The sequence below is a fragment of the Schistocerca serialis genome, chromosome 3 (assembly GCF_023864345.2).
Source record: "Schistocerca serialis cubense isolate TAMUIC-IGC-003099 chromosome 3, iqSchSeri2.2, whole genome shotgun sequence".
Lineage (NCBI taxonomy): Eukaryota > Metazoa > Arthropoda > Insecta > Orthoptera > Acrididae > Schistocerca > Schistocerca serialis.
The window spans coordinates 233835960-234989392 of NC_064640.1; the positions used below are offsets into that span (position 1 = coordinate 233835960).

General features: G+C 41.5%; 3 protein-coding genes and 2 pseudogenes across 4 annotated transcripts; 1 reads left to right on the plus strand and 4 right to left on the minus strand.

Annotated features, from left to right (window-relative positions):
- Positions 1 to 132094: 132094 nt before the first annotated feature.
- Positions 132095 to 618401, minus strand: LOC126470769 (zinc transporter 2-like). Its single transcript, XM_050098774.1, has 8 exons — positions 618397 to 618401; positions 618180 to 618333; positions 202273 to 202410; positions 199088 to 199250; positions 187603 to 187756; positions 165619 to 165796; positions 144179 to 144419; positions 132095 to 132415 (listed from the first exon to the last, which is right to left on the minus strand). The coding sequence occupies exons 1-8, from the start codon at positions 618399 to 618401 to the stop codon at positions 132267 to 132269; spliced, it is 1182 nt and encodes a 393-aa protein (XP_049954731.1). The 3' UTR covers positions 132095 to 132266.
- Positions 618402 to 638174: 19773 nt separating this feature from the next.
- On the plus strand, positions 638175 to 808074 carry LOC126470770 (mucin-22-like). Its single transcript, XM_050098776.1, has 6 exons — positions 638175 to 638247; positions 754077 to 757514; positions 769568 to 774885; positions 778872 to 779124; positions 793610 to 793786; positions 807920 to 808074. The coding sequence occupies exons 1-6, from the start codon at positions 638175 to 638177 to the stop codon at positions 808072 to 808074; spliced, it is 9414 nt and encodes a 3137-aa protein (XP_049954733.1).
- Positions 808075 to 891365: 83291 nt separating this feature from the next.
- Positions 891366 to 979042, minus strand: LOC126469984 (lipoma-preferred partner homolog). 2 transcript variants are annotated; one of them, XM_050097427.1, is made up of 10 exons: positions 978891 to 979042; positions 977759 to 977884; positions 976551 to 976686; positions 953752 to 953892; positions 936208 to 936386; positions 920390 to 920615; positions 917722 to 917891; positions 909273 to 909451; positions 905249 to 905369; positions 891366 to 894996 (listed from the first exon to the last, which is right to left on the minus strand). In XM_050097427.1, exons 2-10 carry the CDS (start codon positions 977873 to 977875, stop codon positions 894865 to 894867), a joined length of 1401 nt encoding a protein of 466 aa, XP_049953384.1. In that variant the 5' UTR covers positions 977876 to 977884; positions 978891 to 979042; the 3' UTR covers positions 891366 to 894864. The 2 variants fall into 2 exon arrangements, with proteins under 2 accessions (XP_049953384.1, XP_049953385.1); XM_050097428.1 differs by having other exon boundaries at positions 978882 to 978982.
- Positions 979043 to 1031305: 52263 nt separating this feature from the next.
- LOC126471944 (5S ribosomal RNA) lies at positions 1031306 to 1031423 on the minus strand (annotated as a pseudogene).
- A 2649-nt stretch (positions 1031424 to 1034072) lies between these two features.
- LOC126471677 (5S ribosomal RNA) lies at positions 1034073 to 1034190 on the minus strand (annotated as a pseudogene).
- Between the last annotated feature and the right edge of the window lie 119243 nt (positions 1034191 to 1153433).

Below are 1153433 nucleotides of genomic sequence, written 5' to 3' on the forward strand. Positions count from 1 at the left end.
TTGTAAGAAACCTATTGGCATGAAAAACGGTTTCTAGTCATCTCGGAAGGGACAAATACAAGTTCTGTATTATTTTCAAGGAAATCTTGTACCATTCTTGCTGCATAACAGAGGCAAGTTCCGGTAACAATGATGGAGGTGGATAGCGATCACACACCCTTCTCTCCAAATTAGATCACAAAAGCTCAGTTATATCGAGATCTGGTGGTGGTGGCCAGAGAAGGCTCGAAAATTCGTCATCGTGCTCACAAAACCAGTCCCGGACGGTTCGAGTTGTGTGAACTGGAGCCGTGCCGTCTGGAACACATGCTCAGCATTGTGGAACAAACGTTGTGTCTTGTATGGACCTGATCAATCAAAGTGGCCGTATAATCCCCGGCAGTAATGCGACCTTGCAGAGTAGGCATGGAGCCCATGGAATGCCACAATATGGCTGCCCAAATCATTACGGAACCCTCGCCATGTTTCATTCTTGGGACGTAAACTCAGTCAGAAGTTGAAAACAGTATGAACCAAGATTCATCCGAACAAATGACTTTCTTCCATTGCTCCGTAGTCCAGGTTTTACGGCCACGGTAGCACATTTTCCTGTCACGGGCATCTGCATCACTGATGAGTGGTTTCGGAATTCCAGCTTCCCCTGCAATTCTCTGCTTAAGTAGCTCCCTTAGCGTTGTTTTGGCGCTGATAGCGTCCGCGACTGCGACATTCAGTTCTGCAGTGTTTTTTGCAGCTGTCGTCCTTTTACTGTTTGTCACACTCTTCTTCAAAGACGGTCTGTCACGATCACATAAGACACCCTTTCGTCCCCGTTGTGACTTAGTGGACGGGTGCCTCTTGATTACGGAAGCACTAACAAATAGAGCGCCTACAATATTCTCACGTCTGAATTCACTTAGCTCCGATATAGTGCGCTCACAGCTACACAGAAGACTGTTTCGACCACATATGACACTTGTAGAGTATTGAGGACATTGCACAGGTGCTGTTCGTGGTCAAATACAACAGTGTAGCCTGCAGGCTTGGCTAGCATCTGCATTGATGTTCAAGCATGCAGTTCTCACGGTGTTTGCATATTTTTTTCCAGTCCCTGTAGTTGTAACGTTACAAAGCGATATGAAATGGAACGAGCACCTAAGATCGGTAGTAAGGAAGTCGAATGGTCGATTTCGGTTTATTGAGATAATACAAAATTGTTAAGGCTTGGGGAAGACCGACACATGCATAAAGGACTCAGGACATTTCATTGAGAAGCTGAAGAAACTGAAACTTCCACCAAACGACATCCTGGTCAGCTTTGATGTTGTTTCGTTGTTTACGAAAGTGCCACTCAGTGACGCTCTGGAGCACATCGGTTCCATTTTCTCGCAAGACATCGAAAAGCTCTTCCATGCATGTCTAACCACTAGCTATTTCACGTGGAATGGCGATTTCTACGAACAGTTGGAAGGCGTCGCCATGGGTAGTCCTCTTAGTCCAGTGGTGACCAACGTCTTCATGGAGCAATTCGAAGCACAGGCACTGGACTTGGCGACTTGCAAACCAAAGGTGCGGTACAGGTACGTCGATGATACTTTCGTGCTGTGGGGCCACGGTGAAGAACAGCTCGGTGACATCCTAAGACACTTGAACAGCCTCCATGCCAACATAACATTTACCATGGAAGTAGAAAAGGACAAGAAACTGCCATTTCTAGATGTGATGGTCACAAAGGACGGCGAAAACCTGGGACACAGCGTGTATCGAAAACCGACACACACGGACCGATACCTGCACAGTCTGTCAAACCACCACCCGAGCCAGAAAAGAGGCATGATTAGTACGCTCGTAACGAGAGCAGGACGAATATGTGAGCCGCAGCACTTCAAACGAGAAATGCAGCACCTGGAAACTGTTCTGAGGAGCAATGGGTACTCCAAAAATTATATTAGAAGTGTAACAGAGCCAAACACTCGGCGAAGTAAGGAACCAGAAATAGAAATGTCGGGTACGGCCTTTCTGCCATACATTCCCAGAGTGACGGACAGAATCGGCCGTATATTGCGCAAACATGGCGTAAAGACGATTTTCAAACCGACAAGGAAGATCAAAGAGTGTCTTAGATCGGCGAAGGAGAAAAGAGACCCACTTGCAATGTCGGGAATATACAGTATACTATGCACATGCGGAAAAGTTTATGTTGGAATGATTGGACGATCAGTTAACACCAGGATCAAAGAGCATAAGCGACATTGCAGGTTGGGGCAGGTGGAGAAATCGGCCGTGGCAGAGCACGCTCTGAATGAGACCGACCACGTAATGAAATTCGCCGACACGGAAGTTCTGGCTGTAGAGAAGCACTATCACACGCGCTTGTTCAGAGAAGCTGTAGAAATACAAAAACACGCGAACGGTTTCAACAAGAAAGAGGAAAGCCTTAAGGTAAAAGGATCCTGGCTTTCCGTACTGCAGCAAACGACCGTCGCAGGTAGCAAGAGGAGAACCGCACCGGAAATGACCGCGGAGAAGCCCTCGGACGTTGGCGCGCCAGGTACATATAGTCTGCGGCCGCGAGCTCGGTTCCAGTTCACGACCGGCAATGGAGGGTGAAGCTTTGACAATGCCAGCCACTCGTGCTGGGAAAAGTCAGAAAAATCATTAGATGAACGTCGGCCGAAGAACCCGAGAAAGAAGCCAATAGGCAGTATTGAGATAATTATAGGAAAGTGCAGCTCATCTATGAAGAAGACCCGTGTAGAACACTAGTGCGATCCATTCTTGAGCACTGCTCGAGTGTTTGAGATCCGCACCAGACTGGATTAAAGGAAGATTTGTTAACGGTAGGTTCGATCATCTAGTGAGTATTACAGAGATATTAACTAGTGTGGGAAGACGACGGTCTTTTCTAGGAACACTCTTGATAAGATTTAGAGAATCGACATTTTCAGCTGACTGCAGATCGCTTTCGCAGCCGCCAACGGACATTTCGTGTAAGATCCGCAAAGACAAGATAAGAGGAATTAGGGCCCCATTCGTGAGTGGAACAAGAAGAGAATGACTAGTAGCTGTGCAAGGAACCAGTCACCATGGACCACATGGTGACCTGCGGAGTATGTGCGTAGAAGCAGAAACGCTCAATTGGTGTTTAAAATAAAAATAAAGGTAACTGAAGAAAGCCGGCCGTTGTGGCCGAGCGGTTCTAGGCGCTTCAGTCCGGAACCGCACTGCTGCTACGGTAGCAGGTTCGAATCCTGCCTCGGGCATGGATGTGTGTGATGTCCTTAGGTTTGTTAGGTTTAAGTAGTTCTAAGTCTAGGAGACTGATGACCTCAGATGGTAAGTCCCATAGCGCTTAGAGCCATTTAAACCATTTTTTTGAACTGAAGAAATATACCAATTAATGTCTGTATACAAAGGGAGTGTAGTTACGTTATGTATGATACGCTAATCTACAGATTTACTATGCCCCCCCTCCAATGAACCAAGAACCTTGCCGATGATAGGGAGGCTTGCGTGCCTCAGCGATACAGAAAGCTGTACCGCAGGTGCAACCACAACAGAGGCCACGCAAACGTGTGGTTCCTGAAGAGGGGCAGCAGCCTTTTCAGTAGTTTCAGGGGCACCAGTCTGGATAATTGACCGATCTGGCCTTGTAACATCAACCAAAACGGCCCTGCTGTGCTGGTACAGCGACGGGCTGAAAGCAGGGAGAAACTGCAGCCGTAATTTTTCCTGGAGGCTTACAGCTTTACTGTATGGTTAAATGATGATGACGTCCACTTGGGTAAAATATTCCGGAGGTAAAATAGTCCCCCATTCAGATCTGGACGGGGACTACTCAGGAGGACGTCGTTATCAGGAGAAACAAAACTGGCATTCTACGGGTCGGATCGTGGAATATCAGATCCCTTAATCGGGCAGGCAGATTAGAAAATTTTAGAAGGGAAATGGATAGGTTAAAGTTAGATATAGTGGGAATTAGTGAAGTTCGGTGGCCTGAGGCACAAGACTTCTGGTCATGTGAATACAGAGTTATAAATACAAAATCAAATAACGGTAATGCAGGCGTTGGTTTCATAATTATAAAAAAAAATAGGAACGCGGGTAAGCTACTACGAACAGTATAGTGAACGCATTATTTTAGCCAAGATAGACACGAAGCCTATGTCTACCACAGTAGTACAAGTTTACATACCAACTAGGTACGCAGATGATGAAGATAATGAAGAAACGTATAATGCGATAAAATAAATTATTCAGATAGTTAAGGGAGACGAAAATTTAATAGTCATGGGGGACTGGAATTCGATTGTAGGAAAAGGAAGAGAAAGAAAAGTAGTAGCCGAATATGGACTGGAGATAAGGAATGAAAGAGGAAGCCGTTTGGTAGAATTTTGCACAGAGCATAACGTAATCATAGCTAGCACTTGGTTTAAGAATCATAAGGGAGGTCGTATAAGTGGAAGAGGCCTGGAGACACTGGAAGGTTTCAGATAGATTATATAATGGTAAGACAGAGATTTAGGAATCATGTTGTAAAGTGTAAGACATTTCCAGTGGCAGATGTGGACTCTAACCACAAATTATTGGTTATGAACTATAGATTCAAACTGAAGAAACTGAAAACAGGTAAGAATTTAAGAAGATGGGACCTGGATAAACTGAAAAAACCAAAGGTTGTAGAGAGTTTCGGAGAGAGCGTTAGGGAACGGTTGACAAGAACAGGGGAAAGCAATACAGTAGAAGAAAAGTGGATAGCTTTGAGACATGAAATAATGAAGGCAGCAGAGGATCAAGTAGATAAAAATACGAGGGCTAGTAGAAATCCTTGAGTAACAAGAGAGATACTAAATGTAACTGATGAAAGGAGAAAATATAAAAATGCAGTTAATGTAGCAGGTGAAAAGAAATAGAACCATCTCAAAAATGAGATCGACAGGTAGTGCAAAATGTCGAAGCAGGGATGGCAAGAGGTCAAATGCAAGGATGTAGAAACATGTATCACTAGGGGTAAGATATATAATGCCTACAGGAAAATTAAAGAGGCCTTTGTGAAAAGAGAACCATCTGTATGAATATCAAGAACTCAGATGGAAAACCAGTGCTAAGCAAAGAAGAGAAAGCAGAAAGGTGGAAGGAGTATATAGAGGGTCTACACAAGGGCGATGTACTTGAGGGCAATATTATGGGAATGGAAGAGTACGTAAATGAAGATGAAATGGGAGATATGATACTGCGTGAAGAATTTGACAAAGCGTTGAAAGACCTAAGTCGAAACAAGGCCCCGGGAGTAGACAACATTCCATTAGAGCTACAGACAGCCTTGGGAGAGCCGGTCGTGACAACACTCTTCCGCCGGCTGCTGTGGCCGAGTGGTTCTAGGCGCTTCAGTCCGGAACAGCACTGCTGCTACCGTTGCAGTTTCGAATTCTGCCTCGGGCATGGATGTGTGTGACGTCCTTAGGTTAGTTAGGTTCAAGTAGTTCTAGGGGCCTGATGACCTCATATGTTAAGTCCCATTGTGTTTAGAGCCATTTGAACCAACACTCTTCCATCTGGTGAACAAGATGTATGTGGCAGGCGAAATACTTTCAGAATATGATAATTCCAACCCCAAAGAAAGCAGATGTTGACAGGTGTGAAAATTACCGAACTATCAGTTTAAAAAGTCATGGTTACAAAATACTAACAAACGAATGGAAAAACTGGTATACCGGTAGAAGCCAACCTCGAGGAAGATCAGTTTCTATTCGGTAGAAAAGTTGGAATAGGCGAGGCAATACTGACCCTACGACTTACCGTAGACGATAGGTTAAGGAGAGGCAAACCTACGTTTCTAGCACTTGTAGGCGTAGAAAAAGCTTTTGAAAATGCTGACTGGAATACTCTCTCTCAAATTCTGAAGATGGCAGGTGTAAAACACAGAGAGCGAAATGCTATTAACAATTTGCACTGAAACCATATGGCAGTTATGCGAGTCGAGGGGCATGAAAGGGAAGCAGTGGTTGAGGAGTGATACAAGGTTGTAGCCTATCCCCGATGTTATTCAAACTGTATATTGAGCAAGCAGTAAAGGAAACAAAAGAAAAATTTGGGGTAGTAATTAAAATCCATGGAGAAGAAATAAAAACTCTGAGGTTTGCCGTCGACACTGTAATTCTGTCCGAGACAACAAAGGACCTAGAAGAGCAGCTGAAGAGAATGGACAGTGTCTTGGAAGGAGGGTATAAGATGAACATCAAAAAAAGCAAAACGAGGACAATTGAGTGTGGTAGAATTAAATGAAGTGACGCTGAGGAAATTAAATCAGGAAATGAGACACTTAAAGTAGTAAATGAGTTTTGTTATTTGGAAAGCAAATCAACTGATGATGGTCGAAGCAGAGAGGATATAAAATGGAGACTGGCTATGGCAAGGAAAACATTTCTGATGAAGAGAAACTGGTTAACGTCGACCATAGATTTAAGTGTCAGTAAGTCTTTTCGGAAAGTATTTATATGGAGTGTAGCCATGTATGGAAATGAAACATCGACGATAAACAATTAGTTAGTTACTTTCTTTCATGTTCCATGGCTTATTTTGCTCGATAAATCGTCAGGATGTGGAACGAGTTATTTTACATTCGTACTTCAAATTAATTTCCACATCTATTTGTACTCTAAACATCACCATGTAATTTTTTCCGAAATGAAAACAAGATATACAGATTGAGTTACCAATTCCTACCCACCACCTTTTACACATTACAAACATAGAAATTCTTCTACGGAAAGGAATAATTGGTTAATGAGAAACTTTTTCACTTTATTTTCAAGTTTTACCTTGCTGTCTGTTAGACACTTTATATCACTGGGTAAGTGGTCAAAAATTTTTGTTGCACTGTTGTGCACCCCTTTCTGTGCTATAGACAACCTTAATGTTGAGTAATGAATGTCATTTTTTCTTCTAGTATTGTACTTACGCACCTCATTGTTCCTTTTGAACTGTAGTGCATTATTTACAAAAAACTTTATGAGGTAATAAATATACTGTGAAGCAGTAGTCAGAATGCCCAACTCCTTAAACAGATGTCTCCAAGATGATCGCGGATGAGCACCACATGTTATTCTTACAGCACGCTTTTGGGCAATGAAGACCTTCTTTCTTAAAGATGAGTTACCTCGGAGCATTATTCCATATGACGGTACAGTTCGAAGGGTATCTCTGCACGCCAGATTTGATCGAACGTCCGTTCGATGTCTGGGAATAAAGCAGCAGTTGCATCGGCCTTGTTGCATTCCTCCGTTTCCTTGTTCCATAGTCATAGGACTGGGTCAGTTGTGATGTGGTTACTCTTAGATCCTAATTGACCTAGCGGAATGATTTTTTCATCGGACAATTTTTTCTAATTTATGGGTTTTTGTTATAACAGTTATCATGATAATCCATCTATATGTTATGTGTTAGGGTTGTTTATCTGCTTGGCAGTATTTTGTATCATCCTGACCTTGGCTTGCTTCCATTACAGGGGAGACTGTAACTAATCAAGCAGGCAAGCGGGTCAAAGAACAACGGTTTTAGGGATCTTGTGATTGATTCTCAAGCACATCAAAGAACAAGGGTTTTAGGGTTCTTGTGACTGATTCAGGTATGAAGAAGAGCCTTAGTTAATGTCTGCCGAACCGCATTTCCCAAGAGCAGAGTTTTGCGGCACAATACGCCTCTGTATACTTCTGTTAGCCTGTCTTCTCGCAGAGGTGGCTACTCCGCTGATGCTTCCGATCTTTCTAGTAGTAGTTAATCCATGTTCTATTATTTCTCCTTGTGCCTTGACCAAAGTTTCGTTTCCTAGATGTTCGAGAATCATTTCCAGTACATTGAGAAATAATTCAGATTTTTTCGCCGTCATAGGTAGTTACGTTAACTTCGACGACCGCTGCTGTTTCTTTGTTAACTGTGTAGACTGTCACGCGTATATATTTTTGCCAAAATAAGTTGGGACTATGAGCATCTACCACATGTAGGTTACGGGCTATCACTCGGCTAAGTTGCCGGGTTTGATTCCGTATGAAGTCGCTGAGTCTGTTGCATTCGGCTTTGATTCGCTCACTTGGTTACAGTTTATGTTATCTGTAGAGTTTTCGTTTTCCCTTAATTTTGCTGAAAATGTGAGGCAGGAATCTTTCGCCGTGTTAGGTAATTGTTTTGTTTGGTGCCCTTTCTTTCTTTGGCTGTTTATACGGCCTGCACAATCTGTGGATTGTAGCTTTCGAGTTCTTCTGTTGTTTCGATACTTCACTTTTCGTTCAAGTATTCTGATCTACACTGGCCATCATTGAGAGTTTTTCCTGCCTAGTCCGCAGCTCGTGGTCGTGCGGTAGCTTTATCGCTTCCCACGCCCGGGTTCCTGGGTTCGATTCCCGGCGGGGTCAGGGATTTTCTCTGCCTCGTGACGACTGGGTGTTGTGTGATGTCCTTAGGTTAGTTAGGTTTAAGTAGTTCTAAGTTCTAGGGGACTGATGACCTCAGATGTTAAGTCCCATAGTACTCAGAGCCATTTGAACCATTTTTTTTCATGCCTATGAGAGTTCTGGCGTTCTTGCTTCTGGTTTTTACGATTTTTATGGCTATAATTTGTGTTATTAGTGGCATTTAATCGCTTAATATGATGTTGCCAATTTCGATGTCACTGCAGTGCTTAGCTGTCTGTGGTGTGCGTGTTGGTCTGGAATGGATGTGCCACGCTGGTTCATGATCGTTAGTCAATCATTTTTTGATCTGACGAAATTTCCTTCCAGAACTGTTTCTAGATCTTGAATGTTTTTGCTGTTCGCTCTGTTGGCGAAGTTGATAGATCTGGCGTTAAAATGACCTGCGTTTATTACTGAGTTTAGGGTGTTAATGATGTCTATTGAAATGTCCTATATGGAAGAAAATATGTGTCGACGTATAGAGGTCTCTTATCTTTTTATAATATTTTTTGGACGATTGCTTGGTGGTCGTAAAGATTTCACGGAAAGTGTATCGCACCGCAGGCATGGTTTTCTGGTGGAAAACGGCTATTCCTGATTGTGATGTTCTTGAGCAGCTGATAAAACCTGTGGCAGTCATAAGATAGATCTTTTTTTTTCCTGTGCATTTTGTTTCCGCTGTACCAGTTACGGTAATTTACATTTGCCCTACGAGGTTTTCTGTGAATTCCGGCTTCGCGTAAAACCTTTAGCGTTCACGAAACAAATAATGGATGTGACTTTTCCCTGCATAAAAGCCTGTCTCGTAATTTTAGAGGAGTGTGCCCATTTTAAGATTTGTTTTCTTTCGGTTTACTGACATAAATATGAAAATTGTTAGAGGCTTGCGTAATCTCTAGTTCACATCGCAGGAGGTGTCTTGACAGTTACCATCGCCGCTTTTATTAGCGTCCTTTCAGACAGTAGTTGAGGAGGACTGTGGTGATGGCGCGCTAAAGGTTCTCGGTTTGGCTGCATTTCTATCCATCTGAGTATGTGGTTGTTGCAAATCCAGCTATGCATTTTATTTTTCTCTTTTTTTTGCATTTTAAATAGTGGTATGGAAATCTCCAATGCAGATAATGCGTTTTGGAGTATCTGACAATGAAAGAGTAGGTGAAGCGTCGCACCACAACAAGAATACCAACACTTATGTTTCTCTTAGTGAGTTGTTATATGTGCTCTACTTATAGGATAAACTATTTATTTACGACAAAATAAATAATTTTCATTTAGAACGAATTATTGTACATTGAATTCCACATATAAATGAAAAATCACAAAAATTATTACCCAAAAAGTTGTATGACGAACCTGGTTACATTTATCAATATTGTAGTAGCAGTGGGATCCACAGCCAAACCAAATTATCTAAATGATGTCAATCTACAGTGCTGGCTGTGGTTCGTTCGATTAAAATATACTTCATGTGGTGAATATAAAACAGAAGGACATTTTAATCAAACCAACGATAGCCATTGCAGCAGATTATTATCGTTCAGATAGGTCTGTGGTAAACATTGAGTCGTCGGAGAAATGTCGGCTGACTACACAATGTGTTCCAGCTGCTTTAACAAACCTTTCAGTGTCTCAATTTTAAGTGGGGAAGGATAAGACACGATACCGCTCAGGAGACATCTATTTTAAAGGGTCGAAACCAGAGGAAGTTGGTGAGACCAGGGTACAGGGGTAAAGTCTAGACTAGAGAGTGCAGTCTGTTTAGGCTGCGGGATTCCAGGCAGAGATACTCCCAGAATGTGAACGGAGGACAATTTACGTAGGTGCTACAAGGAGCGTAGCATCAACATTTATTCAGACAGCCAGGCAGCTCTGACACCTCTATCAGCCCCTGCAACGAGATCAAAGATCGTCACAGAATGCCATGAATCCCTGATGAGGCCAGGGGACAGCAACAAGGTAAACTTGCTGTGGGTCCCTGGTCACTCATGAATTTGTGATAAAGAACAAACCGACAGGCTGCCCAGGACAGGGATGACAACTACATTTGCTGGATCGAAACCAGCGTTAACAATCACTAAGGCGATGATAAAATCTAAACAACGCAGCAAGTAGAACATTGGACTAAAATCCAAAAACAAAAACATGGCAAGTTAATGATGCCGAAACCATATTTTAGGGGAAGTTCTGCAATCTTGAGGTTGAAGAGGAGACAGATCAAACTTGTGGGAGGTCTAATGACTGGCCATAGGAACTTCAGAAAACACCTTCACGCGTTGAGTATAGAGAAAGAAGCCCTTAAATGCAGACTAGGCTATATGATGTGGGGGACGAAACCGCAACACTGCGAGGCACTGGAGATCAAAATACCCGAAGTATTTGGGTCACTAATTCCTGACTAGATTGCATTTCACAAAGACCTAGTAAAGGGTCTCCTGCCACTCTTCAAGGGTACTGGCTGGCATTAATAGAATGACAGTAGAAAAACCGCACAATAAGCTTAGTTTCGGTTTGGACAACAGGAGGCAAATACCACTCTTTCGTTTTGTCTCCCAGATTAAATCGAATTAAACCAATCATACAAATTACTTTACTTCTGGCAACTGAGTTTCGTGACCTTGTCGAGGGAGGAAATATTTCCACACCTAGATTTTATATTTCATCGATACATAAACCTCCCTATATAAGAACATATACTGTATTCGAACATTATGAAGTACCTCGAAGATAACGATTTATTGACATATAGTCAGCACGGATTCAGAAAATATCGTTCTTGTGAAACACAATTAGCTCTTTATATTCATGAAGTAATAAGTGCTATCGACAGGGGACGTCAAACTGATTCCATATTTTTAGATTTCCAGAAGGCTTTCGACACCGTTCCTCACAAGCGCCTTCTAATCAAACCGCGTGCCTACGGGGTATCGCCTCAGTTGTGCGACCTTCTAGGCGCGCAGTCCGGAACCGCGCGGCTGCTACGTCGCAGGTTCGAATCCTGCCTCGGGCATGGATGTGTGTGATGTCCTTAGGGTAGTTAGGTTTAAGTAGTTCTAAGTTCTAGGGGACTGATGACCACAGATGTTAAGTCCCGTAGTACTCAGAGCCATTTGAAGTTGTGCGACTGGATTCGTGATTTCCTGTCAGAAAGGTCACAGTTCGTAGTAATAGACGGAAAGTCATCGAGTAAAACAGAAGTAATATCCGACGTTCCCCAAGGAAGTGTTATAGACCCTCTGTTGTTCCTGATATACAGGGTGTTTCAAAAATGACCGGTATATTTGAAACGGCAATAAAAACTAAACGAGCAGCGATAGAAATACACCGTTTGTTGCAATATGCTTGGGACAACAGTACATTTTCAGGCAGACAAACTTTCGAAATTACAGTAGTTACAATTTTCACCAACAGATGGCGCTGCAAGTGATGTGAAAGATATAGAAGACAACGCAGTCTGTGGATGCGCCATTCTGTACGTCGTCTTTCTGCTGTAAGCGTGTGCTGTTCACAACGTGCAAGTGTGCTGTAGACAACATGGTTTATTCCTTAGAACAGAGGATTTTTCTGGTGTTGGAATTCCACCGCCTAGAACACAGTGTTGTTGCAACAAGACGAAGTTTTCAACGGAGGTTTAATGTAACCAATGGACCGAAAAGCGATGCTTATATCTGTTTGAAAAATTTCAACGGACTGGGAACGTGACGGATGAACGTGCTGGAAAGGTAGGGCGACCGCGTACGGCAACCACAGAGGGCAACGCGCAGCTAGTGCAGCAGGTGATCCAACAGCGGCCTCGGGTTTCCGTTTGCCGTGTTGCAGCTGCGGTCGAAATGACGCCAACGTCCACGTATCGTCTCATGCGCCAGAGTTTACACCTCTATCCATACAAAATTCAAACGCGGCAACCCCTCAGCGCCGCTACCATTGCTGCACGAGAGACATTCGCTAACGATATAGTGCACAGGATTGATGACGGCGATATGCATGTGGACAGCATTTGGTTTACTGACGAAGCTTATTTTTACCTGGACGGCTTCGTCAATAAACAGAACTGGCGCATATGGGGAACCGAAAAGCCCCATGTTGTAGTCCCATCGTCCCTGCATCCTCAAAAAGTACTGGTCTGGGCCGCCATTTCTTCCAAAGGAATCATTGGCCCATTTTTCAGATCCGAAGCGATTACTGCATCACGCTATCTGGACATTCTTCGTGAATTTGTGGCGGTACAAACTGCCTTAGACGACACTGCGAACACCTCGTGGTTTATGCAAGATGGTGCCCGGCCACATCGCACGGCCGACGTCTTTAATTTCCTGTATGAATATTTCGATGATCGTGTGATTGCTTTGGGCTATCCGAAACATACAGGAGGCGGCGTGGATTGGCCTCCCTATTCGCCAGACATGAACCCCTGTGACTTCTTTCTGTGGGGACACTTGAAAGACCAGGTGTACCGCCAGAATCCAGAAACAATTGAACAGCCGAAGCAGTACATCTCATCTGCATGTGAAGCCATTCCGCCAGACACGTTGTCAAAGGTTTCGGGTAATTTCATTCAGAGACTACGCCATATTATTGCTACGCATGGTGGACATGTGGAAAATATCGTACTATAGAGTTTCCCAGACCGCAGCGCCATCTGTTGTTGAAAATTGTAACTACTGTAATTTCGAAAGTTTGTCTGCCTGAAAATGTACTGTTGTCCCAAGCATATTGCAACAAACGGTGTATTTCTATCGCTGCTCGTTTAGTTTTTATTGCCGTTTCAAATATACCGGTCATTTTTGAAACACCCTGTATATTAACGACGTAGGAGACAATCTGAGTAGTCGTCTTAGATTGTTTGCAGATGATGCTGTCATTTACCGTCTTGTAAAGTCATCAGTTGATCAAAACGACTTGCAAAATGATTTAGATAAGATATCTGTATGGTGCGAAAAGTGGCAATGGACCCTGAATAAAGAAAGGTACGAAGTTATTCACATGAGTACTAAAAGAAATCTGCTAAATTTCGATTACGCCATAAGTCACCAAAATCTGAGGGCTGCAAATTCAACTAAATACTTAGGGATTAAAATTACAAATAACCTAAATTGGAACGATCACATAGATAATATTGTGGGTAGAGAAAACCAAAGACTGAGATTCATTGGCAGAATACTTAGAAGGTGCAACAGGTCTACCAAAGAGACTGCTTACACTACGCTTGTCCGCCCTATTCTGGAGTACTGCTGTGCGGTGTGAGATCCGCATCAGGTGGGACTGACGGATGACACCGAAAAAGTACAAAGAAGGGCAGCTCGTTTTGTATTATCGCGAAATAGGGGAGATAGTGTCACAGACATGATACGTGAATTGGAGTGGCAGTCATTAAAACAAAGGTGTTTCTCGTTGCGACGGGATCTTCTCATGAAATTTCAATCACCAGTTTTCTCCTCCGATTGCGAAAACATTCTGTTGGCACCCACCTACATAGGGAGAAATGATCATCACGATAAAATAAGAGAAATCAGGGCTCGCACGGAAAAATTTAAGTCCTCGTTTTTCCCGCGTGCCGTTCGAGAGTGGAATGGAAGAGAGACAGCATGAAGGTGATTCATTGAACCCTCTGCCAGGCACTTTATTGTGAATAGCAGAGTAATCACGTAGATGTAGATGTAGATCTTTCTGGAATAATCTCTTCGTACAGTTGCGCAGTCATTAAGTACTACTTAGAGATTTCAGTTCATACCATGGTACATCAGGATGTGAAATAAACGGGGGCAAGGAGCGCAACTGTTAGCAGCTATCGATGATAACAATCTAATAGTACAAAATGACAGATCGGTAACAGTAACTGACTCGCCATTGAGGATAAGATCAGCCATTTATTTTACGCTAAGCCGTCTATTTCTCGTATGTCGTCAACGGTAGCGTGGAAACAGATATGCTCCGTTCATTTCATGTTTGTGGAATGTGTTGGATTCCACAGAGCATTAAAACTTTACCAACTAAACTTTCCTCATCTGTTAGGTGTAGCCAGGGATGCCCTAGAGCTGTATCTCGACTACATCTATCACTAACGGAATATATGAAATATGTGGCGCTACAAAATTACATGAAATGCAAGTGCATTAATGATGAGGTTAAGAGGATATAGTAAAGGAAAAGAATACATGCTGGACAGATTAATATTCATCACTTAGTAACAAACCCAGTGTGATGGATGTATGTATGGCTGAAAATTATAGCATTTTGTTGTGCAAAACTAAGATTAGCTATAAAAATACATTATCTTCAACGGCTCGAAACTTTCACAGATGAAATAGTGTCCACAGCAGTGCCAGTAATGCATACTTACTACCGGGGAAAGCAGGAAAGGTTTTCTCTATTTCACCAGTTGGTCACGTTTCTAGCTTGTCCTCTAGCGTAAATGCTGTGTATATTCACACTGAACAATACAGGTTGTTGTCACTACACTCAGTCGTAATAAAGATCCTTTATCACCTGAATCATATATCCTTTCTAACGACCTTGTAGTGGATTGGTTGTTAAAACTTATTCTTTCTTCCTTTTCCAGACTCTTGAAGACCAATAACACTGACAACTCTTGCTCGTAAAACTCCAGAAAAATCAACATAGTAATCTACACAAGACTACACAGCAGTAAACATGATTTTAAATTTTCATTCAGTTGCAGTGAAGCCACAAACTAAATTCATTGTACCGATATTCAACTTCCGTGTAATGATTTTCACATAAACAACGTAATGCAGTCCTGTGAAAAAGCTGTTATCATCGTTAAAGAGTGCTTGTAGGAACTAAACTCCAGTCGGATATTTTATGTACTAAAATAGGTTGAAATTTAATACAAACAGGTTGGACAAATTGTCGCGTACAAGCATCATGATACGCTTAGGATAAATGTCGTGAGCACTAAACAATGCTTTCGTTATAGAAATATTCGACTGCCGACTAAGTCGTAGACGACAACTATTGGCATTATTTAGATATGTTATTTGCTAACCATTCGGTAATCGCAGGCATATCCTCAATGTCTGCTATAATCACCGATGACCATCCTAGATCCCAGACTTGCAGCGTAATCACAGGTAATGAAATAACTTAAAATTAAAATTCTTATAAACAGATGCCTCCAATTTTTTAGCATCATTGTTCCAGCATAATGTACCACTTACCTGCAGGTCTAACTATGCAGCGTAGAGATGTGCGGAGTGATACACGATAAACGGCGAAATTATTATTTCATTAAGCTGAGAGCCCTAAGCGATCCTTAAACGACTATACAGGGTGTGCATTTTACTGCCACCTCTCAGAAGACTACAAGAAATAGCCGTTACAAGACATAAAATAAAATAGTTGCCTATGGCAGCCAAGTTTTTTCTTTTTTTTGCTTCCGTGACGCATTTCGAGTGGTTACACCCCCATCAGCAGTTGATCTCACTTGGCGAGGTGGCGCAGTTATTGGCACACTGGACTCGCATTCGGGAGTACGAGTGTTCAAATCCCCGTCCGGCCATCCATATTTAGGTTTATTGTGATTTGTCTAAACCGCTCCAGGCAAATTTCGGACGGTTCCTTTGCAAAGGGATCAGCCGACTTCCTTCCCCCTCGTTTCGTAATTCGAGCTTGTACTCCGTCTCTGATGACAGCGCTATCGACAGGGCGTTAAACTCTAGTCTTCCATTTTCTCAGGTGTACCAGTGGATACCTGAGAATTTCTTTTCCTAGACGTTATCTGCCTTATGCTTAATTTCGAATATTTAATCAAATGATCCACCTGGAGGTAAAGGTGTACCCTCGAAACACACAATGAGAGAAAATGAACGTGACTAATACAAATAATTGTATTAATTTGTATTTTATGTCATAAACAGTCACAGTTTCCAAATCACAGTCCAACGTGGACGACGTAAGGTTAAATAGCAGTTACCAAACGAAATTCAATTTTGGTTTAGAACTTAATAGCAATTCTTGAAGTACTGCAATATGTTATGGGTATAGGCCCAAACAAAATTTTGACGGTCTCTGCCTCTAGTTTGTGACAGTGTCAGTGACAACGAAATAAACTAGAGAATATCTGAGAGCAACATAACAGATCAGTGGAAATCACAGAATGAAGTAGTTAACTATGCAATATTCCCGCAAACTACGTCGACAGTCGACGCGGTGGCTGATGGTAGCGACCGTAAAGGCATTACTCAGTTTCAGTCGCTCCCATCACCCACCTCGCCGAATGTCAACTTAGTTTGCGCGAGTAATACCTGTAAATGTACTAATCGGCCACAATAACTGCCGGGAGTGAAGGTGATTCGGTCGGCGTATAGAGAATTAGCACGTAATCGGGGTTGATAGTATATGCACAGCTTGCCTTAAAGCATTGACATTGCGATGAGTTTTCCACTGTACTTGCTTACTGCAACGCCACTGCATGTTTCCGATAACGGTCAAGTGCAATAATATGGTGGCTGAGCAGTAGAATGCTATTCTTGTTGTTACTGCTGTTGCAGCCTTCAGTCCGAAGACTTTTCTGATGCACCTCTCTACGCTAGCCTACCCCGTGCAAACCTCTTTATCTCTGCGTAACTACTGCACACTACATCCATTCGAATCTGCTCACTCTACTCAAATCTTGCTCTTCCTCTTCAGTTTTTACCCTCCACACTTCTGAACATTATAAAGTGACAGTTGCTTGATGCCTCAGAACGTGTCCTAACAATCGATCCCTACTTCTAGTCAAGTTGTGCCACAAATTTCTTTTTTCCACAGTTCGATTCAGTGTCTCGTCTGTAGTTATTCGATCTACACATCTAATTCTCAACATTCTTCTCTAGTACCACACCAAAAAAACTTCTATTCCCTTCTTGTCTGAACTGCTTGTCGTCTACGATTCACTTGCATACAAGGCTGCACTTCACACAACCAGCTTCAGAAAAGATTTCCTAGCACATAATCTTTCGATGTTAACAAATTTTCTCTTTTTCAGAAACGCTTTTCTTGCTGTTCGCAGTCTACAGTTTATGTCCTCTCTACTTTGGCCAGTTATTCTGCTGTCCAAATAGTAAAACTCATTTACTACTTTTAATGTCTCATTTCCTAATCTGATTCTATTAAAATCACCTAATTCATCTAAACTCCATTATCTTTGATTTACTTTTATTGATATTCTTCTTATTAACTGTTTTCAAGACTCTATACATTTCACAACTGCTCATGCAAGTTCTTTGTAATCTCTGACAAAATTTCAACGTCATCGCCAAAACTCAGATATCTTTATTTCTCCTTCCTCATGTCAATTTCCTTTCGTAATTTCTCCTCTGTTCCTTTACTACTATTCCAGTGTACAAATAACATTGGGGATATGCCACAAATCTGTATCGCACCCTTCTCGACTACTGCCGCTTCTCTTGCCTTTCGATTCTTGTCACTGCATTATGTAAGGTGTAGATAACTTTTAGCTTCCTGTGTTTACCCTTGCTGCCTCTAGAATTTCAGAGAGTGTATTCCAGTCAATACTGTCGAAAGCTGTTTCTAAATCTACAAATGATGTATATGTAGGTTTGCATTTCTTCACCTATTTTCTAAGATAAAACGCACGGCCGGCCGAAGTGGCCGTGCGGTTCTAGGCGCTGTAGTCTGGAACCGCGAGACCGCTACGGTCGCAGGTTCGAATCCTGCCTCGGGCATGGATGTGTGTGATGTCCTTAGGTTAGTTAGGTTTAACTAGTTCTAAGTTCTAGGGGACTAATGACCTCACAAGTTGAGTCCCATAGTACTCAGAGCCATTTGGGCCATAAAACGCATGGTCCGTATGATCCCACGGATCCCTACATTTCTCCGAAACCCACACTGATCTACCCCAAAGTCGTTTTCTAAACGTTTTTCCATTATTCGGTAAGTAAATCGTCTCAGTATCTTATATCCATGACTTATTAAGCGGATCGTTCGATACATTCCTACCTCTCACCACTTTTCTTCTTGAAGTCTGAGCTTTTTTCGCCCGCTTGATGTATCTCGCATGCAAGGTAGAATAGTTACATAGTGACTGGTTCTCCCTAGCTTCACAGTAATTCTGAGGGCAAGTCGTCTGTTCCAGGAGTAGAGTATATACACTCCTGGAAATGGAAAAAAGAACACATTGACACCGGTGTGTCAGACCCACCATACTTGCTCCGGACACTGTGAGAGGGCTGTACAAGCAATGATCACACGCACGGCACAGCGGACACACCAGGAACCGCGGTGTTGGCCGTCGAATGGCGCTAGCTGCGCAGCATTTGTGCACCGCCGCCGTCAGTGTCAGCCAGTTTGCCGTGGCATACGGAGCTCCATCGCAGTCTTTAACACTGGTAGCATGCCACGACAGCGTGGACGTGAACCGTATGTGCAGTTGACGGACTTTGAGCGAGGACGTATAGTGGGCATGCGGGAGGCCGGGTGGACGTACCGCCGAATTGCTCAACACGTGGGGCGTGAGGTCTCCACAGTACATCGATGTTGTCGCCAGTGGTCGGCGGAAGGTGCACGTGCCCGTCGACCTGGGACCGGACCGCAGCGACGCACGGATGCACGCCAAGACCGTAGGATCCTACGCAGTGGCGTAGGGGACCGCACCGCCACTTCCCAGCAAATTAGGGACACTGTTGCTCCTGGGGTATCGGCGAGGACCATTCGCAACCGTCTCCATGAAGCTGGTCTACGGTCCCGCACACCGTTAGGCCGTCTTCCGCTCACGCCCCAACATCGTGCAGCCCGCCTCCAGTGGTGTCGCGACAGGCGTGAATGGAGGGACGAATGGAGACGTGTCGTCTTCAGCGATGAGAGTCGCTTCTGCCTTGGTGCCAATGATGGTCGTATGCGTGTTTGGCGCCGTGCAGGTGAGCGCCACAATCAGGACTGCATACGACCGAGACACACAGGGCCAACACCCGGCATCATGGTGTGGGGAGCGATCTCCTACACTGGCCGTACACCACTGGTGATCGTCGAGGGGACACTGAATAGTGCACGGTACATCCAAACCGTCATCGAACCCATCGTTCTACCATTCCTAGACCGGCAAGGGAACTTGCTGTTCCAACAGGACAATGCACGTCCGCATGTATCCCGTGCCACCCAACGTGCTCTAGAAGGTGTAAGTCAACTACCCTGGCCAGCAAGATCTCCGGATCTGTCCCCCATTGAGCATGTTTGGGACTGGATGAAGCGTCGTCTCACGCGGTCTGCACGTCCAGCACGAACGCTGGTCCAACTGAGGCGCCAGGTGGAAATGGCATGGCAAGCCGTTCCACAGGACTACATCCAGCATCTCTACGATCGTCTCCATGGGAGAATAGCAGCCTGCATTGCTGCGAAAGGTGGATATACACTGTACTAGTGCCGACATTGTGCATGCTCTGTTGCCTGTGTCTATGTGCCTGTGGTTCTGTCAGTGTGATCATGTGATGTATCTGACCCCAGGAATGTGTCAATGAAGTTTCCCCTTCCTGGGACAATGAATTCACGGTGTTCTTATTTCAATTTCCAGGAGTGTATTTTAATAAAGGTACACAGTGTTTTTACGTGATCATAATGCAGACTTTCAGGAGTAATACAGAAGAAAAAATGTATTAATTTCGGATAGATAACCTTAGTTTGGGAACTGCTGAGTCGGAAACTATGAAATCATAAATTTCCACATTTATCTACCGATGATCGTAAAAACCCGAGTAGACACAAATTAGTAGCAACTTAATTCATGAATATAACTTGTAAAAGCTACTTTATTCACAACAGCTGTACACAGAATAAGTCCTACAGCTTCTACGCTGGTATAAAACCTTTGCACAAAGCCTTGTCGAATCCGGTCAACCAATTCCGTTGTTGTTCGAACAATACCAGAGACAACAAATACTTGCCCAGAGATCCTTTTCAGTCTCGATAGGTATCTCATACATAGGATTCCTTGCGTGACCCTTATTCTCCTTACTCTCCTTCTAGAGTATATCTTAAGTAGGTGTTCACGAGTAGGATATGCAAAGTGAACCCGGCTTAATCATACAGGAACCACATACGTAAAAGCAAATAAAGTGGCTATGAACCAAACAACGAATATGCCCACCCTTAAACTCACCGCATATCTGTGTTGGTGCACTTCACAACTGTTGCGTGCAGTGACTACAGTGACTGTTGTGTGTACCAGACTTCGCCCAACGAAAGTATATAACATGTGTAAGTGAGAATCTACCATACCATGCTGCAGCAACCATTAGATCAATGCGACGCTGGACCAACGTTGACAAGATTTAAAGCTTGCACTTCCCGTGAGTGATAAGTATGTAGTTTTTGTTTCCCTATTACACACTACTGTGCGGTACACACATTTCATGTGCTACTATTTGAGTACTAGTTAAAGCAGCGTTAGGTCACCAAAACAGGAATTCAATAACTAGCAGTGCAGAGGCTTTTTGATCATCGTGAATAATGGGTTACACATAATCGATGGTAATGCAAAAGTTCTATAGCGTCATTCTCGACAGAAAATTAATGTAATCAACATGAACTTTTGGAAGGCTAATACAATAGACAATAATATTGTTTATCAATAGCTTAGTTCTAAACCTTAAAGTAATATCGAGGCACTGACGCCCAAAACGGAACATGGGCTTGAAGAAATTAGCAATGTTTTATCCTGAGAATAACGTTCCCGAGATGTCAGCTGGTCAAAGTATATATGATGACAGTTCAGGATAATCAAATTAAAACCTTACAACAACAAAACATAGCACGCAGGAAATATGTGGATCCAAACTATGACTATGAAAAACGCGCTTGTATAAGACGTAAGATAATAACTTTGTACCACAAATGAAATCCGTGTTCAATATGAGAAAGAGAAAACCAAAAGTGATTCCAACATAAAATGTAATACATAAGTCAATTTAATCAATAATATATTTAAATTAGGAATTAAACAGGTATTTCACGACGATGTGTGGCACCGAAAACAACTGAGAAACATGATATGTAAAGGGCACCGTAGTTGCTACAAGCCATGCCTGAGTAGCTGGGAATAGACCAGGAAGCTCCAGTCAGATATATGACACTGAGGCTCGGTTCCAGAAATAAGAAACCTAATTCCAGAAGCACTGGAATTATACTTACCCTGTCGTCACATTCTGAAGAGTCCTAAATTAGCGCCGTGGTCCGTAAGCATTGTCATCAAAAAGAGTGACAAGCAAATGTTTCTACACATTCAGATTTTACTTAACGAAGTTGAAGGGGAACGCAAGAAGCCAAAAATACTTTGGAAAAAATTTATCACCCTGTCATGAACGGTTTCTGGCCATCATTCCTGTCTTCAGACGGCTACAGTATCAGATTCGTCAGTACCCTGTCGTCTGCTCTTGTGCTGCATTAGAATATTTGAGTAGTTAACGGCGCTTTATACGCTGCGTAAGCGACTTGTGTAACATAGAAATATGTCCTAATGTGAATGCAGTTGATAACATATAAATTGAGTGAGTTATATGCACTTACATTTGTTCTGGTGAACAGCGTTTCGTCTCATTTCATTGCTTATGCATTTCCAGGAGAACAAAACAAACGTTTAAGTCCACACAACACATAGATACATGATCAACTGAGGAATACACATTTTTCACAATATTCTTGATGGCAGTTCCAGATCCAAACATGGGTTTCACATGTAAAGAACGTTATATATATGGTAGAGACTCGGACGCACAGGAAGATTTCATATAATTGTATGGTGGTAAGACATACACTATGTGATCAAATGTATCCAGACACCTGGCTGAGAATGACTAACAAGTTCGTGGCGCCCTCCACCGGTAATGCTGAAACTCAATATGGTATTGGCACACATTTAGCCTTGATAACAGCTTCCACTCTCGCAGGCATACGTTCAATCAGGTGATGAAATGTTTCTTGGGGAATGGCAGTCCATTCTCCACGGAGTGCTGCACTGAGGAGAGGTGTTGATGTCGGTCGGTGAGGCCTGGCACGAAGTCGGCGTTCCGAAACATCCTAAAGGTGTTCTATAAGATTCAGGTCAGGACTATGTGCAGGCCAGTCCATAACAGGGATGTTACTGTCGTGTAACCATTCCGCCACAGGCCGTGCATTATGAACAGGTGCACGATCGTTTTGAAAGATGCAATCGCCATCCTTGAATTGCTCTACAACAGTGGGAAGCAAGAAGGTGCTTAAAACACCAATGTTGGCCTGTGGTGTGATAGTGCCACGCAAAACAACAAGTGCTGCAAGCCCCGAAAAACACGACCACACCATAACACCACCGCCTCCAAATTTTACGGTTGGCACTACACACGCTGACAGATGACGTTCACCGAGCATTCGCCATACCCACACCCTGCCACCGGATCGCCACATTGTGTACTGCGATTTGTTACTCCACACAACGTTTTTCCACTGTTCAGTAGTCCAATGTTTACGCTTCTTACGCCAAGCGAGGCGTCGTTTGGCATTTACCGGCGCGATGTATGGCTTATGAGCAGCCGCTAGACCATGAAATCCAAGTTTTCTCACCTCCTACCTAACTGTCATAGTACTTGCAGTGGATCCTGATGCAGTTTGGAATTCTTGTGCGATGGTCTGGATAGATGTACACATTACGACCCTCCTCAACTGTCGGCGGTCTCTGTCAGTCAACGGACGAGGTCGGCCTGTACGCTATTGTGCAGTACGTGTCCCTCCATGTTTCCACTTCGCTATCACATCGGAAACCGTGGACCTAAGGATGTTTAGGAGTGTGGAAATCTCGCATGCAGACGTATCACACAAGTGACACCCAATCACCTGACCACGTGTGAAGTCCATGAGTTCCACGGAGCGCCCAAACTGCCCTCTCACGATGTCTAACGACTACTGAGGTCGCTGATATGGAGTACATGGCAGTAGGTGGCAGAACAATGCACCTAATATGAAAAACGTATGTTTTTAGGCTGCCCGGATACTTTTGGTCACATAGTGTACATCAAGAAATCAGATTTGAAACTGCGAAACATTTCCAGGAGTAGACTTGGACTCGGCCATAATTTACTAGTTGTGAACTGCAGCTTAAAACTGAATACATAGCAAAAAGGTGTAAATTAACGAGATCAAATAGCCAAAAAGACAAGACCCAGTAGAAATTCAGATTGGCAGCGTCTGTATTATTCAGGATCTGAATAGCCTTCAGACATGTCCGGGTTCGAGTCCCGATCCGGCACAAATTTTCATTTGTCACTAAATAAGCTGATAGCGCGCTGAAATTCTGTTTCTCGAATGAATATGCACGTCCCATAGCGCTTGAAATAGAACGATTTCTTCGAGGCAATGTGAAGATTCCTTGTTCCGTTCTTGTTGCAATCAACGTCTGAATTGTGATCAGGGTAGTTTACGTTAAATTAGTAACTATTGCTGCATGCTACGCGATTTTAGAGAAGACGAGAGACAGGCTCAAGTCCCTAGCTTCAGATGAAAACATTGGTTCAGTAACTGTGGATCATGCGTGTCTTTGACTCAGGACGATCCGCATATTCGAACTCCCGTTCGAAATGCCGGCGGACAATGTGGTAGCTGTACTCAGGCTCTATGGAATGATTCACAGCCACGTCGAGGATAAGTGGGCACAATTTACCACCTACCCCTCACCAATACAATATATCACCGTTCTACTGTTTATTGACGTGACACCGATACAAATAATCTGTTATCAAACGCCAAGTTTCAGAGGAACACTTTATGGCAAATTATGTAAATTGATGGTGGTTATACCAATGTACAGGAGGCGCGAGTGAAATGCACGATTCCGGCGGAAATCACAAGTCAGTTGACATACTAAGCCTAGTGGACGTTGAAGTCCAAGTTTCAGAATAGCATCCGGATTCTAAGTCCAGAGCGCAACCGAATCAACATTGAACAGCAGGTCCACCACAGCGTAGTACTTCCGAGTTGTGGAGCAGAAACATAACACGAAGAGAACTGACTTGTAGAAGTCTCGAGAGGCGTTAGATAAGGCTCCATGGTTAATGGAGCCGGCGGCTGGGGTCGCTGTATATACGAGGCGGCCAACCGCTGAACTTTATGGGTGGCCAATGACTGTTTTTTGAAGTGCGCACGCACGAAGACGGCCTACGATGTTAGCATTGGGCAGCACACGGAGAAGTGCGGCCAACGATGCATTTCTCAGCCGCACGTAATGGAGTGGACCGCTGCTCGGTGCATAGATTTAAAAGTGTATTGAATGGAGAATGACAAGTACGCATTGAACTCAGTAAGCATCTTCTGTCTCATCTCTACATTGAGGGATACGAGACGATCATCACATATGACGGCCAGTCAAAGACCTGCATGGGTTGCGGAAAAGACAACCACGTTCGCACAAAGTGTCTGCAGCGACGGACTGCCAAGCTCCGGCCGACAGATCAGATGCCTTCCACAATTCCGACGTCTTTACCACTCACGTATGTAATGGCGCTCCGGATGGATCCCAGTCAAATTCATGGGCCCTGTCCCTTACAGGATCTTTTGCAACAGGCGATGTCAAGATGGAACGACGAGGGGCAGCCGGCGCCTAACACAGCCGCCTCCCCCTGACGCCCCACCGGCTCTAGAAGGATATGAAGAGAAGCCCCATGCAGTTTGGAAGTTGATGCGAGGCTTGTGCCCACGGCCGCCTCTGCGACTGGACCTCAGGACTCGCTCCTCTCATCTGACACAGAGACGCACTCCCGGAAACAGCTGTCCCCAAAGAGGCATAAGAAGCTAAAGATGGCCTCATCCAGTGAGCCTACGATACAGCCGCGAGCGCATGCGATCTCTCACCACCACGATGAACTTCCGACGGACTCCACTACGCCGGCTTTTGACGCGTGTCCTTCCACTGGACCGGCCATCCATTTGCTCTTGTCGAACGTGCATCTGTTGATTGCCGACCAACGCGACGAACGACGCCCCGTGTCATGTGAAGTATCCTGGCAGCCACCACGTCATATTGGGGAGGCCTCTGAAGACCTTACCACTCACTCGATGGCATGGGCGTATGATATTGTCCCCAAATCTGTGGCCGAAGATACACAGGCAACTGTTGCTTCGGCGGCACAGGAGTGATAGAATGTACCGTACGGTGTAGGGGCGTCTCGACGAGGTTGATCTGCTGCTGCTATTACACCTCTTCCCCTGTTGTTATGAACGTCCCACTGCCTACAGACCATTTGCAAGCCTAGGACATTTTCTCCATCAATTTCAACATGATCGACACACGTATCAAACTTCAATTGCTGCTCGATATGCTCAAGGTGGTGGACTTGGACGTTGCTCTACTGCGGGAATTTCGACTGGAGACCTTTCCAGACTTCTACAGGTTTACTACTTACGTCGCTCTTGCAGCTATGGGGAGCGGTGGAACAGCAGCCCTTGAACGTAATGGAATGGAGGTAGCCAATGTAATATACTTGCCATCGGCATGGGGACTGTCGTTTGGTATGCTGGGGACTCGAGTTGTTAATGTATACATCCCTTCTGGGACATATAAAAGGCAAGACCAGTCACAGTTTTATGCAGAAGAACGTACGTCTCCTTTCTTGGGCCGCTATAACCAAACAGTTATTGACAGAGACTTAATAGTGTGCTGCCTCAGAAAGGCCAACAACTAAACTACACTTTGTGCTCTGAACTGCATCTCTTAGTACAACACCTACGCCGTGTCGATACTTGATAGGTATTACATGGTGATCGCCCTGGCTTTTCTTATGTGACCAGTCACTCCGCCAGCAGACTCAATCGTAACTATGACTGCTCTGAACTTGTGATGGCGATACTGGCAACCAAACGAGGTGGTGCAGTGGTTGGCACACTGTACTTGCAGGAGGACGACGGTTCAAACAAATGTCAAGCCATCCAGTCTTAGACTTTCCGTTATTTACCTAAATGCCTGTAGGCAAATGCTGGTATGGTTCTTTGAAAGGGCACGGCCAATTTTCTTCCCCATCCTTGACGCAATCCGAGCTTCACTAATGACCTCGATATCACCGGGACGTTAAACTCAATCTTCCTTCCTTCCTTCCTTCCAATTCTAGCAGCGGAGCACTCGTTCACAACATTCTCAGACAATAGTGCATACGTCTGCATTATCATCCTCTAATGGCAGATGGTGCTGAGTAGTCGGGGAGTATGGAAACTGAATGTGACACTCCTACAGGATGAGGAATGTAGGCAACTCATAGCGAGTACGTGGGCCTCATGTGAACGTCGGTTGCTGCGATGTCCCTCACGGTTTCAGTGGTGTCTCGAACGTGCCAAATTGGATTTACAACGTGCGCTGGTTTGTTACGGTATCTTGGCCACAATAAACGATGGACTTTTCTTATGTGGTTCTCCCAGAACTTACAGCGCTGCCACCATTCCTAGGTTACCAGATGGAGATCAATCACACCAAAGCGAAGATTCTCATGCCCGCCATAGATCAGAAGGTGTTTTGGTACAAACGTGATGCCAGGACAGGACTGACAAAGGACCTGCGTCCAGGCACCACATTATCTCCGAACGACGACAAAGACGGCAAAAATTGATACACGTTCTTGGATGGTAGCAGGTTGATAACCCAGGCTGACATCGCCCATTCAACCACTATCACCCGTACGACGATGTAGAAGGCGTCGGCTGCTACGGCGTGGGAATCCAGCTCCATCGGTAGGACGAGAGGAGGCGAAGGAGGTGAAGGAGACGAAGGCTCCGTCTCCATGGGAGTTGTCCTGCGGTGACACTCTCTGGCGGCTGCTGTGGCACGCTGTCCTCGGGATCCGTGAATCTGGGGGAAGAGATACAGAAGGATCACCGTGGACATGACAGCGGCGAATTTGATTGTGATATCGGCGCTGCAATCCGTCTGGGCCTGAAATGAGATACATGGATGCGCCAAGTCGACGAAGGATCTTGCCTCGCGCCCACCGTCTGCTGCCGCTAAAAACCCTGTAAAACACAATACCATGCGGCGCGAAGCGATACTTGACGGCTATCCTTCGGCGCCGGATGCTGCGGAGGGTGGAACAGGTGGAGCAGTGTCCGATGGCGGCGGCCGGGAAGCAGTTCCGTCGGCGATGGTCCATCTCGTGGATGCGAACGATAGCAGGCGAGAAACAGTTGCAATGCTTGATCCCGTGTGTGTGCGGTGCGAAGTATGGTCATATGGTGCTTGAAGGTTCTGACAAAATGTTCCGCTTCGCCGTTCGAGTGTGGATGGAACTGTGCACTAGTTAGATGCTGTACGCCATTGCGCTCACAGAGTGTTTCAGATTCATTTGACGTGAACTGAGAGCCGTTGTCCTACACTATGACTTCAGGCAAACCTTCGAGGCAAAAAATAGAGGACAACGTCTGAATTGTGCTACGTGACGTTGTCGAGTTCATTGGTACAGCAAAGGGAAACTTGCTATAAGAGTCTACCACAATCCACCAACGAATGTTCCGAAAAGGACCCGCAAAGTCTATGTACACACGTTACCATGGTGATTGCAACTTACGCCAAGCAGAGACTTTTTGTGGCGGAGCGAACTGATTTTCCGCACATGCGGACACTGTGACGTCGTCTGTTCTAATTGGATGTCTATACAATGCCAAGTACAGGGTCGACGCCCTAACTGTATCGTACAAACAATCCCCCAATGTCCTTGGTGAAGTAACTGGAACACTTGTTTTTGCAAGGCTTTGGGGATCAACTCACGTGACTGCCCACTGTCATTTTGAACAAGAATCATACCTTACTGTATAGCGAGGCTATGCCGACGTGCAAAGTATCGGCGTACTGCCGAGTTCTTTATGCTATGCAATGAGCGAGGCCAAGATGTGATAATGTATTTTAGTAAAATGTTCAAATCGAAATCAGCTTCCGTAGCCTGTGCAATTTTCCTGTAGTTCAGAGGAAAGGATTGAAGCAATTCAGAAACCTGAGCATCGATGTAACAACAAGATGCAGCAGAAGCGTCAAATTCTATATCAAAGCCAATCTGAAGATGTGAAAGTGCGTCCGCATTACCATGTTGAGCTGTCGAACGACACACAATCTCCTGTACTGGTACTGAGACAACAAAGCCCACCATCGCAATTTTTGGGCAGTTCGTACAGGAACCGGCTTCATCGGATGAAACAAGGACTGCAATGGCTTGTGATCCGTTACTAAGTATAATTTTCTGCCATACAAATAGTTGTGGAATTTGGTGATACCTTACACAATAGCCAATGCCTCTTTCTCTATTTGTGAATAGTTACACTGAGCGTTGGACAACACTTCTGATGCGAAAGCAATAGGTCTGTCTTTCTCACCTATTCTGTGCGAAAGCACTGCACCGATTCTGTAAGAGGAAGCGCCAATTTGCAACACAACCAGTTTGTCGGGATCAAAGTGAACCAAGCATCGATCACTGAGCAATACATCTTTAAGTTCAGCAGCGACTTTTTCCTGCAATGCAATGTGAAAAGTTCTGGCCCGGCAAAATTTCAGGTGGGTATTGTCCTTCACAGTAATATGGGCAACAAAATTGCCTAAACGTTCAGAAAAGAGTTTAGCGAATTCTTTCAGCGCATGTCCTCTTCGCATAGGGGTCACAGCTGTCGCATTGTCGTCCTGGAGAGGGGTCGGTCAGCGTGCGATTGGCTGACGGCTTCTCACAGCCATCTCTCTCGTTCCTGGCTGGCGTGCCAGTGCCTGACTTTACGCCGTAACGTGGCCATCTGGACATTGGCCTCTATATACGGTGATTTACGAAGATATGCAAATATTTTAATATGTTATTCTACAAGTAAAACTAAAGAAAAAAGTTCATATAAACATAAGTCGGCAAATGTTTAGTTATGGACTTACGGCAAATAAAAGTTTTTGCCTGAAATTTAACAACTTTGCTAATATGAAGCCATCACAAAGCTGTACGAGGTTAAATTAAAGCACGATTTCCATTTAATTTGCTGTTATTTATCTAGTGAATCTAATAAAATATGTTCCAGATGTGTACCTGCAATAGTTTTTCAGAATATCCGGAGAAGCAAAGAATTGATTTCGAAAAATTGTCAATTTATGAACTACTTGGCCCAATTTGTTTTTTAAATTCCAGAAAATTGCATAAAGTTTTCAACAGAACTTGAAGATAATTTAATTTTGGAAAAATGATGGTAATAATGTTAACTGAAAGTGTATGGATGTGTCAGATAATCTGTTTTTTATTAATACCATAGCACACGTGAATTCATTTTAAACCAGAAAAAACAAAGCTCAGTGTTAAGAAAGTTGTACAATGTATAAGTAGGCTGTTTAGGTTTTTATGTTGGTAACGCCACGTAGCGACGTAGCGCTCTATATGAAAATCACTGACTGTGCTGTGTGAAGTCTGTGGCTGGTCTTCATTGTTGCAATATTGCTATTGTAGTGTTGGGCAGTTAGATGTGAACAGCACGTAGCGTTGAGCAGTTAGAGGTGAGCCACCAGCAGTGGTGGATGTGGGGAGAGACATGGCGGAGTTTTGAGAGCGGGTGATCTGGTTCAAAAAATGGTTCAAATGGCTCTGAGCACTATGGGACTGAACATCTTAGGCCATAAGTCCCCTAGAACTTAGAACTACTTAAACCTAACTAACCTAAGGACAGCACACACACCCATGCCCGAGGCATGATTCGAACCTGCGACCGTAGCAGTCCCGCGGTTCCGGACTGCAGCGCCAGAACCGCTAGACCACCGCGGCCGGCCGGGTGATCTGAACGTGTGTCCATCAGAGACAGTAAATTTGTAAGACTGGATGTCATGAACTGATATACATATATTTCGACTTTTGAACACTATTAAGGTAAATATATTGTTTGTTCTCTATCAAAATCTTTCATTTGCTATGCCTATCAATAGTTAGTGACTTCAGTAGTTAGAATCTTTTATTTAGCTGGCAGTATTGGCGCTCGCTGTATTGCAGTAGTTCGAGTAACGAAGGTTTTTGTGAGGTAAGTAATTCATGAAAGGTATACGTTATTGTTAGTCAGGGCCATTCTTTTGTAGAGATTATTGAAAGTTAGATTGCGTTGCGCTAAAAATATTGTGTGTCAGTGTAGTGCTGATCAGAATAAGTAAAGAGCGAAATGTCTGAGTACGTTCAGTTCTGCTCAGCTGTTTGAAAATCAAATAACGTAAGAGGTTTATCAGCACAGTAATTCACTAATTTTTTCTAAGGGGACGTTTCATAAATGTACAAACAATTTCACAATATATTCACAATAAATATTCAAAAATGTCTCCACCGAGTTCAATGCATTTAGCTGCATAGATTTTGTTGCTCGTTACAGGAGTGTTTTTAATAACTACAACAGTTACTGTGTAGTTTCACTTAAATACACTGTTGCTATTATGTTCTTTCACTGTACTATACTGAAAACTAATTTGTTTCAGCCGGCCGAGGTGGCCGATCGGTTCTAGGTTACCCTCCAGCAATTTGGTTTCTTGATATGATTACGGCGATACACGCGGGTTCGAATCCTGCCTCGGGCATGGATGTGTGTGATGTCCTTAGGTTAGTTAGGTTTAAGTAGTTCTAAGTTCTAGGGGACTGATGACCTCAGATGTTGAGTCCCATAGTGCTCAGAGCCATTTGAACCATTTTGCTAAATTTCAGGCAAAATTTTTTACTAGCCGTAACAGGTGTAGACGAACTCGCCGAATTCGAAACTCTAATAGAGCACGCTGTTTCTCAAGAACAGGCATAGTTTCGTTACACAGATCCGTGTTACATGGTACAATTCGGAACTCTCTAGTGGCAGTGGGCTGCAAATATGCAGACACAAAGAATAAAGATGTAGAATGTTAATAACGTCTGTTTTATTTCAAACTCCTTAGGAGCTTCCACATTAAAAATCGGAGGCATCACTTTTCAACACTCCCTCGTATTCACCAGAAAAAAATTCCGCAAAGTGATTATATCTAAAATGGGATTACCCCGAAAAATACGTTAATACTTTATCTAAAACAACAGCTTTTTTCCATTGTCACGCTGAGAATTTTTCATCTTGTTCTGGCAGCAAGAATATCGAGAGTAGGGCCAATACTAGGCCTGTCTGAGACATTCTATGACAATACCATGAATACATCTAGACAGTGAGGTCCTGGCAGCTGAACTGTGTTGATGAAAATTCACCTTTCCATGCATGTTTGGGGCGTCCTGGTCAGTATACATGACTAAGTTAAGATGTATGATTGTGATGGTAGGAAGAACTCTACGTGGGGGCGGTAATGAACCGCTGTTGAGAGCTTTAAGTCTACATGCGCGCGCGCACACACACACACACACACACACACACACACACACACACACACACAAAATGCATGTAGTCCATACAGTCATGATGATGATTCCAATTACCCTCCAGCAATTTGGTTTCTTGATATGATTACGGCGATACACGTTCATGCAAAGGTATTGATTTTTCTTGTGTAGATTTCTGAAAATAGCTCTTTACATTTAAAGTATCTGTATGACTTCGTATTTATATGTCTGATTGGATACTCTGATATTTTGCCTTGTTTGGCAGGTATTTCTTTATCCATTGTACATTGTGATTTCACTCAAATATTAAGTACTTACTTGAATACTTCTAGTGAGTTTCATATGATGATTGAACAACAAGACATAGATCATATACGTGGTGATCCGGAACTCCACCGACAGAATTTTGGAGCCTGTTAATTGATGTTTTCTGTGCATTTTGGGTATAAGACACTCATGGTATAGGATGGATAGTAATATAATAATAATTTAATTATGATTTATTCATTTTTTACTGTAATTATGAAGATTACCAAAACGTACAACACAGAAGACGGAGTACTGCAGCAACCCTCAGACAAAAACGTGCATATTTATCATGGTGTGTTTAGTTTTTTCTGTCAGTGTACAGTATGGTATTCACAAATTATTGATATTGTTCAAAATGACGACCACGATAATCATTGCAGAGTGTATAGCGATGCACCATCGACCACCACAGACATTCAAAACTCTCAAGAGTTTGACGCACTACTTCTGCGGCAACGACGATAATTGCAACCATATACATGCGAGTATCGACCAGAGCCTCGTAAACCACGCTGTTGACATGCTCCCAGCAGAAGAAATCCATAGGTGTCATGTCTGAATACCGAGCTGGCCGTGGAACAGGACCACGGCGAAAATGTTCAACTGTTCAAATGTGTGTGAATTCCTAAGGGACCAAACTGCTGAGGTCATCGGTCCCTAAACTTATACACTACTCAAACTAACTTAACGCTAAGGACAACACACATTCCCATGCCCGAGGGAAGACTCGATCCTCCGGCGGGAGGGGCCGCACGAATCGTGACATGGTGCCTCCAACCGCGCGGCCACTCCGCGCGGCGGACAACGGCAAACAGTCCATTGGTTGTGCCACAGTTCAGCCTGATACATAAGAAGGGTAAAAGAACGGACCCAAAAAATTACAGATGAACAACCTGTACACTGGTTTGCAGTCGAATTCTGGAACATACTTTCAAAAAAATGGTTCAAATGGCTCTGAGCACTATGGGACTCAACTGCTGAGGTCATTAGTCCCCTAGAACTTAGAACTAGTTAAACCTAACTAACCTAAGGACATCACAAACATCCATGCCCGAGGCAGGATTCGAACCTGCGACCGTAGCTGTCTTGCGGTTCCAGACTGCAGCGCCTTTAACCGCACGGCCACTTCGGCCGGCGAACATACTTTCAATTAGAATATAAAACACACAGTCAACATGGTTTTAGAAAACATCGTTCCTGTGAAACACAACTAGCTCTTTATTCCTATGAAGTGTTGAGTGCTATTGACAAGGGATTTCAGATCGATTCCATATTTCTGGATTTCCGGAAGGCTTTTGACACTGTACCACACAACCGGCTCGTAGCGAAATTGCTTGCTTATGGAATATCGTCTCAGTTATGTGGCTGGATATGTGAATTCCTGTCAGAGAGGTCACAGTTCATAGTAATTGACGGAAAGTCATCGAGTAAAACAGAAGTGATTTCTGGCGTTCCCCAAGGTAATGTTATAGGCCCTTTGCTGTTCCTTATCTATATAAACGATTTGGGAGACAATCTGAGCAGCCGTCTTCGGTTGTTTGCAGATGACCCTGTCGTTTATCGACTAATAAAGTCATCAGAAGATCAAAACAAACTGCAAAACAATTTAGAAAAAATATCTGAATGGTGCGAAAAGTGGCAGTTGACCCTAAATAACGAAAAGTGTGAGGTCATCCACATGGGTGCTAAAAGGAACCCGTTAAAATTCGGTTACACGATAAATCAGTCTAATCTAAAAGCCGTAAATTCAGCTAAATACCTAGGTATTACAATTACGAACAACTTAAATTGGAAGAAGCACATAGAAAATGTTGTGGGGAAGGCTAACCAAAGGCTGCGTTTTATTGGCAGAACACTTAGAAAATGTAACAAACCTTCTAAGGAGACTGCCTACACTACACTTGTCCGTTGGGTTGGGTTGTTTGGGGAAGGAGACCAGACAGCGAGGTCATCGGTCTCATCGGATTAGGGATGGATGGGGAAGGAAGTCGGCCGTGCCCTTTCAAAGGAACCACCCCGGCATTTGCCTGGAGCGATTTAGGGAAATCACGGAAAACCTAAATCAGGATGGACGGACGCGGGATTGAACCGTCGTCCTCCCGAATGCGAGTCCAGTATCTAACCACTGCGCCACCTCGCTCGGTCGCTTGTTCGTCCTCTTTTAGAATACTGCTGCGCGGTGTGGGATCCTTACCAGATAGGACTGACGGAGTACATCGAAAAAGTTCAAAGAAAAGCAGCACGTTTTGTATTACTGCGAAATATAGGAGAAAGTGTCACAGAAATAAAACAGGATTTGGGCTGGAAATCATTAAAAGTTGCGACGGAATCTTCTCGCGAAATTCCAATCACCAACTTTCTCCTCCGAATGAGAAAATATTTTGTTGACACCGACTTACATAGGGAGGAACGATCACCAGGATAAAATAAGGGAAATCAGAGCTCGTAGTGAAAGATATAGGTGTTCATTCTTTCCGAATGCTATACGAGATTGGAATAATAGAGAATTGTGGAGGAGGTTCGATGAACCCTCTGCCAGGCACTTAAATGTGATTTGCAGAGTATCCATGTAGATGTAGATAAGAAAATTTCTTGAGACGGAAAAGCTTCTATCCACAACTCAGCATGGATTTAGAAAGCGAAGCGCTGATTTCCATTCTCTTTCATGATAGCCTGCGAACCATGAATGAGGGGCAACAGGCAAATACCGTATTCGTAGATTTCCAGAAAGCGTTTAACGAAGGTACGGGCATACTGAATAGATACCCAAATATGTGAATGGCTTGAAGCCTTTTTAAAGTAAAAGAGCCAGTACGTTGTCCTCGACGGCGAGTGTTCATCAGACACAAGGGTATCGTCAGGAGCGCCCCAGAGAAGTGTGGTAGGACCGATCTTATTCTCTGCATACATAAATAATCTGACGGAAGAGGTGACCATCAATCTGCGGCTGGATGCTGATGATGCTGTGTTGCACAGGAATGTGTCGTCGTTGAGTGACTTTGGAGGATACAAAATGACTTAGACAAAATTTCTAATTGGTGTGATGAACGGCAGCTTGCTCTAAACGTAGAAGAACGTGTGTTAAAGCAGATGAGTAGGTAGAAGCAATCGCATTAGTAATGTGCCTGTTGACACAGCCACGTAGATTAAATATCTAGGAAAAACGATGCAAAGCGATGTGAAATGGAACGAGAACATAAGAACGGTAGTAGGGAAGGCGAATGGTCGACATTGGTTTATTGAGAGAATTTTAGGAAGCTGTCGTTCATGTGTACAGGAGACTGCGTATAGAGCATTAGTTCTCTTCTCTAGTGTTTGCGATTCCCAGCAGGTCGAATTAAAGGAACACATTGAAGAAATTCAGAGGCGGGTTGCTGATTTGTTAGCGATAGGTTTGGTCAACTCGTCATTATTGCGGAGATGCTTTGTTAACTTAAATGGGAATCTCTGGAGGGAAGATTACGTTCTTTTCGCGGAACATTATTGAGAAAATTAAGAGAACCGTCATTTGAAGCTGACTGTAGAACGATTCTGCTGTCGCCAATGTACATTACGTCTCAGGACCACGAAGATAAGTGAAGAGAAAACAGGGCTTATACAGAGGTATCTAGACGTCGTTTTCCATTCCTCTGTTTCATCTACATCTACATTTATACTCCGCAAGCCACCCAAAGGTGTGTGGTGGAGGGCACTTTAAGTGCCACTGTCATTACCTCCCTTTCCTCTTCCACTCGCGTATGGTTCGCGGGAAGAACGACTGCCGGAAAGCCTCCGTGAGCGCTCGAATCTCTCTAATTTTACATTCGTGATCTCTTCGGGAGGTATAAGTAGGGGGAAGCAATATATTCGATACCTCATCCAGACACGCATCCTCTCGAAACCTGGACAGCAAACTACACCGCTATGCAGAGCGCCTCCCTTGCAGAGTCTGCCACTTGAGTTTGCTAAACATCTCCGTAACGCTGTCACGCTTAGCAAATAAACCTGTGACGAAACGCGCCGCTCTTCTTTGGATCTTCTCTATCTCCTCTGTCAACCCGGCCTGGTACGGATCGCCGCGGTGGTCTAGCGGTTCTAGGCGCGCAGTCCGGAACCGCGCGACTGCTACGGTCGCAGGTTCGAATCCTGCCTCGGGCATCGATGTGTGTGATGTCCTTAGGTTTAAGTAGTTCTAAGTTCTAGGGGACTGATGACCACAGATGTTAAGTCCCATAGTGCTCAGAGCCATTTCGAACCTGGTACGGATCCCACATTGAACTCAAATATAGGTCGAACGAGTGTTTTTTAAGCCACCTCCTTTGTTGATGGACTACATTTTCTAAGGACTGTCCCAATGAATCTCAACCTGGCACCCGCCTTACCAATTATTAATTTTATATGATCATTCCACTTCAAATCGTTCCGCACGCATACTCCCAGATATTTTACAAAAGTAACTGCTACCAGTGTTTGTTCCGCTATCATATAATCATACAATAAAGGATCCTTCTTTCTATGTATTCACAATACATTACATTTGTCTACGTTAAGGGTCAGTTGCCACTCCCTGCACCAAGTGCCTATCCGCTGCAGATCTTCCTGCACTTCGCTGCAATTTTCTAATGCTGCAACTTCTCTGTATACTGCAGCATCATCCGCGAAAAGCCGCATGGAACTTTCGACACTATCTACTAGGTCATTTATATATATTGTGAAAAGCAATGGTCCCATAACACTCCCCTGTGGCACGCCAGAGGTTACTTTAACGTCTGTAGACGTCTCTCCATTGAGAAAAACATGCTGTGTTCTGTTTGCTAAAAACTCTTCAATCCAGCCACACAGCTGGTCTGATATTCCGTAGGCTCTTACGTTGTTTATCAGGCGACCGTGCGGATCTGTATCGAACGCCTTCCGGAAGTCAAGGAAAATGGCATCTACCTGGGAACCTGTATCTAATAACAGATCGATGTCAGAGATATAGGTCTATAGTTTTGCGCACCTGCTCGACGACCCTTCTTCAAGACTGGAACTACCTGTGCTCTTTTCCAATCATTTGGAACCTTCCGTTCCTCTAGTGACTTGCGGTACACGGCTGTTAGAAGGCGGGCAAGTTCTTTCTCGTACTCAGTGTAGAATCGAATTGGTATTCCGTCAAGTTCAGTGGACTTTCTTCTGTTGAGTGATTTCAGTTGCTTTTCTATTTCTTGGACACTTATTTTGATGTCAGCCATTTTTTCGTTCGTGCAAAGATTTAGAGAAGGAACTGCAGTGCGGTCTTCCTCTGTGGAACAGCTTTGGAAAAAGGTGTTTAGTATTTCAGCTTTACGCGTGTCATCCTCTGTTTCAATGCCATCATCATCCCAGAGTGTCTGGATATGCTGTTTCGATCCACTTACTGATTTAACGTAAGACCAGAACTTCCTAGGATTTTCTGTCAAGTCGGTACATAGAATTTTACTTTCGAATTCACTGAACGCTTCACACATAGCCCTCCTTACGCTAACTTTGACATAGTTTAGCTTCTGTTTGTCTGAGAGGTTTTGGCTGCGTTTAAACTTGCAGTGAAGCTCTCTTTGCTTTCGCAGTAATTTCCTAACTTTGTTGTTGAAGCCGGCCGGTGTGACCGAGCGGTTCTAGGCGCTTCAGTCTGGAACCGCGCGACTGCTACGGTCGCAGGTTCGAATCCTGCCTCGGGCATGGATGTGTGTGATGTCCTTAGGTTAATTAGGTTTAAGTAGTTCTAAGTTCTAGGGGACTGATGACCTCAGATGTTAAGTCCCATAGTGCTCAGAGCCATTTTTTGTTGTTGAACCACGGTGGGTTTTTCCCGTCCCTCACAGTTTTACTCGGCACGTACCTGTCTAAAACGCATTTTACGATTGCCTTGAACTTTTTCCATAAACACTCAACAATGTCAGTGTCGGAACAGAAATTTTCATTTTGATCTGTTAGGTAGTCTGAAATCTGCCTCCTATTTCTCTTGCTAAACAGATAAACCTTCCTCCCCTTTTTTATATTCCTATTAACTTCCATATTCAGGGATGCTGCAACGGCCTTATGATCACTGATTCCCTGTTCTGCGCTTACAGAGTCGAAAAGTTCGGGTCTGTTTGTTATCAGTAGGTCCAAGATGTTATATCCACGAGTCGGTTCTCTGTTTAATTGCTCGAGGTAATTTTCGGATAGTACACTCAGTATAACGCCACTCGATGCTCTGTCCCTACCACCCGTTCTAAACGTCTGAGTGTCCCAGTCTATATCTGGTAAATTGAAATCTCCACCTAAGACTATAACATGCTGAGAAAATTTATGTGAAATGTATTCCAGATTTTCTCTCAGTTGTTCTGCCACTAGCGCTGCTTAGTCGGGAGGTCGGTAAAAGGAGCCAATTATTAACCTAGCTCGGTTGTTGAGTGTAACCTCCCCCCATAATAATTCACAGGAACTATCCACTTCTACTTCACTACAGGATAAACTACTACTAACAGCGACAAACACGCCACCACCGGTTGCATGCAATCTATCCTTTCTAAACACCGTCTGTGCCTTTGTAAAAATTTCGGCAGAATTTATCTTTGGCTTCAGCCAGCTTTCCGTACCTATAACGATTTCAGCTTCGGTGCTTTCTATCAGCGCTTGAAGTTCCGGTGCTTTACCAACAGGGAAGGAAATAACTAGTAGTGATACAAGGTACACCCTGCCATGCACAAGATAACGACTTGCGGAGTATGTATGTAGATGGAGATGTTACGATTCAGTAGATGTGTCGATTCAGTAGAACTGCATCATAAGGGGAGAAGCGCCCTGTCAACTCAATAACTAGGTGCCGCGACAACTCGATAACTAGGTGACGTGGCACAAAGCGCGTATTCAGTTCGCGAGGGCACCTATTCAGCACGCTAACTATGTTGAAGATGGCAGCCAGCGTCTTTGAAAGCCGAAGTTGTGGCTCCTTAAGGCACCAACAAAGCTTCTGAAGGTGTTGACCAGACGAGAGAACAGGTCGAATGAAGTCATATTTCACAATGGTGACGCCCGGACGCCCCCCATGTTGCGCCGTACAGGCCAGGACTGTCATTGGGGAAGTACAAGTACAAAAATATATCACCTAATTTAGATCATCAGCCTCAGTTGGATGCAGTTGTCGATAGTATGCCCAGTTACTCGAGTAGCCAGCCGCTAGTTACGAGATATTGCTTGCAGTCGAAGATGAAGCAGCCAGTTGCCGACATTCTACTTTCTACATCTACACATGTACTCCGCTATCCACCAAGCGGTGTGTGGTGGAGGGCACAATTGGCGCCAAACTCATATCCGCCCCCCCCCCCCCCCCCCCCCCCCCTGTTCCACTCACCGATCGCGCGGGGGAAAAACGACTGCACGCCGCAGTACGAGCTCTAATTTCCCTTATCTTTGAATGGTGATCGCTGCGCGATTTGAAAGTTGGTGGTAATAATATATGCTCTGCGTCCTCGGCTAAGACCGTATTTCGGAATTTAGTCAGCAGCCCCTTCCGTTTAGCTCGTCGTCTATCTGCAAGTGTGTCCCACTTCAAACTTTTTATGAGATTTGTAACGCTCTCGCGATGGCTAAATGTACCAGTCACGTATCTTGCCGCTGGTCTTTGGACTTTCTCAATCTCTTGAATCACACCCAACTGGTAAGGATCTCATACAGGCGAACAATACTCTAAGACTGGACGGACTAACATACTGTAAGCCATTTCCTTTGTTGAAGAACTGCATCGCTTCAGGATTCTACCAATAAACCGCAATCTAGGGTACTTGACGGATGTTACCGCTTCAAAAGACTGGGCATTTATTTTGTACTCGTACATTAATGCGGATTTTCGCCTTGTTATACGCAGTAGGTTACACTTACTAATTTTGAGAGATTAGACCACGCATTTATTTTATGCAAATCCTCATTGATTTGTTCACAACTTTCGTGTGATACTACTTTCCTGTATACTACAGCATCATCGGCAAACAATCTAATGCCGCTGTCAATACCATCAGCCAGATCGGTTATGTAAATCGTAAAAAGCAAAAAAATGGTTCAAATGGCTTTGAGCACTATGGGACTCAACTGCTGTGGTCATCAGTCCCCTAGAACTTAGAACTACTTAAACCTAACTAACTAAGGACATCACACGCATCCATGCCCGAGGCAGGATTCGAACCTGCGACCTCAGAGGTGGCGCGGTTCCAGACTGTAGCGCCTAGAACCGCTCGGCCACCTCGGCCGGCTAAGCGCGCACTTTTTGGAGCAAGCGATAGTGCGGAACTGACTCGAACGCCTATCGAAAGTCGAGAAATATGGCATCAACTGGGAGCCAGTATCTAGAGTCTGTTGTATATCATGCACAAAGAGGGCCAGCTGTGTCTCGCATGACTGCTGTTTCCTAAAACCGTGCTGGTTTCTGCAGATGAGCTTCGCAGAGTCCAGAAAGGTCATTATGTCTGAACACAAAATATGTTCCATGATTCTACAACATATCGATGTCAGTGAAATTGGCCGGTAATTATGTGCATCCGATTTGCTACCCTTTTTATAGATTGCTATGACCTGGGCCTTCTTCCAGTCCAGTGGAACTTTCCGCTGTTCCAATGATCTCTGATAGATGATGGATAAGAATGGTGCTATATTTGTAGCATTGTCGACATATAATCTTATAGGGATACCGTCTGAGCCAGATGACTTCCTAGCGTCTAAGGGGCTTAACTGTTTTACAATCCCAGATACACTAAACACTATGTCAGCCATCCTTGCGTCTGTTCGATAATTGAAAGGGGCAATGGTGCTGCAGTCCTCTACCGTAAACGAGTTTTTGAAAGCTAGGGTTAGAATTTCGGCCTTCTGTTTATCATCATCTGTTACATTACCCGTACTGTCAGCAAGAGAAGGTATTGAATTATTTGCAGCGTTCATAGATTTTACATACGACCAAAATTTTTTGGGGTTATTAGAATCTGCAGATAAAATATTGCTTTCAAATTCGTTAAAAGACCTTTTGACACCTGCTTTCATTTCGCATAATTTATTTTTGTCAGCGGGGCAGTGACTACGTTTAAAGCGACTGTGCAAAATTCTCTGCTTTCTCAGCACCTTCCTAATATGTTTGTTGTACCAGTAGCTGCCAATAGCTACAGACCTCTGCTTGAGCTAAGCGTGTGTGCAGTCAATTTGGCACCTCCGCACTGTCTATTCACCTGCCGGGTGACTGACAACTGCCTCTAACGTAAGCTGTGGGTCGGAGCCTGGGCCATCCTCAGCCCCCACTGCACGAGCGGGCACAATGTTGCTGTCCATCGTCCCGTGCGAGCCGACATTCTTGCTGCTCAACGCTCAGAGCGGGCACACGCCATTGTCGCCAGAGGCTGCGGTTTGCCCCGGTGTGGTTTCCGACGTCGCTGCAGAAGCAGACCGGTGGCCAATTGCTACTGCTGCTGTCACTGCCCCTGGTTGGTGTCAGCGCTCTGCCGCTTAGCTGACTACAGCACGAAGCCGACAGCCGCCACCGACACACGTCACAGAGGCCAACGACCGCCCCTCTGGCTTCGATCCGCCACTGTAACTGCTACGAATAAACGATTTTCTTAACCATTTTTCTGACATCCCACCGTCGACTCCAACCCCCTCCTGCCCCCCCTCCCCCCTCCCCCCCCCCCCCCCATCACCATTACTGTCCACACCCCGGCGGGGGAACTGCAGTTCGCCCTGACATACCAACAGCCCAACCCACTCGCCACCGTAGGGGTCACGAACCCGATTCTTACACATTATTGTCCCAATTGTACATCAATATGGTTGCTAACATCGAGCCGGCCGGGGTTCCTGAGCGGTTCTAGGCGCTACAGTCCGGAACCGCGCGACCGCTACGGTCGAATCCTGCCCTGGGCATGGACGTGTGGAATGTCCTCAGGTTAGTTAGGTTTAAGTAGTTCTAAATTCTAGGGGACTGATGACCTTAGAAGTTGTCCCATAGTGCTCAGAGCCATTTGAACCTAACATCTAGTGCAAAGTGTGTCGGCGCAGCCACCTCAGCTGGTGAATTCTGAGCAGCACATCTTGTAGGAAACGTGTGAGGACATCATGCAAGAACTTTTTCCACACGACTGCGTTCAGTTTATCGGGAAATAGGTAAGGTTCAATCACATAATCGCTGACAGTACAATCACAGTGAACATGTGTTGATAGGATCAGCACACTAGTGCGTGAAGGTTTTCGTCATCGCTGTTTGTACTGGTGAACATGCCCTCTTTTTTAAACATTGACTGTTATGAAAAAAATAAGAAAGCAGGAAATTGTGATTTTCTGCACATTGCTGTAGGAACCGAGTCGCAGACTCTACTCGGCGTTAAGTCCTCCGACTGAAAGGACTGCACCTTCTGTGGATAATGAAAGTACAATCGAGGGGCCTAGTATCAAAGACGACCTTCGATTTTGTGATACCGATGTTTTCTTATAGTGTTTTCCGCGCTGAATCGGATGGTAGCCTAAATGAGTGACAAAAACGGATGAATATGGTTTAAAAAGCTGTTTAAAAGTTTGTTTTGCTTCAAAAACGGCGAAGTCCAGGCAGGTGTTGTTTGAAAGGTGGCCAGCTCCAACAGTATACAATCATATGACACTCATCTTGTTCTGTTTACTTGTTTGTTTGTTTCTTTGTTTGTGTGTGTGTGTGTGTGTGTGTGTGTGTGTGTGTGTGTGTGTGTGTGTGTGTGTGCGTGCACGCGTGTGCTCGTGAGTGTGTGTGTTAGCGCTGTATGTTATTGTGTTTTTGTTCAGTTTCGAATCGTCTTTTTCTTGTGAAGCCGGCCGGTGTGGCCGATCGGTTCTAGGCGCTTCAGTCTGGAACCGCGCGACCGCTACGGTCGCAGTTTCGAATCCTGCCTCGGACATGGATGTGTGTGATGTCCTTAGGTTGGTTAGGTTTAAGTAGTTCTAAGTTCTAGGGGACTGATGACCTCAGATGTTAAGTCCCATAGTGCTCAGAGCCATTTTTTTTTCTTGTGAAAATGGAGATGAATGTGTCAGAAGTTCCTCCAAACGAGGCAACAAAAGAAAAATAAACAAAGCTGAATGGAAACGCTGTAAAGGAAAGTTAGCAAGATAAGAAAGACGACCTAACGTTGTTTATTTTTTCGTATGATGTCTATTCGAATTTCCTGAGTGTTTAGTTTTAGAAGTCATATTTAAGTTATTTTATGGTAATTTTTTACTAATAGTTAAGTTATTTTATGGTAATTTATTACTAGTAAATAAATATTAAAGATCTAGGCTTCTGTTTATTCCAGATACTCACTCAAATTGCCGCCTACCTTCCCAACTTGCAACCACAGAGGAAAACAAAATTGCGCCGACTTTTAACAGTGAACGACGTTCAGAGTTTTCATACAACAGGGTCATTCTTTAAACAAAAGTGCATAATGCTTGGATTGTTAACTATCCTTTTAAAAATTATAATAAAAACTAATCTAAGAAGTACCTGGATAAACTTTTTTTTTTTTTTTTCCTTCAAAAGTTGACAGATCCAGCAGATAGCATCAAACCCGATCAAGTCCAGCTTTTGACCCATTTTTACGACTTAACTATTGATTTTTGCCACGTTTTAGTTACTGAAAGTCATTTGTTTCACACAAAAGAGAGCAGACAAGAAACTTCACAAGCATGGATACTTTGCAAATATGCCTTTCATCTTTCTGCTTCCCCGGTAAAAAAAAATCTAAAGTGGACTTGGCCGTCTTTGAAAGTAGCTCCTCGATTATTTTTCATGGTAGATTCTCAAAACAATTGTTAGGCTTGTGTTCAGAACTCGCGCAACGCTCCGATTACTAGTGGCACTATTATCACAGATTGCGTGTAACGTATTCTCTTCCAGATCGCGTGTTCTGGCGTACCTCGCACAGCCATTATCTTTCATTCCACCACGGAAGGATCCGCTTTCTCGTAGGCGCCTACGTACAGATGCAAAAGTACTGTGACGTGGTTGCCGTCGCTGCGGTAACAGCTAGGCATATCGTCGCTGTGCTGCTGTTCCATTGAGTTCAGAGAACCCATACACGAGGTACTTATCGGCCACCTCTTCATCAGTAAACCTTTCCATCCTGCTGTGTATCTCTGTTAAAATGCAACTAACGCTCTTAGAAAAACAAATCCGAGACGGGGCCGAGCTGTACTGAATACAAGTTTGAGGGCGGAGAGTAAAGTGGGCATTCTTGTCAAAAGCAAGTACTGTGAGTGAATGGAACCCGTTTGTTTCCAGACAGGACATAATGCGCATAAAAATGTGTGTGAGCTGCTAAGGGACCAAACTGCTAAGGTAATAATAATAATGGTGTGTGACGAGGGCCTCCCGTCGGGTAGACCGCTCGCCTGGTGCAAGTCTTTCGATTTGACGCCACTTCGGCGACTTGCGCGTCGATGGGAATGAAATGATGATGATTAGAACAATACAACACCCAGTCCCTGAGCGGAGAAAATCTCCGACCCAGCCGGTAATCGAACCCGGGCCCTTAGGATTGACAGTCCGTCATTTTGTTCGTTATTGATCGTTGTGTTTGGCCGTTGTGGACGGCGCAAGAGATTTTGTTCAAGTTGGGTGGTTGATCCTTCCACTCAATTTTTTTTATTACAGACGCCAACCGGCTGTCTGACCGAACACGCTGAGCTACCGTGCCGGCTGATCCACTCAGCTACCGGGGGCGGACACTGCTAAGGTCATCGGTCCCTAGTCTTTCACACTACTTAAACTAACTTACACTAACTTACGCTAAGGACAACACAACACCCATGCCCGAGGGAGGACTCGAACCTCCGACGGGGGCAGGCGCCACTGCGCATACTGCCGACAATTACCCCGCTGTGTAGATATTGTCTTTGCATTATAAAAACGAAGATAAGTGGTGGAATGAAATTTTTAAAAATGCCATTACTCTGTAAAAAAACACCAGAGACCAAGGGGTCCCTTATACCAAAATACTCATAAAAAAATCCTAAACGCCATCTAAAAATTTTGTCGGTGATGTTCGAGTTCACCCTCTACAAACAAGGACTACCTGAGGTGCTGAGAGTGTAAGGGGTACAAGAGACTTTTCACAAGAAAATCATCTAAGCGTACATTTGTTAAGCTAGAGCGTGGATCTCTTCAGAGTAAAAGAAGTACAAGCGTTTTCCTGCGTAGTGCCGGCCGGAGTGGCCGAGCGGTTCTAGGCGCTACAGTCTGGAACCGCGCGACCGCTCCAGTCGCAGGTTCGAATCCTGCCTCGGGCATGGATGTGTGTGATGTCCTTAGGTTAGTTAGGTTTAAGTAGTTCTAAGTTCTAGGGGATTGATGACCTCAGATGCTGAGTCCCATAGTGCTCAGAGCCATTTGAACCATTTTTCCTACGCAGTGCCGAACTCCGTCACGATGAAGTTTAGAATGTAAGCCAATGCATGGAATGCATTTAGAATACAACTCGCACAAGTGAAATGCAGGACGAAAGAAAAATCGCTGCTATCTTCAATGAAGCTTCAGGTAAGGAGCCTAATGTCGATGCTTTTAAAATTACTTGTAGTAATATTTAATGCATGTTTAAGTAGGCCCCGTTTTAAGGCAAAATCTGCATATCCACACTACAGATCACAAGTCCCTTGAACGTGAATGGAACGTGATAATGCAAAGAAGATCTTGAAATTTGTATTTGTTCAAATGGTTCAAATGGCTCTGAGCACTATGGGACTTAACAGCTGTGGTCATCAGTCCCCTAGAACTTAGAACTACTTAAACCTAACTAACCTAAGGACATCACACACATCCATGCCCGAGGCAGGATTCGAACCTGCGACTGTAGCAGTCGCGCGGTTCCGGACTGCGTGCCTAGAACCGCGAGACCACCGCGGCCGGCTGTATTTGTTCCCCAAGACAGAATGGAAACAGTGAAGAAACTCCGTCCGAACAGGCCTCGGAAAGCTCAGTCGTACCGACCGGCCGCCGTGTCATTCTCAGCCGACAGGCGTAACTGGGTGCGGATATGCAGGGGCATGTTGTCAGCATACTCCTCTCCTGGCCACTGTCAGTTTTCGTTACCGGAGCTGCTATTTCTCAGTCAAGCAGATCCTCAATTGGCTTCACAAGGGCTGAGTGCAATCCGCACTCGGCAGACACGGACGATCACCCATCCAAGTATTGGCCAAGCTCGACAGCGCTTAACTTCGGCGATCTGATGGAAATCGGTTTTACCACTGCGGCAAGGCAACTGGAAAGCAGCGAAGAGGGTCAGCCTAAAGTTTTCCATAATGGAAATAAAAACAGGAAACTTCCGTTCAATTAAATCCATGAATGCCACAGCAAACAAAAATGTTGCAAAGGACGCTCAAGGAAACAAAATACAATGAAAGAATATTAGTAGAATCGGAATCAGCAAAAAAAAAAAAAAATCCTCAAAAAATGCAGTTCAGGTATGCACTAAAACATGATCTCGAGTTTACTAAAGCGGATCTTAGGGGTAACAATATTGATCGCCCATCAGTACCCCTTTTGCAACATTCGCGTCAAGACGAGTATGAAATAAAATTAGAAAGTGGAAAAATCTTCAGGAAATAAAGAATTACATTCCTCCAATGCTTCATAAGTTCTACAACAAAACATTCGATTCCCAGAGAGCTGTTACCATGGGTGTAAGAAAAGGCAAAGGAGAAAGAAAAGGAGGTGGCCAAAGAAATGGGCAAGGAAGGGTGAAAAACGCACAACACAATGGTACAGCACGACGAGTGTTGCCCCGGGAAGGATAGTCTTCAAGAGATACCATAGAAGTAAATGACACAGATTTTATATTAGGCACTAACTGTGAGAAGATTATAGAAAGTGACATTGAATAAAAATGGTGGTTGAAATTTCATTAAGAGATCCTGCCGCAACGAGAAACGCCTCTGTTTTAATGATTGCCTCCCCAATTCACATATCATATCCGTGGCACTCCCTCCCCTATTTCGCGATGATACAAAACTAGCTGCCCTTCTTTGAACTTTTTCGATGTCTACCGTCAGTCCTACCTGATGCAGATCCCTCACCGGGCAGCTGTGCTCCAGAAGAGAGTGGACAAACGTAGTGTAGGCAGTCTCTTTAGTAGAACTGTTGCATTTTCCATGTGTTCTGCCAATTAATCGGAGCCTTGCGTTCGTTTTCCCCACAACATTATCTATCTGATCGTTCTAATTTAAGTTATTTGTAGTTGCAATCACTAAGTATTTAGGTGAATTCACAACTTTTAGATTTGTGTGATTTATCGTGCAACCGAAATTTAGCAGATTCCTTTTAGTACTTAGGTGGATGACTTCACGCTTTTTATTGCTTAGAGTCAACTGCCAGTTTTCGCACCATACAGATATCTTGTTTGAATCATTTTACAATTGGTTTTGATCATGTGATGATCTTACAAAACGGTAAATGGCAGCATCATCTACAAAAAATCCAAGAGGGCTGCTCTGTCTCATAAATCGCTTATGTAAATCAGCAATAGCAGAGGGCCTACAACACCTCCTTGGGGAAGGCCAAATATTACTTCTGTTTTGTTCGATGACTTTTCGTCAGCTACTATGAACGGTGACGTTTCTGATAGGAAGTCACGAATCCAGTCGCAAAGCTGAGACGACACTCCGTAGACACGCAATTTGATTAGAAGTCGCTTCTGAGGAACGGTGCCTAAAGCCCTCTGGAAATCTAAAAGTATGGAATCAAAATTTGTCATCCCCTGTTGCTATCACTCATTACTTATGTGGTGTCACCGCCAGACACCACACTTGCTAGGTGGTAGCTTAAATCGGCCGCGGTCCATTTAGTACATGTCGGACCCGCGTGTCGCCACTGTGTGATCGCAGACCTAGCGCCACCACAAGGCAGGTCTCGAGATACGGACTAGCACTCGCCCCAGTTGTACGGACGACATTGCTAGCGACAATACGGACGAAGCCTTCCTCTCATTTGCCGAGAGACAGTTAGAATAGCCTTCTGCTGAGTCCATGGCTACGACCTAGCAAGGCGCCAATTGTAACAGTGCATGTATCTTACGAGTCTCATTTGTATAGTCAAGAGAGATGTATCACAAGGAGTGATTAAAAGTTAAGTATATTCCAAAGCTACGTATTTTCTTTATAGCAGTCATAACGTGTCCTGTTCCAGACTTGACGCCGGTCGGCGTGTGTGTACGCGTGCCTTTCGGCTCCCTTCTCAGTGTGGCGTAGCAAGCTTGTTACGCCACAACTACTTCGTGAGAATAAAGAGCTAGTTGTGTTTCACAAGAACGATATTTTCTGAGTCCGTGTTAGCTGATTCCAAAATTAAATTTTCATTCCGCAGCGAAGTGTGCGCTGATATGAAACTTTCTGGCAGATTAAAACTGTGTGCCGGACCGAGACTCGAACTCGGGAGCTTTGCCTTAGCATCGCAGGAGAGCTTCTGTGAAGTTTGGAAGGTAGGAGACGAGGTAAAGCTGTGAGGACGGGGCGTGAGTCGTGCTTGGATAGCTCAGATGTTAGAGCACTTTCCCGCAAAAGGCAAAGGTCCCAAGTTCGAGTCTCAGTGCGGCACATAGTTTTAATCTGCCAGAAAGTGCTGTGTTAGCTCTTTATCACATAGCTTCACCACGTGATGAAATGAACTGAGCGTATGGCATTTGGGAAGTTCGGCCGCCAAGTGCAAGTCTTATTTAATTTGAAGCCACATTGGGCGACTTGCGCTCCGGACCACGTGATGCCACAGAAGAACATTCACCACAGCACTGGATAGACAGCGGTGGCACCGCACTAGAGAGCGCTGAAGTTGATTTCATCTGCCAGAAAGTGCATGGGCACCATTTTCCGGAATGAAAAATGGATTCTTCTGACTACCTTTTACAGGATAAAACAATAACTAGCAAATACTACGAAAGTTTTCTGCACCAATAAAATGAAAAACATCCTGGTTTGCAAAAAAAGCCCCTCATCAAATCACCTGCCCACAAAGATCCTTTGCCAAAGGCAAAACTGAGGGACTAGAAATTCGAATTGTTGAAACATCCACCTTGTTTCGCATCCAACTATTCCCATAACTAAACATATTTATACCGGTAAATAATTTTTAGTGCCGTGAACACATTATGGCTGCCACAGAGGTTTTTTTTAAAGACCCACACGAATTGTTTATCAAAAAATGGGAAGACTGGTGGAAGCCGACCTCGGGTAAGATCAGTTTGGGTTCCGGAGAAACATATGCACATTCAAGGCAACACTGACCCCACAACTTATCTTACAAGATAGAGTTACAAAAAACGAACCTGAATTTCTACATTTGTAGATTTAGAGAAAGCTTTGACAATATTCATTGGAATACAGTCTACGAACCTCTGAAGATAGCAGATCTAAAATACAGGCAAAGAAAGGTTACCTACATCTTGTCCAGAAACAAAACTGCAATTACAAGAGTCGAAGGACATGAAAGGAAACCAGTATTTGAGAAGGAAGTGAGACATGGTTGTAGCTATCGCCCGTGTTACTCAGTCTGTACATTGAGCAAGCATGGAGAAATTTGTAAAGGTAATTAAGGTTCAAGAGGAAGAAACAAAAACTTTGAGGTTTGACGATGACATTGTAATTCTGTCAGAAACGCCAAGAACTCGGGACAACAGTTGAGCAGAATGGATACAGTCTTCAAAAGAAGTTATAAGACGGGTATTTTGTAAATAAGAAAAAATAAATTTCTTTATTTATTACGCCGTTTCGACTACTGGCATTATATCATCATTCAAGATTGAAGAAAGGTAAAGAGCGACAGGCGTTTGTTATACAACATTAAGCTGCAGAAGATGAAAAATTATGAAGTTAAAAAGTATTTTTTAACAGTTCAGTCGCCAAAAAACTTAGAATGATCAAAACAAGGTTCAGTGTTAGTATTAAAAGCCTGTGCGTCATTGGGGCGTCAACTAACAACTTGGCTCAAAAAATTATACAAGGAAATAAGATGTAGCCGGCAGGTGACGCTAGTGTGGGGGACGTTGCCTTCAAATTTTATTTTATCCCTGAATATTTATAAAAAGACAGTTTTTAGAATACAAACATTCAACGTCAAATTATAAAACGATTTAAATGGGTATAGTTGCATATTCATAAAATTAACTTTTCACGTGGAGCCATTTACTTCACGTAGGGCCCGTCTAAACTCGAAAACAAGTATTAATTGAATCTGCTCCACAATAGCATCTAGACAATAGCCGCATGAATTTAAATATAAACACATTTTGCATTAACATGATGTTGCGGGTATAAAATTAGTAGTTGCTGCTGTAATTAGCCGAAACGGCGTAGTAAGCACAGAAATTTATTAAGCGATCTAGACGGTTTTATTCACAAAATATTCACACATAGGAAATTTATAAGATAAAAAAGTGAAACAAGGGCAATGAAATATAGTGGAATGAAATCGAGCAATGCTGATGGAATTAGACTGGGAAGCGAGACACTAAAAGTAGTAGATAAGTTTACGTATATGTGCAGAAAAAAAGACAGTAGAGGAAGTATAGAGGCTGTAACATAGCCACCATGGCGACGCACACATTTCTCCCAATAAGAGACCAGTTTGTTAAGACCATCACTGTAGAATGTCTGATTTCGTTGACGAAGCAAAAACCTCTTCTTTGCTTGGATCGCTTCATCGCTATCGAAGTGTTCTGTGTTCTTCGAAAAGTGTTCTTTAAGTTTCGTAAAGAGATGGAAATCGGATGGGGCTAGGGTGGGACTGTATGAAGGATGACTGATGACAGTGAACCCAAGACATCGGATAACTGCGGATGTCGCAGCGCTCGTGTGTGGTCCGGCGTTGTCATGCTGAAACTCCATTACAGCACTGTTTCTTACGCACCGACATAGTTGCGTTACGTACCGCCATGTTACACGCAACAATACGAAGTCCTTCAGCGGCAAACTGCTGCAGATACATAGACATGAAGAATAAAGATGTACAATGTTAATAACGTTTGCTTTATTTAAACAGCTTTCAGAGTTTTAATATAAAAATTCGGAGGCCTACTTTTCAGCACGGCCTCGTGTGAAGTATTGTGCTAGTTAGTACGAATGTATTTGGAATGTAAACTTTTCAATTAAGTCCCCATCGTAATTGGAGACAAATTTCACCCATGGTCTACCGTAACTTGAAGTACGATACCGCTTCAGCACATTGCACGTTACAAATTACTGTACACTCGAACCCATTATACCATGTTTTCCACGTGTCGACCTCCCATTTCCTGTAATAATCCAGTTGTCTCTGCAGTGAGTTACAAATTCTTTCAAACACCCCGGATCCTTTCACAAATCTAAACAAGACTGTACAGTTCACTGCTCAAGTTCTTCACCCTTATCGGAGATAGTGCTGAGCACGTAACTTTTGCGGGGTTCTTAGACAAAAAAAAAATCCAGATAAATTGAGATCAGGTGATCTTGCCCGACCTGTTGTAGGGAAGCAGCCTACTCACGCTGTATAAAATTCACATCAGTCTTTCCATTGTGTGCCAGCCTAGTCCGCTGTAACTAGCTCTGACGTCATAAATGTTGCGCAATACTTTAAAAATCAAGTAAATAACCTGAAACGTTTCTAGCATGTCAGGAGTAATACTAAATCAACATGTGTTGAATGTCAGTTCAATAACTTTAACCATTTTCGAAATTTGGACGTTTTTCTGTAAAAATCATTGGCGCAACAGAAAAGAGATAGAAACTTAAAAATTTATATTTAGATTCCTTTTTCATAATAATTTAGTAGAAACAGTCTTCTGGATCTCACAAATTAAGATTTTAGTTGAAATTCATGATTTTCTGGTTTTTGTCTTAAAAATTAAGGAAGCAAGATAGATTAAGTAGGCTAATAAATAAGGCTAGGATGTTTATATTTAAGTAGAATGGAGATCCGCTATAACCATAAAGATGTGAGAAGTTTCATTTGAATAACAACAAAATTGTAGCGATAGCGTATCTCCAAATGTCAAATTCAGAGCTCGTCTACTGCGTGCAGTGTAATTAAATTAATTCTCTCGCCCAAAATATTTTACTTAGCCACGTCAGACTTTTATTATGATTACTTACCTGTGTGTTGAATGCACATTTAAATTGAGAGCTTCATCGGCCATCAGCAAAGGAAGCGATGATTCATTCAATAACTTAATGTGGTGCATTACTAGCCCAGCGGCTAGTCGGAAGAGCCGATTTGATCAGGCGTTCCCTTACCCGTCTGCACCGCGGCTTTATATATAAGAACGCTGCGCGAGGAAGAGAGGCCCCAGTTCTCTCCAAACGCTGAATAGCACACCACCTGCGTCGGGAGTCGCGTCGCGTCGGTATCATTGCTATAAACAGCCTCGGATGCCGTATTAAGTTAATCGGGATACGCGTAACCATGAAATCATTTTCGAGTGAAGTGTTAATTCTGGGATGGCTTTAATGATCTATCTTCAGTTTGCGTATGTCGTATTTTCACGTGCCGTCGCGGGACAAACATTCTACCATTATTTAGCGTGGCGTTTGATGAACATTATCATCAAATTATGGCGAGCATTCACTTAAACCTTTAATTTGAACAGTTATAGTTGCATCAGCGCATTAGACTGAACTGCTCAGGTAGTTGGATTGTGTGGATTCTTTTTTTTTCATCTGTGACTCAGAATATAGGGAACGTTTTTTCACGATCGTTTTTGATTATGAATCCCAGACAATCTCCTAATTCCTCAGAGCTATAAGCTGTAGCTATAAGTGTATTTCTCAGATGAAGTGGGCACTAGGAATTCTAATTACAGGCTTCACGTTTTGCTAATCACTTTCTGGTTGCCAATATTGTAGTTAGAGAGCCAGTGTTGAGAACCGCAAAAGACAGCATAAATAATAGGAACATTTATATAACAATTAATTCCACCCGCCGCCCCACATATGGTTAATAGGCATGGAAATGCATCTTTTCTACATTACATTCTACATTTAAATAACAGCAACCTAATTCCACCCTAATTCTTACCTTACAAACCAAACATTAAATAAATATAAAACAGCAAAATTTCCACCCGCCGCCCTACACTGTGCATCTTGGACCTTATTGGTGCGTTGAATGTAGTCTTACATCAGCAGCGAAATGTGACGGTGCCCCATCACACATCTATCCCATTCTCCAATTATGAGCCATGGGTGAAATATGTAGTTAGATCGGGAGTTAATCTAAAAGTTTCAAATTGCATTTGAACTTACTATTGGCAATATTTCACACCGAAGTCAGTGGTGGTTCGTAACTACACAATAAAAATTATATCGCACCAGCTTTTTTGCGGGTTCTTGTACGCTGGAATACTTCCGATTCTGCCATCATATACCAGTGTCAGTTCTACATCTGCATCGACACTCCGCAGTCCATCTAACGGCGGGTGACGGAGAGTATCCCATACTACCACTACTAATTTCCTTTTCTGTTCCACTCGTAAATAGAATGAGGGAGAAACGACTATCTATATTTCTCCGTATGAGCCCGAATTTCCCGTATCTTATCTTCGTGATCTTTAAGCACAATGTATTTTGGAGGCAACAGAATCGTTCTGCAGTCAGCTTCAAATGCCACTTCTCTAAATTTTCTTAATAGTGTTCCTCGAAGTGAACGTCGCCTTCTCCGAGGGATTCCCATTTGAGTTCCCGTAGAATCTCTGTAACACTTGCGTGTTGTTCGAATCCACCAGTAAAAAATCATACACTCCGCCTCCGAAAAACTTCAAGGTCTTCCTTTAATCCGACCTGCTATGGATCCCAAACACCCGAGCAGTACTCAAGAATAGGTTGCACTAGCATCCTATGTGCAGCCTCCTTTATAGATGGATCACACTCTCCTAGAATTCTTCCAGTAAACCGTAGTTGACCATTCGCCTTTCCTACCACAGTCCTGACATGCTTGTTCCATTTCATATCACTTTGCAACTGTATGCCCAGATATTTAAACAACGTGGCTGTGTCAAGCAGTTTTCGTTATAAATTATGACACACACTGTATTTTTTTCTTTTTAATTCTTTTTTACTGTCTTTCTGCACAGGAGAATGAAACATTTTGGTGCCCTGTTGTTCATTAGCACTTAGTACACGAATCCATATTTTCCTCTAATGCTCTTCGAGAAGTACTGAAAGGCAGTTTGTTTAACTATATCTTTCATTGGGAAGCCAGAAAAACTAGATTAGAAATGTCTATCGAAGCTTCATCTTATCGGAGCACTTGGACGGCTGTTAAATTTTGCAACACATGTATATCTACATCTGCGTCTATACTCTGCAAGCCATTGTGAAGCGCGTTGCAGAGAGTACATTCCATTGTACCAGTTATTAGGATTTTTTCCCGTTTCATTCATGTATGGAGCGCGGGAAGAATAATTGTTTAAATGACTTTGTGCGCGCTGTACATAGGCTTATATTTTTCTCGCAATCCCTATGTGAGCTATACAAAGGGGGCTGTAGTACGTTCCTAGAGTCATTATTTAAAGTCGATTTTTGAAATTCTGTAAGCAGGCTTTTTCGGATAGATGTAAACAACTATCTTCAAAAGTCTGCCAGTCAACTTCATTTAGCATCTCGATGACGCTCTCCTTTGTATCAAACACACTTGTGATCATTCGCGCTGCCATTCTCTTTATACGTTCAGTTTCCCCTGTTAATCCTATTTAGTATGGGTCCCATACACTTGAGCAGTATTCTAGAATTTGTCACATGATTGTTTTGTAAGAATTCCCCTTTGTAGACTGATTACATTTCCCAGTATTTTACGAACAAACCAGTCTACCACCTACTTCACTCATGACTGAATCTACGTGATCACTCCATTTCTTATCCGTACAAAGTGTTACAACCAGATATTTGTATGAGGCGGCCAATTCAAACTGTGACTCTTTAATATTATAATCATAAGATACAACATTTTTTCGTTTTGTGAAGTGCACATTTTTACATTTCTGAACATTTGAAATAAGTTGGCAATCTAAGCATCACTTTTAAATCTCATCAAGATATGACTGAGTATTTATGCAGCTTCTATCAGACAGTACTTCATTATAGGTAACTGCCATCTGCAAAAAGTCTGAGTTTCTCATTAATATTGTTCGGTTGGTCATTAATATACAACGTGAACAGCAAGGGTGTCAACACACTTCCCTGGGACACACCCGAGGCTGTTTCTACATTTGACGACAACTCTCCATCCGAGTTTACATGCTGCGTCCTCCCTACCAAATAATCCTCAATCCAGTCACAAATTTCGCTTGATGCTGCATATGATCGTACTTTTGACAATAAATGTTGATGTAATGTGCCAAATGTTTTCCGCAAATCAGAAAATACTGTAGCTACCTGACTGCCTTGATCTAAAGCTTTCAGTATGTCATGTTGGAAAATTGAGAATTAGGTTTAGCATGACCGATGATCTTGGAATCCGTGCTGGTTGACCTGAAGGAGGTCATTATTTCCGAGAAACTTCGTCATGCTTCAGCTTAGAATATGTTCTAAAATTCTACAACAAATTGATGTCGAGGATATTTGGCAGTAGTTTTGTAGATCACTTCTACTACCATTACTGTAAACAGGTGTGACCTCTGCTTTCTTCCAACAACCGGCCGCTTTGGAGTGCTGTAGGTGGTACAGAACTGGTACCAGGTGATCTGTGAGCCATTATCGCTGACGTTAAGACAGGCTTAAGTCATGCCAGTGAAGTGATATATATATACGCCAATCTGTTGTATGGAATGTGTGCAATAATATGGGTTGGTAGGGGGCATGACAGAATGGTAGAAAGGTGCTATTATGTTTGGACGTGGCCATGACTACACCGTGAATGAAATTGCTGGATGTGTTGGTGTATCATCAAGACTGTCTGTGTCTACAAGGAATGGTGTACTACTCTAGCTATGTAACATGGCGTAAGAACAGTTGCTGTAAAAAGGTCCTACAGCCGTCGTCACACGGGGCGAAGCAGCTAACGTTGACGTAGACGCTGACGGAAATCCAACTTCACGAGAGACAGTGCTGTCGGCATAGGGGACGAGCTGGTTAACGTGATTTTGCGCTCTCAGCGCTCTCCAGCGGCAGTTATCGGCTTTATTCGGCCCATAAACCACATAGGTTGTTTACGAAAAGGAACGTGCGTAGAGTTTTACGTAAGCTCTGTTAAAACGTACATTTCCTCCTTAAACCTTATGCTAGGTATGTTGATCTGTCTGTAGTATACATAAATAAAATCTTTAATATCCATGAACATGAAGTAACAGGAAAAGGAAAGACACACTGACGATGCCAATTGTATGGAAAACATATTGAAAGGCAAATAAAGATTCTATTCTATTCTATTCTATTCACGTGTCCAGGGATTAAGGACATCACAAAATCGAACAACTCACTACTGACAGAGACTGCACTCATATTTACATGTCATCCAATATTACAGAAATTATTTCTATTAATTTAATAAGAAAGTCCCACAAACTTTTAAAAAACGCGAAGATGGAAAAAAAATTGAATACAGCGGTATGCGAACCGAAGACCGACAATTTCGTAACGTAGCGCGCCTTCCAGTGTGCAGTGTTAAATTTCCGCTGTGACTGACCTTGTAGTGTCTGTTACGATCTTCTGAAGGCCTTAACATCCGATGAAAGGAGGGTATAAGATGAACATCAACAAAAGCAAAACGAGGATAATGGAATGTAGTCGAATTAAATCGGATGATACTGAGGGACTTAGATTAGGAAATGAGACACTTAAAGTAGTAAAGGAGTTTTGCTATTTGGGGAGCAAAATAACTGATGATGGTCGAGGTAGAGAGGATATAAAATGTAGACTGGCAATGACAAGGAAAGCGTTTCTGAAGAAGAGAAATTTTTTAACATCGAGTATAGATTTAAGTGTCAGGAAGTCGTTTCTGAAAGTATTTGTATGGAGTGTAGCCATGTATGGAAGTGAAACATGGACGATAAATAGTTTGGACAAGAAGAGAATAGAAGCTTTTGAAATGTGGTGCTTCAGAAGAATGCTAATGAGGAGGTATTGAATAGAATTGGGGAGAAGAGGAGTTTGTGGCACAACTTGACTAGAAGAAGGGATCGGTTGGTAGGACATGTTCTGAGGCATCAAGGGATCACCAATTTGGTACTGGCGGGAAGCGTGGAGGGTAAAAATCGTAGAGGGAGACCAAGAGATGAATACACTAAGCAGATTCAGAAGGATGTAGGCTGCAGTAGGTACTGGGAGATGAAGAAGCTTGCACGGGATAGAGTAGCATGGAGAGCTGCATGAAACCAGTCTCAGGACTGAAGACCACAACAACAACAACATGTTATTAACTGAGATTTAATTGTAACAAATCCTACCACTTTCTTGTTGAATCTTCAATGTGCTGTTGCCTTAAAACGGCGTACTTTCACAACACGCGAGCTACAACGCGAAAATAACAAAATACGAAAATTATTTAACCATGTTAGCTTTAGCTAAATCGCACCATGTGGCGGCGGCTTAAGCGTCAAGAATTGGAAATAAGTGTCACGCTTTTTCGATGACAGTTGGTTTCAAACAAGTCAGGATTTGTTGTTGTCAGTCAATGCAGTTCCATTTCAGTCAGTTTTCGAACGAACATTACGAAGAGAATTGCATACAATAGAGATTTGGAGTAGAGTACTTCGCACGATGCCAATGCTCACAGCAGCATGCAAAGCTGGTAGTCTTCAAGGGCCCCTAACAACGCGAATACTGGACAGGAGCTGAATAAAGAAGTATAGTGTAGTGTAGTCCGACATGTCGCGATTTTGCCTCTTTTCAAACGATGCAAGGCGTAGAATGCGCTGAATGACCGGTGAGGCATTTAACCCGCACTTCGTGAAGTTCAGGTCAGAGGTTGTTGTGGTGATGTCTTTTGTACCATTACTTGGGCCCACTCATTCAGTTTTCCGTGAACGTGACTCAGGATGTTTGTTTGAACATTCATAGTGGCCAAGTGCTGCCTTTTCTTCTACATCTTCTTGATGAGCACCTGTGGGCACTAGCGTCTTCCAGAATGACGGCAGCCGCTATCACAGCGATGCGCGCATACGTTCCTGGTTTTATAAACACTCAGCCACACTACCACAAATCAACTGTCCTACTTAATCGCTCCATTTTATTCCCATATGAAATTTCTGGGGCAATTTGGAACAGCTGGTGAAACGTAGAAATAAATATCCCCACAATTTGGTTGCTGTTATATGGGATCTAATAATCAATGAGTATCTTCACCTGGATGTGGTGGTATACCTGAATAAATTTGTGGACTATCTTTTTCGTTGAATTGGGGACATCGTCAGTCTAGAGGCGATGTCACACGGCATTAGCGTGATGTTTCCTGGGGGTGACTCATATTGTGTCTGGTGTGCTCACATGACAAATTTACAGGTTGAGTCAGGAACAAACGTACATGCTTTGAAAGATAGTAGTGTTAGTGATTGTGAACAAAGAACGTCATGTGAACATAAGTCCTATTTCCTAACAGTTTCCGAGGAAACTGATGAAACAATGGGGAGCAGGACAAATGCAGGTGACAGAAAATTAAACATATGTTCTAAGATTCTCCTACAGATAGACATCAGTGATACTGGGCGGGAGTTTTGTGGATCACTTCTGCTAACCTTCTTGCAGATGGGTGTGACCTATACTGCTTTCCAGCTTCTATTTGAATGATCCGTGGTTAACCACTCAGCCATAAATTCTATATAGACAGGTATCATCAGGCTCTGGAGCTTTGTTCAGTTTTAGCAATTTCGCTGTGACACTGACATTTGTGCTGTAAGAATTAAACTCAGGCAGTATTTCTGTATTTTCCTTTGTGAATGACAATTGAAATTGGAGATTAGTCCATCTATTTTTGTTGTGCTACTCTCAATTGCAGTTCTTGTGTCATCCACGAGCTTCTGAACACCAACTTTAATGTTAATGACAGCACTTACATATGACCAGAATTACTTTCGGTTTTGTGGGAGATCTTTTAATAATATTCTGCTACAGTGGTCATTGAGGGCTCCATGCATTGTCGTTTTGATAGACAAAGACATTTTGTGAGGGCTATTTTTGTTTCAATCTCCAATCAGTTTCAAAATGCAAACCATAGTGAAGCACCCACCTTTCTATATAGTTACCACTCCAACTTAGACATTTGTCATAACATTGACCTAATTTCACAATACTCCTGTCATAGAAGGCAGCCATCTGTGCTTGCCACCAGTTTTCTAAGCTACCCTGCAGCTCATTGTCTGTGCCAAAATGTTGTCCTCATACCCAGTGGTTCATTTGAACAAAGAGACGAAAATCAGAGGGAGCCATGTCTGGGCCTTCTGGTGGGTGATCAAACATAATCCATCAAAAACAGTGCATGAGCATCTTCTTTGGAGCTGCAGTGAGTTCCTGCAACATCGCCACACTTTGCTGTCGTGGATGACAATTATGTTATGTTGGCTACATGAAATCAGGTGGAAACCCTCAGTGAATGGCAGCATGCACTTCATACTCAGTGGGAGACTGTTGTTCTACTTGCTCAGAGCTGAAAAGTGCAACATGATGCAATCAGTGGGCATACAAGAGACAATGAATAACACATCTATGCAAAGCCTCAACAGATTTTCACTGTGGTTTTAATTTTTTGACCAATTGAAACTAGTGCAGTAGTCACTGTGTCTTTAGGAATTTCTTTACAGTGATTGTGATGGGAGGTACCCTCTGTGTTATACAAACTGTTCTTCTAGGCACATATCTATCCCGTACTTGGTCTACTATTCCTCTGAACTTCAGTCACAGTTCTTTTGCCTACTCCTGCCACCATTAAATATTTTAAATTCCTCCTTGAAGATATGACACTACTGCCTTTTTATCTAGTTTACTTGTGTACTTTGATGGTCCACTTTGTGTACATTAATGACCTCTTATCTGTTATATTGCCAGATGCTAAGTTTGTTATGTTTCCAGATGATACAAACATTGCAACAAGTAGCAAATCAAGTACAGATTTAGAAATAGCTGCTAATCAAATTTTCACTGACATTAATAAGTGGTTTAAAGCTAATTCACCATCATTAAACTTTGAGAAGACCCACTATATGCAGTTCAGCACCTGTAACAGATTTCCTTCCAGCATGAGTATAAGATATGAAGACATGTAGATCGAAGAGGTTGACAGTGTTAAATTTCTGGGATTACAACTCAATAATAAATTCAGTTGGGAAGGGCATACCACAGAATTGCTTAAGCACCTATACAAGTCTGTATTTGCCATGAGAATGATGTCAGTGTAGAAGATATAAATATGAAAAAACTTGCATAATTTGTTTACTTTCATTCTATTATGTCATATGGGATCATATTCTGGGGCAACTCATCAAACCGAGCAAAAGTTTTTAGGGTGCAAAAGCATGTGATTAGAATCATTTGTGGTGTAAATTCAAGAACATCTTGTAGAAACCTGTTCAAGGAACTTTGTATTCTAACCAATGCTTCTCAGCATATTTATTCCTTAATGAAATTTGTTTCAAGTAATACATCTATATTTCCAACTAATAGCTCAATACATGGTATCAATACTAGGGATAAGAACAATCTACATAAAGACCTAAAACCACTTACCTTGGTCCAAAAAGGGGTCCAATATTCAGGAACACACATTTTCAATAAATTGCCAGCAACCATTAAAAGCTTGGTTTCAGTTAAAGCATGGTTTAAACAGAGTTTGAAAGACTTTTTGATAGGCAACTCCTTCTACTCCATAGATGAATATCTTAACAGAGACTGTTAAGACGGCTTGAGTAAAAATATCTGTTAGATTTCAGTTTTGACAACACTTGGTCACAACAGTCAAGATTATGTGCATGATAAATTTATTAATAGTGCATAACAGTGTCTCATTCTGACTGTGTGTTAATTCTGTAAATATTAGCTGTTCTAGTTTACTGCATTGTATTAACCTATTTTGACTATCTCCTGAAAAATTATCACGGTAGTAATTACTATATTCAAATGTTTTATGTTTCTATGTTATACTTTCTGACATGTTCAACACCCACGAGAATCATCTCATTTTTTGGGTCTATGGAAGGAAAACTGAATCTAATCTAATCTAATCTAAAAATCTTAGCTGAGTGGTAATGTGCGTCTCTGCCATGCAGCGGGCCCGGGCCTGCGCCCGGGTTTGATTCCTGGCTGGGTTGGAGATTTTCACCGCCTATGGAGTGGGTGTTGTGTTGCCCCCATCATCATCTCATCATCACCAACACGCAAGTCACCCATCGTGGCGTCACCTGAAATAAGACTTACACCTGGTGACTGAACTTCCCAACCACCTATCCCACATGATCATTTCATTTCATTTTGTACTTTGGTAATCATTGTTGCCATAACTGCCTCATGGTTACTTATACCAGTTTCAACATGGTAATCTTCAAAGATGTCAGATTTACTTATTACCACTAGATCTAATATATTTCCATCCTGAGAGGATTTTGAAACGATCTGTTCTATCTGATTTTCAGAGAAGACATTATGTACAGTTTTGTAAAATGTCTTGACACGCATACCATTTACAGAACTGTAATTATCCCAACTGACTGCTGGATGACTAAAGCCCCTTCCAGTGATGGGATTTCCTCAGAAGTTATCAGTTACATCTATATGTTTCATACCTTATTGCAAGGAACATTTGCTTCTTGAAGCACTCCAAAATGTCTCCATAAATGTACCCCTTTCAACTAAGGAATCAATAGGCTTGGCACTTGTGTAACTAACACCTTGTTAAATTGGAATACATATTACATAGTGTGGTATGTTTCAGTTTTGGTCAGTATAATGGCAGTTTTGCATCTTTAATTACTACTATGTTAGAAAGAGTAAAAACTCAATGATGAAATCTTGATTTTAGAATCAACAGTAGTTATAAACTTATTACTCCTTTTATTGTGACTGGTATACACTGACATGTTGAATTATGAATTTGTCTAGGAATTTCTTCCCATGCTCTGGTCTATACCCAAACACTAGAGTACTGTTTTGTTTGGCACCTGTCAGATGAAACAGCCATATTCACTTTTGACAATAGTTCATCTGTAGTTTATGGTATAGAGAACACTTTGCATGATAATAACATTGACAACTTACAGCATAACATTCTCAATTCTTTCTAAAAGTCAAATGTTAACATTTGTCATACCCCATCGTTCACATTACTTTTCTCTTTTTGCATCTCATTACCTATGTTCCTTTCCTGTTGGTATTATCAACTCCCGTAGCTTTGCTTAGACTATGCCCACTATATTGTGCAGACTCCTATCTGATTTAAATTTCTGAGACCACCACTTTTTGGTTCTCATTTCTGCTGTTTTTACAATTGTAACCATTATTGTCAGTTGTTAATATGTTCAGGCTACCAGTTAAGACTGCATTACCATGTACTCCTTTTCTCTTATTCTATGTATTGTCCACTTATGAGACAAAAGTCATTTAACAATTGTGGTACTGTAACACAATAAAATGCATAAAATTTTTAAAATAGCAAACTGTACCATACAGACCACAGTGACTGTTAGGAATTAATGTACAGATAAACGATTAAAGGTTGCATATATGGCCCGTGGTAGTCTCTCTCTCTGTTAAATATTTATGTATTTATGAATGCATCAATGTATATTTCACATTCATTAAGCAAGGACCAACCAGATATTTGTAACATAATGTGCTTATCTGTATTTTGCATCTATTAAGAGAGAACAAGCTGTTTGTAACATGATGTCATAAGTTTTATGCAAACAGGGAGTGGTAGTGGGTGGGAACTACTGAGGTTATCTACCTCCTTCAGCAATACATAGAGAATACTTAGAATTTTGTTTGCAAATGATTTTGACTTGTACTGCTACTAGCACTGAACTTAATTTTATTTTTATTTTCTCGAATAGCTTATAATGAATTATTTGATGTTTCTGGTTGTTGTGATTATAGTGGCTCTTAATGTCTATATAAACCTCACAACAGCACAATATTGAAGAATATGCAGTATTTTGATATGAATTTCATTATTCTTTCTGTTTTATTATTCAGTGTAAAAAATATGCCCACACCAGACTGTATTATATTTTGATTTAATAAATTTTGTTGTAAATTCGGAATGTGTAGTTGCAAAAAAGTAAGACACAGGAAATAAATACCTAAATATCTAAGTTTAAGACTCATTTATTGTTTCTATCAGTTCCAGATAAAAGGAGGGATAGAAGTGTTAAGAATTTACAGAAGGCACAAGCAGACAATGTAGACCCTGAGCTTAGAGTGATGGTAAGATGTATGAGGAAAGAAATACAGTGCAAAAGAAGTGAGTAGAGAAACACAAGAGAGGGGTGAAAGAGACGGTCAGATCTATTTCAATTTTAATGCTGGTACAAAATTATATTGTCATTCAGGATCATTTAAGACCAGTCTTTAAAAAAAGAATTTTTTCTGTATTTAATGCTATGGGTAAATTTCAGTTATGTCTCAAGGGAGTCAGGTGTTAATAATAAATATAAACGAATGATGTTAATTCAGTACTGCAGATTTACTCTGAAATATCAAGATATTTGTATCAACATGGCATTGTCCAACTTAAACTACTGTCACAAGAAGCTCTCTTCACAGCCAACACAATGGAAGGATAATCACAAGGCTAATAGCTTCTAGGAAGCAGGAAAGACAACATAAATTGTAACTAGAAATCACAGAGGTATTAAAACTATTACTTTTGGTACAAAAAATGCAAGTAGAGGGATCAGCAGCCATTTGTAACAACAGTGGTAAGTGGTACAAAGATACCCTGAGTGGTAAAAAATAATCCTGATTGACTGTAAGAATCATTTTAACAATTATTTTATAGATGCTGTTGAAACATATGTCTCAATGAAAAAAATTAACAACAGAAATATGAGGTCAGTGATGGAGAATACTATTGCAAGCTACTGGTAGTACACATTAAAACCACCCAAGCTACTGGTAGCACACATTAAAACCACCCTGCACAAATTAATATCCTCAGGAAAGTAGAAAAACACTTACGCACATCTGTTCACTTGAACAAACTATCTTAATTTCTATTGTAGAAATGTAACTACGAATTAGGTAAACCAAGAGTGCATATAATGTGTTGTGTTCTTAAAGAAACATGTACGAGAGGAAAAAAGAGAATATTCAGAACTAGGATCTTCTGTGAGCTTGCGAAAGCTTTCCACAGTGTAAATCATTACACATTATTCAGAGAGCTACCATAATATAGCATCAGAGACAACCTGCTTGCTTCACAAGAATATTAATTACACAACAGGAAACAGAGGTGTCCTAACAGGTGTGTAGCACTAAATTCAGAATGCGGATGTGTATAGAGGCCTCAGGGCTCAACCATTGGGTCACAGATTTTCTTGGTCTACATTAATCATCTACAAATCCCAATTAATAGTGGGGAAATATTAGTGATGTTTGCTGGAGCTGAAAGTATTCTGGGGCACAGCTCTTCAATGTAGGTTACAGCAAAAACAATAACTAACCACATACACAAATTGTTCACAGAAAGTGTCCTAACCCTAAATATGTCAAAAACTAATATTATGCAGTGTCAGGCAATAAATAAAAAACTTTAACTTCTTGAAATGGATATTAATGATCAGAAATTTAATGGAATTATATATATAAAATTCCTAAGCCTCCAGATGGACAGTCTGTTAAGATGGAATGAGAAAACTGATCACCATCTTTTGCACTAAAGGCTATTTCTCATTTTCTTGATAGGGGATATCATCATATTTAGCATATTTCCGTTGTGTACTATTCTATAACATAATATCCTGAGGAAATACTGTAAAAATTGAAAAAGTTTTTAATCTTCAGGAAACAGCACTGGGAGTAATATGTGAGGTTACTAAGAGAACATGCTGAAGGGTCAGGTCTCAAGATATAGGCCTATATACTTACAAGTCAATACACATAATTACTGATGATGTTTGTATGAAAAAATTGGTAATTTTTTCCGGAAAAATTGGGACATTCACAACTGTGATACAAGACAAAAGAAAGAAAATTCATCAGTGCTCTGTGACTACCACAAAAGTACACAAGAGATTTACTGAAACAGGAAGAAAGTATACAACAAACTCCCTGTCAATATAAAGGAGGAAATTAGTAATGCACATGTGTTGAAAAGGAAACTAATAGCATTTCTAATAGATCCAAATTTCGTAAAATTAATGATCTCTTAGAGTTATAAGGTAAGAATGGAAGAAATCAATTTAACATGTACATAAAAGAGGGGAAAAACATCACAAGTAGAAACATGAAGCTCAAATAATGAAACATGATAGAAGTGTAAAAATGCCATTAAAAAAACATGGTAATTTTATTCAATATATGGAGATAGAAATGGTATACTTTTACTTTCAAAGACAAAAATGTGCTTTTTTTTAGATCATGTGTATTCTTACTTATTCTTCATTGCTAAGTATTTGCACACAATTGGTTTTTGTAAATTACAGGTTGCAATGTTAAACATGGCCAACTGCGCTTAGTGGACAAGTAATGTTGGATCATTATGAAGCATAAATGTTTCTTGTAGAAAAAAATGGTATTGTAAAATTGTATTCCCTAATATTGAATATAAACAGTCTCAACCACAATAAATTTTTTTTTTTTTTTTTTAATATAAGTTTACTGGTTTTGGTCTGTTTTAGACTATCTTCAGACCGACACCATGATGTAGATGGTGCCTACGAACTAAGCAGGCACTGCACCTCCACGCACATGCTAGTGTGGACATACAGGGCCTGCTTAGTTCAGAACCACCATCTAAATCAGGGCTTAACAACTGGCTGGTTTTGAGCGCGAGTACTCGCGTCCGCTCAGGCATGTGCTCGCGAGCAGGTGCAAGGTCACGGAGTGGGGAAGGAGGGGAGGGAGGGGAAATGTGCGCGCACGTTTGAATAGGGCCGCAGCATGCCTATTGAATTCGCACCGACTGTGTAACGTTTAAAGTACTACGATCAGCTCTAACAGTCACTTCGCTGGTTAAGAATCATGTCAAGTTGCCGTTGTGTAGCCCCAACCATGCTTTCGCAGTTCAACCCCCATTGGGAGGAATTGCATCTGTTTACAGAAAAATATGGTGTTGCAAAATGTTTAGTATGTCACAAAACGCTGAATTCTTTTAGGAAATTTAATTTGCAGCGACATTATATATCATACCCCATGAAAGACTACGGAAGTGGAAAATGTGATGGACCAGATCATGCATAGGAAGTTATTAAACTTAAAAGGAAGCTATCCGAAGAAGATCTGGACGACGAAGAAAAATCAACTGAGGCAGCTCTCAGAGTGAGTTACAAAATTGCTTTGCTTTTAGCAAAATCCCTGCGCCCCTTCACCGATGGCGATTTAATAAAAGAATGTTTGGTAGCTGCAGTGGAACATTTGTGTCCATCTCAAGTTGAACAGTTTCTAATTGTGCCATTATCTAACATGACCATTATGCGTCGCATACAGGACATGGCAGACGACGTCCAGAGCCAGCTTGCAAATATCTGTAAAGATTTTATGGTGTATTCGCTAGCTCTGGACGAAAATGTTGATATCACTGGAACAGACAGCTTGCCATATTTATTAGGGGTGTTAATAGAGATCTTCAGGTGAGGGAGGAGCTCCTCGATGTAGTAGCCATGAAGAACACTGCAACTGGAGGTGATATTTTAAGTAGTGTTGAAAATATAGGATTGTCGTGGAATTCTTTAGTTTCAGTGTCTACAGACGGTGCACCAGTGATGACAGGGAAAAAATCAGGTTTCGTTGCGCTGTTGAAGGAGAAAATTCAAAAACTGACCGTGCCGAATGAAATAAGGGGCGTTCACTGTGTGATCCACCAGGAAAACTTATGTGCAAAGAGTATCACTCTAAAAAATGTGATGCATGTTGTTGTTCGTACAACCAATTATATAAGGAAGCATGGGCTACAACACAGACAATTTAAAAGCTTTCTTGAGGATGTAGAAAACCAGTATGGTAGCCTGCCTTATTACAGCGAGGTCCGCTGGCTTAGTCGTGCCGAATTATTAAATCGATTTTTTTGCCTATTAGATGAGATAAATATGTTCATGGAAATAAATAACATGTGTGTTCCTGAATTGAAAGATCCTTCATGGAAATGTGATCTCGTGTTCTTAGCAGATTTAACTAGCCATCTGAATGCTTTGAACATTTCACTACAAGGTAAAGATCTGCTAATTACTCATTTCATAGATCGAATACGAGCTTTTAAAATGAAATTGACACTTTGGGTGAGTCAGCTGGAAACATGAAATCTAGCTCATTTTCCTAAATTACTATCCATGCGAGATGTTCACAAAAACTGTGAACGTTATTCACATAGTTTAGTTGCCCTTAAGGAAGAATTTGATCAACGCTTTCAAGATCTGACAGCACTAGACAGTGATTTTGATCTGTTCTCCTCTCCATATTCAGCGAATATTGAAGAGATTCGTCCTGAGCTGCAACTAGAAATGATTGACCTGCAGTGTGACAGAGGATACAGAGAGAAATTTCAGAACAAGAAAAACATTTTGGAATTCTACAGACACTTCCCTCAGCATAGATTTCCTCGTTTGCACAAACTGGCGGCTACAATAATATCAACGTTTGGTTCCACGTATGTTTGTGAACAACTGTTCCCTGCAATGAAATGTAACAAGACGCGCCTGAGAAACGCATTTTCTGATCGAAATTTAAACTGCACGCTGCGCCTACAATGCACAAGAACAATTACTCCGAACATAAATGCAATTGTAAAGGGCAAAAAGTACAAGATAACCGAGAATCCCACACTTCAGTGACACCTTTTATTGTGTAACAGTTTACAAATTAATACGAATGTAGAGGCATACACTAAGCTAATAAAATTATCTGGCACGTGTACATTCTCCTTTATTTGTTTCATTTGTCGCAGTATAATTCATGAGTGATATCCCTGCAGGTGGCCGTGGATTTACATTGACTGGCAGCAGCTGTTGTGTGCCTCACATGACTCTCCGCTCTGGTCCGGTAGTGGGGGTAGCGTGCTCGCGCTGCTCCGTGCTCGCGCCTTGCTGCTCACAGTTTGCTCCGCGAGCACGTATGTTGTGAAGCCCTGATCTAAATCATGGTGTGGGTCTGAAGATTGTTTAAAACAGACCAAAACTGGTGACCTTATATATATAAAAAAATAAAAGTCTATTGCAGTTGTGACCGTTTATAATAAATAAACCACTACTCCAGAGAGACATGTTCTCAAAAATTACTGTATTCCCTGACAGCTCCATAGTGGTGTGGGCTGTTTTGCATGGAATGGACTGGGTTCTCTGGCCCAACTAAACTAATCAGTGACTGGTAATGATAATGTTCAGCTACTTGGAGATCATTTGCAGCCATTCATGGACTTCATGTTCCCAAAGAGTGTTGGAATTTTTATGGATGACAATGTGCAATGTCAGTCACCACAGTTGTTCACAGTTGGTTTGAAGAATATGCTGTAAAATTCAAGCAAATGATTTGGCCACCAAAGTTGCCCAACATGAGTCCCTTCAAATGCATACTTCCCCATAACTGATACATCAGTTCACGCACAAAATCCTGCACCAGCAACACTTTCACAGTTATGGATGCCTATAGAGGCAGCATGGCTCAATGTTTCAGCAGAGGACTTTCAACAACTTGCTGAGACCATGCCATGTCGAGAACATCAAGCTGCTGCACTACAACAGCCAAAAGAAGGTCCAACAAGATGACTTTGCACATGCTATAGGCAATAAACACCTCCTTTCTATGAAATGTATGATATTTGCTGGTCAGACAGAGCATTTGGTTTATGCAGAGAGATGTAAAATTGTATCAAACATGCAAGAAACTCATTTTCAGAGTGGCAATGTAATAGTTAATCTAATCCATGTCAATGCCATGTACTTAAACCCAAGGGTACCAAATAAACGAATTGCTGTTGATGAAGGTAGTCTAGTAGCAACATGTTCTACCTGTATATGGAAGTTTTATAGATTACTTGTAGATGACAAATTCTCAGGAAAACAGCTGCGGATGTGATAAAATATATCCAGTCTACATCTATTAAGAAAATGAGCTATTATACCTTAATATTGAAACACCAAGGGTTTGTTGTTTGGCTTATTATGTATTTTGTTCCACCATATGAAGTAGTTTGGAGGGTTAGTACATGCCAAACTAATATAAAAATGGCTTTTGTCTTTTATATTAAGTCCATTATTATTATTTAAAAACTGAGATCAAAACATCCCATGTAAAAATATATTCATTAGTTTTAATTTTGTGACTGTGCTGTATACATCTTCCAAACAATTGTTATTTAAAGGAGGCACTAAAGTAACCAATCACACATAAAAAAATTCATAACCATGACACAAAGCACATTGTAGATTTGTCTGTGACCATTATGTTGAGAGAACAAACTTACACAAAGTGCTATATTTTGAACTGAAAATATTGGCCGAAGGAAGATTCAAATAGCAGTTTAACCTGTGGCCTATTATGATATTCCTGCATACTTCGAAATTCATGTGAACAGAAATTTAACCAGAAATTTTGTCTTGGCTACAAATGTAGAAATAAATAGTGTTTAAATAATTTACTGTCATCCTTGTGTGTGATATGACTGAAGCATGATAGGACTGAAATATTGGAGTATTGTATACACCTACATAATTTTGGTTTGAAAATAACATGATGATTGTAAATAAGTTTCTGACATTGACCTCGCATGTAAAATTTTGTTATGATCACACAATATTAAATAAAAATAAATAATATAAACAAGGTTAAGTCATTTCAAATTAAATATTACTAGAAGTATGTTTTAAAAGACATTTCCACTGAACAAGACAACTGTCATTTGGTTCAGTACTCTAAAACTGATCGCATAATATAACAACAGATATGACTCAGTTGCAAAAATACTACACCTGAAACATTCACAGAAATACTCCTTGATTTTGGTGATTAATGCATATCATATACAGCCTACATATGTTAAATTATGGTCACTGGATGATTATACAAAACGCATTTGATACTATACAATTGTATAAGTACATCAATGAGCTGCCCTAACATATTGCTCATGGCGTAGACAAGCAATTATGCATCACTAAATAACTCATATTTAGAGTTCCTAGAGAAAATTTAAAAAAAAAACTGATCTAACAGAATCCATACAGACACAGTATTATGTTACATTCATGTGGTACAACATCCATTACAATCCCAACTACAGTGGTCAATAAAAGCATGTTCCACGAAGACCTCAGAAAGTTTCCAATATCTTTTAAACTCTGGAGACTTATAGAGAATGCTTGATACTTGTATTGTATTGTATTGTATTTTTATTGATCCAGGCAATCATAGTATTGTACAGCTGTACATATGATATTGGATAGGTCAAGAGAGCTATTTACAGTAATTTTTACAAATTGATGTTTACATTATTTTGTAGCAAGGAAATTATCTGTCTTCAACAAAACAGTTAATACAAATCAAAGAGATGTAAGGTTTTACATACGATATTGGATAGGGCAAGGGAACATATTTGCAGGTAATATTTAATAAATTGTTTTTACATTATTTTGCAATGAGGAAGTTAGCTATCTTTAACAAAACAGTAAATGCAAATGTTGTATGGTAAAATACAAACAGCCAATACAAATGTAATAGTAAAGTAGTCCAGTGTATTTCATAGACATGCACAGTATATAATTTTCAGACCTAATTGAACATTTATCATATTTTTTACATTTTTAACCCCTTTCAAAAAAATGATCAACTGCATAAAAGCAATGGTCCAAGAGATATTTTTTTAACTTATGTGTGAAGGCTCTTGGGTTCTTTGTTGCTTTGATTTCATTGGGTAAATTATTATACATTTTTATCCCAACATTTAAAACACTTTTTTGGTAGCAGGTAGTTCTGGACTGAATCATATGTAGGTCAGATTGCTGCCTTGTTGCATAGTTATGAATATCTCCATTGAATTTTAGTGTGCAGTCATTGTTTAACAGGTATGACTTGACAAATGAGACGATATTATAAATGTAAGCAGAGGGCAGTGTCATAATGCCATTTGTTTTGAAATGTTGTCTGCATGATTCGTTATGTCTTAGATTACATATTATGCGTATTGCCATTTTTTGCATTTTGAAAATATATCTACCTCCAGGTGAGTTCCCCCAAAATATGATTCCATACTGTAATGTAGAATGGAAGTAAGCATAATATACATGTATGAGAACAGATTTTGTGACTGATTTTTTGAGTATCCTTAAAATGTAACACACAGTTGAGAGCTTTTTTGAGATGTAATTTGTGTGTGTCTCCCACTTAAGATTTTCTGCAAGCCATATGCCAAGAAACTTGACAGAGTCCACACACATAAGCTCTTGGTTATTTAGAATCACATCAGGCATTTCTTGTTTTTGGGATGAGAGTCTGAAGTTGATGTAGGTTGTTTTCTGTATGTTTATAATCAGTTTGTTCTCGTTGAACCATTTGCTGAGTGACGACATAAGCGGTTTAATTTTTTGGTTGTGGTCCTCTGTATCAGTACCCGTTATTAGAATACTTGTGTCATCGGCAAATAGTGTGGTATGTCCTGTAGCAAGCTTTGTGCTTATATCATCAATGTATACCAGAAACAGTATGGGTCCCAGGATTGAGCCTTGTGGCACACCATATCTAATAGGCATTGTGTCAGAGGAGTGGACAGTAGATTGATGGGTGGTTGTATTCTTTTTTTCAAAATTAATTTCAACTTTTTGAAATCTGTTTGACAGGTAAGATTCTAACCATTTGTTTGCAATTCCTCTTATACCTTTATTTGCTAACTTCTTAAGGAGTATGGTATGGTCAATTACATCAAACGCTTTGGATAAATCTAAAAAGATACCAGTAGTGATTTCCTTATTATCCAGTGCTTTTAAGGTTTCGTTGAGATATTCATAAATAGCTGTGGTAGTTGTCTTTTGCTTTCTAAAACCATGCTGGTGTTTTGTCAATAAGGATAGTTTATTAGTAAAGTCTTCCAATCTGGTGTAAAATAATTTTTCAAATATTTTTGAGAATGAGCTGAGTTGTGCTATGGGCCGGTAATTGGCTACATCATTTTTAGAGCCCTTTTTGTGAAGTGGGGTAATTTTAGAAGTCTTTAGTAGGTCAGGGAAAACTCCGTTTGTAAAGGATGCATTTATTATGTGGGTTAGGGGTTCTACAATGGATTCTCCACATTTCTTAACAATTAAATCAGGAATATTGTCACTACCACTGGAGTACTTATTCTTTAGTCCTTTTATAACTGTAAGTACTTCAGGATTGGAGACTTTGTGAAGAAACATTGATGCCTGTACCGGTGCGGTTTCTATTAGTGTTTGGTGTTGAGCATTTGGTCTGTGGCAGTTGTTCTTTATCAGGTTTTCTGCTATTTTGCTAAAATAGTCATTAAAACCATTTACTATTTTTTGGGGATCTGATGTGACTTCATCATTTAGGTTTAGTTTTAATGTTTTGTTTATAACATGCTGCTTACTGTTTGTTTCATTTTTTACAACCGTCCACAAGCCTTTCATTTTATTGTTAGATTCCTTTATAAATTTATCATTGTATAATTTTTTTGCTTGTTGGATAACTTTCCTATAGATTGCAAATTAGGTCTTACAATATGACCTAAACTGATCATCGACGTCATGGTGTTTCATGTGATTTTTTAAGTCACGCTTTTTTTGGCTGGAAATCCTTATCCCTTTTGTTACCCATGAGTTTGTGTGTTTGTTTCCGATTTTCCTGGATTTCAGTGGAAATGCAGTAGTGAAGTGTTGGAGAAATGTTTCATGGAAGGAATTAAATATGTAGTTTACATCATTTTCTTTATAGACCTCTGCCCAGTTTTCAGCCCTTAACAGATAGTTAAAAAGCCTTATATTATCATCATTAAATTGCCTTTGCATTTTAGTTATTGTGGGATATTGTCCTATGTAATTTAAATTCGCTGTTAGTATTTGGGCTTCATGGTCACTGTAACCTGTGCTGATGACTTCGATTGAGTGGTGCAGTTTGTCTGTGTTTATGAAAATCTGATCTAGAGCTGTTCTTGAATTTTTTGTGATCCTGGTTGGTGTGTTTACAGTTGGGGATAGGTTGAATGAATTTGTAATATTCAACAATTCGTCTTTGTTTTTTCCAGGTGTGACGAAGTCAATATTAAAGTCTCCACTTATTAATAGATTTTTGTTTAGTGAGTGAATTTTTGTGAGTAGTGCTTCGAGGGAGTGTTTGAAGGTTTTTTTACTTAGAACAATGGGATATTTAATGGGGAGTGAAGTCTGAAATTATTAAAAATGTTTCATATTTTCAGTACCTTTTTTACTGTTTTCGAAAGTAAGAGATACTGTTGTAAGCAAACTGATGATAACAATTAACAATAATAGTTGTAGTTGCAGTAGTGATGAGAGGGGAAACTTTCATGCTAAATCAATCACCATCCACAGGATCAGCCACACAGTGAATTAGATACAGCAGCACTATCTGCTACAACAACAAACAAGAATGATAGCTGCAAAAATTTTCTTTCAGCTAACATTTAAATATTGAGGGATTAATTCTGATGCTGCATCAAGTAAACAAGGTTTCTTTCACACACCATATTATTCTGATATGATACAGTGCCACATAAATATTTCTATTCTAAAATGTTTACTAGAATTTCTTAGTGCAAAAGTATGATATTTAGCTGCTTCTCTAGAGTGACCAGATACATCAGCATATATGCTGTATCATTTAAAGAAAACACAGATTTCCACTTTATGTCTTACAATATTGAAACTGGTTGGCCTACAATTCTTGTAACATATTTACTATAGGGTCAACAGAAGACCAACAATATAACCACTCCCCCCCCCCCCCCCCAAGAAAAAGCAAGCTTAGACCATTTCACTTCAAGGAGTTTGAATTAATGCATACAGCATTTCCAATCATATTCCACTTGTATATTATCAGCAGTACCCTTATGTTGGTGTAAAGAACCTAAGACAGATGAGTCTTTTTAGCATTATCTTGTGTGTGTGTGTGTGTGTGTGTGTGTGTGTGTGTGTGTGTGTGTGTGAACTTATTGAATTGAAATTATAAAATAAAGGGGAATGAGACAATTACCTTGACAGCACAATAAAATCTCCATTGGTATAATTTAGGAAAAAAGTCAGAAAATCTTAAAATTATTACATCAACTAAAATTAAAAGTAGATTAAGCTGTAAACCAGCCTCTGCAGTCTTGTCTGAATATAAAATACAATCACGCTAAATGTGGCGAAATGAAAGTTATACTCCACAAACGCTGCACACTGGAGGCTCATGCCAAAAGTTACCGAGGGCATCTATCAAAGGACAGTGCCCAGTTCACAGGTATTTTAAGAGAACTTTATCTTCCTTGCTTGAGTGTCAGAAAGAAGGAATACTAATGTCAAATCATTGATCATTGATATCAGCTGCAGTCTGTTGTCCCTCCTTTCTAATCATTCTTCTTCTCAGTAAGGCATGACACAGTGCCTCAATAGCTGGGTCACAACCTGCACAGCACATAGCACCACATACTGTATTTTTCAAAGAGATAGTTTTGGCTGCCATAATTGCTTATTTACTTGCCCGAACTTTTGTAACTCCCTTTCCTTAACATATCATCCCCCCCCCCCCCAATCTATCTCTCTCTCTCTCTCTCTCTCTCTCTCTCTCTCTCTCTCTCTCTCTCTCTGTGTGTGTGTGTGTGTGTGTGTATGTGTGTGTGTGTGTGTGTGTGTGTGTGTGTGTCCTTCCCTCCTCACTCTCTTCCTCTTTTCTTTTGCTTCCTCTTAGCAGAATGATACTTCTGTTGATAGCCTTTGTAGACTGAGATAGGAATCCAAGATGTACTGTTCTCATGTTTAGGAGTTGTAGGTTTCAAATTGCCATCCAATGATTTGAAATCAAGTTGTCTGAGGCTTTGCTACATCACTCCATGTAATTGCTGCCCCACTTCAAAGAAAGTGTTTATCATAACTATTAATACAGGCTTTGGGACGCAGACATAGCATTCCTTACTCACAAATAACTTGCCCACATACACTGATGAGCAAAACTATTGTGGCCACCTGATTAATAGTGTGTTGATCCACCTCTGGAATGCTACACAGAAGAGATTATGTGTGGTATACTTTTTTTTCCCTTGATAGTTTTCTGGAGGTATGTGGCACCAGATATCTATGAACATGCCACACAATTTTCATAAATTATGATCCAGTGTTTGGGCCCTCAAACCACTGTAGTATGATTCTGGTCTTGTGACACCGACTGTTATCCTACTGGAAGATGCTATTGATGTCGGGTAAGACATGAAGCAAGAAGGAATGCAGGTGGTCTGCAATAATGTTCACATATTTATTTATTTATTTATTCATCCGTGGAACAATAAATATTGTATGGATGTCGCCAGTTTATAATACATGAGCACACATTTACATTTACAATGAAACAGATTTCTCATATTTTGTGTAGTTTTTATAACTAGTCATACACATATTTATAATTACATAATATTTTGGTGATAATGTCATATGTTGCTAATAATCTACATCTATGTTAAATATTCTTTTACAGTATAACAACTTTTACTTACTAAGAAGGTTTTAAGCTATTGTCTGAAAGTGAGGGGCTCATGTATTTCTTTGATTTCCTGTGGTAATTTGTTATACAGTTTTATCCCATTATAAAATATACTTTTTTGCATCTTTGCCTTGTTCTTTCTATCTAGATGGGGGTGGTGACAGGCTCTTGTTTCATGGCCATGTATTAGGCTGTTTGTGTTGTACATGTTGAGATTTTTCTTAATGAACATTATGTTCTGAAAGATATACTCACAAGAAACAGTTATAATGCCTAGCTTTCTAAATAATTCTAGACAGTGGGCCCTGTTGGTGCTGTTTGTTATTATCCTTATGGCTCTTTTTTGTACTTTGAACACAGTTTGTATGTTACTGGCACTTGTTCCCCAAAACATGATCCCATAGCTGAGGACTGAGTGTAGATATCCGTAATATGTTATTTTAAGACAGGTATTATTGCATACCGGTGCAAGGATTCTAAGAGCATAGCATGCTGTGGATAATTTCTTTGCCAAAATGTTGACATGGTTTGTCCATTTCAATTGGCTGTCTACATTCATCCCTAAGAATTTGGTACTTGTTACACATTCTAATTCATTATTATTAACTTTTATTCTAGTGGCATTGTGTTTTTTGTTAATTGGAAGTTAATATAGTTAGTTTTCTTTACATTTATGGTTACTTTATTTTTTAATGACCAGTTTTGGACATCACTGAGAGCCTCGTTTGCTCTTTCTGACAGCTGTGTTGGATTTTCACCTCTTATTACTATGTTGCTGTCATCAGCAAAAAGTATTTTTTTCTCCATGTCTGATACTTTGTGGGAAGTCGTTAATGTATATAAGAAACAATATTGGGCCTAATACACTTCCCTGTGGGACGCCTATATTCACATGTTCTGGGTCAGACAGGTGTTTTACAAGGGAATTGTTTGAAACTTGTGATATCTCAGCTCGTTGAACTCTGTTTTCCAAGTATGATTTGAACCGCTTCTTTGTCACACCTTTCATTCCTATTTGCCCTAATTTATGAAGTACGATTTTGTGGTCAAATGTATCAAAGGCCTTGGACAAGTCTAAAAAGATACCACTTACATTTTCACCTTTGTCCAGTGCTTCTAAAATTACTTTAGTGAACTGTGCTATAGCAGATTGTGCGCCTTTTCCGGGCCTAAAATCAAATTGGTCATTGGAAAGAAGGGTATATTTATTCAGGTAATTTAGCAGAACACAGTTGTCATGGAACTTTCAATTACTGCCACAGGCCCCCATGGAAGCCCAGATGAATGTTCTCTCTGTAGTGTCATACTGCCACCACTGGCCCATTTACATGGTGCAGTGCATATTTTGAGCATATCTGGACCTTTATTTTATTTTATTTATTTATTTGGTATGCGTATTCCATAGATCCGTACATGCGAGTGATTCACCTGGATGTGGAACGTGTCAATACAATTGTACAAATACAATTAATGCTACAGAATAGTAATATAATACAATGATATAGATATTATAAGTATCACTTTTTCTCATTTACAAGCTGTCATTAAACTAGTATAGCAATTCTCAATATAACATTATAACTATAACATTAACACTATAACATTAACATAATATTGTATCATCCATTTAATAACTAAGAGACTAAATACATCTATTATTAAGGGAGGGCATTACTTCTGGAAAAGAATTCATCTAACGAGTACAGTGGATGGTCGAGCAGGTATTTTTTTAACATACCTTCGAACGGCGTTTCATTTTCTATTGTACATTTAATATAATTAGGCAATGCATTAAAAGCCTTTATAGCAGCATACTTTACTCCCTTCTGTACAAGTGTTAAACTTTTTAGTTCAACATGTAGATCATCTTTACCTCTAGTATTGTAGTTGTGGTATGAACAATTTGTTTCATACTGAGCATAGTCTTTATTAACTACATTCATCAGAGAGTATATGTACTGACATGTTGTGGTCAAAATACCTAACTGTGTAAAAAGTTTTCTACATGAGGTTCGTGGAGAAACCCCACACATGATTCTTACTGCTCTCTTCTGAGCAGTTAAGATTTTTTTTGAGGCTGGTGAATTACCCCAGAATATTATTCCGTAACTCATTAATGAGTAAAAGTACCCAAAGTAAGATGATTTAAAAATGTTGATGTCCCCAAAATGAGTAATTATTCTTAGAGCAAAAGTTGCTGCTGAAAGCCTTTTTAGAGTAAGGGACACATGCTGTTCCCAGTTGAGCCTACTGTCAATGTGAACCCCCAGGAATTTAGTGGATTGCACCTGTTCTAGTTCCTGGTTGTCATGAGCAATTACTATATTTTCTAGAGTTTTATTTTTTGTGTGGAACTGTATAAAATTAGTTTTTTTAATATTAACTGAAAGAGAATTAATTGAAAACCAAGCTGTAACTTCTCTGAGTATACCATTAACATCAGTCTCCAGATCAGCAGTAGACTTACCATCTATGACAATGCTTGTATCATCAGCAAACATTATGAATTCACAATTTTTACTAATGGACAGGGGTAAATCATTAACATATATTAAAAACAGCAAAGGTCCAAGGACAGATCCCTGGGGAACTCCATGCTGAATTTTGCCCCATTCAGAATCCACTAGATTAGGAGATCCTTTGTTGCAGCCATTTAGAACCACCTTTTGTTTCCTGTCTTCAGGATATGATTTTAGCCAGTTACCTATAGGCCCTTTGATTCCATAATGATAGGCCTTCTCCAAGAGTATCTTGTGGTTTACACAATCAAAGGCCTTGGAAATATCACAGAAGACACCAACTGGTGACTTCTTACTATTAATAGACTCCAAGACATCATTTGTGAGTGAATATATGGCACACTCTGTGGAAACCCCTTTTTGAAAACCAAACTGTCTATGGTTAATAATATTAAGTTTATCAAGATGTGCCACAATCCTGTTATACACTGCCTTTTCAAGAACCTTTGAAAATGTTGTTAAGAGAGAGACAGGACGATAATTTTTTACATCTGTAGCATCGCCAGACTTGAAAAGAGGTCTCACAATGGCATATTTCATTCTCCCTGGAACAACTCCCTCATAAAGAGATGTGTTGCAAATGTGAGCAAGTACTACACTTACATCATTACTGCAGGCTTTCAACAATTTATTAGAGATGTTATCTATACCTGAAGATCCTTTACTTTTCAATGAGTGAATTTTTTTTTTATTTCATTAACAGTTATGGGTGTTACATTTATATCATTAAAACATTGTGGACCTGACCTGATCTATCAGGAAACATGATTCATCTGACATGGCAACACATTTCCATTTATCCATGGATCAAACTCTATGATCATGTGCCCACAGCAATTTTAATTGACAGTGTTGTTGGATGAACATGTAATGGTTGTTTGTTGTGGACCTCCATGTTAAACAACATGCACTGAACAGAGTAGTCCAAAGCACTTGTGCCTGAACCAACAATGTACTCTGTCATCAAATCTACCACAGACCATGGTCTATATGGTTTTACAGAATGGACAAGTCTTACACCTCCATATCTTGTGATGAGGTGTGGACATCCATCCAACATCTTGTTCTCTAGACATAGTTTGACCATCTTTCAACCCCTTTCCATAGGTGCTCACAACTGTAGCATGCAAACAGCACACCAGCTTCATCATTTTCGAGATGCTCATTTCCAGGTGATGGGCCATAACACTCTTCCCTTTGTCGAAGTCACTTATGTCCATGGATTTCCTTATGTGTGGCCTTGTGACTATAATAAGTCTCCATTTTTCTCTGTTTCACTTATAAAATTCCATATTGTGTCACCTGCCTGAAATTCCACCAGGTGGCATTCAGTCAGGCAGTGTGCAGTGGTCTTTATGTTTTTACTTATCACTGAATGACACACATTGCCAAACCCTCACAGCACAGCATAACCAAATCACTGGTGTTTAAACTGCTACAATGGATTTAATGAGTAGGTCACAGCATGCAGCATATAAAGCCTGCTGTAAATGCAGTGAGTGCAAAAGTACTGGAAGATATTAGAAATGTTGCTATCTTAAGAAGGTAGTTCTTTATTTTTTTTCATAATATCCTTTCATTAGTGACAATATATGTTGTGGACTGGCAAGACAGCCAATCCACAGTGACGGGTAGCTGAAAGGAACGCGTTTAAGCTCACGCAGGCTGGCGTGAGGTCTGGAACAGTTAAAGGAGTTGAGTCTAGTAAAAAAGGTACATAGCTGCTGAATACTTAACTTTAATCCATAATTGGTGAACATCGGTCAGACGGTAAATGCATCACAAGATAAATAGCAAATGATAATGGCACCTTGCTAGGTCATAGCAAATGACGTAGCTGAAGGCTATGCTAACTATCGTCTTGGCAAATGAGAGCGTAATTTGTCAGTGAACCATCGCTAGCAAAGTCAGCTGTACAACTGGGGCGAGTGCTAGGAAGTCTCTCTAGACCTGCGGTGTGGCGGCGCTCGGTCTGCAATCACTGACAGTGGCGAGACGCAGGTCCGACGTATACTAACGGACCGCGGCCGATTTAAAGGCTACCACCTAGCAAGTGTGGTGTCTGGCGGTGACACCACAATATATGCTTCCCATTCTCATACCAGTTCAGTTGTCTCTATATATTTGAGGTTGAGTAAGAGTTTGTCAAACCTGGTTTGCCTGAGCAGGATGCTGGTGATAAGTGCTAGTTTTCTATAGGTGTAAGCAGTTTTGAAGTACCACTATTAAGCATGCAGTGAAATGATGTGTGTCCTAAAGAGTGGTATTCCTGGCATAACTATCTGTATTATGTAGATAAGAGCAATCTCTTAAATAAATAGGAAACATCAGTCTTAACATGAGCTATGTGTTGTGCATTCTGCTTAGTATTATGCAGTTACAGCTTCGACTCTGATGACAAGGCAAGGACACGAGCACTTTCAGAATCAATGCCTTTCAACAAGATCCATGCAAGGCACTTTGCTGTTCCATGTTCTAGTGCTACAATTGTGTCTGACAAGAAAGGTTCCCAAGCTAAGAGAAATTATGCAGACATTTATTTATTTATTTATTATGATCCAACATCAACTGATTACAAAAAAAGGTTTCTTTGTTCCAGTCTTCTGGATAAGTCAGAGCTTTACCTACTAGGGTTACATATTATTGGTTGGCACTTTTATCTACACAACTCTTTCTAAATTTAGTTGAGAGAACAGAGTTATATATATGGACTATACATAAAAGAAATTGTTATTGCCATACTTAGATTAAGGAATCTACAGTCTGTAACACAGTATTCGTATCTGACATTCAAATATTTACAGTTTGTGACACAGTCTAAGATCTGAGATTACATATATTTTTAGATGGATGGTCTTCCATCATACGAGTGTACTAAATCTAGAAACTCATCTATTGAATATACAGGATTGTTTAGGAGCCATAATTTTTATTTCATTTAGAGTTTTGTAATGGGCAATTTGGAGATATTAGGATGGAAGCAATTCAGTAGTTTTATGCCTGCATAGTGAGGGCTTTTCTCATAAAGTGTTGTTCTATGAGAGATGATGTGGGGTCTCTCTCTACCTCTAGTGTTGTGATCGTGTATTTCTTTATTAAGTGTTTTGTTACTGTTTACTGCCATAATGATTATCTTCAGAACATACAGGCTATGAACAGTTAGTATTTAAATTCTTTAAACAAATTTCTGCAGGACTCCGTGACACATTTCTTTCCCATAACTCTAAGTGCCTTCTTTTGTAAGGTAAGTACACTTTTCATATTACCTTTACTGCTGGATCCCCATACCTCTATCCCATAACTTAGATAGGATTCAAATAGTGCAAAATATATTTGCCTCAGAGTGGTGATGTTACAAAAAGGTGTCAGTTTTCTTAGGACATATATGGTAGTACATAGCTTTTTGCAAATACCATTCACATGATCAGACCAGTTTAACTCTGCATCTAGTGTCAGGCCAAGAAATTTGGTCGAGTATTGTTTTTTAATGTATTTGTCACCCATTAAGATTTGGTTTTCATGAGTTTTTTGCATCCCAAGATCAAATTCAATATAGACAGATTTATTTGTGTTCAATTTTAGTTTGTTTTCATTAAAATACTGCAGAATTAAGCCTGCTGCAGATTAACGTGGTATCATCTGCATATAAGATAGCTGTTGCATGGTTTGTTATGGACTGAATATCATGTACATAGATAATAAAGAGAAGTGGTCCTAATATTGACCCCTGTGGAATACCAAGCTAGCAGTAGATGCCAATCTGCAAATACCAGCTCTAACATACATACGATGTGAACACCTACCAGCAAGTATGACAGTGAAAACACAAGAAAAATCAAAAGCAAAAATGAACTTATCCAGCTCGATAGACCACTACACCTTCATCACTCAAAGAAGACACAGCAAATCAAAACTACCATAGACTAAACCAGGCTGTGATACCAGCAAAAGTATCTAACCCAAAAATAGCAAATCAACCAAGTTCCACACCCAAAGATATTCAAGATACAACAAGAAGAACTGTGCACTGGAAACCAGAAGCAGTACCTACAAGAGACCCACTAAGGACAACAGCAGATCCAGTCTCAAAAGTATCACCAAGGACATCTAATTTTACATGTATCAGTGAACACCACCAATCAACTACTACCACTCCAGCAACAGGAGGACGATCATCAATTCCAGTGAGAAGAAATGTAGGGTGACCATGTCATCTGCAAGATTTTTTATTCCCAAAAGGCCTCAAGATCAAATTAGGATAAATAGTACACCTATCAACAACACCTCCAGCAGCAGTCCTTGCAGCAAAAACAGAAACCACATCAACAGCAATCACACAAGAAGAATAATCAAAGAGATGGAGAATTGCCTGTTTTCACCATCAGGGCATTTTCTTATGTCCAACGGAGAAAACCAACTCATGCTTCAAGATGAGAAGGAAGATTTCCCACATAATTTAAATTCAGGAATAAAAGTAAGTGGTCAACCACGTACAATCAGAACAAACCTAAAATCTCACCAGGTCACTCTTCTTCATCAGAATATACAGTCACTTAGGAATAAGGTAATGGAGCTGGAAATCTTGCTATCAAGTGAAATCAGATCTGTTAATATACTTTTCTTAACTGAACAATGGCTGAAAGAAAATGAATTAAAGACAGTGAAAATAATGGATTGTGTGTTAGCAGCACAAACTTGTAGAAACCAGTTTACACATGGAGGGAACTGCATATACACAAAGAATGATATCAAATTCAATAACTTAGACAATGTTGAATCCTTAAATACTGAGAAAGATTTTGAAATATCAGGCATAGAAATTCCAGCATTCAAGTTAATTGTAATTCGTTTATATAGATCTCCAGATAGCCACTTTAAAAAATTCAACACTCAGCTTGATACTTTACTAAATAAAGTAGTAACAAATCAAAAAACAATTCTTATATGTGGAGACCTAAATGTAGACTTTAATAAGCAAGGCAATTCAAAATCTGAGTTGATGAACATGTTAGCAGCCAATAATTTGGAGATTACAAACCACTCCCCAATACGTGAAATGTATGTACTATGTACTATGATAGACCAAATAATAATTAGCTCCAAAACAAAATATAAACCAGTTGTAATTAAAGGTGGACTGCCAGACCATCATGCACAGGCTATAAGCTTTCGTGTAAACACTAATCCATCCTATAATTATATGAGGAAGACTACACACATGGGCAGAACTTTCTGTGATGTTGCAGTACAAACATTCCAAAATTATCTCCAACAAGAATCCTGGGAGCTACTGTATAGCACAGAAAATATTTCTGATAAGTTTCAGACATTCATGAATATATTTAAATATCATTTTGATCTTGCTTTCGAATTGAAAGCTCAAACAACCCAAACCACTAAATGCAACAAGTGGATTACTAGTTGTATAAGGAAATCTTGTGCTAGAAAGTGGTACCTACACTATATTGCAAGAAGTTACAACACAACTCTGGAGTTTGATAGTTACTTCAAAAAATATAAATCTATCTTAAATAAAATAATAAAGGAGGCAAAGAAATGAGACAATGACAAATACATAGGAAATGCTTCAAACAGACCCAAAGCAATCTGGCAAGTTGCAAAGAAAGAAACCCAATCTGATAAAAATAGAGTCAATAATATTGTATTAAAGGCTGGCTTGGAAAACATTAATAACTCAGAGGAAGTAGCTAATATGTTTAACAACTATTTTATAAATGTAACAGAGAAACTATTACAACAGACCTCCAATAGGCAAGAGCATACAGAAACAGAGAAAAAAGTCTGAAGCAAATCAGTGTTTCTGCACCCAACAAATGTAGAAGAAATACAGGTTACAATAAAAAGTTTCAAAATGAAACAGTCTGCAGGTGTAGATGATGTACCTGATTTCATTATAAAGAAATGTGGGGACTTGATTACTGAGCCCTTAACTCACCTATATAACCTATCTTTTGCTACAGGAACTTTTCCTTCATGTTTAAAAATAGCAAAAGTAAAGCCATTGTACAAGAATGGAAAAAAGATGATATTTCCAACTACAGACCATTGGCACTTCTGCCTGTTTTCTCAAAAATATTAGAAAAGCCCATCAATAAGAGACTAACAGACTTCTTAGAGGATAATGACATTCTGTCAGAATCTCAACATGGATTTAAAGCAAACCGTTCAACCAAATCAGCAGTTCACTCCTTTCTGTTAGAGGCATTGACAGCATTAGACAACAAAAAACTTACCATGGACATATTATTAGATTTGTCAAAGGTGTTTGACACCATTAATCATGTAAAATTGCTACACAAGCTAGAAAATCTTGGTATTAGGGGAACAGCTAACAACTGGCTCACCTCTTATCTTAAGAACAGGGACAATATGTGGAAATATATCAGGAAAGGGATAACGTCATTAGGAAATATAATCCCAAGCTACTGACGGTTAAATATGTTATGCCACAAGGATCAGTAACGAGTCCTGTTCTTACTTTATGTAAATGATCTAAACATAAGAAATAACAACAGTAAAATATTTCAATTTGCTGATGATACAAGCATTCAAATTATGGGAAACTCAGAAGAAACTCTTGTAAAAAACATAACAGAAACCACTGACAGGCTGTGTTACTTTGATAACAATGACTTAATAATAAACACTGGAAAAACTGTAGCTATGGATATACACACAGCACAAACAAAAAACCTGATATCACCCAATCTAGAGTTATATGGACAGACAATTACCAAAATAGACTGTACCAAATTCCTTGGACTTCATCTACAAGACAACTTGAAATGGAAAGCACATGTTGAGCAAATGAACAAAAAATTAAGTACTTCTTGTTTTGTGTTGCATACATTCAAAAAAATTACCACCTACAACACTCTTCAGTGTGTATATTATGCATTTGTACAAGAGATTATGTTCTGGGGAAATTCTGGAGATGCCATCAAAACATTCAAAATTAAAAAAAAAAAAAAAAATTATTATAAGAATAATGGAAGGGGTAGATAATCACAAATCATGTAGACCATTGTTTCGAAAAAGGATGATCCTGCCTCTTCCTTGTACACTCATTACACAGCTATGATACAAGACAAAAATTTGACGTACATGTTCAAAATGCCAACACAAAGGTATTTCAAAACAGCCTTATCCATCCTAGTATCAAACTGTACCTTGCCTTACCAGATACCATTAAACACATTCAAAACATTGGCCACTTCAAATTCAAATTGATGTCATACTTGGTTGATCACTACTTTTACCCAATAAATGAACACCTACAAAAATAAATTTTTCTATGTTAACCCAATGTAGTCTCAGACGAGCATTTGTATGTTCTCTCTCTGTACATAGTGTAACAACATTTAGTTAAGTATTCATCATTAATTGGTATATTAATGTGTGTTATTATGTACAAAGGTATATTATATGTAAAATTGTTAATATTAACATAAAAATCCAAATATCTCTTGCACATTGTGCAGCTGTAGATGAAAATGGATCAATAAATCAGTAGCAGTTTTTAAGTTTGAGGAAGGGACAGTTGGATCAATAACAGCAGTCATTTCTACAACAAGTTATTCAGCAACATTAGCAGGAGGAGTAATCTGCATTTACTGCAGCAACAACAATAACAGCCAGCAAAAGCAGCACCATCACAACCATTTCCTTTTGCTAATTTCGATGAAGCACAGAAAACTAAGGCATTCTATCTGTGTCATTTTCTTCTTTATGACAAGGCAAGCAACATTTCAGACTCTGCTCATCAATGTGCAATTTTACTGTCTTCAAATCGTAAATTATATGAATTAGCCGAAAAGTTACAGTTACCAGGTGATCCAGTAATTTAAAGTTTTCTGTAGTCTGTGACTCACTGTCTGGACATTATAGGCAGCCACGAAGAAAAAATGTAATAAGTGTGGAAAAGGCCATATCAGCCTTATGCAATATGGGCCATGGAATTTCAAAATATCTCTAGACAATATAATTTTTTGTATGCATCATGCAACATGTAGGCACGGTCCCTCAGTTTTGATGCCATCATCATGTTATTGCCTGACAAACAAGTCAAGAGTAGAATAATAGGTTCCAGAAAGCCCTTTCTTGATGAGGTCTTGCAAAATGTGCAAGCATTTGAAGTGGCTGTTTCTGGTCAATAAATATTCAAAGACCACATTGATAACTATAAACTGTAACAGTTGATGTTGTGACTCAACTGATAACATGCAAGAGTCATTGTCCTGGCCATCAGTTACTGTTTTTTTAAATATGCTACTGCAGAATGTCCAAGCAGTATGGTGCAATGTAGCAAGAAAGTTGGCTATAAGCTGCCCATCAAAACATTGACAGACACTTGCAAATGTAATTTTGTAGTGTACCATTGGCCAACAGTTGTCAGTTTGGTACACAAATCATGCCTAACCACCAGATGAAGCACAGCAACTATCAGTGCCCATATAACGATACAAACCATGATGGATGTAATAAACTGTGCATAATAGCCACTGTGTCTAGGCAATTAACCATCAGCATCATGGTGCAACATTTCACAGAATATTTAATTAACTATGATACTTAATAACACATTGATGCCACACATCTCCTGAAACCATAGCAGCAAGTAGTTTGCTACAGTGGACAGTGGATTGTAGTAAGAGATCAGATCAAATTTAAAGCAACTGATATACATGCAGCTCAAACTTTAAGGCAGACCAGTAATTAGTTCAACAATAGAAACTAGCATATGCAGTTTAGAAACAATTATGTTGTTATGGTTTCAAGATAATGACCAAATGTTGTTCCTCTAAGCTGTCATATCATTTATTGATTTAGATAAACTTGAGACATGGCAATGCTATGTTATTTCACTGACCACTCTCAATTAAGAAAGAGTAAGTACATAGTGTAGTAAGAAGTATAATAGAATGATATATGGTGGATCATATACTAAACATGGTCTATCTATAATTTACAATTCATTAGTGCAGACCACATCAAAATCATTCAAGTGGATAATGAGTAATATGAATTTTGAGTAGTACATCAGGATTCATGGAGATGCACTGCAGCTGGGTTTGACTACTGTTACACAAGTTGGGTCAATGCTGCCTCTAAAGACATGAGGCCTAAACACCACTAGTGGTTCCACATTTCAAACAAATATTAGGCTCATGCAGATACCATAATATTATGGTATATAAAAGAGATCCAGTAGGATATCCTCTTCTGCAGAAGAAAAGCAGGTAAGGAGGACTGGAAACAGTGCTTTCCAAATCAACATGTGGGAACACTCAACATGTGCTACATGCATTAAGGAGTATGAAAATGTATTGTGAAGTTGGAAGAAATGGACATTTTCAAAAATATGTGGAAGTGGTTACAAAAGAGAATGATATGTGATCAGAGCCAGAGAGTGAGTGCAGCTTTCGTACCAGTTCAAGGTCACAGGCAGAGTATTCAAGTGGGGGCACTGAGACAATTAGTTCCCATCAATCTTTTTGGTCCATTGTTGGTGTCTAGAGGAAGTTGCATATACATTTTCATTATATTAGATGTTTTCTCCAAACACATGTGGTTCCATTCAGTCTGCAGAGTGAAAGCCAAAGTGTTGTTATTTTGTGCAATCAAAAAACAGTTCTTACATGTGGTGACCTAAATGTAGACTTTAATACTATTATTAGATAATGGCCCACTGTTTATAGCAAATAATTTTAAGAAATGCTGAAAATAAATAACACTCAATATATCAAGATTTCACTAACCAGAGTGAGTGGGTAATGAAAGAATTGAGCTGGTTATGCTGAACATTTAACCATTTTAGAAACATTGCCTGGTTAAACTTTATTATGGGCTGTGAAGATGTATTTAATAACCTGTGGCAAGAGGCCATGGGATTTGCACCATGGGAATTAATATTTAGTAGAAAACCCATGAATGTCATTTTATTTTTTATTTTATTTATTTCGTATTCCATTAATCCGTATTGTGATAAATCACAAGGATGTGGAATGAGTCATGATTACATACAACAGATATAATACACATATACAAAATGACAAAAATGTACCATAAGATTATGAATAAGTTTGTAGGTTAAAATCAAATCAAAGGTATAGCTCAAGTAATATAAAACAATACCTAAAAAGGAAATATAGTACATTTTCCAAATTAAACAAATAATACACATATATAAAATGACAAAAATGTACCATAAGATTATGAATAAGTTTGTAGGTTAAAATCAAATCAAAGGTATAGCTCAAGTAATATAAAACAATACCTAAAAAGGAAATATAGTACATTTTCCAAATTAAACAGTTAATGTGATCTATAGCAAACAAATTTTTATCAGTATAAAAAATCATTGCTTTATCTGTAGATACTCATCAAGAGAATAGAAGGAATTTACCATTAGGTATTCTCTCAATTTACATTTAAAAGTAGGTAAGACATTAATGTGATCTTTAATACCTGATGGAAGGGAGTTGAAAATTTTTGTGGCTGAATAATGAACACCTTTCTGAACAAGACTTAAATGTTTCAGATCCCTGTGTAGATCATTTTTAGACCTAGTATTATGATCATGACATTCACTATTAGTTTTAAAAAGAGATAGGTTGTTAGAAACAAAAATCATCAAAGAAAATATGAATTGAGAGGTAAGTGTTAATATTTGTAACTTATGAAACAGACTTCTGCAAGAATATCTTGGATGAACACCACTCATGATTCTAGCAGCTCTCTTCTGTGCAGTAAATATTTTTTTGGCTAAAGGCTTGTTGCCCCAAAATATTATGCCATACGACATGATAGAATGAAAATAACCAAAGTAGGCAGCTTTAGTAGCGTCCTCATCACCAATGGGGGTGATTACACGCAGAGCATAAGTTGCCACACTGAGCCTTCTATGTAGGTCTAAGATATGCTCAGACCAGTTCAGCTTGCCATCAATTAGAATGCCCAAGAACTTAGATGATTCACAGTGTAGTATATTTTGGTTACCACAGTTTAAGTGGCATACTTCATTTTCTTGTTGAGATGTGTGAAATTGCATATACTGAGTTTTCTGAATGTTTAGAGTTAGTCCGTTGCACTTAAACCAGTGTAGGATGTCAACGAGTACAGCATTACATTTATTTTCTAGGTCACTGTTAGTTTGACTTTCAAGCAGAATAGTGGTGTCTTCGGCAAAAAGAGTAAATTTACACTCGGTGTCTGTGCAAAGTGGGAGATCATTGATGAAGATAAGGAAAAGCAAAGGTCCTAGGATGGACCCCTGAGGCACACCACACTTTAATGTGCCCCAATCAGAAGAAATGGGACTATCATTGGCACCATTAATTATCACCTTCTGTTTTCTGTTTTGCAGATATGATTCTATCCATCTACCAATGCTACCTCGCAAGCCATAAAAATTAGCCTTATGTAAGAGAATGTTGTGGTCCACACAGTCAAAGGCCTTAGACAAGTCACAAAAAATTCCAATAGGTGACATTTTATTATTTATTGACTCTAAAATTTCATTTGTGAGAGAAAAAATAGCCTGCTCAGTTGATCTACCTTTTTGGAAACCAAACTGGTTTCTGTTGAGTATGTTGTGGCTGTTAAGATGTTCTACAATTCTTGTATACATTAGTTTCTCTAATACTTTTGAGAAACTACTTAGTAGTGATATTGGACGGTAGTTAGATAAATTAGTTTTGTCACCCTTCTTGAAAAGTGGTTTCACAACGGCAAGCTTTAATCTCTCTGGGACAACATCTTGCTGGATAGACTCATTAAAAATGTGACACAGGACTTGACATATGTGGTCACTACAATGCTTCAGTATTTTTGGTGAAATGTTGTCAATACCAGTGGAATTTTTATTTTTTAAGGCCTTGATGGTATTTTTAACTTCAGTAATAGTAACTGGGGCAATACAAATTGGGTCATACGTGTTAGGGTTAGCTCTGTGTAATAAATGCGTAGCAGCATTTAAGGAACCGTTACAACCTACTTGTTCTGCTGCAGTTATGAAGTGATTGTTGAATATGTTGGAAACTGTTACAGGATTATGAATAACCTCATCCTTATAGCTTATCTCTGTGGTATTAACATTCTTGTTACTCTTGCCACACTCTCTCTTTATAACATTCCAAACTGCTTTTATTTTGTTCTCAGATTTATCAATTTCAGACTTAATATACAGGCTCTTGGATTTGTTTATCACCCTTTTTAAAATTTTACAATATAACTTAAAATGAGACCTTTCAAGGGGATCATTTGATACTCTTAGTGAGGCATGTAACTCCCTCTTAGTCCTGCAAGAAATTTTTATACCTCCAGTAATCCATGGTTTACTGGAAGAAACCTCATTGTTCTTTCTGACAGTTTTTTTTGGGAAAGCCATTTCAAATACAGATATAAATTCATTTAAAAAAAGGTTAAATTTATCATTAACATCTGATGTGCTGTACACTGGCTCCCAATCTATCTGTGACAAATAGTCGTTAAAGGCAGACACAGTTTCAGTGTTTATACATCTATAGGACCTATAGGTGTGGGAGATTTTATTGCACAAACTGATGTTATTTACTTTCAGAAGTTGTCCATCATGGTCAGACAGGCCATAAATTACTTTGCTCACACTAGCACTGTTGACTCTATTCTTGTCAATGAAAATATTATCTAGAAGGCTCTTGCAATTTTCTGTAACTCTAGTGGGCCAGGTAACCATCGCAGCCAAGTTGTAAGAATTCATTAAGTGGTCCAGGTCAGTTTTGAGGTTGTTATCAGTTAAGAAGTTGACATTAAAGTCACCTACAATTATTAAATTTCTAGTTTTAGAGAACAATTTGGTCAAAAGAGATTCTAACTTATTCATAAAGATGCAAAACTTCCCTGCTGGAGCTCTGTAAATTGCAAGCACAGTAAGTAACATGTCCTTTGCAGAAATTTCAGTCCCGCAAACTTCAAAATGTTGATCTACACAATACTTACTTAGATCTAAAGATTTATAAATGATTTTACTGTCTATATAAATTACAGCACCACCTTTCTCCTTACTTGTTCTGCAGTAATGAGTAGCTAGATCATACCCATCAAGCTGCAGCCCATCAATTCCAACTGTTACATGATGCTCAGTAAGGCATAAAACATGAGGACGGTCAACAGTGTCCATGTCCCCTAAATTTACAGATAAAAACTCTAATTTACTTTTGAGACTTCTGATATTTTGATGAAGAATAATAAGATTCTTATAGCTACCTCTACTGTCCTTCTGCTGGTCTGCTTGTCCATTAACACCGTTAGTCCCCGTTGCACTCAAAACTGTGTTGGATACATTAAGACCTATGTCGCAGCTGGAGATTTGTTCACTAGATGTCGTTGGCGAGGTCTGGTGGGTGCTGGCCATAAAAAATCACTGTTTCTTTTTGGAATTCTTCTTTCTCTCGTAGAAAATCGGGGATTACCTTTTATCCTTGGAGATACTGCATCGGAATTATTTTCCAGTCCTTGAGGTTCTTTGGGTGGAACTTCATCATATGGTATTAATATGTCATTGGCAGTGACAGGGTGAGACACAGCTATACATCTGTTCCTTGTATTCACATTGGTTCCCTGTCTATCTTGGCATGAATTGGTTTCTACAGTACCGGTACAAAATCTGACCTTTCTTGCAGAGCTGGTTGTAAGTGTTTTTACTACATCACACCGTTTCCATGGGTTTGATACTGATGAAGCAATGTTCCTGCACAGTCTGAGCTTTCCTGTTTTGTTCAGGTGTAGTCCATGATTAGTGTAATCAGGCCTTTGCAAGAATAAATTGACATCAATTACTTTCACATTAACAAAATTAGATGACAAATTCATTATATATTCATTAAATCTGTGCACTGTTTCGTTGACTTCTGGCTTGTCATAACAGTAGGGAACGGTACATAACAATAGCTTTGTATGATCAAGTGCTGCAGTCAACTTTTCTAAGTCTGGAATAAAGTTGTTTTTCTTATGAATGTCATTTATTCCTGCAAGGATAATAACTGCATCGTCCAAATTGAAATCACTAGTAAGATCTGATGCCCCTTCAACTACACCACTGAGGCATGCATTTGGTTTAACAACAGATGATGTGTAGTACTTGGGTTTCAAAAATTCATTTAGCAATGATGCACAGTTTCGCCCATGACTGTCCGATAGTAATAAAATCTTATTCGTTGGCTGACTCTCAATTGGTCTTTTTGTCGAATTTTTAGGAACATTGTCTCGTCCTTGCAGAGGAAGTCAGTTTCCCTTTTGGGCAATTGTCAACCTGAGACTAAATGCAGGAATTATCAAAGGAGATAATGTTAAAGAAAGGAAAGGAGAGAAAGAAATGGAATGATGACAAACCAAGCCTCCCGTAATTCAGCCTTGCAGTTTGGTGCTAGTGAAGACCAAGAAGCAATCAAGCAAGGACTTGTAAGAACTTCAAAAGGTTTTGTTAGTTTATCATCATTCTTTCCTGTTATAAAGTTCTTCACATCCCAATGCCTGATGCTTAGTGTATCCCAAACCAAAAAGGCTTTTTGGTTTGAGAACTTTGCTACACTTAAAAAGAAATATTCAGTAAATGTAGAACCAAAGTGTAGAGTGTTTACTTAGCTTTGGCAAATCACACAGTTGGGTAACTGTGCAAACTCCAGCTGTGTAGAACAATTATTCTTCTCTTTGTTCTACTCTCTTCCATAGCTATTTTCTTTTCTTTTATGTATGTGATAGCAAGTTGTGTTCAGTTTTGTTGTTGAAGGTATGATAACTTTAAAGAATACGATTTGTGTTACTACAATTTTTTGTGGAATATGCATCAGTATAAAATTCCTATAGTAAGAAAGTGATGGTAAGTAAGGTGCTGGATATTGGCGGTAGGTCAGACAACCTAAGTTGTAAGTTGATTGAGTACTGACTGACCTAAAGATGGTAGTGACCATTGGTGTGAAGATGGTTCGAGCATACCAGTTAAAGAATATTGCAAAACAGTTCATTTTAAAAGGAAATGAGGCAAGAAACTAAGGTGCAGGTAGAATGTTACATGTAGTTACAGAAAGAGTATAATTATGGAATACATGAAAACAAGTTAAGGATATCCTTAACTTGTTTTCATGTATTCCATAATTATATTTGTCATTTAACAAGTTGCTCAACAAGGATATCTTTATGAGCTTTATGGTATCAAAAAACTCTTTCTAAGTTTATGTATGTAAGAGAATGGACTACGCACATATGTACATGAGTGTTAAGTATAAAATAGTTAGAAAATGGCTGAAAGCACTAGTGTAGGTTAAAATCAGTTTGGTGCTGTTGAAATTAAATGGACTGAGCAGTAATGAGTGCCTGTGTAGAATAACAAATTTTGATGTACCTATAGTTAAGGACTGAAGTAAGATAAAAGTGAGCAACAAGAAAGTGTGATATTTATTAAATCCAAAGATTTAATCTAAAAAATGTGAAGTACTCAGGTGAGCTGAGTTGCATTTATGGTCATTGGTTATAAAGGTTGAAAATAAACTAGGAAGACTTCTGAATTTTTCTAGATTAGGATGAGTAAAGTTGAGGTGATGTCAGGGAAGATAAGCAATGGAAAGTAAACTGGATATAGTTTGCAACTAACTATTGTCACATTGATTGGCAATTGGTGGCATTAGGGCACCACTGCAGCACCCAATGCTAAGGTTCGTAAACCTAGCCCACAGCTGCATCATAGGCAAGAAAGATAAAAGATCACAGGCAGAAGTTGCAATGATGTGAACAACAGTACTACTATTGAGTGGCTTAGGGAAGAATAATTCCCCCTGCCATCTGTATTTAAATGCATATTGCCTCCAAAGGAAAAAAAACATCTGGAGAGACTATGTATGAGTAAGAGTAAAGTAGTGCCAATTTATAAAGGTGGCAACAAAGGGAATCCCGGAAACTACCGACATATAACATTCTTACCTCCTGTTATCAAAAATTGTAGAAATAGCTATTAAAAACAAAATTAAGGAACTCATAGAATAATGAAATATCATGAGTGAAATGCAACATGGATTTAGGAAAGGAAGATCTACAAAAACAGCAGCAGCAAGTTTCATTACACACATAATCAGAACTTCGTAAGAAGTAAAGTTCCCAGCATATTTCTTGATCTCTAAAAAGCCTTAGGCTGCACATGCTGTACTACTCTGGCAGAAAAATTGCATAGATATGGCATGAAGGGAAATGCATCCAGTCTAATAAAAATCATTTAAAGAAAACAGAGAACTAAGTGTAGAATTAAGATACATTGTAAACAATAAGATTGAAAACTTTTACTCTGATTTTCAATTGGTAGAGTATGGGGTAGCACAAGGCTCAATACTTGGTCCAGTAATGTTTAAATTGTATATGAATGACATGGCAGTACAAGTAAACAAAAATATAATAATGTATGCAGATGATATGTCCGTATTGTAAGAAGTGGCTCAATGAATGATTTAGAAAAAAAAGAACTGTCGTGGACGTAGAAAGGGCAAATTAATATTAAAATGAAAACAATCTATTTGTAAATCAAAAGAAACCTACCTACATGGAAACACTTGCAATGAGAACAACAAATGAAGAAAAACTAAATATAAGACTTAGGGGTACATTGCTAATAAAAGGTGATAGCAGCAAGTCCCTGGATTGACAACAGACAGACTTCTGACCTGGGAAAATTGTACAGAAAAGATCAGATCAAAAATAAGCAACATTGTATTTTTAATGAAGAAAATATGCCATACAATTGATGTAGATGCACTGTTAAAGATATACTGTGGACCAATTCATCCACATTTACCATACTGTATAACAATATGGGGTATGGCAGTAAATGTGCATATGAACTGACTGTTACAGCTGCTAAAAAAAAAGGCAGATGTATTGGAAGGCTATCAGCAAGAGAGTCCAGTAAAATCTAATTCAAAGTATATACAAAGTAAAATTATGACCGTACCTTCTATGAATATATATTTGGAAGTATCATGTACCTCAGATTAAACTATACACCAATGCTAAATGCAGAACTGCAGAATTCCATCACAAGTGCCAAAGATGACTATCATATCAACAGTAATCAACTGGAACTGGATGATAAAGACCTTAAAAAAGCCGGGTGCTTACCAATCTGTTCAAACAATATAAAAGCGCTACCAGTTTTCAAAACAAAGCTGAAAGACTATGGTACTTAAAAACAGCATGTTTGTACAGTGGTAAGGAATATTTTGAGACCTGTTCAAAAGTATTAGAATGATTTTTCAGTACTAAAGCAATATTTTGAGAACTGTACTATATACACTGTGTAAATGAAAAATACACTTCAAAATTGTCTTATGTTTCATCCATTGCAGCAGAAACTGATATTGGTTGCCTACATGTAGCAAATTCAATTAACACTCAAATTTTTGTTAAGCCTGTTTTCATTAATTATTTTGTATATATGCAACTAACAACATCAACTGACGTAGCTAGTTTGAATAAAGACGATTTCGCCATGTTAATAGGAGGATCAAACGACGTCTATAGAAACGAGACACACAAGATGATTACAGAAATGAGAAAATGTTTAAATAATTTAACCCACACAAATGTACTCATTGTGAATATCCCGCATTGTCATGATTTACCATCCTGGTCGTGTGTGAACCGCGAAATTAATGTTGCAAACGAATGTATCAATGAAATATGCACTAACTTTAAGAATGTCGATATTGTAGGCATAAACAGATTGGAGCGAAGGTTCCATACAGTCCATGGACTTCATTTAAATACGCCAGGAAAGAAATTACTAGTCGAAAAAATATGTACTCGCATTTCGAAGAAGAGTGAAGAAAAAAGTATAAGTGACAAACAAACGGAGATTAAGAAGTGTTTTAGATGAGTTCCAAGCTGTGCCATCGGCCAAACGCGAATTACCAAGTGGTTCAAACCGATTAGGCAAAAAACAATCAATCAAGTCATCAGCCAAACGAAAATTACAAAATGGTTTAAACCGAAGAGGACAGATGTGGATGAAGCAAAACTTATACAAGCTCCAGAAGTTAACTCACCTGCTGATTGCCACCAGCGAACAGACGCCACACACAAGAAACATACAGAAAATTTTTTAGGGTAAGTGCTGTATTAGAAATGTGAACAGACGCCCCACACAAGAAACATACAGAAATTTTTTTAGGGTAAGTGCTGTATTAGAAATGCCATTAGATAAAGAATCAGAAACCGTTTCAACTAAAGTTACTAAGTACCCAGATTTTGCTATACTACACCATAACGTTCAGTCACTCACAAATAAAATTTCCATGTTGGAAGCACTACTCCAGTATGCACTAAACATAGATATAATTTGCATTACTGAACATTGGCTACGAAATGACGAAGTAAAATTAACCTCAATCTCAGGATATAGACTAGCAAGTCATTTTAGCCGAGAGTTTTCCAAACATGGTGGCTCTGCTATCTTTGTGAAAGAACAAATAAAGTTCTGTGATGTCAATAAAAGTTATATTGACTCAATTGAAAAAGACTTTGAGCTTTCCATTACCAAACTGTCAGAGCTTAATTTCATAGTTATTAACGTATACAGAGCACCAAGTGGAAACCTGTCAGTCTTCATGAATAAACTAGAGGTTCTGTTGAACAAGATCAATACACTAAATATGAAGATAGTGCTTTGTGGGGATTTCAATATAGATTTTTCAAAAGACAGCAGCAGCAGAGATGCTTTGATAAATATGACCAACACATTCAATATGATCCCCACAATACACTGTCCAACAAGAAAAACAGAATGCACAAATTCCATTATTGACCAAATATTCATCTCAGAAACAACTTACAGATTCACAAGCAGAGTACTGAGCATGGGTTATAGTGATCATGAGGCACAGCTGCTGTGTATAGAAATGCCAATAAGTAGTATCAGTTCTGGAAAATTAGTTGAAAAAAGAACCTTTTCTGAAGATAACATTAGAATTTTTAATCTCTTACTGGCGAAGGAAAACTGGGAAAGCATCACCACTCAGAACAATGTTGATAGCATGTACATCAGTTTTCAGAGGATCTTTGTTCACTATTTTAATGTAGCATTTCCAAAAGTAGTAAAAACAGTAAAACCTAACAATAATAAGCAATGGGTAACTAAAGGCATAAAAATTTCCAGTGAGAGAAACAGATTTCTGCAGTACTCTTGTAAGAAATATAGAGCAACCGAAGAATTCGCAGATTATTCAAAAGCCTACAAAAGAATCTATGGTAGAGTAGTCAAAGAGGCAAAAATTATGTGGAATGACAATTTGATAAGAAACTCATCTAACAAAATGAGATCCACGTGGAGAGTTATAAAGAAAGAAACTTGTAATTCAGTGCCAAAGAAAAAGAATGTATCATTAACACTAGAAGGCTCAAAAGTCACAGACCCAAATTCAGTTGTGGAAAAATTCAGTGAATACTTCACCTCACTAGCTGAAGACCTCATTCAAGTACACTGTCAAGGACCAGTCCCAAGTTTCTCCAGCAAGTCAGTGACCTTCAATGCTTCTATGTATGTGTATGAAACAAACCCCAATGAAATTATAAGTAAAATTAAATCATTAAGCAATAAAATGTCAAGTGGTCTTGATGAAGTACCTGATTTCATATTAAAAGCATGTGCTCGCCACATAGCAAACCCCTTAGCAAAAATTTTCAACCTCTGTTTAAAAACTGGTGTATTCCCAGATATTTTTAAAATAGCAAAAGTTTCACCACTGCTAAAAAAAGGTTCTTCTGAAAAAATATCAAACTACCGACCCATGTCACAGTTAAGTTCCTTCTCAAAAATTCTAGGAAAACTCTTCTATGACAGGCTTTTAAGTTTCATAAATAAATATGCACCTCTTACAGTACAACAACATGGTTTTAGAAAGTCTAAATCTACACAGAGAGCAATTTTTGAATTCTTAGACTGCATTTTTAAATCCCTTGATCAACATAAATTAGCTGCAGGTATTTTTCTAGATCTATCAAAAGTCTTTGATGTCCTGGACCATAACATTCTGCTCGAAAAATTAGAAAGACGAGGAGTAAGAGGTGTAGCACAGAGCTGGTTGTGTTCATACCTAAAAAACCGCTGGCAGAAATTATCACTTCAGTATGAATTCAACAAAATGAATAAAACAAGAAACAACTCCTTTCTTTCTAGGGAATTACCAATAAAATTTGGTGTACCACAGGGCTCAATCCTAGGTCCACTACTCTTCTTGATTTATGTGGACGACTTAGTTGAATATATGAGTCCCACAAAAACTATTCTGTTTGCCGATGACACCAGCATATTGCTCACTGGATCCAGTCCAGAAACTTTGTGGTCCACAGCAGAAAGTTCTATGAAAAGACTCTCTGAGTGGTTCACAAAAAACAAACTCATTATAAATACTGAAAAAACTGTGTGTGTCGATTTTCATTTAATTCCTCCAACTAATCAAATGTCTATTCAAGCCCAATTAAAAAATGATCCCCTAGAAAATGTAAGTGTCACAAAATTCTTGGGTCTTTGGGTTCAGCAAAACTTAAAGTGGGACACACATATAAATAACTTGTGTAGAAAACTATCTTCAGTGTGCTATGGCCTAAGAATTTTAAAGGCTACAACAAGCAAAACAACAGTACTGCAGGCATACTATGCACAGTTCCACTCACTAATCCGATATGGGATCATTTTCTGGGGATACCTAACTCACAGTGTAAAGGTTTTTAGAATGAAAAAAAAGAGCTTTAAGAATAATTTGTGGCCTTAAAAAGATGGAGTCCTGTAAATCCCATTTTACTGAGCTTGGTGTTCTAAATGTTCCAAGTTTATTCATTTATGAAACTACCTTGTTCACTAGGGACTACCTCCTGAAAACAGGCAAACTGCTACAGAACAAAAGTGTACACAACTTTAGTACCAGAAGGGAATCAAATATACATCAAAAATATCACAGAACAACCACCTATCAGAGGAGCATAATTAACATTGGTGTAATACTACACAATAAGATACCAGAGGAAATAAAAAATACTACTCATCCAATATTTAAAGCTAAACCAAAGGCATTTCTAATAAAGCACTGTTTCTATTCTGTCAGAGAATTTCTGAATAAGTAACAAAATTAATTGTAGTAGGTACCTAATTTTAATTGCTAATACTATGTATTATTGTAACTTATCTTTGACCTGTCCAATATCAATTGTACAATTTGTGCTATATAATAAAACTGGACCAATAAAAAATCAATCAATCAATCAATCATGAGTGAACTGTAAATAATAATATACGTGCTCAGACTGTAATTTCCCCTGTAGCTGTAATTTTATGTGTATCCTGATATATTTAATATTACTCTAAACAGCAATCAAAGGATTAATGAATGAATAAATAAATAGATAAATATTTCCTCCATAAACTTCTCTACATACATACAATAACCAAAAATATAGAAGACAGAGAATGTTTCATTAATGTGTTATTAGCAAATGAGAGTGCAAAAATAAGTGACACTGCAAGTGTAGTGAAGCAAAAAGAGAAGTAGTGGGAAAGTAGTGTATAGCATTTGAAACTTTGTATTTGAGTTGTTATGTGGTTGTTGGTAGTCAGGCCCAGCCTTAGGCATGTGCAAAGAGTGCAACCATACAGGCCTCCATGCTTCTAGGGGCCCTGCAAAAAGTATTAGAGATTAATTTTAAAACTATCACCCAAAATGTTGGTATTAAAGATAAACTGAAAAGTTTAATAAGAATGTAATGTAACTGAAGTATATATCCATTGTGACATGACCATATAGCTACTGTTTTACATCACAGAACACTATAGCTGCATCAGAATTAAGGGAACCATGAACTATGACAGGGATGTGTGATAGTAATATCTATTGTTAACATTTGGTTACTGCTCATCTGTAAATTAAGAGATATGCAAGTCTTCGCAGCTTCCCTCTGTGCCTTTGCAACTCATTGTTGTGGATAACAGTCAAGCATTGCATTCATCAGTCAGTAGGTGACTGTCACAGTATAATTTGTCCATTTTCACAAGTTTAAAAGTATGTTCCCAGTTCACCCTGCTTCATGTGTTGTGTGTGCATTCTGTGTAAGATATAGAATTTTTCCTGTACTATGGAGTTTAAAGTGCTGACAGGGAAATATCTCATGAGAGGCACAGATTTGGGAAATGCAGTTCAGGTTCTCAGAAGAACAAGAAAAAGACACGTCATGAACAATTTTTGAATTCACAAAAATGTGTTTTCGAAAAGTTTCTTCAACCAAAATCTTCACAAATTAAAAATAAAACTAAAATATGCTTAAATGGTGATGGCATTAACAACAGCCTCTCATTATGTACTGCTTTACACAAATATGAAAATGAAGTGTGGGAACGTGAACCTCCTCTATCCCGTATTCAGGTATGTGTACTAGCAGCAATTGCAAAATAATCACAATTCTCGACCCATGCACATTGTATAATACAGTAATATCCTCCATGTCAGATGAAATTGTACGGAAGGGCCCTACCAAATTTTTAAATTTTTATTATCCTTTAAATGAGAACAGAAGATAATTATCTTCTCATTTTCATGTAAGAACTTTACCCAGTGGTGAAAGAAAAGGATTGAAAATGGTTTGTGTATTCGAAATCTACTGACTTTTTTTGTTATTTTTGTAAACTTTTTGGATCTCCTTCATACAAACTGTCAAGTGATGAGTTTGTGATTGGGTTCATTTAAGAAATTGGCTTCAGGAGCATAAACAATCATTTAATCATACAGAATGTAAAAAAGGATAGAATGTGAGATACAGTTGAAACAAGAAAGTGTTATTAATCAAACTGACCTTGAACTACTAGGAGGAGAGAAGGAACATTGCTATCAGGTTCTAAAGAGAATTACATTCACCATCAGGTACCTGGCTCAGCATAATAAGTCCTTACGAGGAACCAGTGAAAATATCTATCAAGATAATAGTGGTAATTTTCTTGGTTTGGCTGAAATGAAAGCAGAATTTAACCCTGTTTTGTGGGAACATTTAAGGCAGGTAAAAACTCAGGAAATTCATGACAATTATCTTGTAAAAAATGTTCAAAATAAAATCACAAATTTGTTTGCCAGCAAAGTAAAAAAATTGCATTGTTAATTTTATAAAAGAATGTAAATATTTTTCAGGCATACTTGAATGTACTCCTGATGCAAACCACAATCAACAAATGACATTGACAGTTAAGTTTGTAACTGTAGAAGAACACTTTCTTGACTTTCTGAACATCACTTCAACTATAGGAGAAAGTTTGACTAAAACACTTTTGTCGATACTAAATCAACCAGGTCTTAATATTCATGACTGCAGAAGCCAAAGCTACAGTAATGGTTCCAATATGAAAGGTCATCAAAGTGATGTTCAGACACAAATCATAAAGTGTAATCCAACAGCATTTTATACATAATGTACCAGCCATAGTTTTAATGTTGTATTATCAGATGTGTCAAAATTTACAGCAAAAGCATTCACAATTTTTGGTGTAATTCAAACAGTATACATTGTTTTCATTGCAATCACTCAGAGATGGGAAATCTTACTGCATAGGGTACCAACTTTATCAGTGAAGAAGCTTTCAGATACTCAATGGGAAAGAAGAGTGGAGAGTGTCAAAGCTATAAGGTGAGCAATAGTACTAATGAATTGAAAACAAAGAGTAAATCACACTCACTTGCTGTGAAGGAATAAGTAAACTTTGAGTTTGTTGAAGGCATTGTCGTATGGTATGATCTCTTTGCCATTAACACAGAAATTAAGGTACTTCAAACAGAAAACATGGATGTGAAAGTAGGAACTATATCCCTCAAAAGTTTAGTGAAGCGTATTGAGAATTTCCATGAGGAAGGCTTTGATATTGTTCAGATAACAGCAAAAGAGACCGCTGAAAGTTTACAGATTCAGCCAAAATTGCAGGAAAAGTGAATTGGCAAGAAGGAAAAGCAGTTGTGTTATGAAAGAGACAACATGTTTTGCAGGACACACCTTCCAGAGGAAAGATAAAAATTGATTTTTTATACCCTGCAGCTGACACAGTGTGAAAAACGTTTGAAAGAAAGCGGTCAGGCTACAGCAGTAGGTCTGCTGTAGTAATAATCTTTTGATATACTGGAATAGAACAGAATAGAATTTAAACTTTATTGCCACATAATATGTCATTCCCAATCAAATGATTGGGATATATGTGACTCATCAGTTTAAATCTACTTTCTAATCAAAAGCATACAGAATAATTAACAGCTGTTTTGTAATTTTAAGTACAACAGAATGATGTAATATAATCATGTTGAAAGTAAAGTAAAATTAAGAATAAAGGTAGTAAGGTAATAAGTCAAAGACAAGACATACAATTCTTTTAATATTTTTTGAGATGTGCTTTTAGGATATGTCAGCAGGCATAAAACACTACTAAAAAAATAAAAGGAGCATCTCTCTTGATCCCTTCTTGAAGAGTGGTTTGACTTCAGCATATTTCAGTATCTCTGCGAAACAGCACTCTTCAAAACATTGATTTATTATTTGAGCTAGTGGGTTTGCAATTCCATTGTGTACCACTTCAATAACTTTGGTGGGCATACCACCCCCAACCAACATATATTTTGTTTCTTAATGTTAGAAAAGCATTTTCTACATCTTCCACAGAAACTTTTGAGAATTTTGTAATGTTTTCAGAGTTTTCACCTAGCCCAAAGGGATTTACTTTGTTGAGGTAATCTGTTACATCTACATCAGACTTTGCTACATTTATAAAGAATTCATTAAAGTACTCTGGTATTTGAGTTGGATTACAATGTATTTCCTTCAATGGCAATTTTTAAAAATTGTTCATTACAGGCTTTAACACCTAATTCAGATTTAATGACTGACCGCACAACCTTCGTCTTATTTTTATGATTTAAAATTAGCCTGTTATTTGACAGTTGTTTTGCTGCCCTGGCATCTCTCTTAAATATATTTTATAAAGTCAAACATTATTAAATAATACAATTCAGTTCAATAACAATTCAATAATACAACGATTATACAAAAGGCTACTACAGTTTATTATTATATAAATGGTTTTTCGCTCTTCTGTCTGCTCAATATGTCTTCATTCTTTCAGATTTTTTTCCTCTTCTTGTAAAATCACTTTTCCTCTATTGTTTTTATTGACCATTGTTTATAATCTGGAATGTTTGTCTTGAAGTGTTTTGGTTTTGTTTGTTTTGAATTTTAGGAGTAGTTTGGAGTTCTGTTACACTTTCCTTAATTACTGTCAACCATCATATGTTGCTCAACCTATTCCACAAGTTTTCTGTTATACTCTTATTAATTTGGTTTTTCTAGAGTTCCGATCAGATTTTGAAAGACTGAGATGCTTTTCTTCCTGATCAGGCTCTTTATTGCTTCTATTTCCTTGAATACTGTTTCATTTGAAGCTATTCTCCTATGCCTGATTACTTATATTGTTTATTTTTACATGTCCTAATTATTCCCCTTTATACACTACTGGCCATTAAAATTGCTACACCAAAATGAAATGCAGATGGTAAATGGGTATTCATTGGACAAATATATTATACTAGAACTGACATGTGAATACATTTTCATCCAATTTGGGTGCATAGATCCTGAGAAATCAGTACCCAGAGCAACCACCTCTGGCCGTAATAATGGCCTTGATATGCCTGGGCATTGCGTCAAACAGAGCTTGGATGGCGTGTACAGGTACAGCTGCTCATGCAGCTTCAACACGATACCACAGTTCATCAAAAGTAGTGACTGGCGTATTGTAACGATCAAGTAGCTCTGCCACCATTAACCAGATGTTTTCAGTAGGTGAGAGATCTGGAGAATGTGCTGGCCAGGACAGCAGTCAAACATTTTCTGTATCCAGAAAGTCCCGTACAGGACCTGCAACATGCAGTCGTGCATTATCCTGCTGAAATGTAGGGTTTCACAGGGATCGAATGAAGGACAAAGCCACAGGTTGTAACACATCTGAAAGGTAAAGTCCACTGTTCAAAGTGCAGCCAATGAGAACAAGAGGTGACCGAGAAATGTAACCAATGGCACCCCATTCCATCATGCCGGGTGATACGCGAGTATGGCGATGAATACATACCTCCAATGCATGTTCACCATGATGTCGCCAAACACGGATGCAACCATCATGATGCTGTAAACAGAACCTGGATTCATCCAAAAAAATGATGTGTTGCCATTCGTGCACCCAAATTTGTTGTTGAGCACACCATCACAGGCACTCCTGTCTGTGATGCAGCGTCAAGGGTAACCGCAGCCATGGTCTCCGAGCCGATAGTCCATTCTGCTGCAAACGTCGTCAAACTGTTCATGCAGATGGTTGTTGTATTGCAAACGTCCCCATTTGCTGACTCAGGGATTGAGCCATGGCTGCACGATCCGTTACAGCCATGCGCATAAGATGCCTGTCATCTCGACTGCTAGTGATACAAGACCACTGGGATCCAGTACAGCATTCCATATTACCCTCCTGAACCCACCGATTCCATATTCTGCTAACAGTCATTGGATCTCACCCAACACGAGCAGCAATGTCACGATACGATAAACCACTATCGCGATAGGCTACAATCCAACCTTTATCAAAATCGGAAACATGATGGTACGTATTTCTCCTCCTTACATGAGGCATCACAACAACGTTTCACCAGGCAACACCGGTCAACTGCTGTCTATGTATGAGAAATCGGTTGGAAACTTTCCTCATGTCAGCACATTGTAGGTTTCACCACCAGTGCCAACCTTGTGTGAATGCTCTGAAAAGCTAATCATTTGCACATCACAGCATATTCTTCCTGTCAGTTAAATTTCACATCTGTAGCACATCATCTTTGTGGTGTAGCAATTTTAATGGCCAGTAGTGTATATTGAGTATTCTGTCAGTTGCTGCTGTATTGGTAGTTTTGAAGGTGATTTCATCTGTATGTGTTTCTTTTGGATGTCTAAGTGTTTTATAGTGTTTAATTTTGCAGCTATCAATATACTTTCCCTGTCAGTTGTATTCTGGGTAACATGATTTGTTTTGTTCAGTTTTTTAAATTCTGTTTTACCGTGTTGGTTTCTCATTTAGGTTGTATGTTATTGCCTAACTTAAACATTTAAATTTATCAACAAATTTGATTTATTGTTTTTCTGTTGCAATTTTGCTTGTAAGTGGTGGATAAGTTAGCATGATTTCTGTTCTCTGAAATGATATCCAAAGCATGATTTTCTGTGCTATTAAATTTAGTGATTTAACTTCTTCTTTCCAGAACATTATTTGCTAGGAGAGCAAATTCATCAAAAAACCCCGTGTAGTTTAAAATTTTAGCACTTTTCAGAGCTTCTAATTCTTATGTTCTCCGTGTTACCCTTTTACCAGTTTCTCATTATATATTCCAGTGATAATTGAATAGTAATTTCCTTAGTCTGTCTTTTCTACTTCAATAACATTCATGTTAATTACAGAAATTTTATCATCAGTAGCACATTTAAATAATTCCACCTTTCTTCTGAGCTTTCTTTTACATCAACAATACTTGATCCTAGTTTTCTTCCTCAAATTTTATTACTTCTTTGACAATTTCAAATTAATTTTTTTTTCTATTTCTTTCAAGTTTAGTTCAGAAATTTCAATCCTACTTTTAACTACTTCCATTTGAGAATTTAATAGTTTTCACCCTGAGTTGGCAGTGAGTTTTGATTTATTAGTTTATGTTCTGATTTCTGCAACTTGGACACCATTATTCTAAAGTTTATATTTTAGTTGAGTGGTAACTTGTGAAACTTTGTCATTTGTTTCTACTATCTGACAAGTCAGTTTATTTTCCTACTTGTCATTTTTTTTATTAGTTTCTTCTACCTGATTACCCAGTTCACTTTTTGTTTTTCCAGTTTGAATACCCAACTTTTTGTTAATTTTGTCCACTGACTCATTACTCGATTTCTTCTTTAATTCATCTTTTGATTATTAAATATTATCATTCATTCATCTCAGTTCTCTCATGATTAGTTCTCGTATTGCACTCCCTTCTCAAAACAAGCTTCTAAAACTTGACTTTCCCTCCCTCCCCCGTCTCCCGCCCTTCAACCACAGTTGTTGCCACCACATATAGAAACTTTTAATTTCTGCATTCATCATTTTCACATGTCTCTAGTTTCTACAACAACAACAAAACTGAAATGTCATATGCAATATCTTTCCCCACAAGTTTTCACTTCACAAAAATAAAGATATAATGGCTAAGAGAACTTACCTTTTTTATTTCACATGAGCTGACAGGTATTCATACGATCAATTTATTGTCCATCTTTCCCTACCATGTAATTCATTTTACATATTTTAGTTGGATTATGATTTTTATTTTGTGAAATAAATTGTCATTCATTTCTCCTTTTCTGAAAACATGTTGCACGTGGTTAGTATTTCAACTCCATTTTGATGAGAATGCAGATAGAGTGCACATATTCAAATGTAACTCCTCCTGTCTACTGTCAATATATAATTACAATCATGCAGCAGATTATGTTAAGTAGTACTATTATTCACTTTTCATTAAGACAAGAGGAAAACATTAAATTTTTGAATAACATTCATTGGATGAATTTGGCTCAATGCCTATTTTTAAGTGAAAGGTTCAGATTATATTTTCAAATTACAGAATGGAACATTGATCTTTTTAGCTTGCATAGTCTTGTATTGCCATACAAATTTTTGTCTCAATAAATAATTTGCACTTTTTCATTTCAAACTTTTAAAACATCTTAACAACCACTTCATCAACACTCTCTACAATTAACTCTTTGCTGTCTCACTGTCCATGTGGTTACAGTTACTGTCACTTATACACCACCTTTAAAGTGCCTTGAGTTTTCAGTATTATTATAATCTATGTTGGATATTAAGTACAATGAAAAAAGACTAATACATGTAGTTTCACATGGGACATCTACGTCACATTTTAAATAAACTATTTTCTAAAATACAGAGTTTTCTAATGCTAAATTTTGTAAGATATATATTTTTAACAATTAATATTGCAGGAAGTATGTTGTAATTACAAATAAATTAATAGTCCATTTGCCTACAACAGTGATAACTCCATTTCTCAATCATCATCATTTTATACAAAATACAGTATTGAAAGATTTCATTATTTAATAAGTCTGTATTAAGTTGCTATCTTTTGAAGTCTGATTATTATTTTCCGTGAAATTACACAATGATTGGTGTGAACTGAAAATTAGAACATGGGGATATGTATGTTTTTACATTGCAAAATTGTCAAGTTTTGTGAGGTACACTGTGAGGGTGATTCAACTATATATATAGTAATTGCACCAATGTGCTGCACAAGCAGCTCCAAGTGGGATGTTGGAGATGACGGTTGAAGGTTGGTGTGCTAGGGAGGGGGAGCCAGCTAGGGTTGCTGCTGCACTGTTTTCTGGCCTCAGTACAGCCATGAGTGATTAAGAGGTTCCTTAATCTGTCTCACAGCACATAATCATAAAGTTTTTATTCCATGAAGGGGTCAAGCCATTGGAGATTTTAACTCATTTGAAAACACAGTTTGGGGCCACTACACCATCCCAGAACTGAGAGTTTAAGTGCACCAGAGAATTTAAAGGCAGCCAAGGAATTGTAGATAATGTAGGTCAGGCTCGACACCCATAGTCAAGTTGCACAAATGACAAAATTTGTGCTGTATGAGAGCTTATTGAAGGTGATTGCCAGTGCACTGTTGAAGAAATTACAGCAGAACTGGGTGTCAGCATTGGGAGTGCAAATACCATTATCAGTAAACAGCTTGGCTTCAGAAAAATTGGTGCTTTTGGGTTCCAAAGTTGTTAATGGAACAGCAAAAATGGGTCAGGTTGGGGATTTATGAGAGACTTCTGAATCAATCCTGACAAGAAGAGGAGGATTGTTTGAAGCACATCATCACATGTTGTGAGATATGGGTCCATCATTACACTTTGTTATCCAAAAACAGTGAGTAAGGAGTGGCCAACCCAGTGAAGGCCAAAATCCACCTCTCAACTGGAAAAGCTTTTGCAGTGGTGTTTTTTGACTGCAGAGGAATGATACTCAGTGAGTTCCTTCATAATCAGTTTATGGTGAATGTAGCTTATGACTGCATTGTTAATGTCAGCAAAAGCTGCCTGCTAAAATAAAAGCTGAGGATGTTTTTCAGAGATGTTATCCTTCTCTTTCACAATGCTAAGCCTCACACTATATGAAACTTCCTGGCAGATTAAAACTGTGTGCCGGACTGAGACTCAAACTCGGGACCTTTGCCTTTCATGGGCAAGTGCTCTACCGACTGAGCTACCCAAGCACGACTCACAGCCCATCCTCACAGCTCTACTTCCGCCAGTACCTCGTCTCCTACTTTCCAAACTTCACAGAAGCTCTCCTGTGAGAGAACTAGCACTCCTGGAAGAAAGGATATTGTGGAGACATGGCTTAGCTACAGCCTGGGGGAGGTTTCCCGAATGAGATTTTCACTCTGCAGCGGAGTGTGTGCTGATATGAAACTTCCTGGCAGATTAAAACTGTGTGCCGGACCGAGACTTGAACTCGGGACCTTGGCTTTCGCAGGCAAGTGCTCTACCAACTGAGCTACCCAAGCACGACTCACGGCCTGTCCTCACAGCTTTACTTCCACCAGTACCTTGTCTCCTACTTTCCACACTTCACAGAAGTTCTCCTGCGAACCTTGCAGAACTAGCACTACTGGAAGAAAGGATATTGCGGAGACATGGCTTAGCCACAGCCTGGGGGATATTTCCAGAATGAGATTTTCAGTCTGCAGTGGAGTGTGCGCTGACATGAATCATGCTTGGGTAGCTCAGTTGGTAGAGCACTTGCCTGCGAAAGGTAAAGGTCCCTAGTTCGAGTCTTGGTCCAGCACACAGTTTTAATCTGCCAGGAAGTTTCATATCAGCACACACTCCACTGCAGAGTGAAAATCTCATTCTGGAAACATCCCCCAGGCTGTGGATAAGCCATGTCTCTGCAATATCCTTTCTTCCAGGAGTGCTAGTTTTGCAAGGTTCGCAGGAGAGCTTCTGTGAAGTTTGGAAAGTAGGAGACGAGGTACTGGCGGAAGTAAAGCTGTGAGGACGGGCCGTGAGTCGTACTTGAGTAGCTCAGTTGGTAGAGCACTTGCCCGTGAAAGGCAAAGGTCCCAAGTTCGAGTCTCAGTCCCGCACACAGTTTTAATCTACCAGGAAGTTTCATATCAGCACACACTCTGCTGCAGAGTGAAAATCTCATTCTCACTCTATAGTCCAGATTTGACCCTTCCCCCACCCCAACTATTTTTTATTTGCACCCATGATGTAATCACTTGGAAGGGAATGATTCAAAAACAATGAATAGGTCAAAGGCACATGTGTGCAATTGGTTGATGACAAACTCCCAAACTTTTTATGAACAAGGTATGTTCAAGCTTCCAAATCACTGGTAAATGTTGTACAGCATGCAGGAAGCTCTGTAGAGAAAAACTGAAGGTTCCAATTGTGTAAATTATTAATCAATAAATGTATAAAAAAGAATTACTGCTCATATTTGAATCACTCTCATAGGAGGACATATCGTAAATCTCAGTATGTTATATTACAATGTACATGGCAAGCCAAACTTGAATGGAGAGCACTGAGTCAAGAAGGAATCAGGTCAAACTATGAGCTGAATCAGTGAATAAGCGAAGAGCCTCACTAATTCCCGTTTTTTAAAAATTTGTTGCCTGCCTTTTTCACTCTTGATAAACATTAGTTAAACATATTTTTCAACTGTGTGGTTATTGTAGATAACGAACAAGCTTTTCTCAGTCGTTCTCATTTCTTCTGTCAGATGCTCAGTTTCTAGTATCAACATATCATCAATGAATACAAACATACTTGTGATTATTTTACTGCTGTATTTACATTATTATTATTATTATTATTATTGATCCATTTTGTCAAATGCATATAAAATTAAATCATATATGATATAATTTCAGGTCACCAGCATTGAACAGTGTCATATCCATAATCACTTTAATAATAAAAGGAAGTGAACTCTGAATACAACTCATGCTTGCAATATGGAAGAAGCTCACACAAAGCAATTTTTGTTGCTCAGAAAACTGCTAACAGCTGTAGCTTGAGGTCATTGATTGTGACGAAGCAAGCTGGGATATTTTTAATTTCCCTCTTGTTTTGTCATCTGCCTCCTTAAAATTAATTTTGTCAGTTGTAACTAATTACCATTAACATATGTGAATATAATTTGCATTTCCATAAAAAAGAAAGGTTGGCCCTCAGATTTAAAGAATATAACACCAGATCTAATTTCACACTTAGTTTTATGTATGTAATTCATTTTCCTATTCATTTTGACTACTATTGGTTAGTATCTTTTGTTATAGGGCAAAATCAGTGATTGTTTCATAACTTAAATTCTATTGTTGACATATAAACAAATATAAATTCTGTAATAACAGTAAACATTTGGAAGACGAAATGCTAGCAGCCTTTAAGTATCTATTTGGCTCTATTCGAAAACATGTTAGCAAAACCAGCCCTTCATTAATTCCAAAGTAATTAACAGTTTCCTCAAAAGTATTGTTTGCATAACTACATATGTTAATTTCATGATTTAAACAAATAATTCGGCTTAACCCTTGTAGTAGAAGAAACTGTTAAAAAGACCCAATTTTTCAATGTATTCAGTTAATTGAGTGAGTTAAGTTTTAATTGTAATTTCTGTTAATTGAACTTTGAACAATGTGTAGTTTAAGCACCTATTGTTGTGATGATATATAAGGGCCTGATTTTTTGAACTTTGCGGTTAGGTTTTATTGCTTGTAGATGTTGAACAGTAAACTATTGTAGCAGTATGTGGAGTGCCATCTGCTACCTATTAATGAGGCTTATCAAAAGTTAAACAATAGTGCACCGGCCATATAACTGTGTATTATTAGGGGGTTGTGAACAGTGAAATTAAAGTACTGAAAAACGTAACTGTGCATCTGTTGGCTACAGGATTTACAGTAGTCTGTGTCGGAATGCACAACCCATTTATCAGCCAGTGTAGCAATTCAGTACGATGACGCTGAGGACAATCAACGACAAACAAAGAAATAAAAGCAGATGGAACTGCCACATAGTGCATGGCGACCCAATCATGAAGGAACCAAAGTACTGTATAGAGTCAGGTAATAAAACTTAATTTGACAGAAAATAACAAGATATTAGTACAGTGCAGATAATAATAAGAAGAAGAAGGTGATGGCAAAGCAGTGGGTCATATCGATGACTGACAAAGCAGTGAATTGGCATTTCAAGTGGTGCTTACCTCTCTGTAATACAGATGGAGCTCACATCACACACTCAGGTAACAGTATATAGCACAGTGACAGAAAAGGGGGGCGGGGGGCAATACTCACCATATCCATGGTAATCAATACTCTAGATATACCCAAGCACTTCAGGGAGCCTGAATGGTTTCAGCTAAATATGGATATAATAAACCCAGTCCCTGATACTTGTAAGCAACCACCATTAATCATGACAGTATAACCTCTTGGGCACCTACAGCACCACAGTTGTACTAGACTTGCTCGAGTATGTAGAGACTATGCTTCAGCTGATATGTATTTCTCCTGTACAGTCCTTAAAATACAAGAAACAAAACTCTCAGTGGTTTGTGAGGTGTGACTAAGAGCACAAACATTCACATACTGAAGAACTGACAAAATAGTCGACAAGAGAATTTCAAGTTAACACATCAGTAACACTAACAGCACATAATAATAAAAGCAGAACAGTTACATTATAATCTAAAGAGAAGAGGGAGCATTTGAAAAAATGTCCTCTTCCATATTTATAGGGGCTTGTAAAGTATTGTGAGTAACATTAAACCTACCGAATGATAGCAAAATGACACCTTGGTGCTACAGTATGCCAAAGGAGCATGGTCCTGCGGATAAAGAATCTAGGACAGTGTCCCTATAGTAGTGAAGAAGCACAACACAATTTACTCCAGCATCAGTGTTGTAAGTAGTAGCAAAATCATGCTGATACACACAACTGAATTACATAAGGGGTTAAAAGTTGAAGGCATCACAGCAGTAAAGAACATAATTAACAAAGTCAGCAGTGATTTACAGAAAGCTGCTGCTTCAATTTTAATTTTTAATTCACTGATACTTCTGGACACATAAAGTCTCCATTTCTACAACTGGAGATAAGGCCGTATGAGCCAAATACAATGTGTTGCTATACATGTCAGAGTGAAACATTCCTTTCATCCATCCTTGAAGCTCCTGTAGCATCACACAAAATCATAACAATAGACAGACCAGAATCCTTACCCTCTTGGCAGTGTGTGGCACATTAGACAAATCATGTGACATCCTACTCCACAGATTTAATCAAAAATGTTTATCAAAAGAAGTGAATTAATTTCCTACACATGTAAAATCATTCTAAATGACCCACAAGACAGGGTTAAACTTCAAAACTCAAAAGGCAATAGTTAAAAGCCCTGTAGGTATGTAGCTACTGTAAGGAATGATTCTGAGACCTGTGTTCAACTGACTGATAGGATTTGCAATTGAGAATCACCACAACAGCAAAACAGATACAGAAGTGCCCAACTAACAAAGAATTTCATTACTTGAAATTGGTTGTAAAGTATTTACAATGCTACTGCTAAATTCCATGAAACCATTGGTTGAATGAATTTTAAGCCCCTATCAATGCGGCTTCATCCTTGGACAGCTGGTTCTTGACCACATATTAACCCTGAGGCGGCTGACAGAAAAGTTTTGAGAGTTCCATCAGGAATTACATTTTATCTGCATTGATCTTTTATAAGCTTATGACAGCATTAACTACACCATGTTACAGAAAATATTCCATTGAAATATATCTGACTAATTGCAGCTTGCTACTCTCAATCACCTTGTCAAGATATGGTTCGGTAACCAACTATCGCCACCTTTCAGTAATCAAAATGGACTGAGACAATGATATCCATTGGTACCAATGCTGTTCAACTTGGACTTGGAAAAAGTAAGCCATCACACTGACTGAATCAGAGAAATGGAGATGATAGGAGCAGAAACAAGCATGTGCACATACTACAAATTTTTGAAGAGATTTCGGGTTTGCAACCAGTTGTCATAAACTTCACTCCATGATATTTTGACTGGATACCTACTAGTCATCTTCAGGTGAACCATGAAAAACTGACAAAGATGTTCTCTGCTCCACCCTATATAGCACGCTGGGAGTATTGCTGTGTACATGTCAGAGTAATGGTGACTGATTGACCACACAGCCTGGCAGCAGTGTCCTCATTAGTGGAACCGTGAAATCAACTGTCTTTGGCATTGCCACTCACTGCAGCCATAAGAGTAGTCTGGTGCCTTTGTCTGGAGCAAATCTCAGATATGATAGGATTCCATGCATTACTCAGCTGGTAGCAGCTGTCATGGTTCATTAGATTTTACATGATGCATATTTCAATGGATTCTTTTATAATGGAGTCCTAAAAAGATGTTGCTATGACCAAAATTAATGTTTTGTCATACTCCATTGGGTGTGCATTGAATAAACACTGTTCCACAACCACAGACTTGCTGGGTTGCAAAAGGCGAGTGCAACATTTATGTTCTGTGCATCGTTTTTCCACTGTGCCTGTCTTTGTCCTATATAGGCCATACCAGAATTGGCAAGGTATTTCATAAATTCCCACCTTCCACAATAACAAATTATGAATTATCCTTCACTGATCCCAGCAGGTCCGATTCTTAGATAGTGGGTAGAAAATCACTCTCACCTGAAACTTACTAAGGGTTCTTGCTGTTTTAAAGGAAATATTTCCAATGAAGGGAAGAAAAGCTAGGAACATTGTTGGCATGTTCTCCTCTTCATCCCCTTCCGAGTTCTTGGTTTTAGCTGAGAATGCCCTGTTAATGTGCTGGGTAGAGTATCCATTGTCTCTGAACATGGTCTTTAAATGTGCAAGCTCCTTAGTGAAGCTATCTGCATCCAACACTGTATGAGCTCTGTGTACAAGGGTTTTAAGCTCACTCATCATTTGGGATGAGTGCTGGCAACTTGAAGAGCGTAATTACAAATCAGTGTGACTAGGCTTACAATAAACAGAATGTCCCAGAGAGCCATTGCTCTTCCATCTAACCAAAACATCCAGAAATGGGAGACAACCATGTTTCTCTAATTCTATAGTAAATCAAATGTTCTCATGAATGGAGTTAAGATGATGTAAAAACTCCATTAACCTATCTACTCCACAGGGCCACAATTTGAAAGTATCATCAGAATGCCGCCAAAATATTGTTGGTTTAAAAACCACTGATTCACGTGCTCTTTCCTCAAAATCCTTCATAAAATAAGTTAGCCACCATGGGAGACAAGAGGCTGCCCATGGTGATGCTGTCAGTCTGTTCAAAATATTCTTGGTTGAACATAAAACGAATTGAGGAAAGAGCATGTCAAAACAAAGCAGAGATACCTACCTGAAACTGTTTAACAATTAGTGCCAAGGAATAGGCAAGAGGCACCTTTGTAAAAAGAGATACTACACAAAAATTCCCTAAAAGATCTGAGCTACTTAGTTGGAGAGCCCCCTGTCTGTTGACAAAATTGGCAGAGTTCCCTACATGATGTTGACATTTACCAACCAATGGTCTCAGCAAGAAAGCAAGATGTTTGGCTAAATCATATGTAAGGGTATCAGTATTACTCACTATAGGCTGTATACCAAGACCATCTTTGTGCACCTTAGAAAGACCATACAGACTTGATTGTATGCTGCCAAGACTAAGTACTTAGTGATACTATGTACAGGAAGATTGATCATGACCCTACAGCAAGTGTGCAATGTAAGATGTGTACACTTCTGAGTTCTGTCTCATTACCCCAGAGATCATCAAGTTTTTAAGACCATGTGGCAGCATACGACCAAGACTATGGTCTTCCTAAGGTGCACAGAGATGGTTTTGCTATACAGCTTATGCTGAGAAATAATGATGCCCCCCACATATGATTTAGCCAAACATCTTTCTTTCTTGCTGAGACCATTGGTTGGCAAATGTCCACATCAGATACAGAACTCAGCTGATTTTATCAACAGATTAAGAGCTAAGTAATTTGGATCCCTTAATGAATTTTTATGTAGTATCTGTTTTTACAAAGGTACCTCTTGCCGATTCCTTGGCACTAACTGAGAAACAGTTTCAGGTGGGCATCACTGCTTTGTTTCACCATGCTCTTTTCTCAACCTATTTTACGTTCAACAAAGAATATTTTGAACATACTGACAGCATCACCATGGACATCCCCTCGTGTCCCCTGGTGGCCAACTGTTTATGGAGGACTTTAAGGAAAGTGCACTTGAATGAGCAGTTTTTAAACCAACTGGTTTTTGGAGGTATGTTCATGATACTTTCGTAGTGTGGCCACATGGAGAAGATAAATTAATGGAGTTTTCACATCATCTTAATTCCATTCATGAGACCATTTGATTTACTATAGAATTAGAGAAACATGGTTGTCTCACATTCCTGGACATTTTGGTTAGATGGAAGAGTGACAATCTCTGGTACATTCCGTTTATTGTAAGCCCACTCACACAGATATGTACTTACTCTCTTCAAGTTGCCAGCACTCATACCAAATGACGAGTGAGCTTAAAACCCTTGTACGCACAGCCCATACAGTGTTGGATGTAGATAGTTTACCTAAAAAACTTGTACATTTAAAGACCATGTTTGAAGACAATGGGTACTCTACCCGGCACATTAACAGGGTATTCTGAGCTAAAACCAAGAACTGGGAAGGGAATGAAGAGGAGAACATGCCAACAATGTTCCTAGCTTTTCTTCCCTTCATTGGAAATATTTCCTTTAAAATAGCAAGAACCCTTAGTAAATTTCAGGTGAAAGTGATTTTCTGCCCACCATCTCAGACCTGCTGGGATCAGTGAAGGATAATTTGTTATTGTGGAAGGTGGGAATTTATAAAATACCTTGCCAGTGTGGTATGGCCTATATAGCACAAGTAACAGGCACCGTGGAAGAACAATGCACAGAACATAAACATTGCACTCACCTTTTGCAATTCAGCATGTTTTCAATTGTGGAATAGTGTACCTCCAATGCACACTCAATGGAGCATGACAAAACACTAATTTTGGCCACAGCAACATCTTTTTGGGACTCCATAATAAAAGAATCCATTGAAATATGCATCATGTAAAGTCTAATGAACCATGGCAGCTGCTACCAGCTGGATAATGCATGGAATCCTGTCATCTCTGAAATTTGCCCCAGACAAAGATACCAAAATTATGGCTGTGGCAAGTGGCAACACCGAAGACAGCTGATTTTCACAGTTCCACCAGTGAGGGCAGTGTGTTTGATCTGTCACTCTGACTCTGACACATGCACAGCAATACTCTCAGTATGCTATATAGGTTGGAGTGGAGATGTCTTTGCCATTCTTTGATGGCTCACCTCACACTGACTAGCAGGTGTCCAGTCAAAATATTGTGGATTGAAGTTTATGACAACCAGCTGCAATTCTAAAATCTCTTCGAACATTTAATTTGTTTGGAAAATTTTAAATTTGACACTACCCATCTTCTCCTAATGCAGTGAATTTGGGCTGATGGTGAATGATGATAAAACCAAATATCTCACTGTATCATGCCATCAAGGTCTCCTGCCTCCCATTGTCATTGATGGGCACATCGTTGAACAAGTTCAAGAATTAAGGTATCTGGGATCCAAATTGACTAATAAGAGTGATGCGAGAAAGAAGTGTGTCAATGAATAACAAGTGCCAATTGCACATTGTTTAGTCTGAACAATTTATTTGAGTCATGACTGATATCACTAAAGAATAAGATCCAGCTGTACGTGACACTAGTATGGACAGTGCTTTTATATGGTTGTGAAACTTGGGCGACATCAGCGACAACAGAAGAAACGGTCTGTGCCTTTGAGAGGAAGATACTTCAAAAGCTCTATGGACCCACCTACAATATCGTGGAAAGTAAATGGGAAAGAATAACTGTACCAGTTGTTTGTAAAGCCATAAATATTAGGACACAAGAGGCTACAGTGGTTTGGCCACATTCTTTGAGTTGGTAGATCCCTCCCATACTCAGTCCTCTATTCTCAGCCTACTAGAAAATGGCCAAGGGGATGTTCAATGTTGTGGTGGAAGGATCAAGTGCTGGCAATCCTTAAACAAGTTTAGCTGACAGCAGTGGAAGATGAAGCTAGAGACCAGCAGCAACGGACTACCATCAGCATTACATATCTCCTCTGTTGTGACTGGCTGATCTCCTTTCTTATAATGCTTTTTTGTTATGTGGTCTTTTATAATTCCTTATAATCTGCTGTTTTTCCCTTTGTAGTGTGGTTATTTCTTTTGCCTTTATGCTGTAGGCCTCAAGCCCCGTTAATGCAATAAATGTTGATGATTATCGATTAACTCTAGCCATGTCCATCACCCTTATCGACCTCCATTCTATAGCCTGTGCCCTTCTTTTACTGCAACACTCACAGAGATGAACAACAACGTAGCTAACCAGAATTCAATGCCTGTACATTGGAATGCACTTTTAAATACTTTGTACGCTTTCTGTACTGGAAAAGTAACTTGTTTGATCTTGAAGTATCATTAACTCCAGTCTTCCAAAATGATAAGCACTTAAAAAACTCAAACTCCACCAAAAATGATTCACAACTTGTCATTCCAAATTCCTTCAGGGTTCTCAGGCAACTCTTTGGCTTCATGAGCTCTCCACCTGCTTCCTGAAACTGTTTAGCTTATAGTAATTTCCAGCAGTCAGAATCAGGAGCAGAATGTAGGCATTGTCATTAGTTATTTTCTGCTCCTGCTTAGTGTGGTTCTGTAGGGTGCTGCCTCCTGGAAGGACATTAGGAATGTTTCCTGCAATAGATGTAGGAAATATCTGGCATCATGGGCAACTGTGTGCTTAACTGAGACTCAAACCAAAAATCTGGTTTTTTACAGGCAATGCTCTTACAACTGACCTATCCAGCCATGGAAGCCATCTGTAAAACATGATAGTCCTTCTCCCAATCTTTCTTTTCCGATAAAACATTTTAAATGGGTGTTGGAAAGGAAAGGTAAGGGAACCTAATAGTTCACGTTCAGAGATATCAAGTTCCATACCACTCTTTTCATCATCATCAACATTTCAGTGACTGACTAATCAGGGGGATTTGGAAAATTCTGGCCCATCAGCTGTAACCTAAAGGAAAAATCCCTGTACTGTACATTAGCCTGAGTGACAACAATACAGTTGAGCAGCTAGGAAAAGATATTTTACAAGAGGTATTACCACAACATAACAGTATTTCAAAGAAAGACAGCTTAGAGATGACTCCTGTGAAGAAAGGTCTTCTTGTTTAGCTGTAACTGCCCAGTGTACAGGGAGGAAAGGAAAATTCAAGAAATAAAAGGAAAATGTATGAGACAGTCTAATGAAGCAAAACAGCATACAAGCTCCAGTAAAATCTGCTTTCATGATATCGTTTACATCAACTTTAAGTGACTGAGCACTTTGCAGAAATACAGACAGCAAATGATACTACCAACACAGGTAACAGCATTCAGGGTAATAAAGCTTTGCTAAATCAAATTCACAGTTCAGAGAAGCCACTAACAGAGCACAGAAGGCTGCAGAACTTAAGCACAAAGTCATAAGACCCAACCTTTACATCTCAAATTACCACAAATAAAGCAGAAAAGAATAAGGAGCCACCAAAGGAAGCATCTGTAAAACCACAAAGAAAATATAACCTATATTAACTGATGATAAAGATGAGTTATTGTTATTGATGATGATGAAAAGAGTGGTGGTTGTTGTGGTCTTCAGTCCAGAGACTGGTTTGATGCAGCTCTCCATGCTACTCTATCCTGTGCAAGCTTCTTCATCTCCCAGTACCTACTGCAACCTACATCCTTCTGAATCTGTTTAGTGTATTCATCTCTTGGTCTCCCTCTACGAAAAGAGTGGTATGGAACTTGATATCTCTGAAAGTGAACTATTAAGTTCCCTTACCTTTCCAACACCCATTTAAAATGTTTTATCAGAAAAGAAAGATTGGGAGAAGGACTATCATGTTTTACAGATGGCTCCCATGGCTTGATAGGTCAGTTGTAAGAGCATTGCCTGTTAAAAACCAGATTTTTGGTTTGAGTCTCAGTTAAGCACCCAGTTTTAATCTGCCAAGTACATTCAATAGAGTACACACTCTGCTGAACAGTGAAAGATTCATTCTGATGACACAAATTCATTCAAGTTTGGGGACAAATATCCTTGCAGAAAATATTTGATTTCTATAGGAAAGTGAAATTATGATGAGGTACACAAAAAATTTATTAGTGTCCATGGAAGATAGTTTTAACAATCTAGTAACATTACTTAATACATAAGATGTGCTGGCATTTATGTATAAACCTAAGTGGCAAGGATTGGACTGGACAATTAGGAGAATTTTTGTGCCTAACAACAATAACAATGGGTGGGTTAGAGCTGAAGGTGACTGCTGTCAAATTAATTTGCACAGCAGAAGAGGACAAGGAGAGTGGAATTCCATCTCACTTGGGTTTGAAGGAAGGATATTCCAGGAAAAGGGGCAAGATGAGAAAGAGAGAGAACAAAGAAATATAGTGGACAAATTACCCCTGAAATAGATCCCCCAAATTTTGAAAGATCTGAGAGACTCACGTGATGGTTGAATTAAGTACATTTACAGATCCATAGTGAATTGTCAGTAAATGTACAAATAATATCAAATATAAACAGAGTCAAAATGAGCATCTTGCAACCTTTACTAAGGTGTATTAAGAAAAAAGAAATACTACTGGAACTGACAGTGCCAAAACTGCAGGTAACAGATGGTAATAAATCAAAGTTATGTAGGAGGTTATGCAAGGAGTAAGATTTTATATACTGAAAATAGTAGTGCTCGAACAGTATCATCACTGATGTAGATTGGCTAAAGAGTAACTCAGCAGAAATTGATTTATAAGAATGAATACTAGTGTTGTAAGTGTTAGGAGAGAGAAAATCATTCAAATCCTCTAACTGGAGAGTAAATAAACAGTTCATGTCGTTCATACTTAAAAATAATCAAAGGCAGAAAAGTGGCAAAAGGAATAAAAGTGATGAAGATCACACAAGAGGACACAAAATAAGCAAAATCATCTTTATGTAGAAATTCCTGGCTGGAGCAATACATAAAATAAGGGACAGGCAACCACTCACCTATAATAGAGTAATGCATGGAGCATGGTAACACATAACAGAAAACAGCCTTTGAGCACTAGCTCTTATTCTAGCAATAGTACACACACAAACACACAGACACCCAAATGCGCACTCCCATGGCCATGGCAAGAGTCATTACATTAAGGATACAGGGAACTTTTCCAGCTCAATATTATGTAAAAATCAACACCTATTTTTTTCAGGCACTGTTTATGATGTGTATATTTTACAGATTTTTTGTTGATATCAGGTAATGCAGCACACTTTCCAAACAAATTAGAAGTATTTGGAATATATTTGAACCTGCTTAGGCTTATTAAAAAAATTACAAAGAAATTGATGCAACTTTTTTTCCAAAATGCTTCCTCAAATTGAGTTACCATTTAATCCAATGTCACACATTTGAAGGAGACCAAATTTTTACCAGATATGCATGACATGTTGGCTGAGGTACTAGACCTATTTAATTTCACCTAATATGTATATTACAAGGATAAAAAATATCAAATCTTACATTTTAATTTTTATAATTTTTTTCACAATAAAAATATTTTTTCTATAATTTAGTTGATTCTGCTATAAAGCATAGGTCTACTACATAAGTATGGAGCATTGAAAGTTACAGAAAAAATTAGATCAATGCTTAATAAACTTTAGGAAATATGTGTACCTGAATCCTGAAAAATACAACTTGCGGGAAACTGTGAATGAAGACATGAGTCCAATCAAACTGTTCCTCAGAACATTCCTGAAGCATAGTCTTCATCCTGCAGCATTTCTTAATCTTCAAGCTTCCTCTTGGCATTCATTTTAGCACTTCTTGCTTCTTTGGTAACATGAAGAACGAATCTTTCAGCTTCATGCACCTGTCATCTGTCACACGCAAGCAATTGATCTTCCATGTTAGAGCCACATTTTATGCCTAAATTTCCTAGGTCTTCCAACCTTCCTATCACTCCATCATTGAAACATATCACTTCATCTAGTACACCAACTTTTAATGTATGTAGTCATACAAAAACATTCTTGGGTAATCTTTCCCATAGACGATGGTTGAAACTTTCATTTGTATTTTGAGTGCCCCCTTGAAGACATTTACTAAGAAAAACAGGGTCACTCAGGTCTCTAAAAATTTGTTCTATTTCATTCCTAACAGGCACAGAAAGAGAATGCTTATGATGGTATATCTGACCACTTTCTTTTGCTTTTTGGGAACCACACCAAGAATCTGCTCCTTTAGGGCAAAGTCTGCAAACAGAGTGGTCATCTATGGACAAGTAGGTGGCCCATACAGCTTTTCTCACTGCTGTAACATCATTCAGAGGTGCAGTTCATCTAATGGCCAGTCCATAATAACTCTGAAGATGGTCTATTTCAGTTTCTGTCAATCTGTTCCAGCCAGACAGAGATTTTCCATCAGATAGTATCTTTCCTTTCATTTCTCTTCGTAGCTTCCTCAATCTAGCACCCATCCTCTTTTGCACATGTTCACAACACTCCAGTTTTGTTACCAGGGTATCACTATAAACATTGAACTCATTAATTTTATTGAAAGCTTTAAGAGTCCCCATCGCCTAGGTACTTTGTATATCTAACGTTATAAATGGGCATCAACCTCTAAAATATTTGTAGAGCTCCATCACACTCCATACCTCCACTGTAACCACCATAATTCTTAGAACACTGGTGTTCAACATGTTCTTCAGTGTTACTGTGGCAGTACTTAGATAAGCACTCAACATCAACAACTTTTGCATTCTCCAGAGATGTAGCACTTACAACACCATACAAGGAACCATGTCCTCGACATTGCAATGTCCCATCAAGTGTGAAAGCAATACCTCTGTTTCCACTAATATTTACAGTTTCCCCTACTGCACATTTCATAGATGCTTTAGCCACAACTGTCAAGGCACCTAAAAGTATTTTTATCTACTTGCTGAACCTATTGGGAGGAGGAGGAAGGTCCATCAAACCACAAAACGTTTGAGCAGCCTTTTTACCTTTTCCTATTGCACACATTGCATACACTAACTTCAAACTGACATCATACGAATTATGCACAATATTTTAAGTCATTTTCAAGGTAGATTTATTGCAGGATCTACACAGAACAACTAATTTTGACGCTAAGCCCTTCCTGCTACTTTGTTTTTCAGTTACTTCCAGACAGCCTATGCCATCACATTGTTTACATTTTGCAACTTCCTTTATCAAAGAAGATAAGATGCTCACATCCACAACAACAAATCCACCACAAACAGCGTCATTGTTAACACAGAAATTTTAATCACCAGGAGGCATGCCATATGGGAGGTTCTTCCCTGAAGAACTGATACATAGGTTACTTTCAACAGTGTGGCTTGCTTTGTTTGTGAACTGGTTACCACAGAATTTCCTTTTATTGAATTTCTTGATGTGTGGTATAGTTTTCATAGTTCATATTTAATGCACACTAAAGGATATATACTTCCACAAATAGCTGTAGCACTTGGGCAACAAACATTCAGTGTCGCGTGAACAAACTGCTTCAACAAAACAAAAGTAGTTACTAGCAAAGATAATCATTTACAGACACTAGAAACCTGCACTGTTACCAACATATACAATGTATCACATGTGTAATTGCTGGAAACAGAAAGTTCACGGTTCTTTTCGAAATAATACTGGTTTCCGTAACAGAAATAAAGGTGGCGTGGTGGCATACATGACCATAACTTTAAAATTTGGTATATATAGGTCATTTTTTCATTTGAAACCCTATAATGTATATATCAATGTAATCAGGAAAGAGTATAGAATTTAATAAAGCCATTAAAAAATTGATTTTTCCACAATTTTAAGTACCCTGTATCCTTAAGGAACATACTTCAGTCATTGGCCTTACTCATGATAATCCTCTTTGACAAAGCAGGAGACTGCACTAGACCTAAGTTCTGCTGCTAGCTTCACTATACATCATGCAGCTTTGGTTTCATACATAACAGTAACAAATGTAGCAGCCCACCTCTCAACTTCTTCGAAGTCTTCATTTAATTTGACCTAGTGCAGATCCCAAATACTCAAATATTATTCGACAATGGGTAGCATTAGTGTCATATATGCAGTCTCCTTTACAGATGAACAATGTTTTCCTAAAATTCTCCCAATAAACTGAAGTCAACCATTCACCTTCCCTACTACAGTCCTTACATGTCATTCCATTTCATATTGCTTTGCAATGAGATACTTAATTGACGTGACACTGTCAAACAGCACACTACTAATAATGTATTTGAACATTATGGGTTTGCTTTTCCTACTCATCTGCATTAACTTAAATTTTTCTACACATAGAGTTAGCTGCCATTCATCATACCACCTAGAAATTTTGGCTAAGTCATCTTGTATCCTCCAACAGTCACTCAACGACAACACCTTCCCATGCACAACAGCATCAACAGTAAACAGCTGCATACTGCTGCTTATCCTGTCCGCCAGATCATTTACGTATGTAGAAACTAACAGCACTCCTGACAATACCCTTGTCTCTGATGAACACTCACCATTGAAGACAACATACATTTGAAGTGTCCCAATTCCATGCACACACAGCTACAGAGTCATTTTTTTTTTTTTTATATAATTTGAGCAAGAAACTACCAGTTTTGGCCAACATCAGTCACCTTCAGATTTACAAGATAGACTACAATGAAAATAAGTTTAAAATATGAAACTATATGGAATACATAAAAAATGATGTTGTTGTTGTGGTCTTCAGTCCTGAGACTGATTTGATGCAGCTCTCCATGCTACTCTATCCTGTGCAAGCTTCTTCATCTCCCAGTACTTACTGCAACCTACATCCTTCTGAATCTGCTTAGTGTATTCATCTCTTGGTCTCCCTCTACGATTTTTACCCTCCACGCTGCCCTCCAATGCTAAATTTGTGATCCCTTGATGCCTCAGAACATGTCCTACCAACCGATCCCTTTTTCTTGTCAAGTTGTGCCACAAACTCCTCTTCTCCCCAATTCTATTCAATACCTCCTCATTAGTTATGTGATCTACCCATCTAATATTCAGCATTCTTCTGTAGCACCACATTTCGAAAGCTTCTCTCTTCTTGTCCAAATTATTTATCGTCCATGTTTCACTTCCATACATGGCTACACTCCATACAAATACTTTCAGAAACGACTTCCTGACACTTAAATCTATACTCGATGTTAACAAATTTCAGAGCTATTTTAAAGTGATTCCCCACTCTACTGCTTCCGGTGCAAATAGAAAAGAAGTCCAGCCAACAATGAATTCTCGTCTCATTGGTATGATCAAGTAGCCTGTTATAAATTGCTCTGATATACTGAAAGTGTGGCCTAACAGTTCCTTGGATAAACTGTGCATACTAAAGGTTAGCATTAATTTAAATTATATGCCTGCATTTAATTCCATTAAGCTGTGAAGGAATTATAAATATGATTCTTTATTCTCAAATATCCTGCTAGAACATTTAATGAAATATAATTAATTACTCCTACAGAAAACAATTTCCCATCACTGAAATACTTACCATGTCAGTGAAGAAAATAAATAATGGGACAATATGTATTACGGGGCTTATTTCTATGTTATATTGTTATCTTTTATCAGTGGTGAAAAGTGTTTTATCTATCAGCATATATGACAGTGGTCTCTACAACAGCGCAGTGGTTAGACACTGGACTCGCATTCGGGAGGACGATGGTTCATTCCCGCGTCCGGCCATCCTGATTTAGGTTTTCCGTGATTTCCCTAAATCAGTCCAGGCAAATGCTGGGATGGTTCCTCTGAAAGGGCATGGCCGACTTCCTTCCCCATCCTTCCCTAATCCGATGAGACCGATGACCACGCAGTCTGGTCTCCTTCCCCAAACCAACCAACCAACCAATCTCTACAACAAGATTTACGAGATCACATCTTGTCTGCACCGAGAGCACCACTCCATGCAGGTGAAACTCGCACCAGAGTGAAATTGGTGTGAAACTGTGGTCTCTGGGACTGCATAGGACTAGTGCAGTGAGCTCCAGCATTTGTTGGTTGGTTGGTTTGGGGGAAGAGATCTAACAGCGAGGTTATCGGTCTCATAGGATTACGGAAGGATGGGGAAGGAAGTCGGTCGTGCCCTTTCAAGGGAACCATCCCGGCATTTGCCTGGAGCGATTTAGGGAAATCACGGAAAACCTAAATCAGGATGGCCGGACGCGGGATTGAACCGCCGTCCTTCCAAATGCGAGTCCAGTGTGCTAACCACTGCGCCACCCCGCTCAGTCCAGCATTTGTTTTTGTACACTTAATGTTCATAAGCAACAATCTGGTCGCTTCCCTGATAACAACTACTGCTATACCCAAAGAGTTTCTACAGTTTGTTGTATTGGCTGAATTCTCATTAGTGCTTCACTGGTAACTACACCTGGACTTGGTTCTGTCCATTGGAATTTTGCTTTCTACAAACTGTTCTTGAGCTTTGTGTTCAATACATAAGATAAGTACATCTTTACAATGGCAATGAGTAGCTCTGACTCAATGTATGTACACTATGAACTAGGCAATTGTGCAGCTGTTAGCACAGCAACAGCAGCAATTAGGTTTCCCGCAGAAAATAATGATGACTTTAAAACAACAGCTCCAACAACCACAACAAAAACAACAGTAGGCCACAACTCGAGAGGAACAACAGCTTTAGCAGATGGCTGCACAACAACAACAGTTAGCAGCATTGTTAGCTGCATCCTCATCAACACATGTTGTTCCAAGACAGAATTGATGACTGGAAAATGCACCTGCATCGACTACATCATCATCATTTTTCCACTTTCAGTGTAAACGAATTTTATTTTCAGAACTCTTTCTTCCTGCCTTGGTTATCTGAGGGAGTAGTGTGTCTTCTTAGAAAATGAACCCCAAATGACAACTCTGATAAGTTGTCATTCTCTAGGATTTGTGAAATTCTTTCAGAATATTACAGTTGCAAAATGCATATAGTAATTTGTAGATTGGGAATCTAGCACTGCTGGAAATTGTAATCTGAATCATACTGTGACTAGGTGTCAGCTCTTACACAATTTTGTGTGTGCAAATCAACAATGCAAACAATCTTATCCTGATTCCCTAATCAGGGAGTGTGTTCTTCACAACACACCTAACAAGGAACTACATTCTCAGATGTTAATGTCTTTGGAAAAAGATTACCAAATTGCACAAGTTTTGCATTCACACAAGAGACTAAAGAGCATTGGCAAACACAGACTACATTGTGCGTGGCTATGAGACACAAACAACAGTGAGGAAGCTGGCTGCAATTAGGAATAGAAATCCTAGACAACTGAGTTAACCAAAATGTTTGCTCCTGGAGCAAAATAGGCAAACAACTTCACAGTATTGCTCAGATTCCGAATCTTCCTCTGGTGATTCTAGTCACAGTTCAGTTATATTCTTGTTCCAAGTGTTTTGTACAGTGCCAACACTATACTCAGAAATCACAATTCATGAAAACTGTTAATAGGTTTACCCATTTTAGATAAAACAATATTATTTCACTTGGACATAGGAGCAGCTGCACCACTTATTAATTTGAATACATATGTAGCTCTTGGATCACCTTCACTGTAACCATTTGCCAAAAAAGTTATGACGTAGTGGTCTCAATTTGCAGATAAAAGCAACATACTAAGGTGAAGTATCATACAAGTATGTAGCTACAAAAATTTCCTTTTTAGTCATTAGTTCTTTCCATACTGATATTTTTTGTCTAGTCCTTTCCAACAATTTGGTGAATTATGAAGTCTCCTCAAAAAAATAAAAAAAATAAAAAATCTGGAATTTTGCCACAAAATTTTACTACACTTACCTTTTACTCATCTGCGAATTTTCTCTTATCTTGTGTATTGTCACAAATCTTCATCCTTTCAATGAAGTTTGGTCTCAACATCATAACTGCAGACCCATATCTTATCACCAGTTATTATTCTCTTAAGGAACATCTCATTCTCATTTGCACAATCCAAAAGCTCATCACAGATTGTGAGGTGAAAGTCTTTCTGGTCTCAACTCATGAGCCACAGGACAAACTTGGCGACAAGATGCATTCCAAGATGCTGTGTCAAGATTTCATGACGAGATCCAACTGCAATGTTACATTCTTCTGCAACCTCTCAGACAATCAGTCTTCGATTGGCATGCACAATTTGATTGATGTTCCCGACATGAGCGTTGTCGGCAGATGGAAGGGCGTCCTGAACAAGCATAATGTTTAACTTACATCCAGCCACTTTTCAAACTGTGTGAAGTATTCCTAACACTGAGTACAGTTAAGAACTTATCACCGTAGGCTTTCTACATTATTTGGTGTGCCTCTGTAAAGGTTTTCTTGAGTTTCAGACAAAATGTATTGCAGACATGTTGCTCCTCTAACTCTGCCATCTTGAAATTCGCAAACAGTGTGACACAATGTTCTACTCAACACAGCACTGAACAATAACAGACATACAGCACCGAAACTCCTAGCAATTACACATTATACACCACGATATGCAGGAGTGCCAACCACATTTAGCTCCAACACACCATTGGCGAGAAATTATGAATGTTCTGGAATTTCTTGAACAGACCTCTTATACACAAACTTCTGATCTTTTCTCTTGTGGTTAGGCTGTGAAAAAAAGACATACAAGCTGAAATTCATGTCAAGCCAACTGCAATTCCCCAGTTTGAAGAAGCCTGACCTATAACCCACAATCTGCATGACAGAGTTACAATGAAATATGGCTGCCTACAGAAACATAACATCATTATGCTCATGTCATCTAGTTCCTGGGTGTGTCTGTTAATAATGATTCAGAAGCCAAATGGCTGCCCTAGACTTTATGTGGACTTCAAAGCAGTAAATTCTCCAGTTGTTGTAGATACATTTCCAATTCCTTGTCCCAAAGATTATTTTCCACACTAAAAGGAGGTGAATATTACATGTAGGTTGATCCATCCAACATATATTTACAACTTCCAGTGCGTCCAGATTTCCAACAGGCTTTAGTTTGAAACACACCATTTGGGTTAGATAGGTATCAGTATCAAAGACATTCATACAGAATTTCCAGTTTCCCTGCAATTTTTCATGTGCTATCCAGAACAGCTAACCCACAATATTCCTGTTGTTATTTTGCAGACATAATTGTCATGAATGCCAATATACATGAACAGATACAGAACCTGCAGATACTATTTGCTACATTTTAGGATGTGTGCCTGACACGCAGTCTGAAGAAATGTGAATTTTTCCAACTACCTGTGGAATATCTAATTTTCATAATCAACAAAATAGTTATTCTTTCCACATGACAACATGCATAGGCCATTAACAGCATGCCCCCCTCATGTGAAAAGTAAACCATTACAGTGGGTTCATTGTCAACATAGCACAGATGTGTCACCCCTCAATGCACTTCAGCAGGAGGGAGCACATTTCATATGGCCATTAGCATATGACAGAGCAATTCGTACCCTCAAACACATGTTACAGTCTGCACTTTGTCTATCCTGTACTCTCCAAGGAAACAACTGATACTAGCAACTGATGAATTCTAGTTTGATATCAGGGCACTTTCACTCTCCAATGAGACTATATTTGGAGACACTGAACTAGGCCCAGCAGAATTACGCGCAAATAAATAAAAAGTCCTGCAGTTATCTATGCTGTATGCAAATTCCATACATGGTGCCAAGTTTCACCTAATGACCAACCACAAACCACTGTTGGCAACGTTCGTTCATTGATCTCCTTTAGAAGGTAGGGCAGCCCAACGCTTACAATGGTGGGCTCAGTGATTACCAGCATATGTGTATCACATCAAGCCAATGTTGATGCACTACCTAGGCTTCTGGCTGGTCAAGATAATGATGTCAATTCTCAGGACATCATTTGTTTTAAGATTTACACAGAGGTATAACACATTACAAAAATTTTCTATTACCACACTGACAATTGTGGAAGAGGAAAAGGATACCATACTACCAGAAGTCTTGAAAAGGCTGAAGGATGGCTGACAGGACAACTTATGGACACAGAACGATCCCATGTTGAAATGCCTTTTGCTTTAATGCATCACTTAACAGCTCAAGACAGTGAGTTACTATTTGGCACAACAAAATGAGTCCCACAGGATGGCCATTCCATACTCTCTCCACCACTGCCAGATGCAGGACATTGGGGCACAACCCACCTGAAGATACAATTTGCTGCTATGTCTTTTGGCCAGCAGTAAATAAGGAGATTGAGCTCCTTGCCCGCTCATACTCAGATTGTGCTCCTCAACTAGCTTTTACCCGCAATGTCTTCTCTCCATGGCCTCAACCATTTGGTCCTTGGCATCAGGTTCACATTGATTTCATGAGCCATTTTTTTAAGATGATGACTCTTTCTCAAAATTTCCACACATGCAGCAGATACCTTATACAATGGCAGAGACTGCAATCAAGAAACTGACTTGAACATTCACCACTGAAGGCCCGCCATGGACAGTAATCACAGACAAGGGTCCCCAATTCATGTCTGTCCCCTTCACAGTTTTGCATTCAGTACCTCCTTACTGTCTTCTAAAACCCAAAATCCAATGAGGACATAGAGCAGACTGTCAGCAACTTGTGAGAAGAAAATTAAGGCAGTGATCCAGTCAATATCCACGGAGGATGGCCTAACACTATTTTTAAATATTTACAGGGCCACACTGATTGATGATAAGAGCCTAGTGGAGCTCCTGCATGCCAGACAGCCATGGATCCTCCTCCATTTGTTTCAGCTGCAGCAGCATGAGTGGAGATGATCATGCCATTTTTCACACATGACCAGCAATCTGTATGGATGCCTGCAACAGACACTGGAGCCCTGTATGCAGCCCGTTACTATGTGGATGGCTGTAGGGCACAAGTCACACCCGCCAGGACCTTGCAGTCCATGTGAATTTCAACCTAGATCACTGATGCCTTGTCTACCACCATCACCACTTCATCACCACCTCCAGGAGCAGTGAACCTTGTAGCTGCTGACACTCCATGAGTACGATGGATTGGCTCTCTGCCTCATCCTCACAGCTGGCAGCTGCAGCCTCTGCCCCATTGACTGGTTCTGAAGACCACAGCACCAACACCTCATCAGTGAGCTGGGATGGTTATCCAACTGTAGCTCCACTGTTCAGAAGAGCCTGAGGAGTACTTTCATCCATTTCACTAATGAATACTACACCTGGCCAATATGAAATGTTAATGATGCTCCTGTTGATATGCAAGTGGCAAGCTTTAAGAGGTAATGATTAGCAAGTGGTCTTATATGGAATGGAAAATATTATTACTTGGTAGGATTTCACATTCAGTAAAAAACAGCAAGGTCATTTAAGTGTCAGCACTAGTTCAATCAGACAGAGATAGCACAGCCAACATGGCCCAGCAAATGTGATAAGAATTTTCTTGGTGTTCATTTGAAGCAACTAAATAAATCCAGGGAAAGCATGAATTACATTAAACAGAACATGATTTGTACATCCTCTGCTGCCAAATAAACATTTAAGCTACAGTATGACCACTGGTGGGGGTGATAGTGCTGGTGGTGACAGGAATTGTACATGGCAGGATGAAGAGAATAGCAACATGATCAATAGTGAATACTGCTGTGGTTTGGAAAAGTGCTACTTTCTGTGAGTAATGACAGAAACGATTCTGTTGTTGAATGAAGACTGAATACATTATGAAAGGCATTACAGATTTCTCATAAAACATATCTTAGCATCATAACTCAATAACTTCATGCATGTTTTGCACAAGCAGAGCAAAGTTCTACATGATGTCATTGACTGCATAGATGTTGCTACATTCTTTTAAAGCCACACCTGGCTTTATCAAGTTTACAACCTAATGTAACTTTACAATTTTATTTCTTTTATTAAGTAGAAGCATAAGAAAGATTAGACAGTGAGTAGATAATTGTACAGTTACTTTATTATATTACTGAACTTGGCATCTTCCACATAATGTTCCCCTTAAGTTGAATTTCACGCTGTTCATTTCTGAAACAATTTGACTTCTTAATTACTTTGATTTTCAGTTTTTGCTTCTAAGAGTTAAATTCCTGTCTTGTGTAATTGTGCTGTAAATTAAATAAATGACCCGAATCAGAGATTGTTGGATGCTGCAGTACCATTTGAGTATTGCTCATTTTTGCTGCACCTATAATTAAGTTCTAGGTACAAATTTAAATTGCACGGATGATGTGTTTTGATATAAATTTTATTCCAGAATGTTTCTTATTGCTATTGATGGTTAAAGTACTACCAAATATTACGCATATGTACTTTCAGGTAAAAGCTCAAACTTATAGGATAAAATGGAAACAAAATATTACACTGAGAGCTATTTCATTCCATCAATGCCCATTTATTAAATAAGCAAACAATAAAAATATTTTGTACATATATTAACTTCCAGTTTAGTGCTGTGTGGTCCTTTTAATTTCAACAAATAAAATTTACAGAATTAAAAAAATGTAGAACAATTATTTTCAGCCTTTGTGTTATCTGGATAAAGGCTGACACTTTAAACAACTGGCCATTGTCTCTGATGAAAATTCTTCAATCTGTATGGTAAGGTTATGTATTCCATATTTGTGCCTCATCTTATATGTTGCCCTTTCCAGCACTTTCACCGACTCCACTGATGAATCTATAACAAAATTAAACAAAGTACATAAAATACAAGTCAAATACAACATTAAAAAAGACTTAATTGATAAACATTGAGAAATGTAAAGGAACATTTGTTTTTAACTGATTATCTCTGGAAAAAGGGAGGAGGATTAAAGTTAAATGCTGAATTAGTGAAAAGTTCATTTGAGATGGACTACAAGCTCAAAGAAGACAAAAATGGGGAAAAAGATTGAGAGTAATTATCATGACATTTGCCTTTATCAGTTTACGAAAATCAAAATCTGGATTGTCTTATGAGGACTTGAACACTGCTAAAATACTAGTCCAATTCTCATACACTTGTAATAACAATTTTACAATGTTGAAGTTACGTTTCATGTGCATAACATCGAATTTAAATCATTTCCACGAGAGTACGTCACAACAGACAGGCTTTCAATAAGTGCTGCCAAAGCAACACCAGCAACACACATCCACAAACTACGCCATGTGAATGTACCATTCAAGCAGTTAATTACTTTCACGGGGTTACATGACACATTCCCATAGCACATGTCAGAGTACACAAACTTTTTAATTATGAAATGATCAAAATCCACTGTGATCACATTGGGCATTTCTTTACCAAGATTTCAGGATGAACACTCCCTGCTTCTGGAAGGTGTCAACAGATATTGTGGCATGTATGTCTCCCGTTATAAAACACTCATAGATACAAGCAAATTTTATATTTCCTCCTGTCGTACTGCAACTCAAAATTATGTAAATGAACTGAGAAAATTTGTAGTTGTTCCTGAATAAAAAAATCCCCATGTGCAAACAATAACAGCAGCTGGTAAAGAACACTGAATGCTTAGAACCAGAGCAACTACTAAATGTTAACTATGGTGCCTGGCGTATCACTACTTATGCACCTCACTCATGCACATGGGGGTGAAGCTGATTCCTGCACATGCTGTCCTGCGTAGGTACCTGGTTTAGACTTTCAGGTACTGAACTGAACATCAGCACTCCAGAAGCAATTCAATGGTCAATATGGGTAACAAAAAATGCCCCTACTCAGATCTACAACTATCCATCATCTCAATGAATACTGAAAGTCTTTCACCTAATAAGCAAGAATTATTAAGTCAAGTGTGTCATGACCAGCATAGTGATTTAATATGCATTCTGGAAACACACAGAGACTTGAGCCCCTGCTGTCCCAAAATCAAAGGGATGAGCCTAGTAGTTGAACATCTTCACTGACAACATAGCACTGCCACCTTTGTCAAGCCTCATATTCAGGTCCTCTCCATGGGAATATCAGTGGAAGAACATACAAAAATTCTCATACTAGAGCTGAGTAACTGTTCCACAACATCTGTGTATAAACCTACAGGCTCTGAATTTAGATTTGTGGAATTTAATAGCTTCCAGTACAATATATTAAGTTTGTGATTGGTGACTTAAGTAACCTTAATGCTGTATAAAGATACTCAAATACTGACAGAAGTGGAGAAGCTGTAGCAGAGTGGGCAGGTTCTCATGTGACCCCAACCTACTACATGATTACAAACTTCCAGTATCATTCAACGGTGCAATATGGAAGCATGGTTCTAATCCAGATCTCATCCTTGTGAGCAAACAAGTATCCCAATTACTAACGAAATCAGTGCAACTGATAATTCCTTACACATAACACCATCCTGTTATATGCCATATATATACACTGTAATCTGACCACAGACACTTCCTTTTCAAAGAAGGTATAATTTCAAGAAAGCTGAAGGGGAGAAATTCATCTCAGTGCTGGACTAGAGCATCCTTACTACTGATTCAATTCCAGACTTGTAAGATGACTTTGCAAATTTTGTGAAGCATTGTTCTGTATCCGAATCCCATGAGGCTGCAGATAACAACACATAAAGGGACTGACTTCAGAAACTTAGAAAAATTTGGGGAACTAACCTGATCTCTTTAATAATGACACTCTGAGTAAAGAGACTCTGCAGGCTGGAAAAGATGTATTAACAGCAATTTCTAAGAACAAGGAAGGTGCTTGGTGTAAATTCATGGAGGAGAGAGATTTGAGCAAGAGTAGCCACAAAGCCTGGAAGCTTCTCAGTTGAGCCTGAAAACTACAGGGCAACATCCTTGTTGTGCAATCTGTTCAGAATTTTCTAGAAAATGTAGTTGATTGTTTGATTCATGTTGTAGAGCCAGTTCTAATACAAGAACAAGCAGGTTTCCGATCAGGAGAAAGCTGTACATTTCAGGACCTCAGTCTCACATAATTTATTGAGAATGGTTCTGAAACCCAGAAAATTATAGACGTAGCTTTGATTCAACTGACAGCTGCTTCTGACACTTTCAGTCACTGTGAATTGTCACAGAACATCTATGGGATAATGGAAGAGTATGGTTCCACCAATATTGATGATGATGATGATGATGATGATGATGATGATGAAGTCCCATACTCTGTGATGGAGCATAGGGGAATGATGCAGGAGACCCGCACTGCCGTACTAGGCAAGGTCCTAGTGGAGGTGGTTTGCCATTGCCTTCCTTCGACCGTAATGGGGATGAATGATGATGATGACGACGACACAACAACTCCCCGTCATCTTGAGGCAGGAAAAATCCCTGACCCCGCCGGGAATCGAACCCAGGACCCCGTGCTCGGGAAGCGAGAACACTACTGCGAGACCACAAGCAGCGGACCCACCAATATTATTCAAAGTTTATTCCAAAACAGTAGATTTTATGTGGTCTTCCACGGTCAGTGTAGTTGATACAGATGTCAAAAGAAATTGCTTACTACAGAGAAGTGCTCTTAACATCTACACAAATCACCAAACACTTCCAGCAAACACAAGGAGTTTCCTTTATGTCGATGACCTGGCATTAGCAAGTCAAGGGAAATCCATAAAATGTTGAATTTCACCTGATATATGAATTGTGGGAGTTGTGTGTCTATTAGTATAACAATCAGTTTGGTCCAAACTTATCTAAAACTCAGTAGTCAGTTTTCATCTTAAGCACAATCAGACATGTCACAAACATAACGTCACATGGCATGGAATATAAGCTGTAAATATGCCCCTTTCAAAATATCTGGGAGTCACTCTGGATGTCACTCTGAAGTAAATGCAGCACTGCAACAATACAAGAATAAAGATGGAAGCCAGAAATAATATCTTTTGCAAGGCTGCTGGTAGCACTTGGTGCTCTAGACCACCAACTTTGAGAACGATAGCAACAGCAACATGCTACTGTGCTGCAGAGTATGCATGCCCAGTGTGGTACAAATCTACCCAAGCAAGCTTGGTGGTCAACATGCTAAATGAGATGTGTAAACTTATTATAGGCTGTTTGAAACCTATACCATTAGTAAAGCTCTATGAGCACGTAGGCACAGTACCTCCAGACATTCATCGTGAATCAGCTGCTAACAGAAAGAACTCATTGGGCTCAATGTGAAACCCATTCATTACAAGTGCATGTCCAAGTAGCCCCAAGATTGAGGTCCTGAAGAATTTTCATCAAGAACACTTTGGTCTTGCAAACAATAGCAGTTATAGCAAGGAAACAACTGTGGATTTCTTGACTTGACAAAAACTCCACCTGGCCTCTACCTTCAGAACTCCTCCCACCTCAGTCTGAACAGAATTGAATCCTGTGGAAGTCACACAGCTGTCTTCATTCTGGAGTTTGAAGATTCAGGAGTACCCTCCAGAAATGACACTTCCCTGTGGATAACACCAACTGTGACTGCAGAGAACCGCAGACCGTGGAGCACCTTTAGGATTGTCAACTGTATCTTACATCTTGTACAAAACAAGATCTTCTGCTTGTGACTGAGTGCAATTGAAGCAGCACAATTTTGATCAAGAGTAGTGCACCTTTATTATTCTTTCTTTAACTTACTTTTCATGGTAACAACCATCTATTTTATTTCTTTCTGACTCAAATAACCAATAACTCAACAGATAAAAAAGGATATGTTCCCTGACCAAAACTGATCTGCTGTGTATGACATATCATACGTTAAAAGTTTTTCTCAGTGAGGTCCTGAGACTCATTACATTTAGGATGACAGTGAGACAGAAAAATGTCCAATTTGTAGTTGCTGAGGATGGAACAGTTGCTGCTGGACTGAAATACTCACAGTGAATCTTTAATTTTGGTGTCTACAAACAGATCCTTTGTTACAATGAAGGCAAGTAGGAAATAAGAGAAAGTGGAGAACACATGTGCAGATAAAGGAGATAAGCAGAGAAAACTGCAAATTATAGATCAGAGACACTAAAGGAACATCTTATACAGTTAAAGAGACCACAAGAAACATTATCAGCAGAATGTGAAAAAGGGAGGGGAAATTTGTAAAATGGAGCAAAATAAGGAACCTTCACAGCACACTCTACTTAGTGACTGAAATCACTGAAAGATGTGAAATGAGAAAGGAAACATCACATTCTATTATAGTCACAAGGGAAACTGCCCATTGCACCCCCTCAGATTTAATGGTAAAATGGCCCAGCAGAGAGCCTGTCAAAAATTGAACACATATCAAGCATGAAAACAGGAAGAAGGTGTACTGAACTGTAAAAAAGAAGCAAACTAGAAACAGTGAATGATCCAAGCTCAAGATATGCAATATTGAGCGAGTTGCAAGAAGCACTGTGTCATGGTTGTGTGCTCACTGTGTTGGACTGCAAAGCGAGATATCCGTGTTCAAACCCTCTTGCCCCCCACCCCACTCCCGCCCCCTTCACCCCCTTCTTCTTCTTCTTCTTCTTCTTCTTCTTTTTTTCACAAAATTATAGATTTTCCGTCCAGTCACTGATGCATCTGTTCTCCTTCAGTAGTCTTGGCAGTTGTCATATTATACACTGGTTATGGAACACGAGTCGTGGTAAGAATATATTACTGCCACAAGTAAATGTGATGAATAGCAAAAGCAGGCAAGATGCCGCATAGACCTCTCACAGACATGAAAAAAAATGTGACCTATGTTACAACACATGAATTCAAGAGTCAAAATTTTCCAAACAGAACGCAAGAGTCATAACATGTGGTACTTGTGTAGAATAGGAGGTCCCATCCTTCACCCCATTGTTGCAAACAGATGACGTTGCACCATGACACAAATTTAAATACGGTGAACAGATATGTCAATGAACAGATGGACAGTTCATAATTCTGTGAAAAAAAATTATGGGGGTAGGAGGAAGATTTGAACACAGACATTTCTTTTCGCAGTCCAACACCATGACCACATGACCACTACACTTCGACTACTCATATACGCTCAATGTTGCACATTTTGCACTTGGACGGTTCACTCTTTTGATTTTCCTTTCTTTTTTCACAGTTCACTACACCTTCTTCCTGTTTTCATGCTTGATGTGTGTTCAGATTTTGACTGTCTGCTGGGCCATCTTACCACTAAATCTGAGGGAGGTGCGATGGATAGTTTCCCTTCTCAGCTTGATGAACAGTGCCAAACTTGGGTTGGAGAATGTGATCGCTGCCATACTTTAAGCAGTATTATCAATGATGATGATGGTGATAATGATGATGATGATGATGATGATGGTGATGATGGTATGATTTTGTGGGCACACGACAGCATGGTCTTTAACACTCACAATAAAACATGAGGACACAGGTGTGGAGGAATATCATAAAATGACTATAATGAGAACTGCAAATAAAAAACTAAAGAAAGTCTTGGAAAACTTGAATGCGCGCGCGCGTGCACACACAAAATGCAATGAAAATCACATTGCCAAAACTAACACACTAAAAAAAGGAAAAATCAATGGAATGTATTAAAAGGAAAGTGCTGACAACTGTGCTTGGCTGATTGCTGAACCAGCCACTTTGCAATTCACTACAATCTCCAGCCTAAAAGCTTTGGCCACAGTCCAGACACATCACAAAATTTTAAAAGTTTTAGCACACTCATCTCATAATCAATTAAAGTAGAGCACAAATCCCCACTCAAATTTGCTTCTGCCTGCTTGTCACAAAATAAAATGCACCCAATTAAAATGTGGCATTTGCCAACTTGCATGCCACAGGCATCACAGATAAGGAGGTCCTCTCGCTGGAGTGCAAAGCCATGTGTGAAGGGACAGTGTCCAATGATCATCAAGAGTAAATGATGCATTTAAAATTCTAAGCTTAGTTTAATGATATATTGCTTCCCACATCTTGCTGAGATTATAAGTTTATCAGTACTCGCCCAAATTTTCCTGATAGCATGCCAGTGTACATACAATAAAAAAAGCATTGGTTGCCTCTTTCTCCATAACTTTGTCCATTTTCACAAATTGCAGTGTAGTGGAGGGGAACAGAGCATGCCTAATCTGTCAGTCCTAGTAACCGTTTTGTCTGGAACACAGTTCTGAGGTTTCCACATCCTGAGAAAAATTCTCTGCATCTAAGGTGGTGCGCCCCCTATGTACTAATGTTTTTAGTACCCCATTCCGCTGTGCAGAATGGTGGCAGCTGTCAGCATGCAAGTACAGATCAGTGTGCATTTTATTCCAATACACAACTTGACCCAGAGTGCCATCGGCTCTTCTCTTGACCTTGATGTCAAGGAATGGTAGTCCTCCTGCCTCAGTCTCCATAATGAATTTGATGTTGGGATGAATGCAGTTCAGATGTGCAAGGAAGTTATTGAGTTTGTCACTTCCCTGGGACCAGATGGCAAATGTCGTGTCTATATAATGGAAAAAGCAAGTAGGTTTCCATCTGGACGACTTCAAGGCTTCCTCCTGAAAGTGCTCCATATATAAATTCTCAACCACAGGTGAGAGTGGGCTGTCCATTGTGACTCTCTCTCTGTTTGTTCATAGTTATTGTTGCCATTAGCTAGTTCAGCAACTTCGTGATGTGACCTCTCTGAGTTGACGTGGAACATAAAATCCCAGTATGTTTTTCCATTTCTGCCAATCTCGGGCTTCCTGTTGCCAACTGAATCCCGCTGTCTTTCATAAGTCCCTGTCCCATCTGTCTGGTGGTCTTCCCCTTGGCCCTTTTTATAAAGTGGGCTCCAATCTACTATTTCATTTGACCAAGTGTCATCCTTTCTTTGGGCCACATGACCAGTCCATTGTCATTTCAAGGTAATTCTTTTTTTCACTAAGTCACTGAGCTTCATTGTATGTATGATATTTACTACATCTTTCTGTAGCCCAACACTGATCTTCCCATTCCTCTTTGAGCTGCCAGGAGTTTTCTGATAATAAATTCACCCATATCTCACAGCCGTAAGTTGTTATTGGTACTACGCATTGGTCAAAAACGCTTTTCTTCAGCTCAGTCAACATCTTAAAACTTGAAAATTAAATAGTACCTTCCATAAGCCAATTTAACACATCAAAATATTTCTGGTTTTAAGTAATTTTTCGTGTTTTAAAAGTTTACTCAGATAGATATGTTCCATGACCACTTGTAGTTCTGTACTTCTAGCACATGCATTTCCTTCTGGTGTCAACTCACTTGGTTTTATCATAATTAGTTTTTAGACCAACATCAGAGCAGACTAATGCAAGTTTGCTAATTAATATTTGAAGTTGTTCTATGTTATTTGCAAGTAGAGCAGTATCATTAGCAAATCTCAGATTATTTAATTTCGTTCACAGAACTTGGATTCCTTTTCTTTTCCAATTCAGTTTACACAAAGATTTTTCAGGGATACTGAAAATAGCCTTTAGAAAAATGTAGTCAGCCGGTTTTACACCATTTTCAATGGGAAATTCACTGGTTTCTCCAACAACATTCACAAATGCTGTGGTGATTTTGTACATGTTGTATACGATTTTAACAAAGCCTTGTTCTACTCCTTGTTCTGTTAGAGCCTCAAACATAGCTGGGGGACTGAGTCAATCAAATGCCTTTCCAAAATTTATAAAGGCAGGGTAATCATTTTTTCGCGGAGAGTGACGATGTGGTCAATTGTATTAAATCATGTGCAGAACCCAGCTTGCTCGATGGGTTGAGCCAGATCAAGTGTAGCGCTCAATCTGCTAGTTGAAATTCTAGTGAAAACTTTGTACAGTGAGGACACAAGACTGATAGGGCAAGAGTTGTTTATGCCCTTAGTACTACCTATCTCGTATATAAAGATTATTTTGGCTTTATTCCAATCCCTTGATAATGTTTCACAGTGTAAACAACTTGAAAATATTTCAGCTAAATGTTTTACAGATTCCTCATCCAACAGCTTTAAAATACGGGCTGAGAAGTCATCGCTACCTGGAACAGTTCCTATCTTCTTCTTGTGTTCTTTAATGCTCTGTCTCAGAGTTTTCTACAGTTCTGTGTATTCTGTCTTATTTTCGTCTCTTTCTGTTTGCCTTTTTCTTTTCTTCTCCATCATACATATCATTTGATTTCTCAGTTTCTTTGGTTGGTTTTGTGATTTACATAAGCCATCCACTTTTTCAGCTGTCACAATTAGTACCTTTGTTACTTCTTCCATTTTATATTATTTTAATTTTCCTCTTCATTCTTTCTTGAAAGTCATTTTTCCATTCTTTGAGATTTAAAATTTCTCTCTTCCTACGAGTTTCAATCTTTCATTTTTCTTATTCACTTCATATTCTGCACTTATTAGTTGATGATCACTGTTTGTATTGAGCCTGTTCAGCACAGACATCTTTAACAGTATGAGGCCTATTTGTGAGAATGAACCCTATCTCATTTTTCACTTCAAACTTGGATCCCCTCCAATTGTGACAGATGTTTCTTGACAAATGTATATTCGTAATATGTGTTTTCATGCATTCTGCACATTGAACCAATCTCTCACATCTTGCATATATTCCATATTTGTCAATAACTGAATAACCTTACTTCTGTATTACAACATTGGCATTAAAGTCACCAATTAGGAATTTATTAAAGCAATCTCTCCGTTTTTTACAGGTTTCTTTCAGGCACTCATTGAAGGCGTCTATCTCTCCATCAGAATGACTAGAAGTAGGTGCATATGCTTGAACTATTTGGATTTTATACCTTTCTGATATATTTAGGATCAAATGTGCAATTCTGCTTGAAGTTCCTTCTAATATTGCTATCTTTTCTTTGATGGTTTTGCTCACTAAAAATTCAATTCCCTTTAGTTTTCCATTGTTCATAGGATTCTCCATTAAACTGAAAATACATAGAGGTCAAGACATGTCAGAAAAGGTTGGTCATCTTCCCGCAAAATTTATGATCAATGAACTCAAGTGACTCTCATAAAGGCACCCTGGTGTAAAGCAAAACAAGTCAAAGCTCACCAGAATATCTGGGTCCTTCAGCCCGAAATCATCTCTCAAAATCCACAGAATTGCAGATGTGACGTGGGCCTTTACCCACATAAGGGATTAGTATTTCTTTCAGGTATTTTGCCAGCAAATACGTAGGAGCCTGAAGTTGCTGACAATGGGGCATAATGGGACTCCATCTTCATGGAATTTAGGGAGTCCGTAATGCCTTTGTGGTGCTGATGCTGAGTAAGTCTTTAAGAAGATCAAACAGCTAAAGTCATTAGTCTCCTATTCACCCCCATGACAGAAATAGTGTACCTAATCCTTCTGTGTGTAGAGTAAATTCTGTATGCAAGTGTGAGAAAGTATTCTAGATGTTTGCATAGTGTGTATCTGAAGTGGAACATGGGAACCAGCACACTACTCACCTAGTGGGATGTGGGGAACTGCCTAACAACCACATCCAGCCTGGCCAGAACACTGACCCCTCATCGTTAACCCACCAGGCGGATTTGATCTGGGATCGGCATACCTATGTGTCATGGAAGGGGTCCCATTAACATGCTTGGCTACCCTGGCAGGTGGTCCTTGTGGTAACAAGATGCCGTCTGATAAGGGCTCTAACATTTCTGAAGAGATGTTGTGTCAAGCATGTTGTGCTGAACTTTGCTAAGGTGATACCTCATATAAATTCAGTGGCAGCCAGGGGAATGAGGGAGCAGGCTAGCCTTGCCTTGGTATGTATGAGGAGCATAGAGAACAACTCCCAGGAACTATATCTACACTGGCCACTAATTTTAAACCTCTCCCTCTCCCTGTCCTCCCCAGGAGGCCAGTTTGTTAGTGAATATGATAATGATGACATGTCTGATACCCAAAATAGTGTGTCCATAGGACACTATGAACTGACAGTACACTCGTGGATTGTTTGACCGACAAATATCAGCCAGAGAAACTGAAGAATCACGTTGCCTCTAACAGTTTGTCACTTTTTCTAGTTTGACAATTTCATGGTCACTCACTAATGTTTAAATTAGTCATCATTCACAGTGCTTCACTATAGTCCAATTTAAACTAGTTAGCATTTGACAGTGATCAGGCTTGATTGACTTGACCAGCAGTAAATCAATGGGAGCCTGCCATTGTCGGTTCCCACTGAACTGCCACTTCCACTGCACAAACCATTAATGTCTGCCATTTATTAGTTGGCTGTTGCAGTAAGGGATTTTCGTAGCATTTAGTTTCGCGTGCCTGACAATTTCTGATGGAAGTAGGCAAAAGAGGAGCATAAGAGAAACCCTTTAAACTTTATATTTGTTACAAGCTAAACATTAACAAAACTGCAAGAATAATTCCATCTTCTGAGGCTTATACGTATAAAACACAATGCAATACACAACTTTTGAAAGGTCTGTTGTTGAGAGATATTGAGAGATCAACAGTTTTTGTGACTTGACATGATAAGTTTGAAGCTGTTTCCTGGGCTGGAAATTTTCACTTGTATAAGTAAATAAATAAACAAATAAAAACTTAAAATATCTCTGAGCTTAATTAACATTAAGTATAGACTTTTTTACATGCTTAGAGGCAGTACAGTGATTCATACCATTCGTTAATTTCACATTATTTCAGATTATTAAGTGATTTTCTAAAACCATGGAGAATGGAGCACTATGCCAACTGCCAGCAGACAATACCTGTCATGGTAATGCCACAGCTTTGAACCTCGAAAGTCAGATGCCAATGAATTTGTATCAGTTCATAATTACCAGAAAAAGTATTAGCTACAAACTGACATTACCATTCTCAAAAACTATTGGTTGTGTGTGTTGATGAAAGTTTGTATAAACAATGTTGCAGGAACTAAGTGGAAAATGCATCAACCTCACTGTATCTTCCACAACTGTACTTGTTCTGCCTCACACTAAAGGGCAAAAACTTCACATCTGTTAACCAAAATCAAATACACATAACAATACAGTGGGATAAGAAGGAATCTGATTTTGATCTTTTTTAAGATCCTATCTGTGTTGAAAAGTTAGTTGCGCCCATTGAGTGGTTGTTAGTTTGCATACACTAGCAGCTTTAATGTAATTACTTAACTACAGCACAAATGCATTGCATTGCAATATTATGAGATAATAAGTGAAATGACATAAGAAACACAGAGACCATTTAGAGATCATGTTTGTGCTTTAAGGCAACTAATGTCATCCCCTCTGCCTAAATTTCAATGTTTCCAAGATACCATTAACCAATTTCTGAACATTAAAAAATTGAATATTATACATGAGAAGGCTATAGTGTAAAGTGTGGTGGTGGCAGGAGTTAGGATGTGGTACACACACCTTCATAAGTATACTATTATCAGTATTAAAACTAATGCAAGTACATTTCTTTAGTACAACTCAATGATAAACAAATTAGATCACCAACTAAAGGAATATTGAATTGTCATCTGTCCCAGACACAGTTCTCAATAGTTCCATTAATACACATTGTATGTTTCACAAAAAATTTCTTACCTATAGCGAGATGAACAGTTAAAACCGCTTTGTTGACAGACAAGAGCCACACGTGTAAGTCATGTACATTCCGTACACCATCAATGTTGTTAAGTGTCTGCATAATTGTTTCATAATTTAGATGCTTTGGAAAACCCTCCAAGAGAATACGCACTGTTTCCATGAATACTGACACAGTTGTTGTCAACACCAGAATGGAAAACACAAATGTACATAAGGGATCAGCTATCTTCGCCCCAGGCTGAAACAGAAAATGGTTATCATCTGCTAAATGATTATCAGCTGACAAGAGATATAAACAATTGTAAATAATAATAGTGGACATTTATGAAGCCAATTAAATCAGCAGGCTTCTGAAAAAAATTAACTCATACATCTATCCACATATTTTTAACTTATAGTTCAGCAGTTACAAACCAGAAATAAGATACAGTAGCTTTCACAAAGAGTATTTCCTTCACCCACCAGAAGAAACAAAGGTTTAAGAACATAAGCTTAATAAGGGATTCATTAGGAATGTCCCATAGGATTCTAATTCAACAAAAGAACAAGACAAGATGAGAAGAGAAGAAACTGATCATTGTATCATCATTTGCCTTCACATGTTCACTTTGGAAACACCAAACATGTCACAATGTTTTGTGTCAATAAGAAAGACTGAATATAATCTTATTCAGCATAGTCTTAGATTTCCTCCCGTTTTGCATACATGAAATTCATACGGACATACCTTTTCCCTCTTTCTTCTATTCCTCTCTTACCTTTCATTCTTTATGGTTTTCCCTTTCTCTGTTCATTTTTTTTTTAATTTAATGTGCTTTGAAAGTCCCAGCTTGAGTATTTTATGTTTCAACTCTATAAAAGTTGCTTAATTTTAATGGCATGCTGGCAATAACATAAAGGCGTGCAACCATTTTACATTATTTATCTGAATTTGTTTTTTGATAAGTTCTATCTTGAGCAAACACAATTTTTTCTCCTTTCTAGATAAACATGTTTTGCTGAAGTTACAGCATCATCAACTGGTTTTTAACTTTCTTTCTTGTTAGCACAAACTGTGATGTTCTGTATTCTGAATTGTAGACTTTTTTCTTTCACGTTTCCCCATTAATTTTCACAGTGAAAATGCACTTTTAAACTTGAGCTGTGTCACTGTTTACAAGCTACAGAAAAAAAAGAAAAATTGTGTTTCTCAACACGGAATAATCCACAAACAAATTTATTAGTAAGCCAACATGGGTACAGAGAGTGAGCTTCAACATCAAGATGAATAATAGTTATCTTTGTTTCTTTTTTGGATACTGTGTCAGATATGTATGTACATTCCCTGAAATGTTATGTTACCCTATTGTGTGCTATCACATAACCCTGACAGAGTTCTAAGATGGGATCTTGGCCCCTGCTTTCTGTCTCCTCATCTCAGCTTTGTCTCTCAAAATATAACTTATTTTTCACAGACACAATCTATTTTTTGGTGCATTTTGTATCAACTAATAATTTTTCCTTACAAAGGTACCTTCAATTAACATGTCTGCAAGAATTAACCTATGCTTCTTACTGAAGTAGTTGAACTGTAAACTTAACAACAGAAACATTAGAGTGCCATTGTAGTTAACTTTTTTTCTTTTTTGCTGAAAATGATTTATTCTGCTTCACTTTTTGATTCATCAATAATTGATAAATTAGTGTCATAAAAGTGAGATTTCATTGTTTTTCAGATGCCATTAGTAATCAAGGGTGTAGATCTCAACCACTTTTGATTTGGAATAATGAAACAGATATACAAGTTTATAAATGGCACATGTTGACCTGTCTTATGCTAGAGAGACCGTTACCTTCTAAATAATACAGATTTCCTTTATTGTATCTGTATTTCAATTCTGCAGTTTAAAAAATTCCATTTCAGCCAATGAAGTGCCCAATAAAAAGTGTAAAATCTACTTCTTTGTCTTCTTCCTGGTCTTTATCCCATATCTTCATGGGGTGGGTTTGTTAATTTCTGGATTTTTCAATGTTACTGGTTGAATGTGGCCCCTACGCCATTGCTGTCGCCATACTGATCATACTTCCAAACTCTATCATTAATGGTAAGTACATGCAATTTGGCAAGACACAACTCTTGTCATCTGAAGAGTTTTGATGATAACACACAGAGTAATTATTTGAGCCATTATACACCTACTCACAAAACGAGGTTACTTCATATTTCCTTGTAGAGCATTCAAGGTCTTCTAATGCAAGATGAAATATTTTATGAAGTATGCAAACTGCACAATTGTAATTGTTCCAGACTGAAGCTAGAACATGTACAGTACCTAAACCATACGGGAGGTGGCAGAAGATGAAAAATAGTAATACTAAAAAGGAGGAGAAGGACAAGCAAGATTCGAAAAGCTGTTTTGTACTACAATTCAAACAGGTTACATCAGATTTCTGCTGGTATTACTAAAATGTATATACTGGAGAGAAAACAGTGAAGATGACACAACACAGCAAAATGCAAAGACATATGAAAATAAAATACATATTACATCAGAATGAAATATTCAGTTTTCATAAAATTATAAGAGGACAAAATGCCAGCCAGGAATTACCTTCAGAATGGGAAATTCAAAGCACTGCCCACAGACCAAAAAAGAAAGAAAGAAATTCTATTCTTGAATGAGTTTTTCACTCTGCAGCGGAGTGTGCGCTGATATGAAACTTCCTGGCAGATTAAAACTGTGTGCCCGACCGAGACTCGAACTCGGGACCTTTGCCTTTCGCGGGCAAGTGCTCTATCATCTGAGCTACCGAAGCACGACTCACGCCCGGTACTCACAGCTTTACTTCTGCCAGTATCTGTAAAGTTTGGAAGGTAGGAGACAAATAAATCTCCTCGGTCACTGCTCCCACGAATGAACTCAGAACACTTTCCTTATCACTGAGTGCCACTCAAGCCTTGAATGCCTTAATAAATTACATTGCCACAGTTATGAATTTCTCAAGTCAAGCCTTGAAATGAGATCATGTCTATCAGATACCCTCCCCACAATACCCACTGTCACCTTCCACTGTTCTCCTAACCTCTGCAACATCCTTACAAACAGTATGAAAACCCCAGACTGCTATCCCTACCCCAAGGTTCCTCATCTTGCAATAACTCTCACTGTAAAATCTGCTCCATCCACCCAGCCACAACCGTTTACTCCAGCCACATCACTCATACACATTGCAACATCAGAGCAGAGCATCATGTGAAGCCAAACACTTCCACTTTCCTCCTAGTTCTTAATTGCACTAATCATTTCAATTCTCATTTTTATTCCTCTCAATCCATCGTTACTTTTCATTCTGTCTTCCTATCACCTCTGGACTGAAGCTAATACAGTGCTTACCAATGCACAATATTTGACCTCCTACTTTCTCTGACATCTCCCCTTCATCTTAGTCCCCTCTTGTACTTACAAGAGGTGGCAACATGTGACCTGTCCCTCCTTTTTAACCTTACTCATCATACCTCTGTTACCTCCACGAGAAAGGAACTTAGACTAGGATACTTTTTTGTATGTTGGTGTATGTCTAACAGCAGTACTTAATATTTTGCCTGTCTCCTTGTAATTTTATAAATTTCTCAGGTGTATTTTCCTTTCCGCAACATCAGTTTTCAGATTACTTATTGCAAAGACTGTACCACAATACGCTTGTGGGTCACAATAAAAGTAAAACTGTCCTCAACCTGAAGATTGGTTTTGAACACCACAGTGCTTCTCAAATGGATGTTACACGTTTTTTCTGTCTTATGGAGGGAATTACTCAGTCACTTATGGGGGCTTAAAAAAAAAAAACTGAACTCCTCCCGAACAGGCCATGAAGGTCCAATGGTGCTGACCAGCCGCCGTGTCATCCTCAGCCCACAGGCGTCACTGGATGAGGATATGGAGGGGCATGTGGTCAGCACACCGCTCTCCTGGCCGTATGTCAGTTTCCGAGACTGGAGCTGCTACTTCTCAATTAAGTAGCTCATCAGTTTGCCTCACAAGGGCTGAGCGCACCCCGCTTGCCAACAGCGCTAGGCAGACTGGATGGTCACCCATCCAAGTGCTAGCCCAACCCGACAGCACTTAACTTCAGTGATCTGACGGGAACCGGTGTTACCACTGCAGCAAGGCCATTGGCCACTTATGGGGAAGCTACAGTTTAATGTGGACTTCAAAAAAATGCTACATCTTGATATTTTTCACATATACCAATTGCTGATAGTAATGAAAGAAATGATAACTAAAAAAAAAAAAAAAAAAAAATAAAAAAATAAAAAAAATTAAAAAAAATCTGTGGACTGACCAGGATTAAATCCTAACCATTGGATTTTTAGTATGACATCCACTCAGTCAAAGTGCCATATATGGACTACAAATACACACAATTTTATTATTTGCAATAGAGGCATGTACTACCTTCATTAACGGTGTAAGCCTAAAGAGGGGAAATATTTTTAAAATTGTGTATAACAGCTGAAAAAGATATGACTGGAGGTAATTAATAATTTTTCGAAACACTTTTTTAAGTTGTTGTACGTATAATGCACATGGTATCATTTTTTTGAATATCAATGAAAAAACATGAAATGAATGAAATCATAGAAGTTTGTCAGTGTTTCACAGAATAAAACCAGACTTGTCACTAACAGAATTTACCAGTTCAGTTTCCCTGTATAATCAAAAGAACACTATGAAAAAGCTTGATTAAGAAAGGTTACCATGTGGAAATCCTGCACTGACAAAGTAACTTGTGCAGACTAATACTACATATAGTGAACATAACATTTTAAAGAGGACAATGGGTGCACTTGTGCCAATGCTATTCTATACTAAAAAAAAACTGAAATAAAGAGCAACTTGTTGCCATATGCATATTTAGTTACAAAGTTACACCCACAAGGCTCCAGTTTGTTCTGAAAGCTGGAAGAAAGTTTCACCAATTAAAACTTTCTTCATAGTACAAGGTAGTTTAAAGGATAGTCTCTTGGCTGTTTCCATATAGATTACCTTGAATTAATGTGGCTCATAGATGATCTGGTCTTGCACTTTATCTTCACCCCTTCGACCATTTGCTTCTCCATAGCCCACAGCAAGTATGTTAGGAGGTTGTAACAATAAGCAAGTGTTGCATATGGCTCAATTAAGATTAAGAGAGGACACAGTGGCATATCTTGGGTTTCATGAGAAATTTCAGGAGGCTCTTTCCTTCCAAGATTTATGGGCAGGGCTATCAGAGCATTATCAGAGGAAAAATATATTTAGATACCACTGGAAACAGCTGAACAGCATATTTCAAAGACAGCGAGAGCCATAGAAAATTTTGTAGGTAGGATTAGGAAACTGAATATCAACACTTAACTGACAATGATAGCACTCATAAAGCACTACTACATGAAGCAAAACAAAGATAGCTACACACAGTCCTGTGGGGGCTTGCTGCTGGAGTTTCATGAAAGGTGCAAACAAAATTTTCTAAATCAGTGAATAAAGTTGTGGTGACTGCAATGGCTGTGTCAAAAACAGAGGCAGTGGGTGGAACTAAAGAGAAAATGTTAATATTTAACACTGAAGTTAAGAGTAAATGACATCTCAGCTAAAGGGATAGTAGGAAGATGCAACCAATACAAACTAAAACTGGTGGGGAGAGAGAGGCAGTTATGTTGAATGTGTTTTTCACATCTATTTTAAGTATGGTTATGAGATTTTTGATTACATACAGTAATGTGACATAAGAGTGTTTGCAAAGCAATAGTTCTCCAGAAATAGGGGATCAGTCACTGATGGTTGATTTAACTGTAACAGTATGATGTAAAACCAAAAGCCCCAAATGTGATTTTTTCCTGTGTTTAGTACTGTGTGTAATTTTTTTCTATGTTTTTTCCATACAAGTCTTCTAATATTTAATGCTCTAATACAGCTGAATGTAAATACCCACTGGCACACACTGACACTGTTGCATAGAACCACAGTAAGACAGCAGTACTAGGAATTTAAGTGTTGTATGAAACAGTGTCAACCACTGATTTTGTTGATCAATCTACATATTTTAAATAAGTGTGAAAACAGTATAAAATTGCAGCCCAGAACATCAGGTGTTCAAGTGTATATACATAACAGCTAATGTCTCTTTTACAAGCATCCATTTAATAGTTTCTCAGGAACCAGTCCCAAGGTAGAATTCGTCGATTAAATTCCCTGAAGAGGGAAGGAACATGTGATATAATATTATACCACACTTTCCAAATGAGAATTTGTGCAGTTGCTGGCATCTCACTGACTGGACCAAGACCACCACAACCATCGTTCAAATGAAATACGCCTGGATAGTGCGATGCCATCCTGATCAAGAAAAGATGGCTTTGCACCCCTCCAGTAGCAGTCTTACAAACCTCACTGCTACACATAAAACACACAATTATGACACATTTCTTTACTTGTCACGGAAATGAAAATATCAAGTTTAAATTAAGTGGTTACAATACAGAAGAACGGAATACTATACACACCTGACAAGAGCAATACATAAACATTTTGCTACTACTGCAATGTGGATACTTCTAAAATGTTATAGCATGTCCACATATTATTGTTATTAAGTGGGTATACTGTTCCATTCCACTGTGTTTTAATACCTTCACGGAAACTCTACATTTGAACTTTGATGACAAATAAGGGAGGAACATACGACAACATAGCAACTTCTATTTTGAGCACTACAGCTCTGCAAGCTTTTTGCCAAATAATACCTTATTTATGGCTTGTAAATCTGATGACCATAATTATTCCCTACTGCACTCATGTTCAGGAAAAAATAGAACACCTCAAATGACTAGAGATAGGAGATCCATATTCACAGGACATGTACATTAGTATGTTCTGCAGAAATGATTAACATTTCACTCACCTCCATTCTGCACGAGTCCTGTTGCCTAGTAGGCACAGGGTCCACCACGGACCCTCATAACTTGTAATATGCATGATGGCATTGATGGCACCTGGGGTACTGCGTAGAAACAGTATGGCTACTGGTCACAGGATGTCATTCACGTAGGGCACACCGGTCACAGTGCCCTGGACACATACCAACAGTGACTTGTGGTTGTACCCAATAGCACCCCACATCATAAGGCCATGAGTTGGCACTGTATGTCTTGCATCAATGCAATCCCTCCGATTCCGCTCCCCTTGTCTGTGGCAAAACAAAATGCAGTCATCATTTTCAAATAAACAGAATCTGGATTCGTCCAACAATACTGTATGATGCCATTCTTGTCCCCAGTGACGTGGTTCCATCCGCCGTTGCTGTCTAGCACATTTCTGAACATTTGCCAATGGTACGTGGAGAAGTGGAGGACACGCATGTAACCCATGCCATAATAAACGGCTGTGGGTGGTCACCCCTGATAGTGTATGATGTGTTACACTGTTTCAATGTTGCATCAGAGCTGAGGAGGATGCAGATCTGTCTTGCAATGCTATTCAGATGAGGTGTCGATCTTCTTGCAGGGGGGTCTGGGTGCTGTGACCTTACCCATTTCGTCATATTCTACGGCCTTCAGTGAACCATTCTGCATACACAAGTTGCACTGCTGAAACACTTCATTCCACATGAGCAGCAAGCTATTCAGCCACTTGCTGCTCATGTGGGAGATGGATGCACCATATTCTCTCATGTCAACAATTTGTTCTCTTTCAAACTCACTGATTTGATGGTACGGTTCGTGTATATGTCTGCTCAAGTCACACTGATTCATTACCTTTGGTTTATAGCGACAAAGAGAGCCACAGTCACATTTTACTGGTAGGTGGTGTTGCACTGTGATATCGATGTTGACCGTGAACCCGCAGGTTGACATGGTTCAAATGTTAATCATTTCTGCAGAACATACTAATGTGCATGTCCTGTGAATATGAATGTCCTATCTCCAACCATTCAAGGTGTTCCGTTTTTCTTCCTGAACATGAGTATACATGGTACAACTTCTTCAGCAACCTGTGCCTCTGTTAGTCTTTAGATTTGTTAACTTTCAAACACTTTTGTACACAGATGCAGAATCTTACAGATACATTACCTTGACATATGCTAGAACAGGCACATCTCTGTATTTCTAAATAATTTTTATTTTGTTTCATCTATTCAAGCTGGGGTACTTCCCTTGTTACTTTTTTGTAACGAAATTATTGTTTTGCAAATCATATGCACAAAACATGGACACACAATTTTCAATCTTCAGACAAGATTTATACCTTAATAACTAAAAATAATAATTGGATCCATTGTAATGATCTGTTTATAAAGTTAAGGAGTCTAACTGTGCCATGTGAAAACATCCAGCAATCTATTATGAACATTACTATAAAACATGCACCAATTCTAACCATGATCTTGGAGCACAAGACAGCTTTATTTTCATTCAACAAGGAAAAAAATAAATGATAAACTCAAAACAACATTTTCTACCAGGGAATATAACTGTGCAACAAGATTACTTGGGTAACTAAAACAAACATATTTAAGATGATAGTAAAAGAGTATCTTTACAAAATACATTCTACGTAAACAGAGTGATTATAATTCAAGTTACACTTTCAAAAAACTGTAAAGAAAGAACCACTGCCCCAGAACATCATCAAATTTGAACAGGATATTATCAAAGAAGGGTGGAACATTATGGAAAAAAAAAATTATCACTAGATGGCAGTGCAAGTGGCAGGAAGATGTGAGGTACATGGCTGTTCCTCTGTTTGCATCCGAGACGTTTACCATGACTGTCTAAATGCAGGATCATGCACTGCCAGTAAAACTCTTTCACAAGAATGATGATTGTGTGCCAACAGCTCTGCAGAAGTTCTGGAAGCTTGAGGGAATGAAAAAAGGCATAGGTTCAATGTCTGCCAAGGGATTGGAAAAAATTATTACAAAATTTGAAAAGACAGGTTCTTCTGAAGTGAAATGTAGCAGAGGGAAGAAAACAATTGATCCAATGCCAGTACATGACATATCCACAGAATAGCAGGAGGGGGCGAGCAGTGATGCACAAATATCGACTGCATGGGGCACTGCCCCAGCTTTGAACACATGTGTGAGCTCTGTGCATAAAATTCTACAGAACATCCTGAATTGTTATCAGCACAAAATTATCCGTGTTCAGGAGTTACTTCATACTGACCTGCCAGTAAGATTAGTGTTTGCTCCAGAATATCTTGCTCTCATGAAAGTGGACAATGAATGGCTATGTAACATTCTGTGAACAGGCAAAACCCATTTCAATCTACAAGGGCATGTCAATACACAGAACTGCAGGATATGGGCAACATGAAATCCTCTTGCACATCAATTGTTACTGCTTCATTTTGCAAAGGTAACTGTGTGCTGCAGGTTGATGGAATCATTTATCATAGGGCAGAGAGACTTCCATGCACCACCATCATTCCAATCCTTCAACAGTATGGATGTATGGATAGGATCACTTTTTTGCAAGATGGCGCTCCTCCACACATTGCACAGGCAGTGAAGTAGCTGCTACAGAGGCATTTTGGGAATGATAGAATTATCGGCCAGCCAGCCTGGCCATCCAGATCATCTGATCTTAATCCGTGTGACTTCTGGCTGTTGGGTTATCTGAAAGATGCTGTGTTTAGTGCTCTGATTCCAAAAGCAGCTGAACTGAAGGTACACATTGTGCAACATATTCTGAGCGAGACCCCCTGTGACACTCTAATCTGTTATGGGACATGTTGTTTCCTGATTTCAATTTGTGACAGAAAACTGTGGACACCATACTGAACAGGTCTTGCACCAGTCTGATGACAATTAGAAACTGATTTCATTGTCGATTTCCATGCAGTTTATAGCCTCGGAACAATTAAAAACTTATGTCATTGTTGCTTCTGTGTGTTTTTGACCTCGGGGCAATTAAAAACTGGTTTTTCCCATCTGATGTGGTATGACCTTGGCATGGTGGGCAGGCTTACCTAACAGTGCCACAACTGTTGAATGCCAAACTTGTGCAACTTACATCTTGGCCATCTTATTGTGATCCATCTGTCATTTGTAGCTAAATCCATTCATGTTATGATGCTTACAGTGACATCTAGTGTGAAAATTTTTGTCAATATCTTTTTTTCCCCTTCTTACAGCAATTTTGAAAGTGGAACTTTAATTATAATCACTCTGTATTCAAGTTATCTAGATAACATACAATAGAGGTTGGTAAAAAAATAACATAAATAAAATCTTAATCACCTTTGTCATTCTAAACTATATCTTCACAGCAAAACACATCATATAAAAAACTATATTACTTGTGATGTATAATAATGATCTTCTTTCATCTTTCTGAACTGAACATTTCATTCATTGTGGAGGGATGATGGCCCAATCAACCAGATAGAAAAATACGAAAGCTCGAAGGTCATAACCAAAAAAGCACGAGTATTGGGTACTGTCAGGACCATGAGATTAGCAGAGAGAGAGAGAGAGAGAGAGAGAGAGAGAGAGAGAGAGAGAATGTGGGGGCACTGAGTAATTAGTGATCACGTGTGACTGAATAATGAAAAATTAATTTTGACATTCTCAGATAATTTGTTTGTAGCTACGTAAATGCAGAAAAGCCGACCTGTAAGTAATTAAATGCCTGTAAGTATGAATTAACTAGTTTTTCATTATGTTTTCTCTTTATGTTAAGCTGATATATTATTACTGCAAAAATAATTCACGGGTAAGTACACAATTACTATTTACACTTTTTACACTCTTGCAGACTGCATTGTTTTCTTTTTCTCTCACCTTCTGAGAAAGTGCATCTGCTATTTTGTTTTTCCTGTTACTCATCAAAATTCTTCTGCAACACCACTATCCAATTAAATATGTAGGAAGTTTCATAATACGCACATTTCTCTTGGCAGTATACTTGAATGGGGTTTCTTTTATGGTGACTGAACCACATATCTGCAACTACTTGCTGGTTCCTGGAGGAGATTTATGTTAGCTGGTATTATTTCATTTCTCTTTGAGAAATGATATTTTTTGATTCCTGCATATTAATCAATATGGCAAGTTCTAATTACTGTAGATTATAGCATATAACTTATTTCACATACACTACACAAGTCATTTCAGACTGGAAGACCCCCCAGTTATTGAACAATCTGTTAAAACCAGCCATGGTAAAACCGTTAAGCAGATGTGGTAAAATTTGTAATTGAATCCTACCACTCACCACACAGATCGTGGATGCATAGTTCTTGCTGGTTCATAAACAAGCTTTTATTTTTTCATGTCAGCTAGTCATGTCACCCTGCCTGGACTCTGTGGTAAGTGGCAGCTTCCAGTTTATATCACAAAGTGGTCTGGAAGAACAGACATTGTAGTAAGATTATTTGAAAACACCTTGAAACAGCAGGAAACGTTTTATCCATACCTATGAGAACTGGACATTTGTATGTGAAAGAAGTCAGTAAGTTGAAAGAGTGAGAAAACATTCTAGTTCTTGATACGGGTAAATATCACCGAATTTCAGTAAATCAAGTTCATAATAGTTGGATTATCGCCATAAGAATACATGCATTAATGGTTGTGAAGAAATGTATCCACACATTGGCTTCAGAAATACAGACAATCTAATGTTCTCATGTGTTAGTTACCATTACAGTTGTAGCTATAGACATAAGAAAATGTATCTGCAATATTGCTTTCAATCAAGGGAAACAAAATTAAATCACTGATTTCAAGAAATTTCAAAATTCTGTGTAGCTCTCCCCACCTCCCCTTCATCATTCTATTGCATATGTTGCACTTCATCTTAAATGTTAATGAAATCTTTCTTCTCAGTCATTGTATGTATTACATCAAGAGTTTCTCATTATTGTCGTAAAGCATATACCAGTGGCACAGCTAGCAGTCTCAACAGTATAAGCATTGAGTACAGAAGAGCCTAAAACAGCTTTTATCTCATCTTGCACATTTAATATTTGTATTATGCAGGACAAGATACATCATGTGGCATGTAAGTCACAAGGTATTAGCACCATTTGTCCCCTACCTAGTCCACAAATCAATTAGATGGTGAGTATGAACGAATTATAATGACTGCCAGTACATGAGCCTGTACTATTTCAATCATTACACGACAGGTTCGTGGACCATATGCCAGGGTAGTAATATGTTCATGGATGGCACGGTCTCTGGAAACTACATATTGCACACTATTAGCTATTAAAATTGCAACATCAGAAAGGATAGAAAATAATGAAATTTTTTTACTGTGCATACACAGTATAGTACGAAAAATACATGATTATACACTGACTGACGAAAAAAGTGAAGCACCCAAAAGACATGGTCGGGCGTCAATGTAACTCTGTACAACTACATACCCTTGGTGGCTATGTAAATGATTAGAGGCTATTGTCTGTGACGGGTAGAACTGCCACCAGTTCATTAGTTTATTCAGTTTAATTGTTGTTACCAGGCCTGGTAGGGTATATAAGGGGAATGAACAGCATCAGATGTTGACTGATCACTGTGAAGGACACAGAGGTGTCTTGTACTTGTTTGTGACAGTGTTATCAGCACCTAACAGAGTTTGAAAGGGGCCTCATTGTGAGTCTCCTTTTGGCTGGCTGGTCAAATCAAGCAAGATCAAGATTTGATGGGTATTCAGATGTGACAGTGACTCGATGCTGGACTGCATGGGAACATGAGGGAGCCATACTCGTCAAAAAGTTCTGGTCAATCACATCTGACCACCTCAAGGTAGATGTGCAACAAGCACATTACAGCCCTTCACGCCTGCACCTGCCATCCGAGAGCAACTAATGGACTTCCAGCAACATTCTGTCATTCCACATCATTGGTTAGAGAGTAGCAGTGACCAGATTAGGGAATTATTGTCCTATGCACAGGCTGCCGTTAACACCACAACAAAATGGCTGTGTTTGGGATGGTGCCATGACTGGGAAGCATGGCCTACCGATGAACTGCATCAAATTGTGTTCAGCAAAGAATCATGGTTCTGCATTACCTCGTATGACCACTGTCGGTGAGTATGCTGGTGACCTGAGGAGAGGTCCCATTCTTCCAATGTTTTGGAGAAGCACAATGGTGGTGTGGTGTAGGGAGCTATAGGGTATGACTTCAGGTCATGGCTGACAGCGACTGAGGGAACTCTGATAGCACACAGTACAGCATGGGCATCCTGAGCCCTCATGTGTTGCTCACATGTAACACTATTGCAGTACCATTTTTCAAAAGGATAATGCTTGTAAACATATGACATGTCTCTTTGTCAAATGTTTGAGTGATGTTGAGGTACTCCTGTGGCCAGTACGAACCTGAGATCATCTCTGGTAGAACATGTGTGGCATCAGCTTGGATGCACACTCTGCCCCATACCAGTGCCCCAGATATCAAGGACCAGTTACAACAGCTGCAGGCCAGCTTGCCTCAGGGAAGGATACAATGGCTTTATCAGGGTGTATATGCAGATGAGGAAAATAAATTCCTGGATTTTTCCAGATTTCCCAGTTAAAAATACACTTTCTTTCGGGTGAAAATACACTTCTCCCATGTTAGGCGACGGTATACTTTTCCTCTGAACTGTAAAACTTATCAATCCATTGAATCGTTATGGTCTTATAAATGGGGGAAAAAACACGTTTTGGAAAGATCTGTTATGTGCAGCAACATGTACGCTGCACATTTTCATATTATGAAAGTATAAAGTCTAATTCCACCACACACCACATGTTACTTTCTGAAGCATTGAAATCGAGATTGCCGTTCACTTTTGTAAGCCTGTCATGGCTCATGTCACTCGATCTCGCCAGCTGATTATGGCGGATATTCAGAGCATAGGACACGTGATGTAATCAGCCAATAGCAACATCACTATTAAGTAGCGAGACCACACAAATAGGAAATGTTAATGGTTTAAATTAATATAAATAGTGTTGCTACAAGAAAAGCAAAGCTTTCACACGTAATATTGGTCTCTAAGATTATTCGGCTGCAAATTTAAGCTTTCATGTATAATGTTGATCTGTTTTGAACATTACACTTTAAGATACATCACACAAATGTGCCAGTAAAATGTTTAGTAACAACATTAATGTCTGATCAACTAGGCTAGAAATTCTTCAAATGATTATCCTCACAGAGTTGATTTTTAAATGAGAGTCAAATGCTCTGTGATTTAAGAAATTCATTATACATTCTCACACACACTTCATCTTGTGTAAAAGGAAATTTACTTTGAAAGTAACGCTTTTCGAACCACCATTCCCAATATTTCCCAGTGACCTGTTAGAAATAAGTTTGTTTCATCAGTTGCCAGAGAGTGCCAGGTAACAGGCGTCATTGCACTTGCACAGCTACGATGAAGCAGGTAGCCCATATGATCGTACATGTAAAACATTAAAGGATCTTATGTTACGCCATAAAAGAAACAAGACATCAGAGGATACTCCAAGAGCATCGGAATTTTGTGAACCATACTAAAATGCATAATTTGGCTTAAATTGCACATTCGGATGTAAATTTTCTTGGAGTACCAGTACTATATTATCTCGTGTTTGGTTCTTTATTATGGCATAATGCCATACGTGCTAGAAGATGAAAACGTGCACTTGAAATGCAACGAACAGTTGAAAGCAGCCAGTAGTATGGAATTAAACACTTCATTTCAAATAAACGGATTGTCTCAGCGGAAAAAGAGTAATAAAAGCCAAATTTCTTTAGCAAATCGGCAAAAATAACTTCATTGTTCTGCAAGGCAACTAATGGTTGACAGTTAGAAAGGTGGAAATAAAATCAAATCTGAATCTAATAACTTATTTTAGCCTTCCGTAATTATGTGAATGTATTTTAATTCACCTGATACCTCCCGGCCACAGAAATTTGTTTTGTTTTCATTTGATGTGACAGCAATAAATGAAGAGGAAACAGCAAAGTCACTAAACGTAAACACGGGTCACATGGAGACTACCCTCCTCCCCACTACAACTCAAGAGAGTCCTCTGTCATGGATCTACGATGTTTCTGAAGCGGGGCAATACTAGATAGTGGCGCCATCCCTCACCCCCATTCCTCCAGCATTTGAGGTAGGACGCTGAAAATTATATCACCTTTTCAAAAAATGTTCGTTTTATCGTGCATATCTTTCAGCAGAGTCTGATACATAAAACATGTGTCTTTGAGGAAATGTAAGACATGTTATTTGGTCTTTAGTGTGCCAAAGTGCAGTGTCACACCACTTCACACAGCATTCTTTCATCGCACTTCACTGTATTTTGCTCTGTTGAATTCACACGTGTATATTTTGTAATAGATGCCATCAAACTATATTCAGGACAGTGGAAATTAAAATGTCCTGTGGTGCCTAACCTGCTCCATCAGCCAGTTTCACATCCTGCACTTTTTTTTTTTTTTTTTTAAATCCCTTGCAATTAATACTGGATGGGATTATTTGTAACCAGGACAGAACAAGAACTCTTCAGAAAATTTGCACTCTTTATTGCCTATTAGCTAACAACCTGTAGTTTTGTGTGACATAAAAGTAAATATAGGATACATAAAACCAGTAAAGACAAGAGACAAGTAAGACACAGTACACATTTCTCCAATCCTTAAGTCTACATCTACATCTACATTTATACTCCGCAAGCCACCCAACGGTGTGTGGCGGAGGGCACTTTACGTGCCACTGTCATTACCTCCCTTTCCTGTTCCAGTCGCGTATGGTTCGCGGGAAGAACGACTGTCTGAAAGCCTCCGTGCGCGCTCTAATCTCTCTAATTTTACATTCGTGATCTCCTTGGGAGGTATAAGAAGGGGGAAGCAATATATTCGATACCTCATCCAGAAACGCACCCTCTCGATACCTGGCGAGCAAGCTACACCGCGATGCAGAGCGCCTCTCTTGCAGAGTCTGCCACTTGAGTTTATTAAACATCTCCGTAACGCTATCACGGTTACCAAATAACCCTGTGACGAAACACGCTGCTCTTCTTTGGATCTTCTCTATCTCCTCCGTCAAACCGATCTGGTACGGATCCCACACTGATGAGCAATACTCAAGTATAGGTCGAACGAGTGTTTTGTAAGCCACCTCCTTTGTTGATGGACTACATTTTCTAAGCACTCTCCCAATGAATCTCAACCTGGTACCCGCCTTACCAACAATTAATTTTATATGATCATTCCACTTCAAATCGTTCCGCACGCATACTCCCAGATATTTTACAGAAGTAACTGCTACCAGTGTTTGTTCCGCTATCATATAATCATACAATAAAGGATCCTTCTTTCTATGTATTCGCAATACATTACATTTGTCTATGTTAAGGGTCAGTTGCCACTCCCTGCACCAAGTGCCTATCCGCTGCAGATCTTCCTGCATTTCACTACAATTTTCTAATGCTGCAACTTCTCTGTATACTACAGCATCAGTCCTAGGGTTTTTTTTCTCTCTAATCGTGCTACAGCTTTACATGGCATGCTTTCCTTTCTGCGAAAGAATTTATTACCTCATCGAAGTTTATCAAACCTTTTGCCATATGAAAAAACGAAATGTCATCGTCTAATACTGAAAAAGCTGTTAATACAAATAGTACCCAAGACTGGTGTTGTTTCTGGAGCTGATTACATATATTTTGTCAATTTCTGCTAGATAAAACAAAATAGGCCTGTCTAGTATTGCAGCAATTGTAATACACCCCACATAAATGAGACTGTTTTGGAGCAAATGGTCATTTTTACGACACGACAGAATGTAATTCACGAAGAACCACTATCAAACGCCCAATAGGCCTACTACAAGCAAAAAGCTTTATGTTAGGAAATAGTTTCACATTTCATTCATGCGCTCCAGCTTCTCATCTTCTCCTTCCTCATTCTAACAATCAATCTTTTCATCAGTAATTCTGTAGCTATTCCTACCTGTGTCAAAACTTATTCTCCGGTTAATTTCACTAACCCTGCTACAATCACCGGTTTAGTTATCCCGCATTTATTCTCTGGTTAGGCGTTATTATGTGTTCGCACAACACTTTTTCCGTGCTACTCCCACAATAGAACTTAAGGCCTGCTGGCCGGGGACTGTACAACTGGCCCTTACTAGTGTAGCGATCTGGCCAAAAACTTTCTATCAAAATTTCATTTTCTTGGATACACCGAGAAGATAACAAGTAATCTTTCTTACCTGTTATTCCTGTTAATCATTTATTTCCACTCTGGTAGTCTGAATCTTTGGCTTTCACTAGTAATTATAACAACGCCGATCATTTGCAAACCCAGTCAACCACACAAACAATGGCATTCACCCGTTCAGCTTCATTCCGCTCAGCTCGTATGGCTCCGTCCCCTTTTGTCTGCAAGGAAGTTTATTTCTAGATTCATCGGGGATTCCCCTGGCAGCAACATCACGTACACTATGCACGCATTCAAAAATCAGCTTATGATTCATTCAGAAATCAACTCTGAATGCATTCAAAAATTTCAAAAACCAACAGGGATGTGTTTCAAAATCATGTGGATAATTGATAGAGACCAACGTGCGCTGGATGCTAGTCACTTCGTGAAACAAGGTTTTTTCCTCCCCCCCCCCCCCCCCTCCACATCCTGAAATTGCAGCCCAGGGCAGACACCCCGGTTTGTCCCTCCCCTCTTCCGTCCCCTAGATCTGGGCCTGTTGTGCAAGAGTGAATTTGGCAGCTTGGGCGCGCCAGTAAAATTTTTCCATGTAGCATCTGGCTGCTTGATGCTACTGCTTATATAGCTAACAACCACACTTCCATTGCCCGAAGCGGGAGAAGGTACTACTCATACGTGACTCAACTGTGCATGCTCATGAGCCTGCTCACAACTGCTGAAAGGAATCAAATGTAAACAGTTGTGACGTCACGCTCATCAGTGGTAATTTGTTGTTCTGAAGCATTTTGCTGTTGTCAGATGCTTGTATGAGCACTGTGTTTTGTTGTTGTATATGGGGCATTTCATTTGTAACTTAAGTTTTATTTTCTTTTTTTTCCCTCTCATTCATGTCTTATTGCTGCAGTATTATTCTGCAGTACCGGCATACAGTAATATCCTTTGTTAGAATATTGGTTCTTACCAGCCAAATCTACGAAAATCTAACTGAAAACTAGAACAATGAAAAATTTCTTGAATTCTGCAGAATTCCCAGGCTTTTCCCCTTTTCTCCCGGATGAAAAAATTCCCGTATTTTTGTCGGATCTCCTGGTTGTCCCGGGTCGTATACACCCTGTTTATGGCACTTCACAAATGAATCAGTGCACGCATCCAGGATAGATGGGGTGTATCATCATACTGATAAATGTGCTCTTACTGTCAAGTTCTTTGTAAATGTGACTCAAGTTTATAAGCACTGAAATAACATCACATGCCCTCTCAACCTATGGAGTTTCATTTTGTTCCCTACTCTCCTTGTGGGGTGCCTCACCTTTTTTGTCAGGTAGTGTATTTGTAGCCGATTTTGTGGTCTACAAGGTGTGGAATTTGTGACACAGAACTATCACTTCTGGCAGTTAACAACGGCATTAACCCATCTGGGCAGTGAGTCAAACTGTGTGTGAATGACAAATATGGGTATGTCAATCCATGCTGTTTGAACTCTTATGCCAGAATTCATTAATCATAGTGGCTTTTGAGCTAGTCTCTAAGGAATACATGATCAGTTATTTTCAGTGGGTTAGAGATATGGAAAACATGCTGATCAAGATGACAGTTGAACACCCTCTGCATTGAGGTAGGTCATGGCAGCATGGGAAACATGTAGTCTTAAATTACCTTGTTGAAACATAATGTTACAGAGACCTCAAATACGGGGCACACACCCACTGGCTTTAAAATGTCGGAAGTGTTAATATCTTCTGTCCAGATTAAAACCTATGCAAACCAGAGGTGATTATGTTGTGTACCCAATGGCATCTCATATCATACACCAGGTGCTGGACCTGTACTACAATGATGAATGCAGTTTGAAAACGTTCATTCTCCTTGGAGCCTCTACACCAGCATACACTCATCATGGTGTTGTATACAGAATGAGAGCATATCTGAAAAGGTAACACGGTGCCACTCCTGAGAACAGTGTTGTCACATGATGCGCCACTGTCAGCATGACTCACTCTGCTGTTATTCCAAGTGAAGCTGCAACAGTGGTTCATGGTGCTCTAGACATTGTCATCTTATCCATGAGGATACTTGTATTGCTGCAAATAAGTCCATTTTACAACACAGGGTATTCCAAATTCATAAGACAGCCATGAGATCCTAAACAACATACAACAACAACAACAAACCAGTCTTGATAGACCACAAACCTGCCACTATGGAATTCCGACACACACACACACACACACACACACACACACACACACACACACACACACACACACACACATCAGTAGCTGTTTCTCCTTCCACACGAGGCAGCATAACATTCTCACGAACAACCAACATTCAAATGTGTTTAAATTTCTGAATGAGTAATCTTTACTTACATATAGAATGTACATAGCTTTACTCCTACCTACTTTGCCCAGCTGTGTTGGAACGTTTATCATTTGTGTATCCCAAGTATGCACGACACTACGTGCCAATTTGACATTTGTTGCACATTGTCTTCATAGTGTTGCAATTTTAATGGTTAGCAGTGTATGTAGCTTCTCTCTCAGCACACAGTCGATCACTTTTATGACTCTCTGCTGATAACAAAATAAACCCATGCAAAATTATGTAACTGTTCTTTGTACCATTTCCCTGTGAGAAAACAGGGAGATGCTACATGGAAGAGGAACATTATGAATGTAATGTGGTAAGACATGGAGACAGGGAAACAATACTCAACAACAAGTCTTACATGTGTTCTGAAAATAATTTCTTCACAGATTTGTAGAGCTTCCTAGAAGCTCGCTCAACAATTCTCTGTCTCATGATTACTTTCTTCATTAAGAGATTTTTGTGACTGTTCCATATTGTCACATGCTCATCGCACCTAATTCATAAACACAAGCAGCTATCTAATTTTATACTCATTAAAGATTGTGGACTGTTGACAGACTGCAATAAATACCTTTAATTGCATAATGATAGAAATATGCCATATACACATTTTATACTTGGGGAAGCAACTACAAGATCTTACCTCACACATTATTGGGTAATTGGTACACTGATGCGTGCCACATAAAGTCTACTTATGCAATACATTTGTCACCAAACAACCATTTCTTTCAAATTTCTTGGCAGATTAAAACTGTGTGCCAGACCGTGACTCAAACTTGGGATCTTTACCTCTCATGGGGCAAGTACTCTACAACTCGGTAACCAAGTACGACACACAACCAGTCCTCACAGCCTTACTTCCATCAGTACCTCATCGCTTACCTTCCAAACTTAACAGATGCTCTCCTGTGAAACTTGCAACACTAGTACTTCTGGAAGAAAGACTACTGCACAGACATGGCTTACCTACAGCATGGGGGATGCTTCCAGAATGAAATATTCACTCTGCAGCAGAGTGTACAGTGATATGAAACTTCCTGGCAGATTAAAACTGTGTTCGGCAACTCTCTCGCATACACACGACCATTGCACTCCACTATATGATGAGTAGCAATCTATCTCTTTCATAATATTGTCATTATTCTATCCCAGATTTTCCACTGTTTCTTGGTGTTACAATAACTGTGATTTTAACATTTTTTTATTGAACTGGAAAAGCTCAAACAACAGTGTTATTTCTCTGAGTGAAAGACTGAGATCCTCACCAAAACTACATAAATACAGTTAGTGAAAATGAATATAAAAACAAAAGGCCATATATGTCATCTATTGCTAAGTTCATTTTTCTAACTAAAAGCTGAGATATGGGATATAAAAAACAGCAAAAGAAAAATAACCACTGTACATAGCTGAAATGTATCTGCTAGAATGCAATACAAATTAATGACATCACATGCGGTGATCACAAATGACAGTCAGGCACTCATGCACAAACATGAGGGGGACAGTTTTTTAAATGCTTTTTCCTTTTCCACATATGACAATTCACCTCAATGAAGAACCGTTTTTCTTGTTTTGTTTCAAACATCATGAAATTCTACAAAGTGATGGAGCAATTACAATGACAAGGTACATGAAATCAGTAGGGAACAATGGCAGCAATTAATTTAGACCTAAAATCAAATGTCTGAGAATAACTACTTCTAAAATAGAGGCTTCCAAAGCAAAGCAAAGCAAAGAGTTTAAGAAAACATATTTCATAGCAGAGCCAGAACTGGAGATACAAATGTTCAGCGAGAAAAAATACATTCAAATAACCTTTGAATCCTTAAAATATGTTTAAAAAAGTGCAGTATGTTGAATAAAACCAGAATATATAAACTGTAACTCACATAAAAATGTATTACAACTGCTGATACAAAAACACCTATGCTCTGGAGCAAGTCTCCAATGACATGTATCACTGCTGCCCTGACGTTTATGCCAGATCTGCTATGGCTGAATTCACTGTGGGTGTGCCCGTGTGCACCTCTGAGACTGTTACAGGATCCATGCAGCACCAATCCCATGCTAAAACAAAATTAAATCATAAATATCCTCTCCACAACTTTCCATATTTACTGCAATACACCACCGTATTTCATACCATATTTTAATTATTCAAGTAACTCTTTAAATAAATCATTCATAAATAAATTAATCTTTTGAGAGTTTTAAAAATGGCACAGACCTAGTGGGAGTAATGTTTCCAATAGAAACACAGAAAGACAAAATTTCAAGCTTATAAAAACTACACCACCAAGAGCCACAAGGGGAAACAATGTGGAAGATAAGGGCTGAGTAGCTGCAATGATGAATGTGACCAAAAGTCGGTAATTACAAAGTAAAAACCTTCCTTGTCTTTACCCCTTCCCTCCCCCCCCCCCCCCCCCCCACACACAAATAAAATAAAACCACACACAAAGAGATGAATGCAGCAGTCATCTACTTCAGAAATTTTTAGCAAGATTTGTCTAATCTAATAAACCTGCCACATGCATTAACAGTAGCAGAATTTAATAGAAGGGTTGGATGAGTATCCAATGGGGCTGTGACACAATAATTAACTTCCATGAAATACAAGATCGTAAGTATCTTAAAAGGGTTGCATGAGCTCAGAAAGTCACTTTTCGATCCACAAAGGATTTCCTACAAATTAATTCATGACTGACTCTCTGAAGGGATGTTTGGAGAACATCTGACCCCCCCCCCCCCCCCCCCCCCCCCCGCAATTTAATCCAGTTGGCACATCCGCAAAATGCTGTGATAAATAATAAAAAAGAAGAAAAAAGAAGGATACACTTATTTACAAGCAACGAATTTCCAATGCTCAAAACTAGCTTGGAGCACTACCACGGCATGAAAACCACATTTTTTCTAATTTGAACCCACATAACCTTTTACAAATTGTGTTACAGAGATCGGTTTATGTTAGATGACTTTGTGTTACAGTGTCAGGCTACTGCTGGAAACTATTGATATGCTATAGCTCAGTATTTTTTATATTTCTTCCATCCACTTGTTGAGGTAATGATACACACCAAATCTGGCTCTCTATCAAGCTGACTGAAGACATATGTGCTATTAGGTACTTATTCCATAACATTTCCATCCTGTCAATGTCCTATCATTTATATTTTCATTTTAGCTGCTCTATTTGTTCATATGTATACACTTTAGTGATATTATAATGACCACCTACTAAAACTGTAAGTAAGTGTTTCCCATCTGCACTATGCACAACAGCCAGAAAAGGTGTACGAGAGAACTGTCTGGTGCTGACATGTCTTCATGGGTGTATGGAGCTAAGTTGTCTGTAGAGCTACCCACAACTGATGAAGGCTGTGACGTAAATGATTCACAAAGTGAACATGACACAAGTACAAAGTACCTTCCAAAATGCGCTGTATGGTGGCTTCCCACGTATATGAGTAGGCGATGTGGTCCCACAGATGTTCAATTGGTCAAGATCTGACATTCCCTGATATACATACATCCTTGACCAGTAACACGTCTACATATGTAATCTGCAAATCACTGAACAGTGCACGATGGAGGGTACTGTGTACCAATATTTATTGCTTCCTTTCTTATTCAGTTTGCAGATGAAGCATGGGAAAAAGAAGAGTCAGTATGTTTCCAAATTCACTGAAATTTGTGTTATTTATTCCAATGGTGCCAAAGCAAGATATATGATGCAGTAGAAGTGTTACACAGAGTACACTGAATAATGGTTTTCTAAAGTTACCAACAGGGTTTCAAAGGAAATAATGTCAATGCCTTTCATCAGGACTACTTGATAAGTAATTACATATTTAAATTATATGCTTAGCTGTCACATCTAGGCAGTTGTAATAATAATGAGAGCCGAGAGTGTCCTTTGTTTTGGCAGTTTATTTTAATATTTCCCATGCTCTTCCTGATTTCATGACTGTTCTGATATTTTGAGGAGATTATAATTATGTAAGGCAAGCAGTTAACCTATGATGTGACACACACTTCTTGCTGTTACAGCTTTTTCTTACCTAAATTCTACAGGTGACATTTGACAAGCAGCAGCTACAAAAAAGTTTTGAAGTTTCCAGAAATATGAGGCTGAGTATTTAGTTATACCTCAATGTATTTACTCTGCTAGCAGCCTTAGCACATCTGAGAGATGGTACTTCACGTATACTGTCACTTAGCCCGATTCCTGCTCCAGCCACAGATACTGTTGGGGGAAGAATAGCTTTTAGTATGCCTCAGTGTGAGTTCAAAGGATTCTAATTTTACTTTCATTGCCTTTTCATGAGATTATGTAAGTTGACTATTATGAAAGTACACTCTTGGAATTTTAACAGTAAACCACATCACGGCGCAGTGCTCGTCTCTTTGTAATATCTGCTACTGAAGTTAGATAAATATTTTCATTATACTTTTGCACTTACTAAGTCAACCCATGATGAAATGTCATGCTCTTCCTTGTATCTTGTCTATTTCCCCTCTCAATACTACAGTGAAACCCCGCTTTTACACTTTTCAAGGGACTTTTAAAAAAATTGTGTAAAATGCGGGGAAAATAATGTTTTAAGCTGTGAAAGTTACGTATAGGATACCACTTGTATTTTAGCACTTTGTGTATGTGCACATAACAGGTATCAAAATACTTGTCAGGGACTTGTTTATTATCTAATAAAAACTGCTGATATAATGGGAACTGATAACTGGGATGCAGAAATGTTTGTCTCAATTTCATATGTCATTATCAATGTTTTTGGAATGCCTGCAGCTGTTATTCATTATTTAAATAATGGAACTCTGCGTCAGTTACATATTTTTTCATGCTTAGCACAGTGTGTTTCGAGAATTTTTTCTCAATATCAAGTGCAAATATTTACATAAGTATTTTGTGTGGTGTTTGCATATGTGGTGTTCTGCGTATTTTGAACTGTAGTCATCTTTTTCATGTTATCTGGTACTGGGCTTCTTCAGTTATGTTGGAAACCACAAACACACAAACTATCATTCACATTGTTTTTTGTGTAACACCACAAAAAATACATACATAAATATTGCACTTAACAAAGAGAATAAATCTTTGAAACATGTTTTGCTCAGCATGAGAATATACATAATTCGCGCTGTGTTTAAACCAAAAAGATTTGGGCAATGCAAACTGAATGAAGGTGTCAACGAGCGCTACAAGCAGCCAAACGAAAAAACACGCTAAATATGGTTCAACAGAGGTGTGATGATGATTACAACAATCACAAAACTGTGCATGCGCTGTAGAGACAGTTTGGAAATGGTTGTGATTGGTCATTATGCCTTTATTCATACGAACCTAGTTACTTCTATCAGTCACCATGCAGAGTAGAGTTTGGCAGTGGGAGGAGATACAGCATGAATTGTTCCAACTTATACATGTTTAGCAGTTTAAATCTGCTAAGTAGAGCACCCTGGTGTCAAGAAACTTAACCACACAATGTCTGTAAACACTACTTGAAGGCCAACATCATGCCAGCGTCATTTTATGTCAGTTTTTTCCCCCATGAACAATTTTTCATAATGCATAAATTGTGGGAAAATTATAAATATGTTGATGCAAAATCAGGTGTGAATTAACATTGTGAACATAGGAAATTTGACGGGAGCAATAAAAAATGTCATAAACGGAGGGAAATTGTTAATTCTGGGAAAATAAAACCAAACTTATACTGCACCTAGTAAGGGCCCTGGACTCAGGAGCAATACTCAAACTTCTGTCGGATGACGGTTTTGTATTGTCTCTCTCCTTTATGGGTAGACTACATTTACTGAGGATTCTTCCAATGAATCTCAGTCTGCCTTCCCTACAATTCGTTTTATGTGGTCAAACCACTTAAAATCACTCTGTACACATACTCCCAGATATTAAAAGGATGTGACCGTTCAGCAACCATGTAATCAAATAACAACAGATCTTCCTGCATACTTAGCATAGTACATTTCATTTGTTTATGATGAGGGTCAACTGAAGATCCCAGCACCAAGCATCAAGTCCCTGCAGATCTTCCGGCATGGTGTTACAATTTTCTATCACTGCTATTTCTGTATATACAACAGCATCATCTGTAAAAAGCCTCTTAGAGCTTCTAATGTTATCCACCAGGTCATTTATGTGAACTGCAAACTCTAATGTTTTTTTTTATTCAAAAAACTTTACCAACAGCCTTATGTTTTGTTTATTTTATTTTATACCTCAAATGCTACCAGTTTTGGCAACTCAATATTGCCACCTTCAGGACCTATACACTATTATTGTATTAACAATCTTATTGAATGGTGCCAGTGTCACCCATTGGAGTTAGTGTCACCTGTTCACAGGAATCTGTTGCATGACGATTGGATTTATGATTCGAGTTTTATGGCACCATTCCATAAGATTGCTAATATGATAATAGTGTATGGGGCCTGAAGATGGCAATAATGAGTTGTCGAAAATGTTAGTATTTGAGATATAAAATAAAATAAACCAAAACATATGGCTGTTGGTAAAGTTTTTGGAATGAAGAAAAATATACCAGCCAATGCCCCCAGGCCATAATGGACTGATAGAAATAGCAAACTCTAATGGTCGTTCACATTTAACTGGGGGTAGGTTGAAAGATACTTTTACATCAGACCCGAGTGAGATGACATAGTGGTTAGCAGACTGGACTCGCATTCGGGAGAACAGTGATTCAAATCCGTATCCAGCCATTGTGATTCCCCTACATTGCTCCAGGCAAATGCTGGGATGGTCCCTTTGAAAGGCCGTGGTCAATTTTCTTCCCCATCCTTGAAACAATCCAAGCTTGTGCTCCGTTTCTAATGACCTCAATGTCAATTGGATATTAAACCCGAATCTTTCTTCTTTTTTACAACAGAAGATTTCTCTGCATTAAGAGTGATGGATTTTCTACACACTCTTTAGGTCAATCACAATTCTGATATGATTTTTCTTATGCTTATATTCTGTTCATTACTATTACTAAGCACCAACTGCACATAAATGTATCATTATGAACATGTCGTTTTGTATATTCCAAGTATGGAGTTCCATTACGTACTATGATGGATTACTAATCTAAATAAACAAGTATTTTCTTTATAGCCAGAATCAGGATGAAACAACAATAAAAAAACAACCAGAACATTATCTATATGTCTTGTCTAGAATTTCTGGAGGGAAAATTGACACACAATTTTTGGTGTGACATCATGTGCGCTGGACTGCTGTTGAAATTGCTCGTCAATATTCTTAAAGTTTTAGTCTTCAGTTACTTATTTTAAAATTTATTTGTGTTAATATTTGCTGTAAAAGTAACTTATCAGTGGATTTTCATTAATCTCAGTCTTTCTTCCTGTTTTAGTGACTCGAGTAGTCTGTTATTTGTGAGTGTGCTTACGTTGTTCGTCCAAGCCTCACGCCTCAGTAGTGTGTTTACATTTTGTGGCGTGCAGTTGCACCTGTAGTAGTCATAAAGCTAAGTACTGACAAAGTTATTTGTGCACTGTTATGCAATTATTAAATTTAACTTTGTTGAGTGTTCCAGTGGCCGCTTGAATTTTTGGTTTTAGCTAATAATTTTGTGAAGTTTTGTTGGTATTGGTATTAGTTGTGGTTTAGTAGTATTAATACAAGTAGTTGCTTTCTTAGTACAGACAGAATTTTGAGACCACTATTGTTAGTTCTATAAATAGTTCTACTGGTGTAACTGAACTTACGTAACGTACACGTATAGTTTATTTTCCAGTAACTGTAGAATTTTACCATGAGTGAGAAGTGTGGCCTCTTTTGTAGGTTTGTGAGTAGTGGGTTAAGGTGTGGGATTTGTTCAAAGTATTTGCATTGGGGGGAATGCAGTGGGGAAGCCTGTGGGCATTCTACCGCTCTCCTCTCCTGAGAATGCAGAATCTGTAGTAGAAATAAGTTGATAGAGGAGCAAGAGCGTAAGATCTGTGGCCTTCAGGTGCAGTTACAACACGCAGAGAAGGAACTAGATACGTTGAAGAGGGTGAAGCGTGCTGGGGAACGGGAACTGGCAGTTGGCAAGAAAGCAGCTAGGAGGAGGAGGTATTCAGACAGTTATACCTTGTGTATATGCAATACATTTGACCAACTGTCAGAGTTGAGTGGAGAGGAGCCTCTTGTAACTGTAGGTGTAGGGAACATTTTGTATATGATGGTGCAAGAAAAATGATATTGGTAGATCTCCTAAACTAATATGATCTGATGCAGACGGTTTTTTTCCAACTAGGGTACAGGGGAACAGTAGCACAGCCACAGACAATATTTTTATCCATTCTTCATTACTAGATGGGCATTCTGTTAGTAAAAGGGTGAATGGCCTTTCAGACCATGATGCACAAATTTTAACACTAAAAGGCCATTGTACTCAAACCAATGTCATATTTAATTACAAACTATGTAGAAAAGTTAATCCAACAGCAATAGAGAGTTTTTTAAACCTTGTCAAGGAACAAGAGTGGCAGGATGTTTATAGTGTCGATAACTTAGATGATAAATACACTATTGGCCATTAAAATTGCTACACCACGAAGATGACGTGCTACAGACGCGAAATTTAACCAACAGGAAGAAGATGCTGTGATATGCAAATGATTAGCTTTTCAGACCATTCACACAAGGTTGGCGCTGGCGACACCTACAATGTGCTGACATGAGGAAAGTTTCCAACCGATTTCTCATACACAAACAGCAGTTGACCGGCATTGCCTGGTGAAACGTTGTTGTGATGCCTTGTGTAAGGAGGAGAAATGCGTACCATCACATTTCTGACTTTGATAAAGGTCAGATTGTAGCCTATCACGATTGCGGTTTATCAGATCGCAACATTGCTGCTCACGTTGGTCGAGATCCAATCACTGTTCGCAGAATATGGAATCAGCAGATTCAGGAGGGTAATACAGAACACCGTGCTGGATCCCAACGGCCTCGTATCACTAGCAGTCGAGATGACAGGCATCTTATCCGCATCGCTGTAACGGATCGTGCAGCCACATCTCGATCTCTGAGTCCACAGATGGGGACGTTTGCAAGACAACAACCACCTGCATAAACAGTTCGACGACATTTACAGCAGCATGGACTATCAGCTCGGAGACCATGGCTGCGGTTACCCTTGATGCTGCATCACAGACAGGAGCGCCTGCAATGCTGTACGCAACAACGAACCTGGGTGCACGAATGGCAAAATGTCATTTTTCGGATGAATGCAGGTTCTGTTTACAGCATCACGATGGTCGCATCCATGTTTGGCGACATCGCGGTGAACGCACATTGGAAGCGTGTATTCGTCATCGCCATACTGGCATATCACCCGGCATAATGGTATGGGGTGCCATTGGAAACACGCCTCAGTCACCTCTTGTTCGCATTGATGGCAATTTGAACAGTGGACGTTATGTTTCAGATGTGTTACGACCCGTGGCTCTACCCTTCATTCGATCCCTGCGAAACCATACATTTCAGCAGGTCGGGTACGGGCCTTTCTGAATACAGAAAATGTTCTACTGCTGCCCTGGCCAGCACATTCTCCAGATCTCTCACCAATTGAAAACGTCTGGTCAATGGTGGCAGAGCAACTGGCTCGTCACAATACGCCAGTCACTACTCTTGATGAACTGTGGTATTGTGTTGAAGCTGCATGGGCAGCTTTACCTGTACACGCCATTCAAGCTCTGTTTGACCCAATGGCCAGGCGTATCAAGGCCGTTATTACGGCCAGAGTTGGTTGTTCTGGGTACTGATTTCTCAGGATCTATGCACCCAAATTGAATGAAAATGTAATCACATGTCAGTTCTAGTATAATATATTTGTCCAATGAATACCCATTTATCATCTGCATTTCTTCTTGGCGTAGCAATTTTAATGGCCAGTAGTGTACAATACTTTCCTTAACACATTTCTCATGCTCTTTGAGAGTTGCTTTACATTAGAACACTTTTAACGAGGTACTAGCAGTAATGGGCAGCCCAGGTGGGTGACTAGTGGGATTAGGATATCATGTAGAACAAAGCGGGAATTATATCAAAATGTTAGACGTAGTCACAATCAAGCTACAGTAGCCCATTACAAACAGTATAGTAAGGCACTTAAAAATGTTCTTAGGAAGGCAAAGCGTATGTGGTATGCAAATAGAATAGCTAATTCACACGCTAAAATCAAAACCATATGGCCAGTTGTGAAGGAAGTGTGTGGTCAGCAGCACAAGGTTGACAATATAAAGTCAGTTCGCAGTAAAAATGTGTCTGTTACTGATAAATCAGATATATGTAGAGTATTTAACAACCATTTTCTGAGCATTGATGGTGAATTAAATAAAATTTAGTTTCTACAGGAAATCATAACTTTCTTCGCAAATGCCTTTCTGAGATTGATGTCTGAAATACTCCTCTGTAATACAGACAAGAGGGAGATTGAGTCAATAACTAAATCAATGAAGACTAAGGACTTTCATGGTTATGATGGAGTGTCTAACAGAACATTCAAGTACTGTGCTGCACATGTTAGCCCTGTATTTAGCCATATTTGTTATTTTTCCTTTAGGAATGGTCAGTTTCCTGAGCGATTAAAGTACTCAGTAGTAAACCCGCTTTATAAAAAGGGAGAAAGGGATAATGTAGATAATTTTAGACCTATTTCTATGCCATCAGTGTTTGCAAACGTTATTGAAAAGGCTGTGTATGTAAGGATAAATGATCATTTTATATCACACGATTTGCTATCAAATGTACATATTGGCTTTAGATGTCGTTTAACAACTGAAAATGCTATATTCTCTTTTCTCTGTAAGCTACTGGATGGGCTAAACAAAAAGGTTTCGAATGCTTGGCATATTTTTTGATTTAACTAAGGCATTTGTGTTGATCACAAAATATTGCTCCAGCTGTTGGACCATTACGGAATACGGGGAGTAGCTCACAATTGGTTCACCTCTTACTTTAGCAACAGGCAGCAGAAGGTAATTTTTCACAATGTTGATAATGACTGTGATGTGGGGTACGAGTGGGGTACAGTCAAGTGGGGGGTGCCCCAGGGATCAGTGTTGGGGCCGCTCCTGTTCCTTATTTATATAGATGATACGCCACTAGTATTATGAGTAACTCTAAAATATTTCTGTTTGCTGATGACACTAGCTTGATAGTAAAGGATGTTGTGTGCAACATTTGCTTGGTTCCAAATAGTGCAGTTTACAGTTACTAACACACAATTCAACAAATCCTGACATTTTAATTTCACAGAATAGACATACAATTAGTGAAACTGAACAGTTCAAATTTCTAGGTGTTCAGATACATAGTAAACTGTCGTGGAAAGTCCATGTTCACGATCTTGTTCAAAGACTTAATGCTGCCATTTTTACTGCTGGAACAGTATCTGAAGTGAGTGATCGTTCAACACAAAGGTTAGTCTACTTTGCTTATTTTCATTCACTTATGTAATATGGTATTATATTTTGGGTAACTCTTCCCATTCTAAAAGGATATTTTTGGCTCAGAAGTGGGTGGTTTGGGCAATAAGTGGTATAAGTTCACGAACCACTTGTAGACCCCTGTTCATGAGCCTGAATATTTTGACATCGTCCTCTCAATGTATATATTCCTTACTGGCATTTCTTGTTAACAATATTAACTTATTCCCAAGAATAATCAACTTTCACTCGGTTAATACTTGCCAGAAATCAAACCTGCATTTGGATCAGACTTCCTTAACTCTTGTGCAGGAAGGTGTGCAGTATACTGCAGCATCCATTTTCAATAAGCTACCACCAGAATTAAAAAATCTTAGCAGTAATCCATGTGCTTTCAAATCGAAACTGAAGAGTTTCCTCATGGGTCACTCCTCCTATTCTGTCGAGGAGTTCCTTGAAAAATTAAGCTGATTCTTGTCATATTGTTGATTGTGTTTACTTACCAAACTTATGGCTTGACTTTTTTTAGGTGCATAAACATAATATTTTTATCTGTTATTACTTTTAAGTTGTAATTTCACGTATTGGCACATTCCATGACCTTGGAGATTTGCTCCTCAATTTGGTCTTATGGAACTTTTTTGAAGTGTAAATAATAAATGAATAAAGTGGTTAACCATTTTGACATACTTCACAAAGCCAACGTAATACAACAAATATTTTTGTATAAATTTGCACCATGCAAAAGTAATGACAATTATTAGTGCTAAATAATGCAGATTTACACTATGATTATGATGATCATGGTGTTGAAACTGTTATTTGTTTTCAGTGTCTCATTTGTCAGTAGCATATGAAATATTACGCAAGCAATTGCCTTACTCACTATGTCATTTCTCTTGGCAAAAGTTCTTTAATGAAGATTAATTGCTTCCTTTTACATGCAGTACTTAAAAAGATCCTCTTTCATCCCATTTTGTTGTATGTGCTGCTTTTCCATCAATTGAAGCAAATTTATGATGGTTTTTGATAATTTTCAATTTTTATGCACATCACAACATCCTGATATTTACACCCACCTCTGCTACTAGATCCAAAGAACCACTTGCAAAATTCCTGCAATTTCTGATGAAAACCTAAGTAAGACATGAAAAGACATACAAGTATTTCTCAGTAACCTGAAGCCTTTTCTCCCTGAAAAGTGACCTGAAGGGAGTTAACACAAAAAGTTTAAGGGAAGAATTATGTGTCATTAACAGAATAGCTACTGAGTCAATGGACCATGGCTCGTCACAAGAAAACGCTATACACATAATGTTCTGTTGCGTTAGCAACTTACTAGTTCTCTCCGATTTTAATAAATGTATGGGCAACATCAGTATATATTAATACTTGCTACTTCTACAGAGACAGCAGTTTTACATCCCATAGTACGGCAAGTGTTTGTATGATATTTATCTGAGCTTGGTTGTCGGTAGGGTTCTTTCCCTTAATCCAGTTTGTTTATTATGGTCTATGGTACTTTATGAATCTGACAGCATTTCAAATTCCCCACCCAGCCCACACACTGATATCAACATTCAGTCAGAAATAATTAGGTTGTCCAGCCTGTCTGTTCTAGTGGTCTCTGTGGAACTGTTCAGTGCAAATTCTCATGGACATGAAATTTGTTTCCACCTATTCCCGAGTAGGATAGACAAGTGGGAATGAGAACATCCCTCACTGTGTAACTAGTCAGCATTCAGCTTAAGTCCTGAGTTTCTGAAGTTGTGTCAGCAGCAGTGGAATTGCATCAGCAAATGTTCCAACAGCAGTTTACCAACCAACAAGAACAGCATGGAGAATAGAAAGTGACATTAGCAGCAAGTGGGAATTGCAACAGCAACAGCAGCAGATATTGTAGCAGCAGCTAGCAAACCAATAGCAAAACAGTGGCAGATGTTAAAACTGCTATAACAGCAGCAGCACAACAACAACAACAACAACAACAACCACAAACTACTGTGATGAAACGAAGAAGAGTTGGATGGTCTACTTGCATAATTTTTTTATTCATTGCAAGGTACGTCGAATAACTGAGCCTGATCATTAGAGTACCCTTTTACTGTTTTCTTATAACAAAATGTATGAAGCAATAAAGAAATTACGGTTGCTCTTGGGCCCCAGGAGTTTTTCTAAAGTTTGTGGTTAGCTGACTGACTACTAAGGCCACCAAACCCCGGTGGTGGTGACTAGTCTCAAATTTAATCAGTGTGTTAAGCAATGTATACAAACATACACAGAATGGGATGCAGATCCACGAGACTTAGTATGTAAGCAGAGGTAGAGTTGCAGAAGCTCACATTAGTACTGGAAGTCACCAGTGAAGGTCAGACTTTCAGTTGGACACAGGCACAGATGTATGTTCGATTAATGTGAAAATGTACTCGCTCACTGATTCATCACGGCTGCAGTACATTCAGCACAAAGTGTTGACATATGATAGGCAGTCAATGCCATTACAGGACCAAATGTCAATCCAAATGAAGAAAACAAAAGCTAGACATCTAAACTTGTGGGTATTAAATTCTTGGACAGTAACTAATATTTTTGGGGCAGACACTTTTGCACTTTTTGGCTTTCAAATTCAAGACCACGTAAATATAGTTTCAACCATGATTCTATTCCAGGCATATGATTTTGTATGTGCACAGTTCACGCAACTGTTCAAAAATAAATTATGGTGTGCATGGTATTTTCAAGCACACACAGCATTAAAGCTATCTGCAGCACCTAAGTTTTGCAGAGCATGCCTAGAGCCATTCACCATGCTTGATTAAGTTAAGGCAGAAGTAGATACATTAAAAATCACTGGATTAATATCCCTGATTTCTTCTTCAGTATCCAACAGTGATTTGTACTCCCTACCCACCCCAAGTATCAATATGGAGGAAAGATCAAGGATACTTGAGCTTCATACCATGGCTGCACAGTACAATTGCAGGTATGTAATATGGGCCCATCCACTGACGTGACAGTGTCCATAAATATCATGGCACCACACTTGTCTGGCAGCTCTCACTACTCTCTGAAGCTTTCAATACTCGCCACTGATGGCAGACTGCTTTACCTGCTTACGTTTCTCAAATCAGGTCACTCTCTAGAAAGTTTGTTTATGCTTTTGATGACTTTCACTGTACTCTGAACTTTTCTTCTAGCTAGCCATTCACTTTGTGAACTCAGCTGTCATTGAAAAATGGAACTGACTGTTTGTTCCACAGGTTTCTGCGTTACTATGAGTGCAAGTGCTTGTAATCTGTGTTCTACCAATGCTGAGATGCACACGATATTCTTCAAGCCAGTGGCCAAATCAAATGGTAGTGATAAAAATGCCTAATGGCTCAATCAGAACATGTGGTCATTATAATTCTAATGTTAATCTCCAATTACACACAGACTTGCATCAAATTCCTAGGTTAGAGGTATTGTTAACCAGCTTGGGTCTAAAACAGATCTTTCTTATGCTTATTTACAGTTGTCTGTCAATAGCAGGACTAAACAAATTGAAGTCATCAATATGCTATTCACTAACGTACCAGTGCAGCTGATTACCATTTGAGGTTCAAAGTACCCACACAATATTTAAGACAGGCAGCCAAAACATCAGCTCGCAAGCCCTGCCCTGGTCCATGTGACATAGCACTCAGCCAGGATGAACACTTCTACCATTGTCACACCACACTGTGTGGGAGGAGGGGGACGAGGGGAAAACTGCAAATATGCTGTATTTAGATGGCAATGCAGTCGCATTGCATATAACTCCGTTTTCTATTTCATACTCCTCAACAACATAGATCACGAAGAAAACAAATTTTCACTATCTTATTATTATTTTTGGTACACTGATGGCATAACATAATTTTTATCTGTTACACACTGTGGGAAATACAGACAGTCACAGACAATTTCACAGATTTTTGCACTCAGGTTGCCACGTAATTGTAACCGACTTAGTTGCGTGACAGAGAAAGGTTCTTCCACACACTTATGTTAACTGAAATATTGTAGCACTTTTGCAACCTCATTATGGAGTTGTGAAAATGCTGCCTGAGGAAAACAATTTTGATGTCCTGGGCAGTTTTAACATAAAACTACTTGTGTTTGAAACAAGAGTTACAGTGCAGATCAATCAATTACATCTGCAAGTGCACAGGAGTGCTTCCAACTGAAATGGCAAATCGTTTTGAAAACAGCTTCGAAACAGATACAAGATGAGCAGTGTCCTCAAAATATTAGTAAACTATTGCTGTAATTCTTTCAAGGCTACAATGAATTTTCATATCTTTTTTTTCTTTAATACCATTAAGCTTAGGGAACTGGACTGTTTTTGTCAGAATGTGCCTCTTCTACAACACGATTTTCTTTTTAAATGCATCCTCATGAAATCAGAAAGAAGTTGTTTCCCATCTTGCAATGTGTGATGGTGGGCAGTGTGCAGTCAAGTCCACTTAAAATGTGTGGTCTGTAGTCCATTCTGCATGTTCTAATTTTCATTCCTGCCCTCCCTCCTTCCTTCATAAATTCAACAATAACAAATGGTCAGCAGTGCTGACAGCACAATTCTACTGAACAGAAATGAGTTGTGTCAACCAAAAAATGGCACCCTGCAATACTAAATGAAATGGCACATCATGGCCAGCCCTGATTTAAGAGGTACCCCAACTACCAATTCATGGCATTCCAAACTTTGCAAATTGCTTAGATGACATAATGGTAATGGGGTCATGTGGGAGCAGCATTTGCAAAGTCTACTAGCATTATTCGACCGACTTAAAGTATATGGTCTGCATTTTCAGCTATTTTCTTTTTACAATGAGTGTAAAATACTGGTGGAGCATGTTGAGTAAGAAAGAGCTAATGCTCATGCAGGCCCACGCAGCTGCAATAAACTTACCAGTTCATAAGAATTTAAAAGAGTTACAGCCATTTGTAGGAGAAGTTAATTATTACAGGCTGCCCAAATCTCCCATTTCCTCATCAATGAAGTAAAAAGGGGTTCACATTTTTTTTGGACAGAAACATGTAAGAAAGCATTTTATAACCTTAAAATAGAACTAAGAACTTCCACCTACCAATGACTTGGATACTGGCACAGTGTTATCTAACAAATATAGCAATGACACATAAAAGCAAATGCATTCACTTTGAAAATGTTAGCTGCAGCTCAACAAAACTTCAAAAACTGAAGTGGTGTTAAGATTCATACACAGGGTCATCAAATTTCACGTTTATCTATATGCAACAAAACTATATCTGAATGCAGATCACAAGTGCCCACCAAGGCACTACTGACATCCATTTCCCTGCAGGTATGTCCAAGTAGTTCCCCATAGGCAATCAGCCACTACTACTACCCATGGTCCTCACACTGATATCAGATCTCGTCAATCACAACAGAAATGCCATGAGTCCCTCTGCTGGGGAATCCAGCATCTTTCTCTCACCTTCTTTGGTGGGTCAGTTGCAAATATGTCCATCTCAAGTCCTACATGCCACTTTAAGGGGGAGATGTTTAATATCTGACAGCGACTTAGATTCCCTGTCCAGCCAGAGTATTGATATTGATGCACAGTAAGAGATACTCAGACTGCCCAGTCAGTAAGCTGTCCCGTACAGCTGTGGAGGGCACAACTGATGTGTCACAACACAAGTAATAAATACTGCAAACACAGACAGCTCAGGCACTCTGTTGTCTTCTATGAAACTACAGATATCACACCTCACAGAGAGTTCTCTGCTGATAATTTATTATTGATCTCCCTATGGATCACACAATGTACACATTTATCATGCTTTACTACAATATTCTCTGTGTTCCGGATTTTGCTTCTGACCAACCATTCACTCTGCCACTGTTAACTGACTGGACCTGCCTGTCAGTTCCACCAGTCTCTGTATCACTGTCTATGTGGCTAATCACAGGCCTGGTTTCTATCAACTCACAAGACAGAAAACTCCTCAAAATGAATTTTTTAAGCTCATGATGGGCGAGCTGTTATAACACACACATTGTAGTCCAATCACGTCAAAAACCCATTGAGTCACATGTAGTACCAACACTGTTTGAGTGTTCCAACACTTTTTTAGCTTGATTTTCTCAATAAATTTATAAAATGTTGATCTTAAAGCTACTGGTGAACTATTTATTCAATAGAAAAGGAGAAACATCATCAAAACCTGCAACCTGAGGGTACTAATTAGTTGAAATGACAACTGCAGGCTGCCTGCAAAAGTTCATCTCATTTTCACTATCATGTCTATATTCACATATTGGCTTCAGGTGGTTCTCATGATGCTAGTATTCTATGGAACTTCCTGATATATCTTGTTTATCTCTTAGCGGGATCCTCTTTGTTTATGTGCAATGGTTTCAGTTTAATTTTTACCTTCATTTTGGCGTTTTAATTGTATTCTGTCTACAAGTTTGGTTTAGAGTAGATTGTGTCCTTATAGTTTTTTTTCCCATCCTGTTTTGCTTTCTTCATAATTTCTACACATCATTTTAGTGGTTGTGTGTTTCTTTCCATTTTATGGATGAAACAACAAGGGTACATTAAACTAGAATACGCACAAAATAAATAAGAAATTTTAAAAATTCCAGGAGATTTATTTTAAAGTCTGAGTTGCAGTTGCTATGTGGCAACATGTTAATATATATGCTCAGTCATCCTAAAGCTTGTAATGATGCAAGATTGATGCCCTATAATCTTTACTACATCCATTGACACCCATAAATAAAATTACTGATGCTGTTTTGTATAAATTTGCAAATATTTCAGTTTTTGCAGGGATCTTGTTGTATCCATATTATTTTCAGTATTAGATTTCCTTTGTTCTGATTGAAGTTTATTTGAGAATTTTGTATATAGTGTGCCCCAGAGGTATTGTCAATATTGAAGGATGTGACAGGAATGATCATTCAAAATAAAAAGTTAAGTAAACATGGGTTCTCAAAATGCATACCTTTCTGAAACATATCTCTTCTACTGACTACTTGCTGATTGCTTTTAAGGGGTGCATTTTGAAGCTCATGTTTACTAGACCTTTTTGCTTGAAATGATCATTCCTGTCATATCCCTGAATACTGACCATTCCTCCTGGTACACCATGTATACTCAGAAGACATAATTATAACATCTCTCAAAAGGTTAGTCATCCAGGGAGTCTTGTGGTCTATTAAAATACAACTTACACCTTTGAAAGTTATCTTTGCTACATTATAGTCCTCAGTCGTACATTGGAACCAAGTGTGGCAAGCGAGTTGTTCTGAGGTATGGTTAAGTTACGGACTGTGGTGGCAATGTACTGAATTTGTTATGAGCAGCATTTGCTGTTAATGTAATTACTTCAAGAGTTTGACAAGTTTATATGAAATGATTTGTGAACTTTATGGATGTGGCATCAAAGCATGTAATAAAAATGTCAAGATCTAAGAAAAGTACTTCAGTCATTTTGTAGCAAGCTCATTTTTGGAATACCTCCATGGAATTTAGCTGCCCCTGGACACTTACACCTCAGCAAGATAAGTTGAAACGATATTTTTCTTATTTTAATTTATGAAGTCAGTACCACACATGAAATCATCTTCAATTGGATAGATTAGTAGTTTCGGCCAACATCTAGCCGTCTTCAGATATAAGCTATAAAACAGATTTTATAGTATGTTACCCACATACAACAGTTTACAGAACTGTGCATAATATTGTAGTAGGGTTCAATAATATATTCCAATAAAACATTCTTGATTAGTGGTGGTGACACTGCAGCTTCACACTTCATTAAAATCTTTCTTAAAATGACAACACCCATGTATGACAGGTAAAAACAGCTTTTCAATCATTCATGACCAGGGTAATTGAGCAATGGTCATAAAACTGGAAATTTACATTAATATAAAGAAGATGCAGTGCAAATAAAAGAACAATATTTGCATATGGAACTATTCACTAAAAGCACTTCATGTAAAAAGTTTTGTCTCCTGTAATTAATTCATGAATATACTGTAGAACCCTATTAAAATTTTACATGCAATTCTATAAACTGTTGTATGCTGCTTACATGTGAAAAAATCTGTTTATATCTTAGATCTGAAGATGGCTAAATGTTAGCCGAAACTAGTAATCCATTCAAATAAAGAAGATATCACGTGCAATCTTGACTTCATGGGTTTCCAATCCCTCACATAAATAAAAATACGGTTGACGATCAAACAGTCTTGATCTTTTTTCTCCTTTCTTCCACCATTACTGTTATAATATTCATGCCATTGCAATAAATATGGTACAAACATAATATGCAATGCTGATAATTCATCTACACAATTCATTATTAATTACTGCTTGACAGTTGTCAGGGTTTAGGAGCCTAATTTTCCTCCTTTCTACATCTAAACCTTTCTTTACTATCTGTGAGTAATTCACTTTTTCAGATACCATCAGCTCCAATCATTTAGGAACAGTTCCCTTTTATTCAAAACTGTATTCCCCTTCTTTTTCTAACACAATAATGAAATAATAGGTGCAGAGGCTAAATGCTGTAGCTGTAATTCGGTAGGCCCACGTTAAAATTCTGTTCTAGCCTTTTAGCACCATCTCACACGGTTCCTTTCAAATGACTGAAGCCTCCATCAACGTTTAAATTAAAACTGTGCCACGAACCCCCCCCCCCTCCCTCCCAATAATCGTGTTGTGGCTGATGTGAACACTCAACAGAGATGAACTGGAAAGAAAAAGATGTGTCAAAGGAATGGGTTTGACGCTTGAAGAAATGGTTCACGGGTGAATGGGTGGATATCAGTGTCCAATGGGCACAATGTTTCGGCAAGCAACCACATCCCCATCATCAGGTGCACTGATGAACTGAGCACTGGGGGGCCCCGCAAATTTCTATTATATCTATTCCTCCCTTTCTTCTGATCTGCCGTTCTATGCGCCGCCCATGCCCAGCATCTCCTCACCCACTCTTCCCACCAACACATTGCTCTGTCCTAGGTTCACACTCGGGTACATTTGCTGTTGGCACTTCTGCTGTTCCTCCACCTGCCCCTAAAGTCAGTTTGTAGTGGAATATCTCCTTCCTAAGGCAAATTGTGGGTACCCTGACTTTAAGAAGGATGTAGCCACTCTCAGGACTGATCAGTGGTTCCCTTACTTGAATTTTGATAGATTAAATAATGACACACTTAAATGTCTGTGTCAGAACCAAGGTGTGGTCATAATCTATTTTGTATAATTTGGGAAGGCTAGGTTCTGCAACTGCCAACTTGTTAGGGTGGTGGAATCCAGTGTGCCGTTGATGCTCTCTGGAACAATCTTTGATAGTTCACACCATCTGTTCTATATATGCTTGACACATTGGCAGAGTATCTGACATACGCAAGAGATGTTCACATTCTTAGTTGAGACTTTGTCAGAGGGAATACGAGCCCTATAATCGAATGTTTTGAGCATGCCATTCCTCTGTGCCCGATGGCGGCAACTGCCTGAATATGGGATCTGTTCAAAAATTATGGAATGTTCATAATTTCAGGCCACTGGTGTGTTTGAGCGAAAGCAGTTGGCATCCCCTGCATGTGCCTGTGTTTAAAGTGTAGCTGCCAAAACTTTCATTGTTGTGTGTTACTGTTCAGTACTGTATTGAGTAAAATGTTGTGTCGCACAGTTTGAGAACTTTGAGATGGCAGAGTTAGAGGAGCAATGCATCTACATTAAATTTTGCGTGAAACTCAAGAAAACCTTTACAGATACACACCAAATGATGCAGGAAGCCTACGATGTTGAGTGCTTAATCCATACTCGGTGTTACAAATGGTTCACACAATTTACAAATGGTCAGTTGGAGTCAATGATGACCTTCATTCAGGACGTCTACCGACGATGCTCATGTTAGTAATGTCAACGAAACTGTGCATGCAAATTGAAGACTGACAGTCAGCAAGACTGCAGAAGAATGTAACATTTCAGCTGGATTATGTCATGAAATCCTGACACAGCATCTTGAGATGCATCGTGTTGCAGTCAAGTTCGTTGCACAGCTGATGAGTCAAGACCAAAAATACCTTTCCTCGCAATCTATGAAGAGGTTTTGGATCATGCTAATGAGAATGAGATGTTCCTTAAGATAATTGTATGGCCCCTCCAGACTTTTTTTTTTTTTTTTTTTTTTTTTTTTTAAATTTCCAAAGTTGAAAATCTTGTTGAAAGGATGAAGATTTGCAATGACAGACGAGATAAAAGAAAATTCGCATATGGCACTTCGCACAATCCAGCAAGAGGCATACCAAGACTGCTTCTGGAAGTGGAAACCGCATTGGGAGCAGTGTATCAATTGTGGAGGAGAATGTTTCGCAGGAGACTATGGACAGTAAGTTAAAGTAAGTGTAGAAAAATTTTGTGGACAAAGTTACAGAATTTTTTGAAAAGGCCTCGTATAAGTATAGGTTGGTGTGTGTCTTCTTCCGGTACACAATACAGCCCAATGTGCCTGCCACTCTTCATTTTAACAAGACTTCCAGAAAGGGGAGCACTCCATCCACTTTCACTTCCATGGTAAAACTGATGTTTGGGTGTATGGAACTGAGATGTATGATGAAGTAATTCAGCTTCTCTCTTCCATATAGCCATATTACAATGGTGTCATCTACATACCAGAAGAAAAAGGCAGCCAATTGGGCGGAGTCCAGGGTTTCCTCCTCAAAACGTTCCACATACATGTTGGCAAAACTGGTGGAAGTGGACACTCCATGGCTACTAGTTCCGCCTGCTCGTAGTAGCCACAGTCGAAAAAAGAAAGTACATCAACATCAAAACACGCCTAAAAAGGTTGGTCTTCTCTATGTCAAATTTATGGCCAATAAGTTCAAAGGATTCTTGTAAAGGCACTTGCACTCTAATCAAAACAGACACAAAATCAAAATTTTCGAGGACGATGGTGTCCTTAAAATTAATGCTGTTAAGGTGTCCCACAACATCCACATAGTAGTGAATGCGATGTGAACACTTCCTGACATAAGTGTTAAGCAAATTCTTCAGGTATTTAGTGAGTAGGTACGTTGGGGCACCATTGTTACTAATGAGGCATAAAGGTACCCCATATTTGTGAACTTTCGGCAGTCGCTAAAGTCCCAGTGGAAATGATGCTCTGTTGCAGCTTCTTAACAACCTTGCCTGAAAAGCCAGATACTTGGAGAAGTGCCATGGTCTTCCACTCCGCCTTCTTCATAGAATTTTGTCGATTTTCCAGTATGCATCGTCTTCTAGCAGGCCAAACATTTTCTCAATCTAATCTTTGTGAGATAGGACAACAGTTGCTTTGCCTTTGATGACTGATAAAAGTGCATATCTGAATCTCCTCTTAATTCCCATAAGGCTGCCCACTCCCTGCAACAGACAATCAGTTTCCCATGTCTTGTTCATGTGACAGCACAATAGGTTTCATGATGCACTTCTTCAGCTGCTTCAGGTGAAATGTATGTGGTTGCCCGTTACACTGCACTGATGATGTCCATGATAGGTGAGAATTTAGGAGTGGGTGCAAAACGGAGACCTTTCTTAAGAACTGAAACCACAACCTCATACAGTTGCTTGGCCGTGACATTGCTGATAATCTTACAGGGAGCTTCAGAAGGTTGTCTCTCTGATGTGTTCCAATTTTGATGTTTGATGTCTGGTGGCCTTCCTTTGCGCGGAGTTCTTTGTGGCCCACGTGACAGCACCAATCCATTTCCAGGTCCAGGAACTGAACTACTGCTCCAGCTGTAGATGTAATTTAAAAAGTTCTTTGTTAGTCGAGTCCAGGCTGCAGCAAGTGGCTAGGCTGGTGTGTTTATCAATTCTTATGGCTGCCTCTGAGTCGATGTGATGTGTTACCTTGGTGAAGTTCAGCACCAGATGTTCTTCACAGCATCTCATAAGAAATACAAATGCACTCAGCAAGTGGCTCATCTGGTGGTGCAGCTTGTCAAGTATTTTCATGCTGCAATACATTTCCTCCCAACAGAATTATGTGATGACTCTTGTTCTGATACTTTCTTACATCAACATGAAGAAATTTTAACACAATTTGCCATTTATTAATTAAGTTACAATTTTAATTGTGAATGTACACTACTACTTCAAATGAAGTACGTATAATTATACTAAACATGAAATTGTTCACATGGAAACATTAATGCTTTCACCAGAAAATGAATTCACACATTATCCACCTAAGTGCTCCATGTAGTATGTCGGTCAGGCATAAGACTACTCTGACTTTCCCTCGTTTCATTATTTTGAAACTGTCTAAATAATGTGTACATTAATTGTTTCAGGAAGAGGGACACATTCAGAATAAGGTAATATTTCATAATATATACTTACATTGCATTTACCACAATTCCTAATCCTGCTACCAGCATCATTGTTTGCGTTTTTATTGCATATTTCCCACTTAACATTCGATGTACTGCCAAGTACACAAAAACTGCAGTTATTAACCATATGAGCAGTATGCTTGCAAGGGCACATAAAATTTCTGAAAAAGGAAAAAATGTCAGTACCTTCAGTTGAAACAACTACACTACTCCATATCAATAGCCAAAAATAAACCCCAACACAAATTAAACAAGTTAGAAATCGTGTAATCTTCCTTAATGAATATAATGCACACAAAAGCTTTGAATAAATTACTGACATTAATTCTTTTGTAACACATTTCAACTGTTTAAGACTTCAACTTCAATGCAGAATCCTCCTGTAGAATACAGGGTACTTCAACAAAGCAAACCCATGCTCTTCACAATACAAGATATAGTTTACGGCATAAAATCAAATCAGTGTATACCAAGGAAATTGTTTTTAGGGGGAGCCGGAATGATCCATCTCCTCCGTGTTAATTTTAGCAAATAGAAAGAACATTTTTTCTAAAACCATTAAATATATTGCTCTGAAATTTGGACTAACATGTTCAGTGAATATTTATCTACAAAGTTATACTGCCATGTTAAGAAATATTTATTGGTTTTTGTTTTACAATTTTTTTTAACAGATGTTTATTTTTTTCTCTAAAATTTTGCACTGTCTCTTCTATAACTCTTGAATTATACAATACAAATTCATTGATATACTGTTAGCAGTTTTTGAGAAAATGTTCCTCGAAGATGAAAATTTTAAAGTTACAGGAAATGGCTTCCAAAGTTTTTTAATACATTCCTGCCCCATACGATGGGCATCCTCTTCTTTTTCCAGTGTTAGTTTCCTTTTCACTGGTCTTTTCTTTCATTTTCCTGCATGTTGTAGGCTTTTGTCTCTTCTTCCTGCACATCTTAGTCTTTCTTCATCAAACAGGCGCATTGTGGAAATGGTGGTGTGTCCTGGTTGGAAACCGAAACCTTTCAGCATATCACATTTGATAATGTTTCCTTCATTGTATGTTGCCACTGCATCATACACTCCAAAATGAAATGTTTTTATCTGTACAAACACACTTTTAGGAATCCTGATCCAAATTAAATTATTTACACTTTCGTTTGGGTTTTGTGTTTTCCCATGTAAACACTTTTCCAATAAACTTGGCTGTGATAAATCTCTGAATATGGGATTAATTACATCAATTACAGAATTTGGCAAACTGCTTTTACAGGCATCTTCCTTTCCTGATTGGTACTTACACCATGAGTCATCACCTGTGGGGCACAGTGCATGTTGCGGGTGCTCATTTGTTGATGCAGTATGAAAAAATAATGCCCATACTGCTCTCCTCATATGCTCAATGCTTTTTGTATTTTGCCTAATTGCTCACCCATAATACTTCTGCAATCTATCTATTGCTTGATCTGTCAATCTTCCTCTTCCTCCAAGGGTCTTACCATTACTAAGCTTCTGGGATCCTAATGTCTGCTTTAGTTTGCGCAAGTGAGCCCCCATGTGTTTCTGCACATGTCCAATGCACTCCTGTTTTTTAATGTGGATTTCATTGCAATAAGGTTTGGGTTCCTCTACAGCTTTATATCCCTTAGAATCACCATCTCCTACATAGTTAGTGTATCGTACATTATACCACTCCTGTGATCTGGAAAAAATTGCTTTCACTCCCTCTACTTCATCGCTCCACTCGTGCCATAAAAATTTGCTTTACAGCTTTCATTATGTTCGACCTTGGAATTGCCCTTACATCTACAATGTTTTGAGAGAATAGCAACATCAATTACATTGCAACTGTCTCCACTGGTAGCTGTCACAACTCCATTTAGAGATTTATGACCTCTACGTTGCCATGATCCATCTAAAGCAACAGTTAAATCTCTACAATTCCCATTATCTGTCACAGCTTCTTCAACTGCTTTCTTCATTGTTGTTAGAGCAATATCTTCAGCAGAAGATCCACCAATTCATTATAAAATCTAAACTTTGTTGGTGGTTTTGGGAAGTTCATAATTCCACATAACATTGTCCCTGCAGCACTGCCCTTGCCAATGCAACGCAAGCCATACACTAGCCTAAAATTTATATCATACACCTTCTTTCCACTATTACCACTATGAGGAATACTGTTTGAATTAGAAAATGAAACTTCTGCAGCACATTTGTTACACTTCAATAACGTTTTACATGCCAAACCATTGTGTGAAGTTATTTTCAATTCCAGTCCTCTTTCTTTCCAAACTTGGCATAATACATTATGTTTCAAAATATTAGAAAGCAAGGAAATGTTAATTATTTCATTCATGTAATTACTGTCACTTTCATAGTTTTCACATTTTTCTTTGCTGTCACAAAGTTTCTTGCTGGAAGAAGTTCTATCACATTCATTTGGCGTAGTCGGTGAAGCAGTCTGAGCAGCATCTCCCTTCGATACAACAAAATATTTCTTCTTCCATTCATTGTGCCTTTTCTTAAGCACTCGATTGCTGAAACGGAGCATATTGATATCCACAAACCAAATACGTAAAACAGGTACGAGCAAAATTCGTCAAATACGCAGAATTGAACAGCTAAACAACACAAAACAAACTCTACAAGTAAACACACATGGTATAGCGTTTATGTTTAGTGATATGAACAGTCACTTGTCACAGAGATAAAGCCATACAACACTGTCTAATTCCGCAAAGATACCCTGCTTGCACCCAGCGAGCGTCGTCGTCAGAGGTGACACACAAAGTCGCTACAACCGTTTACACGTCGCGTCAACTTTGCAGCGATAAAAAACACTTAGAATTCACTTAGAAGAGTGAAACTTGATTTGTTTTACTCAGAAAACTCCAAATAATTTTACAATGAAAAAACCAAAAAACGTTAATTTTGTCATTTTCATTGTTCCGGCTCCCCGTAACTTTTACTGATCATTGTGATAAAAAAATTAAAAAAGGAAAAGCATTGCTATAGTGCAGGTTCCAAATTCACAAGACTCACAAGGCAAAAATTATACAAGACAATTAAATAGAGTAATACAGAAAGAAACACATTAATGAGGATACTCACTAAGGAAATAATTAAACAGGCCAAACAAACATGACATCCAATGTCAAGTTCAGAGGAATGCTTTCAGTGTCCATCAAGATAAAAGCCAAAGTCAGGCAGGAAGATGGGGGATCTTCCCCTTACTCTTTAATTACATCCTTGATAAAATGTCAGGGAATGGATATGAAAAATGAAAGGAATGGATGTAATTTGATTTGGGTGCAAGAAAAAAAAGGAAACAAAGACAGACTGTCTGACACGACTGTGGTAGTCAAAAGTACTCAGCTCCAGAGACGAGGCTAAGCAAGTTTACAGATCTCTCCTCAGAAGATGTGTGTATAACCAACATCAAGACAGCTCCTAGATGGATGACATTATGAATAGAGAAATCCCTAAGCAAAGGGATAGAAACTAGTCTGACAGAAAAAGCAGCTGTGTGGACACAATGAATTTAGCATACAAGCTCATTGTGAACATCTACTAGATTAGATTAGATACACTTTGTTACATCGATCCATAAAGAGAAGATCATCAAGGTTGTAGAACACATCATAAAACAAGCATATATAACTCATATTTATAAAAAAAATATATAAGGTGTTATAACCTTTATTCACCACTAATTGCGTGGATATTCAAACACACTCACCTAGAAACAATAGCTGGTTACATGATAACAACTCAGTATCTCTTATTCGACTGCCGTGCCGTGACATGCAGCCGGCGCTGTTCGTAGCCAGGTGGTGCTCCCGCACTCAGCCAAGTTGCGGAGCGCCTCTATCGCCGTTTGCGCGTACTGTCGTGGCGGCACTGTTAAATGTCGAAAAAAAAAACACACACACTCACTTCCTTGGAGACGGACAGTGTGGAGACATCCAGGGCCTCTTGTGAGGCCCCGAGAAGATCCAGTGGAGAGACACGAGAGTATGGTCGAAAATGTCCAGGACGGAAGCTTGTGCGTGGAACGTTCCTCCTGGACGAGATGATAGGTGAAAACTCCGGAGCAGCATCCATAGGTGTCGTGGACCTGGGGGTGTGCTCCAGCGAGATGGGTCCCAGAGAAGGCGGCGTCGCGACTGGGGCCGGTTCCGGCGTACTCTGAAGCAGTAGCGACGTCGGCTGCATCAACACGTACGGTAGATCGGCAGCAGTGACAGGACTGGCTTCTTGGGCTGGTGGAGGCAAAGGAAGGGGCAGTGGCACCGGCGTGGCCACCACTCGTGGGCGCATCTGGTCATAATGGCGAACAACCATGCCGTTGTCCGTACGTATTTCACAAAGCCGGCGGCCGCGAAGAGCCTTGACCACCCCTGGAATCCATTTAGGGCGAGATCCATACCCTCGTGCCCACACGTCGGCGCCCACCGAGTATTTTCCCGCACTAGGGGACACAGCACAAGGCCTGACAGGGTGAAGCAGGTGCAGTAGAGTGCGCGGTTGGCGGCCATGCAAGACTTCAGCAGGGCTGCGATCACCCAGAGGCGTGAAGCGATAAGACCTCAGAAATTGCAGCAGAGCATCATCTGTGGAAAAATCACTAAAGAATTTTTTCATCTGGCTTTTGAAAGTGCGGACAAGGCGCTCGACCTCCCCATTCGATTGCGAATGGAAGGGCGGTGCTGTAACATGATGAATCCCTTGTCCAGTAAAAAAGTCATGGAAGACCTGCGAAGAGAACTGAAGGTCATTGTCCATGACGATCGTGGATGGAAGACCTTCTAGCGCAAAGATTTTGGACAAAGCCAGCGTCGTCGCCGCAGTGGTGGGCGACGGACATCGAACAACAAACGGAAACTTCGAGAAGGCGTCAACCAGCAGTAGCCAATAAGTACCGAGGAAGGGGCCAGCAAAGTCAGCGTGCACCCGTTCCCATGGCTGCACCGGATCAGGCCATGGAGAGGGCATTGTACGAGGTGCAGCCAGTTGTTGAGCACACTGACCACACGCAGCAACCATATGGGCGATGTCCGAATCAATACCGGCCAATAAATGTGCCTGCGAGCCAGGGACTTAGTCCGAGAAATACCCCAATGGCCTTCATGCAACAGTTTGAGAGCATCTTTGCGAAGAGAGGCTGGCACCACGACCTGTGGAGATGCGCCATCTGTGGCCAGAAGAACAGCACCATCACGAACAGACAGACGAAGGCGCAAGGCATGGTAGTTGCGAAGGGGTCCTGTCCGGCCAACCCCGTTGAAGAAAACCGATCACCTGACGCAGGACCGGGTCCCGCGCAGTAGGCGACGTGACCTGCGAACCTGTAAGTGGAAAACCCTCGACCGCATGACGTTCTTCCTCATCAATGTGGAAACAGAGTAGTTCATCACGATCGAAAACCGGGTCGGGGCCCATCGGCAATCGCGACAATGCGTCAGCGTTGGCGTGCTGGGCCGTGGGGCGATAGTGAATCTCATAGTGAAAACGAGACAAGTATAAGGCCCAACGTTGCAGGCGGTGAGCTGCCTTATCCGGAAGCAACGCCGATGGGCTGAACAGAGAGACCAGCGGCTTGTGGTCGGTGATGAGGTGAAACTTAGAACCATACAAAAAAACGCTGAACTTTTTTAGAGCATAAACGATAGCGAGCGCCTCCTTTTCGATTTGAGAGTAACGCCGTTGCGCATCGTTGAGGGTCTTGGAAGCATAGGCGATGGCTCGTTCCGACCCATCCTCATACCAATGGGCGAGAACAGCCCCTAGGCCATACTGTGATGCATCAGTCGCCAGAACCAAGTGCAGACCCGGACGGAATGTGGCAAGACAAGGCTCCGATTGCAAATGAGCCTTCAGGCGGACAAAAGCCTGCTCACACTCGTCGGACCAACAGAAAGAGACGTTTTTGCGTAACAGTTGATGCAGAGGATGAGCTACCGCCGCCGCGGATGGAATGAATTTGTGATAATAAGCAATCTTGCCTAGAAATGCCTGAAGTTCTTTGACCGTAGACGGTCGGGGTAGAGCGTTAATGGCCGCAACGTGCTGATGTAGAGGACGTATACCCTCACGGGACAAGTGGAAACCAAGATACATAATGAAGGGTTGGAAGAACTGTGACTTGTCTGGATTGCACCTCAACCAAGCTGAATGCAAAACCCGAAACAGTGAACGCAAATTGCGAAGGTGCTCCTCAGTGGAGGCCCCCATGACAACAATGTCATCCAGATGGTTTATGCAGCCGGGAACGGAAGCCGTGAGCTGTTCCAAAAACCACTGAAAAATGGCCAGCGCGCAAGCGACGCCAAATAGTAACCGCTGGTACTGATACAACCCACAAGGTGTGTTGATTATGAGAAATTCCATGGAAGAAGCATCCAACGGCAACTGATGGTACACCTCCGATAAGTCAAGTTTGGAAAAGAACTGGCCCCCAGCGAGCTTGGTAAATAACTCCTCAGGACAGGGAAGAGGATAAGTGTCAATGAGGCTCTGAGCATTGACAGTGGCTTTAAAATCACAACAAAATCGCAGACTCCCGTTTGGTTTAGAAACCACCACGATTGGCGATGCCCATTCGCTGGAGGTAACAGGAAGGAGAATCCCTGAAGCTGTTAACCTGTCTATCTCAGCCTTGACAGGTGCACGCAACGCCACCGGAATAGGGCATGCCCGGAAAAACTTGGGGCGAGCTGTAGGTCTAAGAGTAATGTGGGCTTCAAAATCCTTGGCACGACCCAGACCAGCAGAGAACACGGACAAAAATTCAGAACACAATCCATCCAGCTGTCGATACGGAATATCCTCAGATATGAGGTGCACATAATCATCAATGGAGAACAACTGGAAAGCATCATAACCGAACAGGTTTTCAGTGCCCGCATGATCCACCACAAAAAACGTGAGGGGCCTAACAACAGACTTGTAGGCAGTGGAAGCATCAAAATGGCCAATGATAGGAATTTTCTGTTTATTATAAGTTCTCAGATTTCGCGTAACTGGAGACAAGGGAGGGGAGCCCAACTCCAAATACGTGTGAGAATTAATGAGAGTTACCGCAGAGCCAGTGTCCACTTGCATGCGAATGTCTTTATCCAGAACACGAACAGTAACAAACTTATTTGTTTGAGAAAGCACACAGTTAACATCCATGTCAGATGCCTCGTCCTCGTCGACAGGAACTTTAGGGGACTGACACACAGAAGCAATGTGGCCTTTTTTCCTACAATGTGGCCCAACGTTTTAGACACGCGGCCCTGTCACGCTGTACGAAACAACGTGGACAAGAAGGAAGTGCGGAATGAACCTGCTTCTGTGCTTGCTGTTTTCGCTGTGAGCGTTGCGGCCCAACGCGATGTTGTTTACGTGAGTGAACCACCGCCACATCTTTGTTCTCCTGTGAACCAGGCAAATTGGCCATGTCGGAAGTTGACTGTACACCGTCTACATCACACCAAGTGTTTCAAAGGATTGAGGGATGCTTAGAACTTCCGACAACGACGGGTTTGGCAGTTGTAGGGCACGTTGCCGAACTTCTTTATCAGGAGCAAGCCATAGAATAGCATCCCTAACCATTGAATCAGCATAAGACTCATGATGAGTGTCCGTGACAAACTGACATTTCCTACTCAGACTGTGTAGCTCCGCCGCCCAAGCCCAGTAAGATTGATGGGGCTGTTTATGACACCGGTAGAACGCCACGCGGGCGGCAACGACGTGGGTGTTTTTTCGGTAATAGTTAGACAATAAGTCACACATTTCTTGGAAGGACAGAGAGGCAGGTTCCCGCAGAGGGGCTAACTGAGATAGCAGCTGATAGATCCGTGGGGAAATCCAAGATAGAAATAACGACTTACACATAGGAGCATCGACAATGCCGAAAGCCAAGAAGTGTTGCCACGAACGCTTCTCATAATCCTCCCCAGTCTTCAGCAGCCTCATCGTAAGGAGGGAATGGAGGCAGAGAAGAGGAAGACAGACGATGAGTAAGCGACGTCGACAACACCTGAATAGCAGCCAACAGCTGTGTTTGTTGTTCAATGAGCGCTTGCATAAGCTGTACCATGTCTGCCCCGTCACGAACACACAAATCCATAACGCAGTGAAAATATCCGACCTTGTTGCCAAAAAGTGTTATAACCTTTAATCACCAATAATTGCGTGAATATTCAAACACACTCACTTAGAAACAATAGCTGGTTACATGATAACAACTCAGTATCTCTTATTCGACTGCCATGCCGTGACATGCGGCCGGCGCCGTTCGTAGCTAGGTGGCACTCCCGTGCTCAGCCGAGTTGCGGAGCGCCTCTATCGCCGTTTGCGTGTACTGTCGTGGCAGCACTGTTAAATGTCGTGGCACTGTCACAACATAACGTAATGTCCGTTTAACAAATCCTAAGTGAAATGGTCATTATGAATGTAGAATAAATCAAAAAATATTTTTGCTCAATAGGTAATACCAAACTTGTTTAGAAGAATTCGTTTGATCGATGCAACATTATGACATTACCAGACAGTGGGCTGCTATGAAGCCTTATACACAGCAGGAAGTCTGAATCTATTAAGAACAAGATTGCTTAGGAGGATAGCAACTGTCGAACACAAACTCACAGCAGGATATTGAAATCTTAAAGAACAGCAGACAGTGAAATCAAGAATTATATACCCAATTAGAGAGGAAGTTGAACACCATCAAGAAAAGAAGGAATATGTTTTTACTGTCGTACTCAGTGCAGGTACCAAAAGTTTAGTTTCACTCAGCAGGAAGTGAAGCAGTGGCTTGTGGAACTAATGACATTTCCAAGTGATTGGTAATCACAAAGTTCACTTAGTTAATGGCTGTTAGAAACAGAGTCCAAAACAGTGCAATGTTGTCATAAGTGTACAAGATCAGTCAAGAGCGAACACCAAAAGATAAAAAACTACAAAACAATGACCCTACAGTGTATCAAATGGTGTGAACTGAAGGCTACAAGTGATATAAGGTAAATAGCAGTATGCGACTATGTCCATGTATTTAAGAGCATAATGCTGCTAGAGGGCATGCTCATGCTCATTGTACTCTCACGCTCATTGTACTCTTGGCTTGTGCCATCTGCAGAGACACAAGGAACTGTATCTATTTGCTGGCTGCTGTATTTCAGACCCCATGGTGAACGTGCAGTTTGATGGGAATCTGCATTAGCCTGATACAAAAACGTTAAATGGACATGTCCTTAGAAAGGACCACAGCAGGGAAACAACAGATATTAAAATTTCTGGCGAGTAAGAGAAACACACTACACTGGATTCAACAGGTTAAAAGGGATTTGAAAGAAATGTGATTTCAGGAAACAGATTTACAAGGTAAGTTTCAAATACAAATTAAGGCTGTCATAGGCTTTCAGGGCAGGATTAGATCAGGACAAAAACAACATGCACAAAAGAGCAAAGTAAGTTCCAAAGTATGAGAATGAAAGAATACTAGACATGGACAAAGACTATAAGAAAATAAGCTGACACGATGAAACAGCCAAAATAAAACTTACAATGTGATATTTTAGAAAAATGCTCAGAAGAGTGAAGAAGCAGTCAGTACATGCTCAGTTCCCAAGAAAGTATGAACATTCTGGGTAACATATGATTTGATTTTTTCATGCTGGAATATAGTGCTGATGTGAGCAACCATTATCCATTTAACCAAAATAAATGTTGATATTCTGTGATGTCCTACCTAACCACTACTTTTAATTCTATACAATGCAGCCAAACACAGTGTGAATCAGTTATGGCAAGGGCGTTGCTGCAGACCATATTTTAATATGTTGCATTAGACAAATATGACTACACGACACGCAATTTGAAATTATCGACAATCCTGCCTGTGTGAATTAGATATCAGCTATTGCTTTGGAGAAGTTTTAACAAAACTGTTGTGGATTGGCAAGAGCCAACCCGTTATGAGAGGAAGCCGAAAGGCACGCATTTTAGCTCACGCAGGCTGGCTTGAGGTCTGGAACAGGTCAAGGAAATTAGACTAGCAAAAACGGACGTAGCTGTGGAATACTTAACTTTAATCCATAAATGGTGAACATCGCTCTTGAAGGTACATGTTTTACAGCATCAATAGTAACTGGTAATGGCGCCTTGCTAGGTCGTAGCAAATGACGTAGCTGAAGGCTATGCTAACTCTCGTCTCGGCAAATAAGAGCGTATTTTGTCAGTGAACCATCGCTAGCAAAGTCGGCTGTACAACTGGGGCGAGTGCTAGGAAGTCTCTCTAGACCTGCCGTGTGGCGGCGCTCGGTCTGCAATCACTGATAGTGGCGACACGCGGGTCCGATGTATACTAACGGACCGCGGCCGATTTAAAGGCTACCACCTAGCAAGTGTGGTGTCTGGCGGTGACACCACAAAAACATCACAGGAATCTGCTTCAGTAAACACCACAAACTATACTTCTCAAGTCTCCTTAAGAACTCAAAAGACACTATTTCTTGTCTAGCCTGCTCATATGGCGTGATGAGTATGAAAAACTGTGAGGTACAATGTAAAAGTCAATATAGACTATCGATATACTATCAGCAGATGTGGTTTCTTGTTTTGTTTCACAAGATTCTGTAGGCTCACTTTAAGATTAATTGGTCACAGTCACAATTAGCAGTTTTAAAAACAAAGTGATGTGTTAACTCAAGACATCCTATGAATATGGGCATTCTAAATACAAAATGGCTCTCATGAGCCCTGAACTGTTACCCTGTGTCTCATTTTGTTATGACATTAAAAATGATGTTGATATTGCCTTTTAGACAATAAAAACATATGTAAATATGCAGATGTATTTGTGTCAATAACCAAAAGAAATCAATGAAAAGTAGAAGACCCTGTTAACCAAATGTTTCAAAATGAATGGGAATTAAATCTTTGGCACAATTCATTTTCATATTACTACTTCAGATACAATTGTAACACAGAAACTGCTACATTTCTATATCACAATAGGTTTAAGGCTGTGATCTGCTTTATGAACACCATAGTTTTCCCAGACAACAAGCCACATTTCAGTAGTACTGAAGTACCTTCAGAGAGAACGTTTTTGTTGTCTAACCCGCAAATATTTCCAATGGGAGAAAACTATTACATTATCTGTTAGATGACAATTTTATCTACACTATATGATAAAAAATGTTAGCTTGCCTTATGTTAACCTACCTGGTTCTGAGTTCTTAGTATAGGGGATGGGGTGGACAAAACTGGCAGTTAGGAAGGAAAATATGCAACTAAACAACAGTAACTAGTAGGCTTTAATCCTGGTTCTGGCAATGTCAAAGTACATTCTGTTATATAAATCTTTGAAGTGCGTCCAGAAGAGATAAAAATAGTTTCTGCCAATTTACTGTTTGCTATATGATTTGGGAACATGAAGATCATTGCTATGTTTTCTGAATTTTTGCATAGATTGAACAAATAATGTATATGAGAAGTTTACCTGCCCTGAAGAATCCAAAAGTAAATTTCCTTGTAGGAGAATGTCTGCTCAACCAGATAGCAAATAAACTCACAAGGAATGCAACAACATCAGACATAAGATGCACTGCATCTGTCATGACAGCTAAGCTCCCAGCTGCATAGCCACCTATTATTTCTGCAACCTGCAAAATCAAATGCCATTACAACAAACATGTTGATATAAAATGTGATGCTTAATTTGTAGTAATTATTGTACAAAATGAGTATAATGTATCCATCCACAAGTCATACCATCAAAAACAACAGATTCTCTTTTAGGTGGTGTAACGATAAAATACTGAGCCTTTATTTGAGAGCAGTACAAATCTCAATATGATTGTTCTGACTAACATTTATAGTCATTAAAATACACAAGATATGAAATGAAAATTCTTGAAGGAGGTCATATCTGTTCTCCAACAGTTCCCAAACTGGCGTGTGTTCTGTTCCTGTAGTCCAAGCCATCAATGGTACATCCTACTATAAGAAATAAAGAGAGTGAAACATTCCAAATTTAACATTATTTCTTTATTAATGAGTTTGCTTTGTCCACTTTTATCTCGATCCCACATAGTATGAATTCTCGTATAGCTTCTCCTCTCCTTTTTGGCAGCATGAAACAAACTGAAACTACATGGCAAATTAAAACTGTGTGCCAGACTAAGACTCATACTCTGGACCCCTGCCTTTTGCGGGCAAGTGCTCTACCAACTGAGCTACCCAGGCCTGACTCACAACCCATCATTGCAGCTTTATTTCCACCAGTACCTAATCTCCTACCTTCTAAACTTCACAGAAGCTCCCCAAGAAACCTGCAAAACCAGTGCTCCTGGAAGCAAGGATATTGTGGAGACATGGCTTAGCCACAGCCTGCAGGATGTTTCCAGAATGAAATTCTCACTATGCAGCAGAGTTACACTGATATGAACCTTGATGCCGAATTAAATCTGTGTGCTAGATTGAGATTCGAACTCGGGACCCATCAAGTACAACTGGTTTATGAACAATCTACACATTGAGTACAGATAAAATTTGTCTTACAATCAGAATACAATCTGGATTTTATAGCCATATAGAAAGGTCACTGTACTTTCTTTTTTCTTCCTGTCCATGCTCCTGCATTTGGCTACACTATTAGATGCAACCAACTGTATCAGAATAGGCTGCATGCGCCAGAACAAAAGCCAGCAGAAAGAGCATTTGGAGTTTCGGTGATAGCTGCAATTGGGTGATATCTTGGTATTACTTCTCAAGTCTTAATTGAAACACAATAGAAGCACTAAGCTAGGAAGAAAGATTAAGGTTTCAAGCCCCTTGGACAATAAAATCATACAAGATGGAGCACAAGCTCGGATTTAGCAGAGATGGGGAAGGAAAGTGGATATGTTCCTTGGGGGTTGGTTGGGTTGTTTGGGAAAGGAGACCAGACAGCGAGGTCATCAGTCTCATCGGATTAGGGAAGGATGGGGAGGGAAGTCGGCCGTGCCCTTTCAGAGGAACCATCCCGGCATTTGCCTGGAGTCATTTAGGGAAATCACGGAAAACCTAAATCAGGATGGCCAGACGCGGGATTGAACTGTCGTCCTCCCGAATGCGAGTCCAGTGTCTAACCACTGCGCCACCTCGCTCGGTATGTTCCTTGAGCATACAAGAAACTGAACTAGAGGGTTACAGGCACTTGGGCAAGTCTCACATGTCTGTGATGTGTGATAGAGAGAGAGAGAGAGAGAGAGAGAGAGAGAGAGAGAGAGAGAGAGAGAGAGAGAGAATGAACATCACACAGCTTGGTGGAAATGGTTGAAGATGGCAAATACTACCTTATCTAATGACAGTGCTGAGTGCTCAGTGCACATGGCCATGCGCACTCACTTGGATGTGCCCACTTGCGCATATGTTGCGAAATCTCATGGGCAAAATGTGCTTCAGTTACTCACCGCAACACTTTACACTGCACGGTTAACACCAGCATTTTATATACCGGTACTGAAATCAATACAGTCCATTCCACATTTAGACATAGATTTTACAATAACCACCATTCTTTTAAATATTGATGGTGTTATCAAGATTGAGGCCATTAAATACAGAATATTTGTCAATATCTATATCTTATTGCCAGGAAGTTTAATATCTATATGGGTCGCAAAATAAAATGTTCATGGCCTTGCAAAAGGATCTAATTCTGTGGTTACCTCAACTGGTTAGCAAACAATGAGAAAATTCTATATGCTGAGGTGGCAAAAATCATGGGATAATTCCTAATATTGTGTTGGATCTCCTTTTACCTGGCATAGTGCAGCAACTCAGTGTGGCATGGATTCAACAAGGTGCATGTAAACACAGTCCACATCATTATGGAGCCACCACCAGCTTGCACAGTGCCTTACTGACAACCTGGGTCTATGCCTTCATGGGATCTGCACCACACTTTAACCCTACCATCAGCTCTTACCGACTGAAATTGGGACTCGTCTGACCAGGTCACATTTTTGCAGTCATTCAGGGTCCAACCATTTGAGCCCAGGACAGGTACTGCTGCCAATGTCATGATGTCAGCAATGGCACTCACATCAGTCATCTGCTGCCATAGCCCATGAACACCAAATTTCATGGCACTGTCCTAACGGATACATTCGTAATGCTTCCCACATTGATTTCCGCGGTTAATTCACACAGTGTTGCTTTCTGTTAGCACTGACAACTCTACGCAAATTCCGTTGCCCTCAGTAGTTAAGTGAAGGCTGTTTGCTACTGTTTTGTCCATGGTGAGAGGTAATGCTTTAAATCTGGTATTCTCTGTACACTCTCGAAATAATGAATTCCCTAACGATGTCAAAGCTGGAATATCCCTCAAGTCTAGCTTCAACTGCAATTCCATGTTCAAAGTCTGTTAATTCCCATCATGCTGCCATAATCATGCCAGAAACCTTTCCACATGAATTACCTGAGTACTAACGACAGCTCTTCCAATGCACTGCCCTGTTATACCTTGTGTACACGATACGACCACCATCTGTATGTATCACCTCATTGTATTCCACTACTATGTTATTATCTGACTGGCAGCAGCAGACGTCAAGAAGAACTTGTTACTCTGAATAAAAAATACAGATACAGGATATTGTAGAAATGAAGATGCAGTGCCTTAACAAATTCACTACTTACCATGAAGACAACACACATGCCAGTAGCCAACAACAGTTTCCTGCATTCTGATGAAGTATAAGGTTGCGATGAAACATGATGACAGTGTGTTGTCTCACAAGGTGTGAATGTTGTGATGTTGCTGTCGCCATTAGAAAACTGAAAATAAGAGAACAGAGCTATAGCCAGTTTAGTGAAAGCAGCCACTAAAAAACAAACCTCACATACAACAAAAACAAAAAGAACGACACATGATGAAGAAATTATCTCAATGGGATGGAAATCAGTAGATGTGAAGTACATGTACACACAAACAAATGATTACAATTTCAGAAAACTTGGATGATTTACTCAAGAGAAAGAGCTTGACAAATTGAGCAAGTCAGTAGCTTGTTAATCCATCTCTGGCCCTTGTGCAAGCACTTATTCGGTTTGGCATTGACCGACAGAGCTGTTGGATGCCTTACTGAGGGAAATCTTGTCAAATTCTGTCCAATTGGCATTTTAGATCAACAAATCCAAAGCTGGTTGGAGGGCCTTGCCCATATTGTTCCAAACATTGTCAACTGGGGAGAGATTGGCAACCTTGTTGGACATGGTAGAGTTTGTCAAGCATGAAGACTGGCTGAAGAAACTAACCGTGTGCAGGCATGCACCATCTTGCTGAAATGTAAGCCCAGGATGGCTTGCCATGAAGGGCAATGAAACAAGGTGTCGAATATTGTCAACATACCACTGTGCCGTATGAGTGCTGTGGATGACAAGGAAAGGGGTTATGCTATGAAATGTGCTGTCCTGTAAGAGTGCTGTGGATGACAACCAAAGGGATCCTGCTATGAAACATAATGGCACCCCACACCATGACTCCCAGTTGTCAGGCCATATGGCGGGCGACAGGTTGGTATCCCACTGCTGCCCATGGTGTGTCCAGACATCGCTGGTCTGGAATCTCCCTGACTGAAGTAAAATTGTCTTCAATGGTGAGTCGCAAGCTGATACCCGAAGACCAGAGGAGATATGCCAGGATATGCCCGAGACGGCAGTGGGTACCAACCTGACAGTCACCCGCCACAAGCCCAACAACCAGGAGTGATGCTCTAGGGTGCCACTTCATTTCATAGCAGGATCTCTTTGATTGTCATTTGCAGTACTCTTACAGCACAACAGTATGTCAATAATATTTTATGCCCTGTTTTGTTGCCCTTCACAGCAAGCCATCATGGACTTACATATCACCAAGATGCCCTTCCACAAATGGCGAGGATTTCTACTGCATGTCTACACGTTTGCCAAACCCTACCTTGGCCAAGAAGGTCACTGGATCTCTCGTCAACTGGAACTTTACAAGCATGGCCCTCCAACCATCTCAGTATTTTGATGATCTAACATGCCAATTGGGTAGAATTTGACATAATAGCTCTCAGGAGGGCATCCAACAACTCTAACAATCAATGCTAAACCGAATAACTGTGTGAAAAAGGGCCAGAGATGGACCAACACATCACTGACTTGCTCAATTTGTGACACACTTCCTCTTGGATGAATCATTCACTTTTCTGAAATTGTATCATTTGTTTGTCTGTACACTAATATGACATCTACTGATTTCCATCCCATTTGGATAATTCCTTCATGGAGCATCATCTTTCCTTTTGTCTTACACTGTATATCAATTCTGTAACAGGCACCATCCATAAATTTTCACCTTCCTGTTGCATTTACATTTATCTGAAACTTTGGAGTTTCATACACTTAAATATTGTACAGCATAACTGCAAGAATTATTCAGGGCAAGAAATATCTTAACAGGACTCACATGGAGTATTCAAAATAAAGTCTGAATTGAATGAATATCTCTCCGCAATTGCTTTTGATTTGTACTGCTAACGGGTAACAACTGCGATTCTTAAAATTTTCTTGGACGATTAAATGGTGTGCTATTTTTTGGGCATGCATCAAGAACATAATTATGTTCTGAAATTCTGGGCCTATACCTTTCTGCCACAGCCACGGTGAGGCTGTGACGGACCTCTGGCATGAATTTACACTTCAAAGTCAGTTATGGATTTGATAAGATTATGTTTGCAAGATTTTCTGCTTAAATAATGGAAGAAGAAACAAAATGTTCCAGTTCCATGCCTGACTTCTGGTGAAACAAGTACTGGTACATCTTGGCATCCAGAATGTAAGACCACATACAGTCATTACCAAGTTGTTGTTAACATACGCTCCATAGGGGGCAAAATATACAGGTATTGGCACATTGCACGGGCATTCACAGGAACTACAATGAGTTAAATGCAAACATCTTTAGTAATGGGTGTAATATTGGTTGGAAATAATAAATTACATGTCATGAGAGGTGTAGTTGTTTATCAGCTTGTATTTACTGGCCACTAGAGGGTGACCCAAACGAATGATCAATATTTTAGGACATCAATGAAAGCAAAAATCACGCAGAAATATGCTCTATTCCAAATGTGTCTAAGTCAGAACACATTTAAATTATATCTTTTTCCACTATTGATGTGGGACTTTTATTTTGTCAGGCTATTGGCCTAGTCTTTGCTTTGTACGTGTGTGATCTGAATATCTTTTCTGCCGTGAAACTCGGCAATCAAATTCACACCACCTGTTGTTTGTTTTGAATAAATGAGTTTGACTGATTACAAACTCAGAGGGAAATAACAGGTTACTCTGTATCTCCAGCATGGTGGAATTTAACAGGTCAGCAACTTTCATGTTATTATAAAACTGTTAAACGGTCTTCAGTTATGCTGGAATTTTATTTATTCCCTGATGACTAGTTTCGGGCAGTATTATCAAATCATCCAGAGGAAAAAACACAATAGATGTTACAATAAATCACAATAGAGACATTATAAAATTCCAACACTGTCCAAAGGTACGTAACATACCATTGAATGCAAGTCTTGTGTTACAACTAGATGTGCATTACAGGCTACAAAACATTTAAACATTGCACTATACTGCTCTAACAGTCCACAGGTGTACTGCTGGTCCATAGTGTCCAATGAGCTGTATACATGTGGACTGTTCGAGCAAAAAATACGCCAGGAGAAACTGAAGAATCACATTGCACTATACTGATTGTACACTTTTACTTGGCCCCTGAGCAGAGGATCCTGGTAGTGGAAGCTTGCGACTAGCTCACAGCACATACACTGCTGAGAAAAGCTCCGCCTCCTTCTGCCACAGTGGCCAGCTTATAGCTTATAAAAGATATGAATATGGAATGGATTAAAGTGATACAAAAGATCACGGCCAGTTGGTAGCATGTCCAGGTATAGCCTATCCGCTCATTTCTGTAAATGATATGAACAATAAGTATGCATAACACTGCACATGGATAAACTCTGCATTCATAACTGTTACTTATTGTTACAGCACACATTTCTGTTTCACAGTCAAGGCTGCCACTGAGCATAAACATTCCATAGTGCCACAAAGCCAGTCGACTTCCACTGATCACAAAGGAGAAAAGTAAAAGTGTGTGATCAGTACCACATAGTGTCAGCATGTGAACATTGCCGTATGTCAGAATGTAAACTGATACTGAGGAGTACCTCCAGTGAACATACAAGCTAGGCCAGAGGCCGCTGGTGGCGGCACGTATCAATGGATTGGGGCACTTTATTCTAAAATAACTGAAGTTTACAAAAAAATTGCGAAGAGTCTACACGATAAAATGTCATAAAATATAAAAATGAATGAACATTTGGTAATCTCATGCCACACGTGGTGTACTCTAAAACTGTCACACAAGGGAAGGCTTTATGGCAGATCAGCTACACTAGAAACAGATCAACAAAACATAGACTGATGTAAGGTGTTTGTATTGTGTGGGTGTGATGTCCCATATTATACAAACTTGCACAGTTGTAGTTATGTTCTTCATTAATATCAAACATAAACACAACAAAATATCATTCTAACTACAAAAGTAAATACATGAAATGAGAAAATAATAAAAATAAAAAGAAGGGTTATGGTAGCACTTGTACAAAAGGGTTTGTATGTTTGACAAAGATAAGAGTCATCTAGGTGGAAGCGTTACACTAACAGTACTGTTAAGACATAAAATTACGAAGCTACTGTTGAAGCGGAACAACCCACCACGTTAGCTGAGAGCGCTATGCGCTGCTTCCTGGACTCGGATAGGCGCGCCAGCCCCAGATCAAATCCACCTGGTGGACTGAAGACGAGGGCCGGTGTGCTGGCCAGCCTGGATATGGTTTTTAGGCAGTTTTCCACATCCCACTAGGTGAATACCGGGCTGGTCCCCACATACTGCCTCAGTTACATGCCTTGCAGACATTTGAAAAATGTTCGCACTCTTTCATGGTTTCACTAGACGCAGACAGCTGGGGTACACTATTGCCATCCCAAGGGGGTATGGGGTGGCGGCAGGAAGGGCATCTGGCCACCCCTTAAAATTAGCCATGTCAAATCTGTACTTAACCCTGCCAACCATGCACACAATTTGGGACACAGGTAGTAGCAAAAGACTGTTGAAGCAGAACTGCAAAAATTACTGGGATTACAAAGGAGTATAATACCAGACTACGAAATCTGCATAAAAAGTATTGTATGCCACCCAGCAGTAATTTTTATAAAACATTATATAATAAACTGAAACGGAGGAATACACTGAAACCCAGATAATGCAAAGGTGCACATCTGTAACTCCATTGTACGGCTGTGTGCCACTTTGCTTAACAATATGTATTGTATATGATATTGTCATCCCCTCCCCTTCTGTTATGTTAAATCTCTCCACATATGTTTGGACACATAGAAGGTTTACAGTATTAACATATACCGCTTTATTATATAGTGTACTAAAAAAATGCTGCCATGCAGCATACAATGCTTTTTATGTAAATGTCTTAGTCTGCAGTTATACTCCTTTGTAACTCTCAGTAATTTTTGCATTCTGCTTCAACAGTAGCAATGCAATTTTATGTCTCCATGTTTTGTACTGTAAGAACAATGCTTCAGCAGAGATGACTTGTTATCTTTGTCAAACATACAAACAAACAAACAAACCCTATTGTGCAAGGGCTACCATAACCCTTAATTTTACCATTTTGTATATTTAACTTCTGTAGTCAAGATGGAATATTGTTCCATTTATATTTGATGTACGTGAAGAATGTAACTGCATCCATGCCGTTTTGTATAATGTGAAACACCATGCCTACATTATACAAATGCCTTACATCAGGCTACGATTCGTTAATCTGTTCGTATTGCAGTTGATCCGCCATAAAGTGTTTCCTTGTTTCCCAGTGTGATAGTTTTAGAGTACACTGTGCGCTGTCAGTGTACCTGATGTACATTTATTCTTTAATTCTATAACGTTTTATCACATAGACTCTATGCAACTTGTTGAGATTGTACTTTATCAATGATTTTGTAAACTGTAAATGTGTTACAATAAAGTACCCCAATTCTTTGATGTTTACTGCCACTAGTGGCCTCCGACTAGTTTACATGATCACTGGAGGTACTCCTCTGTATAGGTTTACAGTCTGACATACAAAAATGTTCATATGTTGATGCAACATCTACATATTTTGTGGCCCCCATGAACCATAGACCTTGCCATTGGTGCAGAGGCTTGCGATACAGATAGCTGTACCGTAGGTGCAACCACAACGGAGGTTGTCCTTCCATGTAGACACATTCTTGTTTGCATTAAATGTGCACCTTCTAGTTCACAGTATGATGTGTGTTGGAAACATGTTTCAACTGCACTAAGAGCATATTGTCATAATAACGTTTTTCATTTATTAGTATAAAGGAGCAGTATCTGTTGAGAGGCCAGATAAACATGTGGTTCCTGAAGAGGGGCAGCAGCCTTATCAATAGTTGCAGGGGCATCAGTCTGGATGATTTATTGATTTGGCCTTGTAACATTAACCAAAACGGCCTTGCTATGCTGGTACTGCGAATGGCTGAAAGCAAGGGGAAACTAAAGTCATAATTTTTCCCGAGGGCATGCAGCTTTACTGTATGGTTAAATGATGATGGCTTCCTCTTGGGTAAAATATTCTGGAGGTAAAATAGTACCCCATTCGGATCTCCAGGCGGGGACTACTCAGGAGGACGTCGTCATCAGGAGAAAGAAACTTGGCATTCTACGGCATGGAATGTCAGATGCCTTAATCGGGCAGGTAGGTTGCAAAATTTAAAAAGGGAAATGGATAGGTTAAAGTTAGATGTAGTGGGAATTAGTGAAGTTTGGTGGAAGGAGGAACAGGACTTCTGGTCAAGCGAATGCAGGGCTATAAATGCGAAATCAAATGGGGGTAATGCAGGAGTAGGTTTAATAATGAATAAGAAATAGGAGTGCCGGTAAGCTACTATGAACAGCACAGTGAACGCATTATTGTAGCCGAGATAGACACGAAGCCCACGCCTACTACAGTAGTACAAGTTTATATGCCAACTAGCTCTGCAGATGACAAAGAAATTGAAGAAACGTATGATGAGAAAAAAGAAATTATTCAGATAGTGAAGTGAGACGAAAATTTAATAGTCATGGGTGACTGGAATTCGATGGTAGGAAAAGGAATAGAAGGAAAAGTGGTAGGTGAATATGGGTTGGGGGTAAGAAATGAAAGAGGAAGCAGTCTAGTAGAATTTTCAACAGAGCATAACTTAATCATAGCTAACACTTGGTTCAAGAGTCATGAAAGAAGGTTGTATACATAGAAGAAGCCTGGAGATCCTAGAAGGTATCAGACAGATTATATAATGGTAAGACAGAGATTTAGGAACCATGTTTTAAATTGTAAGACATTTCCAGGGGCAGATGTGGACTGACCACAATCTGTCAAGTAGGTAAAAAGACGAGGGCTCGTAAAAATCCTTGGGTAACAGAAGAAATATTGAATTTATTTGATGAAAGGAGAAAATATAAAAATGCAGTAAATGAAGCAGGCAAAAAGGATTACAAACGTCTCAAAAATGAGATCGACAGGAAGTACAAAATTGCTAAGCAGGGATGGCTAGAGGACAAATGTAAGGATGTAGAGGCTTATCTCACTAGGGGTAAGATAGATACTGCCTACAGGAAAATTAAAGAGACCTTTGTAGAAAAGAGAACCACTTGTATGAATATCAAGAGCTCAGATGGAAACCCAGTTCTAAGCAACGAAGGGAAAGCAGAAAGGTGGAAGGAGTACATAGAGGGTCTAAACAAGTGCGATGTACTTGAGGACAATATTATGGAAATGGAAGAGGATGTAGATGAAGATGAAATGGGAGATATGATACAGTGTGAAGAGTTTGACAGAGCACTGAAAAACCTAAGTCGAAACAAGGCCCCAGGAGTAGACAACATTCCATTCGAACTACTGACAGCCTCGGGAGAGCCTGACCTGACAAAACTCTTCCATCTGGTGAGCAAGATGTATGAGACTGGCAAAATACCTTCGGACTTCAAGAAGAATAGAATTATTCCAATCCCAAAGAAAGCAGGTGTTAACAGATGTGAAAATTACCGAACTATCAGTTTAATAAGTCACGGCTGCAAAATACTAATGCTAATTCTTTACAGACAAATGGAAAAACTGGTAGAAGCTGACCTCGGGGAAGATCAGTTTGGATTCCGTAGAAATACGGGAACACGTGAGGCAATACTGACCCTATGACTTATCTTAGAAGCTAGATTAAGGAAAAGCAAACCTACGTATCTAGCAACTGTAGACTTAGAGAAAGCTTTTGACAATGTTGATTGGAATACTCTTTCAAATTCTGAAGGTGGCAGCGGTAAAATACAGGGAGCGAAAGCCTATTTACAATTTGTACAGAAACCAGATGGCAGTTATAAGAGTCGAGTGGCATGAAAGGGAAGCAGGGGTTGGGAAGAGGGTGAGACAGAGTTGTAGCCTCTCCCCGATGTTATTCAATCTGTATATTGAGCAAGCAGTTAAGGAAACAAAAGAAAAATTTGTAGTAGGTATTAAAATCCATGGAGAAGAAATAAAAACTTTGAGGTTTGCCGATGACATTGTAATTCTGTCAGACACATCAAAGGACCTGGAAGAGCAGCTGAATGGAATGGACAGTGTCTTGAAAGGAGGATATAAGACGAACATCAACAAAAGCAAAACGAGGATAATGGAATGTAGTCTAATTAAATCGGGAATCGGGTTGTGCTGAGGGAATTGGATTAGGAAATGAGACACTTAAAGTAGTAAAGGAGTTTTGCTATTTGGGGAGCAAAATAACTGATGATGGTCGAAGTAGAGAGGATATAAAATGTAGACTGGCAATGGCATGGAAAGCGTTTCTGAAGAAGAGAAATTTGTTAACAGAGTACAGATTTAAGTGTCAGAAAGTCGTTTCTGGAAGTATGTGTATGGAGCGTAGCCATGTATGGAAGTGAAACGTGGATGATAAATAGTTTGGACAAGAAGAGAATAGGAGCTTTCGAAATGTGGTGCTACAGAAGAATGCTGAAGATTAGATGGGTACATCACATAACTAATGAGGAGGTATTGAATAGAATTGGAGACAAGAGGAGTTTGTGGCACAACTTGACTAGAAGAAGGGATCGGTTGGTAGGACGTATTCTGAGGCATCAAGGGATCACCAATTTAGTATTGGAGGGCAGCGTGGAGGGTAAAAATCATAGAGGGAGACCAAGAGATGAATACACTAACCAGATTCAGAAGGATGTAGGCTGCAGTATGTACTGGGAGATGAAGCAGCTTGCACAGCATCGAGTATCGTGGAGAGCTGCATGAAACCAGCCTCAGGACTGAAGACCACAACAACAATAACGCAAGTCTGGTTGTAATACAAGACTTATCTACATGGTATGTTATCTACCTTTGGACAGTACTGGAATTTTATTTTGCCTTCGCTACTACGTATTGTAACATTTACTGTATTTTTTCAACAGGATGATTTTATAACAGACAAGCTGCCCAAAAGTAGTCATCAGTGAATAAACTTCCCACGAAACTTAAGATGGTTTCTTTAAGAGTTAATGTAACAACAGGTAATTGTTGGTAGAAGTTGACAATAAAATTACACCCCTCCACTATGTGGAATAGATGGATATGGTTTATGTTTACGATGTCCACTTTGAAAATGCTTTTGCTGCTGTAGATGAAAACCATCAACATAGAGTAACTTCTTGTGTTTCAGATCACAAAGTGTTTTCCACAGTTTTCAGTACACTGAAGGAGGTAGGTTGCAACATGAAGTATGTTGTTGGTTAAATGTCACTGATGTTCTACTGTTAGCACTATTTACTTATGAGCTCATATTTATACAGGAAGGGATCAATATAACATGTCATAACAATAGGCAGTTACAGGCCAACCCACGACACAGGAATACCAAACTTCCAAGTTTATTTCTCAGTTAATGTGTGATGACAAAATCAGTGATATTTTCATAGATCCCACTAATCTGGAAGAACAAATAGCAGGACATTATTACTTGAATTTTTTTTGAGAAGCCCTTAATGTGCCTGCACAGTATGATCAAGAATAGTGTGGCTAACTGAGATGAGCTATTAGGCCACAGTGTGTTGTCATAAAGAAACGTAGAGCTGCACTACAAGAAGCATCACAATATACTCTCCTGAGAGCACAAAAACCCCACTTAAGCTAAACCTGGATTCTTTGAAAACTTTATGTAAATTGTTTAAAATTTACTTTGAAGTACTGAATATTCAGAATTGTGAAAAATGTGTTATGAACAACTGTAAATCTGTTATCTGACAAATAATAAACAATGGAGTAACATTATTTTGTAATGATGATGAACATTTATAAGCATTTTTGTCAGGAGACACTTGAGTATCATACATCTATATTAACTTTTGTGCTTCTGTAAATCTCGCAAAATATGACCCCTCTTGCTGAAAACAAAACCACAATCACTGTACTTTAGTAAACACACACAGATCTTTTGCCCAGGATGCCTAGTTTCAAGAAATGGGCCAGAAAATTGGTTTCCAGTCCTTTGTAAATAAAAATGTGTGTAGATAAAAGTTCTTCACAGTATGCAGATACAATAGAAGCTTTTCTTGTTGCCAACAACAATTCAATCTGCAGGACTGTGTATGATTTTCAGGAGGCACATTCTTCATTCTCAGCTTGTAGTGAACTGCCTCTGGCTAATAATTCAGTACCTCATACAGGTATTAGGTGTGTGTTTTTTTTTTTAGGACAGTTTAATTTTTTACCTTCGAAAAATCTTGGTGATCACTTTGGAACCATTCATACATATAAGCAAGATTATGCTCCACTGCAGTGGGCAGTGAAGAGCCATCCATCAAACAGGGCCAAGCAACTGTTACATTTCTTGCAGTGACTGTTACCATTATTCAAATGTCAGCATATAAGAAAATGAATTAACACACTAGCACTACACCAGAAGAAGAGAGGAGAAAATGTGCTTCTAAAATATCTGTGGGCACACACTGTTACAGTACTGTGAAGCTTTTATACCAATGTTGTGGTGCCACGCAGGTTTTTGTGGCCAGTGTTTATTTCCATTGTGACACCTTAATTGTGAGACCTAGCTGTGGTCTATGGCATGTGTTTCTGTCTAAGATGTTGTCATCTGCTGCAAGAGACTTTGTCAGATTACCTAGATGTACCTACATACTCTGTAAGCCGCCATATGGTGAATAACAGAGGATACTTTGTACCACTACTTGTCATTCCCTTTCCCATTCCACTTGCAAATGGAGCATGGGAAAAACGACTGTCTATATGCCTCGGTATAAGTGTGAAATTCTCTTATCTCGTCTTTGCAGTCCTAACACAAAGTGTACATTGGTGGCAGTAGAATAGTTCTGCAGCCAGCTGCAAATGTCGGTTATCTAAATTTGACCATCTGTCTTTTCACAAAAAGAACATTGTCTTCCCTCCATAGATTCCCATTTGAGTTCACACAGCATCTTTGAAATACTCATGTGTTGGCTGTACCTCCTGGTATCAAATATAACAGCATGCCTCTGAATTACCATGACATCCTTTAAAGTGACCTGGCGGGGATCCCAAACTCTTAAGCAGTACTCAAGATTTAGTTGCAGTGGTGTTCTATGTGCTTTTCTCCTTTATAGGTGAGCTACACTTTCCTAGAATTCTCCCAGTAAACTGAAATCGACCCTTCACCTTTTTAGTACCAACCTTACAAGTTCATTCCATTTCATATCACTTTGCAATATAATGCCTATATAATTTTATCAACATAATTGTGTCAAGCTGCACATCACTAATACCGTATTTTAACAATACAGATTTATTTTTCCTACTCATTAACTTACATTTTGCTACATTTAGAAGCTGTCATCCACCACACCAACTAGAAACTTTGTCTACATCATCTCATATCTTCCTACAATCACTCAAGAATACCTTCCCACACACCACAGCAATACCAGCAAACTGTCACAGATTGCTGCTCACGCTATCCATCAGATCATTTATGTATACGGAGAATAAGAGCGGTCCTGTCACACTTTCCTGGGCACTCCTGACAATACACTTGTCCCTGATGAACACTCGCTGCCCAGGACAACATACTTGGTTCTATTATGTAAGAAGTATCTGAGCCCCTCACATGTCTGAGAACCTATTCTATATGCCTGGATATTCTTAACAGTCTGTGAGTTATATTAAATTTAATTGCATGACTGTACTCATTGCTGGTGTGCTTAATATCTATAACTGATACATACAGAATTCATGACCCAATTCTTCTCAGTTATGCAGCTACCATAAAACATCATATACACAGTATATCATTCGTGCCTTTATTAATACTGTCTCAGTTCTACGCTTAAAAACAGTCACAAATGAGCAGATCTATGGTGGTGGTGGTTAGTGTTTAACGTCCCGTCGACAACGAGGTCATTAGAGACGGAGCGCAAGCTCGGGTTAGGGAAGGATTGGGAAGGAAATCGGCCGTGCCCTTTCAAAGGAACCATCCCGGCATTTGCCTGAAATGATTTAGGGAAATCACGGAAAACCTAAATCAGGATGGCCGGAGACGGGATTGAACCGTCGTCCTCCCGAATGCGAGTCCAGTGTGCTAACCACTGCGCCACCTCGCTCGGTGCAGATCTATGAAGAATTTTAATTTCTCATTTTAAGATGGCTACCATGATTTGTATCATACAAATCAGATCTGCTGAAATATCTACATACATCTACACCTACATCCATACTCCGCAAGCCACCTGACGGTGTGTGGCAGAGGGTACTTTGAGTACCTTTATTGGTTCTGCTTTCTATTCCAGACTTTTATTGTTTGTGGAAAGAAAGACTGCCGGTATACCTCTGTGTGGGCTCTAATCTCTCTGATTTTATCCCCATGGTCTCTTCATGAGATATGTATAGGAGGGAGCAATATACTGCTTGACTCCTCGGTGAAGGTATGTTCTCGAAACTTTGACAAAAGCCCATACCGAGCTACTGAGCGTCTCTCTTGCAGAGTCTTCCACTGGAGTTTATCTATTATCTTAACACTTTCGCAATTACTAAATGATCCTATAACGAAGTGTGCTGCTCTCCGTTGGATCTTCTCCATCTCTTCTATCAACCCTATTTGGTACGGATCCCACACTGGTGAGCAGTATTCAAGCAGTGGGTGAACAAGTGTACTGTAACCTACTTCCTTTGTTTTCAGATGGCATTTCCTTAGGACTCTTCCAATGAATCTCAGTCTGGCATCTGCTTTACCGACGATTAATTGTATATGGTCATTCCATTTTAAATCACTCCTAATGCCTACTACCAGATAATTTATGGAATTAACTGCTTCCAGTTGCTGACCTGCTATATTATAGCTAAATGATAAAGGATCTTTCTTTCTATGTATTCACAGCACATTACACTTGTCTACACTTAGATTCAATTGCCAGTCCCTGCACGATGCGTCAATTCGTTGCAGATCCTCCTGCATTTCAGTACAATTTTCCATTGTTACAACCTCTCGATGTACTACAGCATCATCCGCAAATAGCCTCAGTGAACTTCCGATGTTATCCACAAGGTTATATATATATATATATATATATATATATATATATATATATATATATATATATATATATATATATATATATATATATATATATATATATATATATATATATATATATATATATATATATATATATATATATATATATATATATATATATATATATATATATATATATATATATATATATATATATATATATATATATATATATATATATATATATATATATATATATATATATATATATATATATATATATATATATATATATATATATATATATATATATATATATATATATATTTATATTTTTTGTGAATAGCAACGGTCCTATGACACTCCTCTGTGGCACACCCGAAATCACTCTTACTTCAGAAGACTTCTCTCCATTGAGAATGACATGCTGCGTTCTGTTATCTAGGACCTCTACAATCCAATCACACAATTCCGACCTTTCCACTATTTCCCTAAGGGGCTCCATCACCCGCCTAACATTGGAGCTCCCAACCACTAAAAACCCTTCCCCCCATGTGCCTGCTTGGATCACACTGAAGGAGCGGCCACATGTCTACCCACAGACAGAGCCGGTGATGCCACATGGCCAGCCTCCACATTGACCCTCCGCGTCATGCGATACGAACGCCGTTGAACCCACCACTCCCCTTGGGGAGAGGATGGCCCAACCATGACCAGTACCCGCGAAGATGTCTCAACAGCAGGGACCGTGGGTGAAGCATGCAACACCTGGGGTGTACCATGCGACACACCAGACTCCCCACTGCTGCTACACTCTGAGGCAGCAGCCTGAAGACGGCTGACCATGGCCATCAGCACGTTCAGCTGCTCGCGAACAGAGGCCAGCTCCTCCTGCGTCCGTACACAGCAGCCACACATCCTATCCATCCTAAGAAATCAACAATTTACTGTAGGGAGTTAAGTAATCAACTTTTAACTAGACTGGTAATTCAGTAAAGGCAGCTGATAGCTGACAAAACTGCGCTTACTAGGCACTTCTTGTTGGAAACAATGAAAATAAGCACTAACTGTCTCTGGACTGTATTCAAAACAAACACTATTACTATTACTTGAAAATTAAAGCTTCCTTAAAGCAAAAACATACAGAAAAAGAAGTGACAAGTAAGAAAAACACAGTTAATACTTAAATTTATGTAGCTTGCTGCACAGGAGATGTGAAGCAGACGGCAGTTATGATGACACTTGGAAGTTCTACATGTAATAAGCTTTCACATACCAACATAAGTTAACCACGCAATATATGGAAAACTTTTACCATAGATGTAAATATTTTAAAACAGAAAATACCTCACATTATGTGGGGAGGTGTAAGATTTGTACCAACTTTCCCAGAATCTAAAAGTTCAAAATAAATTCCTTAAAACACATACATCTATTGCATATCTCTGAATATGTATGGGCTATGATTCAACTGGAGTAGAGAATGAAACAGAGAGCCTTATGAGTCAAAAATAAGTATCTTTACTGTAAAAACAAATAAATATCAGTACGTTTGAATGTGCACACCTTTGCACATCTATGAAATAAAAATCTGCTGCCGAGTAATGTTCAATACTGAGTTGCTACATCTCGTGCATTGTAACAAGATTGGCCCTTGTCCTTGTAGGCATACTGTCTACAAGGTTGTTGATATATTGCCACTCTTTGATTATGATCCTCCTAAGGCCACTTAATGTGAAGACAGTTCCTGTGATAATGCACTGCACATTACAACTGGTTCCAAACACGCTCAATTGGGTTCATGTCAGCAGATTCTATAGGCTTTTTCATTTATTCTCCCTGGAGAAATGTGGTGATGAGATGGATGTGTTGTGATCATGTCTTATCTTGAAAGATGAATCCATTGCCAAAAAATCAACAGTATGGCTGGAAAATGGATTGGAGGACCCTGAACAAACACTGGACAACCCCTAGAATACTCTAAATAGCAGTGACAATATCCAACATCTGTACATGATACACACTCATGACTGATCCCTCCTTGCTGTACCTGTGGGTTTGTGTGTCAGAGAACTACACTGAAAATTGAATGCCTCCATAAACTTCTATGATGATCAACAGGTGCCAGACTAACGCAATTGCCAGTGGAACAAACGTGGTGTCATTGATCCAGGGCCCATTCTAGGTGTTCTTTGTTCACCTTCTTTACGAATGACAGCACTAGGGGCATCTAATGATACTTACAATGGATGCCTAGAAGCCATATTAATTGTATGAAGACAGTTGCATACTGTCCAGGTTAGCACAGCTTTCCCATATGCCTCCAGTAAGGCAGCACATAGTTCTGTTGCATCTTGCTCAGTATACCCACCAGTCATAATTTGTAGATAAGTCACAGAATGATCTTTTTTACAATGTGCAACCACTACAAGGTAAACCTACAATGTTTTGGGTGCCACAAAGCAATGGAATATTCAAATGCTGTCACTGTGATATGTACCAGTTTGATGGACAACTTGCCACACAGACAACCCTTCTTACTGTAAAGTGACTATGCAGACATGTTCTAAGCTTGAAATGACCCTGTGAGCCACACTCACAGACTAAACAAGGTACACAAGTCACTTTCTCCCATTCGCAACTGGAGACAGTGTTCTACTGAACTGCTCTGAGAATGAAGTTAGCTTCACAGGTGGCAACACATAGCCATCTTCAGTGGTTGACACAATACTGAGAAAGAGGTAAAATATAACCATGCAATGATTGTCATAATCACTGGTGCAGCTTCCAGGTTGGAAGGCCGTGCTCCATGGAACTTTTTCAATCCTGACATTTTGTCCAACTTAGCATCGGACATCTTTAGAGGTGTTCCCTATTCTGCAGAGTTGACAAGACTCCATGGATCCAGGAGAACCTCTAAGGATGTCCCATGAAACAACCTGGAAGATCCTTAGCAGCTATTTCAATATTGGTTGATTTGTATGTGTCACGAAAGCCACCTACAGTAGAATTTATGTAATAAGTTACTCAAAAATAAAGTTTTTACTGATCAATATACTTATAACTTCATATTGCCTCAAGAAACACAATATGAGCATGTGCCTAATGTACACTCATTACACAACTCCAGCCTTTCTGAAAGTTCAGCTGCCATGGCCCGCCAGGCATTACAACAATGTGTCTGCATCCAAATGAATGCTATGTCAATCAATACATTTCCTAAGGCAATTGAGACATTTCTGTCACTGAATTAAACTCTCTGATGAATTAGTTCTCTTAAGTTAAGCCACGTTTGCAACATTAACAACATTACATCCAAAAACGAAGTGTGTGCTAAGTAAAACTAACATGCAAATGCCATATTATCATCATTTAATTAATGTGTACTAATGTTCTATAGAGCCACATTCCACTGCAAGATGCATTAGGAGTCAGCGAATGCAAATATTGATATTGTGTATGTAGCTGTTAAATTTACGCCCAGTGTCATTACATATTACTATCATGCAAATCACTCACTATATACACAATGACTTCTGAGTACAGAGTAATGTTAAATGCGGACGTAAGCGTACGTTGACAAGTAGGTCACGAACGGACTACGAAATTGCGTGGCTTGATGAAACATGCTATCCAACTCAGTGGATTTAGTATGTAAATAATTTTGAACGACGTTACTCATATGACCCTCTGTTACAAACAAACGACAACTAGGGAATAATAACAATTATGTTACAAATGGGGCGTCTGCTACTAACAAGATTTTTGTCATTCGTGTCTTCCGCGCTCGAAGCACATACGTTATTGACGCTCACACACAAGTGTCTACTACTCCTGCCTTCTGAACATCTCATGCAAAAACTCGCTTCTTCCGTTTTAAGCAGAGGATTAGAAAGCGACGCGTCCTCCTCGAAAGTTTCTTCGTCTGATGAATTGTCAGCATGCTGTTGTTCATACATTCCAGTTAGTCATGTAACAATGATGTTAACGCACATTTACTGTTACGGGGTCATACTAATTCCACTAAATGCAAGCACATACGATCAAAATACTTTTTACACGCACTCACTATAAAGTATTTGTTTTTAAACCACGACACCAAAATACACCAGAGAAATATATGCAATAATATTCATTCAAAGATATTACTGCCAAAGGTGGCCTTTTAAATATATCTACACGAAGCTTTGTTAACTACAGTTTCATTTCTGCCTATATAAGACATTTCGTCAGTAAGAGCAGGATGAAAACATTATGTTCTCTCTATTAAGTAGGCATAGTTTTACCAGAAGTCAACATTGCGTAACAGCTAACTACCCACACAAGGGACCGATTGGTCCAACCAACCATACAAATCTGAATCAGAGTACAATTTGTAACATGTTAATCTACACGTTTCCTCAGTAGTGTACTCCAGCAGTCTCAAATATTGAGCTATATGAACCTTGCAAATGGAAAAGAATACGTTATGGAAAGATAAGTTTGTTTGGAGAGTGTAAATACTATGTTCGTTAGTGGTTCAAGAGTAGTAGACCAAGCGCTGGATATATACGTACCTAGTAGAACAGTTCATAATGGGAAGGATAATTCATGATATACGCTGTTAAGAAACTTCTAAATAGACATTGATTACTGTATAGTGTCATAGGGCTACAACGCTGAATGAAACGCATTTGGCTCTCAAAATGGTAATACGCAAAGTCTTCTTGCTCATCGTTGCTGAATCTCATCAAAAGATCTCTGACAAAGCCCAAAGAAATTTTGTTTGTTTGTAAAGGACATTAACGGTAGCAAAATTAGTGTAAAGACTAGTCAAATGAAGCTATATGGCTCCAGAGACCTTTTCAAGACTCAAACATATATTATGTATATAGGCTGACTGAAGTGACGAATGAAAATTTATTCCAAGCCCATGTTAGAATGCTGGCCTTGGTACAAATTTTCATTTGTCGCTTCAATCTGCGTATATACGTCATAGTGTAAAGACATTCATGAATGACAGAGAAACCGAAACTGAGTGAATCAAAGTGAAAGGAGAAACGCTCAACTCCATTTTAAAATGTTCCCTTAGAAAGAAGGTACGCTTGCAGTACCTCAGTTTAATTCTCGCACCACTGCAAAGATAGGGATACAGATATTAGAGGCAAGGCGTTCAAAAATAGTTGCAAGTAAACTAGGTTCCAGGGTCCGATATAATACCTCTCAGATACTACACTGAATAAACCGTTGAAGTAGCTCTCATTTCTGCCATAGTATACCATAGATCACTTGAACAAAAAATCTCGCCCACTTGTTGAGAGAATGCACAGGTCATCTCTGTCTTCAAGAAGGGTAGCAGAAGTGATCCATGAAACTACTGTCAAAATCTCTTTGACATTCCTCTGATGAAGAACACATTCTTAGCTGAAAAGTTGTGAGGTATATAGAGCGTCCTGAAGACCACACATGAAAGCATGCAGTGTTTCTTGACATCCCAAAACTTTTAACCAGATACTAAACCAACGTTTACTAACAAAAGTACAATCACATGGAGCATCAAATTAAATTTATTGCTGGATTGAGAACGATTTCATAGGAAGGCCGCAGTAACAGAAGCAGAAGTAACTCCAGGTTTGCCTTAGGAAAGTGTGCTTGGAGTCTTATTGTTCAAATTTATATTAATGACTTCAAACTTTTTGCAAATGCTGCATTCTTTGTAATTAAGTATTACTGGTGAAGGAAAAAAGCTGCACAGTGAGCTACTGACAGGGTTTGAAAATGGTGGAAAGATTGGCAATTTGCTTTAAATGTACAGAAATGTAAAGCTGCACTCTGCACAAAATGAAGAAAGTAGTATCCTATGGCTAAAACAGCAATGAATCACAGCTAGAATCAGTCACATCATACAAATACATCGCTGCAACCATTTTTAAGGATATGAAATTCAATGATCATATATGCTCAGTCATAATTGCAGTAGGTGACTTTCTTTAGTATATTGGCAGAATGCTGGGGAAAGGCAGCCAGTCTATAGAGGCGATTGAAAATGAAATACTCATTCGACCCACCCTACAGTACTGTTCAAATGTATGAGAAATGTACCAAATAGGACTAACTGGATATACTGAAAGTGTTCAAAGATGGGCATCAAGGATGCTCACATGCGTGTTTGACTCACTGGAGAGTATCACAGAAATACCGAAGAATAAGAACTGCCTAAAATTTGAAGACAGACGTAAATTATTCACTGAAAACCTAATTACAAATTTTCGAAAACTAGCATTAACTGAAGGCTCTAGAAATATACATCAGCCCCCTAGAATCGCTCCTGTAGGGACCGAGAAGACAAGGTTAAACAAAGTACAGCGCACACAGAATCATTTGGGTAATCATTCTCCCCATGCTCCACACGCCATCGGAACAGGATGGACCTTACCAATGGTACAGCACTAAGTACGATCTACTACGTATTTCATAGTCGTTTGTAGATTACATGTGTAAACAAGGACTGTTAATTGTTTGATCACTTATATTCACAATAATTATGTAGTGAAGCTATATTTCTGGAACAGCTCACACAGTTCATCAAAATTGATTTTATATACAAGCCATTGACGGAATGCTGACTGAAAAACTAGATGTAAGGCTCTGTCTGTCTGTCTGTCTGTCTGTCTCTCTCTCTCTCTCTCTCTCTCTCTCTCACACACACATACCCACTTATTCATAACATTTCTATAATGGAAATCATTTTTAGAGAAATCATTCATGATGTTGACAGATTCTGTAAATGAAGAACACCTTCATTATTTCCAGAATGAGATTTTCACTCTGCAGCGGAGTGTGCGCTGAAATGAAACTTCCTGGCAGATTAAAACTGTGTGCCCGACCGAGACTCGAACTCGGGACCTTTGCCTTTCGCGGGCAAGTGCTCTACCATCTGAGCTACCGAAGCACGACTCACGCCCGGTACTCACAGCTTTACTTCTGCCAGTACCTCGTACTCTTGCACAGCTATCCACTCTGGTCAACATACCATTTGAATTACAACCCAACAAATTCGTGGCTGCACATCTCACCACAAGATCTTACTGGTGCATAGGCAGAAGGAAACTGAGGTTGCTAAATAACTGACAGTGGCCAAAGTCACAAAGTCAAGAGGACAAAAAAATGCAGAATGGGAGCAGCAAGAAAAACATTTCAGAAAAAGAGAAATATGGTAACAATGAATATAAATTTAATTGTTAGAAAGTTTTTTTGAAAGTATTTTTATAGAGAGTAGCTTTACATGGAAGGGAAATGTGGACAATAAAACTTGTAAATCAGAAGAGAAGTGAACCTTATGAAATGTGGTGCTACAGAAGATTAGATAGGTAGTTCAAGTAAATAAATGAAGAGTACTGCATCGAATAGTTGGTTTGATAATTGTAGGAAGTGTAGGTGATAGAAATTGTTGAGGGACACCAGGGCTTGAAAGCAGTCAGCAGGTGGAAATGGATGTAAGGTGCAGTATATTTCCAGATATGAAAATATTTACGTAAGATAGGCTAGCACAGAGGGTTGCAGCTAGCCAGCCTTCTGACTGATGACTTTTACAAAATAAGAGAAGCAGTCAGGCAGTCATAATATATTTGTTTATTTATTCATTAATCCATCTGTAGAGAACTTCTATTGTATAGATATAGACAGGACATGCACAATTTCAGTTTCATTTATACATGCAAGACAACACAGACACATCTAATTTAGCCGAAATTTAATTTATTATCCTTTAGATAAACACCCAACGCCAAACAAAGATTTCATTAACAATAGCTGAATGAGAGAAGAGCTCAAATAACAACAATATAATGTCCACAAGGAATTCATTCACTCATGATTCAATCTTTACATTTTCACAATTTTGCATTAATCTTTACTATCTTAACCTCCACGAACCTGACTTAGTAGCGTCACGTCTATCCAAGACACTCAGAATAATAAAAAAAGAGCAAACAGGAACAGTATCATTCTTATATTACGAGAAGAAACGTATATTGTGTATTTATGCTTCCTGGTTGATGTATACACAGACATTTTATACTGTCCTTCTTGTTTTGAATGACATCCTCTATACCTTTTAGCTTCTATGTATTTCTTTAGGCTATGCAGAGATAAAGAGAGAAAATAGCCTCTTAATCTATTTTCGAAAACATAAGTTTTTTCAATGGATTTTTTTCTGTGCGGTAATTTTTGTACAAAATGCGCTCAACGGTTATGGGCTCTTTCTCTGTTAACTTGAGCCAATTCCGATCTAGATAATCTTCTTGTTCCTTATACTGTACTCTGACATGTCTCTATTTAACTGTATAGTACTATTTGCTTTCAAGCACATAATTGTTGCAAATATACAGAGTGTCTCCCCTTAGAGTTGTCAGGCTCTCTTTCTCTGGTGTTTTGGCAGATATTTGCAACTTCGTTTTTGCATCATGTGGCTGAAGCTTTTTTATTTGTTTCTTAACGACATGGTATATTATGCAATATTCGTAATACTATATGTACGCATTTTCTGTGCATGTATGTAGTGTAACGTTTGTGTCATATGACGGTGATGATGAGGGAAGGGAGAGGGCAAAACCTGGTGCCGGTGCATAGCCTACTCCTGACAAATAACATCTGCAAATGGCTCACCATCAACAGTGTCACATGCCATCACTTCATAAGACACTGCGGAGAAGTCTGGTATTTGAACCATGAGGTTGGCGTAAGATCTGGCGATCAGGAACTTTATGCGACCACCTCTCCTCTGCTTGCCAGCCAAATATTGGCAGTGAACATTTTTTCCATCTCCAGTATTCGAACCGGCTTACCCCTGGGTGTGTCGAACTGGAGTCAGCCCAAACAAATACAGCTTGTCACCTCTTTCATGTGACTCCCATTGTCAACAGAAAGAGTCAGTTTGTTTCCCATTACAAATGAAATTATTTTTAAATCAGTATTTTACGTGCCCATTCGGTAAAGCACTCTGAAATTATTCTAGTCCGATATTAGTTTTATCGATATGTATTGATAGGGACACGAAGAATAAACAGCAATCCAGCGGCGACTCAATAGAGCTGCATGCTTGGCAGTAGCAATCAGCGCAGACCAGGACAGCGCTGTTGCTGCTGGAGTGGTTGGTGGTTAGTGTTTAACGTCCCGTCGACAACGAGGTCATTAGAGACGGAGCGCAAGCTCGGGTGAGGGGAGGATTGGGAAGGAAATCGGCCGTGCCCTTTCAAAGGAACCATCCCAGCATTTGCCTGAAACGATTTAGGGAAATCACGGAAAACCTAAATCAGGATGGCCGGAGACGGGATTGAACCGTCGTCCTTCCGAATGCGAGTCCAGTGAGCTAACCACTGCGCCACCTCGCTCGGTGCTGCTGGAGTAATGGTTCTTCTTCGTGTTTTACTGTCCCTGTTAATACATATCGATGAAACAAATATCGAACTAGACCAATTTGAGACAGCTCCATCGAATGGCACCTAAAATTCCGCTATAAAAATTAGTTAAGGGGAAACGAATAGACCATTGCATGAAAGATGTGATGAGCAATATTTGTTTGGGCTGACTCCAGCTGCACAATACAAAAACAAAATTGCAAATATCTGCTGAAACCCCAGAGGAAATGAGTCATATTAGAGACACCCTGTATATAGTGAGTAATGTCACGATATTTAGCCCTCTAAACTTATTTCTGCAGAATTTTTGTGGGGTTATATTTGCAATGCATCTAATAGCATTCTTTTGATGCAGCACTAATCTATGTGCTGCATTTCTCCAGACTGTAGTGCAGTATGATGGGTGAGAGTAGACTAGGCCATAGTACAGTCTTAACTGTACACCTATGTTTATAGTCCTAGACATCTTTCCCCAAGAATTTGTGATTCCCTACCTCTTTGAGAACTAAATTACCAATTTCAAGGGAGATATTATCAGTCCCTATAGTTTTAGTTGCTTGTAACTATACATGCAAATACAAACAAGTTGCTTTCACTGTAATATTTAAAAGCCTCCCTCAGATTTGCAGTGACACTTGGCTCCAATATGTTTTACTACAGGTGAAGTGTCATCTGCAAATATTACTACATTGTCACCTACTGCTGATGTCACATCGTTTGCAGAATGAAAGGAAGGGTTCCCAGAAATGATCCCTGTGTACTTTAAATTTTACTAGCTGCGTAATTTGGTTTTGTTTGTAGGATTTCCTTTTGTGATTTACTTGAATGACTGAATATATCTCCCAGCACACTTTTCCTTAAATTATTAGTGCATCAGTCAAAATATAGATAGCAAATATCATTAAAGTGGTACATCTTTTACAGAACATTATAATTTACATAATAATGTACTATGATAAATTCCAAGATTCCACATTTAGAAATTTGTTTCCTAGGAACTTGAGTGTCTTGTTTGTGAATATGCACTTCTTAAGTATGACTGTGTTGAAGTATAACATTATGGCAAATGATACTATGTTGAAGTGTAGCGTTATGGCAAGTGATAAACCTACATCCATTTGAACTTCCTTACTGTAGTTTAGTCTTGGTCTCCCTTTAAAATTTGTAGCCCCTCCCTCCAAATGTCACTCCATAACCATATCAATTATTCTGTGATGCCTCAAGATGTAGTCAAACAACTGAGCCCTTATTTCACCCAAGTAGTCCCATATTTTTCTTTTCTCCCTAATTTGATTCAGTATCTCTTAATTGGTTAGCTGAGCTACACATCTAACGTTGGGCATTCTTCTATAGCAAAACATTTCAAAAACTTCTATAATCTTTTTGTGTGAAATGTTTATTGTCCACATTTCACTTCCATGCAACACTATATACCAGACATATAACCTCAAAAAAGACTTCCTAAACATTAAATTTATATTTGATATCAACCAATTTCTGTTTTTCAGATTTTTTTGTTATTGCTAGTTTACATTTCATATCTTCACTAATTTGGCAATAATCAGTTATTTGGTTCCCCAAATAGCTAAACCCATCTACCTCTTTTAGTGTTTCATTTTCTAATGTAATTCCCTCATCATCAACCGAGTTCAGCTACATTCCATTACTCTTGCTTATTTTTTATTCATCTTATAACCACTTTCTAAGATCCATTCTGGGTAACTGATTTTCCAGTTTCTTTGCTATCTCTGACGGAATTATAATGTCACTGGAAAACCATAAAATTTTAATTTCTTCTCCCTGAACTTCAATTTCCTTTTCAGATTTGTCCTTGACTTACATTATTGTGTGTTTAATATACACGATGGATAACAGTGGGGATAGACTAAGCCTCTTCTCACTCCCTTATGAATTACTCATTCCCATTCATGTCCTTCAACTTTTATAACTGCAATTTGGTTTTTGCAAAAGTTCTAGGTAAAGGGACAAAGAGGTAGGTATTGACATATATAATAACAGTCGTTTTGTAGAGAATTTTCGTAATGCCGAATTTCGGTGTGTGTAACTAAAAACATTCCACTGGTCCATATACTGAATTTTTTTAACGAATCTAGTATTGTAGTGGGTGGATTCGTCTCATTTTTGGGTGCTAAATTTAATGGGGCAAGCAGATTTCCTATATCAAATTACATTTCTTAGATACAATATAATAATAAAATTGTATCGATTTTATTTCCACAGTGTGTGGAACATCAATAAAATCAATGTATGATATGCATAACCTGAAAACTATCCTAATATTTACATAAAACAACAAAACAATCATCATATTATAAAAGTCACATATACCATCAGGGCATTAATCATAATTAGAAATGTTAATGTATTTCAGAGTTTTAATATAATTTTACCTGGCCAATTTGGGTGAAGACTTTATCATTTGTGAGATGTCTCATCACTCGCCCTAAAAACAAACTAACGATAAGCAATCATTATCGAAGGGTTTCAGTGTCATTCATATCGATGTTCTATGGTAAGACTGACTTGGTGGGAAGTGTTCACCCCTGTTCATCGCTAGAAGTATCCAAGTTTTATGGGAAAATTGAAGGTGTGAATTTAAAAAGTCAATTTTTAGTGACATTCTGTAACCCATTTTTTAGTTGTTCAATTGTTGTGTCACCACAGAAACATATTTATGTTCTCTCCTATAGCCCAAAATTCCATGACCAATGACTTCAAAAGACATCCAAGTATGTAATTTGACATTCATGAGATTAGCATCACAGATCTCACCATGAACATAAAGTCACCTTCTTTCAACTTAACCTCACTGATCTTGCGAAAAACCTGTTTAAAATGTGCTGGAAGCAACACCTTGTTTAATAACAACTGTCACAAAATACTACACAATGCATAAAATAATATGAAGTGGAGGCAGTATGACTTTATTTGAAACAGCTAATGGTCTGTACCTAGTATTTTCCTTTCCTGCAGTATTCATTTGTCTCATAAACCATTCTTTCATACAAAACATGTTCCAAAAGCAAGTGTACTAGATTTTTATATCTTTTTAGAAAAAATATAGTTGAAAAATTACTGAATATTATTGATAAACTGACCAATCCTCCACATAATCACCATTACATTCAATGCATTTGATGAGACATGGCACAAGCTTCTTCACGCCTTCCTCAAATAACTCTACCGCCAGATCCTTCCTCCACTTCAGAACCTAATTCTGCACCTGCTAGTTGGTTGAAAATTTAATTTCACTCTTGTGTACCGTCAGTAAGGTGGAAAGATGATCATCTAAAGGCATTAAGTCAGGAAAATCAGGGGGGGCATTGAAAACATCCCAACTAAGTGAGTCCAAGAGTTCCATGGTGGCAAAGGCTGTGTGAGTGCAGGCACTGTTATGCAACAAGCATACTCCTCTGGTCATCATCCCCCTCCTTTTGTTTTCAATGGTCTTTTTTGATTTTTTTAGGATATCACAGCATAGCTCTACATTGATGGTCTCCCCCTGAGGCAGACGTTGATCAAAATGTTGCCTGTTCGGCCCCAAAACACTGGGGCCATGGTTTTTTGCCCAAAATCGTGGTTTTGAAATTTTTGGTAGATAGGCAATTGGTATGACGCCACTGTGACGACTGTCTTTCTCTCTCAGGTGTATAATGAGTCACCCACATTCCATCTCTATCCACAACTGAGCTCATAACATCCTCACCTTCCAATTTAAGTCGCTCACTACTGACCTTACCTTTCTTGTGTTGCTCTGTCTTCTGTTTTGAGACCCATCTTGACCAACGGTTCCAGTATTCCAGCGTTTCTGTGAGTGTCTCATGTAAGAGAGTTCTGAAGAGTTGTGGGAAATATTGCAAAAATTTCATTCACTTTCAGTCATCAGTCTTCATGAACAGTTTCCTCGATGTTTTGCGCCATCTCATCGGTCAAAATGGAAGGTCTTCCACTTCTCTACTCGTCATGAACATTTGGTCTCCCACCACTAAACTCCCTACACCACTTAAATACACTCCTTCTGTTCATAACATCTTCGCCGTAAACAGTTTTCATTCACGAAAAAATTTCTATAGGTGTTATTCCTTCTGCAAGTAGGAAGCGGAACCCACAGCACTTGGCGGCGTTTCTTACTGACATTTTGCATGCATCTGGGCAGTACACCATAAGTTTAGGTATTACCGTGTTCCTGCTATGCTCACTATCATCAGCTGATTCCCTCTATCAGTCAGTGTTGCCAAGCCTCAAAAAACAAAAATCCATAGCCAGTTATGATCACAGTATATATTTTTTTAATGTTTACTTTCTGAACATGCCTTGTACACATCCCACCATCCACAAAACCATAAAAAATTGAAAAAAAAGTAGCACTCGAAAATATTGCACCAGCAGCTGCAAAAAGGAATCATAGAGCACACAAAGGTGTGTCTACATGGGTATTCACTGTGGGACAGTTCGTTCATGTTAGAACTCACTTATTATTTAATAAAGGAAAACAGATTTACCATAAATTTTATCCAATTTATAAGGGACCCATGTTAATTAGTAATGTGGTTCATGGAAATGGGGTAGAATTGGGAAACCCAAGAACGGGTAAAATAGAGGTCTACATCACGTCAGCCACCTTAAGGCTTATAATGAATGATAGCTCTTGCAGTGGTCATATGACATGAAAACTAAAATATAAATAGATCACAAATGACACAGCAAGAGAATGTAGATGTTCCAGGTAGCAGCAGATCTCAATAGCCAGACAGGATGAACTACAAACATATAAACATTCAAATATAGGTACAATAATACTAATTACTTAAATGACCAAAGTGGGTTAGAAAAAAATAAAAAAACTAATTGCATGATGTACTAATTAACTAACCTACACATCATCAATCCATGCTCACTCGAGAAGTAAAGGAACAGCTATAAAATGAAGTAACTTAATGTGTCAGAGTTATATTTTCTTTTCTTTTGTAAAGTACTGAAAAAAAACTATTTAAATGTTCATTTTGTATTATTGATGTAAATGTTCAAATGTAAAGCTTAAAGTAAATTTAGATAAAGAAACTTGTAAGTAGTAGCATTAAGCAAAAGTCATTGTAAAACAAATGAAACAAAGGAGGCACGCAGCACAACTTCACTACAATCGTCTGAGGAAGGAAGCCAAGCTGACGACAGAAGTAGAAAGCCGACGGGTAACTACTGTCTGAGTGTGAGAGTTTATACGATTGCACAATATGACACTGACGACAAACTGGAGACAGAAGTAAGGGATTTACTTTCTCATACTTCATATTAGTATGGAGACCGAGCCAGGTGTATTTTGAAGAATATTGTCCCATGCCTCACCCCAATAGCGAGAGGATGGGAAAACCCAGTAGCAGCAAGGGACACAAAGGCCGTACACCTGTGAGGAAGGCCAAGCAAACCCATTAGCAGCGATGCACAATGGCAAACCGTCTGCAACAGCTCATTTGTACAACCACCTGGAAAAATAAACTCCAAATATTTCCCTCAATATGCCAGATGAAGAAGCTGATAACTGAAAACAGATGTATCATTTCAGAAATTGTCTATTCAGACTTGACCATATCTCATAACAACATAACTGGTAGTCCTTCCAAATAACTTTCGCTGAATAACATATCCTCTCCCTATGCCTGAGAAGTTCCAAATTCCAAGAAAGAAGACATGAAGACACAGCAAGTAACGAAGAGAAGAAAGGGTCCCAAGATGAGGGCAGAAGAAAGCAATATTCCTTATAAATCCCATACATTAAACCAGTATGAGATTTAGCAAAATCAACAGAAAGCAATATTCAACAAAACCACGGCAGTTGTTTCATTCTAACTATCAAAGGACTGATGACCTTAGAAGTTAAGTCTCATAGTGCTCAGAGCCATTTGAGCCAACTATCAAAGCAACCAAAGGCGGTCAAACCATCAGACAGAGTACCCGTAATGGGGAAATCAAAATGCAGCATCCATTGAGGGGCTACATGTATCACCCTCGATGGCAACTACACCAAAAAAGGACTATGCCATGCCACCTATGTTGTCACATCATGGCATTGCCTTGGACGAGGAGTTTGTCATCAAAACAATGCAATGTGGAGTCGACCATGTAATGGCATTCGTGCTTGAACACTTAGAGCTGTAAATGTCGATAATCTTCACCAACATCTCGCAGAGTCTACAACTGACTAGCAGCGTCAACCACCACTGATCGACAGCAGCATTGGGAACCAGAGCCAGCCCTAATTTTAAAGTGTAAAGTGCATTAAGAAAGAAAGTGATGCATGTGACAAATTCATTGTAATATTTTAAAAAGTGTAGAAGATAATCACTTCAGCAAGGAGTTAAGATGATTGTAAATATTCAGTTGCACACTGAGAATTTGTAAATTATATGTTTCATTCGTATTTTGTAATTCGATTTGTAAATTGTTAAAGTATATTCATAAATGTACCATGTTTTATATTTTGTATTTCATGTGTAAATTGTAAATGTCCATTCAATCTAAATATATGTTAACAAGAATTTGTGTGTTGTAGATATTTTGGAAACATATGTTTTAATGATAAATAGCGTCATTTAATATAAAGTTTGTGTTAATGTGCATTAAGTATACAAAAATATTAACCATTTTAAAAATATAATGCCCACTTAAGTACATAAAGGTCTGTTGATGAAGACAGTTTTCAATAGTGATGTAGCATTTAAGTGTTGAGGTTAGAGACACGAACACTTCCTTAATTTCACTCATCTTTAACAGTCATGAATATCATGAATGTTTGAGGATTGTGGAATGCCTGAAGTTATTGTAAAGAGAAAATCTAAAGGGTGGATGAACCATTTCAATACAATTTAACCACAGGTACTAGAGAAAAATGTTGCAAGATTAGTCAAATAACTATCGCTAAAGGACTGTAAAGCCACATAATAATCATCTAAATAGAAAATACCTTGTAAAGCAATTCATTTCAAAACAAAATATAATGTTAAAACGACACCATCTGGCATAAGACAAGTAGCTGGACAATGATTAAAGTTTAATTTTGCACTGCAATGAGCAATGCCTCAACCACTGATCACAGCTACACAAAATTAATTCAGAAGGGACAGCATGTGAAAGGCATCCAGATTTTATGGACCTTACATGAGCTTGATCCATAACGACAGGACAATACAGTATGAGATCCTCAGAAAGTAACAATTACATTATATCAACAAAAGGCAATTGCAGTTAGTCTCATGTACCGAAAACTGACCAAACAATCACTACCAATATGGACCATGGCATGGAACAAACTAGTTAAAGTGAAACGAGCGGGTGGTTAATGAAATCGTAAAACTCCCATTTAACAAGAGAACAGTGTGCTTCAGTGCAGAAAGGGATAAGACCAGAACAATACATTATTCCTTTTAACATAAATAAGGCCGGGACTGAGGGTAAGTGGCTGCACATCACTAACAGGGCTAGGCTGCGACCCAGCAAGAAAAATAAATATGTGTTCAGCTCTAGCAAGACGGTGATTTGCTGAACCCATACTTGGCAACACGGATGCGACACGGTGGGGAGATCCCCATTATACAAAAGCATTTTGAGACCTAAAATTTCTATCTCTCTCTCTTGTCTCGTGGTTGACTGCACAAGTGCGTGGAAATAAGTGAAAGCGATGAGAGCTTTGCTTTCTGTGAAGTGAGGATGATACACTTCAAGTATCATGGCGACAGATGGCAAAGCAATAGTTCATTATTCCTACGGGAATTTTTGAGGGCAAAGAAATGTACACATCACTCCAACCCATAGTGAATGTTCAACAGCCATTATTAACGTTCTACAGAATGCAGGAAAGTTGCGACTCAGTGAATTCAGTCAAGGCCAAAGGAGGGAATTAGTGTTTCAGATCCAGCATGGTGACAATGCCATTGCAGATGCCGCTTGGTAAAGTACAATCGCGCATTAACCCACAGTAAATGTTGAGTCTAGATTTTGCTCACTCCAGCTTTTGTACATTTTGACCATTGAATATCAAAAGCTAGGATACTAACCCACCCTCAGATTAAGTACATGAAATTTTTTTTCAGTGGTTCAAAAAGTAAATTTATTCCCCACCAACTCAGTGCAATGACCAGATATGACAAAATATAGATTTAAATGACCTGATGAGGACTTTTAATAATCATTCTTTCCTGTGATAAAAATTTTTTCATGTGTAAAGATTACGATTTTATTAATCATCATTTCAATATGCCCAAGAATTAAATATTTTGTTATTGAGTGTCAAAAGTAATTGCACATGATTGTCGTTTATCACTTGACCCCAGAAAGCAACAGTTGATAAATTATATGTAGAATGAAAAAGGGAATAGCTGCTTTGTCTTTCTAGAATTGAACCCAAACTTGCACTTTTATTAATTCATGCATTCTAGGTGCGTGACAGCAGCATTTCTAATGATTTTGTTACTATCCGCACCTGATATTAGCTGCTTTCCAGGGCCAGGGTCATATTTATTTAGAATAGCTGTTTGACACCCTGGGGTTGAGGAGACAGTTCAGATGGTTTGTCCATTTGGGAGCTAAGTGGTAAGCTAAGTTTGCACACATTAGTACACTCACTGTGCAGATACAATGTTGGGACGTACGACAAGTGTGCTCGATGTTTTGCGCCATCTCATCAGTCAAAATGGAAAACCTTCCACTCCTCTGCTTGTCATGAAAATTTATTCTCCCATCATTAAACTCCCTACACCAGTTAGTATACAGTATACAGTATACAGAGAAGTTGCTGCATTAGAAAATTGTAGCGAAATACAGGAAGATCTGCAGCGGATAGGCACTTGGTGCAGGGAGTGGCAACTGACCCTTAACATAGACAAATGTAATGTATTGCGAATACATAGAAAGAAGGATCCTTTATTGTATGATTATATGATAGCGGAACAAACACTGGTAGCAGTTACTTCTGTAAAATATCTGGGAGTATGCATACGGAACGATTTGAAGTGGAATGATCATATAAAATTAATTGTTGGTAAGGCGGGTACCAGGTTGAGATTCATTGGGAGAGTGCTTAGAAAATGTAGTCCATCAACAAAGGAGGTGGCTTACAAAACACTCGTTCGACTTATACTTGAGTATTGCTCATCAGTGTGGGATCCGTACCAGGTCGGGTTGACGGAGGAGATAGAAAAGATCCAAAGAAGAGCGGCGCGTTTCGTCACCGGGTTATTTGGTAACCGTGATAGCGTTACGGAGATGTTTAATAAACTCAAGTGGCAGACTCTGCAGGAGAGGCGCTCTGCATCGCGGTGTAGCTTGCTGTCCAGGTTTCGAGAGGGTGCGTTTCTGGATGAGGTATCGAATATATTGCTTCCCCCTACTTATACCTCCCGAGGAGATCACGAATGTAAAATTAGAGAGATTAGAGCGCGCACGGAGGCTTTCAGACAGTCGTTCATCCCGCGAACCATACGCGACTGGAACAGGAAAGGGAGGTAATGACAGTGGCACGTAAAGTGCCCTCCGCCACACACCGTTGGGTGGCTTGCGGAGTATCAATGTAGATGTAGTAGATGTAAATACACTCTTTCTGTTCATAACATCTTTGCCGTAAACAGTTTTGATTCGTGAAAAAATTTCTGTATGTGTTATTCCTTCCGCAAGTAGGAAGTGGAATCTACAGCACATGGTTCGCACTTGGTGGGATTTTTTTACCGACATTTTTCAAGCATCTGGACAGTACAACATGAGTTTACGTATTATCATGTGCCTGCGATGCTCACTCTGGTCAGCTGATTCCCTCTACCAGGCAGTGTTGCCAAGCCTCAAAAAACAAAAATCCATAGCCAGTTATGATCACAGTACATTTTTTTAATACTTACTTTCTGAACATGCCTCATACTGCAGTGGCTTTTGATGTTTCAGCTGTCTCAGAAACACAGAAAACCACAGTGTTTTGTGAAACTAGCACGTAAACATGCAAGCAGTGCAGCGACTTTTAAATAACAGGAGATCATTCACATATGTTCCTTATATTTGATGGCCTCCAGTACCAGGACTAATGTTTCGTATGTTCCTTCTTCTCTGTTAAATGAGACAAATATATGAACACTTAAGGTACTTAAATACTCACCTTTCAATACATACTGAAATAATCACCTCAAACCGTTCTGTCAAGGACTCTGGTAAATGAAATTAACCTACCACCTAACAACTGTTTTCAAAACTGACAGTATGTAACGAAAAACTAAGAAAATAATTTCATGGTGAAACTTTTTGTATTTTGAATATATAAGTAAATAAATAAAATCAGCTGAAAAGTAAACAACAATAACATCTCGAAACTCTTCTGTGATACCACATTTTTAAGGGTACATTTTGATTCTACAACCACAAATGAATAGGAACTGATATATGACAAAACAGATACAAGATTAATGTAGACTAATGTTAGCTTTCAAATATTATTTATAAAGCTGAAAATTCTTTCCTGTAGAAGGAATTTTGGCACAAATTATGCTTTTCAAAAGTATGTTGTATGTGGACAGTTAGGTAAGACCTGGGCAAATACATGGCACATCATTTACTTCTAAGTATATTTCAAATTTCTCTTGTGATAGCCGTAAGGACTGGCAAAATTTGTTCATATTGTATTGCAGATTTTGCGCATTTTAACTCTGATGTGCACTGTAGTGTTTAAGGTACAGTAAATCCTTGCATGACTTTGCTGACTTGTAATATTTTCTGTGTGACCAGAAGTTTAAATTATTTTCGCAAAGTATTGCACTTATACCTCTAACAAAGAACTATAAATGAAAAAGATAAGCATATCAATATGTTTTTGCACTCATAGCATATAAGGACATATGAAATAAATAATTTATTTGGTAAACCGTAGCCATAATGTATTGAGGAAGCTTGTTTTATGTCAGCCACATCCTGCCTGCAGCTAAACAAATTTTCAGAAATTAACAGAATAGTAATAGGGTGATGTGACACCTTTGTGACACCCGCCTGTACACCAATACAACCAACGAACATTAATGCTGGTCACACACATTGTTAAGTGCTGTCACACGACAAATATTATTATCTGTTATACAGTTGCGACATCAACACCTTCTAATTGCAAAAGTGGTGGAAATGATTTCGGTGCAGTTCTTGAACAATGGTGCTTTCGGCGTTCCTAGTGCAGTGTTGAGAGATCTACTGCTTTTAGTTTAGTTCTTCTAAAAAATTTATAACAAGGTCTCGTCATCGTTCACAGCGGATGCTAATGATTGTCCCAGGACATTAAATCCTTGAGATACAACAGACACATCATACTTCCACGGGAATTTTCCACTGAACCAAAATTTTTTGCTGATTGGAGGTGGTTGTTTGGAAATATTTACTGTAGGAGTTGTCTTGCAACTTGTGCTCTCCCAACTCTATCTCTACTAGTAATGTACGTACGTACATGGATATTTGATAATTGTGAATGTGGTCATGAAAGTAGCAGTGTGCATCATTTGTTGAAAGCTGTTGATGTGACGCATATCACCCAGAGTAAAACAGCAGAATGGTGGTGTAAGAAGAACATGCACAACACATACTTCCTTGAACCATTGACTGCTCTTTCCATTTGCAGCTTATATTTCATATAACAGAAAAATGTACAGTCTATCATTGTTGGCGAACTGTGCATCCGAAGTTCTCATATGGTTCCTCACTCTGAATGAAAAGACGAGCTATTGGACATATCATCGAAGCACTGGCTGATGCAAATCCGAACACGTATGTATCAAGTGTGGTTTCTGTGGGAACATAATGTGTGTAAAGCTTGAGTCCTCCAATGTTCTCTCAAACTGTTGAAGTTTTCTACTACTTTTTTCTATAAATAACATATCCAAAAAAGAATAGTTGAACAAACAAATGTGAAGAATATTTTTCCTCATTTGTGATTCACCATATGTTGGCAATAAAGCATTTGGTGTTTATGGAAATCTGTCAGGAAAGGCGTGGAATAAATTCATATTAACAAACAAACGTAATTTAACAGTCACAACATTGGTTGGTTGGTTGGTTTGGGGAAGGAGACCAGACAGCGTGGTCATCGGTCTCATCGGATTAGGGAAGGATGGGGAAGGAAGTCGGCCGTGCCCTTTCAGAGGAACCATCCCGGCATTTGCCTGGAGTGATTTAGGGAAATCACGGAAAACCTAAATCAGGATGGCCGGACGCGGGATTGAACCGTCGTCCTTCCGAATGCGAGTCCAGTGTGTAACCACTGCGCCACCTCGCTCGGTCACAACATTGGTGCTATAAAAAGTTCTTATTCAGCCTACAGAACCTAAGCTTTATAATATCTATGGGATTTTATCCATATTAAAAATAAAATTATGGATTATGACATATGCCTAATAAGCTGTACGATTTCTGTTTGTGCATCTAATATCCAGTGTCAAGTCATTAGGCTGGCCTACATATTTAATTATCAGAAAACAGATGTTTAACAACTAGCAATATTTATTAATTAACTTGCTGCAACGCTAGAAAATTACTGTCGTTCAGATATGGAGTGACACAGTAGGTCTATTGTACACACACTTACGGTAACAGAACTTAGTACACCATGAAAGGCTCATACAATTGACTTAAAGCTCCCAAAACGTCCAGTGCAAATTACGACTGCCAACTGATTACAATAAACGAATAAATAATATGCTATCAAATTAAATAATCGATTGCTTACACAGTGTGGGGCAGTGTCATTTGAATCGCTATATATAGCACACATTAGTACACAAAAGGCACTGTAAATTGAGGGCTATTTTCTATACGTGGTAAAGATTTCATGGAGGATCACTGTTCATTGTCAACACAGAAGCGAAACGTACAACAGGTTTGTAGAGTAGGCCTACCATATGATTGGAGGAGATTGGTCAGCAACCTCACATTTTCAGCAAAACTTACTGCTTGTTATCTATGTTTTTCTATTTGGTGTGATGACATTTTGTTTCTTGTACTTAACAGTATAACACGCATTCTAAAGAAATTATCTTCAGATGGGGGATGACGCTTGCTTGAATGTCGTCATAATATTCGTCTTTCATGCGATACTTCAGTAATAAAAATACAAAAATGTCACACAAAACTAAATCCTATGCATGTGGGGTTTTCTTTCATATCAGTTATTGATCAGTTTCACAACCACTTCAGGACAAAACAAAAACAAGGAGTTCTACTAGCACAATATGCAACTGAACCCTTGTGCATCAGATATTTCTCTCTGGAATATAACGATTAATACCATCTATCTTTTAGATTTAGGCATTTTTATTAATTTTATTAACCCTACTCGTGTTAACAGCAGCCTATCTCTAAATAACAATTTGGCCCATGACGTGTGTATGAAAGCAATATGACTTGCCATCCATGATAATTTTTGAAGCAAAGAATGGGTATCATTTGAGGTTTCATAGAAGTTTTGTAGGCATTCAGATTTTATTTTAAAGTCAAACTGTGTGCTATGAATTAATCAGATACGATTTTTTACTGTAATAAATGTTTCGGATAACCTATTGAAACAAAGTCCTTTTTAATTTTTACTTACTTTTACAATCATTCTGCGGGTAAGGTACCGGTAACTGAAACTGACTAAGAGATTACCAATTGTCGCTTTTGTCGAAAATATTTCTGGGATTAAGTCCTGATGCTGTACGGGACTTTATACCTATTGTGAATATTTTGTACATTTCGAGGACTTTAGAGGTCACAGAACTGATATTTCGTTTGGTGCATGCATGGGTAAAAGTGAGACTAAACACTGAAACAGCTGTGGATTGCTCCGCTGTAGTATGCAGGATGCAGGATTTAGTTGAGGCACTCAAAGTGACTTTCATTTTTAAGATTCCTTTTTACATGTAAAAAAAAAAAAAATAGGGATTCGAGTTGAACAGTAGGTCTACCTATTATCGATTGGCTCTCAGGATGTCGTAAAGCAAGAACGTAATCACCACTTCCAACTAGTCTTCGTAGACGAGGTAACTGAAACGAATTAATTGCTTGGCGACAGTTATGTTTCAAACTTCCATTACTGTAAGCACTTTTCAGAGACTGGTACGATTTTGTGACTGCTTGATTGATTCTGATTGGTTTGTCGCGGTCTGGCACGAATTCCTCTCGGGTGCCAACCTTTACACCGCACAAAGGAACAGGGGAAGCGATGTGATCTCTCGACGAGAAATTGAGACTTAAGAGAGGTGAACAGGCATGCAACGGAAACAATATGTCGGAAATGTGGCACTTCGCAGTCGGTCACTACCCCCGGACGAGGACGTGCAAAGTATGTTAATGGCACGACAAAGGATATGAAACACGGACATCGACAACGGCAATACCAATAACATGATGTGCATGTACATTTCATATTTGTGTATTCTCCTACATTAAATGTACAGCAACAGACGGAATGATACCATAGATCCAAATTATATAGTCTTTGTACTTCTTACATGTGTCTTCGACATACATTGCACAGACGAAAACGTTATTGGTATGTACTCATTTCTGCTTGCACTACAAGCATTGTCCTGATCGTTCCTTGCACAGTATGTCCAAATCTTAATATGACGATTCCCGTCAGAATCATGCACAGAATGCCAAATCAGACGATACACAAATAAACTATCAGACACACCCCCATACATCAACGTAACAAAAGTACGCTATAAAAACCCCATACAACCTACGTTACCCCACGACATGGTAATGTGGCGGGAGAAGAAAACGATGTAAGCAAAGTGGCTGTGTACACCACGAACAGATCATGGCGACACTCGATTCGCACTCGGGAGGGTTGCACATTTCAACTGCAGCAAAGGTGATGTCCAACACATTGCTTTCCATGCATAGCGAAGCTTTAGTTGATATTGTGGTGCACAGAATTGATTATATAAATGAATACAACCTGACAATGAAGAATCTGTCATACAGATTGTTGGCATGATTCTCGTCACAACGTATATACTCCTCCATGCTGCCTTTGAATAGTTTTTATGGGCAAAAGAAGTATACATCTACAGGCTGGTAGTACTTTGTAGATTTCTGTGGTATGATCATTGTCTGCAACTGTACGTCTCTGTTGCCGAAGGCTTTGGTTTGCACATTCGAGTCAATTTGACCTGACCACGAATCCAGCAACAAAACGGCAGGACCTGTTATTTCCGGTTCCAGTACCTTCTGCATCCAAGACGAAACAAGTGTTGTGGACATATTTTTATTAGCACTGCAGTTATATTCTATGTTCTGTGGTTTGTTGCGTTGTGGCGTTTGGGTCAAACGTTTGTCAGACTTCCCACCCGATTCCTGAAAGCAGCTATTACAATGTCTTTGCAAGGTGTACTTACATGGACAAAAGCTTGAATTGCTTAAGAGTGTGAAGTACATGCGACAGACTGCACAACGGCTTCATTTGCCTTATTTCGAGTGACTCATAGTTCGTACTCAAATCGACGTTGTTCGGTATTGAACACCGTGTCGGCATCAATGTATTTGGAAGTAATATAATCCGTCAGTCATCTTATGCACGAACTTCAATGCTCTCATTCTCACGGTAGTGTCCACGGTAATAACCCATCTTGCAACGAACCGTGGGATATTGCGTGAAGTTATTTTATGGCGGCGTTTGAAATGATGAAGGAAATAGGTGCTAGACTTAAAAATCAAGGATGCCTGGAGCAATAGATGCTTGCTTCACCCACGTCTTTAAATGCAAATAGCGAATTGAGAGTCCCACGTGAGGCACCTTCTGGAATTTGGTATACGTATGCTGGTGATTGCTTGCCACCTTGTGTTCTACTTCTACATCTACGTGATTACTCTGCTATTCACAATAAAGTGCCTGGCAGAGGGTTCAATGAACCACCTTCAAGCGGTCTCGATACCGTCCCACTCTCGAACGGCGCGCGGGGAAAACGAGCACTTAAAATTTTTCTGGGCGAGCCCTGATTTCTCTTATTTTATCGAGATGATCATTTCTCCCTACGTAGGTGGATGCCAACAGAATGTTTTCGCAATCGGAGGAGAAAACGGGCGATTGAAATTTCATGAGAAGATCCCGTCGCAACGAAAAACGCTTTTGTTTTAATGATTGCCACTCCAATTCACTTTTCATGTCTGTGACACTATCTCCTCTATTTCGCGATAATACAAAACGAGCTGTCCTTCTTTGTACTTTTTCGATGTCATCCGTCAATCCCACCTGATGCGGTTCCCACACCGCACAGCAATACTTCAGAATAGGGCGGAAAAGCATGGTGTGAGCAGTCTCTTTGGTAGACCTGTTGCACCTTCTAAGTGTTCTGTCAATGAATCGCAGTCTTTGGTTTGCTCCTTCGACCATAAATGTGGTCGAAGGGTTGCTCTACCCACAACATTATCTATGTGATCGTCCCAATTTAGGTTATTTGTAATTGTAATCCCTAAGTATTTAGTTGAACTTATAGCCTTCAGAATTGCGTGACTTACGGTTAATCGAAATTTAGCGGATTTCTGTTAGTATTCATGTGACTAACTTCACACTTTTCTTTATTCAGGGTCAACTGCCACTTTTCGTACCATACAGATATCTTATCTAAATCATTTTGCAATTCGTTTTGGTCTCTGATGACTTTACAAGACGGTAAATGACAGCATCATACTGTAAACAATCCGAGACGGCTACTCAGATTGTCTCCTATGACGCTAATATAGATCAGGAACAATAGACGGCCTATAACACTTCCCTGGGGAACTCCGGATAGTACTTCTGTTTTACTTGATTACTTCCCGTCTGTTACTACGAACTGTGACCTTTCTGACAGCAAATCACGAATCCAGTCGCACAACTGAGGCTATATTCCATAGGCACGCAGTTCGGTTAGAAGACGCTTGTGAGGAACGGTGTCGAAAGTCTTCTGGAATAAAAAAATATGGAATCAGTTTGACATCCCCTGTCGATAGCACTCATTACTTCATGAGTATAAAGAGCTAGTTGTGTTTCGCAAGAACGATATTTTCTGAATCCGTGCTGACTATGTATCAATAATTCGTTTTCTTCGAGGTACTTCATAATATTCCAAAACCCTACCGGAAATCGACGTTAGCGATGGGGGCCTGTAATTCAATGGATTACTCCTACTTCCCTTTTTGGGTATTGGTGTGACTTGAGCAATTTTCCGGTCTTTAGGTACGGATCTTTCTGTGAGCGAGCGGTTGTATATAATTGCTAAGTATGGAGCTATTGTATCAGCAATCTCTGAGAGGAACCTGACTCGTATACAGTCTGCACCGGAGGCCTTGGCTTTATTAAATGATTTAAGCTGCCTTGCTACACCAAGGATATCTACTTCTGTGTTTCTCATCTTGGCAGTTGTTCTTGATTGGAATTCAGGGATATTTGCTTCGTCTTCTTTGATGAAGGAGTTTCGGAAAACCGAGTTTAATAACTCTGCTTTAATGACACTGTCATCAGTGACGTCACCACTGGTGTGGTTTATATATGACCAGAATCTCTTTGGGTTTTCTGCCAGATTTCGAGACAGAATTTCGTTGTAGAAATTATTAGAAGCATCTCGCATTGAAGTATGCGCTATGTTTTGAACTTCTGCAAAATTTTGCTTGTCTTGGGGATTTTGCGTTCTTTTAAATTTGGCATGCTTTTTTCGTTGCTTCTTCATCAGCGACCTGACCCGTTTTATGTACCATGGGCGATCAGCACCATCACATATTAATTTATGTGGCATATATCTCTCAACTGTTGTCGATATTATCTCTTTGAAATCATTCCACAACTCTTCTACGCTTACATGATCACATCGGAAGGAGTGAAGACTGTCTCTTAAAAAGGCGTTAAGAGCATTTTTATCAGATTTTTTAACTAGATATACTAAGCGTTTCTTTTTGATGGTTGTAGGTGTTACGGTATTCAGCCTAGCAGCAACTACCTTGTGATCGTTAATCCCTGTATTCGTCACGATACTCACTATTTGTCCAGGATTATTTGTTGCTAAGAGATCAAATATGCTTTTTCAACAATTAACGCTTCGGGTGGGGGCTCATGAACTAATTGCGCAAAATAATTTTCTGAGGAAGCATTCAGTATAATTTCGGATGACGTTTTATGCCTTTAAACGTATAATTTTTCCAGCATATCGAGGGTAGGTTGTAGTTATTACCAACTATAATTGTATGAGTGGGTCACCTATTTGCAATGAGACTCAAGTTTTCTTTGAACTGATCAGCAACTGTATCTTCTGAGTCAGGGGGTCGGTAAAACAATCCAATTAATAGTTTTCTTGATGCAACTTCTTGATGCAATAAAATCAATAGTTTAGTCCGATTGTCAAGTATAACCTCTACCAATACTATTTCGAAGGAATTGTCTACCTCAGTTTCACTAAAAGGCAAACCACTTCTGACAGCAGTAAATACTCCACCACCAACTATATTTAATCTATCCTTTTTGAACACTGTTAAATCGTTTGAAAAGATTTTGTCTGAACTTGTTTCCGGCTTTTGCCAGCTTTCTGTGCCTATAACTATTTGAGCTTCAGCGTTTTCTATTAGGGCTTCAAGCTCTGGTTCTTTCCCAACACAGCTACGACAATTTACAGCTACAGTACCGATCGTTTCTACAACTAACTTACTGTGTTTTACTTGCCTCTTTTAGACGGGCGCCCTTTTTATGGTTCCCTGAGACTCTCTAACCTAAAAAACCCCCCTGTCCCCTCCACACAGCCACCGCTACACGTGTAGCCGCCTCCTGTGTGTAGTGGACTCCTGACCTATTAAGCGTAACCCGGAAACCCACCGCCCGGTGGCACAAATCAAGGAATCTGCAGCCTACACGGTCACAGAACCGCTTCAGCCTCTGATTCAGATCCTCCACTCGGCCCTGCACCATAGGACCACAGTCGGTTCTGTCGACGATGCTGCAAATGGTGAGCTCCGTCTTAATCTAGCAAGCAAGACTGGCAGTCTTTACGATTTCCACTAGCCGCCCGAAACCAGACAGAATCTGCTCCGACCCAAAGCGACACACGTCATTGGTACCGACATGAGCCACCACCTGCAGCTGGCTGCACTTGTACTCTTCATGGCATCCGGAAGCACCTTTTCCACATCCGGAATGAATCCTCCCGGTATGCACACGGAGTGCTCACTGGCTTCCTTCCCCTTCTTGGCAGCCATGTTCCTAAGGGGCCCTATTACTCGCCTAACGTTGGAGCTCCCAACTGCCAGCGTTCCACCCCATGTGAATGCCCAGACCTTGCGGGCCGAGAATCTTCCACTGGAACAGGGTGGACGACTGCATCCAGCTCAAAGACATGGTCAGCCACAGATAACGAACGAAACCTGTTCGTCAAACGAACTGGGGAGGCCCTACGATTGGCTGCTAGGAAAGTTTTTCGCTGCCTGCCAGACTTTGACATGCTCTCCCACTCGACCACAGGTGAGGGGTCAACCTCAGTGCACGCAGTACCTAGGGTGGCCACAGCAGTGGACCGATCGGGGGACACATGGGACGTGCTCGATGTCCGTCGCATCGCCGCATCTGACCCCCCGCAGTGATGCCCCTTGGTAGCAGCCTCAAGCTGTGTGACAGAAGCCAACGCAGCCTGGTGCTGTGAGCGAAGGGTCGCCAACTCGGTTCGCATCTGTACACAGCGATCAAAGTTCGTATCCATTACTGCAGTCGCTCCTGTTTTAAGCCAGTAAAAGTATGTAACAAACGAACAGTGTACTCGGGTTATAAGCAGCAGGAATTCGACGTGTTCTCTCACCGACGGTCTAACCGACACTGAGCTACACTAACCAAAACAAACAAAAGCCTATACGATACGTGGGTCGATAACAACTGCGTTACTGAATGCTACACTGTTATTAACATAAAAGATTGTGCCTAGTAAGCACTCGAACACGCAAGAAATTACAAAAATAATCTCGTAACTACACGGGTATCTGTAAATAAGTAGCTCCTGTTGAAAGCTCGTAAAGCTATATAACAAACGAACGGTGTACTCGCCTTATTAGCAGCAGGAACACGAGATGCTCTGTCTCTGACGGTCTATCCGTAGTACCGCCAGTACCACGTTTAGACCTGCCGACTATGGGGTGCCACTGTCGGACAATGTCTCTGTCCTCCCATCACTTGCACGATCATTACTATCATACCATAACGTGTGTCCTTCCAGCATGATAGCACAGCCTTCAACATGCTCCAACGGGTTCGACAACTCCCGTACAATACGCTGTCAGTGTACGTTGGAGCTGTGACGCCTGGTGGATACCTCTGTGTCACCTTCGTTATTATTAATTGTACCACAGCATGGGGATTACACGCCATTTAGGTTATTCGCTACTAAGGCCCTCCACGATTAAACAGCACTACCGTACGACACGCGCACCATCTTCCACGATGCCTTCTCACATGACCACGTAATGCACGTCAGATATATTGTGTGTTTGTCCATCTAGGGCTGCAAGTATTTCTGGTGGGTGGTAACTCTCATTGTCTTGTACTCGCATTTACCGGTGGGATACACGTGGTTCGGCAAACACGTTTAACTGTAGTCCTCGTCGTTCGAAGCTCCGTCTGTCGTATAGGACGTTTATCACAAACTCTGTCACTGTACATGTTGCGAGCGGGTGTCTCCTTTGCATGTCCTAGTCTGCGGGTTGGACGCAATTGCACCATACGACCGATCGCACATGTTAAAAGTTACGGGCAGGTAAAAAATAAGTGATTATCCTTATTGTTCGTGAAAGGCTAGCCCAAAATCATGTGCCACATGGCCCCTACCGATCTCAACTCTGTGAACTGAATCCAACATGGCGTATTTAACAATGACCGCCACGATGACTATTAGGACCATGGTTTGCGAATCTATCTCTGTTACCATGATCACATCTCTAATGTACCTTAGACAAGCTGTTTTCAGAGTACAAGGTTAGATATGGAATTTAGCCTAGTACTGTATTGCGACCAGACCTCTACATTACATGTCCTCATTCATGAGTGGGTCACCTATTTGAAATGAGACTCAAGTTTTCTTTGAACTGATCAGCAACTGTATCTTCTGAGTCAGGGGGTCGGTAAAACAATCCAATTAATAGTTTTCTTGATGCAACTTCTTGATGCAATAAAATCAATAGTTTAGTCCGATTGTCAAGTATAACCTCTACCAATACTATTTCGAAGGAATTGTCTACCTCAGTTTCACTAAAAGGCAAACCACTTCTGACAGCAGTAAATACTCCACCACCAACTATATTTAATCTATCCTTTTTGAACACTGTTAAATCGTTTGAAAAGATTTTGTCTGAACTTGTTTCCGGCTTTTGCCAGCTTTCTGTGCCTATAACTATTTGAGCTTCAGCGTTTTCTATTAGGGCTTCAAGCTCTGGTTCTTTCCCAACACAGCTACGACAATTTACAGCTACAGTACCGATCGTTTCTACAACTAACTTACTGTGTTTTACTTGCCTCTTTTAGACGGGCGCCCTTTTTATGGTTCCCTGAGACTCTCTAACCTAAAAAACCCCCCTGTCCCCTCCACACAGCCACCGCTACACGTGTAGCCGCCTCCTGTGTGTAGTGGACTCCTGACCTATTAAGCGTAACCCGGAAACCCACCGCCCGGTGGCACAAATCAAGGAATCTGCAGCCTACACGGTCACAGAACCGCTTCAGCCTCTGATTCAGATCCTCCACTCGGCCCTGCACCATAGGACCACAGTCGGTTCTGTCGACGATGCTGCAAATGGTGAGCTCCGTCTTAATCTAGCAAGCAAGACTGGCAGTCTTTACGATTTCCACTAGCCGCCCGAAACCAGACAGAATCTGCTCCGACCCAAAGCGACACACGTCATTGGTACCGACATGAGCCACCACCTGCAGCTGGCTGCACTTGTACTCTTCATGGCATCCGGAAGCACCTTTTCCACATCCGGAATGAATCCTCCCGGTATGCACACGGAGTGCTCACTGGCTTCCTTCCCCTTCTTGGCAGCCATGTTCCTAAGGGGCCCTATTACTCGCCTAACGTTGGAGCTCCCAACTGCCAGCGTTCCACCCCATGTGAATGCCCAGACCTTGCGGGCCGAGAATCTTCCACTGGAACAGGGTGGACGACTGCATCCAGCTCAAAGACATGGTCAGCCACAGATAACGAACGAAACCTGTTCGTCAAACGAACTGGGGAGGCCCTACGATTGGCTGCTAGGAAAGTTTTTCGCTGCCTGCCAGACTTTGACATGCTCTCCCACTCGACCACAGGTGAGGGGTCAACCTCAGTGCACGCAGTACCTAGGGTGGCCACAGCAGTGGACCGATCGGGGGACACATGGGACGTGCTCGATGTCCGTCGCATCGCCGCATCTGACCCCCCGCAGTGATGCCCCTTGGTAGCAGCCTCAAGCTGTGTGACAGAAGCCAACGCAGCCTGGTGCTGTGAGCGAAGGGTCGCCAACTCGGTTCGCATCTGTACACAGCGATCAAAGTTCGTATCCATTACTGCAGTCGCTCCTGTTTTAAGCCAGTAAAAGTATGTAACAAACGAACAGTGTACTCGGGTTATAAGCAGCAGGAATTCGACGTGTTCTCTCACCGACGGTCTAACCGACACTGAGCTACACTAACCAAAACAAACAAAAGCCTATACGATACGTGGGTCGATAACAACTGCGTTACTGAATGCTACACTGTTATTAACATAAAAGATTGTGCCTAGTAAGCACTCGAACACGCAAGAAATTACAAAAATAATCTCGTAACTACACGGGTATCTGTAAATAAGTAGCTCCTGTTGAAAGCTCGTAAAGCTATATAACAAACGAACGGTGTACTCGCCTTATTAGCAGCAGGAACACGAGATGCTCTGTCTCTGACGGTCTATCCGTAGTACCGCCAGTACCACGTTTAGACCTGCCGACTATGGGGTGCCACTGTCGGACAATGTCTCTGTCCTCCCATCACTTGCACGATCATTACTATCATACCATAACGTGTGTCCTTCCAGCATGATAGCACAGCCTTCAACATGCTCCAACGGGTTCGACAACTCCCGTACAATACGCTGTCAGTGTACGTTGGAGCTGTGACGCCTGGTGGATACCTCTGTGTCACCTTCGTTATTATTAATTGTACCACAGCATGGGGATTACACGCCATTTAGGTTATTCGCTACTAAGGCCCTCCACGATTAAACAGCACTACCGTACGACACGCGCACCATCTTCCACGATGCCTTCTCACATGACCACGTAATGCACGTCAGATATATTGTGTGTTTGTCCATCTAGGGCTGCAAGTATTTCTGGTGGGTGGTAACTCTCATTGTCTTGTACTCGCATTTACCGGTGGGATACACGTGGTTCGGCAAACACGTTTAACTGTAGTCCTCGTCGTTCGAAGCTCCGTCTGTCGTATAGGACGTTTATCACAAACTCTGTCACTGTACATGTTGCGAGCGGGTGTCTCCTTTGCATGTCCTAGTCTGCGGGTTGGACGCAATTGCACCATACGACCGATCGCACATGTTAAAAGTTACGGGCAGGTAAAAAATAAGTGATTATCCTTATTGTTCGTGAAAGGCTAGCCCAAAATCATGTGCCACATGGCCCCTACCGATCTCAACTCTGTGAACTGAATCCAACATGGCGTATTTAACAATGACCGCCACGATGACTATTAGGACCATGGTTTGCGAATCTATCTCTGTTACCATGATCACATCTCTAATGTACCTTAGACAAGCTGTTTTCAGAGTACAAGGTTAGATATGGAATTTAGCCTAGTACTGTATTGCGACCAGACCCCTACATTACATGTCCTCATTCGGGGGTTGCGAGCTATTATGAAACGCCATATTTCGCACAAATTGTTTCCTTTGCATGTCTGTTCACTTCTCAAAGTCTCGTGCAAATTCTCGTCGGGAGATCCCGTAGCTTCCCTTGTCAGAGTAGCACTTGCATCCTATGTTCTCAATGTTTTATTTTTCCTTTCAAGGTAACGGAATTCCTTAACTTCATTTACTTCGCGGTCGCCACTTTTGATGTTAGGTTTATTTTAATCTCATTTCTGCTTCTCCTCGTCACTTGTGTCATTCTCTGGTTTACTCTCAATCCATGTTCTGTATTCATTAGGTAGGTCATTTCACTCGACAGGTCCTACATTTACTTAAAAAAAAAAAAAAAAAAAAAAAAAAAAAAAAAAAAAAAAAAAAAAAAAAAAAAGGAGCTTCAAAGGCTCGATGTGAGACCAATTTATAAAATTTATAACAAAGTATGTGATCAGCTGACAAATTATTGCGCTCTTTGAGCTAAATGTTTTAAGTGTTCCTGAAGAAAAAAACTTTTGAAAATGCATACTGATCGCCTTGGGGTGCTTGAGATGGTGCAGTGCTGGTACCAGGCAATCATACGAGCCTCCACTGCTGACGTGACAACAGTGTAGTGGTGTGTATGCGCCACAGTCCCTTGGTGCGCCGCTAAAAGAGCCAAAACAAAATGGCGCAACCTGTTGGCCGTGGAGTATCATGTGGCGATTAGTTTTCGGCAACAGCGAAATCGTTGTAGCTGTTTTAGGTCAATGCTGGAGACTCTAGAAGTCATTGTATGTATTGTATGTGAACCGGGGGCCTAGAAACAACGGAGAGGCTCCATCCCCGCGGCAGCCGCAGTGGTCCACAACCCCACGACGACTACCGCAGTCCACTTCACACCTCCGCCGGCCCACACCGAACCCAGGATTATTGTGCGGTTCGGCCCCCGGTGGACAGCCCCTCCCCCCCATCCCCGCCCCCCCCACCCCCACCCCAGGGAACGTCTCACACCAGACGAGTGTAACCCCTATGTTTGCGCGGTAAAGTAATGGTGGTGTACGCGTACGTGGAAAACTTGTTTGCTCAGCAATCGCCGACGTAGTGTAGCTGAGGGGGAATAGGGGGAACCAGCCCGCATTCGCCGTGGCAGATAGAAAACCGCCTAAAGACCATCCACAGACTGGCCGACTCATCGGACCTCGACACAAGTCTGCTGGGCGGATCTGTGCCGGGGACCGCACGGCTAACCGGGCGGGCCTAGAAATGATATGGGCTGGCCTGATACAGCTGCAATACTTCCTCTAGTGGTGAAAACGAATTACCCCACAATACTCCATATTATCAACGGACTGGCCATTCTGTTTTGTCTACTCGAGCGACACGCTACAGCTGTAGTGCTAAGATTTCAGTGTAGCCCAGGATTTCAGACTTGCGCTGGGTGGTTATAATTAAAGTGCTGCTATTTGGTTGGTTGTTTTGGGGAAGGAGACCAGACAGCGTGGTCATCGGTCTCATCGGATTAGGGAAGGATGGGGAAGGAAGTCGGCCGTGCCCTTTCAGAGGAACCATCCCGGCATTTGCCTGGAGTGATTTAGGGAAATCACGGAAAACCTAAATCAGGATGGCCGGACGCGGGATTGAACCGTCGTCCACCCGAATGCGAGTCCAGAGTCTAACCACTGCGCCACCTCGCTCGGTAAAGTGCTGCTATTCACAGAGATCCAACGTGGGCTGTAATTATCATATGGCAGCAAAACTTGGTAGATATTCTAATACGCTAATGCAGAACCGATTCATGCAGGAAAAAAATTAATTCCAATTTTGGCCACCAGGTGCGAATTTGGAGCTGTGAACACAAGAAAGCCATATAGAAATGTAATTCATTGTGATTTCATTCATATAGAAATGTCCTCCTATGTAATGGATTAGAAACGGGACGTGGACGGAAATGGGCAAACAAATGTGAATGTATGCTTTCCCGGCGTATACAGCTGGCGAAGAGTTCTCGGGCTTCCAGCCGGGTGGCGGTGTCTTCAAACTGCGACGTTTCGACGAGTGACATACTCATCATCTTCTGGCGAAGTGCCGAAACTTTTTTTTTAATAAAGGATGGGGCCCCTCCACGCCCACACCAACGTGGTGACCAACACAAAAGTTCTACTGTCACCTCCGCAAACATGTTAGTTTTTGAATCAGGCGTCACAGGATGCAGGCTGTGATGTTATCCATGCGTCTGGGTAGGATTACTCATTAACATGGTCCATCAGGAGATAGAAGTGGTCGAAAACGATTGAAGGGTAGCGGTTGTAAGGGCAGAGGAAAAAAAGTGCCAAGGCCAGCGCCAAGGGAAAAAAACCTCTGCGACAGTAGGACGGGTAGTAAGGGCAGTAGCGGCTTGCTAGTTGCGACAGAGCATGCAAGGTGAGGGGTGGTTAGCGTGAGGTATCGTGCGACGTTACCTATGTACTGCGTGGTCGTTAGCTGGGTCAGTCCGGTGCTGCGCCGTGCGGTTAAAGGCGCTGCAGTCTGGAACCGCAAGACCGCTACGGTCGCAGGTTCGAATCCTGCCTCGGGCATGGATGTTTGTGATGTCCTTAGGTTAGTTAGGTTTAGCTAGTTCTAAGTTCTAGGGGACTAATGACCTCAGCAGTTGAGTCCCATAATGCTCAGAGCCATTTTGAACCGGTGCTGCGGCTGGGCTCGCTTGTAGTCTCCTGGGCCGGGCGCAGTGGCTTCCTCCCGAACATAAAAGTTCGGCGCGGCAACGCATGCGCTGCTGTTAGGCCCTCTGCTGCGTCTTGTCGTCAGTGACTTGGTGCAGCTTCGTCAGGCTGGCGCAGAACGACGGCGATCGGCTACCGTACAGCGTCCTCCTCTACTGCACGGCGCAGCCCTTCTGCATTGCAGCTGTGAGCTGCTCCGCTTGTCCAGTGACCTGCGCCGCTTCAGCGTCGGAGAGATGCACGCCGTTCGCCCGCGCTTGCGCGATGACGGCTGCCTTTCTGTCTTCTCGGTCCCTTGGGGGGGCCGCTCCCGCAGCGGGCGGCGTCGCCACCGGCTCCTCTGGGGCGGCGGTTGTCTTCTTTGCGCGTCTCACCTGCGGTGCTGCTGGAACAAAAGCTGGGATAGGCGCGCGAACGTCCTTCTGCGAGGTCGCAGGAGTGTTCGCAGATACGACTGCGCTGAGGCCTTGGGCGAAGACTGCTCGCAGTTGCCTCAGGGCCTCTTCCTTCTCTGCAGCCACGGCGGCTGCGAAGGCAGCCCTCTCCGCCGCCATGACGGCTTTGAGGGCTGCTGTGGCCTCCTTCACGGCGGTGCCGAGTTCGAGGTCACATCTCTTCATAGGAGGGCGAGCTGCGTCCTGGCTGCCCGTTTCCGAGCGGCCGTCCCCGCCCCTGGCAGGTGGATCTGCTGCTGCGCCGTCCCTCAGCTGCACCGGGCTGTTCTGCGCCCTACGCCGTTTCCGACGTTGTCTTCTCTTCTGCTGCTGTGTCGGTGCGGACGCGGCCGCTTCGCCGCCCCCGGCACGGTTGCCGCTTGAGAAAGCTGCACAACCGCGCCAACTGGCGACGTGCGGGAGGGATGTTGCTGACATCATGGTCCTCCCAGCAGACAAGGGAAATGCGACGGTGCTGATTCGCACAGCCGACTACCAACAGAAAATCTGCTCTCTGCTGCAAGACCCAGCCTACAGGAAGCTCAACAAGGACCCTACATCGACGATGACCAGGAAAACCGTGGCGCTACTGAAGGACTCAGATCTACCAGAGGCAGTGCAGAAACGGCTGTATCCCAGAGCGCCAACGACACCGCGCCTGTATGGATTGCCCAAGATTCACAAAGATGGGGTGCCTCTACGGCCGATTCTGGACACTATCAACTCGCACAGTTATGGACTGGCCAAATACCTGGCGACACTATTGAAACCAGTGGTGGGACACTGCAGTCATCACGTGAAAAACTCCGCGGATTTCGTTAGAATACTGAAGGACATCCGAATACAGAGTGATGACCTACTCGTGAGCTTCGACGTCACCTCCTTGTTCACGAAAGTACCGCTACAAGACGCCTTGGCGCTCCTTAATCAGCACTTCGAGCCTGAAACAGTGAAGCTCTTTGAATATGCACTTACGACCACCTACTTCAAGTGCAATGGAGAGCATTATGAACAAGTGGATGGAGTGGCCATGGGATCTCCCCTTGCTCCAGGGATCGCGAATCTTTATATGGAACACTTTGAGGAGGTGGCACTACAAACTGCTCACCGTAAACCCAGGCACTTCTTCCGCTATGTGGACGACACTTTCGTGATTTGGCAGCATGGCAGGCAGGCATTGGAGGAGTTTATGGACCACCTAAACGGCATACATAAGAATATCACCTTCACGATGGAAGTAGAAGAGAATGGCTGTATTCCATTCCTGGACATACTGATCAGGAAGAAAGCGGATGGCACGCTGGGCCATTCAGTATATAGAAAAAAGACGCACACAGACCTGTACCTCCATGCAACCAGCTGCCACCATCCGGCGCAACGCCAGTCAGTACTGACCACCTTGGTACATAGGGCGCACGTCATTTGTGACAAAGAAAGCCTCTCAGACGAATTACACCGCCTAAGAGAGGTATTTCGGAAAAGCGGGTACAGTGAAACACAGATTGGCAGGGCCTTCAAGAGGAGACAGGCTGACAAATTTCAGGAAGAGGAAGTTAACAAGAGACTCGCCTTTCTTCCATATTTGGGGCCCACATCAGCCAAAATCGGGAGGCTATTAAGAAAATCAAACATAAATACCGTCTTCCGACCACCGCCGAAGACGAAAGAGCTGCTGGGCTCAGCTAAAGACCCACTCAAACTAAACACACCTGGTATATACAACATTGCCTGCGAATGTGGGGTGCAGTACATCGGTCAAACGCAGCGCTGCATCTCTAAAAGGTGCGAGGAACACATCAGGCATGTTCGACTTGGACAGATAGAGAAATCTGCTATAGCTGAACATAGCACCAAAGAAAACCACACCTTTGATTTCGAAAACACCAGGGTGCTGTGCCGAGCCGGGAGCTATTGGGATAGCGTCATTAAAGAATCAATAGAAATACGGGTCCACGAGAATCTTGTGAACAGGGACGAAGGCTATCAACTGAGCGCGGCCTGGAATCCAGCATTAGCCGCAATACGCCAGGAACGCAACAAGAATCGTCCAGCTCACGAGACGCGATCAGAACGCTCTGACGGAGACACCCCGCCCGCCGGCTCCTCTGGACCCAGCCTCCCGCGGCCAGGTGGTGGGGGGCACGCCGCAGGTATAAAGGGACCGGCATCCGCAAAGTCTCGGCATCGTGGGACCATACGACCCCACTTGTTTTCCGAATAGAGGCCAGAGCGACGTGTTGGATATAGTCATCATTAAGGGATTTCCCAATGGTGCTACTGCCACTACCAGAAGGGCACTTACATCTGACCACGAACCTGTCATTTTTGATGTCGACCTCGTCGGCATCAATAAACCGCCTAGACACTATCTTGATATTCGAGGAATCAGCTGGGAAATGTATCGTCAACTGCTTGAAAGAGACCTCCTGGATGCACCAGACCCAGGGACAGCAGGAGCGGAAGCCACTCTATTATACCTAACATCTAAAGCACTAGACGCTGCAACAGAAGCCATACCTCCGAGACGGCCTCTACCACCAAAAACTCACCAACTGCCCCCACCTATCATAGCAGCCATCAGGGGAAAAAACCGAGCATTCAGAGAATGGCAGGCAACGCGCAATCCAGCCACAAAGCGCCTAGTAAATCGTCTACAACGAAAAATTAAGGCAGAAGTAGAAAAACACAGGAATCAAGTCTGGGCAGATAAGGTTGCAATGCTACATTTACAAGACCAATCGGCCTGGAAGATGACGAAGTCTCTACTAAGAAGCGGACACAAGTTACCCCCACTACATGTGGGCAACCATATAATCAGCGAATCAGATGCCAAAGCAAATGCTTTGGCAGATGTATTCGCAAAGAACTTCATACCGATGAATGACCCTGCCGACGCTGACCACATTGGCTTAGTCAACGAGAGACTTCCAAGATTCCTCGCCAGTCGAGCCGAAGATGACCACATTCAACCGATCACGACAGCAGAAGTTACAAAACTGCTCGAAGAATTAAACGGAAAGAAGGCTGGAGGACCAGACCTTCTAACTAATGAGCTGTTGAAGCAATTACCACCTACTGCAGTACCAATAATAGCGGCCGCGTTCAATGAGATCCTGGCAACTGGCGACTTCCCCCTCACATGGAAACATGCAGAGATCGTCGCCATACCGAAGGCAGGAAAGGACCCTCGATCACCTGCTAGCTACAGACCAATCAGTCTTTTACCTGCCATATCGAAACTTTTTGAACGTTTATACATAAAGAGACTTCAACAGCATGTGGAAGCAGAACATCTGATACCAGACGTCCAGTTCGGCTTTCGCCAAGGCCTTTTCACCACCCAGCAGCTACTACGCCTAGTTGAGGAAGCATTCAGCGCCATGGAAAGGAAAGAATTCTTCGGGGCTGTATTTCTGGATGTTTCTCGTGCCTTTGATTGCGTGTGGCACGAGGGACTCCTCTATAAACTCCTAGATATAGGGGTCCCTGTGTCACACGCAACACTCCTGAAGAGTTATCTAGAAAACCGGACTTTCCATGTCCGCACTCAAGACGGTATATCGTCCACCAGACCAATCAAAGCAGGAGTACCTCAGGGCAGCGATCTGGGACCACTGTTATACATCTTGTATACATCCGGCCTACCATCGACGGCCAGAACACACCTATCCTTATACGCCGATGATACAGCCATTTACTCCCGAAGTATGAATACTGCACACCTCCAGGCAAGACTGCAACAAGCATATAATAAGCTGAGTGAATGGGCTACGAAATGGCGACTGTCTTTTAACGCCACAAAGACGCAGGCAATAGCAATCTGTAGAAGACCACTTCCACCTAACATCCAGCCCATTGAGATAAGGGGCACCCCAGTTACGTGGTCAAAAACAGCAAAATACTTGGGTGTGACCCTTGATAGGCGATTGACATGGCAACCTCATATAGAAGATATTCGAGAGAAAGCCAGGAGAAGAATGGTACAGCTCTATCCACTATTAAATCCAGCGTCAACACTACCATCAAGACTGGGGGTGATATTGTACCTCATTCTGGTGCGACCAATCTTAGACTACGCTGCTGTCGTGTGGGGCAATGCTGCTCCAACTCACATACAACGACTACAAAGAATTCAGAATCGTGCTCTGAAAAGAGCACTCCATCTTCCATACCGGTTCCCAACGAATGAGCTTCACCAACTCGCAGGGGTACCCTACTTGAAAGACCGATTTAGAACCAGTGCAAAAACCTTCTATGAAAACACGCAACAATCAGATAACGAACTTGTACGACAACTTGGACACAGGGTGCACTACCTGGCTTCCACTAGATGGCCCGATGACCTACGTGAATAACGAGATTAGACATCTTGTGTATATATTTTTATACACTTTAATAATTTTAAATTTTAATAATGTAAAGTTATTTTCTTATTTTATTTATTTTGACTCAAATTATTTTATCTTAATTTTATTTTAATTATCATTATTATTTTTTTAACCTAATTTATTGCATTTATCATCTATGTATTTATTATTATTATTTTAACAAAGGTGAATGAATGAGTGTGAGAATGTGTTAACTGTATATGTATGTGTGAGTACATGTATACAATGGGTGAATGTGTGAGCGAAAAAAAAAATAAAATAAAATAAATAAAAAAAATAAAAAAAATATCATACAGCTAACGTATTTTAAATCATTTAAAAGCAGAAAAATATATGACAACCAAAAGCTATTATTTTAATGTTAATTTTATATTATTGAAGGCGTAGCCGCATAGCTTGAACTTCCATTTTCAGACTGGGCAATCCTTGATGCCCCAATATATTCGCATCGTATTAAAGTCTCGGCACTTCGCCAGAAGATGATGAGTATGTCACTCGTCGAAACGTCGCAGTTCAAAAATGTGTGTGAAATCTTATGGGACTTAACTGCTAAGGTCATCAGTCCCTAAGCTTACACACTATTTAACCTAAATTATCCTAAGGACAAACACACACACCCATGCCCGAGGGAGGACTCGAACCTCCGCCGGGACCAGCCGCACAGTCCATGACTGCAGCGCCTTAGACCGCTCGGCTAATCCCGCGCGGCGAAACGTCGCAGTTTGAAGACACCGCCACCCGGCTGGAAGCCCGAGAACTCTTCGCCATGGGCAAACAAGTTAAAAGGCATAGTGTTGATGCTATTATTATTTGTGCAAATTTGTTCACCATAAGCACCAGAGTTGTCGATGTGATGCTGTACAGCGCCAGATTTGCACCTGCTGCCAAAAATCGGAATTAATATTTTTCCAGTGTAAATCTATTCCCATTTATGCATTAGAATATCTACCAAGTTTAGCTGTAATACGATAGATACAGTCCACACTGGACCTCTGTGAGTAGCTGCACGTTAATTGTAACCACCTGGTACCTGCAAACTAAGAAAAAATTGATAAAATTTTCTCGAGCTTCCAGCCACGTCAAGTTGTTTAAACTCCACGAGGTTTCGTATCGAGTTGTGACTGCCTTTTGGTTGCTGCTACCGTCCTTAGATAGATACGCTGCCTTTTAAGACGTCACTAGTGCACGCTCCAGCGCCATATAAAGTAATGTTTTCGTTCCAGGACCACCGTACCCGCTTCAACCTTCCGACGGCCGGGTCCCAAGCCGTCTTTATGGAGTGTGTTGTCACAAATTTTTGTCTCGATTGCTTCTTTTGTTACTCTATCCCAGAAACTATTAGTCCATGTAATAAATGATGCCTCGCCGAATGTAATACGATGTCCATTTTATAGAGCATGCTTTGCTACAGCTGATTTTTCAGGGTACTGTAGGCGAAAACATCCTTCGTATTCTACACAGCACTGTTCAGTGGTACGCACAGCCTGTCCGATAAAAAACTGTCCACACTCACGTGGTACTCTGTGGGCTCTGGCGTTCTGAGGCCTATATCGTCTTTCACAGGCCTCGCGAATTATCAAGTTTTTGCTCTTTAGTTGCCGGCTAATCTTTCCTTTTACTGAGCCACAGAACGGCAAAAACGCATGTTTCTTCGAGTCCTCCGCAAGGTCATTCTGCTTACGTGTTTTCGGAAAGATGGCTTACGAAATCTGATGGTTGTTGCCGCCGTTTTTCTTGAATATTTTCCGTAAGTAGCTCAGTTCCTTCGGCGATGTTTCAGAGTCTGTGACGGCTTCCGCTCGAGGCCCTAATGTCCTCGGAGCAGAAAGTTTCTGCGACGGATGGTGATAGCTGTTAGCCTGCAGATATCGGTGCGTGTGGGAGTTCGGTTCCGGTAAATACTGTGGCTGACTCGCTCATTTGCGCTACATAGGACGAGGACTTCATGGAATAGCAAGGAGCCATCTGTCGCCTCCTTCATCGTGAACTTGATGTTGTCATGGATATTTTAGATGCGTTCCAAGAAGTCTCCCAGCTTTTCACGTCCATACGAACAGACAACGAAAGTGTCGTCGACGTAACGATGAAAGCAACTAGGCTTTGCAGGAGCCGTGTCTGGTGCGATATCCTTAAGGTACTCTATAAACAGGTTGGCAGGAACTGGAGCTAATGGGCTCCCCATAGCGACGCCGTCCGTCGGTCTGGTTAAAATATTCTCGATCGTACAAGAAATAAGATGAAGTCAGAGGGTGCTTAAGTAAATACAGAACAGCGACGTCAAATAACTGGAGAGCAGATCTATAGAATCTTTGGTGGAAACGCTCGTGAATAATGACACCGCATCAAAGCTGACCATAATATGCCCTTCTCCAAGACGGAGCATTTAATTCGACTGATGTAATTGGTCGTATTCTTGATGTGGTACACCCATTGACCAATGTGCAGAGTGAGCAAGCCGGCCAGATGTATTGCGAGTCTGTAAGTCTGCGATTCAATGAGGCTCACATTGGGACATAGAGGTGTGTTCTTCTTGTGAACCTTTGGAAGGCCATGCAATGTAGGTGGTCGAGGTACCCGAGGGAGGAGATTTTTAATGGTATTCTCTTCCAGTGAAGACTTCTTGAGAAGGTTCGACGTCTTCCTCAGTATTCTGGATGTTGGGTTCCTTGACAATTTATGATACGTATCTTCCTCCAGCCTCAACAGAATCTTCGCCTTATAATCGGCGCGTTTCATAATGTCGCATGCATTGCCCTTGTTAGCTGGCAGGACTATGAGGAGAGGATCGTTGCAGAGTTCGTTAAGACCATTACGCTCAGCTCTCGTCATCTTCGAGATTGACAGCTTGGATTTTGAAAGAATGCGGCTCTTACCTCTATTTTAAACTACTTGACGCAGCTGGAAGCTCGAGGGAATTTTATCGGTACACATCGCCGCGAAAGCATGCATTCGTATAAAATAAAAAAATAAAAATAAAAAAAATTACAAAACTATATTTTGAGGTGATAATCAGTAATTCAAAGCTACCCCTTGTAGTTTATTGTTTGACTTTTGTCTGTGATTTACCTGTTATCATCTTCCCTGTGGCAATTGGCTGCTGAGCTGCACACGCTTAGCTGGTACAGTCAGTTACATTTTCTGAAATTCGGGGCTCACCGACGCCAACTTCTTAGCGTCTTTGTGTATGAATTTGCCACATGTCACTAGTTTCCCCTACAGGAAAGTGTTTTTGGCCTGTTATGTATTCATCAACGATTGTGGTAATAATTCCCCAGATTCAGGATGAAGGTGTTATTTGAATGTCTCGAGTTCTTGTATAGTCTTGTGGCGAATTTCAGGAATACTTCCAAGAGGGTCTCGAGGTGGCATTTATCGTGCATGTCCATGATGAGTGTATAGTGCAGTGTTGCTTATGATTCGTATATCCTTGTGCTGTATGAGCTGCAGGTGGCGCAGTTATTTTGGAACTGCATATCACCAGGCTGGAGCTGCGTAAGTTATTAGCGGTCGAATGAGCTTCATGCACATAAACCTCCAGGTCCTCTTATTTAGAGTACTTTGACTATTAAGGAATATTCAAACTGTTGAGAGGTGAAGGCTATGTTAAAGGCAGATTAGAATGTTCCGTGGTCCGACTGGGAACCGATCAGGCAACATTTCTGTTTCCAGGTACGCTCTTTAGCTTTAGACAACGAGGCCTAACTTACTTTATGGGGAATAGCAGTGCGTGCCTCATATTTAATCCTCGCTGAAGAAGTGAAGTATACTCGATCCTGCAAAGTAAGGACTGAGAATAAGACAAGTTGGGACATAATTATAATTTTACGTCGTTTCATCCAACTCATATGAATATTTTTAATTTCGAACTCACCACTGTCAGGAGTCATTACCACGCCAAAGAGCCAACGTGCAATACTTCTGAAGTGCAAAACTGACAAATTTATCAAAAACGGCCAAAAATATAGTTTCTGGAACTCGATCTAGTGATCCCAGAGCGTGAACCCACACTCAAGGACATCGTTTTCAGTCCAGACAGGAGGGGAGGGGAGAAAACTTGAGGTCTTGCGGTTTTCCGATTTTACTCTTAACCTCCTACAGTAGGAAGGGGCGGAGTTGGGATGGAAGTAATGTCTGGTGAGGAGGTACCACAACTGACGTTTTCCTGGACCTTGGTTTGTATCGGAATCACCATAACATCATTGAGTGTTCAGTCGTACATTTATATAGATCTGTATGAGAAATCTGTAACATCGTATAAGATCTACCGTTGCCGCAGCATAGGACACGCGGGTAGTAAGCTTCAGGGCCCCTAAATTGAAGGGCCAGGACCATTACGTATTAGTTTTGGTTTTTGTATAAATTTTGTTTCTCGCTAGAGGTGTCGACATAATTTTGTGACAAAAGAAAACCCATTCTTAACAGTCCCACCACATGTATGTATCTTTAAATGAAGATCAGGTGCCGTACTTTGTTTTCTTCTTTCTTTCTCGTGTTCGGGACTTCATTGTCCACGAAGAGTCTCGAGTCTGCTACCGTTTATGCCGATTTTCGTGTAGTGTCGACCTATGTTCGAATGTTTCTGTGATGGTTCAAATGGCTCTGAGCACTATGGGACTTAACATCTATGGTCATCAGTCCCCTAGAACTTAGAACTACTTAAACCTAACTAACCTAAGGACATTACACAACACCCAGTCATCACGAGGCAGATAAAATCCCTGACCTCGCCGGGAATCGAACTCGGGAACCCGGGCGTGTGAAGCGAGAACGCTACCGCTTGACCACGAGCTGCGAACTGTTTCTGTGATCCCGCATAACTACACTACTGAGCAGTTGAATGCAACATAGCAGGTATGCTGGAGAGACAGCACTCTTGTTGCCCGTGGGAATGGATTAGTTCAGCTCAATTCGTGCTCGTAAGATCCGGTACTGGCTACAATGGCGAGGACGTCACAGAGAGTAAGAAATACATTTGGTCTCCAAGTGAGTTTCACGACCTTCAGTAAGTTGTTCAGAGTCTCCTTGATTTTGGTCGCCGTGGCATGAGACTACTGTATGTAGTTCGAATCTGGAAAAACTGGCTCTCTCAGCATCATCTGCCATGGCCAACAACATGTTTGTTGTAAGGCCATCTATCGGCCACCAAGGACTGGAACAAGGTTGAGCTGACACAACGCACAAGATAATTCACCAAGACATTGTTAGCTTAGCAATAACAATATGTGAATATACATACACCGTCTGTCCAAAAAGTTTCGAGACTGATTTTATTCATGGCATACAAGCGAGGTCAGTGCAGTAACTACTGTGTCAGCTTGAACAGACAACTATAAACTACAGATGTGCACTCGACCTGTCACTTGAGAGATGGTAGCGTTAAGTAGAAGACATGTGATCGTTGTGTGCCAACATTGTTGTGTCACAAACCACAATGAAGTGGCATCTCTAAATTAAAGTATTCAAGACATCCTGCAGAATATCTTGAAGAAGATGAAAGTGTGTGCAAAGTCTGTCCTGCACACCTCAACTCCCGAACACAAGCAACGACATGGGGACGCCTGCTGCGACTTGACTGAAGGGCAAAGAGCAGGGAATTCTTTTCTGGGAAAAATCATCGCAGATGACGTTACCTTGTCTTATTAGTATGAAAACACAAAACGATAAAGTGCGAAATTCACACGAACGGTCAACCTTTGACGACATAACAGAAAATCAAGTCATTGTGACGCTCGAGTTGAAGCACATCTCAGAGACGTTCTGTGCGTTGTACGCAAGTGGGGGGAGACCGTGCAGAACACCTGAAGCATTAAAAGCAACTCTTACATTCCAGAATGAGATTTTCACTCTGCAGCAGAGTGTGCGCTGATACGAAACTTCCTGGCAGATTAAAACTGTGTGCCGGACCGATACTCGAACTCGGGACCTTTGCCTTTCGCGGGCAAGTGCTCTACCATCTGAGCTACCCAAGCACGACTCACGCCCCGTCCTCACAGCTTTACTTCTGCCAGTACCTCGTCTCCTATCTTCCAAACTTTTGTAGAGCACTTGCCTGCGAAAGGCAAAGGTCCCGAGTTCGAGTCTCGGTCCGGCACACAGTTTTAATCTGCCAGGAAGTTTCAACTCTTACATTGTTTATCCATTTTTTATTAATCCGGTCTCGAAACTTTTAGAACTGTAGGGGTACGCTTCACAAACATGACACACTTCTCAGTGGAGCACATAAGCTAAAATCCCACGTGAATTACGTTGCATGTGACCGTAATTAAGATTAAATGCTAGACTAGACATGACGCAGAAATACCATCATCGGATATTCCAAGTATGAGGAAAGGTCACCTGGGTTGTATTACTTGTAGGTATAGGTTTCTAAATTTTTTTAGCATGTTTTCAGGTAACCACGTCTGACAGCAGATGTTACTTATCTGTTACGCCAGGAAGTAGTTCCAGGCACTTGGTTTAGAGATAAAGTGGGATTGTCAACAAATGGCCGTATGTACGAGGTGACCTGCTGTAAAGAAGATACGGGGAACAACTGAATAGGTGTACTGTGCTCGTTTTAATAACAAGCTGAATCCAGCTTCAAAACGCAATTAAAATTCACACTCAAGTGATGAGGAACTGTTACCCAGCTAACTCATACAGGGAAAAACAATAAACTGCCAAACCGTGTAGTTGGCCGTTCAAGTTTCCACAGTGCGAGTCGAGTCTCAATCATTGAACAGGACACTTCAAAAGGCACTTAAAAATATTAATATCAGCGTGAAGCAATAATCTTCTTCCAAAACACGAAGAGAGACAGATAACACATTGATGTGTCTGCTCGACATCCAGAAAACGTATTGTTCTATTACGAGTCAACCTTTATGATACCCTTTGACTTGTTTGCATAATTAATAAGAAACGTTCAGACAACAGCAATCTGGAGTCACCAAACAGCAAAACTCGCATTGCCATTAGCTTAACAATCTCAAGATGTACGAGAGCAAAGTTTTTTTTTTTTCAAGTCCAGGCCATAAAATAATTACAAAAATTAATAAGTATTGATTCACATAATAAATTTGCAAAGTTAAATATGTACAGTAGTATTTATGACACAGATTCAATAATATATACAAACAAGCAGCAGATAAACAAGCAGCAAGATGGATATATTTTTTGATGCTCCCAGTATTCGGCGGTTATCACAGCAGTTTCGCTGGCTACAGCAAGATCACAGATATTGCATGCAGCCGGTAGGTTCTTGCAGACTAGCAGATGTTCGTCCTGTACGTCACCACAGTGACAAGTTTCCTCCTCATTACTGAAGCCCCAATTCCTGAGGTTGGCTTTGCACCTTGACACCCCAACTCGCAGTCTGTTCAAAGTCTTCCAGGTCACGTATGAAAGGTGTGAACCTTCGGCTATTTCCTCCTTGACCGTTATGTGATTGTCTTCAGCTAAGGAGTCTCACCAAAGCTCCTCTCTGCGAGTTCTGGGAGATGAACGAATTGCCATAGTTTTCTGTAGGAAGCTTTTTCTTGACCTCAGTTTTGGCTGTTGAGGGTCATGTCCGAACAAAGGATGTCTACTGTCGATTTCTTGTTTTTTCTTCTCCACATCCGTTGCAGCTTGCCTTCGAATGCGTGGCGGTGCTATACCCATAATTTGGTACAGCTTATTGACAGGAGTAGGTCGTAAGCAGCCTGTAACAATGCGTCCTGTGTCGTTCAGGGCTGTATCTACATGTTTAGCATGTGCAGAGTTTTGCCAGACTGGTGCTGCGTATTCTACGGCGGAGAAACATAGTGCCAAGGCAGATGTTCTAAGCACTTTTGGCTGGGCACCCCAGGTGGTTCCTGCAAGTTTGCGGGTGATGTTGTCCCGCGCTTTTACTTTGAGGCTCGTTTCTTCACAGTGGGCTTTGAATGTGAGGGAACGGTACATCTTCACCCCACGGTGTTTAGGAGTTTCGCAGTGGAGTAGTTGTTCTCCTCTCTAAGTGATGTTGAGTTTCCTTTTGGCTTCCCTATTTCTAAGATGGAATGCACAGACTTGGGTCTTCCCAGGGGTCGGTTTCAGTTGGTTTTCATCGTAGTAGTTGGCCAAATTTTCAAGAGCTGTTCTCAGTTTCACCTCTACTTCCTCAAAGGTCTCACCTTGGGCAGCAAGTGCTGTATCATCAGCGTATATGGATGCCTTAGTTGAAGAGTTAATTGCCTGGTTATTTGTGTAGATATTATGTAACAGCGGAGGCAGCACACTTCCCTGATGGAGACCATTTTTCTGCATTCTCCATCGACTCTTCTTGTCTTGGAGAGAGACGAAGTGTCTCCTGTTTTGCAGCATACACTGAAGTATCTGAGTTCGTCGGTAATCCTTTGTAGCTAAGTATACTTTTCTAATCAGCTTTTTGTGGTTAACAGTATCATAAGCCGCCTTGAGGTCGATGAAAGCCACACCTGTTATTTCGCCTCTCTCATACCCATCCGCAATATGCTGAGTCAAATTAAGGATCTGTCCACAGCAAGACCTTCCCGGTCGGAAGCCGGACTGCTCTTTTATGAGTATTTTATCAGTATACTCTGATATTCAATTTAGGATCAGCCTTTCCAATACCTTGAACAGATGACAAAGGAGTGAAATCGGACGGAAACTTTGTGAGATTTTATAGACATGTGTTTTTAGTTCAATGCGTTTTGTCTATCGTTTCTCGAACGGGTATATTCCACCTTGGAAGTGCCATTCTGGCCACCGCCTCGTTCCTGTCGTGAAATGGTGACACCTGTCTCGGAGTATAAATGGGAGCTCAAAATCAGTTGGATTCTTTTTAAAACTGTAAAATTATTACTGGTAGTTTGTTCTTGGTCAGTGTTCAACAAATGCGTTACCAATTTCGCACAACGCTTTTTTATAGCAAATTGTTCATGCAAAATTTATCCTACCATGTAATTATGGGGCGATCTTGACGTGGATCATCTTCAACAGAAGTACGGACGCGTTTGAAATCAGATGTCTATTTTTTATTGTTAGAAAAAAAACCACACTATCGACAAACCTTTGGCGGGTTGAGATGAATTTCCGTTGCTGATAAAGCGACTGAAATTGTCGTAAGGTCTTATGGGGACCAAACTGCTGAGGTCACCGGTCCCTGAGCTTACGCACTACTTAATCTAACTTAAATTAACTTACACTAAGGACAACACACACACCCATGCCCGACGGAGGACTCGAACCTCGGACGGGGTGACCTGCGCGGACCGTGACAAGGAGACTGAGATCGTGCGGCTAGCCCGCGCGCCAAAGTGACTGAAACAAGCAGTTCTATGACGACAAAATTTTTTATGTTTATCCATTTGAACCCATCCACCACCCACTCCCCCCCTCCCCCCCCCCTCCACACACACACAACACGACTAAATTCAAATAAACAAATGTGTTTAACTGATTATCTTTCATCTTGCCCTCGTATTTGTTTTTGCAATCGATTTTTCCTTTTTATACTAACTGGTCTTCATAAAGTTTTCGTTTTATCTTGTTGTGTCATCATAATAGCTGCCATTTCGAATTTAAATAATGTTTTTGAACTGCTATTTGCAGTTGCACTGAACATGACTTAACAATGGTTAAGTAACGTAGAAGAGCTCGGTCCTGATGTTAATTAAGGAGTTATACAGTTTTTCCAGGAATAAACATACGAGAAACTTAATTAAAATCAGTGATACTGGAATCCGCACACCATCCTACGTCTACATCAGCAGGTTCGATGGGAGAGAAAAATGTTGCAGTTAGGGTGCCCAACTGACGCACAATTTCTATTCCCTCTTGTGCAATGGGAGAATATATTGTAGGACGAAGACCACTGAGACCGGCTCATAATTTTTCTGCTTTCTTAATAAAGTAATCAAAAAATGGTTCAAATGGCCCTGAGCACTATGGGACTTAACTTCTGAGGTCATCAGTCCCCTAGAACTTAGAACTAGTTAAACCTAACTAACCTAAGGACATCACACACACCCATGCCCGAGGCAGGATACGAACCTTCGACCGTAGCGGTCTCGCGGTTCCAGACTGTAGCGCCTAGAACCGCTCAGCCACTCCGGCCGGCAATAAAGTAATCACCTGCTACATCTACTGATGGTTTGAGGTTATTTTTATTTCGTTTACATCAGTAGGAACACTAATTTAGAGCGTACAAAGTAACGGGAGTTGTCAGTGCCTTATTTACTTCAGATGATGAGTTGTGGTGACTCTGTCTCCGTCATAACACTTTTCTGTGAGATAATGCTGCTGCCATATTCCAGATTCGAAAAGTGCTTGCATTTAAAGACAAATACTGATATTTATTTTGTGTTTTAGACTGAATGACACACTACACGTAAGTTTGTGGGTGTAATTTTTAGAATATTGAGAATCAAATGAAAACAATACAAGAGCATTTTATTTCCATAGAAAATATAATGGAGGATTGTAACTGAGAGCAACGCTCTAATCACTGTTCTACAAAAGGAGAAATCAGCTATCTTTGAATATAATAATCAATAAATCGTCTTAAGGAACACGCGAAATGTTTGGTGACGCTACACCCCAGTTTCTGTGGGTTGATGAACGAAATGATTGTAGCTGTACTAGTAATCTCTGCACTGAAAAAATACAATAGGATAATGTCAGATCGGTGAAACTTACTATCATATTCTGACAACCATTCCACTAAAGAAATTTCAGTGACTAAGAGAGAAATAGAAGTTTTTCAACTTTGTTGTTTAATATATATATCTAACCAACAGCTTACGTGTAGCGAGAAATGGGAAGAACTGATGCTGCAATAAGTGCTATTTTTTTTTAAGTTGCAGTAGGTAGTAATTAGTAGAATTAAAAGACTGCGATACTGTTGTAAGTAAATAAGGCTCTGTCGCAGTTGTCTCTATGATGCAACCAACATTCCATTATGAATACCACATCTCCCCCGATGGAACGCCGTTTGTGGCAATGAGTTATCGAAAAATAGAAAAAAATGCTAGTTTTATAAGCCCTTTTATCCCATGAGTACTCGTCAGGGACAATAAATCGCTAACTTTGTTTTTCTTTGTTCTGTTTTCGCTCTTAATGTAGAAACTAAATCGATGTCTTTGTTCCAGCAGCTTTAGGAACTGTTACCGTAATTTAACGTACACGTGAGCCTGGTTGATTGCTGTTGATATAATTGCGGTTTAAATTAAAAGTATTCAGGAATCTTCCTGCTCAGCAATTTTTGAAATAATAAATTTCTCCCTTTGCCATTAACAATTGTCTTTTCTTATGTGCGCATAGTCTTGACCCAAGCGCAGAGTCGTTCCAGCATATCTACGTGTGGGCGGCTTGTGCAATATACAGTATCTTAATCTGCCTGGCCTTGCCTGCACGAAATTGACGCTGAATTTAAAAGCTTCGCCAGACGCTATCAGTAATGAACAATGTCTTGGAGTTCGACATTTTATAACCCCAATAAATTTTTACATATATCAGCTAAATGCTCACGGTTCTAGAAAGACAGGACCTGCGACTGCATGATACACCAATCAACAATAACGACAATTCATTGTTTTCTGTGGAAATAAGTCTACAAATGTAAACTTCTTGTTTTCTGGTATTCACATTTCGCTTTACCTAATTTAAAATTTTAACAGTTGTTGAAGAAGTAAAATATTTTCTGATATTCAAATACTCAGAAACAACTCTGTATTTGTATTAATGTATATAGCGGCTAGTTTTATGGGATTCACGTTTCGCTTTACGAATTTAAAATTTTAACAGTTGGTGAAGAAGTAAAATATATTTCTGATGTTCAAATACCTAGAAACAACCCTGTCTTTGTATTAATGTATATAGTGGCGAGCTATGCTGCGTGCGGTGAAGTGGAGTGGTTTGGGCCTCTGCCTGACGTGTTGCTAGATGCTTTCTTAAACCAGTTTACCAACAGTTTTTTGTTATTTAGTATTTTTCATATTTGGAAAGTTCTAGAAATATCTTATATCTGTAATGTTTGTATACTTTGGAATTTCGGTGTTTGTAGAAATACCAGCATTCTGGAATATTCGATTTTTGTATAGGTGGACTCTCCGTCCAAGAGGTTACTTCAGTTTCGCTGTACATTGGTAGCAGTAATAAACGTGCTTCCAGTGCTAAGTGTTGTATTTCGTTGATGGCCCCGTCTTCGGATTTAGTCTTCATTGTGGTTTCGACGTTTCAGTGCTGCATACTGGCTTAGAGTGTCAACGACTTATCTTGGATGATTTCCTTTACATGTTTATTTCAGGTTGCACAATAATGAAAAGTAAACAACCTCTCAGATTAAGAAAACATTTTGACGATAATTTTATTCATTTCCACATCCGATGTAGCCTCGACGCATTTTTGATAAGCTTAACAGCATAGAAGAAACAACTATGTAGTCTCCTAAATGAAACTAGAGCCGATTTCTGCCACCAAAGACGGCACATTTGTGCTATGTAAAATTTTTGTTGGGGAAAAAACATCAAATTACAATGGCGAAGACCTCGAATAAGCCACTTGTACTAATACGAAACAACGGCCAATGTGTTCGAGCTCCTTTCACGTACACAAACATCCATTAAGTTTTTTTGAAAAATTTGTAGTAATATATACAGTCTCCGTACTCTTGGTTCAGTTCCATCAAAAACAGTTGCAACTGACGATGAAATAATGCGCGTGACTTCAGAAAATTTACTATTCGCATCACAAATTCCATCACATATTCCACACCTGCATATTTAACACAAAATGCTTCTTGATGTACCGAACAATGAAGCCCCTACAAATCGTCTGTCGATAGTTACAATTTTTGCTCTTTCATCGTCAACTAAATCTTCAAATTCTGTCTGTATGGTGTTGTAACGCTGTTTCATAGCAAATTTGCGGTACCCGTCGATTATGCAGACTGAGATTTCTCATCCTTCTCCTTTATGATTTATATCCTTTTAAAGGATCGTTAGACGGTCTTACGTTGAAATACCTAGACTACCTCTTTTTAGGCAAATAGCCATTGCACCTGTGAACTTCCTCTATACCACGAACAACACCACGATCCTGTAGAGCTCGAGAAAGTCCTGACCCCCAAAATAAGCCGCACTAAATTCTGGAACAAAGTGTCGCATCGCACTTCTAAATGAAATGTCGCGCTATGCCAACGACCGAACAATACCGAGACATACCGAATAATGCCGGGAGAGGCCGAAACTCGAACCACACACGGGCAGCACAGTGTGCACATGTGAAGTTTTGCACGCCATGGCCGACCCTGCTACGCATGCTGAACTCATCCGTATTGTTTTGTAAGATCTAGGTTTGTGTCTGAACTAAGAGAGGGTCTGCTTCAGCGTTACATATAATGTATAACAGTTATCAGTATTTTCGGTTATATAAAGCAGTTGTGTCATGATGTGGAGTCGAACTGTCCGAAAGACGAACTGTTATAGGCTTTTAATACTCACATTGGTGAAAAACATTGTTTTAGACTACGACCATTGGTTAAACTTTAAAAGTAATAATCCAAAGAAATACTCGTAGTTCACATCTATTTAATTTTGTTTCACCACTGCTGTGACATAGACTGTGTTTTGTTTTTTACTATTTACTCGAGCCTAGAGTACACGGCGACATTAGGTTGCAGGCCGGCCATTGCTCATGCGCGCCGCACGTTTGCGCAACTCGTTGGTGAAACTAAACATCTTCGGCGTGTTCCAACTTTCGCGACATTAGTTGCATGAATTTTGAGGTTATGTGTGTTCGTAGAGTGTAGACAAACTGAAGTATGAAGTCGGAAACGGAGAATAATGTTCGCTTTTTGGATATCTCTGCCTTTCGTAGGCGTTTGTGGGATTTCAGTGATGCTCAAAAAATGGTCAAATGTGTGTGAAATCTTATGGGACTTAACTGCTAAGGTCATCAGTCCCTAAGCTTACACACTACTTAAACTAAATTATCCTAAGGACAAACATGCACATCCATGCTCGAGGGAGGACTCGAACTTCCGCTGGGATCAGCCGCACAGTCCATGACTGCAGCGCCTTAGACCGCTCGGCTAATCCTGAGCGGCTCAGTGATGCTGATTACAAAAATTAGCAACATATTGCTGCTCCTGAGACCTTCATGTGCAATCATAACATAGATGGTTTGACAATATTTGAGCTGCAGGGCAAAATTTATTGAGTTAGGAGCACATATACAACTGAATTAAGAAAAATACAAGCAAGTGTAATTCTCCCATCGTTCGAGTTGGGCAACTCTTTGTTAAGCAATATTGTTGACAGGAGGGAAGGCTCTACAAATTCAAGAAGTTGCATTCTTTATTTAATATTCACCTATTTAAATTGTCGCTGCAGTATTCCCCATTCACATATGATAGAATATTGAAATAATGCCACTGTACAGATCTACCTTCAAGAGAGTAGTTTGCGAACCATTCCCTTCTTAATATTGCCTGACTCGAATAATCATTGTTGCTAATGTTAATAGTTGTTACTGTAAATGTTAATAATTATTGATGTTAATGAAATAGCGTCATCACCAAATAAAACCGTATCTTATAGCATTCCGAGTGTTCTCGATTGTAATGCACACAATATGATATGTAATTTTAGGTCTGGCGACAGTGCTTCATGCATTACAGTACCTTTATTCCTTATCGCATAATTAACTCTATTTAGAAGAAACGTGAACAGTTCTGGTGACATTCTAAGATAACTAAAAAAACTTCTTGGATCTTCCATTATAATTTATTTCAGCAAGGATGCTGAGCAACCGAGCAGACGTCTTATCTTCATCCAGTCACGAATCGAAACACATATCTTATTTTTTTCTTATGCAGTGATTCCACGCAACAAGCTTTAACTCCATCACAACGTGTGCGACGTACAGCTGCCAAAATTTTCATTTCAGACACGACTTAGGGACCTACAAAACGATAAACTGAAGTGTATACAGGTGTCGCCGTGTCTACAGTCATATATGAAACCACTTGCGTGCACTCATTCCACACAACGAGTGGCGCAACCCAATGTCATCGTGTAAACTAGGCTTCATAAATATTAGTATTTGTTAACACTGTTGCACGTTTTTTTTACAATTACACGTCATTTTAATTTATAACCAGTCACATGATTGCATATTTTGATGACAACGTCACCTTTCATGGTTCCAACAATTTCATCTGCAGTACGACTCTAATCAAGGATGTTCGAAATTTCGCATTTAATACACTCTAAGACAAAAAAAGACGCACAACGAAGGTATTACCCGACGGAAATCGGTAGATGTGATGTACATATACGGACAAACAAATTATTTCATTTCAGAAAAATTGGATAATTTATTGAAAAGAAAGAGTTTCACAAATTGAACAATCTCAATGACTGGAGTAGAATTGTCTTCAGTGATGAGTCCCATTACGAAATGAGCCCCGATGAGAAACGAAGACGTGTCTGAAGACGTCACGGACTACGGCGGGATACCAAGCTGACTGTCGCCAGTCATACGACCCGACAACCAGGAATTAAAGGACTATTCCCCATACAACCAGGAGTAATGGTCTGGGGTGCCAATTCTTTTCATAGAAGGACCAGTTTGTCATCCGCGGCACCCTTACATTTGACGATATTCTACTCCTCGTTTTGTTGCCCTTCATGCAAGCCATCCTGGGCTTACATTTCAGCAAGATAATGCCTGCACGCACACAGTGAGAGTTTCTACTGTTTGTTATCGTGCTTGCCAAACCCTACCTTGATAAGCAAGGTGGTGGGATCCCTCCCCAGTTGAGAACGTCTGAAGCAGGGCTCTCCAACGAGCTCCAGATTTTGATGATCTAACCATCCAAATGGACAGAATTTAGATCGATATCCTTTGAGAGGATATCCAAAAACTCTGCAATCAATGTCAAGCTGAATAACAGCCTGCATAAGAGACAGAGGTGGACCAATGCTTTACTGACTAGCTCAGTTTTTTGAAGCTCTTTCCCTTGAAAACATCATTCAATTTTTCTGAAACTGTAATCATTTGTTTGTATGTACATGTACATCACATCTACGATTTCTGTCCCAATCGGATAATTTCTTCGTGGTGCGCCGTGAGGATTTTTCCTCTTAGAGTGTATGTCGTCTTGGAAACCTTAATATCTGTATTTTTGATTAGACGACCTGAACACGAAACGTTAGGTGCCTGAGGTGTAGGGCTACATCCACGTATTCAAGTAAATACAACGTTCAGCTTAATAAGATATATGAACGGGGATCTTTAATACCATTTTGTAGCACTGCAATCCATTGTAAGCACAAAAAGAGGTACAACATTCGAAGCTATTCAAAGTGATGACCGTGTACAGTGATACATTGGTCCACGCGTGGGAGGAAAGAGTCCATCACTGATTCCAGCGTTGCCTGCTGTAGTGAATTACAAGCAAATACAACACGTTCCTGCATTGTCTCTGGAGTTGGAATATCACGATAGACACAGTCTTTTATGCATCCCCAAAGAAAAAAGTCAGAGGACTCGGGTCAGGAGATCGAGCAGACCAATCTACCGTTCCTCCACGACTAATCCATTTGGCAGGATAACGTCGGTTCAGACCACGATGTGCATGCAAGGCATTATGGCTGCACATTCATTGCACTGGTACCGTATAAGCATTCTATTTGTCAACTGCGCTTCATCCAGAAGACGAAGAAGATTTCGAGTGAGAAAACTGGCATATGCTCCGCTGTTTAGGTTACCACCAATGAAATAATGTCTAATAATTGTAATACCAAGGACCTCACACCAGACTTAGCTCTCCAGTGTCATGGATCTTCCACCTGCGTAGGCCATCACGCGTTTTAACTGGACCAATAAGGCACATTCTTTGTATTTACGTGTCTTTTGTTTCAGAAGGATGATTCGTCACTCAGAAGAACACTGGAGGAACAGTTCTGGTTCGCTGAAATGCCCACTGAGATAACTGTACAGGATCCTGGCAATCATTCCCATGCAATCCTCGGTGTAAATGTAAATAATAATAATAACTTTATTCGACATCGAATAATCAGACAAAACCCCAGAAATAAAATAGTTTTAGAACATCATACAGATTATTCTTCTGAATACGTCAGTTCACAAATTACAAACTAAAAATTTGTGTGTAACAATAAGTTTTACATCTGTTTATATACAAATGAAATGTTACGAGTATTTATATTATCATTAGATCACTTGTGAATTTTTTAAAACTATGAACTTGATATACTTACTAAGCACTTTCATATAGATAAAGTACTCATATCAGGAATGCAATGGATTTTTAGTTAAAATTCTTTTTAGCTGGTCTTTTAATTTGCTATTAGGAAGGACTGTGAGACGGTAGGGTATTGGCTAGCTTCAGCCCAGCATGAAGGGCATTTTTTTCATATAAAACTGTTCTGTGGCTACTTAGATGAAATCTGAATTTTTATCTTGCATCCCACTGGTGTAGGTCACTGTTGAAGTTTGGATTTATTGTTTTCGCAAGCAGTATTGCTTTAAATATATACACACGTATAACAGTAAGCACACCTTATTTCGGAAACAGGTTCTGACGTTATTCTCTAGGTTTGCCACCACAAATAATTCTGATAATTTTTCCTGTAGTGCTAATAACGTGCTTAGGTTGGATTATGTTGTTACACACCATATTTGTACCGCATAGTTTAAATTTGATGAGAATGACGAATGATACGCAGTTTTTAGTACACACATATCCTTACAATATTTGTCAATTATGTTTATGGCAAATAAATTTTTGGACAACTTACAGGCTAAGGAATCTATATGCATGTCGCATTTGAGGTTGTCCTGGAATGTGATTGCCAAGGATTTTGTCTGTTTCTCCTTTTCTACAATGCCACTTCCTATTTGTTTCCGAGTGTTAAATTGCACTATAGCTGTCTTTGAAGCACTTACATTTAGATGATTTTCACTGAAATACTTGACTATTTCATTGGTTGCACTGTTACACAGAACATCCAGACTGTCATAGGCTTTGTGTTTGCACACAAGTGTTATATCATCTACATACAATATTTTTTTAGAGATAGGAGAAAAGAACTGTATATCATTAATGCAAATCAGGAAAAGAAGGGGTCCCAAGCCTTTATGCACTCCATATTTGATATCAGTAATTTTGGATTTGAGAGACATGTTGTTTGTTTTAAGCAATAAAATTGTTTTCTGTTGCTCATATATGATTTTATTAATTCATAGCCAGTCCCTCTAACATCCAATTTCCACAGCTTGTCAGGTAATATGATGATGTTGACACAATCAAAAGCTTTTCAAATGGTTCAAATGGCTCTGAGCACTATGGGACTTAACATCGTAGGTCATCAGTCCCCTAGAACTTAGAACTACTTAAACCTAACTAACCTAAGGACATCACACACATCCATGCCCGAGGCAGGATTCGAACCTGCGACCGTAGCAGTCCCGCGGTTCCGGACTGAAGCTCAAAAGCCGTTACTAGGTCAAGGAACACTCCAGTAACATACTCCTTGTTCTCTATTGCAGTTATTACTTCGTCTATTAATTTTACTGTGGTTACTGAAGTTGACTTGTTTTCCATAAACCCAGTTTGATTTTTCAGTATTAAATTGTATTTATGCCTTATAAATTGCAGGCAAGACTGCGATGAAGCGATAGTTTTCAATATTGGTTTTATCACCTTTCTTGTAAGTCAGTGTTACTTGTGCTAGCTTTCGACTGTCTAGGAAACTATCCGATGCAATTACATCATTTACTGCTGTGGCCATGGCATCAGATATCTTGTCTATGCACCTTTTTAATGTGTTGGTAGACAATCCATCGTAGACTGGTGAGTTTGTATTTTTAGTGACCCTATTATGTGTTTTATTTCCTTGCGACTACCTGGAGCCAAGTATATGCTTCGTTTGACTAAAATGTCTTATATATATATATATATATATATATATATATATATATATATATATATATATATATATATATATATATATGTTGTTGTTGTTGTGGTCTTCAGTCCTGAGACTGGTTTGATGCAGCTCTCCATGCTACTCTATCCTGTGCAAGCTTTTTCATCTCCCAGTACCTACTGCAACCTACATCCTTCTGAATCTGCTTAGTGTATTCATCTCTTGGTCTCCCCCTACGATTTTTACCCTCCACGCTGCCCTCCAATACTAAATTGGTGATCCCTTGATGCCTCAGAACATGTCCTACCAACCGATCCCTTCTTCTGGTCAAGTTGTGCCACAAACTTCTCTTCTCCCCAATCCTATTCAATACTTCCTCATTAGTTATGTGATCTACCCATCTAATCTTCAGCATTCTTCTGTAGCACCACATTTCGAAAGCTTCTATTCTCTTCTTGTCCAAACTATTTATCGTCCATGTTTCACTTCCATACATGGCTACACTCCATACGAATACTTTCAGAAATGACTTCCTGACACTTAAATCAATACTGGATGTTAACAAATTTCTCTTCTTCAGAAACGCTTTCCTTGCCATTGCCAGCCTACATTTTATATCCTCTCTACTTCGACCATCATCAGTTATTTTGCTCCCCAAATAGCAAAACTCCTTTACTACTTTAAGTGCCTCATTTCCTAATCTAATTCCCTCAGCATCACCCGACTTAATTAGACTACATTCCATTATCCTTGTTTTGCTTTTGTTGATGTTCATCTTACATCCTCCTTTCAAGACACTGTCCATTCCATTCAACTGCTCTTCCAAGTCCTTTGCTGTCTCTGACAGAATTACAATGTCATCCGCGAACCTCAAAGTTTTTATTTCTTCTCCATGAATTTTAATACCTACTCCGAATTTTTCTTTTGTTTCCTTTACTGCTTGCTCAATATACAGATTGAACAACATCGGGGACAGGCTACAACCCTGTCTTACTCCCTTCCCAACCACTGCTTCCCTTTCATGTCCCTCGACTCTTATAACTGCCATCTGGTTTCTGTACAAATTGGAAATAGCCTTTCGCTCCCTGTATTTTACCCCTGCCACATTTAGAATTTGAAAGAGAGTATTCCAGTCAACATTGTCAAAAGCTTTCTCTAAGTCTACAAATGCTAGAAACGTAGGTTTGCCTTTCCTTAATCTTTCTTCTAAGATAAGTCGTAAGGTCAGTATTGCCTCACGTGTTCCAGTGTTTCTACGGAATCCAAACTGATCTTCCCCGAGGTTGGCTTCTACTAGTTTTTCCATTCGTCTGTAAAGAATTCGTGTTAGTATTTTGCAGCTGTGACTTATTAAGCTGATAGTTCGGTAATTTTCACATCTGTCAACACCTGCTTTCTTTGGGATTGGAATTATTATATTCTTCTTGAAGTCTGAGGGTATTTCGCCTGTTTCATACATCTTGCTCACCAGATGGTAGAGTTTTGTCAGGACTGGCTCTCCCACGGCCGTCAGTAGTTCCAATGGAATATTGTCTACTCCGGGGGCCTTGTTTCGACTCAGGTCTTTCAGTGCTCTGTCAAACTCTTCACGCAGTATCGTATCTCCCATTTCATCTTCATCTACATCCTCTTCCATTTCCATAATATTGTCCTCAAGTACATCGCCCTTGTATAGACCCTCTACATACTCCTTCCACCTTTCTGCTTTCCCTTCTTTGCTTAGAACTGGGTTTCCATCTGAGCTCTTGATATTCATACAAGTCGTTCTCTTATCTCCAAAGGTCTCTTTAATTTTCCTGTAGGCGGTATCTATCTTACCCCTAGTGAGATAAGCCTCTACATCCTTACATTTGTCCTCTAGCCATCCCTGCTTAGCCATTTTGCACTTCCTGTCGATATCATTTTTGAGACGTTTGTATTCCTTTTTGCCTGTTTCACTTACTGCGTTTTTATATTTTCTCCTTTCATCAATTAAATTCAATATTTCTTCTGTTACCCAAGGATTTCTACTAGCCCTCGTCTTTTTACCTACTTGATCTGCTGCTGCCTTCACTACTTCATCCCTCAAAGCTACCCATTCTTCTTCTACTGTATTTATTTCCCCCATTCCTGTCAATTGCTCCCTTATGCTCTCCCTGAATCTCTGTACAACCTCTGGTTCTTTTAGTTTATCCAGGTCCCATCTCCTTAAATTCCCACCTTTTTGCAGTTTCTTCAGTTTTAATCTACAGGTCATAACCAATAGATTGTGGTCAGAGTCCACATCTGCCCCTGGAAATGTCTTACAATTTAAAACCTGGTTCCTAAATCTCTGTCTTACCATTATATAATCTATCTGATACCTTTTAGTATCTCCAGGGTTCTTCCATGTATACAACCTTCTTTCATGATTCTTAAACCAAGTGTTAGTTATGATTATGTTGTGCTCTGTGCAAAATTCTACCAGGCGGCTTCCTCTTTCATTTCTGTCCCCCAATCCATATTCACCTACTATGTTTCCTTCTCTCCCTTTTCCTACTATCGAATTCCAGTCACCCATGACTATTAAATTTTCGTCTCCCTTCACAATCTGAATAATTTCTTTTATTTCATCATACATTTCTTCAATTTCTTCGTCATCTGCAGAGCTAGTTGGCATATAAACTTGTACTACTGTAGTAGGTGTGGGCTTCGTATCTATCTTGGCCACAATAATGCGTTCACTATGTTGTTTGTAGTAGCTTACCCGCATTCCTATTTTCCTATTCATTATTAAACCTACTCCTGCATTACCCCTATTTGATTTTGTGTTTATAACCCTGTAGTCACCTGACCAGAAGTCTTGTTCCTCCTGCCACCGAACTTCAATAATTCCCACTATATCTAACTTCAACCTATCCATTTCCCTTTTTAAATTTTCTAACCTACCTGCCCGATTAAGGGATCTGACATTCCACGCTCCGATCCGCAGAACGCCTGTTTTCTTTCTCCTGATAACGACATCCTCTTGAGTAGTCCCCGCCCGGAGATCCGAATGGGGGACTATTTTACCTCCGGAATATTTTACCCAAGAGGACGCCATCATCATGTAATCATACAGTAAAGCTGCATGCCCTCGGGAAAAATTACGGCTGTAGTTTCCCCTTGCTTTCAGCCGTTCGCAGTACCAGCACAGCAAGGCCGTTTTGGTTATTGTTACAAGGCCAGATCAGTCAATCATCCAGACTGTTGCCCCTGCAAATACTGAAAAGGCTGCTGCCCCTCTTCAGGAACCACACGTTTGTCTGGCCTCTCAACAGATACCCCTCTGTTGTGGTTGCACCTACGGTACGGCTATCTGTATCGCTGAGGCACGCAAGCCTCCCCACCAACGGCAAGGTCCATGGTTCATGGGGGGATATATATATATATATATATATATATATATATATATATATATATATATATATATATATATATACTCCTGGAAATTGAAATAAGAACACCGTGAATTCATTGTCCCAGGAAGGGGAAACTTTATTGACACATTCCTGGGGTCAGATACATCACATGATCACACTGACAGAACCACAGGCACATAGACACAGGCAACAGAGCATGCACAATGTCGGCACTAGTACAGTGTATATCCACCTTTCGCAGCAATGTAGGCTGCTATTCTCCCATGGAGACGATCGTAGAGATGCTGGATGTAGTCCTGTGGAACGGCTTGCCATGCCATTTCCACCTGGCGCCTCAGTTGGACCAGCGTTCGTGCTGGACGTGCAGACCGTGTGAGACGACGCTTCATCCAGTCCCAAACATGCTCAATGGGGGACAGATCCGGAGATCTTGGTGGCCAGGGTAGTTGACTTACACCTTCTAGAGCACGTTGGGTGGCACGGGATACATGCGGACGTGCATTGTCCTGTTGGAACAGCAAGTTCCCTTGCCGGTCTAGGAATGGTAGAACGATGGGTTCGATAACGGTTTGGATGTACCGTGCACTATTCAGTGTCCCCTCGACGATCACCAGTGGTGTACGGCCAGTGTAGGAGATCGCTCCCCACACCGTGATGCCGGGTGTTGGCGCTGTGTGCCTCGGTCGTATGCAGTCCTGATTGTGGCGCTCACCTGCACGGCGCCAAACACGCATACGACCATCATTGGCACCAAGGCAGAAGCGACTCTCATCGCTGAAGACGACACGTCTCCATTCGTCCCTCCATTCACGCCTGTCGCGACACCACTGGAGGCGGGCTGCACGATGTTGGGGCGTGAGCGGAAGACGGCCTAACGGTGTGCGGGACCGTAGCCCAGCTTCATGGAGACGGTTGCGAATGGTCCTCGCCGATACCCCAGGAGCAACAGTGTCCCTAATTTGCTGGGAAGTGGCGGTGCGGTCCCCTACGGCACTGCGTAGGATCCTACGGTCTTGGCGTGCATCCGTGCGTCGCTGCGGTCCGGTCCCAGGTGGACGGGCACGTGCACCTTCCGCCGACCACTGGCGACAACATCGATGTACTGTGGAGACCTCACGCCCCACGTGTTGAGCAATTCGGCGGTACGTCCACCCGGCCTCCCGCATGCCCACTATACGCCCTCGCTCAAAGTCCGTCAACTGCACATACGGTTCACGTCCACGCTGTCGCGGCATGCTACCAGTGTTAAAGACTGCGATGGAGCTCCGTATGCCACGGCAAACTGGCTGACACTGACGGCGGCGGTGCACAAATGCTGCGCAGCTAGCGCCATTCGACGGCCAACACCGCGGTTCCTGGTGTGTCCGCTGTGCCGTGCGTGTGATCATTGCTTGTACAGCCCTCTCGCAGTGTCCGGAGCAAGTATGGTGGGTCTGACACACCGGTGTCAATGTGTTCTTTTTTCCATTTCCGTTTTAGGAGGCATCGCTCGTGCGAAACTCAGCTTGCCATTTTCTCACATGATATACTGCGAACCATGGATGAAGGGCTACAGGCACATGCCATATTTCTATATTTCCGGAAAGCATTTGACACGATGCCCCATTGCAGGTTGTTAACGAAGGTACGAGCATATGGAATAAATTAACAGTTATGTGAATGGTTCGAAGACTTCTTAAATAGCAGAACCCAGTATGTTGTCCACGACGGTGAGTGTTCATCAGAGACCAGGATATCATCAGGAGTGCACCAGGGAAGTGTGAAAGGACCGCTGTTGTTCTCTGTACACATAAATGACTGTCGGACAGGTTGGCCAGCCGCGCGGTTTAGGGTGCCTTGTCACGATTCGCGGGGCTCCCCCCGTCGGAGGTTCGAGTCCTCCCTCGGGCCTGGGTGTGTATGTTGTCCTTAGCGTAAGGTAGTTTAAGTTAGATTAAGTAGTGTGTAAGCTTAGGGACCGATGACCTCAGCAGTTTGGTCCCTTAGAACTTACTACAAATTTCCAAAAAAATTTACGGGGTGGCCAGAAATCTGCGGTTGTTTGCTGATGATGCCGTGGTGTATGTTAAGGTATCGAAGTTGAGTGACTGTAGTAAGATACAAGACGACTCAGACAAAATTTCCATTTGTTGTGATGAATGGCAGCTTGCCCCAAACATAAAAAATGGAAGTTGACGCAGATCAGTGGGAAGATCAAACCCGTAATGTTCAAATGCAGTATTACTAGTATCCTGCTTGACACAGTCACGTCGTTTAAATACCTGGGCATGACGTTGCAAAGCGGTATCAGATGGAACGAGCATATAGGGAAGGTGAATGGTCGACTTCGGTTTACTGGGAGAATTTTAGGAAAGAGTGGTTCACCTGTAAAGGTGACGGGCTGGCCGCAGTGGCCGAGCGATTCTAGGCAGTTCATTCCGGGACCATGCTACCGCTACGGTCGCAGGTCCGAATCCTGCCTCGGGCATGGATGTGTGTGATGTCCTTAGGTTAGTTAGGTTTAAGTAGTTCTAAGTTCTAGGGGACTTATGACCTCAGATGTTAAGTCTCATAGCGCTCAGAGCCATTTGAACATTTGTAAAGGAGGCTACATACAGGACACTGGTGCTATCGGTTCTTGAGTACTGCTCGAGTGTTTGGGATCCGTACCAGGTCGAGTTATAGGAAGACATCGAAGCAATTCAGAGGCGGGATGCTAGATTTGTTACCGGTAGGTTCCAACAACACGTAAGTGTCACAGAGATGCTTCGGGAACTCAAAGGGGAGTTCCTGGAGGGAAGGCGACGTTCTTTTGGTGAAACGCTATTGAGGAAATTTAGAGAACCTGCTATATGAAGCTGATTGCCGAACGATTCTATCGTCGCCAACATACATTGCGCATAAGGACCACGAAGGTAAGATACGAGAAATTAAGGCTCATACGGAGGCATATAGATAGTCGTTATTCCCTCGTTCTATTTGCGAGTGGAACAGAAAAGGTGACTAGTAGTAGTACAGGGTACCCTCCACGACGCACCGCACTGTGGCTTTCGGAGTATCTGTGTAGATGTAGATGTAAATGTGAACGCTGTGATGGTGCCCGATAGCGACCCAGATGGGTTCCACTGGATTTACATCAGGCGAATTTGATCACCGAGACATCAACGTGAGTTCACTATAATACTCCTCAAACAGCTGCAGCACGGTTCTGCCTCCGAGACAGGGACAATTGCGCTGCTGAAAGAAGACATTGCCGTCGGGGAAGACATCAATCATGAATGGATGCTGGTGGTTCGCAGCTGTCAGCGTGTCTTCGATTACTACCACAGGTAACAAGCAAGAGTAGGAGAATGTCTCTCGTAGCATAATAGCATAATATTGCTCCTACCGGCCTGCTTCTGTGCCGCGCTGAAAGCCACCGTTTACCTCGATGACGGCGTTTGTGGAGACGACCATCGACCTACGGTAGCAAAAACGTTACTCACCCAAAGAGCCGACACGTTTACATTGATCGATGATCTAATCCCGATGGCCCCGTGCCCACTGCAGTCGTAATTGACGATGTTGTTGGGTCAACATGTGAACCTGTAAGAGCGGTCTGCTGCTGAACTCCATGTTCAACAATGTACACTGAACCGTGTGCTCCGAAACACTTGTGGGTGCACCAGTATTGTGCTCTTTCGGCAAAGATGCCACAGATCACCATCTATCCTACGTTACAGAGCTGACAAGCCTCCGAACCTCATGTTCTGTAAAGAGTCGTGGAAGTCCAACCATTTAGCGCCTAGCGGTAGTTTCACTGCCCGTCTACCTCTTTCTGTAGATTCAACGAGAGCAGCACGTGAACATTTGACCAGCTTCGTCGTTTTCGACATACGAGTTCACAGGCTTTGCTTGATAATAATCTGTCCTTTGATAAAGTCACTCTGTGGATTTCACCATTTGTAGAACACATCTTCGCCAGGGTGATCCCCATCCGTCTGTGCTGCGCTTACATGCTTTTCATAGCGCGTCACGTACCCACAACGTCATCAGGCGGTATCTAGCCTCGCACTGGGCAGTGGTCATAATGTTTTGGCTTATCAGTGTATAACAATAAAATTCTCTTTTCCCCACTCGTAATTAATTGCTGCTAGTTCTATTACACATATACATCACACGGATGGAACTGATAATGTGTTAGAATACAATGTCACTGACTTTAAGAACGCCTATCTCCTGTTCAAGCTGCATTTATTGTAAGAAACATATAGTTTAAAATTGCTATAATACTGTACTGCGTCTACGGATATTGTAACTAATGACACATTATTGCAATTACTGTTCAGCTAACTTACTTTCTCCAGAGATGAGTAGGATTTCTACCTTCTCATCTTTGGTGTACATTCTACTCACACAAGCCTTCAACCGAAGACGGATGGCTGAATGACCAGTGCGCATTTTCCTAGTAAAAACTATATTCCGTCCAAACAGGCCTCGTAACGCACAACGATTCCGACCGACCGCCGTTTCATCCTCATCCAATAGGCGTCAGTGGATGCGATATGGAGGGGCACGCAATCAGCACACCTTTGTCAGTTTTAGTGACCGGAGCCGCTAATTCTCAATCAAGTAGCTTCTCAATTGGTCTCACAAAGGTTGAATGCACCCCACTTGCCAACAGCATTTGGCAGACCCGAACGGGCACCCATCCAATTGCTAGCCAAGTCCGACGGCAACTGACTTCGATGATTTAATGTGAACTGGTGTTATCACTTGCGGCATGTCTGTTGGCGCATTTTTTCTGGAGTTTCCACTCATTTACTGTAATCTCTAGAAGGTGGATCAGTTACGTTACCCGAGGCAAATGCTTTGTGTGATAGTACAGGAGAGTCAAATTCAGTTTCTCGTTACTTTTTTGGAAACGTCATATTACGTGAATGATACATTGTGATACGTTTTTAAACAGGTCCAGAGGAGAGGAAATGGATTACAGAAAAAAATATAGGTTACTATTTAAAAAAACATAGAGCTGTTTATAATTCGTAACAAACAATTTTTTTTAATTTGTGGTAAGCTCCTATGTTACCAAATTACTGAGTTCATCTGTCTCTTGGCTTACACGCTGCTTAAACTAACTTATGCTAAGGACAACATACACACCCATGCCCGAAGGAGGACTCGAATCGACGGGAGGGGGGCAGTCGGGCGAACCGTGGCGAGACGCCCAGACCTCGCGGCGTAACAAACAAAGTTACAAGAAAGCCAATAATGTTGATTGATGTGTCCCTGGTAGCTAATACGATTTTGTTGATACAATTTTTATTTTGCTTCTGGACCAAAAGTTGTACGGGAGGTCAAGATAAATGGGACGTCCTGTACAGTACTGAAGAACCCATGGAGGCCAGGTCAAAGTTCGTGGACATACCGTACAGCGTTCACCGTCAGAGCTCTCCATAGACTGCCCAGTCCATGCATGGTGGCAACTGAAGTACGACAAAAGTAGAGATGTGCGACAGAGGTAACGTGTAAGTGTCGGTGGTGACACGTCACCAGTTGTAAATGCTGGAGCAATTATTTAAGGTGACGGAATTTGCTAGCGTATGATGTTAGTTTGTTGCCACGACTTAGCCACTCGACAGAATGCAGGCTGTTTACTACAAAAATTGGCTAAGGATTATGGAATCTCCAGTGCTATGGTGAAAACTTTCCACTACTGTTTAATTTAACCTGTGATTTAATAAGATATTAGGCGCCGGTTTTTATGTCCAAAAACGTTACGCTTTATACAAATCCGACTCATATGAAAATTAACGCTGAAGTATCTGCCGCAGGCGCTTAAAAGGTAAAAGGTCCAGGTATACAATAAACACTAAGTTTAAACGAGTTACGAGAACACAATCTCCTTTTCTGGAAATAAAGTTTAAAACAGTCCTGAACAAAATAAACCCTTCTGGTTTGAATGCAAAACAGTACTCCAGGCTGAAGTCCTAGTAATGGAGAAAGCTAAGAGTTCTTAATTAAAGTTCTTGGCACACTTAGTGCAGAAGCATGGTCTTAAAGCCACTTGTTAGAATAAACGTTCACAATAATAAATTTTGTGAGTCTGTCAAAGCCGTATTCCCTGTCTCATTCCCTTCCCAACTACTGATTCCCTTTCATGCTCCTCGACTCTTATAACTGCCATCTCGTTTCTGTACAAACTGTAAATAGCCTTTCGCACCCTGTATTTTACCCCTGCCACCTTCAGAATTTGAAAGAGAGTATTCCAATCAACATACAAATGCTAGAAACGTAGGTTTGCCTTTCCTTAATCTGTCTTCTAAGATAAGTTATAGAGTCAGTTCTGCCTCACGTGTTCCAACATTTCTACGGAATCCAAACTGATCTTCCCCGACGTCAGCTTCTACCAGTTTTTCCATTCGTCTTTAAAGAATTCGTGTTAGTTTTTAGCCGAAGTGACTTATTAAACTGATAGTTCGGCAATTTTCACATCTGTCAACGCCTACTTTCTTTGGGATTGAAATTATTATATTCTTCTTGAAGTCTGAGGGTATTTCGCCTGTCTCATACATCTTTCTCGCCAGATGGTAGAGTTTTGTCAGGGCTGGCTCTCCCAAGGCTATCAGTAGTTCTAATGGAATGTTGTCTACTCCCGGGGCCTTGTTTCGACTTAGGTCTTTCAGTGCTCTGTCAAACTCTTCACGCAGTTTCATATCTCCCATTTCATCTTCATCTACATCATCTTCCATTTCCATAATATTGTCCTCAAGTACATCGCTCCCTGCCGCCGTTGGATAAGCAGCTGCCAGCAGCAAGTCGTATACTCTTAGCTCACTTATTTGTTACATAGTTTAATTCTTAATTTCTTTGCGTGTTTTGGGGTACTTGCATTGTTTAATTCATAAATTTCGGGCGTATTATAGTATTTGAGAGTTGTAGCATCGCGCTTTAGTACCTGAATAGTGTAAATTCGCGTAGTCGTCTGTCTTGTTTTTGCTTTGAACGGCCAGTGTCGGTTGGTCACAGCCAGTGTACTCCCCAGGGGGGTGAAACTCATATAGGGATTTCCGGTAACACGACGTTGGTTTGGTCCCAGGCCACTTGGAGCGCTGCAAGTTTAGCAATTTATAGTCTCGTGTTCCTATTGGATGACGTAGTCTTCCATAATTGTTTTGGTATCGTAGCAACGTGATCGTGATTTTTCGTTTAAATTGCGGTGTAAATATGTTGCTATTATTCTGCTTAATTTTTGGATGCATTCGTAATATTTGATGGTGTGATGATTCAGTATTTACTTTTTTACTTTTGTTTCATATAGAACACGAGGTTGTATCATCACATTACGTTCTGTGGACTCTTGTACAGGGCTATTACAATTGATTGAAGCGATTTCATAAATTCACTGTAGCTCCATTCATTGACATATGGTCACGACACACTACAAATACGTAGAAAAACTTATAAAGTTTTGTTCGGCTGAAGCCGCACTTCAGGTTTCTGCCGCCAGAGCGCTCGAGAGCGCAGTGAGACAAAATGGCGACAGGAACCGACAAAGCGTATGTCGTGCTTGAAATGCACCCACATCAGTCAGTCATAACAGTGCAACGACACTTCAGGACGAAGTTCGACAAAGATCCACCAACTGCTAACTCCATTCGGCGATGGTATGCGCAGTTTAAAGCTTCTGGATGCCTGTGTAAGGGGAAAACCGATGGATCGGTCGTGGTGGAGATCATGATCAGCAATTCATGTCATGGCCTCCACGCTCTCCCGACTTAACCCCGTGCGATTTCTTTCTGTGGGGTTATCTGAAAGATTCAGTGTTTAAACCTCCTCTACCAAGAAACGTCCCAGAACTGCGAGCTCACTTCAACGATGCTTTCGAATTCATTGATGGGGACATGCTGCGCCGAGTGTGGGAGGAACTTGATTATCGCTTGATGTCTGCCGAATCACTAAAGAGGCACATATCGAACATTTGTGAATGCCTAAAAAAACTTTTTGAGTTTTTGTATGTGTGTGCAAAGCATTGTGAAAATATCTCAAATAATAAAGTTATTGTAGAGCTGTGAAATCGCTTCAATCATTTGTAATAACCCTGTATATTTGTTCCTGCAAAGGAATACAATTTCCGTTGCTCAGTTTACTTAAAGGGTAAGTATATTTCTTATTTCTGTTCATATTTCCTTGTATTTCATAGAGAATCCCATGCTAGCAGCTTTTGACATAGCTGGTATTCAACTTTACGAATCCTGTAATGTAATATAATTCTGGCTTTGATTCATCTTCCTTTTTGCCACAAAGTACTCTTAGTGACATAATAAGTACCATTTATTGTGCCGTTTACTACATACCAAATATTGGACGTGTTACAATTGATTTGTAATGCCTGGAGTGTGTTCTATTTCCCATTTTCGACAGCAAATATTCTGTACAGTACATAACACTCTATCCAGGTAAAAAGTGTTTGTTGCTGTTGTATCGACAAAGGTTGTGTTCTCACATAATAAGACATTTGTTTGGAAGTCACACAAAGCAGGTCCTTCAAGCAGTTGGACATTTACATGTATTATTGTGGCAACATCCAATGCAGTAGAAATCTTCTCGCACTTTAATACTCAACACAATGTAATACAGAATTACAGCTGTAACTGTTACTGATAACGTACAGTTGAATTTGGTATCTACCATGGTATCTAGATGCTTAAATATACTGAAATGGTACAATAAGCAGTGTTTCTACTGCCTGATAGCACTGTTTAACGAAGTAGCGTTGAATATAGAATATAGTGCAACTATGCTCACACAGTTATATATAGAGTGATGTGCATATCCGTAGTAGAAACGAGAATTTGTTTCGTTTTTTCACTATTTTGTAGCAATACCACATCAGATTACAAGCCATGATAACAGTTATCAATACTTCAGTACAGGATAGCTGCATTTAGACATAAGCTAATATGATTTTTGATAGTGAAATTAATTTCACATTGAGTTTTCTTTAACATTAATCAGTGTAAACCATACCTGATCTTTTTTCTCGTTCCTAATTTTTGGTTTCCCGGATGCAGGAGTAGTTATTGTGTAAAAACAAATACCAAACACAAGAATAAATATTTCTATAAATTTCCAGCTGCATCAAAAAGTGAGACTTTAAAGAAGTGGAAATTGATCTGTAATATAGATGAAGGTGTCAACTGTAGTTATTATTATGTGTGTGAGGATCATTTTTATGAAGTAGATTTTGTGAACTTTACTAGATACAGGCTAAATCCTGGTGTTATACCAAAGCACATGGAATTGGTGTTGTATCACCCTCCCCCCACCCATCTGTGTTGCACTGGTGGTGATGGTGGTGGTGGTGGTGGTGGTGGTGGTGGCGGTTTCACCACATCGGATGCAAACATAAGTGTGCACGAGACAGGTCACAATGCAAAATCTACAGTAATACAACGAAGTCCCCCTTTACAGAGCACAGATGATGGTGAGTACAGCTTTTTATCCTCACCTGTTTATGATGTTGAAAGTAGTCCAGGTGTAATGGGATCTGGCCTTTCTAAACGTGATTTAACTCCAAGAAAACACAAAATGTATAAACTGCATAGAATTACAGTTTCTAGAGTGTGTAAATTGAAAAAACAGCTACAGAACGAGAGGAATAAATTGAAAATTCTAAAACAGTTGTATGATGACAGGAAATTTCAGTTAATTGAAGAAGAGTTGAATGATGTGACTAAAACTTTTATTAATAGTCAGTTAAGAAATGCTAATAAGCAGCCCACAGCAGTACGGTGGTCTATACAAGATAAGGCATTTGCTTTATCTATTTATAAGTGTAGTCCCCGGTTGTACAGATATTTGGCCACATACTTCTCCCTTCCATCTGTCAGGCTGCTCAAGGGAGTGCTTTCCCACATACCATTTGATACAGGCCTTAATCCAGCTTTATTAAACTTTTTAGCAAGGGAAGTAAGTAATATGCATGAAAATGACAAGTATTGTGCTCTACTTTTTGATGAAATGTCTCTGGATGATGGTATGTACTATGATGCACACAAACAGCTAATCTATGGGTATCAGGACTTGGGTCATTTAGGACGTTCACCTGTAGCTGCTAGTCAAGCATTGGTTTTTATGCTGAAAGGCATTCACAGAACTTGGCAACAAGTTCTAGCATATTACTTTACCGCAACCACTTTCCACTATACCCATTTGAAATCACACATTGTTCACATCATAAGTGAACTACAGAATATTGGGTTCAAAGTGGTTTGTACTGTATGTGACCAGAATGCAACAAACCAAAAGGCCCTTAAGCAACTGCGTGAAGCAAATTTGTTGAAGCCCAGTGTATTTCATTTTGTCGTCAATAATCAACCAATTGTTACCATTTATGATGTACCACATCTGCTCAAAAACACTATAAATGCTTTGATAGATAATAAAATTCAATTCGAACCTCACAAAGCAGCAAAGTTTGAGTACATCAGTACAGTGTTCTTTTTGGATAAAAAAAAACGGTTCAAAACTCTATCCAGATTAAAAGCACAACACTTTAACTTTTCTGATTCCCATGTCAAAATGAAGGTAAAAGTTGCTGCTGCACAAATGAGCCATACTGTTGCAGCTGCAATTGAAACATATGTTTCTACTCACACATTACCATCTGAAGCTATACACACAGCTGAGTTTGTGGAAAAAGTAGATAATCTCTTTGATTCACTCAACAGTAATGAGCAATATCCCAGAGATGGGAAACAATTTAGGTGTGCTTTATCAGAAAATTCGCCACATTTAGAAATGTGGTATAGCATGTTGAGGGAAATAGGCAGCTGGCAAATAATAGATTTAAAAACGGGAAGAAACAAGACTAATATGTTTAGCTTCATAAAAGGTTGGCAGATTACATTACAGTCTATTACTTTCTTGTGGGAGACCTTGAAAGTGGTTGGCTTTAAGTACTTAAATTTAATGGCGTTCAATCAAGATGCTTTAGAAAATTTCTTTTGTTGTGTAAGACAACATGGTATTGCTAATACAAACCCAACTTCTTTTCAGTTTGTACAAGCTCTGAAGACTTGTGTTGTCAATCATATGACTTTGCCTTTCAAAGCCATGAGTGTAAGTAACTGTGAAAATGATGATTACACTTCCTTGAGCAGTTTGTGTCACTTTTTGGCAGCTAGTGGTAGGAGTGAACATTTAAGTGAATGTGAGATGAACGACACTGATACACCTGAGCAAATTTATTCTTACTCAGATGGTATCATCGAGTCTGTAGAAGATCAACAATCCTTAGCCTATGTAGCAGGCTATGTACTAAAAGCCATAGATGTACCAGATGATTGTGAAACATGTAATACCAGTCTCTACTCCTCTGTTGTGACTGAAAATCATTTGTTTACCTCATTTAAAGAGAATAGTGAGGAGCATTCTCATTTGAAATATGCAAGTGAAAGAGTCATGATTTTCCTAAGGGCACTCCATGATCAGCTGTATGAGTATCTAAATAGTCATGGTCACACAACAAGACTACATGATAATTTTAAAAAAAATATTTGTTCTGTCTCATACAACAATTTGTAATAAACATGACATTGAAGAGAGACTTCTGAAGACAAGTATTCCATTTATAATATACAAGTATGTGAAAGAAAAGAAATTTACAAACAAGAGGAAATTGTGTATGCAACAACTTAAAAAGAAGTTCAAATCATGTTAAAAGACTTTGTATTTTGTTTGTTATGTGTACAATGAGAGTAAGCTCCCTATACATATACAAATGTTGTGTTAAAAGCAGAGAATTGCATGTTCTTGTATCAAAATCATGCCTTTGATTTGTTATGACAAAATCTGGTAATTCAGCAGGAACATAACTTAACACTTTCTAGATGTGATGATTGGATTCTAAAAATATAATGAATAAAGTGCTGTCAAGGGGAATTTGTGTTAATTTTCAGTAGTGTACCAAACAAAGTTTTCAAAGAGGAAGTAAATAAATAAAAATGTTAAAATAAATGTTGTACCAGCGTCTTCTTTCATTATTTAAACATGATGGGTGTTGCCAAATTAACAGCCAAGTTGGCGAAAAAAGAAAAAAAAATGTTATGTGTTGCAGTTCATTTTCTTTGTATGTCTCATTGGCAAAAACATTTTGGCTACATTCATGGAGTGTCTACCTGCTCTGCTCCCAATTTGTTTTTCAGTTGATGTAAAGTAGTATTTTGTGTGTTTCATAAATTTATTTGAATTGTGCAGAAGTTCAATTTCAGATGACTGAATATCCATAAATAACAATCAACAGAAAAAAAAATAAATCGGATTTTGTAGACTTTACAGTACATCCTTGGTTTGGAGCACAGATTTTTTTTTTGTAAATGAACTCTTGGTTATCCATTAGCTGTGTAGTTATGTATTTGTGTAACCTACTATTCCACTTTCGATCATGCGAGTGGACATAATGTGCTATAGGATATGTGAAAACGTAAAAATCATTTATATATGCATGCAATGTCATATGATTTTTTAGTCTGACATGTGCTAAAGCTCGTTTATTTCCACATGATAATGGCCACACGTCCAAAATCGCAAAATCGAGTCACAGTCAAAAGGTGACGTCGTAGTTTACGAAAATTTTCACAATGTAAACTGCAGCTACGAGTAGTTAATGTTTGTTTTTGATTGAGATATCTTTTATATATTACTTTGCAAGATCTCAAAAACCTTTGTTACTGCACTATGTGGCCTACATTCAGAGATTAAATGAAAAATATTGTCATCTAATTAGCGTATTTAGAAATAAACATAAGAGATTTTCGCGCCATATTTTTTCGTATTGAAGTTCACAGCCAGGCCACAAGTAGCGCTGGTATCGTTCTGTGTTTCCGTATAATAATGTGGTCTTTGCACTTCTACTATATTGGTGTTCTGTGTTGCTCCCTGCCGCCGTTGGATAAGCAGCTGCCAGCAGCAAGTCGTGTAGTCTTAGCTCACTTATTTGTTACATAGTTTAATTCTTAATTTCTTTGCGTGTTTTGGGTACTTGCATCGTTTAATTCATAAATTTCGGGCGTATTATAATATTTGAGAGTTGTAGCATCGCATTTTAGTACCTGAATAGTGTAAAATCGCGTAGTCTCCTTCTGCCGCTGAGCAGTGTGTCAGCAGTGTGCAGTAGCAGCATTACTGCATTTAATAGGCAATCTTGTATTTTAATAACCGTTTAAATTTTGTGTCGAATTGTTTGTGCTTTCTGTAGATTAGTTCAGACGTTCTTTGCCCAACAGTATTTAGCATGGATAGGGACTGCGACTGCTCTGTTCCGATGCGGGCTGAGTTGGTATCTCTTCGCTCCCAGCCTCAGGCAGTGTTGGCTTCAGTCACACAGCTTGAGGCTGTTGCCAATGGGCATCACTGTGGGCGTCCGGATGGGGGTTTGTCCTGGACGGCCAGCTCGTCCCACGCATCCCCCGATCGGAATATGGCTGTGGCTGCCCGGGATACTGCCCACATTGAGGCTGGCCCCTCACCCGTGGTAGAGTGGGAGGTCGTCTCGAGGTGTGGCAGGGGCGAAAGACATTCCGGAGGGCTGAACGGAAGGCCTCTCCAGTTTATCTGACGAACCAGTTTCAGGCTTTGTCTCCGGCAGATACTGATCTTTGGCCGGACATGGCTGCTTGTCCTGTTCCAGAGGTTGCCCCTCAGTATGCAAGATCCGGGCAGTCGCAGAGGGTGGGCTTACTGGTAGTTGGGAGCTCCAACGTCAGGCGCGTAATGGGGTCCCTTAGGGATATGGCAGCAAGAGAGGGGGAAAAAACCAATGTGCACTCTGTGTGCATACCGGGGGGAGTCATTCCAGATGTGGAAAGGGTCCTTCCGGATGCCATGAAGGGTACAGGGTGCACCCATCTGCAGGTGGTCGCTCATGTCAGCACCAATGATGTGTTTCGCTATGGACCGGAGGAAATCCTCTCTGGCTTCCGGCGGCTATCTGATTTGGTGTAGACTGCCAGTATCGCTAGTGGGATGAAAGCAGAGCTCACCATCTGCAGCTGCGCCAACAGGACTGACTGCGGACCTTTGGTACAGAGCCGAGTGGAGGGCCTGCATCAGAGGCTGGGACGGTTCTGCGACCGTGTGGGCTGCAGATTCCTCGACTTGCGCCATAGGGTGGTGGGGTTTCGGATTCCACTGGATAGGTCAGGAGTCCACTACACACAGCAGGCGGCTGCACGGGTAGCAGGGGTTGTGTGGCGTGGTCTGGGCGGTTCTTTTAGGTTAGATGGCCTCGGGCAAGTACAGAAAGGGCAACAGCCTCAAAGGGTGCGGGGCAAAGTCAAGACATGTGGGGACCAAGCAGCAATCGGTATTGTAATTGCAACTGTCGAAGCTGCGTTGGTAAACTACCGGAACTTCAAGCGCAGATAGAAAGCACCGAAGCTGAAATCGTTATAGGTACGGTAAGCTGGCTGAAGCCAGAGATAAATTCTGCCGAAACTTTTAAAAAAAATGGTTCAAATGGCTCTGAGCACTATGGGACTTAACTTCTGAGTTCATCAGTCCCCTAGAACTTAGAACTACTTAAACCTAACTAACCAAAGGACATCACACACATCCATGCCCGAGGCAGGATTCGAACCTGCGACCGTAGCGGTCGCGCGGTTCCACACTGTAGCGCCTAAACTGCTCGGCCACCTCGGCCGGCTCCGAAATTTTTACAAAGGTACAGACGGTGTTTAGAAAGGATAGATCGCATGCAACCGGTGGTGGCGTGTTTGTCGCTGTTAGTGAAGTAGAAGTGGATAGTTCCTGTGAATTATTATGGGTGGAGGTTACACTCAACAACCGAGCTGGGTTAATAATTGGCTCCTTTTACCGACCTCCCGACTCAGCAGCATTAGTGGCAGAACAACTGAGAGAAAATCTGGAATACATTTCACATAAATTTTCTCAGCATGTTATAGTCTTAGGTGGAGATTTCAATTTACCAGATAAAGACTGAGACACTCAGATGTTTAGGACGGGTGGTAGGTACAGAGCATCGAGTGACGTTATACTGAGTGCACTATCCGAAAATTACCTCGAGCAGTTAAACAGAGAACCGACTCGTTGAGATAACATCTTGGACCTACTGATAACAAACAGACCCGAACTTTTCGACTCTGTAAGCGCAGAACAGGGAATCAGTGGTCATAAGGCCGTTGCAGCATCCCTGAATATAGAAATAAATAGGAATATAAAAAAAGGGAGGAAGGTTTATCTGTTTAGCAATAGTAATAGAAGGCAAATTTCAGTCTACCTAACAGATCAAAACGAAAATATCTGTTCCGACACTGACAATGTTGAGTGTTTATGGAAAAAGTTCAAGGCAATCGTAAAATGCGTTTTAGACAGGTACGTGCCGAGTAAAACTGTGAGGGACGGGAAAAACCCACCGTGGTTCAACAACAAAGTTAGGAAACTACTGGGAAAGCAAAGAGAGCTTCACTGCAAGTTTAAACACACCCAAAACCTCTCAGACAAACAGAAGCTAAACGATGTCAAAGTTTGCGTAAGGAGGGCTATGCGTGAAGCGTTCAGTGAATTCGAAAGTAAAATTCTATGTACCGATTTGACAGAAAATTCTAGGAAGTTCTTATCTTACGTTAAATCAGTAAGTGGCTCGAAACAGCATATCCAGACACTCTGGGATGATAATGGCATTGAAACAGAGGACGACACGCGTAAAGCTGAAATACTAAACACTTTTTTCCAAAGCTGTTTCACAGAGGAAGACCGCACTGCAGTTCCTTTTCTAAATCCTCGCACAAACGAAAAAATGGCTGACATCGAAATAAGTGTCCAAGGAATAGAAAAGCAACTGAAATCACTCAACAGAGGAAAGTCCACTGGACCTGACGGGATACCAATTCGATTGTACACAGAGTACGAGAAAGAACTTGCCCCCCTTCTAACAGCCGTGTACCACAAGTCTCTAGAGGAACGGAAGGTTCCAAATGATTGGAAAAGAGCACAGGTAGTTCCAGTTCTCAAGAAGGGTCGTCGAGCAAATGCGCAAAACTATAGACCCATATCTCTGACATCGATCTGTTGTAGAATTTTAGAACACGTTTTTTGCTCGCGTATCATGTTATTTCTGGAAACCCAGAATCTACTCTGTGGGAATCAACATGGATTCCGGAAACAGCGATCGTGTGAGACCCAACTTGCTTTATTTGTTCATGAGACACAGAAAATATTAGATACATGTTCCCAGGTAGATGCCATTTTCCTTGACTTCCGGAAGGCGTTCGATACAGTTCCGCACTGTCGCCTGATAAACAAAGTAAGAGAGTACGGAATATCAGACCAGCTGTGTGGCTGGATTGAAGAGTTTTTAGCAAGCAGAACACAGCATGTTGTTCTCAATGGAGAGACGTCTACAGACGTTAAAGTAACCTCTGGCGTGCCACAGGGGAGTTTTATGGGAGCATTGCTTTTCACAATATATGTAAATGACCTAGTAGATAGTATCGGAAGTTCGATGCGGCTTTTCGCGGATGATGCTGTAGTATACAGAGAAGTTGCAGCATTAGAAAATTGTAGCGAAATGCAGGAAGATCTGCAGCGGATAGGCACTTGGTGCAGGGAGTGGCAACTGACCCTTAACGTAGACAAATGTAATGTATTGCGAATACATAGAAAGAAGGATCCTTTATTGTATGATTATATGATAGCGGAAGAAACACTGGTTGCAGTTACTTCTGTAAAATATCTGGGAGTATGCGTGCGGAACGATTTGAAGTGGATTGATCATATAAAATTAATTGTTGGTAAGGCGGGTGCCGGGTTGAGATTCATTGGGAGAGTCCTTAGTAAATGTAGTCCATCAACAAAGGAGGTGGCTTACAAAACACTCGTTCGACCTATACTTGAGTATTGCTCGTCAGTGTGGGATCCGTACCGGGTCGTGTTGACAGAGGAGATAGAGAAGATCCAAAGAAGAGCGGCGCGTTTCGTCACAGGGTTATTTGGTAAGCGTGATAGCGTTACGGAGATGTTTAGCAAACTCTAGGGGCAGACTCTGCAAGAGAGGCGCTCTGCATCGCGTTGTAGCTTGCTGTTCAGGTTTCGAGAGGGTGCGTTTCTGGATGAGGTATCGAATATATTGCTTGCCCCTACTTATACCTCTCGAGGAGATCACGAATGTAAAATTAGAGAGATTCGAGAGGGCACGGAGGCTTTCCGGCAGTCGTTCTTCTCGCGAACCATACGCGACTGGAACAGGAAAGGGAGGTAATGACAGTGGCATGTAAAGTGCCCTCCGCCACACACCGTTGGGTGGCTTTCGGAGTATAAATGTAGATGTAGATGTAGATCGCCCTTGTATAGACCCTCTATATACTCCTTCCAACTTTCCATCTTCCCCGTCTTTGCTTAGAACTGGGTTTCCATCTGAGCTCTTGATATTCATGCAAGTGGTTCTCTTTTCTCCAAAGGTCTCTTTAATTTTCCTGTAGGCAGTATCTATCTTAACCCTAGTGATATATGCCTCTACAACCTTACATTTGTCCTGTAGCGATCCCTGCTTAGCCATTTTGCACTTCCTGTCGATCACATTTTTGAGACGTTTGTATTCCTCTCTGCCTGCTTCATTTACTGCATTTTTATATTTTCTCTTTTCATCAATTAGATTCAATGTCTTCTGTTACCCAAGGATTTCTACCGGCCCTCGTCTTTTTACCTACTTGATCCTCTGCTACCTTCACTATTTCATTTCTCAAAGCCACCCATTCTTCTCTACTGTATTTCTTTCCCCCATTCTTGTTCCCCTATGCTCTCCCTGAAACTCTGTACAACATCTGGTTTGGTCAGTTTATCCCGCTCCCATTTCCTTAAATTACCACCTTTATGCAGTTTCTTCAGTTTCTATCTACAGTTCATAACCAATAGATTGTGGTCACCGGGTTCCCGGGTTCGATTCCCGGCCGGGTCAGGGATTTTCTCTGCCAGGTGATGGCTGGGTGTTGTGTGCTGTCCTTAGGTTAGTTAGGTTTAAGTAGTTCTAAGTTCTAGGGGACTGATGACCATAGATGTTAAGTCCCATAGTGCTCAGAGCCATTTTTTTGATTGTGGTCAGAGTCCATATCTGCCCCTGGAAATGTCTTACAATTTAAAACCTGGTTCCTAAATCTCTGTCTTACCATTATATAATCTATCTGACACCTTCTAGTACCTCCAGGCTACTTCCGTGTATACGACCTTCTTTCATGATTCTTAAACCAAGTGTTCGCTATGATTAAGTTATGCTCTGTGCAAAATTCTACCAGGCGGCTTCCTTTTTCATTTCGTACCCCAACCCATATTCACCTACTATGTTTCCTTCTCTTCCTTTTCCTACTATCGAATTCCAGTCAACCATAACTATCAAATTTTCGTCTCCCTTCACTATCTGAATAATTTCTTTTATCTCGTAATACATTTCATCAATCTCTTCGTCATAAGAGGAGCTAGTTGGCATATAAAGTTGTACTGCTGTGGTAGGCGTGGGCTTCGTATCCATCTTGGCCACAATAATGCGTTCACTAATCTGTTTGTAGTAGGTTACCCGAACTCCCATTTTTTTATTCATTATTAAACCTACTCCTGCATTACCCCTATCTGATTTTGTATTTATAACCCTGTATTCACCTAACCAGAAGTTTTGTCACTCCTGCCACCGAACTTCACTAATTCCCATTACATCTAACTCTAACCTATTCATTTCCTTTTTCAAATTTTCTGCCTGCCCGATTAAGGGAACTGACATTCCACGTTCCGATCCGTAGAACGCCACTTTTCTTTCTCCTGATAACAACGTCCTCTTGAGTAGTCCCCGCCCGGAGATCCGAATGAGGAACTATTTTACCTGCGGAATATTTTACCCAAGAGGACGCCATCATCATTTAACCATACAGTAAAGCTGCATGCTCTCGGGAAAAATTACGGCCGTAGTTTCCCCTTGCTTTCAGCCGTTCGCAGTACCAGCACTGCAAGGCCGTGTTGGTTAGTGTTACAAGGCCAGATAAGTCAATAATCCAGACTGTTGCCCCTCTTCAGGAACCACGTGTTTGTCTGGACTCTCAACAGATACCCCTCCATTGTGGTTGCACCTACGGCACGGCTATCTGTATCACTGAGGCACGCAAGCCTCCCCACCAACGGCAAGGTCCATGGTTCATTGTGGGGAGGGGGGGGCTTCCAATATTAGAAATCCTATTAATTTTCTGTAGATTTTTTCTCATTGAAGCTCATTTGTTTCTTCGTCACTTTTTGGAAATATACCACTTTAGTTATGATCTACTAAATTTTTCTCTTCTACTTCATATTACAAGCTACTAATCCTATGTTCTACCTACTGTAGTTTTGTCATTAAATTTTACGTATTTCTCCTTCGCTCCATCGTAAAACCTCATTTCGTGTCACCGTGATCTATCGCCTCAATTCATGGTACAAATTAAGCATTACTCCGGTGTTCTGCTTCTGTTTCAGCCTGAAACATTACCTGGTAGTTGCCGGTTTTGCAATTCGTTTTGGCCATCTGATGACTTTACAAGACGGTAAATGACAGCAGCCGGCCGAAGTGGCCGAGCGGTTGTAGGCGCTTCAGTCCGGAACGGCGCGACTGCTACGTTCGCCGGTTCGAATCCTGCCTCGGGCATGGATATGTGTGATGTCCTTAGGTTAGTTAGGTTTAAGTAGTTCCAAGTTCTAGGGGACTGACGACCTCCGATGTTAAGTCCCATAGTGCTCAGAGCCATTTGAACCATTTTGAACCTGGTAGTTAACTGTTATCTCATATTACCTAAAGATCATTTTATTTTGAATCCACTGACTAGTAAACTAAGTATTTCATCACCTGATTTCAGTAGTTCGATATACACGTTGTCTGATATTGCATGGCTTTCTGAGTCGACTAATGATTTAGTCAGATACACACATATTTTAACTTCGGTTATAGCGGTGATTACTGCCTTATCTTTCAATATAACTTCTTCTTCCAACGGGTCTTCCTGCTCGGCACTTAATTTTTCTCCTTTTTTATGTAAATATTTTTCTGTGTTTGGGACCCAACCATATATGTTTTGCTCTCTCTCATTCTCGGCTGGTTCTGCACCTCCTCTCAACCTCCATCCTTCGAACCTGTCTTCGCTCTAGACGCGCTCTTCTTCCTCTTGTCCGCCTGTCCCTCTCTCTTCGTAGCATCTGAAGGTATAACTGCCATGGCCGTGGGTTCTCCTGTTTCTCTGTTCATTTCTCGATTCTTGTTCATGGCGCAGTCCGTCTTGCGGTGGAACATCACAGAAGTTATCTGTTTGCATTTCTGGCTGCATATCCTCGCGTTCTAATTGCACAAATATGATTCTGGCCTGCTCCACCACGTCAATTATTGTTCCTGTTAAATGGCTACGTACTTTTCGTGGTAATCTTTGTACCACCCATCGCACAATATTTTTCTTTCGTAGTAAGATGTTTCAAGACATTAATTTCTCTCCAATTCCTTTTCCAAGAACTCACGGTAAGCTCCATCCATTCTCCTATTATATTGCAAAAAAACCAAAGAAACAGCATAGAGTTTTCTTGTTTGGGAAAGCAAATAAAAAGTGTCGTTAATGAATATCTTCATAGTCAGCTCCAAGCATTCACCGCGGGACAGAAAGATATTGAGCATCTCTGGTCGGAATTTAAAGGTATTGTCCACAATGTGCTAGAGAAGTATGTGCCTAGCAAAAGTATAGGGGAGGGAAAGGCTCCATCTTGGTACAACAAACATATTAGGAAGTTGCTGAGAAAGCAGAGAATTTAACATAGTCGTTTTAAACGTAGTCATTGCCCCGCTGACAAACAGAAATTATGCGAAATGAAAGCAGCTGTCAGAAGGACATTAGGAAGTTGCTGAGGAAGCAGAGAATTTTGCACAGTCGTTTTAAACGTAGTCACTGGCCCGCTGAGAAACCGAAATTATGCGAAATGAAAGCAGCTGTCAGAAGGACAATGAGGGATTATTTTAACGAATTTGAAAGCAATATTTTATCTGCAGATTCTAAATAACCCCAAAAAATTTTGGTCGTACGTAAAATCTATGAACGCTTCAAATGATTTAATACCTTCTCTTGCTGACTTGTAACTGATGATGATAAACAAAAGGCCGAAATTTTAAACCTAGCCTGCAAAAACTCGTTTTCGGTAGAGGACTGCAGCACGATTCCCCCTTTCAATTGTCGAACAAACGAAAGGATGGCAGACATAGTGTTTAGCGTATCTGGGATTGTAAAACAGTTAAGATCCTTAGACGCCAGGAAGGCATCTGGCCCAGACGGTATCCCCGTAAGATTTTATGCACCATTCTTATCCATCATCTATCAGAGATCACTGGAACAGCGGAAAGTTCCACGAGACTGGAAGAAGGCCCAGGCCATAGCAATCTACAAAAAGGGTAGAAAATCGGATGCATATAATTACCGGCCAATTTCACTGACATCGGTATGTTGTAGAATCATGGAACATATTTTGTGTTCAGACATAACGACATTTCTAGACTCTGAGAAGCTCATCTGTAGAAACCAGCACGGTTTTAGGAAACAGCGGTCATGCGAAACACAGCTGGCCCTCTTTGTGAATGATATACAACGGACTCTAGATTCCGGCTCCCAGGTTGATGCCATATTTCTCGACTTTCGAAAGGCGTTCGACTCAGTTCCGCACTGTCGCTTGCTACAAGAAGTGCGCGCTTACGGTCTATCAGATGACACGTGCGGTTGGACAGAAAGTTATCTAACAGACATGAAGCAGTATGTCTTCCTGAACGGGGTGACTTCAACAGAAACAAGAGTAACTTCAGGTGTGCCCCAGGGCAGTGTAATATGTCCTCTGCTTTTTACGATTTACTGAAACGATCTGGTTGATGGTATTGACAGCGGCCTTAGACTGTTTGCCGATGATGCTGTAGTCTGCAGGAAAGTTCTGAACAAATCACTGAGGATTTTCAGGAAATAAGTGCGCGGTGTAATGACTGGCAGTTATCTCTCGGTATTAGTAAGTGTAACCTACTTCGTATAACAAGGCGAAAATCCCCATTAATGTACTAGTACAAAATAAATGCCCAGTCTTTGGAAGCGGTAACGTACGTCAAGTATCTGTGTGTGACTATTCGAAATGATCTCAAATGGAATGATCTGATTACACAAGTAACGGGTAAGGCGAACTCTAGATTGCGGTTTATTGGTAGAATCCTGAAGGGATGCAGTCCTTCAACAAAGGAAATAGCTTACAATATGTTAGTTCGTCCAGTCTGGGAGTATTGTTCGTCTGTATGGCACCCTTACCAGTTGGGTCTGATTCAAGAGATTGAGAAGATCCAAAGAGGAGCGGCAAGATTCATGAATGGTAAATTTAGCCATCGCGAGAGAGTTAAAAATCTCACAGAAAGTTTGAAGTGGGACACACTTGCAGATAGACGGCGCGCTAAGCAGAAGGGGGTCGTGTGACGAGGGCCTCCCGTCGGGTAGACCGTTCGCCTGGTGCAAGTCTTTCGATTTGACGCCACTTCGGCGACTTGCGCGTCGATGAGGATGAAATGATATGATTAGGACAACACAACACCCAGTCCCTGAGCGGAGAAAATCTCCGACCCAGCCGGGAATCGAACTCGGGCCCTTTGGATTGACAGTCTGTCGCGCTGACCACTCAGCTACCGGGGGCGGACAACAGAAGGGGGTGCTCACTAAATTCCGAAATCCGATCTTCGTCGAGGATGTAGAGCATATATTATTACCACCAACTTGCAAATCGCGCAATGATCACCATTCAAAGATAAGGGAAATAAGAGCTCGTACTGAGGTGTTCAGACAATCGTTTTCCCTCGCGCGATCCGCGAGTGGAACAGAAAGAGGGGGGGGGGAATATGACTTTGGCGCGAATTGTGCCCTCCTCCACACACCGCTTGGTGGCTAGCGGAGTATGTATTTAGATGTAGAATGATTACATAATAGAATTTAGAATATCGTCTTGTTCTTGGACCAATATTTATTTGATTAGGAGTATTTTTTTCAAATTTTGCATACGTTCATGGTCTAACCACGTACTTCAGGTTTTTTCATCCCATATTTCTGGCAATAACCCATGAAAATTTGTTATGAATGCAACGAGCTGCAACTTACCTTTGGTATCGAATTTACTGAATTTACAACTATGTATAAATTCCACTTGGGGGTTACTCTTGGCCACTATTGCAGTTTGGCTACTTGCTGACTTTGCTTCATTGCGTAGTTTGCTATTGAGTACCTGTTCAACTTGTTGTTGAATGGTTCTTTCTGTACTTTCCCTACCATCTGGTTCGTGACTTCTACTTTTTGCTTGAGCTTCTTTATGTCTTTACTAGTTTTCTCTTGCTTTTGCACAGCTATATGTGCCAGAACTGCTACTGCATCTACTTCTTTCGTTACCTTCTCCTACTACTGTCTTTGATGTTCCTTTATTTTCTTATTTGCGGTTTCCTGTTTCTCTAGTTGTGATTTTACTTCTTCATTTATTTTCTTTTATTCTTCCCTTACTTCCTTCATTTTCTCATCCACCCTTCCCTCCCATGTTCAAACATTTCTTTGATAATCTCCTCTTGTTTCTCCAATTTTTTTATCAGTTTTCTCTATTATTGATGACTCGATTAATTTGTTTGACAAATTAACTTCGTTAATATCTTCCTTTTGTTTCCTCCGCATTTTTTCCCTTCCATTACTTGTTTGAGATCAATACTGGTTTCTACTCTTGTTTCTGGTGCTTCTACGAATGCGTCATACCCACTATCTTTCCTCGCTGCTGCTGTATTGCTCCTTTCTGTTCTGGGTGTGCTCACTTTGTTATAAATGTTATTATCAGCATAACTTGAAGGTCCAAACGACCTATGCAAATTGCTTTTAATGTCATGATAAATATTTGAGGTAGTTACGTGATACAGTAAGCTATCCATGTCTGTGTAACACATTTTTAACATTTTTTTTGCCTCACATTTCTTCAACATTTACCTGTAATAGAAATCTACGAGATGCGTTTTAGAAATATCTGCAACAGACGTTCCTACAACTATGGGTTTCTAAAAAATGTTAAGTTTACTTAATTAAATAGCTACCAAATTCTCCTTAAAGACAACACGGTGCTTGAAATTCGGACTTGCAATCAGAGCAACAGCTCCACAGCTACCTTAGCAACTATTTTACTAGCTCTAAGTCACTTATTTTTCGCACATTCTGCATAGTTCATATGTCATATCCCAGAGTATTGATCATTCCTCCTGGGACAACTTCTATACAGCTGAATTATTTGTAGCAGCTACTCTTCTATACCAACAGCTTGCAAATAGTGATGTCACAGTAATCTGGAATTTTGTGGTCATGTTTTGTAGCTGCAATAAGAAGAAAATTCCGTGAACACTGCAGTCAAAAAATAGGAACTGAGAATACTGGTGGTAACAACCTTCACACTTATATTTTGAAATTGGAGAGAGCTGTGCATGTACGACACTCGCACACAGAATAAGCAATGGTATCAGTGACTTACTAGTACTAGTATTTGCTTTTAACATTTATCTTCTTGCTTTCTCAGCAAGGTCTTAGACAAGTCAAGACTTTTTGACGTCTGCACGTTTGCATTCAAGCATTACCTGACACAGTCTCCAAACCTGTCACATTTCGTCAAAGTCAACTTAAATGCACGTTCGGGAAGCGTTTGTCTCGTCAGCTATGAGCTGCGTAACTTAATGCAACAATTATGTTTCCGACATTTGTAACGAAATTCCGATTCTTTCAATGTTTCCATAACTTTTCGATAATTTTCAACACTTTTCGATATTTTTCGACACTTTACAAAATGGTTTGTAGCGATAACCAGTGCCCTCATAGAAACAATTGCATTTATAGGAATAGCTACTCGCTCTGTAGAATTATCGATGGGAGTTACATCTGATAATTATCTTGGTGTGCAAGTATGAATGTCTGAAAGTACTTCATGCAGACACAGCAAGCAACACTACGATTATGTGAGGAGATGTAGGGAGTGGGCACTCTTTGACGTGGCATCCAGTCTCTTACACCCCATCAGCCACACTTAAGTCTTAGAGTATAGGAGATTTGTGCATAATATTTTACTCAGAACTTGCACGAGTTACACCTCATATGCTTCCAAAGATTAAATTTCAAGCTATGCCTCTGATAAATTCTGTTTTCATTGTTTTGATTACATCACCTGAAGCATCTTCAGAACATAATTTCTCAGTCAACTAAGCAAGTCAGGATGGGTTAAATGTTTTTATCGTCAGTTCTTATTCTCTCTGCTGCACGCATGTGCACTGCAGTTTGTGAAAGGTAGAGTCGTTGTTTTGGGCGGTTGGGGGGAAAGCTGTAAGATAAGTAGCATCATATAAGCGAACTCCTCATATGCTACCTTCTGAATGTTTTGTGTCAGACTGAGTAAGAAGGGGAGAACGAAGAAAGCATGCACATCCACAACTCGCAAATCGAGCGTTGACAGTATGTACAGTAATTTAAGAGTTCACAATTTTACTGTCGTTAGCATTCGAATTAAGATCGTGTTTTTAAATAAATTACTTCATGGATTTTTTTCTTTTTCTTAACGGTAACAGATCTCATTACAGATGGAGGCAATGACGAGACGTTTCATCCTGTTGGGTGGATTTTGCAACAGAACACTGAGCACTGGCGTGAATATTTGTAAATAATGTGTGTAGTGTTACAGATAACAAACGATATAAAATAGTATCTGTTGTTACTATCGATGAACTATGTTCAGTGCATCATGTCGGACTAAAATAAAATGCTGGATATATTACTGACAGACTTCTCAGTTTTCATGGAAACAATGTAGACAATATGTTTATGCACTTCTTATGAAGCAATCAGATTTTGTCGCGTGCGTGGTATACACGGTGTGTTTGTGAAAGTGGATTAGAAACCTGTATTAACCTGAAATTAATGCGGTGAAGTGAACCATTACTGAAAAATTTCTAAAAAAATTCGCCACCCCCTTCTCCAACCCCCACTCTAGCATCACAGACAACATTATCTTCAGAATTCAGCGCATTTTACTTGGTATAGCGCAGAACTATAGTATACTATAAGTGAAAGCAAACGAACCGTTTTACATTTTTCCGGGCGTTATAATTAAAATGCAAATACTCTCAGAGGTCCACTGTGGGCTGTAATTATCGTATGGCAGCAAAACTTGGTAGGCATTCTAATGCGTTAATGCAGAACCGATTTACGCTGAAAAAAATTAGTCCCAATTCGGGCCACCAGGTGTAAATCTGGCGCTGTGCATGCAAGAAAAACGTATAGAAATATTTCAGTATGTAACGGATTAGGAATGAGACGTGGACAGAAAAGGTCAAATAAGTGAGAATGGCATAATGTTGATTTTATTGTGTTCAATATGAGCACCGGAGACGTCGACAAGATGCTGTACGGCTTCAGATTTGCATCTGATGGCCTAAATTAATTATTATTATTATTATTTTTTTTTACGGCGTAAATCGGTTCCTCATTAACATATTAAAATATCTATCAACTTTCGCTACCATATGATAATGACTGCCCACGTTGGACTTATGTGAGCAGCTGCAATTTAATTATAACCACCTGGTACTTTCAAATACAGCAAAACAAAAATTGGTGATTGATTTATCTGTGGAAATGACTGTAGTTTCAAAACTGTTTTCTCGTTAAGCTTTACAATACAAATTAAAACCGACTAGATTAGATGTGGTGAGGGGGTAGGGGGAACGGGAAAGAAGTTTATAATCATATGTTATCCAAAGTAGTTAATAACATTCTAAACATGAAGAAATACGCCGCACGGGGTAGCCACTTGGTTTTGGGCGCCTTGCCATGGTTCGCGGCGCGGCTCCCCCCGTCGGAGGTTCGAGTCCTCCCTCGGGCCTGGGTGTTTGTGTTGTCCTTGGCGTAAGTTAGTTTAAGTTAGATTAAGCAGTGTGTAAGCCTAGGGAACGATGACCTCAGAAGTTTGGTCCTATAGTAACTTACCACAAATTTCCAAATTTCCAAGACATACGCTATTTAGGTAGCTTGGAAGAGCGCTTGCAAGCGATGTATATTGAGGGTGCGATTTTCACGTAGCCATATATCGATTTTGTTTACAGCGACGGCAACCTCAACGACAAAAGATTAGCAGCATGGATTATTGGTATAGCCTGCCAAGCAATCTCCATACTGATTTCTTAGAATTAAATTATGGGTGTCAGTGGGTGGATGGGTGAAAGTAAATGGATCAATTTTTACTGTAAAAAGTAATAACACATTCAGAGGAGAAGCAAGACTGCAAATATGGTTACTGCTCAGTTCAGTGGCAGCTATATGTCACGATTTTGGAGAATGCGGCTAGGCTGGAACCTAATAGCATAGCTTTCATTGTTCTACATCTACATGGATACTCTGCAAATCACATTTAAGTGCCTGGCAGAGGTTTCATCGAACCATCTTCACAATTCTCTATTATTCCAATCTCTTTTGCACAAGCACTGGGTCAGAACCCATCATACCTTTACAGTTGATACAACAGAAACGAAAACTGTTAAGCAAACGGTTTTGGATACTCATATGAAGAAGATAATTTTATTAGATGTCTTACAGCAGCAGTGGGACCCCTTATAACATAAATCTGATTTTAAAAATACCATATAACCAAAGTAGGCCATAATAATTAATCTAAAATGCAAGTTGTAGATAAGTGGTAATATACATCGTACATCCAGAAAAAACGTCATAAGGTAGTAAAGGTAACAGTACAAATTATTCCCAAAATATACATCGCACTGTAGGCAAATTAGAGCCAGATTACGCACATTTTCCCGCAATTACTTACTAAAGCAATTAAAATTATCTTCTTCATATGAGTACCCAAAACCGTTTGCTTGACAGTTTTCATTTCTGTTGTATCAACTGTAAAGGTATGATGGGTTCTGACCCAGTGCTTGTGCAAAAGGGTATAACTAGAGTGAGATGTATTTTTTTGGGACAAAGCTTTTATACTTTTGCCGGCCGGTTGGCCGAGCGGTTCTAGGCGCTACAGTCTGGAACCGGGCGACCGCTACGGTCGCAGGTTCGAATCCTGCCTCGGGCATGGATGTTTGTGATGTCCTTAGGTTAGTTAGGTTTAAGTAGTTTTAAGTTCTAGGGGACTGATGACCTCAGAAGTTAAGTCCCATACTGCTCAGAGCCATTTGAACCATTTTTTTTTGTACTTGAAAGAGAACACTGTTTCCTTCTACCGAAGTTCTGTTTGTATCATATGAGAAATTTTTCTTTAAATAATAGGTGTGATAGTGGAGGTATCTACTAAGCTGGCGTATTTCGTACACTTGTCTCTAGCCAACATATAATTAATTCTTTGCAATTTGTAACGGTAGTTTTCACTCACGAGAGCGTTAAACGATCTCTGCATCCACAAAGTGCTTTTAAAACATTCTGCTTTCATAATTACGATGATTTTTTTAATTTATGCAAATTACTCACATGTCCCAACGGGGACGAATGAGATGTGTGTATCATCACGTCGTTAAATACGATAAAAATTTGTTAGTCTGCACCTTAAAAAAATTATAACACAGTAATGGGCATTTTGACCTGCTATATTGTGACATTCATTGTATAATTACCACTATTTATGTATTTTCTTCTTGGTTTCAATGTAATATTTAACGTAAATTAAGAACTTTATATCTCTGGCTCCCTACGCCAGATGGCGGTTACTGTGTTATAGCAAATTATATTATATTTGATGTCAATGTCATGCTAATTGTATATTTTTCTTCCTTACTAGTCCTGTAATCTGACACCATGTAATTTTACCTGTTGATTTTTATTCTTACATGTTTTTTAAGTTGTTAGAAAATAACACGCCAGCATATGTTGGCAAGATGTGCATTTCCCCCTTTTTTGCTATGCGTTTTCAATGTACAGTTTTAAAATTGAATTAGTCAATGATTTGCAAGTGCACTTTTGTATTTTGTGGCAATCTCTTGCCAAATAAAGTATTTTTAAGTCTTCACGTGACAAACGTCACATAGTGGGCGTTCCAAGACCCTGTTACACCGAAGTCCGCTGTATAGGTGAATGCAAACAGTGACTTCAGTTATTGTGATCGTTTCTCAGTTTTTGTTACTGATAATAACTTGATACCAGTGCCTATGAGTTTAATTTGTACACAACAGGTACGTTCTTTCCAACAGTTGGTTTATACTCAGGTGTATTTGTGGTATTTGGTTCTTATTCACTGATCGCTATGTGAAATTTTTAAACATCTACCCTTCCTACCAACTCTAACCCCATCTTCCTGCCTCCTCCTCAGGGCTCCCGCTCCTCCCCCTCCATTCTCCTGAGTGGCTTTCCCCTCCTATCCCCCTCCCTCTCTTGTGCTCCCCTTCAGTGTCTCTGCACACCCTTCTGCCTCGTCTTCCCTCTTCATCTCCTGCCCCAGCAGTCTCCTGCCTCTTAGTACCCGCTGACGCCCCTACACTCTACATCCCGCCGCATCCCCTGCTGCCCCTTGCTCACCCCTCCGTTTCCGGCCTCTCCCTCGGCAGGTCCCACCTGGCAGTTTTATTCTTCATCGTGTGTGCTCCAAGTGGGTTTTATGTGTGTTGTTCTGGAGTGTTTTTACTACTGTGGCCGACTTTTAACCTGTGCATGTGCCTTCAGTGTCTTCTTTGTGTTTTAAGAATCGCCAACTGTGTTTTTTAACTTTATGACGACTTTTTTAATTGTCCCCCCCTGAATGTCTCCATGTCAGTGTATTTTTTACCTCCATTATCTGCCCTTACTCTGTTTTATGTTCCCCTTTTTTATCGCCTTATATATGTAACATTTTATTCTTGTCTTAGTTGTCATGTCACTCGGCTGAAGAGCGGCGGATTGTGCTGCTGACAGCACTCCTCTGCCCATATGGGACAGGGGAATGAAATCACAATAAAGAAAAAAATGAAATTTGTAACTTCCAGCACTGGAGGTGATCACTATGTGATTGAAAATCGATTTTGCTGTCAATAAACCATGAATTTTACGGCCAACGCTGACCTACCTTTTAACTTTTAATAATTTCCACAACGAAACTCTGTCTCGGAATCTGGCAGAAATCTCAAAGAGATTCTGGTCATATACAGGGTGAGTCACCTAACGTTACCGCTGGATATATTTCGTAAACCACATCAAATACTGACGAACCGATTCCACAGACCGAACGTGAGGAGAGGGGCTAGTGTAATTGTTTAATACAAACCATACAAAAATGCACAGAAGCATGTTTTTTAACACAAACCTACGTTTTTTTAAATGAAACCACGTTAGTTTTGTTAGCACATCTGAAGATATAAACAAATACGTAATCAGTGCCGTTTGTTGCATTGTAAAATGTTAATTACATCCGGAGTTTACGTTCAGTTGCGTGTTGTAACAAACACGGGCCACGGTCGGCGAGCAGCATCTGCAGGGACATGTTTACGATGACGACCGTGTTTGCGAGTGTGGCTGTAGTGCACAGTTGTGGTTTGGTCTAGCTGTCGCAGTGTCCGCATGTAGCGCTTGCTGCTATTGTTATTTTGCATTCGTCTCCGCACGCAGACCAACTGTAGTACACCGTGTTACCAGACGTCTATGATAGTGTAGTGTTGTAGGAACTGTGACCATGGCGTATTTGAACTCTGAAAAGGCGGAGATGATACTCATCTATGGCGAGTGTCGACGAAATGCAGCTGAAGCCTGCAGGGTGTATGAGAACGGTACCCGGACAGAGAACATCCAACGTGCCGCACATCGCAAAACGTCTACCGCCAACTGTATGCAACAGGTATGGTCGTAGCACGCAAACGGGTCCGTAACAGGCCCGTCACAGGAGAAGCGGGTGCAGTTGGTGTGTTAGCTGCTGTTGCCATGAACCCACACATGAGTACACGGGACATTGCGAGAGCCGGTGGACTGAGCCAAAGTAGTGTCATGCGTATACTGCATCGTCACCGCTTTCACCCGTTTCATGTGTCGCTACATCAGCAATTACATGGTGATGACTTTAATCATCGAGTGCAATTCTGTAATTAACAGAGAATGCGTTGCAGTTCTACCTGTTTACCGATGAAGCGGGTTTCACAAACCACGGAGCAGTGAATCTACGGAACATGCATTACTGGTCCGTGGACAATCCTCGCTGGCTCAGCCAGGTAGAGCGACAGCGACCGTGGACTGTAAATGTATGGTGCGGAATCATTGGCGACCACCTCATTGGTCCTCACTTCATTGCAGGGGCCCAAACAGCTGCAACATATATCGCGTTTCTACAGAATGATCTGCCAACGTTGCTCGAAAATGTCCCACTAGAAACGCGTCGACGTATGTGGTATCAGCATGATGGTGCACCTGCACATTCCGCAATTAACACTAGGCTGACCCTTGACAGGATGTTCGACGGGCGTTTCATAGGACGTGGGGGACGCATAAATTGGCCAGCCCGTTCTCCTGATCTTACACCTCTGGACTTCTTTCTGTGGGGCACGTTAAAGGAGAATGTGTACCGTGATGTGCCTACAACCCCAGAGGATATGAAACAACGTATTGTGGCAGCCTGCGGTGACATTACACCAGATGTACTGCGGCGTGTACGACATTCATTACGCCAGAGATTGCAATTGTGTGCAGGAAATGATGGCCACCACACTGAACATCTATTGGCCTGACATGTCGGGACACACACTATTCCACTCCGTAATTGAAAACGGAAACCACGTGTGTACGTGTACGTCACCCCTCATGGTAATGTACATGTGCGTCAGTGAAAAAGACCAATAATAATAATGTGTTAGCATGTGGACGTAATGTGCTGTTCCAGTCTCTTCTGTACCTAAGGTCCATCACCGTTCCCTTTGGATCCCTACGTAATTCGGTGCTCTCCGATACACACGATCGAACAGCGGAGGAGTGGTACTCAAGCGTCAACTTTAGGTTACAATATCTCCGGATGTAATTAACATTTTACAATGCAACAAACGGCACTGATTACGTATTTGTTTATACGTTCAGATGTGCCAACAAAACTAATGGGGTTCCATTTAAAAAAACGTAGGTTTGTGTTAAAAATCATACTTCCGTGCATTTTTTTATGGTTTGCATTAACCAATTACACTAGCCCCTTTCCTCACGTTCGGTCTGTGGAATCGATTCACAAGTATTTGATATGGTTTACGAAATATATCCAGCGGTAATGTTAGGTGACTCACCCTGTATAAAGCACGCCAGTGGCAAGACATAATCAATACTTTCATTGCGCGTTAACAACGGTGAAGTCACTGATGACAGTGGCACCGAAGCAGAGATATTAAACTCGGTTTTCCGAAACTCGTTCACCAAAGAAGACGAAGTAAATACTCATGAATTCTAATCAAGAACAACTGCGAAGATGGGAAACATAGAAGTAGATATCCTCGGTGTAGCAAAGCAGCTTAAATCACTTAATAAAGGCAAGGCTTCCGGTACAGAGGGTATACCAGTCTGGTTGCTTTCAGAGTATGCTGATACAATAGCTCCATATTTAGCAATTATATACAACCGCTCGCTAACAGAAAGTTCTGTATCTAAAGACTGGAAAGTTGCTGAAGTCACACTAATACCCATAAAGGGAAATAGGAGTAATCCGCAGGATTACAGGCTCATTACACTAACGTCGATTTACAGTAGGGTTTTGGAACATATACTGTACTCGAACATTATGAAGTACCTCGATGAAAACGATTTACTGACACATAGCACGGATTCAGAAAATGTCGTTCTTGCGAAACACAACTAGCTCTTTATACTCATGAAGTAATGAGTGTTATCGACAGGGGATGTCAAATTGACTCCATATTTTTAGGTTATCAGAAGGGTTTTGGCCCCGTTCCTCACAAGCGTCTGATAACCAAACTGTGTGCGTATGGAATATCGCCTCAGTTGTGCGACTGGATTCGTGATTTGCTGTCAGAAAGGTCACAGTTCGTAGTAACAGACGGGATGTAATCAAGTAAAACATAAGTACTATCCGGAGTTCCCCAGGGAAGTGTTATAGGCCCTTTATTGTTCCTGATCTATATTAGCGTCATAGGAGACAATCTGAGTAGCCGTCTTAGATTGTTTACAGTATGATGCTGTCATTTACCGTCTTGTAAAGTCATCAGATGGCCAAAACGAATTGCAAAATGATTTAGATAAGATATCTGTATGGTGCGAAAAGTGGCAATTGACCCTGAATAAAGAAAAGTGTGAAGTTCGTCGCATGAATGCTAAAAGAAATTCGCTAAATTTCGATTACGCAATAAGTCACACATACCTGGTGGCTGTAAATTCAGCTAAATACTTAGGGATTACAATTACAAATAAACCTAAATTGGAGCGATCGCATAGATAGAGCAAACCAAAGACTGCGATTCATTGGCAGTACACTTAGAAGGTGCAACAGATCTACTTAAGAGACTGCTTACACTACACTTGTCCGCCCTATTCTGGAGTGTTGCTGTGCGGTGTGGGATCCGTATCAGGTTCGACTGACGGATGATACTGAAAAAGTTGAAAGAACGGCGGCTGGTTTTGTATTATCGCGAAATACGGGAGATAGTGCCACAGACATGATACGTGAATTGGAGTGGCAATCATTAAAACAAAGGCGTTTTTCGTTGCGACGGGATCTTCTCATGAAATTTCAATCACCAGTTTTCTCCTACGATTGCGAAAATATTCTATTGGCACCCACCTACACAGGAAGAAATGATCATCGCGATAAAATAAGAGAAATCAGGACTCGCACAGAAAAAATTCAGTGCTCGTTTCTCCCGCGCGCCGTTCGAGAGTGGAACGGTAGAGAGATAGCTTGAAGGTGGCTCATTGAAGCCTCTGCCAGGCACTTTATTGTAAATAGCAGAGTAATCACGTAGATGTAGATGTAGATGAAGGCTCATGTCACACTGCTTCGTGGTCTGAGGTATGAGCGTCGTATCATATAGCAAATTACGAGCGTTCACCCAGCGGCTTTGCTTTGATGAAAACCTGAGCCATTTCTCTAATGCCTTGCTCCCTCGATGTCTTATGACCCTCTTTACAAGGAACACGTCTGATTCCCAGCTTTTCGTCTGTGTAAAAACTCCCTGCACTTTCTTCACCATCACCATCCTGAAAGGTCTCTACAAGAGCCGTTTCACGGCACCACCTCAACCCTGAGAGCCGTTTTGTGGCGTCCTTTCGATTTAACGAATCAATTTCTGTGCCGTTAAGTTGGTGCTGTTCTCTTTTTCCTGTGAGAAGTCTAAACCGTGGAATTATTTCACATTTGACAGATTAATATAATGCAAACAACGTGTCCTCTGTTTTTTCATTGGGAATTATTTCACATTTCACAGGTTAACGCACACTTGTGCTCTGCATCTATGTTAGGAATTATTTCACATTTGGCAGATTAATGCAAGCAACATTTGCTTGCATCTTTATTAGGATTTATTTTGTAATCACTTTGTGTACATACGTAAACCATGTGCATGCAATTTTATCCTGTGTACTCTACATTATCATGTTTCATTCCTCATCCCTTATGGTGTGACCGTACTTGTGTTTTCCGTCTGCTATCGGTGTGGGTCTTGTACCTTGGTGCAGGGTAACCAACTTTGGGAGCCTATCAGTAAGCAAAGAGGTTTATCTCCACTGTCCGAGGGTAGGCTTTGTGTTAAGTTGGTGGCGGAAGGGACACACTGGTCTCTTCCGTTTTCCTGGGAGTAGAGAGGGGCAAACTGAAAGACGTAACTGTTTCGAAACCAGTGAAACAGTACAGTGTAATGTTTCGATACGCTGTTTCAAAACAGTGAAACAATTTGTGTTTTGACCTACACATTTTATCATCTTGATTGTGTACTGTATAATTATGTCCGGGAGGTGCGACAGTGCTAATCATATCGCACAAACTATGAAACTTTCACTTAGGTGTCTTGGCAGTTTCGTATTTCCTGCAGCAAATGCACTGTTTTCGTGTCGTGTGACTTTCAAACTCTTCAATGGACTGAGGACAGAGTATGTATGTTTGACATAATAGACTTTGCCAAACACGTTTCCCTGTATTCTAGCTCCTAATGTTGATAGGTTTTATGAGTGAAAATCCGTATGTGCTCTTGAAAAGGTATATCATGAGATGTAATTTATTGAGATAGCATTCTGGGAAGCGAGGCACTGAATTAACATTTATGAGTGTGCCACTCACACTTTTCTTACAGTTAAATTTTCCGTTGTTTGTCACACAAAGCAGGCCTGCAAGGTGACTGATGTACAGAGATCAAAAAATTACCGTAACAGACTGGAGCATATAACGCAGTGGTCAAGTATGGCAGTTTTTCATCAAACATTCACAAGTCAGCTGAATACAGCTCTTTATATGTACACTTGATAGAACCAGAAAACATGTTAAAATATTTTAAGGTAACTGAAATGCAGAGATCGGTATGTTTCCTTGAAGTATAAAATCAAAACTAAAATTTAAAACAGTTCATACAGTGCAATGCCCTTGTGATACCTACATCATGGCAGATCTGGCTCTACACCTCTTACAATTCTCTCAAAGAAGTTTGTTTGATGTACAGTCATTTGGAGATCACTCAAATACTCACAGCAAGCAGATATATTTTCATTTTATTGTAAACTACCCCAGAAAATCAGAGATGAAGTTAAGTAGCTATTGGAACGCAATTTTTATCATACTATCGGAACGACAAAAACAAAAGTATCAAAGCACCATCGTTGAACTGCCAGAGAATTATTTATGATACACAAGTATTCAGACGCCTATATTGTGTAATAACCAAACATAGGACATTTTTAAAAAAGCACACAAACATATACATACATATATCAGATAATTATTCTCAAACCCATAAATAAACGTACCTAAAAATTAAACTCACTGAATGGTGAACAAAAACATGTCTTCTACGTGCAACAAATTTGAGAAATATGTTCATGTAAGGTAACTATATGTAAGATTTAGTGGACTAAACAAAATACAGTCGGATACAATTTCAGTGCACATTGTCCAGAGAAGAACAAAATCAATTGAAATTTTACTGTTTCATTTCTGAGTAGATCCACTGTACCTATTCTAAGTTGTAGCTCAGAAATATCATTTTTGATACTTTTTCGCTTGAAGGACGGGATCGTCTGTCTCTTATTGTTTGCTCCTGCTTTGAAAATATGCGCTCACATAGAACAGAGGTGGCCATAATACAAAGACATCGTTTCATTAGTTCCAACAACGAAGGAAACAACACAGGATTTTCTTTGCACCACACAATGGATCTTGTGATCTGGCATCTTCACATATTTATCAAGCTCGACTATACTTGCAACACGTGGATTGTCTACACTTCGGATCAACCCTTCTACAGCTTGGTCAAAATCTTCCCAAATGTTGCCACTGTTAGAGTTGAATGTCCTCACCTCAACTGGATTGGCTGGTGGTGGTTTGTCTGTAGAACACCTTGTGGGTTTCTATCATATCTTTTGTTTCTTTTAGTAGATGCCCAGGCTTTGGAAATCCATGCTCCGTGAAGCAAGGAACCAGTAATGTTTCTCTGCAAACTTTTGAACGAGGCGGTTACAGATTCCATCATCAAGTTTAGTAATTACTGTTTTAATGGCTTCATTGCTGTAATCTGAGATTTTCAGTTTCAGACATTGACTTTGTAAACTTTTGCTTAATAAGACAACTTTTGACAAGGTTATATATCTTTTTCTGCTAATTCCTGTTGTGACTCGCTCAAAAGGAGATTGCATTTCTCAAGATTTTTCAATAACTGATCAGTCTTCATTGCACAGTTTTGTCTGTGAATCCAAGCTGAGGATGGCCAGGGTGCAAGGGCTGTTTGATTTTAAAAGCCTGTCATCCATTTCATACACGGAATTCCATCTCGTAGGGCAATCTTGTTTCGGCGTTAAAATACAGAAGCCCATTTGCTTCTCAATATGTGTAATTTCTCAAATGCTCGAGGACTTCTTTTGAAAAATTCCACTACAGACTTCACTTTTGTCCTTGCTGTGTAATTGGTTCAAGACTTGCTTGCACAATTAAATTCAGTGTATGTGCAAAATAAGCACATGCCACCATTTGCACATCATCACTGCCTTCACCATATTAGGTGTATTATCTGTAGTGCAAGCTATAATTTTACTGGTAATACCCCAAGCTGAAACCACGTTTTGTACTTCATTGGAAATGTTTTCAGATGTATGCTTGTTATGGAACTTAAAACTAGATAACAAATATGACTTCAAATTGCAGTTTGCATCTATGAAGTGAGCAGTCACTGCAATATAATTCTCATTTTTCACAGATGTCCATCAAGCAGTCGTAATGCAGATGGAGGATACAGCTTGCACTACAGATCTTACCAACATTAGTGTGTTGTCGAACACTTGAGAGAGCAAGCTTTTGGAAACGGTATTCCTACTGGGAGATACACAGTTTTCATTTAGTAAATGAGTCATTTTTCGAAGCTCTACACTTTCAACTACATTAAATGGAAGATATTTGCCGGCCGCGGTGGTCTTGCGGTTCTAGGCGCTGCAGTCCGGAACCGCGGGACTGCTACGGTCTCAGGTTCGAATCCTGCCTCGGGCATGGATGTGTGTGATGTCCTTAGGTTAGTTAGGTTTAAATAGTTCTAAGTTCTAGGGGACTGATGACCTAAGATGTTAAGTCCCATAGTGCTCAGAGCCATTTGAACCATTTTTTGAAGATATTCTTTAACAACAAGTATTAAAATCTGTTCGTCTACTATGGCTCGTTTGGGTGGAAGCACTGGTGTTAATGCAAATCCAGTAATCTTTGTTTGTCTACCACACCTACACAGAACTGAACCGGCAGATTCCTGACAGTTGCTGTCGAAGTTGAACTGACTTCGTCCTACCCAGATTCATTAAAACTGTTTCGAACGAGTTTCAATTAAATTAATTGTTGGATGCTTATGTCGCAAATGTCTGTTTAAACAAGAGGTTGAACTACACTACTGGCCATTAAAATTGCTACACCACGAAGATGACGTGCTGCAGACGCGAAATTTAACCGACAGGAAGAAGATGCTGTGAAATGCAAATGATTAGCTTTTCAGAGCATTCACACGAGGTTGGCGCCGGTGGCGACACCTACAACCTGCTGACATGAGGAAAGTTTCCAACCGATTCCTCATACACAAACATCAGTTGACCGGCGTTGCCTGGTGAAACGTTGTTGTGATGCCTCGTGTAAGGAGGAGAAATACCTACCATCACGTTTCCGGCTTTGATAAAAGTCGGATTGTAGCCTATCGCGATTGCGGTTTATCTTATCGCAACATTGCTGCTCGCGTTGGTCGAGATCCAATGACTGTCAGCAGAATATGGAATCGGTGGGTTCAGGAGGGTAATACGGAACGCCGTGCTGGATCCCAACGGCCTCATATCACTAGCAGTCGAGATAACAGGCATCTTATCCGCATGGCTGTAACGGATCATGCAGCCACATCTCGATCCCAGAGTCAACAGATGGGGACGTTTGCAAGACTACAACCATCTGCACGAACAGTTCGACGGCGTTTGCAGCAGCATGGACTATCAGCTCGGAGACCATGGCTGCAGTTACCCTTGACGCTGCGCCTGCGATGGTGTACTCAACGACGAACCTGGGTGCATGAATAGCAAATCGCCATTTTTTCGAATGAATCCAGGTTCTGTGCACAGCATCATGATGGTCGCATCCGTGTTTGGCGTCATCACGGTGAACGCACATTGGAAGCGTGTATTCATCATCACCCGGCGTGATGGCATGGGGTGCCATTGGTTACACGTCTCGGTCACCTCTTGTTCGCATTGACGGCACTTTCAACAGTGGACGTTACATTTCAGATGTGTTACGACCCGTGGCTCTACCCTTCATTCGATCCCTGCGAAACCCTACCATTCAGCAGGATAATGCACGACCGCATGTTGCAGGTCCTGTACGGGCCTTTCTGGATACAGAAAATGTTCGACTGCTGCCCTGGCCAGCACATTCTCCAGATCTCTCTGGTCAATGGTGGCCAAGCAACTGGCTCGTCACAATACGCCAGTCACTACTCTTGATGAACTGTGTTATCGTGTTGAAGCTGCATGGGCAGCTGTACCTGTACACGCCATCCAAGCTCTGTTTGACTCAATGGCCAGGCGTATCAAGGCCGTTATTACGGCCAGAGGTGGTTGTTCTGGGTACTGATTTCTCGGGATCTATGTACCCAAATTGCCTGAAAATGTAATCACATGTCAGTTCAAGTATGATACACTCCTGGAAATGGAAAAAAGAACACATTGACACCGGTGTGTCAGACCCACCATACTTGCTCCGGACACTGCGAGAGGGCTGTACAAGCAATGATCACACGCACGGCACAGCGGACACACCAGGAACCGCGGTGTTGGCCGTCGAATGGCGCTAGCTGCGCAGCATTTGTGCACCGCCGCCGTCAGTGTCAGCCAGTTTGCCGTGGCATACGGAGCTCCATCGCAGTCTTTAACACTGGTAGCATGCCGCGACAGCGTGGACGTGAACCGTATGTGCAGTTGACGGACTTTGAGCGAGGGCGTATAGTGGGCATGCGGGAGGCCGGGTGGACGTACCGCCGAATTGCTCAACACGTGGGGCGTGAGGTCTCCACAGTACATCGATGTTGTCGCCAGTGGTCGGCGGAAGGTGCACGTGCCCGTCGACCTGGGACCGGACCGCAGCGACGCACGGATGCACGCCAAGACCGTAGGATCCTACGCAGTGCCGTAGGGGACCGCACCGCCACTTCCCAGCAAATTAGGGACACTGTTGCTCCTGGGGTATCGGCGAGAACCATTCGCAACCGTCTCCATGTAGCTGGGCTACGGTCCCGCACACCGTTAGGCCGTCTTCCGCTCACGCCCCAACATCGTGCAGCCCGCCTCCAGTGGTGTCGCGACAGGCGTGAATGGAGGGACGAATGGAGACGTGTCGTCTTCAGCGATGAGAGTCGCTTCTGCCTTGGTGCCAATGATGGTCGTATGCGTGTTTGGCGCCGTGCAGGTGAGCGCCACAATCAGGACTGCATACGACCGAGGCACACAGGGCCAACACCCGGCATCATGGTGTGGGGAGCGATCTCCTACACTGGCCGTACACCACTGGTGATCGTCGAGGGGACACTGAATAGTGCACGGTACATCCAAACCGTCATCGAACCTATCGTTCTACCATTCCTAGACCGGCAAGGGAACTTGCTGTTCCAACAGGACAATGCACGTCCGCATGTATCCCGTGCCACCCAACGTGCTCTAGAAGGTGTAAGTCAACTACCCTGGCCAGCAAGATCTCCGGATCTGTCCCCCATTGAGCATGTTTGGGACTGGATGAAGCGTCGTCTCACGCGGTCTGCACGTCCAGCACGAACGCTGGTCCAACTGAGGCGCCAGGTGGAAATGGCATGGCAAGCCGTTCCACAGGACTACATCCAGCATCTCTACGATCGTCTCCATGGGAGAATAGCAGCCTGCATTGCTGCGAAAGGTGGATATACACTGTGCTAGTGCCGACATTGTGCATGCTCTGTTGCCTGTGTCTATGTGCCTGTGGTTCTGTCAGTGTGATCATGTGATGTATCTGACCCCAGGAATGTGTCAATAAAGTTTCCCCTTCCTGGGACAATGAATTCACGGTGTTCTTATTTCAATTTCCAGGAGTGTATATTTGTCCAATGAATACCCGTTTATCATCTGCATTTCTTCTTGGTGTAGCAATTTTAATGGCCAGTAGTGTACTTTTAAACGACAACACAAGTTACGCTTAATTTCCTCAGAATTCATCTTCATAAAATAATCTCACACTGTGCTTCGTAACGCCATAGCTGAAGACAGAACAACCACCCCGAACGGAGCTGGCCTTGGTAGCTAACGGCAGAAACAACGGATACGCTACTGGGATTCGCACATTCCGTTAGTATGGGTAATATACCCATCCTGCTAATTTCCATCATTTCCATCATCTGGAATCATTGTGGATAATAGGCACAGTGACTATAGACTCACAAATAACGTCAAGTATTTCGAATAAATAACAAAATATAACTGAAAGAATTTTTGTCTTTCGAGGTATTTCGGAACATAATTGTAAATTCACCATACTTCCCAGCCCTTCCCGTTCACCATTACACTATCAGTGATACGTCAAACAGATTGCTTGCAATTATACCTACATAAAATTTATGTATATGTCTAATAACTGTCACTCTACGCCTTTTTTTATTCAAAATGCTGTAGACTTACTTGCGTTTCTTAGTATGATTACGGTACTGGACATGAACAGAGAAGCGTGTTATAAAAAAATATGTAATTTGAGTGAATCATTTTCACATATGTATTATTTTGAATGTGAGTAGTGTGCGTTATTTTATTGTTTGGTTAGTGTTTATAAAGCAGAAATTACGCCATTTCGGAATAGGGCAGTCAGCTGGAAACGAAGATTTATTTTCGGAGATTTTAAGCTTCATGCTGTTGCTTGTCAAAAAGATTTCGACACTCTAGAAAGTGTTTCATGAAGTGGTATGTTAAGTGTGTTTCAGTACCTGTGCCGAGCCCGAATCTCGTCCGACACAGAGAGGAATGAAACATCACTGTTTCGATACAATTAGTCCGTTCCAAGCACAGGTGGAACGAAACAACCTTATTTTGAAACGACGATACAGTTTCTGTGTCTAGCTCGAGATCGAATCTGGTCCGGTTATCCGAGACAGGGACGGAATGAAACACCACTGTTTCGAAACAGTGAAACATAGCCATTCCCAAACACTGAAACAGTTCCAAGAATCGATACACTATATCAAAACATAGAAACAGTGGCCAAGTCTAGCTGGGAACTCGCTCGCCAGCGGCTGTGCTGAAGGCACTCTGTCCTGGTGATTTCACTTCATATTTGTTAAGTGCGGTCTTGGTCTTGTTAATTTCGGTTGTGAAATGTGTAAATTTGCTTCAGAATAACTGGACTGGTCTAATTTTCTCTTCCAGTTATTAGTGGCGAAGTGCTGTGCTTACACATTTGAGGGAAATGTTGGAAGTGCCAGATTTAATAATTACTTCGAAGTCGCATTTTTCCTTCAGAACATTGCGTGGTGGAGAACGGCCGAGTAGATTGGTCTAAAGCCCTTTCAATTTGGTTGAATGTGAGAATGATTGTGTCTTCGTATGCGTGTGCTATCTCTGTTCTTTTCCTGACTTTTTTTACGTATTTGAGATGTGGATTTGCCAGTTGATCTGTTTCCACATTTGTCTTGTAACGAGCCCTCAGCTTAGGACTCATTTACTGATTAAGTAAACTGTTTCTTGTATTTCATGTCTCCGTGAGTGATGGCTACTTTGCAACCTTTCTGCATGATAATCTGCATGATTTTTTGGTATTAGTGAGCTCCTTTGTTAGGGAGAACCACGTGGCAATCACTCAGCGAATCCTCAGGTAAAGGTTGTTTAAGTGTCAAAATTTGCATGTAATTGACTATTAGTTTGGTTTGCAGATGGAGTTGGCGTTCATGTACAAATTTTACCGTCTTTTCATTTCGGTGGCATTTTCTTGGATCCATTGTACTTACCTTGGGAACTAGTATGCTTTTTCCCTAAGTACCAAATTGTGTTCAAATTATCTTGTTTTCGATTTAGCGTTAACCCAGCAGTCGGTACAGACCTCCTTGCCGTAGTTTCATTTATATAACTTTGGTGGAGGTCTGATCCAAGCATGTCTTATTCTGTATGTCTGTGAATGAATGTTCGATCCGTTCTCCTTTTCCTCATGACTTTTCCGTATAGCCTATGAAATTGTGAATTAATAGGTCATGATTAAATTATTATGTGATTTTCTGTTCAGGCACCAGGGAAATTTTGTGTATGTTGTCTCTCCTTGAACCCAACATATTCGCTTCATGAACAAATAACTTTGTTAAAGTTTAATCCCCATGTGTTCTATGTATCCAATCAAAGCTCCTTTACTGAACCATTTTATTTCAAATTATTTTCTTTCATTAATTCAGTGTGAAGCATGATTTGAGTTTTGTTGGTCATTCGCCTATAGAACCCTGAAATCAATTAATGCAGCGGTGTAAATTTTTTCAGTCCAGTTTTCTTTATATGTACATATAGAGTAGGGTCTGGGCCCTGGCGACCCTGCAACTTAAATTTCAATCAATTTTAGAAGTAACTTTCTTTCTGAGCAGTAGTAACCCAGTAGTAGCACCTTCACATGATGTTATATGTGACGTTACTAGCCATAGCCGTCATCAAGAACCATTTAGAATGTAACAGCAAACATTTAGAACCTTACAGTCCTTTAAGATGTAAGTTCTCACATTTGCGTGTTGCACCTTGAAAGCTGCAAGTATTTCCATTGAACAGTTTGGTAGGTAGAGCTTCTCAAACGCACTTTTTATTTCAAAGTATGTACCAAATCACCTACAGTGAACTTCAGCCTGTGTGGATTCGCCATCTTTATACAGTTATATACTATATCTAGAAGCCCATTATCCCTATATTAATAGGCCTCTTCTTAAGTGCAGGATGAGTAGTGCAGCTATATTCGTCAATGATTTGTTGTTGAATGTTTAATCATTATGACCCTAGAAGATTAAACTGCTTCCACATCTGGTTCTTGATCTTCCTCTTCAACCGTTCAACAATATATCTTCCAAATGGAAGAATTTCGATTAGTAGTTTATCCTATATCGTCCCATTTCTGCATTGAAATGCATCATTTAAAATTCACATTAATGGTTGGTTTGAATGTTGGGACTGCATTTTGTTCCAATCTGCAGGAATTGTTCAGAAACATCCACAACCTTCTTCCCCATCTCTATCTTCACAGGTAGAGCCCAAGCGAATTTCGAATGTGTATGACCATTAGAATGTACTTGAAATCTTTATTCGATAGTGAATATTCTCACAAAGTTTTGAGATCAGCCTGCCAGAAATCATCCAGTCTGTGTCGGTCTATGCATCGAATGTTGGACATTATTTCTTGTGGAATATGAACCACACAATATTGAGCACATGTCATGTGCAGAGGGGAGACATGGTAAGCAACGTACCGTTCCGAAGCAAGCTTGAGGACTTGGAGAATGAAAAAGGATAGTATCTATCAGTCTACCTATCAGTTACAGTAATATTAACAAGTTGAGGAGCTTCAGTGCGGTACTGTTTGTCAATGAAGCTACCTATAGCACTGTCAACTTTATCAAATAGTCAAACCACTAAATTAACTCGGGAAAGGGCATTGTAAGCATCAACATGGGAAGATGATTAGTGCTTAACGTCCTCTCGACGTTAAGGTCATTAGAGTCGGAGCACAACTCAGATTGGGGAAGGATGGGGAAGGAAATCGGCTGTGCCCTTTGAAAGAAATCATCCCAACATTCACCATAAGTGATTTATGGAAATCTTGAGAAAGCTAAATCCACTGCGTCATTTGGTGTATCAAGTTTTAAGAACTCTCATATGTACTGTATAGTCTGTAGAGAAACGATTTCATGATACGAACTGACTACTGAAAATCGTGATCTGAATTTAACTGTGTGTTTACGGAATGATTCTAAAGGTAACATCAACATCAAATCTCAAAGAACCTTTGTAGAAGTCCACAAACAATGATCTTCCATCACCATGTAATCACTAGTATGTCTACGAGAGTGCAGACTGTAATAAAAGCAAACGGTGAATCGAAATGCTGTTACAGAACAGTAAATGATTTGGAGCCATGACTGCATTTTAACAGTAATTACCTCTGAACAAATAGGCCACAGTTATAATGATTTTCTGCAAATCGTCCGCAAACAGCTACCGAAATTTCTCTCAGTTGGAAATATGAAATTCGACTCACAATGAACATACAAGAATGCAAGTCATTTTCTGAAACGCTGAGTAAAAAAATTGCTAAACACAGCCATCTGCAATTCCCTGTAATCTCCTCAACAAAGTTTACTATATGATATATCTTTACCAATGTGACTTTGAAAGCATTTATGGACACTGTGAAAAATAGTATTTCCATGACACTTCCCTTTGGCATATGTTTCTAGCGACATCTATTCGTCTAGAAAGTCAGACAGTACTCTCCTAAGCAAGAATTACTTAGTCCTGTAACATATCTAGGTAAATTTACATTTCGATCTATGCTTGTTATTGAAGGATGTGGCAACGGCTGCTTACAAGGTTATTGGCAATCAACGATCACGGTAGCTAGCATCATCGCTGTGGTCTACAGCATTCTCAATTTTATAATCAAAGAAAGCGAAATAGACGTAACACCACTGCTTCTGTAATGACACAACAAGTTAAGCAGAAGTAAATGAGATTTAAGAGAAGAGATGACTTTTAAACACAAAAAAGTCTGTAGTTCTGCATATGTGTACCATAATATTTCTAAGAAAAAGGAATGCCATGCTCTTTTTCAGTCAAATATGTAAGCAATGTTTCTACTTTAGAGAAAATAGCATGATATGGATTAGTTGTGAAGGAACTGTTTTTTTTTCTGTTGCCCTAAACTGCTTTTCGTCACCGTAGATATTTCTTCCTTTATCATACGTCCTAATAAAGCTACAGAGAAAACGCAACGAAGTACTTTTAGGAAAACAAAATGCACAATTGCAGGAATAATTTTAATTCACTACAGTACTACTGTGCGACCAGAGCACAGCAACATACTATTCCTTTCCTTCGTCTGGTCTTACGCTCGATATGAGGGCTGTTAGACAATTGTATGAAGGCTGCACGCAGAAGCTCTTCTTAAAAAATAATGATTAAAATGCTCGGTTTTATTGCGGAAACTCTGTTGTGTTTTTTCTTTTGGATAAAAGTGTTGTCATTGTTTCATCTGAAAAAATAGTGAGAAAAAAGTTTAAAATCGATTTTGTGCACATTAAATTTATCGCTACTGTTATAGGACCTTTGTTTATTGTATCTCCCTTTAGTGAAAACTTCCTCTTTCCTGTCACTGCCTATCTATTTCAGACACAGTATTACGAAAACTTGCAGCACGTAATTTGCAACACCAGACTGTTCAGATATCTCTGCCGGATATCAAATCTGCATTTTCAAGTCAAACAATACATATAAAGGTAAGAAACGTTTGTGTATGACAAATTTAACACTTATTGTTGGTATGATGTGATGTGTTGGTAAATGTGCCAACACCTTGTAGATAGAGGAAGCCTAAAATGCACGCTATCTAACGCAGACGGGCGTGAATTCTGGAACAGGATAATTAGTGAATGCTAATAAGAAAAGTATGCAGCTCCTCGAATACTTATCTTTATTCCATCCTTGTGGTACATCGCTCTTGATAATACAAATAAGACTATCTTCAGATACGGTTAATGGCGCCTTGCTAGGTCGTAGCCATGGACTTAGCTGAAGGCTATTCTAACGGTCTCTCGGCAAATGAGAGAAAGGCTTCGTCAATGTAGTCGCTAGCAAAGTCGTCGTACAACTGGGCGAGTGCTATCCCGTATCTCGAGACCTGCCTTGTGGTGGCGCTCGGTCTGCGATCACACAGTGGCGACACGCGGGTCCGACATGTACTAAATGGACCGCGGCCGTTTTAAGCTACCACCTAGCAAGTGTGGTGTCTGGCGGTGACACCACATTCCTCCCCCGCAAATCGGCGAACGGTCGTGTTATAAGGCTTCCGCCCGCCGTGGGGAGGACCCCATGTTGACGTATGCGAGGAGGTGGGGAGCCTAACAACAGGCGAGGCTGTGCCACCCGCACCCGGCCATTCGGTCCGAGGGGAGCTAGGAAACGCCTGAAAACCTAGTCCAGGGTGCACGTCAACATGCGGTGTATGCGCCCGTAAAGAGACAGGAGGGGCCGAAGGGTCGACCTCCACTGCGTCGGGGTACCCGACACGCGATGACGTCATGTGGTCCGGAGCGGGCAAGAGTTCCATGGCGGAGGACGGCTGGGCACGGGAAGCGATCGGCGGCGCGTGACCCAGGGAGGCGCTTGGCGGCTGCAGCGAAGCGTCGAATGCGGGCGGCGCCGGCGGGAGAACAGGCGGCGGCGGCGGCGGCTGCGGTGGCGCGTCGCCATGGGGCAAAATGGAAGGCATCGTCGGTAACACCTGGGGATGAGGCGAGCCAGTAGATGGGTCCCCAGGGCGCTGACCGGACGGCACCGTCGCTGAAAGCAGACGGGGAGCGGCAGAACCCGTGCGACGACAGAGGCGCAGCTGATTGAGATGCCGACGCACCTCACCAGAGGTCCCCAAAACCAAATACATCGCGCGGCCGAGGCAGCGAAGAATGCGCCCTGCGAGCCAACGCCGTGAACCTCGATAGTTGCGATACAATACAACGTCGCCTGGAGCAAAAGCAGGTGTCTGCCGCTGCACAGGAACCTGATGCGGCGGATGCAGCAAAGACATCAAGGTTCGATGAGGACGACCGTGGAGCAACTCAGCCGGCGAGCGACCATCTACATCTACATCTACATTGATACTCCGCAAGCCACCCACCGGTGTGTGGCGGAGGGCACTTTACGTGCCACTGTCATTACCTCCCTTTCCTGTTCCAGTCGCGTATGGTTCGCGGGAAGAACGACTGTCTGAAAGCCTCCGTGCGCGCTCGAATCTCTCTAATTTTACATTCGTGATCTCCTCGGGAAGTATAAGTAGGGGGAAGCAATATATTCGATACCTCATCCAGAAACGCACCCTCTCGAAACCTGGCGAGCAAGCTACACCGCGATGCAGAGCGCCTCTCTTGCAGAGTCTGCCACTTGAGTTTATTAAACATCTCCGTAACGCTATCACGGTTACCAAATAACCCTGTGACGAAACGCGCCGCTCTTCTTTGGATCTTCTCTATCTCCTCCGTCAACCCGACCTGGTACGGATCCCACACTGATGAGCAATACTCAAGTATAGGTCGAACGAGTGTTTTGTAAGCCACCTCCTTTGTTGATGGACTACATTTTCTAAGCACTCTCCCAATGAATCTCAACCTGGTACCCGCCTTACCAACAATTAGTTTTATATGATCATTCCACTTCAAATCGTTCCGTACACATACTCCCAGATATTCTCGGGGCTGAGAGCGATACTATGACAAAAAGAGCAACAACGCGTCCTCCCGAGAATGCGACTCTTTCAACTTCAACATCTGTGACTTGAAAGTCCGGACCAATCGTTCAGCGGCACCGTTTGACTGAGGCGAAAACGGCGCGGATGTCAGATGTTGAATACCATTGGCCTTGCAGAATGACTGAAATTCTGCGGACATGAATTGTGGGCCATTGTCGGAAACAATAGTCTGCGGAAGACCTTCAATGCAAAAAATAGCGGATAACGCTTGGATGGTGGCAGAGGACGTCGTGGAAGACATCCGGACAACAAAAGGAAAATTACTGAAGGCATCTACCAGAACCAACCATCGAGCATTCCAGAATGGACCAGCAAAATCGATGTGCAATCGTTGCCAAGGGGAAGTGGCTTTTGGCCATGCAAAGACTTTCCGCGGCGGTGCGGATTGTTGTTCGGCACACGCCATGCAAGAAGAACACATATTCGTAATCGCAGCATCGATTCCAAACCAAGTACAGTGCTGACGAGCAAGTTGTTTCGTTCGCACTATACCCCAATGTCCTTGGTGAAGAAGCCGTAAATCCTCGATCCGAGACTTTGACAAAGGCCATTGCGTAGCAACAAAACGCAAAACGGTAGCAAGGACAGGGTCAGCAGCTGTGGATGTAGCTACTCGACGAAAATCAATCGGAAACGATTCGACCACTTCATCGGTTTCCACATCAATGAACATGCAAGCAAGTTCGGAAGAATCGAATGCTTTATCCTCAGCAACAGGCAAACGGGACAACGCATCGGCGTTTCCGTGCTTAGCAGTGGACCGATACAAGATATCGTAGCAGTACTGCGAGAGGAAAATAGACCAGCAAATGAATTTCTGCGCTGTACGTGGAGGTACAGGCTTGTTCGGATGAAAAAGCGACGTCAAAGGTTTGTGGTCTGTGATGATGGTAAAGTGACGACCATACAAGAATTCATGGAACTTAGTAACACCAAAGACGAGAGCCAAAGCTTCTTTCTCTATCTGTGAATAATTGCTTTGCGCAGACGAGAGCAATTTTGACGCAAAGGCAATAGGGCGATCATGCGAGCCATCTTTGTGCGCAAGCACAGCACCGATCCCGAAATCCGATGCATCGACCATCAACAAAAGGGGTTTCTGGGGATCGAATGGCGTAAGGCAAGTATTAGAAAGCAACGCCGATTTCAACTGGCGAAAGGCGCGTTCGCATTCCGTCGTCCAGAGAAACGGAACACCTGTACGGCGCAAGCGATGAAGCGGAGCTGAAATTGAAAAGGCATTGCGCACATTCACTCACACCTTGTGATGCTAAATCGTGTAATGTTCTTGCGACCTCAACACGCAATGCGTGAGGAACATTGCGCGCTCTGAAAAATTTCGGTTGCGCGTTTACTTTCAGTTCCAAATGTGCTGCATAGTTTTTAGCGCAACCCAGCCCCGGTGCAAAAATGTCTGCAAATTCTTCACACTGACGAGAAACACTGTCTGAAGGCACAGTCTGAGTCACTGATAGGACCTGATTTAGTATAGACATGTTAAACAACTGAAATAAATCTAAACCAAACAAGTTCACTGCAGTAGAAGAACGAAGAACGTAAAATGACACAAGTTTTGTTTGTCCCTTGTATGTTGCAAGAAGAGTGCACTGTCCTAACACAGGGATAAGCTGTCCTGAATAACTTTTTAACTGAACTTTTGCAGCACGCAACGGAGGTTTGCCCAGTTGTTTGTACGTGTCATGATTGATCAATGAAAACGCAGCTCCGGTATTGAGCTGGAATGGTATGACCTTGCCATTAAAGTCCAAATCTACAAAAAGTTTATTGTCCTGCTGACGACAAGAGCGACTGTTTTGTGCAATTTGAACAGACACTGGTACAGAATCACTTGCTAATTGACGGGATTTCCGGCGGCGGCGACGCACACTTTTTGTGGGCCGAACACAGTCACTGTTTGTGAAAGAGGCACTGGACGAAGTGGAAGTAACTACATGAATGTCCATGGGCGAAGGTCCACGAGCCGGAGTATTCTTGGTTCGATTCCGGCGCGAAGCAAAGGGCCTGGAATGGTTGTGATTGTCTGATCTGAGCTTTTTCTGGCAAACACTTTGAACATGTCCTTTCTTATTACAGAAAAAGCAAATAGCTTGGCGTGACGGGCAATGTTCACGCGAATGTCTAGTAGCACACCGCGGGCATGATTTCAGCACTGCATTTGTATGCTTGCGCGGCACACCTGGTTTAGAGCGTGGCGGCAGCTGTGCTGACGTGCGTGAGGGCAGTTGACCGGGCCGCGCAGCGCGCCCGGCTGGCCGGTTAATGTTACACACGGCTGGCGAAGTCGCAAATGATTCCTGAGCAAAGTCAAGCGTGTCTTGTCTATACAATATATCTATCACTTGTTGAAGGGAGGGATTAACGAGTTTCAAAATTTGCTCCCGTATGCGAACATCAGAAACGTTCTGTGCTATTGCATCACGCACCATAGTATCTGAATAAGGGAGTCCACAGTCACATTGAAACGCACAATCCCTAGTAAGGCCTTGCAAAGTTGCAACCCACTCCCGATTAGTTTGGCCGGCCGTACGTTTTGTACGGAAGAACGTATACCTTTTTGCAACTACATTAACTGTTTCTTTGAAATAGGCGTCCAATGCCGACAAAATTTCTTCGTAGGACAGAGTTGCTACGTCGCGTCGGGGAAACAATTTCACTATCACATGGTACGTTTGCACCCCTACACACGCCAATATATGAGGCTGCCGCTCGTTACCTTGAATTCTGTAGGCGGCGAGATGAAATCCAAATTGGCGCGACCATTCCGTCCAGGTCTCTTGCTGTGCATCAAAATTGCGAAACTGCGGTGCAACTGCACGTTGTGGCTGCGGGAGCGGTGAAGCGGCGGCTGCCGCATCGTGTTGCAGTGCACGTTGACCCTGGACGAGCTGTCCAAGGGCATCCAATAACGCCTGCGTCTGCTGATTCTGCAAGCGATAAAATTCGGACAGTACATCTGGCGAAGCCATGACACAAATAAATCAGAGCAAGTTACTATCAAAATGACTGCAACGTGGGCGCGTCACCAATACTCGGCGCCAATGATGTGTTGGTAAATGTGCCAACACCTTGTAGATAGAGGAAGCCTAAAATGCACGCTATCTAACGCAGACGGGCGTGAATTCTGGAACAGGATAATTAGTGAATGCTAATAAGAAAAGTATGCAGCTCCTCGAATACTTATCTTTATTCCATCCTTGTGGTACATCGCTCTTGATAATACAAATAAGACTATCTTCAGATACGGTTAATGGCGCCTTGCTAGGTCGTAGCCATGGACTTAGCTGAAGGCTATTCTAACGGTCTCTCGGCAAATGAGAGAAAGGCTTCGTCAATGTAGTCGCTAGCAAAGTCGTCGTACAACTGGGCGAGTGCTATCCCGTATCTCGAGACCTGCCTTGTGATGGCGCTCGGTCTGCGATCACACAGTGTCGACACGCGGGTCCGACATGTACTAAATGGACCGCGGCCGATTTAAGCTACCACCTAGCAAGTGTGGTGTCTGGCGGTGACACCACATGATGTACCTGCTCTGAGCCATTCTTGGCGATCCGTTGACGTCAGTAAATTAAGCATATTTAGATTCTTGTGAAAGATAACTCAGAATGATTTACTGACTGTGTATCTTGATGTGGATCTGTGGTGAGGTCCATTTATGTTAACCACATGATCTATCAGAATCCTAGATTGGATTGAATCAGAATAGATATACTTTTGGTTCCATAGACTTATACTGAGGACAGCCTCAAGGATATAGAACTTGTCATAAAATAATAGTACATAAAAAGACATTCACAAAAATGAAGATATACATAAATGTTCCTGCCACAGATTCTTCGTGAAAATGTCCTCATGGATGGCGAAAAATAAAATATCTGAAACATGTTTCATTTAAGAGGTAATACTGAACTTGTCATAAATACGTAAATGTATAACTCTGAACAGCATAAGATAATGCTTAGACTATTACAGTCATGCATAATCAAATAGGGAGCAGTTTACAACATTCGATTACATCGATTATATTACTGCACTGAAGATGGGAATAAATCAGATTTTATGTAACATAATCCCATAGGTCGATTGTGCGCTGCTGCTTCTCCACCGCATCATCAGGGGCTCGTTGCATTGTGGAAGAAATAATAATGGTATAATAACGAGCAGTGAGAAAGGAAGGATTAATAGTGCTTACATTCGTATGTGACAGTCTTCTTTTTTTTCATTTTATTCTCTCTGGGATGGTGGCTGCGTCTGACGATAGTTCATTATGATGGATTGACGTACAGAGCATTAATGACGAGTCCATTTCGTAATGTTAAAAAAATGGTTCAAATGGCTCTGAGCACTATGGGACTTAACTGCTGAGGTCATCAGTCCCCTAGAACTTAGAACTACTTAAACCTAACTAACCTAAGGACATCACACACATCCATGCCCGAGGCAGGATTTGAACCTGCGACCGTAGCGGTCGCGCGGTTCCAGACTGAAGGTCCTAGAACCACGCGGTCACTTCGGCCGGCTCGTAATGTTAGCTACCATACCCAAGACAGTGGTGGGGGGACTGGTGGTGGGGGTCAAATCTCATCAAATGGATAACGCCTCAAGATTAGAGGAGTGGGAGACGGTAGGTGGCCTTTTTTTTTGTCATAAAGTATGGTAATTAAGATTAGGCTAAAACCTTCTTAGATTTGAATAAACATAAGAACACAAGTGGTCTACTCGAATAGGAGTGGTGGGAGCCAGTTATTTTAGTTCATAAATAATGGAATTAAGATTAAGCTAAAAGCATGGTCATATGTTAGATGCACACAAATACAACTACGAGCGTACGTACCCACTCTGTTTATATTTGAGTAATAAATTAGCATAAATATGGGGGGTACCCAAAAAAAAAGACATGGGAATAACATTGCCGTGTGCGGAGCTTGCGTAGTACGCATTTCTGCCGCTAGGCGTGTAGAGTGAAAAGAATTGGCAGTTCGGTGCCGGATGTGTTGTCTATCTGGCTTGTTCTGTCCATCTGCTGTGATTGTTTTAGCACTGTTTTGTTCTTGTTTCGTTTTTTATGATGGCAAATTTAAGTGAACAACTTGCAGCTGTGAAATTTTGTTTTCTACGCGGTAAAAATGCTGCTGAAATTGTTTTAATGTTGAAAAAAGCTTACCAAGTTGACGCTACGGAAAAAACTGAAGTGTACAATTACCGGGTGATTAAAAAGGCAGTATAAATTTGAAAACTGAATAAATCAGGAATAATGTAGATAGAGAGGTACAAATTGACACACATGCTTGGAATGACATGGGGTTTTATTAGAACCAAAAAAATACAAACGTTCATAAATGTCCGACAGATGGCGCTTCATCTGATCAGAATAGCAATAATTAGCATAACAAAGTAAGACAAAGCAAACATAATGATGTTCTTTACAGGAAATGCTCCACCATCATTCCTCAACAACAGCTGTAGTCGAGGAATAATGTTGTGAACAGCACCGTAAAGCATGTCCGGAGTTATGGTGAGGCATTGGCGTCGGATGTTGTCTTTCAGCATGCCTAGAGATGTCGGTCGATCACGATACACTTGCGACTTCAGGTAACCCCAAAGCCAATAATCGGACGGACTGAGGTCTGGGGACCTGGGAGGCCAAGCATGACGAAAGTGGCGGCTGAGCACACGATCGTCACCAAACGACGCGCGCAAGAGATCTTTCACGCGTCTAGCAATATGGGGTGGAGCGCCATCCTGCATAAACATCTTACGTTCCAGCAGGTGTTTATCAGCCAGACTGGAGATGATGCGATTCTGTATCATATAGGCATACCTCTCACCCGTTACGGTAGTAGTTTTGCTGTCCAGCGCCATCTGTCGGACATTTTGTGAACTTTGTTTTTTTTTGGTTCTAATACAACCCCATGTCATGTGTGTCAATTTTTACCTCTCGATCTACATTATTCCGTGGTTTATTAAGTTTTCAAATTTATACTGACTTTTTGATCACCCTGTAGTTTGCTCAATTTAAAAATGGTGATATGTCGATTGATGACAAGCTTCGTTCTGGAGTCCATCAAATGCCAGAATCGACGAAAATATTGAGAAAATTTGAGAGCTCGTGCTCACAGACCGTCGACAGACAATTGATCATCTGTCAGACAATAGTGGGTTAGCCGGCCGGAGTGGCCGTGCGGTTCTAGGCGCTACAGTCTGGAACTGAGCGACCGCTACGGTCGCAGGTTTGAATCCTGCCTCGGGCATGGATGTGTGTGATGTCCTTAGGTTAGTTAGGTTTAATTAGTTCTAAGTTCTAGGCGACTGATGACTTCAGAAGTTAAGTCGCATAGTGCTCAGAGCCATTTGAACCAATAGTGGGTTATCTAGGATATCGGTTCAGCGAATTTTTACAGAAGATTTGGGAATGAAAAGCTTTGCTGCCAAGTTTATTCTTTGGTGCCTGACTGACAATCAAAAGGAATTTTGAGTTGAAACAGGTCGTGCGTTGGATCAACAGCTTGAAACTGATTAAGATTTTCTGTCAAAGGTCATTACTGGCGATGAGTCATGATGCTATGGTTATGACCCAGAAACAAAGCAACAGTCAAGCCAATGGAAGATGTCATCGTCACCCCGTCCAAAAAAATTTGGTCAAGTCAAATGAAACATCAAAGAACGCTGATTCAGAGTTCGTTCCCCCAGGTCAGGCCGTTAATCAGATCTTTTTTTGGAAGTTTTAAGAAGATTGCGCGACAGTGTTTGTCGCAAAAGACCCGATTTGTGGCAGACAGGAGACCGCTTCTTCCACTACCACAAAGTATCTGCACACAGAGCCATTTCTGTTTCACAGTTTTTGAATAAAAATAGCATATTTCCGCTGCCTCACGAACCTTACTCGTCTGACCTGGCTAAGTACGACTTCTTTTTATTTCCACGCATGAAAAGGGGCATGAAAGGACACCGATTTGACAATATTGAAGAAGTCAAGAAGAAACAAGGGAGGAGCTGTCAACCATTTATAAAGATGACTACAAAAAATGTTTCGTACAGTGTAAGTAACGGTGGGACAGATGTATTATTTGTAGTGGAAAGTATTTTGAAGAAGATAAGGTTATTTTGTAAACAATTTGAGAATATGTAGCGTTTAAAAAAATCGGTTTTTTGGGTACCCCTCGTAACTAATGGAGTGGTTTTCTGGAGAGCTGTTTGTTTACATCAGGGGTCTAGGCCAAATGGCCGGTTTGTTTACATAAGGACAACAGTGGGTCTATTGCGCCAGAAACTCCTCTTCTTCACTGCTAGTACCAAACTTGTTTTGCGATGATTTTCTTAAAAAATTATGGGCTACGCGCTAAGGAAGTATTCAAATTTAAATTATCACCAACTTATAGAAAAAATATGCTTGCAAGTACTGTTTGAAGCCATCAATGACTCTAAACCCTCCACTTATGCTCTATTTGAAATGTTTACAGTCACCTATATAGGACACTAGTAACTGAACTCCCCTAGTGATGTTTCCTTTAACCAGTTTCCTAGAAGCAGATTATTATAATCAAACCGTCAATGACATTTTTAAAGATCGCTGTCACTGAGATATATGAATCGCTAACTTCAGTCATGCCATTGACATGAAATTAAAGGTTTTACCACAGTGGGCAGCCGTCAATCCAACTGTTCCAGATAATTTTCAGATAACAATTTCGTAGAATCCTTATCTCTCTTGTCATCAGTACATGCATATTTCTCCCTGGTATTTGTTCGAAAATTTAAATCTCTTGCTGTTGCCAGGCCAACTACAAACATTTAGTCTTTCTATCTCACGTAAAAAAAAAAAAAAGATTCAAATGGCTCTGAGTACTATGGGACTTAACATCTGAGGTCATCAGTCCCCTAGAACTTAAAACTACTTAAACCTAACTAACCTAAGGACACCACATAAAAAAAACCTCAAGCGATTAATCCACGAAATCAAATAGACTAGAGCATACATGAGCTGCTTACAGATGATATAACCCATCCCTGACAGCATAAGTTGAGTTGCTTTTGCGACAGAAGTGCACTAATTATTACAAATCATAATAATCGGCAGTAGATAAAAATCCCACCTCCCGTTACTGACTGGCGACGTAATGAGTGGCACAGCTTTTTTTTGCGGACACGCTTTGTAGCTTTGACTTTTGTGCACATGGCCGTCAGTGAAAGCTTTGTGGACCATTTTAGGAGTGGTGGATGCAAACAGTATATTTTCACAACTGAGGGGCTTTCTAATTTGTAGTTCGGAATTCGAGGACTGGACTTGTCTTGTTCGAGACTAATATTTCGGCTCTATGCAAATCCCTCAAGGACTGACTCACCGCTATTGAATTATTTTTGTTGTAGTCGAAATGTGTGCCCGTTTTCACATATGTTCGTTCGAATATCTTATTTTTTACGTTTTAGGAATGCTTTTGTATTGTACGTACTTGAATGTTTCGTCTTAAATTACAGTTCATCACAAATTAATTTTCATTTAGCGTTTTTCTTGCCTTCTGATTCAGCACTAGGATCTAAATTTCTATCCCAGTTGCAGTATTCCGAGACACATGAGTCGGAATTAGCTAATGGGGCTTCCCGCATCTCGATGACGAGTTTGAACGATGTCGCTAGTAAGCAATAAGTGGAAGCTGTGTATGTATAGCCCTGTTTGCACTGTAACATCAAGCTGCTGTTTTAACTTCATAACCGCTGTCATGTTGTTTAGGAGAGGCGGTATTTTTTAAGTGAATATGACCAACGGATCTACATCCCATTACCAATTAAACAGTCTGATTGTCAAAACCAGTTAAACTGTGATAGCGATTTAGTGGCAGATAGTTTATACTGGCCCCCTTTTCTCCACTCTCTCGACTGGAGAATGTGTAGTTTATGTCATAAACAGGGGGGTGGGGGGTGGGGGTGGGGGGGGGGGGAGGAGAGCTTATGGCCAGTTAGGTGACCTTAAGCATTTTATGCGTGCTATTTCCCATCCCACCAGGTTGGCGGTTTCTGTGTGGATGGGGTTACTGTGTTGGAAATTGCGTTCTCCATTTTATTCTAGTATGAAACGACTAACATGACCATCCAAGCTGTAGTTCATACTTCTCTCAAAAAGACGCAGTCCCACATTGGGACACAGAGTTGAACTTCTTTACTGCAGGCAAAAAGTTGGTAGTGACGGACTCTCTCTCCAGAAATTTGTAGTAGACACTGCTTTGAATCAGTTAACCAACCGTCATCACTGGGAAATTGCTACTTGGGTACATTTTTTTAACGCTGTTTTCCAATCTCGGCTTGGCGATTTTGCTGCTATACCACCATGTGTTGAAACCACATTTTTAGAAAAAAATATTTACAGGTAGTAGAGTGTGTTGTTATTGGTATAGCCCAGATACGAAACAACCATGGACCCACTGTAAGACTGCTCCATCACCACGAAAGCAAAAAAGACGAGAAAAAATGCTCAAACAACGTGAGTTTGTTTCTTAGGCGTGAAGAGAATAGTCCACGATGAATTCTTTGCAGGAGGTACTACAGTTTCTCAGCTATCGGGTCTCACCATTGTAGAGAACAATAGATTGGCTACAGTCACTGTGGGCTGAGATGTAGGCAGTTTCTTCACGAGGAACAAAATATCAGCAGTTTTGCACCCACAGGCAGAATATGTCTCTGAGTTTTTTTCTGATTCCCCGGAACATAGTGGTTGTTAAAAGGGAAGCGTTATGAGGACCTGAAACAAAACTCATTGAACACGTGACACGAGTTTGTACTAATAAACATTCTGACCTAAATGATGCTTCTCCTTGGAAGACGTTTGACCAGCTGATCCAATACAATGTGTAGTAGCGGTCTCTTTCAGACACAACAACCTCTTCACACGCGGTACACATCCTCCAAAAGAGTTCTCACTTAATAGGTAAGCCTCCACCAAATTGTCAGTGCCTTCTTTTAATAACAGATGGTCTGAAAAGTGCCCACGGTTGTTTCGGAATCAAAGCGCAGTGGATGAACTCACAAATAAAAGATGCATATAACTCTTAATTAGATTTTTTAAACTTTTCCTTATGATTTAAGAATTTTTATGTAGTTTAATGTTGTTTGTAAATATTACGACTCTCAAGAGGTTTTTATAAACAGCTGAAGATGTTCGCGATATACTTCTGTAGGTACTGTAAGGGAACATACGAGGGTAATCCCAAAAGTCAGGTCACCTGTTTTTTATAAGTACATAGTGTTGTGGGTTGGCAGGAGAGCCAACACCGGTTTTGAGAGGAAACCGAAAGGCACGCGTTTTAGCTCACGCAGGCTGGCGTGAGGTCTGGAACAGGTCAAGGAAATTAGACTAGCAAAAAAGGTGCGTAGCTGCTGGAATACTTAACTTTAATCCGTAAATGGTGAACATCGCTCTTGACGGTACATGTTTTACAGCATCAATAGTAACTGGTAATGGCGCCTTGCTAGGTCGTAGCAAATGACGTAGCTGAAGGCTATGCTAACTATCGTCTCGGCAAATGAGAGCGTATTTTGTCAGTGAACCATCGCTATCAAAGTCGGTTGTACCACTGGACGAGTGCTAGGAAGTCTCTCTAGACCTACCGTGTGGCGGCGCTCGGTCTGCAGTCACTGATAGTGGCTACACGCGGGTCCGAATTATACTAACGGACCGCGGCCGATTTAAAGGCTACCACCTAGCAAGTGTGGTGTCTGGCGGTGACACCACATTCCTCCCCCGCAAATGGGGAGGACCCCATGTTGACGTATGCGACGAGGTGGGGAGCCTAACAACAGGCAAGGCTGTGCCACCCGCACCCTCCCATTCGGACCGAGGGGAGCTAGGAAACGCCTGAAAACCTGCTCAAGGGTGCACGCCAACATGCGGTGTATGCGCCCGTAGAGAGACAGGAGGGGCCGAAGGGTCGACCTCCATCGGGCCGGGGCACCCGACGGGCGAAGACGACATATGGTCCGGAGCGGGCAAGAGTTCCATGTCGGAGGACAACTGGTCACGGGAAGCGATCGGCTGCGCGTGACCCAGGGAGGCGCCCGGCGGTTGCAGCGACGCGTCCACTGCGGGCGTCGCCGGCGGGAGAACAGGGGCTTCCGGGGATCGAATGGCGTAAGGCAAGTATTAGAAAGCAACGCCGATTTCAACTGGCGAAAGGCGCGTTCGCATTCCGTCGTCCAGACGAACGGAACACCTTTACGGCGTAAGCGATGAAGCGGAGCTGAAATGGAAGAGGCGTGTGGGATATATTTGTTATAGTAATTTATTTTTCCCAGTACACTCTGTAGCTGCTTCAAATTCTGCGGCGAAAACAAGTCTTGTATGGCACGGAGGTGCTCTGGACTGGGATGTATGCCTTGGGCATTGAGTACATGTCCCAGATAGGGTAAGTCACGAGCAAAAAACACACATTTGTCCTTCCGCAAGCGAAGACCATTTTGTCGCAAGACCTGAAATAATGTTCTGAGATTGGCTAAATGTTCTTCTTCCGTCTTTCCGGAGATCACAATATCGTCCAGATAGTTTGCTGCAGTAGGGACCGACGCACAAACAGTTCGTAGATATTGCTGAAACAATGCAGGGGCGGATGCACACCCGAATGGCAGTCGTTTGAATCGATACAAACAAAGATGCGTGTTAACCACCAAAACGCGCTGGGATTCTTCGTCCACCGGTATTTGCAAGTACACATATGCTAGGTCCAACTTCGAAAAATATTTACCCGGGCACAGTTTGTCAAAAAGATCTTCCGGGCGGGGTAAAGGGAAAGTTGCAGTCACTAGTTGTGGATTCACTGTTGCCTTGAAGTCCACAGAAAGTCTCAATTTTCCGGAAGGTTTTTGCAAAATTACTAAGGGTGATGCCCAGAGAGAAGCCTGCACACGTTCAATTACCTTGTGATTCCAAATCATGTAATGTTTGTGCAATCTCATCGCGCAATGCGTGGGGAACATTGCGCGCTCTGAAAAATTTCGGTTGCGCATTTACTTTCAGTTCCAATTGTGCTTTATAGTTCTTAGCACAACCGAGGCCCGGTGCAAAAATGTCTGCAAATTCTTCACATAGACGAGAAACACTGTCTGAAGGCACAGTCTGGTTCACTGATAGGACCTGATTTACTATAGACAAGTTAAACAACTGAAATAAATCGAAACCAAACAAGTTCACTGCAGCAGAAGAACGAAAGACGTAAAATTACACAAGTTTTGTTTGTCCCTTGTATGTTGCAAGAAGGCTGCACTGTCCTAACACAGGGATATGCTGGCCAGAATAGCTAGTTAGCTTAACATTTGTGGCATGCAACGGAGGTGTGCCCAGCTGTTTGTACGTGTCTTGATTGAGCAGTGAAACTGCAGCCCTGGTATTGAGCTGGAATGGTACCACTTTGCCGTTAATGCCCAAGTCCACAAAAAGTTTATTGTCCTGCTGACGACAAGAGCGACTGTCTCATGCAACGTGAACTGACACTGGTACAAAATCACTTGCGACTTGACGGAAGTTCCTGCGATGTCGACGCACACTATTTGTCGGACGAACACAGTCACTGTTAGAGAGAGTGGCACTGGGCGGAGTGGCATGAACTATATGAATTTCCATGGGCGAAGTGTCGTGGGCCTGAGTATCCTTGGTTCGATTCCGATTCCGGCGTGAAGCAAAGGGCCTGGAATGGTTTTGAGCTTCCGATCTGAGCTTTTTCTGGCAAACACTTTGAACATGTCCTTTTTTATTACAGAAAAAGCAAATAGCTTGGCGTGACGGGCGATTCTCACGCGAATGTCTAGTAGCACACCGCGGGCATGATTTTAGCACTGCATTTGCTTGCCGACGCGGTACGCATGGCTGAGAGCCAGGCCGCTTTGGCGCGGCCGGGCGCGAGGACTGTTTACTGTTCCGTGCAGCTCGCCCGGCAGGCCGGTTAACCTGACACACGGGTGGCGAAGTTTGAAATGAGTCCTGAGCAAAGTCATGTGTGTCCTGCCGATCCAATATGTCCATCACTTGTTGAAGGGAGGGATTGACTAGTTTCAAAATCTGTTCCCGTAAATGAACATCAGAAACGTTCTGTGCAATTGCATCACGCACCATAGTATCTGAATAAGGGAGTCCACATTGACACTCAAAAGCACAATCCCTAGTAAGGCCTTGCAAGGTTGCAACCCACTCTCGATTAGTCTGACCTGCCGTACTTTTGTACGAAAGTAGATATACCGTTTGACTGATTCTTTGAAATATGCATCTAATGCAGACAAAATTTTGTTGTAGGATGGAGTCGCTATGTCACATCGGGGAAATAGTTTGACTATCACACGGTACGTGGTCACCCCGACGGAAGACAGTAAAAAAGGCTGCCGCTCGTTTCCTTGAATTCTGTAGGCGGCGAGATGGAATCCAAATTGGCGTGACCACTCCGTCCAGCTTTCCAGTGCAGCATCAAAAGGACGTAAAGTTGGTGCAACTGCGTGTTGTGGCTGCGTTAGCGGTGGAGCGGCGGCCGCCGCATCGTTTTGCATTGCACATTGACCCTGGACGAGCTGTCCAAGGGCATCCAGTAAGGCCTGCGTCTGCTGATTCTGTAAGCGATAAAATTCGGACAGGACATCTGGAGATGGTGGCAAAGCCATTACACAAGTAAATCAGGGCAGTATAGTTACGATCGCGGTGTGGCCTCGTCGCCAAATGTTGTGGGTTGGCAGGAGAGCCAACACCGGTTTTGAGAGGAAGCCGAAAGGCACGCGTTTTAGCTCACGCAGGCTGGCGTGAGGTCTGGAACAGGTCAAGGAAATAAGACTAGCAAAAATGGTGCGTAGCTGCTGGAATACTTAACTTTAATCCGTAAATGGTGAACATTGCTCTTGACAGTACATGTTTTACAGCATCAATAGTAACTGGTAATGGCGCCTTGCTAGGTCGTAGCAAATGATGTAGCTGAAGGCTATGCTAACTATCGTCTCGGCAAATGAGAGCGTATTTTGTCAGTGAACCATCGCTAGCAAAGTCGGTTGTACCACTGGGCGAGTGCTAGGAAGTCTCTCTAGACCTGCCGTGTGGCGGCGCTCGGTCTGCAATCACTGATAGTGGCGACACGCGGGTCCGACGTATACTAACGGACCGCGGACGATTTAAAGGTTACCACCTAGCAAGTGTGGTGTCTGGCGGTGACACCACACATAGACCTGTCTATTTCTACAATGGTTTACATCAGTTTACAGCTTGAACATTTAGCTATTTTTCGACATAATCACCATTTCTGTCGATGCATTTTTGTAGGCGCTGTGGCAGTTTTTGTATGCCCATGTCATACCAGCTCGCCGCCATGCTGTTCAGAAAGTTATGAACCTCTTCTTTCATCTCGTCGTCGGAACTGAATCGCTTTCCGGCCAAATGTTCTTTTAACCTAGGGAACAGGTGATAGTCACTGGGTGCCTAGTCAGGACTATAGGGTGGGTGGATGATTATGTTCCACTGAAACTATTGCAGGAGAGCAACGGTTTGCCGAGCGATGTGTGGGCGAGCGTTATCATGGAGAATGTGTACGCCTTTGCTTAACATTCCTCTTCTCCGGTTCTGAATTGCCCGTTTGAGCTTTTTTAGAGTCTCACAGTACCTGTCAGCGTTAAATGTACACATTTTCTCTGCGTTGTTTGCTGATATTCACTGTGCGCTGATAACTCTTAGCGAATGCGTAACTTAAATTGTTAGTATTACTGGTATAGGAATGCCCAAATACACCAGGAAAACCGCGAGAAAGTTCATTTTCACTGAAGAAATATAAAATAACATACATGCTAGAACTGAAAATGACGAAAGGAAGAGGCAAGTTGCAAAATCTTTAGCATTCCGGGAGTATACTCTTTGAAAGAGTATTAAAATGGTAAGAATTTAAATTGTAGATGTAACCCATAAAATAGTAATTTTTCGCCCCTGGTGTTAGTATTGAAGTGCTATTCAATAAGTGTAGTACCATCTTTTTTCAGGAGATTGTTCTTACTTCTCTTGGGAGGTTGAAGAAGCTTTTTTCTGGTGAAGTCGAAGAAAAGCTGACAAATTATGCAGAGATTTGGCTCATGGTTTTACGGTTTGATAAGGAAGAAAACATGCAAATTGCTTATCAGTTTGAATTTGATGGTTTAAGTGATCGAGGTAATACTGAAAAGGAAATGGCTGGAAAAGGTGGGGTCAAAATGTTTATGAACAGACCCAGGATGTAATTCAGAAAGCCAAAAAATTATGGCGTGGAAAGGGTAATGAGCTTTAATAAAATACAAGTTAAAAGATTTTTTGATAGCTTAAAATCTTTTTGTGAACGAATGGAATTCCCTCCTCATAGAATCTTTAATTTTGATGAATCGGGACTATCAACGACGCCTAACGGTATATCCGAAGTAATTTCACCAATTGGTAATAAAGGAACGTCTACGGTTTCTTCGGGAGAAAGAGGTCAAAATGTTACTATTGGTGCCTGTTTTAATGCTTCAGGCATTTGTATACGACCAGCTATGATATTTTCCAGAGAGAGGGTGAAACAGAAATTTGACTCTGAAGCACCAGCTGAAACGTTGCCCCTGACCTCTAACAGTGGCTGTATGACTGCTGAAATCTTCGTTGACTGGCTGAAGCAATTTGCTCATCATACAAAATCGAGTGAGACAGACCCATTTTTGTTACTTCTGGGTAGTCACACTACTCATCTAAGTCTATTGGCTGTGCAATTTTACAGGCAAAATTTTATAACAGCTGCCGCTTCATGCCATCCATAAAATACAACCTTTGACAAGAGTTTTTTGGCCCTCTGTAAACTGCATGCTCGACAGAGGTGGAGAAATGGATGGTGACTCACCCAGGACTTGCTGTTGCCCAATCACACTTCAGTGCAATATTTAGAGAATCATACAACAGGATCTCAACTGTTGAGATAGCTGTTAAAGGGCTTAAAACAACTGGAACATACCTGCTCAGCCTACATGTGTTTACTACCGAAGGTTTGGCCCGTTGTCCAGTGACTGAGAAACAGCCCCCTGTTTCTGAAAGCATGCCAAATTACTCTGAAGAAGAAGAAGCAGAAGACGATCCAGCTGTCCTTATTCAGGGCGACTTGTTTGGTGTCCCTGTAGGCCTTGATGAAAACTTGCCTGAGGTTTCTCATTGCAACATGGATATTATTATTATTCTAGAGTCAGAAACATACCAATTTACAGTATCCATACACATCAATAAATATGTGCATATACATATATATACAAATTGTATTTATATTACATGTTCCCAGTACTTTGCAACCTCCAAAGCGCTTGGAGTGGCTTGCAAAATATCGATCTTCGTGCAGGATGTGGGGCACAAAAGGCACTGGAGCATGTGGTTTGTGGTTTGTTCTTGTCCACAATCACAGGACGTATCTTCTGTTATGAAGCCGCATCTCTTCAGGTTGTCTCTGGATCGTCCAACTCCTGATCGTAATCTGTTTAAAGATTATTGTGTCCAGGTGGTAGTTCTTCAGCTTCTGGCGTCTGCAGGTGAGGCGTCGACTTCTTCCATAACTCCAGCCTTGCCTTCTCTGGTGAAATGGTGAGCTTCTCGGACGTTCTCATGAAGCTCTTTCGCGATCTCAGCCGTTGCTGTGGTGGATTATGTCCGTGCAGTGGATGTGAACTGTCCTGTTCCACTTTCAGTCTCTCCTTGTTGGCAGCCACTGTTCTGCGTATCCACGGTGGCGCTATTCCAGCCAGGCAGCAGAGCTTATCTGTTGGGGTAGGTCTTAAGCAACCTGTGATCAACCTGCAGGTTTGATTGAGAGCAATATCTACTTGTCTGGCATGAGATGACCTGTACCAGACTGGAGAAGCATATTCAGCAGTAGAAAAGCACAGCGCCATTGCAGAACAGCGAATAGTTTGTGGATGTGATCCCCATTGTGTCCCCGATAGTTTCCAAAGTAGGTTGCTTCCAGCGGAGATTTTCATTCTGGTGTTCTTGTAGTGAGTTTTGAATGTCAGAGTTCTATCGAGAGTGACTCCCAAGTATTTAGGTGCGTCATGATGCTGGAGTTGGATGCCTGGCCATGCAATATGTAGCTCACGATTAGCTTCCCTGTTCCTTAAATGAAAGGTACACACTTGTGTCTTCGAAGGGTTTGGTCTGAGTTGATTCCGACTGTAGTAGCTTGACAGTGTTCTAAGTGCTGTTGTCAGGTTTCATTCCACTATTTCAAGGCATGAGCTCTGCGTAGCAAGGGCTAGGTCATCTGTATATAAGAATAAGATATTCAAAGCTTACCAGTTTTAAGGAAGCGTGACAAAAATGGAAATGCTTTCGAATGAAAGGGTTAATGATTCCATCTCTCCGCCAGATCCATCGTTAAGATAAATTAGAGCTGAAACTGCTGTTAAGATGAAAATTAAACTTAAACAGTAACGAGGGAAATTTGAAAATAACGGTAGTGAAATGTTCAAAGCGACCCAGAAACCAAAAAACGAAATCTGTTCGTTCATATATCCCTACTAACACCAAAAACAATGCGAAAAAAAACTCTCAGCTTCTTGATGATGTACAAAGTTGAGAAAAAGCAAGTCATGCACAAAAGTCTGGAGCAGTATGAATTTCGTCGTTTCAAATTATGCAGGAAGAAAAAAAGCAGAAAAAGAACAAGAACTTCGAAAAAAGGAAGAAAAGAGATAAGAAACAGGTAAGAAGTTGGAAGGAAAAATCTGTGAAAAGGAAGTATGACAGAGAAAAAAATAAGAGCTCAAATTCTCTCAAATCGAAATTATGTGCCAACTGCCACGTGAAGAAACAAAGAAAAGAAGGAGAAGAAACCTTTCGTACCAATTGCCGTGAGAGCTTTGAAGATTAGTGTGTACAGTGTGAAGAGTATCAACAATGCTGTCACGAGGTGAGGTCTGACTATGAAGGCTCAGGACTTTATACTTGTGATCACTGTTGAACATTAAAGACTCCGCCGTCCTAACAACCACCCTGGGCAGTCTTATCCGACAAGGCGGCTAAGATTCTACAAAGGTAAACTTATAAAAAGTTGGTAAAATAAGTAGCTTGTAACTAGATTTAGTTTTAATAAAATTGATGAAGTTAGACTCTTAGATAAAGTACACATTGAAAGGATTTTCATGTGAAGGGATAATATTCCCGGAAAACGACAATTTGGGCTTGTCAGTTGCTGATGTTTCAAAATTTTAAGAAAACGATAGCCATGTTTGTCACTCGAACGACTGTTTAGTCGATGTACATACACAAAGCTGCAACCAGTCACTTTTTTTAAAAATAGTTATTCATTCCATGAAACGATTTTGGAACCTTTTCGGGCTATCTTCAGACGGTGTAGCGGAGGCCACATAACTATTTTGAAGCGTAATTTGTGAGTGCTTGTGTGCGACAGTATGGGCGGCTTTTGTAGTTAATATCCATCTGTCTGCAGCCACTCTGATGGACAGTTGGTACCACATCACTCACTTTTGCAGAATATGTATGCATATACACTGAAATAACGAAACTTTGCTAGCATCCAGGAAGTACTATAAAACTGAATAGTATACAACAATAATATAGTACATGTTGGACGCTAGCAAAGTTTTGTTATTTCAGTGAATATGCATACATATTCTGTAAAAGTGAGTGATGTGGTACGAACTGTCCACCACAGCGGTAGCAGACAGATGGATATTAACTACAAAAGCTGCCCATACAGTCACAGACCAGCACCCAGCATTACACTCTGAAATAGCATTGTAACCTCCCATACAGCATCTGAAGATGAGCCTAAAATGGTTCCAAAACCGGCTCATGGAATGAATAACTATTTTTTTTAAAGTGACTGGTTGCAATTAATGTATTAACTTGTCAATACTCTATTTAGTTGTCTGTCAAATTATTACTCTACTATTAACCAATAATCAGTAAGTGAAATCAAATTAATCAGAAATATCATCAAAAGCCAGGTACAAGTTGAATACGTTTTGAAATTTGTACGGTTGGAAACGAACATAACTTTCCATTTTCATGACAGGTAAAAGTGTTAAGACTTTAGAGAAACTCATTTTATTTGTAAATATCACATATTCGATGGTAGAAGACCGTCCGTTTCCAGGTATAACAATTTATTCCAAATACTTTTAACATACAGTCTCAAATGTGTAGAACTCGAAACATTTACAAATGGTGCACAACAACAAATTCATGTCTGATGATAATGAGGTCCTATACTCCGAGGAGCGTTGGGGACGATGTTCGGGACGATGTTCGGGACGGTGCGGGAGACCCGCACCACCGTACTAGGCAAGGTCCTAGTGGAGGTGGTTTGCCATTTCCTTCCTCCGACCGTAATGGGGATGAATGATGAAGATGACGACGACACAACAACACCCCGTCATCTCGAGGCAGGAAAAATCCCAGACCCCGCCGGGAATCGAACCCGGGACCCCGTACGCGGGAAGCGAGAACGCTACCGCAAGACCACGAGCTGCGGACAACCTCATGTCTAGCAATATCAAATACTGTAGAAAATGGCGAAAAACGCTCGTGCCAGTCTCAATTGTAAGTTCTTTTTTGTGGTTCTAAAATCAGTCACTAGATTGAGGTTCCGACCAAATAACATGATGTGTTCTTAGATACACTATCCTCAAGGTGCAACCCTTACTCTTGCTATATAAATTTACAGAAATAATTTCAAGTTGTTGGCTGAACTTAAACAAAGAATAAGATTAAAACTAACGATTTACGGGTCAGTAAGTGGTATTAACAATAAATATTTATGATGTACACCCTTCAGAAATCTACTTCCCTTGCCCACATGGACGCAACCTTTTCAGTTTAAAGAACCGTTAGGGATTAAGCTTTATCTATGTCAGATCGAAAGTTACAACTGTTAATGACAACTCAAAGATCGCATCAAGAGCTTTCAGTGGTAGCTATTGGGTGGTGGACTGAGCTTATAGAGTTGTTGTTGTGATCGTCAGTCGGAAGACTGGTTTGATGCAGCTGTATATGCTACTCTATCCTGTCAACCCTCTTCATCTCCGAGTAACTACAGCAACCTCCTTTTGAGTCTGCTTACTTTACAAGTCTGTTGGTCTCCCTCTACGATTTTAACCCGCCGCACTACCCTCCAGTACTAAATCGGTGATCCCCTGACGTCCCAGAATATGTCTTACCAACCGATCCCTTCTTCTAGGCAGGTTGTGCAACAAATTTCTTTGCTTCCCAGTTCAGTTCAGCACGTCCTTATTAGTTTCGTCATTTACCCACCTAATCTTGGCATTCTTCTGTAGCACCACATTTCAATAGATTCTATTCTCTTCTTGCCTAAACTGTTTGTCGTCCATGTTTTACTTTCATACATGGCTACACTCCGGACAAATAACTTCAGAAAAGACTTCCCTGCACTTAAATCTATACTTGATGTTAACAAATGTCTCTTCTTCAGAAATGCTTTTCTTGCCGTTGCCAGTCTACGTTTTATATCGTCTCTACTTCGGCCATCATCAGTCATTTTGCTGCGCAAATAGCAAAACTCATCTACTACTTTAATTGTTTCGTTTTCTAATCTAATTCCCGCAACATCACCTTATTAAATTCGACTACGCTGAATTTTCCTTGTTTTGCTTTTGTTTATGTTCATCTTCTATCCTCCTGTCCATTCCGATCAACTGCTTTTCCGAGTCCTTCGCTGTCTCTGAGAGAATTACAGTGTCATCGGCAGACCTCAAACTTTTTATTTCTTCTCCATGTACTTTAATTCCCAATCCATATTTTTCTTTTGTTTCCTTTACTTTTTACTCAATGTGCAGATTGAACAACACTGGGGACTGCTTCCCTTTCATGCCCCTCGACTCTTTATAACTGCTGTCTGGTTTCTGTACAAGTTGTAAATAGCCTTGAGCTTCTTGTATTCAGAATTTCTTGAACTCACAATTTCAAGGAGAGTGTTCCAGTCAACATTGTCAAAAGCTTTCTCTAAGTCTAGAGATACATAATAATACTTGGCATTGCACTGAACAGGTATCTGAATGTTGTGCAGGGGCAGTTGATTTTAGTGAAACTTAACTTCTAATTGTTGTTGTTTATAAGTCCTCTAACTCTGACTTCAGGCAATTTTTTCTCAGGCTGCAGAGGTTTGTTGGTTCACTTTATAGGACGTACCAGAAATTAGTTTTATGTGGTGACTTCAATATTAATTTTGTATGTGATTGTGCAAGAAAAAGGATGTCGGAAGATCTCCTAAATTCATATGATCTGATCCAGACTGTGTTTTTTTGCAACTAGGGTGCAGGGGAACAGTAGCACAGCCATAGACAATATATTTATTCATTCTTCATTACCAGATGGGCATTCTGTTAGTAAATGGGTGAATGGGCTTTCAGACCACGATGCACAAATTTTAACACTAAAAGGTTTTTGTATTCAAACAAATGTTACATATAATTACAAACAACGTAGAAAAGCTATTCCAACAGCAATATATAGTTTTTTATACCTCGAGGAACAAAAGTGGCAGGATATTTATAGTGCCAAAAACATAGATTCAAATATAATAATTTCCATAAAATATTTCTCATGCTCTGTGAATGTTGCTTCCGATTAGAACAACCTAAACAGGGTACTAGCAGGTAAAAGCCAGCAGGGTGGCTGACAATTGGGAAAAGGATATCATGCAAAAGAAAGCATTGTAAAGTGCTTAAAATGTTATTAGGGAAGCAAGAGCATTTGGTACACAAATAGAATACCTAATTCACAGAATAAATTTAAAATCATATGGTCAGTTGTGAAGGAAGTGTCTGGTCGGCAACACAAGGTCGACTATATAAACTCAGTTCACAGTAAAAATATTTCTGTTACTGATAAGTCAGATATATGTCCGGATTTAACGATGACTTTCTCATAATTGCTTTGACAGGGAGTCATATAATCTATTGGAAAACGCCTTTCCGAGGCTGATATCTGAAATACTCCTCTCTGATACTGACAAGGGGGAGACTGAGTCAATAATCAAATCACGGAAGACTAGGCACTCTCATGGATTGATGGCGTACCTAGGAGAATATTAAAGTACTGTGTTGCATATGTTAGCCCTGTATTTAGCCATATTTGTAATTTTTCCTTTATGAGTGGTCAGTTTACTGAACGATTAAAGTACTCAGTAGTAAAGCCGCTTTATAAAAAGGGAGAAAGGGGTAAAATAGACAATTTTTGAGCTATTTCTATGCCATCAGTGTTTGCTGAAGTTATTGAAAAGGCTGTGTATGTAAGGATAATTGATCATTTTATTTCACATAATTTTCCATCAAATGTGCAGTTCGGTTTTAGAAGTGGTTTAAAAAGTGAAAATGCTACGAGTATGTTCTCTTTTCTCTGTGAGGTACTGGATGGATTAAGCAAAAGGTTTCGAACGCTAGTCATCTTTTTTGATTTAGCTAAGGCGTTTGATTGTGTTGATCACAAAATATTGCTCCAGAAGTTGGACCATTATGGAATATGGGGAGAAGCTCACATTTGGTTCACCTGTTACTTTAACAACAGACAGCAAAAGGTCATTATGCACAGTGTTGAGTATGGCTATAATGTGGGGTCTGAGTGGAGCATGATGAAGTGGGGGGGGGGGGGGGGGGGGGGGAGGGGGGTGCCCCAGGGATTGGTGCTGGGGACATTCCTGTAGTTTATTTATATAAATGATGTGCCCTCTAGTATTACGGCACTCGTGATTCTAAAATATATCTGTTTACTGATGACACTAGCTTGGCAGTAAAGGATGTTGTGTGCAATATTGGCACTGTTTCATATAGTGCAGTTCATGACATAAGTTCGTGGCTTGTAGAAAATAAATTAACACTAAATCAAAGTAAGGCTCAGTTTATCCGTTTTCTGACACAGAATTCAACAAAAGCAGACGTTTTAATTTCACAGAATGGGTATATGATTAGTGGAACTGCACGGTTCAAATTTCTCGGTGTGCGGATAGATGGTAAACTGTCGTGAAAAGACCACGTCAGGATCTTGTTCAAGGACTAAATCATGGCGTTTTTACTATTCGAACGGCATCTGAAGTAAGTGATAGCTCGACACGAAAAGTAGTATACTTTGCTTATTTTCATTTGCTTATGACGTATGGTATTATATTTTGGGGTTTCCTCTTCCCGTTCTCAAAGGATGTTTTTGTCTCAGAAACGGGTGGTTCGGGCAATGAGGGGTGTAATTTCGCGAACCTCTTGTCGCCCTCAACTCACTAGCCTGGGTATTCTGATACTGGCCTCTCAATATATATATTCTTTACTGTCGTTTCTTGTTAACGATATCAGCTTATTCCCAAGTTTTTACTCAGTTAATACTAGGCAGAAATTCAATCTGCATTTGGATCGCACTTACTTAACTCTTGTGCAGAAAAGCGTGCAGTGTATTGCTGCAGCCATTTTCAGTAAGCTACCACAAGAATTCAAAAATCTTAGCAGTAATCCACGCGCTTTCAAAGAGTTTCCTCATGGGTCACTCCTCCTATTCTGTCGAGAAGTTCCCTGAAAAATTAAGCTGATTCCTGTGTTATATTGTTCATTGCGTTTCATAACCGCATGGCTTGTCTTTTTTGGGTTCATAAACATTTTATTTTCTCTGTTATTAAATTTTTATGTTGTAATTTCATGTACTGAAACTTTCCATGACCTTGGAGATTTGCTTCTCAATTTGGCTCTACGGAACTAAAAAAAATAAAAATAAATAAAATACAGATGAAAGACATATACTGCCCCACTGGCTTTTTGTCTGAAGTCCGCTTCATGTTTCGATGGTCATGTCAGCACCACCTGGTGGTTTCAGATCTTTTTGAACCGTGGAACGTATGTATTAATGTAACTAAAGCCACCTAGTGTCGATGGGACGGCGATCTAAATAAGGACCGGCTATGGCGTCCAAACCGCACGCGAACCGAAGGTGTGCGCCGAGTCTCGGCCTGTCTCATTCACCTTTGCTCAGTACTTCTCGTAAGTATCCCGTACAGTGTGAGATTTTGTTTAGTATATAGAGATGGGGAAACTGAAACACATAACTGTTTCGAAACAAATGAAACAGTACAATGTACAGTTTCGAAGCGGTGAAACAGTTTGTGTTTTGTAATAGTGTAGGCCTTCACATTATATCATCTTGAGTGTCTACTGTATAAATATTGTCATAAAAACACAAATGAGGTGCGAGAGCGCCAATCATGTCGCACGAAGTATGAAACTTTCACTTAGCCGTCTTTGCAGTTCCGCATTTCCTGTAGCAAATGCGCTGCTTTCGTGTCATGTGACTTTCATACTTTCCAATTGGCCGAGGTCAGACTAAATATGTTTGACATAACAGATTTTGCCAAACTCGTTTCCTTGTATTCTAGAGCATAATTTTGATAGGTTTTATGAGTGATAATCTGTATGTGTTCTTGAAAAGGCTTATCATGAGATATAATTTATTGAGATAACATTCTGGGAAGCGAGGGACTGTATTAACATTTATCAGTGTGCCATTCACACTTTTACTGTTCACAGTTAAATTTTCTATTTTTTGTCACACAGAGCAGGATGCAAAGTGACTGATGCATACAGATCAAAAAATTACCATAACAGACTGGAGCATATAGCACAATGGTCAAGTATGGCAGTTTCTCATCAAACATTCACAAGTTAGCTGGATACATCTCATAATAAGTACACTTGATAGAACTGAAAAACATTTCAAGGTAACTGAAATGCAGAGATAGGTATATTTCTTTGAAGTATAAAATCCAGACTAAAATTTAAAACAATTCATGCAGTGTAATGCCTTTGTGATACCTATATCATGGCAGATCTGCCTCTACACCACTTAGAGTTCTTCCTAAAGAAGTTTGTTTGAGGAACAGGTACATGGATTTCCCTCAAGTACTCACAACAAGCAGATGTATTACCATTTTATTATAAACTTCCCCATGAAATCAGAGATGAATTTACGTTGCTGTTGAAATCCAATTTTTATCACAGTATCTGAACGCCAAAAACAAAAGTATCGAAGTTCCATTGTTGATTTGCCTCAGAATTATTTATGATACACAAGTATCAAGATGTAGTGTAATAACCAAACATAGCACATTTACAAAAATAAACACAAAAACATATACATACACAAATCAGATAATTATTCTCAAACATATAAATCAATAAATAACATACTCAAAAAATTTAAACCACTGAATGGTGAGGAAAAACATGTCTTCTACGTGCAACAAATTTGAGAAAAACGGTCTTGTAAGGTAGCTACATGCACGATTTAGTGGACTAAGCATAACACAGTCAAATATAAATTCAGTGCACACTGTCCAGAGAAGAACAGAATCAATTTAAATTTTACTGTTTCATTTCTGAGTAGATCTGCTGTACCTATTATAAGTTGTAGTTTAGAAAGATCATTTTCGATACTTTTTCGCTTGAAAGACAGGATCGTCTGTTTGTTATTGTTTGCACCTGCTTTGAAAATATGCGCTCACATGGAACAGAGGTGGTCACAATACAAAGACGTCGTTTCATTACTTCAAACAGCGTAGGAAACAACACATATTTTCTTTCCACCACAGCAATGGATACTGTAATCTGTGTATCAGTGACATCTTCATATATTTATCAAGCTCGACTATACTTGCAGCACGTGTATTATCTACACTTTGGATCAAGCCACCTACAGCTTGGTCAAAATCTTGCCAAATGTTGCCACTGCTGGAGGTGAATGTGCTCACCACAACTGGTTTGGCTGGTGGTGGATTTTCTGTAGAACACCGAGTGGGTTTCTGTCGTATTGCACAACACTGGTTAATTATGGAATAATTTTTTTCTTTTAATCGATACCCAGTTTTTGGAAATCTATGCTCCCTGAAGCGAGGATCCAATAAAGTTGTTTCACAAGTAATTGCTTTATCTGCAAACTTTTGAACGAGGCGGGTACAGATTCCGTCCTCAAGTTCAGCAATTACTGTGTTAGTGGCTTCATTACTGTGATCTGAGTTTTTCAGTCTCAGACAGTGACTTTGTAAACCTCTCTTAATAAGACAACTTTTGAGAAGTTTACATTTCTTTCACTGCTAATTTCTCTTGTGACTTGCTCAAAATGATATAGTATGTCACAAGATTTTTCAATAACTGGCCAGTCTTCATTGGATAGTTTTGTTTGTGAATCCACTCTGAGGATGGCGAGGGTGCTTTACAAAGGCTCTTTGATTTTCGACAGCCTGTCAGATATTACGTACCTGGAATTCCATCACAAAGGGCGATCTATTTTCAGTGTTAAAATGGGGAAGCCCATTTGCTTCTGAATATTGTGTAATTTCTCAAGTGCTTGAGGACTTCTTTTAAAAAATTCCGCTATTGACTTCACTTTTTCCCTTGTGTCTGTAGTTGGTTCAAGGCTTGCTTGCACAATTAAATTCAGTGTATGTGCAAAACAAGGTACCATTTGCACATCATCACTGCCTTCACCATATTAGGTGCATTATCTGTAGTGCAAGCTATAATTTTATTGGTAATACCCCAAGTTGAAGTCACATATTGTAATTCACTGGAAATGTTTTACGCTGTATGCTTGTCATGGAATTTAAAACTAGATAACAAATATGACTTCAGATTGCAGTTTACATCAATGAAGTGAGCAGTCACTGCAATATAATTCTCATTATTCACAGATGTCCATCAAGCAGTCGTAATGCAGACGTAGGATGCAGCTTGCACTGCAGATCTTACTCGCACTAGTGTGCTGTCGAACACTTGAGAGAGTTGTGGTGTCACCGCCAGACACCACACTTGCTAGGTGGTAGCCTTTAAATCGGCCGCGGTCCGTTAGTATACATCGGACCCGCGTGTCGCCACTGTCAGTGATTGCAGACCGAGCGCCGCCACACGGCAGGTCTAGAGAGACTTCCTAGCACTCGCCCCAGTTGTACAGCCGACTTTGCTAGCGATGATTCACTGACAAATTACGCTCTCGTTTGCCGAGACGATAGTTAGCATAGCCTTCAGCTACGTCATTTGCTACGACCTAGCAAGGCGCCATTATCAATTGCTATTTATCTTGTGATGCATGTACCGTCAGACCGATGTTCACCAATTATGGATTAAAGTTAAGTATTCCAACAAGTACGTACTTTATTTGCTAGACTCAAATCCTTTAACTGTTCCAGACCTCACGCCAGCCTGCGTGAGCGTAAACGCGTGCCTTTCGGCTTCACCTCCTAGTGGCTTGGCTGCCCTGCCAAGTCACAACAAGAGTAATCTGTGGGAGTGTTTTTCTACTGGGAGGTACATAGTGTTCATTTAATAAATAAGTCATTTTTCTAAAGTCTACACTCTCAACTACATTAAATGGAAAGTATTCTTTAACAACAAGTCTTAACATCTGTTCGTCTATTTTGGCTCGTTTTGATGAAGGCACTGGTCTTGATGCAAATCTAGTAATCTTTGTTTGTCTACCATACCTACCCAGAACTGAACCGGCGGAAGTGCTAGGTATGTCTTACACAGATTGTTCATCCTGACCCACAGGCACTGAAATGGCAGATTCCTGAACAGTTGCTGTGGAAACTGAACTGGCTTTGTCACTGCCCAGATTCATAAAAACTGGTTTCGAACGAATTTCACTTAAATTAAGTGTTGGATGCTTATGTTGCAAGTGCCTGTTAAAGCAAGAAGTTGAACTACTTTTAAACAACACTGTCGAGCACAAGTTACACTTAATTTTCTCAGGATTTATGTTCATAAAGTAGTCCCACACTGGGCTTCGCAGCGCCATAGCTGAAGACAGAAGAACCAACACGAACGGAACAAGAGGCGGGAGCAAACTGCAGAAACAACGGATACGCTACTGCGATTCCTACATTTCGTTAATATGGATAATATATACCCGTCCTGCTAATTTCCATGCCCAGAAAATAAATCAATGTGGAAAATAGGCACATGGACTATAGACTCACAAATAAAGCCACATAATTCGATTAAATAACAAAATACAAGAGAAAAAAATTTTTGTTCCCCAAGGTGTTTCGAACCATTACTATAATCCACAATGTTTCCCAGCCCTTCCCGTTCACCATTACATCATCAATGATCCCTCAATCGCATTGCTTGAAAGTACATCCAATTTACGTGTATGTCTAAAAACTGCCACTATACGCCTTTTTTAATTCAAAATGTTGTAGCTTTACTTGCGTTTTTTAGTATGATTATTGTACATGAATAGAGAGGCGTATGTTATAGGAGATGTGTAATTTAACTGAATGTTTTTCACACTTTTATTAATTTGAATGCGAATAGTGTGCTTTATTTTATTGTGTGTTAGTGTTTATACAGCATATGTTACGTCATTTCGGAATAGAGCAGTCAATTAGAAACGAAGCTTTATTTTCGGAAATCTTAAGCTTCATGCTGTTGTGTGTCAAAAAGATTTTGACACTCTTCAGAGTGTTTTATGAAGTAGTACATTAAACGTATTTCAGTATCTGTGCTGTGCCCAAATCTCGTCCGAGACAAAGCGAAATGAAACATCACTGTTTCGCTACAATTAGTCCGTTCCAAGCACAAGTGGACTGAAACAGCGTTATTTTGAAATAACGATGCAGTTTCTGTGCCTGGCTCGAGATCGAATCTGGTCCCGTTATCCGACACAGAGCGGAATGAAACACCACTGAACAGTGAAACACAGCCGTTTCGAAACACTGAAATAGTTCCACGTATCGATACACTGTATCGAAACATAGAAACAGTGGACAAATCTATTAGTATAGAGGTGTGGCAATTTTCGGTCGGCGCAGCTCTCTTCAGTTCGACAGAATCATGGTGTAAACGCTGTTTACCCTTCGCTATTTGTTCGATGCTCACAGATCCTGTGGCTGTTTGCACAAAAAGAGGTGGTCTAACTATCTATTGTCAGAAGCCCTTAAAATGGATGGGATGGCAGAAGAGAGGTATGAGGATTCTTAATTATGGGGTTACATTCTTCAGTGGTTCTCAAATGTTTTTCTTCTGGGTCCCCCTTCATGACGAAAATAATATTAGACCTCCCCCCCCCCCCCCCCGGCTTATCTTATTAACAAAATTAGTCCTTTTTAATTTTTTTGCCTTATTTCCTGCTTGATTAATTTCAGTTTTCACGGACTTTACGCAACAGAAACCAAAAATACATGAATTATTATGACAAAAATACGGAATAAATTGTTTATCTTTATCACATTTTCATTTATTCGAAATATATGAAATATTACGAAGATCAGCGTGATGGATGAGCTTGTTTTTCAGCAGAAAAATTTTCAAGGCGTGGTATAACAGCAGACGCAGCCCCTCGAAATTCTTTGCTTACACTTAGTTTTGAATGAGAGTTCAACTTCATAGCTGCCGAAGCTGAAAAGCTAGTCTCGCGCAAGTATGTTGTTGCAAAAGGAACCAGGATCTTCATTGCATTTTGGCTCAGCGTTGGGAATTCCTTGCTTATTTGAACCCTAAACTCCAATAAAGACACTACATTAAATTTGCTCTTCAGTGAGGTATCACAAGTGAGATCAGTAAGTTTTTCTTGCTCTTTTATATTTAGACGTGATGATCCAGAAGCACTGTAATGGCTTTTTAATCCAATAAAATTTATCAAAATCATCGCTGAAATACATTGAGAAGCGAATTTTTAGTGTTGCAACATGATGATGAAGGTAGGCTTTTATCTCCACTGGAAGTATCGGATTATCTGTACCCTCTAACAGTGACACTAGAGTACAGAACATATCTAGCGTACCAATTTCCATTTGATTTTGCCACAGTTCTAATTTCTTTATGAAAATCTTCACTTTTTCATCCCAAGATAGTACAGTTGCCTAATTGCCTTGAAGTGATGTGTTAAGAATATTTAATTTCAGTGAGGTAGGCCATTTTGAATAGAGAATCTTTGCTGCTGAAGCAGTCTGATATAGGGTGACTTTTCTTCCTTTCTTTCTCAGTTCAAACGTTCTCTTTAGTCTTTACCCCTTGAAAGTCATCGAGTATTACTAAAAAAGAACAACTGAGTTTGTTCCGTACCCATCTCCTAACATAGCACATTAAAAAATCCTTGAATTTATAGATTTTGTCTTAATTATAACAACTGTTTCTTTAACAGTTTGGAGTACTACATGAAAGAGTGGGTGCAGTTTTTTAGCGGCCAGAGTCTCCAGATGCATCACGCTGTGATACATCAGGATGCATCACAAACTACAGCTTTAACTTTCCCTTGCAATCTACCATGAATTTCAGACATTGAGTGAGCTCGAAATGCGCACACTCCAATGCACTTATTCCATGATATAGAGTTTTCATTTAAAAGTCGACTGATTTTGTCAAAAGTGCTTTGAACTACAGCTGTTTTCAGTATCAGATCACAGAAAAACAGTCCCTCTAGAATGTTAAACTAATCAGCGAAATGAACATAAGCAATCAAATGAGTATTTTTGTGAATAACAGTCACTTCGTCCACCCGAAGTGCAAAACAGCCGTTACGCAATTTATCGATTAACTGCTCGAGTAAATCGTCAGAGATATCTAATATTCTTCTACGCTCTGCGTTATTAACGATAGGACTGAAACTTCCTGGCAGATTAAAACTGTGTGCCCGACCGAGACTCGAACTCGGGACCTTTGCCTTTCGCGGGCAAGTGCTCTACCAACTGAGCTACCGAAGCACGACTCACGTCCGGTACTCACAGCTTTACTTCCGCCAGTACCTCGTCTCCTACCTTCCAAACTTTACAGAAGCTCTCCTGCGAACCTTGCAGAACTAGCACTCCTGAAAGAAAGGATATTGCGGAGACATGGCTTAGCCACAGCCTGGGGGATGTTTCCAGAATGAGATTTTCACTCTGCAGCGGAGTGTGCGCTGATATGAAACTTCCTGGCAGATTAAAACTGTGTGCCCGACCGAGACTCGAACTCGGGACCTTGCCTTTCGCGGGCAAGTGCTCTACCAACTGAGCTACCGAAGCACGACTCACGTCCGGTACTCACAGCTTTACTTCCGCCAGTACCTCGTCTCCTACCTTCCAAACTTTACAGAAGCTCTCCTGCGAACCTTGCAGAACTAGCACTCCTGAAGGTTCCGAGTTCGAGTCTCGGTCGGGCACACAGTTTTAATCTGCCAGGAAGTTTCATATCAGCGCACACTCCGCTGCAGAGTGAAAATCTCATTCTGGAAACATCCCCCAGGGTGTGGCTAAGCCATGTCTCCGCAATATCCTTTCTTTCAGGAGTGCTAGTTCTGCAAGTTTCGCAGGAGAGCTTCTGTAAAGTTTGGAAGGTAGGAGACGAGGTACTGGCAGAAGTAAAGCTGTGAGTACCGGGCGTGTGTCGTGCTTCGGTAGCTCAGATGGTAGAGCACTTGCCCGCGAAAGGCAAAGGTCCCGAGTTCGAGTCTCGGTCGGGCACACAGTTTTAATCTGCCAGGAAGTTTCATATCAGCGCACACTCCGCTGCAGAGTGAAAATCTCATTCTGGGAACGATAGGACTGTTTCTCAACTGTTGAGCTATTGAGTCACCAAACATTGTTGATACTATGTCAGTCGTTATCGGCAAAACCAGAGTTTTTGCAAGCGGTTTCTTGCGTTTAGCAATCCTATTGCGAAATCTGGAAAGAGGCTGAGAGAACTTTAGAAGTCAGATTCGTCGATTTAGCAAAGTTCATCTGGACATAAAATAAAAGATTTAGTTTCCTGTTAAAAAGTTCCTATGGTTATCCCGTTAATTCAGGATGTTTGGTTCCAAGATGTTTCTTTAAGATGTTAGGCTTCTTGCTATCAGAACCTAAAATAGTTAAACAAATTACACACTACAAAAGTTCTTCACTGCTGATTGCAGTTTTCACGAAGCTTAGCAATAAATAGTTTTCATCAGACCTTCTCGTTTTCGCCTTTGGGTTATCTCCCTGCCCTCCGCCAGCTGATGGACCACTGGTATCACTACCCAGCAACCGATTCACACTGCAGTCAAGTCATCCTCACGATTTCTGCAAGAAGGAGTCGAGACACACAAGCCAAAGCTTGCACTGCTAGCGATGGTTAAGAATACAGTCAATGAGGCCGACAAAGGGCAGTTCCGCACCCTCCTTGTGTGCCATTTCCCCATCCTCCTCCTCCTCCCCCCCCCCCCCCCCCACCCTCCAGCCGGGGATCGCACCTCACCGTTTGAAAACCGACGGCATAATCGATCGCGTGGTGCAAATTTACTATGAGACGACATTACAATACCATGCAGAAAGAATTTGAAGATTTAGTTGATAACGAAAAAGCAAAAAATTACAATGACTGACAGACGGGATTCATTGCTCTGTACATCAAAAAGCACTTTGTGCTAAATAGGCAGGCATGGAGCATGCAAAGAAATTGGTGGTACGAAAAGTAAAATTTCTGAAGTCGCACATGTTATTCCACTGTCATTTGCAACACTTTTCTACAGTACTGAAAGAAGACTAAGGAGACTTTATATGAGCATACTGCAAAGTAAGTTGGTTCAGTCATGGGGCACACCTGGAAAGATTTTTCGATTTAAAACTCGGTATTGTGGAATTTATGAAGGAAAAAGAAGTGCAGGAACGAAACTTAGAAAACCCAGAATGGATTCTGTGCCTCGCATTTTAAGTGGACTTCACTACACACCTCCCACAGTTAAGCTGTGCAAGGTGTGATGCAACTTATTTCTGACAAGTTTCTTGTGGTGGTCTTTCGTGCAGCAGCTGTCTATAAATTGCAGTAATTAAAAAAAAGTATACGTCCTTTAAAGTTTTGACGTAAAGGGATTTTTCTTTAAATGGGAATATAATAATAGTGCCAGTAGTGTCAGTGTCGTAACTGCCGTCTGTGTCATGTCTGCTGTGCAGCGAGCTACGTTAGTTTAAGTATTAACTGTATTTTTCTTACTTGCCACTTCTTCTTCCGTGTATTTTTGCTTTTAGGAAGCTTTAATTGTTGAGTGCTAGTAATAGTGTTCCATAGATTTCGTGTTTGTTTTGAGTCCCTTTAGTCAGCCACAGTGCCAGTAGTGCTAGTGTTTGTTTTGAATACAGTCCAGAGACAGGTAGTGCTATGTTCATTGTTTTCTACACGAAGTGTCTAGTAACCACAGTTTAATCAACTATCAGCCGCCTTTAGTGAATTAGCAGTCTAGTTAAAAGTTGATTAACTCTCTACAGTAAATTGATTTCTTAGGATGGATAGGATGTGTGACTGCTGTGTACGGACGCAGGAGGAGCTGGCCACAGTTCGCGAACAGCTGAACGTGTTGATGACCGCGGTCAGCCGTCTTCAGGCTGCTGCCTCGGAGTGTAGCGGCAGTGGGGAGTCTGGTGCGTCGCATGGTACACCCCAGGTGTTACATGCCTCACCCACTGTCCCTGCTGTCGAGACATCTTCGCGGCTACCGGGCGCGGTTGGGCCTCCCTCTCCCCAAGGGGAGTGGCGGAGTTGGTGAAGGCGGAAAGCCTCGCTCGCGGGGTGGAATCTGAGCTAACTATTTGTAGTATCGTTCCCAGAACCGATCGCGGTCCTCTGGTTTGGAGCCGAGTGGAAGGAGGCTCAGACGATTCTGCGGAGATCTGGGGTGCAAATTTCTCGACCTCCGCTATCGGGTGGAGAAATGTAGGGTCCCCCTGAATAGGTCAGGCGTGCACTACACGCAGGAAGCGGCTACAAGGGTAGCGGAGTACGTGTGGAGTGCACATGTGGGTTTTTTAGGTTAGAGAATTCCCTCCCTAGGCCCGACAAGACGCCTCCTGAGACGCGGCAAGGTAGGAGTAGGCAAAATGCAACAGGGGATAACAATATTAATCTGCTAATAGTAAACTGCAGGAGCGTCTATAGAAAGGTCCCAGAACTTCTCTCATTAATAAACGGTCACAATGCCCAAATAGTACTAGGGACAGAAAGTTGGCTGAAACCAGATGTAAATAGTAATGAAATTCTAAACTCAGATTGGAATGTATACCGCAGAGACAGGCTGGACAGTGAAGGGGGAGGCGTGTTTATAGCGATAAGAAGTGCAATAGTATCGAAGGAAATTGACGGAGATCCGAAATGTGAAATAATTTGTGAAATAATTTGGGTGAAGGTCACGGTTAAAGCAGGCTCATACATGGTAATTGGATGTCTCTATAGGCCCCCTGGCTCAGCAGCTGTTGTGGCTGAGCACCTGAAGGATAAATTGGAAAATATTTCGAGTAGATTTCCCCACCATGTTATAGTTCTGGGAGGAGATTTTAATTTGCCGGATATAGACTGGGAGACTCAAACGTTCATAACGGGTGACAGGGACAAAGAATCCAGTGAAATTTTTAAGTGCTTTATCTGAAAACTACCTTGAGCAGTTAAACAGAGAACCGACTCGTGGCGATAACATATTAGACCTTCTGGTGACAAACAGACCCGAACTATTTGAAACAGTTAACGCAGAACAGGGAATCAGCGATCATAAAGCGGTCACTGCATCGATGATTTCAGCCGTAAATAGAAATATTAAAAAAGGTAGGAAGATTTTTCTGTTTAGCAAAAGTGACAAAAAGCAGATTTCAGAGTACCTGATGGCTCAACACGAAAGTTTTGTCTCAAGTACAGATAGTGTTGAGAATCAGTGGAAAAAGTTCAAAACCATCGTACAATATGTGTTAGATGAGTGTGTGCCATGCAAGATCGTAAGAGATGGAAAAGAGCCACCGTGGTACAACAACCGAGTTAGAAAGCTGCTGCGGAAGCAAGGGGAACTTCACAGCAAACATAAACATAAACATAGCCAAAGCCTTGGAGACAAACAAAAATTACGCGAAGCGAAATGTAGTGTGAGGAGGGCTATACGAGAGGCGTTCAATGAATTCGAAAGTAAAGTTCTATGTACTGACTTGGCAGAAAATCCTAAGAAATTTTGGTCTTATGTCAAAGCGGTAGGTGGATAAAAAAAAATGTCCAGACACTCTGTGACCAAAATGGTACTGAAACAGAGGATGACGGACTAAAGGCCGAAATACTAAATGTCTTTTTCCAAAGCTGTTTCACAGAGGAAGACTGCACTGTAGTTCCTTCTCTAGACTGCCGCACATATGACAAAATGGTAGATATCGAAATAGACGGCAGAGGGACAGAGAAACAATTAAAATCGCTCAAAAGAGGAAAGGCCGCTGGATCTGATGGGATACCAGTTCGATTTTACACAGAGTACGCGAAGGAACTTGCCCCCCTTCTTGCAGCGGTGTACCGTAGGTCTAGAAGAGCGTTGCGTTCCAAAGGATTGGAAAAGGGCACAGGTCATCCCCGTTTTCAAGAAGGGACGTGGAACAGATGTGCAGAACTATAGACCCATATCTCTAACGTCTATCAGTTGTAGAAATTTGGAACACGTATTATGTTCGAGTATAATGACTCTTCTGGAGAGTAGAAATCTACCCTGTAGGGATCAGCATGGGTTTCGAAAAAGACGATCGTATGAAACCCAGCTCGCGCTATTCGTCCACGAGACTCAGAGGGCCATAGACACGGGTACACAGGTAGATGCCATGTTTCTTGAATTCCGCAAGGCGTTCGATACAGTTCCCCACAGTCGTTTAATGAACAAAGTAAGAGCATATGGACTATCAGACCACTTGTGTGATTGGATTGAGGAGTTCCTAGATAACAGGACGCAGCATGTCATTCTCAATGGAGAGAAGTCTTCCGAAGTAAGAGTGATTCCAGGTGTGCCGCAGGGGAGTGTCGTAGGACCGTTACTATTCACAATATAGATAAATGACCTTGCGGATGACATCGGAAGTTCACTGAGGCTTTTTGCGGATGATGCTGTGGTATATCGAGAAGTTGTAACAATGGAAAATTGTACTGAAATGCAGGAGGATCTGCAGCGAATTGACGCATGGTGCAGGGAGTGGCAACTGAATCTCAATGTAGACAAGTGTAATGTGTTGCAAATACATAGAAAGAAGGATCCCTTATCATTTAGCTACAAAATAGCAGGTCAGCAAATGGAAGCAGTTAATTCCATAAATTATCTGGGAGTAGGCATTAGGAGTGATTTAAAATGGAACGATCATATAAAGTTGATCGTCGGTAAAGCAGATGCCAGACCGAAATTCATTGGAAGAATCATAAGGAAATGCAATCCGAAAACAAAAGAAGTAGGTTACAGTACGCTTGTTCGCTCATTGCTTGAATACTGCTCAGCAATGTGGGATTCGTACCAGATAGGGTTGATAGAAGAGATAGAGAAGATCCAACGGAGAGCAGCGCGCTTCGTTACAGGATCATTTAGTAATCGCGAAAGCGTTACGGAGATGATAGATAAACTCCAGTGGAAGACTCTGCAGGAGAGACGCTCAGTAGCTCGGTACGGGCTTTTGTTGAAGTTTCGAGAACATACCTTCACCGACGAGTCAAGTAGTATATTGCTCCCTCCTACGTATATCTCGCGAAGAGACCATGAGAATAAAATCAGAGAGATTAGAGCCCACACAGAGGCATACCGACAATCTTTCTTTCCACGAAGAATACGAGACTGGAATAGAAGGGAGAACCGATAGAGGTACTCAAGGTACCCTCCGCCTCACACCGTCAGGTTGCTTGCGGAGTATGGATGTAGATGTAGATGTAGATAGACACCTCAGCAAAAGCTTGGTATATCATAGAGTTTATTACAATGCTTATAGTGCAGCCACTGATATTTGTACAATAAATTATTGATAAAATGAAGATAATTCCTTCTGAAAACGAGAACGATTTTGCTTAGTTACAAAAAATCATTATAAAACATATTACACTGTCACCTAAGGGCACATCTTGTGAACAAAATCAGTGAAAATCGTTATCTCATGATGATGTTTATCAGTCTTTAGCAGTGAGTACGTCCTCCCCGCATACGGATGAGTTCTTCTACTCGCCGAGGCATGCTTTGGATGAGACCATTAAGTTCATCTTGGGGTTTGAGGTCCCACTCCTCAATGGCAACTTGAGTGAGGATCTGCAGATTGTCAGGTGGATTCGGTCGCTGTGCAATGGCTACCTTCAACAGGTTCCATGCGTGCTCAGTTGCTGCGCATGGTAGCCGCGCGGTCTGGGTTGTCTTCCCACGGTTCGCGCGGCTTCCCTCGTCGGAGGTTCGGGTCCTCCCTCGGGCATGGGTGTGTGTGTGTTCTCCTTAGGGTAACTTAGTTTAAGTTAGATTAAGTAGTGTGTAAGCCTAGGGACCGATGACCTCAGCAGTTTGGTCCCACAGGAACTTACAACAGATTTCCAATTTCCATGCTCAATTGCATTCGCGTCTGCGAACTGTGTTGACTAATACATTTGGTTGATGTTGCATCTTTGAAGATATCGAGTCACTGCTAGAGTATGGTGCTATCTTGCATTGTCATTGACTAGGAGGAAACAAAATTTCTGGCAGATTAAAACAGCGTGCCGGAACCAGACACAATCTGATCTCCCAGGAAGTTTCATACTAGCGCACACTCCGCTGCAGAGTGAAAATTTCAGTTTGGAAACACCCACCAGGCTGTGGCTAAGCCATGTCTCCTCAGTACCCTTTCTTCCAGGAGTGCTAGTTCGGCAAGTTCCGCAGAAGAACTTCTGTGAAGTTTGGAAGATAGGAGAAGAGCTACTTGCGGAAGTAAAGTAATGAGGGCGGATCGTGAGTCGTGTTTGGATAGCTCAGTCGGTAGAGCACTTGCCCGCAAAAGGCAAATGTCCCGAGTTCGAGTGTCAGTCCGGCACACAGTGATGATCTGCAAGAAAGTTTCATATCACCACACTCTCCGCTGCAGAGTGAAGATTTCATTCTAGGATGAAGTTGTTACCAACTTCACGTCTGTAGGGCATTACAATAGTTTGTAGGACTTCTTGTAGTTACTGGGGACCAGTCAAATTGCCATAGATGGGAATTAGATGAGCCCGCCGTCCCATCATTGTTGTCGCCGAGAACATTACCCTTCCACTTGCAAACAGATGGATGTCCTGAAACTATCGGCGTTCCTGGTGTCGTTTAGCGCTTCTCCAAACGATGACACGTCTAGTGTACGGTAGCAAACCAATCCTGCTGTCGTCAGCAAACATGACATTATTCCATCCTGCAATCGTCCACTGTTGACGTGCAAGAGTCCAGGTTCTTCGACTGCGTCGGTTCCGTTGGTTCAGCGTGAAACTTCTCATTGTTCTTCTGGAATTAAGAGCATCCTGACGCAATCTTCAACGCACTGTTTGGCCTTAGACACGCATTTCTATTGCCAGGCAGGAATCATTTCCATTATTTCTGGCAGTTGTTGTTGGGCGCTTGCCAGTCGATAGTTGGAGAAAACGATCTTGCATTAGGGTTGTCATGCGAGGACTACCACTGCGAGGTCTATCGCTCACATTTCTTGTCTCTCTACATTTTCTCCTCAACCTTCGATACATCACTTTGAGTGACATGTAACCGATCGGCAACATTTTTCTGCGTATGACCTGCTGAAAGTAAAGCCACTATCCTGACACTGTCAAAGTGCTGTATTCCACTACGAGATATGTTATTGTAGTGCTGAACAAAAGATGAATAAAGCTGTTGCTAGATTAGATTAGATTTACTTTCATTTCAATTGATCCGTAGTGAGGCTGTCCTCCAAGATGTAGAAAATGTCAGAAAAACAATAATACAGGTCCCAAGCTGAATGATCGTCTTTTTTTGTTGTTGTTATGAACGCTATATGGAAGAATCAGTTCAGTTCCCAATACTCATTTACTAAGATCGCATTAATGCATTGATTTAAAAAAAGAAGTTTTTTATTTTTAAGGTAATAAACATATAATAGAACCACTACAATACTTATTTACAACGAACACATTACTGCACTGAAATGGTGCAGAAGTTAGATTGTACTTTATATATATATATATATATATATATATATATATATATATATATATATATATATATATATATACAAAAAAAACAGTTGATCCTACAGAGAAATTCATCAATGGAATAGGAGTTGGCCACCAAAAAAATCCTTTAGGCTTCTTTTAAACTGAATTTCGTTGGTTGTTAAGCTTGTTATGGCTGCTGGCAAGTTATTGAAAATGTGTGTTCCTGAATAATGCACACCTTTTTGTACAAGAGTAAGTGACTTTAAATCCTTGTGAAGATTATTCTTATTTCTAATATTGATTTCATGAACTGAGGATTTGAAAAAGTGATATATTTTTAATGACAAATTTCATTAAGGAATAAATATATTGCGAAGCAGTAGTTAGTATCCCTAGTTCCCTAAACAGCCTCTGTTGGATTTTTTTGAGTTCACACTGCCCGGAAAATTTTAGCTTTGCTTGGTGAATTACCCCAAAAAATAATCCCATATGACATTATGGAATGAAAGTAAGCATAGTATGCCAGCTTTTTCATTTTTATAACCCCTATGTCTGTCAGAATTCGCAAGGCAAATAGAGACTTGTTTAGACACTTCAGCAGTTCTGTGGTATGTTCTTCACAGTTGAATTTGTTATCAAGCTGTAATCCCAAGAATTTAACACTGCCCACGTCTTCTATCTGCATGTCATCATATGTAAGGCATATACTCGTGGGACACCCCTTACATGTTCTGAACTGCAAGTAGTGTGTTTTTTCAAAGTTTAGTGACAAATAATTGGCGAGGAACCAGTGATTAATGTCCACATTTATTTTATTAGCCGATCTTTCTAAGATTACACATGATTTGCTATTTATTGCAATGTTTGTATGATTGGCAAACAAAACAAACTTGGCACCTGGTAATCTTACTGATGAAAAGTCATTGATATACATAAGAAAAAGTAAGGGCCTTATGATGGAACCTTGTGGGACCCCATTGTAACTAGTTCCCAGTTGGATGATGCCTGATAGCTTAATACATGTCTCTTTCCTAATAACACCCCTTTTCCCTGCCAGAGATATAAGATTTGAACCATTTTGCAGCATTTCCTGTTACACCATAATATTCTAGTTTACTTAAAAGGATAGTGTGATTTACACAGTCAAATGCCTTTGACAGATCACAAAATATACCAGCTGCCTGCAGTTTTTTTCTAATGAATTAAGTACATTTTCACTGTAAGTGTAGGTAGCCTTCTCAATGTCAGAATCGTTTAGAAATCTGAAGTGCGACTTTGACAGTACGTTATTTTCGATAAGATGGTTGTAAAGCCGATTGTGCATTACCTTTTTCTAAATTTTTTGAGAATGCTGGCAAAAGTGAAATTGGACGGAAATTTGATGCTATTTCGTTATCTCCCTTCTTAAACAGTGACTTAACTTCAGCATATTTAAACCATCCAGGAAATACTCCACTGATAAACGACTGGTTACACAGATAGCTTAATATGTTACTTAACTCATAATCACATTCTTTAATTAACTTTTTGATATTTCATCGTACCCACTAGATATTTTTGATTTTAAAGATTTTATGATGGACATTACTTCGGATGGGGTAGTGAGGGTCAGATTCATATCATGGAAGTTACATAAATGTTTTGTCTGAGGTATTCCATGGCAGCATCTACAGAACCAGACAACCCCATCTTTTCAGTAACACTTATAAAGTGTTTGTTAAAAATTTCTGCAATACAATACACATCTGTCACCAATGTATCATTTACTCTTAATATTATTTGCCGCTCTTTATGTCTGGTTCTACCGGTTTCCTTCTTCAAATGGTTCAAATGGCTCTGAGCACTATGGGACTTAACATCTGAGGTCATCAGTCCCCTAGAACTTAGAACTACTTAAACCTAACTAACCTAAGGACAGCACACACATCCATGCCCGAGGCGGGATTCGAACCTGCGACCGTAACGGTCACGCGGTCCCAGATTGAAGCGCCTAAAGCGCTCGGCCACTCCGGCCGGCTTTCCTTCTTTATTATATCCCATATTGTCTTTATTTTGTGATCTTATATGACTATCTTTTCTTTGTAATATATTTGCTTTGATGTCCCTATTACAGTCTTTAATATTTTGCAGTATTTCTTGCAACGTGCTATAGCATCAACATCAGAACTGTTTCGGATTGTTTTTGTTTTACAAGCTACCTCTATTCCTTGAATAATCCATGGCTTCTTTGTAGACTTTGCTCTAACCTTGGTTAGTTTTGGGGGAAAACAGTATTCAAATTAGGTAAGCACTTGATACTGGACTGCTCGTGGTGTACCGCTGTGGCAGCAATACGTTTATATGACTGGTTGAACGACCACAAAGTATGCCAGTGGTAAACACCGTCCTGTATGTGGACTCTAGCTGGATAACGCTTGAAGTGCCTAGGTCAGTGAGAACTCTAGTATCGGGACTACATTTTACGATAGTATTCCAAACGTTTCTTGAGCAGTGTACATTGTAAATCAGTCAGTTACATCTGTGAATACATAGGAAAGCTTTCAATTTTAACGGCAAGTGGTCTGGAAAACAGATCGAAAACACCTGTAAGACTGACAGCGCTCTCAAAACGTTTAGAAAACTATCCTTGTAATTCTTTCAAGGCCACAATGAATTCTTCAGACCTCACATTTCCCTTAACGCCAGTAAGCTTACGGAACTGGTCTGCTTTTGTCAGAATTAGTTCCTTCTACAATGCGATTTTCTTTTCAAATGCATCCCCGTCAAATCTGAAATAAGTTTCAGCAGTTCAAAAAAAAAAAAAAAAAAACGCTTTGCATGTTGCACATTAAGTTTCTTTGTTACAAGGCATCTTCAGTGGGTGCCCTGAAATATTACACGATTTTACGTTTGTAAATCTTTTGCACATATAGGTTAAAGACTTAAAAGTGTTCATTTAAGTTTTTGAGATAAAATGGAAAGTATGTACAGATCAGTATTTAATTCATTATTTATAAGCCAAACAGATTTCTCTCGTGTGGCAAACTGATTGAAAGTTTACAATTATCATTGTGGTTACTGTTTTAGAAATATAGTCCTGTAACTGCATTTTTTGTGTCTAGAGTGTCATTTGTCTCTGAAAGCATTACCAGCTGTCTCATATTTTACTTTCAAGTATTTTTTCGTTGATTATATGTGAGCTGATGTAAGTTATGTCTATGTGAGTGTGTGTTTGGGGATGGAGGGGTTTACAGGTTGTGTGCATCTTGTTTCACATACATTTTTTTTATTTTTACTGTTTATTATTATTACTTTTCTTTTCCATTTATATGCTTGAGAGAGAAATGGGATTTGTGATAATTTTTTGGGATTTACCCAAGACTGATGAATCTCACAGCCACACAGCTAAACAATGAAGGAAAAGAGCTATTAGAAAAAGGATTGAAATATAATGTGAACGCAAAAGTACATGAAGAATCCATAGAAAACCTCATCAAACAGTCAGAAGCTATTTTAAAATGGGAGGAGAAAAACATGACAACCAAATAAACTTCTCAGGTATAACCATTAAAAAAGAAAACAATCAACATAGCTTTGAAATTTACCATAAACCTACGACAACTGATATAGTCATATATCAGACACCAAATCACTCACTCGCAGAAGCAATCAGCACTCAGATACATGTTTCGCAGACTCAGCACAGTACCATTCAGCATAGAAAACTACCAGAAGGAACCAGATATCGTCACACAAACAGCAACAAACAATGGGTATAATGGTAACCCAGTCACAAAATTATACAAAAAATTAATCAACAAATACAGACAATAATCACAGCACATACACAGCCTAAAACAACACCCAACAAAGAACCACATAAGAAAGCAGACACAGCAACAGAACAACAACAATACAAAGACTACATGAAAACAAGAAAGAAGATTCAAGATGGTACATAATGACCTACAAGCACAAACACACACCTAAAATAACGAACATTTTCAAAAGGCAAGGCATAATCGTAGCATTCAAAACAGGCAGTTCAACAGAAAAGTACATTCCAAAAATAACAAAAGACATAGACATCTACCAGAAAGCAGGACTATACCAACTACAGCGGAACCTATGTGATGGAGGACAAGTAGGACAAACCAGCGGAATATTCGACACCCGGTACACATTAACATATCAGAGCATGGAAATACGGAAAAAGCCACACTACTTTAGCAGGATATTTTAAAAAAAATCGAGAACCTACCACAAACGAGAAAGACATGAAAACAGTTAGAATAAATAATAAAAGGCGCTTCCTAACTGTACATGAAAATTATCACATCTTCCAAACAAAGGCTGAAAAGAAACTACTACTAAATGACCAAATAAATATGACTAACCATTCACTGTTTACACTGATTGATCATATAATAGGACAGTAATCCCCATGGAGGATCACAAATCCCATTTCTCTCACAAGTACGTACAAGGTGCCCGCCTCAATCACACACAGAACTTATGTCGGCACACATATAGTCAACGAAAAAAAAAAAAATAATAACTTGAAAGCAAAACATGAGAAAGCCGGTGACACTTACAGAAATGGATGACACTCTAGACACAAAAATGGCAGTTACAGGGCCATATTTCTAAAACAGTAATCACAGCGGAAACTAAACTTTCAATTACTTTGCCACATCAGAGAAAGCTGTTTGGCTTACAAATAATGAGTTAGATCCTGATCTATAAGTACCTTTCCATTTTAGTATAAAAACTTCAGTGAACTCTCTTAAGTCTCTATCCTATATGTGCAAACGATAACCTGTATATCTAAACGAAAAATCGTGCAATATTTCAGGACACCCACTGAAGATGCCTTGTAACTAAGGTGAAATGCATCTGGGTGCACAAGTTAAACAAAAAAACTTAATGCGCAACATGCAAAAAGCGCTTTTCTTTGGTACTACTCAAACGTATTTCCGATTTTATGAGGATACATTTAAAAAATCGTGTTATAGAAGGGGCAAATTCTGATAAATACAGACCAGTTCCTTATGCTCACTGGCGCTACAGAAAACTCGAGGTTTCAGAATTCATTGTGGCCTTGAAAGACGTACAAGGGTAGTTTTCTAAATGTTTTGAGAACACTGTAAGAAGTAACTGATTGAGCTGCAAATATAATCCCAAATTTAAAGAAAAATCCTTTTACGTTAAATCTTTCCAGGACGTCTACATTAATTCCGTCAGAGAGTGTTTTCATGTCTTTATAATGGAGTTGCAAAAGTATATGTGTGTGAAAGACCTTTTCTCGATTATGAAACTAAATTAGTCATATTACGAGGCAAACTGAATGTGAAAGTGTGTTGCTATGGCGACAGTTTGTACCACATAAAAATTATATTATGTCATCAACTCACCAAAAATAATTAAATGGTACTAAAAAGTTGTTTTGTTTGTGATACATGTTGTTGTGAAATGTGAAATATAAAACCAAGTCGTACGCAGTGCAACTGCATTACCATTTAAATGCGTTGCGTTCGTATTTGCTTTCCCCTCCTCATGCTGAGACAGTGTGCCATTTCAGTGGGGAAGTATGGAATCAGGCTGAGCGCTATGGCACTTGTACCGGAGCACGGCTCGTTCGCTGAATTCTTGGCTGTGCCTGGTCTAAACGCTTTGTGCATTTTAAATAAAAAATAATTAATGTTGTAAACCTGTGTATTTGTGTGGTATCTAATCACTCACAGATCTCGACAGACAGTCCATTATGGACGGAAACGCGCTTTTGGTATAGGCTCAGTCCAGACTTGTGCTAGATTCCACAAGCGCATCAGGTATGACAATTTTAGATACTTTGCAAACTTCGTTTGATATTCTTCACATTAATTTGTATTTTAGACAAAACTGCAGAGACTGAAATGGTAATAAAATCAGATCTAGACAGGGAAGATAAAAATTCCTGGAACATAAACATACCACCGCATCTCCAACTGAAAATTGATACTTGGAAAGAGGTAGGGAATTTCTTCAACACCCGAATGCGAGGTTATTTTCAAGTTTAAATATTCGAGAGGGGATTATCATAATGTACTAAGAACCAAGCGTTGGTGTCTCCCGGTAGTTAATGCAGAATGAATAAACCGTATTTAATTAAAACAATCATTGTGTGCAATATTTATCTCATTAGGGGAGTGGCAGCCGCATGATACTCTGTCCACTAACCAAGCTCATAATCCTCATCATCATAGCTACACTTTTTAATAGACCGTGAAAAGATAGTGGGAAGCTGATTAATGTGAGAATAGCGCTGGAGGGAATGCTTGTATGCTGTGGAAGAAGAAAAGTGGCATTTTCCTAAAAACTCAGCATGACAACAGTAACTGAAATTTGAGAGTATTGTACGGAAGTAGCTTTTGTAAACCACTTCTTAGTCTTCGGATATGAAGCATAATGCGTAAAGGGGAGGGGGTGGGGGGATATTATACATATGATAAGAAGCTGTTGTGGACTTCATTCTGAAGACTGGTTTAAAGCAGTGCTCCACTCCAGTCTATGACGCGCAAGCCTCTTAATCTCTGTATAACTACTGCAAGCCACATCCATTTCAACCTGCTTATTATAGTTAATCCTTGGTCTCCCTCTACAATTGTTACGCCACACACACACACTTTCCACCATAATCAAACTGACGATTCCTTGATGCATCAGGATGTGTCCTAGTCAAGCTGTGCCATAACCTATTCATCGGTTATTCCATCTACCCTGTAGTCTTCAGCGTTCTTCTGTAGCACAACGTTTCAAAAGCTTTTGTTCTCTTCTTGTCTGAACTGTGTTTCGTCCATCTTTCCCTTCAGTACAAGGATACACTCCAAACAAATACCTTCAGAAAGTGTTCCTCACACTTAAATTTTTATTCAGTGTCAAGAAATTTCTCTCCTCCAGAGACGCTTTCCTCTTATTGCCAGTTCGCATTTTATATCCTCTCTACTTAGGCCATCGTCAGTTATTTTGCCAGTATGTCAGGTTTTAATTTCAAGCTATACTGTATAACTAATGGTGACTCGAGCACGCTTGCTCTCTTCACCATCTGCTGCTGCAGAATTCTACCATATCATACACTCCTCGTTTCTGGGACAAATTGTTCCTCGGAACGTATAAAGAACGACGTTAACCTGCCTGAAGTCAATTCCTTATGGTGCAGCCATTTCCATCACGTAAGTAGCCAATAGCACGAAAACACTCCAGTTCGGTGTCTCAACACTCACCGGGAAATTGGAGTCATCATAGTGGTACTGGGCAGTGGTGGATACAGAAAAACCGCAAGGAGGGGGCGCTAAAGATATCTTGAGCTACCTTTACTTTTGCCGTAGTAAAAAATAATCAAGTCACATGCAAAGTCTAAGAAAGTTTTGTTTAAACTAATTATACACAAATACAAGACAATTCCAACTTATGATATAAAAAAGTTACAGTTGTTGCTCTCTCCCATAAATGATGAATTGCATGCGCCTGTTCTTCATGGAAAATTGGTTAATTACATTGTCAGTAAGACAATCAATGTCGGGTGAGTGTTCATCAGAGGTAAGCCATTAGGTCGATCCTTCATTGTCGACCTCAGCCATGTCTTTGTACGCTGCTACGTATCGAAGTTTTCTCTTCACAAGAAAACAGCACAATATTCGCGACTTTTCTCGCGTATCGAGATCACTAGAATGGCGGCGACTTTTCTCGTAGGTATGTGTTAGCTATCTATGTGCAAGACAGAAACGTATAGAATACGATGATGTGGAAGCGCGTGCTACATAAGAAAGTACAACTACTCGATAACTCGATTCAGTCGAGTCGACTGACGAAAGAAACGAACGAATAGAGTACAGGGTGACAGGCTGGAGCGGTGCAGGTGGCAATGCGGGCTGCCGCGCAGGGGGGGGGGGGGGGGGGAGGGAGACCCCCGCGCCCTCCCACTGGTACTGTAGTACTGGGAATAGTTTGCGATGCACTGTTCTTGGGGAGACTATCGTCACTGTTGCTGGGCAGCCGCGCAGGGGGGGGGGGGGGGGGGGGGACATCGCGCCCTCCCGCTGGTACAGTGGTACTGGGAATCGTTTGCGATGCACTGTTCTTGGGGAGACTATCGTCACTGTTACTAACTTCCACCGAGCTCTTTTCTTGTCTTTATTCCAAATATTATGTATTAGTTATGTGTTTTCACTTTAAATGTAAGCACGTAGCTGAGACCTGTTTGGCTCAGTTCTTCTGTTGGTTTCATCTGACTTCTTTCTACGCAACACTTAGGTTGTCTTAGTACTTAGCGAAAACTTAATAAAATTGATCCCCTTAGTGAAAAAATATCAGTTTAGGTGAGATTACAGCAATTGCTAATAATCTTTAGCCACAATTTTCAGTATGCATATTATTCTGTTGTTGCTTCTGACAAGGATAAAGAAACTCGGCAATCCGCAGAGTCGAAAAGTTAGTAAATTTTGTGTTAACTAAATTTTGCTTCTGAAAACGATGGGCTCTGCACACAGTTACTAGTCTAGTAGTTAAATATTTTACATGTGGCTCGTAGGGGGTACAGCAAGATTTCTTTTGACAAACACGGAACCAAAGAATCGCCAATCTGGCTGGAAATCGGTAACTAAATGTTGAATGTAGAAACCAGTTATCTGATATTTTGTTAAATCCAGCGAGTTAAAAATAGACAAGGAACGTATATTCACACAAAGTTCCACAATAACGTTTAATGCTAGTTTGCATTTTTTTTCTTCAGTCGTCAGTCTTTGGACTGGTTTGATATGGCACAACACAACTTCCACTCCTATCCCAACCTCTTCACTTCCGAACGGCACTTTGCTTAATGTCCTCAATTATTTGTTTGATATATTCAAGTCTCAGTCTTCTCCTAGTCTTTGCTCTCTCCCTAGCATCATGCAACTTATTACAGGATGTATTAACATATGTTCTATCACACTGTCCCGTATTCTACTCACTGCTGTTCATATCTCCCTTATCTTGTCGATTCAGTGCAGCACCTACTCTGTGGAATGAACTAGCAAGAAAGTAAATACGCTACCATTTCCCATGTTGGGAGATGATGAGGCAATCACAGAGAAAAAACAGATGTGCGGAGTCTTCTCGCTGTGACTTGAAGAAATACACTACTGGCCATTAAAATTGCTACACCACGAAGATGACGTGCTACAGACGTGAAATTTAACCGACAGGAAGAAGATGCTGTGATATGCAAATGATTAGCTTTTCAGAACATTCACACAAGGTTGGGGCCGGTGGCAATACCTACAACGTGCTGACATGAGGAACGTTTCCAACCGATTTCTCATACACAAACAGCAGTTGACCGGCGTTGCCTGGTGAAACGTTGCTGTGACGCCTCGTGCAAGGAGGGGAAATGCGTACCATCACGTTTCCGACTTTGATAAAGGTCGCATTGTAGCCTATCACGATTGCTGTTTATCGTATCGCGACATTGCTGCTCGCGTTGGTCGATATCCAATGACTGTTAGCAGAATATGGAATCGGTGGGTTCAGGAGGGTAATATGGGACGCCGTGCTGGATCCCAACGGCCTCGTATCACTAGCAGTCGAGATGACAGGCATTTTATCCGCATGGCTGTAACGGATCGTGCAGCCACGTCTCGATGCCTGAGTCAACAGATGGGGACATTTGCAAGACAACAACCATCTGCACGAAAAGTTCGACGACGTTTGCAGCAGCGTGGACTATCAGCTCGGAGACCGTGGCTGTGGTTACCCTTGACGCTGCATCACAGACAGGAGCGCCTGCGATGGTGTATCCAACGACGAACCTGGGTGCACGAATGGCAAAACGTCATTTTTTCGGATGAATCCCGGTTCTGTTTACAGCATCATGATAGTCGCATCCGTGTTTGGCGACATCGCGGTGAACGCACATTGGAAGCGTGTATTTGTCATCGCCATATTGGCGTATCACCCGGCGTGATGGTATGGGGTGCCATTGGTTACACGTCTCGGTCACCTCTTGTTCGCACTGACGGCCCTTTGAACAGTGGACGTTACATTTCAGATGTGTTACGACCCGTGGCTGTACCCTTAATTCGATCCCTGCGAAACCCTACATTTCAGCAGGATAATGCACGACCACATGTTGCAGGTTCGGTACGGGCCTTTCTGGATACAGAAAATGTTCGGCTGCTGCCCTGGCCAGCACATTCTCCAGATCTCTCACCAACTGAAAACGTCTAGTCAATGATGGCCGAGCAACTGGCTCGTCACAATATACCAGTCACTACTCTTGATGAACTGTGGTATCGTGTTGAATCTGCATAGGCAGCTGTACCTGTACACGCCATCCAAGCTCTGTTTGACTCAATGCCCAGGAGTATCAAGGCCGTTATTACGGTCAGAGGTGGTTGTTCTGGGTATTGATTTCTCAGGATCTATGCACCCAAATCGCGTTAAAACGTAATCACATATCAGTTATAGTATAATTTATTCGTCCAATGAATACCCGTTTATCATCTGCATTTCATCTTGGTGTAGCAATTTTAATGGCCAGTAGTGTAAGTCTTTTCATTGCTTCTGTATCATAGAACAGATACGCAGAGGTGACAAAAGTCGTGGGATAGCGATACACACGTATACGGATGGCAGTAGTATTGTGCACACGAGGCGTTAGGGTAGTGTGTTGGCAGAGCTGTCATTTGCACCCAGGCCACTCATGTGAAAAGGTTTCCGACGTGATTACGGCCGCACGGCGGGAGTTAACAGGCTCTGAATGCGGAATTGTAGTTGGAGCTAGACGCATAGGACATTCCGTTTCGGAAATCGATGGGGAATTCAATATTCCAAGAGCCACAGTGTCAAGGAGTATGCCGAGAATACCAAATTTCAGGCAAACGGCTCACCATGGACAACGCAGTGGCCAACCGTTTCCACTTGACGACTGAGAGAAGTGGTGCTTGTGCAGAGTTGTCAGTGCTGACAGACAAGCAAGTATGACGAACGTATCAGTTAGGACGGTGGGGCAAAATTTGGCATTAATGGGCTATGGCAGCAGACTGCCGACGTCAGTGCCTTTGCTACGCTTCTCCTGGGCTCGCGACCATATTGCTTGGATCCTAGACAACTGGAAAATCGTGGCCTGGAGTCCTATTCTGTATCTTTCAGCCACTCCGGCGATCAGATCTGTAGGCAAGCGTACCGAGGAGAGCCCAGACGTTATTCCGTAAGCATTTCGGAAACGATGCTATACAGTTCTAGTGAACCGAGACGCAGTTGTCAGTTCTCCTCCTGCCAACCAATTAAAAGCAATCTGCAGTAGATCTGCGCATGCGCACTGCAGGGCGCACAGTGGCACAAACCCGAAGCAGCCAGCAGCGGACACAGGCACACTATTCTTTTCAGTACCGGAAACTGTGTTTAGAGTACATAATACTGTTCAAATTTCGCTGACCACGTGTTTCCATGCATGCATAATAACGACAGCATAATTGACTGCGTTCTGGAAACTGTAATAAACGTCATATTATGTCATTTTATTCTCATTCACATTGACACCTTGTTTTAGGTTTTACGTTTCGGAATATGAGTTAAGGAATGGTGTGTAGTACCACATTGTACACATACACCTATAAAAACAACCGAAAAATTCACCATTTTTTCCGTTTTCCGTATGGAGGTATGTTTCGTTTATAAGGCAGCTTATTTGTGAAGTAACTTCACAAATAAAAGAAGCGAAACGCCTGTGGCAATAAACCAACTGCCTTCAATTAGTTGCATAGACGGAGCATAACTCCATGAACTTCAAAAATTGTTGAAGAGAATATCAAAGAATAGGGACATGCATAGAATGTGGTAGTAAGTCGCTCCTAGAGATCCAAATGATCAAATAATCTACTTCCCTGTATGATACATAAACGATTTAGGTCTTTAAAAAATTGAAAAACGCCTTTTCGAGAGCGTATGGCGAGTGCAGCTATTGAAGTTCGTCGTAGTTTATAACATGCATCTGATGAATGAAAATATTTCTTATATGATGGTATAGTCTAAAAATATTATGGCCGGTATCTTTCATCTCTGTCTTCTGTTGTTAAAGAGCCGACAACAGGTAAATACTTGTGACAAGCGTGAGTATAGAGATGATTCCTGCTAGTTTCATTCGCAGTAATTTAAGTTGTGCTCTTAGATTCCCGTCTGACCACACACTCGGAAATCGCTAGTTATTCCAAACGAAATGGTGAATTATTTGTGACAAGAGAAAATATATATGTCACTGTCAGCTGTTTCGCGCACAGAAATTTCATCTTTCATATCTTCAACATCTCGAAGTTACGAAATTGAAGGTACTGATTACTGAGAAAGCGCGCTCTTGCATGTAGATAACGACAAATATTTCAGAAAAACACTTAACTTTCACGAATAACGAAGTCTCTGTGTCTCAGAATGTGTTACAAACACGAAGAGAATTTTTTTTTTTCACGCCAAGCGGTACGTGAACCTGCGACCTTTTACACTGAATATACAGGGTGGTCCATTGATAGTGACTGGGCCAAATAGCTCAGAAAATAAGCAACAAACGAAAAAACTACAAAGAACGAAACTCGTCTAGCTTGAAGGGGAAAACCAGATGGCGGTATGGTTGGCCCGCTAGATGGCGCTGCCATAGGTCAAACGGATATCAACTGCGATTTTTTAAATAGGAACCCCCATTTTTAATTACATATTCGTGTAGTACGTAAAGAAATATGAATGTTTTAGTCGGATCACTTTTTTCGCTTTGTGATAGATGGCGTTGTAATAGTCGCAAACGTATAAGTACGTTGTATCACGTAACATTCCGCCAGTGCGGACGGTATTTGCTTCGTGATATATTACCCGTGTTAAAATGGAACGTTTATACCAATTGCGGAAAAGGTCGATATCGTGTTGACATATGGCTAGTGTGATCAAAATGCCCAACGGGCGTGTGCTATGTATGCTGCTCGGTATCCTGGACATCATCCAAGTGTCCGGACCGTTTCTCCGGGTAGTTAACGTTATTTAAGGAAACAGGATGTGTTCAGCCACATGTGAAACGTCAACCACGACCTGCAACAAATGATGATGCCCAAGTAGGTGTTTTAGCTGCTGTCGCGGGTAATCCGCACATCAGTAGCAGACAAACTGCGCGAGAAAAGGGAATCTTAAAAACGTCGGTGTTGAGAATGCTACATCAACATCGCTTGCACCCGTACCATAATTCTGTGCACCAGAAATTGCATGGCGACGACTTTGAACGTCGTGTACAGTTCTGCCACTGGGCACAAGAGAAATTATGGGACGATGACAGATTTTTTGCACTCGTTCTATTTAGCGACGAACCTTTATTCACCAACAGCGGTAACGTGAACCGGCATAATATGTGCTACTGGGAAACGGAAAATCGACGATGGCTGCGACAAGTGGTACATCAGCGACCTTGGCGAGTTAATGTATGGTGCGGCATTATGGGAGGAAGGATAATTGGCCCCCATTTTATCGATGGCAATGTAAATGGTGCAATGTATGCTGATTTCCTACGTAATGTTCTACCGATGTTACTACAAGATGTTTCACTGCATGACAGAATGGTGATGTACTTCCAACATGATGGATGTCCGGCACCTAGCTCGCGTGCGGTTGAAGCGGTATTGAATAGCATATTTCATGACAGGTGGATTGGTCGTCGAAGCACCATACCATGGCCCGCACGTTCACCGGATCTGACGTCCCCGGATTTCTTTCTGTGGGTAAAGTTGAAGGATATTTGCCATCGTGATCCACCGAAAACGCCTGACAACATGCGTCAGCGCATTGTCAGTGCATGTGTGAACATTACGGAAGGCGAACTACTCGCTGTTGAGATGAATGTCGTTACACGTATTGCCAAATGCATTGTGGTTGGCGGACATAATTTTGAGCATTTATTGCATTAATGTGGTATTTACAGGCAATCACGCTGTAACAGCATGAGTTCTCAGAAATGATAAGTTCACAAAGGTATATGTATCACATTGGAACAATCGAAATAAAATGTTTAAACGTACCTACTTCTGTATTTTAATTTAAAAAACCTACCTGTTACCAGCTGTTGGTCCGAAATTGTGGTCACTATTTTACTTATTTTATGTTATGTTTACCGTTAGATATCAGTTTTTTTTTGTCAGAAGAAACCTAAAATCATGTTCTGAAATAGTGTCTTGTTTCTCCACTAGACAGTGCCACAAGTTCCTCCAAAAAATCGTAACACAACACACACACAAATGTCATACTAACTAATGTAAATCCACCCGATGATGGAGGTCTAAACCTTTGAAACGCGTCGTGGAGATAAATAAAACGGTGACCGGTAATAGTAAACTTGTTCTTTCATTTAATGTTAATAACAGTCACGGTAAAGGCTAACCTAAAATGTTCGCATTTAAAGTTTATCCGGACACCTACTACAGTAGTTGGCATTAATCTGTGATGTGTCCGCCATTCACCTTTATGACGGCTTGACCTCTGTTGGTGACACGTTCAACGAGGTGGCTGAATGTCTGCGGAGGAATGGCAGCCCATTCTTCCCCAAGAGTCGAATCCAGAGAATATAGGGATGTTGGACGCTGAGGTCTGGAGTTTAGTGGACGTTCTGACTCGTTCCAAAGATGTTCCTTTGGGAACGCTGGGCAGATCAGTCCATTTGAGAAACGTTATTGTCTACAAACCACTGCCCCACAGATTCTGCCTTACGACAGGTTCATTGTCGTGCTGATATAAACAATCATTTTCCTCGTAAAGTTCCCGTAGCGTTTTATTAAAGCGCAGTAAGGGAACCACACCCTAACCACAAAAAAAAAAAAAAAAAAAAAAAAACGCCACATTACCGTAACACCACCTCATCAGCACCTCACTGTTGGCACTTGACATGGTGGCAGGTAACATTCTCCAACAGTTCGCCAGACTCAAATCCTTCCACCTGATTGCCGCAGAGTCTAGCGTGCCTCATCGCTCCACATCACTCGTTTCCAGTCATCCATTTGTCCAGTGACTTCGCTCTTTATACACCACCTCAAGCGTCGCTTAGCATTGGCTACAGAAGTGTGTGACCATTGTTATACATTCTTTTTAACTCTCTATGTAGTCATTGTGCTAGCTGCACTGCTGGTAGAACTTTGCAACTCACGAGTGATTCCTTGCTGTGATTTCATGCCATTTTTACAAACACCTACCCAAATGGTCGAGGGTCCCCGTCTGTCCAAGTCCGACGGAGTGCACAATGGACATGAATAGATGCAGGTGATCAGACAAGATGTGTCACCTGTCAGAGTCGTATCTAGACATATCAGGGGTCCCATATCAATCCAACTGCACACGCCTCACACACGAGGTAGGCCTGATATTAGTTTAGCTGTGGCTGTTCCTTCGAATTTGCGCTTCGCAATCACATCACTAACAGTCAATTTGGGCGTGTTTGGAAGGGTTGAAATGTCGCTGATGGATTTATTACTTAGGTGAGCTTCAGTACCTAGTCAATGTTTGAAATCACTGAGCTTTCCAGAGCTACCGACTTTGCTGTTCCTGCTCCTCTACTGACATAATAGGGCACGTCGTCTCCATCGTGACATCTAGTAATGAATTCCGCATTACATTAGGGTGTCAGGATGTTTTTGATCGGATAGTGTATTTGGGCGGATACGGGCTCGTTCCTCATCTCTGCCTCAAATACAGAGCATGCAAACAGTTAATCTTTCGGACATGTGGCAGATCAAATCTGAGCAGCTGTTGATCAACTGCACACCTTGTAAAACGGGGCGACACAGCATCACGAAAAGAGAAAACGAATAATTTAAGTAACAGCTGCACAAAAGTAACGTATAATATTCTATTTTACGTAGAGAAGGTAACATTCGAACAACATAGTTAAGATTTATCATACTTTTAACTGCAGTATTTCCAAACCAAGGAAAATGTGATTCACGTTATAATTTTTTCCTCAGTCGATATAGCATTTTATTTTTATCATTCATTTTATTTATTTATTATTTACCGTTTTACGTATGACTTGGTCTCTAGAAGCAATTACAGATGGTGTTTCACAGTTATTTTTAATATATTTACAATCCAAACAATACTAATAAATTGGTTCCTTCTTTTACAAACAGTTATCTGTACACCTCTAAAAACCAACACTCCATTGTTCAATTTAACTACTTAAAACACCTCCAAAAACCAACACTCCTTTGTTCTATTTTACTACTTAAAAAGAAGAAAAAGAGTTAACGAAAAGGAACTGATGTAGATTAGAAACAAAGACAGGAGGAAGGAGAGAAAGAGCTTAGGGAAAGCAAATTACTATCTGGCTCAAACGCTAAAAATAATCTAGAGAGATTACCGGTAAGGACGGAACTTTGTCGAATAATGCACGGCGCAGCTAGGAATTCTTTATATTCTGTTGCTGTTTTATCTGCACTTGACGAACGACAATCCACTAGTCGCAGTCCATGAGTGCTGGAGTGCTGCGGCATTCTGCGTCGCATTACGATAGTGGGATAGTCACACAATCAGAACTGGAGCCAGGGACAGAGACTCTTGTGACATTATCCTGACTGCCTTGTCCGAGAATTACTTCGAGCAGATAGTTAGAGAACCAACTCATGAAGCTAACGTTTTAGACCTCATAGCAACAAATAGACCGGAACTTTTCGACTCCGTGAATGTAGAAGAGGGTATCAGTGATCATAAGTCAGTGGTTGCATCAATGACTACAAGTGTAATAAGAAATGCCAAGAAAGGAAGGAAAATATATTTGCTTAACAAGAGTGATAGGGCACAAATCGCAGAATATCTGAGTGACCACCATCAAACGTTCATTTCTGAGGAAGAGGATGTGGAACAAAAATGGAAAAAATTCAGAAACATCGTCCAGTACGCCTTAGATAAGTTCGTACCGACTAAGGTCCAAAGCGAGGGGAAAGATCCACCGTGGTATAACAATCATGTACGAAAGGTACTACGGAAACAAAGAAAGCTTCATCATAGGTTTAAGAGTAGTCGAATCATAGCTGATAAGGAAAAGCTGAACGAAGCGAAAAAGAGCGTAAAGAGAGCAATGAGAGAAGCATTCAACGAATTCGAACATAAAACATTGGCAAACAATCTAAACAAGAACCCTAAAAAGTTTTGGTCATATGTAAAATCGGTAAGCGGATCTAAATCCCCTATTCAGTCACTCGTTGACCACGATGGCACCGAAACAGAGGACGACCGAAGAAAGGCAGAAATACTGAATTCAGTGTTCCGAAACTGTTTCACTGCGGAAAATCGTAACACGGTCCCTGACTTCAGCCGTCGCACGGACGCCAAAATGGAAAATATTGAAATAAACGATATCAGAATTGAAAAACAACTGCTATCACTTAGTAGCGGAAAAGCATCCGGACCAGACGAGATACCCTTAAGATTCTACAGTGATTATGCTAAAGAACTTGCCCCCTTTCTATCAGCAATTTATCGTAGATCGCTGGAAGAACGTAAAGTACCTAGCGACTGGAAGAAAGCGCAGGTCGTTCCCATTTTCAAGAAGGGTCATAAATCAGATGCGAATAATTATAGGCCTATTTCGCTTACGTCAATCTGTTGTAGAATAATGGAACATGTTTTGTGTTCTCGTATTATGACGTTCTTAGATAATACAAATCTCCTTCATCATAACCAACATGGATTCCGCAAACAGAGATCATGTGAAACTCAGCTCGCCCTATTTGCCCAAGAAATTCACAGTGCCGTAGACACTGGCGAGCAGATTGATGCCGTATTCCTGGACTTCAGGAAGGCATTTGATACGGTTCCGCACTTACGTTTAGTGAAAAAAATACGAGCTTACGGAATATCGGACCAGGTTTGTGATTGGATTCAGGATTTCCTAGAAGAAAGAACACAACATCTCATTCTTAACAGTTCAAAATCTGCAGATGTAGAGGTAATTTCGGGAGTACCGCAGGGAAGCGTGATAGGACCTTTGTTGTTTACAATATACATAAATGACTTAGTTGACAACATCGGTAGCTCCGTGAGGCTATTTGCAGATGACACGGTTGTCTACAAGAAAGTAGCAACATCAGAAGACTCGTACGTACTCCAGGAGGACCTGCAGAGGATTAATGCATGGTGCGACAGCTGGCAGCTTTCCCTAAACGTAGATAAATGTAATATAATGCGCATACATAGGGGCAGAAATCCATTCCAGTACGATTATGCCATAGGTGGTAAATCATTGGAAGCGGTAACGACCGTAAAATACTTAGGAGTTACTATCCGGAGCGATCTGAAGTGGAATGATCACATAAAACAAATAGTGGGAAAAGCAGGCGCCAGGTTGAGATTCATAGGAAGAATTCTAAGAAAATGTGACTCATCGACGAAAGAAGTAGCTTACAAAACGCTTGTTCGTCCGATTCTTGAGTATTGCTCATCAGTATGGGATCCTTACCAGGTTGGATTAATAGAAGAGATAGACATGATCCAGCGAAAAGCAGCGCGATTCGTCATGGGGACATTTAGTCAGCGCGAGAGCGTTACGGAGATGCTGAACAAGCTCCAGTGGCGGACACTTCAAGAAAGGCGTTACGCAATACGGAGAGGTTTATTATCGAAATTACGAGAGAGCACATTCCGGGAAGAGATGGGCAACATATTACTACCGCCCACATATATCTCGCGTAATGATCACAACGAAAAGATCCGAGAAATTAGAGCAAATACGAAGACTTACAAGCAGTCGTTCTTCCCACGCACAATTCGTGAGTGGAACAGGGAAGGGGGGATCAGATAGTGGTACAATAAGTACCCTCCGCCACACACCGTAAGGTGGCTCGCGGAGTATAGATGTAGATGTAGATGTACGAGAAAGTGGTCTTCTTCATACTGACAGATGCTCACACTGATCATCTTATTGGCGCATACGGTATCATCCATCGGATGTGACTGGAGTCTTCCCTTATCTCCGGCACTGCAGATACTGTTGACGTAATATACTGTCTCCACTCTTCTGCTGATTTTATACACTGAACAGCCAAAGAAACTGGTACACCTGCCTAATATTGTGTAGGGCCGCTGCGAGCACGCGGAAGTGCCGCAACACGATGTGGCATGGACTCGACTAATGTCTGAAGTGATGCTGGAGGGAACTGACACCATGAATCCTACAGGTTTGTCGATAAATACGTAAGAGTAAGAGGGGGCGGAGATCTCTTCTGAACAGTACGCTGCAAGGCATCCCAGATACGCTCAATAATGATCATGTCTGGGGAGTTTGGTGGCCAGCGGAAGTGTTTAAACTCAGAGGACTGTTCCTGGAGCAACTTTGTAGCAATTATGGACGTTGTGGGGTGTCGCATTGTCCTGCTGGAATTGACCAAGTCCGTCGGAATGCACATGAATGGGTGCAGGTGATCAGATAAAACGCTTACGTACGTGTCACCTGCCAGAGTCGTATCTAGACGCATCAGGGGTCCCATATCACTCCAACCGCACACGCCCCACGCCATTACAGAGCCTCCAGCATCTTGAACAGCCCCCTGCTGAGATGCAGGGTCCATGGATTCATGAGGTTGTCTCCGTACCCGTACACGTTCATCCGCTCGATACAATTTGAAAAGAGACTCGTCCGACCAGGCAACATGTTTCCAGTAATCAGCAGTCCAATGTTGGTGTTGACGGGCCTAGGCGAGGCGTAAAGCTTTGTGTCGTGCACTCATCAAGCGTATACGAGTGAGCCTTCGACTCCGAAAGCCCATATCGATGATGTTTCGTTGAATGGTTCGCCCGCTGACACTTGTTGATGGCCCAGCACTGAAATCTACAGCAATTTGTGGAAGGGTTGCACTTCTGTCATGTTGAAGGGTTCTCTTGAGTCTTCGTTGGTCCGGTTCTTGCAGAATCTTTTTCCGGCCGGAGAAATGTCGGAGATTTGATGTTTAACCGAATTCCTGATACTCACGGTACACTCTTGAAATGGTCATGCGGGAAAATCCCCATTTCAAAGCTACTTCGGAGATGTTGTGTGCCATCGCTCGTGCGAACAGCGCGTTTGAACTCACTTCATTCTTGATAACCTGCCATCGTAGCAACAGTAACCGATCTAACAACGGCGCTAGACACTTGTTTTCTTATGTAGGCGTTGCCAGCCGCAGCGTCGTATTCTACCTATTTACATATCTCTGTATTTGAAAACGCATGCCTATACCAGTTTCTTTGCCGCTTCAGTGTACATGTTTTCATCTCTGGTCGGAAACCTGTGATATTTCAATGTAATGTTGTTCAAATGTTCTGTCGAAAGTCATCCTACATATTGACTGACATTGTTTAGAGCTTTCTTCAACCTCGTCTTGCAAACGGACTCGGTTACGTTAAATTTTCATGTGAAGGATGTACGAGAAGCTTCCAAAAATAACAATCCCTAAAAGATAACAGAAGTGTGATAGTTTTCGGTCATTTTATGATTATGCTGTAGCTGTATTTCTCTGAATAAGATCTTTATTTACAACTACCCCTTCCTTAAGTTTCGATTTTGGTTCGTAGTTCTAGGTTACGTATTTAACTTATTAATTTACAGTTCTTCGATTCATAATTCGTAGCACAATATCGCAAAAGCGCATCTTGTTTCAGATTAAATTTACTTATTTAATTTTAGTCCTCTGCATTTTCGTATTACCAGGAGTTTCCGACACACTGTAAGTTATCTAAAACTTCTTGCGACATTATCGCTTTTCTTAAATTTGTCCGTATTGTAAGGAATTGGTTGAGTTCGGCGACCGTATTACGAAACTGATAAAGCAACACTTTACCGACTTCAGTCACGCTTTTACTTCAGGATTTTTTTCTCAAGACGCGTTTCGGCACGATTCTGCCACCATCAGTTACTTAACTTACATATCACAATATAGAATGACGGGAAAAAAATCGCAACATCAAGAAGGAATTGTGCGACATAAATGAGAGTTGGTAGGCATGTTCCTAGATCGGGTAGATGATGTCTATTCAAATTTCGCGCTAGTCGCACAAGAGTGGCGCTAGTAGCGACACTATGAGGATGAAAATTAGGTTTTTTTAAAAAAAAATCTCGTTGTAACGGTCGTGAGTGTGAGTTACCTTTGAGACTGGTTGTGGTGAGCTGAAGTTAGTTAAGAATGCCGTTAAGGCGACAAAGCCCCTGTTATCAACACCTCACTGAATCTGAACGAGGTCGTGTAGTAGGGCTACTAGAAGGTGGCTGTTCCTCCTGCGATATTACAGAAAGATTTCGCTGTAATGTAACCACTGTACATGATAGCTGGCAGTGGTGGTCACGAGAACGTATGGTCACAAGAAGACCGGGCTTCGGAATGCCGCGTGGCACTACCAAAAGGGTAGACCGCAGTATTCGGTGTATGGCTCTGGCGCATCCTTAATGCATCTGTGGCAGCAATTTGAGGAGCAGTTGTCACCATAGTTACACAACGAACTGCTACAAATCGGTTACTTCAAGGACAGCTACGAGACAGAAGCCTTGTAGCTTGTATTCTACTGAAGGTCTGCTGAGTTTTTTGACGAAAGCTGGTTCTGCCTCGATGCTAGTGATGACCGTATGTTGGTTAGAAGGAGGATAATTGAGGGCCTGCAACCAACCTGTCTGTGTGCTATCCACTCTAGACCTACACCTGGAGTTATGGTCTGGGGTGTATTTCGTATGGTATCAGGGGCACTCTCGGGGTTACACTGCACACTCTGCCTGCAAATTTGTACGTCAATCTGATGATTCGACCTGTTGTGCTGCCATTCATGAACAGCATTCCAGGCGATGCTTTCCAACAGGATAACGCTCACCCAAATACCGCTGTTGCGATCCAACATGTTCTACAGAGTGTCGATAGGTTGCCTTGGTCTGCTTGATCACCAGATCTGCCTCCAATTGAGCACGTACGGAACATCATTGGACGACAACTCCAGTGTTATTCACAACCGGCATTAACTGTCCATGTATTGACCGACGAAGTGCTACAGGTATGGGACTCAATACCACAAACACATCCGTTACCTGTACAACAGAATGTGTGCACGTTTGCATGCTTGCATTCAACTTTCTGGCGCTTGCACCGGTTATAATGTACCAGCACTTCACATTTGCAATGGCTTATCTCGTACATTCACTAATCTGTGATCTTGCAACATTAATCACTTAAATATGTTACCTAGAAAAATGTATTTCCGAAATTTCATTACTCTGCATTAATTATTTTTTCGAGTTTCGATTTTTTCCTTAAGTGTATGAGCGCTCGAACGTCCATCAGGCTTTTCCCATGCGATGCTGTTGTATACAGAGAAGTCGCAACATCAGCAAACTGTAGCGAAATGCAGGAAGTGACAACTGATCCTCAACATTAAAAAAATTGCGAGTACATAGACACAAAGACACTTCAATGTATGATTACACGATTGCAGAACAGTCACTGGAAGCAGTTACTTCCATGAAACAACTAGTAGTATGAGTACGGAGCGATCTGAAGTTGAACGACGACGTAAAATTAATCGCGGGTAAGTCAGATTCACTGGAAGAATCCTCAGGACATGTAGTCCATTAACAAAATAAATAGCTTACAAAACACTGGTTCGCCCGCATCTCGTGGTCGTGCGGTAGCGTTCTCGCTTCCCACGCCCGGGTTCCCGGGTTCGATTCCCGGCGGGGTCAGGGATTTTCTCTGCCTCGTGATGGCTGGGTGTTGTGTGCTGTCCTTAGGTTAGTTAGGTTTAAGTAGTTCTAAGTTCTAGGGGACTTATGACCACAGCAGTTGAGTCCCATAGTGCTCAGAGCCATTTGAACCAAAACACTGGTTCGACCACTACTTGAAGCCTGATCGTCAGTCTGGGATCCGTACTAGATAGGATTCAGAGAGGAAATGGAGAAAATCCAAAGAAGAGCAGCACATTTCGTTAGTTTCATTCAGTAAGCGCGAAAGCGTGACAGAGATGTTCGGTCATCTCCAGTGGCAGAGGCTGAAAGATAGACGTTCTGTATCACGATGAGGTTTCCTGTTAAAATTCCAAGAGTGAGTGTTACTCTAAGAGTCAGCGAATTTATTGCTTCTTTCTGTGTATATCTCACCAAAAGATCATGAAGATAAAATTAAAGAGATTAGAGCTCAAATAGAGGCTTTTCAGCAATCGCTCTTTCCGCGAAACATTCGCGACTGGAACAGGAAAAGTAAGAAGTTACATAAAGTACCATCCGCCATAAATCATAAAGTCGCTTGTAGATTATACATGTAGATGTAGATATAATTGTAACTTATTTATACATCAGTTGTTATCTTACACATTTCTCAGAAATGTGAAAGAATGTTTGCTGGGTGTCCCAATGACGTTATGTTGCCTCTGTCAAAGAAGTTTAATTATTGTTACTGAGCACCCTTTTGTGTGGAATGTTTTAAATAATCTCAAAGACAATTCTACTTACATGTAGCACGAATGTACACCGTCAATCTAAAAAGTTTCGAGAATGGACTAATAAAAAAATAGAGCTTTTAATGCGAGAGGGGTATTTTACCTAGTTTTCCCCCAACTTGAGTACAAAGAACAGAACGTTCATAAAACCAAGTGAAACTGTCAGAAAAGTCCTTATTTTGGATGTTGTTCAACTCGCGCGTCACATTGATTTTAATGTGCATTATTTAGTCAAAGTGTCGACTCTTCATGTGAACTTCTGTTCTTTGTCTTTTGTGGTAGGTTCGTATTGATAGCACCAAGTCTCGCCACCCGTGATGCCTTTTCCAGAAAGGAATTTTCCGCATTTTGCATTTCACTTACGTCGTGGCAGGCGTCCATGCGTGATTATTTTCATTCGAGAGTAAAGTTGTGCGGGACAACTTTGAAGGCACTTTCCTGTTCTGCAAAATATTCTTAGGAATGACTTGAACACTTGTTTTAGAGATGTTGCTCCATTGCGATTTGTGACAATTTTGATACACTACGGCTGCGCGTCCTCTACTTACTGCTGCCTGCACACAACTGGTCGAACGTACATCCGTTGTTTACCGTTGTTAGTTCAAAGCGCACATCATAGTTACTCGTCTATACGACAGGAATAAAAGCAGATTGACTTTTGGACCGAGGGTGTAACATTTCTGGCACACAGAACACAAGGACAGGCATGACACCACCATTCCGGATTTCAAAAATGTTCAAATGTGTGTAAAATCTTATGGGACTTAACTGCTACTGTCATCAGTCCCTAAGTTTACACACTACTTAACCTAAATTATCCTAAGGACAAACACACACACCCATGCCCGTGTGAGGACTCGAACCTCCGCCGGGAACAGCCGCACAGTCCATGACTGCAGCGCCCCTGACCGCTCCGCTAATCCCGCGCGGCATTTCAGATTTCCTCATACAGTTGTTTACAGTGAAGTGACTACATAATAACAAATATTCTTCAGCTACTAAGACAGTTGATATACTATGGATACAAATGATTATAAAAAAAATTTATTCGGGTGACGGCTGTCAGATTTGAGCAGATGGCAGTTACAGCACTGATATTTGTGAGGTGTACCTTCCACGATGTAACTGTAGCTGTCAGAAAGGCGACAGGTATACTGAAGGGTAATTGCATTTGGTATACTATGACGAGTGGTTATTTGAAGGCGATGAATGGTGTGAGGGGCCTAAATGGTGGGAACCCGAGCTAGTTATGGTTTGTTTCACAGATCCCAAAAGAATAAAATCAAAACTAATAAATTTAATAGACAGCCAATAGTGTCATATGAAAGAGAATAAACAAGACGAGGAAAAAAGTTTAAAATTCTATTCTGTAGGTGAAATAGTATAAGGGGCGATAAAAAGTTTCGGTTCAGGGCGTTGCTGCAACACATACGCAACTTAGCGCGACTCCGATGCGGGTATGTAAGTACCGACAAGTAGGCAAGAGATTAGTGTGGCATTCGTGTCTTTCCGACATGTTTGAGGTAAATGCGATAATGTGAACTACGGCGATTTTCTTACCAGATGCGTCCAAACAGGACCAACGTGCTGTTACTCTTTTCTTGGCTGCCGAAGGAGAAACACTGGTAGTCATCCGTAGGCGAATGAAGCATGTGTATGGGGCAGAATACACTACTGGCCATTAAAATTGCTACACCACGAATATGACGTGCTACAGACGCGAAATTTAACCGACAGGAACAAGATGCTGTGATATGCAATTGATTAGCTTTTCAGAACATTCACACAAGGTTGGCACCGGTGGCGACACCTACAACGTGCTGACACGAGGAAAGTTTCCAACCGATTTCTCATGCACAAACAGCAGTTGACCGGCGTTGCCTGGTGAAACGTTGTTGTGATACCTCGTATAAGGAGGAGAAATGCGTACCATCACGTTTCCGACTTTGATAAAGGTCGGATTGTTGCCTATCGCGATTGCGGTTTATCGTATCGCGACATTGGTGCTCACGTTGGTCGAGATCCAATGAATGTTAGCAGAATATGGAATCGGTGGGTTCAGGAGGGTAATACGGAACGCCGTGCTGGATCCCAACGGCCTCGTATCACTGGCAGTCGAGATGGCAGGCATCTTATCCGTATGGCTGTAACGGATCGTGCAGCCACGTCTCGATCCCTGAGTCAACAGATGGGGACGTTTGCAAGACAACGACCATCTGCACGAACAGTTTCGACGACGTTTGCAGCAGCATGGACTATCAGCTCGGAGACCATGGCTGCGGTTACCCTTGGCGCTGCATCACAGACAGCAGCGCCTGCGATGGTGAACCCAACGACGAACATGGGTGCACGAATGGCAAAATGTCATTTTTTCGGATGAATCCAGGTTCTGTTTACAGCATCATTATGGTCGCTTCCGTGTTTGGCGACATCGTGGTGAACGCACATTGGAAGCGTGTATTCGTCATCGCCATACTGGTGTATCACGCGGCGTGATGGTATGGGGTGCCATTGATTACACGTCTCGGTCACCTCTTGTTCGCGTTGACGGCACTTTGAACAGTGGACGTTACATTTCAGATGTGTTACGACCCGTGGCTCTACCCTTCATTCGACTCGAAATCCTACATTTTAGCCGCATAATGCACGAGCGCACGTTGCAGGTCCTGTACGGGCCTTTCTAGATACAGAAAATGTTCGACTGCTGTCCTGGCCAGCACATTCTCCAGATCTCTCACCAACTGAAAACGTCTGGTCAATGGTGGTAGAGCAACTGGCTCGTCACAATACACCAGTCACTACTCTTGATGAACTGTGGTATCGTGTTGAAGCTGCATGGGCAGCTGTACCTGTACACGCCATCCAAGCTCTGTTTGACTCAATGGCCAGGCGTATCAAGGCCGTTATTAGGGCCAGAGGTGGTTGTTCTGGGTACTGATTTCTCAGGATCTATGCACCCAAATTGCGTGAAAATGTAATCACATGTCAGTTCTAGTATAATATATTTGTCCAATGAATGCCCGTTTATCATCTGCATTTCTTCTTGGTGTTGCAATTTTAATGGCCAGTAGTGTATAAGGGGCGATAAAAAGTTTCCGTTTGAGGGCGTTGCTGCAACGCATATGCAACGTAGCGCGACTCCGATGCGGGTATGCAAGTACCGACAAGTAGGCAAGAGATTAGTGTGGCATTCGTGTCTTTCCGACGTGCTTGAGGTAAATGCGATAGCGTCAACTACGGCGACTTTATTACCAAATGCATCCAAACAGGACCAACGCGCTGTTATTCTTTTCTCGGCTGCCGAAGGAGAAACATTGGTAGCCATCCGTCGGCGAATGAAGCATGTGTGTGGGATAGAATATCTGTCGAAAACCGCCGACGTGTAATGGTGTGCCAAGTTCCGAGCATGTAATGTCGTAAAGCAGAAGTTACGCCAAGTCAAGTGAGAGGTATTCGAGCACCCGTCCTGTAGCCTGTATTTCTCCACACGCGATTATCAAGTCTTCGGTCCCTTAAAACAGGCCTTGAAGGGCTAACGATTCCTAGCGGACAAGAATGTGCCGCAGGCAACTACGGACTTCTTCACGCAGCATGATACAGTATTTTGTCAAACGGGTATCTTAAACGTGGTGCGTCGACGGGATGATTGCCTCAACGCTCACGGCGATTGTGCGTGATTGGCATACAGATTCTGGACTGTGCGAGCACCGCGCGGAAACGTTTTGATCGATTCTTGTATATTAAGATGTAGGCTTACCTTTTTCCTTAACAAATTAACCTCCAAATAAATGAATGTTCACTCTGCAGAGGAGTGTACGCTTATCTGAAACTTAATTGCAGAATAGAACTATGTGCCGTAGCAGGACTCGCACCCAGAACTTTTTCGTTCCACCAGAATGTCTCACTCCAATTTTCATAGAAGATCTCCCGTATACCTTGAGGGACTAGCACTCCTAGAGTGATGCATTTCCATCATTTTATATAGAGCAATACAAACAAATGCATAATACACAACATTGTACACATGCTGCGCACTATACTTGCGCAGATTCATACTGTCGGAAGAGATCATAAAATTATATTTATTTTGTTGTTTCCTGAAAAATGAAGAGGTATTAAGATCTTCACTAGATTTTGCAGCCATATTTATTGTGGTGTCTTACTATATTCAGGAATAAAGATGCATTTCATCATTTACTTACATTTCTCACTATTCATTAATGTGAGTTATTAACATTTGGTTGGTCTTAACCCATTTATTGTAGTAGGTGTCATTTAAGAAGTATATTTACACATATTTTCTGAAGGACCGTGTTTCGGAATATTTTCGTAAGTGGTATAATGTATAAACTTATTCTGCGATATCATAGGTTAATTTGTGGTTAGCACAGTGGACTCACATTCGGCGGGACGAAGGTTCAGATCACCGTCCCGTCATCCTGATTTAGGTTTCTCATTATTTGCGTAAGTGTCCTAAGGAAAATGCCGGGATGGTTTGTTCGAAAGTGCACAGCCCAATTCGTTCCCCATCTCTCCTTAGTCGAGTTGTGCTCTGTTACAAATGGTTAAAATGGCTCTGAACACTATGGGACTTAACATCTGAGGTCATCAGTACCCTAGAACTTAAAACTACTTCAACCTAACTAACCTAAGGACATCACACACAGCCATGCCCGAGGCAGGATTCGAACCTGCGACCGTAGCTGCTCTGTTTCGAATGACCTCGTTGTCGATGAGGCGTTAAACAATAATCGGCCTGTTTACGTGTTCTCTCTGTAAGATCTGCTTGAGTGTTATTCCATGAGTGAAGTAGAAACTGTCAGTGGGTTAATTAGAAAAAATTATCTTAATTTAAAATACAATTTATGGCACATCTGTCGCAGAACATTCAATATCCTTAAGATGTTAAGTAGATCCTTAGTTTGTGTTTCTCTTTTATATTCCAGAAACATTCTTCACCACCATCGGAAACGCTCTTGCTGAGGATAGTGGATCATACCTTTGTGCTCTTCTTTTAAATGCGGAATGTGGTCACTTTTCACGGTGTCCGTGTTGTCGCACTGACAAGCGGAACCACCCAGAAACACTTACCATATCATTATGGTAAGTATGAGCTGAGATCTAATGAACTAGCACACTGGACTCGCATTCGGGAGGACTACGGTTCAATCCCGCATCCGGCCATCCTGATTTAGGTTTTCCGTGATTTCCTTAAATCGCTCCAGGCTAATGCCCGGATGGTTCCTTTGAAAGGGCACGGCCGACTTACTTCCCCGTCCTTCCCCACTCCGACGAGACCGATGACCTCGCAGTTTGCTCTCTTCCGCCAAACAACCCAACCCTCTAATGAACTAGATCTTAGTTTTGTAGCAGTATTTAACAACTGCTACTTACATCTTGAAAATTACACGAAGTTGTTTAACGTGAAAACAAATGCTACTTTATTTCAGACCCTTTGAAGTTCCAAATGATGATAAAAAAACAGAGAGCGTTCATAGTGCAGAACTGAGATTTCCTTAGGGAATGTGTAATTAAAATTCGTTGGCTCTGCATGAACTGTTCGCAACGACACTTTCTGCCATCTTCATGTGACCTCTGAGGATTGATGTATTGTTCTTATTGGTACGTGAAACAAAGACGGCGACTACACTTCGTCAAGCTACTAAAATAATGTCAGAACCAATTGGTGCGGAAATGAGACAAAACAGTCCAGATCGATCCTTCGAGAACTACTTAAGGTTGCAAATAAATCTGAAGGCGTCACTTTTAATATTTATGTCTTGGAGGCGTACCTTGCAGGTTAAGTAATCTTTCTTGCAAATGCCCACATTTTATGAAAATAAGGATTTACGGGGAATTACACATTTGGCAACTTCAGATGGTTGGCCAAAAGTGTAACGTAAGATTTTTACTTTATTTACTAAGCTTTCTTCCCATTCCTACCTGGTTTTAGTGCACATTCAGTGGAGAAGAACAGCCTGCTGAGAAAATAAACGGCCAATACCGGCAACAACACCAAAGAAGGAGAAGACGAAAGTACAAGAAATCACAGTAACGAATTAAATTGGATCCACTTTCTTCCAAAACCACAGCATTTGTTTTGTTTAGTCCCCAAACATGTTTGACCACAGTAGTGGTATCCTGAGTGGGTGCCTTCTTTTATTGATTCTGAAAAATGTACGTACAAATTTTAAGTAGGTTACGAATATGTTGATATCACATTTTGTTGTTGTATAGATAACATGTGTCCCATCACCGTTTTTTTGAGCTTTGTGTGTCGTGTGCCGACAGAAATCACCCTCAAGTCTAAATACACAGCGCCATCTACAAGAAAGGCATGTTACGGCAACGTCTGCATTGATCTTATGTTTAGAACATAAGCTTTAGACTACATATTCCGGTAAAATAGTGGCGTATGCTCCATTACGGCTCCTGCTATTATTGTAGCTGACCTGTCCTGAGGTATACTTTGTTTTTATGTACCTCATAAATGTGTTTTTGTTGTTGTTTTTATGTTTAAAACGACCCGCGGACATCGATAAAATTTCGCGAGATTTTCGTTTGGAAAATTATTACGCATGGTTTGTTATTTATAGATTGTGTTTTCTTAACAGTGTTCACTTACCTTTTCTCGTGCTCTTTATTTAATTGCAACATAGCAACATTCAGATTTACCAATGAGCAAGAGGAAACGTAAGTTAATGCTGTCAAAAATACACAACACAGCCGATAAATAACAAACCACACCAAACAGTTTTCCCAATACTGCAACATAGTAAGACCCAGATTTTAACGGTAAATAGACGAAAACGTAAGAAAATGCTCAATAACAAATCACACGTAACAGTTCTCCAAACGAAAACCTCACAGGTCGTTTTAAAGATAAAAACAACAAAAAATATATATTTAGTATCCATATAAAAATCAGACACGGCTCAGAACAGGTCAACTGTTGCAGTAGCAAGCATTAAAACGGGGCATATGTCACTATTTTACCGGAATACATATCCAAAGTTATATTCTAAACAAAAATTCAATCCAGACGTTGCCGTAACATGCATTTGTTTTAGATGACATGCTGTATTAATTTAAACGTCTGGCTGATTTCTGTTGGCAGCCACAGTGCAGACACAGAGTACAAAACGTAAAGTACATATTTACTCTAAACAACAAAATCTGACGCCAACATATTCATATAATTGCCAACATATTCATATATATTTCGGTAACAACGAAAAAAGCCCACTGAGGCTGCCACAACTATGGTGAATCATGTTTTGGAATTAAACAAAAAAACAAGTGTTCTTGCAAGAAGGCGATCCTTCTTTCACTCATCATTTTTTTTCTGCAAGCGTGGGAATAAAGCTTGAAATTCCATTATGATAACACGAAACAACAATTTGTGACAATAGTCATACATATCTGCACGGCTATATGTTTTGTTACAGTTCAGAAATGAGAAATATTCTGTCTTTAAAGACATTAAATCGCTTCCGGCGGCGTATTTTTTAGTAGCGGTAGGATATTAACTCTTAATACGTACAGTGAGAGCACGAAGGCTTTCACTTACAAATCTGCAAAATCGCCTCTGCGTGGAATACACAGTAAAAATGAACAACTATCAAGAGACACTAGGCCATAGAGCAATGTCGTTCTTTGAACTCACAGCCTACACAACACATGTTTGCGATTCTTAAGCTGAAACTTTCCTGGAATTACAATGAAAAATTTACGAGTTGACGTGTAATTAAATTAACTGTCACTTAAGATAACGTCCACAGTGATGTCTGTTAGTCACGCGCTGTTGCAATGCAGCCGCAAAAAACGGAACTGATAATCATCTTTGAAAAGCTGACTGCAATCGGCGCGTTCCATATGACGTCATTCATTACGTGACGGATGGGGTCTGGGGAATGGGAGGGGCGGGAAACCTTGGGAAGTATCAAGTCTGCAATCTTCTTCGAGATAAAAAAATTCTCGGGAAATCAGGTTCCAGCCAGAGACATAGTGGTTGTTTGCTTGCACAACATGCAACTGGGTGAAATGTAATATCGAATAATCCTATGAAAGATTGTGTTGTTTGGATGGAGTTGGAAGGTGAAGTTGATTATTGTGGCGTACGTGTGAAAAATTAATGTGTTCTGACGACTACACTTACAGCGTCAATTTCTAAATGAGTCGTAACTAAGTGAAGCTGTCCTCGGCTCGGAGGTTGGTTTGAACAACCTCAGTGCTTTCCTATGCATGTTCCTATTGGAGATTCTACGCCCTTGCCTTCCTGTAAAGTTAAACTGACGTATCCAGCTAATTACAGACAGAGCTACAGTTTAACACGTACTCTGAACCACAGTGCCACTTGGCATATTTCACATTTACAAGAAGCAAAATAGTCAGGAAAAACGATCCAGCGAATGACGTATGAACGAATTCAGGGGCTAAGTTCTGTGAAAAATTTATTGGAATTTTTTAATATTATAAATTGCGCAGTCGTTGACGGCACATACTACAGGAACAACTGATGGACTTTGAACTGGTTTTGGAAAGTTGGAGTGTTATGATGACGAAAGCATCGTCGCCAATGTGAATGACTGGTGACCAATGCTAGACAGAAACATACAAATATCTTCTTTGCATAAACATCAGGTTTGTCAGTGAAGTCGATAAGGAGCTAGCTGCATGGTCTGGCTCTACAACGACTAAAATAATTAGAAGTCGTTGGTAAAAAATAATATATTGTACTTAACTGGTGGTACATGAGTCTTCGTAGTCAGGAGGAATATAATTACAAATAGAGAGCTATAGAGGCATCACATAGGCCATACTTCAACTAAGCGCCTTGTTAGAAGTTGCATCTTATCAGCTGAAAGTAATACTACTTTCCTACTTCACGTCCCGAGCAAGAGTGGCCGAGCGCACGCTAGAGACATGTTGCAAGCCGCGGAGCGGCGCTAGTCTCGACTCGCGGGTCCAGAGATACTAGTACGGACAGCGGTCGATAAACTGCAACCCCTAACAAGTATGGTATTGAACGTTGATACCACATGGAGACTTAACGTCGTGGCTCACTGCTTATGACGATGCTAATCCAATCATCCTAATGCACAATTTCTGTAATTTCCCCCTATGACTTCATGTGACAGTCAGGATATTCTTTTTAACAAGGAAATTTACGACTGACACCGTATTACAGTTTTGTCAGTTTGCGCTACTTCAGCACTTCCCTAGGTACAACAGCGCTGTGATGCTCTCTGATTAGTCTTTCTGAAACTATCAGCATCACTTTACATCCCACTGAATCGACTGCATATCAAAGCTAGTCTCAATTTGTTCAATAACTTATAGTTTTTCACTAATTATGCGCTCTCAAAGTACAGTGTGTTCCAAATTTACCTTTACAACTTTGATCACGTATATTTCAGAGATGGGGGTAGGCAGAAAAGTGTAGTTCGTGGCGTAATATATAAGGCAGCAAGATTTTGTCATTATAATTTAATATTCTTTTCGATTTATGTTAGATCACTGTTTGTGACGTACAGTTGGATTATTAATCATTTCATTGACTGATACTGTCTAGCACCACAGGTTCGAATTCTGCCTCGGGCATGGATGTGTGTGATGTCCTTAGGTTAGTTAGATTTAATTAGTTCTAAGTTCTAGGCGACTGATGACCTCAGAAGTTAAGTCGCATAGTGCTCAGAGCCATTTGAACCATTTTTTTGTCTAGCACCACATACTAACAATTCCTACAGTGCTGCATGTCTGGGAGTTAATTAGGGTTGGGCACTGACAAAAAAAGCGAAATCGGCCACGTGTTCCTCAGAAGAATTGGTTCAAATGCACTATGGGACTCAACATCTGAGGTCATCAGTCCCCTAGACTTAGAAACTACGTAAACCTAACTAACCTAAGGACATCACACACATCCATGCCCGAGGCAGGATTCGAACCTGCGACCGTAGCAGCAACGCGGTTCCGGACTGAAGCGCCTAGAACCGCTCGGCCACCGCGGCCGGCTCCTCAGAAGACACTATCAGCTAAAGAAATTCTGGGAAGAGACTTATCGTACTCTGCAGAGGCGAACATTTATTGCCCTGAGAGAGAGCAGAGTATGGCAGTAGCGTTTTACAATGCTAGAGACATCATTACCCCATAGTGCGGGTGGGAGGTTGCTCTCTGGTGCAACGGAAAAAAATTCGGATTCCCGTATCTGGAGAAAGAGCATCAAGGGCGGGAGAAGGTGAAAAAGCAAGCACTCCGTCTTCAGGCCACAAGTGGCCCATCGGAACCATCCGACCGCCGTGTCATCCTTAGCTGAGGATGCGGATAGGAGGGGCGTTACGATGGTTTTCTGTGATCGGAGCCGCTACTATTCGGTCGAGTAGTTCCTCAATTGGCATCACGAGGCTGAGTGCACCCCGGAAAACGGCAACAGCGCATGGCGGCCCGGATAGTCACCCATCCAAGTGCCGGCCACATCCGACAGCGCTTAACTTCGGTGATCTGACGGGAACCGGTGTATCTACTGCGGCAAGGCCGTTGCGAGAAGGTGAAAGGACATCCTTTTATTGTGAAGGAATGCACGGGGTCATAAACGATAGTCGCGAGCTGACCTCCAAGGAATCTTCTCACAGGAGGCACTGGGCCATGTACCCTGCCAAAGAGCGGAGATGTGTTTCTGGTTGGCGGAGTGCTAAGGATGTAGGAGGGGAGATGGAACCTTCTAGAAAGTCTTATGAAAAGAGTATGAGCTTCGGGTGATTAGCTAACATATTCATGACCCATGTAGTGGGAGGTAATGCTTGTTTAACACCCGCTCGGATTCGTTGCCTGAGCGCAAACGTAAATGCCGCGTGTTCAGGAGGGAGCAGAGTAATGGCAGGAGCGATCGAAAACAATTCCCTGCAGGGATCGAGCTAGGGACTTGACTGGCGACAGCCACAGTGCAGAATCAGAAGGCTGGATTTTGATAAGTGTTCCTTTCAACACAGGGAGCGTGTTAAGTCTTTTCTCCATGACAGAGTTTTTATTCTGTTGACTCGAGTGATGATTCTTAAGCTGTCTGTGGAGTGTGACACACACTGTGTAAGTAGGCTATTTAGGTTTTCTTATTGGTAACGCCACGTAGCGCTCTGTATGAAAATCCCTGGCTGTGCTGTGTGCAGTCTGTGGCTGGGTGGCATTGTTGAAATGTGGCATTGTAGTGTTGGGCAGTTGGCTGTTAACAGCGCGTAGCGTTGCGCAGTTGGAGGTGAGCCGCCAGCAGTGGGGGATGTGGGGAAGTGAGATGGCAGATTTTTGAGAGCGAATGATCTGGACGTGTGTCCATCAGAGACAGTACATTTGTAAGACTGGTTGTCACGAACTGATATATATAATATGACTTTTGAACAATATTAAGGTAAATACATTGTTTGTTCTCTATCAAAATCTTTCTTTTGCTAACTGTGCCTATCAGTAGTTAGTGCCTTCAGTAGTTTGAATCTTTTATCTAGCTGGCAGTAGTGGCGCTCGCTGTATTGCAGTAGTTCGAGTAACTACTCGAATTGTGAGGTAAGTGATTTGTGAAACGTATAGGTTAATGTAGTCATGGCCATCCTCTTGTAGGGATTACTGAAAATCAGATTGCGTTGCGCTAAAAAAAATATTGTGTGTCAGTTTCAGCACAGTCATGTATAATTGTTCTAAGGGGACGTTTCATAACTGAAGTGTTTCTTTACTGGAGAGTATTTGAGTCGAATTTCTGTTCCTGGCTAGTGAACAAACAGAAATATTGACTCATGTTATCTCTTTAACCGGGGTAATTTCAGCCCTAGAAGTTTGTAGCCGGCTTACTGCGGCCACTGTGTAGGCAGAGAATTGCAGGTGCACCACGTACACCGCCAGTACAGTGGCCGTCGTTCCAGTGAGCAGACCATCGCTGCAGTACAACTACTGCCCGTACTTCAACAGGTGATATGCTCAATCTGATTTGGCAGATAGGAAAACACTCACAGTAAATGTGTTGAGTTCCATTTGTCTGTCCACTGGACGTTCTTTGAAGATGACAGTCATGGCGAAGGTCTTCTGTTTCTCACCGCTACAGAGTATCAGCCAACTCTGTGTATATCTGATAACGGAGAATGCAGTCTGAAGATAGTCATGCATATGTTCTGCCATCTCTAAATTACATGTAGGGTAGAATACGATACTGTGTACTTCGTACTTATACAATTTTTGCAATCTGCATGCTTTTTTGAGACTAAATAATTTACAGTATCTACATTTTGATTCATGCTAGTAGCATTCCGAAAGGAATCATTGGTTTGATGTTCTAAATTGAAGTAAATAAAAACTGCAACACGATACTACGTTTTAACAAAATCCCTAAGTGTAAGCTGTCAGTGGTAGGGCCGTCTTAATCATTCATAGGCGCGATAATTCCATTCTGGAGACAACATTAGGCAACATGATATACACATGCCACATGTGAAAAACACCATGGTCTTTCTAAATGATCACATACACCTAAAGGTTTTTCTCTCTGTTTTTTCCAGTTAGTTACTGGTGAAAATGGCAACCCTTAGCAGATGGCACAGTGTGTGGAATCGCCGATAGAGCTCAATCTGCCACCTAGGTTCTGCAGAACTTCCAGACAACTTTCAGAAGCACACCACCATAACGTCCGACCATTCGATAGTGGTACACGAGGTTCAAGTGATTCGCAGGTGTCATGAACAGGACGAGCGTTGCAGGTGTGAGGTCGGTGCAACAGACATTTATCTGGAGCTCAACCAAATTAAAACATCAAGCGTCTCCACAGTTACAGCTCCCACCAATCATGGTGCACAGGAGACTTAAGCTTCATGCCTACAAAGTGCAGTTGGCGCATATTCTTCAACCTGATGACGGGCCAAAGTGCAAAGCACTGCAATTGAGATTCTGAATCACATCGACGATGACCCGAGTATCTGAAAAAGGTGATATTTATGGGCAAAGCTTGCATTCATGTGTCCAGGAAGATAAACCATCGCAATGTGATGATCTGGGACTCTGAGAACCTCCACTTTATCATGGAAACTGTGCGCAGCCGCCCAAATGTAAATGGGTGGTGTGGTCTGCTCCATGATCGTGTAATATGTGGCGACTTGTCACCTTTTCCATCTTCTCCAGCATCATTATTGCTAGTTTATCCGTCTTTGTCAGCTTACTCGAACTTTGACTGTGGCATACTAGCGCTCTCAAAGTCTTGCTGTGTTGTTTTCAACGCCCACTCGAGATGTTGTAGAGTATCGCCGACGTACCGCTGTGCTGTAAGGGTGCCGTGGATAACAACCAAAGGGGTTCGGCTATGAAAAGAAATGGCACCCCAGACCACCACTTCTGGTTGTTGGGCTGTATGGTATCCCAGCGCTATATGGGTCGTCACCGGACACGTCTTTGGCCTGGAATCTCATTGACTGGAGTAGAATTGTCTCCAGTAATGAGTCCTGTTTCGCGAACTGAGTCCCAATGACCTGTAAAGATGTGTTTGCAGCCGCCTTGGACAGTAGTAGGATGTTGCTATTGTGGTCTTCAGCCCTGAGACTGGTTTGATTCAGCTCTCCATGCTACTCTATCCTGTGCAAGCTTCTTCATCTCCCAGTACGTACTGCAGCCTACATCCTTCTGAATCTACTTAGTGAATTCATCTCTTGGTCTCCCTCTACGATTTTTACCCTCCACGCTGCCCTCCAATGCTAAATTTGTGATCCCTTGATGCCTCAGAACATGTCCTACCAACCGATCCCTTCTTCTAGTCAAGTTGTGCCACAAACTCCTCTTCTCCCCAATCCTATTCAGTACACCCTCATTAGTTATGTGATCTACACATCTAATCTTCAGCATTCTTCTGTAGTACCACATTTCGAAAGCTTCTATTCTCTTCTTGTCCAAACTATTTATTGTCCATGTTTCACTTCCATACATGGCTACACTCCATGCAAATACTTTCAGAAACGACTTCTTGACACTTAAATCTATACTCGACGTTAACAAATTTCTCTTCTTCAGAAACGCTTTCCTTGCCATTGCCAGTCTACATTTTATATCCTCTCTACTTCGACCATCATCAGTTATTTTGCTCCCCAAGTAGCAAAACTCCTTTACTACTTTAAGTATCCCATTTCCTAATCTAATTCCCGCAGCATCACCCGACTTAATTCGACTACATTCCATTATCCTCGTTTTGCTTTTGTTGGTGTTCATCTTATATTCTCCTTTTAAGACACTGTCCATTCCGTTCAACTGCTCTTCCAAGTCCTTTGCTGTCTCTGACAGAATTACAATGTCATCGGTGAACCTTAAAGTTTTTATTTCTTCTCCATGGGTTTTAATACCTACTCCGAATTTTTCTTTTGTTTCCTTTACTGCTTGCTCAATATACAGATTGAACAACATCGGGGAGAGGGTACAACCCTGTCTCACTCCCTTCCCAACCACTGCTTCCCTTTCGTGTCCCTCGACTCTTATAACTGCCATCTGGTTTTTGTACAAATTGTAAATAGCCTTTCGCTCCCTGTATTTTACCCCTGCCACCTTCAGAATTTGAAAGAGAGTATTCCAGTCAACATTGTCAAAAGCTTTTTCTCAGTTTACAAATGCTAGAAACGTAGGTTTGACTTTTCTTAATCTAGATTCTGAAATAAGTCGTAGGGCCAGTATTGCCTCGCTTGTTCCCATGTTTCTACGGAATCCAAACTGATCTTCCCCGAGGTCGGCTTCTACCAGTTTTTCCATTCGTCTGTAAAGAATTCACGTTAGTATTTTGCAGCCGTGACTTATTAAACTGATAGTTCGGTACTTTTCACATCTGTCAACGCCTGCTTTCTTTGGGATTGGAAATATCCTATTCTTCTTGAAGTCTGAGGGTATTTCGCCTGTCTCATACATTTTGCTCACCAGATGGTAGAGTTCTGTCAGGACTGGCTCTCCCATGGCTGTCAGTAGTTCTAATGGAATGTTGTCTACTCTCGGGGCGTTGTTTCGACTTAGGTCTTTCAGTGCTTTATCAAACTCTTCACGCAGTATCATACCTCCCATTTCATCTTCATCTACATCCTCTTCCATTTCTATAACATTGCCCTCAAGTACATCGCCCTTGTATAGACCATCTATATGCTCCTTCCACCTTTCTGCTTTTCCTTCTTTGCTTAGAACTGGGTTTCCATCTGAGCTCTTGATATTCATACAAGTGGTTCTCTTTACTCCAAAGGTCTGTTGAACTTTCCTGCAGGCAGTATCTATCTTACCCCTACTGAGATAAGCCTCTACATCCTTACATCCTCTACATTAGCCATTTAGCACTTCCTGTCGATCTCATTTTTGATACGTTTGTATTCCTTCATTTACTGCATTTTTATATTTTCTCCTTTCGTCAATTAAATTCAATATTTCTTCTGTCACCCAAGGATTTCTACTAGCCCTCGTCTTTTTATCTACTTGATCCTCTGCTGCCTTCACTACTTCATCCCTCAAAGCTACCCATTCTTCTTCTACTGTATTTCTTTCCCCCATTGTTGTCAATTGTTCCCTTATGCGCTTCCTGAAACTCTGCACAACCTCTGGTTTAGTCAGTTTATCCAGGTCCCATCTCCTTAAATTCCCACCTTTTTGCAGTTTCTTCAGTTTTAATCTACAGTTCATAACCAATAGATTGTGGTCAGAGTCCACATCTGCCCCTGGAAATGTCCTACAATTTAAAACCTAGTTCCTAAATCTCTGTCTTACCATTATATAATCTATCTGATACCTTTTAGTATCTCCAGGATTCTTCCATGTATACAACCTTCTTTTATGATTCTTGAACCAAGTGTTAGCTATGATTAAGTTGTGCTCTGTTGAAAATTCTACTAGACTGCTTCCTCTTTCATTTCTTACCCCCCAATCCATATTCACCTACCACGTTTCCTTCTCTTCCTTTTACTACTATCGAATTCCAGTCACCCATGGCTACTAAATTTTCGTCTCCCTTCACTATCTGAATAATTTCTTTTATCTCATCATACATTTATTCAATTTCTTCGTCATCTGCAGAGCTAGTTGGCATATAGACTTGTACTACTGTCTCAGGCGTGGACTTCGTGTCTATCTTGGCCACAACAATGCGTTCGCTGTGCTGTTTGTAGTAGCTTACTTGCATTCCTATTGTTTTATTCATTATTAAACCTACTCCTGCAATACCCCTATTTGATTTTGTATTTATAACCCTGTATTCACCTGACCAAAAGTCTTGTTCCTCCTGCCACCGAACTTCACTAATTACCACTATATCCAACTTTAACCTATCCATTTCCCTTTTTAAATTTTATAACCTACCTGCCCGATTAAGGGATCTGACATTCCACATTCCGACTCGTAGAACGCCGGTTTTCTTTCTCCTAATAACGACGTCGTCCTGCGTAGTAGGATACCAAGCTGATTGTTGCCCGCCATATGGCCCAACAACCAGGAGTGATGATCTGGATTGCAATTTCTTTTCACAGCAGGACCCCTTTGGCCTCCACCTGCAGCATCCTTACAGCACAACGGTACGTCGAAAATATTCTGCACCGCGTTTTGTTGATCATCATGGCAAGCCATCCTGGACTTACATTTCAGCTAGACAATGCCTGCTGGCACACGACGAGAGTTTCTGTTGCTTGTTTCCGTGCTTGCCAAACAACACCTTGGCCAGCGTGGTCACCAGATTTCCCCAATTGAGAAAGTTTGCAGCATTATGGGAAGGGTTCTCCAGCTAGCTGGGATTCTGACGATCTTACTGGCCAACTGGACAGAATCACATGATATTCCTCAGGATATTCAACATCTCCATCAATCAATACAAAGCCGAATAACTGCTTGCTGAAGGGCCAGAAGTGGACCAATGTATTACTGATCTGCTCAGTTTGTGAAACTCTTTCCCTTGACTAAATAGCACAGTTGTTCTGAAATCGCACTCACTTATTTCTCTGTGCATGTACATCACACCTACAGATTTCCGTCCCATTTGGATAATTCCTTCACGGAACATCGTTTTTTGTTTTTTTTTTTTGTCTTAGAGTGTATTCTCGACTACTGATAGTGGTCTACCAACTGACTCACAAGAGGAATTTTTGTTCAGTTTGTTTTTGGGAAATATCGACAAATCAAACACTTAAATCTGTGCAAGAAATATGTCGTAACTTCTTATGTTCACATAAACAAATAATAATTAATAATTTTTAAGGTTACAATAAGTGAAAATCTTATATTAAAACTTAGCCTTCTGATTCGCCACTTCCACTTACAAAACCTGTGCATTCAGACTGTTCAGTACAGATACAGATCATATCGGAGAAAACACGTTGTTCAAATTGTTATGAACTATGTCGACGCTGGGTCCACGTTTTCGACTGTCAGGCTCCTCAAGCACCTCCACAAGTGAGGGTGGAGTACCTATACTTCTTGTTCAGACATGAGGAACTGATGCTGTTCATCATCCTTATAGTTTATCATAAATCAATCATAGTCGATCCCCCTCAGTTTAGCACCATCACATCATGTTATCTGTGTGTATTATCCACTTATTTTGGTCTTGGTTCGTGCTGTTCTTATGATGCATTATACAATGTGGTTGTTTTTTAAATTTCTCTTAGTCTTTGATTACTAATTGTGAACATGGAAAAAAATTCCTTTACTACATAAAACGCTGCCATATGTACAGAAAAAAACAGTTTATTGGACAATTCTCACCATATTTTTTTCTTTTTACAAGCACCAGACTTCGGAAGATTAATTAACACATTATTTTTTATTAACAGTTACTATTACTGACATTTTCATTGCAACTCAGTTGAGACACCTTCCAGAAATTAGATATAAGTAGTGGTTTTCAGCCCTACACAAACTATTTCTGTTTATAGTCTGTCATGTTTCTATTTGTAGTGTTTTAGGTCAACAACATTTCTCACTCCTAATGGTATTAATGACTGTGGGTACACTAACACATACACATTAGAATTAGGTCTGTCTTTTATTTTGTAAGATTGCTTATATATAAAAAGTTTTGCATCACCTTGGTTCCCAGAACTCCTGAAGATAGACGTTGACTGTGGATATTGTATCACAGACACAGTCCCTTTGACTGTTCAGATATGTCACTAAACCCGCCCAAAGATATATACAACTATGCATGAGCAGCGCCTGTTAGACGGAGGGGGTCCGGCAGCCGATCAGTTCCAGTCATTCCACCAGGAAGGGGATACACGGCTCGTGTTGTCTGTAGTTCAACCATACCTAGACGATCAACACCGCGGTTCTATTGTGTTCGCAATGTTACTTTGTGCCAGGAAGAGCTCTCAACAAGGGAAGTGTCCAGGCGTCTCCGAGTGAACCAAAGCGATGTTGTTCGGACATGGAGGAGATACAGAGAGACAGGAACTATCGATGACATGCATCACCCAGGCCGCCCAAGGGCTACTACTGCAGTGGATGACCGCTACCTACGGATTACGGCTCGGAGGAACCATGACAGCAACGCCACCATGTTGAATAACGCTTTTCGTGCAGCCACAGGACGTCTTGTTACGACTCAAACTGTGCGCGATAGGCTGCATGACGTGCAACTTCACTCCCGATATCCATGACGAGGACCATCTTTGCAACCACGACACCACGTAGCGTGGTACAGATGGACCCAACTACATGCCGAATGGACCGCTCAGGATTGGCATCGCGTTCTCTTCACCGATGAGTGTCGCATATGCCTTCAACCAGACAATCGTCGCAGGCGTGTTTGGAGGCAACTCAGTCAGGCTGAACGCCTTAGACACACCGTTCAGCGAGTGCAGCAAGGTGGAGGTTCCGTGCTGTTTTGGGGTGGCATTACGTGGGGCCGACGTACGTCGCTGGTGGTCATGGAAGCCGCTGTAACGGCCTTACGATACGTGAATGCCATCCTCCGACCGATAGTGCAACCATGTCGGCAGCATATTAGTGCAACCACATGGGCAGCACATTAGCGAGGCATTCGTCTTCATGGACGACAATTTTCGCCCCATCGTGCACATATTGTGAATGGTTTCCTTCAGGATAACGACATCGCTCGACTAGAGTGGCCATCATGTTCTCCAGACATGAACCATATCGAAAATGCCTGGGATAGATTGACAAGGGCTGTTTATGGACGACGTGACCCACCAACCACTCTGATCGATCTACGCCGAATCGCCGTTTAGGAGTGGGACAATCTGGACCAACAGTGCCTTGATGAACTTGTGGATAGTATGCCACGACGAATAAAGGTACGCATCAATGCAAGAGGACGTGCTACTGGGTATTATAGGTACCGGTGTGTACAGCAACCTGGACACCACCTCTGAAGGTCTCGCTGTATGGTGGTACAACATGCAATGTGTGGTTTACATGAGTAATAAAAAGGGGCGGAAATGATGTTTATGTTGATCTCTATTCCAATTTTCTGTACAGGTTCCGGAAATCTCGGAACCTAAGTGATATATATATATATATATATATTAGAGACCGATGCATTGATTGCATGGGATCTTCCATAAACTTTGACCATTGTAAGGTCACCATCTTCGAAATTTATTCGTTTCAGGTATATGAAATGGCACCTTTTGCGCTTATTTGCCTTCTGTTCTAAATTTTGTTAAACATTTTCTACCAGGCTACCCTTAAACAATGCACCCACATCTGGAAATTTTATGAACTTTTTTAACTGGCAAAGTACCTTTGTTCCTTCAATATCTCAAAAGGCGTGAATCCCATACTATCATGCACTACAGTATATAATTTATCTTGAAACTCATAAATACACTCTCCCCATACAGAATGCTTCCAACGACAACAGGACGCAAATACGAGGGTTGGGACAACCCGTAACCAGCGATGTGGATGGCGTAGTATACTGTTAGCACAGCCTGTTCTGTTGATGGTGCGAATGGAGCAGTCTACTGCCTATCGAATCTCTGGAACAGTAGGAGTTATGTCCGGGAAGTATGGTGGATGGTACAGTACTTCCCAGTCCCATCGATCGAACAGAGCAGCCACAGCTTGCGCTGTATGCGCCCGCGCACTGTCGTGCGCAGAAAGTGTCCCCGCTTCTTTCGCAAAGCTGGTCGCAGGTGATGCTCCAAAAACGAACAGTAATTCTGTACATTGACGGTCTGCCGTGGAGGAACGTAATGCGTTAGGATAACACCATCATAGGATCATTTAGTAATCGCGAAAGCGTTTCAGAGATGATACGATTACGTAGATAAACTCCAATGGAAGACTCTGCAGGAGAGACGCTTAGTAGCTCGGTACGGTCTTTTGTTGAAGTTTCAAGAACATACCTTCACCGAGGAGTCAAGCAGTATATTGCTCCCTCCTTCGTATATCTCGCGAAGAGACCATGAGGATAAAATCAGAGAGATTAGAGCCCACACAGAGGCATACCGACAATCTTTCTTTCCACGAACAATACGAGACTGGAATAGAAGGGAGAACCGATAGAGGTACTCAAAGTACCCTCCGCCACACACCGTCAGGTGGCTTGCGGAGTATGGATGTATATGTAGATGTAGATGTAGATGTACACGAGAAACACCATAACTTTAGACCTCTCCATTCGCACCATCAACAGAACAGGCTCTGCTAACGGTATACTACGTCTACCACATCGTTGGCAAGGGTTCTACACAACGCTGGTGACTACTTTGAAGGACAGTAACAGGTGCAAACATGTAACGCTTTTGTATCGGTTGCGAATAAATAGTTGCCACTATTTAAGTTCCGACCCTTGTAGTTGCTCCAGTTCCAACACACCTCTCTCCGCTGGGTTAGAACTTATATTGTTTTAAGAATTTTAGGACTTTGGCCTGTGTATGCTACAACCTTATGTTCCCACAGATAAAATTTAAATATTCTGAAAGCCAAAACAATAGCAAGTGCATCCTTTTCAGATATCCTATAGTGTGTTTCAAGCTTTGACAAGACACTGCCTTCAAAAGCTACACTTTGACGATTATTTTCCTTATCTTCATCGAAATCATAAAATAATTCTACCCCGAGCCCACAATCACAGCTATCAGCTACCATGCAGAATGGAAACTCCAGTCGTCAGTGGCTCAGTAGTAGGCCATTTTTCAATACTATTTATTGTCTTCCAATGGCTTTTTAGATTTATCAGTCCCCAAAAAGAATACATTCTTGTGTAAAAGTTCTGACAGGCTTTTGCTAGTGATCACTGGCTTGGGTATGAACTTTCTAAAAATTACACACTACTTAGAAAAGATTTAAACTGTAAATTATCTTTAGGTGGAGAGACTTTCTCTATTACTATAATCGTGTCAGTGTCTGGTGGAATCCCATGTTTAGACGCAAGATATCGCAAGAAATTACACTTATTCTTTACACAATCAGATTTCTTAAAAAAAATGGTTCAAATGGCTCTAAGCACCATGGGACTTAACATCTGAGGTCATCAGTCCCCTAGATTTAGAACTAATTAAACCTAACTAACCTAAGGACATCACACACATCCATGCCCGAGGCAGAATTCGAACCTGCGACCGTAGCAGCAGCGCGGTTCCGGACTGAAGCGCCTAGAACCGCTCGGCCACAGCGGCCGGCAGATGTCTTTTATTTAACAATCATGCCTCCAAATTAATTATTCATGACACAACAACCGACGATCCAGAGCTCTCATGAATTCCGATACAGAAATGCTCGCCCCAAAAGGTACAACTTTTTACTGGAAGTATTTACCTCCATACAGAAAGGCTGTGTACCTCCAAGATTCTCTGGCAAGGATCAGCTGCCAGTAACTGATAGTAAAATACAAACAGTATGTAAACAGGACCCATTAAACCTTTGAAGCAACTTGTTCATCCACCCAAAACTATCCTCACATTCTCATCCTACTTTTCTGCTACTATCATAGGATTATTGCACTCACTGCTACTTCTCTCTAACACCCCACTTCGTCGTTCTTTGCAATTAATTTTCAGCTGCCTCCGTCCTGAACAACAGTATCGGCTATATCTTTTACTGAATTTTACTTTATTAAGCAGTGCTTCAGGAATAACTATTCAGATTACTAGATGTAAACCCTTTAATAATTGCTGTCTTACAAAAAGATGAAACTTTAATAAATACTGTTATTTCTTTCAGCATAACAAAAAGTTACTTACTGCTTGATAATTTCATTTGATTTCATTCTTTTACAGAAAAACATTGCAATTGCTGCTAATTCGTTAGGATTTTCTCACGTTAGCAATAACTGGAACCTGCTTTACTAAACTGCCTGAGGCACAATTGATAATTAACACATTGAAATATCATGCTGTTATTCAATCTCATAATTAACTACAACGCTGGCTAGTCTATACAAGTCTAATCAAATAATAGGTCTGATCTTAGTTCATGTTAATTCGTCGTCTGTGCATGTAAGGCATTGTTCGTTGAGAACGTGTGGTAGAGGCTCTTCTTCTTGCAGTTCCACAATAAATAAAATTGGACCCACAATGCTCTTCATGTTAACTGGTGTACTCATGCAGTGATTTTACAGTGTCCGCTTAATGGCTTATGCTGTGCCTGACCACAGCAAACTTGTGTCGAGCCATTACATATTTTAGTACCGTTGCCTTACGACCATGTCTCGACACAAAACGTCTCATCGCTACTTTCTCCAGAGTTGTTTGTACACGACGCGGTTCGATTTCAATGTTCCCATCTCAGCATCGTTCTACACTGTACTGCCGGCGCACTTGCACACCAAGCGATAATGTGATCGCAACTTCACTATACTCTTTGACAACAATGTATAACCCTGGTTAATCCAACATGTCCTCATACAACTAGCTCACATTTAATATTCATTCCATTTTAAACAGAAAAACAGTATAACATTTCATTAGAAAAATATTAGTACCATTATTTATAATCTTTGTTTCCCAGAAAGAATCCTGCCGGAAGAGCAAAACTGAAAGGAAGAAATTGATATTCCACAGGGTTGTTTTGTTACACTATCACCTCTCCAAATAGGCCGGCCGAAGTGGCCGTGCGGTTAAAGGCGCTGCAGTCTGGAACCGCAAGACCGCTACGGTCGCAGGTTCGAATCCTGCCTCGGGCATGGATGTTTGTGATGTCCTTAGGTTAGTTAGGTTTAACTAGTTCTAAGTTCTAGGGGACTAATGACCTCAGCAGTTGAGTCCCATAGTGCTCAGAGCCATTTTTGAACCTCTCCAAATAACACAGAAAATTTAGCACCCTTGTTCTTACAAATAATTTTGAATTCAATAATCACTGTATTTATTAATCCACTCCATTCCCAAAATTACATTTACACCCTCGCACCACTAAGAACACCTGTCATAACTCCTTACCACTCATGATAAAATTCAAATGTACCTGCCTCGTAACTGATTTACTAAGCCTTTCTGCAGATCCAAAAATTTTAAGCTCACTCACATTTCCACTGCTCCTTACATCCCGCCAATAAACCCAAATAAGATTTCTTATATCACGCTTATCTCACTTTCGTCATCCACAATGGCTTTATCCCTCACCACAGAAATCTCAATGACTATTAAAAGCTGGCTTCTCTTTGAAACTTCCTCCTCTCCCTCCTCCTCCTCCTTCAATAACAAACGTTCCTCTGCATATCCATCCAATGCCCTACCTACACACATATCCTGCTGACTAATTTCCTTTGCTGATATAATCCTACTGTTTTCACTTTCCTTGTGTTTAAGCTGCTGCATCTCCCCTTTTGACTTGCACTCAATGTTATTTATCCCGTTTTCTATAAAGAATCTTCTCACCTCAGTTCTTATTTCTTAAGTCCTCGCCTTCCGTGTGCAATTTCATTTTTTCTTCAATAACGTCTCCCTTTATGGGAGCTGAGAACTCCCCAATACACTTAGATTGATACCCACACTTTAGTTTCCTATAAGACCCATTATACCCAGTATTAGTTTCCTCCTTTAATCCATTATCTTTGTCAAAAAATCTTCCATTTTCATCTCCTGGCCTGGTTTTTTCCCATTCATTACCACAGATTTCACAGAATCTTCCACTTCATTCAAACCCTTGGAAGACATGTATCTGTTTTAACTTCTGGATGATGCAAACCTTGAGCTCCTGTTCTCGTTCACCTCATCTTGATACAATAGCTCTAAGTCCGTAACCCCACTTTGTCTCCATGTCATGCTTCTACCTACACAAGAGGTTCATTTCTTCTCCACTCATATCCAGTATTTTTTAACAGCACTTGACCTATCCCATTCCTTTTCTGACCTTGCCAACCATAATTAGTTTGGTAGATAAATTCTTTCTTTGGCTCTGGTTGATCTACTGCAAGACCACTGTTGATGTGGTCTCTAGTTTCCTTTTGAGTCATACACGCCACTTCTTCCATTGTTTCTTGATTCCCTTCTACTACGATCGTAATTACCTTCAAAGTTTGTTTCCTTTGGCCATTACATATATTGTATATTATCATTATAATAACTGTTCTCAACCAACTGTTTTCCTCTAAACTGTCCGTTATCCCTATAATTAATATTGCCCCTTCCTCTAAATCTTTGACCTTGGCCTGATACAGTTACAGTATTCCAATCATAGTTTCCACGGTCTCCCATGTGTCCCCCTTCATAAAACACCTTACTCTCCCTATATGTCCTATTTAAGAAATCAGTTTCTTCAGTACTTTCATAGAATTTTATTAAGTCTCTGTATACGTTACCAGCAATCCTCAGTCTCATGCTGCGTTGGTACATTCAGCTTTAGCACTTCTATTATTTTCACTTCCTCAATAAAGTCATCAGTATACTATGACTTCTTGATCTTTCCTTACAGAATCCTCTCACACACTCCCTGTCCCGATTATACGAGGGACATTCAACAAGTAATGTAACACTTTTTTTCTGAAAACAGGTTGGTTTTATTTAGGATTCTACTACACCATATTATTCCCCACTCTTTTCTCTACACAACTCTATTTTTCAACATATCTCCGTTCAATCGATGGCCTTACACTATTTACAGTTGGGAATGATGAGTCAGTTCCTAGCAGCTCGCTCAATCCCAAGTGAACTGCCGCGTGCTTTCGCTCCACAGAGCACCATCTCTCGCGTGAAAGTGTCGAATGGACTCACGTGACAGATCCTTGCCCACTGTCTATTCAAAACCAAAAACAGAGATTAAAGATAACAAAACGTTTTCTGTATTCAGGGAATGTTCTAAAGAACTGACCTTTCTTTGCTTTCTATTCTTTTCATTGCTAACAAAAGTTGCTAACAACAGCAACTTCTGCAGCATGGTTTATGCCTTAATGACTAGTCCAGCATGTTGCATGATAAACTATTGGAGCAGCCTGCCCTAGAATCTTTTGTCCTGCTCACTAACGTCACTGGAGGGACATTTTGTATCTTGAACACTACCACTCCTTTTTTATGAGTCACTGATCACTCGCTTTGCAGAATGATATGGCTCTTTGAATAAGTTCAGTAGGAGATCGCCTATGTCTAGTGAGTATTAAGCAAATAAGGGAAGGCTGGGAGATGGAAGGAATATATAGAGGCTCTACAGAAATAAAACAAACTTTATGACAATATTAAGAATCCGGAAGTAGACATAGGTTAAAATGATATGGGAGATATGATATATGTATGAATTTGACAGAACACTGAAAGACCTAAGTCGAACGAAGGCCCCTTGAGCAAACGATATCTCCTTATTATTATTGTGTGTGTGTGTGTGAAATCTTATGGGACTTAACTGCTAAGGTTATCAGTCCTATTATTGTGCTTGTTGGCCGCACATTGTATGACAAAACTGTTCTACTTCATATGTGAGATATACCAGGCAGGAGAAATATTCTCAGACTTTAAGAAGACTATGATAATTCCAATTCGAAAGAAGACAGGTGTGAACATTACCAAACGTTTAGTTTCATAAGTCTTGATCGCAAGATACTGAAACGAATTATTCTCAAAAGAATTGAAAAATTTGGTAGTAGCCGACTTCAGAGAAGGTCAGTTTGGGTTTTAGATAAATACAGATGCACACAACAGAATACTTTTCCTACAACTTCGCTTACAAGATAGAATGACGAAAGTCAAACCTACGAATATATCGTTTATATATTTAGAAAAAGCTTTTACAAATGTTGAATGAAATACACTTTTTGAAATTCTGAGGGTAGTAAGGGCAATATACAGAGAGAGAAAGGTTATCTACAACTTGTGCAGAAACCAGAGTGCAGTTATAAGAATCTACACGTATGAATGGGGCCAGTAGCTGAGACAGGATTGAGATAGCACTGTAACCTGTCCCTGATGTCATTCAGCCTGTACATGAAGCATAAGCTGTGATAGAAACCAAGGAATCTTTGAGAAATTAGGAAATAGGTTTGAAGTGCGGGGAGAAGAAATAAAACTAGGGTTTACTGATGGCACTGTGATGCAGTTAGAGACGTCAAAGTACTTGCAAGAACATTTGAATGAAATGCTTAGTGCTTTCTAGGCTGTAATAAAATGAACATCAACAGAAGTAAAACGAGGTTGTTGTGTGTATTAGAATTAAATCAGTCTGTGCTGAAGGAATTAGAACAGGTAATTAGAAACTAAAAGCTGTCGTTTATTTTGGTATTTAACCAGCAAAATAACGAGAGATGAGCGAAGTAAAGAGCATATAAAATGCAGACTGGCAATAGTAAGAAAACCATTTCTGAAAGGAGAAATTTGTTAACATCTAATACAAATTTAAGTGTTAAGAAGTCTTTTCTAAACTATGTTTCTAGAATGTAGCCTTGTGCAGATGTGAAACGTAGACGATGAACAGTTCAGGCAAGCAGGGAATAGAAACGTCTGAAACATAGTTCTACAGGAGAATACTGAGTGTCAAACGGGCAAATCAGGTATCTAATCACGAGATACTGAATCGAAATAGGGAAAAAGAAATGTATGACACAACTTGACTAAAAGAAGAGATCGGCACATAGGAAAGAACCTGAAGCGTCAAGTAGCAGTTAATGGAGGCAAGTATGCGGGATAAAAATTGTGGAGGGAGGCGGAATATTGATTGCAGTAAGCAGGTTCAAACGGATGTGTGTTATACTAGTTATGCTGAGATGAAGAGGCCTGCATAGGATAGACTAGCGAGAAGGGCTGCATCAAACCGGATCCAGACTTCGGACTGATGAACACAACTACAGCCAGCTGCGACACTATATGTATATTGTCACAGGCTTTGCCAATCAAACTGTTGATCTCTGCCAAAGATAAAATAATCCCACTTTAGTGACTACACGTACCTATGAACCTAGTATCCAGTCGTAGGGTTGTAAAATCCTTCCCCAAAGTAGTCAAACTTGCACTACAGAAAATTTCCTCGCAAGACTGAAACGAAAAGACATACAACTGTATGGTATATGTAATTGTTGTAAATTACTTCTCCTGTAGTGACATGCGTCGAGGCAAAACACTAAATCGCACACGCCTGAGATATAAACACGTCCCTATATAAAAGAATCTTGGTGAACAAACGAGTGAATAATGTGAAACTAAAACAATGTACAAACACGTTCTCTTTTCATTATGAACTAATGTAATAATGATGAGTGTTATGGCTGTGATAATAGTCTCTAAGACACAAAAACGATGATACATCACGAAGGAATTATCCGAATGGAAAAATGGCAATTTCAGGCAAACTGAATTAGTTATTCAAGACAAAGAACAACAGAAATAGAGCAAGTTAATAATGCGTTGGTCTACCTCTGACCCTTGTGCAAGTAGTTATTCAGTTTGGCATTGGTTGATAGAATTGTTAGATGTCCTCCTGAGCCTAATTCAGTCCAATTGGTGCGTTAGATCGTCAAATACCAGAGCTGGTTGGAGGATCCTGCCCACAATGCTCGAAACGTTCTCAACTGGAGAGAGATCGGGCGACCTTGCTCGCCATGTAGGATTAGGCAAGCATAAAGACAAGCAGTAGAAACTCTCGCCGTGTGCGAAAGGGACTTATCTTGCTGAAATGTAAGCCAAGGATAACTTGCCATGAAGGGCAACAAAACGGCACGTAGAATATCGTCGAAGTACCGTTGTGCTCTAAGGGTGCCGCGGATCACAGCCGAAGGGGTCCTGCTGTGGAATGAAATGGCACCCCAGACCATCATCGGTCTTGGTTCTTGGGCCGTGCCGGCCGGCGTGGCCGAAAGGTTCTAGGCGCTTCAGTCTGGAACCGAGCGGCCGCTACGGTCGCAGGTTTGAATCCTGCCTCGGGCATGGATGTGTGTGATGTCCTTAGGTTAGTTAGGTTTAAGTAGTTCTAAGTTCTAGGGGACTGATGACCTCAGATGTTAAGTCCCATAGTGCCCTTAGTTAGGTTTAAGTAGTTCTAAGTTCTAGGGGACTGATGTCTTCAGATGTTAAGTCCTATAGTGTCCAGAGCCATTTGACCATTTTGTTGGGCCGTACAACGGGCGACATCCAGGTCGGTATCCCACCGCTGTCCGGGCGTCTCCAGACATCTTCGCTGGTCGTTAGGGCTCAGTTTGAAGCGGCAATAATCACTGAAGACAATTCTACTACAGTCAGTGAAATGCCAGGACGAATCTGTCCGACACCACAGCAGGCGCTGTTTTTATTGTAGAGAGGTCTACGGTAGTTGGCGCAAAGTGTGCTGTGAGCTCAGAGCCCTTTCTATGAGCCGCCTATTAATGGTCCTTAAGGTCACTGAAGCACCAGTTGCACGTCGGATCGATGATATTGATGAATCTGGGGCTCTGAGTGCCTCTTTGACGATTGCTCGATCCTCACGTTCTGTCGGCTCTAGGTCGACCACTTCCTTCTAGACGGTGTATTCGGCCATGGTTCACCCATTCTGGTGGCATCACACATGCATCATCGGTAATCAAAGTTTACAGTTTTGCATTTTCCGTCGATCCCCGATGAATATCAGTTTTGTCCAATTTGCGTAGGTCAATCGTCGTGAGCCGTTACTTTCTTTTTTTCTTTTTTTTCCTGTTAGAGAATATTTTGTTTCAGATGTCGTAGGAATAACTATCCAGAGCGATCTTATGTGGAATGACCACATAAAACAAATAGTGGCAAAAGCAAATATCAGGCTGAGATTCATAGGAAAAATCTTAATGAAATGTAAGCCCTTCATGAGAAAAATGGCTTACAAGGTACTTCTTCGACCGATTCTAGAGTATTGTTCGACAATCTGGGACCATTACCAGCCAGGAATAATAGAAGGGGTAGAGGAAACCCAACAAAGACCGGTGAGTTTCGTCATGGGATCGTTTGGTCGGCGAGAGAGCGTTACAGAGATGATCAGCAAACTTCAGTGGCAGACACTACGATAGAAGCGTTGCCCATCATGGAGAGGTTTACTACTTAAATTTCAGACATTATTTTCTGGAGAGAGTTTGACCAGACATTACTTCCTTCCACATACATCTCGCGACGCGACCACGACTAGAAAATTTGTGAAATTAGAGCTAATACAGAGGCTTACCGATAATCATTCTTCCCATACGCCATTCGTGAGTGGAACAGGGAAGGGGGGATCAGTAAGTGGTACCAGAAATACGCCCCACCACATACCGACAGGTGGCTTGCGGAGTACTGATGTGGATGTAGACGTTATGACTATTATGCCATATTTGTGAAAAAATCGCAAGTCATATTCAGAATCAGAAACAGGCTAGGTTTCAGAGCTTGTTTCCCAGATACAGTTTATAGCAGACCCTAATATGCTTTTACCGAGCGAGGTGGCGCAGTGGTTAGCACACTGGACTCGCATTCGGGAGGACGACGGTTCAATCCCGTCTCCGGCCATCCTGATTTAGGTTTTCCGTGATTTCCCTAAATCGTTTCAGGCGAATGCCGAGATGGTTCCTTTGAAAGGGCGCGGCCGATTTCCTTCCCACTCCTTCCCTAACCCGAGCTTGCGCTCCGTCTCTAATGACCTCGTTGTCGACGGGACGTTAAACACTAACCACCACCACCTAATATGCTTTTACTCAGCTGACTGCCAGAAAGCATAATTTAATCATCGCTAGCACTTGGTTTAGGGAACATGAACGAAGGTTATACACACGGAAGAGACCTGGACAGACGGAAAGTTTCAGAGTTGATTATATGATGGTAAGACAGATACTTAGGAACAAGATTTTAAACTGCAATACGTTTCCGGGGGCTGATGTGTACTGTGACCACAATTTACTGGTTATCAACTGTAGATGAAACTAAGGAAATTTCGAATAAGTAAGAAATTAAGAAGATGGGATCTGGATAAGTTGAAAGCAGAGGTTGTTTAGAGTTTGAGAGGTAGCATTGGGAAATATTTGACAAGAATAAGGGAAAGGAATATGAATATAGTGGAAGATGAATGGGTAGCTTTGAAAGATGAAATAGTGAATGCAGCTGATGATAGCAAAGAACTTGGAAGAGGAGCTGAACGGAATGGATAGTGTCTTGAAAGGTGGAAAGAAGATGAACAACAACAAAAGCAAAACAAGGATTAGTTTTGTTGTTTGGGCAGAAAAATAATAATAGTCGAAGTAGAGAGGACATAAAATGTATACTACCATTGGCAAGAAAAGCGTTTCTGAAGACGAGATATTTGTTAGCCTCGAATATAAATTTAGGTGTCAGAAAGTCTTTTCTGAAGCCATTTGTCGGGAGTGTACCTTTGTACGGAAGTGAAATGTGGACGATAAACGTGTCAGACAAGAACCTTGCGAAATATTGTGCTACAGAAGAATGCTAAAGATTAGATGGGTAGACCATGTAACTAATTAGGAGGTATTAAATAGAACTGAAGAGAAAAGGAATTTGTAGCACAACTTGACTAGAAGCAGAGATCGGTTGATACGACACATTCTGATCCATCAACTTAGTATTGGGGGTGAAGTGTGGGATGAAAAATCGTAAAGGGAGACCAAGAGGTGAATACGGTAAGCAGATTCAGAAGGATGTAAGTTGCAGTAGTTATTCGGAGATGAAGTGGCTTGCACATGATAGAACAGTATGGAGAGCTGCATTAAACCAGTCTTCAGACTGAAGACCACAACAACAGCTGATTATTCAGTTTCCCCATAATACATCATATTTATCCCACACAAAATGTGCCACACACTATGAAATGTAATCCACATAAAACATATTTAAACGTGAATTAAAAAGTACAAAAGTACAATTTGTCTCACAAACTGATCTAAACAATGCTTAGCTCCATTTTTGACTTCTGTATCATGTACTGATGTGGGATTTAGACAGGGCCAATTGCCTACATCCAGGCACTCGCTGACACTGCAAGTCCAGCACTTCCAATGAGCATTGTCTCAGGAACATCGGGCAGGACGCTGGGACAATAAAGACCAGTTACCACTAGAGACTGCCACATGGAAAAATTAGTGGCAGCAGCAGCTTTTGGGAACGCCCTTAACAGCACATCGTGGCAGCATCCCCGTGAAAACGCTGCCGCTGCAATACACTGTGCTGCAGGTCTGCACCACCTAGCACAGAATGCACTGAGCGTGATGGTAAGTGTGGTCCTCCAAGCAATTCTCAGCGAAGTACTAGTGCTGACTTGCTAGCTACTACACTCCTGGAAATGGAAAAAAGAACACATTGACACCGGTGTGTCAGACCCACCATACTTGCTCCGGACACTGCGAGAGGGCTGTACAAGCAATGATCACACGCACGGCACAGCGGACACACCAGGAACCGCGGTGTTGGCCGTCGAATGGCGCTAGCTGCGCAGCATTTGTGCACCGCCGCCGTTAGTGTCAGCCAGTTTGCCGTGGCATACGGAGCTCCATCGCAGTCTTTAACACTGGTAGCATGCCGCGACAGCGTGGACGTGAACCGTATGTGCAGTTGACGGACTTTGAGCGAGGGCGTATAGTGGGCATGCGGGAGGCCGGGTGGACGTACCGCCGAATTGCTCAACACGTGGGGCGTGAGGTCTCCACAGTACATCGATGTTGTTGCCAGTGGTCGGCGGAAGGTGCACGTGCCCGTCGACCTGGGACCGGACCGTAGCGACGCACGGATGCACGCCAAGACCGTAGGATCCTACGCAGTGCCGTAGGGGACCGCACCGCCACTTCCCAGCAAATTAGGGACACTGTTGCTCCTGGGGTATCGGCGAGGACCATTCGCAACCGTCTCCATGAAGCTGGGCTACGGTCCCGCACACCGTTAGGCCGTCTTCCGCTCACGCCCCAACATCGTGCAGCCCGCCTCCAGTGGTGTCGCGACAGGCGTGAATGGAGGGACGAATGGAGACGTGTCGTCTTCAGCGATGAGAGTCGCTTCTGCCTTGGTGCCAATGATGGTCGTATGCGTGTTTGGCGCCGTGCAGGTGAGCGCCACAATCAGGACTGCATACGACCGAGGCACACAGGGCCAACACCCGGCATCATGGTGTGGGGAGCGATCTCCTACACTGGCCGTACACCACTAGTGATCGTCGAGGGGACACTGAATAGTGCACGGTACATCCAAACCGTCATCGAACCCATCGTTCTACCATTCCTAGACCGACAAGGGAACTTGCTGTTCCAACAGGACAATGCACGTCCGCATGTATCCCGTGCCTCCCAACGTGCTCTAGAAGGTGTAAGTCAACTACCCTGGCCAGCAAGATCTCCGGATCTGTCCCCCATTGAGCATGTTTGGGACTGGATGAAGCGTCGTCTCACGCGGTCTGCACGTCCAGCACGAACGCTGGTCCAACTGAGGCGCCAGGTGGAAATGGCATGGCAAGCCGTTCCACAGAACTACATCCAGCATCTCTACGATCGTCTCCATGGGAGAATAGCAGCCTGCATTGCTGCGAAAGGTGGATATACACTGTACTAGTGCCGACATTGTGCATGCTTTGTTGCCTGTGTCTATGTGCCTGTGGTTCTGTCAGTGTGATCATGTGATGTATCTGACCCCAGGAATGTGTCAATAAAGTTTCCCCTTCCTGGGACAATGAATTCACGGTGTTCTTATTTCAATTTCCAGGAGTGTATGAACTACTTACAGTTCTATTGTAAGGGTGGTATCTGGAGAAAAAATCTGATTCTTTCGCATCTGACAGCCTGATATCTTCGTTCAATAAAGGAGGAGGAGATTAATGTTTAATGTCCGATCGACAATGAAGTCATTAGAGACAGAACGGAAGCTCGGATTAGGGAAAGATGGCGAAAGAAATCTGTTGTACCCTCAAAGGAACTATCTTGGCATTTGCCTAAAGTGATCTACTGAAATCACGGAATACCTAAATCAGGATGGTTGGACGCGAGTTTGAACCGTTATGCTCCCATATGCGAGTCCAGTGCTCGTTCTGTGCTCGATAAAGAACAGAATGAATTTTCGTTATTTGTCATAGTTATTTGGTGTGTCAATATAAAGTAAACCATTACTAAAAATTTTAAAAGTTTGTTGAGATAAAAATGCATTGCGTATGGTTCATGCGAATGAAATGCAGCTAACAAATCAAAATTGTACTTAAAGTTGAGAGCTGAACAATATCTATCGCCGTTCTCAAAATACTGAATCGTATGTCAGCAGACTGGCAACATGCAGGTTGCGTGCAAGGTGATCAGTTCTATCCCTAAGTGTCTGGAATGTGGTTGTAACCATGATCATATTTCATAAACAATTCATGATATCAAAATGTGTACCTTTTTTTTGCGAATTATATCACACAAAGAGTCCTGTATTTCGTCACATGATCAATATACAGTTTTTTATCTATCAAGACATGGAAGTAACTAGTTTTTTTTTTCAACGGATCGATGTACTTTTTTCATGTCACGTAATAGCTCACAAAATGAGAAGTATAGTGGCATGGGACACTAATATTTACGATAGTCTGTGAGTAGTGGAGCAACGAGAGCATCAGGATATTTTTTAGTGAGGGTTGCCCACATCAGGGGCAAGTGTACATTCAGGTGCAAACCTATTCTTCTCTTTTGATCAACAGGTCCTTATCCTATTGTTGTATTATGTGGATTATGAACCACTAAGGACGATCTGTCCTTTTGATTGGCAGGTCTTCAACCAATCGTTCAGCTAAGTGGATTATGAACTCCTGGGGATAATCCCACATTCAGATCCCCCACCCCTCTACCACCACTCCTCCTCCCCCCTCCTCCTCCCCCACCCCTTAGGGAACTCCCATCGCCGATTCAAGCACACTTTTGATACCAATTTGATTGACTAATTAATTAACTCGATGAATTAATTAACCCCTCCCACTCTGAAAGACCCCCAACCCTTCCCCTCCCACCTGGAAATCGGGGTGAAAAAGACTCAAATGATTCCCCATTTGGTGCGAAATGGATTCCAGTGTATGAAATATTATTTAAATAATTTAGACAATGTATGGAATTTGTTTATTTAAACAATTTAAGGGATACAAGATGCTGTAAGGAATACAGTTTATTTATTTAAAGAATCTGGCAGGAAATCGATTGCAGAGTATGGAATAATGTTTAAACAATTTAGAAAATGTGTGGAATATTGTTCATTTGAACAATTTAATGGATACAAAGCAGTGTTTGAAATATAGTTTATTCATTTATTTAAAGAATTTGTTGAGAAATTGGCTACAATGTATGGAATACTGTATAGTTAAACAATTTACTAGCTACAAGGTGGTGTTGAAATATAGTTTATTTAAAGAACTTGTCAGAAAATAGATTGCAATGTGTGGAATATTTAAACCATTGCGACGCATTTTCATTCACATCGCGTAAGGAAACATTTAATTACACTGTCACAGATCACTTAAAAATATCTGAGAAACTTTCTCGCATCATGCCACCCGTGCTGGCTGCCCGGAGCCGGTGTGCGCCGGAGGGATTTGGAAGCAGCAGCAGGCTTGCTACATCGCTCTCGCCTGTATGGATCCCACACCTCCGTGGAGTACCGAGCTAATCCACGGGAATAAAAGCACACTTCCTGTCGGCGTCCTCTGCCATCTAAAGTAGTCTGTATGCATAGATCAACCTGTCAGATTTCAATGCACGTGGGAGACGATTTCATTCCAAAGCAAATGCCTGATGGGGAATCGATTCAGAAATACTGCTGAAGTTAATAGATAATTAATTTCTGAGAACATGATCTTGATGTAGGGCATATAAGGCAGAAGCAGTAACTATTTCTCTCTCACACACTCACATTGACGATGTCACATAACTACACTCCTGGAAATGGAAAAAAGAACACATTGACATCGGTGTGTCAGACCCACCATACTTGCTCCGGACACTGTGAGAGGGCTGTACAAGCGATGATCACACGCACGGCACAGCGGACACACCAGGAACCGCGGTGTTGGCCGTCGAATGGCGCTAGCTGCGCAGCATTTGTGCACCGCCGCCGTCAGTGTCAGCCAGTTTTCCGTGGCATACGGAGCTCCATCGCAGTCTTTAACACTGGTAGCATGCCGCGACAGCGTGGACATGAACCGTATGTGCAGTTGACGGACTTTGAGCGAGGGCGTATAGTGGGCATGCGGGAGGCCGGGTGGACGTACCGCCGAATTGCTCAACACGTGGGGCGTGAGGTCTCCACAGTACATCGATGTTGTCGCCAGTGGTCGGCGGAAGGTGCACGTGCCCGTCGACCTGGGACCGGACCGCAGCGACGCACGGATGCACGCCAAGACCGTAGGATCCTACGCAGTGCCGTAGGGGACCGCACCACCACTTCCCAGCAAATTTGGGACACTGTTGCTCCTGGGGTATCGGCGAGGACCATTCGCAACCGTCTCCATGAAGCTGGGCTACGGTCCCGCACACCGTTAGGCCGTCTTCCGCTCACGCCCCAACATCGTGCAGCCCGCCTCCAGTGGTGTCGCGACAGGCGTGAATGGAGGGACGAATGGAGACGTGTCGTCTTCAGCGATGAGAGTCGCTTCTACCTTGGTGCCAATGATGGTCGTATGCGTGTTTGGCGCCGTGCAGGTGAGCGCCACAATCAGGACTGCATACGACCGAGGCACACAGGGCCAACACCCGGCATCATGGTGTGGGGAGCGATCTCCTACACTGGCCGTACACCACTGGTGATCGTCGAGGGGACACTGAATAGTGCATGGTACATCCAAACCGTCATCGAACCCATCGTTCTACCATTCCTAGACCGGCAAGGGAACTTGCTGTTCCAACAGGACAATGCACGTCCGCATGTATCCCGTGCCTCCCAACGTGCTCTAGAAGGTGTAAGTTAACTACCCTGGCCAGCAAGATCTCCGGATCTGTCCCCCATTGAGCATGTTTGGGACTGGATGAAGCGTCGTCTCACGCGGTCTGCACGTCCAGCACGAACGCTGGTCCAACTGAGGCGCCAGGTGGAAATGGCATGGCAAGCCGTTCCACAGGACTACATCCAACATCTCTACGATCGTCTCCATGGGAGAATAGCAGCCTGCATTGCTGCGAAAGGTGGATATACACTGTACTAGTGCCGACATTGTGCATGCTCTGTTGCCTGTGTCTATGTGCCTGTGGGTCTGTCAGTGTGATCATGTGATGTATCTGACCCCAGGAATGTGTCAATAAAGTTTCCCCTTCCTGGGACAATGAATTCACGGTGTTCTTATTTCAATTTCCAGGAGTGTAGTAGCAGGCTGACTCAAAATACACTTAAAAAGAGATCGGAACTAAATGTTGTGTACAAAGAGAGAGAGAGAGAGAGAAAGTATGCTGTGCAAATGGCTCTGAGCACTATGGGACGTAACATCTATGGTCATCAGTCCCCTAGAACTTAGAACTACTTAAACCTAACTAACCTAAGGACAGCACACAACACCCAGTCATCACGAGGCAGAGAAAATCCCTGACCCCGCCGGGAATCGAACCCGGGAACCCGGCCGTGGGAAGCGAGAACACTACCGCACGACCACGAGCTGCGGACTATGCTTTGCAGATGACATAGGTACTAGCATGGGATATTTAAAAAATTATATTTCTTCATTCCACCATGGACTCTAAACCGCCCCAGCCTTCCTAGCGCACTTTCTTGTAGTACATTTCACGAACTGCTTCAGGAGGTTATTAAATCTACTGCAGCATATCATATCTTGAAGATGTCACAAATGTTGCTTACAAACTGTGCCACAGGAAATATTAGTTAAATCGTTAATATAGGTGCTTAAGCAATTTGCTTCAAACACACACACACACACACAGTTTAAAACTACTCGAAATAAAAAGGTCGATACCGCACAGTCGTTTGCATGCATTAACAGTAGTGTTATGTTTTTGACGAGAAATTTTATTAAATAATCCAAACCTGTTATTATCAGATGTCACGATTTGAAGTGCTGTTTATAAAATGATAGTTGGAATGTCAAATTTGGACGTGAATTTAGATCATCACGGTTATAGAGCTGCTGACCACTTCAGATCTTTCTTTTTTAAAAGTTCTATAGAATTCCTAAGTTGACTGGTTTTCTCAGTTACACCAGGACGAAGGAAGAAGGAGGAAAGGATGTGTCGTGCGATAAGATAGTAACAACAACAACAAATACCGCTGCAATACATTGAGAAGCACTAAACACGACACACTAAACCACGAACCAGTCCATAGCAGTAGTTGTCATCGGTAGATGTCAGAGATCGCTGAAAGACTTGCACATCCCGCATGCTCATGTTCCGATGTTCAAATGCAACGCTCTAATCCCCTCATACACCACCAGCGCCAACGCTTAGAGGTCAGTGACAACTACCGACACGGCCGCAGCCGAAGTCGTGACGCACGTGTATGACAGAGTGCACCATCCCAGGCCATGGAGGGCATCCGGGGATGATTGGAGTGGTAGGAATTCGGATGTTATCAACACGTCCAGCACAAATACCCATCACTTTGAATCTTCTCTCACACAACACACACGTCCGCTTCTATTCCTGCTGACCCAACACACTGGTTACCTCGCTAGCCTCTGCTGCCACAGGCTAGATCAGACAGATGGGCGCATTTTTTGTACATAACTGCCCGTCACAGGTTGAGCTAATCCGTTACTTGCGGATGGCTGGTTCAAATAGTTCAAATGGCTCTGAGCACTATGGGTCTTAACTGCTGTGGTCATCAGTCCCCTAGAACTTAGAACTACTTAAACCTAACTAACCTAAGGACATCACACACATCCAAGCCCGAGGCAGGATTCGAACCTGCGACCGTAGCAGTCGCGCGGTTCCGGACTGAGCGCCTAGTACTTGCGGATGCCGACTCCTCGTAACCAGCTCTGCCACCAGCCACAGCCAGCAGCCGCACTGCACTGCGAAAGAAACAGCTGCAGCCTGGATGTATACAGTAATTCTAACAAGCTCCACCCCGACGTTAACTCCCCCACACCCAGTTTAAAAAATTCACTTTACCCTATCCGAGACAACGATGTTATTGATCATACACCTCGCATTTCTCACACAAAAATATCCTCATTATTCTACCCATCGTTTCCACCTGCCAGGCAGTACGTCATTGATTTCGAATTGACAGGCTAATTAATTAAATTGATCATGAGTCACTTTGCGTGGCGAGTAATTTTTCTTTTTCAGCAGTTGGTTTACGCTCATCAGGAAGCTGAAATGGATAACTACGACTGTGTTACAATCACCCTGCATAAAAAGCCATTTTGGGTCCACACATAGAAATTTATTACTCTGTATTTGGTGGTCTCCACATTAAACACTCTTTTCCAGCCGTCTTATGGCTGTCGACGAAAAATGACTGTTTTCCTGGTTCCCGGTGCATCCAAGTCAACTTTTTCTTGAATTTCTCTTGCTGTGAAAGAGTCTTTGTCTGTGTCTGTGCATGTGTCATGGATGGCTCCCATAACCCAGAGTGGACCTGAGTTAATATTCCGAGTGTGGATCCACCACATGTTATATCCAGAGCAATGTTGAGATGCGGATCTACAATATGCCACGTCTGGGATAGGGTTTGAAGGTTGGTCCGCTGTGTCTTTTATCTCTGGAGCGATGTTCAGAGGCAGATCCACAGTACACTACCTCCAGGATAGGGTTTGAAGGTGGATCCGCTGTGCGTTATATCCAGAGCGATGTTCAGAGGTGAATCCTCAATATGCCACGTTCGGAATAGGATTTGAAGCTGGATCCGTCATGTGTTACGTCCAGAGATGTGTTCTGTGTCCGAAGTTGGATCCACCAGAGGGAGAACTGGACCATGGGAGCCATCCGCGACACATGCATAGACACAGACGTACTGAAAAAAGGGCATATGCACTGCAACTGTAGAATATATGGTTGGAGGTGACTGGATGCATTCGAGTACAGTGCTGTACTATACCGTCCGACCAGAAAAATAGTGCATGCGCACTGGCTGTTGACAACTGTACTACATTTACAAGAAATTTTAGAGTATGTGGCGAACAGTGGTGACATGATCACGTGGCAGGAGTGACATAAAATCAATAAAATTACAAAAAAAAATGACGTAAAATACGAATAAACTGAAAGAAAATACGCGAAAATGCAGGGGAAATGAGGGAGCACTTGCATGTCTCCGACTTGGTGCAGGAAAATTCTTGTACGTGGAAACGAGTATGCGACGGCAATATAAATTCGAGTAAAAGTTGACATGGACGCACCGGGAACCAGGAAAACAGTCATTTTTCGTCGACAGTGATAAGACGGCTGGAAAAGACTGTTTAATGTGGATGTCACCAAATACAGAGTAATAAATTTCTATATGTTGGATCACAAAGGCCGGCCGCGGTGGTCTAGCGGTTCTAGGCGCTCAGTCCGGAGCCGCGCGACTGCTACGGTCGCAGGTTCGAATCCTGCCTCGGGCATGGATATGTGTGATGTCCTTAGGTTAGTTAGGTTTAAGTAGTTCTAAGTTCTAGGGGACTGATGACCACAGATGTTAAGTCCCATAGTGCTCAGAGCCATTTGAACCATTTTTTTTTTTATCACAAAGTTATGGGCACCACCTTAAATATTTTTATAGCGTCCTCAGCTAAAGAGCGTTGTATTACCAGCTGCAATATGCAACTACAGAATGGGTCGCGTGTTTGACCGTGTGCAAAACTGTTTAGGCGTTCTAAACCCTAACATTCATCAATTACAACGTGCTTCCCTGTACACTCTACCAATCACAACCATGCAGTGTAAGCTAATAAACACCTTACAGAACAGTTACTGTATAGTTTTTTAACAACATTCTACTGTATTTCTATTGAGGTAATAGTGATACGTGCAAGTTGACTGCTGTCGGAAATTTTTGGAAATTTGTCGTAAGGTCTTATGGGACCTAACTGCTGAGGTCATCGGTCCCTAAGCTTACGCACTACTTAACCCAACTTAAACTAACTTACGCTAAGAACAACACACACACCCATGCCGAGAGAAGAGTCGAACCTCCGACGGGGGTAGCCGCCCGGACCGTGACAAGGCGCCCAGACCGCGCGGCTACCCCGCGAGGCTACCCCGCGCGGCTTGACTGCTGTCTTTGATGCTTTACGGGAGAAGAGAATCGTCTGCCTCTAAACTGACATGGATCTACGTTAAATGATGATAGAAAGTAGATGAAGTGATCGGTTGAGAGGAGTTGTAACGAGGCATGATTCAATGGTAGATTGATGATGCGTTCTAGAGACAGGGAGATGTTTCTGTACGCCACTTATCACGCATTTAATCATTTTCTTCCGTTGTTCTCTCGGGATGTATCAGTTGTGTGGTGTAACTTGCGATCGACTTGTATATAATTGCATGTTCTGTGTGTGATTTAGGTCACTATTTTCCCTGTAGTCGTTAACAGCAAACGTCTCCATACCACTGTAAGCAGAGGGCATGCAACGCATGTGTGATGAATCATGTCCATCGATGGAAAACCTGTTTCAACAACCTCCTTTAGACGAAGATGTATGCAAAGTACTCCATTCCTCCGTCACATTCTGGACATAAATCTAATCTTTAGTTTCATATAGGTACTAAGCGGTTGTTATTATACTTTTCATGTTCGTCTTACCCAAAATACATGCATATGAATCATCGGGAAGAGCGTAAGGCTTATGATTTTGTAGTAAGTTGGTGTATAAGATGCGCAAATATTCTCGTAGAAAATCAAGCAGCACCTGGGTATGTCAGCAATATGACCATATACACATGGAAAACTGCGGAAAAAATATGAAAAATGACATAAAATCGGTAAAATCCGCAGAAAACCTGCTATAATCACGAAAAAATGATGTGATATACGTAACAGCTGAGGGAAATAAGATGAAGTATGTGAGACTGCGAAAACCTATAAAATCACGGAAACTGAATGAGAATAGATTAAATTAGAGAAAAATACCATTAAATGAGTACTGAGCAAACTCAATAAAATTGCGTCCTCTGGAGCGGGAGGGTACACAGATTTTACATATACACCCCTTAATAGTTGAAAGAAGAGGCGTTCTAGGGACGTGGCGTCAAGGTGAACTGACAATTTTATACTGCACATGAGCAATACAACCTAACATCGGACCATGACTTCTATGTGCAAGAGGAAGGTTAGCAGTGGCTGTGGTAAGACTGTGATACGACTGTTGCATCTCCTCTGGCTACTGACTGTGGTGTTCATATCCTTGTAAGATGTCTCTGTTCCTTCTTATGAACTTTCGGCTGCCGACGATCATTTTATGGGACTGTTGTGAACATAACATAATTCCGGAACCGTAATCAGCCTTGAAATTCCTAAACATCAGGCGACATACACCTCTGGAAATCCATGTAATGTTTGTGTTACAAAGAATCGATGTTTTCTTTGGTGTACAAGGTAGTAGTTTTATGGTTTCTTACTGTAGTTGATCGCAGAGAAACTTGCAGGGGAATGTACAGGGTGTTTCAAAAATGACCGGTATATTTGAAACGGCAATAAAAACTAAACGAGCAGCGATAGAAATACACCGTTTGTTGCAATATGCTTGGGACAACAGTACATTTTCAGGCAGACAAACTTTCGAAATTACAGTAGTTACAATTTTCAACAACAGATGGCGCTGCAAGTGATGTGAAAGATATAGAAGACAACGCAGTCTGTGGGTGCGCCATTCTGTACGTCGTCTTTCTGCTGTAAGTGTGTGCTGTTCACAACGTGCAAGTGTGCTGTAGACAACATGGTTTATTCCTTAGAACAGAGGATTTTTCTGGTGTTGGTATTCCACCGCCTAGAACACAGACGAAGTTTTCAACGGAGGTTTAATGTAACCAAAGGACCGAAAAGCGATACAATAAAGGATCTGTTTGAAAAATTTCAACGGACTGGGAACGTGACGGATGAACGTGCTGGAAAGGTAGGGCGACCGCGTACGGCAACCACAGAGGGCAATGCGCAGCTAGTGCAGCAGGTGATCCAACAGCGGCCTCGGGTTTCCGTTCGCCGTGTTGCAGCTGCGGTCCAAATGACGCCAATGTCCACGTATCGTCTCATGCGCCAGAGTTTACACCTCTATCCATACAAAATTCAAACGCGGCAACCCCTCAGCGCCGCTACCATTGCTGCACGAGAGACATTCGCTAACGATATAGTGCACAGAATTGATGACGGCGATATGCATGTGGGCAGCATTTGGTTTACTGACGAAGCTTATTTTTATCTGGACGGCTTCGTCAATAAACAGAACTGGCGCATATGGGGAACCGAAAAGCCCCATGTTGCAGTCCCATCGTCCCTGCATCCTCAAAAAGTACTGGTCTGGGCCGCCACTTCTTCCAAAGGAATCATTGGCCCATTTTTCAGATCCGAAACGATTACTGCATCACGCTATCTGGACATTCTTCGTGAATTTGTGGCGGTACAAACTGCCTTAGACGACACTGCGAACACCTCGTGGTTTATGCAAGATGGTGCCCGGCCACATCGCACGGCCGACGTCTTTAATTTCCTGAATGAATATTTCGATGATCGTGTGATTGCTTTGGGCTATCCGAAACATACAGGAGGCGGCGTGGATTGGCCTCCCTATTCGCCAGACATGAACCCCTGTGACTTCTTTCTGTGGGGACACTTGAAAGACCAGGCGTTCCGCCAGAATCCAGAAAGAATTGAACAGCTGAAGCAGTACATCTCATCTGCATGTGAAGCCATTCCGCCAGACACGTTGTCAAAGGTTTCGGGTAATTTCATTCAGAGACTACGCCATATTATTGCTACGCATGGTGGATATGTGGAAAATATCGTACTATAGAGTTTCCCAGACCGCAGCGCCATCTGTTGTTGAAAATTGTAACTACTGTAATTTCGAAAGTTTGTCTGCCTGAAAATGTACTGTTGTCCCAAGTATATTGCAACAAACGGTGTATTTCTATCGCTGCTCGTTTAGTTTTTATTGCCGTTTCAAATATACCGGTCATTTTTGAAACACCCTATATGTCATGTGCTGGAACTATATTTCTTACATTGCAATATTGACAGCGTTGCATTTCACATAACTAATGCTGGGTTTACACTAGCGACATATTGCAGCAATTTACTTGCGCGGAGGAACTTGCCGAGCGAGTTGCGAGTGTAAACTTATCGCCAAGTCGACTTGCGACCGTAGCAATTTATTGCGGAAGTGACTTGCTGCACGTTTTCCGCTTCCAGTGTGAACACCACGCAAGTAGCTTGCAGCTTTTAGGATTTATTTCTATTTCCTGCAAGTAGGAAGTATGTCGTCTTCATAACACTCATATTTAACAGTTTACTTAATGTGGTGACTTAATTTTATGCAGCCATCTCACGTATTATATGGCAACAAATTTCAAAAAGGAGGAGAAACGAGAATGGACGAAGCAGGACACAGAAAATTTTATTGAAGCCGTGGAGAGCTACCCCGAAATTTGGGACGTACATAACCGGGACTTTAAGAATAGAGTGAAAAAGATGTGCTCATTGAATGAAATCTCGTCAATATTCGACACATCAGTGAAAGAGGTACAAAAAAAGTGGCAGAACTTGAAGACCCAATTTTCTCAAGAAGTTAGGAATCTGCAGAAAATAAAAAGCGGCTCTCCTGGCATAGTTTCGGATTCTCGGTGGCCGTATTTTTCTGCAATGAAATTTCTAGAAAGTAGTGTTGCCACAACCTCTAACAGAATATCTTCGCTATCAACAAAGGTAAGTAGCTGTGAAGTTAAGCTGGGATTCCTTGTTTGTTTACTGTAGCTCCTTGTTGGGAAGTAATAGTGGGGTAGGCTACTCTTCATTGTGAGATTTCAATTTTATGACTTTTATCACCTATCTGTATTATGTTAAAGAATTAACTGCTAAATACTGTGACAGTGTACTCTCATAATTTATTTATCCCCCTTGAGATGTTTGAGAACCTTGTTTTTACACCACAGTCTGTTGCCTCAATATTTGTGGAAATGATGATTTGGGTGGGTTCTTATTTTTTAAAGGCTTCCTGTAACAATAATGATTGTCTATCATAATATCACTGTTCAGAGCCCAATAATTAAGTATCTGTGTAGTATTTCTCTACTGAATCCTTCAGCACAACACTTATCTCCTTCCAGCATTATTGTTCGTCATATAGGTGAATGACCTTCCAGCTAATATCCAAGAAGCAGAATTAGTTCTTTTTGTTGATGACACTAGTACTGTGATCAATCCAAGCATTCTTCAACAAAAGAATTGCTAAACAGTGTTCTTAAAAGTATCATTGCCTGATTTTCTGCAAATGGTCCCACCCTCAATTTAAAAAGAAAAAAAAAATCAGTCCTGCACATCCATATGTGTACTACACTAGTGATAAGTTCATAGATGGTGAGGAAATAATGAAGTGGTTGGAAACTTCAAAATTCTTAGGTGTCCATATTGATGAAAATTTAAACTGATAAAAGCACATTTTGGATTCCTAGAACAACTCAGTTCATCGACATTTGAACTTAGAATCATTGGGGAAAGATAAATCAGTAAGTTTACATATTTTCATAGAGTGTTATATGGAACAGTGTTCTGGGGGCAACTCATAGTAAGAAAGTCTTCATTGTCCAAAAGTGTGCTATAAGAATAATATGTGATGCTCACCCACAATCATCCTGTAGACACCTGTTTAAGGTATTGGGCATTCTGAATACTGCTTCACAGTATATTTATGCCTTAATGAAATTACATTCATTACTCTAAAGTTGTCTTCAGCGCAAAAAGGAGTGCACCATGCTGCAACTAAAAGTTTTGACTACTTAGACACTGATATGAAGTGTCTGGCAGATAGCAAAGTAAAAAATTGAAAGCAAACTGAAAAAGTTTCTCTTTGACAACTCCTTTTCTGTAGAAGGATTTCTTTTACTGTGATGTGCAGTAGGTGGTGGGTACTAACTAATTTGTACGTTATAGACTTTTATGGATATAAAAAATATATACACCTTATAAATGTTCAGCATGTAGACATGTTCATAAATTAATTTGCTACGTAAAATGACTCCTTCCACATCATTACAATTTATCATGCTAAATGATCCACGTAACATGAAACTAACTAACTATATCAGTCTCTGCAAATATGATTGCCATGTGGAATTATACATTTGCAGTAAGATCATTAGGCATAGTATTGAGTAGATCCAATTTTCTGGAATATAAACAAATTATTTTCATAATACCACCACCAACAGAACCAGGGCTTGTAAAGCCCTGTGATGTTCAAAACAATCTTTTGATTGCTGACTGTTTTACTCAATACACGATAGTTGTTCTCGCATAACATTAACACAGATAGTACAAAATAGTATAATTAATATGTATTAGTCACATTTTACATTGTGAACTTAAATTCTAATAACCTTAACTGTCTTTTGGTTGTAGTATGAGCAATATGCTTCCAATGATGTCTAGCAACACTGTATGGAAACTTAATTATGTTCCATTTGTTTGCCTCTTGTATTCCTTGATGTACTGTTAAATTCAATCTTGTTACTTTTTGCAGGAAGAAGAAATAGTTACAGGAGATGATGTGCCTGTTGCTAATGAGGGGAAGAAACGAAAAAGAAAGGAGAGTAAAGGAAGTGGTAATGGGCTCATTGAAAAGGCAGAAAAAATTCTGGGCCAGGAAATTGATGCTTTCCAAACCTTTGGAGATTACATAGCTAGTGAGCTGCGGTCACTAAAGAATGAAAAAAATGTAAACAAACTGAAAATAATGATTCTGAAAAACATCATTGAAATAAGTGAGATTGACAGTGCAGAAATACATTCCGCTCCAGTTTCGCCAGTGAGAGAGACAAGTGCTGCCAGTCAATGCATACTTAATGTTACAGATTTTATAAACATAGATTAATGATAATAGAATATCTGTATGATACCGAAATAAAACATTATTTTATTTTCAGAATGTAGTGTTTATTCAATAATCTTTCCAACCTTAAAAAAATGGCTCAGTAAACCTGTAATGATTGGTGAATTTAGGCTCACTGGAATGTGTACATTGTGGGCTTTTGTTAAGGTCTTACAAGTAACATCTTCAGAAATTGATTTTTTAAATGTTTGACATATAGGAACAGTAAATGCTTATTAAATCTGTATGATTATTAGCTAGAAACTTAAATATGGTACACTAACACTGATTGTATGAGAAGTTGTTGTATTCCAATTCTGTGCCAAAATAATTAGCCACAAATGTAAGATTATATTGATAACAAATGAAAGACAATTCATAAAGAAATTGAATGATAGGTTGTGCTTAGTTTCTTGGCCTACACAACTCTTTGTGGAAACTGTACTGTGCAAAATATTTCAAAATTGCAACGAAGGAAGGATTTTTGTAAGAAAACAAAGTGGGTTTCAATTCCTCACCTTACCTGGATCTCCTAGTGAAAGTTATATGCAGAATAGTTATTTTCAAAACTTCAATTAAGGGAAGAATTTTTGTAAAGAAACTCAAAGGTAGGTTGTGATCCTTTCTTCGCCTCCACAGCTCCTTGTGTAAATTGTATTGTGCAGACTATAGTTTATTTCAAAATTGAAATGTTTGGTTGCATGTCAAATACAGTCTATCGGACATATTTGCTGCCATTTCCCATGTTATCCTCCAATAAAAAAGATTGCCTACATATTGCTACCATCCAGAACAAAATAGTGAACATAAATTGCCAAGTAGTATAAATACCAATCCTGCTGACATTACCCAGCTGAATTTCTTTACTAAAAGGCCGGGAAGATCCAATTTGTAGTAATGTTGGAGGAACCTGTTTACATATTGATTCCTCAAATAACTTAAATGCAGTTGGGCCAGCGCCATTACGTTACTTTGTACTGTCACTGACTACATCTACAATTTCTATGAATAAAATAGTATACAGTTCTCCAAATGTGATATTTTATACAAGACAAGAGTGCCATAATGTAAATGGAATATGAATGAATATTTTCCTGTTTCTAAAAATGTGTTAAAGGTTGGAATGGAATAAGCATATAAGACACACAGTTCACAGTTTAAAGGTATTACACAAAGGTAAGATAAGTTCTGTAAAGAAACCAAAATATAGACTGATTCCTTGTTTGTTCATCATAATTGTTTGTTAAATTGTAAATATATTATTCATTAATAGTTGATTACATAGAATATCCTACTGCACCACAGCATACCACACACATGGTGTTCTATCTTCTGTGAAGCTGTAAGTACATTGAGTTCCCCTACATTATGGCCATGTGGAACAAAATTATGCACAACTTTTGTCAAGTTGTGCAAGCTCCAATTATTTGGATCTTAAACTGAATTTCACTACTTACTAAGAGGCTTCTTGGCAGATATTGATAGGCGTGTGCCTCTAAAATCAAGACTGCTCTTTATCCGGGGTGACTGTAACGTAGTCATTGTGATCGGTTTTGAATAGCACGGTCCTTAGTGAAACGCATGTTGCTGATGGTAGAATCCTTCTGCGGTCAGCTTCAAATGTCGGCTCTCGATAGTGTTCCTCGAAAAGAACATCGCCTTTCCTCCGGGGATTTCCGTTTGTACTACCTGGTGGATGTAACCTGAGTGCTGAAAAAGAAAAATTTCTCGCCATGCAAAACGACTCTCATTATTAATTTAATTAATTAGCCCCTCAATTTGATATCAATGATGTGATGCCTGGTAGATGGAAGCGATGGCTAGAGTACTGAGGATATTATTCCTTAAATGGAGAGCTAATCATGCTTTTTTTTGTTGGAGCGATATCTTTTAATGAAATTTCAATCTCCCACCTACACAGGGAGAAACGCCCATCGTAATAAAATCAGATGTATTACCGAATTTATGAAGTCATACATAGTATAAATCTGATATTTACAACTTCTCTGTGCTGTCACCCTTACTTGTGCTGCTACCCTTCGTATGCGATGAGGCATTTGGTTACTTCCAGAGGAGTTCGAAAGTGAGATGGCGTCCAGTGACACAGGTTAATCTTAGCACTCTCTTATGAGCCAAACGCGAAATCAATATTCCAAGCCTGTGTTGCATAACACAACAGATAGGAAAAGACATTTTTCTACCTGATGAGAAAATACTTTAAGAAAATGTAGCCTAAGCCATACTGTTACAGGATGTTCACAACAAGTAACGATGCTTTAACAATGTGAAAACGTGTGTATGTTCTGATTTCTTCTGTCTTCGAAAATAATATTATAAAAGGGAGGAATCTACATTGTGTGTGACAAATGCGAGGCGTATGGTCAAAAACATCGTTGTCTCGGATAGGGTAAAGTGGATTTTTTAAACTGGGAGGAAGGGGGGGGGGGTGGTATCTGACGTTCCCCACTGACGTATTATAGGCCCTCTAATATTTTTCATCTAGATAAACGATTAGCAGACAATCAGAGAAGCCGTATTACAAGGAATTGTTCCAGTCCGACATGTCGAAACCTACCCTGAAATTTTTCACGCAGGAAGAGCGCACCAAAAGAAATGCACAGCAAAATTTAAGGGTTTACGGTACACTGAAAGTTAAAAAAACGCAATGAATTATTTTCTGCAACTGGTAAGAAGACGTTTCGGATGTGATATAGATCCTTATTCTCTCCCACTTTTCCACATTTTTCCTATGTCGATTACAAAATCTTTGCCACTAAACAGTCCTTTTTTAATTTTTAGAACCAATTTGCCTTGAGATTCCAGAAGACAGATGTAGAGCTGAACCAACACTAATCCACTCATACTTATCACTGGCACTGGTATGGACGACATAATAATAAGCACCCCGTGCGTAGAGAAACAACTGAAAAATTTGATAGAAAAAAAATCGTCAGGTCCAGATGGAATCCCATTTCGATTTTACAAAGAGTATTCTACGGCACTGGTCCCTTACCTAGCTCGCATTTATCGTGAATCTCTTACCCAGCATAAAGTCCCATGTGACTGAAAGAAGTCGCGGGTAACGCTAGTGTGCACGAAGGATAACAGAATGGACCGGCAAAATTACCAAAGTCTCTATCTTCTGTCTGCTGCAGAATCGTTGAACATATACTCAGAATATAATAAATTTTCTTGAGACTAAGAAGCTTATGTCCACGAATAGCGAATCAGCTTGGTTTTAGAAAGCATCGCTCGTGTGAAACTCAGCTTGCGCTTTTCTCACATGACATACCGCGAACTATGAATGAAGGGCAACAGGCAGATTCCATATTTCTAGATTTCCTGGCAACATTTGATACGGTGCCCCATTGCGGGCTCTCAACAAAGGTACGAGCATATCGAATAAGGTCGCAGTTACGTGAGTGGCTTGATGACTTCTTAAACAATAGAACCCAGCATGTTCTCCTCGACGGCGAGTGTTCATCAGAGACAAGGAAGTCGTCAGGAGTGCCCCAGGAAAGTCCGATAGGCCCGCTGTTGTTCTGTATGTACATACATGATTTGGCGGACTGGGTGGGCAGCAATTCGCGGTTGTTTGTTGATGATGCCGTGGTGTACGGTAAGGTGTCGAAATTGTGCGACTGTAGGAAGATACAAGACGACTTAGACAAAATTTTCAGTTGGTACGATGAATGGCAGCTAGCCCTAAATGTGGAAAAATGTAAGTTAATGCGGATGAGTAAGAAGAACAAACCTGTAATGTTCGGATACAGTGTTACTACTGCATCCGAACATTACATTCTGATATATATAAATATCTGCTTGACACAGTCAACTCGTTTAAATATCTGGGTGCAACGTTGCAAAGCGATATGAAATAGCACGAGCATGTGGGAACTGTCACAGGAAAGTCGAATGGTCGATTTCGGTTTATTGGGAGAATTTTAGGAAAGAATGGTTGACCTGTAAAAGAGACCGCATACAGGACGCTGGTGCGACCTATTCTTGAGTGCTGCTTGAGTGTTTGGGATCCGTATTAGGTCGGATTAAAGGAAGAAATCGAAGTAGTTCAAAGGTGCGCTGCTAGATTTGTTACCGGTAGGTTCGAACAACGCGTAATTGGTACGGAAATGCTTCGGGAACTCAAATGGGAATCCTTGGAGGCGAGGCGACGTTCTTTTCGATAAATTCTATTGAGAAAATTTAGAGAACCAACGTTTGAAGCTGAGTGCGGAACGATTCTACTGCCGCTCACATACATGACGCGTATAGACCACGATCATAAGATAGGAGTAATTAGGGCTCATACGGAGGCATACAGGCAGTCGTTTTTTCCTCGCTCTATTTGTTAGTGGAACAGGAAAGGAAATAACTAGTAGTGGTACAGGGTAAACTCCGCCACGCACCTTATGGTGGCTTGCTGAGTGTCTACGTAGATGCAGATGTAGATGTAGATACGAATGTGTCACGGCATTCATTGGCAGAAAAACGACTATGTCTTTTTTTCACTCAAAATAATAAAGTGCAGTTTGCACGCAGTTCTTGCACGAAACCTGACTTACTGGCTTTATACACAGTACTTTAGGGAATAGCAAGAAACCTCGTCTTCCCGTTAGTTACGAATTTCGATGTAGTATTGCCTATTAATTACATCTTCTCTACACGTTTACTTGAAATAGGCTTCGAAAGTTAAGACTTCCTTTTTCGTATAATTTCCTGAATCTGTTTAACTACTCACTTTCAATTCAGGTGACAGAGTCTCTTAGATCTCCACGAGTAACAGTGCACTGACTATCACGATCAGTTCTAAATCTTTAGAATAGCTTTTGTTTAAGACTTTTGTGTTTTTCATTTTGGCGCATATTATATACACTCCTGGAAACTGAAATAAGAACACCGTGAATTCATTGTCCCAGGAAGGGGAAACTTTATTGACACATTCCTGGCGTCAGATACATCACATGATCACACTGACAGAACCACAGGCACATAGACACAGGCAACAGAGCATGCACAATGTCGGCACTAGTTCAGTGTATATCCACCTTTCGCAGCAATGCAGGCTGCTATTCTCCCATGGAGACGATCGTAGAGATGCTGGATGTAGTCCTGTGGAACGGCTTGCCATGCCATTTCCACCTGGCGCCTCAGTTGGACCAGCGTTCGTGCTGGACGTGCAGACCGCGGGAGACGACGCTTCATCCAGTCCCAAACATGCTCAATGGGGGACAGATCCGGAGATCTTGCTGGCCAGGGTAGTTGACTTACACCTTCTAGAGCACGTTGGGTGGCACGGGATACATGCGGACGTGCATTGTCCTGTTGGAACAGCAAGTTCCCTTGCCGGTCTAGGAATGGTAGAACGATGGGTTCGATGACGGTTTGGATGTACCGTGCACTATTCAGTGTCCCCTCGACGATCACCAGTGGTGTACGGCCAGTGTAGGAGATAGCTCCCCACACCATGATGCCGGGTGTTGGCCCTGTGTGCCTCGGTCGTATGCAGTCCTGATTGTGGCGCTCACCTGCACGGCGCCAAACACGCATACGACCATCATTGGCACCAAGGCAGAAGCGACTCTCATCGCTGAAGACGACACGTCTCCATTCGTCCCTCCACTCACGCCTGTCGCGACACCACTGGAGGCGGGCTGCACGATGTTGGGGCGTGAGCGGAAGACGGCCTAACGGTGTGCGGGACCGTAGCCCAGCTTCATGGAGACGGTTGCGAATGGTCCTCGCCGATACCCCAGAAGCAACAGTGTCCCTAATTTGCTGGGAAGTGGCGGTGCGGTCCCCTACGGCACTGCGTAGGATCCTACGGTCTTGGCGTGCATCCGTGCGTCGCTGCGGTCCGGTCCCAGGTCGACGGGCACGTGCACCTTCCGCCGACCACTGGCGACAACATCGATGTACTGTGGAGACCTCACGCCCCACGTGTTGAGCAAATCGGCGGTACGTCCACCCGGCCTCCCGCATGCCCACTATACGCCCTCGCTCAAAGTCCGTCAACTGCACATACGGTTCACGTCCACGCTGTCGCGGCATGCTACCAGTGTTAAAGACTGCGATGGAGCTCCGTATGCCACGGCAAACTGGCTGACACTGACGGCGGCGGTGCACAAATGCTGCGCAGCTAGCGCCATTCGACGGCCAACACCGCGGTTCCTGGTGTGTCCGCTGTGCCGTGCGTGTGATCATTGCTTGTACAGCCCTCTCGCAGTGTCCGGAGCAAGTATGGTGGGTCTGACACACCGGTGTCAATGTGTTCTTTTTTCCATTTCCAGGAGTGTAGATCGTGTAAATCTTTCTTCCATTTATACAATTCACTTTCAGATTTCACGAAAGGAAACTAACTTTGTACACTACTTATTTTTAAGCGTTTCTCCTGCCATCGGGAGCCGTACTGCTTTCGTTTGTCAATGAAAGATATTACTGGTATGTTTTCTTTGGGCTAGGAATGTATTGTATTTTTGTTCTGTACTTTGATTAGTACTATAATCATCCTTCGAACTATAAGTCTCAGAATCATCAGAGTTATTTCCTGTTACTTCTAATGTTTCCAAATTTCTAATGAAATGCCGACATCACTCGAATGAATGTCAAAGAAATTAACTAGCAAGTAACATGTAAGTACATATTCAGGAGAAATAGGCGAGTTCGATTGCATGACAGTTCTTCATATTTTATCTTTGAGATGTTGAAAACATTCAGCGGATTCGACATACCTCTTTACCAATGCGTCATCATCTAAGGGTATGCACCTGCTATGTTGTGCATGTGCTCTCTGCTACAGCTCTGGTAAGGTTGTAACTTTCTCCCACACCTGGCAAACTAAGAATCAGGAAATTTTCAAATTAAAAAAAAATACTTGCAGTGTGTCTTAGCAACTATAATTTTGACGTAGTGTTTCTTTCGGTGTATTCTTCCTGTATAAAAAGTTTCAGGGCAGGTTTCGACATGTTGGATTGGATTGTTCCCTTGTTAAAATGGCTCTGAGCACTATGGGACTTACCGAGCGAGGTGGCACAGTGGTTAGCACACTGGACTCGCATTCGGGAGGACGACGGTTCAATCCCGTCTCCGGCCATCCTGATTTAGGTTTTCCGTGATTTCCCTAAATCGTTTCAGGCGAATGCCGAGATGGTTCCTTTGAAAGGGCACGGCCGATTTCCTTCCCAATCCTTCCCTAACCCGAGCTTGCGCTCCGTCTCTAATGACCTCGTTGTCGACGGGACGTTAAACACTGACCACCACCACCACTATGGGACTTAACTGCTGTGGTCATCAGTCCCCTAGAACTTAGAACTATTTAAACCTAACTAACCTAAGGACATCACACACATCCATGCCCGAGGCAGGATTCGAACCACGGGGTTCCAAACTGTAGCGCCTAGAACCGCACGGCCACTCCGGCCGGCGTGTTCCCTTGTTAGTTTGTTTGCAGATGATGCTGTTATTTACCGTCCAGTAAAGTCATCACAAGATCAGAACAATTGCAAAATGGTTTAGACAAATATACGCATGGTGCGAAAAGTGGCAATTGACCCCAAATAATGAAAAGTGTGAGATCATCAACATTAGTACTAAAAGGAATTTGATAAATTTCGGATACACGATAAATCACACAAATCTAAAGGCTGTCAAATAAATTATATACCTAAGAATTACGATTACGAACAACTTAGCCGGCCGGAGTGGCCGCGCGGTTCTAGGCGCTTCAGTTTGGAACCGCGCGACCGCTACAGTCGCAGGTTCGAATCCTGCCTTGGGCATGGATGTGTGTGATGTCCTTAGGTTAGTTAGGTTTAAGTAGTTCTAAGTTCTAGGGGACTGATGACCTCAGAAGTTAAGTCCCATAGTGCTCAGAGCCATACGAACAACTTAAACTGGAATGGTCAACATAGATAACCTGTCAGAAAGGGAAACCAACGACAGCGTTTTATTTGCAGAATACTTAGAAGATCCAAGAGGTCTACTAAAGAGACTGTCTACTGTACGCTTGTCCGTTCTCTGCTAGAGTACTGCCATCAGTATCGGAACCTTAGTAGATAGGACTGACGGAGGACATCGAAAATGTTCGAAGAAGGTCAACTTACGTTGTATAACCCCGAAATAGGGGAGAGAGTGCCACAGATATTATTCGCGGGTTGCGATGTAAATCATTGATGTCAATCATTAAAAGGAAGGTGTTTTTTGTTGCAGCTAGGTCTTTTCACGTTATTTCAATCTCCAACGTCCTCCCCTTACGCGAAAAAATTTTGCTAACGCCTACTTACATGGGGAGAAATGATTATTGCAATAAAATAAGAGAAATGAGAGCTCACACGGGAAGATTTAAGTGTTCATTTTTCTCGCGGTCTGTTCTTCAGTGGGAACGTAGAGAAAGCCTCTGCAAGGCACAAGCGTCAATTGCAGAGTAGTCATGTACAGCAGATGTAGAACTGCACTGGGGAAGAGGGCGCATGAGAGTGACTGTTCAGGTTTAATGGATTAATAAAGAGCTGTTTATGTTCACCCATTGTTTGCCTGTAGCTTTCCACGCCACCCCTGTCTCCAAGTCATCAAAGGCACGCACATCTTCCTAGGGTGGGAGAGCCCCCGAATCGTGAAAACAGCTCTTCCATTCCCTTGTAGCGGTCATTTCATCACAGACCCTCTGCATTTTGACGCCCAACGTGGAGCACCACTGCACCGCAACATTTTTGGGCCCAATGGCACGTCACCATCCGTGTTGCTGCACACTCCCTAGTCACACTTCCGCGCACCAAACCCCTGTTATGATAGCATCTTTCTTCCAAAAACAAACAATTTTAATATGCATACGAACAATAATAACAGTGAAAGCCCTGCCAGTTCTCTCCAGCCTCCTGCACCTGAAATATTAGGGAGGCCGGAAAGTAATGTCGTTTCTGCTTATGCGGCATTCGTTTGTCATGAGTCCATTATGTACTTTAAAATCATACCAAAGACATTTTAAGGTTAGAGTAACTTGTTTGCTTGTAATTAATAAAACCTCAATTTTTTGCGAGATATGGTAGTGAAATGGCCAGTCATATATAAGAAGAGGTACACATCTGTCATCATAAGCGTTTTGAGTTTCGCAAGCGTAGCACTGCAACAGTAGCTCCCAAAAACGTGTTTATCCAAGTGGATTAGATGTTCATAAATGCCAAAGCTCAAATCCAATAATTTTGATCTTTCCGGCTCGTATCGATCAGTAAGACCAACAGATTTAGACAATGATATGTTAAGGGCGTAAGTGGAAGCAAATCTGCGTCAGAAAATCTAGGAACTGAAACATCCTGGCAGATTAATACTGTGTGCCTGACACAGACTCAAACTCGGGACCTCTGCATTTCTGCCGTCTGAACTACCCTAGGACGGCTCACGACCCCTCCTCACACTTGTTCTTCCACCAGTACCTCACCTACTACCTTCCAAACTTCACAGAAGTGCCCGCGAAAGGCAAAAGTCCCGAGATCGAGTCTCGGTCCGGCACACAGTTTTAATCTGTCAGGAACTTTCATATCAGCGCAAACTGAGCTGCAGAGTGAAAATTCATTCTGGAAATCGAGGAAGTGTCAAAGAATGCTAACCAACCTTAATCGAGCATCCAAGAACTTTTGCAGCAGATTGGTAAAGACAAACAAAACTAGCCGATCCACCACATGAAACTTATTACTTCTGCGGCACACTATAGAAGCGTTTTTTGATCGCTTGATCACTATAAATGAAAAATTCGTCCTCTATGATAATCCAAAACGCAAAAGGCAGTGCCTGCCTCCGAATGAACCCCCACGAAGTAAAGCTAAGCCAAGTTTAAATCCCAAAAGGCGTTATTATATATTTGGTGGAGTATTCGCGGGGTCGTTTATTCTTAAGTGCTGAGACCTGAACAAACTCTGAAGGTAGAACTTTACTTTGGACAATTAGATCGAGCAAATCAATCTTTAATTGAAAATTGCCCAGCGATTGTCAACAGAAAAGGCGTTATTCTGCAACACGATAATGTAATACCACACCGCGCAAAACGAACGCTGAAAAATATTATGAATTGGGGTGGGAGGTATTGCCTCATCCACCATACTCGCTCGATATTGCACCATCAGATTTCCATTTATTCTGATCACTAAAAGACTTTCTAGGTGGCAAAAATGCGATAGTGTGGTTGATGTCCAAAATGTCATCTCCAGATATTTCGCTCAAAAACCAATTGATATTTACCGATCCGGCATTACAAATTTTCATACTAGATGGCAAACGTTGTTGGTGATGAGGGTGATTACATCATTAATTAAAAATCAAAAGTTGTTAACAATTCATCTTTTTGAATTTAATATAAGGAATTATGTTACTTCCCAGACGCATAGCACATTTGCTGCTGTAAAAATGGAAATGCCGTGTGGGTAGGGCCTCCCGTCGGGTAGACTGTTCGCCTGGTGCAAGTCTTTCGAGTTGCGTGTCGGTGGGGATGATGATGACAAGGACAACACAACACCCAGTCCCTGAGCGGAGAAAATGTCCGACCCAGCCGGGAATCGAACCTGGGCCGTTAGGTATGACATTCCGTCGCGCTGACTACTCAGCGACCAGGGACGGACATTTGCTGCAGTGGTTGCACGCATCAATAATACATCATTAAAATAAGAATTTTGCAGTGCTAGCCGACACATCATTACACTTTTAATTGCCAGCCGGAGTGGTCGTGCGGTTCTGGGCGCTACAGTCTGGAGCCGAGCGACCGCTACGGTCGCAGGTTCGAATCCTGCCTCGGGCATCGATGCGTGTGATGTCCTTAGGTTAGTTAGGTTTAATTAGTTCTAAGTTCTAGGTGACTGATGACCTCAGCAGTTGAGTCGCATAGTGTTCAGAGCCACACTTTTAATTCTGTATGTAAAGACACAGTGCCGTTATATTTCGCAGTCTCAGAGGTTTCTTCATCACTGGATGTTAAACAACTCACTATCCCCGGCAAAATATGATAAAAAAAGATATTATTCTGCCCCAAATTTAAACTGAATACAAGCAGATAATCAACATACAACTACATTGATATTTACGCTTATTAAGTCACCTCACAATGCGCGACGAAGGATACTTGTGGTACGGCTATATTTTCCCCCTCTCCTGTTCAATTCGCAAATGGCGCGTGGGAAAGATGATTGTCGATAAGACTCTGTATTAATTTATATGCTCTTCTCGTCGTAGTCAAATCGCGGGATGTGTGTGGGAGGAAAAGCAAAACTGGAATTCCACAGATTGGTAAGCAGAAGTGTTAGATCCCTTAATCGGGTATGTTGTTCGTAAAATTTTAAATGGGAAATGGATCGGTTGAAGTTAGATATAGCAGAGATTTGTTAAAATCAATGGCAGGAAGTAAAAGACGGCTGGTCAGGTGAGTTCAGGGTTAAAAATACAAAATCAAATTAAAGTAATGCAGGGGTAGGTCTGATAATGAGTAAGAGAACAGACACGCCAGTAAGACAGTATGAGCAGCATAGTGAACTTATTATCGTAGCCAGGATACATACAACTCAACACCAACCATAGTAGCACAAGATTGTATGCCAACTAGATCCGCAGATTATGAAGAAAAAAAAATGGTTCAAATGGCTCTGAGCACTATGGGACTCAACAGCTTAGGTCATAAGTCCCCTAGAACTTAGAACTACTTAAACCTAACTAACCTAAGGACATCACACACACCCATGCCCGAGGCAGGATTCGAACCTGCGACCGTAGCAGTCCCGCGGTTCCAGACTGCAGCGCCAGAACCGCTAGACCACCGCGGCCGGCGATTATGAAGAGATTGAAATAATGTGTGATGAGATTAAAGAAATGATTCAGATACTTAAGGAAGCGGAAAACTTCATTATGATACGTGATTGAAGTTCGATAGTAGGAAGAGAAAGAGATGGGAAAATAGTAGGAAAATATGGACTGGCTGTGTAACGCTACGCTACTGCGCACGATACTTATTAAAGCCTGTACTATGGTAAGTTGACGGGCTTCACCTTATAAGAAAGGATTTTAGTAAATATGTTGACCGCGTGTACCTGAATGGAGGCAAAATCAGACTTACACCCAGTCAGTAACAACAATGATACGTCAAGCAAGTCTAAAGTGCAACTACACGTTAGGACGGGCAAGAAACATACACAGCAGATGCTACCAATTGTTAATAATACGGTCGCCAGCCGAATTAGGCATTAAGTGAGTTTTTTCCCTTGTACAAGTGGATGTACGTACAAGCATAACAACACATAGTAATACTGCATTATATGGTAAATTTTAGAACCAGAAAAATCTACTGAACTAATATTTTCCCTTTCTGTACTAATTTGGACAAGCTATAAATACACAACATTACACTATAATGATTACTACAAACTGCGTTTTGTCTATTGATCCGACTGAAATCGGGCATAGGTTACCCTAGAAATAGCACTTTTGAAACAGACATACAATGTCAATTTTAAGAAGGGTAAAACACTGATAAATTTAGGTTTTATATTGACTTTAACTTTGCTGGTCAAATCAGTTCAGTACACTTCAGAATTTAAATGAATAGAAAAGAAAAGGGGGGATGGGGGGGGGGGGACCCTGAAACTGTAATTGTCACTGTATTGAAATTCTTTGACTATTGAACTCATTAAGCACTCAAGGTTTCCAATATATGAATTACTACGCTTTTTGTCTTATTTCTTGCTTATTCAACTACCATTATTTTTGTCTCAAATTAATTATACTTCATTACTAAACCAATTTCAACATTATCTTCCAACTTTGACAGACCTCTGTTCTTTACTTGTATATTCATTAACAATAAAGTTCCTTAAACATCATTGTAGCATAGATAGGTCTGCAGGTAATTCTTATTAACATAAACTTTAAATCTTCATTTCGGGACACTCGGATTGCACAACATGTGGAAAGGACCCTGTCTAGGTTAGTGATGAGGATAATTAAATGATAGGACAATTCTGGTAAAAGTTAAGTTGTTATTGAACAGTCAGGAACAAAAGTAACACTGGTCCACACGAATACAGTACTAAATGTTTCAACCTGTTCGTGTCGATGCGGCGGTTGGCGGGCGGCGAGATGGCGAGGCGCACAGCACACGTACAATCACAGCTATGGCTCTTGATGCATCGGCACTTTGCTTCTTCTTAGCGTCGCAATCCTTTTCCATTTAGTGCCTATGGAATATTGCCATGCTGTATAGGCGTCGGAAACGGCACATCCGAGGCTCTCACGTTTTCCAGGAGAGCCTCCTCGATCCAGAGCGTGTTTCTCAGACCGATGCCCAACTCCGACTAACTCTGCTGAGCCCGTTATGCCGTGCAGCGCCCGTGTGCATTTTCCCGCTCTCGCCTGCCTCCACCTTTTACCGCTCCCCTACAGACAGGGTATTCACCAAAGGTTTTGCATTCCACATATCCTAATACATTGCCTACGTATGGACCAGGCGCACAATTACGATTTTAAACATGTTACAATAGATTCAACATGGGTTACACTTCAATTCTGTTATAGCATTGCTTGAAATTTGACATAAATATTAATATTCACATCGAAAGTTGCTTACAGTTTCTTTAACATAATGACACGAAAAGAAAAAGAAATGAAATCAAAACATTGCTTACACTAATTTATCTAAAATCAGAAGAAAAAATTATTATATGTACAGTTGTTGTTACAGCTGAAAATAATGAAGGAGGAAGCTGCCTGGTAGAATTTTGAAAAGGACATAATTTAATCATCAGTAACAATTGCTTTAAGAATTGTGAAAGAAGGCTGTATACTTGGAAGAGACCTGAAGACTCCGGGAAGGTTTCAGGCTGCTTATATAGTGGTAAGAGGTATGGGAACAAGATTTCAAACTGTAAGACATTTCGAGAGGAAGATAAGGTTTATGAGCATAATTTACTGGTTGTGAACTGTAAATTGAAGAATTTGGAAAAAAGATGGTAAATTAAGGAGATGGGGCCTTGATAAGTTGAAAGAAGCAGAGGTTATTTAGAGTTTCAAAGTGGCTGTTAGGCAACGATTGACTGAATCTGGGGAAAGGAATGCAGTAGAAGATGAATGGGGAGCTCTGAGTGTTGAAATAGTGATGGCAGCAAAGGATCAAATAGGTGAAAATATAAGGCCTAACGGAAATCCTTGGATATCAAACACGATATTAAATTTAATTGACGAATGTACAAAATACAAAAATGCAGCAAATGAATCGGGTGGAAGGGAATACAAACGGCAAAAAGTGAAATTTTCAGGAATTGCAAAATCGCTGAGCAGGAGTGGCTAGGGAACAAATCAGCAATTTGGCTACTGCACCCTCCCTTTCCTCCACTTCCCGGTTACCAATAAGGAATCAGAAGGTGCCCCTGAACCGTTTGCTGTTAAACTTCTGCAACCTATTGCATACTGGTCAGATCATATTTATGACGACTGCCCTCTTTATTGCTTGGCTTCTTATTGGAGGGACTGCGGCTATAGAATAGATTGAGAGTGAATTATATTTAGGAAAGTTCTTGTGCTTCGCTGCTGACAGTCGGACTGCTTTGACTACTGTTTATACTCTATTATTCTGGTTTTCGGAACTAAGTTGAATAAACCATAGCATAGGCGCATCAGAATATTTGCAATGGGCTAGTGGCGATTGTGTGAGTGAAGTCTTTTGCATCAAGATGGATTAAGCAATTATCAAACGCCTGGAACTACAGCATCGACGACTGCAATTAATGCTGAAGTCCTTGCAGTTTCTACGACAGCCCCACTGTTGGCACCATCGCCCCATAATTCAGTGAGATAAAGATGGATGGAGCGAGTGAGGTAGCGCAGTGGTTAGCACACTGGACTTGAATTCGGGAGAATGACGGTTCAAACTCCCATCCGGCCATCCTGATAGAGGTTTTCCGTGATTTCCCTAATCCTCTACAGGCAAATTCCGGGACGGTCCCCTTGAAAGAGCGTGGCCGATTTCCTCCGCCATCCTTCTCTAACCCGATGGGATCGATGACCTTGCTGTTGGGTCCCCTCTACCATATTAACAACCAAAGATGGTTGGGACTCGTACGCCTACGGCAACACAACATGTCTCTCAGTGTTACTGATCTGGGAAGCCAGGAGACCATTTCACTTTTTGTGGTCAGCGCCTGAGATTTCACAATTCTTACGAAAACTTTCCTTATCACCAGGCGAGCAACCGTCCTTCCCGTTAAACATTCAGGGCTGGAACGGGAAAAGGGGAAAATGGCAGTGGTACGCAAAGTGCCCCCGTCACAAACCTGACAAGAAAGCGAGTTCATATTGCATTGACATCCAGTTCTGAGCTATGTTGAAAGCTTCTAGTCTATAGCTTATGTGGAACTTAACCTAAAATCAAGCGCAAGATTTTTACCGAACAGACAAACTAAGAGACAAGCGAGCCAGTTAATTTGGTGGAAATTGCTGCAGGGGTCTTTAAGCTATGCTTTCATATCATCCCTGTTTATCTCCTGGCCCCAGCCCTTGTGGGGCCAACTGACGAGCTACTTTATCGAGAAGTAACGGCTCCGGTCACGAAACCTGACAACGGCCGGCAGAGCGATGTGTTGACCACATGCCCCTCCATATCCGCATCCAGTGACACTGAGAGCGGTCGATACCTTTGGGCATTCCGAGGCCCGTTGAGGCGGAGAGAAGAGCTCTGATCTTTACCCTCGGCTGTAGGGATGCTATTGGGGTCTCACTGTCACAATATTTTTTTTCGCAGGTTACAAGCGATACGTGTACCCACTTTGGTGGAAATTTCTTGGGGGATTACAGAGATATGCCTATAAATCGAATGAATTGCCACAGACTCTTTCTGCAGTAGGTAATTTACGTACATTGCACCTGTAGTGGCTGTGATGCAATCTGCTAACCGTAATCACCGTGCAGGAACTCGGACTGGACAGTCGGTGCTCTGTGTTATGCCATTTTGTTACACCGTTTTCACCCCCTCGCCCTCCCCTAATGCAGGTAGGTGCTTCTTACACCAACGCTGATGCACTCTCATTGAGTTCATCGCTACGTTTAAAATTTCGAGTCTCCATCTCATCGGAAAGTTATTTTAAAATCAACTGCAAAATTTATACCGAACAGAGAGTCAGATAAGAAGGAACCTAATAAAAACGTGTTAAAGTGGTAATTACATTCCTGTTACTTATAATCAAGAAAGCACTTAGGTCAAGACGCAACTGTTTGGAGGTGCCGAAGTGTGCACGATGTTGACTTACTGCGTTATGCCCATTCTGACAATGGTGTTGTGAAAGGACGCTGCGGCGGTATATTATTGCGCTGTCTGCATGACGCACAAGGAAAACTTAAAAATGTTAGACGGCCGTTGCGACGTAGGAGGAAAGTGAGCCCCGCCTTTATGCTTTCGAGGGTACTGACAGCTGTCAAGTCCGAGGTTCATGTCAAGTGCCCGTTGTTTTGAGCGAACTGAGTGGTCCGTCAACATTAATTCTTCGTGAGAAACTTTACTGTATGTGGCATATTAGACAAATATTCCACAGAACAGCAAATCTACAAGTGATTCGTGGCAGTTCTGCCACACGAAATTGCTTCTGTGGATTAGGCCGCGATGTCCATCTACCTACTGTTTCATACAAGCATAACCTAGTAGCTATTAATTCGTTTGTTTCCTATAGTGAGTTGCGAGCAAGTCACATATATGTTATCTGTATAGGGTTAGGAATATGTATGGGGCTAGGAGAAGTTATTCTATACTTTTTAGCCGGCCGTGGTGACCGAGCGGTTCTAGGCGCTTCAGTCCGGAACCGCTCGACCGCTACGGTCGCAGGTTCGAATCCTGCCTCGGGCATGGATGTGTGTGATGTTAGTTAGGTTTAAGTAGCTCTAAGTTCTAGGGGACTGATGACCTCAGATGTTGAGTCCCATAGTGCTCAGAGCCATTTGGACCATTTTGAGCCATATACTTTTTAGTCCGATTTAAAAACGTGTTATATTAAAATTTTATTTTTTATTTAAGTAATTTTATGTCGTGTAGTCGTTGACACAAGCACACCCGTATCGATAGTGAATTTTGTATTGAGGCGCCTAACTGATGCGCACGGAAACCACTTGATTCCCAACACATACGAACTCCCTAGACACCAAGTGTTATCCTGACTAGAGTTAACATTGCAAAATGTTCGTAGTACTCACCACAAATTACTATTCAGTTTCTTTTGGGGTGGACGTCGTGCTACTCAACATATAAATCTTATCAGTATGGAGAGCGGAAGTCGTCACTTGCGTAGCAGTGACTGGTTTTATGCAAGAGACATTCTGTTTTGATTAAAATAATTTTTACCACGGATACCCTGTACAAATAGGTCTCTCTCAGAATCAACATGCATGTAATTACATCAGAGTCAGTTGCAAATATTTCTAAGCCAAACGTCATCACGTTTGGTTTCGCTGTTCAATATTATGTCAGTTTAATCGCTTTAGACGTTTCTTTTCACATTTTGTACTTTGAATGTCAAGAATTTTTCACAGTGTTGGTACTTTGAAGCATATTTATTTCTTAAACTGTCAGCAGTCAAACTGAAGTTTCGCAGGACGACTCTTGCTCACTGTTGTGGAATCTGCTGTGGAAGAAGGAATGGATCTTTTCGAGGCCTTGAGGGTCCTCGAGCCTTTAAGTTCCAACTCGACTGCACAGAAATCTAATAGCTCACACGGAGTGTTTGGTGATTTTAAACCTAAAGTAAATGTAGAATAAAGTATGACTCCTACACCCTCAATTATTGGGAGAACTACTATCCATATTGGCAGGTGGCAAATAGTTTTCGAAAATTAATTTATCGGATGCATATGTGCTGTTACCTTCAGGCTTAAGCTCTAAAGATGGGATGGTGGATAACAAACACCTGTGCTCTATCATTACCTTTGCCTCTCATTCGAAGTTGCTAGTGCGCCGCCTTTTCCTGAACGTTATTTGTAATAGCTCACGGCCTCCATCACCATTCGCATAAATTACCTGAATGATATTACTATATAACCGATGAAGAAAGTAACTGATGCAATCTGTTCATGCGGTTATTAGAGACTACTAAACGTAGGGGCTACTAAAAAGAGGAATAGCTGAGACATCTTTCTCAGTGCGACGGTAATTGTTCCGACCGTCTCAAATATTCCTTAATTTATAGATATTATTATGATTGTCGCCTTCTCCTAGACGTAGCTGGAATGGAGCATTCGTCAGAGATCACGTAATTTCGAACAGTGATTTCACTGAGATGGATCTTTAAAACAATAAAGCAGAGAATTTAATGTCTCATCTGCATCAATATAATGAGAATACCAGTTGGTAGGGCAGGAATCGGAAAGAAAATCCGAAAAAAAACACCTTGGAGGAACCATGTCAGCATGTACCTCAATGACTTGAATAAATCACAAAGATTCTAAATTTGGATTGCTGCTTCGAGAGTTGAAGTCCGCTCTTTCCGTATTCCAGTTAAATGGCCCAATGGTAGCATTAGTTCACAACGTCTTCAGCAAATATCCAATATGTAAGTGACAACTATGATGGGAGCGCTATCTTGAAATTCCAGCAGCAACTTCAAGAAGTCAGAACTGTGACTGACAGCACAAAGACGCTCACATTGAAATCTGTAAGCCTGTCACAGTGATCAGTGGGAAAGAATATCGATTTAGACACACGAGATGTTAATCAGAGCGAGGACTAATAAGATAAGTACTTCTGGTTCTCAAGCTGAAACTTTCAGGATTTAAAATAATTACTTAATGAGGTAACACGAAATTAAGGGACACTTCACTATTGAACTTGCTGATGTTCTGTTCTAAAATAATACGAAGTACAAAATATTCGTTTCGTGTATCGTGTTATTTTGGAGAGATTCGATTTGTCTACATACATTAGATTAATACTTGTTCCATAGATCATGAATACGACATTTCGTAATGATGTGGAATGTGTCAGTGTAACATAAATTTACGATACACAATGTTATATATATATATATATATATATATATATATATATATATATATATATATATATATATATATATATATATATATACACAGTTACTACTTCATATCTAAAAATTCGTCTATTGACTAGAAGGTATTGTCATTCAGGAATTCTTTTAATTTGCTTTTAAAAGTTGTTTGGCTGTCTGCCAGACTTTTAACGCTACTTGGCAAAGAACCAAAGATTTTTATGGCAGCATAATTTAACCCTCTCTTTGCCGAAGTCAAATTTAACCCTGAATAGTGAAGATCACACTTTCTTCTAGTGCTGTAGCTATACACTTCGCTATTATTTTTTAACTGGGATGGATTATTAATAAGAAATTTCGTAAGTGAATGTATGTATTGCGAAGGTACTGCGAATATCCAGAGTTACTAAATAAATGTCTGGAAGATGATCTAGTGTGGACTCCAACTGTTATTCTGATCACATGCTTTTGTGCAATGAATACTTTTTCTCTTAATGATGAAAAATCAGAAAATTTGATGCCACATTAAAGCAGTGAATAAAAATAGGCATATTAAGCTAATTTACTGATTTGTTTATCACAAAAATTTGCAATAACCGTAATAGCATAAGTAGCTGAACCTAACCGTTTCAGCAGATCATCAATGTGTTTCTTCCAGTTCTATCTCCGATAAATGCACACACGCAGAAATTTTGAATATTCTGCCTTAGCAACAGACTTCTGTTAAAAGTCTATATTTTTCATGGTGTTATGCTATTTATTGTATAGAATTGTATATAGTGTGTTTTCTCAGGATTTAATGAGACTCCACTTGCAGAGACCCACTTAATAATTTTCTAAGAGACATTGTTTACAATTTCCTCAGCTAATTCGTGTTTGTTGGGTGTGATTACTATGCTTATATCATCATCAAAAATAACTAGCTTTGCATCTTCATGAATACAGAGTGGCAAGTCATTAATATATATTAAGAAGAATAAGAGACCCAAGACTTGACACTATTGGACGTCATTCTTCATACCTCCCCAGTTAGAGACTCTGGTGATTTTTGCAGACTCTCTGTGCTGTTAATTTCAACCTTCTGCATTATTCCAGTTTAATATGAATTAAACCATTTGCGCACTGTCCCACTCATATCACAATAGGTAAGCTTATCTATAAGAATTCCACGATTCACACAGTCAAAAGGCTTTGAAAGATCACAAAATATCCCAGTGGGTGATGTTGGCTTATTCAGAGCATTTAGTATTTTATCCATGAAAGCGAATATAGCATTTTCCGTTGAAAAGCATTTCTGAAACCCAAACTGACATTTTGTTAGTACTTCATTTTTATAAATATGTGAAGCTACTCTTGAATATATTACATTTTCAAGAATTTTGGATAAAATTGTCAGAAGTGGGATATGGCCATATTCGTTAGCATCAGACCTATCCCCTTTTTTATGTAATGGTTTGACAATAGTATATTTTAGTTTATGTGGAAAAATGCCTTGTTTCAGTGAGCTACTACATATGTGGCTGAGAATCCTACTTATTTGTTGGATACAAGCTTTTAGCACTCTCTTGGAAATGCCATCAATTCCATGCGAGCTTTTACTTTTGAGTGAATTTATCATTTTCCTTATTTGAGTAGGACAGGTGGGTTGAATTTCAGTTTTATCAAATTGCAGGGTACTGCCTCTTCCATATAGAGCCTTACATTTTCTAATGAACAGCTGGATCCTATCTCTCTAAAACACTTAAAAATGATTATTAAAAATATTTTCTATTTCTGCCTTTTTGTTAATAAACTTTTCATTGTGTCTGACATAAATACAGTCTTCCTGTGTTCTTGGTTGTCCTGTTTCGCTTTTAACAATACTGTATTCCAAATTAATTTAATTTTATTATCAGGAGCGCTAATCTCTGACATAATGCATGTACTTCTGCACTTTTTAATAAATTTCCTTAATATGGTGCAGTAGTTTTTACAATGTATAACTGTTTCTGGATCTTTACTCCTTCTAGCTATAAGATACATTTCCCATTTCTGTTTGCAAGATACTTTTATCTCTCCTATAAGCTATGGCGTTTTAGATGGTTTATTACAATTATGTTTCACTGTCTTCTTAGGGAAACCGTTTTCAAATATATTCACAACGTTATAATGAAATAGGTTAAATTTTAAATTAGCATCAGGTTCCCTGTACACACCATCCCAATCTAACAGTGGAAAGCTTTCCTTAAAATTTGCAATTGTTACATCGTTAATTAGATGCAATGCTTTGGAGGATTGTTTTGCATTACTGTGTGGAGCTATGTCAAGTACTGTAACTAGCTGCGCATCATTATCAGAGAGGCCATTCTTAAAAGGAAAAATTTTTATTTGATTCACTTTATCTTGGTCTATGAAAAATTATCTGTCAGTGAGCTCCTTTCCCGTACTACCTGAGTAGGAAAATCAATTACTGACATCAGATTGACAGAACCAAGTAACACCCCTTGAAGGTCAAGCTTTCTATCGGACTCCTTCAGAAAATTTACATTGAAATCCCTCCACGCAATAATCTGCCTCCCTCTGTTTGACAGATAGCACAACAAGGAATCAAAGTTTTTCAAAAGCAGCTGAAAGTTTGCCAATGGGGACCTATGCACGCTATAACTATAAAAGCACCACCGAGTCTAATCCCGTGTCCAGCCATCCTGATTTAGGTTTTCCGTGATTTCCTTAAATAGCTTCAGGCAAATGCCGGGATGGTACATTTGAAAGGGCACTGCCGACTTCCTTCCCCAGCCTTTCCTAATCCAATGAGACCGATGACCTCGCTGTTGGGTCTCTTCCCCAAACAACCCAACCCCAACCCCAACCATTATTTAAAAAATGGCTCTGAGCATTATGGGACTTAACATCTGAGGTCATCAGTCCCCTAGAACTTAGAACTACTTAAACCTAACCAACCTAAGGACATCACACACATCCATTCCCGAGGCAGGATTCGAACCTGCGACCGTAGCGGTCGCGCGGTTCCAGACTGAAGCGCCTAGAACCGCTCGGCCACACTGGCCGGCCCAACCATTATTTAGTTTAACTTCACATGTACTTGCTTCTATTTGTTGCTCTACATAAAATTTTTTAGTTTCTAAATTTTTCACACTATGATAAATTTTAACACATATGGCAAATCCTCCTCTCTATATAGTATCTCTATATAGTGTGCTGAAAGCTTATGTCCACCTGTATTTACTTTTTCCATATCTGTACCTATATGATGTTCAGGCAGGCATAGTACATCAATTTCACCCCCAGTTTCTAAAGCTTCTAAACAAACAAGAAGGTCATTTATTTTGTTTTTTAATCCCCTGCTTTCTGATGCAATATACTAACATTATTTTTCACTCTACTTTATTGAGAATCTTGTGACACAGAATCTTGTGTATTTTTCACTGTTATTTTAAGAGAATCTTGTGGTATTTTAACATCTCTAGTACTTGCCTGTCCGAGCTTCTTATTAAGCTTAATTTCATTCAGTGTTAAATCATTGGACAGTGATATTAGCCTAAAAAAGGGGTACTCCCATGAGTTTCAGTGCCCCCCTTAAAAATTTTGCTATTCATCCAAGCCAATTTACCATTTCCTTTTCTACTGAGATGCAGGCAATGCCTTGTGAGGTCCCACCTAGCAATAGCATCAACGAGAACCAAACCTGTGCATGATAAAGTTACTGCCCAAAGCAGCTGATCCAGCTCTATATTGACCCTCCTGACAGAGCTGTTCATTTGGGCCCAATCATACTGCATGAATGCAGGAACCAATCCAACATTTGTATGGATTGTTGCAGATGCTATTTTTACCAGGTCACACTCAATATGGTAGCCCTGATCCCTATCAACACTATTTCCCGCTCCACCCACTATCAAACATGATCCAGCTTTGTAAAACCCTTGTACAGTGATCCTGCATCCTCTATCACTTGGCTAAGACGTAAAGTGTACCTGTCAATTTTCCCTTCAAGATCTGGTCCATACCTCTTCCATGGCTACTACCCAACAGTGAAACTATTCTCCTACTTTCTACATAAAAAATACAGAATTCGAAACGAGTAGTTCTTTACTGAAATAACGTCCCAAACCCACAATGGCTCTCACTGGCAGGTAGTGGTCACGATTCATTGTTCAGCTGTTGCTCAGCTGCTCAAGCAATTCTGGAATACATGGTCCAGCCACATTAATGTGACCACCGACTGTGTTCGATGTCAACGTGCGATAACCACTCATGGCAGCACTAGCAGTGGAGGGTATATAAAGTGTTTAGGGGGAACGCCGAAAAGAGGACAGTCGTTCACGTAATGCAGACACGGAGCAGTTTATCTGGCGTCCAAAAGGGCATGATCATAGTCTTTCGAGCCAAGAGTGTAAGGATTTCTGAAACGGCTAAGTTTGTAAACTATTGTCGTCCGCCATGGTTAAAGCATACTGTGCAGGGCGAAATGGCACTACCCAAAACAAGAGCCAAGGCAACTGTGCTGCACCACGGGCCATAGATGACAAGGATGAACAACGGTTGTGGAGGTGTGTACCCGGCGAATAGACGTGCAACTGCTGAGGAACTGCCCGCCCAGTTGAACCTAGGGTAGGGAGTCCATTCGTCCCGCTTTTCCCGGGACAGTCCCGTTTTTTACCAAAATGTCCCGTTTTTTTATGATTCCGCTTGGCTAGAGTATTTTACGCTATTCGTTGTTTGACTTGCTATTAACTGCACAATTATTTACGCTAGGATGACTTTCAGCATACCCCAAACATGTACCGAACTGTTTCATCTTGCCAAAACGAAAGTGTAATTTTAACAGCAATATAAAAGCGAGTTTCCTTTTATCACTGGTAGTGAAGAAACTGTAGAATGTACGTTGTGCAGATCAAAATTTGCTATTGGTCGTGGTGGACGTTCTGACATTGTGAATCACATTAAGACGAAGAAACATCGCATGAGTGATCAAACGAAAAGAGCAAATAAATGCGTGAGTGACTACTATGTAAACGTAAAATCAGTAACAGAAATGGATAGGCAGTTGGCAGCACAAGAAGCTACGTTTGCATACCACAGTGCAATGCGTAACCATAGCTTTAAGTCAATGGACTGTAGTACAGCAGTTGTTAAAAAACTTTTCAATGCTACATGTGGACACACAAAATGTAATGCTATCATTTCAAATGTTATTGCACCGTATGCAGCTCAGCAGGTTTTAAATGAACTGAAAAGTGCTCGATTCATTTCTGTAATGGTTGATACATCAAATCATCTGGATTTGAAGTTGGTTCCTCTCTTTATCAGGTATTTTCACCCTGAAAATGGCATCATGGTGAAAGTGCTCGAATTGGTTAATTTAGCTGGATAAACTTCAGATTTACTTCAGAATTATGTGCTGGAGGTTTTAAAGAAATATGATCTTGAGGGAAAGGTGATTGCAGTTTCTGCAGACAACACTAACACCAATTTTGGTGGTAAGCAGAGGAAAGGAAAAAACAATTTGTTCTATAAACTGCAACAGAACACAGTGAATAATATAGTAGGTGTTGGCTGTCCAGCACATGTGTTGCACAATTCCTTACTAACTGGCTAAGATCGCCTACCCATCGACTGCCAATTAATTGTAAACAAAATCTACCAGTATTTCCACATATATACAGTAAGGGTTGAATCTCTGAAGTCAGTCTGTAAGTTTATTGAAACTGAATACAAAATTGTACTTGGGCACAACAAGACAAGGTGGCTATCTCTGCTACCAGCGTTGGAAAGAGTTGAAGAGATATTGCCTGCTTTGAAATCATATTTCATTTCCCTTGATAAGTGTCCTGTTATCCTTAAACAATTTTTTGATAACCTTGTGTCTATTGTTCTTCTACATTTTCTTGTTAGCCAATTAAAACCTTTCTCCACAACAATTAATGTATTGAGAAACAAGAAATCACAATAGTGGAAGTTTATCAAGAAATAAACAAATTATTGGGCAAATTACAATGTAGAAAATCTGAAAGATTTCTCACATCCTTTGTACATGAGACTCTAAGAAAGCTGGAAGAAGAGGGTGAAATTACTGTAGAACAATTCCATATTTATGCTGACATCTTCTATGACTCTTGCATTGAGTGTATTAAAGAATGGTGTTTACCATTTCTCACACCTTTTAAAGAATTTGACTGGGTCAATACTGAAAAGGAGCAGCTACAGTGGAAGAATATCCATGACTGTTGTGTTTTTGTTAAAAGTATTGTATCAAATTTTCCTGTTGATGAAGACGAACTGTTAGATGAATTTTCATGTGTACAGAACTTCGTAAAAAGTCAAGAAGGAGACAAGGAAAGTGTTAGTGAAACGTGGTGTAAAATATTTGCTTATTTCAAAAGTAAAAACATTAACATGAAAAACATGATTCATTTGGTGGAGTTTTGTCTTGCAATTCCTGGGTCAAATGCTGCTGTGCAACGTGTGTTTTCGTTAGTGAACTCTTTGTGGTCAGATGAAAAAAACAGAATGGGAGTTGAAATAGTGAGGGCCTTGCTCATTGTCAAAACACATTTTAATGGTGTATCGTGTACTGACTTTTATGATAGAATTTCAAACGAAAATGCACTTCTTGATAAAGTACATACAAGTGAAAAGTACGGTGATAGTGTGGCAGAAAAACTGTAAAAAGTGATTTGGGATCATCTGAGTGCACGTTGTAAAGGTAAACTTTTATGTGTATTAAATTTAGTCAATACAGTATTTATGTCCCGTTTTTTTTCTTCATTGTCCCGGGTTTTTCTCTAACTTATTTTAAATGTCCCCTTTTTCAATGGAAATGAAATGGACACCCTAACCTAGGGCCTACGAACAATGTCTCGTGAACGACCGTTCTGGGAACGTTGCTGCGTGTGGGTGTCTGTAGCAGGCGTCTGGTTCATGCAACTATGTTGGCTGCTGTTCATTGGTGAGAAAGGCTGCAATTTGTACACCAGTACCGCAACTAGGCGTCCACCGAGAGGCCATAGATGGCTTTTCAGATTAATCGAGTTTTACGCTCTATTGGACATATGACCGTTGGCGTGTACGGCCATGCAACAACAATCGGAACGGTCCAGACCGGAAGAAGGAGCGTTGTGTTCTGGGAAATGTTTTCGTAGGATTCCCTTAGTGATCTCTCTTTCTGGATGTCACACTTGATCAACACTGGAATGAACTATCTCTGGGACCATGTCCACCACTACACGAAGTTTGTTTTACATTGGCACGATGGCACCTACAACAGGAGAATGCCACATGTCACACAGCTCGCAGTTTACATGCGTGGTTCGAAGAGCACCAGATTGGCCACAAAACCGCCGGATTAAAGCCCTGTCGAGAATCTATGGGAAGACCTCGATTGGGTTGTTCGCGCCATGCATCCCCAGTCGAGAAACATAGCGCAGCTGGCGACGGCAATGGGATCAGCAAGGCTCCACATCCTTGACAGTACCTTCCAGAACCTCACCGACACTCTTTCTGCACGTCTGCGATGTAAAAGACGGGTACGCAAGCGTTTGTCAGGTGTTCACATTAATGTGGCTGGACCATGTAATTCTGGAGCGATGTCTCATTTTCTTGCTTGATTAATATGAGTGACCACGTGCCCAAAGGTATTATGACATTCTACTCTACTGGCCATTAAAATTGCTACACCACGAAGATGACGTGCTACAGACGCGAAATTTAACCGACAGGAAGAAGATGCTGTGATAAGCAAATGATTAGCTTTTCAGAGGATTCACACGATGTTGGAGCCGGTGGCGACACCTACAACGTGCTGACATGAGGGAAGTTTCCAACCGATTTCTCATACACAAACAGCAGTTGACCGGCGTTGCCTGGTGAAACGTTCTTGTGATGCCTCGTGTAGGGAGGAGAAATGCGTACCATGACGTTTCCGATTTTGATAAAGGTCGGATTGTACCCTATCGCGATTGCGGTTTATCGTATCGCGACATTGCTGCTCGCGTTGGTCAAGATCCAGTGACTGTTAGCAGAATATGGAATCGGTGGGTTCAGGAGGGTAATACGGAACGCCGTGCTGGATCCCAATGGCCTCGTATCACTAGCACTCGAGATGACAGGTATCTTATCCGCATGGCTGTAACGGATCGTGCAGCCCTCAGTCAACAGATGGGGATGTTTGCAAGACAACAACCATCTGCACGAACAATTCGACGACGTTTGCAGCAGCATGGACTATCAGCTCGGAGACCATGGCTGCGGTTACCCTTGACGCTGCGTCACAGACAGGAGCGCCTGCGATGGTGTACTCAACGACAAATGGCAAAACGACGAATGGCAAAACGTCATTTTTTCGGATGAATCCAGGTTCTGTTTACAGCATCATGATGGTCGCATCCATGTTTGGCGATATCGCGGTGAACGCATACTTGAAGCGTGTATTCCTCATCGCCATACTGGCATACCACCCTGCGTGATGGTATGGGGTGCCATTGGTTACACGTCTCGATCACCTTTTGTTCGCATTGACGGCACTTTGAACAGTGGACGTTACATTTCAGATATGTTACGACCTGTGGCTCTACCCTCCAATCGATCCCTGTGAAACCCTACATTTCAGTAGGATAAAGCAAGACCGCATGTTGACGGTGCTGTACGGGCCTATCTGGATACAGAAAATGTTGGACTGCTGCCCTGGCCAGCATATTCTCCAGATCTCTCACCAGTTGAAAACGTTTGGTCAATGGTGGCCGAGCAACTGGCTCGTCACAATACGCCAGTCACTACTCTTGATGAACTATGGCATCGTGTTGAAGCTGCATCGACAGCTGTACCTGTACACACCATCCAAGCTCTGTTTGACTTAACGCCCAGGAGTATCAAGGCCGTTATTACGGCCAGAGGTGGTTGTTCTGGGTACTGATTTCTCAGGATGTATGCACCCAAACTGCGTGAAAATGTAATCACATGTCAGTTCTAGTATAATATATTTGTCCAATGAATAGCCGTTTATCATCTGCATTTCTTCTTTGTGTAGCAATTTCAATGGCCAGTAGTGTAGTATCTATAACGTGGAGTGTATTATCTGTGAGATGACTACATTTACAACAGTTTAAAGATTTGCCACTATGAGCTTCTTTGGATGCCTGAATACATGAGTGAAACTTATTCTTTGTTTACCAGAGATGTATTATTAGTAGAGCACGAAATAGTGAGTAGGTTGTAGAGACTAGAGACAGTGAGTGTTGAGTCGCCGCTAAGTGAGGAGCTTTGATGGTCGACGTGCCTTTCAGGGAATGAATTGTATTTGAGATGCTCGCTGGTGTGATTGAATATAGAGGTTAAATTTCTAATATGATTTTATAGAGAGACAATACTTTTGGAAAAAGGTATTACGCATTGAATTTTTATTTGCTGGAAGCGCTAGCAGAGTAGTTATTGTACAGTTAAGATTGCATTGTACTTAACAATATCTACGTTTTGGTATCCAGGGGGCATTGTCGGCCACGTGTTCAGAATCTTAATTATTTTTCTTCACCCTCCACCTTCAATAAAAGGTATTTTATTAGAAAACAAAAGAGTAAAAGTTAAGTAATATTATTTGTATGGGTTAATTTTTTTGGTGTATGACAATGAAAACAATCACAGTTCATGTTAGTACAAGTCAATTCCGTGTTATTAAAATGATTTTAATAAAATTCCAAAATTCCCTTTTATTCATTTGCAAACATTCCACTGAACCTTGTCCTCACTGTTTTAATGAAAAGTATAACGTTACTGAATTGTTAGGCCTTGTACTATTTCGTGTATAGCTAGTTGTATGTTGGAAATATAACAATATTCTCATTTGGCAAAGCAGCCTAAAGTAAGATAAGGCAAAGAGACGTGCAGTGATTTACTTTAGTATCATGCAGTTCATCATTCTATTTTCTTACAATTGAATAAGACAGAACAGAGCTGAGTTATCCGTTGCAAGGTAAGAAACAATTTTAGGACCTAAACGAACTTCCCGAGATGAAATTAGGAACTGCTTTCGTTTTCAGAATTTTCGTATAAATGTAGTAGATGTGTTTTTCTAACAGGGTACAGTTTTAATACTCAACAGTTATCCACTGTGTGTGATTGTTTGATTAGATGATGAGAGAGCCATTCTGCGCATATTGATAAACATTCTTTGTATTTAATTTCATATACAAATAGTCGGATATAGTTTACTGTAATTGGCATCATGCATATTAAAAGTAATTTACATAATTAATGTTCCTATTCAAAAGTAGGCTAGCTAAGCTTATTCTAGGGCAGAATACATGAACGACACTATGATCGCAATTTAAAAGTACGTGCTTTCACATTTCTTGTGAGAGGCTATGGCACCAACGCTTTCCAGTTACCAAGTTAAAGAATAAAAGTTTCACTGTTACAGAAAGAAACAAAAAGACGTAATTTCTTTTGATTGACTAGGGGAAAAAGAAAAAATACAGAGTCATGTAGAACTAAGGATCACTTTTGCAATAAATTCATTATATATTAATTGAAAATAAGGGACCATACAAAATCAAAGTAACGAAAGAGATGAATGGAATGTGGATATTTAAGGCACATAACCTATGGTAAAAAAACTTACGAATTGTGAAATAAAAGCAACTTTCACAGGCACTAAAAGCAACTTTAATCTGCTGGAAAGGTTATGGTCAGTGAATTTTTTATTATATGTTTCAACCTCAGGTTACACAAATGACATAATTACCAGTTCTGACTTCTTGAAAAGTCCTCATCATATGGTTTGAACATGTTACATAGTAAATCTTCATAGTAGAACTGTAATGGCCAGGAGAGAGGCTCACAATGTGTGAGAATAGTTTAACTGTTTCATACCATATGGGGACTATTAACGTTTATTATCATGAGAAAAGAATACCAAGCTTTCAGGAAACATAGTAAAAGTTGTTAGACAAACACAATGGAAAATTAAGATGTGAAGTGGCTGGCGCATATGAATGTAATCCAGATTGATAATTAGTTTAGACGTTAGGTGATCTGTGAACTTTTCGTTCGTAACACAAATCTGTGATCGGCACTCCAACATGTCCGACAGACGGCTATATCAGCTGTCAGAACAGAAATATTGACATACATGAAAACAATCCGAAGTCCGCTTACCTCTCCAATAGATGAAGGCGTCATTTGTTACGTCCTTTCTTGAGAAGAAACCATAGAACTGCTCTAGAAGTGAATAGTTGTTTAATAATTGATGAACGGATCATACGTGGAACTAATTTCATTATTTACGTGGGGTTTTCCTCGGTATGTTTGCTTTCAGTAAGAGAATCGAATGTAACTGGCAACTAAACGACATAGCTTATTTGGCTGGTTTTGCCTTGTCAACCAGCAAAGCAAATGCAACCAGTTACGCTTCTTTTTTTTTCATTTCGCAAACATTCACGCCACTTTATTTTCCCGTTCTTTCTCTCAGCCACCCCTTCTGCATGGCCATTGCTGCTAGCTCTCTTATTCATTGGCGTGCAAAACTTCAGGACGAAGCTAGCTTTAGCATGAGGTGTCACTGCCAAACAACATAAGTCGATGAAATTCGGACCGTACATAGAAAGGACAGCTACAGTATCGTACAGAACTGAAACAAATACGTCATGAAAGGAACAAAAACACAATAATTACACCAAATTCACCGCAGTTTGTGAAGATCCCCTGGACATTACAGAAGGTGGGACATGGTTCTTAATAGAGCGTATAATCACCACGGACGGCAATGCAGACTCTGCAGTGTGCTCCCATGCTAGTCTGAAGGTTGGTAAGGAGTGCTTGTGGTAGAGCGATCCTCAACCAGCGGGGTTGACAACTGTTGGATAGGCTTGGTGCATGTAGATGTGCAGCAAACGTCTCCAGAATACATCCCACTCGTGCTCGATGGGAAACGGACAGGCCAATGCATTTGTCGGATATCCACTCATTCCAAGAGCTCCTCCACCTGCGCTGTTAGATGTGGTCGTGTATTGACATCCACAAAAATGACGCCAGGGCCGAATGCACCCATGAAAAGTCTAACATGGGCAAGGCATACAGTGTCACAATAACACTGATGGGTCAGTGTGCCGTGTTCAAAGATCTGAAGGTCAGTACCCTCGTGCAGCATTGTGCTTCCCACACTACAACAGATGGGCCCCAAAAGATCATATGCGACAATTTTCCTGGCTGCATTACGTGTTTCTTCCTATCGCTATGTGAGGGAACGTCTAGAATTGTCGAACATGATCATATTGGTGCTCGAGGTGTGGGGACTTACTGACCTCCAAATCTTTGAACACGATACACTCATCGGCCACCTTTATTGTGACACCGTGTCAGGCGCCAAAAAATACGGATATTTATGTCACATATTTTGGTACTCGAAAACTCACACATCAATACCTATAGAGTGCTTCCCGCTGGCCAAGAATAATCAAATTTGGTAAAAAGCAAGGGTTCATAATACAAGTAAAGGAAAAATCCAAAAATGGTTAATTTGTAATTAAGTGTTGCAGGTCCTTTGCTGTTCCTTATGTATATAACCGATTTGGGAGACAGTCTGAGCAGCCGTCTTCGGTTGTTTGCAGATGACGCTGTCGTTTATCGACTAATATAGTCATCAGAAGATCAAAACAAACTGCAACACGATTTAGAAAAAATATCTGAATGGTGCGAAAAGCGACAGTTGACCCTAAATAACGAAAAGTGTGAGGTTATCCACATGAGTGCTAAAAGGAACTCGTTGCACTTCGGTTACACGATAAATCAATCTAATCTAAATGCCGTAAATTCAACTAGGTATTACAATTAAAAAACAACTTAAATTGGAAGGAACACATAGAAAATGTTGTGGGGAAGGCTAACCAAAGACTGCGTTTAACTGGTAGGACACTTGGGAAATGTAACAGACCTACTAAGGAGACTGCCTACACTACGCTTGTCCGTCCTCTTTTAGAGTACTGCTAAGCGGTGTGGCATCCTTACCAGATAGGACTGAGGGAGTACATCGAAAAAGTTCGCAGAAAGGCAGCACGTTTTGTATTAACGCGAAATATGGGTGAGAGTGTCACAGAAATGATACAGGATTTGGGCTGGACATCATTAAAAGAAAGGCGTTCTTCGTTGCGACGGAATCTTCTCACAAAATTCCAGTCACTAACTTTCTCCTCTGAATGCGAAAATATTTTGTTGACACGAGCCTACACAGGGAGGAACGTTTACCACGATAAAATAAGGGAAATCAGGGCTCGTACGGGAGGACATAGGTGTTCATTCTTTCCGCGCGATATACAAGTTTGGAATGATACAGAATTGAAAAGGTGGTTCGATGAACCCTCTACCAGGCACTTAAATGTGATTTGCAGAGTATCCATGTAGATGTACTCGTAGATGTCACACGAAAATACATCTTTTTGGTCATTTTTATATGACCATCTGTCTGCACATCTATTAAGAACAACTTTCCTCTGGAACAGGTTGTCGTATCAAGTTAAAATTTATGTCACATACTAAAATCTATGGTTGTTTACCGGCGCAAAAAATTTAGGCAAAGTCGTTGCAGTCGAAAGATTCGGTCGTTTATGTCACATATTTTGAATCTCGCATACTCACTCATCAAAACCTATCAGGTACTTCCGGTTGACCTAGAATCGTGAAATTCGGTAAGAAGTAAGGTTTCACAGTACAAGTTCAGTAAAAAATCTGAAACTTGTTGAACTGTAATTATATCACATAAATATCTTTTGCCATTTGAACATCATCCGTGAAAAACGCAATTGACGAATATTACTGCATGGAAACATAAAATTAATTTGTAGTCATGATTTAGTGAGTAAATAAAAACTGTTTTAAAAATCTTCTCTCTCTACAAATGTAAAACGAAGTTTCCTGCTAGCTTATTTTTGTATGTCCGGGCTAGTCTGAAGAACTACTGTAGAGACCGAGCGAGGTGGCGCAGTGGTTAGACACTGGACTCGCATTCGGGAGGACGACGGTTCAATCCCGCGTCCGGCCATCCTGATTTAGGTTTTCCGTGATTTCCCTAAATCATTCCAGGCAAATGCCGGGATGGTTCCTCTGAAAGGGCACGGCCGACTTCCTTCCCTAATCCGATGAGACCGATGACCACGCTGTCTGGTCTCCTTCCCCAAACAACCAACCAACCAACCAACTACCGTAGAGATTTTGATACAGTGTTGGAATTCCTGGCACCAGTATCTTGCCAGTACCGAAATCGATAACAGGCAAAAATCGTTGATATTTTCGATTTGCAGGATAGTTGAAGTATACAGGGTGGTCCACTGATAGTGACCGGGCCAAATATCTCACGAAATAAGCATCAAACGAAAAAACTACAAAGAACGAAACTCGTCTAGCTTGAAGGGGGAAACCAGATGGCGCTATGGTTGGCCCGCTAGATGGCGCTGCCATAGGTCAAACAGGTATCAACTGCGTTTTTTTAAAATAGGAACCCCCATATTTATTACATATTCGTATACCACGTAAAGAAATATGAATGTTTTAGTTGGACCACTTTTTTCGCTTTGTAATGTATGGCGCTGTAATAGTCATAAACGTATAAGTACGTGGTATCACGTAACATTCCGCCAGTGCGTACGATATTTACTTCGTGACACATTACCCGTGCTAAAATGGACCGTTTACCAATTGCGGAAAAGGTCGATATCGTGTTGATGTATGGCTATTGTGATCAAAATGCCCAACGGGCGTGTGCTATGTATGCTGCTCGGCATCCTGGATGACATCATCCAAGTGTCCGGACCGTTCGCCGGATAGTTACGTTATTTAAGAGAACAGGAAATGTTCAGCCTCATGTGAAACGTCAACCACGACCTGCAACAAATGATGATGCCTAAGTAGGTGTTTTAGCTGCTGTCGCGGCTAATCCGTACACCAGTAGCAGACAAATTGCGCGAGAATCTGGAATCTCAAAAACGTCGGTGTTGAGAATGCTACATCAACATCGATTGCACCCGTACCATATTTCTGTGCACCAGGAATTGCATGGCGACGACTTTGAACTTCGTGTACAGTTCTGCCACTCGGCCCAAGAGAAATTACGGGACGATGACAGATTTTTTGCGCGCGTTCTATTTAGCGACGAAGCGTCATTCGCCAACAGCGGTAACGTAAACCGGCATAATATGCACTATTGGGTAACGGAAAATCCACGATGGCTGCGACAAGTGGAACATCAGCGACCTTGGCGGGCTAATGTGTGGTGTGGCATTGTGGGAGGAAGGATAATTGGCCCCCATTTTATCGATGGCAATCTAAATGGTGCAAGGTATGGTGATTTCCTACGTTATGTTCTACCGATGTTACTACAAGATGTTTCACTGCATGACAGAATGGCGATGTACTTCCAACATGATGGATGTCCTGGACATAGCTCGCATGCGGTTGAAGCGGTATTGAATAGCATATTTCATGACAGGTGGATTGGTCGTCGAAGCACCATACCATGGCCCGCACGTTCACCGGATCTGACGTCCCCGGATTTCTTTCTGTGGGTAAAGTTGAAGGATATTTGCCATCGTGATCCACCGAAAACGCCTGACAACATGCGTCAGCGCATTGTCAGTGCATGTGTGAACATTACGGAAGGCGAACTACTCGCTGTTGAGAGGAATGTCGTTACACGTATTGCCAAATGCATTGAGGTTGACGGCCATCATTTTGAGCATTTATTGCATTAATGTGGTATTTACAGGTAATCACGCTATAACAGCATGCATTATGAGAAATCATAAGTTCACAACGGTACATGTGTCACATTCGAACATACGAAATAAAATGTTCAAATGTACCTACGTTCTGTATTTTAATTTTAAAAACCTACCTTTTACCAACTGTTGGTCCAACATTGTGAGCCATACGTTTGTGACTATTACAGTTCCACCTATCACAAAGCGAAAAAAGTGGTCCAACTAAAACATCCATATTTCTTTACGTATTGCACGAATATGTAAAGCAAAAATGGGGGTTCCCATTTAAAAAAAAAAAAAAAGCAGTTTATATCCGTTTGACCTATGGCAGCGCCATATAGCGGGCCAACCATAGCGCCATCTGGTTTCCCCCTTCAAGCTAGACAAGTTGCGTTCTTTGTAGTTTTTTTCGTTTGACGCTTATTTCGTGAGATATTTGGCCCGGTCAGGATCAATGGACCACATATACACAATCTAGTTTGTACGGAACTCTCGCCGCGAGAGTGCTACTCGCATTTGGTCAATTTTTATGGATGACAGTGCATGACCGCATTGTACAGCCCACGTGGAGGAGGTCTTGAAACGAGATATTAGGCGAAATGACTGGCCTGCGCGTTCCCCTGACTTAACTCCCATCGAGCACGTGTGGAATGTATTGGGGAGGCGTACTGCAGCACTACCACATGTATCAACGACCATCGAACAGTTATCAGACACACTGGTGAAGGAATGAAACGCTCTATCACAAGAACTTCTTACTGAAATGACACCAGCATGGGAGCACTTTGCAGAGCATGCACTGCCGTCCATGGTGATCACACACCCTATTAAGAACTATGCCAATAGGAGCATCATAAATCGCAATGACTTCAGTGTCATTGTTGTATTTGAATAAAAATGTCATTTCTGTTCATATAACTACGTATTTATTTCAATTATCTTCTGCACTATACTGTAGTAGCTCTTTTACGTACGGTCCAAGTTCCATTGAGTTACACTACTGGCCATTAAAATTGCTACACCAAGAAGAAATGCAGATGATAAACGGGTATTCATTGGACAAATATATTATACTAGAACTAACATGTGATTACATTTTGACGCAATTCGGGTGCATACATCCTGAGAAATCAGTACCCAGAACAATCACCTCTGGACGTAATAACGGCCTTGATACACCTGGGCATTGAGTCAAACAGAGCTTGGATGGCGTGTACAGGTACAGCTGCCCACGCAGCTTCAACACGATACCACAGTTCATCAAGAGAAGTGACTGGCGTATTGTGACGAGCCAGTTCCTCGGCCACCATTGACCGTACATTTTCAATTGGTGAGAGATCTGAAGAATGTTCTGGCCAGGGCAGCAGTCCAACATTTTCTGTATCCAGAAAGGCCCGTACAGGATCTGCACATGCGGTCGTGCATTATCCTGCGGAAATGTAGGGTTTCGCAGGGATCGAATGAAGGGTAGATCCACGGGTCGTAACACATCTGAAATGCAACGGCCACTGTTCAAAGTGCCGTCAATGCGAACAAGAGGTGATCGAGACGTGTAACCAATGGCACCCCATACCATCACGCCGGGCGATACGCCAGTATGACGATGACGAATACACGCTTCCAATGTGCGTTCACCGCGATGTCACCAAGCACGGATGCGACCATCATGATGCTGTAAACAGAACCTGGATTCATCCGAAACAATGACGTTTTGCCATTCGTGCGCCCAGGTTCGTCGTTGAGTACACCATCGCAGGCGCTCCTGTCTGTGACGCAGCGTCAAGTGTAGCCGCAGCCATGGTCTCCGAGCTGATAGTCCATGCTGCTGCAATCGTCGTCGAACTGTTCGTGCAGATGGTTGTTGTCTTGCAAACGTCCCCATCTATTGACTCAGGGATCGAGACGTGGCTGCACGATCCGTTACATCCACGCGGATAAGATGCCTTTCATCTCGAGTGCTAGTGATACGAGGCCGTTGGGATCCAGCACGGCGTTCCGTATTACCCTCCTGAACCCACCGATTCCATATTCTCCTAACAGTCATTGGATCTCGACCAACGCGAGCAGCAATGTCGCGATACGATAAACCGCAATCGCGATAGGCTACAATCCGACCTTTATCAAAGTCGGAAACGGGACGGTACGTCAACTGCTGTTTGTGTATGAGAAATCGGTTGGAAACGTTGCTCATGTCAGCGTTGTAGGTGTCGCCACCGGCGCCAACCTTGTGTGAATGATGTGAAAAGCTAATCATGTGCATATCACAGCATCTTCTTGCTGTCAGTTAAATTTCGCGACTGTAGCACGGCATCTTCGCGGTGTAGCAATTTTAATGGCCAGTAGTGTATATTACTTGGCGGTGATACATCATGCGAAAGCTTTTTTCGTCCTTAAGTGTTGCTCACCAGTGTTCTAAATCTTCCTGCCTGTAGTTTGTCATAGCTGCTAATTTGCAATGAGTCCCACTGCCGAAAAAAATTTGTACACCAAAGACGACGTCGATTTTGATCCGATGACAGCATATGCCACCTGGGGAATAGCAGACACACAGATATTGCCGTCGTCCATCAACCGATAGCGCAGTGGCATAGCTACCAGAGGGCCATATGTCTCTACCCTCGAATAAGGAATGCTTACAGCCAGAAGGCTCGGTGTGGTGCAAACATGTGAAGCAAACAGGCAACTATGAAACGTGCGAATCAAGCAGGTAACCATGCCACAGAGATACACTCGTGCTTCCTACAGCCAAATGAATGAGTTTGAAATGGGTCATATTGTGATCTTCTGACAAGGGAAACTCCCGTTGCACCCCCTCAGATTTTGTGGCAAGAAGGACTAGTGCATAGCCCGTCACAAACTGAGCAGAGATCAGGTACGAAAACAGGAAGAAGGTGTACTAAACTGAAGCAAAACAGAAACAGTGGACGGTCCAAGCTCAAGATGTGTCAGCGGAAACTGTTACGAACCGCTTATTAGTAGTGGGACCACAGGCACGCACGCCTCTAGCCCATCCTCCACTCACGCCACACCATCGAGTTGCACAGCTCGACTAGCGCCGTCATAGGATCACTTACAGCACAGGCGGGCACGGATAAGCTCAATGACCATCGCTCCAGCTCAGGTAAGAAAAAGAGCAGAGTTTGCGCTCTGGCGGGAGTTAACCTTGTAGGTGCTTGCACAGCTTGCTGTATCAACTGGAGAAGGGACGTGTGTAAAACCAGATGTAAATTTGTGACATTGATGTGATGTCTAATGCCTCGTTCTATTCAGTGCAATAGATTACGGTGCTAAATAAATACGTTTAATTATACTCCTTTCATTAGATTACGCGTAGGAAACAAAAGTAATTACTTTGACATCTGATAATTAATTACTCCTTCGACTATCTATACTCATGAAAATACAGTAGGCCAAAAAAAAGCTTATATGAAGTACGGCATAACCAATGAACTACAAACTAACTCATGTTAAGCACAGAAATAAATAAAAGAATATATATAATCCACCATAAACAAAACATAGGCTTACGTGTTCTTATATTTCTGAAATGTCATTCAGCAGATGATGTGGAGGTGTGCGTCTCTTTTCGCTAAAGAAGGCGAGTTATATTTGGTGCGATCTCGCACTTGCAATTCGCAGAGATGTGCGTCAGAGTGGCTCCTCATGGAGATTTATTTATCTTCATTACAGAGAACAGTTTTCCGCACAGATATGTTAAGCCGAACATTGACAGTAATTTGACAGCCATTTGGTGTATATTTGGGAAATATGTTTGTGAAAAATGTTCACAAAAATGTGATAGTCTTGTTCAAGATTCATATCTAGCCTTCAATTCAATATTTGGGAAATATGTTTGTGAAAAATGTTCACAAAAATGTTCACAAAAATGTGATAGTCTTGTTCAAGATTCATATTTAGCCTTCAATTCAATATCACCTCGAAACATGAGCAACTCGCACTGTAGAGCAGACGAAACGTCATCAATTATTATAGTATTTGAAAAGGGCGCAGCAAACATTTTCAGATCCATCGATAAATCGTCCAGATCTCTAAATTGGATGGAAAATTCCTTCACAAGACTCGCAAGAGTATCTGAAAATGTCTGCAGTTGATCTTGAATTAAGCCAGATTTCCGCATTGATAATTTGGGAAAACGAGTCAACTCACCTTTTAACAGCTATCGCTGCCAAAGTTCCGACATTTGCTTCAAATAGCAATAATACTGTCTACAAAATGAGTAATAAGTATGTTCCCTCCCTGCAACTTTATTCATTTGGGATGTGATGTCGGTGAGAAATACTAACTCATTAATCCATTTAGGATCATTGAATTCATGGACGGAACGCCCCTTCGTTTCCGTGAATAAAATTATTTCGTCCAACAAATCAAACTCTACAGATTACCTCTACTGTGCCAACGAACTTTACAAAAGTTTTACGAGCTGCCATCGTGGAGGAGTATCTTGAAACAGAAGATATCACGCGAATGGAGTGGCCTACCTGTTCTCCAGACCTAAACCCCATCGAGCACGTCTGGGATGTTATCAGTCGACGTATCACTGCACGCCTTCAAACCCCTACGACACTTCAGGAGCTCGGACAGGCACTGGTGGAAGAATGGAACGCTATACCCCAGCAGCTTCTCGACCACCTGCTCCAGAGTGTGCCAACCCGTTTTCCGGCTTGTGTACGTGTGCATGGTGATCATATGCCATATTGATGTCGGGGTACATGCTCAAGAAACAGTGACGGTTTGTAGCATATGTGTTTCGTTACGGTTTTCTCAACTTATCACCAATACCGTGAACTTACAGATCTGTGTCGTGTGTGTTCCCTGTGTGCCTATGCTATTAGCGCCAGTTTAGTGTAGTGCCACGTTGTGTGGCACCACATTCTGAAATTATTCTTAATTTATGAGCATGAGTGTAGTAAATTTAGATCAAAAGTGAATTCTGTTCCTGAAATTTACGTTACAGTAACTTTAGATGTACCTACTTTCATTGGCAATGATCTCCTCAACATGATCACTATAAAAATACTCACTCTAGTCTGTTACAATCACGTAGCATAATCTCCTCGCCGTCTGTTGTTTTGAACGCTCTAAGTGACAGCTGCAACGAACAGCATTCGTAGAAGTACCTCTCATTACCACTAGATGTCTCTGTCTTGCAATAGTTGCAACAGTTGTGGTTTCAAGGGAACGGCTACCTAAAAAAATAATATAATGGTAGTTTCAGGCAGGAACCACTGGTACACGAAGGGTTAAATGTTCGCATTGTCAATTATCCAGTGTTTCAGGCCTGGTGGATAGCGAGGCCGTGCTACCGGAAGTTCTCGACCAATCCATCACCCATGAGATGTTAAGGTGAGGTACTGTGGCTCAATGCACAGAAAATAGGGTGGTGCCTCGTAGTTCATAAACCACAATAGCAAATCGTTGCACTGTTCTGACTGGCGTCAGCGCCACCATTATTGTCCTGCAAATTACACCCATTGAGACACGCACAACGAACTGAAACCATAGGACAACCTATACCACCGAATACTAAACCCGCCTTAGCGTAAGTAAAATGGCGCGTATCTCAACAGGTATTGCTTTCCGGACATAAAATTGTAGAAACTAGTTTTGACCAATATTACCTCCTATAGGAAAATGTGACACTTTCTTTTAAAACACCCTCAATGTGAACAGACAGATGCACGTGATCGGGCAGAATGTTCCTGTATGAGTTGCCGGTGAAAGAAGGTAACACCAGGTCAGAGCCCTCATATGGAAATGAAATGAGCGTTTGGCGTCATTGGCCGGGAGGCCCCTTGCGTGGCAGGTCTTATTACAACCAAGTCATCATGGCGCTTCATGGTGGAGCGTGGCTCATCTGTCAGGGTAAACTTTCACATGCTTCCTGTGTCCAGTGCCATGGTAATTCCTGTATCTTGTGTCGTGTGCTGATCCGAGGTGCACGTGTACAGGCGATGGCTTTTGTGCTGCGTAAAGAGGTCATTCCAGACAGCAATAATGATCTCCGATTGCTGTTTTCCAGCATGGAACAGGCACTGCTGCCGTAGCAGAGGTCGCTAACGCACCCCTGAGCAGCACGATCCGAGGGCAACTAGTTCGAATCCTATTCGTAGAAGAAATTTTCACTCTAGTATTTAGCTTGAAAGGACAGGAGAGATAGTGGCATAAATTTGCTGCTCGCCAATGTCGTGGATTAAAAGCGAAACTTCTCCGAAGTGTCTCATGAATGAGAGCATGTGTCATTACTGATGGCGATCCGTCGGTCAGATGAGACATTAAGCCCAGTAGCACCACTTGGTGCGATTCGGAGGGGAGTAGCCTTTGGCACAAGAACCCTTTCCTTTATCTCACCATCAAACAGCACAAACATGACAACAGACTAAACAAAGATACCTCTTACAGTCCCATACACTCCACACCTCCACACACCTACTTTATACAGAACTATCAATCTTTGTAAAGGAAAGATCATTGTGCACCCAAAAAGCAAATTCTTTCCAGTTAGGTGGCTGAACATACCCCTCGACGCCTCCCATCAGCCACGCTATATCACTTCACATTTACATTATCTGATCAAAAGTATCCAAACACCTACATAGTCCACTTACATTATTGTGGCCACTGCATACCTTCGACGTCAGCGTGCAATAACCCCTCGCAGACGGTATGTGGCAACACTAGCAGTGGAGCGTATATGAGGTGTAAGACAGGGGCATGGAAAATAGTGGAACCGTGGTTAAAATATACCGTGGATGGAAAAATGGAGCTACCCAAAACTGGCGCCGAGGCAGCTGAGTTGCATCACGGGCCACAGGTGACAGGGGTTAACAATTGCTGTAAAATGTGTAGAGGTGAACAGATGTGCAACTGTTCAGCAACTGACTGCCCAGATAAACCAAGAGGCTACCAACAGTGTCTCGTAAACGACTATTCAGCGAACATTACTGTGTATGGACCTCCACAGCAGCCACCTGGTTCAGGCACCCATGCTGACTGCTGTTCATCAGTGAGAAACACTGGAATTTGCACACCACAGCCGGACGTCTACCGAGTGGCGAGAGGTGGCCGCTTCAGATGAATCACGTTTTATGCTCCATCGTACAGATGGTAAATGCCCTGCAACAATCTTCGGAAGAGTCCAGGCCAGAGACAGAGGAGGGAGCATTGTCGTCTGGGGAATGTTTTCGTGGTCTTTCCCGGGTGATCTCGTCATTCTGGAAGGCACAGTGGATCAATAGAAGTATGAATCTCTCCTTGGGGACCATCTCCATCCCTACAAGCAGTTTGTTTTTCCTTGGCACAATGGTTTCTATGAGCAGGACAATGCTCACAGTGTTTGGCGTGATTCGAAGAACACCTGGCCACCAAATTCCCCCGATTTAAACCCAAACGTGGGGACCACCTCGATCGGGCTGTTTCCACCATAGATCGTCAGCCCTGTAATCTGGCCACGGCATTAGAGTCAGCATGGCTCCACATCCCTGTCGGTACCTTCCAGAACCTCACTGACACTCTTCCTGCACATTTCGCAGCGATCCGCGCTGCAAAAGGTTGTTTCTCGGGCTATTGAGAGGTGGTCGCGTTAATGTGATTGGACTGTGCAGTAGTGGACATTATGGGATGTCTTCATCCTTCGCCTTTATCAAGGCTTGAACTCTTTTGGGAACACACAATGAGGTGCCCAAATGTCTCTGGAGGAATCGTAGGCCATTCTTCCACAGAAGCTGAAACCAGAGAAGATAGGTATGTTGGACGCTGGGATTTGGAGCAAAGTCATCGTACTCACCCATCCAAAATGTTTTCTTTTAGGTTCTGGTGAGGACTCTGGCACGCCTGTCCGTTTCAGGAGATTATTATCCACAAACAATTCCCTCAAATTTGCTGCTTTATGACAAAGTGCATTGTCATACTAATACATACATCATCGTCTCCAAACTGTTCTGCACAGTAGGCAGTATATAATGCTGTAAAATGTGCCCGTATCTTATGGCATTTAGCGTTTTCTTAAGCGCAATGTAAGGACCACAACCTAACGACGTAAAGTACCTCCATGTCACAAATCAGCTCCCCTGTACTTCACTGTTGGCAGTAATCATGATGTCAGGTAACGTCCTCCAGGCACTAACCAAGCCCAAACCCTTCCATTAGACTGTCCGAGTGTGCAGGGTGATTCATCACTTCAAATCACTCGTTTTGCAATCATCCACTGGAATGTGGCATCTCTCTTTACACTACATCAAGCATCACTTAACACTGACGGCAAAATATGTAAGTTATAAGGAGCTGTTAGACCACTGTGCGTCATTCTATTTAACTTCCTGTGCAGCCTAATTGTGCTGGCTGGACTGCTGGTTATACTTCTTACACTTTGAAACATACAAGTTATTATTTCCAGCGGTTTCATCTGCTTTTTTTTAAACCACCTTTCTTAGTTCCTGATAGTCGCTTTCCGTCAGTACGTGAAGTCTGACTGGCCTTGGTTTAGCTGTGGTTGTTTCTTTACGTTTCCACTTCACAATCACATCACCAACGGTTGACTTGAGCAGCCTAGAAGGGTTGAAATATCCCTGACGAATATGTTACTCAGGTGACATCCAAGTCATTCGAAGTCACAGAGCCCTGCCGACTGAGCCATTGCGCTGTTACTGCTTCTCTACTGCACTGCGCCGAGAAAAAGGTTGCCCGACACAATATTAGGCGGTATCCCATGACTTTTGATACTTCAGTGTTTATCACTGGTGTTGAACTCTCGCACTATCGACGTGTGACGAACGATAGATCGTCACACCCCTATGGCATACACCGATGTATTAAAAAATACTTAAATAGCAAGGTTTATCAGCGAAAGTAGGGCTACGTCCACAACATCTTCGTCAAGTAAATAACTTGTGCGCATTGAAACAGACTAATAAAAACAAGGTATATTCACACCATTATCATTAATATTAACTTTTAATAGATAATCCACGCCAAGTTAAGAAAGAGACCGTTGGGCGAGTCAGAAGTATGGAGGAATCATTGTAATATTTGTCTTGACTTATTAAGCGCAGAAAACTTAAAGCAGAATTGTCTGTACAGAGCCTTGATGTAGTTTCTTCTAACAAAAGTGGTTCATTACGCAGAAGTTTTTAAACTGTTGCGATGCAGTGGTCATCACAATATGATTATATTCCTGCTGACGTGACTGTCAGATTGGACACAGTTTCATACAAACTTTTTTCGTAAACGACTCGGATTACTGTCGCGAAAAATTATTCAGCTTATATTAATATCTGTATAGTGTTTAAGGTCGTCCTGTATGCTGCTGGGCTATCCTTTACTCAGCAGCGACAGCTTGGTACCTTTGTCGTAGGGTCGTAACACACACACACACACACACACACACACACACACACACACAAATGTTTCCCTCTTCCTACCAGTAGATCCATGCAGTCTGCAAATTAATGCAATGATTCATCTGATCTCTTCTACAAATAGCAGCCCTCAAGTTTTAAGGGCATTTCGTACAGTGTGAATAGACTGATGTAATTTGTCATTAACTGCAAAGTCGCGAAAAGTGTTGAACAAACCAATTTTTAAAAAAATCACCTGGTTACTGTCCTCAACGGGCACTCTACGTAAACGTATTCTAAAGTATCTAGCCACTGTAAGTTTCGTATCGCTGCATACATTTCCTGATGTAGTCACAGACCACAGCTTAATGCATCGTGTCTTATGAATTCACCTTCGCCACAGTCAGATAGTGGAATATACTAGCACCTAAGCCTAGTTAGCATCAACCACAGTCAACCTGAGTTGTGGGATGTTTTTTAAGTATTGCAAGAAACGTAAGTACTGTTTTTGTTCCCTGGCTGCGAATATCACAGAGTCGAAATCCCCACATCACTTTGTAGTTGGTTCTACATCTGCTGGTTCACTTTCGTGCATAAAAAGGTAAACGTAGCAACGTATAAAAAATACAGAAAAATCATGCTTATAGCTACAGTATGCAGTTTTGAAGTCACTTTTATTGCCTTTTCATCAATGTCATGAAACTTTACATGTTTCACGCCATTTTTGAATTACACTCAATTTTGAATTTAGTATTACCTTTTTCATTCGTGTTGTAGCGTTTGAACCCCTTGACTAATCGCCGACATATTTTGATTACATGTAGCTGTTGACAGTAGCCACTATTTTACGTATTGTATATCTCTGTAGTTATATGGATGTAACAGTAATTAAAGTTTTATTGGTTAGTGTAACGCTGAATATAGGCCTGCTCTAGAGTTTTCCTTGCAATACGACCTCCAAACACATGGTGGCCAGAAACAGTCTGAAAAGCTTGTAACGCTTGTAAAGCTTGTCGCTCTCGTGTTCGGTTTTAAGAAACAAAACGAAGAACACCTTTGGTGACACCATCTCTTTTGGGCGGCATCAATTTTCACGTGCAATGGTATGATTGGCTAACATCAATGCTAATTCACTCGGATATGGCGCAACATATCGAACATTTTTCTTAACAATTGTTTCTCAGTGGAACCTACACTGCAGCATCCTGACAAACGTTTCAGACTGCTTTTCACTATCTTGTACACTCACCCATGCCGTTCCAGCACGTTTCCTGTCATCCACTCACCTTCAGTTATGTCGTCATCTCGGCTACTCATTAAGAGTATGCATGCAGGTACTCCAGAAAATAAGTTACACATGTCATCCGACACTGAGACCATTACGCAAGAAGAGTGATGCATTGTCACAAGAAAGTACACATTCAGGATTTCCTGAAGAGACAGTTCTGCAGCAACAGGTGCATCACACTGAGCGAGTGAAAAGGCATGGCAAATGGAAACATACTCATTCTTTAAGTATGTGATATAGTATGGTTCTTGTGGGTAAAATATCCAATTTACATACATATTCACTATGAAATTCTGATGACATATGGACCACATGCTATGTCACGTCTAGCTGTAGCGAAATGGTGTCAACAATTTGACCAAGAACACACAGGTGTGGACGAGGTTGACTGGGAAGTCCAGATCTTGCACCATGCGATTTTCACCTTTTCGACAAGCTGATAGAACATCTAGTGGAAAAGAAATTTTCTGACAAGGAGCATGTTCGCAAAGCAGTTCTCGAATGGCCCCATGACAAACAGGCAGATTTCTGTCTATGAGGAATTGGACGATTGGTATAACTTTCCGATGGTTGTTTGCAGGAACTTGGTGACTATGTTGAAAAATAGTGTCATGTATCTGTGTCACTTTGAAGTTTAGTGCAGCATTAAGTAAAACTTACTTGGCCTGCTGTAATAATACGTAACTTACTTTTTGAAGTCCTGTATTTGCTCTCCAAGTTTTGCCATTCTTATTAATGACAAATTAATCCATTCGAAAATTATACCAAGTAAACCCCAAAGAAGTAGTTTTCAAGTAGTGATTTGTGACACCAATACCTTAACAACTTCTGCATTTTGAGCAATGTTAATGATGTTGGATGCACCATGTAGTACAAAGGGCTGACCTCTATGTTGCTAGGAACATTAGAGTTCAAATGAAGGCAGGTTGTGTGATTTTTTGACTAGAGATAAAATAGGGCTATCAGCACACTTTACGTGTGTGGGCCCCATTTTATCATTATTCATTCAATTTTAGCCAATAAAATTAATTTAAATTAAACTGTGCTAATATTAATCCATTTAAATATTTCAATTTAACTCAATCACATCAAATGAAATTTATAATTTTAACTGAATATGAAACCATCAAAAACTGACATATAAAAAAATTAAATTTTTTATGGGTAAATATTAAACAAATAAACACATTTTTCTAAAATACAATTTTTTATTTTTCTTTAAAAAAGTAATATTTTTTATTTCACTTTAAAAATTTTACAATTTTTGTTTCTCAAAATTTAATACAATATGTTATTATTCATTTTTAAAACCTCTAAGAATTTGATTTACATTTTTACAAAATGTAATAAATGTTCTATTTTTCATTCTCAAGAATTCATACAATTATTTATACATTCTTTGATTCCTAAGCTATGCTCCCAATCATCATAATCTTCTTTCAAACTCATAACTGCAATAAAATTTAAATTTTTTTAATCATAATTCTGAATATATAATGTGTATGTGATCATTAACATTTTTGTAGATTTATCAAAAATCACTTTTGATCTTTCTTTTGAAATATATTTCATCTTAAATTTGTCTATCTAGTCAAAAACTTTAAAAAACACCCATGTACATAGAATTGATTTTTTTTATTTCTGATATATCTCAGAAGCATTTTTTAAAAATATTTCAAGAGTTATCATAAGTTGTTGAATTTTTATAAACACGATTTAAATCTTTAATTTCTTGACAATTCATACATGTGTAATTTATATGTTCTTTGTCATTTTTGTTTTCATCATTTTTAAATGATATTAACATATTCATATGTTTATCAATTGGAATTTGCTTTAAATGTTCTTTGTAACAATATTAGAAACCTATTTTCCACACATACAATGAATTTGATATTTATTATATATTTCTTTAACATATTCATTTAAAGAAGGTCTACATATTGCTCTATAAATATATTTCCAAATTTCTGTAAAGTAAATTTGTCAATTCATTTTCCAACCTTACAATTTTTACAAATGTTAGACTTGACAGGTTCCATTTATTAAGAAAATTATTTATTAGAAAAAAATTGTAATAAATTTATTTATATGCAGTGGAATAGTTGAATATAATGATAAACAATTTTTTAAAAAATCGTCTTTTTATTTTATATTATTATGTACCAACAGAAAAATTTAACAAAATTTTTAACTCTTTCTTTTTTATAACTTTTCAACAAGTTACACATCTTGAAATTTAGGTTTTTGCAATTCTTCACTGTAAAAATTCCCTCTCACTTCATCTCTTTTGATTCATTTGTGAGTGGATTCCAATGAATAACTTTTCCATTTCGAAAATTTCTGGTGCCCAATGAATTTTCATAAATTCCTTTTAATTTACTTATTCTTACTTTATCGCCTGTTTCGTATTTAAGTTTACTATCTTAAAAATTTGTTAGATAAATAGTTTACAATAAAAAAATTTCAATTTTTCTATTATTTATCTTTTGGCTTCTTTATATTGTTAAATGTTTTGTATCATTATGCTTATCAGTTAATTTAGAAACTACATCAGTTCATTTATAATTGCCTTCTAACCCAATTTTTCCACTATTTTATTTTAATGTTCTTTTATATCTTTCAACAACAGATGTTTTTAACTCTGTAGCAGCTGAGTAATGAATATTTTTTATTTTTTATATAAGTTCTTGAAAATCTTTATTTAAAAATTCTTTACCATTATCTGTGTGTAAATTTCTTGTGCATCTTTTCTTTAAAATTTTTTCCAAAGTTTCAACTTAACTGAAAGAATCCAAACATATTTTGAGAAAATATCAATTATAGTTAATAAATATTTGTATCCTTTATTTATTTTCGAAATTCCCTTTCAGTTACCTGAATCCATTTCTACTAGATCAGCTTGCAGTAAATCATCAGTACCAAAAGAAATAAACTTTCCTTTTGTAATAGTTTTTCTAATATAGTTACGTGATTCTTTAATTATTTCTTCTCGAATATTATTATTATTCCATGTTCCAGCACCTACCAATTTTTAAAGAACTAACTTTCTTTAACTTTATAAACTGAACAAACTCATTCAATTCCTTGTCTTCCACTGTTTGGTGATATTCTATTTGGAGGATGTGTATTGGCAAATTTGTTACAGTATAGACGCCAAATATGACTGAAATACGATTAATGTTATTCATCTATATGCTCAAAAATTATTTACAAATTTTTGAAATCATGTTATACAATTTTACATATCACAATTTCATTAATTTTCAATTAAATAATGACTATAGAGTAACGCATGTATTTTGTTTTCTAAAATATATATTTTATTATCATTATCAAAGACTTTCTATTGACTTCAACTGAAAACAACTTCGTGTTCCTCACTTTGCATTAAATTTATACTTCTATATTGTTCTTTATACTTAGATAAACAATTTTTATAGTGTTTTAAACATATTTTATTTTTAACAACACAATTCGTTAGTTTTTTTAGTTTCCTCTTTTTATCATCAAATTATCGCCCTCAAAATGAAAAATTCTACCATTATTTTTCCTTTATACCACCTTTCATTTTTCTGAATACTTTTTTATTTATTTGGGGAATATTATATGTATTATTTTGAGGATAGTTACTAGTATCAAAACTATGAGTCATAGACTTTGTCTCTACATAAATATCTCAGTTTTTATATTATAGATACAGCTATCAGCATCTTGAAAGCAATGTTCAAAATTTTCTCCAAATTTCCGTTTCATAACATTATACTGAAAAATGAAACATTTCTTTCAATAAGTCAAGTAGAGCTGTTCTAGTAGAAATAGGTTTGTGAAACAAAATTTCAGTTTTATTCATATAAACAGCAACTAAGTTTTCATTAAATATTCATTCTTTTAAAATTTTGTTACCTAATAATGTATCACAATTATTCACATTTGAAACTAATTTTGTATCTACACTGATTCTTATGTTCTCTGTCTTTTTTTAAATACAGAATTAATCATCAATTTATAAAAATCTTTTTCAAAAGCATTTTTTGCATTCATTCTTATTTCTGTGTTTAAATCTTTATACATTTTTAACCAATCAGACTGTTCCAATTTTAAAATTTCATGTATTTTTGTTATTCATTCCTTGAGACAGATACTGTTTAAGACTTCTGTAATGAACGACATAATTATAACTATTATCTAAGCTATGAGGGTTGCCTAGAAAGTAATGCACCATATTTTCTTATCAACAATTTTTTATTGAACATAATGACAATTGCACACACCAAAAAATGGTGTTTTATCTACACACCCTATTTTTCTACATAATTTCCATCCCATTCTATGGCCTTCCTCCAGTGCAAAACAAGAGCATGTGTGCCCTGTCAGTAGCAATCCTCGTCCTGGTGTCAGAGTCAGTTCTTCACTGTTTGAGTCTCCTCCTCATTGGCCACAAAATCTCTTCCACAAATGGTATATTTTAATGGCTCAAACAAGTGGAAGTCTGAGGGGGCTGTGTAAGGTGTGACAGCCATAGATGGTGTCCCCAACTGCAAATTGTGGATCTATTGACCACACCTTCTATGTCCAGATTCTGTTCACAGCAGATGTTCAATAGACTTTGCACAAGCATTTGGGAATATTCCCCACAGTTCCTTTCTCTGCAATGAGAAATTCAATGACAGCACATTGCTTCTAATGTATGTTGCCTACAGACACGATTTTGAAACTGTCCTGCAGCTAAACCATCTGTCACAAGTGATGGAAATTTGGTGCACTCTCTCAGGAGACTTCACATGACACATACATAATGTTTCATATTCGTAGCATTGTTTACAGGCGAGAAAAAATGGGGTGCATTACGTTCTGTGCAATCCTTGTAGTTAATAATTTCGTTCATTAGTTTTTGTTATAATTTTTTTTTGGAGGCTAATGAAAATCTTTATTTCAATCATGTAATTCTTTCTGGTATTCTAAATCGATTTAGAAATTATAGCCTATTTCAGATGTGTCTGAAATTTCACTTATTTTTTCAGAATCGATTGTTTTGGTTTATCCCATTGAAATCCACCATATGGTAAATACTAACTCAAACCATAACCACATAAATTAATTTCATCTGTACATACTAAAAGATTTCATATAAATTTTTATCAAAATTATTCATGTATTTATTATTTACTTTAACATATCCTTCACAGCACTATAATATTCCACTTTTTATTACTTTTCAAATATTATAACCACATTATAATCATCTTATAACTGTAATTTAACTTTTGTCATTTGTAACACAGTGTCCTAAGATAACCCAGGTATGAATAAGACAGATAGGTTTAAAATATATATCCTTTCCTACAATTATGAAGAACATCAGCCAATAAAAAACATCCATTATTAAATATATAACATGATATTAACCATGTCTTTTTATATTACATAATTCTATAATTAATTTAGCATGATTTTTATCACATCACTTATTTTGTAGTCCTCAGTTTACTGTACAATTCCTTTTCTGCTGGAAGAAAATTTTAGTCAGTCAGCTTACTGTAAAATTCACTTTCAACTTGAAGTTTCTTCAAATTTTTCCAAACTATATATATATATATATATATATATATATATATAAAATCATTAGGACAATCTCGCTTTTTAGTTGGTAAATTTGTAGTTCTTTTCTGCAAAAAACATTTCTAGTGTTTTTCATTAGATTCTTTGTTAAATTTTCATAAAATGTTTATCAAGACCTAAAAGCTTACATTTAATTGCATCAGTATATGTCATTTTTAAATTATCTGTTTGTTTACCAAAACAAATATATCTACCTTCAGTATTTGGTATTAAAGCAATGCTTTTTGTCATAACCAAGTTCTTTTACAAATAATTGATAATCATATCCTGATAAATTGGTGCAAAACTAGGATGTGTTAATAGAAAATTAAACTTGTTATGTAATGGATTTGTATATTTTCCCATTAAATGATTGTGGTGATAAGCTGTTTTACTTTTCTAATGTATTTTTTACATAAAGAACATTTTAGTGATTTAACATTTTTGCATTTTCCTCTGTTTTTTTTTTTGTCTCATTGCCTCAGTTTCAGAATAACTGTCCCCACCCTTTTCAAATTCTGTTTTCATACATTCTACAAATTTTTTATGACAGGTAAGTCTTTTATTTAACACTGGATTTATATGGTGAACACTGACATATTTAATATAATAACACAGACCACTTGGTTCGTGTCTTGATGTTTCACAGTTCATGTTTTTTTTGGACTTGCTTGAGACTTATCAATTTTTAACAGTAAATATTCCAAATCAGTATAGATAATGAAAGGAACATTTGGCTAAATTTATAAGTTTTGGGTTTTATTTATTCATCTTTTTGGTAATTCTTTATTTGCTGAGTTATTAATTAAACAATTTTATGGCTGATTATCATATTTTTCATTATTATTAAAATTTAATAAACTCATATGACAAATAAATTTCCATTATTTAAATTTTGTCATTTGATTTTGAACTAGTCAATTACAATCTGTTACCCAACAGCTGTGAGAATTATTTCCCTTTTTAAAATCTGATAAATCGATATGTTTTTCTTTCATAGGAAATGATTCAAAACCTTTAATTTTTTGGTATCAGAGAATAAAAAATTTTCTTATTTAATAACTCTTCACGGATTTTTGACATTTTTGTTTCAAAATGAAATAATGGCAATTTTACAAAACACAAAAACATTTTTTGATGATTATTTTGTACATTAATAGAAGAAAGTGAACCTCTTGAAGGAATATAACTTGGAACTGGTAAGTGAGTTCCATTAATACTATTTAATGAACATCCAGAATTCTGAGTTTGAAATTTGGAGATTTTTGTTAAATATATCGAATCTATTTTTAAAATTTTTAAATATATGTGCTTCAACAAGAATTACATAATTTTGAGTATGATGACCAAATTCTCATACTTCATTGGTTTTTGGTATTTTATATTAACAAGAAGTCAGAATTTAGTTTTCAACACTAAATGTTTTTAAATTTTCTTTAATTTTTTCTTGATTTTAGTTTTATGAAATTGAATTAATATATTATTTTCCAAATTTATAGACTGTAAATTTTTAAAATTCTTTTTTGACTAAATGTTGTTTAATTGTTTTTCATTTTTTCCAGAAAGTAAAATGTTAGAAAATGGAAACATTTCTTGAAATGGCTAATGTTTGTCATTTTTAAAACCTTTATCTTTGTTTTCGGTTTTTAAATAAGTTAATTATGTCCAGTTGTTTCTTTCATTTATTTTGCTTCATGTTATATGATCTGTTTAAATACAGACAAATTTTGTTTATTTAATTTGTAATACCACTTTAAATTTTTTATTTTACAGTAATCCCTAATTTCATTTATGGTGAAATTACTTTCTACAAAATCATGAACCTTAATTTCCCTGAACATATTAGTGATTTCTAGACTGGAACACTTAGTTTTTATTACATTTCAGTTTGACAACCAATTCCTCAAAAAACTGAAAATTATTTTTACTAATTAACTTATTAAAACATTTTTGCAAAAAATTTTAATACATTATTGATTTCTAAAATTTTCTTTCATCATATTTTATTATGATGTATTAGTCGTTAATAGTATAATATAAAAACTTTAATTCTTACTCACTAAAGGTTTTAATCAAATCAGAATTCCTTTTTTATCAATTATAGGAAAAAATGTAAGAAGGTTTTCTAAAAAATACATACTTTCCTGATTTCTTTTGATCATAGCTTCCTAAAATATTCACAACTACATATATAAGTAAAAAAATTAATTTTACTTCAATAAATTTCTTTAAATAAATTGAAATTTGTTTGCCAACAATTGTTTATTACAACAATTCTTCAAATTAAGTAATTTCGCATCAACTGAAAGAGTTTTAATTTTAACTTTTAGTCTTATAAATAGATAACTTGACTTACGTACAATTTTTGCTGATTCGTAAGCAGTCCTTATTTTGTAAAGTATCAGAAACAAATAACGAAATACCAAAATTATCTAAAGTTACATCATTAAAAGTATCTCTTTTTATACTTTTACATCAACAAAAGAAAAACAAGGATAATGGAATGTAGTCGAATTAAGTCAGGTGATGCTGAGGGAATTAGATTAGGAAATGCGACACGTAAAGTAGTAAAGGAGTTTTGCTATTTGGGGAGCAAAATAACTGATGATGGTCGAAGTAGAGAGGATATAAAATGTAGATTGGCAATGGCAAGGAAAGCATTTCTGAAGAAGAGAAATTTGTTGCCATTGAGTATAGATTTAAGTGTCAGGAAGTCATTTCTGAAAGTATTTGTATGGACTGTAGCCATTATGGAAGTGAAACATGGACGATAAGTAGTTTGGACAATAAGAGAATAGAAGCTTTTGAAATACGGTGCTATAGAAGAATGCTGAAAATAAGGTGGGTAGATCACATAACTAATGAGGAAGTATTGAAAAGGATTGGGAGGAAGAGAAGTTTGTGGCACAACTTGACTAGAAGATGGGATCGGTTGGTAGGACATGTGTTGAGGCATCACCAATTTAGTATTGGAGGGGAGCGTGGAGGGTAAAAATCGTAGAGGGAGACCAAGAGATGAATACATTAAGCAGATTCAGAAGGATGTAGGTTGCAGTAGGTACTGGGAGATGAAGAAGTTTGCACAGGATAGAGTAGCATGGAGAGCTGCATCAAACCAGTCTCAGGACTGAAGACCACAACAACAACAACAACATACTTTTACCAACAATAACTTTTTTAGAATGAAATTATACTCATGACCGTATGAAGTTTTTATTCATTGCCACTCATAGGCGTAAATTCAGTGATTCATTTATGACATATTTTAAGATTACGTAAATGGCTTATATTATGAAATTCAACCTGTGTTAAATTCATAGTATAATATAATTATAAATTTAGATTATTTAAAATTTCAAAAACATCTTTAGACAAGATGATACAAATGTAAATCATATAATTCATAATTTTGTTCGTGACGATTGAAGATACAATGAATATGAAGAAATGCATAATAAGAGAAATTTACTAAGTGTAATATAGAAACTAAATTAAAGATTTTAAAAACATAGCTGTTTTAATGCATTTTCTAAATATTGTTTGGTAACAGAATCATAAGCACTTATTGCATTTCCCACTACTACTGAACTTCCGTGTTTAAAAGTAAGATAAAATTTTACTTAATTCATTCCAAAAAATTTTAATTACCCTTCCTATTTAGTTTGTTATTTTTTCTAAATCATTTCAATCAATTATATATTAGAGTTTGGTTCTAGATCCTGATTACACTTTGATTCTTATGATACGAAGTTTTATAATCTTTTAATAACTTTATTCTTTTTATATTTCATTTTTAAGTAAATTTTGTATTTCATTTCGTATTTTCCAATTCATTTTTATCCATATAGGTATTACTTCTGAATTTATTTATGATACACTTTTACTTAACTTTATATTTCATTTTTTTTTCTTCTAATTGTTTTTATTAATTTTTGTAGTAATTTTTATTCTAATTTAATTCATGATTAATTGCATTTTCTGTTTCATTTTTTATTATTTCTCTTTCATTTATATCAATTTTTGATTATAATTTATTTTTCAGTGTAGTTTTAATTTCATTTTTCATTGCTTGTTATTCAGTTTTTTGAATATTAATATTAATTTTTTATTCTAATTTTTTATCAAATCTTGTTCTCATTACATTTGCCTCAAATTCTAATTCAGTAATTTTGATTTATTGCCAAAATACACATTTATTATTTTTCAAACATCCTGAAATTTGTAATTACCTGATAATAGTGTTAACATTTATATAGATAAGTTACCCACACAAATTCTTCGTAATTTTGTACTCTTTCAGCTTTAGAAAATAAATCATTTTTTCCCCTAAGAATTAATTGATTCTTTTGGTATATTGCAGCCAAATGGATCAAATACAAATTTAGGATTACTTGTTTGATAATAACGTATCGAATAATTGCCAACATTATCAGGTGTACCTGAGTTAACTATATCAGACTCAATTTTTTTTGTTTCTTAGGTAATTAACAATCGTAAAAACATTTCTTAGATATCCTTTATCAAAACTTGATAATGTTAATTACTTGAATTTTTGAATTTTTTGATTCCAGTTCCTTTCTTACCCATTGGTAAATTATCCATATTTGGTTTTTTATTTCTACATTTGTTTACTGGAATCAAATGATGGAATATCTGCTGCACTACCAGCTAACGAATGAAGTTCATCTAATGTTGCTAATAAAATTGGTATAAAATGGCCTTCATGATTTGCTAGTCCACAACATGTTTTTTCCTTTTCATAAGATGTTGAAAATTTTTTCAAAACTGGAATGTTATAAGAAAATTTCCATGAACTTTTTACCTTTATTTCTGTTTAAGGAAGTGTTAATAATTATCAGTACTATTTAATTAATTATTATTTAGTTTATATTTAATTTCTTTAAGCTCAGTTTTACCATTTGGCAACAAAGTATAATCAATTTAAAATTGTTCTTTCACACTTGTTTATATAGTTATAAGAAAATTAATACTTTAAAAATAATGAAATTCTTATATTTAAAAAATATTTTAATTCATTTGTAAAATAACTATTGCATTAGGCTTACTGTAATCAATTAAACTATTATTGTAATCACTCGTAGTTTTTTCTATATCTGAAATTTTATATGAATAGGAACAAATGAATAAATTATTCAAGCGCCAAATATTAATTCTGGTTAAAAAGAAGCAATAATATCTGTCCCTTGATGAGAATAATCATTAAATTTGATCCTCATTTCACCAGCTAAATTGAAATTACTATTAAGTAATTCAAAGGGAATAATTGTTGGCAAATTATTAGTAAGAGTTTTTTGATTCAATGTAATAGTCTGCTTACTAAAAAGAAAAATCTTCCAGTTGAATCTGTTATATCAATATATAACTTAACATTGGTTTCAATAGAAATTTTATTTAAAATTTTATCTTCTTAAATATGTATTTTACTTTTCTCTGTATGAACAAATCTTTTTAAATTTTTTGCTGAAATGAAATTATTATTTTTTTCTCCGCCACAGCATCATTAATTACTTTTTGATGTATTATTTAGTATTAAAAAGTTGTATAAAAGGATTGTATAAAGGAGCAAATAGAAGAAGAATTTAAAAAACGAAAAACAGCCTAGAACTAAACATGAAAAATTAAAAAAGGGAAGCAACCCATTGTTCATAAAATTGGAGATATTGGAGATAACGGTTTAACGGCAATATAAAAAAATAAATTTGAGAAACAAATCGTTCCTTGGCATCATCAACAACAAAAGTGAAATGACATACCAAAAATCAAACAATAAAAGAGATTATACTTTCAGCGAATGAGAAATGCATGACTTATTGAATAAATATAAAGATTTATCAAATTATGTGGCTATATTATATAATTCATGAGCATTATATAGTGAAAATAATCCAGATAAAATAAAAACTGGTATAGATAATAAATATAAAAATTTGATAACAGATTTAGTCGATGTTTAATTACCAGTAAATTTAGACTGAAAATTATTGAAAATATCTCTCTTTCAAGTACATAAATCACCAGATGCCATAAGAAATATGGTTTTGTATTAGATATAAGGAATCATTATAATCCAGCAGAATTTGATATGACTTATTTTATTTTTGTTGTTTTTCAAACAACAAGAAAAAAAATCGTTTGATTGATTGTTCATTATTTGATTAAGTTAAATTTTAAAATATTTGTTTAAAATTGGTTGAAGTGAAATGTATCCTCAATAAATGTGGAATTTAGATCAGCCAAATAATGTTTAGAAGCTTATGGTTCTTTTCCTTATTTTAAAGGAGTAACACGATTGAAAGGAGACACTGAAATAAATCCATGTAATTTCATTATAAATTATCCTATTTAAGGTACAAATAGGACTCAAAGAAAAAATATTCTTGGAAATCAAAAAACAACTATGAAAGTATATGCGACTTCTGATGACAAAATTGCTAATCATACTGTAACTTATACTATTTTTCATGGATAAAAGATGTTATCTTATGATGTTTAACGTAGAATACTGGTTGAGAAGTTTCAATTTTTGGTTGTTGACTGTGAAATGTTTAAAAATAGTATATGAACATAAATGTAATCTTTTAATATTTTTGGTAAATTACAGTAGTCTTTCAATATTTATCATAAATAAAACCAATATTTATATGGTAATTCACAATTTTTAAGTTACAGAAAGAAAATTTCGTTTTTTATTTTTCCAATATTTCTATGATATTTTTGTTATAGCTGTAGAATTAAAATTTGTGTGTGTCTTCACCATAAATTCCTTTAATATAACCAATGCCAACATTATATTTTACGCTTTTGAAATGGTCTATAATTAAAGATGGTTTAAAATAGTTTTTGCAAACATAACATTTAAGTAGTTTCTCCCTTGTTTTACTATGGTGTTCATCAAAAATTTTGTTTTAAATTTGAATTCGTTCCATATTTTAGTTCTATTTTTATTTATTATAAAATTTTAGATTCTTAAAAATGGAGAAAAATTGAATACTATTTTATCAGATGCTTTGTTATAAGTTATAAGAGAAAGACTTTCATTAATTTTTACAGTTAAAAATACAAATTAGATTTTTGCAAATAAAAACTAAAAAATTTATTAGTCTTTAAGAAATGAAAAAAATAAATTACAAAAATTTAAAAATTTAAAAATGAAAGAATATGTTTTTATATTTAATATTTTATATTCAATTTATTTATTTCTATCATGTGGAGGTTTTTAATGGTTTTAGATCCATTTATAATTAATCATTTTAATTGGTATATTTAACAATGTAATTCAGTTAAATTTGATAGAGCAGATTGGACTAATATTAGCAGAAAGAAAGGATATTGCGGAGACATGGCTTAGCCACAGGCTGGAGGATGTTTCCAGAATGAGATTTTCACTCTGCAGTGGAGTGTGCGCTGTTATGATACTTCCTGGCACATTAAAACTGTGTGCTGGACTGAGACTCGATCTCGGGACCTGGCTAATCATGTCTTCGCAATACCCTTTCTTTCAGGAGTGCTAGTTCTGCAAGTTTCGCAGGAGAGCTTCTGCAAAGTTTGGAAGGTAGGAGACGAGTTACTGGCGGAAGTAAAGCTGTGAGGGCGGGACGTGAGTCATGCTTGGGTCGCTCAGATGGCAGAGCACTTGCCCGCGAAAGGCAGAGATCCCGAGTTCGAGTCTCAGTCCGGCACACAGTTTTAATCTGCCAGGAAGTTTCATATCAGCGCACACACCGCTGCAAAGTGAATCTCATTCTGGAACTTAACATGTTTCTACATGCTGTTATTTTATGTATTCCTATGTGACAGTATATATATCGCACATGATTTAATAAGCTTAGGTATACTGGACGAATAAAGTATTGGATGAATAAAGTATGGGTATTCTCGCATTGTGGACTACACTGCTTTTTCATCCCTATCCCTTTGATAGGTGGGTGGTTCTTACCGCCACAGTGATTATTCTCCGACACGTCTCCTGCAGAATTTGCTTAACAAACCTTTTTTCTGTGCACATTGTCCTGTAAATCATCATAACACCATGTGCACAACATGTAAACCACTCGCATCCATGCCATTCCGTCATGCAACTCGACCTAGTGCCCACAATACCCAGGCCATTCAGTTATTAACTGAATGTTTGGTATGTTATGACTGTTCGCAAAATAATGACTGCATGGTAACCTAAATGTTGCAATGACATGACCAAATTTGTTGTGCTGGAATTCACTTGCCAAATCTCCTGAACTGTATAAGGCACATCCAGGTCAAATGGATTATCCACTATGTGATCAAAAGTATCCGGACACCTCAAAAAATATACGTTTTTCATATTAGGTACATTGTGCTGCCACCTACTGCCAGGTACTCCATAGCAGAGACCTCAGATATACATCGTGAGAGAGCAGAATGGGGCGCATCGCAGAACTCATGGACTTCGAACATTGTCAGATGATTGGGTGTCACTTCTGTCATACATCTGTACGCGAGATTTCCACACTTCTAAACATCCCTAGGTCCACTGTTTCCAATGTGATAGTGAAGTGGAAACGTCAAGAGACACGTACAGCAAAAAAGCATACAGACCGACCTCGTCTGTTGACTGACAGAGACCGCCGACAGATGAAGAGGGTCTTAAGATGCAATAGGCAGCCATCTATCTTGACCATCACAAAGGAATTCCAAACTGTATCAGAATCCACTGCAAGTACTATGACAATTAGCCCGCTAGGCTAGCCACACGGTCTAACGCGCTGCTTCCTGGGTGGGATGGCGTGCCGGTCCCCCGCAATAATCCGCCCAGCGGATTAGTGTCGAGGTCCGGTGTGCCGGCCAGCCTGTGGATGGTTTTTAAGGCGGGTTTCCATATGCCTCGGTGAATGCAGGCTGGTTCCCCTTATTCTGCCTCAGTTATACTTGTCGGCAATAGCTGCGCAAACACTGTCTCCACGTATGTGTACGCCATAATTACTCAACCACGCAAACATTTGGGATTGCACATGTCTGGTATGAGACGTTCTCGGGGGTGTCCACTGGGGGCCGAACCGCACGATAACCCTGGGTTCGGTGTTGGGCAGTGGTGGGTTGGGTGGACTGCTGTGGCCTGTTGTGCGGTTGTGGACCACTGTGGGCTACGGCGGGACGAAGCCTCTCCATCGTTTCTAGGTCCCCGGTTCAATACACAATACACACATCCAATACAATACACTATGACAGTTAGGCGGGAGGTGAGAAAACTTGGATTTCATGGTCGAGTGGCTGCTCATAAGTCACACACACGCCGGTAAATGCCAAACGACGCCTCGCTTAGTGTAAGGAGCGTAAACATCAGTGGAAAAACCTTTGTGGAGTGATGAATCACGGTACACAATGTGGCGATCCGATGGAAGGGTGTGGATGTGGTAAATGCCTGGTGAACGTTATCTGCCAGTGTGTGTATGCCAACAGTAACATTCGGAGGCGGTGGTGTTATGGTGTGGTCGTGTTTTGCAAGGAGGGGGCTTATACCCCTTGTTGTTCTGCGTGGCACTATGACAGCACAGGCCTACATTGATGTTTTAATCACTTTATTGCTTCCCACTGTTGAAGAGCAGTTGGGGGATGGCGATTTCACCTTTCAACATGCTCCAGCACCTGTTCATAATGCACGGCCTGTGGAGGAGTGGTTACACGACAGTAACATCCCTGTAATGGACTAGCCTGCACAGAGTCCTGACCTGAATCCTGTAGAACACCTTTGGGATGTTTTGGAACGCCGACTTCGTGCCAGGCCTCACCAGCCGACATCGATATCTCTTCTCAGTGCAACAGTCCGTGAAGAATGGGCTGCCATTCCCCACCTGATTGAACGTATGCCTGCGAGAGTGGAAGCTGTCATCAAGGTTAAGGGTGGGTCAACACCATATTGAATTCCAACATTACCGATGGAGAGCGCCACGACCTTGTAAGTCATTTTCAACCAGTTGTCCGGATACTTTTGATCATATAGTGTACGTAGTGTCCAGCGTCATGTTCACTGCTCGTTGACTACGACGTACGATGACTGCTTGTTGCAACCTTATATTAGGGACAAGATCTGCACGTTTCTTTATACAGCAAAATTATCCAACAGTTATTGAAGAATGTTCTTCCCTGCAAATTTTAACAAAATATTGTCTCACGACTAATTGTGGTTTACACATAGTTTAGAAACGATAATGATACAGCGAAAATGATTGACGTACTTATTTCTGATTTGTATAGAAAATTTAGCGACTACTTATGTCTACCGACGATGAGACAGCTAATTATGATTCCAACATACTTAGAAGCGGCAACTATGGATCGTTACAGCCCTAGACGTTCGATGCAGCCCACAGCAGATACTTCAGCCACCCTACGTAAACAGCCGACGTACGTCGCGGTGGAAAATTAACATAGGTTTGCAATATTTAGAAACATTAATGATAGAGGCGGCTAATGACTGCTACCGCAGAAATCTAACAACTCCTGGCTAAATACGCGCAGGGGACAGCTCGTTGCGGTTCATCACAATGAATTTAATGAGGTAAGTGTTGTAACCAAATATTAACGATTTATATCTTTCTCACATCTTCCGGCTAACTGGGCTTTCGACAAATTTAGGAAACTTACTGTAAAAATGTAAAAGCCACGTCCGCCCTCGGGTTAACAGCTTTCAGTTACTTATGCGTTCGTGTCCTTAAGCACCTGGCGTAGCGACTATTAATTGTGGTTACATGGTTCCAACACGTCGTGGAGCGTCACTTCCCTGTCAGTCTTACGTTGAGACGTCAGGGTAAGTTAGGAAAAGCTCTGTTTTATTAAAAAAACGATTATCTGTCATCCATTTTATAGAGTTAATACAGTTTCAAATGCTGTCATAATTAAAGCTTATAAAGACGTGAGATCAATATAGTTCAGTCAGTAAAGTGACTGATTTTTAATCAAAGGTATTGGTAAAGGTTTATACAAAATTGCATACACTGTTACTATCCTGATATGATTATCTAACATTTTGTTTGGTGTAATAAGAAAGTAAGGTTTGAAAAAAGTTCACCAAACAATAGCATATCATTTGTGTTTAATTTTATGGCAATGTCATTTTAGCAACGTATGACACTTGTGCTTATTCTAGCATAACGAGTGATAAAAATTTTGAGGACCACCTGAAAAATATCCCAAAAGGGCTACATAAGAAGGGAATTTAGTACAGTACATTTATTTTGTATGTTAGTGGGATCACGTTCATTACTTGTTTTTCACAATAATGTCACCAATACCATAAAACCATGTGCATTTTGTAAAAGCAGTGTCTCGTTCACTACCAGCAACATTAAATAATCGTGTGATTCATCTGCCATTTCCCGACATAATTACGCATATGAGCTACATTGTTCGAAATAAAAAAATTCTTGAAAGAGATCGCAGTATCGTTATGTAGGATGAGAACGCTCAACAAAAACATGTAGTAGCTCAAGTCAATGCCAGACTCTTCAGAATTTGTTGTTCTGTTGTTTTTGTGGTCATAAATAATCATAGCTAAATGTGACTACGATGTCCTGGAAGAATAACGTTTCTATTCATGCATCAAGGTTGTTTCCTGTAGCGATGCATGGGTTCTAAAGGCAGAAAGCAAAGAGTGGGAAACAACAATTAGGCAAAAATCGTTTACTCAATTCAAACCGTTGCTGAACACGAATGCAGTAAGATCGAAACAGAGTATCCAGAAAGTTCCAGTTCCGCAACCAAATCTGTAGTGCACTAACCATGGGTAGCAGCTGAGTACTCACAGGCGTAGCAGGCACTAGCCTGAAGAAGGCTGACAACGGCTTGCGGCGGCCTCTTATACACTTCGACAGTGGCGCTGCCTGCCAACTGAAGAGGGCGTTTCCGTGGTATGGACGTCGGTTGGTGGTCCCTCAGACCTCTCCACCATCGTTATGTACTGGCTTCACCAATAACGAGGAGTGAGAATGGGGAGGGGGGTTGGGGGGGGGGGAGGTCTGGACGTAGGAGTCATTGAGGAGGCATGAGCTGGAACTGTGGCTGACGGTAAGCTCCCGCCAGCACAATATTCAAAAAATGTTCAAATGTGTGTGAAATCTTATGGGACTTAACTGCTAAGGTCATCAGTCCCTAAGCTTGCACACTACTTAACCTAAATTATCCTAAGGACAAACACACACACCCATGCCTGAGGGAGGAATTGAACCTCCGCCGGAACCAGCCGCACAGTCCATGACTGCAGTGCCTTAGACCGCACAATATCCGCCTTCCAAATGACTGGGAACACCGACCGAGAAACAAGTCGTAGGGTGCACATCTGCACCCAGGGACGGGTGCGACTTGTTGAACTGGCGATAACGCAGCCCGGACAAACCCTATACAAGATACAGAGAGCTGTCCAAGACTTGAGTAATGACACCCCATTCCCAGCGTCTCTTTCTGCCAAACGCCCTGAAAAAGACATGATAATTAACATCAAAGTTAGTGTACTGCGGAGTAAGGCCGACCGCTATGGGAGATGCAGTAGTGCAGCAGAGTTCTGTGTCTGCATCCACGCAGTAGTTCCGCAGACGACTCGCCGTTCAGTGGCTGGGGACGGTATAAGGACAGGAAAATTACTAGAGCTTGCTTCCGTGTGTAGTAGACACATAACTTATCCATTTGCTGTTTAAATGTTCTCACAAAGCTTTCTCCTTCGGAACTGGATTACCGATGAAATGCTGTGCTTGACACATGTTGAATGCCGCTGGGGTTACAAAATTGCTTGAAGTCTGCTAATGTAAACTGTTGTCCTTCATCTGAGACTATAATTTCTGAGAGACCTTCAAGACAGATAACTGACGTGAGAGTTTTGATGTTATTTGCAGTTGTAGTCGATTGCATCGACACGACAAAAGGGGAATTTGCTACAAGCGTCCACAACAACTAGCCAATGGGTGTTCCAAAATGAACCCTGAAAATCATGGTGTAGTCACTGAAAAGGGGTGCTGGGCTTGGGCCAATAGAAGAACCTTTCTACATCTACATGTACAACTACATTTACAACTACATGATTACTACGCAATTTACAATTAAGTGCCTGGCAGATGGTTCATGGAATCCCCTTTAAGCTACTTTTCTACCGTTACGCTCTGGAACAGCGCGCGGGGAAAACAAATACTTGAATCTTTCCCAGCGAGCTCTGATTACTTGCATTTTATTATGATGATCATTTCTCCTTATTTGGGCGACAAAAAATTTTTTCACACTGTGAGGGAAACGTTAGAGATTGAACTTTCATGAGAAGGTCCTTCCACACCGACAAACGTCTTTGTTTCAATTACTGTCACCCCAGTTCACATATCATATCCGTGGCACTCTCTCCCCCATTTCGCGATAACAGGAAACGAGGTGCTGTTCGTTGAAGTTTTTCGATGTTCTCCGTCAATCCTACCTCATGCGGATCTCACACCGCACAGAAATACTCCAGAATACGGCGGACAAGCGTAGTGTAAGCAGTCTCTTTAGTAGACCTGTCATATTTTCTAAGTGTCCTGCCAATAAATTGTAGTCTATGGTTTACTTTCCCCACAACATTATCTATGTGATCGTTCCAGTTTACGTTATTCGTAATTGTAATGCCTAGGTACTTAGTGGAGTTTACAGCCTTTAGATTTGTGTGATTTATCGTGTAACTGAAATTTAACGGATTCTCTTTCATGCTGATGTGGATGATTCACACTGTTCATGATGTAGAGTCAATTGCCACTTTTTGCACCATGCAGATACAGGATGACAATTATTGAACTACATGAAAAAACGCAAATTAGTTAAAAACTACGGCGTGCACACACATTATTCAACATGTAAACGCTGCTACAGATATCCGGATTTAGGTTACGACATGTTCGATATGCCTACCATCATTAGCGATGATGTGGCGCAGACGAATAGCGAAATTCTGCATGACCCTCTGAAGTGTCGGAACATCGATGCTGTCGATGACCTCCTGAATGACTGTTTCCATCTCAGTAATAGGTTTGGGGTTATTGCTGGACACTTTGCCTTTAATATCGCCCCACAAAAAGGAGTTGCTTGTGTTCAGATCTGGAGAATATGGCGGCCAATCGAGGCTCATGCCAGTGGCCTCTGGGTAAGCCAGAGCCAGAATGCGGCCTCCAAAGTGCCCCTCCAGGACATCAAACACTCTCCTGCTTCGATGGAGTCGAGTTCCATCTTGCATGAACCACGTTTTGTCGAAATCGGGGTCACTTTGGATGATGGGGATGAAGTCATCTTCCAAAACCTTGGTCACCGTGCCATCAAGGAATATCATACCGGTTATTCCTTGACTGGGCACTGCACACCATACAGTCACCCGTTGAGGATGAAGAGACTTCTCGATCGCGATTTGCGGTTTCTCAGTCCCTGAAATGCGCCAGTTTTGTTCGTTGAGGAACCTATCCTAATGAAAGTGGGCTTAGTCGCTAAACCGAACAATAATGCGCATATTAATTCCCATCATGCCCCGCGGCCAACAATGCACCTTGAACGTCCTAACGCAAAACGTTCGAAAGTTATGACGATTTTATTCCATATAGTTCAATAACTGTCAACCTTTATCTCGTCTAAATCATTTTTCAATTCGTTTTCATTATCTAATGACTTTACATGACGATAAATGACAGCCTCATCTTTAAACAATGTAAGATAACTGGTCATATTGTCTCCTAAATCGTTAATGTAGCTCAGGAACAACAAAGGGCATATCACACTCCCCTAGGGACGCCAGATGTTACTTCAGTTTTACGCAATGACTTCCCATCAGTTATTATAAACTGTACAATTCCGACAGAAAATCACGAATCAAGTCACACAACTGCGGCGATACTCCAAACGAAAGCAATTTAATTAGAAGTAACTTGTGAGGAATCTAAAAACATGGAATCAATTTGACGTCCCCTGTCGATACCACTCATTATTTTGAGAGAATAAAGAGCAAGCTGGGTTTCACCAGAACGATATTTTCTGAATCCACATTGGCTATTTGTCAATAAACTGTTTTGTTCGAGGTGATTTATAATGTTCGAGCACAGCATATGTTCCAATTTCCTACTGTAAACCGTCGGTGATATAGGTCTGTAATCCAGCGTATTACTCCTATTTCCTTTCTTAGGTATTGGTGTGACTTGAGCCATTTTCCAGTCTTTGAGTGTGGATCTTTCTACAAGCGAGCGGTTGCATATGATTGCTAAGTATGGAGCTTTTGTATCAGAAAACTCTGAAAGGAATCTGACTGGTATACAATCTGGACCGGAAGTATGTTTTCGCAACCATTTACACTTCGAGTGGGCTTCTGAACTAGCTGTTCGAAATAATTTTATGAGAAGGAATTCAGTACGATCTCTGACGACGTTTTATGCCTACCCCCGACATTAAACATGTATTTTCAGCAACATGTCGAGATTAGATCGAAGTCACCACCAACTATCACTGTATGAGTGGGGTACCTATTTGGCTTGGCTCTGAGCACTATGGGACTCAACATCTGAGGTCATCAGTCCCCTAGAACTTAGAACTACTTAAACCTAACTAACCTAAGGACATCACACACAGCTGGCCGCGGTGGTCTCGCGGTTCTAGGCGCGCAGTCCGGAACCGTGCGACCGCTACGGCCGCAGGTTCGAATCCTGGCTCGGGCATGGATGTCTGTGATGTCCTTAGGTTAGTTAGGTTTAAGTAGTTCTAAGTTCTAGGGGACTGATGACCACAGCAGTTGAGTCCCATAGTGCTCAGAGCCATTTGAACCATTTGAACCATCACACACATCCATGCCCGAAGCAGGATTCGAACCTGCGACCGTAGCGGTCACGCGGTTCCAAACTGAAGCGCCTAGAACCGCACGGCCACACCGGCCGACGGGTACCTATTTGAAATGACACTCAAGTTTTCTTTGAACTGTTCAGCAACTGTATCATGTGTGTTGGAGGGTCAGTATAAGGAATCAATTATTAATTTATTCCGGTTGTCAAGTATAACTTCTATCCAAACTAACTCACAGGAACTATCTGCTTCAATTTCATCGCAAGGTAAAGTTCTTCTGACAACAATAAACACTCCATCACCAACTGCATTTAATTTAACCCTTCTAAACACGGTTAGGTCCTTCGTAAAAATTTCTGCTGAACTTATTTCCGGCTTTAGCCAGCTTTCTGTACCTACCTGTATAACGATTTGAGATTCAGTGCTTACTACTAGCACTTGGAGCTCTGGTTCTTTTCCAGCACAGCTACTACGGTTTACAACCACAATATTGATTGTTCCTATGTCTACCCTCCTCTGGTGTCTGTCCTGCAGCCACGAAATTAAAGCTCTTTATGTACCTTCCGGAGACCTTCTAAGCTAAAACAAAAAAACGCCAAGTCCCCTCTACACCGTCCCCACTACGTGTGTAGCTGCCTCCTGCGTGTAGCGGACTCCTGACCTATTAGCGGAATGTGGAAACCAACCACCATATGGCGCGAGTAGAGGGATCTACAACCTGCACAGTCGCAGAACAGTCTGAGCTCCTGATTCAGACCCTCCACTCGGCTCTTTAAACAAGGATCACTGTCGATTCTTTCAACGATGTTGCAGATGGCGAACTCCGCCTTCACCTCACAAGCAAGACTAGCAGTCGTTACTACTTCAGCTAGCCACCTGAAACCAGAGAGAATCGCTTCCGATCCAAAGCGACAGACATCGTTAGAACCGACTTGAGCCACCATCTTCAGTTGGCTACATCCTGCGCTCTTCATGGCATGCGGAAGCACCTATTCCACATCTGGAATGATTCCTCCTGGTATGCACACAGAGTGCACATTAGATTCCTTCTCTCCTTTCAAGGAATATCCCTAAGGGACCCCTTTATGCATCTAATGTTGGAGCTCCCACTCTCTTGAATGCCCAGACTTTGCAGGCTGAGAGGATTCCTCTGGAACCGTTCTAGTGACTTCATCTGGCTTAGGGACTTCGTCAGCCACAGATAGTGCCCGAAACCTGTTCGTCAGACGAATCAGGGAAGCCCTCTGTTCGGCCTCTCGGAAAGTCTTTCTCTGCTGACGACAACTTGGAACGACCTCCCACTCCACCACGGGTGAGGGATCAACTTCAGTACAGACAGTACGCAGGGCAGCCACAGTAGTGGTCCTATTGGGGGACATGTGGGTCGTAATAGACATCCCTCAGACCACCCAGTCTGGCCCCACACAGTGATGGCCACTGGCAACAGCCTCAAGCAGCGTGACCGAAGCCAACCTGGAGCTGTGAGAAGTGCCACCAACTCAGATCGTATGTGAACACAGCAATCACAGTTCCTATCCATACTAAATGCCTGATAAATGACAGACATACATGAAATATAGTAGTTCAAGGTAAAGAACACTGTCGAAATGTAAAGTAAGTCGCTTATTATGAGAAGCTGTGTTAACTCACAGTACTCTGATGCGCTGCTACTACCTCAAAGGTCTTGATGCAAGAGGCGAAGAACTTTCTGTAGAGACGTATTATCACGCAAAGATGATCACTATCTGAGTGAAACAGAATGACCCTGTTGTACTGAAAAACCATGCTGAAGCACAAAGTATCTGCGAATCGCTGCATTGGTAACAGTTTTGACAGTGTGTGTCCAACCGGTGTGGATGTACTGCAGCAAAAGTTAGGATCTGTAGCCACCATCTGAGCAATCCAGCGATTATCAATACGAAGTTTCACGATCCCACACATCAACATGGAAACAGGAGTCTTCAGATGCGTCGAAATCTATATGCTTGTCCATTGGTAAACGAGAGAAAGTATTGGTCTGTACGTGAATTTATACTGGTAATTTGACACTATCAAAGACCGACATTCCAGCGTCTGTTGGTGGGACTTTGTCACGCCGTAGATAATGGCAAGAGCTTCCTTGTCTAGCTGAGCCTTGGTCAAGAGCAGGGATCCAAAAGCAATCTGTCTGTCCATAGGTCCATCTCTGTGCGAAAGCACTGCACAAATCCTGTGTGATGATGTGTCGGCCGCTAGCATAACTGGCTTAGCGGGATCAAAATGCATTAAACAGCTATCACTCAAAGTGTCTTTCAATGGCTGAAAAAGAGTTTGACACTCTGGAGAAAATTTAAATGGAATATTTTTTCTGCGCAGTTTGCACTACATTCGGAACGAAACGAATGTAAGTGAGTTTTCCTAATACAGCTTGAAGTTCATTCACATTGCGAAAAGCTAGGAAGTCACGAGTTGCAGTTAAATAAGATTACGTAGGGTGGGGGCCCTGAGCATTGATTACATGGCCTTAGCGCGCGATTTCAGTTTGTGAAAAGAACACCTGTCTTTGTTGCACTTGAGTCCAATAGCAGAGAGAACTTTAAATAAACTTCTCAGATGAGCGAGATGTTCCACGAGTGTATGACCCGAAACCAAAAAATCATCCAAATAATCCGTACACGAAGACACTGTAACAGTAATCTGTTCAAGACAGGCCTGAAAAACTGCAGGTGCTGAAGCACTGCAATGGGCAAACATAAAAACATAAATAATGACGTGTGAGTGTTGATCACAAAAAGTTTGAGACTGCTCGTCCAATGGAATCTGGAAATAGGCATTCCGTAAGTCTATTTTAGAGAAGAAGCGACCTGATCCTAGCTTATCCATCATTTCACCAGGCGGTGGTGACGAATACGAGTCACTCGCCGTTTGGAGATTCACCGTTGACTTTAAATCAGCACACAGTCTTTATTTCCCCGACTATTTCGTTATGACTACTAGAGAAGATGCCCACTAACTGGCTGCTGCTGGAGTTATTACGCCTTTGCCCTGCCAGGATAACGATTGTTTTGCCACTGGATCACTAGTTGCCTGGGGGAAGGGCTGCGACCTATAAGACCGAGGTTGTGCATTTTCTTTTATACACTACTGGCCATTAAAATTGCTACACCACGAGGATGACGTGCTACAGACGCGAAATTTAACCGACAGGAAGAAGATGCTGTGATATGCAAATGATTACCTTTTCAGAGCATTCACACAAGGTTGGCGCCGGTGGCGACACCTACAACGTGCTGACATGAGGCAAGTTTCCAACCGATTTCTCAGACACAAACAGCGGTTGACCGGCGTTGCCTGGTGAAACGTTGTTGTGATGCCTCGTCTGAGGAAGAGAAATGCGTACTATCACGTTTCCGACTTTGACAAAGGTCGGATTGTAGCCTATCGCGATTGCGGTTTATCGTATCGCGACATTGCTCCTCGCGTTGATCGAGATCCAATGACTGTTGGCGGAATATGGAATCGGTGGGTTCAAGAGTGTAATACGGAACGCCGTGCTGGATCCCAATGGCCTCGTATCACTAGCAGTCGAGATGACAGGCATCTTATCCACATGGCTGTAACGGATCGAGCAGCCACGTCTAGATCTCTGAGTCAACAGATGGGGACGTTTGAAAGACAACAACCATCTGCACGAACAGTTCGACAACCTTTGCAGCAGCATGGACTATCAGCTCGAAGACCACGGCTGCGGTTACCCTTGACGCTGCATCACAGACAGGAGCGCCTGCGATGGTGTACTCAAGGACGAACCTGGGTGCACGAATGGCAAAACGTCATTTTTTCGGATGAATCCAGGTTCTGTTTACATCATCATGATGGTCGCTTCAGTTTTTGGCGACATCAGAGTGAACTCACATTGGAAGCGTGTATTCGTCATCGCCATACTGGCGTATCACCCGGCGTGATGGTATGGGGTGCCATTGGTTACACGTTTCGGTCAGCTCTTGTTCGCATTGACGGCACTTTGAACAGTGGACGTTACATTTCACATGTGTTACGATCCGTGGCTCTACCCTTCACTCGATCCCTGCGATACCCTACATTTCAGCAGGATAATGCACGACCGCATGTTTCAGGTCCTGTACGGGTCTTTCTGGATCCAGAAAATATTCAACTGCTGGCCTGGCCAGCACATTCTCCATATCTCTCACCAACTGAAAACGTCTGGTCAATGGTGGCCGAGCAACTGGCTCGTCAAAATACGCCAGTCACTACCCTTAATGAACTGTGGTATCGTGTTGAAGCTGCATGGGCAGCTGTACCTGTACACACCATCCAAGTTCTGTTTGACTCAATGCCCAGGAGTATCAAGGCCGTTTTTACGGCCAGAGGTGGTTGTTGTGGGTACTGATTTCTTAGGATCTATGCACCCAAATTGTGTGACAATGTAATCACATGTCAGTTCTAGTATAATATATTTGTCCAATGAATACCCGTTTATCATCTGTATTCCTTCTTGGTGTAGCAATTTTAATGGCCAGTAGTGTAGTAATATGGGCCTCAAAACGGGTTGCTTTGCCCAGGCCGTTTTGAAACTGTCCTAAGGCACAGGAAAATTCAGAGAAAGTACATTGTTCTCAATTTGCAACCCGAAATAGTGCATACAGTTGAATGTACACGTTACTACAAAAATGTACACCTTAAGAGTTATGAGGTCTTGTTCATCATCACTGCTGTGAAACCCATTTCTTCTATTGCAAGTTCTGTGCTTTGAATATTTTGGGAAGAGGTAATATGAACCAAAACAAGGAAAGATTGCCTACTAAAAGTGGGCACTAAAATGCATATCTTAAGGGCTTTGAGTACTTGTTCATCTTCGTTTCTGTGACATTTATCTCCTCTACTGAGCAAGTGTTTATAGCTGCTAAGGTATGCATTTTAGAGCCCATGTTTAGTAGGCTTTTTAGCTTACGGTACAGTGTGCCATCAACCGCCTCCGTTTATGCTATTAATTATAATACACTCAGTATGTCAAAACAGTTCGTTATACTGTTTTGTTGCTGTCGCCTTCAGTCCAGGGACTGGTTTGATGCAGCTCTCCATGCTACTCTATCCTGTGCTGCTTCATCTCCCAGTTGCTACTGCAATCTACATTCATCTGAATCTGCTTAGTGTATTCATTTCTTGGTCTCCCTCTATGATTTTTACCCTCCACACTGCCCTGCAATATTAAATTGGTGATCCCTTGATGCCTCAGAACATGTCCTACCAACCGATCCCTTCTTCTAGTCAAGTTGTACCATAAATTTCTCTTCTCCCCAGACCTGTTCAGTACCTCCTCATTAGTTGTGTCATTTACCCATCTAATCTTCAGCATTCTTCTGTAGCACCACATTTAGAAAGCTTCTATTCTATTCTTGTCTAAACTATTCATCGTCCATGCTTCACCTCCATACATGACTACACTCCATACAAATACTTTCAGAAACGACTTCCTGACCCTTAAATCTATACTCGATGTTAACAAACTTTTCTTCTTCAGAAACGCTTTCCTTTCCATTGCCATATCTTCTCTACTTCGACCATCATAAAATATTTTGCTCCCCAAATAGCAGAACTCATCCGCTACTCGAAGTGTCTCATTTCCTAATCAAATTCCCTCAGTATCACCCGATTTAATTCGACTACATTCCATTATCTTCGTTTTGCTTTTGTTGATGTTCGTCTTATATCCTCCTTTCAAGACACTGTCCATTCCGTTCAACTGCTCTTCTAGGTCCTTTGCTGTCTATGATAGAATTACAATGTAATCGGCAAACAAAGTTTTTGTTTCTTCTCCATTGATTTTAATTTCTATTCCGAATTTTTCTTTTGTTTCCTTTACTGCTTGCTCAATATACAGATTGAATAACATCGGGGATAGGTTACAACCCTGTCTCACTCCCTTCCCAACCACTGCTTCCCTTTCATTCCTCTCGACTCTTATAACTGCCATATGGTTTCTGTACAAATTGTAAATAGCCTTTCGCTCCCTGTGTTAGTCCCCTATCTCCTCCAGAATTTGAAAGAGAGTAATCTAGTGACCATTGCCAAAAGCTTTCTCTAAGTCTACAAATGCTCGAAACGTAGGTTTACCTTTCCTTAATCTATGTTCTAAGATAGGACGTAGGGTCAGTATTGCCTCAGGTGTTCCAACATTTCTATGGAATCCAAACTGATCTTCTCCGGGGTCGGCCTCTACCAGATTTTCCATTCGTCTGTAAAGAATTCATGTTAGTATTTTGCAGCTGTGACTTATTAAACTAATAGGTAATTTTCACATCTTTCAACACCTGCTTTATTTGGGATTGGAATTATTATATTCTTTCGTCTGTCTCATACATCTTGCTCACCAGATGGTAGAGTTTTGTCAGGGATGGCTCTCCCAAGGCTATCAATAATTCTAATGGAATGTTGTCTACTCTCGGGGCGTTGTTTGGACTTAGGTCTTTGAGTGCTCTGTCAAACTCTTCACGCAGTATCATATCTCCCATTTCATCTTCATCTACGCCATCTTCCATTTCCATAATATTGTCCTCAAGTACATCGCACTTGTTTAGACCCTCTATGTACTCCTTCCACCTTTCTGCTTTCCCTTCTTTGCTTAGAACTGGGTTTCCATCTGAGCTCTTGATATTCATACAAGTGGTTCTCTTTTCGTCAAAGGTCTCTTTAATTTTCCTGTAGGAAGTATCTATCTTACCCCTAGTAATATATGCTTCTACATCCTTACATTTGTCCTCTAGCCATCCCTGCTTAGCCATTTTGCACTTCCTGTCGATCTCATTGTTGAGACATTTGTATTCCTTTTTGCCTGCATTTTTATATTTTCTCCTTTCAACAATCAAATTCAGTATTTCTTCTGTTACCAATGGTTGTTTCAGTTTATCCAGGTCCCTTCTCCTTAAATTCCCACCTTTTGGCAGTTTCTTCAGTTTTAATCTACAGTTCATACCCAGTAGATAGTGGTCAGAGTCCACATCTGCCCCCGGAAATGTCTCAGAATTTAAAACCTGGTTCCTAAATCTCTACCTTACCATTATATAATCTATCTGAAACCTTTCACTGTCTCCAGGCCTCTTCCTTGCATACAACCTTCTTTCATGATTCTTGAACCAAGTGTTAGCTACGATTAAGTTATGCTCTGTGCAAAATTCTACCAGGCGGATTCCTCTTTCATTCCTTACCCCCATTCCATATTCACCTACTACATTTCCTTCCCTTCCTTTTCCTACTCTCGAATTCCAGTCACTCATGACTATTAAATTTTCGTTTTCCCTCACTATCTGAACGATTTCTTTTATCTCATCATACATTTCATCAATCCTTCCGCATCTGCGGAGCTAGTTGACATATAAACTTGTACAACTGTGCTAGGCGTGGGCTTCGTGTCTATCTTGGCGACAATAATGCGTTCACTGTGCTGTTCGTTCAAAAATGGTTCAAATGGCTCTGAGCACTATGGGACTTAACTTCTGAGGTCATCAGTCCCCTAGAACTTAGAACTACTGAAACCTAACTAACCTAAGAACAGCACACACAGCCATGCCCGAGGCAGGATTCGAACCTACGACCGTAGCGGTCGCTCTGTTCCAGACTGTAGCGCCTAGAACCGCACGGCCACTCCGGCCGGCGTGCTGTTCGTAGTAGCATACCCGCACTCCTATTTTTTATTCATAATTAAACCTACTCCTGCATTACCCCTATTTGCTTTTGTCTTTATAAACCTGTTTTCACCTGACCGGAAGTCTTGTCCCTCCTGCCACCAAACTTCACTATTTCCCACTATATCTAAATTTAACCTACCTATTTCCATTTTTAAATTTTCTAACCTACCTACCTGATTAAAGGTCTGACATTCCACCCTCCGATACGTAGAACGCCAGTTTTCTTTCTCCAGATAATGACGTCCTCCTGAGTAGTCCCCTCCCGGAGATCCGAATGGGGGACTATTTTACCTCCGGAATATTTTACCCAAGAGGACGCCATCATCGTTTAACCATACAGTAAAGCTGCATGCCCTCGGGAAAAATTACGGCTTTAGTTTCCCTTTGCTTTCAGCCGTTCGCAGTACCAGCACAGCAAGGCCGTTTTGGTTAATGTTACAAAGCCAGATCAGTCAATCATCCAGACTGTTGCCCCTGCATCGACTGAAAAGGCTGCTGATCCTCTTCAGGAACCACACGTTTGTCTGGCCTCTCAACAGATATCGCCCCGGCCCTTGTGACCGAACGGTTCTAGGCACTTCAGTTTGGAACCGCCCGACCGCTACTGTCGCAGGTTCGAATCCTGCCTCGGGCATGGATGTGTGTGATGTCCTTAGGCTAGTTAGGCTTAAGTAGTTCTAAGTTCTAGGTGACTGACGATCTCAGATATAGAGTCCCATAATGCTCAGAGCCACTTTTTTGAAGAGATACCGCTGCTTTGTGGTTGCACCTACGGTACGGCTATCTGTATCGCTGAGGCACACAAGCCTCCCACCAACGATAAGGTCAATGGAGCGGGGAGGGGGGGGGGGGGTTCTTTATACTAACTACTGGAAAACGTTATTATGACAAAATATTCTTACTGCAGCTGAAACACGTTTCCAACACACATTATTCTGTGAACTAGAAGGTGCACATTTAATGCAGACAAGAATGCAGACTGTATGGAAGGACTATCACTCCAGGTAAGTGACACAAGCAACATGACACTGTTTTCAGGTTGCCAAATTTGACAGTTTTCTGAAGATTTGTTGTAAGTTTTATATTATTTGTCTCTTTTTCAGTAATTCTTGTATCATTGTTCTGACATAATATCCACAAGACCCTTCACCGAGATTCACCATCAAACACTTGGAAAACAACGGATCATGTTGAGTCTATGTATCATGAGGTTCTTCTCAAACTTATAAGCCTCCTCCACAATGGAAACACATGATTTGATCTCCATAGCCAGTGTAAATTAATCTATCTTCGTTGAGTTTTTGTGGGCGCTGCCTTGTAGCTAGCACCCAGTCGTCAAAGGATGCTAGCCTAACCTTTATGTGGCATAATTGGGCTAAGCTACCGTTATGCCCTGCGTATCATGAGTTGAACTGCGCAGCGATGTTGGTTTAGAAGATGGACGAGGATTTATTTCCATTCAGTACGTCTACATCTACGTGGATACTCTGCAAATGACATTTAACTGCCTGACAGAGGGTTCGTCGAACCACCTTCTCAATAATTCTCTGTTATTCCAATCTCGAACAGTGCGCGGAAAAAAACCAACACCTATATCTTTCCGTGCGAGCTCTGATTTCCCTTATTTTATTATGATGATCGTTTCTCCCTATGTAGTTCGGCGTTAACAAAATATTTTCGTATTCCGAGGAGAAAGCTGGTAATTGAAATTTCGTGAGAAGTTCCCCCCCAAATCCTGTATCATGTCAGTGACACTCTCTTCCCTATTTCTCGATAATACAAAACGTGCTGCTCTTCTTTGAACTTTCTCAGTGTACTCCGTTAATCCTACCTGGTGAGGTTCCCACACAGCGCAGCAGTATTCCAAAAGAGTATGGATAAGGGTAGTAGAGATTAGATTAGTACTTGTTCCATAGATCATGAATACGACACTTCGTAATGATGTGGAACGTGTCAGGTTAATAAAAGGTGTCTATACAAGATATTTCATTACACAAAATATTACATGACACTTAATATTTTTAATTTTTTTTTTTGGTGGGGGTTGGGAAATTACCCACTTACTATATCCAAAAATTCATCTAATGAGTAGAAGGAGTTGCCATTAAGAAATTCTTTTAATTTCCTTTTAAATGCTATATGGCTATCTGTCAGACTTTTGATGCTATTAGGTAAGTGACCAAAGACTTTTGTGGCAGCATAATTTACCCCCTTCTGAGCTCAAGTTAGATTTAACCTTGAGTAGTGAAGATCATCCTTTCTCCTAGTGTTGTAGCCATGTTCACTGCTATTACTTTTGAATTCGTTCGGATTGTTAACAACAAATTTCATAAGTGAATATATATATTGTGAGGCTACAGTGAAGATTTCTAGCTCTTTAAATAAGTGTCTGCAGGATGATCTTGGATGAGCTCCAGCAATTATTCTGATTACACGCTTTTGTGCAATGAACACTCTTTTACTCAATGATGAGCTACCCCAGAATATGATGCCATACGAAAGCAGAGAATGAAAATAGGAGTAGTAAGCTAATTTACTCAGATGTATATCGCCAAAATTTGCAATGACCCTAATAGCATAGGTAGCTGAACTCAAACGTTTTAGCAGATCGTCAGTGTGTTTTTCCAGTTTAACCCCTCATCAATGCATACACCTAGAAATTTTGAATATTCTACCTTAGCTACCGATTTCTGACCGAAGTCTATATTTATTAATGGTGTCATTCCATTTACTGTGTGGAACTGTATATACTGTGTTTTGTCAAAGTTTAATGAGAGCCCATGTGCAGAGAACCACTTAATGATTTTCTGAAAAACATCATTTACAATTTCACCAGTTAATTCTTGACTGTTGGGTGTGATAGTTATACTTGTATCATCGGCAAAAAGTACCAGCTTTGCATCTTCGTGAATATAGAATGGCAAGTCTCTTTAGCAGGTCTGTTATATTTTAAAAGTATTCTGCCAATAAAACGCAGTCTTTGGTTCGCTTTCCCCGGAAAATTTCCTATGTGTTCTTTCCGATTTAAGTTGTTCGCAGTTTTAATTCCTAGGTATTTAGTTGAATTACGGCCTTATTTGACTGATTTATCGAGTAACCGAAGTTCAACGGATTCCTTTTAGCACTCATGTACATTACCTCACTTTTCATTATTTAGGATCAATTGCCAGTTTTTGCACCATACAGACATCTTTTCTAAATCGTTTTGCAATTTTTTTTACGTTCTGATGAGTTTACTAGACGATAAACGACAGCATCATATGCCAACGATCTAAGACGGCTGCTCAGATTGACTCCTTAATCGTTTATACAGATAAGGAACAGCAGAGGTCCTATAACACTTCCTGGTTAGGAATTAATTAAATGTCACAAAATCTGTTACTTCCCTGTTGCTGCTTGTGTCTCGGGCGGCTGCTTACAAGTATCATACGAGAATGGTTTAAGGTGCAACATGCTCGCTGTGTATGTATGTGAGAGCGAGAGCTATCTCTTAACAAATTCTAGACCAATAAACTTATTCCCATTCGTCGCACTACGGTTCTGTTCAGCAGACTTGGCTATGACGTGTTTGTGAACTACGCTTGGATTTGCGGTTTCTTCGTAAATGTTTCTCAGTACGATGAGAGATATCAAACGAAGATCTGAATTTCTTCAAACCTAAATTAAACCAAGCCGTTCATCCGCATAAATTAATGGTAATATATTCTTTCGTGAACTCACACCTGATGAGGAGAAAGAGAGAGAGAGAGAGAGAGAGAAACAGAGAGAGAGAGAGAGACAAAGAGAGAGAGAGATTAGTGTTTAACGTCCAGACGACAACAAGACCATTAGAGACGGAGCAGGAGCTCGGACTATTGAAGCACAGGGAAGGAATATGGCTGTGCTCTTTCAAAGGAACCACCCTGCCATTTGCCTGAAGTGATTTAGGGAAATCACGAAAACCTAAATCAGGATGGCCGGACGGGTTTGAGCCGTCGTCCTCCCTAATGCGAGTCCAGTGTGCTAGCCACTGTGCCACCTCACTCGGTCACAGCTGATGGACATTAGTGTTGTACACATACTAAAAATACAGATACGCGATTCAAACTTCTATTTATATTGCAGCTTGACACACAGTGTTTCCAGTAAAGCCTTATGGCTTCTAATGTAAATTCCGATTACTTCCTCTGACAACATTTTTTTTTTTTTCGTCCTAGGCCGGCCGGTGTGGCTGAGCGGTTCTAGGCGCTACAGTCTGGAACCGCGCGACCACTACGGTCGCAGGTTCGAATCCTACATCGGGCGCGGATGTGTGTGATGTCCTTAGGTTAGTTAGGTTTAAGTAGTTCTAAGTTCTAGGGGACTGATGACCTCAGAAGTTAAGTCCATAGCGCTCAGAGCCATTTGAACCATTTTTTTTCTGTGTTTAGCCATGTTATGTATAAATCAGTGCAATATTACTAAAGCGATAATTGTAAAGGATTGTGATATATAGGTGTAGGCAGCATGAATTTTCGCACTGGCGTTCTCAGAAGGTTTGTGTGTATACATTATGGGGACAGTATACAATATTTCCAGTTCCTTTCTTACTTACGCTAGGTTACATGTATCACATACATTGAAGCAGTGGTATTATGATGTGGCACGTCTGCTGACACTTGCCGTCATCTATTTGCAAATTTTGCAATTCTCATAAGTTTTTGCATTAAAATCTTGGTTCTTTAACGTTAATCCGATATTGGTCAGTTTTTTCGAGGGAACTGTTTGAAACTGTAAACACTCCGGAATGACCCGACGTATTATAACTGGTATTCAGCATCTGGGGATGGGTTTCACATGCAAATACAAACCCACCAGTTTGCAATCGATCTAGTAAGTTCGTTCATTCGTTTTCGAAACAATGTTGCTGTTTTACCAGCATATACACTATACATTTACTAGGCTTTTTAGCTTCCGGTACAGTGTGCCTTCAGCCGTCTGCGTTTATGCCATTAATTATGATACACCTAGTGTGTCAAATTGTGGACCTGCAACAAAACTATGGGAACTAATATCCTAACAATGCATGCAGAGAGCACTACATTGGTTACGCTACAAATGAAGATCGTCGTATTGCTGACTAAATATTAGCTGATAAGGCTGGACAGATATGCCGAAGAATAGATGTTGGTATAGGGCAAAGTATTGCTGCATTTGTAGTAGATAAGGTGATATGTGCCAAACTTAAACTGGGTGCGGAAATAACCTTCAAACAATTAATGACTACAGCTCGTCGCACACTACAGAGGGAGGAAAAATCTACGAAATGTTTAAAAGAATTGCATCCTGTCAGCGGTGATAGTAGTGACAGGTGTCTTGAGGATGAAAGGAGGAAGGGCAAGACGTGTTAAAACACGCAGGGCTCTGACAATACAAAATACCTCTGGCGGAATAATTTCACTTCTTATCTTGCATTTTCTTGGCTTTCAACCATTGGTTCGTTAATTGGGGAAGCTGCTTCCATAACACAAGTAGATAGGGGACATGGAACATACTGGGTTGCATGTGTTAAAGAAAACAGAATTGCATCTATTCTTTTGACTCGTTTGGCGATTTAACACCGCCTGAAGAATTGTGTTGTTACTTCACTGACAGGAACCGGGTGTTCTATAATTTTCGACGCTACCGACACTTCAATTCATACCTCTGTGGACATTTCTGCCCAACATTTCTTCTGAAAAATGTATAAAAACTAGCAGTAACCACGTCACTGCATCATCTGAGGTCGAGATACTAACTCTAACTCTAAAAGAACGTTCGTCTACATTAAAAGTGTAATGATTTCCTCCAGTAGATACAAGGAAAGGGAAGTGGAGTATAACAATGAAACGTCTGGAAACATACAATAGCATAGCCAATGTCAGCGAGGAAAATAATAAACTGCATAAAGGGAGTGTGCAAGTTGTAGTTAATATCTTCTGACTCCTACTACACTGATGATTTAAATGGGAATATAAGCGATTTGTAACAGGGTTTGAGTTATGTACAAAAGTTAATACGTTTAAAACAGAGATAAAACCAACTGAAGGGACAATGGACTTCAAGCCACGAAGGTTCAATAGGATTGCTACTAGGTTTCTGAAGGTGTCAAGTGCTGACACATACACTATGTGATAAAAGTATCCGGACGACCAGAAAAACAAACGTTTTTCATATTGGATGCATTGTGCTGCCACCTACTGCCAGGTACTCCATATCAGCGACCTCAATAGTGTTAGACATCGAGAGAGAGCAGAATGGGGAGCTCTGTGGAAATCATGGACTTCGAACGTGGTTAGGTGATTGACTGTCACTTGTGTCATACGTCTGTACGCTAGATGTCCACACTCCCAAACATCTCTAGGTCTACTGTTTCCGATGTGATAGTCAAGTCGAAACGTGAAGGGACACGTGCAGCGCAAAAGCGTACAGGCCGACCTCGTCTGCTGACTGACAAAGACCGCCGACAGTTGAAGAGGGTCGTAATGTGTAATAAAACAGGCAGACATCTATCCAGACCATCACACAGGAATTCCGAACTGCATCAGGATCCACGGCAAGTACTATGACAGTTAGGCGGGAGGAGAGAAAACTTGGATTTCATGGTCGAGTGGCTGCTCACAAACCACACATCACGCCGGTAAATGCCAAACGACGCCTCGCTTGGTGTAATGAGCGTAACCATTGGAAGACTGAACAGTGGAAAAACGTTGTGTGGAGTGACGAATCACGGTACACGATGTGGCGATCCGATGGCAGGATGTGGGTATGGCGAATGCCCAGTGAACGTCATTTGCCAGCGTCTGTAGTGCCAACAGTAAAATTCTGAGGCGGTGGTGTTATGAAGTGGTTGTGCTTTTCATGAAGGAGACTTGCACCCCTTGTTGTTTTGCGTGGCACTATCACAGCACAGGCCTACATTGTTTTAAGCACCATCTTACTTCCCACTGTTGAAGAGCAATTTGGGGATGGCGAGTGCATCTTTCAACACGATCAAGCACCTGTTCATAATGCAAGGCATGTGGCAGAGTGGTTACACGACGATGACATCCCTGTAATGGACTGGCCTGCACAGAGTCCTGACCTGAATCCTACAGAACACCTTTGGGATGTTTTGGAACCCCGACTTCGTGCCAGGTCTCACCGACCGACATCGATACCTCTCCTCAGTGCAGCACTCCGTGAAGAATGGGCTGTCATTCCCCAAGAAACCTTCCAGCACCTGACTGAACGTATGCCTGCGAGAGTGGAAGCTGTCATCAAGGCTAAGGGTGGGCCAACACCGTACTGAATTCCAGCATTACCGATGTAGCGCGCCACGAACTTGTAAGTCATTTTCAGCCAGGTGTCCGAATACTTTTGATCACATACTCTAATACTGATAAAATTTACGAGTTGAATCAGCGAGTGAACATACTGCTAGTCAGTGCGTTTGATGCAGAGTGTAACATCATGACGAATTCGTATCGTAATGACAGATTAGCGCATACCGTATACTCACATTTTTCTACCGTCGACAATGGCAATTGGAAATTTGTGATAAGGTCTTATGGGACCAAACTGTTGAGGCCATCGGTCCCTAAGCTTACACACTATTTAATCTAACTTAAACTATCTTACGCTAAGGACGACACACACACCCATGCCCGAGGGAGGACTCGAACCCCCGACGGGGGGAGCCCGTCGACAATGGACGTAAGTCACAAAGGTTCAGTAGGATTGCTACTATGTTCCTGAAGGTGTCAAATGCTGACACATAATACTGATAAAATTTACGAGTTGAATCAGCTAGTGGACATATTGTAGTCAGCACGATTCGTGTAGAGTGTAACATCATGACGAATTCGTAACTTAATGACAGATTGACTCATACTGCATGCACATTTTTCCTACAGTGGGTTCTGGTTATAAAATGCGGAGGTTCCCAGTAATCCAATGTACCTCCCTCTGACTGTTCAGACATTAGACCATCTCGAACAGAGTATTGCAGATCAGAACGTGAATGTAGTCGATTTTCACGGTAAGGAAATTATAGTAGTCTTCATCTGATCCAAAATTATGGATAATAAGTATAAATACAGCATATTTAACGATCAGAAAACTTTTCAGTCGAGGCAGAAAGCGATAACACGTGAGAATTAAGAGTTTCTTATATCCACTGGATAGAAACTTCACAATGACTTCACTAAATGTAACAAGTCCAGTTCAATATGATGAGCTTATCATTAGCCAGGAATACTATATTATCCCACAAACCGTTTGCCTCAGCAGCGTTTAATAACAATAACGAGGTACGGATTATTATTCAGAGTCAAGATAGGTCGACAATTTGTAGCAACAGCTTCATGTATTTGGAGGGGTATTTTAAGCTAAGAAGGCTTCAGTGACATCAGTTACATCGCGCCTTATACATAATGCGTTCGACTTTCTGTTTCAAGAAATAATTTACGAACTTAATGGGCCTGAAAACGACTTCACCAGAAACATTGGAATCACTTCGACTATCAAAAGATACATCTCTGCATAAGAAGAGCGTAAAATGGTGCTGAATGAATTGGTAGGGAAGGTACCACACCTACCTCTATCCGATGAAGAGAAACTGCAACTTTTTCGTATTCTGAATTCAGGAGTGTAACTGCACTTATCTTCCCATTGATGTTGTAAGTAGGCTGTTTAGGTTTTCTTATTGGTAACGCCACGTAGCGCTCTGTATGAAAAATCACTGGCTGTGCTGTGTGCAGTCTGTGGCTAGTTTGCATTGTTGTCTGCCATTGTAGTGTTGGGCAGCTGGATGTTAACAGCGCGTAGCGTTGCGCAGTTGGAGGTGAGCCGCCAGCAGTGGTGGATGTGGGGAGAGAAATGGCGGAGTTTTGAAATTTGTAAGGTTCAAATGGTTCAAATGGCTCTGAGCACTATGGAACTCAACTTCTGAGGTCATTAGTCCCCTAGAAATTAGAACTAGTTAAACCTAACTAACCTAAGGACATCACACACATCCGTGCCCGAGGCAGGATTCGAACCTGCGACCGTAGCGGTCTCGCGGTTCCAGACTGCAGCGCCAGAACCGCACGGCCACTTCGGCCGGCGAAATTTGTAAGACTGGATGTCATGAACTGCTACGTATATTATGATTTTTCAACACTATTAAGGTACATACATTGTTTGTTCTCTATTAAAATCTTTCATTTGCTAACTATGCCTATCTTTTATTTAGCTGGCAGTAGTGGCGCTCGCTGTATTGCAGTAATTCGAGTAACGAAGTTTTTTGTGAGGTAAGTGATTTGTGAAAGGTATAGGTTAATGTTAGTCAGGGTCATTCTTTTGTAGGGATTATTGAAAGTCAGATTGCGTTGCGCTAAAAATATTGTGTGTCAGTTTAAGCACAGTCATATATAATTTTTCTAAGGGGACGTTTCATATGTCGACCCTTAGCCGAGGATACCTCACTGGAATCTTCTGATTTTTTCTTGTAGTTTGTGTAATTAGTGCAGCCTTTGTTTACTGCTAGCGCTAAATTGTAGAGAGAATTTCCTTTGTAGTTGTAGTTTTTCATTCTTGTACAGTAAAACAGTTGTGGCATGCATATATATTTGCACCAAGTATTTCGCAGCTGCTCTTGCAATTAACGAGATATTATTTTCAATGCTATGTTAATGTGTTTTCTTATTTTGCTCTTCAAATTGTGTTTTTCTGTGTTGTCATGTGAAATATTGTGACAATAATGGCGTGTGAAAAACGTAATATTAGGCTCCAAAGTAAACTGAGAAATGACAGTGAAGACGAAAGCAGTGTGTTAGCGCCACCGTGTAATGAATTAACCAATGTTCAAAGTAGTAATTTGGCAATTGTGCATAGGGAAATGGAGCGGGCTGCAAATAATGGTGTAGACAGTGAAACAATTAGTGAACAGGGAAGCATTATCGATCGTTCGGTCGGCAACAGCTTGCCTCAGGAATCGGGAATGACAGGACACACTCTTGCAAATACTGCTGATTCAGGTTTTGGGTCCTCACCGTTTTCTCAAATGAGTCAAGACACATTTTTTGCTTGTCAAAATGTGAATGTTGCCGGTGAAAATGCACTGCCGAAAAGCATAGAGGAACAGATTCCAGACACTAATACATTATTATTGCAATTAATGCAACAAATGGAACAAAATCAGAGACAAACACAGCAAAAGCTTCAAAAGTTAGACACAATGGAACAAAATCCTCAAAAGTTAGACACAATGGAACAACACCAGAGACAAACACAGCAACAGTTAGACACAATGGAACAAAATCAGAGAGAAACACAGCAAGAGCTTCAAAAGTTAGACACCACACTTGAACAAACACGCGAAGATTTAACTACTCAGTTGCATAACACTGAATCGAAATGTCAAAAAGTCTGTAATGAGGTAAAAACACAAATTTGTCAGCATTTTCAACCTATTTTTTCGCGGCATGAAAATGCATTACAGAATCACGAAGCAGCCATAAAAGAACTGCAAACTATTGTTCATGAAAATCATGAGACCTTGCAAGCTAAAATTGACTCAGTTGCATCTACTGATTCGGTTATGCAACTTGCAAAAACTCAGGAAAACTTAAAGGACACAGTAGATACGATTTCAACACAAACGGACACTCTGAAACTTGGTTCAGAAAAACACGCAGAGGAAATAATTTCACTATCGCATAAAGTAGCCGAACTTTCAGATCAGTTCACTAACTTATCTACAAAGGTAGATGATGATCGGAATAACACAAGACTTGTAGCCTTCACTGACACTGAAGAGTATGAACAAATTAGAATATTCAAACAAAATCAAAATCAAATTAATACACTGTACAAAAGAGAAATCCGGGGAGTACAAGATCAGTTGGCACAAGTAATACAAGAATTACATATTTCAGAGGACACTCGCGCTCCAGTACGGGAAGAGGGATGTAGAAATACGGAACAACCACAAAATAATAACACAGCGCATTTCGGAAATTATGAAAGAAATTGGCAAGGTGCACCGAATTTTGAAATGGAACCGCCGAAACGACGTAACAATGACCGATATGCGACTCGCCGACATGATGATTTTGACTATAAGCTGTTCATTACTACACGTAAATTTAAAACATTTAAGAATTCTGGCAACGACATTCATCCACAAGCGTGGCTCCATCAATTCTCTCATTGTTTTCCTCCCAACTGGTCATTAGAGCACAGATTAGAATTTATGTGTGGCTATTTAGAGAATGAACCAGCTGTAAGAATGCGATCGGTCATTCACGATTGTCACAGTGAAGGAGAATTTTACCATACCTTCCTCTCAGCATATTGGTCTAAAGCTACACAAGACCGAGTAAAACAAAGCATCATAATGATGAAACATTTTGAACAATCTGAATTCTCCAGTCTTGTGAAATATTTTGAAGAAATGTTGCATAAGAATCAGTACCTGTCAAACCCATACAACCTCTCAGAACTCATCCGCATTTGCTTAATCAAATTACCTGAACATTTACGACATATTATTTTGGCAGGACGTTGCAAAGACGACATCGAAACTTTTCAGGGACTCTTACAAGAATTAGAAATTGACACTGACAATCGCGAAACGCGAAAACAGGAACACAACAATTACAGGTCACATCCGTCACAATTCCGCAATGAAAGAAATAATAACTGGACACAAGGCTATTCTTACAACGCAAATCGTGACCAAAACAGACACCACCCATATGGCAACCACTGGCAGAGTAATAATAGTTACAGAGAAAGATCGCATTTCTGTAGTAATGAATATGACAGAGATAAACATAGAAACAGACAATATGGGAACGAAAATAATTATTATCAAGGGAGACAGAATAACTTCAGACGCAACGGTCCACCACGCACTTACGATTCCGGGAGAAATTCTCCACCACATGACCGACAAACAAGAAAATATGTAAACTACCGACAAAACGACAGACCTGAATGCCATCAGAACTGGCGAGCTTCAAACAGGGCAGGACCTTCTCGACAAGGTGAATTTGCAAAAGTTAGGTCTCCTAATCCTAATAACGACGTGCGCCAACAAAGAGACAGACAATGACTCGCACCGCAGGCAGTCGCGTGCGCCGGCTGGCTCAGAGAAAAATAACATAGACGCTAACCTTGAGAAAAATTCCAGTATTCTTTATCGACATATACCACACGATGATTCCGTTGGGTTGGAGCTCTGCCTAGTAGTAAGAGTAAAGGCTTGCAACACATTTCACATGTAAAACCGTTTATTGGAAGATAATCTGCTTTTTAACTTAGTCTTTGCTATAAAATTTTTCACTTTACATTGCTAGTATGCTTTGTCAGACTTAGAAACTGTTAACATGCAACAATGTTTTGAAGTTCACTATCCAGTCTAGAACCTAGGGAACATATTTAGACAGTATTTACGAGTGCATTGTTATAGTGAACAGACGACACAGTGTTATTGTGTGTGTACATTCTTGCTTGTTAGTTGCACGATTACATAACGACTATAAGGCTCACATACTTAGAACATGTACCGGTACTGCTAATGAGATTTTAATGCAACATTTTGGTTTACTTGAAAATACATTCTAGATTTAAAGTACTTTCTGAGAGATACCAGATGACACAGTGGTTAGTTTATTTGACAGTTACACGATTATATCGCGACGCTACTAACATGTGACACAATTTACATTGTTGTTTTTGCGGTGTATCTGTTTTATATCTGCACAGTTTTTATGTATTATTCTGGAAAGTAAAAGATGTTTTAGTAGTAACTTTTGTGGTATAGCTACAATGAGATAGCCTTTTCCGTAGCACAACAATACGTTATGTTATAGTACTTTCTTGATCATGGTAAGGTATGTAATAACTACGATATCTATACACAAAGCATTTCACTTTCGTTTATGATGAGGTAAGTACATTGACTTCAGCAGAACTTTGCTTACAGAGGACGATAACTACGACTCTTCCACAGAATTATCTTACAGCAAGACGCACAATTAGCGCTACAGGACACGCATTTGAGAGATTAATTTTGTACTTGAGCCATTTATTTTTCAAGATTTTTGAATTACAAAGAAAGTTTTCCATGATGCATTTCATTTCATTGCTGTAATCTGTAACACCTGAGGGTATAATTACATTAATCCTCAGGGGGGTACACGCTTACTATGTATACCATGTGTTTGGCAAGCACAAGGAACCCTAGCTAATATGGTATTTGCTTATACAACTTTACACATCGGTACCATATTTCTCTAACACACAAATTACACAGCTATCTGATCATTTAACTGAGAGATAAACATTTTTTTTAATACACCAGTGACACATGTTTATGCAATTACACAGTTGGATAACTTCACACTTATGAAATTGTATTTTGTCTGTACTTTGTGAACTGTTCATATTTTTTCGGAACCATTGTGATACTATGAGAGCTTTGAATGATGTATTTGGCAAGGGAGCATGAATTTAAAGTACGTTTGAGGTAGATGACACTATTGAAATCAGCAGAGAATTTTTTTTAGGTTTAGAAATTATTGGAGGAAGCTATGACGATTTTGAGAATTGACTGAGATGTTATGATTTATTATTACGACGTTGATGTGTATTATGCTGTTGAGGAATGTTTATGATCAATGAGATGCTATATGAGGAATTTAATTATGCTCTGTATTTATTATGATGAAATATTGAAGAAGTGTCGACGAATACGTATATGAATAATGAGTAGTGGTTAGGGACTCTGACTTGTGAAAAACGATGATGGAAACCAAGAATTGTACTTTAAAGAGTTATGACATGTGTATAAATCTGTGAATGTATCACAATACCACTGAAAATGTTTTGGACACTGTTGTATTTATAGGATTTTGTTTCTATACATTTGCAATGCAAATTCTCGACCTGTGAAATGTTTTATATGAGACTGTCACTCTAATGCAAACTGGTGTCGTAAATATTTCAGTAAGAAAGTTAAGTGACCACCTTCACGTAATGAGTCGTGGGCACCCGGCTGCGTGACAGTCGCCTGGAAAAAAGCCATTAGTGTGTACCTTTCAGAGGCACAGGTGGAGAAAAAAAAAGGGGGGCCATTATCCTCGCTGTTGACATTCGTTTGTAGAAAGCATCGCAAATACGACACACTCAAACTTGAAAACATATGATAACACTGTGGAGCTCTTAATTTACGATATTTACTGAAATGCCTAATGAAATGACGAGAAACATTTTTATGTCTATACACCTGATTATGACTACTGTCTTTCTAGTTGAGAGATTTTTTTTACTACCTTATGAAATGCCATATGGCTAATGAATGATGTTTCATGCCTTCCTTTGTACATATTTGCTCATTTTCTTTAATAGCTAGTTTCTAGCTGCACTGCAGCATTGGTTATTATAAAATTTAATAGATGTACTAATATCACTATTTTCTGTCTACAGACCCAGTAAAGAATACGTTTATGATATACTTTCTTAGAAAAGAGAGCACAAATAGACATTTCCCTTCACAGGAATTGCATAAATAATTTTTTTAATGACTTGGTAACTTTCTTGCAGAGTAAGTTTTTGTGATGCATCACCCTAGTGTTAGGATGTGATATAGGTATTAAACATGGCCATTTTACTGTAATATTTTTTCTGCTTGAGCTTTGTCATGTTTATATATAAGTTATTGCATTTGCTGCTGCTGTTTGCCAGGCATAATGTTACTGAATATGGCTTTGTATTACTCTGTTAAGCCAGTTTTACTACGGATTTATTTTTCTTGTTTGCTGCTCATTGCCTTATATTAGTTGTAATATTGCATTTGCTTTCCTAATTTATGCTGCTTGCTTTGACAATTTCCATTTTTTCATTGCTGTTTGTATTAATTGTTTTGTGCTGCTGCATTGCCTCGTCCCTTAGTTTAGCATCTCAGCTCAGTAGATTTAAGTTAGCTTAAGAGGGGTAGACTATATAAGAGAATGAGTTGCAATGAATTGAAAGAAATGCGTTGAGAAGTTTTACGAAAAAAGTACAGAAACCAGGTATAGATAGGACTTTTTGGAAATAATGAAGAACGAAGGGAGATCTCCGAGAAGTAAAGAAAGTTTTGTTTGTAAAATACTGCAGTAAAACAAACCCTGTCCTTTCCTTGTGTTATCCCACTATGTGATTGTGTACCCTTGGGTATTTGTGTTCTTCCTGTCTTTATGTGGTTATCTGATGAGAGTTACATTGTAGAATTTTTCTGATAATACGTTATTTACTTTGTAAAGATGTTTAGACATTATTTATTCTCTTTTGTTTTAATGCTCATGTGTGAAGGTGATGTTTCAAAAGTTATTCTGATCTTTTGTGTGTTTACTTATGTCATAATTCCTGTAACACTGATGTATATGTTTATTTCTATTCTTTTGTAAAGCCTGTATTACTACAAATGTTATCTGTACTGTTATGTTCTTTAATGATGGATTTTGTACCTTTGTAATTGTATTCTTATGTTGTAAATTTATAATAATATAGACACTAGTTCTTCAAATTAAATTACATTTCACTGCACACGTTTCTGTTGGTCATAGTAATGCACAATATGTGAGAAGCTGGGACTGTTAGTGTTTGCACGTGTGTTAATAATTCAGCAAGGGACTGTATAACAGCATTGCTGGTTTTAAGGACATTTAAAAAAAAATTGTGAGTGCACAAATGGTGGTTAATGGACTTGCTATATTGTCCACAAGACTCTTCGATGGTGATTGTGCACCTGCACAGTCGCAACGGATGGCTGCTAGCCATCCCTACAAGGACTACAGTGGGTCTACACCTTTGATGACTCACCAGTACCATTATTTCTACAAGGACTGCAGTGGGTCTGCACCTCTGGTGGCCCACCAATACCGTAATCTCTAACAAGACTACAGTGGTCTGTTCTGTGATGACCTACCTACCAATATTCTTCAAAACTTCGACTGACTCTGCTGTGGGTTTGCTCTGGTGTGGCCCATTACCTGTCTGCATGTCAAGAGTCAGCACTGTCTTTCCGTTGGAAGGACAACACTACTTCTTCAAGACTGCATGGAAATCCACTACTTCAGTGTGCATTTTCTTTTACTGCGCAGACTTTGAGAAAAAAAAACACTGCAATTTTACTGTGATGAATGATCAGGACTGTCTTTATGGACTGTGAGAAAATTTTAGCTTTTGACCAACATTGTATTAATAAGTGTGTGCATTTGATATCTTTCTTACTGTAATTATGAAAAAAATTTTCAAATCTGTATTGGCCAGTGCCCAAAACAATTTGTAAAATTTTTTGTGGGGAGCATGGGGGCTATGTAAGTAGGCTGTTTAGGTTTTCTTATTGGTAACGCCACGTAGCGCTCTGTATGAAAAATCACTGGCTGTGCTGTGTGCAGTCTGTGGCTAGTTTGCATTGTTGTCTGCCATTGTAGTGTTGGGCAGCTGGATGTTAACAGCGCGTAGCGTTGCGCAGTTGGAGGTGAGCCGCCAGCAGTGGTGGATGTGTGGAGAGAAATGGCGGAGTTTTGAAATTTGTAAGACTGGTTGTCATGAACTGCTATGTATATTATGATTTTTCAACACTATTAAGGTAAATACATTGTTCGTTCTCTATTAAAATCTTTCATTTGCTAACTATGCCTATCAGTAGTTAGTGCCTTCCATAGTTTGAATCTTTTATTTAGCTGGCAGTAGTGGCGCTCGCTGTATTGCAGTAATTCGAGTAACGAAGATTTTTGTGAGCTAAGTGATTTGTGAAAGGTATAGGTTAATGTTAGTCAGGACCATTCTTTTGTAGGGATTATTGAAAGTCAGATTGCGTTGCGCTAAAAGTATTGTGTGTCACTTTAGTGAATGTTTGAGTACGTTCAGTTTTGCGCAGCTGTTTGAAAAGCCAATAATGTAAGAGGTTTATCAGCGCAGTAATTCATAAATTGTTCTAAGGGGACGTTTCAATGTGAGTTGTTTGAAAATCCCATCCTTCTACAGTCACCTCATCAAGCATTGACTCTTAAGGCTTCTATCCAGCTAGAAACGGCATGCTTTGCTATTCTGCCGCAACAGACAGGAAGAGGAATCTTGAAATGTATTCGAGCTTATTTGGCAACTGTGAACTAACCAGTTCTAGAGTTTTGCTATACTACCAATTTTTTTCCTACGATAATTTACAGCTGAGTTGGAACAGAAACATATATGGACATTACATGACAAGATTTTGCACGTCTTATTATGAGAGTGATGTCAGTTTTGGATGCACACTTAGCCCACAGTAGTTTAAGGAATTCTCATCCATAGTGATGATCGGTTGTTCAAAGCAACACTATAGACTGTAAATGTGATTGTACATATTGAATTCGAATCATCCAAAAACTTCTTGCGGTCGCTGCAGTGTATGCATTAATACAACTCTCGCTGACAGGAATTGTACAATGTGCAATACAAATGTAGGGGCGTTACACAATAGGCAACCCATAATAGAATGATGCCTCGAAGAGCAAAGTATGTTGCAGACACACAGGGGTTTTACAATGAGTGTCAACAACGTGTGTTTGAAGACGTTGTATTCCTTGCATTCGCAGACGCTATAAAAATATTAAGGAGGTATTCTACAATCGTTGCTTCAGCCAAACCGATTAGCTAAGTGCCAAACGGTAAAACTCGAAAAACGCTGGCGTGATTGACACGATCGCTGGGATGATGAGTGGTTGGCATATAAAGATATGGTGTCATCGCTCCACATGTACGATCATAGAGACTGCTAGTTTACATCAAAGGTTATGAGAAGATTACTTGGTTTCAATAAATTTATAAAAGTGCATCTATCCAGAATTTGTAAACAAAAGGATGTCCCGCCCTCAGGTAGTTGAAGAAGAGATACGGACAAAATTGCCGTGTAGTATCAGTCAGCAAAGTTAGATTTTACTAATGTACGGGTGTGAACTATAGCTACCTCTCACTCTCACAAACAGCGTGAATGTTATGGTACATGTAGATGAGAGCTACGTGTGAGGGAAAATCACGAGCGTCCGAGCTGTGCTAGATTCACATGAACGCAGATATCTGCCTCTCTCGATACATGTGTACTCACATCTAGATGCGTGTGACACCTGTATCTATATTATCGGCGCTGAACGGCTCGTACATATTTCAGTCTGATAAGTAATGAGGCGTTTGCACAAGCTGATGTCAAAGGCGCTGGTAAGCGTGCTCATTTGTCAGGCGCTGACAACTTGGTTCCAAGTATAACGTCATCACTTTTTGATGACGAGACAATGGCATTTCTCACGAATTATTTACGTGATAGCGAACGTAAGAGTTTTCTTCTACATGCATGTAATTTGCTTTTTCCTCGTTTGCGTGTAATACTTACACTAAGGTGACAAAAATCATCGGATACCTTCTAAATTCTTGTTGGCCCTCCTTTTTCACGTTGTAGTACAGCATCTCGAAGTGGCATAGACACAACAAGTATTTGGAAGTCCCATGCAGAAATACTGAGCCATGCTGTCTCTATATCCGCTCATAAAATGCGAAAGTGTGGCCAGTGCAGGATTTTGTGCACAAGCTGACCACTCAGTTATGTCCCATAAATGTTCCATGGGATTCACGTTGGGCGATGTTGGAGGCAAACTATTCACTCGAACTGTCCAGAATGTTCATCAAACCAATCGCAAACAAATGTTACCTGGTGACAAGACGCATTGGCATCCATAAAAATTCTATCATTGTTTGGGAACATGAGGTCCATGAATGGTTGCAAATGACCTCCAAGTAGCCGAACATAACCATTGCCAGTCACTGATTGGTTTAGTTGGACCAGAGGAGCTACTGCATTCCATGTAAACACAGCGCACACCACTATGGAGCCACCACCAGCTTGCACAGTGGCTTGTTGACAACTTGGGTCTGTGGCTTCGTGGGGTCTGCGCCACATTCGAAACTTACCATCAACTCGTAGTAACTGAAACTGGGACTCATCTGACCATGTCGCAGTTTTCTGGTCGTCTAGGGTCCAACTGATATGGTCATGAACACAGGAGAGGCGCTCCAGACGACGTCGTGCTGTATCTAAGGTACTCGAGTGGGTCGTCTGCTACCATACCCCATAACACCAAATTTCGCCGCACTGTCCAAGTGGATGGATTCCTCGTACGTCCCACATTTATTTCTGAAGTAATTTCACATAGCGTTGCTTGTCTGTTAACACTGACAACACTACGCAAACGCCACTGCTCTCGGTCGCTAAGTGAAGACAGTCTGCCACTGTGTTCTGGTATTCTCGGCTCACTCTTGACACTGTGGATCTCGGAATATTGAGTCCGATAACGATCTCCGAAACAGAATGTCACATGCGTCTAGCTCCGACTACCATTCCGCGTTCAAAGTCTGTTAATTCCTTTCGTGCGGCTGTAATCATGTGTGAAGCCTTTTCACATGAATCACCTAAGTACAAATGACAGATCCGCAAATGCACTGCCCTGTTATACCTTGTGTACGCGATACTATCTCCATCTGTATATGTGCATATCACTATCCATGAGTTTTTGTCACCTCAGTGTGTATGTTCGATGTTTTTGTTTTCTGGTTTTGCTTCTTTTTGTTTTTTGCTATAGGTGAACAGCTGTATACTGATCTGTGATACCCTTTTCCACCCATAGCTCGTAGGATTTCGGTTCGTTTTTGGATGATCAGCTACATGCCATCGACACTGAGCTAAAGCTGTTTTCCAATCAGAGCTCATGAGGATCTGATCAAGTTGTTGATGAGCTACCACAAATAACGACGCCGTTTTCTCCTAGTCAGAGCTCATGAATGACTAACGTCATCGTCTGGCAGATAGGTGTATACGGTATTACAGCTTCTTCTATCAATGACAATAATAACTTTTGTTATACTTATTTACCTGTCTCGTGGGCCCCTACCACCACTGCACAGCGCGTCCCCAGGTTGTGGATAGGGGATACGGTCTTCAGATATGAGGGGTAACTGCGAATGCAAAAAAATAAGCAGTCGCGGACAGCCGGTGGGGAGCAGGCGATGGCGTGATAAACCATCCCTGTTTCTTCTTCTCTTACTATCAAATCTATTCATCAAGAATCAGCAACATTAATGGGCATGGGTCCCTTTGAAGTAAAATATTCCGGAGGTAAACTAGGTTCCCATTCGGATCTCTGGGCGGAACCTACTTCGAAGAGATTCAGGCCGAAAGGAACTTTCAGGTTGGGAACATGGAACGTTAAAAGTTTGAACAGGCCAGGAACATTCCAGACATTATTAGACAAATTAGATAGATACGATGTAGACATCACAGCTATTCAAGAAACTCGGTGGCAGGGGGAGGATAGCATAAAGAGGGGTAACTATACATTTTTCTATGGAGGTGCGGAAGCTCACAGTTTCGGAACAGGTTTCGCAGTACAGAGAAATATGCTTCACGCAATCAGAGATATAAGGTTCATTAGTGACCGACTATCAGTTATAGTGTTGTCCGGCAGGTGGGATAGACTAGTAGTAATTAATGTACACGCACCAACTGAGGACACTGAAGAAGTTGTTAAAGACGGCTTTTATGAAGAACTAGATCAACTGTGGGATGAGTTCTCCTCGTATGATACAAAATTAATCATAGGTGATTTTAATGCAAAGATAGGGAAGGAGGAAGCATTTCGGCCTACAATTGGGAGAGAAAGTTTGCATAACATTTCGAATGATAATGGCACAAGGGTGGTTAATTTTGCTGTTTCAAAAGACATGATTGTTGAGAGCACATACTTCAAAAGAAAGGACATTCATAAAGCAACTTGGGTCTCTCCGGATGGACACACCCGAAACCAAGTTGATCATGTTCTTGTACATCGGAGATGGCACACTAGCATAGAAAATGTTAGGACTTTCAGGGGTTCAGACTGCGATTCTGATCATTTTCTTGTAGTTGCCAAAGTTCACCAGCGGCTGTCTACAGCAACATCAAGGTGTCACTATGCAGAACTTGTTAGGTTCGACATTGACAAGCTAAATGATGAAAACTTTAGAAGAAGGTACATGATAGAAATTTCAAATAGGTTTGATGCTTTCAGGACACACGAAGATCAAGACGAGGATGTAAATAAACAGTGGATCACTGTGAGGAATAATATCAAAGAGGCAGCGAAGGTCACAATAGGTACAATTAAGAAGAACAGGAGGAAACCGTGGTTTGATGAGGAATGCAAGAAATTGGTAGAGGAAAGGAGAAAAGCACGATTAGATTGGGATAGAATGGGAGACAGAAAACGAGAGGAGTTCTTGAACTTGAGAAGCGAAGTTGGTCGTAGGCTGTGGGCAAAGATGAAGGATTATTTGAACAATCAAATTACAAAAATGGAAACAAACAGTAAAACAAAAAACATTAGGGAACTTTACCTAGACATAAATGGGTATAGGAAGGGCTTCAAGGCTAGGACAAATGCACTTCGAGGGGATGCTGGGGGAATACTGACAGACCCCAGTGCTATATTAAGTAAATGGAGGGCGTATTTTGAGCATCTATGAAATGTACACCAGGAAGCAGGAAATGAGCAGGCGTACGAAATACATACAGCAGAACCCCAGATACCTGAGCCAACATTAAGGGAACTAAGAGATGCAATCAACAAATTGAAAAACAATAAAGCACCAGGATCAGATTGCATAACTGCAGAATTAGTTAAAAATGGGGGAAAGAAATTGGTGGAAGTAGTCCACAAAGTGATAACTAAAGTATGGAACTCAGAGATGATACCCGACGAGTGGCAGGAGTCGATTCTGATCCCAATTTTTAAGAAAGGTGACAAAATGGGTTGTAGTAATTATAGAGGGATATCGCTATTACCAGCATGTTCCAAAATTTTCTCGAATATTCTGCTAAGCAGGCTTACACCATATGCAGATGAAATTGTGGGGGATTACCAAGCCAACTTTCGGAGGAACAGATCAACTATAGACCAAATATTCATCCTGCGTCAAATTTTGGAAAAGAAATGGGAATACAACAAACCAGTTCATAATCTTTTCATAGATTTTACAAAAGCATACGATTCAGTATTGCAATCAAAATTGTACAGAATTCTTTTGGAACTTGAAATACCAAAGAAATATGTTAGACTTATAGAAGCGAGTTTGAAAAACACAAAAGGTAAAGTACGCGTGGGGAAATTGGAGTCAGGAGAATTTGTAATAAAGAACGGACTTAAGCAGGGAGATGCTCTGTCTCCGCTACTTTTTAATTTAGTCCTAGAATATATTGTACGAATGGCAGCAGATAATTCAGAGGGTGTGGAGTTAAACGGAAATATTAAGATATTAAGGTATGCAGATGATCTAAACATCATTAGCGATAGGAAAGAATCTGTAACAGCAAATGCGAATGCGTTAATCAAGGCCAGTGAAGATGTAGGTCTAAGGATAAGTGAAGACAAAACTAAATACCTGGTTACTACTAGAATGCCAACAGCAGTAGATCAGGAAACGTTAAGAGTTGGAGACATGGAGTTTGAAAAAGTGAACACATTTAGGTATCTAGGCGTGGACATCACTTAGAGAAATGATATTGAATCCGGACTGAAGAAGAGATTACGGGCGGGAAATGTGTGCTACTTCTCACTGAATAGATTACTTTCATCACGGATGTTGTCTAGGAATTTAAAGATTAGAATATACAAAACTATTATTCTACCAGGTATGCTGTATGGATGTGAGACTTGGTCTCTCACTGTGCAAAATGAAAAGCCGTTTCGAGTATTTGAAAACAAAATTTTGAGGAAAATTTTCGGAGCGAAAAGAGATGACATTATCGGAGATTGGCGAAAACTGCATAACGAAGAGGTTCACGAACTCTATTCAAGCCCTGACATAATCAGTATTATTAAATCACGTATGCTGCGATGGGCGGGTCACGTAGCTCGAATGGATGAGGGCAGGGCAGCGCGCAGAGTACTGGTAGGGCACCTAGAGGGAAAACGTCCTGTGGGGAGACCGAGGCGTAGATGGGAGTACAATGTGAAGGCTGATTTGAGGAGCCTAGGTACTGAAGGTGAATGGAAGGAAATAGCCCAAGACAGGGACAGATGGCGAAAATATGTTGCTGCGGTAATGGACTCTCGAGTCCGGAATGACCAGTAAGTAAGTAAGTATACTTATATACAGTGAATTCCTATACTTCTAAAGCACTTGCTCCTGATATTGCAAGGGAAGTGGAAACCGGGCTAGTCCGAAAATTATTACAATGTACCTTACCTAATATATCAAATTATAATGGGGATGATAAGTAACTTAAAGTACTTACCGAAGAACCTCGATGTAACTGTGAAAACTTAATTACTATTGGTGGATGTACTGTAGTGCTCAAAAGTATCCGAATGACCTGAATTGCATTTCGCCTGATTCGCATGCAACCCACATAACGCACCTGTCTAGCAGGTCCTCTAATCGCTCCTTGGTACAGTCGTTTGACTATTGAAAATGGTTCCAACAAGTCACCACTAGAAAACACTGCTCTGTATCGCAATAACTCAAGATGTAAAGTAATACTACGATACCACAAATATCAGGGAACACCTTATCACAGGTAAGACTGTCCTTAAGGCTTGTAAGCTCACATTTATTACAATAAATGACATACCTGAAATGTTACCACTCTCATTATTACGTCAGGTAGGTAATGCACGTAGTAAATTCGTCGTATTCACGATTTCCTCTTCAAAGTAACATACCGTACTTATTATTTAACACAAAATGACATTATAAATTTAAGTTATTCACGAGCATCTAGTTGATAATATGTATGAACTTCAAATGACACGACGAACCGTCTCGTTCTGCATATGGATTCAAACCCAGGTCATGCAGACTAAGCAAAGATTTCTTGACTGACGGAAACTAACAGTCATTCCTGATTAGGCATACAGAGAGTGATATACCTCGATTTTAGACAGTATCAATTAGCAAATACTAACTTTAAATTACATAACGCAAACATTTTTAACGGACGCGAATTCCTACCCAGCACCTATTGTCCCTGTTAACGAACTACGAGAGATGTTAAACATTGCTTCTTGAAAAGTAACTTATTTGAAATGCCGTGAGGTAAAGCTTTGCGTTGCACAGGAATTCGAACCCAGAACCTAATAAGATATATATCGAAGCACAATCAACAGTGACATATCGGATTTTCTCGGCAGCAGCTAGATGTTTTAACTGAAATGACGAGACGAAACATTAATTTTTTCCTTCCCAGGACTCCAACCCGGCAACTATCGCTCTTATATTGTAGAGAAAACGAACGTTAAATATGGGTTTATTGCACCAGCTTTTCCTTGCGGTCAGCCAGCCACTTCCATCTGCTACATTGTTTTCGCTCCCTCTACCATTTTCTTCCTGTGTTGTCCCTGTTTTACTGCTGACGCCCTGCTTCATCCCACGCTTCGGTGTGGGTGAGCACATTTTTTCAATGATTGTTCCCCGTGTTTTATGTTCCGTTTCATGTCAATGTTCTGAGGTTTTTTTCTTGACACCCGGCTCACTATGATACTGAACGGGCGCTGAAGACCTTGCTGTCGTGCGCCCACAAACCCCTCTACTACTACTACTACTGTTGCACCAGCAACGACATGTGAGCATGTTTGAACTAGAAATAATATGACGAAGAGTTCAGTGCTGACTGGGAATAGAGCTCCACACATATCGTTGTTGACTACACACAAAGAGACGTCAGCTACCGAATTTTTCTCCACCAGCAGCTCGGAATAACATCTTGAACTTACAGTGATCTCGCAAATAGTTCTGTGTCTCACTGGGAGTCAAAAACGTTAAATATCGTTAGTGTTGACAACGAATGAAAATACATTAAAAATCGAAATTATTATCCACCAGCAGATACATGTTCTCATGCTAGAGCTTGATAATACATAATGAAATCATTAGTGCGGGGCCAGGATTCGAACCCATTCACGCGAAATATGTGGAGATGTTTAGAAATCTGCAGTTTTGAACAAACAACAAATTGTCGCCGAGCTGTATTGTCACGAAGGGATCAAATTCCGCGTTAAGGGCGGTCTGAGTTGCATTCCCAGTTCAGAACCAATTTTATCGACATACAGAAGCTCAGATAAAAGATGGATTAAGTGTCCTGTGAGCCTACATAGCGCTTGTTTCGTCACTATAAATAAATAACTAGTATAAGAAAGGTTACTGGTGATAGAGTTTCTACATGTCGCCACTCCAGACTTTATTGTGGCTCAACCTAACGTCTACTTGGTAGAGAAGGAATATCATTTTTAACGTGAATTTCAGACCACACTGCCATTATATCTTCTTCACTTGGTGTAGCCAGACGAGAATGGAATCTGTCTCTCCCTATCTAAAATCATTGAGCATGGTTGGAATCAAACCCAGACCATGGATTTATGAACCTATCAACAGCCCAACAGACCACCAAATCCTCTTCACATTGGCTCATTTTTCTATCATAACGCCGTTGTACCACACTGGCTGAGAATTCTGACACACAGGCTCCCTGTATCAATTTGCAGCATGTTCAGTAAATTCATTTACTAGGTTGACCGAATCACCATGAACTAGTTGTCTCGGCTACTCAGTGCATGCATTCAACTTTATTTTGTAATCACCAAAATAAAATCACGTAACTGCCACCAACACAGATCTGCCAACAGTGTAGGATGCAGAAATTTAAATAGGAAGTGTTCCTTTCCACTTGAGCTACTCTATTGCGCTATCTGTTTGTTGAAAACGTCATGCAGTGCAAAAGAAAAGGTATAACTGTTTGTCTCTCATAAGTATTGACCTGGCGATATGCATTGTCCCACAGTGCTGTGGAATGCAGAAGTTCTGGAGGAATTATTGTGACTTCTGGGGCTGTTATAGCTTCGTGTCAGCTAGTGTCGTAATGGTAGGTATCGCGCACGGTAAATAAGATGTCGCGGGTTCGAGTACATTCACTGCAAAATTTTTTAAAACGCAATTATGCTGTCTGCTAAAATTATCAATCTGCTGGAACTTGTAATATACACTCCTGGAAATGGAAAAAAGAACACATTGACACCGGTGTGTCAGACCCACCATACTTGCTCCGGACACTGCGAGAGGGCTGTACAAGCAATGATCACACGCACGGCACAGCGGACACACCAGGAACCGCGGTGTTGGCCGTCGAATGGCGCTAGCTGCGCAGCATTTGTGCACCGCCGCCGTCAGTGTCAGCCAGTTTTCCGTGGCATACGGAGCTCCATCGCAGTCTTTAACACTGGTAGCATGCCGCGACAGCGTGGACGTGAACCGTATGTGCAGTTGTCGGACTTTGAGCGAGGGCGTATAGTGGGCATGCGGGAGGCCGGGTGGACGTACCGCCGAATTGCTCAACACGTGGGGCGTGAGGTCTCCACAGTACATCGATGTTGTCGCCAGTGGTCGGCGGAAGGTGCACGTGCCCGTCGACCTGGGACCGGACCGCAGCGACGCACGGATGCACGCCAAGACCGTAGGATCCTACGCAGTGCCGTAGGGGACCGCACCGCCACTTCCCAGCCAATTAGGGACACTGTTGCTCCTGGGGTATCGGCGAGGACCATTCGCAACCGTCTCCATGAAGCTGGGCTACGGTCCCGCACACCGTTAGGCCGTCTTCCGCTCACGCCCCAACATCGTGCAACCCGCTTCCAGTGGTGTCGCGACAGGCGTGAATGGAGGGACGAATGGAGACGTGTCGTCTTCAGCGATGAGAGTCGCTTCTGCCTTGGTGCCAATGATGGTCGTATGCGTGTTTGGCGCCGTGCAGGTGAGCGCCACAATCAGGACTGCATACGACCGAGGCACACAGGGCCAACACCCGGCATCGTGGTGTGGGGAGCGATCTCCTACACTGGCCGTACACCACTGGTGATCGTCGAGGGGACACTGAATAGTGCACGGTACATCCAAACCGTCATCGAACCCATCGTTCTACCATTCCTAGACCGGCAAGGGAACTTGCTGTTCCAACAGGACAATGCACGTCCGCATGTATCCCGTGCCACCCAACGTGCTCTAGAAGGTGTAAGTCAACTACCCTGGCCAGCAAGATCTCCGGATCTGTCCCCCATTGAGCATGTTTGGGACTGGATGAAGCGTCGTCTCACGCGGTCTGCACGTCCAGCACGAACGCTGGTCCAACTGAGGTGCCAGGTGGAAATGGCATGGCAAGCCGTTCCACAGGACTACATCCAGCATCTCTACGATCGTCTCCATGGGAGAATAGCAGCCTGCATTGCTGCGAAAGGTGGATATACACTGTACTAGTGCCGACATTGAGCATGCTCTGTTGCCTGTGTCTATGTGCCTGTGGTTCTGTCAGTGTGATCATGTGATGTATCTGACCCCAGGAATGTGTCAATAAAGTTTCCCCTTCCTGGGACAATGAATTCACGGTGTTCTTATTTCAATTTCCAGGAGTGTAATTTCCTTCACTTCTCAACCCAAAATAGTCGTATGTGGACAAAGGGCTAACTTCTGCGACATTTTGTTCATTTCAGGTTTAATAGACAGCGAGACAGTAGATGCATCTCGAAACTTTTGTATTGTGTATGGGTAGAGCGCATCGTGCCAAAACACGTCGGAAAAGTATTTTCTACATTAGCTGTCGTCTGGTAGTGGCATTTTATTCTTCTTCAAACCTTGTTTGACAGATTTAACTCAGAACAAGTTTTCTACATGCGTGTAATCAATAAACTGCATGTGCATTTTCAGACTGTTATAGATCACATTAGAGAATTCGCATATATCGTTGGTGATAAATTTCTCTCTCATGCTTACTATTGTTTTAACGACATTAAAGGAAACCTTACGAAAATTGTGAACTGTATTATAGAAAATGAAATAAAACTACCCACGATAACATTAACACGAAAGTCTGTTTTAATAAAACTGAGAATATGTACACAAGCGTGCCTCTATAGTCACGAATTGGTAAAATACTACTCACTTAGATTTTGATTAGGTCTGTGTTTAATTGGTTTGCTGTGTCATACTCAAGAGGTATGCAAATGTGACATTTCATAAATAAAGTTATGTATTCCCAGAAACCCAAAATTTGCTTGTCAGCAGCGGAAAGAGGTGTTACCTGTTGTGCTGCATTGTAAGTTTTTCGCCATTGCACTATGAGCCGAAAGTATTTTCTTGTGATTTCCTTATCGATGTTTGATCTGACTGCTTGTAGCTCTTTCACAGAAGGGATAAAAACGCTACACTCAGGGACACTGGAACTGCGAACCATATCAGACGCTTTTTCACAAGTCAGCACGTTACCACAGAGCTGGCAAAGAAATGTGTTCCTGAGCTTCCTCTTACAAGACCAGCAGTGGCTAGAACTAGTAAACCGCTATTTGAAGGACGAGATTAGTTGTGATTTCCACGTGCAACACTTTCCTGGGCTGAAAACCGTAAAATTACAATCTTTTGTTACACCTCAAGCGATAATAACTCAGATTATTCAATGGAAATGACAGGTAAAATCAAGTGAACTTTGAGGCTTAATTCCTTGCACACCAGGAAGTAACTCGTCGATCACAGAGTTGCCAAACATACACTGCCTTTTGGTCAAATCTCAGTTACAATACCAGCAGGAAGAAGACGAACTGATGTGATCTTACAGCGGGCTGGGAAGTGACCATAGCTGGTGTCTCCAAGTCGCGGCTGCTACGGCCTGGAATACGTAATGCGTCTGATTCGCATTTCTGTAACTAGTTTTAGGGACTGGAGCGTAATTACTAATAATACTCAGAACTGACTGCAAACTAAGCATCATAAATCAGTAACTCTCATAGTTGTTTTTATATTTCTTTCGTAAGTGTACTCAAAACTAAGAAACTCATTAGCTAGTAAAATAACGTCGTAAAAGCAGTTAAGTTTACCATTGGAAATTTTATTCTACTCACAAAACATTCTTTGTAAATTGCACTATTGATAAAAGGAAATGTTTTAATACAGGATGATAGAAACCAACTGCGTTCAACAAAAATGTGAACGAATATTCCCTGAATGGGTTTCCAAGTTCTACAATGGATCGAAGGATTACCTATGGCATATCACATCTATAATCTAGGTTTAAATTAAGTTTCACAAAAGAGAGAACTATCAAAATAGTCTACAGTGACCCTCAATTATCTTTAATTACTTATCTGACTTTTCGTAAATTACAGTGGCTGATGTGGCTTCTCAATAATTATATAACAGAAAAATCATCGCGTTTCAGATTTTAACTTACGTAGCAAATGTGAATACCATGAGCTTCAATTGACGATCGACACTAGTATTACGTAAAAAGGGGATGTAAGAGATGAGACTACTGCAGTTCTGAGTGAAGCCTTATGCGCTCAAAAATGCGGCATCGCGTGCGTTCATTACCTTGTCAGTGTTCGTCAGGGGGCGGCGGACGGCACAACTACATGCACCTCGCCGTCTCGGAAGCAACTCTCTCCTAACTTCTCCTTACTACAATTTACCGAAGTTGGTTTAAAAAAAAAACTATCTGGCTGTGTTTTCATCTGACCAATCAGGGTCTCAATGTTAACCTTAAGCTCCGCCTACAAAAATTCTGTCTATCCAATGAGAAACGTTATACTTTTCGTGGTGGGGCAATGTTTTTAATGATTGAAACGTTACGGAGACGCGAAAAAGTCTCACGCTAAAACTTGCAGCTGGTGTGGCCCTTTTAGTGTTATCGTAAGATCTATACTGTTCTTCTGGAGGGCTCTATCTTTTGACATGGGCTGGGGGGTGGTCCTGGCGGTTACTTTTCGTAGTGGGGCAATGTTTTTAACGTTTGCAACGTAATAAAAAAAATGTTCAAATGAGTGTGAAATCTTATGGGACTTAACTGCTAAGGTCATCAGTCCCTAAACTTACACACTACTTAACCTAAATTACCGTAAGAACGAACACACACACACCCATGCCCGAGGGAGGACTCGAACCTCTGCTGGGACCAGCCGCACAGTCCATGACTGCAGCGCCTTAGACTGCTCGGCTAATCCTGCGCGGCGCAACGTAACAGAGACGCGAAAAAGTCTCACGCTAAAACTTGCAGCTGGTGTGGCCCTTTTAGTGTTATCGTAAGATCTATACTGTTCTTCTAGAGGGCTCTATCTTTTAATATGGACTGGGGGTTGTCCTGGCGATTACTTTTCGTGGTGGGGCAATTTTTTTAACGTTTGCAACGTAACAGAGACGCGAAAAAGTCTCACGCTAAAATTTGCAGCTGGTGTGGTCCTTTTAGTGTTATCATAAGATCTATACTGTTCTTCTGGAGGGCTCTAGCTTTTAACATGGGCTGGGGGTGGTCCTAGCGGTTAGCTGGCGACGTGGGTGTCCGTCCCTTATCGTAGGGCCTTCTAGCTTAACACGGTTCTGCTCTCAGCTTCTGTTCTCGTTTCTCCCCTCAGAACTGCGTCTGTCTCACAGTGGGAAGGTATGACATGCATTTAGGCATTCTTGTGTTAGTCTGTGGTATTCCATTTGCTCACTCGTTACTCGTATTACTTTGGTTAATTTAATGTCACGATTTATTCGGAGCTATGTGACATACTACTGGATTTGCTTATCATGTCAGGGTTTTCATGGAAGGTGTTGGATTTGCCTGACACCTTGCATATCACCACCCTTCGAACTTAATTTTTGTACTGAAGTTAGGCAATGATTGAATCGTTGTCTAAGCCAGTCAAAAATTATTCCGTTATCTAAATTTTGTTGCCTACTGTTCAGCCACGTTATTCTGTTCTATGCTAGTTTGTATTACTAATTTATATTTTTATATTCTTCCACATTATTATCAAAAATATGTTTATATTGACAAGGGAAGAATATTTTTATTCTATTATAATTATTATTTTTTAATTATTTTCTTTCTTTATTTAATTGTGAAGTTTGTTTTTTAAGAAGTTTGTTATCGAAAGTGAGGAGTCTTTCTCATCGATTTTCTTAGAAATATTGTTTTTATAAATGTAGTAATTAAGTAAAATCTATTCCTAACACATTTTCTAAATATCATGTACAGGTAAAATGTTTTTGTTTCTAGACACTCATTTCAACATTGTTACACTAACAAATAAGAATTATTTCCAAGAATTGCTTTGACAAAGAAATATACATACACAAGTATTGAGATACTATCCTAACAAATGGTACAAATGTTAAAAAAAAGGGAAAACATCCAACAAGATTATTTTTTATTCTTTGTTTTTATAAGGAGAAAATAAGTAAAATATAGTTATTCTTTTATTTTTATGAGGAGGAAATAAGTGGCATATAGTTTTAGTGTTTATTATGCCTTACTTTTGTTCTTTATATACTGTCCATTTCAGAACTAATGACTTATTTGTAACGATAGTATATTTTTTACTTAAGTCCATAGTCAATGACTTATTTTGTAGTTTATTAGCTGTCTGATGTGCTTAACTTATTTAGTTTTTCACACGTTTCTTTTGCACAATGCCTACATCACATAATTTGATTTTACACATTCACACAATCCTATGAATGTTTAAGCATGAGGTTGGCGATTTTTTTTTTTTTTTTTTTTTTTTTTTTTTTTTTTTTTGCGCGAAGGTGATGGACTTGAGCGAGATGGATGTGGGCAAGTATTTGATGTACAGCTACGTTCGTCGTTCCTTGTTGGCTTTGCAAGTGTCTGTTGCTGTTGTGGATGTCCCATAATGGAATGGAGCTGTGAGTGCAGAATCTCGTGGTTTACTGGCTTTGTATGCATGAAAGTCATCGTTATGTGTCGCTGAAAGCGGTCGTTTTTCGTTGTAATACCTCACAGACGACTAGTTTACAATAGGAAATGGATTTGGGAAGGTATGTCGTCTATTCTTCACCCATCTTCTTTCTTGGTCTCAATCTTGCAAATCTTCAACTTCTGTTCTTCCTGCTTTTTCTCTGCTTCTTACTTGCTTCTTGGTTCTTCTCTGGGCAGGATATGGAAATATTTATTGATAACTAGTCGCTTTGAAGTTCTCCTCTTAGTAACAGTTTAATAAATTGTTTGGACGTGTCATTTTTACTTTGTGGAAGTTTTCTTCAGTTTCGTGCATCAGCGTGTTGTTTAATAGCAGTGGTGTGACTTTTACACATATTTTTTTGCCAGTGGTGGCTTGCCCAAGCAGTCTTCTCGTCAGGCGGTTTTTTGCTCGCTCCACTAAGTCGTGGTGTTTGGAGACCCTTCTGGCGTTCGGTGTCCTGTCGTGTCTCTGCAGGGTTCCGCCACTCTGTGGTTTTGTGTTCTGTCCAAGCAGGGTTCTGCCACCCTGTGGTTCAGCTTGGCAGCAGATTTATTTACTGCCCACTTCGGCTACAAGGGCCTTCTGTTGGTCTCGCTGTCCTTTCCCTTCTCTCGACGCTTCTGCCTTGTAGGAATCGTGTCTTGCTAATTACGTCCTTTCCTTTCTTGATACTTCTCGCGTTGCAACTTGTGGGTCGTTGCATCTCGTCCTTGCTGCAGTTTTTAGAATGGTTCTTACAAAAAGTTTTACTTATAATCATCTAACATATGTCTAGTATCTACATTGTTTTATGCCTTCTTAAAAGCTTTACAAATTTCGGCGCCCTTTCCGTGTTACAATTCTAAGATATTTTGAGTCTTAACGTCTACAAGAATCCTCAAATTCGTTTTTTATTTTTGTGTAGTGTCGTGGTGTATAGCATTTTAGTATTTCATGCTGTTAGACTATCTACGCTTTATCCCTTCACCTTAATCTATGGTACTGTTGGTGTTATTTTTGTTTTTGTTTTTATTGAAACTACTTTCTTTTTCCCACCTTCCTCTCTCTTCATTCTTCTTTCTCCTGACAATCTTATCTGCAACATAATCTTGAAATATTGTGCTGATTATTTACCAGTGATCTTCAAACTTTTATATATGGCTCACATTGTGAAGTCCTAAGGTTTTACCTGTTTTTGGGTTCATTAGTTCCACAGCATTATCATGAGCAATTCGGCTAATTATGACAGGTCCTTTGTATGCAGCGTAAAACTTCTGTATTTTGTGTTTCTGTTTGCTGGAGAGATGGTGTGTTTTTACAAATACTTTCTGGCCTACTGAGAATGTTCTTTTAATTGATGTTCTATCTCCTCTTTCTTTTCTTTTAATGGCTGCCTTTCTGATGTTGGAGAGTGCTGTTGCTATGACTTATTTGTGCTGTCTACATGGTACAATAGGAAATCTAACATTTTCTCTGGTTGTGTTTGAGGGTTCAATATTTGTAAGTACAGTAGCTGGAGGTAGTAGTGTAGTGCTATGTGGCATTTCATTTATTACTTCTTGAAAATCTTTAAGGTATATATCCGAAGTGTTGTGTCTTTTGCCTGCATATAATCGGCATAAAGTGCCTATGTCCTTCATAGATCCTTCTGCTGGATTTACGCTAGGTTTGTACTTAGATATGTAGATGGGTTTTATTTTGTGTTGTTTTAATGTGTTCTGCCATTGCACTGATTTGTATTGTGGGCCATTATCCGAAATTATTCGTTCCACTCGACCTACTTGTCTGAGAAAATCTTGTCTAAATGCTTTACTTATAGTAAGACCTGTTGCCCGTTTTAATGGTGTCAAGGTAACATATTTAGAAGTAAGTTCCAAAACGACAAATATGAGAATATATCCATTTCTTGTGCGTGGGAGGGGCCCCATCAAATCTGTTGCAGCTATTTGTTTTAATCTTTTAGGGATTATTAGAAACATAGGTGGCTTAGTTTGGAAAGTGACGTGTTTAGTCCTCATACATTTTTTGCATTTGACTAATACTGTTCTACTTCGTCTTTCCATATTAGGAAAATGGCTAGTTTGTTTTATTTTTAAAAAGCATTTCTTTGGTCCAAAGTGGCCATTACTTAAATGTGTATACCATATGTACTTATTAATTAGTTCATCTGGGATATAAATTAACCATTCATTCGTTGCAACATTTCGTCTAAAAAATAAAACATTGTTTTTTACGAGATAGTGCTGTCGAATGTCTGGAAAATCCTTACTTCTCCACTTGTGTTTGATTCCTAGTATTTCGGGATCCTTGTCCTGTTCTTTGCCTATGTTTTTCAATGCTGTCGTAATGTAGTTTTCGAAAGGTACTTGTTTCATATAGTACATTGTAAACTGGTCTTCTGCTGTTTCCAAACCTATGTTATTGGATGCACCCTGTGGACATCGTGATAAAGCAGCTGCTAATACATTCGCTGGTCCTGGTATGTGTGTAATAGTGAAGTCAAATTCTTGTAGTATTAACATCCATCTGGCTAACCTCCCATGAGTCAGTTTGGCGGATAACAGAAATTCTAATGCTTTGTGGTCAGTGTATACTTTTGTTTTTCTTCAGAATAGGAAGTATCGAAAACGTTGGAAGCCCCATACAATGGCCAATGCTTCCAGCACCGTGACTGAATAGTTTTTCTCGCTTTTTGTGAGTACCCGACTGGCAAATGCAATTGTTCCATATGATCTTAGCCCTGCCTGTTCGTATTCTTGGAATAAAACAACTCCTAAACCTGAGAATATCAGTGGTCATACAAAAATTTTGTGTTAGATCAGGATGTGCTAAAATCGGTGCAGTTGTTAGTGCGTTTTTCACTTTTAAAAATTCTTCATTGGATTGTTGATCCCATACCCATGGCGTGTTTTTTCCAGTCAATGCACATAGGCGTGGTGTTGCGAGGGAGTCGATCCAAATAAATTTTTTATAGAATCCGGTGAGACTTAGAAATCCTCTGAGAGTTTTCTTATTATATGGAGTACAGAATTCTTTGATTGCCGTTAGTTTTTCTGGGTCGGGCATTACCCCTTTCTCTGAAATTATGTATCCTAGAAATTTGAACTCTCGCCTTCCAAATTTGGATTTTGTTATATTTACTGTGACCCCATGCTCTTTCACGATCTGTAAAAACTGATTTAATGTATCGTTGTGATGTTCCCAAGAGGGTTCTGCTATAATCACATCATCAACATAACAAGTAATTTCTTGTAAAATTTCAGGACTGAGTATAGTATTAAGTTCCCTTAATAAACGCTGCTGATGATATGTTTAAACCAAATGGCAATCGTTTAAACTGGTAACATCTACCGAATACGATAAATGCTGTAAATTTTCTACAGTCTGGGGCCAATTCTATTTGCCAGAAACTACTCCGTAAACCAATTGATGAAAATATCTTAGCATCGTGGAAGTTTTGTATCAATTCCTCTAATTTTTCTGTCTCAGTGATTATGATTGTGTTGATCTGTCTGGAATCAAGCACTTACCTGATGCTCCCATCTCGTTTTCGTACAATATGGAGCGGGCTGTTATATGTGGAGGTACCTGGTTCAATACTATCGTCATCTAACATTTTAGATATCTCCTGGAATACTTTATCCCTGTAGTTTAATGGGATTGTATAGGGTGGCACTCTAAATGGTTTGTGCTGTTTTACTTCAAACTTGTGCTGAAAGTGTTTAATACTGCCAGTCTTAGGTAAAAATATCTCTGCTTTATCTCGTAAAATACCCTCTAATTCTCTTTTACTGTGTTCCGAAATACCTTGAACTTCTTGCAATTTTTCGTCGATTTATTTACGGAATTCTAACATGAGTCGAGGCGATTCCCCCTTTTGTGCATACCATTCTAATTCTTCATCCTCTTTATCTCGCGTCATTCTTAACTGGTATTTCATCTAATTTTAGCTTTTGCTCAAAGAGAAATGTGACATTCCCGAATGTTACGCTACCTTTCCCCATATCTATTATCGCTCGTCTCTCATTTAAAAAATCTGCAGCTATAATCAAATCTACAGTTAGTTTGGGTATAATCACGAAGTTGGCTTCGATCTTATGACCTTGACACGAAAGAGTTAACCTTGTTTGTCTCGTAACTTCCGCAGCATTGTTTGTAATAGGACTTCTTACTTTAATCTTACGTGTTTTCAGAACTGGCAATTCCTCATTGGCATCACACTGCATGAATAAATTTTCTGAGATCGCAGTCAGTTCACTTCCGCTATCAATTACAATATTGACTGGCATATGCTTTACCATGGCCTTCACAATTGGTTGAATTTGAAAGGGTTGGTTCTGTTCTTCTTCGTCTTGCATCAACGAATCCTCCACTGAATCATACATAAGTCTTTTTAGGAATTTCCCTTGTGAATTCGAACTCTCTGTAGGATAAGCCTCGACTGCTACTTCTCTCTCTTTTATTTCCTCTTCTCTATTTCTTCCTTCATTTACGCTTTCTTCAACATCCTCTACTTTTTCCTCATCCTCGACTATCTTCTCCTTCTTCGTCGCTACTTCCACATAATCGCATCTAAATGCTCTAATTATCGCTTCATAACTTCCTTCATTATATACTTTGGGTTGTGTGCCCACTCGTAACTTATTTTCAACTTCTGTCGACTGCGCATTATCCTCATTGAATTCGCTTTCCCTGGTTTCCATCTCAAATAGCTCTGCAATACTCATTACTTCGTCCTTTCCTCCTACATTCGTTGTGCATGCCTCTGGTAATCCATCTTCCTCGTCAGTATTCTCCCAATTAATTTCGTCCCAACACGATATTGTTATTTTCTTGTCTTCGTTTTCATCTGGTCCCTGCGGATTTCTTCTCTTCTCGTGATAAGATTTTTGCTTCTCTGTTCAAGGTGCTGCACTTGTCCTGGATCGGTGCGTCATTCTCTTTGGCGTGGGCGCTTAGCTGTCAATTCGAACGTTTATCGGGGTTTGGTGGTCTTACCTCCACCTCTTCTATCTGTATTCTCTTTTCTTGTTCAGCTTGTTGATAGTGGTTTCTTTGTTGATAATTTGTCGGTCTATTGGTTCTCCAGTACCCGTTCCGGTTGTCGTTATTCCCTATGTAATAGCTGTTGCCGTTCCAGGGTGAGTTATAGTTATTGCCATAATCTCTTCTAAATCCATAACCGGTTCTTTGTTGAAATCTATTGTCGTTTCTTGGTGCGAAGTTATTACATGGTTCGTAATTATTGTTTCTTCGTACTGTGTCTTGTGGATTCCACTTCTTTTGCTTTCGTTTTCACGTGCGCTTTGTCTTTTTCTTGCGTCATCTTCCGAAAATATGAACTCTAGCTCCCTTAGAATACCTTTAAATGCTTCAACGTCATTGCCTCCGCGACCTACAAATGATTGCTGGTATTTCAATAGTAGCTTCATCGCGCGTAATTTAATCAACTCTCTGTCACTGTTACTCGTATTACTTTGGTTAATTTAATGTCACGATTTATTCGGAGCTATGTGACATACTACTGGATTTGCTTATCATGTCAGGGTTTTCATGGAAGGTGTTGGATTTGCCTGACACCTTACAGGTGTACCATCGACGTCTGCATCTGCCGGCCCATGATCTAGCAGTAGCTGCCGCAGCCTGTCTTTTTACCAATTGCAGCTAAATCATTCTGCCACATCAGATGACTCTGTGGTTGCTGGTGCATCCAGGGACAAGTCCTGACTGTCCCACATTGACAATGTCAATTCTGCTTTTCGAGATCAGTGTAACTTCCTTCGCGGATGCCAAGCTGCGCTGGAAAGGGAGCTCCCTGAAATCACCAACGACCAGCGATATCCCGTCATCAGTTGTAAAGCAGTTCTCCACTGGCACATGCATGGGTCGTCGGCTGCGGGGGCCAATTGTTAGGAATATTCGTTTCACTGAGTGTGCAGACACAGTTTGCCGGCCGGTGTACCGAGCGAGGTGGCGCAGTGGTTAGACACTGGACTCGCATTCGGGAGGACGACGGTTCAATCCCGCGTCCGGCCATCCTGATTTAGGTTTTCCGTGATTTCCCTAAATCGCTCCAGGCAAATGCCGGGATGGTTCCTTTCAAAGGGCACGGCCGACTTCCTTCCCCATCCTTCCCTAATTCGATGAGACTGATGACCTCGGTGTCTGGTCTCCTTCCCCAAAAACAACCAACCAACCGGCCGGTGTGGCCGTGCGGTTAAAGGCGCTTCAGTCTGGAACCGCGTGACCGCTACGGTCGCAGGTTCGAATCCTGCCTCGGGCATGGATATGTGTGATGTCCTTAGGTTAGTTAGGTTTAATTAGTTCTAAGTTCTAGGCGACTAATGACCTCGGAAGTTAAGTCGCATAGTGCTCAGAGCCATTTGAACCATTTTTTTGCAGACACAGTTTTTCTCCGTCCAGCATTAAAATCTGATGTTAATTCCACCATAATTCGCCGCCTGTTCTGTTTTGCCAGTCTGCTCAGTCTACAACGTCCGACATCTGTAATAACGGGTGGCCGCCAACCCCACGATGTATGGACGTGGTTTCACCTTGGTTTTGCCACTCTTTGAACGCATTAATCACAGCATTTCTCGTTCACCGGCAATTCGTGCAGTTTCCAAAATGCTCGTACCGAGCCTCCGAACCATCGCAATCTGCCCTCGGTCAAACTTAGATCGCGCGCCTTCCCTATTCTATAAACGGACAGTACGCTCACTGATTCTATATGTACCGTTCGTGTGTATGACTAGGAGTCATTCCTGGCCAGGTGACGCTATTATGGCCTGGACGGGTTTATATCGATAGTAGGTCGGTGGTCATAATGCTCTGGTTGTTGAGTGTCCCACGAATGACTAGAAGTTAGATAAGAAAACTAAATTTTAAGGAGGAAAATTTAAAAAAGTTAAAAATTAGGAGATAAAATGTGGTACACACTTATAGCCATCGAATTATTAGCAGGAGTCAAAAATAAGATACACGCAGAATATTACTATGGACCTAAAATTACAAGAGCAATATTAAGACAATAATGAATCCATTAACTCAAAGAAAGCTCCTGAATGCTTACATCTGATCTATAGCGCCTGTACTAAAATGATATAAGGAAGCCAAGTAACAAGTGCAGACATCATGCCAGAACTGGAGCTAACCAACTAATTACATGCGTATCTTGAGGATGATCTCAGGGTGGGGGTAAAAGTACGATAAAAAAATAAAGCAAAACCTTACAAAACTACAGTTGTCATAAGGCATAAACAAAAATGTAAGTGCACATTAGCAGCATAATAAGAAATACATAAGAAACCTAATGATAAATAAAATAAATTAATACTAGCGACAAGTGGTGCTATGGATGGGAAATTTGGGGACAAATCTCCAAACAGCTGTAGTGAGATCAGTAGCAGGGAACCTGTCAGCAAAAACAAAGTTCGAAGCGCATCATGGGCCTGGAAAATGTAACTGGAGTAAGTAGAGAGTCAATTCTCAATCATTAGCTAATATTAAGTGTCGGAAGGGAACTACAGAGGAAACGAGGCGTGGGCATAATTTCATAGTTCTATTACAGTGAAACTTCTAGTATTGGAATACATGCAGGTCGCAAGTAGAATTCGTGAAAGAACTGTAACTGGTTGCTTTCGTACCAGTTGTATGGTACCGTAAGTTTTAGAATACATCACTGAACTGGTGTAGAGATGTCAGTTGCGTGCTGACAAGAAATACGGCCGCGCAAACAGCGCGTGAGATGCATCAAGGGGCGCGAAGCAATAACTGGAGTAAATGGAGAAACATTTCTTAGTCAGTAGCCAAAATAAAGAGCCAAAAATAACTATTGGAGAAAGGAACCTCGGGCTTCATCGTATATTTTTGTTACAGTGGAATAATTAGTACAGAAATGTATACAAAGTCATAAATATACTTCGTGAAGGAAATATAACTATTTTTTTTCTAGCGACATTCCCATTAGTTGTGTGAAATAGGTGCAATATGTTTGACTGCCTAACTATGAATGACTAACAGTGTTTCTTAACCGTATACACTACTTGTAACTATAAAACAGAGCATCTGTAACTTTAAGAACAGAATGTCTTATAAATCTTTGTTTACATATAGCTAACCACCTGTAGCAGAAATGAATCACCACCTGTAGGTTGTAAATGACGTAGTATTTGCAATAATAAATAGTTAACTACCTGGTAATGTAAGTGGGAACTACTTACGACTGAAAATACATCACTACTTATAACTATAGATGTCTAAATTCTGTAACTATAGATAATCAACTTACTAAAAAAGCTGGGTAAAAAGGTAAAAAACTGACTATATGTAGGAAATGTTCGGAACAGTAAAAGGTTGACTGATTGTAGCTGTGAGCGTTTGTTTGAATGTGATTCTTCCTTCACCCCCCCCCCCCCCCTAATTCCCTCAACTACACCCCACCACGTCTTTCCTATTATTGGTTTATTACGACAGCGGTGCTGTGCAATTAGTCTGTAATGTATAATTGGATTCTATAGGTGTAGATTATATTAACCTGTTAATTTTCATAGGTAGGAAATTGTCGCTTGGTAGGCTATAGTCGCTACTACAGCTACTTGTTTGCAGTTACATTCAGTAAGTTGCAGTCAGCAGTTTGCAATTAATGCGCTAGTTTCAATAATTTGCAATAAGTGGCTATACGCGGATGGTCACTAATTTGCTATTTACAATCATTAAATCGTCTTTCTTGATATTGGTAATATTCATTTAGTTTACTGTTGGGGGTGGTCGTTGTGGTGTAAGAGATTACGTCACCAGGTCAAATTTCAAGCCAGCCGTAATATTCAACGAAAAAATAGTCTCTGTGGAGATGGCTAAGGTTTCGGTGGAGGTTATGAAGCGTGTCTATATCGCTATGTCTGTTCTGGACCTCTCCAAACTCCACATGTACCGATTCCACTATAAGTTTGCTATACCAAACTTCGCTGATGTCAAGTTACTCTATATGGATACAGGCAGTTTTATGTGCTACGTGAAAGACTGGAATCCATATGCAGTAATTAGTTGCAATCCCGAGGAACTCGGTACTCTAGATGTGTGGTCGATAATCATTACGCCATAACATCTCGGTTATTAGCCTGATGATAGACGAGGCGAATGGCTCGCAGATTGTGGAGTTCGTAGGGCTAAGATCGAAGCTGTATGCATACCGTGTAGATGCAGGTGCCACTCAGAAACTGACAGGTGCTCCCGATCGAAGGTGGTAAGGAGTAGCTGTCTGCTGATGATGTGTCTCCTCATATAGTGTAGCAAGAAGTCTTTCTGTCGCGTGGCTAAGAGGTAGATACTGCACTCCAACTGAAAGTACGTCAGTCGCGTCATGACGACAAACGCTTCCTTTGCGCAGATAGGATCAGGAGCCTCCCGTTCTCACATTATTCGCTTGAGTGATTTTGTGTGTGTGTGTGTGTGTGTGTGTGTAATAGAGAGACGAAGCGTTTGTCATACTTGTATATAATGTGTATGTGCATCTGAATTGTATATTATTATTAGTACCATGTACTCGATTGCATACTATATGTACTTTTATAAAAGTACTGGGTCAGGGATTTTCTCTGCCTCGTGATGACTGGGTGTTGTGTGATGTCCTTAGGTTAGTTAGGTTTAAGTAGTTCTAAGTTCTAGGGGACTGATGACCATAGTGCTCAGAGCCATTTGAACCATTTTTTTTATAAAAGTACTCGATGATCTCGTTCTTGTGTGTTTGTGTATGTGTGCGGTTCGTCCCCTGCTCCTGCTAGTTTCTGTGCACTGTAAATATTGCAAATAAATAAAATCATCTTAGTACAATGTATCTCTGATGCTGCAGATATTGTAAAGTTGATCAGTTGCTATTATATAAATAAAATCTCTTTTTGAAATAAAGACCTAAAACTCCTTCAGGTGGTACAAAATAGGAAGCTAAAGTGGGTACTCCAGCTCCCACGGGACTTCACCAGTGAAGAACTGCACAATATGACAGACATGGCGGGGCTGCGAGAAAAGTTTGAAGACTGCTGCAGTCTTTCACACGACTGCTGAGAGATCGCGAAGCACAAAATAAGCAAGTAGTTGGAATGCAATGGTCATTCTGGGTCAGGACTGCACAATGGCTGTTCCTCGTACTCTGACAGGTGGCAAGACGCACTATTTAATCCTGAGTTAGCATGGCTTTTAGAGATACGAGCGCTATCTAACACTGAGCTAGCGAGATGTTCACAGACGTAATCCAGTGCTATTACAGTGCTTCATGCCAGCCGTTAATTTCACGACGCAAGCATCTCAGAAAACTCCCACACGTCTACAATCACACGCCACGAAATTTTTCAGATATAATTGATATTTCTACTAAACCAGTAGTTATTGCTATAAAGTCAGTTGATGTTCTTATAAAAAAAATGTGTGACTAGGGCCTCCCGTCGGGTAAACCGTTTGCCGGATGCAAGTCTTTCGATTTGACGCGACTTCAGCGACTTGTGATCAATATAAACCATTTGGGAAAGTATTGAAAAATATCGGTAAGGTTTGGAAATGCCGAAATAATCATATTTTCGTTATGCGTGTCCCAAAGAAATTTGTTGTATGAAGTTACACAGCTCAAAGGTGACGAGGCAAACGCTTCTTGTTCGCGAACTATGTCAGTCTTAGAGATTTTTTCAGCTGTTTCTTGATTGCACATGTGCAGTATAACAACTGCCGACTTCCACGAGACTCTGTAGCGATAGCAGGAGGAGAGACATTAAAAGTGAGGCAGCCACTATTAGCAAGTGATTGATGCAGTTGCTGTCATCTACTCGTGCGTCGTTGAGAGATTCTGAGTACGCTCACACACATAGTGTGTGTAAACTTTTAGATGGCAGACCTCTCCCTAGTACTGAATCGGTAGAAGTCGGTAAACGTCGGGAGGCTTCGGTAGGCACACAGTTTAGACTGGTGCCAACATTACGTAGCTGACTGTGTTGTACAAGGTAGCCATTGTCGTCTGCTCCGTTATTGTCTTGCGCGTTTTTGTTGTGCAGTTGTGCTAAACATTATCAAAATGAGTGAAGAGGCAGTTGCTGGCCCATCTCGGGAGTCGCCAACAACCCCTACCGGTAGGCCTACGGTTAGAAGGAAACCAGTATTACGTAGCGATGCTCGCAAAATTATATTGCGTGTGATTGAATGCTGCGAAAGGGAAAGGGAGCAGAAAAAATTGCTTCACCCCATTTACAAATCTACAGTGAGAGCTGCTACATACACAGGACAAAGATTCAAACAGTTTTCAATTCGTCCTGAACTGAAGTAAGTGGAAATATTTGAGAAAAACAACGCAGATATATTCGTTAATTTGCATGGTATTCAGTACTCTGAGCACGAGAGGATGGGGGGAAGAAAGAAAATGATGGAAAAGAATTTTAGCGAGGTTCCGTTGTATGTTACGAAAAATTATGAACGTGAGAAACATGTGAATCCATAAATGCTGCCAGGCAATAATAAGGAAATTTGCATTTTGTAACATAAAAAACGTACATCAAAATTACTTGTTGCAAAACAAGCAGATGACTATTATCTCCAAAGACGAAGAAACGTTCTGAATAGCAGAAATATGCCACAGCTGCAAGGAATGTTTCAAGCAGTTTATTGTGAGACACAGAGATCATTGTCAATTTACAGGCAAATGTCGAGGAGTTGCACATGCTAGCTGTAATTAGAATTATAGACCTAATTTTACAGTGCCTGTTATATTTCACAAGCCGCGCGGGATTAGCCGAGCAGTCTAAGGCGATGCAGTCATGGACTGTGCAGCTGGTCCCAAGTCCTCCCTCGGGCATGGGTGTGTGTGTTTGTCCTTAGGATAATTTAGGTTAAATAGTGTGCAAGCTTAGGGACTGATGACCTTAGCAGTTAAGTCCCATAAGATTTCACACACATTTGAACGTTTTTGCATTTCACAATCTGATGAGTTACGAGGCTCATTTTATAATAATTAATGTAAGCAAACAAGTAGAAGAAACTGACCATAAAAACAACAAAAATAAATCGAAACGGTATTTCTGCGATCATAGAAATGTACCAAACACTTACTAAATATATCGCAGTGGGACATCTTGCGACATAAAATTTAGGTTTATGAATTCCTTTGACTTTCTGACGTGTTTTTCTAGAAATATGAGTATCAATTTAAAACCTAATAGAGCTGAAGAGAAGGAGGGGTACAACACACTGAGGCACGGATTCCCAACATAGTATAAACACGGTAGCAATAAATATGCCCCTCATCCGATCTCATTTCCCACAAGGATGGCCCCTTTCCTTGTTGCACAAGGCAATCTAAAAGCCAGTTTAACGTATGTCTGTGATTGCTTGCTGATTCTGCATATAGTTTTGCAGAACAAAGCATTCAGAGTAGACTGCCAAGATCACGTCTTTGTTATACAGCAAGTGTGGCTATCTATACTTCATCTATGGATTAAAACGCATCTGTTGTAAAAATACCATTTTCTGCGTTCGAAAAGAGAAAAAAAGATGGAATTTTAAAGTCGAAAAGATCTCTAGGGATTTGTAGTGCTGTTGGCGTGGCTGCACAAGGATATGACGGAATGGACAGAGGACTACCCCGGGTCAGTTCCATGGCGTTAAAACTCAGATTTAATGGCTAATTTGAGGATGGTTTCACGAGGTTTACCACATCAGTCTGTTCATATTCTGAGTCTGTGTTACATTTTATGTAGATTTCAAAGATACTTTGTTCATCTTTTGTTATGACGATTAACATTACAAAACAGAAAGCATGAAAGTAACGCTGTAAATCTCTTCATATGATCCTCTGTGAAGTTGTGTAAGAAAACAAGGCGTTAGACGTGGTATCATTGTTGAATAAGGTTTTTTAACGTTTATTCCCCGTTTCTACACTTCGAAGCGTATTTATATGGAATTTTTGTTGATACAAGGCAGGAATTTTCAATCACACTTTTTTAGCTTTTCATATTATTTATTTTCAATTTGACCTACAATCACTGGACTACCAATAAATTTCCTTTGTGAATATTTTCTAGCATTATTCTATAACACATCTGGTAACTTTTATACAGTCATATTGATACTGTGGTCTTCATTCCGAAAACTGGTTTGATGCGGCGCTCCACTTTAGTCTATCCTGTGCAAGTCTCTCCATCTCTACATACCTGCTGTCACCTACATCCATTTGACCCAACTTACTGTATTCAAGCCTTGTTCCCGCTCTATAGTTTTTAGGCTCCAAGCATCCACTTACTAAGAAATAGACGATTTCTTAATGCCTCAGGAATCAGGATGTTCTTTCAGTCACTCCTTTTCATAAATGCGTTTCTTGTAATTACCAGTCTGTATATTATATTCTTTTTACTTCTGCTATGATCAGCTATTTTGCTACCCAAATACTAAAACACATCTGCTACTCTGGGTGTCTCAATTTCCTAATCTAATTATCCCAGCATCGTCTGATTTTAATCGAATACATTCCATTACTCTAGTTTTACTTTTACTAATGTTCATCTTATAACCTATTTTCAAGATTCTATCCATTTAGTTCAGCGGCTCCTCCATGTCTTTTGCTGACTCTGATAGAATTGCAAACTCGTCGACAAAACTCAAAGTTTTTCTTCTTCTGCCAGCCCTTCAATCCCTTTCCAAATTTCTCTTTGGTTTTTCTTTACTGCTTGTTCTCTATACAGACAGGAAACATTGGGTATAGGCTACATTCCACTCTCACTCCTTCCTCAACCAATGCTTTCTTTCAAGTCATTCCAATCTTATAACTACAGCCTGGTTTCTGTAAGACCGGCAGATAGCCTTTCGCTCCCTTTATTTATCCTTACTGCCTTCATAAGTTCAAAGAGTGCAATCAAGTTAACACTGTCAGAAGCATTTTCTAGCTATGCAGATGCTATAAATGAAGTCTTAACTTTCTTCGGTCTAGCTTCTAACATAAGTCGTAGGGTCAGTATTGCCTCGTGTGCTCTTACATTTCTCCAGGTCCTAAAGTGAAGTTCCCCGAGGTCGGCTTCTCCATTCGTCTGTAAAGACACTGACGTAAACATCAGATATAATCAGCCTAAAGAAATTTCGGGAATACATTTGTGTAAGTAACATATGTAAGTGATAAATTGCAAGATCACAGGTTAATGTGAGAGCGAGATAAGTCATTGCAAATGTGAGATTCTCATGTATTAAAACCAGTGTAACTGCCAGAATGTTGAATGCAAGCTTGCAAACGCCCATGCATTGTGTTGTACAGGTGCTGGATGTCAGTTTTTGTGATGGAGTTCCACGCCTGTTGCACTTGGTCGGTCAACACAAGGACGGTTAATGCTGTTCATGGATGACGCTGGAGGTTTTGTCCAATGACGTCCCATTTGTACATAATTGGAAACAGATCTGGTGATCAAGCAGGCCAAGGCCACATGTCGACACTCTGTAGAGCATGTTGGATTACAACAGCGGTATGTGGATGAGAGTTATCTTGTTGGAAAACACCCCTTAGGCTATTGTTCATGAATGGCAACACAACAGGTCGAATCATCAAACTGTTATACAGATTTGCAGTCAGGGTGCGTAGGATAAGCCCTAGAATGCTCCTGCTGTCATATGAAATCGCACCCCACACCATAACTCCAGGTGTAGGTCCAGTGTGTCTACCATGCAAACAGGTTGGTTGCTGGCCCTCCTCCTAAACAACACACGGCCACCACTGGCATCGAGGCAGAACCAGCTTTCATAAGAAAACACAACAGACCTCTACCCTGCCCCGCGATGAGGTTTCACTTGACACCACTGACGTTGCTATTGACGGTGGTTTGAGATTAGTGTGATGCACGCTTCAGCGCGCCTGGCTCGGAGCTATTCTTGAAGTAACCGATCTGTACAGGTCGTTGTGTCACTGTGGTGCCAACTGCTGCTCAGATTGCTGTTGCAGATGCAGTACAATGCGCCAGAGCCATACGCTGAACACGATGGTCTTCCCTCTCGGTAGTGCCATGTGGCCGTCAGGAGCCCGGTCTTCTAGCGACCGTACATCCTTGTAATCACCGCTGCCAACTATCATGTACAGTGGCCGCATTTCTGCCACCCCTTAATGCAGTGTCGTGGAAGGAACATCCATCATCTCGTAGCCCTTTTACACGACATCGTTCGAACTCAGCGTTGTGTTAATAATTGCATCTTTAACGTTCAAAAATGGTTCAAATGGCTCTGAGTACAATGGGACTTAACTGCTGACGTCATCAGTCCCCTAGAACTTATAACTACTTAAACCTAACTAAACTAAGGACATCACACACATCCATGCCCGAGGCAGGATTCGAACCTGCGACCGTAGCGGTCGCGCGGTTCCAGACTGCAGCGCCTAGAGCTGCTCGGCCACTCTGACCGGCCATCTTTATCGTCTTCTTGACTAACATCACGTCACCTCGTGCAGTCTCAAAGGTTACTGACGCTCAAGACCGTTACAGCGTGTATTTAAAGGAAACTTGATTTGCATCCTCATAGTTGCGCTAACAGCCCCACTATTATGTGACTGGCTCTAAATTTGAATAGACAACATCTTTCAGATGTAGAAAAACGCCTACCAACTTAGGTTTATGTCGCACAACTCCTTCATGGTGGTGGGATTTTTTTTCCATCAGTGTAATTCGTGTCATTGCTTTGTAAACCTGTCTAATTAATCTGTTAGTTCGATGATATTCAGATCTGTAAACACATGCCGTCTTTGAAATCGAGATTGTTACATTTTTCTTGAAGTCTGTGCGTACTTCGCGAGTCTCATATAACTTAAAAAAAAAAGGTGCAACTTAGGTCATGACTAACTCTCCGAAGGATCTCAAGAATGGACTGTGCGGCTGGTCCCGGCGGAGGTTCGAGTCCTCCCTCGGGCATGGGTGTATGTGTTTGTCCTTAGGATAATTTAGGTTAAGTGGTGTGTAAGCTTAGGGACTGATGACCTTAGCAGTTAAGTCCCATAAGATTTCACACACATTTGAACATTTTTGATCTCAAGAATGCTGAGGGGATGTTGTCTAATCCAGGGGCCAATTTGGACATACGTCTTTCAGTGGTCTGTCAGATTATTACCGCAGTATCATATCTCCTGCCTCAAGTCGTCTACATCCTTTTGACTTGCTATAACACACTTGTGTCCAAAATTAAAGCAACAAAAGGAAATTTTGCAAGGTTGCGTTTATTTTGGCACAAAACAGTATAAAAAGGTGATAGTAAAGTAGAAATAATGTAAAGAATACAGAAGGCAAACAACTGCAACATGCCTAACGGTAGGCAAAAATGTTCTTCGTTTACTTCCATCTTAACAAATTTGCATACATGTTCCGGCAACTGGTTAATGTGCTCAGTATGAGGTGTGACTACCACGGGCAGCAATATAGGCCTGACAACGACGGGGCATGCTGTGAATATTGTCATCAGTATCATGGTGAGGCAGTAACGCCCATTCTTCCTGCAGAGCTGCTCGCAGACTTGGAGAGTGGTTGGTGGATGCTGACGCGATGTAGCCGTCTCCTCAGTGCATCCGAGACATGCTGCAAGGGATTCAAATCCAGTGTGCGAGCATGCCGCGCCATGCGTGCAATATCTTCCGTTTCCAAGAAAACATCAACCTCCCGTGCTCTAAGAGGTCTAGCTAGCATTATCGTCCATCAATACGACGTCTGGGCCCACAGAATCTCGCAACAACCGCAGATGAGGTCCCAAGATCTCGTCACGACACCTGACTGCAGATAAACCTTGCCAATTCACCCGTACAATTTCATGAAGAGAGGTCCGAGAGGTAAACATAATCCCTGCCCACATCGTTAGGCATCCTCCTCGATCTCGGTCTCTTTCCACAATGTTTGGGTCGCGAAATCGTGTTCCACGTTCCTTCCAGCTGCGAATCCATCGAGAATCATTCTCCAGATTAAATAGGGACTCATATGTGAAAACAGCATTGGCCCACTGTTCGACTATCCAGGTGGCATGTTGATGACGCCACTTCAGACGTTTCCTTCGGTGAAGACGCGTCAGAGGTGGAAATGCTGCAGGTCTCCGACAATAAAGGCCACTCTGCGAAAGTCTTCTGCACACCGTTTGCCTCGGTGGATGTTGCGAGCTCAGATGCCAATTGACGTGCAGTACTAAGGTGGTAATGTCGTGCGCTCGTGCCCCAACATCGAAATAACGGTCCTCTCTTCTGAAGTCACGCGTGGTCGGCCATGTCCTGGTCTTCGGGATACAGTTTCTGTGTCTATAAACTGTCGCCACATCCGAGAAACGACAGAACGATTCACACTGAGCCATAGGACCAAATCAATTTGCGACTGTCTTGCTTCCTTTCTTTCTACGGCTCTCCACCGCAGAGAGTCTGGTAGGCATCTCCTCTGTGCCACACTGCGCCGTCATTGACTGTGTACAAGCGATTGTGGATGTAGTGCTTCCCGGCAAACACTATCTCCTTTCATAGGTGCCCTGACGTCATCTTTGGCATAGTTGTACGTTGACTGGAATGTCATCTTCCGTGCAGAACACGATCGTACAGACATCTGGTTGACAGTGAAATAGATACTGGACGGGGAAATAGCGGTTTGTTGCTTTAATTTTGGGCACCAGTTTATTATACTCAAGTTCACTTTCTTTGTATAACTCTTCTATATATTCCTTCCACCTTTCAGTTTTCCGTTCCTTGTATAGTAGTGTGTTGCCATATGAACTCTGGATAACTACCAGGTCGTTATAACACGGAAACTAATTGCCGTACGAGGACCAAACTTGGTAGGATTAATGTCAAGGACATTGGGAAGAGAAATAATGTAGTATCAGTTCAACTGAAACACTTTTAATGTGCTGCAACATCATACCATTATATACCGGTACCATTACTGCTACAAAAGGGACTAAATGTGGCTCCCATCAATGTCCAGAAAAGTCTGAAAGCGAAGGATTGCATTCTACACAGCAGAACGAATCATGTCCGTAAATGTGTTGGCTACCGCTCTTGATATGCTGCACTTCAGATCAACAGATGTGTGTGTGTGAATGTTCCGCTGGTAAACCCTGTCCTTCAGGTAGTCCCACAACTACACTACTGGCCATTAAAATTGCTACACCACGAAGATGACGTGCTACAGACGCGAAATTTAACCGACAGGAAGAAGAGGCTGTGATATGCAAATGATTAGCTTTTCAGAGCATTCACAAGAATTTGCCGCCGGTGGCGACACCTACAACGTGCTGACATGACGAAAGTTCCCAACCGATTTCTCATACACAAACAGCAGTTGACCGGCGTTGCCTGGTGAAACGTTGTTGTGATGCCTCGTGTAAGGAGGAGAAATGCGTACCATCACGTTTCCGACTTTGATAAAGGTCGGATTGTAGCCTATTGCGGTTGCGGTTTATCGTATCACGACATTGCTGCTCGCGTTGGTCGAGATCCAATGACTATTAGCAGAATATGGAATCGGTGGGTTCAGGAGGGTAATACGGAACGCCGTGCTGGATCCCAATGGCCTCGTATCACTAGCAGTCGAGATGACAGGTATCTTATCCTCACGGCTGTAACGGATCGTGCAGCCACGTCTCGATCCCGGAGTCAACAGTTGGGAACGTTTGCAAGACAACAACCATCTGCACGAACAGTTCGACGATGTCTGCAGCAGCATGGACTATCAGCTCCGAGACCATGGCTGCGGTTACACTTGACGCTGCATCACAGACAGGAGCGCTTGCAATGGTGTACTCAACGACGAACCTGGGTGCACGAATGGCAAAACGTCATTTTTTTGGATGAATACAGGTTCTGTTTACAGCATCATGATGGTCGCATCCGTGTTTGGCGACATCGCGGTGAACGCACATTGGAAGCGTGTATTCGTCATCGCCATACTGGCGTATCACCCGTCGTGATGGTATGGGGTGCCATTGGTTACACGTCTCGGTCACCTCTTGTTCGCATTGACGGCACTTTGAACAGTGGACGTTACATTTCAGATGTGTTATGGCCCGTGGCTCTACCCTTCATTCGATCCCTTCGAAACCCAATATTTCAGCAGGATAATGCACGACCGCATGTTTCAGGTCCTGTACGGGCCTTTGTGAATACAGAAAATGTTGGACTGCTGCCCTGGCCAGCACATTCTCCATATCTCTCACCAATTGAAAACGTCTGGTCAATGGTGGCCAAGCAACTGGCTCGTCACAATACGCCAGTCACCACTCTTGATGAACTGTGGTATCGTGTTGAAGCTGCATGGGCAGCTGTACCTGTACACGCCATCCAAGCTCTGTTTGACTCAATGCCCAGGTGTATCAAGGCCGTTATTACGTCCAGAGATGGTTATTCTGGGTAATAATTTCTCAGGATCTATGCACCCAAATTGCGTGAAAATGTAATCACATGTCAGTTCTAGTATAATATATTTGTCCAATGAATACCCGGTTATCATCTGCATTTCTTCTTGGTGTAGCAATTTTAATGGCCAGTAGTGTTGAAATGACAGTGAGTGAGATCAGGTGATCGTGCCTGCCAAGCATTTGGAAACGATCGGCTGATAATTCGATCGTTTCCAAATGTGTTTCGGAGAAGCGGGAGAGCTTCACGAACGATGGGCAGTCGGGCCCCATCTTCCATGTAAACTGTTGAGTTCAATGCGTCCCTCTCTCCTGTAGGACGGGTATGACATCCTGGCGAAGCATATCGCAGTGACGCTGGCCAGTCACATTGCACGTCTTTGGTCCTAGAGCAACAACCTGTTCAAAAAAGAATGGGCCAATGATGAACGTAGCCGTGAAGCCACACCATACGCTGACAAATTCACCATAGAGAAGAACTTCATGCACAGTGACTGGAGGTGAAGATGCCCACAGTCGGAAATTCTCTGTATTCACCTCACCCATCAGAGAAAAACGAGCTTCGTCTGTCCGTAGGATGGTCCAGGGCCAGCCCTCGTCAACTTCAGTCCTTGCGAGAAAGTAGAGAGCTAAGTCATCACGTCGTTGTGCGTCGTTTGGTGCAAGTTGCTGTATGATATGGATCTTGTACGGATACCATTTGACAGTGATTTGAAGCAGCTTCCGCACAGTAGACCATGGAATGTTCAACTGCCGTGACACAACACGAGCACTGCCTGATGATCGGGAACTGTGTGCAGCGCTGTCTGACACAGCAACACCGATTTCACCAACCACCTGTGGTGCAACCGGTCGTAGGTCTCTTCCCGGAGCGACTCGTAGTTCTCCAGTTGATTCATACTCCTTCATCATGCTCCGCACAGCAGGTGGAGAGGTGGAGAAACAGGATCCTTCCGTAATCCCTTCAGCTAGCGGTCTTCTCAAAGTGCAGCTGTAGCATTACTGTTGTTTTGATAACAGAACTTCTCCAGTAATGCCCTGCTCCTTTTGTCCAAGCTCTTGTTGACACGTAACAAGTGCACTGCGACTGGTCAGGTGTGTGAGACTATGAATCACGATGACTGATCACGGCACCTGGTGGCTATAGTTGGAACTAAACGGTGGAACTGTGACGCACGGAAATCATCCACACCATACTCTGGACACTTATCGTACATATACATCTACATCCATACTCCGCAAGCCACCTGACGGTGTGTGGCGGAGGGTACCCTGAGTACTTCTATCGGTTCTCCCTTCTATTCCAGTCTCGTATTGTTCGTGGAAAGAAGGATTGTCGGTATGCTTCTGTGTGGGCTCTAATCTCTCTGATTTTATCCTCATGGTCTCTTCGCGAGATATACGTAGGAGGGAGCAATATACTGCTTGACTCTTCGGTGAAGGTATGTTCTCGAAACTTCAACAAAAGCCCGTACCGAGCTACTGAGCGTCTCTCCTGCAGAGTCTTCCACTGGAGTTTATCTATCATCTCCGTAACGCTTTCGCGGTTACTAAATGATCCTGTAACGAAGCGCGCTGCTCTCCGTTGGATCTTCTCTAACTCTTCTATCAACCCTATCTGGTACGGATCCCACACTGCTGAGCAGTATTCAAGCAGTGGGCGAACAAGCGTACTGTAACCTGCTTCCTTTGTTTTCGGATTGCATTTCCTAAGGATTCTTCCAATGAATCTCAGTCTGGCATCTGCTTTACCGACGATCAACTTTATATGATGATTCCATTTCAAACAACTCCTAATGCGTACTCCCAGATAATTTATGAAATTAACTGTTTCCAGTTGCTGACCTGCTATTTTGTAGCTAAATGATAAGGGAACTATTTTTCTATATATTCGCAGCACATTACACTTGTCTACATTGAGATTCAATTGCCATTCCCTGCACCATGCGTCAATTCGCTGCAGATCCTCCTGCATTTCAGTACAATTTTCCATTTTTACAACCTCTGGATACACCACAGCATCATCTGCAAAAAGCCTCAGTGAACTTCCGATATGCCCGCATCTCGTGGTCGTGCGGTAGCGTTCTCGCTTCGCACGCCCGGGTTCCCGGGTTCAATTCCCGGCGGGGTCAGGGATTTTCTCTGCCTCGTGATGGCTGGGTGTTGTGTGCTGTCCATAGGTTAGTTAGGTTTAAGTAGTTCTAAGTTCTAGGGGACTTATGACCACAGCAGTTGAGTCCCATAGTGCTCAGAGCCATTTTTTTGAACTTCCGATGTCATCCACAAGGTCATTTATGTATATTGTGAATAGCAACGGTCCTATGACACTCCCCTGCGGCACACCTGAAATCACTCTTTCTTCGGAAGACTTCCCTCCATTGAGAATGACATGCTGCGTTATGTTATCTAGGAACTCTTCAATCCAATCACACAATTGGTCTGATAGTCCATATGCTCTTACTTTGTTCATCAACCACTGTGGGGAACTCTATCAAACGCCTTTCGGAAGTCAAGAAACACGGCATCTACCTGTGTACCCGTGTCTATGGCCCTCTGAGTCTCGTGGACGAAGAGCGCGAGCTGGGTTTCACACGACCGTCTTTTCCGAAACCCATGCTGATTCCTACAGAGTACGGCAGTTAGTTCAAATGGCTCTGAGCACTATGCGACTCAACTTCTGAGGTCATCAGTCGCCTAGAACTCAGAACTACTTAAACCTAACTAACCTAAGCACATCACACACATCCATGCCCGAGGCAGGATTCGAACCTGCGACCGTAGCGGCCACGCGGTTCCAGACTGAAGCACGGCAGTTAGTTTCCGTGTTATAATGTGTTAAATAAGGAAATGTTAATTATAACCACTCGATGTACGAGGTTGTAATTTCAGATCGTTGAATCAAATTGTGGCATTCAAATTGATGCAAATAATTGAATGGCCTGTACTTTGCATACTCTTATCGTTTAGGTATCAAAATGATCTACTTCAACACGCTGAGTGGATAACCACCAGTTCTTTGAAATACAACCAGTTTTGTGTTTCTCTTGTCGCATTTAGTTCCTGGGGCACGAGACTTTTTCGAACTCACCGAATCAGATATAAGAAAATAGAAGTCAGAATTTTGCGCCCTTTTGAGTAAATTTAGACGGATGTTCATGATCCAAAACTAACTAGTATAACTTTTCATTACATGTAACTTCGATTTCATTCTCTTGCCATATTAATTTTTCGTGGTTTTCTGATTATTTCCTTCAGCAGCTTTTTGGGAAGGAAAAGAAGCGAGATATGCAAGACATCGAATGTGAACATGCTTAACAGTAACGTCGAAATCGCATGACAGCTAAAATAATGCCCGTAAATCACTTAATACACAAGATATCCGGCACATCTGCTATCTGAAACGTGGGCTTTATACACTGACCCTGGCAACGGAAGCACCGCCTCAACGAATACCATTCTGCTAGATTCATCTCCAATTCGGATGACTTCTGAAACGTATCACTCTGGTAACAAATTTGTCACTTTGACTTCAAATCTGTACTTTACATCGCGGAAGTTTCAAAAATTTATCGCGTATTACGCACTTTACATTGGAGCTTATCAAAGGTAAGAATTTGCCTGAGATAACATACACCATAAATTTTCCTCAGTCACGTATTCGCTTGGACATTACAGTGGAATGAAGGTTATGGCGCGTCTATCATTACGTTATCGATTCCGAAGTGGTATTCCGGGAAGCCAAAAGAAAAAAAAAATGACAATAAAAGAAAGTTCACGACAACAGATAAAAATCACTCGTGTCTTAATCTCGCTATGATGACGCCAGAGGACCACATGTCGTCATTATTTTAATAATGACACGTTCTTAGTCATACTTGATTCCTCTATGACGCATTTTCCTTCTCGTTAGTGCTTCCATAGAGCGAAAAAGCGCGCTGACAACTTAGAACAGGCGGGGAAACAGCTGAAGGCCAGGATCTGTACGCGGGCACAGAAAAAGAAAGGCGAAGTTATTTGGCTACCCACAGGAGTAACCTGGTGTCGTATACTATTACAAAAGCGAATCGAAACGTTGGGTAACACGTTTTTCATCCAAACCAGATGAACTACGAAATAAAGTTACAGCACTATAATTTTGCTTAAAGATAAAGCTGCCTAAATGGAACCCTTTTACTACTACTACTACTACTACTACTAGAACTATTCGGTTACATTGTCGTCTTATGCAGTTCATGGTAGTTATGGATAGAGAAGATAAAATAAGGCCTCGGAATAACGCATCCGGAGTAGTTTGCAATTTAACTAAGACGTTGGCTCGTAATCCAGTAAATATCTCACTATCTCCTTTCAGGATTGACCATATGGTGGTGCTCAAAATTTTGCTGGCTCTAGACATCGATGCTGATCCAGGCAGAGATCCACAGCACCTTAATCATCTCAGGCCACGAATACAGGTCTTTTGGGTGGAAGACAAATTAATTTTTATCCGTGCGCTAATTGGCTGCAGCGAAGGATTGTTGAAGTTAGTTAGATTACACTGAACTTGAAAAACATCTGGTCTGTGGGTAGTTCATAAACTGGGTGATGATGTAAACTTTGAAGCGCGAGAACTGACAGTGGCCATACATAGATCAATGGAGGCATCAGTACCTACTATGAGAGATCCTTTTAGAGGAATCTCTTGTATCTTGACGAGGCACTGCACAAACTAAGATATGAAAGAAAGAGAGCCAGAAAGCTCTACCAAGCAGCATGACACAGGAAGAAAGACATCGAAGGCTGCATATACACAGGAATATTACACTTCATTTTAAGGAAGAGTTACGGAGAACCAAAATCGAAAGATGGAGATAAGTCGTGGAAACTAACTTAAAAACCGATCTCTGTAGAGTACCACGCAAGATACTCAGCGAGAAAAGACGATCACCAACATTCTTGTCCACACCCAAAAGAAATGAAGGGACAGTGCAGAAAGCTGGACACAGTCAACTGACTAGTTAATAGAAACATTTCTCCTGGACTATGCGGAAGAAGGCGAGACAGGATCAGTGCAGATTACGAACAATGCTATGGAAAAATTATAGAAATGATAAGTTTGTATACCTCTTCACACAAGATGAAATTAGTCACTCAATTTCAAGGTCGAAAAATGAAAAATCCCATGACCAGATGCGATCCCTGCCGAGGTAATACAAACTGTGAATGACCATTTACATATCTAACTCTGCGAACTGTACAACGAATGTCTCTTGCAGCAGAAAGCGTGAAAGAATGATGAAGTGGCGATTATTAGCAAATGACAAAATAAAGAGCCCATAGTACCAAATTTGTAAAATTTGGTAAATTTGTCCTCTTAACGTTTTCGGTAAAATACTTTAAAACTGTTATGCGAAACATTACATAAGATCATAAACCGCTACACAGAATGCACCGTCATCAGTATGGATTTAGAAGAAGCAAGTCAATTGAAGACGCCATAAAGAAGACAATCTCGGAGCGACGACCTATACAGGATGATTCACGAAGATATTTTAATATGTTATTCTACAAGTAAAACTAAAGAAAAAAGTGCATATAAACGTAGGTCCGCAAATGTTTAGTTACGGGGTTACGGCTAATGAAAGATGTTACCTGAAATTTAGCAACTTTGCTAGTATGAAGCCATTGTAAAAGTGTACGAGGCTATAGTTAAGCACGATTTCCATTTATTTTGTTGTTGTTGATCTGGTGAATCTAATAAAACATGTCCCACACGTATATCTGCAGTAGTTTACCAGAACATCAAGAGAAGCAAAGAAGTAATTTCGTAAAATTTTTAATTTAGTAACTACTTGGCCCATTTCGTTTTTTAAATTCCAGACAATTGCACAAAGTTTTCTACAGAAGTTGTAGAGAATTTAATTTTGGAAAAATGATGGTAATAACGATAACTGAAACTGTACGAATGTGTCAGATAACCTGATTTTATTAATACCATAGCACAAACGAATTCACGTTAAACCGGAAAACACAAAGCTCAGTGTTAAGGAAGTTGTGCAGTGTACATACAGTTTCACAATACATTCACAATAAATGTTCAAAAATGTCTCCAACGAGTTCAATGCATTTAGCTGCACGTGTATGTAAATTTACTTGTATAATAATCTTTGCTTCTCTGGATGTTGTGGAAAACTACTGTATATACACGTGTGGGACATGTTTTATTAGATTCTCCAGATCAATAACAACAAGATAATGGAAATTGTGCTTTACTTTAACCTGGTACAGTTTTGCAATTGCTTCATATTAGCGAAGCTGCTAAATTTCAGACAAAATCTTTTATTAACCGTAACTCTGTAACTAAACATTTGCGGACCTATGTTGATATGAACTTTTTTATTTAGTTTTACTTGTAGAATAACATATTACAATATTTGCATATCTTCGTGACTCACACTGTATATCACCGGCGGTTAAGTTGGTTGGTTTCTTGGGGAAGGAGACCAGACAGCGAGGTCATCGGTCTCATCGGATTAGGGAAGGATGGGGAAGGAAGTCGGCCGTGCCCTTTCAGAGAAACCATCCCGGCATTTGCCTGGAGTGACTTAGGGAAATCACGGAAAACCTAAATCAGGATGGCCGGACGCGGGATTGAACCGTCGTCCTCCCGAGTGCGAGCGGTTAAGGTAACCTATGATGGCACTCTTCCGTTGGTCGCTTTAGGGAGTTCGAGTGACCAGAGGTGCTGTACAGCTGCCTGAGAGAATATTTCTTGTGCTCATGACAGGAAATGACGAAGAGAATCTCGAAAGGCTGTCCACAGGTATCAGTGTGAGGACCAGAGTTTTGAGACCTCGAATTTGAGCGCATACTGTATGATACATGACACCTGTAGCACAAGCAGATTGCTAGCATTTGCAGATGAAGTGCCATACGTCGTAAGCGGTGACTCGAGAACAACTATAGAAAACAAATACGGCGTCCAGTCATTACCGTGATCACCTGTCAAAAGCCTGAATAGCAACCCCTTACAGTACCGACCGTTGCGAGACGTGCAGAAAGAGAGTCAGTGAGGTTCTAGAGCCGGCCGCGGTGGTCTAGCGGTTCTAGGCGCTCAGTCCGGAGCCGCGTGACTGCTACGGTCGCAGGTTCGAATCCTGCCTCGGGCATGGATGTGTGTGATGTCCTTAGGTTAGTTAGGTTTAAGTAGTTCTAAGTTCTAGGGGACTGATGACCATAGATGTTAAGTCCCATAGTGCTCAGAGCCATTTGAACCATTTTTTGAGGTTCTAGAAAGTACCGACAGGAATGTGGAGCCCTGCCGACTCCATCGCTTTGACCAACTGCGCTAGGCTTCTCGGTTAATGGTCCATGGCATGAATAGCGCGATCGAGATAGTCCCACAATTTCTCGATTTTGTTAAAACCCGGGGAGTTTGGTGACCGGGAGAGTACGACTAACTCATATTGGTGCTCTTCGAAGCACGCACGAACACTGCAAGCTGTGTGACAAGTTGCGTTGTCCTGATGGTAGATGCTATCGTGCCGAGGAAAAACAAACTGCATATAGGGGTGGACATGGCCACCAAGGACAGTTTCATGTTTGCAATGATCATTTGCAGCTTCCCCTGCAGCAACGTTCACTGAACGGTCATTGAGGAGACATTGCTGGTAGCCCCTTGCTACATGTGATCGATCTATTTGGTCAACAGTTGCACGTCTGTTCTCCCATCCACATCTCCGCAGCCATAGTTCACCCTTGGCATCTACGGCCCACGCTGCACCACAGTTGCTTCGACGCCGGTTGTGGATAGCACCATTTTGTCATGCACAGTTGGCATCGTGGGGTCCGTGTCACACTTGAACCCTACCATCAGCTCTTACCAAATGAAAACACGACTTATCCTACCAGAAAACGGTTTTCCAGTCGTCTGGGGTACAATCGCCATGGTCACGGGCCGAGGAGAGACGCTGTAAGTGATGTCGTGCTGTTAGCAAAGGCACCCGCGTCGGCCGTCTGCTGCCATAGCCCATTAACGCCAAATTTCGCCGCACTGTCCTAACGTAAACGTTCGTCGCACCTCCCATATTGATTTCTGGGGTTACTTCACGCAGTGTTGCTTGTCTCTTATGACTGACAACTCTACGCAAACACTGCGGCTTTCGGTCGTCAAGTGAAAGCAATCGGCCACTGCGTTGTCCGTGATGAGAGGTAATGCCTGAATTTGGTATTCTCGGCACACTCTTGACACTGTGTATCTCGGAATATTGAATTCCCTAACGATTTATGAAATGGAATTTCCCATGCGTATAGCTCCAAGTAACATTCCGCGTTGAACGTCTGTTAATTTCCGTTGTGTGGCCACAATCAAATCGGAAATCTTTTCACGGGAATCGCCTGAGTACAAATGACCACTCTGCCAATGCATTGCCCTTTTATACCTTGTGTACGCGATTCTGTGTGTGCATATAGCTATCTCATGGCTTTTGTCGCCTCCTTGTACTTTAACCACAGCGGCAAACAAACAGTTTACAAACTTAACCGTTTCGGACGTCCTCCAACCTTGGCTCGAAAGCCAATGATCTTGCCCTTTTGGACGTCAGTTAAATCGCATCGTTTTTGCATTACTACAAAGACTGCACTGTTTTTCGCCCCACCCCGGGCACTTTTTATATACCCTCTATTGCTGGTGGCGCTACCTACCGTCTGTGAGTAATTATTGCACGTTGAAGTCGAACATAGGCGATGGTCACGTTAATGTGACTGGACTGTGTATGATGCTGCGCTCCATGAATTTGAAGAAGGGTGTCGAAGTGTAAAAAAAAAAAAATGGTTCAAATGGGTCTTAGCACTATAGGACTTAACATCTGAGGTCATCAGTCCCCTAGAGCATAGAACTACTTAAACCTAACTAACGTAAGGACATCACACACATCCATGCCCGAGGCATTCTATAGCAACTCAAAAAACTACGTAGGTCCTGCTGATATGGAAACTAGCAAGAGGGCCTAAATAATATTTAGAAATATAGTAATTAGGAGAAGCGCAATAAGGAGATATCTAGGGGTATTAATATCACCAACAGACAATGACGACTTCCCCTGAAAACAGAGTATATCACCGTCAGTTGTAGGTTTCAGTGCGAGCATTTGGGTCCACAGATTACAGTTTCAATAGTCAGAAGAGCGTTGCGAGGTATGATAGTGAGATTAACGGCACCTAAACTACGACCCCGAACAATGCATTATTGGTAGTATTACGAATATGCAGATTAGAATTGGAAGGGAGGATATCGCCAGTCGATTTACAGCTGAGGAAGTCAAATGTTCAAATATACGTGAAATCTTATGGGACTTAACTGCTAAGGTCATCAGTCCATAAGCTTACACACTACTTAACCTAAATTATCCTAAGGACAAACACACGCACCCATGCCCGAGGGAGGACTCGAACCTCCGCCGGGACCAGTCGCACAGTCCATGACTGCAGCGCCTGAGACCGCTCGGCTAAAATAAATCAAACGGCGTTCAGAATAAAGACACTTCGACACTCACAATTTCATCAGTAAACTGTCAAAGAATTCGTAGTAAAGTTTCCGAATTTACTGACCTCCAGGTAAGTTCTCGCACTCATATTATTCTTGACACCGAGAGCTGGCTGAAACCAGAAGTGGAAAACTCTGAGATACGTAGCGAGTCGTGGAACGAATATCGGAAAGAGAGATCAGAGGCCATAGTAGGAGGAGTGTTCATTGCAATTGACAAAAATATCGTCTCTATTGAGGTCGAAGTTGGGTGTGACAGAGAAGTCATCTGCTCGAGTATAACAGGTGTAGGTGAAACTAAATTAATTGCTGGATGTTTTCACCGGCCACCCGATTCCGCTGTATCAGTTCTAGAGTCATTCAAAGAAATTCTGCCGTCAATGGCGCGTAAATACAGTACTTAGATCATGCAATACTACACTTAAGCGCCAAAGGAGCTGGTATAGGCATGCGTATTCAAATACAGAGATACGTAAACAAGCAGAATACGGCGCTGTGATCGGCAACGCCTATATAAGACAACAAGAATTTGACGCAGTTGTTAGATCGATTACTGCAGCTACAATGGCAGATTATCACAATTTAAGTGAGTGTGAACGTGATGTTATAGTCGTGACACGAGCGATGGGACCAGTATTTCCGAGGTAGCGATGAAGTGGGGATTTTCCCGTACGACCATAACGCGACTGTACCATGAGCATCAGGAATCAGGTGAAACATTAAATCTCCCACATACCTGAGGCCGGAAAAAGATCCTGCAAGGACGGTACCAACGACGACAGAAGTGCAACCCTTCGCAAATTGCTGCAGATTGCATTGCTGGGCCATCAGGAAGTGTCTGCGTGTGAATCATTCAGCGAAACATCATCGATATGGGCTTTCGGAACCGAAGGCCCACTCGTGTACCCTTGATGACTGCACGACACAAGGCTTTACGCCTCGCCTAGGCTCGTCAACACCGACATTGCACTCTTGATGACTGGAAACATGTTGCCTTGTCTCGTTCAAATTTTATCGAGCGGATGGACGTATACGGATATGGAGAAAAGTTCATGAATCCATGGACCCTGCATGTCAGCAGGGGACTGTTCAACGTGGTGGAGGCTCTGTAATAGTGTGGGGCGTGTGCAGCTGGAGTGATATGGGACCCCTCATATGTCAAGATACGACAGGTGACTCGTTCTTAAGCATCCTGTCTGATCACCTGCATCCATTCATGTCCAATGTTCATTCCGACGGACTTGGACAATTCCAGCAGGACAGTGCGACACCCTACGCAGAGTGGCTCCAGTAACACTCTTCTGAGTTAAAACACTTCCACCGGCCACCAAACTTCCCAGACATGAACATTATTGAGCATACCTGGGATGCCTTGCAACGTGCTGTTCAGAATAGATATCCGCCCCCTCGTAATTTTACGGATTAATGGACAACCCTACAGGATTCATGCTGTCAATTCCCTCCAGCACTAGTTCACACATTAATCGAGTCCATGCCACGTCGTGTCGTGGCACTTCTGCGTGCTCGCGCGGACCCCAATCGATATTATGCAGGTGTACCAGTTTCTTAGACTCTTCAGTGTAGTTGGAGGCGACTTAAATTGCCGAGTATAGACTGGGATGTCTATGGATTCATTGCGGGTGTAGCGACAGACAGTCATGCGAAATACTTCTGAACACGTTTTCTGAAAATCGCTTGAGCAGCTAGCTCGGCAGCCCATACGCAATGGAAATATCTTAGATCCTGTAGCTACAAATAGACCGGGCCTTATAGACAATGTCGGTATAGAAACGGGAATTTGTGATCACGATGTCATTATAGTAACTATGATTACGACAATTAATAAATCAGTCAAGAAGGATAGGAGAGTGTTTCTGCTACATAGAGCAGATAAGCAGTTTTTAACATTTCACTTAGACAGTGAATAGGCATCACTTAGTTCCAGTAAGATGAATGTAGAGGAATTATGGGTAAAGTTTAAGCAGATTGTACATCGTGGTCTGGGCAATTACATGCCTAGTAAGTGGATAAAGGATGGAAAAGACCCACTATGATTTAATAACGAAATTCGGAGGATGCTGAGGAAGCAGAGGCAGTTGCGCTCTAGGTTCAAAAGGGAACGCACAAATGACGATAGTTAGGTTAGTAGTGATTCGTGCATCTGTGAAAAGATCTACGCGCAAAGCATATAAAAACCACCACCGCCACACCTTAGCAAAGGATATAGTAGGGAACTCGAGACAATTCTGGTCGTATGTAAAATCGCTAAGCGGATCTAAGGCTTTCATTGAGTCCCTTGTTGACCAGTCTGATGTGGCAGTTGCAGATAGCGAAATGAAAGCCGAAGTTTTAAATTTCACGTTCAATAAATCGTTCACACAGGAGTACCGTACAAACATAGCGTGATTTGTCTATTGGGCAGGTTCCCGTGAGGATTACATAGAAATAAGCATACCTGGCGTAGAGAAACATCTGAAAGATTTGAAAACAAATAAATCACAAGGTCCGGATGGAATCCCAGCTGATTTTACTAAGAGTACTCTACGGCATTGGTCCATTACCTAGCTTGCATTTATCGTGAATCTTTAGCCCACCATAGAGTCCCAAGCGACTTGAAAAAACCGCAGATGACTGATGACTCCAGTATATAAAAAAGGTAAATGAACGGACCCGCAAAATTACAGACGAATATCCCTGACTTGTGTTTGCTGCAGAATCCTTGAACATATTCTCAGTTCGAACATAATAAACTTTCTTGAGACTGAGAAGCTTATGTCCACGATTCAGCATGATTTTAGAAAGAATCGCTCGTCCGAAACTCAGGTAGCCCTTTTCTCACATGATGTAGTGAGAACCATGGATGAAGGGCAACAGGCAGATTCCACATTCCTATATTTTCGCAAAGTATTTGACACGGTGCCCCATTACAGGCTCTTAACGAAGGTGCGAGCAGTACAAGCATATGGAATAAGTTCACAGATATGTGTGTGGCTCGAAGACTTCTTAAATGATAGAACCCAGTATGTTGTTCTCGACGGCGAGTGTTCATCAGAGACAAGGATATCGTCAGGAGTGACCCAGGGAAGTGTGAAAGGACCGCTATTATTCTCTGTATACATAAATGATTTGGAGGACAGGGTGGGCAGCAATCTGCGCTTGTTTGCTGATGATGCAGTGGTGTATGGTGAGGTGTCGAAGTTGAGTGACTGTAGGAAGATACAAGACGAGTTAGCCAAATTTCCAGTTTGTGTGATGAATGGCTAGCCCTAAATGTGTAAAAATGTAAGTTAATGCTGACGAGTAGGATGAACAAACCTCTAATGTTCGGATACAGTATTAATAGTGTCCTGCTTGACATAGTCAAGTCGGTTAAATATCTGGGCGTCGCGTTGCAAGGCGATACGAGGTAGAACCAGCATGTGAAAACTGTGGTAGGGAAGGCAAATGGTCGACATAAGTTTATTGTGAGAATTTTATGAAAGAGTGGTTCACCTGTAAAGGTTCCGCATATAGGACGCTGGTGCGAACTATTCTTGAGAACTGCTTGAGTATTTGGGATGCGTAACAGGAATTGATTGAAGGAAAACATCGAAGCAGTTCAGAGGCGGGCTGCCAGATTTGTTACTGGTAGGTTCGAAAAAACGTAAGTGTTACGAAGATGCTTCGGGAACTCAAATGGGAATCTCTGGAGGGAAGGCGACGTTCCTTTCGAGAAACAATATTTAGAAAATTTAGAGAACAGCCATTTGAAGCTGACTTCCGAACGATTCTACTACCGCCCACATATATCGCGCTAAGGACCATAAAGATAAGATACGACAAATTAGGGCTCATACGGAGGCGTACAGTCAGCTGCTTTTCCCTCGCTCTATTTGCGAGTGTAACAGGAGGGGAAATGACAAGTAGTGTTCCAAGATACCCTCCTCCACGTACCGCAGTGTATCTATGTGGATACAGATGTAGATGTAGATATCATATGAATTTCTCTGACATCAGAGAGGTACTAAGATTGAGATTTCTTCATTTGTCGAGTGGTGTGATATATTACCTGACTCGCCATGTCTCGTACGCCACGTATCTGTATAAAATGAAAACAAAGATGAATGACAGTTGCCCTTGCAGCAGTGTGGACACTACGGAGTACACACTGTGGGACTATGCGCTCTACGAAGATACTGCGCGTAACAGTCGTCAGGATGCTGGATCACAAATTAGTACTGAGCAACGAGATGATGTAGCACACCTTGGACGATGCTGCAGCTGCAGTAACCAGGAAGGAGAAACAAGACTTCAAGAGATATTCAGAAACACATCAGCATCCTGGGAGGATAACATTCTGCAGAAATGGAGAGAGGGCAACGACCACTCTATGAAACGGTTTTTAAGACTGTCCATCACATTTCTGCATATTATTATGAAAGTGTGATTTTTAATAAGGTACAGGACTTTCAAACTGAAAACGCTGTCCAAGGAGTGCTGCAGATAATGTCTGTTGACCAGGATAGTTTAAGGATTGTCACAGCAGCATTAACAACCTTCTGTTGTGGGGTCAGTGTGTCGAACCCGGGGCTCCAGATGGCAGAACTGAAGCCAGGACCCACCACGCCGTATTTTGTCAGGAGGCTGAGCAAGTTCAAAACCGTCAAGGGACAGTGCAGAGTGATACAGCGGTATTCGATAACTTTTGTTTATTCCGATAATTTACAGTACTCGATGGGTGAAGCATAGTGTGAGTGTGCCGTCCGCGCACTGTCCCGAGAGTCCAGGCGGCTCAGCAGACTCCTGGTGTGCCGACGCCGCTGCTGCCATCATCAAGGCCGCCCAGCTGGAAGTCGGCGATGCTCTCCTGGTCGCCACCCGCTGGTGCGTTGCGACTTGCGCCGCGCTGCTGGCCGCGATTCCAGAGACTGCTACAGTCCCTGGTCCTCGCCGCCTTCCACACCGTTTGGCTTGCTCTGTCCAACCGTGGGACGAAGGTGGGTATACTGGTCACCCGTGGCCCTCGGGCAGCCGCTGCTCCCAGGAGAGGAGAGGACTCGAACCAGCACCCTCCTGGATGCTGTGCCTCAACTTGCCGCTAGTGGTGCTTGCTGGATGGCAACAACCGCCGCCGTTTCTGGCGCTGTTGTACGAGGTGCATTCAAGTTCTAAGGCCTCCGATTTTTTTTCTAATTAACTACTCACCCGAAATCGATGAAAGTGGCGTTACTTCTCGACGTAATCGCCCTGCAGACGTACACATTTTTCACAACGCTGACGCCATGATTCCATGGCAGCGGCGAAGGCTTCTTTAGGAGTCTGTTTTGACCATTGGAAAATCGCTGAGGCAATAGCAGCACGGCTGGTGAATGTGCGGCCACGGAGAGTGTCTTTCATTGTTGGAAAAAGCCAAAAGTCACTAGGAGCCAGGTCAGGTGAGTAGGGAGCATGAGGAATCACTTCAAAGTTGTTATTACGAAGAAACTGTTGCGTCGGATGCACCTGTTACCGTAGTGCCCTTTGGAACGCAATGGGTAAGAATTACGCCCTCGCTGTCCCAGAACATGGACACCATCATTTTTTCAGTACTGGCGGTTACCCGAAATTTTTTTGGTGGCGGTGAATCTGTGTGCTTCCATTGAGCTGACTGGCGCTTTGTTTCTGGATTGAAAAATGGCATCCACGTCTCATCCATTGTCACAACCGATGAAAAGAAAGTCCCATTCCTGCTGTCGTTGCGCGTCAACATTGCTCGGCAACATGCCACACGGGCAGCCTTGTGGTCGTCCGTCAGCATTCGTGGCACCCACCTGGATGACACTTTTCGCATTTTCAGGTCGTCATGCAGGATTGTGTGCACAGAACCCACAGAAATGCCAACTCTGGAGGCGATCTGTTCAACAGTCATTTGGCGATCCCCCAAAACAATTCTCTCCACTTTCTCGATCATGTCGTCAGACCGGCTTGTGCGAGCCCGAGGTTGTTTCGGTTTGTTGTCACACGATGTTCTGCCTTCATTAAACTGTCGCACCCACGAACGCACTTTCGACACATCCATAACTCCATCACCACATGTCTCCTTCAACTGTCGATGAATTTCAATTGGTTTCACACCACGCAAATCCAGAAAACGAATGATTGCACGCTGTTCAAGTAAGGAAAACGTCTTCATTTTAACTATTTAAAACAGTTCTCATTCTCGCCGCTGGCGGTAAAATTCCATCTGCCGTAGGGTGGTGCCATCTCTGGGACGTATTGACAATGAACGCGGCCTCATTTTAAAACAATGCGCATGTTTCTATCGCTTTCCAGTCCGGAGAAAAAAAATCGGAGGCCATAGAACTTGAATGCACTTCATAGTGCTGCTGCGCCTTCCACAGCATACGCCTCGCACAGATCCTGGTATGCCAGGTGGGATGCGAACGTGGCCCGTAGACTCGAGTGGAATCGAGCCCCTCCTGGACCTGCTGCAGACCGCTGTCAGTGCCGTCTTCCAGGCAGACCGTGCGGCCTCCAAGTTCCAGGCTGCGGTTCCATCCCACCCTGGCGTTGTGTCCCCGGGGGCGGAATATAGCCCGAACAAGTACATAGAAAACAGAATACAAGTTTATGGAGAATACGTATAACATAGCTGCCAGACTTGCCCCTATAAGCGATGACCAACACAGGTCTGTCCCGATGCTCAGCTGACCTGGCACACACTGTCACAAGCTAAAATTGCCCGTCTATTTATACTGGTTTCTCCCTCGCTTCGGACGTAGTGTCAGAGAGATATAGAAGCTATGGCAGGGATAAATTTCCACACGTCAGCCACTTACAGATCGCCACCCTTGGCCCAGGCCTAGTGCCTCGCCTCATACATCGCAATAAGTTCCCTGCCTTGTTGTTACTCCACTCAAAACAAATCGTGTGAGCAATACTGCCGTCGCAGCTCTGCGCCTACGTCTGCAATGTTTACCTTGCCTGGCCTGCTGGCTATCGACTGTTATCAAACTTTGCCAGCTGTCCCAGATTTCATCGCCCAACCGCGCCTTCATTGAATTTTGATAAAATTTCCCTTTCTCTCGACTATGACTGACACTAGCGCAGCACTTCTGTATTTCAGATATAGTAGTTGGTGGTGGTGGTTAGTGTTTAACGTCCCGTCGACAACGAGGTCATTAGAGACGGAGCGCAAGCTCGGGTTAGGGAAGGATTGGGAAGGAAATCGGCCGTGCCCTTTCAAAGGAACCATCCCGGCATTTGCCTGAAACGATTTAGGGAAATCACGGAAAACCTAAATCAGGATGGCCGGAGACGGGATTGAACCGTCGTCCTCCCGAATGCGAGTCCAGTGTGCTAACCACTGCGCCACCTCGCTCGGTCTATAGTAGTTCAACGAGGAAAGGATGAGCAAAATGAACAAACAAAGATAGAAAGTTTCAGTGATAGAAGTAGCAGTACCAACAGTAGTACTAGTAACTGGAAAATTGATTAAGGCATTATTAATGGATTTGGAATGTAGTCGAATTAAATCAGGAGACGCTGAGGTAACTAGATTACGAAACGAGACATTTGATATAGTAGATGAGTTCTCCAATTCTGGGCAGGAAAATAACTGACTATGGTCGAAGTAGAGAGGATATAAAATGTAGACCGGCAGTGGCAAGAAAAGTTTTGAAGAAGAGAAATTTGTTAATGTCAATATAGATTTAAGTGTTGGAAGTCTTTTCTAAAAGTATATGCATGGAGTGGAGCCATGTATGGAAGTGAAACGTGGATGATAAGCAGTTTAGACAAGAACAGAATACAAACTTTCGAAATGTGGTGCTACAGAAGAATGCTGAAGGTTAGATGATTAGATTACATAACTAATGAGGAGGTACTGAACAGACCTGGGAAGAAAATAAACTTACGGCACAACCTGACTAGAAGAAGAGATTGGTTCATAGGACACATTCTGAGACATCAACAAATCACCAGTTTAGTACAGGATGGAAGTTTTCGGTGTAAAAATCGTAGAGGAAGACCAAGACATGAATACAGAAAGCAGATGTAGGTTGCAGTAGTTATTCGGAGATGAAGAGGCTTGCACAGGACAGAGTAGCCTGGAGAGCAGCATCGAAAGAGTCTTGAGACTGAAGACCATAACAACAACAAGTAGCAGATACTTTGTGTAATTAGAATTATGTTAATACCTTCAGCTGCTAACGGGCGTTGATATATATCAACGGGGACAGGTGAAAATGTGTGCCCGAACTGGGACTCGAACCCAGGACCTCCTGCTTACATGGCGCATGCTCTATCCATCTGAGCCACTGGGGGCACAGAGAAGAGCGCGACTGCAGGGACTATATCGCGCACGCCTCCAGCAAGACCCACATTGTCACCTTGTATGTCCACAGATTACATTCGTAGTGTCCCACCCCATCACACTCTTTCCTCGTGGAAGACATTTTACCAAGTCCGATAAGAGTTCTGGGAATATGTGTGCATCCGCACAGAAGAAGAAGGTCATGGCCGGTGTTGCCAGAACTATATACTTGTATGGATATGGTGTCTGTTCTTTCGGACATGTCCAAAAGAACAGACACCATTGATAACCTACAGCCAGCTAGAACGAAATTAGAATTATATTAATACCTTCAGCTGCTAACGGGCGTTGATATATATCAACGGGGAGAGTCGTGCTATCCTCTGTGCCCTCGGTGGCTGAGATGGATAGAGCGTCTGCCACGTAAGCAGGGGATCCCGGGTTCGAGTCCCAGTCGGGGCACACACTTTCACCTGTCCCCGTTGATATATATCAACGCCCGTTAGCAGCTGAAGGTATTAATAGAATTCTCATTTCGTTCTAGACAGCTGCAGGTCATCAATAGTGTCTGTTCTTTCGGACATGTCTGAAAGAACAGACACCATATCCATATAAGTATATACACTCCTGGAAATTGAAATAAGAACACCGTGAATTCATTGTCCCAGGAAGGGGAAACTTTATTGACACATTCCTGGGGTCAGATACATCACATGATCACACTGACAGAACCACAGGCACATAGACACAGGCAACAGAGCATGCACAATGTCGGCACTAGTACAGTGTATATCCACCTTTCGCAGCAATGCAGGCTGCTATTCTCCCATGGAGACGATCGTACAGATGCTGGATGTAGTCCTGTGGAACGGCTTGCCATGCCATTTCCACCTGGCGCCTCAGTTGGACCAGCGTTCGTGCTGGACGTGCAGACCGCGTGAGACGACGCTTCATCCAGTCCCAAACATGCTCAATGGGGGACAGATCCGGAGATCTTGCTGGCCAGAGTAGTTGACTTACACCTTCTAGAGCACGTTGGGTGGCACGGGATACATGCGGACGTGCATTGTCCTGTTGGAACAGCAAGTTCCCTTGCCGGTCTAGGAATGGTAGAACGATGGGTTCGATGACGGTTTGGATGTACCGTGCACTATTCAGTGTCCCCTCGACGATCACCAGTGGTGTACGGCCAGTGTAGGAGACCGCTCCCCACACCATGATGCCGGGTGTTGGCCCTGTGTGCCTCGGTCGTATGCAGCCCTGATTGTGGCGCTCACCTGCACGGCGCCAAACACGCATACGACCATCATTGGCACCAAGGCAGAAGCGACTCTCATCGCTGAAGACGACACGTCTCCATTCGTCCCTCCATTCACGCCTGTCGCGACACCACTGGAGGCGGGCTGCACGATGTTGGGGCGTGAGCGGAAGACGGCCTAACGGTGTGCGGGACCGTAGCCCAGCTTCATGGAGACGGTTGCGAATGGTCCTCGCCGATACCCCACGAGCAACAGTGTCCCTAATTTGCTGGGAAGTGGCGGTGCGGTCCCCTACGGCACTGCGTAGGATCCTACGGTCTTGGCGTGCATCCGTGCGTCGCTGCGGTCCGGTCCCAGGTCGACGGGCACGTGCACCTTCCGCCGACCACTGGCGACAACATCGATGTACTGTGGAGACCTCACGCCCCACGTGTTGAGCAATTCGGCGGTACGTCCTCCCGGCCTCCCGCATGCCCACTATACGCCCTCGCTCAAAGTCCGTCAACTGCACATACGGTTCACGTCCTCGCTGTCGCGGCATGCTACCAGTGTTAAAGACTGCGATGGAGCTCCGTATGCCACGGCAAACTGGCTGACACTGACGGCGGCGGTGCACAAATGCTGCGCAGCTAGCGCCATTCGACGGCCAACACCGCGGTTCCTGGTGTGTCCGCTGTGCCGTGCGTGTGATCATTGCTTGTACAGCCCTCTCGCAGTGTCCGGAGCAAGTATGGTGGGTCTGACACACCGGTGTCAATGTGTTCTTTTTTCCATTTCCAGGAGTGTAGTTCTGGCAACACCGGCCATGACCTCCTTCTTTTGTGCGGATGCACATATATTCCCCGAACTCTTGCGGGACACGGTAATAATATCTTTCACAAGTAATGAGTGTGTTGGGGTGAGACACAACGAATGTAATGTGTGGACATACAAGATGAGAATGTGGGTCTCGCTGGAGGCGTGCGCGAGAGAGTCCCTGCAGTCGCGCTATCCTCTGTGCCCCCGGTGGCTCAGATGGATCGGTCAAAGGGTTTAGCTACCCTCTGTAACAAAAAAAAAAAAACTGAGTGAACGAATCAACGATCAACCTGAACAGGCGTCATCGGACGTCCGCCACGAACAAATTCAACGAACAATCTAGAACAAAATGAGATTTAAAAAAAAAAAAAAAAAAAAAGATGGATAGGACATCTGTCATGTAAGCAGGAAATACCGGGTTAGAGTCCCAGTCGGGGCACACATTTTCACCTGTCCCCGTTGAGATATATGAACGCCCGTTAGCAGCTCTAATTTCGTTCTAAACGGCTGCAGGTCACAATGGTGTGTGTTCTGTCGGACATGTCCGAAAGAACACACACCATAACCATATAAGGATATTTTGTGTTGTGATTTCTTTACTTCTTCTGTGTTTGTTTCTTCGTCTTAGTGTTAGGTTTTTTTATTTTTGTATTGTGGCTGTGATGGTCATGACGTAAAAGCAGTAGACTCTGCCTCTGCAGATCCTGGGTTTACTCCTGGGTAGAGATGTAGATTTTTCCTCATTACAGTCCCACCAGGATGACCCCAAGTCTATTCAGCCCGCTATCAAATGAGTACTGGGGTTCTTTTCTGGGGGTAAAAGGCAGCTGAGTGAATGAGCCCACCATCCTTCCCCTCCTATTGCTCCAGCAAATGAAGACTGTACACCACCTTCAGTCAGGCCAATAGTGGGTCACGAGCATATGCCACAGATTTTACCATTACCTTTTTATCTGTAGCGTTATTGTAGTACTAGTTTTTTCTTTGTTGTGTTGTAATATCAGTTTATGTTGTTTGGAGAAGTTTTAAGTACTATGTAGTAATAATTATTATCATTTACATTTTAACATACACAGAAATGCGCATTGTAAGACCTATTTTACTTTGACAGATAAAAGTTTTATGCACTAAGATAGAAAGGAAATTGGAGAGTAAAAATTTTCTATGTCGCCACAGTCCAACGTTGCTTTAGCACAGGGAGGCATCAATATGAGCCAGCCACAAGACGTAAACATTTTGACACGGCCGTTCGGTCAACGAGAGAGCGACCTTCTATGTGAGAGAGAGAACATGCCTAGTGAAAAAGGGTAAGCGAAGAGCGCACTGAACTCCCTTCATTCCTCTCACAACATTAAGAAAGATGTACTTTGTACCACACAACAACGCATATAGGGTACCTGACAGAGCAGTTATAGCACTGAAACGAACCCATTATGCAAATGTAGCAGAACTAGGGACTATTGAGCACTCGTAATAAACAGGACTGAAGTGGCCGTTACAAATGAGGTTGCATAGCAAAGCATCTCCTCACTTCAGTAAATACCAGCGGTGGAAAAAGTTTGCTCTGGTGCGGTTTGCACTGTTGCAAAATTTATTTAAGAAGGTAGCTCTCCCTGGGTGGTCCCCCCACCTCCTCTCCTTGGGATTAGATGTGGCAACATCGCATTATTGATGTCAACAGCCCCACTCCTCCACACTTCCCCTCCCCCACTTTCCCTCCTCTCCAACACTCTGCCTCTCCTCTCCCCTACTTCGCCTTCCCCTCGCCTCATTTACTTGAGAATTGGTGGTGCTAAGCTGCTAGAGGGGAAGGACATAAGGCACTGTCTTGGGAATTATGTTCGTTTATTTATATGTATATAACTCTGCTGGAAGAATTACCTAAATTTTGGCAGGGAAAACGAACTGACAATTATGCTACAGCCTTGCTGCTTGAAATTCAAATAAACTCTACTGCTGAAAGTTGGTGGGATGACAGTAAAGCGATCTCATGAAAAACGGATCTCATGACACAAAATAGGCAGTAAATTCGAGCAGTATATTGTTTATTAATTTAAAAATTAATTAAATTAAGTAATTTAATTGCTGGGAATTGTGTTCAATCGACGAGACATTGGTGTTGGACAGACAGGAGTTTTATAAATGTATTACGTGTAAACATATAGCAGAGGACTGCATCCATAGCTTTCTACATGAAGAATGGAAGGAAGTGATAATGGGTTAGAGTAGGGGGAATATTTTTCAGCAAGTAATCGTGGCACAGCAGGATGGACTGAGGATGCACTTCGTGACTCATGGAGACTGCTGTCTGTGGTGGAGCTGTTCATGTTTTTAAAAATGGCTGGTCAATACACTGTGCAGGAGACAACTTCCTCCTATTCCACTACCATAGACTGAATGAAGCAGAGGTGCGCGCCCTGGTGTATGGGGCTCCACTGAGGACGCTAGAAACGGGTTTTCTTCCCATTTCCGACCGCGTGTGTGCATATGTATATCTTGCTGTGTGCACTGGTTTACAATACCACTCGCAATTGACAGGGATCTGTCCTACAGCTGCTGCTGGAAGAACTGCCCCTACTGATCTACAAGCGTATAGCTACATGATACATGGTAAGAAGGGATAGGACAGCAATCAATTACAGAAGTGTAGGAAGAGTATTCTCCTACTAATCTTCAAGTGAAATATCTGGTGAGGAAGTTGTACACACACACATTTAATAACTCATCGAAATTGTCGTGAAAAACCACCACTGGTAAACAATGGATCATAATGCAGTGCATATATACAAGGAATTAAGAAAAATCTCCACAATAACGCAACTACAGGAAAACCCGATCCCAGAAGAGATCGCCAGGGGAGAGTGGCAGCAGCTGCACATATGTTCACCTCGAAGTGTGGATACAGACTAAGTAGCTTAGAACCAGTCTTACGTCCCCTCCTACCTCCGCTCCTTCAGCCCTCTCCTCCCCCCACCTCCCCACCCATCCATACGTAGGGATACTAGCTTTTCAGGCCTGTTCCAACCTGTCGCTGCTTGTAGACAAACAGATCAATCTGCTAGCAGCGATACACTGTTTCCAGTCAGCAGACGGACAAAAGACTCAAGAACAGGTCGCTTGCTGTGAGCCGTTAAACGCATTTCTCGGAAAGAATGGCTCCCTAGGAATAATAGCGAAATATCTGACTATTCGTCATGGATGACGAATTGAACAATCAATAGTGGTGTGTTTTCAAACGTTCTGGATGTCCCGGCATTGTGTGAAAGTGGTCTTCGGCTAAGTAAAATCAAGCTCATGTAGGAAAAACGTTGAAATAATAAGTACTGAATAAATGAGGTACAGTAGAGATCCATATCCTAGTCTCTCACTGTGCGCTGATCTGCCCGTTCTGCCCTAAAACAGTTGGAGAGTAATGCCCGCACTCGCTGTACTCCTCTGCATGCCGTTACTACCCGTCATCACTCGCGTTTATTCTACTTTTTCAGGGAAACTTTCCGAAGGCTGTTTGGTAGACGCTTCAAATGCTTCACAGTACCAAATAAATGCTTTTTGTGTGTGTGTGTGTGTGTGTTCTCGTATACTGGGGAAGGATGAGGTTCCTGCTGTAGAGACGGTGGAGAAATTTTACACAGGTCACTTGCTTCCCATGAAGTAACACACTGAGTGTCTGCCTAAAGTGTTGTCATTCTTAGCTGCTCAACGGCTGTAATGTCAGCTTATTTATTTAAAGAAAGTGGGTGAATAAACACGAAAACTCATTTGTTGCATGGATTATTACTATCATGTATTCTCCAGCTATGATTCTTATGTTTGCTACAACTAATATTACACCAACAGATCTCCACTCAGATCGTGTAAAGGGTGTAGTATTACACTTTTAAAACGAATGCTGTGTTGGCAACAGTGCAAATAACGGATATGGCACTAAAATCAAAGAAATCTCCAGCTAATTAAGTGTAAACTCACTTTTGTGGTATGAGCTTATGCTTGATACAGTGAATATTGATACAAGAACATTGAATCTTTCTTTGAATACACTACAAAATTAACACTTAATACAGTGCAGCAGCCCTGAAACATACATTCAGCTACCAAATTCCACACACTATGGTGAACAGAAGGCTTCACCAATAATGTACTGCTGATAGGACCAAACAACAACACAATAAACAATATTGGGCAATCATTTCGGGATGGATAGACATGTTTTTCTTGTGCGTGGTCTCAGTGTGTCTTGGTAGGAGAGACTTAATCGTCTTATAAGCGAGCAACTATTAAAAAAGACAACACAATATCAACAATTGAGTTGCTAAATACATCCTCAGTCCATCCTGCTGCATCACCATTATTTGCTGAAAAGTACTTCCCGACACCCATTCAGTATCACCTCCTTCCATTCATCATGTAGGAGGCTATGGACGCAGTCCTCAGCCATATGCTTACGTGTAATATACTTACTAAAGACGTATCTGTCCAACGTCAGCATCTCGTCAATTAAACACATTCTCCAGCAATTTAATTAATATTTAAATAAATAAACAATATATTTCTCAAATTTACCATCCATTTTACTTCTAATATACAACATCACAGTTGTCAGTGAGTTAAGCTTGTGCCATTACTTTTTAGAAAAATTTTTCTGATTTTTAATACGGTGATGTAAGATATGCCACTTATATTATTCTTGTTACCTCACTGATACGTATAACAAGACAGTTTTAGCATAGAAATGTTTAAACAACGTCTTTTGGCCTACAAATATAATTCTTAGTTGTTTCTTTCGGTTCTGTGAACCATTAAATGCCCATATGGTGTTCAATCGAGAAAAGTGGCCATACTGCTCATTGGGAAAAGTAGACCAAGTGTTTATCCGAATAAGAGTTAGTTACTACCGTATACAATACTATGGATGCCCTTTTATATAAAAAGCTGTCACCGATCATTCTATCAGTCTGTGACAGTTTTTACTTACTTAATTTATAATATTATTTAAAACCATCTCTGTTCTGCTATATTTGGCCTAATAGAAAAACCGCTAGAAAACGGTCCGCTCCAGCCGCTTGGTATTGTTTCAGATACTAGGACATCAAGATACTTATAGAGTATGCGCGAAAATCAGAACACGAACGAAAATGGGATATAGTTGCGATGACACTGGCCGTATTAAGATTCTAGGTACAAAAAAGTGACCAATATGTAAGCCTTAGAGAAATGCATATAGTTTATATATTTTTTTTCTTTTCGGCTTAACAATGCTTGGTGTCATACCTTTTAGTATGTAGATCAAATGTTCAAGCGGCAAACATCTGTTAATAATCATCGTATGGTTGTTGTTGTTGTTGTGGTCTTCAGTCCTGAGATTGGTTTGATGCAGCTCTCCATGCTAAGCTATCCTGTGCAAGCTCCTTCATCTCCCAGTACCTACTGCAACCTACATCCTTCTGAATCTGCTTAGTGTATTCATCTCTTGGTCTCCCTCTACGATTTTTACCCTCCACGCTGCCCTCCAATACTAAATTGGTGATCCCTTGATGCCTCAGAACATGTCCTACCAACCGATCCCTTCTTCTGGTCAAGTTGTGCCACAAACTTCTCTTCTCCCCAATCCTATTCAATACTTCCTCATTAGTTATGTGATCTACCCATCTAATCTTCAGCATTCTTCTGTAGCACCACATTTCGAAAGCTTCTATTCTCTTCATGTCCAAACTATTTATCGTCCATGTTTCACTTCCATACATGGCTACGCTCCATACAAATACTTTCAGAAACGACTTCCTGACACTTAAATCTATACTCGATGTTAACAAATTTCTCTTCTTCAGAAACGCTTTCCTTGCCATTGCCAGTCTACATTTTATATCCTCTCTACTTCGACCATCATCAGTTATTTTGCTCCCCAAATAGCAAAACTCCTTTACTACTTTAAGTGTCTCATTTCCTAATCTAATTCCCTCAGCATCACCCGACTTAATTTGACTACATTCCATTATCCTCGTATTGCTTTTGTTGATGTTCATCTTATATCCTCCTTTCAAGACACTGCCCATTCCGTTCAGCTGCTCTCCCAAGTCCTGGATTTTAATACCTACTGCAAATTTTTCTTTTCTTTCCTTTACCGCTTGCTCAATATACAGATTGAATAATATCGGGGAGAGGCTACAACCCTGTCTCACTCCCTTCCCAACTCCTGCTCCCCTTTCATGCCCCTCGACTCTTATAAGTGCCATCTGGTTTCTGTACAAATTGTATATAGCCTTTCACTCCCTGTATTTTACCCCTGCCACCTTTAGAATTTGAAAGAGAGTATTCCAGTCAACATTGTCAAAAGCTTTCTCTAAGTCTACAAATGCTAGAAACGTAGGTTTGCCTTTCCTTAATCTTTCTTCTAATATACGTCGTAAGGTCAGTATTGCCTCACGTGTTCCAACATTTCTACGGAATCTAAACTGATCTTCCCCGAGGTCGGCTTCTACCAGGTTTTACATTCGTCTGTAAAGAATTCGCGTTAGTATTTTGCAGCTCTGACTTATTAAACTGATAGTTCGGTAATTTTCACATCTGTCAACACCTGCTTTCTTTGGGATTGGAATTATTATATTCTTCTTGAAGTCTGAGGGTATTTCGCCTATCTCGTACACCTTGCTCACCAGATGGTAGAGTTTTGTCAGAACTGGCTCTCCCGAGGCCGTCAGTAGTTCTAATGGAATGTTGTCTACTCCCGGGGCCTTGTTTCGACTCAGGTCTTTCAGTGCTCTGTCAAACTCTTCACGCAGTATCGAATCTCCCATTTCATCTTCATCTACATCCTCTTCCATTTCCATAATATTGTCCTCAAGTACATCGCCCTTGTATAGACCCTCTATATACGCCTTCCACCTTTCTGCTTTTCTCTCTTTGCTTAGAACTAGGTTTCCATCTGAGCTCTTGATATTCATACAAGTGGCTCTCTTTTCTCCAAAGGTCTCTCTAATTTTTCTGTAGGCTGTATCTATCTTACCCTAGTGAGATAAGCCTCTACATCCTTACATTTGTCCTCTAGCCATGCCTGCTTAGCCATTTTGCACTTCCTGTCGATCTCATTTTTGAGACGTTTGTATTCCTTTTTGCCTGCTTCATTTACTGCGTTTTTATATTTTCTCCTTTCATCAATTAAATTCAATATTTCTTCTGTTACCCAAGGATTTCTACTAGCCCTCGTCTTTTTACCTACTTGATCCTCTGCTGCCTTCACTACTTCATCCCTCAGAGCTACCCATTCGTCTTCTACTGTATTTCTTTCCCCCATTCCTGTCAATTGTTCCCTTATGCTGTCCCTGAAACTCTGTACAACCTATGGTTTAGTCAGTTTATCCAGGTCCCATGGCCTTAAAATCCCACATTTTTGCAATTTCTTGTTTTAATCTACAGTTCATAACCAATAGATTGTGGTCAGAGTCCACATCTGCCCCTGGAAATGTCCTACAATTTAAAACCTAGTTCCTGGATCTCTGTCTTACCATTATATAATCTATCTGATACCTTTTAGTATCTCCAGGATTCTTCCATGTATACAACCTTCTTTTATGATTCTTGAAGCAAGTGTTAGCTATGATTAAGTTATGGTCTGTGCAAAATTCTACCAGACGGCTTTCTCTTTCATTTCTTAGCCCCAATCCATATTCACCTACTACGTTTCCTTCTCTCCCTTTTCCTACTGTCGAATTCCAGTCACCCTTGACTATTAAATTTTCGTCTCCCTTCACTACCTGAATAATTTATTTTATCTCATCATGCATTTCTTCAATTTCTTCGTCATCTGCAGAGCTAGTTGGAATATAAACTTGTGCTACTGTAGTAGGCATGAGCTTCGTGTCTATCTTGGCCACTATAATACGTTCACTATGCTGTTTGTAGTAGCTTACCCGCACTCCTATTTTTTTTGTTCATTATTAAGCCTACTCCTGCATTACCCCTATTTGACTTTGTATTTATAACCCTGTATTCACGTGACCAAAAGTCTTGTTCCTCCTGCTACCGAACTTCACTAATTCCCGCTATATCTAACTTCAACCTATCCATTTCCCTTTTTAAATTTTCGAACCTACCTTCCCGATTAAGGGATCTGACATTTCGCGCTCCGATCCGTAGAACGCCAGTTTTCTTTCTCCTGATAACGACGTCCTCTTGAGTAGTCCCCGCCCGGAGATCCGAATGCGGGACTATTTTACCTCCGGAATATTTTACCCAAGAGGACGCCATCATCATTTAACCATACAGTAAAGCTGCATGCCCTCGGGGAAAATTACGGCTGTAGTTTCCCCTTGCTTTCAGTAGTTCGCAGTACCACAACCGCAAGGCCGTTTTGGTTAGTGTTACAAGGCCAGATCAGTCAATCATCCAGACTGTTGCCCCTGCTACTACTGAAAAGGCTGCTGCCCCTCTTGAGGAACCACACGTTTGTCTGGCCTCTCGACAGATACCCCTCCGTTGTGGTTGCACCTATGGTACAGCTATCTGTATCGCTGAGGCACGCAAGCCTCCCCACCAACGGCAAGGTCCATGGTTCATGAGGGGAGGATCGTATGGTGAAAGTTCAATTATGCCAACTTCCCCTAAATAAATACACACACCAAAAAAAGTTTTGCATCACCCCGGTTCCCAGACCTCCTGAAGACAGACGTTGATTGTGGATATTGTATCACAGACATAGTCCCTTTGACTGCTTAGAAATGACACTAAACCCGCCCAAAGATGTTAACAACCATGCTTGAGCAGGGCCTATTAGATGGAGGGGGCCGGACAGCCGATCAGTTCCAGTCATTCCACCAGGAAGGAGGTACACGACTCGTGTTGTCTGTAGTTCAGCCATGCCTAGATGGGCAATACCACTGTTCGATCACGTCTGCATTGTTACTTTGTGCCAGGAAGAGCTCTTAGCAAGGGAAGTATCCAGGAGTCTCGGAGTGAACCAAAGCAGTGTTGTTCCGACATGGAGGAGATGCAGAGAGACTACTGCAGTGGATGACTGCTAGCTACGGATTATGGCTCGGAGGAACCCTGAAAGCAACGCCACCATGTTGAATAAAGGTTTTCGTGCAGCCACAGGACGTCGTGTGACGACTCAAACTGTGCGCAATAGGCTGCATGACGTGCAACTTCACTCCCGATATCCATGGCGAGGTCCATCTTTGCAACCACGACACCATGTAGCGCGGTACAGATGGGCCCAACAACATGCCGAATGGACCGTTCGGGATTGGCATCACGTTCTCTTCACTGATGAGTGTCGCATATGCCTTCAACCAGACAATCGTCGGAGACGTGTTTGGAGGCAACCCGGTCAGGCTAAACGCCTTAGACATACTGTCCAGCGAGTGGAGCACGGTGGAGGTTCCCTGCTGTTTTGGGGTGGCATTATGTGGGGTCGACGTACGCCGCTGGTGGTCATGGAAGGCGCCATAACAGCTGTACGATACGTGAATGCCCTCCTCCGACCGATAGTGCAACCATATCGGCAGCATATTGGCGATGCATTCGCCTACATGGACGACAATTCGAGCCCCCATCGTGCACATCTTGTGAATGATTTCCTTCAGAATAACAACGTCGCTCGACTAGAGTGGCCAGCATGTTCCCCAGACATGAACCCTATCGAACATGCCTGGGATGGATTGAAAGGGGCTATGTATGGACGACGTGACCCACCAACCACTGTGAGGGATCTACGCCGAATCGCCGTTGAGGCATGGGACAGTTTGGACTAACAGTGCCTTGATGAACTTGTGGATGGTATGCCACGACGAATACAGGCATGCCTCAATGCAAGAGGACGTGCTGTTGGGTATTAGAAGTACCGGTGTGTACAGCAATTTGGACCATCACCTGTGAAGGTCTCGCTGTATGGCGGTACAAGATGCAATTTGTGGTTTACATGAGCAATAAAAAGGGCGGAAATGATGTTTATGTTGATCTCTGTTCCAGTTTCCTGTACAGGTTCCGGAACTCTCGGAACCGAGGCGATGAAAAACTTTTTTTGATGTGTGTAATATTGGTAGATCTGTAAATGATTAAAGTTGCAATTCTCTGTGACAGATAGAACGGCCACCAGAATGCAATAGTGATGTTCGTGTTTAATGTTGCCAGCAAGTCTGGTAGGAAATGTAAGGAGTGTGAACAGTGTTAGATGTCGAGTACAGAACACAGAGATACCGCATACTCATCTGAGACACAGTTACAGCACCTGATAGAGTTTGATAGGGGACGCATTGTGGGTCTGCATTTGGCTGGCTGATTGAATCGTCCAAAATCCAGATTTGTGTGGTATTCGAATTTGACAGTCGCTAGATGTTGGACTGCATGGAAACGTGAGGGCAGGCATACTCGTCGTCAAGGTGCCAGTGTCGACCACGTCTGAACACCACAATGGAGAATTGCTGTATGATGCATCAGGCACATTGTAACACTACACATTTATGCCTGGCATCTGAGAACAAGTAATAGACTCCCTGAAACATTCTCTCTCTTCCCACTACATTGGTTGGAGAGTAGCACCGGCTGGACTATGAAATTACCGTCCCATGCGCACGCTGCCGTTAACAGTACAACACAAACGGCTACGTATGGCGTGGTGCCGTGACCAGGAAGAAAGGCACTATTCCACACTTATACGTATTGTGTTCAGTAATGACTCGTGATTGAGTACCAATCTCGATGGCCATCATCGGTGAGTATGGCGGTTATCTGGGGAGAGGTCTCATTCTTCCAGTGTTTTGGGAGGCACATCAGTGTTGCTCAGTGTTGCTCCTGGCGTCATGGTGTGAGGAAGAATCAGGTATGACTTCAGGTCATGACTGTTACTGACTGAGGGGACACTGAGGCACAACGGTACTTCGCAGTACATGCTACGTCATGTAATACATCTATGAACAAGGTAGCATATTAGGACCAATACTGTTCCTGATATACATCAATGACTTTCCCAGTAGTGTTACTCATGGTGAAAAAATCCTCTTCGCTGATGACAGCAATATTATAGTCACTGAGAAAACTAGAGAACTCCTTGCCGAGAAAGCAAATCAAACTCTCAAGGAAGTTTATGATTGGAGAATAACTTATAAAGTGACACTGAACATAAAGAAAACTAATGCCATGAATTGCAGTTTCAAGAGGAAAAATGACAATTTAAATTAAATGAAGATGGCACCTCTATAGACTGTGTAACAAATGCAAAATTTCTAGGAATAAATATTGATTCTCAGTTAAAATGGTGTGAACACACAAAGGTACTTGCATACAGAATGTCATCAGCATGTTACCTTAGAATCCTATCATTAGTGTGTAACATGCAGTGTCTTTTGGCATTCTTTTTTGGGGAACAAATGCACAAAATATGAACATGATTTTCAAACTCCAGAAAAGAGCCATAAGAATAATAACCAAAAACACTAGTCGACCTCATTGTAAAGATCTGTTCAGAACATTGGGGATTTTAACTGCTCCATGTGAATACATTTACCAGTCAGTTGTACACATCAAAAATAACATTGGTAATTACTGCTCAAACGGCTCTGTCTATGACCATGCAACAAGAGATAGACTCAGCTTACATTTACCAAGAAAAAATAAAACTCAAAACAACATTTTCTACCAAGGAATAAAACTGTACAATAAATTACCAATAGAGATCAAAGAAATTGAAAACATACCCTTATTTAAAAAGGCAGCTAAAAAGTACCTGTTAAGCAAAACATTTTATACATTGAAGGATTACTTAGCTAAAACAGAGTAGGCGTTCGATAAAAATGTTATACAAATAAACAATAATAATAATGATTATAAAATATCCAACATTTCACATAACACCGTCACTTTATGGTTTTTCCCTTCTTTTTTTCCTTTCTAGAAATACTTACCCCCAAGCTATGCATAACACAATACAAACACCTTTTCCTCTTTCTGAGCTCGAACATCTCACTCATTATGGAGGGATGCCGACTCAGCTTTTCAAGATAGCAAATGGAAAGCTGCGGTACAGAAAATGGCCCAGAGATCACCTGTGTGTGTTTGTGTGTGTGTGTGTGTGTGTGTGTGTGTGTGAGTGAAGTATTATGAAACAACGTGTGTATAGTGTGTGCAGTGACTGATAGTGAGATATGAGTGAACAATGTGGCATTACATTATTTAATAAGTTATTTGTAAGAAAAGTATTCTATACCAGGTGCAAATCTAATGATTGTCTCTAAACAGAAGTCTGTAAATATATATGTACACGAATTAGCTTATTTTAAAGTGATCTAAATTTGAAAATACTTTGACATGTCCTATATCCTTGTAAGAAGAGATCTACAGGTGAATAAAGCTACTACTACTACTACTACTACTACTAATATCGTCATGCCATTTTTCAACACGACAGTGGTCTTCCACAAATGGCACTTGTCTCTGTGAACTTCCTGTGTGATGTTGAGGTACTACTGTGGCCAGAAAGATCCCAACATCTGCTCCCCTTAAAATGTGTGCACGACCAGCTCAGACTTCAACTTCCTCCCAGTGCCAGTATCCAGGATGTCGAGGACCAGGTACAAGAGAATACTACGACTTTAGGACGCCCTTCCCAGTCGAATCAATGCTTACTCCCAGGCCTACCCTCTTGATGCTTTATTTCGATTCATCTTCCTTTTTTGGGTGCTTCACTATATATCTCCCAAGCATTCGTGTCACATTCATCTACACGCATAATCAAGTTGGCATTACTTTAGAATCAGGTTCCTTGTGACCAAAAGTACCCTCTTAGATAGGAGTAGGTGTTAAAACGTCGCTTCCGTGACGGTGTGGTGCGCCGACCTCAGATCGAATCAGCCTGGCAGACTAACAATAAGGCCGATATTACACTATCAAATTTCTTTGTCAAATATCTTTGTCCAATATCTTGTCAAAGATTTTTGATGGTGTAATGGGTAACTCTGTCAAATGTCGTCCAATATTTGATCAAATCTAGGGCCTCGCTGTAGATTTGATCAAAGAAGCCGCTTGTTTTCCGTTCACCGCAATGTGACATGTTACCACATGGAGCGCTAGCATTGCTGCATTCTGTCGTCTGTAGTGTTTCTATAAACATTGCCGGTAAATACAACCGGTGTTTGCCGACAACTACAAAATTAATAGAGATGTATGAAGCTGATGAGGCGCTTTACAACGTGAGGCACGCTGAATACAAAAATAGATTACGAAGATTGGAGACCTGACCTAACCTAACCTAACCTAATCTAACCTAACCCAACCCTCTCCTGTAGCAAGGAATAGGAGTCTTACAGTAAGCCCGTCTTCTGCAGATGTAGCGGTTCTTAAGTGACTATTGTGCTTTGTGATATGAGGATACACTTCATTGAGCACATACAGAAATGTATGCTCATCCATTCTTAAGTAATTGATGTATGACTTGATGTCCTCCACTATAAGCTCATGTAACAAGTTTTGTTGAATGCTTTTATCGTGTCGTCGTAGAACCCACAGCTTCACCCAGGTATGTTTCCTTTTTTTCCCCCGCTTCTCTTCTGCATGTGCACACAGTGCAATTGTGGTACATGCAACTGCTGCAGTTAATAGCAAGTTTTTGTTGTCAGCCATCTTGAACTTTGACGAAAAATATGATGACAGTGTAATACCCTTTCTAGCGCTACATCAAAGATCTTTGTCAAATATATTTTACGGAATATTTCATCACATCTTTGATCAAATCTTTGACAAAGAAATTTGATCGTGTAATACCGGCCTAAGGGTCAGCGTGCCAGCCAATTCAGATGTGGTTTTTAGACGATTTCCAACACCTCAATACGTGAATACCGGGCTCGTGCACAAGTCTGGCCTCAGTTACAGGAATTTCAGTTTCGGTACACATGTTCTGTATCGGGGGGCGGGGAGGGGGGGGGGTAGGGGGGTTAATGGAGTGGGGACAAAAAGGAATCCGGTCACACTTAAAACTAACCATACCAAATCCGTTACTTACCATGTCGACCCTGCGCCAATGTGGGACAAAAGTGCAAGAAAAAGAAGAAGAATATAGTGTCCAAAAATGTTAATTTTGAACGAACAGTAGGACTGCCATTCCCGTCCAATCATCCAAATTCAGGTTTCTCATTGTTTCCCTAGAGCACTCAAGGCGAATCCCTGACGGTTTCGTTGAAAAGCCCTTTTTCCATTGTCTGCCACGTAATTGCTCAGTCTGAGTTGATGTTCCATGTTCGAAGCAATGGCCATCGAAATGTTGAAGCCTAAATTTTCCTTTTTACAGTGACAATTCCAAAATACACCAGTATCGAGAACAAACATAACACCTAGCTGCTAGCTGCAGAACAGAAAAAAAAAATCAAGTGCAATCGCGTAGCAGGGGAGATTTGTAAGAAAACTAAAAACACCGCGACGATTTTGGTAACTGTCTCGAGAAAAGACGATTGTTTGCCTCCCGTCCCCTGATAAAACTACCCTTCATCCCCAGTAGCTGACTGCTACGACCGTAATGAACTGTTAGCTACAGTCAGTGCTGAGTGGGTGATCATCAGATAACGTTCTCATAACAGTGAATTTCATTTTGTCAGTTACGAAGACCAAAAATTCGTAATTTATTTCATCGTAACAGCGCAGTGTATGAATTGTGCTGGTACTGGGTGTGTTTGTGATTTCGGTCAATACAGATTGAGGAACCTTCACACTACAGTGATACGTCGAAACTCACATGAATTGAGAAAAAGTAGTATTCTTCTGTCTATAACCTAATGTCTTTTACAACATGGTACTATCACGAGCCTTTACATTCGAGTCATTCCACAAGTCTGCCGTCAAATGCGGGCATTGACCTTAAGCCCATTGTTTTCCGCAATCGCTTATAACATCTGCACCGTAAGTTTTGAGAAGGATGTGCCAGTGTTCACCAGTTGACTCAGTCGGCTGTAGTTAATGAGCTGTTGGCTAATAGTGAGACACCAGCTCAGTTTATGACAGAAAGTTGCAGGAAGGAACACTGAAAATAGAATAGTCGACTCAAATTGGCCCAAAAGGGTTTTGAAGACGCATCCTGCCTGTTGCAGGCCCAGCGCTTCTGACACATCACCAGACCTACTCCACACAAGAGTGTAATCTACTTGCAAAGCAGTAATCGCTTTTCAGTTAGACTGAACACTGCTTGGAATTCGATGTAATAGATTATCTGCATGCTTCTCATAAGTGCATCCAGGAAAAACAAGGCAGCACCCTACCTTGTCAAGAAACATGTTGATATTACGTTTACATTCTCATTAGGCTTATGAGCTTTTAAAACGTTGAGCAGATAGTAACTGGCTGTAGTGGACGTATAGATTATCCGAAAACTTTCTCTGATAGCGGCAGTCTCTTTATACCATTAACAGCAGCTAAGTAAAAAACTGACTAAGTGTACTTTTACTCGAGAAAGTAAGTCGCAATCGCTGTCGTAGCGGGAGCTAATTTGATCGTGCGAATAGGTCCCAGTTGAAAGTAGAGCGTGTTATTGCCCTCAATGGAAACACAGAAAGTTGTAGTGGAGGTTTGTTGTTAACGTCAGTGAATTTATTGATGAATAAGGTGAAAAATTGTGACAACATTGCTGGAGAAGGCGACAGAACACGTTTGCCAAATGTTTAAACTGAATAAGTCGATAATCTGCAAATTACTGGGGAAAGGAAGCGATTCCCAAAGAAGCCATGTGACAATGGCTGTTAACCAGGCTATTTTGTGTGTGGATTCACAAACGGAAACACTCTCCTACAGTGTAGCAGGACCCTAATGAATGAACAAAAAGGCGTTTTCTCACAGAAGCGTAGTACCAACAACAGTGCTAGTAGTGAGGTAATTGATTTAGGGTTAATAGTAGTTCACGGTGGTAGAAGGTAGTTTTAAGGGTTCCGTACTTCAGTCGCTAAAAACGGAACCCGTAAAGGATTGCTTTGTAGTCCATCTCCCTGTCTATTTGTGCGTCCGCTAAGAAACCTTTTTCTCAGGAATGGACAGAGGTATCAAGTTCAAATTTGTGTCAATACTGAGGTCTACCATCCCTTGGCGGCGTAAAAACTTCAAGCGTCTAAGTCATTGCAATCAAAAGATATGTCCAGTTATGTCGTATGTTATCATAATCGCAAACTCGCTCATAAAGAAACCTACAAAGTATTTCCCTTTGACACAGAATTACAAAATTTGGCAAGAAGCAAGTTCTCACAGTACCGGTGAAGGAAAAGATCCGAAAATTGTTAGTTTGCAATTATATCTTATACAATTTTTTGCCATTTGTTGTCCTTGTATCTGCCCGTCCGTCTGTTAAACCATTTCCCTCGGGAGCGGGAAGATGTATAAAGTTGAAATTTAGGTAAATTTCTAAGATCTACGGTCGCTTGATCGTGTCAAAAATGTAAGCTTCTAAGTCAATGTAATCAAAAGATACGACCATTTATGTACATATTTTGACTCACGCAAATTCACTCGTCAAAGCCTGTAGATGACCTATCTATACACATAAGTAACCCTTAATGCCTGAATAAATTTCTAGATCAGAGATAAAAATAAAAAATCATGGTGCTTTAGAGGTACCCGACACATTGAGGAGACTGCAGCACTTATCGGAAGCGTTCGTAGCTTCATGAAGAATCAGCATCTACCAACACTGGTATTCAAAAACAGTTAACCTTCTAGTTATTAGCACACTATTGGTATGATGCTAATTCGTGACACTCGGCATTAAGGGGTAAGTTAGTACAGAACTCTCAGAGCGCGAGTGTTGCTCCAACTCATCCAGTTTTTTCTCTTTTGTGTTTTGTTGTTGTAGTATTAGTTCTTTTAGTACGTTGTGGTATTATGATCATTTCTTTGTAGTGTGTGTAAGTGCCTGAAAATAATAATTATTATTATCAGTTTTCTGTTTTATGTTATAATATTGTGATTTTTTAGTATTGTGGTGACGTCAGGATTTTATATTTGTGGTATTTTCAAGCAACAGGAGGAATTAATTTATGTTTACATTCCTTGTTTTACACAAAAACGTGTTTTGGATGGCCAGTTTTGGTTTTTTCAAATAATAGGCTGTAATTGTGAAACGATCACTGTCGGTCTTTAATATTTACTCCCTGCAAAAAGCAAAATTTTTGCCCATAGGGAACGATATTCATTGAACTGTTTTAAAAAGGAAGATGTATCTAATAAAATGGGCTCTGGAAACTGTTTGTTTATTTATGCAAATTAAAGAAAACTGTGGTAGTATTCTGATTACTGAACAAGATATTCTACTACATTTACTGTGTAGCAATTGCGGATTATTTTAAAAGAGATATGAGCTTCATGTTATCCAAATAATATGTAACATGAATAACTGGTAGTTGATGAAAAATCGTGAAGAAATTGACACTACAAGTAATCTTAATGTTCAGAGATGAAACTGAATTGTTCCACAGCATTTTAGCGTTTCCGCCCAAAAGTACACATTAAGATTTTCCACAATCAAACTATACGAAAGTATAGAGCATATGTGCACTGCCTCTCTGCAGTTATTTTTAACATACGTTAGTTTTGACAGGATGAAGTGCAGCTTAGCTTAGGATGGTGGTTTTAGAGAAACTACACTATTTCTCTGCCAGAAAAAATCCTGAATGAGCAGTTAATTGGAACCTGGTACCACAAATCAACACACTGCGGAAGGGGCAGGGGAGGAGGGGTTTGCCGAATATGGAGAAATCATCACAAGGATGTCAATGTGCATGTTTGATAGTTGGTGATGCCACCATCTGCAAAGCACAGGCCCATATAATTATGTTGTAGAAACGGCTGAAAGTCATTTTGTGCGTGCAAAAATAATTTTGTATGTGTATTACTTAGATACTGCTGTAAATCAGCAACCATAAAACTGAAACAGGTGAAATATTTTGAAAGAGGCTTTCAGTACAGTGTGTCTGAACTAACAGAAAAGAGAAATATTATTGTATCTATGTTAGAGAACCACCAACCAATAATTAATTTTTTTTTTATAACTTATAGAGTGCAGCAGTCAACTGTCCTTTTTAGATTTTATTACGCAAATCCAGATTTCGGCTAGTAGCTAGCCATTCTCAATGCACTATTTTCTGTTTTCAATGCATGTAACTCCCTGTTGTTCGGGCGTCAGTCACAGTTCTTTGAATACTTTGAATAATATATTGATAGTATTCAAAGAACTTTGACTGACGCCCGAACAGGGGCATGGAATGGCAATAGAAAATAGCGCATTGAGAACGGCTAGCTACTAGCCGAAATCTGGATTTGCGTAATAAAACCTAAAAAGGACGACTTATTTCAGCACTCTATAATTTATAAGTCACATAACAGTCACTGAGTGCACCCACTTTCCGAATGGAAGGTAACCCAATCATTCTTTGTTTATTATTTAAAAAATGTAAGTCATTTTAAATGAACTTAAAATTCAATCAAAATGCAAAATTGTGCTTGGTAACTTCAGTGTACATTTCTGAGCTGGAAGTACGCGAGAGTGTTGTTCCTTGAGGACAGAGTACCTAGGCACAAGTCATGTTTCCTTCTCAGTACTTCAATTTAGTGATCGATTTTAGTATCTCATGAAAGAATGCATATTAGTGGCCGCAATACGCAGTTTCTGGTGTTTTCTATTGTTTTTGCTGTTGTGTGACATTAGGTTGTGTTTTGCGCAGTACTTATAAATATTTTGAGTTCTACGCATTTAGGTGCTGTGTAATATATTAAAACTATTTGGCACATATTGTTATATCTTTAGTTGCTGAATTTCGTCGTGAGTAACTTTCTGTATACTTTTAAAACTAGTTACGTGACGTTAAACCATACTTCATCTGTCGTACATCATTCTAAACCTTGAAACCGAAGGTTTTCTGCCGTGGAAAATATGGTATTTGCAAATGAACTAAGTTTGTTTAATAGCTAAACAACTTCAGCCGTCTTGGAAACAGATATTTGTGTTAGTATCAACTAGCTCCTATTTCAAAACGTATTTAACTCGTAACTGGTTTTTGATAATATTGCTCCTTAGTTTGATTTAACTTACTGATTATTGCTGTGTGTCAGAGTAATAAAGTAACAAATAGACTATTAAATACAATACTGGTAAAATGTTTACGTTCGCAACATTTTTGAAATTTAAAAGAATATATGTTAGTGGGTACATGACCATGTTGTACCTTGGAGAATAATTTTCACATTTGGAAAAACATTAATTTTCTCGGGGAATTTATGTAATTGTAAAAAAATACTGCAGCACACAAAAAGTGAATGGTATTTTAAAAATGAAATAAGAACATTTATGAATTTTCTGTTACAGGGCTGGCTGGCTATAGGTGGAAGTCATAAAAGTGTTCCAAGGTACGACACTTTCCCCTACCAAATGGGATCAGCTGATTAAATTAATAATCTCTTACGGTCTGTCACAAACAGTACAGGAAACCACCAAATATGGACAGAGGAGTGAAACAACAACTGACCAGACATTTTTTGGTAAAAAAATGTATGATTGTGACTTTCAGGTAGCAGACAATAGTTGTTGGAGACACCAAACGATTTTCAGTTGGTCAATTTGCATGTTGCAGGAAGTAATTTGGCGGAAGGTGTCCCTACGTATTATGCATTTATTAATAATAATATGGGCATAAATAAAGTAAGAAAAAATATATTTACTGTAGAAAGCGGAAAAGAAACGACTGAAGAACCCGTACAGATTGCGAACATATTTAATGAACGTTACACAAATACCGCTAAAAAAAATGGTTCAAATGACTGAGCACTATGGGACTTAACTTCTGAGGTCATCAGTCCCCTAGAACTTAGAACTACTTGAACCTAACTAACCTAAGGACATCACACACATCCATGCCCGTGGCAGGATTCGAACCTGCGACCGTAGCGGTCGCGCGGTTCCAGACTGTAGCGCCTAGAACCGCTTGGCCACTCCGGCCGGCTACTGCTAAAAATTAAATTATTATCAGTATAGTTCAAATAAATATGTAAACGTCTCCAAAAACGAAAATACCTTATTTTTTGTATCCAGTGACTGTAACAGAAGTACGAAACGCTATCAGTAAACTAAAACATAAACCGTCCTGTTGTCTTGGTGGTATTCTAGATAAGATCATTAAACGAAGTTCCGGCCTGGTGCGCAATGAGAACTGAGGAGGGCTGGTGAAGGAGCCATTCTTCGGATTTGTCAGGATGGCCGTTCGGCTCTCTCACCTGGAGTTATGGGTTCGATGGGTTCCCAAAGGGTATACGAGTCCATCAGAAGGATTAAGATGGTTGCAGCAAGACAAACAGCGCTCATGAAAATTCTTTATTGTGCCAGCAAGCTAAAATAGCTACAGGGCACACCATTGTCTAATTGCACAGTGTGGTGTCGTCCAACGTCCATAGACTGCGGGAGTGATCAGGAGTCAGTCTCACGGACCTCGGCAGCGAAGTGTTTTTATGAAGAGGTACACGGCAGTAGCTGCTATGCTCAGCGCGGCCCAGCTGTGGAGCCAATCTGCGTGGCTAACGTTCCCCAGAGGAACTGTGTCAGGTGGTGATGTGGCAGACTAGTACGGATATGTCTAGCTGGGAGTGTGGGCAGTTTGCTGGAGGACATTCAAAAGAACGTGACCGACATGTCAAAGCCGCAACCAGATGAAGCCCTTCAGCGCTGCTACCAAGACTTCGCCAAAGGGAACTACTTTCAAGGGGACAATATTGTTGTTTGAAAATAATAAAAACTTTGACAGATAAAAAATTAGTCTCATTACTTTTCTCACACACCTCGTATTGCAGCAAGTGTTCTTATGGCACTGAGCCCTCTTGCGTGGCCCATTACGATAGTAAAGCGACTTCACGACTTCAAAAAGGGAATGGTATATAAGACATACAAAACTGTAGACTAGTCTCACTAAATAATGAAACGGTCATACATGCAAGATTAATTTTTAAATAAACATAGCACATTAGTTAATACTGAAAATGGTTTCAGGAAAATCTGATCCACTGAAAGAGCTGTTTTTGGTTTCTTGAACCCAGTCTCTAATACCATACAGATAGATCAAGATGAATTAAACTATGGTCTGTTGCTAAATCTATCTAAAGCCGTTTATGCGATCAATCACGGTTTGCCTCTTAAGAAATTATATATATATGATGCACTACTTGTTCCCTAGAACTATTTTAAGTCCTACTTTTCTGGCGGATGGCAGAAATACGTCATGAAAATAAAAATTACTCTTTAGCATTAAAAAAAGTTAGCAATTTAGTACTTCAAATCTCTGATAGTGTATCTGTTATTCTTTATTTTTATAAATGGTTTACCAAGCTGCTTATCAGCAGCAGATTCAGTATTATTCAGAGACAATAATATATTTTTTTAGTAAGGGAGACAATGAAGCTGATTTGCAGCAAAAGGTTCTCTGTGACAATAGAAAAAGAGAAAGATGGTTTGGAAACAATTTCATGGTGGCAAATGAAAAGGAAATGGTAGGGATGATGTCAACACAAAGACCACAAGCAATGTAATACTATAATAAAGTGGTTATTGAACTGAATGGTTTCCATTGCACTGAGGAATACATAAATAATTCAAATTGGCACAAGTCTGACAGTTCAGTAATGAATATGTGAGATGGCCCTACTTTGTCTTTCATATGAAGAAAATTTCTGCTGCTGCTGTTTTGTTTCAGTGTAGCCAGACACACAGAACTCTGTCAAAGAGAGGCAAGCGAAGAGCAATAGTGACTGTGACAATTTAGATGTGTAGAATTAGAAAATAAGATTTTAATGTTTTTTTACATAATTGTGACACAAATTTGTAGTCTCCTGACTTTATGTACAGTCTGTGTATTGTACACCTATATATAAGTGACTTGTCTGGATGATTGTACAAAAGAGCTAAACATGAAGAAATTTTATTATTAATATTATTACTATAGCTATTACTGTATCCAATTATTTTTAGTGCTGCAGTTTTCCATTATATCTCTTAGAAGGATTGCAAGATTCTCGACTTTTTGTACGTCAAGCAATAGTCCTATTTTCACAGAACTGCATGGTGCCATTAGCTAATCATGCTGTCCAAAACATTAGCTATAAATCTGGATCGATTTATCTAAAAGATTAAAGACAAGGAATCAGCTTCTAACAACTGTGCTATTAAAATTCGCTTCTACGTGATTGATACAGTTTTAAAAGAGAAAAATTAAATATAAAAATGAAAATGAGGGTAAGAAGAACAATGACATCAGCGTACAGTGACTTTGAAAGCAAAATTTTGTCAACCAATATCACTAAAAGCCCTAAGAGGTTTTGATCTAACGTAAAATAAGTAAGCGGTTCAAAAGCATTTATTCATTCACTCAGTGACCTACTGGCACCGAAACTGAAGATAACAGAGAGAGGACCAAAACACTGAATTCAGTCTTCTGAAACTGTTTCACAGCGCAAGATTGTAACTCGGTCCCTCCTTTCAATCATCATACGAACGTCGAAATGTCAAATATTGAGATAATCGATAGCGGAAGATGGTTCAAATGGTTCAAATGGTTCTGAGCACTATGGGACTTAACATCTGTGGTCATCAGTCCCCTAGAACTTAGAACTACTTAAACCTAACTAGCCTAAGGACATCACACACATCCATGCCCGAGGCAGGATTCGAACCTGCGACCGTAGCAGTCGCGCGGTATAGCGGAAGAGAAAAGCAACTACAGTCACTTAGCACTGGAAAGGCTTCAGGACCAGATGAAGTACCTGTAAGATCGTAGTTCGCTATGGTACCTAGTGACGAGAAAAAAGCGCAGGTCATTCCCGTTTTCATGAAGGATCGTAGGATAGGACATAATTACAGGCTTAAACCGTTGAGATCAATCTGTTGTAGGATTATGGAACATGTCTTCTGCTCAAGAATTTTGGAGAACGAAAATCTCCTCTATAAAAATCAACTTGGATTCCGCAAACAGAGATCCTGTGAAACTCAGCTCGCTCTGTTAATCCATAAGATTCTTAGCGCAATAGACAGCGGCACTCAGGTAATGCTGTGTTCCTGGACTTCGGCAAGGCATTTGACGCCGTACCGCATCCCAGTTAGTGAAAAAATGCGAGCTTGCCGAGTATTGGACCAGATTTGCCATTGGATTCACGACTTTTTTTTAGACAGAACGCAGCACGTCGCTCCAAACGGAATAAACTCGACAGATTAAAGGTAATCTCCGGAGTACCCCAGGGAAGTGTGATAAGACCGTTACTGTTTACAGTGTATGTAAATGATCTATTAGAAAGCGTTGGAAGCTGTTTAATTCTGTTCGCGGATGATGTTGTCTATAAGTAAGTAGCAACTCTGGAAGACAGTTGACCCTGAACGTTAATAGATGTTATATACTGCGCGTACGTAGTAAAAGAAATCAATTACTGTACAACTACACTATTAATGACAAATTGGTGGAAACAGTACTTACCGTAAAAAAATCTACGAGTAACTATCCAGAGCGACCTTAAGTGGAATGATCATATAAAAAAAATAGTAGGCAAAGCAGATGCCAGACTCTGAGTCATAGGAAGAATCTCAAGGAAATGTAACTCATCCACGGAAGAAGGAACTTACAAGGCACTAGTTCGACCGTTTCTGGACTATTTTTCATCAATGTGGGACCGTTAACAGGTATCACTGATAGAAGAGGTAGAGAAGATCCAATGAAGAGCGACGCGTTTTGTCAGAGGATCATATGGTTGGTGCGAGAGCGTTACAGAAATACTCAAGAAACTTCAGTGGCAGCGCTACAAGAGAGGTGTTGTGCATCAGCGAGAGGTTTGCTACTGAAATATCGAGAGTGTACTTTCCGGGGATAGTCGCGCAAAATATTACTTCTGTTGTGGACTGGCAAGACAGCCAATCCACAGTGACGGGTAACCGAAAGGCACGCGCTTAAACTCACGCAGGCTGGCGTGAGGTCTGAAACAGGATACGTAATGAATGCTATAAAGAAAAGTACGTAGCTGCTGGAATACTTTACTTTAATCCACAATTGGTGAACATTGATCTTGTTACTGTACATGCTTCATTAGATACATAACAAAGGATAATTGGCGCCTTGCTAGGTCGTAGCAATTGACTTAGCTGAAGGCTATGCTAACTATCGTCTCGGCAAATGAGAGCGTAATTCTCAGTGAACCTTTCCTAGCAACGTCAGCTGTACAACTGGGGCGAGTGCTAGTAAGTCTCTCTAGACCTGCCGTGTGGCGGCGCTCGGTCTGCAATCACTGATAGTGGCGACACGCGGGTCCGACGTATACTAGCGGACCGCGGCCGATTTAAAAGGCTACCACCTAGCACCCCCCCATGAACCATGGACCTTGCCGTTGGTGGGGAGGCTTGCGTGCCTCAGCGATACAGATAGCCGTACCGTAGGTGCAACCACAACGGAGGGGTATCTGTTGAGAGGCCAGACAAACGTGTGGTTCCCGAAGAGGGGCAGCAGCCTTTTCAGTAGTTGCAAGGGCAACAGTCTGGATGATTGACTGATCTGGCCTTGTAACAATAACCAAAACGGCCTTGCTGTGCTGGTACTGCGAACGGCTGAAAGCAAGGGGAAACTACAGCCGTAATTTTTCCCGAGGGCATGCAGCTTTACTGTATGATTACATGATGATGGCGTCCTCTTGGGTAAAATATTCCGGAGGTAAAATAGTCCCGCATTCGGATCTCCGGGCGGGGACTACTCAAGAGGATGTCGTTATCAGGAGAAAGAAAACTGGCGTTCTACGGATCGGAGCGTGGAATGTCAGATCCCTTAATCGGGCAGGTAGGTTAGAAAATTTAAAAAGGGAAATGGATAGGTTGAAGTTAGATATAGTGGGAATTAGTGAAGTTCGGTGGCAGGAGGAACAAGACTTCTGGTCAGGTGACTACAGGGTTATAAACACAAAATCAAATAGGGGTAATGCAGGAGTAGGTTTAATAATGAATAGGAAAATAAGAATGCGGGTAAGGTACTACAAACAGCATAGTGAACGCATTATTGTGGCCAAGATAGATACGAAGCCCACGCCTACTACAGTAGTACAAGTTTATATGCCAACTAGCTCTGCAGATGACGAAGAAATTGAAGAAATGTATGATGAAATAAAAGAAATTATTCAGATTGTGAAGAGAGACGAAAATTTAATAGTCATGGGTGACTGGAATTCGAGTGTAGGAAAAGGGAGAGAAGGAAACATAGTAGGTGAATATGGATTGGGGGACAGAAATGAAAGAGGAAGCCGCCTGGTCGAATTTTGCACAGAGCACAACATAATCATAACTAACACTTGGTTTAAGAATCATGAAAGAAGGTTGTATACATGGAAGAACCCTGGCGATACTAAAAGGTATCAGATAGATTATATAATGGTAAGACAGAGATTTAGGAACCAGGTTTTAAATTGTAAGACATTTCCAGGGGCAGATGTGGACTCTGACCACAATCTATTGGTTATGACCTGTAGATTAAAACTGAAGAAACTGCAAAAAGGTGGGAATTTAAGGAGATGGGACCTGGATAAACTAAAAGAACCAGAGGTTGTACAGAGATTCAGGGAGAGCATAAGGGAGCAATTGACAGGAATGGGGGAAATAAATACAGTAGAAGAAGAATGGGTAGCTTTGAGGGATGAAGTAGTGAAGGCAGCAGAGGATCAAGTAGGTAAAAAGACGAGGGCTAGTAGAAATCCTTGGGTAACAGAAGAAATATTGAATTTAATTGATGAAAGGAGAAAATATAAAAATGCAGTAAGTGAAACAGGCAAAAAGGAATACAAACGTCTCAAAAATGAGATCGACAGGAAGTGCAAAATGGCTAAGCAGGCATGGCTAGAGGACAAATGTAAGGACGTAGAGGCCTATCTCACTAGGGGTAAGATAGATACCGCCTACAGGAAAATTAGAGACCTTTGGAGATAAGAGAACGACTTGTATGAATATCAAGACCTCAGATGGAAACCCAGTTCTAAGCAAAGAAGGGAAAGCAGAAAGGTGGAAGGAGTATATAGAGGGTCTATACAAGGGCGATGTACTTGAGGACAATATTATGGAAATGGAAGAGGATGTAGATGAAGATGAAATGGGAGATATGATACTGCGTGAAGAGTTTGACAGAGCACTGAAAGACCTGAGTCGAAACAAGGCCCCCGGAGTAGACAATATTTCATTGGAACTACTGACGGCCGTGGGAGAGCCAGTCCTTACAAAACTCTACCATCTGGTGAGCAAGATGTATGAAACAGGCGAAATACCCTCAGACTTCAAGAAGAATATAATAATTCCAATCCCAAAGAAAGCAGGTGTTGACAGATGTGAAAATTACCGAACTATCAGCTTAATAAGTCACAGCTGCAAAATACTAACACGAATTCTTTACAGACGAATGGAAAAACTAGTAGAAGCCAACCTCAGGGAAGATCAGTTTGGATTCCGTAGAAACACTGGAACACGTGAGGCAATACTGACCTTACGACTTATCTTAGAAGAAAGATTAAGGAAAGGCAAACCTACGTTTCTAGCATTTGTAGACTTAGAGAAAGCTTTTGACAATGTTGACTGGAATACTCTCTTTCAAATTCTAAAGGTGGCAGGGGTAAAATACAGGGAGCGAAAGGCTATTTACAATTTGTACAGAAACCAGATGGCAGTTATAAGAGTCGAGGGACATGAAAGGGAAGCAGTGGTTGGGAAGGGAGTAAGACAGGGTTGTAGCCTCTCCCCGATGTTGTTCAATCTGTATATTGAGCAAGCAGTAAAGGAAACAAAAGAAAAATTCGGAGTAGGTATTAAAATTCATGGAGAAGAAATAAAAACTTTGAGGTTCGCCGATGACATTGTAATTCTGTCAGAGACAGCAAAGGACTTGGAAGAGCAGTTGAATGGAATGGACAGTGTCTTGAAAGGAGGATATAAGATGAACATCAACAAAAGCAAAACAAGGATAATGGAATGTAGTCAAATTAAGTCGGGTGATGCTGAGGGAATTAGATTAGGAAATGAGGCACTTAAAGTAGTAAAGGAGTTTTGCTATTTGGGGAGCAAAATAACTGATGATGGTCGAAGTAGAGAGGATATAAAATGTAGGCTGGCAATGGCAAGGAAAGCGTTTCTGAAGAAGAGAAATTTGTTAATATCCAGTATAGATTTAAGTGTCAGGAAGTCATTTCTGAAAGTATTCGTATGGAGTGTAGCCATGTATGGAAGTGAAACATGGACGATAAATAGTTTGGACAAGAAGAGAATAGAAGCTTTCGAAATGTTGTGCTACAGAAGAATGCTGAAGATTAGATGGGTAGATCACATAACTAATGAGGAAGTATTGAATAGGATTGGGGAGAAGAGAAGTTTGTGGCACAACTTGACCAGAAGAAGGGATCGGTTGGTAGGACATGTTCTGAGGCATCAAGGGATAACCAATTTAGTATTGGAGGGCAGCGTGGAGGGTAAAAATCGTAGAGGGAGACCAAGAGATGAATACACTAAGCAGATTCAGAAGGATGTAGGTTGCAGTAGGTACTGGGAGATGAAAAATCTTGCACAGGATAGAGTAGCATGGAGAGCTGCATCAAACCAGTCTCAGGACTGAAGACCACAACAACAACAACAACAACCACCTAGCAAGTGTGGTGTCTGGCGGTGACACCACAACTTCCTCCCACATACGTCTCAAGTACTGATCACGACGCGAAAATTCGAGAAATTAGAGCTGATACAGAGGCTTAAAGACAACCATTCTTCCCATGGGCCATTCGCGTGTGGAGCAGGGAAGGGGGATCAGTTATCCGTACCAGAAGTGCCTCTACCTGACACTGTCAGGTAGAAATACTATTTTTGACTTGCTTTGGTGTGTTGAGTCCTATTTATAGGGTCCATCAGACGAATAAACCACATTTAGTTACACTACTGGTCATTAAAATTGCTACGCCAAGAAGAAATGCAGACGATAAACGGGTATTCATTGGACAAATATATTATACTAGAACTGACATGTGATTACATTTACACGCAATTTGGGTGCATAGATCCTGAGAAATCAGTGCCCACAACAACCACCTCTGGCCGTAATAATGGCCTTGATACGCCTGGGCATTGAGTAAAACAGAGCTTGAATGGCGTGTACAGGTTCAGCTGCCCATGCAGCTTCAACACGATACCACAGTTCTTCAAGAGTAGTGACTGGCGTATTGTGATGAGCCAGTTGCTCGGCCACCATTGACCAGACGTTTTCAATTGATGAGAGATCTGGTGAATGTGCTGGCCAGGGCAGCGGTCGAACATTTTCTGTGCCCAGAAACGACCGTACAGAACCTGCAACATGCGGTCGTGCATTATCCTGCTGAAGTGTAGGGTTTCGCAGGGATCGAATGAATGGTAGAGCCACGGGTCGTAACACATCTGAAATGTAACGTCCACTGTTCAAAGTGCCGTCAATGCGAACAAGAGGTGACCGAGACGTGTAACCAGTGGCACACCATACCATCACGCCAGTGATACGCCAGACGAAGGTGACGAATACACGCTTCCAATGTGCGTTCATCGCGATGTCGCCAAACACGGATGCGACCATCATGATGCTGTACACAGAACCTGGATTCATCCGAAAAAATGACGTTTTGCCATTCGTGCACCCAGGTTCGTCGTGGAGTACAGCAATGCAGGCGCCCCTATCTGCGATGCAGCGTCCGGGGTTACCGCAGCCATGGTCTCCGAGCTGATAGTTCATGCTGCTGCAAACGTCGTCGAACTGTTCGTGCAGATGGTTGGACGAGACGTGGAGGGATCGAGACGTGGCTGCACGATCCGTTACAGCCATGCGGATAAGATGCCTGTCATCTTGACTGCTAGTGATACGAGGCCGTTGGGATCCAGCACGGCGTTCCGTATTACCCTCCTGAACCTACCGATTCCACATTCTGCTAACAGACATTGGATCTCGACCAGCGCGAGCAGCAATGTCGCGATACCGTAAACCGAAATCGCGATAGGCTACAATCCGACCTTCATCAAAGTCGGAAACGTGATGGTACGCATTTCTCCTCCTTGCACGAGGCATCACAACAACGTTTCACCAGGCAACGCCGGTCAACTGCTGTTTGTGTATGAGAAATGGGACGGAAATGTTCCTCATGTCAGCACGTTGTAGGTGTCGCCACCGGCGCCAACCTCGTGTGAATACTCTGAAAAGCTCATCATTTGCATATCACAGCATCTTCTTCCTGTCGGTTAAATTTCGCGTCTGTAGCACGTCATCTTCGTGGTGTAGCAATTTTAATGGCCAGTAGTGTAATAATACCTGTGCTAAAATACGTGCCATTATCAATGAAACAGCTTTTAATGGTTATGCAAATCAAAATAAAAACTTAATTTAAATTATATTTTAAAGCTTAGAGTGTATTCTGAAACTGTGAGTTTCTTCTCTTCTACGAATTAGTCGGTGTCTAATTGAACATATCGCTTCTTGGTTACATTGTTAATACTTAACGTCACAGACTCACACGTCCGATACTCAGGACTTCCTGCAACTTATACATTGAATGCATGAAACTTGTCGTGATTACCTTATATTGAGTCAAGCTATGCAAATATGTCACTTAATTACCAATTTTCTCATGGTCTCAAGCCGCCTTCTGCAACTTAAATCATTGATCGGTAAGCCAATAGCTAAACTTCATCTGTCTCGATTTCTTTACAGAGGTTGCAAGTATCCATAGCAGATACTTATTAACTAATCTTTTATACGTTCTGACACACACACCCCAACACTCCTGCGTGAATCGGGATATTGGAATAATACTTTTTTACATTATTATTTATCCATCATAGTAATACTATTTTCGGACGATTCTGGAGTATGTTACAAGTTCGTTTAATGAACAGTAATAGGCAGCAGACGTTTTACGCCCGAAAATCTTCATATATTTCCGTATTTAGGATTGGTGACCCAATATGGCCCTTGGTAAATCTGGAAGAACATAATTTCTCCCGCCCTCTTCTTTGAACGTTCGTGTGCTTTTTTCAAGACGATATTAACGATGTGGTACTCTCCAGACTAGGTATTATTTTCATGCTTGGAATTCCTTATTTCAGCTGCTTTCTCTAAGTTTTCTCGATCCAGCTTATTGTTTGTAGCAAGGCCTAGTCTTATCCTGGATGGAAAATTAATTGATTCTCTTATTAGATCAGGTCGTTTCTGCAACCGTGCTTTCGGAAACAGCTTGTTCGGAATATTCGTGAAACTGCTTCACAGCTTCCCATGCTAGCCGAACGCAACCACGTTTCTTGGTGAGAGTACAACAGCGCTATTTCAGCGGTTTATGACCAGCTCGATTACTCCTTGCTCTAACGTGCCACTTGCATGTCCACGCCTGCTTTTTTAGCCAGAGGAACTTGGTTGTGTTGGGAATAAAAAGGATTATAAGATTTTACCTGAACATCGTCAGTTATTCACTTAATCTCCGCAGGGCCCCGAAAACACACTTTTGTGCAGCTCTAATAGAAATTTTAGATCAGAACTTTCGTTCGCAGTCATCTGTGTTGTTCCATCGATTTTATTTCTGATATCGGTTTGGATATCCAGCACCGATTGACTAACATTAGGATGCACCTCTTCTGTTGTACTAGTACCGCTTCGACTGTAGGTTTTACGAGTTCTATTTTGCAAATGATGATACATAACGCCTCAGAGTGACCACTTAAAGTTACAGCTCCGACGGGGGATTGGACTGTAGGTATCCCACCCTGCATATTCTTATTAAGGGGACCACACCGTGGTTCAGGTCGAAAAAAATCGATTTACGGTTTTCATCGTATTTCGATAGATTAAGGTTTTATTTAAGTACTCTGAAAAGGATTTCGCTGAAAAAAATTTTTTCGAACATTTAAAGAGCATTTTCCTACCACGTGTGTTTATGTACCACGCCCACTTCGTTGCACGTTAGGGATTTTTTTTTTTTTTTTTTTTTTTTTACTCCCGAGTGTGTTGGCTATCCTTGGAATGCGATGGTCGGTATTATTTATTCTTTTGTTTCTGCTGCTTGTAAACAACATGATTTCAATTAGAAGATGGAAAACTGTTGACCGGACAGGGTCGGTTAACTAAAACAGAAAACTTGCAGGTATACTATGGAGAGGCAATTAGGAGAAGTAAGGAAAATCTGGAGGCAGTGAAGTGAGATGTTTGGGCCATATTCTTCCATAAGTCCTCTACTGATGATAAGCCATGTCATGGATTGTGTCCATCAAGAGAAAATTCGTGGTGCAAAGACAGTAGGGCTCAGGCAACTGGCGAAACTTATTCTCACCAGCATTCTCTTCGTGCTGCTATTATTACAGCAATTATACCTATTTTCAGAGACATGGCTCATCCGGACCTTCTAAAGAAATGTCTGCATGGGCAGACACAGAACCCAAATGTATGTTTCAACACCATAATTTGGAACCCCCTTCCTAAAACTGTATTTGTAGGCATGCATACAATGAAACTAGGAGTTCATGATGCTGTTATTTCATCCAGTTGTGGTAATATTGGAAATTGTTGGGTACTGAAAAAGCTGGGAATTAATCTTGGTGAAATTATGATCACTGGGCTGCAACATTTCGATAAAATGAGGATAGCCGATGCAGACCGGTCTGCATCTAATATGGCCAAGAAAGCAAGACAAACATCCAGGACGGTGAAAAAGAAGCTGGAAGATCTGCTAGAGGCCACAGAAGGGCCATTATATGCAGCAGGACAGTTTTAATCAACTATAACTGTCGGAAGTTCCATGCGGCTTTTCGCGGATGATGCTGTAGTATACAGAGAAGTTGCAGCATTAGAAAATTGTAGCGAAATGCAGGAAGATCCGCAGCGGATAGGCACTTGGCGTAGGGAGTGGGGGAGTGGCAACTGACCCTTAACATAGACAAATGTAATGTATTGCGAATACATAGAAAGAAGGATCCTTTATTGTATGAAGGATCCTTTATTGTATGGTTATATGATAGCGGAACAAACACTGGTAGCAGTTACTTCTGTAAAATACCTGGGAGTATGAGTGCGGAACGATTTGAAGTGGAATGATCATATAAAGTTAATTGTTGGTAAGGGGGGACCAGGTTGAGATTCATTGGGAGAGTCCTTAAAAAATGTAGTCCATCAAAAAAGGAGGTGGCTTACAAAACACTCTTTCGACCTATACTTGAGTATTGCTCATCAGTGTGGGATCCGTACCAGATCGGGTTGACGGAGGAGATAGAGAAGATCCAAAGAAGAGCGGCGCGTTTCGTCACAGGGTTATTTGGTAAGCCTGATAGCGTTACGGAGATGTTTAGCAAACTCAAGTGGCAGACTCTGCAAGAGAGGCGCTCTGCATCGCGGTGTAGCTCGCTGTCCAGGTTTCGAGAGGGTGCTTTTCTGAATGAGGTATCGAATATATTGCTTCCCCCTACTTATACCTTCCGAGGAGATCACGAATGTAAAATTAGAGAGATTCGAGCGCGCACGGAGGCTTTCCGGCAGTCGTTCTTCCCGCGAACCATACGCGAATGGAACAGGAAAGGGAGGTAATGACAGTGGCACGTAAAGTGCCCTCCGCCACACACCGTTGGGTGGCTTGCGAGGTATAAATGTAGATGTAGATGCAGACGTAAGTAACAAATTTCAAAAGTTTTTTCTTTGAAGCCAATTTCCCGCAAACTAAAATTTTCAGTACATATGCCCCATTATATCAGAAACTATCATAGATAAATGAATGGAATTTTCAGAGACTCTGCAAAACATAAAAAGCCACCTCTGGTACTACATTCATTAATGTTCCCCCATTAGGAAGTTTACAAAAAAATAATTTCTGCAGAAAGAACTTAATATTAATTTTAAAAAGTATTTCTTAAAAACTATAAAATGGATAAAGTAGATTATAGTACAGTTGACTCTATTAGCATCATGTAACATACAGTAAAAATATTAAGGTCCTGCATTAAATAGTTTTTTTCAGAAATGGGTCAAATACTTGCCTAAATTAACATGGGTTAGATAAGCAGGGTGTGGTCCCCTTAACGTTTACAAACATCCGAAGCGACTTGACGACGCAGAGCCAAATAATTTAATATAAGACACATGGGGCATCAAATATCGGAAGTATCCGAAAAATGGATGACAAATGTGGAACGTGTGGCGTCACCAGGTGACGCACCTCGCAGCAAGCGCAGCGGTAGAGCCTATTTGTATGTCTCACCTAATCATCCCAACAAAGTATTCACTTCAGTGCGGCTCCAGGCTTACGTGCATGACTATAGCGCGTGAGTTTCAGAGTTCGAGCCTTGTGTGTGGCAGGAAGTATTATTTTGTGTTGGATTAGACAATTACCTGTTGAAATTGAAGTAATTTTTATTATTTTATTCACTGGTTTGCCGCTCTCCCCTGGTTTATTGCAAACTACAGTACAACAATAAACTAGCGTATTGCGTCAAAAGTAAATGAGTACAAGCTTCGGAATTGCATCGCTACCAGAAAATGGCCTATGTTTTCTTTACTAAATAATGTCTGTAAACAAGAAGAGAAGGGACAAACGGAAAGCAGCAAAACATAAAAACAGTTTTTGCTTGGTTACAGAGAGGACTAAAATTTTGTAACTTTCAGAACAGATCACATTTGCAAAAGGTGTTCCAAAAAAAAGAGTACCATAGGGGGCGGGTGTGTAGCACTGCCGCCTACCGGCGAGGGTGGGTTCGACAAGCCCAAGCGCTACACGTGCGGCGAGATACGTCATCTTGTGACGTCAAATTTTCAATATTTGTCATCAGCTTTTGGAGTATTTCCCAACATTTGAGGCACAGAGTGTCTTATATTAAATTACTTATCTCGGCGTCATCTATATCGCTTCCAGGTTCTTAAACGTTATTAAGAATCACACTGTATACGATGCTTCACCTTGGAGTTGAGAAACCACACCCATCCAAGAATGACGGGAGCGCATAATCGAGGCATCACAAACATGTCCTGTTTGATCAGTTCGTCCTCTATCACTAACGCAACCCTGGCCTGCTTTGTAGTCGGCTCTCTTCTTCTTCCAACAGCATTCAGGACAGTGACGCCTTGTAGTGACAACAGTGGTATTGTTCACAGTTTACTATCTCTAATGTGGGTTCTGATAAGACTGAAAGTTCAAAACCCGTATCCAGTACAGCAGTAAACTCCTTGTTCTGCGCATATTAATCATCCGTAATTCTAAAATAGAGTGACGTCAACTGTTTACAGGGTAACTCCGTGATGGTGTTACAAGGTTTCAAGGATGGTGGAGAGGGGAAAATGTGTAAATCTGTGGTAAATGGCCCTGGTCCGGAAACGATCGAGTCGAACGTTATAAGTGAAAACCGTTTGGTACCTCTGACATAAGTATACATATAACGATACTGTCGTTGCTAAGACTGTAGGGTAGGCGACTTTCAGAGGAGCAAAGCAAGAACACAATGTGTAGTAAATATGGGCTCTAAAATGCATACCTTAATACCTATAACCACTTGTCGATCTTTGATACTATAAAACACATGTCTTCCTCTGCAAAGTCTTTGGTTTCCGTGTTTTTGGAGGAGGTAGTATGGACCAAAAGAAAAGAAAAAAGTGTTCAATAGATATAATCTCTAAAATACGTACGTTAAAGGCTGTAGGCACTAGTTCAGTAGAAGAGATGTGTTTCACAGTACCGAAGATAAGCAAGTGCTCATACCTCTTAAGGTATGTGTTTTAGGTGTCGTGTTTACTAGACATGTTTCTTCTTGTTTTGGTCTATATTACCACCTCCACATTCTTAGCAACAAGAGTGCCGGTAGCTGTATTCCACTGTCGGAGGTATAAGAACGATTATTGTTTGTAGCTTTCCGGGCCAGGGTCTCTTACCTCAGAATGATGCATTTACCATTCTCCATCATTCCTGAAAGCCTGTAACATCATCACGGTATCATCCTGTATACGCGCATTTGTCCGACGACCGTTCTTTAAAACGGGAGTGGCTTGCTCGTTCTTACAAACGCTAAATACTCTTCGTTGACCCAGCAGCCTCTGATAAACTGCTGCTTGTTCTTAAAGGTACACAGAACAACGTAGGATGATCTCCAGTAAAATTTTATAGTTTCAGAGGAGATGAGCAAGTGTCTCCATCGTCATCAATTTTATCGAAATTGCCGCAATCTGCCTGTCTTATACATCCCGGAGTAGTGTGGCCGTATCACAGTATATTGGGTTTGAGATGTGCTGCTTCACCCTTAGGCGAATATATTGTTTTGGTGTTCTCTAGAAGCAGTTTTACTGTTTGAAGTCTAGTAGTTTGTACGAATGTAGACTTTACTATCGGAAAAATCCTAGTCATCAAGCATTTGACTGGGCTGATAGTGCTAGTAATTCTTCCAAATCCTTTTTGGATAGAAATTTTTAATTGCGGTTCAGTTAGAGGAAGCGAAATCCACCGAGGACGCAATAAATCACGCAATGCATCCTGTGAAAATCTCAAAGGATGAGTAATAGCTATTCTGTCATAAATGCCCGACAGAACAGATACCGCTGAGATGTACACAATTCTGAAAAAGAGGGGGATGGCTCCTCGACATTTGTTTCAGAGCCAATGCACAAATGTAGCCTGACCTCCTACGGGAATCAGGATTTGAGTGCAATGCGTTCAGTGGGCGAGGGACGCTACATTTCAACCTGCGATACGCTGGAAATTTGACTCTGTCAGGGACCGTGTCCTGATGACCGAAGCGGTTAAGGCAACCACTCAGGAACAGCGGTAAACCCGGTTTTAGAATCCCAGTCCGGCACACATTTTCAGCTTTCACCATTGCATTACCATAATGCCCTGTGTGGCTAGCCATCACGATTTCCCATCTACCCTTTCCTTTTTCTTCCCCTTCCTGTATTTAATGAGCCGGCCGGGGTGGCCGAGCGGTTCCAGGCGCTACAGTCTGGAACCGCGCGACCGCTACGGTCGCAGGTTCGCATCCTGCCTCGGGCATGAATGTATATGATGTCGGTAGGTTGATTAGGGTTAAGTAGTTCTAAGTTCTAGGGGACTGATGACCTCAGAAGTTAAGTCCCATAGTGCTCAGAGCCATTTGAACCTGTATTTAATGTTTACAAGTATGTTACAGGCGGCGGAGGAGGAGGAGATTAGTGTTTAACGTCCCGTCGACAACGAGGTCGTTAGAGATGAAGCACAAGCTCGAATTAGGGAAAGACGGGGAAGGAAATCAGCCGTGTCCTTTCAAAAGACCCGTCCTGGCATTTGCCTGAAGTGATTTAGGGAAATCACGGAAAACCTAAATCAGGATGGCCAGACTCGGGTTTGAACTGCCGTCCTCCTGAATGCAAGTCCAGTGTGCTACCTACTGCGCCACCTCGCTCTGTATACGAGTATGTTATAGGCATTGTTGAGCAACGCCCTAGTCTGGGACACTGAACTGCCTGATGTCACTGCAACAAAATGATGTCGTAGAGAGAGAGAAAGAGATGCGTCATTGTGGCGACCACGCACTATGAAGTAAGAAGACGTATTCAGAGAGCAAGAGCGGTAATTCAGACAGCTGACGAGGCCGAAAATGCTAGCAAGCGCCTCTGGAGGGTGAAGTTGAGCTATACTACATCTCTGGTAGGCTCCTTCAAAAGCTGACTACACAAGAAGAGCAGAACGAATGAATTAATCGCCTGTCAGTGGGGATACTCAGCTGGTTTAGCCTGTTGTCTTCTGGGGTGGGGGTGCTGCTTTTGGAGAATTACTCGCCAGCAGAATCTCATAAACATACCCCTAAATCAGACTTTCACTCTCAAAAAGAAATCCGAGCGAGGTGGCGCAGTGGTTAGCACACTGGACTCGCATTCGGGAGGACGACGGTTCAGTCCCGCGTCCAGCCATCCTGATTTAGGTTTTCCGTGATTTCCCTAAATCGCTCCAGGCAAGTGCTGGGATGGTTCCTTTGAAAGGGCACGGCCAACTTCCTTCCCCGTCCATCCCTAACCCCTAATCTCGCTGCCTAGTCTCCTCCCCCAAACAACCCAACCAACCCATCAAAAAGAATTTTTTTTTCAAGATTCTACGTTTTGTTGGTGCGACTGATAAAACAAGGAATCCAGCAGACAGTAGCTGTTGACAGGGGCAGTATGAGAGCAGATCCAGCAGCGGAAACAAATATGAACAGTTTAGATGCACCCTAATAAATGAGCATAAAAAGAATAGAATCTGTAGTACTAAAGTACTATTAATGATTGGGTAAATAGTTACGGTTATTTTTTTTTAATTTTAGCTTTTTAGTGGCAGAGAATAATTGTAGTAACAGTATTTTTGTAGGATTAGCATATTTTTTAAATATTTGTAAATACCATTAGCAAACAATTAATAAATACATTTATTACCATTCACAAAAATATGACTGTTTGGCCTATGTTAGCTTTCTAGATAATGAGATGTAATGTGAAGAACAAGTAAATATTTATATCTCACTCTGAGATGCTCGCCGACATTCTCTGTATACGGCCATATCTGGGTGTGTATGTGATGCCAACCACTGCCACCTCCATCAGCAGATAACTTAGAGCTGGAGACTGTTCCTGGAGGCCTCCATCGACGCCGATCACCGCCCAGAGTGGGCGCACGACTTCGATATCGCTCATACTGGGAGCTACAGTTTGAGTGCCCTGTGGAGTTCTCGGCGGCTCACTACATTATCCCCCGGTCGATGGCCTCTCCTGCTGAGGCAGCCATACCTTTGTACGTAACTCTAATTCAATTAGCGATGCCTTACTAGTGGCAGCCGCTCACGTCCACTCGCCACAACTACTCTCAACCCACGTCATGGCGAAGGAGACAGCATTACTTTCTGACTTCGCATTGCCGTTTCCTCCACACAGTAAACGTCACACTCCCAGTCACTACAGCATAATGGTGGCTGTAGCTGGGAGGTTCAATAATTTATAGTGGCCTGACCTATTCCAAAGATTTAAGTAGACCGAATGTCTCTACAACAGCCTAGAAGATTATTGCACAGACAGGCAGTGAATTGGAACACTCTGGAAAGAAAATTGTGAAACATGTCACCAAAGGCTGCCCACAGGGCACTGTTTGTTGTTCAGAGTTCTGGGATGTTGACACAGAACCACTAGTGAACCAGCTTCACTGTATGACAGCCACTAGAGGCTGCATAGCCGACGCAGATGAACTGCTAATTGTAGTGTCTGCCAACACAAGGGCTAAATTAGAACATAATTGTATGCAAGTTCTTGAATCACCTAGCGGCTGGAGCATAGAAAATAAATTAATTACGGCAAACATTAAACAGTTTATGTGGTACTAGAATCAATATTATCAATACCGAGAAATCCCACAATCAGAATAAATGACAAACCTGTGACGAGGAAAGAAGTATCCACCTTGGTATACTCATCGATGAAAATCAAAACTTTCATGCACACGTGGTAATCGTTTGCCAGAGAGGCATGAAATTCATGAAAAATTAGCATAAATCGATCAAAGAAGCTTTCAGCTGCCTCTAAGCTCAATAAAAACGTACCACAACGCAATATAAATTGCTATTGTGGGCTACGGGTCGGAGGTAGATTTAGAACAGTAAAGAGAGGACAGATTCTTCGGAGGGTACCGAGAATATTACTCCTGCACCTGATAGGAGCGTGTAGAATAACACCAGTTGTTCCTGGTGATACTAAACTTGCTACCACTGGACTTAACAGTAAGAGAGAGGTGCACAATATTGCCTCAAAAATGACGAATATGATAAGGTTAACGGAGATAGTGGGCGCAAGGATCATATCGAAGAAGGAAGGCATACGCTGATAGAATGTGACAAGAAATCTGAGACAGGGCAGAAACCAGTTACTTGTTAACATAAAAGAAAGATGAAGAACGTCATACTTCTCTCCGCCTAAGGGAGCAATATATTACCTCTCGGGACATGGTCCATATCTCAGCCGTTTACTGAAAATACAACAACAACAACGCACCACAAAACACGTGAATGTTGAGCAATCGGCACCCTGGAGCTCATCATCTGGGACGATGCCATTTGACAGGACAGGAACGTCTTTGGTAAATGTCGAGCGACTAGGGCAGGGCTTATCAACTGGCCGGTTTTGAGTACTCGCGTCTGCTCAGGCACGTGCTCGCGAGCAGGTGCAAGGTCGCCGAGTAAGGAGGGAGGGGAGGGAGGGGAAATGCGCGCGCATGTATGAATAGGACCGCAGCGTGCCTATTGAATTCGCGCCGACTGTGTAACGTTAAAAGTGCTACGATCAGCTCTAACAGTCACTTCGCTGGTTAAGAATCATGTCAAGTCGCCGTTGTGTAACCCCAACCATGCTTTCGCAGTTCAACCCCCATTGGGAGGAATTGTATCTGTTTACAGAAAAAGATGGTGTTGCAAAATGTTTAGTATGTCACAAAACGCTGAATTCTTTTAGGAAATTTAATTTGCAGCGACATTACATGTCGTACCACGCGGAAGACTACGGAAGTGGAAAATGTGATGGACCAGATCGTGCACAGGAAGTTATGAAACTAAAAAGGAAGCTATCCGAAGAAGATCTGGATGACAAAGAAAAATCAACTGAGGCAGCTCTCAGAGTGAGCTATAAAATTGCTTTGTTTTTAGCAAAATACCTGCGCCCCTTCACTGATGGTGATTTAATAAAAGAATGTTTGGTAGTTGCAGCGGAAATTTGTGTCCATCTCAAGTTGAACAGTTTCAGATTGTGCCATTATCTGACATGACCATTATGCGTCGCGTACAGGGCATGGCAGATGACGTCCAGAGCCAGCTTGCAAATATCTATAAAGATTTTATGGCGTATTCTCTAGCTCTGGACGAAAGTGTTGATATCACTGGAACAGCGCAGCTTTCCATATTTATTAGAGGTGTTAATAGAGATCTTCAGGTGAGGAAGGAGCTCCTCGATGTAGTAGCCATGAAGAACACTACAACCGGAGGTGATATTTTAAGTAGTGTTAAAGAAAGTGTTGAAAATATAGGATTGTCGTGGATTTCTTTAGTTTCAGTGTCTACAGACGGTGCACCAGCGATGACAGGGAAAAAATTAGGTTTCGTTGCGCTGTTGAAGGAGAAAATGCAAAAACTATGGAAATTTCTATCCAAAAAGGATTTGGAAGAATTACTAGCACTTTCAGCCCAGTCAAATGCTTAATGACTAGGATCTTTCCGATAGTAAAGTCTACATTCGTACAAACTACTAGACCGTGCCGAATGAAATAAGGGGCGTTCACTGTGTGATCCACCAGGAAAACTTATGTGCAAAGAGTATCACTCTAAAAAATGTGATGAGTGTTGTTATTCGTACAACCAATTATATAAGGAAGCATGGGCTACAACACAGACAATTTAAAAGCTTTCTTGAGGATGTAGAAAGCCAGTATGGTAGCCTGCCTTATTACAGCGAGGTCCACTTGCTTAGTCGTGGCGAATTATTAAATCGAATTTTTGCCTATTAGATGAGATAAATACGTTCATGGAAATAAATAACATGTGTGTTCCTGAATTGAAAGAGCCTTCATGGAAATGTGATCTCGCGTTCTTAGCAGATTTAACTAGCCATCTGAATGCTTTGAACATTTCACTACAAGGTAAAGATCTGCTAATTACTCATTTCATAGATCGAATACGAGCTTTTAAAATGAAATTGACACTTTGGGTGAGTCAGCTGGAAACAGGAAACCTAGCTCATTTTCCTAAATTATCATCCATGCAAGATGTTCACAAAGACTGTGAAGATTATTCACATAGTTTAGTTGCCCTTAAGGAACAATTTGATCAACGCTTTCAAGATTTGACAGCACTAGACAGTGATTCTGATCTGTTCTCCTCTCCATATTCAGCGAATATTGAAGAGATTAGTCCTGAGCTGCAACTAGAAATTATTGACCTGCAGTGTGACAGAGAATACAGAGACAAATTTCAGAACAAGAAAAACATTTTGGAATTTTACAGACACTTTCCTCAGGATAGATTTACTAATTTGCACAAACTGGCGGCTACAATAATATCAATGTTCGGTTCCATGTATGTTTGTGAATAACTGTTATCTGCAATGAAATGTAACAAGACGCGCCTGAGAAACGCATTGTCAAATGGTTCAAATGGCTCTGAGCACTATGGGACTTAACAGCTATGGTCATCAGTCCCCTAGAACTTAGAACTACTTAAACCTAACTAACCTAAGGACATCACACACATCCATGCCCGAGGCAGGATTCGAACCTGCGACCGAAGCAGTCGCGCGGTTCCGGATTGCGCGCCTAGAACCGCGAGACCACCGCGGCCGACCAAACGCATTGTCTGATCGAAATTTAAACTGCACGCTGCGCCTACGATGCACAAGAATAATTACTCCGAACATAGACGCAATTGTAAAGGGCAAAAAGTACAAGATAACAGAGAATCCCACACTTCAGTGACACCTTTTATTGTGTAACAGTTCACAAATTAATACGAATGTAGAGGCATACACTAAGCTAATAAAATTATGTAGCACGTGTACATTCTCCTTTATTTGTTTCATTTGTCGCAGTAATAATTCGTGAGTGATATCCCTGCAGGTGGCCGCGGATTTACATTGACTGGCGGCAGCTGTTGTGTGCCCCACGTGACTCTCCCCACTTTCCGCTCTGCGAGCACGTATGTTGTGAAGCCCTGGACTAGGGCCTCCCTTCGGGTAGACCGTTCGCCGGGTGCAAGTCTTTCGATTTGACGCCGTTTCGGCGACTTGCGTGTCGATGTGGATGAAATGATGATGATTAGGACAACACAACACCCAGTCCGGGGCGGAGAAAATCCGCGAGCCAGCCGGGAATCGAACCCGGGCTCTGAGGATTGACATTTCTGTCGCGCTGACCGCTCAGCTACCGGAGACGGACAACGTCTTTGGTAATATACTGGTGTATAGCATAATAAGGAATAAGAAAAATTTTATGTTAAAATATTGTGTTATATTTATGTACCGGGTGTCTCTTCTATGGGTCGTCAGGCGCAATTTCTCTGGTGTTTCAGCAGATATTTGCAGTTTCGTTCTTGTAATGTGTAGCTAGAGTCAGCCCAAACAAATATTGCTCATTACCTCTCTCACTTGACGCCCAGTTTCGACAGAAAGCGTTGGTTTATTTCCCGTTACAAGCAAAATGATTTTTAAATCGAAATTTCACGTACTCATCCGACAGAGAGGTCCCAGATTAGTCTAGTGCTATATTCGTTTTGTCGATGTGTATTAACAGGGGAAATAAAACATGAAGAGTAATCTAGTGCTCCAGCAGCGACTAAACAGCGCTTCTGCCGGCCGGTGTGGCCGAGCGGTTCTAGGCACTTCAGTGTGGAACCGCGCGACCGCTACGGTTGCAGGTTCGAATTCTGCATCAGGGATGGCTGTGTGTGATGTCCTTAGGTTAGTTAGGTTTAAGTAGTTCTAAGTTCTAGGGGACTGATGACCTCAGATGCTAAGTCCCATAGTGCTCAGAGCTATTTGGAACCAAACAGCGCTTCTGCATGGCGGTACTGTCGCTGCCGGAGTTCTCGTCAATCTTCGTGTTTTACGGATCCCATAAATATACGTCGGCAAAATGAATATCGCATTAAACTAATTTAGGAGCGCTTTGTGGAATGAGTACGTCAAATTACGATTTAAAAATTATTTTCTTTGCAACGGAAAACAAACCGATGCTTCCCGTCGACGTTGGGCGTTGTATGAAAGACGTGAAGAGAAGTATTTGTTTGGACTGACTCCAGCTGCACTTTGCAATAACGTAACTGCAAATATCTGGTGAAACATTAGAGGAAACGCGCCTGACGACTGTTAGCAGCGACACCCTTTATACCAATTGACATGCAACATTTGGTCTGTTCTTGTCTCTAGATGACAGAATAAAAGAAAGTAGAAAATAAATAAGTAATCAAGCATTTCAAACCGTTCACAGTAGTTACGACAAATACGCTGCAGCCATCCCGATGGACGTTACCAAAGCATTCGATGAGCTTTGTTAGCCGTCATAACTTGCGAGGTCTACACAAATGAAGTTACCTGTTTGTACACTACTGGCCATTACAATTGCTACGCCAAGAAGAAATTCAGATGATAAACGGGTATTCATTGGACAAATATATTATGCTAGAACTGACATTTGATTACATTTACACGCAATTTGGGTGCATAGATCCTGAGAAATCAGTACCCAGAACAACCACCTCTGGCCGTAATAATGGCCTTGATACGCCTGGGCATTGAGTCAAACAGAGCTTGGATGGCGTGTACAGGTACAGCTGCCCATGCAGCTTCAACACGATACCACAGTTCTTCAAGAGTAGTGACTGGCGTATTGTGACTTGCCAGTTGCTCGGCCACCATTGACCAGACGTTTGTAATTGGTGAGAGATCTGGAGAATGTGCTGGCCAGGGCAGCAGTCGAACATTTTCTGTATCCAGAAAGGCCCGTACAGGACCTGTAGCATGCGGTCGTGCATTATCCTGCTGAAATGTAGGGTTTCGCAGGGATCGAATGAAGGGTAGAGCCACGGGTCGTAACACATCTGAAATGTAACATCCACTGTTCAAAGTGCCGTCAATGCGAACAAGAGGTGACCGAGACGTGTAACCAACGGCACCGCATACCATCACGCTGGGTGATACGCCAGTGTGGTGATGACGAATACACGCTTCCAATGTGCGTTCACCGCGGTGTCGCCGAACACGGATGCGACCATCATGATGCTGTAAACAGAACCTGGATTCGTCCGAAACAATGGCGTTTTGCCATTCGTGCACCCAGGTTCGTCGTTGAGTACACCATCGCAGGCGCTCCTGTCTGTGACGCAGCGTCAAGGGTAACCGCAGCCATGGTCTTCGAGCTGATAGTCCATGCTGCTGCAAACGTCGTCGAACTGTTCGTGCAGATGGTTGTTGTCTTGCAAACGTCCCCATCTATTAACTCAGGAATCGAGACGTGGCTGCACGATCCGTTACAGCCATCCGGATAAGATGCCTGTGATCTGGACTGCTAGTGATACGAGGCCGTTGGGGTCCAGCACGGCATTCCGTATTACCCTCCTGAACCCACCGATTCCATATTCTGCTAACAGTCATTGGATATCGACCAACGCGAGCAGCAATGTCGCGATAGGATAAACCGCAATCGCGATAGGCTACAATCCGACCTTTATCAAAGTTGGAAACGTGATGGTACGCATTTCTCCACCTTACACGAGGCATCACAACAACATTTCACTAGGCAACGCCGGTCAACTGCTGTTAGTGTATGAGAAATCGGTTGGAAACTTTCCTCATGTCAGCACGTTTTAGGTGTCGCCACTGGCGCCAACATTGTGTGAATGCTCTGAAAAGCTAATCATTTGCATATCACAGCATCTTCTTCCTGTCGGTTAAATTTCGCGTCTGTAGCACGTCATCTTCGTGGTGTAGCAATTTTAATGGCTAGTAGTGTATAATATTTTCAGGGATTACTGTCACGGTAGAATGGTAACAAGGACATCCGCTGATATAACAATCACATGGCGAAAGGATGGCCTCAAGTGTCTTTATGCTGCCGTGTCCTCTGGGATGCTGTGGTGGAAGCACTATTAGAATTTAAAGAGAAGTGTATGATTATGGTTGGCGTCACTGAATATGAGAATGATATGTTTCAGCACTTAATAGAAATGCCAGTGGTCAGATACAACAAAAGTGTAACACAGCTTTATCCTAGATGCAGCATTGGTACGAACAGAGCAAATTTAAGATTGCCACAAATAAGACTGTGTACATGCTGCTGAAAGAAAGTTGTTACGAACTTGGAAATCTAGTGTTAGAGTAGATGATGTCCCGTTTAGTAGTAGTTTGGTAAACTAATATTTGGGAATATGTTTAAGTGTGGATGAGACATACAATGTTCACATTGCTTTAAGTCTGTGAAAAAGCTTCCAAGCTTAAGGACAGAATAACCACTATTGCAACAAAAAATATTATGTTACTATTCAATTTCATTATAGTTTAGCTCTGTAGTCAGTTCTGTACAATTATGCGGTCGTTAAAACTTCAGCAAATGTGATCTGTTCAAGTCTTCCGAAGGAAGCATCGCAATGTCCTTACAAAGATCTCTGGTGCTTACCCAACGAGATTGGTAGCACGGCTATTAGTTTTACTTAGAATTTACTCGATAGAGATGCAGTTCAGAAGAATGAGTGCCAAATATTAGGGTGAGAAAAGAAACTTTAAGAAAGCAAATGCAATAACTGGGAAACTAATTACCGAGAAAAAAAAGACCTAGAGAAGTGAATGACAGATGAATGGCAACCCTTCTGCGACAGAACCAGTACATGAAGAGAGTATAGTATTTCATCTGACGTTAGGGAATTTGCAAAAATGAGTGACATAATTCCTTCAGACAGGATGATTCATACTCTGCCGGGACACGAGCCTTTTCCTGTTTATCTCTACCGACTGAATAAAGGCCGGCCGAAGTGACCGTGCGGTTCTAGGCGCTGCAGTCTGGAACCGCGAGGCCGCTACGGTCGCAGGTTCGAATCCTGCCTCGGTCATGGATGTGTGTGACGTCCTTAGGTTAGTTAGGTTTAACTAGTTCTACGTTCTAGGGGACTAATGACCTCAGAAGTTGAGTCCCATAGTGCTCATAGCCATTTGACTGAATAAAGGAAGTAACGACAGATGCATTTATGGAGAAACTGGAGCACTGAAGCCGGCCGGTGTGGCCGTGCGGTTCTAGGCGCTTCAGTCTAGAACCGCGTGACCGCTACGGTCGCAGGTTCGAATCCTGCCTCGGGCATGGATGTGTGTGATGTCCTTAGGTTAGTTAGGTTTAAGTAGTTCTAAGTTCTAGGGGACTGATGACCACAGAAGTTAAGTCCCATAGTGCTCAGAGCCATTTGAACCATTCTGGAGCACTGAACATGTAGTGATATAGTTTCTCCATCAAAGGCTCACAATTGATGCAGAGACACACAGGTATCGTAGTTTGTATGATTTTATATGTGACAAAAAAAATGGTTCAAATGGCTCTGAGCACTATGGGACTTAACTTCTAAGGTCATCAGTCCCCTCGAACTTAAGAACTACTTAAACCTAACTAACCTAAGGATTACTATTAAAACAGTCTTGATCACGATTTATTTTACAAGGTGACCGGTTTCGACCACTACTGTGGTCATCTTCAGACCATTGAGTGGGAACCCCTTTCTGTTGGAGAATCACAACAGAAAGGGGTTCCCACTCAATGGTCTGAAGATGACCACAGTAGTGGTCGAAACCGGTCACCTTGTAAAATAAATCGTGGTCAAGACTGTTTTTAATAGTAATTATTTACAAGACATTGATCACTGCTGTTCCCATAATGCATTCAAAAGTAACCTAAGGACATCACACACTCCCATGCCCGAGGCAGGATTCGAACCTGCGACCGTACCGGTCGCGCGGTTCCAGACTGTAGCGCCTAGAACCGCTCGGCCACCCTGGCCGGCTATGTGACAAAGCAAGACCTTCTGTTCTGAGCAGACTATTGTAGGGCCTACACATATTACAGGAGGGAGATACAAAAGTTTCTTGATCTTCAGGGTCAAGGTATCTGCCACAAAGTTTATGAAGTTTTTGGATAGCTGGTATGTTCTTATATTCTTCACATCCACTCGGAAAATTCCAATTAATTTGCACATTCGTACTTCTCGTCAATGGAATGCTTACTGTGAACACTTTCCATCTTCATCTTGAAAGTGGACGCTCGAATACCACTCTTTCAGCATAGTATCCTAACCTCTGTAATTTGCAACTTATTGAATTACTCAATTCAAACATTTGACAAGCGTGTTCTTTCTCCGCCTACGGTAAGGTTGTAGCAATTTCATCCTCTTCATCATCAATAAATTGAAAGACGTTAACAACCAACCTGCATTACAACTTTCCGTCTTTCCATCGTGTGCCAATAACACACTCTACTTTCAGTTGGGATAATGCCGTACCTATTCACATGACGAAATTAGTTCTCTCTACAACACGGATTATGACGTACATCCTCGAATAAAAATAAACTTAGTCGTTTTTTATTTAGCTGCTATTAATGGTATAAAGAAACTGCCGCTATCAAAGAAAATTTCCAGTTTATCTATACTTGATTTGCAGCTAATTGTAATCTGTTGAACTTCTGATATGTGCTAATTTCTAACGAGGATGTAAACAACGTAATATTGACATGTTACAAGACACTCATCTCGTTTTTCCTCGATGCACTTAACTCATGAGGAAGCAGACATTCTCTTACCTTGAGTGCCGAGCTGGATGCCCTTTGAGCGATAAGCAGTTACTACCTGGCGAATAGATTACATTGTTGTGTGCACTAGTCCAGGTGCTGTGTCGGAGTGATGGTAGGCGTTAGGCTTGCAACGGGCAGGATGCGGCTTCAAAACTCTGCCGGGCCGTTCTGGGCGGACTTCTCTATGTTCTGAGTCCTGCAACATTCTGACCAAAACTGAGCTAGTGTCACACTTTTAGTCAAAAGCTCATTAACTGAAACTAGCAGAGTGAGCTGATTGCCACAGGCAAACATTTCCCAAAATGCAGAATGCAGCGATCGCGGAAAACAGTCTACATCTACGTACATACTCCTGAAGCCATGGTACGATGCGTGGCGGAGGGTGCGTTGTAAAGAAGGAAGGAAGATTGGGTTTAACGTCCCGTCGAAATTGAGGTCATTAGTGACGGGAGGGTACGTTGGACCAGAACTAGTCATTCCTTTTCTGGTCAGCTTGCTAATAGATCGAGGGACAAACGACTATCTATGCTGTGTCGTCTACTGTGGGAGTCAGTACCGACACAAACAAGGAAGGAGAGAAGTTGCGATGGCCAGTTGTAGGAATCCAGAATGATCTATACGTAACACTTGCAGAGTAACGGAATACTTTATTTCTAAAGAGGAAAAAACATAATTTAATTTCTCGTGATGAGATGGCTTGATATGCGCCTGTGCCTCCAACATGCAATTACTTTTACACACTACTACTACTCGCAGAGCGCAGGCTAAGTATCGTATTTCTGTTACTCATCACTAATGCTCTCGAGGTCTGCGACCGAACTGGCCCCGACCAGCTATGGGCGGCTGGTCAAATCATCGTTGGCAGGGGGCGCTGAACTGTGTCTACCTGGAGAAGTGGAGCTTACCCGCTCTTTCCATTGGTGCGCGGGTTTCACGACGCTGCGCTAGTCGGTGAACAGTCGATGCTTTAGGACTGCACAGTCTATATCCCTAATATCTTTTATCTCATATCTGTGGTCCTTACGCGAAATGTACGTTGGCGGCAGTACGATCAGTGTGCAGTTAGCTTCAAATGCCGGTTCTCTAAATTTTCTCAATAACATTCCTCAAAAACAACGCCGTCTTCCTTCCATGGATTCCTATTTGAGTTCTAAAAGCGTCGCTGTAATACTTATGTTGACCCAACCTACCGGTAAGAAATCTATCAATCCGCCTCTGAACTGCTTCGATGCCTTCCATTAATTCGACCTGTGGGAATACCAAGTACTCGGGCACTACCCAAGAATGGTTCACACTAGCGTTCTATATGCGGTCTCCCTTACAGATGAACCAAACTTTCCTAAAACTCTCCCAATAAAACGATGTCGACCATTCGCCCTCCCCACTCTAATCCTTACACGCTCGTTCCCTTTCTGATCGGTTTGCAGCGTTAATCGACCTGACTGCAGCAAGTAGCATACTACTAATGCTGTGTTCGAACGTTACTGGATTGTTTTTACTATTCATCTGCGTCAACTTACATTTTTCTTCATTTAGAGCTAGCTGCCATTCATCACACCAATTATACATTTTGTCTAAGTCATCTTGTGTCATCCTACATTCACTGAACGAAAACACCCTTCCATATGCTACAGAATCATCAGCAAATAACCGCAGATTGCTGCCCACCCTTTTTTTTCCTTTATTGCATTTCGATTCCCCCCTCCCCCAGAGGGGGGGGCTGGCAGCAGCGTAATATGCTACTCTACAGCCTACAGAAAAGTTAAAAAACATAATGAGAATATAACAAACAAGAAAAACAGGCGATAAAACGGTGACATTGTAAGAAACTGTAAAATGGAGGAAAGTTGTGGGATTTAAAATATAAAAAACACTGCGGTGATGATGCGGATAAAGACACAAAGTAGACAGGCACAATTAAAAAAAAAACACGGCGACAGTCTGGATTCTGTTCCCATGAGATAGAAAACACAGCTAGCGACAGTATGCTGGCTGTTCGCAACACTGATAGGGGTCGCACGAGACCCCACAAGACCCGGACCTATGAGGGGGATAAGGGGGGGGGGGGGGGACATAGAAAAGGGGGGGTGAGGCGGACGCGAGAAGGAGTGGGAAAGGCAGTGGATGGGAGAGCAAAAAGGACTTGGGGGGGGGGGGGGGGCTTTCGACACCGTTCCTCACAAGCGTCTTCTAACCAAACTGTGTGCCTATGGACTGGATTCGTGATTTCCTGTCAGAAAAGTCACAGTTCGTAGTAATAGACGGAAAGTCATCAAGTAAAACAGAAATGTTATAGGCCCTCTGTTGTTCCTGATCTATATTAATGACATAGGAGACAACCTGAGTAGCCATCTTAGATTGTTTGTAGATGATGCTGTCATTTACATTCTTGTAATTAGTGTCACAGAGTTTATGGTGGTTACTTATGCTTTCGATATTAACAGGTGTTTGTGTCAAGAGCTCCTTAAAAAAGGTTCCTGTCTAGCTTATTTTCAAGGTATTTTGGATGTATGCTGTGGCGAAATGATTTAGATAAGATATGGTGCGAAAAGTGGCAATGACACTGAATAAAGAAAAGTGTGAAGTTATTCACATCAGTACTAAAAGAAATCCGCTAAATTTCGATTACGCGGTAAGTCACACAAATCTGAAGGCTGTAAATTCAAGTAAATACTTAAGGATTACAATTACAAATAACCTAAATTGGAACGATCACATAGTTAATATTGTGGGTAGAGCAAACCAAAGACTACGATTCATTGGCAGAACACTTAGAAGGTGTAACAGGTCTACTAAAGAGACTGCATATACCGTGCTTGTCCGCCCTATTCTGGAGTACTGCTGTGCGGTGTGGGTTCTGCATCATGTGGGACTGACGGATGACATCGAAAAAGTACAAAGAAGGGCAGCTAGTTTTGAATTATCGCGAAATAGGGGAGATAGTGCCACAGACATGATACGTGAATTGGAGTGGCAATCATTAAAGCGAAGGCGTTTTTCTTTGCGATGGGATCTTCTCATGAAATTTCAATCACCAGTTTTCTCCTCCGATTGCGAAAACATATTGATCATCGCTATAAAATAAGAGAAATGAGGGCTCGCACAGAAATATTCGAAAGGACGCTTGTAGACATGTTTGGTTCATGCTGATAGAGCATGAGCAATTTTTTGTCGTTCCGCACCAAATTCACAATATGGTGATGTAGATTTTCCCAGGTTGTGGAGAGTACCTGAGCGTATTCCATAGCTCGTTCGGATGCGGTTTATGGCAAACCAAATTGCCTGAGACTGATGAAATCCAAGGGGTTTCTCCTGGTTACGGGGTAGTTTCAGACATTGTGGATGATAGTTTTGATGCCAACAACGTTTCCATCCATCGATGGCACTGAGTTCATTTTCAGTACGAGTCCCGTTTTAATAAAAGTGTGATGTCTTGATCTTAATCTTTTTCGCTCCACAGGGAATACGTCATTCAGTAGTGGAAGGTCAGAGTTATAAACAGTCTTCTGGTATTCTCATAGTAGCGCACTCTTCCGCCTGATATCAGGAAGTGGAATGTGACTTGAGGTGGATATCCTGTATTTGGGATTAGATCGTATTGATCTATTAACAATGCCCGTGGCTTCGTTAAATTATACATAAATCGTTTTCATTATGGACTGTTAAGCCAGACAGACGCACAATACCCTGCTGTTGAGTATACCAATCAGTGTGCTGATACTCGAAGTATATCTACTAACGGTCTCCAATTAGTGTCACAGAGTTTATGGAGGTTACTTATGATTTCGAGATTAACGGGTGTTTGTGTCAAGAGCTCGTTAAAAAAGGTTGCTGTATAGCTTATTTTCAAGGTATTTTGGATGTATGCTGTGGCGAAGTTTGTCTCCCTCATCAATGACTCTGTGTGCCACTCTATTGGACAGATGAAAACGTGCAACTTCTGCTTCATTTAAGTTATGTTGTAACTTACAAATACGGAAATATTGGCTTGAGGGGTCTAGACCAGAGGTAAGGATTTCTGCAGTTGTTTCGAAGGTGTTTTGTTTGGTAGCTATTGTTCAGTCATCCACAAAGCCACACTTTCCAGACTTTGTTGGTGAAATATCACATATATATCTCAGAGATCTGCTGGCTAAAATGAATTTATCATAAGGCATGGGCTCCCACGGTTTCATTTTAGGATCCTCCAGCTACAAATTTTTGACCTGTTATCATGATACATTTGGGATGATGGATGTATATTACAGTGGTGGAAATTAGTATACAGGCACGTGGTTATTTATGGGAAACGTATTTACGTATCTGGTATTGCACGCATTTTCCCCGTACAGTTTACGACAAAGTAAAATAAAATACATATTCATTTAGGCATTAGAATTAGACAGAGTGCTTCAAAATAAAAAAAAGGCCATCTTTCGGGTAGGAAGGGGCGGAAGTTGGTATAAAGGCAGATCCGCCAGATGAATTACACAGTGGTGAATGTGAATAGTTCGCTACAGTTACAATTTGGAGGTGTGTTTGCTAATTTCTTATGGCAGTTATTGTGATAATGCCACGTAGAAAACCTCCGTCCGGTGTCGATCAAGCAAGTATTAAGGCGTACAAGGAAATCGGCCTGTCTAATAGTCAGATTGCTAAGAAGTAAGGGCGTTCCAGTTGTGTTATTAATAATTTTGTCAGACTTGGTGCGCAGTATGGCAAATATGGTAAATATAGCCGGACACGAAATTTGTCAGCATCAGATGCGTGTTTGATTCTGCGTAAAACAAACGTTAGTGGTTTGTGTTCCTCTCAAATCATGTCTGATTTGCAGTTATCAGTCACTTCCAGACATATTAGACAAATCCTGGCTCGGAATGCGAATTTGACATTCAAGAAACGGCTCCATAAAACCCCTTTAAACAATACGCATAAGGACGCTCGACTGAAGTTTGTGGAAGACTATGTGTCGTGGACCATATAACGGAACAAAGTAATTTTCAGTGGTGAGAAGAAGTCTGATTTGGACGGGCCAGATTGTTTGCAGTATTATTGACATGATTTCTGTACAGAAAAACACGTTCGGATGAATAGAAAGTTTGGCGATGGCAGCGTTATGACCTGGGCAGCATTTTGTGCTGAAGGCACGTCCAACGTTGCATGAGTGCACCCCAAAAGAAGTCCAACGATTATATAAGAATGCTGGAAACTGAATTGGTTGGTATGTATGAGGAATTTGATGGTGATAATTTACGATTCCAACACGATAACTCTGTGATCCACAGGTTTGCCAAGGCAGAGTCATGATTCCAAGATAAAGAAATTTCATTTCTGAGCTGGCTATCGAGAAGTCTGGATTTAAATCCCATTGATAATATACGGGGGATCCTAGGACGACGTGTTTATCGCAACGGATGACAGTTTTAGACGGTGTCCGAGCTGAAAACTGCGATTCGAATGGAGTGGACCTCAGCCTCGGAAGAAGAGATCACTGCCGTATGCAATCTATACCTAAGAGGATTTTCGCAGTTATTAAAAACAATGGAGCTTTGACTAAATACTAAGTCGCCGTTGTGATGTATTTACAGTCTACGTTAGGTTATTCTGACAACAATTCGTAAGTGTCTTTATATCAAGTTTCACCCCTAATGTTGTCTTCTTTCTTAAAATTTCTTAAGTACCAATGCTAGTGGCAATATGAGAATGTATTTGTTTTGTTTTGCTGTAAATTATGGGAAAATGCGTTCAATACCAAAGAAAACATACGTAAATAATCTTGTTTTTTCTTTTTTTTTCACAAATAACCGTGTGTCTTTACACTAATTTCCACCGCTGTATTAGATAACCTGGCCCTGGTCATCTCTAATCCGATGTATTGTCACAAACAGCTTGGGTAATGTATCCTAGGAATGTAATTCGTTTCTTCCGGTAGAAACCAGTTTCAATAGGTTTTCCAGCTTATTCACACTTGTAGGCAAACTAATTACTTTCCGATAGATCATATCAACGAAATCAGGCGTAGGAAAAACAATACACTCCCCTTGCTGGTGCATATTCTTTGGTTCAAATGGCTCTGAGCACTATGGGACTCAACTGCTGAGGTCATTAGTCCCCTAGAACTTAGAACTAGTTAAACCTAACTAACCTAAGGACATCACAAACATCCATGCCCGAGGCAGGATTCGAACCTGCGACCGTAGCGGTCTTGCGGTTCTAGACTGCAGCGCCTTTAACCGCACGGCCACTTCGGCCGGCTGCATATTCCTTACTTCTTCAGAATACAGTTAATGATATATCTACTTAAGCAACAATAATAACTATCACTGTCCCTGTATGCACTCCTTAGCATTTTACATCCTTCTTTCCAACCGGATCTCTTTCATTTTCCAGTATTCTTAGCTGGTGCAGTCTCCGTAAATTTCCTTTCCCCGTAACTCGCTATATCAGAAAACATATATTTTGTGTTCCTATAAATTCTTTTTATATCTGCCACAATCATTATTGTTGTTATTGTCATTATTATTATTATTATTATTACTACTATTAGTGGCAGCGGCAGCGGTAGTACAAGTACGGCCAGTATTAAGTTTATTAATTCATAGTCAGAATTATTTACTCACATTTTCACTATAGACACCCAGACTATTAGTTATATTAAAATTTTGATTTCGTAATAACTATGATGCAAAAAATGTAGTGTATGTGTAAAACCCTTGTCCGATGTAAGAGAGGGGCTGACGGTCCTAATCAAATCAGGTTAAATAAATAAATAAAATATATAAATAGACGCCTCAACGCTGCACTAAGGCCAATGAGTTTCATCATGTTCGCTGTACCGTCACAAATCCGTTCTGTTCTGAGTTCTATAGGCTACTTGTCTGTAGAGCCGCTCGCCACGCTCCGCTTGCTGCTGCCTGCGCCCGATATAGCAGCTGGCGATGTCTGACTCTTGCTGCTCAGCTGACATAGAGCGACCACCGCCTCGTACTCACGAGGAGAGTATGGCCAGTACCACAGTCCGATTTCCCAAAAATCAGTGGAAGAGGAGTCAAAATAAGCGAACACATGTCTCGACCGCTTCTGAGAAAACAATGGTCAAAGTTTTCAGCTTAATTTAAACGTCTTTTAGCGCGCGATAGTGTCAGACGAGATGGTGGGACAGTGGCTATCATCTAGGCCTCTCACTTTTTCATCCTGTGTTCGAAACCAGATTATTGATTTTACTTATTTTCTTTTATTTTTTAATTTCTCTGCCCATGTCCATAGAAGGTTATTACACTAATGTTCCTTATCAAGTTAGGGGATACAAGGGTGTTGTAAAATTACAACTGGGTTCCATAATAAGTGTGACACATTTGTTATATAACATGTATGTTTATGATATTTTCACGGACTACAATCCTTTTAAATTCTCATATTCTTACGTTTCATTCTTATATCTGTCTTATATTAATTCTCACTTATTATTCTTATGTTCATGCTACAGGACGATACTGTCGTAGAAACATTCGAAACATAGAAATTTCGCACATCATGAGCATCGTGTAAAAGCACGTTTGGCACTGTGACATTTCTTTGCATGAATCTTACTCGGTAAAGAAACGTGATTAACATTGTTGAAGATTTCACGCGTCGGCAATAATTTCACGGCAAACCACGCATAACGGATCAGTTTACCGAAAACAGGCGCTTGCAATTGGTTATGAATGAAGACGATCTACAGGAATTTCACCGAAAACAATTTCAAATAATTTTCTCATTCATTTATTGTTTTTTTCTGTAGTAATCTTCTACAAACATGGATAGATAAATGAAAAACTAACATAAAAATAATAATCGGATTTCAAACACGGGACATCAAAGTACGAAGCCACCACTTCGGCTGAAGTAGATGCTCGCTAAAAATCACATATAGTATCTCGAAAACTTTGACCGTCATTTTCTCAGAAACGGTCGAATATCTGCTGATAAGCCAAGACAAGCATTTACTTATTTTGACCTGTCTTCTACTGGGCGAAATTTGTGAGAAATGGAGTTCTGGCACTTGCCGTGTTTTGTTCGTTAGCGTCAATGAGAGAACGACGACCCTCCACGCTCGCGACGGCCGTTTGCCTATAAAAAGTGAAAAACTCGTCCTGAATTTTTTACCCACAGTTTCAATCAGAATATGCGCACTCAGATAAATAACACTTCCAGTACTTGTGTGTGCATTCGTCCCTTGCCAACAACAACACTTGCCTCATCGTCATTTTAATATGAAGCCAACGTCAAATCACAACCGACTCGGCAACCGTCTCGACATTTCGGTATGCAACATTGTCGTACTTAGTACAAATAAGTTTTTAAATGTAAACTTTTCAATTAAGTTTCCACACAACTGGACTCAAATTTCACCCATAGTCTACAAGAAACACACTAATGCTTCAGCCCATTACGTGCGCCGGCCGAAGTGGCCGTGCGGTTAAAGGCGCTGCAGTCTGGAACCGCAAGACCGCTACGGTCGCAGGTTCGAATCCTGCCTCGGGCATGGATGTTTGTGATGTCCTTAGGTTAGTTCGGTTTAACTAGTTCTAAGTTCTAGGGGACTAATGACCTCAGCAGTTGAGTCCCATAGTGCTCAGAGCCATTTGAACCATTTGAACCCATTACGTGCTACGATATACTGCACACTCATGTCTATTGAAGGAGAAGTTCTACGAGTCATTCTCGCATTTGAATGCAGTACAGCACTTGACTCTGTAAAGAGCTGTGAATTATTTCAAACATCCCCGAATCATCTCATAGAGCTCGACAAGGGCATAAAATTCGTTACTACAATTTTTCAGCTGTATCAATAGCACAGCTGTATACTTCACATTTGAGATGTCACCAGACAGAAAAATCTAGAGAACCGAGATCGAGGAGATCAAAATACATTCATTGACATAAAACTTGGCTGGCGGCCGGCCGCTGCAGAGTCTAACTCTGCGCCGATCGTGACATGGTACAAATAACATGACCATGCCGATAATTCTCTAAGTACAGCTGTCTGCACAATATGGCAACACTGTAGCTTGCGTCAGTTTCTGAAAGAAGTCTTTTCTTCTGTTTGAGGAGTTATGTTACATCTACACCTGTGGTCTATAGATGAAGCGTTCAGATGTATTTGGAGACTTTCATATCTCAAAGAGGACTTCATTTTCTGTCTTTCTTTCTTTTTTTAGTACTCCACCTTCATTACAGTCCTGCACAGACTTCAGTTTGAAGGTAGTTCCTGTCGTTAAACGAATAATTCTAATTTTCAAGGGATACAGCTATAAGAAGAATTTACTTTCCTTCGTACTGAAGAATATGTTTTTAGTTTCTTACAAGAGTTTATTTTGTCTCCAGAAACTTCAGCATACAGAAGATTTTAGCTTTCGAGATGAGACTACTTCCAAAGGGGGCCATTTGATTTGGTGTTTTCTGTTACGTGCCATAAGAGTCACACGTCCTTCATTCAGAGTATGAAGCCGCGATGAGGGAAAATGCCACAAAGAAACAGGAGAACTGGAGAACTTATTTTGTTCAAATGTTCAAATGAGTGTGAGTTCCTAAGGGACCAAACTGCTAAGGCCATCGGTCCCTAGACTTACACACTACTTAAAGTATCTTATTCTAAGAATAACACACACACCCATGCCCAAGGGAGGACTCGAACCTCCGGCGGGAGGGGCCGAGCAATCCGTGACATGGCGCGTCAAACCGCATGGCCACTCAGCGCGGCTACTTATTTTGTCTGCAGGATTTTCCACAACGGAAAGGGAATCAGCTGCCGAAGGAGAGGGGAAAAAAGACAAATATCCACTTAACGTACTCGGTCACCGACTTGATTCAGCTGCTAAACACCCAGGCGTCATTGTTGCACTGGTATTTTCAGAGCTAATGACTGAAAATCATGAGTACTCGGAACCAGATAATTCGGAAGTGATGTTCTGTGGCGACTGACAGGTCGGAGTGTCCTAGTAAAGATAGAAGCTGTTGTCGGTCTTCTGGAGACATGTGTCCCAGAAGAATGAGAAGAGCAACGAATAGGCGCTTTCGTAGACCTCGGAGGGTGGGCGAGCGGGCGGGATTATCTGTTTGCGCGATATGCCGTCACAGACTAACTGTCCGGCGATCTGTATCACTAGATAAGCGTACCACACATCTGCACAAGCGCCAGGCCAGGCCGCGATGGGTGCTCGTCCGCTGCTGTTCCTCCTGCTGCTGCTGCAGTTGCTGGCGCTATGCGCCAGTGAGGCCGGTGGTAAGTACAATTGACGTTCCAAGCAAAATATCCACACGTTTTCACTCGCTTATTTTTCCTGGCAAACGAATTGGAACAGGTCAACCTGAGATAAAAATGCTTGCGAAATACATTAGGAACCAAGTATACCGATTTGTTGATAGGAGTCTAATAAAGCTTCATAATGGAAGTTTCACTTCCCATTATACTACCTGACAGTCCCCTGAATGCTACGGGCATTTTTCAGAATGACTCTAGATGAATACCACGGGTCACATTACCATTATTAAATAACTACCCAGATCATAACCAGTTAATAACTGTAGTTACGCTGCATCATATTTTCACAAAGTTTACTTTTTAAATATTATGGGTGTTTTAATTTTGTCGATAGATTTCTGAATCCATCATAGCACCTTGTGCATTCTTTAGTCCGAAATATAGCTTTTTTTTGGTTCACACAGTATTTGGAAACATCATAATACGTCACACAGGAAACTGGACGTAAAATAATTTTACATAAATTTTCAGAATCTTCTCGAAACATTAGGATACGGAAAGAAATGTTCATTAGTACCACGCACAGATGCTCAGTTCGTATTTTCATTTATTTTTGTTCAAATAATAGACTACGCATTGGTCTTACACGTCGGCTACTAGGAATAGTATCATACCCTGTGTTCATTTCTTTCTTCCTGAAGCAGAGGCTGGAATGCTCTAAAAATAATTTATTACATATCTGCACTTATGGATGACGCTACCATATGATCGAGTTCGATTTAACCTGTTACGGAGAGCGCTTACCATCAGACCCATAAATACATCTTTTAAATAAAATGAAAATCCTAATTCCTTTGTGGAACTTTGTATAATGTGTTTACGCACATATAAGAATTATCTCTTCTCTAATGAATTATATTAGGTTTCATAATTAACCAACAGAAATAGGTAAGTGCGTTACACATTACAATCTGATCATAAAAGCTTTCAGGACGTTTGGATATGTCAGAAAAGACCAAATGTCTTAGAAAGAAATGACACTCTTACACAAAAAGTTGATGGCGACATAGAAAGAGCGTTCTTCGATTTAGCTCCATTCTTTTTAGAGTTCGCACACAAAAATAAACAACATCGAAATGAATGGAAATCTAAGAGCGGGAATCTAATCGCTAGCAAAAGTAGCTGTGTTGTTGGAGAACTAGCGCCACAGATCGTTCTTCCACTTAAATCCGTGTCTCACTCTGGAGATGTGTACGTTCTATCCAGGTTCCCGTTATAAGGACATTATATTTCCATTTTGTTACAAATGGCACGAATTCCTTTCGTGTATACTTTATACGTCTAAGACGTACTTTAAGGCCATGAAAAACTACAGTATTAGTTACTTTTGGTATTTCCCGTTTAGATAACATTGTACATCAGTTTTTGATGATATACAAGTGTTCCTTTCCGAAAGACTTGTTGAGACGGTAAAAAGAGACTTCATCAGTGGAATGCCGAACCGTTCTGGACTTATCGGAAAGATTTCAGTATTTGTTCTGCGTGTTCCTTGTCGATAATTTTTTTGTGCTCTCGTTTTGCTTCTCACAATGCCACCACGTAAAATCTCTATAAACAATCGCGTGAGTCTGATGCCATCTATAGATTAGATCGTGCGCTACTCGTATTGTATGAAACCTTGCGTTAGTTTGAATTCGAGTGTTGTATTTTAAAACTATGCTCTCTTGAATTGATTTACTCATTCATCGAAGATGGGTGAAAGGTTAAGAGTTTAGCATCACGTATACACCGAAGTCAATACACTCAGGGCTACTAGCTAGATTAGACAATGATGTGGAAGGTAAAGGTATAAATTAAGAAACAATTTCTGCTTTCGCATAAAGTGATTTAGATACCACAGTAAATCTAAAACCGTTTGACAGGATGTAACTTTGAACCTTGCTCATCTCGAACATTTGAGCTACACAGTGTGATTCAGCATACGTGCGAACAACTGACGGGGCAATAATTTACAAATATAATATTTTAAAGCAGTATCTTAGTTCCGAATGAGTTTTGCACTCTGCAGCGCAGCGAGCACTGTTTTTCATATTTCTAGAAGTTTAATACTGTGTACTCGATCAGTCCTCAAAACTTGAATTATGCCAGTAACTTCCTCCTACGTTCCAAACTTCACATAAGCACTTTACATACCTTGTGGGAACAGCACCCTTGGAAGAAAGGATATCACGGAGAAATGGAATAATTATACCGTAGGGGTTGTTTCTACAACGAATTTTTCGCTTTGTAGCGGAGTCTGCGCTGTATTTTTACTTTCAAACACTCACGTATGGCTTCGAAAGTAGGAGCACCTGCTTCATTTGTATCATGTATTTTAGGTTGGGTCTCTGACAAGTACACCTGTTATAAATCGATCGTAGTAGTGCAGTTATTTTTGGGCACAATAATGGTTTTCAGCAGGGGTAAGGTTCAAATCTTCGTCCGGGCAGCGTCATAGAGGATTTCCGTGTTTCCAGTAATTAAATGCTGAGCTGATCCCTCTATTTAAATGCTAAGATGATTTCATCATTAAGGCCAAGGTGGATTTACTCTCATGTTCAGAACACATTGAGATAGGACGTTCATATTCACAGGACATGTACGTTAATATATTCTGTAGAAATGATTAGTATTTCAGTCACCTAGGTTCAGCATGCGTCGTGTTGCCTAGTAGAACAGGGTCCGCCATGAGCCCTTATAGCTTGTTCAATGCATGGTGGTATCGAGGCATATAAGGCGCGAATGGCGTCCGGTGGTATAGCCGTCCATGCTGCATTTCCCTGGTTTCATAGTTCATCTGTGGTGTATGGCATTGGGTCACAGTGCTACACCCGTCATTTCATCATATCATACACATTTTCTATTGACGACAAGTCTGTTGATCTCGCGGGACAGGGCAAAAGGATGATAACCTGTGACACTAAGAGGGCCCGTGTTTCTGCAGCAACATGTGGTCGTGCATTATCTTGCTGAAAAATTGCGTCTGGGGCGTTGTGCAGAAAGAGTATGGCTACGGGCTGCAGGATGTCATTCACGTAGGTCACAGTGGTCGCAGTGCCCTAGACACGCGCCAACTGTGATTTTCGGCGGTACCCAGTGGCACTCCAAACCATAAGGCCTTGAGATGATGCTGTATGTCTTGTGCGAATGCAATCACTGTGATACCGCTTCCCGTCTGGGGCGAACCAAAATGCGCCCATCATTTTCAAACAAACAAAACATAGATTCGTCCGAAATCACATCTGATCCCATTTCTGTCCCTAGTGACTCCGTTCCATACACCATTGCCGTCTAGCATGTTTATGCACATTCGTCAAAGGTTGGCGGAGAAGTGGAAGACGAGCACGTAACACATGCCGTAATAAACGGCGACCGACTGGCGCCCCTGACAATGTACGATGTGTTACACTGTTCCACTCTTGCGCCAGAGTCGAGGAGGACGCAGACGTGTCCTGCAATGGCATTCGGATGAGGTGTTTCGGAGGGTGGTCGGGACTGTGCGGCCTGACTCATCGTGTCGTGTTCTACGACATTTCGTGAATCGTTCCGCACACACACGTAGCACTGCCGAAACACTTAGTCAACACGAATAGCGATTTCCCGGATGGATGCATCACATTCTCTAAAATCCTTTTACAAATTCACTGATTTGACGGTGCGGTTATCGCATACGTCTGCTAGGCATCCTGCAGGTCTGCTCAAGTCACACTGATCCATTACCTTCGGTTTATAGCGAAACGACAGCCGCAGGCACATTTTACCGGCAGGTGATGTTGCGCCGCGATATAGATGTTGACCTCGAACCCGAGGGCCGACATGGTTATCATTTCCACTGAACGTATTACTGTACATGTCCTGCGAGTATGATCATCCTATCCCTAGTCGTTCAAGGTGTTCTGTTTTCTCTTAACATAAGTGTAGTTCTCCTATCTCCTTGTGCAACTCAGTTAGTGCTCCGTCTCTGATACAATCGTTTGATAAGGACAACAGGCTAAACGATAGCCTTGTACCTTTGCCTCCGAGTGAGACTGTGCGGTTATTAAAACACTATACTTGTAGTTGGGAGAGGAAGGGCTCAAACTGCTCTTCATTAACCTGAATGCAACTTTTTATGACAATAGTATATATTTTTCTCCTACAGCCGTCCTGTAAGCCCCTCGTCAAGGAGTTAGTCATTCTAAACACAACTTCATAATGGATAAATCTCCGAATGAATATATTACACAGCTACAACAATAAATTGAAAACATGGCTTAACGTTACCCATCACTGACACTGTAACTGACTCAGGAAGACAGTCATTGCGTATGAACCATAATATTACATTATTTAGCAAATAATATAAAATAAATGAGAGATGGGAAAGCTAATTTTAAGCATAAACTGAAATAATTCTTTTTGGTCAATTCATTTTGTTCTGTTGACAAATTATTAATGATGAACCAGCAGAATATCTCGTATGGTAGAGAAAATTGTTTATTTTTGTTGTTAAATTTAAGTATATTTACCTGCAACATGAGTAGTCTCGGAATGAAATGATCGTGTGGCATTGACGGCCGGGAGGCCCCGTCCGGGGAAGATAGGCCGCCGATTTGCAAGTCTTATTTCAGGTGACGCCACATTGGGCAACTTGAGTTTCGGTGATGATGAGATGACGATAACATAACACTCAGTCCACGACCGGAGAAAGTCTCCAATCCGCCCGAGAATCGAATCCGGACCCACTGCATGTTAGGCAAACACGTTAACAATCAGCGACGCAAGTGGACTAGTAGGCCCAACTACCAGTACGTTAATTGTTATTAAATTTAAGGCACTGTGATATTTATAAATCTGAAAACGGCGAGTATTTTACTAAAAACGCAAATAAATCATGTATACGCAACCTGTGAACTTAAACGTTCTTCATTACTACGATAGAAATCGAGCAGATGGTTTAAGGAGCGTGGGGTTAACTATTTAGTGGCCGAAGTATTATTATGAGTTTCAGCTTTACGTGGAACACAGCGTTAAAAAATGGGTTCAAATGGCTCTGAGCACTGTGGGACTTAACTGCTGAGGTCATTAGTCCCCTAGAACTTAGAACTGCTAAACTTAACTAACCTAAGAGCATCACACACATCCATGTCCGAGGCAGGATTCGAGCCTGCGACCGTAGCGGTCGCGCAGTTCCAGGCTGTAGCGCCTAGAACCGCTCGGCCACCCCGGCCGGCCATAGCGTTAAACTTTCTTCTGTAAAAATGAAGCTTATCTTTATAAGAACAATAATAAACGCAGACTCGAACATCCAGTAGCCTGATGTTAGACAGTCGACGACGGATTTCTTAAAACCCACGATGCAGCTGACGTTCACGGAAGGAAATTTTTAGTGGAAAACTTCGGTTGTAACAAGCAATCAGTTAAAGACGAGATTTCCAGCTGTCGTCCAGCTACTCTAATTTTTCATAATCACATCAGCAAAACTTTTCAGACGTTATTTGTGACTGAGCAGATTCGAATTGCTTCGTTATCATGTTGGCTGACACTCTGCACTGGGCAAATGAGGACATAATATCGCGATGGACAACTAGATACTGCGTTGGTACTTCGCTTATCACATACAATATTTGTACTTTATCAGTCTAAATATTGTTTCACAAACTGATTTATTTGCGAGTGAAGTAATCCGGCAAGTAAATCTTTGGCTCCAGAATGAGATTTTCACTTTGCAGCGAAGTGTGCGCTGATATGAAACTTCCTGGCAGATTAAAACTAAGTGCTCTACCATCTGAGCTACCCAAGCACGACTCACGTCCCGCCCTCACAGCTTTACTTCCGCCAGCAGCTCGTCTCCTACTTTCCAAACTTCACAGAAGCTCTCCTGCGAACCTTACAGAACTCCGCAATATCCTTTCTTCCAGGAGTGCTAGTTGTGCAAGGTTCGCAGGAGAGCTTCTATGAAGTTTGGAAAGTAGGAATCGAGGTACTGCTGGAAGTAAAGCTGTGAGGGCGGGGCGTGAGTCGTGCTTGGGTAGCTGCACGGTAACTCAGCGTATTCGGTCAGATGGCTGGGCCCTCTCTGTAATAAAAAACTGAGTCAAGGAATAAACGATGAATTTGAACGGATGTCTTGTGACGTCCGCCCAGACCAATCGCAGCGAACTATATCGAAAACAAAAGAAAAAAAAAGATGGTAGAGCACTTACCCGGGAAAGGCAAAGGTCTCGAGTTCGAATCTCGGTCCGCCACACAGTTTTAATCTCCCAGGAAGTTTCGAATCTTTGTCTGCTTTCAAAGTAACCAAAACTACAGGAATTAGTTTTAACGTAAGTAAAACTCGCTGGGAGAGTGTTGGAGGTATCACTACTGTCGGCTGGATTTTCAGCAATTATTATAAAAATACTTCAGTGTTTTCATTTATGCATTGATTGTAACAGCAATATTACAGTGACATTTATGTTACTTAACATGATAGCTAGAACTCAGAAGACTCTCAAACGGATCACTATTGATACCAGTTTACTTAATAATCCAATGGAAGTACTGCCTCACGTGATCTGCGACTACACCTAATAATACATGAGTAATGCGCAAGCCACTGTAAAGTGCATTGTGGATGGTACTTCACTGCCTGACAAAAAAAAATTAAAGCACCCAGAAGACTTCGTACACGCACACACCATCGGCGGGTGTGTAAAAGATTAGAGTTGCAGTTCACTGTGACAGGTAGAACGGCCACCAGAATGCGTGGGTGTAGTTCGTGTGTAATTTTATCACGCTTGGTAGGCTCTATAAGGAGCGTGAATAACATCAGATGAGTGATTACTGCGAAGGACACGGGGATACCGTGTAATCGTGTGAGACAATGTTATCAGTATCTGACAGAGTTTGAAAAAGGACAAATTATGGGCCACCATTTGGCCAGCTAGTCGAATCGTGCAATATCTAGATTTGTGTGGCGTTGGAATGTGACAGTGGCCCGATGTTGGACTGCATGAAAACGCAAGGGCAGGCATACACGTCGTCAAGATTCCGGTAGCACGTCTGACAACTACAAGAGAGGCTCGTCGTATGGTGCACCAAGCACATCGCAGCCTCCTCATATCTGCGCCTGCCATCTGAGAACGAGTATCAGCCACGTACAACATTCTGCATCATCCCGAACCATTGGTGGCAGCAGCCGTATCAGGGAATTACTGTCCCATGTGTAGGCTGCCGGTAACACAAGAACACAAATGGCTGCGTGTGTAGAAGTACCGTGACCGGGAAGCGTGGGCTGCTGATGCGTCGCATTGTTCAAAGTGGTTTAAATGGCTCTGAGCACTATGGGACTTAACATCTGAGGTCATCAGTCCCCTAGAACTTAGAAGTACTTAAACCTAACTAAGGACATCGCACACATCCATGCCCGAGGCAGGACTCGAACCTACGACCGTAGCGGTCCCGCGGTTCTAGACTGAAGCGCCTAGAACCGCTCGGCCACAGCGGCCGGCCGTCGCATTGTGTTCGGCGATGAATGGCTCCTCTGCACTACTCAGGATGACCGTCGTTGGCGAGTATGACGCCAACCTGTGGCCAGGTCAAATCCCTCCAATGTTTCGGAGGGGCACAGCATTGTGTGGCGATCGATTGAGTATGACTTCAAGGTCATGGCTGTTAGTAATTAAGGGAACTCTGCACGTACAATGGTGCGTCACGGATATCCAGGTGTTTTCATGTGTTACCTCTCATTGTGATGTGCTTGATGCTAGTACTGTAGAGCAATGAGTCGCATGTCAACACAAGCACCGAAGTCAACATTACCTTCCTTCAATTGGGCCAACTGGGGGTGAATCGAGGAAGTACAGTACATACTGACGAAACTAAAATGAGCTCTAACATGGAAATTAAGTGTTTCCGGACACATGTCCGCATAACATCTTTTCTTCATTTGTGTGTGAGGAATGTTTCCTGAAAGTTTGGCCGTACCTTTTTGTAACACCCTGTATATTAAGGTAATAGGTGTTTAATAAAAAGGTGTGTGTTCTTAGCTTACATTTTATGTCGGTGTTGTATTTGTGACCAGGAAATTAAGTCGACGAGAGTGATACCTTATCCTCATTTTCTTCATCCATGAACCACCCTCCCCCCTCCCCACTCTCCTGTGGTTGTCCAGTGTACAGAATGACAGAATTTGGAAATTTGCAACATATCGTACTGCTTGTACCTGATGCCCACCTATGGAATGTATTGCTTTGCGGCGCTGTTGTGCTCTTTACGGCATGATGAAAAGAAAAGGTCGTTCTTTATTTGTTTCTTTGCCGCTATGTTGTACGTCAATCGAACAGCAGACAGCCCATAGCCTTCCTGTCGACTGCTGGTGTCGTCTGAACGTTTAGTTTTTTTCGAACGAAGCGAGAACAGTATATTCGAGCTCAGTGGAACGTGGAACATAAAGTACGAGCTGGTCGCATAAGGAAAAAAAATCAAATATAGCAAAACAGCACGACTGTTTTACACCGTAATAACTGACATGCAAAGTATTACGTGATGAACTGGCCCACAAAAGCGTGTACACTAGGGCAAATTCATCTGTATTGTTACTTATAAACTAAACGTTATCACTTTTTCATTCGATGGCACATTTGTGTAACACCATGGAGGCTACACTTCCCCAAATACTACTTACATATTATATTTGAATTGTCCTACTATAATAATTACAATACTGAAAAGAATACTTCTGACAACCTAATGTGACTGCAAATTCGAGCGTCGGCTGTCGATCGTGTATTGTCTGCAGTCTTCAGTTCTGTCAGTCCTGTTCGCGAGTAAGAGAATGGAAGCTGTGCGCACATCGCGCCACTACGGCGATACAAATACCCACAGTGCGCGCGGACAGCCGCAAGCGCCCAGCCCTGTTCTAGTCCTTCCATCCAGTAAAAGTCTTTGGCAGTCAGGAATCGAGTCGAACTGATATCTACTTTACTTCTGAGAAATTCACCCATAGTGCTGGTCCAATATTGCGGATGTTTTGTGTATCACATATTCCGATATAATCATAGTCTTCATAATACTGGTTTTGTTTCAGTGTAAAGGTCGTCCACAGTCTTCGCGTTTTCCAGTGTTCGATGGTTCATAACTAATTTCTTGGCTTCCACTCACGTGCAGGTTCCGATTTAGGAAAGAACTCTGGTACAACTATCATCGTATAGATTTTGTAAATTAAAAAAAAAAAGAATCGTTGATTCAAAAACTATGTGACCAGACCAAAACAGACACGGCTCGAGAAAAGTGCTATAGGTTCTGTGATCAACTACAAAATGAGAAATTCTTCCACCTGATTGACATAATATTGGTTTCTGTGGCTGAGAAACTGCCGACAAGGTGCACATTACAACAGCACTGCCTCATATGATGTACGGAGTGAGACCACTGAAGCGTGGAGTAGCGGAGTAATATCTTCTGCAGTAACTATCGCGGCTTACCATGTAGTGTTCCGACAGAAACGTGCGGTCTTGGGAATTGTCTGGTGAACGCATCTACTGGCCTGTGTAGTAAGGCACTGTAATCCTATTTCTGTAATAAAGGGTTGAGGGTTTGATATATTTGCTAAATGTGTAAATTTACAGCTGAGAGCTACAAAAATACTCTCACCACCTTATTCGTGCCAGTCATTTAGCAGCAGTTATAAGAAAACTTAAGTCTCTCGAGACGGGAAAAAAAGGTTGGTTCGGCGAAGGTTAGGAAAGAAAATTTTTCCCGTTATGTTCAGACAAAGCACATTTGCCGTAAGAGATTTAGGGAAACCACCGCAAACATAAATGTAGATGGCCGGACGTTGGTTAGAACCGACCGAGTCGATTGTAGTTATCAATTAGAAGCAATTGTACCTGATACATCTTTTACGGCGGTGAGACTTCACTACAAATAACTTACCGGTTATGAACTGTCTTGCTTGTAACTCTTAACCTTAAACTGAAGATATACTGCATGTTTAGAGCGTAGATCCTCACGTGTACTTTATCCTAATGTACTTCTGTGTTAAGAAATGTGTCTCAAACACTTACACGTCTTTCCGGGAGTAATGGTGTGAGGGAAGGATAACATACCGTAGACAGTGAGAACATTGGGAGGCAGAACGGTAGTTCAATGTATCAAGTATGGGAGAGGTACACGAATAGAGCCGTTTGGAACCATCCCATTCCATGATTCGTTTGAAGTGATTTAGATAACCCGTAGAAAACTTAAATCAGAGCTCTGAATCCTCTCCTCTCGAATACGAGTGCCGTGTGTTGCCACTACACACTCTCATTCGAAACTGCATTCCTCTGAGCTGGAATTTGTCACAGACCAAGTGTGTGTCAGCCAAGTGCCACACGCAGTTACCCGAGATGGGCACGTGCAGAAACATTCATTGGATTTCCAGAGACTTTGGCCATACCGTGAGAACGTATTATTAATGCTGTTGCAGGACACTCAGACAGGCAGTTACAGAATATGATACTCCTAATAAAAACTCAATCAGTCACATACACGTGAATCAACACTGGAACAACTTGGGAGAATAGGACTGTTGTCCTACTAGTGAAGATTTGTAGTATCCTTCCTTCAATATATTACAAAGTGTAATATGTAGAGGACTGTAATGGTTGGTCGTGCAGTAAACTTTCTGAATCAGTTTCAATAGGTGGCTGGGGAATGAAATAACGGAAGATGGTGTCAGATCATATCCTACTCCTATGGACTTACACCAAGGAGAGGCCGAGCTTAACCTCCATATCCGACTGACTCACACCCACCAACACTATCACACACCCTCACTCCACACATACACATTCACACACACCCATCCACCCACCCACCCATCCACGAACCCACCCACGCCGGCCGTGGTGGCCGTGCGGTTCTAGGCGCTGCATTCCGGAACCACGGGACTGCTACGGTCGCAGGTTCGAATCCTGCCTCGGGCATGGATCTGTGTGATGTCCTTTGGTTAGTTAGGTTTAAGTAGTTCTAAGTTCTAGGGGACTGATGACCTAAGATGTTAAGTCCCATAGTGCTCAGAGCCATTTGAACCAACCCCCCCCCCCCCCCATACACACACACACACACACACACACAAAATGCGGAGTTGTTTGCGACATAACCATGGAAGTTTGCTCGCAGTATAGTCACAACAAACTTGAATCCACCAGCCAACCTTTGCTTCGCCGCAAAATACAGTTAATATACTTTTTTCCACCAGGATCGAACCAGTTACCTTCAGATCGATCGATAGTGTAGGTTGTTAACTGCAGTAGCGGAGGTGAACATACTCATATCTCGACCCTGATAATGGCGTCTTCCTCTGGTCTGTGACGTGAAGATGTAAGCTGTTTACACGGAATTTCTGTGGAAAGCCAACACAGATTAACAAATATTTTGGTGATTTGTCATAGAAATGTGGCGCCTGATAAAGTACCCAAGTAATCCAGTACTTGGAAACTACCAGACAGCGAAGCTTCCGTGCAGATACCGAAGCGGTTGGGAAGCGACAAGGCTCAGTTGACGTGAAGCGGAGACTTCTATCGACACATGGCGAAACCCAATGCGGAATCCAGCCCCAGCTAGTCGTGATATCGCGGCCAGACGCATAATATGATATCTATAGCTGTGACTCGCTTGCAATAACGGCGCCAGGTGGGTTCAGGATGATTTCCTCATTAGTCTCGTGAGTCAAGTCTTTCCACCAAATTGGTCTCTCCTCTTCCGTTCAGGAACGCAGACAACATTCGAATAAAGTTTGAACGTGAACACGCCACATTCTCTCTGTATTAGTTAAAGACTGGCATTCGAACGACATAGTATCATCAACGTGAATGACAGATTTTAATCACAAATGGTTCAAATGGCTCTGAACACTATGGGACTCAACTGCTGAGGTCATTAGTCCCCTAGAACTTAGTACTAGTTAAACGTAACTAACCTAAGGACATCACAAACATCCATTCCCGAGGCAGGTTTCGAACCTGCGACCGTAGCGGTCTTGCGGTTCCAGACTGCAGCGCCTTTAACCGCACGGCCACTTCGGCCGGCTTTTAATCACAGAGAACGATGTTGGAGGGCTGGTCATTCTCCGTAACAGATGAGGATTTTTTAAAGCGATTGTTCATATTTTAAAAGAGAACCGAGGCGAAATTAAAGGTACTTAATTACTGAAGATAGCGAAAGGCGAGACATGAGTGTGGCTATTACCGTACATGTCTTCGATCTTGTATTATAGTCGCGAAATTATTCTTTATAATTTTATATTCTGATACTTTTCGGTACTGACACGCTATTCTGATACTTTTCGAGAGTTGAAATTTTTTCGATGTCGTTTCAAATGTTTAGATTTTCATGAATAGCCATATTCTTCGAAAACCTGAGTAACAGTTATTTAGAGGCAATGAAATTTCATGTTTGTTGCAAGGCAACAGTGTTAACGCCTGCATCAAAATGAGCTATTTCGGAAGAACTTGTCGGCGTCTATTGTGTTTACTTTTTTTGTCATAAATTTGAGAGACATTGTATGCTGATTTGCTACCTATCTTACTTGTTCTACAGTTGTCAACATTAACCAACACATGGTGCTACATACGATTTTCTTGTGGGAGTGGGAAGATCAAGAGCCAATTTGGAAATACCTCATTGCATAAACAAATGAACGATGAAATTAAAACTGATTTAGTATGTTATTAAGAAAAGTGTAACTACAATCTTTTATAAGTACGTTGAAAACATGAACACCAAAAAAATTATAAGATAAGAAAAGGACCGATATATCAACCGATCTGAGCCCAGAACTACATAATGGGAAACATATCTACATATGTGAAAACTTAAGTGTTGAGTTTCGCTTCTTCCCTCTCATGTTTCTTATAAACAAAGGTTGCCTGCTAAAATTCTTCTAAAGTGTTGCATAAAAAGGGCGGGGTCATACTATATTTCAGTGCGAACAAAATCAATTTGTGAGACTTTCCTCTTCGCACAGTAGTCGTACTCTTTGCGAAACCCTCCTAGACCGATACGTAGTAGCTGCTTGCCAGGTAGAGATACATTCGGACAAATTCTCACCACAAAATTGAGCGGCTTACCAATGACATGGCTTTAGCAGTGTGATGGATTTGGACCAATATAACTGTCGCGAGTGAGATGTAGCAAATATTTCTACTGTTGGTCATCTGTTATCCCCATTAATTAATAACATTTTCTATCGTAACTCGTCTTTTGAGTTTCTGTACCGAAAAAGTTATTCAATCATTCGATGATTAGATACACCATAGCTTTAAGTTGTTATACGAAAACTTATGCATTAATAACTAAAAAATGATTTATCGTTATGTTAACAGAATAGAAAGAAGAACAGATCAGGAACAGGCAGTGCAGTTGTCTGTGTGACTACACAAATACAGAAGGAAACTATAGGCAGTCTGCCAGCAAATCCAAAATGATGCCCTCTAGTACCAAACCCTTAACATCCACATCTTCATAAATACTCCGCAAGCCACTGTACGCTGTGTGGCGAAGGGTACCACGCTCCACTACTGGTCATCTTTCCTGTTCCACTCGCAAATAGATCGAGGGAAAAATGACTGTCTATATGCCTCCATATGTGCCCCAATTTCTCTCGTCATATCTTCGTGGTCCTTACGCGAAATATACGTTGGCAGTCAGCTTAAAATGCCGGTTCTCTAAATTTCTCAACAGTGTCTCACAAAAAGGACATCGTCGTCCCTCCAAGTATTCCCTTTTGAGCTCACGAAGCATTTCCTCAATACCTCAATACTTGCGTGCTGATCAAACCTACCAGTAACAAATCTAGGAGCACATCTCTGAATAGCTTTGACGTCTTCCCTTAATTCGACCTAGTAGGAATTCCAAACACTCGAGCAGTATTTAAGAGTGCGTCGAACTAGTGTTCTACACGCTGTCGCCTTTGTACACTGAAGAACCAAAGACGCTGGTCCACTTGCCTAATATCGTGTAGGGCCCCGCGAGCACAAGAAGTGCCACAACACGACGTGGCATTGACTCGACTAATGCCTGAAGAAGTGCTGGAGGGAATTGACACCATGAATACTGCACAGCTGCCCAAAAATCTGTAAGAGTACGAGGGGGTGGAGATCTCTTCTGAACAGCACATTCCAAGACATCCAAGATATTCTCAATGATTGGGGAGTTTTGTGGCCAGCGGAAGTGTTTAAACTGAGAAGAGTGTTCCTGGAGTCACTCTGTAGTAATTCTGGACGTATGGGATGTCTCACTGTCCTGCTGCAATTGCCCAAGTCCGTCGGAATGCACAACGGACATGAATGGATGCAGGTGATCAGGCAGGATGGCTACGTAAATGTCACCTGTCAAAGTCGTATCTAGACGTATCAGGGGTCCCATATCACTCCACCTGCACCACACCATTACAGAGCCTCCACCAGCTTGAACAGTCCACTGCTGACGTGCAGGGTCCATGGATTCATGAGGTTGTCTCCATACTCGTACACGTGCATCCGCTCGATACAATTCGAAATAAGACTCGTCCGATCAGACAACATGTTTCCAATCACCAACAGTCCAATGTCGGTGTTGACGGGCCCAGGCAAGGCGTAAAGCTTTGTGTCGTGCAGTCAAAAATGGTTCAAATGGCTCTGAGCACTATGGGACTCAACTGCTGTGGTCATAAGTCCCCAAGAACTTAGAACTACTTAAACCTAACTAACCTAAGGACATCACACACATCCATGCCCGAGGCAGGATTCGAAACTGCGACCGTAGCGGTCGTGCGGTTCCAGACTGTAGCGCCTAGAACCGCTCGGCCACTCCGGCCGGCTTCTGTGTCGTGCAGTCATCAAGGGTACACGTGTGGGCCTTCGGTTCCGAAAGCCCATATCGATGATGTTTCGTTGAATAGTTCGAACGCTGACACTTGTTGATGGATCAGCATTCAGATCTACAGGAACTTGAGGAAGGGTTGCACTTCTGTAACGTTGCACGATTCTCTTCGGCCGTCGTTGGTCCCGTTCTTGCAGGATCTGTTTCCGGCCGCAGGGATGTAGGAGATTTGATGTTTACCGGATTCCTGATATTCACGGTACACTCGTAAAATAGTCGTACGAGAAAATCCCCACTTCATCGCTACTTCGGAGATGCTGTTTCCCATCGTTAGTGCACCGACTATAACATCACGTTAAAAAATACGCATGCCTGTACCAGTTTCTTTGGCGCTTCAGTGTAGATGATCTACACTTTCCCTAAATCCGCCCAATAAAACGAAGTCGACCATCCGCCTTACTTAGTATCAACTGCACGTGCTCTTTTGATATCGCTTTGCACTGTTACACGTAGATATTTTATGAATGTGACTCTGTCAGGCAGCACACTAGTAATTGATGTTTTCGAACGTTACTATTTGTCCTTCTTATCTGCATTAACTTACATCCATGATGATGATGATGATGATGATGATGAGGTCCCGTACTCGGAGGAACGTAGGGGGACAATGCGGAAGACCCACACCGCCGACTAGACAAGGTCCTAGCAGAGGTGGTTTGCCATTGCGTTCCTCCGAAATTCATCATACCAACTGGCAATTAACACGTTTCAACTTGAGGACAAACGGAAGTATTGAGAAATTAGGCATAACATTGAAACTACTTTCCAATTAACTATTGAGTCAGATTTCTTCCCGCATCATTTAAAATTCATGCATTCAAAAATTTGAACAGGAGTGAAGTGTGAGTTAATGCTCAATCTTCCGCTAATCTCGACACAGGTACTGTAACTCTGGATTTAATGGCTATATATTTGAGCGCAGGAAACCAGAGTAGGTACCGGACGAAAGAGAACAGGAACGAAACGTAAATTTCTTATACTATTGTTGATGCAATCACACACTCGTAATACGCGCGCTACTACGTTGACACCCTAACCGTAGATACAAGAAAGTCCAAGAACTTTGCGCCAGTGTCATGGTTTAAATCCCAAAGGAAACAGAGAGAGACACAGAATGAGGGCTTGTGATTCTGTTGATACTGATCTGTCCACTGTAAGGGGAAGTAGAAAGCAACAAGGATTTAGAGGTCGCTGAGCGCTCCTGTTGTCACATTGATCAGGATGTCACTGACTAGGGTGTCGTCAGACATTCTATTAACCATCGACATCAAAATGGGGGAAGGATGGGAAAGATGCGCGATATCATCGCAGCCAGATCCAGATGAGCAATACATCTTCAAGGTCTAGGTAGCACAGCTGTTAATAAACATTCTCAGTGTATCGTTAAATCTTTGCAGCCATGCATTGAAGGTGTACATTGAATCTGTTTCTGCTTGAGAGTTCATAATGAGGTTCGCATTCGGCGATCCATGTTGTATACTTGACGCACCTCGACATCGGCAACTACGACTGAAATGGACCATCGGCAGTCGACGTAGGCACAGTAACAGAGCGTTGCATGGTCTGATGAATCCCGATACGTTCTTCATCATGCCTATGGGAGGGTGCGAATCCGTCTTATTCCAGGTGAACAGCTCCTTGACACCTGTACTGAGGGACGAAGACAAGCTAGAGGAGGCCCCATTATGCTCTGGGGAACTTTCACGTGGGCATTCATGGGTCCAGTGGAGCTCGTGCAAGGCACCATGACGGTCAACAAGTATCGTACACTGGTTGCAGACCACGTACACCCCTTCGTAGAGATTGTATTTCACGACGGCAGTGGCAGTTTTCAGCAAGATAATGCGCCGTATCACAAGGCCAGGAGAGTGATGGAGTGGTTCGAGGAACACAGTGGCGAGCTCTAATTGAAGTTCTGGCCTCCCAACTCGCCAGATGTGAGCCAGATCGAACACATCTGGGATGTGATTGAACGTGTCCTCAGAGCTCATCGCTCCCCTCCCCGGAATTTACAGGAATTAGCCACTTGTCTGTGCAGCTGTAGTGCCAACTCCCTCTACAAACCCAGCAAGGCCCCCTCATGACAGGCGTGTCGTTTAATTATGATGATGATGATGTTTAGTTTGTGGGGCGCTCAACAGCGCGGTCATCAGCGCCCGTACAAAGTCCCAATTTTTATACCGTCCAGTTTTTTTTTTCACAGTTAAAACGAGCCACTGTCACAAATGATGATGATGATGATGATGATGAAATCATGAGGACAACACAAACACCCTGACCTCGGGCTCAGAAAATCCCCAACCCGTCTGGGAATCGAACCCGGGACCCCGTCATCCAGAGGCAGGAACGTTTCGTTTAATGTAAATGTGCACAGAATATAAGTGATTTTATTTTTCTAGTCCAGTATGCAACGTGTCCTTGTTTTGTCGACATAGATATGCATATACAATATAAGAAAAAAAATGAGACGGAGATCAGTAGATGTGATATACACGTAGAGATAAACAAATGATGACAATTTCAGAAAATTTCGAAAATTTATTGAAGAGAAAGAGTTTCACAAACCGAGCAGGTCGATAACATGTTTGCCCACCTCTGGCACTTATGCAAGCATTTATTCGCTTTGGATTGAGAGAGTTGTTAAGCCTTCTTCTGAGGGATATCACGCCAGATTCTGTCCAACTGGTGCATTAGATCGTCAGAATCCTGAGATGGTTGCAGGGCCCTTCCCACAATGCTCCAAACGTTCTCAGTTGGGGTGATCCGGCGACTTTGCTGGCCAAGATAGTGTTTGGAAAGTAAGAAGGTAAGCGGTAGAAACTCGTGCCGTGTGCGGCCGGGCATTATCTTGGTGAAATGTAAACCCAGGATGGCTTGCCATGAAGTTCAACAATACGGGCGTAGAATATCGTTGACGCACCGCTATGCTGTAAGGTTGCCGTGGATGACAACCAAAGGAGTCCTGTTATGAAAAGAAATGACATCCCAGACCATTACTCCTGGTTTCGGGTTGTATGACGGGCGACAGTCAGGTTGGTATCCCACCGATGTCTGGGGCGTCTCCAGACACGTCTTCGGCCTGGAATCTCATTGACTGGAGCATAATCGTCTTCAGCTATGAGCCCCGCTTCGAATTCATCCCGGTGACCATCGACAACGTATCTGGACACCTCGGACAGCAGAAGGATACCAACCTGACTGACGTTCGCCATATGGCCCGACGACTAGGAGTGATGCTCCAAGGTGTCTTATCATTTCATAGCAGGACGCCTTTTGTTGTAATCCACGGCGCTCTTACAGCACAGTGGTGCGTCGACGATATTCTACGATCCGTTTTTTTTTTTTTTTGTGCTTCACGACGAGCCATCCTTGGCTTACAATTCAGCTAGATAATGCCCGCCTGCACATGGCGAGAGTGTATACCGCATGCCTTCGCGCTTGTCAAACCCTACCTTGGCCAGCAAGGTCGCAGAATCCCTAAAAAATTGAGAACGTTTGGAGCATTATGGGCAGGCCCTCCAACCAGCTCAATAGTTTGAAGGTCTAATTGGACAGAATTTGCTCTTTATCCCTCAGGAGGATAGCCAACAAGTCTACCAATCGGTGCTCAGGCTAATAACTGTTTTTGTAAGAGTCAAAGGTAGACCAACGTCATATGGATTTACTTAATTTGTGAAGCTCTTTCTCTTGAATAAATCATCTAGTTTTCCTGAAATTGTAATCATTTGTTTGTCTGTACATGTACATCTTATCTACAGATTTCCGTTCCATTCGGATAAATCCTTCGTCCTGCATCAGTTTCTTTCTTTTTTTGTCACAGAGTGCATTTCTTTAATCCACTGTATCAGGTGGCATTGACTATGGCCTAATTCCATAATACCGGTCTGGCAAATATTTGCTTTTGAAGTGCAGCTCATAGTATACAACAGGATGTCCTGTATCGAATACATACAAGCTGCGGCGCACCCAGCGTACAAGATTACATTCATTATCGTTACAGCCAGAATTACATTTCACAGGTACTTTTAATTCCTTTCATCACTGAAGATGCTTTACTTCCTTATAAAAGAACGAACCTCTATAGCCTCCTCATATAGTATAATTTGGCACGAATGTGGAGTTTTGGAAGTTTTTCACCCTTCTACGCGAATACCGAGTTAGTTGTTGCCTCCAGATCAAGAACACTAAACGGAAAACGTAGAACACTATACTGCAAAGAACAAAACTAACTCAATTAGCAGGCTAGTTGCTAACACGACTTTCCGGACGACGTGGGAACAGAAAGGCGTCCTGCCACAGAAATAGTGTCAAATCCAGTACGAGTGACGACCACTTGTGTGTTGTTTCCGAAAACTACAATAATATCTAGAAAGGGTGTATTTACGCTATCTCGAATTCTTGCACTGCTAAATCCCACTAAATAATCCCGTACAGAATAAGAATTTCTGCGCACGACAGGTGTTGTCATCAGTAGAGAAAAGAGAATGCGTCATGTTTGCCGATAACGTTGTGCGGAAGGCTGTGAATTAATCAGACGGTGACATATCTGATACTGTCGGTAACTTGTTTCCCAGGAACGCAAATATGCTAACAGCGCTTTTCTAGAATTAACTACGACCGACAGCTAACTTCAAAGTACACATTTTTTTCCGATTTCGTATTACAATGGGCAACGAGCTGCTGAACTTTTTAAATACTGTGGATCTTGTTGCTGCTTATATTACGTCAACATAACTGCCATAAAAATAAATCCACCAAGAGCTGAGTATCGACGCCAGTTGTTATTAGCTTCTCTATTTTCCTATCTCTCTGCGAAGGTAAGATGCTAAAACTTTTTTTTCTCCTTATTTGTGTTGTAAATTGTACTCCCTTATTTTCCGATGTTTGCATCGAAGGAGCGGTGGTGGAAATAAAAGGGCACAAGAGCAGGATTAAAATTCAGGGCGAAAGGGTATCTGTGGTAAAATTCACTGATTACATTGTTAATCACAGTCAAGGTGAAGAAGAAATAAAGGATCTGTTGAATGCAATGAACAGTCTAATGAGCGCAGAATGTGGTTTGTGAAAAAACCGGAGAAAGACTAAAGTATGAGTAGTAGCAGAAACGAGAATGGCGAGAAAGTTAATATCAAAATACAAAACTGGTGATCACGAAATAGACAAAATTGAAAAATTTTGCTACCCTAGAAACAAACTAACACATGACGAACGAAACTAGACCATAAAAACCTGACCAACACAAGAGAGAATGGCATTCCTGGCCAAGAGAAGTAAAATGCATACTTAAAAAAAAGTTTTTCATCACCTCGGTTCCGAGAGTTCCGGAACCTGTACAGAAAATTGGAATAGACATCAACATAAACATCATTTCCGCTTTTTTCAAGAATGGTTCAAATGGCTCTGAGCACTATGGGACTTAACATCTGAGGTCATCAGTCCCCTAGAACTTAGAACTACTTAAACCTAACTAACCTAAGGACATCACACACATCCATGCCCGAGGCAGGATTCGAACCTGCGACCGCAGCGGTCGCGCAGTTCCAGACTGAAGCGCCTAGAACCGCTCGGCCACACTGGCCGGCTCCGCTTTTTTCATTGCTCATGAAAACCACACATTGCATGCTGCACCACCACACAGTGAGACCTTCAGAGGTGGTGGTCCAGACCGTTGTACACACCGGATCCTCTAATATCCAGTAGCACGACCTCTTCCACTGATGCATGCCTGTACTCGTCGTGGCATACTATCCACAAGTTCATCAAGACATTGTTGGTCCATATTGTCCCACTCTTCAATGGCGATTCGGCGTAGATCCCCCAGAGTGGTTGGTGGGTCACATCGTCGATAAACAACCCTTTCCAATCTATCCCAGGCATGTTCGATAGGGTTCGTGTCTGGAGAACATGGTAGCCACTCTAGTCGAACGATGTAATTATCCTGAAGGGAGTCATTCACAAGATGTGCACCATGGAGGCGCGAATTGTCGTCCGTGAAGAGGAATGCCTCGCCAATATGCTGCCGATAAGGTTGCACTCGGACGGAGGAGGGCATTCACGTATCGTACAGGCGTTACGGCGCCTTCCATGACCACCAGCGGCGTACCTCGGCCCCATATAATACCACCCAAAACAGCAGGGAACCTCCACCTTGCTACACTCACTGGGCAGTGTGTCTAAGGCGTTCAGCCTGTCCAGGTGAGTCCAGGGATATGCGACACTCATCGGTGAAGAGAACATGATGCCAATCCAGGGCAGTCCCTTCTGCATGTTGCTGGGCCCATCTGTAACGCTCTGCATGGTGTCGTGGTTGCAAAGATGGACCTCGCCATGGACGTCGGGAGTGGAGTTGTGTAACATGCAGCCTACTGCACACTGATTCGTAACACGACGCCCTGTGGCTGCCTGAAAAGCATTATTCAACATGGTGACGTTGCTGTCGGGGTTCCTCCGAGCCACAATCCATAGATAGCGGTCATCCTCTGCAATAGAAGCCCTTGGGCGCTCTGAGCGAGGCATGTCATCGGCAGTTCCTGATCTCCTCCATGACCAAACAACATCTCTTTGGTTCATTCCGAGACTTACCTTGTCGAGAGCACAAAGTAACAATGCGGACGCGATCGAACCGCTATATTGACCGTCTAGGCATGGTTGAACTACAGACAACACGTGCCATATACATCTGTCCTGGTGGAATGACTGGAACTGATTCACTGTTGGAACAACCCTCCCCCCTCCCCCCACTCGTCTAATTGGTGCTGCTCATGTATGGTTGTTTACATCTTTCGGCGGGTTTAGTGACATCTCTGAACAGTCAAAGGGACTGTGTTGTGATACAATATCCACAATTAACGTCTATCTTCACAAGTTCTGGAAGCCGAGTTGATGCAAAACTTTTTTTGATGTGTGTAGTATCAAACACAGGCTTTCATTTTGAGGGGAAAATTTCAGAGAATGTGCATTTGGAGCACATAACTGAATGGTAGTGAATCATAAACAATGGAAAAACCGGAACAAAAGAGAATCGAAGCCTTTGAGTTTCGGTGCTACAGAAGAATGTTGAAAATTGAATGGACTGATAAAGTAAGGTATTGTCTGCAGAAGGCATTGTCTGCAGAATCAATGAAGAAAGGAACATACGAAAACACCGAGAAGGAGAAGAAACAGGATGATAGAAAATGAGTTAAGATATCGGAAAATAACTTCCATGGTATTATAGGAAGCTGTAAAACCCGTAGAGAAAGACAGAGATTGGAATACATACAGCAAATAATTGAGGACGTAAGTTGCAAGTGATACTGTGAGATGAAGAAGGGCACGGGAGAGGAATTCGTGCTGAGCTGTATCAAATCCGTCAGAAGACTGATGACAAAGAAAGAAAGGTATCTCATGAAAAGATGTGCACCGTATCATTTTAATCTTAAGAGAGAAGTGTTTTGTACACTATCTTTTACCAGTGTTATTAATTGTATTCTCTGCGCTCCCGTGTTTCAAATTATTGTCTGTTACGGTTCTGAGGGATATATGGAGAAGCAACAGGCAGACATTTGACTGACATGGTGTGGGAAGTCGTGTATAACACTACATTCAGGCTAAATGACGTATTAGACTATCGGCTGTTAACAAGACCTGCGAAATTGACTCGGGTTTGACTCACCTCCCCGTTTTGCTAAACTAATACTCTTCTTGTTAAACTATTGCAGCAGTTGTAGGTTACCTCATAAAAAGCTTCCATATGTTGGCTGACGTTGATATGCAGAAAAAAACGAATCTAGAATACTTTGCGAATTCACTCTTTTGAAGTCGATTTGAAGTTGCTGGAAACGGAATGATAGCTTACATGGTGAAGACGGGATGTAGGGATCGACTGTTACGCACTGAAGTTATTTATAAAGACAACGGGGAACCTAATCTGTGGTATAAGTTTGTGATCTGAACTTCATTCTTTCCGGATGAGTGCATTATCTGAATCGCCGCACCACCTCTCTTTGTCCTAATAGTAGCATTACAATTTATTTTTCTCCAAGAAAACACGGAAATTAGCTGTCTACACTTCAAAAACCACATCTGAATTTGAAGCAGAATGAGAACTGTCAAATAAGTTGTTTATATGGTGCATTGAATTTATTTCTTTACATGTAATAATTATTACGTCCTCTTACACCACTTTTTTCACTTGACACAAAAACAGACTAAAGAATACATTGGTCGAATCAGCTTCACGTCGGTTCTGGTGAAGACACCTCTACACCAATGAAAGCGTCGTATTTCTGACATGGACAATGAATATGTTCCCAAAATAACTTGTAGAAGGTAGCTTTTTAAATAGGCCCTATACTAGGCCTTATAAGATTCCATCTCACAATGACTCGACAGCTTTATTGATTTTCAACGAGACACTACATGTCCGCTGAAGGTAAGCGTATCCAATTGCGCGGGAGTGTTTACCAGCACCCGCGTTGTTCACAATTTCAGCACAATATACAGATTATTTAGTCACGGTTGCCATTTATTATTGTTTACGGAACACAGCAAAAAGCTCATTTCAGACACTAAGAATCAGGCAAACATTGAGAGCAGTTGCTAAATAACTAGGTGTAAATAAATATATTATTACTGTACGTATCATTCTCTTACCTCTTTAGCGAGTGCCCTACCGCCGCATGTACCGCCTGTAGCTTGGAAATTATTTCACTATAACGCTATTTTCGGGTGCTGTTTCTGTCACTACAAACGTCAGTTACCTGAAGGTGCGCCATATACACTACTGGCCATTAAAATTGCTATACCACGAAGATGAGGTGCTACAGACGCGAAATTTAACAGACAGGAAGAAGATAATGTGATATGCAGATGATTAGCTTTTCAGAGCATTCACATAACGTTGGCGCCGGTGGCGACGCCTACAACGTACTGACATGAGGAAAGTTTCCAACCGATTTCTCATACACTAACAGCAGTTGACCGGCGTTGCCTGGAGAAACGTTGTTGTGATGCCTCGTGTAAGGAGGAGAAATGTGTACCATCACGTTTCCGACTTTGATAAAGGTCGGATTGTAGCCTATCGCGATTGCGGTTTATCGTATCGCGACATGGCTGCTCGCGTTGGTCGAGATCCAATGACTGTTAGCAGAATATGGAATCTGTGGGTTCAGGAGGGTAATACGGAACGCCGTGCTGGATCCCAACGGCCTCGTATCACAAGCAGTCCAGATCACAGGCATCTTATCCGCATGGCTGTAACGGATCGTGCAGCCACGTCTCGATCACTGAGTCAACAGATAGGGACGTTTGCAAGACAACTACCATCTGCACGAACAGTTCGACGACGTTTGCAGCAGCATGGACTAACATCTCGGAGAACATGGCTGCGGTTACCCTTGACGCTGCGTCACAGATAGGAGCGCCTGCGATGGTGTACTCAACGACGAACCTGGGTGCACGAATGGCAAAACGTCATTTTTTCGGATGAATACAGGTTCTGTTTACAACATCATGATGGTCGCATCCCTGTTTGGCGACATCGCGGTGAACGCACATTGGAAGCGTGTATTTGTCATCGCCATACTGGCGTATCACCCAGCGTGATGGTATGGGGTGCCATTGGTTACACGTCTCGGTCACCTCTTGTTCGCACTGACGGCACTTTGAACAGTGGACGTTACATTTCAGATGTGTTACGACCCGTGGCTCTACCCTTCATTCGTTCCCTGCGAAACCCTACATTTCAGCAGGATAATGCACGACCGCATGTTGCAGGTCCTGTACGGGCCTTTGTGGATACAGAAAATGTTCGACTGCTGCCCTGGCCAGCACATTCTCCAGATCTCTCGCCAATTGAAAACGTCTGAACAATGGTGGCCGAGCAACTGGCTCGTCACAATACGCCAGTCTCTACTCTTGATGAACTGTGGTATCGTGTTGAAGCTGCATGGGCAGCTGTACCTGTACACGCCATCCAAAGCTGTGTTTGACTCAATGCCCAGGCGTATCAAGGCCATTATTACGGTCAGAGGTGGTTGTTCTGGGTACTGATTTCTCAGGATCTATGCGCCGAAATTGCGTGAAAATGTAATCACATGTCAGTTCTAGTATAATATATTTTTTCCAATGAATACCCGTTTATCATCTGCATTTCTTCTTGGTGTAGCAATTTTAATGGCCAGTAGTGTATATGTGAAGAGTATAACTTTTCTTATGTTCGAATTTATATTTTATCTGTTCGTAGCCAGGTGGAAAGCGGTCTAAAACCAACACTCTGGCCAGTCGACGTACCAGCTCAACGTTCGTTTTTCTGGCGTGTGGATTCCACCCTAATTTGGCTCACCTCATTATCTCTCAACCAGTGTGAACACACCCATTACATTTAGCGGTATCCTCTGGAAATTCCAGGAGAATAGTATTTTTCCGTAGAACTTGTGCGTGTCTGCTATCCCAAAAACGCTTCATTCACCTTGTAGACCTAAGTAGCCATTGAAAGCTGCTACTATTTCACAAATATAATTTAGCTGACATGTCTTTTTTCTGATAATCAGCAAGATCTTTAGAACCACAGAAGTTGTTCTAATCTGCGATGATGATGGAATGTGTGATATGTAGTTTAGGACACCCCAATGTCGGTAATCAGATTCCTCTGTTCTGGTTGAGAGAGTGTATAGTTTCGCCATCTGGTCATGGCCTCCATATCTCACGGATAACGTAGTTAACCGGAAGAATATAGCGACTCTTCTTCTGAGTAAAAAATCTAATTAGTCAAAAAACTTAACTTCCATCTTTCTTGGTTATTGTTGTAGAATAATAAAAGAACAATTTGTACGTATCTGAATACTGTGGTTGCCAAAACGACGCAACTGCCACTCTACATTAAAATCAGTAAACAAATCATGATGAAAGCGCATCATTCCACAGCAGATGTTTTGAATATTCACTGCTAAGAAGTTCATTGCGCAGCCTTTTGGATTATACCAGCAAATAAGCAGTTGCGATCTTTTGATGATCTACAGCATTGGCAGTACAAGTTTTCACACTATTGCTCCTACGTGAGACCAGCAGTTCAGAAGAGTGGCATTATTGTCCACCTCTGGCCATTATCTATGGCGCAGCATAATTTGTTGTCATTTGATTAGAGAAGCTGTCCACGCCCACATGTCAGTGGCCTACATGCGGACGATCGCGATTACCTGGAACTTCATGACAGCTTGTCAACTTATATTGCGAATATGACAGTTGTAATTTTCTGATTTCGCCGCTGATAAGTTCAGCGACACTCTAAACAGAACGACAAAGGTAAGACGTCGATAATAGAGTTGAAGGAAAAGCTGCATTTGGCCCGTTAACAAGTTAACACAACTAACCGAGCACAGCTCAGGAATGTCAGTATGAAGATGATTACCTGACGTTGTCAGTTGTATTAGAGGTGATGTCAGAATCTAAACACGATTGTTCTTCTTATTACAGAAGTTTATTTGCCCAGATAGCCAAAAATACACAGTGATCACCAGTTTCGGTGAAACTAAACCGTCATCTTCAAATCATTTGTATAAATTTTTTTATTGTTTACCGAGACCATCCATTCAGTCGTCGTTGTGTCCAGTTAATGTGACGAAATGGATTGGTCCTGTAAAAAAAAAGTCTGTACAAAAGATCTAAAGATGGCGATTTAATTTCAATGAAACTAGAAATCATTGTTTATTTTTGGGCGATCTGGGCGAATTAACGTCTTTAAAGAAGAACAACCGTGTTTATGTCATTATGACTCGACCCCATTACAATGAATTGTCGATGTGTCACATTTAAACATTATTATTCTTATTATTATCGTCATTAATTTATAAGTTAACAACGTTTAATTTGTCACTATGTGTAAGGAGGGTTTAAAAATGATTGCTGGGACGCGAGTAAGAGTCGGCCATTAAACCGTAACTTTCAGAATTAAAATGAATGTTTAACGATGGCAAAATCAACAACAAGAAATAAAGCAATGAGCCGTAGCTTACGTGAGGGGTAGACGAACCAGTCCCAGATAGGTATTAACAACGACTAGCACCACGGCCAACCTGCATTTGTGTTTTAGGCGAAACAGTGCTGGTTCGACATCTCCAACCCAGAAACACAGACAGAATAGCAATTACACTCTTCACGTCCAGGTAACACACAAGACACGTCTGTCTTTAGTTTAAGGTGGTACTAGTGATGTCAGGAAGGGCACTGACCTAAGAAACAAATGCCACATCCATGTCGAGGAAAGAAAGGAGGAAGCTTTGTTTGGGCCCTTCTATGAATGTCTGGGAATTCCAGAAAGATGGAAATCTCGACGGAAACAGTAGCACCTCATGAAACTTGAGTTTCTGTCAACTGTAAAATTTTCAAACTACTTACTAGAACCCGGCCAGGTAACGTCTTCAATAATCCTCGGTAGGTGGGACATACAGCTCCGTGGCTCGGAGTGTGATGTTATATCTCGACCTTCTGTGATCAACCACACGGAGAAATATTTCGGAGGCGTAGCTTTTTCCGTGTTGGTGAAAGGTTTGAACTTTGAACCGACGCTCCTCCATTTGCACAAATTGATTTATTTTGTGCTGTCGAGCGGACTGTTTTCAAACTACCTCCAGACGCTGCCGAGGAGGTCAGGAGACAAGTATGTCGTGTGTTGACTAGGGCACGTTCGCCCAAGTGTAAGAGGACTGCATTGCATTCACTCAAGGAGGATGCTGATATTGTTATCATGCCTGCTGAAAAGGGCAAGGCTATGGTTGTGTTGCAAAAGCAGGATTATGTTCGAAAGATGCAGTGCTTACTATCTGATTCAGCGTACCGCAGACTTAGTGCTGAACCGACGAAAAGGATTGCAAGGAGGACTAACAATCTCCACAAGAAATTTTCCTTGTCGCAAGAGAGTGTCAATACTCTTAGCGCTTATTTTGTAGTCCCTCGCAGATTAAACGGCCTTTCGAAGACCCTCTGAGGCCTGTTATCGGTAACCCTGATACTCCATGATGTGTAGCCAAACACCCTGCTAGTCTGTGAGCCCATAAGTAGGTCTTTGTGTATGTCACATTAGGAACTCGTCGGATACCTTATGTCGGTTACAGGGACTGTGCTTTAATGACTGATATATTAATAAGTGTTGATGTGGTTTCTCTCTTCACTCGCGTTCCTCTGTTTGATTCGTTACGGTCAGTAGAGGTTAGCTTTTCGGTGTTGAATTAACTAACCTATTTCGACATGTGTTGGCTTCTACTTAATTTTTATAGTACGACCAGGTCTATGAGAAGACAGATGGAGTTGTGGTGGTGAGTGAGCCATTTGTCGCCTATTATTAGAAATCTGTTTATGGAAGATGTCGAGAAACGTTCCCTGGAGGAGGAGGCATTGATCCTTACATGCTTTTGTACATATGTAAACGATACTACCGTTTTTGGTCTCATGACAGCGAGAATCTGAACAGCTTTTTAGAGTACCTGAATTTTGCCCGCCAGAATATTCGACTCTCTGTGAAGGGGGAAAAGGATGGGAGTCTTCTCTTCCTTGATGTTTTGGTTTGTAGGAAGGTTGGTGTTACGCTGGGATATGCCGTTTATAGGCTGCCAGCTCACACTGTTTTGTATCTTCAGGCTGTAAGTTCTCACCAGTCGCCTCAGCGTGAAGGTGTATTTGGTACTTATGTTCACAGTCCCACGTCATCTCAGACCCTGAAAATTTGTCAGCTGAGTTAGCCCACCTCGAAGTCACCTTTTGCTAGAGTGGTTATATTGAAAGACAGATCACGTCGTGTTGAACTATTGAGCAACCATGTATCGGCTGAGTGATGAAAATAATTAGGTGGCACCTAAGTCTGCAGCCAGCTAGTGTGGCCGAGCGGTTCTAGGCGCTACAATCTGGAACCGCGCGACCGCTACGGTCGCAGGTTCGAATCCTGCCTCGCGCATGGATGTGTGTGATGTCCTTAGGTTAGTTAGGTTTAAGTAGTTCCACGTTCTAGGGGACTGATGACCTCAGAAGTTAAGTCCCACAGTACTCAGAGCCATTTGAACCATTTTTGAACCTAAGCCTGCAGTCTTTCTGCTTTGTGCAACTACTCTCTTCTAACAACACTGGCCGTATTCTGCGAAAATTCGGCGTGAAGTGTGTTTTTTGACCACCATCAAAGATTAGGGTCCTTTTGGTGTTTGTAAACGATGACGTTGGTTTGGCTAAGGCGGGTGTCTACCGTATCCCATGCAGTTGTGGCATGTCAAACATTGGTCAGAACATCAAGTCCGTTAAGGACTGGTGTATAGAACGTAAACGTCACGCACGCCTACGACAGCCGAGTGAATCTGCTATTTGCAGAACGTTGCCTTGGTACCAGTCATCCTACGGAGTATAACGACATCGCGCTTCTTGCGTGTACTTCGAGTCAGTGGGATAGTGTTACTAATGAAGTAGTTGAGATTACATTAGTTAGTAAACTCATAAATATAGACACAGGTTTTTGCTTAAATTCTGCTTGTAATTGTACTCTCTTTCTGGTCAAACAGCAGGAGACCAGAGTTACGATACTCGCTTACCCGTTGCTATCTAACGTTCATATCGATCATTTCCGACGTTGTTCGTCTTTGGTTTTGTGATGGTGATAGTAGTTGACGGTGTGTGTTTGTCTTTCTACATATGACGTGTTATTGCACTTGGTCGGCGAAGCCTAGCCTGCCAAGGGTTTAAGTGTCCTTGTACACTCATTGTATTTATGCCTTAAAAATGATGGGTATTTACCTGTCGAAATATTAGCGGTTTTCGGAGACGTCACTTGGCTGCATTCCCGTAAGTTAACGGTTTCTGTCTACAAAAGGAAAGAAGAGTCTCTCGCAAATGGTAGTAAGTATGTATAGTCTGACAGTCGACGTACAGTATGTAAAAATGTATCATTTCTTTGGCTTTCACTGTGGACTCTAGATAAATCATACATGCTTACAAATATTGCCTGTCAGACTACTTATACTTGCTACATTTTGTAAAAAATAGTAATTTCTAAATCCCTGTGAATAGCAGTGTGAATGTGTGGAAGAAATTTGGGAATGATAACTGGCACTTCAGGATACATCGTTGGTTAAGCACGTTACTCGCAGCACTATCTCGAGCGCCGGTTGTCAAAGAGGTTTCATGATCCTGACAGCTAGTCATAGCTTGCTACACCACGTCCCGTTGCTGATAAACTAAAGCGGAAGGCCTCAATACTTCGTCGTGTGTATTGCTCAAGACTTCGGCGGGAGCGCGTACTTTAACCGCCAACGGTATCTTGAGAAGGGCTTCCACTTTGTACACAAACGTCGCAACGCAGATACTGCTTTGAGCCTGCTGTTACTCTGAGTATACAGTAACAATGCGCGGTGGCCACAAATCACACAAAATTATCGGTACTCCTACGTCTCCGGCTACGGCGATACTAACAAGGGAACCTCCCCATCGCACCCCCCTCAGATTTAGTTATAAGTTGGCACAGTGGATAGGCCTTGAAAAACTGAACACAGATCAATCGAAAAAACAGGAAGAAGTTGTGTGGAACTATGAAAAAATAAGCAAAATATACAACCTCAGTAGTACATGGGCAACATATGCAACATCAAGGAGGATATAAGCACAGGAGCGCCGTGGTCCCGTGGTTAACGTGAGCAGTTGCGGAACTAGAGGTCGTTGGTTCAAGTCTTCCCTCGAGTGAAAACTTTAATTTTTTTTATTTTCAGACAATTATCAGAGTTCAGGCACTCACACATAATCAACTTCGCACTCCAAAATTCCAGGACATGTTCAGATTTGCTTGTACATATGCAGGATTTGACGGTCTACACACGGGAAAATTTGAAAACGTTAAAAGCATATGTTTTGACAGAGCACAGAGAAAACTGTGCGACTGTGAAACTGTTGCATTCATTTGTTGCAGTTTATGTGACACACTCTTATGTTTTCATCACTTTTTTGGAAGTGATTATCACATCCACAAGAAAACCTAAATCGGGCAAGTTAGAAGAATATTTTTACCCATTCGCCAAGTGTGCAAGTTAGGTGGGTCGACAACATATTCCTGGCATGTGACGCACATGCCATCACCAGTGTCGTGTAGAATATATCAGAGGTGTTTTCCTGTGGAGGAATCAGTTGACCTATGACCTTGCGATCAAATGTTTTCGGTTCCCATTGGCGAGGCACGTTCTTTCGTCTACTAATCGCACGGTTTTGCGGTGCGGTCGCAACACGCAGACACTAAACTTATTACAGTGAAAAGAGACGACAATGAACGACCGGATGCAAAAATAAAGTACGTAAACTTTTCGCTCGAGGAAAGACTTGAACCAAGGACCTTTCGCTCCGTAGCAGCTCACGCTAACCACGAGACCACGGCGCGACTATGCTCGCTTCCTCCTTGATGTTCCTTATGTTGCCCATGGACTACTCAGTTTGTATATTTTGCTTATTTTTTCATAGTTCCACACAACTTCTTCCTGTTTTCTCGATTGATCTGTGTTCAGTTTTTCAAGGCCTATCCACTGTGCCAAATTATAACTAAATCTGAGGGGGGTGCGATGGGGAGGTTCACTTGTAAGTGAGATAGCTTACAACTTTGGGGTTTGAGAAAATGCTCTTTCTTCGTCAGGACTTAGTTATTCATCTCGTGAATGTGAGGTAGTGATAATCTTAAGGTCACAGGTCACGAGCTTCGCTGGGATGGGTTAGCCCGATCGATTGTCACTCTCTCAGTGCGAAGAGAGAGAGTTCGCGATGAGTTTATTCGCCGACAGTCTGTGACATCACATCTGTCACAGTATACAGAGTGGTCCATTGATCGTAACCGGGCCAAATATCTCACGAAATAAGCGTCAAACGAAAAAACTACAAAGAACGAAACTCGTCTAGCTTGAAGGGCGCTATGGTTGGCCCGCTAGATGGCGCTGCCATAGGTGAAACGGATATCAACTGTGTTTTTTTTAATAGGAACCCCCATTTTTGTTACATATTCGTGTAGTACGTAAAGAAATATGAATGTTTTATGTGGTGTCACCGCCAGACACCACACTTGCTAGGTGGTAGCCTTTAAATCGGCCGCGGTCCGTTAGTATTCGTCGGACCCGCGTGTCGCCACTATCAGTGCTTGGAGACGGAGCGCCGCCACACGGCAGGTCTAGAGAGACTTCCTGGCACTCGCCCCAGTTGTACAGCCGACTTTGCTAGCTATGGTTCACTTACAAAGTACGCTCTCATTTACCGAGACGATAGTTAGCATAGCCTTCAGCTACGTCATTTGCTACGACCTAGCAAGGCGCCATTACCAGTTACTATTGATGCTGTAAAACATGTACCGTCAAGAGCGATGTTCACCAATTATGGATTAAAGTTAAGTATTCCAGCAGCTACGTACGTTTTTTGCTATTCTAATTTCCTTGACCTTTTCCAGACCTCACGCCAGCCTGCGTGAGCTAAAACGCGTGCCTTTCGGCTTCCTCTCATAGTGGGTTGGCTCTCTTGCCAATCCACAACATTTTAGTTGGACCACTTTTTTCGCTTTGTGATAGATGGCTCTGTAATAGTCACAAACATATGGCTCACAATTTTAGACGAACAGTTGGTAACAGGTAGGTTTTTTAAATTAAAATACAGAACGTAGGTACGTTTGAACATTTTATTTCGGTTGTTCCTATGTGATACATGTACCTTTGTGAACTTATCATTTCTGAGAACGCATGCTGTTACAGCGTGATTACCTGTTAATAACATATTAATGCAATAAATGCTCAACATTATGTCAGTCAACCTCAATGCATTTGGCATTACGTGTAACGACATTCCTCTCAACAGCGAGTAGTTCGCCTTCCATAATGTTCGCACATGTATTGACAATGCGCTAACGCATGTTGTCAAGTGTTGTCGGTGCATCACGATAGCAAATATCCTTCAACTTTCTCCACATAAAGAAATCCGGGGACGTCAGATCCGATGAACGTGCGGGCCATGGTATGGTGCTTCGACGACCAATCCAACTGTCATGAAATATGCTATTCAATACCGCTTCAACCGCACGCGAGCTATGTACAGGACATCTGTCATGTTGGAAGTACATCGCCATTCTGTCATGCAGTGAAACATCTTGTAGTAACATCGGTAGAACATTACGTAGGAAATCAGCATACATTGCACCATTTAGGTTGCCATCGATAAAATGGGGGCCAATTATCCTTCCTCCCACAATGCCGCACCATACATTAACCCGCCAAGGTCGTTCATGTTCCACTTGTCGCAGCCATCGTGGATTTTCCGTTGCCCAATAGTGCAAATTATGCCGGTTTACGTTACCGCTGTTGGTGAATGACGCTTCGTCGCCAAATGGAACGCGTGCAAAAAATCTGTCATCGTCCCGTAATTTCTCTTGTGCCCAGTGGCAGAACTGTACACGACGTTCAAAGTTGTCACCATGCAATTCCTGGTGCATAGAATTATGGTACGGGTGCAATCGATGTTGATGTAGCATTCTCAATACCGACGTTTTTGAGATTCCCGATTCTCGCGCAGTTTGTCTGCTACTGATGTGCGGAATAGCCGCGACAGCAGCTAAAACACCAACTTGGGCATCATTATTTGTTGCAGGTAGTGGTTGACGTTTCACATGTGGCTGAACACTTCTTGTTTCCTTAAATGACGTAACTATCCGGCGAACGGTCCGGACACTTGGATGATGTCGTCCAGGATACCGAGCAGCATACATAGCACACACCCGTTGCGTATTTTGATCACAATAGCCATACATCAACACGATATCGACCTTTTCCGCAATTGGTAAATGGTCCATTTTAACACGGGTAATGTATCACGAAGCAAATACAGTCCGCACTGGCGGAATGTTATGTGATACCACGTACTTATACGTTTGTGACAATTACAGCGTCATCTATTACAAAGCGAAAAAAGTGGTCCAACTAAAACATTCATATTTCTTTACGTACTACACGATTATGTAATAAAAATTGGGGTTCCTATTTAAAACAACGCAGTTGATATTCGTTTTACCTACGACAGAGCCATCTAGCGGGCCAACCATAGCGCCATCTGGTTTCCCCCTTCAAGCTAGACGAGTTTCGTTCTTTGTAGTTTTTTCGTTTGATGCTTATTTCGTGAGATATTTGGCCCGGTCACTATCAATGTATCAAATCACGTTATTATGTCATCCACATGGAGGTGACGTCTAGAACACGTAGGTCGTAAGTTACGTTATACGATGTGTTCTGGCGATGTAGGTATACTAAGAGGAATGGTAATATATCTGTTTACATTTGTATCAGTGCCTTCATTGCTATCAGAAAAGACTTATTTGAGATGAAAAAGGTTGTCCTGAGTGAAGTAATGTCACCATTGTGAATTACCTTTGTGTAAGTCGGACAGATCCCCTGGTATTTACGTCCGAGGCGGAACTCGACCGCGACGTCGGATGAAGACTAATGGACGAGCTACAGTGCAACAGTCCAAATAACCGAGGGAGCAGAAAAATTCATGTCTTCCACAACAGTTCGGCGAAAGTTGTTGAGCATAGCGTTTAGAAATGGCTGGATATTGCGTGCACCTCAGGCCAGCGACGGAAATGAACTGAATTAGCTCTACAACATCGAAAGTGAACTGCTGCTTAATGGGCCGGATTTTCTGATTTACAGAAAGGATTTGTTTCGTTGTTTCCGTGGAACAAACGTTCCACGATCATTGCTGGAAGAGCACAAGACGGTGGGAGAAGCATTATGGCCTGGAAAATATTTGCATGATATTTTCTTAAACCATGCGAATCGCGCTCTGTACCGAATTAGTCACCAATTCGTCCTCAGAGATAATGTTCGCCACACACGATATTTCTCTTTCCTGGAAATGGTAGAACCTTTCAACGAAAACCAGTGACTTTGGTAAAAAGCACAGGATTACGTTAATGCCCTTTTGAAAGTGTAAAACAGATGCTCGACGAACTTAAATCGGAATCTTTACAAGAAATGTGACGTAAATCTGATGAAACCTTGTTGGGTAAATTTACAGAACCTGTATTCGAGGAAGGCAATGCGATCTTCCTGTTGCTACCATCTTTTCTCTCCCTTAGCGATTTTGAGAATTACACGAGAGATACTATGGTGTGCGCAGAGTCGTATGGACAGTCATATTCCCATGGATCAACGCGCGAATGTAATAAAAGCAACAACAAAAACCCTCGATCAGGCCCTCAAGACCACACTATCGTCGACCGACCATCGTGTCACCCTCAGAATTCAACATCGAATGCGGTATGGTGGGGCATGGAGTCAGCACACCAAATTCCCGGTCGTTGTCGACATTTAGATCTTGGAGACGCTACCTCTCACTCAGGTAGCTCCTCACTTGGTATCAAGAGACTGAGTGCACCCAGGTCAAGTTCTCCCAGCAAGAAAAATCCCTGGTACTACCGCGAATGGAACCCGTGCTTCCGACATGACAGTCTGTCTCGTTGACCACCTTTTTAAATGGTCAGTTATTTTTCCCCACTCGGCTGCTGTGGCGGACACGCGAGTATAATGGGACATAAAAGCCCTAGTATTGGTAAGAAATACCCCCGCGATGCACTATACTAGCTTGCAGAGTACGTATGTACACTCCTGGAAATGGAAAAAAGAACACATTGACACCGATGTGTTAGACCCACCATACTTGCTCCGGACACTGCGAGAGGGCTGTACAAGCAATGATCACACGCACGGCACAGCGGACACAACAGGAACCGCGGTGTTGGCCGTCGAATGGCGCTAGCTGCGCAGCATTTGTGCACCGCCGCCGTCAGTGTCAGCCACTTTGCCGTGGCATACGGAGCTCCATCGCAGTCTTTAACACTGGTAGCATGCCGCGACAGCGTGGACGTGAACCGTATGTGCAGTTGACGGACTTTGAGCGAGGGCGTATAGTGGGCATGCGGGAGGCCGGGTGGACGTACCGCCGAATTGCTCAACACGTGGGGCGTGAGGTCTCCACAGTACATCGATGTTGTCGCCAGTGGTCGGCGGAAGGTGCACGTGCCCGTCGACCTGGGACCGGACCGCAGCGACGCACGGATGCACGCCAAGACCGTAGGATCCTACGCAGTGCCGTAGGGGACCGCACCGCCACTTCCCAGCAAATTAGGGACACTGTTGCTCCTGGGGTATCGGCGAGGACCATTCGCAACCGTCTCCATGAAGCTGGGCTACGGTCCCGCACACCGTTAGGCCGTCTTCCGCTCACGCCCCAACATCGTGCAGCCCGCCTCCAGTGGTGTCGCGACAGGCGTGAATGGAGGGACGAATGGAGACGTGTCGTCTTCAGCGATGAGAGTCGCTTCTGCCTTGGTGCCAATGATGGTCGTATGCGTGTTTGGCGCCGTGCAGGTGAGCGCCACAATCAGGACTGCATACGACCGAGGCACACAGGGCCAACACCCGGCATCATGGTGTGGGGAGCGATCTCCTACACTGGCCGTACACCACTGGTGATCGTCGAGGGGACACTGAATAGTGCACGGTACATCCAAACCGTCATCGAACCCATCGTTCTACCATTCCTAGACCGGCAAGGGAACTTGCTGTTCCAACAGGACAATGCACGTCCGCATGTATCCCGTGCCACCCAACGTGCTCTAGAAGGTGTAAGTCAACTACCCTGGCCAGCAAGATCTCCGGATCTGTCCCCCATTGAGCATGTTTGGGACTGGATGAAGCGTCGTCTCACGCGGTCTGCACGTCCAGCACGAACGCTGGTCCAACTGAGGCGCCAGGTGGATATGGCATGGCAAGCCGTTCCACAGGACTACATCCAGCATCTCTACGATCGTCTCCATGGGAGAATAGCAGCCTGCATTGCTGCGAAAGGTGGATATACACTGTACTAGTGCCGACATTGTGCATGCTCTGTTGCCTGTGTCTATGTGCCTGTGGTTCTGTCAGTGTGATCATGTGATGTATCTGACCCCAGGAATGTGTCAATAAAGTTTCCCCTTCCTGGGACAATGAATTCACGGTGTTCTTATTTCAATTTCCAGGAGTGTAAATGTAGATGCAAAATATTTTTGTAACAGAAGTGCTCTAATGCCATGAACTCGACTGACTCAATAGTTAAAGAATACGTGGCATTAAAAGTAAGATCAAAGCAACCTCGCCTCAAATAAGCAAATCCTAAAGATATGCTGGTGAGTAGTAGCTGAACAGAGTTTTCTATGGATGAGTCTGAGTTTGTGAGATGGTCACAGTTTATCGATATAATAATGAGTCATATCCAAATGCCCCATAGTCTTCGCCATCAGACAAATAAAATATGTCAAATAGTTCAAGTATTTAGGACAAACTGGTCAAGAAAAAAAGAAAAACCTGTCGAAGACGAAAAGGTCGAAAAAAATTAAATATCGTTCGAAACAACCAGAAACATACACAACAAGACATGTCCATCCCGAATACGCAAAAATAACTCTATATATTTAACCAGTGAAACCAGAGTGCCTTATTGTTTGTGATTATCAATTAGAGAAACCATAACTGTTGAAGAAAAGAATTATGAGGATAATGTTAGGACGACTAAGAACCATAGAGGTTTGAATGTTGAAAATATTTATAACATACGCCAAAACATAAAAACAATCACGAACGAAATATTAATATTTTTCGGACGTTTACAAATTTTTGAAATTTGTGGTAAGGTGTTATGGGACAAAATTGCTGAGGTCATCGGTCCCTAAGCTTACATACTACTTAATCTAACATGAACTTACTTACGCTAAGAACAACACACACACCCGTGCCCGAGGGAGGACTCGAGCCTCCAACGGGGGGGTGGGGGGGGGGGGGGGGGAGCCGCGCGGACTGTGACAAGGCGCCTTAGACCGCTTTTTTTTTTTTTTCCTTGGTCGTTGCGGACCGGACGTCATATGATTATATATATTATATATTATTACAGAGACCAACCGGCTCTCTGACCGAACACGCTGAGTTACTGTGGCGGCGTCTGCTCGGCTACCCCGCGCGGCGGACGTTTAGAGAGGATGAAAATACCCTCCCGGATAGCCGTGCCGCTTTTGGGACAGGATGGTGCGTCGGTCCCGGATCGAATTCGTCCGGCGAATTGACATCGAGGGTTGGTGTGCCGGCCAGCCTGAATGTGATTTTTAGGCGGTTTCCCACATCCCACTATGTGAATACTGGGCTAGTATCTAAGTCCCGCCTCAGTTACATGAATCGCAAAAGTTTCGAAACATTTTGCTCACTACCACATGAATAGCACTACTCACAGATAGTTGAGGTACACATATCCGTCCCTGGGGCAACTGTTTGACGACAGGAAAGGCATCTGGCCACCCCTTAAGTTAACCATGCCAAATCCGTCAGTAACTTCCCCGATCTGCACTGATGCAGGAAAAAGGCACAAGAAAACGAAAATAAAGTAGAAGTTTATGGGCAACGTACGAATATATTTTTGAGTACCTACGATTAGAGAAATTGGTGACAAGTTGGGTGTGAGAAATTAAAAGATTTACCATTATACTACACAAAAGACAAAGATCAGAAAGCGGAAAGGAACGAAAGAGTGCAAAACGGATTCCAAGGCAGAACAGGAAGGCAACAAGAGTGAAATAGACTGGAGAAGGAAAATAAAGAAGTAATGAAAAGTTGGAAGAACTTTGGGTGAAAAGAAAATACGGAATAACTGACACTGTGGTCTTCTGTCCGAACACTGGTTTGATGTATCTCTTCACGCTAGTCTATCCTGTGCTAGCCTCTTCAGCTCCTAATAACTACAGCAACCTGAATCTGTTTACTGTATTCATCCTTTGGTCTCCCTGTATAAGTTTTACTTCCAAAACTTCCCTTCATTACCAAATTGACGGTTCCTTCATGCGTCAGGATGTGTCCTGTCAACAGATACCTTCTTTTAGTCAAGTTGTGCCATAAATTTATTTTTTAGCCGATTCGATTCATTATCTCCTAATTAGTTAATCGATATACCTATCTAACCTTCAGCATTCTACTGTAGTACCACATTTCAAAAGCTTCTGTTCTCTTCTTGCCTGAACTGCTTATCATCCACGATTCACTTTCGCACAAGGCCACACTCCATACAAATAGCTTCAGAGTAGACTTCCTGAGTTACTTACTTAGTTACTCTTATTCTCCCGGCCCCACAAACCTCAGTCTGTTTTTGGTCTTGTCAAGTAGTCTCCTCCACATTATTCTTTGCTTGGGCGGCTTCTTCCCTTTCTCCAAACATATGAAGATACTTGGCCACCTGCTCACTGGTGTCTCCATCTAACTTTTGGTCTGCCTAACGGTCTTCGTCCTTCGAATTTCCTCTCAGAAACGTGTCTGAGTCTTCATCCTACCTCCCGTATGCAGACGGGGCCAGCCCATCTCAGTCTCCATGTCTTGGCTCCCGCAATAATTGCTTCATTATATATCTCCCTGAGTTCCCCTCCCCCCTTCTTCCTTCGTTGTCATTGTCCTCCCTAAGAAATTGGTTCAAATATCTTCCCCAGAATTCTGCTTTCAAAAACCTTTATATTTCTCTCAGTATACGTATCTGTTCTCCATATTTCTACCCCAGGCAGTAATACTAGTCTGATTATAGTTTTATACATCCTTATCTTGGTTGCTATTGAAAAAAAGTAGTTGACAGCAATTTGGCATTCTGAAGCCGCTCTTATGCTCGCTTCTACTTCTATTTCTCATCATTTCTGTTATTTACTACAACCCCAGACGTTTAACTCTTGTGACTGTTCAAACCCGTGTTTATCGATCTGCATGGTTTCCCGCCATTTTGTCTTGTAATTTCTTTTTATCCTTAGGGACTTTGTTTTCTCGACAGTTTTCTCTAATCCTATTTCCTTTGCTTTTTGAAATAGCTTTCTGGCCAGTATTTCCATGTCATCTGTATTATCAGCGATGAATGCTAATCATCTGTAAAGGTCAGTACATCCATTTTTATTCCTATGCTAATTCCCTCTCCTGCTTCACTTGTTGCATCCATTGCTTCCCGTATTTTCATGCTGAACAAGATTGGTGACGTTCCATACCCATCCCTGGCTTCTGTTTTATGTCAAAAGCCATGGAGTATTCTCCATCTGTTTTCTCTATCACATTCGAGTCTTTCAGTGTAACTTTTACAGGATTTGTTATCTTCTTTGGTACTCCAAAATCCTAGACTTTCTGACATTTAGATGTTAACGAATACCTCTTTTCTCCGAAATGTTTCTCGTTCTATAGCCAGTCGGCATTTCATATCCTCTCTACTTCAGCCATTAACAGTTATTTTGTTAGCCAAATATCAAAAATCATCTACTACTCTGAGCGTCTCATTTCCTAATCTAAGCCGCGTGAAGTAGCCGTGCGATCTAGGGCACCTTGCCACGGTTCGCGCGCCTCCCCCCGTCGGAGTTTCGAGTCCTCCCATGGGCATGGGTGTGTGTGTTCTCCTTAGCATAAGTTAGTTTAAGTTTCCCATAGAACTTACCACAAATTTCCAAATTTCCTAATCTAATTCCTGTAGCATCACATGATTTAATTCGACTACATCCCATTAACCGTGTTTCACTTTTCTTTATTTCCATCTTATAATATATTTTAAAGAGACTCTCCATTCCATTCATCTGCTCTTCGAAGTTCTTTGCTGTCTCTGACCACTATAATGCTATCGGCAAGCCTCAAAGTTTTTATTTCTTCTCCTTTACCTTAAACTCCTTTCCCAAATTTCTCCTTGGTTTCCTTTACTACTTGCTCAGTGAATAACATTCGCAATTACTGTTCTCCTTTCATAGTTCAAATGGCTCTATGAACTATGGGACTTAACATCAGAGGTCATCAGTCCCCTAGACTTAGAACTACTTAAACCTAACTAACCTAAGGACATCACACACATCCACGCCCGAGGCAGGATTCGAACCTGCGACCGCAGCATCAGCGCGTTTCCAGACTGAGGCGCCTAGAACCGCTCGGTCATATCGGCCGGCTCTACTTTCATGTCCTTCGACTCACAACTGCAGTGTGGTTTCTGCACAAATTGTAAATTACCTTTCGTAGGTTCAGTATTTCCACGTGCGTACCTACATTTCTCCAGAACCCACACTGATACTCCCCGCTTTCGGCTTCCACCAGTTTTTCGATTCTGGTACATAGTCGTTAAATTCCTGTAACAGAAAGAAAAAGAAAAATGCAAATGTGTTGCCTTCACATAAGTGTAAAGCCTAGTCATTGTTTATTCAGTTACAGAGCGGGACGTGTGTTAGTGAGCCTATAATCCATTGCATGACACTGTACTTACGAAAAGGGTTCTCGTTAGCCATATACAGTGCAGTCACTAATATTTAAATCACGACCGCTTTATATCTAGCAACAAAAGGACCAAAAAACCACTAGGGAACAGACTTCCCCATTTTATTTAAATATATCGTCGTTCGCTAGTACAAGAAAGTAACCAACATTTCAGTTTCGTTCAGGCGAAGCCGGGAAGGCACCACGCCTCTTCTGTCTAGATGGAAATAATAACCTGAAAAATACTGTTTACAGCAATAAAATCACACGAATTGGAAATATTTCCTTTGTTATCTGAGAATATACCACTCTCCTGTATGTGCCCTCCGTTTCTCCACCCTAATACGAACTTTACGCATCTGAACAGTAAGCAGTTTCTTTTATATTTTTAAAACTATTATTCGACGTATAGCACTAATACACGGAATTCAGTCGTTCATTCTATGCACGAACGAACGTATGTCATCATTTGATATTCGTGAGAATTACTTCACTTAAATAATTGTTTGAAATATCTCACATCTGTCGTAATTCATTAAAGGTTCGGGATACGGAATTAATTTGTTTCTTCGTTCTTTGCGGAATAGCTGACATACTTGTGCGTCTGTACAGATTGCTTCAAAACTCACGGCAAAACTTCAGGAATGAAGTCCTCATATAAAAAGAAGAAAAAAGTATAATGAACACGGGTTCTGAAATGCATACGCTTATAGCTATGAGCCCACTTGCATCTTCGACACTGTGAAACAGATCTCCTCTACTGCAAGCTCTTTGCATTCCACACTTTGGGAGGTGACAGTATGGACCAAAACAAGAAAAAAATGCCCAATAAACATGAGCTCTAAAACGCATACCTTAACAGCTATAAGAAGAGATGTGTTTCACAGTAGCAAATATTACTAAGTACTCATAGCTCTTACGGTATGCGTTTTGCAAAAAAATGGTTCAAATGGCTCTGAGCACTATGGTCATCAGTCCCCTAGAACTTAGAACTAATTAAACCTAAGGACATCACACACATCCATGCCCGAAGCAGGATTCCACCTGCGACCATAGCGGGCGAGGCAGAGAAAATCCCTGACCCCGCCGGGAATCGAACCCGGGAACCCGGGCGTGGAAAGCAAGAACGCTACCGCACGACCACGAGATGCGGGCTGTGTTTTGCAGCCCATGTTCAAATGGCTCTGAGCACTATGGGACTTAACATCTGAGGTCATCAGTCCCCTAGAACTTAGAACTACTTAAACCTAACTAACCTAAGGACATCACACACATCCATGCCCGAGGCAGGATTCGAACCTGCGACCGTAGCAGTAGCGCGGTTCCGGACTGAAGCGCCTAGAACCGCTCGGCCACCGCGGCCGGCTCTACGCGGTCAGACATATGGCATTTTCTCCTGGGGTGCCAAAGGATTGGGTGTGCTCGTCAAATCGAACAGCTCTGACAAACTTCCGGGAAGTTGTTTCGTGACGTACTACGGGCTAAAGCGTATCAGAGCCATGTGACTTACGACGTCACGGCAGGCTGTGGCAAAGATAAGGCATCAGGGATAATTAATCCTGTGTCGGGCAACAGTAAACCCAGCGTCTCTTGGTATCGATGCTCAGCAAAGTCGGTGACGCAGCGACCGCTACGTCATCGGACTGCTGGGGACTTTTAACGGAAGTCACTGCGTGGACATACAGAGCGCCTCGCAGCTGAGCACTCCACATGTTCTCTACTCACATTTTCTTGCAGTCTTACGAGAGCAAAGAGGCAACAAAGAAGCCCTGAGCAGTGCAGTGTATAAAAGGACTACAAATCGAACAAGAGAACCACCTTTTAATTGTGGATGAAAACAAGGGTTCACCTTTGTCATACAGCTTCTCTGTGTGGTTTGTTAGGAATGTATGTTCAACGAGGAGGGTAATTAACAGAGACAGATTACGTTTGAATAATACTTATGGTGAAATACAGTTACGTTGATGAGAGAAGTCTGTCTTCAGGGTTCTCTAATTAGGCGGAAGAAACGAGTAAGATGGATGCAAACTGTGGGAATGTTAAGATAGGATTGCGCTGTCATAGAACTATATAGAATCATGAATTAGTCATTAATTGGTTTGAAAAGATAGAGGAATAAAGAATGAAAAGGCGTGTCGAAAGATGTAAATAGACGACAAATCCAACGTAAAAGATGGAGTGAAATTGGAAACTGAAGTAATAAGAGAAAGAATGGGACACGTACGATGGAAAACGGCCGATTAAAACATGAACCACATGCTTATGTGTTAATCTGGACACACTATGAATAGTAAATCGTGTCCGAACCGGTACAGGTAGAAGGAAGCTGGAGCAAAGAACATTTCAAATTATTTGTAACGGATGAAGAACATTATGAAGGCACGGCGACAAGTTCTTCGCCTGGCATGCTGATGGCGTTAATATTACTGATTTCTTCTTTAATCGCGCCACATGTTGCACAGTAATTTAATTAGAGTGTCAACATGATGCGCGAGATTATCTTGTACAGAACTGAGTTTAAAGAAGTTGTGTTGCGTGTGACGCGTTTGAACGGAAAAATTCGAATGCCGTTCCATCATAAAATTGTTGAAGTTAAACAGTTTATCAACTACTGAAATAATATAAAGTTGGGAAGGGTTTATATGAAGTCTACTAGTCACTTTAAACAGATGAGGAATAGGCGGTTTTATTGAAAGCTCGGCTGTTAGAAATTTGTGAAATCGCTGAAGCAATATGCGTATCACAAAAGTACAACACAGCTGACATGAAATTTTATCGATGAGAAAGTATTATGTAATATGGATACCATATTTGCTGAATGCTGATGAAAAGCGATTGCGGAACAAATTTGTCAACAACTTATAAACTCTTTTGGAAGAGTTCAGTTTATTTTGCGCAACAGCTTGTTACTATGGACAAAACGTGGGCGTACCATTTTACACTAGAGACAAAATAACAGTCAAATTGGTGGGTCGATTCCATTGGCGCTGCACCAAGAAAGCCGAGACGATTTCTTCTAAACGAAATGATATGACCACGATGTTCTGGGGTTCAAAAGGAATTTCTTACTGATCACTTCGCTATAGTTAAACATATATAGAAAACACTACGAGAGTCTACTGACCAAATGAATGGAAACATACAAGATAAAAGAACTGGATTACACAGGAAAAATGCCATCTTCATTAGGACCATGCACGTGTTAACGAAGGTGTTTTAGCAGTGGGAAAAAGGAGCGACTTGAAGTTCAAATGGTTCAAATGGCTCTAAGCACTATGGGACTTAGCATCTGAGGTCATCAGTCCCCTACACTTAGAACTACTTAAACCTAACTAACCTAAGGACATCACACACATCCATGCCCTAGGCAGGATTCGAACCTGCGACCTTAGCAGCAGCGCGGTTCAGGACTGAAGCGCATGGAACCGTTCGGCCACAACGGCCGGCGACTTGAAGTATGAACAGTCGGAATATTCTTAATTTTCAAAAGATTTGGCACCCTCTGACTTCCAGCTGTCTTCACATATAAAGGAATTTGTAGCTAGAAAGAATGTTGGCTCCAATAACGTTGTGACACCACTAGATCTTCCAGGAGAGGATTTCAGGAATGGAATCTACTGACTGGAGAAACGTTGGATGAAGTGATTTTATCCAAAAGGGAATTACGTGGAGCGAAAAAGTCAAGTTTCTTACCTAAAATTCCAGTCTTCCACTGTCACTGAGAAAAATGTTCACCTAAGCCTCGTATGTAAATATTCAGTAACCACTGACGTCTCTTAAACTAACAAAATTTCTTCTTCAAGGTATAGAAGGACTTTATATACGATGCTTTTGAACTAATTTTGGTGTATATGATACATACCACAGAATATTCAACGTACAGGTACATTTTAGGGTCATCTGTGTTGAAAAAAGTAAGGTTGAACATTCACTTCTAAAATGCTATAATCTTCAGTGACTCTCAGTGGCTTCTCCCTATTTCATGTTTGATTTTTTTTCACTCTCGTGGTAAACATTCGGTAGGACTAAAATGCTGCCGGTTGCACTATGTGGCCAAATGTGTCCGGAATATCAACGAAACGCGCTCAGTGGTAGGCCAGGTAATGCATCTGACAATATAAGCGCAGGCACATTCATCCCATATCATATAAGTCGCTTCATCAGTCTGAGTCTACGGTGGAACTGGGTGCGTTCCATCGAGACATGATTGTGGCAATGCACTAATTCGGGTATTTAATCAGGAAAGGTTCAATGAAGTGAAATGTATCTAAGTCCACTGTCAGAAATTTAATTGTGATCTGGAAACACAAGAGAAGCGCTAAACTCAGTGATCGTTCCGGTGAGTGTAACATATTTAATGATAGATACTGCCCAATTCTAAGCCAGGCTGTATGAATCAATAGCCATATGTTTGTCAATTATTACTAAGGACTTTCGATGCCGCTCTGGTACAGAGGCTAGTAACAGAACAATCCGTTGATAGGCAGCATTTTTATGGTCACGATACTGAGTAGTAGTTAGTAATCACAAGAATGAAAGATCTACGTTGTCGAAAGTGCTATAAATAACGTGCTCATTGATATGCAGAGCAGGAGAAAGTTTTCTAAAGAACTAAGTCACAATAAATCGTTTGGTACGTAGATGGGCATGTGTAGACCTGCAAGGGTATATTGGCGAACGGAACTTGCTGAAATGTGTAATGGTGATTGTGAAATACGCTGAAGGTGTTGCGATGGACTGAGGCTACTTTTCCTGGTTTTAGAACGACAGTTAACAATAAAAAGAACACATATATTTGAGAAAAGATTTTGGACATTAGTATCCATCCAATACCGTGAGAACGTTTTGGCCCACCATTGTAAAGGTATTGTCCGCAGACAAAAGGGGACTGCCTAGTGGTGCGTGGTAAATCAGGTGGATTTGCTGTAAATCTATAGTATGGCAGCATACTACATCAGTTCACTCAAAAACCTGCCAATCGATGTCCAACATAGTATAAGTTACATAGGCGGCATCTCTGCAATGAACAGCAATGAGTATCGGGAAAGGGATTAGCCGAGCGGTCTAATGCGCTGCAGTCATGGACTGTGCGGCTAGTCCCGGCGGAGGTTCGAGTCCTCCCTCAGGCACGGGTGTGTGTGTTTGTCCTTCGGATAATTTAGGTTAAGTAGTGTGTAAGCTTAGGGACTGATGACCTTAGCAGTTAAGTCCCATAAGATTTCACACACATTTGAACATTTTTTTTTTTTTTAGTATCAGGAAACTTCTAGTTACTTAGTGTATTAGCAATGCGTCGAATAGACCATGGTTGCCCTGCAAATCCGAGGTTTGAATTAAGCGAAGTGACAACAGAGTATCTTACCAACGCGATATCTACCTCTGATTAGCTTGCACATCAACATATGTTTACATGTACAGCTATTCTCACGAAAACTGCGATTATCTCTTTGTGACCTAAGCTGTCAAGCATGTGTAACTGACAGGCGCGAAGATGTGAGGCGTGTCAAATGCAGACCCTGGCACAATTCTGCTCGAATACGAAATGTTTATCACAGTGGAATATCTTCAGGGGATACACTGAACGTAATGTTGGTTAAGAACTCGGCAGTGGCTATCACCGGAGATTAATCTGTTGCAACGAGCACTACAATACCATGTTTACTTCCTTTCTAACACCGATACTCTAGCTAGTTTAAGTACTGCATTTAGTGTATCACTACGAATATTTTTAAATGAGTCAAATTGATATGAGAAAATCAGCGCTGAACTTTCTTAATATACCCGATATGAATCTGATCAATCACTTCTTGACAAGAGAAACGAGTGCCGCTATGATAAGGTCTAAATTTCTGTGTTCGGCTGTACGACGTTTAACATTTGAGATTAAAATTCTTCGCGGAAGTCGCATTAATGCTGTCATGGGAGGTCGTGACGACGTTGGACTTCATCTGCAAATCACAGGCTCAGTCTTGCACAGTGAACGAAAGATTTTGGAAGAAAAAATGTATCAAAATGCCCGAGAAGAATACGAAAGCCAAATAGGTGCCGAGAATCTCAATAACATGTATGAAATATATATAGGTATGAAATACACTCCTGGAAATGGAAAAAAGAACACATTGACACCGGTGTGTCAGACCCACCATACTTGCTCCGGACACTGCGAGAGGGCTCTACAAGCAATGATCACACGCACGGCACAGCGGACACAACAGGAACCGCGGTGTTGGCCGTCGAATGGCGCTAGCTGCGCAGCATTTGTGCACCGCCGCCGTCAGTGTCAGCCAGTTTGCCGTGGCATACGGAGCTCCATCGCAGTCTTTAACACTGGTAGCATGCCGCGACAGCGTAGACGTGAACCGTATGTGCAGTTGACGGACTTTGAGCGAGGGCGTATAGTGGGCATGCGGGAGGCCGGGTGGACGTACCGCCGAATTGCTCAACACGTGGGGCGTGAGGTCTCCACAGTACATCGATGTTGTCGCCAGTGGTCGGCGGAAGGTGCACGTGCCCGTCGACCTGGGACCGGACCGCAGCGACGCACGGATGCACGCCAAGACCGTAGGATCCTACGCAGTGCCGTAGGGTACCGCACCGCCACTTCCCAGCAAATTAGGGACACTGTTGCTCCTGGGGTATCGGCGAGGACCATTCGCAACCGTCTCCATGAAGCTGGGCTACGGTCCCGCACACCGTTAGGCCGTCTTCCGCTCACGCCCCAACATCGTGCAGCCCGCCTCCAGTGGTGTCGCGACAGGCGTGAATGGAGGGACGAATGGAGACGTGTCGTCTTCAGCGATGAGAGTCGCTTCTGCCTTGGTGCCAATGATGGTCGTATGCGTGTTTGGCGCCGTGCAGGTGAGCGCCACAATCAGGACTGCATACGACCGAGGCACACAGGGCCAACACCCGGCATCATGGTGTGGGGAGCGATCTCCTACACTGGCCGTACACCACTGGTGATCGTCGAGGGGACACTGAATAGTGCACGGTACATCCAAACCGTCATCGAACCCATCGTTCTACCATTCCTAGACCGGCAAGGGAACTTGCTGTTCCAACAGGACAATGCACGTCCGCATGTATCCCGTGCCACCCAACGTGCTCTAGAAGGTGTAAGTCAACTACCCTGGCCAGCAAGATCTCCGGATCTGTCCCCCATTGAGCATGTTTGGGACTGGATGAAGCGTCGTCTCACGCGGTCTGCACGTCCAGCACGAACGCTGGTCCAACTGAGGCGCCAGGTGGAAATGGCATGGCAAGGCGTTCCACAGGACTACATCCAGCATCTCTACGATCGTCTCCATGGGAGAATAGCAGCCTGCATTGCTGCGAAAGGTGGATATACACTGTACTAGTGCCGACATTGTGCATGCTCTGTTGCCTGTGTCTATGTGCCTGTGGTTCTGTCAGTGTGATCATGTGATGTATCTGACCCCAGGAATGTGTCAATAAAGTTTCCCCTTCCTGGGACAATGAATTCACGGTGTTCTTATTTCAATTTCCAGGAGTGTAATATGTATGAAATATATACACTGAAGAGCCAAAGAAACTGTTACACGTGCTAATATACCCTCGCGAGCACGCAGAAGTGCCGCAACACGACGCGACATGGGCGCAACTAGTATCTGAAGAAGTGCTGGAGGAAATTGACACCATGAAACCTGCAGGGCTGTCCATAAATCCGTAAGAGTACTAGGGAGCGGAGATCTCTTCTGGATAGCACGTTGCAAGGCATCCCGGGTATGCTCAATAATGTTTATGTTTGGGGGGTTTGGTGGCCAGCGGAAGTGTTTAAACACAGACGAGTGTTCCTGGAGCCACTCTGTAGCAATTCTGGATGTGTCAGGTGTTGCATTGCCCTGCTGGAATTGCCCAAGTCCGTCGGAATTGCCGAAGTCCGTCGGAATGCACGATGGACATGAATGGATCCAGGTGATCAGACAGTATGCTTACGTACGTGCAGCATTTAATAAGCTTCAAGTGCAAATTTCTCCATGGTAAAGCAGACAATTGAAACTTTCGGCAAATGAGGAGAATTGGGATCATAAATTGACGTGTTCAGTCGAGAATAACTTTATAATGCAATTATAAAGCGACTATTATTTTGATGACGTTATGTTTACAAATGCCTAAGATTATTGTGTGACACATACAACCTACTGTCTACACCACCACTTGCCGCTACTGCCATCTATTGCAAAGCGGCGGAAGCAAAGTTGTAGACGTAATATAGGAAAAAAATAGCAATATTTCAAATACATTTCTCACACAGTCATTTCACTATTTCTGTTTTATGTAATTCACCATAATTGTAGCCATTGTGTCTTGCAGCCAATTAAAATACGAATCATTATCGTGGCGGGTTATATTCTCCGATTTGGATGCAGTAGAAAATAAAATAAATATGTAAGAAATGTGTTAAGAGAAACACCCAGTTAAAAGTCAAATGTCCTTTAAACTTGGGAAAGATCCTTTTTTTTTTTTTTTTTTACATTCTAAGTTAGCACACATACTGGAAGCTTTAAGAAAAGATGTGATTTTAGAGTTAATCCTTACTTTGTGCAGATGGCCCTATTGTTGGTGGTAAGCTCTACACTGAGCTTGACCTCAAAACCATATCATGAAGCCTGACATTGGAAATCCACACTTTAATATGGAATGCGAACCATGGCATTAGTGAACATAGTGGTACCAGACAGGAAAGTGATGCATAGTCAAAAAAATTCTAGTAATCGGTTGCCTAACTTCAAACACTGGAATTTTTGTCTAAAATTGGAAAATTAGCTACATATTTCCTTCAGAAAGTGGCGCATGGTTCTTTTCTGATGTACTGGAGTGGCAGCATCTATTCTTGTTGAGATCATCTTGAAGACTGATTAGATGCAGAGCTCCACGCTAGGCTGTCATGTGCAAGCTTTTTCATCTCCACATTAGCGTTGCAACGTATACTAATATGAGCCTGCTTCCGGTATTCGCCTTGGTCTCGCTCCCTCTACAATTTCCGCCATTACCAAACTGACGATTCCTTCATGACTCAGGATTATTCCCATCTGAACTACCTATCTAATCTTCAGAATTTTTCTGAAAATTTATGTTTCATAAAACATCTATTCTCTTCCAGTTTTCGAACTTTTTGTCATTCAAATTTCACTTTTTTGCGAGCCAAATACCGTTACAAAATGTACCATAACACTTAAATTTCTATTCGAAATTAAAAAATTTCTCTTTTTCATAAATTCATTTCCGCTACTGTCAGCCTACATCTTATATCCTCTTCACTTAAGATATCGTCAATTATTTTGCTATCCAAATTGCAAGATTCATATACTACTTCTCGTGTCTCACTCACTAATCTAATTCCCTCATTATCGTCGGCTTTATATTAAGTACATTCTGTTATACTTGTTTTGCTTTGTTGATATTCGTCTTACAGCTTCCCTTGAACTGTCTTATGCCGTCTGACGGAATTACAGCTTCATCAGAAAATCTTACAATTTCTGTTATTTCTGAAAATTTTTATTTCCCTTTCCCAATTTGTCCTTGATTTCCTTTACTACTTTCTCAATGTAGAGATCGAATAACTTGGGGGACTGGCTGCAGCTATGTCTCACTCCCTTCTCAGCTACTGCTTTCCTTTCATGTTCTTGTACTCTTCATATTTGCAGTCTGGTTTCTGATCAGACTGCATAAAACCTTTCGCTTAATATATTTTATCGCTGCTATCTTCAGAGGAGTGTATTCCAGTCAAAACTGTCAAAAAACTATTTCTACATCTACATGTGCTGCAATTGTAGGTTTGTCTTTTTTAAATATAGTTCTAAAATACGTCGTCGGGCCATTGTTGCCTCACGAGTTCCTAAATTTTCTAGAAATGTAATTGATCCTTCCCAAAGACAGCTTTTACCACACTTTTCAATCTTCTGTAACGAATTTGTATCAGTATTTTGTAACAATTACTTATTAAACTGATTGTTCTGATTTTCAGAACTCCAGCTGCCTTCGACTGCAGACATTCAGTGCTCTGTCAAATACTTATCCAAGTATCACGTCTGCCATCTCATCTTCAACTACTTCCTCTTCCCTTTCTGTAACAATGTCTTCAAGTTCGTTTCCTTTGTATTGTCCTTTTATACATTCCTTCTACGTTTCAGCGTTTCCTTGTTCGTTTAGTGCAGACTCGTCTTCTGAGTTCTTGATATTCGTTCTGTTGCATCTTTTATTTACCTACTAGCCTTTCGTCCACAGATTCGCTCGCATATACGTATATAGTACATTTCTCCTCCTCCCTCCTCTCTGTATCCACCTTTTCCTCCCCAACTCTATCTGTACATCTCCAGCTCCCCACTCTCTCTGTCTCTCCATCTCCTCCTAAACCCTCTTCCTTTCCCACCTGTCCCCTATCTCTGCCCATCTCATAATCTCCCCCCTCCCGCCCCCACTCTGTCTATCTCCTCCTCCCTCACTCGCTGTCCATGCTGTCCTCCCCTCTCTCTGTCCATCCACTCTTGCCCCCTTTTTCTGTCCAAGCCCTCCTGCCCCATCTCTCTATCCATCCCCTCCTGTCTCCATCACTCTCCACCCCCTCCTCTACCTGTCTCAATCTTCCCCCATTTGTTGCCATTCATACATACGACCCCTACAAAACAGGTCGACAAAGAAGGCCAGAACTACTGTCACAACACACCAGTTGTGCTGGGGAACCTACACATCCTGGGCTTGGAAAGCATTTTTTTTTTTTTTGCCCCTGATGTGCAGGCTGCCTTGTGAAGAAGGTCAAAAGGCTGGCCTGTACTACTCCAACACAACATACCCATCACACAGGGCAGCTTACATGGCAGGGGCTGAAAAAACACATGTTTGCCTGTATCTTCTCTCCTGTTTGCGGTAGGAGGTTATAAACCCCACAGCGCTGATACTCGTGAAATTTGCTGTTTGTGTTCCAAATTTGGTTGAAATCGACGCACGGGTTTGATAGGAGATCCCTGATATACATACATACTTACTTACTGTATGCCTTATATACAGGGTGAGTCACCTAAGACATTAACACCCCTTCTATTTCGTAAATAATTCCAGATATTGGAAAGAGGTTTTTGCCAAATAATAGTACTCTAATTGGCATTTTTTTTGTTATGTGGTAAGTAGTTAGCTCTTGTATCAGTCGAGATATTGTAACAAGTATAATTTCTAAATAGAATTATATACTTTTTAACAGCATCCGACAGCGCTTGAAAAGACGAGAACAGTGATATAATAGTTTTTAATTTTGAGATTGGAACTCTTTGCAAAACGATCTGAGAAATTATCTGTAACTCAGAGGCAAGTCGGCCACAATCGGTTACTGCATTGTAAAATCGCTAATGTTAGGCTATGTCATTGCATCAAGCCTTTCGGATTTTTACTTATCTGCACTGCAAAAATTGTAGGAACTGTGTAGCCTCTCAGCAGATCTTTCCCGCTTCAACATTGCATGCATACAGATTTGTTAGACATGCTGTTTTTATACGGTAAAAGTCAAAGAAATGCTGTCGAAACGGTCCAGTATAGGGATTTCTACCGTGATCGTCGCTGTCCGTCGCGCCGACAGGCACTTACATGTGTTATTAGGTCATTAATACAAGCAAGCTGCTTCAACGTCAGTGAACGAGGACGAAGTGCAACTGACAGAGCACATGAAGAAGCTCTGCTGACTAAGGCGCTTATCAATCCGCAAGGTGACACGAGACGTGTTGCTAAGGAATGTGCGATCAGGCAGACGAAAGTCATTCGCATCTTGCATCGACATAAATTCCACCTTTATCATCTGTCACTACATTAGCAATCGGAGGATGTGATTTTGAACGACGTATGAAATTTTGTCGGTTTGCTCTGCGACGCCTAGGAGCCGGCACTGCGTTTTGACCAATGTGTACCCTTTACCGACGAAACAACTCTTATGTACCACGGTAATGTGAAGTTACGTAACTTGCACTACTGGGCAGCTGAAAATACACTCTGGCTTCGTCAGGTACAACACCAACGACCGTGGAGCGTAAACGTATTGAGCACCGTCATAGGATATTCCATTGTGGGACTACAGTTCATCCTAGTGGCGCGAAATGGAAATACGTATGCACACTTTCTTACGAACAGTCTACCCCTTCTTCTAGATGGGGTACCACTGGTCAAACGACAGTGTGTGCGGTTCAAACCTACGGTTGCCCTGCTCATTCTTTCCGTTTTATAGCGCAAATAATGAATGAGAAGTTTCCTGACCCTTGAACGGGACGTAATGCTGCCGTACAACGGTCAGACAGATCCCCTTATTTCTCTCGAACTTATTCCCTTCTATGGGGAGCTCTGAAAGATGCAGCCTGCCATGAAGCCCCAATTACACCGAACGATATGTGCCGTCGGATCGCCACAGAATACGACGGCAAATCAACTAACGTACTTTCATCTGTTCATCTATCTCTGGAACGGCGATTGCAAATGTGTCTTGCAGTCGATGGTAAACAATCCGAGCAAACGTTTATGTAAGATGTAAAACTATGTGTCATTAATTAATGTATTTATTTCGTGGGTGATGTCTCGTCAGTCATTCTGAATAAAATGTTTAGTTTATTTAAAGTTTATCCTGTCTAAATAGAATTTCGAGTTATATCTTAGACGCATTTGTGAGATAGCAGATGCTTTGCTTTTAAAAAACGTTCAGGTAAAGACAGGTCAGGTATTATTCCTTTCTTTTTCTTCAACTCTAAGAAAGTTAATGTATTAATACACTCCTGGTAATTGAAATAAGAACACCGTGAATTCATTGTCCCAGGAAGGGGAAACTTTATTGACACATTCCTGGGGTCAGATACATCACATGATCACACTGACAGAACCACAGGCACATAGACACAGGCAACAGAGCATGCACAATGTCGGCACTAGTACAGTGTATATCCACCTTTCGCAGCAATGCAGGCTGCTATTCTCCCATGGAGACGATCGTAGAGATGCTGGATGTAGTCCTGTGGAGCGGCTTGCCATGCCATTTCCACCTGACGCCTCAGTTGGACCAGCGTTCGTGCTGGACGTGCAGACCGCGTGAGACGACGCTTCATCCAGTCCCAAGCATGCTCAATGGGGGACAGATCCGGAGATCTTGCTGGCCAGGGTAGTTGACTTACACCTTCTAGAGCACGTTGGGTGGCACGGGATACATGCGGACGTGCATTGTCCTGTTGGAACAGCAAGTTCCCTTGCCGGTCTAGGAATGGTAGAACGATGGGTTCGATGACGGTTTGGATGTACCGTGCACTATTCAGTGTCCCCTCGACGATCACCAGTGGTGTACGGCCAGTGTAGGAGATCGCTCCCCACACCATGATGCCGGGTGTTGGCCCTGTGTGCCTCGGTCGTATGCAGTCCTGATTGTGGCGCTCACCTGCACGGCGCCAAACACGCATACGACCATCATTGGCACCAAGGCAGAAGCGACTCTCATCGCTGAAGACGACACGTCTCCATTCGTCCCTCCATTCACGCCTGTCGCGACACCACTGGAGGCGGGCTGCACGATGTTGGGGCGTGAGCGGAAGACGGCCTAACGGTGTGCGGGACCGTAGCCCAGCTTCATGGAGACGGTTGCGAATGGTCCTCGCCGATACCCCAGGAGCAACAGTGTCCCTAATTTGCTGGGAAGTGGCGGTGCGGTCCCCTACGGCACTGCGTAGGATCCTACGGTCTTGGCGTGCATCCGTGCGTCGCTGCGGTCCGGTCCCAGGTCGACGGGCACGTGCACCTTCCGCCGACCACTGGCGACAACATCGATGTACTGTGGAGACCTCACGCCCCACGTGTTGAGCAATTCGGCGGTACGTCCACCCGGCCTCCCGCATGCCCACTATACGCCCTCGCTCAAAGTCCGTCAACTGCACATACGGTTCACGTCCACGCTGTCGCGGCATGCTACCAGTGTTAAAGACTGCGATGGAGCTCCGTATGCCACGGCAAACTGGCTGACACTGACGGCGGCGGTGCACAAATGCTGCGCAGCTAGCGCCATTCGACGGCCAACACCGCGGTTCCTGTTGTGTCCGCTGTGCCGTGCGTGTGATCATTGCTTGTACAGCCCTCTTGCAGCGTCCGGAGCAAGTATGGTCGGTCTGACACACCGGTGTCAATGTGTTCTTTTTTCCATTTCCAGGAGTGTAGGTCTATTTATCATTACGAAGTATGAACGACCGACATTTCTGTTACAGCTTTTAAAAGTAAGCAGCAATATGGAGGGTTTATACGTAAAACTGACGGAAGAAGCTGTAGTTGTTGCCACAAAAACCTGAATACCTACATACATTTGAAATAGTTTTCCTAAGTTGTATCTGATACAGCAGAACCTAGCATATGCCGTAGTCCTACATGGAAAAAATCATAGGTCACCCGGTATATCTGTCGTATAGGAAATGACATTTTATCTAAGTAGCTTAGGCCTGTCTTGCTGCATCTAACTACGATCCTGGAATGAGAGCTATGCTTGGCAATGTTTATACCGCAATAGCCGACTGTGGCCGCACCGCTTTCCAAGTTTAGTACATTTCTCTGCTTCTCTTGCGAAAGGTTTCAACGGCAATACTAACGAGCGCTATATCACTACAATTGTCTTTCCGAGATCTATTGAATGCAATTATGAAAAATATGCGCCACCATTAAAGAAACCGTACTAGGTTCAAAATCTCGATTGATACCAGACTTTAGAGCACTACCCATCAAACCATTACGTACCTCTCAGCACACCATAGTTTGCGTAAAGCCTCGTTTCGATGACTCGAACCGTTCACGAAATAAAAGGGGTTTATGTGTTAAAATCACTCTCCACCGTCTCTTTGCCTACATCCTCCACATTACTTCTCTGTATCCAGCTGCCCTATCTCTGTCCATCTCAGCCTCCTCCTTTGTATGACCGTCTCCTCCTCACCCCTCTCTCTGTTCATCTCATCCTCCCATCTCCCTCACCCTTACCTCCCGTCCATTCTTCCTCGCTCCCCTCACCCTGTCCATTTCCTCCTCCCTCCTCTTTTCCTGTCCATCTACTTCTCCCTCCTCTTTCCCTGTCCACTGCCTCCTCCCCCCTTTCACACTGTCTGTCTCCATCTCATCCCCCCCCTCTCTCTCTGTCAATCTACTCTTCCTCCCTCTCTCCTTGTCTATATGTTCATCTCCCCCTTTCACAGTCTATTACCTCCTTCCACTCTCCCTATCAATCTCCTCCTCAAAAATGGCTCTGAGCACTATAGGACTCAACTGCTGAGGTCATAAGTCCCCTAGAACTTAGAACTACTTAAACCTAACTAACCTAAGGACAACACACACATCCATGCCTGAGGCGGGATTCGAACCTGCGACCGTAGCGGTCGCGCGGTTCCAGACTGTAGCGCCAGAACCGCTCGGCCACCAGCGGCCGGCTAATCTCCTCCTCCCACTCCCTTTGTTCATCTACTTCTCCTCCCTCCCCCCCTCTCTCTCTCTACAATTCCTACTCCCCATCTCTCTGCATATATCGTCCTCCCCCTCACTCTCTCTATCCCTCTGTCCATTTCCTCCTTTACCTCTCTCCCTATCCATCCCCTCTTCCTGCTGTCTCCCAGTCCATCACCTCCTACCCCTCTCTCCCTATCAATCTGCTCCTCCCCCTCCCTCTGTCCATCTACTCCTCCTCCCTCCCCCCTCTCTCTCTCTGCTCCTACTTCCATTTCTCTGTCCATATCCTCCTCTTCTCCTCTCCCTACCCATCCCCTCCTCCCCCATCCCTCTCTGTGAACCTTCTCCTCCCCCCTTTCTGTCCAGCTCCTCCTGCCACCATCTCTCTTTTCACCTGTTCTGTCCTTTTCTCCGATCCTACCTGCTCTCTCCATCCATTTCCTCCTGTGTCCATCACAACTTTACCCTGGCCACGGCCATCCAAATGTGTAGCCACTGCAACACAGGTTTATAAAGCAGGCTGATACTATTGTGACAACATGCATGTCATGCAATGAAGACTGCATATCAGAGGCTCAAGAACCTTTGTCTGTCTCTGATGTGTTGGCTGCATAGCAAAGCAGGTCAATAAAGTGGGCCTATTCTACTCCAGATGAACACACCTATCATACAGGGCAGCCTTCAAGTAAGGGCCTGGAAAACAGGTTCTTGCCCCTGACATGCGGCTTGCCCTGCAAAGCACATCGACAAAGCAGGTGTATACTATTCCCACACAACACACCTGTTGTGGGGGTCAGTCTACACAGCAGGGGCTGAGAAAACACATGTTTCCCCATGCCTCTGCTCCTAATGGAGATAGGAGCTTATAAAACCTATGGTGCTGATACAAAGTTTGCCATTTATGTGCAAAATTTTATTGAAATTGATTCATGGATTTGGGAGTAGATCCCAGATGAAGATACATACGTACTAACAGTCTGCTTCTTATATGAATATACTTATTGGAAAAAAATCGCAACACCAAAAAATAATTAATGTAGAGTAATGAAATTTCAAGAATACATTTGTGTAAATAACATATTTAAGTGATTAACACTGCAAGATCAGAGGTTAATGAAAGTGAGATAAGGCTCTGCAAAAGTGAAATGGTGGTACATTCATAATTGTCAGGATGTTTGAATTCAAGCACGCAAATGTGCATGCATTGTGTTGTACAGGTGCCAGAAGCCAGTCTGTGAAATGGAGTTCCATGCCTGTTGCACTTGGTTGGTCAATACAGGGATGATTAATGCCGTTTTAAGAATGAGGCTGGAGTTGTCTTACAAGTATGTCCCATATGTGCTGAACTGAAGACAGATTTGGTGATTGAGCAAGCCAAAGCAACTATTCAACACTCTCTAGAGCATGTTGGGTTACAACAGTGGCATATGAGCGAGCGTTGTCCCGTTGGAAAACACACTGTGCATTGCTGTTGACGACTTGCAGCACAACAGGTCGATTCAGCAGAATGACATACAAACACACAGTCAGGATGCATGGAATATCATCGAGAGTGCTCCTGTTGTCATATGTAACTGCACTCCAAACCATAACTCCAGGTGCAGGTCCAGTGTGTCTAGCACACTTAATAGGAAATTCTCCTTTGTATAAGCACGTTTTCAGAAATGTAATAACTTCGGTTTTTGTCAGATTCGTGTACCTAGTCTCCTTTTTAAGTAGAAAAATAAAAATGCTTTCTCCATTACACAAAAAACACTCGGTCATTTTCTCCACATCACTCATCTTGACAGTTTCAAAAGCTACAGTGACAATCCAAGTGTACAACCTCATTTGAGAATGTTGGGTATGGTTGAGCGATTGCTATAGCGCTGACAGAACAGCTATCCGTCCGATTTCTTAGCCGGCCGGGGTGGCCGTGCGGTTCTAGGCGCTACAGTCTGGAACCGCGAGATCGCTACGGTCGCAGGTTCGAATCCTGCCTCGGGCATGGATGTGTGTGATGTCCTTAGGTTATTTAGGTTTAAGTAGTTCTAAGTTCTAGGGGACTGATGACCTTAGAAGTTAAGTCCCATAGCGCTCAGAGCCATTTCAACCATTTGAACCGACTTCTTAGCCGAGTAGAACCAGGCCGGGTCAGGCTCACTCTACGTCATATACAAACCTAGCCTACAAACCAACTGCCACGTATTTACACTGCAACCCAATCCCTCCAATATTTTAGCATGCCTCAACCGTATGGGAATATGTTCTTTTTATAAAAAAAATTAAAAATAAAAGCAAGCAGTTCAGATAAGAATGTAAAAAATAGCAACTATTTTTCGCAGAACTGCAGGCCCATCTAGAAAATAGCCCATCAATCGTGTAGCCGAATACAATACAGGTATTTCCCATAGTATTTCGAGATAATATACAGGGTGGTCCATTGACAGTGACCGGGCCAAATATCTCACGAAATAAGCATCAAATGAAAAAACTACAAAGTACGAAACTCGTCTAGCTTGAAGGGGGAAACCAGATGCCGCTATGGTTGGCCCGCTAGATGGCTCTGCCATAGGTCAAACGGATATCAACTGCGTTGTTTTAAATAGGAACCCCCATTTTATTACATATTCGTGTAGTACGAAAAGAAATATGAATGTTTTAGTTCGACCACTTTTTTCGCTTTGTGATAGATGGCGCTGTAATTGTCACAAACGTATAGGTACGTGGTATCACGTAACATTCCGCCAGTGCGGACGGTATTTGCTTCGTGATACATTACCCGTGTTAAAATGGACCGTTTACCAATTGCGGGAAAGGGCGATATCGTGTTGATGTATGGCTATTGTGATCAAAATGCCCAACGGGCGTGTGCTACGTATGCTGCTCGGTATTCTGGACGACATCATCCAAATGTCCGGACCGTTCGCCGGATAGTTACGTTATTTAAGGAAACAGGAAGTGTTCAGCCACAAGTGAAACGTCAACCACGACCTGCAACAAATGATGATGCCCAAGTAGGTGTTTTAGCTACTGTCGCGGCTAATCTGCACATCAGTAGTAGACAAATTGCGGGAGAATCGGGAATCTCAAAAACGTCGGTGTTGAGAATGCTACATCAACATTGATTGAACCCGTACCCTATTTCTATGCACCAGGAATTGCATGGTGACGACTTTGAACATCTGCCACTGGGCACAAGAGAAATTACGGGACGATGACAGATTTTTTGCACGCGTTCCATTTGGCGATGAAGCGTCATTCACCAACAGCGGTAACGTAAACCGGCATAATATGCACTATTGGACAACGGAAAATCCACGATAGCTGCGACAAGTGGAACATCAGCGACCTTGGCGGGTTAATGTATGGTGTGGCATTATGGGAGGAAGGATAATTGGTCCCCATTTTATCGATGGCAATCTAAATGGGGCAATGTATGCTGATTTCCTACGTAATGTTCTACCGATGTTACTAAGCACCATACCATGGCCCGCACGTTCACCGTATCTGACATCCCCGGATTTCTTTCTATGGGGCAAGTTGAAGGATATTTGCTATCGTGATCCACCGACAACGCCTGACAACATGCGTTAGCGCATTGTCAATGCATGTGCGAACATTACGGAAAGCGAACTATTCGCTGTCGAGAGGAATGTAGTTAGACGTATTGCAAATGCTTTGAGGTTGACGGACATCATTTTGAGCATTTATTGCATTAATGTGGTACTTACGGGTAATCACGCTGTAACAGCATGCGTTCTCAGAAATGATAAGTTCACAAAGGTACATGTATCACATTGGAACAACCGAAATAAAATGTTCAAACGTACCTACGTTCTGTATTTTAATTTCAAAAACCTACCTGTTACCGACTGTTCGTCTAAAATTGTGAGCCATATGTTTGTGACTATTACAGTGCCATCTATCACAAAGCGAAAAAATGGTGCAACTAAAACATTCATATTGCCTTAGGTACTACACGAATATGTAATAAAAACGACATTCCTATTTTTAAAAAAACACAGTTGATCCCCGTTTGACCTATGGCAGCGCCATCTAGCGAGCCAACCATAGCGCCATCTGGTTTCCCCCGTCAAGCTAGACGAGTTTCGTTCTATGTAGTTTTTTCGTTTGATGCTTATTTCGTGAGATATTTCACCCGGTCACTATCAATAGACCACCCTGTATACTGATGGCTCCAAAATCAGAGGTAATGGCAGAATGGGTTGTGTGTTCGTATGTCCAAGCGTAGGTTACAAGGAACTGATACCGCTTCCCAGTGCAACTTCTACCCACAGTTTTCCTGCAGATGCCACAGCTATACATGAAACTTTACATTACAAGGAGCATTCAAGCTATTTTTTTTCTCACAAACTAAGCACACCAAAACGGTGAAACCTGTGTCTCTTCTCGCTTCAGCCGTACAGGTTTTTCACAATATCGACGCCATGATTCCATACGCGCTGCGAATGCTTCTTTAGGTGTCTGAATTGACTGCTGGAAAATCGCTACGCCGTAGCAGCGCAGCTAGTGAATGTGCGATCACGGGCCGTGTCCTTCATCATTGGAAACAGCCAAAAGTCGATAGGAGCCAGATCAAGTGAGTAGGGAGCATGAGAAATCACTTTAAAGTTGTTGTCACGAGGAAACCGCAGTGTCACGTTCGCCCGATGTGTTGGTGTGTTGTCTTCGTGAAAGAGCACACGTACAGCCATTTCCAGTCGTTTTTCGCGCTATGTTGGAAGAAGTTTGTTCTTCACAACATCTTCGTAAGACGGATATCACCTAGTGCCCTTTGGAACGCAAGAATTAAGAATTACGCCATCGCTGACGCAGAATATGGTCACCATCATTTCTTTTCGGTACTGGCGCTTGCGTGAAATTTTTTGGTGGCGTTGAATGTTTGTGCTTTCATTGAGCTGACTCGTGCTTAGCTTCAGGATGAACAAACGGCAGCCATCTCTCGTGCATTGTCAAAACTGGTTAACAGAGAGTCCCATTCATGCCGTCATTACCCGTCAACATTACCAGGCAATATGCCACTCGCGCAGCCATGTGGTCGTCCGTCAACATTCGTGGCACCAGGCACTTTTCGAATTTTCAATTCTTCACGCAGGATTGCGTCCACAGGTCGCACGCATTTCCAACTTTGGAGACGATGTGTTCCACACTCATTCGGCGATCCTCCAAAATAACTTTCTGCACCTACTCGATCATATCAACTGACTGCCTTGTGCCAGGTCGAAATTGTCTTGGTTTGTTCTCACACGACGTTCCGCCTTCTTTGAATCTTGCACCCACTAACGCACATCAGGCACATCCACGACACCATCACTGAATGTCTCACTCAACAGGTGATGAATCTGAATCGGTGTCACACAACACAGATGGAGAAGATGAATGATTACCCGGTGTTCTTGTGATGAAAATGTCATTTTAAACACCAAAAACAGTCCCCACTCCCGCTGTGGTAGCTAGTGTTCTGCGCGCCGTGCAGTGCTGCCATCCCTGTCAAACATTCACAACGAGTACACGCGTAATTTGAAACAAACCGTATGTTTCTATCTGTTCTCATTCCCGAGCAAAAAAAGTCGGAGGTGTTATAACTTGACTGCACCTCGTACTTGCAGAACCTCACAGTACAAAATATTTTGATTTTACTTAACCCAAGATATACGGACACCAGCCCTTCTTATGAAAAGTAGCCCATTGGTAATGGATATTATGAAAGTCACCAAATAAAACGAAAATCTCTAGAAGATAAAATTTATGTTGGTCAAGGGAGACGCTAGCATTAAATGTAATGATACTTACAAGGGAACTCCCAAGGGTAAATAAATAATCTTGATGAAATTTCGCAGGTGTGGAGGGGGGACAAAATAACTCAATACTTTTTTTTTTTTGTACCCAGTTTCACTTTTAAGTGGTAAATCACTCCCCTAAAGGTAATGTGACATACTAGGTTTACAGGGAGTATCTTTGAAACGATGATAAATAAAAAGATGTTTTTCATACACAAGCTGATATCTAATTAACGATCTTGAAAACTGTATAATCAACTTTTGTAATAATTTGAACTTTGCAAAATACCCCACCATCATTAATTAATTTCAAAAAATTAAAATTTTTGTGCAACATTAATTAAAGAAGCTTTCAAGTCGCATATATGTAAGTGTAATGAGGCTGGTTTCTGAAATACCGTTTTTGAAAATAAGCTGTACACAATGTGTTGTTGGAGTATTTTCAACATATCTTATTAAAATATCCAAGCATTCATTGTTACTCTAATTATCTATTTTACCTCTATTTGTTTTATGTTTTAAATGGTTTGTTACCGTTTAACATACATGCTTTTTTTGTTTTTTAGTTTTCCGTTTCACATGTACGTATTTTGTTAACTGAAAATAATAAGTAACTCGTTATTCTTACACAAAATCACGGCAATAATGATAATCTGTAAACAAATGCTTCAAACATAACATTTTTTTACGCCATGCTCATGAATTTCTTTCAAGAAATTTACGCGACGGAGAACAAAATATAAAACAAAATTCAGAAGAATTTCGAATTGTCACAGGTGGTCCTCTAAATATCCTGAGTTGTATCAGGCGTATTTTAGGACATTTCTAAGCCTTAGCGAAGAGGACTGCAGCTCGATTACACTGTTTCTCACGTGGAGATTGACATCATAATCATTCAACAGAACTAGATCTGAAAATCTTCTCAAAAGTTCTTGTAACATCAAAAGCCGAATACATCGCAAGGCTGCATCTGTGCTGTCGAGCGCTTTGGGATCCTCGGGTACGACGCTCAAAACGATTTTTTCACACTGACCACTCGCCTTTTCATAGTTTCAAAAGAAACTAATGGTGAGTTTACACTAAGAATCCGAGAATTTCTTTTTGAAGCCCCAAATATCCCTGTGACAACGTCGAAATTTGGCACACAAACGTCTGACCAGCTCAAAAGATGTTGGAAAGATGTTTTCTTTCCCAGTGAGGGAGAAAAATCGGCATTATTGATAGATTCTTGATGTGGTCAACGTGGAAGAACCGTTTAGAGCATTGTACCTGAGGACAGGGAACTAGTTCACATACTGACCCAAATGGTTCGACGGCACAGGTACACCGTGGGTCGTACATAACTGTCGCCTGGAAGAACTCTGTGAGAAGATTTTCAAGTCTTCAGGTTCCACCTGAGGAACAATTTAATCAATCTGCAGTCACTAGTACGTAATCAATTCTTTTCACCAAGGCTTACCAATGTATTAAATCAAGTCTGATACTAATCAGGATATTTAGAGGATCAGCCGCGACAATCTGAGATCGTTCTAAATTTTGTTTTATATCCCTTTCAGAGCTGAATTTTTTCTGGAGAAAAGAAAATATTTCTTTACGTGGTAATGCTCTTAGGTGATTTTTTAATAATTTTAGGTGCAAGATTTATACAAAAATATTTACCCGTTTTCAAAACACACTTTGTACACTTGGCTTCATTTTATGAACTAAAATAAGTAATTACGAAATATTCTGTGTTGTAATCAATAGTAAGGTGATCATTCAATAATTACCATGCAAAGTAACAATGACAATACTGAATTATACTACGGGATACAGCGAACCAAACACATCCGTGTATTCTAGTGGTCACGAGCTGCTGCGTACCGCTACCCATTGCTGGTTACTGCTACGTTGACTTGCTGATATTTGCATAGTGATTCCCAACAGTTGGCAGTACTTGCGCATGATGAAAATTCTGAACATTCACAAATGTGTAAGTCAGGTTTCCACTGTGAAAAAATACTTCCTTTGCGGCTAAGAGACAGTAAAAGTGTACCAGCTTCATTACACACAGATGTATGTGGCTTGGAACTTCTCTACTTTATGTTGTACAAAATTTTCATTTTTCAAAATTAGTTAATGCTGTGGGGGTGTTTTGCAAAATTTCAAATTATTACAGAAGTTGATTATACCGTTTTCAAGAACTTTAATTACATATCAACTTTTGTATGAAAAACATTTTTTTATATGTCATCGTTTACCACATTACTTTTCGGGGTATGTTTTACCCCACAAATGTGAAAATAAGCACAAACAAAAAATTACATGTTGGATTATTCTGCCCCCTCCACACACCCGCCGAGTTTAATCAAGATCGTTTATTTACGCTCGGAAATGTTCCCATGTTGGCGAAGACCGCCGCTCGAAACGGTACATTTAAAAATATCTTATTACAGCTATCAGACCTCAGAACTACTCTATACAGAAGAACAAGACGCCAATGGAAAGATGGATGTTAATCATCAATAAGCAGTAAAGCGAAATACTATGGACAAATACAGCCCAGCGTTTCCTCGAAGCCTTTGTTCCACACAATTAAGGCGAAAAAATTATTTATGAGTTCCACAATTTGCTTGAGATTTACTAGTGACTCACTCCTCATCCGTCTTCACCGGATACGCCTTTGAGATAATCCTTATTGTGAATGTGATAGAGTAAGGGTGTGAGAAGTCAATCACATTTTCTTCGAATGTAAACTGTATCAGTCCAGCAAACAGGTACGGTATCATACAACAACTAATCAGATGTCATCAATCGTTACTGACTACTATAGCAGCTCTTCTCCAGGAAGTTAATAAGACTGAGAAACGGCTGTAAGGCCTTCAGGAAAAAAAAGAAGAAGAAGAAAATTTCCGTTGTAAACAGTGGTAAGGGGCAGCCAATGAGAAACAAAGTTAATGCATTTAAAACGATGTGAATGATGTGTTTTAATCATATTAGTTGATAGTTCCACTATAAACCAAGCACTAGCACCTCTATCTCTGAACACGGATTCTCACTAATGACAACTTTGTCAGGATGCGTGTGTGTGTGTTTGTGTGTGTGTGTGTGTGTGTGTGTGTGTGTGTGTGTGTGTGCAAAGAGTGGTAAATGTCAAAAAACATGGCTGCCAGAAGTAGTAACTTGTATGGCGTTAATGTTATGAAAATGCTTTTCAGGGACGATTTGCTCAGATCTGAAGCTATTGTGAATAACTGCAACTCAGATAAAGATCCTAAAAATGTTCTTGAACGAAAATGTGCCTCAAAAGCTGTTGCTAATGAGCTACACGTGAATAACTTTTTAAGCAAGTGAAGAATGTTAAGATGTGTCTCTTATCATGGTCCACGTGAATTTACGTGACGGTGTGATGACAGAAACGTTAAGGGCCATTCTTAACATTGTTTACTTGCTGTAGTAAGGCGACAATAAAATTAATTTTATATTGTACTGAATCATAAATTAATATTTTAGGTTTTTAGACTTTATTATAGCAAAAATTGGTAATGCGGGTGTTAGTATAATAAACAGAGGCAATTCGGAGTATATATATATATATATATATATATATATATATATATGAAAGGTTTCACACTGTTTCCTTAACTCACGCAGCAGGTAAACAGTGGTCAGTCAGTGCTAAGCCTGTCTCGATAAATGACAGTGGATGCGTTTGAAATATTTTATTTATGGAATTTTATTGAAACTGTACTCCATAATTTCTCAAAACAACCTATTTCTCGCTTATCTTTGCTTCCAACTGAGGTCTTCGTATAACAGACCTAAGTCTCATTCGTCGGTCAGTCAGTTTTGAATAAAATAGTATACAAAGCCAAGACAACCCAAACTCTACACATAAAATAAAAAGGTATCCATGAATAACAGAGAAATAACGATAAAACCCTCGACACATGTGAATGCACTTATCTGCAAGGAGCGCCCGTATCTGCAGCTCTTTTGCGTCTGGTTTAGATAAGCGGTGTTATCGCTGATTTAATCGGAAATCAGTACCAAAGAGCCCCACACATATGTCATTAAATATGCGTTGTCTCCTCATATGTCGAAGAACATAACAATGTTACATAATTGAACAGCATACGTTGTGTATAAAATGAGGAAAGATTTCTGGGTTTTCTTTAAGGTATTATGACAGTATGCAAAAACTGTGAGAAAACTAAAACCGTTTGGTCGTCCAGTAGCAGGTTTGGGTACCAGTGCGCTGAACCGCCGATCCTGTCGCAGCAACTCAGCAACGATGTCTGCAGCAGGGGAAAGAAAGGCAATCTGCAATCCAACGGGCTTCACAACAGCCTAACCGTGTACCCAATATCGACGGTCCGCCGCAGATCAAATTATAAGTTCTTCTCCCAGTTACTTGAAAAATCCATAAAGAAAAACATTAAGCTGTAGCAGATTCAACCTAGAAGATAAGGATGGAAGCAGCAAAATTCACCAGTCCCTGTTGTAGAAAAGTTTTATCGTAAAAAAGAATTTTGACAGTTCAACAAAGTCACAGAGTTTTTATATGTTCGTTGTGCGGTCTGACACTCCTTGATATCTTTGCCAGAATAAATTGAAATTCACCTAATTTTCCTTAAATAATTAAGTAATGTCACTAAAGAATCAATCAAGTTTTCATTTAACGAAATATTCCACTTTAAAACCGTTCTTCTTGACCACAATCGCCGATAAAGTTTTAAAACAGGATTTTAATACACTTCACAGTATCGATTATTTTCAAAATGTCAATACGTGTCGACTTCTCGTTCATAAAACTTTAAACTAGTTAATTATTGAAGATCGTCCACACTCCTGATAAAATTCTGTCAGAATCTCTTCAATAGTCTGAATTTTAATAAAATTTGCAAATTTCACACATAAATAATATTTACGATGTACGTCGTAACAACAGAGACAACTGACTGTTTTAACTTCCAACTCGAAGTTTATTTACCAGTTGATAACCAATTGACATCAAATTACAAACTTAATTATTCCACATTCAACATTGAACTCCCTTTCATTTTATATAAAAAAACATAAAACATATTTTAGTAATGGTCAGCATGTGTTTCAACCGTTCTTCCAGCCGCCGGCCGTCGACTACGATGCCACAGTGGTTAGCTCTCGTCGTCCGCCGCGTCTGGAGTCCCCACTGGATCATCTTGCTGCCACGCTCGACATGAAAGAAAAGAAACAATATCTTTTTACATACCAAGTCTCCACTTAACATATATATATATATATATATATATATATATATATATATATATATATATATATATCACCTGGCGTCGCTCAAGCGGTAAAGAAACGCGATGTTTCCTGATTAGACTTTTGAAACACCACACCAGGACCCTTGGAGTCGGACGATGACACCCTACAAGCGGTCTCCACTCGATGGCACTAGCTCGAGATCCCAAACCATCATGTTTATCTGGTGGTTCATAGACCACTGTATCCAGTTGTTTCATAACGCTGCTCGATGGCGTTGATGTTGCTCGGCTTCACATTGTACCATCCTCTGGCTTGGACTCTGTGAGTGTCGGAAGTTCAGGGACAAGTTCTAGTAATGACTGTGTCGGGAGCATTTATAGTTGCTCTGGCCAGCTATGTTGCGGCAGGAACCCCCCGCTGGCGTATTCAGGGTGACAATTATTGACGTATATGAAAAAAAACGTAAATTAGTTACAAACTACTGCGTGCACACACTTTATTCAACGGGTAAACGTCACTACAGATATTCGGATTTAGGTTATGACATGTTCGATATGCCTGCCATCATTGGCGATGATATGGCGCCGACGAATAGTGAAATTCTACATGACCCGCCGAAGTGTCGCAATATCGATGCTGGTGATGACATCCTGAATGGCTGTTTTCAGCTCATCAATGGTTTTGGAGTTATTGCTGTACATCTTGTCTTTAATATAGCCCCACAAAAAGGAGCATCATGTGTTCACATCCGGAAAATATGGCGGCCAATCGAGGCCCATGCCAGTGGCCCCAGAGCCAGAATGCGGTCCCCAGAGTGCTCCTCCAGGAAATCAAACACTCTCCTGCGTCGATGGGGTCGAGCTCCGTGTTGCATGAACCACATCTCGTGGAAATCAGGGTTGGATAATGGAGATGAAATCATCTTCCAAAACCTGCACGTACCGTTCGGTAGTCACCGTGCCATCAAGGAATATAGCACAAATTATTTTGTGACTGGACATTGCACACTATACAGTTACCCATTGCAGATGAAGAGACTTCTCGATCGCGAAATGCGGATTCTCAGTCCCCCAAATGCGCCAGTTCTGCTTATTGACGAATCCATCCAAATGAAAGTAGGCTTCGTCGCTAAACCAAACCATACAGCGCATACTAACTCCCATCATGCTCTGCGGCCATCCGTGCTGTTTGAATGTCCTAACGCAAACCGTTCAGAAGTTACGACGATTTTATTTCATATTGTCACCTTGTAGGTGGCTGCGGAAGAGCAGCGTTCAACCATGGAAAGTCAGGTCACCACTATAGCAGACTGCTGCATAGCAGAATACTACGCCAGCATTACTTTAGCACCCAAGGCAGGATTTCGCATGCAGCTCGCCTGCACAACCCTCGACTGTGTTTCAAAACTGCACTTGTCAGTTTCGAGCAGTTTTATCTACACACTCAGGGAAAACAACACGCAAGATTCTACGAACTCCTTGTATTGTAATTGTAATGTAGTCCCTGACTGATTATTTACCTTCCCTCCTGAAACTCCCTGTGTAAGTGGATGCTCAAACAGCATAAATATTCTAATATCATAGGCTAATCATGAAAATAGATTTACAATCGGGTTTTCCTCGGTACAAGTGCAAATAGAAGTGTTAAGAAGGTCAAAGTTCGCAGTTTTTTTCTATCATTGATTTCTGTGAACATTATTTTATTCTTTTAAATTAACATAACAACTCTGGCTGGTAGACAGTAAATTACCACACCACTGCTTTAGAGACTATTTCCCAATCAAACACACCTACGTGCAATAGACACACAAACATCATTCTTATTCTTTTACAAACTGTAGATGGCCGATTGAAGCTCTGAAAAAAATTACGAACTCGCATTTGTTTACCTTTTATTGCTTGGTTCGTTCCTCATAAGAGATATCGCCGGGCTATTATCTGCTCTGTTTCGGTTGTTGCTGACATATAATTGGCTGCAGTAGCCAAAGTCACTTGGACTTCAACGCAAGATTGTGCCAAGAGGAGTATAATCCGTCATCGCGGAAACACGTTTGTCTATAGATTAGGCTTCTTCGAGAGTTAGTAGAAAATTTCTTGACCTGTCTCTGTAAGACTACATTTATTTCTCGACCTAGTTTTAGATCAATACACATTGTCCAGCATATCTCCGACTAGTAGATCCCATCCCCGAGACGCAATTCTGGAATGTTTGAAAAGTATCCTTTCGTAAGTTGATGTAACTTGTCCATGAGCTCAACCACTAATTTCCTTACACGTGATTTTTTTATGTAATTCAGTGCGTGTCAACCGCCAAATTTGCGGGTGCGTGTTCTTGAATTTTTCCTAGTATCCAAATGATCATTCACCGTAATTTTTCATTCAGCAGGTGTAGAAAAAAATGGTTCAAATGGCTCTGAGCACTATGCGACTTAACTTCTGAGGTCATCAGTCGCCTAGAACTTAGAACTAATTAAACCTAACTAACCTAAGGACATCACACACATCCATGCCCGAGGAAAGATTCGAACCTAGGACCGTAGCGGTCGCTCGGTTAAAGACTGTAGCACCTAGAACCGCACGACCACTCCGGCCGGCTGGTGTAGAAGACTTGCGCAGCATTCATGTCACGTTCTTTTGACGCTTGACAAGGGAATTAATCAAAAGAAACGCTTTTGTATCCTGGTAAACGCTGCCAATACTGTTTCCAGCATTTGTAGTTGTCTTCGTCTCTACTGCTGCAAGAAGAACGAGCTCCTCCCACTACTTCCATTAGATCTGTTTCTTGACAGCAATTATAAAAAAGGATATAAAATCAGTTAGATTCTTTTTAAAAGCGTGCAAAAAAAGCTAAGAAGTCCGTTTCTGCATTTGCATTTGGTCAACGAATGAGACACCAACGATTCAAAAAGGTTCGTCAAATGTGATTTGTCACGTAACATGTGTCACATTCTCCCATTATAGCTTTGGGACGTACTCCACGTGTATCGTCTTCGAGAGAAGTGCAGCCACGTTTCAAGTTAGGAACTCATAACTTAACTGTTCAAAATGAATAAATTTACGATTCTTTACCGACTGTGGATCAGATTCTATTGGAGATAAACACTTACACCGAAGAATTTAATGACCAAAAATGAGCTTATTTTAATCATTTGAAGAGACTTTTTTAAAAAGAACTATAAAAGAACCTATCTCCCAGATCAGGTTGATAACTCACATTATTGCGCAACATGACCAACGTAACAAAAACGCTGTTTCGTTGAAATGAACGTTATCTATTTGCCAGTCTGAGTATTTTTCCTCCTGCCTCCCTCTCGAGACAGCAAGGAAAGGCAAAAACATATGGAATATTTGGATTGAAAGCTTCATTTTCCTAATATGAATCTCTGCGAAAGCTGCGTGGCAGACAAGTCGTAGAAGGTGGATCACTTCCTTCTGGTCCATAATTTATCCTGCCTTGTTAAACAGCGATGGTCTACTATTCTGAAGTAACGCATGAGGACGCAGGACGTGGTGTTCCCTCAGTCAGTATCAGCCGTGACATGAAGTCATAGCCGCTGTGCCTCTCCAAAACATTAGAAGAATGGTCCTCTCCCCAGGTCGCCGCTATACCCACTGTCGGTCGTTCGGGGTAGTGCAGAATCGCGATTCATTGCTGAAAAAAATGTGACTCCATTATTAGCAGGCAACGTTTCCCTGCCACGGTACCATTCCAAAAGTTGCCGTCTGCGTTGTAGTGTTCACTGTATCGTTTGCATTGGACAATCATTCCTTAATCTGGCTGCAGCTACTTTTCGACCAATAGTGCGGGATGACGCAGAATTTTACACAAATCCCATTACTTGTTGTCGGATGGCAGTCACAGATGTGAAAGGGTTGAAACGACCTTAGTGCGTGTTGTGTACATAGTTCCGCGTAGTACACAACTTTCCCACTAGAGCGCGCCCCGCTAAGCACAACAGCACAGGCGCAGCGCTCGTCCGTCTCCGCACTACGAGATGGCGCTGTCTTAGAGACGGACCACATTCTGCTTCCGCCGATCCGCGTATTAATACGTCACGCAGCCAATAAGATTGTTGCTAACGTAGAACCTTTTCTCCTCGCGGATCACTCTCGCGCAGTGATACCTGAACGCGCGAGGTATTATAACGAGTGTACAGACCTCCGATTAGTCAGTGTGCATTAGTCTGCATTAGTCTGTAGTCAAGTTTCAGTCTGCGCCTAATAAGATTATCATATTCCTGTACATAGCCATGAAGAGAAATGTATAGACACTTTGTCAACTATCAGAGATATGTGAAAATAAGACTAACGTACCAAGACCAAAGGAACTTCAGATTGTCAATTGTAAACAGCATCCAGAATCAAGTTACGTAATGTCTATGCTTTTTATTATTTTAATAAACGGGTGTGAAAATTAATCAAGTTCTGTTTAAAGTTGGTCACCGTCAATCTGCTACTCTAAGCGTGCAAGTGGCATTTCTATCGTCTGACCTAACAGCAGAAGATAAACACGCCACGATAAGACCACAAGACATATTGCTCTACATTCGCCTACTTCGTTAGAGCGCCAAGTCAAATAATCTGATGGCATGTGTACCGAAGGTCTTACAGTACGTACACCACAGTGCGCAATACGGCTGTCGTTACTTGTGGTGGTCAAACGTGGTCCACCGGAACCTTGACAGTGAGTAGCCTGCACTCCCGTTCTGGCACAGTGCAGCATCAGGCCACTGTCATATTCGATTTCCCCACAAATCTGAATACTGCACGATTCGACCAGCTGGCCAAATTGACACCCACAATGAGACCCTTTTCAAACTCTGTCAGGTGCTGATAACGCTGTCACGCAGCAAGCGACATCTCAGTGTCCTCCACATCCGAAGCCCTGCGCGCCCCTTGTGTACCCTACCAGGCGTTGTAATAACACTAAACACGAACAACACTAATCCAGTCTGATGACCGTTCACCTGCCACAGAGCATTGCATCTCTAAAGATTTACGTACCAAGAAAATGGTTAAAATGGCTCTGAGCACTATGGGACTTAACTTCTAAGGTCATCAGTCCCCTAGAACTTAGAACTACTTAAACCTAACTAACCTAAGGACATCACACACATCCATGCCCGAGGCAGGATTCGAAACTGCGAACGTAGCGGTCGCGCGGTTCCGGACTGTAGCGCCTAGAACCGCTCGGCAGCCCCGGCCGTCAGTTACGTACCCGCCGATGGTGTATAGTTGTATGAAGTTTCATTGGCATCCACTTTGTCTACTGGATGCTCACTATTTTGTCATGTAGTGTATTCACACCAATGCTGAGAATTTCATTAGAAGTCATAAGGATGGTTGGAAATTCAGAATTGAAAGAAGTGACAGGCAATGAGATTCTGTGCAACTGACACATTTTTTCGAAGTGCAAGAGGAAGTTTGTCGATGGCTAAACTGAGAAAAAGAAAAAATGGAATACGTGTCAATGGAAAATGTTGTAACCACATTCTATTTGCTGACAACACTGTCGTGTCCAGTGTAGACAAACTACAACAAAAACGGAAAATATAAGTAGGCCTCAAAATTATTGATAAAAGGCTTAAAACAACGTATGAGCAACACATCGAAAAGAAAAGAGCACAAATTATTAATTAAGTACATAAATTGTTATGCTCAGGAAAGACGGAGATGATGACAAGAGTGGACGGAAAGCGAAATAAAGAGAAGAGTAAAAAGTGCTGAACTGCTTTTTGTAAACTAAAGAAGAGTTTTCAAAACTAAACTTCCAATGTGTCTGCAAAGACAACCATACAATAAATTATCACTTGTGGCAGTCAGACATGGACTGTTAACAAGAGAACCATTCATATACTCAGGATTTCTCAGCGAGTAACGGAAAGATGTATTCTGGAAATTACTGGGAGAGTTAGAAAATCAAATAAATGATTAGGGAATAGATTGGAATGAAATATATACTTATGGCTATTATGGAAATAAAACTTGGTGAGTAACGCTGCCATCTCCATGTGACTATTCGCAGTGGATGTCGTCGTATAAGGGGAGCAACCAAAAAGTTTCCGTTTGAAGGTGAGGGTCGTATATGCAACCAATTGCGACTACGATGCGGGTATACGAGCACCGACATGTAGGCAGGGGTTAGTGTGGCCTTCGAACGGAAACCTTTTCAGTGGCCGTTATATACAGACTGGTCAGAAACAGTCAGAAAAGCTTGTAAGTATGCAGAAGGGTAGGTTGTGCCGAAAAATAAATGTTCAAAAAAATTCGTTAGGTTCCATCGTTTCCGAGCTAATAAACATTGAAGTTAGCTAATTGGCCCTTTGCGCGGGCAAATTCAAACGGCTCGCCAGGTACAGTTAGTGTCAGTTGTTCTCATAGTGTAAATGATAGCGCGCGAGACTGCTCAGCCTTTCACTTCGTTTCGATCCTTACTACCGTCCCATGTCCAATTTTCTTATCGCTCTCGTGTTCGGTTTTAGGAAACCAAACGAAAGCACATTTGGTGATACCGTCACCGGCGGGCCGCTTGAATTTGCGCGCGCAGCGACGTGACTGGCTAACGTCAATGCAGCGCAACATAACGCATTTCTTCTTAACAACTACTTCTCAACACAACCTACCCTACAACACCCTTACTAGCTTTTCAGGCTGATTCCAACCACCCTGCACAGAGAAGTCGCAACGCTATAAAACTGAAACGGAATGCAGGAAGACCTGCACAGGATCGAAGCTAGGAGCAGGGATTGGCAGCTGACTCTCGAAATAAACAAATGTAAGGTGTTTCATACAAATAAGAGGAAAGATCTGTTCTTGTCTGATACACGTTTACAAAAGAATCATTGGAAGCATTATCTGGAATTATGCGTACAGAGTGATTTAACGTGGAATGACCACATAAAACTGATCGTAGGGAAGGCAGATGTCAAACTCGGATTCATTGGAAGAGTCTTTAGGAATCGTAGTCTAACCACGAAGGAGGTATGATACAGAACCATCGTTCGATTGATACTTGAATATTTCTCGTCAGTGCTGAGCCCGTGTCATAAAGGAATTACAGTGGAATAAAGAAGATCTAAAGGAGAGCAGGAGATGTGTTGAGTACCGAGGTGTGGTTTACTGTTGAAAATTCTATAAGAGTTACTCACAAGGGCAGGCCGCCAATTGCGAAATTCAGATTCGATTCATACTGCGCATAATAAAAGCTCATGGCCAGAGGTGTAATGTGGCAAAGCACCAAGATGCACTTCTCAGCCGTTATCGAGAAAATCGACAGTTAAAAGAAACCATTGGAGTGAAATACTGTCTACGATCAATAATTCTCTACGGCGTCATGGCGCAGCGGTAAGCGCTCTGGTTCGTAATCCGAAGGTCGCCGGATCGAATCTCGCGCTATGTAACCTTTTTTTTTAGTATTTGTTTTTTTTAATATATATATATATATATATATATATATATATATATATATATAATTCCCGGCAATCAGTTCCAACAATTACGCATATAATAAGTTGTTGAAAGTCGTTTGTTGTGGAAAAACTGGCGACTTCGAACATCATTATGTTTTCCGCAAACAAAGTTGTATTTCACAAATGTTATTAATTGTCTTCATAATGTTAACCACGCATAGTTAACGGAAGACGTAGAAACGATATTCCGAAACGAATACGTATAGCGTAAGTCAAACGTTCGAATTAGAATAGAGACCCCACGAACACAAATTTGCTGTGGCAGGCATGAAATATAAACTCCGTTACTCGCTCGTTACACTTGAATGACAGATGTTGAATGGGCCGAAACGAGCCGCCGCATAACAGCGTAGTTGCCTGCTAACTTCGAAAGAAGGTAGACGCGGTCCCTAGCCCAACTTATAACATTGTCGAAAATGAGTGCGGACGGGAGAGCTTTGGTACACCCAGTTAAAAAAAAACGGAAAAATGGAGGCGGTACAATTGGAGAGCGATCCGCCTTCACCAACATGCATAAGCAATTCATTAATAATTTATATATATATATATATATATATATATACACACAAAATAATAAAAAAAATTGCATGGCGCGAGATTCGATCCGGCGACCTTCGGATTACGAACCCGAGCGCTTACCGCTGCGCCACGACGCTGTAGAAAATTACTAATCGTCCAGAGTATTTCACCTCAACGGTTTCTTTTAGCTGTCAATTTTCTCGACAACGGCTGAGAAGTGCATCTTGGTGCTTTGCCACATTACACTTCTGGCCATGAGCTTTTATTATGCGCAGTATGAATCGAATCTGAATTTCACAATTGGCGGCCTCCCCTTGTCAGTAAATTACTTCCTTTTACGTATACATGCCGAAAAGAATATGAAAGTAAAACAGGAGAGATTCGAGCCCACATGGAGACTTATCAACACTCGTTCTTCCCACGTACTATTCGCGATTACCACACGAATGGCGCAAAGTGACAGTGGTACACAAACTACCCCCCGCCACACAGCAAAAGGTGACTCGGGAGTACAGAGGTACATTTACACAACCTGATCAAAAGTATCCAGTGAACCCTACTGTGTGCGTAATTGACCACTAGATGTCACGAGAGGAGGACCCGACGGTATAAAAGGAGGCGGGAAACATTGTGTTGTCAGTAGAGAAATAGTAACAGCAGAATGGGTCTGTTAGGAGAGCTCAGTGACTTCGAACGTTGACTAGTCATTGGGTGTCCCCTAAGTAACAGATCTATCAGTCCGCAGCTCATGGTCTAGTGGGCCGGCACGGTAGTTCAGTGTGTTCGGTCAGAGGATTAGCTGCCCTCTGTAATAGAAAAAAAACTGAGTTAGTGGATCAACTACGAACTGAAACGGGCGTCTTGCGACGTCCGCCCCGAGCAGATGCAAGGAACTAAAACGAACAAAATGAGATTTAAAAAAAAAGTTGCTAGCTTTCCTGCCTCTGGATCACGTGATCCCAGGTTCGATTCCCGGCCGCGTTGTGGATTTTTTCTGCCCGGAGACTGGGTATATGTGTTGTCCTCATCATTTCATCATCATCATCATCATTCGTGACAGTAGCAGGATTCGACTGTGTAAAAAACATTGGACAGTGTAAAAATTAGGACATTGTATGGGCGCTGATGACCGCGCAGTTGAGCGCGCCACAAACCGAACATCATCATCAGGGACATTTCAGCCCTTCTAAGGCTGCCCAAGTCGGCTGTTGGTGATGTGACTGCGTAGTGGAAATGCGAAGCAACAACCACAGCAAAATCAAGGCCAAGTAGAGCTACTGTAATGACGGACAGGGACGGTCGAGCATTGTGGCGGATGGTTATAAAAAATCGCACGAAATCTGCGGAAGGAATCACTTGGGGTACAATGGTCGAACAGTTTCTCATAATCCACATATTTCTGTAGTCAATGCTGAGCGACTCTTTACATGGTGTACAGAACGACGCCACTGAACAGTGAATGACTTGGAACGAGAATCTGTGGGAATCCGATGGAAAGGGTTACCTGCCATCGAGTGTAGTGCCAATGGTAAAGTACGGAGGAAACGATGTTACGTTATCTGGGTGCTTGTCGTAGTTACGATGTGGCCACCTTATTGTGCTTTAGAAAACACTAATGTGGAAGGATATGAACACATTTTACAACATTGTGTCTACCCATAGTAGGGAAACAGTTCGGAGACAATGATTGTCTATATTAGCACTGCATTGCACTCTGTCATAAAGTGACATCTGCGCGCAATGGTGTGAGAACGTTAACTTACCTGACATCAATTGGCCTGTTCAGAGTCTCGACCTGAATCCAGTCTAATACCTTATAATGAGATACAGCATTGTCTTCGCTACAGATCCCAGCGTCCAACACCACTATTTTGTCTGGTTTCGACTCTTGAGGAATAATGGACTGCCATTCCTCCCTTGACATTCAGACAGTGTCCCCGGCATAGTTCAAGCCATCACAAAGGCGAAGGTAGAACGCATCTCTTATTAATGTCTAATAATACATGTCCAAATACATTTGACCAGGTAATTTAACGGGGATTGGCGTGGGACGTAGTAGTGCGAATGAATGGTAGACGGACCAAGGAGGTTATTTGTAGGATTTCAAGAGATAAGTAAATAACGAGGCGATGACATAATGGAAGGTGGACAGGTGACATCACAGAAGTGCAGGAGCAACATGGAGGTGAATCGCTGAATACTGTAATGCTTGGAAAAGTTACAGAAGTCCTTCATCCAGCAGTGGGCGGCAGATAACTCGTGATGATGATTACGGCGATGATGATGATGATGATAATTGTGCTAAACTGCCACCAGTCACATTGACACGCATCAAAAATGTTTTGCACCACCCCAGTTCCCGGAACTCCTGAACATAGACGTTGACTGTGGATATTGTATCAAAGACACAGTCCCTTTGACTGTTCAGAGATGTCACTAAACTCGCCCAAAGATGTAAACAACCATGCATGGGCAGCTCCTATTAGACGGGGGGGGGGGGGGGGGGGGGCGGGGCGGGGGGGGGGGTGTCTGACAGCCGATCATTTCCAGTCATTCCACCAGGAAGGAGGTACACGGCTCGTGTTGCCTGTAATTCAACCATGCCTGGACGGTCAATACCGCGGTTCGATCGCGTCCGCATTCTTACTTTGTGCCAGGATGGGCCTTCAACAAGAGAAGTGTCCAGGCGTCTCGGAGTGAACCAAAGCGATGTTGTTCGGACATGGAGGAGATACAAAGAGTCACGAACTGTCGATGACATTCCTCGCTCAGGGCGCCCAAGGACTAGTACTGCAGTGGATGACCGCTACCTACGGATTACGGCTCGGAGGAACCCTGACAGCAACGCTACCATGTTGAATAATGCTTTTCGTGCAGTCACAGGACATCGTGTTACGACTCAAACTGTGCACAGTTGGCTGCATGATGCGCAACTTCACTCCCGACGTCCATGATGAGGTCCATATTTGCAACCACGACAACACGCAGAGCGGTGCAAATGGGCCCAACAACATGCCGAATGGACCGCTCAGTATTGGCATCACGTTCTCTTCACCGATGAGTGTCACATATGCTTTCAACCAGACAATTGTCAGAGACGTTTCTGGAGGCAACCCGGTCAGGCTGAACGCCTTAGACACACTGTCCAGCGAGTCCAGAAAGGTGGAGGTTCCTTGCTGCTTTGGCGTGGCATTATGTGGGGCCGACATACGCCGCTGGTGGTCATGGAAGGCGCCGTAACCCCTGTACGATACGTGAATGCCATCCTCCTACCGATAGTGCAACCATATCGGCAGCATATTGGCGAGGCATTCGTCTTCATGGACGACATTTCCATCTTGTGAATGACTTCCTTCACGATAACGACATCGCTCGACTAGAGTGGCCAGCATGATCTCCAGACATGAACCCCATCGAACATGCCTGGGATATATTGAAAAGGGCTGTTAATGGACGACGTGACCTACTAACCACTCTGAGAGATCTATGCTGAATCGCCGTTGAGGAGTGGGACAATCTGGACCAACAGTGGCTTGATGAACCTGTGGATAGTATACCACGAGGAATACAGGCTTGCATCAATGCAAGAGGACCTGCTACTGGGTATTAGGTATACCAGTGTGTACAGAAATCTGGACCACCGCCTCTGAAGGTCTCGCTGTAAGGTGGTACAACATGCAATGTGTGGTTTTCATGAGCAATAAATAGGGCGGAAATGATGTTTCTGTTGATGTCTATTCCAATTTTCTGTAAAGGTTCCGGAACTCTCAGAACCGAGGTGATGCAAAGCTTTTTTTGAAGTTTGTGTATGTATTTCATGGTTAGATTAACATAACTCTACGCTTTTCGAGCATATTGTGCGCTTTTCAGGAGTTTATGCATGCGGCCATACGTCATATTAAATCATGAAATGTCTTAACTAGTCTAAATTAAAATAGAAATACGAAAGTTACAATTTTGTGCCACTGTTCTGCTGATGGAGTGGTAAAAGGGAGTGTTGCATCCTTCCTAGTTGTGGGGGGTCTAGGAAATCTGCTTCTCGGATCGCTAGATACCAGTTCAAGCAAATCGTATTAATGAATTTTACTACAGAAAATAAATGGCAATAATTAACTTTGAGAAATACATACTGGCGTCGCAAGCAAAGGACTACATGCAATATAATCAATATCCTCCAGTATAATGATCCCAGTACAAGTGAAGTTATACAGTATGCTTTTATCCAGGTCTCTGGTCTTGACGCTTCTGTAGGACTCGTAGAACTGGGCCTGTAGCCAGTCAGGTGCAGCCCCTATGTTCTCTTCGCGTAGAGGGCGCTGCTGTCGTATTGTCGTCATGGAGAAGGGTCGGTCAGCGTGCAATTGGCTGATGTCTTCCTCACAGCTCTCTCTGCTTTCACGTTCCCGAATGGGGTGCCGGCGCTTGACTTTACGCCGGAGGAGAGGAGATTAGTGTTTAACGTCCCGTCAACAACGAGGTCATTAGAGACGGAGCGCAAGCTCGGGTGAAGGAAGGGTGGGGAAGGAAATCGGCCGTGCCCTTTCAAAGGAACCATCCCGGCATTTGCCTGAAGCGATTTAGGGAAATCACGGAAAACCTAAATCAGGATGGCCGGAGACGGGATTGAACCGTCGTCCTCCCGAATGCGAGTCCAGTGTGCTAACCACTGCGCCACCTCGCTCGGTGTTGACTTTACGCCAGAACAGGGAGAATATGGGTAGGGCTGGGGAGGGGGTGGAGACAGTGGTTGCCAGAAGTCGATCCCAAATGGTATATGCTCCTATCTTGTGGAACTCAGCAAGATGTTTCTCGTTATCTATTGAATTGGTCAACAAAGCAATATCGGCTTTCCATAGCTTCATTCACACTTTATTTCCTTTTGGAGCACTGGCGGCACTCTTATGTAACATTATACCGTAGCAATTTATGCTAAATTCGATGTATTTCACTGCACAATACGTTTTTACGTGAATGTAAACATTACACACTTATAATAATATGGCGACCTTTTTATTATTCACACGCCTGAAGATGAGCAGAACATGCTCGGAACGCGTAGTTATGTTAAGTTAAACATATAATACTCATCATTTAATAACATACATGTATGTATGTATCAAAGCCCGAAAATTACACGAATAACTATTTCACACTGTCACGGTTTCTACACTCCCAGACATTATGATCACAGGTAATTTAAATTTTTCAAAAAAATTGTTTGTCGTTTATTTTTCAGTCCCAGTAGTACATTTTTTAACAGTATGACTAACTTCAGTCTTACTTGATTATCTTCAGATGTATGTAGCTACGTCAGCAACCCATTGTATCTGCACTGCAACAACACATCAGATCTGAACATGATTCTGAGAGATCAGAAGTAGTCATACTGTACAAAAATGTGCAACTAGAACTAAAAAATAAACAATATTTATATATTTTGTAAAAATGAAAACAGCTGCAGAATTCTCTCGTGAAGAATGTGTCGGCTATAGTAATGTAAAGTACTTTTACCTCTGAATTTTATATAAAATACGTGTAGATAATCCAATATCCATATAATGAAATGAAATGGCAGCCCCTATACACACGTTCACTCTTAATTCTAATAATTTTGGCTAATATCTACAATATTCTATCTGAAACTTTCATTCTACGCCAGAATGAATGCTACAACGTAACTTCCTGAGATATTTGACTGGAGGAAGTTTCCGCCTTATACAAGACACAATTTATATACTTTGTTCTGCCCAGTCAAGGTTCAGCTTCTTAAGTGAAGTATTCAGTGAGATATTCTTCAATATTCTGTCTCATATAAGGCTTTCAGTTATTTTCTGCTTCTCGTGGTTTCTGGTATTGTTTTCTTGTTCATTGTTGTATTAGACATATTAAACAATTATTTTCTTCCCATTTCTGTTTTAACAGTTCCACATGCATTTAAAATCACTTTTATTACGAAAATGAAAGGTTTCTTTAGTCAGCCATTAGGTTTTTGCAATTTGTATTCTCTGTCTTAGTGTTAGCTCCTTTTACATGCCGTAAGAAACGTTGAAAAGCTGGATAATAACTAATCGATAAGGAGGTCAAAGGTGCTAACTCAACGTCTCCCTTCGGCCTTGATTGTGAAGAGACAAACACATTCGATAACTGTAGATAAGAGGCACTGCGTATCAGATTCAGCAGAGCGAATCAGGGGAAGTCCAGTATTGCCACATCTTTTGACGATTCTGCTAACTGGGGCAAAGTGGTAGTGAGAGACTGTTCTATTTTACTATTTTCACACAATTATATAACGATATACACTGAAGAGCCAAAGAAACTGGTACACCTGCCTAATATCGAGCAGAGCCCCCGAGAGCATGCAGAAGTGACGCAACACGACGTGGCATGAACTCGACTATTGTCTGAAGTAGTGTTGGAGGGAATTGACACCTTGAATCCTGCAGGACTGTCCATAAATCCGTAAGGTTACGAGGGGGTGGAGATCTCTTCTCAATAGCACCTTGCAAGGCATCCCAGATATGCTCAATAATGTCCATGACTGGGGAGTTCGGTGGCCAGCGGAAGTGTTTAAACTCAGAAGAGTGTTCCTGGAATGACTGTGTAGCAATGGACGTGTGGGGTGTAGCATTGTCCTGCTGGAATTGCCCAAATCCGTCGGAATGCACAATGGACATGAATGGACACAAGTGATCAGACAGGATGCTTACGTGTCACCTGTCGTTGATGGCCCAGCACTGAAATCTGCAGCAATTTGCGGAAGGGGCTGCACTTCTGTCACGTTGAACGATTCTCTTCAGTCGTCGTTGGTCCCGTTCTTGCACAGTCTTTCTCCGGCCGCACCGATGTCGGAGTTTTGATATTTTACCGGATTCCTGATATTCATGGTACACTTGTGAAATAGTCTTACGGGAACACCCCCACTTTCATCACTACCTGTGTCCCATCGCTCGTGCGCCGACTATAACCCCACGTTCAAATTCAGATATATCTTGATAAACTGCCATTGCAGTAGCAGTAACCGATCTAACAACTGCGCCAGGCACCTGTTGTCTTATATAGGCATTGCCGACAGCAGCGCCGTATTCTGCCTGTTTACATATCTCTGTATTTGAATAAGCTTACCTATACCAGTTCCTTTGGCGCTTCAGCGTACAAAAGTAACAGTACTAAAGTTGGAGTCAAAAATCACAATTAGAGCTGAAACAACAATGACGTCAAGTAATTGCAACATGAAAGTTTTTCACTTTTGCCAGGGACAACCCGAAGAAGAAATATTTTATGAATACTGTGTAAAAATGGTAATATCAGTGTTTATAGACCAATAAAAAGGTTATGCAGCTTCTTTCACTGAAGTGAAATATGCTTTCGTAAACTCCGGCTACAGTTCAGTACTAACCGAAATAGGGAATCTGCGGCAAATCAATATGTACAGTCAACCTTGAACCAGCTTGCTGAAGTTCTGTGCAGTTTTTCATTGCTGCCTCGCAGTCACTAGAAGACAGTCCAGAGCCGAGGACGGAATGTCATCAGTTTTATGACCCGTATGCATCTAGATCGTTAAACAAGCATCATAAATTAAACTGGATGAATGTGGGAAACTAATTACAATATGGTCTATTCGGTGGTCCCATAATTTGATCGAGGCTATTTAACGGCAATAAGAATAGGTGAACTATGATGAGGATTTGAGCTCCATTCATTCCAGCTGCGAGTAAAGGGATAAGAAATCAGCTAAATCCGGTTATTATTACTCGCTTCATTTTAATTAGCATTAATCAGAATGAAATCATTATTTCGCATAGATCATAAACCTAAAATGATTTATCATTCACAAAATATTCATTTTATAACGACACAGAGAGACATGCCTCAATTAATTAGGATGTAGACGAATGATATTTAATAAATAACAACCGAAGTAACTGAATAGCTACAAACTTCTACATAGCTGAGCTTGATTTAAGGTGAGACATGCTCAGGATCATTAACAGACCCGCCAGGGTAGCCCAGAGCAATAATGCGCTGCTTCCTGGACTCGGATAGGCGCGCCGGCCCCGAATCGTATCCGCCCGGTGGATTATCGACGACGGCCGGTATGCTGGCCAACCTGGTTGTGGTTTTTAGGCAGTTTTCCACATCCCGTTAGGTGAATACCGAGCTGGTCCCCAAGTTCCGCCTCAGTTACACGACCCACAGACATGTGAAAACGTTCCCACTATTTCATGACGTACAATAGACGCAGACAGCTGGGGTACACTACTCCCATCCCGGGGGGTTCGGGGTGGCGGCAGGAAGGGCATCCGGCCTCCCTCTGCAATTAACACTGCCAAATCCGTCTACCAAGGCGACCCCGCGTTGGAGCGGGACAAAGGCCCGAGAAAGAAAGAAATGCTCAGGATCATTAACAGTGTGGGAATCGAATGATGATTACACAGAGAAAACAGAACTGAGTTATTGTATTCGTATGTGCGTGTTGCCAATTCCCGTAAGAGTTCGGGCACTGTTTGTGCATTCGCACAGAAGAAAAAGATGATCAAGTGGCCGGTAAGCCTGAACTTTATATATACTAAGATGGTATCTATTCTTTCGGACATGTCCGAAAGAACTCTTACGGGAATCGGCAACGCGCCGCGACTAATGAGTATAATGGGCGGGGGCACTACGAATGTAGTGCGGGACAATACGTTGAGAATATGGGTTTCGCGGGAGGCGTGCCAGAGATAAATCCCTGCAGTCGCGCCATCCTCTGTGTCCTCGGTTGCTCAGATGGATAGAGCGTCTGCCATGTAAGCAGGAGATCCCGGGTTCGAGTCCCGGTCGGGGCACACATTTTCATCTGTCCCCGTTGACGTATGTCAACGCCTGTAAGCAGCTTAGGGTGTTCATTTCATTGTGATTTCATAATTACTACTGTTCATCGGCGACGAAGACTGGAATTTGCACAGCAAAAACACAAGTGGACTTCCGTTGCGTGGAGGCAGATGCCCTTATCAGATGAATCACTCTTCATGTTCCATTAGCGTGAAACGTCTGAGAACAAACAGCCTGCAACAATTGTCGGAAGAGAAGGGAGCGTTATGGTGGGGGATGTTTTCTTGGCATTCCCTCGATAATATCGTCGTTCTGGAAGGCACAAGGGATCAACACAAGTATGCATCTCTCCTAGGGGACCATGTCCACCCCTGCATCCGGATTGTTCTCCCTCGCACGATGACTTCTACCAGCAGGATAAAGCAATGTGTCACACAGCTCACAGCGTCCGTGCGTGATTCGAGTAGCACCAGCATGAGTTTACCGTACTCCCCTGGCCACTAGACTCCCCGGATTTAAACTGTATTGAGAATCTGTGTGACCACCTCGATAGGACTGTTCACAACATGGATCCTCAACTGAGAGCAGCTGATCACGACACTGGAGTCGGTATATCTCCACATCCCTGTTGGTACCTCCCATAACATCACTAACTCTCTTCCTGCACGTCTCGGAGCGGGAGCCGCTGTTGCAGTCATTCGTTGTCAAATACTCCATTTGAAACTCTCAACAATCTCTCGTTCTTTCAACTTATCCAGATCCCATCTCCTTAATTTCCTACCTTTTTCCAAATTCTTCAGTTTTAATCCACAGTTTATAACCAATAAATTATGATCGGAATCCATACATGCCCTTGAAACGTCTTACAATTTGAAATCTGGTTTCGAAATCTCTATCTCACCTGTAAAAATAATCAGTCTGAAATCTTCCAGTGTTTCTAGGACTCTTCCACATATACAACCTTCTTTAATGATTTTTAACCAAGTGTTAGCGATGATTAAATTATGCTATGTGCAAAATTCTACCAGGCGGCCTCCTCTTCATTCACTTCCCCAGTCCATACCCTCCTCCTATTTTTCGTTCTCTTCCTCTTCCTATTACGAAATTCCATTCCGCAATTAAGGTTTCCTCTCCCTTAATTATCTGAATAATTTCTCTTAACTCATCACACATTCTTTCAGTCTCTTCATCATCTGCGAAGCTAGTTGGCATATAAACCTATACCACTCTGTTGGGAGTTGATTTTGTGTTTATTTTGGCTATGATAACTCGTTCACTATGCTGCTCATAGTAGCTACGTTCTTATCCATTATTAGACCTACCCCTGTAGTACCTCTGTTTGATTTTGTATTTATAACATTGTACTCACCTGCTGTACTATTCATCCTACCATCAAACTTCACTATATCTAACTTCAACATATCCATTTCCCTCTACAAATCTGTTTTCCCTGACGATGGCATCCTCCTGACTAGCCCTGGCCGGAGCTCCGAATGGTGGACTTTTTTACCTACAGAATATTTCACCCAAGATATGCCATCTTCATTTAATCATACCGTAGAGCTGCATGTCCTCCTGAAACGTACTTTCCCCTTGCTTTCAGCCCAGCAAGCCCATGTTGGTTGATGTTACAAGGCCAGATCAGACTGTTGCCCCTTCAACTACTAAGAAAGCTGCTATCCCTCCTCAGGAACCACATGTTTGACTGGCCTCTTCACAGATACCTCCTCTCTGTTGTGGTTGCACGCACCGTAACGTTATGTCTATCGTTGAGGCACACAAGCCATCTCACCTCAGCAGTATCTGTGTTAACTCCTATCTGCTTCGTGCGTTTGCACTTGAACGCTAATTATTTAATGTCTATGTGTGTCAATTTGACTATTGTTGCATACCGTCTTCATGGAGTTAAAATTTTAGTGGCCATCAGTACGTTAGAGTTGAATCTGGAACTGCACACAACCCATTTGTCGGTGTGGTTCGAATTGTTTTGGATATGTGACGATCTCGGCGTAACAGATGTTTTCAGAAGCTTTGGTGCTTCTTCAATTCAGGTATTAATCCGTTCAGTGAGTTCACACACTCATCGACGTTATACACTACTGGCCATTAAAATTGCTACACCGAGAAGAAATGCAGATGATAAACGAGTATTCATTGGACAAATATATTATACTAGAACTGACATGTGATAACATTTTCACGCAGTTTGGGTGCATAGATCCTGAGAAATCAGTACCCACAACAACCACCTCTGGCCGTAATAACGGCCTTGATACGCCTGGGCATTGAGTCAAACAGAACTTGGATGGCGTGTACAGGTACGCCCATGCAGCTTCAACACGATACCACAGTTCATCAGGAGTAGTGACTGGGGTATTGTGACGAGCCAGTTGCTCGGCCACCATTGACCAGACGTTTTCAGTTGGTGAGAGATCTGTAGAATGCGCTGGCCGGTGTAGTAATCGAGCATTTTCTACATCCAGAAAGGCCCGTACAGGACCTGCAACATGACGTCGTGCATTATCCTGCCGAAATGTAGGGTTTCGCAGGGATCGAATGAAGGGTAGAGCTACGGGTCGTAACATATCTGAAATGTAACATCCACTGTTCAAAGTGCCGTCAATGCGAACAAGAGGTGACCGAGACGTGTAACCAGTGGCACCCCATACCATCACGCCAGGTGATACGCCAGACGAAGGTGACGAATACATGCTTCCAATGTGCGTTCACCGCGATGACGCCAAACACGGATGCGACCATCATGATGCTGTACACAGAACCTGGATTCATCCGAAAAAATGACGTTTTGCCATTCGTGCACCCAGGTTCGTCGTTGAGTACAGCAATGCAGGCGCTCCTATCTGCGATGCAGCGTCCAGGGTTACCGCAACCATGGTCTCCGAGCTGATAGTCCGTGCTGCTGCAAACGTCGTCGAACTGTTCGTGCAGATGGTTGTTGTCTTGCAAACGTCCCCATCTGTTGGCTCAGGGATCGGAACGTGGCTGCACGATCCACTACAGCCAGCGGATAGATGCCTGTCATCTCGACTGCTAGTGATACGAGGCCGTTGGGATCCAGCACGGCGTTCCGTATTACCCTCCTGAACCCACCGATTCCTTATTCTGCTAACAGTCATTGGATCTCGACCAACGCGAGCAGCAATGTCGCGATACGATAAACCGCAATCGCGATAGGCTACAATCCGACCTTTATCAAAGTCGGATACGTGATGATACACATTTCTCCTCCTTACACGAGACATCACAACAATGTTTCTCCAGGCAACGCCGGTCAACTGCTGTTTGTGTATGAGAAATTGGTTGGAAACTTTCCTCGTGTCAGCACGTTGTAAGTGTCGCCACCGCTGCCAACCTTGTGTGAATGCTCTGAAAAGCTAATCACTTGAATATCACAGCATCTTCTTCCTGTCGGTTAAATTTCGCGTCTGTAGCACGTCATCTTCGTGGTGTAGCAATTTTAATGGCCAGTAGTGTATATACACTGTCAACATCACATTAATGTGGCCAGCTGTCAGGAGCCTGGAGAACTACCTTTTGCAGCGCCGACCACTCCGAGGGTTAGCGAGGTTCTGGAAAATGTGGACAGGGATGTGGATCCTTACCGACTCCAGTTAGATTCCTTGCCTGACGATCCATGGCGCGAACAACCCGATCGAGATGGTCCCACACATTGGGTTTAAATCTGAGGTGTTTGGGAGCCAGTGGGGAATAGTAAATTCATTCTTCTTCTCTTCAAACCACGCACGTACACTGCAATATGTATGACATGTTGTATTGTCCTGCTCTTAGATGCCACCGTGCCGCGGAAAAACAGACTGCATGTAGGGTGGAAGTGGTCCCCAAGGATAGATGCATACTTGTGTTGATCCATTGCGCCTTCTAGAATGACGATATCACCCTGCGAATTCCCCGAGGTTCCTCCTCCGGTCTGGAACGTTCGGACGAGTGTTGTAGGTGCTTGCCTTCAGACATTTCACGCTGTGCACGCCAGCGGCCATCTGTCCGATGGAGCATGAAACGTGATTCACTTGAAAAGGCGTGCAAATTCTAGTATTTGGCGCCAATGAATAGCTGTCAGCATGGATGCATGAACCAAGCAGCAACGTTCGCTGAACGGTCGTCGAGGAGATACTATTGGTATCCCCTCCGTTCGTCTTGACGGTCAGTTGCTCAACAGTTGCACATCTATTCGCCCGTATACATCTCAGCAGACGACTTTCACCCTCACTCATGCTGCACCTCAGTTGCCTCGGCTCCGCTTTTCGATAGCGCAATTTTACATTACACAGTATAGACCTGCGTTATGCACGGCGGCACACGAACAGTTTACAAACCTATCCGTTTCGGACATGCTTCCAACCTTTGCCCGAAAGCCAATGATCATGCCCTTTTGGACGTTAAACAAATAGCTCCTTTCCCGCATGTTTCCCGCAGTGTTTCTGCGTGTCCCCCCACCCACGAAACACTTTAGGTACCCTCCATTGCTGGTGCTGCCACCTGCGTCTGTGAATGGTTATTGAACGTTGACGTCGAACATAAGCGGTGGTCACATTAATGTGACTGAATCGTGTACTTGGGACATATTTTACCGACAGCACTGTGAAGTTTGTTAAAGCAATCGTAATTAATTCAAATGGTTCAAATGGCTCTGAGCACTATGGGACTCAACTGCTGTGGTCATCAGTCCTCTAGAACTTAGAACTACTTACACCTAACTAACCGAAGGACATCACACACATCCATGCCCGAGGCAGGATTCGACCCTGCGACCGTAGCGTCCGCGCGGTTCCAGACTGTAGCGCCTAGAACCGCTCGGCCACCCCAGCCGGCCGCAATTAATTCTATTCAGTTCACTCTCTGAAATTTTGTTAAGGGAGCCACATATTTAGCATCGATATTGCCCACCAGAATGACGTTTATCCACACTGTCAGCGTTTTGGAGTCTACAGCTCACTGCGAACTCTTCAATGCATACATTTGCGGCAGTGTTTAACTATGAAACGTAATAAGTCATGATTCATTTACGTTTTAATATCATTACGCGTGATCATTTTCGCGACCCCTTTTGGAAAATAATACTCATCACTGACGACGCTGTTAACTGCAGGATCACAAATGCAGGAAGGAAGATTGGGGTCGAACGTACCGTCGACACGAGGTTATTAGGTACGAAATATCAGCTCGTGTAGGACAAGAATGGGCAAGAAAACCAGCCGTGCCCTTTCTCTGTTTGCTTTAATAGGTTCTGAAAAGCTACACTGAAGAGCCAAAGAAACTGGTACAACTGTCTAATATCGTGTACGGCCCCCGCGAGCACGCAGAAGTGTCGCAACACGACGTGGCGTGGACTCGACTAATGTCTGAAATAGTGCTGGAGGGAACTGATACCATGAATCCAGCAGGGCTGTCCATAAATCCGTAAGAATGCGAAGGAGTGGAGATCTCTTCTGAACAGCACGTTGGAAGGCATGCCAGATATGCTCAATAAAGTTCATGTCTCGGGAGTTCGGTGGCCAGCGGAAGTGTTTAAACTCAGAAGAGTGTTCCTGGAGCCACTCTGTAGCAATTCGGGACCTGTGGGGTGTCGCATTGTCCTGCTGAAATAGCCCCAGTCCGTTGGAATGCTCAATGGACATGCAGGTGATCAGACAAGATGCTTACGTACGAATCACCTGTCAGAACGGTCCGCCTGCTTAGGTGTGTGGTAACGCGCTCGCCTCCCATGCAAGCGAGACCAGATTCGATTCCCGGCCGGGTTGGAGATTTTCTCCGCTCGGGGACTGGGTGTTGTGTTGTCCTCATCGTCATTTCATCATAACCGCCCGCAAGTCGCTCAGTGTGGCGTCGACTGAAGTAAGACATGCACTTGGCGGCCGAACTTCTCCAAATGGGGCCTCCCGGCCAACGATGCCATACTCTCATTTCCATTTACCTGTCAGAATCGTATCTAGGACAACTGCACGCACCCCACACCATTACAGAGCCTCCACCAGCTTCAACAGTTCCCTGCTGACATGCAGGATCCATAGATTCATGAGGTTGTCTCCATAGCCGTATTCGTCCAACCGCTCGATACAATTTGTGACGAGACTCGTCCGACCAGGTAACATGTTTCCATTTATCAACAGTCCAATGTCAGTGTTAACGGGCCAAAGCGAGGTGTAAAGCTTTGTGTCGTGCAGTCATCAAGGGTACACGAGTGGGTCTTCGGCTCCGACAGCCTACATGGATGATGCTTCGTTGAATGGTTCTTACGCTAACACTTTTTGTTGGCCCACCATTGAAATCTGCAGCAATTTGCGGAAAAGTTGCACGTCCGTCACGTTGAACGATTCTCTGCATTCGTCGTTGATCCCATTCTTGCAAGATCTTTTTCCGGCCACATCAATGTAGGAGATTTGATGTTTTGCTGGATTCGTGATATTCACGGTGCACTAGTGAAATGGTCGTAGGGGAAAATTCCCTCTTCATCGCTACCTCGGAGACCCTGTGTCCCATCGCTCGTGCGCCGACTGTAACACCACGTTCAATCTCGCTTAAATCTTGATAACCTGCCACTGTAGCAGCAGTTACCGATCTAACAACTGTGCCAGACACTTGTTATCTTATGTTGGCGTAGCCGACCGCAGCGCCATCTTCTGCCTCTTTACATATCTCTGTATTTGAATACAAATTCCTACACCAGTTTCTTTGGCAGTGCAGTGTATGAAAGACGTAAATATTTGGGACCGGATGGGTCCCTGAACTTCACTTCTCCTGACTGTAAGTCTTGTTCGTTCAGCAAGACTTATCTTCATCGATCTGTAATATTTCGTCTGTGTCGATAGCGATGTGGACCCCACGGATCAGTGCGTATATACAAATAACGAGATTTGGTTTATATGGTATTTACTGACGATGTATCAAGAACTGAGATTGCACTATATTGTTTGCTGCTTTAACCGTCCCCGCCACCACCTTCTATGATTTTTTTCCGCTTGTGTAATATTCTGATGTGTCCTCTTGATTCCGGCATATTTTCCAGTGACTATAGGATGGACATTTCCTACGCTGCCGTTCATCTCATCTTTGAACGCAGCGTAAGAACCACGACCTGTAATTCGGTGAAGTCATTTGTCATCATATCACAGAATAGCGTTCTGCTCAACTCATTTTCTATCCCATGATACTGAATTCCTGTTCATCTAAATGTGTTGCCACTAGTAGTTTATTACCCTTTTTCTGTAGGATTCGTACATATTTTGGACAGAGTTCTAAACGCCACCTCGTCTATCATTCACGATCCCACCTCTCTGCTGCTGAATGAGTTTCTCGGAGCTTCGTAAAGATATTTTCATCGTGATTTCGTTCCCTCTTCTTTGGTGTTGGAGTTTCTCCGTTATCGTCCATCGCTCGTCATATGTTAAAGAATTTTACAATGGCGATAGGTCCCAGGCTGAACATGCTGCATCTTCATAGGAAAGTAAATGTATCTTTCCTGTGTGCACGGGACAGGAGACACCACGGGTTCGCAAAAAAAGTGTATCGTCGCAACATCGCGGCATCTAACAGATGATCTGTCACTGCCTGGATATGGAAAGCCTCCCTATGTAGGTCATACTTTGGAATGAAACCTTGCTTTATTCATCCACTTGCAAAACCTAAGCTCGTGCACAGTTTAGCACACTGGATTTGCATTCAGGAAGACAGCAGTTCAGATAACCGTTGGGCCATCTTGATTTAGGTTTCCGTGATGTCCGTAAATTGCTTAATGCAAATGCCCAGATGGTTGCTCTGAAAAAGACTTGTCCAATTTCTTTCCACCACTGCGAGCGTATGCTGCGTCCCTAATGGCTTTGTCGTCCACGGGGAGTTAAATTCTAATTATCTTTCCTTCCTTTATTCCAAGACTTGAGGGTTAACCGAATCAGTATCCACTTTGTCGCTATTTGCCTTTCAGAAACCTTGGTTTATGAACCCCGGCTTTCGGCAGTGCGTCCCAGTGACAGAAATGACCGTCTGGACCTAGTCGAATTTCCGTTTAGGTGATCACAGTTAGCTAAGTAATGTCACTGTCTCGTGCACATCAACATCCACGATGCCAAACTTGGGCCTTTGCAGTTACCTGCTCGTTGTTGATACGCAGCACCTTGTGTCCACTATCAGTCTCTAAACTGTACATGCGTTCCGAGGCCGCAGCAGTGTCAGCCTACATAGATGTGCTTACCAGCCTGAAATGGCGCCGCCGTGAGCATCATTGCTGCATACCATTACTCGCGAAGTTAATAGGCTTGACTGTTGCTTGTATATTATAAGTAGCCACACGCGCTCTATATATTCGGCTGAAGCTACTTTTCAAGACAAATGTCGTCTGGTGTTAGGCTACATTCAAACTCGAGGACGGCAAAAACATGAGTCGAATACTGGTGGATCTATAAATCGCTTTTTACAAATGGTGCACCTGTCGTTTCCGCGGTTCGTATCACGAGATGCAGTTTGTAATGGTTGAGGGAACTTCAGAAACTAAAAACGCGTCTAACTGCAGATTACTGCTAATTTGGAAATAAATTAGAACTATTATAGTACTCGCCAGTCTCACATCTAAACCCTCTGGTTAAAATCTGTTCAGCAATTTAGAACTCAGACTTGATTTAATTCTTGTCTGCTGTGAAAAAAGGGAAAACCGTACAAAAGCAAGCACACAACTTTGGTAGCATTTACGTCTATTAATTGTCTGCCTTCGTAGCTGACGAACCCGAAATACATTCCCCTTAGTGTACTAGAGTTTACTTTGGTGGGAGGACTAGCTCGGGCTCCTTTCATCCTCGGGAAGACAATCAGTTAGTTAGTGGCACCCATTACTAAGTCAGACATCAGTGGGCCAGGAGGATCGTACACTGACCGCGTTACAGCAGTGCCGGCCAGTGGATACGATACGCAGGGCATTCAGTAACGGTCGGTCAGCAGCATTGCAAGGTCCTCGCATGGCTACAAACATAACAATTATTTCCTCGTAACTATCACTCAACTTTTGTTCAGTTTCTTTAACTGTGGTGTTCATGTCTCCTCAGGAACTATTTCAGAGGGACTCCAGATTTTGTCATTGAACTGAGATGTTTTTAAGTAACCATAACCGAGAAGGAAAACAGTTAAAAACAAAAAATTGTCACAAGGTAGCGTCGCATATGGTGTAAACAAGTGACATTTGTAGCACATGCGATTGGCACAGCTGCTCTAATTACAAATTTTTGTTTGTCACGTATCAAAAAATACTGTAGTTACCTCTGCTTGTTGTCTTTACTCGTGACTCAAATACACCGCAGAAAAATTCCTAACGTTAGAACTGTTTGGGCTACCAATAACCACCGACTGCATACATGTGAAGAAGGAATCTCTCTTTTTGTAATTATAATAAATAAGGCCTCTCACTTAATTCACAATTCCGTATCAAAACGAGGGAACCAGGAGTCAAAGTAGAGGTAAATTTTTAAATTTCTCGTAACACTGTTTACAATTAATCTGTCACTGGGCGGCCTGAATTCTTTGAATGGAGCATGTGGATGCTGCGGAATTTGACCTACATAGATGACAGGATCGTTGATAAGCACTACAGGCTTTGTCACAGACGGAATCCTCGTTCACGCGGAAATCGCAGCAAATGGAAAATGTCGTGTTTCGCAATGCAGCACTGATAACAGCGCTCAACGGAACGAAAACTTAATGCTTACTGCGGACCCACTTCAAGTGGGCAATTAAAATGAAAAAGTGGTGTTACGCTCGTAATCTTTTTGCTGTCGCTCTGCTATACGACCGACCTGGTAGAAGTACTGTCGCGTCACATTATGAGATAATTTGAAACACAATAAACTTTTATCTCCGGTCAAAGGTAACGCTTAAAGTAGTGCCGTGTTTTAACTTCGCCGGCACATTGAAACGATTGCCTAATGTAGTCGAGATTAAATTGCCTCAGAATACGCTTGAAACCGCCTGTTTCTGTTAGCGGTGAAGGAGATACCCATTTGGAAAAGAAATGTACAACCTCTCGAAAACTTGTGTGTCGAATGTGATGAACATAGCCGAAGAGTAGAACAGACGAAAACATTCTTCCACATAAATAATATATTTTCCATCTTAGAATATGTTGAAATGCACAAAATGTTTGTGTCAGTTTGATATAAGGAATTTCATTAATATGAGGAACTATGCACTACGTATTTGAAAGCGTGTTGCTGTTGCCGGCCGCTGTGACCGAGCGGTTCTAGGCGCTTCAGTCCAGAACCGCGCTGCTGCTACGGTCGCAGGTTCGATTCCTGCCTCGGGCATCGATATGTGTGATGTCCTTAGGTTAGTTAGGTTTAAGTAGATCTAAGTCTAGGGGACTGACGACCTCAGATGTTTAAGTCCCATAGTTCTTACCAGGGAACCTCCCCATCGCACCCCCCTCAGATTTAGTTATAAATTGACACAGTGGATAGGCCTTGAAAAACTGAACACAGACCAATCGAGAAAACAGGAAGAAGTTGTGTGGAACTACGAAAAAATAAGCAAAATATACAAACTGAGTAGTCCATGCGAAAGATAGGTAACATCAAGGACAATATGAGCTGAAGAGCGCCGTGGTCCCGTTGTTAGAAGGAACAGCTGCAGGACGGGAGGTCCTTGTGGTTCGAGTCTTCCCTCGAGTGAAAATTTTACATTCTTTATTTTCGCAAAGTTACGATCTGTCCGTTCATTCATTGACGTCTCCGTTCACTGTAATAAGTTTAGTGTCTGTGTTTTGCGACCGCACCGCAAAACCGTGCGATTAGTAGACGAAAGGACGTGCCTCTCCAATAGGAAACGAAAACATTTGACCGCAGGGTCATAGATCAACCGATTCCTCCACAGGAAGACACGTCTGATATATTCTATACGACACTGGTGATGGCACGTGCGTCACATGACAGAAATCTGTTGTCGACCCACCTAACATGCACACCTGGCGAATGGGTAAAAAGATTCTTCTACCTTGTCCGATTTAGGTTTTCTTGTGGATGTGATAATCACTCTCAAAAAAGTGATGAAAACATAAGAGTTTGTCACATAAACTGCAACAAATGAATGCAACAGTTTCACAGTCGCACAGTTTTCCCTGTGCTCTGTCAAAACATGTGTTTTTTACGTTTTCAAATGTTTCCGTGTGTAGACCGTCAAATCCTGCATATGTCCAAGCAAATCTGAACATGTCCTGGAATTTTGGAGAGCGAAGTTGATTATGTGTGACTGCCTGAACTTTGATAATTGTCTGAAAAGAAAAAATTAAACTCTTCACTCGAGAGAAGACTTGAACCAAGGACCTCTCGTTCCGCAGCTGCTCACGCTAGCGACGGGACCACGGCGCTCGTAAGCTCACATTCTCCTTGATGTTGCCTACTTTGCGCATGGACTACTCAGTTTGTATATTTTGCTTATTTTTTTTTCATAGTTCCACACAACTTCTTCCTGTTTTCTCGATTGATCTGTGTTCAGTTTTTCAAGGCCTATCCCTGTGCCAACTTATAACTAAATCTGAGGGGGGTGCGATGGGGAGGTTCCCTTGTTAGAGCCATTTGATTTTGTTGCTGTTAACGTCGTTGTCTATGAGCTCTATAGAACGAGTGTAATGTTTTTCTTCAAAACCTTTAACAATACGACAAGGGTCTAGGCATCGAGACTATGATCCACAATATGCCAACCAGTAGCAACTCAGACAAGTTCCCAGGCTAAAAACAAGCTGTGCAACCCACGCACTGAAGTGATGAAGTTGAATGTATTCCTCAAAGATCCAAGAGTTGTGTGATATGACATTTCTTACACTTAACAGCACAACCATTGGCAGACGAAAATCACAACCAGAGAAGTCCTGTATAGCACAGACTCGAATGACAATACAGGACATACTCGAATGAAATTAATGCCAGTTTTCCAGTTTATGAAAACAACCTAAGAAAGAAAAGTTACGGGAAAAGGGTCCTGTCCAAATTTTAGATACGGTACATACCAAGAAGACAAAAAAAGCTTCCTGAAAATAGAACATTCTGCCATTATCAAAAAATTCTCTACATAGCAACTAAATTAGAAAATTTTCATTGTTGGTCTGTAGAGCTGAATCTTCAGCGACGAAACTGTCCTTAGAGAGGATTCTGTTTCTTTTTTCCGGAAGAGGCACGCTTTTTTTTATCACGTTTAGAATGGCAAGGTTGTTTTTTTCTTCTATCCCAGCCCCAGACTTCGGTTGGTTACTTAATACGAAGGTGTGTTTAGTTCATCAATCAAATGACACTGCATACAATATGGTGTACGTCTTAATTCTTGTTGATAGATCAGTATAGCAATTGTAGATTTAGAGAAAGCTTCCGCGGAGTACACTCATTGAAACTCTGAAGGTAGCAGAGATGAAATACAGGGATTGAAAGTTTATCTACAACTTGTACAAAAATCATCCTGATGCTATAAGACTCGAAAGAAACGAAACGAAAACACTAGTTTAGAAGGGAGTGAGATGGGGTTGTAGCCTGTCCCTGATGATATTCAATCTGAGCACTGAACAAGCGGTGAAGGAAACTAAAGATAATTTGCCAAGTGAAGTTCAGGGAGAAGAAAAAAAGAAAATGTTTGAAGTTTGCCGATTTCATTGTAATTCTATAGGAGACGGCAAAGTACCTGGAAAGCAGTTGAAGGGAATGAACAGTACCTTTAAAAGAGGTTGTAAGGTTAATATCAACAAAAGTAAAAAAGGGGTAATGGAATGTATTCGAATTAAATCAGGCCATGATGAGGGAATGAAATTAGAAAATGAGATGCTAAAATTAGTAAAAGAATTTCGTTATTTGAGCAGTAAAATAAGTGACGTCGGTAAAAATGGAGAGGATATAGAATACAGAAAGGCGGTGGCAGGAGGAGTGTTTGTAAAAAAGAGAAATTCGTTAACATCGAACATAAATTTAAGTGTTGGGAAGCCTTTTCGAAGGTATTTGTCTGGAATGTAACCTTGTACGGGAATCTTCGACAATGAACTGTTCAGACATGGAGAGAGTAGAAGCTTTTGAAATGTGGTGCAGCAGAAGAATGCCAAATATTAAATGGGTAAATCGAGTGACTAAAGAAGAAGTACTGAATCGAATTAGGGAGAGAAGAGATTTATGGGCCATCTTGGCTAAAAGAAGTGATCGATTGACATGACACATCCTGATGCGTCAAGGAATCGTCAGTTTGGTATCTGAGATAAGTGTGAGGGGCAAGAATTGTAGAGGTGGACCAAAGTTTTAATACAGTAAGTGGATTGAAATTGCTGAACACCGTAATACCTAAGCAGAGATGAAGAGGCTTGGACAGGATACCCTAGAGTGAGGAGTTGCATCAAACCAGTCTGCGGTCTGAAGGCCACAACAGTAGCAACAGTAACAACAACAACAAAACAGTCTCTCCACGGTACGTTTTCCTTTATTGATAATATATCATAATGAGCTTAGTTTCGTTCAAAATATGTAAATGTCGATTTTTCGCTATTTTTCCATTTGTTGAGTTGACTTACCCGTTCTGTAGCGTTCCATGCGAAGGATATTGTGACCCCTTGGTATAGTTTGTCGTTATTGGCGCATCCGTTGGTTGGTATAATATTTCCTGAATGTTACTCAGTTGTAAAGAGACATCACGTATGTGTATTAGATTGTAATTTATTTGTGCTGGATCTGTCGATACGCTCTTATGAGGCTGTTGGTAGGTAGTCACATTTTTCCTATTTTATTTCGTATCAGTCAAAAAGTTCTTCACACGAACTGAGCAGTGTATTTTTGTTGTACATCTAACAGCCCTAATCCACTTTTGCGTCGTGTTATCTCCATTTTTTTAGAGGGTACACCGAAAAGGCTTACTTTCCACGTATACTAACCTACGTAAGCTAATAAGCATTTGGCAGTATCATGGATATAGGTGTGGTTGTTACTGTATGCCACATTTCACTATTAGTAGTTACGCTTTTTACCCGTGACACAAATTCTTACTGACTTATTCTTTAATTACAATACGTACTATATCGAGATCTCTTGCCACTAAAGGTCAATATTACTTTTTAATTTACGACGATACTCATACACAATTGTTTTCTAACTTCAGTTTGTCGCAGCCAACAGCTTTTAATGTAAACTTTGAGTTAACCTAAAAATGTGAGGTGAGATTAGTGTTAACTGAGTTTCACTCCTGTCACTGTGGTTTATTCTCATTAGATCTTTCTTCCGTCACGTCAACTGCATAAATGTTTAAGAGCATTGTCACCCCTACAGTATGACGTATTTTATATCTACATCTACATCTACATTTATACTCCGCAAGCCACCCAACGGTGTGTGGCGGAGGGCACTTTACGTGTCACTGTCATTACCTCCCTTTCCTGTTCCAGTCGCGTATGGTTCGCGGGAAGAACGACTGTCTGAAAGCCTCCGTGCGCGCTCTAATCTCTCTAATTTTACATTCGTGATCTCCTCGGGAGGTATAAGTAGGGGGAAGCAATATTTTCGATACCTCATCCAGAAACGCACCCTCTCGAAACCTGGCGAGCAATCTACACCGCGATGCAGAGCGCCTCTCTTGCAGAGTCTGCCACTTGAGTTTATTAAACATCTTCGTAACGCTATCACGGTTACCAAATAACCCTGTGACGAAACGCTCCGCTCTTCTTTGGATCTTCTCTATCTCCTCCGTCAAACCGATCTGGTACGGATCCCACACTGATGAGCAATACTCAAGTATAGGTCGAACGAGTGTTTTGTAAGCCACCTCCTTTGTTGATGGACTACATTTTCTAAGCACTCTCCCAATAAATCTCAGCCTGGTACCCGCCTTACCAACAATTAATTGTATATGATCATTCCACTTCAAATCGTCCCGCACGCATACTCCCAGATATTTTACAGAAGTAACTGCTACCAGTGTTTGTTCCGCTATCATATAATCATACAATAAAGGATCCTTCTTTCTATGTATTCGCAATACATTACATTTGTCTATGTTAAGGGACAGTTGCCACTCCCTGCACCAAGTGCCTATCCGCTGCAGATCTTCCTGCATTTCGCTACAATTTTCTAATGCTGCAACATCTCTGTATACTACAGCATCATCCGCGAAAAGCCGCATGGAACTTCCGACACTATCTACTAGGTCATTTATATATATTGTGAAAAGCAATGGTCCCATAACACTCCCCTGTGACACGCCAGAGGTTACTTTAACATCTGTAGACGTCTCTACATTGATAACAACATGCTGTGTTCTGTTTGCTAAAAACTCTTCAATCCAGCCACACAGCTGGTCTGATATTCCGTAGGCTCTTACTTTGTTTATCAGGCGACAGTGCGGAACTGTATCGAACGCTTTCCGGAAGTCAAGAAAGCCTGTATCTAATATTTTCTGGGTCTCATGAACAAATAAAGCGAGTTGGGTCTCACACGATCGCTGTTTCCGGAATCCATGTTGATTCCTACATAGTAGATTCTGGGTTTCCAAAAACGACATGATACTCGAGCAAAAAACATGTTCTAAAATTCTACAACAGATCGACGTCAGAGATATAGGTCTATAGTTTTGCGCATCTGCTCGACGACCCTTCTTGAAGACTGGGACTACCTGTGCTCTTTTCCAATCATTTGGCACCCTCCGTTCCTCTAGAGACTTGCGGTACACGGCTGTTAGAAGGGGGGCAAGTTCTTTCGCGTACTCTGTGTAGAATCGAATTGGTATCCCGTCAGGTCCAGTGGACTTTCCTCTATTGAGTGATTCCAGTTGCTTTTCTATTCCTTGGACACTTATTTCGATGTCAGCCATTTTTTCGTTTGTGCGAGGATTTAGAGAAGGAACTGCAGTGCGGTCTTCCTCTGTGAAACAGCTTTGGAAAAAGGTGTTTAGTATTTCAGCTTTACGCGTGTCATCCTCTGTTTCAATGCCATCATCATCCCGGAGTGTCTGGATATGCTGTTTCGAGCCACTTACTGATTTAACCTAAGACCAGAACTTCCTAGGATTTTCTGTCAAGTCGGTACATAGAATTTTACTTTCGAATTCGCTGAACGGTTCACGCATAGCCCTCCTTACGCTAACTTTGACATCGTTTAGCTTCTGTTTGTCTGAGAGGTTTTGGCTGCGTTTAAACTTGGAGTGAAGCTCTCTTTGCTTTCGCAGTAGTTTCCTAACTTTGTTGTTGTACCACGGTGGGTTTTTCCTGTCCCTCACAGTTTTACTCGGCACGTACCTGTCTAAAACGCATTTTACGATTGCCTTGACCTTTTTCCATAAATACTCAACATTGTCAGTGTCGGAACAGAAATTTTCGTTTTGATCTGTTAGGTAGTCTGAAATCTGCCTTCTATTACTCTTGCTAAACAGATAAACCTTCCTCCCTTTTTTTATATTCCTATTATCTTCCATATTCAGGGATGCTGCAACGGCCTTATGATCACTGATCCCTGTTCTGCACTTAAAGAGTCGAAAAGTTCGGGTCTGTTTGTTATCAGTAGGTCCAAGATGTTATCTCCACGAGTCGGTTCTCTGTTTAATTGCTCGAGGTAATTTTCGGATAGTGCACTCAGTGTAATGTCACTCGATGCTCTGTCCCTACCACCCGTCCTAAACATCTGAGTGTCCCAGTCTATATCTGGTAAATTGAAATCTCCACCTAAGACTATAACATGCTGAGAAAATTTATGTGAAATGTATTCCAAATTTTCTCTCAGTTGTTCTGCCACTAATGCTGCTGAGTCGGGAGGTCGGTAAAAGGAGCCAATTATTAACCTAGCTCGGTTGCTGAGTGTAACCTCCACCCATAATAATTCACAGGAACTATCCACTTCTACTTTACTACAGGATAAACTACTACTAACAGCGACGAACACTCCACCACCGGTTGCATGCAATCTATCCTTTCTAAACACCGCCTGTACCTTTGTAAAAATTTCGGCAGAATTTATCTCTGGCTTAAGCCAGCTTTCTGTATCTATAACGATTTCAGCTTCGGTGCTTTCTATCAGCGCTTGAAGTTTTGGTACTTTACCAACGCAGCTTCGACAGTTGACAATTACAATACCGATTGCTGCTTGCTCCCCGCATGTCCTGACTTTGGCCCGCACCCGTTGAGGCTGTTGCCCTTTCTGTACTTGCCCAAGGCCATATGGCCAAGGCCATATGGGTCGGCCTCGTTAATTTTACATTGTATACATTCCACATCTGCTCGCTTTCATTATTTGAAGAACAATGTCGTTAAATCCAATACATTTAACTTACTTGAACAAAAATGTGCGGTTTGCTCTGTAAAGTATTGCCAAATTGAGAAATACTAGGGTTGTTTTGGTCGAGCAAGATGATGTAAGATATTCAATGTGCATATACTCTCCTAACGTGTCCAGCATCGAGCAGTCTTTTATAACACTGGCGCCGCGCGGGATTAGCCGTGCGGTCTAAGGGGCTGCAGTCATGGACTGTGCGGCTGGTCCCGGCGGAGGTTCGAGTCCTCCCTCGGGCATGGGTGTGTGTGTGATTGTTCTTAGGATAATTTAGGTTAAGTAGTGTGTAAGCTTAGGGACTGATGACCTTAACGGTTAAGTCCCATAAGTTTTCACACACATTTGAACATTTTTATAACACTGGCTTGAAAATGCCTAGTTATTTTACGGAGTATTTGTTTCATTCTGACTTTCATTATGCGGATCGATAATCTGAAGTCTGTATTCAGCAGCGTGAATGGGTGATAACTGAAAAGTTTATTGCATGAGGTTATTTTATGTATTAATACTATTCAAAGCTGTGTGTGGTACCACTAGCAGAACATTGCGCCATAAGGTACAAAAAGAAGCCATCTCTAAATTCTGTAAATTAATGGCGCTTCCTGTGCCATCATGTGGAAGCTAAAGCTGGGTTACCACACACATACATTTGAGTGAGTGTGTGTGTCTGTGTGTATGTATGTGTGTGTCTGTGTGTGTGTGTGTGTGTGTGTGTGTGTGTGTGTGCGTGTGTGTGTGTGTGTGTGTGTGTGCATTCAGATTCAGTCTGCAGAGATGACGTCCATAAAGAAGACGAAGGGCTACACAAGAAGAGACATGATTAGAAATGACGATATTAGAACAATTGTAATGAATGAAAAATATGAAAAATTCAAAAGTATCGTGATGGTTGGATACAACACCTAGCGCGAATGCCAGGTCACAGAATTCGGCAGAAGATCCTTCACTACAAGCCGAATGGGAAAAGCGCTATTGGAAAACCTCAAAAACATGGGAATGATATTGTTTGAGAGTTCGGAAGAGGAAAAAGCCTAATCCTTGAATAGAAGATGATGATGGTAATGATGATGATGATAGTACTATTAACCCTTTCGTGGGCAAAATTACTGAGCAGTTTTTTTTTCAATGAATGGAGATCAGATAGTAGTTAACAGGTAAGTATATTTATCACACAGAATATCAAATTTGCTCCAACTGTGAAAGTGAAGTCACACAACAATGTGAGAAGTATTCTTCCCACTGCCCTTCTTCGGAGTTAAATGACAAAAACAACTTTTTCAATATATGTCATATTTATTTCATAAATTTACTTCTCTTGTTACAGTGATTGTTCACAATTACTTGCCATGAAATTTTCTGAAACATGGGTCTATGCTAAGTGGTATTTGACAATATGTACAAACACAGAGAGTGCTCTTTTCCGCAGATTTTGTACTACAATGACAGCACGTCCAGTAGGTTTCTTCTAAAATGGGTTGATGCTCCCCTACAACCACATGACGAAAATCTTCAGGTACTTTACCCTTTTTTGCCAGAAAGACAGGTTTTTGCCCACGCCTTTTTTGGGATGAGAAGCCAGCGTTCAATTGTCTGGCTAGATGGATCCTGTATGTGAGCTTATCATGCTGTCCACTTTCTCTTTTACTAATTTTCCACAGGATAAAACTGTTCACTGCAGCATTATCCACCAGGAAATAAAATATTCTGTGCCACCATTTTACAGAACGCCTGCCAATAGCATACTTTTCTCGTAACTGATCAAACTTATCGACACCACCCATTATTTTGTTGTATTCTACCACAACTTCAGGACAAGAAATCTCTGTACTAGTACCATCCTTGTTTTTTCTTTTCACTGTGGCTGTTTCTCATGGGTCATGAATTGAGGACAGGAAAGTGACTGGATGATTATCCATCCATTTTAGTGCAGAAATGGCTCCTTTTGTTTCAAACTGGAATTCTCCTCATTCCAATTTTACGTGCTCCTTCATAAATTTGGGTAAATCAAAAGTATTTACCTTATACTATAGCTTTGAGGAAAAAATCGCGAAATGTCACACAAACAGCACTGAAAGGCTCCTCTACAGAGCAACACTCAGCTATACAATGCCTCTGCGCGAAGGTACAGCAAAAACGGCGGGAACTTCCGATTGGAAGTAGTACCCTATACTGTTCACTAGGTGGTAACACCGTACAGAGGTGGGAACTGTGAATCCCACGGGACTAGGAGTGAGTTCATTGTAGTGGGAAGCATGTTTCCCACGGCTCACGAAAGGGTTAAACATACTGTGGACTACTAACGTCATACCATCTACCAGTTTCACGCTGTCCATCGCCGCACCTGTTCTCTCAACGTTCTGTATGAAGCTACGAAGTATAGCCTCGCTAGTTTTTTTCGGCTTAAATCTCAGCAAATTATTTTGATTGCGGTGTAGTTGGTCTGTTATTGTCCTGTGAGTCTACAAGATTATTAATTATCTTATGTTTGATCCGTTTTTTATCGTATGTTGTGAAATATTTTTACTTCCTCAGCCATTGTTCTTAACATATTTATAATTACGTTTGTTTGCTCCTTGTACAGCTCACCCAATAGTGCTAAGTGTGGCCGGCCGCGGTGGTCTAGCGGTTCTAGGCGCTCAGTCCGGAACCGCGGGACTGCTACGGTCGCAGGTTCGAATCCTGCCTCGGGCATGGATGTGTGTGCTGTCCTTAGGTTAGTTAGGTTTAAGTACTTTTAAGTTCTAGGGGATTGATGACCTCAGATGTTAAGTCCCATAGTGCTCAGGGCCATTCTTTTGCTAAGTGTGCCGTATCAATTGCGATCCCTCTTTGGCGTCGTATTGGTTTTTCCAGTTAAAACTACCAATATCGCGTTCTGTATTTCGCCATAGTCGTCATATACATTTTTTCCTTATCCCCAAAACTGCCTGGGTGATAAAATTGTGCACTCTTATGTGATTCTTGACGTTTTCCCGCCGGGTCGAATATATGCATATAGCTTGTCATACATAAATATTCATCTGCCATACGCCCCTTCCCCGGAAAGTTCTTTCCGTACAATTCAGGTTTTTGTTGTTGGATACAAAATTTTGTTCTAGGATACACCGCATTGAGGTGACAGAAGTCATGGGATACCTCCTAATATTGTGTCGGACGTCCTTTTAACCAGTGTAGTGCAGTAACTCGACACGGTAGGGGCTCAACAAGTCGTTGGAAGTCCCCTGCAGAAATACTGAGCCATGTTGCCTGTATAGTCGTTCACAATTGCGGAAGTGGTGCACGAGTGTTTTCACGAACTGACCTCTCGGTTACGTCCCATAAATGTTCGGTGGAATTCATGTCGGGTGATCTAGGTGCCCAAATCATTCTCTTAAACTGTCAATAATGTTCTTCAAACCAGTTGCGAGCAATTGTGGCTCGGTGACTCAGAGTATTGTCATCCACAAAATTCCATTATTGTTTGGGAACATGAAGTCCATGAATGGCTGCAAATGGCTTCCAGGTAGCTAAACATAACCATTTCTAATCAATAATCGTTTCAGTTTGACTAGAGGACCCAGTCCATTCCACGTAAACACAGCTCACACAATTGCGGAGCAACCACCAGCCTGGACAGTACGTTGCCGACAACTTGGGTCCAAGGCTTCGTTGGGGTCTGCTCGAATCCTACTATCAGCTCTGACCAATTGAAATCGGGACTCACCTAACCAGGCCACAGGTTCCAATCGTCTGTGATCCAGCGGATATGGTCACGAGCCCAGGAGAGCTGCTGCAGGCTATGTCTTGCTGTTAGCAAAGGCACTCTCGTCGGTCGTCTGCTCCATTAGCCCATTAACGCCCAATTTCGCCGCACTGTCCTAACGGATACGTTCGTCATACGTCCCACATTGATTTCTGTGATTATTTCACGCAGTGTTGTTTGTCTGTTAGCACTGAAAACTCTACACAGACAACAGTGTTATCGGTCGTCGAATGAAGGCCATCGGCCACTGCGTTGTCCGTGGTGAAAGGTAATGCCGGAAATTTGGTATTCGCGGCGCACGCTTTAAACTGTAAATCTCGGAATATTGAATTCCGTGACGATTTCCGAACTGCGCCTAGCTCCTACTGCCATTTTGCGTTCAAATTCTGTCAATTACCGTCGTGAGGCCGTTATCACGTCGGAAATCTTTTACATGAATCACCTCAGGACAAATGACTGCTCTGCCAATGCAGTGGCCTTTTAGACCTTGTCTGCGCGATACTACCACCATTTGTATACGTGCATGTAGCTATCACATAACTTTCGTCACCAAAGTGTGTAACCGAGTAGCCTTTACCTGAGTGTCTGTTATTGTAAATACAAACCTTGGAACGTCAACTGAAAACCTGCATGTGCTACTGAGCTCGAAGCCACATCACTTACATTAAATTGAAAAGAACCTTGTACGTGTGAAAACCAACCTCTTTCATAAGAAAATAAATAAGCAAACCAATAATTTCACGCTCAGTAGACTTTGTCAGTGCGAGCTGTTTGAAAAAAAAAAACGTAACTATATATTTTTAAAAAAACTATAATGTCGACCTGTGTAACAATGTAACCTGAAACACACGAAGATTTCTGTACTGACATATGACTGTCGTTCAGACTGTAGGTGGCCGTCGTCAGAAATAATCTTTGGTCTGTGTGCTAACGCGTTCAGAACCACTTTCTTGTGTACAGGATGGTGAAAACTATCAGTGTTCAAGTATAGATCAGTGTGCGTTGGTTTCCTGAACACTGAATGACCATGCCGGCCTCCTGCCTTCCACTCAACTAAAACATCCAAGAACGGTAGCTCGCCATCCTTGTCCATCTCCATGGCAAATTGAATATTGGGATTGACACTGTAGATGTGATCGACGAACTGCTGCAGTGCATTTTTACCGTGAGACCATATCATGAAGGTGTCATCAACACACCTTATAAAGCAAGCTAGACTCAAAGCCGTGCTCCTCGAAATACTCCATGAAGAAATTTGCGACTGCTGGAGACAGTGGTGATCGCATTGCTGTGCCATCCGTCATCTTATAATATTCGTTGCGATACAAATACTACGTTGTCATTAGAACACGACGGAACAACCTGACGATTCCAGGTGGAAGCTGTTCGGCCAAAATATCCGATGTGTCTTGTACTGGCACCCTCGTAGAAAGTGACACGACTTCCACACTAACCGTCACGACGTTTCTGTCCATTTTGATTTTCTTTAGTGTCTCAACAAGTATCTGCGAATTCATAACATGGTATTCACAGTGCCCGAGGTTAAGTGCTGATAACTCTGCAAGATGTTTTTCCGCCTATCGGTGGGCGAACGGATTATACTAGCAATATACCTACGAGGAACTTTTCCTTATGTATCTTTGGCAATCCATAAAGCCTGGTAGGTGAGGCGACACGAGGCATTAATTTCTTCAGCACTCTGTCTGGTATTCCAGACTTATTTAATAACTTCCTGCCTTCCTGGCCATCGCCTTTGTCTTCTAATGAATGAAGCCTCTTCAGGTAGTAGTTTTTAGCGTCGGCTGTCAAGAAAACCAAGCCCTCGTCTTCACCTAATAAGCGTAGGCCACGTCGTTCTTCCTGGCTAATATTAGATTCTGGTGGCTTGGCTTTCACCAGTATATGGCTGATAGTTAGCCTGTCGTCATCGGGCGAGAGATGCCGAATGCACTTCTCCATTCCTCTACCAATGTCTAATACCGGCAGATGTCGCGAGGTTGGAGAAAAATTTAGACCTTTACTCAGCTATGCTACAGAGCCGTCGTCCAGTTCTTTGTTGGAGATATTAACACTATTCTAGGGCCCTTGTCATTCTCCACATTTTCTTCCGCGAGTTCAGCGGTCAAACTTGTTACAGTGCTTAGGCGTTGTTTTGTACAAACTTGCACACTGTTGTACTGCCATGGCTACGTCCACCCCCTCCCAGTCGAATGATGTGAAGATTAATGACAAAAATTAATGACAACTAAATAGGTTTCTGTAAGTAAGATCAATCTTACGCCTTGTCTCACGTATCTGTTGTCACACTATCGAGTGACTAGTTCTCTTCAAAATTTTGTCCATTGCAGCAGATCGAATAATGTGGTGCCTGACTACAGCAAAACGAGGAATTATTTCCTTTTCTCGGCAAGAATTACCCACTTGTGCTGAACACGTTGGTACACGGAGCAAAGTTTATTTCTGACGACGACCACCTACAGTCTGAGTTGCAGCCTCTGAAATATGTGTTCAGAGAGAATAATTACAGCAAGGGGGACATTGCAAACGCTTGTAGGCGCCTTGTGAATCGGCAGAAGAGACCAAGCTGGCTGGTTTTCTGCCATACTATGAGGCCACGAGCAGTAAGTTAGTGTTTGTGCTGCAGACACATGGACTGAGCCAAGTGTTCCAGCCCCCCCCCCCCCCCCCCGGAGATATGCTACGCCCTGTTAAAGGCGACAGTTCTTCGTATATCCGGTGTGTGTTGTGTCCCTTGTGAACGTGTCAGCATCTATATAGGTCAAAAAATTCGCACAGTTGTGGAGCACTGTACTGAGCATAAGTGACATATTAAGCAAAGGGAGCTTGACAAGTCGGCCATAGCTGAGATTTGCCTGAGAAACTGACAGAAAATACAGTTGGAAAGGACGAGAATATTGGCTCATGCGTCAACATATTGGAATTCTGTTCTATAGGAGGCGGCCGATATTAGACTAAACAGCAGTAGTTTTAACAGAGAGCAGGGGTACACACTTAGTAGAGCACGGGAAAGGACTTTGGATGTCGAAAGAAAGCGAAGACTCTCGTAGGGAGGCCGGAGCGGCAGTTTCAAAAGTGGCGCTGGCCCTTCGCGCCACTTGTCACTCGTTGCCGCTGTGGGACGGAGCTGCTATGAGCTGCCCAACGCACCTTTTGCGATCGCGTCGTTTCGGCCCTCTCTGATTGCAAATGCTGCAATCATGTCTATATAAGCTGACAACAATGCCAGCCTCGGCAGTCACTGGTTTTTACTCCTGAAGACAATGGCGGAGATATTTGTCGAAAGCTCGAGTGTTTTATTCGGAATGACGCCGCTTGATAACCTAGAAGATTTTGTTCAGGCATGCCGCCGCGAAAGACTCCGAGGTCAGATAATCAAAATGATTGACATTGCTGGATTTATGTTGGCTATATCTGGTTCAAAGATGAAGCACACTTCCGCCTAAATAGAGTCGACAGCAAGCTGTGAAGCAAAACAGCTGTATTCTCCCAAAGGTACTGTTTGGGCTGTCGTATGCAGCAGGGGTATTATTAGTACTTTTTTCTTGCTAGAAACGAAAACCAGTAAAGGTTATAATGCAATTTTGGAAAAATTTGTCGACACACACTTCGCGTTGGAGGATCAACCACACTGCAAGATGCAAGATGAGGCCAGACTACATCGCAACGAACAGGTGTTTCGCTTTCTTGATGAAATCTTTGAGAACAAAGTCAGTGCAAATTTACTGGCGCACGGATGGGCTGGCCTCCATATTCGCTTGATCTGATTCCTTGTGACACTTTTTGTGGGTCACATTAATGACACCGACTACCGGGAGCCATCCACCGCTTCAGACGAGCTCGAATCGGCGATCTGTGTGGTATGTGAATTCGTTTCAGTTGAGAAACTACAGAATGTGATGGCAAATTTTATTGTAGATTTGCACCACCTATGTACTGCGAGTGGTGAAAATTTCGAAAATGCAGTGATGTGATTGCAAACACTGCTTGCAGAGGACGAGTTTAGTTATGCATGCTGATACTGTAAGAGCTGCACAGCGTATAGTGCTATCTTGTCGCCAGCTTCTCGAACTATTTCGAATCTTCTGTATCACTTCCATATAAAATTCTTACAGCCTTCACAACAAACACTCCTCTGTTGCACTCCGATCTACCAATCTTAATTTTCAAGTCATTTAATTTAGAAATGAACTACTCCTTCAGAGGACATCCAGTATGTTGTCTGTTACTGCTTAACTGCATCGATCGTACATCAACTTGAGTCCCCAATTTTGTAGAGAACGTTTCATTTCGTACTTTGATCTGAATCATGCAACACAAAGTGAAAATATACAGGGTGGTTAATATTAAGCTTTCACTATTTGAGCCAGTGTAGACTGAAAGCTTCTTACTGTATGAGTACCCAGCTAAGCAGGGATGGCTAGAGGACAAATGTAAGGATGTAGAGGCTTATCTCACGAGGGGCAAGATAGAACTGCCTACAGGAAAATTAAAGAGACCTTTGGAGAAAAGAGAACCACTTGCATGAATATCAAGAGCTCAGATGGAAACCCAGTTCTAAGCAAAGAAGGAAAAGCAGAAAGGTGGAAAGAGTATATTGAGGGTCTATACAGGGGCGACGTTCTTGAGGACAATATTATGGAAATGGAAGAGGAGGTCGATGAAGATGAAATGGGAGATATGATAGTGCGTGAAGAGTGTGATAGAGCACTGAAAGACCTGAGTCGAAACAAGGCCCCGGGAGTAGACAACATTCCATTAGAACTACTGACAGCCTTGGGAGAGCCTGTCCTGACAAAACTCTACCATCTAGTGAGCAAGATGTATGAGACGGGCGAAATTACCTCAGACTTCAAGAAGAATATAATAATTCCAATGCCAAAGAAAGCAGGTGTTCACAGATGTGAAAATTACCGAACTATCAGTTTAATGTCACAGCTGCAAAATAATAACGCGAATTTTTTACAGTCGAATGGAAAAACTGGTAGAAGCCGGCCTCGGAGAAGATCAGTTTGGATTCCGTAGAAATGTTGGAACACGTGAGGCAATACTGACCCTACGGTTTTTCTTAGAAGAAAGATTAAGGAAAGTCAAACCTACGTTTCTAGCATTTGTAGACTTAGAGAAAGCTTTTGACAATGTTGACTGGAATACTCTCTTTCAAATTCTGAAGGTGGCAGGGGTAGAATACAGGGAGCGAAAGGCTATTTACAATTTGTACAGAAATCAGATGGCAGTCGAGGGACATGAAAGGGAAGCAGTGGTTGGGAAGGGAGTGAGACAGGGTTGTAGCCTCTCCCCGATGCTATTCAATCTGTATATTGAGCAAGCGCTAAGTGAAACAAAAGAAAAGTTCGGAGTAGTTATTAAAATCCATGGAGAAAAAATAAAAACTTTGAGGTTCGCCGATGACATTGTAATTCTGTCAGAGACAGCAAAGGACTTCGAAGAGCAGTTGAGCGGAATGGACAGTGTCTTGAAAGGAGGGTATAAGATGAACATTCTAGGTCTGAAACTAAACCCCAAGAAATCCCAGGTCATACTTATATCTCATCCAAAGTTAATCAGTCGATACTTTCGCGAAACAGTCCCTCAAATACTCCTCAATGGTACCCAACTACCATACCAAAAAACCGTAAAAGACCTTGGAATAATCTTGGATGAACACCTAAACTGGGAAGAACAAACAGTCACAGCTTGCCGGAAATCGCTCTCCTCCCTACATGCAATTCAAAAATTTAGAAAAATATTTCCAACCCATGTTAAACAAAAATTAGTCCAAACACTAGTCTTGCCTAATCTTTACTACTGTGATGTAGTTCAACATGGCACAAATAATGAAAATTCGAGATGCCTCGAGCTAGTGATGAATGCTTGTGTTAGATACGTATGCAACATACGGTTGTATGATCATATAAGTCCTTCATACTCCCAGCTAGGTTGGATACGCCCACATAAGGCACGCGATCTCCACACGATGTGCTTACTTCATCGATTTCTTAGCCACTGGTGCCCCCAATACTTATCTTCTCACATTAAACACCTATCATCATTCCACAACCGCAATACCAGATCGGATACGTCTAGCATCTTGGCTGTACCTTTACATAACACAAAATCTTTCTCCGTGTCATTCTCCATCTCAGCCATACGACTATGGAACGCGCTCCCCTGTGATCTGCGTCTTATCCAAAACCACTCAACATTCAAGAGGGAACTTAAGACTTACATATTAGGGACGGTATAGCCACCATTGTTGTGCCCCCCCTCATCTTTTTCTTTCTCCTCTCCATCATAGCTTCGAATTTTACCATTCTATTTCTCTTCCTCTAACCTATCTACCTCTTCTATATCTCTTTCACCCCATTCCATCGTCTTATGTCTCTGCTTGATGAGAATAACTCACAAGCTGCAAGAATATAACGAGTAAATACCCAACTAGCAATAGGACTGACACTCATAAAAGAAAAATATGTTTACTTTCATATACATAGTCATTATTATTATTATTATTATCATTATTATTATTATTTTTATTATTCTTGATTGTTATAATTATTTTTTGATTGTTATAATTATCATTGTACTACTTTTATAATCTCTATTTTTTTTCTTTAACATTAATACCGTATAACATGTTATATGTCCTAATTTTCTGTAGACACTGAAATTTGTTGAATCTGAGTATGCCTGGTTAGGTGTAAGAGAGGGCCTGAAGGCCTTAATCTTGCCAGGTAAAATAAATGCATAAATAAATAAATAAATAAACATCAACAAAAGCAAAACGAGGATAATGGAATGTAGTCGAATTAAGTCGGGTGATGCTGAGGGAATTAGATTAGGAAATGAGAAACTTAAATTAGTAAAGGAGTTTTGCTATTTGGGGAGCGAAATAACTGATGATGGTCGAAGTAGAGAGGATATAAAATGTAGACTGGCAATGGCAAGGAAAGCGTTTCTGAAGAAGAGAAATTTGTTAACAGCGAGTATTGTTTTAAGTGTCAGGAAGTCGTTTCTGAAAGTATTTGTATGAAGTGTAGCCATGTATGGAAGTGAAACATGGACGATAAATAGTTTAGACAAGAAGAGAATAGAAGCTTTCGAAATGTGGTGCTACAGAAGAATGCTGAAGATTAGATGGGTAGATCACATAACTAATGATGAGTTATTGAATAGAATTGGGGAGAAGAGGAGTTTGTGGCACAACTTGACTAGAAGAAGGGATCGGTTGGTAGGACATGTTCTGAGGCATCAAGGGATCTCCAATTTAGTACTGGAGGGCAGCGTGGAGGGTAAAAATCGTAGAGGGAGACCAAGAGATGGATACACTAAGCATATTCAGAAGATGTAGGCTGCAGTAGGTACTGGGAGATGAAGAAGCTTGCACAGGATGGAGTAGCATGGAGAGCTGCATCAAACCAGTCTCAGGACTGAAGACCACAACAACAACAACCCAGCTTTATTCAGACTACGCGCTGCACGATTTGCGTTGTTGGAAGTCAAGTCTTTCCGTTTGGCGCCGGTACTGGTACAGCGACGCAGGGTTGAAACGCAAACATCAGAGTGCATTACAGCTGCAAACGGTCTACGTGGGTGATGTGAACAGGACTTTACTCGTAAAGCTGTTCTATCAAAATAACAGCAATTGCCCTGCTGCTCTTCGCGAGTATCGACGCATTAAAGGAATACGGAGATACACTCTTTCCACATCGACGTTGAAGAACTGGCGATTTGGGAATTGGTCCTGAAAGATGCCGACGGCCAATTGCGCCAGAAATTGTTGAAGAAGTTGCTGCTGCCATGGCTGATAGTGCTGGACACAGTGTGCGATCCTCAAGCAGTGCACGAACTGTGCCACGACAGATTGTTTCCATGGTCCACCGTTCGAAAAGTGCAACGAACAGTTGTGAAACGGTACCTTTAATGCGGTTTCTGGCTGTCGTGGGTGCAACTGGTCGTCACATTGAGCAACGTTTGTAATCTGAAGCGTAAACAACGTATGCAGTTAACAAATGTTACTCTCTCACGTGGAAATGAAAATATGTTTCTGTCATTGGTTTATTCGTTATTTCTCTTCTGCATGGCCTTACAAATTTTTCCACAAATTTCATTGTCCCACGATCAATGGCGCCCGTACGATAGTTAGTAGGTGGGGTGGGGGGTGTGCAGGCCTGGGGATGGAGTAATTTTAATATTTTGAAATACGAATGGCGACTTGTAAGTAACCATAAAAAAGTTCCAGTTCCGATCATGTTAAAAATCTGCGTGATACCGACTTTTACACTATTTTCTTGAAATAGAAACACCATATTTTTTCCTTTCTCAGAGGGTTGGCGAGGGGGGTGTGGGGATGGGGCGCCGTTGTCTATGATCGTTCGTTTTCCATAAGAACCCTCTCAAGTAGCGAAAGCTGAATTATAACCACCCTCTATTTCTAGTCTTTCTTTACTTCTGATCGTACTTCAGCTTCAGTTATAATTAGGCACAGTCATTATAGTAAACCCAAGTCACATAAATATGTACAAGGAAACTGACGTTACTCCTTTGGATTAATTCTTTAAAAATTAATCAGTACAGTGCACATCGAGTGTAAGGCTCCAGTTTTCCGCCCGTTTCGTGTAATTCACTTATCGAATTTCTTCCTCGTGGAGGGAGCCAGGCGTCACAGTGGATAAGTATTGTAGTAGTTGAGAGAAGTGGGTTCCAAATCCTCGATCGCACGTTAAGATTTAAACTTTGTCAACAGATTTATTAACGGTCTAAATCGTAGCACCACAAACCGGTCATAGTGTATTATTGGGCTGCATTCTAGAACATCTCTAAATCTGTTAGAAATTCTTAGTGAATAATGGAGGCTGACCCCTTCAGACGCGATATCAGTTTTTAAAACATCACTTACTTTTCCTGCTGAGCTATCCCCTGCCTACAAAAATGCCCTCCATACCAGACGTTAAACCCTAAGCCTCCCCTTCTCGCTATCTGTAACTAACCAGATATAAAGCAATATTAAAACAAAACTTTGATTTCCTTTCCTTGAAGCCCAGCTAAGCACTATTAAATTCTTAGGCACTGTTTGAAATAATTTGTATTCTGAAGGACCAAACAATAATCAAACACTTCATAATAATGCAACGTAAGAGCAACCTTAAGATAAGGAGCAAATTTTCTTTCTCTTCTATATTATCCTATGGTGTTGTTCTCATAATGAAGGGCAATAATTTCACAATTATTTTTGTTGTAATTCTGTTGCTCGGTGCTATTCCTGCCGCAAAAACGTAAAAGTACATTCCCATTACTGATACACAATATTATCCTACGATTCACGTGGAGGCTACAATTAATGTTACTGATTTAGCCATTACTGTAGTTGGCTGATGTTCCCCTGTGTAACAATCACTCCATTCAATCGGTCCGTCGACATGAACGTCCCTCCATTTCAAGTAGCCAGTTAATGAAATTCACAGATTATTGGCACTATCTGAATAGAAACAACCTTACAACCACCAAGAGGCTAGCAATAGCTACAAAATACATCCTCCCAATGTCAAATTTCAAAACCAATATATGTAACCTATTTTGACAAAGTTCGTCAAAGCGTTAAAGATACAACTTCACTGTGCTCGCTAGCCTTTAAACATATTACAAGCATTTTCTTTTTTCTTTGTAAACCTAATATTAATTGTCAACGCTAAAATTAATGTATGTACCTTAAAGTTTCAAAATATTATAATTGCAAAATACTGTATAATTACCAGGTCGTAAGAAATATCATGTTGTTTACTTCCAACATTTACGAGTCATCTTTCTAAATGACGAACTGTACCATGCCAAACTAATCAGTATGACTCTATAATAATATAATTTCTAAATACCTCAAAGCGAATCTATCATTTCATTACTCAAACAATAAACAACAGCAAAAATTTAATATGAAACGAAAAGGAGACGGAGGGAGACTATGTTAATAATCGCATTTTCCTAAACAACTCAATAATACAATGTAACAACAATCACTTTATTCATCCCCTACACTATCCAAATTAAAAAATGAAAACAGCATCTGACATAACGTGTAAAGAGCAGATTCCAGCTCCAACAAGGAGGGAGATGAAACAACAATTCACCACCTGTACGTATAATAAGAAAAATTCAAATCTACATATCAAACTTTACATTAGTCTGGGATTACTGTAAAGCTCATATTGTAAGAGAAAACCGTTACCATAAAGGAGCTCATGTCTAATTCATGAACACATCCATAATTATACAAGCATACATAAACCCATTCACAAATACTTAACGATGGGAACACAATCAATAATCATTCGTGTTTTACAGGAACAGGCGACACATCGAATGAAGGCAGGATACCATCAACAGATGGTAAAGCAAGTAACATAAAGAGTACACCTTCCGCCGCTTCGAGTGAACCAGACACATACGATGCATTTACTCCCGTGTCGTCAGAGACCTCAACTGCTACTACAGAAACTACAGAAACAACCGCATCAGATCAGCTGAGCACAGAAGCGTCAGCCACAACAGATGACACGCTTACAACGCCAGATACCACAGAGTCTACTACTACTACTGACAGTAGTAATTCTGCTTCGACTGATGCATCTAAAGATGATTCATCTGTCCCTACTTCAACAGAGACCACAACTGATACTACAGTTACAGAAAGTTCAACATCAGAGCAATCGACAACAGAAGGCTCAACTGCAACAGAAGACACAGGTACAACTGAGTCTACTACTGATAACGTATCGAGTACTACTACTACTCCTTCGACTGAACCATCTACCGAAGATTCATCTGTCCCTACTTCATCAGAGTCCACAACTGACACTACAGTTACAGAAAACTCAACATCAGAGCAATCGACAACAGAAGACTCAGCTGCAACAGAAGGCACAGATACAACGCCAGATGCAACTGAGTCTACTACTGATGACATAACGAGTACTACTACTTCTCCTTCGACTGAACCATCTACCGAAGATTCATCTGTCCCTACTTCGTCAGAGTCCACAACTGATACTACAGTTACAGAAACATCAACATCAGAGCAATCGACAACAGAAGGCTCAACTGCAACACAAGGCACAGATACAACACAAGATCTAACCGAGTCTACCACTGAAGACATAACGAGTACTACTACTTCTCCTTCGACTGAACCATCTACAGAAGATTCATCTGTCCCTACTTCATCAGAGTCCACAACTGATACTACAGTTACACAAACTTCAACATCAGAGCAATCGACAACAGAAGGCTCAACTACAACAGAAGATACAGACACAACGCCAGATGCAACCGAGTCTACCACTGATGACATAACGAGTACTACTACTTCTCCTTCGACTGAACCATCTACAGAAGATTCATCTGTCTCTACTTCGTCAGAGTCCACAACTGATACTACAGTTACAGAAATTTCAACATCAGAGGAATCGACAACAGAAGGCTCAACTGCAACAGAAGACACAGATACAACGCCAGATGCAACCGAGTCTACTACTGATGACATAACGAGTACTACTACTTCTCCTTCGACTGAACCATCTACAGATGATTCATCTGTCCCTACTTCGTCAGAGTCCACAACTGATACTACAGTTACAGAAACTTCAACATCAGAGCAATGGACAACAGAAGGCTCAACTGCAACAGAAGACACAGATACAACGCCAGATGCAACCGAGTCTACTACTGATGACATAACGAGTACTAGTACTTCAGCTTCGACTGAACCATCTACAGATGATTCATCTATCCCCACTTCGTCAGAGTCCACAACTGATACTACAGTTACAGAAACTTCAACATCAGAGGAATCGACAACAGTAGGCTCAACTGTAACAGAAGACACAGATACAACGCCAGATGCAACCGAGTCTACTACTGATGACATAACGAGTACTACTACTTCTCCTTCGACTGAACCATATACAGAAGATACATCTGTCCCTACTTCGTCGGAGTCCACAATTGATACTACAGTTACAGAAACTTCAACATCAGAGCAATCGACAACAGAAGGCTCAACTGCAACAGAAGACACAGATACAACGCCAGATGCAACCGAGTCTACTACTGATGATGTAACGAGTACTACTACTTCTCTTTCGACTGAACCATCTACAGAAGATTCATCTGTCCCTACTTCATCAGAGTCCACAACTGATACTACAGTTACAGAAACTTCAACATCAGAGCAATCGACAACAGACGGCTCAACTGCAACAGAAGACACAGATACAACGCCAGATGCAACCGAGTCTACTACTGATGACATAACGAGTACTACTACTCCTGCTTCGACTGAACCATCTACAGAAGATTCATCTGTCCCTACTTCATCAGAGTCCACAACTGATACTACAGTTACAGAAACTTCAACATCAGAGCAATCGACAACAGAAGGCTCAACTGCAACAGAAGACACAGATACAACGCCAGATGCAACCGAGTCTACTACTGATGACGTAACGAGTACTACTACTTCTCCTTCGACTGAACCATCTACAGAAGATTCATCTGTCCCTACTTCATCAGAGTCCACAACTGATACTACAGTTACAGAAATTTCAACATCAGAGGAATCGACAACTGAAGGCTCAACTGCAACAGAAGACACAGATACAACGCCAGATGCAACCGAGTCTACTACTGATGACGTAACGAGTACTAGTACTTCAGCTTCGACTGAACCATCTACAGATGATTCATCTATCCCTACTTCGTCAGAGTCCACAACTGATACTACAGTTACAGAAACTTCAACATCAGAGGAATCGACAACAGTAGGCTCAACTGTAACAGAAGACACAGATACACCGGCAGATGAAACCGAGTCTACTACTGATGACATAACGAGTACTACTACTTCTCCTTCGACTGAACCATCTACAGAAGATTCATCTGTCCCTACTTCGTCAGAGTCCACAACTGATACTACAGTTACAGAATCTTCAACATCAGAGCAATTGACAACAGAAGTCTCAACTGCAACACAAGACACAGATACAACGCCAGATGCAACCGAGTCTACTACTGATGACATAACGAGCACTAGTACTTCTGCTTCGACTGAACCATATACAGAAGATACATCTGTCCCTACTTCGTCGGAGTCCACAATTGATACTACAGTTACAGAAACTTCAACATCAGAGCAATCGACAACAGAAGGCTCAACTGCAACAGAAGACACAGATACAACGCCAGATGCAACCGAGTCTACTACTGATGATGTAACGAGTACTACTACTTCTCTTTCGACTGAACCATCTACAGAAGATTCATCTGTCCCTACTTCATCAGAGACCACAACTGATACTACAGTTACAGAAACTTCAACATCAGACCAATCGACAACAGAAGGCTCTACTGCAACAGAAGACACAGATACAGCGCCAGATGCAACCGAGTCTACTACTGATGACGTAACGAGTACTAGTACTTCAGCTTCGACTGAACCATCTACAGAAGATTCATCTGTCCCTACTTCGTCAGAGTCCACAACTGATACTACAGTTACAGAAACTTCAACATCAGAGGAATCGACAACAGTAGGCTCAACTGTAACAGAAGACACAGATACACCGGCAGATGAAACCGAGTCTACTACTGATGACATAACGAGTACTACTACTTCTGCTTCGACTGAACCATCTACAGAAGATTCATCTGTCCCTACTTCGTCAGAGTCCACAACTGATACTACAGTTACAGAAACTTCAACATCAGAGCAATCGACAACAGAAGGTTTGTAACGTCTCCGCTCGGGCGTACGTTAACTTTTTAAAGCCTGTACTATGATAAGTTGACGGGCTTCACCTTTTTAAGAAAGGATTTTAGTACATATGTTGACCGCGTGTACCTGAATGGAAGCAAAATCGGACTTATACCCAGTCAGCAACAACAATGATACGTCAAGCAAGTATAAGTGCAACTACACATTTGGACGAATAATAAACAGACACTGCAGCCGCTACCAATGGTTAATAATACGGTCGCCAGCCTAATTAGGCATTGAGTGAACTTTTCCCTTGTACAAGTGGATGTACGTACAAGCATAACCACACGTAGTAATACTGTGTTATATGGTAAATTTTAGAGCCAGAAAAATCTACTGAACTAAGATTTTCCCTTTTTGTACTAATTTGAACAAGCTATAAACACACAACATTACACTACAATGATTACTACGAACTGCGTTTTGCCTATGGATCCGACTGAAATCGGACATAGGTCACCCTAGAAATAGCACATTTGACACACACACACATACAATGTCAATTTTAATAATGGTAAAACACTGATAAATTTAGGTTTTATTTTGACTTTAACTTTGCTGGTCAAATCAGTGCAATCACTTCAGAATTTAAATGAATAGAAAAGAAAAGAGTGAAAGAGGGGGGGAGAGGACCCTGAAACTGTTATGATCACGGTGTTGAAACCATTAACCATTGGAAACATAAATTACTCAGGATTTACAAAATATGAATTATTGTTCTTATTGTCCAATTACTTCCTCATTTAACTACCAATATTTTTGTCTCAAATTATTTAAGCTTCCTTACCAAGCCAATTCCAAAATTATCTTAGTACTCTGTCAGACCTTTGCTCTTTACTTATATTTTCATTAACCATAAAGCTCCTTGAAATTCATTCTAGCATAAATAGGTCTGCAGTTAATTCTTATTAACATGAACTTTAAATCTTCATTTCGGGACACTCGGATTGCACAACATGTGGAAAGGACCCTGTCTTGGTGAGTGATTAGGATAATTCATTGATAGAACAATTCTGGTAAAAGTTAAGTTATTATTGAACTGTCAGGACAAAATTAACACTGGTCCACACGAATACAATTCTAAAGATTCAACCTGTGCGATTCGAAGCAGCGGTTGGCGGGCGGCGAGATGGCGAGGCGCACAGCACACATACAATCACAGCTATGGCTTTTGCTGTATTGGCACTTTGCTTCTTCTTAGCGTCGCCCTCATTCTCAATCCAGTGCCATTAGAATATAGCCATGCTGTATAGTCGTCGAAAGCGGCACATCCGAGGCTCAATGAAACCACTTTTTCCAGAATAGCCTCCTCGATCCGGAACGTGTTCCTCCGACCGATGCCCAACTCCGACTAGTACTGCTGCTGAGCCCGTTATGCCGTGCCTGTGTGCATTTTCCCGCGCTCGCCTGCCATCCACCCTTTACCGCTCCCCTACAGATAGGGTATTCACCAAAGGTTTTACATTCCACATATCTTAATACATTGCCTACGTATGGACCAGGCGGACAATTACAACTTTCACATCTTACAATAGTTTCAACATTAGTTACACTTCAATTTTGTTATAACATTGCTTGAAATTTTACATAAATATTAAAATTTACATCGAAAATTGTTTACAGTTTCTTTAACGTATTGACATGAAAAGAAAAGAAATGGAATCAGAACATCGATTATATTAATTTATCGAAATTCAGAAGAAAAATTTATTATAATTACTATAGTATAGTGTTGTTGTTACACATGCCCCTGTTTCCAGTAAATTTCACGAAATGCAAATTGGCTGGGAACTCTGAACTTTATATTTATACAGTTGTTCTGAATCTTTAAGTGAATGTCCGAAAAAATTTATACCACATACTCCCTTTCACTCACATTATATAGGTCTATATTTTTTAACATATCAAGAACATTTACTTGTTATTTACTTAAGTGCCTTTTGCACAGTCCAACCTCCCATCACAACATTATTAAAATAGCAAATCACTCATTTTTACTAAATTTTTCAAAGAAATAACTTCAAAATCTGGAACATAACCACTTAACTATAATAGCAAACACAAATATTTATATACACTATAAGACAATTTATTGCTGCTTGCATTGAATGGCAGTCCATTTCCTTACTTACAAAAAAAAAAAAAAAAAAAAAAAAAAAAACCAAACACACACAATAATATTCAGAAAATTTACTACACATATTTGCTGCCTATTATTCAGATTTGGCAGTCCTTTTCACCTCATTTTACCACATCACCTGTATCACACTTACAATTCTCCATTGATTATTTATCTGCCCTCATTGGTGTTTGGCAGTCCTTTATATTATGACTCATATACTGTGCACTTTGGTTTTGGCATTTACCCTTTCCTTTTCAGTCCTTTTCTCCATACATTCTTACATTTATAGTGCATTTGGTAATCTGAAACTCACATAACTACATTAGCACACTGTCAATGGTATACATACATTTACAAATATTTGTTACATTTGGAATAAAATAGTTTTAGCATAGGATACAGCACATTTACTGAAAATTATTTTCTGAGTGTACTTATGTCACTCACTCCTAGGAACATACAGTTTCAGGTCCACAACATTTCTTACACCTAAAGGTTTTTTGGATTTTGGGTAGATCAGATAGTAAGCATTATCGTGTGGAATGTTCTGTATTACATATGGCCCATTATAAATATATTTAAATTTGGAAATTTCATGGTTCAGTTCACTAGACTTTTCGTGGGTTTTTAAAAGAACATAATCCCCAGTTTTAAATTTTGAAACTTTCAGATTTTTATCGTGTCTTTTAGATCTAGATTCAGCTTTTTGTTTTGCCCTTTTTCTTACTAATTCTTTCCTTTGACTCAACCCCAAACTTGTACAAGGTGGGAACTCTAGTTTTTCCTCAATTAAACTTTTACTTCTGCTGCCTAACAAAATTTCTTCCGGTGGGAATCCAGTAGTTTCATGATGTAATGTGTTCATGACAGTCTCGAAGTCCGATATAAACTTGCCCCAGGCCCTATGGTTATGACTGCAGTACGTTCTACATAATCTTCCGATTTCTTGCATGTGCCTTTCAACCAGGTTGCTAGCAGGATGATAGGCTGCGATATATTTAACCTCTACTTCATTTTTGCTCCATTCCTTCTTTCCAAATTTTGGATATGAACTGGTGTCCATTGTCAGATAGTACTGCCTTGGGTTTCCCGATGGTCGCGAAGTATTCGACCATCCTATTAAATACAGCTTTTGCTGTTGCTCTTTACAAGGGGTATAATTTCACAAACTTTGAGAATACTTCCAAAATTACTAAAATATTTGCACAATTTCCCGAAGTCTTTGGGAGGGGACCATATAAGTCTACCGATAATACGTCTAGGGTGTCTTCAGGTAATGTACTTTGCATTGGACCCCTACTAGTTTTGTTCGGTACTTTGGCCTTTTGACAGACATCACACGACTTAACCCGTTCCTTTACCTTCTTACTGACACTACCAGCAATCACTACTACATTATTCAATTTATCCAAACACTTCTTTGGCCCACTATGCCCCAATGCTAAATGAAAATAGTCTATGACCTCGGTATCAAACTGGTGTGGCCAACATACTCTCCATTCCTCAGTGACTAAATCTTTCCTCCTATATAAAATGCCTTTAAAGATTTTGTAATACTTCTTAATTTGAGGATACTGCACATTGTCAAAATTAACCTTTACAGATATCCACGTCGGATCCTCATTCTGATGGAATCTCATATTTTTACATATTTGTTCAGTTTTCCTTTTTCCTGAAACCACTTTCATATACCTTATCTGAAAAGTACCCTCTTCACAATTTTCATTGAGCACTTCACTCATACCATTAGGCAATCGAGATAAAGAATCTGCCACATAATTCTCAGTATCCTTAACATAGCAAATCTCGTAATCAAATTGTTGCAGGTACAAAGCCCAACGAGTTGGCCTGTCATTAAGTAAACGACAATCCTTAAGAAAAGTTAAAGCTTAGTGGTCAGTATGTATGATGAGATTATGGCCCCACAAATAATTTCTGAATTTCTTTAACCCCCATATTATGGCTAAAGCTTCCTTTTCCGATATAGTGTAGTTTCTCTCGTATTTTGTTAGAGTTCTACTTGCAAACTCGATAGTCCTGTGTTCGATTTCTTTGCCATCACTGATTTCTTGGAAAACTTCTATACCAATTCCATAAGCACTGCTGTCAGTACTCATAAGGAAAGGTTTTGACAGTATAGGGTGATGCAAAATATTGTCATTCAAAAGTTCGCTTTTTAATTTTTCGAAATCTCTCATACACCCTTCAGTCCACACAAAAGCACTATGTTTCTTAAGTAGATTATTCAAATGAGGACTATTAAAAACTTGCCCCTTGACGAATTTTCTATAGAACCCACATAAACCCAAAAAGGCTTTCAACTGTTTTCTATTTCTAGGAGCTGGACACTCTGCTATTGCACTTAACTTTTCCGGGTCCTTGCCAATACCGGTCGTAGTGCCCCAGAAACTTTATCTCCGATTTCACAAATTCACATTTCTTCCACTTAAGCGTCATGCCACCTGCTTGTAGAGCAACGAAAACTTTATGCAATAATTCACAATGCTCTTGCCATTCTTCTGTAGCAATCAGTAAATCATCTACATAAATGGTTAGCCGGGAACTCAGTTCCCTCCCTAATACAAAGTCCAGTGCCCTAATAAATACTGCCACAGAAGTGCTAAGCCCAAATGGCACTACTTTATACTGATAGCATTTCCCGGCAAATAGAAAAGCGGTATATTTACGGGATTCTTTACTTAATGGGATTAGCCAGTATCCGGCGGTCATATCCAGACTGGTTAAATACTTCATGTTATAAAATTTTTGGAGCATTTCGTCCAGATTTTCAGGTCTGTCTATTTCCTTCTTTACAATTTTGTTCAAAGTCCTGGCGTCGATAACTACTCTCATTCCCCCATCTCTTTTGTTCACGACGATTAGGGGACTATTATATTCGCTGCTACTCCGTTCGATTACACCCCATTCTATCATTTTATCTACACTCCTGGAAATTGAAATAAGAACACCGTGAATTCATTGTCCCAGGAAGGGGAAACTTTATTGACACATTCCTGGGGTCAGATACATCACATGATCACACTGACAGAACCACAGGCACATAGACACAGGCAACAGAGCATGCACAATGTCGGCACTAGTACAGTGTATATCCACCTTTCGCAGCAATGCAGGCTGCTATTCTCCCATGGAGACGATCGTAGAGATGCTGGATGTAGTCCTGTGGAACGGCTTGCCATGCCATTTCCACCTGGCGCCTCAGTTGGACCAGCGTTCGTGCTGGACGTGCAGATCGCGTGAGACGACGCTTCATCCAGCCCCAAACATGCTCAATGGGGGACAGATCCGGAGATCTTGCTGGCCAGGGTAGTTGACTTACACCTTCTAGAGCACGTTGGGTGGCACGGGATACATGCGGACGTGCATTGTCCTGTTGGAACAGCAAGATCCCTTGCCGGTCTAGGAATGGTAGAACGATGGGTTCGATGACGCTTTGGATGTACCGTGCACTATTCAGTGTCCCCTCGACGATCACCAGTGGTGTACGGCCAGTGTAGGAGATCGCTCCCCACACCATGATGCCGGGTGTTGGCCCTGTGTGCCTCGGTCGTATGCAGTCCTGATTGTGGCGCTCACCTGCACGGCGCCAAACACGCATACGACCATCATTGGCACCAAGGCAGAAGCGACTCTCATCGCTGAAGACGACACGTCTCCATTCGTCCCTCCATTCACGCCTGTCGCGACACCACTGGAGGCGGGCTGCACGATGTTGGGGCGTGAGCGGAAGACGGCCTAACGGTGTGCGGGACCGTAGCCCAGCTTCATGGAGACGGTTGCGAATGGTCCTCGCCGATACCCCAGGAGCAACAGTGTCCCTAATTTGCTGGGAAGTGGCGGTGCGGTCCCCTACGGCACTGCGTAGGATCCTATGGTCTTGGCATGCATCCGTGCGTCGCTGCGGTCCGGTCCCAGGTCGACGAGCACGTGCACCTTCCGCCGACCACTGGCGACAACATCGATGTACTGTGGAGACCTCACGCCCCACGTGTTGAGCAATTCGGCGGTACGTCCACCCGGCCTCCCGCATGCCCACTATACGCCCTCGCTCAAAGTCCGTCAACTGCACATACGGTTCACGTCCACGCTGTCGCGGCATGCTACCAGTGTTAAAGACTGCGATGGAGCTCCGTATGCCACGGCAAACTGGCTGACACTGATGGCGGCGGTGCACAAATGCTGCGCAGCTAGCGCCATTCGACGGCCAACACCGCGGTTCCTGGTGTGTCCGCTGTGCCGTGCGTGTGATCATTGCTTGTACAGCCCTCTCGCAGTGTCCGGAGCAAGTATGGTGGGTCTGACACACCGGTGTCAATGTGTTCTTTTTTCCATTTCCAGGAGTGTATTTCCGCTTGAACAGCCTGCCTCTTTGATATGGGTATCGAAAACGGTCTTACAAAGAGAGGTTTATGCTCTATTGTCTCAATCTGGTATTCGAAGTTCTTAACTAGGCCAGGTTTGTCCGAAAATACGGTGCTGTTACTATCTAAAATACCAAGCAATTCTGTTTTCTGTTCGGGAGATATTCCCTTCAAATTTTCCACCATTTCTTTAAAATCATGCCCCTGCTTGTCACTCTCATTTATTAACCTCTGGACATGGTACACCTCATACTTGCTTGTCAAACCATCATTCCCTTGGTCAATCTCCAACACTAAAGAATCAATTTCTGAATCGAACACCTTCCCATTTTCCTCAAATTTTACTTCTAAATTCCTAGATGTACTATCAATTTTGATCACTTCCTGGCTACAATCAGTAATAACCTTTTCTTTATCCAACCAATCTATTCCCAGAATCATTTCAGTACTCAAGTCTGGCACAACCAAAAAATCGTGTTCAAAGTTTTGTCCTTTTATACTAAATTCAACCAAAATCTGTTTCTTTACCGGCTTGCTAGTCTTGCCCGTAGCACCAACAATTTTTACACCCGTCACTGACATAATTACTAGTCCAGGCTTATCACAAATGTGTTCGAAAAACGACTGGGAGATTGCACTTATCTGAGATTCAGTATCAAGAAGTACTTGCAATTTCACATTATAAATTTCAACTGGTATTACAGTTTGTTTCGCCGTCGAATGTTTTTCATTGTTGTGATCTTCCCTAAGCAAATCCAGGTCGACGATAACATCGTCCCAAGATATGCTTTTAACATTCACCCCACATATATCTGGTGGTTTCTTTGGTTCCGGGAGTTCAAAGTCATTAATTACTTGAACTCTTTGTAAAATAGAACCTGAGTCGTCAGGTGGCTCTTTCTTTCTTTGTTCAGTCTCAACATCTGGGTTTTGTTTTGAAACTTCGTCATCATTAGTTACAATATCACAATTAGCTGTATCCCCCTTATTTTCGCTATTACCGAAATATTCATCATCTGAACTATCGTCAGAATCCGACCATTCTGGATCGCTTTCAGGTTCTAACATAAACGCTTTTCTGAGACAGGCACTAAGTTCTCTGTCTCCATTTTGGTCAGGCTTTAATTTTAATTCAATATCCTCTTTCAGCAAAACGGCCTCATCATCAGCTTTACTCACATCTACTGTTAATTCATATTTCGTGTAATCCTCGTGGACTTCCATTACTTTTAGGTAATCACCTGCCTCTTCCTCACGGTGCCTTTCGGTAGCAGCTTTTACTGTTGGCGGATCATTAACACAAGTTACTTCCTCGTCAATGCTAAGGATTTCGTCCTCCAATTCCTTCCTATTTTTCACCTTCGTCCTATCGGCAGCACGCGTACTTTGCGCGGCGCTATTTACTCTCTCCTCTTTAAACTCGGGCCACGTCACCTTATCGACGTCCCTACTTCCTCCTTTTTCACTAATCAACTTCCTTGCATCATACTCCTTCTTAAAATCCTCCCACTCACATTGCTTTAGGCCCTTGTACAGATCGTCGACCTGCACACACCAATCAGTCACTTCTGCTAGATCATCCTCGCCACTTACTTTTTTGCTAACACTGCTAACCGCACCTCTCTGTGTATTCACAGTTTCATCTATTATTTCCTTCTCCACGGGATTATCACTCGTAATATATTCCTCAGCTCTCACGGCTATGTTCGTACCTAATGCTGCCGTATAGCTAGCGGCTTCTCCCCTAACAGCTGTTCTGCTAGGCTGGGTCGTTGCCCTCTGATGCTCCACTCGCCTGTTAACATGTAGCGCTCTGCGCGGCAACGATGACTCATTTAAGCCCGCACCTGACGCTTGCTTCGCAACAACACGTTGCGTCGTTCCACGCCTGTCTCTAACCTGTCTCATAATATTACTGTCCATTCGGTAACCTTTCTTAAATCGGGGCCGGTATAGATTGTCCGCTTCCGTTTGGCCCGCAACGTTCGCGGAAATCAGTTTCCCGCGTCGTTATTATTTTGCGCGGTGTATCCTCTACTGCGACCTAGATAACTTCCTCGGCCTCTGCCTCTGCCTATACCTCTCTGTATCATATTGACGCGAAACCCTTCGCCGTCATTTCTCTCGTCATTATTACGGTTATTTCGGTTACCAAAATTTTGATAATTGGCACGACTTTCGCGCCTGTGGTCTTCGTCTTCGACCCTTTCGAGAAATGCTTGGAAGCTGCGATGATTGCTTCCCACGTATCTCTTTGAATCTTCTGGAAGCTTTTTATATAGCTCCCAGATAATTTCTGAATCTGATCTTCGACCTCTTAAATGCGTCAATTTCCGGTACCAATATTCGCAGAAATCTCTCAAAGAATTACTGCCCCTGTTATCATGAAGCTTGGCCATGATAAACTCGCGCCATAAATGATCCTGTTTTTATTCGGACCAATATTCTTCTGTAAACCTTTGCTTGAATTCTTCGAATGTCATTCGTCCTGTATTCAAATTAATTCCTCAGCGCTTAGCGTCACCTGCTAAGGCGCTAATTACTACGTTTATCTTTTCCTAATCAGACAAGTGTTCAGGAAACATTCTCTCGCAATTTTTGATAAAATCTAACGGATGACATCCGTTATGTTTCTTGGCGGGATCGAAGCGTTCCTCACCTTCTAACAGCTTCGTAATTGGTGTGCCATTACAAACAACACCAGGTCTATCTTTAATTTTACTCTCAAGATCGAAAATTTTGCCTTGAATTTTCGAAGTATTTTGTTCACATTTTTGTACACATCCGGTAACTTTCTCACCTAAATCTCTTTCAGTGTCTGAAACTGCCTTTTTCAATTGCGAGATTCCGTGTTGACATTCGTTTACGATCTCAGTTTTGAGACCGAAAATTTTTTCGTCTACTTTTGTTTCGACCAGAGGCTCTACTTTCTCTTGGATGTTGTGAATTTCAACATCAAACCTACTATTAATGTTGTCAATTTCCCCCTGCATCGTATCCATATTCTTATTAATAGTGTCAATTTCAAACTTCATAGTATTTACCACAGAACTTAAACTACCCACTTTTTGTTCTACCTGTTCTATTTGTTTACTAATTTTAATTCCTTGTTCATCAACCTGTGCTTTAAGCTGACCAACTTGTGTTTTAAATTGCTCGTCAACGTGTGTTTTAAGCTGACTAACCTGATTACTGACTTGTTTTTGAAGCTGATCATTCTGTCCTGCAATTTGTTTGGTTAATTGTTCAAATAAATCCTTCATGCTTAAAATTTTCACACTGTTTTGTTCTACAGACTCGGTGTGTTCCGATCCTACTTCAGAAGTTTCTTTCGGTTCTTTCTTTATCTCTGGAGAATCAAACATGTCAGTGGATTCATTCACATACCCACTATCGTCTACAAAGTCACCCTCTACTTCCTGTTTTATTCCTTGCTGTGTCCGAGGCAATCTCAACCTTTCAATCTGCTCATTAACATGTTCGTGGTATTGTATGTACGCCAATTGTCTTTCGCTAACGCCATCTGTTGTCTGGCCGCGTAAAACTCCTGCTACTGCCATGCGCCTCTTCCATTACGCTCGGCACATCTACCCCGTCTACTTTCCTGTCCATACTGAATGTACGCTACACCACACTACCGTACTTGACGTTCACTACTATTTGTTTTACAGGATTCTATTGCAATTGGAGCCACTGAACATCCACTGTTCGGTATTCACTTTAATTTGTGACCGACAACAACTGGTGGTCCTGTCACCGGGAAGCCACTTGTAACGTCTCCGCTCGGGCGTACGTTAACTTTTTAAAGCCTGTACTATGATACGTTGACGGGCTTCACCTCTTTAAGAAAGGATTTTAGTACATATGTTGACCGCGTGTACCTGAATAGAAGCAACAACAATGATACGTCAAGCAAGTATAAGTGCAACTACACATTAGGACGGATAATAAACAGACACTGCAGACGCTACCAATGGTTAATAATACGGTCGCCAGCCTAATTAGGCATTGAGTGAGCTTTTCCCTTGTACAAGTGGATGTACATACAAGCATAACCACACGTAGTAATACTGTATTATATGGTAAATTTTAGAACCAGAAAAATCTACTGAACTAAGATTTTCCCTTTTTGTACTAATTTGAACAAGCTATAAACACACAACATTACACTACAATGATTACTACGAACTGCGTTTTGCCTATTGATCCGACTGAAATCGGACATAGGTCACCCTAGAAATAGCACTTTTGACACACACACATACAATGTCAATTTTAATAATGGTAAAACACTGATAAATTTAGGTTTTATTTTGACTTTAACTTTGCTGGTCAAATCAGTGCAATCACTTCAGAATTTAAATGAATAGAAAAGAAAAGAGTGAAAGAGGGGGGGAGAAGACCCTGAAACTGTTATGATCACGGTGTTGAAACCATTAACTATTGGAAACATAAATTACTCAGGATTTACAAAATATTAATTATTATTCTTATTGTCCAATCACTTCCTCATTTAACTACCATTATTTTTGTCTCAAATTAATTAAGCTTCCTTACTAAGCCAGTTCCAAAATTATCTTAGTACTCTGTCAGACCTTTACTCTTTACTTATATTTTCATTAACCATAAAGCTCCTTGAAATTCATTCTAGCATAAATAGGTCTGCAGTTAATTCTTATTAACATGAACTTTAAATCTTCATTTCGGGACACTCGGATTGCACAACATGTGGAAAGGACCCTGTCTAGGTGAGTGATTAGGACAATTCATTGATAGAACAATTCTGGTAAAAGTTAAGTTATTATTGAACTGTCAGGAACAAAATTAACACTGGTCCACACGAATACAATTCTAAAGATTCAACCTGTGCGAGTCGAAGCAGCGGTTGGAGGGCGGCGAGATGGCGAGGCGCACAGCACACATACAATCACAGCTATGGCTTTTGCTGTATTGGCACTTTGCTTCTTCTTAGCGTCGCCCTCATTCTCAATCCAGTGCCATTAGAATATAGCCATGCTGTATAGTCGTCGGAAGCGGCACATCCGAGGCTCAATGAAACCACCTATTCCAGAATAGCCTCCTCGATCCGGAACGTGTTCCTGCGACCGATGTCCAACTCCGACTAGTACTGCTGCTGAGCCCGTTATGCCGTGCCTGTGTGCATTTTCCCGCGCTCGCCTACCATCCACCCTTTACCGCTCCCCTACAGATAGGGTATTCACCAAAGGTTTTACATTCCACATATCTTAATACATTGCCTACGTATGGACCAGGCGGACAATTACAACTTTCACATCTTACAATAGATTCAACATTAGTTACACTTCAATTTTGTTATAACATTGCTTGAAATTTTACATAAATATTAAAATTTACATCGAAAATTGTTTACAGTTTCTTTAACATATTGAAATGAAAAGAAAAGAAATGGAATCAGAACATCGATTATATTAATTTACCGAAATTCAGAAGAAAAATTTATTATAATTACTATAGTATAGTGTTGTTGTTGTTGCAGGTTCAACTGCAACAGAAGACACAGTTGCAACGCCAGATGCAACCGAGTCTACTACTGATGACGTAACGAGTACTACTACTTCTCATTCGACTGAACCATCTACAGATGATTCATCTGTCCCTACTTCGTCAGAGTCCACAACTGATACTACAGTTACAGAAACTTCAACATCAGAGCAATCGACAACAGAAGGCTCAACTGCAACAGAAGACACAGATACAACGCCAGATGCAACCGAGTCTACTACTGATGACATAACGAGTACTAGTACTTCTGCTTCGACTGAACCATCGACCGAAGATTCATCTGTCCCTACTTCATCAGAGTCCACAACTGATACTACAGTTACGGAAACTTCAACAGCAGAGCAATCGACAACAGAAGGTTCAACTGCAACAGAAGACACAGATACAACGCCAGATGCAACCGAGTCTACTACTGATGACGTAACGAGTACTACTACTTCTCCTTCGACTGAACCATCTACAGAAGATTCATCTGTCCCTACTTCGTCAGAGTCCACAACTGATACTACAGTTACAGAAACTTCAACATCAGAGCAATTGACAACAGAAGGCTCAACTGCAACAGAAGACACAGATACAACGCCAGACGCAACCGAGTCTACTACTGATGACATAACGAGTACTACTACTTCTCCTTCTACTGAACCATCTACAGAAGATTCATCTGTCCCTACTTCATCAGAGTCCACAACTGATACTACAGTTACAGAAACTTCAACATCAGAGCAATCGACAACAGAAGGTTCAACTGCAACAGAAGACACAGATACAACGCCAGATGCAACCGAGTCTACTACTGATGACGTAACGAGTACTACTACTTCTCCTTCGACTGAACCATCTACAGAAGATTCATCTGTCCCTACTTCGTCAGAGTCCACAACTGATACTACAGTTACAGAAACTTCAACATCAGAGCAATTGACAACAGAAGGCTCAACTGCAACAGAAGACATAGATACAACGCCAGATGCAACCGAGTCTACTACTGATGACGTAACGAGTACTACTACTTCTCCTTCGACTGAACCATCTACAGAAGATTCATCTGTCCCTACTTCGTCAGAGTCCACAACTGATACTACAGTTACAGAAACTTCAACATCAGAGCAATCGACAACAGAAGGCTCAACTGCAACAGAAGACACAGATACAACGCCACATACATCCGAGTCTACTACTGATGACATAACGAGTACTACTACTTCTGCTTCGACTGAACCACATACCGAAGATTCATCTGTCCCTACTTCATCAGAGTCTACAGCTGATACTACAGTTACAGAAACTTCAACATCAGAGCAATGGACAACAGAAGGCTCAACTGCAACACAAGACACAGATACAACGCTGGATACAACAGACTCTACTGCTGATGACATAACGAGTACTAGTACTTCACCATCGACTGAACCATCTACAGAAGATTCATCTGTCCCTACTTCGTCAGAGTCCACAACTGATACTACAGTTACAGAAACTTCAACATCAGAGCAATCGACAACAGAAGGCTCAACTGCAACAGAAGACACAGATACAACGCCACATACATCCGAGTCTACTACTGATGACATAACGAGTACTACTACTTCTGCTTCGACTGAACCACATACCGAAGATTCATCTGTCCCTACTTCATCAGAGTCTACAGCTGATACTACAGTTACAGAAACTTCAACATCAGAGCAATCGACAACAGAAGGTTCAACTGCAACAGAAGACACAGATACAACGCCAGATGCAACCGAGTCTACTAATGATGACGTAACGAGTACTACTACTTCTCCTTCGACTGAACCATCTACAGAAGATTCTTCTGTCCCTACTTCATCAGAGTCCACAACTGATACTACAGTCGCAGAAACATCAACAACAGACCAATCGACAACAGAAGGCTCAACTGCAACAGAAGACACAGATACAACCGAGTCTACTTCTGATGACATAACGAGTACTAGTACTTCACCATCAACTGAACCATCTACAGGAGATTCATCTGTCCCTAGTTCGTCAGAGTCCACAACTGATACTACAGTTACAGAAACTTCAACATCAGAGGAATCGACAACAGAAGGCTCAACTGCAACAGAAGACACAGATACAACGCCAGATGCAACCGAATCTACTAATGATGACGTAACGAGTACTACTACTTCTCCTTCGACTGAACCATCTACAGAAGATTCATCTGTCCCTACTTCGTCAGAGTCCACTACTGATACTACAGTCACAGAAACTTCAACATCAGAGCAATCGACCACAGAAGGCTCAACTGCAACAGAAGACACAGATACAACGCCAGATGCAACCGAGTCTACCACTGATGACATAACGAGTACTACTACTTCTCTTTCGACTGAGCCATCTACAGAAGATTCATCTGTCTCTACTTCGTCAGAGTCCACAACTGATACTGCAGTCACAGAAACTTCAACATCAGAGCAATCGACAACAGAAGGCTCAACTGTAACAGAAGACACAGATACAACGCCAGTTGCAACTGAGTCTACTACTGATGACTTAACGAGTACTAGTACTTCTGCTACGACTGAACCAGCTACAGAAGATTCATCTGTCCCTACTTCGTCAGAGTCCACAACTGATACTACAGTTACAGAAGCATCAACAACAGACCAATCGACAACAGAAGGTTCAACTGCAACAGAAGACATAGATACAACCGGGTCTACTACTGATGACATAACGAGTACTACTACTTCTCCTTCGACTGAACCATCTACAGAAGATTCATCTGTCCCTACGTCGTCAGAGTCCACAACTGATACTACAGTTACAGAAACTTCAACATCAGAGGAATCGACAACAGAAGGCTCAACTGCAACAGAAGACACAGATACAACGCCAGATGCAACCGAGTCTACTACTGATGACATAACGAGTACTAGTACTTCTGCTTCGACTGAACCATCGACCGAAGATTCATCTGTCCCTACTTCATCAGAGTCCACAACTGATACTACAGTTACAGAAACTTCAACATCAGAGCAATCGACAACAGAAGGCTCAACTGCAACAGAAGACACAGATACAACGCCAGATACAACCGAGTCTACTACTGATGTCATAACGAGTACTACTACTTCTCCTTCGACTGAGCCATCTACAGAAGATTCATCTGTCTCAACTTCGGCAGAGTCCACAACTGATACTGCAGTCACAGAGACTTCAACATCAGAGCAATCGACAACAGAAGGCTCAACTGTAACAGAGGACACAGATACAACGCCAGTTGCAACTGAGTCTACTACTGATGACTTAACGAGTACTAGTACTTCTGCTTCGACTGAACCATCTACAGAAGATTCATCTGTCCCTACTTCGTCAGAGTCCACAACTGATACCACAGTTACAGAAACATCAACAACAGACCAATCGACAACAGAAGGTTCAACTGCAACAGAAGACATAGATACAACCGGGTCTACTACTGATGACATAACGAGTACTACTACTTCTTCTTCGACTGAACCATCTACAGAAGATTCATCTGTCCCTACTTCGTCAGAGTCCACAACTGATACTACAGTTACAGAAACTTCAACATCAGAGGAATCGACAACAGAAGGCTCAACTGCAACAGAAGACACAGATACAACGCCAGACGCAACCGAGTCTACCACTGATGACATAACGAGTACTACTACTTCTCCTTCGACTGAAACATCTGCAGAAGATTCATCTGTCTCTACTTCGTCAGAGTCCACAACTGATACTACAGTTACAGAAACTTCAACATCAGAGCAATCGACAACAGAAGGCTCAACTGCAACAGAAGACACAGATACAACGCCAGATGCAACCGAGTCTACTATTGATGACATAACGAGTATTACTACTTCTCCTTCGACTGAACCATCTACAGAAGATTCATCTGTCCCTACTTCGTCAGAGTCCACAACTGATACTACACTTACAGAAACTTCAACATCAGAGCAATCGACAACAGAAGGCTCAACTGCAACAGAAGACACAGATACAACGCCAGATACAACCGAGTCTACTACTGATGTCATAACGAGTACTACTACTTCTCCTTCGACTGAGCCATCTACAGAAGATTCATCTGTCTCAACTTCGGCAGAGTCCACAACTGATACTGCAGTCACAGAGACTTCAACATCAGAGCAATCGACAACAGAAGGCTCAACTGTAACAGAGGACACAGATACAACGCCAGTTGCAACTGAGTCTACTACTGATGACTTAACGAGTACTAGTACTTCTGCTTCGACTGAACCATCTACAGAAGATTCATCTGTCCCTACTTCGTCAGAGTCCACAACTGATACCACAGTTACAGAAACATCAACAACAGACCAATCGACAACAGAAGGTTCAACTGCAACAGAAGACATAGATACAACCGGGTCTACTACTGATGACATAACGAGTACTACTACTTCTTCTTCGACTGAACCATCTACAGAAGATTCATCTGTCCCTACTTCGTCAGAGTCCACAACTGATACTACAGTTACAGAAACTTCAACATCAGAGGAATCGACAACAGAAGGCTCAACTGCAACAGAAGACACAGATACAACGCCAGACGCAACCGAGTCTACCACTGATGACATAACGAGTACTACTACTTCTCCTTCGACTGAAACATCTGCAGAAGATTCATCTGTCTCTACTTCGTCAGAGTCCACAACTGATACTACAGTTACAGAAACTTCAACATCAGAGCAATCGACAACAGAAGGCTCAACTGCAACAGAAGACACAGATACAACGCCAGATGCAACCGAGTCTACTATTGATGACATAACGAGTATTACTACTTCTCCTTCGACTGAACCATCTACAGAAGATTCATCTGTCCCTACTTCGTCAGAGTCCACAACTGATACTACACTTACAGAAACTTCAACATCAGAGCAATCGACAACAGAAGGCTCAACTGCAACAGAAGACACAGATACAACGCCAGATACAACCGAGTCTACTACTGATGTCATAACGAGTACTACTACTTCTCCTTCGACTGAACCATCTACAGAAGATCCATCTGTCCCTACTTCATCAGAGTCCACATCTGATACTACAGTCACAGAAACTTCAACATCAGAGCAATCGACAACAGAAGGTTCAACTGCATCAAATTTTACAAGTACTTCCACAACAGAAATTCCAGGATCCTCGACTACAACGCTTGCTCCACCGCCTCCTCTGATTCAAGGCGATGTCACAGATGAACAGAATATTACGTGCATTTCTATATCCATGGCAGTTATTATTGAAGTACCTTACATCACGACTGATAATGAGGTATGGCTTCATCGTTTATTTCTGTTCTCATTTTGGAGAACCATTTATCGTCTCTTTTCTTACTGACTGCTTTCTTCTGGTGTTTAATTTAAGTTTTATCTATATCGATCTCAAGTTAAGGTTACCATTCCCCATCTTCTTCTATGTGCCGTTGATCTCGTGTCGTAGGGGGTGGGTTTTCCACAGAGATTTGCAAAATTACTTTGTTTACTTCTGTTGCTGGATGCTCCTCGTGCGCCACTTATCTAAGGAAAAGGAGTCGTGTGCACCATCTGTCTGCGAATTCTTTATGCTTTTGTCTGTGGGTGATCGTATTTTAACTATTTGTGTGCCTTATTTCCTGAGGCGGAAAGTAAGAAAGTAGGAACTAGCCCAACATTTGTCATCATGAACATGGGATACCGCCTGTAAACGACAATCTCCATACTTGGTAACGTATGTTAAGACATTGCACATCTTTTTTTTGTAGGAGAATTTAATTTCTTTCTTTAAAGCCGCGCTGACCACTCAACTACAGAAACGGGCTCTGAAGTTACGAACTTCACGTCACTGATCGTAACGGGCTCTGAAGTTACGAACTTTACGCCACTGATCGTACACAGTAACAGACGTGTAGTATCATTAAATTAATCATTGAAGTACATCGTATACATAAGAACACATCTGTTACTTCACTTTCGCCTTTTCCTTTGTTTGTACACTGAGGTGACAAAAGTCACGGGATAACTCCTAATATCGTGTCGGACCTTCTTTTGCCATGTGTAGTGCAGCAACGCGACGTAGCATGGACTATACAAGTCGATGGAAGTCCCTTGCAGAAATATTGAGCCATGAGTTCTCTATAACCGTTCTTCGTTGCAAAACTGTTGCTGGTGTACGGTTTTGTGAACGAACTGACCTCTCGGTTATGTCCCATAAATATTTGATGGGATTCATGTAGGGTGGTCTGGTTGGTCAAATAATTCTCTCGAATAGTCCAGAATGTTCTTCAAACCAATCGCGAACAGTTGTGGCCTGGTGACATGGTGCATCGTTATTTGGGGACATGATGTCTATGGATGGCTGAGAATGGGCACAAAGTAGACGAACATAACCATTTCCAGTCAATGATCAGTTTCGGTGGACTAGAGGACCCAGTCCATTCCATGTAAACACAGCCTACATTATTATTTAGCCACCACCAGCTAGCACAGTGCCTTATTGACAACTTGCGTCTATGGCTTCGTGGGGTCTGCGCCACACTCGATCCCTACCATCAGGTTTTATCAACTGAAATCGTTACTCGTTCGACCGGGCCACTGTTTTCCAGGTCCATATGGTCCAACCGCTATGGTCCCGAGCCCAGGCGCTGCAGGCGATTTCGCGCTGTTAGCAAAGGCACTCACGTCGCTCGTCTGCTGCCATAGCACATGAATGTCGGATTTCGCCACGCTGACGTAAGGGATACGTTCGTCATACGTCCCACATTTCTGTAATTATTTTATGCAGTGTTGCTTGTTTGTTAACACTGACAACTCCACGTGCACGCTATTGCTCTCGGTCGTTATGTGAAGGCCGTCGGCCACTGCGTTGTCCGTGGTGAGAGGCAATGCCTGAAATTTGGTATTCTCGGCACACTATTCACACTGTGGATCATGGAATACTGAATTCCCTGACAATTGCCGAAATGGAATGTCCCATGCGTCTAGCTCCAACTACCATTCCGCGTTCAAAATCTGTTAATTCCCGTCGTACGGCCATAATCACGTCGGAAAACCGTTCGCGTGAATCGCCTGAGTAGAAATGACTTCTCCGCCAATGTGCTGCCCTTTCATACCTTGTGTACGCGATACTGCCGCCATATGTATATGTGCAAATCGCTGTCCCATGATTTTAGACACCTCAGTGTAAATCAAATTTAGAACCATCGCTACAGCTTTGAGATCAGTTAGTTAAATGTCCTTACAGCAAGTCTTTGAAGTACAAGGTTGTTTTATAAGATGGTGGTGGTCCCTCCTTTTATGTGACACACCACCGGCCGCTGTGGCCGAGCGGTTCTAGGTGCTTCAGTCGGTAACCGCGCGACCGCTACGGTCGCCGGTTCGAATGCTGCCACGGGCATGGATGTGTATGATGTCCTTAGGTTAGTTAGGTTTAAGTAGTTCTAAGTTCTAGGGGACTGGTGACTTCAGATGTTAAGTCTCATAGTGCTCAGGGCCATTTGAACCATTTTTTTTTTATGTGACACACCATATGGCAGCCACCTCAAGTAGCATTCCTCTAATTCTTGCAGCCTATGAGTCACGAGGTGTGTTAGAGCGTAATTCTGGATAGATTCCGCTGTGCTTCGTCCTTCATCGCCAGATCACGCTGAAAAACCCCTGCTGGCAGCTACTCCGTCCCGTATCTTCCCAACACACGGTGAAGAGTTTCCACCTCTGGCAATCTTCTGCCTGCTTCTGACACAAATGACACACTATTGTTGCTCACCCAACAACTCTGCTGTCCCCAACCACACATGCCCTCATTGTTCGTCCTTCCCCTACTTTTTTACGTCAATAACTTGGATCCTGGCATGGTTCGGAACAGCAATAAGATTTTGTGGTTTTTTTCTTTGACTAAAACAAAACATTACAATTTAATGTTGTTCTAAGTGTAACACATAAGAATTTACGTAATATGAGAAAAGAACTCTGTTAAATTTGCCTCTCAGATATTCTGCGAATGACAGACTTCTTGTCTGATGTTAGTGATGTTCGTACCATTATCTCTTTGGCTGCTACGTAGAAGACCCGAAGGCATCTATGTTTATATCCTTTCATATTATTGTGGCATATTTTATAGCTTTTGAGAAAAAAAATATTATGTCAGATTATACGAGGGGCATTCAATAATTAAAGAGACAAATTGATGTAGAAATGAAACAGTTTGTAGGAGGAGTGTTGTACTTTCACGACTTTAGTTGGCATCGCTGGGGAGACCTGACAACAACTGTCGGAGTCCCGTTTTTTTTTTTTTTTTATTTCTGAAGGTGAAAAACCGATTAAAATCTTTTCTCGAACCGCCTGGTGAAAGTCATATGAACAGTGGATATTTTTATAAATAGGTCAAAGAGTTCAAAAACGATTGAATTTCAATAACTGACGAATAATGTCCTGTCCGACCAGCTGAAGTGTTAACTCCTTCGCTTGAGACCCCCATTGATGACATTATTCGTGAAGACCGAAGCATTACACTTGAACATATAGCGAAACCAGTTGCAATAGGAGTTGACACAGTTCATAAAGTTATCAGTAACAATCTGAAGTACAGTAAAACATGTGCAAGGTGGGTCTCGAAAGAGATAACGCAACAAGACAAGAAGACAAAACTCAGTATGTACAGACTTGAAAGAAGGGGCTAAAAGGAAGCTAACCCTTTTCTAAACTAGATTTTAACGTGTGATGGAACTTAGTTTCATCATTTTGAACCTGAATCAAAAAGACAAAGCACGGAATTGGAGCACGCCAGCTCACCCGTCTGATAGAAATTCATAACACAGGTATCAACGGGAAAAGTCATGTTGACTGTCTTTTGAGATGGCGGTTAGTTGAAAGATTAGAGATTATGTTGAGAAGCAGTATACGTCTCATTTTATAAAAAATACAAAGTTTTTTCTGCATCACTCTGTCTCTTTAATTACTGAAAGTCCCTCGTACAACAACTGTTACAAATAGGGGACATTAATTGTGCTTCTGTTTTGTCATACTACACCGATCAAAGTTTATATACTCGGTACAGTCAAACGACGCACTTGATAAGCATTCTTTATAAATCTCAGGATCAATGTCACCGTAAATATCACTATGTAAATATAATATCATAATCTATGCTCTTCTGACATATAATTTTGTTTTTCGATGGCACCAGAGACCGCTAGAATTTATCGTTTCTTGCGTGAAGTCCACCACTGAAATTCTTAATCGATCTATGTAAGCAAGAGGTTAACATTTCTGTTTGTGTTCCAGCACAAGACGGCGAATGTAACAGTCCCCGAAAATGCAGAAATTACTGGAAATTGTGGCGAGGAAATTCAAAACATTTCAATTGTCTGGGATCCTCCAACAACACAGAAACGTTGGCGAAGGGAGATTCCGAAAGACAAGAATCATTTACTAATGAGTATACAAAAGACTGCAGATGGTCAGCGATACCATTTTGCTAGCGTTGAAATAATGGTTATCCTGGATTCTGTCAACTTCCCAGACGCTAAGGATCGAGGTAAGGGACACAGCAAACTTCAATGAATCTACGTTGTGAATAAATTATATTACAAAGTTCTAAGACATTTTACTTGAGGGTGATATATTTTTGCAAGTACAGTGAAGCAAATAGATACGAAACAGCGTGTCATCGGGGCACTACTTCAGTATTTTAACTAGAAAGTCATCAGAATGGATCGCCGTGGAGAACATGCAGAGTATTTCGACAACAGACTAATTTGTTATTACGAACGAACGAAGTGCACTGATGGATTAACAGTTGTAGCTTTTCTTATTTTTTTTATTTTTTTTATCCAGTCCCCACCTTTCTGTAAGAGTTACTTGAGGCGAGTCAACAATGTTATCGCATCGATGTGTCTTTGTTCGTACATCCACTAACATGATCAATTTACGACAAGGTAGACGAAGCAAGTGAAAATGTCTAAGGACAGAGAAAGAAAGTACCACAGAGTCCGCTGTGTACTCGTACACCGCTGCGACGAGGGTTATTTGCCTCTAGCGCAACATTGTACTTAGATTAAGGATATGTTGGTAACTGGGTGAAGTTAGTGAGAGTTCTCCATATTGTCGGGCTCCAGCTTCACAAACTCCAGCGGGTTCCTGTTGTTGCTGTGCAGCTGGAAAGCAGAGCAGCGCAGCGCAGGACACGCAGTTTGGCTAAAGCGTGACGGAGCAGCATAGTGCAGCCCTGGGGCGGACACCGGGGACAATATTTAATGCAACTGTTCAAATAGCACTGTTACACAGTGGTACCGATCAAGAAAATTAAATGTCTGCAATGGATCCAAGCTAGAATTCGCCCATAGAAAGTGTGTTTTCACCTCTCACCTCATTTTCGGATAGTATTAAATAAACTATTCAGCTTAATTACAATATCTTTCTCCTTGGTGCTACAATTTCAGTAATTTTAAACAAATTAACAATATACGCCCATTATCGGTATAATAGTTAGCCTCCAAGTTCCGTCTCGTACACTACGACGCTTAGACAGCTCCATGCTGTCAGTGTGTTATTCGCGAGCTTGCAACATATTCGTTCCCTCGGAATGTTCCGCCACAACCGTTCGGCTCTACAGCTGTGATCCGTTTTAGAAAGCACGTGCCTCTAGAAACAGTGCTGTCCTTTACTGTCTGGCTGCGCTTGTCTGTGTCCTAGCCATACTCTCGGCCTTATTGCAAGGGTAAAACCCAAACACGGATGGCTAAAACCGAATAAAACTTATTTCAAAATACGAATACGTGTCTGGTTTACCACCAGCCAGTGTCATTTTTAATCAAGTTTTACATTTGTGTATAATCGATGTCTAAATGTTAACGAATCCGAGTCTACATAAGCGTAAGTTACTGAGGAAACAACAGTATGTAACAGACAGTTATAACCACCAGATTCATAAAAGTCATAAATCAGGTCTTATTTGGCAAAAAGCTTAACATTTGCTTGAAACAAAATACACCGGCTGACCAAAAAAGTGAAACATTCAGAAGATACGGTCGAATGTCAATGTAACATCATACAAGGCATGATCAGACAGTAACGGAAATTTTTTAATTTCGCGGGCTTTATACATAGGATTTTCAAAAAAAAAAATTATCTTGTTGGTACTCCTGAAGTATGATTGCATTTTCAACTGTTTTGAATATTTAATTTATAGTTGAAAGTCGAAAAGGATATACGTGTGTTCGAGTGCTCGTCGAACTTTTGTTTGCGGGAAAGGTGGATCAAAGAATTTGCATAAAGTTTTGCTAGAAAAATGGAATAAAGTGCAGTACCGTTTCCGAAACGTGACTATGGATTTGGTCGAATCTACTGTGAGTAAGGCAAGAGTTTACGAGTGGTATAAACATTCTGTAAGAGGGTCAAGATGTTGAAGACGACAACCGCCCCGAACGCCCTAGCACATCAATTACTGACGACATTGTGGAAGAAGTAAAGAAAATGGTTCTGAAAAATCACCGAATCTCCCTCAGAGAGGGTGCTGATGACATCGGCATACCATTTGGCTCATGCTAAGAAATTTTTTAGGAGGTTTTGGACATGAAATGTGTAGCAGCAAAGTTTATTCAGAACTTACAAAATTGTTAAGGCTTTCGTGGCCACTTGTTGACAAACTGCCTATTGGCTTCTGTCTCGGGTTCTTCGGCCGACGTTCATATAATGATTTTTCTGACGTTTCGCCAGCACGAGTGGCTGGCATTGTCAAAGCTTCAGCCTCCATTGCTGAAGCTTTGACAATGCCAGCCACTCGTGCTGGCGAAACGTCAGAAAAATCATTAGATGAACGTCGGCCGAAGAACCTGAGACAGAAGCCAATAGGCAGTTTATTCAGAACTTGTTGAATTTCGACCAAAAACAACGTCACGTGTATATCGCTCAGGAATTACTGAATGAAGTCGACAACGATCCAGAACTGATGACAACACATCGGTATACGAGTAGGACGTCGAAACCAAGGCCCAATCGTCCCTATGGAAACTGCCTGAAGAGCCAAGACAGAAAAAAAATCCACACGTTCGATCACATGTGAAGGTTCTTCTCGTTGTTTTCTTAGATTACAATGGGATAGAGCATCACGAGTTCTTACCTTATGATCGTACGGTCAATAAGGAGTACTACCTCGAAGTTATGCATCGTTTGCGTCAAGTAACCGGAAGAAAATGACGAGAATTGGGGCAAAAACCACTCGTGGAAATTGCATCACGATAATGCTCCTGCTCGCACATCAATGCTTATTCGTGATCTTTTGGCAAAAAACAAAACCGTTATGTTGGCTCAGTCTCCGTATTCGCGAACGTGGCCCCCTGCGACTTCATTCTGCTCCCAAGGCTGAAGAGAACCATGAAAGGAGGTCGTTTTGCCACCAGTGATGAGATAAAAACAGAATCGCTGAAGGAGCTGAACGCAATAACGTAAAGTGAGTTGCAGAAGTGCTACCGAGATCGCAAAAAGCCCTCACACAAGTGTATCATATCTAAGGGGCAGTAGTTTGAAGGGGACAAAATTGACGCTGATGAATAAATAAAGATTCTTCAAGAAAAACAAAAATTCCCGTTACTTCTTGACCACACCTCGTACATGTACTCACCATCGATTCCGATGTAACTGATTAGAGTAGCAATTATCTCTGACAGGTAGAACGGCCACCAGAGTGCATTGGTGTTGTTAATGTTTAGTGTTTTTCCCAGGCCTGGTAGAGTGCAAGGTGTTAATAATTAAAGTTCCAGTTTGAAAACGCTGTAGAAAGAGAACCACTGCTCAGAATTGCGTCAAATTTTAACGGCATATTATTGACGCGGGGAGAGAAGTAATGTAAGAAACAAAATTACGGAAGTTTTACCAATTAATGACGAAAACGAGGTCGGCTACAAATCGCAATACGACGGCTATTGTTTGAGTTGCACATTACACCACCCGTACTGTTCAATGTGCATGACTGCACAAGTTCAGCAGTCAACTGTTGGGGCACTGTCAGTTAGGTAAGCCCAATCACTATGGCAAGGCCGTACCATATCGGATCGGAAAAATCGGTTTTTAATTGTCCTGAAGCCAAAAACAGCATAAAAAGCAAAATGACATCAGCCTTTAATGGTCCTGGGTCAAAAATCCGCATAAAAAGTAAACAGTATGTTCCACAACATATTGCAATATATTGGGCGGGCGCGGCTCGTAATTAAAGGCTCTGAGGCGGAGCCACCCCAAAATGTTTATTAAAATAAATTTCTCAATAATGTATTACGGAATTTACATTATCAGAATGCATTTCTCATATTTCCCAGGCAGGACTAAGTAACGCTAGTGAACGTTTTTGGAACTCTTGATAAGTGATGTCATTCGATGTTTTCGAACAAGTAGTAGCTAGTCTTAAGGCTGAGCCTTGAAATCCCGCTTAGCTCTATGTAGCTGAGGTGTGGGGGCGTGCTTTCCTCGGAGTACAACTCTTATGGGCGTCGCGAAGTGTCTGGTGTTTCAGCCTAAGGATTTCCTACCAAACTGTACACAATTTTCACCTTCCACTGCTTACATCAAAAGAGAATGGATAAAGTTGCTGAAACTTTGCTGTCGAATCCCTGTCTCCGTATATCTATTTATGCTTTAATGTGTCTTTAATCGACGTTTATTATTATTGTTCTGATAGTGTTTTAGACAGTTTTTATTCTGTCCACTGCTGGAATAATTTTGAAAATATCTTGGCAGAGTGCAAGATTACAGTAACATAAGTACACTGAAGGCCAAAGAAACTGATACATCTGCCTAATATCGTGTTCGGCCCCCGAGAGCTCGCAGAAGTGCCGCAACACGACTGATGTCTGAAGTAGTGCTGGACAGAACTGACACAATGAATCCTGCAGGGCTGTCCATAAATCCGTAAGACTACGAGGTGGTGGAGACCTCTTCTGAACAGCACGTTGCAAGACATTCCAGATATGCTCAATAATGTTCATATCTGGGGAGTTTGGTGGCCAGCGGAAGTGTTTAAACTCAGAAGAGCATTCGTGGAGCCACTCCGCAGCAATTCTGGACGTGTGGAGTGTCGCATTGTCCTGCTGGAATTGTCCAAGTCCGTCTGAATGCACAATGGACATGATTGGATGTGGGTGATCAGACAGGATACTTACGTATGTGATACCTGTCAGAGTCTTATCTAGACATATCATGAGTTCCATATCACTCCAACTGCACATGTCTCACACCATTACAGAGCCTCCACCAGCTTGAACAGTCCCATGCTGACATGCGGGGTCCATGGATTCATGAGGCTGTCTCCATACCCGTATACGTCCATCTGCTCAATACAATTTGAAACGAGACTCGTCCGACTAGGCAACGTGTTTCCAGTCATCAACAGTCCAACGTCGGTGTTGACAGGCGCAGACGAGGTGTAAAGCTTTGTGTCGTGCAGTCATCAAGGGTACACGAGTGGGCCTTCGGCACCAAAAGCCAATATCGATGATATTTCGTTGAATGGTTTGCACGCTGACACTTGTTGATGGCCCAGCACTGGAATCTGCAGCAATTTGGGGAAGGGCTGCACTTCTGTCACATTGAACGATTCTCTTCCGTCGTCGTTGGTCCCATTCCTGCAGGATCTTTTTCTGGACGTACCGGATTCCTGATACATGGTACAATCGTGAAACGGTGGTACGGGTAAATCCCCACTTCATCGCTACCTCGGAAATGCTGTGTCTCATCGCTAGTGCCCCGACTATAACACCACATTCAAACTCACTTAAATCTTGGTAACCTGCCATTGTAGCACCAGTAACCGACCTACCAACGGCGCCAGACACTTGTCGTATACACGCGCTGCCGACCTCAGCACCGTATTCTGCCTGTTTACAAATCTCTGTATTTGAATACGCATACCTATACCAGTTTCTTTGGCGCTTTAGTGTATTGCCATCGCCGGCCGGAGTGGTCGAGCGGTTCTAGGCGCTACAGTCTGGAGCCGCGCGACCGCTACGGTCGTAGGTTCGAATCCTGCCTCGGGCATGGATGTGTGTGATGTCTTTCGGTTAGTTAGGTTTAAGTGGTTCTAAGTTCTAGGGGACTGATGACCTCAGAAGTTAAGTCCCATAGTGGTCAGAGCCATTTGAACCATTTGTATTGCCATCTAGCGAGAGTGTCACCAATGATTACAGGAAAAAGCGAGCGAAACATACCCCTTGCGCGAAATATGTTCCGTTGCTTTAATTTCTTTGCTTGCTGACTGCGGGAACGTACGGTATTAGCAAGTTTCTTTTTGTTAATGTCTTATGCATGAGTTTAGTTTTACTTTTTTGCGAATAACAGCAGCATACCACTAATTCGAAAACAGCACAATATGAATTCAGTGTGCAATTTATCAGGTAAAATTTTGGAACATATAGTTAGGATGAAAGTGGAGGAACTTGGTGCGCCTAGGCCCGATGTAAACATAACAGTGTACAAGCAATTTTAACAGAGCAATGTACAATGCAGCTGAGTGTTTGTGTGCGCCATATCATTTGCAATGAATATTTTTATAATACACAAGTATAAATACGACAAACACGATGTGTAAATTAGCATGACTGTTGCTCGGGTAGCCCATGTCAGCCAGTCACAACAGAAGATCCGTGACGTGATGGAAACGTCACTGTTTCGTTATGCAAACTCATTAACATCGTGGTTTGAGGGTAAAAAACTTTAAAGGTCTGAAGTTAAGAAATTAAAATATCAAAAACATTAAGCAAGCAGCGAAGCTAACATACACTGCATTAAGGATCTCTCCAAAACGTCTCTTTTGGTACGATTTGTTGTGGTAAACTATCGGAAAATGTGACGTTGGGGGATAAATAAGCTACCTATAGATTTTTCCATGAAGTTAGCTTTTGATATTATTTGGTAGTTGCTTATGAAACGGAAAGAAGACACAGTATGTAAATGTTTGGCTAGTGTGTGATGTATCCTCCTCCTTGCGAAATCTTGTTTATGGTGACAGACTGATCTGTAGCACAGCCCGAGGTTGATTTAGTTCCGGTTGATAAACGTTGCAGCCTTCCCCAGTATGGAAATCGCGAGCCATGCCTGGTCTCGGTGGGTCATATTCAGAATGCGTTATGCAATGCGTGCCTTCAATTCAGCTACGTTTGTATCTGGAGCAATGACCACAACATCTTTCAGATAACCCCACAGCCAAACGTCTCACGGATTAGCTCAGATGATCTGGACAGTCACGCTGTAAGGAAATAACAATTGTTAATTCTGGCATTTCCGGAATGCTTCCGCAGCAATCGCTTCACTGGCTGTGCAATGTGTGGAGTAGCGTGCATAAAAATGATCCTGCCCACACATCCGTGCTATTGAAGAGTTGGAATGATCTTGATGCGCAAAAGGCTCTCACACCAAAAGGTACAGGAAACAGTACCCGCAGGACTCGTCTCCTAGAAAAATATGCACCTACGATAAACGCTACTGTCAACCCGCGTCACACAGTCACTTTTGCAGAATGAAGTGATATCAGCTAATGTGCGTGTATATTTTCCGTTGCCCATATTCTGCTATCCTGCGTATTGACATGTCCTTAGAGATGGAAATGAGCTTTATCTCATGACAGAATGTTCCACAGCCATTCATTGTACACTTCCACACGAGCAAGAAATTCCAGAGTGAACGCTTGTCATGCTGGCAGGTCGGCAGGAAGCAACTCCTGAAAAAGATCTTTTTTATGGATAGCAATGTAGCATGCGTCTTAGGATTTTATGCACCATGCTCGCAGAAATGTTCAACGTTTGGGCATGCTCTGCATGCTTACACGCCACCACTCGACCCCTCCTGCAGTACTGTGGTCACATCTTCTACAGACGTTGTATCAACTGCTTTCCTCCCTCTGCCATGTTGCACTTCAAAAGAACCTGTCTCTTTCAATTTTATAATCATTTTCACCAGACCCTTAACAGACATCAGACCACTGCCTTTTTTCATATCCTTGAGTGCCCAGAACTTTTGCAGGACTACTGGCAGACAGCCACCATTCTTGTAAATGAGTTTTACCAGCAGCACGCGATCCTTCATTAAGACAGTCATGTTGGGCATATCAGATACAAACTGAGGAACAGCAGTGTGCTGCGCATCTGTTGGTGTGCATATCCTGACGCTTACAGCGCCATCTATTCGCAACATTTTCGTTAGTTTTTTCATGATGTTTCCCCTTGTGTCAATAATATACTCTTCAAGTCTAACGTCATTCTGAGAAGTGGTTATCTTTCTATAGCGTTTTGAAACAGGAACCTTAATTATGGACAGCCTGTAATTGGGAGGTGTGAACAGTGTCAGACGTTGAGTGATCACTGTGAAGGCCATGGAGACGCAACATCTCATTTGAGAATATCTACATCTACATCTACATCAATACTCCGCAAGCCACCTGACGGTGTGTGGCGGAGGGTACCTTGAGTACCTCTATCGGTTCTCCCTTCTATTCCAGTCTCGTATTGTTCGTGGAAAGAAGGATTGGCGGTATGCCTCTGTGTGGGCTCTAATCTCTCTGATTTTATCCTCATGGTCTCTTCGCGAGATATACGTAGGAGGGAGCAATATACTGCTCGACTCTTCGGTGAAGGTATGTTCTCGAAACTTTGACAAAAGCCCGTACCAAGCTACTGAGCGTCTCTCCTGCAGAGTCTTCCACTGGAGTTTATCTATCATCTCCGTAACGCTTTCGCGATTACTAAATGATCCTGTAACGAAGCGCGCTGCTCTCCGTTGGATCTTCTCTATATCTTCTATCAACCCTATCTGGTACGGATCCCACACTGCTGAGCAGTATTCAAGCAGTGAGCGAACAAGCGTACTGTTTGAAGGGGGTCTGATTGTGGGTCTCCATTTGGTCGGCTGGTCGAATCGTGCAATATCCAGATTTGTGGAAGTTCAGATGTGACAGTGGTCCAATGTTGGACTGCGTAGAAAGATGTCGGCAGGTATACTCGTCAGCAAGGTTCTGGTGATCCATGTCTGGCCACAACAAGTAATAACTGTTATGTAGTGCACAGAGGACATCATATCCCCTTCAAATCTGTGCCTCTCATCCAATATCAAGTAATGGGCTCCCTGTAACTTTCTGTGTCTTTCTGCATAATTGCTCAGACACTAGCAGCAGCTGAACTACGGAATTACTGAGCCATGCATAAGCTTCTGTTAACTCCAGGACACAAATCACTGCTTTTGGAGTGGTGACCAGAAAGCAAGGGCTCCTGTTAAATGACATCTCACTGCATTCAGTGATGTATCACAGTTCTTTCTCTGCCCCACGTGACCATCATTGTTAAGTATGTTAGTAACCTATGGAGGGGTTCAATTCTTTCACTATTTTGGAAAGTCACATTTGTTTTACTCCTGGAACCATGATGTGGGGAGCCATCGCATATAACTTCAGGTCACAGCTGGTTGTGATTGAGGAAACTCCAACTACACAGTGGTACATCATGTACATCTTGCATTCTTGTGTGTTACATCTCATGCAACAGCTATCAATTGTCTGCATGATATTGAGCTACTCCTGTGACCAGCAAGGTGCCGAGATCTGTCCCTGATTGAACATGTGTGGAGCCTGCTCAGATGTCAGCTTAGTCCCAGTGCCAGTATCCATGTTATCGCGGACCAGTTACAACAGTTATTGACTAGCTTGCCTCAGGATATGGTACATTGGCTTTATGACACCCTTCACAACCAAATCGCTGCATCAATTTTTCAAGCTGGGGTACTTCTCTTGTCAGACACATCATTTGAGTGGTTAGTGTGATTAAAAACACTCACCTGTCATTGCCATTTAGGTGCATGGACCGTGTTTGTATGCCAGTGTTGTCAGCTTCTGTGATAAAAATTTCCAAGATATTACTTAGACTGATGAGACAAATATCGGTACTTTTTCACAGGGACTCGCTGAGTTCACTATCATATTCTGTGATGTGTCAGTTGTGGCAGCCACAGGTGGATACTTTTGGTGCATTATGTTTCCCTCTGTGGTTTTGGTTGAGGTTTTCTGGGTTCTGGACTTCTTTTATGTAGGTAGTGGTGTTGCCAGTTTCTTGAATTCCTCCCCAGGAAGATCTAGGCGGAACTCGAGTTGCATGTCTGCATTATGTAAGGGAGACTGGGGCAATACTTACTCCTCAAGAGAGTTTCGATTTTGTTTTGGAATCTGTCACTTTCATGGAAAAATTCATAGCACTTTATATGGTCCAAGAATGTTAGACACATAGCTATACCAGAAAAACTGAAAAATTTTTAATACCTTCGGCACTAAATAAACATTTTCTTAAGTCTGCAACTGGTCAGTATTTCCTGAGTACTTGGGTAGTATCAGTCCCTTACAGGTAATAGCAACAATATGAAGACTCCAGAAACTAAAACTTTAATCTTCCTATCCAATACTTTGTTTTAAATTCCTTTATTAAGGAAAGAAATTACTGGACTGTTCAGTGACAGACAGTCAGAAAATGACAAGAATATGCTCAGAACTAAATTCCATAACATTATCAAACAAAGAATCAAGAGTGCTATTGTCTTCTTTTGGGAAATAGGGTGAATTCAGCAGACTAATTAAGGATCATCAGTAATGCATCTGTTCGTTTGGGTATGATGTGTACCTCTTTTTCTCAAATCTGAAGAAGGGCTTGTTGCACAAATGATTGAAGAATCTACAGATGCTCTGCCATGAAGATAAGAGCTGCACTAATAGTGTGAATGCAGTTGCAGATGGTAGTGTTGGTGATTGAATGGAATGAGAACTATCAACGGATTAAGAGCAAGTCAGTTGCTAACGGTTTAATAGCAGTATAATCCCAGCCATGATAGAGTGGCTGTAATTTACTGTTGAAATTAGTTGTAGAATCAACAACCTATTAAGTATAGTCATAGAAGGCTATGGTATAAATGATCACCTGATGACCAGATAAACATGGTTTTTAACTTTCAGAAACTGTTTGCAAATGACATAACAGTATACAAGGAGATAACAGTCTTAAAAAATTATTTGGATATACAAGAAGACTTAACGATGTTTATCACTTGTTTGTAAAGAGCAATACCTGACCCTCAACACAAATAAATTTTACACAGTATATAAAATAAACAAAAAAAGTCTGAAGTCCTTTGACTATATGATCACACACTGGAATTGCTGGAGCCAACAAGTATCTAGGAGTATGCCTCTGAAATTATATATTGCAGAATTACTATAAATGTATAACCATAGGGAAGAACAATGCCAAACTGGATTTAATCAGAAGAAAGCTAATAAAGTGCTGTTTACGCATGAAGGAGATGATTCACAGAACCTTCATTCAATAAATTCTTGTTTGTTTGTCTGGAACCTGTATCAAGTTGCTTCAGAGGAAGACATGGAAAGTATTCAAAGAAGAGTTGTGCACTTGGTCACAGATTTGTTTCATTAGCATCACAGAAATGCTCATTGAACTCCAGTGGGAGTGACTGCAAGAAATTTATTGTGCATAGTATAAATCTTCACTCTCAAACTCCAAAGAACCCACTTTCCCATACGACTCTAAAAATATATAACTTCCTTTAACTTATTTCTGCATTAAATACGAGAAAGAATTTAGGACCGACTGCAGTCTGAATAGTAAACATTTCAGTTGTAATACTAGCAATCCATGTGGCAGCTACATTTCTGAAACGCTACAACATGAACTGAAAATTTCTGTAATAGTATGAAAAGAATATATTGTTATTCACCATATAGAGACGACGTTGAGTTGCTCACAGGCACAACAAAAAGAGAGCCATGCATTTGAGTTTTTCACTGAAAGGCCTTCTGCCAAAGTAGGAGACACATTCACACAAGCACAGTTACAGACACATGGCCACTGTTTGTGGCCACTGAGGCTGGACTGTTTGTCATGATATTTTGCTCGACAGATCATATGATATAAAAGACAGAAAGTTTCCATGCATGTCAACAACAGTGAATAATGAAAACTTAGCAACCTGTTAGCTTTAAATATGTGGTGTCTATTGCAGTTTAATATAAGTCTGTGCTTCAGGAATCAGAAAAGTAATAGCGAACATAGTAATGCCTCTTGAGTTAACACAAGAACATATTTCTTGAAGCCATTTCTAAAAGTTCGATTTGAAAATTACATATTTCTGCTTTAGCAAGAACCACAACTTACCATTATTTCATAAGGGTTATTTAGTTGTTTTTGTATTATTATTGTTGTTGTTGTTACTTGTTTTTACATAAAATGATGGTGAAATTCTTGTGCTTTGGCTGCAACAAAACCTACAAAATACACAGATTATATTTATCATTTGGTATAGCTTCATTCATTTTTTAGATACTATAATGTATTTTAAGCTGTCTCATGAGAATGTGTTACACACCCTATCATCTTTCCTTGTGAAAGATAATGTGCCAACATCACAGTAGTGCTCATTTATGTCATAAGAATGATGTAACCTTTGGCTTATTCTCCATACTGAACTTGCTCCAAACCACAATCCATGCCCTGAAAACAATAAACCAGTGTATGGGTTTCCTCCCACTTTTAAACAGCCCCATTTTAGATACTTAATCTTGCCAGTGTCACTACTAAAGCAGTTGAAATTTAATCAGCTAAATATTATTGTTCTTTGTACATCCTCACAGTCAAATTCAAAACATGATTATTATGGAGCCCACAGATACCTTCAGCAGTCCAAACAAACCCCAGAACAGTATACCTCTTGCTTCAGTTTTCTTGAGCACTCTTTCAGTAGTCTCATTATTTGGAAGAGAACTTGTTTGCTTCACAGACTACATCTTTCTCTCATATGAAGTTGGTAATCCAGTGTATTATCAAATGTTGCCTCAGAGTTCTGTAAATTTTTTTAACGTTTAAGAGGTGTCTTTCTAAATTTTACTGCAATGTAAAAAATTATTAAATGGTTCTTTCTATATTTATAGTCATTTTCTGTTATTTGGCGATGTCTGTAATCCAGGAAGGATTTCCTAAAAATTTTGCAATATGATAATTTTCTTACCCTGCCATAAACTGTAAGACCTTCTGAAAATAGTCTAACATTAGAGTTGGTACCACTGTGTATGTATACAGTATATTACAAATATATGCAGTGGCAACAAGAAGGGCACCCACCAGCCCTTAAATTAACTATGCCAAATCCATTAACGAAAATGCTGACCCTGCACTGATGCAAGATAAAGCTATAAGAGAAAGAAAAAGATATTACAAATATATGCAGTATATTGCAAGTAGTGCACAATCCCATAGCACCCTTCCCAGCACTTCCACTTTCCCTGTTAATCACTACTTTGTCCTTAAACTTTATCCTTATCCTTATGCTGTTCTTCAAAGAGCCCTCAACCCAAACCACAATTCAAGTCTCAGTTACTGCGTAAAGAGCCCTTGATGTAACTTTATCAAATGCTTTTGTCAGATTTACAGTGATCCAGTGTACTGAAACTTTCATCTAATGGTTCTACAACAGTCTAAGAAAATTGATGAACTGAAATTTGAGTCAGTGTTGTTTCCTGAAGTCATGCTGGGCCTCCTTAAGACAATACAACACATTGCTTATTGTACTGATTTATATGGTTAACAGTATCTCCATAACTTCATTTATTACAAATTTTAAGTTGAGAGGCCTATAATTTCCAAAATTATGTGGATAAAATAACTTCCTGGCTGATTAAAACTGTGAGTTGGACCAAGAATCAACTTGTAACCTGTGCCTTTTGCGGGAAAGTGCTCTATCAACTGAGCTACCCAAGCAGAACTCATGACCCATCCTCACAGCTTGAATTCTGCTAGTACCTCATCTCCTAACTTCCAAACTTCACAGAAGCTCTTCTGCAAACCTTGCAGAACTATTACTCCTAGAAGAAAGGATATTGTGGAGACAAGGCTTAGCCACAGCCTGGGGAATGTTTCCAGAATGAAATTTTCACTCTACAGCAGAGTGGGCAACAATATGAAACTTCCTGGCAGATCAAAACAGTTCTAATCTGCCAGGAAGTTTCATATCAGCACACACTCCACTGCAGAGTGAAAATTTCATTATGTAGATCATTCATTTTGTGGAAGGGAGTCACAGAGGGTACATGTAAGTCACCTGGCATTTCCTTTGCAGTCAAATTTACTCTAAAAGGGGTGTCAATGTTGTTTGACTGCAGTTACTAATTAGACATGATGTACTATTCAATTTATGCTTTTATCATAACAGTATGGGTCTTTGAGAATGGGGCTGGGTATGGAGAGAGGACTGGTGAGGGACATTGATTTAAACTGCTTATTTTCACCCACATCTCAATTGTACACTATTTCTTCACTTTCCTGTAAATTATCTTTCATTTAATATAAAGCAAACAATTTACCTTTCTTGCAAATAATGCAGTCAGTGCTACAAATCCTAATGATGATGTAATTGAAAATAATGTTTAAAAATGATTACTTCGTGTGGTTCACAACTATCACTTTGTCATGAATCTTTAAGAAGTTACATACTTCAACTACTGCTTACCAGCTCATGCAATTTCTTGTGAAATTCATTACTTCTCATTTTATGCCACTGTGGTTCAGAAAAGGGCAATAATGCTGTAACAAAGAACATAGCCTTCATAGCCAGTGAAAGAAAAATGCCTAACAAGCAGGAACATAGCTTCAAAACAAACTGAATACTTTTCTTCCTGTCACCTCCTGTTGTTACAGAGATGAACTTAACATACAAAAATGTAGCATGTCCAGTGAGAAAGTATCGCACATGTATTTATGTTACTAATTGAAAGTCTTTTTCTTAATTTAATTTTATCTGCTGTATTTATATGCTGAACTCTGTGGTTGTAAATGCAGTTTTAATCATTACTACTAACTGAACAAATAAAGTTTTAACAACTGCACCTGAAGCAGTTTTCAAAGTTGTATTTTGTGAACACTCTGTCATACAAAACCTGTTAATGTGCCTGAAATGGATTGTATTATATATGTAACATAATGTCTGCTTATTTTCAGATACGCCATTCACTTCAGTTGTTACTGATGCACAACTGTTTCAAGTGGAAGTTGGCAAAGGAATGGAGTGCCAGCAGACTACTACAATCAAGGGGACTAATGATGCCATCATTCATATGGAGAATGTGAAATATTATGCCTACAATAATCAGCCTGGGGCTGATTCAGAAATTACCTGTAAGTAGCTTTACCACTTCTAAATTGTGGAATGATATTTGCAGTGCAGTAAAAACAATTGTAGAAACTGATAGTTCTGTGAAAGACTTACCTGTATGACAACTCATGAATAGAAAATAGGAGGCACTTGTATGTAGTGTTCCACATAGGTCTTCTTCAAGGATATTGTGTGAGGCATTCTGTTACTTCTTCACTGTGACAAATTTTCATATATGGAGAATATTGAATCTGATGGGACAGACAGAGGAAAATAAGAGAAAACTGTAAGCATATTCATTTTAGGAGAATCTGAAGCATGAATCATAAAGAAACTTGAGCAATATATTTTTGGAATGTCTTTTCAGTGCAAACAGAGACAGGAATTGAAAACTGAAATGCGAAGCACATTATTATTAAACAATTTTTGGTTGTCCCTAATGAAGTCAAATGATGTATTATTATTTATTGATATATCATTAGATGATTACTCCTATTATATGGTTTGTACACACACAGTTTCAGTAAACTCCCAGCTTTTCTTATAGCTCAGCTCATGCAAATTAACAATTTACATCACACAGTAAGGGGTAACCTGCCAGAATGTACTATAGAAATTCTATTTTTGTGATATAGGTCATATATGCAATTTATCCTCTTAAAATAAATCAGTATGACACTTTAAATCATAGTTGGAATTCATGTGATGTGGTGAAAGTTCTAGTTTATGTCCAATGCTGCATATGTTATGTATTTGGGCTTTGGTGGTAAGTCATACATTGTCTTTTGAGTCCCTGCCATAGTTGTAACTATCTACACAGGCTGACAAAAAAGTGAAGCACCAAGAGGGGGAGGAGGAAACAAAATGAAATGTCGTGGCTTGAGAGGGTTTATGATGTTATTTCAGTGATTACAGACTTGAGTCAAATTTATAAAGAACTTGGCAGTATGAAGGCCACTTATTAGTATGAAGCTTCACTCCCTCTGGACTGGATACATTTTCTGATTTGGTTATGAAGGGCCTCACAAAACTGTTGTAACCTCTCCTGAGGCATGCCAGCTCATAACTGTTGTAACAAATCCTTGATATCCTGGGTGCTGGCACTGGGACAGAGTTTGTGTCCAAACCGGTCCAACACTTGTTCTGTTGGGGACAGATCTAGAGATATTGCTGGTCACAGAAGTACCTCAACATCATAGAGATATGTAAAAGTGTGGAGAAGTATTTTCCTGTTAAAAATGACACCTGGGTACTGTTGCATGAGAGGTAACACATGAAGATGCAAGATGCCCATGACATACCATTATGCCACCAGATTTCCCTCAAGTCATACCCAACAGCTCCACTCACAATGGTGTCAGAGCAACAGGCAGATTTCATATTCCTATATTTCTGGAAAGTGTTTGACATGATGCCCCACTGCGAACTGTTAATGAAGGTAAGAGCATGTGAACTAGGTCCCCAGATATTTGAGTGGCTCAGAGTACCATCAGGATTTCCCCAGGGAAGTGTGATAGAACTACTCTTATTCTCTATATACATGAACTCAATTCAATTCAATCTCTTTATTCATCTGTTAATAATATACATTGTATGGATGTAGTCAATTACAATATAATTTCTTATACTTAATTTGCTACAAAAACTCAGATAACGAATATAAATATTTCACATCAGTATATATAAATAATATTACTTTTGCATCTGGTGATCATGGTGACCAGCAATCTGCAGCTGTTTGCTGATGATGCTGTGGTATATGAGAAGATGTTGAAGTTGACTGACTGTAGGAGGATACAAGATGACTTAGACAAAATTTGTAGTTGGTATGATGGATGGGTGCTTGCTCTAAATGTAGAGAAATGTAAGTTAATGAAGATAAGTAGGGAAAATGATCCCACAATGTTCAAATACAGCATTAGTAGTGTGCTTGACAAAGTGACATCGATAAAATATCTAGACATAACGTTGCAAACTGATGTGAAATGGAACGATCACGTCAGGTCAGTAATAGGGAAGGTGAATGGTCAACTTTAGTTTATTTGGAAAGTTTTAGGGAAGTGTGGTTCACCTGTAAAGGAGACTGCATATAGGATACTAGTGCAACCTATTCGTCACTACTTCTCAAGTGTTTGGGATCCCCATTGGTGTGGATTAAAATAAGACATTGAAGCAGTTCAGAAGCTTGCTGATACATTTATTATTGGTAAATTTCATCATCATGTGAGTGTTACAGATATGTTTCATGAACCCAAAGGGGAATCCCTGGAGGGAAGACAATATTCATTTTGTGGGACATCATTGAGAAAATTTAGAGAATTGGCATTTGAAGCTGACTGCAAAATGATTCTACTGCTGCCAACGTACATTTTGTGTAAAGATGATGAAGATAAGATAACAGAGGCATGTAGACAATAAGTTTTCCTTCACACAATTTTCAAGCAGAACAGGAAAGAAAATGACCAATAGTGGTGTAAGGTACTCTCCACCATGCACTGTATGGAAATTTGCAGAGTGTTTATGTCCCAGTCAAGGTACCTCTCCAAATGCAGTTGTTTGTGATGTGGTGTGGCAGCTTATGTACGGGGCATAATTTGGTTGCTACTAGTCTGTGACCAATGGTATGAGATGATACAGAATACTGCAGGGAGTCCATTACTCATTCTTGAATGGCAGGCACAAATGTGAAGGGGTTACAATGTTCACAGTACACAATATGGTGACTCTCCCTTGTAATGGTCAGAAATGGTCAACCACGACCTTGATGATGTATATGGCTGGCTTCACCTTTCCATGCAGTCCAACACTGGGCCATTGTCACCTCTGAATGGTTCACAAACCTTGATACTGCACAATTTGACTAATCAGCCAAATGGAGATGTACAGTAAGCCCCTTTCAAATTCTGTCAGTTGCTTATAATGCTGTCTCACACAAGTACACATCATCTCGAAGTCCTTCACAGAGATCACTCAACATCTGATGCTATTCACATTTCATCTATAGCCTACCAGGCTTGGTAACAACACTAAAAACAAACATTACTAAGGCACTCTGGTGACGCTTTTACCTGTCACAGAGATGTGCAATTCTAATCATTTACATACCCACTGATCGTGTGTACAAGTACAAAGTTTCATTGACATCTGTCCATGATTTCTGGATACGTAACTCTTTCTGCTAGGCAATGTATTTTGTAAAAGAAGTATGTTATGTACCTTGCTGTTGTGTGGTCGAACATTTGCAGTCATCTACATAACAACCATTTAGTTTGTTTTATTCTGAATACTGCATCTCATGCTAAGATAACAAATGGAAGCTCAGGGAAGATCCTTCTGTGGAAGATAAGAGTGCACTAGTTGTCCACGTAAAATTCCCAAAACACCACGGGCCACTAATACCAAAATATTCAGAAAGGATCCCCAAACAACTTAAGAAATTTTGTCAGTGTTGTCATCCTAGGTAGTTGTAACACTTAAAGTCCATCTGTAATTTAAATTTATTTCAAAGAAATTGATTGCTTAGTATAACTCTGAGATACATATTCCTTACTGATTCCTAAGGTGATTCATCACCATTTCCTAATAAGGAACACTGCAAAATTTCTAATCATTGTAGTGACTGATTTTTTAAAAGTAAATAATCTTAAACCATGTGTTAATTACATTGCATTATAAAGTTAAAGGAAAAAATAATATTTCCAAATTAAAACACTTGCTTTTAATCAAGCTTACTGCAAATTATATTTTATTTCCATTAAATTCGTTATAACCTCTGTAATTAACAAAGAATCAATATCTGTTTTGATATAGTTAATTAAATTAAGGTTAATGTGTTTGCCATTGTTGTTACAGAAAATGAAGCATAAAAATTTCTCATGTCATCATTTTTATTGCATTGATTGGCGACTCCATAGAGTGCTATGTGCACAACAACCGTATGATCAATAAAATTAGAAGGAAGGGCAGCATTGGCCATAATTTTGATGCTTTATTAACAGCAAAATCAATTTTCAAACACATAATGATCATCTTCAGTGCTTTATCGTACAAATTAAAGCTCTTAGGCACTGGTGTCTAGTTATTAGCAGTCACAGAAGCTATGAAATGATCACAATACGTTATTATAAACTGTACTATTCAAAAACAAAGTGAAAGAGTATTGTACCTTATTTGTCACACTTTCTATAATTTATCAGAGTATCTGGACTCAGGGATATAAATAATAGTTGAAAAGTAACCATAACAGTAAGCATGATTTTAACTTATCTGGTTTATAGACATCTGAACGTTGACACATGAAATAAGTGAAGTTACATAAATGCTTCATATGAAGTAGTAGATATAAACAGCAGCAGTGAAGGAGCACTGGCTTTTTTTCAAAGTAGCTACTTTTCTTTTAATATATAGATATAGTAGTACCAGTAGTTCCCATAACTATCGGTTTGAGCAGATTAGCACTAACCATAGTTTGTTGATAGCACAATTTATAGTAGTGGCTGGTTCTGCCAGTTGATGCTGGCTGTACCATATTTTTTTGGATTCAACCCAGGACATATTTTTGAAATTACTTAGAAATCTGAACAGTTTATTGAAACATTAAACTCTGTTAATTCAAAACATCAGTATAACAAATCAATTTTTTTCCAAGTTTGTATCTTTTCACAGATACCAAGTCAAACTTTGAGCAATTTCATCTCACACTTAATCATAATTTAAAAATTTAATTTGAATTCCCTCTTCCAGTCTAAAATATCATGTAACAACTGGAACAAGTTTTTCTTCACTTCTATTTTAGCTACCTATTGTTACTGTTACATATTCGATGTTTGCCAAAGAACACAACACACTATCAAACATAAATGGTGAAATAACATCAGCAATAACTGTCTCAGTTTTGGTTCCAGCAGATAGAAAATTTTGTGTCAAATAACTTTTTAACCAGTTCAGTTATTCAGTTTGCTGTTTTGAAATTGTTCTCAGGTCTAGCAGTGTGGTACGAAAATGTAGCTTCTTTAGCAGCATGCTCCAGATCACTGTTATTCCCATATTTGACATAACAAAAACTCTCTAATGTCTTCATTAACAGCACTTCTCAGTTTGGTTGTTCTTTTGGCATTCTCTTCAATATTAACCTTCCTTTATGTGCAACACAAAATTCTCCAGTTCATAGTGGACAATAAACATCTTCATCATTACTGTCATTATACAGTTTCAAAAATTTGTATTCCTATGCAGGTTAACTTTAAACACACAGTTCATTTTGCCCATTGCTAAACAATGAGACATGAAATGAGTAGACATAAACTTCACACATGGAAACAACATAAACATAACTGCAGTAGAATGACACTTAAGTTTCTTGTCGTGTGTGAAAATGTTGATCATGTAGAAAACTAACATCAGAGCCTACACTTAATATAACAATATGAAAAATTACAATTATGTCTATTGTAAATTAAAAATTAACTAACAGCAGTGCTTAGACTGAATATAGCAATTTGAAATAATGACAATTATTTCTATTAGAAACCAAAAATCATGTTAAATAACAGTTTTATACCTGATTCATATGAACTGTAAACAAAAACTGAATTGCTATATTGATCAGAGGACTTTTTACAAAATTAACTGGTACACAGTAAAATTTACCTTTCTTTTGTATCAGTTTTCCTTAAGTTAGCCACTCCATGTCATCATAAATGGTCATTTGTAGAAAATGTAAAACATGAGCAGATAAGGACTTAGATTAAAATCCATTAAAAGCCAATTTTACCTTAAAAGATGCTCGTAATATACATATCTGACAGCAAAATAATTCAAAATGAAATGCTAGGTACATTCGCTGCAGGCAAATATAGAAACCAAACAAGTCAGTTATTAAGATGTTCAACAAATGAAAGTCTTGAGCAGAAAACGGAGGCTAGTAGAGAATATACATCTCAACACCAGCGAGGAGAAAGAGTAGGACAAACTTATTAAAAGTTAAAAAAAGAAGAAATTAATAAAGAAGTAGATGACAAAGTACGGTGAAATGGAAATGTGCCGTAGCATTATTTATACAACTTCATGCTATATTAACATACACTGTCAAGACACCCTTGTTTATGAGAGTTATATGTTTCCAGTACATGGAGAGAGAAAAGGTATGACACACGAAGCTGGCAGGAAGATCAGTGAGTTAGGAAATTTGCTCAACTATATCGGATTCTTACAAGGGAATGGTCAGACGTGTCATGTCGAAACCTGTGTTGCCTTTTTTACCACTGTGAGTTAACATTGCAAGAAGTCTGTATGCAGAATTTTAGCTGCTGACATGACCTGGAAGTCTGTAAACAATTTTATGAAGTAATACATTATTGTTGCATGGTTTCCGCGCTTATAACTGCCTCTTGTACAACCCTGACCTCTCTCGCTACGTTATACCAACGCCATCTAGGGACAATGTGGCGTTAGCTACGCGCCGCTCTCTTGCCACAGCAGTGAGAGAGCTGATTCCCTCAGTGAAAGCGATCGTATGATAATTAAACATTCGTTGACAAATATGGCTGATATGTTATCTACAACATTCTTTCCAAGTAGCTATGAAATAGACACAAATAAATATACGGTTTAGAACACGTCCAAGTTTTATTTCTTATAATTACCGCAAAAATGCGAAATATTGATGCAATGTTCAAAACATAGGTTTTTTGTGCACCAAGAACATACAAGCAAAGACGACATATGACAGCCCTGCGAATCACAGACATTGTTAGATGTCCGTAGACAAAACTGGGTTGGTGTTAGGAATGAATCAGGCCTAGTATCAGTATATTTCGAGGAGTGCCACGCATATTTAATCAAATTTTACAACCGTGGGGAGGAAAATTGATAATGTACTACTGATTGCAGCTTGAGAATATTGTCACGGTGATAGACAGGAAATTGCAGCGATCTGCACACAATAATTTTCTCTGTTAGTTTTCTGTAAAATGCCTTCCACTGACGGAAAAATTCTCTATCTAAAGGTTGAATTACGTTCGTCGTGCCGGGTGGAATCTGAAGTATCTCTACTTCTTTGTCAGCGTGGGCTCGAAATACAGTTTTTGATTAATGAGACCTTTTATGACCTGACCACGAATCTAGAAGGAGAAGAGATGTGTTCCCGCAGAACGGAAGAAAAGCATGACGCATGGAAAGTGTAACGATTTCATTTTCCATTTTTCCAGACTTCGATGCATCTATCACAAGATTGTTTGCATAGAACATTGTTCTCTTGACACGTGGTCCAAAACGCCGAGTTGGTTCTTGAAGACACACATGTAGTTTAGGCAGCAATGAACCATCCAGACAAATTATGGGCATTATAGTGTATGAATGGGTGAGTGCAGTCGTGGACTGCGCAATCGCCTCAATATGTTTTTCCCCTTTGAATGACAGTGTTCTTTTCGCACGCATTTCGTTTTGAAAACCTGACTGATCTGCATTGTACACGTATGATTCACTAAAACTAGCGGTCTTATTTTTTGAATTCGTAAGAAAAGCTTCTATCATTTCGATTTGTGTCACTGCATTTTCCGACCTGTTTCTCCATACAAATTTTGTTATTTTTCTTGCCACAATTTTATGTGATCTTTTGAAGCGACTAATCCAACTTTGAGAAGCTGTAAATTCTTTAGTGCCTATCGCGTTGGCAATCTCTAACGCCCAATCACGCAAAGTTGTATCGCTGACACTAAATGACTGTTGTCTGGCATTGGTAAATAGCTCAAAAAGTCGCGCATTTATCTCCGTCGCAATTTTCAGTCTGCTCTTACGTCGTCCAGCGACTTCCTTTTTCCATCTATACAATTCACGTTCAGAACGGACAAAGCGATACTTATTTTGATCAGTACTGACACGTAGGCGTTTCTGACCACATTCGTTCAACCAATACGTCAACGCTTTTTCTTTGTCTGGTAAGGTAATTGTAGTTGCTGGTGTTACTTTCGGAGATAATTGATGATGGTACGTGGCACTATCACTCGAAGAGTCTTCATGAGTGCAACTTTCGTCGGTGTCTTCGCCGTCTGTAGATTCACAGTCTGCAATATCGAATGGTTCAGTTGTTTCTAGCCACATGTCTGCGCCATTTACATGCTTGTCTAGAAGTTTAACAACCATGTCGCACAACACATAGTCTTCAGGCGTGTTTTCTGTTGATTGCTCCATTTGACGTGTGTGGTATATCTCCATGGCAAGCAGCAAAACATTTACAGGGTTCGCCATCACCTGTGAGGGCAGATTGAATGTTCACCGTAAAGTGGCTTGTGGAGTATAGATGAACATGTACAGAACATCTTTCACATCGCTAACCAATTTCAGGACGGTATGTTTCGAAATACGTACAAGAAATTAAAAGGACGTGCATGCCACAGAAACGAATATTCGTTTCCCCTTTCCACCAAAACCGTGCAGCGATATTCCTCTTTAGTGAACGCCGCGATTAGACGGCCGCACTTCCCGACCATGCGCACAACGCTCGCGACTCGCCATTTCCAGGGGTGGCCAGCCGTCACTGCAAGCGCCAAGCAGGAAACACAGCCATGTTCGTGATTTTTTTTAGGTGACTTCCAGTTCATGTCAGCAGCTACAATTTTGCATACGGACCTTTTGCACAGTTAAATAACAGTGCTAAAAGAAAGCAATACATGTTTCGGCATGAGAAGTCTGACCATTCCCTTGTTAGTCTTACAATGATGGATGTCTTACAGATGTTGAAGGATCTGATGGATATATGGCAAATAATGTACACCGTGCTGTAGTAATTAATTTCTGATCCCTTCATATTTTTTAATATCAACAATTGTTTTATGATCAGCTCTATCACAAATAATAGTCTGAGCCCTCAGTCAGGTAAACAAACTACATTCACTAACATGATATCACAAAGTTTTTGGGTGGCAGAATAAGACAATAGTTTTCACTATTCAGTCACAAAATAGACATGTTGGTGGCTAAATACAGAACGTCTCATATAGTAACTGTGTAGTTTGCCAGTTCACTTCATGTTTTTGACATTATGATATCCAATCATAGTCTTATAACATGACATCTACATGGATTGACTGTGGCACTGTGTGTCACATTTATTTATTAATGGGTGTATTATTAGAAATCATAAAATGTTGAATTACAGAGCAATTGCCTTTTTAATATTAACATAAAACATAGTAAAATTAGAGGAGATGATGATACAATGGACAAAGAAGAAAATTTCTTTAATTATATGCTGTGTAACTGGAAGAATAGCAAAAATAATAGCTACTACTTTACGATGATGATTTCTATGAGGGCATGCTGAGAAGTAATGCCTCCAAAATTTTCAAATATTATCAACATTCTACATCTTTACATATGTCTTACCCATATTTGCAGCTCTCCACCACTAGAGGGCTCTGAATCGTAGCATGTAACGTGGTGGTGTGTAACGTAACTATGTTGGTGCATGAGAAACAGCCTGCTATAATTGAGTTTCAAATTTGAAGAGTTCATCCAAACATGGAGCATCCCCTCCTTCAGCATGACAATGTCAGCCTACACACACCTGGCAACATGTGCAAAGTCCAGTGCCTTGGGTTCACAGTCATCGATCATCCTCCATACAGTCCCAACCTGGCTCCATCCAGTTTTCTTCTGTTTCCAAATCTTAAAGAACACCTTGTAGGACTTCACTTACACAGTGGTGAAGCAGTGCAAGCAGAGGCAGCATTGTGGCTCTGTCAACATTCTACAGTGACAGTATCAACAAACTGGTCTCTGTTTGAGAGAGAGGCATTCATTTCCAAGATGATTATGTTGAGAAATTTCATCGCCAGGATGATTTTACTAAGAAATAGATGTGTAGACGTGAAGAATGAAGATGTAGAATGTTACCATTGTCTGTTTTATTTAAAATGCCATAAGATTTTTCCCATAAAAATTTGGGGGCATTACTTTTCAGAGTGCCTTCGTATTAATGTAGAGATTCCCAAAGCCTGCCAAAACGTTTCAAGAGAATATAATTTTCTAAATTGAATAATTAATAAACTAACAATTGACTTTAGTGACAGCAGGCACTTTTGGAATCAGAAAAATCTGGGCTACAAACTATGGTACCTAACTTTGTAAATAATCACTCCATAAGAATGGAACTTTCTAGGTTACTGAAATTTTGAATACAAGTAAGTAGTGTATATGTGCTTTCATTTTGTTAAAGGAGGTAAAATAAAGGATAAAAAATTATTTTAATGTCTGGAGTGATATAAGAACAATTGGTATAGATCCACCTTGCTCTGTTACATCATTTACCATTTGTTTATAAAGAAAGATATTGAAAAATAACTAACTGAATAATCAGGTGTAGAAGAAAAATTACAAAAATGCACAGTACAGTTAATACACATCAGATTTCACAAATCATTAATTATACTAAAATTTTGTATGATTATTTTATATTGTTATTGTATATGTGCTCTCAACAAAGTGAGATCAAATAGAGGAAAAAATTATATTAATACCTGGAGTGGTATAAGAACTAGACTTGTTCTGTTACTATATCTGTATGAGTACCAGAATCTCCCTCATTGTTGGCACAAAACATGTAAGGAAGGGAACAATTTGTTCCAGACCCTTAAAGTCAAATTTGATAAAAATTTTCCACTAGAATCTCAGAGCAAGAGATATCGAGTTTCCAAATTGAAATGCACATAGGAAATTGTCAAAGTAAAGAGGTGGTATACCTCTACACTATCTAAAATAAAATGGATTGTCCAAATACTAAATGATAAGGTCAGAGCAGCTAAAGATATTGCCATTAAGAATAGGATGTACTGCAGTTATTTCCATACTTCCTAAAAGTAGCACTCACAGTAATGGTTTACAAAAAAGACAATCAGTGTCAAGCTACAGAGCCATATCTATGATACCAGTACACAGTAAGGTGATGGAGTCCATAATGAAAGATCAATTATTAAGTTACTTTGAAGGAAATAACCTTTTTAGGATATGCAGCACAGCTTTCAGAAGTACAGGTCAATGACAGCAGGAGTACTTGACTTAGTGACAAATACAAGTCAGCATTCTGAAGGCAATGAGTTTACAGCACAAATACTTCATGATCTTAGTAAGGCAGTCAACTGTATACCAAAGACGCCCTCCTTGGCAGGCTACATTCATATGGTTTTGGATGAGCTATTCTACAAACTCTTGAATCCTATCTGAATAACAGACAACAGATTTTATCATGCAAGGAGCAGACTCATATGAAAAGAGGGTACAATACGGTGTCCTACAGGAACAGTGATAGGGTCCCTGTTGTTCCCAATTTTTGTTAACAAGATAGGCTCCAATGGGCAGATCTTGCAGTTAGTGGATGATACAATCTCATTCGCAAAAGGAGAGAATGTCATTCAGGCTGTTCAAAGAGCAGAACTCCTATTTAGTGTGGTAAATGATTTATCATGACGGTATGAAAATTAATGACGACTAAAAGCAGAGGATGATAGACAGCCTCAGTGGTACTTGAGCACTGGATGACACAGCAGCTTTTAAACTTCTGAGCTTTTCATTGATACCATATAACATAGTAACAGCACACTAAACATGTATTTTCAAAACTTTCAAGGATCCCATACCTCTAGAGGATACAAACAAGTATAATAACAGAACAGCACCCACTAGCAGTGTACTTTGCAATCTTCTACAGCCACATCAGTTATAGGGCTCTTAGTGTGGAGCTGTTCTGCAGGCAGCAAGAATGTACCTTTATTGCAAACAAAATTTATGAAAATCATTGCCTAAAGCAAAAAAACTAACCATTGTAAAACAAAAAACAATTTTTTCTGGGTTAGGAGATGTGTTTGCTTTCAGTCAATATACGGGTTGATTATAATTAAAGTTCAAGTTTCAATGCACCATTAAAAAGAACTGCTGTTCAGAATGTTGTCAAATTTGAATGGTATGTTGTTGACAAAGGCAGAAACATTATGAAAACAAAAATATGTAACGAAGATTTCCCACTAGATGGTTCTGTAAATGACATAATGTAAATGGGTTCAGCTACAAATGACAGATGAATTGCAAAATGATGACTATGATGTGAGTTGCTCATTTAAACCAACGGAACTGTGTGATGTGCATGACTGCACAAGTTTGGCATTCAACGGTTGTGGCACTGTTAGTTAGGTAAGCTCATCCAGCATGGCGAGGTCATACCACATCAGATGGTCAAAATCAGTTTTTAATTCTCCTGAGGCCAAAACCTCGTACCTCCATACTGTCAAAGGGTTGGAATGCCGGTGCACAAAAGGCTCTTATAACATTTACCAGTGATGATTCAGGTAAAATGACCCAGAGGACACAAAAATGACATTAGTTTTTAATTGTCCTGATGACAAAGACCACGTAACAAGCAACAATTACATTGGTTTTTAATTGTCCTGAGGCAAAAGGCACATAAAAAATGATAACAAAATCAGTTTTTAATTGTCCTAAGACTGTTTCACGACATGTTCAGCATGCTGTCCACTGTTTTCTGCCACAACTTGAAATTGAGAAACTGTATGTTCCACAACAGACTGGAATGTCTCACGAGTCACATTCGGAATGTGTTGCATGCCTTCGGTTTAGCTAAGTTTGTAACGAGAGCACTGAATGCACCGTCTTTTAGATAACATCACAGCCAGAAGTCACAAGGATTGAGATCAGGTGATCTGGACGATAATGCTAGCTTTTCCAATATGCCTCTGCAGCAGCCACTTCACTGGCTGTGCAAAGTGTGGAGAAGCACCATTTTGCATAAAAATGATCCTACACATACATCCATGCTGTTGAAGGCTTGGCATGATGATGCGCAAAAGGCTCTTATAGCATTTACCAGTGATGGTTCAGGTAACAGGATGCATAGGACACATCTCCTCTATAAAATATGGCCCTACAATAAAAAGCTATCATGCTGCCAACCACACCACACAGTTCCCCATGCAGAATGAAGAGGTAATGGTTGACATGTGAGTGGATTTTCCACTGTCCATATTCTGCACTTCTGTGTATCGATATATCCTTGGAGAGGGACATGGGATTTGTCAGTCCACTGCTATCAGATGGCCATTCATTGTCCACCTCCATTACCAGCAGCATGTGATCCTGCATTGAGACAGTCATGCCAAGCATCTCAGATGGAAACTGAGTTATAATTGTGTACCCTGTGTCTTTTATTTCGCATATTCTGCTACTTAGTGGGGAAACTTTTATTCATAACATTTTCTCCTTCTTCAATATTATTCCACTCAAATTTGACATCATTTTAGGCAGTGGTTCACTTTTACAGTGTTTTGAAACTGGAACTTTAATTAAAATATTCCTTTGTATTCAACTGCCTCGTTTACACTAAGATAAATCATGAGATCTACAGAAAGAGGAATGAAGTTCATCACACAACACTCACAGTAAAGACAGGAAAGACAGGCCAAGATGTTTATTAACAAAGACAAAAAACAGCTTCACAATGGTGACCCCTAAAATTATTTAATGCGTTACCTAAGGATACTGAGCCATAACCAATGGAGCAATTTAGAACTAAAATTCTGTGTAAATTAAAAGACCAACTTTTGTTCAGCACTGAAGAAATCTTCTCTGTTAATAGACCAGTATCTACCAGAGCTGCAACTTAGTGCCTTGACTACAACAGCAACTATGCTCTTTAATTACGCTATTTTCTAGTATTGATTTTATAGTTGTGTTATTATTGTAATGTGTATTGTAATTTAGTTCCTAACTTTGTTATGTTTTGTAGTATCCATATTAGTATCACAGTTTAAATTGCCATATTGTATTCATTTTATTACGGTAATACTATTGTAATCTTGATGCTATTTGTCCAGCCATGGCTAGTAAATTACATAGAATTGGTAATAAAATGGTATTGGTAATATACATAATTAACTACTGGATATCAGTGGCATAGGAAAACAAATAGTATCAGTTAAATGATCTCATTCAGGAGAAAATGTTATCTGATCTAATATTTCAATACAGATTTTTTCAGCTATAAGTGTACATATTCCCTTAGCTACAAAATAAAATTTAGTTCAAAGAGCTATGTTGTTTTTATTAAATATACAATATTTACTAGTAATTTTTGTTTGATTTCATTACAGATATCAACTGTTACCAGCCACAATCAAGTTACCTGACTGCTGCTACTATAATAGCAATTGTCTTAGGTGCAGTACTTGCAGCTGTTGTACCTTTAATTATATTTTTCACTGTTGTACATAGAAAGAAATGTGGAATGTATTCACTGAACCCATGAAAGAAGGCTTGTTTGACTGTGTAGTGAGTTCCTACTTAATGCTCATTTGTAAACTTATGCTTGCAACTTTGCAAATCATATGTCTAACTGTCACACAAAGTTATGTGGCAAATTTATTACTTACCTATCTAGTGGGAAATGTAAATGATCATACGTCATTGCTTCTGACTGTGTATTGACATATAGTAAGACCATACTCATCTTTTAATGATCTGTCTTTTGTAAAAAAGTTGGTTTAATATTTTAAAGTATCCACCACATTCATTCATAGTTCTCTATGATAGTATAAGCCATTATGATCATACCTTGCCTGCAAGGCAAACAGTCAATTCATTCATTGTATAATACTTCTCGCCAGTAATTTATTTTCAGTGACAATTTGTGTTATGTTTTGAATTAATGTAAGGTTTTCTGTCTGTAACCATATGTGATACCAACTGCAAAGTACACTATTATGCATTCAGTCACTATAATAACAAGCTTTGTCATTTATGGAAGTGTTTTGGAGATGCATACATTATGGTTCTTGAGTTAGTAGTCAGCTCTTCATCATTTAACATTGTATTTATTTAACGCTATTCAATGAAGAATTGCCATTTGTCAAAATTCTGTGGCAGTGTTACAGATTATATATGACATATTAGCACTGGTATTGCATTTTTCAGTATCTTTTGATATGCTATGCTTTTTGTTATAGAAAAGCCAGTAGCATGATCTATATCAGTAGCAATTACATTACTTTGTATTCTGTATAAGTTAATCTGTAAAGCTATTATATACCTTTGTGCATGTGCGTGTGGATGTGTGCATGTGCGTGTGTGTGTCAGTGTGTGTGAGTGTGTGCACACACCCGCATGCACTCATGCACATGTGCCCATGCGTGCATGTTGTGTGGTGCAGAAGATGATATTGTATTTAAACAGATTTTGTATGTCAGTGTATATAAATAAAAAATCACTTGTCATTGTCTTTTATTTTAAAGAGAAGCCCTATGTATTTATATTATTTTTACACCCTTCAAAATGACACTACAAAGTAAGGACATGCATGAAAATATATTTAATTTTTATACATTAGCAGCTGCTTGTTGCAATATTGTTTAATCCAGGAAGTAGTCTAGTTACACTATGTCGCTTTAGATGCAGTGTGACGGGTCTTTTTATCCTGAAAAATATTTATTTTCATTCCCTCTTCCCTAAAGAAGCAATAATCTAAATAGTTGTTGAGTTTTTTTTTATAAATGTAACTTGTCAATAAGATGTTAATTGTGTATATAACGCTGAGATACAAATAGTACCTTTCAGATTTGGAGCAATACAATTAGTACTGGCCTCTCTAATTCAACAAAATCATATACTATGGAATACTAATAAACTACAAGAATATTATATTGGGTCATGAGAAAATGAATTTATTGTCTGTGTCTTATTCTTCCTATTGGGTGTTGCAGTCATCTGACATGCTCCTCTGTTAACAGTCACGGAGTGGACTTACAACACTGATACAATCACTTTCTTATTGATAACATATAGTAATGGTGATTTAGTTGCCAAATTTACATATTAAAGTAACTAACCAATCACCTGCAAACAAGAGTGTCACAAATTCAAGATTTTGACCTTCCTTTCTCATTTTAAATGAACATTTAGACAATTATGTAAATTAAAACTCAGAGATCCTGAAGTATTTTGTAATATTTTAAGTGGGTCCTAATACTTGGGTCATTATTGCCAATTAGTTCTAAGGTCACCCATCAGTTTTCAGGTCACCTACTTCCAGTTTTCTTAACTCCACAAGGAGTGGTCAGGTCTAAATCATCCAAGACACTAACTTTCCTTCCTTACAATCAGTTTAGTGACCCAATGGGGATACATTACTTCCCTTTTAGACTGCTAAGTCTGCATAATAGTTATGGATCCCACACTGATGCATTTTTCAAGCTAAGCTTTCTGTTGTTAATACCTCCTGTCCACCAAACGTTAAAAAGAAGATTGTAATCATATTTGCTATTTGTAACAACTGTTGATTCAAATGTTTTCCTTGTTTTATTCTCACTGCATATTATTTTCTTGAGCATACAACTGTTTTTGTTGACAACCTCCATGAAGATCATTAACAGCATTATTAGAATAGAACCAATTAGATAAATTCAATCAACAATATACATTAAAATGCAAGATCACATTTTACAACTGCAAAATAATATAAGTCACACTGAGAACTGATTCTCGATGGTCACAAAAAATTAAATTTGTGCCCAATGCAATTACTCATTACCTTTTGGAAAATTTACTGCATTTAATTTCAATACACTGTTTGACAAAAGAGTGAAACACTAGAAGACATGGTTGAATGTCAATGCAGCTTCCTACAAGCATACGCCATTGGCAGGTATGCAAGTGATTAGAGCTGTAATTCTCTGTGATAGGTAGAATAGACACCAAAGTACTTTAGTGTTGTTCATGGTTAGCTTTGTTACCAGGCTTGGTAGGATGTACACGGGGCAAGAAGAGGATCAGATGCTAAGTGATGACAGAGACGCAGTGTAGGCGTGTGAGACAGAATTATCTGTACCTGAGGGGATTGAAAGAGGCTACATTGAGGGTCTCCATTGGGCCAGCTGTTGAAATCATTAAATTTCTGGATTTGTGGGATTGTGACAGTGCCCTGATGTTGCACTTCATGGGAATATGAGTTACCTGTCATCAAAGAACAAGAAATACACTCCCTCCAATATTCTGCATCATTGTATTCTATTGGTCATAGACTAGTAGGCTGGACCCAGGAATTACCATCCCCTGTGTAGGCTGCTGTTACCATCACAACAGAAATTGCTGCACTTGGTGTGGTATCATGACCAGGAAGCTTGAACAGCTTATAATGGCATCACACTGGCTTCAGTAATGAATTGCAGTTCTGCACTAACCCAGATTACCATTGTCAGTGAAAACAGCAGTGAGCTGGCAAGAGGTCCTATTTGTCCAATGTGTTGGTGAGCCACATCATGATATAGGGAGCCTTTAAATATGACTTCAGGTCACATCCAGTAGTGACTGAGAGAAGATAGGCAGCATCTTCCACATCGTCAGCAGCACATCAGAGCCAAGCATTTGTATCACTTGCACCAAGCTTATAATAATTAGAAGTGACTTAGTTTTACCTTCTGTCTGCATTTTAATCTAAATTCTTAAATTTCTTGTGTGTTTGTGTATCTAGTACCCACAGTTATGGATTTTAATAGCTGTGTACCTACGTATTTTACTCTGTAAAGTAATTTTTACTGACTTACTTCAAGTTGGTTGGTTGGTTGGTTTTGGGGAAAGAGACCAGACAGCGAGGTCCTCGGTCTCATCGGATTAGGGAAGGATGGGGAAGGAAGTCGGCCGTGCCCTTTGAAAGGAACCATCCCGGCATTTGCCTGGAGCGATTTAGGGAAATCACGGAAAACCTAAATCAGGATGGCCGGACGCGGGATTGAACCGTCGTCCTCCCGAATGCGAGTCCAGTGTCTAACCACTACGCCACCCCGCTCGGTTACTCTAAGTTTTTATACTGTAAATTTTAGTGCATATATTCATGCGAGGCCACTCTCTTGGGTGGCTTCTGTCCTCCAGAAGTGCTGTGTCACAAGACTTGGTTTAAATCTCATGTTTGTACTCAGTGTATAGTTTAGATCAGTGCTTTAGAACTTTCGTAATTATTTCTTGCAAACAGCTTTTGTGCAAGCAGAGGTTATAGTAAAAAGTAATTCTTGATACATCCATTTTCAGTAGGGAAATTTATTTCTGTTATAAGAGCTTGCAGGTCTTGTGGTCTTAGGCTATAGTGAGGTCTCTGCAGAGTAGATTTTAGTGTTTGTTTACACTCCTTGATTATATTTTGCATACATTCCAACATCAACAGCGCCACAGTCAGGTAATTTTCTCTTTGTCACGGGTCTGTTGGTACATTCTCAGTTGATGATGACTGGTTTGTTTGTAGTTTTCGAGATCTTATTCATTTTTTTTTTTTTTTTTTTTTCACACAGTACGATATAATTAGAAACTGTACTTGTTGTGCGTGGACACAAGGACAAATGGCTGCTGTCTGTAAACAGATGGAAAGCATGTCAGTGTGCATTCAGTGTGTTTGCTGAGGGAGAGGAGGGTGTCTTGATCAAGATTTGGAGCAGACTCTGCCAGTAGCTCTCAAGCACACTGCATACAATCGGCTGCAAATAGTGGTACATCTAAGTAAGAATGATACCTGCCAATTGTGTTCAGAGGCCATCCTCAGTTCTTGGTAGTGGATGACTGACTTAGTGGAGGCAACAGCAGTGTGGCTAGGTACTTTCTGGTGCAGGTTGCATTGTTACCAAATTTATCCAAAATAGAGGATCCAAAATGGCGGCCATAGATGTGTGAAAGTCTCACTGACATCATGGCAGAAATTTAAACTTTGGCAGGAAATATGACAATTGTGATACCTCCACTAACCCAATTCTGCCCCCCATCCCATCCCTCCCCCACTCCTATGAAGTCATCAACCCCCACCCCCCACCACCACCACCACTCCCACCCATGAAAATGGAGAGAAACGGTCAGTCTCTGTCCAGCTGCCAGAGAGGAAGATTAGGTTAGTGTACTTTATTTATTTTTGTAGTGGGAAACTGAAGTCAAGATCGCTCCAACTTACACATCAATATACATAGTGCTATGCAACGAGTGCCTGAAATTTCAATACAGCTCAAAATCGTTTATGTCACTCAACATGTGTTGTCCTGCTGGAAAAAGATTCACAATATCAGTAGAAACTAATAGCAGCAGATTCGAATTAGATAGTAGCTCTACATAGGACGCTCCATTACCCTACAAGTTAAAACAAATCTCTCTGCTCCAATTGTGAATTGATGGGAAAAAGACGCAGTCTAAAATGATAAGAGAAACAACCCCCTAAACTGGTATTTGCATAGAAATTATGGAGTGTCAAAAAAAACACCATGCTAAAATTGACTGTACAAAGAGTAACACCATTTCATCTGTAAATTACAGCCATATGCCGTGGGGTATAAAAGCAACACGAAAAAGCTTTGTAAATTACTGGGTGCTAGCGCAGTGGAGATTAAAAACTACTACACACAATGCTGCTAAACGCATATTTAATGCACAGCATAGTGTGTAGTGAGGTTCCCGGCTGCCGAAGAGGCGGTGAGGGGAGTGACACATCGTGTAGAGGTGGTGATGTGGCTTGCTCAGCACTCTCAGTGCCATTGCGGCTTCTACCGGGGTTGCCGCCCATGCTGCCAACTATCGCACTACCTGATGGCCACCGCTCAAACTATAGTGAGGCACTCGGCACAGTGCTCCAAGTGGCTGCCACGTGAGATGGCATGCGGGGGTCCTGTTTTGATTTCACAAGAGTGACGTGATACATTGTGCAGGATCAAAACACAAATATGCACTCACCCTCATACGTGTAGCTGAACGAGAGCAATCAAGCTGTCGCCAGTCTAGAAGAACAGCATGCTTTCGCAACACCTGTGTGTGTGTGTGTGTGTGTGTGTGTGTGTGTGTGTGTGTGTGGTCTTCTCCATTCGTAAATAATGGGCTCTGTCGATCATTTTTACAATGTCTTCCCTGAGATACAGCTTTCTAACCTCACTGTTGTCAAAACTTTCAACAGCAGCCTCCAATGATACGGCTATTTCCAGATCACTCTGCTGTTAATAATAAAAGCTTTATCAGCAGCTCCAGCAGAGAGATAAAGGCAATACCTGGAAAAAAAACACTGTTCTTCGTCAACAAAATTCCTGTATATAAATCTCACAAACCGTGAATCCTTTCTACAGACCCACACATGCCGGCCTTGTGAACGATGGCAAAATACCTGTCTGCTGCCTACCCCTTCCTAAATGTATATCCTACCCAGTGTGCGATTTGCAGGGGGGGATGAGGGGGATTTCCCCCCTTCTGCATCAGACCATCCCCTCCTCTGGTTTTAGTTTATGCATCCCAACCTGGGATGTTTATTTCCCACGCACTGGAGTAAAACTTGTAACCTCCCCCCTCACTTATCGACCTTAATGACAGTGAAAAATTAAACCGCGTGTACCTAATGGAAATTTGGGAAAAGCAATCGTCACCGAAGTTAATCTATCGGTAAAGAGGGAGGAAAGGGTTACATCTAAATGAAAGGAAAAATGCAAATGAAACTGGTGGAAATTAATTTTGAAAAGGGGTAAAGTTAATAAAGAAAGTAAATGTGCGGCCGTTACGTTAACAATTAACTAGCGGTAATTAGATATTTGAGATTTGGGGGAAATCACGGTCGCCAGTCCTAAGGACAATTACTATAGTAACTGAAAAAGAAAGGTTATTACACATATAATTAACACTAGAAGCGTGGCAACTGAAGGTTGACACGTGTAGTGTGAAAACTGAAAGTTTGTCAGAAGTAATAAATTTCGCTACACTCTGACTTAATTTAGCAAAAGAATTAATAAAACCGGAAAATCGAAAGTTAATTTAGTGACTGAAGTTAATAGTGAGCTTTCTTTCTGAAGCACATCGAAATCCAGTAAAATACGGTTAGTCTTGGACTACCTCAACAATCATTTCAAAAGCAACTTGACTCTACGCAATTTAGAAACAAGAGATTTTACTTTGAACTTGAATTAAATGATTCTGAACTATTAACAATAGTAAAATTTAGTACGTACCAAGCTGAGCTGCAGTCACAGGTAAGCTAAAATATGCTAACAAAACTCGCACCCTAAATTTGTGCTCGTGTAACCTAAATATTGTAGCCAGCTACTGAACTTTGAAATTAAAGCAGTGAAATCTAATTATATTATTTTAATGCTGGCGTTTGAATTTCAACGACACTCGGGTTCATTTCGGAAAAGGAAGGGACCCTGCTTGGCAATGCAATTGGGACAATGAGCAACAAATGTTCATGCTAAGTTGCTGTAATTTTGCGAGGCAAATGGAACAATTTGAAAAGCTGAGGTCTGCCATACAGTTCTGAAACTTTACGTGCTTTTAGTCTTCCTTGTTGGTTGATTGAAGGTTTGAAGCCGTCGATCGAGGAGGTGGCGACAGTCACTCATTGTCGGCCGTCGCTGTTGCAGAAGCTGGATGTTGGCGCGCCTTCTTCTCGACACGGTCACCAGGTGAAACGGGCTCTTGATGTGCGCCAGCTAATGCTTCCCGTCCGCGACACCATGTCAGAAACTATCATCGCGAGTCGAGCGCAATTACATGCTGCCAAACCCCGAAAGCTCGGCAACTCGCGGGAGCGTCACACAACACCTGCCCCACTCGCTACTCCCGCCAGACTCTCCCTGTTCTGCCCGCGCTCCACGCGGCAGAGTTCACACTACCAAAGATCCTACACACTTTGATTCTTCACACGACCTATCGATGTAATCGTTCGATAGCAGTTTTCCCTAGGCAAGACCCAGCGCAAAAATACAAATAATATTTACGAAACAAACCAATTATACATCGACATAAATGCATAAATATATATATATATATATATATATATATATATATATATATATACAAATAGTAAAACAATTACAATATATAAAGAGACAGAAATGTCATATCTTGAGGTAACAAAACAAGGAAAAAAATAATAGTACAATAGATGGAAATAGGAGGATATGCATTTCCGGCGTTACACGTGCCCCACATTGTCTGAGGATGTTCGTGTAACGTAAACAGACTCAGAAAATGTCCCAAAAAAGAAACAGCGGAAATGCATATGCTCAAAACATCAACAAAATTTATCATTCGTCTAATTAAGCATAAATCAATTTTTAGACCATAATAATTGAGTGGAGACACTCCTAATCTTATTCCACTCTGTCATCTGGCACGAAATAAAACAGGTTGACAACATATTAAAATTCATAGAAAACATAGAAAATGGTTTAGCTATTCTAAAATTGTCAAAATTCCTAACAGTATCTAGAAATGGAATACTATTTACAAAATTAATCAGAGTACATCGTCATAAAAACAGGTAAATCAAAATACGCAAATTAATAATTAATTACATAGAATACACATTTTTACGTAACCCTTTCATAATTAATATTCTCGTCATGGGAGTCCATTAAACGCTAAACAAGAAAATAACACACATCAGATCGAAAAAAAACATAAATATTGAGAGCAGAATTCTTTCACATCAGCTGTCCGGGAAGAAAAACTATTCCGCCTTTCGTACTCGCAAGTGCAAAGAATGCCGACAGCGGCACATGAGCCGACAGCGGCACAAGAGCCGACAGCGGCTCCGCCTCGCCAGTATTGTTGCGCCCGCCTGTGCGGCACGCTTGATCTCACTCGCCTGTGTAACGGCATTTCCAGAACGTCCGCTTCACTGAATTCTTTCGGAAAAACTCACTCTCGAGTAATCTCAAGGAGTCCATTAATTCCATCACAGTGGTTAACTCAACACTGTCCATCATCACTCGCATGTACTAGCCTGAAACTTAAAACACCGTCTAAGTACATCGGCAATGACTAGTAAAACACGTATTCATGAAATCTTACAGCTAGTTACAAAATCATATTTACATTGCTTAATCTACTGTGACTCAGCTGAAAACTTAAACTAGCAGCTTGGATTTTTCAGTTGATTAGATCATGATTAAATTGATTAAAATTAAATTGATTAATCAAAATTAATTACTTATTAATTACAACTTCTTTAATGACCTTCGTCAGTCAAAAGCATCGCCACATGGCACATCCTTAAATCTTACACTCTATTTTACATACTGTACAAATTACCCATTCTGTGGTATTAATCAATCCTAGGTTGGTACAATTTCAGGTCTACAATGTTCCGTATACCTAATAGTTTTCCAGAGCTTGGATACTCTAAGCAATAAGCATTTGTGTGAGGTATACCAATGACTTTATATGGTCCATTATAAACAAACTTAAATTTAGAGATTACATTGTCTGTCTCGCTCGATTTCTCATGAGCTTTTACAAGTACTAAGTCTCCGATTGCAAACTTAGCAAAACGCACTTTAGCGTCATGACGACGTATGCGTGTATCGGCTCTTAGCTTCATTACTTCTCGCAAACGATCTTTTTTCACACCAATACTAATGTCAATCCGTGGAGGGAATTTGATTATCTCTTCCAATTCACTTTCTACACTTTTGTCAATGCCGAGATTCCTCACGTTACGGCAGTTCAAATTCATTCCTACGTCAATGTCATCCGGCCAGTTAACAATGTGTATAGGCTGGTATTGCCTATGCACACCGTCTCCTGCCTCGTCAAAACTAACTACTATTGTTTTATCTTGTGACGTACATGTCAAAGTTTTGCTTTCGCAATTAATCACTGCACGGTACTTTAATAGCCAATCTAACCCGATAATTACTTCCGTAGTTAAGTCTGGCACGACGACAAACTCTTGTTCAAATCGTGCCCCACATATCTCGAAGTTGACAAAAATTTGTTTCGTGACCGGTTTACTGGCCTTCCCAGTAGCACCGATAATTTTCACTCCTGTTACTGGCATAACTACGATGCCGTGTCTGTTTTTCAGTAACTCAAATATTTTCCCAGTTACAGCACTCAATTCTGCACCGGTGTCAATCAACACGTTTAGTTGTAGGTCGTGCATATTAACAGACACTACTATCTGTCTACACTTGTCCTCGATTGTTTCTTTATTTTCCCACAGTAAATCCTCGTCTATATCCAGGTCATTCCAGAAAAAACCATCCAGCTTTGATCCTAAATCCGGTTTATCTGGCGGCTTTTTCAGTCTCTGTTCACATACAGTTTTAATTTCAACACGTTTGTCCTGAGGCTTAGTCTGTAGCGTCGCCTCCAATACCGAAACCTTTTCCTGTAACTCGTCAACTAGTGAGTGTTGCTTTGCTATCAATTCACTAATTGTCACCTTCGTTGATTCCTCTTTAATCAGATTGATCTCATCTGCCAATTTACCTGGAGACATGTGCCCAGTAGTATCTGCAATTACTTCCTCTAGATCTGCGCAACCCACACTGTTATCTTCTGACCGTATAATGTCAGCTCTAACGTCATACACGCTGTAATCTACGTGCTTTTCTACCAATCGTGTTCGGCTATCACTAAAATTTTCGTAATCTTTCTCCTTAATACTCTCGCAATGTTTAAACTGGATGTTCGCGTCGGATGGGTCGGCTACTTCTACCATTACAACTTTCGGTAAAGTCTGCCGGCTAGGGCCAGAACTTTCCGTTACTACTTCAACATTCAACTCCTGCGGGACGAAACACGACGCATCTTGCTCGTGCTCCCCATTAACATCAACTATTTCTGGTAAAGTCTGCCGGTTAGGGCCAGAACTTTCCATCACTTCACAAATACTATCTTCCTGCGGGACGAGACGCGGCAAATCCTGCCCGCGCTCTCCATAAACACTTCTCCCGTACAGGCCCCTATAATCTCTTAGTTCGTCGTATAAGCGACCGAACTGCCTTAACCAGACCTCATCCCTCTCTGCATCTCCTCGCTCGATGACGGACGTTTTATCCGACATCTGATCTTCTTTCAACACTTGCGAATCATTCTTAAACTCAATCTCCAGTTCCGCTGTGGGTATTACAGCTGCCACTTTATAATCGATTTCCGGAACACTACTTAAATTGTTCTCACTGACAGTGAATGTACTTCCTACTGCTGTGTCTACAGCTGATCTACTACTTGTGGGCGCACTCCTTTCTCCTAACACTGGCACACTCTCCCGCCGTTGATTATTCCATACGGAATTTTCATAACGACGACACCTGGGTTTTCTCCTGTTATTGGGCCGCCAAAATTTCTCCACGCCCGGTCGGCCCCTCACCGGCGCGGCTAATGGTTTCCCTGTCTCGTCCCAGCAGATACGCTCCCCGGATACTGCTGAGGCGGCTGGTCACACCCTCTGGCGTTATTACTATTCTGCGCAGCCCGTATCACGCTAGTATGATACTGGTTTCCGTCATTCCGGTTATTATTTGCATTGTACCGATTGTTATTACGGTCCGAACCATTATTGTTATTGCTGCCATGGTTGCGGTATGCATTATTCCCATGGTTATCGTTGGTGTGGTTGCTGTGGTACCCGTTGTTGTTACCACGGCCTCTACCACTGTCGCGATTATTGCGCCAATTGTCCTCGTCCTCCACTCTTTCCAGGAAATCATTGATTGTCCTGTAATTGCTTCGTACGTAGCGTTTTGTATCATCTGGAAGCTTTTTGTAGAGTTCCCAGACTATTTCGGATTCCGTGCGGCGATCACGCAAATATTCCAACTTGCGGATCCAGCCCTCACAAAACTCTTTCATCGAGCCGCGCGAATTCGCATCGAAAGGCCTCGATACGACAAATTCGCGCCAGACACTTTGCTGTTTTTGCTCTGACCAGTATTCAGCCAGAAACAAATTTTTAAACTCGTCAAAAGTCAGGTTCGTAATGTTGAGGTTTAGGCCCCAACGCTTGGCATCACCAGCCAAGCCGGCCGAAGTGGCCGTGCGGTTAAAGGCGCTGCAGTCTGGAACCGCAGGACCGCTACGGTCGCAGGTTCGAATCCTGCCTCGGGCATGGATGTTTGTGATGTCCTTAGGTTAGTTAGGTTTAACTAGTTCTAAGTTCTAGGGGACTAATGACCTCAGCAGTTGAGTCCCATAGTGCTCAGAGCCATTCCATCACCAGCCAACTCATCAATAACCGCATTAATTTTTCTCTCATTAGTCCATGATCTGGGTAAATCTCTTTCACAATTTTTAATGAAATCCGTCGGGAGTATACCGCCTTTTTTCAAGGGGTCGAACCGCTCCTCTTTCGTCAACAACTCCGAACTATGTGCACAGATTGGCACGTAGTTCTGTTTTTCGTCAAGTTTCCTTTCTAATTCCGACACCCTCGTAATCACTTGGCAAGTGGTTGTCGCAAGCGTTTCCACTTCCCTCTTTTTCTCTTCGCAGGTGTTAGCCTGCTTCGTCACTTTGGTATCTACTTCGGATACTAAAGCCTTTAAAGTTTCAACCTTCTGTTGATCCTCTTTTCTCACTAATTGAATTTGTTCCGTCACCTTATTCTCGATGATCGGAGCAACTGCGTCTCCTACACTTTTCTCGATTCTGCTAATTTCGGAACCAAAACGAGTATTTATGCTCGCAATTTCCGCCTGAACGCCTATCATTTCCTGTTTAAGATTACCGATTTCGGTATTAATCACGACAATATCGTCTTTGATTTTATCAACTTTTGTGTTAACAACTTCAACATTGTTGTTAACAACATTAATAGCTTTGTTCTGATTGTCTAGCATTCGTTCAATTTTTTCAGACTGAGCTACTTGCTTGGCAGCCTGAGCTGCTTGCTCGGCAGCCTGAGCTTCTTGCTTGGCAGCCTGATCTTTAATTTCTGCCGATTGACTCTTGATTTCGTTAATCAAAACATTCAATAAATCAGTTAAATTCCCGGAAACCACCGGTTTTACTTCCGTAGCGGCTTCCTCTTTCATTGTCCCCCGTATTCGTCATCAAGGGATTCAGATTTAATTTTCACTTCCGATTCCGAAACATTTTCTAAAGTCTGGAATTCCATTTCTGCTCTTTGTTGCGTTTCGGCGGTCGCATCTTTCATGCTAGCCGCCTGCCCCGGAACAATGGGTACCGCTGTGCGCGTTTCCCACTGTTCGACCGATTGTTCCGTATCTAAGTCTACCAAATTTTGGTAATTGTTGCCTTCACAATTTTCAATATAAATGCAAAATCTCAACTCTAATTAGGATTCCTCACACGAATATTCTCGCTGACGTATCGACCATTTCGTAACCAGTACTTTGTTACGAGATTTGCACAATGCAAAATTCGTGTCCAGAACAACCTCAAATTTGAAGATTGTCCTGTCACCAGGTCGCCACGTGTAACCTCCCCCTCACTTATCGACCTTAATGACAGTGAAAAATTAAACCGCGTGTACCTAATGGAAATTTGGGAAAAGCAATCGTCACCGAAGTTAATCTATCGGTAAAGAGGGAGGAAAGGGTTACATCTAAATGAAAGGAAAAATGCAAATGAAACTGGTGGAAATTAATTTTGAAAAGGGGTAAAGTTAATAAAGAAAGTAAATGTGCGGCCGTTACGTTAACAATTAACTAGCGGTAATTAGATATTTGAGATTTGGGGGAAATCACGGTCGCCAGTCCTAAGGACAATTACTATAGTAACTGAAAAAGAAAGGTTATTACACATATAATTAACACTAGAAGCGTGGCAACTGAAGGTTGACACGTGTAGTGTGAAAACTGAAAGTTAGTCAGAAGTAATAAATTTCGCTACACTCTGACTTAATTTAGCAAAAGAATTAATAAAACCGGAAAATCGAAAGTTAATTTAGTGACTGAAGTTAATAGTGAGCTTTCTTTCTGAAGCACATCGAAATCCAGTAAAATACGGTTAGTCTTGGACTACCTCAACAATCATTTCAAAAGCAACTTGACTCTACGCAATTTAGAAACAAGAGATTTTACTTTGAACTTGAATTAAATGATTCTGAACTATTAACAATAGTAAAATTTAGTACGTACCAAGCTGAGCTGCAGTCACAGGTAAGCTAAAATATGCTAACAAAACTCGCACCCTAAATTTGTGCTCGTGTAACCTAAATATTGTAGCCAGCTACTGAACTTTGAAATTAAAGCAGTGAAATCTAATTATATTATTTTAATGCTGGCGTTTGAATTTCAACGACACTCGGGTTCATTTCGGAAAAGGAAGGGACCCTGCTTGGCAATGCAATTGGGACAATGAGCAACAAATGTTCATGCTAAGTTGCTGTAATTTTGCGAGGCAAATGGAACAATTTGAAAAGCTGAGGTCTGCCATACAGTTCTGAAACTTTACGTGCTTTTAGTCTTCCTTGTTGGTTGATTGAAGGTTTGAAGCCGTCGATCGAGGAGGTGGCGACAGTCACTCATTGTCGGCCGTCGCTGTTGCAGAAGCTGGATGTTGGCGCGCCTTCTTCTCGACACGGTCACCAGGCGAAACGGGCTCTTGATGTGCGCCAGCTAATGCTTCCCGTCCGCGACACCATGTCAGAAACTATCATCGCAAGTCGAGCGCAATTACATGCTGCCAAACCCCGAAAGCTCGGCAACTCGCGGGAGCGTCACACAACACCTGCCCCACTCGCTACTCCCGCCAGACTCTCTCTGTTCTGCCCGCGCTCCACGCGGCAGAGTTCACACTACCAAAGATCCTACACACTTTGATTCTTCACACGACCTATCGATGTAATCGTTCGATAGCAGTTTTCCCTAGGCAAGACCCAGCGCAAAAATACAAAATAATATTTACGAAACAAACCAATTATACATCGACATAAATGCATAAATATATATATATATATATATATATATATATATATATATATATATACAAATAGTAAAACAATTACAATATATAAAGAGACAGAAATGTCATATCTTGAGGTAACAAAACAAGGAAAAAAATAATAGTACAATAGATGGAAATAGGAGGATATGCATTTCCGGCGTTACAAACTTTACATATAATTTAAATTTGTGGAGCTGAATACTGAAAGTTTTTAATAAGTCTTACTATTAATACTATTAATATGTTTCAGTTTTCTATCATCAGAATAAGTACAGCTTTTCACAAATGTGCCTCTACTTTTTGAATTCCCCTCGCATACCTGTATGTAGATGATTTTGTAAATAAGCTTTACCTATAATGTACTTTTAAAGATATAACAAGGTATGGCTTTTCTGATAGTGCATACGCGTGAGTTTCGGCATTAACATCTATTTATTAATAGCTGTTTAACCATGTGTAACTCCACGGTCCAAGCTAGTAACATATATAATTCTACTAACCCCTAACTAAGGCATCCCCCCCACTGGTAAAAGCACAAATCGTACGCTGATGCTGCCCCATATTCATAGCGACTGAGCAAACACACGTTCTCACAGCACTAAGGTATCATGAAACTCCTGTACAGCAGTATGTCGTTGGTTGTATTTACTCTAAGTATTGTCTCACCCAACAAAAAAATCTGTTCTCGTCTTTGACACCATACAATGAAAAACGCTTGAGTACCATTCCAATTCACAAACCATATCTGTGGCCGCTGCCGACCTCAGTCACTCCGTATAGCCACCTCCCAGTGTGCCAGCACCACCAGGCAGCAGCCCTGACTCATCCACCTACGTTAAAGTTCAAAGTGCATGCTGTGCAGTAGGAAACTCGCATCTTTATTCAAACAAATACCTTGCAGGGGGAGAGCTCCCTATTTCGCGACACAAAGTTCACAATCACCTGACAGGTCGAGAAGCCCACCACCACACTGTCCATGGTACCTCCACCAAGAGAAAAGTTACGATAGGTACAACTGCATTTCAAATACTACTCCGGTGAGGGCCTCTTCTGGTAAGTTCAAAAGCTGCGGACCAACCACAAACACTCACAGGATTGCCACAGTTACGTGTCGCCTTAGGCTCGATTCACACGGTGGGCAACGTCACGACAACGTCAACGCGGGTCACGTGACGTCAAAATATTCGTCCAATGCTTCCAAATGGCGAGGTTCACACGGTGGGCAACGTCACGTCAACGTCAGTTTGCCTGCCGGCCGGTATACTTCGAAAGAATAGTTTGACGTTGACGGTGGGGGTCACGTGGTTGGCGAGCTGCTTACGATTGGCTGTTACTTTTCAGTCCGTTCTGCGGCTGCTCGCATGGCACGAGTTTGATTCTGCTAGCAGTATTCTCCACATCGAAAATATCTACTGAGTTTTTATATAAACATGAACAACGAGAAGTTAATTGAACTTGTTCGCCAAAATGTGGAGTTGTATGACATGAGCTGCAAAAAATACAGCGACACTTTGTTTAAAGAAGAAATATGGAAGAAAATTGGATTGGTTATCGGTCGCCCAGGTAAATAACTGCATGAATATTGTAGGCCTACTGCAGATTATATTTATTTTGTATTTGTAAGTAATGTATTTAGATGTATAACATCGCACCTGCATCCATGGGCGTACCCAGCGAGGGGAAGGGGGGGCGGGGGCAGCTGATCCCCCCCCCCCGGAAGATATTTGAACTCGTTCGCGCAGATCCGGGAGTAATTTTTTCGTCTTCGTCACGTTACTGTCGGCAATCCTAGAAGATTATTACTCAATTAAAAAGTTGTATTTTTAAACAAGTGCATTCTTATATTTAAAATGTTTATTGAAAGCAGTTTTTCACTAGTTTACTGTTTTATTTAATAAGACGTGCTGTATGTTGTCTCGAGTCCTTGTTTCCTGAGACTAGTATGACCTGCCCCCCCCCCCCCCCCTAGTTCAGATCCTGGGTACGCCCTTGCCTGCAACTATTTTTGTGTGTATGTACTCACGATTAGGAGGTGAAAACGCTTAGCAGAGGTTAGAGCCTTCCTGCTTTCCAATTTCATAATTATTCACGAGTCGTGAAAGTTTATTTCGACCATGATTATATGTAATACTTATCATTCCGAAGCAAATATGAGTATTCTACGCCACATAGTCATTTTGGCTAGTAGTTTACTCATGTATAGTACTTATTTACATAGTTTCTGGTACTGAGTCTCACTCAACATTTCGTATGGATACAGCTTATTTAAGTACAACTGCAGTAAAAAGTTCGATGTTCCACATTCATATACAGTGTGCAGTTTGTTCTCTGCAGTGCCAAAGTTTATGCAGGACGATCTGTAGCAGATTTAGATCTACATAACAAGGGGCCATAAATTGTGAATGTTTAGCAAACACGTAAAGGTACAGAACATGAACCCTCAAAGGAATTGGTAAAGCTGAAGCATCAGACTCACCTCAAACAAACCATTAGTTTTTCTCTTAGAGAAATTGCACGGCGCATGTTTGTGTCTGCTTTCGTGATGCTGCTGCTTATCAAAGACAGCAAATTAAAAAATTGCTGTCTCAACATTCGTAAATATTTATAAAATGACGTCTCCTCTTCTTCCAGCTCTCTGTACACTGTGCGATATTCACCTTCACACATTCTCTTCAAAATCATTTTCTTCACCCACGTTCGTTTTGATTGCCTTGCCAATTTCCGCTCTCTTTCCTCATCATCTATAGCAATTGCAATCGTAGCAAGTTCATCAAGACTAAATATAATGTCCGCCATCCTCTCTCGTGAACACTTGTGCGAGTTTTCAATAACGCGCCAAAACGTGGTTGAAGTTTTGCCGTCGCTTGACGTTCCGTCCAGTGTGAATGCAAGTGGATTTTTGACGGTGTGTGACGTCACTGACGTTGACGTGACGTTGCCCACCGTGTGAATCGAGCCTAAGACAGCAAGCAGGGCCCGGGCACACTGCTGCCATAACCACCTCGCCAGTGTTGTAGCGTGCTCCTTGTCACCGAGAGGCAGAGTTCACTAATGTATTATGCTTGTAAAAGAAAAATCACCACAAATTTATGAATGGAATGGACGACAGTAACATAACCAACATCACAGAACAGTACACTCCATCATTCCACCACATCCTACGTTAAAGACCACATTGTACTCTCAAAGAGGGTTAGAATCTTCTGGACACGCTCCGACTTAATCCCTTGCCCACGCTAACTGGCTGGCGCCGCTCTTACAAGGGGAGGCCGCCAAATGTGATCCGGCGACCTTCGGAATACGAACCCGAGCGCTTACCGCTGCACCACGACGCTGTAGAAAATTGTCAATCGTAGAGCAAATTTCACGGCAACGGTTTCTTTTAACTGTCGATTTTCTCGACAACGGCTGAGAAGTGCATCTTGGTGCTTTGCCACATTACACCTCTGGCCATGAGCTTTTGTTATGCGCAGTATGAATCGAATCTGAATTTCACAATTGGCGGCCTCCCCCTGTTAGCGTTTGCCGCCAGTCCCAGGCCTTTGGCCTCCACCACACAAGCCACGTGCGGCAAGTCTCAGCGCCCTTACGCCACATGTTTCAAACGACAACTGAATTTGCGACGCACTCCAACAGACGAGAAAACTGTGAAAGAAAACAGAGTCGTGTGTCTGATAACACAACGAAGCGTCGTATTCGGGGGAAAATAAAATAAAACACCACCATGGTAATAATAATCATGAAACATACTTCACTATACAGGAGAAGCTTCGAATGCTGCGTCCTGCACCTGTGCGTAGTTTTAGGAAATGGAATGGGACCACTGTACACTACGCGAGAGGTCATCGGCGCTGTCCGCTGCTGAATGGGGTGCATTCCAATGGACCGTGAGCCTAGTACAAAGACCTGCTGGATGGTGCGTGTGAGAGAGAAGAGAGACTTGTCTCACTTTGACAAACAAGTGACGTAATGGACCACACCACCTTACAGTCGAGCAAGGAATTTTACACGCCAAGAAAAGATATTTGCTTCATCTATTGCGAATTAATTTGGCAATATCAGCTGCAATACCCGATATTACACACCAAAAACTACGATATTTGTGACACTTTAATGGTGTAAAATATGGAGTAAAATATGAAAATTCCCAGAATATCATGTAGGTCTCTAGAAGAGTGTAGCGTTCCAAAAGATTGGAAAAGGGCACAGGTCATCCCCGTTTTCAAGAAGGGACGTCGAACAGATATGCAGAACTATAGACCTATATCTCTAACGTCGATCAGTTGTAGAATTTTGGAACACGTATTATGTTCGAGTATAATGACTTTTGTGGAGACTAGAAATCTACTCTGTAGGAATCAGCATGGGTTTCGAAAAAGACGATCGTGTAAAACCCAGCTCGCGCTATTCGTCCACGAGACTCAGAGGGCCGTAGACACGGGTTCCCAGGTAGATGCCGTGTTTCTTGACTTCCGCAAGGCGTTTGATACAGTTCCCCGCAGTCGTTTAATGAACAAAGTAGGAGCATATGGACTATCAGATCAACTGTGTGATTCGATCGAAGAGTTCCTAAATAACCGAACGCAGCATGTCATTCTCAATGGAGAGAAGTCTTCCGAAGTAAGAGTGATTTCAGGTGTGTCGCAGGGGAGTGTCGTAGGACCGTTGCTATTCACAATAAATGTAAATAACCTTGTGGATAACATCGGAAGTTCACTGAGGCTTTTTGCGGATGGTGCTATAGTATATCGAGAGGTTGTAACAATGGAAAATTGTACTGAAATGCAGGAGGATCTGCAACGAATTGACGCATGGTGCAGGGAATGGCAATTGGATCTCAATGTAGACAAGTGTAATGTAGACAAGTGTAATAGAAAGAAAGATCCTTTATCATTTAGCTACAATATAACAGGTCAACAACTGCAATCAGTTAATTCCATAAATTATCTGGGAGTAGGCATTCGGAGTGACTTATAATGGAATGACCATATAAAATTAATCGTCGGTAAAGCTGATGCTAGACTGAGGTTCATTGGAAGAATCCTAAGGAAATGCAGTCCGAAAACAAAGGAAGTAGGTTACAGTACATTTTTTCGCGCACTGCTTGAATACTGCTCACCGGTGTGGGATCCGTACCAGATAGGGTTGATAGAAGAGAGAGAAAAGATCCAACGGAGAGCAGCGCTCTTCGTTACAGGATCATTTAGTAATCGCGAAAGCGTTGCTGAGATGATAGATAAACTCCAGTGGAAGACTCTGCAAGAGAGACGCTCAGTAGCTCGGTACGGTCTTTTGTTGAAGTTTCGAGAACATACCTTCACCGAGGAGTCAAGCAGTATATTGCTCCCTCCTATGTGTATCTCGCGAAGAGACCGTGAGGATAAAATCAGAGAGATTAGAGCCCACACAGAGGCATACCGACAATCTTTCTTTCCACGAACAGTACGAGACTGGAATAGAAGGGAGAATCGATAGAGGTACTCAAAGTACCCTCCGCCACACGCCGTCAGGTGGCTTGCGGAGTATGGATGTAGATGTAGATATTTTCACATGCTTTGTCGGGATATCACACCATTGACGTGACGGTTCTCGGTATCAGCCACAAAGTAGTATACTATCGGTCGCCTGAACAGTATAATTCAGAAGATAAAAGAATGGAAATTATATATCCAGAGAGCCAAAACTTTAGCGTGGGACGTCGTGCAGACCAACGAGAAACTAGAAACTTATCTCGTCTGTGAATATTTTTGCGTGAAAACTCGAAAACAGGGGAAACTGGTAGTTCCGCCAGTATTTTTTTAATAAACACCGACGTCAATGATCTAACAGATTCCAGATCATCCTTATACTTTACAAAGTACTCTAAGGTTTTAACACTCATACGTGTTTCTCATGTCTAGAGAACAAGCAAACGTCTCTTCCACTGGTGCTTCATCATCTTGATGCAAACAAACCACCACAGCTGATATTCTCTCAACCAAAGAAAGACAGGAAATGCATAGAACTCAAGTATATCTCACAGTCGAACAAGAAGCTTCTGGAACTCTCGGACCTACCGTACGGACACAAAGAGAGAGAGAGAGAGAGAGAGAGAGAGAGAGAGAGAGAGAGAGAGAGAGAGAGAGACTAGTAACGGCTAGTCTCAAAAAGGTGCGAAATTAGGTAGCTGAGAGCAAGGCAACCCTTGTTCCACGCCTATAAGACATTCGACAATGAGCGAAGTATCGGAAATATCTCTTCATGGCCACTGTGGCTCTGGAAATACACTCCTGGAAATTGAAATAAGAACACCGTGAATTCATTGTCCAAGGAAGGGGAAACTTTATTGACATATTCCTGGGGTCAGATACATCACATGATCACACTGACAGAACCACAGGCACATAGACACAGGCAACAGAGCATGCACAATGTCGGCACTAGTACAGTGTATATCCACCATTCGCAGCAATGCAGGCTGCTATTCTCCCATGGAGACGATCGTAGAGATGCTGGATGTAGTCCTGTGGAACGGCTTGCCATGCCATTTCCACCTGGCGCCTCAGGTGGACCAGCGTTCGTGCTGGACGTGCAGACCGCGTGAGACGACGCTTCATCCAGTCCCAAACATGCTCAATGGGGGACAGATCCGGAGATCTTGCTGGCCAGGGTAGTTGACTTACACCTTGTAGAGCACGTTGGGTGGCACGGGATACATGCGGACGTGCATTGTCCTGTTGGAACAGCAAGTTCCCTTGCCGGTCTAGGAATGGTAGAACGATGGGTTCGATGACGGTTTGGATGTACCGTGCACTATTCAGTGTCCCCTCGACGATCACCAGTGGTGTACGGCCAGTGTAGGAGATCGCTCCCCACACCATGATGCCGGGTGTTGGCCCTGTGTGCCTCGGTCGTATGCAGTCCTGATTGTGGCGCTCACCTGCACGGCGCCAAACACGCATACGACCATCATTGGCACCAAGGCAGAAGCGACTCTCATCGCTGAAGACGACACGTCTCCATTCGTCCCTCCATTCACGCCTGTCGCGACACCACTGGAGGCGGGCTGCACGATGTAGGGGCGTGAGCGGAAGACGGCCTAACGGTGTGCGGGACCGTAGCCCAGCTTCATGGAGACGGTTGCGAATCGTCCTCGCCGATACCCCAGGAGCAACAGTGTCCCTAATTTGCTGGGAAGTGGCGGTGCGGTCCCCTACGGCACTGCGTAGGATCCTACGGTCTTGGCGTGCATCCGTGCGTCGCTGCGGTCCAGTCCCAGGTCGACGGGCACGTGCACCTTCCGCCGACCACTGGCGACAACATCGATGTACTGTGGAGACCTCACGCCCCACGTGTTGAGCAATTCGGCGGTACGTCCACCCGGCCTCCCGCATGCCCACTATACGCCCTCGCTCAAAGTCCGTCAACTGCACATACGGTTCACGTCCACGCTGTCGCGGCATGCTACCAGTGTTAAAGACTGCGATGGAGCTCCGTATGGCACGGCAAACTGGCTGACACTGACGGCGGCGGTGCACAAATGCTGCGCAGCTAGCGCCATTCGACGGCCAACACCGCGGTTCCTGGTGTGTCCGCTGTGCCGTGCGTGTGATCATTGCTTGTACAGCCCTCTCGCAGTGTCCGGAGCAAGTATGGTGGGTCTGACACACCGGTGTCAATGTGTTCTTTTTTCCATTTCCAGGAGTGTATAAGTTTCCTATGTAAATCTATATCCTATTTACACGTAAAATCTTTCATGCCCCTATGCCTGGTCATGCATTGAAACCACAGGTTATCATGTAAAAATCAGGGAATCTATAGCTCCCGTACGACCAGACATGGTCTGATGACTTGTCACCCACTTTCCTTGCACCTGTCGGAACGCAGACGACAGTAGCTTTACACTCCAACGCATACGCATTTTAGACAAGGAACGCAATTGCCGTTTATATGTATACAGAGTCCAAAAGAATTATGGTATGTCCACACTCACACCGGCTGTGTGCTTCAATTCTCCTCTGTTCTAGGAAATTATTTGACGTTTAGGTCTTCCAGCGAATCAGATTCGAAAACAGACTGCAGGTATTTTCGATCAGCACTTCCGGAAGGTGCTGCATCCCGCCAAGGCTCCCTCAAACAAGTGTTGTAAAGCACAGGCGTCCGGCACTGTGTGATAATTAACAGCACTCCCAATACGAAAGAGTTCGAAAGACATCACTAATATGGGCTGATGTACTGTAATAAAACACCGCAATCGACAGGGTGACAAGGAATATGTGAGGATCTGCCTAGGGAAGCCGATAAGAGGACGTTCTACATATCCACGATATTACAGCCACATCGCCTGCCCTGTTTGTACACCATAGCAGATCCAGTTGAACCTATGCGTTGGTATATTATACAGTGCTTACAAAATGACATATCCCTCCATCGTTTATAACAGCGCACTAAAGAAAATGAAAATGTGGTTAGAAAATGTGTGTCATTTTGTAAAATCTATCGGGGTAAGAGGTAGGGAATGCCGTCAAAACCTAACATTCTCTATGGAAACAGGGACTTAGTTACCAAGTCTCGCCAAAGAGCATAGTACTCACGTACATGAATTTTTTGTTGGTATTCAGCATAAATACACACACACACACACACACACACACACACACACACATATATATATGTATATATATATATATATATATATATATATATGCTAGAGAGAAAGAGAGAGGATTTTGCTATAAGGGTCTGGTCTTGTAGAAGGTGCTAGGTATGTAAAAGAGACGGTGCCGCAAAAACAGTTTTTCTCTATTAAAAAGATGAAACTATATTTTATATACTTTATTTTGATGATTTCACATAAAAATTCAAGATCCCTTTCCTCCTTCTCCTCACTGGACAGCAAATACCGCCTGTCCAGTCCATCTGTGGTGGTGGCGAGGGCGATGCTGCGCTACCAGCTAGTGGATATGTAAAAAAGTAAAGTGAAGTTATCTCTACGCACGCACACACACAAACACACCACACACACACACACACACACACACACACACACACACACACACACACACACACACACGCAGGATGCAGTATTCAAAGCTTCTCCTGGATAGTGAAGTACACTGGTGTCCAAAATTAAAGCAACAAACCGCTGTTTCCCCGTCTTGTGTATAATTCACGTTATAATGAACACTGTCAGCAGATGTCCATAAAATCGTGTTCTGCATGGAAGGTGGCATTCCTGTCAACGGACAACCACGCCAACGATGACGTCAGGGCACCTATCAAATGGTGTACTGCATGCCGGGTAGCCCCACATCCACAATCACTGTGGATACACCCACAGAGCGTTATGGCAAAGAAGAATGGAAGCAGGACAGTCGCAAACGGATGTATTCTGGTGTTTCTGAGATGTAGCGACAACTTATAGAGACCGAAACAGTATCCCGAAGACCAGGGCAGGGCCAACCATGCATGATATCAGAAAGAGATGAATGTTATTTGGCTGTAAGGGCACAGCCGGCCGCTGTGGACGAGCGGTTCTAGGCGCTTCCGTTCGGAACCGTGCTGCTGCTACGGTCGCAGGTTCGAATTCTGCCTCGGGCATGGATGTGTGTGATGTCCTTAGGTTAGTTAGGTTTAAGTATTTCTAAGTCTAGGGGACTGATGACCTCAGATGTTAAGTCCCATAGTGCTTAGAGCCATTTGAACCATTTTGTATGGGCACAACGGTACCACCTTAGTACTGCACGGCGACTGGCATTTGCCCTCAAAGCATCCACTGGTTGGTTGGTTGGTTTGGGGAAGGAGACCAGACAGCGTGGTCATCGGTCTCATCGGATTAGGGAAGGATGGAGAAGGAAGTCGGCCGTGCCCTTTCAGAGGAACCATCCCGGCATTTGCCTGGAGTGATTTAGGGAAATCACATAGCATCCACTGGATGTGCTGTATCGAGACAAACGGTGACAGAAGGCTTCGGCAGAGTAGCCGTTGTTGTCAGAGACCTGATGTATGTGTAACTATGATGCGTCTTCACGGGAAGGTGCATCTAGAGTGGAGTCGTCAACATACCACCTGGATGTCGAACACTGGGCAAATGTACTTTTCACAGATGGGTCTCAATTTGGTCTGGAGAGTGATTCTCCAAGCATTCAAATGCGGAAGGAACGTGGAACACGATTTCGGGACGTAAGAATTGAGGAAAGAGACCGATATTGAGGAGGATCCCTAACAGTGTGGGCAGGGATTACGTAGAGTGCTCGAACACCTCTTCATGAATTGGCAAGGTTTAACTGCTGTCAGGTATCGTGACGAGACCTTGAGACCACATGTGCGGTTGTTGCGAGGTAGTGTGGACCCAGACTTAGTATTGATGGTTGATAATGCTCGATCTCACAGAGAATGGGTAGTTGATGATTTCTTGGAAAAGGAAAATGTTGCATGCATGGCGTGGCCTGCTTGCTCTCCCGATTTAAATCCCATACAGCATGTCCAGGATGCACTAGAGTCTCTTGGCTGTGTCACGTCAGCATCCACCAACCACTTTCCAAGACTTGTGAGCAGCTGTCCAGGAAGAATGGGCGTTATTGCCTCAACATGAGAGTCATCATTCGCAGCGTGCCCCACCGTCGTCGGGCCTGTATTGCTGCCAGAGGTGGTCACACCCTATTCTGAGCACATTAATCAGTTGTCAGGATGTGTGTGCAAGTCCATAAAGGAGGAAAAAATGAAGAACATTTTTGTCTACCGTTACGAATATAGCAGTTATTTACGTTCTGTATTCTTTACATCGTTTCTGCTTTACTACGACCTGTTTATACAGTTTTGTGGCAAAATAAACGCAACCTTGCAAAATTTCCGTTTGTTGCTTTAATTTTGGTCAGCACTGTATGTTTTGTGATTATTGTTAATATGGGGTGCCTTTTTTTTACTCCTCTGTAGGATAGTGCATTGTGGTTATTAGACACATGACTTTGTTTTCTTCCACAATTTTCTCGTCTTTAGGAATGTGCCGCAAATTCCATTGTCTTTCGAAACACGTGGCCTATTGGCGCAATACGCACGGGCGCTCCAAGATTTGACGCGCCAGGCCTGTGCAGTGTATGGCCCTGGAGCGGACTGGCGGCAAACGCTATGGGCGGCACCTGGCAGTTAACGTGAGCAAGGGAATAAGTCAGGGAACGTCCAAAAGATTCTAACCCTCCCTGTGTTTGAGAGTACAATGTCGATTTTAACTTAGGGGGTGGTGGCACGGAGATGTGTACGGTTCTGTAATGTTGGTTATATACTAAAATGTAGACTTTCACGGCCGGAAATATCATGTCCATTATAATTATCCGGGCTGTTATGCCGTGGTCGTTGGCAATCGACACAGAATTCATCAACCGACCACGGCATAACAGCCCGAATAATTATAATGGACAATGTTGGTTATGTTGCTGTCGTCCATTCCACTTATAAATTTGAGGTGACCCCTTTCTCCTTTTTTCATAAGCATAATACAGTAATTAACTCTGTCTCTTGGTGACAAGGAGCATACTGCAACACTGGTCATTTTAGCAGTGTGCCGGACCCTGTTTGTTGTCTGCAGTCGTGGCAATCGTATGAGTGTTTGTGGACGGTCTGAAGCGTTTGAACTTACTGGAAGAGGCCTTCCCTCGGGTAGTGTTTGAGACGCAATTGGTCCTATTGTGGGGCGGTAGGTTAATAATGACAATAATAATAATAATAATATACACTCCTGGAAATTGAAATAAGAACACCGTGAATTCATTGTCCCAGGAAGGGGAAACTTTATTGACACATTCCTGGGGTCAGATACATCACATTATCACACTGACAGAACCACAGGCACATAGACACAGGCAACAGAGCATGCACAATGTCGGCACTAGTACAGTGTATATCCACCTTTCGCAGCAATGCAGGCTGCTATTCTCCCATGGAGACGATCGTAGAGATGCTGGATGTAGTCCTGTGGAACGGCTTGCCATGCCATTTCCACCTGGCGCCTCAGTTGGACCAGCGTTCGTGCTGGACGTGCAGACCGCGTGAGACGACGCTTCATCCAGTCCCAAACATGCTCAATGGGGGACAGATCCGGAGATCTTGCTGGCCAGGGTAGTTGACTTACACCTTCTAGAGCACGTTGGGTGGCACGGGATACACGCGGACGTGCATTGTCCTGTTGGAACAGCAAATTCCCTTGCCGGTCTAGGAATGGTAGAACGATGGGTTCGATGACGGTTTGGATGTACCGTGCACTATTCAGTGTCCCCTCGACGATCACCAGTGGTGTACGGCCAGTGTAGGAGATCGCTCCCCACACCATGATGCCGGGTGTTGGCCCTGTGTGCCTCGGTCGTATGCAGTCCTGATTGTGGCGCTCACCTGCACGGCGCCAAACACGCATACGACCATCATTGGCACCAAGGCAGAAGCGACTCTCATCGCTGAAGACGACACGTCTCCATTCGTCCCTCCATTCACGCCTGTCGCGACACCACTGGAGGCGGGCTGCACGATGTTGGGGCGTGAGCGGAAGACGGCCTAACGGTGTGCGGGACCGTAGCCCAGCTTCATGGAGACGGTTGCGAATCGTCCTCGCCGATACCCCAGGAGCAACAGTGTCCCTAATTTGCTGGGAAGTGGCGGTGCGGTCCCCTACGGCACTGCGTAGGATCCTACGGTCTTGGCGTGCATCCGTGCGTCGCTGCGGTCCAGTCCCAGGTCGACGGGCACGTGCACCTTCCGCCGACCACTGGCGACAACATCGATGTACTGTGGAGACCTCACGCCCCACGTGTTGAGCAATTCGGCGGTACGTCCACCCGGCCTCCCGCATGCCCACTATACGCCCTCGCTCAAAGTCCGTCAACTGCACATACTGTTCACGTCCACGCTGTCGCGGCATGCTACCAGTGTTAAAGACTGCGATGGAGCTCCGTATGGCACGGCAAACTGGCTGACACTGACGGCGGCGGTGCACAAATGCTGCGCAGCTAGCGCCATTCGACGGCCAACACCGCGGTTCCTGGTGTGTCCGCTGTGCCGTGCGTGTGATCATTGCTTGTACAGCCCTCTCGCAGTGTCCGGAGCAAGTATGGTGGGTCTGACACACCGGTGTCAATGTGTTCTTTTTTCCATTTCCAGGAGTGTATAAGTAATAGGCAAAATATTTGAAAGATTAGAATATTGTTGAATTGCTGTAAATACTGAAATGTTGTTCGCCGTCTTTTACGAGAGCCTGGAAACTATTTCTGTGGTCAGCCAGAAAGCGATGGAGAACATACTGACCATACTTCCATAGTCTCCAAGTCCACATTCTTCTCCAGCCCACTGAAAGAAATGTTTCTATTCTCTATTTGCTCAGCGGGATCAGGACTATGATTATAAATGAAGATTTTGAGTTCTAATTGACAGATGTATTTGGTAAAGTTTCGCACGCTAAACATTGTAATATTCATTATGTTAATACTGACAGTAAATCTCTCCTTCCCAAACAGCACTATGGGCAGTTCAGAGGCGATCTCTACGGTATGTTCCTATTAAAATGTCTTTCGCCCTGACTTCTGATAATCAAAATAATTGCTCGCCACAAAAGTGGAAAATAATTGTTACCACTCGCCACGCGGATTTGTTAACATTACGGGTGGCACACTAACAGTTACTTCTGCGAAATCTAAGCGATCCAGGACGGTGTACAGTCCTCTCGAGTTCACTTTCTATTGTTACTGAAAATATACGTTTAGTAACAGCCTGTCTCTGACGTCAGTCGAGTCAGCGCGCACTCCGGCATTTGACTGTCGTGGATCATAAGGTAACTGACAGTGAGTGTGAAGTGAAGCCTAGTCTTGCCTCTCGGGCTGTAATTATGTATGTGACGAAGCAGAAGGCCAAGGGAGTACATGCTGTCATCTGTCCTATGTCCACGGTAGCAGCCTCTAACGGCCGATTTCTAGGACACACAATATTTTGTAACACTGTTGTGCATTAAATTACAATCTTCGTAATTCTTGAATGTGTGTAGTTAAGTTGTTAAAAATCAGAGAAAAAGTTTTAGCTCGCCTGCATTTAAACTTTGACGTCTAGAATTTTCAGAACGGAACTGGCAGTAGAACCTGACCTCTGAACTACAACTTTAAGAGACCTTGTATTTGTTATTATTTACATCAAGGCCTTGAAACTTGTTATAGCTCTATTATTTAATAGGTTTAATCATGTGCTGTAACCAAAACTTTCTAGCATTAATATACACTACTGGCCATTAAATTGCTACACCAAGAAGAAACGCAGATGATAAACGGGTATTCATTGAACAAATATATTATACTAGAACTGACATGTGATTACATTTTCACGCAATTTGGGTGCATAGATCTTGAGAAATCAGTACCCAGAACAATCACCTCTGTCCGTAATAACGGCCTTGATATGCCTGGGCAATGTGTCAAACAGAGCTTGGATGGCGTGTACAGGTACAGATGCCCATGCAGCTTCAACACGATACCACAGTTCGTCAAGAGTAGTGACTGGCATATTGTGACGAGCCAGTTGCTCGGCCACCATTGACCAGACGTTTTCAGTTGGTGAGAGATCTGGAGAATGTGGTGGCCAGGGCAGCAGTCGAACAGTTTCTGTATCCAGAAAGGCCCTACAGGACCTGCAAAATGCGGTCGTGCATTATCCTGCTGAAATGTAGGGTTTCGCAGGGATAGAATGAAGGGTAGAGCCACGGGTCGTAACACATCTGAAATGTAACGTCCAGTGTTCAAAGTGCCGTCACTGCGAGCAAGAGGTGACCGAGACGTGTAACCAATGGCACCCCATACCATTACGCCGGGTGATACGCCGGCATGGCGATGACGAATACACGCTTCCAATGTGCGTTCACCGCGATGTCGCCAAACACGGATGCGACCATCATGATGCTATAAACAGAACCTGGATTCACCTGACAAAATGACGTTTTGCCATTCGTGCACCCAGGTTCGTCGTTGAGTACACCATCGCAGGCGTTCCTGTCTGTGACGCAACGTCAAGGGTAACCGCAGCCATGGTCCGAGCTGATAGTCCATGCTGCCGCAAACGCCGTCGAACTGTTCGTGCAGATGGTTGTTGTCTTGCAAACGTCCCCATCTGTTGACTCAGCACGTTGTAGGTGTCGCCACCGGCGCCAACCTTCTGTGAATGCTCTGAAAAGCTAATCATTTGCATATTACAGCATCTTCTTCCTGTGGGTTAAATCTCGCGTCTGTAGCACGTCAACTTCATGGTGTAGCAATTTTAATGGCCGGTTGTGTATGACACTTAATCTACTACAAACAAGGACGTTTTAGTTCCAAATTTAGTTTTCTGCAAATTACTCAAAAACTATTATAGGTAGCTCAATGTGGCTGCATAATTAATGTTTTTGTGTTAAACTGAAGCTTCATTCGAATTTTCATATTTCTAAGTCTAAAATTTAGAGCCTTCAATTTTTCTTAAAAATTCGGATTCTGACCAAAATATTTCTTTTATCACGTTGAGACTTGTACCAGTTAATTTTGACACATATCTGCATATTATGACCAATTTTTGGGTTTCTAGCTTTATTATTTAGCCCCACTTATTTTTTTCTTAAAACGGTGTATTTAGGGGAAAATATTGACCTGATTATTCTGGGATTTGACAGTTTACAAATTAATATACTAAAGCACATGCTAACAAAGTTTGGAAAAGCAACTTTAACTTTTAATTCCATTCTTAAATTATGGTGCAGTAATTGTGTGCTACGCACAGACGCGTTGTGGTGACGTGGCGCTACTAGCAGTGAACTGGGGTAAGTTCCCGCACACTCGCTCGCCTCTTGTCTTTCTTAACTGAAAGAGCGCTTGTTTCGCCACATTATCCTCGTTTTGCTCTTAGCAGGGGTACCATGGGTGGGGTGAGGGAGGGCATCTTGTCCTGTCTGGTGATCATGAACTTTGTGATCATGGAAAGTTATTTGTTTAAATAAAGATGCGAGTGTTTCTACTACACAGCATGCGCTTTGGACTTTAACTTAGGTGGATATGTCGGAGCTACTGCCGAGTGGTGCCGGCATAGTGGGAGGCAACTATATGCTGCGACAGAGGTCAGCAGTGGCCACAGATATGACTCAGAAGTTGGAGTGATAATCAGGAACTTTTCATTGTAGAACATAGCATATAAGAACAGCTTTTTTGATCTGGTGAGGCAATACTTAAAGGAAATATAGCCTATGACACACTGCTGTACAGGATTTTCATGATACTTTAGCGGTATGAAGATGTATGTTTGCTCTATCACTATGAATACCAGGACAGGATATACGTTTAGGAATGGATGGTCACCAGACAGGTATTTTGCTATTGTTCAGAAGGCCAGCATGAGTCGGTTTGCAGAAACTGCATGTGCCAAGAAATCTTGTAGCATTAGTGGCAGTATGCTCTGGAAACAGTGATATCATTGGAGGCTTCTGCTAAAAGTTTTGACAATGGTCAGGTTGAAGAGTTGTATCTCAGGAAGGACTTTGTCTGTGAAAATAATTGACAAAGTCTATTTTTTACGAATGGAGTGGACCGCTGGCCACATAACCCCCTCCCCCCCCCCCCCGCCCCTCTCCACCCACACACACAGGTGTTGCAAAGGTATGCTGTTCTAGACAGGCACAGCTTCTGTTTCCTCACGTCCATCTAGACACAGGAGGCTGAGTGCATAATTCTGTTTGGATCGTGCAGAACAGACACGTCACTTTTGCGACATCATAACTGAACGCCGCATACCACCTCATACAGCATCCGCTTAGAGCGCTGCACTGAGTGCCTTGCAATAGTTCCGCCAGCAGCCGTCAGGTAGTGTGACAGTTGGCAGTGCATGTGGCAGCCCAGGTAGAAGCCGCAATCGCACGCGGAGTGCCAAGCGAGCCACTGAACCACCCCAACACGTTTCATCAGCCCCTGGCAGCACGGGACCACACGCCGCACCACACTGTGCATTAAATACACGATTACAAGTGTTATTTGTAGTAGTTTTTAACCTCTGCTGCACTAGCACCAAGTAATTTACAAAGCTTTCTCGTGTTAGTTTTACATCCCACAGCATATAGCTGTATTTACAGATGAAGTCGTGTTACTCTTTGAGCAATAACAAAGCATTGTGTTATTATCAGTAGCGGGTATGTGTAGTCCGATTTTTTAACATCACTGCAGTTTTCGTTTTTAACATGCCATAATTTCTATGCATATGCCAGTTTAGGGGGTTGTTTCATTTATCGTTTTAGATTGAGTCTTTTTCCCATCAATTCGCAAGTGGAACATAGAGCTTTACTTCAACTTCTAGGTGAATGAAGCGTCCTGTGTAGAGTTACTATTTATTTTAAGTCCACCTGCTACCAGTTTCGAATGGTACTGTGAATTCTTTCCAGCAGGATAACACAAATTGTGTGACATCATTAGTTTCCAGTAGTATTACGATTTTAGGCACCTATTGTATAGCACTATGCATACCGATGTGGAATTAGGAGCGACCTAGCCCGCCAGTGTGGCCGAGCGGTTCTAGGAACTTCGGTCTGGAACCGCGCGACCGCTACGGTCGCAGGTGGAATCCTGCCTCGGGCATGGACTTGTGTGATGTCCTTAGGTTAGTTAGGTTTAAGTAGTTCTAAGTTCTAGGGGACTGATGACCTCAGATGTTAAGTCCCATAGTGCTCAGAGCCATCTGAACCATTAAGGAAGAAGCGACCTTCTCTTCAGTTTCCCACCAAAAAAAAAAAATAGATTAGGCTAACCTGAACTTCCTCTCCTACAGCTGGAGAGAGACTGACAGTTTCCCGTCCTTTCCAAGGACAGGGTGGTGGGGGTTACGTAGTGTTATGGGAGTGGGGCCTGGGGTGGGGGGAGTTAAATTAAGGGATGCATGTCAACTGCCCTATTTTCAGCCGTTATTTGAATATCCTGCCATGACGTCAGTGTGATGTTGCCACTTCTATAGCTGCCATCTTGGATCAACCATCTTGGATAAAACTGAGAACAATGCAAGCTGCACCAGAAACTGCCTACCCCCCCCCCCCCCCCCTACTGGCAATTAGCATCACACACATGGGGTGCCGACTAAGCTCACTATTTTTAGTATCGTACACAGAGTGAGTGATGGGTTTCTGGTTTGGAGCAGGGCAGAGACTTAAAAGATTATGCAACATTATCAGATGCGAATTTCTGGACCCCTGCTACTGGGTGGCTCTCCTCAATATGTTAGGTGTGCACTTCATGCGGGAAGTGGGTACTAGGGCAGCGGATTATTTGTGGCGTGCACATTGAATTTCCTTTTTTTTTTTTTTTTTTTTTTTTTAGGTTAGAGAACCCCCTTCCCCCCTTGAGATCAAAGATGAATTGCCTGTCAAATCGAAGATACGTCGGCCACAGTGTTCTCAGAGAATGGTCGTCCTCGCAGACTGTGTATAGAACATGATAATGTAAGTAAACTGGAGGAGCAGCCAAGGAAAGATCCCAGAATTAGTAACGCTTATCGAAAGTGCCGAAATATTATTAGGGATAGAAAGTTAGTTGAAAGTGGAAGTGAACAGCAATGAAACCGTGAGATTAATTAGGAATTTTTATCGGGAAGTTAGGCTAGTTGCAGTGGTGGAGGTGCATATATTGTGATAAGGAATTCGATAAAATCTAGTATGGTTATCAAAGAATTTCAAATGTGAATCAATCTGGCTGAAATCAAGCATCAAAGGCCAGTCAAAAGTGGTAACCAGATGATTTTATAGACTGCTTTGGTCAGGTGCTACAGCGGTAGAGCCCTTCAGAGAGAACTTACAGAATATCATTAATAACATTCCTAATAATGCCGTTGTAATAGGGGGAAACAAGGCCCCGGGGATAGATAATATTCCGTCAGAATTACTGATAGCCTTGGGAGAGCCAGCATGACAAAACTCTTCCATCTAGTGTGCAAGACGTATGAGACAGGTGAAACACCCTCATACTTCAAGAAGAATGTAGTAATTCCAGTTCCAAAGGAAGCAGGTGTTGACAAGTGTGAGAATTACCGAAGTATCATTTTAATAAGTCACAGTTCCAAAATACTAACACGAATTGCTTACAGAAGAATGGGAAAACTGGTAGAAGCCGCCCTTGATCAAGATCAGTTTGGATTCCGGAGAAATGTAGGAACACGCGAGTCAGTATTGACCCTACGACTTATCTTAGAAGACAGGTTAAGGAAAGACAGACCTACGTTTATAGCATTTGTAGACTTAGAAAAAGCTTTTGACAATGTTGATTGGAATACTCTCTCTGAAATTCTGAAGGTAGCATGGGTACAATACAGGGAGTGAAGGGCTATTTACGATTTCTACAGAAACAAGATGGCAGTTGTAAGAGTCGAGGGGCATGAAAGGGAAGCATTACTTGAGAAGGGAGCGACAGGGTTGTAGTCTCTCCCCGCTGTTATTCAATCTGTACACTAAACAAGCAGTAACGAAAGCAAAGGAAATTTTGGAGTAAGAATTAATGTTCAGGAAGAAGAAATAAAAACTTTGAGGTTTGTTGATGACATTTAATTCAGCCAGAGACAGCAAAGGACTTGGAAGGTCATTTGAACGAAATGGCCAGTGTCTTGAAAGGAGGGAGGATATAAGAGGAACATCAAAGAAAGTAAAACAAGAATAATGGAATGTAATCGAATTAAATCGGATGCTGCTGAGGGAATTAGATTAGGAAACGAGGCACTTAAAACAGTCGATGAGTTTTGCTACTTGGGCAGCAAAATAACTGATTATGGCGGAAGTTTAGGGGATATAGACTGACAATGGCAAGAAAAACATTTCTGAAGAAGATAAAATTTGTTAACATCGAATAGAGGTTCAAGTGTTAGCAAGTAATTTCTGAAGGTATTTGTCTGGAGTGTAGCCACGTATGGAAGTGAAATGTGGACGATAGATGGTTTAGACAAAAAGAGAATAGTACCGGTAGCTTTAGAAATGTGATGCTACAGAAGAATATTTAAGATTAGATAGGTCGATCACGTAACTAATGAGGAAGTACCGAATAGAATTGAGGAGAAAATAAATCTGTGGCACAACTTGACTAAAAGAAGGGTTCGGTTGATTTGACACATTCTGAGACACTAAGGTATCGCCATTTTAGTATTGGAGGGAAGCATGGGTCGCAAAAATCGTACGGGGAGACCAATACATAAATACAGTAGGCAGATAGAGAAGCATGTAGGTTACAGTAGTTATTTGGAGATAAAGAGCCTCACACATGACAGAGTAGTACGGAAAGCTGCATAAAAACAGTCTTTGGACTGAAAACCATAACAACAAGCACAACAACTGGGGCAGACACCAATTTAGTAGAACACATTGTGAGAGTCTGAAAGGTCTCTGTTGGATTCCTTTCATGTTAATTTTTTAAACCTGTTGTCATTTACAGCATACATTCCACTTCTAAATTTACTGTGGTGTTTCTGACTCTATCAGGGAGGAGACTGAGCAGTGGAATGTGTTACTTTTACACATAATCAAAAACGATCTGTCACACTACTACACTTGAAAACACAATTTATACGTAATTCATGTCACACAGTCTCATATGGAATCTACATCTGCTTTCTTTTATATACTGTATATGATAAGATACTGTCAACCCCCTTCCCTTCTGTGTGAAAGGATGAATGAGCAAATTTATTTCTAGTTGCATGCTTGATGGTAGCAGACAAGCCTGCCTGCTAGAGAACAGTAGGACCAACGTCGGAACAGGTAGCTACACTTTCTAAAAGCAAAGAGGTTTCTACTCTTAGTATGGTCCTGTCCATCCCTTGTCATGTTGGTATAGAAAGCTGTCTCTCTGGTCACTTCCGTTTGTATCTGTGAAGCACCCTCGGTAGGGGCCCAGGCCAGTAGGTCCACGGCGAACGCCTGAAATGGTAAGATCTCCGGCTAAGCGCGTCTCTGTTAAGTCAGTAGGACAATGGATTTCTTAAGTTCAGCCTAACTGAAAATTTAATCACCGTTTTTTCAGGTTTAGTTCTAAAATATCTTATGTTATCTTAAATTGCAATGCAGTGTAATTCGAGTGTGAAGTTCAGAATGTCTTCCAGTAGTTGCTTTGTCACTATGTTGTGAGTAAAGTGGATCCATGTGTTGAAGATCTGTAACTCTAACTAAGATCATCAATCTTAAATGCAAATGTGTGTGAGATTATAACGTCTCGTCTTGACAATATTATTCAATATAGCAACTTTTCTTTATGTTCAACCCACGTGGGGTGTACTTTGTGAGACCAGTACCACGTGCTTAGACAATTGTTTGACCCATCAGGTTAATAGTAAGACGATAGTAACCAGTTCGAGGTTTTTCTTTTGTAAATTGCGTTTCGATGTAATTTATTTTAATTATCAAAATTGTTGTGGAGTTACACTCTTTGTGTAAACCAAGTTGACCACGTGAAGCATGTGGTGTAATCATCAAAGTAGCCCTCAGCTATTCTTTTCGGGAAGATTTCACAGAGAGTTAGTATGAATTTAGTATACAAGTGTGTGGTAATTTCATGACAGACAGGATTGCGCTACGAAGGTAACTTCTTTGGGTGAAAAGTGAATCGGTTGGTTGTGGTTAATTTCCTCTTGCATATGTTTCAACGTTCGTCATGTGTTATTTTATGAATGCAGTGTTGTATGCAGTCTCCCAATCTTGGCTCCATATTTGATGTGTTCTTTAAGATTACAAACTCACATTTTCACAATCCTAAATAAGGCACCAGTTTAGATATGAATCGAGTTTAATATGCTGAAATTTTAACGGAACAATGATCAATGTTAAAATAAATGTCCAAATATAAACTGATTTATTTCTTTTTATTTAAATTCTCTTTTTATATATATAGATATCACCGGTTGTCGTAGGAGGACTATTAAAAGATTATAATTAATGTTAGTCTGGTTGGGAATTTGGTAAGCTAGACTGGATACCTGGTGAAACAGTTGGTCAGTAATGCAAGGTTAACTTCCCCAGGTAACTACAGCTTTTAACCCACTTTTATTGTATTGAATATCAGCACCGCTTTCAGAACAACTTAATGCATCAACATCACAAGTCATGTGATCAAAACTGGTGCCAGAGGCAGCGATTCATGTGATATTATACTTAATGTGTTGTCTGAAAATTACTTAGAGTAGATAACTGGAGAACCAGCTCGTGAAGGCAACGTGTTAGACCTCCTAGCAGCAAAAAGATCTGAACTTACCAAATCAGTTAACATAGAAGTAGGTATTCCTCAACATGAGGCTGTGAAAGTAACTACAACTACAGGTATTACAAGGAATATTAAGAAAGGTAGGAAAATATTTTTGCGGGACAGGATACAAATTGCAGGGTATCTGAGTAGTCAGTGCTGAGGCTGAAGATGTTGAGCACAAGCGAAAAGAAGGTAAAGGCATCGTCCAACATGCCTTAGATAAGTAAGTTCTGAACAAGATTTTTAAGGGATGGAAAGACCCACCATGGTTGAATACAGGGTGTTTCAAAAATGACCGGTATATTTGAAACGGCAATAAAAACTAAACGAGCAGCGATAGAAATACACCGTTTGTTGCAATATGCTTGGGACAACAGTACATTTTCAGGCGGACAAACTTTCGAAATTACAGTAGTTACAATTTTCAACAACAGATGGCGCTGCAAGTGATGTGAAAGATATAGAAGACAACGCAGTCTGTGGGTGCGCCATTCTGTACGTCGTCTTTCTGCTGTAAGCGTGTGCTGTTCACAACGTGCAGGTGTGCTGTAGACAACATGGTATATTCCTTAGAACAGAGGATTTTTCTGGTGTTGGAATTCCACCACCTAGAACACAGTGTTGTTGCAACAAGACGAAGTTTTCAGCGGAGGTTTAATGTAACCAAAGGACCGAAAAGCGATACAATAAAGGATCTGTTTGAAAAATTTTACGGACTGGGAACGTGACGGATGAACGTGCTGGAAAGGTAGGGCGACCGCGTACAGCAACCACAGAGGGCAACGCGGAGCTAGTGCAGCAGGTGATCCAACAGCGGCCTCGGGTTTCCGTTCGCCGTGTCGCAGCTGCGGTCCAAATGACGCCAACGTCCACGTATCGTCTCATGCGCCAGAGTTTACACCTCTATCCATACAAAATTCAAACGCGGCAACCCCTCAGCGCCGCTACCATTGCTGCACGAGAGACATTCGCTAACGATATAGTGCACAGGATTGATGACGGCGATATGCATGTGGGAAGCATTTGGTTTACTGACGAAGCTTATTTTTACCTGGACGGCTTCGTCAATAAACAGAACTGGCGCATATGGGGAACCGAAAAGCCCCATGTTGCAGTCCCATCGTCCCTGCATCCTCAAAAAGTACTGGTCTGGGCCGCCATTTCTTCCAAAGGAATCATTGGCCCATTTTTCAGATCCGAAACGATTACTGCATCACGCTATCTGGACATTCTTCGTGAATTTGTGGCGGTACAAACTGCCTTAGACGACACTGCGAACACCTCGTGGTTTATGCAAGATGGTGCCCGGCCACATCGCACGGCCGACGTCTTTAATTTCCTGAATGAATATTTCGATGATCGTGTGATTGCTTTGGGCTATCCGAAACATACAGGAGGCGGCGTGGATTGGCCTCCCTATTCGCCAGACATGAACCCCTGTGACTTCTTTCTGTGGGGACACTTGAAAGACCAGGTGTACCGCCAGAATCCAGAAACAATTGAACAGCTGAAGCAGTACATCTCATCTGCATGTGAAGCCATTCCGCCAGACACGTTGTCAAAGGTTTCGGGTAATTTCATTCAGAGACTACGCCATATTATTGCTACGCATGGTGGATATGTGGAAAATATCGTACTATAGAGTTTCCCAGACCGCAGCGCCATCTGTTGTTGAAAACTGTAACTACTGTAATTTCGAAAGTTTGTCTGCCTGAAAATGTACTGTTGTCTCAAGCATATTGCAACAAACGGTGTATTTCTATCGCTGCTCGTTTAGTTTTTATTGCCGTTTCAAATATACCGGTCATTTTTGAAACACCCTGTAGCTGTTAGAAAGTTGCTAATGAGTGAAAACTTGTGTCACATCGGGATTCGAGCACGGAATTTTCCACTTACTAACCAGTTACGTTAACCACTGCACCACCTAGACATAGTCTTTACTACAGCTGCACGGACTGTCTGGGTATGCCTCCTAGCAGACCAACACTCACACCTAGTGCCACCTATCCGCACGCAATCCCTGTCTATGTCCTCCATGCTCGCTACTGTGAGAGTCCCGCAGGGGTTCAGATGTAATTCCGCATCCATTCTAAAGAAGGAGGATTTGTTTCCCATCGATGCAAATCAGTTATATGAATGCATGGCGTCTGTTCTTCCAGACACGTCAAAAGAACAGACAGCACGCATTGGATATAATTGATTCTCCTCGATGGGCAACAAATCCACTTTCTTCAGAGTGGATGCACAACTACATCTGACCTCCTGCAGGAATCTCACAGTAGCAAGCATGGAGGACTGCGGATATGTGAGGCTAGGTGGGAGCGTCGGTCAGACTCGAGGCATGCCGAGATAGTCCATGCAGCTGTGATAAACACTGTGTCTGAGTGGTGCAGTGGGTAACGCAACTGCCCAGTAAGCAGGAGATGCCGGTTTCGAATCCTGGTCCGGCACTCATTTTCACTCGTCGCTGCTGATTCCGTGTTAATCCCCGATGCAGCTGACGTCAGTAGTCCCTTCCTGTTATAACGAGGAACAACGCAATAAATATATCACCGTTCTACGATTTATTCACATAATACTGACACAAATAATTCTGTTACCAAGCGCCAAGTTGTAGATAAAGCTTTATAGAAAATTATATAAATTGATTGTGGTTATACCAACGTACAGGAAGCCCAAGTGAAATGCAGAATTCTGGCGGAATTACAAGTCTGTCGACATACTAAGCCTACTGAACGTTGAAGTCCAAGTTCCAGTACAGCATTCGGATTCCAAGTCCAGAGCCCAGCCCAATCATCATCGAACAGCAGGTCCTCTGCAGCGTAACACCGCCGAGTTGTGGAGTAGAACATTGCACGATGAGAACTGGCTTGTAGACGTCAGCAGTAGTGGCGTTAAATAAGGCTCCATAGTTAATGGGCCGGCGGTTGGAGTCGCTGTATGTTCTGGGTGGCCAGTCGCTGAGTGTTATGCATGGCCAATCGCTGTGGTTTCAAGCGTGTGTGTGCGAAGGCGGCCTGCAATGTTAGCAGCGGCCCGTGCACGGAGAAGTGCGACCAACGACGCGTTTCTTGGCCAGGCATAATCGAGAGCGGCGTTGCTCGGTGCAGAGTTTTAATAGTGATGAATACCACACCCCTTCCCCGAACCATCTGCTGCAAATAAACACCACATCCATGGGATCCTCCTCCGAGTCCTCAGTTGCCGTAGTGACACGGGGCACAGGAGAATATGGACGAAAATGCCACTGCCGGGAGTGAAGGTTGCATGGTGTTGACCTCGGCAGTGGAGCAGCAGGGGGAGCCAGCGGCGTGTCTTTATTTTTATCCGGAATTACTCGTGTTTGGTGACAAAAAAAAAAAAATGGCTCTGAGCACTATGGGACTTAACATCTATGGTCATCAGTCCCCTAGAACTTAGAACTACTTTAACCTAACTAACCTAAGGACAGCACACGACACCCAGCCATCACGAGGCAGAGAAAATCCCTGACCCCACCGGGAATCGAACCCGGGAACCCGGGCGTGGGAAGCGAGAACGCTACCGCACGACCACGAGATGCGGGCGTTTGGTGCAGGGCGGCATCTCGTAGTCCGGGAAAGGCAGCCTCTGGGGCTGGGCGACGTCTGGGATAAGTCGCGCTTGTTGAGTTGCGGTGTTGGTCAGCTGGCTGTCGGCAAAAGGCATGTATAAGTCTGGTGTTACACTGCCTGGGTGGATTAGGATAGGAAGGCTACTAGATGACTGGGAACAGCGGTGCAATGAGGGTGACGAAAAAAAAACCGATGGAAAACTAGGTGGGCATGAAGTTGATTGGCATGTCATGGAACCTCCTGTTCTGAAAGCTGCATCCGGAAAACCTTCTGGCCCCGGTGCTGGACGATTGTTCCCGGAATCCTGCCTGGTTGCCGGCCAAATCATTTTGCCCACACCAAGATCCCAGGGCAGAACGGGAAGTTCGATTATGGCTTCGACATGTTTATCCAGAGGATGAATGCACGAGCTGGAAATGACGTGGCCGAGATACTCAATCTCAGACTGAAAAAAAAGCATCTTTCTTTTCTGCATTTTAGGCCCGCCTCCCTTAAGACGCTGAATAAAGATTTCAGATTGTGAAGGTGTTCCTCCATGGTTCTCCCTGTTACAATGATGTCGTCTAAATAGTTAACCCATCCATCCACTTTGAGTACTAATTGTTCCAAAAACTGTTGAAACATGGCGGGGGCACTTGCTATACCAAACATTAGGCGTTTCAAAAGATAAAGTCCGTGCGACGGGTTAAGTGTAAGAAACTGATGAGATTCTACATCAAGGGGAAGCTGGAGGTATGCATCCGTTAGGTCTATTTCAGAGGAGAAGTTTCCACCTCTTAATTGTGACAGTAATTCTTCCGGCTTCGGAATAGGATATGTCTCAGCCTCTAGTTGTGCATTGACAGTTCCTTTAAAATCACCGCACAGACGGATCTTCCGTAATGGCTGACTAATAGGGCAGCCCATTGACTAGAAGGAATTGGTTCTAGAACTCCAATTGAAGTTAGGCGATCCAATTCTTCCTTTACCTAGTCTCCGAGATCTAACGGAACGGTGCAGGCTCGAAAGTATTGAGCCCGTGATTATGTTTCAGTGCGATGTGCGCCTCAAAATCCTTTGTGGTGCCTAGTTCCAAGGTGAACAGGTCCTTATAATCCTGGCAAAGTGTCTCTAGGTCCGAGTACGGAGCATCTTCAGATACCAAATTCACAGAACCACGTATTGAAAATTCAAATTTCTGAAAAGAGTTAAGTCTAAACAAGTTCTCAGCGGAATCATCGTTAACGACCAAGAAGGTAATGTGGCAGGTGACATTATGATCTATGTCGTTGGCAGTTCGACTTGACCGCGTACTGAGTTTTTTATACACCATTGGACGTCTCTTTGTTTCTTGCAAGGGAGGAGCTCCAAGTTTCAAATAGGTACCGTAATTCAGAATGCTCACGGCTGCGCCGGTGTCTACTTGTAACTGGTTTCTCTGCAACTTGAACTTCTATGAAAAGGTTATTGGAGGTCTCTTCATGGACTGTAGTGGCTACCAGGTTAACATCCTTTTGTTGGGCAGGAGGCTGTCTTGCCTATGGGACTTACGACATACAGAAGCTAAATTGCCGTGGGCAGAACAGTTTTGGCAATAGGCCTATCTGTCAGGACAGTCTTCACGTTGGTGTTTTTTAAAACAATCCGGACATGATGGCAACCGTTTCGGTACCCAAGACCAGTTTGATCGGATCGAGCAGGGTAAAGGATGTCATTGGTTAATGGTACGGCATCCCATCTGTACTGTTGCTACATCCAAAACGCCACTAGTGTGGTCATTGGCTGTTGCCTCGAATGTGTTTACATTAACAGCTACCATGTCGATCCACGACTGCAGTTCCTTGCCTGCTGCTCAGGTCACTTCCAAACTTCGTGCTAAGTCGAAAACTTTGTCTAATGACGGGTCTTCGAGCTGAGTGCCTCGTGCTGGAAATCCCGGTGTGGAGTACCCCAGATGATCATTTCCCTGATCACGTCTTCTGCATAGGACGCCTTACTTTTAGCGATAACAGCATGACATATTCGCCCTAAACCTTGCAACTCTGCGGCCCATTCTCTATGAGTATGGTTTGGCTGGTTCTTGCGTTGGTAAAATGATGCCAGGGAGGAAATAACATAGGTATGTCACTGGTTATATTTAGTCAGCAACGAACGAATATTTGAAATGGTCAGCTCTGAAGGCTTAGATAAGGAGGCCAGTTTGCACAGTAGCCAATAAATCTCAGGTTTTGACCATGACAAAAACAAAGATTTCTTGAGGCTGGCGTCAGTTACCTTGAAGGCTTCCCAATCCTCTAAAGACTCATCAAAGGAAGGAAAAGCCGGAAATTGCTGAGTTGTTTGCCTCTGTAGTAAGCTTTGAACAAGTGGTTGGAGGGTGTTCAGTAGCAGCTTCTGGTTCTCGTCCTGCTAACGAATGAGTTGCGTGAGTAGAGCTTCCAATGTAGATAGTTGCTGCTTCATCGCCTTTTTATTATGTTATAATAAGGAATAACACAATAAATATATCACCGTTCTGCGGTTTATTGATACAACACTGTCACAAATAATTCTGTTACCAAGTGCCATGTTGTAGATGAGCACTTTATGGAAAATTATGTAAACTGATGGAGGTTATACCAATGCATGGGAAGTCCAAGTGAAATACATAATTCCGCCGGATTCACGAGCCCGTTGCCATACTAAGCCTACTGAACATTGAAGTCCAAGTTCCAATATAGCATTCGGATTCTAAGTCCAGAGCCAAACCCAATCAACATCGAACAGCAAACCCTCCGCAGCGTATCACTCCCGAGTTGTGGAGTAGAACGTTGCACGATGAGAACTGGCTTGTAAACGTCAGTAGCGGCGTTAAATAAGGCTCCATAGTTAATGGACCGGCGGCTGGCGTCGCTGTATATTCTGGGTGGCAAATAGCTGAGTGTTATGCGTGGCCAATCGCTGTGATTTGAAGCGCGCTCGTGCGAAGGCGGTCTGCAATGTTAGCAACGGCCAGCGTACGGCGAAATGCGACCAACGACGCATTTCTCGGCCACGCGTAGTGGAGCGCGCCGCTGCTCGGTGCGGAGTTTTAATGGATACCACACTTCCCTTTCCTTATCTTTCTCCCCCGTCCACCTTTAGTGTACATATTATGTATCACAGCTGCGGATTCCGCGGGGTGTATTTCCTTTGGACACGTCTGAAAGAACAGACACCATGCATTCAAATAGAGAGCTGCGTCACATATTTAAGCCTAGGTGACAAACGAGAGCTGAATGAAGCGAAAATGATTGTAAGGAGAGCAAAGAGAGAAGCATTCAATTACTTTAAAAGAAAAATTTTGTCAACCAATCTGGCTAAAAACCCTAAGAGGTTTTGGTCTTTCATAAAATCAGTAAGCAGCTCGAAATTATCTATCCAGTCAACCAGTGGCCATATTAGCACAGGAAATGGAAGACACAAAGTGAAGGCCATAATACTGAATTCGGTCTTCCAAAACTGTTACCCCACAGATCATAATACGGTTCCTCCTTTCAGTCATCGTATGAACACCAAACTGGCTGATATTGAGATAACCAGTCATGGAATAGAAGAGCAACTACAGTCACATAAGTACTGGAAACGTATCATGACCAGATAGGATACCTGTGAGATTCTAGAAGGATTATGTGAAATAACTTGCTCCCCTTCTAGAGCAGCTTATCATAGGGTACCCAGCGATTGTAAAAATACGCAGGTCATTCCCGTTTTCTGAAAGGGTTGTAGCAAGGGCACCCATGCCTGCTGCGCCTATCTCCTCCACACAGCTATCAGGGAAAGGAAAAAAATTATACTGTAGTCTGGCGTTTTTTCTTATTTTAATTAGAGGACGAAGTTTTTAGCGAGGTCAGAACTGGAACTTTTTTATGGTCACTTATAAGCCGCCATTCGTCTTCCAAAATATTAAAAATACTCCATTCTCCCAGGCTGCCCCTCTCCCCCCCCCCCCCCTCACCACTACAAACTATCACATGGGTGCCCTTGGGTCGTAGGACAGATGCACATAATTACAGGCCTATAATGTGTTTGAATAACGAAAATCTTCCCTGTAAAAATCAACATGGATTCCGTAAACTGAGATCTTGCGAAACGCCACTTTCCCTGCTCCTCCATACGATCCATCCGGCATACTGTTTAGTGAAAATAAACAAGAGCTTGCCGAGTATCGGACCAGACTTGCGACTCGATTCAAGACTTCCTTGCAGAACTCAACACGTCACAACTGCCAGAACAAAATCTACAGACGTTAAGGTAATTTTCGAAAGAAGTGTGATTTGATCGTTATTGTTTACAACGTATATAAATAACTTACTCGTAAGTGTCGGATACTCTTTAAAGGTGCGTCCACACGATGCCTTTTCTGTGTTCAACTTTGCGCACACGCATTAATTTCCAGCACCGCAACTACGCATGCGCATTTGTGTATGCGTAATTTCCTGGATATGGAGGCGCATTGCTATCCACCTTCGATCGGAATTTTTGTGGTTTTAGTAGACGACAGGAACTGGCGCTAGGGTTGCCAGACGTACGGTTTCAGCCGGAAAAATATGGAATTTTCCGTTTCGTTCCGGGTACGGTGCAAACCTTTAACCGTACTAAAAATGTTCCGATTTTGAACATAAGGCATCATGACATGTTTTGTAATCTTCTAGTACCAAATTTTACGATGCAGATTACGTTTTTCATGCAAGGGGCGCATGTGATTGCAGTTGAGATTGAGAGATGGGATGTGCCGTGAGAAGCAGAACTGCGTTGTGTACAGTCTGTTAACAGAGAGATCAACATTGCAAAATGATTGTTGTGGTGTGCTCTTTTTATTGCCAAAATGTAAGTTTTATTACTGGCCCTTTTCAGTTTCGAATTGTCTATGATACGGAATTAGGAACAAAAAAGCACCATCATTCAACATGAAAAGATCAATTCCAATTGGGGCCTTGCTTGGGCATAAATTGATACCGGTATGTAAGTGCGAGTGTAGTACTATCTCTGCGTGTCGGAAGTGCGACTTGTTCTCCCAAAACCGCCCCCACTCAGAATTTTTCTTCTTTTTGTGAATAAGCTGTACTTCCATTCCAAGCAACAAGGCACATTGTTTCGTTCATTTCTGGAGCAGGTTCAACACTTTATCGCAAGGCATCGTATATTTTACGTTTTAGAACTTGTTTCTTTCTGGAAGTAGTGTATTCAAAATGGTTGGGGCTGTGACATATCCCATGAAAAGGAAATTAGATATTCAAACCAGCACATACCGGAATAGAAGACTGCAAGTGTATCGTTCAGTTTGGGAAAAAGAATTTCCAGAATTGCGGCCAGTTCCAGGAAACGCATATTAAGCGAGGTGTTCTTTATGTGTTGAAAAAGCTGGAGAGGGATTTTCGATCTCACACGGCGGCGTAACAGGATCAACCACGAACGCAGACGCTTAACATCGGAACAAACGACACTGATGAAAAGTCTCTACAATGTGGACTCTGTTGAAGCAGACACAGTATGTAGCAGGTACATGCTAATTTCAACATTTCTAATTTTCAAGGTAATAACAGACCTGCTTAGGCAATTACAAAAAGACGCTATTATTGTTGCTTCTTTCTTCGTTTTCAGATAACAATGTCTGAGCTTACATTCGCGTTTCACACAGTTAAAAATCATCTTAGCTATGCCAGCACTGACTGCATTGTAGAGATACCATCTCAGTTATTCCCGGATTCGACAATTGCATATAAAATAACGTGTGGTGAAACAAAATGTGAGGCATTAATTACTGATCTTTTGGGATCAAATAGCGTCAGTAATTTAGCTCAGAAGTTGAAGGATAACAAGGTTTTTTTTTATGTGGGGTTTGACGCTTCGAACAAAGCTAATCAAATGTGTAATCCCATTTGTGTAAGGTATTTTTGTGTGCAAATAGGTGTGTCCCACAGAATTCTAGATGTCTCTGAGGACTCTGGTGAATCTGCACCTGCAACGTCTGAGCAGATCTTGAAAAGGATTCCAAAATACGAGTTGATTTTGTCCTAGGTTTCAAGTTTTACTGCAGACAATACAAATGCAAACTATGGGAAGAACAAATTTGTTTATGTTCACTTAAAAAAGGGAAAATCGTGGTATGGCGAGATCAAACTGCTGCTCACATATAGTCCATTATTGCTGTAAATCTGGTAAGAACGCTATGTCAATAGATTTTGAAGTGTTAGTAATTAAGACCTTCAACTATTTCTCAAATTCAGCTGAAAGGGTATCTCAGTTGAAAAATTTCTTTCAATTTGTTGATACAGAATACAATGTTTTGTTGAGGAATGTACCTACAAGGTGGTTAACCCTAAAGTCTTTCATATAAAAATTGTTGAAAAATCTTTCTGCAATTATATTATAATACATTTCTAGTGTAGATGATGGCCCCAGCATCATTAAAAACAACTTGATAGGTGTGTGTGGTTCAGGAGAACAACTAAGTTTAGTTTTCCTTGGACTTAACTGACGTTTTTTCGAAGGGTGTACTTAACTTAGAAAAAAAATGAACTGACAATTTGTGAAGTATAACGTGTGACGCAGAAAATAAAAATGGAGTTAGTACGTAGGATAAATGTTATGTTTTTTGGTTATAAGGTGCAACAGTTGCTAGATAAGCTGGAGGACCTGATAGCTGGTGAAAAACAAACACAACTGGAAGAATGCAGAAATATATATGAAGTTTGTCTGAAATATTTAAATAAATGGTTTGATTTTGATGAGAGTAGCGTTTTGTCCTTAATGGATTCCATATCACTTGAAAAAAAAACTGAGTTTCAAAATATTTCGAAATTAGCCGAATCACTTTGCATTGCTGATTTCCTTGGTATACATAATATGTATTCAGAGGTCGTTATGGTTTCTGATTTGTTTTGGGGGGAAGGAAATGAGCATTTGAAAGCAAAGTTATCTACTATGACGATACCACAGAGATGGGCCGACATTATAGAAATGATTGGAGCATCAAAATTGTGCCGCGTTTTAGTTTTAGTTGCATTTATTTCGAGTATATTTCCTTCAAATACATTCACGGAGAGAGTTTTCTCCTTTATGAACATTAAATGAAGGGATGAGCGAAACAGATGTTCCGTTGATCTAATAAAAATTGAATTGTACACTTATTTCAAGTATGATGAAAGTTGCAGGGATTTTTATAAGATAGTATTGTCTAATGCAAAAATTTTGAGAATTGCACGCTCAGCTGAAAAGTACTCCTCTTCATTGTGTCGAGTGTACTATCAAAAAATGTGTAATAAATATAATTATTTTAAAAATGTCAGTTTTGATAAATGTGTTCCTATTTTCCCTCAGCGAAATCAGGCAACCCTAACTGGGGCCCAAATGTGTTTGATTGTGTAGTGTGTTGACGTTATGCTGCGAACCAATTTATGTGTATAACGTATGTTGACTCCAGAGGAAGCACTCTTAAGTCTGCAGATTATTACAAAGAAAAAAGTCGTGTGGGACGCCTCTTCTGGAGATTACTTGAATAAATATTTGAGATGTGTTGTCTTGAGCATCAAGTATTAGATAAAAAGTCTCCTATCATATTTCTGTAAAGACTTAAATACCATAAGTTTCGAAGTGTGAAAACTGAGAAGAATAAGCCAAAAATTTGTGAAAAGTATATATGAAAACCGTGGACGAGTATTCATGCTACAGCGACTTAAAAGCACAATAACTGAGGAGCCTGACATCGGAAAAAAGGAAGTGAAAGTGTATGTGTAGCTCCTCAACAAACTACTAAAAATATAAATGAAGCACACAGATGGTGCAAAAAATAAAAAATTGAAAAACACAACTTCCGTTCTAGTATATTCTGACGTCTATGAAATTCCCAAATTTGTATAGTCCGAGAATGTTAATCTACATATATTTCATGACTTATGTTGTGTGAATAAGTGAAATGCAAATGACGCGTCTTCACGTAACGACTAAGAACCTCACTTACGTATTTCTCTGTTTCAGAAATAATCATTGAAATGCTTTGTTTTGAAATGAGGAATAAATACTCCAAACGTGTATTAAGTCGCCAATTACTAGCTAACGTAACGTTATTGCCGGCTTTATCGCTGCAGTTTCCCAAGCAGAACATCTAGAATCTGGCTGTGACCTTCTTCTGAAATTTGCAGACAAAACGTTGTCATCACTTTGTATTTCTCATACCTCTGTTATTTATATATGTACTTCTTTAACTATAATAGCTATTGTGTTTTCTTTTTCTGTCGCCATTTTATCACAATAAACGCCACATGAGCTCCCAGGCAAAGAATGGGATTCATATCAGACTGCTTGTGCAATGAGGCAACATGCAGACACGAGAAAGTTCGTGCGTACATGCGTTATTTCCACAGATTTTTGCGCATTCCTTTTTATTCCCGTGCGTCTGCGTTTGCGCATGACGAGAGAGGTTTCGTTTGAACATACCTGAAGACTATTTGCAGATGAAGTGGTTGTCTATAAGAAAGTAGCAACACCAGAAGGCAGTACCGATTTGCAGGATGACCTACAGATGATCAATGAAGGGTGGAGGCTCAAGCAGTCGCTCCTGGACATAAATAAATGTAACATATTGCGCATACATAAGTAAAGAACTGCAATACTGTACAACTACACTATTGATGATAAACTGCTGGAAACAGTACCTACTGTAAAATATCCAGGAGTAAGTATCTAGAGCGACCTTAATTGGAATGACCACATAAAAGAAATAATAGGAAAAGCAGATGCCAGACTCAGATTCATGGGAAGAATCTTAAGGAAATGTAACTCGTCCACAAAGGAAATGACTTGCAAGGCACTTGTGCGACCGATCCTTGAATACTGTTCATCAGTCTAGGACCCTTACCTGCTCGAACTGTTAGAAGAGATAAGAACATCCAAAGAAGAGCGTCGCTTTTTGTCATAAGATCGTTTGGTCAGCATGAAGACGTTGCAGAGATACTTAACAGACTCCAGCGGCACACGCTATAAGAGAGGCATCGTGCATCACAGAGAGGTCAGCTATTGAAATTTGAAGAGAGTACTTTACATCTCACATGTCTCGCGAAATGAGAACAACGAGAAAATTCCAGAAATTATAACAGATACAGAGGCTTACCGACAATCATTCCTCCCACGTGCCGTTCACGAATACAGCGAAGGGGAGGGGGCAGTTAGTGATACAAGAAATACCCTCTGCCACACACTATCAGGTGGCTTGCAGAGTATTAGTGTAGATGTAGAAGTCTGACGTCACAACAGTACATGACGGACGTTCTGTGTCCTCATGTGTTACCTCTCATGTGGCTGTATCATGGCGCCATTTTTGAACAGAGCAATGCTCATCCACACATGGCACATGTCTCTATGAAATGTCTGCATGAAGTTCATGTACTCCGATGGCCAGTAAGATTCACAGATCTGTCGCTGATAGAACATGTGTGGGACCAGTTCAGACATCAACTCCGCCCAGTGGCAGTACCCAGGATATTAAGGACCATTTACAACAGTTGTGGACCAGCTTGCCACAGGAGAGGATACAACAGCTTTATGATACTCTTCCCAACTGAATCGCTGCGTGCATCCAACCCAGAAGGTATGCAACATCGTACTGATAAGTGGGCTCATACTGACCAGTTCCTTGTAAATTTGGCTAATGTTTGTAATCACTCAAATGACGCCACATACATTTTTGTAGGCAGTTTCCCAGCAGCTGTCACGTGTCGTCTAGGTGTAACTATGACAAGTTCCCAAACAGCAGATCGCATACAAGGGCGACTTGCGCTTAGCCGTGTTTACTGAAAGAGGTTTCCGGTGCCTCAGTTTAGCTTGGCACTTCCCTGGGACCTCGAGGACCATCCACCCACATCCAGCTACTGTCGCGTAAAACGCTACAGCAGTGACTACCGTATAAACATTCAACCTTTCGTACTTCCGGTATGAAATAATAGAGACAAACAGTTATGAGGGCTCAGCTGTGAGTGTGTTTCTCTCAGGCTCCAAGACTGAACCGCGAACATCTTAAATTGGTGAATAAAAAGTACTACACAATGGGGAATAATTGAAAACAATAACAAACACTATTAAGAAACACATTCTTGGGGCATTGTGGCCTTGCCCCTAACTGGCGCCATTCAGACGCTTTTGAGTGACTTGCACTTATGTCTTCCTTTGACAATGAGAATCCCACAAATATATCTGAGCTTATTTCTCTGATTAATCAAGTATTCTACGAGTTATCCCTTTTCATTCTTTTACTTACACGTACTGGGGAGTGTCACCTCTTTGAATTCTGTCAGTGAACGATAGCTGCGAGACAAGATGCCTCTGGCCAGATTAGTACTGTGGTCCTTTATTCTCATTCACTAGTTATTCTGAACCGAACCTTGAGAGTCACTGCTTGAACTGAAAACGGAAAACAGACACAAATGTCAGCTGTTCCTCGCTTTTTTTCTTCTCTTTCGTCGCTTTAAGATCTGATCAGAAAATACAGCTTAATATTCTCGCCACTGGCTGCTCTTCATTTACCTATACTCAAAAACACATCTTTCCCAACGTGATTTTCATGAACCTTCTAAACCGAACGAGGTGGCGCAGTGGTTAGCACACTGGACTCGCATTCGGGAGGACGACGCTTCAATCCCATCTCCAGCCATCCTGATTTAGGTTTTCCGTGATTTCCCTAAATCGTTTCAGGCAAATGCCGGGATGGTTCCTTTGAAAGGGCACGGCCGATTTCCTTCCCAATCCTTCCCTAACCCGAGCTTGCGCTCCGTCTCTAATGGCCTCGTTGTCGACGGGACGTTAAACACTAACCACCAACACCATGAACCTTCTCTACACTTTCCATGTTCGTGTTCAGAGACGTGTAGTTAAATATTGTTTTCTTTCTTGAGTGGCTGGCGTCGGTGAGTGCCAGTACGGTGTTTGTGAGTGTGTTTCTATCATTTCTCGGACAACTGAATCCAACTGGAAACTATCTACTCGGTAAGATGGGTTTCAGCGTCTCAGCCGGATCCACTGATCAGAACTATCTTCGGCAAGTCCTTGTGAGGAATGGGGAGTCCTGGTGTGTAGATTACGTCCAGTACCTCGGCAATCATTTTTGCCAGTTTCTCTACCTATGTGGGAACACATTCTCATTCTTCCAATTACCTCTCTCCCTACTGAAAACACTTCAGCCTCCACTAAATTCGACAGCTCTTCATTGATAGTAGTTTTACCTCTCTCTCTTTCTCATAATCTCTCTCTCTCTATCTCTATCTCTCTCTCTCTCTCTCTCTTTCTCTTTCTCTCTCTCCCATCCTCCAGTCCACAGACTGGGAATGCCAGACTTTGGACAGCCCCTGTACAGTTCTTAATAATGATAATAATAATAACACAAGACCACAAAATACTCGTTACATTCATACCATACATGGAAATCAAACAAATTATGCACTCTTAAAACTAAGTCATGATAGACAGTCATCGAGCCCTGCCGAACTCATCACAACGAAAACTCTCAACAAATTTAACATGAACGTACCAATACAAAAGAAAAAAGTCTGACTTCACTAATAAAGGGATTATTATTTGCTATATTGTGTATACCCTTCTCAGTGTCAGTATTGGGGTCCACTACCACGTAAGAACTGGTACCTTTTTCACTCTGATAGGGCCATCATACTGCATGTACGACTTGAAAATATTTTTTCGACCATATCTCATAGCGGATGATTCCGGACCAGTGCCAAGTCCATTCTGTAACTGTGAGTGTCTTTGCAAAGAGGGTATGATATTCTTTCCTTAACGACTACTTTCTTTGAATCCTCCTTAGAGCAACAGCCAACTTTACTTCTAAATCTACAACAGATGAAAGGGGTAATTTTGTTGTTGCTCTTATCGGCATTACTACTGACTTGTCTAATATCAGCTATGTCAGAGAGTAGCCATAGTGTCACTTGTCCATCAATTAATAATATCTCCAAACTGGGGTACATATTCCACCCATCTCATATGCTTCTCGGAATAGAGTATCCTCGTCTCTCAGTAGTTGGTAGTGTGGTAGACACTTATTCAGTGAAGGGTTGCTCTTCACTGTTGCATTTCGGAGATCCAAGCCCAAGAAGTGAACAGCGGATTGCTATCTGACAGGACACCTTTTGGGTTACCAAAAACCCCTGTATAACAACGAAAATATTTCAGCTTGTCCAACAGACGTTTCAGCGGATTTTATGGATAGTTCACCTTCTCAGATCCCCGCCCACAGGCAACAGAAAACCTGGTTGTGGGCATTAGTTTTCCACACTTGCTTTGGATATCGAAGCTGTCACCACTTGTGGTGTATTATCTCTCATGGGTTGTGGTGGAGCATACCGTCTGTGATTTTACTTGTGTTTACTCCCCCTTGTGCCTCCATACTGCACAGACATTACGTTCCTATCGCCTTCGTAACTCTGATGGTAATCGTTTTTCTGGCTTAGACTGTCGACATCTCACACAAAAAGAACTCGCACAGAAGTCCTCCAACTGGACTGTACATTGGGCCATCATCAAAAAGCGTCTAGCACTCTGCTGTTGTGCCCAGATCCAATACTCAGTGAGGAATTCTCGGCTCAGTTGCACAAAGCTGAAGCAGTTCCTACTTCATATCTGCCACAAGAAGCTTGCTTCATGGTTTAAATGCTCACTGAACGCGTATATCAATTATCTAGGACTAATCCACATGGAACTGTACGAGTTGTCGAAGTTTTGCAAAAAAATCTAACCCGTGAATTTTGGAAGTCATCCCACTAAATCTTTCCCATTTGGCAGGGTGGTTGGTGTGGGTGGATACGATAGCTATGGTTCATGAACTACATTGGAAATGTGGCAAATCTTTTGTGTGTGTAAGGTTGCGGGTTAGACTCCACTGGGATCTGTTGAAATAAACGAGCCTACTCTGGGAGTTCTGTTGTACTCAGGGTACAATACTGGAGAGAGAAGCAAAGCCAACAACTGTAGAGGTAAGTACTGGTCATGCTGGCTCAGTGCACATCACACAAGACAAGGCAATGTGTGAAATATTGTTTATTTAAACAATTAATGGGATACAAGGCAGTGTATAGAATACCGTTTATTTATTTAACTATTAAAAGAATTTTGTGGGAAATCGTTTGCAATGTATGGAATATTGTTTAAACAAATTTTGATAGATAAGGCAATGTGTGGAATATTGTTTATTTAAACAGTTTATAGGATACAAGGCAGTGTTTGGAATATAGTTTATATATTTAACTAAAGAATTTGTTGGGAAATTGACTGCAGTGTATGGCTCTTAGCACTATGGGACTTAACATCTGAGGTCATCAGTCCCCTAGAACTCAGAACAACTTAAACCTAACTAACCTAAGGACATCTCACACAACCATGCCCGAGGCAGGATGCGAGCCTGCGACCGTAGCGGTCGCGCGGTTCCAGACGAAGGGCCTAGAACCGCTCGGCCACACCGGCCGGCATGCAACGTATGGAATACTGTTTATTTAAACAATTTGTGTGTGACAAGGCGGTATGAAATATTTAAACAATTGTGGCGCTTTTTTATTCTCATAGCGCATGGAAACGCTGAGTGGGCTTAGTTTATATTTGCTGCTCCAGTCAGAGATGTTAAGGCACTTTTTTTTTTACATTCCTCGCTTTTCTAAGCGTAGACAGGAAAATCAGAACAATTACATATCTAAAAATTCATAACATATTTCAAAACCCGCGACACACTGTGAAAAAGAAACACACAAACAGATTTCGAAGCACTGTTCTACAGACGAGAAAAATGGCTGGGCCGGCCGCGGTGGTCTCGCAGTTCTAGGCGCGCAGTCCGGAACCGCGCGACTGCTACGGTCGCAGGTTCGAATCCTGCCTCGGGCATGGATGTGTGTGATGTCCTTAGGTTAGTTAGGTTTAAGTAGTTCTAAGTTCTAGGGGACTGATGACCACAGCTGTTAAGTCCCATAGTGCTCAGAGCCAAAAATGGCTGAAATTTTCGGTCAGTTTTGGATGACCTACAAATGTAGGTCTAGAGGTGCTCTGAAGCCACAATGGCGGTTGGGGGGACAACATCCCACCTGTCAGAACCAGAGGAGGCTTGTGTGCTTGGACTTTTCTCTAAACATTCGAACAAAGAAGATGTCACGTGACTCTCTGACGTCATCGACCTTTCTGTAGATACGAGGGCGGTTCAGAAAGTAACCTCCGATTGGTCACAGTGCGGGTTGTGGGGGGAGTAGCGACGCCATCTGTGCGTTCACGCACTCAACAGGTCAGTCGGCATCAAGCCGTGGTCGAGTGAACGTCGTACCTGCGCTAGTTTAGTTTTTGTGGCAGTTTGAAATGTGTGCTGCAATAGAAAACCCCGCCAAATGTGAAGTGCGTGCTGTCATAAGGTTTTTTACAGCCAAAGGATATTCTGCAGCAGCTATTCATCGTGAGCTTTGTGCCGTGTACGGACCAAGAGTTATGAGTGAAGGAGTTGTCCGTGAATGGGTACGTTTATTTAAAAGTGGACGAGAAAACGTTCATGATGAAGAGAGGAGTGGTAGACCATCATTGGTGACTGACGAACTCGTTCAGACAGTTGATGCAAAAGTTCGTGAAAATCGACGTTTCTCAATGTCGGAGTTGTCTACTGGTTTTCCACAGATTTCTAAGACTCTCTTGTACGAGATAGTGACAGCAAGATTGGGTTACCGTAAGTTCTGTGCACGATGGGTGCCCAAAATTCTTACCGACCACCACAAAACTCAAAGAACGGCCTCTGCATTAGACTTTCTGTCACGTTATGAGGACGAAGGAGAACCATTGTTAAACAGAATCGTGACCGGTGACGAAACCTGGATTAAGTACGTGAACCCTGAGACAAAAGAACAATCAAAGATGTGGGCACATTCAAATTCGCCTACCAAACCAAGAAAAGCCTCGCAAGATTTTTCTGCCAGAAAACTGATGGCAACGGTGTTTTGGGATGCCAAAGGGGTGTTGTTGGTTGAATTCATGGAACGTGGTACGACCATTAATCAAGACGTGTACTGTGAAACAATAAAAAAAGTTACGACGGGCTGTACAGAACAAACGCCGTGGTATGCTGACTTCCGGTATCGTTTTTTTGCACGATAACGCCCGTCCTCACTCTGCTCGCAGAACAACGACCCTTCTTGAGTCCTTCAAGTGGGACGTTATGAACCATCCACCTTACAGCCCAGACCTGGCGCCAAGTGATTATCACCTCTTCATGCATTTGAAGAAATGGCTCGGGTCACAGCGGTTTGATGACGACGAAGAGCTCAAAGATGCGGTCACAGGCTGGCTCCAGGCACAAGCGGGTGATTTTTATGCAGAAGGAATTTCAAAGCTTGTGAAGAGATACGATAAGTGCCTCAATCGCTATGGAGACTATGTAGAAAAATAGTGCAAAGATGTAGTTGTAAGATGTATATATTAAAATAATTTTATTTAACTTGGTGTATTTTTTTAAATCAACCGGAGGTTACTTTCTGAACGGCCCTCGTACATTGCTCTGCTCTCGTCTTGTTCGACCCAGTCAGAAGAAACTATTATGCTCCCCCTCCCTACAAAGGATGTCATGTGACTCTCTGACGTCATGGAACTTCCCGTAAATCGAGCATTCTATTGGTTCCTACTGAATTTAGCCGCCAAACTGCTGTTGCTGGTGTGGGAGCACTGTCCACCACTTTCTGCAGATGCACAAATTACAAGAATTTCAGTGGCAAACTATTTTGTGCAGATCGAGAAACATACAGCAGTCATATTGCACTGACAGTTAACCCTGCGAAAGTGGTCTACAGATCATGAATGGGATGAAGTGAGATATAGTAACCACAAAATGGGGTCTCCCAGGTGTGTGTCTATGGTCAGGGCGCCGCTACAAAGGTTAAACCACCCAGTGTCCTAATTACAGATCACATTACTAAATGCCCAAACCACGGACTGGACATCAGCCTCCTTTGATCTCACGGCCTCCCAAACAAAGCTACAAGTGGTGGCGTTCTGTTGAACAGGAAATCCCAGACTCGCTTCCTGTCTCTGTCTCTCTCAAGAGGCCACTCCCTGTTTGTCTGTGTGAACCGACATTTTTAAACATGTAGATGGACGTTTTCATCTCTTCTCAGAATACTGTGTTCCTACTTGCTACTGCTGGTGAGAAAGAGAGAGCTAATGCAATTTCGACATCAAAAATACAGTGAAATAATCCATTTGCACTACCGCATCAAATTAATTGTTAAACAATTTACAGGAGTCAAACAGATCACTTTAAGGCACTCACCTCCACCTTACGATGATCCTTCTTCATAATAAAACATATTTTCAATGTTTGAGTATCACATGCAAACATCATGTAAATCAAGTAATGAAATTTCCGCTACAAATAGACTGCAGCATTAAGTATATCCGAAGTCTCGTATACATGGACGTTTGAGAGCCAAACACCATCCTCCACTACAACGTTTCCACTAAACATATCAGGTGAAAAAATTCAACCATTCACATAAACTAACCTGCATCCGTATCGGCTATGCCGGCATCCGCACACCTGCTGTACCGAACGCTCAGAGATCGGAGAGAAACTGTCCACCAAGCAGTCAACCAATCAATTCACTTGCGTGGAATAATCATCCAGCCTTCTCATGCAACACAAACGTCCTCTTCTATCACCACTCACCTAGCACACTGCTCATTTCGCCATCTCCCGCAGCCGCAGGCGAGAGCAGACAGGTCGGCGCAAGCTTTGTACCTAACCACCCGTGTCACACGCTGAGTTAATCCATTACTTCCAGTCGCCGACTTCTCGCAACCACACCTGCCACCAGGCGCAGTGCACTGCAAAACAAACACCTGTGACTTGGACGTATAAGTACTTCTAACCAGTTCCACACCGACGTAGACCCCTAGTTTAAAAAATGCACTTTACCCAAATATACAAGTTATTCCCGAAGACAGAATAAATCGGGGAATACATGCGTTTTCACATCGCAAAAGTGTCGCTACTTGGGAAAATCCTGTAACAGTATAGCATAGGCTACATTTCCGCTAAGTATTTTCTCATCGGGTAGAAACAAATCTTCTGTTCTAATCTGCCTAATATCTGTTACATCATGCTCACAGGACTAGAATATTAAATTCATTTTTGGTTCATGATGGAGTGCTAAGATCTACCTCTGTCACAGGATGCCTCGTGACTTTTGAACTTGATGTGTTGGTAAATGTGCCAACACCTTGTAGATAGAGGAGGCCGAAATCTAACGCAGACGGGCGTGAATTCTGGAACAGGATAAGTAGTGAATTCTCATAAGAAAAGTATGCAGCTCCTCGAATACTTATCTTTTATTTATCCTTGTTGTGAATACAGCATTCTGGATGAGACATTTCATACGATAACTATCAAACTATGTAAGGCTAATGGCGCCTTGCTAGGTCGTAGCCAGGGACTTAGCTGAAGGCTATTCTAACTGTCTCTCGGCAAATGAAAGAAAGCTTCGTCAGTGTAGTCGCTAGCAAAGTCGTCGTACAACTGGGGCGAGTGCTATTCCGTATCTCGAGACCTGCCTTGTGGTGGCGCTCGGTCTGCGATCACACAGTGGCGACACGCGGGTCCGACATGTACTAAATGGACCGCGGCCGATTTAAGCTACCACCTAGCGAGTGTGGTGTCTGGCGGTGACACCACAGAACTCCCTTAAAGTAACCAAATACCTCGCCACCTACGAAGTCTCTTAAGTTACCAGTACAGAGAAGTTGTAAATATCAGGTTTATACTATGTATCACTTCGTAAATTCGGTAATACATCTGATTTCACTACTATGGTCGTCTCTCCCTGTGTGGTTCGAGACTGAAATTTCGTTAGAAGATATCGCCGGAACTAAAAAAAGCCTAATTACCGCTCCAACTCAAGAAACATACTTGTGGTGCCCTAGCCATCGCTTCCATCCGCCAGATGGCACATAATTTATATCAAGTTGGTAGACTAATTAATTAAATTGATCATGAGAGTCACTTTTCAGTCGGTTTATGCCCACCAGGCAGGCCAAATGGGAATCTCTGGAAGGAACATGTTCTTTTCAAGGAACACTATTGAGAACTGACATTTGAAGCTGACCGCAGAAGGATTCTACTGCCGGGAACATGCATTTCGTGCAGGGACCGCGCTATTAGAAACACGATCACAACGACTACGTTACCGTCATGCTGCATAAAATGCAGTCTTTGTTCTACAGGCAACCACAAGAGTCGCTGATAGTGTTACTCTTTCTGGTAGAAAAGCTGTCTGCGATTTGGAATCAAGGCTATCAATACAACTACATACTTGAGTTTAATCCTATGGAGAAGTCTTTTAATGATTAAAACCACTCACGAATCATATTTGTGGCACTCTCATATCTCAAAATAAGTCACCTTTTTCGAACCTGTCTATTAAAGATCCCACACAGCAAAACTCCAGTGTAGTTTTTTAGACAGTCCCTCTGCATCTTGTAACTGTTCCTCAGTCTCTGCCGCGCCCTCCCTGCACCAAACGAAGCTTTCTCCTGCAGCCTGAGGTAGTAGGAAAGACAGTACCAGCGGTTAAGGTACTGTTTCTTGTCAACAAAATTAGGAAGACTTCACATCATACCAGAACTGGAATAAGGACGAGGATTTTGCTACTGCACTGCAGTATGTCTCTGAACTACATATAGGTACTGCAGTCCAAAGGAGGTCTGCGTCTCTCAGGATGCATTAATGTCTGTCATCCAAGCATTCTATCCCTCCTCGTTATTTGTACCATCCTGTGGAGAAAAACTATAAACTATAAAAACTCTGCTAATGTTACCCGGTAGAGAACTCAATAAGATATTACTGTGTCCCTATCTTCCGATGTATCGAAAACAAATACCGTCTGCGTGATGTTGTTGAGCATGTGTGACTATCCTATTAAATATACAGGTATTGGTCCACTGGAGAAGGTGGCCAATGACTGAAGTTGCTTGCACAGACCAGTGTAAAGTTTCGTCGCCTGTACTGTAGGAGGATCATATGACGCGGACTATCATTTGCTGCATTGTTCTTTTTCTGCTGTAACACGTCCAAGCATTGTATGACTCCAGCTTTTTACATGGACACCATTTTTCCCCCCTGTAACAACTTGGAGGTCTGTGTCAGGTGCTAAACTGACATCAACGGGTCTTGAGCCACTTGCTCTCACTGAAATCTAGGCATCCTACGGTGTAAACTATGCTGCTCCCACAACACACAGGAGGGTTGAAATAAAAGACAGAGGTGGTGTTTCTTATTTACAAAAATGTGGAATACATTGCAACATATGGAAACTGCTAGAGTTTGGGGCATTGTGGAGCGTTTTCAAATAGCTGCCCAAAGGTGACTGGTGACCTTCATCTTCCACAGTGACGTGGTAGTAGACGTCCAGTTGTTCCATTTTGATTGATTCCTCATATTGTAGTCAAGTATGCGATCACAGTTTCGTGCAGGCCATCCCTGAAAGCTGCTGCTCCAACCAAGAGTCTCCCCATATCAAACAAGTGGCATCAGTCAACCATTATGTAGTAATCAACAGCATACCGGTGGATGGATAGGATGGAAATCACACCATCAATATGAGGTGATGTACTGTAATAAGCACCACAGCTGATAGTGCGATCAATTTTAGCAGTTTTACCAGTTTTTCCATAGTTTCACTGTGGACCAGTGACATGAAAACATGATTCAAAATTTCTATATCATCGCTAAACCACCCCTCCCCCACTTTGCATGTACCATATAGTAGATTGCGAATTGACTGCGCAATTATTTCATTACTAGATTTATATAATGTTTGTGTGTGATAATTAAATATTGATAATATGTTTTATTTTGAAGAAGGATCATCATAAGATGGAGGTGAGTGTCTTAAGTGATCTATTTGACTCCTGTAAATTGTGAAACAATTAATCTGATAGGGTAGTGTAAATGGATTATTTCACACTATTTTTGACGTCGAAATTGCGTCAGCTCTCCCTTTGTCACCAGCATTAGCAAATAGGAACACAGTATTCTGAGGAGAGATGAAAACCTCCATCTACATGTTTAAAAATGTTGGTTCGCAAAGGCACACAGAGAGTGGCCTCTTGATAGAGACAGAGCCAGGAAGTGAGTCTGGAATTTCCTGTACAACAGAACGCCACCACTTGTAGCTTTGTTTGGGAGTCTGTGAGATCAAAGGAGGCTGATATCCAGTCTGTGGTTGGGGTATTTAGTAATGTGATCTGTAATTAGGACATTGGGTGGTTTTAACCTTTGTAACGGTGACCTGACGAGAGACACACATGTGGGAGACTCCATTTGGTGGTTACTATATCTCACGTCATTCCATTCAGCCGCTCAAATTCTTGTAATTTGTGCATCTGGAGAAAGTGATGGCTAGTGCTCCCACAACATCAACAGCAATTTGGCGGGAAAATTCAGCAAGAACCAATAGAATGCTCCATTCACAGGAAGTTCCATGACGTCAGAGAGTCACATTACATCGTTTGTGGGAAAGAGGGGCATACTAGTTTCTACCGACTGGGTCGAACAAGACGGGGGCAGAGCAATGTATCTACAGATGGGTCAATGACGTCAGAGAGTCATGTGACGTCCTCTTTGTTCGACTGTTCAGAGAAAAGCAGACCAGCCACCTCTGGTTCTGACAGATGGGATGTTCCCCCCCCCCCCCCCCCCCCCCAACCACCATTGTTGCTTTAGAGCACCTCCAGACCTACATTTCTAGAACATCCAAAATTCCCCGAAAATCCCAGGCATTTTTCCCGTCTGTAGGACAGGACTTCGAATTCTGTTTGTATGTTTTTGTTTCACAGTCTGCCATGGGTTTCGAAATACATCATGAAGTTTTAGATATGTAATTTTTCTGATTTTCCTGTCTATGCTTAGACACCAGTGTGGTTTGAAAAGCGAGGAAAATAAAAAAAGTTCCTATATAGCCCTGACTGCAGCAGCAAATATAAGCTAAGCCTATTCAGCGTTTCCATGCACTGTGAGAATAAAAAAGCACCACAATTGTTTAAATTTCCATACCGCCTTGTCACACACAAATTGTTTAAATAAACAGTATTCCATACACTGCAGTCAATTTCCCAACAAATTCTTTAACTAAATAAATAAACTATATTCCTAACACTTACTTGTATCCTATAAATGTTTAAATAAACAATATAACGCATATTGCCTTATCTACCAGAATTTGCTTAAACAATATTCCATACACTGCAATCAATTTCCCACCAAATGGCCAATCAACTCAGTATTTTTCCCGCCAATTTCCGGGTGGCTGTAGGAAGGGGAAGGGCAGGGGGTTTCCCAGAGAATCGATTTAATTGATTAGTCAATGAAATTGACATCACAAGTGCACTTGTATGGGTGAGGGAGTTCACAGAGGGTTGGGGGAGGAAGAGAGGGAGGAGAAAGGGGAGGGGCACAGGGAAGGGTCAGCAGTGACATGGGAAATGAGTTAAATTAACAATAGGTTAAGGACGCAGTACCCCAGAGGGTCATAATCCTCTTAGCAGAACAATAGGTTAAGGTCCTGTCAATCAAAACAGCACAACAGATTTGCCACTGAATGTATGCTTGCCCCTGATGCTGGATGATGCTCTCCTATCCTACTACTTTCGTGTAATAGAACTCGTAATAAAAATGAAAATGCTTGATAGCAAAGAGATTTGCATTTGAAAAAAAGCCCAAACAGAGGCAGCATGAACTGGCTTCTCATATCGGCGAGAAAAAATTATTTCTCCCATTGGTGGTGACGTAAACAGTTGCATCTCTTGGAAATCGCAATTAAAATATTGAGAAATTGTGGTGCTAAAATGTACTGCTTGGTTCATGGCAGCTACGAAGCAATGGAAGCAGGTACACAACCAACGTAATGGAGTGGTGGTTATAATATGTTCCTGCCAATGACAGAACGGCCTACCAGCTCTAGAGTTGGGGAGACTGAAGGAATGTCAGTTCCGGGAATCTGGGAAGGCGTGGCATCCTTGCACGCCAAAGCAGCTGTAACTTAAAATTCAAAGTAACAGCCCAGAACCACTACAGAATTTTGCCATCTCGCAAATTACTAGCTATAAGTAGTCTGCAGTCCTGATAACTTCTTGATCGTCACCAGTAGATGGTTCTCTGTTCGCGTGAGCCATTGACGGTCTCTGATTGCTGTGGAAAACTGATTTGATATCGTTTACTCATCAATTAATTTTATCGACTTTCGAATTAATAACTTGATTCGCCTATAGCATGTATCATTAAATTCGTAATTTGACAACAACCCGAGTCTGTCATCAGAAATGTAGATCAGATTTAATTAGCAGCTCTCTCTTTTTAAGGAGAATGGACAGAGCTGCTGCCATGGCATCTCCACATTACTTCTATGTCAGAAAGGAGTCTCTGAGTTCCAATTAACCTCGACTGCAGCACTTTTCTAGGATCAAATATCATTACTCAGGTGCTCCAAGCTTCAAAATTCATGCAAGGGGCTATGTTTCAAAATTAGGTCTTCTACAAGAAACCTGTTGATTTCTGGTGCTTCAGCAGTTGGTACAAGTAGATGGCAATATTGCTACTCTGACGACAGCCTGAGTTGTTGCCAAATTTCTGATGGCCTACTTTCCCTAATGATGTCATGTGGTGTTGCCATTATTTCCTTCCTGATTCTTCTGATCTCACGTGGGTAGTCACTTGTGATACATATACAGTCCAGGATGACGAACCTAGTCCTTAAGTTTAAAAGTGTCGGAAATTCAAAAAACTCAAGATGGCACAAATGGTGCGATGGTCCTAAGTTTAAATGGCGGAACATTCAAAGTTTTTCCTGCATGGCTGCCAGACCTACTTAGACCACTTGTCCAAAGTTTAAAGATGTGATGTCACAGCATGCATGGTTGGCAAACAAATGCAGCCATGACTGTGTGTGTACTAGGATAGGATAGGAATGTTAAACAGTTGCATCAGACTTTTATTTATTTTAACAATTGTGAAGTCAAACCCAGGGGACATAGGGTGCATGTCATCACTGTCTGACAGCTACACCAGCACGCCAAGCAATTGCAACTGCACGGTATGAGTCCCACCTTTGCAATTGGCCAGTACCACTAGGTGTGCAGTAGGATACACACTTATGTTGACGTCGTATTTGTGTAAACACTCATGAACTGTTGCAAGGCTGTCGCGCCAAGGGTCAGCCAAGACAGGGTTGTGCTGGGAATCTTGCCCAGCAGCCACGTCAAGCATAGCTCATGCAAATCAAGTTTCTCTTCATTACTCAGCGAAGCCTCTACCAATCGCTCTTATTGCACCAGAGAAGTTCTCAGCTGACTGCATGCAACATGATACACAGAACTAGGCAACTTGCACTACGTTTACAATTGACATATTTAAAGTTTAAACAATTAAATAACTGAAACTTCCTGGCAGATTAAAACTGTGTGCCCGACCGAGACTCGAACTCGGGACCTTTGCCTTTCGCGGGCGAGTGCTCTACCATTTGAGCTACCGAAGCACGACTCAGGCCCGGTCTCACAGCTTTACTTCTACCAGTATCTCGTCTCCTACCTTCCAAACTTTACAGAAGCTCTCCTGCGAACCTTGCAGAACTAGCACTCCTGAAAGAAAGGATACTGCGGAGACATGGCTTAGCCAAAGCCTGGGGGATGTTTCCAGAAAGAGATTTTTTCCCGCAAGGTTCGCAGGAGAGCTTCTGTAAAGTTTGAAAGGTAGCAGACGAGATACTGGCAGAAGTAAAGCTGTGAGAGCGGGCGTGAGTCGGGCTTTGGTAGCTCAGATTGGAAGAGCACTTGCCCGCGAAAGGCAAAGGTCCCGAGTTCGAGTCTCGGTCAGGCACACAGTTTTAATCTGCCAGGAAGTTTCATATCAGCGCACACTCCGCTGCAGAGTGAAAATATCATTCTGGAATTAAATAACTAATTTTTGATGTTTAATTGCACTCTGTGCACCACTCACCATTCTTAAACATCTGATATGCTGTTTTTTAGTTTATAAACAATTGCAAGTTCTACGTCACTCACATACAGATAGTGCCGATATAGGGCTATTAGTTATTTGCAGCTCCCAAACACACCATTTCAATGAACTCAAATACTATACATGGATCAGTACTCACAATATGGACGTGGTGATGGTAGCAGTTAAGGTGTTGAGTCCATAGGATTGATTACTGAATCATTTCAATCGAACGTTGATGTAGCTCCTTCAACAAGTTCACAGCACATTTATACCAATACCGATGTCAAAAAAAAATGGCTCTGAGCACTATGGGACTCAACTGCTGTGGTCATAAGTCCCCTAGAACTTAGAACCACTTAAACCTAACTAACCTAAGGACAGCACACAACACCCAGCCATCACGAGGCAGAGAAAATCCCTGACCCCGCCGGGAATCGAACCCGGGAACCCGGGCGTGGGAAGCTAGAACGCTACCGCACGACCACGAGATGCGGGCAATACCGATGTCAGCTAATACTATCTCGATGTTGATAGTACCTTAATTTCCAATCCACACTTTCTCTTTACAATCAACCCAGTTAAAACAACAATTACACTTTGAGCAGATAGCACTCAAGCGCCCAGACTAGCAATACTTTTCTTTCACTTTAGCAAACCCACATGAGTTAATCAGAACGACTCGCTTTCTACAACTTCGATAACGTACAGTGAATCAGCAAAAACGATATGTGTAGATGAGGTGTTCTAGGACTGTCAATCAAACATCTATGATTTGCACTCACATCGAACAGAATGAGGGCATAATGTCACAACGACATCACGCAGCAGCTTCTAGGATATAATTAACAATAATATGTTGAGTGGTAGCTTTCATAACAGCAGCAGCATGTCGGAGTACTGTGAGTTGGCACAGCTTCTCACAAGAAGAGAATTATTTTAAATTTCGTAAGTGCTCTTTAGCTTCTCCTATATTTCATGCATGTTTGCTTAATTATCAGGCTACCTTTAGTATGGATAGTGACTGTGGTTGCTATCTTCAGATGCAAACTGTGTTGGTGACCCTTCACTCAAAGCTCCAGGCTACATCTACATCTACATTTATACTCCGCAAGCCACCCAACGGCGTGTGGCGGTGGGCACTTTACGTGCCACTGTCATTACCTCCCATTCCTATTCCAGTCGCGTATGGTTCGCGGGAAGAACGACTGCCGGAAAGCCTCCGTGCGCGCTCGAATCTCTCTAATTTTACATTCATGATCTCCCCGGGAGGTATAAGTAGGGGGAAGCAATGTATTCGATACCTCATCCAGAAACGCACCCTCTCGAAACCTGGACAGCAAGCTACACCGCGATGCAGAGCGCCTTTTTTGCAGAGTCTGCCACTTGAGTTTGCTAAACATCTCCGTAACGCTATCACGGTTACCAAATAACCCTGTGACGAAACGCGCCGCTCTTCTTTGGATCTTCTCTATCTCCTCCGTCAACCCGACCTGGTACGGATCCCACACTGATGAGCAATACTCAAGTATAGGTCGAACGAGTGTTTTGTAAGCCACCCCCTTTGTTGATGGACTACATTTTCTAAGGACTCTCCCAATGAATCTCAACCAGGCACCCACCTTACCAACAATTAATTTTATATGATCATTCCACTTCAAATCGTTCCGCACGCATACTCCTAAATATTTTACAGAAGTAACTGCTACCAGTGTTTGTTCCGCTATCACATAATCATACAATAAAGGATCCTTCTTTCTATGTATTCGCAGTACATTACATTTGTCTATGTTAAGGGTCAGTTGCCACTCCCTGCACCAAGTGCCTATCCGCTGCAGATCTTCCTGCATTTCACTGCAATTTTCTAATGCTGCAACTTCTCTGTATACTACAGCATCATCCGCAAAAAGCCGCATGGAACTTCCGACACTATCTACTAGGTCACTTATATATATTGTGAAAAGCAATGGTCCCATAACACTCCCCTGTGGCACGCCAGAGGTTACTTTAACGTCTGTAGACGTCTCTCCATTGAGAACAACATGCTGTGTTCTGTTTGGTAAAAACTCTTCAATCCAGCCACACAGCTGGTCTGATATTCCGTAGGCTCTTACTTTGTTTATCAGGCGACAGTGCGGACCTGTATGGAACGCCTTCCGGAAGTCAAGGAAAATAGCATCTACCTGGGAGCCTGTATCTAATATTTTCTGGGTCTCATGAACAAATAAAGCGAGTTGAGTCTCACACGATCGCTGTTTCCGGAATCCATGTTGTTCCCTACAGAGTAGATTCTGGGTTTCCAGAAACGAAATGATACGCGAGCAAAAAACATGTTCTAAAAGTCTACAACAGATCGGCGTCAGAGATATAGGTCTATAGTTTTGCGATTCTGCTGTGTTGGCTTTGGTTACACAGCTTGAGGCTTTTGCCAATGGGGCCAGACATGGGGATCTGTGAGATGTCCAGCACCTCCCCCGTGCCCCCCAATTAGTTCACTATTGTGGCCACCCTACATATTACCCACACTGAAGTTGATCCCTCACCCGTGGTTGAGTGAGATGTCGCCCCAAGGTGTGGCAGGCAGCAAAAGACAAGGGCTGTTGGAGGGTCTCCTCAGTTTAGCTGCCAAACAGGTTTCAGGCACTGCGTGGCTGACACAGTCCCTGATACAGATAGTTGCTCGCCCTGTTCGAGAGGAAGCCTCTCAGCCTGCAAGGGCTGGGCATTCACAGAGGTTAGAATTACTGGTAGTTGGGAGCTCCAATAGCAGGTACGTAATGGGGGCCCTTAAGCGTATGATTGCCAAGGAGGGGAAGGAATCTAGTGTGCACTCTGTGTACATAATAGGAGGATTCATTCCAACTGTCAAAAGGCTGCTTCTGGATGCCATAAAGAGTGCAAGGTGCAGCCAGCTTCATATGGTGGCTCATGTCGAAACTAAAGACGTGTCTCTTCAGATCAGAAGAGATTCTCTCAAGTTTTGGGCGGTTAGATGAAGTGGTAAGCACTGCCACCCTTGCTTGTAGGATGGTGAAGTCACCATCTGCAGCACTGTCGACAAAAGTGACTGTGGCCCTTGGTACACTGTCAAGTGGAAGTTCTGAATCAGAGGCTCAGGCGGTTCTGCAGCTGTGTAGCCTGCAGCTTCGTCGTCTTGCGCCATAGGGTAGTGGATTTCTGGGTTCCACTGAATAAGTCAGGGGCTGTGTGGAGGGAATTGGGCTGTTTTTTTTTTTTTTTTTTTAGGTTAGAGGGTCTTGGGAAAGTGCAGAAAGGGCTTCAGTTTCAAAGGGTGCGGGACGAACACAGGAAGAGGGTAGACGTAGCAACATCCAATACTGTAGTTTTAAACAGTCGTAACTGTGTTGGGAAAGAACCAGAGCTCCAAGCACTAATGGAAACTACTGAATCTCAAATCGTTACAGGAGCTGAAAGCTGGCTACAGCCTGAAATAAGTTCAGCCGAAATTTTTGCAAACGACCTAACCATGTTCAGAAAGGATAGATTAAATACAGTTGGTGGTAGAATGTTTATTGCTGTCAGAAGTACTTTACCTTCTAGTGAAACTGAAGTAGATAGTTCCTGTGTGGTAGTATGGGTAGAGGACAACCGCAATAAATTAATAATTTGTTCCTTTTATCGCCGCCGCCAACACAGATGATACAGTTGGCTGAACAGTTCAAAGAAAACTTGAGTCTCTTTTCAAAGAGGTATCCCACTCATACAATTTTTATAATTGGTAGTGACATCAGTATACCCTCGATATGTTGGCGAAAATTCATGTTTACAATTGGATAGGCATAAAACGCCGCCCGAAATCATACAAAATAGTTTCTCAGGTAATTACCTTCACGGTGCAATAACAATAGTGATGTTATTGATGACAGTACCACTAAAGCAGTGTTATTAAACATGGTTTCCCGAAATTCATTCACAAAAGTAAATATTCCAGAATTCGAATCAAGAACAACTACCAGTATGAGTAACTTAGAAATAGATATCCTCGGCGTAGTGAAGCAACTTTTACATCCACATCTACATGGATAATCTGCAAATGACACTTAAGTGCCTGGCAGAGGGTCCATCGAACCACCTTGACAATAATTCTCTATTGTTCCACTCACGAACAGAGCGCGGAAAAAACGAACACCTATATCTTTCCGCGTTAGCTCTGATTTCCCTTATTTTATTATGATGATCGTTTCTCCCTATGTAGGTCGGCACCAACAAAATATTTTCGCATTCAGAGGAGAAAGTTGATGATTGAAATTTAGTGAGAAGATTACGCCGCGACGAAAAACGCCGTTGTTTTAATGGTGTCCATCCCAAATCCAGTATCATGTCCGTGACACTCTCTGCCGTATTTTGCGATAATGTAAAACTTGCTGCTCTTCTTTGAAATTTCTCCATGTACTCCATTAATCCTATCTGGTAAGTATCCCAGACCGAACAGACACTTAGTAAAGACAAGGCCTGCAGTCCAGACGGTACAGCAGTTAGGTTTCTTTAATAGAATGCTGATACAATAGCTCCATATTTAAACAGTCTCATACAACAGCTCGCTCGTAGGAGGATTCGTAATCAAAGACTGTAAAGTTACACAAGTCACAATACCGAAGACAGAAAATAACCGAGTGCGGTGGCGAGTTAGTTATCGCACTGGACTCGTATTCTAGAGGAGGAGGGTTCAGACAAGCGTCCGCCCATCCAGATTTAGGTTTTCCGTGATTTCCCTAAATCGTTCCAGGCAAATGCTGGGATGGTTCCTTTGAAAGGGCACGACCGATTTCCTTCCCCATACTTGACACATCCCGAACTTGTGCTCTGGCTCTAATGACCTCGATCTCGACGGGACTTTAAACCTAATCTTCCTTCCTTCCTTCCTTAGAAAGGAAATAGGAGGAATCCACTGAGTAACTCGCCCAATCACAAACGTCAATTTACAATAGGGTTTTGGAACATATGCTGTATCCAAACATTATGAATTGCGTCAAAGAAAATGATTTACTGACAAACAGCCAACACAAAATCAGAATATATCGTTCTTGTGAAACACATCTAGCTCTTTATTCTTACGAAGTAACGTGTGCTATCGATAGGAGATGTTACACTGATTCCATAATTTTAGATTTACAGAAGGTTTTTGACACCGTTCCTCACGAGCGACTTCTAATCAAATTGCATGCCTATGGAATATTGGAGTATCGTTTAAGCTGTGTGACTGGATTCGTGATTTCCTGTCAGAGAGGTCACATTTCGTAACAACTAACGGAAAGTCATCGAGAAAACGGTAGTAATATATGGCGTTCCCCAAGGAGGTGTTACAAGCCCTCTGCTGATCTACGTAAACAATTTGGGAGGCAATCTGAGCAGCTCTCTTCGATTGTTTGGATATGATGCTGTCATTTACCGTCTCATAAAGCCATCAAATGATCAAAACAAATTGTAAAATGATTTAGATCAGATATCTGTATGGTGCAGAAAGTGTGAAGTCACAGGAGTAACAAAAGCAAGGCACTAAAATTCTGTTATACGGTAAATCACACAAATCTAAAGGCAGTAAACTCAACTAAATACTTCATTATTACAGTTACGAATAACTTAAATTGCGACGATAACTTAGATAACGTTATGGGGAAAGCAAACCAAAGACTGCGATTTATTGGCAGAAGATGTAGAAAATGTAAGAGGTCTTCCAAAGAGACTGCTTACACTACACTTCTCCGTCCTCTTCTGGAGTATTGCTGTGCGGTGTGGGAACCGCATCAGATATGTAGCGGCACCACGGTTTAGGATAGGGAAAGGTAGTTTAGTGCAAATTTCTGAGCACAACTTACAGCCAAGTGCGGGCCGAATTGTAGTTCAAATGGCTCTGAGCACTATGGGACTCAACTTCTGAGGTCATTAGTCCCCTAGAACTTAGAACTAGTTAAACCTAACTAACCTAAGGACATCACAAACATCCATGGCCGAGGCAGGATTCGAACCTGCGACCGTAGCGGTCTTGCGGTTCCAGACTGCAGCGCCTTTAACCGCACGGCCACTTCGGCCGGCTAGACCTTAAGGAAGGCAAGACAGTTTAAGCAGTTAAAGGAAGGGCTTTTACAAAGGTACAAAAAGCAGAATAGCGCTCGGTACTTTAGAGAGAGGTTAAGTACAATGTCCGAGAGACTGGGGTAGACAATGGAGAAATTTGTGAACGGGATAAGGGAAATTAATGAGTATATTTACGAGTTGGGTCAGAGTGATGAAGCGAATAGTGTTCTGTTGCAGGAGGCCGAGCAAAGGGCACTTGATGTATTTTTGAGAGGGTTATCGGTGCATATATCACGGAAAGGGCGTGAAGGGACTCCAAAAGATTTGTATTCGGCCATTCAGCTGGCAGTTCAATGTGAGAAAACAGACGTGGCAACAGGGGTACGCAAGAGGCAAACAGTGTTTACAACGGGTGTGAAATGTTTTAAGTGTGGTCGTACGGGACATGTGCAGAGGCAATGTACCAAGTCACCGAGGAATAAAGGAAGGGGTGGAAATCAGCAGCGGGGAGGATGGAGAAGTGGAGAGGTGGACAAGCGTTAAACGGCGGAAGGGGCCCAAGAACCACCTAAGGGAGCTCCTGTTTAATTTCAACGCTACGAATACGTATTCAGAGGCGGAATGTTCAGTGGTAGGATCCATAGGAACTAAGAAGTTTAAGATTTTGTTGGATACAGGGGCGCAAGTGCCAGTGGCTACTAGGAATACAATGAGACGAAGGAAGTTAGACCCACCACGTTATAGGTTGCGTGGAGTGGGGAATAAGGAGGTCACGCCTTTTGGGTCACTGACAATTGACTTTCAAATAGAGAAAGTCCAATTTAATGCATGCATGGCGGTAGTACCGTGGGCAAGCGAGGACTACGACATGATCCTAGGAGTAGATTTCTTGCATCAACATCATGACAAAATTGACCTTTGACAACGAACTGTCGTACTTGGTGGGATGTTATTTCAGCAAGGGGAAACTATTGTCAATGCAGAGCTATCACGTCGGGCGTCCAACGTAATGAACAAACCAATATCGCTTCCCACGCCCGGGTTCCCGGGTTCGATTCCCGGCGGGGTCAGGGATTTTCTCTGCCTCGTGATGGCTGGGTGTTGTGTGATGTCCTTAGGTTAGTTAGGTTTAAGTAGTTCTAAGTTCTAGGGGACTGATGACCATAGCTGTTAAGTCCCATAGTGCTCAGAGCCATTTGAACCATTTTTTGAACAAACCAATTGAACCGCGTACATTAACATTAAGGCTTAATTCGCATGAGTGTGTCTAGTGGCACCGGGAAGTCGTTTTAGGTACGTGTTGAGTCAAATCTACCTGTGGGTGCAGCATGTGTTATTGAACCATTGGAGGATAATGAAGTTTTGGGTCCATTGGGTTGTTCTGTGAAACGTAGTGTTGTACGCGTACAGGAGGGGAACGACGGGTGAGTAGTTCCCGTGAACGTGGATAATTTTAGTACTGTGGACGCGAATTTCGGGAAAGGTGTTTTAGTAGCAAATTTGGATGTGCCAGATGACGAAGATTGGTGTTCGAGAGGTAGGCGAAGCGATCAACCACGAACTGCCGATAGAACTGCATTGCATGACAAAATTAAGCATTTGAAAGGAGGAGAAAGAGAGCACATGGAAGAATTATTGTGGGAATTTAAGGATTTGTTTTTTTCGCAAGGGCCGTTAACAGCAACTCCATTAGTTCAGCATAGGATACCAACAGGGAATGGAGCACCTGTTTACCGTAAACCATACAGAATACTGAGGTATTTGCAGCCGATTGTGGAGGATTTCATTGATCAACAGTTTGCGGACGGTATTATAGAGCATAGCAATAGTTGCTGGGGAGTGGGCATTTTCGTTGTGCTTAAAAAGTCTATGGATGGAACTAAGAAATACAGATTCTGTTGCGACTACCGATATCTCAATAATAAGACAGTAACGGATGCATACCCCATTCCAAACATATCGGAGACTTGGGATCACTTAGGGCAGTGCCAGTACTTTTCTACGATGGATTTGACAAGTGGTTATCATCAGTTAGAGGTGGCTAAAGAGGGGCGGGAAGCACGTATATTTTATTAACTGGCACACCGCCAAATTTGGTGTTATATAAGAACACTGCGAGTTGCAGTCTCACTAGGCACTCGACTCTGTAAAGATTTTATATTTATGAAAGTAAGTTGAATTACTTAACTATAGGCTTATTCGTTGAATATGTCTGATTTAACTAACTGTGTAAACTTTTTTATGTTTTGTAGACAGTCACCTCTGTACGACGTATTGACATGGCTGGCAAATTATTCTAATATTGAGATTTTGAGTCCGCACCTACCGCAGCAGTCTTTGGAAACGATTTAAATACGAAGTCCGATTATTTGAGTCTTATTTCACGGTCAACTACGAATGACATTGCATTTAGGAAAAAGCCATTGTCAAGCGTCTGATACTAAATAATTAAACGTCCACGTTGCAGATAAGCAAATATTAATTACAACCAATCACTACCATACATATACAACAAAGTTTCAGAGGTTGCTAGACAGTGTCTTGAGGGGTTTGAAACCACGACAGTGTCTGGTCTATTTGGATGACATTATAGTGTTTTCTAGCAGTATGGAGCAACATAGACAGCAGTTAAGAGAAGTCTTTATGAGGTTAAGAGCAGCTCGTTTGACGTTGAGCCTGGAGAAGTGTCATTTTGCATTAGAAGAAGTAAAATATTTGGGTCATATTACCAGTAAGGACAGAGTGCAAACAGATCTGAGATTGGTACAAGCTGTAAGGAATTTTGGGAACCGAAAACAGTTAAGGAAGTGCAGTCATTCATCGAAATTTGCAATTTCTATCGAAAGTTCATGAAAGGTTTTGCAGATTTAGCACAGCGGTTGACGTGATTGTTACGGAAGGATGTGAAATTTGAGTGGACAGAAGAGTGTCAGAAAGCATTTGACAAACTGAAAGAAGCGTTAACATCAAGTCCGGTTCTTATGTTTCCAGATTTTGAAAATGAGTTTATAGTAGCATGCGATGCATCGAATCAAGCATTAGGGTGTATTCTTAGTCGGGAAACTGATGGGAAAGAATATCCTGTAGCCTATGTGTCTAGGCAGTTGAATGCAGCGGAGAGGAATTACTCAACAACTGTGAGGGAGATGTTTAACGTAATCTATGGAATCACATACTTTTAATGTTATTTATACGGGAGAAGATTTCGGGTAGTGACAGATCATGCTGCATTGAAGTGGTTGTTAGGGTTGAAGGATCCATCCACTAGACCCGCTAGATGGTGTGTGAGGCTCAGTGAATTCGACTACGAGGTGGTGCAGAAGCCTGGGAAGAAGCATGGTAATGCAGATGCACTAAATAGGAAGGTGGCAAAAGTAGAAGTCATAGGTGACGACCTAGCAGTACGGCAAGAATTACAGGACGTGAACAACGATTGAAAATTGTATCGGACACAATCACAATTTAATATGTACGGCGGTCTTCTGTGCAGGGAAACGAGTTAGCGCCAAGGGTAATAGTGCCAGCGAAGTTGAAGGATGAGGTTTTAAAGGAAGCACATGATCACGTGTTATCTGGTCATGGAGTGTGTAGATCGACGAATAGGAGAGTGGCGGAGAGGTATTGGTGGAGCAGTAGGAAGGTAGATTTGGATCAGTACGTCAAGAATTGTATACCATGTGCGCAGAGAGCAGATTTGAGCCAGAAACAGATACAGTTACAACGATTGCCGGAAGCGACATGTCCATTCTCTATGCTGGGGATCGATGTCTTAGGACCTTTCAGGCGCACACCATTGGGGAACAGATTCGTTCTGACAATAATAGACCATTTTTCGAGGTATGTGGAGACTGTGGCTGTGCCAAATCAGCAGGCAGCAATGGTCGCGCAAGCGTTAGTAAACAACTGGATTTTGAAGTTTGGTGTACAGGAGACAATAATTACTGACCATGGGACCAACTTCATGTCGGATTTAATGAAGGAACTGTGTGAATTGTTGAACGTAAAGAAGTTGAGGACGAGCGCGTTTCATCCACAGGCCAACGGAAAGACAGAACGGGTACACAGAACAATCCGCAAGATGCCGAGTTTTTTTGTGGATTCTCATCACCATCGGTAGGACGGGTATTTGAAGCATATTGTATGCGCATACAATGCAAAAGTCCATACAAATACCGGTTTGTCTCCATATGAGGTAGTGTACGGGCGAAAAATGCCGTCACCTTTTGATTTGGTGAGGCTACAGAAAGGAAGGACTGGTGAATCTGTACGTCAGTTCGCAAGGACAGTTCTGGATGTTTGGAAACCGGTACAAAAGGCGAATACAAAGGCTGTGGAAAGGCAGGAAAGCGGTTCTAGGCGCTACAGTCTGGAACCGCGCGACCGCTACGGTCGCATGTTCGAGTCCTGCCTCGGGCATGGATGTGTGTGATGTCCTTAGGTTAGTCAGGTTTAAGTCCCATAGTGCTCAGAGCCATTTGAACCATATTTTGAAAGGCAGGAAGACGCAGTAAGGCGGAAAGGAAGTTTACCGCAGTATAGAGTGGGGCAATGGGTAATGCTGTCCAGCCCCTATACGCAAAAAGGGAAAACGAAGAAGTTCCTCACGACGTATCAAGGGCCATACCAAGTTGTTGAAATCACATCCCCCGTTAATGTTAAGCTTCAGCTGCCAACTAGAACAACGATAGTACTCATTGGGCGGTTACGGCCATTTATGGGTTGCCCGGATGTGATTCCAGGCAAGGAAAGGGGAAGAAAGAGAGAGTGAAGAGAGGTGCTAAGCTCAGAGAAAACGAGGAAGATAGAGTACAGCATGAAGTACTGTATGCTTTGCAATCCAGAAAGTAATAGAGTATCTGTGGTTTTTTTGTTTTCGTGTCATGTATCATTGGGTTTGCGTAGAGTAATTAGGTATTGTATTTTCATATGTTGTATGTATTTTTGAATAAAGCCTGCTGTGGACAGCAGTCCTTTTGAAGAGGGAGGAAGGGTGATGGTGATCCTTGTCCTCAGGCCACTGAAAGGAGGAAAACTTTTAAAGACAGTTTTTGGAATCGCGGACGAAAGCGATATAAAAGAACTGAACATCACGGTGGAAGCGGTGAGGCAACTCGCAGAGGAGAGTAGGGCAACGGAAGCTTGGCATGCAACTCAGACAGGGACATTGGAAGGCAGAATCCTGAATAACACACAGTTGCTCCGCGCATTAGCAGTGCAGGTAGTGAAATATGCTACGGCGTCGGAAGACGCACTAAATCATAACCTGGGAACCTTACAGGGGCGTCTGGAAGTCCTAGATAGCTAGGTGGTGTTAACGAGACTTTTGCAAGGAGTAGCTGACAGTGTGTGAGATGTACAGGAAGTAATAACGAATATGCAGGAAGCGTTGCATCACGCATTGCAAGGCCAGATAAGTTCCGATTTGTTACCGCAATGAATAAATAATACTGATACTTAAATCAGGTGCCAAATACTTTCTACTCGATTTGTGTATGCCTTAGTGACTTTCATACGCTGGAAATTTGTCAACAGAACACTTCCGTTCAGCAATTTTATCTGACTGTGTTTTGTTGGCAGACTCACATCGTCCTCGTCGGTCAAGTGGAGCAGTTGCGCTAACACCTTTCTGCTTCAATATTCATTCTATTCGTCCTGAAGATACTGCCAATGTGTTCTGAAAAAAATAGTTCGCACACTTGCACATCATTACCATGAATATTAAGCAATAAGTATTGCCTGGTAGTTTCCTCTAGAGAAAGGAACGTGGTATACGTTCGTGATGTTTTACAAACACGGATACTGTTAAATAGAAAGGCCGAGTGCAAATCAAAGTTCGCCACTCCATAATAATCATTAAATATTTTACACTGCCTGTCTGCACATATTTTTGGGTGGCATTGCTTCATACTAGAACATGGTCCCATTCAGCATTCTTTTTGACGTTTAATCTTGCCCTTCCATTTACATAGTCTTCCCCCTTGGCTCGTCTCTCTTTTCTTACATTCGATTTTCAATATTTCTCTTTCCTCAAATTTTTTTGCCTTTCATACTGTCTACAGTATCTGGGGATGATGAGGATGCAGGTAGTCCTTGTATTGAGGACATTTCCAAACCGTCGTTAACATCGAGCCGCTCTGTATGACGTTCTTGATCGTCACCTTCCTCCTCCGATTGAAACATATCTGTCAAGTTCAGTGTCAAACGCACAGGAATCAATATTTTCGTATTACCGCTACACAGTACGATAGCACACACAAACAATAATAACATACCTTGTAATTGCTCCTCTATCGTTTTAGGTTGTGTGTTTTGATCCATCGTTGAAACTTCAACTGTCACCCAACCAACACACTACTCCTGCACTACGCGATTCAACGATGTGAATCAATGTGGAGTGACGCGAATACTGCGATAGCAACTACTACACAAGGCAACATCGTCGCATCGCGCTGGGCATGACTGCTGCAGGTGGTTCAGGGAACTCCTGTCGGTGCACCAGTGGACTAATGAATCATGGTCCACTATTGCTCCATGAAAATGTGACAAAGGCTCAGTGCAAAAAGTAGTAATTGGATCCTCGTCTACGTCTACCATACAGAATTTAAATATGTGGTTTCGTAGGGTTTTTACACTTCACGTAGGCATCATTTCATGCAGGTAACTTAACACAGCAACAAATGTGGGTTAGTCCACTCTTTCTCTCAGTGCCTCAAATAACAGTGAACACGTCATGGCAATTATTGATCTGCCGAAATCTTTTCTTCGAAGATACAATAACGGTGTCTGCCACAACCTAGTAATAGTTTTCTCGGAAGTGGTTCTTTTGTTCTGGAAACTTAAATTTTGTGATTTGTTTACAGAGGTGAGACAATCCACTGAAACATTTTCGATCATTTTTGCAAGTGTCCTTTACCTCTGCTAATGCACATCTTATGTTACTAAGCTCAGCTATCACAACCTAAACACTTTCAATCCAGTCTCCCATCTTGTATCGCACAGCGGTTTCAGAGTCAAGTTTACACAATTCTCTAGTGCTTCTAGAGGCAGCAAATAATGTGAGCAGTCTTTGAATCACACCAAAAAAATGTAGCACAGCTATAGATGATTTAACTGCATCACTAACAAATTCAGCTATGAGCACATCAAGGGACATAATGAGCTCTTGGATTTCTTCTATTATAGGAGCTTGGCTATTACTATTTTTGCTCTTCATGTAGTTTGTGGCGTTGTAAGATTGTTCCCAACAATCTACAGGCGGTTTGCCAAGTTTATGTAATACTGTATCTGAAGCAACCATTCTGAGATACCTTTTCCAGTATCACTACTCACTCCAAAAAAAACCATAAAAATATTCTTCAGTTGCGACTGGTTTGGAAAACACATCTCTCAGTCTTACAACCACACTTAATTGCCACTCATGACTAAAACTAGTGTGGGTCAACAGTCCAATATTTATTCAATAATATTTATTTTTGAGTACAGTATTATTCATGATAGATACACTCACCAGAAACTATGATAATGATTTCATTTTGTAAGGCCTTACTTAAGTAAGAAACCAGTCTGCCAGGCTGAGCCACATGATCAATAAGCTCATTTAATGCATTGTCGAATTTGGCGATTAATTCTACTTGACTTAGTTTCCATTACCTGGATTTCCCAACATTTCATGGACGCCTCTTCATGGAAGATTTCTTTCTGCAAGGTAACATACTATGGAAAATAAGCTTAACAAAACCAATCATCACCTCTTTTCTTCCTGATCAAATTGTTCTTGAGTTGCCTGACCTATTAATTATACAGTATTATCAACTGATGAATCTTTAGTAGCATTCAAAAATTTATTTAATGAACACTTTTGGGGCAACTGCTGTTTTAAGATGCCATACCTACATTTACTTTTTGTAGTACCTGAAAAGTACTTAAAATCCATTCTACATTCTTGCATAAAATAAATTAGTGTCTCCAATAGCACTGGGCATAAACACAAATTGCATTCTTACTTCATGTCTGACTGAGTTGCTCAGCCAGTATACTGAAAACATTACAGCGCATTACTCTAATGTGCCCAGCTTGCAGATTAGCAGTGAAAATTCCAGATCACATGTCAGTTGCAAGGCATGAGGATTTCCACCATGGGCTACCTGTCAGTCTTGGCCTACAAGCTGCACATTGTCTAGAATTGCAGGCAAAAAGGTGTACCACGCTGGTTTGTGACATCCAAGGTTTCTGGCATTTCCAAATTAGTCAGTGGCTGATGAGAGACAAATGGAAATCTGTATTGTTGTCAGTTCACATGGAGAATGGCTGCCACAGGATTCATCAAAGCTGTCCAGTTTCAGGAAAAGCAGTATCAACAATGACAGTGGTCTGAACAGTAAGACTAGGGCGAGTGCAGCTTATTAACATTCTGAGTTTGAAGATTTTTTTTCCTTCTTTTGACAGGAAACCAGACTCTTCTTCAAGGACAAATTCTGACAGGGATCACTGCAGGGCTCCTCAAGCTCAAGGCCCTCTGTAACTGCAGTTGTTGCGGTTATCCCCAAGCATTGCCAATATATCCGTACGTGTCAACTCTGCTTTCACATAAGCACAAAAAACAGGTAATTGTGCCAGAACTGCTACAAGCAACTCACTGCCCGCCCCCCAACACTCCTCTCACACCAGCAATCTTGACTTGAAGCAGAGCACATCTCTTGCTGTTCCCGACAGTCACTGTGTGAGGTGTATTACCAGCCTTTGGAAGATGACCAATCCAGAAAGCTTTATTTTTGACTTAAATAAAATTGACACTGGACATAATTCTAGCGTCACGGTGCATCCTTGTCATAAGCAAATATTACCACATCAGCTGATTTACTATTTATTTGAGCTATTCAGCAGTGGCAGCCGCGGTGGTATCTGAAACTGGATATTGCACCAAAGTTCCGACACTGCTTTTTTATATGAGATGCTTAAAAGGGAGGAAATTGTTTTGCCAGCACCTGGCTTCCCGACACTTTTTATGATGTAAACATCCCTAGAATTCATGGTGTATGAAGGTCACAAAATTCAATTTTTAAATCCAATTTACAATCCTGTGAAGAGTGAGGGGTACATCTATGACAGAAGAATAAATGTGGCAAAGAGCATGTTACAGTTTACCAACTGCCTAGAAAAACTTATTATGTAATGAGCTACATTCCTGGTAGAACTGACATAATTTGTCATTTGAAAGATTGGAAATAAGAGACAAATTATACATTATAAGTACACTTATTCTATTTTTCATTGATACAAACTTGTCAGTCACCAGTTGATTGAAGTCTGCAATCTCCATCACGAGATCTCTTTCAATTGAAAGAATCGCCAAGGCTGTCAGTCTTTCGTGGCTCATAGAGCTGCATAAGACTGCTTGAAAAGCACCTTTCTGCTTCGACCGACGTCATGTGAGTTGTGAGAATTAGCTTCAAAAGTTTACAACACTCAGTGAATGTCTTCCCTAGATTGTTACGTTAATACAAACCTGCTAGATTAACAGCACTGGGCAGTGACCTAAATTTGTGTGCTAGGTTGGTAGGAGATAGTTCATGATGTAATTCCAGTTAAAAAAATAAAATAAAAAAATTACACTGAACACACACAAATATTTTCAGGAAATGCAGTACAGCACAAGGGCAACTTTCCTGGAAGAAGCAGTGATGAAGCTAAAAGATGACCTGAGAAACTAAAATGATCTTTAGCTTCAGAAATTGTAGCATTGTACACTTCCTTTGTTTATTTTCCATTCAGTCTTGTCCAACTTCATTTTCTTTACTGAGCACTCAGTAGATTCATCACCACTGGGGATACCAAATTCTTCTAAATCTTGACAGTATTTATTTCAAATGCTGAAATGGCCTTATGTTCAGAAGACACACAAGTGTCTCCATGCTGTAGCTCACCAAAGAGAACTTCGACTAATGGCGTAACATTAATGAAGAGTTTCAACCAATAACTAAAGCTACAACTGGAAAGAACTTTTTTTATGAGAAAGAGCCTGGAAAATTGTATTTTCACTCATTACAGTCACCTTCCAATATGTGATTCACACACTCAATAATGTCTCTTGCAGTCATGCACTGTGTTTAAGGATTGAGACTGGAAATTCCACTCAGTAGGACAAGATCAAGGCAAACGCTTTCTCACCACCTCATCAAGGATAGTGGTCCGTTTGAAAACCAAGCACATTTCCCCTGCAAACACAAAAAAGTATTTTCGCACAGTGTACATATTTTTTGATAGTTTAGAACGTTTACACAACAGCTTGTACTCCACCAGAGGAACCACTCATGAAGGATACCCATTATGAGTGTGAGCAATTAATTTTTGGGGAGTCTCGTTTATTTCTTTTGCATGGCCAATTCTAGCAAACGCACAGATAATTTCTGTGCATCAAGTTTGGAAGGAGTCAGGAAACTCCAGAACGTTTCTATTGATTTACCTCTTATACAACAGCCATCTAAAATACATTTGATATATCATAGATTCATCTGATGTAACAGCTAAATATTCCTATTTCCTTATTTTCTTTGAAAATTCTCCTCGGCATACCCCCCATCATAATGTGGAAACATTCACTTTGATAGTTTTGGATGTTGCTTTGAAAACAGTTGCAGTATCCGAATGATCTTCAAGAGCCATATCTAATTCAGCACTTAAATTGATTAGTCCTCTGAAAACACTAGGGTTTGATGAGGATTCAGTTTAATCACGACTCCTTAAGGCCAATTCATAGGAATCAAATGAATACAGTTTATTAAAATATTTAACACATACCTACTATGTCTAACTCGATCCTTATACTTCGCAGTTTTCCTCCTAGCTGCACTATCCAGCTGTTCAGCTATGCTGACAGTTTCAAAAAGTGCCAGTTGTAAGCAATTTTGTATGTGAACAGCTGAAGATTCACACTTCTTCACTTTTGTACTCAGATGACGTAAGTCCACAATTTCCATTATGGGTCCAGTAGGGTTCAGTATCAGCCAACAGACATGTGAAACAGAATAATGCACTTTTAACTTTCCAGTCTATAAGCAATCACTGTTTTTATAAATACCGGTTCTAAATGCTATCTTAGACTGTTGATTTCCACTATTAATATTTTGCATGGTATTTAAAATTGGTAATGGTCATCCTAGTCTCTCTGTAGAAATCTTCTCCTCATCAGATAGTTGGGAAAAATCTGTACCTTGTAAATTATTTACCCATTTTCACTCGCACTCCACAACCTAGAATCCTAACCTCTGCATCTCCTCCTCTCTCCCTCTTTTTTCCCACCTCCTCGACCCTCCCCTGTGTGCATCATCTCCTCCTCTCTGTCCATTTCCTTCACTTCCCCACTCTGTCCTCTTATTGCTCTCTGACCTTTAGCCTGCTTTTCTGATATTGCAAATGAGACCTTGATTGAGAACTGCAGTCACTTAAAATGAATTGGTAAATTGGTTGGGATCAGTGGTATCTGGGGTATGACAGACACCTCTCCAGCTGCTGAATCTGTGAGGATAACAGCTTCAGTGACAGTATTTTGCATAGTTGTAACCTGCAAATGGACAGGTTTACAAAGTTTTGGATGATTCAGGTTCTGTAGCAGTTATTCTGACCATTAAAATTTCCTGTAAAAAAACAATGGCAAGGAAGGAAAAAATGGCACATTGTTGTATATACAATTTTTGTTTGAAAATTTATATAGGGAAGAAGAATATGGGAAAAACAATTCGTCTAATGGTTTATGTCCCTCCTAGTCTAGTTGAGACTGACTGTAAGAAAGATATAGAAGCTGTGCATTTTCACAGCACAGCATTTTCTTCCTCGCAATCTGTTTTAACAGAAAACCTGTATGCTGTAATTTAAAACTAAATTGCAGCCTATGTCCATTTGAATGTTCATTAGAGTAGTGTGTAAAAATTGAAGTAAATCGATCAAGAACATTTCAAGATTTTGGTAACAACATTAAATGACTTGTCTTTATATAGCAAAGAGTGTAAAATTATAGATAGTGGCATTTTCTACATCGTGTTATGTGAGCAGCGTCCATCCAAGGTTTGTCATGAGATTTTCTTGTATGTCACATTGCTACGACAATAAGTACTCTTCACACACTCTAAAGTGAATTCTAGCATCCTACATGGATGGTTCCTTGAAATTCAATAGTTTGTTGATGCCCTACTTACCACAAACTGTCTTGATGAGCATAACGCCCTATTTTATTTACTATAGTAATACCTTTTAGCTCATACACAACATTCTCCCCAGGATGTGAAACAATACTTCAAATGATCTCCCAACTTATTCGATCAGTATAATATCGATTTTCTACATGTCTTAACTATGATACTGTACAGTTAACCGGCATGGGCAATCTTTCCTCAGATACTGCACGTAATACCCACACTTACTAAATTAAATATAAATATTTAACTATTACCATTCACCTTATACTTTATTTAATACATCTAACCCCCCCCCCCTCCACACACCCACACACACACACACACACACACACACACACACACACACACACATTCAACATGTTACTGTTCAGTGTATGATGGTGTGTACCTACTATCTTGGTCCTGTCACTAATGGAGTAAGGCTCACTTCAGCTGAAGACAGAAATATTTTGTCAAAAAAATTACATCTTGTATTTTATCATCTTCAGAAACTGTATTTCTATTTTCTGAAATAAGCGGTAACCAAATGCAGAAAAGAAATTTTACTCCATTACCAGTTTCAGGCACACAGTGCCCTTCGTCAGAAGAGTACAATTAATGAATTATTTGCAAGTGTCAGAAGTAAGTAGATGTATGCAGCATATTGCTGTGGTCTCAGTCACAGCCCTGAAAGCACTAGGTGCTTGAAATTGGTGAAGGAACAAAATTTCTTTTGTGCAACTGGTTGCTGTTTGTTTCAATAAAAATTACATTTACCCACTACTAAACTACAGAGTTTTTGTAATAATTTTTTCAAGACAAATTAAGCACTTACAAATTACAGAATCATTACACTCCTTTTCAAATAAAAATCAAGCTCCTTATGTGTGTATATAATATATCTTTTATTCAGAACAAAGAGTATATCACAATTAACGATTCAGTGATATAAACAATGAGTAATTTCAGTTTCCCTTCTTAATTTCACTGAGCTCTAGACTAGACAATTTTATTCTAAGTGAACAACAGTTAAAAAAAAAAAGACTTACACAAAACATACTTGGGAACTATCTGAATATGGCAAACTTCTCAAAGTTTACAATAGATTTACACATAATAAAAAAGAAAGACTGAGCAACTGTTTCATGCTAAGACCATTATGTCAAATGTAAAATGTCCACTTCCTTAAAAATGAAAACATTGTGGTGAAAGACCTGCTGTATGTGCATCTTTCTCTTACATCTGTTTGCTATTTTTACAATATTTATTTTTTTCATTAGAAAACTCATGAAGTGAACAACCCTTAGAAAATTTTTCAAGTAGTAAATTATCTCTGTATGACATAGAATAATAAAAAATTACATGAAACTATAATTTCTACACAGTTATTAATACACAGTCAACAAGATTATATATAAAAAGAGCCTCTACCTATGGAGGGATTATTACAAGGAATGCTGCCCACAGAGGGTAACTCGCATGCTTGCAATGGAAAGCACACTGAAAGCAAGTCGCAAATCCAGTCTAGCAGTTACAAACCAACAACAAATTAGAAAGGAAGTTGTTTTGTGCGACATACAAAAATTGTACCACCTAAATATGTGAAGAATGAACTGAATTAGAGTAACTTCCCTTACAATGTGTGCATGTTTGGAATGATAGCAACTTATACTAATGTCATTTATAAATGACAGTTACGTCTTTATGGAAAAAATATGAATGCAAATGAAACTACAAAAATTAGCATCTTTCTATATCACTGAGTAGTATAAAACATTTTTCTGTCTTTGAGGAATCTCTTACACACACACACACACACACACACACACACACACACACACACACACACACACATCTAGAGCAAAATCTCACATTCCTACAAAAGGTAGTCTAACTATATTGCTGTTTTTCAGGAAAGGTTTGTAGGTTTGTGTCAGTTAAACTTGATGGTACTTGGGGGGGGGGGGGGGGGGGGCAACTGTATTTATAATTTAATTCTGATTCATAGATCTTATCATTAGAATCCAGAAGTTCAATCTTAAAACTTGAAATTATGTTCTCATGAGCATTGCAATATTTGTTTAATGGGAGGTAATAATTCACATTCACTGAAGGGCAGAGAGAATGATTCTAAAATTTCCATTCACACATAGTACAATATACTGTATTTAATTAATGTGCAGCAATCGCTCACTTTTCAGAATTGTTAGTCATATTTACTGTGTGTTTGCATCTTTGGTATTCCTTTACAGACTCTAACCCCAAAGTAGAACAAATACCACTGGCACAGAGACAATAATATTACTCACTATACTATATATTTTGATCTCTAACACAATATGGGACACAACCAGCATACAAAACAACACACAATTATTAATGCACACATGTTCTGGTCATGTGTCTCTACAATAAAAGTAGGTTTCAAACAATTTAAATTTAAAAACTTTGCACCAAATTTAATTTGTACAATGATTCTAGGGCATGAACAGTTTACATCTTCTACACGACAAGAGACAAATAAGAGAAATTCTGGTGTGTACATGTGAGAGTTTTACATTCATAACAATATTCTGGTATATTATAAACTGATACATGATGCAAAAAGATCTTTTAAAGGTAAAATTCAGCTTAATGTCCCTTGTAACAGTTCCAACTCAAAATGTTACAAGATCTAGTGAATTTTGAAAAACTGTATAGGTGTTATGAAGCTGAAAATCTGTACGTCAGTATATCCAGCCTTCTCTCTGTTCAGAAACTGCTCAGTGTATCAATATGAACACAGTAGTTACTATAAAGAAAAGTAAGTTGTCTAGAACTTATATACATAATTACTGTGAGCAGTAGGTAAGCTTACTTTGAAGAAGGCATTGGAAAACGGCACTTGGAAAATAAGCTCCTGTAAAACACAACTTGGGCCTTGCCTTGGTGACAGTAAATACATAATATCTTGCAAGTAAGTCATCTACAATCATAACACAATAAACTGATAACAGATTTTTTAAACTAATGCATATAAAAGATGTTTATATGATAACTATGCTACAATGGCAAGCAGCAGTTGCCTGAAGATTTCAATGTTTCTCAAAACATGTCCATAAATATTGCAGTTCTAGTCCCTCATCAATATATTAGTACTATCTAGAGGGTGATTCACATGTGACACCAAATTTCATAAACATGTTTAAACTACTCAAACTAACAGTCTTTGTTATATGACTGCAAGAGATCACCATTCATTCTAATATCAAATCATTATGTACCAATAATTATAAATTTATCATCTATACAACACAAAGGAGACAAATACAGTGGAAAAACCATTCACTTATCATCAAGCTTTTGTTGAAATTGGGGGATATTAACTTTTGCTGAAATCACGAACAGAATGCAAATTCTTTATGCAAAGATGTGTCAAATAATGATTATAAACTTAGCTATTGAACCTAATGACCTGTAGAATAATTTGAGTATAATTCTATTTTGTTTGATCTAAATACACTTATATCCCTATGGGTCCACATTAAGAAATTACAAGCGCACATAAAGTCTCAAAATACACAACAAGTTTAATTACAAAACACTAAGATTGCTTGCAAAATCAGTAATGTACATTAGCCATAAACAAAATCAAATGAAAGCTTGGAGAGAAAATTTTCAGTTTTTTCAACTTGTTAGCCTCCCAATTGACCAACATCTATACTTTGCTATAAAAATGACACACAGGTTTACAACAACAACTTAAAATGAAACTGGGTGTTTTACAACACTATCAGTCAATCATAATATATCACAAATCAGTTATTACTTTCTACAAACAGTGACCTAAACAGAATGAACTGTGAAATACAATGCACCATTGAAACAGTCTGTTGCACATTGTGGCCATATGAAAGTGCCACTTTCATAATTTAATAAGTGTGTTACACAATATTTAACACATAATTAATCATTAAAAATGGCAGTAATGAAAATTAGATGTTCAATTTGCGAAAAGTGGTGGGAAATCATGAATTAAGATCAGTACGTACTATATGTAGGTCAACAAATATCACCACACACATTGCTTAACATTGAAGACTTATCAGATGTGCTATAAATAAAAATTGTTACGTATCCAGCGTTTCATTCATTTCAAAGTTAACAGATTAAAATGTGATCGCTCTTATCTACAAAATAAGTGAAGGCGCTCTCAAAAACTGTGCCACATGTGGATCACCCAGTATGTAAGCAATTTACATTGGTTATTTTTATCACAGACTTAATACAATGAACTAGATATTTGCTCCCCAACACACAAAACTTCCACAAATAAAACGTATGGCTTAACCAAAACCTGACACTCAAATTCAGTTTCTTTGAGCAGTCCAGCATTTAGTTCTACAATTCAGTAGTCATGTGAGATGTAAGAGCCTGCACTCTTTTAGCATTGCAGCTTTTGCATAATACATGATCATCCAGAGGGTAACATCCACGGCCCTCAGCTTCTGAAGACAGTATGAGACCGCAGTCCTACAATCATACCAGTAATTATTACACACAAATTCTACAAACTAAATGGAGTACACAAAATATTTGGTGTTTACTATACACTGCATAAAGTCAACTTGACCTAAGTAGAGTAGAAACACAAAAAAGTGAGAGTGCAATGTAACAAGCTGCACTGAAACAGATAAATTATTGCAGTTAGGTCCATCATGATTAACCCTGTAGTGTACCAATGGGGCACTTCTAAAGATAAATCTTATCCAAATCCTAGAAGTAAAATCTAAGCAGAGGAAAAAATATATATAAAATCCAAGATTCATTACAACTATACAAAGCTAAAATTACAACACCGACAAACATGCAAAATGTGTGTCTAGGAATCGAAAGAGAATCATTTCCCTTTGAGCTATGTAATATATGGGGTAAATCTTTACAATATGCTCCTGGGTGCAGTGTAAAAGTGAAAGCCACAGTCGATTCTCCAGGAGTAATGATCAAGACATCGGCGAAGACGCTGCTCAGTGAGACAGGTCCTTGGAGGACTGCAATAGATGGCAAAATCATCAACAAAAAGGGAGCCAGAGATGACTGGCGAGAGACTGGCCATTATAGGGTTAGTGGTGATAGCAAAGAGGACGACACTCAGGATGGAACCCTGAGGCACACCGTTTTCCTGGATAAATGTGTCCGACAAGGCAAAACACACACACACACACACACACACACACACACACACACACACACACACCTTGAAAACTTGGTCTTTTACAAATTCCTGAAGGAAACAGGGCAGGCGGCCACGGAAGCCCCATGTGTAAAGAGTACGGAGGACACCAGTTCTCCAGCAGGTGTCTTAGGCCTTATCCAAATTGAGAAACACTGCCACAGTCTGGGTTTTCCACAGGAGACCATTCATGACATGGGTGGACAAAGTAACGAGATGGTCAACTGCAGAACACCGCACTCGAAATCCACACTGTGCATTCGTCAGTAAATTGCGAGACTCGAGCCATCATACCAGCTGGGCATGAATCATATGTTCCATCACCTTGCACACACAGCTGGTGAGAGAGATGGGGCGGTAGCTAGAAGGAAGGTTTTTGTCCTTACTGGGCTTAGGTATGGGTATGACAGTGGCTTCACGCCAATGTCCGGGAAATGTGCCCTCTGCCCAGATGCAGTTGTACGTGTTAAGCAGAAAGTGTTTGCCCCCCTAGAGAAAAGTGCTGCAACATCTGAATGTTGACAGCGTCTGGCCCTGGGGTGGAGGATCGGGATGTACTGAGAGCATGCTCTAGCTCCCTCATAGTAAAGGCGGCATTGTAACACTCACGATTCAGAGAAGAGAAGGGTATCACCAGAGCCGCGTCAAACTGGTTCCGATGGAGGAAGGCAAGGCGATAGTGGGAAGAACTCGAAATGTCCACAAAATGGCAGACCAAGGTGTTGGAGATAGCAATAGGGTCTACGATGACATCGTCTACTACTGTCAGGCCGGAAATTGGGGAATGGATCTTGGTCCCAGAGAGCCGTCACAGGTTGGCCCACACAACAGAGGAAGGGGTTCAACTGTTACAAGAACTAGTGAATGAAAGCCAACTAGCTCTTTTGCTATCCCAAAGAAAGTGACGACACTTTGCACACACGTGTTTATAAGGAATGCAGTTTGCCATCATAGTATGACAGTTAGAAATGTGGAAAGCACGTCTCCGTGCACGGACTCCATCGCAGCATGCCTCAGTCCACCAAGAGACTGGGACATGGCATGATAAAGAGGATGTGTGAGGAATGGAAAGTTCTGCAGCAGTAAGGATAACGTTTGTGAGATATTCCACCAGGCCATCACAACAGGCGAAATCTTGTTCTTAGAAGGCTGTTAGGGAGGAGTAAAGCTGCCAGTCAGCCTTAGTAAGCTGCAATTTGGGTGTGCACGCAGATGGGATAGGAGTCAGCAAATAGATAGCACACAGGAAATGGTTGCTCGAGTAGGCATCCGAAAGAACGGATCACTCAAGACAATGGGCAAGCTGGGCAATGCAAAAGGATAGGTCCAAGTGGGAAAAGTGTGCGAGGAGTCAGAAATGGAAGTGGGTGCTCCAGTGTTAAGGCAGAAGAGGTTAAGTTGGTTAAGAGGATCAGCGAAGAGAGGAACCCCTTTTGACAGGTCCTGGGAGTACTCCAAAGGGGATGATGCACATTAAAGTCATCGAGTAGCGAAAACAGGGGAGATAGCTGCACAATAAGCTGACGGAAGTCTGCCCTGGTGACATCAAATGACAGATGATGATGGGGATGATGATTGGATTGTGGGGCACTCAACTGCTCAGTAATCAGCACCGATGAAATTATGAGGACAACACAAACACCCAGTCATCTCGAGGCAGGTCAAAATCCCTGACCCCGCTGGGAATTGAACCCGGGACTCCATGCTCGGGAAGCGAGAACACAACCGCGACACCCACGAGCTGCGGACATCGAATGACAGAGAACATAAATGGTACAGAGGGAAAAATCAGATGGGGTAGGAAAAGGCGAACTGCAATAGCTTGAAGATGGGCAGTCAGGGAGATGGGTTGACTATGAATTTTGCCCTGTATGAGCAGCATGACGTCCCCATGAGATGGACTGCTCACCTCAAGGGGAAGGTAAAAATGAACCAGTAAGCAATGTGAAAGCTCAAAGAGGTTGTGAGGGTGCAATTTCGTTTTCTGAAGGCAGAGTGCAAGGGGACGCTGTGATGCTAAAAGCAGCTGTAAATCCTCTTTGTGGGACCAAAGGCCAGGAACGTTCCATTGGAGGAGAGTCATGATGAGGAAGAGATGTAGGGGTGTCACCTTGGCGGCTGCGAGCGACAGCCTGTGAAGAGTCACTACTACAGGGCACAGAAGCAGGATTATCCTACTCCATGGGGTCCACAGAAATATTGGCTTGCTTGTGCAGTTGGTCTGAGGAGTCCAACGCTGCAGAACTGTAGGTTGTATGCACTGGTGACATGGAGGCTGGCCGGGCTAAGGTATCATGTGGCGACACTGTTGAAGAGGATCTGGGAGTCAGCAAAGGAGAAAACAGTTTTCCTTTGGTGGACTTCTTTGAGCCTTTCTGGTTAGAGGAAGACTCTGGTGTTGTTTGGCTGGAGGGACACAGGAAGTCTTCATGGGAGTACTCCTCCTGTCCTTTCCGCCCCTTGAGGTGAGAGTTTGATGGCTTGTTGCACATCTGGACAGTTGTATGGCGATGCTACCTTGACACTGGGCGATTTCACAACCTCAGAACTGAATTGGAGGTCGCATGTCTGTGGGGCCATGTCCTCCATGGAGCGAGGGGTAACAAGAACACATTATAGGTGTCAGATGGGAGAACACAAGGTCTGTGACTAGCCAATAACTTGTGAGAGACTGGGTAAGGAACCTTTTTCCTTTACCCGGATCTCTTGGACAGCTCGCTCATCGAGATACATGGGAAAATCCCAAGAGTAGGCGGCATGGCTGCCATTGCAGTTGATGCAGCGAGGAGGAGGAGGAGGCGGCGGGCAATCGCCCTTGTGCACATCCCTCCCACAGATTGCACAATTGGCTGGGTGTTGACAAGACATTCTAGTGTGGTTGAAATGATGGCGTGGGTAGCAATGCATCAGATTCAGAATGTACAGCCAGAGTGTGGGTGGGCACTAACGAGGAATCTACTTTTTCCATTACACAATGGACAGCAATGACACCCTGATCAGAGAGAGACAATTGAATTTTGGTCTCAGTCGGACCATCTAGCAGCCTAGTGTAAATAACACCACGGGAAGAATTCAAAGTTCTATGGGCCTCGACATGAACAGGGTAACCATGGAGAAGTGAGGCGGCAAGCACTTGTTGTGCTTGAGAATCAGACGTAGTCTCCAAAAGCAAAGTGCCTTTCTGAAAATGAGAGCAGGATTTCACAGGGCCAGCAATTGCATTATCACCTTTCTAAATAATAAACGGATTCACCGTGGCAAAGGACTGACCATCTTCAGTACGTGAGACCATGAGGACCTGTGGCGAATCATTAGCTTAATTACTTTTACATTTAGTAGATGTTGATTGTGAAGATGATTGACTCACTGCTAGAAAATCCCCCAGGATTGTCGGCGTCTCCAACGGCACACTCCTTCCAACTGCGGGCCCCTTTCACAAGGGGGCGCACTCGCCTTGGGTGACTTCACACCTCCCAAACACTTGATGGAGGGACCATTCGGCAACTTGGGAAGGTTGCAGCTCAGACAATCACCCCTCCCTGGGCCTCATTTGCACCAGGGGGTACATGCGAACCCTACCTGTCAACTCAGAGCTGGGAATTATGAGTTACCCAGTCACTTGTTACGTGTCAGACATGTGGCCAACCTTCAGGAGCGCACAGGGAGGAAGAAGAAAAAGAGGAACCACAAACGCCGATGTTGAGGAACGAGAGGAGAAGGGAAACAAACTAAGGAAAAGGGAGTGAAGAACAATGGTGAGACTGTTCTTACATCAGCAACATACAATGCAAAACGTTTCCAATAACACCCCAGACATGTTCCCCAAGGGAGGGAAAAAAGAATAGCATGAAGATAGACAGGCAGCATGGAAGAGAAAAAATGCTGCAAAGGCTGGGGGCCCATGGTAGCCACGCACGAACCCACCAAAGAGTGGCAAACCCTCCTGGTGGGCTAATCAGATGGTGACGCGGAGGCTGTCGTCACCTGTTGCATGTGTAGGTTCCCCAGATTTTGTAACATAGGGACTAGAATCTACACGTTCGTGCCAAAGTTTTTCTAATAATTCTTCAACTAAAACTCTTGTACGGCCACAAGAAATGGAAAAATTTCAGTTTCTGGGAACATGTAAACTCTATTCATCCTATTACAAAACATATAGTGTAATGTAAAGAAAAATAGGGGGAGCTACCTTTCCTTGGGTCAGTTAAGAACAGAGCAGACAAATCTCATGGCCATGGCATGTGTAGAATATCCCCCCCACACAACAAATTCTGGATCAATGATCATACCGTCTTGCCATCCACTACACAGGAATGTTGTTTTGAGTACTCTGATTCACAGAACTTGCACAGTGTCAGAGAAGGAGAACCCTGTGAAAAAACTGACTATGGATGTGCTAAAAATAGCTACTTAGAATGGAAGTTGAGGCCAAAAGCATTGTCTTAGTGGAAAGGCTAGGTACCACAAAAAAAAAAAGCCAAGGGCCATTTATCTGTCCTATGCTGACCTTAGGAAATTTAGCAGGCTCCTACAGAGAATCAGGGTACCTGATACGTACAAGGTATACTTCATAATGTTAAAAGTACCTGCCTGTGCGAACTGACAACGTGAAGAAGATGGATGCTACTTTGAGCAACAAAAGCTCCACAGAAATTGAAAAGTATCAATCTGCCATCGAACTTGATGACAAGAATATTTGATTTATTTTACTTTACCACTCTACATTGTGAAATATCTGACACACCAAACACAAAATCTGTATAGTCTCTTAAAAATGTACGGGCAGGGAATATTGAGCAGCTGTCATCAGAATATACATAGGTAAAACATATAGCCTATATGCTGAGTGTCCACATGAGTCAATGCAATCATCATTTAAAAACTCAGGATAGTAAGTGAGCATACTAAAGGTAATAACAATAGATCCTTCACCCTTCTGTCGAATTTACGTCATTTAATTATTCACTTGAATTATTCTCCACAAAAAACTGACAATACTGGAGAAATGACTAACTTGGAAGATGAGCTTGTTCCGTCACTATTTAACCACTACACGAATTTTAAATGTTGGGAACTAGTTGGGGCAGACTATTGGTTTTCCAATGTGCTTTCTATTATCACCTGTAGCCACAAATATGTATCCAAGAGAATTTTAAGTTGTCACTGAAATTATACCACATTAACTGAAGTACGTTTGCAGAAGCATACCAATCTCGCTGCAGCATGTTTGCAGATATGACAACAATATGGTTTTAGTATGGCATCATCACTGAGATACTAAATCTGTTACTTGTCTGTCTTATTATACATCATTATAATATCAGTTGCATTACAGAGTTCGAGCAGAAGAGCTATTGCTTGTTTCAGAATGTTCAAGAGGAAGGACACTGGGATTCGGGGTGAAATGTCGCCTACTTGCAGACTAAAAATGGGTGAGATGTAAAGGCTGGAGGGAGGGGGCAGGAGTGAGATTGGGGGGCAGGGGGCAGATGTGACAATGCTGCTGAATCCGGTAAATGTGTATTCTCTGTTGGGTGAATAAGGCAGTCATCTGCAAATGCTAACAATGGGGATGAATCCATGACAATGGAACCTTACCTGCCCAGCAATGCAGTAACATCAAAAAACAAATTACTTGTTACACATCCTCCAAATAGTATTTCTACACAGAAGAATGTTAATTTCAATGGCGTAAGTGAAGTAGTCATGCAGCATTCTAAAATACAAAGGTTTTGCTGGTAATAAACACAGATAAGGGATCTTTGCTGCATTTCACAAGCAATGCAATGGAAACTGGCCACTTCTGTTTTTCTCAAAAATACCTCACTAAATTAGCACCAAACATTTGAAAATAAATGCCTTTCAATACCCCAATGTGCTTACATTGCAATTGCCATACAAATCACAAACAAGTAACTTGAAAGCTATCCTGTAAATAATATGCTGTATTCTCAATGGAATGTGATCCAAATTTAAATATTGACGTGAGTATTATAGAAAACCTTACCATGAGCTCACTGGACAATATATTAGTCATCTCCTTAAAAGTGTACATAGGTCACTTTGGAGCACTATACACAATGCAAAACTGGTACCAGGCAGTCATGCGACACTCCACATCTGACATGAATCATGGCAGAGAGAGAGAGAGAGAGAGAGAGAGAGAGAGAGAGAGAGAGAGAGAGAGAGAGAGAGAGAGATAGTAGTGTGTGTGTGTGTGGGGGGGAGGGGGGGGGCGGCAGGTGCGCGGGCGCGCGCACACCAGTAAATTGTATGGAATCAGAGCAGTCGTACCAGAATGGCAGACAGAAACAATCATGTTAAGACTTGCCCATGTTTCCAGAAGGAATGGTATTGTTATAACGTCAAGTTTAACACATATATTTCAGAACGACACAACACATATAAGTCACAGAGTAAGTTGACAAGCAAGACATGTGTACACGGTAGCATTCGAATGAGCACTGAGTCCCAGTCTAGCAGCTGCTGCTCGGCTGGCTGCTTAGGTGGCGCAGCTGCTGCATGGCTGGCAGACAGCGCCGCACGTAGAGGACGCGCATAATTGCGCGGCGGTACTTTGAATAATTGGCGAGTCACAACAGGTACTGTATTTACTCGAATCTAAGCCGCACTTTTTTTCCGGTTTTTGTAATCCAAAAACCCGCCAACGGCTTAGAATCGAGTGCAAAGTAAGCGGAAGTTCTGAAAAATGTTGGTAGGTACCGCCACAACTAACTTCTGCCGTCGAATTATGTAGTGCCACACAGGCATGCTTTGCAGGCACAAAGATACTGGCGACAAAACCTCTGCATAAAAAAAAAAAGGGTGTAAGACGAGCTTTTTTTCACCGCCCCGAGTTTCGACCACTGCATTTTCATACATTATCCAACGAAGTAAATACAAATTCCGTATTGTTCATCTTCGAATGTAGCAGCATTTCAACATACTACGAAAATTCGACTGGCAAGATTGTTTGGGATGTTTGTCAATATGGCCAAATCTATAATCTGAATTTTTTCCTACCTGTGACAAGAGATCGTTGCTAATAAGAACTTTTATGAATTGTGAATCACATGCAGTATTCTTTTCATCATAAGAATAATACTGTACGAAATATAAACATGTTGCCATGTATTCTTTCGTGTTTGCTGCTATCTCATTTAAATCCTGTCTGCCTAATAAACTACAAAACTAGCGTAAGACAACAGCAAACGTGGAATAATATACATATCATGACATGTTTATATTCGTATTGTTCTTATGCCTAATAGTGATACAGTCAGAAATGAAGCACGACAATTGACAAGATTTTTAAATCTAAGATGACTAATTTCTGTGCAGAATGTAATGTACTATTGAGGCATCTGCAAAGATTTTCAACCGGAGAAAAATTTTCGCTAAACTCTCGTTCAGAACATCTTCTATCATACGCAATATTTTTTTTTTAAAAAAAAAAAATAGGCGGTAGCGTGCACAAAAGCAAGCCATGCCACGAGCAGCGACAGGTCGTACACACTCACTATCAGAATGCAACAAACAATGCATGACACAGTACAGTTATGCATTTTCAGCTTACAGTGACGTAAACATCTATAACAAAGAGAACGACACTTACCAGATCAAAGAAAAATAAGCAATCAATTCAAACCAGACGAAGCACGTGAAAAAGAAATGGTACCCGTACAAATAGGTATGGAGCACCTGACGCATAGCAATGGCTACATGGTAAAGCTTAACTGCTAAGCTTAAGACTCGAACCAAACTACTGTAGCTGTATAGTCATTCATTCGACCTAAATTGTGTTTCATATTACAGTGGACCAACATTGTTTCGATTTGGATGTGCGACCTAAAACTTTTCTCCCCCTTGGAATTTCGAGTCTCAAATTTCAGGTGCGGCTTAGAATCGGGAAAATTTTTTTTCCTTGATTTCGAGTCTCATTTTTCAGGTGCGGCTTAGATTCGAGAGCGGCTTAGATTCGAGTAAATACGATATATCATTAGCAGCCATGTAACACAGTTTAAGAACAGTAGCTGTAAAAAGATCCTATCCAACAGAAACTGGATAGAAGTGTCATGCATTTTCAATGGCAATAGGTTTCAAATCTGACAAGAATTGCCATTTTCAGTGAATGCAAATCAATTTCAACCAGTTTATGGGCAAACATTGCCAACAGAATTGCATGCAATGGACATATGAGTGCAGGTACCTCATAGAAGATCACTGCTCACAACAGCACAATTTCTATGGGCCAAACTACTTAGAAACTGGACAAAAAGTGATTGGAGGCATGTAGTGTAAGTGCCGAGCTGCGATTTTGCCTCGTTTTGAATGATTCAAGGTGTCAAATGCACAAATGGTGTCATGATGTGTTGACCACATCATGTGGACTGTGTAATCAAAGTTGGAGGTAGTTCTGCGATGTTTTGGGGATTTTTTTTGTACCCTGACTTGGGCCCACTCATTTAAGTTACCATGAACATGAAATCTGGTGTTTGTTTCAACATTCTTTGCAACCATGTGTTGTCCTTTCATCTGCATCTTCATTACGAGTGTGATGTGGATACCTGTCTTCCAAGATAACAACAGCCATGTTATAGGGCTGCACAGGTACATTCTTGGTTTGAGGATCGTTGGCACCATATCACTCCTTGACAAGTCCACTAAACCATCATTCTTCATCCCATACATTTTGGGGGCTGTATGGAACAGCAAGTAAAACAGAAATCAACACTCCTACCATGTGGCAGACACACAGGATCTAATCACTAATGAGTGCCTTCAGCTGGATATGGCACACCTGAAGAAAATTCTGGACACTCTTCTTTGCCAAATTAGGACTGCTATCAACAGAAAAGGCAATGTTACATTGTATAGGTGTATAATGTCTCCTGAGGGTGACTAATTTTTTATCCAGTGTACAGTACTTTTCTGGATTTTACTGTACGCAGTAACACAATATTTCTACTGTTATTGTCACTGTTGTCTTCTGTCTGCAGACAGGTTTGTAGTAACTCACCACACTAGTTCGCCCTATGTAAGCCTCTTCATCTTTGTATAACTAATGTAATCTACATTGATTTGAGTTCACTTACAATAGTTCAGCCATGGTCTCCTCCCAAAAATTTTAACCCACACTTCCCTCCATTACCCAACTGAAGATTCCTGGATGCCACAGGATGCATCCTATCAACAGAACCCTTCTTTCAATCAGGTCATGACAAATTTCTCTTAAGCTCTGTTCGTTACCCTTCATTATCTGATCTACCAATCTACTTTTCAGCTTTTGTCTGTTAGTACTGTGTTTCACTACCACACAAGACAATGTTCCCGATAGATATCTACAGAAAAGGTTTTGTAACATAAATTTACATTCACTGTTAAATTTCTCTGTCTTGGAAAAACTTTTCTTGCTATTGCCAATTTGCATTTTTCATCCTCTATACTTCGGTCACTATCAGTTATTTTGCTGCGCAAACAGCAAAACTTGTTTACTACTTTTGATATTTTATTTTCATAGTCACTGCAAATCAGTTGAGTTTTCATACATACCTCACACTTGTAACAAGCTATATGGAAACTTCGATCCAAAGCAACCACACGAACAGTTTCATCTTGGCCAGGTTCAGGCATGATAGGCAGACCACAGACACAGCATCGTGGTGCAAATTTCCTGTATAAATCACAAAAAATTCTTATATGAAAAAATACCAATATTAAATATTTATGTGAACAGGATGTGTAAATCAGTCTATAGTAACTTACGTAACTGGTCATACTTTATGAGTATCACAGGTTTTCACACCTTTCAAACACGGTACTGTCGTACATCATTTTACAGAAATTTATTTCCTTATATGTGTAATTACAGCTAAGTGCTACACATTAAAGGAACCTAACAAAAATCGTAACAACAAACTTACTTGATGTTTAGATGCATTTGCTGATTAAAAGTTAACAGACATTTTCAGTCACTTTCCAAATCTTTCCCACCAACTTTAATGTGCTACCTAGCTCTCTTTGCAATAGTGAGTATATCTCGTAGCCTTTCTTGTACAAAGTAGCAATGTTCGTATTAGACCACACACTTTCTCTCTCATGTTTACATATGCAAATCTGGCTTTTAACCATATAAATTTGACTTTTAATGCACATAAAGCTAATGACTTGTCTAAAGTCTGGGAATCTTTACACACCATGTAAGAATACAGGGTGTTACAAAAAGGTACGGCCAAACTTTCAGGAATCATTCCTCACACACAAAGAAAGAAAATATGTTATGTGGAAATGTGTCCGGAAACGCTTACTTTCCATGTTAGAGCTCATTTTATTATTTCTCTTCAAATCACATTAATCATGGAATGGAAACACACAGCAACAGAACATTTGCACTGAAATGAGGATTGACACATTGTTGGATGAACCATTCGCAGAAGTGTACCCGTGGAGGCCAATCAGCTGCTGATAGTGCCTGCACATGCTGTACATGGTACAGAAACAGCTGGTTCTCCCGTAGCACTCTCCATACAGTGACGTGGTCAGCGTTACCTTGTACAGCAGCAACTTCTCTAACGCTGACATTAGTGTTATCGTCAACTGCACGAAGAATTGCATTGTCCATTGCAGGTGTCCTCGTCGTTCTAGGTCTTCCCCAGTTGCGAGCCATAGGCAGGAATATTCCGTGCTCCCTAAGACGCTGATCAATTGCTTCGAACGACTTCCTGTCAGGACACCTTCGTTCTGGAAATCTGTCTCGATACAAATGTACCGCGCCACGGCTATTGCCCCGTGCTAATCCGTACATCAAATGGGCATCTGCCAACTCCGCATTTGCAAACATTGCACTGACTACAAAACCACGTTCGTGATGAACACTAACCTGTTGATGCTACGTACTGATGTGCTTGATGCTAGTACTGTAGAGCAATGAGTCGCATGTCAACACAAGCACCGAAGTCAACATTACCTTCCTTCAATTGGGCCAACTGGCGGTGAATCGAGGAAGTACAGTACATACTGACGAAACTAAAATGAGCTCTAACATGGAAATTAAGCGTTTCCGGACACATGTCCACATAACATCTTTTCGTTATTTGTGTGTGAGGAATGTTTCCTGAAAGTTTGGCCGTACCTTTTTGTAACACCCTGTATAGCATGGAAAAAGTAATGACATTTACAAATAACACTTTTTGGTTGGTTGGTTGTTCAAGAGTTAGGCAGCTTCCACTACTGGTGTGCATGTTGTGTGAACTTATTATCTTGACAGTCTGTGCAACTTATTGAGCTAGAAACGTAACTGACTGACAATCTGGTCATGTTTTGGTCCAAATGAGGTAATTAATTGTTTAATAAGTGGTGGTACTGTGGGTATGGGAGAAAAATTACACACGTTTTCAGTATTAATACTGTGACAGCCTCAGCACCCTATAATTCTGTGTACTGAAACCAGCAACACCATTGCAGGGACTTACCAACATCACCGTGAACAACTACCCACAGAACAGTACTGATTTGGAGCAAACTTTCAACCCATTCAACTGGTAGTGTATGGGCACAAGCTGTTTTGTACATAAAATTATAAATAAACCAGTGTACTCATCAGAACATAGCTGTGTTAGTCTTCTGGAGTGGTTTGGTTATTATTATTATTTGTTTTAAATTTAAAAGGTTACAGTATGTGCTGAAAGTGTTAAATCACCCACACTGCAGCACAGTGAGATTAGCTACTGTATCTTGCACCCTGAAAACAATGCCAGAGATCATTTGCATTTAGATTGTCTACTTTCAGTGAATATGTATGTGCCTTCATGTAACCCCACAAATCAACTGGCATTGTGTCTAGTGATCTGGGTGAGGAGCCAGTCATACTTCTTGGATGTACTGCCACTTTGCCGTGTGTATCACTGCGTATATATCACATGTCACTACATGGCATCAGTGGCACAGCTTCAAAGAAGTGTAGCACATAGTCATTAAGGAACTGTTGACAGAAACGTCCAGATAACATTATGAAATGGATCTTCTTCATCCTAGCCTTATCCTGTATCTTCACAGTGTCTGTCTGTTAATGTGGACTTTACAATGTTAGTAGCAGATGGTAGCCTTCCGTTTGCCATCCCTTTTCCCCCTCCAGGAACTGAATTGGTGTACCCAATCTGTTTGCGTCTAGTGTTGTTCCATGTGAAAATGTGAGAACATTTATTATATGTTTGTGTATCATAACTGAGGTGGGACATGAATACCAGCTGGATATTCATGTAGTCAGATGTTGGAAACCACCTATAATCCACATCAAGGCTGGCTCATTGTTAATCCACTGGGCAGATTTGATCTGGGACTGAAGTGCCTCCCTAAATCCCAGAAGCAGCATTCCTAAAGCATGCAGTTATCTGGGTGGGTAATTGCATAAAAGGAATGTGTGGGCCAAGCAGCATCCTATCAATAACACCTGACCAAATATTGAGAGTGCCTTCAAAGGAGCCACACAGCACGTGACTTAAGTGGTGCATTTGAGATTGTGAGAGAAGTCTTTGTATCAACATAGTCCGAAACACTGCTCCATGGCTAACATAGGGTGGCTAACTCCATTATGACTTGTATGCGGGATACCTGTTTTATGCAAATATCTATGAACTATAGTAAATGCACAACTAGAAATCATCAAGTTGGAAACTTTAACATTTCAACAATGTGCAGCTGATGCATTGTGCATTAGTTCACCATTATATAGGGATGTTAGTTAAGGTAGCAGGTCAGATGATGTGTGTTAGAAGCAGTATGGGCAGCCTAAGTCTCAGACAACCTATTGTGAACGCAGGCACTTAATACAAAAACTACCTGTATATTCCTTTCTGCAGCCTGCTTCCTACCATGTCATGAGAACTTTCTTGAAGTCTATGGTTACTAATTTCTAAGCAGTTTCAGGATGTTAACCACTGTGTAATGCACGAAAAGGAATAGTTTCTGCTAGGTTGTGTTGTACGGCAACATGTCAAGTTGAAGTTTCCCCAGTGCCAATTTTTGCTGCCTTTTTGAAACCAGTCTCCATTTTATCATCAGATAATATATTTTAAACTGTAATACATTTTAAGCCACCATCATTCAGAGCAAGCTGCTCTGTCAAAAACTACATTAGGCACTATACTATACATTTGTTTCCCTATTTATAGTCAGTAAACATGTAGCAACAGAGCACTCTGAACTTTAAATATATTTATTATTAAGGAATATAGCACAAACGTTTCATCTCTGAATACACTCAAGTGACAGTGGAAGTGATTGAATGAAAGTCTTGTATGGTATATAAACTCATATACACATGCAAGGCCGAAGTTGCACAGATCCAAAAGTGTGCTCTCCACAGCATGAATGGCTAACAGATGCTGAAACATTCTGGCACATAAAAATAGGATGTTCAGCAGAAAAACAAGTATTTTTGATGCCTCACTAAGACAGCTTCAACAATTAACTTCCTTGGCTTGGACAAAATGTATCAAAGACCAATCACTCAAGTGAATGGTAGAATTCTTCTAATGTCACTTTATGATTGTGTGTGACAACAAATAATATTACTTACCTATGAAAATCTTCAATGCAGTGTATCTGATTTGTTGCATCAACTGTGAATGGGATACCATCTAGACTTTTCCCACATACTATGCAAGTGAAGCATTGTGGATGGTATGGCTTTCCTGTTGCTCTTAATATACGGTCCAAAATAGGTTTCATGCAAACAGAACATTTTTCGAGTGTGTTCTGAAATATAAAAAGATCTAGTTTTTAAAAACATTCAGAATGCAAAGAAGTATAAGATAACAAGGGGAAATTAGCCATCAGCACAACAGATGCAAAATATGGACCACCACCACCACCACCACCACCACCACATCTTGACACTTATCACCCTGTCTTTCCGACAGTGTTCTATGTGTGTTTACTTCAGCTGACTACTCAGCCCTAAATGTTATGGACATATTTAGACATAGTGCCATGGTGGCACTTGTGTGCTGCGGACATCTTAATATGCACAGTTATATTTCTGTCCTGCTCATCCAGTAGGTTTTTGTAGTGTATATTGCTTATGTGTGGTAGTTTTGGGTGGTTGCTCTTGGGGTCTCCTGTTGATGTTTACCCTTTTCTCTAAGTTTATGGCTGTTTTCAGCAATGGCATTATGATAGTGTTCTCTCCATTGTCCAGTCCTACACCCATGAAGTATATTTCTGTTTTGCCCACAAATGGTAAATTATTGTAGTTGCACAGAAGAAGACTACCTACATAATTATAAGAATGGCAGAAAGTGATTTTTCAGCAGTGAAAATTTTGATGACTTCTACAAGATCTTAACACTCCTGAGCTGTGTATTTCAGCAAGTATAGCACATTACTGTATTCATTCTCCAACAGATGCAGTAGATAGTCCTTCATAAACTGAAGAATCCGAAAGACATCCTAAAACTTTCGGGTAGGAGTACAATATAGAGCAAAGTGTGATTGACAAAAAGCGATTTTCATTCATTTACAAATGTAGTTAGTTATTTTGCTTCAGCGGTAAAGAGTCCAACAGGTAATGATAATTTTTTTCATGACACTACTAGTGATATGTACAGTAAATGAAACCAATGGATTTTAATCATGCACCAAGGCAAATGTGCAAGAAACGGCAAGATCTTGGTTCTAAAAACAGAAAGATACAGAATTCGTCATACTATTGTTTCATTGTTACTTGTCTTTTCATGGCTTGGGTGAAAGTTTGGCCTTTGTTGGTCCGGAGATGTACTTTCGAATACTTAAATTTTTAATAAAATTATGTTATAGTAACATTATGGCTTCCTAATCAATGATAACTCTGCCAATACCAGAGAGGGAGGTCTATTCGAAATAAAGAATACTGTCAGTTTGTGCAGCAGCCAGCAGTCAATTTTATCAATATTAAAAGGAAAAAAATATTGTGCGATACATATTACTGCTTTGGTTGATATCATCACATCCACTGAAGTTGGTAATAAAGCTGTCCTAATTGGAAATGGAAGTATTCCTCTATTAGTAGGTATGAACAACTAGCAATGCGTGTTCACTTCATAGAATACTTCATATAAGAATACTTCATGTAACGACTACCACTCACTTTTCAGTGAAGAACATGGCAGGGATCTACATCACACAAGCCACTGTGTGGTGTATAGTGGATGTTACTTTTGGTACCATTGTTGCTTTCACTACTGTCCTGTTTAATTCTTCTTTTGTTCCCCACACAGTCTTTCCATAAAATACATGAAGGAACAAATAATACAATGGTTCTAGGAATGTATGCTCCCACAATTTTGATAGTAAAACACATTATAATGCATATGCTCCATTGTGGCATCTGAAATTGGAGGTTGGTGAATATCTCTTTGATGCCTTCGTGCTTACTGAACGAGTGTTTGATGAAATGGCTGCTCTCTTCCTTGGATCTTCTTTATTTCCCCCATCAATACTATCTGGTAACAGTCTCAATACTGAAGTACTGGTTGAATGATGTTTTTCTAAGCTACTTACTTTTTGGGTGGACTACACTTCCTGAGGGTCTTTCCAATTAATCCCAGTCCAGTGTCAGCCTATCACACAACTAGTTTTGTGTGATCATTACACTTTGAATCAATCCATATGCATATTCTGGTGACTACTTCTAGAAACCATTTGAAAATTGTGTGATCATGCAATAACATGCCTCTTCCGTACATTTATCTGCAATACATTACAACAGTTTATGTTGTGGGTCAACCGCCAATCGCTGCACAAAGTGCTGAACCTCTGCAGATCTTCCTGCAGTTCCCTACAGTTCTCTAGCAATGCGGCTCCTCTACTACAGCATGATTTAAGAACAGCCTCATGGAGCTTCTGACATTATAAATGACCTAATAGTTAAATATTGTCCAATAGCAATGATCCTGTAACACTTCCTTTTGGTACGTCCAAAGTTACTGATTTCTCTCTGTTAAAAATGACATTCATTTGCAAGGACTCTTCAATCCCATAAGAAAGCTGATATGATTTTCCATATGCACATTTTTGTTCATTAGGTGACAGGTGTGGTGGAACTGTAATGAATGCCTTTCAGAAATCAAGGTACACAGCATCATTTTGGGTGCCAGTATCCACTGCTTCTAGGTCTCATAAACACCCTGCATGTATTTACTGTATTCAGGATCATTCATTTTGAATGCTTTGTTCTTCAAGTGACCTACAGTAGACAACTGCCAGAAGCGATGCAATTTCTTTCGCACACCCTATTTAGAGTCAGTATAGGTATCCCATCAGGCCAGTCACCTTTCCTTTCTGAGTTATTTTAAACAATTTCTATCCTGCAGTCACTTCTTTTGACGTTTGCCATTTTGACATGATACAATGACTGAAAGGAGAACCACAGAATGATCTTCCTCAGTGAAACAGCTCTGGAAAAAGGAAATTTAGTATTTCGGTCATCTCTGTAATCCTCCGTTTAAATGCATTGTGGTCACTGAGCATCTGGAGAGATGGCTTTGATCAGTCTGTTGACTGAATGTAAAAATTATTTTATGTCAGATCAGTATACAGAATTTTTCTTTGAATCCACTGCACACACAGCTCTCCTAAGCCTAATTTCAGCTTTGTTCACTTTTTGTTTTTGACATGTCTGTGCCTATATTTAAATCTGCAGTAAACTTCTCTCTGCTTTTAAACTCAGCTGTCAAAACCACGGCAGGTCCTTCCTATCCCTAACAACATTGCTCAGGACATACCTGTCTAAGGTGTCAAGTATACACAAACAGTTCAGCCTCCCAGTTTACAGATGCTAAGTTGAAATATCACCCTTTTCTTTATCATGTGGTTTTACAAGCACACGAAAGTACCTATGATCACAGAAACCCCTCTCTTCAAGGTGTAACCACACCTCTCTTTAGCAGTCCTAATGTAGTCCAGCCTCGACCCCGGTTTGGTGTGGTAGTTGGAATCCCTTAACCTTCTTTGTTGTATCTTGAGCCAGGTGAGCACTGTTATTGGATGTTCATTCAAACATTGTTGACACTTCAAGATCACACTGAAATAACTGATGCTTTCAGAATCAGCCCTGACTGATTTGCGTGGTTTCACATAAGCTGTCAGTGGATCCTGTTAAGCATCGTATGAGGGAGAGTTCTTATGGTAAGTGATCTTCTTGAACAAGTTTATCTTAGCTGTTTTCCTCCTTCGACCATGTGGGAGCAATATTAGCTAGGACAGGTAACCACTGACTGAGAGTAGATCTAACACTACCAGTGCTAACACACCACGGCTTATTGACGCTGCACATCAATCTTTGTCATGTGGTGCTGTTTTCTCACACAGGAGCACAATATTCATAAGCAGAATACACAAGAATGAGAGCAGCAGAGTGTAGAGTATCACAACTCAACAGCTTCTGGCAATTATGGAAACAGATATACTGTTGAGCCAACTTTCTTAGATAACTTGATACACTGTCTAAATGTCAAGGAGTGATCCACAGTGATTCCTATATATATAATATATATATATATTGGATTGCAGTTGTGCAGTATCTCTATTCCATCTAATGTTACTTTTAGCTTCCTTAGAGCTGCTTCTTTGTTACTTAGGTGGACTGTAGTAACCTCAGTTATATTTGGGGTTTGGGCTGAAGTCTCATTCATGAGTATAATCATTCAATTTCATCACATCACTTGTCAGCACATTCTCAGAGTGTGTAAGATCTTCACTCTGGTAGATTAATGCTAGACTCTTAGACTCTCTTTATACTGGATTTTAATGGAATCCATGTCTGACATGGATGAATATACAGGTTAAAGAGAATGAGGGCTAGAACTGATCCGTGAGTTAGGCCATTATTTAGGCACTCCATTTGCTAGCTTGTCAATTCAGGAACACCCTAAGTGCCTATGAGGCAGCATGTTGTTCCAATACAAATGCCAGCTTTTGACGGGGGATGATTTCAATACACTTTGACATCAATCTCTCCATCCACACATGGTCATAAACTGCCGTAAGATCTACAAAAACGGCAGCTAATTTGAGGCGTAATTGAAATACAGCTGTCAGTTGTCAATATCTAGACCCAATTGGAACAGCTCCAATGTATCCTAAAGCCAACTTGTTCATAGGGGATCGAGGAAGATGCCTACCCATACATTGTGGTTACTGCAATTGGACGATCCCTGGGCAACAGTTTAATACCATCTTATTCTTCCAAGAAGGTGCTGCTATACAGCAGTAAGTATGCTAGAGTACTTATCTATGAATCTCACCCTAAAACTATAGCAAGAATAGGAAAGTGGCACATGACTTTCTCCAGGTTTTCCAAGAAATGCTCCACCACTACTGCTCCTGACCATACTTTTTCACACATGTAACACTTATCACTTACTTATCCCAAATTATACTTCTCTCTCTAATTATTGAGGCTTCTGTTCTTCCCTCTGAAATCAGAACAAATGCATGCCACATATACTCTAGTACTTAGCTGCTACTTCCTGTGTGTGGTGCAACCCTGACCTATTGAGAGAGATCCTACAGTTCTCCACCTGATAACAGAAATCATTAAATCCACAACCAAAATTGTCTGACACCCTGGTTTAAGTCTTCCACTTAGCTGCTAAGCAGAGGAACGTAATGGATTCTGGCAATGAGGCTGCAAAGTGATACTTTAGTTTCCATCCTGCACACAGGGTAGTTGTCTTCAGCACTGCACGTAGCTGCCTGTGCGAACCAAAGTTGGCCTCAGACCCAGGCAGCTGGCGTCACTGGCGCTGACATGAGTTATGGAAGGCAGCCATATGCACCCAGTATTCTCCACAGCCACTGGCAGAGTCTTCTCTACATCTACAAGGAACCCCCCCCCCCCCCCCCCCCCCCGCTCAACAAGCATTCAAAGTGGACACTGCCTTTCTGACCTGTCTGCTACTTCCCAAAAGGTTTCCATTACCCATCGAACTCTGGAGCTCTGAACAACCAACAAGCCCACCCTCTCCACTTCTTCTGAACTTTCAGGAAGACTGACTCCTGTTCCAACAGATGCAGCATCCTGTGCTGGCTCAGACGTACTTTCAGTAACGGGCAAGACCTCAAACCTGCTTTCAAGGTGTAAAGGACGGCCATGCCATCAGCACTCACTTTCGCTTTCACTCCAGAGATTTGTGACCTTGCCACTGTTTGCCACTCATTAAGTAAATGCGGACCACACAGGACAAGTGAATCTAATGGTTCTGCAATATCAGAGACCCCAGCCAAGTCTGTAGGCACCAGAAGCGCCACAGTTTGTGTCTCAGGTGCCCCAGGGTAGCAGCTTGAATGTGTCAATTGTGGCCAACATGTCTTCCAAATACTTCTGTATCTGTACTCAACAAAGCAGTCCTTACCAGTCATGAAAATACATTCATATAGCCAAGAATGAATATAACATACACCAGAAGTTGCTTGATGCAATCTGAGGACTGCTACAAAATTGTTTCTGGCTCTCAATATGCCACAAAGTCATCTCACACAAGTTACTGCTCAAGAAATATGCAAATATTTAGAACAGAGTTACTAGAAGCATGAGATAAGACTGAACTGATGCAGTGTGGAAACAGAAACTGCTCTCTCTCTCTCTCTCTCTCTCTGTATGTGTGCGTGTGCGTGTGCGTGTGTGTGTGTGTGTGTGTGTGTGTGTGTGTGTGTGTGTGTGTGTGTGTGGGGGGGGGGGGGGGGGGGGCACGCGCGCGCACAAATATATTTTCTCTCTTTCCAAAAAGATCTCTTCTGTTCAATGTCAAACATTACTGACTGTGTCACAGATGGAAAAGCTGCAGTGAACGACATGTGAGCAAAAAATAAAGAGATTAGTCATCAATTAATAATGCAAGGACTAACACTAACCTCAGTATGTTGAATTTTAATTTACTCAGTGCTGTGTTTCAGGGATGATGTGGATTAATACAATGAAAATATGGTTTTTCTGTAAGCACAGTAATAATTAACGATGTGCTTCAAATCACTGTTTCAATTGTTTAACTACTGAATGTATTCCTATACATAGTGAAGTAGTTAAATTCCCTTTAATATTACCATAATTTTTTACCATACTTTGCACATTATTTACTCATAATTCAATCAAATCAATGTTAAGAGTAAAATGTACAGAAAATTAAGTTTTCAATGTAGACTAGTTTTCATGCAACCAGTGGTCTTTTCAAGGACTACCAGAATAGACAATGAAAAAAAATTTCAACTTACGGTACGGTTTTCCAGAAATGGTCACAGATAATTAAGTTTTACTGGAAGATACATCTTGTAAAGAGAAACTCTAAACATACATTTGGTATAATATGTGCAACACACATCAATACGAAAATCTTGATGAACTACTCTTGAAAATTTAACCTAGCTCTTAAAACACATAACTGTTTTGATGTCCAACTTTCATGGAGAGGACTTCATTTCACTTTGTGTTGTGATAACTGCTGGCACACACCATAGTGTGAGCGATATTACAGGCTCTTAAAATAAATAACAGAAAACTATTCTCATCATTAACAACATTACACAACGTGACAAAATTCTTGTTTTTCAGCATGTTCCAGTGATGTTAACAGTGTGTGATGCAGGTTGTAACATAAATACTACCTTGTGTGAAAATGGTGTCCTGTATGGGCATATCAAAGCCACACTTAACTCCGAACATTTTGTATAGGAACGCAGCACCATAAGGACTGGACTGTTAGTTTTTTAAGGCTTGGATATTTAGCATATGATACTACTGAGGCATATATTATACCATCATGAATAAGACTACTGTAAGTAGAATTATTTATGACATGCTTCAGCACTGACAGACAATTATTTTATGGTTACCATCTCAAAGCCTGTATTTATCTGCTGTGCAGCTCTTGATACCAGATTTGCTTCCCTCACTAAAGAGACGGCACCCAGTGGCACCTGAAGGAAGCTTGACTGGCCTTAAAATACTTTGTCATGCTGGACACCTCTAACACCTGAACATGAGTGTCCTGGAAACACACAACTTTCAATGGCTACCTGATATTTTGTACAAGAAAACTGTGCATAAATTGTGAATATACAGGGTGGTCAGAAACAGCCCGAAACGCTTTTAAGGCTGCACTGAAAGATAACTATTAATAAAAAAAATTCAATACGTTGCGCCATTTCTGAGGTAATGAGCATCGAAATTAGCCAATCATGCCACTGTATGCACAAAGTCAAGCGGCTCACCAGTGATGGTGTTGCCAAGCGTGTTCTTCATTTGATTTCCTAAAACCAAACAAGAGAGCTATACAAAACCTATACATGGAACAGTAGTACGGAATGAACCCAAACCAAAAGCTCAGCCGTCTCGTGCGCTATCATCTATGCTATGACAACAACTGACACTAAACCTGGTTGGCTGCTTGAATTTGCACATACAATGGCCTGATTGGCTAATTTTGATGCTAATTAACTCAGAAACAGTGCAACATATTGAATTTCTCCTTAACAATTCTCTCTCAGCACAGCCTAATCTGCAACACCTTTACAGATTTTTCCAAATGTTTCTGGCACCCTATATACTTTAGGGCACATAGTTAAACTCCACATAAAGTGCCCACATTTTTGCCTTGTTCTGGAGGCAGAAACCACCAATCCGGTTGACATGATTCCTTGTATTGACAGTACCTCCAATGCACATCAGTATCTTATTTTTGAGGATGCGATGTTGCCCAATTGGTATATACAACACCCACAAAATGTGATCAGATTTTGCCCATAACGTTCACCCATTCAGACCACATAATGCATTAAGGCTTGGTTGCTGAGCATGGTGAAAGAGAGAGCACTGAGTCACCTGCAATGAATCCTGACTTAATTGACAGAATTTATAAGCTGAACTGAAGGATGTTTGACTTCCATATGAACAGCACATGCCATGTGAGATGGGCTGAGAGATTTTAGTGATGAATAAGGTCATTTCATAAATCTTGTGGCTTCAACGTTGAACTAAACCTAGCCGAACTCACCAAATAATCTTCTTCGCAATATGGTTTCCCATCAAGAGCATAAAAAGGTTTTCCTTGTAACTGGATTGCACAGTGCTGACATGTGAAGCATGAAATGTGGTACACTTGGTCCATGGCTGTACATCCAGATCCTTCTCCCACCACCTTTTGTCCACAGGCTGTACACACACCTACAAAAACATTTATAACACTATAAAGAAAATTATAAACAACATGCAAAAGCTATAGTCAACCTTCAGCAGAAATAAAGTGAGCAGTAAGTTTTTAATTACATTTCAAAATAAAAACACAAAGTTGTAAATGCTGTGTTATTCATCTCAAAATTACAAAGACGTTTGCAAAACCCAGGGTAGGAAACCAAAAGGAGTTATTACTTACCTATTACACATTCTTTCACTTAACTGACGGTAATTGTGTGTATTTCTTAGCAGGCTAAAGAGCTTTTCCTGATAAAATTCTCAAGAGAAAATTGTTATTGCTCCCCCCCCAATACATTTGGTACCTTTTATTAAACATAGAACCACTTGGGAATGCAGCTGTACCCATAATTACTAGCTTCAACACAAAGAAACAAAAAGGTTCGAGTTAATTGTACTAGAGACTAAATGACACTAGGATTCATTACCATACTGACATACCTAAACAACAGACAATTTATAACTACTTGTGAGAAAATAAATCAAATGTGTTTACATTTTTGGAGACTTAATTATTAAAAATGATCACATGTACTGAAATAAAGGCAATATACCCATGATCTGGTCCCATATAAGAAGTGAATGGCCCACTATTCAAGCAATCAACTGTGTCCAATGTTTCAACCAACTTCACAAATTATGTAATTCTTTTCATAAAGTCTTAGATGACCAGCAAAACACAGAACTTTGCTACACTGCTAGCTTTTGAGTTTGAAATAACACAAAGATCCCATAACAACATGACACACTCTGAACATGCAACACAATACGCCTACAGGTGTAAGCGGAAAAATGGCAAAAGCATACTATAAGCACCCATCTCCACAGCACATCCACTCATGAGAGCATATTACTAGAGAGGGTAGTGGCATCTTAGCTGAAATGTGCGAGACTAAACTATTCACGTTTCAGTAAGTGGAAGAATGCAGTACACGTGATGCCACAGTTATTAGTATCTTTAAAATGGCTGGGACAGAAGGTTGCCAGTGAATCCCCAGCACTATTCTATAAGCAGCATACTTCACCATCAATATGAAATGCAATACAATTGAAATAGTCCTGAAGGGGAAAAGGGAGTCTATTTAAAACTTAAAACTTGTTGTGGACTGTTTAGCAGCCTTCTCTTGCAACAGCTGTCCTAGTCCCTACAGAAAATTTCCAGAAAATATCACCTACCACCAGTTTCTTATGTGTTTCAACATACTAGAAAGCTGTTTTCGATAAAATAAAGTATCTTCCATTTCCTGGAAAGTACTTTTTTTTTTTTTTTTTTTTTTTTTTTTTTTGCGTGCACCCCCCCCCCCCCTCACCCCCTCCTCCAACACACACACCTGGGCACAATGTGGATGCACAGGAAACCTAGCAAAGTTTTCATTCTATTTTTTGTGGGCCTGTCAATAACTAAACACTTCTGCTATTCAGTCAACACTTCTGCTATTCAGTGAGTCATCTCCTTACTCCTAAGTGTTTACGAATTAACATAAAATTTATATAACTGTGGAATAAAAAAGCTTTACAAGTATCTCAAACTATTTGGCCACACTAACCAAACATTTCACTGTGTGTGCACACACATGTGTTTGCTGTAAGAACAATAAAAATTTGCAGTGGAATGTGAGGGAACATTGAAGCAGCCTGCTTCTCAAAGATACTTATTAAACCCACTGTCATCAACAAGAATTTTTAGTTTATCACTGATTTTAATAATAATAATAATAATAATAATAATAATAATAATAATAATAATAATAATAACAACAACAACAACAACAACAATAATAATAAACTTTAGAACAATGATTTCATTACCACAATTACAGTACAATGACAATATAGTTAATAAGGTTTCTGTGTGATAATCTAATCCAAATATTGCACCATCGCTTTAGAACTCTCGATCTGAAACCTGCAGCTCTTTCACACACTAATTTTTACAAGTCCCGCTATTCTGAATACCTACACCATTTTTGAGTATTTGTAGCAGCTATTATCCTCACTCAAATCTCCAGGAGCAAAAGTACAGACACACTGTGTTCTGCTGTTACTAATGATTGGACAGTTGAAGTTCATGGTCTGCTGTTACTAATGAGTGGAGAGTTGAGGTTCAGGGTCTGCTGTTACTAATGATTGGAGAGTTGAGGTTCAGGGTCTGGATGAAACTAGTAAAAATACCTTACATACAGAGTTATTTGTCATTTCTGACTGCTCCATATTTTATATGCATCTTTTTTCTGCAACTCCAATAATCTTCCACAAAAGAGGAAATCTTTGTATCTGAATGTTCGGAATTACGTAATTCATTAAGTTACAATCAGCATGATAACCCCCTTTCGTGATTACCCCTTTCTGTTTACATAGTCCAATTACAGTATAGTAACATACACTAATATAACTTTTCTCAGATCAGCATCTTCAAATACTCTGTGGCAAAGACAAAAAGTAAGTGTTTAAAAAAAAAGTATGTAAATTACCATATATGTCATCGGGATCTGAGGAATCGTGCATGGATTGAACTAGTAAATTAGTCAAAGCATCAACTTCTGCTTCCTTTCCTAACGAAGGTGCTGTATTTGCTTCTTCTGATTTGTTTTGTGAGCCACTCATGTAAGGAGCATACAAAGAATAGTTGGAACGAGATGACATCTGGCTCGGTGGCCGCGGATTAATAGGTTCATATATAGATTCATATGCAGAGCTCTGAAAATAATAAAAATCCTCTGTTATAAAACAAAACAAATTATTTCTGGTACAAATGTTACAGTAATTAATAAATCAAAACTAATCTTTCAAAATAATTTTAATGGGGCAGCGAATCATATGAAACATCGTGGATGGGCATGTATAACGTGAACAAAATCAATCAAAATATTACAAATACCACTGCAATGAGCACTGTGAACACTTTAAAACTATGTGCTGGATGAGTACTTGAAACTGGGATTTAAGACTTTCGTGGGCAAGTACTTTACAAACTCACAGTTTTAATCTGTCAAGAAACTTCAAATCAGCACACATTGCACTGCAGAACAAAAATTAATTCTATGGACTGTAATCATAGTTTTTTTTATGCTGATTAATAAGAATATGATTCGAACAATTTAACTCACCCTTCTGAGAGAACATTCTAAGATATACAGGGTGTCACATTTTTCTGTGGAAGAGAAATAAATAAAAAAAAAAAGTATCAAGCAAATGGTGTTTAGCTATCAGGATATGTACCTGCATGATAACAGGAAAGGCCACTTTGTTCATTACACAGATATGAACAGCAGTATGTCTTTTCCAATAGCATCCTATTCTTTTTTTATTTTGTAATCCACTTCCTATCCTCAAAACCTGTTCAAAACTGTACTGCCGTACACCAGCCATGTAAACATGAAGTTATCGAAAATGGAACACAGAAGTGACCAACTCTCACCCACTGGCATACAATGAAGGTATCTGGGGTAAAGCAGCTCATCCATTTACTGGAGTTGACAGTGAACTAATTGAAATATAACACAAATGCATACTGGCCACTCAGTCAACTGTCTTTCAGTTCCATTTGTTTACTGTTAACTCCAGCATGTGGGTGAGTTACATTAGCCCCCAGTAACTTCACTATATTCTTGTGCAGGAAAGTAAGTCAACTTGCATTAAATTTTCAATAATGTTTCATTTCTGTGAATGATATGCTGTGCTTTTGAACACGACTTGAGGAAAGGAAGCAGATTACAGAATAAAAAATATAGGATGTTATTTAGAAAAGACATAGTGTTCTTCATGTCTATAATGAACAATGTTACAAGAATGGCAATGATATCAGTTAATGTCCACCTGGTAGATAAAAAATATTTGCTCAATATATTTTTTATTTCTCTTCTGAACACATTGTTACTTGAGGTCGTCAAGATGAATATGACTTCCTGTGTATGGGAAGTACTACAAAAATGAAGTGAGAAATTGCACAGTTGAACTAGCTTGTAGATCATGTTATACAAATTCTAGATAGAGAGACTCTGTAATTTTACATGTGCTAAGAAATTTTGAGATTGCAAATACTTAGAGAACATAATGCTTGTAATAAAAATAATAAACTGTAAGGCTTACATCAATCACAGATATTAATAATTCTGCTATTAATGTTGCATTTCTGAAAAACCTTTTAATGAAGTCTCTTAAAAATGTTGCAACAGTCAAGGACTTATTTCATAGGTTTATCATATTATCGAATCATTTGATTAATTTTAAGGAAACAGTTCTTTGTTTTAATACTGAAATAAACAAAAAGAAACATAATATTTACAACTATAGTTTACAATAAATCATGATCTTAGAAGAACAAATCTAGAGGTAGAAAGTTTCAGACGGAAGTCAAATGATTTTACACAATAGCATGGATAGATTGAAGTGTAACTCTCTACACTAAATGCAACATACATACATACATGCTTCTTTTGTCTCTAAGAAGCCAATGTGCTTATTGCACATGTATCAGCATACAGATATTCTCTGCTGGCAAATTCTGTGACCCATTTATTAAACTTTCAATGCATTTCTCTGAGCAATGAATGATGGTTTTATTTTACTGCTTTATCTTTAGACATCTCTGGTAATTAAATATGATTCAAAATACAATATATTTTTCCATTGAATAAGCACTAAATCAACAAACTGAAGTTCTCATGTTTAACAAAAACTTTTTTCTGTGGGCGACATTGAAAATAAGCGACCAACAATTAGTAGTTATCTGAGCTCTGAGCACTATGGGAATTACTGCAATCATTCATTATGCTTGTGCATCATTATCATTGTCACAATCAGACTCTGTTCACTAAGGTGAAATGTCAATTGCACTGCAGAAATAAGACTATCAACATTGATGTTTTCTGGAACAGCAATACTATGACAGGTTTTAGAAAGAGTTATTGCACTGATGTGCATGGAGACACGTGATGATGAACTCCATGCAGTATTAACAGTGCTAAATTAACACACATTTGTCTGCTGCAGCCAGTTAAAATTAGTGCATGTGAAGACTATTACAGTGCAATGGAGTAACACCCACTTTCCTTAGGAGCTGCTACAATGAAAGCCATTTAACATTACGGTAAGGGTGTGGAATAGAAGTCGGGCACTGAAGATGTGTGTAAAAAAACATCCGAGACAGAAAAGAAATAACTGTTACACAGTTCACTCACACAGTTTCTAACTTTTTATAGTACAAAGGGCATTCAAAAAGTTTTGCACAGTCGTCTTTAATTTTTTTATTTTTTGCAGGAGAAGAATGAAATTTTTTGTGAACATACTTGGAACATTTAGCTGTAAGTTGGTATATGAAAGTATTTTCTTTTATTTACAGGCGAGCCATAATGGACCGTGAAGTAGATGTCAGGTTGCAACAATGGTCGGTGATGGAGTTCCTCTTCAAGACCGGTGATGACTCTGCCACATTGATTCACAGGAAGTTGCTCCCTGTTTATGACGGCACAGTGGATCACAGTAAAATCCAACAGTTGTTGCAGAGCTTTAAAGAAGGTGATTTCTCTCTACTGGACAATCAACGATGCGGTAGAACATAGACGGCAGTGAGTGATGTGAATAAGGAGACCATTGAACAAATCATCCAAACAATTCAGTTTGCTGAAATGACTCGTTTGTCATTTGGTAGTGTGGTATCACTAGTACAGTCACTAGAGTACAGAAAAATCTATGCACGTTGGGTGCCTAGATTACTGACAAGAGAAATGCAAACGATGAGGAAGAATGTGTGCAACGGTCTCATGAAGACCTTTACTGAAGGGTGGAAACAGTGTTTTGACAGCGTAATTACCCAGGATGAAACATGGTGGTTTTTGTCCGAACCTGAGAGCAAAACCCAATCCATGGAGTTGCGTTATCCGGGTTCCCTCAGAAGAAGAAACCAAGGCTTTCATGAACAGCAGGCCGAAAGGTGATGGGCTCCTTCTTCTGGGATGAGGGTTGTGTCATTTTCATTGACTTTTTGGAAACAGGCTCCACAATTAACTGGGACCATAAATGTTAGTCACTGGACAAGCTGCGATATGCCATCAAAACCCACAGACTACAGCTTCAGGGTCAGCTCATTAGACTACACCATGACAATGCCAAACCCAATACAGACCTTGTGAGACAGGAGAAAATCAGGAAAATGGGTTGGAAAATTGTTCCTCATCCTCCCTACAGTCCGGACTTGGCTCCGTCTGATTTTTACCTCTTTGGTCATCTGAAGACCCACCTGCACTGTAAAACATTCGATAGTGAGAATGACCGTCTTTCCTGCGTCACGCGATGGTGTAAAAGTCAATTCCCAGAATTTTAGCAAAGTGCATTTACATCATTGAAAGAATGTTGGGCCAGATGCAGCACACCTGATGGAGGCTACATTGAATAGGCTCAATGCATAGCTAAACGTTCGAAGTACGTTCACAAAAAATTTCATTCTCCTCCCACAAAAAATAAAAAAAGACTGTGCAAAACTTTTTGAACGCCCTTTGTACTTCTCACATGGTGTCCTAGTTATCTTTACCACCCAAAATAACTTTTTATCCAAAAGAAAAATAATAAGTAAAAAATAAATATCAAGCAAGTGTTTCTAGAATGAAATTTTCACTCTACAGTGGAGTGTGCGCTGATATGAAACTTCCTGGCAGATTAAAACTGTGCGCTGGACCGAGACTTGAACTTGGGAAGTTTGGAAGGTAGGAGACAAGGTACTGTTGGAATTAAGTCTGTGAGGACAGGGCACAAGTCATGCTTGGGTAGCTCAGTTGGTAGAGCACTTGCCCACGAAAGGCAAAGGTCCCGAGTTCGAGTCTCGGTCCGCCACACAGTTTTAATCTGTCAGGAAGTTTCATCAAGCAAGTGTTGTTTAGCTACCAGAAACATTGACAAACATGACTATCTTTCTTGCAACTCTGTTCATTATGAGAATATGAACAGCATACAGCATGCTACATATTTTATTTGGTAATCCAGTTCCTCTATTCAAAACCTGTTCAAAAGTGTATCACAGCTACCATTCACACAAACATGTTATTAACATGAGATTTACTATGGCTATTGTTATGTGCAACATTTGGGTTAGCTGTCAAAATGTTATATATTTTAAATAAGACTAGTAAATTTAACTCTGAAGAAAATCATATTAATACAAACTGTGATGTTTATAATGCTTTTCTTTTGCTAGCATTTCATATTCTGTTTCTCTCTACCAGCCCAATAATGTTTTGCTTTACTTGGGGATTTTTTTGGTGGGGGCGGGAGGGAGAGGGGGAGTGGGTGGTAGCTCTTGGGTGATGACCAGTTCTTCCATAAATGTCATACACTATGAGATACATCCAACATGAGGTCAAAGTGAAAGTGTGTGTAGTGAGTATGGATGTAAATGTCGCATGATTTGGCAGTGAAATGGGCACCAGTATATCACAGCCAGTAGTATGGTTCTTTAAGGATGGGAACATCAGTAAAATGAGTCAGTTACAAATTGACACTGGTCATGCAGTACTCATCAGAAAGGATGCAGGAATTTAAGCATTTGACTTAACTCAAAGCGTGCAAAGATTTCATTAATTCATATCACTTTTAGACCATGCATCTGTATGTGAGGATATATGCCACAGAAACTTCTCACTCCAAAATAAATTCCTTTTGATGAATTTACAAAAATTTGAGGATGCATTTTAAGAATGAATGCTGGAAAACTGAGAAGCTTTGCCATTCTCAAGTTCAACAGCTGAGTTACAGTGTTCAAGCATTTGTCTGTGCCCTAACTACTGCTGAACACTTCCTATATATTAGTTTGGTTCTTATTTTACATGTCTAATTTTTTTGTGTGTGTTACTTTCCACTCTGGCTCTTTAGCAAGAAAAAATAAGTTGTGTGTAATTTGTGCTCAACAGAACAGGGGCAGGGGCGTGGCCTCAACATTTGGGGGAAGATCTCATTTATTGTCTCAAACCATATTGTACATAAATATGTAGCTGATTAACCAATAACTTCAATACTTTCAACTCGTTAATTAATATTGCTGTAGTACGTTTCATGATACAATCAATAACAGATATGTACTACATTTGTGGGGTAAAAATGAAAAAAACTTTTTATGTTAAAAATCCTTATTCTTTAATAAAGTCTGTTTATGTATCTTGGAAACCTGTGTCAATATTCTCCAAATTATTTCTTCTACTCCTCTATGGGCTTCATGCCTTTTTCAGTCAGATTAACACTTTCATTTTAGTAACTCAAATAGTGTACACCTTTGAAATTACCACACAAAGTGTACACCTGTATCACAGTGACCCTCAATTATTTGCTGGAGAAATTTCCTGACAATAGAATATTTTAATTGAAACTGGACTATCATCTATTAAACTCATTTTATCTCATGTCTCTCACATACTTTTTCAAACAATATTAGTATTAATGCATCCAAAATTCGAGACTAAGTAAAAACGCTCATGGAAACTTTTCAATGAAGAAACTTGAAAGTGATCCAGCTCTAAAGACTTTATTTGCAGTTTAATTAGATGAAGGTGGTATTCATTTAATGAAGTGCACATATTACACAAATATTAACAATGACCATTCTTACTGTAGACTTCATATTGGTCTGAAAATTCTGCAGACTTATTAGTTTCGCCATTGACTGTAATTGCTGTAGGAGCATCACCTTCAGAATCTCTTTCATCACTAAAGTCACTCATGTCACTTTCACAATTGAGTTCTGCTAACAATGGTTCCCATGTACCATCTTCTCTCAGTAAAATGTCATTCCTATGTGCCATTTTCATATAAACGGACCACACTCATCAACAGAACAGTTACACAATGTGCACATTACAGTCAAAACGCCCCTTCAAAAAATATTTCTGTCAAATTAATTAAACAACAATGTCTCAACTTCAAATGTCCACACACTACCAGGTATCACTCAATGCTGAATTTACATTGGTGGCAGTGAACTGTGTATGTGCAGCAGCACACACAGAGTAACAAACAAAAAAACTCCAGGGTCAGAGTGATGCTGGTGTACATTTCTAGGTTAGCACAGTGTCTGATCATTGCCAAAGTCTTCATTTCCATGGCACTCCAAAGGATCTGTTATAAAGAACAGATCACTCAAGCTAAATCTGGCAAAAACTGGTCTTCTTTTAGAAGTACGGTCCCATTAATTATAATTTCTGGGGAATGATTATTTCTATTAGAGCCATTTTACTATATTAGTCTAATGATTCTGCCTCATGACTCACTGCATTAAAGATTTTCATATTTGATTCAGAAGACAAATTAAGGTCAATGACTGCCAAGATAGCATACTCCAGAGGCAGATAACACAAATAATCATTCAGTTTTTGAGAAGCCACCTGAGAAATATCATGGGTGGTAATATGATATTTATGAAATTTTGAAAAACTGAAATCTAAATACAGTACTCTATGTTGTACAAAACATTTTCATGTTTCCCTTTCTTGGAGGGCACCGACTTCATATAATGTGACTCACAGCTGTCGTGTTGGAACACATACTTAAGATCATTAATTTCAGAATCCCAGTTGTCCTCGTCACAAGTAGTTTTTGCTCTGTGTACTGGTGTACTTAAAGCTGCTCTCTTCTGTACTGGATGGTGAAAAGTCTGGGCACCAAGATATGAATCAGTGTTCATCAACTTGCGGTTTCTTTAACATTCACGTGATGAGCCACCAATTTTATTTCTTCCCTTCCATGATGGTACATCCAGCAAAATATGCAGAGTCCTGGGAAGACAAGGTACCAGATCTATTTTCTGACTTCCTAAGGAGATAAAGGAGATGCTACGCCCTCTTAACACTTAGGCGCCGACGCCCATAAAAATACGGGCGTGCGCGGCCTGCCCGAAAGTCCGGCAACTGTAATTTTACGGGCGCGTGTTCTCGTTGTTCCCCTTCCTTCATGTATTCTTATGGCTCCCACTTGTATGGGAGGCGCTGCATGGACTGTAGTTCGAGTATTGGTCACTAGATGGTGCGGGCATGCTGTGGAAGGATGTGTTTCCCTTTTTATTTGTCACGTTTTGCGAGCGGCGATTTTTTCCGGCGCTGTCTCCGTAGCATCGACATGGCGAAGCGTGGCTTGACGGACGAAGAAATTGCTCGTGAGTTATATTGTGATTTAGAAGAAAGTGATGTTGATTTGTCAGAGGAAGATATTGTAGATAACTCTGATGATGATGTGGACTATGCTCAAGAAGTAGTTTCTGGCAGTTCAGGTAAAGAATTCTGACAACAAAACATGTATAATTTTTGTTCAGATTTTCACTGAAAAAACTCGGCACGTAATTATGATTTTATTTGCAAATACCACTCTTCTGATAGATTCAGAAGAGGAGACCAGGTGTCCAAGCACTTGAGCAGCAAGTAATCCCGTCGATATTGTGCCTGAAGAACAAGCGAGACTGACTGTGAGGGGGAAGCCGAGACCTGCGCGCCGCACCGATTCTGAGGAAGGTTGGACGACTACTGATCATGCACCAGATATCGATCTATTCTCAGAACAATTCGGAATATGCAATGTTGTCAGTTTAGACCAGAACAGTGCACCTCTAGATTTTTTTTTCATATTTCCTGACAGACAGTATGATGAAACATATAAAGGAACAAACTAATCTGCATGCTCAACAATGCATCAGGAAATTACAAAGCACAAATTCCCTTTCACCCACCTGCTCATTATCAAAGTGGAAAGGAGTTAAACTTATGGAAATAAGGAAGTTTCTGGCAATTGTAGTCCATGTGTGTGTAAGTGTGAGGCCACGTATACGAGAGCACTGGTCCAAGAACCCTGTTGTGTCATGTAATTTCTGTCCAAACATCTTGAGCTGTGACAGATTTCTTTCTATTTTGAGAAACTTCCACAACGATAATTCCTTAGCTAAGAGGAAAGGAGAAACTGGCTATGACCGACTGCACAACGTGAGACCCCTCCTAGATAATGTGTATGCTAATTTCCAGCGTGCGTATACACCATATCAAAAAATTACAACAGATGAAGGCATGTGTAAATTTCGAGGTCGCGTGTATTTCAGACAGTACATGCCACAAAAACCAAATAAATACGGTATGAAAATGTACATGTTATCCGAATCTGACACAGGTTACATCTGGAATTTCTCTGTTTACGTGGGTGAAAGGTCTGACACAGTGACTCTGGTAAAGACATTGCTTGCAAATCTGTCAGGAAAAGGCTACACTTTGTTTACGGACAGATTCTACCCAAGTCCAATACTTGCTTCAGAACTGGAAGGTACAAAAACTGCTCTTGTGGGAACAAGAAGAAAATCTCGGCAGGGATTGCCTCGTGCTATAAAAGATCCGAACCTTCAGCGAGGCGAACTTATTTTTAGGCGTAAAGGAAATATGTTAGCACTGTGTTGGAAGGACAAAAGAAATGTGCATATGATAAGTACAAGGCATACTGCTGGGATGGTCACTTTCACTGATCAGAGAGGAAGACAGAAGTCAAAGTCAGCCTGTGTAGTGGGCTACAATAAAAACAAGTTTGGTGTTGACTTATCAGATCAGCGATTGTCATACGGCACATTTGAACATCGAACTGTGAAGGGGTGGAGAAAGTTGGCATTCCATGTTATACTAATGGCGACTGTAAATTCCTGCATATTATACAATAAGGTTACTGGAAAACGCCTCAACATCTCACTTCATGACAGGATCTTGCACAAAGCAAAGATCTTGAACCCCGACCTGGTCCATCTGGACTCTCAAGCTATCAACTGGAAATCATTTCCTGGAAAAGATTGAGACAGAAGTAGGTAAGAAACAGAAACAAAATCAGTGTGTAGTGTGTTCTCTGAGAGGAAAAAAAACTGACTGGAAAAGTGTGGCGAAAAGACACAAGCTACCAGTGTAGTGAATGTAAAGTAGCATTGTGCAAAATGCCGTGCTTCAAAATTTATCACACAAAGAGCAAAATTGCATCCTAAAATAGTTACAGGAGGTTACTGTAGATAAGACATACTGTATCCATCATAATTACAATTTCTGTGTAAAATTAAAAAAAAAATTTCCTTCTAGAAAATACAGTGAATATACCTTTGACCAATTTTTCCTTTTTTCAAAAACAACGTTATAATAATAACGCTTGTCAAAAGTATGTATTAATTCAAGAGAAAGGTATTATATATGGTTTTAAACACGAAAGTCTAGGTTTTTCAATAAGAGTAATTTTATTGCTGTTACTGAAACCTTTCACGAGTTGTAGTTGTTTAAAATACGTTAAAATCAGCCAGTCTTTATGGTAGACACCTGCGCGCAATGGCTCAGGACCCAAAGTGTTAAGGACAGTCTCACCCTCAAGATTCCTGGGACTTACAACATCCATTGTGAGTGCAGAAGCTGTTACATAAGACTGTTCAACCACACCATTTCTGACCACTGTGCAAAACATCAATGGCATATTAAAAGTCAAGTACAGGATAAATTTGCAGTTGTCTCAAAAACAAGTAAAAAATATTGTTTGATGAAACAAAATTTTTGTCCGAATCTCCTACATACTGTGACTCCATAATGAAAGAGGCTGTAATAATAAGAATGTGCAAGAAAATATTCAACTGTGACAGTGGATACAATCTTATCATTGCCTGGAAGCGAGCAGTTGATGCAGAGAAGAGCCACATATATTTGTCACAATTTTTACACTACGTGTGGAGCGCTGGCGCCACAAGTGCAGGAGCTGATATCTGCGACAGCATGACTTAATTACTGACCCATCAGAAGCCGTCTTTGGGGCCACAACAGCATCAGTTTCGACAGTCGGTTGTTCTTGACGAAGACAATGGTGGTAATCGTCGAAAGCTCAAGGTTTTAGCCTGAACTTATGTGGCAAGAAGTCAGACTGTTCGGTGCAGTCGCGAAAGACTTCATTCTCAAACAGTACTTTAACTGCAAAATGAGCGCAGAACCTCACTCTTATGTACATGCTGATAGGCAAAATACAAACACAAATTGAATTCCTCTTGTGTTGTGACAATCCATCACAGAAAATAAATTCAAGCAATAAAAATTGCTTTCTTCATCCACTTTGCATGATGAATAACGTTCCAAACACAAAAGGATACTCCACGAGAAGGTCAAAATTAATTGAAAACATTTCAGCATGTCTTTGTAGTTGCTTCTATTCCTGATGCAAGCTTCTAACTGTTTCTCAGCTGCTGTACAGAAATTCACGTTAATGAAAACAGTTACACTTTTTGCTTGGAAGATCTGAGAATATAAATTTTCTCCTGTAAAAGAATTGAAGATGAAGTCTTTACACACTCATTATGACTGCTACCTTTTTTGAAAGTAGGGTGGTCTGGTTTCGAGGGGGGGGGGGGGGGGGGGGGGGGAAGGCTTGGTTCATTCCTGCCTTCACTACCTGACTTTGGGTTATTGACCCATTATGTCACCTGACCCATGACGTGTGAAATTAAAACACAATTAAGGACACTGAAATAAGCAACATGTCTACATTAGGCAATGAATTAATTGATCACACATAATTCATATTTTGCGAAGTTGAGTGTGTTCTTCTTCCTTCTTGATTTTCCTATATTCAAGACACAGGGGTACCCTTTCACATTATTCTATTTAGCCTAAATTTCATTCATTTTTACATGGAATGGAACAAAAAAAGTGTCATGAGAATGAACCTACTGCTTGCTGAATGGTAGTCTTGACTCATACATTGTATGGATTCCATTATCATATCTCTTGTATTATTTATCACTGCCTATAATGATGTTCGACCTCGAAACTTCTCTAAATTATTTACACATACACTGCACAGCTCAAATGTAAGGACAAAGTTAAGCTGATTTATGCTGCTACAATGTAAATTTAACCATTCACGTCCTATTAATTTCAAAGAGTTTTAAGTTTGATAAAAATTTACATTCTTCCTGAAGTTGCAGTTCCTACAAAGAGAAATTTATATAAATGAGAAAGTAAGTAAAGAAAATGGTTTTACAGTATCAGAGAATAAGCACGATGAAAGACAACAGTCTGGCAGCTATTAGTAAGGCAGTAAATAGGTTGTGGATGACAATTCTTCATCATATAAGCTGTATAATATAAAGGTTCAAATAAAGACAAGGTTTAAACTGTGCTCTGTGACCATCACGATCAGTGTTTCCACATGAATCACAAAGATAGTAACACAATCCTTCCATAAACTTAATTTTGCATGTACAGGTTGTATAAACAGAAAAGAAAAAATAATTCCTGGATTTTCCCAAATAAAAATAAACTTTTTCACAGGTGAATAAACACTTTTTTTGGTTATGTGACAATGCGAGGTCTGTTCAAGAAATTCCAGGACATTCGTAATTTCGCACCCATGGTGTGTTGGAATGAAATGATGTTGGCAGCCCTGCACACACCTGTGTTTAATGTGTAACTGATGGAAGTTTCATTGTATGTTTGTTAGTTACTGTTCAGAGCTGTACTGGGTAGAACATTGCGTCCCACAGTTTGCGAATTTCCAGATGACACAATTAGAGGAGCAATGCGTCTCCAATAAATTCTACGTGAAACTCTAGAAAACCTTTACAGAGACACACTAAATGATGCAGGAAGCCTACGGTGATGAGTGCTTAAGCAGTACTAGGTGCTCTGAATGGTTCACACAGTTTAAAAATGGCCAGACGGAAGTTAAAGACAACCCTCTTTCAGGAAGCTCTTCTTTGACTTTGAAGGATTGGTTCATCATGAATTCCTGCCACAGGGACAAACTGTTCATCAGGCGTACTATCAGGATGTGTAGCAATGACTGCAAGAAAATGTGAGAAGGATACGGGCTGAAATGTGGCGAGACAATTTATGGTTCTTGGATCATGATAACACACCCATACATTCATCCCTGTTGGTTCACAACTATTGCACAAAAAAACAAAATCATTGTGCTGCCTTGTCCTCCATACTCTCCAGATCTCCAGAATGAGATTTTCACTCTGCAGCGAAGTGTGCGCTGATATGAAACTTCTTGGCAGATTAAAACTGTGTGCCGGACCGAGACTCGAACTCGGGACTGAGTTCAAGTCTCGGTCCGGCATACAGTTTTAATCTGCCAAGAAGTTTCTTCAGACCTCGCCCATGTAGACTTTTTGTTTATTTACAAAGTTGAAAAACCTGTTGACAGGACAAAAATTTGCAATGATAGATTATAAAGGAAAATTCACAAATAGCACTTTGCGCAATCTAGCAAGAGGTGTACCAAGACTGCTTCTGGAACTGGAAAAGGCATTGGGAGTGGTGTATCAATTGTGGAGGAGAATATTTTGAAGGAGACGATGCACAATAATTAAAAGGTAAGCATAGAAAAGTTTTATGGACAAAGTTCTGGAAATTTTTGAACGGACCTTGTATACTTTGGCTCTGAGCTGTTTTATACACCAGCATAGAACTTTCCTGCACTTTAGGAAATGGAATCCCAGAAAAAAAGAAAAAAAAAACAGTTATGGAAAGATCTCTGATGCATGACAACATGGACACTGCATATTTTCATATTACCAACATATGAATGTGAATTCCACCAAATGCAGCACGGTAGCTTCTGAAGCACTGAAATCGAGATAGCGATGTGTTTTTGTCAGCCAATCATAGTCCACATCGTGTGATCTCTCCAGCCAATGACAGCAAATGTTCAGAGAATAGGATACATGTTGTAGTCAGTCAATAGCAACATCACCGTTAAGTAGTGTGAAAACATGAACAGAAAAAGTTAATGGTTTAAATTTAAAATACATGAAGTATAACCGAGCAAGGTGGTACAACAGTTAACACAATGGACTCGCATTCGGGAGGATGACAGTTCAATCCCACGTCTAGCCATCCTGATTTAGGTTTTCAGTGATTTCCCTAAATCGCTTCAGGCAAATGCTGGGATGGTTCCTTTCAAAGGGCACAGCCAACTTCCATCCCCATTCTTCCCAAATCTGATGAGACCGATGACCTCACTGTTTGGTCTCTTCCCCTGACTCAACTGAACCCAACCATAAAATATAACTACAAGAGAAGCTAAGTTCTCATACATAATTCTAGTCTTTTTTTCAGCATGTGTTACCCTTTAAGGTATATCAAACACAAACTTGCCAGTAAAGTTTTAAATAATGGCATAAATGGCTGGTCTTCTGGACCAGATATTTTTCTATCTGGCTGTTTCTCAAAGTGTTACATTTTGAATAAGAGTCAAATATTTTGTGGTACAAGATGTTCATCCTACATTCTCACACACAACATATTTTGTCTTGTGTAGAATGAAATTTACTTCAAAAGTAACGCATCTCAAATCACCATTTGCAATATTTTCCCATGACCTGTTAGAAATGTAAACACCTGTGATGTGAAGCTCATCAAAAGCAGTTTGTTGTTACACAGTAAGGTATAGTGCATTTTCTTTACAACTGAAGTTTTATTTTGGCGTTATTCTCTTCTTGTGTTTTATACTGCGGTGCAATTCTGCAGTGGTGGTCTAAAGTGAAATCTTTGTTAGAGTACCAGTTCTTACCAGCCAAAATTACATGAATTTAACTGAAAATTAAAACAATGTAAAATATCCAAAATTTTAAAAAATTGGGGCAATTATTCCAGGTTTTCCCAGGATGAAAAAATTTCCACGTTTTTCCGATTTCCTGGGGCGTATACACCCTGATCTACATCTGTATCTTACATGACACCTTATGGTGAATGAATAAAGGGTATATAGTGTTTCAGAGTATTTTCTTTCCTTCCTGCTTCATTCATGACTGTAATGTGGAACTAATGATTATTGGATTACCTCTGTACACACCCGAATCCCTTCAATTTTACTACCATGGACAGTATGCAAGTTAACTGTCAAAGGATTCCTTGTGTCACGCTGAAATGTTGCCTCCATTGAATTTTTAAGATGATTTGAAGAATCTCTAACTGGTATATGATAAGCATTTCTGTGCTACTCTTGCAGTGACTAAAGAAACCCATACCAAATTGAGCTGTTTCTTTTAAGGGATTTTTCTGTTTCACTAATTCAACTTGACAGGAATCCCAGACTGACAAACACCCTCCAACAACTGATCAAATGAATATTTTTTCAAGCAGTGTAGTTTGTGGGTGAATTATATTTTCACTGGAACCTTCTGATTAGATTCATGTGGTCTTTCCACCAGCACAATCCAGGATTGCTATCATTTACAAGTAGCATCAGCAGAAGAGGAGGAAGAGGAGGAGGAGGAGGGGGGAGGGGAATTCTACCTTAATCGGTGGAGCCACTACAGATGCTCCATAAATTTATCTTTAATTTAGATGAGGGAAAGAAATCTCTACATTCATCATGGAAATCTTCGTAGCATTGACCCATCATTTACGTGACCCTCAATTTGGAAATATTTAGGTACAAATTACATTTCAGCTTACCAACACGTATCCCGCCAATTTTGTAAATCACTCCAAAGGCACCAAGATAGTTCCTTCAGCATGAGCAAAGCCAAATTGATACTTTAACAAGCACAAATACAATATACTCAGTTCCACAATAAACCCTAACAATGGATACTGAGCAAGCAGAACAATACCAGTTGCATGCTTCCAAATGTCTGTCAGTCACTGTGGTGAAAATTGTGATTCAACGTGAAAACTTACAAAGCCTATTATTGCCCTTCACATGCTAATGAATTTCAGCTATCAGTTATGTCACTTGTGATATCTTAATTTCAGTGGCAAAAACTGATGACAAGCGGGCAAAATGTTTTTTAAAGCATCTGCACTTAAGACTGCTGGAAAATACTTTGTGATTAGTAACACAGCCTAAATGCAAATGCAGGAAATTGCATAATTTGTTATTTTAAAGTTTTAGAACCATTCTGTTCTTTGCAGATGTTAATCCCTGAAGTTTTGTTCTGTGCTGACAGGTATCATCCCAAAGTATTCCCTGCTGACAGTTGCATGTTAACCTGCAAGTGGCTTACCTCTTACCAGTATAATTCGCTCCTCCTTGGATCCCACGAGGCTCAAGGAATGTCACAGCACATTGTTGTCAGCCAGTTTTGGGGTGATATGAGAAAGATATGATGAAGCCAAAATACTCAAATTGAATAGCCTCTATCCAATTCAAAGCATCACTATTGGGATCCCTATAACGACAGTCAAAGTGCTGATGGAGAGCCAAGTGAGTTAATTATTCCATGCGCTACTCTTAAAATGTCATTGACTGTCATAGCTTCCTTCCAGTAGTTGCTCTGATGGCAATATTAACATAATTTTTTAAAGACTATCAGTACCTGAGATGAAGGTCCATAGGTCCCAAAGTCAGGTTGGTAATTTGCCCTGCGCAGCTCTGAATAGCTTGAACTAACAGGTGATGGAGGAGGAGGTAAGTCATCAGGCGGTGGTGGGAAGTTTGATGTGTGGCACTGACTGTAATCTGATGGCTCCGGTGGAGGTGGCAGATCATCAGCAGCTGAAAGTAAGTTTGTATCAATTAATAACAGACGTATAATTTGCATCCTAACCACTAACAACTAATAAAGTACAACTATTAGAAAAACATCATAAATGCTGTTTTAAACTTAACATTAATTTTATTTTGCTGCAGTTTTTATTTTTGAAACAACATTAATAGTGATTGCTATTACTTGGTAATCAAAAACATGACACAATTATCATCATTACTGCATAATAAATTCCTGATGGACAAGAGAGTGTGTGTGTGTGTGTGTGTGTGTGTGTGTGAGGGGGAGAGGGGGGGAGAGAGAGAGAGAGAGAGAGAGAGAGAGAGAGAGAGAGAGAGAGAGAGAGAGAGAGGGGGGGGGGGGGCACGTGCGCGCAAGTGGAGGGGTGGAGATAAGTTGGGGGGGGGGGGGGGGGGGCTGCGGAATGGTCTAACTTTGTTGTTATCTATCCTGTAGTTGCTTTCAGTGATGTACAGTAGACAGAACGGGAAACTGCCTGCTCATTCTTCATTTTGCAAAACTATGAAAGGGGGAAGAATGACACTCCCCTCTACCACTGCACAAATATTTGCGACTACACAAATTTTATTCCCAGCCATCTTTTGGTGTTTGTTGACTGGGCTAATGATCCATGTGAGCAACTTTCCTTCTTCAGGTAAGCTCACAAGGAGGGTGGATTAGCCACACCGTTAAAACAGTAGCCGGGTCACTTGGTAGTGCTTTAGGTGGTGTAGAACTGGTACCAGGTGGTTATATGTTGGAGCCCCCACCCCCCTCCACCCACCACTGAACCAAATTACAGCATGGAAGTAGAGTGTGTGTGCTAGTCAGTTGTACGTGATTAACACAGTAGGACCGATTGATGTGGACACGTGAAATAATGGCAGTTAAGGAAGAAACTTGTGGAGTCTCTTCCTTGCTAAATTGAGGCAAAGGTCAGAAGCAGAGTTACATGCCATTAGCGTGTGACGAATGTTTTGTCCAGGGTCTACTTTCTTCTCCAATATTGATCAAATAAGCCACGGGCATGTTACCAGTTCACAGTGTCCAACATGCACAATATTTCGGTGATCATACATGTCATCATCATCAGATGCACTGAAAAACTAAGCTCCTAAGCACGCGTGGCCGTCTAATATCCCCTGCCTCCATGGGCTGCTCCCTCCATGGTCCGCATAAGCAGCCACACGCCGGTGGTCACAGAGACGCTAGTGTCGGCATCTGTGATAGTGTTGATGTAAGTTCTCTGTCCGCTCTGGTCGCAACATCATTTTGTTTGCTGAGAATCGTCTTAATTAAAATCAGTGCTTGTTCCTAAGCCTTGCTAAGATTATACCTGCAATCTCAATTGATAAGATCATCCCTGGTGTGAATTTGTACAGTCTCTCTGACAACACAGTCCCAGTATTTGGATCTGTATGCAATATCATAGTACATTTCTTTTGTTTTGTTTTAGGGTGCAAAAAACAACTGAGGTCATATGCACCCAAGTCAAAACTATAGAACACAAACACAGAGATGAGGGAAATGACTATATGTCTGTCCCAATGGACAGAATAGGAGACAGCTAAACAAGGCACGTGGAAAAAGGGCTAAAGAAACAGCACACAAAAATTGAGATCCAAAACTAAAAATTAAATGGCCTTTGCCATATTGCTTTGGTGGGTAAAAAGTAAAACGCGGGTGACAGCCCGTGTGTCATTCGCTAAAGCAGCTGATAATTCAGATAGCAAACCCTAAATGGAACGTAAATTGGTAAAAAAAGGGCATTCCAGCAGGTAGTGGCAGACAGTTAAAATTTGGGCACATTGAGTACAAAGTGGTGGGGCCGTGTCACTGACCAAATGACGATGGCTAAAAAGGCAGTGCCCAATACGCAGCCTAGTTAAAATGACAGGAAGGCTGAGAGGAGGTCGTCCAAGCTGCTGGGAGATGCTTAATAAGCCAGAGTTTATTCCTGTAAAGGGACGACCATTGACGATGACAATGGGACACTACCTCCCGACAGACGGCAACACAGAAATCATCGGAGGGAATATAGGAACTAGTGAGCTGAGGTACTAGGACTGCAGCATTGGCAGCAGCGTCAGCAGCCTCGTTTCATGGCTGACTGACATGACCAGGGACCCACAGAAACATCACATTGGCTCCACCAAGAGTTAGCAACTGATATTTTCCCTGGACCCGCTGCACTAAGGGACGAGCAGTGTACAGTGCACATAGACCTTGGAGGGCGCTGAGTGAGTCTGAGCAGAGGACACACTTGGGAAGGCTGTGTTGCTGGATGTACTCCTTAGCCTGATACAAGGCGAAAAGCTCAGCTGTGAATACTGAGGAGTGGGCCGGAAGCCAATATCCAAAGACATGGGTGCCAATGAAGAAGGCATACCCAACCCCACTGTCAGTCCGAGAGCCATCAGTGTATACAAAGGTTCTAGGGCTAAGTTCCACGTGAAGGTCGTGAAACTGAAGGCGATAGACCAAGGATGGAGTAGTGTCCTTAGGAAGCAAATGAAGGCCAAGGTTAAGATGTGCCACTTCACAAAGCCAAGGTGATGAAAGTTGCAGGTAGTGTGAAGTTAAGCCACTATAGCAAGTGGCAGAAGCGGACTCCAGGAGGTAACACAGAGGAGGGACGAGCCCCATACTGATGATCTAATGAATCATCAAAGAAGGAGGCATAGGAGGGTTGGCCACGCATGGCAGAACAAACGGCATGCATACCTGCTGAGGAGAAAGTCACAGCGGTAGGGCAGTGGCAGTTCAGCAGCTTCAGCATACAGACTCTCAACCGGGCTAGTGTAGAAGGTGCTCAGGGCCAAATGGATGCAATGATGATGGAGAGTGTTGGGATGACGTAAAAGGGATGGGTGTGCAAATGCATAAACAAAGTACCCATAGTTAAGTTTCGAACGTACAAGGGACTGGTATAAACAGAGGAGGGTGGTTCAATCGGCACTCCCAAGAAGTACCATTGAGGACATACAGGACATTGAGGGACTGCGTACAGCGAGATGCCAAGTAACAAACATGGGAGGACCAAGAGAGTTTCCTATGAACGGAAGAGCAACAAGCCCAAGATGTAGAGATGGTGGGAGAAAACATGTGCGCTGCCAGAAATTCATACAGAAGGTTTTGTCAGTGGAAAAGCGGAAGCCACTGGCGATGCTCCAGGAGTAAAGACGATCAAGACAGCACTGAAGACGCCACTTAGTGAGACAGGTCCGTGAAGAATTGCAATAGATGGCAAAATCATCAACAAAAAGGGAGCTGGGGATGCCCTGTGGGAGACAGGCCATTATAGGGTTAATGGTGATAGCAAAGAGGATGATACTCAGGATGGTTACCTGAGGCACACCATTTTAATGAATAAAGGTGTCCGACAAGGCAGAACAAACACACACACACACACACACACACACACACACACACACACACACACACACACCCCTTGAAAACTTGGTCTTTTACAAATTCCTGAAGGAAACAGGGCAGGCGGCCACGGAAGCCCAAGAGTACGGAGGGCACCAGTTCCCCAGCAGGTGTCGTAGGCCTTCTCCAAATCGAAAACACACTGCCACAGTCTGGGATTTCCACAGACAACCATTCACGAGATGAGTGGACAAAGTAACGAGATGGTCAACTGCAGAATGCCACACTCTAAATCCACACTGTGCAGTCTTGAGTAAATGGCAAGATTCGAGCCACCACACCTGCCGGGCATGAATCATAGGTTCCATCACCTTGCAAACGCAGCTCGTAATAGAGATGGGGCGGTAGCTAGAAGGAAGGTTTTTGTCCTTACCGGGCTTAGGTAAGGGTATGACAGTGGCTTCACACCTACGTCCAGGAAATGTGCCCTCTGCCCAGATGCAGTTGTATGTGTTAAGCAGAAAGTGCTTGTCCACAAGAGAAAAGTGCTGCAACGTCTGAATGTGGATGGCGTCTGGTCCTGGGGCAGAGGATCAGGATGAACTGAGAGCATTCTCTAGCTCCCTCATAATAAAGGCGGCATTGTAACACTCACGATTCAGAGAAGAGAAGGGTATAGCCAGAGCCGCCTCCAATTGGTTCCGATGGAGGAAGGCAAGGCGATAGTGGGAAGAACTCTAAATGTCTGCAAAATGGCGGACCAAGGTGTTGGAGATAGCAACAGGGCCTGCTACTGTCAGGCTGGAAATTGGGGAGCGGATCTCGGTCCCATAGAGCCATCGGAGGTTGGCCCACACAACAGAGGAAGGGGGTTCAACTGGTACATGAACTAGTGAATGAAAGCCAGCTAGCTCTTTTGCTATCCCAAAGAATGCGACACTTTGCACATGTGTTTCAAGTGAATGCAGTTCACCATCATAGGATGACTGTTAGAAACGTGGAAAGCACGTCTCCGTGCACAGACTCCATCTCAGTATGCCTCAGTCCACCAAGGGACTGGGAGATGATGTGGTAAAGAGGTAGTGTGAGGAATGGAACGTTCTGCAGCAGTAAGGACAATGTTGGTGAGATAGTCCACCTCATCATCACAAATGAGGAAATCTTGTTCTGTGAAGATTGCCATGGAGGAGTAAAACTGCCAGTCAGCCTTAGTAAGCTGTCATTTGGGCATGCATGTGGATGGGGTAGGAGTCAGCAGACAGAGTGCGCACAGGAAATGGCCGCTCGAGTAGGCGTCAGGAAGAACAGACCACTCAAGACAATGAGGAAGCTGGGCAGTGCAAAAGGAGAGGTCCAAATGGGAATAGGTGTGCAAGGAGTCAGAAAGGGAAGTGGGCGCACCAGTGTTAAGGCAGAATAGGTTGACTTGGTTAAGAATGTCAGCCAAGAGGGCACCTCTCTGGCAGGTCCTGGGAGAACCCCAAAGGGGATGATGCGCATTAAAGTCACCTAGTAGCAAAAACAGTGGAGGTAGCTGCCCAATAAGCTGAAGGAAGTCTGCCCTGGTGACACTGAAGGACGGAGGTACATAAGTGGTACAGAGGGAAAAACCAGGCAGGGAACGAAAAGGCGAACAGCAACACCTTGAAGATGGGTAGTCAGGGAGATGGGTTGACTATGAAGGTCATCCCGTATAAGCAGCACGATGCCCCCAGGAAATGGGATGCCGACCTCCACAGGGATGGTCAAAATGAATTGGTAAGTAATGTGGAAGCACAAAATGGTCTTGAGAGCGCAATTTCGTTTGCTGAAGGCAGAGTACAAGGGAACGCTGCGAATCTAGAAGCAGCTGTAAATCCTCTTTGTGGGACAAAAGGCCGCGAACGTTTCATTGTAGGACAGTCACGAGGAGGTAGAGATGTAGGGGTGTCAACTCGGTAGCCACCAAGGGACTGCCAATGAAGAGTCGCTACTACAGGGCACAGAAGTAGGAGGATCCTGCTCCATGGGGTCCACAGAAGTGTCAGCATGCTTATGTGGTCAGTCGGTGAAGTCAAATGCTGCAAAAATGGTTGGTGGTGTGCACTGGTGACACAGAGGCTAGCCGATCTAAGTGACCACGTGGCGACACCGTCGAGCAGGATCTTCAAGTTGGCGAACGAGAAGACCGTTTGTCCTTAGCAGACTTCTTCAAGCCCTTCTGGTTAGAGGAAGACTTGGGTGTTGTTTCGTTGGAGGGACAGAGGAAGTCTTCTCAGGAGTACTCCTTCAGTCCTTTCCTGCCTTCCACTTGTGTACTGGGTAGCTTCACCCCTTTAGGTGAGAGTTTGACAAGTGTTGCACAGTGGGACGAGGGGACGGTGATGCTGGGCGACTTCACAACCTCGGAGCCAAATCTGAGGTTGCATGTCTGCATAGCTATGTCCTTCATGGAGTGAGGGGTAACAAGAACCGAAGTATAAGTGCCAGACGGGAGAACACATGGTTTGCGACTAGTCAGTAATTTGCGAGCTACTGGATAAGGCACTTTTTCCTTTACCCAGATCTCTTGAACAGCCCACTCATCTACACTCCTGGAAATGGAAAAAAGAACACATTGACACCGGTGTGTCAGACCCACCATACTTGCTCCGGACACTGCGAGAGGGCTGTACAAGCAATGATCACACGCACGGCACAGCGGACACACAAGGAACCGCGGTGTTGGCCGTCGAATGACGCTAGCTGCGCAGCATTTGTGCACCGCCGCCGTCAGTGTCAGCCAGTTTGCCGTGGCATACGGAGCTCCATCGCAGTCTTTAACACTGGTAGCATGCCGCGACAGCGTGGACGTGAACCGTATGTGCAGTTGACGGACTTTGAGCGAGGGCGTATAGTGGGCATGCGGGAGGCCGGGTGGACGTACCGCCGAATTGCTCAACACGTGGGGCGTGAGGTCTCCACAGTACATCGATGTTGTCGCCAGTGGTCGGCGGAAGGTGCACGTGCCCGTCGACCTGGGACCGGACCGCAGCGACGCACGGATGCACGCCAAGACCGTAGGACGCTACGCAGTGCTGTAGGGGACCGCACCGCCACTTCCCACCAAATTAGGGACACTGTTGCTCCTGGGGTATCGGCGAGGACCATTCGCAACCGTCTCCATGAAGCTGGGCTACGGTCCCGCACACCGTTAGGCCGTCTTCCGCTCACGCCCCAACATCGTGCAGCCCGCCTCCAGTGGTGTCGCGACAGGCGTGAATGGAGGGACGAATGGAGACGTGTAGTCTTCAGCGATGAGAGTCGCTTCTGCCTTGGTGCCAATGATGGTCGTATGCGTGTTTGGCGCCGTGCAGGTGAGCGCCACAATCAGGACTGCATACGACCGAGGCACACAGGGCCAACACCCGGCATCATGGTGTGGGGAGCGATCTCCTACACTGGCCGTACACCACTGGTGATCGTCGAGGGGACACTGAATAGTGCACGGTACATCCAAACCGTCATCGAACCCATCGTTCTACCATTCCTAGACCGGCAAGGGAACTTGCTGTTCCAACAGGACAATGCACGTCCGCATGTATCCCGTGCCACCCAACGTGCTCTAGAAGGTGTAAGTCAACTACCCTGGCCAGCAAGATCTCCGGAGCTGTCCCCCATTGAGCATGTTTGGGACTGGATGAAGCGTCGTCTCACGCGGTCTGCACGTCCAGCACGAACGCTGGTCCAACTGAGGCGCCAGGTGGAAATGGCATGGCAAGCCGTTCCACAGGACTACATCCAGCATCTCTACGATCGTCTCCATGGGAGAATAGCAGCCTGCATTGCTGCGAAAGGTGGATATACACTGTACTAGTCCCGACATTGTGCATGCTCTGTTGCCTGTGTCTATGTGCCTGTGGTTCTGTCAGTGTCATCATGTGATGTATCTGACCCCAGGAATGTGTCAATAAAGTTTCCCCTTCCTGGGACAATGAATTCACGGTGTTCTTATTTCAATTTCCAGGAGTGTAGATACAAGGGGGAGGTGGCATGGCCACCATTGCAATTGATACAGTGGGGAGGAGGAGGCAGACATTTGCACGTGTGTGCATAGCTGCCACAGGTTATGCATTTGGCTGGGTGTCGACAAGATGTTCTAGTGTGATTAAACCGATGACACTGGTAGCAGCACATCTGATTTGGAATGTACGGCCAGACTGTGATGATTTCATAGCCTGCTTTAATCTTGGATGGCAGCACCACCCTATCAAAGCTGAGGAAGAGTGTGGGTGGGCACCAAGGAGTAATCTACCTTTTTCATTACTAGATGGACGGCAATGACATCCTGATCACAGACGTAAGATTGTATTTTGGCCTTGGTTAGACTGTCAAGCAGCCTCATCTAAATTACACCGCGGGAAGAATTCAAAGTTCTATGTGACTCGACACGAACAAGGTAGCTGTGGAAAAGCAAGGCAGCAAGTATTTGTGCTTGAGAATCAGAAGCCGTCTCCGAAAGCAAAGTGCCATTACATACATGAGAGCAGGATTTCACAGGGCCAGCAATGGCATCAACACCTTTCTGAATAATAAATAGATTGACCGTGGCGAAGGGCTGAACATCTTCAGTATGGGATACCACAAGGAACCGTGGTACAGTGGGAAGGGTCTTCGTACTAGTAGCCTCATTACGTTTACGTATCATTGAAGTCAACGGAGACGATGAGTGACTCATCGCAAGGAAATCCCCCATGATTGCCAGCGTCTCTGATGGTGCACTCCTTCCAACTGGGGGCCCCCTTCACATAGTGGAGCACCCGCCTTGGTGATTGTTCACACCTCAGGTCACACCTCCCGAACACCTGATGGAGGGACCAATGGGCAATCTGGGTAAGTTACAGCTCAGGCAATCACCCCTCCCTGGGCCTGGCCTGTACCAGGGGGTACGTGCGAACCCTACCTGTCGACCTGGGGCTGGGAATTATGCGTCACCCAGTCACCTTTTACGTGCGAGACAATTGGGCCAGTTTCAGGAGCACACAGGGAGGAAGAAGAAAAAAAGGATCCTCAAACACCGAAGCAGAGGAACGAGAGGAGAAGGGAAACAAAGAAAGGAAATGGGAGCTAAAAAGAAAGTTGAGACTGTTCGCAAGTCAGCGACAGAATGCAGAACATTCCCAATAATACCCCAGACATGTTCCCCAAGGGAGGGAAAAAGGAATAACAAGAGGATAGACATGCAGCACAGAAGGGAAAAAGAGCTGTAAAGGCTGGGGCCCTGTGGTAGCCAAACACAAACCCGCCAAAGAGTGATGAGCCCCCCGGGGGAGGGCAAAGAACATTTTTACTCCATCGGATGATTCTCAGACAAACAGTGCTCTACAACACCTGACTTGTTGGGAGACATCCGTCGTGCGAGTCTTGGGTATTCTCAGCAACAATCTTCAATGATACGCACTATATGTCTAATATGCATATTCCCACATTCACATGGAATCTGGTATACACTGGCCTTTCACAAACATATCATCTTTGACACTTCCCAATAATGCTCATGTTTTATTGGGTGGGCCAAAAACAGTTTTTACTTGATGCTTCTTAAATATGCATCCAGTTTTTCCCAATAGTGCGCCTATGTATGGCATAAAGGCTGTGGCTGCCTCTTCCTCCACAATTTCTTCTGTCTGCATATGTTGTACTGTTGTGATAGGGTGGAGAGAATGCCTAATCTGTCAGTCTGGTTACCGCCCCCCCCCTTTTTGGGGGGGGGGGGATACATTACTGAGGCATTCCGGCTCCTGTATCCTGTTGCAGACTCTCTGCATCTGAAATGATGTGCACTCTGCCCATTCCTCTGCAAGGGGTGATGGCAGGTGTCTGCATGCAAATACAGGCCACTGTGTGTTTTTTTTCCCAATACAAACCGTGGCACAGAGTGCCATTAGCTCTTTTTTTGACCATGACGTCTAGGAGTGGTAATCTTCCTTCTGCTTCAGTGTACATAGTGAATTTGATGTTGGGATATATGGAATTCATATGCTAAGGAAGTCAAGGAGTTTGCACCTTCCATGGGGCCAGGCAATGGACTTGTCATCCACATAATGGAAAAAACACTTTTGTGTTTCCATGTGGATGATGCCAGCATTTCCTCCTTGAAGTTCTCCACATACAAATTAGTGACGACATGTGACTGCCCATTGTGACTCTTCCTGTTTGTTCAGAGTATTCTTCATTAAACAGAAAATATGTGGAGGTCAGCATCTGCCTAAAAAATCCAGTGGTTTTCTCGTCAAATTTCTGACCCATGAGCTCTAGCGACTCTCGTAGAGGTACCCTGGTGAATAATAAGAAAATATCAGAACTCCCCAGGATATCTGAGTCCTTCACCCTGAAGTTGTCAAGGCATTTTACAAAATCTACAGCATTGCAGATATGACGACGGCTTTTACCCACATAATGGCTTAGTATTTCTGTCAGGTATTTTGCCCGCAAATATGTAGGTGCCCTAAGGTTGCTCACAATGGCATGCAAAGCCATTCCATCTTTGTGAACATGTACTGAGTCAATAAAGTCTTGGCAGTACAGGTCCTTGAGGTAACAGTTTCTTGGTGACCCCTCTGGTAAATCCATGTGCTTGAGAATAGCACCTTCTTTGTGGTTGTCATGAAGCAGGCTCTGCATCTTCTCAATGTTATCCTTGTGGGAAAGAACAACATTAGCACTGTCTTTGTCAGCAGGTAAGACAACAATCTTAGGGCACTCACTCAGGTCTTGAATAGCTGCCCTCCCTCTGCTGGCAACGTTGAACTTAGTGGGCTTGGTTCTCATCAGTGCATGGCAGGTTTCACAACATACTTCTTTAGCTGCTTTAGGCAGTAGTCGTGGCACAACTTGTTCAAGTGCGCTGATGATGTCTGTGACTGGTATGAATTTTGGTGTGGGAGCAAAGTTAAGTCGCTTCTTCAGAACTGAAACCGCATCATCACTCTGCTCCACATCAGTCAGATTAATGACCATCTTGCATTGGGCCTCCAGTGATGGTTTGTCAGAGACATGTGAGGATTTTTATATTTGAAGTCCCATGGCCTTCCTATGGGCAGAATCAACTGCCATCCAGGTATCATCATCAATCCAATCCCAGGTCAAGAAATTAAAATGATTGGCTACAGATTCCTTGACTTGCGCCATAGGGTGGTGGGGTTTCGGTTTCCGCTGGATAGGCCAGGAGTCCACTACACACAACAGGCAGCTACACAGGTAACACGGGTTGTGTGGCGTGGACTGGGTGTTTTTTTTAGGTTTATGGCCTCGGGCAAGTACGGAAAGGGCAACAGCCTCAAAAGGTGCGGGACAAACATGTGGGGAACAAGCAGTAATTGGTATTGTAATTGTCAACTGTCGAAGCTGCATTGTTAAAGTACCGGAACTTCAAGCGCTGATAGAAAGCACCGAAGCTGAAATTTTTATAGGTACGGAAAGCTGGCTGAAGCCAGAGATAAATTCTGCCGAAATTTTTCCAAAGGCACAGACAGTGTTTAGAAAGGATAGATTGCATGCAACCAGAGGTGGCATGTTTGTCACTGTTAGCAGTAGTTTATCCTGTAGAGAATTAGAAGTGGATAGTTCCTGTGAAATATTATGGCTGGAGGTTATACTCAACAACTGAGCTAGGATAATAATTGGCTCTTTTTACCAACCTCCCGACTCAGCAGCATTAGTGGCAGAACAACTGAGAGAAAATCTTTAGTACATTTCACATAAATTTCCGCAGCATGTTATAGTCTTAGGTGGAGATTTCAATTTACCAGATATACAATGGGACACTCAGATGTTTAGGACGGGTGGTAGGGACAGAGCATCGAGTGACATTATACTGAGTGCACTATCCGAAAATTACCTCGAGCAATTAAACAGAGAACCGATTCATGGAGATAACATCTTGGATCTACTGATAACAAACAGACCCGAACTTTTCGCCTCTAAGTGCAGAACAGGGAATCAGTGATCATAAGGCCATTGCAGCATTCCTGAATATGGAAGTAAATAAGAATATAAAAATGGAGAAAGGTTTATCTGTTTAGCAAGAGTAATAGGAGGCAGATTTCATACTACCTAAAAGATCAAAACGAAAATTTCTGTTCCGACACTGACAATGTTGAGTGTTTATGGAAAAAGTTCAAGGCAATCGTAAAATGTGTTTTAGACAGGTACGTGCCGAGTAAAACTGTGAGGGATGGGAAAAACCCACCATGGTTCAACAACAAAGTTAGGAAACTACTGCGAAAGCAAAGAGAGCTTCACTGCAAGTTTAAACGCAAGCTAAACCTCTCAGACAAACAGAAGCTAAGCAATGTCAAAGTTCACATAAGGAGGACTATGTGTGAAGCATTCAGTGAATTCGAAAGTAAAATTCTATGTACCGACTTGACAGAAAATCCTAGGAAGTTCTAGTCTTACGTTAAATCAATAAGTGGATCAAAGCAGCATATCCAGACACTCTAGGATGACAATGGCATTGAAACAGAGGATGACATGCGTAAAGTGAAATACTAAACACCTTTTTCCAAAGCTGTTTCACAGAGGAAGACCGCACTGCAGTTCCTTCTCTAAACCTCGCATGAACGAAAAAATGGCCAACATCAAAATAAGTGTCCAAGGAATAGAAAAGCAACTGAAATCACGCAAGAGAGGTAGGTCCACTGGACCTGACGGGATACCAATTCGATTCTACACAGAGTACACGAAAATACTTGCCCCCCCCCCTTCTAACAGCCGTGTACCACAAGTCTCTAGACGAACGGAAGGTTCCAAATGATTGGAAAAAAGCACAGGTAGTTGCAGTTTTCAAGAAGGGCTGTCGAGCAGATGCGCAAAACTATAGACCTATATCTCTGACATCGATCTGTTGTAGAATTTTAGAACATGTTTTTTGCTCGCATATCATGTCATTTCTGGAAACCCAGAATCTACTCTGTAGGAATCAACATGGATTCCGGAAACAGCGATCGTGTGAGACCCAACTCGCTTTATTTGTTCATGAGACCCAGAAAATATTACATACAGGCTCTCAGGTAGATACCATTTTCCTTGACTTCCGGAAGGCGTTTGATACAGTTCCACACTGTCGCCTGATAAACAAAGTAAGAGCCTACAGAATATAAAACGAGCTGTGTGGCTGGATTGAAGAGTTTTTAGCAAACAGAACACAGCATGTTGTTCTCAATGGAGAGACATCTACAGACGTTAAAGTAACCTCTGGCGTGCCATAGGGGAGTGTTATGGGACCATTGCTTTTCACAATATATATAAGTGACCTAGTAGATAGTGTCTGAAGTTCCATGCGGCTTTTCGCGGATGATCCTGTAGTATACAGAGAAGTTGCAGCATTAGAAAATTGCAGCGAAATGCAGGAAGATCTGCAGCGGATAGGCACTTGGTGCAGGGAGTGGCAGCTAACCCTTAACATAGACAAATGTAATGTATTGCGAATACATGGAAAGAAGGATCTTTTATTGTATGATTATATGATAGCGGAACAAACACTGGTAGCAGTTACTTCTGTAAAATACCCGGGAGTATGTGTACAGAACAATCTGAAGTGGAATGATCATATAAAATTAATTGTTGGTAAGGCAGGTGCCAGGTTTAGATTCATTGGGAGAGTCCTTAGAAAATTAGTCCATCAACGAAGGGTTCATCAGTGTGGGATCCGTACCAGGTCAGGTTGACAGAGGAGATAGAGAAGATCCGAAGAAGAGCGGCGCGTTTCGTCACAGGGTTATTTGGTAAGCCTTATAGCGTTACGGAGATGTTTAGCAAACTCTAGTGGCAGACTCTGCAAGAGACGCGCTCTGCATCACGGTGTAGCTTGCTGTCCAGGTTTCGAGAGGGTGCGTTTCTGGATGAGGTATCGAATATATTGCTTCCCCCTACTTATACCTCCTGAGGAGATTACGAATGTAAAATTAGATAGATTCGAGCGTGCACGGAGGCTTTCCGGCAGTCGTTCCCGTGAACCATACGCGACTGCAACAGGAAAGGGAGGTGATGACAGTGGCACGTAAAGTGCCCTCCGCCACACACCGTTGGGTGGCCTGCAGAGTATAAATGTGGAAGTAGATGTAAATGTAGTCTATTTATTCAGTTTGTGGGAGTTGTACTCAAGGCTCCAATGGATAAAGTGCACTCTTTCACATACCAAAGCAAGGCTGGCCCTATGTGGGTGAATGCACTCATCATATCTGCAATTCTGTAGATTTTGCAAAATGCCTCGACAACGTCAGGGTTTCGTTATTCACCTGAGTGCCTCTGTGAGTCACTAGAGCCTTTTAGGTTAGGTTAGTATTGTTTAACGTCCCGTCGACAACGAGGTCATTAGAGACGGAGGGCAAGCTCGGGTTAGGGAAGGATGGGGAAGGATATCGGACGTGCCCTTTCAAAGGAACCATCCCGGCATTTGCCTGAAACGATTTAGGGAAATCACGGAAAACCTAAATCAGGATGGCTGGAGACGGGATTGAACCGTCGTCCTCCCGAATGCGAGTCCAGTGTGCTAACCACTGCGCCACCTCGCTCGGTACTAGAGCTCTTTGATCAGAAATTTGATGAGGAGACCACTGAGCTTTTCAGGCATTTCCTGACCTCCATGTATTTTCTGTTTAATGGAGAGTACTATGAACAAATGAAAGGAGTCACAATGGCAGCCCGCTCTTGCCTGTGGCCACAAATTTGTGTATGGAGAACTTTGAGGAAGGAGCCCTGACATCATCCAAGTGGAAACATTTTTTTTTTCCCCCCCTCCCCCTCCATTATATGGATGACATGTTCATCACCTGGCTCCATGGAAGGGGCACACTTCTTGACCTCGTTGCACATCTGAACTAGTACATCCCAACATCAAATTCACTATGTAGACTAAAACAGAAGGAAGATTACCATTCCCGACATCACGGTCAACAAGAGAGTTGATGGCACTCTGGGCCACGGTGTGTATTGGAAGAAAGCAGACAATGACCTGTATTTGCGTGCAGACACCTGCCATTGTCCTTTGCTAAGGAGTGGGGTACTAAAAACACTAGAACACAGAGTGCATATAATTTTGCATGCAAAAAGTCTGCCACAGGAGCTGGAACACCTAAGAACTATACCAAAAAAAAAAAAAAAAAAAAACGGGTACCCAGAACGGCAAGCTTGGCACACTTCCTGCCCCACCACAACAGGGAAACCTGTGCAAACGGAAGAGGTCACAGAGGAAGAGGCAGCCACTGCTTTTATACTGAACACTGGCACACTATTGGAAAAAACTGGATTCATACCGAAGAAGCATTGAGTAAAATCTGTCTTTTACATATACTGGACAGACAGTGTGCACCGTCAAAGATCGTTCCAAGAATACTAGAGGCACAGTCAACTGATTTATCTCAACAAGTCAGTAATTGCAGAGCACTGTTTGTCTGAGAATAGCATGATGGAGTACAAACATATCGGGATCCTGGCACAGACATCCAAATAAAGCGACAGTGTCTTTAGAGAGGCCATAGAAATTTGCACCAGGGATGATCTCATCAAGCAAGATTGTGTCTATAATCTTACCAAGGCATGGGAACCAGTACCGAGTTTAACTAAGAAGCAAACAAAACGATCTGGTGGCCAGGGTGGACAGAGAAATTATATCAATGCTATCACAGACACTAACTCTAGTGTGTCCGTGACTTACGATACATGGCTGTGGACTGCAGAGAAAGTAGCTTGTGGGGCAGGGGATATTGGTCAAATGTGCGCCCTGAGCAGCTCAGTTCGTCAGCACATCTGATGATGGCGAGATTGATCACCAAAATATTGAAATATTGTGCCCATTAGATACTATGAACCAGCAGTATACCCATGAGCTTTTTGATCAACAAATATGCTGGGAGAAACTGAAGAATCAATTCTCAAATATTGTTTGTTTATAAAAATTTACTCCATCAGGGCTTCAACAAGGAGTGTCTTTGGGATACTGTTCATGCATCGAAAAAAAGAAAAGAAAGAAACAGGTGCTTCTGTACGCAGTTGGCACTAATTACATTTATATAAGTAAGCTGGAGGTTACGAAAAAATGCTGTTGCGTAAAATGGGGTTGCTGATTAAAAACTTTGTGAATCATTGGTTTAATAAACATTGCTCCCAAGAGTCTAAAATATATTAACAATTGCTTAACACAATGTGAATAAGATCATTTATTAAACTTTGCTATTTGACAGACATGAGAATACAAGACAGGTGTTAAGAAATGACAACTGTATGACACAATTGTAAAGTCAATGGTTGAAAAAGGGACTTTGTATGTAGATTTATATATTTGGTAGAAATACTCTGAAGGTACTTCTTAGGAACATAAGAAACTTTGTGTGAAGGCCATTTAATGAATTAAGAGCAGAGTTCGTCTGCTACAGTTTGCTAATACCAAATTAAAGAAGAGAATGCTGCTTTTTTCCACCGTATAAACAATGGTGAAAAATTTATTACTCGACGCAAGAAAAACAATTACATGGAAAAAGTGTTGCAAGTCAGAAAGATGCTTAAAACAGTACACCAGTTAAAACATTTTATTCAATATTTAGTTGTTGTGGTCTTTGAAGTTTCTGAACATCCTTTCTATAGAACTGATTCAATGGATGAACATTTTGTATAGACACTGAGTTTCTGTAAAAATGGGGTGATGAATTCATCAAGATTCCAAATTAAACAAGAAATGTTTCTGTAAGAGCTTTTGAAGGATGGAGAGAGAGAGACTGAATGTAGTGGACTAAGTGGGACAGGATTGAGAAATATTCTTGTTACCCTATGCAGTTTAAGCGTCAATGTGCAGGCTACAAAACAGAGACCAAAACAGGAATATATGCACAAGACACCTGCTCAGTATCATTCTTCTCAGCAATGAAGGATATTCATTATTTCCCAATTTGTGTATTCGATGTTCTAGACAGGGGAAATTAATGTAAAATGCAATTCTTCTATGTAGGGCATTAAATTACAAAGATAAAGAGCCAGGCCAAATTCATAAAATTCAACTCTTGATAAATCATAATAGGAGACAATCTGTAATATGTCAAGGTCAACATGTATAAATATATAGCTTTGTGGGAACATATGGCCATTAGTCATTTAGTTTTCGACTGTCACACACGAAAAGTGACATACTTGTAAATTTGCATGGAAAGTGACACGCACACACATGCACGCATGCAAGCACACGCACGCATGCACACACACACACACACGCGCACACACAAGCACAATCAGTTGGGGGTGGAGTGGGATGGGTATGAGTTACCTTAGATTTAGGCCAGGAAGGTTACGAGAGTGAAGAATATGCTGTAAAGACAGCTCCCATCTGTGCAGCTCCCATTGAAATCTTGCATGTTGTGCTCTGCTGCATGTTGTGCCACTGGGTGGTCCACTTTGTTTTTGGCAACAGTTTGGCAGTGTCCATTCGTTCTAGTTGATAGCTGCTTGGTTACCATAAAAATGTAAAGCACTGTGCAGTGGCTGCAGCAGAGATGGTATATAACATGGCTGCTTTGATAAGTGGCCCTGCCTCTGATGAGGTAGGATAAGCTTGTGATGGGCCTGGAGTAGGCACCACCTACTCCAGTCCCGTCACAGGCTTATCATACCTCGTCAGAGGCCAGGCTGCCTGTCAAAGCAGCCATGTAATACACCAGCACTACTGCAATCACTGCACAGCATTTTACATTAGTACAACCAACCAACTGTCAATTAGAATGAATGGCCACTGTCATACTGTTGCAAACCCAAGTGGATCACCCAGTGACACAATAGCAGAGCACAATGTGCGAGATTTCAATGACTGCTTCACAACCCGTGCTATCTGTTTCCTCACCACCACCACCACCACCACCACCAGCAGCTTTCCTGAGCTGCGCAGATGGGAGCTGTCCTTAGAGCACATACTTTGCTCCCGTAATCTTCCTGGCCTAAATCGAAGGTAACTCATGCATCCTTCCCCCACTACCAAACAGAGAGAGAGACTCTTACCATTGCTGTTGGGTTGAGTAAATGCAGGAATGTTTGAATATGTATTCTGATCTTTCCGACTGTGGTCTATATTACTGTATATAACTTGTGCTTCTTTTTCTGCATGTTGCGGTAGTATATTGGAGTATGTTGGAGATTGTGCTGAAAAAAGATAGCAATATGAAAATTATATTTCAAACAATGATTAGTATAGAACATTCATGAAAATAATAACATTGACTAGGAAATGAATAAATTAACTTCACAAATTCAATTAAACGAGTGTGCACGTAATTGTGCATATACTCTAAGCTCATTATTTCTGTAGGTGTATGCAACAATGGGAGATGAAAGGTAGATCAAGCCTAATAACTTTCTGTGTACTAATTCAACAGGCCTTATGGCTGAGCTGTATTACAATAGTAGATAGTTATTTGCCTAAACTGTGGAAGTCTTGTTACATTCACCTACATATACATCCGTAGTCCCCACCTACATATACACTCATAGTCTGAACTACTGTAAGGTGCATGGCACACCATACATCCCACATTACCATTTATTAGGTTTTTTTCTGTTCCATTCATGTATGGAGCATGGGGCTAGTGACTGTTCAAATTCCTCTGTGTGTGTGTGCTATAATTAATCTAATCTTGTCCTCTTGATTTCTATTGGAGCAATACATAGAGGGTGGTAGTAGATTTCTACATTCATCATTTACAGCTGGTACTTGAAACCTTGTAAACAGGATTTCTTGGAATAGTTTACATCTATCTTCAAGAGTCTGTCATTTCAGTTCTTTCAACATCACTGTGACACTCCCCTGTGGGTTGAACAAACCTGTGACCATTTGTGCTGTCGTCCTCCGTATACATGCAATACACGCAGTCCTATATAGTAGGGGTCCCAACATACTTGAGCAATTCTCTAGGATAGCTTGCACGAATGATTTGTAAGCAACCTTCTTCATAGACTAACTGCATTTCCTTAGCTCTCCACCAACGAACCAAACTCTGCTACCTGCTTTATCCACAACTGAGCCTATGTGATCAGTCCATTTCATGCCCCAACAAAGAGTTACACATAAATATTTGTATGAGCACGATGATTCCAATTGTGACTCATTGTTATTACGGTCATAGGATAGTAGGCTTTTTTTCCTTCATTTTGTGAAGTGCATAATTTCACATTTCTAAACATTTAAAGAAAGTTGTCAATCTCTGCATCAGTTTGAAATCTTATCAAGATCTGACAATACTTTAGCATCTTCTTTCAGACTGTACTCCATTACAGATACCTGCATCATCTGTGAAAAGTCTGAGGTTACTATTAATATTGTTTGCAAGGTCATTAACGTATAACATGGATAGCACGGCACTTCACATGAACTTGACACACTTCCACGGAGTCCACCCAAAGCTACTTCTGCATCTGTCTAATACTCTCCATCCGAGATAATTTGCTGCATCCTCCCTACCAAGAAATCCTCAATCCAGTCACAAATTTTGCTTGATATGCCATATGATCATACTTTTGATAATGAGAGGTCCCTCGTTCAAGTCTTCCCTCGAGTGAAAAGTTTACTTTCTTTATTTTCGCAAAGTTATGATCTGTCAGTTTGTTCATTGACGTCTCTGTTCACTGCAATAAGTTTAGTGTCTGTGTTTTGCGACCGCACCGCAAAATCGTGCGATTAGTAGACGAAAGGACGTGCCTCTCCAATGGGAACCGAAAACATTTGATCGCGAGGTCATAGTTCAACCGATTCCTCTACAGGAAAACACGTCTGATATATTCTATACGACACTGGTGACGGCATGTGCGTCACATGACAGGAATATGTTGTCGACCCACCTAACTTGTACACTTGGCGAATGGGTAAAAAGATTCTTCTACCTTGCCCGATTTAGGTTTTCTTGTGGATGTGATAATCACTCCCAAAAAAGTGATGAAAACATAAGAGCTTGTCACATAAACTGCAACAAATGAAAGCAACAGTTTCACAGTCACACAGTTTTCCCTGTGCTCTGTCAAAACATATGTTTTTAACGTTTTCAAATTTTTCCGTGTGTAGACCGTCAAATCCTGCATATGTCCAAGCAAATCTGAACATGTCCTGGAATTTTGAAGAGCGAAGTTGATTATGTGTGAGTGCCTGAACTTTGATAATTGTCTGAAAATAAAAAATTAAACTTTTCACTCGAAGGAAGACTTGAACCAAGAACCTCTTGCTCCGTAGCTGTTCACGCTAATCACGGTGCTCCTGTGCTCCCACTGTCCTTGATGTTGGTTGGTTGGTTGGTTTTGGGGAAGGAGACCAGACAGCGTGGTCATCGGTCTCATCGGATTAGGGAAGGAAGTCGGCCGTGCCCTTTCAGAGGAACCATCCCGGCATTTGCCTGGATTGATTTAGGGAAATCACGGAAAACCTAAACCAGGATGGCCGGACGCGGGATTGAACCGTCGTCCTTCCGAATGCGAGTCCAGTGTCTAACCACTTCCTTGATGTTGCCTACGTAACTCATGAACTACTCAGTTTGTATATTTTGCTTATTTTTTTTCATAGTTCCACACAACTTCTTCCTGTTTTCTCGATTGATCTGTGTTCAGTTTTTCAAGGCCTATCCACTGTGCCAACTTATAACTAAATCTGAGGGGGGTGCGATGGGGAGGTTCCCTTGTGAGTCAAATGCTTTTCGGAAATTCAATACTGCATCTACCTGACTGCCTTGATTCAATTGCTTTCACTATGTCATGCCTAAGCAGATGGTGATTAATGGGATTGCCGTATTGCCAGTGTGCTCCCTGCCGCCATTGGATAAGCAGCTGCAGCAGCAAGTCGTATACTCCTAGCTCACTCATTTGTTACATAGTTTAATTCTTAATTTCTTTGCGTGTTTTTGGTACTTGCATTGTTTAATTCATAAATTTCGGGCGTATTATAGTATTTGAGAGTTGTAGCATCGCGTTTCAGTACCTGAATAGTGTAAAATCGCGTAGTCTCCTTCCGCCGCCGAGCAGTGTCAGCAGTGCGCAAGTAGCAGCATTACTGCATTTACTAGGCAATCTTGTATTTTAATAACCGTTTAAATTTTGTCTATTTGTTTGCGCTCTCTGTAGATTAGTTCAGACGTTCTTTGCAAAACAGTTTTTAGCATGGATAGGGACTGCAACTGCTGTGTTCGGATGCAGGCTGAGTTGGCATCCCTTCGCTCTCAGCTTCAGCCAGTGTTGGCTTTGGTCACACAGCTTGAGGCTGTTGCCAATGGGCGTCACTGTGGGGGTCCGGATGGGGGTTTGTCGGGGATGGCCAGCTCGTCCCATGCATCCCCCGATCGGACTACGACTGTGGTTGCCCGGGATACTGCCCGCATTGAGGCTGATCCCTCACCTGTGGTAGAGTGGGAAGTCGTCTCAAGGTGTGGCAGGGGGCGAAAGACATTCCGGAGGGCTGAACGGAAGGCCTCTCCAGTTTGTCTGATGAACCGGTTTCAGGCTCTGTCTCGGGCTGATACTGATCTTCGGCCTGACATGGCTGCTTGTCCTGTTCCAGAGGTTGCCCCTCAGCCCGCAAGATCCGGGCGGTCGCAGAGGGTGGGCTCACTGGTAGTTGGGAGCTCCAATGTCAGGCACATAATGGGGCCCCTTAGGGAAATGGCAGCAAGAGAGGGGAAGAAAACCAATGTGCACTCCATGTGCATACCAGGGGGAGTCATTCCAGATGTGGAAAGGGTCCTTCCGGATGCCATGAAGGGTACAGGGTGCACCCATCTGCAGGTGGTCGCTCATGTCAGCACCAATTGTGTGTGTCGCTATGGATCGGAGGAAATCCTCTCTGGCTTCCGGCAGCTATCTGATTTGGTGAAGACTGCCAGTCTCGCTAGCGGGATGAATGCAGAGCTCACCATCTGCAGCATCGTTGACAGGACTGACTGCGAATCTTTGGTACAGAGCCGAGTGGAGGGTCTGAATCAGAGGCTGAGACGGTTCTGCGACCGTGTGGGCTGCAGATTTCTCGACTTGCGCCATAGGGTGGTGGGCTTTCGGGTTCCGCTGGATAGGTCAGGAGTCCACCACACGCAACAAGCGGCTACACGGGTAGCAGGGGCTGTGTGGCGTGGGCTGGGCGGTTTTTTAGGTTATATGGCCTTGGGCAAGTACAGAAAGGGCAACAGCCTCAACGGGTGCAGGGCAAAGTCAGGACATGCGGGGACCAAGCAGCAATCGGTATTGTAATTGTCAACTGTCGAAGCTGCATTGGTAAAGTACCAGAACTTCAAGCGCTGATAGAAAGCACCGAAGCTGAAATCGTTATAGGTACAGAAAGCTGGCTTAAGCCAGAGATAAATTCTGCCGAAATTTTTACAAAGGTACAGGTGGTGTTTAGAAAGGATAGATTGCATGCAACCGGTGGTGGAGTGTTCGTCGCTGTTAGTAGTAGTTTATCCTGTAGTGAAGTAGAAGTGGATAGTTCCTGTGAATTATTATGGGTGGAGGTTACACTCAACAACCGAGCTAGATTAATAATTGGCTCCTTTTACCGACCTCCCGACTCAGCAGCATTAGTGGCAGAACAACTGAGAGAAAATTTGGAATACATTTCACACAAAATTTTCTCAGCATGTTATAGTCTTAGGTGGAGATTTCAATTCACCAGATATAGACTGGGACACTCAGATGTTTAGGACGGGTGGTAGGGACAGAGCATCAAGTGACATTATACTGAGTGCACTATCCGAAAATTACCTCGAGCAATTAAACAGAGAACCGACTCGTGGAGATAACATCTTGGACCTACTGACAACAAACAGACCCAAACTTTTCGCTCTTGAAGTGCAGAACAGGGCATCAGTGATCATAAGGCCGTTGCAGCATCCCTGAATATGGAAGTTAATAGGAATATAAAAAAAGGGAGGAAAGTTTATCTGTTTAGCAAAAGTAATAGAAGGCAGATTTCAGACTACCTAACAGATCAAAACGAAAATTTCTGTTCCAACACTGACAATGTTGAGTGTTTATGGAAAAAGTTCAAGGCAATCGTAAAATGCGTTTTAGACAGGTACGTGCCAAGTAAAACTGTGAGGGACGGGAAAAACCCACCGTGGTACGACAACAAAGTTAGGAAACTACTGCGAAAGCAAAGAGAGCTTCACTCCAAGTTTAAACGCAGCCAAAACCTCTCAGACAGACAGAAGCTAAACGATGTCAAAGTTAGCGTAAGGAGGGCTATGCGAGAAGCGTTCAGTGAATTCGAAAGTAAAATTCTATGTACCGACTTGACAGAAAATCCTAGGAAGTTCTGGTCTTACGTTAAATCAGTAAGTGGCTCGAAACAGCATATCCAGACACTCCGGGATGATGATGGCATTGAAACAGAGGATGACACACGTAAAGCTGAAATACTAAACACCTTTTTCCAAAGTTGTTTCACAGAGGAAGACCGCACTGCAGTTTCTTCTCTAAATCCTCGCACAAACGAAAAAATGGCTGACATCGCAATAAGTGTCCACGGAATAGAAAAGCAACTGGAATCACTCAATAGAGGAAAGTCCACTGGACCTGATGGGATACCAATTCGATTCTACACAGAGTACGCGAAAGAACTTGCCCCCCTTCTAACAGCCGTGTACCACAAGTCTCTAGAGGAACGGAGGGTTCCAAATGATTGGAAAAGAGCACAGGTAGTCCCAGTCTTCAAGAAGGGTCGTCGAGCAGATGCGCAAAACTATAGACCTATATCTCTGACGTCGATCTGTTGTAGAATTTTAGAACATGTTTTTTGCTCGAGTATCATGTCGTTTTTGGAAACCCAGAATCTACTATGTAGGAATCAACATGGATTCCGGAAACAGCGATTGTGTGAGACCCCAACTCGCTTTATTTGTTCATGAGACCCAGAAAATATTAGATACAGGCTCCCAGGTAGATGCTATTTTTCTTGACTTCCGGAAGGCGTTCGATACAGTTCCGCACTGTCGCCTGATAAACAAAGTAAGAGCCTACGGAATATCAGACCAGCTGTGTGGCTGGATTGAAGAGTTTTTAGCAAACAGAACACAGCATGTTGTTATCAATGGAGAGACGTCTACAGACGTTAAAGTAACCTCTGGCTTGCCACAGGGGAGTGTTATGGGACCATTGCTTTTCACAATACATATAAATGACCTAGTAGATAGAGTCGGAAGTTCCATGCGGCTTTTCGGGGATGATCCTGTAGTATACAGAGAAGTTGCAGCATTAGAAAATTGTAGCGAAATGCAGGAAGATCTGCAGCGGATAGGCACTTGGTGCAGGGAGTGGCAACTGTCCCTTAACATAGACAAATGTAATGTATTGCGAATACATAGAAAGAAGGATCCTTTATTGTATGATTATATGATAGCGGAACAAACACTGGTAGCAGTTACTTCTGTAAAATATCTGGGAGTATGCGTGCGGAACGATTTGAAGTGGAATGATCATATAAAATTAATTGTTGGTAAGGCGGATACCAGGTTGAGATTCATTGGGAGAGTGCTTAGAAAATGTAGTCCATCAACAAAGGAGGTGCCTTGCAAAACACTCGTTCGACCTATACTTGAGTATTGCTCATCAGTGTGGGATCCATACCAGATCGGTTTGACGGAGGAGATAGAGAAGATCCAAAGAAGAGCGGCGCGTTTCGTCACAGGTTTATTTGGTAACCGTGATAGCATTACGGAGATGTTTAATAAACTCAAGTGGCAGACTCTGCAAGAGAGGCGCTCTGCATCGCGGTGTAGATTGCTCGCCAGGTTTCGAGAGGGTGCGTTTCTGAATGAGGTATCGAACATATTGCTTCCCCCTACTTATACCTCCCGAGGAGATCACGAATGTAAAATTAGAGAGATTAGAGCGCGCACGGAGGCTTTCAGACAGTCGTTCTTCCCGCGAACCATACGCTACTGGAACAGGAAAGGGAGGTAATGACAGTGGCACGTAAAGTGCCCTCCGCCACACACCGTTGGGTGGCTTGCGGAGTATAAATGTAGATGTAGATGTAGAATCCCTCCTTACAAACTGCTTAGTGACTGGATTGGATTGCATTAATCTGGGGGAAAGCGACCAAATAGCAAGGTCATCGGTCTCACTGGATTAGGGAAGGATGGGGAAGGAAGTCGGCCATGCCCTGTCAAAGGAACTATTCTGGCATTTGCCTGAAGTGATTCAGGAAAATCACAGAAAACCTGAATCACGAAGCCCAGACATGGGATTGAACAGTCATCCTCCCGAATATGAGTCCAGTGTGCTAACCACTACGCCACCTCGCTCGGTAAACCGCTTAGTGACTATCAGGTCCCAGATATCAGGGGGCATGTCCCTAGCACCACATTCGATGATCAGCCTGGTGCTCGTCACCCAGGCACAGGTCTGGATAACTTGTCAGATACTTGATTGCCGAGTCAACCTCTTCTTTCGCATTTACAGAATGTCCTCCAAGAGGTATCCTATCAAGGTGTTATGTTGTTTCCAGTTAGTGATACAAAGTCTGAGGCTACTAACAACACTGTCCGCAAGGTCATAAATATGCAACATGAACAGCAAAGCACCCAGCACATTTCCCTGGGGCACTTATACATCTACGTGATTACTCTGCTATTCACAATAAAGTGCCTGGCAGAGGGTTCAATGAACCACCTTCAAGCTGTCTCTCTACTATTCCACTCTCTAATGGCGCGTGGGAAAAACCAGCACATAAATTTTTCTGTGTGAGCCCTGATCTCTTATTTTATCGTCATGATCATTTCTCCCTCTGTAGGTGGGTGCCAACAAAATGTTTTCGCAATTGGAGGAGAAAACTGGTGATTGAAATTTCATGAGAAGATTCCCTCGTAATGAAAAAAGCCTTTGTTTTAATGACTGCCACTCCAATTCACGTATCATGTCTGTGGCACTATCTCCCCTACTTCGCGATAATACAAAACAAGCTGCCCTTCTTTGTACTTTTTCGATGTCATCTGTCAGTCCCATCTGATGTGGATTCCACACTGCACAGCAATACTCCAAAATAGGGTGGGCAAGGGTGGTGTAAGCAGTCCCTTTGATAGACCTGTTGCACCTTCTAAGTGTTCTGCCAATGAATCACACTCTTTGGTTGGCTCTACCCACAACATTATTTATGTGATCGTTCCAATTTAGGGTATTGGTGACTGTAATCCCTAAGTATTTAGTTGAATTAACAGCCTTCAGATTTGTGTAACTTATTGCCTAATCGAAATTTAGTGGATTTCTTTTAGTACTCATGTGAATAACTTCACACTTTTCCTAATTCAGGGTCAACTGTCACTTTTCGCACTACACAGATATCTTATCTAAATAATGTTGCAATTCATGTTGGTCATCTGATGACTTTACAAGAAGGTAAATGACAGCATAATCTGCACACAATCTAAGGTGCCTACTGAGATTGTCTCTTATATCATTAATATAGATATAATTTTACTCAATGACTTTCCATCTATTAATACGAACTGTGGTCCTTCTGGCAGGAAATCATGAATCCAGTCACACAAATGAGGTGATATTCCATAGGCACACAATTTGGTTAGAAGACTCTTGTGAGTCTTCTAACGGTGTCTAAAGCCTTCTGGAAATCTAAAAATATGGAATAAATTTGACATCCCCTGTCGATAGCACTCATTACTTCACAAATATAAAGAGTTTGTTGTGTTTCGCAAGAATGACATTTTCTGAATCTGTGCTGACTACGTGTTAATAAATCATTTTCTTCAAAGTACCTCATAATGTTCCAAAACCTTACTGCAAATCAACATTAGTGATATGGGCCTGTAATTCAACGCATTACTCTTACTTCCCTTTTTGGGTATTGGTGTGACTTGAGCAATTTTCTAGTCTTTAGGTATGGATCTTTCTGTGAGCGAGCGTATACAATTTGGACTGGAAGCCTTGCTTTTATTAAGTGATTTGAGCTGCTTTGCGACACTGAGGAAATCTACTTCTATGTTTCTCACCCTGGCAGTTGATATGGATTGGAATTCAGGAATATTTACTTCGTCTTCTTTGGTGAAGGAGTTTTGGAAAACTGTGTTTAATAACTCTCCTTTGGTGGCACTGTCATCAGTGACTTCACCGTTATTATTGCACAGTGAAGGTATTGATTGCGTCTTGCCACTGGTGTGCTTTATGTATGACCAGAATCTCTCTGGGTTTTCTGCCAGATTTCAAGACAGTTTCGTTGTGGAAATTATTGAAAGCATCTCACATTGAAGTACGCATTATATTTCAAACTTCTGCTAAACTTTGCCAGTCTTGGGGATTTTGCGTTCTTTTAAATTTTCCATGCTTTTTTCGCTGCTTCTGCAACAGTGATCTGACTCATTTAGTGTACCATGGAGGATCAGTACCATCACTTATTAATTTATGTGATATATCTCTCTCAATTGCTGTCGATACTATCTCTCTGAAATCATTACACAACTTTTCTAGGCTTACATGACCAGATCGGAAGGAGTGAAGACTGTCTCTTAAAAATGTGTTAAGAGCATTTTTATCAGCTTTTTTAAACAGATATGCTTTGTGTTTCTTTTTGACGGTTGTAGGAGCCTAGCAGCTACTGCCTTGTGGTCGCTAATCCCTGTATTCATCATGATACTGACTATTTGTCCAGGATTATTTGTTGCTGATAGGTCAAGTGTGTTTTCGAAACCATTTATGCTTCAAGTGGCCTCATGAACTACTTGTTCAAAATCATTTTCTAAGATCGCATTCAGTACAATTTCGGATGACGTTTTACGCCTGCCACCGGCTTTAAATGTGTAATTTTTCCAGCATATTGAGGGTAGATTAAAGTCATCACTGACTATAATTGTATGAGTGGGGTACCTATTTGAAATGGGACTCAAGTTTTCTTTGAACTGTCCAGCAACTATATCTTCTGAGTCAGGGGTCAGCAAAATGACCCAATTAATAGTTTAGTCCGATTGTCAAGTACAACCTCTACCCATACTATTTTGCAGGAAATATCTAGTTCAATTTCACTACAAGGCAAACTAATTCTGATACCAATAAATACTCCACCACCAACTGTATTTAATCTAGCCTTTCTGAACACTGTTAGATTGTTAGAAAAAGTTTCTGCCGAGTTTATTTCTGGCTTTAGCCTGCTTTCTGTACCTATAGCTAATTGAGCTCCAGTGTTTTCTATTAGGGCCTGGCACTCTGGTACTTTTCCAACACAGCTACAACAATTTACAACTACAATACCAATAATTTCTACAACTCACTTACTGTGTTTTACTTGCCCCTTTCAGATGGACACCCTTTCTATTGTTCCCTGGGGCCCTCTAACCTAAAAAACCGCCCAGTCCCTTCCACATAGCCCCCGCTACCCGTGTAGCCACTTCCTGCGTGTAGTGGACTCCTGACCAATTAAGCGGAACCCGGAAACCCACCACCCGATGGCGCAAGTCAAGGAATCTGCAGCCTACACTGTCACAGAACCACCTGAGCCTCTGATTCAGACACTCCACTCGGCTCTGCACCAAAGGACCACAGTCTGTTCTATCGACGATGCTTCAAATGGTGAGCTCCGCCTTAATCTTGCAAGCAAGACTGTCAGTCTTTACCATTTCCGCTAGCCACCCAAAACCAGAGAGAATCTCCTATGATATATGTCATTGGTATCGACATGAGCCACCACCTGCAGTTGGCTGCACCCTGTACTCTACATGGCTTTTGCAAGCAGCCTTTCCACATCTGAAATGACTCCCCCCAGTATGCACACGGAGTGCACACTTGCTTCCTTCCCCTCCTTGGCAGCAATGTTCCTAAGGGGGTCCATTACGTACCTAACATTGGAGCTCCCAACTACCAGCAAACCCACCCTCTGAACGCTCAGACCTTGTGGGCCGAGAAGCTTCCTCTGGAACAGGGTGGATGATTGCATCCGGCTGAGAGACATCATCAGCTACAGATAATGCCCGAAACCTGTTCGTCAAACAATCTGGGGAGGCCCTACGATCAGCCCCTTGGAAAATTTTTCATTGCCTGCCAGACTTTGGGATGATCTCCCACTCAACCACGGGTGAGGGGTCAACCTCAGAGCAGGCAGCACCTGGGACAGCCACAGCAGTGGACCGAATGGATGACACATGGGACTTGCTCGATGTCTCTCACACCCCTGTGTCCGACCTCCTCCTCCCCCCCCCCCCCCCCCCGACTGGGATGCCCCTTGGCAGCAGCCTCAAGCTGTGTGACGAAAGCCAATGCAGCCTGGAGCTGTGACCGAAGGGTCGCCAACTCTGCTCGCATCTGTCCACAGCAATCACAGTTCCTACCCATTACTGCAGTCGCTTCGATTTGAAGCCCGTAAAAATATACAACAAACGAACGGTGTACTCGGCTTATTAGCAGCAGGAATTGGAAATGCTCTCTCACTAACGGTCTATCTGACACTAAGCTACACCAACCAAAACAAACAAAAGCCTGTACAATCCAAGGTTTGATAGCAACAGCGGTATGGTATGCTACACAGTTATTAAAATAAAAGCTTGTGCCTAGTAAGCACTCTAACACACAAGAAACTACTACTACATTTACTGATGATTTTTCATCCAAGAGAACTTGCTGCATCCTTCCTCTCAAAAAAATCCTCAATCCAGTCACAAATTTTACTTGATACCCCATATGATCATACTTTTGATAAGTGCATGTGTGGTACTAAGTCAAATGCTTTCTGGAAGTCATGAAATACTGCATCTACCTGATTGCCCTGATATAGTGCTTTCTACATCTACATTGATACTCCGCAAGCCACCCAACGGCGTGTGGCGGAGGGCACTTTACGTGCCACTGTCATTACCTCCCTTTCCTGTTCCAGTCGCGTATGGTTCGCGGGAAGAACGACTGTCTGAAAGCCTCCGTGCGCGCTCTAATCTCTCTAATTTTACATTCGTGATCTCCTCGGGAGGTATAAGTAGGGGGAAGCAATATATTCGATACCTCATCCAGAAACGCACCCTCTCGAAACCTGGCGAGCAAGCTACACCGCGATGCAGAGCACCTCTCTTGCAGAGTCTGCCACTTGAGTTTATTAAACATCTCCGTAACGCTATCACGGTTACCAAATAACCCTGTGACGAAACGCGCCGCTCTTCTTTGGATCTTCTCTATCTCCTCCGTCAGACCGATCTGGTACGGATCCCACACTGATGAGCAATACTCAAGTATAGGTCGAACGAGTGTTTTGTAAGCCACCTCCTTTGTTGATGGACTACATTTTCTAAGCACTCTCCCAATGAATCTCAACCTGGTACCCGCCTTACCAACAATTAATTTTATATGATCATTCCACTTCAAATCGTTCCGCACGCATACTCCCAGATATTTTACAGAAGTAACTGCTACCAGTGTTTGTTCCGCTATCATATAATCATACAATAAAGGATCCTTCTTTCTATGTATTCGCAATACATTACATTTGTCTATGTTAAGGGTCAGTTGCCACCCCCTGCACCAAGTGCCTATCCGCTGCAGATCTTCCTGCATTTCGCTACAATTTTCTAATGCTGCAACTTCTCTGTATACTACAGCATCATCCGCGAAAAGCCGCATGAAACTTCCGACACTATCTACTAAGTCATTTATATATATTGTGAAAAGCAATGGTCCCATAACACTCCCCTGTGGCACGCCAGAGGTTACTTTAGCGGTTGTAGACGTCTCTCCATTGATAACAACATGCTGTGTTCTGTTTGCTAAAAACTCTTCAATCCAGCCACACAGCTGGTCTGATATTCCGTAGGCTCTTACTTTGTTTATCAGGCGACAGTGCGGAACTGTATCGAATGCCTTCCGGAAGTCAAGAAAAATAGCATCTACCTGGGAGCCTGTATCTAATATTTTCTGGGTCTCATGAACAAATAAGGCGAGTTGGGTCTCACACGATCGCTGTTTCCGGAATCCATGTTGATTCCTACAGAGTAGATTCTGGGTTTCCAGAAACGGCATGATACGCGAGCAAAAAACATGTTCTAAAATTCTACAAGAGATCGACGTAAGAGATATAGGTCTATAGTTTTGCGCATCTGCTCGACGACCCTTCTTGAAGACTGGGACTATCTGTGCTCTTTTCCAATCATTTGGAACTCTCCGTTCCTCTAGAGACTTGCGGTACACGGCTGTTAGAAGGGGGGCAAGTTCTTTCGCGTACTCTGTGTAGAATCGAATTGGTATCCCGTCAGGTCCAGTGGACTTTCCTCTATTGAGTGATTCCAGTTGCTTTTCTATTCCTTGGACACTTATTTCAATGTCAGCCATTTTTTCGTTTGTGCGAGGATTTAGAGAAGGAACTGCAGTGCGGTCTTCCTCTGTGAAACAGCTTTGGAAAAAGGTGTTTAGTATTTCTGTATGGTCATGTGATAAAAGAGCAAGTCGTGTTTCACATGACTGATATTTTCGAAATCCACGCTGGTTGGCATGGAGACAGTTTTCCTGTTTAAGATATCTCTTATGTTTGAGCACAGAATACTCTATGCAACAATGAAAATGTAAACTGAATGAAAATAGCCAATTCCTATCAATTCTAATGTGCTGATCGTGAGTATTAGCAAAGACAATTCAAAATTAGCTTCAGTTTTCATTTTACAGTGTTTTATTACGGTGAGATAATTATACACGGATTTTTATGTTAAGTTTAAAATCAAATATTATAATGGTTTGTCAAAGTAATAATAACTAGTAACAATGGATTATATTATTGTCCCTAGTCTTACTTGTGCACAATATTTTGGTTATAAACATTCTGATACCAATTTTGGTGCTCTTTTTGTCTCCCTCCTCTTCAACTTCAGTGACTTGATTAATGCATGTAACAATTTTTGCACATTTGCTTCCAGATTAACTACCAGTTATTAAAGTTGACTGCTATTGAAGTGAACAAAACTGCCGCAAGTTTGTGTTAACAGTGTTAATACATTTTGCTATGTGTATGGAGAAGTGACACTTGTGTCACAAAAACAGCAACTAACTCCATTGATTAAAAAAGCTTACAGTTGTTATTTTGGGTGCAAAACAGGTGATCAGGATAAACCCTGGGCTCCACATGTGATCTGCAACACTTGTGTCAACAACCTCAGGAATTGGATGCATAGGAAAGGACATTCAATGCACTTTGCAGTGCCCATGACGTGGTGTGAGCCAACTAACCATGTCGCTGACTGTTACTTTTCTATGGTTTCTCCTATCAAGAAGGGAATATCTAAGAAGAAGAAGAAGAAGAAGAAGAAGAAGAAGAAGAAGAAGAAGTGGACCGTGATCTATCGCAACATTCCATCTGCCTTATGTCCAGTTCTACACAGGGGAAGGATTGCCAATACCTGAACCAACAACAGAGTACAAGATCACTTCTGATGGGGATTCTGAATGTCCTGAACCATGTACATCACATGATCCAGTTTCTTCTAAATACATCATCAACTGATGATCCACAAAACTTGTCTGAAAATGAGTTCAGTGATCTCATTAAAGATTTGAAGCTCTCTAAAGCTAAGGCTGAGATTTCAGCCTCAATATTGCAGCAGTGCAATTGTCTGGAAAGCAATGTACGAGGGTCGGTCAAAAAGTAATGCCTCCCATTTTTTTTCTACTTAAAGAAATTAAGTTAAGTGAAAAATTTGAATTTGGCGCCATTCCTCAAACCTTCTTCTGCAATCCACTGCAGTAGTAACTTTCTGTGTCAACAGGTGGCAGCACAGCAGAAGTTTGTAAGATGGCCGACATCGATGTTCGTTTGAGACAGCGTTGTGTGATTGAATTCTTGAATGCAGAAGGTGAAACGCCCATACGCATTCATGAAAGACTGAAGAAGGTGTATGGTGTTGTGACAGTGGATGTCAGCACTGTTAGACGATGGGTTCGTTGTTGTAAGGAAGCTGAAGGGCAAACACCGTTGACTGACGAAAAGCGGAGCGGCAGGCCGGTGAATGCAGTGACTCCACACAACATTCAGCAAGTTGATGACATCATTCGTGGTGACCGTCGGGTGACTGCAGATGAAGTGTGTCGCATTATTTCTCTTAGTAAAGGCAGTGTGATCACGATTATTAAACAATTGGGGTACTCAAAAGTTTGTGCACGCTGGGTTCCAAGAATGTTAACCGATCAGAATAAAGAGGCAAGGAAAACAATAGCCTCCCAACACTTGCAGCGCTTCCGTTTGGAGGGAGATGAGTTTCTGAAAAAAATTGTGACCGGGGACGAAACATGGGTGCATTTTTTTGAACCCGAATCAAAGAGGCAGTCAATGGAGTGGCGTCACACAAGCTCGCCGAGGAAGAAAAAATTCAAAACTGTGCGATCGGCAGGGAAAGTTATGGCAACAGTTTTCTGGGATACAGAGGGTGTGATTCTGGTTGATTTTTTGGAGCAGGGATGCACAATAAATTCTGTTCAATACGTCACAACCCTCAACAAACTTAAAGCACGTCTTCAGCGCGTTCGCCCAACAAAATCAATGGCAGATGTTCTTCTTTTGCATGACAATGCAAGACCACACACCAGTCGTCACACCTCTGACGAGATTGTCAAAATTGGATGGGAAGTTTTGCCTCATCCCCCATACAGCCCTGACCTGGCACCATCAGACTTCCATCTGTTCAGGCCACTAAAAGAAGCTCATCGTGGGATTCATTTTGAAGATGAGGAGGCCGTCAAAACATCCGTGCGTCAATGGCTTAGGAAGCAGAGCTGTGATTTTTACCGTGCTGGGATACATGCCCTTGTTCAAAGATGGACCAAAACTGTAGAGATGGGCGGAGATTACATTGAAAAATGACAAAATGATCCTCAATGTTGTGGTTTTCAACCTATGTAATTGCATTTAAATTTCCTGACAATTAAACGTAGAAAAAAAAAATAGGAGGCATTACTTTTTGACTGACCCTCGTAAATGTTTCATTCTACTGCAGAAGAGCCAAAAATTCACTCCTCTTTTTAAAATGCAAGATAGTCTTGTGGCACATGTAGACATAAATGGTCTAATGATGGCTCTCAGAATTAATGACAACCCTGATGAGTGGAGACTCTGATTCCTCAAAGTTGAGCTTAAAAGCAGTGCTTCTACATATTGGCAATGAGCTTCCTTCTATTCCAGTTGGGCATAGTGTGCATATGAAAGAGTCATACCAAAACATGAAAATTTTACGAGATGCCATCAAGTATAATGTCTGTGAATGGCAGATTTGTGGTGACTTGAAAGTGGTTGCACTGCTATTAGGTAAACAGTTAGGGTATACTGAATATGGCTGCTTTGTCTGTGAATGGGATAGGCGAGCTCATGCATCTCATTACAGTAAACATGAATGGCCCACCAGAAAATCTCATCAACCAGGTATAAAGAACATTAAGTGTGAACCTCTAGTAGACCCTAAAAAGATTCTGCTTCTGCCCTTACACATCAAGTTGGGGCTCATGAAAAACTTTATAAAGGGAATGAACAAAGAATGTGACGCATTTAAGTACGTAAGGCAAAAATTTCCTTACTTAAGAGATGCCAAAGTAAAGGACGGCATCTTTGTAGGCCCACAGATTTGACACTTTTGATGGAATCATACAAGATGATGAAAAGCATGCATGGGAATGTTTTACGACAGTTTGATTACAGTTCTTAGGGAACAAATGAGCAATAAATTATAAGGAGATTGTAGATGACATGTTGTCATCTTATGAAAAACTTGGTTGCAACATGTAATTGAAAATGCATTTCTTACATAGTCATCTTGACTTCTTCTCCAAAGATTGTGGTGCAGTAAGTGATGAACATGGGGAGCGATTTCATCGAGATATTGCCACATTTGAGAAGAGGTAAGCTGGAAAGTGGAGCCCTACTATTTTAGCAGATTGCTGTTGAACTGTCATAAGGGATGTTCCCGAGTATGTGAATAAACATCAAGCTAAGCGAAAACGGTCATCTCCTGAATTTATCTCTGAACAAAATATGTAGTTGTAGATACTGTACATATGGACATTTAACATTTATAATGCTTTATATACATTTGTGACCAGGTAACATATATATTTTCTTTTGTGCTTTACATAGTTGTGGTACAAAGTAGACTTAGCAAGTATTTTCATTCCTGTAATATTATCTGCATTTTTTCTTAATATTTTATTTTTGTACTTGCAGAATGGCACTGAAATTTATCAATGCATAACACATGACCTAATTCAAGGAATTATTCACTTAAAATTTGTTAGGCTAAATCTTGGAACATGAATGCATATTTAGTTGGTGAGTTATTTATACAAAAATGTAGATTAGTTTTTCAAAAAACTAGAACTAAGTATTTATGAAGATGATTTTGTATCATTTTATACCAAAATAAACATAAATGACTCAAAATCATACGATTTACACACTTTCACTTCAAATTTGTTGTTCAGTGATATGTTCAAAGATCCTACAACAAAAAGGTGTCAAGGACACTGGACGGTAGTGTGACTTGTGCTTTCTTCCAACAACTGGGCACAGTTTTTTGTGTGAGGAACCTACAATAGATTACAGTTAACAAATGGGCTACTCAACTGAAAACTGGCTATAGAATCTGCAAGGGATTCCACCAGACCTTGGGTCTTCCTCTATTTTAACGATTTCAGCTGCTTCTCAGTGCCACCGACGCTAGTATCTATCCGACTCATCTTTTCAGTGGTGGTGGTGTTGTGGTCTTCAGTCCAAAGACTGGTTTGATGCAGCTCTCCAGGATACTCTATCCTGGGCAAGCTTCTTCACCTCCGGGTAACTACTGAAACCCACACCCTTCTCAATCTGCTTACTGTATTTATCTCTTGGTCTTCCTCTACGATTTTTACCCACCACACTTCCTTCCAGAACTAAATTGGTGATCCCTTGATGCCTCAGAACGTGTTCCACCAACTGGTCCCTTTTTCTAGTCAGGTTGTACAACAAATCTCTCTTCTCCCAATTCTATTCAGTACCTCCTCATTATTTGCATGATCTAAACATCTAATCTTCACCTTTTTAGCATTCTTCTGTAGCACTGCACTTCAACAGCTTCTATTCTTTTGTCTAAACTGTTTCATCCATGTTTCACTTCCATATGTGGCTACACTCCATACAAATACTTTCAGATAGAACTTCCTCACATTTAAATCTGTACTCATTGTTAACAAATTTCCCTTCTTCAAGAATGATCTTCATGCCATTACGAGTCCACATTTTATATCCTCCCTACTGCGACCATCATCAGTTATTTTTCTTCTCAAATAGCAAAACCCACCTACTACTTTAACTGTCTTGCTTCCTAATCTAATTCCCTCAGCATCACCTGATTTAATTTTACTACATTCCATTATCCTTGTTTTGCTTTTGTTGGTGTTCACATTGTACCCTCTTTTCAAGACACTGTCCATTCCGTTCAACTGCTATTCCAAGTCCTTTGCTGTCTCTGACAGAACTGCAATGTCATCAGCAAACCTTTTTATTTCTTCTCCATTGATTTTAATTCCTACTCCAAATTTTTCTTTTGTTTCCTTTACTGCTTGCTCAATATACAGATTGAATAACACCAGGGATAGGCTACAACCTTGTCTCACTCCCTTCTCAACCACTGCTTCCCTTTCATGTCCCTCGACTCTTATGACTGTCATCTGGTTTCTGTACAAATTGTAAATAGCCTTTTGCTCTTTTTTGTATTTTACCCCTGCCACCTTTAGAATTTGAAAGAAAGTATTCTAATCAAGATCGTGAAACACTTTCTCTAAGTCTAAAAATACTATAAACATAGGTTTGCCTTTCCTTAGTTTATCCTCTATAACATGTTTTAGGGCCAGTATTGCCTAGTGTGTTCCAACATTTCTCCAAAATCGAAACTGATCTTCCCTGCGGTTGGCTTCTACCAGCTTTGACATTCTTCCACAAAGGAGCTGCGTTAGTATTTTGCAACAGTAACTTATTGGACTGATAGTTTGGTAATTTCCACATCTGTCAGCACCTGCTTTCTTTTGAATTGGAATTATTATAGTCTTCTTGAATTCCAGAGATATGCTTCTGCATCCTTACATTTGCCCTCTAGCCAGCCTGCTTAGCCATTTTGCACTTCCTGTTGATCTCATTTGTTAGACATTTGTATTCCTTTTTGCCAGCTTCATTTATTGTATTTTTATATTTTCTCCTTTCATCAATTAAATTCAATATCTCCTGTATTACCCAAGTATTTCTACTAGCCCTCGTCTTTTTACCTACTTGATCCTCTGTGGTCTTCACTATTTCGTCTCTCTGAGCTACCCATTCTTCTTCTACTGTATTCCTTTCCCCTGTTCTTGTCAATTGTTCCCTAATCATCCCTCTGGAACTCTCTACGACTTCTGATTCTTTCAGTTCATCCAGGTCCCATCTCCTTAAATCCCTGCTTTTTGCAGTTTCTTCAGTTTTAATCTGAAGTTCATAACCAATAAGTTGTGGTCAGAGTCCACATCTGTCCCTGGAAATGTCTTACAATTTAAAACCTTGTTCCAAAATCTCTGTCTTAACATTATATAATCAATGTGAATCCTTCCGGTGTCTCCAGGTCTCTTCCACATATACAGCCTTCTTTCATAAATCTTAAACTAAGTGTTTGGTATGATTAAATTATGTTCTGTGCAAAATTCTTCAATGTGGCTTCCTTCTTCATTCCTTTCCCTCAGTCCATATTCACCTACTACTTTTCCTTCTCTTTCTTTTCCTACTATCACATTCCAGTCCACCACGACTATTAAATTTTTGTCTCCCTTGCCTACCTGAATAATTTCTTTTATCTCATCACACATTTCCTCAATCTCTTCCTCATCTGTGGAGCTAGTTGGCATATAAACTTGTATTACTATGGTGGGTGTGGACTTGGTGTCGATTTTGGCTACAACAATGCATTGACTATGCTATTCATAGTAGCTTATCCACATTCCTATGTTTTGATTCATTATTAAACCTATTCCTGCATTGCCCCTATTTAATTTTGTATTTATAACCCTCCTGTATTCACCTGACAGGAAGTCCAGTTCCTCCTGCCACAGAAGTTCACTAATTCCCACTATATCTAACTTTAACATATCCATTTCCCTTTTTCAATTTTCTAACCTACCTGCCCGATTCAGGGATCTGACATTCCATGTTCTGATACGTAGCACGCCAGCTTTGTTTCTCCTGATAATGAAGTCCTTTTGAGTACTCCCTGCCCAGAGATCCAAATGGGGGCTATTTTACTTCCAGAATGTTTTACCCTAAAGGATGCTATCGCCATTTAACCATAAAGTAGTTGAACACAGAAGGGTAGTTGGAGCTAGATGCATGGAACATTCCATTTTGGAAATGGTTAGGGAATTCAACATTCCTACATCTACAGTGTCAAAAGTGGGCCAAGAATACCAAATTTCAAGAATTACATCACACCATGGACAACACAGTGGCCAATGACCTTCACTTAACGACCAAGAGAGTGGCGTTTGCATGGAGTTGTTAGTGCTAACAGACAAGCAACACTGCATAAAGTAACCGCAGAAATCAATGAGGGATGTGTGGCAAAATCTGGCATTAATGGGCTATGGCAGCAGACAACCAACATGGGTATGTTTGCTAACAGCAAATCATCACCTGCAGCACCTGTCTTGGACTCTTTATCATATCTGTTGGACCCTAGACGACTGGTAAACTGTGACCGGGCCAGATGAGTCCTGATTTCAGTTGGTAAGAGATGATGGCATGGTGCGAGTGTGGTGCAGATCCCACGAAGCCATGGATCCTACATGTCAACAAGGCACTGTGTAAACTCGTGGTGGTCCCAAAAATGATGTGTGGGCTAAGTTTACACGAAACTGAATGGGTCCTCTGGTCCAGCTGAACTGATCACTGACTGGAAATGGATATGTTCAGCTACTTGGGAATCATTTACAGCCATTCATGGACTTCATGTTCCCATACAATGATGTGTGTTCTATGACAAACTACCAGATCACCGGACCACAATTGTCCACAACTGGTCTGAAGAACATTCTGAAGAGTTCGAGTGAATGATTTGGCCACCAAAATGCCCAATATGAATCCCATCAAACATTTATGGGGCATAATTGAAAGGTTAGTTCATGCACAAAATCCTACACCGGCAACACTTTGGCAGTTATAGGTAGCTATAGAAGCAGCAGGTCTCAATATTTCTGCAGAGGACATCCTGTGACTTGTTAGGTCGATGTCACATCGAGTTGCTGCACTATGCTGTGCAAGATAGTAGGAGGTATCCCATGAATTATCACTCTCTCCCATTATGAACTGTCCTACTGCATACTGAAAGTTTTAAGTTCCTTAATGAGATATGACACTACTCTTTCTGTATCTGGTTTGCTGAACATGTAAATCTTTCTACTTTTTTGTTGTTCATTGAGTGAAATAAAAACGAGTAAAAATATTCTATTCAAAATGTACTTAACTTTGTCTCTTAGATAAAATGTTTTCTTGAAGTTTTAAACAAAAAACACAAAATAATAAAATATGGAAAAATAATTAATAATAATAATAATAATAATGTTTATAGATTGTGCCATCACTCTTGCATGAGCTTTAGAAAAGCAGCAAATAAATACGAGCAGAATATTGTGTACAGCACATAGCAACACATTTCAATATTTTAAAAGCTCCCACTTTGTACATATTGTCTTTTATAAGCTTTTAGCAAATAACTTTACACTGATTTACTACATTTAGTTTCTTTGGAAGTGTAATTCATATCAATATTCAGATTATTTACTGATTTTTATAAATGAATTTCATATCTTTTGCTGCCATTTGTTTAATTTATGTCCTCAGAAACACAAGATCAATTCATACCTTGTGGTGAGCTGCAGCAACACTTACAATAATCTCTGTTACTATTTGGTCCATGTAACTTTAACAATCTTTGTCATTACCTAAGGATATACAGGCAAAAGGAAGTAACAAAATTTACGCACAGCAGTAAAAATAATCAGAAACAGCGAAAAATACAATACAACCTGTCAGCTTTTGCCAGTGACACAATACACAGGGCAGCACTACTTAGCGACTATGATGAATCATTATTAATCATATTTTAACTACCGAAGTAGCATACAAGATCTTGACAATAAAATGGAGTTTACGGGTTAATATATTTTGTTATTAATGCATTCACATGTATTAAAAACCTGACATCGGACCACAGGGCGGAGAAAACATTTTTTGATATTTTTACTTTCCTCTCTTTCCGTTTTAAATATCCCATCAGAATCGTGGCTCTGAGAAATTCACCCTCTGCCCCTAAACCCTGAAAATGATGCATTTGATGCTTATTCATTGCTTATGGCAGGAATCAGCTTTCCAACTCACCCCCCCCACCCCCATGGTTTTAACTACCTGTCAACAACAAAACAATTAGAAATTGAGAACATGGGACAATGTTACATTTTCTGACAATGCTGAAAACTGATAACTAATGCTTTTTAACAAACCATTCCAGCGTCTCACTCTATTAATTTTGTTGAACCCAGTATATCAAAATGGGTAGCCTAAAACTTGAATTGACCTCTACATTCCACATAGAACCACTACAGTCAACCTTCTAGTTCCATTTTCTACAGTTTGGTAAGAAAAGAAAATTCTACATATAAAACACCATGAGAATGGCGAGAAAAATAATGGAACATTGGAATTAAAACAATATAATGGGGGATAGATATAGTGGCATGTTGCTTAAGAAAATAAACTGCTGTCCCCCTCCCCTCCTTATGTGGTGATGCATGAACCATTTATAAATGAGTAGGTAATTTTGAAATACGCTTACCACTCTTATTTGGTCCCAGATTTGAATACAGTCTATTTTTGTCATCTGATGAACTTGTTGGACCACCACCTGCATTTTGCAGGAGAGTACTGTAGGATGGTTCACTTGGTTTCTTTAAAGAGTAACTTTTTGGAACCTAAAACAATAAACAGTAACATGATTAGCAAATAACAATTAACACTACAAAGTTCTAACAAAAGCCCAAGCTTCTGATAATAAGGAGTTTTGTTTTATGGGAAAATTAATTTCCTGGATACTTGGCAGGTCTTCTAACGTCAGGGATACGGACAAAAGCATCCATATTTTCTGCATTGTTCAACTGGAAAGTATTTCTGTTTTACAGACTTGCAGCTTGCTTTGATAAGGCACACTAAGTTTATATTATCTTACAATAGCATAACTGCAGCTTCTGTGCTAAAGGTTGATAGGTATGTCTTGGCCACTCCCTACTTCACATGAGAGAGAGAGAGAGAGAGAGAGAGAGAGAGAGAGAGAGAGAGAGAGAGAGAGAGAGAGAGAGATTTAGCATAACACACATGATATGCTACCTGGTGTCCCACAAAAGTAGTACAGTATGCAATGTGTGTTAGTGATACACAGATTATTATGTCTGCGAATAAACTTTAACACTGACTACTGCAATAGAAACAGAAATCATTGTTATCCAATTTGTGTAAGAGTTGGTGGTAGCTACTCCTTGCATTTTTCATAGCTGATGATCAATATATGTAGCAAAATATGTCAGTGATTTGTCAGTGGAGCAACTAATAAATGTACCCTGGTGGTTTAGTTTTTACAACAAGGTGTGTTAAATGTTGCACTAACATAGACATCAGAACAAGCTATAGATCAATGAGTAACCACAGTCTTTATCTCAGAATCACACTCATTGGATTTGCTAACTTGCAACGAGATTATCACCTTTCTATGCTATGGATCAGTCTGTACAACAAGCAACATATCAGGGGGGAGATGAAAGACAGCAATATCACACACTAGCCTCAATTTAGTTTAGGATCTATTAAAGAAATTACTATTGTTAAATCTTAGGCAATAGACCAAATGAAATATTACTTGCAGCTGTTGTACCTACAATGGACATAAAGATTATTATTTTACTTGTGATAGTACAGCCTGAAAGGTTTTATTGATTTATTCTGATTATTCATAAGCCTGGCTCATTTCAGATTGAAAAATGTAACATTTACCTGTGGCTGTGGCTTCTTTGGTTTCGGTGGCACTGCCGGCCCAACTTTTCTATTTGTATTCAGATCACTTTCAGTGATTTTTAAGTTAGCAATCTGTTGGTCCAAGTTACTAGTCATTTTGTACACCTGTGGAAAAACATACATATAATTATAATAAAGACAATTACAATTTGTTTGGCTGTAAAATGATTATTCTTGATTTCTGCAAGAGAAAAGCTACACAAAGTACTGAATTCGGAAAACTGCACTACAGTCCTTTGAACAAATGGAAGTAACATTCAAAACTTAACTATTAAATCACACAGAACCTGACACACATGATAATTTACAAACAACAACAGGCACACAGTGAAGAAAGAACAGAGCCTGGGTGGCAGTAGAGGAAACACGGACTGAAAAGTAACTAGATGGCACATCAAACGGGAAAATCTTGCTTCCACTTCGAAAATTTTTTTACTGTGTAAAAAGTTGTATATACCCACAAAGCAACAGGGATGAGGTTTGTTGGCCGGAACTTATTTCCAACCGTGAAGACGATGATTACAAACGACGTTCTAATAAAATAAGTTTCAAATGGTTCAAATGGCTCTGAGCACTATGGGACTTAACAATAAAATAAGTTTCAATAATGCTGACTCCTTACTATACTGTCAAAAATAAGGGAAACTGATTTCGCCAGTTCTAAAAATATAGTATTCTTGAAGACCAAGATCTGGTATCTTACGGAATTCAATGCATTTAAATCTCAACAAAACAATGATGATTACTCGGACAACAATTGTTGAACAGTTTTTATCTCACACTTGCAAGATAGAGATATTTCAATACTGCCATTCAAGTTCCTTCGTAAACACGTTAAATTAATAGTCACTATAAATAATTTCCCATGATTCTGCAAGTATTTCATCGAAACAAAATTTGAACAATTTATGTCGCGGCATAAATCTGAATTCAGTTCAACAATCCGCAATCGATGACTGCAATCTGTTTACAATTAGGCCACTGGTTCAGAAACTGTACGGAATCAACAGCAACAACCACCACAGAAATTCTATTATAATTGACACATAAGAAAACGATCCGTAATACAGTATTATTACACTTAAGACGACTACAATGCTACCTAAATTACCCCTGAATATCCAACAGGTCTTTTTCATCCAAAACCTTTCTTTCACTGCAGCGCACTGCCACTCCACTTCCTACCAAACACTGCTGTCACTGTCGTGAGTCAGAGTTGCAGTCTGTGACACGGTTGAGATAATAGAAGTCTCACTGTGATTGGTCAATATGTTGATGACATCATGTATTTGAATGAGCAAGACGACTGACGGAGTGACGAAGAGTTGGGAGTGCAGTGGTGTGTGTGTCAGCTGTAAACGTAACAAAACAAACGGGTGGCTCATTTGTTTCGGAATTGCATTGAGGGTTGGTTGTGTTTTTCGAATCGACGTACAAATCAATATAAGCAATGTGACTGACAATTTGGACTAAACAGTTTTGCTATCGCAATATTTACAATAGTTTTATAGGGGTAACACGATAAAGATCATAATAATAATAATTTAGTTGTGGTTAGGCGATAGTACATTAGATGAACTAATACATACAAAAATACTGTGGGTTGGTTTACAAATAACAAAATGAAATTGCTATTATTGTATTTGTTCATCTCAAGGAATGGGTGGACAACTAGCGACTCATATTCTGTCTTTAAATTGAAGTTCTGAAAGATCTTACGCAACTAGGCGGCAGTTTATTGAATATTTTATGCCTTATAAGCTCATAGCTGTTAATGTATTGTGGTAAGTTTATTGTACAGTGACCATAGAATTTTCTCGCGTTTTAATTCTGGTAACTTCTTCGTAGACAGTCAAACATAGAATATATATATAAGTTAGTTGCTGTCATGATTGTTTGCTCCTATCGGCCCATGTGGCCTAGCGGTTCGCTGCTACGTTCGCAGGTTCGAATCCTGCCTCGGGCATGGATATGTGTGATGTCCTTAGGTTAGTTCGGTTTAAATAGATCTAAGTCTAGGGGACTAATGACCTGAGATGACAAGTCCCATAGTGCTTAGAGCCATTTAGACCATTATTTTGTTTACTCGGTGCACAGAGATTTATAGTGTGCCCTATAATTAGTGATTATTCTAATGGTCTTTTTCTCCAATAACAGGATGCCGTGAACGTCACTGCAAGACAATACTTTAATACATGACATAATGCTTTGCAAAATGAGGCATTGTAAGATAGACTTCAGATGCACGGGTCATTAGATTCCTTAAGCGTAAATACTGGGCTCTAGGCATCTTATCATTAATATATTGTATATACATATTGTGTACAATAATTAATCATACACCCAAGAATTTGACAGCACTAGTATCATAGCAAGGAAGTTTGCTTTTTAAACTAAAAATCATCTGTTATGTTTTGTTTTCACTAACCAAAAGTCCATCTGCTTTAGAGCAACAAGATGTGATGTGCAATTGTATCTTCAACACAATTTCGAAGGCCTTTGGGATCGTTTTTAATCTGAAGGGAAGTTGTGTCTTCTGCATATAATACAGTAGTCAAATTTATGAAACGAAAGTAGGTCATTAATCATTATCAGAAACAAAATAGGTCCAAACACAGAGTTCTCTGGAACACCAATGTTGTAGGCTGTTGTCTCTGATAATGCCAACTTTTATGATACATATTCTACACAATGAAAGGTCTAGCTTAGATCAGAAAATGTAATCTGAGTAAAGCCTGTGCCCATGAACATTCAAAGGGCATTTATTTATTTAGATTTATATTCAGATTTCGTTTTGTAGACCCAAAAAATGAGATGATTCTTGTGGGTGTGGGACATTTATTTATTGTATTGAGAGTGCCATTGATCCTGGTAGCAATTGAGTTGCAATGATATGGAACAAGTCAGTATTTTTTCAGTGTTAATAATGCAGCAGCACACTACATGGTTAATTCATGACAAGACTCATAGTAACAACATGGAACACTAGAAGACATAAAAACATATTACATACATCAGAATTAATACTTATATGTACACATTTAAATTAGCAATATCAAAGTATTTAAGCAACAATATAACACTACAGCAACAAATAGTTTACATTTATGATTACATTGAATGCCTAACTCAGTTGTATAATAGAAACTTGCTCCTATGCACTAAAAATTCATTAATTGAATAGAATGACTTTTGTATTATATATTCTTTCAGTTTGCTCTTGAACTTTGGTGTTTCAGGAGCAAGACCTTTGATGTCACTGGGTAGAGCATGGTAAATTTTGATGCCTGTATAATTTACTCCTTTCTGTACAAGGGTATAGTTTTACTGGTTGCTATGAGAGTCCTCTTTTGACCTTTTATTGTGACCATGATTGTAACTAGTGGTTTTGAAGAGAGAATGATTTTTATTAATGATACATACAAGAGTATATGTACTGAGATATCACTGTAAATATCTGTCGTTTCCTAAACAGATTCCTGCATGAGTGCCTTGGTTCCACATCACTCATGACGTGTATAGCTCTCTTCTGTGCAATAAAAACTTTTTTTTTGCCAAGGACTAGTTGCCCCAAAAGATGATTCTGTAAGACAAAAGTGCATGGAAGTATCCTAAATAAGCAGGTCTTATGCCATCCTTGTGTGTGGTTGATGCAATTATATGTAAGGCAAATGTTGCAAGATGTAGCCTTTTTTCTAGATCTAGGATATGGTGAGAAAAAAATTAGCACAACATGCTATGCCTTATAAATATCAGTCACTGTGTGCAATAGTTCATGCCAGAGAATGACATACTTTGCACACATACATTCTATGATAAGTTATTGCATAACATTCTGCAGTGCTCAAAATGTGAAATATGGGTTCAGATTGCAAAAACGAGGTATCAGAATAATGAGCAAGAGTCACAAAAGAGCACATTTCAGTGAGCTATTTAAAAAATGGGGTAGTCTGACAATCCCAAGTGAATATATCTTGCAAACTACAGTTTTTATTCACAAAAATATTGAGCAATATCTAGCAAACAGCTGCATAGATGGTCACCAAACCAGAAACAGTAATTGCTTGTACCTAGACAGAATGAATAAAACCAAAACCCAAACCACTATGTTTTAGCAAAGTGTCAAGATATAAAATAAATTGCCAAAAGAAATCAAAAACATAAAGGAACTCTATATATTTAAAGCATTCCTTAAAGAATATTTATTAAAAAATAGTTTTTACTCGATTAGAGAATTCATGCAGCAAAAAATTGTCACAAATAAATAATGAGGTTAATCAATTATAAACTGGACATTCTAGATTGTAATTTACCCATACAAGTATTAGAGGAGTCTTGTGATCTATTTCATTTGATTGAAGCAGGTTCTTCTGCATTATGTAATTCAATGATAAATTGTGTGTGTAATATACATATATATATTATGAATTTATTATACATAGCTTGTATTTCTTTATCTTATGTGACAAAATAATTTACATATGTATGCATAACAACGACATCTGTAAAAAGAAATTTTTTTTATGGATGAATGAATAAATAAATAAATAAATAGTTTTCAATCTATGTACACACCCAGGAACTTAGCTGAGTCGACTTGCTTTATTTGTTGTCCATTACAGGCTATATTTATATCCCTGGTAAATTAATTACAGAGTAAATGATAACTTCGAATGATTTAGAAAAAGCTTGAGCTAGAGAAACTGGTCTGAATCTTGAAGCCGAATCTCTGACTCCTTTCTTCATATCAAAATCATCCTAGTCCTTTTAAATTTCCCAGGAAAATATCTACACTTTAAGGGGTAAACTACCCACTGAATAGTTGAGGCACTAGTTATTGGTGAGCACATAACCAAGGTTGCGAAAGTTGCTTGCTTGTGGAATAATCCTTCTCCAGAGTTTCCAATAGCTAGTTACTTTCTCAGTCGTATTTATGTGCCTATCCACAAATAAATTCCTCAGCTATTTGGTGAGGTGTTATATTTACTCTTTAAATTATTTATATTCTGTCACAGAATTTCCAGTACCAGGAAATGCCCCTGAGATATACACTGATTTGTACAATGTGGTGAGTTGTAAATAATTCAGTATATTACGTCCTTAATTCTTTACTACATTTAAGATGAAACTTGGTTAAATCTCAGAGAGGGTGAATGTACTCATATTGTGAAATGACGTATAATAGTTTTCTGGCAGTAGTTGTGAACAGCTGATATCCAACTTGATGATAGCACTGTCTACTGTATCCACTTACATAATAATAATAATAATAATAATTGAATTTTTGTGGAGAGGTATCTATTTTTCCATTACCATTCATTAGCTTCCGTGCAACTTTGCATTTGTTGGTGCAGTTCTCATTATTACTGAAATTATGTTTTTTGCTTCCAGTATGTCCTTTATAATCACTCCTGCATCTGATGCAAGTGTCTTACGCAGAATCGATCTTCGCTCTGTTATATACATTACACATTGCAATTTGTTCTTTATTTTCCACATTAGTCAGATATGTAGAATCATCATCATTATCATTATTATTATTATTTCTTTACTTTCTCAGACGTTAAGTCTGGTTAAAAATGGGACGTGACGCGGACCTTGATCAAGCGTCACTTCCTTTTAACTGTACGGTATATGTTATATTGCATTTAGGAACTTTCGGGTAATTGAACATGTATCAATAATTACGGATTTCTGTAATTGTATATATAAGTTTGGATGTAGCTGTATTGTATTGATGTACTGGTGGATATTGTGTGGTATGACTCCTGTAGTTGATAGTATAATTGGTATAATGTCAACTTTATTCTGATGCCACATGTCCTTGACTTCCTCAGCCAGTTGGATGTATTTTTCAATTTTTTGTCCTGTTTTCTTTTGTATATTTGTTGTATTGGGTATGGATATTTTGATTAGTTGTGTTAATTTCTTCTTTTTATTGGTGAGTATGATGTCAGGTTTGTTATGTGGTGTTGTTTTATCTGTTGTAATGGTTCTGTTCCAGTATAATTTGTATTCATCATTCTCCAGTACATTTTGTGGTGCATACTTGTATGTGGGAACGTGTTGTTTTATAAGTTTATGTTGTAAGGCAAGCTGTTGATGTATTATTTTTGCTACATTGTCACGTCTTCTGGGGTATTCTGTATTTGCTAGTATTGTACATCCACTTGTGATGTGATCTACTGTTTCTATTTGTTGTTTGCAAAGTCTGCATTTATCTGTTGTGGTATTGGGATCTTTAATAATATGCTTGCTGTAATATCTGGTGTTTATTGTTTGATCCTGTATTGCAATCATGAATCCTTCCGTCTCACTGTATATATTGCCTTTTCTTAGCCATGTGTTGGATGCGTCTTGATCGATGTGTGGCTGTGTTAGATGATACGGGTGCTTGCCATGTAGTGTTTTCTTTTTCCAATTTACTTTCTTCGTATCTGTTGATGTTACATGATCTAAAGGGTTGTAAAGGTGGTTATGAAATTGCAGTGGTGTAGCCGATGTATTTATATGAGTGATTGCTTTGTGTATTTTGCTAGTTTCTGCTCGTTCTAGAAAGAATTTTCTTAAATTGTCTACCTGTCCATAATGTAGGTTTTTTATGTCGATGAATCCCCTTCCTCCTTCCTTTCTGCTCAATGTGAATCTTTCTGTTGCTGAATGTATGTGATGTATTCTATGTTTGTGGCATTGTGAACGTGTAAGTGTATTGAGTGCTTCTAGGTCTGTGTTACTCCATTTCACTACTCCAAAAGAGTAGGTCAATATTGGTATAGCATAAGTATTTATAGCTTTTGTCTTGTTTCTTACTGTCAATTCTGTTTTCAGTATTTTTGTTAGCCTTTGTCTATATTTTTCTTTTAGTTCTTCTTTAATATTTGTATTATCTATTCCTATTTTTTGTCTTTATCCTAGATATTTATAGGCATCTGTTTTTTCCATCGCTTCTATGGAGTCACTGTGGTTATTCAATATGTAATCTTCTTGTTTAGTGTGTTTTCCCTTGACTATGCTATTTTTCTTACATTTGTCTGTTCCAAAAGCCATATTTATATCACTGCTGAATACTTCTGTTATCTTTAGTAATTGGTTGAGTTGTTGATTGGTTGCTGCCAGTAGTTTTAGATCATCCATGTATAGCAAATGTGTGATTTTGTGTGGGTATGTTCCAGTAATATTATATCCATAATTTGTATTATTTAGCATGTTGGATAGTGGGTTCAGAGCAAGACAGAACCAGAAAGGACTTAATGAGTCTCCTTGGTATATTCCACGCTTAATCTGTATTGGCTGTGATGTGATGTTATCTGAATTTGTTAGAATATTAAGTGTGGTTTTCCAGTTTTTCATTACTATGTTTAGAAACTGTATCAATTTAGGATCTACTTTGTATATTTCCAATATCTGTAGTAACCATGAGTGGGGTACACTATCAAAGGCTTTTTGGTAATCAATGTATGCGTAGTGTAACGACCTTTGTTTAGTTTTAGCTTGATATGTCACCTCTGTATCTATTATCAGTTGCTCTTTACATCCTCGTGCTCCTTTGCAGCAGCCTTTTTGTTCTTCATTTACAATTTTGTTCTGTGTTGTATGTGTCATTAATTTCTGTGTAATGACTGAAGTTAATATTTTGTAGATTGTTGGTAGGCATGTTATGGGGCGATATTTAGCTGGGTTTGCTGTGTCTGCTTGATCTTTAGGTTTCAGATAGGTTATTCCATGTGCAAGTGTATCAGGGAATGTGTATGGGTCTGCAATGTAACTGTTAAATAATTTAGTTAGATGTGAATGTGTTGAGGTGAACTTCTTTAGCCAGTAATTTGCTATTTTATCATTTCCAGGGGCTTTCCAATTGTGTGTAGAATTAATTGCTCGGGTGACTTCATGTTGCAAAATTATCACTTCAGGCATTTGTGGTATCATCTTGTATGTGTCTGTTTCTGCTTGTATCCACCGTGCATGCCTGTTATGTTGTACCGGGTTTGACCATATGTTGCTCCAGAAGTGTTCCATGTCTGTTATGTTTGGTGGATTGTCTATTTTAATGTGTGTGTTATCTATTGTTTGTTGTCTGATATTTCATTTCTTATAAATTGTGTTAGCTGTCCGACGTCTTTTCTCAGTTTTTCTATTCTGATCTGTAGCCTGTGTTGCCATGCTGGTTTTGTGGGTTTCTTCTGTGTGTTGGTTTGTTCTGATCTCTGCCTAGTGTGTATATTTAGTGTAGTGAGTGCTCCTATATAAACCAGTAGTTGTAACTCTTCCATAGTTGTATTTTCATTTATTTTGTTGTGTATGATTGTGTTGATAGTTTTTATTGTTGTTTCGACTTGTGGGTTATTTGGCGGTCTATGCAAGAATGGTCTGATGTCTGTATTTGTGTCTTTGTATTCTATATATGTCAGCTGAAATTTCTCTTCTATATCTAACACGTGTGTCTCTTCGTGTTCTATTTGTGCTTGTTCTGGTGGCTGTCTTAAGATTTCATTTTCCTCTGATTGTTTAATTGATGCGTGTTGGTCTTTGTTTGTTTGCTCTGGGATGTTTGAGTCCATTACTGTATTTTCTTCTTCTTCTGATTGCACATTATTTTGTTCCAGTATTTATTGTACTTGTTGTTTGATGTTTTCTAATTCTGACTGGAGTATCCTGTTATTTTTTATTATTACACGGATCTGATCAGCTAGTCGTTGTTCTGTTAAAAATTTTAATTCCGGGTATCTGGTAATAAATGTTGTGTATACTTGTGATCTGTATCCAGTTGTGTTGGTTCCTAGGTTTGTTGCTTGGTAATAACAGAACATGAGGTGTCGATTAACTTCATCTGACCATCTCATCCTCTGTCTTTGTTTTCCTTCTAGGGTGGTTGCAGGAAGCATATCCTGCAAAACACCTCTATTTGGATTTAAGTCATTTTCCAGTTGGCTAGCAGTGTCGTTATCATTGTGGGCGGGCATAGGGTTCAAGCGTCGTCCCCGACCATGACGGCACTTGTCCGAGGCTTCTTTAGTTCTGTCCTGAACCAAGTAATCACACTAAAAGGGGGGTTAGCCCTATTAGTGGTTTGTTCTTTTCGTCGCCTTTTACGACTGGCAGAACATACCGGAGGCCTATTCTTTATTATTATTAGTATATGATATCTGATTTTCAAAACCATTGTCTATCACTTTACATTCTCTTATTTGAACATTATCATTAAATATTGTCCAAATTACCAGAAAATACTTTCAAATATTACTGTGGCCAGTAGTATGTCAACTGAAGTACAACGTATATCAGTATGACAGCGACAAAAGCGTCCAGTGCTCAGGCAGAAACAATTAATGTGTACCCAGTTGTTAATGGGCTATCTGATCATGATGCACAGTTAATGGAAATAACACATATGGCACCTTACAGGATTCAGGCAGGTTCATACAAGGCAGGGAAACTTATTAATGCGAACAGGATACAGAGCTTTAAGTTCAGCCTAGAATAGGTAGAATGGGATGAAGTATACACAGAAAATGATGCTGATGCCAAATTCAATTTATTCCACCATAAATTTGTCTCAATATTTGAAAGTTGCTTTCCTGAAACGTTATCCAAAAAAAGCCATTACCAAGTCAAGTAAGCCATGGATTATTAAGGGAATTAAGATATCGTGTAAGAGGAAGAGGGAAATACATGGACGGGCCAGAATAAGTCAGGATCCGACGTTACTTGCTTACTACAAAAGATACTGTAATATTTTAAGGAAAGTCATTAAGCTGTTGAGAAGCTTATGTGTTCTAACAGAAATTAATAATGCCAATAATAAGATTAAAACTATATGGAATATTGTCAAATGGGAGTCGGGGCAGCCTGACAGTGCACAGCATACCATAGCAATAAAGCTAAATGATGATGTTGTGGGTGATAATTCACAAGTTGCAAGTATTTTTAACAATCACTTTCTGGATGTAGCAGCAAAATAGGGTTAAAGGGTTCAATTGAAGAAGCAAAAAAGTATGTTAAAAATGTCATTCCTCAGGACTTTAGGCCTTTAGAAATAGCACCAACATCCTCCACTGAAATTAAAGGAATTATAAATACACTGAAAAACAAGAGCTCATGTGGTTTGATGGAGTCTCTAACAGAATTTTGAAGTATTGTTCTAATTTAATAAGTGGAGTCCTTAGTGATATCTCGCATTCGGAAGGACGACGGTTCAATCCCGCGTCCGGCCATCCTGATTTAGGTTTTCTGTGATTTCCCTAAATCAATCCAGGCAAATGTCGGGATGGTTCCTCTAAAAGGGCACGGCCGACTTCCTTCCCCAGCCTTCCCTAATCCGATGAGACCGATGACCACACTGTCTGGTCTCCTTCCCCAAACCAACCAACCAACCTTAGTGATATATGTAATGCTTCGCTGGCACAGGGAATTTTTCCAGACAGATTGAAATACGCAATTGTCAAACCTCTTCATAAGAAAGGGGACAAGAGTGACTCAAATAATTATAGACCAATCTCATTGCTGACTTCATTTTCTAAAATATTCGAAAAAGTTATGTATTCAAGAGTAGTCTCACATTTAAGTGAAAATAATTTACTCAGCATGTCACAGTTCAGATTCCGGAAGGGTTACTCGACTGAGAATGCTATCTGAACATTTACCCATCAAATAGTATAAGCCCTAAATAACAAATTATCACCAGTTGGTATTTTTTGTGTTCTCTCCAAGGTGTTTGAACGTATGGATCATGTCACACTTTTAGAAAAACTCAGGTTTTATGGAATCGAAGGCTATACACACAGCTGGTTTGAATCATACTTAATGAACAGAAAGCAAAAAGTTGTGCTGAATAGCACAAATAATGTTGGGAAGGTGATAAATTCTAGCGAATGGGGAGTTATCACAAAGGGAGGGCCCCCCCCCCCCCCCCCACATGGTTCAATTTTAGGTCCTCTGCTGTTTCTTATTCATGTGAATGACCTGCCACTTAACGTCCAGGAAGCGGAACTAGTACTTTTTGCAGATGACACGAGTGTTATAATAAATCCCATTCCAGAAAAAGCAACTGAAGATATTGTTAAGGATGTCTTTCAAAGAATTATTAAGTGGTTCTCAGAAAATGGACTCTCCTTTAATTTTGAAAAAACTCACTATATCCAGTTCTGTACACCAAATAGAGTCATACCAACAACTGATGCAGCATATGAACAGGGCTCAGTTAACAGGGTAGAGTTCTCCAAATTTTTGGGTGTTCACATTGATGACAACTTGAACTGGAAGAAGCATATTACTGAGCTTCTCAAATAACTAAGTTCAGCTTCTTCCGCTCTTTGTATAATCACTAGTCTTGGTAATAAACAGATCAGCCTCCTAATCTACTTTGCATATTTCCACTCAAGAGTGTCTTATGAAAGAGTTTTGTGGGGTAACTCACCATTTAGACATAAAGTATTAATTACACAAAAGAGAGCAGTGAGAATAATTAGTGGTGTTCACCCAAGGACATCATGTAGGCACCTTTTCAAGGAGTTAGGTATTTTAACTGCACCATCAGAGTACATATATTCGCTAAGGAAATTCGTTAGAAATAATCCATCTCAATTCACAAAGAACAGTGATGTTCATACGTACAACACTAGAGGGAAAAATGACTTTTCCTATCCGTTATTGAAGCTGTTGGTTGCTCAAAAATGAGTGCATTATTCAGCAACAAAAATCTTTGATCATTTGCCCAACAATATAAGGTATCTGGCAGGTAGCAGATCAAATTTTAAATGTAGCTTAAAATCATTGCTTTTGGGCAACTCCTTCTACTCCATGGACGAGTTTTGGTTTCAGAAATGGTAAAAAAAAAGTACCTCTAAATGTAGTTGCATGTGTAGAACTAAAAATTTCAGTAATATTAATATTAGCAATATTCATGTGTGTGTACATATCTTGTAATCTGACGTGTTCCACATCATATCGATAAAATAATCGGGACAATGATTTACGGAACATGACATAACTAAAACTAAAACACACCACGATCACAAACCACACAAAACGACGACATAAAAACACCACCAAATTCCCCAGCTCCACTACACTTACAATATTAACAGGAATCAGTCACTTCCCTTCACCTACATAGCTCAACCGCAATTGTCAATACCACAAAACAAAAACAAACTACTCCAAAAATTATAATCAGTCCGCAACTATTGATACCACAAAACCAACACCTAAAACAACAAAAATTGGAATCTGACACTTCCCTTGACCTATATAGGTCAACAGCAGCTCACGATACCAAAACACACATAGCTACAACAACAAATTGCAATCGGTCACTTCGCATGACCTGTGCAGCTCAGATAAAACTGATGATACCAAATAAATTGAAATCCCCCTAAGATACATAAATTAACCACAAGTGCTGATACCAAAACATCAACCACCAACACATGCAGTAAATAACACCGAACGAACAACACATAAAAACCCCACCGAACATCATAACACACAAACAATAGACCCAAAAAAACAACTACTTGCCATAAAAAAGTTCCGGTGCTACACACTAACCCCCAACTCCCATATTCTGCTCGCATATACCGCATTTCACTATCTCTGTCACAAGCCCAAAAAAGTTGCAGAAACTTAATGTCTGACAACATGTTGTCCTCCATTTTAGCATACAGACACGCACTATTAAACTTAGAAATCATATCCATACATAACAAAAGAAGCTACAAATTGAATTAAATGACTTAGCTTGTGACAAACAGCAAACCAATAACATCAAACGACACCACAATAACATAAACACAACGGAAACTTAATTCTTAACTCGTTGAAACTAATTTCCGTTCTTCTATAACAGCCACGACCAATAAATGCCCACTTCAAGCATCTACACCCAAATGAACGCAATACACCACCAGAGGACACCACAAACCGCAACAAGACGACATCTACAAACACATCACATTCATAAACTGAACTCCGTGCCGTCATGACGTCACACAACACAACACCTTTACATGACGCGTCAAAGCCGACGGGTGGGATCGGACGCCTCCATTGATCCCCAGTCTCAATTAGTAAAGGCATGTTGGAAGTTGACAGTTTGGCCAGAACTTAACAGGCCTGTTAATTATGAGCTTGGAGATGTCCTTATTGATTCTTCCCCATTTCTCTTTGTACCCATACTTGATGCTAATTGTGTAGCTACAGTCATCACCCTTGGTGTATCAATTAAGTTAATCAGAAGATAGCATTTCTACATAAATAATTGCCATTCCATCTTAAATTACGTGCCAAGTGATGGACACTTCTGCAAATGTTTTCATCTGTGTGTGGATGCTAGATGCACTCATTAGTTCTACATAATTTTGTTACCTAAATAAAACAAAATTGGATTAATTTGCTTTAAGAAAGTAATACAATTTTTTTATATTATCTATTTAGTTTTTAGTATTCCTAGAAATGTGCGAGATAATTTTAGCACTTTCTGTGTCGCAGTATGTTAGTTTCTGTGTTGTCAGTACTGTGTCAGAAACAGTCAAATGCCTTTGAAAGGTCCAGGAACAAACCACAAATTTGTCTCCTATCATTAGGTGCCTCTGTTACGTGAGCTACAGAGTTCATTTTTTCTGTGCTAACAGAGCTATGTTTTCCATATCAATACTGCTTGTAATTCAGCATGTGATTTTTCTTTGTTATTTTCTGAATTCTGTCTTTTATAACTGTTCCCGTGATCTTGGGTAAGACTGGATTATTACTGTCACAATCCCTATAAATGGGTTCAGCCATGCTTTTTTAAAGGCATTGAAGAACTACTCATTTCTGCGTGAATTTTTCTATATGAAGTAGAAACAGTAAAAACAAAAACTCAAAAATTAATTGATTATATTGTGTGAAGAAAACTCACGTTAAAGTGACACGTTCCAGATCATTACGAACAGTCGTGTTCATTATCTACGTAACAAGTATTAATGTAATGTGTCCTTTTTTTCATTAGAGAATGTATTGTTTTTGTCACTTCTGATTAATTTATTGGCAATCAGAAAAGTCACTGTCACTTCATACTTTTTAGTTTTGAAAACTGCTGACTTTTCAGTTCATCCACTATCTCAGTATATTGTTGATTACAATATTACTGATCTCAGTTGTGGTCCTCCGGTCCTGCCTTGCCTTCTTCAGTATTAGATTGCAAAAATCTCCTTTTGTTAGAACCATACCAATTCGTATTTGGCCAAGGGGTCTTCTCAGTAATATTTGAAACTGCAAATCCATTAACCGAGCGAGGTGGCGCAGTGGTTAGCACACTGGACTCGCATTCAGGAGGACGACGGTTCAATCCCGTCTCCAGCCATCCTGATTTAGGTTTTCCGTGATTTCCCTAAATCATTTCAGGCAAATGCCGGGATGGTTCCTTTGAAAGGGCACGGCCGATTTCCCTCTCCATCCTTCCCTAACCCGAGCTTGCGCTCCGTCTCTAATGACCTCGTTGTCGATGGGACGTTAAACAACACTAACCTAACCTAACCTGCAAATCTATTTCTGTAGAAGATGAATTAATATGTACTTTCTTCTTATCTCTGAAAATGTAAAATTGTCCAATATTTCATTTATATGGCAGTTTTAATATGATATTTTACATTCTTCCTTTGGTATGATTATATTTCTTGTGCATGTATTTCTGTGTGCAATGGGCACTGTAGTGTTTATATAGCAATCTGTTAATCAGTAGCAGGCTTTCTATCGCCTTTCTGCATTTTGTCTCCAGTCATCTGACTGAAGTAACTTTTTTTAAATTTTCAAATTTTTATTGGCTCTGTGTACTTTTCTCCCCACAGACTTTTTTTTCCGAGCTCACTTTCTTACATCTTACTTCAGCCATCTGACCATAATGACCTGAGAATCCTATGTTTATCACTTGCCCATTTTGTCTATCCTGAGATATATTAGTAAATTCTTGATCTGTTCATGTCTCTGTGATCTTTCATCGCACATTAGTGTGTTGTGCTCTGCATATAAAATTTTTCTAGGATACATATATTTGGTTGTATGTAGATGGGATGAAGCAGAGGAAACACATGTTTTGTAAACTGCTAGTACTCGGTGATGAGTGAGGGTATTGTCCTTGAGCAACCATTGGCAGACAGCTCTGACAATGCAGTTTCAGTCGCACAGGAGTTTTGGTACGTAGAATAGCATGTGTTTGTGATAGAGAAATTATTGAGAAACAGTGGTTCTGTGGTCACGGTTCAGTATCTTTTCCATCTAAAGTTTAATGTCGGATGTCAAGATGCAGTCGCAGATCGGAACACTATACTCTGATGGGTTGTAGCATTTATAAGTACTGGATCAGTGATGGAAAAGAAGCCACCTAGTCCTCTCCTATCAGCTTGAATGCTAGAAAACACAGAGTGAGAAATGTAGTTCTTGCTAGTGTGAGATGATCTGCCAGGCAACAGGCTGTATTGTTGGGTATGTCCCATCATTCACTTCATTGCATACTATATGATGAGCTCTAGTTTCACCCATACAGCATAATGATTGACATGTGGAATAATCGGGTCTACTGCCGGATGCTTGTGTTGCTCTGGCACAATATATTGGCTACATAACCCATTGCCTTCTTCAGGCGCTAACTGAGACTGCCGTATTGGAGTCTCTTGTCCCGTATTTATGCCCAGAAGGCGCTGGGCACTCTGTTTGCCGTCCGCGCCCACCTGGTGCTGCTTGTAAGGTGTTGTCTCTTCCCTGGTGCTCCTTCAGACGTCCGCACCCGACTTGGTCGCCATCTATGACAGCTCTCTGAGGTCCGTCCTGTGTCGGGTGCTCTGTTCGTGTTCTGCACCCGCCTGGTGCTGCTGCTGAGGTTTTGGCCCTTCCCTGGTGCTCCCACAGATGTCCGCACCCGGCTTGTCCACCATCTGTGGTCGTGGCAGCTGTCTGTGGCCGGACCTGCGTTAGGGCAGCGCCAAGCGGGTGCGGTCCACGAGCAGAATGCCAAACTCGGGTCCGGCCCCAGACACGAACGGAGCGCCCGACGCAGGACGGGCCGCAGAGGACTGCCAGAGATGGTGACCAAGTCGGGCGCAGACATCCGAGGGAGCACCGGGGAAGAGACAACACCTTACAAGCAGCGCCAGGTGGCTGCGGACGGCAAACGGCAGTCTTAGGTAGCACCTGAAGAAGTCAACAAGTTACGTGGCTGAAATATTGTGCCAGAGTGACACAAACATCTGGCAGTATACCCGATTATTCCACATGTCAAGATCTCGCCGGGAAAGCCTGAAGAGCTCCAACATAATGATTGTTGAGCAGCTAAGTGGAATGGATTTTGTGGAGCACAGAGAATTTTGTGGCATAATGGACTCTCTTCTTGCGGAAGATGCTGATGTCCCAGTATTCATGAGTGATGTAGCCCATTTCCAAGTGGATGGTTTTGTTAATGTACATGATCCACACCACAAACCTCTGCACAGCTCAAAAGTGACAGTATGCTGCGGTATCTCTGAGATAACTATTGCGATTGTTGGACTTAACTTTCTTGAAGAAGGTGTAACTGTAGTTACTGTGACATAAGCACACTGTGTCAAAATGTTGAACAACTTTTTTCAACTAGAACTTGAAAGGTGTTGAGTGAACATGAGCTCTGTCAGGTTCTAGCAGGATGGTGCCACAGGTCACATGGCGAGAGCATCCATGGAAGTGATTCGACAAATGTTCCCAGGACATATCATTTTATGATACAGTGATGTTCTTTGTCCCACATGCTCACTCGACCTGTTAATCTTTGACTTCTTGTTGTGGGGCTACCTGAAATCAAGACCTACACAACTGATGACCTCAAGAGATCCATTCGTCAGGAAATTGAAGCTGTGCCAAACGAATGAAATGTTGAAGAGAGCAGTTAGTAACTTTCAGGAGAGGATCCAAACTTTTGTCCAGCAAGAAGTACATCATTTCAGTTACATTATTTTCCAAACTTAGTTAAGGTTTGTGGATTCTGAAAATGCAATAAAGGTCTATTACTGATTGCAGTTTCTTTTTTTTTTTTTTTTGTAATAAAACAAAGTTTCAGTTATTCAGTAGTGAAAAATGTGGATTTCCTCTGCTCTACCCAGTGTTAGATTACTTACTGTTACTATATTTTGGAATTCCTTAACAGCTCTGTATAGAAGTACTTATTTGCCCTTCAGAAAACTTTACATTAGACCTATTGTCAAACATTTACCTCCCTGGAATGTTATCTGTAGTGTTGCTTCTTACAAAAAATTCTAAACTGTTTCTTGCTGTTCATGAAGACTACTTACTGAAATAAACTTAACATAATGTATACTTATCTGAGTGGTGGTGCCAGTTTCCATATACAGAAAATACTGAAAATTCAGAAGGGATATATTGGATGTAGTGTGAAAATATTCTGTAGACGATCACACAGAGATAAATTTGAATACCTCAAGATATTAACTGGCCCAGCACTTCATAAACATGTTTTTGTTATTGTGACCTTCTGTCCAAAGACTGTTCTGATACAGCTCTCTGTGCAAGTCCCTCAACAACAACAACAACATATGTCCACTTGAACCTACTTACTGTAGTGAAGCCTTCCCATTCAGAATTTATGTATTTCTTTTGACTCCCATTTTATCCCTAACACATTCAGAATTTCAGAGAGTCTGTTCCATTCCACATTATGAAAGCTCTTTATTTATGCTGCAAATGTAGGTTTATCTTCTTTCAATCTGCCTTCTGAGGTAAGTTGTAGAATCTGTATTGACCCGTGGTTCCCACATTTCTCTTGAATCCAAACTGATCTGAGAAAGGAGGTGTTTTTCTGCAGGGTACCAGGGCACATGGGAATTGCAGGGAACGAAAGAGCGGATGTAGTAGCCAAGGAGGTGTGTGATGATCCTCAGGTATTTCAGTGTTCTATCACCCTGCATGCTGTAACCTCACTGTTGAGCTCCAGAATCTTGCATTGGTGGGAGGATGAGTGGCTGGAAATGACAGACAATAAGTTCCGTCTAGTTAAGCCCATAATGCACCCGATGTGTACTTCCTTTCAGCTATGTAGATGGGATGAGGTTCCCCTCACTTGTATTTGCATAGGCCACAGCTCTATGACACATGACTCCTTGCTCTGGCAAGAGGACCCTCCAATGTGTGTTATGCTTGTGGTGTACAGATCACTGTTCACCATTATTTATTGGACAGCATTTTATTTTCCAACCAGAGGACCATGGCTGATTTATTGACAGGTCTGCAATCTATTTTAGGTAACGTTCAAACAAATGTGACAAGAGCTTTAAAGTTTTGTGAGCTGTCCAACATTTTTCCAAGATTTTAGGGAGATGGTTTTCATATGATAATCGGGTGACAGGCTTATCCATATTTTACGTAAGTGGCTAGTCAGTGACATTTTCCTGTGCCTTCCCTTTAGCTTCTTTGTCATGTTACTTGTGTTTTGGTCTCCTATATAGCATCTTTTATTCATTCCTGTTGTCTTAGTGTGTATGATCAGTTTTTAGTAATTCCACATGTTCTTAAAGGTGGAGAGAGAAATGCATAATTATAATGCTAGATGGTCGAATTACTGTACACAAAGCAAACACAGAAAATTAATGGATAATGGCCCAGTAGGAGCAGGCAGTAGTTTCCCCAAGCAGGTCCCAGGCATCAGAAGAGTATAAAAGTAAAGTCAGTTTTCAAAAATTGATTAAAACTGTTTGATGCTGGCTTACTCATACAACAGTACTGAGTACTTGCATTCATACAAAGCTAGCAGAAAACACTAACAGCTTGTAATTAAATGTTTGCATGCATAAAGTTTGTTTATGCATATTATAAATGAAACTTTTCCTTGATATATAAAACACACTTATACTTGGCTAAAAAAAGATTATGGTAAAATTCAATTACTTTACAAATGAAGTGTTACTGATTACTGCTCCTGCTGCTGCTGCGGACTACTACTACTACTACTACTACTACACCTATCCTTCTTCTATACTGCTACTACTAATACTAATGTGTATATAGAAAGCAGGTGTACTGATTTTACTTTCTGTCTTTGGTTGAGAATTTGTCCCTTTATTTTTTCTTGCTTTGTTCAGATACATTTCAGAAACTTGTTGAAGTGTCCTTGCAGAGGAAGAAGAGACATGAAGTTGAGATGGCGTACATAAGTATATGCCAATGTGTTTCACAGAATTTTTACTGAAAATGTAAATATAAATCTGTCATTGTAGTTTAGGATATATGCTCCCCAAATTTTGGCAGGCCTAATATCTGTAACATCTGTCCTCATATACACATAAATGATTTTCCAAATTGTAGCTACTAGTCCAATATCATTATATGAAATAGCTTATTAGCTCACAGAATTTGAACATGATACAGGTTCTCATAAAATGTTATGCTTATTACTAACCTGTGGTGCCAAGTTTCTGTGTATTCAAACCTTTTTAATGTTAGCAGTTCATCAGTACATTGTAATATGGTCCAAAATCAAATAATGGAAATTCTAGGTTGGGATATCAGCACTGTAAGGAAAAGATAGGTTGCTACTTACCATAAAGATGCCAAGTTGCAGGCAGGCACAATTAAAAGACACTTGCACATTAGCTTTTGGCCACAGCAAAAAAAAAAAAAAAAAAAAAAAAAAAAAAAAAAAAAAAAAAAACACACACACACACACACACACACACACACACACACCAGGTGGTCCGAACTGTCTGAGATGATAGTCATGTGCGAGATGTGAGTAAACCTAATGTGTAAGTATCTTTTAACTGCGGCTGTTTGCAACTTGATGTGTCACATTCAAGGTGAGTAGCAATCAGTCTTTTCCTTACATTGTTGTAATATTGTCTGTAATGCCTTGCTGGTAATAATCAATTATAAAAGAAAATTGTCTGTAGTGCTTTAGGTAACACCTTAAGTGTGTTGGGTCAGTTGAAAACTTTCATAAATTAACTTAGGTATTTGATATTGGTTAGAACAAAGGGAGAGTAGAATAATGAATCACATGCACTTTATCTGATATTACAATGGAACATTTGCACTATCACAGTGATTAGTAATGTGTACATTAATTACAGGCTCAGGTATGTTGCAAGAACACAAACCATTTGCTGTTAATGCTGCCACTGATATTTCCACCATTTGCTGCACACTCTACATGAGGAATTTGTCTAATATGATCCAATAAACTGACAGACAGCATTGCATTCTTATTCTAAAAGCTTCTTGCATGATATATTCACATAGAGTGAATCAGTTCCAACAGTCCATTTACAGATAAGTTTTTAGAATAATGAAAAATACATTTGGTTGTCTGATCTTTGTCATTTGGCAGCAACAAAAGTTTCTTTTGAATGCAACAAATACTAACCAGAATTAAAAATGTTTCTGTCATAGCATAAAAATAGAATATATCCTGGGCAGAGTTAGGGATGCAAAAGTAGGAAACTAGTTTTTTGACTTACCTGGCAGCTTCAGAGACATTTATATGAAAGCATCTTAACATATTCACACTTTTTTACTTGTTAGTATTAGCATCTATGTGTTGTAATATAATGTATTGTGCCAAGTAAAGTAACATGATATATGATATCATGTTGTACAGCATGACACATACCATCATGTCATTCAATGTGACATTTAGCATGTCCTGCAGTATGACACAGCATATCATTAAAGTTTAGGACGCATGCATCACCACTGTGGGATACTTCCTATTATAGATGCACTCCCATTTTTTGATGCTTCCTAATGCAGATGCACTTCTCCCTACTTGTGTCTGTCTGTTCTTATACCCCCCCACCACAGATGCAACAGGGGATGGGTTTGAGGGAGAAATGGTTCACTCGGAGGGGGCGGGGGGGAAATCAACCCTCCCCACCCAGAAATATAAAAATTGTTTTAGCGTCCCTCCAGGAACAAGGTCATCCCCAAAATTTTATCCCCCCAGCCATATGATATTATGTATCATTCACTATGGCTGGTGAATCTTCTGGATTTTAAGCACAGGATCAGGGACTTTAGCCTATAAATTGCAAGGTGCACATGTGCAACACCTTGCAGCCAAGAGGGCGCGCTGTGGTGGGGGAGTAGGATTAACTCGTAAAAAAGTGCGAATGTGTCACAGTGTTTTGATTTAAATGTCTTCAAAGCTGCCACATAAGTTGAAAAGCTAGTTCCATTCTCTTAATCCCCAATTCTGCCCAGGACATATTTGCCTTTTTTGTGCTAGAATAGGAGCATTATTCATTCTGGTTCTCAATTTTTACTCTACCATAATTTTGACACAAGGCTGCCATAGCTTGGCAACCAATGTAGACTTTTGTTGACTCGGGCAACAACAGATCTTGTATCATGTTACTTGAGTTGGTCGTCATTAATTAGTCTTGCTCCTCTTCAGTTACCTGCCTTGTATGCTTGAACCAATGCAGTAGACTGAAGTGAAAAAAGTCATGGGATACCTCCCAATATCATGTTGGACCTCCTTTTGCCCAGCATAGTGCAGCAGCTCGATGTGCTATGGGCTCAGCTAGTCATCTTAAGTTGTCTGCAGCAATATTGAGCCATGATGCTTCAATAGCTGTCCATAATTACGTAATTCAGTCGTTAAGTGAAGGTTGTCGGCCACTTCATTCTCAGTGGTGAGGAGCAATGCCTGAAATTTGGTATTCTCGACACACTCGTGACACTGTGGATATCAGAATATTTAATTCCATAATGTATTCCGATTTTGTGCATGGACTGACTTCTCGATTAGCTCCCATAAATGTTCAGTGTGATTCATTTCAGGTGATATGGGTGGCCTAATCATTCGCTTGAATGGACTAGAATGTTCTTCAGACCAGTTGCGAACAAATGTGGCCTGGTGACATGGTGCATTGTCATCCATAAAAATTCCATCACTGGTTGCGAACATGAAGTTCATAAATTTCTGCAAACGGCCTGCAAGTAGCCAACCATAACCATTTCCAGTCAATAATCGATTCAGGTGGACCAGAGGACCCAGTCCATTTCATTTAAACACAGCCCACACCGTTATGGAATCACCACCAGCTTGCACAGTGTCTTGTTGATAACTTAGTTCCATGGTTTCGTGGGGTCTGTGCCACCCTCGAACCCTACCATCAGCTCTTACCAACTAAAACGGGGACTCGTCTGAGCAGGCCATAGTTTTACAGTCATCTAGGGTCCTGATATGGTCATAATCTTTGAGAGGCTCTGCAGTCCATATTGTTCTGTTAGAAAAGGCACCCGCATTGGTCGTTTGCTGCTATAGCCCATTAGCTCCAAATTCGCTACACTGTCCTAACAGATACATTTGTCGTACGTCCCACATTCATTTTTGTGGTTATTTCACTGACTGTTGCGTGTTGTTAGGACTGATAACTCTACACAAATGCCTCCGCTCTCACTTATTAAGTGAAGGATGTTGGCCACTGCATTGTCCATGGTGAGAGGTAATGACTGAAATTTGGTATTCTCGGCACATTCTTGGCACTGTGGATCTCAGAATATTGAATTCCTTAATGTATTCCGAAATCAGGCCTGACGAGAGGGGTAGGAGCAATATCAATGGGGCCCAAGTATCTCAAGGTTTCGGATAACTGTGGGCACTCAGCTGCAAATATCAGACTGCTATTGTAAAATAAATTTTGTATCATACAATAAATTAAAAAAACATTACCGAACAGCAAAATAACCAATATAGCTCTCGCCTTTCACCTCAGTTATTCACTTTTTTGTGTCTTACAGGCCAGTTTCACACAGTTATATTGTGTGGTTAATCTTGTGTGCACAAAATTTTATTTAGACATCAAACACTAAAACCACTTTCTCATGGAGTCAAAACTGCGCTGTCCTTATTGGATGTAGGAAATTCTACCAAAACATTTCCCCAACAAATGTATACAGCAACAACAGTGGAACATAGTTGTTATTTGGTATGAGTGCCAATAGCGTTCAAAGATGAGGCACTTCTAATTCCATCACAGGTTGATGTCACACTAAATATACAGTAAATATTTTGTGTTCAAGAGTAAACACAAAATAATATACGCTCTAAGAAGGGAAAAAAAACCACCTACCATGAAGTAATTATCCGAATGGGATGGAATCGGTTGATGTGATGTACATGTACAGACAAACAAACGATTATAATTTCAGAGAAAATTGGTAATTCATTTAGGAGAAATAGCTTCACACATTGAGCAAATGAATGAAGCATTGGTCCACCTCTGGCTCTTATTCACGCAGTTACTCGGCTTAGCACTGACCGATAGCATTTGGATGTCCTCATGAGGGATATTGTGCCAAATTCTGTCCAATTGACGGGTTAGATTGTCTAAATCCCTAGCTGGTTGGAGTGTCTTGCCCCTAATGCTCCGAAGTTCTCAACTGAGGACAGATCTGGCTACCTTCCTAGCCGAAGTAGGGTTTGGCCAGCATGAAGACAAGCTGTAGAAACTCTCGTCGTGTACGGCCAGGCATTTTGCTGAAATGTAAACCCAGGATGGCTTGCCATCAAGAGCAACAAAACGGGGCGTAGAATATCGTCGACGAACCGCTGTGCTGTGAGGGTGCCATGGATGACAACCGAAGGGACCATGCTATGAAAAAGGAATCGCACCCCAAACCATTACTCGTAATTTTCGGGCTGTATGACGGGCGACTGTCAGGTTGGTATCTCACCGCTGTCCAAGGTGTCTCCAGAAACATCTTCAGTCTGGAATCTCATTGACTGTAATAGAATTGTCTTTAGTGATGAGAACTGCTTCAAACTGAGCCTTGATGACCAGTGAAGACGTGTCTGGAGACACCCCAAACAGCGGTGGGATACCAAACTGACTGTCGCTCGACAGCCAGGAGTGATGGTCTGGGCTGCCATTTATTTTCATAGCAGGACCCCATCGGTCGTCATCTACGGCATCTGTACAGCACTGCGGTTACGTCGATGATATTCTACGCCGCGTTAGGTAGCCGTTCATTGCAAGCCGCCTTTGGCTTACATTTCAGCAAGATAAAGGCCTCCCGCAAACGACGAGAGTTTCCACAGCTTGTCTTCGTGCTTGCGAAATCCTACCTTGGCCAGCAAGGTCGCCGGAACTCTCCGTAATTGAGAACATGAAGAGCATAATGGACAGGGTCCTCCAAGCATCTCGGGATTTACACGATCCATCACGTCAATTGGACAGAATTCGGCACGATATCCCTGAGAACGACGTCCAACAACTCTATAAATCAATGTTAAGACGAATAACTGCGTGCATAAGGGCCAGAGGTGGACCGGTGATTTATCGACTTCCTTAATGTGTGAAACTCTTTCTTTTGATTAAATCAGCAAATTTTTCTGAAATTGTAATCATTTGTGTATCTGTACATTTACATCACATCTACCTATTTCCGTCTCATTCGGATAATTCCCTCCTGGTGCGTCGTTTCTTCTTGTCTTGTGTGTATAGTTGTCCTTGAGGAATAGTAAAATTGAAGAAATGAAATGATGTGAAATATATACACTGGTCACGCTAACGCGTGGAAGTAAACAGGTAATGTTCTTTTTCAGAAAACTGAAGATCCAAATAATGGAAATTTTACTCTGAATATAGAATTCTTGAATCACTACGATCCAGTTCTTGCAAAACGCATATGCAAGGTCAGTGACGGACAAGAAACTGTATAGCGGACAAGTGCATTATCTGTCTAGTAATACTCAGAATGTATTTATTTCTAGTTGTGCGTATCATGTCTGGAGTGCCATCGTGGAACAGAGAGAAAATGAGACATATTACTCAATTGCTACTGATGCAACACCTGATTCAAATCATGTCGAACAGGAACCATTCATCCTGCGTTATATTTACTTCAATAAGGAAATTGATAAAAAGAAATAAATGAACAGCGTTGGAATTCGTAGATTATAATCAGGAAACAGGAGTTTGCTATTGCGCATTTAATTCGACCATTACTTCTGAAACGCTTAGTTCCTATCCGTGAATGCCGCAGGTAGTACGAGAGGGTGTTATGAAGGAGTTTGGACACATTCTTCGGAGTGATTCAATTTCCTTACAACCTATTCGGTTGCAGTTCTCAACGATGGGAAATTCTGAAACAAGGTGTTGAAAGTTCTTCATATTACATGTTTAATACTCGTTGCATTCTTCGTGTTGACGCTGCAAGAACAGTTGCAGCTCACTTGGATAAGATTGTCATTGCTTTTGAAACTCTCTGTATGTTAAATTTGTCAGCTGAAAAAGTTCTGTAGTACAGGTGTTTTTTTTTTTTATTATGGGAGATCTTTAAAAGTGTTTAATCATGTCGTCAGTTTGGATAAAGTTGTTTGTGCCAGTTGACTACAGAATCAAATTACAACCACCTCAAAATACTACTACTGGTATTGAGGTAAGACACCTTGAGAGATTATTTAATAACTTAAAATATCTTCACGAAAATTGGGACACCATTCTCCCTGAACCTGAAGTTGTTGCCAGTGTAGTAAATACCGATTAGGAATTTCCGGAGGCGCGAACTAAGAAGAGGAAATAATGAAACGAGGTATGAAGTGATAGACGAAATTCATATTATTTATTCAAGATTTTTTTTTAATAACATCACTAGCAGTCTGGTGTCTAAGTTGAAAACCTGATGTGAGACAGTGAAGATTAGGCCTACATATGAACCCTTTGGATTTACATGGAAATACTCAAAGACTGACAATCTGGTCGCTCAGGCATGTATATTATGTATCAATGAATACCATAATGATGTCACAACAGATTTAGAAGAAGAAACAAATATTTGAAAACGATTAGTAATTCAAACTTTGGTTACATTGCTTTGGAACAGTTAACCTCTTGAATAAAATGCACAGACATAAAATTTCAAGCTTATTTCCGAATGTATTTGTAGCTATGCGCATCTTTTACTCTCTTCTGTGGCTGTGGCTGTAGCTGCAGCAGAAATGTCATTCGTCACACTGGCTCATGTAAAAAACTATCGCCGGCCGCGGTGGCCGTGCGGTTCTAGGCGCTCCAGTCCGGAGCCGCTCTGCTGCTACGGTCGCAGGTTCGAATCCTGCCTTGGGCATGGGTGTGTGTGATGTCCTTAGGTTAGTTAGGTTTAAGTAGTTCTAAGTTCTAGGGGACTGATGACCACAGCAGTTGAGTCCCATAGTGCTCAGAGCCATTTGAACCATAAAAAACTATCTTGTATCAACTATGTGTTTAGAACGTCTCATAGATTGGCAACTGAATATAATTTGATATGACCAAATTTGCTGTTATGATTCAAACTTTTGCAGTACGAAAAGCTCGCGAGGCCCCATTTACAGTTTTATAGGCAAGTAGGGTACAATATGCCACCCCTTGCACCCCTTATTGCGGTACACTTGCGAGTGCACTGGTACCCGTTTTCTGAAATATGTAGGCATACCAAGGAACAAGGGGACAGAGCGTAACTGGCACCAGAAATTCGTCGATGTACAAAACAGTATAATACTTTTTCCAAACTAAATTGAACCAATCCAAAAAATAAAATTAAATGGAACTACATACTTCATACAATAATTCATTATTGAGTAGCATATGAAACCAAATTCGTAATTTCTTCAATCGTATGAGTTTTCGTTCTCGGTCAAGCTATCACCCAGTTCCCTAGCTGTGGTGGTTTTGGGCTCCTGCCAATTTGTCTTCGTCACTAATTTATAAACCAATATTTATTAGTATTCTTTTAGTCCCCTACTCCATGAAAGCGTCATGGGGCTGGTATTCTTTCTGGATATACTCCAATTTAACCTTTGCACATTCATTATTGAGTTACCTGATTAGTATGTTCTGTCAAAGCCGCAGTGGAAACTAGGAGACATGGTTTACGACTATTTTTTGTTTTACTATATTGCAAATAATTTTGACTGTGATAGAACATTATACAAGGTGTATTATGATAACTATTTCTAGTTTTCTGAAATAGAAGAGGGCATGAAATTAAACATTTTTCTTAATACAGCAATGTCCAGTAACGCACTGGTTTGATCTTGTACTGGAATAAAGGAAACTATATATTGCAGAAGAAGTGCTGGTAGGACTTCAATGCAAAATGAGTGCGAAATTTAGAACATGATCGTAGCAATGGCACATCATGCAAATGTGCTATAAAATGTTTTCTTTCTGCGAAATTATTACAGTGAAATATAATGAAAGTTGCAGACACATTTATAAACATTATTTAAATTGGTAGCTTCGGCAATCTACTCTAGTTCTGATTGATAATCTGTGTGGAAATCGGAAATGTGAACGCAGAATCCGGCCGTTGTGGCCGAGCGGTTCTAGGCGCTTCAGTCCGGAACCGCGCTGCTGCTACGGTCGCAGGTTCGAATCCTGCCTCGGTCATGGATGTGTGTGATGTCCTTAGATTAGTTAGGTTTAACTAGTTCTAAGTATAGGGGACTGATGACCTCAGATGCTAAATCCCATAGTGCTTAGAGCCATTTGAACCATTTTTTTGAACACAGAAAATGTGCTTGGAACAAAAGTTATATACAGGAGACAGGAAATTTAACTTTCAGTGTCGTTCATGTAACTAGGAAGCCTCTCTTTCCGCACTTTCGTAGAGAAACAATGTTTCAGTTTTAATACCCGAAAGTAACTAAAGACGTTTCATAGAAGATGTTGTCAGCCAAGTGGTGCGATCCTTCTTGTTTTGCCAGAAGGTGAACAGACAGTTGGTCAGTCTGTTTGGAGGCAATCTTGCAACATGGCTATAGAAAGCTACCCCCCTTTTTTTGCACAGTCAGAGAGCCTCTCGATATGTTCGTAGGGCTCCGAGTTATGTTACCTTCTGAATTCCCCATCTTCTACTGGGCGTAGGATCTTCCTGAGGATTTTCCTCTCTCTGGCTTCCAATTTCTCCACCAGACCTCTCCGGTTCACGGAAAGACCTTCCATATCATACAGGCCTTCTGGTTATATGACTGATGTGTAGTGCTTAAGATTCAGGTTACGTGACAGGCACTTCTTGTTGTAGATGTTCATAGTCAGTCGATAGGCTAGTTACAACTTGTTGACCCTCATGGATAATGACGTTACTTCTGATAAGTTGGGTTCAATCCATTTGCCGAGATACTTAAACTTCTCAGTTGTTTTAATGTTTCCCTTGTCTAGTAACATCTCTGTTAGCTTCTTTGACGTTTGTGAAGAACTCTGTTTTCTCCAGCGACACTTGAAGATCCACTTTGGCTGCCTGTTTTCTGAGGCAGTTTACCTGCATTGTTGCCATTTCAAGAGAATCAGCAATCAGTGCCACGTCATCTACAAAAGCCAGGCAATCTACAATCAGTCCTTCGTTCTTACGACCCAGGTAGACGCCACTCTGAACACCCAAATTGGTCAGTTCCTTGCGCCATTCTCTCACAACCTTATCAAGGACACAATTGAAGAGAAGTAGGTAGAGTCCATCCCCTTGTCTCACTCCAGTTTTTATCTCGAAACTTTCTGAGATTTCATCTCTAAATTTGGTCTGGGAATGGGTGTTGGACAAGGTTTCTAGAATGAGTCTTCAGGTTTTGTTGTCTAGTCCCAAATCCTGGAGTATTTTGTTAAGTGTTTCTCTATCAACAGAGTCATAGGCCTTCCTGAAATCAACAAAGGTTACGACCACCTTGCGGTTTCGTATCTTGGAGTATGCCAGTAGTTTTAAGGTTGAGGATCTGTTCAGTACAGGATCGGGTCTTCCTGAAGCCTCCATGATATTCTCCCATTTAAGTGTCTAGTTGATCTTCTGCCCTTGTTAGTAACGCCTTGGAGAGAAATTTGTATGTTACTAGAGAAGAGAAATTCGACGGTAGTTGTTCAGATCAGTAAAATCTCCCTTTTTGTGAAGCGTATGGATGAGAGCTGTGTTACAATTGGGTGGTAATTTCTCTGTTTCGCAGATGTCCTGGATGATCTCGGTGAGCTTTCCCCGGTATTGCTTCCAGCACATTTCCAGAGTTCAGCAACGATAGAGTCCTCTCCAGCTGCCGTATTATTCTTTAGAAGTTGAGTGATTTGTCCAGCTTCTTCCAATGAAGGAGGGAGTGAGTTCGGGTTTGGCGTGATTTGTTTGTAATCGAAGTCTTCACTGGGAGGATCACAGTTGAGTAGGTTTTCGAAGTACTGAGCTAAGAGGCTGCAGTTGTCCTTGTCGTTAAAAATTAGTTTGCCCTGCGAGTCTCTGAAGTGGAGGCTTGGCGGATTGTATTTTTCGAGTGTCTGCTTGAAGGTTCTGTAGAAATCTCTGGAGTTATTCTTAGCAAAGCTCTCTTCTGTTTCGGTTAGTTGGTTTTGTGTGAAGGTCCGTTTGGTTCCTCTAATTCTTTTAGCTGTAAGCTTTCTTTGTTCCAAAAAGCTATACCAATTTTTCTTGGTTTTCTTACGGTTTCAATTCCCCCAGAGTGTCTGTCTTTGGGCTATTGCATTGTCACAGTCTTCTTCTCGTGAGGGGGTCGATTTCATTGGCCACCTTCACAAGAGTCTCCTTCAGTTGGTCCCAGCTGTTGAAATCTTTACTCTTCCGCCTGTAGCTTCCTTCTTGTCTGTTCGTAAGTCGAATGTTACCATCTTGGAAGTTCTGTGTACGCTAGTCCTTCTAGGCTGGAGTCTCATTTTGATCTTTGAGAGGTAGTGGCCTGCATTCAGATTAACACTTCTTAATACCTTCACGTTTCGTACTTCCCTTTAAGAGTTTCTTGAAATGGCCACATCATCTATCTGGAATTCACCCAAGTTGATGTTAGATGAAATCCAAGTCTTCTGCTTCGTTGGCAGGTGTTTGAAGGCTGTACACTTCATGACCAACCCAAAAGTCCTACACAGATCCAACAATCGCTCCCCATTACGGTTGGTTCTTGTATGTGCCTGATAGTTACCCACTATATTTCTGTACTTTTTCTCTCTTCCCAGTTGGGCCCTGAAGTCACCGAGCAGTATGACGGTGTGTGTCTCTGGAACTGTACAGAGAATATCTTTTAAATCTTCCCAAAATTTGTCAGTTCTGTCTGGATAGCGTCTGTTGTCCTGTGGCTTATAACACCAACCTAATTTCATTAATTTAGTGTTTCCACGGTAAATATAACAGCTGAAACAAAATCATCAAAAATGTGAGTGATGAACACTGGTTTTTGGACAAAAAAAATGGCTCTGAGCACTATGGGACTTAACATCCGTGGTCATCAGTCCCCCAGAACTTAAAACTACTTAAACCTAACTAACCTAAGGACCTCACACACATCCATGCCCGAGGCAGGATTCGAACCTGCGACCGTAGCGTGTACAGAAAATAAAGCATTTGGAGACACTGTATTATTGTTAAGTGATGTTTATGTTCATGCTGTCTACTGCATCAGAAAATTAGGAACTGTTTGTTTGATACACGTGGACATAATTTTTCAGATCTGCGTCGGAACAATTCCCCGGCATCTACTATCTAAATACGAAACAATGATATGTCCCAGTCTGTATAATTTCTTCGAATTTTACAGACTCTGTAATACAGAATAACACTGCATTCAACATGCAACCAAACTTAGTACTGTTAATAGTGGCTCTATGATACGTGTGTGTATACTACTACGCGTTCTGATTTAATTTATAAAGCCATGAACAACTGTTAGTTTGCTCGAATTTCAGTGGCATATCTCGTGCAACGTAAAGTGCCATTATGTACCTCACATTCTTGAACACATGTTTAGTGTTTAATAAGAAATTATGTCTATTATACATTTCATCCCGGAAAGTATTTTTTGTCTATTTCGAATGTTCTCCAAATTGTGTAATGTTTATGTCAAACCTTCTTTAAAATAACGATAAAATTGAACTACTACATTTGGAGATGGGGCCCAATCATACATCCTTCCCCGGCCCCAGTTCTGGCTCTCAGCGGCCCTGTCCATGCTTTCCGCAAATCGCGTCAGGCAAATGCTCGGGTGTTTCCTTTGAAGGGCACGGCCGACTTCCTTGTCCATCCTTCCCCAATCCGTTGGCACCGATTATCTCGCTGTTTGGTCACCTTCCCTGAATCAACCAACCATCCAAAACTGAAAATTAAGAAACTGCCGCTGAAGAAACTCACGTGAATAATTTTGGAGCGAAATGTTGCCAGAACAGATCCGAATTAAGTCTGATTGGGTGAAATAAACAGAACTGTGAAACGATGTATGCAAGACAAAATACCACCAACTTTTCAGTCCTGTACGAAAATTAACGAACTTGAGCTTATTTTGTTTGAGAATAAAATATCTACAAGATAGCATAGTACTTTCTGAAGAGAACACAGTAAAAAATTATCTGTTGGCTAGAAGTAAGTTGACCTTCCTCTGACAATTATTTTTATAGCAATTTTCGGGTTAGTTTAATTTTCTGCGTGGTCATCGATAAATCTTTGAATGTCCGATCAAATAGTGTATATTTTGTACAGGGCTGGACATAATACTGACTTGTATAAAATTATACGTTGTCGTGTTGGCAGTCAGATCAGGAAGCTGGAGAGATCTCTAGAGGTTGAATGAGAGTCACTAACTGTTCTTTCCACCAACCTGTCGTCTTCTGAAGTTGGGTCCCCAGCACAGAAGACAGCTCGGCGGTCGTCGGTTGTGGTTCTGTGGAGGCTGCTATGCTGTCATCTCGAACTTGAACCTGAGTTTGTGCTTTTTTTTTTTTTGTGGGATGCCACTTCCCCAGGTTAGCCTCTGTATCTACAGAGGGCAAGACCTGTAGTACTGACAATGATGGTAGGTGACACATCTCATTAATATATCCTGTTTGTTTACATTTTAAAAACGGTTCAAATGGCTCTGAGCACTATGGGACTTAACATCTGAGGTTATCAGTCCACTAGAACTTAGAACTACTTAAACCTAACTAACCTAAGGACATCACACACATCCATGCCCGAGGCAGGATTCGAACCTGGGACCGCATCAGCAGCGCGGTTCCGGACTGAAGCGCCTAGAACAGCTCGGTCATAGCGGCCGGCTACGTTTTAAAATATCACTTTTTACACTGTCTTCTACAACACTCGTCATAGCTTTCTTAATAGTACGGAAACTTATCTCACAACTTCCGATATGGAGTAAGACATGTCCGTCCGAAACAGAGATACACGTCCGGCTCTGAAGAACACCCAAAACAGAGTGACTAGCGCAACTGAAGTACTTCATTCCTCCGGTGCACCAAAGCGACCTGAAGGTGTCCGAAGTACTTAAGTTGTAATATCATTACTCTTATGTTTCTCAAAACTTGTGAGATTTAATAAACAAAATGGTAGACTCGTAGGGTAATCTTGAGAGATTGTCATACGGAAAACTGTGTTAAATGGTTCAAATGGCTCTGAGCACTATGGGACTCAACTGCTGAGGTCATTAGTCCCCTAGAACTTGGAACTAGTTAAACCTAACTAACCTAAGGACATCACAAACATCAATGCCCGAGGCAGGATTCGAACCTGCGACCGTAGCGGTCTTGCGGTTCCAGACTGTAGCGCCTTTAAACGCACGGCCACTTCGGCCGGCGAAAACTGTTAAATACAATGAAAAGTATACAGGGTGTTACAAAAAGGTACGGCCGAACTTTCAGGAAACATTCCTCACAAACAACGAAAGAAAATATGTTATGTGGACATGTGTCCGGAAACGCTTACTTTCCATGTTAGAGCTCATTTTATTACTTCTCTTCAAATCACATTAATCATGGAATGGAGACACACAGCAACAGAACGTACCAGCGTGACTTCAAACACTTTGTTACAGGAAATGTTCAAAATGCCCTCCGTTAGCGAGGATACATGCATCCACCCTCCGTCGCATGGAATCCCTGATGCGCTGATGCAGCCCTGGAGAATGGCGTATTGTATCACAGCCGTCCACAATACGAGCACGAAGAGTCTCTACATTTGGTACCGGGGTTGCGTAGAAAAGAGCTTTCAAATGCCCACATAAATGAAAGTCAAGAGGGTTGAGGTCAGGAGAGCGTGGAGGCCATGGAATTGGTCCGCCTGTACCAATCCATCGGTCACCGAATCTGTTGTTGAGAAGCGTACGAACACTTCGACTGAAATGTGCAGGAGCTCCATCGTGCATGAACCACATGTTGTGTCGTACTTTTAAAGGCACATGTTCTAGCAGCACAGGTAGTGTATCCCGTATGAAATCATGATAACGTGCTCCATTGAGCGTAGGTGGAAGAACATGGGGCCCAATCAAGACACCATCAACAATGCCTGCCAAAAAGTTCACAGAAAATCTGTATTGATGACGTGATTGCACAATTGCGTGCGGATTCTCGTCAGCCCATACGTGTTGATTGTGAAAATTTACAATTTGATCACGTTGGAATGAAGCCTCATCCGTAAAGAGAACATTTGCACTGAAATGAGGATTGACACATTGTTGGATGAACCATTCGCAGAAGTGTACCCGTGGAGGCCAATCAGCTGCTGATAGTGCCTGCACACGCTGTACATGGTACGGAAACAACTGGTTCTCCCGTAGCACTCTCCATACAGTGACGTGGTCAACGTTACCTTGTACAGCAGCAGCTTCTCTGACGCTGACATTAGGGTTATCGTCAACTGCACGAAGAATTGCCTCGTCCATTGCAGGTGTCCTCATCGTTCTAGGTCTTCCCCAGTCGCGAGTCATAGGCAGGAATATTCCGTGCTCCCTAAGACGCTGATCAATTGCTTCGAACGACTTCCTGTCGGGACACCTTCGTTCTGGAAATCTGTCTCGATACAAATGTACCGCGCCACGGCTATTGCCCCGTGCTAATCCATACATCAAATGGGCATCTGCCAACTCCGCATTTGCAAACATTGCACTGACTACAAAACCACGTTCGTGATGAACACTAACCTGTTGATGCTACGTACTGATGTGCTTGATGCTATTACTGTAGAGCAATGAGTCGCATGTCAACACAATCACCGAAGTCAACATTACCTTCCTTCAACTGGGCCAACTGGCGGTGAATCGAGGAAGTACAGTACATACTGACGAAACTAAAATGAGCTCCAACATGGAAATTAAGCGTTTACGGACACATGTCCACATAACATCTTTTCTTTATTTGTGTGTGAGGAATGTTTCCTGAAAGTTTGGCCGTACCTTTTTGTAACACCCTGTATAAATAATTAATGAGAGAAGTTAGGCGTTTTGGCGCCTAACACCAGAATGTGCCGGCCAATCAGAAGCAAATTCAGTACAATTGGTGGACTCTCCCATGGGAATGGTAGGTACTGTACTATTTGCTGCTTGCACCTCACTTCAGTTTTGCACCATATGCTACTTCACGTGTATCATGCTGCATCAAGGCGAGGTTCTAGCAAGATAAAATACTGGCGGCCACAGCCAGGAATATCACACATCCCCTTCCTTCTTTGATTTCCAAAATTGACTTGTTCTAGAAGACAACTAACAAGTTTGGAAATGAGAAAATTTTGCCCCAAATTAAAAAAAAAAAATAGTTTCCAATCTCTCAGTAGCCCCCCCCCCCCCCCACGCGTTCTCATTCATGGAAATTCTTAAAAAAAAAAAAAAAAAAAAAAAAAAAAACAACTAGGAAATTGTTGTTCGTAAAATATCATCCCAGTTAACCGATACCATTGACTTACTGATGCTAAACATATACTTTCTCCTCTTAATTCTACCAATAAACCTTAACTATGCACATATTACAACATGAACTTCTTCTTACTACAAAATATCATTTATTACTTTCAGCACATATCTGTCCTTTAAATTTTCCGTCGTCTTGTTATTCAGCAGTAAAGATCGGCTCCTGGTCCATTAAATCTCATAAACACTCGCTACACTTATTGATGTTTGTATATGATAGGAACTAAACATTATATGTTGTCGGCGCAATGCCGTCCATCTTTACACAACTCAAGTTTTTCGTTTAACATCAGCGCAGTGCCGTCCACTTTTACCTAAGAAAACTCACATTTTATGTTTTACTTATGCCAGTACCAAGCCGTCTATATATATTGTTTTCTATCACATAATTCATAAATACTCTAAATTATATCAGCGTATAAGCGTCCTTACATAAAATTCATACATAGATGTTACATAGTTTTACAATATACTTAATGTTGCATTGAACATAATACAATAATATTGCCGTCTTTGTTACTACTGTGGTGACTACAGGGCTTCATTTGAATTCTCTCCTCACTCGGCTAATGTTCCTAACCTTGACTCATTGGTCAGTCCACTCCTGCACCACCTGATAATATTTTACCGTTGCGCATCAAGCGTGACTCATCCCAGTCAGCGCTCGCTTTCATACAAGTTAACAACGGCGCTCGACGCACCACTGTCTTACGTCTATGTATTGAAAATGGAAATATATGAGAATAGCTCCAATTTTATATTTCAGGTTTTATTTTCATTTCGTTCGATAACTTAACTAGGCATTAAAACAAGATTCACAGGTCTTTTGAGAGAACTGAAGATACCCTAGATTGTGATAACAGAGAAAGATAGCGTAACAGATCCTGTTGCTTTAATTCGCTTGTAGCTTATTATGGACTTCGCTGCTCAAACATGGAAATACTATGAATATAACAAACCTTTGTCATGTGCCTTATGCATTTGTACCTTAGTACTTATTATTCTGTGTGTCCTCTGTGAGATTAATGTTTTGTGTTCATTAGCTGCGTGGGTAACAATTCTGCGTCATGATACAATTAATAATGATGCTTCGGCGGAAATACCTCGCCTACTAATCCCTAAATGTGTGGGCGACTCTCACGTCGCCTATCACCTTCCTATTCCCTATCACCATACGCGAATGGTCGACTTCTGTGGTCGATCCAAAACTCTTTCATTATCATTTCCACAATCAAAAAAAAGTTTTGCATCACCTCGGTTCCGAGAGTTTCGAAACCTGTACACAAAATTCGAATAGAGATCATCGTAAACATCACTTCCGCCCTTTTTATTGCTCATGAGAACCACACATTGCATGTTGTATCACCATATAGCGAGACCTTTAGAGGTGGTGGTCCAGATTTCTGTACACACCGGTACCTCTAATACCCAGTAGCACGTCAAAAATGGTTCACATGGCTCTGAGCACTATGGGACTTAACTTCTGAGGTCATCAGTCCCCTAGAACTTAGAACTACTTAAACCCAACTATCCTAAGGACATCACACACACACCCATGCCCGAGGCAGGATTCGAACCTGCGACCGTAGCGGTCGCGCGGTTGCATACTTATGAAGAGGGAAGAACTAACAACGTGAAAAGAAAGGAAGTAAACTATTAGTTAACCCGGCTACCTGGTAGGCGTCAACTACCTAGCAATGCAAAGAGTTCTATTGCCCCCTGAGGTTAGTATTCGTAAATTTTTTTCGTGTCATTGCTTGACAAATCATCTAATAATTGTTGTGGCGGTATTTTCGCGGTAGAATGTGGCACTTCAAACACAACTTTCTCAAATTTAACCACGTAATCTACCCCCATAAGATGAGTTTTTGAACTGAACTGATAGCTTTACCTGCCATAGAAGAATGCATTATGCATTTGACCAATTTTTGCTAGTGGCCTCTGACGTAAGCTGGCTGTCAAGGCTATGTTTATCAACATCTTGACGCCACTGAACTTCTGTACAGGGCCTTCTAGCGCCTTACTCCTATCCATTTGCAGTATAATGACTTTTTCGCTTTCAAATTTTCTGTCCACGAATACTTTACCTCTCGCTTTGATTTGTATGCTGCACGAGCAGTCTTGATTCAAGAATATTTGGACAAATTCTTTGTGTTTTACTTGTGTTAATGACCCATGTTCCCTCCGATATTGCTTCTCCTTCTAACCTACTGGCCGCAAATTTGATTTTTTGCTGTTTTGTCATGCTGTTAGATATGATGCCCTCAAACTGACGAATGAAAGCAACAGGATGCATACTACCTTTGCTAGAAAAGTTATGAAATTTGTAAGCATTGGCATTACTGAATACTTCACTGATATGAACAATATCCCTAACGTTTTTCCCATTCAATCCACTTTTCGAGGTTCTGTTTTAAGGCAGCTTCCACATTACCTATGTTTTTACTCATCTCTCTTAGTTGAGATATGTTTTCTAACTTCTGTTCTATGTCTCTCAAACAACCATGACTCGTATTTGTTGTATTACCATTACAAACAGATTCTATTGGTGATACTTTATGGCTAAGGACTGCGTTTTCGTCCTTTAAGTCTATGACCTGTTTGTTTTGCCTTCCATGGGTATCTTTGCAAGTTTTGTTTATTTTACACTGACCATTACTTAATTTAATGACTTCATCCCTAGCTGACCACATAAAAGTGTCTTGAGCTTGCATGAGATCATTTATTTTTGCTACTTCATCATCAATCTTATGATTAACCTCTTGCTTACACTTATCTTATTTTTGACCCCATTCTTTACTGTCATGTTCAATTCTTTTCTCACAAGCCACTGTTCAAGTTTCATGAGAATCAACCCTGGTCTCTAAATGTTTTAGCTAACAATTAATTTTTGCCGTCTCCTCGTTTGTTGGTTCTGTTTTGTCAGCAAGCAATTTTACCCTTTCTTTAACTCATTTTGCCCCTGTTCTGTCTTTTCTTCTAGCCTTACTTTTTTTTGCCCAGGTACTAACTCCATTAATATTTCAACCATAGTTCTATTATTATCTTGTGTAGACAATGTATCAGCTGATGCTGTTCCATAGCTTAATCCACTTGTTCTATTTGCCCGCATCTCGTGGTCGTGCGGTAGCATTCTCGCTTCCCTCGCCCGGGTTCCCGGGTTCGATTCCCGGCGAGGTCAGGGATTTTCTCTGCCTCGTGATGGCTGGGTGTTGTGTGCTGTCCTTAGGTTAGTTAGGTTTAAGTAGTTCTAAGTTCTAGGGGACTGATGACCATAGATGTTAAGTCCCATTGTGCTCAGAGCCATTTGAACCATTTGAACTTGTTCTATTTGCTGATTCGTTAGCAATGGCAGTGTCAAGGTCATCACCTCTGACATCATGATTCACCTTATTTAACTTATCATTAACACTGATGTCAGCTACATGAGAGTCCACCTCTCCAAATTCAGTATTTCTACTATTAGAAATTATGTTTTCTTGGAAAACTTCAGTTTCTACAACAGATGATTTTAGAAAATAGCTGTCATCCATTTGATTTTGTACACTTTACTATTTACTTATATTACTAATTTCTTCCTCCATGTTTTATCTCAAGTACAGATAATGTTGAGGATCAGTGGACAAAGTTCAAAACCATCGTACAATATGCATTAGATGAGTATGTGCCAAGCAAGATCGCAAGAGATGGAAAATAGCCACTGTGGTACAACAACCGAGTTAGAAAACTGCAACGCAAGCAAAGGGAACTTCACAGCAAACATAAACAAAGCTAAAGCCTTGCAGACAAACAAAAAAAAATACACGAAGCGAAATGTACTGTGAGGAGGGCAATGCGAGAGGCGTTCAACGAATTCGAAGGTAAAGTTCTATGTGGTGTCACCGCCAGACACCACACTTGCTAGGTGGTAGCTTTAAATCGGCCGCGGTCCATTAGTACATGTCGGACCCACGTGTCGCCACTGTGTGATCGCAGACCGAGCGCCACCACAAGGCAGGTCTCGAGATACGGACTAGCACTCGCCCCAGTTGTACGGACGACTTTGCTAGCGACTTCACGGACGAAGCATCGCTCATTTGCAGAGCAGATAGTTAGAATAGCCTTCAGCTAAGTCAATGGCTACGACCTAGCAAGGCGCCATTAGTAGTTTATTGCATGTATTTATGGAGTCTCACTTGTATCGCCACAATCTCCAGATGTACCAAAAGGATGGATTGAAGTTGGGTATTCCAGAAGCTACGTACTTTTCTTTATAGCATTCATTACATCCTGCTTTAGCTTAGCGCGTGCCTTTCGGCTTCCTCTCATTGTGTCTAGTCTGTCTTGTCTAGGCACAACAATTTTTGGCAACGAGTCAACGGAAAGGGTCTTGTTCTTTCTAATTGCTTACATTTACTTGTGTCATGGCTTCGCCAGATGTACTGTCCGAATTTTATCGCTTGCAGAATCAGCAGACGCAGGCGTTATTGGATGCCCTTGGACAGCTCGTCCAGGGTCAACGTGCACTGCAAAACGATGCGGCAGCCGCCGCTTCACCGCTACCGCAGCCACAACTCGCAGTTGCACCGCCTTTTAGGCCCTATGAACCAGCTAAGGAAACATGGACGGAGTGGTCACGCCAGTTTGGATTTCATCTCTCCGCCTACAGAATTCAAGGTAACGAGCGGCAGCCTCTTTTATTGTCGTGTGTAGGGGTGCAAACGTACCGTGTGATTATTTCCCCGACGCGACGTAGCAACTCTGTTCTACGAAGAAATTTTGTCTGCTTTAGATGCCTATTTCAAGGAAACAGTTAATGTAGTTGCAAAAAGGTATACTTTCTTTCGTACAAAACGTACGGCCGGTCAAACTAATAGGGAGTGGGTTGCAACATTGCAAGGCCTTACAAGGGATTGTGCTTTTGAGTGTGAGTGTGGACTCCCTTATTCAGATACTATGGTACGTGATGCAATAGCACAGAACGTTTCTGATGTTCGCATATGGGAACAGATTTTGAAACTAGTTAATCCCTCCCTTCAGCAAGTGATAGACATATTGGATAGACAAGACACGCTTGACTTTGCTCAGGAATCATTTGCAACTTCGCCAGCCGTGTGTAACATTAACCGGCCCGCCGGGCGCGCTGCACAGAATGGTCGACTGCCCTTGCGCACTTCTGCGCAGCTGCCGCCACGCTCTAAACCAGGTGTGCCGTGCCAGCACACAACTGCAGTGAAATCATGCCCGCGGTGTGCTACTAGACATTCGTGTGAAAATTGCCCGTCACGCCAAGCTATTTGCTTTTTCTGTAATAAGAAAGGACATGTTCAAAGTGTTTGACAGAAAAAGCTCAGATCAGACACTCACAACCATTCCAGGCCCTTTGCTTCACGCCGGAATCGAACCAAGAATACTCAGGCTCGTGGACCTTCGCCCATGGACATTCATGTAGTTAATTCCACCCCGTCCAGTGCCACTTTCTCAAACAGTGACAGTGTTCGTCCCACACAAAGTGTGCGTCGACGTCGCCGGAAATCGCGTCAAGTCGCAAGTGCTTCTGTACCATTGTCGGTTCACATTGCACGAGACAGTCGTTCTTGTCGTCGGCAGGACAATAAACTTTTTGTAGATTTGGACTTAAATGGCAAGGTCATACCGTTCCAGCTCGATACCGGAGCTGCAGTTTCATTGCTCAATCATGACACGTACAAACAACTGGGCAAACCTCCGTTGCGTGCCGCAAATGTTTAGTTAAATAGTTATTCAGGTCAGAATATCCCTGTGTTAGGACAGTGCACTCTTCTTGCAACATACAAGGGACAAACAAAACTTGTGTCATTTTACGTTCTTCGTTCTTCTTCTGCAGTGAACTTGTTTGGTTTAGATTTATTTCAATTGTTTAACATGTCTATAGTAAATCAGGTCCTATCAGTGAATCAGACTGTGCCTTCAGACAGTGTTTCTCGTCTATGTGAAGAATTTGCAGACATTTTTGCACCGGGCGTTGGTTGCGCTAAGAACTATGAAGCACATTTGGCACTGAAAGTCAACGCGCAACCGAAATTTTTCAGAGCGCGCAATGTTCCTCACACATTGCGTGATGAGGTCGCAAGAACATTACACGATTTAGAATCACAAGGTGTGAGTGAATGTGTGCAATGCCTCTTCCATTTCAGCTCCGCTTCATCGCTTACGCCGTACAGGTGTTCCGTTCGTCTGGACGACGGACTGCGACCGCGCCTTTCGCCAGTTGAAATCGGCGTTGCTTTCCAATACTTGCCTTACGCCATTCGATCCCCAGAAACCCCTTTTGTTGATGGTAGATGCATCGGATTTCGGGATCGGTGCTGTGCTTGCGCACAAAGATGGATCGCATGATCGCCCTATTGCCTTTGCGTCCAAATTGGTCTCGTCTGCGCAAAGAAATTACTCGCAGATAGAGAAAGAAGCTTTGGCTCTCGTGTTTGGTGTTACTAAGTTCCATGATTTCTTGTACGGTCATCACTTTACCATCATCACAGACCACAAACCTTTGACGTCGCTTTTTCATCCGAACAAGCCTGTACCTCCGCGTACAGCGCAGAAGTTCATTCGCTGGTCTATTTTCCTCTCGCAGTACCGCTACGATATCTTGTATCGGTCCACTGCTAAGCACGGAAACGCCGATGCGTTGTCCCGATTGCCTGTTGCTGAGGATAGAGCATTCGATTCTTCCGAACTTGCTTGCATGTTCATTGATTCGGAAGCTGATGACGTGGTCGAATCGTTTCCGATTGATTTTCGTCGTGTAGCTACAGCCACAGCTGCTGACCCTGTCCTTGCTACCGTTTTGCGTTTTGTTGCTACGCAATGGCCTTTGTCAAAGTCACGGATCAAGGGTCCGTTGGTTCGTCGATTTTTTGCTCTTAAGGAGAGACTTTTTGTACGACGTGGTGTTTTGTTGTTGCGTTCTGATAATGATCAGTCTAGAGTCGTGGTCCCACGTTCGTTACAGTCCTCTGTCTTACGGCTTCTTCACCAAGGACATTGGGGTATAGTGCGAACGAAACAACTTGCTCGTCAGCACTGTACTTGGTTCGGAATCGATGCTGCGATTACGAAAATGTGCTCTTCTTGCCTGGCGTGTGCCGAACAACAATCCGCACCGCCGCGGAATTTCTTTGCATGGCCAAAAGCCACTTCCCCTTGGCAACGCTTGCACATCGATTTTGCTGTTCCATTCTGGAATGCTCGATAGTTGGTTCTGGTAGACGCCTTCCGTAATTTTCCTTTTGTTGTCCGGATGTCTTCTACGATGTCAACTGCCACCATCCAAGCGTTGTCTGCTATCTTTTGCATTGAAGGTCTTCCGCAGACTATTGTTTCCGACAATGGCCCACAATTCATGTCCGCAGAATTTCAGTCATTCTGCAAGGCCAATGGTATTCAACATCTGACATCCGCGCCGTTTTCGCCTCAGTCAAACGGTGCCGCTGAAAGATTGGTCCAGACTTTCAAGTCACAGATGTTGAAGTTGAAAGAGTCGCATTCTCGGGAGGACGCATTGTTGCTCTTTTTGTCATCGTATAGCTCTCAGCCCCGAGATGGTCGCTCGCCGGCTGAGTTGCTCCACGGTCGTCCTCATCAAACCTTGATGTCTTTGCTGCACCCGCCGCATCAGGTTCCTGTGCAGCGGCAGACTTCTGCTTTTGCTCCAGGCGACGTTGTATTCTATCGCAACTATCGAGGTTCACGGCGTTGGCTCGCAGGGCGCATTCTTCGCTGCCTCGGCCGCGCTATGTATTTGGTTTTGGGGGCCTCTGGTGAGGTGCGTCGGCATCTCAATCAGCTGCGCCTCTGTCGTCGCCTGGGTTCTGCCGCTCCCCGTCTGCTTTCAGCGACGGTGCCGTCCGGTCAGCGCCCTGGGGACCCATCTACTGGCTCGCCTCATCCCCAGGTGTTACCGACGATGCCTTCCATTTTGCCCCATGGCGACGCGGCGCCGCATCCGCCGCCGCCGCCTGTCCTCCAGCCGGCGCCACCCGCAGTGGACGCTTCGCTGCAGCCGCCAAGCGCCTCCCTGGGTCACGCGCCGCCGATCGCTTCCCGTGACCAGCTGTCCTCCGCCATGGAATTCTTGCCCGCTCCGGACCACATGACGTCATCGCGCGTCGGATACCCCGACGCAATGGAGGTCGACCCTTCGGTCCCTCCTGTCTCTTTACGGGCGCATACACCGCATGTTGACGTGCACCCTGGACTAGGTTTTCAGGCGTTTCCTAGATACCCTCGGACCGAATGGCCGGGTGCGGGTGGCACAGCCTCGCCTGTTGTTAGGCTCCCCACCTCCTCGCATACGTCAACATGGGGTCCTCCCCACGGCGGGCGGAAGCCTTATAACATGACCGTTCGCCGATTTGCGGGGGAGGAATGTGGTGTCACCGCCAGACACCACACTTGCTATGTGGTAGCTTTAAATCGGCCGCGGTCCATTAGTACATGTCGGACCCGCGTGTCGCCACTGTGTGATCGCAGACCGAGCGCCACCACAAGGCAGGTCTCGAGATACGGACTAGCACTCGCCCCAGTTGTATGGACGACTTTGCTAGCGACTTCACGGACGAAGCATCGCTCATTTGCAGAGCAGATAGTTAGAATAGCCTTCAGCTAAGTCAATGGCTACGACCTAGCAAGGCGCCATTAGTAACATTGCATGTATCTATGGAGTCTCACTTGTATCGCCACAATCTCCAGATGTACCAAAAGGATGGATTGAAGTTGGGTATTCCAGAAGCTACGTACTTTTCTTTATAGCATTCATTACATCCTGCTTTAGCTTAGCACGTGCCTTTCGGCTTCCTCTCATTGTGTCTAGGCTGTCTTGTCTAGACACAACATTCTATGTACTGACTTGGCAGAAAATCCTAAGACATTTTGGTCTTACGTCAAAGCGGTAGGTGGATCAACACAAAATGTCCAGACACTCTGTGACCAAAATGGTACTGAAACAGAGGATGACAGACTAAGGCCGAAATACTAAATGTCTTTTTCCAAAGCTATTTCACAGAGGAAGACTGCACTGTAGTTCCTTCTCTAGATTGTCGCACAGATGACAACATGTTAGATATCGAAATAGATGACAAAGGAACAGAAAAACAATTAAAATCACTCAAAAGAGGAAAGGCCGCTGGACCTGATGGGATACCAGTTCCAGTTTAGAGTACACGAAGGAACTTGCGCCCCTTCTTGCAGCGGTTTACCGTAGGTCTCTAGAAGAGCGTAGCGTTCCAAAAGATTGGAAAAGGGCACAGGTCATCACCGTTTTCAAGAAGGGACATCGAACAGATGTGCAGAACTATAGACCTATATCCCTAACGTCGATCAGTTGTAGAATTTTGGAACACGTATTATGTTCGAGTATAACAACTTTTCCGGGGACTACAAATCTACTCTGTAGGAATCAGCATGGGTTTCGAAAAATACGATCGTGTGAAACCCAGTTCGCGCTATTCGTCCACGAGACTCAGAGGGTCATCGACACTGGTTCCCAGGTAGATGCCGTGTTTCTTGACTTCCGCAAGGCGTTCGATACAGTTCCCCACAGTCGTTTAATGAACAAAGTAAGAGCATATGGACTATCAGACCAACTGTGATATATATATATATATATATATATTTATGACTTTGTGGATAACATGGGGAGTTCATTGAGACTTTTTGGGGATGATGCCGTAGTATATCGAGACGTTGTAACAATAGAAAATTGTACTGAAATGCAGGAGGATCTGCAACGAATTGACGCATGGTGCAGGGAATGGCCATTGAATCTCAATGTAGACAAATATAATGGGCTGTGAATACATAGAAAGAAAGATCCTTAATCATTTAGCTACAGTATAGCAGCTCAGCAACTGGAAGCAGTTAATTTCATAAATTATGTGAGAGTAGGCATTAGGAGTGATTTAAAATGGAATGACCATATAAATCTAATCGTCGGTAAAGCAGATTCCAGACTGAGATCCAATGGAAGAATCCGAAGGAAATACAGTCCGAAAACAAAGGAAGTAGGTTACAGTACACTTGTTCGCCCACTGCTTGAATACTGCTCACTGGTGTGGGATCCGTATCAGATAGGGTTGATAGAAGAGAGAGAGAAGATCCAACGGAGAGCAGCGCGCTTCGTTACAGGATCATTTAGTAACCGCGAAAGCGTTGCGGAGCTGATAGATAAACTCTAGTGGAAGACTCTGCAAGAGAGACGCTCAGTAGCTCGGTACGGGCTTTTGTTGAAGTTTCGAGAACATACTTTCACCGAGGAGTCAAGCAGTATATTGCTCCCTCCTACGTATATCTCGCGAAGAGGCCATGAGGATAAAATCAGAGAGATTAGAGCCCACACAGAGGCATACCGACAATCTTTCTTTCCACGAACAATGCGAGACTGGAATAGTACTCAAGGTACCCTCCGACACACACCGTCCGGTGGCTTGCGGAGTATGGATGTAGATGTAGATTGGCTTGCCTCTTCAGTTTCATTACCCTGAGGCTGCACTGCCTCTCTACTTTTAAGATTGTACCACGTTTCGCTTTCCCCCAACATTTTGTTATTAAGGAAACCATCACGAAACAATTTAATAATTTTCTTAAAAATCCCTATGGTTGTTAATACTAGCTTCCTCTCGCTAGCTGTAAAGTGATTAGCGTACACGCTACCTTCTTCTCCGGTGCAGTGCTACTGCTCGCCGCATTGTCTTCGTTGTGTTCTTAGTCTTCGGCTGCCGTTGTCGACCACAGACGCCTATCCCTGCCTTTCGCCGCTCTCTGACACTGGACTGTAGCTGATGTAGGCGACAGGTGTTGCTTCCAAGTCATTCGCCTCGCCTGCTGTACGCTGCTTTGCTAAGTGCTCCCTGAAGCGTTGTTTATTGTACCGGTGAAATAAAACGTGATTCGTTTTGACCGCGAAACCACTTATAACTTTACACTTCCATTTGCGTTTTTGGGTTTTCACTTTCAACTACGCGGCGCGGATTAATTAGCGGCATTTATCGATTTTGTTGCCTAGCGTTTCAAAAAAACTTAAAAAATTTCAAACGGGATGTAATTTCACAGTTCGCACAGTGTCACTTTTTATCTTTTTCACTGTTCGTACACTATTGATTCGGGCGATTTATGATAATCATTATAGTTCACTGTTTTCACGATGAGTTTCACATCTCATCCGGTTCACAGTTCTCGTTAATAAATATGTGCCTCTTCTTTAAATACATGTTCCTTGCAAGGGGTGCCTTGTAGAAAATTATACGTTGTCGTGTTGGAAGTCAGATCTAGAAGGTGGAGAGATCTGTAGAGATTGAATACGAATCCCCAACTGTTCTTTCCACCAACCTGTCATCGTCTAAACTTATGTCCCCGGCGGAGAAGAATCTTCTTCGGCGGAGGCTGCTATGCTGTCATCTCGAACTTGAACCTGAGTTTGTGCCTTTTATTTGTGGGATGCCACCTGCCAAGGTTAGTTTCTGTATCTACAGAGGGCAAGGTCTGTAGCATTGGCAATGATGGTAGGCGACACCTCTCATTAACGTATCCTGTTTGTTTACATTTTAAAATATCACTTTTTACACTGTCTTCTACAACACTCGACATAGCTTTCTTAATAGTACGGTAACTTTTCTGATAACTTCCGATATAGATGATGATGATGATGTTTGGTTTGTGGGGCGCTCAACTGCGTGGTTATCAGCGCCCGTACAATTATCCAAGCTTTGCTCAGTCCAATTTCGCCACTTTCCTGGATGATGATGAAATGATGAGGACAACACAAACACCCAGTCATCTCGAGGCAGGTGAAAATCCCTGACCCCGCCGGGAATCGAACCCGGGACCCCGTGCTCGGGAAGCGAGAACGCTACCGCGAGACCACGAGCGGCGGACATTCCGATATAGAGTACGACATGTTCGTCCGAAACAGAGATACGCCTCCAGCTCTGCAGGACACCCAAAACAGATTGAAAAGCGCAATCGAAGTACTTCGTCTCCCCGGTGCGCCAATGAGACCCGAAGGCATCATGTGTGGAAGCGTGATTTTTCGCACGTAAAACCCGAATAATGAGAGTTTTGCAAACGCTTCTTATAATTGCGATGCAAATATATATTTTTTTGTATTCATCCGTATCACGCTAAACCGTCTCACCACATGCAGGTCGTATAAAACCGGCCACATATATTTTATCATTGTGCTTACAATAAAATATTATGATTGGGCAACATTCATTAATGAGCGAAGTACCTGAAATAGCCTCTCCTGACGCCTGTGACTGTGAAATTAGAAGTCCAAGCAGACCATCCCTCTCTGGCGGGATGCTGTACCTCATCCGCCATTGTGGATTTAGAGCATCTTCAGACCAGCAGCTGTAGTACACCGAAAATTCCAGCCATTTTTCTAGTCTGCAGGACGGTGCATCGAATTCTGTTTGCTTTGTTGTTCTGATTTTCCCGTCCGTGCTTAGACACTGCTTCGAGAAGTGAGGAAAAAATAATGTCCCTGTCTCCAGCAGAAGCAATTATAAACTAAGTCCACTCACTGTTTCAGAAAAGTGATGAACGCCACAGCAGCTGTAGGACCCAGAAAGTTTTCTCTCTCTCTGGCAGTGCCTCCAAACAAGCAGCTAAAACTCGAAAAGTGATGAACGTCCTGTTTTTAGGGTTACAGAGTTATTTATTTCGACTTCCCAATATCATCGTTTTGATGTGTAAAATCAGATATTGCAGCTGATATAGAGTTCGTGATCTGTTTCCCACAAAAGCGTGTGAAGTGTCTCAGGGAGGTTTCACAAGTGTGCCACGATCTTTTTAGAGTCCATGGTTCAAATGGCTCTGAGCACTATGGGACTCAACTGCTGAGGTCATTAGTCCCCTAGAACTTAGAACTAGTTAAACCTAACTAACCTAAGGACATCACAAACATCCATGCCCGAGGCAGGATTCGAACCTGCGACCGTAGCGGTCTTGCGGTTCCAGACTGCAGCGCCTTTAACCGCACGGCCACTTCGGCCGGCTTTAGAGTCCATATTCGAGTGTGGCAATATACATCGCAAAATTGAAGCAAACTACTGTACATCGATCTTGTTGAAAGTTTAGAGACATATTCAGTTGGATTTAGTAACTCCTGGAGCAGTTCGTGCTCAAAGACATGTATATGTCCCACCAAAGCGCGCGAAGCGTCTTAGGAACGGTTTCACAAATGCGTTGCGATCTGTTTTTAGAGTCCATGTTCGAATGTTGCGGTATACATCGAAAAACTGAGGCAAACTACTATTTTAGATCTTTTTGAAGCGTATTTACAGGTGTATTCAGTTCGATTTAGTAACTCCTGAAGCAGTTCATGCTCAAAGACAAGTGTACTTCCCACAAATATGCATGCAGTGTCTCTGAGATGGTTTCACAACTGTGTCGCGATCTTTCTAGAGTCCGTATTCAAGTGTGGCAGTGACGTTATTCCTCGGGATAAAACGTGTAATTGTTTAAATATTCTCGCATCATCTGCAAAGCTCTCTCTCTCTCTCTCTCTCTCTCTCTCTCTCTCTCTCTCTCTCTCTTTGTGCAGTGGTACATTCAGTTCCTGTGATATCTTCAACATATCTATGTGACAATATTTCTCCAAACCCGATGTAATAACTCTTGAAGCAGTTGGTGTTCAACGTCAAAGGGTATCCGTGCTCCGGGGAATGGGGGAGGCCTCGGGTATTTCCAATGCGACAGGAAATGCTTAGCAGCTACCGCGTGAGTGTGGCGTAAGACAGTAATATCACAAATTGAGTCCACCTTAATGCAAAACACCGTGTTATTTGTATATTTCTTTATTATCCCAAACTAGTTTCGGCGACAAGTATCACCATCGTCAGTGAGTTTTTTTTTAACTTATTTATTGTATGCTACAGCATGTTTTAAGCTATTATTGGCGCTGTTTGTGACATATTTTCTGTGCTCTTTTTTCTGTTGCCGTCTTTATTACTTAGCGAACATCATGTCATGTTCGTTGGATGGTGTGTTGCTGCTTTTTACACAGAAAAACTTGCTGTTAGCAAGATGGCGTAATATTCTGGATCAGAAAAAGAGTGCAAAAGTTTTGTTTTTCTGTGTAAAAAGCAGCCACACAAATGGTTCCAATGGCTCTGAGCACTATGGGACTTAACATCTAAGGTCATCAGTCCGCTAGAAATTAGAACTACTTAAACCTAACTAACCTAAGGACATCACACACATCCATGCCCGAGGCAGGATTCGAACCTGCGACCGTAGCGGTCGCGCGATTCCAGACTGAAGCGCCTAGAACCGCTCGGTCACACCGGCCGGCGGCAGCCACACACCATCCAACGAACATGACATGATGTTCACTAAGTAATAAAGACGGCAGCAGAAAAAAGAGCACAGAAAATATGTGACAAACAGCGCCAATAATAGCTTAAAACATGCTGTAGCATACAATAAATAAGATTTAAAAGAAAACGCACTGATGATGGTGATATTTGTCGCCGAAACTAGTTTGGTATAATAAAGAAATAAACAAATAACACGGTGTTTTGCATCAAGGCGGACTCAGTTTGTGATATTACTGTTTTTCTATGCAAACACGGACGAAATGGAAGAGTTCCAAGATAATATTATTGTGGCGTAAGCCAGCGCGCTCCCTGGCCGCTCCACACGCCGGCGCGTTGCCTGTCCGAGTCTCTGGGCCCGTTGGTAGAGGCCGCGCACCGGAGTGGGTGTCGGTCTTGCCTCTTGTGCTTCGGAAGACTGACTGATTGGACTTTTATCGAATTATCTACTTTTACAGCACACGCATTTATCAGTATGAGTTACGAAGCGTATCTTAGCCCATATTCGTTATTTCGTCATGAAGCGTATTTGTCTTCACCAAATATCACTGCTATCGACTCTGTCCTCAGATGCTAATATACTCATCCTTCTCCAGCACGGACATCTCGTCCATTGAACACAATATACAATTACGCCCGTCCTCCCAGTCCAGTAGCTAGACACATAGTCCTTTTCCTGCCATTTTTTCCCAGACCGCCGTTTTGGATTACATCATGGGAGGGGTGAGGAGGAGGAGGAGGAGGAGGAGGAGGAGGAGGAGGAGGGACGACAATCCCCTCTGGTGGCGGTACTGTGAACTAGTTCAGTTGGAGTCTGGACCTTATGCTGAACACAATGGATGGCGCTATTGCCTATGACAACTAAAATCGTTTAAGTAAACGATGCATACAAAATAAAGACTTACGTCCATCCTATCCAGCGGCTCAGCCCAGAATGAGTCCTTTTCCCGCCAATTACCTGATGGGTGAGTGGAGGGGAGGGAAGCAATGCATGCAAAATAATAAAAACGATCTTGGTTAAACTTGGTGGGTGTGAAGAGGGAGCAAACTAATGCGTTTTTGTTTGTGCCCAACTTCACTTTTAAGGGGTAAAACACAAACTGAAAAGTATTTTGGCGTATTAGGTTTGGAGGGAATATCTACAAAACGATGATATATATATAAATGTTTGCCATATAAAAGATGGATGTTATTAACGTTCTTGTAAACTGTGTAATCGAATTTTGTAATAATTTGAAATTTTGTAAAATAGCCCAGCACCATAAATTAATTTTCAAAAAGGAAAACTTTTGTTACAACATAAATCAAAGAAGCTTTCAGGCTACATCCACATCTACATCTACACTCTGACAGCCACCTGACGGTTTTCCCTTCTATTCCAGTCTCGTATTGTTCGTGGAAAGAAAGATTGTCAGTATGCCTCCGTGTGGGCTCTAATCTCTCTGATTTTATCCTCATGGTCTCTTAACGAGATATACGTAGGAGGGACCAACATACTGCTTGACTCCTCGGTGAACGTATGTTCTCGAAACTTCAACAAAAGCACGTGCCGAGCTACTGAGCGTCTCTCTTGCAGAGTCTTCCACTGGAGTCTATGTATCATCTCCGTAACGCTTTCGCGATTACTAAATGATCCTGTAACGAAGCGCGCTGCTCTCCGTTGGATCTTCTCTCTCTCTTCTATCAACCCTATCTGGTACGGATCCCACACTGCTGAGCAGCATTCAAGCAGTGGGCGAACAAGTGTACTGCAACCTACTTCCTTTGTTTTCGGACTGCGTTTCCTTTGGATTCTCCCAATGAATCTCAATCTGGCATCTGATTTATCGACGATTAATTTTTTTTGGTCCTCCCATTTTAAATCACTCCTAATGCCTACTCCCTATAATTTATGGAATTAACTGCTTCCAGTTGCTGACCTGCTATATACATCCATGTGTAACAAAGTTGGTTTCTGAAATACCATTTTTGGAAAATAAGCTGTACACAATGTGCTGCCAGACTGTTCTCAACGTACCTAACTAAAATATCTAAACATTCATTATTAGTTTAGTCATTTATTTTACTTATATTTATTTCATGTTTTAATTTTTTTTACGTTTTACACTCATTTTTTTAGTTTATCATTTCATATACATGTATTTTGTTTGTTGAAAATAATAAGTAGCCAATTATTATGATACAGCATCATTACAGTAATGGTAATCTATAAATAAATGTTTAAAACATAGCGTTTTTTAACCATTTACATAAAATGAACGAAATTTCTTCGTTTTATTTATTTATTTTTCAAGTCCAGGACATAAAATAATTACAAGAACTAATAAGTATTGATTCACATAACATATTTGCAAAATTAAATAGGTACAGTGTGGTGTCACCGCCAGACACCACACTTGCTAGGTGGTAGCCTTTAAATCGGTCGCGGTCCATTAGTATACGTCGGACCCGCGTGTCGCCACTGTACGTGATTGCAGACCGAGCGCCACCACACGGCAGGTCTAGAGAGACTTCCTAGCACTCGCCCCAGTTGTACAGCAGACTTTTACAGAGATGGATCACTGACAAATACGCTCTCATTTGCCGAGACGATAGTTAGCATAGCCTTCAGCTACGTCATTTGCTACGACCTAGCAAGGCGTCATTACCAGTTAATATTGAGATTGTAATACATGTACCGTCAAGAGCGATGTACACCAATTATGGATTAAAGTTAAGTATTCCAGCAGCAACGTACCTTATTGGCTATATTAATTACATTGTACTGTTCCAGACCTCACGCCAGTTTGCGTGAGCTTAAAAGCGTGCATTTCGGCTTCCTCCAAACTCCGTGAATTGCCAATTCACAACATACAGTAGTATTTATGATACAGATTCAATAATATATACAAATAAGCAGCAAGATGATTTTATTTTTTGACGGGCCCAGTATTCGGCGGTTATCACAGCAGTTTCGCTGGCTGCAGCAAGATCACAGATAGTGCATGGTTCCTGCAGACTAGCAGATGTTGTTCGTCCTGTACGTCACCACACTGATAAGTTTCCTCCTCATTACTGAAGCCCCACTTCTTGAGGTAGGCTTTACACCTTGACACCCCAACTCGCAGTCTGTTCGCAGTCTTCCAGGTCACGTATAATATGTGTGAACCTTCGGCTATTTCGTTTAGTATACATGACAGTGAACACAATATAAAACAGAACTTGGCAGGATTTCAAATCGTCTCAGATGACGCTCTAAATATCCTGATTTGTATAATGCATATTTCAATAAATTGGCAAGCCTTGACGAAGGGAATTGATTATGTACTAATGAATGCAGCTTGACCGTATTGTTCTTCAAGTGACATGACAATCAATCAACATAACTATATCAGAAAATCTTCTCACAAAGTTCTTCCGACATCGACAGCCGTTGTATAGATCTCACGACTGTACCTGTGTTACTGAGCCCTTTGGGATCACCAGAAGAACAAGTTGCCTGTCCTCAGGTATTTGCTCTATGCGATTCTTTCACATTGACAGCCGCAGGAAGCTAACAATAATACTGACTTTTCTCCTTCACTGGGAAACAAAACAGCTTTCAAATATCTTTCGACCTCGTCAGACATTTGTTTACCAGATATCAATGCTGTCACAAGGACATTTGGGGCTTCAAAAACAGATTCTCGAATTCTTGATCCAAACTCACCATTAGTTCCATTTAAAACTATGCCCATGTACGGGTGGGCATTATCTTGCTGAAATGTAAGCCCGTGGTGGCTTGTATGAAGGGCAACAAAAGTCAATGTAGAATATCGTCGACGTTCCAAATGGCAACCAAAGGGTCCCGCTATAAAAAGAAATGGCTCTCCAGACAGCCACAGCTGGCTGTCGGTCGGATGGCGGGCGACAGCCTCGTTGGTATCCCACGCTGTCTTGGGCGTCTCCAGATACGTCTTCACTGGTCATCAGAGCTCAGTTAGAATCGAGACCCATCACTGAATACAATTCTACTCCCATCAATGCGATTCCAGACCGAAAAGTGTTCACAATTCATGTATCTTTTAGTTTTTAATTAAACTTCATTTCTGGAAATGTACCGGAAGGTGTGACTGCTTATTAGAGCTAAAGCTACGACTATTTTGCACACCACAGAAGGAAAATACATTGGGGTTTAATATCGTGTCAGTGTCGAGGCCATTAGAGCTGGACCACAGGATTGCTTACTGTAGGGATTGGGAAGCAAACTGGTCATGTCCTTCCCACTGGATCAGTCCTGATATTCAAGTGATTTAGAGAAATCGCGGAAAACCTAAATATGGATAGCCGTATGGGAGTTTGAACCGCCATCCTATCGAGGCACTCCGCCTTCAGACCACAAGTGGCCCATCGGGACCATTCGACCGCCGTGTCATCCTCAGCTGAGGATGCGGTTGGGGGGGGGGGGGTGGCGTGTGGTCAGCACACCACTCTCCCAGTCGTTATGATGGTTTTCTTTGACCGGAGCCGCTACTATTCGGTCGAGTGGCTCCTCAATTGGCATCGCGAGGCTGAGTGCACCCCGAAAAATGGCAACAGCGCATGACGGCCCAGATGGTCACCCATCCAAGTGCCGGCCACGCCCGACAGCGCTTAACTTCGGTGATCTGACGGGAACCGGTGTATCCACTGCGGCAAGGCCGTTGCCCAGCCTATCGAGGAGTGTCTAGTAATTTAGCCATTGTGCCATCTCGTTGTAGGGGGCCAACAGTTTACTGTTGACTCCGATCATGTGGGAGAATTACACGAGACTGTAGGGGCCTATCGAGATGTAGACTGCAGGACTGCTGCAGTGTATTTGAGGTTGTAGCACAGGGAGCGTTGACCTCATGACTTAGCCGCACCCCACCACATGGGCTAACGATCTAATTCTGAACCCTCTCTTTACTGGCAATAACATCTTCGTTGGAATTACTATTTTCTTAACATACTTACAACCAAGTACATGTCAAAGTATTTTCAGAAACTGTGTTTCACAGTATTTTTATCGTATGTGAGATCACAGCAAAATCACTGGTAAACCATGGATTGTTCATTTTTGTGGTACTCTGCAAACGGTTCTTACTATTGCACTTGCAGTGTCCAACAGCACATGTATGGCACACCTGTTTGCTACGATGTCTCACTGTGCTACACAACTTACCTTTTTAATTGCCCTTTGCAGACAAATGTGCAGATTCGTGTGGAATGTTTTGTTTGTAATAGATGACGCGGAGTGCTTTATTTGCTTTTGTTGTTGAGGAACGCATTGACGCCCCTACAAGACGTGAATGACAGGAAATTTGAAATTCTTCAAACTCATACTACCGTCTGCATTAATTTCGCTGAAGATTTTGTGCTGGTATTGCCTACAGCCTCCATTCTTATTTTCACTTATTTTCAGGTATACATCACGATATGTACAATAAGTGCGCCACCACCTCCAGCAAAATTTTTGCATAACATTAATTTCTGATTTTCAAATAGATCCAACCATCTGTTTAACTGTAATTTGTTTACACATAAATATAAAAATATGTATAGAAGAGTTACTTTGGATGGAATATCGTAATATTAAAAAATTTTCACAATATGTTGTAATATTGACAAACCAATAACGTTGATTATTATTATTATTATTATTATTATTATTATTATTATTATTATCATCATTATTGTTTACTATTACTTACAGCATTAATTCAGAATTTAATATGATAAAATCAAAATATTAAGTTAGAAAATCGAATATACACAAATGTAATTTTCTCTGTATTTATAGATCTAACTGTGATGCAGTATCTTTGTATAGTTAAATGATCATTGTCACTTTGGCGGGATTGTGTAGTAGGGAGTTGTGTAAGTGGTTGTACGTACCAGGAGGTCATGTTGTATTGTGTGTGACTGTTGAATCTAACAAGGGAACCTCCTCATCGCACCCCCCTCAGATTTAGTTATAAGTTGGCACAGTGGATAAGCCATGAAAAACTGAACACAGATCAATGGAGAAAACAGGAAGAAGTTGTGTGGAACTATGAAAAAAATAAGCAAAATATACAAACTGAGTAGTCCATGCGCAAGATAAGGCAACATCAAGAATAATGTGGGCCCAGGAGCGCCGTGGTCCCGTGCTTAGCGTGAGCAGCTGCGGAACGAGAGGTCCTTTGTTCAAGTCTTCCCTGGAGTGAGAAGTTTACTTTTTTTATTTTCGCAAAGTTATGATTTGTCCGTTCGTTCATTGACGTCTCTGTTCTCTGTAATACGTTTAGTGTCTGTGTTTTGCGACCGCACCGCAAAGCCGTGTGATTAGTAGACGAAAGGAGTGCCTCTCCAATGGGAACCGAAAATATTTGATCGCAAGGTCATAGTTCAACCGATTCCTCCACAGATAAACACGTCTGATGTATTCTATACGACACTGGTGACGGTATGTGTGTCACATGACAGGAATATGTTATCGACCCAACTAACTTGTACCCTTGGCGAATGGGTAAAAAGATTCTTCTACTTTGCCCGTTTTAGGTTTACTTGTGGATGTGATAATCACTCCCAAAAAAGTGATGAAAACATAAGAGTTTGTCAGATAATAATTGTCTGAAAATAAAAAATTAAACTTTTCACTCGAGGGAAGACTTGAATCAAGGACCCCTCGTTCCGCAGCTACTCACGCTAACCACGGGACCACGGCGCTTCTGAGCTGAGATAATCCTTGATGTTGCCTATCTTGCCATGGAGTACTCAGTTTATATCTTTTGCTTAATTTTTTCATAGTTCCACACAACTTCTTCCTGTTTTCTCGATTGATCTGTGTTCAGTTTTTCAGGGTCTATCCACTGTGCCAACTTATAACTAAATCTGAGGGGGGTGCGATGGGGAGGTTCCCTTGTAAGAAGCATTAATTAAAACTATGAAGAAACGTACTCACATGACTTTTTATTCAAAGGTAATTATAGAAGATATTATGAATCCAACAACCATTCTCATCCGACAGAAAATTTCGTATTCCGGGACTAGTATGTGAAGAAGCTGGAACATCGTTCAGAATATAAGTGATAAATTCAACCATTAATATTCAGATGCAAATTGAAGTAAAACTTCTAACAAAAACTAAACTCCGCCCGAACAGGTCATGAAGGCCCAACGGTACCGACCGGCCGCCGTGTCATCCTCAGACCACAGGCATCACTGGGTGCGGATATGGAGGCGCATGTGGTCAGCACACCGCTCTCCCGGTCGTGTCAGTTTACGAGATCGGAGCCTCTACTTTTCGATCAAGTAGCTCCTCAGTTTGCCTCACAACGGCTGAGTGAACCCCGCTTGCCAACAGCACACGGCAGTCCGGATGGTCACCCATCCAAGTGCTGGCCCAGCCCGACAGTGCTTAACTTAGGTAATCTGACGGGAACCGGTGTCCCCACCGCGGCAAGGCCGTTGGCTTGAACCTCTAAGACTGATCTCTTTTTTTGCTTCTTAAGGCATTGAAAAGCATTTAAGCAAACCATTGCACTGTGAAAAGTAAGGTTCGTCAAACATTATTTTAATTTTAAATTTTTCGTTATTTAAAATAGATTAGGTTAGAAGTCAAATCAAGAAAGCAACCCATATTTCGGTGCCACCACTGCACTATCATTGACACTTCCGGAGGTTGCTGACTTCTGATATGGTTCAAATGGCTCTAAGCACGATGGGACTTAACATCTGAGGTCATCAGTCCCCTAGACTTAGAACTACTTAAACCTAACTAACCTAAGGACATCACACACATCCATGCCCGAGGCAGGATTCGAACCTGCGATCGTAGCAGCAGCGCGGCTCCTGACTGAAGCGCCTAGCACCGCTCGGTCACCGCGGCCGGCTGACATCTGATAACTCGGTAATTCATCCAGTAGGTGATATAGAACGTCACTGGTCGGGTCAGCAGCATGCTGCACGACTGAGAAGAGGAGATAACTCTACCCATATCTGTCAGTGGTAACAGACCGAAAACACACCGACTATCTTATTTAGTACGATATCTGACTCGTAATAATGACTTACAATATTCGAGAAGTATTTTAAAGACAAAGCAACACTTATCATCAGCAAAAAATGAATTTCTATGAACCTTATGGTGGTTTCTATCTGCCAATAGCTGCCGTTAAATGCCATGACTCCGCAATGAAGCCACCGATCAGCTAGTTAGTCCACCTAAAGTTGGTGGTTTTGCACAGCAACCAGTTGTGAGTAAAGGATTAATGTCGATTCACACTGGACGCGACGGAACTGTATGTCAAATCATTTCGCAATGCATTTCAAATGGTGGCAGACGCAGAGGCGCTTAACGGAACGGGACGAGTTGGAACGGAATGACACCGTCAAGGATTACGGAGAAGGTTTTCTTGTACACGTTGGCGGGGGGACAGTGGCATCGTCTTCTAATTTAAGAAGTTAATTTAGTCTCCGCGCCCACTCATATTATAGTGCTGCATTTTGTTTCTTCCTTATCTTAATTTTATTGTTTGCTTTGTTTCCGTGACTCATTGAATAGGTGACATGAGGACTTGGATATTTTTCCGTTGAATGTTCTCTCACAAAAGAAATTAAATGTCTGAAAGCTAAAAATGATTTAGATTTTACAACACCTTCCCAAAGAAACTCTCCCAGTGCATAAGTAAGAACATTAATAGATGAAACAATTTTCATCAGAAAATCATTTTTAACAGTGAAAAAGTCCGATTTATTCAAGTATAAAATTAGTTTTTCTACCTAATGCGATACTTAGAAAAAATGGTTATTGTTGTGGTCTTCAGTCCGAAGACTAGTCTTACGCAGCTGTCTATGACAGTCTTTCCTGCGCGAGCTTATTCATCTCTGCAGACTCCAGCAACCTACATCCACTTGAACCTGGTTACTGTATTGAAGCCTTGCTCAAGAAGAGCAAATGTTTACTCCCCCAACGCTTTCCTTCACTACCGAACTGACAGTTCCTTGATTCCTCAGAATGTGTCCTACCAGTCGATTCCGTTTTTTTACCCCAATTCGTTTTAGTACCTCCTCAGTAGTTATGCTATCTACCGATCTAATCTACAGCACTCTTCTATAGCACAACATTTCAAAAGCTTCTATTCCCTTCTTGTCTGGACTGCTTATCGCCCACGTTTCACCTTCGCACATGGTTACGCTCCAAATACATTCAGAAAAGTTTTCCCACCACTTAAATTGCTGTTATATGTTGACAAATTACTCTTTTTCAGAAATGCTGTTTGTGCTCTTGCCAATCTGCACGGTACATACTCTCTAATTCGGCCATCATCAGTTATTTTACCATCCAAATATCAAAACTCATCTACTACTTTTAGTTCCACATTTACTAATCTAATTCTATAAGCATCACCTGATTTAATTCGATTACATTGCATTACCCTTTTTTACATTTGTTGATGCTCATGTTATAACCTCTTTTCAAGACATTATCCATTCCGTCCAACTGTTCTTCCAAATCCTTTGCCGTCTCTGACAGAACTGCAATTAGAAAACATACACAAGCAATAACATAAAACGATCATGATTTCCGAATTTTGTTTGATATATTTGTACATATATTTCGCGGCAAATACATGTTAATGATTTGAAATGTTTGAACGACGACATTTTTCTGTTCTTTCATTTCGCAGCGATGTGGAAAATTTATATTATCTTTGTCAAGAACATCCTTTATGAATTTTGCTTTGGTCATTAATAAATTAAACCGTCAATGCTAATTCCTGTCTGTGATGATTCGTACACCTCTTGCTCCCACATCCATCCTGCCCACGATCATGTCTGTAGTTGTCTAAATTCTAACTTTCTGTTTGACTCACAAGCTCCCTTTCACCGTTCGATTCTGGGCTAAGCGACGTGACATTCTGCTGACGTTCACTCTTACGTGGACATAGCGGCATTTGACGGTGACGCCCCTACGTTTCCCGTTGACGGCTAATGTGTTTCGATCTTCAGGAATGTCTGCCAGAGACAAGTCAGCACCTTCATGGCGGGATAGTGCAAGTTAGCTCTTCCGAGAGCATAGCTCTACCTGCTACTACGAAATATTTGATGGGACAACAATTAATACGGTTCCCGACGAAATAAAACTTCTCGGTTTTTATATAATTCCAACATTGAGTTGGTGTCAGGATCAGCAGCCCAGTATTCTGTAATTTATTAATTAAGGTTTCCATCAGAGTTGCATATAATATTTTTATTAGTGACTAGTTTCGAACAGTTTCGTTATCAACAACTCATGAAATACAAAATGGTTAGTTATATAAATAATTTTCAAACATTTTACGTGCACGGATTACAGTAGTGCAATAAATATTTTATGGCATATAGGCATTTGTAGTGTTTGACTGCACATAGCAGATTTATTCCTAGATGAGATCAATATAACGAATTTTATTTGACTGTATTATGATTGTCTAGGTACATTCAAAATTCAATCGGAATTTTTAGTTGTTTTGACATTAACATTTTACAGGCACCTTTAGTTGTTTATTTATGTTCTCTCCAGAGATCATAATGTTAAAAAATTAAATACATAGATACTGTATTGATAAAGGTCTCACACGTTGACGCATTATTGTATAAATTACCAATATGTACGGTTATCGGCTAACTACTTTAGTGAATCATAAATCATTTCTGAAAAGAGCAACAAATTTATTATATTTAAATTCGGGTCATTCGTTCACCACTTTGTCCGGGTCCTTTACCTTCCATTTCATATTTCCCATTCTTCAAGTATGTCTAACTTAATTCCTTTGGGTGCCACGTGTAAAATTTCCGTAGTGTTTTCAATACTACCTGATGTATGTTTTTGATGACCAATAGCAGTTTTGTTCAAATGGCTCTGAGCACTATGGGACTTAACATCTGAAGTCATTAGTCCCTTAGAATTTAGAACTACTTAAACCTAACTAACCTAAGGACATCACACACATCCATGCCCGAGGCAGGATTCGAACCTGCAACCGTAGCGGTCGTACGATTCCAAACTAGAACCGCTCGGCCACAACGGTCGGCAGCAGTTTTGTTGTCTGGGGTGATATGTTCCTTATATCTAGTTATAAAATTCAAACTAATGAGACAAATAAATACAATTACAGGCTCTACATTGTAATCTACACATACCACATGCATCATACCAGATGCGTAATACTGTTTTTTCATTTTTTTACAGTTTTGTCTTAGTTTAAACCTCCGTTGACCTGCTGTTCGAAATGATATTTTCTACTGATCAGGGAAAGTGTACTCTAACTTTTCCGTAATACGGCCACAATATTTCAGTGTAATAAACTTTTTTCCGTGAGTGGTTTTTTCGCGTTAGTAGTTTTTAATAATATGTGTAACCAAGCTTCTCTTAACACCACTGACGGGTGCTGCTTGTTTGAGGATGCATTGTATTTCTGTTTCATGTAACAGGAGCTTACACAGGCGAGCTACCATAGTAAAGGAATGTCTTTTTATTTTGTGGTGTATGGCTGAAGTATTGTAGCTTATGGCTTATTATTGTAGCTGAGTGTGTTGATTTGCGACAGGTAGAAAAATTCAGTTTATTTTCTGCCCTTGTTGCTGTTAAGTCTAATTAATTAACTTTCCTTTCGGACTCTTTCCTTTCTCTTTGTTAGGAACACTTCGTTTATTACTATAAATGTAGCAACTTAAGAACAGCTGTCAGTCTCGAGTCACGAATACTACTGTATATGCAATACCATTTTGTCACTGATTATTGATTTTTAAGGTACTGTTTTGCTGTTGTCTCGCTTGTAGTACTAATACTTCACAGCCTACCTTCGAGACTATAAAATTCAAAATGATGGGAGGGTTTCCTGTTCTTTCAACCGATAGCGCAGACAGTCTTTGTAATTAGATCATACTTGAGAAATTACAGCCCTTTAAAGGAACACGTAAAATTTGGTTATATGTTCCTTATTTTGTACCCCAGGAGAAATCTGATCCACTAGTTTGAACAAGTGCATTTTTGACAGCTTCAGACAGTCAGTTTCGTAATGTAAAAGGAATATGACACGGCTAAAACAGATGTTACCGTATTTACGACGTGGGATGCATAGTCACGGTTCAACAAAGAATTTATTTGTAAGTTATTCCACTGTTCAACCGACGGACCCTGTTGAGACAAAAGCTGTTGCTTCGGTTTGGTCTCGTTAGTTGGTCCGTGTGCACGGGAAGAGGCGTAAAGTCGGCCGGAAATCGTTTATCACATCCGGAGGTAAACAACTCTCTCTGATATCATCGTGTTGGTCTCCTCGAAGTCTCCTCTTCCTGTTCGCTTGAAATGTGACGGCATTCTCTACACTACGCGTTTACAATCGATGAGCGTTATTGAGAATTATTTGTTAAGGTATTAACAAACGTGTATGCTGATAGCCTTTAAAATCACAGCATTATAGAAGCGCCCTACGAGCAACGTGAAATTACTTGACACGTAAGTGATAAGCATTTCAGCACATAGTGCAAAGTAAGTGTGAGTAAGTGCCAAAGCGCAAATTAAGTGTGAGTAAGTTCCAAAGCCATCCACGAGCGGGAGAAGGGGGGGGGGGGGGGAGGGGAGGGCAGGAGGCACGGCACTTCCCCCTCTGGAATTTTTATTCATAACAGAGAAGAGAGTACTCTCGAATCCCTACCGAAGATTGTCTGCGACTGCAAGTTTAACATTTCCGAGCGCGACAGAAAGTACTGTGACTTTAGAAGCCTTTTTGGTTGTCACGCTATTCAAGCAAACTTATGCCCGTTCCTTAATGTGGAGTCAATTTCGGCGCTGTTCTGCAGTCAAGACGGGTGCAAAACGCTACAGAACTGTGCCAAAGTAGCGTCCTTAATCATTCCTCTGTCGCTCTCTCGTACGGCCCTTATAAGCCGCAGAAAGGGGCCAGCGCAAGACAATGGCGCGCGCATTCCCAGACCAATTCCCACTACAATATAAAGACGGTAGCAACGTACCAGTCCGCCATCATCCCGTAATTCTCATAAAGGTACCCGCACAGTTCGTTGCACAATATTAGTTTACTGGTTGTTGTGGACGCAGAAGATTCGTGTTGGCTTGCTGATTGTACGTTGTGTTTTACATGGGAGAGCTGTTATGATAGGCTCTGAAGAACACAGCCGCGGTGCACTGTAATTGTGAACACCTATACTTGAGCTGTGGTGCCAAATGCATCACTCGAAAAAAGAGAATACGATTTTATGCATTAGAAGAAAAGAGACCGGGTTCCCGGGTCCGATTCCCGGCGGGGTCAGGGATTATCTCTGCCTCGTGATGACTGGGTGTTGTGTGCTGTGCCGGCCGGAGTGGCCGAGCGGTTCTAGGCGCTGCAGTCTGTAAACGCGCGACCGCTTCGGTCGCAGGTTCGAATCCTGCCTCGGGCATGGATGTGTGTGATGTCCTTAGGTTAGTTAGGTTTAAGTAGTTCTAAGTTCTAGGGGACTGATGACCATAGATGTTAAGTCCTATAGTGCTCAGAGCCAAGAAAAGAGAAAAAGTGTGACATTCTAAGGTCGCAAAGATGTCCGCTCCAGGAACTGGGACGTTCTCAAACTCCATAGGGCGCAACACAGCGCCACGTGCAGCCATTCTGACTTGAGATGGTGCGACCGCTCGAGAATGTGACAAGCTAGAGAAAGGAGGACAGGCAAATCTGTGGGTGGTTTTGCAAGACTTTCCCACACTAATCAGGGCGTATGCTGACCATGAGCTACACTTTACCTAATAACCCCAAAAAAACTAGCTATCAAAACACATTTTGTCCAGCTGTAGTCAGGCTAATCTACGTTAAAAATAAATGGCACGAAAACATCCAGTTACTGCATTAACGCGGTCAGCTGTGAAATTCTGTACGCAAAGAAAGTGTCATCCAAACTGAAGAAGGTTTTTTTTTTTACTTTATTCCCTCAATTTCCAATTTCAGGAGCATTAATGCGACATTTTTATTGATTCTGAACAACATTTCACAATCGTTTCGGTATTTTTTCAAAAATTTAATATTTATTAATTCCGGCTCAACCTAATAGTACTGTAACACGAACAAACATTTTATGAAAATTTTCTAGCTAAATTTCTTAAATCGTTTGATACTTTGGATTTAATCATATAAGAATATACGTTTAACATCGATGAATCAAAATGGTTGCGTTCGAGTTCATACTAATAATAAAGAAAGGTGCACTTTGCACATGCTATTCAAGACTTTTGTCACCGTTCCTCACGAGCGACTTCAAATCACATTGCGTGCCTGTGGAATATCGTCACAGTTGTGCGACTCGATTTTCTGTCAGAAAGGTTACGGTTCGTAGTAACTGAAGGAAAGTCACCGAGTAAAACAGAAGTAATATCTGACGTTCTCCAAGGAAATGTTATAGGCCCTCTGCTGTTCGTGATCTATATAAACGATTTAGGAGACAATCTGAGCAGCCCTCTTTGCAGATGATGCTGTCATTTACTATCTTATAAAGTCATCACATGGTCAAAACCAATTGCAAAAATCATTTACGCAAGATATCTGTATGGTGCGGAGAGTTGGAATTGACTATAAATAATTAAAAGTGTGACGTCATCAACATGAGTGATAAAAAGAATCTTTCGGTTACACGATAAATCACAGAAATCTGAAGGCTATAAATTCAACTAAATACTTAGGGATTCGATTGCGAATAACATACATTGGAAGTCTCGCATAGAAAGCAAACCAAAGACTGCGACTTAGTTGGCAGAATACTTAGAAGATTCAACAGGTCTATTAAAGAGACTGTTAACAATACGCTTGTTCGCCCTCTTCTGGAGTACTGATGCGCGGTGTGGGATACACGTCAGATAGGATTGACGGTGAATATCGATAAAGTTCAAAAAAGGGCAAGTTTTGTCTTATCGCGAAATAGAGGAAAGAGTGCCACGGAAATGATGCGCGAATTGGGGTGGCAATCATTCAAAAAGAGGCATTTTTCATTGCGGTAGGATATTCTCACGACCTTTCAATCACCAACTTTCTCCTCAGAGTGTGAAAATATTTTGTTGGCGCTCATATACATATGGAGAAATTATCATCGTAATAAAGTAAGAGAGATCAGAGCTCGCACGAAAAGATTTAAGTTTTCTTTTTTCCCGCGCGCTATTCGGAAGTGGAATGGTAGAGAAACAGGTTGAAAGGTCGTTCGATAAGAACTATACCAGGCACTTAATTGTAAATTTCAGAGTAATCATGCAGATGTAGATATACGTTTACCTTTGAGGTGTCAAAGTAATCTACCTTAAAAACTATTAATGGTTGGAAATAAAATGGAAACATATTCGGGACATGCCAAAGGTTAATGTGTGGTGTGGGTTAATGTGTGACCGAGTGAGTGGCCCATTTTTCTTCCTTGAAAGCAATGTAAGTGATTATGTTTACCTGGACACGTTGGTGAATTATGTCTTCCCCAGCTACACAATATGCAAGACACTATGGTCTTTCAACAAGATGGTGCTCCCCTTCACTGGTCTTTAAAAGTCCCCGATTTTCTTAATGAAATCTTCCCCAACAGGTAGATTGGCAGAGACTGCTCAATTCCATGGCCCCCGAAATCACCTGACAGTATCAAATTTGATTTCTTTCTTTGGGGGCATGTGAAAGATATTGTGTACAAATCAGCAGTTCCTGATAATGTGACATTGCAACTATGCATCAGAGATGCCATTGGCACAATCACGTCAGGCATGTTGCAGAATGTGTGGCAAGATATTGAACACAGGCGTGATATTTTGCGTGTTACCAGGGATGCATATGTAGAAGCGATTTAAATGTTAAGTATTACCTCTATTAAATGTTTATATAAAGCTCAAAACTTAATGAGTAGAGGCATATATGGTACAACGCATGTCTCATTTACTGTATCCAATAAAGAGATACATTGTTTTGTTATCAGGTTAAACATACGGACACACTGTACATCCTGTTACTATTAGTTCGTTAGTCCTGTCTTGGATAAATATCTGCGGACACCTATGATAACAGTTATCCATTTTCTGTACGTAAGAAAAAGCTACGCAGCATGTTTCTCATCCATAATTCACATGTGCGTGTTGGTTGTTTCTGATGCTATCCTTTTAAGGCTCGTATAAGAAACAGAAATGTTTACCGGCCCGTGTTGGAAGTCTATAGCGGTTGGATCATGGCCTATTGAGACTGAGGCTTATCGTTCCACTGTACTGATCCTTGCATTCCTCGGGATCCAACAATTCTTACGCGAATATGGAATCAATGTGTTTAGGAGAACTATACTCAACGCCATGCAGAACCTCAGGAGCTCCTCTGCAACTAGCGCCAGAGAGGACAGGCACATTTTTCACTCCACTATGCTGGAACACACATCCACGTTACGGACCATGATACAAGAAGTGGGCTTGTCTACAACAACGAAAGTATCCACACAAACAGTGCGGCGACGTTTAGAGCACGACGGACTGTTAACGCGGCGACCATCGTTGCGGCTTGCCTTGACGAAGTAGCAGAGAGAGTCGGGCCGACAATTGAGCGCACAACAAAAACTACATTGGACGGAGGAATGGCATCTGGCCGTCTTTTCACACGAATCCCGGTATGACATTACGTAGGACGTACACCTGTGTAGAAGCACTGAGGAGGACGAACATCGTCAGTTCGTATTCGTCGTTTTCATACAGGCCCACAAATTGGCGTAGAGATTAGGAGCGCCATTGGATACACAACACGATCACCTCTGTTTCGCATAGGTGGCAATTTAGATATCAGTAATTAAAGTTCTGTCTTGTTACGGTCGGTGGCTATGCCCTATCATCGAGGTCTCTGTGACGCTACATTTCAGCAATATGACGCAAGATCGGACGTTGTCCTTGCGGTGCTGACCTACCTTGATACAGAGTGTTCGACTATTGAGCTGGTCGACACGTCCCATAGATTTCTCAGCTATTGAAAACATCTGGTCATGGGTTACCGCGAAACTGGAATCTCACCACTCACGAGCTCTGCTACTGACGAAATCTGGCGTAGAGTGGAAACAGCGTGGAATAACGTATCCATATATGGCATCCAAGCTCAGTTCGACCCAATTCCCAGCCGTTTGTGATCTACTTTTTGTGCTGGAAATGGCAGCTCTGTGTAATAAATTTCGCATCCTGTGCAGGGCGGTCAGCCGGCCGAAGTGGCCGTGCGGTTAAACGCGCTGCAGTCTGGAACCGCAAGACCGCTATGGTCGCAGGTTCGAATCCTGCCTCGGGCATGGATGTTTGTGATGTGCTTAGGTTAGTTAGGTTTAACTAGTTCTAAGTTCTAGGGGACTAATGACCTCAGCAGTTGAGTCCCATAGAGCTCAGAACCATTTGAACCAGGGCGGTCAGAAACAGTCTGAAATTCTTATAGGGGTGTTGCAGGGTAGGTTGTGCTGAGAAATAACTGTTAAGAAAAAAATCGATACGTTGCGCCGTTTCCGAGTTACTTAGCACCGAAGTTAGGCAATCACCCCGTTGCGCGAGCAAATTCAGGCCGTCGACTAGAGACGGTGTTGCAAAACATGTCCTTCGTTTGATTTTCTAAAATGGAACAAGAGAGCGGTACATAAACTGGATATCGAACGGTAGTAAGGATCGAACCCAAGCCAAAGGCTGAACTGCCTCGTACGCTACCATCTACGCTATCAGCTTTACTGATAGTGAATGTATCTGGTGGGCCGCTTGAATTTGCGTACTCAGCGGCCTGATTGGCTAACTTCAATGCTATTTAACTCAGAAACGTCGCAACGTATTGAATTTTTTTCTTAACAATTATTTCTCAGCTCACCCTATCCTGCAACACCCTTACAAGCTTTTCAGAGGGTATTGACCACCCTGTATACTCCCAAATCACCTACAAAATTAATCATAACTGGTTTCGCCGAGTTCCGTGTACTTCGATGATGACTGGCTCTGTCCAAGCTTTCCGTTTATTATGAAGGCTCTTACATTGTTGGCTTCATCAAGGCAATTTTAGCTAGACGCAAATAATTCCAGAAAGCCTACTTACAAAATTTCAAGAACCGTTTTAGAAATCTAGAGATATTCTTCAGCGAACTGCTTATCACTCCCTTGTGAATCGTGAAGACAAGATTAGACTGACTACAGCGCGCAGAGAAATATTTAAGCTGCCGTTCTTCCCGCACTCCATAAGCGTGTTGAACTAGAAGAAACCATAAGATGTGTTACCATGTTAAGTACCCTGTCACGTGCACTTCACTATGGTTTCCAGAGTATGTATGTAGATCTACTCGGAAACAAACACGATGGTGTCATTGTATTATTCCGATGAGTCACTTCTGTAAATTTTGATCATCCTATGACAAGACTATCGAAGAGTGGAGAAGTGGTTAAGGTTCTGGAATCATACTCAGGAAGAACTGCATCAGTTACTTATCTGTTCACTCCAATTTAAATTTTATGTGATTTTCCTGCATTACTAGTGGCGAATTACGGAATCTTGTCTGAATCAAAGTCACTTTCAATTTCCCCTCTCATCCTTGTCTAATCTGAGTTTTGGTTGTATCTGTAGTGGATGGGTGCCAGGAGGTGCCATATTAAAACTCAGCGATAACTTTCCAAGTGATTTATTGTTTTTTAGCTACAGTGTTCTCGTTCCTCCTGGTCTGCGTTGCAGGGCCCTGCAATGCTGAGGAAGCACCCCAGCAGCCCGTGTACTGCAATGCTGTGTCGAGCTGGCCTTGTACACCAGAGGAGTTGCGGCATCGTCAGGATGCCGGGAGTTGGCTCAGTGGTCTGCAACCCTGCCAACTCAGCGCCGCTTGGTGTGAGCTGCAGGCGGCCAGCTGCGACCTTCTTCTCGCCGGCGTGTCTGAGATTGTGGCGACGACAAGCGCCTGCAGTCCGGCGTCCGAGTCTGCGGCCCTCGCTTCGGGATGCCTCCGGCGTGTGTTGGAAGCCAGGACGCTTGCCCGCAGTAGCGAGCCGTGGAGTGACCCGCCGCTGGCTCGCCTCAGAGGGTCGAACCAACAACCCGTCGTGGGCTTAGAATGCTGGCGCTCCATCTGCTGCTGTGTGAAGCTAGTGGTGTGACACGCCCCGCCATCCAGGAGAGCTGCCACACTTGAATCAACCCCATTAGAAATCGGCACCTATTTATACTCAGCTGTGCGCCTCTGTTTTGCCAAGCGCGGAGCTTCGCGTCACGTACCCATAATATGCTAGGTTGGCCAGTGGGCCCCTTCTGCCTGCGACTTGCGCCATGCAGACTGCTGTGTGTGCCTTCTCCGGCAGTTCTTCGCTCCTGTGGCCTCCATTTGCCTTCGCAACTGTTGGTATGCGTAACTCACTGCAATCTGGCCTGTACCTGGCTGTAACTTGTGCTCAGAATATCGCACAAAACTAACTTTCCCTATCCTAAAAGGTGGTGCCGCTACATATCTCTAACGACGCCAAAGTCACAGGACGTTACACTCTGACATTCCTTCCTTATTATGAGAAAGAGCAATCGGGCTAATATCTGAGAGGAACCTATTTTAGTGTAAAGAGAGTCTAACAAAAGAAAGACAAACTGATATTTCATATTGGAAAACAAGTATACACTATCTGATCGAGAGTATCCGAACACCCCTATGTAATTAACCACTAGATCTTACGAGAGGCGGACCCGCCAGTATGAAAGGAGTCAGGGAGTATTGCATTGTCAGCCAAGAAGTAGGAACAGCAGAATGGTCTGCCAGGAGAGCTCCGTGCCTTCGAACGTGGACTGGTCATTGGGCGTCACTCGAGTAGCAAATCCATCGGGGACATTTTAACCATTCTATAGCTACCCAAGTCGACTGTTGGTGAGGTGACTGTGAAGCAGAAACACGAAGAAACAACCGCAGCCAAACTAACATCAGGCAAACCTTACGTGCTGACGGACAGGAACTAACGAGCATTGCAGAGGGTGGTTGTAAAGAATCGCATGAAATCAGCGGGAGGATTCACTCGTGAGTTGCAAAGTGCCACCAGCAGTCCAGCCAGGACAATAGCAGTGCGTAGGGAGTTGTAAAGAACAGGGTATAATGGACGAGCAGCTTCTCATAAACCTCCCATTTCTGTAGTCAATGCTAAGCGACGCACGAGCTGGTCTTAAGAGCGACGTCACTGCACAGTGGATGAGTGGAAACGAGTGAGTTGTAGTGAGGAATAACCTGCGTAATCCGACGGCAGGGCTTGGGTTTGGTGAACGCCTGGAAAACATCACCTGCAGTCATGAGTATAGTGCCAACAGTGAAATATAGAGGAGGTGAAGTTACAGTATAAGGATGTTTATGGTGGTTAGGGGGTGGTTCTTTTATTGTGTTTAAAAAAGCGCTAAGTGCGGATAGATATGAACACATTTTACAGCATTGTGTACAATATACTACAGTAGAGTAACAGTTCGTAGACGATAGCTATCAGCGTGACATTGTACCCTGTCATAAAGCAGCATGTGTCAGGTAACTGTTTGTGGACAGTAACATTCTTGCCCACAGTCCCGACCTGAAACCAATGGAACATCTTTGAGATTAGTTATAACGTCGATTTCGCTCCAGACCACAGCGTCCAGCGTCACTATCTCCTCTGGTTTCGACTCTTGAGGAAAAGTGGGCAGCCATTGTTCCACAGACAACCAGACACTTCTATGAAAGTGTCCCTAGCAGAGTTCAAGCCGTCATAAAGGGGAAGAATTGTCGCCAATGTTGACTGGCGGCCTGTTCTAAATAGAAACATGTAAATCACAGCAGAAAGGCCGATAACGTGCTGGCTCCATGGTCAGGATCTGCAACGACTAAAATAATTAGAAGTCGTTTGTAAAAAAATAACATATATTGTACATAACTGATTGTACAGGATTCTTCTTGGCTGCATACATATAATTATAAACAGACAGCTATTGAGGCCTCAGTTAGGCCATCAGATGAAGGCTACGGAACGTTCCTAGTTGACGTCCCGAGCAAGAGTGGACGAGAGCTCGCTAGAAACTTGATACAAGCCGCGGAGCGGTGCTAGAGGCGCTGGTCGCGACTCGCGGGTCCAATGATACTAATACGGACCGCGGTCGATAACTGCAACCCCTAACAAGTGTGGTATCGAACGTGGATACCACAAGAACCACCTATTAATTTCCAATAGTAAATGTCAAATGGCTCCGAGCACTATGCGACTTAACTTCTGAGGTCATCAGTCGCCTAGAACTTAGAACTAATTAAACCTAACTAACCTAAGGACATCACACACATCCATGCCCGAGGCAGGATTCGAACCTGCGACCGTAGCGGTCGCTCGGTTCCAGACTGTAGCGCCTAGAACCGCACGGCTACTCCGGCAGGCAATAGTAAATGTCCGAATTCTTTTGCTGAGATAGTGTATTTGTTGTGATGCAGTGCAGAAACGGAAACATAAACATACACAGCCGTCAAGTACTCTCGTAGCTGTAGCGCTGAGAAATTTCCTCGAAAAAGGAGAAAGAAAATCACAGTTAAACGATCATTAGAGATGGAGCACAAGCTCGGGATGGAAACGGGTGGGGAAGGAAATTGGTCGTTACTTTAAGGACTATTCTTGACATACGGGGAAATCACGGAAATTCGAAATCAGGCTGAACTACACTCCTCCGAATAATAGCCCAGTATGTTAAACACTCAACCATCTCGCCTGATATTTCGCCAAGAGTAATAGCGATGGAAATCAGTGTAATACCTATCGACATTTATCCTGAGATTTTCACAGTTGTGGCGCACTAAGCAAAAACTGCAAGTTTGCCGGATTGCTCGAATGAGGACGTGCGGGATTCTGTAGCAGAACGATACCATAGGGCGAGCCAGGCTAAATCATGAACTGATGGGCTGGGAACACAACTGATACGACTGGTTGTTGAATCAAGCTGAGAAAATAACTGCCAAAGTTATTTATAAATTATGTGACTTACTACCGAAACATCAGATATTTTTTCCAAATGGTTAGATACTCTGCGTACAGTTGTAGGTGTGGTTAGAAATTGTAGAGGCCATGCATTAATTTTTATGATATATTAAAAATACTTATACTGCTTGCGTCCTAAAACTTTTTAGGATAAAACAGGTACAAATGCAAAAACATTACTGTGCTATATTTTGAATTTTTTTGATACTACATAATAAAACTGTGGGGTCACCGCCAGACACCACACTTGCTAGGTGGTAGCTTTAAATCGGCCGCGGTCCATTAGTACATGTCGGACCCGCGTGTCGCCACTGTCAGGGATCGCAGACCGAGCGCCACCACAAGGCAGGTCTCGAGAGACTGACTAGCACTCGCCCCAGTTGTACGGACGACGTAGCTAGCGACTATACTGACGAAGCCTCGCTCCTTTGCCGAGCCGATAGTTAGAATAGCTTTCAGCTAAGTCAATGGCTACGACCTAGCAAGGCGCCATTAGTAACATTGCATGTATCTAAAGAGTCTCACTTGTATCGCCACAATCTCCAGATGTACCAAAAGGATGGATTAAAGTTAAGTATTCCAGAAGCTACGTACTTTTCTTTATAGCATTCATTACGTATCCTGTTTCAGACCTCACGCCATCCTGCTTTAGCTTAGCGCGTGCCTTTCGGCTTCCTCTCATTGTGTCTAGGCTGTCTTGTCTAGACACAACAAAAACTATGATATGTGAGTAAAGTAAAATTAATATAACAAGCTTAAAAACTATGGGTTAATGGCAAACAAAACTATGTTGATGTGACTTCAACACATCCGAAAGGTTATACATAGCCACATTCTACCCTTGAAGAGCCGCAGGAACTGGTACACCTGCCTAATATCGTGTAGGGCCCACTCGAGCACGTAGAACTGCCGCAACACGATGTGGCATGGACTCGACTAATGTCTGAAGTAGTGCTGTAGGGAATTGACCCCATGAATCCTGCAGGGCTGTCCATAAATCCATAAGAGTATTCCTCTTCCCCTTCTTTGACTATGTCCTCCATTCCGCCTCCTTACATCCATGGTAACTGCTCACTAGGAAAGGGCAGTTTTATTCTATGACTCTTGATAATGGAGGGATGTAGTTCTTTGGCTCCTGAAGATTTTTCCACTTCTAAAATTTTGTTTCAAACTAATCTTCACGAAATGGCCACATAGGAGGTATTGATGGGGCACTAACACTGGGTCTTTCAAAATCTTCTTCTATAAACCCAAGATCACGGTCCAGTGAATACATGAAATGCATTGTTAGAGGATTTTCTTTGCTAATTCAGACACACCTGATATTCCTCCGTTGTATTTGGTTTCCTTGTGCGTCTTTAGCAACTTTGTCCTTTGCTGTGGCATCCATGGATTTAATTGAAAGAAAGTTTTCATTTTCACTAAGGGAAAGTTACTACAGAAGTCCTCCACTGTTTCCATCCTGTTTTGGGAATCAAATACATATTTGAAGTATTTATTTGCTTCTTCAAGGAGACAGAAATTTTTATCACATTTCATATGACCAGATTCAAGGACCTTGTGATCTGTTAAGTCAATATGTCGATTTTTACCTCAAGATGTACATTCAGTATTTCAAAATATAACCTATTTAAAATGCATTAAATATTAAAGTCTTAAATTTCTAGGCTTAAAAAAAATACATACGTGAAACTTCATTAAAAATAGCAGCAATTCTCCTTCAGTCCATCATATCACTTGTGATAATTGTATTCCAAATGCAGTCCAGGCATTGTTTTAGAGCTTAAATTTTATCATCACAGAGTGCAGCCTTACGCAGGAAATCTCTTGTACTTCATTTACTCAGAACAGAGCCACACTTTAGCTTACTAAATGTGCATTTAGATCAATTTGTAGTGAAATTCAATTGTACTACTTATACTCTCGGCCCCTCAATTGCTCAACTGGCTGTTGACAAGCTGACACCCTTTTCGTTATACATGCGCCTGGATTCTGTTCTGGAAGTCTGACAGCATATGCTGCAACATTTATTATATCGCAGCTAAAGTTTTTTCGTCAATCGCAACTTTCAGTTCGTACGTATGGTGTTCTAAAATAATCTTTAAAAATTTGATCACGTATGTTTCCGAAATGTGGATAGGCCGAAAGGTGCGGTTAGCGGCATAATGTTCACGCACACCAAAAGATTTAACAGCCATTCAACAGAGTTCAATGTAATACGCAGGATATCTGAGCGATATTCTATTTCCTCCTATGTCCGTCCTAGCAGTTGCTGCTCTGGTGTGGGCTTGCGGTTGGTGCAGCTCCTGCGTTGGGATCTGGTAAACAGCATCCTTCAAAAAGCCATCCACCCTCCCCCCTCCCCCCAAAAAAAGTCTAATGCGATTATGTCTGGAGACCTTGACGGCCAGGATATGAATCTTTGTCTGCCAGTCCAGCGTCTTAAAACGTTCCTAACGATCGATGCCCCGTGAGGAAGGGCACCATTCTGCCGCAGCATGAGATCGGGTTGCAATTCTTCGACCTGTGGAAGTGGAAACAATTCGAATATAACCAATTAAACAATTCAGGTTATTGACGCCTCTGCAGAGAAAAATGGTCCCACCAGAAGGTCATCAAGCCGATCACACCACACTTCACCTTAGGACTGTCGCGCACAATTTTCATAATGAGGCGGAGGTTCTCAGAGCCTCATACACCGTGTCGATTTACCTTCCCGGACACCATACGGAAGCAAGCGTCCTTCGTGAACATCACCTTTTTCAGATGGTCTGAGTCTTCGTCGATATCGCTCAGAATCTCAGATGCTTTGCGTTTTCGCCTGTTATCAGGCTGAAGCACACGCAGTAACTGCACCTTGTAGGTATGAAGCTACAGTCTGTTGTGTAGCACTCTGTGCAGAGTGGTTGGCGGTAGCTGCGAGTGTCGAGACGCTTGACGGCTTGATTTCGTTGGTATCCGGATAGTTGTCTATTGCACCAGACCCACATCTGTATTACTCGTGCTCAGACGCCGAGAACGCGTCCTCTTCATGGCACTTCGGGCGTGATGGTATTGTGCTTCTATCCGTGTCCGGAAGTTCCGCTGGACCTGGCCATCAGATCTGGTGTGGATCAGCCATTCCATACACTGTGCCATCTGCTGGAGGATGGCCATTTTCGTCAATAATTAAGCTACAAAAACAAAATTTTTGGTGTGTGTGAACATTATGCAGCAAACCGCACTTTCTACCTATCCCCATTATTGAAATATACTTGATCAGAGTTGTACAGATCATTTAGGAACACCCTGTAGTGTTTGTGCTATTTCTAAATCATCTATATCTACGTGATTACTGTGCTATTCACAATAAAGTGCCTGGCAGAGGGTTCAATAAACCACCTTCATGCTGTCTCTCTACCGTTCCACTCCCGAAAGGCACGCGGGAAAAACAAGCACGTAAATTTTTCTGTGCGAATCCTGATTCCTCTTATTTTATCGTGATGATCATTTCTCCTTATGTAGGTAGGTGCCAACAGAATGTTTTCGCAATCGGAGGAGAAAACTGGTAATTGAAATTTCATGAGAAGGTCCCGTCGCAACGAAAATCGCCTTTGTTTTAATGACTGCCACTCCAGTTCACGTATCGTGTCTGTGACACTATCTCTCTCATTTCGCGATGATATAAAACGAGCTGCCCTTCTTTGTACTTTTTCGATGTCATCTGAAGTCCCATCTGATGCCGATCCTACACCGCACAGCTTTTTTAAATAGATATACTTTGCATTTCTTTTTGATGGTTGTAGGTGTTACGGTATTTAGCCTAGCACAACTATCTTGTGGTCGCTGATGCCTGTATTCGTCAGGATACTATTTGTCCAGGATTATTTGTTGCTAATAGGTCAAGTATGCTTTCACAACCATTTACGCTCATGAACTAATTGTTCAAAATCAATTTCTGACAGACAAATAAACCAAACCAAAGTTACTATTACTGCAGTCTCGTCGTCCGCGAGAAAGTAAGGTCCATCAAACTCATCATTCGAAACGTGGAATGAAGCTGTAAGCTTAGTACTACGGAGGGTATTCTGTCGACAGCAAAATGTTTATTTCAATGGTATTTCAACTCGCCGAATGGAATGCACTGTAATGAGTTTCGAGACGTGTCTTAAGCTAGAGTCAGACCACTTATGTAGAGCCTTTTCTGACTCTCTCAAAAATCTGTAGAGTATTGTGTATTAGCCAAACAGAGAAAGGAATTGGCATTTGCTTTTTCCTTCATAACTGTAAGATGAAAGTGATTACATCCTTTGAAATACTGTGTTACTGTCCAAGACGGAACAGTTACTTGCAACAATGAAGTACTGACGGGCAAGATGTTACTTAATAACTAAAAAATCAGAACTGACTGTCGGCAAAAACATAGTACTCAACGTACCACTGTGCAATTAAAAATCAACCGCAAACTTTGATTCGCATACACTTTTTACTTCTTAAGCACACCCTCCATCGAAAATATGCATTCTTTTGGTGCCATTGTGTATTAGGGAACGTAGGAAGACGATGAGATTTTAAATAAAAAGAAGTTCTATTGTTCAATCCAGAGAGGAGGCGCTGCGATTGGCACACTGGACGTTGTTTATGGGAGATCGGTGTTCAAATCTCCCTCCGCCCACGCTAAATCACTTAAGATAAATAACCGGGTAATTGCTATGAAACGACCTCGTCGTCGACGGGACGTTTGTTCCTGATTTTTTCACTTCCTCACTTTCTTTCACACTAAATGCCCAGAAGTTAGAGCCACAAACGCCAGTAAGTGAGTATATTGGAAAATTTGGAAATTTGTGGTAGGTTCAAAAATGTTCAAATGTGTGTGAAAGCTTATGGGACTTAACTACTAAGGTCATCAGTCCCTAAGCTTACACACTACTTAACCTAAATTATCCTAAGGACAAATACACGCACCCATGCCCGAGGGAGGACTCGAACTTCCGCCGGGACCAGCCGCACAGTTGTGGTAGGTACTATGGGACCAAACTGCTGAGGTCATCGGTCCCTAAGCTTACACACTACTTAAACTAACTTACACTAATGACAACACACACCCCCATGCTCAAGGGACGACTCGAACCTCCCACGGTGGGGACGGGGGAGAGGGGGGGGGGGGGGGAGGGAGCCGCGCGAACCGTGGCAAGGCTCCCGAAACCGCACGGCTACCCCGCGCGGCGAAGTACATAGGACTGCAAGCTACCGGATACTCAGTCAGTGAAATTACTATGCCTTGTCATCATATAGGATTCAGTGTGTCTTTGTTTCGTTGTGTGTCCGATACGAAAAATATCTTCACCGTTGTCATTTGCGTGTTTATTTTATTATTATTATTATTTTTTTTTTTTTAAACTGAGATGTCTCTATCGCCATACAGCTGTCCATCACATCTAACTACCACCGTTTGTACGGAATATTCTGCTGCATTTTTAATCAATTATAGTAGTTCACACATATTAAAATGCGAAAGTTAATCGATTGTGGCCTAACGAATATGGGTCAAGTGCCTGAACCTCTGAGACATCGCCCTCGATGGTCTATAGTTGCTTAACACTTGTGGGTGGATATCAAACATCGGAAGTTGCAAAGCATAACGAGAAAACAGAGAGAAAGCCAGTAGATATAGTGGATACGTGCTTGCTAGTAAACACGGTTTAACGAAAACTTGAAACCTTCTTAACACCATTTCTTATTTCGATAGTGGACCGTTGTGTTTTGTCAAAACTACGTGGATGAGAACTGGTATTAATAAATGAAGCAGTTTTTTTGGACTACTACAGTATATAAATATGCTTTAGCAAAATCTGCTCGTATAACTTAGGGTGATCATTTCCAGCCCGCATCTCGTGGTCGTGCGGTAGCGTTCTCGCTTCCCACGCCCGGGTTCCCGGGTTCGATTCCCGGCGGGGTCAGGGATTTTCTCTGCCTCGTGATGGCTGGGTGTTGTGTGCTGTCCTTAGGTTAGTTAGGTTTAAGTAGTTCTAAGTTCTAGGGGACTTATGACCACAGCAGTTGAGTCCCATAGTGCTCAGAGCCATTTTTTTGATCATTTCCACTGTTCCTACAAAGAATGAAAATGTATTTTCGCACTGTTCGCGGTTAGCGCTGACAGCTGTTTACAACCTCCGTGAGGAGTGTGTAACCATGGAAACACATAAAAACTGGAAGTGGAAATTTAGTTTCCCGTACGGATGTGGATGACGTATTCAAGGCGTTTGACTATGAGAGGAAATACACTGAGGTGACAAAAGTCATTGGATAATATTGTGTCGGACCTCCTTTTGCCAGGCGTAGTTCAGCAACTCGACATGGCATGGACTCAACAAGTCGTTTGAAGCCACTGCTGAAATATTGAGCCATACTGCCTCTATAACCGTCCATAATTGCAAAAGTGCTGCCGGTGCAGGATTTTGTGCAAGAATTGGCTTCTGAGTCGTGTCCCATAAATGTTCGTTTGGATTCACGTCGGGTGATCTGGGTGGTCAAATCATTGGCTCGAATTGTCCAGAACGTTCTTCAAATCAATCACGAACAATTATTTCCCGGAGATATGGCTCATTACCACCTACAAAAATTCTGTTGTTGTTTGAGAACATGAAATTCATGAATGGCTGCAAATGGTTTCCAACTAGCCGAACATAACCGTTTCCAGTCAATGATCGGTTCAGACGGACCAGAGGACCCAGCTCATTCCATGTAAACACAGCCCACACCATTATGAGGCTACCGTCAGCATGCACAGTGCCTTGTTGACAACTTGGGTCCATGGCTTCGTGGGGTCTTCGCCACACAAACCTAGCACAGGCTCTTATCAACTGAAATCGGGACTCATCTCACCACGCCACGGTTTTTTAGTCGTCTAGGGTCCAACCGATATGGTCACGAGCCCAGGAGAGGTGTTGCAGGCTTTATCGTGCTGTTAGCAAAGGCACTCGCTTCGGTCGTCTGCTGTCGTAGGCCATTAACGTAAAATTTCGCCATACTGTCCTAACGGATACGTTCGTCGCACGTCGCACAGTTATTTCTGCCATTATTTCACGCAGTCTTGCTTGTTTGTTGGCACTGACAATTCTACACAAACGCCGCTGCTTTCGGTGGTTAAGTGAAGACCTCTGGCTACTGCGTTGTCCACGGTGACAGAAAATGCCTGAAATTTGGTATTCTCCATACGCTCTTGACACTGTGGATTTCGGAATATTGAATTCCCTAACGATATCTGAAATGGAATGTCGTATGCTTCTAGCTCCAACTACGATTCTGCGTTCACAGTCTGTTAATTTTCATCGTGTGGCCATCATCACATCGGAAAACGTTTCACATGAATCCCTCGAGTACAGATGACAACTCCGCTGACGCTCCTTTGGGGAGCTTTCCTCGCACGACATGTTGAGCAGTGTAAGCATGAAAATGCTGTTCCTGCTATTCTTGTGGGGAAGAAAGGAAAAACTTTAGCCATAGGAATTGGCCTTGGATGATGTGGTGGTGATGTCCTGTGTCTTCTGTGAGAAAACTATTCTCGCAATAGGTCAGGGCAACGTATGGTTGGCCCGTGATGTGGTTGTTGGCCCAATTCATGGACGAAACCGTTGCGGGATTGCCCCGCTTTGTAGTATAACGACCTTGCGATGATCGTGAATCTATCCTGCACTAGCGGGATGCCTGTCTCTTCGTGTAGTAGACGAGTCGGGTATTCTCTCGGAAGACTTGAGCGTTCCTCAGAGATCGGCTCTGGAGCCTTTTCAGAGTTGCGATTTTATCTGCGGCCTCTTCCCGCTCCACCGGTGCGTACTGCAACATTGGATGGACCAATGTTAGGTACAGCGTTATGCCGTGTTATACGGCAGCATCGACTGCGGGTTGAGCAGCGTGTGTAGAGAACGAGGGCGCCCTATGGCTCTGCTTCCGAAGTCTCGGATATGTGGCGCCCAGGAGAGTCTTTGGTCTAGGGTGACCCATAGGTACTTCCACTTCTTGTTCGATGGGATAGGCGCTCCCAGGATTTCGACTGGCGGGAGATCTGGTGGCGGCATTCTTCGGTGAAGATCGCTGCCTGGCTCTTCAATGCGTTGAATTCCAGCAGCCATTTCGTTGACCAGAAACCTAGAGTGTCGCACCCGAAATAGAGACGGCGTCACATCGTGTGCACATTGATGCTGCGGGTATACAGTGCTGTATCATCGGTGTAGAGCACCAGTTCAACACACGCCACCCGCGATACATCGGCATCGTACACTGAGAACAGCAGAGGGCCGAGTACTGACCCCTGCGGCACACCCGCACGTATATGCCGGTCTATGGACGTACCATCGTCTGCCCTGACGTGCAAGATTCGCTCCAATAGGTAGGATGTGAGGATGACCGCGTGCAACGCCGGTAGCCCGAGTACAAAGAGCTTCACACGAGACCGTCGTGCCAGACAGAATCGATGGCTCTGGACACATCGAGAAACACAGCTTCAAGATATTCTCTTGTTTCCAGTGCTTTCATTGCCGGCTCTACCAGTCGCAGAAGCTGGCGAGACGTTGAATGGCCGCTTCGATAGCCGTCGTGTCTTTCCGAATACAGCCGTTCGAAAATTTTCGAGAGCGACGGTAGCAGGCTGATGGACCGGTAGCTGGTTACCTGATGTGGATCTTTGCCAGTCTTCGGGATGGCCACAGCTTCAGCGTATTTCCACGTTGTAATGGAGCAGCCTGAGCGGAGTATCTCGTTGAACACGTAGGTTAAATGGTGGTGCTCCTGGTGAGAGGTTCTTCAACAGGTGGTCGTTGACTCCAACGCTGCCTCCTGCTTTCCTGGTGTTCAGGGAAACGAAGTTGAACCGCGCCGCGACTTTTACCTCTGTAATAGGCTCAATTACGTCTTCTTCATTCTTGTTTGCTAGAGAGATCGAGAGCTGCTGGTCGACTCAACAGCTGTAGGCTTCGTCCACGATGTCGGCCACTGGCGTGAAGTTTGTGGCGAATGCGTTGGCCAGCGCGCTGGATTTTGCATCAGCCTCGCTGAAGTATTCGTTGCCGACTTGTAGCCGCGACACGCGCTGTCGGCTGTTCAGGAGGTTTTTCACGATTTTCCAAGCACTGGCGTCGTCTGGATTGAGAGTGAACACCAAGTCTGCCCGTTCTCTGTTCCTGTGTTCTTCGACTGTTGCTTTTATATCCAGTCGCGTGCGATTGACGCAGCGTTTAGTGTCTCGTTGGCGAGTGAACTGTAATTCTCGGGGATAGCTGCCAGGATGTGTGGCGGTAACTGGCGGGAGAAGTCTCGTGGTCGCTGCCGCCGACTCGGAATTGCTGCATTTGCTGCTCGATTATTCTTCTATAGAAGAAGGTTAGGGCTGCGTAGGCGCCAACGACTTCGAGTGAATCGAGTATTTCCGTGTAGAAATACTCGCAGTCCAAGTTTCTGCAACTCGGAGGCTGCTATGGAAGGGAGGCTCCGATCACATCCATGTCAAAGACGACTGGGATATGGTCGGATGAGGGGACGTTACGCGTTTCAGCGTACATAGATTGTCCGATACACTTCAGGAATGCAAAGTCAATCACGCTCGGTTGACCCCAGGCGAGGAAGTGTATGGGGTCAAACGACCTCGGTAGACTGCGCCGTTTCGATGAACGATTTGGGGGAGTCGGCGCTCGTTGATGTTGGTGAGTCGAGAGTTCAATTCCGGGTTTTGACAGCTCAACAAATGCACTACCATTTTATACCTTATGTACGTAGTACTACCGCCAGCTGTGTTTATGCCTGTCGCTATCCCATGACCTTTTCCACCTCAGTGTATAATTGAGAGAAAACTTTGTATCCGGGATTACAATATGAGTTTTTGTAATAACTGTAGTATTTGCAAAACTGAAAGAGAATGCCACTTGTGTATGCATTGTGACACGAGCGGGAGATATTGCTAATTTTTTCCATTAGAATTGAGCATTTGGTAAGGTTATTCATGCAAGATAACGTCTGGAATGCAACAAGGCTTGGTGCCGCATCGAAAGATACTCGATACAAATAATTAAAAAACTGTCTAGCAACATTCATTTTAATGCAGAGAACGGAGTGATAAAACTGAAAAGGAACCTGAATAATCAGGTACTATCGTTTATAGTGGTGCAGCCTTAAAACCCTCGTAATCTGTAACAGACAGCGATGAACGTGCGGAGTATGTGGCCACACCAGTCATCTAAAAGTATACTGACCCCGCAGTAAATCTATACTCCACGCACGGGAGATAGAGAACACGAAGCTTGTCTGACTTCTTACAATTGTCAGAATGCAGGAACTTTTGGCGATCCTAATACAAAAGAAATTCTGACTCTACAATTCAAACACATTGTTCTTAGCTCATCGTTGTGTAATGCGGTGGTCACGTTCTTCATTGTCAGTTATATTACTAAATAGTTGTACCCACCTCTCTGTAATTGTACGATAAGTAAGTGCTAAGAAGGTGATGGGATAACCTGCGATAAAACGGTGTATCCGAGAGGTACTGTTCGTAAGGAAACTGAAACTTTGTTTAAATAAACAGGCAGGAGCTTTACAGGAAAATGTCGTCATGTTTGTTTCTTTCGTAAGTTTTCTAAAGTTGTATAAAATTTCATTTTATTTCGAGCACGCTAGATTCTGTCACTATGACTCTTTAATATGGCCGACAGCGGTGTCCACGGTGTTCTAGGCGCTGGAGTTCGGAACCGTGCGACTGCTACGGTCGCAGGTTCGAATCCTGCCTCGGGCAAGGATGTGTGTGATGTCCTTAGGATAGTTAGGTTTAAGTATTTCTAAGTTCTAGGGGACTGATGACCTCAGATGTTAAGTCCCATAGTGCTCAGAGGCAATTTTTTTTAATTAATATGTTGGTAATATCAGCATTATGCTTAGCTGGAACTGGATGACAACATAGAGTTTCAATTAGACGCATCAGGAGGAGCAGCTCGCCTTAGCGAGCGGTGCGAAATGATTCAAATGGCCCTGAGCACTATGGGACTAAACATCTGAGGTCATCAGTCCCCTAGAACCTAGAACTACTTTAACCTAATTAACCTACGGACATCACACACGTCCATGTCCGAGACAGGATTCGAAATTGCGGGTTCTAGGCGCTACAGTCTGGAACCGAGCGACCGCTCCGGTCGCAGGTTCGAATCCTGTCTCGGGCATGGATGTGTGGAATGTCCTTAGGTTAGTTAGGTTTAAGTAGTTCTAAGTTCTTGGGGACTTATGACCTCAGAAGTTAAGTCCCGTAGTGCTCAGAGCCATTTGAACCATTTGAGCCATCGAACCCGCGACCGTAGCGGTCGCGCGGTTGCAGTGTGAAGCACCTAGAACCGCTCGGCCACAGCGGCAGTCGCATTGATGTGACCACCAGCCATAGGCCTGAATAACCACCTTTTACAGCACGGACTGGTGCGAGACGCGCAGGAAGAGAGTGAGTGAGGTTCTGGAAGGCACCAACAGAGATGTGAAGCCATGTCGACTCTAGTATCTTGGCTAGGTTTCTCGGTTGAGGATCCATGGCGCGAACAATCAGATCTAGAAGTTACCATAGATTATGGATTGGGTGTAAATCCTGGGAGTTTGGTGGCCAGGGGACTACTTTCCCGGTGCTCTTTAAACGACACACGTACTCGCTGCATTGCCCTGCTGGCAGATGCGGTCGTGCCAAAACTGAGTGTAGGGGTCGACATGGTCCCCAAGGACAGATGCATACGATTACTTACTAATGCTGATCCACTGTGCCTTTCAGGAATGCCATGAAAACATTCCCCAGAACATAACGCTCCTTCATGTCTCCTGGACCCTTTCGACGATTGTTGCAGGGTATTAGAATACAGGCGTTTCACACTGTCCACACAAACGGCCATCTGTCCGATACACCATAAAACGTGACTCATTTGAAAAGCCACCTATTGACATTCAGTTGACTCCAGTTGCGCTGCCGGCCGCTGGTGGCCGAGCGGTTCTAGGCGCTTCAGTCTGGAACCGCGCGACCGCTACGGTCGCAGGTTCGAATCCTGCCTCGGGTATGGATGTGTGTGATGTCCTTAGGTTAGTTAGGTTTAACTAGTTCTAAGTTCTAGGGGACTGATGACCTGAGATGTTAAGTCCCATAGTGCTCAGAGCCATTTGATCCATTTTGAACCAGTTGCGGTACTGACGTGCAGATTGCTGCAGCTTTTGTCGCTGATGAACGGCAATCAGCATGGGAGAATGAACCAGGCGCCTGCTGTGGAGGGTTATACGCAGCAACGTTCGCTGAACGGTGGCCAACCACCGCTGGCAGCCCTGTTGGTAGCCCTTTGGTTCATCTGGGGTCTGTCGCTCGACAGTTGCACATATATTAGCACGTACACATCTCCGCAACCGTCGGTCACTCCGCCCGCGGCTCTACCTCTGGATCACGGGGTCCCTGGTTCGATTCCCGGCCGGGTTGGGGATTTTCTCTGCCCCGGGGACTGGATGTTTGTGTTGTCCTCATCATTTCATCATCATCATCATTCGTGGCAGTGGCTAGATTGGACTGTGAAAAAAATTCGGCTGTGTGATAATTGGGACATTGTAACGGCGCTGATGACTGCGCAGTTGAGCAGCCCACAAACCAAACATCGTCGTTCACCCCTGTCATCTGCTGCCCGTTGTCCACCATAGTTGCCTCGACGCCGGCATTGGACAGTGCCATTTTGCCATGCGCCGGCACCCCTGTGCGTCCGCAATGTTTGGCATGGTCTCTCTCAGCCAGCAGACCCCTGTCCACTTCTCTGCTAACGTGGCTCGTCTGTTACCGTGGCTCGTCTATTACCGACACGAGCCTGTTTTCCTCGTGTAATTAGTGCTGCAGGTGCCGAAGTCTCTTTGGCGTTAGTGGTAAGACAAATTTAACATGAGAAAAATGGCTGGCGATGAGTTAGGATCATTAAAACAAAAATCGGTCGAATCCATACGCTTCAACCCACGGTGGGAAGGAGACAACTTTTTTACTATCTGTTGCGTAATGCTGTTTATCGGTGAGGAAGGAGTACAACGTGAAGCGACATTTTCATTTCCTTTATTTGAAATTCGCTATCACTTTGGATACCGAGGAAAGGAAGGTCAAATATCTCGAGCTAAAGCACAACAGAGAGAGAGAGAGAGAGAGAGAGAGAGATGTAAGACATATAGATAATGTCGTTTCATGAAAATATTACCATTATTTTGCCCTCTTCCTTGTAGCACATTTACGAAGATGGTGCAATCATAGTGAGCTACCACGTAGTTGTTCAAATCACCAAAGGAGCGCGTCACTTCAGCGATGGTAAGTTTGTTGAAACGTATTTCGTTGCTGCCGCAACAATCTTATGTCAAGACGCGTCGATGAAATGTCAACCGACTTGAAAACGTAGCTGAAAGACAAGATTAAATATTTATTTCTCTTCTCCTTGGCTCTGGATGAAAACATGAACGTAGTAGATGTTACGGTTCAAATGGCTCTGAGCACTATGGGACTTAACTTCTGAGGTCATCAGTCCCCTAGAACTTAGAACTAGTTAAACCTAACTAACCTAAGGACATCACACTCATCCATGACCGAGACAGGATTCGAACCTGCGACCGTAGCGGTCGCGCGGTTCCAGACTGCAGCGCCTAGAACAGCTCGGCCACTCCGGCCGGCGCGGATGTTACGCAGCTTGATTTATGTGTGCGGTGTGTTGGCTCTGAGTTCAGCCTGATGGAGGAATTTTTGTTTGTTTTTATTGCTACATTACAATAGCCTACTACCTAACAATTATCAATGAGCTCTACTATTAATGCAATTCTACATTTCAACTACTACAGTAGTACTACATGTTACATGTTAGTTTACGCTTGTATTGTTACAGTTTTTGCCTCGTAGTCACTGAGTTTGACCTGATGGAGAACCGCCTGGATTTAATTTCTATGTACGATAAATCTAGGCGACGACATACTTTCTTGTTTAGGAAACACTATTAACAAGTATGGCCTTTGCTGGAAAAAACTGTCGTCGATTGCATCAGCTGGAGCTCCTGCAAGTCTGGAGCCGTTGCATTGATAATAAAAGGTGAAGTGACATGGTATTCAGCAGGAAATACCAGCGGTACACTGCATCCTACATCACGTCTGCTGGAAAAATGTGACAACATTAAGTGATGCCATGGACATTGTTGTAAAAATAGTTAATAAACTGTGTAATGTTGTTACATTAATTTATTCTGAAAGCGGTGCTGATATTCAATAAAAGCGGGTTAAAAGCTGTGAGCTGTCTGGGGAAGTTAATCTTGCATTACTGAGCAACTGTTTCACCAGGTATCGTGTCTAGCTTACCAAATTCCCAACCAGACTAACATTAATTATAATCTTTTAATAGTCATACGACAACCGGTGATATACATACATATATATATATATATATATATATATATATATATATATATATATATATGTATATAAAAGAGAAGTTAAATAAAAAGAAATAAATCAGTTTATATTTGGAAATTTATTTTAACATTGATCATTGAAATTTCATTATATTAAACTTGATTCATAACTAAACTGGTGTCTTATTTAGGATTGTGAAAATGTGAGTTTGTAATCTTACAGAACACATCAAATATGGAGCCAAGATTGGGAGACTGCATACAACACTGCACTCATAAAATAACACACGAAGAACGTTGAAACATATGCATGACGAAATTAACCACTACCAACCGATTCAATTTTCACCCAAAGAAGTTACGTTCGTAGCGCAATCCTGTCCGTCATGTAATTGCAACACACTGGTATACTAAATTCATACTAACTCTCTGTGAAATCTTCCCGAAAAGAATAGCTGAGGGCTACTTTGATGATTACACCACATGCTTCACGTGGTCAACTTGGTTTACACAAAGAGTGTAACTCCACAATCATTTTGATAGTTAAAATAAATTAGATCGAAAAGCAATTTACAAAAGAAAAACCTCTAACTGGTTACTAACGTCTTACTATTAACCTGATGGGTCAAACAATTGTATAAACACGTGGTACTGGTCTCACAAAGGACACCCCACGTGGGTTGAACATAAAGAAAAGTTGCTATATTGAAAAATATTGTCAAGACGAAATGTTATAATCTCACGCACATTCGCATTTAAGATTGATGATCTTAGTTAGAGTTACTGATCAACACGTGGTTCCACTTTACTCACAAAGTAGCGATAAAGCAACTACTGGAAGATATTCTGAAGTTCACACTCGAAATACACTGCGTTGCAATTTAAGATAACATTAGATATTTTAGAGCTAAACCTGAAATAAAGGTGATTAAATTTTCAGTTAGGCTGAACTTAAGAAATCCATTGTCCTACGGACTTAGCAGAGACGCGCTTAGCCGGAGATCTTACCACTTCAGACGCTCGCCGCGGACAGACTGCCCTGGCCCGCTACCGAGCGTGCTTAACAGATACACAGATACAAACGGAAGTGACCAGAGAGGCAGCTTCCTATACCAACATGACACGGGACGGACAGGACCATAGTAAGAATAGAAACCTCTCTGCTTTTAGAAAGCGTAGCTACCTGTTCCGACGTTGGTCCTACTGTTCTCTAGCAGACAGGCTTGTCTGCTACCCTCAAGCATGCAACTAGAAATACATTTTCTCATTCATCTTCTCACACAGAAGGGAAGGGGGATGACAGTATCTTATCATATACAGTGTATAAAAGAATGCGGATGTAGGTTCCGTATGAGACTGTGTGACATGAATTACAGATAGCCCGCATCTCGTGGTCGTGCGGTAGCGTTCTCGCTTCCCACGCCCGGGTTCCCGGGTTCGATTCCCGGCGGGGTCAGGGATTTTCTCTGCCTCGTGATGGCTGGGTGTTGTGTGCTGTCCTTAGGTTAGTTAGGTTTAAGTAGTTCTAAGTTCTAGGGGACTTATGACCACAGCAGTTGAGTCCCACAGTGCTCAGAGCCATATGAATTACAGATAAACTGTGTTTTAAAGTGTAGTAGTGTGACAGATCGTTCTTGTTTATGTGTAAAAGTAACACGTTTCACTGCTCAGTCTCCTCCCAGATAGTCAGAAACACCACAGTAAATTTAGAAGAGGAATGTATGCCGTAAATGACAACAGATTTAAGAAATTAACATGAAAGGAATCCAACAGAGACCTTTCAACTGAGACTCCACGGTTTGGGACATCAGCAGTTTAAATCACTCCTGGACTGTGACTATGACGATGTGCCGTATTCTTAAGAAGTACTGTGGTTGAGTCTACATGTTGTTTTAGAACGTTCTTTTTCAATTTGAGTTAAAAGACAGCATTAGTTATGGATATGAAAGGAAAGCCATTAAAAGACTTTGATAACTCTAGTGGATATTAGATCTTGAATTTATACTTAACCTTAGCAAGCACCCGAATGTCTTGAGTACATCTTCGCAGGGTAGACATCAACTAGAAGATATAGTTGCTGAACAGTTAAAAAAAAACTTGAGTCTCATTTCAAATAGGTACCCCACTCATACAATTATAGTCGGTGGTGACTCAGTACTGAATGCTATCTCAGAAAATGATTTTGAACAAGTAGTTCATGAGGCCACTTGAAGCGTAAATGGTTTCGAAAACACACTTGACATATCAGCAACAAATAATCATGGACAAATAGTGAGTATCCTGACGAATACAGGCTTTAGCGACCACAAGGCAGTTGTGCTAGCCTGAATATCGTATCACCTGCAACCATTAAAGAGAAACGCAAAGTATATCTATTTAAAAAAGCTGATAAAAATGTTCTTAAGGCCTTTTAAGGAGACAGTATTCACTCTTTCCGATCTGATCATGAGAGCGTAGAAAAGTTGTGGAATGATTTCAAAGAGATAGTGTCGACAACAATTGAGAGATACATACCACATAAATTAATAAGTGATGGTGTTGATCCTCCATGGTACTCAAAACGGGTCAGATCGTTGTTGCAGAAGCAGCGAAAAAAGCATGCCAAATTTAAAAGAACGCAAAATCCCCAAAACTGGGAAAGTTTTGCAGAAGTTCGAAATACAGGGTGTACTTCAATGCGAGATGCTTTCAATAATTTCCACAACGAAATTCTGTCTCGAAATCTGGCAGAAAACCCAAAGAGAGTCTGGTTATACATAAAGCACACCAGTGGCAAGACGCAATCAATATCTTCACTGCGCGATAACAATAGTGAAGTCATTGATGACAGTGCCACTAAAGCAGAGTTATTAAACACGGTTTTCCGAAACTCTTTCACCAAAGAAGACGAAGTAAATATTCCTGAATTCCAATCGAGAATAACTGCCAACATGAGAAACATAGAAGAAGATATCCTCGGTGTAAGAAAACAGCTTAAATCACTTAAAGGGAGCTAGAACGGAAAAAAATTTCTTTTCAGATTTTCGTATTTTTATCTCATTATACAATTTGAAATTCCCCAAATAAAATTATATATATATAAACTCACACGGGAAGTATTTTATTTCATTTTTTAAAATATAATCTACATCGGTTGAAAATGATAACATTTTTACGTGTATTACCTCAAGATCTAATAAAATCGGTAATTTTGTATATAGAAGGCTGTGGATTGCTGTGTTATAACTGGAATGTGTTGGTCATGTCCAGAAGAGGATGGGCACCAGGTTGAGGAAGTTGAAACAAAGTTTGAGGGACAAGAAACTTTCTGATGGTAAAACCATAAGAGGCAGGCTGACAGACAAAATGATTGATGAACTACAGCAGTATTATGGGACGGCCATTAGAAATAATATTGAGGATTTGTTGAAAATTAAGAAGGCAGTATGGACTACCTTCTTCCACAGACTGTCAACTAATGAAAAACCAGTACACTTCCCTCCTGGACTTGATTCATAGTGCAATTACTGCAATGTCCAGTACTCAAACAGTTCATACAGCCATAAACATTCCATCCCAGTAGCAGTCAAGGATGTCATAAAATCTGTTTACAGAGACCTGGCAGATCCTTAATTACTGAAGAAGTGTCTGCATGGTCAGACTCAAAATCCCAATGACTCTTTCATTAATCTTATATGGACTAGCTTACCAAAAAATGTTTTTGTTGGAATGAATACACTAAAATGAGGGGTCAGTGATGCTGTTATTGCTTTTAATGATGGCAACATTGGTAGGGTGAAAGTGCTACAGCATATGGGAATTTATCCTGGAGCAAAATGCATCAGAGAACTTGGACTTATTGATAAGGTTTGCATTGATATTGCAGAGTGTGCAGCATATTTGGCCACTAAGGAGTCCAGAAAGATGAAAAGAAGAAAAAACTTGGAAAAAGATCAAGAGTATGATATACAATATGGTGCAGGGTACTTCTGAGTGATTGAAAATAAAAAAAATTAAGCATATAGTAAGTGAGTTACAGTCTTTTGAAACTTTAGAAACCATTCCTGAAAATTTACATTTTCTGTTGGATTTTTCCCTAAATCTCAGAAACCACTTCCAGTACAATATTCAAATTTTCAGGATGTAATAACATACATATCCTGAGTCTGTTGAACTAAAAGAAGAACATAATGATATGTATAATTAAAACTATTTAGGATAACGTACAAAAAAGCACACAAAATTTTAACCATGTAATTAAAAACTTTTATTTCCGAAAGCAGTGGCTGAAATGGGATTATTGTAGTTCAGTAGACTCAGATCATACAGTTTAATGTCCTATAAAAGTTTCATGTCAGTGGCTTCAGTGGTTCCTGATATACAGGGAAGCCAAGTCACTAAATTTAACATCGTAGGTATACGGCGTTCCAAATCCCCTTAATAAAGCCAAGGTCTCCGGTCAAGATTGCATACCAGTCAGGTTCCTCTCAGAGTATGCAGATGCAGTAGCTCCATATTTATTAATTATATACAACCGCTCGCTTACAGAAAGATCCGTAACTAAAGACTGGAAAATTGCTCAAGTCACACCAATACCCAAAAAGGGAAGTAGGAGTAATTACAGGCCCATATCACTAACGTCGATTTGCAGTAGGGTTTTGGAACATATACTGTATTCGAACATTATGAAGTACCTCGAAGAAAATGATTTATTGACACACAATCACCACGGACTCAGAAAATATCGTTATTGCGAAACACAACTAGCTCTTTACACTCATGAGGTAATGAGTGCTATCGACAGGGGATGCCAAATTGATTCCATATTTTTAGATTTCCTCATAAGCGTCTTCGAACCAAACTGCTTGCCTATGGAATATCGCCTCAGTTGTGTGGCTGGATTCGTGATTTCCTGTCAGAAAGTTCGTGGTAATAGACGAAAAGTCATCGAGTAAAACAGAAATAATATCCGGCGTTCCCCAAGGAAGTGTTATAGGCCCTCTAATGTTCCTGACCAATATTAACGACATAGGAGACACTCTCAGTAGCCGTCTCAGATTGTTTGCAGATTATGCTGTCATAACAGTCTTGTAAAGTCATCGGATGGCCAAAACGAATTGCAAAATGATTTAGATAAGATATCTCTATGGCGCGAAAAGTGGCAATTGACCCTGAATAAAGAAAAGTGTGGAGTTATTCACATGAGTACTAAAAGAAATCCACTAAATTTCGATTACGCGATAAGTCACACAATTCTGAAGGCTGTAAATTCAACTAAATGCTTAGAGATTACAATTACAAATAATCAAAATTGGAACAATCACATAGATAATGTTGTGTGTAGAGCAAACCAAAGACTGCGGTTCATTGGCAGAACACTTAGAAGGTGCAACAGGTCTTCTAAAGTGACTGCTTACACCATGCTTGTCCGCCCTAATCTTGAGTATTGCTGACCGGTGTGGGATCTGCATCAGGTGGGACAAATGGATGACATCGAAAAAGTACAAAGAAGGCGCTGCGGTCGCAGGTTCGAATCCTGCCTCGGGCATGGATGTGTGTGATGTCTTTAGATTAGTTATGTTTAAGTAGTTCTAAGTTCTAGGGGACTGATGACCTTAGAAGTTAAGTCCCATAGTGCTCAGAGCCACTTGAACCATACAAAGAAGGGCAGCTCGTTTTGTATTATTGCGCAATAGGGGAGATAGTGCCACAGACATGATACGTGAACTGGAGTGGCAATCATGAAAACAAAGGCGTTTTTCGTTGCGACAGGATCTTCTCATGAAATTTCAATCACCAGTTTTCTCCTCCGATTGCGAAAACATTCTGTTAGCACCAGAAATGATCATGACGGTAAAATAAGAGAAATCAGGGCTCGCACAGAAATATTTAAGTGCTCATTTTTCCCGCGCGCCGTTTTAGAGTGGAACGGTAGAGAGACAGCTTGAAGGTGGTTCATTGAACCCTCATCCACGCACTTTACTGTGAACAGTAAAGTAATCACGTAGATGTAGATGTACAACTAATTACCAATGTTCTTGATACCGTTGGGTTTTAAAAGAAAATTGCTGTTGTGGAAAAAGCAAACTTCAGAAACGTCATCTGATCACTTTTAGAATGTTACGCTAGTCATGAAAGAAATAAGTCTTGAAAAGGAGACACTGAGCGAACGTTTTGATGAATTTGTTTCGGTGCTACAGGCTTTATTAGGAAACTTTGATATTAGATTTAGTAACTTAAATCGATTTGAACTTGATTTTAGTATTTTCTCAGCTCCTTTTGCAGTGGATGTTGATAGTGCGCCTCCTGAAATTCAGTTGGAGCACATAGGCTTTCAGTGTAGTCGTGTGCTCAGTGAGAGGTTCCGCATGGCAGAAAATATTAAAATGTTTTACAAGAAATTTCCTCGAGAACAGTTACCGTTGTCGTTTCGATTAGCTTCTCCATTCTGCAGTGTGTTCAGAACAACATATTTGTGTGAAAGTGTTTGTCCAACAATGAAATTAACAAAATTGAAGTTTAGGAGCAGTCTTCTTGACGCTCAGCTGACTGGAGCATTGCGTTTTATGACCAGTAGTCTCTTTCCACACATCGAGCTGCTAGGAAAAAACAGACATTTGTAGATTGATGTGAACAGATATTTCTTTCTTTTTCATAAGGATTATTAAGTTAATACATGTTCAATAAAAATCCGTATTATTTGCTTATGACTTTATGTTGGTGTTGTATTTGTGCCAGAAAATTAAGTCGACGAGAGTGATATTTCATTCTCTTTTTCGGAGATCCATGTGCCAGATCCCCCCACCCCTCCATCCCCCCTTCTACGCTACTGTTCTCCAGTGAAGTGGACGAAAGAAATAGGAAAGTTTTTTACTGCTTGTAACTCCTGTCAACTTGTGCACTGTATTACTTTGCGGCGCTGCAGTACCCATTACGGCATTACGCACTGAAAAGATTGTTGTTTATTTGCTTGTTTCTATCGTCTGTTGGTGCCATCTGAACGTGTATGCCTGCCTTCTGTTTTTTCAACGAAGCGAGAACTGTACACTCGCGCTCAGAGAGAAGTGGAACATGAATTACGAGCTGGTCACAAAGCGAAAAATATCAAAACTAAAATTTCTCTCGCTGACAAACATAGAAGAGAAGCACGATTGTTTTACAACCGAATAATTCACATGCAAAGCCTTATCTGATGAAGTGAAGCATAAAAGCATGCATAGTAGCATAAATTCCTTTCCTTTCCATTACGACATAACGTCAGAAGCTGTTATTACTTTTTCATTCGATGGCACTTCCGTGTAACATAATATTAGCCTTTAAGGCTATACTTCCGCAGATACCATACAGCACATGTTAAATTTCCCTGTAACTATTCATTGCGTTGCTGTACTGTAATAATTACGATAATTTAAAGAGTAATTCTAACGTGACTATAAATACGAGCATCATTTGCTGATCGAGTATTATCGGCAGCCATTGGTTCTGTTCGCGAGTAAGAGAATACGATACGTGCATCGTGTCCACACAGCGATACTCACGCCCACAGTGCCTTCAGGCAGCCTCGCATCCAGCTCACGCGCCCAACCCTGTTATATATCCTCCACTGCTTGTGCTGTTGCCATCTGCCTTCAGTGGGTGGTAATTGCTAGTTGACATGGAACATAGGCGGTGGTCGCATTAATGTGTCTGGACCGGCTCTATAATTCGAACACAATGTTCTTGGCTCTTCGTTGTTTAATATGGTGGTCACGTTCTTCGTTGTCAGTTCAGTAACTACACTACTGGCCATTAAAATTGCTACACAAAGAATAAATGCAGATGATAAACTGGTATTCATTGGACAAAAATATTATACTAGAACTGACATGTTATTACATTTTCACGCAATTTGGGTGCATAGATCCTGAGAAATCAGTACCCAGAACAACCACGTCTGGCCATAATAACGGCCTTGATACACCTGGGCATTGAGTCAAACAGAGCTTGGATGGCGTGTACAGGTACAGCTGCCCATGCAGCTTCAACACGGTACCACAGTTCATTGAGAGTAGTGACTGGCGTATTGTGACGAGCCAGTTGCTCGGCCACCATTGACCAGACGTTTTCAGTTGGCGAGAGATCTGGAGAATGTGCTGGCCAGAGCAGCAGTCGAACATTTTCTGTATCCGGAAAGGCTCGTACAGGACATGCAACATGCGGTCGTGCATTATCCCTCTGAAATGTAGGGTTTCACAGAGATCGAATGAAGGGTAGAGCCACGGGTCGTAACACATCTGAAATGTAACGTCCACTGTTCAAAGTGCCGTCAACGCGAACAAGAGGTGACCGACCCTGGATGCATCCGAAAAAATGGCGTTTTGCCATTCGTGCACCCAGGTTCGTCGTTGAGTACACCATCGCAGGCGCTCCTGTCTGTGATGCAGCGTCAAGGGTAACCGCAGCCATGGTCTCCGAGCTGATAGTCCACGCTGCTGCGAACGTCGTCGACGAACTGTTCGTTGTTGTATTGTAAACGTCCCCATCTGTTGACTCAGGGATCGAGACGTGGCTGCACGATCCGTTACAGTCATGCGGATAAGATGCCTACCATCTCGACTGCTAGTGATACGAGGCCGTTGGGATCCAGCACGGCGTTCCGTATTACCCTCCTAAACCCACCGATTCCGTATTTTGCTAACAGTCACTGGATTTCGAACAACGCGAGCAGTAATGTCTCGTTACGATAAACCGCAATCGCGATAGGCTACAATCCGACCTTTATCAATGTCGGAAACGTGATGGTACGCATTTCTCCTCCTTACACGAGGCATCACAACGACGTTTCACCAGGCAACGCCGGTCAACTGCTGTTTGTGTATGAGAAATCGGTTGGAAACTTTCGTCTTGTCAGCACATTGTAGGTGTCGCCACCGGCGCCAACCTTGTGTGAATGCTCTGAAAAGCTAATCATTTCCATATCACAGCATCTCCTTCGTGTCGGTTAAATTTCGCGTCTGTAGCACGTCATCTTCGTGGTGTAGCAATTTTAATGGCCGGGAGTGTAAATAGTTTTACCCACTTCCCTGCACGTTTACAATAACTAAATGCTGAGAAGATGATGGGGCAACCTACGATAAAACGGTGTACCCGAGAGGTACTGTTTGTAATCAAACTGAAACTTTGTTTAAATAAACATGAGAGAGCTTTGCAGGAAAACGTCGTCATGTTTGTTTCTTTCGTAAATTGCCTCAAGTCGAAAAAAAATTCATTGTATTTCGACCACACTAGACTCTTTCACAATGCCTGGCTGATAGGTTGGTAACATCGGCTGTATGCGTAGCTGGAACTGGACACACCAGGAGGAGCAGCGTGCCTTCCTGTGGTACGGCTGCTACACTGAAGAGCCAGAGAAACTGTTACACATACCTAATATCGTGTAGGGCCCCCGCGAGCACGTAGAAGTGCCGCAGCACGATGTGGCATGGACTCGACTAATGTCTCAAGTAGCGCTGGAGGGAACTGACACCATGAATCCTGCAGGGCTGCCCATAAATCCGTAAGAATATGAGGGGATGGAGATCTTTTCTGAACAGCACGTTGCAAGGCACCCCAGATATGCTCAATAATGTTCATGTCTGGGGAGTTTGGTAGCCAGCGGAAATGTTTAAACTCAGAAGAGTGTTCCTGGAGCCACTCTGTAGCAATTTTGGACGTGTGGGGTGTCGTATTGTCCTGCTGGAATTGCCGTCCGTCGGATTGCACAATGGACATGAATGGTTGCAAGTAATCAGACAGGATGTTTACGTATGTGCAACTTGTCGGAGTCGTATCTAGACGAATCAGGGGTCCCATATCACCCCAATTGCACACGCCCCACGCCATTACAGAACCTTCACCAGCTTGAACAATCCCCTGGTGACATGTAGGGTCCATGGACTCATGGGGATGTCTCTATATCCGCACACATCCATCCACTCGATACAATTACAAACGAGACTTGTCCTGCTAGGCAACATGTTTCCAGTCATCAACAGTCCAATGTCAGTGTTGATGGGCCCAGGCGAAGCCTAAGGCTTTGTGTCTTGCAGTCATTAAGGGTACATGAGTGGGTCTTCGGCTCCGAAGATGTTTCGTTGAATGGTTCGCACGCTGACACTTGCTGATGACTCAGCATTGAAATCTGCAGCAATCTTCGGAAATGTTGCACGTCTGACACGTTGAACGATTCTCTTCAGTCGTCGTTGGTTCCGTTCTTGCAGGATCTCGTTCCGACCGCAGCGGCGTCGGAGATATGATGTTTCACCGAATTGCTGATATTCACTATACACTAGTGAAATGGTCGTACGGGAAAATCCCCACTTTATAGCGACATCGAAAATTGCTGTCTCATCGCTCGAGGGCCTACTATAACACCACGTTCAAACTCACTTAAATCTTGATAACCTGCCATTGTAACAGCAGTAACCGAGCTAATAACTGCACCAGATACTTGTTGTCTTATATAGGCGTTGCAGACGGCATCACCGTATTCTGCCTGTTTACGTATTTCTGTAATTGAATACACATGCCTATACCAGTTTTTTTGGCGCTCCAGTGTATAATGCTTCCTGTGGAACAATTCTAGAAGTCTAGAGTGAAACTTCTCGTTGAAATGGATGTCAGACGGATAATCAGAGCAGTCTAACCTGTAAGTGCTCCCAGGAAACACTGCGTAACTAAATGTAAAAGATTCGAAACAAAGTATTCATAATCAAACAAATGATTATTATAAAAATCATTTTTGGAAACATTCAGTTTCAAAAGATGACTAATTGTAATAATTGTACAAGACAGAACAGGAACGAACTCGCAACTACGGAAGATTGACTGTCAATATTAATGATGTATTTATCGCAGCTTTCATGTTGTTTAACTTATTATACATTAATTTGTTAAACAGTTATCATCTTGACACAACAACTTACACGACGTAGATCTCCGGTTTTCCAGACACGATTAACGTAGATGTAAAAATCTTGTGGTGACCACTTGAGTTGTTCTTCGGCTGTGGCCTACTCTTTTATGTATGCAATTTTCGTACAAATGATTTTATTGTCCAAGAATTACCAGACTAAGTTTTGCTCCGTTCTTTGTGAACAGCACAGGTTACGATATCTCCTGAGAGGATTTGTGTAACATAGTAGCCGGCCGCGGTGGTCTAGCGGTTCTAGGCGCTCAGTCCGGAACCGCACGACTGCTACTGTCGCAGGTTCCAATCCTGCCACGGGCATGGATGTGTGTGATGTCCTTAGGTTAGTTAGGTTTAAGTAGTTCTAAGTTCTAGGGGACTGATGACCACAGATGTTAAGTCCCATAGTGCTCAGAGCCATTGGAACCATTTTTTTGCAACATAGTACCACATGCTTTCTCCTGAAAGTATGAGCACGAAATCTATCTCCTTGCGGATATTTTATATTTTAAAGTTATATTTTTGAGCAACGATGCAATATTTTAAAACAGAGAGACAAATTAGTGATTATTTTTTCATTGGTTCAAATGGCTCTGACCACTATGCGACTTAACTTCTGAGGTCATCAGTCACCTAGAACTTAGAACTAATTAAACCTAACTAACCTAAGGACATCACACACATCCATGCCCCAGGCAGGATTGGAACCTGCGACCTAGCGGTCGCTCGGTTCCAGACTGTAGCGCCTAGAACCGCACGGCCACTCCGGCCGGCTTTTATTCATTGACAGTCCGTTGTGACAATACTGCATTAGGCGCTACAAAGCTATTTTTGACGGAAACCTGTGCGAGATAATTGTGTGTAACAAATCTCACAGCCGGCCGAAGTGGCCGTGCGGTTAAAGGCGCTGCAGCCTGGAACCGCAAGACCGCTCCGGTCGCAGGTTCGAATCCTGCCTCGGGCATGGATGTTTGTGATGTCCTTAGGTTAGTTAGGTTTAACTCGTTCTAAGTTCTAGGGGACTAATGACCTCAGCAGTTGAGTCCCATAGTGCTCAGAGCCATTTTTGAACAAATCTCACATTGAAAAATTTCCTTGAGAACTTAAGCAGATCTTTCACTGGGCGAGAGACATCAGATGTTGTCTTATCTAGCGTGAAAACAGTGGTTTCCACACAGTTGGGCTCCTCCAAAGCAGGACTGACATGCTATACAAGGAGGACGGACGGACGGACGAATACTGATGCAGCGCATGCTGACATTATTCTTGCGGCGATTGCCGGAGTCTATCTCCCCTGATGATACATTGCACTCCGACGGCGCATACTTTCCATCGATCAATACGAACGCCGTTAACTGGCTAAAAGGCATGGCCCTTTCCTGCATATTTTGTGATTCTCACAAAGGCACACTCGACTTTTGGCTCCAACTGATGACGACATGACGACACATGCAGCTTTCAGAAGCCACCCGAAGTACAGAACCCGTTTCGCAAATTACTTAGGTTCATTATTTGCGGATCCTCCTGCTCACTGGGGCGTTCCGGGTATGAGACGCTGGAAATGAAGAAGAATCCTCTACGGACGGAATAGGGGGTGGAACCCCCACCCCCAACAGACGAGAAGACGACTCGGTTGCACAGCTACAGCAGTTGTAGGATCTTTTCTGTAATGAACCACAAATAAACCCATAAATGCAATACAAAGTAAAAACAAAATAATTAAAAAAATTAAACAAATAAATAAATAAAACAACATAGACCAACCCATTACATCCTCTCACTGATCATTCGATCCTAGAACACGTTGCTTGGGCATGGCGGCGGGATGGCCAGGCCTCGGGTGTCGACCCCAACCCTACCCGTCGTCCTGCTCCTGCAGCGGTCCCTTAAAAAGAAAAACAGTACGGTTGGGTTGTTTGGGGGAAGAGACCAAACAGCGAGGTCATCGGTCTCATCGGATTAGGGAAGGACGGGTAAGGAAGTCGGCCGTGCCCTTTCAAAGGAACCATTCGGGCATTTGCCTGGGGCGATTTAGGGAAATGACGGAAACCCTGAATCAGGATTTCCGGACGCGGGACTGAACCGTCGTGCTCCCGAATGCGAGTCCAGTGTGCTAACCACTGCGCCACCTCGCTCGATATACAAGGAGGTCACGAGAACATGCAGACGTCACGGTGCACCTGGCAGGACCTCTGGATGTATTCTCTTCAAAGAAGAAAGTACCGGCCGGCCGAAGTGGCCGTGCGGTTAAAGGCGCTGCAGTCTGGAACCGCAAGACCGCTACGGTCGCAGGTTCGAATCCTGCCTCGGGCATGGATGTTTGTGATGTCCTTAGGTTAGTTAGGTTTAACTAGTTCTAAGTTCTAGGGGACTAATGACCTCAGCAGTTGAGTCCCATAGTGCTCAGAGCCATTTGAACCATTTGAAGAAAGTACCGAGAATAACATTCTTGTGAATCTACACCACACAGCCACATACGGCGAGTGCAGTGCCTCTGCGTGCACAACACGCGGTTTCACAGTATCACAAATTCGGCAGTTCTGTGTATTCATTGCACTTTGTAGTGTAAAATGTGCCTCGTCGCCCCATAGAATATTGCCCGGCCTCATGTCATCAACTTCGATCCATGCCAAGAACCGAAGAGCAAACCCAGAACATTGCTGCGGATCATGAGGTTTCAGTTGCTACTTGTACGCGTGCCACTGTGAAACAGACCGCAATACTTTGCACACTGTTGACCAAGGGCTGGGCATTTCTCGTGGCTCTGCACGAGCACTAGCGCACCCAGAGCACGTGCTGGTTGGTCAGTTACAGCAACAACAACTTCGTCAGTAACTTCCATCGGGATAGGACGTATTCCTCTTCCAGGTGCAAGACCGTGCTCACCTGCGGTTTCGAATTTCATTCTCATATTCTCTAAATCACTTAATGACATCCAACCTCTCGTCAGATCTTTCAGTCGGCGGTAGATACTCCCTCAGTGCAGCACTGTAATTGCTGCCGTTCGCATAAAACTATGTCACTAACAGCGCACGGTCTCTCTTATCGACAGCCATACTGTTCACTCACGTTATGGCTTCTCAAATGACAGTATGGATGTCATACCGTCATCAAAAAAGTGTACTGCGTCAGATTTGCATCTGGTGGCCACAGTTTGAACTAACTGTTTTTCGAACGTTAAACGGTTCCTCATTAACGTATTAGTATATCTGTCAGGTTTCGCTGCCATACGATAACTGCAGCCCACACTGGACCTCCATGAGCTGCTGCACTTTAATTATAACCACACGGTACATTATTTTTTCTCACTCTTAACTGGCCTGCTGAATGGCGTTTGAATTCATACTAAGATCTCAGCGTATTTTGTGTAATTATTTGGAAATGAAAGAGTTATCGTAACTTGTTAATATGAATGTAAAAACAGAGTGACCGCAAGAATGAAAAAAGTGAAAGAAATAATTTTTTCTGACTCTGAATTTGAGACAATGAATTAATGTACTTCTCAGCAGACTTTGAAACTTTTGTCGAACTGCTGCTGTTTAAGTGCTGAATCAATTACGTGGCACAGAAGTTGCAAGATCCATATAAATTCACGTGTGAATGGTTAGCAGCCATCTGTGATGTTTTTAACTGATGAAGAGAAGCACTTCTACACCGGAATGAGGCAAATGACTGCTCAGTGGAAAGGAGAGAATACCAACATCTTACAATATACGTGAGAAATACGTTATCTAACATACGTCTTCGAATATTAATTGTTTTTTCAGTTTTTATAGAGATCTATGGCCAAGGATTGTCTTCTGGTGTTGCAATTTCTAATTCAAGGTATTCTTCGTGTCGATGAGAGGCGTCTTTCCATGTCCCATTTGTTTCAACTACGGGCTGCTAGTCAAAGCCGTTTATGTCCACAGCATTTCGAGGTCTCCTACGACGTTTTAGAAGACGTACTTGTAAACTTTTGCTTCGAAAGAATGTAATTTGTTTGTCGGTAGTGAGAAAAAATTAACTGTTAACTGTGTAAGATAATAACATATATGTCATTACAAGATTTATAGTGACCAGTAAAGAACTCTCCTTCGTTTAATTTTTTCATTTTTCCGAGCACAGTTCTTATCGTAGGGTAAACCCACCCTCCTTCCAAATATAACCAAATAGTTATTTTGTTAAACTTATCTCGCTTGCTCTGAAAGATATCTAAAGAAATCACGATGCTTTCTTCCCTTGGTTGAGGTTTTTTTATATAATTTATACGTTGCTTCTCATTTCCCAATATTCCTTTGTTTCTCTTTCACCCATTATGTTTCCTACATCTCTTCTTTCTCATATAGCTAAGCTATCAAGTTTGGAAGCAATTGTTTAGCAATCCCGTGAAAAAACATTCTATTTTAACCAAAATGTTACAGTATTTGTGTCTGACATTTGTTATCGTAGAGACTTTTTTCTTTTATTTTTTTTTAATCCGTATACTTATTCCTTTATTTGGATTTGTTCATCTACTGAATGTTTTTCTGGTTTCTGCTTATGTTGATCCGCCAAACCTTGCGTTTTTGAGTACTTCCCAAAGATAACTTACATCTGGTTTACTGCTTTCGTTAGATATGTTAAATATCTGCAAGTACAGTAATGTCTGCAGAACCCTATTGTTTACTTCAATTCCGTTTGATTATCTACTGTGATTTAATCTCGTAATTTTTGAGGTCCGAGTAATAGTTTCTTCCTGTTTCTAAAGGACAACTGAACATCAAGGATCAATACTAATAACGTATTTTTTTACGATTGTTTGAAATTTATTTGAGATGGATTGAGATTTTTCTTCAGTAAATATTACATTAGATACTAAGTTTCTTTTAAGGATGTGTCGATTGTGTAGGAAGATATGTTTTTTCCATCAACTGGGTCAAATGTTTTGAAAAAATCGATAACATATACGTTTGATTTTCATAATTTTGTCGACTTCAAATTGAAAATCTATTCTGTACACGGTCTTCTCTCTATATAATTATCCTGATATCCCAAGAGCTGTTTTTCTAGCATTTTCTACATCATCATTCGAAGAGGACTAGTTGGTATTTTGTGTACAACTATTGGGCTTGACATTAATCCCCGCTATTTCATATCTTGTTTCTCTCCTCTTTCTTTACTGAGAGTGGTTAAAGTCACTTGTCATTCTTTTAGAATTTTTTTTTAGCTTCGAAAATGAAATACATATATTTGATAAATTTTGGTTCTGATCACGTCAATAAATGGGTTCTTGTAGGATCTTCTCAGTTTTCTCACTTTCATAGCGTAGTAATTGTTTATTATAAATTTTTGAATGACGTGGCGCTAGCAATGACTAACCAATAACATTTCGTCAAATCTGTTGATAAATAATGTTAGTTTTGCAGCTAAACGTTTTATGTTTCTAACAGAAGGAGGGAAATTCCACATAGGTGTTGTGAAAGAATTGACATTCTTTAATATTAGTGGAGCATAGATCGTCAAAATCGTTTCCGATTTACTCCATAACGCACTACAGCTTATAGATTGAACCATGTTTTGACGTTTTTTTAATTTTTCTGTTAATATACTGACAAAATTTGTTAAATTTGGCACTCTTATACAGGGTAATCCTCCTAAGAGCCGTTAGGTGCTTTTTCTCTAGTGTTTCCGCATATATTTCCTATTTATCTTTTGCAGTATGTAACTGGAGTCAGCCCAAACAAATACTGCTCATCACAAGTTTCCTGCGACGCTCAGTGTCAAAGGCTTCTTTCCCGTTACAAACAAAATGGTTTTTGAAAGCGAAATTTTACCTGTCCATTCTATAGAGTGGTCCAAAATTAGTCTGGTGCGACATTCGGTTTAGCGATATGTATTAACAAGGACAGTAAAATACACTACTGGCCATTAAAATTGCTACACCACAAAGTTGACGTGCTACAGACGCGAGATTTAACCCACAGGAAGAAGATGCTGTGATATGCAAATGATTAGCTTTTCAGAGCATTCACAGAAGGTTGGCGCCGGTGGCGACACCTAAAACGTGCTGACGTGAGGAAAGTTTCCAACCGATTTCTCATACACAAACAGTAGTTGACCGGCGTTGCCTGGTGAAACGTTGTTGTGATGCCTTGTGTAAGGAGGAGAAATGCGTACCGTGACGTTTCCGACTTTGATAAAGGTCAGATTGTAGCCTATCGCGATTGCGGTTTATCGTATCGCGACATTGCTGCTCGCGTTGGTCGAGATCCAGTGACTGTTAGCAGAATACGGACTCGGTGGTTTCAGGAGGGTAATACGGAACGCCGTGCTGGATCCCAACGGCCTCGTATCACTAGCAGTCGAGATGACAGGCATCTTATCCGCATGACTGCAACTGATCGTGTATCCACGTCTCGATCCCTGAGCCAACAGATGGGGACGTTTGCAAGACAACAACCATCTGCACGAACAGTTCGACGACGTTTGCAGCAGCATGGACTATCAGTTCGAAGACCATGGCTGCGGTTACCCTTGACGCTGTACCACAGACAGAAGCGCTTGCGATGGTGCACTCAACGACGAACCTGGGTGCACTAATGGCAAAAAGTCATTTTTTCGGATGAATCCAGGTTCTGTGTACAGCATCATGATGGTCGCACCCGTGTTTGGCGACATCGCGGAGAACGCACATTGGAAGCGTGTATTCGTCATCGCCATACTGGCGTATCACCCGGGGTGATGGTATGGGGTGCCATTGGTTACACGTCTCGGTCACCTCTTGTTCGCATTGACGGCACTTTGAACAGTGGACGTTACATTTCAGATGTGTTACGACCCGTGGCTGTACCCTTCATTCGATTCCTGCGAAACCCTACATTTCAGCAGGATAATGCACGACCGCATGTGGCAGCTCCTGTATAGGCCTTTCTGGATACAGAAAATGTTCGACTGCTGCCCTGGCCAGCACATTCTCCAGATCTCTCACCAACTGAAAACGTCTGGTCAATGGTGGCCGAGCAACTGGCTCGTCACAATACGCCAGTCACTACTCTTGATGAACTGTGGTATCGTGTTGAAGCTGTATGGGCAGCTGTACCTGTACACGCCATCCAAGCTCTGTTTGACTCAATGCCCAGGCGTATCAAGTCCGTTATTACGGCCAGAGGTGGTTGCTCAGGGTACTGAGTTCTCAGGATGTATGCACCCAAATTGGGTGAAAATGTAATGACATGTCAGTTCTAATATAATATATTTGTCCAATGAATACCCGTTTATCATCTGCATTTCTTCTTGGTGTAGCGATTTTAATGGCCAGTAGTGTACGAAGAATAACCACTACTCCAGCAGCGACAGAGTTGCGCTGCTGTGTGGCCGTAGCAGTCAGCGTTGGGTAGGGCGACACACTAGAAGAGGAGCAAGTCGGAACAAGCAAATGTTTACCGATATGATAAATGCTGTAGGTTATAGGGACTGGCAGTGGACGCATCTCAAGTCTCCTCCTCGCTACGCCGCGCTCAGAATAGAACATGGGCAAGCACTCAGAAGTAACAGAAATGCTTTTGATAGTGGATAAGAGCTGCTCTGATTTTCTTGCACTAGCATTCTCTGTCATTGTTGTTACTGTAGAGGGTCTTTCTGACAAGGTTCCGTAATACGAATATTGTTTGTTTGGACATGCTTAATGAGGTTGGCAGGGAGGCAGCTCGGATGTACGTTGGAAGACATCCGGAACGAGAAGGGAGGCATCCTTATGCACACACGTTTCGGACTATAGAACAAAGAACTCGAGACACTGGGAATTTGCGACCAGCAAAACGCCAGCAAAAGTATGCCTTTGCAAAATCGAAATAACGCCATTATCTTGGATATGGTACACACACATCTACACAGCAGTACACGGACGCTCGCTAGTGAGTTCAAATCTCAGGCAACACGGTGTATCGCATTCTGAGACTGAAAAATGCATCCGTACCGCCGGTACGTGCGTCAAAAGCTTTCAGTGGAGGACAAAATCATTCGGCTAATATTTTATGAATCGGCATCAAAACCTATTGGGTGTCTTAGAGAGAGTCGGTTCACAGATGAGTTAACGTTTCGCAGCATAGTTGCGCCAGATCGTGCTGCCGAATATTATTGGGCCCCCGTGGATCCCCGATGGGACGTCAGGTGCTGGAATGGTATTAACGATGACTGTGTTGTTGGTCCCCATTTTTTTGAAGGCAGGTTGAGCGGCAGAACGTACACCAACTTCCATCGGAACGAACTAGCTGCTTTGCTTGACGATACTGATTTAAGAACGAGGCAAATGATGTGGATTCAATAGGATGGTGCGCGCAGCCAGGGCACTGCATTTGTGCACCAAGCAGTACGGCATCTTTCTCCCAATACAATGATAGGGAGACATATGGACGTTGCAAAGTCAGACAGAACATCAGATCTATCTGTCGACGACTTCTGTTTCTGGGGAACAACAGAAACACGGGACGATGAGAAAACGGTGAAGATACGAAAAATCGCAATATGCAGACCTTCTATGCAGTTGATGGGCCATACGTACTGTATGCAACAGCTGGCATCCGTTCTAGACTGGAACGGTGTCGAGAACGAAACGGCGATTTGTTTGAACACCTGCAGTAAGGACGATAATGCAGTACCTGTATTATTCCGAATTACGAATGTATGTCCGAAGGAACAGACACTGCGGCGAATAGAGCATATATAAAATATGTGAAATGTATTCGCAGTAGCGAATGTGGACGGCCAGTAACTCTATAATAGAATGACGACGATGAAAATTTGTGCCGGACCGGGATTCGAACTCGGATTTCCCGCATCTCTAACGCTCGCCTCACTTTTAGGCGATAAGCGGGGAATTCGGTTTCGATAATCGGTCCAGTACAAATTTTCATTGTAGTCATCCTACTATACAGGTGATGGTTGTCCATATTCGCTACTGGGAATACGTTTCATGTACCTATAATAAGAGACTGACTCTAGTAGACGCAGTGTCTGCATGTCCGAAGGAACGTTGCATCGTAATTCGGAATAACACGGTACTGCATTATCGTATTTATCCGCCGGCATCGGGCAAGCGAGTTACAAATAAAATACCTCCGCTGTATGGGAATATGCATAACAGATGTACGAGTACAGACTGTAGACACGTGACTGACGACATATTGAAGTGTGGCTGTGGCCATGAGTCGTCTTCGGATAGTCAAATGGTTACACAGCGCTCCGTGAACTGGCTGTGTAACCGCCGTTGCCGGAACGACAATTGGCAGAACACAACGTCAAAGCACATTTGCGGGTGCGGACGAGGACAACTGATGGTGGTTGGCTGATTCGGGGGAAAGGGCCGAACAGCGAGGTCATCGGACCCATCGGATTAGGGAAGGATGGGGAAGGAAGTCGGCTGTGACCTTTCAAAGGAATCATTCGGGCATTTGCCTAATGCGATTTAGGGAAATCATGGAAAACCTAAATCAGGATGGCCGGACGCAGGATTGAAGCGTTGTTCTCCCGAATGCGAGTCCATTGTGCTAACCACTGCACCGCCTCGCTCGGTGGGACAACTGATGATATCAGTGAAGAACGACCTTCCCTCCGCTGTATCATTCAAGACAGGAGACGACGCAAGAGGCAGCTCATTATAGAGGTCGAGACGGAGGATGGACGACAAGCCGAAACACAAATGGATATCGCCCGAACATTCACACAGTCCTATACACTATTCTACAAGCGATACTGCAGCATGGATGCTGGAGTCAGGAAAGTCCTGTCCGACCTACCCGTCTCTCCGAATCCACAAGATGATGCTACTCTCTCGTCGGAGGTGATTCTGGAAGAACTACGATAGCTTAGCCTCAGTAATGGAACTCTTTCAGGTTACTCTACCAATTCTCCTTTCGTGGAGCAGAGAGTATTATTCTCGTACAAGTGTTTTTAAACATTGTGTTCAAATTTACGAGACATTTCAATTCAGCATTGTTTTTGGTTCAAATGGCTTTGAGCACTATGGGACTTAACTGCTAAGGTCATCAGTCCCCTAGAACTTAGAACTACTTAAACCTAACTAACCTAAAGACATCACACACATCCATGCCCGAGGCAGGACTCGAACCTGCGACCGTAGCGGTCCAGACTGTAGCGCCTAGAACCGCTCGGCCACCCCGGCCGGCTATTTTTTTGTTTTTGGTAACTTGGCTACAAAACAGCAGGATTATGTCAACTTTTTTTTATGTAGCCAACTTTTTTATCCATCTTCACCCCAAATGGGGCAAAGATGCGCACTGTGGCGATTTACCCTGTTTTGTGGGGTAAAACGACGCAGTTTTTGTTTTAGCTAAATTGTAAATTTCTTTGTAATTAATGATCAGAGAGGGCAGGAATTTGGACGGGTTACAAATAACAACCCAACTTATGTCTTCAATTCGAAATCGTGGAAAAATCTACTCCTCATTGACCACGATATTAGAAAAACTGAAAACTGAGAGGATTTACCCCCACCTACCGGATGTGGACTGTTATAGGATAACGTGTGCCCAACGAAGAATCAATAAAAAAGAAGAAAGCTTAGCTCGCTGTTGACAACGGAAGTAAATAAATTACAGTAAGCTGCTTTGTTAGTATCTAAGTAATTTATAGACAGTTTAGTTCCCCAGGAATGGCATTGTAAAATGATAGTCTTGCTAACCACCGAGTTCAGTAACTAAGCCACATTAAATGTGTGCTATGTTTTATTAGTTCTAAAAGTTAATGGTACACAGTAGATAATTTTCGAGGTAGGAAACACCTGGCTCATCCTTGAAATCGTCTTGAAAGTAATACTGTGCTGAGCAGTATTACCACTGTGGCTACGTGGATTGCTCTCGATCGGTTTCTGATGCAGTCTATAACCACAACAGACACAGAAAGATCGATAAACATTTGTTCGCTACGTCTTCCTTGCCCCACTTGCACCTTCTCGTCTCTCTGTTGCCACGCCCCGCGCCGATTGCTACCACCATGCAGTTTATTGTCACTGTTAACAGATATAGATAAAACGAATATCGTGCTAGACTAATTTGGGACAGCTCTAACGAATGAGCACGTCCAAGTCCGGTTTAGAAATCATTTTGTTTGCAACGGGAAACAAGCCGACGTTTTCCGTTGACTTCGAGCGTCGCAGGAAACTTGTAGTGAGCTGTTCTTGTTTGGGCTGTGTCCACTTACACACTGTAAGAAAAACAGAAAAGAAACTGCAAATATTTGCCGAAAGACCAAAGAAAAAGCGCCTGACACTCGGTATATTAATGTGTAATCAACTAGTTTTCTCTGCTACAAAACAAATGAACAGTCAAATTACGGGAATGCAATCAGTGATGTCTTATGTAACCACTGATATTTCGACAGGTGAATACCCTTTCATTCTCAGGGTACTAATGCAACGAGGGAGTATCGAACCCACACCTACTTTCCGGCTACCCATACTTATCCACAAACCACTTTCATCTCTGCGGCGGGAAAGTGCACGTGTACGGGAGTACAACAAACTACAGAAAAATCCTAACCTCTCTGTTCGTGCAGGCATTCCAAGCATCAGCAAAGGCAGGTCTCAATCTTGTCTCCCACCCTGTAAACCACAAGAATATTAATTGGCAAAGACTTTAATACTGATGTCTGCGGAAGACACACATGACAGATTAATGCTACGACTTAACAACCTAAGATGCCATGTACATCGACCAAGCTACCTGGCTTTGTACTGTCACGTAAGATGTCTCGGTTCTTAACCGGACAAGAACCAACACCGAAAATGTGCTGACTCTTTGCACGAGTGGAGGAAAATAAATTCACCAAGTTGTGACTGTAGCACTGAAAAGCAGACTGTTCGCCATGTAATTCAAGAATGCCCTCTAAGTACTTTCCCTGGCGATACAACAGAGTTACTGGTAATGGCGGAGAGATCATTAGACTATATTCGTGGCCTGAATATTAGTTCGTAGTCTGAGATAGTTGTGACGTTACTTTTGTGATGTAGCCATACGGTAAATATTAATAAATAAAATAAACTAAATAAATGAGTGACTGTAGTGGAATGAAGTTTAAACCATCGGATGGTGGGGCTATTCCGATCAGTAAACATAATACGGCATATAAAGAAAGACAATACATACACACACACACACACACACACACACACACACGCACACACCGTAAACAACAACTACCACCTCATAACCAAAGATGAGCAACGTCAAATGTTATCTACAGTGAATATTAACTACCATCGAGAGAGCAGGTAACATTAACTGTACCCCTTTTGACCAGGGAGAGAGCAAGACTCGAAGCAGAATTCACATAAAAATCTCTGTCTCTATTTATAAGGTCATTTGCTAATTTAATCTCAACTGCTTCCCTAAAAACTCTATCGAAACAGTTGGAAGTGCTAGCCAGAAACACTGTGCTGTTGTATACTGTAGGATGATCGGTACCAAGGCAATGTTCGGCACACGCAAATCACGAACATCCTTTACATACCCTAAAAGGGTCTTAAACTTAGATGGTGGTCGAGAAACACGTTTCACACTGTGTTTCCGCACAATACAAGAATACGACCAATCATGTTGGAAATGCTGGTTACGTGAGAGAAAAATAACGTAGACTTTGGTGCCACCTGGTTATTTTCATCACTAATCCGATTCACGGCTGCTCGACAGCGCAACGCGCGTCTAACCTGCCTCTCAGTATCACCATTCTGGTGAAAGCTAGCTTCTAAGTGGGCTAGCTCTGCTGGCAGTCTTTCAGGCCTGAGATGACGTGGCCCCCATGAACTAAGGTACGAAGTACTCCTTAAGCTGAACCGGATGGTGACAACTATCAGCCTAAAGATAAAAATCAGTGTGATTGGCTTCTTATGAACAACATGCCCCAAAGTACCATCATTTTGATCAACGCCTCAAGGAAGGGAAAGCAGCCATCCTTTTCCATATCCATAGTGAAGTGAGTACTCTGGTGGACTGATTTCAGGTGTTGTGAAAAGCTGTTTAAAGTCTCACCACCTTCAGACCATACAGCAAAGGTATCAGAGTGTTTTCATGAGAGAGTGCAAAAATGTAACAGGACATAGAAAATGCTCCACTGAACAATTTGAGGTAGGGAACCTGGGATCAAAGAAGCCAGCTTAAGGAGATATGGAAGTAAACTTGTCTACCGCTCTGTCTAGCGCTTCTGTTTTCCAGCATATTTACAACTAACATGCGTACAAGTTTACACGCACTGTCCTGTTTATTTACATGTGCATTCTTTATTTTCTGCAAGGAAACAAACATATTTATATCTTTAAACAATCTTAAACTTATGCATTATAACTTTATAGAATAATTATTCATTGACTTTTACAAAAATATTAAATTTCTAATCCTACCAACATCATGAAATTGGAAAATCCTTTTTTGTACTTATCCTATATGCAAACAAACACATTACATACTAAAATCTTAGCCTCCAAAGAAAATATAAACATTTGGTTTTCTTGAGTCAGATGTGTTGTAAAAGAAAATATGAAATACAAGAAAATATTAATGATCTGTCAATATTAGAGTTCAAAAGCATTGTTAGCAAAAATCTGTTTCTTGCACAAAACTCGTCAAAAATTAAATATTTTTAAACAATAACAAACTCTGTGTTTTCGAAAAAAAAATTTTTCAGTTTAATCTGATACTAGTCTGTCACACACAGTCTTTATATATTTATCTTCAATGTGGTTCACTGAAGTCATCATACTCATCTTCATGCGCCTCGACGTGTCTCCTCTGAGCATGGAATGGCGGTCAGCAGAGAGAAAGACTGCAGAAGGTTTGAGTGTATTGTGAATGCTTGGTTGCCTTTGTTCCATTCTGCATGTTCCCACGGTGAAATTATATTAGAGATCTACTATTATTAGGAACATAAAAGCTTATATTCTTCGTCAATCCTCGAATCTTTATGCCAATCCATCGTTGGTTAATCAGCCCCCTGTTTTCTATATGAATAGCCATCTCCCATCTCTCGGTGTGACATTTGCCGTGAGGAATATCGGACATTTGTATTGCTGGAACAGTTAAAATTGGGTTCATTGTTGGTAGTTAGATGCAATAATGGTCTTGTATAGGAAGAGATTTAGAAAGGTTTCTTGATTTCTTCTGGTCCAGGCTCTTCTTTTTTCCTAATCTTCTGTGTTGAATCTTCTTTTCTTGTTGCATCTTGCTGTCTTCTCACTTTTACCTTCGTTCTTCTCTGTACCGGGATTTGGGAATTAAGACTTGCTTAACCTCGTTATTGTATAATCCGTTCTTATGGTATTTATTTCAAACTCCCATGAGTGTTCAGGGAATGTTTTGCAGTCACTGGCTTCCGTATGATATGACGAAAGTTTCAGCCATTCTGTATCTTGTGTCACAGGAATGCGCCTCTTCTTCTTCCGGAGAATTCAAACATTCGTTCGTCCTTTATGTAACATGTCCACCTCCATTCCAGTTTGGTGGACATCCATCATATCTCCATATGTTACACTAAACAGGTTGCGACGGAAGTGCTAAGGATCTAGCACTTTAGCAAAACTGTTATTCTGAAGATTGCATGTGACTTTCACACGAATAAAGATTGCGTCATGGTACATGTTGACCGTATCCAGGATTCGTCGTAGAAACCCATACTTTTCCTCAGAGGTGTTATCCTCTTGGACTGTTGCTTCCACCAAGGCATTTCCTTTCGTCATCTCGAAAGCTGATGTACCAGGAAACCCACGTCATGTATAATACAATATTGTGTGCACTTTTGTCCCTCTTACATCCCCAAATTTCTCTAATTTACATGGTATTACCACCTGTCTTATCACAACCCTTTCTCCCTTAAGCTACGTTACAAGTGTCACAAACACTGAACTACTAAGAGACTTTAAAAATTTAAACTATATATAAGATTCTCCTAATTATACTCTTCATAACTTTACATCTATTTTAACAGATTAACATCTACCTCCATTCTATATGTACATTTTCTCTTTCACCCTTTTTTCACTATTAACCTAAAGGTTATGGTTTCCTCATCTTCATCACGAGGAATAGTAAGAGGAAAATTGATGGTGGTGAAGGTTAGTGTGTTTGTAAGTGTCCTTTTTCTTTTGTTCTAACTACAGTATCATAAAAGTTTCGCACCTTGACTTCGACTCCAGCGTCTTTTTCTCTGCAATCTCTTCTTTTCGGCATAAGCTGTAAAAGAACTTCAAAATACAATATATCTCCTTTTCTTTTCCTTTTCAAAACTTTCTCCACTGTCCTATTGCATTGTTCTAGATCTTGTACCTTTATTAGTTGTAGTTATCCCTATCTCCTTCTTCTAAACAGTAAACTTTTGTATTACTTTCTCTCCCTTACTATTCATTATTGAAATCATCTCTGTGTTAAACTCACGTTCCTCTCTCTACATCCTTCCAAGAAATAACATGTTTCTCGCTTTCCTTAATAATTCAATTATCTCTCTTAATTCTTATTTCCTAGCAAATTTTTATATCTATTTCCATCACATCTCCTTTTAATATCAACTTGTGGTACCTTTCACGAATCGTAAATCCTTCTCATTGTTCCCGCAAAATAACATCTCCTTTTAATATCAACTTGTGGTACCTTTCACAAATCATAAATGCTTCTCATTTCCCCCCAAAATATCTCCTCAACTAAATGTTCACCGTCCGCGACGGAACAAACCACGAATGAAGATTACACACCTAATTTCTTGGCTTCCTTTCGTACGCAAAAATCGACTTCTTTCTACTTTACACTACATTTTAAGAGATAATCTACTACTATTTCGTCAAACTGTCCACATGCTAATCTCTATCTTTCTCCTTGCTTTCTACTCTTTCTCCATAACACATTTCGTTTGCAGAAGTTTTATTTTTTCGTTCTTACTTTATTGTTCTTCCTTCGCGAATACCCTTTTGATATACTGAAAAAGTTAATAATTCACTGTATTGAGGTAAGTATAAATTAAAAATATTTATTTGTATGCATTTTCTTAGCTTCCCTACTCTTTGACTTCTAGATTTTGGTCTTATTGGAATCTGGACATTTGATACATTTAATTTTTCTTGTGGAGTTAATATTTACTGTTTTACCCATTATACACTTTCAAGTGACTCACATTGTGCAAGCCCAATGATTTTCCTGTTTTTGAGTTAACCAATTCGACTGCATTATCATGAAGCACTTTACTTACTTCCATAGGGCCATTATATACCGAAAAGAATTTTTGACTCTGATGTTCTTTCTTGCTAGAGAGATGGTGGGTTTTCACAAGCACTTTTTGTTCTAGTGAAAATACTTGTGAGGTTGCCGTTTTGTCCGCTCGGTTCTTTCTATTTAACGCCGCAACCTTCAAATTGCTCAGTGCCAATTTTACTTGATGTTGATGTTGCACTCTGGGTACTGGTGGGAATTTGAACAAGTACTCATAGCTCTTAAAGCATGCATTTTGGAGCCCATGTTTACTAGACATTTTTCTTGTTTTGGTTCGTACTTACCACCTCTGAAAGTTGCCTACCGTACAGTCTTAGTAACAACAGTAGTGGTACATGTATTCCACTGTCAGATGTATCAGAAGGGTTCTCGCATATAACTTTCGACTCGTTCGTTTCCGGTACAGGGCCCCTTACCTTAAACTGATACATTTATTCATCTACATCATTCTTGAATATTTGTACCCACCCTGTACATAAATATGTTTACTGGCCCCGGCGCCTACGACACTCTGTAGCGTCGTTGGATGACGTTTCCGGACATGCGTTCCAACATAAAACTTGATCTACCAAGTCTACACCACTACATCCTCTAGAAGTGTGTAACATGAATTGCGAAACATCCTGTATGTAAATAACATCAAATATTGCAGAATATATTTCTGTTACATTAATGAGAGAGTCCCAGAATCTACTACAAACACAAAGATGAAAAAAAAGAAAAAAAACTGAACATAGCAGGATGCGAACCTACTTCCTTTGACTCCATAACTCGACGTTTCTAACCACATTTTTTTATTCTTTTTTCGATTTGTTCCTTCGTCGTTATGGCGTCAGTGGTTCTCTGTGGATGTCGCATGACATCTTTCAAATTCTATCGGTGAGATCTTCACTCAGTTTTCGTATCACAGAGGGTGGTCAGTATCCTGGCGACCACGCTTAGCTACCGTACCGGCGGCCACTAGAGCACAGTGAACATTCAGCTTTCAGCTACAGTGTCGTTCATCTTACGACCTGCTTGAGGTTTTTAATGTCAGTTTGTCATTCACCGACATTTAAGCCTAAGAAATGGCACCAATACTCATGTGTTTGTGATAAATCTTCAATGCGCCGTTGTTTTGAAATGACATACTGTCATAAAACATAAGTTTTAATACCAACATATCAAGAAATCTAATATGGTGTCACTTCACAGTAAGCTGAGTGTGGCACTTACAAGGAGACCGCGGCAAGTGTAGTAAACCGATTTCCCACAAACTTCGCTGAGTGGAAGAGGAGTCAAGCGAACACGTGTCTCGCCTTATCCGTAGATACTCAACCGTTTCTGACAAAACGACTATCAACGTTTTGTATGTAATTTAAATAAGGTCGCACGAGTCTCACCCGAAATGATTGCACAGCGTCGTGATTTCTCGTTATTTTTTATTTTTTCAGTTTATCCACCCATGTCTGTAGAAGGTTACTATATGAATGTTTCTTATCAAGTAAGGGGATACAAGGGCATTATATTAATTGTAAAATTAAAACTGGGTTTGACAAATAAGTGCCATACATTTATTATATAATGTATTTGTGTATTGTATTTTCAAGGGTTACACCCTTTTTAAATTCTCATATTATTACATTTCATTCTTATAGCAATTCTTATATTAATTCTTACATTTTATTCTTTTGAAAGATTTGGTACATTCCCTAAGGATGATACAGACCGTAGAAACATTAGAAACATAGAAATTCCGAACGCCACGAGCCTCGCGCGATGGAAGGTTTGCCACTGTGGCATTTCTTCGAATGATTCTCATTCAAGAAAGAAATGTCGTTAACACTGCTGAAGAGTTCGCACCTTGGCAATAATTTCGTGGCAAACTACACATAACGGATGACTTTACCGAAAAGTGGCGCTTGCAACTGTTTATGAATCAATATACATACAAGTATTTCACCGAAAACAATTTCAAATACTTTTATCATTAATTTATTGTTTTTTTTTTTTTTTTTTTTTTTTTTTTTTTTTTTTTTTTTTTTTTAATTCTTATACGAGACATATGATCAGTAGGCGAATATGGGCAAAGTTATTTCAGTATTCAACGGAAAATATTCGTGTAGTAATCTTCCACGGACATGGGTTGATAAATGAAAAAATAAATAGATAATAGTAATCATTGGTGCTCGAACATGGGGTGCAAAGTGTATGGCCGCGACTGCGCCAGCACTGCGCGTATACAATTTACCTGCTAAAAGGCACATACTTAGCGTCATTTTCTCGGAAACGGTCAAGTGTCTGCGGACAACCCGACACACGAGTTCGCTTACTATGACTCCTCTTTCACTAACCGAAGTTTTTGGGAAATCGGGTTATGGCACTTGACATGTTATCTTCCTTAGTCATCTTTTCAGTTGTTCTCATTTTGTTCGTTATTGTTCGTTGCATTAGTTCGGGGAGGATGTCCCATGACAAGCGGTCATGTCCACCATTGATCCATTCACTCAATTTTTTTGTTACAGAGGGCAGCTAACCCTCTGACCGAACACGCCGGCTATAGGTGAGTGCTGTCGAGGTTTGTGGTCGCATCGAGTGTCACATCATTCTGTAGTAATACCCACACAAGCTGAGTGTCACACTACCTTGTCTGCCAAGACAATATATAGATAATCATTCAGTGGCTGCTATATTTTTGCCACACTGTAGAGTCTGTACATTCATGCTGCAGTGCATGCATACAGCGAATATTACTACAAATTTAGGAAAATTATACTACTTATTTAGTAAATGATTTTTTTCTGTAATGGCAATGACTTCGTTATTAGCGTATTCACATATCACTGCACGTTGATAACAGTCAAAAATGACGGTTTTTAATACACATCCGCAATATATGACTGTATGGTTATGAAACCAAAGGCCAATAATAAAAGGAGAAAAACAGGTAGCATTGCAAGGGAAACGTAGTCACCAAAATAATGATTGATAAGCGACAAGGAAGCAACACCGAACTATTATTAGGAAACAAATTAAAAAAACCGCAGTTCCTATATAACTACACATTTGAATGGAATAAATGAAACAATTTGCCGTGAAACAAGGAATACGTCCAACGAACGGTGTTATGGTAATAATGAGAGCCATTCCGACAAAAACATTAATTTCTTTTGAGAAACTTGAGTTTCTCACGGCATGAAAACGTCCGTAGAAGTTACGGAAGTGCAATCAGCTGATATCTTCGACAACCGACGACATGACTATGACACTCTTAGTAAGTTACGATATGGTCTCTCCTTTCACTCGTGCTCCTCTGTCTAATTCGTTACGATTAAGCGAGTTTAGGCTTGTTTTTTTATTTAAGTAACCTATTTCAGCAAGTATTGACTTTTTAAAGGTGGCAGCTGGAATGAACATCAAATTAGCATCCTACATGAGATTTTACACGTCATAATAAGTAGATGAATATGTCGCCTCATATACTTCGGCGATAATGACCAGATTTGCCTACCAAATATACAGCATGTAACGCAAAGGGATGACACTCGATTCGACAGTATTAACACAACGAACCCAAATCCTGCCAACGGAGAGCAGCACGATTCGTTACAGGATCATTTAGTAATCGTGAAAGCGTTATGGAGATAATAAACTCCAGTGGAAGACTTTGCAGGAGAGACGCTCAGTAGATCGGTACGGGCCTTTGTTGAAGTTTCGAGAACATACCTTCACCGAGGAGTCAAGCAGTTTATTGCTCCCTCCTACGTATATCTCACGAAGAGACCATGAGGATAAAATCAGAGAGATTAGAGCCCACACAGAGGCATACCGACAATCTTTCTTTCCATGAACAATACGAGACTGGAATAGAAGGGAAAAGCGATAGAGGTACTCCAAGTACTCTCCGCCACACACCGTCAGGTGGCTTGCGGAGTATGGATGTAGATGTAGATGTCAATGAGCAAAAGGTGAAAATAGCTGCTGGAAGAAACATTTTAGTATGGGGGCAGACGCGAGTTGCGCCGTCACGGCCTGAGTACAACGGAACGCTTCTAAAAGGGGCTGGTGACCCGCGGCGAGAGGGACGACGAACGCGCAGCGTTAGCAGACATAAAAACCGAAACAAATGCAGGGTTGGTGGCCTTAAAAACCGAAATGGTGAATCTCAAAATTGAAACGAATGCAGGGTTAGCGGCCACAAATGCCGCCTTAAATGGTCTCAAAATTGAAACCAATGCTGGGTTCGAAAAAGTCTGCAAAGATCAGCAAAAGTTGGGAACCGAAGTTAATGAACGGTTTATTAAAATCCGGAAAGAGGCGAGAGACTCGCGCGAACTAATTCAATCGCATATGGCTGATCGGAAAAAGATGCGTACTGACATTGACCAGGTGCACGATACAGTGTCTAATAGCAACCAAGTAGTTGTTAATTTAGCACGTAAGGCGTCTGGTAAGGCCCAACAAATCGTGGAAGAACTCAATGTCAGAACATGTGTCACGCGAGCCGTGTTAAAAAGATGCGATACACGCATTAGATTAAATTAGATTAGATTAGTACTTGTTCCATAGATCATGAATAAGACACTTCGTAATGATGTGTAACGTTTCACGTTAATAAAAGGTGTCTACACAAGATACTACATTACACAAAATATTACATGACACTAAATGTGTTAATTTATTTATTTATTTATTTGTGGGGGTTGGGGAAATTACCCACTTACTATATCCAAAAATTCAACTAATGAGGAGAAGGAGTTGCCATTAAGAAATTCTTTTAATTTCGTTTTAAATGCTGTATGGCTATAGGACAGACTTTTTGATGCTATTAGGTAAGTGAACAAAGACTTTTGTGGCAGCATAATTTACCCCCTTCTGAGCCAAAGTTAGATTTAACTTTGAGTAGAGGAGGTCATCCTTTCTCCTAGTGTTGTAGCCATGTACACTGCTATTACTTTAAAATTCGTTCGGATTGTTAATAATAAATTTACAGTAAAGATCTCTAGCTCTTTAACTAAGTGTCTGCAGGATGATCTTGGATGAGCTCCAGCAATTATTCTGATTACACGCTTTTGTGCAATGAACACTCTTTTACTCAGTGATGAGTTATCCCAGAATATGATGCCATACGAAAGCAGAAAATGAAAATAGGCGTGGTAAGCTAATTTACTGAGATGTATATCGCCAAAATTTGAATTGACCCTAATAGCATAAGTAGCTGAACTCAAACGTTTCAGCAGATCGTCAGTGTGTTTTTTCCAGTTCAACCCCTCATCAATGCACACACCTAGAAATTTTGAATATTCTACCTTAGCTACCGATTTTTGATCGAAGTCTATATTTAGTAATGGTATCATTCCATTTACTGTGTGGAACTGTATGTACTGTGTTTTGTCAAAGTTTAATGAGAGCCCATTTGCGGAGAACCACTTAATGATTTTCTGAAAAACATCGTTTACAATTTCACCAGTTAATTCTTGTCTGTTGGGTGTGATAGCTATACTTGTATCATCGGCAAAAAGTACCAGCTTTGCATCTTCGTGAATATAGATTGGCAAATCATTAATATATATTAAGAACAGCAGAGGACCCAAGACCGAACCTTGCGGCACCCCATTCTTGATGGTTCTCCAGTTTGAGAAACCACCAGTTTGTTGCATATTATGTGAACTGCTTACTTCAACTTACTGCACTCTTCCAGTTAGGTATGATTTAAACCATTTGAGCGCTGTCCCATTCAGTACTTGAGCTTATCTAGAAGTTTTCCATGATTTACACTATCAGAAGCCTTTGAGAGATCACAAAAAATCCCAACGGGTGATTTCCGGTTACTCTGAGCATTTAATTTTTCATTAGTGAAAGTATATATAGCATTTTCCGCTGGAAAACCTTTCTGGAAACCCAACTGACATTTTGTTAAAAATTTATTTTTACAAAGGTGTGAAGCTACTCTACAATACATTACTTTTTCAAGAATTTTTGGATAAGGCAGTCAGAAGAGAGACTGGGCGGTAGTTGTTGACATCAGACGTATCCCCTTTTTTATTCAGTGGTTTAACAATGGCATACTTCAATCTATCTGGGAAAATAATCTTCAATACCATTGAAAACATCGTCTCGAAAAATAAGCAGCAGTATGAACAGCTTCGTACAGAACTGAAGCAGTGTATTGAGAACCGTACAGAAAGCAGCAGTGAGGCGACGGAATCGGTAGTATCATCTGACATAGTGGTGGAGAAAAGATCCAGAGGTAACTAAGTCGTTATGCAATCTTCCGTGTCAGTGGCGGAAACACAAAAAAGTCATGAGAGTCCACTTGTATATCCACAAGATGTTGCGTCAGTATTCTCCGATCCGAATCAGAAGCAAATGGTAGGGGTACAGTTGAGACAGGTGAGCGAAGCAGACAGTGCAGACAATGATGCGAGAAGCGGTAACTGCGCGCATACCAACAGAGCGGCAGCCGACGCTCGTACGCGAATGACGCGATAACAGAGCAGTGTGTCGGGTTGTCCACAGACACTTGACCTTTTCCGAGAAAATGCGCTAAGTATGTGCCTTTTAGCAGGTAAATTGTATACGCGCAGTGCTGGCGCAGTCGCAGCCATACACTTTGCACCCCATGTTCGAGCACCAATGATTACTATTATTTATTTATTTTTTCATTTATCAACCCATGTCCGTGGAAGATTACTACACGAATATTTTCCGTTGAATACTGAAATAACTTTGCCCATATTCGCCTACTGATTATATGTCTCGTATAAGAATTAAAAAAAAAAAAACTAAAAACAATAAATTAATGATAAAAGTATTTGAAATTGTTTTCGGTGAAATACTTGTATGTATATTGATTCATAAACAGTTGCAAGCGCCACTTTTCGGTAAAGTCATCCGTTATGTGTAGTTTGCCACGAAATTATTGCCAAGGTGCGAACTCTTCAGCAGTGTTAACGACATTTCTTTCTTGAATGAGAATCATTCGAAGAAATGCCACAGTGGCAAACCTTCCATCGCGCGAGGCTCGTGGCGTTCGGAATTTCTATGTTTCTAATGTTTCTACGGTCTGTATCATCCTTAGGGAATGTATCAAATCTTTCTAAAGAATAAAATGTAAGAATTAATATAAGAATTGCTATAAGAATGAAATGTAATAATATGAGAATTGAAAAAGGGTGTAACCCTTGAAAATACAACACACAAATACATTATATGGTTCAAATTGCTCTGAGCACTATGGGACTTAACATCTATGGTCATCAGTCCCCTAGAACTTAGAACTACTTAAACCTAACGACATCACATAACACCCAGCCATCAGGAGGCAGAGAAAATCCCTGACCCCGCCGGGAATCGAACCCGGGAACCCGGGCGTGGGAAGCGAGAACGCTACCGCACGACCACGAGATGCGGGCAAATACATTATATAATAAATGTATGGCACTTATTTGTCAAACCCAGTTTTAATTTTAAAATTAATATAATGCCCTTGAATCCTCTTACTTGATAAGAAACATTCATATAGTAACCTTCTACAGACATGAGTGGATAAACTGAAAAAAAAAAACGAGAAATCACGACGCTGTGCAGTCAGTTCGGCTGAGACTCGTGCGTCCTTATTTAAATTACATACAAAACGTTGATAGTCGTTTTGTCAGAGACGGTCGAGTATCTACGGATAAGGCGAGACACGTGTTCGCTTGACTCCTCTTCCACTCAGCGAAGTTTGTGGGAAATCGGTTTACTACACTTGCCGCGGTCTCCTTGTAAGTGCCACACTCAGCTTACTGTGAAGTGACACCATATTAGATTTCTTGATATGTTGGTATTACAACTTATGTTTTATGACAGTACGTCATTTCAAAAGAACGGCGCAATGAAGATTTATCACAAACACATGAGTATTGGTGCCATTTCTTAGGCTTAAATGTCGGTGAATGACAAACTGACATTAAAAACCTCAAGCAGGTCCTAAGATGAACGACACTGTAGCTGAAAGCTGAGTGTTCACTGTGCTCTAGTGGCTGCCGGTACGGTAGCTAAGCGTGGTCGCCAGGGTACTGACCACCCTCTGTGATACGAAAACTGAGTGAAGATCTCACCGATAGAATTTGAAAGATGTCATGCGACATCCACAGAGAACCACTGACGCCATAACGACGAAGGAACAAATCGAAAAAAGAATTAAAAAAATGTGGTTAGAAACGTCGAGTTATGGAGTCAAAGGGAGTAGGTTCGCATCCTGCTATGTTCAGTTTTTTTTCTTTTTTTTTCATCTTCGTGTTTCTAGTAGATTCTGGGACTCTCTCATTAATGTAACAGAAATATATTCTGCAATATTTGATGTTATTTACATACAGGATGTTTCGCAATTCATGTTACACACTTCTAGAGGATGTAGTGGTGTAGACTTGGTAGATCAAGTTTTATGTTGGAACGCATGTCCGGAAACGTCATCTAACGACGCTACAGAGTGTCGTAGGCGCCGGGGCCAGTAAATATATTTATGTACAGGGTGGGTACAAATATTCAAGAATGATGGAGATGGATAAATGTATCAGTTTAAGGTAAGGGCCCCTGTACCGGAAACGAACGAGTCGAAAGTTATATGCGAGAACCCTTCTGATACATCTGACAGTGGAATACATGTACCACTACTGTTGTTACTAAGACTGTACGGTAGGCAACTTTCAGAGGTGGTAAGTACGAACCAAAACAAGAAAAATGTCTAGTAAACATGGGCTCCAAAATGCATGCTTTAAGAGCTATGAGTATTTGTTCAGTAGAGGAGATGTGTTTCACACTAGCGAAGAGGAACATTTGCTCATAGCTCCTCAGGCATGCATTTTAGAGCTAATGTTTACTCGACACTTGTTCTTGTCTTGTTCCCGCCTTTGAAATTTGCATACTCTACATTCTTCGCAAAAGCAGTACGAGTACGTGTATTTCACAATCAGAGGTATCAGAATGATTTTTCGCTTTTAACTTTCGATTCGTTCGTTTCCGAATCAGGGACATTTGCCTCAGACTGATACATTTATTCGTCTCCATCATATCTAAAAAGTTTGTACCATCATCACGGAATCAACCTGTATGCACATACATTTACAGGTGCCGGTGGTTGTAACTTTAACGCTCTGTAGCGGCGTTGAATGTCGTTTCCGGGTTCCTAAAAAATGGTTCAAATGGCTCTGAGCACTATGGGACTCAACTGCTGTGGTCATTAGTCCCCTAGAACTTAGAGCTACTTAAACCTAACTAACCCAAGGAAGGATTCGAACCTGCGACCGTAGCAGTCGCACGGTTCCGGGTTCCTATGTAAATCTTTATCTGCTACGTCCCCTCTGCAACGTCTAGAATCGTGCAACATGAATTGTGAAACACGCTGTATAAGGACTCTCTCTCTCTCTCTCTCTCTCTCTCTCTCTCTCTCGCTCTCTCTCAGGAGTGAGCGCATTTAATTTTGTGACTTCAGTCTGATAAAAAAACGGAAGATTAAATTTCTGCATGTGAAATGAGCAGAAATGGCATTTGTATTCTTGCTTGTAACAAATATTTGGCTGTTTTTTCCGAATATGTTGTGATTTCCGAGGGTGTGACTAGGCAGGAACCTAAGGGAACATGCCGGCCGGAGTGGCCGAACGGTTCTAGGCGTAGCCGGCACGGTAACATCAACGAGCTTAAACGGATGTCTTACGACGTCCGCCCCAAGCAGACGCAACGAAAAGAAAAGCGGCCGTGCGGTTCTAAGCGCGTCAGTAACCGCGTGATCGCTACGGTCGCAGGTTCGAATCCTGCCTCGGGCATGGATGTGTGTGATGTCCTTAGGTTAGTTAGGTTTAAGTAGTTCTAAGTTCTAGGGGACTGATGACCTCAGATGTTAAGTCCCATAGTGCTCAGAGCCATTTGAACAATTTTTGCGCCTAAGGGGACAACTTAAATGACTGCATAGCTACCGTCACTGGCAGCTGACTGGATCGACTGCTATCGAGTTTGCTGGTCGCAACGAGTACACGTCATTTTGACGCCATGTCACAGTAAGCCGGCATTGTAACTTGTTTCTCCCCTGTCAAGTGTCTCTCTCTCTCTCTCTCTCTCTCTCTCTCTCTCTCTCTCTCTCCAAGAAAGGAGAGTCAGTAGTGCTACCCGTGGCAACCTCGTGTACTAACCGGTCTTCGCTGTGATATGCACCTCTCAATAGCGTTAACAGATGGCAGCAGCAGTGCTACCAGTCGTGTGAAAACTAACCGATCTTCGCTGTGATTTGCATCTCGCAATACAGTTAACAGATGGCAGCAGCACTGTTACCAGTCGTGTTAAAACTAACCGGTCTTCTCTGTGATATGCATCTCGTAATACAGCTAACAGATGGCAGCAGCATTGCTACCAGCCATGTGAAATTTCTTTGTCGTACGAAGTTTAAACCGCGTTACAGGCACTCCGATATCGTTTTTTATTCGGTGTTTGATGAAAAATTGAAGGAGTAGCTACAAATGATTAAAATAACTATGTAATAATGTACATGGGTGGGTTTTAATTTGTTATTGTTCCGATATTGACTCTGAAATCCATGGAACTGTTATTTTGTGCCGACTAATTTCTGCTCTACAGGGTAATTCTGTTGTAATAATAAGAACTTGTGTTCGAAGTTAATTCTAGAAAGTTGCTAAAATATAGCAAGAGCCCGCTAAAAGACATTAACTATGAGAGTATTTATTCTGCCTGCGTAGCAGTCTGAGCTTTTGGAAAGTAAATGTGGATTCGTATCCTAGTGTTACATTTAGCTTATCATTTGTTTCGCGGTTTTTAACTAGTAAATAATTAGTAAAAAATTACAGATTTTCATTTCTCGAAGTGATTAACCCAAAGGTCCCATATTTTCATTTATTTGTATGTTTTGTCAGGAACACTGAACTTTATTCAATGTGGGGGTAACTACTCTTGCAAAGGTAAAATTTACGCATCAACTGCTATAATTGAGTCCCTTAGTAAACTCAAGTTTTGACTTAGTAGAATGCTCTTCAGTAGTACAAGTGATTTTATTTTAATACGCGCTCTGTCCACAGCTTTCATGTAATCATTAAAATGGTAGTTACATCTTACGTTTGTCAAACTTTTTATTTATTGCGACGGCAGCTTCTGGTAACAGGAAGCATACTACGCAATAGTTATGTAAAGATTTCTGAAACTGCTATCACAATAAATTTCAAAACATTACAGCCGTAAGCGGTAACCACCATATTTAATAAATCATAATGGTTATTCAGGATAAAGTCTATTGGAATTTCGCTTGGGTTTTGACTCTTAAGATTTTTGACGAATTATCAAGGATTTTCTTACACTGCAACTTTAACATATTATCTCAAACTGCAATCCAGAAGATATTTTGTCTCGCTAATGTCTATAAGCTGGCTGCCTAGATTACATTGTAGTTATGGTAAACGAAAAATATGAAACAAAGTGTAGCAACAATGTCACGATAAAAACACCTGATTAGCTACGTGCTTTGTGCTGTAATGACTTTTTTGTGGTTTCTGTGTGAGCTATTCCTGGGTTAGCACAATAAGGCTGATTACTAACAGCACAGTTACTAAAAGTATAACAGTGAATAAACCGAAATTAAGTGATCCCTTAGCAACTGCTGACTTTCAGTATGTTTCCAGAAAAGCTGTATGCTTGTGTAACGGAGCCAAGTCCGCTTATTAAGCCAGTTATCTTAATCGCACAATAAGTAACGTTTACAAGTGCTGTCTGCTGTGAAAGGTATCTTTATCGGCCAATAAATAATATTTTGCAAGTGCTGTCTGTCGTATAAGTACAAACGTTGTATGAGGACGTATTGTTGAGCAGGTTTTAAGTAGAAGCATATTACTGAAATTTAAGAATTACCTAGCGCTGTTACTGACGATGCAGATGCGTTTGGTGCTGGTACACAATGTCACAAAATTTCATTGTCAAGAAACAAATTTACATCCGTTATTCGAACAATATCAGAGCCAGTACTCCGTTTGTTTAAGACAAGACAGGTTGCTTCTCTAGAGATAACCCGTTTCGTTGTGATAGAATATCACAGTGACGTGATGCTCTCTTCACTGTTTTTCACTCGCTTCCCCATAGCCACGGCCTTATCTAACGTAAGCACGGGCTGTCTTATCACACGAGTCGAAGAACTATATTGTCATCCGCTTTTAAGAATCCCAAGCTTTGTTCTGTTTTTATTTCATGGTCAACGTTCTTTTGCGGATCCCTGATCACTTTCATGTTTTTAGCAAAGTTCGTGAATATAATTTTGCTACTGTTGGGTATATGTGGGAATCGACACGCTTTTGATTTCGCGAGCTACTTAAAGATTTCTTCTACAGGAGCAGGTTTGATCGTCTTATTTTCCAGTCGGGTACGAAATGACCCGAAGACAGCTTCGGATAAAGAAATCTTCAGTACTTCTATTTGACTGCTCAAAGACTCTTAAACACTTTGGCATCGTGATCTGCTTAAACAAACGGCGATGTCTAAGGATGATAATATAAAACGGTCCACATGTGATCGGATACCTGATGACAGCAATGTCTTGGAATAATAAAAAGGAGTAACAGCCCACGTAGAGAGTTAGTGGTGTACTTAATCTGACCAATATTACACTTAGCAGGAATATTTCACTGGAAGTTAAATGACAAACAAATGATTTTATTGATGAAACTTGCCGTAATAAGTTAAAGGCTACAGCATAAACATCTAAATGCAAGTACTCATTCTTTTTCAGATTCCTTACCTAGGGTTGCTAAAAACGGAACGCTGACACCGCGTACACATTGCCACTGGAAACATGATTCCTGTGGTGTTTCGCAATACGTTTCTGACTTTGTTTCTTGTCTCTGTCTCTGCCTACACTGGTGGCAAACATTTCGCGTGTCAGTTTCGAATCGTCTGCTACATTATGTGTAGGGACGAGGAAGCTGTACGGTATGTATTGCCGTATTATTAATATTCAAAGGTTCACGCAAACAAAATGGAAGGCGTCATCGTCGTCGGTGGACGCAAACAAACTATAGAAGAAATGGGGGGAATCACTTGCCACAGGATCTGGTTTCCGTAATTTCACTCGGATGTCACCTGCCAATTTTGAATTTCTGGCAAACGTGGTAGCACTATTTTTTAAAAAAGGCGCAAATTTCAGAGAAGCAATTACAGTTATTCTTCGCTGTTTGCTAACGGGATATTTATTTCAGAGCATTTTTTTTTTTTTGTATTTCACATTTCGAAGTACGCTACAAGTGACCTTTTTTTCTTTTCTATGCAGTCTATGCCAGTATCAAATGAAGCAGTAATTCTCTGCAGAGCCTCTTGTTATTTATTTCTGTTCTTGTACTGCTTGTTTCGTATTTCCAAATACAGTCCTCAGCATGCTACAGTGACAACACAACAATCTGCAGCCTCGTCCACTCCATTTTTTCCAGAAAAACTTAATACAGCAAGCGAAACCACGAACCTAATAACTCTATACAACAGACGTCACAATGCGACATATAAACATACGCTATCGCCTTGCAGCATTGACATGTGATACCTGGTCTGAAATATTGTTTCCTTTGATGTGTACGGACACAGCTACGGATAGCTGTTTCCGTGTTTCTATATATGTTTCGCCCCAGTGTCCAGATATAGTAGCTGGGAATACGTTTTGAAAACATGTTTCAAGATCAATATATACGCGGCGTTATATGATCACTTTGTTGTCTGTCCGTCTGTCTGTTTGACTGTTGAGACCGCTTTTTCTCAGGAACGGGTAGTGGTACCAAACTGTAATTTATAAGGTCTACGATCCCTTGGCAGAGTGGAAAATTTGAGCTTCTTAGTGAATTTAATCAAAAGGTACGGCCGTCTGTAAGGACCCCCTCTTCCCAGAAAAGGAAGAGGTGTCGTGTTGAAATTTATCTCAAATACTGAAGTGTAAAGTCTACGGTCCCTTGGCGGTGTAAAAAAATTAAGCTTCTAAGTGAATTTAATGAAAAGGTACGGCCAACTGTAAAGACTTCTTTTACTCAGGAAAGGGTAGAGGTATCAAATGAAAATTTATGTAAAATACTAAAGTCTACCAGGAGCGGAGGGAGCCAGCACTGGGCCCGTGAAGGATGGGGTGTTTGGGCTACATCTCAAAACATAGCAGTCCACATTTAAACATAACATAATCAGGGGAACTTTGGAAATACAGAAAAACTACTCATTACAATGAAATATACAAAAAATGTAACTTCTTATTAAACAATAAATATATCGCACTCCGTCAAGAAACGTCAAGAACGGCAATTTCTAAGTATATGTCACTGGAAAATGCGTGTGAAGTGCCCCAACGTGCCACGAAAAGCATCAAAACTCTATCTCGCAATTTGTCCACTTGTAATGGTACTTGAATTACGTAACCACTACGGCACCTCAACTTAACGTCTCGACACCAGCAATATTCTACTGCATTTCTGTAAAGTAGTTAACATATTTCTGAGACAACATTCAGATTTGATTTCATTAATGTAGAGGTACTTCGGTACATCGATATGTTTATATTGAAATAATATTATTCTTATGTGAATTCTCTCTTTTGTCACTATGATCTTCGACGTTCTTGTAACTCTGATTTTTGGGCGCATAAGCGATTATTAGTTAGAGAGTTAGAGACTGTAAAGTCAACTCTTGGACGTCATGGCGGAAAGACGCATATTGTCGTCAGCTTATAAAATATGAACTTTAACAGTGAGGAAGATGTTTTCAAGTATGTTTTGAATTGTGAAGTGACGTTTTGTGTGTTACGTGCCATTGCAACAAAAGCAATAAAAATGAAGTGTGACTTGAATTCGGAGTGCTGATTACTTTTTTACATCACCATTGTGCTAACTTTGAAAGGTTTAATCTTCAAGAATGGTTTGTGAAGCGCATCTACAAAACTTTTGAATATAGCTGAATAAAACCTAGGCCTCTTTGCATCCGAGCTTGGAATCATCACCATCTAGATTTTCGACGATTGGGCCATGATTTTACAACGAGACCAGCGTGGGAAATACGAAAAGATGAGTGCCTAGTTTATTCATTATTACATGAAATGACTTTATTAACTGTGTTCTAATGAGACCTGCCACATAGTAACTTTGTTGTTGCCCGAAAATGCAGTATTTAGCAGCGTGAGCAACACCACAATCAATATTAAATTTAGACCTTCGTTGTGGTAGGGTTGTTAGACACTCCAGGGTAGTTGTGTAAGTTTTGTTAAGGCTACTTCATGATTTGTCACGGCAAGAAAAGTGTCGCTTCAGCGTTGCTACTGGCAGACGTGCACGGGTTACTCAAGAAGGATGGCACATTCTGAATTGTGACACTCTTCACATACAAGGTAAGTTGAATGTAATTTTTAAAATGAATCATTATTATAATGTTTGTGTTTAAACAGTGTTTGTATCTTACATTACAATATCTTTCAGGCACGCATGCATGTCTAAAGGAACACACACTATTTTGGCAATTACAGCTGTTGTAAATATTACGAAACTTCGTGCGTTGCAGCGTACAAGGAAAAAAATTGAAATTTTTGCTATAAAGAAGGTTCATATTGAATCCCTTTTCTCGTCGAAAAGAATTCCTGTATTAGATAAACCCAATTATGATTCTAGGTTTTCGAAACTGTGTTCCTTAAACTGTATGTAATTGATGTTTTATTAAATTGTGTTAATTTTCATAAATTATAACATTGTATTTTTATTTCTCTAATAAAACAATTTCAAATTGTTTTTCAATTTTATTCTAACTTAAGAACTAATTTTGCCAGATGGGGGATCTAGTGTTGTATTGTGTTACAGAAAGGAAAAACAATTGGGTTGGTAAAGTAAACAAAAGGTTTTTAAAAATCAATAAAAGTGACACAACTCAAAGAACTAATTAATAATTACCTGATTAGTTCTCATTCGACGAGACTAAAACTACGTGTCAGTATTACTGTTGTAGAGAATATAATGGAATTTATTGCCAAAAACACTTATTTGAAATTTAAGGAAAGCTTATACTATTTCAGTATAAGTTTTATAGAATTCTTGAATTCGATTTATCTCAAGTACTGCATTTTTGAGCTGTGTCACTGTTATTGCCGGGGAGTGATACGTTCATCAATGCAACTTACGCTGTGGTCCGGCCGACCGTGTGGCCGAGCGGTTCTAGGCTCTTCAGTCTGGAACCGCGCGACCGCTAAGGTCGCAGGTTCGAATCCTGCCTCTGGCATGGCTGTGTGTTATGTCCTTAGGTTAGTTAGGTTTAAGTAGTTCTAAGTTCTAGGGGACAGATGACCTCAGTAGTTAAGTCCCATAGTGCTCAGAGCCATTTTTTTGCTGTGGTTCAAATGGCTCTGAGCACTATGGGACTAAACTACTGAGGTCATCAGTCCCCTAGAACTTAGAACTACTTAAACCTAACTAACCTAAGGACATAACACACATCCATGCCCGAGGCAGGACTCGAACCTGCGACCGTAACGATCGTGCGATTCCAGACTGTAGCGCCTAGAACCGCTCGGCCACATCGGCCGGCTTTTTGCTGTGGTACTATACGTTGCAAGAGATGCTGATGGCGGAATTTGAACTAAGTAACGCCTGTTTGGTGCGCAGTCGGCTCAACCAGAACACACGGTACTATACACACGTGCACTGTCAAGCCACTATTAATAGTACAAGTTCGCTTGCATGATAGATGTAGTGTTATTCTGTATTATAGAGTCTGTAAACAGTAATTGCATTATGTCTGTCCATTTTATAATCACTGACCGCTGACTGAGCTCATATCCTGGTTACATGGCAAGATGAACATAGATGTGTGGTGTATGGATATTACATTTTAATTGAAATGTGGCCGACACACGCGGTAATATTTAAGAGAAAGCGTGCTTGTTCGATCATTTTTTTGGCAAATGCTAACTCTGAGGAGTTATAGAAGTCAGCCTGTAATCAGGAGAAGAATTTGCTTTGCACGGATTAAAGATACAATAATTCTCTACTTGCAGGTGAATTTTCGTTGCTTCACGATTAGTCATTCAGTCCTGAAAATAGTAGATGTAAATTGCCGCAGTTCGCGTAATGGTGATACGTATTACCAAGACGAATAGTGTAAATGCGAGTTCCGTTATTGCCTTTCACAGCTGTTTTTTTTTTTAATGCGCTTCTTTATGTTGTTTGCTTTTTTGTATTTATGCTCTGCGCGCTCGCGTATTCGAACCTCTCAACAGTATTTCTGCTTTATTGTTCACAGTGTTTACATCGAGGCCTCGTCAGGTAGGAAACAAATGTGCTGCCATTCGTTGTTGGATGTTCATGTGATACAGTCCTAGTAACATAATCATTACTCGCCTTGTACTTGTATAAAACCGTAGATCATTTACGGAGTTTTGATCACTGGCGACTACTGATTGGGAGTGGATATTGCCAGTCGAGTGGCAATACGGTCACATAGATATTTACACTCTGTGCATGTCCTCGGCCAACAAGGGAGGTTCATCATATTTCATAATTCAGGAATAATCATGGAGAAACTAAACTGTTTTGTGTATTCAAAAACACTCGGTATAACATAGGCTGTATACGATGTGATTTTAAAAAATAATTATAAAATTATGAAAATGTGCTGTTTTGTTTCGTTTCTCGCAGTTAGTTTTAACAGAAAACCTATAAACAACGGCACGAACTTGTCGGGCTGTTTGAAATGCAAAGAACTAAGTATGTTACTTATCTTTATAAATGAATTTACCCTTTTTTTAACAGTCGAAAATGGTTGACCCTTTCACATATTTAGAAAAAGATCGATCGAAACGCTCATAAATTGTGGGTGGCTTCCAGGCTGGAAATAGTTTAGATAATCGTCAACATCTCTCAGAATTCTGATACTTCCCACAGAGTCATTGTGTGTGCAGTTAGAAACATCTTTGTGAAATTGATCTTTTGTTTGCAGATGACTGTTTTCGTGCAAACGATTTCTTGCTGGCTCTGTCGTAGGGAAGCGCTACAACGCCGAGTAGGGCGATGTATACATTGTATCCAGAACTCACCTGGAACTGCTTCTGTCTGCTTCTTGTTGCCCGTATGACACAGTTAACCTTGGATGTGAACATTCTACTCGTGCTGAATGAAATATTTTACTCAGTATAGCTGTAAAAGTGAGGGAGGACGGATTTTTAGATGCGAGGGTGGCCTCCGCTTCGATCCACAACAATTGCTATAAAGTTTCAAGGGACATTTTAGCAATTTTTTCGGTCAAATGATTAATATTTGGGACAAAATAGGGTAACACACCGCCCCATGATTCCTCCCGACATACTGAAAAAAAATGTATTTACTGATGAATGTTGACATGTTCAAACTTAACATGTGTGCATGTTTACACGTGAAAAGTAAGACAGATACAAGAGCATGTGATATAAGAAGAGACCAATCAAAAATTATTTAGGAGTAAGATGATAAAGCTAACATTTTGCACAAAAGCAGATTTTGCTCCGTTTCATGAATTGTGGTGTGTTTGAACTTTGACAAAAAAATGTAAAAGACAGCCAGGCGATGTGCTTTGCATATTTGCTGTGAAAGTTGTTTCATCTGAGTATATACGAATACATATCCAATCACGGTACATGTGTAAGTGTGCGGATCATTCACGACTGACGTAAGATCATGTAACAGGATTAAACTGTATGATAGGTACATCGCTGTAAAAAGCAGTATCGCAAAATGGGGTTACTAGAAACAGCGGGGTAACTTCAAACGACTTAAAGTTATGTTGTTTTTAATGTTGGTATCATGCTGTACGTAGTATAGTTGGTGGTATTGTGTGTACGAGGGCAGTTCAATAAGTAATGCAACACATTTTTTTTCTGAAACAGGGGTTGTTTTATTCAGCATTGAAATACACCAGGTTATTCCCCAATCTTTTAGCTACACAACACTATTTTTCAACGTAATCTCCATTCAATGCTACGGCCTTACGCCACCTTGAAATGAGGGCCTGTATACCTGCACGGTACCATTCCACTGGTCGATGTCGGAGCCAACGTCGTACTGCATCAATAACTTCTTCATCATCCGCGTAGTGCCTCCCACGGATTGCGTCCTTCATTGGGCCAAACATATGGAAATCCGACGGTGCGAGATCGGGGCTGTAGGGTGCATGAGGAAGAACAGTCCACTGAAGTTTTGTGAGCTCCTCTCGGGTGCGAAGACTTGTGTGAGGTCTTGCGTTGTCATGAAGAAGGAGAAGTTCGTTCAGATTTTTGTGCCTACGAACACGCTGAAGTCGTTTCTTCAATTTCTGAAGAGTAGCACAATACACTTCAGAGTTGATTGTTTGACCATGGGGAAGGACATCGAACAGAATAACCCCTTCAGCGTCCCAGAAGACTGTAACCATGACTTTACCGGCTGAGGGTATGGCTTTAAACTTTTTCTTGGTAGGGGAGTGGGTGTGGCGCCACTCCATTGATTGCCGTTTTGTTTCAGGTTCGAAGTGATGAACCCATGTTTCATCGCCTGTAACAATCTTTGACAAGAAATTGTCACCCTCAGCCACATGACGAGCAAGCAATTCTGCACAGATGGTTCTCCTTTGCTCTTTATGGTGTTCGGTTAGACAACGAGGGACCCAGCCGGAACAAACCTTTGAATATCCCAACTGGTGAACAATTGTGACAGCGCTACCAACAGAGATGTCAAGTTGAGCACTGAGTTGTTTGATGGTGATCCGTCGATCATCTCGAACGAGTGTGTTCGCACGCTCCGCCATTGCAGGAGTCACAGCTGTGCACGGCCGGCCCGCACGCGGGAGATCAGTCAGTCTTGCTTGACCTTGTGGCGATGATGACACACGCTTTGCCCAACGACTCACCGTGCTTTTGTCCACTGCCAGATCACCGTAGACATTCTGCAAGCGCCTATGAATATCTGAGATGCCCTGGTTTTCCGCCAAAAGAAACTCGATCACTGCCCGTTGTTTGCAACGCACATCCGTTACAGACGCCATTTTAACAGCTCCGTACAGCGCTGCCACCTGTCGGAAGTCAATGAAACTATACGAGACGAAGCAGGAATGTTTGAAAATATTCCACAAGAAATTTCCGGTTTTTTCAACCAAAATTGGCCGAGAAAAAAAATGTGTTGCATTACTTATTGAACTGCCCTCGTAATTCTGAATAATCATAGAATGAGCATTAGTTTTAGCAAGAAATTGAAGTAAATAAATGAAGTTACTTTTCTCTAGATATCGTTTTTGTTGTTGACGATTATAGATCTGAAAATTTTCCTTTGAAAATTTCTTTCCTACAAGCCAACGTATGAAATCCCTCGAAATAAATTTCAAGAAAACATAAGCATAGCTTAGCTTTTTGCTGATGATGTCAAACTAATACTTCTTTCTTTTTCCTACCAGGGTAGTTTAAATTTATTTATCTTTCATAATTCCGTGTTTACAGTGAGGTAATTTAGAACAACTATAAATATTTTATACTCTCTCAAAAATAATCGAGGTCAGCCATGATGACGACGGTCACTTTTGCGTTGATGAATACAGTGTAGTGATGATCTAGAACTCAGTTTAACGATTACTGAAAAGATGTGAGAAGAGACAATTTTTCAGAATTTCACAGTCTAAATATGACTGATTTTATTGCAGTGCCCCTAAAGTGCAATGAAGGCTCTAAGAAGGAAGCTTACAAGTGGTTTGTTGCTGAAATTAAAAAAAAAAAAAACTTTGGTGGCTAAAGGCGTTTATTAGTCTTCAACGGGATGAAGCTATTTAAAACACCACAGCTGCCACCTCATGTGACAGAACTACTGAAGTGTCCAGTCATTATAATCTTTCACTCCTCAAACTTTCTAGTACAGTAAGTAGTAATTTTACAGCTAAATTATGTTTGTAGGTTTTTAAAAATGTCTGTACAACGATATTACTTACACCTGACGTTTTCACCATGTGATCTACCGTCATAAACAGAAGTAACTCAAGAAAACCCTACCAAGGCGTAACTAGGATAACCCATATTTTCCTATTTTTGTAACAGTAAAAATTGACTTATACACTACTGGCCTTTAAAATTGCTACACCATGAAGATGACGTGCTAAAGACGGGAAATTTAACCGACAGGAAGATGATGCTGTGATATACAAATGATTAGCTTTTCAGAGCATTCACACAAGGTTGGCGCCGATGGCGACACCTACAACGTGCTGACATGAGGAAAGCTGCCAACCGATTTCTCATACACAAACAGTGGCTGACCAGCGTTGCTGGTGATGCCTCGTATAATGAGGAGAAATGCGTACCAGCACATTTCCGACTTTGATAAACGTCGGATTGTAGCCTATCGCGATTGCGGTTTATCATATCACGACATTGCTGCTCGCGTTGGTCGAGATCCAATGGCTGTTAGCAGAATATGGAATCGGTGAGTTCAGGAGGGTAATACGGAACGCTGTGCTGGATCCCAACGGACTCGTATCACTAGCAGTCGAGATGACAGACATCTTATCCGCATGGCTGTAACGGATCGTGCAGCCACGTCTCGATCCCTGAGTCAACAGATGGGAATGTTTGCAAGACAACAACCATCTGCACGAACAGTTCGACGACGTTTGCAGCAGCATGGACTATCAGCTCGGAGACGATGGCTGCGGTTACCCTTGACGCTGTGTCACAGACAGGAGCGCCTGGGATAGTGTACTCAACGACGAACCTGGGTGCACGAATGGCAAAACGTTATTTTTTCGGACGAATCCAGTTTCTGTTTACAGCATCACGATGGTCGCATCCGTGTTTGGCGACATCGCGGAGAACGCACATTGGAAGCGTGTATTCGTCATCGCCATACTGGCGTATCACCCGGCGTGATGGTATGGGATGCCATTAGTTACACGTCTCGGTCACCTCTTGTTCGCATTGACGGCACTTTGAACAGTGGACGTTACATTTCAGATGTGTTACGATCCGTGGCTCTACCCTTCATTCGATCCCTGCGAAACCCTACATTTCAGCAGGATAATGCATGACCGCATGTTGCAGGTCCTGTACGGGCCTTCCTGGATACAGAAAATGTTCGACAGCTGCCCTGGCCAGCACATTCTCCAGATCTCTCACCAATTGAAAACGTCTGGTCAATGGTGGCCGAGCAACTGGCTCTTCACAATACGCCAGTCACTACTCTTGATGAACTGTGGTATCGTGTTGAAGCTGTATGGGCAGCTGTACCTGTACACGCCATCCAAGCTCTGTTTGACTCAATGCCCAAGCGTATCAAGGCCGTTTTTACGGCCAGAATTGGTTGTTCTGGGTACTGATTTCTCAGGATGTATGCACCCAAATTGCGTGAAAATGTAATGATATGTCAGTTCTAGTATAATATATTTGTCCAATGAATACCCGTTTATCATCTGCATTTCTTCTTGGTGTAGCAATTTTAATGGCCAGTAGTGTAATTTCGATACCTGTCGGAAAAGTCAACTAAGAGCATGCTTTAAAGTTTGAAATACACTGAGTTTCCATTGATTATTGTGCTGAAGGATGGCTTCGAAGTGTAAAAGAATTCTTCATGTGACCCCAAAAGATGGTTGCTTTATTTTTTGTGCTGGGTTAAATACACATCGAATCTATGATATGTATGCACCGTCACACATGCTCACGGGCGTACGAGGGGTATCCTATCATCATCACTTTTGAAATAATGGTGAACAAGACAATTTCGGTCGAACAGCTTGAACTTCTGGCACTTCACATCAGTTTCATATTTCTTAGCACCCTGGGGCGTTCTATAGTCCCCTGACCGTGCTAGTGATCATGTACTGCAGCCATTTATGATGCAAAACGGCAAACTGGACACTTGTCTGCTGGTGCCTGATCCATATTCTACTCTGCTTCCGTGCCCAGTAGTGCGATATTTGTCTGTGCATTACTTTCCTTATGTTTATCAATCGCAATAATGAAGTGAAAAGACTTGTATCGAGTATTACTAGAATCTTCCAGAAATAGTAAACCTCTTGCCTCAAGGCAGTGTCAGTAGGCAGAGGGTGTGAAATCTGTAAATTCATGGTCAGTATAAGGAAACAATCTATACAATGATTTAAATGCTGTGCCATCCTGATCAGATTGTTAGACGTCGGAAAGTCTTTAAATTCGTGCCGTTTCCATTGATAGGCTTTTCTTTAAAACTGACTGCGAGAAACAAAGCAAAACGTCGTTCTCTCACAATATTATAACATCGTTTTTAAACATATGTAGCCTCTTTAATCCCAAGTGTTTTTGAATACACAAAACAGTTAAGTTTCTACGTAGTTATTTATAAATTATTAAATATAATGAACCCACCTCCGTGGCCGGAGACGACCTCATAGCGGAAATTTTCATGTGGCGCTATTGGTACTCGTGGAAATATCCATGTGACGGCGCTATTAGCATTCAAGTGCCAATGTCCACTGCCTCGGTGCACGTGCTTACTTTGAGGCCAATAAAGAGCAGGGCCCAAGCAATTCGGTATCAGAGAACTTTTCAATGTCTCGGTATTAGTGAATGAACAGTGAAGCGAATGTCGAGGAAATGTAGAAAAACTTCAGGTCTTGTATCACAAGAAAAGGGTTCTGGCGGGTGGCAGAAGTTTGCATTGGACGAGTTTACTTAGGAAGTCGTAAGAAGGAAAATCGACAACTTCTATGTGGAAAAGCAGTCCCAACAGTAGCAGCCGTATTAGAAAAGTTGAAGACTGAAATGGAAGACTTTTCTCATATGAGTGAAACAACCCTTTGGCATGCTATTCGGAAATTAGGCTTTAAATCCAAAAAGTTCCACAAAAAAACCTGTGCTGAGGAAAAGTAACCGAGCGGCAAGGGAAAGAGACAAGTTCTTGTGAGAAATACGACACTTGCGAAACGCCAGATGGGACATTTATTACACTCATAAGCGTCGGTGAGATGTAAATAATTGCAGAAAGTTTGGATGGCAGGAACAAAAAAATGCCTTATGCATCAGAAGATGTATACGATTATCACACAGGCAGTGTTCAATGAATGGTTCGAATGGCTCTGAGCACTATCGGACTTACATCTGAGGTCATCAGTCCCCTAGAACTTAGAACTACTTAAACCTAACTAACCTAAGGACATCACACACATCCATGCCCGAGGCAGGATTCGAACCTGCGACCGTAGCGGTCGCGCGGTTCCAGACTGAAGCGCCTAGAACCGCTCGGTCACACCGACCGGCGGCAGTGTTCAAGTTTGGAATGACTGGAAAGAAGAAATGAAAACACCGTCCGGTTCTGGAAAAAGGACTGTAACGTGCCACACTGGGAACGAAGATGGGTTCGTACAAAATGCTCGCTTATGTTTTATTGGGTAAAAAGTAGGTGAAATATTATCATTCAGACGAAGAGTGGTTTGGGGGCGTTCTCAAAAAATTACCAAACAGATCTAAGATTATTTTACATGAGGTTGTATATCACTCGATGAAATCCATTTATGAAATGGAGAAAACATTGTATTATAGAATGGATAGAAAGAAAGAATGTTGAGCTTCCATCTAATGCCTCATAATACGAGGAATTTACTAAAGCTTGCGTATTGGAAGACGTGCAACCACAGTCCAAGTCACAAAAATACCTTTTGGAAAGTGTATTGCACTCAGTGGACAAGGAATTTAAACTGATGTGGTTGCTTGTGGCACGCAGCGAAGTCAACGCCATTGAAAGTATTTGGGCATTTGCCAAAAATAAAGTTGCAAAGGGGAAGCTAACTGAATTTTCATTTACTGCTAAAATGTCCAATATATTTCACTGTTCATTTATTGGGAGCTGCTGCTATATCGAGTGTTCACTTGAAATTTCCCATATTATTGCACTCTACTAGCAACAACAACTGAACTCGGCAATGCTGTATTGGAATGCGACTGGGAAGTTGCATTCTTCGTTGGTGAAAGGCGCTTTAGCGCATAGCATTTGTGGCGCGCTGGTCTGGCAACTACACTCAGGGCCGGTTATAGTGGTTACGTCGCCCCGGACAAAAAGACAGTTTTCTGACCCTCAATAAAAATCAGATCATTTTATAAGACTTTAATAGAAGGATTAAAGCGCTCGCTCGAATGTACAGGCAGTGGTTGTCGTGGATAAAATTTCGAAACTGTTAGTAGGAATAATGCGATTAAATTCGTCATCGACCGCAGACTCCTGATTTCGCCGCACCATTAGCTAACCAATACGCATCATGCCACAAACCTTTGATTCTTAAAGAAGAAAACAGGGTAATATTGCAATCTGAGACTAGCTATGTGGACACTGTAATATAAGGATAAGTTTCACTGTTAGCCAATGTAGACATTTTCTTGATATTTTCAATTACAGTCCATAAATCTCGACATAACGTTTGAATAATCAAGATGGGAATCGCCTTTCCCTAATCTATACACATCTAACTTCTATTATTAATCGCAACAGCGTTCTAATATCTCATTCCTTTATAAGATAATGGATAACGAACAAAAGACAGGCAGCAGGAGCAGAAATATGTACTGGGCGTAAAAGATCACTACCGCAGAGAGAACAGGAACTGTGGTGAACAGAAAACTCGCAACAAAAGCTGATATACCATGAGATATATTTAGAAAGAAACACATAACATAACATTTATAATCAGACAATGCAAAACAGTGGAAATTAATTAAGAAATATCTGCACTTAGCACAAGATGTTACATCATATAATTTTTTACATTTTTAAATGCCAGTATTTTGAAAATAAAACAAGATAACATCAACAGCACTAAAATCACAAAAAAATTTTTGTTTCTCTCTTTCTGTTCTGTAGACTCTTTTATAAGGTGTTTTAAATTTAATTGATCAGAAATTTCTTGCTCTACTGCCAGTATGGCCTACCATTAATACGATTTTGTGCAGCAAGAAATTCTTAATTTTAACTTATAGAAACTCTTTTCACCAGTTGCTACAGTTATTGGCATCGTTAGCAACATTGTTAAAGAAATAGTAACATTTGGAGCAAAACTTAAATTTGTAACTAAGCTTAATAAATAGCTTGGGCTTTTTTCCCATAAGCGTAGATACTGCTGACATTTTCTCTGCTAATTGACCTAATTTATCACAGCCGAATCACCGTCAGTTAATATACGTTCTAAATTCTTACAGAGTTTAGTGGCACTTCTTTGGACATGGTATTTAAATCGTATATATATATATTATACGAGAGTTGGAACTTTAATAGTGACATAACTTCTGTCTCTACACTCGTCGTAAATTGTGTTCCAAAAATGAACAGCATAGAGACAACTATTTATTTACAGCTCGTACAAAATAGATACGCGTTTCAAAGTTTTACTGACCTTCAAAGTAGTCACCAGCATTGTGTATAACCAGTTGCCAGCGATTTGGAAGTCGTAGGATACTCTTAGCAGTGTCAGTTTATGTTTTTTATAGTTTATATTGTTTAATTTGAGTTATGTGTGTGCCTTTTCCAGAATATCTTCTGTCTAACGGTGAAAGAAAATTTTCTATTTACCTCGGCAGAAAAAGAAGGCTGGAGAAGTAAACCAAAAGGCAAAAAGAAGTTGCAGCATTTGAAGGAGTTGCCAAAGGATAATAATAACTAACAAATGTACGAAATTTCTGACTCTTGTTATCACCAGATGAAATAAGTGAAGAAACTGACACCAACGTGACACCACAGGAAGTTTTCTACAAACTTTGAGGACAGATTCAGCATTGTTACCAAGAATATTAGGAGACGCCGCAGTAAGCTTTTTGAAAGACAAGGTCCACCCATAGCATTTTATAGTTAAGTATTTCCTTGCAATGACGTTGGTCGGCATTTTAGCACAAATCATTATACATGAATTTTAAGCGATGGAGAGCAAGTTTTACGAGACTAGCTAGTGTATTACCTTTCACAAAACTGCGCTTACTGCTTCTGTTGCAAAATTTTCAGCTGTATAATTAGTTATCTTTCAAAGGAGGGTTTCAAAAGTTGGAAGCACCACACTGAAACTTTAAAAGAACGTTAAATTTACAAAAATTATATTCAGGCCCAAAGTCATTGATACAAATGAACCAAAGGTTAAAGCGGTGTAAGACTATAGATGCGGCAGCTCAAAGAGTTATTAAAGCCGAAACAAATCGCTGGAACAAGGTGATTCTAAGAACAGTAGCAATTATGAAAATTCTGGGTAACAGTGGTCTGCCTTTTCAATGTATAAGCGATAAGTAGTTCGAGTATAGTAACGGTACTTTGTTTGCTCTCCGAATTTGATTCCACTATGGAAGTTCACGTCTGTAGAGTGCTAAAGAAAGAAGTGACTAAAGCTCTCTATCTTGAGAGAAATATACAAATCAAAATAATACATTAGCTGCATGAAAGCGTAAAGTCCCATATTATAGATGAAATTAAAACATCCGAATATTTTTCCATAATTTTAGACTGTGCACCTGACATTAGTAAAGCAGAACAGATGACTCTTACAATCACATATGTTTCAGTCAATATATTTAAAGCTGATTTTGAAATTAAAATTTATGAAAAGTTTTTAGACTTCTTACCTGTCGAAAAATCCACGGGAAAACAAATGTCTAATTTTATAATAGGAGACTTAATGACTGGGTTTAAATTTGCTGGGTATCAGAGGGTATTGATACGCAGTGGATCCAATATGAGGGGCGATAAAGCAAGAGTGCAATCTCGATTTAAACAACATAATTCGCGAGCATTCTATGTTCCGTGTAGTAGTCACTCTTTGAATCTTGTTGCTAGTGATATGGCGGAAGCATCCTTGGAAGCCGCTAATTTTTTTAACGTTGTCCAAAGAATATATTTATTTTTTAGGTATTTACTTTTCAATGGAAAATATTTTTAAACATGTTCAACGTTTAACTTTGAAACCGCTGGGACACACTAGATGGTAGATCAGAGTAGAGGCAGCTAAACCTTAGAGATTCCAACTAGACGTATACGACGCCTTGCTAAGCATTTAATTAAACCAATAAACTGATAATTTAATAAGAGATGCGGCTGTGGGTTTATCATATTCCATTAAACACTTTACGTTTCTGAGTTCATTATTTATTTGATACAAAATTCTAAATTCCGTTAATCGAAAGCCATCTGAGGCAAAGAAAGGATTTTGATCTAGCCGTTGCACATGATTTTTTACGAAAATGCAAAATATTTTGTACGAACCTTAGTTTTTATTCATCCTTCGATGAAACTGTTTTTGATGCAAAGCAACTTTCTTCCTAAATTGATGTGGAGGCTGATTTTGGATCAGCTATAACAAGACACCGCGTTAAAAGAATAAAAGGCAACTTCTCATACGAAGCACGATCTGAACTGATCAAAAATCCAAAAGAGCAATATAAAATATATTTTTTCTTTTTTTACAATCGATGAAGAACTAAATGCACTAGATGCTAGATTTGACAGCTTAGTAATCATAGTAATTATTTCCAATTCTTATACGAGGGTTGGGACATTGATAGTGGCAACTATTTATTTACAGCTCGTACAAAATAGATAAGTGTTTCAAAGTTTTACTGACTTTCAAAGTAGTCACCAGCATTGTGTATCTTAACATCGCTGGCCTTATATTATTACTACCCTCCGGTAGTTGCCGGTTCTCGGTGCAGCTGACAGGTAACAGGTGTACGCGGAGACAGTGATCTTTAGGAACAACAGAAGAAATTTGAGAGATGGCATAATTAAAGTTATTCTTTCCTTCGTCATTTGCGGGCGCTATCTGCCATTGACGCGGAGAGAACCGAAGAAATGAAGTGAAATCATTGTGTGGCATTGATAGCCGGGAGGCCTCATCCCGGAAAGTTCAGCCTCCGGCTGCAAGTCTTATTTCAGGTGATGCCACACTGGGCGACTTGCGCGTCGGTGATGATGACGTGATGATGAGGACAGCACAATACCCAGTCCACGAGCGGAGAAAATCTCCAACCCGGTCGGGGATCGAAGCCGGGCCCCGCTGCATGGTAGGCAAACACGTTTCGACTCACCTAAGCAGGGGGACAGTACTGAGGAATAGGGACTGGAAAAGGAACCTATTGGTGTTTTAGTCTTATTAACCATGTTTTGCACTTGTTTATTGGTCTTAGCTGTAATCGCTTCTTAAAAGAAGAACTGACACCTGATAACTCGGGAAAGAAAACAGATAAAAATTCAAATTGCCGTATCAGTGGTGCTAAAACTTGTAGTTTCTAAATAAAAGTTTTTTGTGGTAAATTTTCTGTTGGTTGTTAAAAACAATGTAAACAGTGTTCGTTTTGTAACAATTCCTAGTCACGTGACACAATAACGTAGATGTTGCCGTGTTGCATGCGCGTAATTAGACTAGCCTATTAGCCGGTGCTTGATGCACGCTTTCTATTATTCGTTCGTGGATCAGTCAATGTAAAAGTGAACTGCTACATACAACATTATGTTAGAGGAGATGTACCTATAATATTACCGATATGGCAACAGTGAACTCTAATATGAACCGATACCTGAAGAATGTTACCATATTCGGACGTGTTCTAAAACTCAGTATAATACAAAACTTATTTTACAATAGTAGCCTGATAATTGCCAACTGAGCACCCTGGGGGATCCGACCCCTTGAGGGACTTGGGCCCCCCATGAGGCTTGGACCTGGGGATTCTGCCCCCCCCCCCCCCCCCGCCCTCTCCCTCCTCTCGTCGGGGCTGCTTGACGGAGTAAATAATTTAAGCCTCTAAGACAATGCAGTGAAAAGATAAGGCCATATATGTCACACATTTTGATGCTCACAAACTGACTCATCAAGGCTACAGATGAACTGTTCAAACAGAAGTCGGGTCTAATAGTCTACCAGTAAAGCCAATCTCGGTCGAATCACGGATGTTTTAGTCTTAGTCTTAACCTAATCTTCACCTCTCAGCGATATGAGGGGTCCCCAGCAGTGACGTAGCTGGCATGGGTAGTACTCGGGGCAGATATCGTCGGTATTACCCCATTAATAAAATTCTTAAAATCAATAAAATTGGATACGCGTCAAGTATGAATTTAAATAAGACTAAGCCTTTAGAGTCAGTAATCATAAATTTGAAATATATGTTAGTATATTTTATTATGCATTATACATTAGTATATGGTATTATATACTGTACATTAATATATAGTATTATACTCTACAAATCAATATTCATTCTTCAGAAAACTGTTTGCTAAAGCGAAACACAAACACTTAAAATTCATTTCTAGCTTTAACAGCCACAAACTCTGATATCACATCTTCAGAATTAATATTTTGTGTTGCCTCATGTTCGATAGTTGACGTGACAGGATTATTTATCCTCGTGTTGTTCATTGTTGGTCGTAAGTGATTTTTAATTAATTTTAATTTACTGAAGCTCCTCTTACATGCAGCAGCTGATACACAGCTCGTCATAAATAACAGTAGAGCGAGCATAAGATTAGGAAGAGGGTTTTTAAAATCTAGTTCACGATAAATTTCAAAAAGTTAAGACATGCCCAATTAGTAACTGTAACATCTGCCGCTTTTAAATGTCTTCTCAGCCTTGGAATCTCATAGAGGATTACTCCTGATAATTCATCATAAAAACCAGTGAATTTTGGAACAGCTAATTTAAACTCCTCATTGTTTGGCTGCACAATTTTCAACAATGGGGCGACATCTTGAATGGACTTTGATCTGGTTCGGAGTTCGATATTGAATCGGTCAAGATATTCCAACATATCTTTTTGATGCTCTGCTCTCAATGTGAGTCCCGTATCGATGGCCAGTTCACCAGCCATTTGTTTTTTACGACAAATTCTGCTCTTTATTGGAATGTCGTATTCCTCCGATTTCTTCACAGCGACATATTGCCTCTTCTACAATATGACCTCGCTTTTGTTCAATATAAAGACGAAGTGCCTCTGTTGTTATAATTAACTGATCAAGACTCCCTTTACTTTGCAATGCAACCTGAGTGCAATTTACTTCTCTCAGCACACAAATACAAAAATAAAAGTTGCACAGAAATGTGAAATTTCATACAGCAGACATAGGATTTTTTGCAACACCTCTGGTGTCCAAATTTTCTTGTTGATCACATAATTCGTCAGTTGCTGCGACAACCCAATCAAAATTTTGTGCCAGTGGTTTTACTGCAGCATAATGAGCACTCCAATGCGTTGTTTACAGTATTTTAACAGATGCTTTGCAGTGTTTAATAAGAACTTCTCAGCGGCTAGTGGAAGCAGAAAAAATGTAAAAATGGTCTCCACTGTTCCAAGATAGACTTTGTGCAAAGGGATGTTGGCCACGCAAAATAACTGAATGATCAATACTTCCAGCAAACACGGCTTTATTGTTTTTTTTTTTTGCTTTAATAATGGCTTGTACTCCTCCATACATGCCACCCATAGCAGCTGCATTGTCATAACCTTGGGGACGACACATCATAACGTCTAAACCGTCTTTTTCAAGCTTCTTAAGAATTTAGTCATTTATCTCAGCTCCTTTTTTTTCCTTTTAGAGGGAAAAATCCGAGGAATTCGTCTTTCACTTCCACTTTTCTGTTATCAATTTTCACATCACTTTAGACACCTGATCAATATGTGAAATGTCAGCTGTGCCATCAGACATACCAAAACATTTAGACGAGTTAATGACGTTGACAAGCTTAGATTTTACGTGGTTCGCTAAAACATTTGCAAATTAATTCTATACTTCTGGCGACAAGTGCGACTCTGAGATTTACCATGTTCCAAGTTCAAGATGTATTCTTTCAACACTATATCATACTTCGACAGTAATTTCCCTAGTTCTAAGAAACTGTCTTTATTTGTAGAGCTTTGTCCTTCATCATGTCCACGAAATGCTAGTTTTTTTTTAGCCAGATAAAAAGGTATATCCAATAACCTTGATAAAAGACGCTTCCACTTCAGTTTTTTATCCATTAATCGCAAGGCTGCGCCATCTATTGTTTTATGTAATTTTAGTCTCATTTCCAAAATTTTCCATCGTTGGCCACTTTACGATTCAGTTTCCACCATTTCTGAAACCCAGTCACAAATGTAGATCTTGCATTAGTCCTACTGGTGATAGCAAACAAAGGACAGCATACGCAGTAGAGGTTGTTAGTTGTTGGAGAGTAAACCTTCCAAGACCGCAGAATTTTTATACCAGTAGGAATGACCTTACAAAACCGTTCCTTTGAGAGATACCGCACATCACATTTTGTTTTTAATCCGTGCCTCGATACAGTGCCAAATGGCCTTTCTCTGTTTTGTAAATGTTCACTTCCTTTTTTATGATCGCAATGCGAACATTATCAGGAACAGGTATGCTCAACTAGAGACATCTCTCAAGCGCTGCAGTGATTCATTATTACAGTCTTTGATAGTAATAACATTATCAAAGTCATTTTCAGTATTTTTTCTGATTCACCTTCTTCATGGGTTATCAGCATGTCTCTTTTGTCGCTGTTGCCTTCTGAAGATGAGCTGACATCATCCGAATCATTTCTTGCATCAACGTGAGATTCGGTGTCTTTTGATGAAGTCCGGCTCTCATCAGTTTTTGTAACATATTTGAAGATGGCGCCAGGCATGCTCTGAAGGCCATCAGTCTTACAGTGTTTCGCATTTCTCTTCTGAGATCCATTTTTCTTTTTGTTGGTACACGTACCTAAAAAAAGTATTCTCAAGTAGTGTAGCCGACCTCATTCAATGTATCTTTGTAAAACAAAACGTGCTGAAAGATTGTGACAAACAGATACTATTTAATATTTTTTCTTTTCAAGAAAGTATTAGCGTGGTGCGTCATTAAAGACAATGGCCTCTTCTGAGAACTACCTGTCTACTGTTGTACGGTATATGAATCTTACGTTTGCACGCATTTAATGTTAATATGTATATACGAGGCCTGTTCAGAAAGTAAGCTCCGATTGATTGCCAAATTGAAACCACAGTGAACATCAGAAATGTTTTACTTGTAACAATTAGCTACACCTTTCAGCTACTTCTCTACGTAGTCGCCGTTCTGACTTAGACTTTTGTCATAGCGTTGTACCAACTTTTCAATAGCCTCATCATAGAAGGCAGCCGCCAGTGCTTTCCGCCAATTCTCCACGCTGGCCTACACCTCGTTGTCTGTGTCAAAATGTTGTCTTCAAAGACAGTGGTTCATGTGACCAGAGATGAAACTCAGGGGGAGACAATTGCGGACTGTATTGTGGGTAATCTCACATTTCCATTTGAAAACGATGCAGGAGCATCTTCATTGCCCCTGCAGAATGCGGCTGAGAATTGTCTTGAAGAAGAAACAGCACGACAGTTATGTAATGTTAGCTGCATAGCTTCAGGCGAAATTTCTCACCAGGCCCTCGTACTTGGCGGCAGACTCTATTTTCTAGACATCTTTACGCACTCACTGCGAGCTCAGGAATGAGAAGAGCGACGTGATGCTAACTGGGGTTATACTAGAGACACTACCCAACACATCTGTGCAAAGCTTTATCGGATTTTCATAGTCGTTTCCATTTCGCGACCGATCGGAGCTTACTTTCTGAACGCCCCTCGTATTAAGAAGTTTCATTTTAATGTTAATCTCATTTGTACGTTTATTTTATCATCCCCCTTCAAAAACGTGTTAACGAAGTTCTGCTGTCTACGGTTCGACTGACCGCATAAACTAGTTTTCCGGACACTGATTTCCCCTAATTACTATTGATTATCGACGCTCTACTGTACTTAGTCCAGCAGAAAGGTGGCTCCCTGTTTGCAAAGCGTAACATTACATACTAAAAATAATACGGTAATGTCATAACCTGTTTCAGTTAGCGTTAGCCATCCATTTTCTAAAATTACATGGGATGATTTATGACATGTTCGTGGTTGGGTAGCACAAGTCGCATATATAAACCTTAATAGAAGTGGTTCTGTCAGTACGAACGAGCTGACCACACTATGATTAATTGACAAGTGATAATTACCACATCTGTTATGACTTACGTATGTGACATTTTGCAAACACACAGACATGTTAGAAAAGTTTCTGATGCAACTTTTGAAAGTAGATGGCTTATGCTAACCAAAACCAGTCTAAATTAAATTCCTCTCGAAACGTAACTGGTGGCTGTATTTTTCAGCCTAAATTATGTCAAGCCTCCAGAAGCGACGGCAATCATGTATACACTATTGATATATTTTGTTGCAGATTATTCAAATGGTTCAAATGGCTCTGAGCACTATGGGACTTAACATCTGAGGTCATCAGTCCCATAGAACTTAGAACTACTTAAATCTAACTAACCTAAGGACATCACACACATCCATGCCCTAGGCAGGATTCGAACCTGCGACCGTAGCAGTCGCGCGGTTCCGGACTGAAGCGCCTAGAACCGCTCAGCCACAGCGGCCGGCTTGCAGATTATTAAACTATCCTATGCACTCACCTAGATTTTAATTTTTTACGAGATATCTTTTCAGCCCTTTTATAACACGCTATAGAAATAACAGTGATTCATTTCTCGTCAGTCAGAGCTCACAACACGAAAGAAACGAGAAAGGAAACAGCCGGCAAGCAACGACGATTTAGGGGCAACCCCGATCAAGCCGCAGAGCTATCAAAATGATAACGACAGAAAGCGGGTCCAAAACTGTCTGTCCAGTCCATAGTGAGCTCAAAAGCTGAAGCTGAACTCCGCTAAATGTCGCTGTATTTCGTGCCTTCTATCACTGCTGCTAATCTTAGCGATCTATTGTCTGGCACAAAGCACGGTTTCTGGAATGCATTCCAGTAGTGGCGACCGGTGGTATTTGGTGTTGCAACGAAGTTTCAAGGCTGCGATTTTGATACGCTTACGAGGAAGAAAATCCCCTATCTCGGCGCCTGAGTTCCCGACGTCCTTTATTCACGACCGACGAAAATATAAAATGCAGTTATGCTGTTGAGATGACATTTCCTCCGAATTTTTACCCTCAAAACAAATATGTAATGAAGCAAAAGTATTACGACTGCTGCTGAATAATCAATAGTCTTCATATCCTGGGTGGAGTACCATAGCGGCTAGGGTAACAAATTAACGTCTGGGAAGAGAGAAAGACGGGAGAAGTGTTCTCCATAGAGTGGTGCTACCTCGCGGAGCATTTGGAACTGTTTCTAGTCGACTACAACACTCAGTGTAGTCACCGCAGAGCTACCAGGTGCTACACCGAGCGAGGTGGCGCAGTGGTTAGCACAATGGACACGCATTCGGGAGGATGACGGTTCAAACCCGCGTACGGCCACCCTGATTTAGGTTTTCCGTGATTTCCCAAAATCGCTTCAGGCAAATGCAGGCATGGTTCCTTTGAAAGGGCACGGCCGACTTCCTTTCCCATCCTTCCCTAATGCGATGGGACCGATGACCTCGCTGTGTGGTCCTCTCCTCCAAATCAACCAACCAACCAGCCAACCAGGTGCTACAGACAGGCCTATGTCCGACCCTGTTCCAAGTTAAATAGGCCGCGCTGTCCGCCAGAGAGATGCCGTAGGAAGGCGAGCTCCTTGAGTTTGCTTCGTGCCCAGCTGCGTTTTTGAGTCCGTTACGGGGCAGCAGAGCGTTGGACGACCAGAGGTAACATATTCCATGCTATCTATTAGACTGACTAAACCAGCATACACTAGTGTCCAAAATCAAAGCAACAAACGGAAATTTTGCAAGGTTGCGTTTATTTTGCCATTAAACGATATAAACAGGTGATTGTACAGTAGAAGCAATGCAAAGAACAGAGAACGTCAACATCTGCAATATGCATAACGGTAGACTAAAATGGTCTTCGTTTTTTTCCGAGTTAACAGATTTGCACACACATTCCGCCTACTGGTTAATGTGCTCAGTATGGGGTTTGACCAGCTCTGGTAGCAACGACGGGGCCTGTTATGAATGATGTCATCAATCTCATTTTGAGGCAATGCAGCCCATTCTTCCTCCAGAGCTGCTGGCAAGTTTTGGAGAGTGGTTGGTGGAGTCCGATGTGATGCAATCTGTCTCCCTAGAGCACCTCAGACGTGCACTATGGAATTCAAACCGTGAGAACGAGCAGGTCACGCCATGAGATGCGTGCTGTATCTTCCCTTTCCAAGAAAACATCAACCACCTGTGCTCTTTGAGGTCGAGAATTCTCGTCCATCAGTACGAAGTCTGGTCAACGTAATCCCTGCCCACACCATTAAGGACCCTCCTCGATATTGGTCTCTTTCGACAGTTTTTGAATTCCGAAATTGTGCTCCACGTCTCCTCTAGATGCGAATAGGTCAAAAATCACTTTCCAGTCTAAATCTGGACTCAGCTGCGAAAAGAACGTTGGCCCATTGTTCGAGCGACCAGATAGCAAGTTGACGGCCCCACTCTAGATATTCCCTTCTGTGAAGAGGCATCAGAGGTACTCATACAGCAGATATCCACCAATAATGGTTCAAATGGCTCTGAGCACTATGGGACAACATCTGAGATCATCAGTCCCCTAGAAATTAGAACTACTTAAACCTAACTAACCTAAGGACATCACACACATTCATGCCCAAGGCAGGATTCGAACCTGCGACCGTAGCGGTCGCGCGGTTCCAGACTGAAGCGCCTAGAACCGCTCGGTCACTGCGGCCGGCTATCTCCATGGATAAAGATCACTTTGCCAAAGCCTTCTGTACGCCGCTTGTCTCGATCCAACACGTCCAGTGGATGCTGCGAGGTCAGTTGCCAGGTACCGGGCAGTACGAAGGCGGTAATGTCGTGCCCTCACATCCAAAATAACGGCCCTCTCTTTCTAATATTACACGTGGCCGGCTCTGCCCTGGTATTTGGGGTACTGTTTCGGTCTCTATAAATTGTTGCCACATCCGAGAAACAACAGAACGATTCACATTAAGCCATCGGGCCTCATCAGTTTCCCACTTTCCTGCTTCCATTCTTCTTATGGACCTCCAACGCAGAGTGTCTGCTGGGCGTCTTCTGTGTGCCATATTGCACCGTCGGTGACTGTATACACAGCGGTTATGGATGTGGCACTACCCGGCAAACACTGCCCCGTTTGATAGGTGTCCTGAAGTCATCGTTGTCTTGGTGGTCCGTTAAGGGGAATACCATTTTCTACATCTACATCTGCATTTATACTCCGCAAGCCACCCAACGGCGTGTAGCGCAGGGCACTTTACGTGCCACTGTCATTACCTCCGCCGGCCGAAGTGGCCGTGCGGTTAAAGGCGCTGCAGCCTGGAACCGCAAGACCGCTACGGTCGCAGGCTCGAATCCTGCCTCGGGCATGGATGTTTGTGATGTCCTTAGGTTAGTTAGGTTTAACTAGTTCTAAGTTCTAGGGGACTAATGACCTCAGCAGTTGAGTCCCATAGTGCTCAGAGCCATTTTTTGTCATTACCTCCCTTTCCTGTTCCAGTCGCGTATGATTCGCGGGAAGAACCGCTGCCGGAAAGCCTCCGTGCGCGCTCGAATCCCTCTAATTTTACGTTCATAATCTCCTCGGGAGGTATAAGTAGGGAGAAGCAATATATTCGATACCTCATCTAGAAACGCACCCTTTCGAAACCTGGACAGCAAGCTACACCGTGATGCAGAGCGCCTCTCTTGCAGAGTCGGCCGCTTGAGTTTGCTAAACATCTCCGTAACGCTATCACGTTTACCAAATAACCCTGAGACGAAACGCGCCGCTCTTATTTGGATCTTCTCTATCTCCTCTGTCAACCCGACCTGGTACGGATCCCACACTGATGAGCAATACTCAAGTATAGGTCGAACGAGTGTTTTGTAAGCTACCTCCTTTGTTCATGGACTACATTTTCTAAGGACTCTCCCAACGAATCTCAACCTGGCACCCGCCTTACCAACAATTAATTTTATATGATCATTCCACTTCAAATCTTTCCGTACGGATAGTCCCAGATATTTTACAGATGTAACTGCTACCAGTGTTTGTTCCGCTATCATATAATCATACAATAAAGGATCCTTCTTTCTATGTATTCGCAATACATTACATTTGTCTATGTTAAGGGTCAGTTGCCACTCCCTGCACCAAGTGCCTATCCGCTGCAGATCTTCCTGCATTTCGCTGCAATTTTCTAATTTTGCAACTTCTCTGTATACTAGAGCATCATCCGCGAAAAGCCGCATGGAACTTCCGACACTATCTACTAGGTCATTTACATATATTGTGAAAAGCAATGGTCACATAACACTCCCCTGTGGCACGCCAGAGGTTACTTTAACGTCTGTAGACGTCTCTCCATTGAGAACAACATGCTGTGTTCTGTTTGCTAAAAACACTTCAATCCAGCCACACAGCTGGTCTGATATTCCGTATGCTCTTACTTTGTTTATCGGGCGACTGTGTGGAACTGTTTCGAACGCCTTCCGGAAGTCAAGGAAAATGGCATCTACCTGGGAGCCTGTATGTAACACAATTGTACGGACATCTGTTGACAGTTTGAATAATTATACGGTACATTAGACACAAGATGGGGAAAGAGCAGTTCGTTGCTTTAATTTTGGACACCAGTGTGTATAAGAAAAGGGAATATACGAAGTGTAAAGTTATTGGGAGTTGGTGTAACACTGCTTACACACGAACTTTGTGTGTTGTTGCTGCCATATTGTGCCACATTTGAAAGTAAGAGTGCTGAAATTGCACTTACACAATTATTCTAATTCAGGGAGATATTTCTACCATAGCAGATAATCAGCACTAAAACTGAGTTGCCAGTACTGTACGAGAGGCTGTCCCTCGCATCGCCAAGCCTCACTCGGAAATAGTCTTTCCCCTCTAACTCGCATGAGGGTGTCACCCCTATACGGGTGGCACCCGGGGCAGGCCGCAACCCCCCCCCCTCCCCCTCCCTCTTAGCTACGCCTCTGGTCTCCAGAAACAACACGTCGTTTCGATTCCACGTTAAACTGGAGGTCCCCTTTCCCCGGTGGGATGAGTGCGGTAGGTTAGGGACACAAAAGTCGCCGAATAGGCGTCCAATAGAAAGACTTGCAAGATGCCACTGAGTACCACGAAATCATCATTATTATTATTATTATTATTTACATACATAATTACGTTTGTATGGAACCTTCAGAGCGCGATTCCTACCCACACTTGTCCGGTTTTTTTAATACTAAATGTTCAAATATGTGTGAATTCCTAAGGGACCAAACTGCTGAGGTCATGGGTCCCTAGACTTACACACTACTTAAACTAACTGATGCTAAGAACACACACACACACACACACACACACACACACACACACCACACACACATGCCTTAGGGAGGACTCGAACCTTCGGCGGGAGGGGCCGCGCAGTTCGTGACATGGCGCCTCTAACCGCACGGCGACTCCGCGCGGCTTTTTAATACTATGAATTACCGATTCTTACCAACAAATTCTCACAGTCGGTGGTCCATAATTTCTCTGTTCTATCTAGGCTCTGCTAATTTGTGAGCTCAACTGCTACTGCCAGCACTATCTTCATTTACTTAGAAACATACTGCTGAGAAACTGAAGAAACCGATCTCCAGTTGAAACTGCAAATATTCGATTCTTGCATGAAGGACGGTAACTGCAGTCAATCAGAACATCGGCTCACTTTTGTTACTCAAACCATGCTATTTTCCAATAGTAAGATCTAGGGGATAGACGTATGTTACGTTGGCATGTTGCTGTTAGCGTGAAATATCGTGCTACAGCTTTAGCAATTTGCACGTTACGAGAATTTTATCTCCTTCACAGTCTGACAACAGTGTACTATGTATGAATAATTACCGAACAGGCTATAGAGAGTACACATATATGTCTTATCGCGAGTTCACGCTTCCGTGAACAGAACAAATTGTAAGCATGTGTGAGCGAGAACAACATTCACTATTCGTGACACTTACTGAGCGTTCGATATAGGCTACAAGAATTATGATGTACCTCATTTTACACATTGTTTTAACTGCAAAATTAGCAGATAATGACCCATAGCTCATAAAAGCTCTTGTATTTTTCCTGCGTTATTCTGTGATGGTTCGCTATTACGAATTGACACCCGCCTCTTTGACGAGGTGCTTGTTTTTGCTATCGTATGCGACTTGGAGGTAAACTGTTCTACTTCTGATAATGTGTGAAATTTTCGTCTTTAGAACTTGGTAAGCAAGGGGAAAAGACGGGGTAGCGTGAAGTTCCTGATCACCAGATTTTATGGCAGTGGCCTGGGTTAAATTCTGCAGTGTCTCGTAGAGCGAGGATATTTGAAACTTTCGACGGCTATTCGTCTGTCGAATGGTGGGGTTAAACTCTGCAGCCCCTTTGATGCTATTCGAAAGGGATATCCTATGTGCAGGCGATGGTATCATTCTCTCCCTTTTCCGATCAGCGCCAGCGCCAGCGTGACAGGGAGGGCATCCTGGCCACCCCTGTCACTAATATTGCGAAATCTCGAAATCCAGATTAACACGCCGACTCTGTGAAGACACGGGGTAAGGAGATGTAAAAGAAGACGAAGATGGGTCGGTTATAGATACTTAAGTTCCCGTCTTATTGCGATAGCGTCCGATGTATGCCTTATTATTAGCCCCGAATGTTGTGAACCGCCATAAATTATTGGTGGAAGGGGAGGGGCGGGGGGAAGTTTACTGAAGTACTCTTGCCGGGCCTCTCGACTTCCTGCAGACTAGTGTTTAGGCTGTGTGTGTGTATGTGTGTGATGATAATAAGACCTTGTGCTGTATAGTGTTCAGTTCGTATTGTTACACAAATGGAAGTTGGAGGGTGAAGCCCAGTGTTGCTACATAGACTTATGTTCCCCAGTACGAGCAAAGGAGATTCTGAGCTTAAAACATACACGCTACGGATAGATCATTGCAGGCCTGGATCTAGGGGCGTGGGGGTGGGTGGGCAAACCGGGGTATTCACCCTGGGCGGAAATTTCAAAAAATGTTCAAATGTGTGTGAAATCTTATGGGACTTAACTGCTAAGGCCATCAGTCCCTGAGCTTACACACTACTTAACCTAAATTATCCTAAAGACAAACACACACACCCATGCCCGAGGGGGGACTCGAACCTCCGGTGGGACCAGCCGCACAGTCCATGACTGCAGCGCCCTAGACCGCTCGGCTAATCCCGCGGGGCGGAAATTTCATGGGGCACCAAATTCATATTCTTGAAGAAAGAAAAAAAAAGAAAAACCTTATTTCACAAATCACCTAGCATCCAGCGCACGTTGGTCTATCGAGGTATGGTCTATCGAGGATGTTGAAACGCACCCCAGTTGGTTTTTGAACATTTTTGAACACATTCTAAGTTGATTTCTGAACGAATCATAAGTTGATTTTTGAATGTGTGCATAGTGTAAGTGATGCCTCTGCCAGGGAAATCTCCGTCGCATCTAGAAATAAAAAACTTTCCCGCAAACAAAAGAGGACGGGGCTGTATGAGGTGTGACGAACAAACCCGAACGAGTGAATGCCAATCGCTGTTTGTTTATGTGGTTGAGTGGGTGTACGAATGATCAGGGCTGTAATAATTACTAGCGAAATATTCCGATTATCAGAGTGGGAAGTAACTATTAACAGGAATAACATGAAAGAAAGATTACATATTATCTTCTTGGTGTTTCCAAAAAGCCAGAAAATTTTTTGCCAGATCGCTACACGACCAGTAGCACATTCCTCGGTTAGCAGCCGCTTCAAGCTCTATTCTCGGAATAGCGCGGAAAAAAGTTCAAATGGCTCTGAGAACTATGAGACTTAACATCGGAGGACATCAGCTCCCTAGAACTTAGAACTACTTAAACCTAACTAACCTAAGGACATCACACACATCCATGCCCGAGGCAGGATTCGAACCTGCGACCGTAGCGCTCGTGCGGTTCCAGACTGAAGCGCCTAGAAGCGCTCGGCCACACCGGCCGGCAGCGCGGAAAGCACAATAACTCCTAAATGGAGAGTAAGCGTGGGATAACTATACCTGTGATCCCCGCAGGGAATGTGAAGTTAGCTGGAGGATAAGTGTTGACCATGGCAAAAGTATTTCCAGAATCAGTGATGACAAGATTGTTTGTTAGAACGAGGAATAACAGCTTTTTCAGTATCAGACAACGACACTTTGATTTTTCATGTAGAGGAACGTTTGATGAATTTGTAAGCGAGTAGCCTTTACGTGTGTGTGTGTGTTATTGTAAATATAAACCTGGGAATGTGAACTGACAACCTAAATGTGCTACTGAGCTCAAAGCCACATCACTTACATGAAATTGAAAAGAATCCTGAGTGTGTGAAAACCGATATTGTTCATAAGCAAATAAATAAGCTTACCAATAATTTCACGCTCAGTAGATCTGGTCAGTGCGAACAGTTTGAAAAAAAAAAAAACCGTAATTGCATCAAAAAAAAAAAAAAAAACCAAACTGTAATGTCGACCTGTATAAGAATGTAACCTGAAACACACGAAAATTTCTGCACTGACATATGGCTTTGGTAAAATAAATAAGCTGACAGAACCTACATTGCGCAAAGGAAACCAAACAATCACGTATTATAAATCTCACCTGCAAAATGAAGTACTTGAAGAAACAGCATCACAGCAGGACTCTGCAGCAGCTAAAAAAAAAAAAATACTACTAAAATCTAACTACAATTGGACCAGGGGAAATGATTTCATAATGTTGACACAGAATGCCAATGGAACACATGGCAGGCCGGTGTGGCCGAGAGGTTCTAGGCGCTTCAGTCTGGAGGCGCGCGACCGGAATCTTGCCTCGCTCATGGATGTGTGTGATGTCCATAGGTAGGTTAGGTTTAAGTAGTTCTAAGTTCTAGGGGACTGATGACCTCAGATGTTAAGTCCCATAGTGCTCAGAGCCATTTGAACCATTTTTTTTTTTTTTTTTGAAACACATGATTCAACCTTTAAGTTCTGAAATTTCAGTTGGGAAGGAACTTATGAAATAATTATAGACCCTTATACGAAAATTCATTTGATATAATAACTTCCAGGGTGGAGTAAAATAATTCAGAAGGTCAGTCAACAGAATAATTATCAAAAACTCGACTGGGACGAGGGTGAAGTGGACCAACAATACAAGTCTACAAAAATAAAAATAAACCTTTTACCTTATCAAATAATTCATTTCAAACCCTTAATTATGTCAGTATGTTTCCAACCATTGTTCTAAGTTGTCATTCGTCCTCGTAATAAATCTGCAACTCACATAGTTTTCCATAAGTGCGTCCATGCATTACACTGCTGTGAGGTAACGGGAGAGTTGTGGCGCCCTGGAAATATTCTAAGTTCGGAGTTTGCGTGGCCGCACGGGCCGCTCGGCAAGCTGGGGCCCGGCAGCAAACACGTGGTGCCGAACGTTAGCCGGGGTCCAGGAACAGCGTGGCTGGGAACTCCATGGTGACGCTGTCTCGATGAAAGAGACTAGTATGCCGAGAGTGCCAAAGATGGCGGACTTTGTGAAACCATCATGGCAGACATTTCATTGTTCGTATGGAAATGAATAGTAGCCAGATGAATCATGATACCTCAAAAAGAAACATATATATTACCATTATTTGCACGACGATTCTGATGGTGTAATCAGATTTTCAATATCTGTATTAGTGAGTCAGACTGTAAAGTGTGACTGTAAATTATACAAGTAAAACTCAGCAACGAATTTCCAAAATCTAAACGGCTCATCCGATTTCGTCGATCGATGTGTCTTTAGAAAGCTATTAGTGTAAGCCTAAATTGGTATGAATTACAGGCATGTAGCTTGAATAGTACATGACTTACTAGAGGTCAAAGTGGCTGATTACTATCGATCGCGTCAGGCCATAAGTACACTCCTGGAAATTGAAATAAGAACACCGTGAATTCATTGTCCCAGAAAGGGGAAACTTTATTGACACATTCCTGGGGTCAGATACATCACATGATCACACTGACAGAACCACAGGCACATAGACACAGGCAACAGAGCATGCACAATGTCGGCACTAGTACAGTGTATATCCACCTTTCGCAGCAATGCAGGCTGCTATTCTCCCATGGAGACGATCGTAGAGATGCTGGATGTAGTCCTGTGGAACGGCTTGCCATGCCATTTCCACCTGGCGCCTCAGTTAGACCAGCGTTCGTGCTGGACGTGCAGACCGCATGAGACGACGCTTCATCCAGTCCCAAACATGCTCAATGGGGGACAGATTCGGAGATCTTGCTGGCCAGGGTAGTTGACTTACACCTTCTAGAGCACGTTGGGTGGCACGGGATACATGCGGACGTGCATTGTCCTGTTGGAACAGCAAGTTCCCTTGCCGGTCTAGGAATGGTAGAACGATGGGTTCGATGACGGTTTGGATGTACCGTGCACTATTCAGTGTCCCCTCGACGATCACCAGTGGTGTACGGCCAGTGTAGGAGATCGCTCCCCACACCATGATGCCGGGTGTTGGCCCTGTGTGCCTCGGTCGTATGCAGTCCTGATTGTGGCGCTCACCTGCACGGCGCCAAACACGCATACGACCATCATTGGCACCAAGGCAGAAGCGACTCTCATCGCTGAAGACGACACGTCTCCATTCGTCCCTCCATTCACGCCTGTCGCGACACCACTGGAGGCGGGCTGCACGATGTTGGGGCGTGAGCGGAAGACGGCCTAACGGTGTGCGGGACCGTAGCCCAGCTTCATGGAGACGGTTGCGAATGGTCCTCACCGATACCCCAGGAGCAACAGTGTCCCTAATTTGCTGGGAAGTGGCGGTGCGGTCCCCTACGGCACTGCGTAGGATCCTACAGTCTTGGCGTGCATCCGTGCGTCGCTGCGGTCCGGTCCCAGGTCGACGGGCATGTGCATCTTCCGCCGACCACTGGCGACAACATCGATGTACTGTGGAGACCTCACGCCCCACGTGTTGAGCAATTCGGCGGTACGTCCACCCGGCCTCCCGCATGCCCACTATACGCCCTCGCTCAAAGTCCGTCAACTGCACATACGGTTCACGTCCACGCTGTCGCGGCATGCTACCAGTGTTAAAGACTGCGATGGAGCTCCGTATGCCACGGCAAACTGGCTGACACTGACGGCGGCGGTGCACAAATGCTGCGCAGCTAGCGCCATTCGACGGCCAACACGCGGTTCCTGGTGTGTCCGCTGTGCCGTGCGTGTGATCATTGCTTGTACAGCCCTCTCGCAGTGTCCGGAGCAAGTATGGTGGGTCTGACACACCGGTGTCAATGTGTTCTTTTTTCCGTTTCCAGGAGTGTACTCCACAGTTACACGAAAAAAACGGTAGCAGCATGCTTATAAATATATTTATTCGTCTATGTCTTTATTTATATCCGATGTACGCTATTCATGAAGAAATTGGTCAAATATTTATTTTGTTTTAGAAAGCATAGAGACGTTAGGCTACTGGCCCACTATTGCTTGCTATTCCTTTGATATGTATCTATTTAATTTGCTTATATATTTAATAATGTGTGTTATAGCTTGTATATGGTCCAGCCGTAGGAATATTTATTTAATTTCAAGTTACTTAAATGTAAATCCAGTATTTCGAATGTGTTTCAATATGTTCGTGAGTGTGCGTTGGCTTGGAGAGAGGGCGGGAGCGCTCTACCCAATCACAGCGATCGTTCCAAATAGGACACGTGGAGAGACTGTATGGTAGCGGGGGAGGAGGATCATTTTTCGGAGTGGACACGTGGCAGTTCCGGAGAGTGCGGCGCGAGGGACGTTCCCACAGGACACGGAGAGAGTGCTGGACACGAAGGAGCGACGGACAGTCGCGGGAAAGATTTGGAGTGTGCAGCAGTTTTGCCCGTGGTAGCAGGAGATAGGAGTATTTCGTAGTGCCGACTTGTGCACTTGTGAGATTTCCGTGGCTTCTGCAGTGAAGACGTAGTATGCATTAGGAATCCATTGTTTCCCTGTTATTCAACTTATATGTTATTTAATTGCTGGACCGTCGACACCAATAAGTGTTTTACAGTAATAAAGGAAGTTCTTAAAGGTACTTCTGCTATCGTACTCATCATTCAAAGTCGTTAAAATAGTACCTGCAGATTTTATTTAATTGCAATCTTTCATGTATAAATGTTTATGTTACGTTCAAAATTCGCAGTTGCCAAGTGATAGGAACCTTCGACCATTCGATTTTTGTGTATATTCATATTTTATACTGGAGACTCCGCAGTATTTGGCTTGTAATGCGGCAACTACGTATCCCAGCCCCTAGACAACGAAACCAGCCAAAACTTTCAATATATCAACTCTGAGTCGGAGGGTACGTTTGAGCGAGGTGGCGCAGTGGCTAGCACACTGGACTCGCATTCGGGAGGACGAGGGTTCAATCCCGCTTCCGGCCATCCTGATTTAGGTTTTCCGTGATTTCCCTAAATCGCTCCAGGCAAATGCCGGGATGGTTCCTTTGAAAGCCGGCCGAAGTGGCCGTGCGGTTAAAGGCGCTGCAGTCTGGAACTGCAAGACCGCTACGGTCGCAGGTTCGAATCCTGCCTCGGGCATGGATGTTTGTGATGTCCTTAGGTTAGTTAGGTTTAACTAGTTCTAAGTTCTAGGGGACTAATGACCTCAGCAGTTGTGTCCCATAGTGCTCAGAGCCATTTGAACCATTTTTTTTCCTTTGAAAGGGCACGGCCGACTTCCATCCCCTTCCTTCCGTAATCCGATGAGACCGATGACCTTGCAGTCTGGTCTCCTCCCCCAAAAACAACGACAACAATGGGAGGGTACGTAGTTGAGGGTCACCATATCACACAATCACATTTATTATTTTTGAAAGCCCGCACTGTACATTCAACGTTGATTGTTTTGGGGAAGGAGACCAAACAGCGAGGTCATCGGTCTCATCGGATTAGGGAAGGACGGGGAAGGAAGTCGGCCGTGACCTTTGAAAGGAACCATCCCGGCATTTGCCTGGAGCGATTTAGGGAAATCACGGAAAACGTAAATCAGGATAGCCGGACGCGGGATTGAACCGTCGTCCTCCCGAATGCGAGTCCAGTGTCTAACCACTGCGCCACCTCGCTCGGTCTGTACATTCAACGGATCCGCCTGCTGCACGCTGCAGCTTTCCTCTACTGACTGTCAAAGTTTCTACGACAACACAGCGCCTCCATCGCAGACATAGATGCTGTTGCCTAACAACTGTTTCTCTGACCGCAATTCTTCAAATATATCATTTTCCTTTACAAATATTAACACAGCCAATAACATCATCAAAAACTAGCCATCTTACAAGCTTTGATGCAGTAACAGAGTCTTTCGCAGAAAGGAAAGCACGCCATGTAAAGCTGTAGCAAGAGTAGGGAGAAAAAATGCTGGGACCTAAGGACTGAAGAAATGTACTGTCTTGCTTGTCTCTTGTCTTTACTGGATTCATGTTTGCTATATTTAACTTTATGTCACACAAAAGAGAAAGTTATTACCTAATAGGCAAAAAAGAGTGCAAATTTTCTGAAGAGTTCTTATTCTCCTGCTTACGAATAATCCCACTCAGTATTAATTGTGAATTTTTTTTAAGGGAGCAGGATGTCAAACCGCCCGACTGGGAACAGTAGAGGCACGACAGGACATTTTAATTTCCACTGTCCTGAATATGGGTTTGATGGCTTCCGTTACAAAACATACACGTTTGAATTCGACAGAGCAAAATAAGCGACGTGAAATAGAAGAATGCTCTGTGAAGAGGCGTGGCACTACACTTTGGCCCACTTAAGACCGAATAACATGTCTCACATTTACTCTAACATATATGCTTTATATATCGTACTCTTCAGAAAGATGTCAGCTATAAAATGAACATACTTGCGAAAAACTGAATTTTTTTTCAATTTTTGACGTTTTATCTCAAACGCTTTTTTTCCCTCTAACATATATGCTTTATATATCGTACTCTTCAGAAAGATGTCAGCTATAAAATGAACATACTTTCGAAAAAACGAATTTTTGTCAATTTTTGACGTTTTATCTCAAACGCTTTTTTTTTTTTTTTTTACAGGGAGGGGGGGGGGGGCAGCAATATCAAGTTTTCGGATGTATCGTAGACCCTGGTCTGGATCGTCAGTAGTACAGTAAGCATTCTGAAAAGGCAGAACGTGACAGCGGTTCTGAGGAATGGTCTGCTCTATTGGAAGCACGGTATCTCTACTTTATACCAACCGGTGTTTTATCTTTCGTTAATTACCGTGAAAAATCAGAGAACTACAAATAATTTGCGCCACACATTTCTTGCAATCAAAAACGTTGTTAAAAGAAGAACAAATATTAGGGTATCCGGATTTTTGGATTTTCAATGTTCCCTATGCAAAACACTATTCAGTAAGTTCGACAACCGAGTATTATAGTGTACATGTCACTCTTGGAAAACAATATCTTTTGAAAGTGAAAAGTGCAAATAGACAGTTACTTTAAATCGATAAGTCATTGCTTTATACTTGCTGCGCTTAAGTAAGTAAAGATTTCGTACTTGTGTTAGATATAATGAAAATATCACCTGAAATGAAGTGTCTTTTATTTGTTCGTAGTAAAGATTAGAAACGATTAGTTATTACAGGATAAAGTGCCAAATACATGTTGATTCTGTTCTTGAGTCTGTTATTTAATGGTTATGGTACCTCATTATTGCAACGAATTCGTGTTCTGCACGGTACTGCCGAAGATTTCTTAAAAATCGCTGTGGTCTGGTAGAGACCTAAATTTGTATATTGCATATGTGAAAATTCGTGCTTAATTCTGTATTTTTTCAAATATTACATATGAATTATAGCCTACAGTGTGAATTTCAAAGTAGATTAGACAGTCTGGAAGTATTTGTAAAGGTTATTCATTGACGGTTCACTTTTAACGTCTACACCGTATATCTGTGTTGTGACATGATGACACTTTTATCAATTTGTTTCGAAGTGTCAGTGCTTTCTTAAATTTTCTTTTAGTGATGTATTGTAATGTTTTTGATGCAAAATATTCTGAACTTGTATACATGGTGAATCACGAAGGTATACCAATACTTTAAAATGTTGTTCTACAAGTAAAACTAAAGAAAAAGTTCATACAAACATTGGTCTGCATATTTTTAGTTACGGAGTTACGGCTAATAAAAGATTTTGCCTGAAATTTAGCAACTTCGCTAATTTGAAGCCATCGCAAAACTGTACGAGGTTAAGGTAGTGCCCGATTTCCATTGATTTTGTTGTTATTGGTCTGGTGAATATAATAAAACATGTCCCAGGCGTGTACCCGTAGTAGTTTTTCAGAACATCCAGAGAAGCAAAGATTATTATACAAGTAAATTTGTTTACTTTCCTGTGAAACTGGAACGAGCAACAAAATCTGTTCATACATGTGCAGCTAAATGCACTGAACTCGATGGAGACATTTTTGAACATTTATTGTGAATGTATTGTGAAATTGTATGTACTCTGTACAACTTCCTTTAACAATGAGCTTTGTTTTATCAGGTTTAACATGAATTCACGTGTGCTATGGTATTAATAAAAGCATATTGTCTGACACATTCATACAGTTTCAGTTAACGTTATTACCATCAGTTTTCCAAACTTAAATTCTCTACAGCCTCTGTTGAAATCTTTGTGCAATTGTCTGGAATTTAAGAAACAAAAGGGCCAAGTAGCTAATAAATTAAAAATTTTACGTAATTACATCTTTGGTTCTCTGGATGTTCCGGAAAACTACTGCAGATACACGTCTGAGACATGTTTTATTAGATTCACCAGATCAATAACAACAAAATAAATGAAAATCATGATGTACCTTAACCTCGTACAGTTTTGCGATGGCTTCATATTAGACATGTTTTGTTAGATTCACCAGATCAATAACAACAAAATAAATGAAAATCGTGATGTACCTTAACCTCGTACAGTTTTGCAATGGCATCATATTAGCGAAGTTGCTAAATTTCGGGCAAAATCTTTTATTGGTCGTAGCTCCGTAACGAAGCATTTGTGGACCTATGTTTATATGAACTTTTTTCTTCAGTTTTACTTGTAGAATAACATATTAAAATATTTGCATATCTTCGTGAATAACCCTGTATAAGTGTGAGATTCATATTCTGTGTAACCTCGCTAGTTCATGTTAAGGGTATTAGATTTGTAATCGATAAGGAAAAGAAGCAGTTCCTCGGTGACTTGGGGATAAGAGCGCTAATACAAAATGTGGAATGAACCGTTTAGAGCGTGCCAGTTATGGTACAAAAACTACTTGTCTTTGACCACCCTCTTGTCTGACCTTTCTTCCCTTTCTCCTTTCTCTCTCTCTTTTGATAAGGTCGATATTCCCCTGCTGGCTTATTGCATAGCACTAATATCCAGTAAGCTCATTTTGAAAACGATTATGAACTCACCTGACAGGTGCTACAGTCCGATCGCAGAACATCTGTTTTTAAATCATTTATCTGCATCTGTCTACCATGCACCTATGTTAATACGTCGTACCTATCTTTAGCAACATGGCATATACGTATATGCTCTTGATTAATAATCCGACGCTCAGAAGAGATTTATAGAGTGTATTACATGAAGAGCCAGGGTCACACAGTCGTGGTCAGCATGCCATCACAGCAGCTCAGCACTTCGTCTATCTTCAGGCAGGGAATGTTTCAGATATTTACTATCAGCTTGAACTGGTGTTCTGTGATAGTTGCTTAATATACATACTTATTGTGTCAGACTACTTTATTCATTTGAGTCACATTACCTGTGTTAGGTGTTCACTTCTTTTTCTTTGTGTAATCAGAGATGTTATTAAAGTGCAAATGCTTATTAAAATATAATTATTCAAAGAGCTTCATTAATTGTGTTGATTCCTAAGTGGAGTTAGTAACTTAATTAGAGAGACTTTGCTTGTTTCAAATGCTCCACTTGCCAGTAAAAGGTAATTACATCATTCGCTTTATTAAATGATTTTACTGGATGTTTCTCAGAGAAACACTTTTAAAAACAATTTTGTTGTTTTACAAATATGAGTAAGAAAAGTGTTGAAAAGTAGTTAATGCACTACGTCAATTTAAGATCAGACAGGTTTGTAAACGGTAAAATTTGTTACTAACTATTGTGTACAAATTTTCGATCTGCTAAATAGTCTAATTGTTTGCAAATGAGTCATAAAGAACACATAACAGCTTAAGGGACCCCACATACATTAACTATTTTGCTCACTGTTACATTATAAAGGGTGATTCAGTTATCCCTACCGAAATTGTCTGATGCAGCCAAACAAACATATGAAGTCGTCATAAGGTCGATATTCCCCTGCTAGTTTACTGTGAAGTACTAGTGTCTAGTAAGCTCGTCTTGCAAACGATTATGAACACACATGGCAGGTGGTACAGTTCGTTCTCAAAACATCAATCATTTAAATAATTTATGTACGTCCGTCTGCTGTGTAACTATGTTCCTATTTCTTGCCTAGTGGTCGGGTATTATAAAGAGCGAAATTAATGCTTAAAACGAGGTAACAATAAAATAATTAATATAATAAACACCGAACTGACGGAGTGTATACTCTAATCTACTCGTAATACAAAGACGTTACCAGCAATGTAGCATGATGCATGTGCTTAGGCGTTAGCGATGTAGTCAACGAAACGTGTTGTCGACGGTTAGAATCCTACATCGTCCAAAAATTTTACATCGGCGTGATGTGTTAATACGTAAGCATAGGCCAACGTTTGCCACATGCAAATGGGAAACGATGCTGTTCTTGATATCGTGCCCTGCGCACACTGTACTGGTCATGGCTTGAATGTAGTCTCTGTTGTCAGTCGTCATGTTTTCCACAGAGGAAAATTTTGACATGTTCCTTATTTATGGGGAAGCAAGAAAAAATGCTTTCGAGGCACTACGTCTGTATCCAGATAGGAGACAACCGACTGCAAAGACGTTCCGTAGTGTTGAAAGACGTGTAAAGACAACAGGCGTGATTAAGAAAGTACCACCTGTCCGAGAGAGGACCGTAACATCTGGTGAAAGACCGTAACATCCGATGAAAATGAAGAGACGTCCTCGATACAACTCGTACTAATTTAAGCATGAGTACAAGAGCAATTGCAGAACAGCTGAACACCAGCCAGTCGTCCGTATGGAGAATACTGAATTCACATAAATATCAACCATACAATTTACAGTTACGTCAAGAGCTCCATGGGCGGGATTTCTACGCTCGAATGAATTTCTGTCAGTGGCTCTTAGGAAATGTGGAAAATGATGCAACTTTCCTATCGCACATATTGTACTCGGAAGAATATCAATTCCAGAATGAGGGACCATCAATCGCCACAACATGCATTATTGGAGTACTGAAAATCGACACTGGGTGCGACAGTCAGCTTATGAAGTAAAGTTGGCAGTGAATGTATGGTTTGGAATCTTGGATGATCTCCTTATTAGACCGCATTTCTTTGAGTGCCATTTGACGGGCACACGCTACCTGCACTTTCTGTGTCAAGAATTCCCACTGTTGTTGGCGGATGTACCATTGGAAGATAGTTTAGTGATGTGGTTTCAACAGGACGGAATTCCGCCACATCCGACTTTACCCGTTCGTAACCATCTGAACGAGGAACTTCCAGGAAATTGGACCTGTTGCGTGGCCCGTCAGATCACCACATTTAACACCATTAGACCTCATCCTGTGGGGCCTTTGAAACAAGTGGTTTACATTCAAGCGCCGGAAAATCCCGACCGCCAACGGCAAACTTGTCATAGAAACCTGCAGATCAGTAACAGCCGGAATGATTCGACGCGCAGGAAGATCTATTCAGCAGCGGGCCCGGATCTGCATAAAAGAAAACTGTCATAACATCGAGCATTTTCTGACATGATAAATATTGTCAGCGCAATTTTATTCCCCATATTTCTGTTCCGTATTTGTGCGGCCTACTGACAAGTCAGTCATTCTTAGGGCCACAAACGCTTTCATTCACACACACTTTTCTTAAAAAGAGGGTATTTCAGGTACATTATGTGCGTTAACAACTAAACAAATATAAAAGATAGTTGGAATCCTCGTCGTGGACTCGAACGTCGCAGCTTACACGCAATATCTTCCCGAAACACTTGGTTTGCCCTTACCAACTACCCTGCAGTTCAGTACAGAACAACTTGTACAGATTGTAGGATGTATTAGTTTCAACACGATCACACTTCCACCTCAGTGTTTCGTCGACGTTTCAGTCTCATTCTCTAGAGAGCATACATGGTTTCCATTGTTTAATACTATTATAACATTACGGCTTCTTATTATGGTGAGGCAGTAACTATCAAGATATGGCCTTGTGTTTGCTGAGCATACCAGGACAGATGATTTCGGGACGGGTATAACTCTGCGGGCTGCATAAAACGTCATCGGCAGGGGCAACTGAATCACCCTGTACAAAGTCTTTACTTTTTTTCCGTGTTAAGATTCAAACAATTTCTTTGACTGAAAGATTAACCGAAATTGCAATATTTGGCTGTAACACAACCTGGGACGTCATATACAAATTATTGTGTCCATTAATCAGCCATTTATCATTGAGAATATTTCTTTACTCCCCAGTAAATACGCCAGGTATTTGTTTGTGCAAAGATACATTAAGACTCTATATCAGATTAAGCATCCCCATAAAGTACTTTCTTTGTTGCTTTTTAATAGTCACAGTTAACTAAAAAACACACGTTGTATAACTTACTAGCTAGAGCACGTCATTATGACACTTTGAGAGTGCTACTAATGATTCATGATTCACGTAATTGAGGTTGAAGTGGAATAATATCGTGGTTGGCTAGTACGTAACAGATAATATTGACATATTAGATAAGCCGCAAGTAAAACACCACCTTGAAGACGAACAACCGATGAAGAGTGAAATAATGGGCTTGTTCCAGAACAAAATACTGAATCACAAATAAGTATCAATGACTTGTTACGGCTTTTGACAGCTCAAATTTCTACAATTGACAACCAAATTAAAGTAAAGAGTAAGGTAAACCATGAGCAGATTAACAAAGCTGACAGTTAAATTACGGCACAGAGTAGTCAGAAAAAGTCACTGGGTAGCAAATTAAGTCAGAAAATAGACAATGTCGACAAAAAGGTATGAAATTTAAATACAGAAATTCAAAATATTAAACTAGAAATGGACAACGTTAACTTTAATACAGCGTTTATGCACGGACATATTGATAATAAAATGTTCAACTGTACGTGAATTTGTAAGGGAACAAACTGCTGAGGTCATCGGTTCCTTGACTAACACACTACTTACACTAACTTAAACTAACTTATGCTAAGAACAACGCACACGCCCATGCCCAGGGAGGACTCGAATCTCCGGCGGGAGGTTCAAAATGGTTCAAATGGCTCTGAGCACTATGGGACTTAACTTCTGAGGTCGTCAGTCCCATAGAACTTAGAACTACTTCAACCTAACTAACCTAAGGACATCACACACATCCATGCCCGAGGGAGGATTCGGACCTGCGACAGTAGCGGTCGCGCGGTTCCAGACTGTAGCGTCTAGAGCCGCTCGGCCACCCCGGCCAGCCCGGCGGGAGGGGCCGCGCAATCCGTGACATGGCGCCTCTAACCGCGTGGCCACTCCGCGCGGCTGTTTTTAACATTAACGAAAGATTGGAATCAGAAATAGATAAGATCCAGAAAATGTTAAACCTGTAATTGAGGTGAAATTTAACGAGAAAGTACAAGGGCCCTTTTTTCCATGGTCCTGTCGGTCGTGATATTGAAACCGCAGTGAAAATCCAAAGAAGCTTTGCATAAATGTGTTGCACAGTGAGTCTAGCATGCCTGTTGATCGCGTCACGTCGCAGTTCTTAGTTGTGAGCGCACAGTAAACACGTAAATATGACTAGAACGGTAGAGTCTCCCGCGAAGTGTGAAGCGTATGCTGGTGCTGTCATTCGATTTCTTCATTCTGAGGGATTCCGTCTGATTTCATGCAGCCCACATAACGTAACTGCCTAGTCTGACAGCAGATTAAGACTATGGTGTAGGAACTTTGAAGCAGGACGTACAGACGTTCATGATGCAGGCGGTCAGGAAAAGAAGCGAGTTTATATCTATCATCTTGTTCAGCGAGTGGAGCAGGCGATTCGAGAAATTCGTCTACGAAGGGCAATTCAGAATAAGCGAGAAAGAATGTTGTCATCAGGCATTGTCCTTCTTCATTGCAATCGTCGGCAACAATGCAGCAGCAACAAACAGGGTCCTGCAGCGTTTTCAATGGAAATGTTTGATCACTCGCCACACAACCGGGACTTGGCTCCCTCTGATTTTCATCTCTTTGCACACATGAATGGCTGGCTATGAGGACAGCATTTCGGCACAGACAACAAGTTGCAGACCAGTGTGAGAATTGGCGGATTGCACAAACGGCTGCTTTCTATGATTAGGGTAGTGGGAATTTGGTACAATGTCATGACAAATACTAAGTCGGAGTGGTGACCATGTAAAGGAGTAGCTGGAAGGTGTAGTTAAATGTTGCAGATAAAACAGTTTTGATTTTCACTGTGGTTTCCATTTCGCAACCGATCGGATCTATAAAAAATAGTCCTCGTGTCCATTTTAAAATCTGAAATTGTTCACGAAAGTAGGCTGGACATCTCAAATTTGAGGAAAATAATTTCTGATGTTGAAACTGAATTAAATAAATAGGTTGTTGAATGTGAACATACGTGCACAAGAAACATTTCTGATATTGAAGGTAAGCTTTGCGAGCTTGAAAAGAAAAACCGAGTTATTTGATAGACAGAATTACCTGTATTAAGAATTTATACTGTGAAGAGAAATTTGACCCAAATAAGAAGCAACTGGTCGATTTTCTAAAGAATTGCAAAGAAATCTTCCCTGGAGACAAAACTGACTGGGAAAAAAATTAGTGTTGTAATATGAGCTGGGTTCTGAAATGGGGTTTGAACACAGACCAAATGACATTGAGTGATTTCCAACAGAAATCTTTTAACGTATACTGTCCTGAACAGGAACAGAATTGTTAATGGTATGAATTTATTATTACTGGACTCTGTGACAGCAGCGGCAGAAATTCCGTGAAAGACTTCTGCGAAATGTGGCATAGAAGAATGGCGTAGATTAGAAGTAGGCGCTCAGAATCCGAAATTGTCTGGGTACTTTGGAAGAAATTCCCAGAACATTCTAAATGTTATCTAGATAGCGACCATAAAAACTTTGCTACATTCTTGGAATGTGTCGAGGATGAAGACCACTAGAAGGTAATCTGCGGATTCCGCCAGCTTGATAACTGAATTGAACAAAATATTAACGAAAGAAATGATGACGAAACGCTTCATGTCAGTATGATGTATTGGACGAGGACGCGGGAGATTTAACCCAGCAAGACGCGGTAGAGGATTAAAACCGCGTAATGTCAATGAAAATAGTGAGGAAAACGGGCGGTCACGCTCGTTACGTGCCGGGCACACGCGGAGAGATTTTCTTGGCCCAAAAATAAAAGGTACGAACAAAATATTGCGCTCGAAATAATAACTGGAAAGCATCATTAGACTGTGCATTCGTAATGGCAGTTGAGCACAGACACAAGTTACAGAAGAGAAGCAATAAAAAGAGTACCAGCTAGGCTGCCGAGCCCTCGCAGACAAATGATGTAGTGGTCAGATCAGCTGCCCGTGTGAACATTATTTTTGCTGCAGTAAGGCAGAAAGGTGACGTCCCAATAGAGAGGGTTGGACCTGCTCTGTGGAATATTACCGTGAAGGACGTGAAGGAAATTATGTTTGAAAACAAATGCAATGATAGCAGTTTACATACTACAAAAGATGGTGAGTGTTGTGAAGAAGAGCTAACAGGAATGTAGGAATGGCTAGAAGAGATCGATGATCTGTACCGAAGTTTGAAGCAAGACAGTTGGGAAGATTTTAAAACGGAAGTGGCGACAAGGTTAAATAGATATGAGGGAAAGGAAAGGGGGCCCTTGGGATGACGTAATCCTGTAAGAAGGAGGAAACTGGTCTAATAATTAAAAGCGTCCTGCGAAGTTCACGATGTTAGTGATGTACATAGAGAGAGAAAAAGAACCGCGCAAAGTACGCGAGCCGCTGACAAACGTGACGTTGTTGTTAATAAAATAAAGAGCATCGTAAATGACAGGCAAATGGAAGACGAAATTATTTACATTCCAGATGAAGCATTCTTGATTCTGGAAATTACTGCGAAAGAAACGACTGTCGAAATGAGAAGTGAGGTGGTTCCGGACGACTGTATACGTGTAAGTGAAACTCGTGATGGTTGATACGGTAATTGAAGTCAGGGCTGACGTCTTGAGGTCCAGTGAGACTGAAAGCAATATTGAGTCGCCTAATACATTAGAAGAGGGGTTCTCGACCTTTTTTTATCGCACCCCATTCTGTAAAATAGACTATTCCCCCCTCTTCCCCCCCCCCCCCCCCACCCTCCTCCTCATCTTTCTGTCCTTACACTACACTTCTCATCGTTGGCACAAAAACTGATTATTGCAACTACCAGTTACAACAACATCAACAACAACAGCAACAACAATGTGAGACCTGAGTTTCTCCCGGTTATGCAATGTTCAAATAACTTACGGAAATACAGCCGGGTGACGTCGTCGACAACCGCCGATATTCCGACAGGAGCGCACCCTGCCAGTTTCAAGGCAAAACTGCAGCAAGTAAGCACTGTGCAAAGGAATTAAAAACCTCAGTCTTCAGAGAAACTCTGGAAAGATAACAGTGAGACACACTGTAAACACTAGCGCCCTCACAAACCGAAGATGATGGACGTCAAAAGTTATCGATAGTGAAATTAATAATAAACGGTTGATGTAGCATAAAATCTGTGCCTCTATTTTTTGAGGAGGGAGAGAGCAGTATTCCATGCAGAATTTAAACAATAACCACCATGTCTCTGTTTGTAAGGTTGCTTGCTAATTTAATTTCAACAGCTTACATTATCCCAATAGCTGGAAGTGCACCCCAGAATCTCCGTGTTGTTATATTCCATGGGATGACCGGTATCAAGACAATGTTTTTCAGTGGCGAATTTACTCGAATATTGTAAGCGTGTTTTCCGCTTATGCTCAGTACACCGGTCCTCCACAGTCCTGATAGTCTGACCAAGATATGACATGCCACAGCTGCAAGGAATAGGGTAGACATCCGCCTTAGGTAAACCAAGATAATCCTTTACGGAACCTAAAAGGACCATGATCTCAGATGTTGGTTGAAAAACACACTTCACATCATATTTCCGCAAAATACGACCAATCTTATTCGAAATGCTCCCTGCGTAAGGCAAAAAGGCCGTAGATTTCATTGCCACCTCGGTATTATTACTCCCCCATTGTACAGTTGGTCGATATCGCAACGTACGTGTGATATGTCTTCCACTATCATCATTCTGACGAAAGGTGACTTCGAGATGTGCTAACAGAGCTGACAAACTCTCAGGATCCGAGATGACATGGGCCCTTCACGTTAAGCCGGATGGTGACAACTGTCATCCTGCAGGTACAAATGAATGTGAGTAGGCTTCCTGTAGACGTACCATCCACATTCCTTCTGGCCAACACGTCAAGGATGGGAAGTGAGCCATTCTTTTCCACCTCCATCGTGTAGCGAATATTGGGCTACACTGAATTCAGGTGTTCTAAAAAGTCGTTCAAATTCTCACTGTCATGAGAGCAAAGAATCGTCTACATATCTGAAAAAACACACAAGTTTCAAAACGTTCCCCGAAATCTTCCAAAAGCAAATTTGCAATAATAGGTGACAACGGCTTCCCATCACATCTCTGTCTGTCTGGTCGTAGTACTGGACTCTGAATAAGAAGTAAATGTAAGTCAGCACATATCGAAATAACTTCGTTAATTCAGCACCAAACCTAACCTCAATTAACTTTAACGAATAGGACAGGGGAACAGGAGTGAGAGACAGATCACATCAAAACTAAGACATAATGGAGTTACTACAGGCATTGGCTGCAAGCGGGCATTGACTGAAATCAATGGAGCAAGTTGGAAGTTTGTGCCACACCTGGGTTCGAACCCAGGTTTCCTGCTTACTGCCGGACGTTGTGGCCGAGAGGTTCTAGGCGCTACAGTCTGGAACCGCGCGACCACTACGGTCGCAGGTTCGAATCCTGCCTCGGGCATGGATGTGTGTGATGTCCTTAGGTTAGTTAGGTTTAAGTAGTTCTAAGTTCTAGGGGACTGATGACCTCAGAGGTTAAGTCCCTTAGTGCTCAGAGCCATTTGAACCTGCTTGCTAAACAGATACTGTGAATACTAGGCCACCCGAACACAATGGTCATTGCAACTGCACGGACTATCCTAGCATGCCTCCCGTCAAACCCAAATTTTCAGCTTATCCACACACTACTAGTGTAGTGCCCCTTGCCCATCATCCCAACGACTCGTGGCATTTCGTCGATTCCCATAAGAGTTCTATTCTAGTGTGCACCCGCGCTGATGAGATCATTGGCCGTGTCGCTCATGTTCAGAAAAAACATCTTGAGCGACTGCAGACACGACGTTCATACTCACGGCAGATGTACATTAGTATGTTCAGCAGAAATGATTAGCATTTCAGTCATCTCGGTATGCCTAATAGGCACAGTGTCTGCCACGGCCCCTGAGAACTTGTTCCTTGCGTGGTGGCATCGACGCCTATAAGGGGCATAAGGTGTCCTTTGGTATAACCATCCATACTGCATTCAGCAGATTCCAAAGTTCATCTGCGGTGGTTGGCATTGGGTGGCAGTGTTGCGCCCATCGTTTCACCATATACCATACATTTTCGACTGACGACATGGTTGGTAATGTGGCGGGCCAGGGCAAAAGGCTGACATCCTGTGACACGAAGAAGGCACGTGTTCGTCCAGCAACATGTGATCACGCATGGTCTAGCTGAAAAATGGCATCTAGGGTGTAGTGCAGAAAGGGTATGATTAAGGGTCACAGAACGTCATTAACGTAGGTCACACTCGTAGCAGTGCCCTGGACACGCACCAATTGTGATATGTCGCTGTATCCAATAGCATCCCACATCATAAGGCCTTGAGTTGGCGCTCTATGTCTTGTGTGAATGCAGTCACTGTGCTGTCGCTCCCCCTGTCTGCGGTGCACCAAAATGCAGCCATCATTTTCAAACAAAGAGAACCTGGATTCATCCGAAAATACTACCTGATGCCATTCCTGTTCCCAGTGACGTCATTCCATGCACTATTGCCGTCTAGCATGTTTCAGCACATTCGTCAAAGGTAGGCAGAGAAGTGGATGACACGCACGTAACCCGTGCCATAATAAACGGGCACGGACTGTCATCCCTGAATGTGTATGATGTGTTCCACTGGTCCACTGTTGTGCCAGAACCGAGGAGGATGCAGATCTGTCCTGCAATGCCATTCGGATGAGGTATCGATCTTCTCGCGGGATGGTCTGATTGGTGTAACCTGACCCACCTCGTCGAGTTCTACGGCCTTTCGTGAACCATTCTACACACATCCGTTGCACTGTCAAAAAAAAAAAAAAAAAAAAAATCGTCCCAAACAAGCAGCAATTTTCTAGATGGATGTGTCACGCTCTGTCTTGCCAATAATGTGTCCTCTTTCAAACTCACTGATTTGACAGTACGGTTCTCGTATACTTCTGCGAGGCATCCTGCACGTCTGCTCAAGTCACAATGATGCATTACCTTCCGTTTATAGCGACAACGAGAGCTGAAGGCACATTTTACAAGTAGTTGGTGTTGCTCCACGATATCGATGTTGACCTTGAATCAGCGGCCGACATTGTTAAAAAAATGGTTCAAATGGCTCTAAGCACAATGGGACTTAACATCTGAGGTCATCAGTCCCCTAGACTTAGAACTACTTAAACCTAACTAACCTAAGGACATCACACACATCCATGCCCGAGGCAGGATTCGAACCTGCGACCGTAGCAGCAGAGTGGTTCCGGACTGAAGAGTCTAGAACATTGTTCAAATGTAAATCAATTCTGCAGAACATACTAATGTAAATGTCCAGAGAATATGAACGTCCTATCTCTAGTCGTTCCAGGTGTTCTGTTTTTTTTCTGAACATGAGTATATGTATATACACTCATGCTCATAAATTAAGGATAATTGCAGAATGTGGTGCCACACAACGTGGAACTACACAAAACTGGCGCTAATGGCATAGGCACATAGGCAACACACACGACACAGATCTGTAAGTCCACGGTATTGGTGGTAAGTTGAGAAAACCGTCCCGAAACACATGTGCTACAAAACGCCACTGTTTCCTGCCCATGCACACGTACACAGGCTGCACAACGGGTTGCCATACTCTGGATCAGGTGATCGAGCAGCTGCTGGGGTATAGCCTCCCATTCTTGCACCAGTGCCTGTCAGAGCTCCTGAAGTGCCGTAGGGGTTTGAAGAAGTGCAGCGATACATCGACCGAGAGCATCCCAGACGTGCTCGATGGGGTTTAGGTCTGTAGAACAGGCAGATCACTCCATTCGTCTGATATCTTCTGTTTCAAGGTACTTCTCCACGATGGCAGCTCGGTGGGGCCGTGCGTTATCATCAATCAGGAGGAAGTTGCGACCTACTGCACCCCTGAAAAGACGGTCTTACTGGTGCAAAATGACGTCCCGATACTCATGACCTGTTACAGTTCCTATGTCAAACTGTCAAAGACATACAGGGGTGTACGTGCAAAAATCATAATCCCACCTCACACAATCAAACAACGATCCCCATACAGGTCCTTTTCAAGGCCATTCAGGGGTTGTTATCTGTTTCCTGGTTTACGCCAGATGAAAACCCTGCGAGAATCTGTTCAGACTATACCTGGACTCGTCCGTGAACATAAACTGGAACCACTGTTCAAATGACCATGTACTGTGTTGTTGACACCAGGTTTTACGGGCTCTCCTGTGACCAGGGGTCAGTGGAATGCACCTTGCAGGTCTCCGGGCGAATAAACCATGTCTGTTCAGTCGTCTATAGACTGTGTGTCTGGAGACAACTGTTCCAGTGGCTGCGGTAAGGCCTCGAGCAAGGCTAACTGCAGTACTCCGTGGCCGTCTGCGGGCACTGGTGGTGAGATATCGGTCTTCTTGTGGTGTTGTTCACTGTGGACGTCCCGTACTGTCTGCTGCAATTGTTGCCATAATCTTGAGATCACACTTTGTGGCACACAGAGGGCCCGTGCTTTGACCTGCTGTGTTTGACCAGCCTCCAGTCTCCCTAGTATTCTACCCCTCATAACGTCATCAATATGTGTTTTTTGAGCCATTTTCAACACATAGGCACCATTAGCGCGTCTGGAAACATATGCACACTTGCTCGCTGCACCGTATTCTGACATGAACCAACACACCTCTACGTATGTAGACTGCTGCCAGCGCCACCGTGCCACGACCGCAGGTCAAATGCACCGCATGGTCGTAACCCGAAGTGATTTAAACCAGCAAACCGCCCAACAGAGCGTTGTATCAGCATTATCCTTATTTTATGAGCATGATGGTTCAAATGGTTCAAATGGCTCTGAGCACTATGGGACTTAACATCTGTGGTCTTCAGTCCCCTAGAACTCAGAACTACTTAAACCTAACTAACCTAAGGACATCACACACACCCATGCCCGAGGCAGGATTCGAACCTGCGACCGTAGCGGTCGCGCGGTTCCAGACTGTAGCGCCTAGAACCGCATGGCCACTGCGGCCGGCTATGAGCATGAGTGTATATATAGCAATAGACTGATCGGGTACATTACAAATTTCATATTCATGTTACTCTAATATATATACTACACCATTCACTTCATTAAATCCTTTTATTGAATATTTCTCAGAGAAGCACTGCTTCTGTACTAGTTTTTCTTACTAAATCTAAAGAAAGTGCAGTTGCAGATTTCATCCAGTATTGTTAAAATTATTACCACTTGTGCTTTAATTAAGTGGACGATTTGAGCTGGTGACCGTATTACTTAATGTTATTGCACAATTTAGTATTTTCTTTGTTCAGAGAACCTCGATTCGAACTCCGTTATCGTCTAATATTCTACAGATACGTTGTTATACAGGAGAAGAAATTTTAGTCTGATTGCTTTTATTTCGTTAGACACAAGTTCATGGTCAAATGAAAATCCTGTGAAAGGGGTAACATTATATTAA

Excerpts from the sequence above, each read along its gene's own strand:
- LOC126470769 (XM_050098774.1), bottom strand. Across the intron at positions 202,411-618,179 it reads ATGTCGGCGAGCATCTCAGA|TTTTCTAATGGCGACAGCAA; the intron begins GTGAGATATAAA and ends TCTTATTTTCAG. Across the intron at positions 187,757-199,087 it reads TTTTGGATTCTTCAGGGCAG|AAATTTTATGTGCCCTTGCA; the intron begins GTAAACTTCTCA and ends TTCCTTTTTCAG.
- LOC126470770 (XM_050098776.1), top strand. The coding sequence starts at position 638,175 with ATGGGTGCTCGTCCGCTGCTGTTCCTCCTGCTGCTGCTGCAGTTGCTG. Across the intron at positions 779,125-793,609 it reads CCCAGACGCTAAGGATCGAG|ATACGCCATTCACTTCAGTT; the intron begins GTAAGGGACACA and ends GCTTATTTTCAG. Across the intron at positions 793,787-807,919 it reads GGCTGATTCAGAAATTACCT|ATATCAACTGTTACCAGCCA; the intron begins GTAAGTAGCTTT and ends ATTTCATTACAG.
- LOC126469984 (XM_050097427.1), bottom strand. The coding sequence starts at position 977,875 with ATGACTAGTAACTTGGACCAACAGATTGCTAACTTAAAAATCACTGAA. Across the intron at positions 917,892-920,389 it reads AGATCCCGATGACATATATG|GTGTGTGTACAGCCTGTGGA; the intron begins GTAATTTACATA and ends ATGTTTTTGTAG. Across the intron at positions 894,997-905,248 it reads TAGCTTGTTACAAGTGTGAG|GACTGCGGTCTCATACTGTC; the intron begins GTATGTATGAAA and ends GTATGATTGTAG.